Genomic DNA, 1,097,114 nt, shown 5'->3' with positions numbered 1-1,097,114 from the left:
AGCCAAGGTGGAGTTAGATAGACAGACACGTCTCTGAGTTGAGCAGGATCTGTATCTTGATCACTCTCAGGTGAGTACACTTAAATTGAGAGCTGACAGAGAGGGGTATTTGGACAAGTGAACACTGGGCTGGTGGTAGGAGTTACAGAATCAAGGCCTCCTGGGAGATTCTGTCATATCACTCTGTCTACTACACACACTATACAAATGGTATCCTCCCAGGTGAGTGCACTTCAGTTGAGAGATTACAAAAAGGATATTTTGGTCAAATGAACAATGTGCTGGTGGAAGGAGGTAGAACAACAGGGCCTCCTGGGAGTTGCAGTCCAGACACTCCCTCTACCACACACACCATAAAAATTGTATCCTCCTAGGTGAGTACACTTCAATTGAGAGATTACAAACAGGAGTATTTTGACAAGTGAAAACTGAGCTGGTGTTTGAAGTTACATACACAAGGACCCCTGGAGTTGCTGTCATGCCACTCTCTCTACTATACACACTATATACATGGAATCCTCCCAGGTGAGTACTTTTCAATTGAGAGCTTACACAAAGGGTATTTTGGCAAGTGAACACTGTGCTAGTGGTTGGAGTTAGTAAAACGTGGCCTCCTGGTGGTTGCAGTCTAGTCACTACCTCTTCTACGCACACTATACAAATGGTATCCTCCCAGGTGAGTAAACTTCAATTGAGAGATTACAAAAAGGGTATTTTGGCACGTGAACACTGTGCTGGTGGTTGGTGTTAGAGAAACAGGACCTCCCTGGTCTTGTAGTCAGGTAATTCTCTCCACTACACACACTAAACACGTTTTGGGGATTACATATCTGTATGCAGGCTGTATTTAGGCTTGGGCATACATTTACATGTTGAAACATATCATGAGTCCTGGGATGATTTGTTGATATTGTAAGAATCACAGGCACCATTTGGACGTATGGCATGTGATGGGCCTTAGTAGCTGTGCTGTTGGGTTCAACAACACAGATTGACAGTGTCAAACCTCAAATACTCTGGCCCGTATTTATACTTTTTTTAGCGCCGCATTTGCGCTGCTTTTTGACGCAAAACGGCGCAAACCTACAAAATACAATGGTATTTTGCAAGTTTGCGCCGTTTTTGCGTAAAAAAACGATGCAAATGCAGCTCTAAAAAAGTATAAATACGGGCCTCTGGGTATTAAATGTTGGTGAGGTACAGGAACAAGACAGTGGCAAAAGCTGAGCTGTGAGCATGCAGGACATTGCATTTTTGTCACAGTTTTTGTGTTGTGACTTATCAGACTCCACTCCTCCAGGTATTTCTGTCAAGCCCTCAGGATGCAGGATGGCCAAGACCTTCTCCTCCCAGGAAAAGAGTATTAATGGAGCACTGGGAGGGCCACCGCCAGTCTTCTTGTCCTGCAGCTGGTGTCTGGAGATCAAGGAATGCATTGTGCTCCTCAGTTCGTTCCACTTCTTCCTGATGTCCTCCTTTGTGCGCAGTGTGGTGACTACAGCATTCAGTCTGTCTTATTCTGTCCCACATTTCCCACATTTCCATATTCCTATTGAGAGGAGTGTGCTGGATTTGGGGTCCAAACAATTGTGGCTCTTCTCAAATGATTTCATCCACCATGTCTCTGAACTCATCCTCTGAAAAACTTGGATTTTTGGACCATGATATGACTGGAAACAAAGTGGGTGAGTTACTAAACAAGACAAGTAAATATAGGGAAAAAAATAGACGATGTGTGTGTAGGGTGTAAAATGTGTTGGTGGAAAAAAGTGCTGCCTTATAACAAAAAATGGATGACAAGAGGTGTGGTCTGTCTTGCAGTGGCAATGCAAAGGATTGTGGTCTGTGAAGGGTTGGGTTTTATAGTGTGCTTTACAGGTGTGTCCACTTGGCCAATGTGTGTCAGCTGTGTTGTTTTTCTTTTAATTCATCCAATGTGCACTTGCCTGTTACTTTGGTGGACACAGATCACGGCATCGACTGCCATTGGCTGACCGCCGTGAGGAGACCGCCATGGCGACTGAGTGTTTGTAATAGGCTCGGTGGTTAACCGTCTAGTTACAAGCTGTCGCACCGCTGGCAGTAAGCCTTTTTTGCTTGGCAGATGGCGGTCCTGCCTGTATAACTTGTAAGATTGCAGTCTTGGGACCGCCGGTGTGGCGGTCTTATTAGGACCGCTAACATGGCGGTCTAGTGGTCCGACTGCCAGACGCGTTATCAAGCCCTATGTCTTTCTTGCAAGTTTCTGTAGTGCCAAGAAACTTCTGCTGTAACAGTGCCCTATAACACTTTTTAACATAACATAACCTGAGGAAATTGTTGCATTAATTCCTATTGCTGTTGTTATTCCCCATTCCAGAGGGGAAAGTTGTAATGGTGCAGTAACACCACACCAATAAAATTCTGCCAATCAAAATATTGGAACTATAGTGCAGTTCCCTAAATGAGGACCTATGTGTATAAAGAGTATTTAGCGTTAAAAAAGCAAGCTTAAAGAGAAAAAAACGTACAAAACATAGGCTTTGGGCCAGATGAAAGTAAAAGGCTGGATGTGGTGTGATGCAGTCATAGCATTGTGTGGCTCTGTTTCCAAGTAAGCGCAGGTAATGAAGCACCATTTCATCACTGAACAATGGGGTAATATGTACAGTGATGTGCAGACATCCCACCTCAAGAATTTGTGAGGTTGGAATCCCCTGTATGCGTCGTTGCACACAGCACTACGTTTATTTATATTTAAACATCCATAAATGAAATTTAGCATGCCCTCATGTTTAGGCAGTAGTTAAACAACAGGGGCTGCCCAGCAGATCTAGAACTTGGGGCAATTAAATCTATTATTAAAAACAGTAGTTCCAGGAGAAAAGATTAAGCAAAAGAACCAGAAATTAACAGAAAATAAAGAGTGCCAAAACACAGCATTGTGCAAAACTAAGAATAACCATTCAATAATATCAAATAAACATGTAACAGTGGCTCCACACGTTACACTAATACATATCTACAAAGTATATATAGTGTAAAACAAGAAAACCAAGGCAAAGGATTTAGAATAATTCTTATTTTTGCAAATTTTGGTGTTTTGGCACCGTTTATTTTCTGTTAATTTCTTGGGAAATAGTCTTGTCTCCAACCTCTTGCACAATGCCGTTAGAGGTGCTGCGAATGAAAAGGGAAGAGAGCAAGGGACAGAAATGGCCAATCACTGCATGGCTTCACAAGAAAGCCATGCAGTGATTGGCCATGTTCCAATCACTGTAGCAGAGGCCTAACGGTGTGTCCTGAGCCAATCCAGACACTGCTCCTTTGCTGTTATGTTACAGCTTGAGAGCAGTGTCAGGATTGGCCCGAGAAGGCAAACCTAACAGTCACTAGGAGTTCGGAAGGCTGCAGCTGAAATGCCCCCTCACTAATTGAGCAGATGGGGAGACTCATTTAGTGCCCATGTCGGGCTGGTCGCTAAAAAGTATCTGTCCAACCCGACATGTGCACTTTGAAGTGAGTGTCACGACCTAACTGTGCTGCCCTGATGTGCTGGCACCAATTTTTATGTCCCTCCTGGACGTCCTGCCCTCCTCACTCGTCATCATGCAGGAACCTGGCTATATATGTATATTTATATATAGGTTTAACACGGGGGATCAGGGGCAACATAAATAAGGGGGAAACGCCCTGGCACCCTAATAGAGAGGTTGTCCCTGTCCTCCTCCTCATACCCCTGAACTGCTTTCTGTGCATAACATCTGATGGGCTGAAGGCCTTTCCGCACTTGCCTTCCACCCGGATGCCACCTCCAAAATGTGACTATTGCTTCAAGTTGCTTTTCCCACTGACGTGGTGGTAATCCTGGCACACCTGGTGAACATAGGTACACTGCTGTTCCTCTCAATGATAGAATCCTTACTTTCCTTCTCCTGCATCACCTCCCCAGCAACCGGGCTCCTGGGCAAGGTGTGGAATGGCAACCATTAAAAGGACTCGCTCACAATAACAAAGTCTTTCCCTTGACTGCCCAAGCGAAGAACATGGTGAACTGTCTTGCCAAACAGAAAACAAAGGGGCATATTTACAATCCTCTTTTGCCCCTTATCCCCGCCATAGCATCATTTCTTTTACTCTATGGTGGTGCCAAACAGGCTCTCACCCTGCGCTGTGGTACCATTGCACCACTTTGTAAACCCTAGTGCCACATTATACTTGCACCAGGTATAATGTATGCAATTCTAGCATCATTTTTTAACGCCTGCCAGGGCAAGTGTTAACGTGACGTTCGTGCTATATCCTATGGGCCTCTCTGAGCTTTGCTGGACTAGCGCCACAAAATTTTAGGTGCTAGTCCAGCAAAGCATCATAACTGCGCCAAAAATGTTGGCACAGTTGTGCTAGCGAACACCATGGTGCACTGTATTGTAAATACATCACTACAAAGGTGTCGTTAGGGGGGTGCAGGGCAGTGCAAGTAAACTGGCGCATCAGAGCTGATGCGCCAGTTCCTTGTAAATAAGCCCCTTGGTACGTAAGATGCCCAAAAGATTCCACTGCACTGGTAACAGATTGGATGTACTTTGGAGAAGTTGAGCACCCACTTACACAAGTTGCAATTGTATTTCCTATAGCAGTTTCACATATACTAAACTACTGAACGTGAAAGAATAAAGATCATTTTATTTTAACTAAAGGGATAGAGAGAATTGGGCAAACTAATTTATTGTGTATTGTTTATGTGTTTATTGCATCAACGTTTCCACGCACATATACCCACCTTCAAGAGTGAGCTTTGGCAGTTCAACATCTCTAGCACCAGAAAGTGATACCTAAAATGGACAGCTTTACGACTCAGTGGGCTCACTGCTTAATATGGCTCCTGTTTTTCCACGAACAGCAGGCAATATTTGTCGCAAGGTATGTCCAGTCACCCTTGCCCTGGCCAATTAGCTCTTAGCACCCTACATACTTCGCTAGAGTCTGCTGCCTACGGTTGGAAGGGAATTACACAATTATCTTATCTGTCACTTACAGGCCTATCAGTGCAGGTTCACTATTTGCCACTGGCAAAATTCTTGCTCCTCTTGCTTTGGACTTAACATTGTGTGAAACTGGTTTATCTGTAGTAGCTGCATTCCCGGTGTCTGGTCCTACACGCTTCTTTGTTGAGTTCCAAAAGGAGTGATACACGTGCCAGAAGTTGTGCTCCTCCTAGTATGAACAAATCTTTTTCATGAATGTTTCTCCCTTTGGCAATGTCTGCTTGGTATGGAGAATAAATCAGTAATCCATTTTCAGTGCTTAATTTGTAAGTAAAAACGTGCCGGTGCCCAAAGCCCTTCTCTTAAACATGCGGCTGCTGCAATTAAATGTGCGAGCACGGAATACTGAGGCAGAGTAATCCTGAAGCCATCTCGGGCCTCTTCAATCCATATAGAGCCACTCCATGCCCCTTCAACTCACTCTTGCAGCTTTCTACTTTCTCCCTTTGTGACGCTTTTTCGTTTTTCCCTTCCTCTGTCTTTCTCTTATGTGTCTTTTGCTCGTAGTGAATGCTTGAGACAGAAGAATAAGCACCGGCCCTCAAAAATAAGTGCCGGTGCTTAGCACCGGAAACAACAAGCACAAATTAAGCACCGTCCATTCTCCAAAAACTCAGCCGGAAAACATATCTTTGAGCAGAAGTAGGCAGTTTGGAGTGTCACTGTGACTTTTGATGTATTTTATTTGAAATGTTCTCAACCTCATTTGGAGCATCCCAGATTTCCTGACATTGCTTTTCTGGCTTTGGGTATGCTGTGCACATATAACCACAGCACATACGGACCTAGTCACTCGCATCCCTTTACATAAAGTAATACAGGTAATGGGGCATACGACAAGGGAAAACATACTAAAATGTTCAGGTAATTAGTAGATTCCTTACAATAACTCTTATCTTACAGTCTCCATCTTTCGCCATCCTACGCCAGCTGCCTGCAACTTGGGTCCACTACTGATAGTGAAGTAAAAAAACGGTGCTACTGCACCTCAGACCGTACTCTGGATCTCAATCAATAAATAGCACACCTCTGTGTGAAAGTTTGTAAAATAATACAGGTATTTGATTTGCTGCAGAAAAGGTTTTTATATATTCAGCAGTCAAAAGCTTTAGAAATCTGGAAGGAAATGGGGATTATGATGTGAAAGGAAAAGGCAACAAAAACGGATATTTCTATAGACCATTGAAAATGCACCAAAAGGTTTGTGGACAAAGAAAAATAGTCCTTTAAATCAAAATAATGGTAGAAAACAAGAGAAACTGTGGGCCAGGGCTTGGATGAAGGCACTTGGGTCTGTTAAGCAGGCCTTTGGGAAGATCTTGAGTGTCTTTCTTACTAAAAGCACAGGCACATCCAAGAGGTTACAGAGTCAGCAGCAAGTGATCGAGAGATCATTTTATCAGACAACCTTGGGTAAGAAACACATGAAAACTCCACATTTCTGTACTACAATTCTGTGGCTAAGTATACTATGCAAACATAACACAAGCCTGAAATGTAATTTTTCTGTTGCCATGTTTTGGGCAGAGTATTTTCCTTCTCCACAACGTCTATTTCATGGAACTTACATTTATTACTTTTTAGTTTTTTAAGTTAGAAATTGAACCATATACCTCCATTTCCAAAAATGTTTTGCGAACTCTCTGAACCTGTGATATAATCCTGTTTTGTGCCCTAACTACAACTGAGGTACCAGATCAACCTTGAGTGTCTATTTCCCAACAGTACACCAGCCAGAAGGACATTCACCTCCAGGCTATTGCTGACGACCCACAAACCACAGGGATTGTCAAACAATTCTCTTACTCGGTGCTCATTTGTGCTAATCTCGATTGAGGCTCTAACAAGTACCAGCGCTGGTATCAAGTTCCACATAGACCTAGAGGTTTTTGCAAGGTTTGTCCTAAATTTAGATAACTTGGTTTTGTGTAACTATACAAAAATTGGGAAAAACTATGTGCAAATACCCAAAATGCAGAACTGACACTAAGGGGCTTATTTGCATCCCCTTGCTCCGCCATAGCGTCACTTTTTTGACGTTGCAGCAGTGCAAGCTATCCCTCAAACTGCACCACATCTGCAAACTGGCATAATGGGACCATTGCACCAGTTTGTAAAGCACTGTGCCACATCATACCTGTGCCAGGTATAATGTATGCAAGTTAGATGTTCTCCCGTTAGAAGCCATACAGAACTGACACAGTGACATTTTGGTTTTGGTCATTTTTGTTGTTCCAACACTCTTGTGGTAAACATTTGCAGCAAACGCAACATGATTAACCCTTTCGCTGCCAGGCCTTTTCCCCCTCAGGTGCCAGGCCTTTTTTTGGCTATTTGGAGCAATTTGCGCTTAGGCCGTCTTAACTTTCTGTCCACATAAGCTACCCATGCCAAATTTGTGTCAGTTTTCCCAACATCCTAGGGATTCTAGAGGTATCCAGAGTTTGTGGGTTCCCCTGGAGGTGACCAAGAAATTAGCCAAAATACAGGAAAATGTCGTTGTTTTAAAAAGAAAAAAGGGAAAAGGGGCTGCAGAAGAAGGCTTTTGTTTTTTTTCCATGAAAATGGCATGAACAAAGGGTTTGCTAGCTAAAATCACCATCTTCCCAGCTTTCAGGAACAGGTGGACTTGAATCAGAAAAACACATTTTTCAACACAATTTTGGCATTTTACTGGAACATACCCCATTTTTACTATTGTTTGTGCTTTTAGCCTCCTTCCAGTTAGTGACAGAAATGGGTGTGAAACAAATGCTGGATCCAAGAAAGCTAACCATTTCTGAAAAGTAAATAACATTCTAAATTCAGCAAGGGGTCAATTGTGTAGACCATACAAGGTTTTTTTACAGAAAATGAGAGCTAAAATAAAAAAAAAATTGAAATTGAGGTAAAAAAAACCCAGCCATTTCTCTCCACGTTATACTCTGTAACTTTTTCCTGCCATGTCAGATGTCCAAAAGCAATATACCGTTACGTCTCTTGGACTCTTCTGGTTGCAGGCATATGTAGGGCTTCCAGGTTCATCAAGACCCCAAGGTACCCAAAGCCAATAAAGGAGCTGCACTTTGCAATGGGTTTCGTTGTATACCGGGTATACAGCAATTCATTTGGCAAAATATAAAAAGTGAAAAATAGGTATCAAGGAAACCTTAATATTTCCAAAATGAGCACAAGATAAGGTGTTTAGAAGCAGTGGTTATTCGCACATCTCTGAATTCCGGAGTCCCCATGCTAGCATGTGAATTACAGGGCATTTCTCAAATTGACATCTTTTTTACACACTGTCTTACATTTGAAAGGCAAAAATGTAGAGAAAGGCAAGGGACAGTAACACTTATTCTTCTATTCTGCATTCCCCCGAGTCTCCCAATATAAATGGTACCTCACTTGCGTGGGTAGGCCTAATGCCCGCGACAGAAAACACAAAATGGACCATAATATTTTCCCAAGAAAACTGACCTGTTTTTTACAAAGTGCCTAGCTGTAGATTTTGGTTTCTAGCTCAGCCGGCACACTAGTGTAAGTTAGCAAACCTATACATTATTGAAAACTAGACACCTGGGGGAATTCAGAATGGAGTGACTTGTAGGGCTCTCGCCAGGTTCTGTTACCCATAATTCTTTGCAAACCTCAAAATTTGTCAAAACCTTTTCCTCACATTTCGGTGATAGAAAGTTCTGTAATCTAAGAGGAGCCACACATTTCCTTCCACCCAGCACCCCCGAAGTCTCTTGATAAAAATGGTACCTCACTTGTGTGGGTAGGCCTAGTGCCGACGACAGGGAATGACCCAAAACACAACGTGGACACATCACTTTTCCTAAAGAAAACTGACCTGTTTTTTGCAAAGTGCCTAGCTGTGGATTTTGGCCTCTAGCTCATCTGGCACATAGGTAAACCTAGCAAACCTATACATTTATGAACACTAGACACCTAGGGAAACCCAGGATGGGGTGACTTGTGGTGCTCTCGCCAGGTTCTGTTACTCAGAATCCTTTGCAAACCTCAAAATTTGGCAAAAAAACCACTTTTTCCTCACATTTCGGTGCTGCAAAGTTCTGGAATCTGAGGGATGCCACAAACGTCTTTCTACCCAGCATTTCCCCAGGTCTCCTGATAGAAATGGTACCTCACTTGTGTGGGTAGGCCTAGCGCCCGCAACAGAAAATGCCCCAAAACGCAACGTGGATACATCACATTTTCCTAAAGAAAACTGACCTGTTTTTTGCAAAGTGCCTAGCTGAGGATTTTGGCCTCTAGCCCATCCGGCACCTAGGAAAACCTAGGAAACCTATACATTTTTTAAAACTATACACCTAAGGGAACCTAGGATGGTGTAACTAGTGGCGCTTTCACCATGTTCTGTTTACCCAGAATCCTTTGCAAACCTCAAAATTTGGCCAAAAAAAACCCACTTTTTCTTCGCATTTCGGTGCTGCAAAAGTTCTGGAATCTGAGGGGAGCCCCAAACTTCATTCTCCCCAGCATTCCCCCAGGTCTCCCAGTAAAAATGGGACCTCACTTGTGTGGGTAGGCCTAGTGCTCGCAACAGGAAATGCCCCAAAAGACTATGTGGACACACCAAAATTATCAAATACAAAACTACCTGCTTTTGCGGGGGGCAACTGCGCTTTTGGTCCTGGGCTCAGCAGCCATTTGAGGAAACCTACCAAACCCAAACATTTCAGAAAACTACACCCGAGGGCGTCCAGGGAGGTGCGACTTGCGTGGATCCCCCAGTGTTTTCTTACCTAGAATCATTAACCAAACATCATATCTAGCTAAAGAAAATCACATTTTTCCCACCTTTCTGTGTGGGATCACTTCATTGGCACACATTTTCTACCACCTAACGTTCCCCTCAGTCTCCTAGTAAAAATGATACCTCACTTGTGTAGGCAGGCCAAGTGCCTGTGACAAGGAAGAGCCAAAAACATGTAAAACATTAGGGGGAACCAAAGCGGGTCCAAATGGGCAGTTTGAAAAAAAACATTTTTAGGCTGACAAGGGGGGCAAAAACAATTTCTTTATAGATGCTACAATGCTGGGTGGTAGGAGGTTTGTGGATTCCTGCAGATTCCGGAAAGTTCCATCGTAAAAATGTGGGAAAAATGTGTGATTTCCAGCAAAGTTGGAGGTTTGCAGGGCATTGTGGGTAAGAAAATGGTGCGAGGTGCATGTGAAGCACACAACCCTGGACTCACACAGATGTTTAGTTTTCAGATGTGTCTAGGTCTCGTAGATTTTTCTACCTGGCAGCATCCCAAAGTCCAAACAGTGCAGCCCTCACCATTCCAAGTGGGACGATTTTGAGAGTTAGACAAGCTCTTATGGCCCAAATGTAAAACCAAAACCCAAAATATTCAAATGTCCTCTTGCTTGCTATTGGGATAAGATCTTTTAGTGTGCGGGGGAAAGCTGAAAGACGCTTATCCCCTTCAGTTGGGGGATTAACCATGACCATACTGGTTGGTAGCCACCACCCCACTATTTTTTTTTTAATTCCCTGGCATCTAGTAAACGTTTTACCTCCCCCGGGGACTGGATCAGGGGTAATTGCCCCATCTGCTCACCAGTAGGCAGAACAACGTTGTCCCCATTTAATTGGGGGTGGAGGTATGGCCATTTCCCCACCCTCTATTTTTGAGAAAAAAATCTTCCATGGTCTCCTGTAGATTTTCTGCTTCTCTTGGGGCAGATGAGCCTTACAAAAATAGCCCGATCTGCCCCCCAGGGGGGACAGAAATAGCCAGCAGTAATGTGCCCCATGGGGATCGACCCTTGCCCAACCAGCTGCCTGCCAAACAAAACACACACACTCCGATCCCTGGTGCCTAAGTGGTTTCTGCCTCCCAGGGGCAGATGAGCCTAATACAAATAGGCCGATCTGCCCCCAAGGGGGGCTGAAATAGCCTAAAATAAATTTGACCCCCAGGTGAGCGACCCTTGCCTAAGAGGTTACTCCCCATCTGTAAAAATAAAAAAATAAAAAATCCCTGGTGCCTGGTGGTTTCTGCCACCTTGGGGGCAGATGGGCCTAAGAAAAATAGGTCGATCTGCCACCAAGAGGGGCAGAAATGGCTTAAAATAAATTTGCCCTTCAGGGGAGCGAACCTTGCCTAAGGGGTCACTCCCCTAGTGTGAAATTGGCACAAAAACAAAAAATCCTGGTGTTTAGTGGTTTCTGTCCCCCTTGGGGGCAGATTGGCCTAATTAATATAGTCCAATCTGTCCCCAAGGGGGACAAAAGTAGCCTAAAATAAATTTTCCCCCCAGCGAAGCGACCCTTGCCTAATGGGTTGCTCCCCTTTAGTAAAATTGTCATAAAAAGCAAAAATCCTTGGTGTCTAGTGGTTTCTGCCCACCTTCGGGGCAGATTGTCCTAAAACAAATAGGCCGATCTGCCCCCAAGGGGTGCAGAAATGGCCTAAAAAGATTTTGCCCCCCCAGGGGAGCGACCCTTGCCTAAGGGGTTGCTCCCCACATCTAAAAAATAAAAAAATAAAACAATTTAAAAAAATGCCCCCTTCCAAGGGCAGATCGGCCTAATTACAATATGCTGATCTGTCCCCAAGGGGGCAGAAAAGGCCTTACAAAAAATTGCCCCCCTGGGAAACGACACTTGCTCAAGGGGTCGCTCCCCTTATGCATATATATATACAAAAAAAACTCCCTGGTGTCTAGTGGGCATTTCTGCAGCCCAATCGCTTTATGATGGGGCTGCAGAAATGCTTACAGAGACATGAAAGAAAAGACCTTTCCTTTCCTTTCATGCCTCTGCCTGCCTCACCTCCTAGTAGGAAGAGAGCTTCCAGCACGATGGGAGGCGACCTCTAATGAGGTCAGCACGCAATCGCGTCAGAATCATCAGACATTACTGGGTGGGGCATGGAGGGCCAGGGGTGGAAGGAGAAGCGATTCCCCTTCCATCCCTGCCTGAGAGCATGGGGTGAGGTGCATGGGGGAGCGCTTGCGCTCCCCCCAAGAGCCGGTCCAAGGACGTAACGGTTACGACTTTGGCACCTCAGCATCGCTTCCAAGGACATAACAGTTACATCCTTGGCTGCTAAGGGGTTAATTGATGTGACATAATTTTAACAATTTTGCATAACAAGTGTAATGCGAAATTCCTGAAACTTAAACTTCCTGTAACTTAAGTTCTGAGTTTTGCATCTCAGAATCAATGAAATATACAGCATTACCTTCATTCTAGTCTGCAGAACTAGTAATGACACAGTAATACCAAACCTGAAAAACAAGAAAGCCCGTGGTATCAGTAATTCTCCATGTGGTTTTACTGTATTATTTTACCTGAGCACTCAGAATGAGTCCCTGAAAGGGCTGACCTATAGAACATCTACAACACTTGCACCAGTTACCAAAAACGTTACTGCTTTTTCACAGATGGAGACGCTTACACAAGTTGGTCAATGTGTTCTTGCGGCCTTTGTGGAACTGAGGGCCATATTTAGCCTTTGCAGTACTGTTCCTGCTGTCCTGAATAGTTTAGTAAGAGCAAGGTTATTTCAGTGCCTGCATTTAGTTTATGGTCCCTTTTATCACAACTGTGTATGTTTTGCAGATATGGTGCTGTTCTTTCTGTATTTACTTGTGTATGTTTGTGCTTTTCCACTTTTATATATTTTATTTTTTACAAGTTTGTATTTTCAAATTCATCTTAATTCCCACTTGTGAAGGTTAATTGGAAAATACTGTTTTTCTGCATCTTTTCTTGATGCAGGTCTCCCATAACATGCAGTTCTGTGATTTAATTTGGAATATCAGTTTTTTTAAAACAATTATTTATTTGTGTAGTGTCTTGTGTAATTTAGAACAGAATCTTTCTGGCTCCCGTGTCAGAGTGACGTAAACGCTAGAATAGAATGTAATGAAAGCTTGGTTTAGAATGTTGGAGCTCACAGGTACACACAGAGGAATACAGAAGTGTGGTTTACAGCTCTGTGTGTGGCCTAGGTATTAAGCGTGCATCGGGCTGGGAAATACGCTACAACTGGCAATAAGATAGGGGATAAGTAACCCAAAGAAGAGAGTGCTCTCATGGAGAGTTTGCCTTGGTCCAAGTAAACTGCTCTTGCGTTCCACATATGTCTTTGTCAAAGTACCAAGTTGGCGGCTGGCATATGTGGAGTACAGGAGCAACTCCAGCCGGTGTGAAGCTTGGATTACCTGGAGGCTGAAACATCGCCATTCCTCAGTGATGATGCAAATTCCCATGGAAACTCAACAGCATTTGACAGAGCTCTACCCTTGACGTCAGTCTCTCCCCAGAACAGTTACAATGCTGCCACCTTCCTCAAGCTACCACAACCATTTTACACTCCCGAAAAGCTACATTTTGGTGATAAATGGACTGCATGGATACAGACATTTGAAGATTTCATTGATGCACTTGAGCATGATAACAGGAAGATTATCAAATATATTACAAATCTTGCTGCTGATGATGTGAAAGAAGTCATAAAGAAAATGCACGAACTGACAAAGAAGTCAAATACCATCAAATTAAGAATGAGTAGAATCTCATGTTTAATCCAGTACCCAATGTTGACTATGAACAATATGTTTTCAGTCAAGAATGTCAAAGAGCTGGTGAAACAACTGATGAATTGGGGAAAGACTTGACACACTCAACAAGCACTGTAAGTACAATTAATGTAATGATGAAGAAGCCATGCTGCTTAGAGTGATCAAGGGGTGCTTGTCCAATTCATTCAGAAGATGAATGCTGAGAGAAACTCTTATTCTGGAGCGAGTGTTGATGGCAGCTGGAGCTGAACAACATGCTGAGAGACAAGCTGCCGACATGAAGGCAGGAGGTGCCCAGGACGAGTAAGTCATGAGTACAAAAAGTAATTTTTAACAAACGACTGAAGAACGCAATGTCAATGTTTACCCCCAAAAAATGTGCACATGTTGGACTGGCCAGCTGTGAGGAGAAAACTCAATCAAAGAAACTCGAAATGTCAAAGCAACAAAATCATACAAACACTGTCCAAAGATTACATTGAAAATAAATGGATGTTCAATACCTTTCATTATCAACAGTGGTGCCTCGATATAATGCTTGAAGAAAAATACTATAAACAGTCTCCATTACTGCAACTTATGCCGTCAAAGACCTAAGTATACAGTCAGACTGCATCTGCTCTCATGAAGAGTTGAGGTTTGTTTATAGGGACACTGAAATATAAGAAAGCAAAAGTACAAGCACTGATAAATGTGCTTCAAGGTACAGCGGCAAGTGTCTGCTTGCTCAGTTTCAAAATGGCTGCTGACATGGGACTCAATTCAGTGAATTACAACATGAATGCTTCTTACGAAATAGTAAGCCAATTCCCTCCATTGTTTCATGAGGAAAATTAAAGACTATGGGGGTCATTCTGACTTTGGCGGGCGGCGGAGGCCGCCCGCCAAAGTCCCGCCGTCAGAATACCGCTGCGCGGTCAAAAGACCGCCGCGGTAATTCTGAGTTTCCCGCTGGGCTGGCGGGCGACCGCCAGAAGGCCGCCCGCCAGCCCAGCGGGAAACCCCCTTCCATGAGGATGCCGGCTCCGAATGGAGCCGGCGGAGTGGAAGGGGTGCGATGGGTGCAGTTGCACCCGTCGCGATTTTCAGTGTCTGCTTGGCAGACACTGAAAATCTTGGTGGGGCCCTGTTAGGGGGCCCCTGCAGTGCCCATGCCATTGGCATGGGCACTGCAGGGGCCCCCAGGGGCCCCACGACACCCGTTACCACCAGCCAGGTTCTGGCGGTCAAAACCGCCAGAACCAGGCTGGCGGTAAGGGGGTCGGAATCAGGCAGCGCCGCCATTGAGGATTCCCTAGGGCAGCGGGAAACCGGCGGGACACCGCCGGTTTCCCGTTTCTGACCGCGGCTGTACCGCCGCGGTCAGAATGCCCATGGATGCACCGCCAGCCTGTTGGCGGTGCATCCGCGGTCCCCGGCCCTGGCGGTAGTCTACCGCCAGGGTCGGAATGACCCCCTATGAAAGTAAACTGTATATCTATGAGGATATCCATCCTCTTGCTCAGAGACCTAGACAAGTTACATTTAATTTACAAGAAGCTGTTAAAAAAGAACTTGAATCATTACTTAAGCATGACATTATTGGATGTTCCACTGGTCCAACATCATGGGTTTCTCCCATAGTAGCAGTGCCTAAACATGGACCATGAAGGAGCGGTGCACATATGAGTTGTCAAAGGCCAGATGAACAAAGCGATTGAATGAGAACAATATCCAGGGCCGCACATTGCTGACATGATCACGCAATTGAACAGTGCCAAAGTCTTTTCTAAACTTGAATTAAATAGAGGTTATCATCTGATAGAATTTGAAGAAAGCTGCAGAATATTACAAATGTATCTACACATGTTGGGTAGATACAAGAGACTTATTTTTGGTGCGTTCAAGGCTGCAGAACATTTCCAAGGTGTCATACACTGCATCATACAACCTGTTGTGAATGCATTCAATTATAGTAATGACATATTGGAGCTACACAGAGGAGCATGATAAAGCCTTAACACAAGTATGTCAATTAGTCAGTGACAAAGGTTTAACCTTAAATGGAGACAATTGTGAGTTCAATAAGACAAAACTGACATTCTTTGGCCATATCTTTTCTGATGGTGGTATGATGCCTGATCCAGCAAAAGTCCAGGCTTTTTCAAATGCTGAACCCCCTCAAGATGTGGTATGTTCTTTTCCTGGAATGGCCAACTACTGTTCACAATCCATAAAGGACTTTGCCACTGTCAGTGCTCATTTACGACAGTTAACAAAGAAAATGTTTCCTTTTAAATGGTCACAAGAATGTGAAAAGAGTTTCAAGAGTATCAAACACACCATCGAAAGTGATACAGAAATAGCATACTTCAATCCAAAGCTCCATACCCAGATTGTGGGTGACGCTAGCCCCTTTGGGTTAAGCGCTATACAGCAAAGTGGATTCCCAAATGCAAGACAACCTCTTGTGGCCTATGCTAGTAGACATTTGTCTCAAACAGAACGTGCTTACTCACAGCCTAAGAAGGAAAGTTTGGCTGTAGTATGGGCTTGAGAACATTTCCATGAATTCTTGTATGGAAAGTCTTTTACACTGGTGACGGATCATCAAACTTTGCTGACCATCTTCTGCAATCCAAAAGCCAAGATGCCTCTTCGAATTGAACGATGGGGATTACGATTACAAGAGTACGATCATACAATTGTGCATCGACCAGGAAAGGATCAAAATCCTGCTGACTACTTTTCTGGAGGGCCTATTCATGGCCATGTTACTCCATCCAAAACAGCTGAGGCCTACATCAATTTCTTTGTCAAGTACACCAGCTCTTGTATTGTTATCCCAGATTGACACTGCCACGAGTCATGATAGTGGCATGCTGAAGTTAAAATACATAATTGCACATCAGTTCTGCAAAAAGCACATTTGACCCCCACAGTAATAATGGTGAATATAAAAATTGCAATTATGTTAAAGGTGAATTGACCATAACTCAGGATGGAGTTATAATGCAAGGGTCAAGAATCCTTATTCTGGAGAGTCTACGACAAAAGGGGATTGAAGTGGCTCACAAAGGACATTGTGGTATTGTTGCTACAAAATCGCTCTCCGAGATGAAGTTCGGTTTCCATACTTAGATAAAAGAGTTGAAAAGGAACTCAAGGCCTATCACATATGCAATTGCCTGTCAACCAAAGTTACTCAACATACTACGAACATGTCAGAACTCTCTAAACATTCCTGTGTGAGAATAGCCATAGATTTCTTTGGTCCACTTGATAAAGAACATCATTCCATGGTGATTATAGATGAATTTTCACGCTTTCCTTTGGTCAAAGATTTTTCATCTATGGCACATGAGCGAGTAATATGAAAACTTTATGGCATCTTTGCAACATGGGTCATACCAATAATGGTAAAGTCTGACAATGGTCCACCCTTCAACGGCAAGAAATGTAAAGAATTTCTGGAGCATCTGAACATAAAGCATCAAAAGATAACACCCATATGGCCACAGGCCAATGGACTTGAGCGTTTTATGACTACTCTAAAGAAAGCAGTACAGCCGTACAGCATGCAACTCTTGAAAATCTAAGTTTGAAATCAGTATCAAATCCTACTTTACAAGCTTATCGTTTGACACCCCACTTGACCAAATGAGAAAGTCCTGCGACTTTGATGTTCAGGAGAGCAATGGCAACCAAGTTACCCCAATGGACCACAGGAAGAGACAGTAGTGAAAACGTGATTCGTACAAGGGACTTTGCTCAAAAATAGAAAATGAAAGTGTATTCAAACAAGAGGCAACATGCAACAGACCTCTCATTCCGAAAAGGATATTTGGTGATTGTTGATAGTAACGCGAAAGCACAACTGATGCTCCTTGCGATGCTGAACCTTTCCAAATAGTTTCTACTGAAGGACACATGGTGACTGCAGTCACGGCTCGCAGGAAGGAGAAAGGGCGGGGCGGCACGGTGCACGGGGGTCACCACCCAAATTTTGTTTTTTTAAATAAACGTATCTGTTTCGCTGTGCTACTTCTGAACTGCTCCTCATCTGCAGGGACAGGCTCAGGATCCGAGCCTGTCCTGCGTCCAATCCTATCACTGCTTTCATGCTGCCAGAAGCATGAAAGCAGTGGTAGGATTACATAGAGCACTCAGCCAGGGCACTCCGAGGCAGAGTGGGAGCCTCTGCATGCTCTCTCCAATCCGGCACTGTGTTCCCAGGTTGGACAGAGCCTAGTACGCATGTGTGTTTGGCCTGCCGGAGACGGCCAGCCAAACATAGATGCGCACTGAGGGGGAGTGATGTGCACTCTCCCTCTGTACCTGTCACACCCGTGGCCCCGCCCCTTTTGCAGTAAAAACATAATGAATAAAGTTTACTATGTTTTTACTGTAAAAGTTTTGCAGCTGCTGCTGCAGGCGGGGGGCCACGCTGCTCTACCATAGTCGAGGAGCCACCCCTGGGTGACTGCCCAACGCCCTGGGAAGTTTATTTCCATAGACTCTTCTCATTTCAGGTCCATCTTTCATCAGTCTTCAACTCGACATGATGAGAGAGAGACTGATTCTGACAACTCAGTGACTGTTGCTGATTCCTTACTATCTTTAGCAATTTCTGACATTGAAGATGACAGTTTGCAGCTTCTTGTAATCAGATTGAGTCAACTGATCAAAGCGCCAAGAAAATTAAATGAAGAGATATAGTTGAATAATGTTTTTATATATATATATATCTATTGATCACCAATGTCCACTTGTAATTGCCGAACTCTTAACGGGTGCCTCCATTACGTGCTAGTGGCTGCACGTTATCAATTTACAAACAAAAGAAAACATGGGGCACTCACGGGTGCTTTGAATCCAATTTATTGCGCCACAGACGCGTTTCAGCAACACTTGCCTTTCTCAATGTGAATGCGCAAAAAAGAATCAAACAGCTGAGCAGTCTTTAAATAGATCGGTCGATAAACGAGGGATTTTCCATCTTGCTGTATTTAATTTTTTTAAAGTAAAGGAAATTCGAACTAAACTGAGCAAAGTGGAGAGCACTATTTACTGGGCCCTTAAAGAACTTGACAGAAAGTGACAACCCACACTCACTGAAGAAATGACTTCTACTAAAGGAAATTAAAAAACAAGGGTGTCACTGGTTGAATAATATGGAGCCTAAACATAGAATGATGGCGGGACCTGGATGGCAGAGCTAAGGTGAACTGATAGTCCGTCATCTGTCTTTCCATTTGAAATATCGACCGATCTATTTAAAGAATGCTCATATTTTCTTGTGTGTGTGTGTGTATGTCCAATGATTTTCCCCCCAAAAATTGCAATTTTTCATTTAACGGAGGAGGAGCTGTAGCGTCTTGAATGATTTAGAACAGAACCTTTCTGGCTCCCCGAGAACTCCGTATCAGTGAGGCGTAATTGCTAGAATAGAAAATAATGAAATCTTGGTTTTGAATGTTGGAGTTCACAAGTACAAAGCAGAGGAATAAAGAGGTGTCATTGACAGCCCTGTGTGTGGCCTAGTTATTCAGCAGGTACCAGGCTGGGGAAGATGCTACAAAGTGTATTCTACACCTTTTTTCATCCTGATATTAACCATTGGTCCACACAAAGCACCACGTCCCTCTCTAACTATATGTAAAAAGAAGAAAAAAAATAAAGTTGCAAAACATAATGAACAGTTGTGCTCTCAAAAATATATAAGGAAACAAAGCAGATTAGATTTATCTGGTGAACTTGCAGCTTAATGCTCCAGATAAATTCTACATTCAAGAGGTCTGTATTAGCAGTGTGTCTCATGGAGGGTTTAGACTTATATTTTGGACTTGATTGCTAGTATTTTGTTTTCATAAACACCCGCAGAATTCCTGTCATTCGCGTCTTTTGGGAGCTTACCAATTCATTCAGTTAATTAATTAAAATGGTTGTTTTATTGTGGAAGGTGCAAGGCTGTTCACCTTGTTTTGCCAGTGTGACAAGTTCTCTGCCATTCTGAAAATTCAGAAGGTACGTGGCCCAGCTACTGTTTTCCTCGAAACACTCTCGTCCTCTCATTTGTTCTCTTATGATCACAGTTAACTTTATGGAGTTAGCAAAATTATGCCACACTCCCCTCCCTGTCCTGCTGGTCCAACTCTTGCAGGAAACTGAATTCTAGTAAAATCACGATCTTGTTTTCTAAGAAAACCAAACCCTTTAAATGTTCAAATTAAAATGAAAAACAAACATTGCCTGCGGGGGAACTGGAACATCACCATTAAATATAACCGGGCAACACAATTACTCTCTCTTTTAAGGATTTACGAAGTAGAGAAATAATTAATCTTAGCAATTTTTATCTGAATGGTTGTATCCTCCATTTTGAGTAAACTCCAAGGGGCAATGGCAGGCAGATCGTTGAACTAAATAATGAGATCGTTATTGCACACGATCTGTGGGTCAAGGTGATCTCTCAAAAAACAATCCCTCCATTGGATTTTACCTGTTATTGAACAAGCAGTCCCAACACACCCAAGCGGTTATAGGACCCTGTAGGGCGTTTTCATGTTCTTACTACATTTTCCAGTAGTAGGCTTTATGACAAACTACACCGGGAGCAGATCCTTGACCCTGATATTGTCGGGAAGATATGGGAAATATAACTAGCAGTTAATCCAAATCTACATCACAGATTTTTCTACAAATAACTCAGACTTCTCAATTCCGCCTCAGAATTCTTAGTTCCCCACAGATTACACATTTTGCTAATTTTCTGCAGACTTTTGGAAAATGTGCAACTACTGTGAGGTTTTCTATGCACACCTGAATTTAAAGAGAGATAAAGAGTGTGCATAAACACCAACAAGGAAGAAAGAATGACTGGGGCTAAACATACAACACTGCATATTAATAAAAGCGCTGAAGGCTGCTGAGAGATAAATAAGGTACCTGGAGATTTTGATATCAGTATTCATAGTCGAAGTGAAGAGAAAGACGAAGAAGGTCGACAAACACACCACTATATTTCAATTTTCCTGTATTCTAAAACCTCTGAGATGTTGAAAATAAACAGCAATTAAGTGTTATGTACTTTTCTCAATATTCTTTTCACTGTTATGAGAAACATTGATATCATTTCTAACTATCAATTCATAAGTATTTTTCCAGATATTTGGACTGTCTCTAAGTAAGACCGATTGTCATATATGTGGTCTCTGGTACAGGCAGTTTATGCACAAGATGATAATAATGTTACATATAACATGATACATTTAGGGGCATTAAAAAAATTGGTGATAATCTTGCAACAAGTTCCCCAATGGGCAAAAGACCAGATGGCTTGTGTATTTATTGTCTCCTGTATTTACTAAAATACCAAAGAATTGAATTTCATGCTACATCTATTAAAGGATGTGCATTGGATAAAGAAGAAAGAAAATAAATAGAGGAGGTTATATAAACACGTGTTTATTTCTTGGATATTTACAATTAATCTGCCTTGTTAGAGTGACTACAAGAAGCTACTGATTAAACCTTGTAAAAGGCTGAAATATAACGCTTCTGGGTAAATGATTGCACACTAGGAAAAAATAAAGGAGATATGATCCATTGTACACAGCACCTGACACAAGTATATATACAACAAGCACTGGCATAGCGTATGTGTGTAGCCGTGCAGCACATTATTCTGAGTGCTGTGCAGCCAGGGATTGAAGACCTATACGATTTCTACACCCTTTTTTTACAAGCAGAAATGGCCAATACTAATATATAAGGTTTTTTGTGTGCCAATGTCTTATAATACAACTAATTCAAACCCTGCAAACATTACTGTTTGACTGTGAAACACCTGCATTTGCAATGCATGCGCAAGAACGAAAACACTGGAACACAAATACTGATGATCTATTAAGAAGGCTTCCGCGCAAGTAAGGACAACTGTCAACCAAGTCAGAAAATATACTGAAATGATAACTGTTATAATGTGTGACAATGTAAAAAATTATGTTGGGGCAGTAACCTAGGGCCCAAATTTATACTTTTTGGCTCAAAGCTGCGGGAACGCAGTTTTGCACCAAGAAGTATAAGGCCGGCTTGCGTCATTTTACAATCCCAGCCGGGCGCCGTATTAAAAGAATGGCGCAAGCCAGCACTAAAATTGGGCTATCGTCTTAAAAAAAGGCACTAGCCTGGTGGGGGTGGTGATAGGGAAGGAGGGGGTTGTGCGTGAAAAAAAGAGACAAGCTTGGTTACAGGCAAAAAAAAATGCCTCTAACCACACTAGCGCCATTTCCTGGCGCACAACCACCAAAAACATGACTCCTGTCTTAGAAAATGCCCACCACCCCAATGGCCAGCACAGGAGGCAGGTGTCCCCTGGGCATAGCCATTGCGCCCTGTGCCATGCGAGGGCCCCAAGTTAGAGCCCCCGGTGGCAAAAAAAAATATTTAAAAAATCCTTACCTGGACTTACCTGGGATGGGGTCCCCCATCCTCCGGTGTCCCTCTGGTGGTGGTTAGGGTGTTTTGGGGCTTGGGAGGGCACCTGGGGTCCCATTCCATGGTGTTTAACCATGGAAATGGTTTCACAGGTCCCCTAACGCCTGGTCTGACCCAGGTGTTAAATAATGGTGCTAAGTAACCTCGGCACCATTATTTAGCCCCTCCTCCCACCCATGCCTAATGTTAGCACGGAGTATAAATATGGGGCTATGGGGATAGCACCATTTTTTGGATGGGAATTCCTACCTTGCATCTCATTGACATAAGGTAGGTTCAATCATCCAAAAAATGGTGCAAACTCCTATATTTTGACGTTAGACGTGTCTAATTTCAAAATATAAATATGGAGTTAAGTTTGCGCAGAATTTGCATTAAAAAATGTATGCAAATTCGGCACAAAAGAAGTATAAATATGGGCCTAGGTGTTTCAATATACAAAATGGCCTTCAGCGCTGTCGTCCTCCTACGGGAGTCAGGGGTGGAGCTGAGCTTCGGCACAGCGCCTGAAAGTTCCTCCCCATGAGTTCTCCTGGAGCAATAACAACAATTCCTGGGTCTAGAGTCCACGTGTTATCAAACGGAAGTTCCTTTCATTAAAATCTGTTTTTTGCAAAAGAAACGCACACAAAATTCAATTTGTCATCTTTCCACCTTTCCAAGATAGCGTCATGGGTCACACTGACCGTGACCATACGAGATAGATGAGGTTCTGTAGCAAAATGGTCTTGCGCTGCCAGTCTCTTGCAAGGGAAACGGATTTCTTTTTTATGCACTATAATAAATGCACAGTATAACTCAGCAATGCAGAGAATCAGCGGTTACAGTGGCATGTTGCTTTAGAAACTTCACACTTAAATCACATGACTCTTCTTTTACAAGTTAAGTGGTGAGTGTTTCAAATCTTGGTTTATTGATTGCGAAGGGTCATGTTACCAGGGTCATTTCGTTTTAAATTATTCTCTTCTTACCTAGTCCAGCCCTACACCATCTTTACAGATGCCCTCTTTGCTCTTGTGCAGGATTAACGCTGATCTTGGGACATCTGCCAGAAATATTCTTTATTGGCTAGTCTCACTGAAATAATAAAATAAGCGGACAGAAGTAAGTTACTCGACCTTTTGACCTCCTCTGCATTGTGCTCAGAGCCAGGGCTGCACTTACCTAGCACGGGTTAGCGGGCTGGAAAACAGTCTCTCAAAAGCTATGGTCGCGAGAAGGACCAGATGAAATCACTGCATTCCTGAATTTATTACAGTTTGTTGGAGGAGATGGGGAAGCTGTGGGCTTTGGGTCACGGAGGAAGCAGAATAAACAAGAATCACAATGTGGTCACATACAGGGTTGTACAGCACTCAGGCCCATATTTATAATTTTTTAGCCCTGTATTTGTGCCGCTTTTTGACACAAGAGCGGCGCAAACTATGTGACGCAAATTCAGTGCTAAAAAAGTAGAAATATGGGCCTTAGGGCCTAATTTATACTCTGTTTGCACCGAATTAGCGTCATTTTTTTTTTACTCTAATTTGGTGCTAAACTAACTCTATATTTATACTTTGGTGCTAGACCTGTCTAGCGCCAAATTTATGGAGTTAAAGTCATTATTTGGAAGTGGAAACCTACCTTGCCTTAATGAGATGCAAAGTAGGCGTTCCCATGCAAAAAATGACTCTATGGCCTTAACGCATATTAATATTCCCATGCAAAAATGGTGCACAGCAGGAAGGAGGGGTCAAAAAATGGGCAAAGCTTGCTTTGCCCCATTTTTTAATGCCTGGGTCAGGGCAGGCGTTAGGGGACCTGTGGGCCTATTTCCATGGTGGAACGCCATGGAATCAGCCCACAGGTGCCCTCCCCATGCCCCAGGGACACCCCACCCACACCAGAGAGACAGCAGAGGATGGGGGACCCTATCCCAGGTAAGTACAGGTAAGTTTTTTATAATATTTTTTAAACTGCCATTGGGGGCCCTGTATTGGGCCCCCCTACATGGCACTGGGTGCATTGGCCATGCCCAGGGGACCCTGGTCCCCTGTGCTGGCCATTGGGGTGGTGGGCATGACTCCTGTCTTTTCTAAGACAGGATTCATGTGGTATGGAGGGTTTTGCGTCAGAAAATGACTCGAGGCAGGTTTGAGTCATTTTTTTTTACTATAACCTGCCTAACGTCATTTTTTGGTGCAAAAACCCCTTCTTCCAAACTGCCAGCCCAACCCGACTAAAGTCATTTTTTTGCCACTAGACTACCCTTTGCACCAGCTTGCACCATTCCATAAATATGGTGGCCGGCACAGAAATGGTGCAAGCCGGTGCTAAACTTTTTGGTGCAAAACTGAGTTGGTGCAGTTTTGCACCAAAAAGTATAAGTCAGAGCCTTGGTGCCTTACTTATACTCTGTTTGCACCGAATTAGTGTCATTTTTTTACTCTAATTCGGTGCAAAACTAACTTCATATTTATACTTTGGTGTTAGACCCGTCTAGCGTCAAATTTATGGAGTTAAAGTCATTTTTTGGAAGTGGAAACCTACCTTGCCTTAATAAGATGCAAGGTAGGCGTTCCCATGCAAAAAATGACTCTAGGCAGGTTAGAGTCATTTTTTTACTCTAACCTGCCTTCTTCCATACTGCCAGCCCAACCCGACTAAAGTCATGTTTTTTGCCACTAGCCTACCCTTTGCACCAGCTTGCACCATTACATAAAGATGGTGCCCGGCTGGTGCACCGAAATGGTGCAAGCCGGTGCTAAATCTTTTGGGGCAAAACTTAGTTGGTGCAGTTTTGAACCAAAAAGTATAAATCAGGGCCTTAGTTCTGCTGCTCCTGAGGCTGAGCGGCAAAAGAAAACAAGCAATTGCAATGCAACGGGTCTCACATTTCTCTGAGTTAGAGCTATTAGCAGTTGTAAACTCCCAACCAGACTTTTCTTGCCTCATTAAATGGAAAAAAAACTAGCGTGATCACGCTGCTAAAAAATGGAAATGGAAATAGAAACGGTCTCAGGGTCGATGTCATGCAAAGGGCTCGACTTCTGCCAAGCGAGATCGCGCTGCGAAAAAGGATAAAACGTAGTCCACAAACCGGACATAAAACAGCGAGCCTCTGATGTTTTCAGTACATGGTCGCTGCGCTCAATGAGGGCTAACCACCGGAAAAGGCATGACGTATGCATGCCTTCCACTAATGAAAGCAAGCAGATTTTAAAAGGTAAGCACATGAACCAATGAAAGACACTGGCATGACGTGGGCGGGGCTCCGAGCCCTTTTCTAACAACTACAGCATCTCGCATGCGATACGCATGCGCAAGTGCATGCTATCCCAGGCTCAATCCTAAATATGGTGAGCAAACCTAAGACAAACGGCCCAGAAGTGAAAGCCTACAAGTAACAGGGCTGGTCCCATGGGCGTGAGCAGCACACCAAAAGGATGGAAAAATTTAAGCAACTGCCCACGGAAAAGCAAGGATTTTCGAAGGACACCGAAAGGAATGAATTACAAAAGATGGGCAAGTTCTATGCCCACAGATGAGATACACCATGCTTTGTAGAGGGAGCGCATACACTGCCCAGGAAAGGCCTAAAAAGGCTGGAGTACAACCTGCCGTCTCCAGGCTCAAAGTGCCCAAGCGGTGTTGTTTGTTTTTCACCATGCAATGACAAAGCTAATGTCTCCCATTACAGTCACCACTTAGAAAGGCTGGGGAAATTATACAGGACGTAAGAACATCCATTGTATGACATTTCATATCAGTGGTGATTAACCTATATGATTTAATTAAGCACATCTTTAATTCTACATCACCTGTTTCACCCTCATTGATTTTAAACCTATTTAAAATATTAAAATTAGATTTAAGAGGTACGTGCCTCAAAACTCGAAGTCTTCCATGGAACGTTCCTTACATACTATTCAGTCCTGTAAAACCAGGAATGTTTCATTCGGAGCTCCACTATCACATACCCAGTCCTATGCTACTCCTGGTTTTTGCTGTTGAATGTTGTTTTTGGTTGTTGTCCCGGGGGGGGGGGGGGGGATGCCCTATAAATCAGACCTCTGGCCACTGCTACATGTGTCCTTTAGGCTAAGATAGCCTCACCTCGACAGGCTATCTGGCAATGATATATGCAATTCATTGTTTTAGCAGGTGATCGTAGTACCATTAATTGTAGTGTCATGTGAGATTCATAGGATCCATGCAGTACCATATGAGGCATCTATATTCAGTTCCAAGATATTTAAGATATGTTACTGTGGTGTTGATATTTTTAATGTTATACTTCTCTTAGCTGGAATGGGGGATTGTGTTTGCAGTCTTTGGTCATGCTACTTCCAGTTCTGATGACAGGTTATTTGATAGTGCAAGAGGGCATGAAAGCTTGGGGGCTATTCCTAATAGGCACTGTTTTACTGATGTGGGCAACCCTGGTCTCGTATGTGTGTCAAACTAACAATGACCTCTTTCCAAACTTCCTTCACCTTTGGGCAGGTCCATGTCTTGTGTTGAAAGTCTGCCCCCATTTAAGCACATCTCCCCCATACCTATGACGTTTTTGGGTACATTCATGCCAACTGCTTAGGGGTGAAGTACGTCCTGTGTAGGAAATTACATTATATGAACTTGAAGCAGGCGTTAGGATATATGCCCTTTACCTGTTCACAGGCTTTCCTCCAGCACCCGTCCGAAGTGGTACCGGGCCGTCCTCCACCCATTCAGTGTGGGCCCTTTCCGTATTCCACTCTCTGTGTCATAGCAGAGTATAGGTGTTTTATGAGTTTACTACAGTCCTCTAGTCCCAGGAGATGTGGCATATTATTATGCTCTGGTGGAGCTTCTGGGAATCTATTCCAAATGCCTTTTACAGGATACACCATCCCAGGGTATTCCAAAAATTGATCCGCCCACCCCACTATCAGCTCCTGGGACTGTGCGAAGGATCAAAATGCATGTTTTAATCCACTTTCGCATCTACACCTCTCTTCTGCTGTTAGAAATAAGATTAGGGCTGGTGTATATATAAAGTAAAATAACCCTCAGAAAGTTAGATGCTGGTGAAAAAAGGGACCGTGTAATTCTTTTGATAACAAAAAGAGACAGTGATTGTTTCAAGAAAAGTAGAAGCAACGTAACACGTGCCAGAAATATTCCTCAATCCGAACCGACTATAAACATGAAAGTCTGACAAAGCTCAGCAGTAGCAATGGCCACATTAATGCAGTTTCGGAGTTCACAATCTGGCTCCGTATCTGCTGTGTTCATGATGAAAGATAAGAATGTATACAGCGGCCGCAGTCCAAGAAACAGTGGGAACAGTAGCAGCTGCCTCGGGTTCAGATGGACACTGAAGAGAGACTCCGAAGCAGTAATAAACTGGCACACTGGGAGGCTGAGTAGATCCCAGCTCATTACGTAGCAAATCACAGCAAATCAGAGGCAACAGCTTTGATGCTAAACACAGATCCATGGGAGTGAGGTATTTCAAAGCCCATAATAACTTGAGGTGCCGCCCAATATGTGGCTGGACACGTCGCACGCAGGTCGACATAAAGGGGACAGCATCCTAGTATTGCTACCCTACTAGGAGGTAATAAAAGATGAGCTTGTGGAGCCACGGTAGGTGGTGAGGGTGGTCCACTCCTCTTTTATTGCTCAGGGCATCAGGAGGGAAGGAGTAGGCCAGGAGGGATCATAAGGCGCCAGCGCCCAGGGCCGGGCCTCTTTGGCGACCGGCGTTTGATCAGCGGTGGACATCGGTGGGGGTGAGGTGACGGAAGTGCATTGTGCTTGGAGGTGAGACGAGTTGGCCCGGGGGCATCATAGGGGATATCCGTTTCAGCTCCCAGCGGTAGGCACATCGTACCGCCAACAATAAACGCGCTTTAGATTAACAGCGCACAATCCACTCAAGTGCCATGGGTGCGCTTGGCATCCAAAATGCCCCCAAGGCACCCCCGCTCACCGGAGCAACCTCCTAACACACTCCTTGCATTTTTATTTTATTTTATTTAATGCGTTTTTATATAGCGCAGACTTTACCCGAAGGTGTCAGAGCGCTTCACAATAGGCAAAGAAAAGATACAAGAGGAGAAGAATTACAAGTGAGCCTGTTACAAAAGCAAACGTTACATTACATGAGGCAATAGTGATAATTGTGCAAGTATCAAAAAATACACGAGGTAGCAAACGATACGTTACGAAAGGAAAAAGTGACGTGTGCAGGTTACAAGAGCAAATAAAGTACGAGTAGAGGAAAAAAAAAAAAAGTGGTAGACACTCAAAACACTAAAACAATAGTTACGTTACATGCGGCAGTGGTGGCCGTTGTGCATGTATCAAAAGCAAACAAGATATAAGAGGTAGCCGTTGTGCATGTATCAAAAGCAAACAAGATATAAGAGGTAGCAAATGATACGTTGTAAAAGGAAAGGTGCCGTGTGCATGATACAAAAGAGTACAAAATACAGGTAGAGGTATAATACTGCACTAAATGGCAGACACTCAAAACACAAAAACACCCTGGGAAGGCACTTCTTTAGGCATGGAGAACAGAATTTCCTATAATGGAAGGACTTCCTTCAGAAAACAGAGGGCTTGAATTAAATTTGGAAGTGTCTTTGAAGGAGGAGAGCTTTGAGGTCAGTTTTGAAGGCCTGGGAAGAGGTGGTGGTCCGAAGCTGAGGCGGAAGTGAGTTCCAGATTCTCACCGCGTTGCCTGAAAAGGATTGGGCCATCGATCTTTCCTTCTTGAAAATGGGGGGTTCAAGCAATAACTTTTCTGCATTACGTGATGGTCTGGAGCCCCCAGAGAGTTTCAGTTTATCCACCAGGTAGCGAGGGGAGGAGGAGTGCAAGGCTTTGTGGGTGATACAAGCAGTTTTGTAGATAGATCTTGCCTCTATGGGAAGCCAACGGAGGGTGGATAAAATGGGTGTAATGTGGTCGCTTCTTTTGGCCCTATATATCAAACGAGCTGCTGAATGGAGAATAGACTTCAGGGGGGAAAGGTGGGATTTGGGAAGGCCAGTAAGAAGAGAGTTGCAGTAGTCCAATCTGGAGAGAACCAGCGATTGGACCAGGGTTTTAAGGTCGTGCTCCGGGAAGAAGCGACGAATCCCCCAAAGAAGGCGCAGTTGGTGTCGAGCAGACTTTGCAATGGAGTCGATGTGGGAGAGTAGATTGAGTTTTTTGTCGAGTATGACACCAAGGGATTTTGCGCTCTCGACAATGATGGGCTTATTGTTCATTAGATTGATCTGATCCATCCATGATTGCACTGGGGGATGAGAAAGTGAGGAGGAGAGGAGGAGGAATTCTGTTTTGGAGGGATTCAGGATCAGTTGATGAGTTAACATCCAGTTTTGAATGGAGTCGAGAGTAGAGCTAAGGAATGAGAGATCGTGATTGGAGGCCACCTTAAGGTAAATCTGAGTGTCATCCGCATATAGATGATAGTGGATCCCGGATTTACTCAGGAGATTTCTCAACGGTTCTAAATAGAGATTGAACAGTGTGGGTGCAAGTATGGATCCTTGAGGAACACCTCTACTGACCGCTAAAGGAGCTGAAAGACTGTTCGCTATTTTGATCATTTGGGATCTATCAGAGAGGAAGGAGGCAAACCATTTGAGCACAGTGCCCTCCATGCCCATTCTCTGTTGAAGAGTGTTATGGAGAGTGTTGTGATTGACAGTGTCAAAGGCTGCAGAAAGGTCAAGAAGAATTAGAAGACAAGACTCCCCTGAATCGAGTATCCGCAGCGCGTCATCAATCACTAGCAGCAGGGCTGTTTCAGTGCTGCAGTTTTGAATGAAGCCGGACTGGAAATTGTCAAGAAGATCATTTTCCTTGATATGGCGAGAGAGTTGTTTCGCTACACATTTTTCTGTGATTTTCGCAAGAAAGGGTAGATTAGTGATGCCCATACAGGCTTGCTGCGGGTTGTGTGCTGCGAGCCTTGAGCGGCATTTGTTGGGAGTGTGAGGGCTGTTTAGGACTGACACAGTGGGTGCGTGCTGCTCTGGTGTTGTACACTTAAGTGCCTCGAGGTTTTCTCAGGGACGACGGGTCATGAATTGACAGGGCTCGACGTTGGGTGCACGCTGCTCCCAGGAGCACATTGGGGGGTTGCTTGTCCACGGCATCGGGTCCCGCACATGCTGCGCTGATTTAAGCAAAGAATAAGCCTGATGCGCCGCTACGAGTAATCAGCAAAGAAGACACTGCCCACGCATGTTTAATTTTGGGATGGGCTCGCGGCGGAGCCGGATCCTGGCTGCTGGTCAGTCGCAGTGGTCAGCGAGAGATGGTGTGTGCGGGTCGGGGAAGAGGGAGAGGGAACGGAGAACAGGCTCCCCCCTTCCAATCGGCTGGAAGTCTGTCAGCCCAAGTTATTTCAGCTCCCCATCCCCCCTCTGCTTACTGGCAAAGATGAACAGCGCTGCGCACAGAGATATGCAGCTGCACAGTGGGATTTTATGGAGGTATGTAAGCCCGCGCAGTGACTGTCCTGAAAAAATAAATGGAACGTCAGGGTCTGGACCGTGATTGTGCGCACATGGGGAACACATTGTTGGACACCCCCACCACCCCTGCTCCCCCCAACTCAAACAGAGTGACTCGGGGCTTAAGGAGAGGACGCGAAAAGCCGCCTCTCTCCACGGACGGGAGTACAAGCTCCATGCTGGGTTGACACGGTCTTTCAGCTTTCCGGGGGTGATAAGGGAGCGCTTAAAGGCCAAAGGCTGGCTGTGTGACAAATGTCAGGCCTCGAAGATCTCGTGGCAGGGGGGCAAGGATCGCGCACGGCAGGGATAGAAGTGGCACCGGGTTGATACATGGGAAGATACCATGTATTGAAGGCGGTTAGTAAGCACAAAAGCCGGTACGCGTCGAGGGGTATATATATATATATATATAATATATGTATTCAGAAAAACTGGTGCAGTGTAATCGCACACCAAGGGCTGCACAACATCCAAAATAAGCTCGTAAAAAATGTAGAGTCAGAAACCACTTGTGATTGATTTCATCGGCTGTTATTTATTGAAAAAAGTTTAAATGCAGGCTAAATTTAAACTGCATAAAAAGGTAAAAGAAGCAGAAAAAGAGTCAATAATGTGCCCACCAAGAACAAACACACGCTGTCCCAACCAGATGTCAACGCGTTTCGGCAAAAGCCTTCAACAGGACATATATATATAAAAAATAATATTAAATAAATAAATAAATACAAAGTAAATAAAAAGCCACCGGGTGTTAAATGGGACACGATGTGATTGCATCCGGGGGGCGTGCTATGCAGGGATATTAAAGAAATGCACGCAATGTTGAAGAAATAACGAATAAAGTGTGAAAATAAATTAAGTAACACTAGAATAGTGTCCCAAGTACAAACACAATGGATATTATAATGGGAACAACAACAGCGCAGTGTCGGTTGTGTAAAGGGCATGCTGACCGTTAGTCTGTGGGGGAAGAAGCTCAATTGCCATGTTAAATATAGCTGAGATCCGGCGCTTGCCACACAGACAGGTTGGTCTCTGTTGGTGAAAGTGGAATGCTGGGCGTATGTGGCGAGCTGGGATTGCCTTGTGAGGGAGTCACATTGGACGGCACAGTTAGCAGGGCAGTCCAGGGGATTTGCCCGGCCACCTCAACGACAGCGATTAAAACTTCTCTCAATTACGGGAAGGCATTGCGCGAACATTCTATAGGGGGGACAGGTACATTCGAAAGTGGGATTTCACAAGTTGGTGAACGGGATTGGTACTGAGTGTGAAGATCAAAACTCGGTAACTGATATTTGCAATTTCTCCTCTGTTAAGAAGCCTGTAGAAGCAAAGGCAAGCAAGCAAGGGTGCTAGTCACACCCAGCCAGCGACTCATTTACGTCACCTGTCAGCCAGGGGATCGAGAGTGGCTCTACACAGCTGGAGGTAAGGATCAGCCGGTGTAGGGACCAAGTCAGACAGCGGCAGAAGAGTGGGGGCCGAGGGTAACACAGGTATCAGGGTCAGAGAGGGGAGATATTGACAGCAGTCGCACGGAGGCAGTTCTAGCAACAAGCAGAAGAGCCCATTATGAGGGTGGAGTTGCGATGTCCCAGCTGGGCCATGGCTTTGAGGTAGTAACCCCAAAACACCGAGAAAGAGGGAGTGACCCCTAAAAAAAAATGCAGGATGACAATGCTGGCTAGCAGATTTCATGTCCGGATGGTTTACGAGGGGCAGGCCAGTAGTGGACGATATTTTCAGCAGCATGCCTTTCAGAAGGGGCTGCCCCCTCTAAAACGCAGTGGGGCCATGTCTTCTATCTTGTTAAGGACAGTCAGAGTGAGCTTCAGAAGGGCACAAGCCCACTATGGACTCAATATGGCAGGATGCAAATGGCGAACAATTCAGTAATTCAGGTGACACAGTGTATGGCACAGAATGGTAAAGTTGTTTTCTCTCAATTGCAGAGTCAATTCACTCACTCCCACTCACATTGGTAAGATGGAAGACCAGGGTTTCCCGTCTTTGTTTTCACCTGAGGTCAACTAGGAGGAAACTGAAGTCTGAGCAAAGTTCATGGCCATGGGGCAAGCAAAAGGCCTGGAGTGGGCAAGGAAGATGTTGACAATGCAGGGAGAGCAGCAACAGGCAGAAACACCCGCCAGAACTTACTCTGACGTGTTGCAGCCATCGGATTCTGTCCTGGGGTCCCAAAGACAAGAAAGTAGCAGGCTGCCGGCAAAAAAAGAAGAGATCAGCAAGGGCAACCACAGCCGGGAAAGCAAAGAGAAACAAGGAAGACAGGGTTGACCACGACCTAGCAGAACCCCCATCAACCTCCCAAAAAGAGAGCAAAACAAAAGAGGGGCTTAAAGGACAGTGAGGAGCATGATGCGGTCACGGAGAACAGTGTCCCCGTCGCAGGAGGAAGTCTTGAACTAATGAGCACCACACTGATTGCCAGGGATTGGCCACTCAACCCACACAGAAAGAGGCCGCCAACCGAACCCCAGGAGCACTGGGTCAGGATCTGCAGGACGTACTGGGTAAGATGATGGAAGCGATGCACAGCTTTATGGCCTCAGCAAGGGCGTTAGTAGGCTTGGGCATGGAAGGACAGGCTGCTAGCAGCAAGAAAGCAGGCGCAAGTCAGGTGTGAGGGCCAGGAAGTAGCCAGCCCCCAGAAGGGCAGAGGGAGGCTTCCTCTTTGGGAACAGAGCGGTCAGATAGGAGTGCTGCGGACATGGTCACAGGGGGAGGTGGCATGGTTGCTTTAGTGAGGCCGAACCCCCACTTGCTGTCGATGAGGTCATCTCTGGCTTGGAGAGTTCCCCTAAAAGCCAGGCAGAGAATTTGGAACAGAGAATGTATTGACATTTTCTCATTGCTTACATTCACTAAAGAGGGCGCAGACATAACAGTGTCCACGAAAGATGGGGATAAAAATAAGTGGAAGCAGAGAATTAGTCCAGAAGAAACAAGACAACTGGTTAGAGGTGTTTGCAGTGCTGTCCACGTTAATCATGGAGAACTTCCCTGAACAGGGACCGGCCTTCTGCAAATATAACCGAGTAATTTATGAGGAATATAAGTGTAATGGGGCCACAGGTTGGCTGAGCTATGATAGAGAGTTTAGACAGAAGATGGAGCAGGCACCTGAGATGTCATGGGACTGTCACGAAATTGAGCTTTGGGTGAAGTACATGGGGAACGGCAACAGCCAAGCAAGCAGGGACCACCCTTTCACTAAGCACAGACATACAAAGCCATACTATTTTAAACAACAGTTCCGGCATTCCTTTCGTGGCAGGGGCACACAGAGGGGAAGGGCTGGCTACCAGCAGTGGACCAACAACTCATGCAGACTATACAACACCGGGGCATGCTACTGGGGCACCACGTGCAAATTCACTCACAACTGCTCCAAGTGTACTGGATGGCACCCAGCAACCAACTGCGGCAGGGGAAGTAAGACTGAGAAACCAAGAGGGGCTAGCATCAGTGCAAAGCAGCCCTAACTGCCCTGAGTCACAACATTCTTCGATAGCGCCATCTCCCATAGCCTTTATCACCTTAGCCAATATACTTAAGGACTACCCCAGACAGGCAGAGCGTGAATTGTTGTTCAAAGGTTTCAGTGAAGGCTTTAGGATCCCTTATGCAGGACCCACGGTGACTAGAAGGGCAAACAACTTACGGTCAGCCAGGGAAGCACCGGTGGTGGTCCGGGATAAGTTGCAGAGGCCCAGCCACCCCTTCCACATTTCATTGTGTCTCCCCTGGGGATTGTACCAAAGAAAGAGCAAGACAAGTACAGAATGATTCACCATCTCTCCTACCCCAAGGGCCAGTCAGTAAATGATCACCTGGAGGTGGGGACATGCTCAGTTTCCTATGCGTCTTTCGACAAGGCAGTCGACCTGGTATGAGCAGCAGGCAAGGGTACACTAATGGCAAAGACTGACATTGAGTCCACTTTCCGCCTTGTCCCTGTCCATTCGGATAGCTTTCACCTCCTAGGGATGCAGTGAGAGGACCAGTACTTCTACGATAAATGCATGCCCATGGGCTGTGCGGTGTCATGGTCCTTGTTCAAAACATTTGCATGTTTCTTGGAGTGGGCTTTGAGACAGAGGAACACCCCGGGGAGCTCATTGCACTACCTAGATGACTTCCTCTTAATCGGTAGATTAAGATTTCAGTGAGTGCAACCCTCCAGGCATTTCAGTACATAAGTCAGGCATTAGGGGTGCCATTGGCGCCTGAGAAGACACAGGGTCCAACGGTGTGTTTGACATTCTTGGGCATCGAAATCGACGCCTCAGAAGGGATGTGCAAACTGCCAAAAGAAAAGGTTGATGCCCTTTAGTCCGACATTCTGCGGGTTCTGGGAAAAGCAAGGTGATGCTGGCCACAATTCAGAGCTTGCTGGGACAGCTGAACTTTGCAGCCCGAATTATACCAGCTGATAGGATATTCCCCTGGGAGCAGGGGAGGACCGCCCCCTTGACGGAAAAGCTCTGGGCAAAAGACAGTGGAAAATCGCAGGCATGGGTCTCAAGACATCTGGCAGTGACAGCCCACTTTACTAAGCAAAGGGAGAAAAGGATCCAACGTCAGGCTTCACTGAAGGGCTGGGCTAGGCAAGAGGTGAAGACACCAGACCAAAGGGCATCCATTGATTTGAACATGGTAAAGGGCTTGATAGGGACTCTCATAAACATCTGTAGCTCGCACTAGGAGGAGCTACTATTCTCCACCACGTTTTCCCTAGCTTTTTTCTGAGCCTTCAGGACTTCTGAGCTAGTGGCAAAAGCAAGGAATGACACAGCATATAGGGCACTAAGGTTGGAGGACGTCAAAATGGGGCAGAATTTGGGTGAACTGACAGTGAGGCATTCAAAAACAGACCAGAGAGGGAAAGGTGCGGTAGTCAGTTAAACCAGATTGGGGCACCCAAGGTACTGCCCAATAGAGCTGCTTGGGATGTATATGGCTTACCGTCCCACACTACCAGGATACTTACTACTTCACCAGGATGGACAACCTCTCACCCAATTTCAATACCAAAGTGTCCTGAAGTAGGCACTTTCGGAGGCAGGATACAAGGGACAGAAATGGTCAACCCATTCTTTTAGAATTTGGGCTTCCACGACTGCTTTTAAGGAAGGTTTGCCACCAAGGACAATTAAGCCGATTAGAAGGTGGCAGTCAAACAGATACAAACTGTATGTTTGGACCGAGGTGAGGATGGGGAGTCAGGGCAGCCCCCTCACCCCCTTTGTAAAGGAGATACCGTGACTTGTGGGGTATGAAAGTCTTCCCGCCTCAACAATGGGGTGAAAGGGTAATATCAACAAAGGCTATGTCAGAAAGTAGGTAACGTGAAACCAGATAATCGCTTATGCCATGTTAATTGTAATTGAAACTGACTAATTGTGTGTGAACACGGATGCTAATAAAGTGTGGGCTAATGATTGAATTCTTATTTTATTTAGGAATTAAAACAGTGTTGGTGATAAGCCACTCCTTCGTGGCCAGAGCAGAACAGCGGGCCAGACAATGGAGTTGGAAACACAGTTTCAGTAACATTGAATTGTCCTAGATGGGAAGCCCAGGAATGAGATGGGCTGCGCTGGTACCCAAGTTTCGCCAGCTTTTGGGGGAGAGAGAGAGATTAGGCCAGATGTTCTGATAATCCATCTGGGGGGTAATGATCTGACATGCAGTGGGAGGGGCCCCCTTTTGCAGGCCATATGAGAGGGTCTGACCAGGCTCACTACTTTAATGGGAGGCGGCGAGGTAGTATGGTCAGAAATCATCCCACGTAGGGTGTGGCAGGGATCTAGATCACAGGTGGCCATTGAAATGTCCAGGTGTCAAATTAATTTGTCCCTGCAGAAATTCACAAAGCAGAATGGATTGAGTTTCATCAGGCATAGCATACTTAGTAGGCATCTGAGCGGTAATTTCACTCCTGATGGGGGTACACTTGTCTGAAGTGGGTACAGATATTTTCCTATTGAACATTAGGGATGCGCTGGAGGGTGCGGGGTATACTTAAGAGGTATGTGGGGGGGCACAGGTGGTGGGCCCCAGTTATCGTGAGGTGCCACCCCGAGACTTGGTGGAGTTACAGGGTGATCATTAAGCTGTAAAACAACTAAAAGGCCTCCAGATAGTGGATCTTGGAGCCAAAAACAATCCCTCAGGTCACTGGGAGTCTTTACAGCGGGGCCTCGGATGACGCAACAGTGCTCCGTAATCCCTCAAGGGACAGTTGAATCCTGAGCAACTGTAGAGACTGGCTGGGATCTCGCTCTGACTCGTCAGAAGCATGACACAAAAGTAAGAAGTGGGTGGGGCACCCACTGTAAATGAACGAGCTGTAAAGATTCTGTGTGTAGGTGCTGGAACACCAACAAGACAGCTCTAGCTTTCTCAGGTGGGGTGTCATCAGTTCAAGGAACTCACCTTCGTCACCTGGATCGCCCGTAGGCGAACCCAACTTGTGAAATTCAATAAACTTGCGGCATATTTTATCCACAGATAGTGTCACTGTCATTTATTATGTTGCATGCATTGGGCGGTTGTAATTTAAAGGTCCTCGCATCCCCAAAGAGCTAGGGGTAACAATGCTATGCTCCTATACACTCAGAATAATGTTGGGAAAGACCCACAAGACAGAAACCCATCATTATAACAGTGGCCATAGCCCCCACCAGTACAGCAGCCACGAGGAAGGTCTGGCATGATTTATGCCCAAGGAATGTCAATCTCTGTGGCTTACAGCAGTGGTGTGGAACTCAGCAAAGACCCGCCAGCCACTCTCAGCCTTAAGAGCCATATTGAACAGTTGTTGCAGGCCCAGAGACCGCACTCCTTCACATGAGATTGTCCCACAGAAGACAAATCCCAGTAAGGAGTTCCAGCGCTCTTCACTTCCAGCAACGCTTGGAACCACAGAGAGCAGGCCAACCATCCTGAACAATTACTGTGTGCCAAGGTGCAGCACAGCACAGGAAGCAGAGATGGGGAGACTGACAAACAAGCCACCAAAAGTCAAAACAATTGTGCAGCCCCCCACATCAGAGAAAGCATTTAGCGAAAAGTGACCACATCTGTTATCAGAATGAGTATTTTTCAATAGTCGATGTGGAACCGTGGGAAATAATAGCTACATACAGAGCAGCGAGGTAGTTCCTAACACATAAGCCTTCTTTGTTAGACACCCGTCATTTCACCTGCCTCATTTTTTCAAGACTTGATATGGATCAATTTAATGTGACGAGATAACATTGAAATACATATAATTAGCACCTTTGCTTCTTTTCATCATTCTAAATGACCTGTTGCCGTACTCAACATTGCACTTAAAAAATCACTTTAAAAATAGTAAGAGTGCCCTTACATTTTAATTGTCAGAACAATTGGAGCACTTTGCATGACTACCAGTTACTTCTTATTGTTTGCTTTGTTTTTCCTTTGTGCTTATGGTGGGCATGGTGCTTTCAAGTTTTACACAGCGCAATGGGTAGTATTGGAGCGATTTGCATAGCTACCAGTTGTTTGTCATTGTTTGTTTTGTTTTTCCTTTGCGCTCATGGCGCTTTCACACCTTAGACAGGGCAATGGGCAATATCGGTGCATTCTGCATCACTACAAGTTTCTTCACATTGTTTCTTAGTTACCCCACGTCACAGTTACGGAAAGGACAGTGCATCCCATTGGTGCACAGCTTACAAAATGTCAGCGCAAAGCTTCTTTAACTATTGATAAGCACTTACATTTTGTTCATCATTGTATAGAGCTGTGATTCCCTATCCTTCACAATTCTTGTGTCACTGTTTCTCATTAAATGTTCCCTTTTGTCACACATGATCTTGTAGAGCTGCTTACTCAGTGGCATTATGTGGCAGGAAAGGAAGAAAATATGAGGCAGGGTTGACCAAGTTATGTGGCAAAATAGACTACTTATCCATTTACAATTTCAATAGCTCTAACTCTCGCAAATGTGAGACCTATTGCAGTGCAAATGCTTTTTTTCTTTGAGCTTAGAGGTATGGCAGACATGCCCTTGAATTATTCCCGTTCGACCCTCTCCCATTGCAATTTTTCACTTTCTCTCCTCTGATTGGACCCTCATAATTCTTGTTTTAAATAATTATATTTCTTGAGTGGCTTTCCATGTAGTTCAGCATCAACATCTATTTATTCGTAATAGTAAATGGTAAAGATCATCATGTGACAAAATGCATCAATAACTTTACGATCAAATATGCACCATACCACCTAATAAAATACAATTGTCAGTAATGAGAAGGTCAATTTTCAATTCAATAACAAGCACAACTTCTTGACTGAATTAACATTTTTTACACCTGTCAGGAATACACAAAGAGGTTTCTGGTGGGCTCAAGTCCATTTTACTATTGCAGATTTCTCAGACACAAGTTCAGGCAACTCTTCACAAAAGCTATTTTGGAGAACGTAAACTACTTTACATACTCTAAAATGCAATTCACAAACCTCCAGCTGGAAACCTCAGCTTCTGCCATCTTTTCTATAAGGATATCTCCACTCAGGTGGAAGAGATCATCGCATACATCAGAATAGGATTTAGTAGCAAATGTGGAGGGGAAAAAAGAGAGTGGTGGGAAAATGAGGAATTATTGGTACAAAATGGGTGTGTTTGAAGGAAACTGAAGGAGAGCTTTAAGGGGGACTTGCAACATAAAACATATACTCACATAAAAGTAAGACAAATAAATGACCTAAATAATGTTTTAAATTAAAGTTTTATTTAAAATCATTGTATTCTTAGAATATTTTTTAATTAACATTTTCTAAATGGTTTTGAATTCGTATTATTATAACATTGTATTACAATATATAGTATATGACGATGTTTTAAAATACATCACAAATAAAATAATGAATAACTTGCATCCAAAATTGTAACACATTAAAAGCAAATGACTCTTTAAGAGGTATGGAAGGGAAAATTAACATTTAATTAATTTTGTTTAATTTGAAATATATTTAAATAAAAATTAAACAATTAATTTAAATGTATTAACATGAAGTTTTATTGTTGGTCTTTTGTGCCTTGCCTCTGTGTTTGGCCTAAGTGAATAGGAGTTATGGATATGTGTTTTCATTATTTTTAAACAAAATATTTGTTTTAATTCTTTTTAAATTAATTTTATTAAACTTCTTACAATTTCCTAATGCTTTCTACACAGAGGTGCATGCTTCACTGGCACAGAACTTCACAAAAAAGACAGAAAGTTACTAGTAGTAATTTTCCAATCATACAGAGTCATAGGTGTGTCCACCCCAACATAGAGAGGTTGAAACTCATAAGTCCACATCTAGATATAAATCAACACATGAAAATGGTGAATTCCACCCATGAGAACACTTATACCCAGGTGTAGGTGTAGATCAACACATGATAAGATCAGCACATGTAAACTTACCTTTGTGAATGGAGCCTTAAGTATTTTCACTGAAAGACAAATGATGCAAATACATGATTTTATAAAGAATAGAAAACACAGAGCCAGTTTGCGAATACACCTAAAGGAACCACAAAAAGAAATAAGAGTGAATGATAATGCATTGTTAAATATCACTATATTAGACTGGATTGTGAATGAAGATGAACGTCAAGTGTTACAAAATGCACCCTTCCGCCAACCCTACTTAGAAACTTAGGGCCTCTTTATGAGTAGAGTTGTCATAAGACTGCCATACTCGCAGTGGCGGTCCTACCACCGCAATCTTGGTGGTCAAACTGCTAGATTACCATCCTGGCAGTCAGACCTCCAGGAGACAGCCGCCACCACCAGGATCATGGATCCAGACGGGTTGGTGGCAGTGTAAGTTGTGGTCAAGCATGGCGGTGCCAATGTTGGCACCGCCGTGCTAATCACAACTTTCCGCTAGCCTTTTTATGGTGGGGTCACTGCCATGAAAAAGTTGGCGTAAAGGTAGGAATGGGGCCACGGGGTCCTCTGCACTGCCCATGACACATTTCAGACGTGCTTCCGGCACCAACAGTGCAGTGGCATTGGCTCTTCCTGAGAGCCAATGCTGCCGCACTGTCAGGGCCTGTCGGCCTGGCTGGGAACTCTTAATACAGTGGTCGAGAGGCCGGCACTTGGAGGTGCCCTCTCCACCGTTGTACTGGAGGTCTGACGGTCAGACCGCCACAGCCATAATAAGGCCCTTAATTTGTGGGAATTTATCATTGATTTACTAAGATTCACAAGAAAACTGAGACTTTCATAATAATTCACAAATAACAAATGCATCCACAGGACATTCCCTAGTAATCTTACCATCAGTGATTGGATCAAGAAGAAGGTAATACACATAGAACAAGAGATTCGGGTATAGATTTTATAGAATGGCACTAGTATTTTATGACGTGAAAGAAGGTATAAAAATAATTTCACCTCTTTTCCTCACATGCATGATTATGGGACAAAGCATTTGAAAAAGCAGTGTGGAATAAATTTGCAGAAACATTCTCTGATAGAAATAATATATATAAATATGACAACACTTCATGTAATCTGTCTCTATGAAAACTAGGAAAAACAACCCTCAACAGAGTTAGGAAACATCATACGTGGAGGGGGTGGGGGATAGGGCAATGAAACTACATTCATGGATGTCTGAGACTTCGTGTACATTCTGCCTCAGTCACTGCAAGGCCGGTAGTTGACTTCTAGGACTGATGAGGCAGAGCACGAAAAGGTCCATCTGATCCACAGACTATTGTCTAACAACATTGGTTGTTTAAACTCATTTGCTTTTCATAGCAGTGAGCACCCGTACTTTAATCCTTCACCTTTGTTGGTTCCCCCTTGTCAGTTCACTCACTCTCCCAGTGTTTCCCTTTCCCAGACTTCATGAACCGTTCTTGTTCAACCACTATGTAGAACTTTTGCTTTGGAGCCCCTTCTTTGCATCTAGCACAACCTGGTTTCCTGGTGCCATACAGCTCTTCCCTACTTCAGTTCTCAGGTAATATTATTGCTTTTCCTGGGGCTAGTTACAGTGTGGCTACTTGCTTCTCCTAGTAATTGTTCACTATATCGGTTGTGCTGGATACCTTGGCCCGTATTTATACTTTTTTTGCGCCGCATTTGTGTCGTTTTTTGGCGCAAAAACGGCGCAAACTTGCAAAATACCATTGTATTTTGTAGGTTTGCACCGTTTTGCGTCAAAAAGCGGCACAAATGCGGCGCTAAAAAAAGTATAAATACGGGCCCTTGTTTTTGTGATGTTGAGTCCAGGCATTCCAATACCCATTCTGATGGTCTCCCCCTCCTTCTCTCTCACTTTCATACTACATTTTCCTTTCCCTACAGATTTTCTCCACTGTCCTGAGTTATACACAGGTAGTGGACTAACCTACATTGGCAGAAGGTATCACTGACCTTGCTATCCAACAACAGGAGATCGTAGGGTCATAAGACAATCTCACTATAAGCCAATTTAAAGCTATTGTTTAGTGACATAATTTTCTGCCGGTCATCATCTAGTTGTCATAAAAAGAAGTAGATACTGTGATATTATCACTAGATAAGTATCTAGCAGAGGCATGTAGGCAACTATATGATGATGATTGTTGTGTGAAATTACATGTAGATTCAACTGTGAATCTATTGAAGGTAATAGGAAAAATGTTACTATAATGGGAGAACTACTAGTGAGCAAAATGGTGTCATACACACACATATCAGTATGTTAATAATTTCCTTTTACTCTACATCAATTCTTTGTTATCAATTCTTCATGAGACCAAAGACATTATTAGCAAATTAGAAGGCATGCCAATGAAAAAGGATTGGTTGCTTGTATGTCTAGATGCCAATACACTATGGCCCAGATTTAAGAGGGCTCTGCCCCATTCTAATGCAACATTAGTGTAATTTTTTATACTAATATGGCGTTAGAAGGCCAAAAAAGCTGCAGAAACCCTTCGCACTACATTATGCCTGTGCCATGTATGCAAATGGGGTGCTCCCCATTAGGGGGAACCAAAAAATGTCGCAAGGAAATCTAACAGATTTCCTTACACCATTTTCTTTGTTACTTTTAATGCCTGCTCAGAGCAGGTGTTAAAAGAAGGCTTCCATTGGTTTTAAGTGGCCTCTGGGTGCTTCGCCGGACTAGTGTACGAAATTATGACCCTATTGCCCCTAACTACCGCCATGGTGTCCCATGTTTTAAATAAGGCACACACATGGTGGCGTTATATGGGCGCTAAGGGGCTCAAGAAATGTGCCACTTTTCATAAATCTGCCCTTACATACCTAAATCAGTAAACAGTATAGTCTAAAGGCATTGCAGTATTTTCCTTCAAATTGGTCTGAATCATTGTTCCCATTGCATGCAAATCTAACAATTATGTACTATGACAAACATCATGCATGGGGCTCAAAGGTAGAAGGATTGATGACACATGCCCAAATGTAGTTGCTTTTCTTTGATGGTGCATTCTTAATTTGAAGTTTAACTGAATCACAGCTGCTAGAATACCTCACTTGTCTCAATCAGAAATCCATGCAGCTAAGCTTTTCATGAACTTCTAGTGCTTTGGAAGATGAATATTTAGTTCTAAAATTCTCAATAGAGAAAGGGAAAATTCCACTTCCTTTTTCGTAAGCCACAAGTTTGAATTCAAGTGTATTTGCTCATCTTTGACATACTATGATAAATTGTTGCATATTAGAATATCAACCACAAAAATATCCTGCTACCAATATGAACTTTAAATACATATAATTTAGTGTATGAAAATATCAAAACGTTATTTATAGCTGTAAATATTAGTATTTAAAATCAATTTAAAAGTTAAATTAAGTAAAGTGAATAATTTATTATGTTTGAATAATTACAATCATACATAAAATGGCGTAAACAGTAGTGCCAAAACATAGCATATTAAAAGTGGTTTCAAATAGTCATAATAAAATAAAACAATCACCAAATTCATATAAACACCCTATTTACTGTGGCAACTGAAGATTAAAATTGCAAGTAGCCAGTGTCCACAACTGATGTTATTGTGAGGATGAAGTGAGCTTCCTGGGGAACTTCCTGAACAATTTGTCCACTCAGCAGAGTTACAAGGTAATCTGTGAGTTGAGATAATATTTTAAGGCTTCCTTGCATTGTCTGATGTTATTTAGCAGGCAAATTTGCTTGAGTTGAGTTTGCTTCTCACTTTTCATTTTGGAACAATACCAAAAGATGTGCAATATACAGTAGATTCCTTCTCATAGTCACATAATCTTCACCTGAAATTTTGGAATTGCTAATTGTTCAGTGACAGCCTCAGTTCTTTTATTGGGGACAACAAGAACTGTATGCGGTTTCCGTATTGTTTCTGTTAGATAGCACTCAGCGGTCATGATTTTGCACACCTCCAAGTTTTAGTGCATGTGCTAACTTTTAGCCAAATCTAGGATATCAGCAGTCCAGACGAGAAGCCTAAGTTGTGATTGCATAGCAGATTCAAATACAGAATATTAGATGTTGCATTCCAGATTGGCTTTGCTTCCAGGTCCCTGATTGAAGTTTGTTAGATATGTGGCCAAAGGGTTCTCAGTGAGACCGTCTGCCACAATTGGGTGAATGCCTTCTTTTAATATTCTCTTCTTGGATTTGTTGACAAGTAAGCAATATACCAAGAAGTTTGCTTTGCATGCAAGATCTTGATGAACAAAGCAATTCTAGTTGTAATTGTGGTCTCAGGGAACTCTGTGGTAAGTGAAAAAGCTTTCAAAATGTGTTGCTTTATATTAGTTCTAATGTCGAACCCTTGGTAGCCATATATTACAGATGGTAAGAGTTGTACTCTTGTTGTCCTCAGTATCACCCTGGCTGATAGCATATAGGGCCAGATGTATGTAACGTTTTGCATGGCGCAAACAGCGAAATTCGCAGTTTGCGCCATGCAAAACACGCATCGCGATGCACATTCCCATTTTGCAAGTCGATAACTTGGAATGCGACTTGCAAATAGGAAGGGGTGTTCCCCTTCCTATTTGCGATTCGCATCGCAATGCAGAATTGCGCAAAGCAATTCGCAGTTGGCACCCATGTGAAGTGGGTGCTAACCCATTCGCGAAAAAGGAAGGCGTCCCCATGGGATCCCTTCCCCTTTGTGAATGGCTCTAAAGACATTTTTTCAGAGCAGGCAGTGGTCCTATGGACCACTGCCTACTCTGAAAAAATGAAACCAAATGGTTTTATTTTCTCGAGTGTATTGCAACTCGTTTTCCTTTAAGGAAAACGGGCTGCAATACAAAAAAAACTGCTTTATTAATAAAGCAGTCACAGACATGGTGGTCTGCTGTCTCCAGCAGGCCACCATCCCTGTGAGTGCAGGGAATCGCAAGGGGGTCGCAAATTGCGACCCACCTCATTAATATTAATGAGGTGGGTCTTTGTGACCCCCTTGCGATTCGCAGATGGTGTCAGGGACACCATTCTGCATATGGGTTTGCGACTCGCAAATTGCAAACCCTTTACTTACTACATCTGTCCCATAGAGCTTTGTGTGGAGTCTTCATAGGCCCTATGACACTGTGGTTCCTTTTTGTTTCATTTTTGATAATTGGTATCTTGGTGTGCTTTTTTCTCTGAACCAGATACCCAAATACTTGTAGGATGCAGGATATCTTAAGGTAAAAGGACCAGAATGCTAATTTTTCTGATTTATTTAGGTGTTTGCCAAAGATCATAACTTTTGATTTTTACTGACTCAATTCTAATATGTTTTCAAGCTTAAAAATATATAATTAATGTAAGGCCCTTTGCAAGCCAATGTATGTGTGATCTAATATAACAATATCGTCATCATAATCATCAATTGTCTTTATTTGCTTTTTTCTATAAAACCATAAAGAAACAAACATGCAATACAGATAAAAACAGCCAATGATAAAAATACAAATAAAAACAATAACAATAACTGGCCATGAGAATACTGACATCACATTATGTGGTAAATAAAACCTTTCTCCAAACAGACAGTGCCAGATAAAAAATGAGCTAGATTAGAACAAGTAAACACAGCCGGGAATTACATTAAATAGATCAATGCAGGACAGACTTGTGCAAATTGCTTATAAGTGAACAGTGGAACAATAAAAAACGCTTTATTAATCTTTTGTAAAAAAAAGTGCAAAACATAATAAAGTGCAATGTGTCCTTGGTTGAAACATTGTTACTACATGGAATAAAGGTGGTACCAAATTAACTTCCTAGTGAAACTGTTGGCCAGTTAAGTATTAGGTTTCATCTCAAATGTATCAAAAGAAATCAATGGTAATCAGACATATTAAAAGTATGTTATGGTTCGATTGAAAGAGTGATCTGGAGTGATAAATAAGCTTTTTGGTTGATTTATCCTTGACCAACAATGCCCTCTCATTTGCCCACCAAGTCTCAAAAGCTTTCTTAGTCCAAGAGTACTCCTCCATAACTAAAGACTCTGGGTAATAACAACATTCTGGTGGGCCCAACTTAGTAAAACAAACCTTAATATTTCTAATCCAAGGGATACTGGTAGCTTGATTAAGGGCCAAACAGCCTTTAAGTATTAAGCAATTAAAATGCTTAGTGGGGCATACCCACACTGAAATCCAGAAGAGTAAGGGCTGTAACATCAATATATGCTATAGGTAATCAATTGCAAATTTTTTTGTGAATAATTATGATGGGTATACTTTGGGGGAGTGAAAGAAGTTTTCTGAAAAACTTGTTTTCATGGACTTGTGATGAAGACGCGTTGGCGTACCCCAAATGTCACTGCCATAAGCAGCTACAGAGATACATTTTGCTCTATAAATATCAATCATGGCTTTAATAGGCTTATGACCCAGCCTGGAAGCAAAATCAAACACAGAGACAATGCTCTTGGAGAACATATGTCCTCTGGCCGTTATCAAGGGAGACCAAGATTAGAGGAATCAAACAAATCTCCCAAGTACGGGAACACAGGGACACAGTAAAATCTAATCTTAGTTGACCATCGACCAATCACCATAATGTGGGACTTGGTAAAATTTGTGCTTAAGTCAAGACTGTCCATAAATTCCACAAATTAGTTAAGCAAAACGTCAAGACCCATTGTGATTTGTGAATTAAGAACAGCATGGTCTGCGTAAAGCATTACAGGAGGTGGTCACAAGTCGATTTTTAACAAATACCTACCAGGAGCGGCTCCTCCGCTAAGGCGGAGGAGCGGCACCCACTGCTGAAGAAAAATGAAATGATAATAACAGCTCATTATTATTTTATTTTTAAGTAAGGTAGCAGGATAGGGTGGGGTGGGGCTGAAGGAGACTAGGGGGAGGAGTGGTTTGTGCACCTTAAGTTTGCATGTCTGTTTGGCTGGCCGTGTTGGGCAAGCCAAACAGACATGCGCAATTTGCATTTGTCCTCTCTCTGTGAGCATGAAAACAGGGCATTCACACAATTCACGGAGCTGATGTCATGCTAGTGGCAGCAGCTGCGTGATTGGCTGAGGGGAGTCTAGGAGCCTGTCTGGTCCCGGACAGTGAGGACAAGGAGATGGAGGAGATGGACCCAGTGGACAAGGTGTTTTTTTGTTTGTTTAGGCTGTTTGTATATAATGTAAACAAAAACAGGGCCAAGATACACCCTTGAGGAACCCCTGGTAACCTTAAAGTGCTCGGTGCACTCACCCCACCACTAAATCTCACTGAAACTGACAAATTAAAGTGAAGCTCACACAAAAAGAGAACTGACTAGGGATCATTTCCTAAATAATGGCCTCAGTACGAGCTTGGCGTCCCAAAGTGGGACTGCCAAACTCACAGGGAGGATGCCACCGCCATGGCGGTGGTGTCCACTGCCCTATTACAAGGCTTCTGCCAGTCCGATCAACAGAAACATTGAAATAGAGAGTTCCTGCTGGTCTGACCGACAGGAACCACTGTTCTAAGAGATAGCACTTGGCTCGCTTAAAGGAGTAGAGTGCTATCTCGTAGCACAGAGGAGGCTGGCCAGCACCCTTGGAATGCACACCCCAAAGGTGCGCATTCCAAGGGTGCTGGGCAGGGGGGTGGCCCTACACTGCCCATGCCATGGGTATGGGCAGTGCAGGGGTCCCCTTGTAGCCCCCCGGCACTTGTTCTCCGCCAGCCTGGCGGAGAACAAGGCTGTAATCAGCCAGGTTGCACTGACATCAGTGCTGCCCTGGCTGACTACAACCAAGACTGCCATCACCCCGTTGGGATCTTTGATCCTGGTGGGGATGGCGGTCTTTGGGTGGGTCCACCTGCCAAACTTGTAATGTGGCGGTCAGACCACCACATTGGTCTTACCGCCTTCGCAAGACTGGCAGTCCTAGAACCACCAGCCTTGTAATGAGACCCTACATCTCTAGGAAAGACATCAGGAATCACAGTGCTCCATTTTAGGTGTAGACCTTGGGATGAAAGACTCCCATTGAACACAGCCAAATGTACCAGGCACCTCTGACTAGAATCCAAATTAAAAATTACTGATAGGGTGTTATGATCACTCAATACTCTCCTGGTGACCTCAGATTTCACTATAGGTTTTGTCTAGAGAGGGGAAATTAAAAAGAATCAATGGCATTGTTAGCACCTCTACCAATGAAAGTGGGGATATATACCCCTTCAGGAGGTATCATAATAAGAGGCCAAAGTTGAAACCAGATTGTACTCAGGAAGGAATGAATTCATATAGTCTCCCTCAGTGTGCAAAAATTCCAAGGAATTTATAAAAGCGCTAGCCGTTTAAGCTAGGGGATTAAAACACCTGGTTTGACCAAAGATACAAATTACATTCTTCACCAAGAATGACATAGCTTTTCTCCAGACAAACTATTGGCAAGTAATTAAAGAAACCTGCAAGGGATGCTACACAGCAAGTAGTTCCTGGCAAAGGAAAAGCATTGTAAAAATTAACTACAAGCACTCTGGGAGAATTAGCAAATTTCTGCAAAACTGCAGCCAAGTTAGAAAACCCAGTGTGAATGGTGGACACTACACTCAAGAGTTAAAGAAAGGAGAATAAAAAGACCACCCTTAGCCCTCCCATGATTGGACGGAACAGCTGGAACTATAAAAAAAAGAAAAACTTTCTGAAAAAACTCAGAAGCTGGATCCCATGTCTCTTTAAGAAAAGCAACATTAAAATTTGCTACGCAATGAAAAAAATCCATATTGCCCTTCTTGCTGGCGAGCCCAGCAATTTTCCAGGTAAGGAAAGAAACAGTACCTAAATATACATATAACAATATCATCTGAGTACTGTAATATTTGTGATAGAAGATTGTTTATCTTTTGAGGAAATGATTTGGCTTTTTCTAATGAAGCACTGATGTCTGCTGTGTAAAGAAGGCAGGCAAGTGTGCAACCTTACTTTAAATCCCTGACAATGTGAATTTCTGTTGAAACTGTGAGTCCATTCCCAACTTTAGCTTGCACCCTAGTATATGAGTATAGTGAGATAATTGTTTGAAGTAAACAGGATTGGATGCCCCAGACCGCCATTTTATTTCCATAGAATTTGACAATCAATCTTGTCAAAAGCTGCTGTATAATCAATCAAGCATGCAAACAGTGGGGCCCTTTTCAGATCGATGGCACAGTGGGCCGAAAATTATAATGTCACTATGGCCCTCATTACAACCCTGGCAGTTAGTGTTAAAGTGGCGGTAATACCGCCAACAGGCCGGCGGTAATTACAGGTAAATTATGAACATGGCGGAAAGATCTCCGATAGACAGACAATGTACCACACCTACCGCCAAGGCGGAAACAACAGCCACCACGGCGGTAGCCGCCTACAGCCAGGTGGAAGTCAATGTTCCGCCCACCATACTAAAACACCGGAAACCGGCACCCTTTCCGGGGGCGGTACCAACGACATAAAAAACCTGGCGGAAACTGAGCTCCAAAGGGAAAGGACTCCCCATTGGAGTTACAGAGAACAACCATGTCGCCATGGAGGCCGAGCTGCATGTCTTCCCCATGATCTTCTACGTGCTGCTCCACCACGAAAATCAACACCGGCAAAGACGACGACAGTGAGTACAGACGCCTAGCACACAAGGGAGGGAGGGAGGAAAACGACATTGACACACACGCGCACCCCAACCAACACCATACACACAATCGGCTGCATCACAAAAACATATTTACCCCGTAACTCAGATGAATAATGCAAGGACAAAACGATTTTGAAAAAGTGAATGTAATGAGAGCAACACATCTTGATAAATAACTTAAGCAAGATAATAGATACATACATATGTACAGAAAAAGGGACACAGCCCAGTCCACAATGTTCGTAGGCCAAGTGGCCACAGGCCAAAGTCCAGGGCCACAAATGTCGCCTGCATCAACATGGAGAGAACACCACAGGGGCATCAGTTGGTAAATAGGCAGGCACCTCAGGGAGACGGGGCCAGGGGGCACCTCAGCCGGGAGATGGAACAACACCACTGGTTCTGGAAAGGGCTCCATGCCCTGTGCCTGGTCCTGGGGAGTGCAAGACCACAGGCTCTTGAGTGGGTGACTTGCTCTGGAGGGGGCAACATGCCCTGTGCCTGGTCCTGGGGAGTGCAAGACCACAGTCTCTTGAGTGGGTGACCTGCCCACTTGATCTGGAGGGGGCAACATGCCCTGTGCCTGGACCTGGGGAGTGCAAGGTCACAGTCTCTCAGGTGGGTGACTTTCCCACTTGCTCTGGGGTGGCAACATGCACTGTGTCTGGTCCTGGGGAGTGCAAGGCCACCGTCTCATGAGTAGGTGACTTTCCCACTTGCTCTGGAGGGGGCAACATGCCCTGTGCCTGGTCCTGGGGAGTGCAAGGCCACAGTCTCTCAGGTGGGTGACTTGCCCACTTGCTTTGGAAGGGGCAACATGCCCTGTGCGTGATCCTGGGGGGTGCAAGGCCACAGTCTCTTGAGTGGGTGACTTGCCCACTGGTTCTGGAGGGGGCATTGTGCCCTGTTCTCTTGATCCTGGGGAGTCTTGGCCATGTGGGTGTCTTAACCACTGGTTCCGGAGGGGGCATCGTGCCCTGTGCTCTTGGTCCTGGGGAGTCTTGGCCATGTGGGTGTCTTACCTACTGATTCCGGAGGGGGCATTGTGTCCTTTGCTCTTGATCCTGTGGAGTCTTGGCCATGTGGGTGTCTTACCCACTGGTTCCGGAGGGGGCATCGTGCCCTGTGCTCTTGATCCTGGGGAGTGCAAGGTCACAGTCTCTCAGGTGGGTGTAATACCCACTGGATTTGCAGGGGGCAGGCCACACAGCTGCCCATGGAGGCAGGATTACATACTGTGACTGCTGCTCAGTGGTGGTGCTAGTGGTGTGGGTTGCTCCACTGTTCCTGCCCCAGGCCCCTTGCTCTTCCTGCCTGCTGATCCATGCTCCTTGCTCTTCCTGGCAGCTGGTGCTGGCTCCTTTACCTTCTTAGCAGCTGCTGGGGCAGGCTCCTTCCTCTTTTGGCAGCTGGGGATGGCTCCTTTACCTTCTTAACAGCTGCTGGGGTAGGCTCCTTGCTCTTTCTGGAGCTGGGGCAGGCTCCTTTGTCTTGAGGCTGCCTGGTGCAGGCTCCTTCACCTTCAGGGCATGTGGCCTGGATCCTTTTCCATCACGAGTGGGTGTGGTGACGACTGGGCCCGTGGACTGGGTGGCTGAGGTGCTTGGCTGGGTTCTCCCTACCCTGGCGTTACGTGCAGGACAAGGGAGGAGTAGGGGAGAGGTCAATGGTGGATAGGAACAGTTTTTTATGTACATCGGGGCGGGAAGAGGGAGAAGGAATGGGAGTGGAGGAAGAGGGAGTGGTTGTTGGGGGTGTCTGTCTGCTGATTTTGGGTGTAGGTGCATGGGCTAGATGCTGTTGTGAGGTGGATGGCTGTTGGGTGTCTGAGTGCTTGTGGTTGTATACCTTCGGAGGGGGGACAGACATGGTGGGAGAGGGCACAGGGGACGTTTGCATGGCTGTTGTGGAGGTGTCTGCCAGTGAGGTGTGTGTTCTGCTTGGTGTGGTGTTGATGCTGGTAGTGGATGATGATGCAGTGCATGCAGATGTGAGTGTAGATGGAACTGGGAAGGAGGTGGAGGAGGAGGAGGAGGGGAGACAGTGGAAATAGTGGATGTTGGTGTGTCTGCATCTGGATGGTGTTTATGTGAGTGCCTGTGTGATGAAGTGTGGCGCTTGTGTTTGCCTGTGACACTCTTGTGTGTTGTCTTGTGTGCATGCTCCTCGCCTGCCTGTGTGCTTGGGATGGGTTGTGTTGAGGAGAATGTGACTGGGAAGAGGAAGTTGGAGGGGGGAGGGTAGAAAGAGGGACAATGGCTGCCATCAGAGCCTTGATCGATCTCTGTTGGGCCGCCAACCCAGTGTGAATGCCCTCCATGAATGCATTAGTCTGTTGCATCTGAGCTGCCAGCCCCTGGATGGCATTCACAATGGTTGACTGCCCTACATAGATGGATCTCAGGAAGTCAATAGCCTCCTCAATCAGGGCATCAGGGCTAACTAGGGCAGGTCCTGAAATGACTGGGGTGAAAGAGATGCCCACCTTCGTGGGTGAGCGGGCACAGGCAACGCGATGAGGGGCTGCTGGGAGGGCAGTGCTGGTACGGGCGTGGCAGCTGTACCTGTAGCTGGGGTGGTCACAGAGGTGTCCGCCACCACCAGGTTGCTTCCATCGGAGGAGGTATCTGTGTCAGAACTGTCCCCTCCTGTCTCCGCCATGGTGCTCCCCTCGCCCTCCATCCCGTCGCCCTGCCCTCAGCGTCGGTGGACTCTGCCTCCTGGGTCCTGTGGGATGCAGCCCCCTCTGTTGCTGGTGCCTCTACTCCTCCACCAGATGATGCTAATGCACATAAGGACACGATGACAAAACAAAAAGGGGGGGAAGAGACAAAGGATACACTTGGTCAATGGCTGCACCAACACCACCGTTGGCGTACACAGCACCCTCACACACAGGGAACAGCCCCACGCAATATGCCAAAGCACTACTGAGAAATAATTATCAGCCAAGCCATGGGGAGGGGCACACACTGCCACACGCAGCACACCTGGAACCTACCCAGCCCTGACCAGCTGTGGATGCCTACAAGCTAGGTACCTAGATTATCCCTTCTGAACCTTAGCCACCAGGGGACCTATGCTGCAATGTCAGGACTGGCCTAGGGGCACCCACTGAACCACATCCACCACCCGGATACCACCCCACCATGCATAATTTGTAATGATGGGCACTGTACTCACCCCCTTGTGGCTACTGTGGTGCCCTCAAGCGCCCACCCAGCTCTGGATAGGCCACCGCCAGTATGCGAGCCATCAGGGGGGTCAGGGTTCGACGGGCACCCCTTCCACGTTGGGAGGCCATCCCCAGCTGGGCCTGTGCTGTCTTCTGTGCCAGGCGTCTCAGGTTCTCTCACCGTTTCCGACAGTGGGTGCTCTGCCTGCCATAGAACCCCAGGGTCCGCACGTCCTTAGCGATGGCACGCCATATACCCTTCTTTTGATGGGCGCTGACCTGCAGAGGAAATATATAGAGGGAAAGTATTAGTTAGACCGTCCTGGCTGTTACACTCATGGCCCACCATAGCCCACACGAGACCTTCACACACAGCATTTCATGCATTCATCCCCAATGCATCGTGCTCATAGTGTACTCCCTTGTTGGTCTGGAGGTCCATACAGCAGTCCGTACTGGGGTAGGACCCCATACACTAATCTCTCCAACTTCGCCGAGGTGAAGGCAGGGGCCCTTTCCTCAGTCACACAGGCCATGGTAGGTTCCAGACACAGGTCACAGCAGCACATGCAATGTAGGTCCTCTCCTGTTGAGCGTCAGGTAGCAAATGAGTGAACAGATAGAAAATTGCAGTGACGTCCGCAGCAGTACATACCGTCACTGCCGCCGTACATCACCATTGGCCACTGTACCCCATAGGACCCAATATTATCCATTGAGGCATTGCACAGCAGATCCCGACCGCCTCCCGCAGCGGCGCACAACATCAGTGGAATTACCTCACTTCCACCTGTCCCTCGTCAGACAAAATGAACAGGTCTTCAGAAATCGAAAAAGCTTTCACTTGATGAATGTGCAGATGGTGAGTTTGGCAGACCAGTACATCTCCCACGTCAATGCTAAGTATCCTGGGTCAGTGTATGATGCCTTTATCCTGAGGAATAGCAGCATCCCAAATCTGATGGGCCAACTACAGAGCGGTGTGGCTAGTAGGTGAGCCCTGATTCCCACCCAGTGGATGTTGGTGTATGGGTATGGTTTGGGCCATAAGGGATAGTGTGTGGCTAACAGTTGTCCAACTATATTTGCAGGTGACTCAGGTTACCCCAACCTATCATGGCTACTGACCCCTGTGAGGAATCCCAGGACAAGGGGTGAGGAATGTTACAATGAGGCACATGGGCGAACAAAAATGATAATTGAACGTACATTTGGCCTCCTGAATGCCAGGTTTCAGTGCCTCCATCTGACTGGTGGATCCCTGTGCTACTCACCCAAGAAGGTCTGCCAGATAATCGTGGCATGCTGAATGTTGCATATCCTTGCGACGTCATGTGCCTTTTCTGCAGGAGGAGGAGGCTGGAGATGGCTGTGTGGCAGCAGTGGACCCTGTGGACAGTGAATATGAGGACAACAGAACTGCAGTGATTAGACAATACTTCCAATGGCAGACAGTTTTTACTTCACATTTCATTGTCAGTTTTTTGTTTCACATTGTCATTGGCAGGCTGTGATTTCCCACATCTATGGCCACTCACTGTACCCTTTGACAACTCTTTTTGCAGATCTTGGTGCCCCACTATCGCTCCTGGTGTGTTCACTGCAGCCAAGTATAGGTCTTTCCTATGTAAACATTACTGTACAGTTGAATTGCAATGTTTAAACCTTGTTAAACGGATACATACTTCAATCATTTGACATACTCCATACTTGTATTTTTTTAAAGTGTGTTTATTGCAGTGCTATGAAGAAAAGGGAGAAGTGCAATGGGCTGGGGTGATGATGGAGCAAAGTCCAGGGTATAGTTACAGTCTATTTGTAGCACAGGTGCATTGTCCAAGGGGGCATAGGAAGGGGAGCAATGGCAGATCAGGGTGGACAGGGTGACAGAGTGGGAAACAAGGGTGACAACCAGGAGTCTTATTTCCTGGCAGGGATCTTGGCAATTGTCTCTGGCTTCTGCCTGGATCGCAGGGAACGTTTGCAAAGTGGTTCTCCTTCTGCAGGGGGAGGGGTGCTGGTGGCCTGTTAGTCCTGTGGCGGGGCCTCCCATCCTCTAGCGGCAGCGGAGGTGGAGGACTGTTCAGATGTCTGGCTAGTGGCAGAGGCCCGCTGGTGTGACACTGCCTCCCTCATAATGTTGGCCATGTCTGCCAGCACCCCTGCAATGGAGACCAGGGTGGTGGTAATGGCCTTCAAGTCTTCCCTGATCCCCTGTGACTGTCCCTCCTGCAGCTGCCTGTTCTCCTGCACGTTGTCCAGGATCTGGCCCAGCATATCCTGGGAATGTTGGTATGCTCCCAGGATCTCGGTGAGTGCCCTTGGAGAGACGGTTCCCTGGGCCTGTCATCCCCCTGGTGCACAGTAGTCCTCCCAGTTTCCCTGTTGGCCTGTGCCTCTGTCCCGTGACCGGTGTGCCCACTGCTACTGACCCCAGGTCTCTGATTTTCTTGGGTATTTGGTGTGGCCTGGGGTCCCTGTAGAGGTGGACACTCTGCTGATTGATGTGTCCTGGGGACAGAGGTATGAGTACGCTGGGTGGGTGCTGTGGTGGTGTTTCCTGATGGGGGGCGGCTTTGTGGTGGTGTGTGACTGGGCCTGGTTAACCAGCTGACCAGAGGTCCCTGATGGGCCAGATTGGTCATCCAGATCCTGAAGACCAGAGTTGCTGTCATCACTGTGGGCCTCTTCTGTTGTGGGACTGGATATTGCTGGCAACTCCTCTCTGCTGACATTGGCTTGGGTACCTGTGGGAATGTAAATGATGTGTTATTGTTTGTGTTTCTGACATATTGTGCATCCGTGGCTTGCCTGGAGCCCCCATTTGATCTTGTTTTGTTTACAACTAGAATGATCCTGCTTGGGTTGACTATATGATTACAAAGGTCACTAGGTTTTCCGGGTGGGGGTGTTTTCATCGCAGTAAAGTTGCAGGATGAATTTCTTCCCCAGGACGTACTCTGTTTTCTTTCGCTGGGTGCTTATTCCCCTGGGGCCTCGGAGGCCTATCATTATGCCACTCTTAGATATCCCTTAGTAATAAGTGTTGTAGAGATGAGATAGTTTTTAACCATAGTGCTAACGTGCTCTCTGGTGCCGTCATCCCCAAGAGTTTTGACCTGATGGTGGCGGTCGAACCACCCCACTCCAGGCGATCCAACCGCCAAATTACGAGCCTGGAAGGCGGACCCGCCTGAAGACTGCTGTCCCTGCCAGGAACATGGTTCCCGACGTGGTGATGGCAGTCGGGTTGTAACCAGACAACACGGCGCTGAACTCAGTTCTGCCTGGCTGATTACAACCCCACTTTCTGTCAGCCTTTTCATGAAAAGGTTGGCGGAAAGACAGTGCCGAGGGTCGCAGAGGCCCCCCGCCCAGCATCATCAGCACTGTCTTTGCGGACAGTGCGTATTCCAGGGGTGCTGGAGTGATAGGATATTGGCCTCGGCTCCCTTAAAGTAGCTGAGGCCAATATCCTAGCACTGTTCTTGCCTGTTAGCCTGGCTGGAATGCACATTGCAATGTTCCCACCAGTCAGCCTGGCTGGAACATTGAAATACACTCGGGGGACGTCACCACCATGGTGGTGGCGTCTTCCCAGCGGCTTTGGCAGTCCCATGGTGGGACCGTCAACGTCATAATGAGGGTGTTTGTCTTTGAGAGAGTTAATGTTATCCAATGTTTTCCATAGTGTTATTTCCTCTGCGTTTCTTATATTCCATTTTATTCTCCTCAATTAGTTGTCAACTGAGCCATGTCCAAGATGAACTAGGTGATCCTATCGGGACAAATCCTAGTCCGGAGTTGTTATTGTTGGAAAATGATAACTTGCAGATCGCAACAGAACAGAGAAATTATGGCACTGACTTAAAAGTAAGGGAGAGACATAGGTGTAATCTAGCATTGAGCATCTGAGCACTGTGTGATGTTACTGGGCAAAGCAAATGTATTGCATAATTTCAGCAGGACTAGTAACAGACTAATAAAACATTCAATGATTAATTTTCTTAGTGGGTCTTGTTTCAAGGAGTGTCTTTCTGAGAGTCCAGTGGCGCTTATGCATGTTAAACTTGCGGGTGGATTTATCTTTTTATAGTGAATTATTAAGTTGAAGTCCCCAGTTATGATTACCTCTAGTTTGCAAAATTGTAAACAAGCATCTGAAGCTCGTCTTCTAAGAAGTGCATGACTACAGTCTTTTGGTCAGTATCGTGTACATTTAGGTAAACATTGATCAGTATAATATTGTGCGGTGTTGTATTCAATTTTTAATTATAACATTCTGAAAGAATGGTTAGTTCACCTTCAGGGGTTTTACAATAACTTCTCTAGCTGTGGAAATATATATTACCATGCCTCCTGATTGCCTACTATACTTGCTACATGGAACAGATGGAATCTCAGAAACATGGTAGAATTCAATGAGAACTGGAGCTTCACACCATGTTTCCTGGAGGCAGATTATGTTATAAGAACACAATTGTGTCTTGAATTTGTAGCTTTTTTAAACTCCGCTGTATTCTATGATAGGATTGTAAGATAATTTGAGCCAACCTAATCTTTTCACTTGTCACAGCAGGCAAGCTAGGACTCATGATTTGGGGTGCTCCCCAATATAGTCTTCTTCACTATTTTTTGCCGGGGTGCTGGTTGGATAGCAGTGACTTTGATTGTCCTCCTTTACTGTGATGTGGACTGCCTCAAGTCCAATTAGTGAAGAATCATTAATTTCTAATATTCCTTTTAGGACACTACAAATGGCTTTTTATTTAAGCCTTTTTGGGTCAAAGAACTAGAACACCTGGATTATTTTCAATCCCCTCCTTGAGTAATTTTATTCCCTAGTTGGCAGACACTTCCTTGTGATTGTAAACTACAAACTTAAAAATAATTGGACTCAGACCATCAAAACCCCTCATTCCTCCACCATCCTCAATATTTATTCACATATTCATCACATTACCATTTTAGAGGTATCATACAATACTTGTATTCCTTGTACAGATTATATTTTAACATGAACAAAAATAGCATGACAGATCCCACATTCATCAGAAAAGAAAATGGGTCCAAAAAGTACTCAGAAACCCAATTTCCAAAGTCACTGTGATTGTACACCTGTTCCACTACTTTTGAGGTTTCCCAGGTTAATAGTGTTGCCTCCCTTTGTGTGGTAGACAAATGTTGTTATATAACGGACACCTAGCATGCCCTTTGATGCCTTGAAGACCATCCATGGGCCACAGTTTTCTTGGACATCACCACTGCTAAGTGCCGACGGGTGCACCCTGCTGACTAACAAGAATGCCATCCTGAAAAGATGGGCTGGGTGCTTCAACAATGTCCTGAACAGGCCTTTCTCTATCAATGCTGAAGCCATTGACCGCATGCCGCAAGTCACCATCAACACCTCCCTGGCAGAACCTCCAAAGGAATCAGAGGTTAAGGAAGCAATTAAGCTTCTCTCCAATGGTAAAGCACCGGGCTTTGGCTCCACCCCAGCCGAAATTTACAAGGCAGGGGGCCAGTCTTGTTACAGAAGCTCACTGAGCTCTTTCAGACCATGTGGCAACAGGAAGTTATCCCTCAGGAGCTCAAGGATGCCTCCACCCTCCATCTCTACAAGAGAAAGGGAAGCAGGCAGTGTTGTGACATCCATAGAGGAATCTCTCTCCTGGTCATCGCCGGCAAAATTCTTGCCAGAGTCCTCCTCAACCGCCTCACTCAACACATGGAAGATGGACACCTGCCAGAGAGTCAGTGCGGCTTCACATAGGGCCGAGGGACAATGGGCATGATATTTGCAAGCGTCAACTACAGGGGAAGTGCCAGGAACAAAACTTGGACCTTTATACAACATTCGTGGACTGACCAAAGTCTTTGACGCCGTCAGTCGTGAGGTGCTAGTGCGGATCATGAAGAAGTTTGGCTACCGAGGCAAATTCATCAGTATGGTGTGTCAGTTCTTCAACGGCATGCTTGCTCAAGTACTGGATGATGGAGACTCCTCAGATGCTTTCCCAGTAACCAATGGAGTCAAGCAAGGCTGTGTAGTGCACCCACTCTGTTCAGCATGATGTTTTCGCTATGCTGTCAGATGCATTCTGCGATGACGAAGAAACCAGCATCAAGATCAGATGTAGAACTGATGGCAGGCTCTTCAACCTGCGGAGACTGCAGGCCAAGACCAAGGCTGAGGAGGACTCTGTGCACAATTTCCTGTTTGCAGATGACTGCCCAGTCAACACTGCAACAAAGGCCCATATGCAGCAGAGCATGAACCGTTTTTCCACTGCCTACAGAAATTTTGGCCTCACAATCAGTACCAAGAAGACTGAGGTCTTGAATCAGCCCGCACCACAGAAGACGTATACAGAACCAACTATTACCACTGAAGGAGAAATCCTGAAGGCTGTTGACAGGTTTACATACCTCAGCAGCACGCTCTCCAGATCTGTGAGCATTGACGATGCGGTAGAAACACGTATCACCAAGGCAAGCTCTGCATTTGGATGATTGAGGTAGATAGTGTGGGAGAGGAGAGGTGTCAAAATGTCCACAAAGCTGGAGACGCATAATGCAGTGATACTGCCCACACCACTGTATGCCTGTGAGACATGGACTGTGTACAAGCGCCATGCTAAAAAGCTGAATCGTTCCAAATAAACCGCTTAAGAAGGCAGCTGAAAATTACCTGGCAGTACCAAGTTCCAGACACAGATGTCCTCTCTCAAGCTGGTCTGCCAAGTATCTATACCCTGCTGAGGAGAGCCCAAGTCAGGTGGGCAGACCACCTTTTATGTATGCCAGACATACGCCTCCCCAAGAGACTGTTCAATGGTGAACTGGTGGAAGGCAAGCACACACAAGGGTGGGCAGAAAAAGCGCTCCAAGGACACACTGAAAGTCTTTCTGAAGGGCTTTGGCAGTGACCCAGACTCCTGGGAAATCCTAGTGCAAGGCCGCCCGCCTGGTTAGGCTGTATCAGCCAAGGTCCTACCTCCTGCGAGCAGAGCAGGATTGCAGAGGGTAAGAAGAAGCGTGAGCTGCGCAAATTCAACTCTTTGCCAACCAACCCAGCAGACCACTTGTGCCCGACATGCAGCAGACCTTTCCGAGCCCACATCGAACTGATCAGCCACAGCCGGACACACCGTACCCAGTCAACCACCTCAATGTGACGTCCTTGGTCATCATCGACAACGATGGACGAACATCACTTAGAATGCCCTAGGAGATGGCAGATCTGGCATGTGATGCAAAATATTAAGTATATTACCTTCATTCAGGACTTCCTCTTGTCCTCTGGATATATATCCTGGTGAACAAATTAATATACTATTGATAGGTTCTCTTTCAGAAGTATAACTAGTTGTTTATCTTTTGGTTGAGACCGGTTCCTGGTTATGCAATATGGCAAGAGCCTGGTTGCATTGAGTAACTGAGAAATAAGTTACTCTTTTGGTTGGATGCTGCCTATCTATGGCTGTAGACAGAGCCAGACCAATATCAGGTTTGTCAGCCTCCTTCAGAGTATTAGATGTTGTTAATAATTGTCTCCCTGATTGGTTTCTAGTGAGAGCTTGTAAATGGGGACGTATTGATACACTTTGCTTGCTTTGACCAGTCAGCTGAAGCGATTTATAAGTTATATATATACATATATATAAATACTTCAGCTAAAGAGCCATAAAACTACTACATACAGTAAGTTAAAACACATTAAGATAGTTAAAATATATAGGGGGTCATTACAACATTGGCAGTAAAAGCTGCTTACCGCCGTGCAGAAGACTGCCAACACACCGCCGTGGCCGCGGAATTCCGCCACGGTCATTATGACCCACAGCTCGGAATCTGCCAAAATCCAGACACCAACACAAGTCCGCCACACCAAAGGTCAGTGATAAACTGGCGATAACAAAACCTCCACCATCACGCCAACAGGAATACGCCCACACTATCACGACCCACGAATCCACGCGGCAGTTTTTCAAACGCGGTGTTCCATTGGCGGTACACACTGCTGCGCTCAAAATACACACACACTTACAAAACACTACCACATTGGACAATTCCAAAAACACACACCTGATACACATACACACACCACTCCCACACCCAATACAATATAAAACACACACCCACATCACCCACAAACCCTTACGTCAACAATTGCGACTGAAGGCCAGAGAGAGACACCACCATCTACAAACTAGTATCCACAGCACTCAACACCATCACTCCCACAACATCCAAGCACCTCACACAACACACCTCTAAATATCACCCCACACATCACAACACACACCACCCCACACATCACCCACACCACCCCATGGCCCCGCAAAGACAACCCCAAGTTCTCTGAGGAGGAGCTCAGGGTCATGGTGAGGAAATCATCCGGGTAGAGCCACAGCTATTCGGATCACAGGTGCAGCACACCACCCACCATAGCTAGGAAGATGGAGCTATGGCGAAGAATCGTGGACAGGGTCAACGCAGTGGGACAGCACCCAAGAACTAGGGATGACATCAGGAAGAGGTGGAACGACCTACGGGGGAAGGTGCGTTCCGTGGTCTCAAGACACTACCTTGCCGTTCAGAGGACTGGCCGCGGACCCCCACCTCCTCCCCTAGAACTCACTACATGGGAGGAGCATGTCTTGGCTATACTGCATCCTGAGGGCCTCGCAGGAGTAGCTGGAGGAATGGACTCTGGTAAGTCAAATCTTTAACTACTTCATCCCCCACCCTACCTGCATGCTATCACATACCCCCACCCTCGCCCTCACCCCCATCACTCCAACTCCTCACGTATGTCCCAATATCACAAACCACATGTCCCAAACCCAAGCCCTGCATGTAACACCAAAGCATGGACACCCATCACCAAAGCATGGCCACTGCACATACCCATACACCCCCCTAAACCATTATCACACAAGGTCCCACACAGGAATGCAAGCACAGGGGTACACGGTCACCCACCCATTGCCCACCATGGCACACACAGATGCAATAATGATGCCTTTACACCCCTGCAGGACCCCTACCCAACGTCACCGGACAGGAGGGTCCAGATATGTCCACTCCACCCACTGAAGAGGCCCACAGTGATGACAGCACCTCTGTCCAACTGGATCAAGATGACCAGCCCGGCCCATCTGGGGCCTTGGGACAGTTGGTTCCCCTCACACTGGCACAGGCCACTACAGAGCTTCCCCCCTCTGGAAACACCAGCACAGCACCCACCCAGCGGGCACATACCTCTGTCCCCAGGACACGTCAATCAGCAGTGTGTCCACCACTACAGGGAACCCAGGCTAACCCACCACCCCAACAACACCAGGGACCTGGGGGCAGTGGTAGTGGGCACACGGTTCAGGGGACAGAGGCCCAGGAACACAGGGGAACTGAGAGGGCTGCTGTGCGACAGGGGGAGGACAGGCCCAGGGAACCCACTCTCCACAAGGCCCTCTCCAACATCATGGGAGCCTACCACCATTCCCAGGAGACGATGGCAACGGTACTGGCCAAGTTTCAGGAGACCCAGCGGCTGCAGGAGGAACAGTATTTGGGCTTCAGGGAACTCAAATCCATCAATTCCACCCTGGGCACCATTGTAGGGGTGCTGAAGGAACTCGTGAACACCAGGAGGGACACTGTGGCACAACAAGGGGCCCTGACACTAGACAGGACGATGAACTGCCCACCACCTCCGCCGGTGCTAGTGGACAGGAGGCACCGCCACAGGACCACCACACCAGCACCCCACCCCTGCAGATGGAGAACCACCCCGCAAGCGGTCCCTGAGATCCAGGACAAAGACAGAGAAAAATGCCAAGACCCTGCCAAGATATGAGACCACCCTGATTGTCATCCTTCTGTCCCACTTTGTGACCCTGTCCATACTTAAACTGCCCTAGCTCCACTTCCTATGCCCCTTTTGACAATGCACCTGTGAGACTAATAGACTGGACTCTGCCATGGACATTCCTCCACCATCACCCCTGACCATTTTACAACCCCCTCCACTATTGAGCACTTAAATAAACACCCTTAAATCACAAAACAATCTGGAGTCTGTCTGTGCTTTCGAAAAAGTGTATTAGCAATAACAGTGGCAAAAAGCTATATCAAATGTAATGTCAACATACCTATGTCACACAGCTCTAGTCCATGCGGAAACAAAGCAGATGTCACACAGTGGGACCCACATCTATGAAATCGTAAGGGAAAGAGACAACTCAGTGACCATACACTGGGTGAAAATGACAGACAGATGAGAGGTAGTAGAATTAAATCAGATGTAGCAGGCAGTGTTGTCTTCTTACCTGTGTCTCACTGGAAGTATTGCAGGGTCACCGTGTTCCTGTTGTCTATGTCCTCTTCTTCTGCTTCCTCGTCTTCACTGTCCACAGGCTCCACAGCTGCCACAACACCTCCATCTGGACCATCCTCCTGCAAAAAAGGCACCTGTCGTCGCAAAGCCAAGTTGTGAAGCATACGGCAGGCCACGATGATCTGGCACACCTTCTTTGGTGAGTAGAATAGGGAACCATCTTCATATAGAGGCACCGGAACCTGACCTTCAGGAGGCCAAAGGTCCGCTCTATAACCCTCCTAGTTCGCCCATGGGCCTCATTGTAGCGTTCCTCTGCCTTTGTCCTGGGATTCCTCACTGGGGTAAGTAGCCATGACAGGTTGGGGTAACCAGAGTCACCTGCAAATGTCGAGGGACAACTGTTAGACACACACTAACTCATAGGGACATCCCCAGACCCAGACACCTAGTCACACTGTATTGGGTCCATGTCCTCACCTAATAGCCACACACTTTGCCACTGGAGTTGCCCCAACACATAAGGGATGCTGCTATTCCATAGAATATAAGCGTCATGCACTGAGCCAGGAAATTTGGCATTCACATGGGAGATGTACTGGTCTGCCAAACACACCATCTGCACATTCATCGAATGGTAACTCTTCCGGTTTCTGTACTCCTATTCACTCCTGCGTGGGGGGACCAAGGCCACATGTGTCCCATCAATGGCACCTATGATGTTGGGGATAAGTCCCAAGGCATAGAAATCACCTTTCACTGTAGGCAAATCCTCCACCTGAGGGAAAACGATGTAGCTCCGCATGTGTTTCAGGAGGGCAGACAACACTCTGGACAACATGTTGTAAAACATAGGATGGGACATCCCTGATGCAATGGCCACTGTACTTTGAAAAGACCCACTTGCTAGGAAATGGAGTACTGACAGCACCTTCACTTGAGGGGGGATTCCCTTGAGGGCGGATAGTCGACATCAGGTCTGGCTCCAACTGGGCACACAGTTCCAGGATTGTGGTACGATCAAGTCTGTAGGTGATGATCACATGACGCTCCTCTATTGTCAACAGGTCCACCAGTGGTCTGTACACCGGAGGATGCCGCCATCTCCTCACATGCCCCAGTGGACGGTGCCTATGGAGGAGAACAGCGAGCAGAGAGTCAACCAACTCTGAGGTACGTAAACACAGCTTAATCGGAAAATATTAGCAAATCGACATATGCCTGTATTAGTGTTTAAGCAAGGCCTAGATATATGTGACGCAGTCCAAAATAATGCCATGTGGGCCCATGAAATGGCAGCTGCCTGACCTGTAAAGTGGGACAAGGGGATATGAGGTAACTGCGCTGGCGTTGTACACCGTCGTGGTAGGCGGTCGAAGACCGCAGCGCTATCCTGCATTGGTTAACATTGGACCCTATGAGTCCGAGGAGCCAATGACGATGTACGCCGGCAGTGACAGTACGCACTGCCGCGGACGTGACCGCCATTTTCTCTCTGTTCAATCACTTGATACCTGATCTTCGACAGGAGAGGACCTACAATGCAAGTGCTGCTGTGACCTCAGTCTGGAAGAGACAATGGCTCGTGTGTCTGGGGAAAGGGCCCCTGCCTTCAGCACAGAGGAGTTGGAGAAACTAGTGGATGGGGTCCTCCCCCAGTACACGCTACTCTACGGTCCTCCAGACAAACAGGTAAGTACAATGTGAGCTTGCTGTATGGGCAATGCCTGTGTGGAGTGGTGTGGATGAAAGATAGAGGGGGTGAGAATGAGGCGTGCATGAAACGATGGTGAGTGCATGTGCAACATGGCAAGGGTAGGGATGCGGGCCAATGACTGTGACGGTGCGGACGGTAATATCTTCTCCTTTTCCCCTGTACTATTCCTGTAGGTCAGCGCCCACCAGAAGAAGGACATTTGGCGTGCCATCGCAAAGGAAGTCCGGACCCTGGGGGTCTAGCACAGACGGAGCACCCACTGCCGGAAAAGATGGGAGGACATTCGCCACTGGAGCAAGAAGACGACGGAGGCTCAGATGGGGATGGCCTCCCAACGTGGGAGGGGTGCCCGTCGCACCATGACCCCCCTGATGTTCAGGATCCTGGCGGTGGGGTACCCGGAGTTGGATGGGCGCTTGAGGGCATCACAGCAGCCACAAGGGGGTGAGTGCACTCTCCTTCTGCTGATTCAGCACGCATTGTAGGTGTCTGGGTGGGGGAGGTGGGCTGTGGGTTCCCCTAGGCCAGGGCGAGTTTAGTAGGAAAGACCCTACTTAAGGCAGGCCCTGTGGCACCCCACCCCACCTGTGTACAGTGCCAACTACACCTAGTCAGGCTCCTGTGACATCCATGTGTGCAGCAATCAGGCATAGCCTTGTAACCCATGTCCTTGGGATTGATTAGGGAACTCAAAGTGCACGGCGTAGTGCAGGGGGCTTCTGTGTCTGTAGTGTCCGCCAACGGTAGCAGTATTGCATGCACTCAACATGTCTTTCTTCTGTCTCCCCCCCCCTTTTTGTGGTCTCCCTGTTCTTGTGTGCATTAGCATCATCAGGCGGAGGAGCAGTGGCACCGGAGCAGGAGGGAGCTACATCCCACATGGCCTGGTGGGCGACACAACGGAGTCTGAATTCACCTGTGGGACGGAGGGCGAGGGGAGCTCCACGGCGGGGACAGGAGCTGAGACCAGCGATACGGACTCCTCCTCTGATGGGAGCTCCCTTGCGGTGGCGGGCCTATCTGTGCCCCCGCATCTACAGGTACAGCTGTCACCCCCCCTACCAGCACCGCCCTCCCAGCAGCCCCTCAGCGTGTGTCCCGTGCCCGCTCACCCAGGAGGGTGGGCAGCTCCTTCGCCCCAGGCACCTCAGCCCCTGCCCCTGTCACCTCTGCTGCCCTCAGTAAGGAGGCCATTGACCTCCTCAGGTCCCACACTGTTGGGCAGTCTACCATTTTGAATGCCATCCAGGGTGTAGAGAGGCAGTTGCAACAAACCAATGCATACCTGGAGAGCATTCATTCTGGTCAGGCAGCCCATCAGCGAGCTTTTCACACTCTGGCCTCAGCACTGATGGCAGCCATTGTCCCTGTCTCTAGCCTCCCCCCTCCAACTTCCTCCACCCAGACCCAAACCCCTGTACCTCAGCCTATCCCAAGCACACCATCAGACCAGCATGCACACACCTCAACACACAAGGGAAGCTCTGGCAAACATAAGCACCACCCATCCCACAGGCACTCACGCAAGCACCATACACATGCAGACACACCAACATCCACGGCCTCCACTGTGGCCCCCTCCTCCTCGTCTCCCTCCTCCCTCCCTGTCTCGTCTCCACTCACACCTGCATGCACTACATCCTCAGCCACTACATCCATCACCACCACACCCCGCTCACGTGCAGTCACCACCCCCACTAACATTCACACATCCCCTGTGTCCTCTACCAGTGTGTCTGTGAGCCCACGTCCCAAAGTACACAAACGCAGCCACACACCCACCCAACAGCCATCCACCTCACGACAGCCTCCAGCCCATGCACCTGCACCCAAAGTCACCAAACATACACCTCCTACAACCACTACCTCTTCCTCCACTCCCAAACCCCCTCCATCTACCCGTCCCAGTGTTCCCAAAAATCTTTTCCTGTCGAACCTTGACCTCTTCCCCTCACCTCCCCCACCCCTTCAGTCTCCTGGGGCCCACCTCTCCAGGTCCCAACCCAGCACCCCAGCCACAACATCTGCGGGACCAGTGGTGCCAGTAGTAACCGGCTTCTGGAGTGTGCAAGGCAGCAGGGCAGCCAGTGTGGCAAGGAGCCAGAGCACGGACAGTCCCCCTACCTTCTTAACAGCTGCTGGGGTAGGCTCCTTGCTCTTTCTGGCAGCTGGGGCAGGCTCTTTTGTCTTGAGGCTGCCTGGTGCAGGCTCCTTCACCTTCAGGGCATGTGGCCTGGATCCTTTTCCATCACGAGTGGGTGTGGTGACGACTGGGCCCGTGGACTGGGTGGCTGAGGTGCTTGGCTGGGTTCTCCCTACCCTGGCGTTACGTGCAGGACAAGGGAGGAGTAGGGGAGAGGTCAATGGTGGATAGGAACAGTTTTTTATGTACATCGGGGCGGGAAGAGGGAGAAGGAATGGGAGTGGAGGAAGAGGGAGTGGTTGTTGGGGGTGTCTGTCTGCTGATTTTGGGTGTAGGTGCATGGGCTAGATGCTGTTGTGAGGTGGATGGCTGTTGGGTGTCTGAGTGCTTGTGGTTGTATACCTTCGGAGGGGGGACAGACATGGTGGGAGAGGGCACAGGGGACGTTTGCATGGCTGTTGTGGAGGTGTCTGCCAGTGAGGTGTGTGTTCTGCTTGGTGTGGTGTTGATGCTGGTAGTGGATGATGATGCAGTGCATGCAGATGTGAGTGTAGATGGAACTGGGAAGGAGGTGGAGGAGGAGGAGGAGGGGAGACAGTGGAAATAGTGGATGTTGGTGTGTCTGCATCTGGATGGTGTTTATGTGAGTGCCTGTGTGATGAAGTGTGGCGCTTGTGTTTGCCTGTGACACTCTTGTGTGTTGTCTTGTGTGCATGCTCCTCGTCTGCCTGTGTGCTTGGGATGGGTTGTGTTGAGGAGAATGTGACTGGGAAGAGGAAGTTGCAGGGGGGAGGGTAGAAAGAGGGACAATGGCTGCCATCAGAGCCTTGATCGATCTCTGTTGGGCCGCCAACCCAGTGTGAATGCCCTCCATGAATGCATTAGTCTGTTGCATCTGAGCTGCCAGCCCCTGGATGGCATTCACAATGGTTGACTGCCCTACATAGATGGATCTCAGGAAGTCAATAGCCTCCTCAATCAGGGCATCAGGGCTAACTAGGGCAGGTCCTGAAATGACTGGGGTGAAAGAGATGCCCACCTTCGTGGGTGAGCGGGCACAGGCAACGCGATGAGGGGCTGCTGGGAGGGCAGTGCTGGTACGGGCGTGGCAGCTGTACCTGTAGCTGGGGTGGTCACAGAGGTGTCCGCCACCACCAGGGTGCTTCCATCGGAGGAGGTATCTGTGTCAGAACTGTCCCCTCCTGTCTCCGCCATGGTGCTCCCCTCGCCCTCCATCCCGTCGCCCTGCCCTCAGCGTCGGTGGACTCTGCCTCCTGGGTCCTGTGGGATGCAGCCCCCTCTGTTGCTGGTGCCTCTACTCCTCCACCAGATGATGCTAATGCACATAAGGACACGATGACAAAACAAAAAGGGGGGGAAGAGACAAAGGATACACTTGGTCAATGGCTGCACCAACACCACCGTTGTCGTACACAGCACCCTCACACACAGGGAACAGCCCCACGCAATATGCCAAAGCACTACTGAGAAATAATTATCAGCCAAGCCATGGGGAGGGGCACACACTGCCACACGCAGCACACCTGGAACCTACCCAGCCCTGACCAGCTGTGGATGCCTACAAGCTAGGTACCTAGATTATCCCTTCTGAACCTTAGCCACCAGGGGACCTATGCTGCAATGTCAGGACTGGCCTAGGGGCACCCACTGAACCACATCCACCACCTGGATACCACCCCACCATGCATAATTTGTAATGATGGGCACTGTACTCACCCCCTTGTGGCTACTGTGGTGCCCTCAAGCGCCCACCCAGCTCTGGATAGGCCACCGCCAGTATGCAAGCCATCAGGGAGGTCAGGGTTCGACGGGCACCCCTTCCACGTTGGGAGGCCATCCCCAGCTGGGCCTGTGCTGTCTTCTGTGCCAGGCGTCTCAGGTTCTCTCACCGTTTCCGACAGTGGGTGCTCTGCCTGCCATAGAACCCCAGGGTCCGCACGTCCTTAGCGATGGCACGCCATATACCCTTCTTTTGATGGGCGCTGACCTGCAGAGGAAATATACAGAGGGAAAGTATTAGTTAGACTGTCCTGGCTGTTACACTCATGGCCCACCATAGCCCACACGAGACCTTCACACACAGCATTTCATGCATTCATCCCCAATGCATCGTGCTCATAGTGTACTCCCTTGTTGGTCTGGAGGTCCATACAGCAGTCCGTACTGGGTAGGACCCCATACACTAATCTCTCCAACTTCGCCGAGGTGAAGGCAGGGGCCCTTTCCTCAGTCACACGGGCCATGGTAGGTTCCAGACACAGTTCACAGCAGCACATGCAATGTAGGTCCTCTCCTGTTGAGCGTCAGGTAGCAAATGAGTGAACAGATAGAAAATTGCAGTGACGTCCGCAGCAGTACATACCGTCACTGCCGCCGTACATCACCATTGGCCACTGTACCCCATAGGACCCAATATTATCCATTGAGGCATTGCACAGCAGATCCCGACCGCCTCCCGCAGCGGCGCACAACATCAGTGGAAATACCTCACTTCCACCTGTCCCTCGTCAGACAAAATGAACAGGTCTTCAGAAATCGAAAAAGCTTTCACTTGATGAATGTGCAGATGGTGAGTTTGGCAGACCAGTACATCTCCCACGTCAATGCTAAGTATCCTGGGTCAGTGTATGATGCCTTTATCCTGAGGAATAGCAGCATCCCAAATGTGATGGGCCAACTACAGAGCGGTGTGGCTAGTAGGTGAGCCCTGGTTCCCACCCAGTGGATGTTGGTGTATGGGTATGGTATGTGCCATAAGGGATAGTGTGTGGCTAACAGTTGTCCAACTATATTTGCAGGTGACTCAGGTTACCCCAACCTATCATGGCTACTGACCCCTGTGAGAAATCCCAGGACAAGGGGTGAGGAATGTTACAATGAGGCACATGGGCGAACAAAAATGATAATTGAACGTACATTTGGCCTCCTGAATGCCAGGTTTCAGTGCCTCCATCTGACTGGTGGATCCCTGTGCTACTCACCCAAGAAGGTCTGCCAGATAATCGTGGCATGCTGAATGTTGCATAGCCTTGCGACGTCATGTGCCTTTTCTGCAGGAGGAGGAGGCTGGAGATGGCTGTGTGGCAGCAGTGGACCCTGTGGACAGTGAATATGAGGACAACAGAACTGCAGTGATTAGACAATACTTCCAATGGCAGACAGTTTTTACTTCACATTTCATTGTCAGTTTTTTGTTTCACATTGTCACTGGCAGGCTGTGATTTCCCACATCTATGGCCACTCACTGTACCCTTTGACAACTCTTTTTGCAGATCTTGGTGCCCCACTATCGCTCCTGGTGTGTTCACTGCAGCCAAGTATAGGTCTTTCCTATGTAAACATTACTGTACAGTTGAATTGCAATGTTTAAACCTTGTTAAACGGATACATACTTCAATCATTTGACATACTCCATACTTGTATTTTTTTAAAGTGTGTTTATTGCAGTGCTATGAAGAAAAGGGAGAAGTGCAATGGGCTGGGGTGATGATGGAGCAAAGTCCAGGGTATAGTTACAGTCTATTTGTAGCACAGGTGCATTGTCCAAGGGGGCATAGGAAGGGGAGCAATGGCAGATCAGGGTGGACAGGGTGACAGAGTGGGAAACAAGGGTGACAACCAGGAGAGTCTTATTTCCTGGCAGGGATCTTGGCAATTGTCTCTGGCTTCTGCCTGGATCGCAGGGAACGTTTGCAAAGTGGTTCTCCTTCTGCAGGGGGAGGGGTGCTGGTGGCCTGTTAGTCCTGTGGCGGGGCCTCCCATCCTCTAGCGGCAGCTGAGGTGGAGGACTGTTCAGATGTCTGGCTAGTGGCAGAGGCCCGCTGGTGTGACACTGCCTCCCTCATAATGTTGGCCATGTCTGCCAGCACCCCTGCAATGGAGACCAGGGTGGTGGTAATGGCCTTCAAGTCTTCCCTGATCCCCTGTGACTGTCCCTCCTGCAGCTGCCTGTTCTCCTGCACGTTGTCCAGGATCTGGCCCAGCATATCCTGGGAATGTTGGTATGCTCCCAGGATCTCGGTGAGTGCCCTTGGAGAGACGGTTCCCTGGGCCTGTCATCCCCCTGGTGCACAGTAGTCCTCCCAGTTTCCCTGTTGGCCTGTGCCTCTGTCCCGTGACCGGTGTGCCCACTGCTACTGACCCCAGGTCTCTGATTTTCTTGGGTATTTGGTGTGGCCTGGGGTCCCTGTAGAGGTGGACACACTTCTGATTGATGTGTCCTGGGGACAGAGGTATGAGTACGCTGGGTGGGTGCTGTGGTGGTGTTTCCTGATGGGGGGGCGGCTTTGTGGTGGTGTGTGACTGGGCCTGGTTAACCAGCTGACCAGAGGTCCCTGATGGGCCAGATTGGTCATCCAGATCCTGAAGACCAGAGTTGCTGTCATCACTGTGGGCCTCTTCTGTTGTGGGACTGGATATTGCTGGCAACTCCTCTCTGCTGACATTGGCTTGGGTACCTGTGGGAATGTAAATGATGTGTTATTGTTTCTGTTTCTGACATATTGTGCATCCGTGGCTTGCCTGGAGCCCCCATTTGATCTTGTTTTGTTTACAACTAGAATGATCCTGCTTGGGTTGACTATATGATTACAAAGGTCACTAGGTTTTCCGGGTGGGGGTGTTTTCATCGCAGTAAAGTTGCAGGATGAATTTCTTCCCCAGGACGTACTCTGTTTTCTTTCGCTGGGTGCTTATTCCCCTGGGGCCTCGGAGGCCTATCATTATGCCACTCTTAGATATCCCTTAGTAATAAGTGTTGTAGAGATGAGATAGTTTTTAACCATAGTGCTAACGTGCTCTCTGGTGCCGTCATCCCCAAGAGTTTTGGCCTGATGGTGGCGGTCGAACCACCCCACTCCAGGCGATCCAACCGCCAAATTACGAGCCTGGAAGGCGGACCCGCCTGAAGACTGCTGTCCCTGCCAGGAACATGGTTCCCGACGTGGTGATGGCAGTCGGGTTGTAACCATACAACACGGCGCTGAACTCAGTTCTGCCTGGCTGATTACAACCCCACTTTCTGTCAGCCTTTTCATGAAAAGGTTGGCGGAAAGACAGTGCCGAGGGTCGCAGAGGCCCCCCGCCCAGCATCATCAGCACTGTCTTTGCGGACAGTGCGTATTCCAGGGGTGCTGGAGTGATAGGATATTGGCCTCAGGTCCCTTAAAGTAGCTGAGGCCAATATCCTAGCACTGTTCTTGCCTGTTAGCCTGGCTGGAATGCACATTGCAATGTTCCCACCAATCAGCCTGGCTGGAACATTGAAATACACTCGGGGGACGTCACCACCATGGTGGTGGCGTCTTCCCAGCGGCTTTGGCAGTCCCATGGTGGGACCGTCAACGTCATAATGAGGGTGTTTGTCTTTGAGAGAGTTAATGTTATCCAATGTTTTCCATAGTGTTATTTCCTCTGCGTTTCTTATATTCCATTTTATTCTCCTCAATTAGTTGTCAACTGAGCCATGTCCAAGATGAACTAGGTGATCCTATCGGGACAAATCCTGGTCCGGAGTTGTTAGTGTTGGAAAATGATAACTTGCAGATCGCAACAGAACAGAGAAATTATGGCACTGACTTAAAAGTAAGGGAGAGACATAGGTGTAATCTAGCATTGAGCATCTGAGCACTGTGTGATGTTACTGGGCAAAGCAAATGTATTGCATAATTTCAGCAGGACTAGTAACAGGCTAATAAAACATTCAATGATTAATTTTCCTAGTGGGTCTTGTTTCAAGGAGTGTCTTTCTGAGAGTCCAGTGGCGCTTATGCATGTTAAACTTGCGGGTGGATTTATCTTTTTATAGTGAATTATTAAGTTGAAGTCCCCAGTTATGATTACCTCTAGTTTGCAAAATTGTAAACAAGCATCTGAAGCTCGTCTTCTAAGAAGTGCATGACTACAGTCTTTTGGTCAGTATCGTGTACATTTAGGTAAACATTGATCAGTATAATATTGTGCGGTGTTGTATTCAATTTTTAATTATAACATTCTGAAAGTATGGTTAGTTCACCTTCAGGGGTTTTACAATAACTTCTCTAGCTGTGGAAATATATATTACCATGCCTCCTGATTGCCTACCATACTTGCTACATGGAACAGATGGAATCTCAGAAACATGGTAGAATTCAATGAGAACTGGAGCTTCACACCATGTTTCCTGGAGGCAGATTATGTTATAAGAACACAATTGTGTCTTGAATTTGTAGCTTTTTTAAACTCCGCTGTATTCTATGATAGGATTGTAAGATAATTTGAGCCAACCTAATCTTTTCACTTGTCACAGCAGGCAAGCTAGGACTCATGATTTGGGGTGCTCCCCAATATAGTCTTCTTCACTATTTTTTGCCGGGGTGCTGGTTGGACAGCAGTGACTTTGATTGTCCTCCTTTACTGTGATGTGGACTGCCTCAAGTCCAATTAGTGAAGAATCATTAATTTCTAATATTCCTTTTAGGACACTACAAATGGCTTTTTATTTAAGCCTTTTTGGGTCAAAGAACTAGAACACCTGGATTATTTTCAATCCCCTCCTTGAGTAATTTTATTCCCTAGTTGGCAGACACTTCCTTGTGATTGTAAACTACAAACTTAAAAATAATTGGACTCAGACCATCAAAACCCCTCATTCCTCCACCATCCTCAATATTTATTCACATATTCATCACATTACCATTTTAGAGGTATCATACAATACTTGTATTCCTTGTACAGATTATATTTTAACATGAACAAAAATAGCATGACAGATCCCACATTCATCAGAAAAGAAAATGGGTCCAAAAAGTACTCAGAAACCCAATTTCCAAAGTCACTGTGATTGTACACCTGTTCCACTACTTTTGAGGTTTCCCAGGTTAATAGTGTTGCCTCCCTTTGTGTGGTAGACAAATGTTGTTATATAACGGATACCTAGCATGCCCTTTGATGCCTTGAAGACCATCCATGGGCCACAGTTTTCTGGGACATCACCACTGCTAAGTGCCGACGGGTGCACCCTGCTGACTAACAAGAATGCCATCCTGAAAAAATGGGCTGGGTGCTTCAACAATGTCCTGAACAGGCCTTTCTCTATCAATGCTGAAGCCATTGACCGCATGCCGCAAGTCACCATCAACACCTCCCTGGCAGAACCTCCAAAGGAATCAGAGGTTAAGGAAGCAATTAAGCTTCTCTCCAATGGTAAAGCACCGGGCTTTGGCTCCACCCCAGCCGAAATTTACAAGGCAGGGGGCCAGTCTTGTTACAGAAGCTCACCGAGCTCTTTCAGACCATGTGGCAACAGGAAGTTATCCCCCAGGAGCTCAAGGATGCCTCCACCCTCCATCTCTACAAGAGAAAGGGAAGCAGGCAGTGTTGTGACATCCATAGAGGAATCTCTCTCGTGGTCATCGCCGGCAAAATTCTTGCCAGAGTCCTCCTCAACCGCCTCACTCAACACATGGAAGATGGACACCTGCCAGAGAGTCAGTGCGGCTTCACATAGGGCCGAGGGACAATGGGCATGATATTTGCAAGCGTCAACTACAGGGGAAGTGCCAGGAACAAAACTTGGACCTTTATACAACATTCGTGGACTGACCAAAGTCTTTGACACCGTCAGTCGTGAGGTGCTAGTGCGGATCATGAAGAAGTTTGGCTACCGAGGCAAATTCATCAGTATGGTGTGTCAGTTCCTCAACGGCATGCTTGCTCAAGTACTGGATGATGGAGACTCCTCAGATGCTTTCCCAGTAACCAATGGAGTCAAGCAAGGCTGTGTAGTGCACCCACTCTGTTCAGCATGATGTTTTCGCTATGCTGTCAGATGCATTCTGCGATGACGAAGAAACCAGCATCAAGATCAGATGTAGAACTGATGGCAGGCTCTTCAACCTGCGGAGACTGCAGGCCAAGACCAAGGCTGAGGAGGACTGTGCACAATTTCCTGTTTGCAGATGACTGCCCAGTCAACACTGCAACAAAGGCCCATATGCAGCAGAGCATGAACCGTTTTTCCACTGCCTACAGAAATTTTGGCCTCACAATCAGTACCAAGAAGACTGAGGTCTTGAATCAGCCCGCACCACAGAAGACGTATACAGAACCAACTATTACCACTGAAGGAGAAATCCTGAAGGCTGTTGACAGGTTTACATACCTCAGCAGCACACTCTCCAGATCTGTGAGCATTGACGATGCGGTAGAAACACGTATCACCAAGGCAAGCTCTGCATTTGGATGATTGAGGTAGATAGTGTGGGAGAGGAGAGGTGTCAAAATGTCCACAAAGCTGGAGACGCATAATGCAGTGATACTGCCCACACCACTGTATGCCTGTGAGACATGGACTGTGTACAAGCGCCATGCTAAAAAGCTGAATCGTTCCAAATAAACCACTTAAGAAGGCAACTGAAAATTACCTGGCAGTACCAAGTTCCAGACACAGATGTCCTCTCTCAAGCTGGTCTGCCAAGTATCTATACCCTGCTGAGGAGAGCCCAAGTCAGGTGGGCAGACCACCTTGTATGTATGCCAGACATACGCCTCCCCAAGAGACTGTTCAATGGTGAACTGGTGCAAGGTAAGCAAACACAAGGGTGGGCAGAAAAAGCGCTCCAAGGACACACTGAAAGTCTTTCTGAAGGGCTTTGGCAGTGACCCAGACTCCTGGGAAATCCTAGTGCAAGGCCGCCCGCCTGGTTAGGCTGTATCAGCCAAGGTCCTACCTCCTGCGAGCAGAGCAGGATTGCAGAGGGTAAGAAGAAGCGTGAGCTGCGCAAATTCAACTCTTTGCCAACCAACCCAGCAGACCACTTGTGCCCGACATGCAGCAGACCTTTCCGAGCCCACATCGAACTGATCAGCCACAGCCGGACACACCGTACCCAGTCAACCTCCTCAATGTGACGTCCTTGGTCATCATCGACAACGATGGACGAACATCACTTAGAATGCCCTAGGAGATGGCAGATCTGGCATGTGATGCAAAATATTAAGTATATTACCTTCATTCAGGACTTCCTCTTGTCCTCTGGATATATATCCTGGTGAACAAATTAATATACTATTGATAGGTTCTCTTTCAGAAGTATAACTAGTTGTTTATCTTTTGGTTGAGACCGGTTCCTGGTTATGCAATATGGCAAGAGCCTGGTTGCATTGAGTAACTGAGAAATAAGTTACTCTTTTGGTTGGATGCTACCTATCTATGGCTGTAGACAGAGCCAGACCAATATCAGGTTTGTCAGCCTCCTTCAGAGTATTAGATGTTGTTAATAATTGTCTCCCTGATTGGTTTCTAGTGAGAGCTTGTAAATGGGGACGTATTGATACACTTTGCTTGCTTTGACCAGTCAGCTGAAGCGATTTAGAAGTTATATATATACATATATATAAATACTTCAGCTAAAGAGCCATAAAACTACTACATACAGTAAGTTAAAACACATTAAGATAGTTAAAATATATAGGGGGTCATTACAACATTGGCAGTAAAAGCTGCTTACCGCCGTGCAGAAGACTGCCAACACACCGCCGTGGCCGCGGAATTCCGCCACGGTCATTATGACCCACAGCTCGGAATCTGCCAAAATCCAGACACCAACACAAGTCCGCCACACCAAAGGTCAGTGATAAACTGGCGATAACAAAACCTCCACCATCACGCCAACAGGAATACGCCCACACTATCACGACCCACGAATCCACGCGGCAGTCTTTCAAACGCGGTATTCCATTGGCGGTACACACTGCTGCGCTCAAAATACACACACACTTACAAAACACTACCACATTGGACAATTCCAAATACACACACCTGATACACATACACACACCACTCCCACACACCCAATACAATATAAAACACACACCCACATCACCCACAAACCCTTACGTCAACAATTGCGACTGAAGGCCAGAGAGAGACACCACCATCTACAAACTAGTATCCACAGCACTCAACACCATCACTCCCACAACATCCAAGCACCTCACACAACACACCTCTAAATATCACCCCACACATCACAACACACACCACCCCACACATCACCCACACCACCCCATGGCCCCGCAAAGACAACCCCAAGTTCTCTGAGGAGGAGCTCAGGGTCATGGTGGAGGAAATCATCCGGGTAGAGCCACAGCTATTCGGATCACAGGTGCAGCACACCACCCACCATAGCTAGGAAGATGGAGCTATGGCGAAGAATCGTGGACAGGGTCAACGCAGTGGGACAGCACCCAAGAACTAGGGATGACATCAGGAAGAGGTGGAACGACCTACGGGGGAAGGTGCGTTCCGTGGTCTCAAGACACTACCTTGCCGTTCAGAGGACTGGCCGCGGACCCCCACCTCCTCCCCTAGAACTCACTACATGGGAGGAGCATGTCTTGGCTATACTGCATCCTGAGGGCCTCGCAGGAGTAGCTGGAGGAATGGACTCTGGTAAGTCAAATCTTTAACTACTTCATCCCCCACCCTACCTGCATGCTATCACATACCCCCACCCTCGCCCTCACCCCCATCACTCCAACTCCTCACGTATGTCCCAATATCACAAACCACACGTCCCAAACCCAAGCCCTGCATGTAACACCAAAGCATGGACACCCATCACCAAAGCATGGCCACTGCACATACCCATACACCCCCCTAAACCATTATCACACAAGGTCCCACACAGGAATGCAAGCACAGGGGTACACGGTCACCCACCCATTGCCCACCATGGCACACACAGATGCAATAATGATGCCTTTACACCCCTGCAGGACCCCTACCCGTCACCGGACAGGAGGGTCCAGATATGTCCACTCCACCCACTGAAGAGGCCCACAGTGATGACAGCACCTCTGTCCAACTGGATCAAGATGACCAGCCCGGCCCATCTGGGGCCTTGGGACAGTTGGTTCCCCTCACACTGGCACAGGCCACTACAGAGCTTCCCCCCTCTGGAAACACCAGCACAGCACCCACCCAGCGGGCACATACCTCTGTCCCCAGGACACGTCAATCAGCAGTGTGTCCACCACTACAGGGAACCCAGGCTAACCCACCACCCCAACAACACCAGGGACCTGGGGGCAGTGGTAGTGGGCACACGGTTCAGGGGACAGAGGCCCAGGAACACAGGGGAACTGAGAGGGCTGCTGTACGACAGGGGGAGGACAGGCCCAGGGAACCCACTCTCCACAAGGCCCTCTCCAACATCATGGGAGCCTACCACCATTCCCAGGAGACGATGGCAACGGTACTGGCCAAGTTTCAGGAGACCCAGCGGCTGCAGGAGGAACAGTATTTGGGCTTCAGGGAACTCAAATACATCAATTCCACCCTGGGCACCATTGTAGGGGTGCTGAAGGAACTCGTGAACACCAGGAGGGACACTGTGGCACAACAAGGGGCCCTGACACTAGACAGGACGATGAACTGCCCACCACCTCCGCCGGCGCTAGTGGACAGGAGGCACCGCCACAGGACCACCACACCAGCACCCCACCCCTGCAGATGGAGAACCACCCCGCAAGCGGTCCCTGAGATCCAGGACAAAGACAGAGAACAATGCCAAGACCCTGCCAAGAAATGAGACCACCCTGATTGTCATCCTTCTGTCCCACTTTGTGACCCTGTCCATACTTAAACTGCCCTAGCTCCACTTCCTATGCCCCTTTTGACAATGCACCTGTGAGACTAATAGACTAGACTCTGCCATGGACATTCCTCCACCATCACCCCTGACCATTTTACAACCCCCTCCACTATTGAGCACTTAAATAAACACCCTTAAATCACAAAATAATCTGGAGTATGTCTGTGCTTTCGAAAAAGTGTATTAGCAATAACAGTGGCAAAAAGCTATATCAAATGTAATGTCAACATACCTATGTCACACAGCTCTAGTCCATGCGGAAACAAAGCAGATGTCACACAGTGGGACCCACATCTATGAAATCGTAAGGGAAAGAGACAACTCAGTGACCATACACTGGGTGAAAATGACAGACAGATGAGAGGTAGTAGAATTAAATCAGATGTAGCAGGCAGTGTTGTCTTCTTACCTGTGTCTCACTGGAAGTATTGCAGGGTCACCGTGTTCCTGTTGTCTATGTCCTCTTCTTCTGCTTCCTCGTCTTCACTGTCCACAGGCTCCACAGCTGCCACAACACCTCCATCTGGACCATCCTCCTGCAAAAAAGGCACCTGTCGTCGCAAAGCCAAGTTGTGAAGCATACGGCAGGCCACGATGATCTGGCACACCTTCTTTGGTGAGTAGAATAGGGAACCATCTTCATATAGAGGCACCGGAACCTGACTTTCAGGAGGCCAAAGGTCCGCTCTATAACCCTCCTAGTTCGCCCATGGGCCTCATTGTAGCGTTCCTCTGCCTTTGTCCTGGGATTCCTCACTGGGGTAAGTAGCCATGACAGGTTGGGGTAACCAGAGTCACCTGCAAATGTCGAGGGACAACTGTTAGACACACACTAACTCATAGGGACATCCCCAGACCCAGACACCTAGTCACACTGTATTGGGTCCATGTCCTCACCTAATAGCCACACACTTTGCCTCTGGAGTTGCCCCAACACATAAGGGATGCTGCTATTCCATAGAATATAAGCGTCATGCACTGAGCCAGGAAATTTGGCATTCACATGGGAGATGTACTGGTCTGCCAAACACACCATCTGCACATTCATCGAATGGTAACTCTTCCGGTTTCTGTACTCCTATTCACTCCTGCGTGGGGGGACCAAGGCCACATGTGTCCCATCAATGGCACCTATGATGTTGGGGATAAGTCCCAAGGCATAGAAATCACCTTTCACTGTAGGCAAATCCTCCACCTGAGGGAAAACGATGTAGCTCCGCATGTGTTTCAGGAGGGCAGACAACACTCTGGACAACATGTTGTAAAACATAGGGTGGGACATCCCTGATGCAATGGCCACTGTACTTTGAAAAGACCCACTTGCTAGGAAATGGAGTACTGACAGCACCTTCACTTGAGGGGGGATTCCCTTGAGGGCGGATAGTCGACATCAGGTCCGGCTCCAACTGGGCACACAGTTCCAGGATTGTGGTACGATCAAGTCTGTAGGTGATGATCACATGTCGCTCCTCTATTGTCAACAGGTCCACCAGTGGTCTGTACACCGGAGGATGCCGCCATCTCCTCACATGCCCCAGTGGACGGTGCCTATGGAGGAGAACAGCGAGCAGAGAGTCAACCAACTCTGAGGTACGTAAACACAGCTTAATCGGAAAATATTAGCAAATCGACATATGCCTGTATTAGTGTTTAAGCAAGGCCTAGATATATGTGACGCAGTCCAAAATAATGCCATGTGGGCCCATGAAATGGCGGCTGCCTGACCTGTAAAGTGGGACAAGGGGATATGAGGTAACTGCGCTGGCGTTGTACACCGTTGTGGTAGGCGGTCGAAGACCGCAGCGCTATCCTGCATTGGTTAACATTGGACCCTATGAGTCCGAGGAGCCAATGACGATGTACGCCGGCAGTGACAGTACGCACTGCCGCGGACGTGACCGCCATTTTCTCTCTGTTCAATCACTTGATACCTGATCTTCGACAGGAGAGGACCTACACTGCAAGTGCTGCTGTGACCTCAGTCTGGAAGAGACAATGGCTCGTGTGTCTGGGGAAAGGGCCCCTGCCTTCAGCACAGAGGAGTTGGAGAAACTAGTGGATGGGGTCCTCCCCCAGTACACGCTACTCTACGGTCCTCCAGACAAACAGGTAAGTACAATGTGAGCTTGCTGTATGGGCAATGCCTGTGTGGAGTGGTGTGGATGAAAGATAGAGGGGGTGAGAATGAGGCGTGCATGAAACGACGGTGAGTGCATGTGCATCATGGCAAGGGTAGGGATGCGGGCCAATGACTGTGACGGTGCGGACGGTAATATCTTCTCCTTTTCCCCTGTACTATTCCTGTAGGTCAGCGCCCACCAGAAGAAGGACATTTGGCGTGCCATCGCAAAGGAAGTCCGGACCCTGGGGGTCTAGCACAGATGGAGCACCCACTGCCGGAAAAGATGGGAGGACATTCGCCACTGGAGCAAGAAGACGACGGAGGCTCAGATGGGGATGGCCTCCCAACGTGGGAGGGGTGCCCGTCGCACCATGACCCCCCTGATGTTCAGGATCCTGGCGGTGGGGTACCCGGAGTTGGATGGGCGCTTGAGGGCATCACAGCAGCCACAAGGGGGTGAGTGCACTCTCCTTCTGCTGATTCAGCACGCATTGTAGGTGTCTGGGTGGGGGAGGTGGGCTGTGGGTTCCCCTAGGCCAGGGCGAGTTTAGTAGGAAAGGTCCCTACTTAAGGCAGGCCCTGTGGCACCCCACCCCACCTGTGTACAGTGCCAACTACACCTAGTCAGGCTCCTGTGACATCCATGTGTGCAGCAATCAGGCATAGCCTTGTAACCCATGTCCTTGGGATTGATTAGGGAACTCAAAGTGCACGGCGTAGTGCAGGAGGCTTCTGTGTCTGTAGTGTCCGCCAACGGTAGCAGTATTGCATGCACTCAACATGTCTTTCTTCTGTCTCCCCCCCCCTTTTTGTGGTCTCCCTGTTCTTGTGTGCATTAGCATCATCAGGCGGAGGAGCAGTGGCACCGGAGCAGGAGGGAGCTACATCCCACATGGCCCTGGTGGGCGACACAACGGAGTCTGAATTCACCTGTGGGACGGAGGGCGAGGGGAGCTCCACAGCGGGGACAGGAGCTGAGACCAGCGATACGGACTCCTCCTCTGATGGGAGCTCCCTTGCGGTGGCGGGCCTATCTGTGCCCCCGCATCTACAGGTACAGCTGTCACCCCCCCTACCAGCACCGCCCTCCCAGCAGCCCCTCAGCGTGTGTCCCGTGCCCGCTCACCCAGGAGGGTGGGCAGCTCCTTCGCCCCAGGCACCTCAGCCCCTGTCACCTCTGCTGCCCTCAGTAAGGAGGCCATTGACCTCCTCAGGTCCCACACTGTTGGGCAGTCTACCATTTTGAATGCCATCCAGGGTGTAGAGAGGCAGTTGCAACAAACCAATGCATACCTGGAGAGCATTCATTCTGGTCAGGCAGCCCATCAGCGAGCTTTTCACACTCTGGCCTCAGCACTGATGGCAGCCATTGTCCCTGTCTCTAGCCTCCCCCCTCCAACTTCCTCCACCCAGACCCAAACCCCTGTACCTCAGCCTATCCCAAGCACACCATCAGACCAGCATGCACACACCTCAACACACAAGGGAAGCTCTGGCAAACATAAGCACCACCCATCCCACAGGCACTCACGCAAGCACCATACACATGCAGACACACCAACATCCACGGCCTCCACTGTGGCCCCCTCCTCCTCATCTCCCTCCTCCCTCCCTGTCTCGTCTCCACTCACACCTGCATGCACTACATCCTCAGCCACTACATCCATCACCACCACACCCCGCTCACGTGCAGTCACCACCCCCACTAACATTCACACATCCCCTGTGTCCTCTACCAGTGTGTCTGTGAGCCCACGTCCCAAAGTACACAAACGCAGCCACACACCCACCCAACAGCCATCCACCTCACGACAGCCTCCAGCCCATGCACCTGCACCCAAAGTCACCAAACATACACCTCCTACAACCACTACCTCTTCCTCCACTCCCAAACCCCCTCCATCTACCCGTCCCAGTGTTCCCAAAAATCTTTTCCTGTCGAACCTTGACCTCTTCCCCTCACCTCCCGCACCCCTTCAGTCTCCTGGGGCCCACCTCTCCAGGTCCCAACCCAGCACCCCAGCCACAACATCTGCGGGACCAGTGGTGCCAGTAGTAACCGGCTTCTGGAGTGTGCAAGGCAGCAGGGCAGCCAGTGTGGCAAGGAGCCAGAGCACGGACAGTCCCCCACCTGTAAAGCACAAAAAGTTGCCCAGTGCCCGGCGGGAGAGAGGAAAGAAATCAACCACCAAAGCCGCTCCCAGGACTACAGTTGGGAGTGTGGAGACAGCTGCGCCACCATCCAAGGTGGGGAAGGGGCACAGTAAAACCGGAAAATCTGGGAAAATCTGCACAGTGGACAAGACAGCCACCAGCCCCGCTGCCCAGGACACCGCCGCCACCAGCCCCGCTGCCCAGGACACCACCGCCACCAGCACCGCTGCCCAGGACACCGCCGCCACCAGCACCACTGCCCAGGACACCGCCCCCACCAGCACCGCTGCCTAGGACACAACCGCAACAAGCACCGCTGCCCAGGACACCGCCGCAACAAGCACCGCAGGCCAGTGAGCGCCAAAGATTCCGGCGCTACTGAGGCCACCAAGAGCAGGATGAAGCACTCTGGGCACAAAGCCCCCTCCAGAACCAGTGTAGAAAGGCATCCACTGCCTCTGTCCTTGGCAGGATGAAGCACTCTGGGCACAAAGCCCCCTCCACAACCAGTGGAGAAAGGCATCCACTACCTCAGTCCTTGGCAGGATGAAGCGCTCTGGGCACAAAGCCCCCTCCAGAACCAGTGGAGAAAGGCATCCACTAACTCAGTCCTTGGCAGGATGAAGCACTCTGGGCACAAAGCCCCCTCCAGAACCAGTGGAGAAAGGCATCCACTACCTCTGTCCTTGGCAGGATGAAGCACTCTGGGCACAAAGCCCCCTCCAGAACCATTGGAGAATGTTATCCACTACCTCTGTCCTTGGCAGGATGAAGCACTCTGGGCACAAAGCCCCCTCCAGAACCAGTGGAGTATCCCATCCACTACCTCCTTCCTTGGCAGGATGAAGCATTCTGGGCACAAAGCCCCCTCCAGAACCAGTGGAGTATACCATCCACTACCTCTGTCCTTGGCAGGATGAAGCACTCTGGGCACAAAGCCCCCTCCAGAACCAGTGGAGAATGTTATCCACTTGAGAGACTGTGGCTGTGCACTCCCCAGGATTAAGCAGTGGGCAAACCACCCACTGTAGAGACTTGAGAGACTGTGGCTTTGCACTCCCCAGGATTGAACAGTGGGCAAACCACCCACTGTAGAGACTTGAGAGAATATGGCTTTGCAATCCCCAGGATTGGACAGTGGGCAAACCACCCACTGTAGAGACTTGAGAGACTGTGGCTTTGCACTCCCCAGGATTGAACAGTGGGCAAACCACCCACTGTAGAGACTTGAGAGACTGTGGCTTGACTGTAGAGACTTGAGAGACTGTGGCTTTGCACTCCCCAGGATTGAACAGTGGGCATGGAGCCCCCTCGTGGATCTGGCATTGTGCACTCATCCGGCTGAGGTGCCCCCCCTTCCCTTCCTCCTGAGGTGCCTGTTTTTTTTCTATCTGTAGCCCCAGCAGTGTTCTCTCCGTCTTGTTCGGGTATCTTGTGTGGGCCTCGCCCATGCCTTTTGGGCCCAGTGGTCCACGGACTATGATAGTGGAATACCTTGGACTTGTATTCTTGGTGTATATATTTGTTTATAGTGTACATATCTTTATATATGTATATATTTTTTATTAGTGTATTTGAATATATTACAATAATTTGACTCATTTCCTCTTGTCCTTGCATTCTTCCAGGGGGGAATGGGGGGTGTAACTGTAATGTATCATGATGTATTAGTGTGTGTGTTGTCGTGGGTGAGGGTGGGGGTGGGAGTTTTTTGTGTGTGTGTCACTGTTTTTTCCCTCCCCCCTCCCCCCTCCCCTGTGTCGTAGGTGCAGTACTCACCGTGGTCTTCGCCGCCGGGGTTCGTGCTCCTGGTAGAGGAGCAGGAAGATAAAGCCTGGAAAAATCTGGAGCTCGGGTTCCATGGTGTCCGGGTTCCTCGTGGGGTGTGTAGAGGTGAGCGTTTTCCCTTCCAAGTCCTGTTTCCGCCGTGTTTTTGTTCGCGGTGAATCCACCCCCGAAAAGGTGGTGGATTGGACTGTTGTAATTCTGTGGGCGGTACATTGTCCTCCGCCTGTCTGTTGGCGGTTACCGCCGCGCTGTTTGTTTGTACCACCTTGGCGGTCGGAGTGTTAAAGTGGTTGTCTATGTTGGCGGTTTCCGCCACGGTCGTAATTCCATTTTTTTTCGCCGGTCTGTTGGCGGTTTTACCGCCGCTTTAACACCGACCGCCAGGGTTGTAATGACCACCATAGTCATAAAAGCAAATCATGAATGAACGATAAGCATGCAAATAAAATCAAATGTATACAGTGCAAAATTAACGGATCTCTCAGATGCCTCCTAAAAATACAATTAGCCAAAATGCAAACATAACGATGCAATTAACAGACTAAGGGGGTCATTACAACATTGGTGTAACCGCTGTGCGGCCGCCAATGCGGCCGCACTCCTGCGGTGCCCATGGTGACATCCCTGCTGGGCCGGCGGGCGGAAACAGTGTTCCCGCCCGCCGGCCCAGAGGGGATGTGGGCCGCAACATGGGAGCCGGCTCCAAATGGAGCTGGCGGTGTTGCGGCCGTGTGACGGGTGCAGTTGCAGGGAGACACTCACATGCAGGCAGTCACACAGTCCTTCCACTGTTGCTGATCATCAATGGAGCACAAAATCCACGCCACCTGGGCCAACTGACTGTAAGTACTCACACCTACCTGTGTCATTACGTTCAACAACAGATCGTTGCGCCGTCGTCCACATGATATGGGGGCAATGCTACAGGCACCAAGTACACGTCTCATTGTGTACACAGTTGGAATCATACATAAAGATGGACACATTCACAGTCACAATATGCCCCCTTTGGACAGGTCACTCACACTGCACTGCAACACTACACAAAACACACATCCACTCCTCTCAGGCACAGGGATAGTGAAGGCTACGCAACATTGTCTCACACAACACCACCAACACACCATCACATATACAAATACAGCTAACACACTCACATTTCTCACAGGCAATGGACTGGCATTACGTACAACAAATATATGTATAGATGTTGCATAGAGCACAAACACCACTACCATGAAACAGCCCTTCAATGGGCACACACATTACCCACATCACAGCACAATGGACGGACAATGGAATGCACAATAGACAGAGAGACAAATATACAAAGATCACTATGCTAACAATACCTGCACAATAGGAATGCGGTCATCAGGAGCACTCAGGGAAGGAGGCTACACTGGGATACATATCACTTTGCTTAGGCCCTTCAAACAACATTTGCACATGAAATGGCCCTACATGTGTCTCAGGGACAAACAATACTAGATCCAAATGACATGCCTATCTGCACAATGAGAAGTGCAAGTCAACAAAGCAAATACAACTCCATCTGCATGAGACATACCTCTACAGGAACTGGCTGCAAGGTACACACAGCTAAATGCATAGTCAGTTGCAGACAGAAGTAGCACAACTGAACACACTCCATGTCTGCCCAAACAAAACTCAAGCTGACACACATGAGGTGAATACATAATCCATATCAGGGGGACAAGTCTAACGTCATACATGCTCACATTGGCAACATAAGATGAAATACTTACCATAACAAAGAGTACACAATGCCATACACCACCATTGCATTTACATCCACATAGGCATACACTCAACATATACCCTTGTCTTGGGGGACACCGGCACTGCCCACAAAGTCAGATACTGCAAACAACAGCAAATGGATCAGCAATCAGACTGAAACACACACAACTGTAGGCACACAAAACAAGTCACTCAGAAACAACATTTATGGAAGTAAAGGAATTACAGGACAAATGTGTACCAAAAAAACAAATGTTTGGGTTTATTATAGGTAACTTTTCAAAGTCCAAGGCCATTGGCCAGCCCATAGTTTTATGCACAGGCACCTCATGTCGCCCTCACATGACTCCTAAATGGCATCGAACTACCACAGGAAGGGGCATCAAGGGGACAGGCAGGCACCTTAGGGATCATCCTAGGTGGGGGAGGGTTCAGGGGGTCAGATTTGTGAAGAAGGTTAGTGTAGGTTCATGCCTCTGAATGTTGGAATGTTGTGTGAGAGGAATCCTGGGGTGCTGGGATTCTGGAGTGTGGGAAAAGGAGAGAGGAACTGTAAGAAGGAGGAGGAGGAGGCTTGATTTGCTGCTGGGGGTTATATAGTTTGCTGTACTGTTTAATCCTGGAATAAAATATGAAGAAACTGAACTGGACCTCCGGGTGATTGCTACATAAACTGGCGACGAGTGTTAATCTGCGCAGGGGGCAGAAATGACTCTTAACCCCCAACCCCTGGATATAACAGAATACTTCAAATACTTGAAGAAAGGAGAAAAGGAGATACATGGACTTAAGCAATAAATGAAGTCAGCAAGCCATCCTCCAAGTAAGTTTTATTTTTAGCACTTGGGTATAGAAATTTGGAATTATTCAAAGATATTCGTTGACAAGGACTTCCTTAATAGAATTTATACACTCGGATTGCGGTGTGTGTTAGGAGAATTTTTAACCTAAATCTGAAAAGAGCGGCTTTTTGTAATTGTTCAATTGTTATGGTGCGGAGACTTGAAAATAATCAACGGACCCGAACGAACGACACGCCTCGAGCTGTTCTCTCGAGCGAAGCGTTCGACGTGAACGAACAACACGTCTCGAGCTGCTTCTCTCAAGCGAGATGCAGCAGCTTGATGCGCGTGTACTCTACACGCGCAACTAACAGCGCGCATTGAGCAGCTGGGTGTGTGTACACACCAAGCGCATGAACAACGCGTCTACTTACCGAAGAAATGAACGGTGCCACACTTCTTCCGCTCCTGGGAATTGATTTTTTCCCTTCATATGACTTCGTTGTAGAGTACAGGAGTTATAGTGGAAACTAAAGAAGGACTACAACACAGAAAAAAAAAGGAAAAGGAAAGGAGAAGAAAGACTATTGCTTTCATACAAACACAGAAGGGAAATCTACACCAAGCATATATTGAATTGTTATTTTAGATTGTTATTTTGGATTGTTACTTTAATTTATTACTTTAATTTTTTATTTTAATATATTATTGTAGTTTGTTATTTTCTCTTTCTTACAGTATGGCTGAACAAAATATGGCTTCACCACCATGTTTCCTACCAATACCTGGTGAACCGACTGTATCATGGAAACGATGGAGGAATATGTTTTCCACATACTTATTGGCAATTGCTGGAGATAGGTATACCCCTTTGAGGAAACAGGCGATATTACTTCATCATCTTGGTGCAGAAGGGAGAAGAATTTATGATGACCTTCCTGAAATACCAGTGGGTACGGGAGATGGTCATCCTATTAATGTATATGAAATGTCGTTATTAATGTCAGAGAAACATTTTACTCCAAAATTAAACATTGTATTTGAGCGTCATAAATTCTTCTCCCGTGTTCAAGGCCAGGATGAAGATATTATGTCATTTGTTGCAACCTTAAGAGGATTAGCTGTTACATGTGATTTTCATGACTTATCTGATTCCTTGATTCGTGACAAGATTGTACGTTGCACAAATAACAAGAAAGTGAAAGAGAAACTATTATCAATGGATCCTACATTGGAGGAAAGCATACAAGTAGCAAGAAGTATGGAACATACAGCTACCTGGATGAAAGAAATAGAGAAGTCAAGTGGACAAATAAGAGATATTGATGAGAAATCTACAATAGAAGTGAAAGAAGTAAAAATGAAAAAATAAGAATGGACTGTTGAAAATGCGGAAAGGAAAATGAGTGAGAAAAAGAATTTTAATGTTATATGTTTTAGATGTGGATGTTTAGGTCACATTGCATCTAATCCTAAGTGTACTGCACGGAATTTGGTATGTAGATCCTGTGGAAGGAAGGGACATCTAGCTAAGGTTTGGATTACGACCAGGAAGAGATTGTATTACCTATCCATGAAAGTGTTGAAATCAACCAATTGGGGGTAAGACCTAAATGTATGGGAAAATGGAAGAATGAAAGCTCTTATAAATTAGAGAAACCACATTGTCATGTACTCATGGATTCGATAGTAGTGAAAGTATTGGTAGATTCAGGTAGTTTACTTACATTGATCTCAAGGAAAACTTTCGAGGTTACTCTAAAAGGAAAAATTGCTAATTTATTGAATACTGATGGAAAAGCAGTCGGTTATGGAGGAAGGAGGATAGAAATTATAGGTATGGTATGGATAGATATCGTGTTTGAAGGTAATGGAGTTCATGGTAAAGTTTATATTACAAATGAAGGGTCAGATCTTCTAGGGTGGAGACACCAGAAAGATTTGAATATTGTGCTCGATCCAAACGCTGCGACTCCGGTCATGGTTATGGATCAAGCAGCTGCTATAGATGAAGTGGTTCCTAGTGAACAGTGGACTGAAAATCTCATGTCTAGGTTTTCGGAAGTTTTTACTGATAGACTTGGAAAGCTGAAGGGATTCACACATCGCATTGTCTTAAAAGGCAATGCGATTCCGATAGTACACAAGGTGAGACCAGTTCCATTTTTAATGCGAGAACCATTACGACATGAATTAGATAAGCTTCTTCAGCTGAAAATTATAGAGCCTATCGAAGCTTCCGAATGGTTGGCACCAATAGTTCTTGCACCTAAGGATGGTAATAAGGTTAGATTATGTATTGATCTAAGAGATCTTAATAAGAACATTTGGGTAGATAGACAACCTCTACCGAATATTAACGAAATGTTGAGTGTGATGAGTGGGAAAGTATTCAGTGTACTAGACATGTCTGCTGCATATCACCAAGTCAATTTACATCCTGAATCTAGACCACTCACTTCCTTTGTGACACCTCTTGGAGCATATAGATATTGCAGGATGCCTTTCGGTTTGGCGTCAGCTTCTGCTGTTTTCCAGCGAATAATGCAAAACATTTTCAGGAATTTAGAGAATGTCCTATGCTTCCAAGATGACATAATTGTGATAGGGAATTCGTATGAACATCATGATGAATTACTAGTAACAGTATTGAAAAGGATAGAAGATCACGGCTTGACGGTTAAGAAAGAGAAGTGCCAATTAAGAAAGAAGTCTGTGACTTATTTAGGACATGAGGTTTCAAGTGAAGGTATTAGACCAAAGAAGAGTATAGTGGAAGCAATTAGTGATGCCCCGTGTCCTACCAATAAGGATCAGTTAAAGTCATTCTTAGGGTTAGCAGAGTATTGCTCGAAATTTGTATGCAATTTTGCAGAACTTGTAGAACCCATGAGGATTTTACTGAAAAAAGGAGTAATGTTTGAATGGAACGAGAATTGTATGAGGGCGTTTGAACAGATTAAGGTATCCATTGCGGAGGCTCCAACTCTAGGTCACTTTGAGATTACGAAGAAAACAATCCTTCTTACTGATGCCAGTAGTGTGGGATTAGGGGCAGTACTTATTCAAAGGGGGAACGGTGATGAAAGAATTGTTGGCTTTGCCTCACGCAGATTACAAGGGGCAGAACGTACTTATTCTGCCATAGAGAAAGAGGCATTGGCTTGCTGTTGGGGTATAAACCATTTCAGGTACTATTTGTGGGGGCTACCCTTCACACTGAAAACAGACCACAAACCCTTGTTGCTGATTTTTAAATGTGGTCGAGGGTTGGAAGGTGGCTTAACCCCTCGAATCTCCAGGTGGTTATTATCTGTTATTGAATTTAATTTCACAGTGGAATATGTGAAGGGTGAAAAAAATATTATTGCGGATTGCCTGTCACGATTGCCTATAGAGAGTAGTGGGAATGGGAATGATGAGATGTGTGACGTGCAGTTAGAGGCATCTTTGGTTGATGGAGAACTTGCGATAAGTGAGGAAGAATGGAACGAAGCTGTAAAAGATGACTTGGAATACAGTAAATTGAGGAATCTCGTGCTTGATCATAATTTTGTCGAGATGGAGGATGATCTGAGAAAATTTCTGGTGGTGAAGGATGAGCTGAGTATTCTGGGAGAAAAAATTTGGAGAAGGAACAGAGTAATTCCACCATTGAGATTGAGGAGAAGATTGGTAGCTATTGTCCACGAAGGACATTTGGGTAAAAGTGCAACTAAAAGGAGGTTACGGCAATGCTACTGGTGGCCTGGGATGGACAGTGATGTGGAAAGGGTGGTGGAAAAGTGTCAGGCTTGTAGGAACAGCGACAAGTCAAAAGCGGTGAGGGAACCTCCTTTAGGTCAAGTGCAATTTCCGAAGGCACCGTGGGAGAAGCTTGCTTTTGATCTTGTAGGGCCAATAGAGAGGCTAGGAAAAGGTAGTCGCTTTGTAATGGTATTAGAGGATTATTATAGTAAATGGTTCCGCATCAGATGCACTGAACAAATTACAACGGATAAAGTAATTGAATTCCTTAGGGAGTTGTTTCTGGAAGAAGGGGTTTCGAAGGTTTTGGTCACGGACAATGGTGTGCAATTAGTTTCAGCTGCCATGACCAAGTTTTTAAATGAATTGAGGATAAAACATGAAAGAGTTGCATTATTCCGGCCTCAGGCTAATGGCCTGGTAGAAAGGGTGAACAGAATCATTATGGAAAATATTCAATTGTTCTTGGCAAATGGATTGAATTGGCGACATGAGTTGTTCAAAATGTTGTGGGCGCATAGAATAACAACACATTCTGTGACGGGTGTGTCACCCTTTGTTGCCCTTCGAGGGAGAGAACCAGGTACTAAGGAATTTCCTTGGTGGATTAGTGAGAAAAAACTGGTAAGTGTTGACCAGGAGAAGTTGCAGGCGAGGGTCATGCATTTCCAAAACAAGAACAAGGTGGATTATGATAAAAGGAAAAGTGTTAGGTTTACTGAAGTGAAACGTGGGGATCTTGTGGCGGTCAAGAAGGTGGGAATTGTAAGAAAAGGTGACAGCAAATTTTTTGCTCCTCAAAAAGTAATTTCTGTAAAGAATTCAGTAGTGAAATTGGAAGATGGGAGAGAGTGGAGTACAGGTAACTCGTGCATAATTAAAAGAAGGCAGTAACTAAGATTACCAAGGAAACATATGGTTGTCCAAATGGATAAGGAAAAAAAAAAAAGGGGAGAAAATTTCACGTGTTGTCGTTGATTAGGAATGTATTATATGCTAACTTATTTTATCTTCTCAATCAATTTCAATTATTTGTTTATTTACTTTTGTTTTAGTTATGTATTGTAATTATAATTAAATTGTAACCAATGTGGTTCATAAGGGGGAAGATGTGTAGGATCATGCCTCTGAATGTTGGAATGTTGTGTGAGAGGAATCCTGGGGTGCTGGGATTCTGGAGTGTGGGAAAAGGAGAGAGGAACTGTAAGAAGGAGGAGGAGGAGGCTTGATTTGCTGCTGGGGGTTATATAGTTTGCTGTACTGTTTAATCCTGGAATAAAATATGAAGAAACTGAACTGGACCTCCGGGTGATTGCTACAGTTAGGTCTTGGGAGAGGTGGTCTGCTTTTTGGGAGGGGTAGGCTGCTTCTTGGGGGAAGGTATGGGTGGACAGGAGAGGCCTTGGAGGTGGAAGGGAGGGGCTGGGTGGCGGCCTCTTGGGTTTGGGACAGGCGTGGAGGGAAAAGTGGAACTGTTAAGGTCCAACAAAAAAAGTTTCTTAGGGACATGGGGATGGCTAGCAGAAGGGGGTCGGATTTGGAGGGCAAGGAAGTAGTTGTCTGCTGTGTTGGTGTGGATGTTGTGGATGTGTGCTTCTGGGAGGTATACTTGTGTTTGTGTGGTGTCTGTTGGGTGGTTGAGTGAGTGCGTTTGTTTGGCTTGGGGGCTGGAAGGTGGAGGTACTGGGGGATGGAGTGGTGAGTGTGTGTCTGTTGGGATGGTAACTGTGGGTAAGCTGGATGTGGTGGATGTCTGTGTGTCTATAGTTGTGCTGTCTGCGGGTATGGTGATTGTGTTAGATGTCTCCAGGTCTGCTGGGCTGGTGCCTGTGGATATGATGAGTCTGGTGGCTGTGTCACTGACTGTTGGTGTGGTACCTGTGGGTATGCTGGATGCTGTGTGTGTAATGCTGGTGGTGTCTAGAGAAGTGGTGACTGTTTTTGTGTCTGTTGTTTGCTTGTATGCTGATGTGTTTTGTGGTGCTTGTGTTTGTGTATGTTGCTCTTGTGTGTTGATGTGGATGCGTGCAGATCTGTCTGTGTGCTTTGGGTAGGTAGGTAGGGGAAAGGTAGATGTGGATAGGGAAGAGGGAGGTGGAGTGGGTACAGAAGATGGGGGGGGCACTGGCTGTTGTCAGTTAGTGGGCCAGAGCCTGAAACGATTTCTGTAGGCCAGCCATTGCACCACAAATGCCTTCCAAGAATGCGCTGGTCTGCTGTGGCTGAGTTGCCAATCCCTGGATGGCTTTAACAACGGCTAGATGATCCACAGAGATACTTCTCAGGAGGTCAATAGCCTCCTCACTGAGGGCATCAGGAGTTAACAGGGGCTGGGGCAGAGGTGCCTGCAGCAAAGAAGATGCCCAGCCTCTTGGGTGAGTGGGAATGGCCAAATGGGTGCGGAGCAATTGGGAGGGCAGCGATAGAACAGGGGGGTGGTGGACAAGGATGGTAAAGGGGAGAGCCCCCATGGGTCCGCTACCACTAGGGAGTGCCCACTGGAGGAAGAATCTGATGATGATGATGATTTCCTGGTCTCCCTGTGTCACTCCCCTCACCCTCCAGGCCACTGGGTCCCTCTGTGTTGGTGGTGTCTTTGCCCAAGATCTCATGACCAGATGCTTTCCCACTCACCTGTGCCCCATCTGCTTCACCTGCCTGTGCAGATACTGCAAATACCAATAGAAATAGGGCCATCACATGTCCATAACAACAGCTCTGATTAGCACACATTACCATAATGTCAAGTAGGTCCCAGCAAAAAACTCCTCTTATGTGGCCTATACATGTGCCATACCATATGAATGCATGCATGCCATTGAACTATCTCCAGTTGCCCACGTGAAAATCAGGATCTCGGACAACTACAATTGCATGGCTGAAGTTGTTCAATCACAATATCCATTCAGAAAGTAGGAGACACCATAACTTTCAAACCTTAGCCCTATGGAGCAGACCTCAGTCACCTGTTGGCATACAATAGTAGGCCAATGCCAAATTCTTTTGCACAGATCCCACACAAGGTCATGTACACATCTATTTGCCACATACATGATGACCCAAAAATAAGAAATGATGCTGCAAAATCATGCTGTGTTGGTGACAAAAGTACTATATCCTACAAAAAGTGACATGGAAATACCCATGTCACAATGGAAACAAATTAACAATGTACACTTCACCTAGTGATATTTGTCCCAGTAGAGTCATGGAGGTAGTATTAATGTTGCTCAACTAGGCCACACATGTGGAATAGAAATGGACACCGTAGACATCGTGTCTAATATGTCAGGGAGAGATGTCCCCAAAATACACAACACAATGAATCAGCAAGCTCCAGGGTAATCACCACTAATGTCCGGCACCCCTTACAGTGACATACTCTAAAGCCCAGATTTAAGAGGGCATAGCGCCATTCCAACACCACATTAGCGCAATTTTTTTATGCTAATGTGGCGTTGGAAGGCCAAAAATGCAGTGCCATATTTACAGTGGCGCAATGCTTGCATTGTGCCACTTTGTAACCCCTTGCGCCACATTATGCCTGCACCAGGCATAGTGTATGCAAGGGGGACGTTCCGCCACTAGGGGGGCTGAAAAAATGGCGCAAAGAAATCTAAGAGATTTCCTTGCATCATTTTTGTCTGCATTTGTTACGCCTGTTAAGAGCATGCGTTAAAGGGAGGCTTCGGTTGGTTTCAATGGGCCTCTGGGTGCTTTGCAGGATAAGCATCAACATTTTTTATGCTAATCCTGTAAAGAGCCGGACTAGCTAAAATAATTATGATGCTAGTACCCCTAACTACCACCATGGTGTGCAGTATTTTAAATAAACTGCACATATGGTGGCTTTAGGGGGGCGTTAAGGAGCGCAAGAAAAGTGGCGGTGCACTAGGTGCAGCGCCAATTTTCATAAATCTGCCCTTAATTGTATTAGTAGAAGCCTTTAGTCCTTTGTATGTTGGAGAGGTTCTGTGATTTGCAAGTATTTGTAGAAGACCCTCAGCATGTTGCCCAATGGAAAGCTACATCACTGTCTCCATTTTGGTCCTTCAAACCCAGATGTCTGTGGATAAATGGATGCACCCAAACATGTTATTTCAACAAAACCGCATGTCACTTCATGATGCTGGCCAACAGTCAGGGCACAAACCTTACCCCTTACGCATGTGTAGTGCAGTTTTCCATGATGCCATATCAAGGGCATAGATATTCACATTGTGGCTCTAAACTCCAGGCCTACCTGTCATGTCCCTCATTGCTACTACAGTTGTACACACCAAATAGCATGCTATAATGGGTGAGGCTATGTATGAACCAATAAACAATGGTTACGCACTCCTGTCTGTGGTACAACATGAAATGTGTCCCCATTGTAAATGTACTATTCCAAAAACAGTTTGCCATGCACATATAGGTGAAACTGTAGCTTACAAATGTTTGGCAAAGGAGAAAGAGACACACGTTGACATATAGGCACAAGGAATGTTGGCAACAGGGATGGCACATAAATCATGTCAATGGACCTTCCCCACTTACCAAGGGAAAGCAGTGACCTATAGCTGCATCCAAAGAACAATACAACCCTTGTCACTTCTATGTTGGACAGCTTCACATTATAGACTGCAATGAGGCACCAGCACTTATTATATGCTGAACACAACTAGCTTCTGGGTGGCAGATGACAGTGGACAGTGATCCATCACCTACTTACCTTTGGCCTGGAACATTTACGAGTAGTGGTCTGTTGCATAGAAATTACCCACACAACAACAACAAACATTACTTGATTGATTCATGTACCCTGCCATATGTCATCCATGCAGAGCAAGTGGTTTGTGGATTCCACCTAGTTCTGTCCTAGGTCCCTGGTCCAATATGCAAGGTACATCAGTATGCACCACATTACATGTCTACACAAACACTCATCTACTATGTGACACATGGCTCATCCCTAATTGTCATGGGGAGCTGTAAGAACCTAACCCATTCACTTGGCAATTGGACAGGCAGGAAAATGCCCTGTACTTACTCCTTTGTGGCTGCTGTGCCGTCCTCAAATGCCCATCAGGCTCCAGATAGGCCACTTCCAGAATGCAGGCCATTAGGGGGGTCATGGGCACCCCCCTTACATTGGGAGAACATCCCCAACTGGACCTCTGAAACCTTCTGGGTCCAACATATCAGGTCCTCCCACATTTTTCTGCAGTGGGCGCTCTACCGGCTGTGAACTTCAAAGGCCTGTACCTTCTTGGCGATGGCTCTCCACAATCCCTTCTTTTGATGTGCATTTCCATGCATGGATGCAAAAGACAAATCAAGAGATCAGGATCACAAGTCTCATCACAAATGGTAGAGTGACATACATGTCAGGAACATCAAGCTTGAACATTTCTATCTGTCAATACTCCTCAAGTGTGACACATACAAGCCAATAATTACAGGGACATGACTACAGACCTAATATCTCTATCTTCAGACTAACCCACTACCCTGCTCAGGCCCTACAATGACTAAGCAAACTTATTGACATCATGTAGGCCATGCTTTAGCAATCTGACTGAGATGTGAACCACTCTGAGACACATCACATCTCTGTGGCTTCTGAAGAGTAAACTCTATAGGCATGAAGGGACCAACACATTCATACTCTGTGAGAATGACTCTGTGCATACAGTCCCTACAGGCCACTGCCAGAGTACAAACTCCAACTTTACACATAGGTATTAATGAAGAGACTGGCATGGTGGGAACAGAAAGTGTCTTTCCTGTCCATGTGTGGCCATGTGGACTAACGCATGCAGACTCATGCCACTTCAGGGGGTGGGGATCTGTGGTAAGTACCTGTACCAAGGAATACTCCTTAGGACATGTGTGTCCATCCTACAGAGATGGCATCCAACAAACACAGACATGAGTTGCACAGTTTCTGCTATGTGACCAAACTACTAAGTCACATATCATGACCTCCCAGGAATCAACACAATGGCCCTCATTATGAACACGGCGGCGGTCAAACCACAGGAATGCCTGGCCGGGACATTGACCATGTGGACCCGCCGCCAATGCCACTGTGTGGCAGGTGCAGCTGCACTGGTCACGCAGATCAATACCCTAAAATTGGGCAGTGACCTGCGCGATGGGGCACTGCACAGGGGCCCCTGCACTGCCCATGCCAAGTGCAGGGGCCCCCAGGGGTGCCCCAGTGCACCCTTTCCACCAGCCTTTCCCTGGTGGGGAAACCCGCCGGGGAAAGGCTGGAGGCTGAGGAATCATTATCCGAGGGGCAGCACCGCTGCCCTGTCGGATAATGATTCCGACCGCCGCCAGGCTTCCTTATGGAGGCAGCGTGGCGGTGAGTCAGCCCTCATGGTGTTCATTATGTGGTGGCCCACCATGCCGGCTGGTGGGTTTTCCCACCACCGCTGGCATGGCAGACCACACCGCCATGTTCGTAATGACCGCCAATGTCTGCACTGTGGAACTGCCATTTATGCAATAAGCCAGTACAGGATAAATATGACCTGTGGGAAGGTGACAACAGGGCTGTGGGAGTAAGGGACCTGTCATGAGTAAAAGACATACATTGACAATGATGATTAGTGCACATATAGACTTGCTTAATGACTTACATCTTTACCCATTCCTAATCTAGTCAAAGGAATGAGGCATTCTGGGCAGGATTTTACACCTGAACCTCATATTGACCACATGACAGGATCTGCTAGGGTACTGGGGGTGGGCACAGTGCCACAGTTGCATAGCGGTAGAGACTCCACCCCGGCCTAGACTAGGACCCATACTGGAGATACATTTTGCAGGCCATGGTCTCTGCAGGCTGAGTAGACTGAACCTACATGACACTCCATTTCCATCACTTCCATGCATGATAGTACACCATGTAGCCAACAGCAATTTGGCATGTGGTGTATGTGGCAATCTGAAGGGCAGAGTGAGACATGATATGTGTTCCAAAGATTATCAAGGACAGATGTGTTTTAGAAATCTCTGTGGCACCATGCACATTGCTCACATTACTCTCAACTGATTAATACAACATGCATACTCAGCTCATGTTGTATTGCACATGCGTGTTGTCTGACATTTACAACAATCATGAAGAAGGAAATGTAACTGGACGGCAGTAATATCTCCTCACCTACGTATGTGCACCCAATACAAGGAGGATCTAGGAACCCAAAAACCTCACACAACTCAATGTGACTAAACTTTACATTGGCACTGGCCACTAATACCAGCACATTGTATATCCCATGTATGCCACACAGACAGCAACAACAGGCACATGAGTAGTCAACCTGGCAGGCAAGGCCACATTTTAGCCTTTGAGGAGGGAAAGGATGGTGACGTATAGAGAAAGCTGTGCACATGACATACTTACCTGCTCCTCTGGTACACCATAGAGCTGTTCATAAAGGGGTAGGACCTCATCTACTAGACTCTCCAGCTAGCCTGGAGAGAAGGCAGCGGCACAAATGCTTGCTGGAAGTGGAATGAGGTGGTACACAGGTCATGGAGGTCTTGCTGGCAGCAGTGTCAGGAGTCAAGTGAGTGAATTGGCAGAACTTGGCGGTCACATCCACCACATACGTGATTGTCATCACCCGTGGACACAGCTATTGGCCCGAGACCGACACTGGCAACAATGTCAGCCTATGGCTGTGTCTGCTGTGCTTGCAACCACCGTGATGAATTCCCCCTGCCGGAGGCTCCTAGGCCCTCATTATGACAATGGCGGTAAAGGTCTTTTGGAGGCCGTCGCCTTGGCTACCTACCGTCTGCCATATTAGGACCGTAGCCAGAATTCTGCTAGAAGACTGGCGGAATTCCGGTTACGGTCATGGCGGCGGATGGAGGTAAGGTGGCGCTGCTGCCAGCAGCAGCGCCACGCCAGTAGAACGCCGCCGACCATATCATGACACATGATACGGCCTGGCGGTGTTCCGCTGGTGGACGCTGCCGCAGCAGCAGCGCTGCGCCCCGTCTCCTGCTGGAGGACCCCCTGCAAGCAGGTAAGTTGGGTGCTCAGACAGGGGAGGGGGGTGAGTGGTGCTGTGTGTGTGTGGGGGGGGGTGTGACTGTTTTTGTATGCGTGCATGCGGGTGAGAGGCATGTGGAATGCGTGTGTGCATTAATGGGTGTGAGTGTGCATGTATGTTGTGTTGTGTGAATGCGTGCGTGCTAGGATGTATGTCAGTGTGTGTTGATGTGTTTTTATGAATGCATGCGTGAGTGAATGTGTGTATGCGTGTGTATGTCTGTGCGTGTAGGTGTGTGTATGTTTGGTGGAGGGTGGGGGAGAACTCTGGGAAGGGGGGGGGCGGAGACCCCTATCAGTGTCAGGGAAGGAATTCCATGGCACTGATAGTGCCTACCGCCATTGGTTTTGTGGTGGTAAGATTACCACGAAAACCATGGCGGTAGGCAGGGTCATAATCCCGAGGGTGGGTCTGTTATGGCCGGCTGGCTGGAGACTGAAGTCTCCAGCCCAGCGGCTGTTACCACCCTGGCAGACTGAGTGGTACATTGGCGGTTTGGCTTTAGCCAAACCGCCAATGTCAGCCAAACCGCCAATGTCATATTTTGGGGAAAGGTACCGCCAGCCTGTTGGCAGTACCTTTCTCCAAAATAACGCCGTCCGCCAGGGTCATAATGAGGGCCCTAATGTCCACTACAGTAGGTCAGGCAGCCGCCATCTTAGAGGCCTGAAATGCGGCATTGGGCTTCACAAACTGCATCATACCTCCGCAAATGTTGTTTTGAGCTCACAAACATGCTTATCCTGTCTAGTCATGTAGGTCCTACTATTCAAACACCATTGTAGTATGTTGCAGGGCACCGATGGTATTAAACAGTGGGGCACAGTCCACCCCCGCCAAAGGTCATTTTCACGGTCAGGATATCCAGTCACATTTCGAGGGGCAATTGTGGTGCACATTTTTTTGTTTGGTCCAGATACATGTTGTGGACACATATGTGGAAAACTATGGGGGTCATGTGTGACCCTTGTGTTCTTTGCAGCTGTGATATGACCTGATTGCTATGTCTATCCCTTCTGAAATACCTTGTCACATGATATCATTGAGCACATCATGTATGTTGCTGTGGATACAATGATTAATGTTGGAACTCATTTCTTGGCATACATAGGTACCCAGGGAGAGAGAGGATGTGACAACCACCTGTCTGCCGTCCACTGCCAGACCTCCAGACTATGGAAGAATGCCACATGATCCTCCTGTAGCATCTGAATCAGCAAACAAAAGTGGGCTTCTGTTGTGAGTTGGAGCCAGATCTGATGCCAGATGTTAGTTATTCAACCAGCATACCACCCATTGTACAAGTCATGTCAGTATTGTACTTCCTAGCTACAGGGTACTTCCAACATACAGTGATCCTGTCAGCTGGCAAGTCCTAACCTATGTTCAGTCTGGTGTTGAAGGATGTCCTCTCAGCAATGTTGAAACACCTGGACAGCTACATCCAGTTTCTCCGTCATCGTGCTTTAGCCCATGTGAAGGCAGACTTTTATGGTTTTGCATGTATAACACATGTGGTTGAGGCCACAGATGGCACACATGTTGGCTTGGTCCCACCGCATGCCAATGAACAAGTATATCGCAACAGAAAGAACTTCCATTCAATCAATGTACAAGTTGTCTGCTTGGTGGAACTCTACATTTCACAAGTCTGTGCCCGTTATCCAGGTTCAGCCCATGATTCCTTCAAAATGCAGAACAGAACTATACCCCAGCTGATGTCACAACTGTACCCAGAGAGTACTTGGCTGCTTGGTAAGTCACATGTGACCTGTTTGTGTGTGTGCAATGTCTGGTGTTACAATCCTGAAAAGACGGACTTGTTGCAAATATGTCCCGATCCTTGACAAGAGAATCTGCATATCCAAACCATCCTTGGTTTTTGACGCCAATAAGGAATCCAACTATGCCACGGGAAGTCCACTTCAATGAGGCCCATGGAAGAACATGGAGGGTAGTGGAGCAGGCTTTTGGGCTCCTAAAGGTCAGGTTTAGGTGTCTACCCTGGACAGGTGGAGCCCTCCTCTACTAATCCAAAAGCGTGTGCCAGATCACTGTGGCATGCTGCATGCTCCACAACAGTGCCATGGGGAGGAATAACCCAGACATCCCAGAGGAGGGGGAGTTTGCAGTGCTACCGGATGAGACTCATGAAATGCCAAGTGAGGATGGCAGTGGTAAAGAGGAAGGAACTGACTTGCGGGAAGATCACATCAATAGGTTTTTCATGAGTGTAAGTATATCATGTGATGTAATGACTGTAACTATACAAAGAACTGTAGTAGTTAGAATGTGTGGAATAAAGGCCCATATTTATACTTTTTTAGTGCCGCATTTGCATCATTTTTTTACACAAAAGCGGCGCAAACTTTCAAAATACAATTGAATATTGTAAGTTTGCGCCGTTTTTGCGTCAAACAGTGGCGCAAATGCTGCGCTAAAAAAGTATAAATATGGTTAAAAGTGTTTTGGCAATAACTGGGGAGCTAATATTCAGACAAAGGGTGCTTGAAGGGTTAGCCATTGACAGATCCTAACCTTGATGTAGCTACTTTGTTTGTGTCAGTCTCATTGCAGTGTAATTTCCTTTCCAAATGCTTGCCATATGATTTATGTATTAGGGGGCATATTTATACTCTGTTTGCGCCGGGATTCCGTCGTTTTTTTTGACGCAATCCCGACGCAAAACTAACTCCATATTTATACTTTGGCGTTAGACCCGTCTAGCGCCAAAGATCTTGGAGTTTGCGTCATTTTGTAGCGTGGACACCTACCTTGCGTTAATGATATGCAAGGTAGGCTTTCCTGTCTAAAAAATGACTCCGAGGCATGTGCGCCGTATTTACACTCCCGGGCAAAAATGACGCCCGGGAGTGGGCGGGTCAAAAAAAATTACGTCCAGCCATTTTAGCGTCATTTTTTAACGCCTGGTCAGGGCAGGCGTTAAGGGACCTGTGGGCTCGGAAGGAGCCCAGAGGTGCCCTCCCATGCCCCCAGGGACACCCCCTGCCACCCTTGCCCACCCCAGGAGGACACCCAAGGATGGAGGGACCCATCCCAGGGAACTTAAGGTAAGTTCAGGTAAGTATTTCTTTATTTTTTTTTTGTGGCATAGGGGGGCCTGATTTGTGGCCCCCTACATGCCACTATGCCCAATGACCATGCCCAGGGGACAGAAGTCCCCTGGGCATGGCCATTGGGCAAGGGGGCATGACTCCTGTCTTTGCTAAGACAGGAGTCATTTCAATGGGGGTTGGGAGTAAAAAAAAATGGCGCTATTCGGGTTGAGGCGAAAATTTTGCCTCAGCCTGACTTGCCCCATTTTTTGGCACCCAAGCTCCATTTTCCCCTACGCCGGCACTGCCTGGTGTAAGTCATTTTTTTTTACACACACCAGGCAGCTCCGCCGGCTAACGTCATTCCATAAATACGGCGCCCGCATGGCGCTTTGGAATGGCGTTAGCCGGCGTTAAATATTTTGACGCACAACTGCGTTGGCGCAGTTGTGCGCCAAAAAGTATAAATACGGCCCTAGGTATTTTTCAAGCCTATACTCCTTGTTTTGTCTTTGTACAGGTACCTTCATCATGACATCCTCATATGGGCATTTCAGAGTAGTGACCTTGACTATCTGATGCAGCTCCGACATACGAAGTGGACATGGATTGTTCCAGGTAATGTAGGTCACAGCTTTGGGGTGTGTGGACCTGTGCAAAGGCAGCTTGGACAGTGTTTGGGTGAAAGGTCAAAAGTGCACATTGGACTTGTTTAGAGTGCTATGTTGGGTTGATTGGATCATATGTGTGATCATGTGAGCAAGAAATATGTTTTCATCAAGTCCAAGCAAGACATTCACCCTTCACATAGACTAAACACTCTTCTTGGGTGACCTTTACGTAGCTGTAGATGTGTTTCATCATTGCAGGTCACAGTGACTGTGCCACAACACTGAAATATGTTTGTGTCATACCATCAGATGCATCCTCATTAGTTTATGTTGGACCTGTAATCAGGGATTGTTGGACTGGCCTCTCTCTGTACTTTGGTTTATGTCATGGCTACCCGCAAACATTTCTCCGGGGACCACAAAATACTGTCTTTGGCATGCCCTGATGCCAGCAGGGCGAGAGTCGAGGTGATGAAAACTGGCCATAGGAAGCGGGTGGGGGGGGGCGAAGCAGATACATGGTGTGAATAACCAACTGTGAGAGAAAAAGAGACACTCATCTGGTGGCTGAATTGCAAAATGTGATACCAGAAAACTAGGCATCAGTCCCAGCTTCCTCATTTGACCAAACTGTGTGATCCTAGGCAATTGGTTGATTTTATTTGCCTCCTTTTACTCCAATACCACAAGACCCCCTTGAAATACACAGGTTTAGGATGTGTGTCATACAAAACATTATCTTGTGTTTTATTTGATAAACTATGATGTTGGGCAGCCTGGATGTTTCCAAGATCATGTTTGAAAGTATTACTCATAATAAATGCCTCTCAATGCAGTGATATAATCTGATTCTAGTAAGGTAAAACGCTCATGTATTTTAATAAAATGCACTTTTTTGAAGTTTGCAGACAGTTTATCACATCTTTACTTTTTAGTGCAAGATATTTTTAAAACTAAGGCCCATATTTATCCTTTTTTAGCGTCGCATTTCTGCCGCTTTTTGACACAAAAACAGCACTAACTTACAAAATACAATTGTATTTTGTAAGTTTGCGTCACTTTTGCGTCAAAAAATGACGTAAATGCGGCGCTAAAAAAGTATAAATATGGGCCCAAATGTGTTCCTACAAATAAGTTGTCTAGGCCACTTAATGTGTAAATAAAGTATGCCCGTTTCTGAATTTTTCTGCTTTGTCAAGGGAACAGCAGCCAAGTGCTGCTGTTCACCAGGGGGCCACAATTAGAGGCCAGGGGGGGGCTGCATGCGGCCCCCGGGTCGTACTTTGAATATCCATGGTTATGTCATGTTGGATTTCTTTGGTTTGGTATGTGATAAGGCTCAAGCTGGTGACACCACTCACTTTCCTATTTGCCTATTCTATTGGACAATGTCTGACAAGGCCATTCCTTTCGTGGTCTGGGGGGCTGTACCTTGGTAGGTGTACCTTGACACAATATGAGTCAGCCATTCTTGGCTATGACAGTCCAGACATATGGACAGCCTATGTGCTGTGCACTGGAATAACATTTTTGGTGTGACCAGACACTTATAGCAATGTGTTTGTGTGTGTTGGTAGTAATGATGAGCATTTGCTTCACATAGTCTTACATCTCTACATAGCAAAATGTAGAACAGAAGCAAGCAGGCACTGACATTGTGTTAGGTGGATGTATTGAAAATTTGTGCCTAAAATAATATTGGGGCATGGTTGAAAAGAATAGTGAAGCATTCAGTCATGGTGGATGGAATCATTTGAGTAGATGCCACACTATTGAAAGTCCAAAGTCCAGGGTACTTCTCCCATTGGTTGGAAATGGAAGGTGGTTGAAGAACAGTCACCAGAGTGAATATGTGGCACACAAAGGAGGTCCTTTAGGAAGACGTCACTTGTTGGCAGTTTTGGGTGTCTTGCCATCCACACCTCCTTGAGTCTATGCTGGACGTCACCGCTTGTGTGTGGGGAGGGAGATCTGCTGCTGCAGGGGTGTCTGGGGTGGGTTCTTCCCCTGACAGGGCCTTCATTCCAGTGGATGGCACCGATGAAGGACCTGGTGTAGATGCGCCAAAGGAAGGGGTAGAATGTTGTTGACGATCCCTGATCAGAGTAGTGTTAATGTCCCTCAACATCCCTGTTAGGGAGGCCATGTTGGTATTGTGGGGCTCCCACTGTTCACACATGTCCCTATGGGTGTCCCTCTGCAACTGCTTGATCTACCCGTGTTCTGCAAGTACCTGTCCTATCACACCTTGTGACTCCTGATAGACCCCCAAGACGTGGCGGATGGTGTCCTGGCCAGGAGCATCCCCAGTAGCCTCACCCTGCTGGCCCACAGCGTTCCTCCCATGCACCCTACCCCCACAGGCCTATGCCCTTGCCACAGGGTGCCCACTCCCACTGGTTCCAGGACCATCAGTGTCCGAAGTGTTGTGCTGCGACTCAGGATCCTGGACTTGGGTGCACAAGACGGTAGACACTGTCCTAGGGACACAGGTTGGGGGGCCGAATGGCTGCCTGTGATATCGAGGCAACCGGGGGGAGGTGTTGATGTGGCCGCAGTGAGACTTACTGTTGGGGTCTGACCAGGTTGCCCAAATAGGCCAGTATCGTCCTCCACATCCAGAAGTCCAAGAGTGTCTTCTTCACTGAGGGCTTCATCCAGGGGGTAGTGGCAGTCTCTTCTGTGGCAGTTCGACTTGTTAATTAGAAACATACAATGTTACAGGTTGTATTGTGACATCTACATCCAAAAGTTTACAGTGACATTTTGAAAAGACCTTGTACATTGTTGATTTGCAGGTTATCCTATCTTGACAGGCACCCATGCTATTGCTTGTATTGACCTGACATTTGTGAAGCATGACAATTCTATTTGAGTCAAGCAGCTGCTGAAATGTGCAGGTCATTGGCACTTGGGAGGATGGGGTAAGAATTACATCTTGACACCAGTGTAGGCAAAACAGTGGCTAGGCAAGTTATGGCTTTGACCATGGGGAGGCCTAGTTGATTGTTATGCAGACAGACCCAGGAGTTTGTTGTATATGTGATTGGAGTCATCATGTGGTCAGTGCTTTGTGAATGTGTTTGCTGCCAGTACCATTCTGGTTATGCATCTTGAGGCCTTTGGGATCCTTGTTTTGCACACTGGGTCAGGTGGCCTTCCTGTCCTCAATAGTTTCATCTTGGGTCAGCATGTCAAGATGGAGCTGGGTAGCAAGACACATCTCTGAGTTGAGTATGATCTCTATCTTGGTCACTGCCAGGTGAGGAAACCTCAATTAATAGTAGGCAGACAAGGATTTCTGGACAAGTGACCACTGTTCTGGTGTTTGGAGTCACCTAAACAGTGGCCACTGGGAGTTGCAGTCAGGTCACTCTTACTACTCCCCAATACTTGGCAAATGTTATCCTCCCAGTTAAATAAACGTCATTTGAGAGTTCACTAACAGATGCACTGTGGCAAGCAAACACTGGACTGGTGATTGGAATTAGAGAAACATGGCCTAGTGGGTGTTGCAGTGAGGTTACACCCTCTACTTCCCATCACTTGAAGATATGAATCCTCCCAGGTGAGTAAACTTCAATTGAGAGTTCATTAACAAATGCATTGGGACAAGTGCACACTGGGCTGGTGGTTGGAGTTACAGAAACAGGCCATCCTGGGAGTTGCAGTCAGGTCACTGTTTCTACTGCACACACTATACAAATATTATCCTCCCAGGTGTGTACACTTCAACTGAGAGTTAACAAACAAGGGCATTTGGACAAGTGAACACTAGGCTTGTGTTTGGAGTTGGAGAGACAGAGCCTCCTGGCCTTGGCAGTCATGTCACTCCCTCTACTTCGTACAGTTGAGATAGGGCATCCTCCCTGGTGAATACACTACATGTGTGAGTTCCCAAACATGAGTCTTTGGAGAAGCGGGCACTAGACTGATGGTTGGAGTGACTGCAAGAGAGCCCCCTGTGAGTTGTAGTCATGTAACTCCATGTGCTACACCCACTATACAAATGTTTTTTTCCAGGTGAGTACACTTCAATTGAGAGTTAAGACTAGGGGTGGACGGGAAGGCCCGCTCTGCTGGCAAAGCTAACAGAGTTTTTGGAACTCTGCTCTCCACTTGGAGGGCAGAGTTCGTCCAAAAAGTCTGCTAGCCCCGCCAGCAGAGCAAAGCTCACCTTGTGCCCACTGCAGCCCAGTTATGGGCTACACAGCGCAGACAGTCGGCGCTTGTGCTGTGTAGCCCATGACTGGGCTGCAGTGCACACCGGCAATGGATCCAGGGCCAGGTTTCCCTCTGCCAGCAGCCCAGGAGCAGGGGGTGGCAGAGAGCCAGACCGCTGCGGTCAGAGGATGACGAGGAGAGAGGACCCCCAGAGGACCCAGGTAAGTCCTCATCTCTTTGTTTTCCTTGGCCAGGGCCGTGGGCAGCGAAAGTTGCCATTTCAGGCCTCTTGTGCACCAGTCTCTCTTGTGTGCAGTGCACAAGGGGCAGGCCTGTGCACAAAAGGCCTGGCAGCTTTTGCTGCCTATGGCCCTGGCCTGAATTCAGGCCAGGGCCATAGGCAGCTAAAGCAAGCTGCCGTTTCAGGCCTCTTGTGCACCGGCCTGCCCTACGGCATGATTAAGGATCATTAGGGGGGCAGCACTTTCAATCTAATTTACCATGCCCACTGTAAAATGTTGGAGACAGCAAACACAATCTCGTCCTTTGTTTCACTTTTCTAATTTCTTAATGCCTCCTAGTAATGCCTCATGCCCTTCAGCCTACACACTGCAATGATCTACTTGTTACAGGGCTGTGAAAAGCTGGAGCAGAAAAAGCACAAAGGCCCTCATTATGACATTGGGGGTAAATCCCACTTACCGGCATGCTGACTGCTGCCAACATACCGCTGCTGCGGTGGATATCGGTTCACCATATTATGACACACACACACACCAATCCGACAGAATACAGCCACATACACAAGTCCGCCACACCAAAGGTCAGTGATAAACTGGTGGTATCAAAACCCACACCATTACGCCAACAGAACTACGCCCATAACATTATGACCCACGAATCACCACGGCGGACATTCATTGGCGGTAAACCATTGGCGGTACATACCGGCATGCTCAAAATAAACATACAAATACAAAACACCACCACATTGGTCAATTCAAACTACACACACCTGACCCCCGTACACACACCACACCCACACCACTATAAAACATACACCCACATTACCCACAACCCTTTACGAATACAATTGGCACGAGACAGACACCACGACCACAGACAAGACCAGAGACACACACCAACATCACTTACACCACTATTGCACCTCACAACACACACCCCAACACATCACCCTACACACCCTCACCCACAATACTCACACAACATCCATGGCACCACGACACCCCAGATTCTCTGAGGAGGAGCTAAGGGTCCTGGTGGAGGAAATCATCCAGGTAGAGCCACAGCTATTTGGAGCACAGGTGCAGCAGATATCCATTGCTAGGAAGATGGAGCTATAGCAGAGAATCGTGTACAGGGTCAACGCTGTGGGACAGCACTCAAGAACAAGGGATGACATCAGGAAGAGGTGGAACGACCTACGGGGGAAGGTACGTTCCATTGCAGCAAGACACCATCTCGCAGTATAGAGGACTGACGGTGGACCCCCGCCTCCTGCCCCACAACTAACATGGGAGGAGCAAGTCTTGGCAATCATGCATCCCGAGGGCCTGGCAGGAGCAGGAGGAGGACTGGACTCTGGTAAGTCAACTCTACTACTTTCACCCCCTACCTGCATGCCATCACATACCCCTACCCTTGCTCTCACTTCCATCACTCCACCACCTCCCACACACCCCACCATCACAACACACTCATCCCAATGCCAAGCCCTGCATGCCAAACCAATGCCTGGACACCACTCACAGACCTGCATGGACACCTATCTCTAAAGCATGCAAACTAGAGAGAATCAGCTAGCCCACCACATAACTCACACAAGGTAAAGCTGCCAGGGCAATAACAACCATAGAGGGCAACCCACCCATGCACAATATGTCACACACAGAAACAATAACACTGCATTTACATCCCCACAGGTATCCCAGCCAATGTCACCGGAGAAGAGGTGCCAGCAACATCCAGTCCCTCCACAGAAGAGGCCCACAGTGATGACAGCGACTCTCCTCGTCTGGATCTGGATGTCCAACCTGGCAAACAGGGACCTCCAGACAGTTGGTTACCTAGCCACAGTCACACACCACCATAGAGCCTCCCCCCACAGGAAACACCACCACAGCACCCACCCAGCGTGCCATTAACACCACCCTGGTCTCCATTGCAGGGGGCCTGGCAGACATGGCCAACATTATGAGGGAGGCAGTGTCACACCAGCGGGCCTCTGCCACTAGCCGGACATCTGAACAGTCCTCTACCTCCACTGCCGCTAGTGGATGGGAGGCCCCGCCAAAGGACAAACACGCCACCAGCACCCCTCCCCCTGCCAAAGGAGAACCACCCCGCAGACATTCCCTGCAATCCAGGCAGAAGCCAGAGACAATTGCCGAGACCCCTGCCAGGAAATGAGACTCTCCTTATTGTCACCCTTGTGTCCCACTCTGTCACCCTGTCCACCTTGAACTGCCATTGCTCCCCTTCCTATGCCCCCTTGGACAATACACCTGTGCTACAAATAGACTGGAAATATACCCTGGACATTACTCCATCATCACCCCAGCCCATTGCACTTGTCCCTTTTCTTCATAGCACTGCAATAAACACACTTTAAAAAAAATACAAGTATGGAGTATGTCAAATGATTGAAGTATGTATTTGTTTAACAAGGTTTAAACATTGCAATTCAACTGTACAGTAATGTTTACATAGGAAAGACCTGCAGTTGGCTGCAGTGAACACACCAGGAGCAATAGTGGGGCACCAAGATCTGCAAAAAGAGTTGCCAAAGGGTGCAGTGAGTGGCCATATAAGTGGGAAATTCCAGCCTGCCAGTGACAATGTGAAAAAAAAAGCTGACAATGAAATGTGAAGTAAAACTGTCTTAGTAGTGTGTCATTGGAAGTATTGTCAAATCACTGTAGTTCTGTTGTCCTCATATTCACTGTCCACAGGGTCCATGGCTGCCACACGGCCATCTCCAGCCTCCTCCTGCAGAAAAGGCACATGGCGTCTCAAGGCAAGGTTATGCAACATGCAGCATGCCACGATTATCTGGGAGACCTTCTTGGGTGAGTAGCACAGGGATCCACCAGTCAGATGGAGGCACCGAAACCTGGCCTTCAGGAGGCCAAATGTATGTTCAATGATCCTTCTTGTTCGCCCATGTGCCTCATTGTAACGTTCCTCAGCCCTTGTCCTGGGATTCCTCATAGGGGTCAGTAGCCATGATAGGTTGGGGTAACCTGAGTCACCTGCAAATATAGTTGGACAACTGTTAGCCACACACTATCCCTTATGGCCCTCACCATACCCATACACCAAAATCCACTGGGTGGGAACCAGGGCTCACCTATTAGCCACATCCTGTGGCTCTGTAGTTTGCCCATCACATTTGGGATGCTGCTATTCCTCAGGATAAAGGCTTCATGCACCGACCCAGGATACTTAGCATTGACATGGGAGATGTACTGGTCTGACAAACTCACCATCTGCACTTTCATTGAGTGAAAGCTTTTTCGATTTCTGAAGACCTGTTCATTTTGTCTGACAAGGGACAGGTGGAAGTGAAGTAATTCCGCTGACGCTCAGTGCCGTTGTGGGAGGCGGTGGGGATCTGCTTTGCAACGCCTCATTGGATAATATAGGGCCCTATGGGGTACAGTGGCCAATGGTGATGTACGGCGGCAGTGACGGTATGTACCGCCGTGGACGTCACCGCAATTGTCTATCTGTTCACTCACTTTCTACCTGACCCTCAACAGGAGAGGACCTACATTGCATATACTGCTGTGACCTGTGTCTGGAACCTACCATGGCCTGTGTGACTGGGGAAAGGGCCCCTGCCTTCAATTTGGTGGAGTTGGAGAGACTAGTGGATGGGGTCCTACCCCAGTACGGACTGCTGTATGGACCTCCAGACCAACACTATGAGCACGATGCATGGGGCATGAATGCACGAAATGCTGTGTGTTAAGGCCTTGTGTGGGGGGGTTGGTGGATGGGCCCTGGGCAGAGTGCAGCATGTATGTTGGGCCATGTCTGTGCGAAAGGGGATGGGAAGGGCTATGGTGGGCCATGAGTGTAACAGCCAGGACGGTCTAACTAATACTTTCCCTCTGTATATTTCCTCTGCAGGTCAGCGCCCATCAAAAGAAGGGTATATGGCGTGCCATCGCCAAGGATATGCGGACCATGGGGTTCTACAGCAGGCGGAGCACCCACTGTCGGAAACGGTGAGAACACTTGAGACGCTGGGCACGGAAGACAGCAGAGGCCCAGCTGGGGATGGCCTCCCAACGAGAAAGGGGTACCCGTCGAACCCTGACCCCTTTGATGGGCCGCATGCTGGCAGTGGCCTATCCAGAGCTGGATGGGCGCTTGAGGGCATCACAGCAGCCACAAGGCGGTGAGTACAGTGCCCATCATTAAAACTTATGCATGGTGGGGTGGTATCCGGGTGGGGGATGTGTGTCTGAGGGTGCCCCTAGGCCAGGCCTGACATTGCAGAGCAGGTCCCATGTTGGGCAGGGATCTGATGTGAAATTCCTCCAACCTAGCTAGTAGGCATCCACTACTGGTCAGGGCTGTGTGGGTCATAGGTATGCTGCAGTTGGCGGTATGTGTCCCTCTCCATGCCCTGGTGACAAGCATTGTTACTGGTAGTGCATTGCATAGTGCGTAGGGCTGTTCCCTGTGTGTGAGGGTGATATGTACGCCAACAGTGGTGTTGGTGCAGCCATTGACCCAGTGTATCCTTTGTGTCTTCCCCCCCTTTTTGTTTTGTCACTCTGTCCTTATGTGCATTAGCATCATCTGGTGGAGGCGCAGAGGCACCGGCGACGGAGGGAGCTGCATCCCACAGGACCCAGGAGGAGGAGTCCACCGACAGTGAGGGCACCAGTGGGACGGAGAGCGAGGGGAGCACCACGGCGGTGACTGGAGGGGATAGTTCTGACACAGACACCTCCTTCGATGGAAGCTCCCTGGTGGTGTCGGACATCTCGGTGCCCACCCCAGCTACAGGTACAGCTACAGGTACAGCCGCCACCCCCGTACCAGCACCGCCATCCCAGCAGCCCCTCAGCAAGTTGCCTGTGCCTGCTCACCCAGGAGGGTGGGCATCTCCTTTGCCCCAGGCACCTGAGGCCCAGCCGCAGTTAACCCTGCTGCCCTGAGTGAGAAGGCTATTGACCTCCTGCGATCCATCTCTGTTGGGCAGTCAGCCATTGTGAATGCCATCCAGGGGCTGGCAGCCCAAATGCAACAGACTAATGCATTTCTGGAGGGCATTCACACTGGCTTGGCGGCCCAACAGATATCAATCCAGGCTCTGGCCTCTTCTCTGATGGCAGCCATTGCCCCTTTTTCCTCCCTCCTCCCTCCACCTTTCTCTTCCCAATCCCATTCCCCTTAACACCAACCTATCCCAAGCACACAGGCAGACGAGCATGCACACAGGACAATACACAAGAGTGGCACAGGCAAACACAGGCACCACACTTCATCCCACAGGCACTCACACAAACACCATCCAGATGTAGACGTACCAACATCCACTGCCTTCCATTGTGGCCCCCTCCTCCTCGTCCTTCACCTCCCGCCCAGTTGCATTTACACTCATAACTGCATGCACTATATCCTCATCCACTACCTCCACCACCAGCACACCTAAAAAAACACACACCTTACTGGCAGTCACCACCCCAACATCCATGCACACGTCCCCTGTGTCCTCTCACACTGTGTCTATGCCCCCTCCTCCCAAAGTACACAAACGCAAGCACTCAGACACCCAACAGCCATCCACCTCACAACAGCATCCAGTCCAGGCACCTGCATCCAAACACAGCAGACACCTCCAACAACCACTCCCTCTTCCTCCACTCCTAGACCTTCTCCCTCTTCCCGCCCCAATGTCCCTAAGAAGCTTTTCCTCTTCACTATTGACCTCTTCCCTCCCCCTCCCCGCGTCCTTCACATCTGGCCAGGGTGGCAAAAACCCAGGCAAGCACCTCAGCCACACAGTCACAGGCCCAGTAGTGTCCACAGCAACTCGTGGTGGGAAAGGATCCCTGGCACTAGGCAGCCACACAGAAAGGGTGCCACCCCCAAGTGCTGCCAGGAAGGGCAAGGAGCCCTCCCCAGCTGCTGCCATGAAGGTCAAGGTGCCACCCCCAGCTGCTGCCAGGAAGGTCAAGGTGCCACCCCTAGCTGCTGCCAGGAAGGGCAAGGAGCAATCCCCAGCTGCTGCCAGGAAGGCAAGGAGCAATCCCCAGCTGCTGCCAAGAAGTACAAGGAGCAATCCCCAGCTGCTGCCAGGGAGGGCAAGGGGCCTGCACCAGGAGGCAGAAAGAAGAAGGGGCTTAGTGCTGGGACTCAGTCAGAGCCCCCACCACCAACCATGGTGGGGCAGCCGTCGGACGCTGCAGGGGATGGGCAGGTGCCTCCCCCCACCACCAGCAGCAGCACCACCACCAGCAGTGGACAGCCGTCCGAGGTTGCAGAGGATGGGCAGGAGCCTCCCCCCATCACCATCAGCAGCAGCAGCACCACCACCAGCAGTGGGGAGCCGTCCGGGACTGCAGGGGATGGGATGGAGCCTCCCCCCACCACCAGCCGCAGCATCAGCAGCACCACCACTGAGCAAATCGTCACTGCCGGCGGACAGTCTGTAGTCCTGCGTCCATGGGCTGTTGTGCGGCCTGCCCCCTGCAAATCCTGTGGTTATGACACCCACCTGAGAGACTGTGACCTTGCACTCCCCAAGATCTGCATCATGGGGCTTGATGCCCCCTCCAGAATCAGTGGGTATGGCACCCACTCACCCCGTCCTCTCCAGGATGAAGATCACAGGGCATGATGCCCCCTCCAGAACCAGAGGGTATGGCACCCACTCACCCCATCCTCTCCAGGATGAAGATCACAGGGCACAATGCCCCCTCCAGAACCAGAGGTAAAGATACCCACTTGAGAGACTGTGGCCTTGCACTACCCAGGACCAAGCACAGGGCATGTTGCCCCCTCCAGAGCATGTGAGCAAGTTACCCACTTGAGAGTCTGTGGCCTTTCACTCCCCAGGACAAAGCAATGGGCAAATCACCCACTTGAGAGACTGTGGCCTTGCACTCCCCAGGACAAAGCAGTGGGCAAGTCACCCACTTGAGAGACTGTGGCCTTGCACTCCCCAAGAAAAAGCAGTGGGCAAATCACCCACTTGAGAGACTGTGGCTTTGCACTCCCCAGGACAATGCAATGGGCAAATCACCAACTTGAGAGACTGTGGCCTTACACTCCCCAGGACAGCGCACAGGGCATGTTGCCCCCTCCAGGACCAGTGGTGTTGTTCCATCTGCCAGCTGAGGTGCCCCCTGTTTCCCGTCCCCCTGAGGTGCCTGCCTATTTTCAAACTGATGCCTCTGCAGTGTTCTCTCCGTGTTGTTGCAGGAGTCAAGTGGGGCCTTGGACTTTGTAATGTGGCCCTGTGGCCCACACAGATTGAGGACTGGGCAGTGTCCCTTGATTTGTACATATGTATATACCTTTCCATTGGATGTACATATATCTACTTTATTTATATGATTACACTCACTTTCATCTATTCCTGTGGTCCTTGCATTACTCCTGAGGAGTATGGGGTAAATATGTTATGTTACTGCATCTGGTTGTGTGTATGGTGTTGGGGTGGCGGGATGTTGTGAGTGTGTGTGTTTCACTCTCTTTTTCCTCCCCCCTCCCCTGTGTGCTAGGCGGCCTTACTCACCGTGGTCGTCTTTGCTGTTGTTGGTGTTTGTGGTGGAGCAGGACGTAGAAAATCATGGGGAAGATCTGCAGTTCAGGCTCCATGGCGGCGAGGTTTTCCCTGAGTCTCCAATGGTGAGTCGTTTCCCTTCTGTGCAGTGTTTCCGCCAACCTTTTGATGTCATTGGTACCGCCTCGGAAAAGGTGGCGGATTGGCCTGTCATAATACAGCGGGTGGAACATTGGCTTCCGCCTGGCTGTTGGCGGCTTCTGCCATGGTGCCTGTTGATTCCACCCTGGCGGTCGGTGTGGTAAAGTGGCTGTCTGTCTGAGCTCCTTCCGCCATGGTCATAATTTGGAGGTATTTATCACCAGCCTGTTGGTGGTATTACCGCCGCTTTATTACCGCCCGCCAAGGTTGTAATGAGGGCCAAAGTGTTCTTCCATTTCTTTAAACTGTAAACAGTGAGAGCAATGGCTAGAGGAACAGCCTATTTTGTGCTACTTAAAGTAATACACTGCATCTAAATTGTACATATAAACGTTTAGCTTGAAGAGGAAGAATTCTATCCATGCATGGTTCAAACCTCAGAAGGCATTTGTGGCTCATGAACTGCTCAGTTAGAGTCCCAGCTGTCTGGTCATTCCAGATCCACACCATAATACATTTCCAGTATAATCGTTGCAGCATCAGAATGTCAGCTTTAACTATTTCTGCTGGAGAGTACCTCAAATCACCCATTTTAACTATTTCACACAGGTCCTTGACCTGTTTTAGCCAAGGGGGTACGTACTTATCTGTCACAAGCAATACGTTCTATTAAAGATTTCCTATAAGTGGCCAGCACCAAGGCTGACCAAGTCGGCACCGAATATAACAGTGGTTTTAGGGAGATCACCAGATAGATGCTATTTAAAGTTAGATCGAGTCACAGAGAGTAAATTGAAAAGGTCCTGATTAAGTTGTTTTGCGTCTGAGTAAGGACAAATGCATGATAGTGGCCCCAGATCTCCCCTCAATAGATGCGTGCTGTCACTGGTGTGACTCTATTTACCTCAAGGGCAGGACTTGGAGGCCCCTGAGGTGGCCGAAAATCTCTGATGCATAATATTTCTACTCTTCCCCATTTGCGGCCCGTGACAAATTATCTGCCAGTCTTACACCTGAAATGTCAAAGCTTTTGACCAGTTCTAACAGGGCACCCACAATGGATATCCTGCCCCAAAGGAATGGTGAGGGTTTATTGCCATGAACTTAGATTTTGATGGATTACATTGAAGGCCCCCAGATGTGCAAAAGGCTGCAAATGCATCAAGTTCTGACTGTAAGCCAGTGCGGGTCTGGAGATGAGTAGAGTATCGTCTGCAAACATAAGGATTGGTACAGGGACACCTGCAGACCTAGGGGCATCATGCTTACACTGTGTTAACCATTTTACTGCTCCATTGATATAAAAGCTAAAGAGTGTAGGTGCAAGCATGCATCCCTGACTGACTCCTCTTTTTTTGGGAACCCTAACCATTATGTCCCCTCCCAAATTCCACCTCACCTTGGCATAGGTTTCAGTATGTAGAACTCTCAGTATCCAAAGGTCACTCTGGAGTCCATGGGCTTCTAGAACCCTCCATAAATTGTTCCTTGGGACTAGGTCAAATGCCACCCTCAGGTCTACAAAAGCAACATAAAGATGGTCCTGCTTCAGGGTGACATACTTCCAGCATAGAGCCCTAAATGTGAACACCTGGTTGATGGTACTGACCTTATCTCTAAAACCTTCCTGAGTATTTTCAAGTATATGGTTATCAGATATCCAGGTTTGGAGCCTCATCAGGACCAGTCTGCAAACATTTTTTGACTGTTATCTAGTAAGCTTATTGGTCTGTAATTACCAGGCTCGTCAAGGTTACCCTTTTTGTAAATCAAAATAGTGGCAGCTCCACACCAGGAAAGCGGAATGGCCTAACCCCTCAGGATAGTATTACTCAAAGCTTTAAGGTATGGGACTCATACTTCAGGCTGTGATAGGTACAGGTCCCCGGGGATGCCATCCAGCCTAGGAGCCTTTTCTTTCTTCATCTGCCTAAGAGCTTGGGCTGTTTTGGCTAAGGTGAAGCTTGTAACCGCCCTTCATACGTTGGTTTCCATTGCTTCAGTTGTGCACTAGTACAACATGCCCCATCACTGTCCCCTTCTCCTGGGATTTAGCCAGAGCCGTGTCCTTGTTCTACTCACAATAAAAGCCCATAAAGTGGGCTACCCACTTGTTTGGCTGGACCACGGCTTCAAGATTGTTATCAATCATGTAGGAGCAAACCAAAACTATCTTCCATAAAGCCTTTCTTTCCCTATTCTGAAGGACGCCTGTCACATCAGACCACTGGTCAAATTCCCAGCTCCTTTTGGCATTTACCAGGCAGGTTTTATATCTCCTCCTAGCTATGCCAATTTCAATATGGTTTCCCTTCCTTGGGGCTGCCAATACATTTTTTTTCAGAGCACCACTCTTTAGAGTACCAGGTAGGTAGGGTCTTTTGGTGGCAACCCCTTTTCCTAACTTTCACCAAAAGGTTCCTTGTTTGGTCCATCAACTGGCAGTGCAGAGTAACAAAACTGATCCTGTATCACGTCACTTGATAGTAACATGGACAGTTTATCAACTATAAGATTGTATGTTGAAGTCTGTACCAGAGTGTGCATCGCTACTAGTGACCATTTGATATTTCTCCTGTTATATTTTTTTTCAATCAGAGTATTTATTATAAAATGTGCCAAGTTTGAACTCAAAATTGGACTAACTTGAAGTTTGGCACTTAGACCTTGGTGATCACTATCAGCTCAAGGGATTATTTCCATATTATTTAAAAAGGTCCATAATACATGATCCAGGAAAATGTAATCTATATTACTGAAAGTTATCCCTTTTTTAGAAGTTGTATGAATAGGGCAGTCTGACCTTGTACCTCTATTAACAATTTTTAGACCATATTTTATGGACAACTTCTCTAGTTGTAATAGACAGAATAACTTTCTAACATCATCCTGGATGGTCCTTGATAATGGTTCACAAAATTGTGACACCAAGCCTGAGTTGGTTTGGTCAAAGGTTAGTTACGTATTACAATCACCAGCTATAATATTGTGGGTGCTCCCGCTAAGGTGGCCCAACATGTCCAATAGATGGTCAACAATGGGAGACTGATTGGTTGGGGGGACATATCTAATATACACATTTACAATGGTGATAAGTCTATTCCCTAGAGGGGTAATTATTTTAATTTCAATCTCCAGCCGGTCCCTACTATTTGAGGGGATCACCCTGATTATAGTAGATAGGCCCATTCTAAACCAGATTAGTAACTTACCTGAGGCTGTTCCCACTGAAGATGGAACAGCATTGACGCTAAAAGCAACAAAACCTGATCTAAACACCGAATTAGTGGCCCATGTCTCTTGCAGTAAAATGATATGGTGCTGGTCTATGGAGTCCCTCCACTCTAGGTCTGCTAATTTAGCTCTTATTCCAGCTACGTTCCATGTAGAACCTTGACAAAATCATTCCGTGTCACCTCCCTCCCCACTTTGAGTGCTGTCATACTGTGGTTCTGCCCTGCACGGTCTGATGAGTGTTTTTCAGTACTCGAGGAACTACAGAGGGTTTTCTTGCTTCTTTCAGTGGCATCTATTATTTCATGAGTGTCTGGGCCAAGCAAGTTAATTAGATCTTTCCCAGTCAGTGTTGTGGAGGTCATAGTACCATAATATATAGTCTAAAAATTGTTAATGGAGGTACAAGGTCAGACTGCCCTATTCATACAACTTCTAAAAAAGGGATAACTTTTTGTGGAGGTCACAGTACTGCTCAATTCCCCCTGTAGTCAGTCATTGTCTCATAGAACTGAATGTTTGATTAGATTAGAAGTAGATTGGTGAGGGGATGGAACTGTGTGGACCTGAAGTCCTGTCTGTTCTATTAGGGGGGGCGGACCATTTAATTTGAGTTTGATCAGTGACCTACTAGTAGGCCTAAACCTTAGTTTCAGTGAAATTACCCTGTTGGACATTTCATGATTTTTTAATCAGTCCTATGCAATCATGGCGTAAGTCAGTGTTGCTAAAGCGTGCAGCATACAGAGGGCCAGATTTACAAGAAAGTGGTGCATCGGTCTCGATACGCCACTTTTCTTGTGTCATCCCTCCCCACTTAACTACACCATGGCTGCACCGTATTTAGAATACAGCGCACCATGGCGGTTGTTTCCACAACAGCGTCATAATTCATGATGCCAATATGGTGCTTTGCTGGATTAGTGCCATAAGTTATGGCGCCAGTGCAGCAAAGCACTAGTGAGGCGTTGAAAATTAGCAGGCATTAAAATTGACTGAAAAAATGTCACAGTGAAATCTTGTAGATTTTACTGCATCATTTTTTGAGGCCTCGCTGTGTGGGAATGCCCCCCTTGCAAACATTATGCCTGGCAAGCATTGCGCTACTTTGTAAATATTGTGTGGAGAAATGGCCTCCTTCGCGACACATTAGCATAAAAAAATAACACTAGTGTGGTGCAAGGAGGCTCAAGGCCTTGTAAATCTGGCCCAGAATGTCTTCCCTTATAATAGATCTACAGCCTCTAGTATGTCTCAGCCAAAGTATGGATTTATTTACAAGTGAATCATGTGATTCCCTGGCCCATTGCAGCAATTTGGGGACATTAATCATAAAGATGTCAAGGGGTTTGTTCAGAGGCTCAAAGTGGACAGTGCTATTGAACTCCGGTAATTACTAGGTGAGGGTAACTCTCTTTGCCTAGATGGAATACCTGTGTGTGTTTGGGGCTCCTAAGAAATTGGAGACATACCTCACTCCTCACACATTACTCCTCTATCGCACGTGTTAAGGGGCATCAGGTCTGGCACCAACAGTGGTAAAGGGCCTGCTTTGGTCTCGTGTGGGTCTAGGACTTGAGAAAGGGGTTGTTTGGTGCATAATGTAGGTGGTTTTGTGTTGTTATCCATTAGTTGCCATGAATGTTTATTGCCAAGGTCGAGAGTCTATCCAATTTCTCATTTAATGCTTTAGAAAGTCTACCCATACAGTCACACAGGCTTTCTATCTCACCCCTTAAGGAATTTAACTGGGCGGAGGTGTCATCTTTTTCCTCACTTGTGAGGCCTTAGGTTGTTTAATTCTTATGATTTCAGTTTGTTGTATATTTTCTGATGTCCCCAACAATTTGAACCGATTCAATAGTAGCTAAACAGGGGTAAATGTTACTGCTTGCTCAACCATGGTATCCCTCAGAGGATCTTCTGAAGCACTCAGTGGGGGAAGGGTGTTACTAGTGTGTTTATCCTTACATTTATCTGCCAGGGCACACCCTTCCTCCCCCTTAGTAAACAAGCATTTGCAAATCAATGGGTCTCACATTTGCTTGAGTTAGAGCTATTGGCTTTGTAAATTCATAACTGGCTAAGTTATGAGCAAAAATGTTTTGTAAGAGAATGCCCTGCAAAGGATTATGGGACAAGCAAGTCCAGAACATACTGTAGTATAATGACTGTAATGCTCAGAAGCCCCTCGAGGACACCACAAAAAATATATAATTTATAAGAAACATGTCATGTAACCATATAATTAGCCCCTAGAGGACATAACTACATGAAAATAGAATGGCACAAAGTAATGTAGTGCAACCATATATTTAGCCCTTAGACAGTATAGTGTCTTACACATTTCCAGGCCTAACAAGCCTACTGCAATACTAAGGTCCCTGTAACACAAACTACTCCAAACTGTAAAACAAAAGTTCCAGCCATACGAGAGCTTCAAAAGGGACTGAATGGTGGGAGGGGTTATTATTTTGGGGTTCCCACTAACCTAGTGTGTGTACCCAGAGATGACCTAAACATAAAGACTGTGTCATGCTGACCATTTTGGTGGTGGCCTCATAATCCTAAAGCCACCACAGGCTGAGTTAAGGGCAAAAATGTTTTGAAAAAGAATGCTTAAAAAGCAGAAAGGGGTGACTTTTCCTGAGTGCAGTGAATATTGTAGTATCTGCTCTCCCATTGTGCCGGGACAGCTGCATTGTGGATTTCTGTGTTTTTTAGTACAGCATTTTTCAATTATAGGTGTTTTTGGGAAAGCTATGAAGCGTGAAGGGGAGAGCCAAAATAAATTACTCTGATTAGTTAACAGTGTGACAATGTGACCAGCGCTCCAATACCGCCGATGGAGTTTGCTCTGTTGGTGCTGTGAGGGCCATGGCTGCAAGGAGCACGAAGGGAAGAGACAAAAGAAAAAAATTGTTCACCCACGCTGAAGTATATCGGCAATCGTGCAATTAGCCATGTAACAGGTTAAGTCTGCAAGGCGGTAACAAAACTGCTCCCAGGGGGGACAAACGTAAAGTAATTACCAATGACATCAAGGGATTTTTGAAAGGCAAGCTCACGAATGAGTGAAAGTGATGGGCATGAGGTGAGAGTAGTTGAAAGCCCACAATAATTACAACAGGTCGACCTAAAATTACCTCATGCCGTTCTGTGTGTTCCCCTTCCCTCACATCCCTAATTGGACCCTTTTTCATTTGGAGCAAGTAAACCCTTCATTTCTTCTATCAGTTTGTCGATTTCATCTAAGGTGCAGTTCTCTGCTGAGTGCCTGGGATGTTTACTGGCTTCCCCAGCTTTGTGAATTTCATCCGTAGCCTTCCTGTCCACCATTGTTTTAACGCTAGCTCGGATAAAGCATAATTAAAAAAAATATACATTCGGGGTCAGTGAAACTATTATGATGCAATTCCTACTTGAGATTTTCAAAGGCCAGCAATTTAAGCAATTAGAAAATGTATTCAATACACAATGACCTGCTCATATAGCAATTTGCCTGTAATTTTTTCGATTTGCACGGCAAGAAAATATTCACAGTTCTTTTATGAATAATTTTACAATATATGTTACAGTGATATTATCAATGATGTTATAAAAGATGTCATGAGCTCTGTAATATCGGGGTAATTAGCAGTGCATGGCGATGGCGCGAGTTATAGTTATCTTAGGGCACAGGTTATAGTTACTTGAAATAACTATAACAGAACTGGTGAATTTCTAAGGTTTTATACAAGTAACTTCAGAACCTAACTATAACGTCCCTGTAACCTTTGTTTTTTTAAGTGAATTTCTATGTTTTTTTTAAATTCTATTTCCTAACTATAATTTCCCTCTAACCTTTGATTTTTTTCTTTGCATTTCTATGTTTTTTTAATGTAAAGCAAATTTCATTACTATACGTTAATCAAACAACTGCCACGCATAGCCTTTGGCCGTGCACAGCGGCAGTTGACCGCAGGGCCTGTGGCCAAACCCCTCTAACCACCTATCCTTGGACCGCGCATGGCCTCAGGCCAACCCCCCTAACTACCCAACCCTGAGGGGGAAAGAGAAAGTGAGAGATTGAGAGAGAGTGATTTAGACTTTGATGAATTATATACTTGGAATGAGATATTTCCAGACAAATTTAAAAGAAAAAAAAAATTATCAATTAAAAAGAGTGAGATCACCTTTAAGTAAGTAACTTGCATTTTTATAGCTGAAAAGAAACTAAAGCAGGAAATGACCCCAGACTCACCTAAACTAGAACCTTTAACCTTTAGTATGCATGTCGGAGACCTTGAGTTCTGGGCCAGAGGTGACCCCTTACTGTTGTGCAGTGTCCAGACTTAGCTATGACCAGAGCCACTGGAATTATGCAGCAGGCGGGCGCCAAATTATGCTGCAGTGTTGAGTAAATGATGCAGCAAGAAGACAAATTATGCGGCATAATGTAGCACAATTTGTATTGATATAACTTCATTATATCATCATTTTTAAACTTGGTAGTACTCTCTGGGCCTTTGTTGTGCCTCATTAGTACCAGTTTAACATCAGAATATAGCAATAAGCAACAAAAAGGAGGCCAGTCCAGCTTTGCAAAGTGCCTTCCAATGCACAGCATTAGAAGTAATTGTATGGCGAGTCAATTGCAGTGACAATCTCTCTCTCTCCCATAGTGGGATGGAAGAGAGAGAGAAAGAGAATGACAGGACCACGGGGGAGTCTCAAGGCTTCCACAGTCCTAGCTTGCTCCCCACACCCTGCGGAAGCCCGCATTGCTCCCACAAGCAGAGAGCTGCTTTAAATAGCGTTAAAGTTGAAGTGTTGGCAACCAGAGCTCTGCCCTTCCCTGCACAAGCCTCTAGATATCTATATTTAGTTTTATTTTAATATTTCAAAAAGTACTGAATGGATTTACACCAAATAACAAAAAACACTCTTTCTGGGCCAAGAGCTACCTGTCGGCCAAATTTGGTGTAATTCCAGTTCAGGCTGTAGTCGTGTCTGTGCTCTGGTTGTTAGGACTTTTTGGTCCTTTTTGCCTTTTGGCTCTTTGGTGTCATTTGCCTATTGCCTTTCAGGGTTTCTTCGTTTTGCCCTTTTCTTGGCTCATGTACTCTCTAAAAGCTCCTTTGGGGATACCTTGCCATATCACTGTCAGTGCTCATAAGGAATTTCGATTTCTTTTATTTAAAATATCGCTAGCTGAGTTTATGATACTGCATTACTCTGTTCTAATTAATTTAAGATGATTTTAATCTATACTTCTATGTACCACTTTTTATCTTTTCTGTAATAAAAATCCTTTAACCTATTTTTGATCTAAAACTCGGTCTACACTATATTTTATAGTGTTCAACTCTGTCAAATGTTGTTTCGCTAACAAGGAGTGTAGTCTCTAGCCACTAGATCAAACAAGAATTCTGAAGCCGAAAATCTATTGGTAATTTTTGGGGTGATCAATTATTGGGGTTCACATGAATACTGGGGCTTGACTCCAACAGACGATTAGGTCACCCATATTTTCAACTTGCCTCCTCTTTTGAACACATCCAAAAAACTATTCATGACTGGGTATCCTGCACTGTGAAATAAAGGTATATCCCCTTCCAGTGCTGCATCTGAGACACTAGACATACTCGAGCAATTCAAGGTTCTGCTATAACACTCTTGCATCTTTTTCATTCTATTGGGTCCCTGTTTAGGTCTAGATCTATCACTAAATTAAAGTTCCATTTCCACAGTATCATCTCTGGCCCTGCTACCTACCAATGGAGAGCATTTGATCATAGAACTCTTTGGTCAACATTAGGGCTGCATGTGCTAATGAGAGTGACCAGAATACCAAGGATAGTTCCAGTAATTAGTACGTTTCTTCCTTCAGGGTCATCAATAGTCGCCTGATGCTTATAATTAAGTGCTTTACGAATTTGTATGCAAACTCTCCTGGACTATAAACTATATGAGGTAACAATTCCATATGTTCATCATTTTGTAGCACTATCTAGATACCCTGTCAGCCTCCACATAACACACTTCTGAACTTCTCTAAAGCATCCTTGAGTTCAGAGGTTGCGGATCTCGGGTTACACTACATCAATTCACTTCTTAGGGCCAGACATGTTCATGACATTTTTTTCATCTGTACATGTCTTAATGGAGTATTTTTTATTGTGAGATGGTGTTGGACGGAGCTAAAATTCTTGGAGGATAACCCTCTAAACTATAACATTGATACTCCTTGATGTGAGAGAAACTGATCCTGCCTGTCAGAGTGAGCTTTCAAGTTTCAATTCAGTTTCCTAAAATGAACTCACGATCCATGAAGAATCAATCTGAAAACAAACACATAGGGCAAGATTTAACGGAAAATGATGGTGTCATTTTCAAAACGCAGGGTTGGCCTTATTTACTAGAATATGGCACATCCCTGTGTTTCCCCCCTGCGCCGGTGCTAAATTTTCTGCTATGCGCCAAAGCAGCAACCCTTGCAACATAATGCACAGATGGCTCAGTTGAGAGCGAGATTGTTTTTGTGCAGCAAGGCACACCTTCCTGCTCAAAAACAATCTTAAATGGCAATTTGCTCTGTCTTTGTATGCTGAAAAATGGGGGGGCATTAGATTTTGGCGCTGTCTCCGGTTTACGAAAACTTGTAAATCCGAGGTAGCGTCAAAATGCAATGGGTGTTGTTGTGGCACCCACTGCAACACCAATGGCATGCCCCTTCCGCGCAAAGTGCTGTGTGTGAAGGTTCCATATTACAAGGTGGCGTTAAGCCACAAAAAGGGCATTGCGCCACCGGAGCGTCATGAAAAGTGACTCTCCGGTGGCGCTAGGGGCTCTTAAAAAAGCCCCATAGATTGTAAAAGAAGAGAATCACTGCTAAATGCCATGAAAGTGTTTCCTGTTTCAAGATGGCTACCACTTTTTATTTATCTGCAGAGATGAGATTAACTCAATAAGAGTATCCATTACCAAGATGACATCTTTCTTCTCCCCAGGGTGGTCTGGCATCAGAACCTAAGAATAGCTTGCGCTGAGGCAGGAGCAGTGGTTTGTGGTCAGACTGTCACCATTTACCCAGCATTACCTGGACAGCCACATTAAGATCACACAGTCTCCATCAACACAGTGACTGCAACCATGAAAAATGGGTCTCGTGATGTGCTACCTGGAGATTTATCCATGCATCTATAAGGTACGTTTTTTTTTCCTTTTCCCCTTCCCAGAAAGGTTGCAGAAGTGGTTTACTGACCAGGCTCAATATGGGAATCCAATTTATACAGGGGGCCCCAAGATAGTCACTACAAAGCTACCGAAAATCATTGAGGATGCCCCTAAGTAAACTGACCAGTGCTCATTGCAACAGGGACCAGATGTGAAAAAGGGAGGCACAAGAGGATCCAAATCATCTTCCATTTGGTAGAGAGGGCACTGCAACCTAGGCTAAAGATACACAAATCATAAAGTCAGGTCTCCAAAGCTAGGAGTATATTTCCTACTAGAAACTATCCCTGCCAGCACCCCCTGCACCCTATATCCACCTTGCAACCAAGCCCCACCCACTCCTTCCTACTGAAACAGCTTTTTCCAAATATGGTAGCATATTCTGACAGGAAGTGAGGCAAACTTGTTTTGGTCTGCCTCGCTATTTGTTATTTCTATAAAATGTACAACTGTACTAAGTTTAGACTTCCTTTATTAAAACTAATTCAATAGTACAATGACACAGCCATGCGCCATTATTAAAACATTTTCAGTTCCGTTCACTTTTTCATGCTCCCGTATTGTTTGCTTGAAACTCCGTGTTCCTGTGTCAACAGCTATAACAAGTCATAAATTACAACGTGTTCCTCGGAAATGTTCATATGTAAGGAAGGTGTGCCCTCACGAGATTCCTTTTCAGGTCTATAGTTTCCAATATTGCACTTTCAGTGTTTGTAATAAATTATTAAAATATAAAAAGTATCTCACATATATTTTCATGCTTTTATGGAAACAGAAAATTGTACAGTAAACCGCTCACCGCACGTATTACTCTTTTGCGCGGCATTGTGCACTGTAGCAAGACACAATTTGTCATATCGCTTCAAGGCATAAGATTGCCACAAGCATAAGCCTGGTGGTACACGTGTGGCAATGAACAATTGGTTACATTGTTCGCAAAACTTAATTTGCTTTTTGTTACACTAGAAACTTGTATTTCAGCTCCTCCTCAGAGGTAGCAAACGGTATATAAATGCGATTCAAATAATACTATGTTAAAGTGTCAGAACATATCAGGCAATTATTATCACATGTTCCACTCCAATTTAACCCCTTCACTGCCAGGCCTTTTCCTACTCCTATGCAAAGCATTTTTTTGGCTATTTGGGGTAGTTGGCGTTAAGGCCCTCATAACTTATTGTCCACATAAGCTATCCATGCCAAAAGTGCGTCCTATTTTCCCAACATTCTGGGGATTCTACAGGTACCCAGAATGTGTGGGTTCCCCTGAAAGACAGCAAAAAATTTGGCAAAATACTTTTTCGTAAAAATGGAAAAAGTGCTGCAGAAGAAAGCGTCTGTTTTTTTCCTGCAAATGGCATCAACAAAGGGTTTGTGGGCTAAAATCCCCATCTTCCCAGCTTTCAGGAACAGGCAGACTTGAATAAGAAAACCACATTTCTTCAACACAGTTTTGGAATTTTATTGGGACGTACCTCATTTTAATTATATTTTGTGCTTTCAGTCTCCTTCCAGTTAGTGACAAAATGGGTAAGAAACCAATGGTGGATCCCAGACAGCTAAACATTTCTGAAAAGTACACAAAAATCTGAATTCAGCAACATTTGTGTAGATCCTTCAAGGTTTTCCTAAAGAAAGAAACAGTTTAAATAAAAAATATTGAAATTGAGTTGAAAATAACAGCCATTTCTGTCTATGTTTTCTTCTGTAATTTGTTTCCATCTATGACAGATGTTTTAAAGCAATATACTGTTACGTCTGCTGGACTCTTCTGGTTGCTGGGATATATAGGGCTTCTAGGTTCATCAAGAACCCAAGGTACCCAGAACCAATAAATGAGCCGCACCTTGCAATGGGTTTTCATTGTATGCCGGGTATACAGCAATTCCTTTGGTAAAATATAAAGAGTGAAAAATAGGTACCAAGAAGACCTATGTATGGGCACAAGATAATGAGTTTAGAAGCAGTGGTTATTTGCATATCTCTGAATTCAAGGGCCCCCATAGTAGAATGGAAATTACAGGACATTTCTCAAAATGACTCATCTCTTACACATTGTCTTACATTTGGACGGCAAACATTTAGAGAAAAACAATTGACAATAACATTTGTTCTTCTATTATGTGTTCCGCAAAATCTCCTGATAAAAATGGTACCTCACTTGAGTGGTAGGCCCAGTGTCTGCAACAGGAAACGCCCCAAAACACAACATGGACACATATTATTCCATTGAAAACTGATGTGTTTTTGTATAGTGCCTAGCTGTGGATTTTGGGCTGTAGCTCAGCCGGCACCTAGGGAAACCTATCAAACCTGTAAATTTTTGGAAAGTAGACACCTAGGGTAATCCAGGATGGTATATTTGGTGAGTCTCTCACTGGGGTCTGTCACCTAGAATCCTTTGCAAACCGCAATATTTGGCTAAAAAACACCTTTTCCTCACATTTTGGTGCTGCAAGGTTCTGAAACCTGAGGGGAGCCACAAACGTCCTTCCACCCAGCTATCCCCAAAATCTCCCAATAAAAATGGTACCTCACTTGTGTGGGTAGGCCCAGTGCCCATGACAGGAAATGCTCCAAATCACAGCGTATACATATCACATTTTTGTAATGACAACAGATGTGTTTTTTCCAAGTGCCTAGCTGTGGATTTCGGCCTCTAGCTCAGCCTGCACCTAGGGAAACCTATCAAACCTGTACATTAGTGAAAAGTAGACATCTAGGGGAATCCAGGATGGTGTGACTTGTCGTGCTCTCACTGGGTTCTGTCACCCAGAATCCTTTGCAAACCTCAAAAGTTGGTGTCCAGAACACTTTTTCATTAAATTTCAGTGCTCCAAAGTCCTGGAATCTGAGGAGAAATACAAACTTCCTTCCACCCAGCATTCCCTCAAGACTCACAATAAAAATGCTACATCTGTTGTAGTCCTAGTCCCCGTGACAGGAAATGCCCTACAACGCAACGTGGACACATCAAAATGATCTATTACAAATCTAGCTGTTTTTGCAAGGGGGGCCCCTGTGGATTTTTGTGCAGGGGAATGCTGGGTGGTAGGAAATTTCTGCAGTGCTGTGATCCTACACAGGAAAGTGAGGAAAATGTGCTTTTGTTAGCTAAATTTGAGGTTTGCAGGGGAGTCTGGGTAAGAAAATGTTGGGGGATCCACGCAAGCCACACCTCCCTGGACTCCGGGGGATCCATGCAAGCCACACCTCCCTAGACTCCCCCAGGGGTCTAGTTTTCAGAAATGTCTGGGTTTGGTAGATATCACTAGATGACCACCGCACCCGGGACCAAAAATGCAGGTGCCACGTCTTGCAAAAACAGGTAGGTTTGTAATAGATGATTTTGATGTGTCCATGTTGTGTTTTGGAGCTCGTCCACAGCTATTTCTTTCCCTGGAACGTAGATCTCTGAAAATGGATCCTCAAATTGATCAAGGACAGGCCTCTTGGAAAACAGTAACAATCATGGTTATCTTGTGACAACGCTAAAGCATTGTCAACAAAATGCAGCATCCAAAGAAGAAGAAGCAAATACCAATTATGACTCATGTATACAGGAAATATAGCCATTACCATCAAGGGACTACTAGACCAGTATGAAGACAGTGACAGCTTCCTTATGAGCCCTATCAAAAAAGTTAAACCCAAGAACTTCTTCAACTCTTCCTGATTTGTGGGAATCCACCAGGTAGCTCTAGAGTGTGGCCTAAGTCGGGCACTGTTGTCCCTCAAATACTGTTCAGCATACAAATTAGTCTGCTCAACAATCTCATCCAAAATACATCATCTATAAACAACTGAAAGAAATTTATAGGCAAAAAGTTTTCTGTACTCACTCTACACCCTGCAACACCACTAAAGGCAGGCATCACCAGCTGCAACAGGTTTGGGGCAACCCAGAGTCCAGCACTTCCAGTGGAAAGCCTTTCAGCCACAGGCTGCAATCCAGATACCTCTTGCTGCACTATTGGCTCATCAGTGTCATCCTCTAAAAGCGGCACTTCTTCCGCACTGAGAGTGGCTTTATCATCAGATGACTCCTCACAGACAGGAAATTCACTGCCAGAACCCTGGCCTTCCTTTTCTGTCTCAGATGCAGAGCCAGTCTCATAATCATGGTCAGATGAAGGTTCAAAAGTCATAACAACAATCTGCTGAGCAGTCATCCTGTGGCTAACCATAATCCTTACTAGAACAAGTAACTTCACGAACATGTCAACAATACCCAACGCTGTGCAAAATAAGTAATCAACAAAGTGTGGCTTGATCAAACTAAAAGTAGAACTGCTAGCATATAGCAATTGCAAGATAAAGTCAACCAAACCAAAGCACCCAAAGAAGTATACACTGTAAATACCACTCACTTGCCTGATACAGCTAGACTCACCAGCACCTACTCTGCACAGACACAGAAAGCACCAACAATATCCCACTGGAAAGGAAAAACAAAACAAAATTACAAACAAGAAACACAATACATGTTGTGCAAAAATACAAGGAAAATGTCACACACATTCAAACAGAGGCTAAATATGCTGAAATTATTACATTTCCAAAAAACACATTCATGCAGGTAATTGATACACATTTGGATTAATCAATAAAAAAGAAAGTTTTCTTACCAAACACTTGCAATTACACAAACTGCAGATCTTCCAGTGCTGAAACTGCAAGCATGAGTCACACCAAAGGAAAACAAAAGCTTTGCACTAGAATAAAAAAGAGAAATAAAGCATTACGATCACAAATGATGTCAAAAAATAAAACAGTTAACATTATAAAACGCTATGAAGTCTGCCAATCACCATTCAAATACCAGCCACACACATAGTCAGCCAAAGGCCAGTCCATGCACACTACCCAGCAAGCGCCACTTCATGCACACCCCCAGTCAAGGGTCAGTCCGCACACACCTCCAGCCAATTGCAAGCCCATACACACCAAGTACAAACATATTGTCAGCTGAACTCCAGCACACACACACAGAAACTTTCCCTGGAGTCTTGTGGTTGTATTGCCCCCTTGGGGCAGACAAACCAAAAAACATATCAGGTCTGCCACCAAGGGGGGCAGAAATGGCCAAAATATATAGCCCCTCGAGGGGAACAACCCTGGGGCAACCGGGCCGCTCCCCAAAACATTATGGCCCTCATTACAACCCTGGCGGTAAATCCCGCTTGCTGCGTGCAGAAGACCGCCAACATACCGCTGAGGCCGCGGATTTCCGCTACATCTATTACGACCCACAGCTCGTAATCCGCCATAATACAGAAACCCACACAAGTCCGCCACACCAAAGGTCAGTGATAAACTGGCGATAACAAAACCAACACCGTCACGCCAACAGGAATACGCCCACACTATCACGACCCACGTATCAATGCGGCCGTCTTTCAACCACGGTATTCCATTGGCGGTACACACCGCCGCACTCAAAATACACACACATTTACAAAACACAACCACATTGGACAAATCGAAATAAACATACCTGATATACATGCACACACCACACCCACACACCCAATCCAATATAAAACACCCACCCACATCACCCACAAACCCTTACTACCAAAATTCTGAAACCACACCAGAGAGAGACACCACCATAAACAACACCAGCATCCACAGACACACAACACCATCACATACACAACATACACGCACCTCAAACAACACACACCAATACATCCCCTCACACATCACAACACACACCACCTTACACATCACCCACACCACTTCATGGCACCTCAACTACACCCCAGGTTCTCTGAGGAGGAGCTCAGGGTCATGGTGGAGGAAATCGTCTGGGTAGAGCCACAGCTATTCGGATCACAGGTGCAGCACACCTCCATTGCAAGGAAGATGGAGCTATGGCGAAGAATTGTCGACAGGGTCAACGCAGTGGGACAGCATCCAAGAACTAGGGATGACATCACGAAGAGGTGGAACAACCTATGGGGGATGGGGCGTTCCGTGGTCTCCAGACACCAGATTGCTGTAGAGAGGACTGGCGGTGGACCCCCACATCCTCCCCCACAACTAACAACATGGGAGGAGCAGGTCTTGGCAATACTGCATCCTGAGGGCCTCGCAGGAGTAGTGGGAGGGCTGGACTCTGGTAAGTCAACTCTTTACTACCTTATCCTCCCACCCTACCTGCATGCCATCACATACTCCCACCCTCACCCTCACCCCATCACTCCAACACCTCACATATGCCCCACTATCACAAACCACCAATCCTAATACCAAGCCCTGCATGCAACACCAAAGAATGGACACCCATCACCAAAGCATGTCCACTACAGATACCCTCACAGACCCCAAACCAAATATCACACAAGGACCAAGCCAAGAATGCAATCACTGGAGTACAGGGTCACTCACCCATCGAACACGAGGGCACACACAGATGCAATAATCATGCCTTTACACCCCTCCAGGACCCCTGCCCAACGTCGCTGGATAGGAGGTTCCAGACATGTCCACTCCACCCACAGAAGAGGCCCACAGTGATGACAGCAGCTCTGTCCAACTGGATCTAGATGACCAGCCCGGCCCATCTGGGACCTCGGGACAGTCGGTTCCCCTGACACAGTCACAGGCCACCACAGAGCCTCCCCCCCAGGAAACACCAGCACAGCACCTAACCAGCGGGCCCATCCATCTGTCCCCAGGACACGTCAAGCAGCAGTGTGTCCACCACTACAGGGAACCCAGGCTAACCCACCACCCCATCAACACCAGGGACCTGGGGGCAGTGGTAGTGGGCACACGGATCAGGGGGCAGAGGCCCAGGAAAACCAGGGAACTGGGAGGGCTGCTGTGCGACAGGGGGAGGACAGGCCCAGGGAACCCACTCTCCACGAGGCCCTCTCCAACATCATGGGAGCCTACCATCATTCCCAGGAGACGATGGCAACGGTACTGGCCAGGTTTCAGGAGACCCAGCGGCTGCAGGAGGAACAGTATTTGGGGTTCAGGGAGGAACTCAAATCCATCAATTCCACCCTGGGCACCATTGTAGGGGTGCTGAAGGACCTTGTGAACACCAGGAGGGTCAATGTGGCACAACAAGGGGCCCCTGACACTAGCCTGGACGATGAACTGCCCACCACCTCTGCCGGCGCTAGTGGACAGGGGGCACCACCACAGGACCAGGACATCAGCACCCCACCCCCTGCAGATGAAGAACCACTCCGCAAGCGGTCCCTAAGATCCAGGACAAAGACAGGGAACAATGCCAAGACCCCGCCAAGAAATTAGACCACCCTGATTGTCATTCTTCTGTCCCACTTTGTCACCTTGTCCATCCTTAAACTGCCCTAGCTCCACTTCCTATGCCCCTTTGGACAAGCACCTGTGAGACAAATAGACTGGACTCTGCCATGGACATTCCTCCACCATCATCCCTGACTATTTTACAACCCCCTCCACTAATTTGCACTGAACTAAACACCCTTGAATCACAAAACAATCTGGAGTCAGTCTGTGCTTTCACAAATGTGTATTTGCTATCACTAAGGAAAATACCAATGTCCATTGTATTGTCAACATACCTATGTCACACAGCTCTAGTCCATGAGGTACCATAGCAGAGGTCACACAGTGGGACCCACATCTGTGAAATCGAAAGGGAAAGTGACAAATCAGGGTCCATACACTGGGTGAAAGTGACAGACAGATGAGAGGTCGAACAATTTTATCAGATGTAGGAGGCAGTGAGGTCCTCTTACCTGTGTCTCACTGGAAGCATTGATGGATCACAGTGTTTCTGTTGTCTATGTCCTCTTCTTCTGCCTCCTCTTCTTCACTGTCCACAGGCTCCACAGCTGCCACAACACCTCCTTCAGGACCATCCTCCTGCAGAAAAGGCACCTGTCGTCGCAAAGCCAAGCTATGCAGCATACAGCAGGCCACGATGATCTGGCACACCTTCTTTGGTGAGTAGTATAGGGAACCATCTGTCATATGGAGGCACCTGAACCTGGCCTTCAGGAGGCCGAAGGTCCTCTCTATAACCCTCCTAGTTCGCCCATGTGCCTCATTGTAGCGTTCCTCTGCCCTTGTCCTGGGATTCCTCACTGGGGTCAGTAGCCATGACAGGTTGGGGTAGCCAGAGTCACCTGCAAATGTCGAGGGACAACTGTTAGACACACACTAACCCTTAGGGACAACCCCAGACCCAGACAACTATTCACACTGTATAGGGTCCATGTCCTCACCTAATAGCCACACACTGTGCCTCTGGAGTTGCCCCGTCACATAAGGGATGCTGCTATTCCTTAGAATGTAAGCGTCATGCACTGAGCCAGGAAACTTGGCGTTCACATGGGAGATGTACTGGTCGGCCAAACACACCATCTGCACATTCATTGAATGGTAACTCTTCCGGTTTCTGTGCACCTGTTCTCTCCTGCGGGGGGTACCAAGGCCACATGTGTCCCATCAATGGCACCTATGATGTTGGGGATATGTCCCAGGGCATAGAAGTCACCTTTCACTATAGGCAAATCCTCCACCTGAGGGAACACAATGTAGCTGTGCATGTGTTTCAGCAGGGCAGACAACACTCTGGACAACACGTTAGAGAACATTGCCTGGGACATGCCTGATGCAATGGCCACTGTTGTTTGAAAGGACCCATTTGCCAGGAAATGGAGTACTGACAGGACCTGCACTAGAGGGGGTATCCCTGTGGGATGGCGGATAGCTGACAGCAGGTCTGGCTCCAACTGGGCACACAGTTCCTGGACTGTGGCATGATCAAGTCTGTAGGTGACTATTACATGTCGCTCTTCCATTGTAGACAGGTCCACCAGCGGTCTGTACACCGGAGGATGCCGCCATCTCCTCACCTGCCCCAGCGGACATGCTCTATGGATGAGAACAGCGATCAGAGGGTCAGCCAACACTGAGGTACGAAATATACAACTTTGTTGCACTCATTTGTCAATCCGCTATGTGCCTGTCTTAGTGTGTATGCAAGGCCTAGATATTTGTGACGCATTTAAAATTCATGCCATGTGGCCCCCTGAAATGGCGGCTGCCTGACCTGTAATGTGGGACAAAGGGATATGAGGTAACTGCGCTGGCGTTGTACACCGTCGCGGTAGGCGGTCGAAGACCGTGGCGCAATCCTGCACTGGTCAACATTGGACCCTATGGGTCCCAGGAGCCAATGACAATGTACGCCGGCGGTGACGGTACGCACCGCCGCGGACGTGACCGCCATTTTCTCTCTGTTCACTCACTTGATACCTGATCTTCGACAGGAGAGGACCTACACTGCAAGTGCTGCTGTGACCTCAGTCTGGAAGCGACAATGGCTCAAGTGTCTGGGGAAAGGGGCCCTGCCTTCACATCGGAGGAGTTGGACAAACTAGTGGAGGTGGTCCTCCCCCAGTACACGCTACTCTACGGTCCTCCAGACAAACAGGTGAATACACTGTGAGCATGCTGTATGGGCAGTGCCTTTTTGGAGTGGTGTGGATGGGAGATGGGGGGGGGATGAGGCGTGCATGAAATGACGGTGAGTGGATGTGCATCAGGGCAGGGGTGTGAACGTGGGCCAATGACTGTGACGGTCTCGACAGGTATAGTTTTTCCTTTTCCCCTGTACTATTCTTGTAGGTCAGCGCCCACCAGAAGAAGGATATTTGGCGTGCCATAGCCAAGGACATCTGGGCCCTGGGGGTCCAACACAGACAGAGCACCCACTGCCGTAAAAGATGGGAGGACATTCGCCGCTGGAGCAAGAAGACGGCGGAGGCCCAGCTGGGGATGGCCTCCCTACGTGGGAGGGGTGCCCGTCGCACCATGACCCCCCTGATGTTCCGGATCCTGGCGGTGGCATATCCGGAGTTGGATGGGCACTTGAGGGCATCACAGCAGCCACAAGGGGATGAGTACTGTCACATCCATCTGATTCAGCGTGCATTGGAGGTGTCTGGGTGGGGGAGGTGGGCTGTGGGTTCCCCTAGGCCAGGGCGAGTTTTGTAGGCAAGGTCCCTTTGTGAGGCAGGCTATGTGGCACCCCACCCCACCAGTGTTAAGAGCCATCTACCCCTAGTCAGGCTCCTGTGACTTCCATGTGTGGACCAATCGGGCATAGGCCTTGTACCCAATGTCCCTGTGATTAATTAGGGAACTCTAAGTGCATGGCTTAGTGCAGAGGGCTGCTGTGTCTGTAGTGTCCGCCAACGGTAGCGGTATTGCATGCACTGAACATGTCTTTCTACTTTCTTTCCCCCCCTTTTTGTGGTCTCCCTGTTCTTGTGTGTATTAGCATCATCAGGCGGAGGAGCTGTGCCACCGGAGCAGGAGGGACCTGCATCCCACATGGCCCTGGAGAGCGAGACTACGGACTCTGAATTCACCAGTGGGACGAAGGACGAGAGGAGCTCCACGGCGGGGACAGGAGCTGAGACCAGCGACATCGACTCCTCCTCTGATGGGAGGTCCCTTGCGGTGGTGGGCCCCTCTGTGCCCACCGCATCTACAGGTACAGCCGCCACCCCTCCAACCAGCACCGCCCTCCCAGCAGCCTCTCAGCGTGTGCCCCGTGGCCGCTCACCCAGGAGGGTGGTCAACTCCTTTGTCTCAGGCACCTTAGCCCCTGCCCCAGTCAGCCCTGCTGCCCTCAGTGAGGAGGCCATTTACCTCCTCAGATCCCTCACTGTTGGGCAGTCTACCATTCTGAATGCCATCCAGGGTGTAGAGAGGTAGTTGCAACAGACAAATGCATGCCTGGAGGGCATTCATTCTGGTTAGGCAGCCCAACAGCTAGCTTTTCAGACTCTGGCCTCAGCACTGATGGCAGCCATTGTCCCTGTGTCCAGCCTCCCCCCTCCAACTTCCTTCACCCAGACCCAAACCCCAGTACCTCAGCCTACCCCAAGCACACCATCAGACCAGCATGCACACACCTCAACACACGAGGATAGCTCTAGCAAACATAAGCACCACACATCCCACAGGCACTCACACAAGCATCATACCCATGCAGACATACCAACAGCCACTGCCTCCACTGTGTCCCCCTCCTCGTCTCCCTCCTCCCTCCCTGTCACGTCTCCACTCACACCTGCATGCACTACATCTTCAGCCACTACATCCATCACCAGCACGCCCATCACCACACACCGCTGACATGCACTCACCACCCCCACTACCATTCACACATCCCCTGTGTCTTCTACCAGTGTGTCTGTGAGCCCTCCTCCCAAGCTACACAAACGCAGTCACACACCCACCCAACAGCCATCCACCTCACGACAGCCTCCAGCCCATGCACCTTCACCCAAAGTCAGCAAACGAACACCTCCTACAACCACTACCTCTTCCTCCACTCCCAAACCCCCTCCATCTACCCGTCCCAGTGTGTCTAAAAAACTTTTCCTGTCAAACCTTGACCTCTTCCCTTCACCTCCCCCACCCTTTCCGTCCCCTACGGCCCGCCTTTCCGGGTCCCAACCCAGCACCTCAGCCACCACATCACCGGGAACAGTGGTGCTAGCAGTAACCGACTTCTGGAGTGTGCCAAGCAGCAGAGCAGGCAGTGTCCCAAGGAGCCAGGCCAAGGACATTCCACCACCTCCAAAACAAAAGAAGTTGCCACAGCCCGGAGGGAAAAGGCCAAAACACCTGCCACCAAGGGCTCAGCCAGGACAACAGTTGGGAGTGGCAAGACAGCAGCGCCACCATCCAAGGTGGGGAAGGACCAGAGAAAGAAAGGGAAGTCGCCGCCAATCTGCACGGCGGACAAGACCGGCACGCCACATGCAACGCCGCCATGGGTCCCGCCGCTCAGGACACCGACGCCAGCAGCACGCTCAGTGAGCTCCCCACCAGCACCGCGGCCCAATGAGCGCCGCAAGCACCGCTGCTAATGAGGCCGCCGCCAGCACCTCCAGCGGCCACGCCACATCCTGTGCCAGTGGCACCACCGCAGACATGGCTGCTATCTCCAGTGGTCAGTCGTACGAGGCTGGTGGTCAGTTCCAGGGTTCTAGACAGAACCAGTAGAGAATGACATCCAGTACCTCTGTCCTTGGCAGGATGAAGCACTCTGGGCACAAAGCCCCCTCCAGAACCAGTCGAGAATGACATCCACTGCCTCAGTCCTTGGCAGGATGAAGCAATCTGGGCACAAAGCTCCCTCCAGAACCAGTGGAGACTGTTATCCACTTGAGAGACTGTGGCTTTGCACTCCCCAGGATAAATCAGTGGGCAAACCACCCACTTGAGAGACTTGAGAGAGTGTGGCTTTGCACTCCCCAGGATAAAGCAGTGGGCAACCCACCCACTGGAGAGACTTGAGAGACTGTGGCTTTGCACTCCCCAGGATAAAGCAGTGGGCAAACCACCCAGTGGAGAGACTTGAGAGACTGTGGCTTTGCACTCCCCAGGATAAAGCAGTGGGCAAACCACCCACTGGAGAGACTTGAGAGACTGTGGCTTTGCACTCCCCAGGCTAAAGCAGTGGGCAACCCACCCACTGGAGAGACTTGAGAGACTGTGACTTTGCACACCCCAGGATAAAGCAGTCGGCAACCCACCCACTGGAGAGACTTGAGAGACTGTGGCTTTGCACTCCACAGGATAAAGCAGTGGGCATGGAGACCCCTCGTGGAGCTGGCGTCGTGCACTCATCCGGCTGAGGTGCCCCCCCTTCCCTTCTCCCTGAGGAGCCTGTTTTATTTCGATCTGATGCCCCTGCAGTGTTCTCTCCATTTGGATCGCCTATTGAGTGTGGACATCGCCCATGTATTTTGGGCCCAGTGGTCCACGGACTATGTAGGTGCAGTACATGGACTTGAATTCTTGGTGTACATATTTGTTAATAGTGTATATATATTTTTGACTAATGGATTTTTCCTGATTACAATTGTTCACCTCATTTCCTTTTGTCATTGCGTTCTTCCTGGGGGGGCTGGGGGTGTAAATGTAATGTTTCAGCATGTATTTGTGTGTGTGTTGTTGTGTGTGAGGGTGGGGGTGTTGTGTGTTGCGTGTGTGCGTCACTCTATTTTCCCTCCCCCCTCCCCTGTGTTGTAGGTGCAGTACTCACCGTGGTCGTCGCCGCCGTCAGTCGTGCTCCTGGTAGTGGACAATCGCAGGTAGAATTTGGAGTTCCGGCTCCATGGCGTCCTGGTTCCTCGTGGGGTGTGTTGAGGTGAGAGTTTTCCCTTCCAAGTCCAGTTTCCGCCGTGTTTTTGTTCTCGTTGAATCCTTCCTGGAAAAGGTGGCGGATTGGCCTCTCATAATGGTGTGGGCGGTACATTGTCTTCCGCCTGTCTGTTGGCGGTGACTGCCATGCTGTTTGTTTGTACCGCCATGGCGGTCGGAGTGTTAAAGTAGCTGTCTATGTTGGCGGTTTCCGCCGCGGTCATAATTCAATTTTTTTACCGCCAGCCTGTTGGCGGTCTTACCGCCACTTTAACACCGACCGCCAGGGTTGTAATGAGGGCCTATATATAGAATTCCTGGCTTCTAGTGGGTTTCAACCCCCCCCCCGGGCTAAATCAGCCTGAAAAATGGGTGATCCAGCCTTAGGGGGGCAGAAAAAACAAAAAAAACATTTTGCCCCCGGGGCCTAGTGCACGACTATGCCCTATGCCCATTATGGGAGCTGGACAGCACCTGCATGGAGGACAATCCATAAAAAGAGGTGCACACTCAAATCATACCAGGCTGACAGTCTGCCACCCTCAGAGGCCACATCCCTCACTGGCCCAACATGCTGCTTGATGAGATTCTAATGCTCGCACTCTCTCACAAACTGTCTAATGACTGAGTGGACTAGATCAAAATGGCATTTCAAAAGCTCTCCGTCACACTCAAGCTTATTTTATGATCAGGCAAAACAGAAACAGCTGCTACAATTTCAAAAGGGCCCTCACACAGAAACACTTACAGATCCACACCAACAAGGCACCATACAAAAGACTTATGTGGCTACTGTGGTTCTCAATGCACCCTCTTCCCGAGTGGCCTGTCAGGGGCAGTACCTGTTCCCCATGCCATCGCCCCAACCACTTTGCAAAAGTCTGCCATGGCGGGCACTGACTGCCCGCATCCAGAGGCTGTGCTGCACCCAGACACCACGGAGTGAGAGATATCATACAAGATCAGTCACCACACCCAAAGGACGTAAGAGCCACCACCAGCCCCAAGTATGCAGCTACAGAAGAAGAAGATGATGAGATTTTAGAGATCTCATGCACCCTCGAACCGGGGCAGACCTCACAATGGATCTGTCCTACCTGCCAAGTCAATATTGATCGCACGTAAGTCACATATCTTGTAGACACAGGAGCATCAATCAATGTCACCAGCCTGATGCAGTTTAACACCATGGACCTGTGACATATGCTGCTTCCCAAAGCAGCCCGCATATTGGTCTATAGGAGTTCAACACCCATCACACAGGCAGGAGCATTCACCTGTTCCATGTCCCTCACTCCTGCCCAACAAAATTCTTTGTCATCTCATCGGACTCTGAGACACTCCTCAACTGTGACTCCGCAGAGCGCTTGCAGCTCATTCACTTTGCCGCAGCCATTGGCGACCTCTCTGGTGACATTGACAGCTACTCTTTAGTTTCTCATGCCTTTTCACCAGCCTCAGCCCCCTGAAGGGACCCCCAGTCTCTCTCCACATTGACCTCATGGTCTGCCCATTACACTCAGACACCTCAGGATTCCATTTTACCTGTGTTAGTGGTAGAGGAAGAGCTACAGAAACTTGAAGACCCCAGGGTCATCAAGAAAGTATCCAGGTCCTACATCGTGGGTATCTCCTGTGGTAGTAGCAAACAAACCCAAACGGTCAGGGTGCATCCAAGTCTGCATACATATGTGCCTTCCCAATAAGGCCATAAAAAAGGGAGCGTCACATCTCCCCACAACTGATTAACTGACTGCCAACATTAATGGCTCTATATGGTTCTCAAAGCTCACCCTGAGCTTACGCTACCATCAACTCAAACTCCACGAAAAGAGCAGGTACATCACAATGTTCTGCACTCATGTCAGGCTTCGTCGCAACCGGAGGCTCAATTTCAAAATATAATCTGCAGAGGAAATATTTCAGAACACAATTGGAGAATTGCTTGTAGGGCGCAAGGGGGTCATCATTGTCAGTGCACCCATCCTTGACAGCCATTGTCACTGCTTACATGCCACTCTCATCAGGATTGACACAGCTGGCCATACCCTTAATCGGTTCTTCCACAAGGAAATTGAGTTTTTAGGGTACATCTTCTCCAATAAAGGATTCAAAGTCGATCCAGCCAAGTACATTGAAATTAAGGAAGCAACCACATCCTTTTTGTGGTCGAAGTTATGCTATGTTGATTTGTATAGTGCACTAATCACCCAAGAAAGTATCCAAGCGCTTGGACAGTTGTTCTGGTGTGTGGTCCCCAAGAGGCTTATACAAAGAGCCAGGTCTTCAGCTTCTTACGGAACTCAAGAAGTGAGGAGGAGGCTCTGATGTGTTGTAGCAGGACATTCCATGTCTTGGGAGTGATGCAGGAGAATTAGCATAATGATTAGGTCGCCATCTCAGATTCCAGGTAGGGTTGGGCTTGTGATTCAGGCTAAAGGCAGACCTCTCGCAGCCTAGTAGACCCATTGCCAGTCAACACCCCTGTCATGGCCTGCTGTCACCTTCTCCCCACTTGCTGCTCCTCACCTTGTCACCAAACGTACTACCTGTGACAGGAAAGACCTTTAGCGGTTTTCAGAGGACTGGGGACAGATCAAGTTCAAGAGACTCCAAGTCCCAGGAAGCAACCTTGGGCTACATTACAGTGGATTCTGCCTTCCATGGGTAGTTAGGGGAAGGGCATAGCATTTAAATTGAAGTCAGGGTCACACAGCATCAGTGCTCCACTGGCTCAGCCCAGGCAATGCATGACCAAGGACTGGTTGATTCAAACCCCATGAAAAATAGGAGGTAGAAGGGCAACTGTGAGGTATTTAATTTCTAATATGGAACTCTCTCACCTTGTTCTACAAGACAGAGAATGTTTAGATTTAAATCAGACTGGCAGTTACGTGGAGAAAGCAATGGTGGATGAAGTGGAATAAAGAGCACTTACCTTTAAAGAGCTACCTGTTGTCCTTTCAAGATCCTCTTTTCACAACTTAACTTTTGGTAACAAGCACGGGATCTGTGACATTTGAGTTCCACCTCAACAGCAACGCGCAGATGATCCTTGCACTGATTGCTGTGACTGCAGTGAAATTCATCCATTTGTCACTCAGGCAAACAAGAAGTGAGTGAATTGCAACACAGGTCGATGTCAGGAGTGCCATTTGAAACGTGATAGGAAGTGAAATGCACCCTGTGTTTCACTGATGTCAGAGACAAACATAGGGAAGCAAGGTTCCTAACTTCCCATGAAAAGACGTTCAGTGTGTTGCAGAACAAGCCCAACTTGTCTTAGAAATAAGGCTAAATATGTTACGCGGTCATGCCAAGCGCTCATTTTGGGAAACTGGGATGGCCACAGAAGATTTTTTAAAAACAAGTACAATTTCCATGAGAAATAGGTCACAGTGCACTACGTGGTCACGTTTGTGGCAGCCATTTTGAGAGGTTGGGTTTGTAAGAATTAGAGAAACATGGCAATTCAGGCATTGCTTACACATAAGTCTCGTAAATAATTAGACCTCGAGGCCAGGTGCTTGAAAATTTAACCAAAGTGTAAGGTGCTTTCCTGGTACGACGGTGATAGGCACACCATAGTTTTAGCCTTAGTGAAGTGCTTGTGTGTTAATACGGTGACAGGCACAACATTGATGCTCTATTATGGTGACATACATATCATTAAAATACTGGCACACCATTGTTTAGGTCTACGTCAAGTGCTTGCTTGTTCATATGGCGACAGGCACATCATTCAACTATACAGTGCTGTTATGTGAAACGGTGACAAGCATACCATTTTATGTTGTTCAACCACCCAATGCTTGCACAAGGCAACCAGTGACAAGCACACCATTAGCTTTTTTCAACTGCAGAGTATTTATCTTTTTTGCAACATCGATAAGGACACCTACATCTATATTAAGTAGACATATCTGGAGTGGAATTTGAGGTGACAATGCAGAAGGTCACGCGACCACTGTTTTTTCTGTCCAGTCCTAGAGAACCACCAGTTAAGTGGCAAAAGTGGAAAAAGATATCTGTTAACTATGCCTGAGAATTTGACAAAACCTAAGTATGGAATGGAAATAGTCACTTCTTTTGCATTGTTTAGGTGTGAAGGACAAGAAGTACTAGAAAATCTACCAGAATTGAGTACGGTTGACCAGAGATCTTTAAATGAATATGAAATTTGCATCCTTAAACCTGATTGCCATTACGTACCTAGATCCAGCACAATAATGGGAAAGTACTACTTTGGAATGAGAGAACAAGGAAAGATGTATTGGTGGGGGATTTTGTTAGTAGTCTCAGGAAACTAACGTCATGTTGCAAATTTAGTGCTCAGACAGAAAAGAGAAAGGAAATGTCTGGGGGCAAAAATTAATATGAGGTAAGATCTGCAAAATTATTTTGTGATGAACTGGGTTGTCTGTTAAACTACAAACATCATTTTAGGCTAACATTGGGTACAAAACCTGTGGTAGCCAAAGTGCAGAAAATACCATTTAGCATACAAGAAGGACTACAGAAAGAAATTACTTGTTTTGGTTGATATGGAGGTGACTAAACCAGTGAAAGCCACCAAGTGGTTGGCCCCCATAGTAGTGGCAAAAAGTCTAACAATGAGATACGATTGTGTGTTGACCTCAGAGCACTAAATAGGATAATTGTGGATGTGTTCCCTCTTCTGAACATTGATGAAATAGCAGCAACCTTGGCTGGTGCTAATTATTTTACAACATTTGACTTAACATCAGCCTACCACTTGGTCACATTAGATAAATTATCACAAGAGTTGACGGCAGTCATTAATCCCATGGGAGCTCACAAATTTCTTAAGATGTTGTTTGGCCTAATATCGGCAGCTTCAGTTTTCCAAAGAGTTATGCCTACAGTACCGAAAGGAATATGAAGGGTACATTTTTATCAAGAGGGTATTTTGATGTTTGGACAAACAAAAGGGGAACATCACAGGAATGTTGGTAAAGTGCTTTAGTACTTTGACTCTGTACAATGATATATGTTTTGACATGAGCAACAGTACTGTAAAATTGTGACTTTAACTGTGCTTTCTGTCCCATGGGGTATGCCTAAGCAATTATGATTTATGGTTTCTAAGAAGTTTTTGTTTTTCCACTACACGGTTTTCTTACTTTCGTTTGGAATAAATATGCTGATTTATTTCATGTTTTCCATAGACTTCATTGTGATTCTGTTTGGTGTTTAAATCAATAGTCCTTTTATTTAAGGGACCCTTGTTCCTTTATAAAAATAAAAAAGAGAGATCACTAAAGGGAGGTCTCACATTGAGAAAAGACAAGTGCATGTTTTGTGTAAGTGAACTTAAGTATTTGGGATATCATATCTGTGGGAAAAGGATAAGACCAAAGAAAGAACAGGTTGAGGCGATTGTGGGCACGAAAAACCCCTGTTCCAAGGAGGAACTGACATCTTTCCTTGGAATGACAGAGTAGTAAATTCCTAAAAGGATCTGCAGATAAAACAGTTCATCTATGTGATTTAATAGGGATGAATGTAGAATTCAGTTGGGATGGTGAGTGTACATAAGAGTTTGTTCAGCTGAAAGAAGATCTAACCAGTGCACCCAATGTGCAGCCATTTGTACCAGGTGAAGAAACCTGTATCATTACAGACACTAAGACTAAAGGAATAGGTGTAGTAATTGTTCAGAGGAGAGAAGATAGAGAGGAACGTATTACATGTGCATCAAGATGTTTGAAAGGTGCAGAGTTAAACTACTTGGTAGGGAACCTTTGTAAGGGAAGATCAGACCACAAACTGTTAAAAAAACAAGTTCAAAAGAAAAGTCTGGATTCAATCTTGTCCATAATAAGAAGGTGGGTTATTGCTTTTCATGAGTATGATTTCACAGTTGAATATGTCGCAGGTGCACAAAATGTCACACCTGATTACCTATCACAGTTGGTGGACACAGTAAATTTACAGGATTCACAAGATAGCACAAATTATGTTTTCGAGCAAGAAGTAAATGTATTTGAAGTTAATCTAGGGGCATTAGAAGAGGATGAGTTGAAAGCTGAACATGTTGAGGATTCTGCTCTTGTGAATGCGGGGTCTCTGTTAAAAAAAGAATTGACAGTAATATATTGCATTTTATAAAAGAGGCACTAGGTTGGTTTTGACTACAGGGATTGAGGGGTAAATTGATTTCATTAGCACATGAAAATCATATGGTCATTGCCAAAACAAAAGAACATTTAGGTCAATATTTCTGGTGGCCTGGAATAGATTTAAAGGCAGAACACATAGCGAGGGATTGGAAGTAGTGCAATATTAGTGATAAGGTGCTGAAAATGAAAAATATATACATGGCTTGTAGAGACTTACATTATATCCGTAGGAAGAGGTAGCAATAGATATAGTAGGTCCGCTTTATGGTGAGCATCATACACCTATTTGGTAGTAGTGCTTGAATTATTCTCACATTGGATTGAAGTGAGTTGTGTGCTTGATATGTCTTCATTTAATGTGATCAAATTCTTGTAGGAGGTATTTAAGAGGGAAAGATGTCCTCGTTTTGGGGTGGGTACACTTTAGCACCTTGCTTGAGCATACATAGCTTAACTTAGCATAGACCCAGATACATGTTCTGTTTCCATTTATTAATTAAAGCTCAGCCTGCTTATCAGTTGGATGTTTAATTTTTTTAATCAGCTGTAATGCTGCGAAAGTGTTATTATTTTCTGTGCGCAACATTTTACCATGTACTTCTGCCAAGGCTGACAAGAACAGTACATAATAATTTATCTACTATTGCCACCACAAGAATTTGCAGACAACCCAACACTTGGGCACATGATCACATCAGGCCTGTCACACAGAACGCAAACACATTTTATTATAAAAACATCATACATGCAGGAGAAGCTTAGAGAGGTCATTTCAGCCACATACCAATTCACGCTATAGCTATATGCTACTTCATTGCTGACCTGAGCTTTGTCTCTACAACCAGCCAAGGAGACCGCAGGCAGACCCCTGTTCTCAGGTAATGGGGTGGGTGCCCCTGTCATGGACTAAGTACAGGCAAATTAGCCTATCACCGCTGTGCCCTCGCTAGAAGCTAGGTGTTAGGTAGGACTCCTATGCACAAGTTTATTCCAATATGCTTGGGTTGTTTATTTTCTTTTCACTGATCGTAACAACCCTTAATGTGCTATGTCTTATCTTCCTAATAATTGCAGCTCATATTATTTATCATAAATTTCAGCCTTTTCAATAAATACAATCAAAACCATCCGGCATATCTTCCTTTTGCCTACATGTGTTTATGAGGCGTTTACTAACAAGAGAAAGGGATGAGATTTGTCAACCATGACTTACCGGAGAGGTCTCCAAGTGTCATGTGCCAGGCTGCAGCAAATCACCATTACTTTCTAGGTTTGGGTGAGGTGCTGCTAGCTAGCCGGAAGGGTTGGGTGGACAGTTGCCAATGGTGTGGGGTTGACTCAGTTACCCACAAGCGGTGGTGTTGCCATGCTAATCTAGCAGTCTCCTTCCAATAGCGAGAGTCCTACGACATGGCACCACCAACGTTGCTAAGGAATTAATTATACAGGTCTCCTGAGTATCTCTGAATCACACACACTAAAGGTACCCTAAGTACCATAATACGGAGTTGTCCGTAGTCTTAGGGAAAATCCTCAGCTGAATAGGGAGCACCTATCTAGGAAGTAGGTTGTTCAAGCTTGAACCTTAAAAGGATTCCCCCGTTGATGTTCCCAATTCTGAACCCCATCTGTTGTAATGGCACAAGCAGTAAATATTCCGGAAAACTGAAGACAACCTGTCACACGGTTTCTTTTAGCTAATGAACTAACAAATGAGGGTGGGGAGGTTACGTTCGTCATGGAAGCTCTTGATGCGTACAGAACAGAAATATTTTACTCATGGGTCACCTTTCCAGCAGTCAAAAGAGAGTCAAGTACATTTCACACATACAGAATAGCTAATGTACTACAACACTACAGAGCATAACAATATTTAGAAATACCTTTAAATTATCAAGAACACTAAGATTGGTTCAATGGCATTCTTCCACATGTAACACAACCTATTAGATTAGGTCCTTTAAGTAATGACGGACCGACTTGGCCAACATTGGCCACATATACACCACATCCCAATATGCAAACAATGCAAGTAGCTGAGGTACGCACATTATACAATGATCTAGTAGCCATATATAGACATTTAATACCGTTTTTGATGAGGACCTTAAATACCGCCCCAGCGATGACTGCTCCAGCTATAAATCAGTTGGGCTTTGAAGGGATAAATCCACAAACTGTCCATTCAATAATGGGAAAAGTGTCCACTGAGCGGGAGAAGAGTCTGTTCTGGGTTGTGCAAAAAACAAATCAGCTGGAAGCAGTGGTTCTCCATACGGAACCCCAAGATAAACATAGAATTCTCACAATGTGCTTGCCGTTTGGAATGGTTCAGTCAATAGAGGACTGTGCCATTTAGGGCGCAGTCATTGCCGCAATATATACCACTACGCATGGTACTCCGACCCTTGAGAATTTGCCAGAAGTGTTAACACAAATTCAAAATGAACATGGGGCGGCCCCAGTCCTGGATTTTAAAACGAATGCACAATATTGACACAGTGTCCCCAATTATTTTAAGTACTATTAAAGGGGAAGCAGGAGCACTTGCGATTCACCAGCGGCTGTGTGAGGTTCCTGAATGGGATCAGGAGCGCGAGCTGCCAAAGATTATTTAGCAAACTTATACTAGTATAGGTTGGGATAGCCTGGGGGCCAGATGAACTAAACCTCAATTACAGAGTACTTCCGGCAAGGAAAGTTCTACACAAGCACAAGAGAGCTCCAAAAGACACTAGGTTAAACAAAAACAAAATAAATATAGAAAACGCCAACAAGGAGAATCTCAGCAACCGGAGACCTCAGAGAAAAAAGATGCAATCTTAGAAATAGGAAAACCTTTAAAACACTCAATAGATACCAATATACTGACAATCACCCATCTCTTTCTTTCCAGGACACATCAGATAAACAGAGTGACAGAGGAGTGGGGTCAGAATACCGAAGTGACTATGTGAAGCCAAAAAAGGACTTAGAACATTCTTCAGAAACTAAAAAAAAAAAAAAAGGAGAGAAAACTCTGCAGCAAAAGTCCCAATTTAAAAAAAAAAAGATTGCAGCAATTTTGGTCAAAGATGCCACTGATATTGAGAACGTTGCTGAAGAACAGGACGTGGGCAGTGATTCTGCTCATCAGCACTGCAGAGGTCACAATATGGCGCCAGAGTCTTACAGATCTTCTGGATGTGACACCGAATAAAGACTTCCTTGAAGTCCAAACAGCGGACAGGTGCATTTCCCCACACAACAGTCTTTACAAATTAAAATTTAGATTGAGGGAGACATAGAGCGCACTATTAAAGCTAACTTCTGGAAAAAATTAACACTAAATTATGACATTTTATTGACAAAAAAAGATTGGCCCTCTGAATTTGTCTATGTGCTCCCACAAGAGGACAGTGCCATTTTGCCTTCTTCCTCAGTCCTAGTTCCAGATATGGTAAAGGAAACCTACGCTGCTCACTGGGCTTTGGCACAGACTCCTGTTCTGTATCGTAACCACATATTGTAGGATAAAGATTCCTCCTACCATGTAATACCAATCAGATCAACTCCACAGATACAGCCTCAATAGTCAATTAAACATGAAACTAAAATATCTGTGAGAGAAATTCTCACACAACTTGAGCACCAGGCTGTAGTAGAACCCTGCGTTTCTGCAATGAATAACCCATTATTCCCCTAGCAAAAACCTGCCATTCATATAGGACAGTCTTAGATTACAGGCACTTAAATCGTCATACATGCACACTTGCCATATAAAATGCATACAGCACAACACTCATAAACAACATAGGGGCAGATTTATAAAATGTGGCGCTGCACATAGTGCAGTGCCACTTTTCTTGCACCCCTTAGCACCCCCCTAATACTACCATGTGTGCGCTGTGTTTAATATACGGCGCACCATGGTTGTTATTAGGGAACTAGCATCAGAATTTTTTATGCTAGTTCGGCGCTTTGCAGGATTAGTGTCAAAAATGTTGACGCTAATCCTGCAAAGCACTCTGAGCAGGCTTTCAAAATGTTGGAAAAAATGATGCAAAGAAATCTCTTACATTTCTTTGTGCCATTTTTTCAGCCCCCCCTAACACCGAATGCCCCCCTTGCATACATTATGCCTGGTGAAGGCATAATGTGACACAAGAGGTTACCAAGTGCCGCAATGCAAGGATTGCACCACTTTGTAAATCTGGTGCAGTGTTTTTGGCCAACCAACGCCACTTTGTCACATAAAAAATATGCTAATGTGTCGTTAGACGGCGCTAGACCCTCTTAAATCTGGGCATTAGTGTATAAAAAATACAAAGCAATCTTAGATGTTTCCAATTGTTTCTTCAGTCAGAATCTAGCACATGAAAGTCAGGAATTAAACACTTTCAGCACTTTTAGCTCTCAAAAAAGATTTTTCCTTTTGCCCCAAGGGTATAAGAACAGCCCTGGGTTGTTCTCTGTCCGTATAATATCAATATTACATTATATTGATCCTGAGGTGTTGTCCTATGTGTATGATATCTATCTCACAGATGGCAACCTCAATGCACATTTGGCCAGGGTGGATTAAATTGTTTAGGATTCGCTGCCCAAGGCTATAAATTCAATTTTAAGAAAATCAAAATTGCTTTTCTTAGTGTCCTATTCCCAGGATACAAATTATCTGGTGAGGGTAAGAGCCTAGCCCCACTCTTTCTAGAAAAATGTACTCAATTACAATCTCCAAACACCATTAAGAAACTACAGTCCTGTCAGGGTTTCTTCACTGATGGCAGAACATACATTCCTGAATATGCCCAACACTTAAAGGCTCTTTATGATTTAATTTGTCCAGATTTTTCAAGTAAACATTAGTCACCTGAACACACATGCATCCTCAGAGGATTACAACTAGACATGCTTGAAGAAGAACACATAAATACATGTGACAACAAAACAAACTTGGTCATCAGGATAATTCTTGGTGCCATCGGGTTCACCTATATCAAATTCAACGATGGTGACACAATGCCCATAGCATACAAACCACATTTGCACTCTAAGGCAGAACAACATTTTGCTACAACACAAAAAATACTGACTGCTCTGCAGATGGATGCCATTTATGGGAAGCCACTTTCCCAAGGAAAACGCCTCATTGTCTTTACCCCGGTACCAGTCCTTGAGGCTGTCACCAAATGCAAAAGCATTATTACATCTGTGTTGGATTCAATGAGCAACCTCCCTGACTGCTACTGATGTTGAGTATGTTTTCGATCCCAAACTGCATACCCAAGAATTTGTTCAATATGGAATTTGAGTACTCCATCTCCACTAACATGTTACCAGTTGACCAATACAGAATCATCATTTACGCTAGTGGTTCAGCACAACTATCTGTAGGTACTAAATACTGCAGCTGTTAGTGGGGTAATAAGGGATGGTTCATTCCACCTTCAACATACCTACACGCAGATCCTAGGGGACTGCACAGCACAACTTGCAGAGCTTATGGCTCGAATCTTGACACTGGAACATACAGATCCTGAACAGTCTACCTTGATTGTGTGTGATTCGTATTACTTTGTCCAGTTTTACTATGATTACTTACATCATTAGGGCCTAAACGGGGTGCAGAGACTCCAATGTGAACACCATCAATATAAAAAAACTCTTGGGGGAGGGTAGCAGATCTTAAGGACAAGGCTACTAAAAGCTCATGTTGTTCATACATAGGGCCATCAGTGTGTAGGAGTACGTGTCGTAGGGAATAGTTTAGCTGACAAAGCTGCCAAATCTGCAGTAGCTACAGCTTCTGTTGTTGCAATTACTCTTTCTCATACAAGACTAGATGATGAGACATGGGTTGTTGTGAAAGCCTCACCTGATGGCAAGCCCTTACCAAAAGCATATCCTGCAAAATATTTCTACCACCTCAGTGCCCAAAATATAGCTTTTGCAACTATCCCAAGGGTGGGTGATCGTGTGATCCCCTACCAAGATCAGAGTAGATCTCATTATAGCAGCGCAAGAGGGTGTTGCTTATGCCCATACTGGTGTGGCGGTCGTAGCTGGTTTCATCACCTACATGGGGTCCAGAGAGTACAAAATAATCTACCCAGAAGGTTCTTGGGAAGCTGTACCGCTTATGAGGTCTTATTTGGAATACCGATGTATGTCCCAGATGTTGATGGCCTTGACATAAATGAACGTGTCGCTGTTTTACAGGAAATACAACAATTCTGTGATGAAAATTCCTCTGCCTATGCCACCACCATGGGAATGAGAGATTTGCCAACAACATCTAATGGCTGGATTCTAAAGTTACTTATCTTCGGTAACGATTTATCAGGTAGAGATATATTCCAGTTGCAGATTCCTTACCTAAGAATTTCCCCCAGGTGTCAGATTGGATCCGGAGATTTTTCTTCCAGCAGTAGCCTTGCGCACTGTCATGTAGCATCAGATGACTCCAAGTGAGTCATTGGCTTTGTGTTTGCCGTGGTGACATAACAGTCATTTATAGGTGCCAACCCAGTGCGCTGACGTCAGATTCTTTTCATGACTTTCCACCACAGTATTGCGGAGCCATGAAAAACACTGAGAATGATGTGCTAGAACTAGGCCCTGGAAATCAGTTCGCATTGAGGGGAGGATGGGTGGGTCGGTAATTAATCTGCAACTAGAATATGTCTCTACCAGATAAATCGTTACCAAAGGTAAATAACTTGTTAATCTGATAGAGACTTCTAATTGCAGATTCCTTACCTTAGAATAGATACCCAACCAATACCATCCTCGTCAGTAGGCTACAAACCATGATCATTCTCAAAAGTCCTGTAGGACCGAACGGCCAAAGTAGCTGTCTCTGAAGACCTGCCTGCCCGGCGGTAATGTTTAGTGAACGTGTGCAGGGATGCCCAAGTTGCTGCCTGACAGATATCCAGGACAGGAACTCTGCGTGGTAACACTGTTGTGGCAGCAGTTGCTCTGGTGGTGTGAGCACTCTAGCCCTCAGTGGGTTGCCTTTTGTGCAAAAGCATAGCACATTTTGATGCAGAGCAGTTCCCATCATTAGATGGTATGCTTCTGCACCGCCTTCCCTTTCTTCGCACCCACATATCCTACAAAGATTTGATTGTCCACCTGGAAATCTTTAGTACTGTTGAGGTAGAACGGCAATGCTCTTTTTGGATCCAGATGGTGGAGTCTCTCTTCTTCATGAGAGGGATGTGGGGGGTGCATACAAAGTAGGCAAAGTGATGGATTGGCCTACTTGAAAAGGCGTAGCAACCTTGGGAAGGAAGGAGGCCCTTGTACGGAGCACTACTTTGTCAGGGTGGACGGACAAAAATGGTGGCTTGGAAGAAAGAGCTTGAAGCTCACTTACTCTGCGAGCAGAGGTGATGGCAATAAGAAAATTAGTCTTGATTGTTAGGAGCCACAGGGGACAATTGTGCAGCAGCTCAAAAGGGGCACACATAAGGTAATTTAGGACCAGATTCAACCCCCACTGGGGCATAATGAACGGGGTTTGAGGAAATAAATAGATGAGTCCCTTAAGGAACCTTCCAACACTAGGAAACTTGAATAAGGATGGGTGGTCTGGCAATCTAAGAAAGGCTAAAATGGCCGATAAGTAACCTTTAAGGGTACCCAAAGCAGAGCCCTGCTGGGCCAAAGAAAGAATGAACAAGAGAACGTCAGAGGGAGGTGCAGAAAGCGTATCAACCTACTTGTTGGTACACCATGCCACAAATTTATGCCAATATTAGGCGTATACCGTTTTGGTGTAGGGACTCTTGACTGCTAGAATAACATCACAGACCTCGGGCGAAAGGTCGAAAGCTGTCAACTGCCAGTGCTCAATCTCCACGCAAGAAGGCGAAGACTGGACAGATTCGGGTGGAGAACCGTCCCCTGCTGCTGCGACAGAAGATCCTCCCAAAGGGGCAGTCTGATAGAAGGATCCGTAGCCATACTCAGAAGCTCTGGTTACCATATGCTTCATGTCCAGTCCAGAGCCACAAGGATTATTAGGCCCAGTCACTCTTGATCTTCTTCAGAACTCCGGACAGAAGTGGTATAAGTGGAAAGGCATAAAGGAGGCCTGAGTTCCACTTGAGACGAAAAGTGTTGCCCATCGAGTGTGGCCTTGAAAACTCCAATGCGCAAAACAGTTGACACTGGGTGTTCTCTGCTGAGGTGAACAGATCTAACCATGGCTCCCCACCGCTGAAAGAGTCCTTCCACCACCTTTGGATGGAGACACCATTTGTGATCATCTATGCATCGATGGTTGAGTTCATCTGCTTTGGTGTTCAAAGTGCCCACCCGATGGTGAACCACCAGGATTATGTCCTGTGCCATGTCCAGAGACACAGAGCCTCTTGACAAAGAGTCCACGACCCCACTACACCCTACTTGTTGCAGTACCACATGACGGTAGTGTTGTCTGTGAACACTTGCACCACTTTCCCTTTTAGAGAGGGAAGGAATGCTTTCAATGCTAGTCTGATCGCTCGGAGCTCCAAAAGATTGATGTGGAGTCCAGACTCCGCCAGAAACCAGAGAGCTCTGATCTCCACCTCTCCCATCTGGCAGCCCCATTCCAAGAGTGAAGCATCTTCACTACTATAAGATCTGGTTGGGGAAGGGAGAGGGATCTGCTGTTGACCCAATCGCAATTCGAAAGCCACCACTACAGGTCTTTTGCAGTTCTCTCTGAGACACGGACCATATTTGAGAGATTCCCTAGATGCCACGCCCAATGGAACTTGAGGTCCCACTGCAGAGCATGTATATGCCATCTGGCATGTGTCACCAGCAGGATGCAGGAGGCCATGAGGCCATGAGGGCCATTAGCCTCAGAGTAATTCTCATCAAAATCCAGGGTATAGGCTGAAACATCGGAATTATAGCCTGAATATCCTGGACTCACTTTTCGGGAAGATTGGGCAGAAACTGCACTGTGTCCAGAAATCCAGGATAAAGGCTGAAACATCGGAATCATAGCCTGATTATCCTAGACTCACTTTTCTGGAGGATAGGCTAGAAACTGCACTGTGTTCAGAACAGCTCCAATAAAAGGGAGCGACTCAAAAGGAGTGAGGTGTGACTTTGGCATGTTTATAGTGAACTCCTAGCGAGTGGAGAAGGTTCACCATAGTCTAAAAGTGGGAGACGACTTTCTGGGACATGTTCGCTTTCAACAGCCAGTCAGCAAGGTAGGGGAAGACTAAAACTCCTAACCTGTGCATATGAGCTGCAACCCCCGCCATCACTTTCATGAACACCCAAAGGGAGCTTATAAGGCCGACAGTGAGTACAGTAAACTGAAAGTGCTTGTGACCTACCACAAATCGCAAGTAGCGCCTGTAGGTAGGCAAGACAGGTATATGAAAGTAAGCGTCCTCCAAGTCCATCCATTCTCCTGGGTCCAAGGCAGAGAGGACCTGAGCCAGAGTGAGCATTTTGAACTTCTCCCTCTTGAGGAAGAGATTGAGGGCCCAAAGGTCTAGGATGGGACGTAGGCCCTTGTCCTTTTTGGGCACCAGAATGTAGCAGGAATAATAACCACAACCTAATTCTGGCACATGGACCCTCTCTATGTTTCCTTTGGCCAAGAGAGAAGTGCCAGATGATCCTTCAGTAAGCAGCTGTAAGATGGAGGCATTGTCGGAGGGGCAGTCTAGAAGGGGAGGGAGTACCCACTTCAGACTATTTGCAAAACCCATCTGTCTGTTGTGATGGATTCCCAGTGGGGCAGGTGATGGCAGATCCTGCCGCCAACTGGTCCGAGATGATGGAACAGAGTATGAGGGTTTGGAGGCTGCAACAGGGACGGAGGTGAACAGGGCAGACCTCTGGTTCCCTGCCCCACGTGCCTGTGGTATTCTGCGTCCCCAACCGCGCAGTGGCTGAGTAGCATGTGCGCCTCAGTGGGTGACAGAGAAAGGATGCAACAGGGAGCCCCTTCCATGACCACGAAAGGGGCAACAAGCAGACTGTGTTGGGCGAGGGGCAGCAACGAGGCCAAGGGACCGAGCCGTAGCCCGGGACTCCTTGAACTTCTTGAGCACCAAGTCTGCTTTGTCTCCGAAGAGACGGGTGCCATTGAAGGGCATGTCCATGAGAGACTTTTGGGCATCCCCCGAAAAACCAGACTTCCTCAACCAGGCATGGCGCCTCAAGGCCATCATCAACGCAAACGATCTGCCCAGTGAGTTGGTTGTGTCCAGTCCACAATGAATCATGAACTTAGCCACATCCCTCCCATTAGCAACGACTTGGGAGAGGATGGCCCGGGCTTACTCCAGGACCTGCGGCAATACCTGCATAACTTACAGTGAATGGGTGTGGCGTACCAAAAGGCATGCAGTGTTCACTGACCACAATGCCAGAGTGGAGGAAGAAAACATTTTCTTCCCAAGTTGATCCAGTCTTTTTGATTCCCGATCCGGGAGAGCGAAGGGTAATGGCCAGAGGAAGAAGAAGCCTGGATGACAAGACTCTCAGACGTGGGGTGTCAGGACAGGAATTTAGAGTCATTCGGGGCAGGGCGATGGCGGCGGGCTATTGTCCTATGCACAGGAGCCCCTGTGCTGGGTCTGGACCAAGTACCCAGAAGGACATCGGTGAAGGCTTCATTAAAAGGAAGGAGAGGTTCCGAAACGGAAGACCTCTGTCAGGAGGTTAGTCCTGACTGCAACTGAAAGAAGCTCAAGGCCAAGGACCTCAGTCACCCTACTGACCACCATGGAGTAAGACGCTCCCTCCGCCGTAGCCATGGTAGGAGGAGGAAGCATGCTAGCATCTGAAGAGGTATCCAGACCACTAGCCTCGCCCAATTCCTGTGCCCAGTCCAAGTCAGGGCTGTCTTGCTGATATTCCAAAGGGTCCAGCGTCCCCTCCAATCCTTTCTCATATTCGTACTCATAATAAAAAGGGTCAGAATCCAACCTGGGGTGAGAAGACCGCATTGAAGTCAGATCCGGTGTCGAGGAACAGCGTTCCGGTTAAGGGGCATTAGGATGAGGATTTGGTCAACATAAATTGTAGGCCCAACTGGCATCGGGAGCATCTACGTCTTTGCGGCACATCCAACAATGAACCCGGAGAGACCCTCAGTGGCCGGAGATGAAGCTGCTGGAACAGAATCTGAGGGGCCCCTACCCGATCCCCTGGGCCCTTAAGGCACCACAGGGGGGTCAGTCTGCCCAAAAATGAGGTGCATGGGCTTGAAAAACTCTTTCAGCTCAGCAGGGGTGGCTCCGTCTCCCTGGAAGTGGGGGAAGCACAAAGTAGACCCAGAAGTAGGCTCTTCGGACGGAAGCCTAGAGCATCAACTGTCTTTCAGTGTCACAGCGGTTGAGCAACGGGGCGAAGTTGAAGAACGTTTGGCCTTCTTCGACTTCTTCTCCTTATGATGCAAGTGTGGCGAAGATTTAGAATGGGACGACGAAGAGTGTTGATGACTCTGCGACTTCTACATCTGGCACTGTGAGGAAGGTAGCACCCTGAGACGGTCCCATGGCTGAGACATCTGCAGACTTATGCTCTGTGGATCCTTGAGCCAATGCGCTCATCAGCTTATGGCCTGCTAAAATGGAGTCCTTCCTGGTTTCCATCTCCATTGATGACATCAGAGATTTTCTGCAGGATCATAATTTCTAATGAAATTTGATCATTGTCATCATGTTTCAAATACTAAATTGTCCTTTAATTTGATCTGTCTGTTGGCCTGCCTTGCTTGTCAACTTCGACATTTTATCTCTTTTATTTATATATTAACATCCTTTTAGTGTTTTAGTCTTAGAGCATTGTTGTTTTGGGTTTTGAACTTGCACTTTTGTCCCGACAATGGGGAGGGTGTTGTGGATTCATTTTAGAACCTTGCTTGGGTACACATAGATTAGCTTGGGCCTGCAGTCTGTTCCCTTTCACCCAGATACATTCTCTTTTTCCATTTATTCATTTTAGCTCAGCATGCTTTTCACCGGGGATGTTTTATTTTGCTAATCAGCTGTAATTCTGCAAAAGTGTTGTTATTATTTTCTGTGCACAACGTTTCACTGTACACTTCTGCTGAAGGCAAACAAGAATAGTACATGATAATTTATCTAGTATTGTCCCCACAGGAATACGCAGACAGCCCGACACTTAGGTACATGATCACATCAGGCCTTTTACATGGAACGCAAACATGTTTCATTAAAAAAACATCATGCAGGCCGGTGAAGGTTAGAGTGTCATTCTGGCCAGGATATCCATTCACACTGAATGCCATTTCATTGCTGACCTCAGCCTTGTCTCTACAACCAGCCAAGGAGACAGTGGTCAGACTCCTGTTCTCAGGTAGGTGGGTGCTCCTCTCATTGGCTAAGTTCGGGCAGATTGGGCTATCACCGCTATGCTTTCGTTAGAAGCTAGGTGTAGGTAGGATTCTTATGCACATGTTTATTCCAATATGCTTGGGTTGTTTATTTGCTTTTCACTAATCGTAACAATCCTAATTGTGCTATGTCTTATCTTCCTAACAATTGTAGCTCATTTATTTTATCGTAGATTGCAGCCGTTTCAATAAATACATTGAAAACCATCCTGCATTTCTTCCTTTTGACTACATGTGTGTATGAGACTTTTGCTAACGAGAGAAAGGGGTGAGACTTGTCAACCACGACTTCCCTGAGTGGTCACAGAGTGTCATTCATCAGGCTGCCACAAATCACCTTTACTTTCTAGGTTTGGGTGATGTGCTGCTTGCTAACAGAAAGGGTTGGGCCGGCAGCTGCCAAACAGTGTGGAATTGACTTAGTTACCCACAAGCGATGGTGTTGCCACCCCTATTCCTGCTGTCTCATTCCTATAGCGAGAGTCCTAGGCAGTTTTCTTTTGTCTAACAATGTTCCAAAATTTTGCTCTCAAGAAAAGGAAAACTACTTAAAGGATTGTAGCATATGTCATAAAAAAATATCTGTACTACCCCAAAACAAATGGAGCAATTGAGAGGTTAACAAAGCTTTGTAAGGAATTATACAATTGGCAAGAGTAAACTGTCTTGATTTAGAAAAGGAGTTACAAAAAAGAATAACAGCTTGCAGACTGTCACCACATACCACTACTGGGAAAACGCCATTTGAGCTATTTAAAGGGAAGAGTGCTAATACAAGAATGTGTCCAGGTTGGATGTCACTAGGCAATGGTGTAAGGTGTAATGGAATTGATGAATGGATAGAGAGAGAATTGCACTGGCAATGTAACAGAAACATTATTTTGTATGTGTTAAAAGTGTTATATTTCTGGTTGGTTATTAAAATTAAGGGCCGAATTTGGACTTTGGCAGTCCAACCGCCAGACTGTTAATACAGTGGTGGGGAGGATGTTGCCAAGCCGGCGGCCTCCTCACCACCATCTTAAGAAGTTCCCACCGAGGGAGCCAAAGCCAATGGCACATCACTGTCGGTGACACCAGCACACTCAGAATGCACACTGTTGCCACTGCAGACAGTGCATATTTTGACTGTGCTGACATGGGGGGCTCTGCACTGCCCATGACATGAGCATGGGCAGTGCAGGGGCCGCTCTGTGGCCCCGTCTCTGCATTTCCGCCAGCCTTTTCATGGCGGGGTTGTGATCAGCACGGCGGTGCCGACATTAGCACTGCCGCTGTTGGCCACAGCTTTCTGTAGTACCGCAACAGTGGGATCTCTGATCCTGGCGGTTGTGGTGGTATTGTGGTGGTCCAACTGCCAGCATCCAAATCTGGTCGGACCACCAAGGATGCGGCGGTTGGACCACCACTGAGGGTACTGCGGTCCTGTGGACTGCTGTACTTGTAATCAGGCCCTAATGCACCAGTTCCATGTCAAAAGTGGTTCAAATCTACTGAGGAAAAATAGGTTATCAAATTATTTGAAAGTGCCATTAAGACCAGTGATGGGAGAATTTGGAACTTAAATTGAATAGTGGGAGTCAGTCATACACCAAAAGGTGATAAAACACGAAATATTCAGCCTGCTGACAAGCAGGGATGTTCTGGACAAGTAGGAGACATTAGGAAAAGTGAGAGGATACCTAGACCGCCTCAGTATTTATAGTTCGTATAAGAAATTGAATATGGTTTCAAAGAACTGTTGTGGAGATACACACTTTATACATTTTTTGTGAGATATATAGTACTTGAAAATTCATAATGTATATTTAGAGGGATCTGTGTAAAGTAAAATAAGCATAGTGTTATTATCATGAAGTTATTTAATGTTGATAAGGAAGGAAAAGTGTGAGGTAGATAAGTTCTAATATAGAATTATCTCATCTTGTTCTAGTACAGAGAGAATGTTTAGGTTTAAATGAGACTAGCAGTTACGTGGAGACAGCAACTGGTGGATGAGATGGAATAAAGAGCACTTACCTGAAAAAGCTGTCTGTCAACCTTTCAAGATCCTCCTTTCACAACTTTACATCTATCATCAGCCACTTAACAATTTGCAGGCTAAGTTAATGGTATGTATTCACTTTTTTGACATTTTCACTGCTGTCACAATTTTTGAAGAGCATCTTAATTAATGTTTATCTGAAAAATTAAGAATCTAGGGAGAAAAAAAGCTAGTCATTGTCACAGATATGGAGAATACCCCAAAAAGGGAATCTGGAGCTGAATATGCCTCATGAGAAAGATTGAAGAAATTTGATATTTTAATTGGAGAAATGTAGGAGGTGCGTGACAGCAAACAGAGCCCATGGCAGAGTGGGAGTGAAAATGGCACCACTGGCTTTAAAATCAATGTAAAGTTTAAGCTATCTAAAATTACACTTAGGATGACTGGTATGGAAGAGGCTAACAGGCACTATCCAAGCTCAACCTCCAGTGATTAAAGCCACCATAAGCAGTAAATATCAGAGAATTAATTAAACAGGAGCGATAAATTCATGATTCTGTGTCATAACCCAGTTGTAATCCCCCCCCCCTTCAGCTTCTGATAAAATAGTTCAGGCAAAAAAGAGAGCCAACAAGAGTGGCAAAAATGGGGATAGAGGGCAAAGTTCTCCTACTTCAGGAGATGTTAAACTGCAAGAGTTTTGTAGGCCTGTTGTAGAACATGGTGCCCTGATAACAGAAATCCCAGCATAAAAAAGCAAAGGTACAGGAGTTGTTTTCTACTAAGTATGTACAAACTGTACTTGTTTGGGGGTGATACTCAGAGGTATCTGAGAGGAAAGACCCCGGGAAATCAGATCTGGATACTGGGTTAATAAATACAGTGTTTGGTTGCATTAAAGCCAATTATTTCAGAGAAAACTGCAAAAAATGATGGAAGGGAAGAACAGGAAAAACCTAGGCTAGGTGGAGTATTAGTACAAAGTGTTTGTGGTAACTTTGATTAATGAGATCCCCTTTCACAACAGATATGTCCTCATAGAATTTAAAGCCCCCTGGATCATGGTCCAGATTTCATGACTGAATTATCAGAAGTACAAAAGTTAAAAAACAATGGGGAAAATAGAACCTGCAACAGTACGTCTGGAGGTTGCACCCCATGAAAGAAAGGCAATGTTAGCTAGAAGGTCCATTATACCAAAGTGCCTGCTTTAGAGTTTGGGGGGTGTATTACTCCGTTACACACATGACGGATATCTCATCTGCCGTATTACGATTTTCATATGAAATAATGGAATCGTAATAAGGCGGTCGGCATATCTGTCACGTCTGTGATGGAGTTAACCCATTCCCCAAACTCTAAATCAGGCCCAAGGTGATGCATTGGACATTGGAACACAGAAGATGCTACACAATGATTAGGGAAGACATCTTCACTGCAGAGAGGATCAACAGCGGTGCTGGGTTTCTCACACTTTGGGTGATGGATGTAATTAGGTTAATGATAGTGAGCAAAGGAACTGTTCAAAGTCTATTAAATATGGACTTAGGGATGCAACTGTGATTGGCTCCAAAAAAGATTGCTCAGTTCACTTGTGACAGTGACGTCTGATTCACCCCAGCTAAAAAGTCAGCAGCAACAACAATTGCCCTCTCTTACAGAAGAGGACAGATAATGTCCCCCAACTACAGCAACAGAAAATAATACAGATAATCTAGGTCAACTAGCTCCATGTCAAACACCTAAGAAGCCAATCAACATTGTACGTATGAGAAGAGCAAAGTGGCTACTTAAAGAAATACTTAAATGTGAATCTGATATTCTGAATGGTGTGAATTGATTATTACAGAGGAAAGAAACACAGTCTGAGCCCAGCTAATGAGCACCATAGAGAAAAAGTAACTAATAAGTAAAGGTTCCATTAAAGTTCTGTTCTGGAACCTTGATTGGGAGTAGTGTATTTGAATGTATGATCAAATCCATTTTCAGGAAACGAGTCTTCAGTGCCTGCAACTAACTTGCTTGATGGATCACCCCAAAACTTTCCATGCACAAACTAGACAAAAAAGCACTTTTAAAAAAAAAGGTTTGTGGAGATTCATCATACAATGCCAAACTTATTAGCAATACAAAAAATACATTTACTATGGAAACGCCGAGCTAACTATAAATACCAAGTGGCGGCCACTACTGGGATATATATATATATATATATATATATATATATATATATATATATATATATATATATATATATATATATATATATATATATATATATAAGAAAACAAACTGGTCCTGCTTCTGGCGCGCTCTTTCATGTTGGTGCAGGTGTGAGGAATGGACCATTTCCTCTCATAAATCCAAAAACAAACAGTTGCAAGCAACTTCACCACCGCACTCCAGGAGGAAGTTATTTCTTTTTATTGCAGTCAAGATTAAATCACCATCCTTCACCACCGACGCGTTTCGACCTACTGGTCTTGATCACAGTAAATTAGTCCTATCTCCATGTCCCCTATTTATAGTGTCTCTCCTATGACCCCTATTAGTGCATTGTGGGACATGTAGTCTATTAAAAATAAATTAAATCTTGTGCATTAAAAACCAAGCTCCCCACCACCACAGAACGTGCCCCACGCTACACAAATTGTCTAAATTAATATGTGCAAAGAATATCACAATTCACAACAATAATTATGTCCATTTCTATTCTGTTGGAACTATTAACCTTACTTAATGCAATTACCTCTGTGATTGCTATATATACCTGATAATAGATTGGTGCACTTATCTATTATTGTTTTCATACTTTCTCATATACATCCTAAATTTACCTCATTTTCTCCTTGATATTTATCTATAAATGTCCTCTATCCACACATCCACAGGTAATCTTATCTAATAACCGTTAGAAAGGACCGTGACTCCAAACGTCTCAGTTGTAACTCTCTATCTCCTCCCCTTTCATTGCTATCTACACTCGCAATACCAAAAAATCTCATGTCTGTCCTTTTAGCTCCATCATGAGTCATAAGGTGTTTTGCAATAGCATAGGTTGTATCCTTATTTTGCACGGCTCTAATGTGTTCCAAAATGCTTTTTTTTAAAGGACAAATTGTACTGCCCACATAACGCAGACCATATGTGCATTGAATCACATATACCACATAATTGGAATTACATGTGATCTTTTTGTTGATAGTCATCTTGTTACCACCAGAGTCCTCAAATTCCTTCACGTTCATCCCAATGTGGCATGCTTTGCACTTCTTACAGCAAACAAAACCATTTGTTTGGCTCGAGAGCCAGTTTGACTGTTCTTTGATCTGAAAGTGACTATTAACCAAAAGGTCCTGTAGAGATGGTACTTTTTATAGGTAACCATAGGTTTTTCCCCAACCAACTTTCCCACCTCTGGGTCCTTCCTTATAATGTACCAATATTTCCTCTGAATTTTCGCTCTCCCAGCTCTCCTTGGTGTATGTCATTACAAATCTGATAGTTGTATCTTCCTAAGGTTTTTTCATCATTGTTTTGTTCAATATATTATCTCTGGTTCAAGCTCTTGCTTTTAGTTCCCCAGCTCTAATATCTTTGTATTTGTATTTTCTTTGAAGAAATCTCTGTCTTGTTTCAGTGAATTTTTGTTCCATTTCACTTTCCGTGGAACAGTTACGTTTTATTCTGACAAATTCTCCATAAGGTATACTCTTTTTCAATTACATTGGATGGAAACTCTCTTCATGCAAGATGCTGTTAGTCGACGTTTCCTTCCGAAATAGAGTTGTCTGAATCCGATTGTTCTCTACAGATACCATCACATCCAAAAACTGGACCCGTTCTTTACTTATATTATATGTGAATTGGAGGCCCATATCATTTTGATTTAGTTTTACAAAGTATTGCAGGAATTCATTTTCTGTCCCATTCCAAATGATGAAAAGATCATCTATAAATCCTAACCAGATCACAGCTTTCTCCGCTAGTTTCTCATTCTCACCTCCCCAGGCTATCTGTTTCTCCCACCAGCCCATGGTCAAGTTGGCGTAACTCGGTGAGAAGGAAACACCCATTGCTGTCAGGTGGATTTGGGCAAAGATTTGATGATTGAATAGGAATATATTATTGTTCAGACACAATTCTATCATCTTCAACAGCATTTGAGAGTGTTTTAACAGACTGATGTCACGTTGTTGTAAAAAGTATTGCACTGCTTTTAATCCAATCTCGTGGTCAATAGATGTATAGAAATGGACATAATGATTGTTGTGGTGAAGGATGGTGATTTAATCTTGACTGCAATAAAAAGAAATAACTTCCACCTGGAGTGCGGTGGTGAAGTTGCTTGCAACTATTTGTTTTTGGATATATATATATATATATGTATGACACACACACATATATATATACATAAAAACAAACGTTACAGGGAGGTAATAGTTAGAATCACAAGCACAAGTTATAGTTATTTGTGATATCTCTAACTATGACAGGTGAATTTCTATGGCTTTGTTTGTTTAAAAGTGATCCTAACTATAACGTGCTGTAACCTTTGCTGTTTAAAGTGTCCCTGTAACCTTTGGGTTGTTTTCAGTGAATTTCTATGGTTTATTTACTGTAAAGCAGTAATTTTAATTACTATACATTAACTCAACCACTGCCGCGCATGGCCTTTGGTCATGCAGGCAGGGGTTGGCTGCAGGGCCTGCCTGTGAACATGACCTGCGGCAAACACCCTATAATCACCAAACCCCACGTGGCCAACAGCCGAAGGGTTGGCCGTAGAGCCTGCCCTGCAGCAAGGCCTTTTGGCCAACCCCCTCTAATCACCCAACCCCAAATTGCACACAGTTGGCAGGATTGGGTCTCAGCAACAATTGGCAAGAAAGAAACCACTTGTCACAGTCACTACTTGAGATATTCTGCTTCATAAAGGCAAGGATGCAAACACCTCCATCAAGGATTCCAGATAACGTTTCAAGGTGGAAATGCAGAGAAATCACACTTGCTTTGCCTTGGCCATGTGCATGAAGTTAGGCTGAGTAGTACTTTACAGAAGTGGGGCTTCAACATGGGCATCTGCTTTGTTTATATTTGTAAGTGATTGCCGCTGAGATTCAATTTCTGTAAAATGAGCATTGTACCAGAATGAATCTTGCCATGCGTATTTATTGAAGAAGAGGTCAGCATTATGTGCAAAATGTCTACCCAACTCGAATAATTTCGACTGGCTATTTAGTGAGTGCTACCTCCCTGGGTAAAGAGCCGGAGGCAGCGCATGTTTTTTTTAAAAATAAATCATGGTGAAATTTGTGCATCCGCTGCAATTTTTACAGCGATTTAAAAAATATATACTTTGAAGTCTTTGGGGGGGGGCTACCTGGGGTACCTCTGCACCAAGGCTAGGGGTAGCGTAAGAGTACCCTGCCCCCTATCCTTTTTTAACTTTTTTTTGAGACACGGCTGAAGCACAGTCTCAAAATAGCTGCCAACAGTTCCTGGTTGAAGTGTTGGCAGCCATAAGAACTCCGCACGAGATCAGGAGTATTCATGAAGCCTTTGCACCCCCAGATATATAAATTTGGTTTTCTTTTACTATCTCGAAAATTAGTGAAAGGCTTTGCAACAAATAACAGAAAAAAGCTCTTTCTGGACCAAGAGCTACCTTTCTGCCAAATTTGGTGTAATTTCGTCCAGCAGTTCAGGCTGTAATCGTGTCTAAAATCCCTATGGGACTTCAAATGGGAAATGCACTTTTTTTACCCTCCCAAGGTTTACGGCCTCCGCTTCATGATGAAACTTCAGATGCACAACAAGATTCTCAGGCACATTTTTACTGGAACATTTCCTTGAAGATTCATCAAAAAGTGCCAAAGGTAAAGGCAAATAAAAAAACACTTTTTCATTGGAAACTAGGTCCTAAATATACCTACTGGCGACCACCAATAGGTAATATATATACCTCCTAGTGCTTCAAGACCACAGAGACTGCCACCTCCCGGGTCTAAATGTAAAAAATATGTGGGGTGCAGGGCTTACTATTATATATATATCTATATATATATATCAACAACATTCATGAAATACTTCACGAACGACCGCACTCCGGGATCTCTTATTTCACAAAATTCATTTATTCAGGCTCCGTTAACTTCGTTTACAGCTCAACAATCACCTGCCCTACGCGTTTTGGTCTGAGAGACCTTGATCACGGGCACTTCCGGTAGGGGGTTTCTGTTTCCACATTTGTATCTACAGATAACAATTCATTAAGACTCAACATATTTCTAAATGCACTTAGAAACTACTTCTCTCTGCTTGTTAAGTTTAATAACTGCGGTCTACACAACTAAAACTCACCCATAATTTCCAAATAAATTCAATTATTAACTAGTGCACAATAAACTTATAATGCTGCATTCTGGGAGTTGTAGTTACCGCAAAACAAAACCAATTTAACCAATCTGTTGATACACCTCATAAATGTGCGTGTGTGACATGCTGTCCGTGTCTCCCCCCATAATAAAAAAACTAAAATATTAACCAAACTGAATATTAGCTGCAAGTGCTACAGAATAGAAAATAGACAATAGAAAAAACTGTGTTTTATGATTATTTGCAATGGCTGCCATGTAAAATTACAAATGTACAAATAACTCCTCATCCTGATTCATCCCCAGAGGGATCAAGGTTCGAATCTCCAAGATGTGTTGAGACTCCAATTGTCGTAGTCTCTTTTCTCTGTCCCCTCCTCGTTCACTTAAAGGGACATGGTCAATCGCATAAAAAGTCATTGTTTCCCATTGGCTATCATGTGCCAACTCCATATGCTTAGCTGTGGCATAACTTCTGTCTGTGTTGACGATGGCACGAATATGTTCAAGGATCCTTTTCTTTGTTTCACATATGGTGCTCCCAACATACTTTAAACCGCAGGGGCATTCAATAACATATACTGTGAACCGGCTCTTACAAGTGATATGTTGTTTAATGCTTTTTGTGACACCATTACCAATGGTGTATTCCTTAGTGTTTTTTGCAATTTTGCAAGCCTTGCAATTGCCACATTTCCAAAAACCTGGTTTTTTGAGCCAGTTGCCCCTTTTCTGAGAGCTAAAGTGACTTTTCGTGATTCTGTCCCGCAAATTTGGTGCTCTTCTAAAATATATATATATATAAAATAATGGGGGGGTCCTGAGGATTCCTCCCATGCACCAGGGACCACCACCTCCACAGGGCAACATATAAAGTTAACAAGGTGCGGGGTACTGAGGACCCCCTCTGACCCCAGGGACTGCCACCTCCCAAGGTCTATAATTTTAAAATATATGTAGGGGGCCATGTGCTCCCCTTGCGCCCCAGGGACCACCACCTCTCTGTGGCAACATAACAGAATAAATATTATGTGAGTCCTACTGACCCTCCCAGAGACTGCCACCTTCCCAGTACTATGAAAAGTTATAATTGGGGGTAAGTTGCAGACCCCTGGCCCTGGGGACCTCCTCCTCCCTGGGGCAAAATTTAAAACAATTAGGAGGGCCATGTGGCCCCTCTCGTGGAGCCATATGTGGCTCTGGGGACTGCCATCCCCCAGGGGTGGCTCCTGCTACCTCCTGGGGTGCATACTATGGAGAGGTAGCTGTTTGCTTTTGCTTGGCAGGAGCCGACAGCTCCCACGAAGCAAAAACAAACATAACTCTGCTTTCAGTAAGGGGGAGCTGTTTGATGGCTCCCGCGTGTTGAAAGCAGAGTTTTCATCTCTTTCCCTGCAGAAAACATTCTCCCGGTAAGCAGGGAGCTGCTATTTAAAGCGGGTAGCTGGCTAGGACCGCAGGAGCCTCTATGCTCCCCCCGGGGTCCTATCACTCTCTCTGTCCTGGGGCAGACCCCCGCTGTGCGTTTCCAAAGGCCATGAGTTGTGTGGGGTTTGGCAATTATAGGGGAGTTGGCTGCAAGGCCTGGCACAGAAGTAGTTGGCTTAACATATAAAATTACATTAAATTTAAAAAAACGAACAGAAATTCAATGAAAAATACAAAGATTACGCAGATGTTATGGTTAGGAAATAGAATGTAAACAAAACAGAAATGTACATAAAGAAACAAAGGTTACAGGGATGTTATAGTTAGGCTCACATTTCAAATGTACAGAACCACAGAAATTCAGCAGTCATAGTTAGAGTTACTTCAAATGACTATAACTCGTGCCCTAAGGTAACTATAACTCGCGCCCTCGCCATGCACAGCTAATTGCCCCACATATTGCAACACTTATGACATCTTTGATAACATCATTGATAATATCAATGTAACATTTGCAGCAAAATTATTGAGGCGAAAACTGTGCATGGAGCGGGCGTGAGTTTGACAGGTCTTACTTGCTGTAAGCAGAGTGTTTGCTGTGACTTGGTGGGAACTGTCAAGTCCCCAGGGAAATGGCAATCCACAGGTCTGTTGTGGGGCTGCGTGGCCCCTCTGCATAATTCTATGTTAGCCCTGGGACGGTGGTGGTAACCATGTCCAGAGGAACCCTTCCCAGGGAGATGCTGCAGGGGGGCTGCGCGGCAGTTCCGTATTATTTTATGTTAGCCACATGGAGGTGGTGGTCCCCAGGGCTCGGGGGTCACAGTACAATAATTACATTTTGCCATGGGGAGGTGGTGGTCCCAAGGACATGGGGGGGGCATATTATGAAAAATAAAGCCCTGGGAAGGTTGCAGTCCCCAGGGCAGGAATAATCTAGGAGGGTGGCCCCGTGTGCCCCCTCCTAATTTTAAACATGCGACCGGGACCTGGCCCAACCGGGGGACTTAATCTAAGAAGCACAGGAGACTGAGCTTTTTTTTTATTACATTTTTACTGTGATTTTGCTGCATCACTGCAAATTCACAGTAAAAGTTTTTTTTAAAGTGTTTTTATGCTCTGGCAGGGTTCCTCTGGGACCCCAGAACTATCCTGGCCCTTTTTCCTTTTATTTCACTTTTGTTTCTGGGACTCGGCTGAAGCTGAGTCCCAAGCTGGCTGCCAACACTTCCTGGATGAAGTGTTGGCAGCCAGTCAAAGCTCTCCATTTCCCTGCACAAGCTCATTATTATTCGCAAAGTCATATGTACATACATTACCTAGTGGCGGTTGCCACAAGGTAGTTAGAATTAGGACCATGTTTCCATAGAAAAAGTATCTTTTGACTTGCTTATATCTTTGGCACCATTTGACAAATCTTCACGAAATGTTTCGCAAAAAGTGCCCCGGTCATTCTTGTTGCATACTGCAAGTTTCGGGGTGATCCAACAAGCGAGGTCAGAGAAAAACGAGAGATCAAAAAAGTTGTATTTCCACAGAACCTTTGAACACGACTACAGCCCGAACTAATTGACTGAATTACACCAAATTTGGTAGAAAGCTAGCTAGCTTTCGGTACGCAGATTGTGCTTTTGCTTGTTTGGTGTAAATCCTTACAGTAGTTTTTGAGATATTAAAGGGAAAATAAATTTATATATCTAGGGATGCAGAGCCTCCCCTATGAATTTGCAAATAATGACGAGCTTGAGCAGGCAAATGCACAGCTCTGACTGGCTGTTAACACTTCAACCAAGAAGTGTTGTCAGCCATCTTGGGACATGGCTTCAGCTGACAGCTCCCACCAAGCAAAAGCAAACAAAGTCTGCTTTCTGCAAGTGAGAGCTGCCAAACAGCTTTCACTTGCAGAAAGCCGAGTTTTCATCTGTCTGCCCTGCACGCAAATATTCGTTTAAAAAAAGCACCCTGCTTAGGGGAGCAATGCCAGCTCCCACAGGAAGTGGCGAGCTGGCAAGGACCACAGGGGCCTTAAGTCTACATCTGCGGTCCTGTCACCCTCTCTCTCTTCCATCCTATAATAGAGTCAAACTAGCAAAATGTATGGTATGTGAGTTCTGCTCTGCATCCAAATGTAACTACAAGTTATAGTTATGTTTGGATGCATAACAGAATGTAGTCACTTCTGGCCTAATGGTCAAGGTCTTGTGCTGTCATCGAGTAGGTCGAAGGTTCAAATCCTAGTATCACTTGGCAGTGTGTTTGTTTATTTACTGGTGTTTTGACTGTTAAAAAGTCGTAGTGATGGAACATTTATGTTTCTTTTAAATGACATGAGTAGATTGACAGTCATAGTTTTGCCTGAAAGCATCACAGTAAGGAGTCACCTATGATCTAAAGGAGTCACCTATGATCACAGACCCTCACACTCAAAGTTGAGGGCTCTACTTCAGGTGTGCCCCTGGTCATTTTCCTTCTTGAATTTCTTGTAAACTTCAAAGGTTTAAGGTTTATAATGAAAGGTGATCTCACTCTTTTTAATTGACAAATACATTATTCTTTTCAGTTTGTCCAGAAATATCTCACTCTAACTATATCAATCATCAAAGCCTAAAAAACTCTATATCTCTCTTCTTTCTCTTTCTCTTCCAATCTCTTTCTCCCACTCATACACCCACTCAGACCCTCTACGCACCCACTCAGACACTCACACAACCACTCACAGATCCCCTCAGACACTCACGCACCCACTCACAGACCCACTCAGACCATCATGCACTCCCTCAGATCCCTAGTCAGATAGTCACGCACCCACTCAGATAGTTACACACCCACTCACACACCCACTCAGACCGTCACACATCCACTCACAGACCTGCTGACACCCTGATGCACCCATTCACAGACTCACGCACATACTGACACCCCCACTAAAACACTGATGGATGCAGTCTCACACCCACATTATGGTTAGGTTCTGAATTTACCCATACAAAACAAAAGAAATTCAACAGCTATAGTTAGAGTTCTTTCAAATGACTAAAACTCGCGCCCTAAAGCAACGATAACTAGCGCCTTTGCCATGCACAACTAATTACTCCATATGTTATATCATTGAAGACCTACTCTATGCCATCTTTCATATTCTCATTGTAAAATTTGCAATACAATTATTGTTGGGACAACTGTGCATGGCGAAGGTGCTCGTTATGTTTACCTTAGGGCGCGAGTTACCTTAGGGAGGCATGTCAAAAACTGCTTTTCCCATGGAAACATGGTCCTAACTATAACTACCATATATATATATATATATATATATATATATATATATATATATATATATATATATATGCACATGCATAGAGGGGCTTTAGATCAGCTCACTTCACCCATCACATTTTGCTTCCATCCACCACATCAAACATTATGATGCTGGGCTTTCTTGTACTCTGATCAGGAGCATTTAACTTGATCACAAGTGTTCATCCGCCTACAAAGAAGTGCAGTTTCAATACAAGGGCTGGCAAGCCAATACTTTGCTTTGATAATGGATTTTTCTTTCCATCGTTTATTCTTTTACAGTTCTGGTATTCGTCGACACTTTCAGATTGTAGGAAAAATATACAAATGGTATACTTACATGTAGAGATTTTCACTCGGTCCACTTCATCCGTTGGTCTACTTCAGTGTCATCCATATTTCGCTTAAAAAGGCTAGCGCACACAGTATAGGGCGATGGAGTAGCCGATTTCATCCATTGGTTCATTTCTCTGTGTATGACAGCATTCTGCCTAAGTTCAATGTTGCCACCCACAGAAAAAGTACTCCTCTTGAGTGCCAGCAGCTTTTTGCCTACTGCGTGTGTTTTTCATGATGTTATTTTATTTTATGTTTTTTGTAACTTTTCTACACTTCGTAAGTGCCTGGCTGCTCTCCAGACACTGCTATTGGGCTCTCACCACCACTTGCAGTGTGCCGCAACACACGTACACTGCTTGCACCAGATTTCTTTGTGAATGTGTTTTAAACTCATTCGAAGGTAGTCACGCATGAGCTCCCAAGAGCAGCTGGTCATTTTTCTGAATAGGCTTCTATCACATTCAGAGGTTGTGGTTCTTATATGTGTATGCGCCCACACTGATGGCCATCTTTGTTAATGTGCTTTCATCCCTTTAAAGGATGGCTGCCCATGCCCATCACACGCACTGGCGACCATCTTTCAGTGTTTTTATAAAGCTTTATTAGAGAAACATGCAAAGACTCCTTCGTTTGTGTGTGCATCTGTGTGTGAACACAAAGGCAGCCAGTTTTTTTTAATATAACATTTACAAAAACATTTTAAAAAGCTTTGCGATGCCTGTCCTATGGACTTTACCAAGGCTTGTAAAAAATATTGAGAAACCTCTAATGAATATTAAAGAAGATTGGGGGACGTAATGGGGGCCCTGCACCTTGCCTACAAATAAGGATAACCTTACTCTTAAGGCAAAACTTAAAATACGTTTTACTCGATGCAACTGAAAGCCAGAGCACAATAGTGATTAATTGCCACCCGATGTTAGACAGAAGAGTTTCAGTCTGAATAAGATGAAATTAAAAGTAGTGAACGAGTTGGACTAGTTGGGCATACTTGTAAGAGCCACAGGCGGCTGTTCAACCCAGGTGACCAAAAGTGGAGATTTATGGTAGATAAGCGAGAAGAACATTCTGGTGGGATTGCACGGTATGAATTTGTATCAAAACACTAGGGTTTCCCAGGCCTGTCTTTATTAAGACCATTGTAAGTTGCCAAAAGCAATTGAGACTTTTCTATTTTCCAGTCAAATCTGGTTTAGTGGTCCAGTGGTTCTTTCTGGTGAGTAGAAAATATGCAATGAGAATTTTCACTTCTATTAACCCCTTCACTGCCAGGGCTTTCCACCCATCGGGTGCCAAGCCTTTTTTTGGCCATTTGGGGCAGTTCACGCTTAGGCCCTCATAAAGTTTTGTCCACACAAGCTACCCACGCCATATTTGTGTACTTTTTTCCCAACATCCTAGGGATTCCAGAGGTACCCAGAGTTTGTGCATTCTCCTGGAGGAGACCAAGAAATTAGCCAAAATACAGCAAAACGTTCATTTAAAAAAAAAAAAAAAATGGGAAACAAGTGCTGCAGAAGAAAGTTTGTGTTTTTTCCTCTGAAAATAGCATCAACAAAGAGTTTGCAGTGCTAAAATCACCGTCTTCCCAGCAGTCAGGAACAGGCAGACTTGAACAGAAAAACACATTTTTCAACACAATTTAGGCATTTTACTGGGACATACCCCATTTTTACTATTTTCTGTGCTTTCAACTTCCATCCAGTTAGTGACAGAAATAGGCATGAAAGCAATGCTAGATCCCGGACCGCTAAACATTTCTGAAGAGTAGACAAAATTCCGAATTCAGCAAGGGATCATTTGTGTAGATCCTACTAGGTTTTCCTACAGAAAATAACAGCTGAAATAAAAAAATATTGAAATTGAGGTGAACAAAACAGCCATTTCTTTCCACGTTTTACTTTGTAACTTTTTCCTGCGAAGTCAGATTTTCAAAAGCAATATACTGTTAAGTTTGCTGGACACTTCTGGTTGCAAGGCTATATAGGGCTTGTTGGTTCATCAAGAATCCTAGGTACCCAAAGCCAATAAATGAGCTGCACTTTGCAATGGGTTTTCATTGTATACTGGGTATACAGCAATTTATTTGGTAAAATATAAAGAGTCAAAAATAGGTATCAAGGAAACCTTTGTATTTCCAGATAAGGTATTGAGAAGCAGTGGTTATCTGCACATCTTTGAATTCTGGGGTCCCCATACTAGAATGTGAATTACAGGGCATTTCTCAAATAGTCGTCTTTTTTACACACTGTCTTACATTTGGAAGGAAAAAATGTAGAGAAAAACAAGGGGCAATAACCCTTGTTCTTCTATTCTGTGTTTCCCCCAAAACTCCCAATGAAAATGGTACCTCACTTGTGTGGGTAGGCCTAATGCCCATGGCAGGAAATGCAACATGGACACATACATATTTTTAAATGAAATCTGACGTGTTTTTTGGAAACTGCCTAGCTGACTGTCCTCCAGCTCAGCTAGCACCTACAGAAACCTACCAAACCTGTGCATTTTTGAAAACTAGACACCTAAAGAAACCCAGGGTGGGGTGACCTGTGGGGCTCTCACAAGGTTCTATTACCCACAACCCTTTGCAAACCTCAAAATATGGCAAAAAAACACTTGTTCCTCACATTTCAGTGATAGAAAGTTCAGGAATCTGAGAAGAGCCACAAATTTCCTTCCACCAAGCGTTCCCCCAAGTCTCCCGATAAAAATGGTACCTCACTTGTGTGGGTAGGCCTAGTGCTCCATGACAGGAAATGCCCCAAAACACAACGTGGACACAGCACATTTTCCCCCAAAAAACTGACCTGTTTTATGCAAATTACCTAGCTGTGGATTTTGGCCTCTAGCTCAGCCAGCACCTAGGAAAACCTAGCAAACGTAGACATTTCTGAAAACTAGACTCCTAGGGAAATACAGAATGCGGTGACTTGAGGGGTTCCCACCATGTTCTGTTACCCAGAATCCTTTGCAAACCTCAAATTTGGCAAAAAAACACTTTTTCTGCACATTTCCGTGATGGAAAGTTCTGGAATCTGAGGGGAACCACAAACTTCCTTCTAACCACCATTCCCCTAAGTCTCCCAACAAAAATGGTACCTCACTTGTGTGGGTAGGCCTAGTGCCCGTGACAGGAAATGCCCCAAAACACAACGTGAGCACATCACATTTTCCCCAAGGAAAACTGATGTGTTTTTTGCAAAGTGTCTAGCTGTGGATTTTGGCCTCTAGCTGTGGATTTTGGCCTCTAGCACAGTTATCAGCAGACCGAGGGGAACATTGGGTGGTAGGAAATTTGTGCCGGCACGGTGATCCTACAAAGAAATGAAAGGAAAATATGCTTTTTTTAAGCAAATTTTGAGCTTTGCAGGGAGTATGGGTAAGAAAACGTGGGGGATCCACGCAAGCTACAGCTTCCTGGACTCCTCCTGGTGTCTAGTTTTCCAAAATGTCTGGGTTTGGTAGGTTTCCCTAGATAACAGGTGCACCCAGGACCAAAAACGCAGGTGCCCTCCCTCCTGGAAAAACAGGTTGTTTTGTAAGAGATCATTTTGATGTGTTCATGTCCTTCTGTGATGTTCCAAACACTAAAATTGTGAAAAGAAATGCACTTAGGTCATGTTAAAAAGACTCCTCACCCACCAACCAAGTTGGTGGCATGCTTCATAATGGGGGTCCCACCAGAGACACCTAGCATGTCACGGGTGTGCTTCGATGCCTGATTATAGCGGAACAGGTTTTTTCATTTTTACCACATATACTGGTGGATTTGGCATGAGGGTGAGTGATGGCTCAGTAGATGAAATTTTATTAACGAGAGATTTCACAAAAATGAAATGCACTGTTAATAACTGAAAGGCCCAAAAACTGAACCAATGGCTCATAGCTCGTGAGCTGTAAAGCCGTGACAAGGCGCCAACTGGTTCAGAGTCCATTCACACACCTTTCATGCGTAACATGCACAAGACCATTCACGCCACCAGCCGAGCACATTAAAACACTCGCATCACCAGACAATGTCATTCAAGGGACCATCACCTTCATACGCCCACATGCCTGACACAGCAGTCACACCAGCTGATGGGAGTGTGTGGATTGGTGTTTGGCTATCAGTGTGTTGCAGTGTCCAACAGCAAGTCACTATATAAACTGCCAGCCAAGCTCCACTCCACGCACACCACCAGGCAAGCGCCACTCCATGCACACCACCAGCCAAACGCCACTCCACGCACACCGCCAGCCAAGCACCACTCCAAGCACACCACCAGATAAGCACCACTCCATGCACACTGCCAGCTAAGAGCCACTCCTCGCATCCCGCCAGCAAAGCGCCACTCCATGCACACCGCCATCACTTTTTTTAAACAACAAAGAAACCACTAACTAATTAGAAATAAGTACAAAATTCCAAACACAAAAGCTATAACTAAATACATGACAGTAAAGCTAACCGTAAAACTGAACATATGAAAATATAAACAGGCAGTTTACGCTCACAGTAGCTCCCAATAATTTTTTGGGAGTGTGGTAGTTCCTGAAACAGCCACCCACACACAGCCCAGGCTTTGTAGGACAATCTGGGCAGTACATACGAGTCTCCTTCTGAATACTTCTTAGAGCACAGACTCTACATTTCTGAGCAGGAAAATATTTTTTGGCCATGGGAGGAATGTGTTCAGCAAAGTGGCGATCTTTCAATCTACCCACATCCTCCACCACTGCTTCTCCTGGAACTCTTGCCTGTTCCAGCACAACAAGGCTTGCTATGACAGACTCCTGAAATTTCACAAATGTCATCCTTGACTCTGGAGAATTATTCTTGAACACAACAAAAGCATTAAAAGATGCCAAGTGGAACAGGTGAACCGCTAATTTCGTATACCCAACATAAGCGTTCCGAGCAGCAGTGAAAGGTTCCAACCTCTGATCTACTCTATCAACACCACCCATGTGCTTATTGTAGTCCAAAATGCACACAGGCTTGTGCACTTCGGCAGCCTGACCCCAAACAGTCACGGGGTAAGTACTATCATCATGGATGGTAGTTAGCATGTAGACATCCCTCCTATCTGCAAATTTCAGAGCTAGCCGCTCATCATTCTGCACAGCACTGCACTGGCCCCTCTCAGGTTTTTTACAGACAAGCTCCCTTGGATAGCCTTTCGGGTTAGAACGGATTGTGACAAAAGCAACAGTGTCCACTCTGAACAATTCCTTCAACAACTGTACTCCAGTGTAGAGGTTATCTACATACAAATGGTGACCTTTGTTAAACAGTCGTCTACCAAGTTCCCACACAATGTTCTCGCTAACTCCAGTAAGTGGGTCAATACTGGAATCCCTACCAATGTAGACCCAGAAATTATAAACATATCCTGTACTACTTTCGGACAGCATACACAATTTAATTCCATACCGTGCCCTCTTGCTAGGAATTTACTGCCTAAAAAACAAACAACATTTTGAACAGGACCAAAGATTCGTCTACAGTTATTTCTTTGCCAGGAACATAGACCTTTGAAAACCGATCTACAAAATAATCAAGGATAGGTCTAATCTTAAAAAGACAGTCAGAATTAGGGTGATCTTGTGGCAAGGCTAAAGCATTATCAACAAAGTGCAGCATCCGAAGAAGAAGCTCATACCGGTTACGACTCATGGTTGCAGGAAATATAGCAGTTGCCATCAAGGGACTAGTAGATCAATATGAAGACAGGCATGGTTTCCTTATCAGCTTCATCAAAAAAGTTAAACACATGAACTTTTTCAACTCTCTCTGATTTGTGGGAATCCACCAGCTAGCTCTAAAGTGTGGCCTGAGTCTGGCAGCGTTCTCCCTCAAATACTGCTCCGCATACAAATTAGTCTGCTGAACAATTTCTTCCAAAAATATATCGTCCATAAACAACTGAAAGAAAATGACAGGCAAAAGGTTTTCTGTATTCACTCTACGCCCGGGGACACCAGTAAAGGCAGGCAACTCCGGCTACTCCATGTTTGGGGCAACCCAGAGGTCTTTTGTTTCAATGGGAAGCCTTTCAGCCGCTGGCTGCTGCACTATTGGCACTTCAGTGTTCTCCTCTAAAACAAGCACTTCATCAGCACTGAGAGCGGCTTCATCATCAGATTCCTTTCTGACAGAAAATTCACTTCCGGAATCTTGCATTTCCTCCTCTGCCTCAGGTGCAGAGTCAGTCTCATAATCATTGTCAGAAGACGACTCAAAAGGCACACCAACAACCTGCTGAGCGGTAATCCTACGGCTAGCCATAATCCTTCCAACAAAAAGTAACTGGACAAATGCACCACCAACAACCAGCACTGTGTAAGATAAGTAATAAACAAAGTGTGTCTTTATCACTAAGAATTATAAACTCAAAAACTATACCACTCACTTGCCTGAAAAAGCTAGATTCGCCAGCAACTACTCCCCAATGAAATGATATCCTACTAAAAAGAAAAAAGAAAAGAAAATTACACATGACAACACAAATATCATCGTGAACTGATCTAAGTACAGTTTCACACAAAATCCTGCATTTAGTACACCACTTACAAAATGTCATTCATGCATGGCAACAATAGTTATTTGGAGTAAATTGTTTTTTCTTACCTAAAACATGCTATTAGGCAAACTGCAGGTCAACCACTGCCAAACCGCAAGGAGTCACAGCAAACGAAGCTTTGAACTAGAAGAAAAAGGAGAAATAAAACATTATAATCACAAATGCAAATACATTGCTAGTTGACAAACACCCGACACCAAACATATAGAAATTTATCTTGGTGCGTTAGTGGCTTCTGCCCCCCTAGGGGGCAGATGGGCCTAAAAACAATAGCCTGATCTGCACCCAGAGGGTGCAGAAATGGCCAACAGTTGTGTGCCTCCTTTGGGGAGATGACCCTTGCCCAAGGTGGCCACCCCCAAACACAAGAAAAAAAAAAGATTCCCTTGTGTCTATGAGGCCGATCGGCCCGGGTGGAGCGGAAACAGCAACAGATATATTTGCCCCCAAAGGGCTGCGACCTTTGCCAAAGCGGCCGCCACCCCCCCATAAAAAAAAAAAAATGAAACAAACAAAAACAATCCCTGGTGCCTTAGTGGCTTCTGGGGGCAGATGGGCCTAAAAAAAAAATAGGCCAATCTGCTCTCAAGGGCGGCAGAAATGGCCTACAGTGCTGTGCTCCCTTTGGGGCCCGACCCTAACCCAAGGGGCCGCCCCCACACAAAAAGTACAAAGGTAAACAATCCCTGACAATCATGTGGTTTCAAAAATAACAAGCCGATCTTCCGAAAAGGCGATAAATAATGTGCCTCCCTATGGGGAGTGACCCCTTAATGAAATATACAAAAACAATAAATCCCTGGTGTCTAGTGGGCATTCCTGCTGCCCGATCGCAGTGCGATCGGGCAGCACCTCCCATGAGCCAGTTCAATGACGTAACTGTTACGTCCTTGGCGGTTTAGGGGTTAAGGACATGAAGGTGAGATTTATGCTCCTCTATCTTCACTGCAATTTTTGACAGCAGCCAATTACAATCAAGAAACATCAAAAAACAGGTTTCCCCAGGAACACCATATTATATCAACAGTCACATGCAACAATCACCATGAAACCAACCTTATAATAGCTGTAACCACCATATTATGTTCTCTTTCTTTGCCAATGTAGCTAAAAACAATATTGGGATCTCAGGAATCATCCACTTTTAAACTGTTCCAACTAAACAGTCTGAGCAAAACGGTCCAACAAGCATCCTGCTCGAAAACTTTACTGTATGTGGGCGCTGTAGAACATCTCTTCGTGAAGAGTGAACAGTCAGCCGAAAGGAAAGGATGGACGTCCAACCTCGAAAAACTACGTCAACCAGCAAACACTTGAAATCAGCCTGGTTCAAGAGGGCTTCTGATAATTTCCTACAAAAAAGAACATCAAGCAGTAAATACAGTCCTTTCAGGATCAATACCCCATTCTCCTTTAACAGGAAAGGTTCACATAACAAAGTAAGCATACCTGTAAGCATACATGACATAAATCGATAGTCATGAAACATGAAAATGTAACAACAAGCCAGAGTGGGATAATGCTTGCCTCCATGTCCTTAACGGAATTTGAAATTTCTTATTGCGTAAGCTAGAATTATTTTCATTCTGTCAGGACCGGAATCTCTGATATTGCTCGTTTAAATCTGTGCCACCACCAAGTGATGCAACATCAACAATAGGCTTTAGTAAGAGGTCTTAAAAGTTGATTCTGGAGCCCAATTAGCTGCTTTAAGAATGCCATTCAAATGGGAACCAAAAGCAAAGGACTTGGGAGCCATAGCTCCCCTCGCTGAATGAGCACCAAAAGTCGAAGTATCAACACCTACCTCTGACGAAAGCCAACGATTCAATCTGGCTAATGTGGCCACCACCACAGATTTGTAGGGTTTTTGTAAGACAATTAGAAGTTGACACTTAGGGTCTAATCAACATTCTCTAATACTTACCTCGTACTCTTTCAAGCATTGGACTACACATAGTTTTGCATTATCCAGAAAAGCTGGATCAAAAATCAGTCTGGAATTTAATTTTGTTCATCTGATAATGAAAAACAGACACCCTTTGGGGAGAAGGCCCTACCAGAGAGGTCAAGGGCTCACACCACTGAAACCCTCTTACAAGAAATCATGCAGAGCAGCATTGTAAGTTTAGAAGACAACTGCTTGTGGGAGAGATATCTATTGTCAGGCCGACAATCAAGGAAATTGAGAACAATAGTCACATCTCATAACACCGAATACCTAGGTTGAGATATATTGGACATCCTGATACTTGGCATGAGTTTGCAAACTACTTGGTGTTCACCGACCCGCTTACTGTCAACAGGGAGATGTCCTGCTGAGATGTCCGATCTAAGTTTGTTAACTGATCTGTAGGACAAACTAGACGATGACATGGAAGACAAGACACTGATCACTAAGGGGGTCATTCCAACTTCGGTGGGCGGCGGAGGCCGCCCGCCAAAGTTCCCCCGCCAGAAGACCGTACTGCGGTCAAATGACCGCGGCGGTCATTCTGACTTTCCCGCTGGGCGGGCGGGCGACCGCCAAAAGGCCACCCGCCCGCCCAGCGGGAAAGCCCCAGCAACGATGAAGCCGGCTCCGAATGGAGCCGGCGGAGTTGCTGGTGTGCGACGGGTGCAGTGGCACCCGTCGCGATTTTCAGTGTCTGCTTTGCAGACACTGAAAATCTTAATGGGGCCCTGTTAGGGGGCCCCTGCAGTGCCCATGCCAGTGGCACGGGCACTGCAGGGGCCCCCAGGGGCCCCACGACACCCATTCCCGCCAGCCTCTTCCTGGCGGTGTAAACCACCAGGAACAGGCTGGCGGGAAGGGGGTCGGAATCCCCATGGCGGCGCTGCTTGCAGCGCCGCCGTGGAGGATTCCCTGGGGCAGGGGAAAACCGGCAGGAAAATGCTGGTTTCCCTTTTCTGACCGCAGCTTTACCGCCGCGGTCAGAATTGCCCCTGAAGCACCGCCAGCCTGTTGGCGGTGCTTCCTCCGTCCCCGGCCCTGGCGGTCCATGACCGCCAGGGTCGGAATGACCCCCTAAACAACTAGCTGCTCCACCAGGATCAGCACCCAGTTCACTGCACCAACGTCACCATGCTAAGGCATGCTCAGGCATAGCGTTTATGAGTCCTAGCAAACCAGGCCATCTGATGTAGGCTGCAGTGGTCTGAGAAATGCCTGGCAAACTCCATCTCTTGGGGTGGAAATACCTGACAAGGGGTGTCGTAGAACTCTAGCTTGTACCCCTGAACTGACTTGAGAACCCATCCATACTGAGATAAAGTTTGACAATTGTTCAAGAAAAGATGGGTCCCACCCCCCGAAATCACCTCTGAAAGTGGAATAATTCTCACCTATATGTCCAGAATCCTGTGCGGATCACTGTGCCCCTCAGTATTATTCTCTGCCGAAGAGGTTCCTACCAGCACAGGCGCATGAGGGATAGGATGGTGTGCCTGAGGAGGAGTCCTGCCACCCTCCAGACCATCTTGTGAGTATTCACTTTGGAAGCCTTTGTAGAATCCATAGCCTGATAAGCGCCTCCTGAATCATCCGGCCCTGCCAATAAGTGTTTGCATAAAGACTTTTTTAAGTGACAGTTAGGCTTTATTAAGTGTACTAAATGTTAAAATGAATTTAGCCAGATCCTTTACAAAAGGACCACCAAAGAGGAGACTTTAGGCCACAGGACCAGCTTTATATGCTGCCAATTCATTCAATTTAGGGTCAATCCGCATCAAAAACAGAATTTCTGCATTCTGTTGAAATTGCACAGTTTGTATTCCCCAAATGGCAGATGGTACGCTGGACCCTGCTTACAAGAACATCTGGATCTATACAGGTTGACGATTCCTTCATCTGAAATGCAAGCTTTAGAATTTTTATAAGTGGACCAAAAATATTGAGAAATGTATGATGGCACTTGCACCAAGCCCTTTCTTTGAATCTTTACAGTATTTTTTCATAAAAGTGATCATCGTAGGGTCCACTTGCAGGGTCTTGGTAGCCCTGCCAGTAAGATCACGTCTGGGACATTCAGAATGGAAGCGGGCCCCCACTTCTTTCTCAAAGCTCTGCCTGATGTGGGGTGGAACAGTCTGCTACCTCCTGGGGTGGAACTCTGTTTGATGATCGGGGTGGACAATGTTACTGGGCTTGAAGTCCAATACCTTTAAAGACTTAGGCCCTCATTACAACATTGGTAGTATTGACTGCCTACCGCCACTGCGACTGCAGCCAACATACCGTCGCTGTGGCTACCAGCCGCCGACCTGCATTATGACTGTAGACGGAATTCCGCCAGAAGGCTGTCAGAATACTGTCAACGGTTATGGCGGCAGACGGCGGTAAGGTGGAGATTCTGTCAGCAGCAGCGCCACGCCACCCAAACTATGCCAACCGTATCATGAGCAATGAGGCAGCCTGGCAGTGTTTTGCTGGTGGGTGCTGCTGCTGACAGCAGTGCTGCGTCCCGTCTCCTGCCAAAGGATCCCCGGCAAGCAGGTAAGTCGGGTTCTCTGACATGAGAGGGTGGGTGGAGGGTGGTGTGTGCGTGTGGGAGTGTTGTGTGAGGGGTGTCTGTTTTTGTATGTGTGCATGCGGGTGTGAGTCGCAGTGAATGACTGAATGTGAGTGTACGTATATGTTGTGTGTTGTGAATGCGTGTGTGCGACAATGTATGTTGGTGTGTGTTGTGTTGTTGCGGTGTATGTGTATGTATGTGTGCATGCGTGGGTGTATGTGGATATGCACGTGTGTATGAGTGAGTATGTGTGTGCGTGTGGGAATGTAAATGTGCAGGGGGCAGGAGAGGGAGGGGAGGGTGTGGGAGACCCCTATTAGTGCCACAGAAGGAATTCCCTGGCACTGATAGTGCCTACCGCCATGGTTTTCGTGGCGGTACGCTTGCCACGAAAACCATGGCGGTAGGCGGGGGTCATAATCCTAGGGTGGAATTGTGACAGCCGACTGCCTGGACACCGAAGTCTCCAGCCCATCGGCCATTACCAACCTGGCAGAGGGAGTGGTACAGTGGCGGTTTCAGTAATCACTGCATTGCTTTTTATAATATGCATCAACAATAACTTGGAGCAACAAAGAAAGAGGACCTAAAATGGTGGTAACAGCAATAATAGGGCTGCCTTCATAGTGACTGGAGCATGTGACTGTTGATATACTATGGTGTTCATGGGAAATTTAGTTTTTGATGTTTCTTGATTGTAACTGGTGCTGTAAAAAATTGCAGTAAAGATAGAGAAGTACAATCGAGCCTCCGTTTCTGACATAGAACTAGTAGCACACACATGCCATTTCCACGGAGAATGGGCTTTCTGTAATCTGTAATACCCTACCACACCGAATTTAGCCATCTATGTGGGAAAATGCATCTGTGGATCCCATTGACTACTCCTCACCACTCTTCTCTTCAATGGTTTTAGTTCATTTAATTACTCGTTCTTTGAATGACAGTTGGATAGTTCACTTTCCCTGTGATTTTGGTGAGGTAAAACTGATGACCACCGTCACTACTCTGATAACTTTTCCAGAAGCACTGCACCTACAATTACATTACAAATAAAACTAGGTGCAGATAAGGCCAGTACTTCAAGCAAACTTACAGTTAATTAAATGAAACAGGGAGATTCCCACAATTAATACTTAAATACAAAATGGGCCTGAGTCTGGGGTTAGGACACTATTGTAATTCCTGCCCAAATTTGTGGATGCATTGCTCAGGGGTCTGGATTCTGTCCACGGTGGAGTTTGTTTTCTCCCTGATGTATTTACCAGGAGCAACGAACATCACACCCCCACAACTATCCCGGGTCAATATGTTAGCTTAGGACACAGACACAACAGATCTTTGGGCATTTCGGTGCTCTTGATTACTTCAGGGATAAAAAGTTTCACTTTGTTAAGGAAATAACTTTGTATCCTCTGTTCTTCTACTTCAACGGTAAGAGGAGACATGAGATTTCTGAACAAATACGAGCACCATTAAACTCTACCCAGGGCACCATCACTCACATCCAAATAGACTTAAGTAAGCAAAAGGTCAATGTAAATGTAACTTGCTATATGGTGGGTACAGTGACTATCTCACCCCAGGCTATTATGTATACTGTCCCCAGTCCTGAATTCTTCACGTAAAAATCATTGTTTTCAGTTGAGTCAGTCTAATTATGTCAATGGAAACAAAACAATACTACAACACGCATGAACCATTAGGCTATCACACAAAACTTCCAAGGCTGGAAACAGTGTTCTTAATGACCTGGAGACAGTTGGTTACAGTAAAGGTGAGGAATCTGAAGGAAGTATTAGGCCACTCCAGGTTTGCCAAAATACAGCAGCCACGGAGTTACTCCTCGGACATCACATCTTACCGGTTTTGGAAGACTTGCACTGTTTGCCCATAAAAGGTAGGATTCAATTTAAATCTCTCACCCTGTGTCATAAAGCAGTTTATGATAGAACACTGGAATAGCTCAAAGATAGGCTGCAAGTATATCAGCAAGAAAGGACGCTAAGGTCACAGGGTAAGTGACAGCAATAAAGGTGGAGGAGGACAACATTGTAGCTGATGTAGGAGGACAACGATGTAGACTGGGAAAAAGTCCTAAGCATAAAAATGATAGGACCCCCTGTGGAATATGGTGAGGGCCCCTGACACTCCTGGATCTCACAGATATTCATAGGTTTTCTTCATCGGAATGGAGACCCCTGGAAGGAGGGGTCCTCCTGCACCCCTTGAGCTGTAGGGACCTATTTCATGCCCCAGTCTCCCTGCCAGACTCCTTTTTGTAGTTATGATCCACTGTTTTTTTTCTCCTTATTTGGTACCCAATTGATCATTTCCTTACTCCCAATGTCTCAGAGCTATTCTGGGCTAAAACAGCACACACAAAATTCTTAATAGAGTAAGCTAGACAGAACATGACACACACAACCAACACAGAACATATATGCCATATTGTTGAATGTCACTGCCCTCACTATCCACCATAACCAGTGCTAAACCTCTAAAGGCAAAAGTGCCAGTTCCCAAAGCTTTGCTCCGAGGCCTGTAGCAGGTGCTATTGAATGTCGGGAATGCATATTTCCAATGCTACATAGTTTTGATTCTACCTCATGCTTCTTTCATCCACCACCATATCCACCACCACACACTCTGTGCCCTTTTATCTTACTCTTGAAGCTTCTTTTTAAACCGTGCTTTCTTTCTTTGTTGCTGTTTTCTGTCTCTCTCTTCCACCTTCATTTGCCCTTTTGTATTTTTCTCTCTTTTGCTCTGGGTCAAAGATTTAGGAGGAAGTAGTACCAGTTCCCAAATATGAGTGCTGGTGAGACCCACCTACAATCACTAGATCAAATTAAGCACACTCATACAACATGAGACAGCAGGACATAACTCCTACCTTACATCCAGCACAGCCATATTCTGCATTTAGTTGGCTATTATTACAACAAACAGCACTTTCTTCCATCAGTGAACATACACATACTTCTGCCAGGCAGTGTGCATAACCATTCAAACTACTTATTGCACATCTTGGAAAGTCCAACCAGATTCAGGTCTGCAATGAAAGCTTCAGAACTATGTAGGCAAGTCTACTGAAGACTACTGAAAGTTCTGTGGTCCAATAGGAATGGCAGACTGTGGGCCACACTAATGTCAATAACATACCTATCTACTACAAATGTCTAAAAGAGGCATGCTAGACGCTAAACTGAATCACTGAAACAAATATAGGTTTGGCTTGTGCCGCCTTCTGAAACATTCTCTCCCCTTGTGGTATATGTTTCCCTGGAAAAAGCAGATGGAAATAATATATAATATTATGGCAATCAAAAGATAAAATATGAATAAGTGTTCCCATTAAAGGTAGACGGTGTTGTTGAATACATTGTAGGTTGAGTATCGGCAAGTCTCTTGAGAAAGAGTAATCTGGAAGAATGGCTCCTATATAGAGGAAGAGCGCAAGCTGAGACAGTCCTAGGCTTGGTTTGAGCTGAATATCTTATTGGAGCTCAGCTTTTGTCCCATAGGGACTGGCAAGACAAAATATAGCCAAGCATCCCAGACGCTGCCCTTTCCTCTCCCTACTGATGTCATTTGAAATGTCGTGAGTGATGTCATCAATGATGTCATTTAACATGTCATAAGTGATGACATTGGTGAGGTCATATACAGTGAATGGCAGAGTACATAGTTAGCTCAGTAAACTGTAACTGATGAAATTCAGTGTTTTTTCATGTTTTAAACATTTTGAGTTGTATTTCAACAACTATAATGCCACTTTAACGTTTAGTTAAGAGTTGTATTTTTCAAATATTTTTAGTAGATCACCTTAATTCAGATTACAGAATACAATCTTATGTTTCAATTCATTAGAGTTTAGTTCAATATCAAATAATCAATTACCAATCAATAAAGCATGATAAATGCAATCAGTGTTTTCCATAAAGGAACAAATCCTTTTTCTAGGTCTGGGAATTAAAAGGTGTTAGTTCAGAAACCCATAAAGACTTCTGATTAGACAGAGAGACTACAAGCATAAAGTGTCAGCATCAAAGTCAGCTCATTAGTTCAAAATGAATCAAAGCACAGCTTCTCATGAAGAGAGGTTTGTGAAAACTCAGTAGGGTCTCCAGCATAAGCAGCAAACATCAAAGGAGAGTGCTCTGTGAATTAGCGAGGGCTGGAAGTGGAAAGAAGTATCAACTATTACATACAATACTCTTTTCTTTAAAATTCTCATAATTCAATGTCTTTAGAAATACTGAATCTTCATGTGTGAGCTTCTTCTTTACCTCAGTAAATAAAATAGCTGTTCATTAGTTAACAGTGATCTTTATGTAAGTAGAAACATTTGCATAATCAAATAAAAAAAATTATGCAATTATTATTCATTATGAAAAACATTTCCATGGAAAGGTCAGGAAATAAACATTTGTGCTAGGTTAGCATTCTTTATTCATGTCAGCTTGTCAAATATTGTTGCTTTAAATATTCAGGCCTAGTGTGAGTATAAATGGTTGCCTACAACAATTTTTGCAATAAAGCCTACTCGTTAAATTTACAAATTATTGCATTATTTCTGGTGATATTTTACAACACTGTAGCACTTCCCCCCTGTGATGGTTATCAAACTGTCACAATTTCTTCACAAATGAATCTTTAAAGTTCACTCTCATTCTCAGTTGAGTTTTTTCTATTTCTCTTCAAGCCCTCAGATACCTTTGACCTCTTATGTTCTCAATTGATGAGATCATCTCATTCTAATTGTTTCTTTATCAGTTTTATTCTTTCTCTCTGCTCTTCCTCTTTTCAAGAGAACATACAATACCCTTGTAAAACCCTAATAGGATTAGAAAACAAACACCAAAAATTAATAAAGGTACCAGTACTGCTTTAAACATCCCTCCTACTGCTGTTGTAAAGCAATTGCCTATAAAAGAACCTTCCTTACCTAAACTCCCTGAAACACTAGGGGTCTATAATGATTCTAATTCAGGTTTCAGTTCATAAATCCTCTTTGTAAATTCTAAACTTTTCTTACTTAATTAAAAATAAGCTTACTGTCTGCAAACAAAATAAACTCCTGGAATGATTATTCTTTCTCCCTGTAAAATTTGCCATGAACCTTCCATAAATATGAACTTGTGTTCACAAATGCTAGTTCCGGGGGGTCTTTCTAAATTGATTTGTTCTTCTGTAAACACATATTTTTCCGTTTTGTCTTCTGTCTAATTGTAATTCAGGATAGATTGTTTTCTTTCTGTAATGATCTTCTTCCTTCTTCCAAACATTTTTCAAAATGTCTTTGTCGCCTTTTTTGCTATGGGAAATGTGAGCCCTTCTTTCCGCTAACATCATGATAAATGTCTTCTCTAATGGTCTCATTAAACAGGTCACATTAATTTAATTTGCTTAAACAGTGTCTATAGGTATGGATGGTCTAAAAGAATGCCAAGCTGTGTCCATTTCTTTTGCATGTGGATGAGGGTGCATACTTTTCTATAAAGTAACATTTGAAAGCATCATGTTGAAATTAGAATAAGGATCTTACACATATACTAGGCTAAGCATAATACTACAGGTAATTGCATATGACAGGGGTATGTGGTGGTATGTCACCTCCTCTGCAGGGTCATGTTTTTTACACTAATGTGACAATAGTGTGGCAAAAACGCTGTGACATATTTACAAAGTGGTGTAATGCTTGCCTTGAACCACATGGTAAACCCTTGAGCCACATTATGCCTGCACCAGGCATAATGTATGCAAGGGGAGCATTCCCCCATTGGGGGGGCCGCAAAAAGGGCACAGTGGAATCTATGAGCTTCTACTGTGCCATTTTTAGCTGCATTTTTAATGCCTGCACAAAGCAGGCATTAAAAGGAGGCACATCAATATTTTTAATGAGCATCTATGTACTTTGCAAGATTAGCACTAACATTTTTGGCGCTAATCCTGCAAAGTATAACAATAGCGTAAAAAATTATGATGCTATTGTCCCTAACTTGTGCCATGATGCGCTGTATATCAAATACCGCGCACAGATGGTGGCTTTAGGGGGAGCAATGGGCCACAAGTAAAGCGGCGCTTCATGACATGAAGCGCCACTTTTTTTAAATCTGAGTTCTTATGTTCATTTTCAATTAGGTGATTTAAGAATGCAATGTTATCTTGTCTGCAAGCTTCTCGGGTGCTTGATGCCACAAATAGGCCATTGATATATTGCACAAGAACTGAATCACAAGGCATCTGCAGAGAGTCAAGATTTTTCTTCAGGATCTGATTGAAAATGGATGGGCTCTCTTTATACCCTTGTGGATCCCAACACCATACAAAAAACGATCCCTCTCCGAACACAAAAGAGAACAGGTACTGACTGTCCTCATGCAATGGAATAGAGAAAAAGGCCTGGCAGAGGGCCACAACGGTAAATCATTCTGCAGTACATGGAATTTGGAAAAGGATGGTGGCTGAATTTTGTACCATGGGACAACATAGAACAAAAATATTGTAAATTTTTTGGAGGTCTTGAACAAGCTGATATTTACCATTAAGCTTCTGCAAGTCCATGATCAGAGAGGTGCAAGGGCTCCCAAAAAGTTATCTTACAATGTGTTTCCTCAACATGTCTTTGACTATTGGTGTTATTCCTGCCACTGTCTCCGGGGTCAAATTGCATGGTGGCCGTTAGAAATTGGGTCTCTAGCTGGCAGAGGTATGCACCTTTGTCCAAGTAAGGACCACAATCCTAGTCAGGGTAAGTCACAACAAAATCCAAGTTATCCTGTGCTCACCATCTGGTAGCTCTGGTAGCTTGGCACAGAGCAGGCAGACAGGCTTATCTTGGAAGGCAATGTGTAAAGTATTTGTGCAATAACTCATACAGTAACACAGTGAAAACACCACAAAAAGTACTCAACGCCAGTTTAGGAAAATAGATAATATTTATTGGAATAAAATAAGACCAGAATGACAAAATGACAAAAATCCAATATGCGCAAGACAAGATATCAGTTTTTAAAAGTTTAAATGAGCCTCAGTCCTTAAGAATCAATGGTTGTATCCTTGTAACACACAGTACCTGGGATGCAAAAATAACAATGCACGGGGTTGCAGAGCAAGAGATGTGTCAAAAAATAAGGTGCTGTGTTGGATCTGCTGATGCAGCACAGACGCATCGCTTCTTTCCATGCTACAAGGTGATGCGTTGAGTCACAGAAGCGCAGTTTGGTTCACAGTAGATATGCTGAAAAATAAGGTGCTGCATCAGATTTTCAGGAGGGTAGCCTTGGTTCCTTACCTCGATAAGGGGATATTTCGACATTCAGGGATGATGCTTTGAAAATCCTTGATGTGCTGGTGAGAAGGGGCAGGCCCTGCGTCAACCCGGTAAGCAATGCAACAATTTTACAGCCGAGAGGCAAGTGCTGTGTCGATTTCTGCAGGTGTTGCATAGATTTTCTGACGCACAGGGATTTTCTTCTCTTGGGTGAGGTCTTTGTGGCCCTGAGACTTCAGAACAGGAGGCAAGCTCAACTCAAGTTCTTGGAAAGCACTTGTGGGGAAGGTAGAGTCCTTCCAGAAGAGTCAAGGGCCAGCAGGCAGAAGGGCAACAAGCAGGACAGCAGTACTTTTCACCAAAGCAGTCCAGATGAGTAATTTGGGCAGCCAGCCAGTCCCTTTGACAGAGTCCAGGTGTAGATCTAGAAGTGTCTGATTCGGTTGGGTGAGAGACCCAGTATATATAACCAAAAGTGCCTTTGAAGTGGTTTTGAAGTGCACGGGTTCCCCTTTCAGCCCAGTTATGTCTGCTAGTACCCCTGTGAGGTGTTATTAGTCCACTGAGTGAGGGCGGGCCACTGGCCTTTGAAGTGTAAGTGAGAGCCCCCTCTATCCTTCCTGCACAGGGAGACCCATTCAGTATGTAGATGAATGCAGATGTGACTCAGTGTCCTGTATTGGCTGTCTGGGTGGAATGCACAAGAAGAGCTGTCAACCAGCACAGCCCAGATGTGGATTGGAGACAGGTGGTAAGGCAAAGTTGGCAGTAACTGCAGAGAAATGCCCACTTTCGAAAAGTGGCATTTCTAAAATAGTAATATTAAATCCAACTTCACCAGTAAGCAGGATTTTCTATTAACAATCTGGCCATACTAAACATGACAGGGCAACTCCTTTCAGATCAGAATCTACCACTTCAAAGGATATAAGGACAGTTCTAATGCTGGGTTATGAGAGGAGCAGGGCTCACAGCAGTGGACAAGGAATTTGTGAGTGTTCCACTACCAGGACATGTAAAACACATAAGTACATATCCTGCCTTTAACTTACACAGCACTCTGCCCTATGGGTTACCTAGCCTACCTTAGGGGTGACTTAAAAGTAGTAAAAGGGGAGTTTAAGGTTTGACAATTAGTTTTTGAATGCCAAGTCAAAGTGACTGTGCAACTGCACACACAGGCCTTGCAATGGCAGGCCTGAGATATGGTTAAGGGGTTACTTATGTGGGTGGCACAATCGGTGCTGCAGGCCCACTAGTAGCATTGAAATTACAAGCCCTGGGAACCTTTGGTGCACTCTACTAGGGACTTACAGGTAAATTAAATATGCCAGCTGGATAGGAGCCAATGTTGCCATATTTAGGGCTGAGAGTACATGCACTTTAGCACTGGTCAGCAGTGGAAAAGTGGACTCTAGGTTGAAAACCAACACCCTGCGTTCCATTTAGATTACTGCAAATGACTGAATCTGAAATGCTTTCTGAGCCAACTGAGTCTGCACAAGCATAAACTTCTCCTTAAGTTTTTTCTGCATAATTTCTTGTTCATCACAACAGTATTTTGCATATCTCAAGATTTCATCTAGCATTTTTGTCTGCCAGCAATTCACACTGAGTTGTATGTGCATACTGATCTCTGGTCTTAACACAAGAACAAACAGCAACACAAAGAACCCCATATCACTCCTATCTTGATGTTCGTTTTCACTGTGTTGTCTAAACCCCCACAGCTATCGCTCATAATAGTCATGTACCGATTCTTTTGCCTGCTGGTATTTGTTTTATTTTCACCCAATCAATATCCTTTGCTAGAAGCTTGCCTTTTAGAAAAGTAATCACCTCATTGTATTTATTTATTACTACTGGAGATGGTGCATTAGTACATGCATCTCTTGGTGGCTCTATTTGCGGCCATTGTACAAATCATGTGGCACTACAATATCAAAGAACGTGTTGAAATGAGTCTACAGCACCTTTGAATTTTTTTCAAATCTGTCAATTTGTGTATACCATTGTACAGGATTCTCTCTCAGTTTGGGGAAATTATTTGTAAATGCTGCAAGAACACCTCTACTCCAAGGTACATGAACATAACATCCACCTTGTATTTCTCTCAAACAAAAAGCTGAGGCTCCTCCTTCATCTTGAGGGGCCTGGTGGTGGCTTACTATTTGTTTGAGCTGCCTCTAATTGTTTCTTTTTCTTTTCCTATCTCTTTGTCCATTTGCTCTCTAATTTCTCAAAAATCACTCCATTTACGAATACATTTTACTAATTCAGTAATGTGCAATTGCATTCCTGAAGAATGCATTGTCTCAATAGCTTTATCACCCAATTGTATCTTGAGACTTTTCTGTAACAGGGCACTGTTTGAAAGATCCACTTCATATTTTCGGCCCAATTCAGTTAATTTATCATGTGTAACAGGTTCACGTCTAGTACTCTTTATGCTCAAATAAATCAGCTCTTTTCCTGAGTATTAATTCATATATTCAAGATCTAAATATCCTCTTATTATTTTTTCTAACTCTACTTTTAATCTTTGGACAGTTAATATTATTTCTCTGTCTCTTGTGCAACAACAACCAGATAGTCAGCATTTCCTGTCTTTTTATTCTCTGTGGCTTCTTCAAACCATGGTGAAAAATCCCATCTTCAACTAAATTAGTCTTGCCTTGTGCTACTGGTGTCATAAAAACAATCATTATCCTTTCTCTGCATGACAGAACAGTTTGTTGTGGTGTCCAAGCAACAATTTGTGAATTCTGCGATGTCAGGATGAACCCTATCACAGGTGCTCCTCCAACAGATTCTTGAACTACAGCATTTGTGACAATATAAATTGGATCAGTTGCTGTGTGAATCTTTAATGGCTATGATGATATAACTCTAGCAAGCAGGTGCTGGTACAGTCACAATGGAAGCAGTAACATCTGGAGGTATTACTGCAGAACAGTCTCAACTTGGGCAAGCTCAACATTAGATATAACAGGATATACAGCAGGCTGTATCATCTGTAATGGTCTTTCAATTTGAATTGCATTTAGATTAACAGTGACTGTAGCCACTGTCACATTAGAAATTGAAGCATTCTTAATATTTGTTACAGGGGCCACATAAGGTGGTGGATGCGTGGCTAACAATGCATCCAAAATCTCACCCCCTGAATCACTATCAGTGTCAGATTTCTTTGCAGCTACCTCATCATCATTTCCATGTGTCTCATACTTTTTAGTCGTCTCTGTAGTTATAGGTGGGTACAGTATAGCTTCCTCAACTATACCTTTCTCTACCTTTGCTGTTCCTTATCCCATCTAGCATCTGTACAATTACGGCCTGCGCTCTTGCCCTGTTCTGACATTTCTCCTTTTCTCTAGTATGAGCCATCTTCTTTTTAAAAAGGTGATGCTTCATGTTCTGTGGGTCTAGGAGGTTGTTACATTTTATATAGCTTTTCTCTCCATCTTTCAATGATTCCTGATTGAAATGTACCATATCTTGGAAAAAATCAAAGGGCCCTTATTTCCTGTGATCTTGCACCACTGACGAAGCCACAAACATGGATGCAACTCCATGCTTGTTGCCATACAAAGTGGCGGTATAGCCTCTGGAGGATCTTCTTAGTCAGGGGTCTAGTAGGGTGATCGGTCAGAGAACTAGCTGGGTGAGACTAGAAAAAGAGTGGATACTAGGTTTGTGTGTGGTCTCTGAAGGGAATACAACAAGAGTGTATCAGAGGACTGGAAGGGAAGCAGGACAGACACAGAGGACTGAGGAAGGTTAGAACAGGCTGTAAATTGGGCACTGGAAGTCTGCAGGGAAAACACAAGTACACAACACATGAATATAAAGCAGGGAAACAATAGACAAACTATCATAAAAGATAGTTTGTCTGCTCCTCAAAATGTTCTCATTGTCAGGCAAAAATATCTATACCAAAGCAAGGAGAAGATTCATCTCACAGAGTTCGAAGAGACACCCATCAGCTCCTATGGTGAAGGTACTGGGTGGTTCTCTGTGCCAAAGGCACAAGCCTTAGAATCCACTGGCACCAATGGAAGCAATGAAAGTCTAGTTAACAAAACAAGGCGTAACAACCTGGAACAGAATAAGGAAAACCAAAACAGAACTGAGCTCAGGCAAAGCAGGACTGGAACCAGAGTCAGGAACAGGACGGAACTGCTGAGGACAAAGCTTGGAAAGCTCTGCACTCAAACAAGGCAAGATGGATATACGCAGACAAACAGGAACACAGAATTCAAGACAGGTCGTCTACATATAACAGGGCAGTTCAAGAAAAGTGCAGACAGGAAACTGTGAACTATGGCTATCACTGGAACAGAGATGCAGGTAAACAAGGAACAGACACACAAGACTTAGAAGTCTTGCCAGCACAGGAACAGAGAAGCAGGAAAACTAAGTACAGAAACAACTACAAATAGCCAAAAAAAGGACAATGGTCTAGAGAAAAAGGGAAACAGAATCAAAGGACAAGCCTGTAGTAACAGCAGCATGAACACAGAGCACAAGGAGACGCAACAGGAGACAGTTGCAAGAGACCATACTCTGTGCTTACAGGGATTAAATAGCTGGAGGCTCAGGGGAGGAGCACAGGGAGCAAGCTAGGTGAAAAGAATTACTCAGGTGCAGGGAGTCAGGGAACCACCAATGAAGGAAAGGATCTACCGAGGCTTGTAGGAAGGAAGACCAAAGAAACCAGGAGACACAACAGGAACTAGGAAAACCTGGAATGGTGTGTGGATCAAAGCAGACATAGAGACGGGTCCAGAACACAGACATAATGGGTTCAAAATAACTGTAGGATCCAGGAACAAATCTAGCAAACAAGAAGTCACCACCAGGATGTGATGTGATCTAGGAAGGGTCTAAAGACAAGGGGGCCTACAAGGACCATTATCCATCAGGACAATAGAGTGGAAGCTGGTAATGGAATACAAAGTGTATTTGGCTAGGCAAGGTGTACAAGTGTGTAACATCATATTTAGTGATAAAGGCAGGAGTCTGCAGTACTCTCTGAGTGCCAACAAGTGGCACGTTAGCAGAAGCTGGACATCTTCACCTTCCTGTACTGGATTGTCACATCACCTCTCACAAAATTTTTAAGAGATTTCAAATATTTCCTGTTTTCAAATTATTCAACAAATAGTAAACAATGCAATTCAAATTGCCAATGTTTGGATTCTATTCCATAGATGTCAGTTTCTTAATAAGCTTCTTTTCCAATTCCAGAGCGGCTCTGGACACAGACCATCCAATCACTGTGCGGTGTTTCACATCAACCGACCAATCCCAGCATGGCACAAAATAACGCAATGCAGCAGTTCATTTGCCTTTACAGTTTCTCTTTTACACACAATTCTACAACTCTAAGTGAACACACAAAAAAATCTTTGTCTGCTTCTCTAAAGAAGAACAAAGGCAATTTAACAAATGGAATATTTAAGTTTTTACACCCTCCAACTTCTCTCAATCAAAACATTTTCACAAACACGAATGAAATCTCGACCAGCGGGAAAACACCTTAATCAAATCAGCTTCATGATAGGTCCCTCTAGCATCAATCAGTCAGTCAGCCAAAGATCTTTATTCAGCTAATCTCAAGCCATAAAAGCACAGAATAAAACAGTACATCATAAAACGACATAAAACGAGGAATAAAAACATGATTTAAAAAAACATGATTGATTTAAATTCACAGGGTCACAAAAGTTCATATAACACAAATACTCATATAGATTTCTAATCCTAATAGCACAACAAATACAATTTAGCACTGCCACACAGATATCTAAATCACACCGTTTTTGCAAATAAAGCAACGCTTCTCTATGAGATCTCATCTTGGATGAACAAAGAATTGGTCTCATGAAGAGCTTCCTGGGTTGAGAATATAATTGTCAAAGTGAAGTAAAGTAGATGTTGCTTTGCTTTGACCAATCATCACAGGGGCAGTTTGGCAAGGTTGTTCACCAACATCCTTGAGAAAGGCCACTAATAAATTAGGAAGATTAAAACAATACCTGGTTAGCAAAAACCTGCTTTTTGCATCAAAGATTGACATCAAATAAAATTCACAACGCACCAATGTTTTAATAGAATTATATTTGGTACTACTACTTAGTCTGTCAAAGTTTGCCTGGTGGTACACTGCCCTTCCCTGCATGCATCTTTCACCAATACGCTGCATGCCCCTTTCACCAATACACTGGTTTTGTTTCTCTTGGGTTGGAATAAAGGTCTGCAAAACACAGGTCTATAAGCCTCCCTTTAACATAATTGATCCAGGGGATTTCCAACGCATGCTCCAGGGAGAGACAATCTTCCAGAACATCTTTTGACAGTGAAGCCTCCTTTTTGCTCCAAATTTTGACCTCTGAGCAACAGAGGGGCTGACTTAATCCTGTCCTCCAGGGGGTACAAACCCACCTCAGAGTGGCACATAAAAGAGGGAGTGGCTTGTGGAACAGCAAGAAATCTTTTTAAGAACTTGTTCTCAACCTTCTCAAGAGGGCCAGCACATTTGTACCCCCACTCCCCAGCTCCAAACAAAGCTACAGAAGTGCACTTACTTTTAGTAAATGCTAATTATCTTGCATACCGGTTTTTGCCCTAGCTGGCGTGCAAAGGTGAACATCGCCTCCTTGGTTCTTTGGGACTGACTGAACCTATTGGAAAGTGGACAGAGGCAAGTTAAATGTTGGTCGATTGGGATGCCTCTATAATTAAAAGTCTTGACCTCCTGAATTTCTGTGATACCCAGAAGGAGCGTTTAAGTTGTAAAAAAATTTGGACCAATACTCATAGCGAAGGACTTATGAGATTAATTTGTAAATCAAGCCCCTCCCCCCATAAAACAATTAAAGAAGTCTAAAAGACATTGTAAACTGTTTGTGTTTTTTTAAATAAGGAGCACGTCATCGGTGTACAAGAAAATGGGCAGGACTCTTGATTTCATTTTGGGGAGCTTTTTCCCTGGTTTGCACAGGCTTGGTTCAAGGTCATTGATGTAAATGAGGAACAATAAGGGGGCCATCACTACCTTTGTCTCATTCCCATAGAGAATTTAATTTCAAGGGAGAGTTTACCGTCCGTAACAAACCTGACCCTAATAAAGCAATACCAGTGCATCCTTTGCAACAAGACAATTATGGCTAGGTCATTTCCCATCCTTGCCATTATCCCCCATAGCTTAGGTCTTTCAACTGTATCATAGGCTGAGAAAAGGTTCTCCCCCAGAGCTTAGATCTTTCAACTGTATCATAGGCTGAGGAAAGGTTCATAAACGCTAGGTGAATGAAACCTCTCCTAGCCTCAACGTACTTGCCAATGATAGCTGGAGATTCAAGCCTTGCTCGATTGTCCCTAGTCTGGGCTGAAACCTGTACTGAATGCTAAAATTATGCCAAGGTTCTTAAGGGACCTATCTAAGAGGGGAAATTGGTTGGTAGCAGTAGGGGTCATGGTGGTCCCCTTTCTTAAAGATGGGGACCACTACTGTTTTCTTCCATGTCTGTATAAGATCCCACTAATGGAAGCTCTAAAAACATATGTCAGAATCAGGGCCCACAGTGCAATGTCATCTTTAAAGAGATCTACAGGGACACTTTCAGGGCCTGGTAGCTTTTCCCCGCCAAGCTCTGCCGAAGGAGGATGATCACGTCCTTGACTTCAATAGTCGGCAAGGTTGTAATACAGTCCCATAAACCATTTCTTCACCCTCATGAGTAGGGGCTGTATTATCAGAATTAAATATAGCATTGCAGTGGGCAATCCATGCTTCCACTGGAATAACAGTGTCTATGGAGGGTTTCTCATACTGAAGTTTACCCAGAAAGGTGTCCCTATCCACCCACTCCCATTTTCTCCAGACACTCCTGGTTTGTGAGTAAGACGGGACCAGGTTCTCCTGCTTTCCCTTTGCCCCATCAATGTGAGGTCCAACGCTAAAGTAAGTGAGTTGTTGTCTCTAACACAAGAAAGCAAGACGTAGGCCCTCATTACAACCCTGGCGGTCGGTGATAAAGTGGCAGTAATACCGCCAACAAGCCAGTGGTAATAAATAAGAAATGATGACCGTGGCGGAAACTGCTCAGACAGACTCCCACTTTAACACACCGACCGACAGGGCGAAACCAACAGGCACCACAGCCATAACCGCCAACAGCCAGGCGGAAGACAACGTACTGCCCACAGTAATATGACACACCTATCGGGCACCTTTTCCGGGGCGGTACCAACGATATCAAAAGCCTGGCAGAAACACTGCACAGAAGGGAAACGGCTCACCTCTGGAGACTCAGGGAAGAACCACGCCACCATGGAGCCCGAGCTGCATGTCTTCCCCATGCTCTTCTACTTTCTGATTCATTACGAACACCAATGCAGGCGAAGACGACCATGGTGAGTACTGCCACCTAGCACACAGGGTAGGGGAGGAGGAAGAAGAGAGTGACACACACACACAACACCCCCACCCCCAACACCATACACACAACCAGATGCAGTAATATAACATATACACCCCGTACACCTCAGGAATAATGCAAGGAAAACTACTATAGTGTAAAAAGGCTGTAATAAGATAAATATAGGTGAAATACATGCATTCAATTAAAAAAGTATATACCTATTTACAATGCAAGGGGCACTGCCCAGTCCTCAATGTCCGTGGGCCACAGGGCCACACCCCAAAGTTCAAGGCCCAACCTCACTCCTGCACCAACACGGAGAGGACACTGCAGGGGCATCAGGTTGAAATTAGACAGGCACCTCAGGGGGACCATGAATGGAGGTGCACCTCAGCCAGAAGATGGTACAATGCCACTGGTCTTGGAGGGGCCAACATGCCCTGTGCTTGGTCCTGGGGAGTACAAGGCCACAGTCTCTCAAGTGGGTGATTTGCCCACTGCTTGGTCCTGGGGAGTGCAAAGCCACAGTCTCTCAAGTGGGTTATTTGCCCACTGCTTGGTCCTGGGGAGTGCAAGGCCACAGTCTCCCAAGTAGGTGACTTGCCCACTGGCTCTGGAGGGGGCAACATGTCCTGTGCTTGGTCCTGGGAGTGCAAGGCCACAGTCTTTCAAGTGGGTGATTTGCCCACTGCTTGGTCCTGGAGAGTGCAAGGCCACAGTCTCTTAAGTGGGTGACTTGCCCACTGGCTCTGGAGGGGGCAACATGCCCTGTGCTTGGTCCTGGGGAGTGCAAGGCCACAGTCTCTCAAGTGAGTGACTTGTCCACTGGCTCTGGAAGGGTCGGCATGCCCTATGCTTGGTCCTGGTAAGTACAAGGCCACTGTCTCTCAAGTGGGTGATTTGCCCACTGCTTGGTCTTGGGGAGTGCAAGGCCACAGCCTCTCAAGTGGGTTATTTGCCCACTGGCTCTGGAGGGGGCATAGTGCCCGGTGAGCTTCATCTTGGGAAGGATGGGGTGAGCGGATGGCTTCTTCCACTGGTTCTGGAGGGGGCATTGTGCCCAGTGAGCTTCATCCTGGGAAGGATGGGGTGAGCATATGGCTTCTCCACTGGTTCTGGTGGGGGCATTGTGCCCAGTGAGCTTCATCCTGGGAAGGATGGGGTGAGCGGATGGCTTCTCCACCGGTTCTGGAGGGGCATTGTGCTCAGTGAGCTTCATCCTGGGAAGGATGGGGTGAGCGGATGGCTTCTCCCACTGGTTCTGGAGTGGGCATTGTGCCCAGTGAGCTTCATCCTGGGAAGGATGGGGTGAGTGGATGGCTTCTTCAATGATTCCAGAGGGGGCATTGTGCCCAGTGATCTTCATCCTGGGAAGGAGGGGGTGACTGGATGGCTTCAGTGAGCTTCATCCTGGGAAGGATGGGGTGAGTGGATGGCATCTCCACTGGTTCTGGAGGGGGCAACATCCCTTGTGATGCAGATCTTGGGGAGTGCACACAGTCTCTCACCTGGGTGTCGGACCCACAGGATTTGCTGGGGCCAGGCCACACTACAGCCCATGGATGCAGGACTACACACTGTCCGCCGGCGGTGACAGCTGCTCAGTGGTGGCAGTGGTGGCGCTGCTGGCGGTGCTGGCAGTGGTGGGGGGAGGCTCCAGCCGTTCCCCTGCAGCCTCGGACAGCTGGCCACTGGGGCTGCTGCTGCTGGCAGTGGTGCTGGTGGCGGTCCTGGCAGTGGTGGGGGGGAGGCTCCAGCACTTCCCCTGTAGCCTCTGACGGCTGCCCACTGGGGCTGCTGCTGGCAGTGGTGCTGGTGGCGGTGCTATAGGCAGTGCTGGTGGCAGTGCTGGCAGTGGTAGGGGGAGGCTCCAGTCCTTCCCCTGCAGCCTCGGACGGCTGAACCACCATGGTTGGTGGTGGGAGCTCTGACTGAGTCCCAGCACCAGGCCTCTTTTCCTTTTTGCCTGCTGGTGCAGGCCCCTTGCCCTTCCTGCCAGCAGCTGGGGTGGCTCCTTGCTCCTTTTAGCAGCAGCTGGAGCTGCTCCTTGCCCTTCCCCTCAGCAGCCGGGGATTGCTACCTGCCCTTCCTTTTAACAGCTGTGGGTGCCTCCTTGCCCTTCCTTTTTGCAGCTGGGGTGCCTCCTTGCCCTTCCCTGCAGCAGCTGAGGGTGCCTCCTTGCCCTTCCTTGCAACACTTGGTGCAGGCACCCTATTAGTGTGGCTGCCTGGTGCCCAGGATCCTCTCCTACCTGGTGTAGCTGTGGACACTACTGTGCCCCTGGACTGGGTGGCTGAGGTGCTTGCCTGGGTTTTGACCACCCTGGCCTGACGTGAGGTATGGGGGGGGCTAGGGAAGAGGTCAATATTGGCAAGAAAAAGCTTCTTAGGGACATTGGGGCGGGAAGAGGGAGATATTTTGGGAGTGGAGGAAGAGGGAGTGGTTGTAGGAGGTGTCAGTCTGCTGTGTTTGGGTGCAGGTGCATGGGCTGGATGCTGTTGTGAGGTGGATGGCTTTTGGGTATCTGAGTGCTTGCGTTTGTGTACTTTGGGAGGAGGGGGCACAGACACAGTGGGAAAGGACACAGGGGACATGTGCATAGAAGTGGGGGTGGTAACTGCCAGTGATTGGTATGTGCTGTTAGGTGTGCTGGTGATGGGGGTAGTGGATGAGGATGTAGTAGGAGGGGGCCACAGTGGAGGCAGTGGATGTTGGAATGTCTGCATCTTGATGGTGTTTCTGTGAGTGCCTGTGTGATGAAGTGTGGTGCTTGTGTTTGCCATGTCCGCTCTTGTGTGTTGTCCTGGGTGCATACTCGTCTGACTGTGTGCTTGGGATAGGTTGGGGTTGAGAGGAATGTGAATGGGTAGAGGAAGTTAGAGGAGGGAGGCTAGAAATAGGGACAATGGCTACCATCAGAGAGGAGGCCAGAGCCTGGATTGATCTATGTTGGGCCGCCATGCCAGTGTAAATGCCCTCCAGGAATGCATTTGTCTGTTGCATTTGGGCGGCCAGCCCCTGGATGGCATTCACAATGATTGACTGTACAACAGAGGTGGATCTCAGGAGGTCAATAGCCTCCTCACTCAGGGCAGCAGGGCTCACTGGGGCAGGGCCTGGGGTGCCTGGGGCGAAGGAGATGCCCACCCTCCTGGGTGAGCGGGCAGGAGAAACTCGCTGAGGGGCTGCTGGGAGGGCGGTGCCAATACGGTTGTGACAGCTGTACCTGTAGATGGGGTGGGCATAGAGGTGTCCGCCACCACCAGGGAGCTTCCATCTGAGGAGGATTCCGTGACCAAACTGTCCCCTCTTGTCTCCGCCGTGGTGCTGCCCTCACCCTCCGTCCCACTGGTACCCTCACTGTCGTGGATTCGGCCTCCTGGGTCCGGTGGGATGCAGCTCCCTCCGTCGCCGGTGCCTCTGCTCCTCCGCCAGATGATGCTAATGCACATAAGGACAGGGTGACAAAACAAAAAGGGGGGGAGACAAAGGATACACTTGGTCAATGGCGGCAACATCACCACTGTTGGCGTAAACCACACACACACACACACACACACACACAGGGAACAGCCCTACACACTAGGCAATGCAGTACCAGTCACAATGCTAGTCACCAGGCCATGGATAGGGACACCTAACGCCAATTGCAGCATACCTGAGACCCACAGACCCCTACCCAGTAGTGGATGCCTAGTAGCTTGGTTGTAGGTATTTTACATCAGAACCCTGCCCAACAAGGGACCTACTCTGCAATGTCAGGCCTGGCCTAGGGGCACCCACAGGCCCACATCCCCCACCCGGATACCACCCCACCAGGCGCAAGTTGTATATTTGGGCACTGTACTCAGCCCCCTGTGGCTGCTGTGATGCCCCCAAGCGCCCATCCAGCTCCGGATAGGCCACTGCCAGTATGCGGGCCATCAGGGGTTCAGGGTTCGACGGGCACCCCTTCCTCGTTGGGAGGCCATCCCCAGCTGGGCCTCCACCATCTTCCATGCCCAGCGTCTCAGGTTCCCCCACCATTTCCGACAGTGGGTCATTAACCAATGAGGAGTTGCATAGCGAATTTCAACCGCCTCCCGCAATGGCGCACAACGTCAGCGGAATTACATCATTTCCACCTGTCCCACTAAACAGGACAGGCGGACGCCATTTCAGGGGGGGTGCAGGCCATGACTCCTAACTGCGTCACAGTACACATATGCACCATTTGGACATCTCTAAAAAAAATACTGTTATAATCACAACATGCAGTGAAGTGCAGTGGTTGGAAGTAAGAGATACTGACCAGCTGCTCACCATTTTGCCCCATAGATTGCTACCGCTGCGGATGAATAGGAGATGGAGACATACCCCCGTGTACAGACCCCTGATGGACTTGGCAACAATGGAGGACAGGCACATTATTCTCACCTATAGACTGGACAGGGCCACAATCACAGAGCTGTGTGCCCATTGGAGCCTGACCTAATCTCTGCTATCCGTTTCCCTACCGGGATCCCCCCTCTTGTGCAAGTGCTATCAGTGCTCCATTACCTGGCAACTGGCTCCTTTCAAGTGACAGTGGGTTTGGCAGCTGGAATGTCTCAGCCAATGTTCTCAATAGTGCTGATCAGAGTCCTGATTAAACACATGTGCAGCTACATCGTTTTGCCCCAGGTGGAGGATTTGGCCACAGTGAAAGCTCATTTCTATGCAATGGGACATATCCCCAACATTATTGGGGCAAATGATGGTACACATATTACTTTTGTCACCCCCACCCCGGCGGAATGAACAGGTGTTCAGAAATTGAAAGAGCTTTCACTCCATGAATGTGCAGATGGTATGCCTGGCGGACCAGTACATCTCCCACGTCAATGCAAAATATCCTGGGTCTGTGCATGATGCCTTCATCCTGAGGAATAGCAGCATCCCATACGTGATGGCTCAACTCTAGAGGCAGAGGGAGTGGCTAATAGGTGAGCCCTGATTCCCACCCAGTATACGTTGGTGTATGGGTATGCTGTGGGCCCTAAGGGGTTGGTGTGTGGCTAACAGTTGTCTCTCGATATTTGCAGGTGACTCTGGTTACCTGAACCTCTCATGGCCACTGACCCCTGTGAGGAATCCCAGGACAAGGGCAGAGGAATGTTACAATGAGGCACATGGGCAAACAAGAAGAATTATAGAGAGGACCGTTGGCCTCCTGAAGGCCAGGTTTTGTTGCCTCCATCTAAGGGGTGGATCCCAGTACTACTCACCCAAGAAGGCCTGCCAGATCTTTGTGGCATGCTGTATGTTGCACAACCTTGCCTTACGTCGCCAGGTACCTTTTCTGCAGTGCAGGAGGATGAGGCTGGCGATGGCCGTGTGGCAGCAGTGGACCCTGTGGACAGTGAAGATGAGGAGGCAGAGGATGAGGACAACAGAAGTACAATAATTCGACATTACTTCCAATGACACACAGGTAAGACAGTGTACCTTCACATGTAAATGACTGTTTTGTGTTTGACATTTCCCACTTCTACAGACACTCACTATACCCTTTGGCATCTCTATTTGCAGATATTTGTGCCCCACTATCGCTTCTGGTGTGTTGACTGCAGCCAACTACAGGTCATTCCTATGTATACATTACTGTGCAATTGATTTTCAATGTTTGAACCTTGTTAAACGAATACATACTTAAATCATTTGATACACTCCATGCTTGTATTTTTGGGACTGGTCCCATGGTACTAAAAGGGCCGATAGGTGACAAAGCTCCTTTTGCTAATTAAAGGGCCATACTTTTTAATTCAATCTAACACTAAATTCCTGTGAAAGTCTCACAGGAAAAAACATCCAGATATACCTATCATTTTAACTTTTTCAAGCCCAAACCGAACACCTCTAAAACCCTTTGACTGTTAGGCTTTTTCCCACAAGTGCTAAGTCTTTTTTGGTTATTTGAGGACGTTCCATAATTTTTTTGCCCACATAAGCTATTCACGCCAAACTTGTGTCCTTTCTTTCTAACATCCTGGGGATTCTAAAGGTACCCAGTGTTAGCAGATTCTCCTGGAAGGGGCTGAGAAAATTGCCAAAACATAGCTAGAATCTGAGTTTTTTGTGGAAAATTAGGAAAACGAGTGCTCTGGATAAAAGTGTCTGTTTTTTTCTCATAAACATGGCATCAACAAACGGTTTCATGTGATAAAGTCCCCATCTTCCCAGCTTTCGGGAACATGCAGAGCTGTATCAAAAAGCCTAATTTTTTACAACAGTTTTGGCATTTTCCAAAGTGATAGCCCATGTTCACTCTTTTTGTGCTTTCAACCTACTTCCAGCAGTGGCGGCCAGCAGCTTTAGGAGGGAGGGGGGCGGGCGCAAGCACACACACACACACACAGACACACACACTCATTCTTTCACACACAGACACGCACGCATGCATGCACATCCATTAACAACACTCATACCATTCAAACATGCATGCATGCACCAAACATTTATTTTAAAACATCACACACTCATTCTTTCACACACGCACGCACATCCGTTAACACTCATAACATTCAAACATGCACTCATGCACCAAACATTCATTTTAAAAGATCACACACACTCATTCTTTCACACACACACGCACGCACATCCATTATCAACACTCATAACACTCAATCATGCACGCGCGCACCAAACACTCAATTTAAAACATCACACACATACACACACACACACTTACCTTCAGCCTCCAGGTCCCAGGAGGGTTGGGACTGCTGCCTCCCCTCATTGGCTGACCTTAAGTCAGCCAATGAGGGAAGGCAGCAGTCCCAGCCTCGTCACAGAGTGGGATGGGGTCAGTGAGACTGCTGACTCCACCCCACTCTGTGACGAAGTGTCACTGATTGACACTCGCCCTGGGCGCGTCAGGGCTTAAACCTGAAGCGCCCAGGCCGAGTGTCAGTGGGTGACGCTTTCCGCGTCACCCAGGGGAGGGCCTCGAGGCACCTTTGCTGAGCCGAGGAGGTCACGCCCATAGGAGCTGTGACCTCCTCAGCCCAGAAAAGTTCAGCTCAGGCAGCCAGGAGTCTGCGCAAATTGGGCATGGCTCACTCCTGGCTGTCTGAGCTGAAAATGAAGAGTGTCTGTCAGGCTGGCCTTTGTTCAGCCTGACAGACACTCTTCCTGAGGGGCAAAAGGTGGGAGGGGCGTGGCCCCATCACCCTAAAGGACAGGCCGCCACTGACTTCCAGTTAGTGATGCATCCTAACTGGATGACTGAGTGGGTGATCATGGAAAGTAAACACAATTCAGAATTCATCAAGGGGTAATTTGTGTAGATCCCTCAAGGTCTGCCAAAATAAACTAATTGTTGAAATAAATATTGAAAATGAGTGGAAAAAAACAGCCATTTGTGACAATGTTTTCATCTGTAACTTTTCGTCACAATGGCTAATTTACAAAAACAATGTATATTATGTTTGCTTAACCCTTTTGGTTGCAGGGATATTTATAGTTTGTAGGTTCTCCAAGAACCTGAGGTACCCAGAACCAACAACTGAGCTGCACAGTACAATTTTTTTCATTGTGTACTGAGTATAGACCAATTCATATGGTGAATGTCAGGATTTGGGTGTACTATATGGTATGGCGGGGACGCCCTCCCATGCAGTACACTTGCAAATACCATCTTGAGTCCAGTCAGGTACATTTACTTAACCACAAGCACAACCCTGGATAGCTGTGGCGGTGAGCAGTAAGGCTTAGCAAAGGAACAATGTATAAAGCATTTAACACCACCAGACATCAGAAAAAGAAAGTCACACGAAACAAAGAAAAGAAGACACAATTTTAAAAAAATAGATTAGATTTTTGTAAATTAAGCATCAAACTCTACCAGAGGGTTCCGGAGGTACAGATTTTAGAAGCAATAAATTGATTTTATATCAACCACAAGCAAGCATTGGCCAACAACAAGTTTGGAAATCTTTAAAAAGTTTGTAAAAATAGTCTAACAACTCCGGCCCGAGTTAGGTGACCAGGCCCAGCAGGGCAGAGGTCTAGGGTGGCAGAAAGGATACTTTAGACAGTTACCTGGCCACCAGGGCATGTTTAAAGCAAGATCCAAACTTTACAGGACGACCGTCATAAATGACAATGGAGTGGTCCTGATGCTGAGGGATGCAGGCTGAAGATGCTCAAGGATAATCCTGAAGCTGTGCGGTCACTGGGAGTTAAGTCTGGTTGAGTCCTCGGGCCACAGGTGAATGGAGGTGACTCTGTCCATGGATCTCAGGATCCCATGAAGTCCTCTATGCAGGGGTCCAAGGGCTGCTGATGCAGACCTTTCATTCTTGCAACACAGTGGCCATGGTGCAAACCTTTAGTGGGGCTTGTTTCCCTCTTGGTCGACAAATCCAATCACAACCACCACCCATTGGTCAAGCAGACACAAGTGCTTCTAAATTGTCCTTTAGGATGCCCGGTAGCCAGAAGCTGCAAACCTTCTGCAGTGGCTACTAAAGATGGGATTTGGACTCTTTCAGCTTTAATGTCTCCAGTGGCATTCTGGGAGGTCAGTCAACTGACCCTTGGAGTCACTGCTGTAGACTAGGGCCAGGAATCAACTTTTCCCTGAGTCCAGGCAGGCAGAACAGGGTCTAACCTCCACTACACCAAAGTTCAGCAAGTGCAGTTGCTCCAACGTAGCAGCCTCTCTTTGTGTGCTTTCAAATGATGCAAAGTGGTCTTCTTCCTTTTCATGGATGCTTTTTCATGGATGCCATATTTATCCCAGGAAAGTGTCCTGAGGAAACACGCAGTCATTAACCAATGGGCTACTGGGTCCCCTCCTACCTAGTGATGATGTTCCTATGATGTGTATCCCACAATGCCACATTCTTGCCCCCTTCAAGATGGCATCACCTTTCCTCGATCGTCAGGTGCAACGTAGCCCACTCTAGAGGTGAGGCTACCAGAGGGCAACACGCCTAAGGTAAAACCAGTTTTGGGTGAGTTTCCCCTCTCTGAGCCTGTTCAAAGGAACAAAAGGAATCCTGCTCAGGGGTGTTGGGCCATGTGGCCCATCAAAGATAGATTTCCCTTTAAAGCACCCCTTTGGTTTAACCACAGGAGCGGCGATACGGGGCAGAAGAGGTGACACCTCGCTGCTGCAGCACTGTCTTAGTTCCTGAGCCTGGGAGCTGTTCACACGTCTTCCCAGGCAGTCATTAAGCTGTCTGTGTGTGTGTGTGTCCCTTTGTGAGACAATAAGACGAGCAAAGCACAGAGTAGCAACTTTCTAAAAGTTGCATACCTTTAATAGTGACATTAATTTTGATCTGGCCATCAGGTTGCATTTAATACCACAATTAATTTAATACATTGCATGGCCTAGTTTGGTAGTCCTAGTCAAAGGTTAGCAGGTTGAGATGCTACCTGGTAAACCTGTGTTAGCCAATGGGGCACAGCAAAATGACAATTTGGAAGTGTTGCTGCTAAGACATATCGGGAAATATATATCTTAATAAAATACAGCTCTCTGCCCCTGGACTCCATAGGCCTTCCTTAAGGGAGACTTAAACATAACATTAAAGGATAAGGTGGCTATGCCATTGGTTTGAATGGCAAAGTCGAACTGGCAGTGAAAATACTGTCTTTCAAGTCTGTAGTGGCAGGCTAGGAACCATTTTGTACCTTGTCATATAAAGTGTGGCACAAACAGTGCTGCCGTCCTAAGTGAACACTCTGTGTTACAGGCCCGGGGTACCACATAGTAGGGACTTATAAGTAAGTCAGGAGTTGCCAATTGGGTGCAACCAATTCGACATGTACTTTGTATGTGGTTAAAACACTGGCACTGAGGTCTAGTTAGCAAGCTTCAGTGCACTCCCAGAGATGAAAAACTAGTAGCATTAGTCTAAAAATGTGGGGGTGAACATGCAAAAAAAGGCATTTACTTACAGTGAAATATGTAGATTGAAAAATAGGTACCAAGGTAACATGTTTATTTGGGCATATGATGTGGAGTTTGGGAGCAGAGGTTATTTGTACATCCCTGAATTTGTGGGTACTCCTATGAGAATATGATTAAGAGGGTATTTTTCAAAATGTCTTCAAAGTGGCTTACCTTTAGAAGGCACAAATGCAGTGTAGTCCAATTGGTAATAATACATATCCTACTATTCTATGCTCTCACATATTCTGATAAAAATGGTACTTCACTTGTGCAGGTAGGCCTAGTGTCTGTGACAGGAAATGACCCTAAATGCAACATGGATACATCATATGCTTTCACTCAAAACTGACCCATTTTTTATAAAGTGGATAGCTGTGGAATTTAGGCCCTAGGTCAGCCGGCACCTACAGAAACCTAGCAAACCTGTAAAATGTTGAAACCTACACACTTAGGGAATCCAGAATGGGGTGCTTTGCAATGCTTACACCAGGCTGTTTTACCCAGAATGACTTGCAAACTTGAAACGTCTATCAAAAAAACACATCTTCCTCACATTTCTATTATGAAATGTTCTAGAATCTGCCAGTTGACACAAACCTCCTTCCAACCAGCATTCCACTAAGTCTTCTGATAAAAACTGCACCTCACTTGTGAGGGTAGGCTTGGTGTCAAAAACAGGAAATGGCTCAAAGTTGGTAGCTGTGGACTTTAGGCCCTAGCTGAGCCAGCATCTAGGGAAAACTAGCAAACCTGTACATTTTAAAAACTAGACATCTAGGGGAACCCAGGATGGGGTGCCTTGGGAGGCTCTTGCCAGGCTGTTCTACCCAGAATCCCTAGCAAACTTCAAACTTTGACTAAAAAAGTCATTTTCCTTACATCTCTGTGATGGAAAGCTCTGAAATCTGCAGGGAGCCACAAACTTCCTTCCATCCAGCATTCCCCTAAGTCTTCCGATAAACATTGTAACTCACTTGTGTGGGAAGGCTTAGTGCCCGCGACATGAAACGGCCTAAAATGCAACATGGATACATCACAATTTTCCACTGAAAACTGACCTGTTTTTTGCAAAGTGGGTAGTTGTGGATTTTGAGCCATAGCTCAGCCGGCACCTAGAAAAACCCAGCAAAACAGTATATTCTTGAAAGCTAGACACCTAGGGAAATCCAGGAAGGGGTGACTTGCATGGCTCTCACCAGATTGTTTTACACAGAATCTCTTGCAAAGCTCAAACTTTGATTTAAAAAAAACATATTCCCTCACATTTCAGCAGTCACAAACTTACTGTCACCCAGCATTTCCCTAAGTCTCCTGATAAAAATACTACCTCACTTGTGTGGCTGGGCCTAGTAAATGCAACTAGCAAGCATCAAATCAAGGCCAATGGGAGTCTTGTTGAGTGACATTCATTAACCCTGGTTTGATTTGTGCCTTTCAAGGGCACTAGGCCAAGTCACACAAGTGGGGTAGCATTTTTCTCCGGCAAGAGAGGGAACGCTGGGTGGTATTGATTTTGTGGATTGCTGCTGATTCTGGATGCTTACGTCACAGAAATGCAAAAAAAATGTGCAATTTTAGGCAAAGTTAGTTATTTGCAGGGCATTGTGGGTAAGATACTTTTGTGGGATCAGTATGGGGGAACACCGCCCTGGACTCACAGGATGCCTAGTTTTCATAATTCTCTATGTTTGGTAGGGTCTCCCAGGAGGCAGTTGACTTAAGCCTGAAAAGTTCAGCAATTCAGCAAGCAGTAGGATGATACTGGGACTTAGCCTAGTTCTGCTACCAATATGGATTTAAAAAAATCCAAAATCGAAATTCCCTTCTTGCCAAAAAGATAGGGATGCTTTAGTTCCCAGGGGGGCAGAAAGACTGTTGGGATCATGTAGGAGGTGGAGGCTAGGCTTGATGTGTGGTGGTGGGCAGGCCACCCCTACACCCTGTAGCAATAACAAAAACTCCCTGGTGTCTAGTGGGCTATCTGTCCCTCTCACCGGGGCAGATTGGAGATAAAGAACTCGCATCTGTCCCCTTGGGAGGGGCATAAAGACTGTTTCAGGTCATTTGAGGGGTGGGTTACCGCTAATGCCTAGGTGGGCCCCCGTCTCATTTGTCCACAAACAAATCCATGGTTTCCAGTGGGCTTTCTGGGTGGGTGAGGGCTAGGCCCTATGCCTGGGAGTGCCACCCCCAACCATTTTGCATTAAAAAAATCCCTTGTGTCTAGACCTGTTTTTGGTCTGGAGCTCGCCCCCCACGTCCGCAGCACCACCCTGCTGTCTCCGTGTCCCTGACCCCCGCCCACGCAGCTGCTAGCGTGTTCGAGGCCCTACTCCACCCGGAGGCCTCCTCCTGCGCCTCATCCCTGGTGTCTAGTGGCCTTCTGGTAAGCGTCGCTAGACTTGTGTGCATTGTGCTGTTTTCGCTGTATCTTTTAACTGTATCTTTTAACTGTATTCTGTATTCTGATTTCTGTGCCTTGCTCCCAGCGCTTCTGCCCCATTTGTGCCATTTTTCATTGCTGTATTCCGCTTGTATTGTGCCGTTTAGCGTATTTGTGACTGTACTGTGTATCTTGTGATTGCCTTGTGCCTTTTTTCACTTTTGATGCTTTCTCCGCTTGTTTTCGCCCCTTGGGCGCTCCCCCTTGCCACTTTCCCCTGCCGCTGCCTCCCTGCGGCCCGCCCCCCTCGCGCCCCCATTCGCAGCTCCCTCCCGCCTCCCAGCTGCTCCTCCCTCCCCCCTCCCTTCTTAATGGCTGGCGCTGCGCGTCGAGGGTGAGCGACCTCTGACCTGTTTTTGGTCTGGAGCTTGCCCCCCACGTCCGCAGCACCACCCTGCTGTCTCCGTGTCCCTGACCCCCGCCCACGCTGCTGCTAGCGTGTTCGAGGCCCTCCTCCACCCGCAGGCCTCCTCCTGCGCCTCATCCCTGGTGTCTAGTGGGCTTCTGGTAAGCGTCGCTAGACTTGTGTGCATTGTGCCGTTTTCGCCGTATCTTTTAACTGTATCTTTTAACTGTATTCTGTATTCTGATTTCTGCGCCTTGCTCCCAGCGCTTCTGCCCCATTTGTGCCATTTTTAACTGCTGTATTCCGCTTGTATTGTGCCGTTTAGCGTATTTGTGACTGTACTGTGTATCTTGTGATTGCCTTGTGCCTTTTTTCACTTTTGGTGCTTTCTCCGCTTGTTTTCCCTTGCCACTTTCCCCTGCCGCTGCCTCCCTACGGCCCCACCCCCCTTGCGCCCCCATTCGCCGCTCCCTCCCGCCTCCCAGCTGCTCTTCCCTCCCCCCCTCCCTTCTTAATGGCTGGTGCTGCGCGTCCACGCCTGGACCGCGCCCAGCGCCACCCCCCCCTGGTCCGCGCGCCCCCCGCACTGCCAGACTTCAATACTCGGCCAGCGAACTCACCGCCCTCAACCCCGGCTCTTCCACAGCCTGCTTCCAGGCCACACCGAAGCACACCAAAGGACAATTCTCCTGCTGCGCCTGCAACTTCACCTGCAACAGAACAAGGAAACCTGCAACAACCAACACCAACCACCTCCACTGCATTCTCCTCAACACACGCTCCGCACGAAAGCACGCCATCGAGCTCTGGGACCTGCTCGACACCTCCGCCCCAGACGTAGCCTTCCTGACTGAAACCTGGTGGAACGACTCCTCGGCCCCAGACATCGCCATCGCCATCCCTGACGGCTACAAGATCACCAGAAGAAATCGCACCAATGGAATCGGAGGAGGAATAGCCATCGTCCACAAATCCACCCTCAAGATCCACACCCATACGGACGACACCCTCAAGACAGCTGAACACCTTCATTTCCAGATCCACACGGACCCCAACACAACCCTCAGAGGAACACTCATCTACCCACCTCCAGGACCAAGAGCCCCCTTCAGTGACACCATCGCCGACCTCGCAAGCACTCACGCCCTCGCCTCTACGGACTACATCCTCCTTGGAGACCTCAACTTCCACCTGGAGAACAACAACGATGCCAACACCACATCACTGACCACCAACCTCTCCAACCTCGGACTCAGACAACTGGTCAACACACCCACCCACATCGCCGGCCACACGCTCGACCCAGTCTTCACCGCAAGCAACCACATCTCCTTCAGCCACACCACCGAACTCCACTGGACTGACCACCACTGCGTCCACTTCACATTCAAGAAACACACCGAGCACCACCGCACCCCACTACCTCCCCACCGCCGCTGGAGCAAAGTCACCGAAGACCATCTAACCAGCACCCTCGCCCAGAACCCGCCTACCGACCCTACCGACCCGGACACCGCCGCCATTAACCTCCATCAGTGGATCCTCAACTGCGCCAACACCCTCCCACCACTCAAGAGGCCCACCGTCAACCAAGAAAAGAAAAAAGCAGCCTGGTTCACCGACGAACTCATCACCTCCAAACGCACCTGCCAGAAACTTAAGAAGAAATGGCTTCTCGAACGCACACCCGACAACCTGTCAAACCACAAGGAAGCCACCCGCAAGCACCACCAACTAATCCGACTCGCCAAACGCTCCCACTTCACAGAACGCCTAAACAACAACGCACACGACAGCAAGGAGCTCTTCTGCATCGTGAAGGAGCTCTCCAGCGCCAACGTCAACGACGTCCCACCATCCCAGAAACTCTGCGACGCACTCTCCACCTTCTTCTACCAGAAGATCGCCGCCATCCACGACAGCCTTAACACCACACCTCCACCAGACCCCACCCCCGACAACTCCTCCCACGCCGACCACCTTACCACCTGGACCCACGTAGATGACACCGAAACCTGAAAGATCATGAACTCCATCCACTCAGGATCCCCCTCAGACCACTGCCCACACCACGTCTACAACAAAGCCGACTCCACCATCACCCCCCAACTTCGAAAGATCATCAACCTATCCTTCGATACCACGACTTTCCCGGACAGCTGGAAGCACGCCGATATCCAAGCCCTCCTCAAGAAACCCAAGGCTGACCTCAACGACCTCAAAAACTTCTGCCCAATCTCCCTCCTCCCCTTCCCAGCGAAGGTCATCGAGAAGATCGTCAACGCCCAGCTCACCCACTACCTCGAAGAGAACTCCATCCTGGACTCCTCCCAATCCGGCTTCAGGCGCAATCACAGCACCGAGACTGCGCTCCTCGCTGCCACAAATGACATCAGACAGCAAATGGACAATGGCGAAACCTCAGCCCTCATCCTCCTGGACCTCTCCGCTGCCTTCGACACGGTCTGCCACCGCACCCTACTAACACGCCTCCACGAAGCCGGAACACAAGACAAAGCCCTCAACTGGATCTCCTCATTCCTCTCCGGCAGAACCCAGAGAGTCTGACTCTCACCCTTCCGCTCCGAAGCCACTAACCTCATCTGCGGCGTCCCCCAAGGCTCCTCGCTCAGCCCGACGCTGTTCAATATCTACATGGCACCCCTTGCACGACTGGCCCGTCAGCACAACCTCAGCATCCTCTCCTACGCCGACGACACCCAGCTCATCCTCTCCCTCACCAACGACCCACACACCGCCAAAGCCAACCTCCATGAGGGATTGAAATCCATCGCTGAGTGGATGAGAAACAGACGCCTGAAAGTAAACTCCGAAAAGACGGAGGTCGTCATCCTCGGACACACCCCCTTGGCCTGGGACGACTCCTGGTGGCCCACCACGCTGGGACCCCCCCTACACCAGCCAACCACGCACGTAACCTCGGCTTCATCCTCGACTCCGCTCTCACCATGTCCAAACAGGTTAACGCAGTCTCCTCCTCCTGCTTTAACACCCTCCGCATGCTCCGCAGAATCTACAAGTGGATCCCGACGGAAACCAGAAAAACGGTGACCCAGGCCCTCGTCAGTAGCAGACTTGACTACGGCAACGCACTCTACACAGGCATCCCAGCAAAAGACATCCAACGACTCCAACGCATCCAGAACGCCTCCGCCCGCTTGATCCTCGACGTACCCCGCCGATGCCACATCTCCCACCACCTGAAGGACCTCCACTGGCTCCCCGTAGACAAAAGGATCACCTTTAAACTCCTCACCCACGTGCACAAAGCATTCCACAACGCCGGACCCGCCTACCTGAACCACAGACTCAACTTCTACGTCCCCTCCCGCCAACTCCGATCTGCCAACCTCTCCCTCGCCATCGTTCCCCGATTCCAACGCAAGACCTCCGGCAGCAGATCCTTCTCCTACCTCGCCGCCAAGACCTGGAACTCCCTCCCTACCCCCCTGCGCCAGACCCAGGACCTCCTCACCTTCAGGAGACTTCTCAAGACCTGGCTCTTCGACCAATAGCAGCCACCCCCCCCCTCCCTCCCCTCAGCACCTTGAAACCCTAACAGGTACGTAGCGCGCTTTATAAATTTTACTGATTGATTGATTGATTGATAGACTTTTAGCCTGAGGGGAAGGGGGAGCACTAGCCCAATGGCAGGGGGGCTCTCTCCCTCTGCAAATATAATCCATGGGGGTTCCGTGGGCTTTCTGACCCCCTCCCCCTGCCGGGGGCAGATTGAAGGAAAACACCTCCTATCTGCCCCCAATTGGGGGCAGAAAGACTGCTGGAGGTCATTTGGATGTGGGCTAGGACTAATGCCTGGGAGGACTGCGCATACCCATTCTGTTACAAAAAACAATCCCTGGTGACTTGTGGGCTTTCTGCTCCCCAGGGGCAGACTGGAGATAGCAACCTCCAATCTGTACTTGGGAAAGGGGGCAGAAAGCTTTGGGCCTGGTGGGTGGGAGGGAGCATTGGTCCATTATAAGGGGGCGCTCCCGTCAAAAACTAGTCCCTGGGGGCTAGTGGATGATCACTGCTTGGGGATCCCCCTCCTGCGGCGTTTGTCAGTCAGGGATCTACTGGTGAATGGTGCCATTGGAAAGGGGAGATTCTCCCCTTTCCAATGGCACCTTCCCTGTCCAAATTGATGCTTTGGGGCTAAGATATGCCCCCGAACACAGCTGTAAGTAAAAGTAAATGAGTCAATTGGCTCATTTTACTTTCATTTTCTGTTGAATGACATTGGTGCATCATGCATGACGAACATCACTACACAGAAAAACAAACTGCCTCAGGTTGTGAGCTCTTCCTCAGCTCCTGTGCCATACAATAATAAAAGGAAGTCCCTCTGGTGATTACAGGAGATGGATTTACTGCCTCGTGTGCAAGGACGACCCGGAGCCATTCTCAGCACACGAGGACTGGTGCAGAGAACAGCATGGAGCCGTCCTCCACACTGAAGGAGTTAAACACAAATTTCTTGAAAACGGCTAAGTGGATTTATACCAAATCTAGACCAAATTACAAAAAACACGCTTTTATTACAGTTCAAAAGTTTTGCCAAAAACTGATGAATTCATTCAGATGATTTTCTACATTGAAAAGCAAAATTTCCAATGGGAATTTACATGGGAACTTAGTGCTGAGGGAACCCTTTTTAGGTCGAGCCTACAACAGTACATGAGCTCCCACTTGTGAGACACTATGGTTTACAGTAAATGGCTTGGAGCCCGCCCATTGCTTCCCATTTGTTGGCTTTAGTGTCACTCTTCATTGCAGTCTTTTAATGGGCCAGTGCAGGCTAAGTGTCACTTCCATTCCTTTCTGGGGAACATAGACCAAGTAGAGATTGATTTAACTTAATTAGTGCCCATCTGCTGCTCTCACTATGATTGAGGTACTATTTCTTCTTTTTCCCTCACATTCTCCCTCTCATTCTCTCATCTCCTGCACCTCCCTTGTTTCATTTTCACTCTACCCCTCCTTCCTCCCTCTGTTATTGCTGCTCTCTTACCCTCCTCTCTCCTGTTGCTGCCCCCTCCTGCTTTATTTTAAGACTGGCTGGGTCACTGCATTTTTCATCTTGACTTTAAGCTATGTTGCACAGCAGCTTGCTTGTGCAACATGTCTTAAAAAATATTGGCAAAGCCAATAAATCTCAAATAGGCGAGACCTATTGGCTTTGCCAATTCCTGTTTTCTAGGCTGTGCCTACCGGATCGCATGAAACTTTCCTTGAAAGAGCTGCATAGATTAACTTTTTTAGGGGATAGTTTTGTGCAAATTCATCTAATGGTGCCAATGTTATCAGCAAAACAAAAATCACTCCTCCTAACTTTATCTACACAGTGGTGACCTCTCCACTGTGTAATGTATTTCATTACCTAGGATTAAATCGACAATAATGTTGTTAACATAGATACTAGCCAGATTAACAGTGTACATGACAAACTACAAACTGACATCTTTTGCTTCTCTTATGGAAATGTCCTCAAGGAATTGGGCTAAGTTTATGCTTAAAAACTATTTTCAGAGCAGCCGTGTAATATAATGTGCTAAAATGAAACTCAAGTGGTCAAGAAGAAACCTATTTTTCAATCCGTAAGAGGCTTTATCATATTTTCCATGACGTTTGCTACATCATTCACATGCGAAATCTTTTGAGGGCTTGTCTTATTCGCAGGCTCTCATGGCCCAGTCGGGCTGGTGGGTCAGTTCTGGCTCGACTCCATACCAATTTTGCTGTGCCCGGATAGGTGAGGGTGACTGGGCCAGGTGTGATTTGCTGCCGGGGGCAAGACGTTAGGGCTGCAGACAGCCCACCCTCTGCTGAGCTGGGAGCTCTCCCGCCCGGTCAGGGTGTGTAGCTGCTGAGCAGGGCAGTGCCATGAAGGGTTTGTTTGTTGGCTTGCTGCGCCTCTACAGTACGTGTTCAGCGGTTGGAGCAGGGAGGGGACAGGCGGTGAAGGAGGAGGAGGGCGGGAGGAAGGATAAAACCGACCTGTTGCACCCAGCCAGGCAGCCATATTGCAGCCAGAGTGGAGGAGAGCCCGCAGCGCGCACACGAGCAGCAGGAGGGGTCCTGCAAAGGGACCAGCGGGCGGCAGACAGCGGGTGAGCAGCCTCGCCGGGGTTTCGCCTCGCCTCAGGACCACCGGGGAGGGGAGGGTACCGCAGGAAGGAGAAGCCGGGATGCGATTGCAACAAATAGGAAGTTGCTTTTCCCTCCGTTCTCTCTGCACTTGTTCCTCCAGACAACAGGTGTTCTGCGGATTACCAGCCCGTGGGATGGATCCTGCCTGGGAGAAGAAGAACGGGGGCGGAGGGATTTGCCCGGACAGGAGCTGCTGCGGGGCACTTGTACCTGGTTTCCCCGGGACCCGTGTGCTCCCGGCTGGTTGCCGCCCCTCCCTGGGATGGGCCGGGGAGCGAGGTCTGGCTGAGATTTGTTGGAACTGCTTGCTTTCATGAAAATATTTTTTTAAATGTTTTTAGTTTCCAGATTATATGCGTGTAGATTGGGGTTCACAGGTGTACTTGGGTGTGGTGACAGGTGTTTACGGCAGTCTGGGAGTGGTGCCCCGTGGCCTGCCGTGTGTGTCACCGCGCCGGCTCCAGAGCACGACACGTAAACTCCCCCCGCTCGCAGGGTCATCGCCTCACTCTCGGGCCTCGGACCGCAGACATTGACCGCCTGGGGGTCATTGCCGTACTCCGGGATGGCATAAGAGGGGAAACGGGCACAAAGTTCAAACAGAGAGTTTTGTGAAAGGTCACACTGAATTTATCGAGCAGACACAGAAAGACTCTTAAAAAATGATGCGTGGGTTTACAGAGAAACTGAAAAACCTGTCCCACGCCACATGATATTTCTATTTGAGGTGCAGTGCCGGCACATATTTTCTTTTGTATTTTACTTGTAATGTCTTTACAAGTGTTGTTTTTTCCCCTTAAAGTAGTGAAATGACACATGTGCAGGGCCACTGGAATTATGCGTCAGTCAGAGGAGGACCAATTTATGAGGAGGGCTGACTAAATTATGCTGCAAACGTAGGCAAAGTATGCAGAGTAATGCACAATATTTTGAGATAGTATTATTTCATTATTTTGTAATTTGTACACTTCTTAACCTTGTCTGGTCATTTTAACACCTTGATATACCAATAAGCAACATCAAGGTGACCCGTCAACCTTTGCTAAGGGTCTTTCCCTCCGCAGCGTTTTTTTGTAACTTTTGACTCGTTTGCGATTATGTAGCAGATGATGGACAGTGTGCCAAATGCATAAATCGATAATTATAAGGAAAACACTGCAGACACAAATTTCTGCACATTTGTGTAAGGAAAGCTCATGCCATTAAAGGTCGACTTCCCAGTGGCATCTGTTAACCCCAAATGTGAGTAGCTGTAAGAAGTTGAGGAATTTTCTTTCCATCCTATTTTTTAGTCCCCCAGTTGTAATGGTAAACAGAAAATTGCTAGTACCAGAATGTAACAGGAGAAAACGGGACTGCCTGAACTACTCAACCTTGACATTACTTACATACAATCTTTTTCTGTGAGTACACGGGCACATTTGCTTTCTGCTTATATGTTTGGCCTGATTAGTGGGATCGAGCCAGTGTGCCCTTAGAGGTACCCCGAGTCAAGGTGGGGCCCAAATCTGCTTTGTGTCGCTCTTCCCTCACCACCTCCCACTCACCACTGGGTCTCTGCCAGTAGATACTTGCTCAGCAGCAGGACAGGGCCTTGCTTTTCTTAAGTTGATGCTACACCCAGCTTCCCCACTCTTTCACACTTTAACTCTTCACTGGTAGATAGGTGACAGCAAAACAACACATATTCGTTTTGCTTGAGATTAGGCATTATTTAGGATTTAGGTCCATATGTACAAACACTTTTTTCCATAGACACAGAATGGGCAAAACCTTTGCTACATCTGTCCCTTAGTGTTTTAATTCAAGTAACTTGGATCTTTTTAGTGAATGGGCGATTCATGCATTTGTCTTTTTGTCTGTTTTTAAAGAAATAGGGTTTTTCTGGGACACTTTGCCATATTTTTGAACAAGTAGATTTCATTTTGCAGTATTGCATGTGTTTTTGGTATTTCTTCTATGTTGTATGATCTTTCTGATTGATTTGTTATTGGTGTCTGGATGGATGTGGTTTTTGGTTAGTAGCTCAGCACTACATATTGTGAGTTTTCAACATGGATTTCTGTTGCACCCATATGGTGCATCTGTGTGTCTTGAGCACTTAATAATTAACCAGTTCTGAAAACATACTGGAATTGAGCATTCATTCTCATTATGTAAGGGCTTGGTATGTAAGCACTTACGGACATTGGCGCTCAACGAGCCTCCGCCCCTGCCACCTCACCTTCAGATATACCCAAAGGCCATTTCTTTGATGTAATCAGTGAAATCTGGTCCCGGTGAGGCATCCATGGTGGAGATGGAGGCTGGGGGGGTGCTGAGAGTACTGTTTGCACTCGAAATACAGGTCCTAGGATCACTTGAGGGGTATATCTGGTGCAAGTAATTTACATCGATCATACTGTGCCGAATGATGTCCTCCCACCACAGTATAATCTCTGGCCACTGTCCTGACCCTCTCCTCCCGCTCCTTAATCTCAGGAAGAGTCAAACGCAGTGGGCAGGGTGTGTGGCCTCATAGGTACATTGCTGACTTTGGAACTAGGAGCCTGAGTTACAGCCTTGGCTTCCTTACCCGACCAAATTTTGATTCTTTTTAAATCACCCACCTCCTCTTCAGTGTTACTTCATCATGCCCTGGGTCCCCATATCTGCTGAAACTGGGAAACAGACAGGAGCATTTTTAATATTAAGTTAAGTGCTGTTTTAAAAAATGTGACAGTTGGGTTTTGTGATTGTTGGCATCATCTTGGAGGCAGTTAATCTTTTGTAGGTGACTTGTCTCCACTTGTTGATGCAGCTCCCCCGGCAGCCCTAACTTTCATGGCTCCCTGTCAGTAGATACTGTGGCAGTGGCAAGGCCTGTGCTAGAAGCTGGCCCGCCTCCCTGCTCCTTCCCTCGCCCAGAATCCCTGCACTGTCTGGGAAAGGTAGCACCCGAGTGTGCTCGGTTTTATGGGTGTGGTCGCTAAAATGGCCTTTATTTTTCCTATTTGGAGCTGGGCTCCATGCCACTGGGTGAGGCAGCTCCTTCGAAACTAGGAATGTCTTGCTCATACCTGCTGTGTGATTCAGTTCTCTCTGGAGTACAGTTTCCTAAGCCCTGGCAGTTCCCTTGTACTAAGTTACAATCACTCTCCCTGGTTTTCTGAATTTTACATTATTGGATTTTCGTTTCATAGTGTCCTTCACGCTCCTCCTTGTTTATTAAGTTTATCAGATTCATGCCAATATGAATGAATGAACCTCCCTGACTTCAAACACACACAGTCCAATTCACTAAGCTGTTGGCAAAAGTAATACTTTCTAAGTTGCAGTTTTGCTTGTGAGTGAATTGCTACGTTTTTCTACTTCACATTTTCACTAGCACCTGGTCTTTTAAACGTAGTTCACAGTTTGTATTGATGCCTACTGGTATTTTTGGGATTGATTGACTTCAACTCACTTTTCACCCACTTAATTCCAGATCCATCCTGGTGAAGATGGCTTAGTAAGTTCACAAGCACATTTCTGAATGTTTGTGAACACCTCCAAAATCTACTACATTGTGGGCGTTCACAAAAGTTGAGTTCACTTTGAATGAAGCACTAGAATGTAAAAATTAGAAAATTACACCACTTGTATCTATTTCTTGATTTCAGTTTATTTAAGGTGACCGCATCAAATGCGAAAACGGAGCGGCATTCTGAGAACAGCACATGCGCCGGCCCCACTGTCACACTTTCCCTCAGTTTTGTTCACAAAAGTTGAATAGTAATGTCTATGATCAACTCCTCTGTTTCATGTTTGCAACCCCTGCCGTTCCTCTTCCCCCTTTACATTTAGTTGCATCCTAGTCATGTGTAAGCCTATGTAGGTTTTAAGTAATTTGTGAAGATCTGCATGGACAACTTAGACTTTTCAGACTCAGTTAATCGCTGAAAGTTGTGCAGAAATAAATCAGAATACCTGGGTGTTTGCAGGTTTGGAGTGCACTTTGGTGTGATTTGCAGTGTTGACCCCACTGAGCCCAGTGCTGTGTCTGAAACGAAGCCACAAATTCAATTTCTGCTTCCCCTTATCATATTAGCAAGTGTGTCCTACCAGAGAGTAGGCTGAGTTAACTGCAAGAAAGGCCGCGCCAACCTCCGGTGTTGTTCAGGTCATTGACAACGGTTGGCAGGTGTGCAACTCCAGGAGAGGCACTCCCCACACTGGGAAAGAGACTGCAGTGTATTTACACAACCTGACTCAACGCCAATATTGTATCTGGATTTCTCGCTCACTGCAAATCTTTCTTTTAGATGGAGTCTTCAGTAAAAGGTGCACATGTACTGTAAATCAGGGCTAGATCTTTTTTTCTACTTCTCTACTGTTGGTCATGATCCTTTTTAGTAGGGCTGGTTTTGATAAGATTTCACAACAACTTCTTTGTCGTGGTGGCAGTCCATGCATGGCCCTTTTGCATAAGTGGGTAGTACCCCAACTGAGCTCCATTTTGATATTGTTAAAAAAAGTATCTTTAACCAGCATACTTACTAAGATCATCAGAGTACAAATATAAGGTGTTGCATGGTGAAAAAAATAGTGCACCACAATATTTAGAAAGTGTTACGCTCTTAGGATTTCTTTGGTTATGCCAATAGTGTGGTTCTTGTGTACTGCTGAGCTTGATTGTGTAACTTGCATACTTCAAGGATTCCTGAGAGAAGGGATTGTCACTCATACAATCACCCTTGGTTTACTGACATAATATGTGTAACTTTTGCATAAGGTACATATATTAAAATTGTTGCGCTGTTACCTACCCTGACTCATGCCAAATTGTTGCTCCAGTTTTCATTTAACATTAGATTTTGTGATGCACTAGGTCTAGTTAATTTGTACGCCATTAGTATTTATGGGTTACCATAAAGTGCCACTGGTGATTTCAATGTGCACTCTCCATGATACCTATATTGCACATATTATTGTGGTTTTGTGAAACAATGCTGGGTGGTGCTGCGTAGTTGGCTACTTTTTACATAAAAATACTGATGTGTGCAAAGGTTGATCAACACTAGAATTTGAGCTGTTTTGCCTCGCATGAGCACTCATTCTAAACTTTAGTACATCTAGCTGAAAATACTCAGTGGTGGCCATTTTTCAACCACCTCAAAGTTTTGTGCTTTAAAGGCAGAAATGGTGAATATTTTCTGTTTCTTTGGTGTACATTTTCTTTCCTTTTTCTAAAACCTTTGCGAAAAAACACAACCCGTTGAACACAACTTAAGTTTGAGGACTATTGTTCAGGGCTTATATTGCGTGAAATGAAAAGAGGCTGGCAATGCCAAGAGGGTTTGTTTCCCTGTGTTGGCCTCTAGTCTGAAACAACGACGTTACTGGCAACAGAGACAGCTCTTGGAAATGGTGAGGTTTATTTTTAGTGTGGAATGGGAGTTATGAATTAGAGCAGTTTAATTTTTTATACTTTTATCAAATTTATTATCTAAAATAGCAACATGTTCAAGCTGCTCAACGTTTATCTGAATGTCTTTCCAATGCCCATAATGCTTAGATTGGTGCCTTATTTTAATTTTCCTGCTTCTCTTTCAAGGTGTTCATCAACCAAGGTCTGCACCTTTACCAACCATCCACGGAGAAAGAGATTTTTCATAAGGCAGAGAACAGAAGCAAGAAAACGCAAAAATGCCGAAACCGGTAAGACACGCAGTTCAATCTTTGGCATGTTGGGGGTGCTTCAGTGTGACAGACACAAGTGCATTGGAAGAAGTTTATTCCACAAAACAAAGGATGCTTTTTTCTGCTGTGAAATCATTGGGGACGCTACATCTGGAGTATCTTGTATATTGTGGAGGCCGCATCTGCCTCGGGATAGGTGATGTCTCTAAACAGACCAGAGCAGCACTAGCGTGATGGTGTAAGGGCTGTGCCAGAAATATGAGGAAGAGCTACAAGGCCTGCCATCTGTTCTCCTGGATAGCAGATATGATGTGAGCATTCATAGACCTCAGATAATACATACAATGGAGTATATAATAATTTGTTTATAGTGAGGTTTTAGTTAACGAAGTGGTCACAAAGGAAAGTTTGTCACGAGAGCAGGCATAAAATAGTTCTTCATTAAAGAAGGGCTGGCCAGTGCATAGCAGTGCATTGTGGCTAGAATTGTGCATACCTAATCAGTTAAAGAATTTGCAATGGCTTCTAAAAGATACTGGTAGGAAGCTGGATAAGTCACTGGGAGAAGGACAAAGGTTAATGGCTAACTGATGTCTATAGTACTAAAGCAGGTATTCAAATGACCAGCCTCGATTGAACTTTTTTTCCTTCTCTGCCACCGGCATTTGTACATTGCTGTGCTCTATATAACTAAAATGTCTGCTGTACATTCTCTTAGATGGTGACTGGCTTGGCATACAAAATTTCTCTAGTTACCTCTTCCTTCACACATTTCTTTCTCCATTTACTTCTTAAATGTGTTCCTGGACGTTTTGCCACAAGTGAAATGCCTGTCACAAAGACGGCAGACCCGGTTACTGGCCCAATCTGGAATTAGGAGCCACTTGTGAAGGAAAACTAAGCCCCCAATTAGGACCCATGAGTCTGTTGTTATGTAGTCTTCTCTTTATCCACCCGTGTTGGAATGCATTTCTTTTAAGCTAACCATACTGCACCTAATAAACATAATGCCTGGGCACACTGGTCTGCTGTGGTGAAGGCAATTTGTGTGGCTGGGCCATGAGAGCATTAGATCTGAAGCCCATCCTCAGGCATTTTACATGCACGGCTGGAAATAGTAGATCTATGGCTCTGTCCCAGAATTTCTGTGCTGTGTGAATGGCCATTCTTATACCAAGCTGTAACACAAGAATCTACATAAGAAAGACAAAATTGTGCTGAGCGCATTACTTGAATTGCTCTCAACTACTGGTAATGTCTCTGGGCTACATGGACTACATTCCAATACATTCATTTATTTTCCGTACCCCTACAGATAGGGACCAACCACATGCAAATCAACCGTGGTCCTGCTTCAGTGGGAACAGTCCACTGCCCCCAGTGAACCTCAGACTAGTTTCAGTGCTGTTGGGCCTCATCACTGAGTAGGAGCTTGAGCTCTATGTGACAGAAGCTGAGGTTAAATACAAATTCCACTCCATCACTTTATTGGTTTTATCAGAGTTACTCTTTAGGGGAGATGGTAATTCCCAAATGTAGAAAATGGAGCTCACTGTGCCATGGGATTAATACTGCACTTCACTGATGATGACCAACAAAGTTGAAACCTTACTTGCGGCATTATCACTTTATGTGAAGACTAATGACTACTGGTGTCCATTTGGTGCATCTGTTAGTGGACATCGCTGAGTCTATACTGCCATACTTTTAGTGTTAATAGGAAGTTTCACAATGGCAGTGGAGTACAATAGCCTGTCAAAGAAGTCTACTGAATACTCGAGTTAGACTTCTACATTTAATGCTTTATTCTGTTGACTTTATTTTACTGTTCCAAAACGACGGATTCTCCTGAGGCTGAAGGGCAACTTAGAGTATGTGTTTTCCTATCAATGTTTAATTTCATGAGAAAGACGCCCAGTAGGCAACGTAGTTTGACATTGGGATAATAGTTGCCAGAGAGAAGATAACCTTGAAAGCCTGCGATAAAACCTTAAAGTGAGAGTTCACTCAAACCAACGTGAAGTTCTCCGTTTAGAAGGTTAAGGTAAATGCATGTGTGTAGTCGTTATGTAAAGGGCGTGTATGTTTTTCCAATATGGTTTTTTCTGCAAGAAACAATTCATTTTTCACAGTCATTGCTTGTTCATGTTCATGTTGATTTAACTTAGACTTTGCCCTTTATGGTATTCTTTGTACATCTTAACTCAAACATGCAAGTTTAGACATAGAGCCTCCCGCTCTGAATTCTTTTAAAGATTAATCTTGAGCAAAGCTTTGTAGTCTCCAGGTGGCTTAAGACGTGGTCAGAATTTTGCATGTGTTATAGTGTTCATACTCTTTTGTCCTCAATCCACATTTGCCACAGTACCTTCAGATGTGTGGTGTGGGCAGGTTTGCTACTGGTTATCACCTGTTGTGAGATACCATGTTCGTATTTCTAACTAAGGGGTGACAGAAACCATGAGACGAACACAAATCTAATAGATTCCACAGGAAAGTCTTGTTATTCAATTTCTTATGTAGACATCTCTGATGATATTTACAGTTACTGGGCTTCTTTCTAAAGGACATGAGCTGACAACTTTCTACATAAAGACAAATAAAGCTTCTCATAAGGACCAAGTCATAAGCTTTTCCATGCCACAACAGCAGAAGCATTTTTTAAAGGGCCACCTTCTGTAAGAACAAAATGATAGCAGCCAACCTCAACCGGGCCGCTCACATTTATGGTGTCTCCTGTAGGGTTTGTCCTCTAAACTCTAAACAGCAGCATGACAGGGTCCTCAGAAGAAAGTCTGCTGTGGGCAGGGCCAGACTGGGGAAGCAAAAGTAGCCTTGGCAAAAATACTGAAGCTAGCCCGCTCCTTCAGTCTCCTTGCACAAACTCTATTTTTCCATCAAACCTTTCAATCCCTCCTTCTCTCTTTCCTCTTTCTCTCTCTCTCTTCCCCTTTCTGATCGCTTCCTGCTAACCTTTCCCCACACTCTCTCTATTTTTCTTTCTCTTGTAGTCTCCCCTGTGCTGCTGTAATTACCCTAGGACAGGCTTCTGTAAAGTCGGTCCTGGAGAGCCCGGTCCATGCAAGATTTTTAGCATATCCACATTTAGAAAAATGTAGATTTCTGAAACATCTTGTTTCTAAATGTGGATATGCTCAAAATCTAGCATGGACCCGGCTCTCCGGGACCGACTTTGCAGAACCCTGCCCTAGGGGAGCCGGCAAGTACCAGGAGCAGTCGCAGGCGTTCAAAACTAGCCTCCAAGCGTTCTAGCCCACTGAGGAAATGCCCAGTGGAATAAAAGGCTTATCCATCCCTGCCTGTGGGTGAGGCAGCTGGGCGGTGTTACCTGCAAGCAATTGTAACTTACTAGCCTTTGTAGTTGTTAGCTAAATTCTTTGTAAATTTCTCCTAATATCTAATGATGTGACCCTCCACCATGTTTAAAAAAATCTAAATCTAGGGGATCATTTGGAGGACGCCAGACACTGTGGCCCATATTTATACTTTTTTGAGCGCCGCATTTGCGTCATTTTTTGACGCAAAAGCGGCGCAAACTTCCAAAATACCACTGTATTTACTAAGATTGCGCCGACTTTGTGTAAAAAAACGACGCAAACACGGCGCTAAAAAAGTATAAATATGGGCCTGTGTGTGTGATTTGTTTCATAGATCTTTTATTCTTTTAAATTTTGCTTGACCCTGAATAATTATGTGGGTGGCTAATAGCAAGAACTTTCTGCTTGCTCATACTGTCATTTCCAGTTATTCAAGGATCATGAATACTTTCTCATGCAGAATGATGAATCGTTGAAAAGATTTGTGATTTATGGCCATCTTAAATGATGTGTGTCATGTTACAAATGTAGATGAGATGATTCCAGCCATAGGTCCGGACCAACAGAGCAGTTTCATTAACATGCATGCTATTTTGTAATGCAGAGCTTTATCCATCAGTGATAGGAGAAGAAACCAATTCTGTCCTGTAATTTCGATCCATGGAAAACTCATTTTTTCTTTAGGTTGTGACTGGGGTGGGAAAAAATGTGTATTGCTGGGAAAAGTTACTGTTGAGTGAGAGCAGACACACAATGAATTGGGTTATTTAGTTTTCTTCTAGTACACTGTGCTGGAGTATGATGCAGTTCTGGCATCCCAGACTCAGATACCAATTTATCAGTCGGTCAACGTTCATTGTCTTTTCCCAGCTTTAAGATTCAAGCACCAGGCAAGACAGAACACATGCTTCAAATCGTACAACCATCAAATGCGGGCGCCTGAATCATCTAGCCTTCCCACTTCTGCATTTTCAGTCCGGCTCTCTTCCTTACGTCCCACCACTAGGCTGCATCGCAAAGACTTTGCCCAGGGTTAAGAGTGCCTGAGACATATTTCAATTAGTGTGTTTTAAAGGTGATCCTGCCTTTGTGTTCTCTTTTTCTCAGTGGCCTCCAATTTTTGTCTGATTTCCTCCTTCGGCTGGGAAAGTGACAGGATCAGAGCTTCTATAGGGGGGTGATTAGATGGCTCCTAATCAGCCACCTAGTGGTGTCACCAAGTTATTGAACAAAGGTTCAAAAATCCTGTTTTGCTACAGTGCCAAAACGTTTGCCACTGTTACTGGTCAATGAGCCACAGATTTTTCAATATTGGCTCGAAAGAGAGTCAACGTTTTATGAGCAACTTTGGGGAGTTATCAAATAGGAGCAAAATATGTACAACGGTTTTGTGTTTAAAAATGTTACTGGCCTTATATGAACGTTTGAAAATAAAACTATAGATATCTGTGCATTGTTTTATTTTTATTTGAGAAAGTAGTGAGATCAGCCAATATTTTTCACCTCCATATGATAATTGTGTTCTGATCAATAGAAGCATGGTCTGGCTATTGGTGGTTTGTTTCAGTTGGAACTGTATTGATCCTTAATTATGATACTGGTAATCCTACTTCAAGTGAAAAGGACCTCAGAGGAGAGCTCATAGAAGAGCAGTTTCTCTAATTTCTAAGTGTGTCTTAACTTTCCTAATTATGCTTCAAACCATCTCACGAAAAGTTCCACAACTGACTAGTTTCGCTCTGGCCTTTGGGCTCCTGAGCTGTGTCAAGGCGAGCAGTAGAACATGAAAGGCAGCCACTTTTGATCTATATTGTCAAAGGTGTCTAGTCTCTTTTCAGCACTTCAGTGCAACGTTTACTCCACTTCAGAGAGATTCATAATATTAACATATTGAAACCTCAACACATATCATAATTAAAACTATGTGTGTGTCTACCACCAAACATGTCAAACCTGACTCCAAATATTCATTAGAGTGGCCCACTGCTGGCTCCCTTGCTTCATGAGAGGGCCTATAGGGAGTCAGCACCTAAACAAGCCTCATCAGTGTGTGCTGCTGTGATCACCAATCACAACGAAAGGGCGGTGCCAGAAAGGGGTTACACTGGGAAAATAAAACAACGAAGCGATTATCTACACCATTTTATTGGAGTAATAACTGGTTGCTTGCATTTTTTAAAACAAAGTAAAGCAGTGGCATCTTGCCTGAGGGAAACACACGAGGAAATGCAGAACTGCCTCTGCCTTGGAAAGTGTACAGGCACGAGAGCTCTGGCTCTGCGGCACCACCAGGTAAAAGGACGCTAACTTTCCTAAACACCCCCCATAGTTGCGGGTTGGTTCAATGGAAGTTCTGGATCTATTGGATTTTAAGAGTACATCAAACACCCATTGTAGATGTGATGTACATTGTTCCCTTTTAGAAACCTAACCACAATTGGTTTCATTTACAAAAACATATTTCATTGTAAAAGACATGACAATTTTCAAATTTAAATATAAAATGGGGCACGACAGAGGACCATTTGTTCATAGTTGTAACACTGGTTTGCAATTAAAACACCAGAGTGTCTACCAAATGCAACAACGAGTGAAGAGAAGAGAGATTTCCTCTTTCAAAAAATAAAGATGAAAGGAAACAAAACAGGAAAACTGGTGAAAAACGTTGCGGGTGGGTGAGAGTCTACAGAGACAATCGTATCTACAGGGACACTTGTATTATCTGCCCTAGCAAATGAACAACTAGAATCCAAATTTGTTTGCAGTCGTCAACATCCATTTACTTTTATTGGTTTGTTGGTCTGTCACTTTTTTTATTGCTGACGTAAATTGAAACTTTAGGAATAAATGCTTGCAGGGAGTGATAGTTTATCTTCTGCTTATTTAGACATGCTACTTACAGATACGTAAAACTGCAGCCTTAGTAAACGCATCCAATTCATCGTCATCATGTTGCATTTTGACCATGTATGGGTAAATCATAAAAAAATATATGTTGATGACAAGACTGCCATATATTCCCTACATGCCACCCATAGTACAGTTATTGGGTGTTCACCGGGGAATGCTGAGTAGGTTATAAGACTCAAGAACATCAAGAGCACCTTAACTTGATGATCAATATCCCAGGTTTCTTAAATGATCCATGTATGGGGGCAGCATATGTTTCACTGGCATCCTCTTGTTCACAATAGGCCATAGTCCCCCCGTCCTGGAGTAGCTACATCCTTCACCAATTAAAAAATGTAACCATGCCCACCATAACATCAGTTGCTGTGTTACATTATGGAAATTTTGGCAAAACATTTGCCAGAGCATCATTGTCTGATCTGGAGGATTGAATGGTTGGAAAAGATCTTTCGCCATATGTTAAAACTGATTTCCATTCCAATAGTGGCACCACGGAAAATATTTTAGCCCAAATGTCCACTGCTTTGTTCTGACCTGCTTCATAGTTAACAAGACAGCTTTGAATGGAGAGGTCAGGGCTTTCATCTGTTAGAAGATATCTGATTGTCCCATTTCAACTGTTTTGTGCAATTCAAAGCTCTTTTAGTAATTCAAATGTCTGGGTTAAGCTGGCTTGTAACCATACCGTTTCAGATGATACTCTTACCAAAGGGGGGTTAAAGAAAAGATGAGTGTAAGCAGCACTTATTTTTCTCTTGTTTGCCGTAGATTTAAGTGGTGGATTATAGAATGCTGGATCTTTTCCTCCAACCTCACATCAAAATGCCTTCCAGTACTTCAATACGTCGGTGCCACTGTCATCTTTGATTTTATGGCACTGGCGCTACACAGATCATTGTAGGCTTTGGATTCATACAATCCAGTCAATAAGATAGTGGTGAATGCATCAGAGATGAAGATTTTGGCCTTCAGATTTAAACCCTGTCAATGCGGGGAGATGACTGCTAGACAACATGCAAATTAAGCATTCATCCACTTACTATCATATCACCTTTTGGCTCAAGAGTAGGTGAACCGTAAATACAAACTTTCATGCTTAGTAAAACCTCCATTGATTTTTGGCGAGAAGAGATTAAATGTAAAATTACGAAGCTGTGCTGCTGTCCCAGTATTGTCAGTGCTTTGGCCCGAATGAATGTTAGCTCTTGTGAATGTAATTGAGGCCTACCATAAGAGATAATTGACAGAATTCCAATGTACAGCTCCTAGGTCATTATATGAACCTCCATCTACATCCATGCAAGCTCAGGCTTGACTTAAATTTTTTCCTGTTGAGATAGTCTTTAGCATCGGAAACCCAAATCCTAAAGATACAGTACTGGCTCCACATGGCAACTGCAATTCTATTTAAGCATATGTTTGGCTGGAAATTATGGCAGAGTCTGGTAAATGTTTCATCCTTGACTGTCCTATCTGATGGCCACACTGAGTGGTCTCAGTGTTGGTGTGGATAGTAATAGTGATATCTTACACACACAGTCTGAGGAAGCAACAAAACATAATTTCATTTTAAAATTATATGAGAATGACTTTTTAGTGTACAACTTGAACTCATTTTGAGTATATCTCACTCTCCTGCATTCGAATTTGCCTTTATAAAGTAATATTGACATTAGATTGAAACGTTTATTTCACTTTTTTTTATATTCCTTTTACTGTAAGCAATATAAAATGTTGATTGTCTGGCTACAAAATGAAATACTCTGCATATTGCACGTTCCTGTTCAGTTGTGAATAAAGACTGGAGGTGTTGCCTGAAACCTATTTTTTATTTTTTGACCTCTAAACCTGGAAAGACACAAACATTTTTTTTTTCTTAAGCGGAAAGAACCCCCAACTGGGAGATGTGGCCTTATGGACAGTATTGTCAACTTTGAGGCGCCAAATTTGGCTCAACAGCCACTCAAGCACCTAATCTCCCTGAGTCTAAAAAAAGAAAAAATATATATCTAACCTTGTGTAATGTAAACTGGCGCTCATGTAAAGCACTCTAATGCCCTTGGACCAAGTTTGCATTATATGAAACTGCAAAAAGAATATTGTTGGAAAGTCTGGTAAAAAGTATGCATGTTGGTATTCAGCGACTGGAATGTATTCCATTAAAATTTTTGTGATATATTGTTATACTGTACTTCAGTTACAGGTTTCTTAGTCGGCTAATCGATTTCACTACATTTTTTAGAGAATGTTTTTAAGGTGTCATTAGGCTCTACACATTTGATTCACATGTTATGGGTCTCATTCATTACCGCCAGTATTCTAAATGAAATGTTCGAAATAAGTTGGTGTCTGTCCAGGATTAATACAGCATACCTTTTATCATATTCGATCAGTTAAATGTTCCTGCTATTATTGTTTAAGGCTTCGTTAGTGAGATTGTTTATTTAGAAGTAGCTTGCAACGATGTATCCTTTATCTAAACGTTGTAAATACAGTGTCTGACTTTGTAATTTAAATATATATGATCTCAGCACAACGTGGTATCCAGTTGCAACCCTTATTCATGCTCTCTATTGCAAATGTACTTTCCAAACATTTGAAGGCGTTTTTACTGGGTATGGAACCAGAACATCATAATTAAATATCGTCTGGCAGACATTTTTGACCTACATATTTTAAAAAGTATCACCACTTTGGAACTAATAATACAAAATCTACAGCCATTGGAGCAGCATCTTTGTAAGCAATACTTACAACTCAATATTTCTGTCAGACGTTCGTACAGAGAAATGTGACCCATATTGACTCTTCCTCGAGAGACACGAGCAGTACAATCTCTATTGCCTTGTTGAATTTGTTTATGCTGGCATGCAAGCCTAAGCTTTCCAGCAGTCCATGAATGATGGCGACCTCCAGGATTCCTCTACATCCTTCCGTTAGGCTTCATCAACCTATCATCAGTGTAGACCGTAACCTGCGCAGGCCAATAACTAGGCCACCCAAACGTGTGGCTCAATATTCTAGTGACTCGTCCATGGTCTGACCAGAGACCATTAAGTAGCCACTTAGGTTCTATCAGAACTGATGCTGTAGGAATCATGGCTATTTGTTGTCGACAAACTTAGCTTGAAAGAGACAGCAAGGCACTATTTATTTCCTTCATTTGTGGTGTGAGATTGTGGAAATTTCCCCTTGAACACCGACCTCCAAGTTCATTATTTGCCAAAATACTTGTTTTTCTCAAACCAGGGTAGAGGATATTGTTTAGCACCAAAATCACTAGATGGGAGCTGACACCTTCATTTTAATGAAACGGTGTGATTGATGTCTGATTATGCAACAAGCACACTTACATATAATCTTAGAATTGTGTCCTGCTTAACCATATTGTTTTCTTACATCCAATACATATACTAAACAATGTTTACAAGAAGCAAAACAGAATGGGCTCCTACAGCCCATGAGTCCCCTAGATCACGGGATTTGAACGAGTAGTAGCCTATGTTTGAAAGGACGTACACATTGATTCACATCCAAGTGGCAGCACACTTCAATAATGCTTCATATATATTTTATCTTGATAATGACATTTCATTTTTTAAACTTTATTTATTTGAATAAATCAACAAACAACAAAATTAATGTCAGACCATAGGTAAATAAAACAATATTTTCAAGATTTATTATCCGGGATTGTAGTGAAGAATATTAAATCTCAAATATAGATGTGGCAGAATTTTGTTACCATAATATTGAGGAACAAAATATTGTAAGGCAAGTGCACAGAGGGATTTGGGGATCTACTGTTCTTGGATTTAGGTATAGGAAATGTATAGAAACTTACCGTTTGATATTTTGTCACTCAATATTGTGATAATGATATTTTGTACTGTCAATGTTTGGGATTCCATATTCCCAGTCAACACCATTACCTGATGTAGGAGAACCAGTATTTAATACATCCACATAAATTCCTCCTCTGTTTTTTCAAAATAATTAGAAGCATAATACCCTCCCCTATTTTTATGTATCACACACTACTTTTAGTTTGCCTTGCAACTCCCACAAAGCCCTAAAAGTCTTCAACCACTTTTTATCCCTTCACGCTCTAACTGTACAGAGCTCCTTCATCAACAGTCGCTCACTTAAGTCACCCAACCACCCCTCAAAAGATGAACGTTCACTCTGCAGCCATAGAATAAATATATATCTCTTTGCAAGAAGCGGAGATGGTGTCACTGCTTTTTTACTCATCATTCTCTTCTTGGGTCTACGATACAAGCATTTTGTTTACTTTTATAATGATCAAACAGAGAAAATGGAGAAACATCCACCAAGATGTGATTGGTTTCCTGACGCAACCTTTAAGGAACAAGCAAGACTTCGACTGTTGAGCTCTTACAGAAGGAAGGCTTATTCTCACCTACCACATCAGGGTTAGAAGTTTCCACTAAGCATTGTCCCGAACCTCAGCCCAAAATACATCATCTTCACATCTTCAGAGATTAAATGGAAAATGTGCTGCCAGTTGTTCACCTAGATTGCACTTGATGTAGATACTTGTGCATCTCACGTGGTCAGTAAATGCTGGTTCTGGTCCAACCCACCACGAGCGAGTGCTGGAACAAGACACATCTTTTGTGTTGTAGGCTTTTCATTCTGGTACATGCTGTTAATAATTGGCTCCCCTTTGTTCTACAATACAATGACTCAATTCAACCGTACATTATTCTGGTCCACACTCAAGTCAACCCACGAGTGATGAGCTACAACAAAGGAAGCCTGCATCTGATTTGAACTTTATGGAAGGGATTCTAGGAAGCCAAAAGAAAATTACCAATCCCAGGGGCTATTTGTTATAAGCAGGGCCACTGGAATTATGCAACAGGGAGAGCCACATTATGCAGAAGGGCTGACATTAATTATATGGCAAGAAAAGCCAAATTATGCAGCATAATGCAGAACATTTTGTGGCAGCATTAATTCATTATTTTTACATTTTTACTCAGCTTAACACTGTCAGGGCAAAGGTTAATACCCATTAGTACCCATTTAATGCAAAAATACACCAATAAGCTACAGAACGGTGACCAGTCAACCCTTGTAAAGGGGCTTCGACTGTGTGGCAGCTTCCATTGCTGAATTTTTATTAACCTTTGATCTGTTTGTGCTAGAAACTACTTTTTGTTAAAATCTGAAGATTATGCAGCAGATGGTGTAGTATGTGGCAAAAGCAGCAAATCCACAACTATGCAGAAAATTGTGCAGCTGTAAAATCACGTGATTTCATTGGCCCTGGTTATAAGCACACACTGACAAAGAATGAAAGTGCTGCCTCCATGGATTTTGAAAGTGGTGACTCTTGGTCATGTGACATATGATGATCTTGGAATGCTTATTTTTAGCCTGCGAAGGTGTGATCTTTGGCACATACTTCGGTTTCCCAAGTTTCTGCTGTATTTGGAAAGAAATGATAGGGTTTATTGGTCAGATTTAATTGTGACAGGAAGGCTACATTTGAACTCCACCTTCTACAGAGAATCACCATTGTATCATCCTGGGTCAGACACTTATTCAACCAGCGTTATATTTCACACCACGTTAAAGTATTGGATGTGACAATGCCGGTGACCTATCAAAGGCCCAGCTGTGCGGGGATGAGGGGATGAGCTCCAGGGCCCCCCTCGGAACAGTACGTGGCCTGGCAGCTCCGGAGTGCGTCCGGAGGGAGCCCCTCCACTACTGCGCAGGGGGGTCCCCTCAAGTTTCGTTACGCCACTGTGCAATGCTCACAAATGTGAGTAGTGTAATAGCTTGGTTTTAAAATGTCTGCACTATAATTTTTCCTGCCGACGTTTCCGAGTCACAGTGTCAAAAAATGTAGCTCTAACTTGAAGACAAATCTGCGTAAATGAATTGACTTTATGCACTGCAGGCGGATACTCACAGGCGCTCAGCTCCTCGCTGCGGCGGTGGGGCCCCCCACGAACGGCCTTAGGACCCCACCTTCACTGTGTGAAGTATTCCTCTACAGCTGATCCTCCACGGCTGCTAATCACCTGTGCATTGTGGTGAGCCCTGATCGGATAAATAACCTTTTGAGGCAGCTAAGTATGCATGATATTTTTTTTTACCTCTTCAGCCCTGTGGTCTGAAACTCCCCTGAGGTCACCCGCCTGTGGTTTATCTCCAAGAAATACAGTGTTTGACTATTTGTTCCTTTATTGGAATAAATATTTTTGGCCTATAAAATTCCTGCATTGGCCTTCGCCCCCTTTATGTAAATACTTTAGCTTGAGATCAGCTCTGTGATCAGCTGATGCTTGTGTTTCAGGAAAGGGACAAAGGTTTCATCTAACCGGGAAATGGAAAATCCAGCGTCATGGGAAGGTGCTTCTCTCTCTAGTGTGTTATAGAAGGCATAGTAAAGCGTTTAACGATGCCATTACAACGCAGTGCAGTTACCACACTGTCTTTACCATAAGTATACCTTTATCATGCATGCCTTTACAACGAATTTCGTTGTAAAGGCATGCATGGTAAAGGTGTATGCGTGGTAACTAGCTAACTATAACTGGCACTCCTGGAATGCATGTGTGAGTGAGTGGGCGTCAGAGTGGTTGTCTATGTAAGAGAATGGGTGTCACTGTATTGGTGAGTGACTTGGTGAGTCAGTTACCGTATGGCTGTACATATAACTGAGTGACTGTATGCAAGAGTCAGTGGGTGTATGAGTAGCTGTATCGTAAACTGAGTGGGTGAGTCGGTTTTATATAGGATAGTGAGTGGATGTGTAAGAACTTGTGTTAGTCAGTGAGTGGCTGTATGGGTGACTGAGTGTGTATGTAAGTGCCTGTTCACATGAGTGATTTGGTGTATGAATAGTTGTATATTTGAGAGATTGCATGTGTAAGTGACTGTAATAATGAGTCAGAGACTGTGTCAGTGACTGTATGGGTGATTATGTTGGTGTGTCAGTGTTTGTACAGCTGATTAACTGTATGTGTCACTAGAATAGTGATCTATTAATGGGCTGCATGAGTATGAGTGGGTGTATCAGTGGGTATATGAGGGGGTGTGTAAGTAACTGTATGAGTATGTGAATACCTCAGTTAGTAGTGTAGTGAGTGAGTGGTTGTGTTAGTGGCTGTTTGACTGAATGAATATCTGTACATCACTACTCTTATGCACCCCAGAATAAGTATGTGAGTAGATGTGTCTGTGTTGATGTACAAGAGTTTGTATCACCAAATGAGTGGGTGTATGACTGTGGGGATGATGTCATCAGTGATGTCATATTAGATGTCATCAGTGATGTCACTGACCATGTCATGAGTAATGTAATATGTGAGGTCATAACCAGTGCATTACGGAAGCACCAGTTATAATCGGCTGAGGTACCTATAATTGCTGAATTTCTACGGTTTTGTACGAGTAAATTCAGAACCTAACTATAATGTCCATGTAACCTTTGTTTTTTTCAGTGAATTTCCAAGGTTTTTAAAATTCTAATTCCTAACTATAATGTCCCTGTAACTGCTGTTTTTTTCTGTGAATTTCTATGTTTTTTTTAAACCAATAGTCATTTTAATCGCTATATGTTAATTCAACCATCGCAGCACACAGCCTTTGGCTGTGCGTGGCGGCGGTTGGCCACAGGGAAGCCAACCCCCTATAAGCACCCAACCGTGATGTCCTTCACTCATCTGCAGCCAGACCCTGCGGCCAACACTCCCCAACCACCCAAACCCATACTGTGCACAGCCCTTTCCACTTGCGCAGCAAGAGTTAGCCGCAGCTTCTCTGGGTGTGAAATTGATGTGAGAGGGTGTATCGGGGGGTGAGAGTTGCTGTCAGATTGTCTGTCTGGGTGTGAGAGTGCTTACATCAGTGTTTTAGTGAGTGTGTCTGTTCGCGGGTCTCTGAAAGGCTGCATGAGGGTGTCAGTTGGTCTGTGAGTGGGTGCGTGAGTGTCTGAGTGGGCCTGTGAGTGGGTGTGTAAGTGTCTGAGTGGGTTGTGAAAAATAGATTGAAAGAGACAGAAAGAGAAAAAGAAAGTGAGGGACTTTTTTTTAGGATTTAATATCTTATACACTTAGAATGAGATATTTTTGTTAGATTTAGCAAAAGAAATGTATTTAATATATTTTAAAAAGTACGTTTTTTTAATAAAAAAAAAAAAAGGTAAATGAGTCTAGCTGGATTCTAACCACGAGAGCTCAGTGTGAAGATCTCCGATCTACACTCTGAGGTATGAGTTTTTATGTTTTTTTTAGCCCTTTATGGGCTTGGTAGTGAAAAAAAATATATAAAAAAAGTAGTGACCTCGGGTGGAGCCCTTAAGGGCTCTCCCGCGGACCCTACTTTTTAAAAATATGTTTTTAAAAATGTATTTAATTCTTATTATAAGGCCCTTTACGGGATATGTGGGACTGCGAGGGAGCCCTCAAGGGCATGCAGGGGACAGAGATGAATGCTTTGGATTTTGACAGTGGGACCTGCTTTAAAGGTCCCGCTGTCAAAACCCGAAGTGTTTGCTGTGGCTGGCTTGGCTGCAGCACTGCAGCCAAGCCACAGCAAACAGCTATGTCCCTGGGGTGGGCACCCTGGGACATAGAAGGAGCTGGTCTTGGGGAGTGGCGGTCCTGAGGCCATCAGTGGCTCAAAGAGGGGGGCTGCGCGGGCCCCCTCCGCTAGATATTAGCCGCGGAGTGATGGTCCTCGGGCGTGTGCATCCCATAGGGAACCCCTTTATTTTTTAAAACATTTGCCCCGGAGGGTGGTGGTCCCTGGGTTGTGGAAGGGCTGCAGGGCCCCCAGCTTTAATTACAAGATTGCCCTGGGGAGGTGGTGGTCCCCAGGGCAGTGGGAGGGCCACACACCCCCACATTAAAAAAACTGAGCCCTGGGGAGGTGGTGGCTCCCTCATACATCCAGGGCACTGTATTGTTAACAACAAATAACAAGCATTTGCAATGCAATAGGTCTTGCATTTGCTTGAGTTAGAGCTATTGGCGTTGTAATGCATAACTGGACTTTTCTTGCCTCATAACTAGGTCAACCCTGCCGCATAATTTTGTCCTCTCTTCCACATAATTCGAGTGGCCCTGCATATAACTAAAGCAATTTCATTTACCTACTTCCATGCTATTGAATGAAAATAAGGTAAAGTCTCTTCAAATTTTAAAAAAAGTTTATTTTTTTAACGAAGAAGCTTTGCCTCTAATAGGTACAATATATCACTGCAGTGAGAAAAACCTATTCAAAGTGTTATTTTTTTATAACTGGTATTCTGTATCGGCGAATCTGCCAATCTGTTCTCTTTAGTGCTTCTTCATAATGTCTAAGTGCTCGACGTTAATAAATATTATTTTATTCAGACTCCCCGAGCAAAGTGTGATATTGGAATCTGAACTGGACTGAATTGTACCTGCTGCTAAGGAAACATGTTACTGGCACTGGGTATACTGTTCCTTCTATATGGGTTTAAAATGTTATTTTTGAAAATACAATAAATTGAAATTAAGCAATCAACATCTCTGGAGAGGTGATTCAAGACACACGATGATGCATCTAATTAAAATAAAACCACTTCCTTAGAAGCTCTGGGATGAAATACTCATCTGCCAATTAAATAGAATTTCCTAATTATCAGGAAAACCATTTTTATTTTGTACTGAAGAGACTTAGGTCTCCTTCCGTTTTCATCAAAGGCCCCTGTAAAGTTGCGGAGTGTCTGTATAGCTCTATGACACATGTGGTGTCTGTGAGAGTGCGGAAAATTCCGCATTTTGCTGGCAGCCTTTTTCAGACCAAAAGAAATAAACTAATGACTTCATTCAACTTGACAAGTATCTGGGAGCACCCTCTTAATTATCGATTTCTGTTAGCCTTCACAAGCCAGTAGAGGTTGACAAGAGCATACCTGTGAGGAGCGCTGGAGTGCCCTAATAAAAATATTACAGTCCTACGGTAAGGTTCAAGGATTAAATATTAACATACTGCATCTCTGCTAGGAAGTACAGAGGTGGTACTGTGTAAGTAAAGGTGTTTTAGTATTTTCTTAATTACATGACGATGTATTGCAAGTACATTTACCTGCGGTGGCTACTTCTCCATTACATACAAAAATCATGGATCAATTCAGCCTGTCTGTTTTCCGTTGTTGTTCTTTCAGTGGATTATGTTTTTCTGTAATTTCAGAACTTCCGGTGCGCACAGCAGCCAATCCACTGGTTGAGCATATTTTGAATGTCGGCAGGGAGTGGGAAGGACTCAGTGTATAAACTGAACTAGGATTGGCATGTTGGAGGCTCCTTGGGCGATCCTAGAGCGCTGCACCAAAATCGACGTGCTCATTAGCTACTGAGTCTGCATGTGTCGCTGTTGTATATAAACACTTTTTCGCACAGTTTAACAGGTGCCGTGCAGTGTGGAGAAAGTAGTGCTTTGCTTGGTGGGTGGTTCAGTTAGTCAGTCATTTTTGGACCGGAAGTTAAGTGAACCCAAACGATAACTGCTCACCTCGAGCTAGGCAGGTGCAGCTTCTTCCTCCCACAATTAGAAGTACAGGGAGAACATTTTAGAACAGGGCAAATCCCAGGCAGTGAGAGCTAGTGAGGATCAGACCCCAGTTACGCAGGCCCCTCTGTAAGGGCAATCATCCACACCACAATACCACTTGTAGAAGTTACCGTCTGCTGAGGCCAGTGACGCGCCCGGACATGAGGCAGCATACAGACACCTACAGGATTCCACAGGATAAAAGTGGGAATACTGATAGACCACGTCCACCCCGACTTGTGTCCTGAGGGTGACGCAACAGAGTGACAAAAGAGCTGCATTAATTTACTTATTTTACACCCTTGATGAGCCACTGTGATTTTTAAAAATGCCATATTTTAGCCGTGCTGCTGCATAACGAAGTACATTTTCCACTAATAAATGAATCTTCAACCGGCAGACGTGGCGGCCAAAGTATACCACATCAGAGGTATCTGGGAAATAATGAAAGGGAGCAGGAAGCGGCCATCACGATGCACTGACAGCTGCAGTGATTGGAGCAGAGGTTTGGTGGGGTGGGTACAATGGCAGAGGGGATGGCATGCCGAAAATAGCATCAGCTTAAGCGTGGTTGTTTCACCACCCGTAAAAACAATCCAAAATCCTGAGGCACGGCAAAATAAGGAAATAGTCCAACGACAGTAACCTAAATGCCCAGTGGAGAGATAAGACATGTGACAGGGCCAGTCGCCATAGGCGTGAACCAAACCATAAAAGGAGGGACAAATTTGATTGTCTCACCACACAAGAGCAGCAGGTTTAGAAAGGCACAGAAAGGAACCAATGACAGGCAAGAGCGTGCCCAAAGCCAATACAGTAGAAACATCATGTGTTGAAGTGACAGTGCATGCACTGCCTAGGCGATACCTAAAAATGAATGTTGCAGAAATAAACCTATACAGTGTTTTTGAATGACCACTTTAAAAGAAAATCAAGCCTTGGTCATAAGAATGGGAAGTGCAGTAAAAGTGAAGAACATATTCACAAGATAGCAGAGGGAGGTAAAGATTGTGTCCTCTTTTTATCTCATGGTATTTACCAAGTCGTTGGATGCATTTTTCAACTGCTGCTACACTTCGGGATCGTGGTAGCCATTTTGAAGCAGGATTTTGGATTTCCCAAATTGGATGAGAAAGGCTGGGAGTTCTCTTGGAAGCAGACTGGTGGGACTAAACATGGAGGGTGGCGAGAGACGGGGAACTTGGTGCTTGTGTTTATGAAGTTATTTGAGCTGATTCTCTACATGTGGAAAAAGTTTACATCAGCACATAAATTCCAGATTCTAATTCAGCAACTCGTGATCTGGGATCTTATATGGGCAGATTTTTCACATAGGGCTACCAAATTCACCCAATTGCAGATTTCTCTGCGGTCGTAAATAGCACTTAACTGTGGGGACATTGGTGTTCCCCCGAGGCGGTGTCAGGGGATGGGCATGGCGGTCTAGAGACGTATAAAGTTGTAACTTAGTAGGAATTCGCAAATAATTGCAGTGCCTTTCCCACACTTGCTTGCACTGCCATACTCGCTCTTCAGTGGACTGGGGTTAAGTGGTGCAGAAGGGGTGGGAAAGCAGATGCAACACTCCAGTTTTTGCATGAGGTGCAGAGAAAGGGGAGACTTGACATGGAAAATAGTTTTGCATGTGAGAAATAATAACAAGAACGCTAAGTCTCTGCTTAGTCCATGGAGTGGGCAGGTCGAATACACAGTTATGGCAAATGTAAATACAGGAAAGAATACTACGAAAATGTTACTTTGGGGTTTTGTAAATAGGATCTTTCCTTGTATCAGGCTTAAGCTTTGGGGACGACTACCTCTTTAGGAATTGGCATCATAATTACAAGTATAAAAGGTGCAAATAGTAGAATGCACTCAGAAAAGCTAGGCTGGTTTATTTAGTAATAATTACTACAAAGAGATGTGAGTTCTCCGGGGCCTTGACATTTCCTTTCTGCAGCGTGCTGTGCCACGCGCAGCAATTCCCAATAGCGCAGCGTTGCAAGGAACCCTGTAATGTTTCTGCTTAACTTCAAAGGTGTGCCTTTGTGTACCCTGACCACGGTTTAAAAAGGCCTTCCCTCGTTGTGGTTATCAGCAGCCTTGCATCTGCTCTGCGTGCAGGCCATAAACTGTATAGATGTCATAAATTCCAGCTTGAAAATGTCCTCTCAGCTCCCCTCCCCACAACATTGAGAAGCCGAAATAGCCTTCTTGCTTTTACTGCCCATAACCTCCAGCAAAAGCAGTGAAGATGGCCATGTCTGGGTCTGGCTGGACAGCGTAGCTGTCTGCAGACGTATTATATTAGGTCTGGCTTGATATTGTGCTTGATGTATTGTTACGAAGCCTTTAAAATATGGCTAGAGTGGGCTTTGGCTCCACCCAGAGGAGTATCAGTCTCTCCCACGCTACTGGCTATTTGGTGTGTCATTCCACCTTCCATGAAGTGCTTGAATTGAATTGGTTGACTGACTATTTTGCATCTGAAAAGAATACTCGATCATCATGCTATCTGTCACATTTAATTCTTTATAGGCCTTATGCACCCTACAGAGAAAGGAATCATTTTCTGCTACTTTTTTCCCTGCTTTGGCAAAATGAGTAGGGAGAAATTTAATATGATAAGCAGCACTTGTGTGTGCAGTATATGTAAACAGCATTTGTGAATGTCTGTACTCACGTGCCTTGGCACATGAACGTCTGACCTCTATCTGTGCGTGTTTCTTTATTCCACCATGTTTGTGTTAATTACAGTTGCAGATGTATCCTATTTTTCTTGTGTCATGAAGTTTGAGAGATTGCAACTCTAACTTGCCAAAAATGCTCCTAGCCTTGTAAACTGCTATATGATGCATAAATGGATCTCAAGTCAATGATGACTGTCACCCTTTGCGCTCTCACATATGAATAATGTAAATATACAAAATGGATAACCAAGAATTATGTTTATATAATACGTCAAGATAGACGTGACAGTGCTGAGTGTTTTGAAAATGCGTAACGAGTTCTGAGATTGTGTCTAGGAATGAATTCTATGCAAATGGGTATTTTTTTAATTGTGAATGAAGAGAGTTTTCCACGTCTCAATTAGGAATTCCATGATTCCTGGTGATGTCAGAGCTGTAGAATAAGGGATTTCAAACCAGAGGCAACTGTGAAATATAATGCCCACTTCCTACAGTGCATAGAGGTCCATTACCTAACTCAGCTACAGGTTCAAACCTCCATTTATGGCATTATGCCTGCATAAAGGCAGAAAAGCAGAACCGTATCATCCCGAGTCTGTTGGGGAAATAGTGTCTTGCACAAAATATTCTGACGTAAGTGTGGTACCTAGTGAACAACACAAAATCATCCCTATTGCACAAAGGCGCTATGCAAAGCTCATAACATAATATACATAATACAAAATGAAATATATTTCCTAAACATAGATTGACTCGCCCTGTTTACATTTCGTTTCTGCTTGTAAAATGGTCTTTCACCCTGTGTCGTTTTTCAGTTCGCACATTCCTTTGTTTCTTTCTCAAATCGTTTAATCTTTCCACTTAGTGTAGAGCTGCACCTGTGCCTGGCTGGGGGTGAGTAATGCTGATGACTATGGGTGATTGGTCATTTCCTTGCAGAATGAGGTAATGGCTTCTTTCTGTCTCCAGCATCAGTGCTTTTGTCTGACCTGTTCTTTCAGATGTCACCAAACCTTTTAGAACGTTCCGCCCTTCAATGTCTCACTTTTTTCAGCTGATCCTGAAAACAGATATTTGTACGTTCGGTGTGAATAGCACACATTCAAATGCTGTAACCGATTTCCGTCGCTTTCATCTAAATATTGTGAAGCAATATTCCAGCTATTCCCAATACTCTTTAATTGTGTTAGTACAGAACTAGTAAATTCTGTAGTAACTAAATCATTTTATAAATGGAGGAAAGTCTGTAGCAATGTCCCATCGATGATCTAAACACACTGCTGCCAGGTGGCTCGTGGCTATCTGATTTAGATTCCACTTTTACAATCCAGGAAGTTGATATATATGCTTCGCAGTGTCGCTGATGTTACAACTAATGGTGCTTTAAAACAGAACTGAACAGCCCTGCCTCTCAATTTTACACGAAAATGACATATTTTTAGTGCACATGCATCGCCTTCCCCCATATTAAGTTGCCCACCATTAGTTGAAACACCCCTCATTAGACTGCCATTACCTTGTATTTGGCGTTTGTACCTTAATTGGTCAGGACCATCCCAGAAGGTGTCTGTCCATATTGGTTAACTAAGTGGTCATTAAGGGTGCCAAGTAATGCGGGGCACAAATTCTAGGAAAAATTCCAATTAAAAAAGGGATTTGTGATCGAGCACTGATTACATGGTTTGCCTATGGTGCACCTTTCTACTAAATACTGTTTTGCTTCCTCTGATGCAAAATTAGAATAGTAAATTAGTACGGTAGCAGTAAATGTTAGACGTGTAAAATAACAGTTTGATGTAATGGTAGTCAAATTAAAGGTGCTCTACGTTAAGGTGGGCGATGGAATGACAGGCACCCCTTCTGTTCTGCTTGTCCTTAGAACTCTGACACAAGAACTAGACCTCTGACAATCATATCTATTCAGAAATCTCTTGAGAACATGGAGAACACCTTGTTGGGAACAACAGGAGTTGGATGCAAGTGAATGACCTGTCTAGTGTTGAATAAGGGTCGGTGGAGCATGGAGGCTAGATTTTTTTTATTACTTGAAAGCCAAACTACATGAAGGTATACCACCAGATGGCAGTAATAATATCAACAGTATCATGGCATACGTTTCTTTCAGGTAACATATGTTGGGCACAAGGCAAGTTAAGTACTTCAAGCATATGTAACTCTGAATTTTTGTTTTTATTATACTAGGCATACATTTCTGAAACTAGGCTTGGGAGGTTTGACTCTTTTCAAGTAATTAGTTGGTTGGATCAGAAAGGTGTAGGAGGAAACTGCCAAGCCTTCTTTACTAGAATCCAGCAAAGAAGGTACAAAAGCATGTTTTGCTTGTTGAATGGTGGGGAATTAGATTACATTTATGGGAGTTCTGGGTGTGTTCTATGAATGACTGTGGTAGCAGTAAACAGTGGACTAAATAAAATCTGACAAAAATATTGTGTCCTGAAAAGTAGCTCGCCTTTGGAGTTATTGTCACATTACGATTCATAGGATAACTATTTTGTCAACAATTTTTAGGCACAATATTTATGTCAGAAGATAATTTTGACTGTCAGTGATATTCTGACATGCAACTGTGGGGTGATGGGGGAGGTGCCTAACTTTATTTAAAACATGCTAAGGATTTCTTTCTCATTACCTCTCTGATCTGACTGCTGCTCCTTTAATGCCTGCAATATTGGCACAGCCATCTCAAAATGCTCCAAGGCCAAATTGGAACTAATACGTTTTAGAACTGAACATCTGAAGAGGACAGAGTACAATTAAACCGTTGAATAACTAACTGACTTAGGAGTGCTGATTCTTTTGTTTAAGTACGAAAACGGTTATTGTTGTTTTTTAATTCGGTTTGTTTCGATGATATCCCTGAATCAGGTAATTGTGGACAGGAACAGATTAATCGGGCATGGTACCGCCATAGTTCTATTCATGTTAAACAAATGCTTCCCTCTTGTTGGGATAAGGCTTCCAGGTAAACTACGTTAAAACATCAGTATATTCATGATCTAGTCAGTTGTGATAATATTTAAGGTAACAAAATTGACTATTGTTAAATTGTAACTTAATAAAGAGCTGTCTTCCTGCCTTTTGAGGGCTCTATTGTAATATGGTCTTCAGCATCTCTGTTGGGGCTTCCAGGATGTTTTCTCAACCACTCTGTTGTCACAAACTTCTTTAAGTGTGCTCTGTGTCCATGATTGGGTATCCAGTAAGAATGACTGTCTTCATTTTTGCTGTTATGAATCCATCTGGATATTTGTGTATATTCTCTGTTGTTTGGTTGAAGTAAGTGGAAGTTTTTCTCCATGTTGATTCGGAAAAGCCTGTTAGTGTATTATCTCTATATTTTTTTTGTAAGGTCTGAATGTGTGAAAAGTCTACTTAGTTATAGGAAGAATGTGTGTTTGATGTCTTGAGACTTTATATTGTGTTAAATAATTGAAAGACAATATTGCAGTATATTTTCCCATTGCACAAAATACCCATTTGCAAGGGTTTGTTGCAATTTATCATGGCTAATTCCACCCTTACATTTATTTTACATTGTGTTGTAGTTGGTGTGAATCGAAACTGGGCAGGACGTAGCTAGCATCTGTCTTTATGTTTACGATCACTGACACCTAAAACCATAGTGAATGCTTTCTGTGTGTTTAACTGTTTTCAGCTGGTACATTTATCTTCAGTAGCCAATACTGTAAGCTAAATATATTTTATCCAAATTTGTGCAACAAAGAAGTAATTACTGTGCTCTAAATCTCATCCTTTCCCAAAAGTTGGGCTATTGCATTGTCTCCTTTTTACAATTTCATCTGTTGTTTATCTTTCAGTAGCAGGTTTCTTTTAAAATTAGATTCTTGTTTTTTCTTATTTTTTAATGACATTATATACATTAAAAGGAGCATTATGATGTGAGGGAACACCCTAAATGTTACAGGCTTATGAATCATGGATTACATATTATCATTACCACTGGTTTAATCTCTGTAACCACAAAACAGAACACGTTTTCCCACATCAGGAAATTTGTTCAATTAATCTTTCAACATCAAATGTCAAGGTGAAGGTTTCTAAAAGTCTTGCATCTCTTCACAATGCTCGAAAGGCCTCAACATCCAAAGGTTGTTGTGGAGCTCGAGTCTGATTAGAGTTCTTAATTTATACTGCTTTGTTAGTACATGTATGATGCTAACCGACCATTCGAGTTATGTTATACGAACGTATAGAGCGCATGGCTACCCAAAGGCCTCCCAGCGCTATACACAGACCTTCAAGACACAAACTGAGGAAGAGTGTTAAAACAACCAAGTTTTGAGTAAGCAACAAAAGGAGAGCTTGTGGCTGGTCTGTCGAAGACCAAGAGGCAGAGAATTCCACAGCTTGGCACCGAGATGAGCCATAGAGCTTCCTCCCCATTTGGATTTTTTTTCTTATGGGGGTTGAGGCTAAGGCGGCTGATGAGGACCTGAGATGTCTGGTGAGCTTATGGAAAGAAGCAAGGGCCCTTAGAGAAGGGGGCCCTTTGTTGTGTAATGCCCTGTAGATACAACACAAGGTTTTAAACTTTATTCGTTGTTCCACTGGGAGCCAGTGCAGAGAGGAGGTGGCAGATTTTGCAGATTCATGCCCAGGTATGTCAAAGAGGAGGCGGGCAGCGGTGTTCTGCACCACCTGTAGCTTCTTTTTCACATATTTCAGGGCACCAAGATACAAGGCATTACAGTAATCTAAACGGGAAATAATGAGTGCCTGGATGATAAACCTCTTTGCAGTGGGTGGAAGTTTTTTAAACACCTTCCTTAGGAGTCTAAATGTACCAAAGCAAGTGGAAGAGATTTTCTAAACCTGATGATCCATGTAAGCCATGAATCAAGCCAAACACCTGGGCTCTTGATATGTACCTTGGGAGGGGGCCGATCCCCCAGCGACTGAAGCAAAGGGGAATTAACACCTGGCCGAGAGCAATGACCTAAGATCATTACTTCGGTCTTGTCTCCATTTAGCTTAAGTTTACATTCGGACATCCATTCTGACACTGCCCATAGGCAGGGGTAGAGTAACGACTAATGAGAGCTGTGCTTCTTAGAGAATGAGACCACCAGCTGGGTGTTGCCTGCATATGACACTAGTGAAAGGCCATATGGTTCCACTATCTTTGCTAGTGAAGACATATGGATGTTAAATAACGTGGGGCTGAGAGACGAGCCCTGTGGCACTCCACAGCTGCTCTTAAAGCAGCTGCAGAAAAATGACCGATCTAGCACCTGAAATGATCTCTCCTCTAAAAAGGAGGAGAACCAGCTCAGTTCTCTGCCTGTAACTCCAATCTCCCTCATTCTTAAAAGTAGAATGTTTTGATCAACAGTGTCAAATACAGCACTAAGATCAAGAAGGATAATCTTTGACACAAGTCCCTGATCAAGATGCTTCCTGACCTCAGTAACTCCAATCACAGCTGATGTTATACTGTGTAGAGGTCTAAACCCCAGCTGAGAAGAATGAAGAATATGGTTGCCTTCAAGAAAATTTGAGAGTTGAACATTAACATGTTTTAGAGAGGGCTGGCAACAAAGAGATGGGCCTGTAGTTACTAAGCACGGTTGCATCTAGGTTAGGTGTTTTCAGCAGGGGTTTAACTATAGCATGTTTCCACTGGTGTGGGATGGTGCTGTTAGACAGCGACAGGTTCAACATGTCAGTCAACACTGGAACTATGACAGAGGACCCTAGTGCTAAGATTGCGGGGGGCAGGGTCGAGAGGGGGGGACCAGATTTGAGGGTAGAAAGTAATTTAAAGACCAGTTCCAAAGAGAGAGCCGAGAACTGTGAGATCACCGCTGAGCTGTTGAAAAGACATTCCTCTCCAAGAGCTTGAGAACAGAGGGTGCCCGTCAGGAAGGTGGAATAAATGCCTAAGATTTTTCGCTGAAAAAATTATGCCAGATTGTTGCTGTGTTCTTGGGAAGTTTCAACAAGTTCACTGTGAGAGTGAGAATGAGCAATTTCTCTGAGTAGATGAAAAATCTCTTTAGGAGATCTGCAACTCTGTTCTATTTTGGTAGCATAGTAGGTGTTTTGAGCTAATTTAATTTCAGTATGAAACAATCTAATAGCTTTCCTATAGTCTTCTTTCAGGGAGGGATCATAGGATTTTTCCATCTTCTTTCCAGGCACCTGCCATCCCACTTAAGTTGAAGTAGGCCCCCTGACTTAGTTGCATAGGGAAGGAGAATGTCTAGGCTTTGGATGATCCAGTCGTTAAATAAATCTAAGGGACAGGCCTTATTCTCCAACAAAGAGGGATCCAGACTCTCCAAGGTGCTGATCCAATCCCTGGCTTTACGCGTACGCCAGCGCCTATAGGGTTGGGGTATAATTTGGGAGGATCTACCTGTGACAGAGGTGGCCAAATTAAGGGAGATTAAGAAGTGATCTGACCAGGCCAGAGGAGTAGGGGGCAAGGAAGTTAGGCCAACTACATTACTGAAAACTAGATCAATGGTGTGTCCTTTATTATGTGTAGGGCCTCTGACCAATTGCGTTAGGTCCAAAGTGGCCATGTCAGTAAAAAGACTTTTAGCAGCTAAGTTATCTTGATTTTCTGCATGAATATTGAGTTATTTAAAAATAAAATGAGCAACTCCTGCAAGAAATGTAAGTTGGACATGAGAATTGCAGCCTTTGTCTTTTTTTATCCTTCCTTTCAATCCTACTTATTTCTGCATTCTGTTGTTTCTAATTTACTATTTGCTAAGCTAATTGCTCACTTTTCTAAAATGACACCACTGCTTTGAGAGTGATACATAAGCTTGCAGAGTCTGATAAATTGTTTGTGACCTTTTGATGCTAAAGACCAGTTTTTAGGTTGAGCGTGCACATGCTTTGACCTGTGGTAATCTATCTGTGTGCTTTTACCCACGCCCATCACTGTCACTCGTTCATGGGCTTGCCTTTCAAAAACCCTTTGTTATCATTGGTAAATGCTTCACATTTGTCCTTCCTTGGGCAGTTTTGTTACCGCCTTGGCCATTGACCCTGTTAAATGGATAATTGCACAAATGCCGATAGGTTTGACTGCGAGCAAACTTCTTTTTCCTTTTGTGTCTCTCCTTCGTGCTCATGCTCATGGCGGCCATGTCGCTATGAATCGGCTTGATTATGTCAATTGTTTTACTTTTCATTTTCAATTTATGTGGCAAGAAAAGTCCAGTTAGGAATTTACAACACTAATAGCTCTAACTCAAGCAAACGCGAGACCCATTGCATTGCAAATGCTTGTTTGTATTTGTGAGAGTGGCTGCTGTCAAGCCACATTGAGAGGTTACACCTAGCCTTAGAACCTATTTTTTTATATTTATTATGTTTTTTTTTTAATTACCAATAATTTGTAATGTCTTTTAAGGAAATGGCGATGTCATAAATTCACTTTAAAAATATTTAGGACAATTGTGGATCAAACAGTATTCAAGTGTGGTGTTTTTGCATATTGCAGGAATAGGAAGTAAAACCTCATGGGTATGAAGAATATTAAACCTAGAAGAGAATTTAGTCCGATTATCATAGTCGAGCACTAAGGTCAGATGTGGCTTGGTCGGTGCTTGGCTATAGAAAGCTCCTTTAAGGTATCCAACACGGTTTGTCATTTGTGGACAGCATATTATGGCAGTCCCTAGAAGAAGATCAGTACCTAGAATGTGTATCCTTTAATAAAGGTAGGGTATATATTGTGAAAAACAGTGCATTTTATTTAAAAATTCTTTTTTGGAGTAAACAGAGAGCACGGAAAAGGAAGCAGAGGAAATATTAACCTGATAAATGAAACATTTTAACAGTTTCAAAACTGATTCACCAAACCAGAGTGTTAGCGACTGTTCATGAGCATTTTTATTGTAATACATTTAACGATTTAGAAAAGTGTTTCTGAATCTGTAAATGGGTTTAGAAATTGATTACGAGCACTCTTTGGAAGGCGCCCCTTTCAAATTGTTAATCAAACTCAGGTGTATCAATGGTTTGCAGCTGTAATTCCATTCACAGACCTTTGATGAGCTCCAAACCTGTCGTAGTAACTGACATGCAGAGGGATATGGAATGGGTTTGGAACCCGTACCCTTTGTGAATGTTGAAAAAGGTTTCAGGGAGAGTATGCAGTGGTGCACTGGACTACTGCCCACTCTTAGTGTGCCATAAAGGAGATTTTTTTTTTTAAAGAATCCTGTTTCCTCTGTGGAAAAGTTAAAAAAGGCTCCCTTTATTAAAGCACAGCCGCAAACAGGATGGCCTGCTGACCATTACAGGCCACCATCCCTGTGATAGCGACATGTCACAGGTGGTTGTAAATTGCAACCTACCTAATTAATATTAAGTACAAAGGTCATTCTTTGCCCCCTTGCTATTCAGTATTTTGGCAACCAACCTATTTGTATATAGGTCGGTTCTCAAAATACGAGTGCATTCGCAAAAAGTTATTGTGCAATTTGGAACCACTTTTTGAAAATAAATTCAATCTTTGTACAGTAGGCCCCTAATGTTCGCTATAGTGCCACTGTTTGGCTTTTCAATGGGAACTCTCACTCTAGGTACACAATTCTTTTTTAAAATTGTTTGTAAATTACTGATCTTTATAAATAAAGTGCATATGTGTGAATATACTTAAAGTGCATATGTTTCAGAGCACTTTGGTGCTATGTTAAGTGAACTTGCATATTCATTTTATTTACTTGTTTAATGTTTATTTCGTTTTACCGGAGTATGGCGCTGCGTAGTCAGCTGCATCAATATGATTGATCAAGGCTGAAACCACCATCGCTAAAAAGCTGCCTCTTAGTTTGGAGGGGTGACCAAAATGAAACAGAGTTGCTGCACAGCTGTCATGGTGAAATGTGGATTACCTGTGTATGGAGTGTGCTCTCGGATAGCCGCTGGGCTCCATTTGTCCCTGAACAAAGAACCTTTTTGTCCTTGATGCATTATATATGTACAGATCTTAAGCCACACAGCTCTTATCCATTGTATACCATGCTGTCATCAAGAAGTTATCACTGTGCCAGGGCGCTGATGAAATGTTTGTATCCATGGCAAGCACAAGCAGTAATTTTGTTGTCACGGATATGGCCGATTAGTCATGATGTAAATATGGAACTGGACAACTTTGTATAGCAAGTGTTGCCAAAGCCAGCATGTTTTGGGATCTGTAGAGTGCGTGCACAATGAAACTCGCATTATATGGTTCACAGGTAAATATGCACCCAGACCATCACACCTCAGAGTCCAACAAACTTCAAGGCACCATATTCCACAGACCCACAGTGATACATCTGAGTGCGCTGCAAGGGGAACAGGGTGATGTGCTGCAGCCAAGTACAAGCTGAACAAGTGAGGCACCTTATGGGAGTGTTCATTGCAGTGTCTCTTGGGAGGGCTGGTAATGTGGCAGTGGGGGGGAGCATAGGTGCTTTGCTTTAGAGCGAGAAGTATCTGTTGTCCATTAAATTACCCTTCTAAGTTGTGCATCAGCAGAGCACTTGGGCATGTAAAGTTCAGAGTCACGGAGTTGACTATGTTATGCAATTGGACTTCGCTCTGCCCCCCAGATGGGCGAACTTTCCGAGAACCACAACTGCATAGGACATGCTAGCACAAAACTGCTTCTGTATCCAGTGTTGGACCCCTGCTCTTTCTGTGTTTACTTGGTGTGTCTTAGTGGATGTATTGTTTACCTAGGTATCCAACATCTGGGATATCATCTTCTGCTGGAAATATTTCACATTAAGAACTTTTTATTGCATCCTTCCCTCATCCGCTGTTCTCAGATGCACATTGATTATGCCTCTGTCCTGTTTATTACCCATGGATTCACATGCCTGGATCGAAAAATATACTTTAGGCTAGTAGCTTAATAAGAACTCTTCAGAATCCTATCTTCTATATACCAAAAACATGTATTATTTGGATTATTCCCTCCACTCCAAGACTGTCTTTGCCACGTGTTCTGACTATTTAGCTTACTTTGCCCTTGTTCAACTGATATTACCACTATTTTTGTATGCACATCTCTGCATTATGTACTGCATTGCTCATGGGACACTAGCACTGCATGCCAATTTAGAGACCTTCTGATGGATTGACAACAAAATCAAATGTATATATAAATCCTGAGGCCAGTTTGCAAAAGCATTTATGATCTTGGACAGTTGCACTACAGGAGTTCTCTTGCATCCATTTGTGAATATGCCCTGGAATGTCCATCTCCTTATTAGTACACGAATTTGCAATGCAGTGAGTCTTGTGTTTGTTCAAGTTAAAGCTATTAGTGTTGTAAATTCCTCACTGAACTTTTCTTGCCACATAAATTGAAAATGAAAGGTAAAACAGTTGCACGACGATTTAAAGTGCCACAGCCGCCATGAAGGAGTGCGAAGGAGCGACACAAAAGCAAAAAAAAGTTCGCTCGCAGCCAAACGTATCAGCAAAAGTGCAATAATTCATGTAACAAGGTTGATGGCCAAGGCAGTAACAAAACTGCCCCAAGGAGGGACAAACGTAAAGCATTTACCAATGATAACAAAGGCTTTTTTAGAGGCAAGACCATGAATGCGAGAGAGTGATGGCCGTGAAGTGGGTGTGGTTAAAAGCCCACAGATAGATTACAACACGTCAGAGTGCTTGCGCGCTCGGCCTAAAAAGGGCAAAACGGTCACAGTCCTTTCTGTTTGTATTAGTTTATGTGTGTAGTCCATGAACATTCACGCTATTCCTGTTCTAGTTTTTTGGGCCAATTCACAAGGTCATGTAAGAATATATAGAAGAGTACTAAAGGAATATTACCTTACGTACTCCAATATGCATTTATGAATGGGCCAGTCTATGTTTCCTAAATGTAATATTTATCTGCTGTGCAAGTTTATACTCAGTTTAACATCTTGGTTTCAGAATAACCCCATGATTAGGAAGAGGAACCATTGTTCTTTGTAACCAAATGCAGCAGAGTGCACATGGTGATGCTGCAGAGTTGGAGGAACATGATGATGTGGCCAATGTTTTGTGTAACACTTTCAAGCCTCTCCAGCTTTTTATATATAGGAGAATTTTCTATACTTGGTTTTTAATCTTTTGTTTAGGAGGATAAAAGCAAAACTACAAGTCCAATAATGTAAACATTATTTAGCTAAAAAACATAAATGTCTGAAAGCATCACACATAACATGGGCCAGTTAGAAGCTGTGCACATAGATGGATTCGAGGAAAAGAAAAAAACATGAGTTTCCTCTTTATGACAATTTCATCTATTACTGCTTTTTACCTTTCTATTCTTTTTTTAATGCACCATATTTTTAGGAATTTTCTAATTTGGCATTTTCAGGTATTTTCATTTACTATGCTTAAGATAAAAGTGATCTCAAGCAATTAGTCTTCATCTTTGTAGTGGGACACGTGAAAGATAAACTTTGATGACTGGACCATGATGCTTCAAGCAGCGTCTTTCCAGGCTCAAAAGACTCACGTGAACACTGAATTTCCTTTATGCTAGAGCCAAACCCGTGAAAACAGCAAATACTGCTAAAGCAACACAATTAGAAATCTGAACATCCGAAGCCTAATCCTAGCAGCTGAAGCTGGTTCAAAGTCAGAAATTTCCCTTCTCTCACCTGGCCACTTTGTTTGTTTTTTTGTTCTGAATAGGCCTACAATATCTATGGATACATTGACATAGACGAATCATTCTTGCACCTATGCAAACCAAAGCAGTGCACCAACAGATATTCAAGGACTCTCTGCCCAAATCCCCAACACAGAGGCCAGCAGGTCACACAGACAGAGGCGCACCCAAACACACAGACCATGGATTAACAAATCACACTTCCACTAGCACTATGGAACCTCAGAAGCCACAGGGCAGTTTTGAACATCAAAGGCCCCTGGCAGTATTGAACCAAAAGGCTCAGGAAGTATGAACCCCAAAAGCACCAGAAATCATGAATATTGCAATCCGCCAAAAGCAAGTCAAATATAAAAACAATAATCCCTGAACTCTTACATAAGCAAACATTTCCTACCATTTAGAATTAAAAAACTATTCACAATTTAAAAGTGCTACAATATCAGTAAGAAACTAAAATGATCATTATAAACCACTACATAGCACAGTTATATACATTCTTTAAAAATGTGAACATTCCCGCCTCACTAACATTCCTTATCGATACTACCCCTAAAGATGTCTATTAAATTACTCATATAATTCAAAACTGTGGTGATCTTTGAACAAAGTTCAATATTTGCATCCTTAAAGTAGGCCTTTACTGCCTCGCTGAATGCACAACTGCCCACTGATCTAAGCAAAGGCCAGACTCATCTTTGTGGCTCACCCAGCAGACTCTTATGGGTGCAAAGTACAAGGGAAAGGCTTCTGCTTTAATACCACAGTCTAAAATAATTAGACTTGGTGACATTCGTTTTTAAAGATACTTTAACTTCAGAATTTGAAAGTAAAACAAAATTAAAGTTTTTGTCTTAACTGCAAAGCCATTGGGTGAGTCAAATAAAAGTGTGGCCTACTGCAGTCAGATAAATTTGGAAATGTTACGTTTCTGATATTGAAGTTTATATAACAAATAAAATAATAAAGCTTGTATAAGAAACTGAATCATTTTTTGCCCGTACTCTTCCCTGGCTTTTACATTTTCAGTATCTCATGTCACAGTTCAACCGGTCCTGAGCATTATCAGGTGTCACTTTCAAGGGTTATCACACCCTTCATTCAGATTCAGGCAACTTAAGTTTTAAAGTGAGCCCCCTGCATAGTTCACAGCTTAAGCATGAACATTAAATCCAGTGCCTGCACCGCTGAAGACTAATCGTCAACCCAAACTCCAGGTGTTAGTGAGATTGAGACTAGGAGTTTGAATATTTAAAGTTTGTCCTGATACAGAAGCGTAACATTTATTTGTTTTTCCACAAAACACAGTCACTCTATACAGTAGAGATGGGGTATTAAAAGAGTTAATATCCATCCGCACTGGGATCAGGGTTATGCTACATAAATCTATATGCAGTCCTTTATTGCTCTGTATATGCAGCTTTAGGATATGGTCAACAGTTTATTTAGGTACTTTTAATGGCCTCAGGTACTACACACAGCAGTTGCCATGATTGGTAACAAGCATCAAACTGAGTAACCAGAAGAAGTGAGCATCCACAGCCATAAGCAGTAACAAGCCTTAATTAACCAAGCAGTAAAGAGCCAGTTTGGCCTGAGGCAGTAGGAGCCGCTAGGGTCGCAGGCAGTAATGAACATCAGTGGCCTGATGCAGTAATGAACATGAGTGGCCTGATGCAGTAATGAACATCAGTGGCCTGATGCAGTAATAAACATCAGTGGCCTGATGCAGTAATAAACATCAGTGGCCTGATGCAGTAATGAACATCAGTGGCCTGAGGCAGTAATGCTGTATTACTTACCAGTAATCTTCATTACTCCTGGTCCTGTTGCCCGCGTCCCATTCCTCACACCACTTTGTGAGGAATGGGCCAAGGATTAGAGGGACCTGGGGGTAATGAACATCCGTGGCCACAAGAAGAAACGAAAGTCGGTGGTTGCAGGCAGCAGTAAACAACAGAGAAGCAATAGGAGCATGCCTTTACTAGCTATCCAGCTATTTGGCCAGTCATTCAGAGTCTCTGCATGAAGAGGGCTCTGTAGTTTTGAGCTCCTCTGCAGTAACGGTGCACTGCTGCACTGGAGAGACCTGTTTCTTGGTTGTCTCAGGGGTACATCAGGTGCTGTCTGACTGTAAGCACAACAGGAGAGAGGCAACATCCCTTGCTGGGTTGTTCATTCTGGTATACGGGGTATCATGCATGCTCAGATGCTGATAAACAAATCCAGACCCCAAAACTGTCATAAATAACTCATGCAAGGCACAAAAGGAAATATAGTATTCGGACTCATAAGGCTGCTCTTCTAGTGAAATGCTAGTGAAGAGGAAGGAACACTCCATATGTCGCACCTAACCCTTACATCAAGCACTGCCTGATGGAAGGTTGGCTGATCAATGTCTCAAAGGGACTGATCCCTTTCCCCTCTCCTTGTATAGCACAATAATGTGACCCATTGGTGAATGTGCTATTGCACCAATACTATAGACAAGCATTGACAGAGCAAATCGTTTTGGCCTTTGGTTAGTGAAAAGTGCAAGTATCTCTGAAACAGCCAGAGTAAATCGGATTGTTCGATCTAGTCCATGCTGCATGGATCAAGCCACCCAACTTTCACCATGGATGTAGCATTGATAAATGGAGCATACAGTGTAGAAGGGCAGGAGCTTTAGACTGCAGTGATGAGATGGCCCATGGGGTAAGGGGAAAAAGGTTCAAATTGGTGATGAAAAGGGCACGGGAAGATGGCTTTAAGCAAGCCAATGGAAGGAGGGTGCATTGTTGCCTGAGAAAAGAAGCGGGGGAGTGTACTGGGGGTGAGTTGAGCACTGCTCTGGATGCTCTGAAGCCCTTGGTGATCCCATGTTTTTCTTACCAACACCATGTTTGATCATTAGCAGGTCACTGTATTACCTGATATAATGGTCCCTCTTTGGTTGTTAATAGGGCTTTGTATTCTTAGACACGATGTGTGATCCTCGGCAGGACTCTGTGCCCTCTAGCACCAAGTAGGATCCTTGGCTATGCCAATTTACAGTGATATTATAGTGACTTTAAAGAAGCATAGCACACTTGGGTTAGAAAAAGCAGTGACTTTATGGAAAGTGTATAGCATACCGCTCCCCAGTACACTTGTAAACATAGGTTAAACTGGACATAAATGCCCAGAGTGCACTAGTGAAAGTAATTTGAAGTAATTCCCTCAAAAATCATATGTATGAGGCAAGTGACTTCCAACAAATCAATTACCACAATAGAAATGCTGCCTGAATTTCAGTTCAGGGCTTCCATTTTACATCAGATGGATTTGTCTTGGCTTTTCTAGCATTTCATTTAATCCTGCAATAAAGCTAAGTGCCTCCTTCCAATGTTTGTTTCACTAGGCTGATAGGTGAGGTCTAGTGGGTAAACTGCCAATGGTGGGAATAGGTGAACCCAACTTACCGCCCTGAGGTACTCATTCAATCCAAATTTATGGTGAATTTGTGTGTTGGAATCCAGGCACTTCTAAACTTCTACTAATATCTTTGCTTTCTAAGGACAAAACTCTAGATAGAACGCCCAAAACCGAATTGGCGGTGAGGTCCCACTAAAAGTCACCAAGGATAAATTGCAGGGAGATGTAAATCACAGGAGAAGCATGCATTGATCAAACACTAGATTTCCATTATACAAACTTCCCCAGTGGCACAGTGGGCATGTGTGCCTGCTTTTGTGCATTCCAGGGTACTTTGATGTGAAACGAGGGGCTGCAGCTGTTTAATTGTGTGTCCATTTATGTAATTTCGATCACAGTGGTGTGTTCCTTTGCAAATGAAAAAATAATTTGCTTTTGCGCCTGCGCCATATTATAGATGCAGGCGAAGAGATAGAGGGGCCATGATAAGGAGCAAAGACTGGGTGCCACAATTAGATGGTGGGCCTCATAAAGGTGCTCATTGGAAAGAGAGCATTTGGGTCCCAGGGACCCCCGGAGGTATTTCCCTGCATGTGGGTGCAGTCACTCACTGTGTCCAACTCCAGAGGGTTCCCTTCCTCCCTTTTTGCATGTCAGTCGCCTCAGTGAAAAGTAGACTGGGAGCTTCAAATAGCCGGCAGACCTTTAACTCCTGCTCTATTCCCCGTGCAGGTGCAAGTCTATGCCTACATTGGGAACAGCGCATCAACTGTAATATGGCACACTGTCCTGGCCTTCACCTACTGCACCTTTTTGAAGGTGCGCTGCTAACATAGATTGGGACAATGTATTAAAATACAGCCTCAAAAGCAAATAAAACAGAAAGTTTCAAAACATATTTTAAAGGACAGGGGGTGCAAAAAAGCTGAGAGCTGGGCCAATGCTGGATGCGTACAGCACTGTAGGGAGTCTGATAACGCAGGCTATGTGCTGTGCACTCATCCCTGATGAGAGGTGGGCTGGATTTCTATAGGGTTTGAAAACTGCCATTAGTTGAAACCAGCAGTTTCTAGGGCATTTTTCAGGTGCAGAGATAATCTTAGTCCCTAGCTGCTGCTATAAATGCTTAGCGGATCATTTCCCAGTTCTGCGGTGCAGTGAAATACTGGGTTTACTGCTGTTTAGGTTGAGTGCGCAAGTGCAAGTGTAATCTATCTGTGGGCTTTTAACCACGCCCACCGCGTGCCCATCACTATCACTCGTTCATGAGCTTACCTTCCAAAAATCCTCTGTTATCATTGGTAAATGCTTTACGTTTGTCCCTCCTTGGGGCAGTTTTGTTACCGCCTTGGCCATCGACCCTGGTACATGGATAATTGCACGTTTGCCGATACGTTTGACTGCGAGTGAACTTCTTTTTCCTTTTGTGTATCTCCTTCGTGCTCATGGCTACTGTGCCGCTTTGAATCGGCTTGCTTAAGTCAACTGTTTTACTTTTCATTTTCAATGTATATGGCAAAAAAAGTCCAGTTAGGAATTTACAACGCTACTAAGCTCTAAATCGAGCAAACGCGAGGCACATTGCATTGCAAATGCTGGTTTGATTTGGGGCCATATTGTGCCCAGTGCCACAGGGATGCGCCGGGCATTTGCATCTACAGGTCACTATGACATTACAGAAGGGGCCACAGAGACTTCCTCTGCCACTTCTGTAATATGGATCCTGCGGGCACTAGAAGTGCCCAAGCGAGATCCAGAGGTAGCATGCCCATATCTGTATGGTGCATAGCACCCATGCAAATGAGGCAATCCTTTTCATTTAAACCTGCAGCGTATTACAGATGAGGACAAAAAGGGTATGAGCAGGCACACTGACTGTGCTAGAAGGAGTGAGGGGGCACATCGGTCCTAACAACCCCCAGGTATCCCGTTGGTGGCAGGTGCAGTCACTCACTGAAGCCTCGTTTACAGGTTTCCTTGCCCCCATACAAACGTGAGGCCGAGTCACCCTTTTCAGTAAAAGTTAGTCCGGCAGCTTCAAAGAACTGGTCCCCCTTCCACTGGCCTACCAAGCATGCAAAGCAATGGAAAGCAATCTTTTGTCAAGGGTCGAATATATACGAGCTTTCTGCACCGATAACAGAATAGTTCCCCCAACAGTAAACCTGACAAGCCGAAAAGTAACTCGTTGGACCCGATGCTACAAAGAAACCTATTGATTCTCAAACATCGGAGAAATGTACAGGCAATGGGCAAAGGCCATATCTGGTATTTTTTATCATAAGGCAACCATTTGTTACATTTCATGGGAACAGGTTAGGCTGACACCGCCTAATTACTGTTCTCGACACCAAGAGTGATTTCTCAATTGATGACGGTCCTGAAGCGTTCACTTGCTTGCAGTTTCTGTCTTCGTGAATGCTCGCTGCCTTGTCTTTTGCTTGCGAACTCTAAAAAATGCCACAAATAAGTAACTTGAACTGTGTGTTGGGAAGTCAGCGTTGGCGCGCTGCGGCGTGGCATTAAGGTGCGGCCTAGGAGAGGCCTGGGACGGGGCGTCCTGTGTCACGAGGCCTTTTGGGGTCATGGAATGCAGGTGGAAGAGATAAGGAGGGCCCGGAACTCGTTTCCCAAGGAGCGGCTTCTACACCAAAGACCAACCCTGCGGCAGGCCCTCTGCTCTATCAGAGCCCCAGTATTTTCATAGCCGACTTTCAATTGTCCAAATTGAAAACTGGTTTATTGGGATTGCTTAAATTATGTATCTGGATACGTGTGTATCTCGCTGCAGGGCAGGGACTAGAGGGGTGGAAACTGAACATTGCACGTGGGTTCTAGGGTAGAGTGTGGGCGATGCAGAAGGCAGACTGCCAGCGAGCTGTCTGTCAGTGTCATCGTTTAATCACTAAATGGCACTGTTGTGTGAAAAGCTCGGGATTTTTGTTAAACTCCTTACTGTAGGAAACCATGCCTGCACTTGGTAAAGTAGATGCTGAAACGACATGGCTCCAATAAATTGTTGATCCACGTGTCTAGTTGCTAATCTTGCCTCATACTCTGTCATGGGTCTGATAGGACCTAAGGGCCATGTGTACAAAAGCATTCTTGTGGTCGGAAGCGGCCCGATTAGCAGAATTGGGGCGTTCCAACCGCAAAAAATGCTTTTACATATCTACAGAGACCAAATTGTGATTTGTTAACATGTTACCGAATCGCAGTTTGCGTTTAGCGATTCGGTATTTGAAAGGGGCATGTTAGGGCATACCTTTCACATACCGAATTGTAGTGCAATGTATGTATGTAGTGCAACAAAATTACAGATGCATCACAATTATTTTTTTACAGATACCTCAAGGATGGTGGTAACCAATTCTAAATGGAAAGGGGAGACCTCTTCCCCGTTTTGAATGTTGAATCCATTTTTAAAAGCAGGCAGTGGTCCGAGGCATCACTGCCTATTGTTAAAAAATAAAACTTAAACATTTGACTTACTTTAAGGAAAACGGTCTGCATTTAAATAAAAAAAAGTTTGCTATGCATGAGGCCACACCATCCCTGTGATGGGTGCATTTTCTATTGGGCCACAAATTGCGACCTACCTCATTAAAATTCACGAGGTCGGTTTATTGTAACCCATTAGAAATCGCTATTACTAACTTGTAATTTTTTTGTACATTATGAATTGGGATTTCCTAATTGTGATTCACAAAGAATTGCAATTATGAACTCGCTATCCCTAAATTCTGTACATATGGCCCTAAATCGGACGCTCTCTACTTGCTGAGCCAGAGGTTATTAGACAACTGCACGCCAATAGGGACGCCATATTCCAGTTCAGCTTTTCATAGTAGAAGCAGTGCATGTAATATGTACCATGGGGACTAATGCAAGAAAGGACAATGGGTCCTCTGATCCCTGACTCAGTATTAAGTTTCAGTGGCATAATTGGGATGTAGTGGGACCCTCACTCCCCTGGATCCCATTGGCCCTGCACCTGCTGCACTAATTATCACTAAATCCCTGCTTACTACTCTCCAAATTCCTCATTCTACCTGCCTGTTATTCTCCCTATCACCAACTCTCTTGCCTTCCATCTCCTGCCTAATCTCTTCGCCTGTCATTCTACTTCTGTCTCCCACGCGTCCTAATCTCATTCTTCGCTGTTCTCCCAGAAATCCTTTTTCTGGTTGCCTTTGTTTCCTCTTCCATTACCCGTTTTGCTCATCCTTATTTCCTTTCTGTTCCTCTCTCATTGTTTGCCCCTTCCCTCAATGTCATTTTTTTACCTTTTCTTTTCTCCTTTCTGTCACCTTCTTTTTTTCCTCCATCCCTTTGCACTCTTATCTCCATTTCTCCTTTTATCAGTCATTCCCTGGCCACACCTTTCACAGAGCATAAACAAAGCCAACTGCAGTATGTTTAAAACAATTATGAAAAGGCAACTACTACTGCCTTTGCAGTGCACACTATGCCTCGTCTGACCATTGGGCCACTACACTGGCCGCAGTACTGTGAGGAATTGGTTCAGTCGAGGTTATACATGACTCCAACTCCCAGAATGCATTGTGTTATTAATTGAATGCTCAGGGCTTGAACATTGTGTTCCAAGTGACTTGGAGTCATCTGGTAACCTTACTCAACTCCAACCTAGACCCAGTTGGTGTGGTGGAAGCTTTCAGCAGACAGAAAACTCTGGCCAAATCGGATTAATTTAGAGCAAGTGTCTCATAAGGTCACCACTGTTCATGCACCACACATCGTACCATGGTTGTCCAAAGTCAGCTGGCTGTGGATTGAGCATGTGTGCCTGCGGTTGGGTGTTGCGTACAGAGCGTTGTTTTGCACACACGTGCTATGGATGCTGCATTCTAATGCATCATTTTGAGTAATGGGTGCATTGCAAGGCTAGTATAGTGCTGCCTTGCTGCTTCATTCTGCTTGCTGAGCGACTTCCAGAGAACAAATACTGGTTTATATTACAGAAAGGTAAAAGGTAGTGATCTTATTTTGATTTGCACTACACACAATTGTACAAAAATGAACAGCAAGACTGACCAAATATAACACAAATGCCTTTATCGATTTTTTTATTTTGTTTAAATCTTTTGATTGCCCTAAATAAAATGGAAATAATTTTAAGTCCTACCCCATATACATTCTGTGGCATAGCCGTGCCTCATGTCCTTAACGGGGAGAGAAGTGAGTGTGTGTACAGGGGATGGAAACGGGGCAGAGAAATTTTAGCTAGCTCAACCATCAACAAAACTCAAATAGGACCTTCTGAGCACCCCTCCCTAACAGCTGAAGAAATCTTTCAACATCTGGCATCACTGCACTGCAGCTCATACAGTCTCTAATTATCCATATGGTACCACTCTGCTAGTTCACTTTTTCAAGTTGTCCCAAGTTGCCTGAATATGTCCAACCACAGAATTCTATGCCCTTGCTGGGAGGGGTTCTTTGCGAAGTTTCCTAGAATAGGTCTGGGACAATTAGTATTTTTTTCCCGCCAAACCAGATAAATTGCTGAATCAGTAGAGCAGTGAATTTAGAGTATTTACTCTGCAAGTTGGAACTTCATCTCCACATGTGTGCAGCAGAACGTATACTAAGCAACCAATATATAGATGTGTACCTTGGAAAGTGTTTGCATCTCTTTTTCAGGATCAGACCAAGATGTTCATTTCTGTGTTAAAAGGGATGGGTTTATTTGAAAGAAACATAAGTGATAATAAAAATGAATCTATGGCTTTTGACAGGGCTGGTATAATGAAATGCAAAATGTATGCACCACGGGCACTCCCTGAGCACTTAGTACCTGTGTTATTTGGATATGGCTGATGCTGCCTTGCTCACACTTTTGAGGAAAAAAATAGATGTCTGGTTAATTAAAATGACAGATTTCTCTCTTTTGTTCTGAAAATTCTTTGGTGGCGGGATTCATCCTATTGCCAATCGTTTTTGGGAAGATTACTTCTCAAGATCTTTAAAGTTGCACCGTCCGAGTTTTACTTTAAGAATTTTTTTTTAGGTCAGCCTCCAGCCTCTTGGATAGGACCTATAGAGAAGTCCGGCATCTCACTGAGGGGGAGTAAAGTGCCGTTATGCCTGCACAAGACAAACATAGTTGTCCCAGTTCTGCCTCCGTTCAAAGAAGATAAGGTGTATTTAAAAGTTGAGTAAAATAAAGAACCATTTGGTAGTGCACTGCAGCTCCAATGAGGAAGTATGGGCGGCATTTTGTGTGGAGAGAGTAGTCTGTTGTTTATACTTATTACCACTGCAACCTAGTACCCTTGTGGCTTCCAATTTAAAGCAGGAAAAATGAACAAGAATAGAAGATCCAAAATACATAAAAAAATTTGACCTGTCTTTTATTTTACTTTAGTAAAAATATTGTTGATCTGCTGGTATATTTTTGCCTTTTGTATTCTTTGGGTAGTTTGATTGATTTGTGTGCAGTTGACCACCCCATATTGCTGGTTTCAATCAAATCTCCAAATCTACTGACAAAAATCTGCTATTTGTGTCATGTATGCTTTTTAGGTGTGGAATTTGACAGCATAGGTATAAAACAGACATATGTTTTACAAAATACAGAAGGTGAGCTTTGGGTCCACCCCTTTCAACAATTGGCTTTCTTCTACCAGCCTCTTTCAGTGATTAGATCGAGACTTTGTCAGCTACGTATTGGTTCAGTTCAGTGGAGCATTCAGCTCTCTCTTATGCTATTGGCTGTTCAGGTGGACTGAATGAGGGACTACTTTACAACTATAACTCTCTTTCCACCTCTCTCCCACTGCTGGATCGCCTCTGTGTCTTGCCGTAAAGTACTGACATTAATTGCAGTAGCACGTTAAACCTAGACCTGTTGGCTTTGCCAGTGCTTGTTTTTTCTTCTTCAATTTTTCTGTGCTTTACCTAAGTCCTGGTTGGCTTGAGGTTCAGAAACAGTATTGTCATCGCTTACAGTGCTCAAAATACATCAGCAGATTCCACTGGACTGGAGGCAAATTCCTAAAGTTTCTCAGTTTACCAGAAGGTAATTCGATTCCATAAGAGTGCTTGATCATCCGTAAGGTGCAGTTACTTGGTTAGTGGATTGTATGACTTTTTTGTCATTAGTAAATCTTCTAGTCCTGTGTCTTAATTTTGGATGCTGCTGAGGTAAAAGCAAAATAGAAGTAACCTGCAGGTAATATAATCTTTCCGCTATAGAGAAGGAAGTTAAGAAATGCAAATGTGTTGTTAAGAAATTAATGTATAACAGCGTCTGCGGTTTGAAGGAATATTTCACAGGCATACAGTGCATTATGTAAATATTGACGACCATACCATTGCGAAGGTTTGTGTACATAGGTAAGAATAGATTTACTCTTCTTTTCCACACCCATGAGCTTTGAAGATATGAATATAGTCTAAGTACTTAGAGTGTGGAGTTAAATGAACCTATATCTACCAATAGATGGTTATCTTCACAATATTTTGGTAGTTGATATGTTGACTACAATATTTTGGTAAGATAATATTTCATACACGATAATGCGGTAGTAAACAATGCTACAAACCAACTGTTTGGCTTCCCAGAAGGATAACTGTTAATCTTCAGCACTGGCCACCAGTCTGGTTCTATGTGGAATCTTGCTGTTCCTGATAAAATATGGTATTTTCCCACATGGCATGGTCGTGTCCTTGCTGGAGTAATTGTAAATCACTGTAAACTATATTCATGCTGTTAGCAATAAATCTTCTAAGTATTCAGTGGTGCTTCATCAAGGGTTTTTCTCCTGACATTGCATGTGTAGTTAAAAACTTTCACACAAGGCATAAATAAGTTTATTCAGTACATTTCTGGCTTTGTGTGCGGAAGGTGTCTGGATATTTCACTGAATATAGAGTTTATGGAGGCTCTTTTGCACTGGGCAGTCGCCAAATTTCATAACCTGATGTGAGGGTTTTGTTTTAATTTGAGTGAACTGTGTGGAATGATATGGGTATTTATGTAGCCCTAAATGACGAGGCATCAAGACAGTATGTGAATGGGTGGCATGGTATATCGTAGTATCCCAGGACTCGAGATTTCCTTGTCCATTTAGGCTACAATTTGTCATTCGGTTTTGATGTAGTTTCATGCAATTTGCAAAATGTGTCACATGCAAGGTTATTTGACAGTCCTCACATACAGAGGTGAAATTGTGTATGTGTTTACTTACACGACATGCTTCACACCATCAGGGACTTTAACATGTATGTTAAGGTTGGAATTGTCATGCTTGTTGTCCTCTATTTGTCATCCCACGAACAATGTGTCATGTCATTAATCATAAGAGTTGATTGACTACTTAAGAATATCATAACATTGCTGATCAGTTTGGTACATGGGCCTGCTTTGTGAGGAGGTAGAAAGACCCAAAATACGCCCGTAATGCTTTTATAGTTACCACAAACAGAGTTTTTACGTCCTTGAAAATGGGTATTGTTACTGAGAATCATATGTTCATTCGTATTATGGACCTTAGATAGATGAAATGTTAACGTGGCCCTGCTGAGATTTAGACCTAAAGATCACCAAGGGCTTTTTCAGAGGAGTTATTTTACTTCAGCCTGGATTTGCCAAACATGTGGACTGTACCCGAGTGAGTTCTGTGGTAGGTTGTGATCGGCTTACCTGGTTGGGCCAGATCAAATTATTTTGTACGTTGTGGCAAACATAATAATGTTGAATTTGAACTGGTAGGCCACTAAAGAAAAATGGGGTTAAGTTAATGAAAAACTGGTGAAAGATTTCCCTGGCTTGAAAGCCCATTGGCATTTATACTCCCTCATGCTTCCTTTTGCCCCAGGAAATCTGAATTGAAATGGCACCAATTAAACTTTGTGACCTTTAGGCACGCTAAAGTGTTTTACTAATTAAATGCACTTCAGACACTTCGGTACTAGAATACTACTGCCAGCATATCCTCTGGTAAAATACTGTCTCTTAAATATGGTCAACATAAATATTGCGCACTGGTTGTTAATTATAGAAACTCTACATTCAGTGGGACAGCACTTTTGTAAACTGTTCTTAGGACCCAATATTTATGTTGATATTTCTGCATACAACCTTCTGTCAGACATTGAGCCCTTCAATTGTTACTTTTAGATGGCAATGAATCCCTTCTAACCAATTTACTTTATTTCCCAGAATTGTGCTTACCATAAGCGAGCAATGTTCTATTGTCCTGTCATTCAAATGTAGTTTTTTGTTTCAGTGTTGGACCCACAGATTTGTGTCGAGTGGATATGTGAGCCACCAGAGAATGCGAACTTTGCAAATTCGAAAATTGAAACGGATGTGCATGTATATTGGATGCAAACTCTGTCTGACTTAGTGACTATTTTCAGTAGGAGCACGTCAAGGATGAGCATAAAACCTGATCAAATCAAGTGCATTAGTAAAACTGGCATAAGCCAACATGAGTTGGATTAATTTGATGTATATCTCATTTCGAAATGGTCTTCTATAATGATTTACTATTAATATGTAATTGATTTGTGCTGGTGGGCGGTATTTATATCCAACTGCACTCTCTTTAGGACAGAGTACTTCTGTCCCACTAATTATTTTCAGTCCGTGTGGCTTAGGTTAGCTGAAGTGTCACCCGGTATATGAGCATAGTAGTCCTGCCTAAATGGCATGCAACATGAGGCCAGTAGAACACATCTGAGCCAACTTGCCACTAATCAGAAACACCGTTGCTGAGGGGGGCGGTGGTTAGGCCTCCACCAGTGAGCCTCCCTGCACAGACCACACCCTCCCTTACTTCAGTAAGAAGACAATGAGGGGGGTGGAGTGATATTTCACTTCTCTAAAAGTGTTGTTGCTTAAAAAAGATAGCACTTCACTGGACAGTACCATATTTTGATTTGTACAGTGAGTAGTATGGCCTATGGACTGTGCCAGAAAAGACAGAAATTGAGTAGATATAAAAATACCTCTAAGGAAAAGCTTCACTTCTCCTTTTCGTGTATTTATGAGCAAATAAGATGCCCCTTAACAGTTTTTTTGCATCAGATAATCCCAACCTAACTGTGAGGGCTCCAGAGAGCTTCTTTGGTGACAGGAGTCTTGAAGTATTCAGGTATCAGACTTTCAACAAAACAATTTCTTACTTTCAAAGTTCTCACTCGGTTAAAGCAGATGACAATTTAGTCAGGATTATGGTGTTTCAACCATATATTCTTTGTAATGGACATTACTCCAGACATTGTATTATTCTTAGATCAGGTTAGTTAGTGTGCAGTTTTCCCTTGATGATAGTCTCTATTATCCATCTCATGTTTACTTCCAACAAATATTTATGTTTTGTGCAAGGGAGGTGGGTTAATCTTTTAAATATACTAGCAGTGATTATTACTATTAGCACATATTGCATGTTTTCCTAGAAAGAAATCATCTCTTCCCAAGCGATTGGCTTGATGTTTTTGGTGCTGAATGACCCAGCTCTGTGTGTCAAATATGGCACTGAGGATCAGGCATGGAGTAGGCGACCACTTGCTTACTCTCACAAAGATGGCCTCAGTGCAGGCTGGGCTTATAGCACTGGTAGAGAGAGCTGCAGTATTCATATTAGAAGGAAGTATACAAACACAAGTGTGATGTAGTACAACATATTGTTTATTAACTGGTGAATAGGCTTCGAACAGGGACACTTCAACTGACCTGTTTTAGGTCCTCAAAACTACTTTAGAAGGGTCTTGGAGTGACTAAAGGTTTATGTATTTAGAAATCAAAAACAATGCAACAGACCATAAATATTCAATACATGTTATCAATGATTGGCTAAAGATACAGAATGGAAATAGAGACAATAGTCATGGTGTAATTTTGACCTAAATCTAGCCCTAACATCAGTAATAGAAAACAAATTTGCAAGTATGTGACGGACAGGTTGTTCATATAGTCATATATTGCTACTAATCTGGACATACTGCTGCGCTGATCTGCTCTGGAGAGAATCAAGTGAGAAAAGAATCAGTTGCCGGCATGGGTATTTGAAAGCGTTTCCCGTTAGTAAGATTAGCAAAGGGGGCGTGGGCTGAGATTACTAATGAGGATAACAACTATTTAGGATCCATTCTGTTGGCGAGAGTGAAGCATTTGTGCTCCTCTCATAGGACCTTGACATAGCAATACATTTTGTGCATGCTCCAAATGTAGTCATAGATCAGTGTTAGAACTTGTTATTCTCTTCCAGATTTACGATATATCGATGTATGCACAGTTAATAATGTTGCTAAATAGGTAAACCTTCACCATCTGGTAAATTTGTGAGAGTCTTTTTTTCTCCCCTTGAGGTGAAAGAAGTTATGTTATAGCCATAACTCCCATTGGGGTGATATAAGTTATGTTATAGCCATAGCCTACTTGTAAACATCTGCTTCTTAGGGCCTGGTAGTGGAAGCAAATATTCCTAAAATGCAAAAAATGAGAGGTAACGGTTAACTGACAGTTTGAGATGGCACATTTGAGGAAGAAAATAATGTTACTCTTCAGGGAGGTTATTTTTAAGAAATTATGTATGGAGATTAGATTGTCCTTCGATCACGGTGCTGGATCTCAGTCTGCATGTGGAGCAGATCTTTCATGGTCATTGTTTGTAACTGATTTTATTGAATCCACGGATATTCAACTGATCCTTCTCCCAGAAGTACCTTACATAGGGTCAATGTGATGCATAAGCCGTGTGGCACAGCTCGGATGGATAGGAGGGAGTTGGCTGAGGTGGAATATTAATATTAACATAAAGACATAACCTTCATAAGTTGTCACTTGATGCAAAGGACCCTTTTCCAGCACTCCTGATGTTGGAAAACGGCCCTCTCGGAAGGGTCACCTCAAACTTTTTGCCTTCCTCCTCCTCTTTTTCTGACTTCATTATTGTTGGCTTTAGGACTATGGACACTTTACCACTGCTAACCAGTGCTAAAGTCCATGTGCTCTCTCCCCTAAACATGGTGACATTGGGTTCTACCCAATTGGCATGTTTAATTTACCTGTAAGTCTCTAGTATAATGCACTACAAGTGCCCAGGGCCTGTAAATTAAATGCTTCTAGTGGACCTGCAGCACCAATTGTGCCACCCACGTAAGTAGCCCCTTAACCATGTCTCAGGACTGCCATTGCAAGGCCTGTGTGTGCAGTTTCACTGCCACTTCGACTTGGCACTTATAACTACTTGCCAACTGTAAACACCCCTTTTTCTACATATAAGACATCCCTAAGGTAGGCCCTAGGTAACCCACATGGCAGTGTGCTATGTAAGTAAAAGGCAGGACATGTACATAAGTGTTTTACATGTCCTGGTAGTGACAAACTGACAAATTAGTTTTCCACTACTGTGAGGCCTGCTGCTCTGTAGACTAGCATTATATCTGCCCTCATATACATTAAAGTGGAAGATTCTGATCTGGAAGGAGTAGCCCTCTAATGTTTAGAATGGCCAGAATGGTAGTAGAAAATTCTGCTTACTGGTGAAGTTGTATTTAATATTACTATTTTAGAAATGCCGCTTTTAGTAAGTGGGCATTTCTCTGCACATACTGCCATCTGTTCCTTACAGCCTGCCCCCAATTCACGTCTGGTCTGTGCAGGTTTACCAGCTCCCCCGTGCGTTCCACACAGACAGCCATAAACACAGAACACTCAGTCACATCTGCATTCATCTGCATACTGAATGGGTCTCCCTGGGTAGGAATGGTGGAGAGGCTCTCTCTTACACTTCAAAGGCCAGCGGGCTGCCCTCACACAAAGAACCGATGACCCCCCACAGAGATCCTGGCAGACAGGACTGGCCTGAAAGGGAACCTTATGCATTTCAAAACCACCCTTTGAAGTTTCACCCACTTCAAACCCCCTTTTGGATATATATACTGCGTCTCTGACCCACCAAATCAGACACTTCTGGATCTACACCTGGATTCTGTCAGAGGGTCTGCCTGCTTGCCCAAAGGACTCTTGGACTGCTGCCCTGCTGTCTGCCGGCCTCTGACTCTTCTGGAAGGACTCTGCCTTCCCCACCAGTGCTCTCCAAAGGCTTGGATTGAGCATACCACCTGTTCTGAACTCTCAGGGCCACAAAGTCTTCACCCCAGATAAGAAAATCCCTATACATCGGAAAATCAACCCAGTGCCTGCAGAAATTGACATAGTGCCTGCCTTGTGGCTGAAAATTCACCACATCGCCTACCGGATCGACGCAGCACTTGCTCCTTCTTACCAGCACGTCAAGGATTTTCAACACATCATCCCTGGGTGTCAAAATATCCCTGCATCGCAGTGAGGTTCCAAGGCTGTGCCCCGTGGAATTCGATGCATCAACTTGCAGTGTGGAAAGAAACAAGGCATCGTCTGTGCCACGCCAAAAATCCAACACAGTGCCTTATTTTTCAACGCATCTCTTCCTCTGGGGCCCCCATGCATCGTTATGTTTGATGCAACCCAGGTACTATGTGTTACAAGGATATAACCACCCATTCTTAAGGATTGAGACTCTTTTAAAGTTTTAAAAAGTGATATCTCGACTTGTGCATATTGGATATTTGCCATTTTTATCTTATTTTATTCAGATAAATATTATCTATTTTTCTCAACTGGTGTGGAATACTTTCTGTGGTGTTTTCCCTGTGTTACTGTATGAGTTAATGCACAAATACTTTACACATTGCCTTCTATGTTAAAACTTGCCTTTTCTGGGCCAAGCTACCAGAGGGTGAGCACAGGATAATTTGGATTGTGTTGTGACTTACCCTGACTAGGAATGTGATCCCTACTTGGACAAGGTGCATACCTTTGCCATCTAGAGACCCAGTTTCTAACATCTGGCGAATGACTCTGGATATGTCTAGTCATTGCGTTTGGTTTTAGAGCATTTTTGGAAATGTAAATGAGGTTAACTCAGAACCAGTGCACTTGGTATCCTGTAAATTGTTTCTGAAGCACTAACTGTGGCCCAGATTTATGAAGGGCCTAGCACCAACAATGGCCACATTAGCGTCATTTTGTTTATGCTAAAGTGGCAATATTGTGGCAAAAACGCTGTGCCGTATTTACAAAGTGGTGAAATGCACGCATTGTGCCACTTTGTAAACCCTTGCGCCACATTATGCCTGCGCCAGGCATAATGTATGCAAGGGGGGCATTCCCCCATAGGAGGCCCGCAAAAATGGTGCAGCGGAATCTGTGAGATTCCACTGCATCATTTTAGCTGCATTTTTAACGCCTGCACAGAGCAGGTGTTAAAAGGAGGCACACCATTATTTATAATGGGCCTCTATGTACTTTGCAGGATTAGCACCTACATTGTTGCCGCTAACCCTGCAAAGTATAACAGTAGTATTAAAAATTATGACGCTATTGTCCCTAACCTGTGCCATGGTGCGCCGTATGTTAAACAAGGCACACACATGGTGGCGTTAGGGGAGTGCAATGGGCAGCAAGAAAAGTGGTGCTGCATGACATGAAGCGCCACTTTTCTTAAATCTGGGCCTGTGTTTTTTCAAGGACAGCATATTTGTGTTGGATTTTTCTCTATTCTGAGGTAAATGTATGTGTAGGTGATGCCTGGAACCCTCCTTTAAAGAAAGCCAGCCGCCAAACTTTGTGCTACCTGTAATAACAAAATATGCAAATACAGCGGTGAAAGAATAGGCTTCTGACGCTGCAGGTTCATACTTATGGCAAAATTATGTGGAGTTGCTGTCTGCAATAGGATTTCCTCCCAGGTGCCATCTTGGTTTAGGATGAGTGTTGCTTACAGTCCGCAGATAACTGTGAAATGCACTGTGATGCTGACACCTTAGAATGATTGTCCCCTCTTATGTTCCATTTCTAGGTGCGTAATTGTGCATATTTCCAAGTACTGCACATTAGTAATTTCAATGATTTGATCTTTTGATGGATTTTAGTAGCTAAGTCTGCCAATAAATTAATTGAAACTGCCAACATGATGTATTTCATATGGTCTTAACTTTATTGGTCACGTGCATAGTGATGTTTAAAGCTCTGTATTTCCTAGAATAGACCCTTGTATATCGGTGCAAAGAATTTCCAGCCACTATTATTTTCCACTTGGACAACCGAGTATATTTATTATAGGCATTGCAGCAAGCCTTTAAAGCATCTGATTCTAAAGACCTAGGGCCTCTGCCCCTTGAGCAAGGTAGCACAATGGCTCAGCGAGTTAATGTTCACTGGTGATGAGTATGGTGATCTGGAGGTCATGTGCTACGTTCCTCCCAAAGCTGACTCGGCCATTCTAAGCCAGTAAATATGTCACCATTAAACGGTAATAATAGCTAACCCTTGTTATTATTGATATCAGGAACGCATTTACTATCTGCGCTTGACAGGGGCATGCAGGTGTTGGCCCTGCCTCTGGAGTTGCCTGTCACGTGTCGCTAAGCACTCCCTGCTCTTGCGGCCCATCCAATTCACCCCTGGGTCCTAATCTCATTCTGCACTTCCCTTGATTTACTACTTGTGAAACTGATGCAAGGGCTTTCCTAGCAGGTTCTATAGGCGAGACCAGGTTTATGGCCTGTGAACATTCAAGGAACAACAATTACTGAGTAGCTCTGCTAACAGAGGTCACGGGGAGAGGTTATTCGCTTAAACAGATGCCAACGCTGTGCACACAGCCCCAGCAATGATGCCCTCAGCATTCATGGAGGTTTTCCCGCATGGATCAATATTTTACAGTGTTTTCATACCTGTTGGGGCAAAATACTGTTCCCAGGCAGTGGAAGAGAAACATGTTAAATTGTAAACGTGACATTTTAGTTTAACTGTGGAAACAAAATCAATTCCTGACAACCGCTGAAAAGCAGATTAGGGTAATGAGTTATAGGCACTGTAATACTGTTGTCACGTACGCTCCTGTGCTGAACTAGCTGGATCTGTGAGTATTTTGTGCTGCAGCAGGAGGGGATTAAATAGCGCGTTTACACTGATGTACAAAGTGAGGAAACTAAACCAGAGCCTTCAAGACTTTTTGCCACGGTTAGTGCTTTTATTACTGCAAAGGGGCCTATCTGGCACTCTTTGCTTGTGGCACCATGAGCAAAATCTGCTTAATACTAAAACTAGCTTGCTTTTTGTATGTGTAGTCGCTACATTCAGGTGTAGGAGAGTACTCAAGAGGGGGAATGGGGCTATCTTGAAATCTAGGGCCTGGTGTGCAAAACCTTTTTGTGCTTGTCACCCCAGTAATTCTCAAAATTGCAGGGTTTGAGACTACAAAATATCATATTGCAGTGTGCTAAATAAACTCCTTTTGTTATTCCAAAAGTCTTTCCGAATTGCAAAAGGGTGCAAAATTCTAAATGGCAATTACAAAGGGGCATAAAAGGACATCCACTCCTATGTACGATTTGAAGTGGAATGTATCAATGGTTTGTGTCTGCAATTGTGGTCACAAACAATTGAAACTTACCAACTCCTCACAGGAGGTGGTAACTCATTTGCAAAGAAGAAGCTGTCTTCACCCTATGTATTCACAAAGAGGAAATAATTTTAGTTTAAAAAGCGGCACCTTATCCTTTAAGAAACAGTGGCTACTTTAAAAAACACTTTGCGCCAGATTAAAGAAAAGTGGTGCAGCGCGGTGCTGTGCCAAAATTGGCAGCGCCGCGCTGCGTCACTTTAGAAACGCAGGGATGGCCATATTTAAGGGAATACGCACCCCTGCGTTTCCCCCTGCGCTGGCGCTAAATTTAGCTGCCAGCCCCAACGCAGGCATCCTTGCTCCATCGTGCAAGGATGTCTGTGTTGAGGGGTGTGATTGTTTATGTGCGGGAAGGTGTCCCTTCCTGCACATAACCAATCACTAATGGCACTTTGGCACGTCTGTGTGTGCTGCACAATGCAGCACACACAGAAGTGCCAAAGCATCATTTTCAAATGATTGTTTATGTGCAGGAAGGGACACCTAAATACTCATTTCTGGCATTTTGCTTTTTCCATGCGTGCAGCAGAATGCCCCTGGGGGTGGCATTAGATTTTGGCGCTGCCTAAGGTTTACGAAATTTCATAAATCTGAGGCAGCATCAAAATGCAATGGGTGTTGCTGTGGCACACCCACAGCAACACCCATTGTATGCCCTTCCACGCACAGTGCTGTGTGGGAAGGGGCCGTATTTACAAGGTGCGTTAAGCCACAAAAAGTGGCTTAACGCCACCTTCTAAATACAGCGCTTTGCTTAGCGCCACAGGAGTGTCGCCCTTGTTCCTTTAAGAGACACAGGCTGGTTTAAAAACAAGTTTCTTGTTTGGGAATGTAAATAGAGAGACAGTGGTCAGGTGTTCCTTCAAGGCCACCGTACCTGTGTTTGTAGCAATCTTGAGGTCACAAACAGCGATCTGACTTATTAATGTCCATCACCCTATTAATAACCATTAGTACACAGGGCACACTGTAAAATTACAGACAAGCCACAAAAAGCCAGTGTGCAATTTTCACCCACTATTTGCGACCTGCCTTTTAGTACATCCGGCCTCTAGTCTCTAATAACATAGAAACTAATTACTCGCTGTTCTACCTTTACTTGACCCATCCTGCTGCTGTAAGACACCCAGCCCACGGTGTGGTCGGTAAGCTGCTTAGCTCGGCGAAAACTCCTTAAGACGCCTGAACAGCAGTGCATTTTCTTTTTGGCAATGGAAGGGATAAGTCTGCCTAGATAGATAGTAGGCAGCATACATAAGGTAGCTAAGCTTTACACTTCTCTTATATCATTTCTGATTCCTGCGGAGTGCAAGGCCTGTGCATGATTTCCGGGGACCACCAGCATTTTCCTAGTTAGACCTTTTTGTACTATGGGCATAGTCCATGCTTCTGCAAAATCGGGCAAACTTCAGCAGCGTTCTCCAACCTGTGGTGAAGCTGGTACATGTAAGAGGCAAAAGAATATGTAGCTTGTTTAAGCGGAAATAATTCAGAAAACGAAGATATTTATATATATTTTTTTATTTCACTGCATGCTGTCAATGACAAAGGGTGGTAGCTATTTTAAATTGTTTCCGATGGAAATTATTTTCCGCAAAAGGAAGGAAAACTGCATTCTTCATTATAAAAAACTCATAGGTGACTACATGAAGGCAGCGCTCACATTGTTTGTGAATTGCACCTTTGCAACTTTTTGGGTGGAAAATTGTCCATGTATACACTTTCAGCTGTACCAAATTAGACTTTGCAAAGTGAAAGTTACCTTTAGGGGTAACTTCGTGGCTTGCAACTTTGTTTCCGACTCTGTGTTTTTTTTCTCTCTTTCTGAGGAATATAAGTGAATACTAAACCTTCAAGCACTTTTTTTGGGATGGGCCTAGTAGAGCTAGGTGTTTCTTGCTCCACTCCCTAGGCCGTCACAAGTTCTCCTGCCCACCTCTAGAGGAAGCAGAGAAGCCAATGAGTTGCAGGACTGAAGGTGTTACCGATCCCTTCACGATCAGTTGGTGGGTGTGAAGTGTACATAGTGTTGAACTTCAGACAGCCGTCAGCACAATTTGCAAGTCCAGTATGATAATTTGTGGCATGTACACTCAGATTCACTTCAGTTGCACTGTATTTGGTGCTGCACAGATCTACACATAGCTTTAAATACATTTCTCTCCTCATTGAGTTTGGGGTTGATGCAGACAGTCATGGTATTCTCGTCATATACTATGTACAATGCCCTTATGATTGGATGAGAGAGACATTTACTCCCATGAAAAGCAAGTTTAAGATAGTGTGCTGAACTTTCATAAAGGGATTCATATGACAGGCACAGACATGCAAACTTTGTGTGATTGGCCTCCTTGAGCCAGTCTAGGTTTCTTCGCTGGTTCTAAAGGGCCAATCATCAGACAGTCTGCTAGCTTAGGGGCTTCCTCACCTGTCAGAAAAAATGAGGGTCTGTCACACATACAAAGCAGCCACCACACATACAAAGCAGCCACCACACATACAAAGCAGCCACCACGATCCTCCCACTTTGTTGCAAGGTCTCAGTATTTGCTTCTTCATGTCAGTGGCCCTGTTAACCTTAAAGAGTCTCTTGCTTGCAAACTAGCAATTTTTTGTTAAAATATTAACGTATTAACGCTGAGGTCTAACTGGCCCATTCTCACTTGCGCTGACTTTTGGACTTTGATTCCGCTCTGAACATTTTGTAGCTAAGCACGGGATCCACAGCTGCTACAGAGTGCATACGCTTTGGCTGTATGCCCAAACGGGGGGAGAGGGTCAAATATGACTGTGTAAGGGGTCTGAAAATGTGTTGTTCATATGGATTAAAGATCCCTGCTATGTCAGGCGAAAAGATGTGATCTAGGGCTTGAGTTGCTGATCCTATACTCTAGAGTCATGGCTCCTTATAAATTCTTTGGCTGTCAGCGAGAGTAAGCGTGTGCTTATGTGCAAACCACTGAACACCTCTCCATCAAAAGGTAAAGATGTGGAAGATGAAAAAAACAAATACCATGTATACATCTATGGTATTATTTATCTGTAACCTCTTCACACATTAGTTCTTTAAAGTTAGTCTCAATTTGACGCCTGTCCCTCACACAGATACACATACACTCTTCTCAAACATGACCGCACACCATCAAGCATGCATGCACGCGCAAGCGCGTGCACACACACACACGCTCTCTCGCTCTCTCTCTCTCTCTGTCTCTCTCTCTCTCTCTCTTCAGTGTACAGTACCTCCTGATACTCATCCAACCGAAAAGTTGGTCTCTTGGCATCTCTCTATTGCCCCTTGGAACTAGATGCAGTCTGTGCAACGGACTCACACAAATTCAGGCAGTCAAAAGTCAAAATGGCTTGGTATCTTCTTTGTTCCCTTTACAGGGGGAAAACGTTGTTAGGTGTGTATCAAGAGGCTTTTAATGTATTATCACTTTAGGATTCACCTACCACAGTCTGCTCTATGACAGCTCCCAAGATGGTGCACAGACTGAATCAGGAATCTTGTCCAGCAACCTGCCAGGAGCTATGATAGCATTTCAATATTTCAGTGCTTTATATACATACGAGAAAGTATGTCAATTCTAGTGTGGCCGATGGGGATACGCAAGTTATGGCAAACAAATTATATAAAAAGAGAATGATTTGCATGCAACTGTATGGCATCTTGAGCAACTGAAAAAATAGCACCAGTGATCAGTAGGACCTAGGAAAGAGTCAAGTGTGAACCATAATGAAAGAGCAAAGATAGAGAGAATATCAACAGTTGTGCATCGGGCAAGTAAGTTGAGGTCTGGGCAGACAAGAAGACACATGAAAACTCAAATCAGCACTTTTGAGGAAGCTGTACAATAGTAGGGTTACCATCTGAATTTATCTCATCACCAGACTGAACATTTATTGCACTAATTTCCATAGCTGTTAAATTCCGTATTTGGGTATGGGGCCCCCAGGGGATTGACGTGATTAATACCCTTTTAAGGAAAAGTGACTCTCTCATCTAAACGTGCATCGAAGGGAACACTGTGTCACTTGGCAAAATGTAATCAGCTGCCCTTCCACACGACATTTGCCACCCCCTCTTATGCTCCTCAGTCAGGCTTAGAAGACATAGGGGGTTATTCTAACTTTGGAGGAGTGTTAATCCGTCCCAAAAGTGACGGTAAAGTGACGGATATACCACCAGCCGTATTACGAGTTCCATAGGATATAATGGACTCGTAATATGGCTGGTGGTAAATCCGTCACTTTTCCGTCACTTTTGGGACGGATTAACACCTCCTCCAAAGTTAGAATAACCCCCATAGTATCCTAATGTTATCTGTTAAGGGGCAGAAAAGTTTCAGGAGACTGTCTTGCATGGGTAAGCACTGTATTGTATGGTTATTATCTTCTGGGCTGTATTTTGGCAGCCCTGCTTGTTTTCTCATGCCCGCGTGAGGTCCCAGACCTATGTTGTTGGTTTATAATTTGTTTACAAAATGAAACCATCAATTTGTTGCCATTAACCTTTGTGTTAATATTTAGACAGCTACGGCTTTACTTAAATAGGACCTACTTACTTGGAAATGTCCAGGTTTTGAGATGTACCAGTCACAGTTATAGTGACAGAGAGGTAGTACTTGCGAGAGTTTTAGTTTTGGGAAAGACTGCTGCTGTTTCTCCGATCCGTGTGAGGAGGAGTTAGAGGACATCCTAGTCGTACAATATGTTTTATTTGGTTGTGAGAAGAATCAGTAAATGATGGTTCTGGATTAGGAAGCAGTGTAAATGAAGGTAAGGGTGGATGTTGCTTAGCCAGCACCGGCACCATACAAGGTATGCAACTGCAGATTAGAATGGTGAAAAATGACGCTTGGGGCTTCCAGGTACCAAAGATTTGGGTAACCATCTGAGACACTTACTTAGAGATCAACTGTTTACCATTTGTCTCCAGGTTTGATTGTGGCACAGGGAAGGCAAGAGTTTTCAAGTGGGCTTCGACCATGTGGTCTGGATTTGCTGCTGCAGAGGAATAATGTGAATAGCTATTTGTAAAAAGGCATATTTCTCCCCTTTTTGTCCCCTTTTTCAGAATTTGGTTCTTAAAGCAACCTACTTCAAATCTCACCAGTTTCCCTGAATAAGGGTCAGCCTTCTATTTGTTTGCTTGCTTGCTTGGTGCAATATAGGGCTGGTATTACACATTGCTACTTCTTGTTCTTAGTCCAGCCATATCTCCTTCTCCAAATGTTCACACTTCGCATATACAGTGGGGTCTGAAGAGGGTGATCGCTTTCACTTCATTTTTTCTGCACCTGTGTAGTGTGGAACAAAAGGTAAAAGCATTTGATGATCTCTGTTGACTTTCCGGAGTTTCTACTTGATAACTTTTCCTTGGTTCTTCAGCACCAAAAGAGGAGGCAGCCGTGTGACTAATGGTACAATATCATTGGGAGACAAGGGGTGTGTGATGTTACTTTCACTCTCTGGCCTTTTGATGAATCTTCGTCCATGTTTGTGCTTTGACTAATTAGATCTTTCAAGTTGGACTTTCGCTGACGAGGGCATACACACCATTGCTTTCGGTGTCTCTGTATTTGAGACACTATTGATAATGGCTTTCCGTGCGTGGCTTCTAGTGATCATGAGGATGGTTTGTTATTTTCTGTGCCCTGCTCTACTGTTGAGGTACGTTACCACTACATTGATATTGTTTTGGTAGGACACACAGTTATTACATAAATGTCCTAGCCCTGGGTTTTTCGACGCTTTACTTTGCACCCTTTGCACCCTTTGAACATTTTTTATTTTTTTATTCTGCTCATTTGAAATCAGCAACTACAGGCATTTAGTAAAGCACTTCAATTAGTTCAGTGATACTCACGGTTGCCTGTTTTCGTAAACCACATGGGTATGGTTCAGGTTTCCATATTTCGTCAAAGAAACATCTCTGGTTATTTCTTCATGCTTGGAGTACCTTGAAAGGCCTGGTGCTAGAACCCGAATAAGGATTTGTGGAACGTCTCTGCTTCCTTTATTAACATTGTAAATCGGACCCTGTTTCCCTTAACAATAGTTTAGGAATAGTATAGACAGCTGTAAATCTAATCTAAAATGATTCCTTTTTGTACTTGCCATTTTAAATTTATAAAGGGAAAAGATATATGGTTTGGCTGATTCCTTTTTTTTCGTTTTCTTTGACAAACCTTGACATTGGCATAAAAATTCCAAGTATGTTGTTACAACGTTTGTCAGTGGTCGACCATACTAAGTTGACATTTTTGCATGAATTTGGAAAACTTCACATCACATGGAGGTGCCTTTCTGTATGTGAAAGAGCATATTGAGTGTGATGCAGAAAGACCTTTGCTGGCTGGTTCATCGCACATGCGCACAGTAATCCTGTCACAAAACACCTGTGCTATTATTCTGTTTCTGTAGTTTGTCATGAGTCCTTGGGCTTCTTAAAAGTGGAACCGGTTTTACTGCACCTCTCCTCAGATTACGCATAGCTGTGCTGATGTTTTAGTTGCCAAATGTCCACAGATACTAAGGGAATGTTTCTTTGCTTTTAACTTTAGTGAGCAATGGTCCCTGAATAAAATAAGATGAGCTTAATAATCCTAGAGTCTCTATGAAATCTATGAAAACAGGTGCATAAATTGTTTCCAAATGGTAGTTGCACTTCTTTCATGTCACCATGAACTTGTCTGAGGATGGTTGCTTTTAATTCTTTTGGTTTTGGAAGTACTCATCATGGGCCCTCAACCCAAGGCGTGGAACGATTACTGGTGGCCAGCCATTCTCGGAAACCCACCCACCCCCACCAGCCAAGCCATCAACCTTGGAATCATCCTGGACTCCAACCTCAGCATGAACCATCAAATCAGCTCTGTCACCTCCACCTGGTTCCGCACCCTCCGCCTCCTATGCAAGTCCTTCAAGTGGATCTCCCCTGAACTTAGAAAGATCGTCACACACACCCTCATCACCAGCAGACTGGACTATGGCAACACCCTCTACACTGAAACCAACAAGAAACTCACCCGCAAACTACAAAACATCCAGACTGGTCCTTGACCTACCTCGACACTCCCACATCTCGCAACACCTGCGTACACTCCACTGGCTTCCCATAGAGAAAAGAATTACCTTCAAGATCCTCACCCACCATACACAGCCCTCCACAACACCAAACCAAGCCTACCCGGCTTAGCGACTCAACTTCCACGTACCCCACAAGACCCTACGCTCAGCCCAGCTCTCTCTCGCAGAAGTACCCCGCACCAGGAAAACCAGAACAGGAGGACGCTCCTTTTCCTACCTCGCAGCCACCGTATGGCACTCCCTCCGCTCCACATCAGACAAACCACCTCCCTCCTCAGCTTCACGAAGGAACAGAAGACATGGCTTTTTTAAGAACCACCTCACCTGTAAATGCTACACTCCCCCCCCCCCATCAGCGTCTTGAGACCCTAATGGGTGTGTAGTTGCACTATACAAGCAACACAAAAGGATGATGGATGGAGTGCTGAACAATGCAAACACTCACCCCCAGTCACAGATCTGGGCTTAATCCATCATTCTTTTGCTCATCACGCCACCGCAGTTTGGACCCAGCCATATCCAAATCAGTCTTGACCCTGTTCCTCATGGGAACAGTCCAGCCTAAACTGTCAAGCCAGGTCCTCTGTGGACCGAAAACAAGCATCCTGGGACCGGTTTCAGGGTTTCACCCTTCATCAGCCAGGCTAGCTTGAATCCAGTGGCACAGTGAGCAAGGGACAACGTCTGGGCATACCCTCCCACAGTGAGCAAGGGACAACGTCTGGGCATACCCTCCCACTTGGGGCAACTTTAGCAGCACAAAAGGATGATGGACGGAGTGCTGAACAATGCAAACACTCACCCCCAGTCACAGATCTAGGTTTAATCCATCGTTCTTTTGTTCACCACGCCACCCCAGTTTGGACCTAGCCATATGCAATTCAGTCCTGACCCTGTTCCTCATGGGAACAGTCCAGCCCACACTGCCAAGCCAGGTCCTCAGTGGACCAGAAACAAGCATCCTGGGACCGGTTTCAGGGTTTCACCCTTCATCAACCAGGCTAGCTTGAATCCAGTGGCACAGAGAGCAAGGGACCCACTTCTGGGCATACCCTTCCCACTTGGGGCAACTTTAGCAACACAAAAGGATGATGGACGGAGTGCTGAACAATGCAAACACTCACCCCCAGTCACAGATCTGGGTTTAATCCATTGTTCTTTTGCTCACCACGCCACCTCAGTTTGGATCCAGCCACATGCAAATCAGTCTTGACCCTGTTCCTCATGGGAACAGTCCAGCCTGAACTGCCAAGCCAGGTCCTCACTGGACCGGAAACAAGCATCCTGGGACCAGTTTCAGGGTTTCACCCTTCAAGACTGATTTGCATATGGCATTCGGTGATTGCAATCTTTTTTTTATAAGTAAAGTGCCAGGTCAGAACTGTAAAATACGTCATGAGATGGCCAATTGGTTAGTTGGGAAAATACCAAGACCTTCATATCTGTGAACATTGTTAAGGTGCTGGAGTTGAAAGTGTTAACATATATGTCAGCGCATTTTTTTTCTCTAAACAGTACGTAGGTGTGGCATTTTTTCATTCTTGGTATTCAACTTGAATTCTGAGCCCACAGGTCTAAAGATAAGATAAGGTACACGGCTGTTTGCGTGCTTTTCACACCCGATTTGCACATGTACTCTTGCCTTTTGTGCACTGAAGAAGAGAAAACCATTGGGAAAGTTTGTGAATATAGAACTCTCAATTGATCCGTGCCCATGCCTGAGAAGCCTATCCAGTCTAAGATTTTTAAAGTGTATTTTGGGACTTGTATTGTTTTTGGGACTTATAGTCCTACTTCTAAGACCAAATGAGAAACCTTAAGTCTCAGAATGCAAAGAAAATACTTGGATAAGCTACTGACGCCTAGACCTGGGAAATGTGAGTATTCTGTGAATGCCCATAAAGTTATGACTTTTCAGAGGGACCACGTCCCTCCAGGCCTTTATACACACTGGTTACAGTCCTGGAGTTTTGAAAATGCATTCTGGGTGTTGTAGTCTCGCGTCGCTTCAATGGAACTAATCAGACTAACACACGTGAAATCAGTGATTTGCAGGTGAATTGTTCACGACTGAATATATTGTCTGTAAATACGTGAAGTCCCCTATGTATTTGTTGGTATTCCCCTCCTTTCCAGTGCCATCCAATCCGTCTGTCTGCCATGCAGCCATGTTCCCACCCTAATCCTTAGAAGAGAAGAAAATCTATCGTAGCTGCAGACTTTCCCTGCTAGTAAATTCCACCCAAAGGGGTAACCGTCCAAAGGCCCTTATTTTGCCTCAGTATCTGTCATGTGAGTCTGCAGGTGGGATTATTGCACAGAATGAGAACAGAAACATTGCGAATTAGATTTTGTGGAGCGTTTACATTTCCCCGGTCCATTTGTGACTAGCTCATTCAGTCAATGCTTCTTTGCATCCCGGGACTTTCAGTTTGGATTTAATACTAGACGGCACTAAACAAAACTGCAGTTTCTACACTGCACAGAAAATATATCTGAATTGGATGTGTACCTTATGTGTGTACGTGTTGCATAAGACAGTCTTTGCCACCGACGGGAAATATTCCAAAGCCTTATTATATTTTTTGAGCCCATTAAAGGTTTAGTTGTGCGGAGCGACTTCTGCTTTGTTGACGTTAAAAGACAAACAACTTGAGTGTTAAATATGCAAAGCGCGCATTGCCGCGTGGGAAGGACAAGGGAAGCGGCCGCGTAGCTTCTGAGGAGGCCGGCGGCGAAGCACACCCATTGCCGGCTGTTTGCAAAAGAACCACGTCTCGGGAATTTACTGGTATTGCACTAAGCGTAGATTGCTTTGGCCGTGCCCGAGCGTCACGGAGAAAGCTTTAATATATTTCCTGCTATTACACAAACGCTCGACAACAATTTCACAAATTATAGTCACTTTTTTTTTATTTGCCATATTTCAATTGCTGCCTTGAGGCAAGTTCGAACATGGGCAAATTATGACCAGGATAACTATTTAAATATGTTTCGTGCATGTAGATAATTTGTCACCTTTAAATGGTTCCTTTGTACGAATGACTACATTTGTATTGCACGTTGGCCACTTAGTAAACACTAGTTTCATTTGACTATGTGCACGTTATAAACATACAGCGTGAAATGGCGTAGAAAGCAAGTCGTTAAGACACAGTACTCTCCTATGTTTAGGTGTGGTTTTTAAGTGCATCACTTTTTTAGCCTGGTACTGTTTTTCACAGATAGTCATCCGGAGAGAGCAGACTTGCTGAGGTCTCAAAATTATCCACTGCATGAGAAGGGGTGAGGCTTTGGAGTGGCCGGGGCTTTGGACAAGCACTTCCTAAAATGAAGCATTTGCAATGTAATAGGCCTTGCATTTGCTTGAGTTAGAGCTATTGGCACTGTAAATTCATAAATGGACTTTGTTTGCCACATAAATTGGTCAACTCTGCCTCATAATTTCGTCTTTTCCTGCCATAGAATTCCAGTGGCCTTGCATATAACTAAAGTTATGCAGAATAACCATATACTTAGCCCCTAAAGAGCGGCTTTCGGGCCAGCAGGCCTACTGCAATAATATTACAAACAAAGGGACACATTTAAGAGATCCTAGCGCCACCTTCGTGCCGCCATAGCGTAATTTTTTTACGCTAATGGGGCTTTAAAGTGGCATTTTCCATGTGCCATATTTACAGAGTGGCGCAATGCACACATTATGCCACTTTGTAAACCCTTGCACCACATTATCCCTGTGCAAGGGTTCAAACAGTCATAATGTAATAAGGATACTAAGTTGATCTGATTTATGGTCATAATTGTAATAAGGAGAGATTATTAAAACATAAACAATTATATAAACCTTTATGAGACATAAACTTTTGACATTAAACTGTAATGCTCAAAACAGCATCTGGAGGGCACCATGGCAAAAATATAATTTGTAAGAAACATGGTCATATAAACATATTGTTAGCCCATAGAGGGGATAACCCCCTGAAGAAAACAGAAGAAAGTAATGCAGTGTAACCATAGCCCCTAGAGGACATTTTTAGAGCTAACAGGCCGACTGCAATGATATTACAAACCAGGCCTTTAAAACAAAACTTCTCCCAGGTGTAAAACAAAGGTTGTAGCCATGAAAAAGTTTAAAACACACTGAATGGTGGGAGAAGTTATTATTTTGGGGTCCTCACTAACCTAGTGAGGGGACCCAGAGATGATGTAAACAGAGCGTTTTGAAGGAGGTCCCATTGTCCTAGGTCTACCACAGGCTGCGTTATAAGCAAAAATGTTTTGCTAAAGTAATGCCCTGCAAAGCATTATGGGGCAGGTTTTGTGCAATGGATATTATAGTATGTTGACTTCAATTCTCAGAACAGACTTTAGAGGACAACAAAATGAAAAAAGCATTTGAAAGAAACAAGGTCATACAACCATACGGTCAGCCCTTAGAGAGCATAACCACATGAAAAAAGAATGGGAAAAAGTAACGCAGTATATCTATATGTTTAGCCCCTAGAGGGCATAGTGCATTACACATTTGTAAGACTAACAGGACTGTTTCAATTATGTTACAAACAAGACCCTTAAAACATAACTTCTCTTAGCTGTAAAGCAGAAGTCCCAACCATGAGAAGGCTTAAAAAGATAAGGAATGGTGATAAGAGGTATTATTTTGGAGTCCCCACTGACATTGTGTAGGAACTCCGAGATGATATAGACAGAAAGAACACATTGTGGTCAATGTTTTGAAGGTGGTGCCATTGTCCTAGGACCACCACAGGCTGAGTTATGAGCAAAATTGTTTTGTAAAAGTAATGCCCTGCAGAGCATTATGGATTGCGTTTTCCCAAGTGTAGTGAATATTGTAGTAGCGGCTCTCTTGGCACAGGGGCTTTCACTTTGAGGATTTCTGTTTTACGTAAAGCATTCACCAATTTCAAGTGTTTAAAGGGGAGAGCCACAAGAAATGACTCTGATTAGGTAATTGTGAACAGTGAATTACAGGCTGTTGTGCCTGTTTGCACTGTGAGTGCCATGGGCACCATGCAGCACGAAGGGGAGAGACAAAAGAAATAGTTTGCCCACACTGAAATATAACAGCAATCGTGCAATAATTCATGTAACAGGGGCAGTTTGCAAGGTGTGACAAAAACAGCCTCAAGGTGGGACAAACATAAAGCGTTTACCAATGACATCAAGGGATTTTTAAAAGGCAAGCCCATGAGCGAGTGAAAGTGATGGACGTGAGATGGACTTGGTTAAAAGCCCACAATACTTAAAACAGGTCAAAGCGCTTGCGTGCTTGACCTAAAAACAGACAAATTGCCAAGTAAATTATGCTTTCGCAATGCTGGCCACACCTTTTGAATACAAGGCAGTAATAATTGCTTGTAGTACTGCCTTTGCGTCACACAAACATCAGATCATTGTAAAAACATTCCCTTATTTCCATTGCATGTGGAGCAATGTGTATTGTAATTATGTTGTGTAATTCTGTAGTATTGGCATTTGTTCATGGGAGCGGTGGGCCTGGCCTTCCACAAATGGTGAATGGTGGTGGGGTTCGGGGATGGTGCAGAGCAGTGGGACAATGGAAAATTCTGCTGTTTATCATTGGCTGGTGGCCCCATGCAGGTTCTAAGACAGTGTCCGTAGTGATGCACAAAAAAACGACATTAATCTGAGCCTATACAATTTTAAAAGAGTGATTTCAGCGAATTAATTGATTGACAATTCCTTGTTTCAAACAATACATCCGTACTTAAGTGAGACCCATGTAGCTGTTGGTATTTGGTAGGATGTGCTTTTAATTACCTGAGTAGTGCATGTGGCGCTACCTTAAACATTTACTTTATTTTCAGTCCTATGTAGAGTCGGTGGGTGGCTTTTGTGCTTGAGCTACTCTTCCCTGTTTTCAAGGGCCGTCTATGTTATGGATATGTGTAGGGTATTAGGCTTCCTCACAGTCCCTTGATTTTCAGGTGAAGCTCAGTTTCAAGAAAGGTGCAAGGTTAGACCCGCACACAAAAGTACACTTTGATTTTTCGTGACCACAAATGTGTTTAAAAAAGAAAAAGCCTCAGCCAGTTAAAGAGACAGCTGGACCACACTTTGTTGAAAGTTGGTTAGAGCAAGTTCTCAGTAGTGTTATAATCAGGGCTCTAGCTGCCAAGAGTGCTACAGGTGCAGCGGCACCAGGAGTCCACAGCACCACTGCACCCAAATTGTAGCTAGTTTTTTTCCTACCAAACCAAGGGGTGGAGTGCTATTATCCGCGCTTGCAATAGGCGCCATAACTGCAACAACTGCATGATGGATAGAATACTTGAATTATTCTCATCCACTGGCAGTCGCTCAGGCAGCACCCCAATACATTGTTTTTCGCCCACCATGCCACCTCGTTTTGGACCCAGCCATAAGCAAATTAGTCTTGAACCTGCTTCTCATGGGAACAGTCCAGCCCGAATTGCCAAGCCAGATCCTCCTTGAAATGGAACACAGGAAACCTAGAACCTGTTTCACCCTGATAAGGACTCATCATCATCCATGTATAGCTTGACTCCAGTGACACATTGAGCATGGGACCCACATCTGGGCATACGCATCGCACTTAGGAAGTCTACTGCTACAGCAACAACAAGGTGATGAATGGAATGCATGAATTAATCTTAGCCACTGTTAATTAGTCGACCACATTCCAATTCATCATTATTCACCATCATGCCCCTTCAGTTTGGATCGAACCATACCAAATCAGTCTTAACCTTGCTCCTCATATGAACAGCCCAGCCTAATCTAGGACTGATTTGGCCATGTTAAGGGCTCATCAGCCAAGTATAGCTTGATTCTAGTGGCTCAGTGAGCATGGGACCCACATCTCGGCATACCGGTACAACTTAGACCGTCACTTCAGCAACAAGGTGATGGATGAAGTGCCTGAATTGATCTCGACCACGGCAAGCGCTCAGGCTGCCTCCCAATTCATTGTTTTGCGCCCACCATGCCTCCTCAGTTTGGACCAAGCCATTTTCAAATCAATTTTGACCCTGCTCCTCATTGGAAGAGCCCAGCCCGAACTGCCAGACCTCGTCCTCCATGAAGCAGAATTCAAGCAACCTTGGAAAGGCTTCATACCGATAAGGGCTCATCCACCAGGTGTAGCTTGATTCCAGTGCCACAGTGAGCACGAGACCCATGTCTGGGCATTCTAGTCACACCTAAGGCATTAACGGCCACAACAACAAGTTGATGGATGGAATGCTTGAATAATTCTCAGCCACTGGCAATCAGTCGGACCACATCCCAATCCATCGTTGTTCACCCACCAAGCCCCCTCAGTTTCACCCCAGCCATATCCAAAACAGTCTTGGCCCTACTTCTCATGGGAACAGTCCAGCCCAAACTGTCAAGCCCAGTCCTCGAACCAGAATACAAGCAACCTAGGACTGTTTTCACCCTGTTAATGGCTCATCAGCTAGGTATAGCTTGATTCCAGCCAGCTTATGAGCCCATAACAAGTGTGAAACTGGTCCTGGGTTGCTAGTGTTCTGGTTGACTGAATCTCGGAGCCTCCTCGCCACTTTCTACACATCGGCCACATACTTTTGTTTTTTTTTGCCACTGGCTCTAGTAAGTATCTGGCAGTCTAAATTATGTTATTTTGAGTAATGTGGTCTCTCCAAGTTCACTGTGGATGGATTTTGGTATGGCCAACTCAAGCGGTAAACAGAAGTGTAGTGATGCAAAAACATTTGCCTCACCTTTTCAATTATTCATTCCAAAATTGTATTTGAATGATCTGTGTGTATGGAGTTGTCTGGCCTTATGAGATACTATGAGTAACTTTTTTTTTAATGTAGGTTAACATATGTGAAGTAACGCATCCAAGGGCTGTTATAACGTAAACAAGAGACAAGTAGATTTCCTAAAGTGATAGTTTCCCTTGCGTAAGAAACTGCAAGCATGTTACATTTGAAATTGATCAAAAATCTATGCAGGATGAAATGCTTTACTTGGCCAAGTCTACTCTTGCCCTTGCCTGCAACACCTGAGCAGACATATTGTGGGCATCTTCTTGGTCCAGGTGGAGTGTAGAGGCATAGGCCAACAACGGTCTTGGGTTGCTTGTGTTTTTGGCTTGTCAGATTAGGCTGGACTATTCTTTTTGGATCATGACTATGACTGATTTACAGATGGCTTGGTCTAATCTGCGGTGGCAAGCTGAGTAAAGGACTGATAGGTTGGATGCTACCCTGCGCGATTGCCAGTGGTTAGACTTACTGCAAACATTCCACCCCATCATCTGTTGTGTGTTTACATCGGCAGATAAGACATTGATTCTTTGCACTCCTTCCAAAGGTCTGTTGCTGCCAATTTAAATAAAAGGTATTTTTATGCTGCAGCTCCCAGAGCATAGTGAGTAATTTGTAGATAAACTATAAATGAACATATTTTGAAATCCCCAGGCAGTGTGCTAAACAAATGTTAAGTTGTAATGTTTTTTCCTGGGTTTAGGTCTCTCAGAGGTTACTAAATGTAAATATAATCGCATACTCTTTCTGAAATTTGGATGTTATCATTTTGCAGTTCGTCCCTACTTTCTCCGTTCTCGTAGACATTTTTGTATCTCAGAACCTATGTGAGATACCTTGTGTTTGATTTATGTTTTCAGTCAAGTATGTATCCCACTTTCTGTCAAATTAGGAATGATGATTGGGAGGTGAAGTTGTATTACTGTCAAGAGAGAATAACCCTGATAGGTTCTGTTCACCAACATACATTATGGGGTATTGTTGCTTATGCAAACATTTTTTTTCTTCTGTTTTTTTTTTTTTTATCGTGATTTTTGTACATCCTCAAATTTAAATTGATTATTTCTGAAATAACTTATGAAGAAATAGACCAATGGGCACTTGCTGAAGTACAATAGTCTCTGTTTTCACACGTGCAGCTTTCTAAGCCTTCCTTGTGAAAATATATTTCAACTCTTATTCTCCCACCAAAAAACAGTATTTAAGATTATTATACAAAAACAACAAACGTTTGCCGTATTTTTTGCATGTGAATGAAACAGACAGCATACCAAATTTTAGGTTCCATTATGATCACAACTTTTTGCAAACGGAGTTTGAATGTCCACATGCGAAAACAATTCGGAAGTGTTAAGTATTTGGTGGAAAGATCTAGCCCTTAGGGGGTTAAATCTAGTTTTGTGCCATTTAACCAGTTTAATGTAAATCACATTCATATTTATGAATAGTCGCAGATGCTTTTAATTGTGAAAAGGCCACATATAATGACATTCAATAGGAATAAAGCAACATATGAGCATTTTTGGCAGCAGAACAAATCTTGTTTTAGAGTTCACACTTTTTGTCAGTCCCCTGAGACTTAAGAGTGTTTATAATTCAATTTCTTAACAAGATGAATCATTTTGATTTTATTTACTTATGTGGTGTTCTCTTTTTTTATTTTCTCAGACCAATGTACGTGTCATCACAATGGACGCGGAGCTGGAGTTTGCTATCCAGCCCAACACCACAGGCAAACAACTGTTTGACCAGGTCAGTTCTTCTGAATCTTTGAATGTTAAATGTCAGTTTGTTTGCACTGCAGAGCAAGATGGCGAAGGCAAGCGGCAGATCAAAGTGCCTCGGCACATTAGTAACGTTGCCTCATAGTTGGATGAACCTTTGCCTCTAAAGCAGCAGAGAAGACTTGGGAAAAAATGCCTTGCCACGTAAAATATTTCATGTTAACAGTTTTGTATTAAAAGCTAATGATTGGGCCAGGTTACGTTTTGCGACAAATGCAACTATAAAGAAAGAGAGCTGGAAAGCTTTTGAGTATTAACATTCTAATCTTCTTGTGAATTTAATTTTTTTCCAAGCATATGCTCTGAATATCTCAACCTCTCGCGGTTTTTGCTTTGAAATGTTAACTCGGCACCAGGTCGATTTTCTGCCATGAGAAACTTAGTTATTTAGAATAGGCGAAATAAGGGCAGTTATTCTTCCTTTTTGTTGCCCACAAGGAAGGGATTATGCCTCAGGAGAAATATATGCTCCGGTGCCCAGATAACATATGTGGATAACCTTGTTTTTTTCCTCCACGATTAGCAGTTTTGGTTATTAATGAGTTTTCATAGTGGGGATCTAAGTACAAAACGGTTATGAATCCCACAAAATTCTGACCTTCTGACAGCTCTAAAATAATTTGCATGGCCACCCACTTCCCCTTCCCCTTACCCTTAGGAGTATGAACATTTTCTCACCTTTGTCAATTGCACACGACTTTAAATGGCTGCCCTCTAGTAAACCTCGGAAAGTAATTTGTGCCTTTTCGGTCACCAGGATCTGTTCACACTCAGGGCTAATCATTATGGACTACCTTTTACTCCATTTTGGCTTGAGAATTGCTTCCTCCTATGTAGGTAAAGCTTGTAAAAGTATCTACTTATCCAGGCTTCCAGGGAAGTTCTTGCCTACACTTGAATCCATCAGCCAGCCAGTTCCTCTGTGACTGATGGGGCTTTCAGCAGTAAGGTTTTCACATCAATCATCTGTTCACGAGGAGGCGGGCTCCTGCCCTCTGACTCTAGTTTTTTTAACTGAATCATTGATTCCAATCGTCCGCCAGGCATTTTTCTTTTAATTTTCAACTTCCCATATGCACCTGTCTTCCAAAGCGCACTGAGACTGCCATTGGTAATATTCAGTGTTTTACCAAAACACAAATGAAGTAGTGAAATTATAAATGAACATTGATTTGCATTCTATGCTGTGTTTCATGCCCGCACCTCTGCACTTTGTTGTATCCTTATGCAGTCCAACAGAAGCTAAACTGGCGATGTGGCTAGATGCACATTTTCAGCAGAAATGATTCACTTTTGAGTCAAGGTAATCGCTGTTAAGAATCCCAGGAGAGATGGACAGGACATAGTAGGCAGAATCATAGTCTCAGTCTCCAGTCCTACTAACCTTTTGCCCACTGTTGGAGATAAAATATGCTTTGCTCCAACACTCAGACACACAGCAAGCCAGGAAAATGAAATTCGTAATCTGCATTTACTGGGATTTTTGTACCAACAAGCACTTTGGTTGAGCGAGTTAAACACATTTTATAAAAAATACGACTCAATAGTCAACTCAAGTCAGGCATGTGTGACAGCTGAGCACCCCTCAAAAAGATTACTGTCTTTCCCAAGACGATTGTTTAGGTTCTTAGATACTTCTCTCCTCATTACCCACAATTCTCAGAGAGCTTTCAATGATGGATCATCTGCCCCACAGCTTCCATATCCTTGCAGATCATGTTCAGTTCAGGAAGTAAGTTAAATATCAAATATCTACGTGAACCGTAACCACGACTCCTTACTTATGAGTGCTGTCATTTCGCCATCAGTATGGCAGGGCTTCAGGGATTTTCAATCATTTTACAAGCCACATTTACCATAATATTGCTATAATAGCACAGTATTGTTTCTGGATCACCAGTCTATACTTTTTCATTCCTTTTATCTTGCTAATTTCCTAGTTCCTCAAGCACTCCCCTGTTATGTACTGTTTACACGATTATTTTCCTACTCCAATCTTGAGTTCAAATCAGTGATATTTATCCAAATATATGTCATCTACAAAAACTCCTCACATGCCCCTAGGCAAATAGCCAATGGCATCTTCATGCTATTTGGTGCCGGGGTCCTAGTGGGGGGAAATGGTAGGCTTGGCGAGGTGCTGCCACATGATGTACTGGAAGTTGCATGTTTTTGAGTCACGTTGAGCTGGGAAGATTCTGTCTACTTCCTTTTCCTTTATCCTTTACTACAGAGGTCGGTGGGAGCGCCTACACCTCAGAGGCTGGCAGCCACAAGGAGGAAGCTTGAGAGCTTCAGCCGCGCACCCTCTCTGTCAACTTAGCCTCTTGCAAAGCACAAGTTTGAGGGGGGTTATTGCTTTACAGTGATTCTCTTTTTATGAGTTTGAATAGTGTGGTATGGGGCAGCAAACACTGACTCCCAACTAGTATTTGTATTTATATTTGGGTTTATAAAGTGCGTTCTGGCCATAGCATCGAAGCACCAAGCAGCAACCAGAGAAGAGGGACAGAGAACTCGAAAAGAGGGGACGGAAAGCAGCTAGAGAAAAAGCAAAACTTACTGTGGAAAGAGCCAAGTTTTCAGCTGCCTCCCAAAAAACATAAAATGGTGTTCCTTTCTAAAAAAGGAAGAGTGTTCTAGCATTTGGCTGCTGCCACTGGGAAAGCTTTGTCACTCCATCTAGCCGAACGTCTGCAAGGGACAGAAATAAAATGGAGTCCTGCTTACCTAAGTGGCCACCCATGTACATACCACAGTAAGGAGGAACAGAGATATTTAGACCCTATGGAGTGGAGAGCCTTATGCGCTAAACAAAGAGTTTTAAAGGTAAAGCGCTTCCTGACAGATAACCAATGTAGTTACTTCAAACTGTCGCTAGCCGAGGCTGAGCGAGGAAGATCTAGTATCAAACGGGTGGCAGAATTCTGAATCAGCTGCAATTTGTCTATTGAGTCTTTGTCGATGTTTAACTTCAGGGCATTACAGTAATCTAATTTGGAGATCACCAAGGCAAGGGTCTCTGTGATTCTAAGCTCCTTCTGAAGATAAGGGAAAATATTCTTCAGAGTTTTAAGAATCCAAAAGCATGCCTTGGTGGTAGAATTTACTTGTGGCTTAAAGGACAAACATAATCCCTAGGTTTCTGGTGGAGGTGATGGGGACAGGGAGGTCGTCTCAAGATGGCGCCCACCAACGTGAACTCCACAGATCCCTACAAGCACCAAAGAGAAGGATCTCCGTTTTTTTGCCATTCATTTTGAGCCAGTTGAAGCCCATCCAATTATTAATCTCACTCATACAGCAATAGAATCTGCCTGCTGCTTCCTCCCAGTCCTTATAGACGGGAATAATCAACTGAGTGTCATCCACATAGGAGGTGGCTGAAAAGCCAAATTACCTCATAAGTCTGGCTAACGGGGCACCATAAAGATTAAACAAAGTAGGACTAAGGGATGAGCCCTGAGGGACTCCACATAGTAATTGGTATGGTGGTGCTCTGAAGTCACCGCAGCTTACTATAGTAGATCTGTCACTAATGAAGGATTTAAAAATACTCAAAGCTTTTCCACTGACACCTGCTTGGTGGAGGCGCTGTGCCATTAAATTTGGCGAGATGCTATCAAAAGCGGCTGATAGATCCAGAAGCACTAGAATAGCTCCATCTCCGTTATCAAACAGTCTACGAATAGTATCAGATGTGATGATGAGGGCAGATTCAGTGTTATGGTCTTTCCTAAAACCGTGCTGGGAGGGATCCAGGCAGCTGGAGGCTTGTAGAAATTGGGCTTATTCAGTGTTAAGGTGTTTTAAAAAAAAAAATGTTTGGAGAGGTAGCAGGGCAATGGGCCAAAGATTTTTAGATAATTCGCCTCTCTGCCAGGTTTCTTCTTCAAAAGAACAACAATCGCTTCCTTCCAAGAAGGGGGAAATTCCCCTAAATTCAGGGTCTCCTGAGACACCGGCACAATGGCCAATGACACCACCTCCGGAGCAAGCTGCAACACATGATAAGGGCAGGAGTCAATGGGAGAGCCTGACTTAATGCTCATCAAAAGTTCTTTTATCCTCTCCATCCGAAGAGGCTGAAAATCGGTAAGAATAGAAGAGCCGCTGCAAACTGCACTATTTAAGTGCTCATAAAGGTTGGGTGCCCCAAAAAATTGAGCAAAGGTGGCTTGAATTTGAGTAACTTTATTTTTTTTATAAAAAGGCGACCTTATTACAAAAGCCTTAGGAGTTTTCTAGCTCTGGGGGGGAAGCTGGAACCGTAAGAGAGCGTACCACTCTAAATAATTCTATAGGAACGTTATTAGCTTCCTTAATTTTACGTGAGTAGAACTCGGATTTAGCTTTATTTATCGTTTCTTTATAGATCCTAAGAGCCGCTCTAAGCTTCTCTTTGTCCTTCGGATCAGGATCTAATTTCCACCTATGTTCCTGTTGACGGTATATTCTTTGTAGGCTCTTAAGGTCTTTGGTGTACCAGGTAAAACTGTCTTCTTTCTCGACCGGGAGGCGGGGTGTCCTTAGAGGGGCCAGATGGTCAACAGCCATTTTTAGCTCAAAGTTAAATATATCGACAGCTGACAGTGGAAGTTCCTTAGCTGTTTCCCAACCTTGGCTCAGTGTCAGCCTAAGGTTCTGTTCCTTTATACTATTTCATTGTCTGATGGGCATTAGAGGAGTGGAAGGGTCGGGTGAGGGCAAAGACTTTGTCAGCCTAAAGGTATGAAGATGATGGTCTGTCCATTCAAAGGGCCTGTTTTCCAAAAGAGCACAATCATCATATTGTGCAAATATCCCATCCAATAGATGGCCAGCCTGGTGCGTGGAAGATGAAACCTTGAGTACCCAATCAAGATTCGTCATGAGATTCAGAAACTCACCAGTATGGGGGTTCTGAATATCCTCAAGGTGAATATTGAAATCTCCCAGGACAATACATTTGGAGGCCATTGTAATGGGCTCAATGACAGCAGGCCAGTCCTGAAAGAAAATAGATTTTGGTCCCGGAGGCCGATAAATCAGCAGGCCCTCATAGAGCACAATATTTTTCAGGTGAAACTTAAAGTATACGGCCTCACAGATTTCTAGTGTAACACTTATAGCTTCCCCATGACAACAATATATTGACTTAAAAATGATAGCGAGACCCCCATCTCCTACCAGTGGTTTATCAAATCTGAGGAACGTGCAACCAGGAGGGAAAGCCGCTATAAAATTGGGGCCTGAATCTTCTTTGGCCCATGTCTCAATGATGAATAAACAATCTAAGTTTAAGTAGACAATCAAGTCTTCTATTTCGGTCTTGTATTTGACCAGGGAGTGAGCATTAATTAGGGCGCAAGTCATGAATTTGGTGCTGGCATCTTCTCTTATATCTTAGCTCCTTAATTCATAATGTTGAGGAGTATAAATGTGATCAGAGAGGGGCATTAAACCAGGTGCCCAGTTACAATTACTTCAACTCCATCCGTCTAGTTTATCAGGGGCAGCCTGATCATGTCCCTTACACTTCTGCCTTTCAGCTAAGATATAAAGCGCTTGAGGAGAATAACTTAAACAGTTAGAATTTTACTTGAGATAGGTTGAGTTTCCTGCCCGTCGGGTGCTGACGGGCTTGCCTTAGGCACGCCCGTTGCGGCCGCGTCGCCCTCGGTATAAATACCGAGTGCCCACCAATCATCCTGTAAACACCGGTCAGCAGCTAGCCTGCTGACCGGAATAACCCCCAAGATGGCCACCGCTAAAGAACAAGAGGGGAGGGCTCTAACAGGCCCAATCCCCTTTAAAAAAAGGCCTCAGCATCAGAAAAAGCCCACGCTGAGAGCCTGAGGAAAGTAACTCAATCATCCCCAAAGTACAACAGGCTGAAATAAAAAATAGTGACAGGCAAGAGGGAGGAGCCCTGTCCCACAGAACGGATGTCAGCACAATAAAAGAATGGCAGTAAAAAAGTATGGCAATGAAAGGCCAGTAAAATTAGTAAAAAACGCACTGTTAAACAAGAGGTAAAAGACGAGCTCACTCACCCACAAGTAGTTGCCGCTCTAATTGTCTGTGTCTGGACAGGGTGGCTTTGCGACACTGCCAAAGTGGAGGGGGGAGTTGTAGGAATGTTTTAAATCTCACTTTGGGATACAGTTGGGGACGTTAGTTCTGCTCTTGAGTGATTGCTGTGGGTGCACCCGTGGATATATATGAGTGATAGAGTAATGTGTGAATGTAGCTTGTGATGTATGGATACCTCCTTGACGAAATTGATTACCTAGAACGTTAGGGGGATAGCCCACTTTGACAAACACAAATGAGTATTCCCTTATTTAATGCACTATTGAGTGGCTATAGCAATCCTGCAGGAAACGTGAGGGGGGATTTTAGTCTTGCTTGCATAAGAGCTGGAGGGAGCACATATATGCCACTTCATACTGCAGCTATGCACCAGGGGTGCTCATTTGGGGGGCCTGAGAGTCTCATTTAGTCACAAGAACCATGTGGTAGATGCAGAGGGACATTTTGTCATTCAGCATGGGACCCTGGATGGTTGGGAGATTTGACTTATTAATGCAAATGCCCCCAATGCTGACTGCCCAGAATTTTTCCCCAGTATAGTGGTGGCGTCGTCCCCATGCTTAGATGAGGCCAAAGTGCTCTCCAGATATTGTAATTGTGTTTTAAGTGGGACATTGGATCAGGAGCCTCCCAGGGCCCGAACCGAACCGAACCGCGCCTTGCTGCAGCGCTCCAAGATGTAATGACCATCTCGCACTTGTGCAATATCTGGTGTGAAAGATATCCCACGCAAAAAATGTTTTTCTATCATACCCCAGTGCGAGATCCTGAGTGCAATCAGACACCTTAAAGCCTCAAAGACCCCGGGTAGTGACGGTTTACCTGTGGTGCTTTATCACAAATATGCAGATGTTTTGGTGGACAGGCTGTTAGAGATGTATAATGAGTCCTTGGGTGCCAGTGTTTTGCCTAGCCACTATGGGGGGAGTACTAGTTATCATGATATTAAAACAAGACAGGGGATCCAGCGGCTGCCTTGGCGTATCGACCAATATTGCTTCTAAATATAGATATGAAAATCCTTAGTAGTGTACTGGCGGCATGTCTGCTTCCCCAGTTGACCAAATTGATACACCCAAATCAATCTGGCTTCAGATATGTTGAGGTCGTGTTAGCCAGTGGACCTCGAGATAGTGGACATCCGTCGTCACCCAGGGGACTCTCACCCCAGATAGGTCATCAGCCAGAATCCCCACCAGTCTCCCTATTGGAAAGAGTTTGGATTTGTCCGGGTTAACACACAGACCTGAGAGCTCACCAAAGGCCTTGATGACACTGAGCAGGATACATGCTGAATGGTCGGTTGCTTAAGGTATACCAGGGCATCATCAGCTTAGAGGGAGACCACATGTTTGGTCTCTCCCAATAATATACCCCATGGGCCCATTGCCCGACGCAAGGTCTCCGTCAGGGACTCCATGGCAATGGCAAACAGGAGCAGTGAGAGAGGGCATCCTTGTCTAGCACCTTGATGCAGCTGGAAGAGCTCAGAAATCACTTCACCTGAGCGCCCTCTAGCATATGGGTCAGAGTAGAGGAGGTGCACCTAACAGAAAAACCCAGAGCCCAGGCCCATCCCCCTGGAGCACCTGCCATAAATATATCCAATTTAGGGAAACAAATGCCTGCTCTATGTCGAGGAGCGCCAAGGCATACTTGTCAGTCAAGAACCGCAGGCATGACAAACAAGGGCCAGTTGTCGCAGATTGTGGAGGGTGCTTTGTTTCGTGATGGGTGGGATGATCAAGGCAACATCAGGTTTGGTTTGCTTGTTTTCCAGTTCAGATAAGACCTGGCTTGGCAGTTCGGGCTGGACTGTTCCAATTGGAGCAGGATCAAGGCTGATTTGCATGTGGCTAGGTCTAAATGTGTGCAAGAAAATGACGGATTGGTATGTGGACCAGTGTAATTACCAGTGGCTAAGATTATTTCAGTGATCCCACCCATCACTTTTTGGTGCACTTGAATATGTGGGTAGCAGCTGGTGGGCTTAACCGCCATATTGATTTGTGACTGGCAAAAGTGGGCTTTTAATTTGAAGCCAATAAATTTAACTGCATTGGAGAACAAGGTGCACAGAATTAAACCAAATCTAAAAGAATTTCAATCACATACCTTTTTAGTTGCAGACAAAATACATTCCTTGGAGCAGTCAAAGCTTAAGAGTTAGAATGATGAGGCCAATGTGTGGATCATCATAGGTGAAATAAACATATAAATTCAAAATTCACTTGTTATTTTATACTTGGCTACAGACTACACCATTGCTTTGTAAATGTTCCTAAACCTGGCCCATTTACTGTAAGGATCTCATATCTTCAGTTAGAGTGTGTTACATGCCTCAGGAATTTGCCTGTCTTTGAAATGTGTAACAGACTGTGCTTTGTATTCAGGTGGTGAAGACGGTGGGTCTGCGTGAAGTTTGGTACTTTGGACTTCAGTATGTCGATAACAAAGGATTCCCGACATGGCTGAAACTTGAGAAAAAGGTGAGTGGGAGGGGCATCAGGTTTCACTGTGTGGTCACTATTCATTTCTAATCCAGTCACTGACTCCGCCTCTGGGGTGTACTGCTGGAACAGAAACTGAACGGTGGTGGGGTTGGATGGCTGAGCGGGAATACACTGGCACAGAAGTTACTTATTGTTTTGTCAGAATTACCTTCAGCTGCATTCTGCACAGCAGCTTGTTGATTTAAACTTGGCTGTCTGCATGGAACAGTTAGTGTACTGTTGCTTGGCAGGCTGTAATCCGGTTTTGATATGCAAGTAAGTAGCCGGGGATGGACTTGCCCAATGGAGCAAAGAAAAGTCCCAACAACCTGAAGGAGGAGATCTGCTTGTAGGACTACATGATCTGAGAAATCCCAAGCCCCTTCACTTATTCAGTGACAAAGGAGTGGTGTTCAGTTTTCTTCTAGGCAGATGTGTGAAATGTGTCTGCTGAAAAGGATGCCCTCCTGTTCTGTGCTGGACACTAGAGCTTTGCCTGCCATCTACTTTCCCTAATATTGTTTGTCAGACACTGTCATGCAGCATTTCTGTCATTCCACTTACGATCAGTCATGAAAGCGAGTATCAGGGTTTAAACACTGCTTTAAAACCTGATCCGATTCAAGAAGGTCTGGATTGGCGTTGTGAAGGTTCTAGATTTCCTTCACAGATTTTTGCATCTTAAATTTTAGCAACGTTTGCAAAGTCATTTGTGGCTGGTATGTCTCTGCCTCTCCTTATAGTTAGTATTTTTCATATTGTTCCTTGTTCCCTCTCATGCCACACTTAGGGCCGGAATTAAAGTCCTGCAGGTTGGATACGGCATCACAAATGTGATTGATAGTCTGTCCACTGTATTGCAAGTGCCATAGGATATAATGCACTTGTAAGATATCGATCAAAGGTCCCCTGATAAATGATTAAGGGGAGTGGGAAAGGGGAACACAATGAGCATTGAGAGAAAATCTGCCTTTCCTAAAAATAATCAACGTTAGCTTACCAATTGTTTATACATCTGTCTTCCTTCACCACACCCACATGTTTTGTTGTATAATGCACTTGTGTTACAGTGGACGGGATATCAGTCACATACGTGATGGAGTATCCCATCCGCTGAACTCTAAATCAGGCCCTTAATCCTAAACGAGTGTTTCCCACTGTAGTATTTGCCAACTGGAGTGTAGTATTTGGTGCTCAAAGGCAGGATAAATTCTCATTGTAGAAGTGCATTTTAGAGGAAGAGGATCTAGCTTGTCAGAAATTAATGTGGTCAAGTGACTCCTATTCACACTCCCTCTCATTTTCCCACCCACCAGGCATGAGAACACCTATTGGTTTGAATGTAAAAGTCATTTGTTCTAGACCCAAAGTAACCTCACATGTTCCCACACGGTGAAGGTAATTTCCATAGACTAGGTTCTGTTCTGTGCATCCTTTCAGTATGAATTAAGCTTGTGGGCATGAGGTCTTTACATCTCATGTAACATTCATCGCTACACTCTTCATGGTATCCCTGGAGCTATTCCTAAACTAACACTGTAGTGTTGCATCTTGTCCACCCTGGTCTGTGGTACATGGCCTTTATTCTCTTTGAATCTATGCCCAGTTTGATTGCCGTTTAACATTCTTTGCATTACCATTTTCTGTGCCTAACAAAGATCCTTAGCTTATTTACAATCGCGGCAAATGTGTCTTAATGTTGATTGCAGTATTACTATTTAACATCAGAACTGTAGCACCTCATCAAAATAAGAAATGGAGACACCACACAAAGACTACCATGTTTACATAACACATGGTACCCACTGGCTATGCTAACCGCTTTAAAACCTAGGATGGGCGAAGCCTCAAACTGTGTGGAAACTTCACCTATTTCTAAGTCACACCCGCGAACCCGACTACTCGCCCAGGGTCGGCCTTCTCTCCACTGACTCGTTACCTCCTCAGGATCCTTACAACCACAGGGTACAAGCAGAGTAGCAGAATGCTAACTTTTGCAATGGATTATTGTAAGAACTGAAGTCACCCCTTGGGCACATGCACTGCTCCCAACACGCTTCTTTCTTTATCCTATCCAGATCCCTGGATACATGTTGCAGCACTAGTGTATTTGGAAATTGCCTTGTGTTCTCAATTATTACTTTACATGCTTTAAAGTAGCAAACATGAAGTCATGAAATATGCCATGTAATATGTTTAGTTGATACTGAAAGCTGTTGTCACAGTCCCTGGCATATACAATTAACACAGACAGTGAACAGTTCACAGGTGTTACCCTAACTTTGGAAACCAGAAAAGAGAGTTACAGAATAATCAACTGTATAACTCTTAAAAAGTTAACTTCTTACTCAAAGTAACCAATATATTGTATTATTCCATTCATTAACTAAACGACCTGTTAAGTCACCATTAATACATCTCTTATTACTGTTATTACGCAAGCAGTCTATTTGTTCCACATTATTTATTATTATTGTAAGGAAAACCTCATCCTTCAAATACAATAATCTGTTTAGTGTAATCAAAACCTACCATTTTTTTTTAGAAATTGCTGTTACTGTTTAGACCTAAAGAAATACCACCTAAAAGTTGCATCTCTTTATATTATCTCAGGCATTGCATTTCATGCAAAACAATGTTAAATGCATCAACCTAAATACCCAGGATCTACAGCACGATCCAATTTACATCTTATCACTACTTGGAGAGAAAAGTGTCAAACATCCTGACAATCGATACAGTGTTGCGTGGTGTTATGTCCAGGGTTGGATAAAACAACTGTAAACATCCATTTTATAAGTTTAGTGTCGGCTGTCATCTTTTTGTTTTCCTCAGTTTTGTGCCCAAAGTGCGAAATACATGCCCAGGGGATGGTCCCATGCTCGCTATGCCATATGAATGAGTCTATACTCGCTAATAAGGCCTAAATAGGCTATATTTACTCTTGGGTTCCTTGTGTTCTCAATGGAATGGGCCTGGGTAAGCGGTTTGGGCTGGACTGTTCCCATTGAAGCACGACCATAGCTGATTTGCATATGGTTGTATGTGCCGTCTTGTCTAAAATGGCAAAATGGGTAAAAATGATAGACTAGAACGATGCCAGAATTATTGCCAGTGACTGAGAATAATTCAAGAATTACATCCATCACCTTTTTGTTTCCCTCATGTTCATATAGTCATTAATCAAGTATCTGTGACTGTTACACCAGGCCAGTTGCACACCACCCCATATCCATTTATTGATTTCTGATGGGAATGTGAACATTAAGAAAGAAATTAGCTTTTAAGCATGGGCGGGTGATTATGCCTTGCCATGAATATGTCCACAAATGGCCTGGGTCTATCCAGTACTTTCAGCGCACTACAACCTCCAAATAAAGTAAATACGTTGTTTTAATTATATGAGAATTTTTTGTGTATTTTAAAGAATTGTGCTTGCAGCTACCGAAATTTCTGCAATTTGAGAAGACTGAGAATGATATGAAATGTTTACATCAGTTATTTAATTTCTCAGATTCACTGAAATTATTTGATTCTACGGCCGCTGCATTTTCCGCATAATTATGGAATTGCTAAATCTTCTACAAAATTCATAATCTTCTGTAAAATTTGCAGATTTGAGCAGACTTTAACAAAAAGTATCTATCTTTAATGGATCAAAAATGACTAAAATACTCATTTGTTTCACATTATTTGACACAGTTTTCTCCTAACATATCACCTTCTTGAATCCTCTTGAGTTGGCCTCCATCTTGATTTTTCCTTTCTTCTTCCCGTCTTTCACAGGTGTCTGCTCAGGAGGTCAGGAAAGAGAACCCACTCCAGTTCAAGTTTCGCGCCAAATTCTTTCCTGAAGATGTCTCTGAGGAACTGATCCAGGACATCACTCAAAAGCTGTTCTTCCTGCAAGTGAAGGACAGTATTCTCAGCGATGAGATCTACTGCCCTCCAGAGACTGCTGTGCTGCTCGGTTCCTACGCAGTGCAGGCCAAGTTTGGGGACTATTCCAAAGAAGTGCACAAATCTGGATATCTCAATTCTGAGCGTCTTCTGCCACAGCGGTAAGTGTTTGCCACAACGACCACTCCAATGCTTTCAAGGTGCAACACTTTGCAAGAAGAAGCAAAAAGTGTCCTTTGACTTTACTCAGTGTGCACATTTTCATTAATAGACAAATATTTTTTACATTGTGCGAGAGTGGTGTCTGATGAGGAAGTAAAAGATGAAGAATTATAACAGTTTCCTGCACATTTTGCCTTAAAGCGCTATGTTTCACTTAAGCAACATAATTCTTTTCATCCTGCCAAGTCTACAATTCCAAAACACTGAATGTTTTAACCACAAATGCTGGATGCTTTTTCCAAATTTGTATCTATTTGTTTTAAAGCTCCTGTGCTATAGCGTATGCACAGCCCCAAACATGATGTACATTTATTCGCAGTATGCATTTAAATGAGCATTTCTGTATCTTCACTCATAATACAGTGTTTATTTGACCCCAAAATAGTTTATGATTAACCTACATTATTCTTCCTTTGACCTAAAAGATGCTAAAAGTTTAGCTTCGTAGACATTGTACATGTGGTCATAAAAACACTAAGCACAATTCTCCATTTACCACCAAAAAGCCACAATTTTGACCTCCAAGGAGACATCATCATACCTAAAATTGTCATGCATTTAGCCCCAGAAATGGACAGGACTTTTACTCGTGATATATTTTGTAATCTGGACCACAAGATGTTAAATATATGTCCCTAAAATTCTGTAAATTGTTCACCAAAAAGCTGCTAACCAGCCCCCAAACAAAACAAAATACTTAGAACCTGATTTAGAGTTTGGCATATGCCTTCCTCTCCCCCCGTGGCTGCCAGCATGATTCCCAAAATTAAATTGGTTCCACTTGAACCCCATTTCCTTTGTGAATCAGTTGATACCTCCATTGAGGTGTTGGTAATTGTTCAGTGGTTTGTGATCTAATTTTTGCTAGAAAACTATTGATACATTGCATACCAAGTTGCACTTTGGAAGGAATGCTCCTTTCATGTCCCTTTCAACTGCAACCCAATTTTACAGAAAACCTTCTGACTCGTAAAATGGATTTTGTACAAACAGGCATTTTGCAGGATGTACACAAGATACTTAAGTAAATCTGTCCCACGGTCCTTCCTACATTTACTCGTTCCCTAACAAAACCTCTTGATCATTAAAACCTATTGGTCGTGCCCCAAGCCCTAAAATATGCTTTTGTCTCTTTTAACCCCTCCTTTTGTCTTGAAAATTGACAGTTTTCTCTAGCTTTCTTTGTAATAAATGTGGTCGGTGAGCACCCTTCTAGGACACCCATAGGCGCTGGAAGTAGGGCCGTGGGGGGAGCTCCAGCTCCCCAAAATAACATTCCTGCATTCCAGAGGTGAATGAGCAATAAAGATGCCTTTGAAGTGTATTTTTATCTTATCACATTTGCTGTGCTTTGAAAGACAGAGGTCAAATGTCCAAATATGTCTTCTGACTAATTGCTGCGCATTCTTTTAACATGGAAACTGATGTTCACGTTTATTTCTCTGATGCGAGAGGATTTTGTCAAATGAATGCAACAATCTTGCTGGTGTGAAGGGAAAGTTTGCAAGATGCCATTTAATTCTAAAACATAACAAAATTTAAATTGAAATGCCTACAACTGACCTGTACAAATACTTCAAAATATATCAGCAGTCTGTAAAGCACAAATAAAGCTATTTTTCTGTAATTCTAAAGTGTGATGGAAACAAAGATTTGAATAGGATTAAAACATATTAGGACACTTCATTTGGTGATGCTCAATTGGCAAATATTTCCTGAAATCCGATGGCCACACATTATCGTTTGTGCTTTATATTGTTTTATCAGCAAAAGTGCAGGTGTTTGCAAATGTAGTGGTCGTTTCGACGGTGTCTGTCATATGGTGTCTGTAGATGATAGTGTGCTACCAGACCATGTTTGAGTAATATATTTGCAGTGATGTGCGCCAAAACGCACCACCAGCTGCATACCAAACCCTTACGATGAATGGCTGTTCCTCATTTGCTACACTTGTTCTTTGTGGGATGCACTGATTTGTAACAGTCCCTATGTGATCAGGGATGTAACATTGATGGCAGCACCCCCACTCTGAAAATTGTTCCAGTACCACTGAGGACACCTGGCTTAAATACAGCTGCACTCCTGACCTCGAAAATATTTCCCATTTGGCTTCAGAATCTGCATTTGCTCCCACAACTGCTGCACATTTGGATTTAAGATGTGTAAGTTTAGTTTAAAACAACTTGTGGTTAGCCAGGAAAATGATGTGCATTTGAGAATGCGGAAAATGTAACTAAAAAGCCACACATTTGCCTCAAAATACTGAACGATTCACTTAATAAAGCCTTTACACCTCCATGTAGAAAATGTAGACTAAAGTGCTGAAATCAGATATGCAGTTAAACTTTTATCTCTTGTCAGTAGTATCTATTTGATATTTATGTAGGTGGCAGGCAATCTTAGACTTCTGGTCCAGCACTTGTCTCCACTGTATTACCTACAACCTATTGGAGAGATCCATTGCTATTATGCAGTGTTTTCAAAGCTTTACAAAGGTTTCATTTCCCTAGGTCTAAGTATATTTGGAAATCCCCAGTGTAAAATGTAACCGTGCTACGAGGAATTGCTGAATGGAGACATGTTAATTTACTGGTGCAAAAAGGTACACATTGATTGGGAAACTGTAAACGTCTTAAGTTGTGGGAGAAGAGTAGTAACCTATGCCAAATGTCTCTTGGGAAACTCTGGGTTTGTTCGACCCATCTCACCGTTCATACATGCACGTGGAAGAAATGGAGAGTGTGGTTTCTTCCAATGCCCATAAGGCGTATTTTTGGTTTTCTCAGCAGTCATATGATGTGGGCCCTTATTTGGTGGTTGTTAAGTGTTTTATGGAATAGAAAATTTCAGATAAAAAGTAATCTATGGAACCGGACAGACTGATCCCATTCTAGGCACTTGCCAGGCCCTTTGGCTTACGTGAATGGAAGGTGGCTGACCCTAGGGTAGCGAGAGTAACGGGTTCTGGCAGGGCAGGCTTTAGGGTGGTGTGATTGTGCAGCTGCACTGGGCGCTAACCTGGAGTGGGTGCACTGTGCTTAGAGGGGGCGCTTTGTTTAGCAATAACTTACAATTTTAAATCACGCCAAGCTTTCATGCAGCAATATAAATGTCACACTAACGCTTGTGAATAGTGTTGCTGGTAGAGAGATCAGAGTTTTGTCTAGTTGCAGTTTTGACTCACCATAAAGTAGTGGAGAGGGTTAATATACCCGCTGCAAAGAACAGATCTGTATTTTATGTGGAAAACTGTGTGGATTAGTAAAGCCAGACATTACCAATGCTTTAAAACAAATGAAATGTATGTGAGAGAGGGACTGTGGAGAGATGAGGGGCCCTTTTGCCAGATGGTAGTGAGGGAATCTGAGGAGGGGTTAATGGGGGGCACCAAAAACTATTGTCACACCCGGAGCCGTACAACACATATGGCGCATTTTTCTTGTTTGCACCAGGCACACCTTTTAAAAGGTGCAACCGGCACTAACAAGGAAAATGCATCGTATTAGCATGAATGCATTGCCCCCAGGGCAGCGGCGAAACCTGCGATGCACTGGGGGCAGCGCATTCGTTTGAAAAATAGAGCAGCTGCTTTAAAGCTGCTCCATGTTTCACTGTGTAGGCGGCAACCCCCCTGCACTTTTAAGGGATATTAGATATCCCCTTACAGGCAAGTGCAGTGAGTGACTGCACCCGCCTACTAGGGGATGTCTGGGGGAGGGGTCCATGGGAGCCTCTTCCCCCATCCATAGGGCTGCCATCACCTTTTGTGTGGTGCACTGTCAGTGCGCCTCCTGCCAGCTTCTTTGCCTCTGCCCCGCATCTATAATACGGCGTGTGCACAGAGGCAAAGGGATATGCTCATTTGCATGTGGCCACACCCCTTGCAAATGAGGGAACTCCCTCTGGTGATTACGCTGGCACTATGTCTCAAGGACTCTCTCTCTAGCATCCATCACGCACACCACCATAGAAGGAAGACAGCGTCATTTATATGGGTTACTTCCTTAAGAAATGAGGCGCACTCAGAGGTGTCACAAATATAATGGACACTGTTCACCCTGGCTTGAGGAGCCTGCCCATCAGTGCTGAGCTTTCGTATTTGCTAGACAGCACTGCCTAGGAGTCTACTCACCTGCTGCCACTTGCACTGGCCACAGTGAGGACTAGTGTGACTCCAAAGGAGGTGGCTGCAGTGTTCCATTAGTGGTGCCAGGACCTTCACAAGGGAGGACACCCCAGTCTGCTTGCCCCACGCCTCACTCAATTTGAAGCCCCACTATCCCGCTGCAACATATTTTTAAATATTAAAATAGAAGGCCTGATCTGTTCCTACTTAATGCTGCTAGAGCACTGATTTGTGGCATCAAATACTGTGTTTTCTGTTTCCTCAGAGAACATCTTCTTAATTCCAAGCTGCTCCTTCCATCGCATACAAAAGAGAGGAGCCACAAAAATGTTGCACCCCTCCAGTCCCACACAAGCTTCTGACATGCTTGAGTGGCTTCTACTGCTACATTAGGACGTGGTGTCTGAGCACTCTTTCAAAAGGTGGATTAGAGGGATGCAGCGGGGAAATATTATATAAAATTGGAAATTATGTTCAGCATGGTTTGAAGCAGAAAAATCACAATGTTCTTTTCTTTCTGCACATTCTATTTCAGGGTTTTGGACCAGCACAAACTTTCCAGAGAGCAGTGGGAAGAAAGGATTGAGGTCTGGCACACCGAACACCGTGGAATGCTGAAGTAAGTGCCGCTGGTCTTTGCAACATGACACACATCAAACAATGATTATAATTTGCTTTACTTATCTCTTAAAACCTCCATTTACTAAGCTCTGTAAATACCAGCTATTACTGTCAGAAAATGAATTTACTCTATCTGTTCACATTGGAATGATAGAAGGCTGAGTTGGCCTTGATAGGATTGATTGGATGGCGACCTTAAGATTACACTGGCTGGATGTTGGTAGTGAAGGTTGACTCTCCAAGCCAATGAATTAAGTAAATCAAAAACTGCATTTCACAAAATGGCTTGTTCACTAAAATGATGGATCAAAATGTCTTTTTAATTGTATATTTTTGCACCAGCACTGCCTTTGCTGGTCTCACCCCCAGTGTCTTTGGCTTTTCATGTATTACTGCCCTCCTCCTAAACATGCAGACCTCTCTCCATTAGTACCAGAGTACTCCATTGGTGTGCATGAAGCTGTTATGAATGTGTCATATTCCTACAGCAACTTAAACCATTTGACACTTGTTTTTTAGCATGAACTCACAGATTCGGTTCAACTTTGCATCTTCAAACATTCGAAACACTCACCACTGTCGATACCCGAGGTCATTCCAGTAGCTGATGACACATAAATGTTCATAAAATTCTACCTGTGACCAAATTGAAGTCCCTCCCGGATTAAATATCCCAAACTCCAAATAGTGCCCTATTTTGTATTGAAAGGTTGGCTAAGTAAATCCCCTAAACAGTTGGTGGGATCTAGAAAATGTCATATTGTTTGTAGATGGTGTAGCATAAAGTTTATATTACCTTGGTGCTATGCATCTACATACCAAGGATATCTTGTAGAAACCTAAGGCAAACTCTTTTAAACAACATACTTAAGCCTGAAAAGTTGTATAGATAATGTTTCCATAATAGGGTTTCAAAAATATAGATTAGGAAAGGAAAGTTCTTAGAATGCCATCATCAGTCAGACTTTCGTGCGCATCCAGTTTGTGATATGTCTGGTTGGGGCATGACATGGGAGGTACAGGGCTCAAAATTTGTAACAAACTATGGGGGTTATTCTAACTTTGGAGGAGGTGTTAATCCGTCCCAAAAGTGACGGAAAAGTGACGGATTTACCACCAGCCGTATTACGAGTCCATTATATCCTATGGAACTCGTAATACGGCTGGTGGTATATCCGTCACTTTACCGTCACTTTTGGGACGGATTAACACTCCTCCAAAGTTAGAATAACCCCCTATGTCTTGCAGTTTGACCTTTTAAATTCTGACTTTCACATGAGCCCAAACTAAGCATCTTTATTATAGATGATTGAGAGGTTTCTGTTCAAGGACCCTGGACAACATGTTCACAACACATTGTTGCTCTTCCATGTAAACCTAGTATTCTAATGATGTACCCCTAAATATACTGTAAGAGAAGCTTGTAATGGCTTTTATTATGTGATTATATATGTGAACAGGTACATTATAACATGTGGCTTACCTGCCGCGTGAGTAGGCAAAGAGATAGGTGCTGGTGACAGCCAGTGGGTGGGAGATTGGAAGTGGGAGGAGGGAAACAGGAGTTGGGCAGAAAACAAAAAGAATGCATGGACAAAAGTGAGACTACACAAATGGGATGAGTGGAAGTTCAGGAAATGGGGTAAAGTATAGTCAGATGGAGGGAGGGCGGAAGGAGGATTTTCTAAGAAGGGGAGCAGGGAATTAATTTGGATAGCAGAGTGGGAGAAGGAAAGTGATTTTGCAAGACCACCAGTGGTTTGGAACTTAGATATTGGAGTGGCAGCAGATTTGACAAGAGAGAAGAAAAGGGATGGGAAATCTTTTGGGGGTTTGCATGGTGTGTACGATGAAGTTCTCATCCCAATATTTGGAAGTACAGGGGTTTCCCCCTTGCAAATAAGACAACAAAAAGCAGGGATATCCCTGAGACATTGATTTTTTTTTTCTGCTTTTGTAAAGTAAAATGACATTGGCCTAATTAGACATGCCTGAATAAAAATGCACATGAATTTAGGGATCTCGAAACACAAGTACATAAGAAACTTTCAATGGCCTTTATTCGTTACAATTAGAGGTATACAAATTCCAAAACTCTTTTGAATAATCCACTCCAATTTTCTCGAGTGCTGGTTTTACCTCTATCTGTCTCAACCTCCCTTCCTTTTGGCTTACTGTCTCTTTTTGTCTTGTTTTAGTTCAACATTGTATGCCCTTGGAAACATTGAAACTAAAGATCCTTGTTAAATTTTGCTTGAAATGTTTCATCTGTAATATACATTCTTTCCTGGAAACTATAGCCTTGTCCAGCTCATTGCTATATCATAATGCCAAAAAACTGCTAGATTGTAGCAACACAATGCATTATGGGGTCAGACCTCTGCCTCTGCAGGATGTCCTGTAGGCGTAGATGTATGGCTTAAGCAGTCCTTGTATTAAGGTCACGCTTAAATCCAGATAATGGTCATATCATTCTAACTTCTAAAAATGAATTAAATTACCCAATCTAGAAAAGTACCAATTAAAACTGTCCAGTCAGTTCATGCCTGTCTATGTAGTCAGGATCAGTGCAGGCTCGCTCCTGGTAGAATGTAAACACAGGTATAACTTTGGAAAGATAATAGGTATCAAATATATACGTTTTGGGCTGCTGTGCAGAGCAGGGTACCACAACCAAGCTAAGTCTAATGGGAGTAGTGACTTCTCAGAATATGCACACTCATACACATCATTGTAAAGTATCTGACAAATGAAGGAACTCCCAAAGCTCGACTTTTTCAGGGTACAGTAGGTGTTGAAGAATTTCTGCGCACACACCAATTGAATTCTGAGAAAGCTTAGCAAGTTATTTAAATTTCCTCATTTTGAGAGCCAATATGTGAAAGAGGTGCCCTAAATTGTCATAGAGATGACTACATCCATTTGCACACAATAAGCGTGATAAAAAAACATGAAAACATTAATGCAGATTACACTAATAGACAATTTCTATTTGTATATGGTTGTTTCTGACTCCGTTAATACAACAATCACTCTGTGGTTTAACTCGTATGCTGTAGAGCTCTATGCACAAGGTTACAAGTTAAAATACTGTAAGGAATCACACAACCTTTTATCAATTGGAAGGCAACTGCATTTGAGTGAGTTGGTTAAAGCTCAATAGTTGGATACTGTTAGAAATGGGGTCTCTAGCTGGCAGTCAGTTTGCACCCTCTCCAAGTAGGAACCCTCACTCTACTCAGGATAAGGGAGTTACCTAGCTCAGATAACCCCTGCTCACCCCCTTGGTAGCTTGGCATGAGCAGTCAGGCTTATCCCAAAGGCAATGTGTAAAGCATTTGCACATAACACACAGCAATACAATGAAAACACTACAAAAGAATACCACACCAGTTTTATAATAATAGCCAATATTTATCTGTGTAAAACAAGACCAAAATGGGAGAAATCCAACATACAATAATAAACATATGAATTTGGTAAGAATTACTTACAAATACAGTTCCTTAAAGTCAGTAGCTCCATCTGGGGCCATCACGGCATCGTGAACAACAAATCCAACAGTTTAGGCTACCGCTGTGTTGCGGGCAGCTACGGTGTCGGGAAGACGCACAAACAGTACATTGGAAATGCAGGGCGTTGTGATCCTCGTGATGAGATTTGGAGTGCGTTGTCGCTGGTGTCACAGGCATTTGTTCCAGAAGTCGGTGTGGGGGTCATCGGGCCCTTGAAGTCACACGCATTGCAGATCAGACTCCGGGCTAATGACGAAGTCAGGAGCGCTGGCGTGGATGGTGACGGGTTGTGGTGTGAAGCAGGACTATGTGATGAGCAGTCCCCACTGGTCACGGTGCAGGCAGCGGCTTTGTGACGGTTTCCTGCAGCATCGGTGAGACCACGGCTGCAGTGTGAAGGTGGGCGATGTGACGTGCGGTGTCTCTAGGTCACTGTGCAGGCAGTGGCATTGTCGTTGCTGAAGCACTGTCGTTGCTGAAGCACTGTCGTCATTAGGCCCAAGACGGCGGCATGGGGTGTCTTCCTGCTGGTTATTCCTGGGACTTTTTCTTCCATCTTCTGGAGTTCCTGTGCTTCAAGAGGTTTTTCCCCTTGGGGATTTTCCTCTGCGGGACTCCTTCTGGAAGGCACAGTCTGCCTCGACGTTCTCATTATTGGCGGCAATGTGGCTACTGGATAGGGTTGCCCTTGCCTTTAGTCATACCAGGGCTTGCAAGAATCGAAGTAGGACTCCTGCTTAGTTCAACAGGAACGGTGAGAGGGGTTCAGAACGTGACAATAATGAGTTTAATGCTTAGTGAGTGTTATGCAGAAAAAATAAAATATAGCACATACGTTTTGAGTTTCCTAGGATTTATGTTTTAAAAATCGAAATGCACTCAAATCACATGTTAGAATGCAATTTATCTACATTGAATGAAACCTGACAAGTTGACACTAGAAGTGTATCCTGTAGTTTTAAGTTATTGTGCCAATTTACTATGTCTTTTTTGTTAATGTGAAATTTCTACATGCATAGTCAGCTACCTACGATCTTCTCCATGTGACTTGTGCCCTTGTCACCTATGATTTGATACCAAAATATGCATACTATCTGCTGAAGATGTGGGTCTTTTTCAGTAATGCTGCAAAATGTACATATATATTGATTATTTGTTGTTTTAACTGAAATATTTTCCACACTGTAAATTATGATCTGATGTTTGCACTCTAAAAATACTAAATAAATGATTTGTCCTTCCTTCTGCTTGTCTTCATATCCCACCCAGTTTAGGTTAACTGCCTACCACTGTCACCATTCCTGTGGCAGATGTGTGGTCTCTACCAAAAAGGTGTTAACCGTACAATATTTTGTCATGGGATGAACTTCTGTGGATACTTGTCAGTGAAACCTGTCCACACCAACACAGGGGCCTCATTTCCCCATACGGAGGGTAGCAGTAATATCCTTTGCACCCCATCTCCCCATGAAGTGATAGGATATCATCTTTGGCCACAAAAATGGGTTTATTGTGCTTATTTGTTTTACATGTTTGTGGTTGTAAAATTCTGTAGCAGCCACCAATAACTAGCTACTAAAACTAGCTCAAGCTAAAGGTAAATTTACTATAAGCCCAGTTTCCCAGTAGCTTAATCGGGAGAGTAGTCACGAGGACCTGAAAATAACAACTAGAGATAATCATTTCTACCCGTGAGTACCACCACATAGTGTCTTGACACTAAGGCCCGTATTTATACTTTTTTTAGCGCCGCATTTGCGCCGCTTTTTTACGCAAAACGGCGCAAACTTACAAAATACAATGGCATTTTGAAAGTTTGCGCTGTTTTTGCGTCAAAAAACGACGCAAATGCGGCGCAAAAAAAATATAAATACGGGCCTAATTCTTTTCTGCTTTCTGTGCTTCAGCCACAGTGCTTAGTTTTTCTGGTGGTTGTAAATGGCCACCAGCACACATTTGTGGGGCTCAGGACTTATAGTTCATCAGTTTGATCCACAGTAAGTGAGAAAAAAGGCAGAAGGAAGAAAGAATGAAGAAGAGAAAGACAGCAAACTGTGACAAAGGGAGAAACCAGGGATGAAAAGGAAACTTCAAGAGTGAGATAAGAGACGGGGAGTGTAGCTTGGTGGAAGAAAGGCATGAGGTAGTATCAAGACCAGGCCACCTCCATATGGGGCAACCCCAGAATTCAGCTGTGAATCACAGTGGGCACCTTAGAAAACCTTTGATCCCCTCACCTATTTATTTATTTTGCCAAAATAAAATGGTCCAAATTCTCATGTGCCAGAATAGCCATCAATAATATTTAAACAGCCATTTTGACAAAATAGACATCAGGGATGTGTTGACGTTTGACTGCTTCCCATATACATTATAGGCCTGTAGAATCTTTCTAATCAAGCCTTTTACTGAACTTCACTCATACCGATGCCGATGAAGGTCTTCAGTATTTTACACCATACAAGGGAAGTGCCAGACCTAACCTGATTTGATCTCTTCCCCCTTTCCCCATGCAGAGAGGATGCCATGCTTGAATACCTAAAGATCGCCCAGGACCTGGAAATGTATGGAATCAACTACTTTGAAATCAAAAATAAGAAAGGTTCCGATCTCTGGCTAGGAGTGGACTCCTTGGGACTGAATATTTATGAACACAATGACAAGTAGGTTGCACTTTCATGTTTGTAGTCACTGTTGCAAAACATCTTTGTTTATGCTGCACAATAAAGTCAGATCTGTCTTGATCACAGATTTTAAGGTCTAGCTTCAGGATTAATCGCTGTTTGTGCATCATTGTTGTTTGCAGTGTGATATCTTTATGTTTTTTCTGATTAGCAAGGGCATTCGTACGCTGCTTTACTGTGACTGAGCCCTAATGCACCTTGAGGGATAGAGAAATTTTACTGATACATTTTCAGCGGAACATTGTTAAGTTACTGAATTATGAAGTCACTCACGTCAGAAGAATATTTAAACAAATGCTCACGACACTCAGTACTGGATAAACTGAGGTGATGTGCTCTCTCAATCATTATTTGTACAATTTTCCTTCTCTTTGAACTGTTTTGATGGTTGTAAATAGTAAAGAACTTTATCTGTGGATACAGAACTCCAAAAAGTTGTTCTTCCATTTTAATTTGTTCTCTTTACATTCATAGTCATCAACAGTACGGCAAAGAAGCAGAGAGAGAGACTTGTGCTGAATGCATTCCTTTGGGTGGCTGTACAGTGTAGTTTTATCTTAAACAACACTTTTATTAAGTTAGAAGGCCAAATAATATTCTTATGAGCATAGCTGTATTCTGCTGCATTGAATGGATATTGATCAAGCTGTTTCGGTTTTGACACTCGTAGAACTGAAATTTGAATTCTAGGCCACCTTTAAAGTGTAATTTCACAAGGAACGGTCAGCAAACTAAATTAAATTACATTTAAGACAAAAGAGGGAAAATAAAAAAGGGGGAGAGAGGATTAAAAGGAGAGGGTACTAGAAGTTTTTGAGATCTGTGTCCAAATATGTTTTCAAACAGTAAACCCAATTTTAATAATTTTTCCTCAGAATTTACACGGAAGTGTAGTACATCCATAAGGGCACCACTTTGTGCAAGTACATTGATCCAAGGATCAACATTGCGACTGTTGGTAATTTAAAGTTCGATGGCATCTGTCGCTGTAGATACGCATGTTTTGCATAGCTCGCCATCTGGTGTTGGGTCGGAGTGTTACAAGTTGTTTTTCTTCGAAGAAGTCTTTCGAGTCACGGGACCGAGTGACTCCTCCTTTTGTCTCCATTGCGCATGGGCGTCGACTCCATCTTCGATTGTTTTTTTTCCGCCATCGGGTTCGGACGTGTTCCTGTCGCTCCGAGTTTCGGAACGGAAAAACAGCTAAATTTCGGAAGATTTTCATCGGTATTGTTGCGTTCGGGATCGGCGTAGTTAGAATCAACACCGCATCGAAGATCGAAGAGCTCCGGAGCCCTTCGGGGTAGTTTTCGATCCCCCGTCGGGGCCTGCTCGGCCCGACCGCGTGTAGAAGAACGCCGATGGAACGGACCCCGTTCCGTTTCTGTCCCAAATGCCACAACAAATACCCCTATACAGACCAACACTTGGTCTGTAACCTGTGCCTGTCACCTGAGCACAGTGAAGACACTTGCGAGGCCTGTCGTGCGTTCCGGTCCCGAAAAACACTCCGAGACCGTCGAGCCAGAAGACTTCAAATGGCGTCCACGCCGACAGCCCACCGAGAGTTCGAGATACAAGAAGAGGAAGAAACCTTTTCGATACACAAATCGGACTCCGAGGAATTCGACGATCCACGAACCGTGAGGAAGACGTCGAAAACCACTCATAAGAAGATTGTCAAGGCCCAGGGGACGCCACTGCCACCAGGCCATGGCTCCACCCATAAATTCGGTGACCGACCGTCGGCACCGAAAAAGGCCCAAACAGTGCCGAGACCGTCCGACTCCGGTCGAGACACCGGCACGCAGCCTTCTCGGGACCGAGAAAGTGCTGGAGACATACATCGACACTGAGATAGCGGTGTAGACACGGCTCGACGCCGAGACAGCGGCACCGACGAAGATCGACGCCGAGATGTTTCGATTCCGAAAAAGAAAAAAGTCACCTCAGAGCCGAAAAAAGATGCAGACAGGGTTTCGGTGCCAAAACAACCTGCAACCGACCCAGTTTCAGGCTCTTATACAGAAGAGCAATCTATGACCTCCCAAATGCGAAAGCATAGGTTTGAGGAAGACCTGCAATCCACCGATGTAGACCATACGCAGAAACGTATTTTTATACAGCAGGGGACAGGAAAGATAAGCACCCTTCCCCCTATTAGGAGAAAGAGAAGACTGGAATTTCAAACTGACCAAACACCACAAACAAAAATGGTGAAAAAGGTTACTCCGCCACCCTCTCCTCCACCTATAATTCACGTCTCACCAGCACAAACTCCATCACATTCCCCGGCTCACACCACCATGAGCCAAGGTGACCAGGATCAGGACGCATGGGACTTATACGATGCCCCTGTGTCAGATAACAGTCCTGAGGCATACCCTACAAAGCCATCACCACCAGAAGACAGTACTGCATATTCTCAGGTGGTGGCTAGAGCAGCACAATTCCACAATGTAAGCCTCCACTCAGAACAAGTCGAGGATGACTTTCTATTCAACACCCTCTCCGCCACCCACAGCTCCTACCAAAGCCTGCCTATGCTCCCTGGTATGCTTCGGCACGCAAAAGACATCTTTAAGGAGCCGGTCAAAAGTAGGGCAATCACACCAAGGGTGGAAAAAAAGTATAAAGCGCCTCCTACAGACCCTATTTTCATCACTACACAGCTGCCACCAGATTCTGTCGTTGTAGGAGCAGCTAGGAAAAGGGCCAACTCCCACACATCTGGGGATGCACCACCCCCAGATAAGGAAAGCCGCAAGTTCGATGCAGCTGGAAAGAGAGTCGCAGCACAAGCTGCAAACCAGTGGCGCATCGCTAACTCTCAGGCACTACTTGCGCGCTATGACAGAGCCCATTGGGATGAGATGCAACAGCTCATTTAACATCTACCCAAAGACCTACAAAAGAGGGCAAAGCAAGTGGTTGATGAAGGACAGAACATTTCAAACAACCAGATACGCTCCTCCATGGATGCAGCAGACACAGCTGCAAGAACAATAAATACATCTGTGACCATCAGAAGGCATGCATGGCTACGAACGTCTGGGTTTAAACCAGAGATTCAGCAGGCAGTGCTCAATATGCCATTCAACGAAAAAGAACTGTTCGGTCCAGAAGTGGACACCGCGATTGAGAAACTTAAAAAAGACACGGACACTGCTAAAGCCATGGGCGCACTCTACTCCCCGCAGAGCAGAGGAAATTACAGCACCTTCCGCAAAACACCCTTTAGAGGGGGGTTCCGGGGTCAAGCCACACAAGCCAGTACCTCACAGGCAACAACATCCAGTTACCAGGGACAGTACAGGGGAGGCTTTCGGGGCCAATATAGAGGAGGGCAATTCCCTAGGAATAGGGGAAAATTTCAAAGCCCCAAAACCCCTACAACTAAGCAGTGACTCACATGTCACTCACCCCCTCCACACAACACCAGTGGGGGGAAGAATAGGTCATTATTACAAAGCATGGGAGGAGATCACTACAGACACTTGGGTTCTAGCAATTATCCAAAATGGTTATTGCATAGAATTTCTACAATTCCCTCCAAGCATACCACCGAGAGCACAAAATTTATCAAAACATCATTCCGAGCTCCTGGAGATAGAAGTTCAAGCACTATTGCAAAAGAATGCAATCGAGTTAGTACCAAACACACAAATAAACACAGGAGTTTATTCACTGTACTTCTTAATACCAAAGAAGGACAAAACGCTAAGACCAATCCTAGACCTAAGAATACTAAACACATACATCAAATCAGACCACTTTCACATGGTCACACTACAAGAAGTGTTACCATTGCTGAAACTACACGACTACATGACAACATTAGACCTCAAAGACGCGTATTTCCATATACCAATACATCCATCGCACAGGAAATACCTAAGGTTTGTATTCAAAGGAATACACTACCAATTCAAGGTACTGCCTTTCGGTTTAACAACCGCACCAAGAGTCTTTACCAAATGTCTAGCAGTAGTCGCTGCACACATCAGAAGGCAGCAAATACATGTATTCCCGTATCTAGACGACTGGCTAATCAAGACCCATTCGTTAATAACGTGCTCACACCACACAAATCAAATCATACAAACCCTCTACAAACTAGGGTTCACAGTCAACTTCACAAAATCCAACATTCTGCCATGCAAGGTACAACAATACCTAGGAGCCATAATAAACACAACAATAGGAGTGGCCACTCGAAGTCCACAAAGAATTCAAAATTTCAACAACATCATACAACGCATGTATCCAACACAAAGAATACAAGCAAAGATGATATTACAACTCCTAGGCATGATGTCTTCATGCATAGCCATTGTCCCAAACGCAAGACTGCACATGAGGCCCTTACAACAGTGCCTAGCATCACAGTGGTCACAAGCACAGGGTCACCTTTTAGATCTGGTGTTAATAGACCGCCAAACTTACCTCTCGCTTCTATGGTGGAACAATATAAATTTAAACAAAGGGCGGCCTTTCCAAGACCCAGTGCCACAATACGTAATAACAACAGATGCTTCCATGACAGGGTGGGGAGCACACCTCGATCAACACAGCATACAAGGACAATGGAACGTACATCAAACAAAACTGCATATAAATCACCTAGAACTGCTAGCAGTTTTTCAAGCACTAAAGGCTTTTCAACCAATAATAGTTCACAAATACATTCTCGTCAAAACAGACAACATGACAACAATGTATTATCTAAACAAACAAGGGGGAACGCACTCAACGCAATTGAGCCTGCTGGCACAAAAGATATGGCGTTGGGCAATTCACAACAAAATTTGCCTAATAGCACAATTTATCCCAGGGATTCAGAATCAACTCGCAGACAATCTCTCTCGAGATCACCAACAGGTCCACGAATGGGAAATTCACCCCCAAATTCTGAACACTTACTTCACGCTCTGGGGAACACCTCAAATAGACTTGTTTGCGACAAAAGAGAAGGCAAAATGCCAAAACTTCGCATCCAGATACCCACACAGGCAGTCCCACGGCAATGCCCTATGGATGAACTGGTCAGGGATATTTGCCTACGCTTTTCCTCCTCTCCCTCTCATTCCTTATCTGGTAAACAAACTCAGTCAAAACAAACTCAAACTCATATTAATAGCACCAACTTGGGCAAGGCAACCCTGGTACACAACGCTGCTAGACCTATCAGTAGTACCCCACATCAAACTGCCCAACAGGCCGGATCTGTTAACTCAACACAACCAAAAGATCAGACACCCAGATCCAGCATCGCTGAATCTAGCAATCTGGCTCCTGAAATCCTAGAATTCGGACACTTACAACTTACCCAAGAATGTATGGAAGTCATAAAGCAAGCCAGAAGGCCATCCACCAGGCACTGCTATGCCAGTAAATGGAAGAGGTTTGTTTGCTACTGCCATATTAATCAAATCCAACCATTACACGCAACCCCAAAACATGTAGTGGGTTACTTGCTTCACTTACAAAAATCTAACCTAGCTTTCTCTTCCATTAAAATACACCTTGCAGCAATATCTGCATACCTGCAGCCTACCTATTCAACTTCCCTATATAGGATACCAGTCATTAAAGCATTCATGGAGGGCCTTAAAAGAATGATTCCACCAAGAACACCACCTGTTCCTTCATGGAACCTCAATGTTGTCTTAACTAGACTTATGGGTCCACCTTTTGAACCCATGCACTCCTGCGAAATACAGTTCCTAACATGGAAGGTTGCATTTCTCATCGCCATTACCTCTCTAAGAAGAGTAAGCGAGATTCAGGCGTTTACCATACAAGAACCTTTTATACAACTACACAAAAATAAGGTCGTCCTAAGGACTAATCCTAAATTTCTACCAAAAGTTATTTCACCGTTCCATCTAAATCAAACAGTGGAACTTCCAGTGTTCTTCCCACAGCCAGATTCCGTAGCTGAGAGGGCACTACATACTTTAGATGTCAAAAGAGCATTAATGTATTACATTGACAGAACAAAGAGCATCAGGAAAACTAAACAGCTATTAATTGCATTCCAAAAACCTCATGCAGGAAACCCAATATCAAAACAAGGTATAGCCAGATGGATAGTTAAATGCATCCAAATCTGCTACCTTAAAGCTAAACGACAACTGCCCATTACACCAAGGGCACACTCAACCAGAAAGAAAGGTGCTACCATGGCCTTTCTAGGAAACATCCCAATGCAAGAAATATGTAAGGCAGCCACATGGTCTACGCCTCACACATTCACCAAGCACTACTGTGTAGACGTGTTATAAGCACAACAAGCCACAGTAGGTCAAGCCGTATTAAGAACATTGTTTCAGACTACTCCCACTCCTACAGGCTGAGCCACCGCTTTGGGGAGATAACTGCTTACTAGTCTATGCAAAACATGCGTATCTACAGCGACAGATGCCATCGAACTGAAAATGTCACTTACCCAGTGTACATCTGTTCGTGTCATCAGTCGCTGTAGATTCGCATGTGCCCACCCGCCTCCCCGGGAGCCTGTAGCAGTTCGGAAGGTACCTTCAACTATTTGTATATATATTATTTTAACCTTAAATAGGTACATACTTAGTCACTCCATTGCATGGCCACTATTACTACAATACAAATCTTACCTCACCCTCTGCGGGGAAAAACAATCGAAGATGGAGTCGACGCCCATGCGCAATGGAGACAAAAGGAGGAGTCACTCGGTCCCGTGACTCGAAAGACTTCTTCGAAGAAAAGCAACTTGTAACACTCCGACCCAACACCAGATGTCGAGCTATGCAAAACATGCGAATCTACAGTGACTGATGCCACGAACAGATGTACACTGGGTAAGTGACATTTTCAATATCAACATATTCATCCTAATCAACCTAATTTGGGCATCTCTAATCTTGTTGGCTAAGAGGTTACATCCATTATGCTCTATTTGTAAGTATTCACTGTAATTTAGACCACGGCTAGAATCAATTTAAAACAATATTTATAAAATGCCACATAGCCAAAGCTAAAAAGGTATGAAAATACAAAGTCCAAACTTGTTCTTTTTGGCGAGGACCAATGTAGGTACTACAGAGACCCAATATCATATGTTGAGTTTAATTAAATTGAGTATTGATAGAGAGTTGGTCTACCAGTTGAGGTCCCTTCTGTTAGTAATACTGGATATTAGATGGCAAGACAAATTTACAAAATCTAAGTAACAAGATCCTTCATTCTTTATGGAACGACTAATAGCTAGCCAAACATTTCACAGACAGAGCCTAAACAATGCATATGCCTTGAAGGGTCTTAATGGACATAAAGACAGTTTGTTAGTTTATACTGAGACCCAGATTTACAAGATTTTCTTGCACCCCCACACTACACCCCCTAACTACACCATGGGTTCACCAAATGTACTTTAAGCCAATAGTGTCAACATTTTTTATACTATTGTGGTGCTTTGCTCCACTAATGTCAAAAATGTTGACCCTAGTGGCGCAAAGTGCATGGAGACCCATTGATTTCAATGGGTGCGTCCTTTTACCACCTGCTTTAAGCAGGCGTTAATAATGATGCCAAAAATGGTCCAATGAAACCTTGAGGATTTCATTCCGCCATTTTTGTGGGCCTCCTAATGGGCCTCCTAATGCCGGAATGCCCCCCTTGCATACATTATGCCTGGTGCAGGCATAATGTGGTGCAAGGGGTTGCAAAGTAACGCAATGCACGCATTGCGCCACTTTGTAAATATGGTGTGGCAATTTTTGCTTCGTTGAGCCACAGTAGCGTAAACCAAATGACACTAATGTGGCCAAGGAGCGTTAGGGCCTTGTTAATCCGAGTCTTCTGGAGTGTTTTATACTCCAACAAAGGGTGCTGTAACATATAGTTCACCATCGTGGAGCATAACTCTCTTTATTCTATGTGATCAACAATTTCTTAAGTTTCAAATATTAGGAAACTTTCATGTACAGATTTTAGCTGAATGCTAATGTATACTACAATGTCATATCGTTTAAGTGATGTGTTCCTTAGATGTGTTCCTTAGACAGAACAAGTCTGTTTGTAGTATTGTTTTATTCAATTGTTGTTGAATTTTAGAAGTATAACAGAAAACTAAAATCAAATGTACAATAAGGCAAAAGAAGTGGAGACATGCCCAGGAGAAAATAATAAATGTCCAGAGCATACATCACCTAACATATGGTGGCACTGAAGTCAAATAGGAATTGGCATGTCAAGAATACCTATTGTCAAGCTTGCAAGATGGGAAATGATGGCATGTTAACTTTCTGAGCATTATGTGATTGATCAGTAACTGCACAGAGACAGCTGAACTTGAAAAAGAATGAATTGTAATGTTGAGCTGTCCAGATACTCTGTGTAAATTATGCTCGAATAATATTTCTAAGGAACAAGTATGGTATTTTGTTGAACAGTATCAACAACAAATTAAAAATAAATTTACAATAATACCTACTGTGAGTAAATGTAAAAATTGCAACTAATGGATGAAATGCAAAAACAACTGTTAATTTTTAATCATAGTGAAGTTTAACAATTGAAGAATTGCAGACACTGTTCATATTGCTGTAAAATGGAGAAGGAAGAAAAGGAACAGTAAATGGGAATCTAAAAGCAAGCTGCTAGAGAATCTGTAAGCACTATACCCGCGGGATGTTCTGATCTGGAACTTCACTTAGATGGTGCTCATTAGGGCTGGACTTGTTGAAAGTAATTATCAAATGTGTCCTATAAAAGCCTGCTTGTTAATAGGAGACCTCTGTTACCTCGAACCTTACCCGCAACCAGCATGTGCTTAGATTTCCAGCAAGTTATCTAAGAATTGTTTATACATTTACATTCATCAGTCATTTGCATGTAGTGGCCATCTTGTCATTGTCAGTACCAGCAGGATGAAGTTAGGGGGCACCCAATTTGTGGATTTTTGAAGGGTCTAAAATGAGATGTGAATGACCATAAATTGTGACTGGGAAAGGGATAATGCTATATTTGCTTTATATGTGTTTACCCCTATGTGCACGCATATTGTTCCTCTTTCAAGAGAAAGATTAGGAAATTCTTACAGTCGTTATTACAGTTAGCAACTTTCATCTATTAATGGCGGTTGTTTCTTCACAAGTATTTACATCGGGAGTCTATATATATATAAAATTCTAATTTAATATAGGATTAAATGCTAAACTGAATTTTAATTTACCCTAGGTAATTGTAATTATTTTAAATGACGGTAGTAATTGTATTTAATCTAATTTGTTTAATTATATGTATTTGACTGATTAGAAATTCGTTTTATATTACTCATCGCTGCACACTCAGATTCTCTTACAACACCCTATACACTATCCATCTCTGAACCCTAAATACTCTTTACTATCCCTATATACTACCCACTCCTGAGACCTGAAAATTGCTTACTTCTTCTACATGCAACCGACGCTGAACCCGAAAATCTCCCTATAACCCATTTATCCTACCCATCTGTGAGCCCTAAAAACTCTTTACAACCCGTATACCATTAATGTTATTTAGAGGTCGCAGCTTCCGACCCCTAATAGGATGCCTGCGACCCCTGGTGAGAGAGTGACCTTGTATGCGTGTCTCTGTGGTATAGTTGTTTAACTGTGAGCATGTTAATGAGTCTTTTTTATGGTGTGTTTTGCTGCATGTTTGAGGAATATGTGTCGGTTGTACCTATTTTAAATAGTGTTTTGTGTGTGTGTGTCAATGTTATACTCTCATATCTTAGATGGTCACAGTCATACACATTTTCTTGACACTCAAAGCCTGCTACGCATTCCTAGCACACAAATACATTCTAACATAGGTACAACTAACACACATTCCTCAAACACGCAGCAAAACAGACATGACAAAAAACAGTTACACGCTAACAAATGTTCTGAGGTGCACACAGGTGAGCTGTTCCTGTGCTCACACCCAGAAGAAATGTAGCCCAGAACATGTGGAATTTGACTTAATGAAGATTGGTTCTATAGCACTAGTTTCACTGCAGCAAGTCATGTCTACATCCACACATGGCGGTGTCATGGGTTTAACCTTTAAAAAAATGTGTTTTGTGGAGTACCAGCTATTAATAAAGTTCCAAGAGACAATTCCGTTTGAGACATGAAGTTTAAATAAGGATAACATAATGAATGTATGTAAAGGGTGTCCAAAGCAGGTCCACGAAGGCCCGATTCATGCTGAATTTCTAATATCCACATAAAGATAAAGTGACTACCCTGAAAATATCAACATTTAAAAAAAAAATACATTTTTAGGAATCAGAGGTAGGTATATGCTACAAAACTGAGTGACTGAGGTAAAACTCAAATCCCAGAATAGGGACACAGATTTGATTGTAAAAAAAACAAAGGATAGGAAAATGGGTGTGAGCAAATTGACTAAAAGTTTTGAAGAATGTATTTGCTCCTAGGAATCAGTAGATGCATTCTGTGTGCATATTGACTCTATAACAAGAGCTTACACACATGTACCAACCAGGGGTAGCCTTTAATTAGAGACTATGGCCCTCATTTCAACCCTGGTGGTCGGTGACCGCCAGGGGAAATGTAATGGTAGTACTGCCAACAGACTGGTAGTACTACACAGCATATTTTGACCGTGGCGAAAGCGCCATGGTCATACCACCGGGACCGGCAGAATACCGCCATGTTGGTCCCGGCGGGCGTAATCCGCCAGGACAGCGCTGCCCTGGGGATTTTGACTCCCCTTACTGCCAGTCTCACCGCCATGGAAAGGCTGGCGGTAAGGGGACTTGGGGTCCCCAGACACAGCCCCATCATCGAATTCCGGGCAGTGGATTGCGCGACGGGTGCTGCTGCACATGCTGCACGGCCACATTGCTGCCGGCTGCAATGTTACGGCCCAGCTGGGATGACCAAATGCGGCTGGCGGGTTACGGGCCGCATAGGCGGCCGACTCGCAGTTCAATATTGTCCTCCGCCGACCCCCAATGTTGAAATGAGGGCCTATGTTATTATGAGTCAGCACAGGCATATTGGGTTTTGCCTGGCATCTACTAGTTTTGCCATGACAATGGCGATTCCGCCAGGGCTTTTGAGGTTGTATTTAGGTTTTTGAGACTATGTCTAAACTTGTTATGGTTCTGCACAGGCAAATTATGGTTGTGCTATGATGGCTGAGCCGAGGGTATGAGCATGTGTCTTAAGCGTTTGAAGCTATGTTTAAGAAAATAATGACTGTAGCTGGTCTATGATGTCTGTTCTCTTGGTCTGTGATGGTGTTTTTCCTGGCCTATCATAGCTGTTATCCTAGTATGTGATGCCGATGCTGGCTTTTTGTATTCGAGCCCCTGGAACATCATCACAACAGCCTAGTGTAGGTTGCTGATAACTAAAGCACAATTTTACCAACTTTAAATTACTTTTGTTTTTTTTTTCAATATCACATATTGTAGGTTTTATTTTGATAAATTTCTGTGATGTCACTTTTGTTAATGACACCAGGCTCAATGATTGTGTGATGTCACTTTCTGTGAAATTATCCGCGTTAAAGGTCAAATAATGTCACTTCCTACGAAGACACTAGGGTCAAAGAGCATGTGATGTCACTTCTGCTACAGGTGGCGTTTCAGTGAATCAACATCCATGCCATATATACCATCCATCAAGGAGCCCTAAAAGTCCTTACTTGCCCCTGTACCCTACCCACACCCAAGTCCCAAACCACTTTACTACCTCATATACAACCCACCCCTGCATCCAAAAAACTCTGTACTATGCATGTACACTGCCTATCTGTGCGCCCTGAACTCCTTACTGTGCTAAACACTACCAGTCCCAGAGTCCTAAAAACTCCTTTGTACCCCTCGATACTATACACCGTCGAGCTACAAAAACATCTTGCTACCCCTAAATGCCACGTATCCCTAAGCTAAAAAAAATCCTCACTACTGCTAAAAATAAAAAATACCCATGCAATCCTTAAAACACAGACCTTAAGTTAAAATATAGATTTTTGAAAACCATATATCTATATATTAAAATAAATATTCTAAAAATAGGAATAATTCTTCCTTTATGTTGTTCAATATTCCCTCATTTTTGCCTTGTAAATTATGTAATAAATAAAGTAAATTAATTATAATTAATGCAGTTATATATTATAAATTGATTTTCTTAAATGTATTTGTAAGTACATTATTAAACTTAGAACTTTTAAATTAGGCATTATTGTTTAAAATAAGCATAAGGGCTATAACTTATGCCGCTTCATGCACTGATTATGGCCTCCATATTACCTTGAGGACCGTGGTACTCATTGGACAACATTGTCCTCTAAAGTTAGCGAGTGATGTCATCAAGAATGCTGTATAAGTTCTTGCATAAAACATGAAAAGCGAGTACTGGGAGTGTTGCTATCCCACACCACCTCCCAAGAGAAATCTATATAACCACTAAGGGTGTGGGGTAGTAGGGTTTGAGGGTGGAACTGAGTCAGTGTTCCCTCAATAGGCGGTATCACTTGGGTCACCTTGAGATACGGAATAAAGAAAGTGTGGGTGGAGAGTGTCCCAGGGATGGAAGGCTGTGTTGTTCTACGGGGGGAGGGGGGGAGTTCCCTTACGGACTAGGTGGTCTCACACACATAATAGTGTCTTGCTTCATCATTTGACCACCTAGCCCCACCCAAGTAAGATGGTACTACTTGGGCGGACTCAACCTCTTGGTTAAAAGAACCAGAGGGAGTGCTGAAATTAAACTGACTTGATAGATTAAAGGGATCCAGATGAGGTGGAGATAAAATTACCATACATGTCACCAGTTGCTACTAGTTAAATTTCAATGGGGGTGCATGTTGGTAAGGTTAAAAACAGGGGAGGAGGTTCATTAGAGAATAATGTCTCTTAGAGTCTAAAAAGGAATACGTATGACCAACATGTTTCTGCCCTCTCAAAGTGCTGGTGGGTCAGGGGCATTCGTCAGGGTGTAGGATCCCTGAGCACTAACAATAAGTGAAGTGTTCAAAGTGAATATTAAAGGGCCTACCTGAACAGGTGACCTACCACACCATGAACCACTAGTTCAACTGGTGACATGTATGGTAATTTTATCTCCAACTCATCTGGATCCCTGTAATCTATCCCCCCCGTAGAACAACACAGCCTTCCATCCCTGGGACACTCTCCACCCATACTTTCTTTATTCCGTATCTCAAGGCGACCCAAGTGATACCGCCTATTGAGGGAACACTGACTCAGTTCCACCATCAACCCCTACTGACCCACACCCTTAGTGGTTATATGTATAAGTTCTTGCGTCATTTCAACACCTAACTATAACATGACTTAAACCTTGTTTTTTTTATTAATATCTTGATTTAATTTTGATTATGTGGCAAATTGGCCTACTGCCCAATCCCCCTGCCATTGCTCAATCCAAGCTGTGTTATGTTTTAAGCCTTCCTCAATGGGAGGTTGGCCACAGAGCCTAGCCTCACAGTCAGGCCCTGTGTCCAACTCTCTGCTTACAGCCAGCCCGAACTGTGAGCTGGGTTGCTCGTATCTGGGGTTGGCCGCAGGCACAGCACCCAACCCTTAGCAGGAGGCCAAACCCAGCTGTGTACAGCATTTGGGCATGCGCAGCAGTCATGGCCAGTGGGCTGGCACCTAGTCCGCCACAGTTGTACTCTGCAGGCACCCAATCACCACTGCGTACAAAGTTTGTATATTAAAACCTTTACTATTTAATAAATAACTAGTTGTTGAGCAACTGAGAAGTTGAGTCGGGTGAGTAAACAGGGGTACTGTACATCTTTAACTATTTTTGGCACCTTTAAAAAATAAATTCTGCCTCAAATTGTTAAAAGCCCATACCGCCCCTCACTTTTTTAACCCTCTTGTTTCATACCTGCATTAACATCTAAATGCTTATTACCTTCACCCTGCTCCTCAGGAAAGGCCTTAAATTCAACTCCTCTTATTCCAACAAAATAGCGTTCAGGAATGTCTCACTTTTGCTTTGAATACAAAATGTAGGCTTTCCAATTGTTTCTTAGAACTGTGTAGTACAGCTGCAGTTGATCACCAGGGAGTTAACAGGATGTTGCTGCTGGAGATGGAAATGCATCATTCAGTCTGCATCTCAAGTTTTTTTGGGAAGGCGTGAGGAAGATATTTGAGAACTCATAGAAAATGTGTCCTGATTTAATTTTTCTAGACTACTAACCATAATTGCTATGACAAAAAAAAAACTTTTCTGCATTTGCTGCTTTATCTTCTTTAGGAAATGCTTTCAATTTTACATCTTTGATCCCATTACGATGACATTCAGGCATGCCACATTTTGTCAGAAATACAGTATATTAGCACTGTATTCGAGTTGTTCATTGGGGCAATGTGGTGAAGCTGCACTAAAACACTGGGGAATCAACAGGCTACAGGAGGTACATGTTTCACTCAGTATACCAAACAATTTTTCTGACATAGATGAAGAAGTTATTCAAGAATGTATAGAAAATGTGCACTCGTTTTTATCTTTCTAGCCCGCTAACCATACTTTCTGTGGCAAAAAGACAACCTACTTGTGTTATTTTACTGCAGTATCCTCTGTAGGAAATGCTTTCAGTTTTAGAGCTTTGGTTCCATCAAGATGACATTCAGGTGTGCAATACTTTTGTCATAAATACAGAATATTAGCGCTCTAGTTGTTCATAGGGGCCTGTGGTGAAGCTGCTTTAGAATGTTGCTGCTTTTGGAAGTTCAGCAGAGTATCAGACTTTGTTCTCGCATGATTAAGGAAGATAGTATGAACCTATAGAAAATGTTAGCTTCTGGAGTACTTTCTATACCCTCTCTGAGAAACTCATGAGAGAAAATTGCTTTCTCTCAAACATGGTTCATCAAATCCCTGAAGATAATTGGCAGGGTAAAATCACCTTTTAACAGTCATTAATTCCTAAAATTAGAATGGTGCCATCAATAAGTGGTTGACATTGTCACTAAAATCAGTTTTCATTGTTCGTAAGTGTTCCTTTTTTTAAACCTCGAAAACAGGGTTTTTGCTACAATGCATTCAAATGGGAGCCATCTCCCCAAGTCGTGTAATGGCTGCCACAAAATACCAATACAAAAAAAACAAAAGTCTAACTTTACAACGAGTAAAGTTACACGTTAGGTCTAAACTTACACTTTTGGTCTAAACTCGCACTTTTCGTCTAAGTTTACCTTTGTGAATCAGTCTCATAGTGTTCATGTTGTAGTCAGCCTTTCAGGATTGGCCAATCTCCCTTAGACTGACAATTCCGAGCATGTCTCAGGGATGTGGAATTTATTAAAATATCTACTTGTCCAGGGGACAGGTTGCTTCTCAAATCTATTTGTCCTGTAAAAAGATCTACTTGTCCCTTTGGTGCCATGTAGTGTGGCGACAAATTATGGCAGCAATCTCGTTATGTAAGAGCTCTGATAATAGCCTCTCTGATTATGCCAGGGCTACTACCATAGTAGTGCTTGAATACTTGCAGTTTCAATCCCTACTGTAGCAATTTCCTTATTTTGTCACCTTTCTGCAGATCTGCATACTGGGGCTGGAGGAAGCAGTAAGCAATAGTTCCAGGGCTGGAATGCCTTTGAGTCTGCAAACCTACTAACCTGCATGTTTTAAAGATTTTCACCAACTTCTCTCTAATATTTTCCCATAATAAGAAAGGTTGGACATTTACTCCTGACAATGGCAGAATTAGAGCTTCTTCCAGGGTTGGGAAGAAAGTGGCCGGAGGGAAAATGAACTTGCAAATGCTCAATAGATTTTCACATGAGCAAATCTACACATGCATATTTACCCATGCTAAAATACAGTTCACAAATATGTTATAGGGGTACGACATATACCATGGGTGCACTTTTGTGACTTTAAGAATTTGGGGCCACATGTAGGTAGGTTCAGATTTGCGAGTCGCAAATCTGAATGTAGGATGTTGTCCCTGACACCATCTGTGATTCGCAAGGGCTTCGCAAATGCCCACCTAGTGAATATTCATGAGGTGGGTCGCAATTTGCAACCCCCTTGCGAATAGCGGCCCTCACAGGGATGGTGGCCTGCTGGAGACAGCAGACCACCATGTCTGTGACTGCTTCCTTAAAGGAAAACGAGATGCATTACAAAAACTAAAAATGAAACGTTTTCGTTTCATATTTTCAGAGCAGGCAGTGTTCCACAGGACCACTGCCTGCTCTGAAAAAATGTTTACAGTGACATTCACAATGGGGAAGGGGTCCCATGGGGACCCCTTCCCTTTTGCGAAAGTGTTAGCACCCATTTGAAATTGGTGCAAACTGCGATTGGTTTGCGCTCGCGTTCGCGGTCACAAAACAATCCTACATTGTACTGCGAGTCGCAATTAAGAAGGGAACACCCCTTCCTAATTGCGAGTCGCAAACCCATTTTGCGATTCTGTAACCAGGTTACTGAATCGCAAAACTGGGTTTGTGCATCGCAATGTGCTTTTTGCACGTCGCAAACAGCGAAAGTCGCTGTTTGCGGCATGCAAAAAGCTACCTACATGTGGGTCTTGGTCCCTAATTAGGTCTGGTGTTAACAAAGACATTTTGTTTTTATTAAACTTCTATTTCTCTCTCTTTCGGCTGGCTTTACTGTGAGTGATCGCATTGTGCTCTTCCACAAGGAGCATATTGGCACACAAAGTAGTTTTGTTCAGGGTCAGGAACTACAGTGGCAATCAGTGACGTAACGAAACTGGAGGGTGCCCCTTTGCAAAAAACATGGAGGCGCCCCCTCTCCAGACTCACTCAGGGCAGGTTCTGTGCTGAAGGGGCCCCCTGGAGGGCAGCTGCGGGGCCTTTGTTATGCCACTGGTGGCAACGTGTGCTTTTAGAGTTCAAAAACATTTTGGGGGGGGTTTTGCCAGTGTTTGTTACAATGTTGAGGGCCTGGTAGCTCCCACAACAATAAAGTGTTACAAAAGCCATGTCAAAACAAGACACGCATTGATGAAACTAAAAGACTTATAAAAATATGTCAGACCAGTTGGCTTTGTCAGTGTTTGTTTATTTTCATGCTTCCCATATTCGTGTTGAAAATGGTTCCACTGATTTTCCATTAGAAATATTTTTGGGAAATACTAGCATGCATCAACACATTTTACTAAATGACACTTCATTTGCATCTAATCAGAGAGCATTCTAGGAGCAATATACTTAGCCTCATAGCCTAAATTTTTCAAACATGTGTATACACTTTTTTATTTTTGTACTGGAACCAACGTCAGTAGTGAAGTGTGACCTTAAAACATTTATTTACAGCACTCACCCTAATAATGAAGGCTTTCAAATAATGAACCATAAATACAAGTTCGAACAGCATTATCTTTTGGAAACACATTATCTCAACTGCAGAGAGTTCCACTCTCTGTAAACAGGCAGCCAAAGGGTTTGTGCTGCAGAGGGCTGGGCCTACTTGTCCCAAGGACAAAGTAAACATAAAAACTTGTTGCCCTTGACCCCAAACAAGATGTCCCGGGCGTCGGGCTATAGGAATTCCACATCCCTGATGTCTGGACATAAGTGGTGCAGATATCACAATTTGTTTCAGGTAGTTCACCGGTCGGTGCCCACTCAAGCACCTTTTAAATGCTAATTTTTCAGAAATTACTGAACAGATTTACACAAAATAATCATAAGCACGCTTTCTGAGTAAAGTTCTAAATTTCTAGACTGTCTTTTTGTAGTTTCTTGAAAATCCGTTCAGCAGTGTTTGCCAAAAACCTGATAAAAACTATGGGTCATATAAGGTTCTGACATTCACGTTCCATATTTTGAAAAATTGGATTGGCTGGTTAAAGGCTTCAATTTGTTTTATTTCCACTACCTTGAAATTGCAATATTTTTCTGGTGGAAATCAAATCTCTAACTGAGGAGGGCAGCATATAGGGTGTTATTTATTTAAGGTTAGGGATGGCCAAACAAACCCCAAATTTCTGGAAAAAGTGCAAAAAGTAATTTTTAAAATGACACTTTTAAATTATAACAACTCAGATATACAACTGTTATGGTTAATTTTCAGTTTCCGTTAAAAATGTATTTTTGAGTTGCTTATAACGTAGGTATATGACAACTGCCCACAAAATTACACTTAGAGCTTATAGCTTACTCATGTATCACATTTCATGTCGATCTGTTAAGGGCAGGGCAAAGTTCTTCGGCTTGCTAACAACATTTAAACTGTTTTCCTGATCTGCATGAAATCTGGCAGACTAATGGTCAAATCAGCACAGCTTTGTAATGTCAAGTTCTGTTGATGTATATTCAAGTTTAAGATTAATGAGGACTCAAAAGTAGGGTTTTAAATTTTAAGTTCCACTGCACTTTTGGGTGCAAGCCAAAGGGTCGCTGTATTGACAGAACCAACTGTGCAGCAGATCCTGTAGGAGGTGTAGCTGGAAGCAACATTGTGGTTGCACACCCCACTGCAAATGGCCCAAGTTTGTGCACAGATAGGGGCAGATTTATGAAAAGTGGTGCTGCACTTAGTGCAGCGCCACTTTTCTTGCACCTCCCTAACACCACCATGTGTGCGCCGTGTTTAAAATAAAGCACACCATGCCGGTAGTCAGGGGCATTAGCGTCATAATTTTTTACTCTAGTCTGGCGCTTTGCAGGATCAGTGTAAAAAATGTACGCTAATTCTGCAAAGCACCCAGAGGCCCATTGCAAACAATGGGATCCTCCCTTTAACGCCTGTTCTTAGCAAGTATTAAAAATACCAATAAAAATGACGCAACAAAATCTCAAGATTTCTTTATGCCATTTTGTAGACCCCCCCCAATAGTGCCGGAACGCCCCCTTTGCATACATTATGCCTGGATTAGCACCAAAAATGTTGGTGCTAATTGTGCAAAGTACATAGAGGCCCACTATAAATAACGGTGTGCCTCCTTTTAACGCTTGCTCTGTGCAGGCATTAAAAATGCTGCAAAAAAGATGCAGTGGAATCTCACAGATTCCACTTCGCCATTTTTGCGGGCCCCCTGTAGGGGGAATGCCCCCTTGCATACATTATGTCTGGCGCAGGCATAACGTGGCGCTAGGGGTTGCAAAGTGGTGCAATGCATGCATTGCGCCACTTTTTAAATATGGCAGTGAGTATTTGGCCTTCCAAGGCCACGTTAGCGTAAAAACTAATTATGCTAATGTGACTTTGGAATGGTGCCAAGGCCCTCTTAAATCTGGGCCTTAGTTTTGTGGTCATTAGATCTTTGCACCCAAATGATGCAATGCATGATCTAAGGATGTGCACAATGCACAGCTGGTTCAATAGCTACAGGAGTTAGGCACAGAGTATGGCCAACAGCTACACCTGTGCCCAGCCCTTGCTGCACACACGCTCTGTGGACTCGTGATGGTGGGCATTAGAGAAAACAAAATCAGTGGCAGCCATGCACAGCTGCCTTAAAAATTGTACCTTCCAAACCAGCTGGTGTGTGGAGCAGGGGACTGGTCGGAGTGCAGTCAGATGCCTCCCCCTCCTAGTACACAGTGGCACAGTCTTAGCCTCCTATACAGACTCTGTTGGGGCCAACGTACAAATTGTAGATGTTCTATAAGGTAGTCTGCCACAATGGACACTTCCCTGGGCCAGGTCCTCTGGCGCATATGCCAGTTACACAGGGGGGCTCCGCTCATTTGCTTGAGACAAAGCATATTTATTACTTCTACCTGTGGCCAGAATGTGCTGGTGCGTTTTATGTGCACCCATTTGTAATACGGCAAGGTTGCTTTGCCCTTTTCTGTAAACCAGAGTGTACCTCCTGCAGTAAAATGGTGCTAAAAACTAGGGTCGTTTTTGACTTACTCCAATTTACTCACCAGGAGTCAGCCAACAAAAACACACACATATAACACGCACACTCTTCCCCCCACCCCAATATACACACACCTCTTATGAAATATTTTGTCTGGATTTTGGTTTTTATGAAGCTGATAACTTCAGGCACTCATTCTATGTAGTACAGTAGAAGGAAAATTAGTTAACTTCACCATTGGCATTGCATTGGTAAATGTGCAAGAAACTATATAAGTGCCATAAAATTAGTTAAGCTTCATGGCCTTTTATTCCAGTGATTATTTTACCGTCTTTGTTTTAGCAACCTAACAGTGTTCGGTGTTTTCTTACCTTCTATAGAGCCCTTTCCTTTGCCATTTAGAGATAAAAAACAATGATTTCGATCTACATAGCACAATATTTTATCTGTTTATGAAAGTAGGGCTCAACCAAGAATTTTCCAGGTGAGTATGGAGTTGTCCCATAAAGGTGATAGGCTGGGCTGGGCAAAACAGCACCCCAAACATAAAGTGAAAGTGACTGAGGGCATGGCGAGTCGTCTGCGGACGAGCGACTGAATGTGAAGCAATCTGGGTGGGAATGTGTTATTGAATACAGGAAAGAGCTACAAGGGCAGCTAGTGCCGCTGGCAACTTAGCACTTGACTGCGTGCCGTCACAGGAAGCTGTAGGTGTGCCAGGCACAAGGTTACCTGATGCAAGCTACAGTTCTTGATTGTCTGGATCCAGTTGGTGTCCCCATGGTAACCCAAACTGGTTTCTCAAGCTTTGCAGGCAATGGCTTCAAGACCGAACTGAGAACTGCTTTCGAATGCCAGCAGCCAGGGCCCTTGCAGCAATATTACCACATGCCTGCACTGGTGTTTGCACTCCCACAGTGTGCATTGTACAGTGTGAAAGCTAAATAAATCAGAGCTGAGTGCGCTTGTACAGGGTGCACAGCATCGTGTTTGTTCACAACTTTGATACTGGCTCATGCAAACATTGTTCCAACGGTGATATTTAGCGGTGATGTTTTGTTGCCATTTTTATCAAAATGTAGAATTCAGGTTGTCAACGGATTTTCATAAGGCAGTGCTAAGGATTTAGGCACATATTTTAAAAAAAATGACAGAGCGCGACGCTGTGCCAAAATTGGCAGCGCCTCACACCGTCATTTTCACAATGCAGGGATGCGCCATATTTAAGTGAATACGGCACACCCCTGTGTTGTCCCCTGCGCTGGTGCTAAATTAAGCTGCCTGCGCCAACTTTGGCATCCTTGCACCATTGTTCAAGGATGTCTGCGTTGAAGGGTTTGATTGTTTATGTGTGGGAAGGTGTCCCTTCCTGCACATAAACAATCACTAATGTCGCTTTGGCCCTTCTGTGTGCGCTGCAGAATGCAGCACACACAGAAGTGCCAAAGCGTAATTTTGAAATTATTGTTTATGTGCAGGAAAGGACACCTTCCAGCACATAAACAATCATGTCTGGCGTTTTGCTCTTTCTATGCGTGCTGCAGAAAGCAGCCCGCATAGAAGCAAAAAACGAGGAGGAATAAAAATGTTCCTCCTCGTTGCACTTTTCTAACGCCACCCCTGGGGTGACGTTAGTTTTTGGAGCTGCCTCAGGTTTATGAAATCTCGTAAATCTGAGGCAGCGTCAAAATGCAATGGCTGTTGCTGTGGCACGCCCACAGCAACACCCATTGCACACCCCTTTCATGCAAAGGGCAGCGTGTAAAGGGGCTTAATGCCACCTTCTAAATACGACGCAGGGCATAGCGCCACTGGAGCATCACTAAAACTGGCGCTCTGATGACATTAGGGGCTCTTAAATATGCCTGTTAATTTATGTTGAGATCATTAGCTCAGATTTGGTTTTGCATTCAGAGAACATATAGAAATCCATGCTTAATAATACTAAAATTAATTGGCTCCTATGACTAACTCCACTGTTACATGATTAATTAATGGAATTTCCTTGGTAGATTCGCAAATCTACAGTTTCAATTTGGTAAAAAACCAGCTTGGTGTAATAGGGTTTTAAGGTTTTATGCGTCAATCAGACAGATTTTATTCGAAAGAAGCAGTTGCAGTAGTCATTCTTTGATCATCTTCTTGAATGTTGAGACTCAATGGAAAGAAAAGCCACCTATTTGAATTGTTAGCAGGTGTATTGTAGACATTTGCTTAAGTTATATGTACAGTGCCTTACACAATGTACCAACTATATAATCCTCAAATTTTTATGGAACATTTGTACAGTGTACAGGATATGAATCATCATAAATCATTTGTTTCTTGCCAAGACCTGTCATCAACTTGTGGTACAATTTGCTGACACTCAGATGGTAAAGACTGTTGTAATGCAGGCGATGTCCCATTCACATTATATACACTGTCACCACTTTTAGAACAAGGACATAAACAATTTTTGCATTCCCTGTTGCAGGCATACTCATTGCTAATACATTTTTCTTCCCCCTTATTCTCCAAATTCTCTTTGTTTCCATAGTACTTGGAATGCTTATATTACTCTACCAATTCCATTATTCATTTGTACAAAGTTTTTACTAACAATTACAATTCTGTGAACATTTGAAAATTTAGGCCCATATTTATACTTTTTGACGCAAAACTGCGCAAATGCATTTTCGTGCCAAAAAGTATAGCGCCGGCTTGCATCATTCCAGAGCGCCAACCGGGTGCCAAATTTATGGAATGCTGCAAGCCGGCGCAAAGGGTGAGCTAGCGTAAAAAAAAAAATGATGTTAGCCGGGTGGGGTGGCGCTTTGGGAGAAGAGGGTTTTGCACCACAAAAAGGATGTTAGGCTGGTTAGAGGCAAAATAAATGCCTCTAACCAGCCTAACGTCATTTTCTGACGCAAAACCATCCATACCACGACTCCTGTCTTAGAAAATACAGGAATCTTGCCCACCACCCAAGTGGCCAGCACAGGTGACCAGTGTCCCCTGGGCATGGCCATTGCACCCTGTGCCATGCAGGGGGCCCCAGGTTGGGCCCCCAATGGAACTTTAATTAAAAAAATAAAATACTTACTTATACTTACCCTACTTACCTGGGATGGGGTCCTCCATCCTCCGGGGTCCCTCTGGTGTGCGTGGGGATGTTCCTGGGGCTTGAGGAGGACACCTGTGGACCCATTCCATGGTGTTCAACCATGGAAATGGGTCCACAGATCCCCTAATGTCTGGTCTGAACCAGGTGTTAAATAATGGTGCAAAGAAAGCTTTGCACCATTATTTAACCCCTCCTCCCACCCATGCATCATTTTAGCACGGGGGATAAATATGGGGCTATGGGGTTAGCAGCATTTTTTAGATGGGAACACCTACCTTGCATCTCATTGACGCAAGGTAGATACATGCATCTAAAAAATGGTGCAAACTCCAGTATTTCGATGTTAGATGTGTCTAGAGTGAAAATATAAATATGGAGTAAGTTTTGTGCTGAATTTGCGTAACAAAATGATGCAAATTCTGCGCAAATGGTGTATAAATATGCCCCTAAGTCTCACCTTTCTTGGGGTCAGCAATCGTGACCAAATCACCAGCTTCTAAGTAACCATATGTTCGATGGCATGTGTAGCTGCAGATACACATGCTTTTCTTCAGCATATTCACTTTTTCTTTGTGCTGTTTCAAACGTACATTTTCTGTAGCACACTTTTATATTTTTTCCACATTAAGAGGTTTCAAATTCCTAATAAGCCATACAGGTCCGAGCACAGTTCAGGATTTCCTCCCTTTTAAAAAATGTAAATGGAGTAAATCTAATGGTATTGTGTGGGATACATAGATAAGCCCATATTAAATTATCCACATGTTTTTTCCTCATTGACTCCCACTTTAAGAGTAAACTGAACCGAGTAGAGAGTGTATTAATTATACACAATACCAACTGTTTTAGAAAACACATTGTTTGTGTGACGTTAGGATTACAAATCCACTTCAAATCAGCCCTCTTCGGGAAATGGTCAATGATAATGAGAGCATAGGTTTCTCCCCCCCCCCCCCCAAAAAAAAAACGCCCCCCCTCATAAGGCCCCAACATATATATGACAGGTTCTTTCCAAAGTATCAATGGAAAATCATTTAACTTAATTTCTGAATTGGTCTTTTACTGTACTTTATCAGAATTAGCAGATTGCTCACAACTTTTAACAACATTTGAAATCTGATCAGCCCTCAACGGCCTCCAATAAAGTTTTCTTCCTTTTCTTTTACTACTTGATTAATCAATTTGTCCAACATGTGCTTAAGATAAGTAGCATGCAAGCTGCTTTCGGTGGGACAATACAAGACTCTTTCAAAATGAGGTTCCCTTCTGAAAACAATCCCCCTTTGATTTTCCCGAAAATTCTGAGAGAGTTTTCATTTGACCTAATCCTTACCAGATTAGAGTTTTTTCTTCAAAGCTATGCTGTGTGTGAAAGTTTTAACTTTTCCTTGTTCCTTTCCGAAGTAAGCATTCAAAGTTGTAACCAATATTGTAGTAATTTCCTAAAACATATGCATCCTTAACAAACCTTTAACTTTTCCCAGTTCGTTTTGGGAGTAAGCATTTAATATCATAGTCAACATCGTAGTAATTTCCTAAAACTCACACATCTTTATCCATTTTATACGAATAACTGGATTTTTAGCATTAGGATTAAGAGAAATGCCCATTCTACTTTGATATGTCTGTCCTCACACATGTTGAAAATCAGTTCCTATGTACACCTTGTCCACTATTTGCCTGTATTGGAATTCAATAGTAGCTATAACATATTCCAAAACATCAGTTTTACTTCTACTAAATATATGTAAGCCTATATCATTTGTTTCCAACTCAGTACTGGGAAGATGTTCTAGAACAGTGGTTCTTAACCTGTGGTCGAGGGACTTTTGGGGGTCTGTGGCACATGCTAAGGGGTTCCAAAAAAGCCTGAGAAATAAAAAAGTATAATATTAGCAGAATAATAAAGTGCATGCACATAAGGAAGCAAAATGTATATTTGTTTGATTTCCCCAGCTTCCAATTTGGGGTCCCTGTGTTCCAATAGTGACTCAGTGAGGGTCTCCGAATTCCAGTAATGATTAAAGGGGGTCCACCGAATCAAAAGGTTACAACCGCTGTTCTAGAAATTGTGTACCAAAGACTATGGTAAAAGATAATCCGGAATAAGTAGGTGGTTTAAAATATTCCTCACCCACACCACAAATAAAAACCTCCTTCAAATTGCAATAATAACCATAACTCTTCTTTATGTCTAGTAATGTGTTTACTTCATCATTGCAGGTTGACTCCAAAGATTGGTTTCCCATGGAGTGAAATCCGAAATATTTCTTTCAACGACAAAAAGTTTATTATCAAACCCATCGACAAGAAATCACCTGTAAGTAGACTTTTCTATTGCACATTGTCAGTTGGGTATTTAATTTGTCCTCGAAATGCATTTGAGCTCTGAAGCAGTTTGACTCTCAAGATGGATCATGATGGAGGGGTGAAGCATGCAGTATGTGATTAAGTCCATGTTTGGTGGGACTCTTTTTAAGTTTGATGTTGGCACTGCAAGCTTATCCATGCGTGCTTCTGCGATAACAGACCCGTCTCTTTTAAGAACAGACAGCTCATGCATTTTGGAAGTCAGCATTCTTTTAGTCTGTTGGGCTCAGTGATCTGTTTTTTTTTTGGGGGGGAGGGGTGAATAAGTTCTTTAGTAAGACATTGTGCTCATGCACATTGACTCCGCATTCACTCCACATCCCATAGCTTGGTAACCTCACCATTGAAGCCACCGTTTGTAACCTTGAAATATCAGAGCAATGCCTTGTCTGTCTATTTCTTTAAACAATTGAAAGGTTTACAGAATAAAATAAAAGTAAATATGCTGATTCACAGACTTAGTATGGAAGCGCACAATATAGGTCGGGGTCCTTTCTTGTTATAAAAAGGTTTTCAGAGAGCATAAGACAATGGGAAGCCAGGTCATATTGATGAGTAATTGCATGTGGTTGTGCTACCAGGCTTAAACATCAATTTCTTTAAGAAGACCTCTTCTCGAGTTGCTTATTTGAAAGATATGGGAAATGTTAAAGTTTGATAGATGCAGATTATTGACAGATTTCTAGCCAAATGTAATTGTTTTCCAATAAAACTTTCAAGTCAGTTGGAGAACTGATTAATTTTGCAACTCGTGTTAAATCATTGCATTTGGATTGTGATGACAATCAAAGTCATATTCCACGACTCATGTTCATGAGACTTTTTAATAGGACTGTCAATAGTACTGGCAAATGACCCAAGTAAATAGGGTGACAAAAATGGAAAAACTAGCAGATAGTATCAAACATTTGTGGTATCAGAAGGAATCTTTTTTTAATGGACAGATTTGAACACAATTAACCTGATATGACATCTTTGAGTCGTATCAGTTACAGTTTTGGTGCAGCATTTTCAATATGTTTCAAAATATTTTTCACTGCGACTGATGTACTAGTGAATCTCTGTGAAAACATGAAATTGGATAGGAATCGCTGATCTCTCCGCCATTGCTATTGATGTGACAGAATTCCATTTGGCAATCCAAGCTGCCTTGCTGGACTGCTATTCGTGAATGGTTAGTAAATATGGCCCACAGTTTGCAATGATAGCCCAGAGATAAAGTTCAGGGCCCAGATTTACAAAGCCTTTGCCTTGCCATTCCGTCACGCAAGGAGGTGCAAGGCAATGCAAGGGCTTCGGCGAGATTTACAAAGCCACACAAAGTCACTTTGTGAGCCCCTGTGTGGTTTAGTAAATCTAGAGTAAATCAAGGCATCGCAAGTTGCTGCCTTGCATTAATATACGTTGGGAAGGCATTCCATAGGTGGAATGTGGGTGTTCTCAATATTAATAATAAACCCCATACTAGTAAACCTGGAAATGTGTTAAAATGCTATGCCTCCCCAACAGAGGTGTAACAAAGATAAATATTTTCCTCTTTCCGTGTATGCTACTTTCTGCAGCACAAATCGAAAGAGGAAATAGCCTTGCAGGATTATTTGTGTGCAGAAAGCACAAAAACAATCCTGCCTGTAATGCATGCACTTTTGCACCATGTCGCAAGGGTGCCTGGATTGGCGCTAGGCTACACTTTGTGCCCAGCGCAGAGAGAAAGCAGGAATGCGCCATATATTAGTAAATGTGGCGCATTCCTGCTCTCTCCGTTTAACGCAGCACAGCAAGTTGTCTTGCTGTATTGCATAGCGCCACATGTTGGTAAATCATATGCCCCACAGCATCTACCTTAATATTCACTGCGTCTGAGGTTCAGTGTTCTCAGATATGATTGTTGAAAAGCTCTGTTATCAGTAGTTTCCAGAAATGTAGGTTTTTTGACTCTACTTTGATTTCCATGAGAAAAGCGAACATGGAAAAGATAATGGCCAGTGCCCCAGCGATCTAGTCCCTGTTTGTTTTTTGCACATTATGTTTTATATAATCTCCCTCTTGTGTATATGAGTTTACAGTTATTTTCTGTTAGAATCTACAGTGTTGGCAGTTTTTTGCAAGTATACTGGATCCTCACCTCTTAATGATTTATGCACAGTGAATAGGACTTTCAAATTGACCTTGACTGCGAACAGTTGCTGAAAGAGAGTCCTAAAAAGTGACTTGAAGGAATCCTATGTTTTCAAGGTGTGTCTCAATCTTCTTTATTTGTGCACTCTCACAATAAGTTATAGAAATCCTTTCCCTAATCCATTCAAGGTTTGGGAGACTTATTCTGCAAAGACAGAGTAGATTCTAAACTAGGTTTCAGGGTCGTTAGATACGTACCTCTGAGGGTCCAATTCCATATCAATGCTATGAAGCATATCATGGGTACTTGTGCTATAAATGTTGATTAACATAGTAGTAACCCCTGTAAATGAATCTCTTGACTGTGTGGTTGATTCTGTCCTTGTGTACTTGCATTCTTTCCAGGACTTTGTATTTTATGCACCACGGCTAAGAATTAACAAGCGTATCCTCCAGCTATGCATGGGAAACCACGAGCTGTACATGCGACGAAGAAAGCCTGACACAATTGAAGTGCAACAAATGAAAGCACAGGCCCGTGAAGAGAAACTCCAGAAAGTGATGGAAAGGTGAACTGAATTTCATGTGTGTGAGACATAGCTACTCCAAGAGTTTAAGGAGCTGCTTTAGCATTTGGTAGTCAGATCTTCGAGCTTGCCAGCGTTGCAAAAGATTTACCTCCTCCTCACCAGCCAACATAGGCAAAAACCCATGTAAACAATGCCACAATTGCAATGTCTGTGCCCCTCCGACTGTTTCTATTGTCCTAGTAGGAGTAGTTACAGGGAAACACCTCTGTGGGACAAGGGACACTTTTGATGTCCACCTAATGGATCTCCTGCTTGTAAAGGACACTGGCCCCCAGTGACATGCAAAGCTATTATGGTTCACTTAGTGGTTTTGCAAGGAGGAGGCATCATTGAAAATGTTTGCTGACCTAAACTGGATGGCCGGTCCATTATCATTTTCAACACCGTCTGCACTAGTAGACATGGTGTTCCTAACGGCATAGCAAGCAGTAGTCCTCTGATCTGCCTTCCCCGACCTCCATAGGATCGGGGAATGCACAGGAGTGAAGGACTTCTGCTATTTTTAGAAGAATTCCTATTCCCTCATCCTCTAGATTGGACTACAGCATTCAAGAAACAATTTACATTGAGAGACCAAGTGGCAATTCTGACCCTCAATTACACATAGTCTTAGTTGTTTTTAAGTAAATGGTAGACATCCATGGTTGAATGGTGTTCGTCATGACCTGAACTTGGAGATATCACTACCCATCGAAACTGTTGGCTACATAGCTGCCCCAGAGGCTCCATATGCAGATTAAATAGCATTGGAGTGAGTGCAGATGCCTGCTACACCACATGTGACGGAGAGTAGTGGGGGCTGGGATGAATCATTTAAGAAATTGCTTTATGTCACTGAGATATATTGTCAACCATTTCAAAATAGTATGCAGTGCCTGCATGTGGGGAACGGTCCATAGGAGCTTCAGATTTAAAGGTGGGAAGCAGGGGCTGGACAATATCACTAAATCCCCTGATTGTAATTTTCCATTTAGAGAACTTTGCTTATGTTGAGATAGTTGTTAGAATGGAGCAGATTCCCATTGAATTTTTTTTTTGCTGATTAGATAACAAAATTAATGTTTTCCTGAAGCCAGGCTTTGTGGTGCATTTTGTGGTTTTTATGACGAAGAAGCATTTTTTGTTTGTGTAGCAATTACACACAAGCAAAAGAAAAACAGAAAAGCTTTTTCAAAATGTCTTTGAGCTTATTTTCACTACCATAAGTGGCACAAAAGAAAGAAGACAGATTCTGCCATTCTTGGTTGCGTAGTAAATGGTTACGGTCAATGCTGCTTAATTTGTAACATAAATATATAATAACTGCAGGGGCCCAAAGGGTTTCTCAGAAGACCACCGGTCAGTGTTTCTGATTTCCAAAGCTTTTTTCTCTTGATCCCACACCCTGCCTCTTTCATCCACCACCATATACTTCCTGTCACATTATCTCAATCAATCCTGCAGGTTCTTTTCATTCCTGCGCTCTCTTGTTGACACTGTTTTCCCTCTTTCTCTTCTTCATCCTTCCTCCCTTTGCTGCTTTTCCCTCTTTTGTTAAAAGTCTGATGATGAAAAATAGGTCCAGGTGCCCCAAAATTAGTGACTGTGGGCCCCAACTTCAACCATCAGCTGAAGTTGATTTCTTAAAGCTTACCTCTTACTTGACCTGTGTGTTTTTGGTTGTGTCTCATGCAGGCAACAGTTGGAGGGCGAAAAGAAGAAAAGAGAAGCCATTGAAAAGGAGAAGGAGCAGATGCTGAGAGAGAAAGAGGATTTAATGCTGAGGTTAAAGGAGTATGAAGAGCAGACCAAAAGGGCAGAAAGAGGTAAGCTGTGACAGTGAGGTGGAGGAATAGGTCACATAATCGCCTTGTCAAGCATGAGCACATACCACCACTATTTGTACCACTTGTTTTTCTACATCATTTGCTGCTTTCTAACTTTTAGTTAGTTATAGAATTAAGGGGACCTTGCGTAAGCATTTCAAAATGCAAATTGTTGATATAACTTGGGATGCAGATTTCCATTTCATATGTTTTCCTTTGGAGCTTTTTTTTCCCTAGCAAGTATATGTGGAAATAGCACACTTTAGAAACCCTTGATGCCAATATTCTCGATAGAGATCATTCTCGATTGGTCTTGGCACATGACGTGTTTAGGACTTTGGTTTGCTTACCTGTATCTAACAAAGGCTTCTGCGTTCACAGAGCTCTCTGAACAGATTCAGAAAGCAATTCAACTGGAAGAGGAGCGCAAAAGAGCCCAGCGAGAGGCCGAACGCTTGGAGGCTGATCGCCTGGCTGCTATCAGAGCCAAGGAGGAACTGGAGAGACAAGCTGCTGACCAGATGAAGAGCCAGGAGCAGCTGGTAAATGCAACCTTTGGTTCTTCATACCATCATTTATACTCTGATTTTGGTCACCTATTTTGATAACTGCCAACCAACATTCTTCACTTACTTTTCTTCACTTGTGGCCTTCCATGAGAAAAGAAAGATTGGGTACAAATGGAACCAAGTTTGTATTGTTAGATTCTTCTGCTGGTGGTTGTACTGCAGTGGAATGGATTTTTTATTTTATTAAAACAGAACATTTTTGTCGCTTACTAAGGAGATTGACCCTCCCTGATACTCCATGCCACTGCGTTTACTGCCAATGTATGTGACCAATGTATGTGACCTAAGAAGGTAATTTGGAAGCAAGGTACATCCTGTGTTGACTTCTATTTCAACAGGCATCTGAGCTTGCAGAATTTACAGCCCGGATTTCACTGCTTGAAGAGGCGAAGAAACGTAAAGAAGATGAGGTTGGCGAATGGCAGCACAGGGTAAGAATGCCTGCATAATATTCTCAGTGCACACTTTGGATACCAATGTGAACCAGCAGCTATAATTCTTTGCAGTTTTTTTCACTCTGACCATATTTCAACTCTTTGTCCTCTTTGCTTTTTCACTGAAACGTGTTTTGCTAACAATTTTCAAGTCACGCTAAGACCTTAAAAAAGTACTTTAGGTTATTCAGATTCGTACAAAATCTGCTTTGCAGCACTGTTCACATACATATAGCACTAAGGAGCAGATTTATGAAAAGTGGTGTTGCACCCAGTGCAGCACCACTTTTCTCGCATCCATTAGCACCCCGTCCCTCAAAGCCACCATGTGTGCGCCGTATTTAAGATACGGTGCACCATAGCGGTCAGAGGGACTAGCGTCACCATTTTCTATGCGAGTCCGGTGCTTTGCAGGATTAGCGTAAACAATTATGATGCTTATCCTGCAAAGCACCCAGACGCCCATTGAACACAATGGGAACCTCTTTTTAAAAATGCTGATGAAAATGATGCAAAGAAATCTCAGAGATTTATTTGCGTCATCTCTTCGGCCCCCAAGCATCGGAACACCCCCCTTGCACACATTATGCCTGGCACAGGAATAATGTGGCGCAAGGGGTTACAAAGTGGTGCAGTGCAAGCATTGGTCCACTTTGTAAATATGGTGCAGCGTTTTTGGCCTTCTAACGACACATTACCACAGACAAATTACACTGATGTGGCGTTAGAATGGAGCTAGGCCCACATACGTCTTGGCCAGAATCCATAATAGTGGCCATAGCGAGCCAGCCAAAACGTCATGGGTTTTCAACAACAGTATGACCAGCAGCTCAAGATACTGCTCTTCTGTATAGCACTCCTATTTACCATTAGTAAAGACCATTAAGAGTGTCATAATACTGGTAGGCTTGGTGGTCCTGACGCTGAGCAGACTAGATTCCTTTTTGATAAATACGTGTGAACCAGTGATCAATAAATGTGATTCGAGTTGACCTCTTTTTACTAGGTTATCCCAACCATCCATTCTGTTCCCCAGTATTTATTCTTGTGACTGTGTAATGAATTTCGGCACTCCCTTCTTGTTTCGTATCATGCATATCTTTAATTATCTGATGACACAGCTCTTTTTGCAGCAACCTGCAATTGGGGAAATTTTGTGACTGTTGAGCCTCCGGTGAATATTTGAAACATGCCCAATATTGGAAACTTTTCACTGGTTCCCTTGTTATTGCCATGCAAATGCTCCCTCTTGAGGACCTTCCAGATCAATACAAGAGTGCATTTTCTGATCTGGTAAATATATGGCTGCTGCTTGTGAATCCAAACCTAGATTGTAACTCCAAGATGAAATAGCAATGCGATTGCCTTGACCAGACCCTATCATGAAAATGTCGACAACAGTGACTTTGTAGATGTGGTTCATTTGAAACTTCCATAGGCCTTGGATTTTATGATTTACTAATACCTTTCACGATGTTTGCTGAAACTGCATCTAGGCACATGGTTAATGTGTTGTGTTTAGTTTCTTGTTTGCAGATTTCAAGGTCAATAGGGGACAAAGTTGTTGGGTTTATTGTGTGCTCTTTTCCATTGCTGCACTGTGGCAGGAATTTCACAAATGGATTCTATGGCAAGTGCAATATAAGCCTGGCACTCTTCTAGGTGCACTCCTGTGAGCATTCCCGTGTATCATCTCACCACTTATCTTTGTCCCTCTCCAACATACCAGTGAATGTGTCGTATCTTACTGTGATCACACAAACGTCAAGTGTCATGAGGTCTGACACTCTAACCTGGTGCATCCACCCTTCTGCCTAGAGCAAAAAAATCCTTTCATCCAATAAAACCATCTTATCCCAGCCTAATTGCTTTGTTGTCAAGTTACCTGCTGGTCAAAGAACATGTAAAAGTGATCACCACACCAGTCACATAGTAATACACTTATATGACTCTGAACAGCAGTTTTCTGCCTGTTATAGCTCAGTAAATAAAATGTACTGCATGATTTTTGTAGGAAAAAATAATAGCTTTTGTGCCATCCCTCACTTTTCACATGTAACTAATTACTTTCAAAGAAATGTAAGCAGCACATTTTATTTACTCAGTGACACAAAGGGCCTGATTTGTGCTTTTTTAGCACTGCATTTGTGTCATTTTTTGATGCAAAAGTGGCGCAAACTTACCAAATTCAATTATATTTTGTACATTTGCTCCGCTTTTGCGTCAAAGAATGAGGCAAATGCAGCGCAAAAAAAGTATAAATCTGGCCCTAAAACTGTGCTAACTAGGGTAACTTGTTTTTTAATGTTTTCACTTGATTGAGTTGCAAGCTCATTTCAAACAATGAATTCCTTATTCAGTAAAGACACCATAAAAGACAGTACAACATTAAAATATATAATAAAAACGAAAAATATAAAAAAACAATTATAAAACTCCCTCAATGCTTTTCATATACAGTCATACAGCAGTCACCTCCCCACCAAGCCTCTAAGGCCCATATTTATACTTTTTTTGCGTCACATTTGCTTCATTGTTTGACGCAAAAGCGGCGCAGACTTACAAAATATAATTGTTTTTTGTAAGTTCACGCCGCTTTTGCGTCAAAATGTGAAGCAAATGCGGAGCAAAAAGTATAAATATGTGCCTAAGTTTCACAGCAGCAAAAATAAACTTAGAAATGCTCAAACATATGTTTTTAGACTGTAAAAGCTGAAGATATAATAAGGCAGGCCTGCACCTCCTAATATTCAGATTTTTAGCAGCGGTATCAAATTATTTTTCCTGGGGACAGAATATAAGGTGCAAAAGAAGATAAATTGCAGCATGGACTCAAAAAAGTTGGAGTCACAGGGACAAGGATCAAGGATGGACTCAGAATACACATTGCTCAGGCAAGTTAGTAAAAAATGAGCAGTACCAAACCTGAATCTAATGAGATAGAACCTTTGCTAAAGTTCCAATGGATATAACAGGTAAGGCTCAATAGCCTCTATGGTGACCAATGGAGAATACTCCTCCACCCTTCATTTGCCCCTCATGTTGGACACTGTGTAGCAAACAAACTCAGAAGATCTTGCTTCAGCTGGCGTCTAGGAACTAGTGCCAAATTTGATGGTAAGACAAAACAATCAGCTCTGCCCAGGGTTGCCAAGAGTTCCTTCATGTATCTAATGCATGAAATCCTTAGGGCTTGCTCTAAAGGTAAACAATCTTTAATTATCTCCTGGTTCAGAGAAGTCTCACCTTTAGTCCATACTGAATGCCACAGCATTACTGGGGCCAGCCCAATACTATCTTTCAAAGGGCAGATGCCTAGCTCCGTCTGACACAAGCGGCCTGGCAAGCTGTTGGGAACAGGACAGGAGCCTCATCAAAAAACATTCTCTTTCACTTTTAACTTTGAGGCATCCCTAGAGTCCCACACCTCAGCCCCACAGATGACTGTTGAGCGTCACTGTGCCTCGTAAATCGCCAGCAGAGTCTCCAAGGTCCTAGAACCCAGCCTTTTAGAAAACTTAAAAAGAGCCTCCATAGTCTGTGCAAATCGAAGGCACCTAGTGTCAATGAGGTGAGACCAGCTGCTTTTACTATCAAAAGGTAGGCCTAAATACATAAATGTTCCTACCTCTGTTAACCTTTCACTCTGAACATGGTATGATTTCAAGCCCATGTGAGAATCACCTGTAACCATCACTTGGAATTTGGCCGAGTTCGTCTTTAAACCAAGATCACCCATAAAAGAGACAAATTAGTTTAAAAGCTTTTGAAGACGAACCCCTGACCCAGACATGAATACACAGTCATCGGTGTAAAAAAGAGCTGGGAATTTCTTAGCGCCCACCCTTGGAGAATCTGTTTTTGCCTCTTTCAAACATTTTTCTGTGTCATTTGTGTAGATGCAGAAGAAAAACAGAGCAAGCAAACACCCTTGCCTCACACCACGTGACATCTTAATAGGGTCTGTACATTTTCCTTCTGCACCATATCTGATGCGACCCGTGACATCCTTGTGTAGCTTTGCAAGGTATAAGACCAATGGTTAATCAATGTCCATAGCTAGTGTCTTGTTCCAGCGCTTGCCCCTGTTTACCCAATCAAATGCAGAGGTCAAGTCCATAAAATAAAGATGTAATCGACCTTCCTCAACCAAAGTATATTTGCTGATGATTAGGTGAAGATTGAGATACTGCTGCACTGTGTCCAGGCATTTCCTAAAGCCATACTGAACTTCAGAGAAGCAGCTCTGGTCCATCACCCAAGATTCAAGCCAGCTCAACAAAACTCCACCCAGAATTTTGCTTGTAGAATCACTGAGTGGATTAGGGAGGTAACAACACAGATCTGCCCTATCGCCTTTTTTTGTGTATAGGCACCATTATCACACTGGACCAGGACTTAAGGAGGGGGTGTTCGCAACCGCAAAGCCTAATACGTTAGTCAGTGTTGTCGCCCAAAGATCAGATTATCAAGGAAAATATCAACAGGCACCCCATCAGGTCAAGGGGCCTTGTTACTTGTACACTGCTCCAGGGCGGAAAGTACCTCTTCTAGCGAGGGACTTACCAGATTGGCTGTAGATGATGCTGGTCAAAAGGGCCTAAAAAACTGAGCTCACCCAGATTACTTTCATAAAGCTTCGAAAAATGTTCTACCCAAGTTCTCGGGGGAATGATCACATCAATGGAAGTGTTATTTAGTATCAGTAAAATAAGGAGCATTCACCATTTCCCCAAAAAGCCAGGTTTCATTTATTTTTGTTACAACGTGCAACTTTTGCAAGGCTTCTCTCCTGATTGCATTCTTTCTCTCAGTAATTACTAATTTGTACTTTGCCCTGCAAGCTTACAGTCTCCTTATCTCTGTGGACCTTCTTCACGGCAAAGATAAGCTCCCTATGGGCTTTTGAACACCTTGAGGCAAACCACCCCACCATTGGGGCTTTGGTGCTCTTGGCAGTCCCTCACTAGTTAAATGGGCTGAGACACTATGGCAGATTCCTTCATAGGCCTGCAAAACACAATTAGGATTAGCCTAAAAATCCAGGCATATAGTAAACTCCCTGTTCCGCTGTAAAAGATCTCTCAGGACTACCTGAGGATCCAGCAAGGCCCATTTGCGAAGAATTCCCTTATTACGATGGAAGAGGAGTGGAGGAACACTAATAGCTGCTTGATGAATCACTCCTCATATAGCAAGGGGCACTGACAACGAATAATGATCACTTAAACAATTAGATAAAATAACAAAATCTTAAGCCCTAAATCTGCAGGCTTATGGCAAAGCAGTAATATCAATTAAACTATCCTTTCCCCAGCCAAAATAAGTAACATCCCCTGAGAATCTTAGGCCTACTAGATCAATTGTAGTCAACATTGACCACTCATTCAAAATGGCATTAAGATGGTCTCCACAAGGTGTATGTTCAAATTGTGCGAAGTCCTCCAAATCACCACAGATCTGGCCGCCTATGACATTCTTGGCAATTGGACATAATAAGTGTAAAAATCCCTACCCCAAATTATGACATAATCCATCTTGAGATCACGCAGAATTTCATCCAATGCATGATCAAGGGAGACAACTATATTGATCATTGTAATCACAAAATTCAGATGATAACAATGTATCACAACAAAGGTCTCCCCCAGGTTAACTCTAAGTATCACAATCTGAAAATAAGAGGAATCAAGATACTTTTTAGTAACCGTCCAGTCAGTGGTGACCGGGATCAAGGGCGAAAACACCCTTTATGAAGGCCCCCAATGGAAGGTAAAGCCAGATTATGGATAAAAAGAAACCCATCAATGGATACTGTGTCACAAGAACAGGTCTCCTGTAAACAAACAGTGCTATAATTCTGAAAGAGTTCATGCCACTCAGCATTATTCAGTTTACTAGAGAGGCCATCAACATTCCAAAACAGACACTTACAGCCAGCCTTTGAGCCAATAGGGGTGCAAGCAAAGGCTGGTCGTGACACCACAAGGGTGTCCACAACAGTGTCCGCATGTGGAGGGTCACAACCAGGAGGGCCAACCATTTGCAAAAAAATATTGTGAACGTTATTGATCTGAAGATGCTCAGCAATCACATCCTCCACATTTGGGATAACCTGATGGCAAAAATTAAAGGCAAAACCAGCTTGCTGCTCATAGACTAAGAGGATTCAAAGACTGTATGAGGTTACCTTCAAAGAGTCCTCGATACTGCATAGCAGCTTTAATCTATTACTGAGGGATAAGGGAGGATTCATGCAATGGGCAGTTTAAAAATTATTGGGGGCCCTACACCAATTATTTCTTGGGGGGCACCTGATGCAAGTGCCTATAAAAGTATCCTAACAGAAAAAAAGTTGGGGCTAGATTTCACTATACCATTACTCACTTGTGCCAATTATCGCCTGCCACAGCTGGGTTGTGAACATTCACAACAATTGTGTCGCCTGCATAAATTTTCCTCAGCGACCCAATACTATCCATCCTCCGGACAAACACAATTTCTGTATCCAGCTGTTCGCCCAAAACATCACCTTATTCATGAGTGATCTTTGGGATTCAAATAGGCCTGGCGGCAGCATTAAATCAGATTAAGACATAGGGGCATGAAGGTGGAGGAAGGTTTATAACGGGTAAACACGCCTGACTCTGAGGGCTGTTCGCACCATGACAGGAGGGTGCAAAAAAATTAGAAGCCTTACATCCTGAGGGGTGCCAGCTATGCTTGTGTCCCTTCTAAAATGATCTGCCCTGTCTGGAATGGTAGACTCCCCCCCCCCCACTTGTGGCTCCTTCTGCAAGCCACAGGACTGAGCAGGGCCTTCAGGTAATTACACTGCTAGAGCTACAAAAGCTGCTGTGGCCGTTGTAAAGGGAGATCGGTGGTCTGACCAATAGCATTTTTAGATACACACCCTTCAACATAATTGATCATTTGAGACAGGCATGAAAAGCTTATCGCCAAGGGAGTGGGCCCTGCCTGTCCTTTAACGGGCTATGACAGGCTAAGACGGGCCTGGCTTGGCACGGGCACGTTGTGCACAGCGGAGCAACCAACTTCCCTTTATGCGCCTCCGGGTGCAGGTGAAAACAGAAGCAGCGTTATTCTGGGATGTGAAGTCCTGGCCCCCCGGCCTCACTCACAGCATCACGCGCAGCAGGGCAACCAACTTCCCTTTCAGCGCCTCCGGGTGCAGGTGATAACAGAATGCAACTACGTTATTCTGGGAAGTTAAGTCCTGGGCCATCCCGGTCTCACGCACAGCAGAGCAACCAGCTTCCCTTAATGCGCCTGCGGGTGTGGTGATGAGAGAAGGCAGCCGCGTTATTCTGAGAAGTGAAGTCCTGGGCCCATCTGCCTCACTTGCAGCATCCCATAAGCTAATTTATTCCTCAAAGTGTGTATAGAGACATATGTGATCTACAATAGTCGAAAATTGATTTTTTCAGAAATGGGACAAGGTGTAGTTGGGCTTTTTCACATTGGACAATAAAAGCTCTTGGCTGGTCCTGTGTGTGATTAATGGCCGTCAATTCACAAAAATGTCAGGGGTAGCAGAAGTGACATCACATGCCCTTTGACCTACACTTTCACTCACACAGACATACTTACACATGCACACAAAATCACACTTGCACACACTCTCTCACATAAACACATCCTCACCCTCAATCACACCCAACATACACTTACAAGAATTTTTAACTTACCTTTACCTCAACTGCCAATAAAGGGCATATTCCAGCTAATTGTACTTCATTTTCGATTACACTAATAGTGGATATTATGTTACTATTCACTATTAGTGCAATATAAATTGACAGACAGCAAAGAGCGTGGAGTTCTAACTGAAGTGACGAACTGTTGTATTCCTGGCACTGAATGTGCCACCTCTGAGGCCAGGTTCGCAAAAGCAGTGCCAGGGGTCGCAGCTGCGACCCATGGCGACCCCTAAATGTCGTCAGAAAAGACACTTTAATTCTGCTTTTCTAATTCACTAGTGCTTGTGTATATGGGAAATAATGTCGGTATTTTTCATATTTAATGTTCTTAAACAAGACCAATGTGTCCTATCTATTGAATTTATTAGGCGTTAATGCCCTTTTTATAGACACATAGTACACTGTGACAGATTTATTCAGCACCGAGTATGCAAGAACTGTGTGAGTTCAATATATACATTTGCTTCCATTTAAAGGCTAGAGAAGCCCAAGATGATCTGGTCAAAACTAGGGAGGAGCTACATATGGTGATGACTGCACCGCCCCCGCCCCCACCACCACCACCACCACCACCAGCGTATGAGCCTGTGAAGGATAACTTCCATGCCAACTTGTATGAGGATGACACAGAGTTCAACAACACCTACAGCGCAGAACTCACAAATGAAGGCATCTCAGACGACCGCAATGAGGAGGAGCGCATCACCGAGGCAGAGAAGAATGAACGCGTGCAGAGGCAGCTGATGGTAAGAATTATACATATATTTTATAGTGGTTATATGGAATTCTGTATTATATAGAAAATGCTAATATTTTATTCTCACGTGTGCAATGAGAGTTTATGAAAAGGTGCATCAGTGTACATCAAATGAGGAAAGCGGTTCGTGAAATCTTAGGGGATTTTCAATTAAAACAAGCTAACTGTGTGTTAAAAGAATACAAACCAAGGTATTATAGATGAGGACCTCACTGTGGTAGTTCTGCGGACACCACCACTGTTAGTTAACCAAAAAAACAAGCGAATTATACAGAAATACACAGAAATGTGCAGTCTAGACTAAATTTGTAAGTTGGAAGCCAAGGCTGCATTATTAACAAAGTAACTTGTAAGACAGTTTTAGAGCCAAAAAGTATGTGAAAAAGGATAAACTCCAAGGACAATGAAAAAAAAATCAATGTAAAACTACAGGTACTCAAAATGTCAAACTATAATTACAGAAATCTGATAGAACAATACGATGGGCAAAACCTAGATAGCCCGGTTCCTTGCATGCTGCAAACTAGCTCCATCAACTTTATTAAGCAAAAGGCTACCCAAGCAGTTGGCTGGTGTCACCAGGGAAAGAACAGCAGTTAGTTCGTAGCATCAGTTAAACCCATTACAGTAATATTGGTTCAGTAACACCCTTACAGATATTTCACTAATAACACACCTAGGGAAACATCAGCCAACTTTTCCTTGGAGGCCTGGGTGCAGGCTCTTCACTGTTGCAGACCGTCACAAACATCTTGGTGTTCCCTTTATGAAATATGTTATTCGCAACGCCCACAGGGGATGAGTCTTGTGAAATGCCTGGGTGGTGATGAAGGATCTAATTAGACAAAGTACTTTTTGGTGGATTCTCTTCAGGCTACAATGCCAAGTTACATGGGAGAGTAATGGGTGTTTGCTTCTGCGTGTTGTGCCCCCAGGAAAACTCCCCTATTACAGACTGGCTCATAAGCAGTTTTTTAGGGCTGATCATCTGGGTGTGTATTTTGCTTCTGCATGGTCTCAAAGGATGAGCCCTCAATAGGAAGTCGTCTTTTACCACACTGTCTTTCCCATGCATGCCCTAAATATTTCTAAAAATAAACTGAAAATGGTGCCATTGTGGAAAACAGTCCGAATGGAGTGGTGAAAGACCGATTTGCAAAGCACATTCTATCAACCTCTACCTTACATTTGTAAAACCATTCCAATTTAGAACATTGCTTCTAATTGTGAAATGCATGTAGAAGTAAATAAAGCATTGCTTAACATTACATCAAGCATCACCATTCACCATGGAATGGTCCATTCCTCCGCTAAACATTAGCAGTTTGGGAATGAGTCCTACAGCTTATCTTGGCTGCTTTGGTGGCCTAAGAGGGTTTACAGAACTGACACAAGTTTTTATTTTTCTCATGGAGATCCACCCGTTAGTAATATATTCTTGCATTCTAATAAGAGCTGTACTATGCACCTATCATTGTGTTCGATCTTTATAAGCCACTTTCCTGGTGTTAGGATCAGCATCCCTGACTGATGCGCATATATTTCCTGTGACAGCTCAGTTTATAAGTCATGACCTGACAATGTTTTGTAACTTCCTGGATTGTCAGGAGCATTGTGATAAGACAGATACTGAGCTACTGAAGTGATCTACCTTACTTTTTTCTCCCTTTGCTTCCATGGTTCAAGAGCGAGGCCCCATATTTATGGGCTTTGTGGCACAGAGCAGCGCAGCAAGTCGCCTTACTGCTGTGCCCTGCGTCACAGTTAAAGGGCAGGAATGTGCTGTGTTTATCCAATAGGGTGCATTCCTGCCCTTTCCCCCTGTGCTTGCACCCTTTTGGAAGCCTAGTGCCAACTCAGGCACCCTTGCACCAAGGGCACCAGGTGCAAGGGTGCCTGCATAGCATGCATGATTGTTTTTGTGCAGGAAGGGACACCTTCCTGTACAAACAATATCTTGAGAGGCTTTTTCCTCTTTCTATATGTGCTGCACAGTACAGCACATATAGAAGAGGAAACAACAAGGAGAAATAAACATAATAATGAAAATGTCACTTACCCAGTGTACATCTGTTCGTGGCATTGGTCGCTGCAGATTCACATGTTGTGCACAGTCCGCCATCTGGTGTTGGGTAGGAGTGTTACAACTTGTTTTTCTTCGAAGAAGTCTTTCGAGTCACGAGACCGAGGGACTCCTCCTCTTTGCTTCCATTGCGCATGGGCGTCGGCTCCATCTTAGATTGTTTTCCCCGCAGAGGGTGAGGTAGGAGTTGTGTGTGTTAGTAATAGTGCCCATGCAATGGAATGAATAAGTATGTACAAATTAAGGTTAAATAATATATATATACAAATGTACAAATGTTGAAGATAACTTCCAACGGCTACAGGCTCCTGGGGAGGCAGGTGGGCACATGTGAATCTGCAGCGACCAATGCCACGAACAGATGTACACTGGGTAAGTGACATTTACAGTTCGATGGCATCTGTTGCTGCAGATACACATGTTGTGCATAGACTAGTAAGCAGTTATCTCCCCAAAAGCGGTGGCTCAGCCTGTAGGAGTGGAAGTAGTCTGAAACAAAGTTCTCAGTACGGCTTGACCTACTGTGGCTTGTTGGGCGGATAGCACGTCTACACAGTAGTGTTTAGTAAATGTGTGAGGCGTGGACCATGTGGCTGCCTTACATATTTCGTGCATTGGAATATTTCCTAGGAATGCCATGGTAGCGCCTTTTTTTCTGGTTGAGTGTGCCCTTGGTGTAATGGGCAGTTGTCTCTTTGCTTTAAGATAGCAGGTTTGGATGCACTTAACTATCCATCTGGCTATACCTTGTTTTGATATTGGGTTTCCTGTATGAGGTTTTTGAAATGCAATAAACAGTTGTTTTGTTTTCCTAACCTCCTTTGTTCTGTCGATGTAGTACATTAGTGCTCTTTTGACATCTAATGTATGTAGTGCCCTTTCAGCTACTGAGTCTGGCTGTGGGAAGAACACTGGTAACTCTACCGTTTGATTTAAGTGGAACAGTGAAATAACCTTTGGTAGGAATTTAGGATTGGTTCTTAGTACAACCTTATTTTTGTGTATTTGGATAAAAGGTTCTTGTATTGTAAACGCCTGAATTTCACTTACTCTTCTTAGAGATGTGATGGCAATGAGAAATGCAACTTTCCAGGTTAAGAATTGTATTTCGCAAGAATGCATGGGTTCAAAAGGTGGTCCCATGAGTCTTGTCAAGACGATGTTAAGGTTCCATGAAGGAACAGGTGGTGTTCTTGGTGGTATTATTCTTCTTAGGCCCTCCATAAATGCTTTAATGACGGGTATCCTAAACAGTGAAGTTGAATGGGTAATCTGCAGGTATGCAGATATTGCTGCAAGGTGTATTTTAATGGAAGAGAAGGCTAGATTTGACTTTTGTAAGTGTAGTAAGTATCCCACTACATCTTTTGGGGATGCGTGTAATGGATGAACTTGATTATTATGGCAGTAGCAAACAAACCTTTTCCATTTGCTTGCATAGCAGTGTATAGTGGATGGTCTTCTAGCTTGTTTTATGACTTTCATACATTCTTGAGTGAGGTTTAAATGTCCGAATTCTAGGATTTCAGGAGCCAGATTGCTAGATTGAGCGATGCTGGGTTTGGATGCCTGATCTGCTGTTTGTGTTGTGTTAACAGATCTGGCCTGTTGGGTAACTTGACGTGTGGTACTACTGACAGGTCTAGTAGTGTTGTGTACCAAGGTTGTCTTGCCCATGTTGGTGCTATCAATATGAGCTTGAGTTTGTTTTGACTCAATTTGTTTACCAGATATGGAAGGAGAGGGAGAGGGGGGAAAAGCGTATGCAAATTTCCCTGACCAGTTCATCCATAGGGCATTGCCTTGAAACTGTCTGTGTGGGTACCTGGATGCGAAGTTTTGGCATTTTGCGTTCTCTTTTGTTGCAAAAAGGTCTATTTGCGGTGTACCCCAAAGTTTGAAGTAAGTGTTTAGGATTTGGGGGTGAATCTCCCATTCGTGGACCTGTTGGTGATCTCGAGAGAGATTGTCTGCTAGTTGATTTTGGATCCCTGGAATAAACTGTGCTATTAGGCGAATGTGGTTGTGAATTGCCCATTGCCATATCTTTTGTGCTAGGAGACATAGCTGTGTCGAGTGTGTTCCCCCTTGCTTGTTTAGGTAATACATTGTTGTCATGTTGTCTGTTTTGACAAGAACGTATTTGTGGGTTATGATGGGTTGAAATGCTTTTAGCGCCAGGAATACTGCTAGTAATTCGAGGTGATTTATATGCAGTTTTGTTTGATGTACGTCCCATTGTCCTTGGATGCTGTGGTGATCGAGGTGTGCTCCCCACCCTGTCATGGAAGCATCTGTTGTTATTACGTATTGTGGCACTGGGTCTTGGAACGGCCGCCCTTTGTTTAAATTTGTACTGTTCCACCATAGAAGCGAGATGTATGTTTGGCGGTCTATCAACAACAGATCTAGAAGGTGACCCTGTGCATGTGACCATTGTGATGCTAGGCACTGTTGTAAGGGCCTCATGTGCAGTCTTGCGTTTGGGACAATGGCTATGCATGAGGACATCATGCCTAGGAGTTTTAAAACCACTTTTGCCTGTATTTTTAGTGTTGGATACATGGCCTGTATGACCTTGTGAAAATTTTGAACCCTTTGTGGACTCGGAGTGGCTAATCCTTTTGTTGTGTTGATTACCGCTCCTAAGTAGTGCTGTATTTTGCACGGCACAATGTGTGATTTTTTGTAGTTGAGGGAGAACCCGAGTTTGTAGAGGGTTTGTATGACATACTCTGTGTGTTGTGAACACTTTGTTAGCGAGTTGGTCTTGATTAGCCAATCGTCTAGATACGTGTATTTGCTGCCTTCTGATGTGTGCGGCTACTAGGCATTTGGTAAATACTCTTGGTGCGGTCGTTATACCGAACGGTAAGACTTTGAATTGATAGTGTATTCCCTTGAATACAAACCTTACGTATTTCCTGTGCGAAGGGTGTATCGGTATGTGGAAATACGCGTCTTTGAGATCTAAGGTTGTCATGTAATCTTGTTGCTTTAGCAGTGGTAACACCTCCTGTAGCGTGACCATGTGAAAGTGGTCTGATTTGATGTAGGTGTTTAGTATTCTGAGATCTAAGATTGGCCTCAGTGTTTTGTCCTTTTTGGGTATTAGAAAGTACAGTGAATAGACTCCTGTGTTTATTTCTGTACATGGTACCAGTTCTATTGCTTCTTTTTGCAGTAGTGCTTGAACTTCTATTTCTAGGAGGTCTAAATGCTGTTTTGACATTTTTTGTGTTTTTGGTGGGATATTTGGAGGGATCTGTAGAAATTCTATGCAATAACCATGTTGGATAATTGCTAAGACCCAAGTGTCTGTTGTTATATCCACCCACGATTGATAAAACTGACTTAGTCTTCCCCCCACTGGTGTTATGTGGAGGGGTTGAGTGACTTGTAAGTCACTGTTTGGTTGTTGGGGTTTTGGGGCTTTGAAATGTTCCCCGGTTTCTCGGGAATTGTCCCCCTCTGTACTGGCCCCGAAAACCTCCCCTTTGGTACTGTCCCTGGTAGGTAGACGGTGTTGATTGTGCGGTGCTGGCTTGTGTGGCCTGACCCCGAAACCCCCCTCTGAAGGTTGTTTTATGGAAGGTGCCGAAAGTGCCTCTGCTTTGCGGGGAGTAGAGCGCGCCCATGGCCTTGGCTGTGTCAGTGTCCTTTTTCAGCTTCTCAATCGCCGTGTCAACCTCTGGTCCGAACAATTGTTGTTCGTTGAACGGCATATTGAGGACTGCTTGCTGTATTTCTGGTTTAAAGCCAGACGTGCGTAACCATGCGTGCCTTCTGATGGTTACTGCAGTGTTTATTGTCCTTGCAGCTGTGTCCGCTGCATCCATAGAGGAGCGTATTTGGTTATTGGAGATGTTTTGTCCCTCCTCAACCACCTGTTTTGCCTGCTTTTGAAATTCTTTGGGTAGATGCTCGATGAGATGCTGCATCTCGTCCCAATGGGTTCTGTCATAACGCGCTAGGAGCGCCTGAGAGTTTGCGATGCGCCACTGGCTTGCAGCTTGTACAGCGACTCTTTTCCCAGCTGCGTCGAATTTTCGGCTTTCCTTATCCGGGGGTGGTGCATCGCCCGATGTGTGTGAATTGGCTCTTTTGCGAGCTGCTCCTACCACGACTGAGTCTGGTGGCAGTTGAGAGGTGATAAAAGCAGGGTCTGTGGGAGGTGCTTTATATTTTTTCTCTACCCTCGGAGTGATCGCTCTACTCTTGACAATGTCTTTGAAGATTTGCTTCGCGTGCCTTAGCATTCCTGGAAGCATAGGCAGGCTTTGGTAGTTGCTATGGGTGGAGGAGAGGGTGTTAAAAAGGAAGTCATCCTCGACAGGTTCTGTGTGTAACGACACGTTGTGGAAATCTGCTGCCCTAGCTACCACCTGCGCATACGCTGTGCTGTCCTCAGGTGGTGAGGGCTTGGTAGGGTATGACTCTGGACTATTGTCTGACACTGGGGCGTCGTATAGGTCCCAAGCATCTTGGTCATCTTGGCTCATGGTGGTGTGAGCCGGTGAATGTGACGGAGTTTGTGTCGGTGATATCTGAGTTACAGGTGGAGGAGAGGGTGACGGAGTTGCTTTCTTTGCCACCTTTGCTTGTGGTGATAGTTGTTCAGTTTGGAACTCTAGTCTCCTTTTTCTCCTGATTGGTGGAAGAGTGCTAATCTTCCCTGTTCCACTCTGGATGAAGATCCTCTTTTGTGTATGGTCTACATCAGCAGTCTGTAACTCCTCTTCAAACCTGTGTTTACGCATTTGAGAGGACAATGATTGTTCCTCTGAATATGAGCCGGTAGTGGGTTCGGTTGCTGGTTGTTTTGGCACCGAAACTGTGTCTTTTTTTGTTTTCGGCTCCGAGGCGAATCTCTTCTTTTTCGGAGTCAAGCCTTCTCGGCGTCGATCATCCTCGGTGCCGCTGTCTCTGCGTCGAGCAGCGTCGGCTCCGCTTTCTCGGCGTTGATCTTTTTCGGCAACACTTTCTCGGTCCCGAGAATGTTGCGTGCCTGTGTCTCGACCCGAGTCGGACGTTCTGGGCACCAGTTCGGCCTTTTTCGGTGCCGATGGACGGTCACCTTTATGGGTTGAGCCATGGCCAGTTGGCAGTGGCGTCCCCTGGGCCTTGTCTGTTTTCTTGTGCTGTGTGCTTTTCGACGTCTTACTCACAGTTTCATCGACGTCGAATTCATCCGAGTCCGATTCATGGATGGAGAAGGCTTCCTCCTCTTCTCCTTGTTCCTCGAACTCTCGGTGTTCTGTCGGCGTGGACGCCATCTGTAATCTTCTGGCTCGACGGTCACGGAGCGTTTTTCGGGACCGGAACGCACGACAGGCCTCACAAGTTTCTTCTTTGTGCTCGGGTGACAGGCACAAGTTACAGACCAAATGTTGGTCCGTATATGGATATTTATTGTGGCATTTAGGACAGAATCGGAACGGGGTCCGTTCCATCGGTGTCTATGTTACACGCGGTCGGGCCGACCAGGCCCCGACGGGGGATCGAAATTACCCCGAAGGGCTACCGGAGCTCTTCACGATTCGGTGTCGATTCTAACTATCCCGATCCCGAGCGAAACAATACCGACGTAGTTTTTCGAAGTTTTGACTATCTTTCCGTCCCGAAACCTGGAGCGAAAAGGAACATGTCCGAACCCGAGGGCGGAAAAAAAACAATCTAAGATGGAGCCGACGCCCATGCGCAATGGAAGCAAAGAGGAGGAGTCCCTCGGTCTCGTGACTCGAAAGACTTCTTCGAAGAAAAACAACTTGTAACACTCCGACCCAACACCAGATGGCGGACTGTGCACAACATGTGTATCTGCAGCAACAGATGCCATCGAACACATATTTCTCCTTGTTATGGCTCTACTTGGGTGGCATGCCTTTTTGGCACATTCCCAGGTTCACCAGTTCTTGTAAATCTTGAAGTGTGTCAAAATCCATGGATGTTGCGTGGGAATACCCATGCAACACTCATGGAAACGCCTCTCTGGCGTGGAGTAATGTAACACAGCGATTTGCATTATGATACATTATTTGAGATTTATGAAGCCACTCAGGGCCATGCAAGGTGGCCTTGCCTGGCTTCACAAATCTCACTTGAGGTTATAGTTGCTCTTGCACCAATTTACATGGTGTGAGAGCAATGCAAACCAGGCCATAAATATGTCCCTGAGTATCAGGAGTATCTATTTTACCAGATTTGGAGCATACAGGTGCAGTGATGCGCTCATTTAGCAAGCAGGTAAACAGTATGATTGAGGCGATCAGCTGTTCTTGCTGAAGTGGTGGTTTTGCCATAGCCTTTCAGGGGATACAATGTTTTCATGATTCTAGTGCCAATATAGCACTGTCTCACATGCAAATATTATTTCTTTCAACAGTTTTGAAGCCTCAGATTGCGGGGCATTTAAAAAAAAGGATCATTTATATATTCCTATGAAAAATGACCTTGACTTGAAACTTCCAATTATTGCATCAGCTTTACTTCCAAATTACTCACTTTCCATCCTGTATGTGCCTTCTCTTTTTTACCACAGACTACTCTAAATCACATGTATGTTCGCCTTAATCTCTATGATTGTATTTCTGCAAATTGCCTGAACGTAGTTTCAAAGATCACATCTATCCTTCAAAAGTCATATCCCTGCAATTTAACAAAACTAGTTTCAAATTAATACCACCAGCCATTTGCATAAATTCTTATACCCACTCTCCCCATAAATATCACACCTATCTCTGACTATCCTAATGTGCCACATTGAAACTAGAGTAAATGTATGGAAAGGCTTCCGTAGGAGAACAAGACTAGTCCCAATAGCCACTGAACAATTCACAAACCTCGAGTTTTGGAGTAGTGAACTGCCCAGCCTAAAGCATTTGAATTATTTGCAAAGGGTAGTAAGTGCAATATAAATGCAATTACAATACCTTACAATATAAAACTGATCTGGCTGAATCTAAATTCTGATAGAGACTTCTAGTTGCAGATTCCTTACCTTAGAATTTTCCCCCAGGAGTCAGACTGGATCCAGAGATTTTTCTTCGAGCAATACCCTTGCACATCGTTAGGTGTCGTCGGTCGACTACACAGACATCGTTGGCATTGTAGTCGCCGTGATGATGTCGGGAGTAGTACATAGACACCGCCTCAGCACAATGACGTCAGTTCTTTTCTTTCAGCGCCACACGCTGATCCGGAGAGAGCTAACCTAGGCCATTTTTTGACTGACTTTGACTCGTTTGTCAAGTTTTTTGTGAAGTTTTTGGTGCGTCGAGGGATGTCCTCGAAGACCGGCTTCAAACCTTGTAAAGACTGTCACCGTATGATGTCGGTGACAGATCTGCATCGGGTCTGTTTGTGGTGCCTGCAGCGTGACCACGACCCGAAGTCATGCTCCGAGTGCCGGGCCATGCACCGAAGGCCTTGAAGGAGCGTTCCCTCAAGCTTATGGCGGCCTGGCACTTGACTCTGCATCAGTCTCGGTCTCGCTCAAGAGGAGGGTCTTGAGATCGTTCGTGGAGCCACCACCACTCGTCCTCCTCGAAGTCGTCGGGTCAAGCTAAGAAGAAGAAGAACCCGAAGAAATCTTGTCATCCTTCGACTTCACCCCATCGCTCGGCTAATGCGACGCGGGAGGAGCACCGACAGTCTAGGCCTCTGTCCTCTGTCCTCGGAGCCTGCTTTTGGGTCCGCTCCGCGCCTCCGCGTGTTTCCACGAGCCAAGGCGACCCCTCCCCAATTACAGTCATTTTATGAGCCCATGCGCCTCATTTTTGGGCAGATCGACCCCGCTACGGTGCCTTTGGGCTCAGGGGGTTCGGTTGGAGAGCCTTTGGGTTCCGCACTGACAGCTTCGCCCACCGAAATCCCCTCCGGATCTGCTGTCTGACCCATACCGACACCAGTAGTACCATCAAGATCTTCCCCAGCGCCGGTTTGAATGTCGACGCTCCCGACATCCATGGTGCCTACTATTGATGTCGACCCGATCCCCTACGACTTGGAACGCATCGACCCACGCCACCTCTTTCTGCGATGGGTCCTGTTCACCCCACATTGGATTCTGATCCTTGTTCTTATGGGTTTGAATTCGGGGAAGGATTTGATGGGTCCCTGGACCCTTATGAATACCAGGATGATCCTAACATTGACTGGGCACAGGAATTGGGAGAGGCCAGTTGTCTGGATACCTCCAGACTCTGGCATGCTGTCTCCTCCTACCGTGGCTAGGACGGAGGGAACTACTTATTCTATGGTAGTCAGTAGGGCGACTGAGGTCCTCGGCCTTGAGCTGCCTACTGTCCAGGTGAGGTCTAATCTCCTGATGGAGGTGCTTCAATCAGGGGCTTCCACCTCTGAGCCTCTTCTTCCATTCAATAAAGCCCTCACCGATGTCCTTTTGGGTGCTTGGTCCAGACCCAACACTGGGGCTCCTGTGAACAGGACAATGACACGCTGCCATTGACCCACCCCGAATGACCCTAAATTCCTGTCCCAGCACCCCACACCTGAGAGCCTTGTTATCCAGGCATCCTCATCCTCTGGTGCATTCCCTTCCGCACCTCAGGATAGGGAATCAAAAATTCTGGAACAAATTGGGAAGAAGATATTTTTTTCTCAGTCTAGCACTGCGGTCAGTGAACACTGCATGCCTTTAGGGCCGTTATACTCACTCTCTATGGGATACGGTCATGCAAGTTTTGCCGCAGATACCAGAGGAGGCCCGTGCTATAGTCTCCCAAGCTGTTACCAATGGGAGAGATGCGGCAAAGGTCACTATCCGATGTGGGCTGGACACAACCGACTCTCTGGGTAGATCGGTTGCCACAACAATAGCCTTGAGGCACCACGCCTGGTTACGAACATCTGGTTTCTCAGTGGATGTCCAACAGATCCTTATGGACATGCCCTTTGATGGGTCTTTTTTTTTTGGGAGACAAGGTGAACTCGGCGCTCGAGAGCCTCAAGGACTCCCGGGCTATGGCTCGGTCCCTCGTCTTTTCCACTGCCCCTGTTCCCCAACAGTCAGCCTTTCCCTCCTTTCGTAGCCATGGAAGGGGCTCCCTGTCACATCCCTTTCCCAGCCACCGTGCCTCCCATGGTTTTCAGCCGCTGCGTGGCCAGGGACACAGAATCCCACGTGGTCATGGGACAGGGAACTAGAGGTCTGCCCAGTCCACCCCTGCCCCTGTTGCAGCCTCCAAACCCTACCTAGTCCGTTCCCCCCACTCAAGACCAGTTGGCGGCAGGATTCGCCATCACCTGCCCCACTGGAAATCCATCACTACAGACTGGTGGGTTTGCGATGGTTCAGAGGGGCTACCCCCTCCCCTTCAAATCTGCCCCACCAGCCATGCCTCCATCATTCAGCCATATACTGGAGGATCATTTGGCACTTCTACGCCAGGAAGTCACTGCTCTCTTGGTCAAGGGATCAATGGAGAGGGTCCCTGCACCATAAGTAGGTTGTGGTTGTTATTCCCGCTACTTTCTGGTGCCCAAAAAAGACAAGGGCTTATGTCCTTTCCTAGAACTTTCTGGCTCTCAATCTCTTCCTCAAGAAGGAGAAATTCAAAATGCTCACCCTGGCTCAGGTCCTGTCTGCCTTGGTCCGCAGAGACTGGATGGTAGCGTTGGACGCCTATTTCCATATTCCCAACCTGCCTGCCTAAAGACTTTACCTATGATTCCTGGTAGGTCATGAGCACTTTCAATTTACCATGCCCCCCTTCGGCATTGCCAGCAGTCCCTCGGGTGTTCACAAAAGTGATGGCGGTGGTTGCAGCTCGTCTGCGCAGATTGGTGGTTTCAGCCTTCCCCTACCTCGACGACTGGCTGTTGAAGGCGGCCTCCCCCCAAAAATTCATCTCCCACCTTCATACTATGGCGAACCTCCTGCACATGTTGGAGTTCACAATAAACGTGCCAAAGTCACACCTGACTCCCTCTCAGATGCTCCCTTTCATTGGAGCTGTTCTGGACACAGTGCAGTTTTGGGCCTATCCTCCCGAAAAGCGAGTCCAGGATATTCAGGTTATGATTCCAATCTGTCAGCCTCTATCTTGGGTTTCGGTGAGACTGACTCTGAGGCTGCTGGGCCTCAGAGCCTCCTGCATCCTGCTAGTGACACATGCCAGATGGCATATGCGAGCTCTGTCTGCAGTGGGACTGGAAGTTCCAGTGGGCGCAGTATCAGGAGAATCTCTCCGACATGGTCCAGATCTCAGAGGGGACTGCGAAAGACCTGCATTGGTGGCTTTCGAATCAGCATTGGGTCAACAGCCGATCCCTCTCCCTTCCCCAACCAGATCTATCCATAGTGACAGACATGTAACTTCTGGGATGGGGCGGCCACATGTAAGAGGTGAAGATCAGAGGCCTCTGATCTCCGGCGGAGTCTGGACTCCATATCATTCTTCTGGAGATCCGGGTGATCAGACTTGCGTTGAAAGCATTTCTTTCCTCTCTCAAAGGGAAAATGGTGCAAGTGTTCACAGACAACACTACCGCCATGTGGTACTGCAACAAACGGGACGGAGTAAGGACCTAGACAAGAGCTGCTGCGCCTCTGGACATGCCTGGTACATCAGGACATCACCCTGGTGCTTCAACATCTGGCAGGCTCTCTGAACGCCAGAGCAGATTAACTCAGCCGTCGATGCATAGCTGACCATGAATGGCATCTCCATCCGGAGGTGGCGCAAGGACTCTTTCAGCCGTGGGGAGAGCCTTGGTTAGATCTGTTCACCTCTGCAGAGAATGTCAGCTGTTTTGCGTGTTGGAGTTTCCGAGGTGGCACTCGCTCAGGACGCTTTTAGCCTCGAGTGGACCTCTGGCCTCCTTTCCGCCTATACCCCTTCTGTCTAGAGTTCTCAAGAAGATCAGAACGACCAGGACCAAGTAATCTTGGTGGCTCCGGACTGGGCACGGAGAGTATGGAATCCAGAGCTACTGAGCATGGCCACCGATCCTCTACTCAGACTGCCCCTTCGGGAGGATCTTCTGTTGCAGCAACAGGGGATGGTTCTCCACCCGAACCTGTCCAATCTCCACCTTCATGCATGAAGATTGTGCGGTGGCAGTTGACAGCTTTTGACCTTCCACCCGAAGTCTGTGATGTATTCTTGGCAGCCATGCGTCCCTCCACCAAAACGGTATATGCCTGTCGTAAATTTGTGGCATGATGTACCAACAAATCTGTTGATCTCCTATCTGCTTTTCTTTATGAGGTTCTTTTGTACATTCTTTCTTTGGCCCAGCAGGGCTCTGCTTTGGGCACCCTTAAAGGCTATTTATTGGCTATCTCAGCCTTTCTTAGGTTACCTGATCATCGATCACTCTTTAAGTCTCCTATTGTTAGTAGATTCCTTAAGGGCCTCACCCATTTGTTTCCTCCCACGCCGTTTACCATGCCTCAGTGGGACTTAATCTTGTCCTTACTTACTTATTGTGTTCCCCCTTTGAGCCAATGCACAATTGTCCTTTGTGACTCCTTACATTCAAAACTGTTTTTCTTGTTGCCATCACTTCTTCTCACAGGGAGAGTGAGCTTCACGCTCTATCGTCTAAGCCCCCATTTTTGTCTGTGCAACCTGACAAAGTGGTGTTATGCACTAAGGCTTCATTCCTTCCCAAAGTCGTTACACATTTTCATGTAGGCCAATCCATCACTTTGCCTACTTTTTACGCACCAGCACATCCTTCTCATGAGGAGACTGCACCGCCGGGATCCAAAAAGGGCGTTGGCATTCTGTCTCAATCGTACTAAAGATTTCCAGGTTGACAATCAACCTTTTGTTAAATATGTGGGTGCGAAGAAAAAGAAGGCAGAGCAAAAACGTTTCATCTCTCGATGGGTCCTTCTCTGCATCAAGATGTGCAGTGCTTTGGCAAAGAAGCAACCCCCGAGGGCTTGCGTGCTCGTTCCACCAGATCAACTGCTGCTTTCACACCGTTAGCACGTAGAGTTCGGGTCCTGGATATCTGCCAGGCAGCTACGTAGGCAACCCTGCACACTTTTAATAAACATTACTGTCTGGACAGTCAGGTCCGTAGGTATGGCTACTTTGGTTGTTCTGTCCTGCAGGACTTTCTAGTAAAATCTTGGTTCGCAGTCCACCACCGAGAAGGGCATTGCTTGGGTATCTATTCTAAGGTAAAAAATCTGCAACTACAAGTCTCTATCAGATGTACAAGTTGCTTACCTTCAGCAACAATATATCTGGTAGAGACATATTCTAGTTGCAGATTCCTTACCGACCCATCCATCCTCCACGCTTGCGAACTGATTTCTAGGGACAGGACTTCCTCATTCAGGGCCTTAGCTCTGGTGCACCAATTTCAGTGTTCTTTGCGGCTCTACACTTTGGTGTGGAACATCGTGAAAAGAAACTGACATCACTGCGCTGAGGCAGCGTCTATGTACTACTCCTGACATCATCACGGCGACTACGAGGCCAACAACACCGGCGGAGTCGACCTACGCCACCTAACGACGCTCAAGGGTATTGCTCGAAGAAATATCTCCGGATCCAGTCTGACGCCTGTGGGAAAATTCTAAGGTAAGGAATCTGCAACTAGAATTTGTCTCTACCAGATATATTGTTACCAAAGGTGAGTAACTTGTACATTAATACCATAACACTTAGTGGTCATGTAGTAGACTAGATAATACTGGCTGATTAATAGTTCCCTTATACTGCTTGACCCTTTTACACTCACAAATGAGAATACTGAGATGACCATGTCTATCGCCCAGTAGAGCATCACTCTGCAACAAGAAACAACCCATAACTAACTGAACCGGCACGGTATACTAAAAAAAACAGTCCACCACTGCTGGTCCGACAAGCTACAAGGTTTGGCCCCTTTCTTGACATCTCACAATGACCATCAAATATGGGATGTTGTCAACCAAGTCTATTCCAACAGGTCTCTCCACTATTTTTTACTCCAAGCGCTATACCTGCTCAGGACTTTAACAAAATATAAAAAAATGGAGAACTCAGTAAAGTAACAAATAAACTGAACTATGATCATAAAAAATACCATGAAGGGAAGTGCAGAGCTGCTAAAGGCTGCCAGCTTACTGACCCCTATAAACAAAACACCTGTCTCTCACACTTCTTCATTTGTCACACTGCTAAGAGCTGCATCCCAAGATAACCGCACCTTGGTGGTCATCACATACAACATGGAAACACTTCCCAAATAGATCAAAACAAAAACAACACACTCTCACCGCACACCCCACATGATGTAGTATGCTACTCATGTAGGCAAGTGCTTCAGTACCCCACATAGTGGTAGTAAGTGGTACATAAATGTTGCAGGCAAATAAATGTGGAATGTGGATTGCAAAATGCTGATGACCTTATTGCCTTTTAACTACTGACATGAATGTCCTGACCATCTTTCACACTTTGCTTTGCAGGCTTTGACTTCTGAGCTGTCACAGGCCAGAGATGAGACCAAGAAGACTCACAACGACATCCTCCACACTCAAAACATGCAAGCGGGACGTGACAAATACAAGACACTGAGGCAGATCAGACAGGGAAATACTAAGCAAAGAATCGATGAGTTTGAAGCCATGTAAATTTGCCATGAAAGCAAGAGTCATGTGGAAGGTGGAACTTAACATGTGGACTTTGAGCGGTCATTGAATGAGTCTTTTTCTTGCCCAGCCTTCACTGTTCCCCAAACCTTACTTCTGCTCCTCTCCGGTCCCACCTTTCTTTACCCTGTTCCGGTTTTGTGATAACGCCACATTCTCTGTTAAGTTTGCCCTTTCGAAACGGTGTATATTCATTTGACTCTTCCGTTCATGTCTTAGTGCCAAAAGGCCTTATTTTATTCAAAGAGTAAAAGGAATTTATACTATCTATATTTGCAAGCACGATTTGTAAGTGTGTTCAAACTTTAGTTGCAAAGTCGTCGCGCAGGCGAATATGCCGGTGAATGATTTAAATAATACCGTTCACAGTGATAAAGTTAAATAAAGTACTTCCGGGCCACATATTGTGCCATACCTAGAGGTAAACCTTCATGACAGTGTACATCCAGCAGACTAATCAGATCTGTCAGAGCATTGATTTCCGGTGCACAAGATGAGCATGCTTGGGGGCGTGCTGGGTTCTTAAGAAAAACACCGGAAGTGCTTAAAGGGAGCTTGTTGGTCAATGCATTAAAACCGGGCCTGGATTTTGTTGCTACTCTCCATGATAGTGAACTTCCTGCGGTGATCACTCAGAACTTACCTGAGTTTCTTTGTCACACCTTATTTGCAGTACTAAGCTAGGTGTATATTCTGTCAGCCTCCCAGACACGTTATGTGTAATATATGCCAGTATAATCACTGATCAGGTAGACAATGTAGTATTTATGTATAAATATGAGTGATATAAATGGGTTATTACACTAGAAAAAGGGAACTGCTGTTTGCTTTGTATATTTTGACATATTTACAGATTAATATTAAATAAATTTACCGCTGTAAAAATTTATTGCGTAATACATTAGTATGGTGTACTGCAGAAGCAGTATTTGGCAAAGATTACTTCTATAAAAATGAAAACTTGTAAAGATGATCTGTTTTTTTACAATACTTTTAAAGGAAATGTAATACTTGCGTGGAGTTCTATACTCGCATCAGCTGATTTTTTTCTAGCAATTTTTTAAGCAATGTTTATTAACATTTCAGACTCAAAGCATGAAGGGACTGTTTAACCCTGTGTGTATAGCTTTTTCTGCTTTCTGTTCTAGGAAACAAGTTTCTTTGGATTAATTTCAATTTTTCTAAACCTTTTTAAATCACTTTAGCAGAGTCTGATGGTGTCAGCTCCATCCTGAACAACTTCTATGCTACTTTATGAAAAAACACCCTTCATGTTGAGCAATCCTTTGCAAAACCTTACATAAATAAAACTGTTGTAAGGAAACCATTCTGCATCTGAAGTGTAATTTCGAGCTGTTATTTCATGTAGTTTTTGCAAAGTTTCAGGAACATACTTTTCCTCGTGCTTCTGAAATCTAGGGCAGTCCTGGATCCCTGCCTCCATCCAGCCTTTGGCAATACAATTACCTTTCCTTTACAGGATTACAGTTCATTTTGGTTTATTAGACCATATCTTTGTATATTCAGCGACCTTTATAAGTGTTTTAACAGTGTGTGCTTGTTGACATTCGCTGTAGAGTTACCAATATGGTCTAGCTTTGCAGCCATAGGAGTGTGGTGTATCCATGGAAAAGAAACACATCAGGAGACCTTATTTTCTTAATATGTGTATTATGACAATATAAACAACGTTATATCATTAATATAGTGCTTTCTATAAGAGACTTGCATCTTGAAGACGCTGTAAATGTACTAGATCACCTTGTTGTTTCCAGTTCAGTGCGACTGTTGTTGGACCACTTAAGGCTGAACAGCAATAGATTACATTACTAAAAGTCAGATACATTCCTTTACATAAGCACGGGGTGATTACATGATTTATGCAAAATTGCAGGATATTGAGCCGACGAGGGGATTGAACCTGGTTCCTCAGTTCCAAACAAGGCAACTAAGGCTGTTAGGCCACATTTCCTCCTCAAGCCTTCTGGACTATTGCAACCACTCTTGACATTGAGATATTGTTCTAAGTTGGATGCTCTTTGGTATAACAGTGTGAAAGCTCCAGCCTCTGCTTGTGCCTTGATTCGTTGGGTGCGAAATGTGTTGAGGAAATAGTTCCAGGGGCTATAAGTTGCCTTAACTATAGTAAATGTTTCATATATGCCCCATATTACAGGTCATATTTTTTCACATTTACTCGCAATCTCATTAACAACATTAATAGTCTGCTCATTTGAGAGTTCTGAAGAATTAAAGTTTAATCTTGACCCCCTGTAATGAGGAAAAGAATCCCTGGCAAACTTCCTTTAGCACCCTCTTGTACATTATCAGATGTGGACTTGTAAATAACAGCAACCCTTTCATTAGAAAGATTACAGACTTTAGCTAATCCTTACAGCCATGGGACAGAATCAATTTTTACTTATTAGAAGCTTGAACGGAGAAGGGTGCCGAGCAGGTCATGCTGGACGTGCAAGGAGAAATAATTTCAATTATAATATTGGGATTCTTTTGTTTTTGATAAATGTAATCAGTGTAAAAGCTTTCTTAATGCTATACCATTTCACGATGCTTACGTTTTGAAGATCTTTACAGTGCGAAGGCACACTTAACATAAGTAAAGTATAATCGACATAATACTGTTGCAAAGTACACCTGTTCTCAAAGTTACATTTTCAAGAGAAAAGCAACACAAATGATTATATTTGTAGGTCGTACTGCTAGTGCACTCACTTTTTAATTAAGCGGTGGTAACAGTTTCTTTCACGGTGAAGTACATTTGCAAATAAACATTAGATCCATCCCTTCGTCGGTGTGTTTACTTGGGAATGGAGCCCATCTGGAGTTTTCCACTGCTGTGATCATTCACCGGTGTGTTTGCTCTGTTCATACCGTGTCACAGAAGCAAAAACTTGATTTCCATTGTTGGCTTCAGAGCTTAGAGGCTCTAACATTGGAAGTTAGTGTGAGGGTGTCTTCGATCCATTGGTTTGGCCTTCTCAGTATCCTCTGCCAGAACATGTTTGTTTGGGAGCAGGAGTCGGGCATGCTGGATGGATCACCTGAAAAGGTGCAGAGAGAAGCAGGAGCTGAGTGAATGTTCAAAAAGACAAACTGATCATTACAAGAAATAAATGTGAATTCAGAGACAATTGTTGTTTCATGTTACTATTAGGCAGAGTCAATTATTTTATTCCAAGACAAAGAATATGTGTTTCAAGAATGCTTAACTGTGGTCTTTAGAAGATAGCACAAAAATACATTTTGATTGCACATTCATCTCTTTTTTAATCCGATCTGTTAAAATGAGCCTTTTTTTTGGCTATTTTTTTTTAATTATTTTTTGCTCCGAGTTACAGCAGGGGATTTGCTTACTTAGCACCTAATACAAAATACGTACGTCTCACCCCCCACCCCCAGTATGTCATTCCTATCTAAATACTCCGCACTGGCACACTCCATGCCCTGACTGCATCTATCCTACGCATGCCTCTACCACCTTTCTAATGCTGTAAGATTGACTAACTCTTGGGCTGAATACTGTCTTCCACTCAGCCCGTGCCATTATGATCACCCTTGTGTTTCACTGTGATGCCCCTTCTCACACTGTGATTCAAAATAGAGAGACATACCACCAGGAATGTTTAAGGCTCCTATCAGACACCCGTAACTACAAAGTTCTAACAGCAGATCCCACCAGGGAAATCATCATTCTGGTGGAGGAGGCAGTTGCTCATGGGTGGATTACGGAAAAAGAAGGGTCATACTTAGGTAATAACAAACCATTGGCCCCCTATTTTTACACTCTTCCCAATGTGCACAAACCCACTAGACCTCCTCCAGGTCACCGAATTGTTTCAGGGATTGGATCCCTGCTAGAACCTTTATCACAATTTTGTGATTTTTTCTTGAAGCCATTGGTTCAGAAGAGTGAGTCCTATATCAAGGATACAAGAGAATTGCTGAACCTCGTTAATGAGATCGACTTTGACTCAGAAAGAGACTTCCTGGTGGGACTTGATATTGAGTCTCTTTACACTAACATCCCCTAGGAAGAGACTTTAAGGGTAATAGAGAATATTTTATACCAACAGGATTAGCATTTTAATACACCAAGACCCTTTATCCTTGATTTGGGACATTTGACCCTGCTGAAAATTGTCTTTGAATATGATGGAACAGTCTATCTCCAAATCCACGGTACATTGATGGGCAGTAGCTTTGCTTCTAGCTTAGCCTGTCTATATGTGGTTGAATTTGAATGTAGAGTTATCTTCAATCAGAGACTATTCTGGCAGAACTCAGTAAGACTATGGCGTTGGTTCATAGATGATGTCCTCCTAATTTGGAGAGGGGACCGACATGCTCTAAATCAGTTCATAAAGTGGCTAAATGGACAGAATCCACTCCTATTGTTTACAGCCACAATTACAAGGGAATCATTACCTTTCCTAGATCTAGAAATTAGACTGCAAAGGGGGAGGGTGATCACCAAGGTTTATCACAAACCAACAGATAGAAATAGACTTTTGTCTTTTAAAAGCTTTCACCCGAAATCCCTGAGGGAGACCTTTCCTTATGGACAGTTCCTCTGAATTCGAAGGAACTGTTCTGAACTGAGGGACTTCAAAGAGGAATCTTTGGCCTTTGAGCAGAGATTATCTGATCAAGACTATCCATCAAAAATTATTCGGAGGGCTCAAAAAGAGCAAGATACTGTGACAGGGAGATATTATTGGAAGAGAGGGCTAACCACAACTGAATCGACCAATTTGTGTCACAACCTTTAGTACTGCCTCCAATCAAATAAAACAAATCATCAATAAGAATTGGAGAATTCTGAACTGTAGTGGGCTTGATGTGGACAAACTAATGTTTTCCTTTCGGAAAAGTGCAAACCTACAGAATTTGCTAGTCCATACCAGACCCCGGTATCCAGCATCTACTAAAGAATCAATGATGTGGGATTTACCACCAGTAAGGGGTCATACCATGTGTGGCTCATGTAGTGTTTGTCATTTAACAAAGAATACTAAGATGGTAAAAGTGGGTTTGGCATCACCATGGATACAGATGAAACACACTAACTGTAATTCTGAAAATGCCATTTACCTGGTCCGGTGCCCGTGTAACCTTTGCTACATAGGGATGACAACTCAGAAAGTGAAAGTCCGAATCATGGAACATAGGAGTAATATTAAATGTAAAGGAACGACAAGAATGACAACACATTTTGTTGAAATAGGCCATCAAGCAGTAATTTGACCTGGACAGTGTTGGACAAACCCACTCGCCCGGTACATATTACAGACATAAAATAATTTCTATTTAGATGTGAACAATGGTGGATTTATCGGATTTGTACTCATATACAGGGTCCAAATGAGGATATACCTTGGCATCAATTGAATTGTCAGTAACAGCCTAGATCAGTAGGAAAATGGAGAAGCTGTGCAGATAATATACATATGTTTTACCACATGGGTATTTTAGTATGTAATTGAATTGAGAGTTCTGTATGAATTGTATTAGATTACTTATCCCTTTTCCATCCTGTGATCCCACTCTGCCCACTAGTGTCTCCATCCCCTCGTCCGAGCGTCCTCCAGGCTAGGAATACACTAATTATTGATTGAAGTGGAGGCGACTTATGTATGCAGACAGGAAAGCATAATTAGCATATAAAAAAAAAGTTCTGAACTTTAAAAGGTTTTATTTAGATAGATGGTTTATTTATCGAGAAGGGTGCTGATTCTTGCCCACCTTTTGTTAGAAGTTTGGAATATGTTAGATTTCATACACAAGATGGCCGCCCGAAGTGGACGGATACCTTTCCAGAGTAAGGGTTGAAATCATACACCGAAGATGAGCACCGAATTGGCATATTGTCCGCTGAAATGAGCGAGTTGAGTTTTTTTTAGGACGCAGGACATCATTACGTGATCCTAAATAGGGAGGATATCAGATGGAGTTTGGGTACGGCTCAATGTTCTTCATATAGCCGTAGGTGGTCTGACACAAGGCACTGGTCCCTTGATGAGGTGAGAAGCATTTAAGAGGAGTGATAGAACGGGGACAGGGGGGTGTTTAAGAGCAGCGCCGAACCTAACCAGGCACACATATCTAAGCTTACGATGATCACGGACCCCCGACAGGAGGGGAGAGGAGATGAGAACAGATTCTCGATATCGTAAGGAGCTTGATCTGACACTACTTTAATATACTTTGTTGTATGTAGAGCGCAGTAGTTGAATACATTTTTTGTCTTGCTCAGTGTTTGACTCAGGGAGGTGTTCCCACTGGGATCCAGTTCAAAAGCGATTTAATGAAAACTCGGTAAGTGCGAGATGAGATTAAATATGAAGATAAGAATTCACTGCTTGGGGGTAACCATTTTGGGTGTTGGGATGAATCACGATTAAGTTTTTAACGTGTGAAGGAGATAACAGAGAACCATGGGGGAGCCAATGTAGGCATTTGTCTGTGTATATGTTTGACTGACGGTATAGGGAGGCAATGGAGTTGAAGATTTTCCATCCAGAAAAAATGATTCTGTGTTTGTTATGTTTGTTTCTCTACCCTTTTTGTTACAGATAAACCAGAGTGTGTATACAAACAAGGGACAAGTGTGCCTGGATACTCATTGATAGAAGTCCTGACTTATGACAGGTAGGGGACAAAAGGAACGGGGGTTCAAAAGGGCTTGATGAAGGCCGACTGACCCTTATGGGCAATGGAAACGGCCAAAACATGTTGACTGGAGAACAGAGACTTGGGTGAACGGGTAATGGTTCCCTGAATATCACCACCAGGAATCTTTTTTTAACCCTGTCCAGGGGGTCCTTTAATAAAAATGAGGAGTGAACACCCATGAGATAGTTTTAATGTATATCCGTATGTTCGGATCCCGTATTGTTTTTTGGTTTGTCGTGTATTGTTTTGTGTTCCCGGCCCCTACTGCTCCATTCCGACGCGGGTATACGTAGGAATGTGTTAGCAGAAGCCCAATGATGAAGCAAGCCACAATAAGTGGGAGAGGGCAGTTTTCAAACAGTTGTTCTGTGTCTACATTTTGGTAGTAGATCATTCATTAAAAGTTGGGTTTATCTACTGTCATTTCTTGTCCCCTTTTGTGAAAGTGGTTAATATTTTGGGAGGTAGGACAAGGAAATTTTTCCTCTCACCTGTTTGCAGGTGGGTTGATATTAGACAGACTGAACCAGACAGTATTACGAAACTTTATAACTCTTTCTGTTCAGGATCGCCTCTTGATTCTTTACCTCCTCGGATCAGGCAACAAATTGCAACGTTGGAAACTTTTATCTGTACCCTCTCACTTTCATCTGATACAGTTCCATCTGAGTGGAAAAATGCAATCGTAGATCCCTACTAAACAAATCTACTGTTGACCCTTCTAATCCGAGCAATTTCCATCTAATATCACTTTTAATTTTCCCTGAAAAAATCCTGGACAAATGTGTAAATAGGATTTTATCAGATCATGTGTAGCATAGCCATCTGCTTGACGCAGTCCAGCCTAATTTCTGCACCTCACATGGTACTGAATTGGCCCTTATCTTGGTTCTGGATGACCTTCGAATGTGTTCGACAAGGGCAACTTTGTGCACCTGGTATTATTAGAACTGTCGGCCGCCTTCAACATGGCCACTCATAAAATCTTGATCTTCACGTTGGCAGAAATCAGAGGCTCTGCATTGAGCTGCCAAAGCTTCTGAATATTGCATCTGAAAATAGTTGGCAAGCCTGCACCTTCCCCCATTTCACTCTAATTTTAGAACCACTAGTCAAGGGGTACTGCACGGCTCATCACTGAGCCCTACCTAATTTATTATTTACCTTAGATCGGTTGCTCAGTGAATCCACAATTATGGAGTCATCACCTTCATGAATTATGTGTATGATACTCAGCTAATAATATCCATAGGTCAAGACTCTATTTTCTTTTGAGATTTTCCACACCTGCATTCAGAAGATTATAGCTTGGCTCACCTTCTCACCTTGAATGCTCTCTTCCTTTAGACCTCTGACATTGGCCTGGAGCTTCTCCCTCAGATTTGTCAGCAGTGAGAAACCTTGGATTTAGTTTTGATGAGTATCTGTGTCGGATAAGTCAGGTCAACAAAGCTTCCTTCTTCTTGTTTAGGAATACTGAAGATCTTATGGAAAATTAGTTAATTCCTTCCTACTCATATGCACTGACTGGTGCTGTAAGCAACACATTTAAGCAGGTTGAACTACAGGATCTCTCTGTATTTGGGATCACCTGACTAGCTGCCTAAACATGTGTATGGGATCCAAAGTGCTGCAGCAAGACTGGCACTGACTCCTCACCAGTATTCATCTCATTCTGAAGCCTTGGACAAAATGAACTAGCTTCCTGTGCCTAAAGGGAACATTTTTTAATCCCTCTGTATGGTGCATTAGGCAGTTCATCAGATGAGGCCTCTTGTCTGCAAAATAGATTTTTTTAGGTATCACTCAAAATGATTGTTGTGCTCCTTTTATGCCAGTGTGCTCACCCTTCCTCAGTTTAAATGCACTTGCTTCAGTAGAAGATCCTTTTCTTTTGGAGCATGTCACCCCTGGAACAAAATTCTCCACTCCGCCCACTACATCAAGGAAATTTTGCCATTCAGGAAATCCTAGAAAACTTTGCTCTAGTCTCTCTAACTCGCCTGCTACTGAGTTTATGTTTACTTTAAGCTGTCTTTTGACCAGGACACTTTCCTAGGTATCAAGTGTGCTTTATAAATTTGAACAATATAAATGGAAACATAAATCTTATGTTGCTGTGCCTTTGCTGTCTTACATAAAGCGCTTCTTAGACTTTTAGGTGTTGTGTTTTAAAGCACCCAGTGGTGAACGTCTTAAAGCTCTTGTAGAGATCATCCATCATAAGGTCAAGGGGCTTTGTATATGCTGACCAGGATCTGGAGGTCATTGCACAAGAGTCAAAGATAAGGCTCAAAGAATGGATCCAGGGAACAAATGCATGTTGAGGACTGTAAAGAAATGTGGAAAAGTGAAAGCCCTCTACAGCAGTGCAAGTTGCATTTTGGAGTTTTAACTGGAAGAGGAACAATAACCTGGCATTCATCAGATAGAAATAAAGGAAGTGTATGATGTCTACAGTTCCTACAAAAAATCTAGATAGTAAGATTACTGCACAGCAGACATTTAGGGATTTGGCCACTGTGTGAAATTGTGTTTCTGGTTAAGGGGGTAAAACCCTACTCAGGCAGCAACTACAATCCTTGTCAAGGTAACGTCAAAAGCAAATCTCAAATTAATGTGTGCTCAACCCTCTGGTAGCTTGGCAAAGAGCAGTCAGGCTTAACTTTGAATCAATGTATAAAGTAGTTACACATTACTTCAAACAGTAATTAACTTAAAAAGCACTAAAAGAAAAACCCCACACCAATCTGAAAAAACAGAAAATAATTTAATGAATAAATCAAGACTAAAGTGACAAAAACCCAACGTGTAGAAACGGAGATATGCAATTTTAAAGATTTAAGTAAAAATAGTGCCAAAAGAACACAAAGAGGCACTTGCGGCTACCTGGTTGTGCGAGTCTGGGAAAAAGTCACAAATTCAGGCTGACCTCAATGGAGCACAAGTTGTATACAGGGACCAGGTTAGTCCTGCTGAACAGTAGCCTTTTCAATCCAGCACAAAGGGTCGCATTCGCAGTGGAAGGGGCCTCAAGGAGCAAAGAAGCGTTGCAGACAGTCATCCTTGTAGCACAAAGAGCATGGCTGGTGTCACAGATGGTCATCGCTGTAGTGCGAAGATCCTGTTGTCACCACGAGCCGGCAGGCTGGAGATTCGCGCTGGCACTCCCCATGAGCAGTCGATTCTGTAGTGTGAAAAGTTGGGTTGAAAGAACTTCACATTTGCAGACTGTGCGATTAATGAGTTTTTAGCATCAATAGGCCCATTTGCGGTTGTGAAGATTCCAAAAACTTCAATTCAGCCTCTCTGAAGCCACACCAAGGGCCACGACCTGAAGGGCACCACTTGGGGGTCAGGGGCTTTTGCCAGCTGGATCTGAGTGCACATGCATGTGGTTGGGAGACTGTTATGTCACTTGCCTCTGAACAGGAGGCCAGCAGACTAGCTCCTGGAGTCACTCTGGTCGTCCTGGGTTCAGGTGCAGGCCCAAATTCCTGTAACTCAGACAGGAGGGCAGCAGGGCAGCAGTCAAGCAGAGAGGAAGACCTTTCAGGAACACAGCAGTCCTTCATCCTGGCAGTCTCCACAGGTCCAGAAGTGTACTGAAGAGTTGGTGTCCGAAGTCCACTATTTATACCAGGTGCCTCCTTTGAAGTGGGAGTAGTTTCTAGAGGTTTCCCTTTGAAGTGCCTCCTCTGCCCTACCACTAGGCTAACTATAGGGGGAATGCAGCCCTTTGTGCTTTGTGTGGAGGCACGACTCAGCCTAGTCAGTGTGAGTAGGACTGTGCCCAGCTCTGCTCTTCGATCCTGCTAGAGATGGTCCATCCAAGCACACCTAAGCTCTCTATTGTGTGTGGCTGTCTAGGAGGACTACACAAAGCCCAACTGCTAGCTACACCCAGTCATGTGACCGAGTTACAGGCAACAGTCACTAAATGGCTAAGTCAGGAAAATATCAACTTTCTAAAAGTATCATTTTCAAAATTGTAATTTAAAATCCAACATCACCATTAAAGGATTTTTCATTACAGTTCCAAAGACCCCAAACATGTACTTGTTACCTGCTCCCATTTTGAAATTATCACTTATTAATTATAATAAGGTAAGTCCAATATTATACTATGAGAGAGACAAGCCTTGCAGTATTGAAAAACAAATTTAAAACTTAAACGTATACGTCCAATTTTTCAATTGTGCTGCGCCCTGCCCTCTGAGCAGACCAGGGCCTACTCTAGGAGTGACATTTATATTGAAAAGGAAAGTTTGGGCCTGATGAAAGGTTTATTTTGCCAGGTTGAAATGGCACTTTAAACTGCACACACAGGCTGCAATGGCATGGCAGGCCTGAGACATGGTTAAGGGCTACTTTTTGTGGGTGGCACAATCAGTGTTGCAGGCGCACTAGACCCACTAGTAGCATGTAATTTACAGGCCCTGGGGTCACATAGTTCCACTTTACTAGGGAATTACAAGTATATTATTAATGCTAATTGGGTATAAGCCAATTATGCCATGAGCGCCAAGCACTTTAGGACTGGTTGGTGTGTAACATGGTAAAGTGTGCAGTGTCATAAAGCCAGAACAAACTAAGCCAGCCAAACAAGAGGGTTGGAGGCAAACGTTTTAGGGGAAAACCACAACAAGGATGCCAGGTCTAACAGCATCAACACATATTCAGCACCACAGAAGTATACAATTATGACCACCCTCATAGGAAATAAAGTAGTGTTTTTGGAAAACAAAAATGTTGAGACACCAGTCCCCAAATTAATGTCCAAATGTTTTCAAGTTTATATTCCAATATTACATTTGTTAAACAGAAAGTTCCAATAGTTCCACTTAATTTTGGATTAATTCAAACAATTTAGCCACCAGTTGAGCCAACACGTTTTGTGCTCTCTAATCTTTTTGTGAAGGCTGAAAAAAATGAAAACAAATTAATATGTTGTATCCATAACAAATGCAGTGGACATCAATGTTTCAACAACATCTAATCCAAAGCTGTGTAAGGTATGACGATTCAAAAAAGGAGTACATACATCCTCATCCAATTAATGAAAAGAAAACCATCATCCTCTGAATTACATTTCACTTTAGAAGGTGAAACAAATGTCAAAATCACAATTCATAGACCCAATAAGAATACACCAATAATGTATTAATGTGCTACAATTAGGGGCACATTTCTCCTCAAAATCTGATATAAGAACAGTGTCTGCTAAGCTCCAACAAGCATCTTGTGCGCCACCATCACATCTGGGACTGTAATCATATTTGAGAAACAGCTAGGAGAAGAATACGCTAAATAGGCTCCTGTTACATTAGGATGGGCTACAATATCAGTCAGCATCAATTATAAATGAACACATGATACTTTCACATACACCAAGTTATTAGGAAAAAGCCATTGGAAATCTGGGTGATATATAATAATATAAATGGTCCATGATATGGTGAAAAGATCTGCAACAAAAGAGAAGGTGTCCTATTAAACTAATGCTGATTTTGCCCATGTTTATTAAATTCTTAGATGTATAGCAGTGGTCTAGAACCACATCATAAGGCAGGGGAGACTCCACGTTCCATGTTTACTGTATGCTGACGATGTGACAATTTTGGATTCGAGGCAAGTTGGAGTCCAAGGGCAATTAAAAGCATTTAGTAAATATTTTGCGAATAAATATTTAGTGATTAGTATAGAAAAGATTAAAATATTAGCATTAGGGGATAAAAGTAAACCTTTCACATAGTAAATTGGGCAGCAAGTGGTTGAGGAAATCCTCTTGTATAAATATTTATGAATGACCTAAAACAAATAAGGGAAATGCATTTGGGTACTTTAAGAATCTGAGCCCCATCTACAATAGGAGGGCTAAAGAAAAGTAAGAAGGGCATCGGAGACAATCATTACAGCCTGTGTTAACTGCAAATAATGCAATGATTTCCCCCACAAATATAAAACGGGACAGAGGGTCTGTTTTTAGGGACGTTTAGAGGTGTAAATTGATTGGGATAAGACTATGGATGTTTTCTAAAACAAAGCTACTACGGTTGCTTAAATATGCCATGCTCCAAGCAATAAGATTAGAAGTAATTTTTAAAGCCTAAAACTTTATAGCAATGCATTCATGCTTGCGTTCCTGGACTAACCAATTAAGGGTACAATCTCTAAAAATCTCTGGGTACTGCATAAAAGAACTAGAATGGGCCAGACAAGTAAGGAGGCACCTAGATATATTGGCAAGTAGTCTTAACTTAGAAAAGGTTAATACTGAGGCACATAGCCTGCCTCCCAGAAAGGAACTAAACATGAGAGTGTTAGAAGGATGAAGGTTAAAGAATTTTGGATATGTACCAGCAAGGAAATACACAATGCATCTGAGAGTATCTTGGCAACAATCTACGGCTTCCCTTATCTGGCAAGGCTATCTAGCTATACAGTATGAAACAAAATAATTAACATTCAGGATAGCATTATGGGGCACTTTTCATGACGCTCCGGTGGCGCTATGCCCTGCGCCGTATTTACATGGTGGCGTTAAGCGACTTTTTGTGGCTTAACGCCACCTTGTAAATATGGCCCCTTCACACGCAGCACCTTGCTGGAAGGGGCATGTAATGGGTCTTGCTGTGGGGGTGCCACAGCAACACCCATTGCATTTTGACGCTGCCCCAGATTTACGAGTTTTCTTAAATCTGAGGTAGCGCCAAACTCTAGCACCACCCCAGAGGTGGCGTTAGAGTGGCACAACGAAGAGAAATGCAGTAATTTCTCCTCGTTTTTTGCTCTTCCTATGTGTACTACATTTTGCAGCACACATAGAAAAAGCAAATCGCCATTTAAGATTGTTTTTGTCAGGGAAGATGTTCCTTCCTGCACAAAAACAATCTCCCCCTCCACACAGCCATCCTTGCACTATGGTTTTAGTTTGGAGGTGTGGCATTTTAAACCCTGTTTTTACTAAGTATGGAATTGAGTCTCAATGTGAGGCAATAAGGTTTTTATATGATATGAAATTTTTAGCTGTGACTTGTGCTGTTAGCAGACTTTTTATGGTTTACCTGCAGGGGGAAACATTTTATGAATTTTGGACAAATGTGTTTTCAAGCACCATGTAGTGTATATAAGAACAAAGTTTGATATGAGTAAAATGTTTTAAAAACAAAGTGCCAGATGAACGAGTTACTTACCTTCGGTAACGACTTTTCTGGTGGATACATTAGCTACCTGTGGATTCCTCACCTCATGATTCCTCACCTCATGAATACTCCCATGGCGCCAGCATTCGACGGAAATCTTCTTACTAGTCTCTGCACGTCGACGAGGACGTCACTGTCTCGCACGCGACGCCGTCTGACGTCATACAGGCAATAAGAGGTCCTCGACGACGTGCGGACGTCAGTACCAATCATTTTTTACGTGCATGAGAACAACCAGGCAATGCAATGAAAGAACAAAGCAACATCCATTATATTGTAAAAATACACCACATTGTATGAATAACTGTAAATCTTTTTATGTACATATATATATATATATATATATATAAAACTCTCTCTTTTAAAATATATACACACACCAAGTATATACATAAAGATATATACACATATACCTATATATATATAAATATATTATATATATACATCTATTGCACCCTCAAAGACCAAGAGGAGCGCACTCAAGGATTACTTGGCAAGACCATAAAGGCAACGGGGAGGCGGGTGGGACCGTGAGGAATCCACAGGTAGCTAATGTATCCACCAGAAAAGTCGTTACCGAAGGTAAGTAACTCGTTCTTCTGATGGATACAACTACCTGTGGATTCCTCACCTCATGAATAGAGTCCCAAAGCAGTACCACGCCCGGCGGTGGGTGCCTAAATGGTCAAACCAAGAAATCCTGCAGCACTGACCGTGCAAAATGGCCGTCCCTTCTAACCTCAGAATCTAAACAGTAATGTTTTGCAAAAGTGTGAAGGGACGACCAAGTTGCGGCCTTGCAGATGTCGACCACAGGAACACCTCTGGCTAAGGCCGAAGTGGCCGACTTAGCTCTGGTGGAATGAGCTCTAATGCCCTCAGGAGGATCCTTCTTTGCCAAAGAGTAACATATTTTAATGCAAAGAACAACCCACCTGGATAGTGTTCTCTTGTGGACTGCCTTTCCTCTCCTCTTGCCCACGTATCCAATAAACAGCTGATCCTCCAGCCTGAAATCCTTTGTTCTATCGATAAAGAAGCTCAACGCTCTCTTTGGGTCCAGACGGTGCAGTCTTTCTTCCTCTTTGGAAGGATGAGGCGGAGGATAGAACGTGGACAAAGTAATTGCCTGAGCCAAATGGAAGGGTGAAACAACCTTCGGGAGGAAAGCAGCCTTGGTCCTCAACACCACCTTATCCCCATAAAAAGTTGTATAAGGGGGTTTTACTGATAAGGCCTGCAACTCACTCACTCTCCTTGCTGATGTTATAGCTATCAGGAAGACTGTTTTTAAAACCAAATACCTCAAGGGGCAAGAATGCATAGGTTCAAAAGGGGACCCCATAAGGAAAGTCAGGACTAAGGACAAATCCCATTGCGGCATAACGAATGGCTTTGGAGGATATTGATTTAGAAGACCTTTCAAGAATCTGATAACAATAGGGGATTTAAATAAAGATGGTTGGTCTGGAAGACATATGAAGGCTGACAAGGCCGATAAATAACCTTTAATGGTAGCCACTGCACAACCTTTCTGCGCCAGAGATAGAGCAAAAGACAAAACGTCCGATAGATGAGCATGTAAAGGATCAATCTGCCTCTCTCCACACCACGCAACAAATTTAGACCACCTATTAGCGTAGATAGATTTAGTGGAGTGTCGCCTGGCCGCTAATATAACATCCACTACCTCAGGCGGGAGAGAGAAGGAACTCAGGTTGCCCCGTTCAATCTCCAGGCATGTAGGTGCAGACTCTGGAGGTTGGGGTGTAGAACCTGCCCCTGCGACTGTGAGAGGAGGTCTGCCCTGAAAGGGAGACGGAGCGGCGGGCACGTTGAGAGTTGGAGAAGGTCGGAGTACCACACCCTCCTTGGCCAATCCGGAGCTATTAAGATTACTAGAGCCCGGTCTTGGCGAATCTTCCTCAATACTCGAGGAATCAAGGGTATGGGAGGAAACGCGTAAAGCAACTGGCCGCACCAGGTCATTTGAAACGCGTCCCCCAACGCTTCCTGCATCGGATACTGAAGGCTGCAGAACAACGGACAATGCGCGTTCTCTCGAGTGGCGAACAGATCTACCCGAGGAAACCCCCACTTCTGGAAGATTAAACGGACTTGATCTGGATGGAGACGCCACTCGTGGTCTGCCGAGAAGTGGCGACTGAGACTGTCCGCACGCACGTTCAAGACTCCGGCCAGATGGTTTGCTATGAAGCAAATCCGATGGTCCTTTGCCCAGGACCATAGTCGAAGAGCTTCTCTGCAGAGAAGGTACGACCCCACTCCTCCCTGCTTGTTTATGTACCACATCGTGGTAGTATTGTCCGTTAGGACCTGTACCGACTGACCACGAAGGGAAGGGAGGAAGGCCTTGAGAGCCAGACGTACAGCCCGTAACTCTAACAGATTGATGTGAAAAATCTGTTCCTCTGGAGACCAAAGACCTTTGATCTCCAGATCCCCCAGATGAGCTCCCCACCCTAGAGTGGAAGCATCCGTTATGACTGTGGCCACTGGTGGCGACTGCTGGAACGGCTTTCCTTGTGAAAGATTGTTGCTTGCAATCCACCACTTCAAATCCACAGCAGCATCTCTGGAGATCTTGACAGTACCCTCTAGATCCCCTCTGTGTTGAGACCACTGCCTTCGGAGGCACCACTGAAGAGCCCTCATGTGCCAGCGAGCATGCGTGACCAACAGAATGCAGGAGGCAAAAAGACCGAGCAGACGAAGGACCTTGAGGACTGGAACTACCGCTCCATTTCGAAACATTGGAACCAAATCCTGAATATCTTGAATCCGCTGAGGCGGAGGAAAGGCCCGACCCAATGTTGTATCCAGTACTGCCCCTATGAACAGGAGGCGCTGAGAGGGCTCTAGGTGAGATTTGGGCTCGTTCACCGAAAAGCCCAGGTCGAACAACAACTGGGTTGTTGACTGCAGATGACGCAACACAAGCTCCGGGGACTTGGCTTTGATCAACCAATCGTCCAAGTAAGGGAATACTGCTATCCCCTTCCTTCTGAGCTCTGCCGCAACCACCGACATCACCTTCGTGAAGACTCGAGGTGCTGAAGTAAGACCAAACGGAAGGACCGCAAACTGGTAGTGTTGCGAACCCACCACAAACCGGAGATACTTCCTGTGTGACTTGAGTATCGGGATATGAAAGTAAGCATCCTGCAAGTCGACAGACACCATCCAGTCTTCCATGTTCAACGCCAAAAGCACCTGTGCTAGGGTCAGCATCTTGAACTTTTCCTGCTTGAGGAACCAATTCAAGATCCTCAGGTCCAGAATTGGTCTCAAACGACCATCCTTCTTGGGAATCAGGAAATACCTTGAGTAAACTCCTTGACCCCTTTCCTGCTCCGGGACCAACTCCACCGCGCCCTTTAAAAGGAGGACTTCTACCTCCTGTTCTAGCAACAGGAGGTGTTCTTGTGAACAATACGAAGGGCGGGGCGGGATGAGGGGCGGAAACTCCCGAAAGGGAAGGGTGTAGCCTTTTCCCACAACACTGAGAACCCAAGTGTCCGACGTAACAGTCTCCCATTTGGTGAGAAAATGCTGTAATCTTCCCCCTACAGGAGAGGAGTGAGTGGGAAATGGTGGAAGCCTAAGGCTGCTTCCCCTGCTGCACCCCGCCAGAGGATGAGGAAGAGGCAGAGTGCTGCTGAGAGGCTCCCCTGGTGCGGACCCTACCCCTCCCCCTAAAAGATCTATAGGGATGGGAAGAGGCAGGTTGCTGATATCTTCCCCGAAAGGAAGAGGAGGAAGAGCCACGCCCAAATCCACGAAACCTCCTGAAGAATCTGGAAGAGGCCGTGGAAGAAGGAGCTTGGAGTCCCAACGACTTAGCCGTGGCCCTGCTCTCCTTAAAACGTTCCAAGGCCGAATCAGCCTTAGCCCCAAACAGTTTGTCCCCATCAAACGGGAGATCCAACAATGTGGACTGTACATCTGCCGAAAAGCCCGAGTTACGGAGCCAGGCCTGTCTCCTTTCCACCACAGTTGTGCCCATTGCTCTGGCTACCGAGTCGGTGGTATCCAGTCCCGTCTGGATAATTTGGGTCGCAGCAGCCTGGGCATCAGAGACAAGATCCAAAAGACCCTGGGGAAGCTCTGTAAATGAAGAGGAGATGTCATCCATCAGAGCATGAATATACCTCCCCAGGATAGAGGTCGCATTAGTGGCTTTTAACGCCAGACTGCAGGACGAAAAAATCTTCTTCGACTGCGCCTCTAGCTTTTTTGAGTCTCTGTCCCCAGGCACCGTCGGGAAAGAACCAGGCGCTGACTTGGACGAACAGGAGGCCTGCACTACCAAGCTCTCCAGCGTAGGGTGTCTAGATAGGAAACCAGGATCAGTTGGAGCCGTCCGATACCTCCTGGCCACGGCTCTGTGAACTGCTGGGGAAGATGCCGGCCTCTTCCACACCTCTAAAACCGGATCCAGCAGAGCGTCATTAAAAGGTAACAGAGGCTCCGCCGCGGCTGAGGCCGGATGCAACACCTCCGTCAAAAGGTTTTGTTTCGCCTCCACCACCGGCAAAGGCAGGTCCAAAAAACTAGCTGCCTTCCGTACCACTGTATGAAAGGAAGCAGCTTCCTCAGTATATTCCCCCGGGGACGAAAGGTCCCACTCAGGGGAAGTGTCCAGCCCACTGGCCGACTCCAGTCCACGCAGCCCATCACCCGAGTCCTCTAGCTCTCCTTCCTCTAGGGCTCGTTGGTACTCCTGCTCTTCTAGTACCCGGAGAGCACGCCTCCTTGAATGCAGTCGTTGCTCAATCCGCGGAGTCGACAATGCCTCCGCCGAAGTCGGAGATCGGCGCCGATCTTCCGAAGCCACCGACGCCGCATCCGGCGCCACGGGTAACTTCGGCGCCGACTGAAGAGCAGCTGAAACAGATGGACCCACCGGAGTCACAGGCCGAAATCTCGACGTCGACGGGATGGAAATCCCTGGGGCCAATCCCTCCGAAGCCACCGGAGCGGCCACCGGCGCCGACACTGGCGCCGAGCCCACGTTCCCAAACGGGAGAAAGGGCATAAAGGGTGCCGGCCGAAGAGGCGCAGGATCACCCAAAGAAAAGGCCAAAGGCCCAGCCGGAGCACCCCCTGGAGCCATCTGTTGGAAGATGGCATACATCGCATTCAAGAATGCGGAACTATCGGCTCCAGGGGTGGGAAAAGCCGGATACTGGGGTGCCTGTCTCGGAGGCGACCCCGACGTCGGCCTCGGCGTCTGCGCCGGAGAAAACACTTGAGGCTCCAATACCTCAATCACCGACGCCTGTCCAGGCGAAGTTGGTGACGCCGGAGAGGGCAACGGCGTCGAAGGATGCGGCGTCACCGTGGGGCTGACCTCCCATGTCTTTCGGCGCCGATCCGGAGACCTGGAACGAGCCTCCCTTGAATGACGCCGAGATTCTCTACGGCGCCGGGAGTCTCGATGACGCCGATGTCTTGGAGAAGACTTCTTGTGATGCTTCTCCTTTGACTTGGCCATAAACAGCTTCGCCTCACGTTCTTTAAGGGCCTTTGGATTCATGTGCTGACATGAATCACAAGTCGAGACGTCGTGGTCGGAGCTCAAACACCAAAGGCAATCGGAATGAGGATCCGTCACCGACATCTTGCCTCCACACTCACGACAAGGCTTAAATCCAGACTTTCTCTGCGACATTATTTCCACAGAGAAAGAGTACGCAGCAAGATATACACTGTAACCGCAAGAGTAACAGTTGCTCCCTCGAAGATAACCGTTTCGAATGCACGGAAAAAAGGGAACTGACGTCCGCACGTCGTCGAGGACCTCTTATTGCCTGTATGACGTCAGACGGCGTCGCGTGCGAGACAGTGACGTCCTCGTCGACGTGCAGAGACTAGTAAGAAGATTTCCGTTGAATGCTGGCGCCATGGGAGTATTCATGAGGTGAGGAATCATGAGGTGAGGAATCCACAGGTAGTTGTATCCATCAGAAATATGTACCATTTTTCTTGTCGCAAATGGCCAGACTCGCAGAATCCAAGCATTTGCGACAGAAAAAAAACATTTGGGTATGTACAGACAGTATTTTGCGATTCTGTAATCTTTTTAGCGAATCACAAAATAGGTGTGCGAGTCGCAATTAGGAAGGGGCGTTCCCTTCCTAATTACAAGTCGCAGTGCGATGTATGATTGTTTTGTGACCGTCACCATTTGTCACAAAACAATTGCAGTTAGCACCAGTTTCAAACTGGTGCTAACCCATTCGCAAACGGGAAGGTGTTCCCATGGGACCCCTTCCCCTTTGTGAATGTTAGCGAAAATATTTTTTCAGAGAAGGCAGTGGTCTCATAGACCATTGCCTGCTCTCAAAAAAATGAAAAGGAGACTTTTCATTTTTGTTTTTTAAATGCATCCCGTTTTCTTTAAGGAAAACAGGCTGCATTTCTAAAAAAAAAAAAAGCAAAAAAAACTGTGTTATTTAAAAGCAGTCACAGACATGGTGGTCTGCAGTCCCCAACAGGCCACCATCACTGTGAGGGCGGCCGTTCCCAATGGGGTCCCAAATTGCAACCTACCTCATGAATATTTTTGAGGTAGGCTATTTGCGACCCCATTGGGAATCGCATTGACACTATTGTACATCAGGTTTTGCAACTCGCAAATTGCGAGTCGCTATGACTCGCAATTTACGAGTCCCAAAACCTAATATTCATACATGTGGCCCTAAGCAACATATTTATGAGAGGATTATGCCATGCTTGCACCACGCAACATGGAACAAGCGTGGCACAAACCTCTAAGTTATATTTTTTAATCCATGCAAAGCCACTTTTTGTGACTTTGAATGGCTCCAAAAATACGGAGTGATGCAAGGCAGCACAAAACTCTGCGTTGCATTACTCTGCGCAAAGGGAGGTGTTGCTTGGGTGTTCCCATGCAACTCTCATGGTTTCAATGCATTTCCAGATTTACCAAACTTTTAAGCCTAGGGATGCGCCAAAAAAATACAACTCCCCAGGAGAGGCATAATGAGGAGAAATATCTTTATTTCTCCTCGTTTTTCCTCATTCTATTCTATGTGTGCTCTATTCTTGAGCACACTTAAAAAGAGAAAGATGCCTCTAAGGGTTGTTTTTCTAAGGTGCCCCTTTCTGCACAAAAGCAGTCCTGCATGGAACACGGGCACCCTTGCAGCGTGGTGCAAGGGTGCCTGCGTTGGCCCTAGGGTGCCAGCGCAGGGGAAAGGAGAAGAATGCACCATACTGGATAAATATGGCACATTCTTGCCCTTTCCCTGTGATACAGGACAGTGCAGCAAGATAAACTGCTGCACTGCCTTGCACTACAAAACTCATAAATATGTCCCCAAGGGTCTAAGGGCCAGATGTAGGAAGGCATTAGCGCCTCACAAACAGCGAAAAACACAGTTTGTGAGGCGCTAATGCCCTCACGCGATGCAGAAACCCATATTGTGAGTCGGTACCGACTCGCCCAGGACATCTTGTTTGGGGTCAAGGGTTTCTATGTTTACTTTGTCCTTGGGACAAGTGGGCCCAACCCCCTGCAGCACAAACCCTTTTGGCTGCCTGTTTACAGAGAGTGGAATTCTCTGCAGTTGAGGTAATGTGCTTCCAAAAGATAATGCTGTTCGAACTTGTATTTATGGTTCATTATTTGAAAGCCTTCATTATTAGGGTGAGTGCTGTAAATAAATGTTTTAAGGTCACACTTCACTACTGACGTTGGTTCCAGTACAAAAAAAAAAAAAAACGTTTAGGCTAAGAGGCTAAGTATAATGCTCCCAGAATGCTCTCTCTTATTAAAATATCTACTTGTCCAGGGGACAGGTTGCTTCTCAAATCTACTTGTCCTGTAAAAAGATCTACTTGTCCCTTTGCTGCCATGTAGTGTGGCGACAAATTATGGCAGCAATTACTAGCCTCTCTGATTATGCCAGGGCTACTACCATAGTAGGGCTTGAATACTTGGAGTTTCAATCCCTACTGGAGCAATTTCCTTATTTTGCCACCTTTCTGCAGATCTGCATACTGGGGCTGGAGGAAGCAGTAAGCAATATTTCCAGGGCTGGAATGCCTTTGAGTCTGCAAACCTACTAACCTGCATGTTTTAAAGATTTTTACCAGCTTCTCTCTAATATTTTCCCATAATAAGAAAGGTTGGACATTTACTCCTGACAATGGCAGAATTATAACTTCTTCCAGGGTTGGGAAGAAAGTGGCTGGAGGGAAAATGAACTTGCAAATGCTCAATAGATTTTCACATGAGCAAATCTACACATCGTATTTACCCATGATAAAATACAGTTCACAAATATTTTATAGGGGTACGACATATACCATGGGTGCACTTTTGTGACTTTCTTTAAGAATTTGGGGCCACATCTAGGTAGGTTCAGATTTGTGACCTGCAAATTGCGAGTCGCAAATCCGAATGTAGGATGGTGTCCTTGACACCATCTGTGATTCGCAAGGGCTTCGCAAATGCCCACCTCATGAATAATCATGAGGTGGGTCGCAATTTGCGACCCCCTCGTGAATGGTGGCCTGCTGGAGACAGCAGACCACCATGTCTGTGACTGCTTTTCAATAAAGCAGTTTTTTGGGTTTTTTTTTTGTAATGCAGCCCGTTTTCCTTGAAGGAAAACGAGATGCATAACAAAAACGAAAAATGAAACGTTTTCGTTTCATTTTTTCAGAGTAGGCAGTGGTCCACAGGACCACTGCCTGCTCTGAAAAAATGTTTACAGTGACATTCACAATGGGGAAGGGGTCCCATGGGGATCCCTTCCCTTTTGCGAAAGTGTTAGCACCCATTTGAAATGGGTGCAAACTGCGATTGGTTTGCGCCCGCGTTTGCGGTCACAAAACAATCCTACATTGCACTGCGAGTTGCAATTAGGAAGGGAACACCCCTTACTAATTGCGAGTCGCAAACCCGTTTAGTGATTCGGTAACTAGGTTACTGAATCGCAAAACTGGGTTTGTGCATCGCAATGTGCTTTTTGCACGTCGCAAACAGCGAAAGTCGCTGTTTGCGACATGCAAAAAGCTACCTACATGTGGGTCTTGGTCCCTAATTAGGTCTGGTGTTAACAAAGACATTTTGTTTTTATTAAACTTCTATTTCTCTCTCTTTCGGCTGGCTTTACTGTGAGTGATCGCATTCTGCTCTTCCACAAGGAGCATATTGCCACACAAAGTAGTTTTGTTCAGTGTCAGGAACTACAGTGGCAATCAGTGATGTAACGAAACTGGAGGGTGCCCCTTTGCAAAGAACATGGAGGAGCCCCCTCTCCAGACTCACTCAGGGCAGGTGCTGTGCTGATGGGGCCCTCTGGAGGGCGGCTGCGGGGCCTTTGTTATGCCGGTGGTGGCAACGTGTGCTTTAAGAGTTCCAAAACTTTTTTGGGGGGTTTTGCCAATGTTTGTTACAATGTTGAGGGCCTGGTAGCTCCCACAACAATAAAGTGTTACAAAAGCCATGTCAAAACAAGACACGCATTGATGAAACTAAAAGACTTACAAAAATATGTCAGATCAGTTGGCTTTGTCAGTGTTTGTTTATTTTCATGCTTCCCATAATCGTGTTGAAAATGGTTACACTGATTTTCCATTAGAAATATTTTTGGGAAATACTAGCATGCATCAACACATTTTACTAAATGACACTTCATTTGCATATAATCAGAGAGCATTCTGGGAGCATTATACTTAGCCTCTTAGCCTAAACTTTTCAAACATGTGTGTACACGTTTTTTTTTTTTTTGTACTGGAACCAACGTCAGTAGTGAAGTGTGACCTTAAAACATTTATTTACAGCACTCACCCTAATAATGAAGGCTTTCAAATAATGAACCATAAATACAAGTTCGAACAGCATTATCTTTTGGAAGCACATTACCTCAACTGCAGAGAATTCCACTCTCTGTAAACAGGCAGCCAAAGGGTTTGTGCTGCAGGGGGTTGGGCCCACTTGTCCCAAGGACAAAGTAAACATAGAAACTTGTTGCCCTTGACCCCAAACAAGATGTCCTGGGTGTCGTGCGATAGCTCAGTCACGGACATGGTGGTCTCCAGCAGGCCACCATCCCCGTGAGTGCCTAGACTCGCTATGGGGTCGCAAACTGCAACCCACCTCATAAATATTTATGAGGTGGGTCTTTGCGACCCCATAGCGAGTCGCAGAAGGTGTCTGAGACACCTTTCTGCATTTCCTTTTGCGAGGTGCAAATTGCGAGTCGCTGGGACTCGCAATTTGCACCTCGCAAAAGGAAACCTACCTACATCTGGCCCTAAATCTATATAATGTCTCCATATCATAAGGCGTGGATCACCACCATCATCTTAATGGTGCAATTTGTACTGACATCACCGGCGACCATGTAGATCAACGCAAAGGTAACTGGCTTAGAAGCCCATCCATATGCAGCATAACCTTAAACAAACCGAACACAGGGTCTAGAATTCTACATTTGACAACAATCCGCGTTGGGTTTTTGGGTACAGAGGTGGGTTTAAAAATGTGTGCTAGAAAAATATTGTGGGAGAAGACAGAACTAATGTCTGGCTGAGTATTACCGGCTAAAAGTCAGGGAAGTGGGCAGAGTAGCTCGAGTTGTCTTTTTTGTGTCACTTTCTATGAAACCATATTAATTGGAAGTGCATCTAAGTACTGTGAGGCAGCCACCTAGCTTCCTATCCTGGCACACCAGTTTGCTACTTTCTGTGGTTTCTTGCATTTTAATTGTATTTTTATTTGTGCAACTGCTATTTCGCAGACCTAGCCAAAGTTCCTTCAGAGCACTTTAGAATAATTAGGATAAAAGTAGTTTCAATTAACAACAGGTTTCGGCTTAGGAATAAAAACCATAAACAAAATAAGGGAATTCACTGAAGCAGCAGTAGGTATTTAGTCAGGGAGGTGGAGTCTGAAAAAGTGGGTTTTATTTCCGCTAAAGAATATCCAGAGGTTCGGGTTCAACCCAATATGGTCCAGTATCACGTTCTACTATCTTGTTGCCAAGCAGGAGAAAACCAGAGTCATGGTTTAAGTTTTCGTGGTTGGTGCTATCTCCAGCTTAAGCAGGGTTTCCCCCTCTTGCCCTTTAGCCTACTTTCGTATCCAATAGATAACTTTTCAGAAAATTACATTTATTGAATTTGCCGAAATTCACCGATGGCTGGGTAGACATACGGAAATACTTACTTGTGCAGAGCCTGACTCCACCCAGGAAGCGGTCATTGATCCCAAAGGAGGCCTGGTCCCAGACAGTAAGAACCAAACTCGACTGTTCTAGATCCGCGATGCTCACATCGTTAAAAACGAATGTATGTCTCCACTGAGGACAGGCCTGTTTCTTTATAACGGGGCATCTCACTTGTAGTTCTTGCTTGTTCGGCAGCATCAGGCAGCTGAAAACAGAGATGTCATTGAACCTGATTACTTACAGACATATATATTACCTACAATCATCAACACTTTTAAATGTTCCTTACCCCTGAAACTTTACTGTCTGCATATATTCAATGTCCATTTTCCCCACTTTAATATTTATGCCAGCCTGTTGTGATTAATCTCTTGTTCGTTTCCTTACAGAAAGGAACAACTCCTAAGAGCCGGGAGGTAGCAGCAACAGCTCAGAGCCTTCAATCCAGCCAGGTGGGATGTAGAAACCATTTCAGAAAGGTCCACAGCGAAATGCGGTACTCCTGCTGGCGAGGATCACCAGTCAGTTGGGGTCTGGGTGGGCGGTGTCTAATCTGCATGGCAGCATCCCAAATGATACTCATTTTGGCCAAAATTACTGCCCAAAGTATATTTCTAGTAGTCATTATGACCTGGCCGTGATAGGGCATATACCACCCAACATAAGTTCAACCCTTTTGCATCTTGGGTGGTGCCTGCGTAGAACATCCACCTGTCTCCATGAGACCTACGGGCCTGCCAGGGGCTCCCAGGGGTCCCAATCACGTCCCAACCACACCCCACACCGAACCAGAAGACATTTCCGATGATTCCCTCCATGAAGCTCCAAGCAGAAACAATAATTCTTCATTTTAAATTATATACTCTGCCATTTTAACCACCTGCGCACGTGGAAAGGGTTTTTTCTATGTGTGATGCATGTGGACATTACATACCAGTCCTCTGGAGTGGGTGGTAAGCATACGATTCCCTTCTTCAGCACCCAGCTACGGGAATGGAGTCCTCAACGTTTTCAGACAAGGGTTTTTTTCGTGCTGGGAGAAGTTCAGAGACAAATTTCTGAACACCGACAAACTCTCAAGTATATGGGCGTTCACAAACACTCAAGGCAAAATACGCCTTGATCTGTCCGGTCCCCACCCTGTCTGAGTCACCTATGTCTCCTTAGCTATATGGATTTGTGGTGTATAATTAGAAAGTAGAAAAGGCAATTATAATACAAGGCTGACAGCTAACTCTGTATAGCGGCCTGTATCCCTAATTTCCTTATTACAGGTCATGTGTGACGTCTCTGGTCGCCTGCCATAAAGCAATGGCATAATTGGTCAACTGTTATAAGTTATTACGGTTTATTTTGACGTTACAACGCCTGCTGCCAGAGTCCATCCAACAGACAGGGTGCAAAGCAGGTAACTATAATTGCAACTGCAGATTAAACAAAGTAAACAGGAACGGGCTTTTCCTTCATCTGATATATTTTTCTAAAAAAGGAAACATGATCAGTAGAAAGGCAATATTTTTTGCAACATGTTTAGTTTTGACACGCTATAGGAAAGATAGAATCTCTGCAAGTTTCCATGCATTTTGAGGTACAGCATTTTTTAATCTGACGTACCTTTTGCAAAAATGTTTACAAAAATTTCTAACAGCTTTATGGAGTGTTTCGTTTCACACTAGAAAGTCTACATTATGAAAGAGTAAGACACCAGGGGCCAGATTTAAGTAAAGTGGCGCTCCACCCAGTTCAGCACCACTTTTCTTGCGTTCCTTAGCGCCCCCCTAATGCCACCATCTGTGCACCGTATCTAAGATATGGCACACCATGGCAGTAGCTAGGGAACTAGCGTCAATATTTTTTAAGCTTGTTTGGAGCTTTGCAGGATTAGTGTAAAAAATCATGGGCTAATCCTACAAAGCCCTTTGGGGCCCTTTGTAAACAATCGTGTGCCTCCTTTTAACGCCTACTCTGAGCAGGCGTTAAAAGTGTAAAAAAAAAGTGAATCAAGAAATCTTTCAGATTTCTCTGTGCTGTTTTTTGCTCCCCCTACAGGGGAACATCCCCTTTGCATACATTATGCCTGGCACAGGCATAATGGAGAGCAAAGGGTTATAAAGTGTCACAATACATGCACTGCGTCACTTTGTAAATTTTGCACAGCGTTTTCGGACTCGTTGGGCCACATTAGTGTAACAAAATGACGCTAATGGGGCGCTAGGGGCTCTTAAATCTGCCTCCAAGGATTTAAGTGGTTTGAATGAAGGGTGATGGTTTGTCCATTTATTACTAAGGAATAAAATACTCTCTGTCGCACATTAAAAGGATACTTCAAGAAACCTTTGTTTTCCATGACCTTATAAAGGAGCTGAACCTTCAGCCTTATTCTTCCATATGGGCATGGAACAGCTCGGTGATTTGGAATACCCTTATAATGTACAGCAAGGGGTACTTTATCCTATATTTAATGCTAGACGTAATGTAGCTATGTCTATACTGCCTGTATGATGCACGTTATAGTCTTGTGGGGCATTATTTGAGACAGCTTTAGCATGCAGCCACTAATCATTAGTGATTTCGATACTCCAGGGTGTCTCCCAATTTTAGCCTAAATATGTCACCCACTCAGCACCTCTTGTAGCCACAAATGCACACCAGTAATTAGTTTACAGCATCCATTCAGCAAATAGTTTAATACTCGAATTTCTTTCTGACCTAGTGTGCAAAACCCACGTCATCTGTACTACAACTCAGCATATCCGAGCGGTACTCTTATGTACTCTTATAGATCTACATGTAGCAACTCTGTTTGTGTCAGTACTTGTCATCTGTCTTTAAAAACACACAATGAACTTTATTGAATTTCCACAAGATGAACAGTACAATTATAATGTGTGGAAATTATATTCAGGCAGCTTTCTTCAGATAGTGCAGACATTGGTTCTACAGGGGAGCAAAATGTGCAGTTTCCCCCTCTTTCAAATCAGCTCTCTGAGGCTTAACCGCTGCCTACAGCTCTATTTCTGGGTCTTGCCTCTATTTTGCCATTCTGGACCATCTGATATGCAGAGTTCCCCCTGATCCTCCCGGCCCAAAATGCATGTACTAATGGGGGGTGGGGACAAGTGAGGGTAGAGGAGGGATCCCAATTGCCCTTCAAAGGCAGAATGCATCAGACTATGGATGTAGGGGCATATTAGGTGCATATTTAAGAAGGATGGTGCCGTGTAGGACCACCTTTCTTGGCCCCTTAGCGCCCCCCTAACGTCACCATGTGTGCGCTGTATTTAAAATACAGCACATCATGGCGGTAGTTGGGGGACTAGGGTCTGAATTTTTTACGCTAGCCTGGCACTTTGCAGGATTGGAGTCACAAGTTTGTAAACAATGGAAGCCTCCTTTTAATGCATATTCTTAGCAGGTGTTAAAAGTAACGAGCAAAATGGCGAAAGGAAATCTCTTAGATTTCCTTGTGCCAATTTTCAGCCCCCCCAACGGGTGACCGCCCCTTTGTATATATTATGCCTGGCGCAGGCATAATGTAGCGCAAAAGGTTACAAAGTGGTGCAATGCATGCATTGCTCTACTCTGTAAATATTGGGGCAGCGTTTTTGGCTTTCAAACCCATATTAGCGTCACAAATTGATGCTAATGTGGCTTTGCAATGGAGCTAGGGGCTCTTAAATATGCCCCTTAGACGGTAGAGAGTCGCGAGTAGAAGCTCTGTGCTGCCTCCAGTGTACATGCTAAATTACAAAGCTAGCATTAGCACTACAGAGAAGACATTATTAATATGTAGTTAGGTGCACAGGCCTATTCTGCGGTGGGTGCTCCTAATGAAGGTACACCTGCGCACCAATCAGAAAGGTGCACCCAGGTTTGTAATATGGCAGCAAGTGTTTCTAGTTGCTTTTAATCATACCGCCTGCTGGGAAAATGTGTTCTAACCATTGAAAACTTTTTTTCTTTCTGACCTCTGCTATCTTGGATCTGTGTGTGAATGGTCCAGTGGAGAAAGGAAAACGTCTGCTACACAGTTATGTAGATTATAGAACTATTTATGAGGTCCTCTGAAGTAAATCACACTACTGTGCAAGAAAGAAGGCAACAGGAGCCCCTTTGAAATACAGGGACAGTCCATGTCTCCGTCCTGCCTCGTTCTTTCCCAGCAGTGTTACTGCAGGCAGGTTTATGTAGCAGTTAAGATGGAAGGCCTCTCTCTCTTTTGTGTCTTTGTCTCAGACGCCACCGTAAGAAAACATCCCGCTTCGCCACTTTTGTCTGCTAAGCTTTTGAAGCATCTGCTCAGGTCAGTACTTACCATTTTCTTGCTGTAACCCAAGTGGCTGAAGTAGCCACAACAACCACCTACGGTGATAATGTTAGGGACGAAGCCTGTAGGTTTGTGCTAACTGATTGAAATATTCTTGTTAAAAGCAGTAATAAGCCTTACAAGCCCACAGTACTCACCATGTCCACTGAGGAAATACCTATAGTTGTTGCTATTAACCTGCATGGGGGTATAACTAGATTTATATGTTAGGGTCTTTAAGTATGCAAATAAAGTACCTGGTGGATAATGTCATAACATAAGATTGATGGGGTTAGTTGCTCTAATTATAAATCTTCAGGTTAAGTGATTGTCACCCTGGTTGATCTGCATGGCACCCCATTTATGAGGGGGCTAGGAACTGGAATTCCTACTAGGAGCTTGTGAACTATTTGGTTAACTGTTTTCCCCATTGTATATTTTATACTTATTTGTAATTTTACACATAGTATTTAGCAGTGCATTATTTTAGGTCATTTTTCCTTTTTAAAAAGTAAAGGCACTGATGGATGATGCTTTTTTGAGAATTATTATGAACAGCAGGGTTTGACTTTTCAGGACCCCCCAATGTCGATTACATGCTTTCAAAAGATCTAAGTAAGGCCCTTGGGGCCTGATTTATACTTTTTCATTGCCACATTTGCGTCATTTTTTAACGCAAAAGCGGCGCAAACGTGCCAAATCTAATTGATTTTTGTAAGTTTGTGCCGCTTTGGCGTCAAAAAATGACGCAAATGCGGTGCTAAAAAGTATAAATATGGGCCCTAGTTTGGGAATGATGTGCCATTTTTATCAATAGATATTTTAGGGGTGGCTATGGCTACTTACATCTGCGACCATTCCAGTCGAGTCTAGGCAAGTTTTTATCCAACCCCTTAATGAAGGGTATATTTTGGAAGAAACAAACAAATCAGAGAAGAACAATTATTTGACCTACTATACAGTAATCACTGTTGCCTCACCCTGAACTCCATGAACCATTTAAGAGCATGCAGTGCCCTCAATGTATTACGTTCAAGGATTTCTGCAAACTGAAATGTGTATTTGAAACCCAAGTACTTATATTTAAAGGTGAAGTAAAACCAGTGCAAATGGAAGGATGGCGTTGTCATTTCCGATGCAGTTAATTGACAAATAGGTGATTAGCCAGGAGTTCTAACTGATTTTACAATCTCCAGCATTGTTGGCGTTCAAACGTTGCTGTCATGCAATTTTTATACCTCTATTTTACATAGTTTATATTGTCGGATATGAAAAATGCCCTATAGCTAGCACAAAAATATTCACAATAACGGGTAGCCCTGGCATATGCCTTTTTAACATTCCACAAACCAAACAGTCCTTTTTCTCATCGAAGTGGTAGGAGTCATGTACAGCAACATTATCCAAATCAGTTTAGTAAATTGTCACTTCATTTTATCCTGTAAAGGGAAATGAAGAACTCCCATTACAAATATTTGAACGGAAATCACCTCAGCTGGCCTTTGCAACCAACAAACGCCCTACTAATGCTGATTGGCGCTAGTTAAAGACTATCAAACCACTGAATGAAAACCCTACTAAGCAGATACTGAATTATGTGGCATTATGTGGCATCTATAACTGAGTACGTTAGGGGTATGGAATTTTATGAAATATCTATGACCCTGATTCACAAAGGTAAACTTACACTTTGTGTAAGTTTAAGGTTGTTTGTTATAGACAAAAATATTTTACCAGTAATATCTTTACAACCGTGGATTATTCACACACATAAAGATAGGACAGTCTTATATTTTCATGTGTGGAGGCTCTGCAGTCGTGAAGACACTACTAGTGAAATACCTCTGTGAACGGCAAACAATCGAAAACTTACACGTTTGTGAATCAGGCCCTTTATGTCTTAGAAATGCACTAGCTGTGTACAAAGGTTCACGCATGCCTTTTTATGTCATGCAGTACGGCGAACAATTATTTCAGGGCTCAAATTATATCTGGTTTTAAATTCTTGCAAGACCCTGATTTTGCCACCTTTCCACAATTCTAAAGACAGGGATTGGAAGTAACTGGAAAGCTGTAGGTCCAGGGCAGAAATGCTCTGTGAGATTGTTCACACCTACAGACGTCCCCTTTCAAAGAGTTTCAACAACTCCTGCCCACTCCTACACAAGAAAAGGTCAGAATGTGCTTCTGACAAGGGCAGGAGGAAAAATATTACAGGGAGGGGAAAAAGATGGCGGTGTAGAGAAAAACATTTCCATGGGTGAAAAGTTTTCCTAGGGGAAAAAAATGAACAAAAATTTGAATAAGTGAATTTACAATTGTTCAGCATATATTCATCTGAGAAAATATTCATGTGTGTATCTGCTCATGTGAAAATAGAATTCATAAAAGCTTGAAAAGAGTTAGGTTTCCAGGCCTATTTCTATAAACGTTTGCGAATTCCTGATAGTCACGAATATGTACAAATGAAGGTCATAGAATATGGGTAAACTTTTTGTTCTTTAACACTGGGAAACTTATTTATTTTCATTTTGCCTGTGATAGTTTTACACTGCTTTTATTATTATAATGTTTTCAATATTTGTATTTATCAAAAACACTTTATTAAATGTAATGAAATGTTGCCTCATTTAGGGGTATTTAAAGTTTTACACTCATTTAGCAAATCGTTATTTTTCTCCAAATTTAATATTCTTTCCGTACATTTTATTCTAAAAGGAAATAATCACCATTTTTAGGTCTAGCACATAAGTGCTTTTCGACCTGTTGTAAGTATTCTGTGGGCTTTTACCCACGCCATGCCCATCATTTTCACGCATTCGTGGGCTTGCCTTTCAAAAATCTATTGATGTCATTGGTAAATGCTTTGCGTTTGTCCCGCCTTGGGGCAGGTTTGTAACCGCCTTGCAGACTGAACCTGTTACGTGGATTATTGCACAATTGCCAATATACTTCTGTTATATAATATACTAACTATTTGTTTTCTTTTCTCTCCCCTTTGTGCTCCATGGTGGCCATGGCGCTCACAGCGTGAACATCAGCGCAAACTCCATTGACGGTATTAAAGCACTGGTCACATTGCTTACACTGTTACTTAATCAGAGTAATTCCTTTTGGCCCTCTCCTTCACTCTCCTTAGCTTTCACAAAAACACTTGTAATTGATAAATGCTTTAAGTTAAAAAAAAACAGAAACCCTCCAAGGGAATCTCCTGACACAGTGGGAGAGCTGATACTATAATATTCACTCCACTCAAGAAACTCATCCCATAATGCTTTGCAAGCATTCTTTTATAAAACATTTTAGCCCATAACCCAGCCTGTGGCGGTCCTAGCATAGTGGGCCCACCACTAAAACGTTCACAACAATGTGCTGTTTCTGTCTTTAGGTCCCCACACTACGTTAGCTGGGACCCCAAAATAATAATCCTCCCACCATTAAATGTCTATTTAAGCTTTCTCATGCCTGAATCTTTTTTTTCTCCAGGTTAAGAGTAGTTTGTGTTTTAAGGTTTTTGTTTGTCGTATTGTTGCTGTAGTTCTGCTAGTCTTGAAAATGTGCAATAAACTATGCCCTTTAGGGGCTAAATATACCTGTGCACTGCATTATTCTGTGAAATTATGTTTTTAAATGGATATGCTCTCTTGGGGAAAACTATATGGTTACAATCATGTTTCTTATAAATAATATATTTCTTCTGAGCATTTTAATCAACTTATTACAATATTTGCAGTACTTTGAAACTCACCCCATAATGCTTTGCAAGCATTCTTTTTAGACAACATTCTTGCCCATAATTCAGCCTGTGGTGGACCTAGGACAATGGGGCCACCACAAAAAGGTTCAGTACAACGCGGTCTTTATGTCTACTTCTGGGTCTCCATATAATGGGGACCGCCAAATTATAACCCCTCCGCTATTGGGTCTGGGAGATTATTGGGAAAATCCCCATAAATTAGAGAGACGGCATAAAAACGTTTTAAAGTTAACCTATTGGTCTTATGTTAAGGATAACTACATAACCCACAAATCCCATGGTCGCTTAACTAATTCCTTCATTGATATTAAATGGTCCCCAAAGTTTGAATCCTATTTGGATGTTATACCGGATTTGCAGGGCAAGAGCTTATATGCAAGGTTTCGTTTTGTCTCTCTGCCCCTGATGTCATTGATTCATAGGTGGGGGTCGATTAATCTTCCCGATATATGCCCTGCCTGTGGCAGTACTTTCGAAACCATTGAGCATTTCATGTTCTTCTGCCCAGCCTATGCGATTCAGCGATTAAAATGGATCCGCAATATTTGCAGGGACATGGGATTCAAGAACTGCTCTTTGGCTCTACGGATTCTAAAAAGCCATAATTCAGCCGACGTAATTCTTTCAGTAAGCAAGTATTTAGCAACAGCTTGGCGCATACGATGCCATCTCCAAAAAGTAATTTAAGGTCTCATCTCTTTTATAGATAAGTTTTAGAGTCATATGTGCAATTCAAGTTATTGTTTTAATGTTTTTACACCAATTTATAGATGTGTATTTATTTATTTACTTAAGAATTATTTATTATCTTGTTTTATGTGCTTTTATGGTCATTGATCGAACAAAGTTGATGATGATGAATTATTGACCATGTGGTTTGGACAGGGCTTTGGAATAGATTTTTCTCAGACAATATGTGGGTAATCATCCTGTGTTTCTGCTATTTTATCACTAGTGTTAGCTGCAAAGAGTTATTTTTATGCACCTGTCTGGTATTCGTGCCATTTTAACATGAATCCGATATCCGTTTTAAGTTATTATATAAGCTTTTTATCACACTGTGCTTGTGTCTTTAATGACTTGACAGTGCCTAAATTTGCCTATATGATTGTGCCGGTAGTAGGCTCTCTTTGTCAAAGTATGTTATCTAAATTATCAAGAAACTGTATCACTATGTAACATCAACTTAGCACTTTAAATCTTTAAATCTTGGGTCGGATAGTTTGCATTTATCTTGATGATGGTATTACCTGGGAAATTTGAATCTGAAACCACCTCATATTGTTTTAAGAGCTTTTAAATATTTGTATTATTCTAACATTATGAAGCAGACGTTTTAGAAACCTTGGTATCTAAATGTTAAGTTATGTACCGGGAATAATGGTGGACTATAGTAGGCCATGGCCTATGACTGTTTTTTTTTTGTTTTTTTTTAATTGTTAGAATTTGAAGGTTTTAGAGAAGTTATTTGTATTCTAAACTTTATTTTAAGCCAGTGTGAAAGCATAATGAAACAAACGCACCTTCTTTGTACAATTTAATGTGTAACTTTTATGACCTATGGTCGAATAAAGTATATATGATGATGATGATAACCCCTCCGTACATTCAGTGGTTGGTTACGTTCTCTCGTGGCTAGAACTTTTGTATTACAGCTGAGAGTAACTTGTGTTTTAAGGGCTTTGTTTGTAATACTCTTTCAGTAGGTCTCCCATCCTTGAAAATGTGTAATGCACTACACCCTCTAGGGGCCGAATATATGCTTGCACTGCATTATTTTGTGGTATTCTATTTTCATGTGGTTATGCCCATTTGGGGCTAACTATATGGTTACATGACCATGGGGCAGATTTAGGAAAAGTGGCGGCCTTAGCGCCTCCATAACACCAGCATGTGTGCTCTGTATTTAAAATACAGTGCACCATGGCAGTAGTCAGGGGTACTAGCATCATCATTTTTTAAGGCTAACTTTGACGCTAATCCTGCAAAGCACCCAGAGGTGCACTGAAAACAATGGGAGCCTCTCTCCTCTTAGCAGGTGTTAACAATAATGATAAAAATAATGCAAAGAAATGTCTTTAATTTCTTTGAGCCATTTTTTTGCCCCCACCCACCCCCCAGCGCCGGAACGCCCCCTTGCATGCATTGCACCACTTTTTAAATATGGCCCGGCATTTTTGGCCTTCCAATGCCACATTAGTGTAAAAAAAATTACACTAACGTGGTGCTGGAATGGAGCTAGGCCCTCTTAAATTTGGGCCATCTTTCTTAGAAATGCTATTTTTATTGTGGTGTCCACAAAGGGCTGTTCTGAACATTACAGTCAACATACTACAATATTCGTGGCACTCGGAAACTCACCCCATAATGGTTTGCAGAGCATTCCTTTTACAAAACATTTTTGCTAATAACTCAGCCTATGGTGGTCCTAGGACAATGGGACCAGCTTCAAAACATGTTCACCACAACATGCTTGTTTTGTCTAGTTCATCTTTGGGTCCCCACTCTCGGTTAGTTGGGACCCCAAAATAACAACCCATCCCACCATGCTGTATATTTGAAAGCTCTCTTATGGCTGGAACTTTTGTTTTGTACCTGAGAGTAGTATGAGTTTTAAGGACTTTGTTTGACAAAGTATTCCATTAGGTCTACTAGTTGTTTAGTTATATGCAAAATAATTGGAATTATGTGACTGAATAAAACAAAATATATGGCAGGGTTGATCAATTAATTTGGCAAAAGAGGTCCAGTTATAAACTTGCAATGTCAATAGATCCAACTCAATTAAATGTGAGACCTACTGTATTGCAAATGCTTGTCGCTCTTATGCATTAATCAGAGCACATTCAGGAAGCATTACTAACAGACTCAAATCATTACAATTTGAAAACATTTTTACACTGAAATCCCCGTCAGTAATACAAGGTGAGTTTATAGCTCGATACATTTTCTTAGAGAACTCACCCTAATAGCAAAGTATTTGTTTTAATTTAGCGGTATACAATTTGGGGCAATACATACATCGGGTTACAAACCTTGCATTAGTGGCAGACAATCCTCTTTTACACAACTGTACTGTGGTACTCTAAACAGACATCTTAACAGGGTCTGTGCTGCAGAGGGCTCGGCCTACTAATCCATTGGACACAATAAATATTAAAAGGTGTCATTTACACCTAAAAATATGACCTGGGAGTCGAGCAACAGGAATTTCACACCCAATCCTAAGCACAGCATCAATCCACACTTCTCCAAGCATTCACTGGAGCTTCACCCACAATATTAAACTCTTCCCATCTTGGCTGCTTTTCAACTACACACTCTCAGATAAACACCTATTCAGACAAGGCAGGCAGGAAAGGACACTACCAGTCGTTACTAGTGGGTAAAGCATGCTGTACAAATGATAAATACCAATAAATCATGCTAGTGTTATACACTAGGATGAACTCGACTTGATCATGGTGTACGAGTTCCATCACCACACCCTACATTCTTGTTGGCAGGTATTTGCTAAGAATGTTAAGATTTGGATTGCACATGAAAGGGATTTTTAGAAAGGCCACTGAGAAAATGTGCTTTTGTTGCTGCTGCGTTTTTACCTAAACGTTACTTTTCTGTGCTTACTTTATAATTCACCATCTGCTGCACAGTTCGCAGATTTAAAAAAAAAATGATTGTATCTCAAATGGCTCAATAGTTATCAAAACTGCGCTGAAAGTCTGTGAGCTATTTGAAGATATTAAGGGGTATATTTATACTTTTTGGTGAACCAAAAAAGTTTAGCACTGGCTTGCGCCATTCCTGAGCACCAACCAGACGACATATTCATGGAATTGCGCAAGCCGATGCAAAGGGTGGGTTTGCATAAAAAAAAATGTTAGCCGGGTGGAGCTGGAGGTATGGGAGAAGTGGGTTTTGCACCAAAAAATGACGTTAGGCTGGTTAGAGTAAAAAAAGAGGACTCTAACCAGCCTAGTTTCATTTTCTGATGCAAAACCATCCATACCACATGACTCCTGTCTTAGAAAAAACAGGAGTCATGCCCACCACCACAATGGCCAGCACAGGGGACCAGTGTCCCCTGGGCATGGCCACTGCACCCTGTGCCATGCAGGGGGCCTCAAGTTGGGCCCCCGATGGCACTTTAATTACAAGAAAATAATTACTTACCTGGGATGTGGTTCCCCATCCTCGGGTGTACCTCTGGGGTGGGTGGGGGTGTTCCTGGGGCTTGAGGAGGGCACCTGTTGGACCCATTCATGGCGTTTAACTATGGAATTGGGCCCACGGGTCCCTTAACCCAGGCATTAAATAATGGTGCAAAGCAAGCTTTGCAACATTATTTACCCCTCCCCCCACCCGTGCATCATTTTAGCACAGGGGAATAAATATGGGGCTATGGGGTTAGCACCAATTTTTAGACGGGAACGCCTACCTTGCATCTCCTTGATACAAGGTAGGTTCAAACATCTAAAAAATGGTGCAAACTCCAATATTTTGACATTAGACGGGTCTATTGTCAAAAAATAAATATGTTATAGTTTTGCGCTCAATGCATGCATTGCTCTATTTTATAACCCTTTTCCCTACATTATGTTTGCACCAGGCATAATGTATGCAAAGGGGGCATTACCTCGTTGTGGGGGGGGGGGGCGAAAAAATGGCACAAAGAAATCAAAGAGATGTATTTCCGCCATTTTTTTCAGCACTTTTAACGCCTGCTCAGAGCAAGCATTAAAAGGAGGCACACCATTGTTTACAATGGGCCGCAGTAGACTTTGCTTTTCATTTTCTGACGCTGGTCCTGCAAAGCTCCAAACTGGCGTCAAAAATTCTGACACTAGTTCCCTAACTACCGCCATGTGCACCATATCTTAGATACAGCGCACACATGGTGGTGTTGGGGGGCACAAGAAAAGTGCCACTGCACTGAGTGCAGTGCCACTCTTCTTAAATCTGGCCCATACATCTTTATGAATTTGGACGTACTGAATAAACTTGCAATAGTTATATGCTACACGCTTTGCAGACCCATATAAGGATGGAGAAAACTTTCAATGAAAGAAGGAACAGGCATACCAATATTAATATTACAAAAAACGGCCCATATTTATGGATGGTTAACGTTGCTTTAGCGCCATTTATTTTGGCGCTAAAACGGTATTAACCTAACTCTATAATGATATTTTGATGTTAGACCCATCTAGTGTCAAAATATTGGGGTTAGTGCCACATGGGATACGCGAAATCACCTTGCATCAATGAGATGCAAGGTAGGCGTTCCTGTCCTAAACACAACGCTAACCCCCTAGCACCATATTTATCTCCAGGCGCAGAAACGACGCACAAGGAGGAGGCGGACCTAAATAATGGTGCTAAGCCTGCTTAGCGTCATTATTTAACGCCTGGGTCAGACCAGGCGTTAAGGTGCAGGTAGGCCCATTTACATGAAGAAGCACCATGGAATGGGGGCAAAGATGCACATCCCAAGCCCCAGGAGCACCACCACCCACACCACAGGGACACTACAGGAGGAGGATCCCATCCCAGGTAAGTTTAAGTGAGTATAATATTTTTTATTTTTTATTGCCATTGGGGGTCCCTTACATGGGGGCCCCCTGCCTGGCACTGGATATGTGGTGCTTGCCCAGGGGACACTAGTCCCCTGCTGTGGGCATTGGGGTGGTGGTATTGACTCCTGTCTACACTTAGACAGGAGTCATTTTTTGGCTGCTTGGGTGTAAAAAAATGATGCTAGGCTGGTTGGCGGTATATTTTTGCTGCTAACTAGCCAACCGTTTTTTCAGACCCACTAGCGCCATTTTCCCTAACGACATCCTTGACCGGCTAGCATCTTTTCTTTAGACTCTAGCCATTCCTTAGTGCTCATCTTGCATCATTTCCTAAATATGCGGCTAAGATGGCTCTAGGGAATGGCATTAGCCGGCGTTATGAAAAATGCACAAAACTGCATTAGCGCATTTTTGCGTCATTTTTCATAAATAGGGGCCAATGTGTCTGTATTGAAAACATAATATACACAATACATAAGTACAGTGCTTAATCTGTAAATAAAAACGTGCAGGTGCCCAAAGCTCTCCTCTGAAACAAGCAGCTGCTGTAATTAAATGTGCGAGCACGGAATACTGAGGCAGCGTAATCCTGAAGCCATCTCGGGCCTCTTTAATCCATTTACTCCCGGCCCCTTCAGCTCACTCTTGCAGCTTTCTCCCTTTGTGACACTTTTTCGTTTTTGTTTTCCTCCGTCTTTCCCATATGTGTCTTCTGCTTGCAGTAAATGCTTGAGGCAGGAAAATAAGTCCCGGCCCTCAAAAATAAGTGCTGGTGCCCTGAACGGGAATCCACCAGCTCAGATTAAGCACTACATAAGTATGTTCCAAGGGGTTCTTAAAATAGCACAAAAACACAAATCTTTCCCATATCTTGGTTACATACAAATCAATGTGTCAATGATCTGAGATAGATATGTTAGCTCCACTTTCCAAACATGGAAAAGTCTTATAGAGGGAGTCCTTGTAGTGTAAACCATGTTCCACTGATGGCTACAAAAAAAGTGTCAAGCTAACTGATGATTAATGTATCTGCTAGGGCTCCCAACAAGGCCCCTCCTCTGGACTCAGGCAGGAGCTCTCAGGCCAGGAGCTCTGGTCCCCATTCAAATCAATGTGTCAATTATCTGAGATAGATATGTTAGCTCCACTTTCCAAACATGGAAAATTCTTATAGAGGGAGTTCTTGTAGTGTAAACTATGTTCCACTGATGGCTACAAAAAAAGTGTCAAGATAATTGATGATTCATGTATCTGCTGGGGCTCCCAACAAGGCCCCTCCTCCAGACTCAGGCAGGAGCTATTAGGCCAGGAGCTCGGGCCCCCCTGCACCGCAGAGGCTGTGGGGGTCTATGTTACACCACTGGTGCTTACATCTCTCTCCTCTCTTATTGCTTCTCACTGATCTCTTAGCTTCATCGTCTTCTCTCTTCTTTCCTCAACTTATGCCTCCTCAAGTTTTTTGCCTAGATCATTTTCCTCCCAATTTTTCTTACCTTCTCTTGGTAACGTCACTTCTCTGCCTTGCTTGCATTTACTCTCTGCTTCGTCTGCCTCCCCTTATCTCTCTTTTCTGTCACTTCATTGTTCCTACCCCTTGTTTTCTTCTCTCGACTCTCTTATCTTACTTTGCACCTCTTTTCCTTTTCTTCTATTGTTGCCCCTCATCTCCTGTGTCGTTTCCCCTTTCTTGCACCCACCCTGCATGACCTACTCTGAGTCTAATGTATGTAACAGAACCTTGCTACTCACAAATCGTGCATATTTTTACGCTTACAGAAGTGGAAAGTAAATAATTTTTAAATTTCCCTCTCAGTTAAGTTGTCTTTCATCCTCCGCTTGTAATCATCTCTTGTTTTCAGGAACTTTAATCTATTCTTTCTACAGCCTTTCAGCAGATCGTCTTTCAATGCTGATCTGGGACACGTGGCACAGATCCTTACACCTCCAGGCTACTTACTCTCTGAGTCATTTGAGCCTATAACTCTCAAATTGGGGGGTTGCTGAAAAGAGCTGAAGACAAGGCTCCTGATTCCTTTATAACGGTCATTGTATTTTCAGTCAATGTGCAATACATCATTTATGGATGTTGTTGTGTAGCTTAATACCACCTGAAACCTAAACTTTCCCTTTTTTTAAACAATTGGCAATACTGAGCTGGCTCCTGTCTCAAAGCTGCCATTCTAGTTGGCCAGGAACATAAGGCCCTCTTTGTGCATGTCCTTCTTTAGTTTCCATTGGACTCTCCCCTACTAGAGTTTCCAAACTATTTGTGGCAATTCAAACAGTTCCATTGCCTCAGGGCTTGATGCATTACAAAAACAAGAGCATGTGCTAAAAGTGTTTATCGGGAGTCCGCCACCGGGACTGCAGAATGCCAGGGTTGCTGAAAATCAGCAAGGACCAGAAAATCAGCAAAGAGCTCACCACCATCCTCAATGCATCCATCACCTCGGCCGCCTCCCGAAGACCAGAAACACGTTGAAATCAAACTTCTTCTCAAGAAACCCTCCACCGACCCTAGCGAACACAAGAACTGCCATTGCATCTCTCTACTCCCTTTCACAACCAAAGTCATTGAGAAAGCCATCAACTATCAACTCACAGTGCACCTGGAACACAACAACCTTCTTGACTCCTCCCAATCCGGATTCCATTCCAACAACAGTACCAAAACTGCCCTTCTTGATGCCACTGAAAACATCAGAACCCTCCTTGACCAGGGAGAAACAGCAGCCATGATCCTCCTTGACCCTTCAGCAGCGTTCGACACCCTATTTCATCACACCCTCATCAAGACGCTTCATCCTCAAAGGGATCGCCTTCTTCCTCAAAGGAAGAACACAGAGCATTCACTTACCTCAATTCACCTCAGAACCTAAGAACATCATTTGCAGCATTCCTCAAGGCTTGTTCCCTCAGCCTCACACTGTTCAACCACTACATGACCCCCCTTGCCAATATCATCAGAACCCACGGACAAAACATCATATCCTATGTGGACAACACCCAGCTCATCCTCTCGTTGTCAGAAGACCCCTCCACCTCAAGGGCCAACTTCCACAGATGCATGATCAGCGTCACCAAATGGATGAAGTACAACTGCCTCAAATTCAACACTGACAAATTGGAATTACTGATCTTCTGGAACAATACCTTCCCCAGGAAAACTCCTAGTGGCCCCCCAAAAAGGGACCCTCTCCAACACCTACCAACCACACCTGCAACCTCGGCATCATCCTTGACAACAATTCCACCAGAAAGTACCAGATCAATGCAGTCTTCTCTGCCTGCTTTCTCACTCTTTGCATGCTCCGCAAGATCTTCAGATGGATCCCCGTCAACACCAAACGCAAGGTCACTCAAGCTCTTATCACCAGCTGGCTGGAACCCACTTTACATAGGGATCTCCACTCACCTGCTGAATAGATTACAGACCATACAGAATGTAGCCGCCAGACTCATCCTCAACCTCCCCAGACAGACCCACATCACCCCCACCTCAAGAAGCTCCACTGGCTTCCCATTCAGAAGAGATGTCAATTCAATATGTTGACTCACACCTACAAAGTCCTCCACAATCAAGTACCAGCTTATATCAACCACTGCCTGAATGTCCACCAGACTCCAGTGCTCGGCTTCCCTCGCACACACACCCCACATCCTCTGAAGCAACAGCGGAGGACGCTCCTTCTCCCACCTCGTGCAAAGTCCTGGAACATCCTGCCCACCAATCACAGGGATCAACTGATCCCCCAGAAGCAGCATAGCTTGCAGTGCCTGGATGCTCTCACAGGTGACAAGCCATGCTTTACAATCCAAATTGAATTGAATTGAACTGAATAACAAGGTTGCCTAGTCCTAAATGTACTTCATACCTCTTGCTTCCACCACCTCGCACTTCCTGCTTTTTTAATCTCATTCTTGCAGGTTCTTTTTATCCTTGCTTGCTACCTTTGCAACTGTTTCCCCTCTTTTCCTTTCCCCTGCTTTTTTTCTTTGCTTCTCTTTCTCTCTCTCTTGCTCTACGTTGGATGGTGAAAAATAACCCTTTATCTTCAACAATGAGTGTTGATGCTCACCTTCTACAACTGCTGGCACAAAATAGGCATTTGAACCAAGGCTTGCAGTCTCTTCACGGAGTTGAGGGCATCCAGATATTTGTCTCATTGGCCACTCTGACAGCCACATGACTTTATTAGCACTGCCTGAGTGACAGGCTTAAGTCACTATTGTGATGTAGCAGGAGGGACTGAAGCTTTACCTCGAAAAGAAGGAGATGATTGCGGCATGCAAATCACAATGGAAAAAGGGTCAACTGACCCTACACTCATTAATGGGGTTCCTGTTGAACCATTATCGTTGCTCCAGCCTGCTACACAGACCTGCTGTTAGTTGGTAGCTCATGTAGACCTGTTCAGATGTACATTATTATTATTATGTGTCTATATTTATAACAATATAACGTAACTAATGAATGTCCTCCTGTGTTAAGCTGTGACTAGTGATGAAACAATACTTTGTGCATTCCATGGTTTCTGAATTATTTGAAGTGGGCATGTAACACCTACGCTGTGCCACCCAAACTCACTCCCTATAAGGTCGATAGGGTCACCATACTGTGACCTTGACATGTTGCTACATGGCCTGGGGGCTGCTACTTGCTGAATTGGGGATTGGGTTTTGCTGCATTTCCCAGGCCACGGAAACTGCTTCCCCATATTCTCAGGGCCAGCTCCTAGTATTAGGAGCATCCTTTACCCGAAACGCCCAACTGCTCAGTGGCCCAGAATTACTACATCCTAGTGGGGCTCACATGATGCAAGGCAGTGCTTTCTGTAGCACAGCAGCACAAATGACAACAATCAACTTTTACACTCCAAAAACTATTTTGGATTACAAGTTGATGGGGATATAGAAATTACTTTGAGTTGCTGAGTGCAAACCAGTCATTACATGTCAAAGGTTGGCATATAGGGGCGCTCTAACTAGGGATGCTGCAGGTGCTGCAGAAGCCCCAGACCTAGAGCCAGTTCAGAAATGTGAAAACAATGAGGCCTGTCAATCACTTATTTTTATGTTTGTTCAAGTTCAGTTCAAAGTCAAAGCTAATTATTGGGAGCCCAGGGAAGCCCTTGTGAAAAACCACTGCACATTCCCTTGTCGGGTGTATCTAAGTTTACATTTTGTGACTTATAAATAAATAGCATTAGCTAACAAACATTTGTCACTCTTGTGATGGTGTGCTATGGGACACAGAATATGAGGAAGGTGGAAGGCACCAATACAAAAATATCCAAGTTTTAAAATGTAGACTTGTTGGGTCCTTTTAATTGTGAAAACAACCCAATAAACATTTATTTTACCCTTAGCTAAAACCACTCTGACTTATTCATTGTCTCTTCTAAGCAACTCTTTTTAGAATAAAATTGACACACTGCATCCATATATTTAAGATAATTGCATCATAATGTACAATTTAATCTTATTTTCCTAAAAAAATGTCTTGGACTACCTATTCATCCACTTCCTTCCTTCTCACAAACACACGTTCCCCACCTAAACATTTAGCTTGTTTGTTGCACTCACTCGTTCATTATCACCAGAATTGTCTAACACATAAAATATTAGTGAGCTGATGCCCCTGGCCAGCAATCTCAGTCAGAAAATTGTTCCAGCACCACTAGTGGCATAACGGAAGCCCAAAGGAAGCCCGAATATTGCATGATATTCCTACGAGTGACCTGTAATTTATACAAAATGAACACCTTTTACATGTCTTACCTTGTGACTGTTGATCTTGAGTTGAAATATATACTGGAATGTGCACTAAATGTAAAAAAAAAAACTTTTGCAGAGCAGCACTGGTTTTCTTTTGTGTAGTGGCACAATGCTAAGTGTGAAGCTAAAACACCTTTTTTTGGCAAAAGCGTAGCCAATGCCATCGGCTGTAACTTTGACAAAAGATGGTGCTCTTCAGTTTTTAACCCTATGCACTATGTAGCGCTGTTGATTTTTAGAAAGTGCTCTGATCAGTGACTTTTAGTAAACCTGATCCTATGTGTTTTTCGCTACCTTCATTTTTCCTACGAGTTGTGGTATTTAAGATTATCTTCATTGCTTTCTAGGTTGGTTTTATTGCTATGCGGAACATGCGCCAGAGTCCGTGAAACTGACGCTGCAATGAGGATAAATCAAAACGCTTTCTCTTTGACTTGACATGCAATTACAAAACCCATCATTAAACTACGCAAAACACTTATGGACCAGATCACAAAGGTCTGAGAAAAATGAATATCATGCGATGCGTCAACTACGTTGACACGTGTAAGTTATGTCTACTTGGTATATATGCATTCCACGGTGACCAATGCATAACCTATGCACATTGCAAATTGAATGCGCAGTGGCGAATTACGCAAATTGCTCTTACGCCTGTGATTGCTTAAAGTGATCCTAACATATCTCTCACTTGTGCAGTTAGTAAAATTCTCTATTTGATTTTCACAGTTATTTTCACTTTACATTTCGTTTTTAACTGTGTAGTAATCATCTCTTACTTGTCTGTCTCCCCATGCTACACCCAACATGTACCTGGACTAGCTCAGTGCACTTTTTGCTTTATGACCATTTGGGTGTGCTTGTGGAGCAAGTGTACCCAAGTTTATGTCTTAAACTTTCAATTGCATGCCTTTGGCATCTTCTCAGACAGCCCCATTGGTGGACTCAATTTTTTATGTCCTTTTATCAATGATGCCTACGGACCATACTTGTGAAGCACATGCGCGGCGAAACATCAGCACTGAGGGGCATATTTATACTCTGTTTGTGCCGAAATAGCAATTCGGCGCAAACCTTACACCATATTTATAGTTTGACGCCCGACCCCGCGAATGTCAAAATTCTTCCGTGTGCGTCATTTTCTGGATGCGGGAAACCGCCTTGCGTTAATGACATGCAAGGTAGGCGTTCCCGTCCAAAAACTGGCTTTAAGGCCTGTGCGCCTTATTTATACTCTGTGTCATTTTGACGCACAGGAGGGGGCAGGCCTTAAAAAACGGCACCCAGCCTCATGCGCTCTGTTTTTTAACGCCTGGGTGAGGGCAGGTGTTAAGGGACCTGTGGGCTCATTTCCATGGTCTCTGACCATGGGAGCAGTCCACATGTGCCCTTCCCTGCCCCCAGGGACACCCCCTGCCCCCCACCCACCCCTGGAGGACACCCAGGGATGGAGGGACCCATCCCATGTAAGTACAGGTAAGTTGAGGTAAGAATTTCTTTTTTGTGGCATAGGGGGGCCTAATTCGGGCCCCCCTTCATGCCACTGTGCCCAATGGCCATACCCAGGGCACAGAAGTCCCCTGGGCATGGCCACTGGGCAGGGGGCCATTTCAATGGGGGTTGTGCTTCAAAAAATGGCGCAAGTCCGGTTAGAGCCATGATTTTTTACTCTAACCTGACTTGCACCATTTTTTTACGAACGACCCCCATTTTTCCCTACGCCGGCGCTGTCTGGTTAGAGTCATTATTTTTTATTCTGACCAGCCCGCAGTGCTGGCTAACGTCAATCCATAAATAAGGCGTCCACCTGGCGTGTTGGAATGGCGTTAGCCGGCGGTAAATATTTTGCCTCAAAAAGTATAAATATGGGCCTGAGTACCACTAGAACTGATTACTGGGTCATGCCGAGATCTAGGGCTTAGAATATTTGTGTTTTTAAAACTTTACTAAATTTTAATAAATTTACTTCAAAACGGAGTCAATTGCATGCCATGTTGATGCCACTGGAAAGGCCCTATTCTAGTATCTGCAGGTTCTGCGGGTTCAGAGAATCGGAGGATGTACGTGTAATATACTCATATTTAACTGCATTATGTACAGGTTCCACAAAGATGTATTTCTAATTTCTTATTTTTTGTACATTTCCTTTACGAATAATGCATATTTCATGCACATATTTTTGGTATATGTCTGCCTCATACCTGAAAATAATTTGCAAATTTGTTTCTTAGTCTCAATGGAAAAATAGGTTTATACTGAAAAGCTCGATGTGCTGAAAGTTCGAATCCTGGCAAGAATGATTCTGCCTTTCATCCTTATGAGACTGCTCAATTGAGCACGTGGAAGCACTCATTTTATCGACTTTGGCAGGATGACAATCCAAGTGGGCATTCCCATTGTTCTTCTGCAAACATGTTCTATGCAGCACATATCTGCAGCGTGAAACCCATTGTGTTGTCTAGAGGGTACTTCCATTGTGTGGGTTTGGAGCACTGTTATGAACTATAAGTATGATACAGTGTCGGCAAATTATTGAGTGAAAGCCACAAATGGGATGAAAGTGAAGTAGGACTTTTACTATCCCAAGCTGCAAAGCTCAAAGAAGGACACTGTGTTAGGGAAAAGCATGCCTTAGGTATTTTTAGGTCTGGCTTACAGCGCAACTGGCTCCTCTTCCCTCGTGTGATCAACAAAAAATGGTCTTTGAGTACTACTGAGAGAGGGGCTTAGGCTCCACCCACATGTTGGTTTCGCAGAGTACAGGATTTGAATGGGTTGTGTTCTTCCAATGAAAACAGTACTTGTACTGCACTTTTTAGCTTGTGGGAAAACCTATAATCAGTACAAAAGGAATGTGCTGGTTATGGCGACAAGCCAATTATCAAGACTATAGACCTGATCTTTTTATTATGAAATGTTATGATGAAGGTAGTAGATCTGACATACTTCCTCTGAAAAGCATATGTTTGCATCAATCCATTTAAGGGTAAATTGTTATTACTCTCTATGAAAGCCTGGAGAGAAGGATTTTGTTACATGGATTTTCATAGACTACTGTAGGTGGCAAGGGTTTTGGTGTTGGCCAGACACTATGACAAACTATTGGGGTTTTCATTTGTTAGGCCCCTTTGAGACGGGCTGTATATTGTTTTGCAGACTGTATTGTTATTATTCTCTGCTAAAGCCTGCAGGCAGGTATTTTGTTACATAAAATCTCACATCGGCAAGCAAGGGTTAAGATATTGGTGACCAATCCAAATAAACTGCAGAGACCAAAGAATTGTACTATGAAAATCCTTATTGGGCTCTTTTAGGAGGAATTTCCTATTGTTTTGGCATATGTAATTTTGTATGTATTTGTAATTTTACAATGGTGTACATGGTAAATCTGATGGCTGCAGCAGGTCTGAGATGTTATGGTGGCAAGCTATTGATAAAGGTCATATAGTTTGTTTGTTATGAAAAGTTACGATAAAAGCAGTAGGCATGACCTATTTGTTGTGAAGAGCTCATATTAAACACACATTTGACCTTCTAAACTTCTGTTTTTGCTGACTTTGCTTATGCTGGCTTTGAAACTATGCTCACTTTATCACTGCTCACCAGTGATAAAGCGCTTGTGCTCTCTTCTTTAAACATGGTAAAATTGGCTTACATCCCATTGCCATTTTTCATTTACTCGTAAGCCCCTAGTAAAGTGGTACTACATGTACAGAATGCTTGTAAATTAAATGCTGCTGGTGGGCCTGCAGCACTGATTGTACTACCCACTTAAGTAGCCTTTTAAACATTTCTCAGACCTGTGTTCGGCAGAGTGCAGATTGAGGGCCCTACTCTGGAATGGTTACGGCGGCAGGCCGAGGCCCAGGCAGCTGGTGACACCTCTGCTCACCAAGTGTTGATTTACTGGGACAATGGTCTCCTTTACAGTGAGGTAAAGGTTCCTGAGTCTGGTGCAACGCATGTGTTAGTGACCCCCAGTGCTACATGGCCTTCCTACTGGAGCTAGATCATGATGTCCTCCTGGCGGGTTATCTAGGGGAGGGAAAGACCTTTGTCATCCACTTTTTTTGGCCTCAGATGGACTCTGCAGGTCATGTCCCACTTGCCAGGCTAGTGGGAAATCGGAGTGTAAGGCTTCCCTGGTACCTATTCCATTTGTCTGCATCCCCTTTGAAAGGGTGGGCATCAACAATGTTGGGCCTCTGCACCTCACGGCAGCCCTGGGCAAAAGGTTCACTCTGGTCTTGGTGGAGCATGGCACCCAGTACCCAGTCTTACCTCTGAGGACAGTGACTGAGCCCAGGGCACTGATGGGGGTATTTACCCATGTGGGGTTCCTCAAGGAGGTAGTATCTGACCATGGCACCAGCATAATGTCAGCATACATGAAGCTCATGTGAAACAAGTTTGGGGTAACATACAAGGTCTCCACACCCTATGGTCCCAAAACCAATAGGCTTGTTGAAAGATTCAACGAGACCCATAAAGGCATGACCATAGGCCTGTCAGACCCCTTGATGTAGAAGTGAGACATCCACTTGCCATAGCTGTTGTTTGAGTACATGGAGGTACCACAGAAGAAGGTTGGATTCAGCCCCTTGAACTTCTGTATAAGCACCCTGTCAAGGGGCCCATCAGCCTGGTGAATGAGGGATGGGAGCAAGCTCCCAAGAAAATTTCTCAGGATGTGGTGAGCTACATGCTAGCCCTATGCACCCAGATGAAACAGTTCTAGAAGAAGGCGAAAGGGAATCTGGAAGCCAGCTTGGAGCTTATGAAACAATAGTATGACCAGAAGGCCACTCTGGGTGAGTTTTAGCCTGGGCAAAAAGTACAGATAATGGAGTCTGTAGTGAGGACAGTACAAGACTGATTATCTGGGCCCTATTAGGTGAAATAGCTCGAGGGGAAGGTCACATTCCTGGTAAATCTCAAGACCCCCAGGAACCTCTAACAGGTTCTGCATGTCAATCCGACAAATCCAAATTTGAGAGGTTCAAGGTTACCATGTGCCTGGCACAGGGATGATGGAGTGGAGGAAGAGAGTGAAGCTCTACCTGACATCATTTCTTCCATGGAGCAGGCTGGGTCAGTGGAGGATGTCAATCTCTCCCCTATTCTTGCCCTAGAGCAACAGAGAGACTGTTGGCAAGTGTTTGAGCAGTTTGCCTTTTTATTCTTCTTTACTCCAGGGCTCACTACATGGTGTACTTATGATATTTACACTGGGGACATTATGCCTGTGAAGACATATAGGCTATCTGGCAAAGTGAGAGCGAGCATAAAAGAAGTTTCCAAAATGCTGGAGGTAGGGGTAATTGAGCCCTCAACCATCTCTTGGTCCAGCCCAGTGACACTGGTCCCCAAGGCGTTCCCTCCAGGTACCACCCCGAACTCTGGTTCTGTGTGAGTTATCAGGGGCTCAATGCAGTCACTAAGACTGATGCTCACCATTTCTCATGGAATTATGAGCTTATTGATCAAACAGGGGTTGCTAAGTTCCTCCGCACTTTTGATCTGATGACTGATTACTGGCAGATCGCATTAACTGAGAGGGCCAAAAAGAGGTCTGCATTTTGCACCCCAAAAGGCCACTTCCAGTTTTGGGTGATTCCCTTCAGGTTGAAGCAGCCCCTGCCACTTTCCTGAGGTTAGTCAACCGGGTCCTTGCTGGGTTGAAGAACTTAAGTGCCAAAAACCTAGACAACATTGTGGTCTTCAGTTCCAGCTGGAAGAACCACCTGTGCCACCTCAGAGAAGTTTGTCAGGCTCTGCAGACTATCAAGGTTAGTAAGTCCCAAACAGGGCAAGGTTAAGTGATCTACTTGGGGCGCCAAGTTGGAGAGGGCAAGTTGCAGACCCTCTAGACCAAAATTCAAACCATTCTGGATTAAGAAGCCCCCAAAACCGAGATATAGGTGAGGGCCTTCGTGGGCCTCACTGGGTACTACAGGAGGTTTGTCAAGGGGTATGGCACCCTCGTTGCTTCCTTGAGAGAGCTGACTTTGAAGAAGCAGCCTAGACAGGTCATATGGACAGAGGCGTGCCACACTGCTTTTGACACACTGAAGAAGGCTATGTGCATGGAACGCGTACAAAGACCCTGGTTTTTCCCAGAAGTTCATTGTGTAGACAGATGACTCACTGCATGGCACAGGGACCATGATCTCATAGCTATATAAAGAGGGCCTATATCAACTAGTAGCCTTCATTGATAGGAGATTATTTTCTAGGGAACAGAAGGGGATTGTAATAGAAAGCGACGCATTTGCAGTGGTCTGGGCACTGAAGAAGTTAAGACAATACCTGTTTGGGGCTCAATTCTGGGTTCAGACAAATCACAGACCCCTTAGATGGCTAAAGCAGATGAGCAGTGAGAATTTCAAACTATTGAGGTCGTCCATCTCGCTACAGGGGAATGCCCTCTACGATGTAGCATCGCTCTGGAACTAACCATGCCAAAGCTGATGGTCTCTCAATGTCCTTCCACCTTAGCGATGAGAAATCCCATGAGGGTGGGTAGTTCTCCCTGGTTTCATGTGGAGGGCAGATGTTGGACCTGGCATCCTTGGGGTGCTTTCCCCCAAGTTTTTGCCTTCCATCTTCCTGTTTTTGCTGACTTCGGTTTTGCTGGCTTTAGTACTCACCAGTGCTAAAGTGCATGTGCTCTGACCTTTAAACATGGTAACAATGGATTTCACCCTATTGGCACATTAAGGGGCATATTTATACTCTGTTTGCGCTGAATGTGCCTCAAAACATTTGACTCACATTCGGCGCAAACCTTGCCCCATATTTATACTATGACGCCCGACCCCGCGGACATCAAAAAACCTCAGTGTGCGTAATTTTTTGGATGCAGGAAACCACCTTACGTTAATGACATGCAAGGTAGGCGTTCCTGTCCAAAAAATGACTTTAAGGCCCGTGCGCCTTATTTATACTCCTGCATCATATACCCTATTAATGGTGCACATGAAAAGGCTTTTTTCATGTCCGTCACTGCCTGGAATAGAACTGGGACAGGAAAAAAGTAATGACCCCCTCCACACCCTGGGAGGCAACTGCCAGGGTGTGGGGACCATTAGTTGTTTTGTTTTTCTAAAAGAAACACTGTTCCTCATATCTGATGGTACCATCTTTGAAACCTTTCTTATATTGACAGGAACCTCTGTGGCAGTGGTACCTGCCAATGTAAAGAGTTGTACACAGGGCTGGCAGACAACTCTAAAAATGGCAGGTAGAGTTCCCGCAGGATGGTGAAGGGAATGTCCTCTGCCATCCCAACAGAGGACTGTTAATCTGCCAAACTAAATCAGGTCCAATGTTACAGGCTGTATACAGGTATTTTGTTGCATGTAATCTCATAGATTACCATGGCAGACAAGGGTTTATTGTTGGTCACCCGTCTCTGACAAAACCTGGGAGTAGAAGATACTTGCTGCTATAATTCTTGTGGCCTTGCATGGCTTGGTATATCTTATCTAGGTTTTGCACCTCCCTTGCATTATTGTGCATGGCACAAGGGTGATGCAAAAACGTTGATAAATATAATTTAGAAATCTGGTTTTCTCCATAATCGATTTACTGTTGCTATATTTATCATCTTTTCCCTGTATTCATAATGCAAAAAAATTGTAGATTCAGCAACTTCTAATCGGTTGTTTTTCTTTGATATCTTCCAAGAGAAAGTTGTAGCTGTATACTCATGAGGAATCCTGCCTAACTCAGATGGTGTGAACTTGTTCTGAAAACTGTATTAAGTAAGCAAGAGGAGTGACTGCTTCTTGTCACAATTATTATGTAGTGTTTTCTGCCTTGACTGGGTTTCTACATTACACATTTAGAAAATTAGTATATTTTAATAAAAAATAAATAAATACAAAGCAAAAGGAATTCTGGGGATTCTAGACTGTCATACTTACCCTTTTACAAATGAACTTAATGTCCCATCAGACCTTAGTGGTAAGTTCTTGGCGCTGTGTACTACGATATGAAGTTCTCCAATAGCAGTTGACTTTCTTTCTGTCCCTAGAAATTTAAATAATATATAGAGAGTTTGTTAAACATTTTAGAAAAAGTCAGGCCAAACCTAAAATAAAAGCTGTTTGTTAAAGTTGAGTATTTCAGGGGAAAAGTAAATGTGGTGGGCATGACCAATGTCATAATTTTCTGGATATTAACAAACATTCTCAGTGGTTTTGCACGCTCTGACTTAATGCGATTAAACTTCAGAGAAATTAAAAGAGCAAAATAAATAAATTAAAAACGCCTCTTTCTAAAGGTGGCATGTATATGTTTGCAAAAAATGAGTCAAAAACGCCTTACTACAAAATAGAACAATAAAGAAACATTGAATGGAACCAGAAACTGGCCTGTCACCCCTGGCACAGAAGACTGTTCACATGTGCACAGGCAAATTGCCATCACTCACAGTCAAGAAAATCAGCGACTGAAGCAGGCTAACCCATTGATCTGTCCTCAATGCTGAGGTGGGGGAAGCAAAATGTGAACAACACTTGAATAGACCAATGGATGAAGAGAGCTGAATGGAAGCCCCATTATATATCGCTGATATTTAAAAAACTGACTATGTTTCTATCTCAGCATTCTCTGAGTAGAGTGACGATGAATGGAAAAGGGAGAGTCTAGCCCTTGAACAAACTCAGGGGCATATTTATACTCTGTTTGTGCTGAATTTCCGTCATTTTTTTATGTAAATTCGGGGCAAACCTAACTCCATATTTATATTTTGACATTAGATGCATCTTACATCAAAATATAGGAGTTTGCACCATTTTTGGGATGCGTGCACTTTCCTTGCGTTAATGAGAAGCAAGGTAGACATTCCCATCTAAGAATTGTGCTATCCCCATAGCTCTATATTTATCCCCTGTACTAAAATAACGCACAGGTGGGAGGAGGGGGCCAAATAATCTTGCAAAGCTTGCTTTGTACCATTATTTAATGCCTGGTTCAGACCAGGCATTAAGGGACCTAAGAGCCCATTTCCATGGTTACACACCATGGAATGGGTCCACAGGTGCCCTCCCCAAGCCCCAGGAACACCCTGACCCCACCAGAGCAACACCAGGGAATGGGGGACCCCATCCCAGGTAAGTCTGGATAAGTATTTTTATTTTATTTTTGCCATTAGGGGCCCTAACTCGGGCCCCCCTGCATGGCACAGGGTGGAATGGCCATGCCTAGGGGACACTTGTCCCGTGTGCTGGTCACTGGGGTGGTGGGCATGACTCCTGTCTTTCCTAAGACAGGAGTCATGTTTTTGGTGGTTGTGTACCAGGTAATGGCGCTAGTCTGGATAGAGGCATTTTTTTTGCCTCTAACCAGGATAGCGTCATTTTCTGACGCACAACCCGGTCCTTCCCTACTGCCACCCCCACCCCACTAGCGTCTTTTTAAGCTGCCCTGGGGATTACGACTTTGTTCTCCACGAGCGATTTCATGGTGGTAGAACCACCATGGAAAGGGTGGTGAAGAACAGGTGCTGGTGCACTCCGCGCACAACAGCGTTGCCGCCAGCTTTTTATGAGCCGGAGACAATGCTGTAGGCCGTTTCCCGCTAACCTCAGTTTCCGCCCGCTGACCCAGTGGCAAACTTGTAATGGGCCCGGTGGGGAGGCAGCCACAGTGGCGGCAACCTCCCTGTCGGGATTTCGGCGGACGGGCTTTTCCGTCCGCTGAAATCGCAATAAGGCCCCTAGTGTCCACAAAGAGTCAGCTGCATTCTTTAGGACCTAATTAGGAGCCCAAATTCAAAAGTCTATCCCCCATCCATTCACTATAACTAGTACTGTAAATAAAGGTGGTTCTGCATGCAGAACAAACATTAAAAAATAAAAATAACAAATTGTTATACTATCCCATCCTTTTAATATTCTTTGAACCAAAAAAAAATATAGCATATGTTAGTCATATACCTCTCCTAAAAAAGAAATACTTTTAGACATAGCTTTTTAAAACAGGGCCTTCTATGAAAGAATAACAGTGTAAACGTTCATTTCATACCATGCAATTTCACTGCATACGAAAAATAAGTTGAACACATACATTAAGATGATGACAGTGTGTGTGTGAATAAGTCTTGTCCTACATACTCTCTGATAAGAGCTCCTAAAAGGGAGCCATGGTAACTCTCATTGTGAAGCCCTGCTCAGGGCAAACAATTTGAGGTTGGTTATCAGTCTGGTATCTCAATGAGTGATGAACAGTGAAAAAAAAAAACACATGATGACCCCATAGAAGAGTCTTTTTTATAGAGGTGAATGGTCTTCTCAAAATACAAATTGTAGTTCCTCCTCCTCTTACACGGTCGCGGCAAAAATATTTAGACTCTGCTCTGATAGAGGACAGTGTCACAAATAGGTAAAGATCCTTCTCTTAATTATCGCCAGAAAAAAACACAGTAATCCAACCAAATGCCCAAGTTTAATGACTAAGCTGGAAATGAAAGTGATTGCATGGTAGCATATAGGTGTATAGCTAACTGTTATATAGTATTTATATAAACATTATTTTTGCCTGGCCAAAAAGTAATTACAATGTGAAACCTGGAAAAAAAAAACATCCATCTAACTTCTCATTTAATCATTACATAACAGTTTACTGCTGTTAATATCTGATTTTGCATTAGTGTAATGACTCACCTGCCCTCACTATGGCCTTGTGCCGCCTTAAGGAAAAATACGCTCAGACATGACAACTGGTGCTGTCAATTTAACCCATGGAAGTAAACACTTCATAAGGTGCACACTGTCTCTGATTCTGTAGTGACGGCAGGCACCCCATAATACTACCAAAGAACATGTATTTCTTACAGGCAGGCCTTCAGCCACTATGGTTTTGTTGCTAGGCTTCAAAATTCCTGCCAGAGCTGACCACAAGATTTGGGGATAGGCAGACAGCACGTCAATTTTCTTTAGCACTTCCCACTATCTTGACGAGAACATCTGTTAAAATGTGGGCGCATTTTATGGATGCTTGGCGTCGCTTTAGCACCATTTATTTTGGAGCTAAAACGGCACTAACCTAACTCCATATTTATACTTTGACGCTAGACCCGTCTAGTGTCAAAATATAGGAGTTAGTGCCATGTTTAGGATGCGCGAAACCACCCTACGTCAATGAGATGCAAGGTAGGCATTCCCGTCCTAAACATGACGCAAACTTCCTAGCACCATATTAATCTCCAGGCACAAAAACGACATGCAAGGAGGAAGCGGACCTAAATAATGGCACTAAGCCTGCTTAGTGCCATTATTTAACGCCTGGGTCAGACCAGGCGTTAGGGTGCAGGTAGGCCCATTTCTATGGTGGAACACCATGGAATAGGCACAATGATGCTCACACCAAGCCCCAGGAACACCACCACCCACACCACAGGAACACTACAGGAAAGGGACCCCTTCCCAGGTAAGTTCAGGTAAGTATAATTTTATTTTTTTGTAAGTGCCATTGGGGGTCCCTTACATGGGGCCCTCTGCCTGGCATTGGGTATGTCAGGCTTGCCCAGGGGACACTAATCCCCTGTGGTGGGAATTTTGGTGGTTGTGATGACTCTTGTCTACACTTAGAGAGGAGTCATTTTTTGGCTGCTTGGGTGTCATAAAATGACGCTAGACTGGATAACGGCACATTTTTTTACGCTGATCAGCCTAACGTCATTTCAGACCCACTAGCGCCATTTTCCCTAACACCATCCCTGACCGGTTAGCATCTTTTTTTAGATGCTAGCCATTCCTTTGCGTCATCTTGCACTATTTATTAAATATGGCTCTAAGGAATGGCACTAGCCGGTGTTAAGACAAATTACGCAAAACTGCATTAGCGCAGTTTTGCCACATTTTTCATAAATATGGGTCTTGGTTTTTTGAAGGCCTCAGAATGGTGACCTGTCCGAAATTAGCTGACCTGGGGAGGGGACCACAAAGAATATAAGTCTTTTTCAGTACCGCTTCCAGTAAGTGGCTAATAGGATATAGAAGATTCTCAAACATTTCAACACGGCATGGAGATGTAGGAAAACTTTTTCTACACCATGAAATTATTTTTTCCTGGTAGAGAACAAGAAAAATTCCACACTTCCACCACTGTGATTCACAAAGACTGCTGCTGAGAGGGAATTTAGCAAGGATAAGCGTTAGGAAGCTTAAGTATGTGTGGAAATCTGTAGCTAACATAAATTTCCACAAACCTAAAGATTTCTGTGAGATCTCTGAATGACGGAAATCTTCTGAAATCATAGATACAAGCCTATCAGCATCATTCTGAGTGATGCAGTGTTTTGCGTATTTTTTAAAATGCAAATTCAGCACAAACCTAACTCCATATTTATATTTTGACGTTAGACACGTCTAACGTCAAAATATAGGAGTTTGCACCATTTTTGGTCAGTGAGATGCAAGGTAGTCATTCCCGTCTAAAAAACTGTGCTATCTCCATTGTCCCATACTTATCCCCCGTTCTAAAATGATGCACGGGTGGGAGGAGAGGTTAAATAATGGTGCAAAGCTTGCTTTGCACCATTATTAAATGCCTGGGTTAGACCAGACATTAGTGGACCCTTGGACCCATTTCCGTGGCTAAACACCATCGAATGGGTCCACAGGTGCCCTCCCCAAGCCCCAGGAACACCCCCACCACCACCACCAGAGGGACACTGGAGGATGGTGGACCCCATCCCAGGTAAGTTTGGGTAAGTATTTTTTACGTTTTTTTATTATTTTTTTACCACCGAGGGCCCTATCTTGGGGTCCCCTGCATGGCACAGGGTGCAATAGCCATACCCAGGGGACACTTGTCCCCTGTGCTAGCCACTGGGGCAGTAGGCATGATTCCTGTCTTTTTTAAGACAGGAGTCATGTTTTTGGTGATTGTGCGCCAGGAAATGGCGCTAGTCTGGTTAGAGGCATTTTTTTTGCCTCTATCCAGGCTAGCAAAATTTTTTGACGCACAACCCCTTCCTTCTCTACCACCACCCTCACCCGGCTAGCGCCTTTCTGAAGACGCTAGCCCAAGTTTAGCACCGGCTTGCACCATTCCTTTAAGGTGGCGCCTGGCTGGAGCTCAGGAATGGTGCAAGCCGGCGCTATATTTTTTGGTGCAAAACTGCATTCCCGCAGTTTCGCACCAAAAAGTATAAATGCGGGACTGAGTCTGTGAATGATTTCACATCTAGAGTTCTTTGCAAATTACGAATCCTGGCTTTCTTCCTATGAAAGATCCTCGAGTTATCACTTGGAAGAATTTTCTGGCAAAAGTGAGCTAAATGGAATAACATGCAATAATACAATTCTTAAAGCCCGTTACTGTGGGTTATCATCCAATGTCTAAGGGAAATTCTGGAAATGGAAAAGCCTACCCTGACCCTGAAATAGCAGTGTTTCACCTGAATGGATCTTCCACCCAATTTTTCTGATTAACTCGGTCTGAGGAGTTAAAATGTGAACTTTTCCCACTGAAAAATGGCCCCTGAGAAATGTATCCCTGATGAATATTCAACAATCCTTCTGGGTTGACAAGGCTATTCTGTTTCATCGTCTTGCACTAGACACAAACTCCTACAATCACTGGTTGCTTCTGAATAAGCGGAAACTAAGCACACATGGACGTTTGAAAGACGCATCTATGTGTAAGAGGGCGGTGTACATTACCTTCTGATGTCTCATCCACATACTGAATCTTTCCACCCTGGGAGGGTGTCAGCAGCTTTGCTTGAATCTCCAGCTCCCCGTTGTACTGCTCGATCACCTCTTCACACGTGTTGCGCTAAAGAAAGAAGCAAATACCATGTTTACCAAAGGCAGTGCCCTTCCCTCTGCTTTGCCACCCTTCAAATAACATATGCACGATGGAGTGGCTAAAGTGCACGAGAAGAATTTAACAAGAAAACATTTTTAGAGCATATTGCAAAAATATGCCTACAGCTCTAGGAAGACATGGAAATAAGTGGCAAACAAATGTTGATAAAATCAATGGGTTTGTATTTTTATAATAGACGCAGAGGAACAGATACACATCGCTGGCGTAACGAAACTTGAGGGGGGACCCCTGCAAAGCACCTGGAGGGGGGCCTTTCCAGACTCATTCAGGAGCGTTCAGTCCAGGGTACGCAGCTGAGGGGGGGGTACTCACCGGGGGCATTTGATATGCCACTGATATACATCAATACACCTATAAGGCAGTAAAACAGAGGCTTCGAAGCACATCCAGACTAGCATTCACACTGGAGCCTCAGTACAAGGGCAATACAAAGGCGGAAGCCCTTGTACACCGAGAAGACACATGCAGGCCCCTATTTGCATAAGTAACACACACAACGACACCCATACACAGAGACGTCACATGTACAGGCTCTAAATCAAACAGGTTGCACATGTGCATAAAACATATATACATACAGGGATGCATATACATCCACAGAAAACTCTCGTATAGGTCAGGGAGACATTTCAATTACACCACAATAATGTCACACTATTTCACTGTTTTTGGGTTACACTTGTCACACAAAATTCACAAAATGATGATATTAAGCCACGGCGCATAATTATGCGTAATTAAACGCCATTTCTACTAAAAATGTACCATGTGCACATAAAAGGGAACGGCCAGAACATGAGCAGCTGCTGTTTGAGACTGTTGTGTTTTTTTGTGCTAATGTTTCAGAGCAAAATGTGTCCTCGCATTCAAAGTGAGTGCAAGTGTATATGGCTACCAATCACTGTATACTGAATGACTAGTTTTTAAGACAAAACACATTTGATTCACTGTGAAAAAAAATAATAATACACGCACACTCCTATGAGTCAGGTGCTCTGCGCAGCAGATTACACCAGTGACCGACGGAGACACGACACTGAAGACAACAATTCAAACAGTATCAATGAGCGACAGCTACACTCCATTCCTGAATCCTGAAGCTTGCTTCCAAAGCTCTTTTCCATGGCCAAGTACAAAGCTGGGAGTACTACAAATCGGTCACTGTTTTGCATACTTTAAATATCTGACATGAACGAATGTTGCAAAACAGGAGCATTCATCAAGCCAAATCTAAAAATAGCTAATTTTGCTCACGGACAAGATTCTGATTGAAAATTATTTCTAGAGAATGTCAAGACATTTTTTGTACATATGCATCGGCTCTATTCCCTCTCTCAAAGCTCTATGTTGCATGCAGAAAATAATGAGGTGCCAGAAAGAAGTGCTATCTCACTTCTAACTGTAGTTTACTGGTACTTTAAACTTGCTGTCAGTTTATGACACAAAGGCCCATATTTAACAGAAAATGATGGAGCACGACTATGCGAAAAAAAATTGGCAGCACCGCGCTCCATCATTTTCCCAATGCAGGGATGCACTGTATTTAATTGAATATGGCGCACCACTGTGTTGTCCCCTGTGCCGGCGCTAAATTTGCACCATTGTGCAAGGATGGCTGTGTTAAGGGGAAGATTGTCTTTGTGCAGGAAGGGACATCTTCCTACACAAAAACAATATTAAATGCCAATTTGCTCTTTCTATATGTGCTGTAGAATGCAGCACACATAGAAAGAGGAAAAACTAGGAGAAATTAAAGCATTTCTCCTTGTTGCGCCCTGCTAATGCCATCCCAGGGGTGGTGTTAGATTTTGGCACTACCTCAGGTTTACGAAAACTCATAAATCTGGGGCAGCATCAAAATGCAATGGGTGTTGCTGTGGCATGCGCACAGCAACACCCATTGCATGCCCCTTCCACGCAAACTGCTGTGTCTGAAGGGGCCATTTTTACAAGGAGGCGTTAAGCCTCAAAAAGTGGCTTAACGTCACCTTGTAAATACGGTGCAAGGCATAGCGCCGCTGGAGAGTGACGAAAAGTGACGCTCCAGTGGCGCAAGATTCCTTCCCATTTTACTTCTTGGCGCTATATGGTAAGAACTGGAGATGTGGTTTCACTCTGAATCAGTCTGAGGCTAAGTTGACCAGACCCCAATAACGCTATAACTTGTGGCCTAACGTTACTTTCCATCATGAGTTACAGTTTCTTCAGATAAGTATAACTGTAAGTATAACTGTTAAATTTCCATGGTCTTGTATGGGTAAAACGACAACCTAACTACACCGTCCCTGTAACCTTTGTTTTTTTCAGTGAATTTCTATGGGTTTTTAACGCACATGTTAATATTTGTGTCTGGTTGCAGCAAGCCAACCAGAGCCTTGCTTTTCCCCAGGGTCCCAGGAGGATCCAAGGAGGATCTGAGGAGGATCCTCAAATCCGCGGATTGGCCATAAGGGACCCCTCCAAGTGTCCTATTGGGTCAGGATACCTGTGTCCTCACCCCTTATATGTTTTTACACTGTTTTTTTTCCCACCCACCAGACAGTGCAAGAAAAAAAATGGCAGCCACAACCTTTCTGTCAGATTGCGGCCAGCCATTCACGGCCTTGCTTGTCCTCCAAATCCATGGAGGATCCAATGAGAATGTGTGTCCCTATATATACAAATTTGGTTTTCATTTAATAACTAGAAAACTACTGAACAGATTTACACCAAATAACAAAAATGCCTCTTTCTAGACCAAGATATATATATATATATATATATATATATATATATATATATATATATATATGTACATATACATATATATATATATATATATATATATATATATATATATATATATATATATATATATATATATATATATATATAAAACCTAGTGGTGGTCACCAGTAGGTAGTTATAGTTCCCATAGAAAAAGCATTTTTTGACTTGCCTATATCTTTGGCACTGTTTGACGAATCTTCCCGAAAAGAAAAAAAAGTGTTGCAGTGATTCGCATTGCGCATGGAAAGTTTCAGGGTGATCCGTTAAGCAGAGGCCAAGAAAAAGAGGGGGTCATTCTCAAAGGACCTCTAGACATGTCTACAGCCTGAACAACCGGACAGAATTACACCCTTTTTGGCATGTGCAGGTGGTACATAGGCAAGCTAAGCCTGTGCAGTGCAGTGCTCAACCACCTTTTTTACCGGGGTGAGCCAGAAGCTTCTTGCACATGCACAAAATGCATTTGTTTTCTAGATCCAAGACCATCCAGCACATTACCCTTTTGGGAACCACAAATTATGCGTTTACACTTTTTCTTTACCAGAGGTGCCTGTCTGCAAGGTTTCCTGATCATACTTGCAATATGCCTTGGTTTCTCTGTCAGGAATTGAGCTCAACTTAATCGGCCACATTTCCAAAACAGCCAGTTAGCAGTTTCTTTTATGTATGTTAGGATCCCATTTCATGCTGCTTGACAAGCAAGAATTCTACAATATGGGTACTCAATACAGATTCACACTTTTTGTTAGTAACCTCAAAATGAGCACTTTCTAAGAGAAACTATAAAAGCAGTTGAAAAGGACAAATGAACAGATATTTCAGGGACACGAGATATAATAATGTGCTCTCTGTGGCTAGATGGTTAGTATTTTTTAATTTAGTGTAAAACCCTCAATTTTTGCCATACCCCGGCAGGCATCCAGCATCAAGGCAATTCCAGCTACCACAGCACTGTTGTTGACCTTATTCTGGACAAAACATCTGCATCTGCTTGTGTGTGTTTAATGCTTTCATCAGCCATGTCACAACACCCAATGTTGGCATATTATTTGCTGTTGCCTTCTTCACAAACAATTGATGGTGATTAGCTAGCCTAGTAACCAAAAGATACGACGACTCCAAGTATACAGGCATCTTTCATGGAACATTGTCTGCAGCCAAAGTCCGTGACCCATATTTACCAGCTGTGAGGAACATGGACTGTAGTGAACAAGGGTTCTTCACACAGTGCAACACCGCAAGTCATGCTCCATGGACACAGTGACAGTGAAGGTAAGATCTGGATTAAGTAGACAAGTCTACTGGATCCATCATTGTACTCAGCCCCATCAACGCATGGTCACAGACTATACCCTTTGATTGCTGTCGACAGTGACACTCCACATATGTTATGGCAAAAGGCTATGGCTTGTATGCAATACTCAAAAGGCACAAAAGGCATGACAATGCTTTGTAGCTACAGGGGACACGTGTACTAAGCCCCTCCTAATACACAGTACCAGTGGGTGAGGGTGCGAGCCATGCCCTTTGTGCCAGCAACAACAAGCGGGGCTTGCGACCTTGCCTTACTTCAGAGATGCGGCAAGCTGAATTGTGAAGCGTATTCCTGGAACATTATGGAGGATGGACTTATGGCAGCTCCTGCGTTGAAACAGGTAGGCAGAATTAAAGTCTGTAGTTGGGACTTCTGCGGCACTGTAGGCATCAGTGCAACTTGGGTCACAAGCTTTCATTTGGAAGGTGTTAACGCCTGCCAGTCTAGTTCGTTCACTGATTCTTCATCTATCACCTTTCTGTTTCTTTCTCCCTTATCAGTACCCTTAGTTTCCTAACTACATTGCATGTACTTTTGACCACAATGCCGGACATTTTTGTATTTGTCCTTGTGATTGTCCCTTTAACACCTTTCATCTAGAGTTGTTACCTACTGGGTCATGTATCATTCTCTACAGTAGCCAAAGAGTATGGCCACAAATCTTCACCTACATGAGCAATGTCACTTTTAGGTCATAACTGTAGGTCTGGAGAATCAAACCATCTATTAAAATATTTTGCCAACGTGACATGAAAATATAGCATATAAACAGACTACACCCAGGTACTCCCAGACTACCTCTCCGAGGACCTGGCACTGACTGCGGTCTAATGCTGTGAGTTGCATGCAAAAAATGCAACATCACACTACAAATGTAATGTGATGTTCTCTGTACCGCAGTGGGGTTCATGAATGTATATAAGCAGCACGTTTTAGGTCTGGGTTTTGGTAACAAAGCTGTGAAACAGTTACATTACTAACAATATACATGGCGTGGGCTTTGGGTGTTCTCTTTCACCAGTTATCTCTTTTCCAACAGTCTCTTTCAGCCATTGACTTGAGAAGTTGTCACACACATAATGGGTTGGCCCAGTAGAGTTCTCATCTATCCCTAACTTCTAATGACTCCCTGGCTGTGTCCTTCTGCCTCCACTCGCGTGTATGCGTTGCACTATGAGAGGGACTACTTTACAAGTATAGACCTCTCTGTTCACTCTTCCTGGCTGCCTACCCTGTGTCTCCCTTAAATGTACCATCACTGCATACAATTGCAGATTAATCCCAGAGCCACTGACTTTAACAATTCAATTCTTGTTATAAATAAGTGAATCATTTCAAAATTCAAAAAAAGAATTGGAAATCCTTTGTTAAATTGAAGTTGAGAGCAGGTGGTTTTGAACCTTTCTGAGGAAAAATCCCTTGAAACTCACTGCAAACTCTTAGTTGACAAAGAGTTACATTTGTGTTGGAAGTAGTTGGGATCAAACATTAAAATATAAAACCTTTGAAAATGAATGCAAAAACGCAATTTCAAGTGTTATAATATTTTAAAAATGAATAGGCGCTAGACATAGGGGTGCGTGGGTGCTGCAGCACTCCCAAAATAACCATGCTAGAGTGCAGAATGAGACATAAAGAAACCTTTACGTTTCGTTTTTATCTTGTTATCTTTGTTGTGCATTCAAATGCAGCTTTTTTTTCTTTGAATCATTATTTTTAAGTTTAGATAAACACTGACTCAGCAGTAAAAGAGCAATGAAATCAACCGCACAATGAACAGTGACAGGTCATCTGGTTTTTCTTTTAATATAAAGATTCATTCTCCTTTTCAATCTCTGACTGCAAAGTTAGAGGATTATGTTAAGTGAACTACCTGACAATCTTGAATGGGGTACAGAGAGTGTGAAAAGAAAGGCTGTAAGATGTCAGTTGTATTCTAACACACAGTATTGAAATACCTCTAAATGAACTGTACAAATATTTAAAAAAATGTCAGCATTCAGGAAACCACAAATTAAGCATATTTTTGTTATTCTAAAGTGTGATGGAAACAAAGGCCCAAATTTATACTTTATTTGCGCCACATTTGTGTCATTTTTTGACACAAAAGCAGCACACACGTACAAAATATAATTGTATTTTATACGTTTGCGCCACTTTTGCGTCAGAAAATGACGCAAATGCAGTGGAAAAAAGTATAAATATGAGCCAAAGATTGTAATAGGGACAAAACAAATCAAGACACTTTACTTGTTGATGTGCAAATAATAAATATTTCCTGTAATACTGCATATCAGTTGTAATGTGGTGGCCATTTCAATGGAACATTTGGGCCCTGATTTCTACTTTTTGACGCAAACCTGCGTTAGCGCAGGTTTATGTAAAAAAGTTTATCGCCGGCTAGTGCCATTCCTGAATGCCAGCCAGGCGTCATATTTAAGGAATGACGCCAGCTGGCGGTAAGGCCTGATTAGCGTCAAGATAAATTATGCTAACGGGGTGGGGGAGGCATAGGGGAAACACGAGGTTGTGCGTCAAAGAATGGTGCTAGTCAGGTTAAAGTCAGAAAAATGACGCCAACCTGACCAGCGTCATTTTTTGACGCACAACCCCGTGGACATGACTCCTGTCTTAGTAAAGAAAAAGGGCCGATTCATGAAAAGTGGCTTTGCACATGCACCCCTTAATGCCCCACTAATGCCACCATGTGTGCGCTGTATTTCAAATATGGAGCACCATGGCAGTAGTATAATATATATATATATATATATATATATATATATATATATATATATATATATATATATATGCGATGAGATCATCCAGCATAGAAAGCAACTCCCTTGGGCTTGAAAATTAAGAACATTTCTATTTATTCACCTTCACCTTGACCTCAGTATACCTATACCTTGCGGTCAGCTGAAACATCCTGTTTGTTGGTCCTCCTGAGGGTAGGTACCTCACTGAAGGAGGATCTACCTGTTGCTGGCGAGGAAAAGCTAAGTTATTCTTCTATTGTAGGTCTGGATTGACACCACACCTGTCTGTAAGATCTATTACTCATAGTGTATATAAAGTGGGCTCTGGGGCAGCCCTTGCAATCATTAGGCGGATCAGCCTCTTGTAAACATTGGCTTGAGACATTGAGAACAGCCCAGAGAAGCTATTCTCTCTTATCATCCTGCTGTTGGATATTTGGTGTATCAATCCACCTCCCATGGAGTCCTTGAAAATAAATGAATGCGGGCCTGCGGCAGCCATTTAAAAAAAAATATGTCTGCCATGATTCATATGCAAGCATGACCACATTGCTTTTTGTTTAGCACACTGGACTGCCATCTTTTCATTAGGCCATCTTGATTTACAACTAGGAGGTGTAACAATGCCTCCACCACCACAATGTCACCACCACCTATAATGCCACCATTATTACTACCACCAATATCATAACCACCTATACCTCATTACCACCTCTAGCTATCCCACTAATATTACTACCACAATGCCAATATTGAATACCACCACCAATACCACCACACCTTTACAACTACTATTCGTAATAATATGACCAACACCATCAGCACCATAGCTGTTATACCACTAAGAATACCTCAAATACAGCTTCTACCAATACAACCAGTACCACCACCAGTACCACCACCAGTACCACCATCAATATGATCAACACAATCAATACCAAACCAGTATTGTCACTACCAATATCACCAACACTACCACAATACCAAAGCCACCCCAATATCACACCAACATAACCACCAAAACACCACCACTAATACTACCACCATCAACAATACCAAAACCACAAATGCCACCACTAATACTACCACCAGAACTACTAATAGCATAGCCACCAATGTCATTGCCACTATCTATATCATCAATTCGACCAATGGGGTACCACCAGTACGATATCATCAATATCACCACTAACATCATCACCCATACCAGCACCAGGACCATCAATACTATCACTGAGACAACCAATGTTGCCTCTAAGACCACCACCAATTTCATACCACTATTAATAACACCAACACAACATTGCCAATATCACATAAATACCACCAACGCACGTGTAATCACCACTAGCACAATTGTCACTAATCCAGTTAGCACCACCATTACCAGGACCAGCACCACAGATACACCACTAATACCATCACCATTTCTAGTTCCACCAATACAACAACCAAAATACCACACCAAATAGAATACAGTACTATGCCACCACCAATAATGCCACTAGTACCATCGCCGCCAGCATCGCACCCAATAAATACCAACGCCACTACCACTACAACTATTACCAATCAAAGGCAAAAGCCAATAGGTCAGAATTTATTATGCTATGTTATGGAAACATAATCTTTATATACACTGGTTTGCGTGTGTTGACACATAAACTCAGATCTGTTTGCTTTGCCAATGCTTTGTTGTTTTGAAATTTTTGCTTTTTTCGGTTCTTTTGGAGAGATTTGGCTGTAGCTGGCTATGCTTTTTTGTCACAGCCTAAGACTCCGGTAGTATTTTCGTAGCAATCAAAATATGCAGTGCTAGGCGAAGAAAGTTTCTCTCTTCGCACCCTATTTTTGTGCATGAAGGGTTCGACCGAGGCATATACATTTTAGCATAAAATGATGCCTAGCTGAGATATGCATTTTATTGCTGTTTAGCTCCCTTTCGCTTTGGTATTTCTGCGTCGGAGTCTGGTTCTTTCTTTTGGATTTAAGAACTCCTTTAGGGACAGGAGGAAAGGTATGAGGTTCCCTTCAGCATATGGGTAACTCAGCTGTGGCTTTCAGTTTTTATTTGCTGCCTGACAGAATTGGAGGGTGTGGTAGGCCAGTGCTTAATTTGTAAATAAAAACGTACTGGTGCTCAAAGCCCTCCTCTTAAACATGCGACTTCTGCAATTAAATGTAGGAACACGGAATACTGAGGCGGCGTAATCCTGAAGCCTTCTCGGGCCTCTTAAATCCATTTAAAGTCACTCTCTGCCCCTTCAGCTCACTCTGCAGCTTTCTCCCATTGCGACGCTCTTTTGTTTTTCCCTTCCACTGTCTTTCCCATGTGTTTCTTTTGCTTGCAGTAAATGTTTGAGGCAGAAAAATAAGCGCCGGCCCTCAGAAGTAAGTTCCGGGGCTTCGCATTGGAAACAACAAGCACAAATGAAGCACTCGTTCTAACATAGGACCGAATGCCTATGGAAACACACCATGATGTTTCCTTCTCGATATCCAGGGTGCACTGAACTCCTCAATGGCTTGCAATACCCTTATACATGGGAGAAGGTCCTTAATCAAATATATCTGTACATGAGGCGCTATACTCCAAACCTTCAATGTGACATTGAGAGCACAACTATTTGGTGTGTACAAAGGTCACCAGTATTGAAAGGCCTTCACGTTCATCCTGTCCATAGCTGCAGAGTCCTGGGCAATAGCTATCAATGGTGCATAATCATAATCACGGCGCTGATATCCTTATAGTGGGCACCAGTTCAGAATTAATTATACAAAAACTGTTCTGGGCCCTGCAAGATCCACAGTCCACTTGACATCAATCTTTATTGGGTTATCCAGCCCAAAATGGTTAGGAAAGGGATCTGCAGTCCAAAGCAAGAGGCAAAGTCCTTGAAAGACGTTCAGTACATGATACACAAGATGTAGCTGTACCACAGCAGTCAGATAACAGAGATCCTGCTGACACTAGATGTGAAATCATCAATTGTCCCATTTTTTAGGGGGTTCCCAAACTTGCTGAGAATCCTCCAACGGCTAGGTCAGAAGAAAGTAACTTGGGTCTGCTCTTCAAGAGTTGCTTTTCCTCAACACTTCATGTAAGTCAAGAGTATATTTCGCTATTTATGACAACTTGGAAGAGTCCTTCTTCTCTTGCAACTACCCCACAAAATCACCTTTGTAGCTGTAGTCACGTCTACAATAGCCAATAAAAAGGGCATCCCCTCAATAAGCCAAGGCAACCGAGCTGTTTAGAAACCAAAGCAAAAAGTTCCCCTTCACTTACCCCAGTTCTACTGCTATAACTGAAGCAAAATGAGTGCCCTTAATTGTATGCGCTATGTGTCTTGTGAATGTACAAACATGTTTTTTCATAATGTACAAATACTTATTCTATTAAATGATCAAAGTTTAAGAACATTAAAAACTTTATATAAGATTTGTCTTGTCTGTCTGCAGTGTCATTAAATTTGTGTCTGTACGAATAAAGTTTTCCTCAAAACTACTGTTCATAAATGCAATCATAAATTGAAGACATTTTAATACGAACTGAATCTGAACTCTCTCGCACAATATCCATGCATACATAGTGATCTCCTCATCATCAGTTTCATAGGCATAGTATGAACAGTAGTTGTTCTTCTAAACGTTGACAATGCATTTCACTGGCTACAAATGGTACCTCTACCGTCTTCAGGCCTTATCAATCATGCACGCTACTTCATAGATACAATATTGTTAAAACTTCCAAGATCTCTACATAATATTTTACCTGCCAAGAGACCCTTTCCCTTTTTGGTCAGACCTGCCCTGTAATGGACCTCCTTATTACTTTTTCGTTTAGAACAATAATGCAATTTTCAGACACATTGATTCTTTGGAAAGCAAAACTAGTCCTACCTGGCTTGAGAACTCAGATGTTCCCAAACTGTTAAGTGTAAAATTTCGCACATTTACATTGGCACTCTCATCGAATTACGATGTTTATGATGTTTCCTCACATTTCTCTCTACAAATTATTTGACAGTGGTCCATTACTCTTCAGGTGATCTGTAAAATGACCTGTGTGTTCTTCTAGTTACTTTCAAATGTTCTGTTATCTACAAGCGTCTAAGCTGGGTGCAGTAAATTTGAGATTTTAGCTAATATACAAAGCCTGTCAAACACAAGTAAAAATCATGGTAAGTAAGAAAATAACATCCAGAATTTTTTTAACTAATGATGTTGAGATAAAAAAAACACGAAGAATTAATATGTAGAGAGAAGTGTGGGGAGATTTATAAATAGATGCAAGCATAAGTACAAATTGTAATGACATAAGGAAGAATTCCATCTCTAGAGGGTTTTCTTTGGGTGATTTGTGGACATCGAGAATTGGATGTTTTAAGAAACTGGATTATTATTTGTGGAGGTGTGCCTACCTACAACAAGAAATAATCACAACTCTTGTCAGGTGAAACCTCAAAGCCACTAAATTAATCTGAGCTCAAGCCCCTTGTAGCTATGACACAGAGCAGTCAGAATTAACTCCTCAGGGAAATGTGTAAAGTAGTTATGTAGTATCAAAACAGTAATAAAGTCAAAATGTAAAACAATAACAATCACAAAAAGAATCAGAAAAAAGAGTTAACAAGGATAGCAACACCAAAATAACACAAAATAAATAAGAGTAACCATGGATATGATTTTTTAAAGTTTCAAGTACCAATAGCTCCCAGAAGCATAAAGTGGCAATGATAGTCAATGGTCCAGTAGACCCGAACTGAGGCACAATTCGACACTGACTTAGATGGAAGGCGAGATGGATGCTTTGGGGCATATTTACAAGAAAGTGGTGCATCATAGATGATGCGCTACTTTACTTCCGCCCCGCTAACAGCACCTAACAACACCATGGTTGTGCAGTATTTACAATACTGTGCACCATGGCAGACATTAGCACAATAGCATCAAAAGTTTTTACGCTATTCTGGAGCTTTGCTACGCTAACGTGAAAACTTTTGACACTGGTGAAGCAAAGCAAAGTGAGGCCTATTGAATATACTGGGTGCGTCATTTTAATGCCTGCTCTGAGCAGGCGTTAAAAATGACGAGCCTCCCTGTGCCGGAACACCCCCTTTCACACATTCGGCCTGATGCAGGCATAATGTGTCACAAGGGGTTGCAAAGTGGAGCAATGCAAGAATTGCCACACTTTGTAAATGTGGCACAGCAGAAAAGTCACCTTAGCGTCCAAAAATGACACTATGGCAGCACTAAGGTGACTCAATGTGCTTGTAAATATGTCCCTTAGATGTTTAACCCCTTCGCTACCAGGCCTTTTCCCCCTCAGGTGCCCGGCCATTTTTTGGCTATTTGGGGCAGTTTGCTCTTAGTCCCTCAAAACGTTTTGTCCACATAAGCTACCAATGCCAAATTTGCATCCTTTTTTTCCAGCATCCTAGGGATTCTAGAGGTACCCAGAGTTTGTGGGTTCCCCTGGAGGAGACCAAGAAATTAACCAAAATACAGCAAAAATTACGTTTTTTCAAAGAAATGGGAAAAAGGGCCGCAGAAGAAAGCTTGAGGTTTTTTCCCCTGAAAATGGCATCAACAAAAGGGTTGTGGTGCTAAAATCACCATCTTCCTAGCGTTCAGGAACAGGCAGACTTGAATCAGAAAACCACATTTTTCAACTCAACTTTGGAATTTTACTGGGACATACCCATTTTTTTTATTTTTTGTGCTTTCAGACTCCTTCCAGTTAGAGACAAAAATGGGCATCAAGCCAATGCTGGATCCCGGGCAGCTATACATTTCTGAAAAGTAGACAAAATTCAGAATTCAGCAAGGGGTTATTTGTGTAGATCCATCAGTGTTTTCCTACAAAAAGTAGCAGCAAAACTAAAAAATATTGAAATTGAGGTACAAAAAGAGCTATTTCTGTCCACGTTTTCTTCTATAACTTTTTTCAGCTATGGCAGATTTTTGAAAGCAATATACAATTACGTCTGCTGGACTCTTCTGGTTGCAGTGATATATAGGGCTTGTAGGTTCATCAAGAACCCTAGGTATCCAGAGCCAATAAAGGAGCTGCACCTTGCAATAGGTTTTCATTCTATACCGGGTATACAGCAATTCATTTGGAGAAATATAAAGAGTGAAAAATAGGTATCAAGGAAACCTTTGTATTTCCAAAATGGGCACAAGGTAAGGTGTCGAGAAGCAGTGGTTATTTGCACATCTATGAATTCGGGGGTCCCCATACTAGCATGTGAATTACAGGGCTTTTCTCAAATAGTTGTCTTTTTTTACACACTGTCTTACATTTGGAAGGAGAAAATGTAGAGAAAGACAAGGGGCAATAATACTTGTTCTTCTATTGTGTGTTCCCCCAAGTCTCCCAACAAAAAAGGTGCCTCACTTGTGTGGGTAGGCCTAATACCCACGACAGGAAACGCAACATGGACACATCACATTTTTACATTGAAATCTGATGTGTTTTTTGGAAAGTGTGGCGCTGTGGATTTTGGCCTCTAGCTCAGCCGGATCCTAGGGAAACCTACCAAACCTGTACATTTTTCAAAACTATACACCTAGGGGAATCCAGGGTGGGGAGACTTGAGGGGCTTTCACCAGGTTCTGTTACCCAGAATCCTTTGCAAAGCTCACAATTTGGCAAAACAAACACCTTTTCCTCATATTTTGGTGACAGAAAGTTCTGGAATCTGATAGAAGCCACAAAGTTCCTTCCATCCAGCATTCCTCCAAGTCTCCTAATACAAATGGTACCTCACTTGTGTGGGTAGGCCTAGTGCCGGCGACAGGAAATGCCCCAAAACACATCGTGGACACATCACATTTTCCCAAAGAAAACTGACCTGTTTTTTTGCAAAGTGCCAAGCTGTGGATTTTGGCCTCTAGCTCAGCCAGCACCTAGGGAAACCTACCAAACCTGTGCATTTTTAAAACTAGACACCTAGTGGAATCCAGGATGGGTCTCTCACCTGGGTCTGTTATCCAGAATCCTCTACAAACCTCAACGTTTGACAAAAAAATACTTTTTCCTCACATTTCGGTGCTGCAAAGTTCTGGAATCTGAGGGGAGTCACACATTTCCTTCCACCCAGTGTTCCCCCAGGTCTCCCAATAAAAATGGTACCTCACTTGTGTGGGTAGGCCTAGTGCTCGCGACAGGAAATGCCCCAAAACACTACGTGGACACATCAAAATTATCAAATACAAAACGATCTGTTTTTGAGAGAGTAGGGCACCTGCATTTTTGGTCCTGGGCTCAGCAGTCATCTAGGGAAACCTACAAAACCCAGACATTTCTGAAAACTAGACAACTGAGGGAGTCCAGGGAGATGTGACTTCTGTGGACCCCCCAGTGTTTTCTTACCAAGAATCATCAGTTAACCTCAAATTTTGTTAAACAATCAAATTTTTCCCACATTTCTGTGTGGGATCACCGCACCGGCACAAATGTCCTACCACCCAACATTCTCCTCAGTCTCCTGATAAAAATGATACCTCACTTGTGTAGGTGGACCAAGTGCCTGTGACAAGGAAGAGACAAAAACATGTCAAAATTAAGGGGGAACCAAAGCGGATCCAAAAGGGCAGTTTGGAAAAAAATGTTTTTAGGCTGACAAGTGGGGCAGAATTTTTATCGGCATAGATGCAACAATGCTGGGTGGTAGGAATTTTGTGGATTCCTGCAGATTCCGGAAGGTTCCATCACAAAAATGTGGGAAAAATGTGTGATTTCAAGCAAAGTTGCAGGTTTGCAGGGCTTTAGGGTAAGAAAATGGTTCGGGGTGCATGTGAAGACCATCACCCTGGACTCACCCAGATGTTTAGTTTTCAGATATGTCTAGGTCTCATAGATTTTTCTACATGGCAGCGTCCCAAAGCACAAAAAGTGCAGCCCTCACCATTCCAAGTGAGATGATTTTGAGAATTAGACAAGCTCTCATGGCACAAATGTAAAATCAAAACCCAAAATAATCGAATGTCCTCTTGTTTGCAGTTGGGATAAGATTTCTTAGTGTGCGGGGGGAGCTGAAACACTATTACCCCTTCAGTTCTGGCAGGGGCAGAACCATGCCCATACTGGTTGGTAGCCACCACCCCACTATTTTTTTTAATGCCTTGGCATCTAGTAGGCTTTCTGCCCCCGTGGGGGTGTGGATCGGGGGTAATTGCCCCATCTGCCCACTGGTGGGCATAACTGCTTTGTCCCCATTTATTTGGGGTGGGGTATGGCCATACCCCCACCCTCTTTTTTTGAAAATAAATGTCCTTGGACACTGGTGGGCTTTCTACCCCCCTTGGGGGTAGATGGGCATTACAAAAATAGGCCGATCTGCCAAGAGGGACAGAAATAGCCAACAGTAATATGCCTCCCGTGGGGAGCGACCCTTGCCCAAGAGGCCGCTCCCCCAAACAAAACACACATACACACACCAATCCCTGGTTCCTAAGTGGTTTCTGCCCCCCTGGGGGCAGATCAGCCTAATACAAATAGGCCGATCTGCCTCAAGGGGGCAGAAATGGCCTAAAATAAATTTGTACCACAGGGGAGCGACCCTTGCCTAAGGGTTTGCTCATTTTTAGTGAAATTGTCGCAAAAGAAAAATCCCTGGGGTCTAGTGATTTCTGTTCCCATTGGGAGCAGATTGGCCTAATAAAAATAGGCCGATCTGCCCCCAAGAAAAGGGGGCAGAAATGGTCTATATAAAATCCCCCCCCCCCCCCCCAGAGCGACCCTTGCCTAAGGGGTCGCTCCTTTCCTGTAAAGAAAAATAATTATATATATTTCTGGTGCCTAGTGGCTTCTGCCCCCAAAAAGGCCTAATTAAAAATTGTCGCCAAGGGGAGTGACCCTTGTCAAAGTCTTTTGCCATTTGTACTCATTCCAGGTTGGCTTGGATGGTATTTTACCAGTCCAAAGCTGTAATACTGTGCCTGGAGTGGTAAATGGCTTTTGTTATTTTACAGCTCGGCAAGGTTGACACTGTGTCAAACCTATGCTTAAAGACTTTGCTGTACAAATGGCAAAAGACTTTGTCACTATCTAGCTCGGCGTGGATAGCACTGTGCTGATCCAATGCTTAAAAACTTTGCTAGATAAACAGACATTTGAGGTGAGAAAATCTAGAGTGTCGCTGGTGTTGCAGGGTGCTCCCTACTAGAGCTGCTCTCCACCTAAACTTGGGAACTACCCAGAGTTCTCTATTCTTTTTTGCATATATATATATATATATATATATATATATATATATATATATATATATATATATATATATATATATACTTACCAGGACTTACCTGGGATGGACCCCCCATCCTGTGGTGTACCTCTGGTGTGGGTGGGGGTGTCCCTGGGGCCAGGGAAGGGCACCTGTGGGCTCTTTCCATGGTCTCTGACCATGGAAAAAGGTTCAAAGGTCCTCTAACAACTGTGTTAAATAATGGCTTTAAAGGCGTTAAATAATAGTGCTAAGCAAGCTTAGCACCATTATTTAAGGCCCCATGCCCGTGCTAGATTTTAGCACAGGAATAAATATGGCACTAAGGCCATATCATCGTTTTCTGCACGGGAGTGCCTACCTTGCATCTCATTGACGCAAGGTAGGTTTCCATGTCCAAAAAATGATGTAAACTCCATAACTTTGGCGCTAGATGTGTCTAGTGCCAAAGTATAAATATGGAGTTAGGTTTGCACTGAATTAGCGTAAAAAAAAAAACAATGACGATAACTCAGCACAAACCAAGTATAAGTATGGGCCATAGTCTCCTCCGTTGAGGAGCTGTAAAATATCTTGCTCTGTGACCATTCGGAAAAATTGCTTTTTGAGGAATTTGTTGAGGTTTCCTAATTCCAAGATTGGTCTCCACTGCTTTGACTTCTTGCAAATTAAGAAGAAAGAGGAGTAGAAACCTTACCCTCTCTGTGAAAGGGGAACTCTTTCTAGAGCTCCTTTCTTGATCATGCTCTTGACTTCCCATTTGAGAAGACCCAGATCAATTTTGTACAGAAGTCTGAGGCGGATTTGAAGGTGGTGTCTTTATGAATTCCAGCACTGCCCGAACCAGACTAGACCCAGAACACATTGGTCTGTTGTTATCTGCCTCCAGAGGTATAGATGGTGGGTTATTCTCCCTGCTAGCTTGGCTGCCGATGCCTGGAATAGGTCATTGTCAACAGCTGGTGTCCTTGGCAGTCGTCCAGATTTTCCTCTGGGAGGTAGTCTGACGTATGCCGCCGATGGTGGTTGCCTTTGCTGGTACTGGGTCCGAAATTGTTGGTTAGAAGAGAAATATGTTGTATAATGGTATTGCTTGTATCCCCCTCTAAGATGGCTGTCCTCTTCCTTGGACTCCACGAAAGGGCAACTTTCTGTATTGCAACGTCCCTAACGACTTGGCCGTATCTGTTTCTATTGTTTGGAGGGCATCGTCGACGTGCTTTCCAAACAAAGCCTGTCTGTCATTGGGTAGATCCAATATTTTAGTCTGAGCCTGAGGCCTGAACAAGGTAGCTCCAAGCCAGCCTTGATGGAATAAAAACGCTGCTCCAGCTAGCTGCCTGAATCAAGTAGTAGCAAAATCTATTCTATCGCACAATCGATCACCTCTGAAGATGTGTATTCTCCATCCAATAAGATTTTCTTAGTTTCTCCTTTAAAGTCATCTGGAAGTTTGTCTAGATATGGAGCAATATTGCACCATAGTTGCCGACCATATCTACCAATGAGAGCCAGTGTATTTGCTGTTCTGACAGTGAGCACTGAAACAGGCGAAAAACACTTCTCTATGTTGTCGAGGCATCTACACTACTTGTCCGGGTGTGATGACAGTGGTGTAGAAGAATTCCTGGATCTTCTTTACTCTGCCTGAGAGATGACGGAATCTGGTTTGGGATGAGCTGTCAAGAGGCTGGTGCTTATTCCCTGGCTTTATATTTTTAATCGATCCACGGCAACACTGCTCCAACTGAGGCTGGATTGAGCGTCACCTTTAGGCCCTCTTCCCAAATACAATGAGTAATGGTCATAGCCCTGACAATTTTTCTGAAAGGTTCCTTGAAATTGTAAAGGAAACAGTAATTTTGTTGTGTGAGGATAGGAAGATTGAATCGAAGGGCTGCTCTTTCCAATCTGTTGTGGAAACTTCCTATATCCTCCATAGGAGAGTCAAATGGTGCTGGTGATACGTAATCATCTCATTCATCATGGTAGTGCTGGAGCTCACCTTCTTCTCTCTTCTCAGATGATGTGGGTATACCAAATTGCATCACCTGCAGAGAATCTGGCAACTTGGGGGAGGAAGCAAGTGTGCCAGGAGTGGAAGGTTGAAGCCATACTGAAACTGTTGGAGTGGGGCAGTCTTGATCAGGACTTGAGGGTGGATGGAATACTTTTCTGTAGTCTGACAGCATTACTTGTAGGTCTGCAACAAATGTTGATGGAATGCATACCATATCTTCATTGTACTGCTGGGCTTGTTGAAAGTGTTTTTGCGGTGAAAGGAAAATCTTGATTGCAGCCTTCCCTGTCATAAGAATATTCCTGACATTTAATATTAAGTTCTGAAGGGCTACATGCAGCACCAAAAAGACTATCCTCTTTGGAGTCTTCATTCAGGAGGTTGGAGGGCAGTAGGGAAGGCTAATACATCAGTGATGTATTTGCTGGTGTGTTTAATTTTTGACTTTTGTGTTTTACCATAGGTTTGACCATTGTCATGGTTGTTGACAAAGTCGTCGACGATGTAAAGTTAAGAAAAGAAAGTTTTCGTTTCTTTGTCGACGATGGTGTCATCCTCGTTGGCGTAAGTACCGTCGATGGGCCGCTCACTGTCGATGGAGATCCCATCCTTGAAGTTGGTGGTATCGTCGACAACAGAGTCAGCATCGACAGCTGTTATCGTCAACAGGTGTCTTCATCGGCGGGAGCATTGCAGTCGACGGGAGCTCAGTGGAGACTCCTAGCACGACGTGCGGCAGAAAATCTGAGGGACTGGAGCTCTCTCAGGAAGGTTTTACAGGGTGGTGGCTCTTGATTGGTTGACTATTAAGTTTAGTCCCTTTTAAATAATGGCTATGATATGATACTGAATTACAAGGCCTAAGGCCTCTATGGGTGTGTCAACACTACATTTTTTAGTGTACCAGTGACTCCTATCACGATGACAGGGAATGATTCAAGCATACGAATCTATGAAAGTTCCAATTCTGGAGTAATGTCATCACTGGTTAGCTGGAGTAAAGTGCACAGAGTTCTTCAGGCAGTAAAAATATATGGGGTCCAGCATACGGTGAAACATCCTAGGTGACCTAAATTTCCTACAGGTGTCATTACAATTTGGTTTAGAAAAAAGAATGGCTTCTTGAGATAGCACACTTAGGGAGAGTTGAGCCTCATCAGCATACATATGTTATGAAAGGCTCCAGTGTATTAGTAGTGTTGTCAGGGGATACTAGCAGAGGTTCAAGTTAGAAGGAAAATTAATTGAGTCTTGTGGACCTCCTAGTGTTGCAGGGGCTGGATTCAAAGGAGAAGTGTTAAATTGTATTTGTTTAGAACAATTTTTAGATTTTGGGAGAACCAGCTCAGAACTGTTTGCTTTATCATCATAATTTTCTTGATGGTGTTGAGTAAGAAAGAGTTACTCACCACGTCGAATGCAACAGTAAGGTCAAGAAACATAAGTGGACAGAATTTTCCCTTCTCCACAAGACACAGGGTGAACCCTTCTCAAATTCCATAAAGGGATGAAAATACAACTCTTGCACAACACAGATAATTACAACAATCGCCCTCATCATATCAGCATACAAAGTTAGTTATGTTGGGAAATGGCTGGGTCACAACAATTCAATACTAACTATCTTTTCCCTTATGACTTTATATAACTTGCCCACCTCCACCTCCATTTCGCTGTGATGCTGGTTCCCACTTTCGTGCAGTGCTTTATTAAAAAGGAATATCTGTGCTAGCAAGCCAACATATTGGGGTACATTTATACTCTGTTTGCACCGAATTAGCATCATTTGTTTTTACTCTAATTCGGTGCAAAACGAACTCCACATTTATACTTTGGCGCTAGACCTGTCTAGCGCAAAAATGTATGGAGTTAAAGTCATTTTTGTGACGTGAAAACCTGCTGTGTCTTAATGAGATGCAAGGTAGGCGTTCCAATGCAAAAAATGACTCTATGGCCTTAACACCATATGTATACTCCTGTGCAAAAATGGTGCACGGGAGGGAGGAGGGGTCACAAAATGGTGCAAAGCTTGCTTTGCTCCATTTTTTAATGCCTGGGTCAGGACAGGAGTTAGGGGACCTGTGGGTGGTGGAACACCATGGAATAAGCCCACAGGTGACCTCCCCAGGCCCCAGGGACACCCCCACACACACTCGAGGGACTTCGGAGGATGGGGGAACACCATCCCAGGTAACTACAAGTAATTACAGGTAGGTAATTTTGTTAAGTGCAGATCCCCATATATAGCACAGGGTGCAATAGCCATGCACAGGGGACCCTTGTCCCCTGTGCTGGCCATTGGCGTGGTGGGCATGACTCCTGCTTTTTCTGAGGCAGGAGTCATGTGGCATGGTAGGTTTTGCGCCATAAAATGACGCTAATCTGGTTAAAGTATTTTTTTTTTATTCTAACCTACCTACTGTCATTTTTTGGTGCAAAATCCCCTTCTTCCATACCCCCATCTCCACCTGACTAACGTCATTTGTATTGACGCTAACCTATCCTTTGCACCGGCTTGCATCATTCCATAAATATGGTGCCCAGCTGGAGCACAGCAATGGTGCAAGTTGGTGCTAAACTTTTTGGTGCAAAACTGCATTAGTGCAGTTTTGTACCAAAAAGTATAAATCAGGGCCATTGTGTCAAAAATAAGAGCCATGAAATAGGGCCAAGGAGAAGGGGGAAACTAACTGTGTCGCTGGTGATTTTAGGAGGGAGGGGTCAGACAGGACACTCATGCACATATAGACACTCACACTCAGTCATTTACACACGTGCAGACACACACACATCCATTCACAACACTCATTACCACATATTCAAACATAAACGCACGCCCCGAACATTTGTTAAAGGACAAACACACACACCTGCAGCTCAGCCTCTGAGGTCCCAGGAGGGTTGGGACTGCTGCCTTCCCTCATTGGTTGACGTAAGATCAACCAATGAGGGAAGGCAGAACTGCTGCCTTTCCTCACTGGCTGGCCTTGGCCCAGCCATTGAGGGAAGGTAGCAGTCCTAACCTCGGCACAGAGTGGGATCGGGTTAGTGAGACTGCTGATGCCATCCCACACTGTGACAAGGTGTCACTGAATGACACTCTGCCCTGGGCGCTTCAGGGCTTAAAACTGAAGAGTCCAGGTTCGAGGCAATGAGTGACGTTACTCCTTGTCACAGAGGAGAAGGGCCTCAAGGACCTTTGCTGAGCTGAGGAGGTCACACCCACAGGAGTTGTGACCTCCTAAGCCCAGCAAAGTTCAGCTCAAGCTGCCAGGAGCCTGCGCAAATAGTGCTTTTCTATCTCCTGGCTACCTGACCTGACAATGAGGAGTATCTGTCAGGCTGACCTTTGATTAGCCTGACAGACACTCTTCTTGATGGGTAAAAGGCGAGGGGGCGTGGACCCTTAGCCCAAAGGACGGGCCACGGCTGGAAACAAAAAGATAACTATTGGGCTTCAGAGTGGAGATGAAAATTTGGAAAAACAAATTACGACGAGCTTGAAGTTTATGCTAAAAAATGAATACACCACGGCCCATATTTATACTTTTTTAGCGCCACATTTGCGCCGTTTTTTTACGCAAAAGCGTAGCAAACTTACAAAATAGAGTTGTATTTTCTACGTTTGCTCCACTTTTGCATTAAAAAGCGGCGCATATTGCAGCGCTAAAAAAGTATAAATATAGGCCCATGTTCTTCTTTGTATAAACAATTTTATGATGAATAGTTTTTGAACATCAGTTATAAAGAGAGGCTTGTTAACAGCACTTGTACCAAAGTGAATGGGTTATTGCCGCTTAGAGTGGTATCAATGGTAAGGACCTGATTTATGAAAAGTTAGCGCCGCCTTAACGTCATTTGATGCATAAGCGGCGCAAACTTACAAAATATAATTATGTTGCTTACGAGCCCATATCCACTTGCTCAAGGTAGAGACATCTTACTGATTTTACTGAGCGGTAGTTTTGATCAGACATGCACACTGCGACAGCTGGTCACAGGACATCAGATTAATGTAAGTCACTGAAAATGTTAAAGACATGACAGGCCCCGCTATTTAGGTACAATCAGATCTACTAGAATTATATGGCGATGGAGGAAAAATGTGTGCTTTAGCGTTTACTAAATTATGCGGCAAGAAAAAGGCAAATTTTGCAGGAAGACAGCATTAGTTAGCTATTTTTTTAACTGCAACATATACATCAATACTATAGTGCCTACAGTATCACCTCACCAGCACAAGTTTATCACCTGAATACAACATTCAGAAACTGAAAGTGATCATTCAACTTTTGCAAAAAGGTCTGTTACTTAATCTCACCACTTGCGGCACTTTTTCTGGTAACGTTTGAACCTCTTAAGAAGGAAGCAGTAAATTGAAATTTACAAATTCTGCAGCAGGTGATTATGTAGGAAGTGCAATAAATCCATAATCATGTGGACAATGCTGTGGTAACACGATTTCTTAATTAAAGAGCAGCTGAGTTTATTCTAATGCTCTGAAAAGGAGAAGAACATCAGCTAAGGAAGGCTCATCAATCAAAACATCATGATAATTCGAGTGGATGCTTTGTTTCATATCTTAAATTACCTGATTAATTAATTTATCACTCTGGGTGTTAGGTCCAACCAGTGATTAATTTGTGTGGGTGTTTGTCAGTGGTCAGCGCTGGCCCTTTTTTGTAAACACAGGCACGATTTTATGAGAATCCACCACATGGTCGTGCTATGTGTATTTGTAAGCAAAGCTCATTAGAAGAGCATTTGATTTTTTAATGTAGCTTAAAAAATGCTAAAATTAGGGTATAACCCCTCAGTTTAAGGGACACATGGGTTGTGCCAACTGTAGTGGACCAATGTGAAATATATTGGGCCCTGGTACTCAATTTGTTACAAATTAAGCACTGGACGTGAGATGCATTGTCAGGCCGCTACAATGGTAAGGCATACAGTCAACCATGAGCAATACCTGCCTCCGAAAAGTGAAAACAAGTGAATAGGACTTGAGGCAGGTGCATTTTTTTACAAATATGAAGGCAAACAGTTGGCAAAGACCACTTTCCTCGTTCAGTACATTTTGTAATTGCACTGAGCACAGTTAACAATATATTTCATTAGATGTCTGAATCTTGGCAAATTTATAGCATGGCAACGGAAGTTGAAAGGAAACAACAGTAAATAATTCCAAGGAGAAAGAAAATCAACCAAGGAAGTTAAAATAAATATGACTCACAAGTTCCCTTGAGGCATGCTGCACTAATTTATCTGCGTGAGTTTGAGAGGGTTTCCTGTAGCGTTTAATACAGCAAACATAGACTCCGTTTCCATCCAGACCAGCAACAGACTGTCCCCAGCATTTGGTCTTTTGAGATTGGCTCTGCTTGCTACTTTTCTCATAGGCACTGAGATCATTGCTATGTGGTCAGTTCTCTGGCGCAGCTATGAAACCCCAGTGACAAGTATTACCTGCTGTTCTTTGGGCCACAGAAAACAGCTGGGAACAGGCTGCATTTAGGCCTTGACTTAGGAGGGCAGCGAGGATGACCAGAATGGAAATTCGTGTAAATTGCTTTCGGATAATCATGTGAAAAATTGGGAAAATTACACAAGATGCAAATCTTTCATTTTGTACTATGATTTAATGCAAAAGGCGTTCTTGTGTCCATTTTGGACACAAAGCAGAATTTTGCATTAAACAAAAGCAAGGAAAACAGAAGTGCTGTAAACGTTTGTGTTTTACCGGTGCTCCCATGCTATAATTTTGCCACAAGGATGGCGTAATTCGTTGACGAGGCATCACAGCGTAATTCTGGGAATTTCGAGTATCAATGGAAATCCAAAATTCCTGAAATTATGTAAATCAGGCCGTCAGAAATGAAATTTTGCCCTGTCCCATCAAACAGTCAAAGATTACTCTTGGAAGGCGGGCTTTGGTAAAACATTAATTTTAATTTGAATGGAGACAGCATGCAATAAATGTGTTGTCGAAGGGGGAGTTATATCTGAGAAATAAGGTAAAACTTGAATTCATGTTTAATCTTTATCATAGTGATATTATACTGCTCTTTAAGCTTACAGTGGTAATTTTAGTTTCAAAGTAAAGATGGAAGGATCACTGTGGTTTCCCTTCACACATTTATCAGGGCAGCAGGTAGCTCTATTTGTGCGATGCTCCCTAAGTGCAGCATCTGGTCTTTGCCAGCACAACAGAGCATCGTGATCAGTGTACAGTGAAGTCCTACTGGGTACTAGAGAACACTCCAGTACGACAATGTCTTAACCCTCATTCATGGTTGGCCACCAGGGTGATGTTTACGGTAGCAGAGCGTAGGAGAAGTGGGTGCTGCAAATAAGAAGGCATGTCACTGGGTGAACACCTCAAATCGGCACAAGGTTCCTGGCTTCCCAATGCTTCGAACAAAGAAGCTGTTCAGGCACAAATGCGATGCAGTCTCAGCAGGCAGTACAGAGCGCCAGGCACTGCAAGGGAGAGTGAAACGCTGGAAACTCTGTGATAAATGAGCATACACCGATCCTGGGGTCACCAGGTGTGTCAAAAGCCTCCTCACCCTCTTTGAGTCCCGAACACCTTTGATCACATACTCAGGATGCCCATTCACCACCGACAGCAGTGGGGGTGCAGGAAGCGTATGCTATTGTAAACTGGATTGAACAATGACACGTAAAACCACACGGAATAACAGACGGGCAGGGTCAGTTTGGTTAGGACTGGAGTGATGACTTCACAGAAACTGTATGGTTCAACGAAGAGAGGTCGGTACATTGTTTTTCCGTTCACATGGATGAACCTTGAGGAAAGCCATACCTTGTCTAAGGACTGAGGACTAGATGTATCAATATTAGGAATAGTAATAACCTAATTGCGTTTTTCTTTGAATCACAATTTGGGAATTGCTATTCTCAATGTATAAAAATCACTGAGTGTCTTTTAACAATTCCTAGAGGGTCGCGAATATGAATATTAATGAGGTAGGTCGCAATTGCAACACATTAGGAATCACAGTCATCGTAGGGACGTTGGCCTGCTAGGGTCAGCAGGCCACCATGTTTGTAATTACTTTTTATTAAAGCTTTTTTTTAAAAGCCACAATTTTCCTTACAGGAAAACAGGATGTGCTTAAAAAATGTAAATATTTTATGGTTCAAAATCATTTTAAAGAGGAGGCAGTATCTGTGGGATCACTGCCTGCTCTTCGTTTTTTCACACATTCTTAAACGGGAATGGGTGCTTTGTAGAACAGCTTTGAATTTATGATTCCGTTTCAGCTCCTTCGTGCCCTCTTTGGCCAGGTCACTGACAGTTCACAGACACACTGGTGCAAATTCTAAATGTCTTTATATCTAATAATCAGAGATAGTGAGGTGTGTTTTCAATATTGTAACACAGCAGCAGCTCAGTAATATTACTGCAAATAATCTCTGTGACACATCTCATTTCTCATATGTGAGGTCCTGTTTTGATCTAAAAGAAACTTTTTTATGGATGTTGCATGAAACATAAACACAACATTTCTCTGAAAAATGTCTGTAATGGACTATCACACATCACCCACATTAAAAATAAAAAGAGGTATTGAAAACAATCCGTTTAAGAATTATTCAAGGTCATTAGGGCAAGACTTTCTGCAGAACAGAACTGGCTCTGTCAGAGGGCCCCTGAAAGGATGGGGTTCTGGTTCAAAGCTCACTTTGTTCATGCCAAATATCAGTGTAAGACATCGTGTTTTCTTGGGCTTGGCGTTCGTGATGTTCCTGCACAGAAAGGTCTATTTGAGAATGGTTTACTTCGTAACGACCCATCCAATGACGGCAACCAAGAGAACAATAAAAAGGAGAAGAAACAGATAATGAGAGTGGAGCATTCTAGTAGATGAATTCTGCCAACCAAAATAACAACATCCAACTCTCTGAATCGTGCAGTAACTAATAACAAATACATTATTCACAAATTTAATTCATTTTTTTGACTTACTGGGGTGATGAAAAGAGGAAAGGTTTTCATTGAGGCCTAACAGGTTCCAAAATGCATGCAAGAAAAAAGAAATAAACTGGGACCCTTTATCGGTGATAAACTTTATTGTTACCCCATTGAAATATACTACCACCAGCAGAAACACTGTATTCAATTTAGAAGTGTTATTGAGTCTCTGATGAAATAAAGTGGGACATTTTCATAAAGTGTATTATCACCATTAGCAGGAGATTGAACCCAATTGTGAAGGTTGCATTTTCACTAAAAAAGCTATTGATATTGTGTCCTAAGGGCTGATTGGCATAGGTAGGAGCTGTAGTACTATCCTAGAACCTAAGGTAGGTTTTGTCTTGCCTTGAGCACAAATTACAAAGATGTATGCTAGAAATTGAGTTTTTAGTTGGCAAATGTATGTACCATGTCCAAACAGGAACCACAATCTTACTGAGGGTAAGGCAAAAACACACCCCAAATTAGCCTTTGCTCACCCCCCCACCCCCCTCGGTGGCTTGGCACAGAGTAGTCAGGTTTTAACTTAAGAGGCAATATGTAAAGTATACGTCCAACACTGCAAACAGTACAACAGTGAAAATACCATACAAAAAGGTACCACACCAGGTTAGAAAAATAGATCTTAATTTAGTGAACAAAACAAGACCAAAGTGGCAAAAGTTCAATCAGTAGAAGTCTAGATATGATTTTTTAAATATTAAAATGCAATATAGTGCTTATGAGCATAAAGCACAACCGAAAGTATCTAGTCGCGCTAGACTGGGTTAAATCTAAAAGTTTAGGACGACCATGATGGAGCACGAGCTGGACACAGTCCGAGGTAAGTCCAGCTGAAGTTTTACTGTATCAAAAATTGAGCCAAGAGACCTGTTCGCAGGAAAGAAGTTTTCTGGGTGCAAGAAGAGAGACACTGGTGGTGGTCCGTGGGCGTGAAGAGTCGGCCAGGACAGGTGGGCTGGAGCCTTGCAGCCGTGAGCGGAGATACTTGCTCGGCGAAGAGACGAAGTTGAGGTGACACATGCTGATTCTTAGGGCGAGCAAAGCGTTCTGGTGCAAGTGGACCCATTTGCGGTTAAGAGCAGTCCCAAAGCTTGGTTTCAGGAGTCAGAAACAACATCTGAGGGCCCAGGACTGTAGAGGTGCTTCCTGGGGGTCAGGAGCTGGTTGAAGACAGGTTCAGAAGCTGTAGCAGGTGAGTTGGAAGTCTTTTCTGTACCTGAGTCAGCAAGCTCTAGAAGTCACTCTGGTTCTGAGTTCTAGTTCTCATACCCAGTTGTGCATTTGAAGTGGGGGAAACTTCAAAGAGAGGCCTTTGAAGTGCATAGAGCCCCTCCCCTTTCTGCCCTGGCTCCTGACTCACTACAGAGAGCAATGCAGCCCTTTGTGTGGAGTCAGGACACAGCCCCAAAAGATGTGTCAGCTCCTCCTTCACATTCTGTACAGAATGGCCCATCAGGCTGTAGATGGCCCATCAGTCACACCTAAGCTCCCTTTGTGTGTGGCTATCTGGAGAGAATGCACAAGATCCCAGCTGTCAGAGTAAGAAAATGCCAACATTTCAGAACCACAATTTAAAATCTGACTTCACCATAAGTCGTGATTCTAAATTGTAATTCCAGAGACACCAAACGTAGGGGTTCTATCTCTTCCCAATTGGAAGCCCACTTATAAATATAATAAGCCAATCCCAATGCTATCCTATGGGAGGGATAGGCCTTGCAGTAGTGAAAAAGAATAAGAGTTTTTCACTACTAGGACATGTAAAACATAGAAGTACATGTCCTACTTTTTTAATACACTCCACCCAGCCCTTGGGCTCTCTACGGCCTACCACAAGGGTGACCTATATGTATTAAAAGGAAGGTTTGGGCCTGCAAGAGGGTTAACGTGCCAGATCGACATGGCAGTTTAAACTGCACACACAGGCTTTACAATGGTAGGCCTTGGACATGTCTAAAGTGCTACTTAAGTGAGTGACACAAACAGTGCTACAGGCGCACTGGTAGCATTTAATTTACAGGGCCTGGGCACATGTAGAGCACTTCACAAGGGACTTATAAGTAAATTAAATATGCCAGTTTTGGATAAGCCAATGTTACTATGTTTTCGGGAAAGAGCACAATCACTTAAGCAATGTGGCATTTAAGGAACAAGAGAATAAGTTCTCGAAGTTGCATTTTCATAAAAACCAGCAACAGAGTTCATTCAGTTCTCAAAGTCACCCTCTTCCTTGCTTCTTTTCTTTGTATTAAAAGGGGGGGGCACAATCAGAGCATGCATTGATGTGGCGCAGTCAGCAAAAGTTCGGTTGCTGCACGTGCGCCTCTGTCAGACAGATTCGTTTACGACACATCTATACCCAGTTGCACTCATATTACAAAAAAACTCACTCTATGCCTTAGCTGACCAAAAATTGCCAGTTATCAAGGTTAGGTTTAAGTAGCATCTTTACTATATTATCACCAGTAGTATGGCTCAGTGAGCTGAACACTCGTAGCTGAAACCTGCTTTGATATGCAAGTCACAGGTTGACATTTCTACGAGGCCAAATCAGAAGTCTTTCCAAGGTCAGTAAATTGAGCACTGTGAAAGACAATTAATGTATTCATGCCTACCGGAAGTCTAAAACATGTTTATGAAACTAAAAATAACCATTCAATGAGACAGTGCTTGCACCTCCTGAGACAAAGAACAATGCAATGTTAACCTAATTGATAGTGGGAATCTCGCCAGGTGTTGGGCTTCCTCAAGAAGCGAGATGACCTTGATAAGATACAGATAATGCACATTTATCCGACACCAGGTTATTCATTTGTGAATCCTCGTTCAAAAGTGCCACTATAAGAAAGAGTCTGAACACCTTAGAAGCACAAGCACAGTGTAGGCCTAAGCGTAGCATGGGTATACACAATAGCTGCGATAGAACAACACGGCATTCTTGTTAAATGCAATATAAAAAAATAATTAAATGTTGAAACAAATTCACAATACCATTAACTTGGGTGACAATAATACCTCCTCTGTACAGTGAAGACAAACAGAAAAAGTGCATTATGAAGCACTATCTAAGAAGAAAGCTCAAGTTATTTCCTATTGGGGCACGGCATGTAGTGACTTTAACCTCACAAATCACAATACATTTTTGTTATTGTGTTCCATACCAGCAAAAATAATGTAAAGCTGAGGTTTATCCTGCTGTGAGCACTTGAACCCAATGACAGAGCCTCACCCCAGAACACCACAAGTCATCAATGGAAATTAAATCATAAGTGCTATAAGCCCAGAAATACAAGGGAGAGGAACCCAGGACCCCACTGACATCCAGCAGTGAACACAGGATGGGTTGACCTAAAAGAAGGCTGTGCAACATGGCTGACACCTCAAATCTTCCATCTATTTTTTGCAAGTGCAAACAATTTAATTGTGTCATCCTTTACAGGGTATCCTGGGAGATAAATACTATATAAATGACACAGGGCTAATTCTATTCTGTTGCTCACTGATGTAACAAATACAGCATTGTACATGTACATTGTTGGTTCTGGCCCTTTCTGCAGGGTCAATCCCCAAACTTTTTGCCTTCCCCATTCCCTTTTTTTTTGCTGACTTTATTTTTGATGGCTTTAGGACTTGAGAAGCTTTACCCCTGCATTGGGGTAGTCGACTGAAGCTTTTTTAAATGACAGTCCATGTAAGACTGTAGGGTACTTGCAACACTCTGTACTTCACTTGTAGAAGATATCTCTGTAGTAATGGAGTAGTTCTGAGCTGTCTGCACTTGTGGTGATTAACTGCCTGATTTAGAGTACAGCGGAGGGATTACTCAGTCACAACAGTGGCAAATGTCCCATCTGCTGAAATATAAATTCCATAGGATATAATGGGATTTATATTTCCGCGGACGGGATATCCGTCACCATTGTGAGGGTAACCCTTCTGCCAAACTCTAAATCAGGCCCTAGGTTCTGGATTACTCAGTGCACTCATGGGGGGTTGTTCCACACAGCTAAAAGTGTCAACAGTAACTGCTCTTTGTGGTCATTCAATTCTAAGGATGAGTTGCTTTAAGCATTCCATCCATGGGATCACTCAGAATTGCTGGTCGCCGATGAGATAAAAAAATGACTACTGGGAATGTCGGCAAACTATGGTCACTTGTAAAGGAAGTTTTAAAATACTTCTAGAGTGGAGACAAAAAACAGCAGCACTGATGAACTGTATTGCCAATGGCACAATGGTTGGGGGTACAGGCTATGCTGTCCTCCGTAGCATGTTAGGCGGGTGATCCTTGATGGCCTTCTGTAGTGGTCTTCGAGGAAGACTTAAAAGATGCTAAGTGAAGCAGAAGTCTGCATAAAACTACTGAAACTCACCCCTTATAGTTATGAACGCACATAACACTCACAAACATTAAGGGCATCTGCTATGAAGTGCCTGTGTGCCAATGGCACAGACACACAAAAACAGTTAACAGGAGAGCAACATGGTGGACACATTAAGCTTTGGCATGTGGTGTGTGCGTTTATTAAGATCTTCAAGGAGCAGCATTTACCGAAGTCCAACCAGGGAAAAAAGCAAGCAATTTCCAGAAAAACCCCCACATAAAACGAAAGAAGAATCTCTTTAGAAATAAGTGAAAAGAAACTGCGCAGGAGGCAATCTTCCTCCACGGTCAGCACAGATTATATGACTGAGCGTCAGGAACACCGCTGACCTCTGAACGAGAAAGAAACGACACTGTCTAATCTAATGATATGCACAAATAAGCTTCTGGGTTATTAACTTGTAGAAAAGTTCAGTAAGAATGACAAGCATGTAATGTTCATTGCCAAGCTACACATAGTTTTAATTTATAAATATGCACGTGGCTGTGTGAATGTCAAATCATTGGACAAAAAAAAGAACCTGTGCTTTGCACTTGCCTTTGCTTTCAGCTGGTACCAGCTGAAAGACTGCGTAGAATTGTCTTCAAAGTTCCAAGCCTCGAGCGGGATCAACACTTCTCCGAGGAAAACATTGCGCCTCAGCGTCCCCGCGTGCCACACAGAGATCTGCAGCATTCGAGTCTCCAGCAAGCAATAATCGATATTGTACTGTAAGATCATAGAAAGTTGGATAACACCGATAATACACACAGGGCATTTCTCAGTGGACTATCTTTTTCCATTCACTGGAAATTGAACTAGGATAGCTCATATCAACTTCAAACAGACAGGCAGAATCACAGAGAGAGAGTGTGAAGAACAGCAAGAGAATGTGTTTAATTCTCTACTGTGGTCACCACACTCGAGGAAAGGCATCCTTGTTGCAGTTACATCCTGAATTAGCATTTTAGGGATAGGCATGTATTCCGTATCTCATGGTGATATTATGCGTTGTGAATATTGTGCATGGACAATGACAATTTAGAGGTTTGAGATCTCTCAGACTTCATGTTGTCCCTCAATGTTGCAAATGTAGAGGTATGTGTGCGGCCTCTCACTTGGCTGTGTTTTGAAAGAAAACACCACGTGACTACTGGTCAGAATCAAGTGTTTGGTGTGGGAAAAAAGTTTTCTCTCAAACAAATAGGATAAAAAGTAAATCAAGACCGCTCAGTCTCTGAGGGAGGCTACTACTGGAAGTCCGTTAAGAGGCAGCTTGTAGCCATGTGCTGTTGCATGATTTGTGATGCAAGAGTGGTGTCCTCCATCAATGATCTTTGAACTGGGGAGGCTGGATTACTGGTAGACTGAAATCCATTGGATGAGGTTTGTGTACAATATGAGTGATACACCCTAATAGGTTGAAGTGAGAAAATTGAGAAATCTAAAGAATGAACATTGTCTTTACTTACAATTGTAAACCGATTTTTCCTTTGTACAAACGTACCAATCACAAAATTTGCATACATAAAGTTAAAACATATCCACTTTCATGCATCTACCCATTACTATACTTCCTATAAGACATTACACAAGAACGCAATGAGAAAAGTTTTGATGAGAGGACAGGGGGATAACAAAGACCACTGAAGTGCTGTGGTGCGGGGGTGACCAATCTCCAGGGCCACCCCAGGCGCTAAACCTACCATGCCACATGACTCCTGCCTTAGAAAAGGCAGGAGTCATGCCCGCCACCCCATTGGCCAGCACAGGGGACAAGGTTCCGTGGGCATGGCCATTGCACCCTGTGCCATGTATGGGGGCCCATTTCAGGGCCCCCTATGGCACTTAAAAAAATAAAATAAAATACTTACCTGTACTTACCTGGGATGGGGTCCCCCATCCCCCGCTGTCCCTCTGGTGTGGGTGGGGGTGTCCCTGGGGCCTGTGGAGGGCACCTGTGGGCTTATCCCATGGTGTTCCACCATGGAAATAGGCCCACAGGTCCCCTAAAGCCTGCCCTGACCCAGAAGTTAAAAAATGGGGCAAAGCAAGCTTTGCACCATTTTTGGACCCCTCCTCCCTGCCGTTCTTAAGTAAAAGCTCTTCCTCTCTCAGAAATTGGACGGAGTGCCCCCAGAATGGATCATCTGTTCCCCCCTTTGAGAGGAAAAACAATTTTCCTATGAGATCTCACCCACTTAGATGGGGAAAATGGACATTCGCACTGGCATTTTTTTGCAGAAGAACTGAATTAGCAGGAGATACAAGGAAGCAGGCCGGATTGGGAGTGAAGAAATCTGGTCATCTACCTGCAATTTGAAGAGCAGAGATGTGTTTCCGCCAGGCTTTCGGTGGCGGTGATCCTGCCCCACAAATCCTGGCAGTCTGCTATGCCATAATATAGTGGACAAGTCACTGTCTTCCGTCTGCCTGAAGATGGCTACCACCATGGTCAGTGGGGGTTCAGGTGGTACATTGGCTGTCTATGGGAGGGATCACCTCCATGGTCATAATTTGGTGGTCTTCACCACTGGCCTTGCGACGGTACTATGGCCATCGCCGGCGTGGCGGTCAGCTGACCACTGATGTCATAATGAGGGCCTTAGTCACTAGTACCCACATAAATACATTGTGGTCAAGAGGTTTCATTACCAAGTACCAATTTGACGCCTGAATAAAGCAATCACCGACTGAAAGGTGCCCAGTTAATCTCTGCAAATTATGTGGCATATGGTAGATTATGTGTCCAGGGTGGTAAAACCTGAATAATGGGGAAACGATGTGCCAACTGAATCACTTTTCCAGTGTCCTTCCCTTATACACTGATGTGACAGAAAGTGACCAGACTGACAAGCCAAAGAACAAATGTGTTTTGACCTTGGACAAATTGGTAGTTTCATAAGAAATATATCGGCAATATTGATCGAGGTTCAAGTCTTTACTTTGCAATAGGAATTTGTCATTCAAGCGTTCCATCCAAGAAACCTATTCACAGAATCTAACTTCGGATGTGTACCTTTAAGATTTCATAGAAGGATGGGTCCACTGTGTTCTTTTTGAGATTCGTCTTCTGTTTACTCTGGGGGGATTTGTCAGGAAGCAAGTATATCTTTACATACCTAGAAAGGTGAGCATGAAAGAGACAGAAAGAGACCGAAAATGAGAAAGAGAGTGTGAAACAGAAAGAGGGAGAAAGAGAACAAGAAGACATGAGAAAGTGAGAGCCAGCAAAAAAGACAGCATGAGGGAGGAAAAGGGGGAGACAGTTATTAGATGTTGGGATTAAAACAATGCATTTGATAACAAAATGTATTGCTTCATGACCTACATCACACCACAACATGGTTGACTATATGTACCTTTCATATAGTCTAGGGTTCCACTGATCTAACACAGATACTTTGCTAGGAAGCAGTACGATCTACACACATACACAGTAAACGTAAGAGGAAGATGTCATTTGTTGTGTTTTTTCCCAGAAACTGTACAACATCTCATCAGCCACAGATGGTGTGTGGTGTTGGGATGGGCAAGGCCCCACCATGCAGGAGATGCAAGAAGGAAGGTGGAAGCACGTGAGCAGCTCAGCTAGATGATGGTTTTTTCTGCTCCATATTAAAAGATACTCAAGATTTTCTGTTTCCCGGGGTGTATCTGTGCATGCACAGGCAAGTTTTCCCTCACCCTTCATAGATAAACCAGGGCAATTACGCTGGGTTCAGGGTGTGGCCTATTTTTAAGTTCATTTGATCTTGGCTGTCACTGGGCACTGGCACTGTGGTCCACAGGGTGTAGTGACATTCTCACAAAACTCATGAGTGATCATAGAAAGCACAGGGCTAACAAATTCAAGGTGGGAAGGGTTACACTAGGGTGTATTTGGGTGTTGCCACCTCCCTTCTTTCTATATTTCTCACTGATTGTATTTGCAAGAGCCTCAGGAGGATTCACTGCCGCTCTCGACTCTCACAATATCTGAGATATACGTGTGGATCACTCGCCTGGCTCATGCGTGGCTAGTGAGTGGTTTCTATTTTGCGTATGTTCCTACTCTTTCTTTTAAAACTTTGGCATAGAGATCACAAGGAGCATTAACACTTGCAGCAAGTTGTCTGCATCAAACACTACCATCTTCCAAGAGCACAGGTTTACTTACTTTCTCTGACTTCAAAGAGAGGATTTATTTGACAATCTTGCTGGATACTGGGGGTAGGAAAGACATTTTTTCTAGCACACAACATTTAAATGAACTGTGTAAGTATTTCAGAACATATCAGAATTGTAAACACAAATGAAGAACATTTGTTGTTATTTCTGAAGTGTGTTGGAAACAAATACTTTAATATGATCAAAACAAATCATTACACTAGGTGATGCAATTTCCACACATTTTCATTTGTGCACTGTATAGGTTTATTAGTACAGCTGTATGTCTGTGCAAATGTAATGGTCATTTCAATTGAAAATGAGTTATCCGTAATGGCAGTGCACTACCATACCATGCATACTGCACTCTACGCTACCCCACTCTACTCTGCACCACTCCACACCACTGGACTCTACACCGCACCACTCCACACCACTGCACTCTACTTTACACCACTCTACACCACTTCACTCTTTGCCCATTCACTCTATGCCACTTCATGCTACGCTTCTCTACTCTACTCTACCCTAAACCACTCTACTCTATGCCAACCCACTCTTCGCCACTCTACTCTACACCACTGCACTCTTGGCCACTGAACTCTAACTATGCCTAGGATGATAAAGTTTATTCAAGCAGAGAAGCTGGGATTTGTCTCAGGATTTATGCTTTCACATTGCGCATAGTACAAATCTTGGGACCATACGTCTGTCTGTCTCATGTTGTGAAAGTTTGAAAGAACTTTTATGCCCCATCACTTTAAAAAAATCACCAGCCAAAACTGCATCTCACATCAATCTGAATAGTCAGTTGCTCCAAACTAGGGCTCACAACAGTGACCACCAGCCAATCCACACATTTGAAGATTTATAATATGACAGGAGGACCAGGAAAAGAGTAGTAAACTTATTAAAAGTACACAAGCAATAGGAAAAAGCAACCAAAGTGGAGATCCTCATCAACATCAACCAGATATCAGAATGGGTCCTCTCTGTGGATTCCAACCACCAAGCCAGTTCCAAGTTGAAAATCATAGAGAGGAAACCACACATTTTGCATGGATAGCCATCATCTTCCCTTCTAGATTTTGAGAACCCAAGTCACAAAAAAGTTGAACTTTTGCACATGAAGGTGTACTCCTATACACTACATCTTTTGGAAATTTACAAACATTCCCCAAGACCCCCACAAAATGTGGGTGTGGTTTATTCTCATTCTCACCTGAAAGTAACTATAACTTGCCCTTGACATGCACAGTTTTCTTATCAATAATTTTATTACAAATGTTGCAGTGATAATATCAAAAATGCCATACAAGATCTCATCAATGAAGTAATATGTGGAATATTTAGCTGTGCATGGCGAAGGTGCAAGTTATAGTTACTTTAGGGTGTAAGTTATAGTTACTTGAAAGAACTCTAACTATAATTGCTGAATTTCTGTGGTTTTGTATGAGTAAATTCAGAACCTAACTATAACGTCCCTGTAACCTTTGTTTTGTTCAGTGAATTTCTATGGTTTTTTAACGTGAAGTAATTTTAGCTACTATACGTTATTCCAATTGCCGCTGTGCAATGCGAAACAGGGATTGATCACAAGGCCAGGCCTTGCAGCCAGGCCTTGCAGCCAAGACCTTATAACCACCCAAACCTGTGCCACGCACGGCCTTTGTCCGTGCGCATGCAGGTTGGCCACAGGGCCTCTCTCTCAGTGGATCTGTGAGTGGGTGCATGAGTGTCTGAGTGGGTCTGAAAGTGCGTGTGGAAGTCTATGAGCAGGTCTGAGTGGATGCATGAGTAAGTGGGTGTGTGAGTGGAGCATGAGTCTCTGAGTGTGTCTATGAGTGAATAAATTAGTGTATGAATGAGTGTAGTTTTTCTTTCAAAATTGTTCATATTTGCAAATACTTTGTGCAAAACGTCCTGCTTTGTGACACAAAATTATTTAAACCCCAGAATTTGCCCCTCAGACACACCTATATCACATCCCGGCGGTCAGGGTACCTTCACCGTGACCCCTTATGCCACTTTCAATTAGGATTTTTACCCCAGGGGACCGTGTCCTATGAAATAAAATGGTGGGCGCAACTTTCTTGTCAGGTTGCGGTCAGCCAATTGCAGCGCTTCTGTTCGCACGTGTATTCACGGAAATGCACACATTTTCACGCTTTATTCGCAAAGGATCTGCGTCCATAGATATACAAATTGTTTTTCCCTTTAATTTCTCAATAACTACTGAACAGATTTACACCATATAAACAAAAGCGATATCTGTGTACCAAAAGCTAGCTTTCTGCCAAATTTGGTGTACTTCCGTCCAGCGGTTCAGGTTGTAGTCGTGTCTAAACGTCCTATAGGAATTAACATGGGAAATGCAATGTTTTTTAAACTCTTTTTTTCTTGGCTCCCGCTTGACGGATCATCCCAAAAGATTCCATGCACAACAAGAATCAACAGGCCAGTATTTTTTGGAAATAATTGTGACGATTCGTTAAAGAGTGCCAAAGATATAGGCAAGTTAAAAACGCTTTTTCTATGGAAATATCATCCTAACTATAAAGACATACTGGCAACCGCCGGTATATGTTCTTAGAAAAAACAAAGTGAACATCATAGTAAACAGACCTAAATATAACTTGCGTCCTCCCCTTGCACTGTTTATGACCTCGAATATTACATCATGTTAAATTACATTTTTTAGACTTGGTATCCTTGATGTAGTCTCTCCTAACCTTTTGCCTCTGCTTCCCAGGTTGTTGATGTGTGCTTGACTCTGTTTTTGCTGTTTTTGATACTTTGGGCACTTTACCACTGCTGACCAGTGCTAAAGTGCAAGTGCTCCTATGTAAATTGTATGTGTAAATGGCTTATCCATGATTAGCATATTTTAATTTACCATTAAGTCCCTAGTAAAGTGCACTAGAGGTGCCCAGGGCCTGTAAACCAACTACTAGTGGGCCTGCAGCACTGGTTGTGGCACCCACATGAGTAGCCATGTAAACATGGTTCAGACCTGACACTGCAGTGTCTGTGTGTGCAGTTTCATCCTGCCAATTCGACTTGGCAAGTGTACCCTCTTGCCAGGCCCAAACCTTCACTTTTTGTACATGTAAGGCCCTAGGTAGCCCCATGGGCAGGGTGCAGTGCACGTCAAAGGTGGGACATATGATGTGTGTTACATGTCCTAACAGTGAAATGCTGCTAAATTCAGTCTTCGCTGTTGCAGGGCGTAGCCCTCTCATAGGTTAACATGGGGGCTGCCTTTAAATAACTTTAAAGTGTAGATTCCCTTTGAGAGTAGTTGGAAATATAGAGTTTGGGGTCTCTGAACTCACAATTTAAAAATACATCTTTTAGTGAAGTTGGTTTTTAGATTGTTAGTTTGAAAATGCCACTTTTAGAAGGTAGGCATTTTCCTGCTTAAACCATTCTGTGACTCAGCCTTTTTGTGGATTGCCTGTCTGGGTCAGTTTGACAGTTGGGCTGTTTGTGAATCCCCTCTAGACAGTGAGTCAAAGGGAGCTGGGGTGTAGCCTGCATATCCTGATGAGCAATTTGTGCTAGAGTCGAGGGAGGAGTGGTCACTTACACCTGAATGGGCTGTGCCTGCCCTCTCACAATGCAGTCTCCAGCCCCCTGGTGTGTGTCTGGGGCCTGGCCTGGGAAAGGCAGGATCTTGTGAACAACAGAGACTTTCCTTTGAAGTGTACCTACTTCAAAGGCAGAAAGGGGTATAAGTATTGGACTGAAAACCCCTGAAAATTAGATCACTTCTGGATTTAAGAGGAACCTCTGCCAAGTAGAAGAGCTGAAGAGTTGAGGAGAAGTGCTACCCCGCCTGTGACTGTGCTTTGTTGGGCTATTCTGCAGTTGCTGCTTCTGCTTGTGAAAGGGGACAAAGACTGGACTTTGTGGTATATTCCTACTTGTGAAGAATCTTTAAGGGCTTGAAATGAGCTTGCCCCCTGTTTTGAAGACTCAGGGCCATCGAAGACTTCCTCTGCCAGCCCCTGGACTCTCTGCTGAGACTCCTGCCCTGGCAAGTGGTGCCCTACCCAGTGCCTAGTCCGTTGAAAGGTGAAGTTGGCAGAACAAGAGCCAAAAATCAACGCACAGAACAGCATGCGGGGAAATTTTCGAGGCACCACCTGCAACGCGACCGATAAATGATGTGCCACCGGCTTCACGGCTGAAATCAACACTCCACCTGCATTGCCGCTGGGAGATCGATGCATCGCAGCTGGAGAACCGACGCGCAGCACCCGCTTGCGGCTGCTGATAATGACGCAAACCCCATGCAGCGTGGTTTTCAAACACTGTGTAACCTCGAATATTACATCTTGTAAAAATCCCTGATGATATCGCGGATGACATCAATAATGACATCATACAGTCACTGCAGCACCATGCTATAACGGTTGTGGATTTGAAGCAATTCAACATGCTACACTTGTGGACAAACCTCTATTCACTTTCATGGGAGTACCCTCTAAAAGACTTCACATGACCTTCAAGTTTATGTCAAGAGTGTATAGGTATACATTTGGTATACATCTGCTCCTTTAAAGACACCCTCTGTCGGGCCTTTTAGCCACCGGTCTGTAGTTTAGTAAAATACACTACACACATTCCTGAGACAGACACAATGCACCACCATAGACTTCACATCATCAGTAATGTAATATGTAAGGTCATGCGCAGATCATCACAGAGGTGCCAGTTACATTTAGGTCAGTTGAGTAAAACTGGTAACTTTCAGTTTGTTTGGTTTTTGAAACAGTAGTGTTTATTGTTAGAACACCTCACCTCTGTATAATTCCACTTTACCTTTTTTTGTGATTTTCTAAGGTTTTTCAAGGTAAGTTTTACTACCTTACTTATATATAACACTAGTTCAACTTTTTCAGTGAATTTCAATTTGTTTCTTTAAAGTAAGGTAAGGTAAGATCTTATAATCTTACATCTGCAGCCAACCCCCTCAATGTGGAGTTGACTGCAGGGCCCAACCTCCACGGATGCAAACCCTGCTGCACATGGCCTTTGGCCATGCATGTCATGGGGTTGGCCACTGGACCTGCACCCTTCCCCAGCCCATATTTAAAAAAAATTTGGTACTGCAGAACTCCCTCTGGAGCACATGAGTCTGTGCTGACTTCTCGCTGGACTACATGGGGTCCTGCACTAGCACCAATGGGACCACGACACACCCAAAAAATGTATTTTTGTTTTTGGTCCGGGGGATAGAGGACAAGGTATCCCTATTCTGCCCCTTCCAAGGTTTTGTACATTAGTTTTCAGAACCCAGGAACTGAGTCATTAAGGGCCATATTTATACTCCGTTTGCGCCGAAATTGCGTCGTTTTTTTTGACGCAATTTCGACGCAAAACTAACGCCAACTAACGCCATATTTATACTATGGCGTTAGAGGCGAATAGCGCCAAAGTTCCCGGAATGTGCGTCATTTTTTAGCGTGAACCCCTTCCTTGCGTTAATGATATGCAAGGGAGGCGTTCCCGTCTAAAAAATGACTCCCAGGCCTTTACGTGGTATTTATACTCCCGGGCAAAAGAGACGCCCGGGAGTTGGCGTGGCTAAAAACGGCGCATTTGCGCCACTTTTTAACGCCTGCTCAGGGCAGGCGTTAAGGGGCCTGTGGGCTCAAAATGAGCCCACAGGTGCCCTCCCATGCCCCCAGGGACCCCCCCTGCCACCCTTGCCCACCCCAGGAGGACCCCCAAGGATGGAGGGACCCACCCCAGGGACATTCAGGTAAGTTCAGGTAAGTATAATTTTTTATTTTTTATATTTTTTTTTGGTGGCATAGGGGGGCCTTATTTGTGCCCCCCTACATGCCACTATGCCCAATGACCATGCCCAGGGGACAGAAGTCCCCTGGGCATGGCCATTGGGCAAGGGGGCATGACTCCTATCTTTACAATGATAGGAGTCATGTTGATGGGGGATGGGCGTCGTTAAAAAATGGCGCAAGTCGGGTTAAGACGATTTTTTCGACGTAACCTGACTTGCCCCATTTTAAGACGCCCATGCGCCATTTTCCCCCTACGCCGGCGCTGTCTGGTCTACGTGGTTTTTTCCCACGCAAACCAGGCAGCGCCGGTCTGATTGCGCCGTCTAACGCCATTCCATAAATACGGCGCCCGCTTGGCGCTTCAGAATGGCGTTAGACGGCGCAAAACTTTTTGACGCTAAACTGCGTTAGCGCAGTTTAGCGTCAAAAAGTATAAATATGGGCCTAAATCCTGTAATGGCCTCCACAATTTTTTGCTTCATGTTGTGGCTAGCCAATCACAGCCCTCTGTCCCTTGGGTCCAGTCTTGGTTCTGCAGATCCAGCCAATCAGATAGCTTTATCTGATTGTTTTGAATCTGTGGCCCTGTATGTCGTTACTTTTTAGCTTTAATTTCTCTGAGACGGCTGAACAGATTTACGCAAAATAACATAAATCATGATTTCTGCATAAAGATATAGCTTTTGCCAATATTTGGTGTAATTCCGAACTGCCATTTTTTCCTGTATCATTGTCTAATTTTCCCTTTGGCTATTACATGGGGGGGAAAAGTGTTTTGGGAAGCCTCCTTTATATATATATATATATATATATATATATATATATATATATATATATATACATATATATATATATATATATATATATACACACACATACATACATACATAGGATACCGATAGGAAGCTGTTTTGCAGTGCAGAATAAGGACTTAGGAGTCCTTAGAAGAGAAGGAATTACGTCGGACAGAGGAATGTGGAGGGCTCAGAGAGCCAGTGAGCTACTAAGTGATACAAAGCACAAGCAACAAACTTGGCACGCGTGTGATTGGAGGAAAAGAGAAGAACACCAAATGTAATCATTAAAGAATCGGAACATGCCCACACAACGGAGGTGAACAACTGGTGGGAAATGACCAAACTCCAGAAATATACTGAATACAAGACAGTGCAGAGAGGGCTGAGGATTTTGGTTATGCCCACTTTAAGTGACCTAGATGAGGGCTTAGTTAGGAGTTGGCAAAATGGCACTAATGAATTATCATTCAAACTTATGCGTACCCTCATCATACTTGCAGAAAAGAAATTAGAGAAATTAACTTCATTAAGTTAAGGAACTAGAACAGAAACTAGGGAAACAAACCATGAATGAAGAGATCAAAGCAGCCCTGGAGCAAATGGCAAAGAAAATCTCCAAACATGAATCAGAAGTTGAGCAAAGAAAAGCAAGAAAATTCAACAGAGCCAGTGGGCATATCTGAGACAGAGATGCAATGGATATAATCACAGAGTTCAAGGTGATTTCCTGCTTCTTGGTTCCTTCAGAGCAACGCTCAACATATTTAGGTGCAGATTTAAGAGCCCCTAGTGCCCCCTTGCGCCACATTAGCATCATGTTCTTTACACTAATGTAGCTCAACGAGGCAAAAATGCTGCGCCCAATTTACAAAGTGGCGCAATTCATGCATCATGCCACTTTATAACCCTTTGTGCTACATTATGCCTGCGCCAGACATAATGTATGCAAAGGGGGCATTCCCTGTTAGGGAGGGGAGCCGAAAAATGGTGTAAAGAAATCTAAGAGATTCCTATGCATTATTTTTTGGGCAATTTTAACACTTGCGCAGAACAGGCGCTAAAAGGAGGCACACCGTTGTTTAGAATGGGCCTCAATGGGCTTTGCAGGATTAATGTCAAAGTTTTTTACGCTAATACTGAAAAATCTCCGAACTACATGAAAAAATGTTGTCCGTACTTCCCCTAACTACCACCATGGTGCGCCGTGTCTTAGATAACCGCATACATGGTGGTGTTGGGGGCATGCTAAGGGGCGTAAGAAAATTGGGACTGCACCGGGTGCAGCGCCACTTTTCTTAAATCAGGCCCTTCGCAACCTAGATTGTGAGCAGATTCGGGACAGTCAAAAAGAGGTGATCTAACTGGTGGAAGGCCCCAACTATAAGTGAGCAGGGGAATGGAAAAGGCTGCTTGCATCTCTGAAGAATTCAGACCTTTGTTTGAAATCTATTAAAAAATATTTGATGGGATTCTTGGAGGCTAAAACAATCAGGATAGAGGAAAATCATAACATATTGAAACACATCATATGACCTCTTCCTAATATGGGAAGGTGACATCAAGAGTTTGGAACAGTTCATCTTATCCTAAAATGAAAATGCCCACAATCTAAGTTTCACTCATACCATTAGTCCGTAGCGAATAACTTTCCTAGACAAGATGTGAAGTTCTGTACAAAGATGCACCAGAAAGCCACATCATGTAATAGCATTCTTCATGCTAATAATGGCCATCCTAAGAACCTCAAGTCACGTGTTCATTTCGAAGAAATGTTAGGAGTCAAGCGGAACTGCTCTGAACCCAAGGGTATGGAAAAACAGTTACAAGAAATGTGAACTAGGTTCCTATCCAGAGGATACCCTGCGGAAGTTATCCATTGTGCGATGAAAGAGTCAGGATTTGGTCTAGGGATCAGCTATTTGTATCCTGCAGAAAAACATTATAAAAGGAAGACAAAATCCGTATGCTTCTGGATTTCAATTGCAGGCACAAGGAACTTAAAGAGATCTTTCTGAAGAACTGGAAGATACTAAAATTTGATAAAACCTTTAAAAAAGTACTTACAGATAATCCCAGTGAAACTTACAGAAAAGTTACATCAATCAAGGACTTCCTCACACAGAGTCATCTTCCTATGGAGAAACCTACAAGTACAAGCTTTTCTAGCTCAACCGGGCTTTTGGAGATGAGCCAAATGTAGGGCATGCTTGCACCACCTACCAGCTCCATAATGGTAAACAGGAAAAAATCAAGGCGCACATTACATGTGAGATTAAATTTGTGGTTTATGTGTTGGAATGCTCCTGTGATAAACAATATGTGGGAAGCACCATTAACAAACTGCAATTGAGAATCCTACAACATCTACGAGCAATGAAAATTCTAATTTCTCCTACCATATAGCCAAGCACGTCTGGAACAAGCATGAGGTAAATAGCTAAGAGCTCAGATACTTTGGGGTTAAACACATCACAGTTGGAGAAAGGTGTGGTGACAGAGAGCTAACATTGAGAAAAATTGAATCTTAGTTTATCATACTAATGGGAATGAAAGCCCCACGGCACAATTTAGATGCTGAGTTGTATATACATTTATGATGTGTTCAGATGCAAGTTCCATATACATTTATATGTTGATGTCTCACTGTTAGATGGCTTTGAATCTATTTGGTGAACCTCTCTGTAGGACAAAGAATGATCCTAGTATTAGGAGTCTGCACATGCTTTATGGAAACACACCCTTTCAATTGTCATTTTTAACAGCTGATATGCATTCCACTCACACAAATATGAGTGATGAGTACTACATAGTCCAGGCTCTGTCTTTTGACCCTCAGCACATTACTCTTACTTGCCTCAGAATGGGATTACTGTTTCTACATTTATCACACTCGAAGTTGAGTCCACTTATTGACTAATAATTCATTATAGATTCTCTTGGATTGGGGTATAACACTCATTGGGAACTATTAAGGCTGGGACATCTTACAAGAAACCTATAGGAAACTTATGATTAAAAAGATAAGTCAGCTAGTTTATGTTTTATTATTAAACTATATTGGAATTAGGCTGGGGATAATTTAAACCCCTAGCACGTAGAAAATGTTTACACGCAAGCAAACCATCCTAATGTTTTATACTGGTGCAAAGGTTTTCCACATCCAAACACACCATTATGTAACACTTTTACCAGCGCAAATTATGAATTTTGGTAATGAAATCTTTATGTCTTTTACAAAAGAAGGCAAGGTTTGTACCAAAGGAAACAAAAAATGATCCACATATCTCTAAGTATTTTCAAAAAGGTTATTCTTAGATGACAGTAGGGGTAAGCAACCCATTCTAATGGATCATTGGTAGTAGGTACAGGGTTGGAATACAAGCAAAATCATTCTTCTGAAACAGCATCTTATTCCAATTTAACAGTTGGTTATTATACCAGTCTTTAAAACAATCATAATATTGTGCATGCAATTCCACGAGATTTGTTCTTTCTATGACATGATAACATGTCCTATCATTGAGCTGTCCATATGCTTAAGCCACAAAATCCATACATTTTCATGTTTATCTTCATGTTTGAAAACAAATTGTTCAAGACAGGTTACGGCAATGGGCACCTCCTCCTCCCACCAGCCAATGTGTTATGGCTACGCTACATCAATGATGTTTTTTGTAAATTGAATGGTTCGGAACAGCAATTGGTTGATTTTGTGAGACTACTGAATGGCAATAGCTTGAACTTGAAATTCACCCTGAATTATAGTAAGGATTCCATAGAATAATTAGATGCGAAACTTTCAGTATGGGAGGTAGTCCTGGCCACTGACTTGTTTAGGAAGAAAACGTCTTGAAATTCCATTTTGCATGCTTCTTGTAATCATCTGCCGAATTTCAGGTGGAAATTCTCCGCACTAAGCGAAATTGTAGTATGGAGACTGGTTACATGGATGTGAAGGAACAGATGACATACAGGTTTAAGGCCAGTGGGTACTCTAATAAAGCACTGCAGATTGCTAGCTCCAAAGCTGATAAGGAGGACAGAGAGAAGGACCTATTTAGAACCACACCCAAATGGACATCTAAGAAGGGTGAGTCGATCAGGTTTATAACAAAATACACAAAGCAAGCACAGGACTCATGGACTTACGTTCTATACTCAGGGAGAGGTAGGATATTTTATCACAGGATCCGATTCTGAGTGAGAAAATTGGTTCATACCCTCTAATTACTTATCAGAGGAATGTGTCTTTGAAAGCTCTGTCTTTGAAAGCTCTGTAGGTGCACAGTTTCCTATCCCTCTTAAAATATATGTGGTTGAGGCCGGGGTAAGGTTTTGTAAACCTTGCAGATATAGTGCAGATGTACAAGAGGGTACCCTGAAGTACACAGAAAATCTGGAGGATACTTAAGTTTATCACATGAAAAACAGATTTTGTGGTATATGCCATTGTATGTCCATGTAACACGTGGTACATTGGGTCTACAATCTTTCCAGTACAAAACACGTATTTTGGAGCATTGGCGGGTGATTACAACTAGGGAGCTGAGCTATGGTACACCTAAACATTTTGTAGATCACCACCAAGGAGATTCGACCAAAGCATGTTATTTCAGCCTAGATAAGGTGCCTAAACATGCAAGGGGGGTAAATACTGTGGCCTCACTTAGAAGGCTGGAAACCAGGTTGATCCTATGGAGTGGTTGTATAATTCCTGCCGGGATGAAGTCTGACGAGGAATTACATTCCCATTTGTAGGCCGTCCTTTGTCGTTATTTAGTAAATATGTTGTATTTTAAACATATGACTTGTTCTTCATAATTTGTTTGAAGTTTTTTCTTTAGTTTGATTTTTCTTTGCAATGTATTCAATTTCTTTTCAGAATTCATTTGACATTGAGTACGAAATGAAAGGACAATTTTTTTTTTTTTTAATATTTTTTTAATTTGCTTTTAAACCCGGACACGAGTCCGGCAAAATAATATAGCTCAGGCAGTTATTAGCAATCAGATACATGATTAACATTTTTGTTAGAAACACAGAACGAGGCTTCCCTAATTCCCACCTCCTCTCAACATTCTCAAAACACAATCCTACCAAAAGTGTACCTTCTTGTAGTGTCTTCCCAAGTCTCCCTATTCTATTTTGGTGTGGGTGTGCATGGAGTGTCTCTGACCACCCACCCTGACCCCTGTACTCTGGACGTTTCTGGCTATACTTCCATAGAGTAGTATGTTATCCAGTCTCCCCATATCTTTTGAAATTTCTGCGGGCATCCCCTGTTTATGAATGTCATTTTTTCCCCCATCATAAATCCATCCATCCCTCTTCTCCAGGTATTCAGGTTTGGCCGGGCCTGGGATCCCCACTGTCTGGCTATGTCTCTTTTCGCGACCATCAGTCCGAGTCCGCATAGCATAAGTTTCCTTCTGGGTAAATCTATGTCGTTGGGGATGCCCAAGAGTATGTATTTGGGATCTGGGGGGATCGTCTCGCTCAACACCCCCGAGAGCTCTCCCAATACGCCTTCCCAGAACTCTCTTATCACCGGACATTCCCATATTACGTGTATGAAGGTACCAGTTTCACCTTGGCATCTAACACTTTGTGGGTGTCTGATCTTTCCCATTTTGTGTAGTCTCTTTGGGTCATAATACACTCTGTGCAGAATTTTGAATTGGATCAAGCGAAGTCTTGCTCTTATTGCCACCTCTCTCGGAAACATCAATGCAGCCTCCCAATCTATTTCTTCCAATTGCCCTACATCTTCCTCCCATTTGCTACGAAGGTTTATTAGTGTATTTGGCATGTTGTTGTTAATGGTTTTATATATCAGTAATACTGATTTCTCCATTATTTCATTTATTAACAGGCGGCTCTCTAGGTGGGAGTATTCCACGATTTCTTGTCCTGTTAGCCCCTACTTCCCCCACGCATGTTTGAGCCTTATGTATTGGAAATATTGTGTCTCGTTCAGTGCATATTCTTGTTGTAGTGACTCAAAGGGCTTGAGTCCACCGTTTAACATCAGGTCTCCTATCTTGGAGATCCCAATCATGTCCCAGCCCCTGAAGCCCCTAAGCTTCTTGATTTCCTGTAGCCAGTTTCCTTCCCATAACGGGGTCTCCATGGTAGGGCGTATGTACCATCCTAACTTTTTATTAGCCTTTTTCCATGCCTGCAGGGTCACCTCCGTGGCAGGAGCTAGGTGACTGGTTCCCTTTCCTTCATATAAGAATTGTTTACAGGACCTCCCTTCCCATTGCAGCCTCTCCAATCGAAAGGTGGGATGTTCATATACAGCGAAAATCCAATCATTGACATTGGCTAGGTGATTCGCCCAGTAGTAAGCCTCAATGTCCGGCAGTGACAAACCACCCACGTATTGGTTACGCTGTAGTGTGTTTAAGGCAACTCTCGGGTGTTTCCCCTCCCATAAGAAGAATCTGATATCCCTGTCTATGTTTTTGAATTGGCAGTTGGGGATTTGGTAGTATGTGTTTTGCAGCATGTACAGTAACTTTGGTAGCGCAATCATTTTTATCATTGCCACTCGGCCCATTAGCGTCAGGGGAAGCGTTTTCCATCTATTAAAATCATTACTACATTCTCTCGCTACCCTCCCTATGTTACGTTTGAGGCCTCTATTATCTTCATGGGTTACATATATCCCTAGATATTTAAATCCTTCTTTTGTTTTTTGTAGTTGCATCGGTAGAGGTGGGAGGGATGTCTCCTGCCGTGGTATATATAGTACCGATTTGTGCCAATTGATTCAATAACCTGAGTGCCTGCCATATTCCTCTATCAGGAGGAACAACCTCGGGATTGTTACCTCTGGGCGCGTGATATATAGGAGAACATCATCCGCATATAGCGAGATGCGTTCCTCTTCTTCCATTTCTGGTCTCAGTCTAAAACCAGTTATGCCGCTGGAGAGTCTAATCTTGCAAGCTAGGGATTCCAGTGTGAGGGCGAATAGCAGGGGGGAGAGGGGACATCCCTGTCTCGTACCTCTCTCAATGGGGAATTGCGAGGAGATAACTCCATTTACCCTAACCACCGCCACCGGTCCTGTGTATAGCAACTTTACCCATTGAATATATTTAGGGCCGAAGCCGAATCTTCTCAGGGTCTCCACCAGAAATGGCCAGTGTACTGCATCGAAAGCCTTTTCCGCATCTAATGCCAGGAACAGGTGGGGCTCTGAGCGGTTCAACACCGTGGCGAGCCACATGTGTACCCTTCTTAAATTATGTCTTGTGGATCGTCCCGGTATAAAACCGGTCTGGTCCATGTGTATTAGTGAGGGGATGTTTTTGATGATCCTGGTTGCCAGCACACTCGTTAGGGCCTTTACTTCCACATTTAGCAGGGATATCGGCCTATAAGAGGAACATTTATCTTTAGGTCTACCTTCTTTATGGCTTACTGCTATTTCAGCCCTTCGTAGGTCTGGGGGGAGCACCCCTTGTTCTCGGGCCTCTAGGTACATATTTAATAAGTGTGGGGCCAGTATTTCCCTAAAACTTTTAAAGATTTCGGCAAGGAATCCATTCGGTCCCGGCACCTTACCCGGCCTCATTTTCGCTAGTGCGGCAGAAATCTCCTCTACTGTGATATCTTCCTCTAGCTCCTCTCAGTCTGCCACTTCTAGTCTCGGCAGGGTTATCTCATTTAAGTATTTAGCAATGGAGTCCATTTCTGCCAATGGTCTAGCTTTATAAAATTCTTTATAATAGCCTGCAAATGTTTCGGCTATGTCGCTATCTTCAGTAGCCCTGGTTCCATTTTGTGTCTCTATTTCTTGGACCCATTGCGCTTCCCTTTCCTTTTTCCTCAGCAATGCCAGTAGCTTCCCTGCTTTGTCTCCTGTTTCATACAGTCTGCACTGCGTTGCTCTCAGACGGGCCTTTGCCTCTTTTTCTGCTAGTTCCCTGTATTTAAGTTTTGCTAGTTCTAGTTGTCTCAGCAATGAGCCTGAGGGCATATGCGTCGCCTTTTTTTCAATCTCTAGAAGTTTGGCCTCTATTTCGCCTATTTGTTTATCTCTCCATTTCTTTTGGGCAACCAGGTTTTGCGCACTATCTCTGAGCACAGTCTTATATGCCTCCAATAAAATCACTGCTGATTCAACCGACCCTTCATTTTCTTTAAAGTAGAGGTCAGTGTCCAGTCTTAAACCTCTCGCCACTTCCCCGTCCCGCATGTCCCATGGATTCAATCTCCAGCTCCTTCCTTTCTCCGATTTCCCTCCTACAGTGACCATCAGGGGAGAATGATCTGACAAGCCTCTAGCGAGGTATTCCGCTCCTTGTATCTTGCCTATTTTCCCTGCTGGTGCGAAGATATAGTCCAGGCGAGAGAATACCCCATGGGCTCCTGAGAAATACAAGTATTTCCTCTCCCTCGGGTGTCTCCATCTCCATATATCTGTCAGTCCCAGGGCGACTGTAAAATCATGCAATGGGGTGCCCCGACCTGCTGTCTGTTTTCCCCCTGTTCTGTCTAGTGTGAGGTCCATTACATCATTAAAATCTCCTCCCAAGACATGCAGGGAGGCTGAAGACTGCAGTAATATCTTTGCAATCTTTTCCAGGAGAGGGGCTTGCAGTCTCAGAGGAGCATTTGTGCTCATGAGCATGACTTCACGCCGTCCCCACACCCCCTCCACTCCTACAAAGCGCCCATCTGTATCCTCCCATTTACGAGTGATCCTGAAAGGAGGGGTCCTACGGATCAGTATTGCAACCCCCCTAGAGCCGGATGTGTAGCCGGCATGCGCTAGTACCTCATAGGGGCCCCTTGCCAGAAAACCACATTTTGTACCTTTTAGGTGAGTTTCTTGTAGGAGTACTATATCTGGCTTTTGTCGCTTGATGTATTGGGAGACCAAACCTCTTTTAACTTTATCCCCTAGTCCATTAACGTTCCATGTGAGGACGGAGAATCCTCTTTCACTCTCTGGGAGCGACACTCTATTTCTATGTCTTGGGGTCATCTTGCTTTATGAATTTCCCCATTTGGGGTGTATAACCCAGTATGGTCTCCGGTGTCCCCCTTCCGTGTTCTATAGGGAATCCCTCTTTTGTTTTGAAATGGTGCTATCACTGCCTGCATGTTTGAGCTAATTACGAAACTTAACCTAATCAGTATATTAAACAACCGTAGAAAACTAGATACCCCTCCCTCCCCCCACCCTACCTCCCGTAGGTCCCTGTGAGCTTGTTTTCCCATGTCCCAATCCCACTCGAGTCCGGAGGTCTGTGGCCCTCCCTTTCACCCCTTGTTATCCCTTACTATGTATGACTAAGAAAATTGTTCGAACCGCCCCTATTTATAGGGTTGTGTTTTAGTGGATTCGGAGGAGGGCAGAGACGGCTGCTCCTTTCCTTAACTTCTTGGATCTTGCAGTTGTCCCTCCGGGACTCCGATTGTCTGTGGGTCTTTTTCAACTTCCATCCTATCTATGGCCTCCATTAGCGGGTGCAGGGAACTCTCTCTCAGTCCAGATCTTTTGTTTGGGGTTTGCTGATCTTCGTCATGCTGTTTGTTTTGTGACCAGTTCCTCTTTCCATAATTTCCCTCTAAGTCAGTAGTGTCTGCTCTTCCCTCAGCTCTCCTTGGATTTCTCCAGGGCGTGTTTCTACTTGTCTTCTGTCTTCTTCTGCCTTTGCGCACCAGGAGGGACCAATCCTTTGGTCTCGCTCCCTCAGTTCCTTTAGGTGTCCTGTTAGATTCAGCAGTTTCTTCTTTCCTTAGCCTGGGTCGTTCCTCAATCTAGTCCCAGGCTTCTTCTGGGGACTGAAAAAATAAGGTTTTCCGTTGGAACATGACCTTTAGTTTTGCCGGGAAGAGGAGCATATATCTAAGCTGGAGGTCAAGTGGAGAAGTGTGGCACAATGGTTAGAGCGGCAGACCCTGAAGCAGAGATCTGGCTCAAGACCAGGGTTCAAGTCCCTCTTTGGCAGGTCTTGGGCTCAATTCCCTTGGACCAGATAATTCTTGCCTCGGTGCCTAATCTAATTAATGGGTGAAACTCTGGGCAATAGCTTGCTTAATCTCCACAACGGCCCCAACAGCGCTTGGATGCCTGGCTTCACCCTGGGGGTGCCCAGGAGTGGGCACCTCACAGGGAAAAGCCAGGAGGGGTTCCATAGTGGTATGAGTACAGCGCCTTGAGACCCTAACGGGTGAGTAGTGCGCTATACAAGTGGAAAAATTTACAATTCACGTAGCCTGGCTTTGACCGCGTCAAAGGCACGTCTTTGTACTTCTCTAGTATAGTCCGGGAAAACTAGTATCTTCGAGTTTTCGTGTCTTACTTCTCCCAGCTTTCTGGCCTCCGTTAAAATTGTATCTCTGTCTTGGTAATTGAGAAAACGGGCTATCACTGGTCTGGGGGGGGCTTCCAGGGGGGGAGGGCCACCCAATGCTCTGTGGGCTCTTTCTATTATGAAACATGTCGACAACTTATCTGGTGGCAGTATTTTCTTCAGCCATTTCACAAGGAAACCATTCATGTCCCTTCCTTCTATTCCTTCAGCAAAACCCACAAAACGGAGGTTGTTATGGCATGCTCTGTTTTCCGAGTCTTCAAGGCGCCACACTACATCCTTCTTAATTACCTTGAGCTCCGATACATCCTTTCTTAGACTCCTTATAGTATCTTCTATTTCTGATATGCGCGCCTCCGCTGTTGTGACCCTCTCGGCTATTTTCCGCAAGTCCTGTCTTAGCAGTGTTACCTCTGAGTGCACCTCACCCATTCGTTCCTCCAGGGCACCCCTGGAGCCCGGTATTGCCACCAAAAGCACATTGTTGTCCGGAGCAGGAGGTGCATCGGCAATCGGGACTGGCGGGGTTACCACTTTTGTGTATCTGTCCATTTTGCCCTGGCGGGGGTTTTTGGGGTTTTTGTCTCTTGCCATCCAGTTTCCGCCTCCGCCTTGGCCAAGAAGTTTCGGGCCACAGGCCCTGAGTCCTATACTATCTCTTACCCAAGGCACTGTCTATCTGAAGCCGTAGTAGGTCCGTTCCATCTGAGGATACCAGGCCTCTAGAACTTTGGCCGAACCCGGTTCTCGTTCCTCCCTTTTATTCTTGTGGGTTTATTTGCTCAGATCTTATTTCGTCATAAAATTAGTATCTCTCCCGATGCCGCGTCTCTCTTTCTCTCTCTATTCCGTTATATTCAGATCTTTTGGTCACTTCGGCCCGAATCAGAGGGGGAGGAAGTCCGCCATCGATCCCACTTCAGTCAGTCGTATACTCCCCTGGGGGCCTTTTACATTCATCCCCATAACTGCCAATTCCCAGCTCCGATCGTCGCTTCTTACTCCTTTTCTGGGGCGCTTCAGCTCATATCAAATATTTTCCGGCCTTTCCCCCCTCCAAGGTCTCCTGTCTAGATTTTTCACCTGCGCTCCGGGTGTTGTAGGATCCGGTCTGCTGTTTAAGGGGTCTGCAACCGCGGTCAATCGCCGGGGCCCCGTCCCGGTGCCAGCCAGTCTTCTATCTATGCAGTGGAGGGGGGGTGGGGGAGGTGGAGGGGGGGGGCCTTCACCGCCCGGGGGCTTCTCGCTTATTCCACCTTCCCGGGTTCCTCTTCGATTCTAGGGCTCCTCCCTATTACCGATGCCGATATCTGCATCTTGCCCGGGTCTGCCTTGGTGGACTCACCTTCAGGCCGTTTGTGAGGCACTCAGGGCCTTAGTGCCACTTGTCAGACCCTTTCCCATTTTGAGGCATCTCAGGGGGCTTGGATCTCCCGTCAGTTTTGCTTCTGCTGCCCCCCGACGTCCGTGCCGGTGTTCGCTCCCCGCGTAGCGCTGCTTTCGGATCTCACCTTTAGGCCGCCTCCGATCATTCAGCGGTCTTCGTGCCGTTTTCCAATCTCTTTCTGGGTGGTGGCGTCTCCAAGGGGGAACCTCAGGATCTTATCACCCCTTCTCACTGCTTTCTTCGCTCCGCTATTGCTTCTCTCTACGTACCGCTTTTATTCAGGCCCTGTCCGGCCTAGTCCGCATTTCCTTCGATTCTTTTCGAGGGCCGTTTTCCGTTTCGTGGCTGTTCTCTCAGGATCTGTGGTGACTGGGGAGTATAGGGATTTTTCTTTTCTCAGTTGGCGGTCTCCGGAGGGCGATTACTGCATGTAGGATCTCTTTTTCTGGAGGCCGTCCCGGAGCTCCGCAATACGCGTCCGACTACGGCGCCTTCTTGGCTCCTCCCTCTAAAGGACTAATTTTGATGCAACTCAGAAGTTATAGTGGTAACGATTAACCACTTGACACTAATTGATTAATAATGTATTTATGAGCAGGGTTATATATTGGATTGGGATATGCTGGCATGAATTTGATATTATAGCTTAATTTTGTTTTACTGTGTCCATCCGCTACCATAGCCTGTATTCTTTAAATTGACTGAAAATCATGAAAATGATGCTGACGATACTGTTTTAAACCCGTATTTTTTCTGCCACCGGCAAAATTTAACCCAATTTGTTACTGAAAACATTGCCCTGATATGTTGCAGTTTTTTTAAAATTCTGTAATGTTTCATTATGTTTAAAATTGTTTTTTGCACTGTGTGAACTCCATGAATCAGGCACGATAATTTTGATTAAAAAAATAATATATATATATATATATATATATATATATATATATATATATATATATATATATATATATATGTGTGTGTGTATATATATATATATATATATGTGTATATATATATATATATATATATATATATATATATATGACCACGCTCCTGTGATCAGGGCTGCGTGAAGGCCAAAACACGTCTGGTTTCTGAGTAAACACAGCAGTCCGAGTGAATTTGTACGCTTCACTTCCCATGGGTATCGGACCCCTTCTTTGGAGCTTAGGGAAATATATATATATATATTTACATATATAAATATATATATATATAAAAACATATATATAAAACAGTGTGGAACTGAAACGGACTGTCGATGCATATATATATATGAAAATAGATACAAGGATTTCCTTCCAGTCCATAATCATGAAAGAGAACGCCAGCACTCTGTACTGCTGCACAATGATTAATTTATTTTATACCGAAAATATGAAACTGAAACAAACCCAAATGTTATTAGGGTGTAGAAAATCAGGATATGAATTTAGTATTAGAGATATTAGCAGGATGGTACGAAGAATGATATTTGTGTTTTTTATTTAGCAAAAATGATGGAAAAGAGAAATTAATTATGGTTATAAAATTGAGAGAATGAATTAACAATGGAGGAAATACTTTAACAATTATAGTTGGTTATTTTTGATTTTTGATGTTTAGGATTGTTAAATTGTAGGATTTTTTCTATGTCTAATGGGAAACAGAATATAAAATAGGGGGGGAGGGGCGGTGCGGCTTACATATTTGTTAATTTGGAATAAGGTGAGCTTTGAAGAAGACCGTACTGGTTGAAACGCGATGCCCAGAGCTTTTGGGTTTGTTTCAGTTTCGTATTTTCGGTATAAAATAAATTAATCATTGTGCAGCAGTACAGAGTGCCGGCGTTCTCTTTCATGATTATGGACTGGAAGGAAATGCTTGTATAATTACGGAGCCTGCATCTGGAGCCGTGCACCGGCCCCTTCGGTGGTTGAAGTCAGCTGTTGCAGGACATTATTTCATTATTTTGTTTGGCTGACTCCCGCCGCTCCCGGATTGAAACGCGAGGTGAGAACAGCTGTGTGATTTTGGATCAACCCCGGGAGGTTGAGCGTTATGTGGAACCGGGAGCAGGGGCTTCGCTCCCTTTAAGGTGAGCGGTGGATATTTGTTTGCACGAAGGAAGGTCAACGAACCGGCAATACGAGCTGTGGGATTTAACAGGCGCCTATGTCAAACGCTGTGGTCTTTGACAGCGAGTAACTTTGTTGCGAGGTGCGGCTGGGAAAAGAAGCGATTTGTTTCTCTGTGAAAGGGTGGTGCCGGGTACAAGTCGGAAATTATTCAAAGTTTTCTACGGAGCTACGAGAGGAGCGAGGGGTGTCTCCTTGCAAGTGAGGCACCTGACATTCCTCGTTAAATACGATCGCAGAAACGGGGGTTTGTCGTTTTTGAGTGTAACAAACTTTTCCTTGAAGCCGCAAAGGACCGTTGATTAGTATAGAATTATTGGAGAAGGCAATCCACGTTACATACGGGGGATAGGGCGAACTAATGAGTAGGAGAAATAACGGAATGGAGATGGAAGAAGCCGTAAAAATAAGATTGGAGTCGGCACGTAATCTGTTTGATGAAAGTGAGTCAGTCTCACCATTTGATGATCGGAAAAGGAATGCTGGTATGAATGGCAGGATGAATACTAAGCAGCAATTATGGCAACTGGAGCGTCTTTGTAAAAAAGAGATAAATAGGAGTTGGGAGGTCATTTCTTTGAATAATTACATTGAGGTGGGCAGGATCTCTCGTGGCCTACGTATCCTAATAACTCCGACATATGCAAACCCTCATCCAAAACTTTAAGAAGAATGTTCGTTGCTAATGGCATGAACTGGTAAGGGCATGTTGGAGTTGTTGTCCAAGTATGCACCAATGGAATTGAAGGAAACAAGTGAGGAAATTATGAAATTGAGAGTGAGTCTGGAAAATAGTCCAGAGAAGGAGGAAGTGAATGGTTTTACGAAAGAAATGGAAGTAAGACTGACCAAATATGAGGATGAAATCAAATTAAGGAAAAAGCGAAAAATTTTGAGGGACAAGATGGATTATGCTATGGGAAGGGTTCTTACTTTTGGAAGAAGATTTGATTTGGCAAGACAGGAATTTCGACGCACTGAGTCGTTACAACAACATGAGCTGGTCTCGGGGGGGATCTAGCTCGGATAATATCTCAGATGTGGATGAGCAGTTAGGTTCAGGTGGAAACTTAGGTGCACCATTAACAACAGCGGAGGAATATCGTTTTTTACAACTGAACCAATGACCCAGGAGAAAGCCTCCAGGAGGAAGAGGAAACAGCAACGGAAAAGGAGGAGGAGAGGGAGGTCGTCTGGAAGGAGATTTTGGACAACAGGGGAGATTTCTGCGACAGACTCGAAAGAAGAAGTAGTAAGTGTGAACAAGCTTACAGTGGTGAACATTTCTTCCCATGTTTTAACTCAGGATGATCGTTCTGTATTGGAATTTTGTCCTATGGGGGAATTTGACTATGTGAAAGCACGAGTAGATATTTTTCAGTTTGTAAGGAAGCTGAAATTGTTAAAGATATTCACGCAACAAAAAGAGAAGGTGAGAGGGCAGGTGTTACAGAAAGATGATGGGGGGGAGGTTATGACATCAGAGGAACTATGTATAGGAGACCTTGAGGGTTTAGCTGCCTTGAGGGAATTGGAAGTAGGAGAAAGAATGTGGGAGACTGAGAAAGATCTGTTAAATGAATTAGGATTGGATTGTGACAGTTCAAGTGGGAGTGGCTTTAAACCCAAGTCAAAATGTAATCCGATTACTCTGCATGATAATATTGATGCCTTTCATGAGGCAGTAGGATTTGATCTATTACAACTATGGAAGAACAGTGTGAAATGTTGGGCGAATAATTTGACAATGGGGCAAAAACGAGCGCTTGAGACTTTGAGAAAGGCAACATCTTTTGTCGTCAAGCCCGCTGATAAAGGGGGAAATGTGGTATTGTGGGATGTGAGTAAATATAAGCAGGAGGCAAGGAAGCAGCTGGAATTTTCCAGATGTTATGAGGCATCAACAGAAATGGCATACAAGGCCTCTATTAAGACCTATTATTCTATGCTTTTGGATTGGTATGATCGAGGCTTATTGAGTAGAGATGAGTTTGAATTTTTGATGGTGAAAAAACCAACAGCACTGTGTTTTTATATGCTGCCCAAGTTCCATAAAGATAAAGATAATCCGCCAGGAAGACCAATAGTGTCAGTGAGAGGCAGTCTTTTAGAAAACACATCTATTTACCTGGATCATTTCTTATGTCCATATGTTTTCAGTTTGACCTCGTATTGTAGGGATAGCATGGATTTTATTACTAAAATACAGGACATCCCTTGGAAGCAGAGCTACATCATGGCAACCATAGATGTGGTATCCCTTTATACCAGTATCAATCATGATTTAGGGATTAAGGCATGTAAATACTTCTTTAGAGATTAGCCATTGAAGATGTGCGAACATACAAAAATTTTATCAGAAATGTTGAAATTCTGTTTGGAAAATAACTTTTTTTTGTACAATGATAATTGGTTCAGGCAGATTACAGGGACTGCGATGGGGAGCTGTTTCGCTCCGAGTTTTGCATGCCTTTTTATGGGCTGGTGGGAAACCCAATATGTGATGACAGAAGAGAATGATAGGTGGATGAAGCATTAGATTTTTTGGACAAGATTTATTGATGACATTTTTATAATATGGGATGGACCAGAGGAGGTCCTACTGGAATTTGTGGAGGGGTTACAGAGGAATGATTTTAATCTGAAATTTACGTACAAGATGGATAGACAAATGATGGAGTTTTTGGATGTTCTACTTGAAATAGAGGGGGATAAGGTACAGACAAGTTTATATAGAAAGAGCACAGCAGGCAATAGTATTTTGCATGCTAGGAGTGCCCATCCCCCTAAACTTAAATGGAGTATACCCTATGGGGAACTGTTAAGAGCAAGAAGAAATTGCAGCACGAAGTTGGGATTTGAGAAAGAACAAAGTGATATGATTGCCAGGTTTAGAGCCAGAGACTATCCTGGCAGCGTTATTAGGGATGCTTGTAGGAAGGTAGCAAACATTAATCGGGAGAGCATCCTATTTCCAAAAAAACGAGACAGTGCTGAGAAGGTGATAAGATGTATTACTACCTATTAAGCCGGCTCCAACGCAATGGCGAATATTTTAAAACAATTTTGGCATTTGATCAGAACGGACAGGGTGATAGGTTCATTAGTGGGTCCCTATCCGAGGATAACGTACAGGAAGAATAGATCACTGCGGGACATTTTAGTACACAGTTATGTAAATAAAAGTAAGAGTGAAAGTGTGGGATTTATGACACAGACAGGTTTTTATAAATGCATGAGATGTAAGGCATGCAAGTTTAGTAAAAATTGTAAAACATATATGCTGCCCACAGGGGAGGAGAAGAAGATTAACAGGTTCATAAATTGTAATTCGGATTATACTGTATATATCATTAAATGTCCGTGTAACCTTTGTTATGTGGGCAGCACAATTTTTCCTGTCAAAAAACGGATATTGGAACATTGGCGGACGATTAAGAACAATGATGCCAATTATCCCATAGCTCGACACTGCAGACAATTCCATGAGGGGAAAGTTGATGATATGTTATTTTTTGGAATTGACAGGGCCCTGCTATCCCCGCGAGGAGGAGATAGGGGTCGGGCTTTGAGGAAAATGGAGTTGGAACATATTATCAGACTTAATAGCAGGAAATCCTTGTATAATTACGGAGCCTGCATCCGGAGCTGTTCACCGGCCCCTTCGGTGGTTGAAGTCATCTGTTGCAGGACATTATTTCAATATGAATATAGATATATATATATGTGTGTATCAAAGAGTGCATTACGTGTGATACTCGTGGCTGCCAGAAAAGATATGTAGGTAGCACCATTCATAAACTCAAAATAAGATCTTTACAACATCTCAGAGCCATCACGAAGCCGGATAGAACTTATCCTTTGGCCAAACACTTCTGGGAGGTACATGGAGGTGAATGTAGTATGTTATGTTTCTATGGAATTAAATTTATAAAACTGGGCCAGAGAGCAGGCAATAGATTATCTGAATTAAGACAAATGGAATCTAAGATTATTCTATTTTTGGGCTATTTTTGGGCTCAGAAGATCCGTGGGGACACAATCTTGATGCAGAACTCTATGTCCATTTGTGATATGTCACAGCAACACTTCTTATGATATGCCTATGATGTTCATTATTGAAATCCATGGTTAATATATAACTATTAGGTGCTTCTGCCATGAACATATTGGTGCTATTATACAATTATTGGATTTTTAATTAAGGTTGTTTATGTCTTTGTTTTTTATACACACTTTATTTACAACTGTTTTTATTATTTATTTAGTAGATATAAGCACTTTTTTGCACAAGAAACTTTAGGGATAGGCCCGTGAGCTCTTTTAGAAATTAGTTGTGATCTTCCTCTATTACTATAGATAAGAGATGATGTATCTTGTGTATTCAAGTTATGATATTCAGGGGAATAATGCTGCATATTCATGTTTAGGTGAATTTATTTAGATATTTTCCTAAATAATTTACCAATTAGGTACCCATGACGAATATTGATGGATATACTTTTTAGATCTAACAGGAGAACTTCTTGTTTTGATTCAATTATGCGAATTAACTGTTGAAGTTTTATGCTGATAATCATGTTTTAAGAAATATGTACAGCATTGCTATTCATGGGTCAAAAAGTGAGAATACAGTTGGACTGACATGAACAATTGCACAAATATCGCACTTTATATCATAGAACAGAATATCTTGATTATATGTTAGGGTTGAAGATCGAACAACATGCCTATTTAAAGATGGCCACGTCTTTACGAACATCAGTTGACAATGGATGAGGGCCCACGGGCGGTATATTTATAATGTGGACTTTGAGGGGCAAACATGTCCGATTGAAGGCGTTTGCCGAAAGGCGTTGACATTTTTGTTGGGTGACACCGTTTTCCCTTTATAACGCATTTACAATAAAGCAGATTAACTTTATGGGAGGATTCTTCTTTCTTTACTCTGTCGGTTGATGGTACACTGGGATACGGTGCAGCTGTTTTGGTGAGCGGACGTCACCATTTTGAAGCACATATATATATATATACACACACATATATATATATATATGTATATGTTTTGGGGAGAACCGTCAAATGAGGGCTGAGAAATAAAGGGGGTCCCAAAACATAAAATCCCCATGCGTTTTCTATAGGATTATTTTAGGTACGGCTACAGCAAAAACTGCTGGACGGAATGACACCAAATTCAGTTTGAAGCTAGATCTTGGTCTGCAGATTATCCTTTTTGGGATTTGGTGTAAATCTGTTCAATAGTTTTGTGAAATTAAGGGTAAAAAATAATTCAATATTTTGGCAGTTGGGCTCGCAAGAATCTCCGAGACTCTCGTGGGATTGTGGATTTAAAAATAAAACATTCTATTTGGCCCAGGGAGCTTTATTTCCCCTGGGCCATGTCACTCCAGCGGGAGAAAGAATCCGGCGAGAGGGAACATGAGAAAAATTTTGCCGGCAGTCATTATAGGACTCCGGGACTGAGTCCCTCGTCTTGAAGTTCTGTAAAAAATATATATATATGTGGGAAGGGTAGGGATAGTCTGACCCACTAGATGCCAAAGGGGGGAGGGACCCAGAATAGAAAAAATGGCAAGAATTGCTGCAATCCTGCAAGACTCTTGTGGAATTGAAAAATAAATGACAGCTGGGCCACATTTTTTTCATATAAGCCACAGGGAGCCTACCCTCATGGCCAAAACAATTTTTATAGGGCTGGGGAAGGGGTGGCTTTCCTCCCCGAGCCATCCGAGGCCCTGTGGAGCCCACCCCCAGGGTCGAGCTTATTATTTATAGGGAGGGAGGCTGCATGGCCCACTCTTCGTGCTTCAAGGAGCCTGGGGACCTCAGAGACGACATTTAATTTCATGGGGAGGGGGTTGCAGGGGTCCCCCTCCTCAAGCTTGAAAAGGCCCCAGGGAGCCCACCCCAGGGGGCCAACAATACATAAAACTTGGGGAGGGGCCACGTGGCCCCCTCCCTGAGCCTGAAAAGGCCCCAGAAGCCCAGCCCCTGGGTTCGGGGAGGGGATGTGTGGCCAAAATTGGTCCAGGGAGGAGGACCATGTGACTGCCTCCCCCTTTACTATACAGGCGGGCCCTGGGGGAATGGGGTCCCGGGAGCAAAGAGTGGGCCATGGGGAGGGGGCCGTGAGCCCCAAGCTACCTTTAAAATGCAACAAGGCCCTGTGGGATGGGGTCCCTGGGACCGGAATTGGCCTGGGGAGGGAGGCCGCATGCCCCCCACCCTATTGAGTATAGTACCAGGTCCCAGGGGATGAGGTCCCCTGGGCCAAAATTGGCTCCAGGAGGGGGGGTGGCGAGCCCTCCTCCCATTCAAAATGCAGCAATGCCCTTGGGGATAAGGACCCCCAGAGCCAAAATCAGCCAGATAAGACGGCTTCATGCCCCCAGCCTCTTTCAAAATGGATCTGAGCCCCAGGGGATGAGGTCCATGGGTCGAAACCAGCCAAGGGGGGGGAGGGTCCATGTGACCCTCCCCAAAATATAGTGCACCAGGCCCCAAGGGATAGGGTCCCCAGGGCCAAAATCAGCCCATGGAGAGGGAAGCGCTCTGAACATTGTGGTTCCCAGGGGCAGTTTCTAACGCCAACCCCCTCCCCCCTGCGCTCAACCGAAGGTCATGCGTAGTGTGAAGGTGGCTGTATGGGGGTGGTGTTAATTGCAAATGTCAACATTAACGTCTTGGACTGAAAAAAAACACAGAAATTCAGTAGCTATCTTAAGCAGTGCATGGCGGGGTGCAAGTTATAGTAAGCACTGCTAAATATAACTGATGAATTTCTGTGGGGGGTTTTCGGTTCAAAACTTTAATGTTGACATTGACAAATTCACCTAACCATAACGTTATATTAACCTTGGGGGTTTTTCTCAGTGAAAAAAAGTGAGAGATAGATAGATAGATAGATAGATAGATAGATAGATAGATAGATAGATAGATAGATAGATAGATAGAGAGATAGATAGAGAGATAGATAGAGAGATAGAGAGATAGATAGTAAAATGCATCCACCTTGGCTCTTTCCCAGAATGTTTCAAGGTTATCTTTCAAGCTGGGGCAAAGAAAAAAGGCAGTCCCAAAATGCAATTCTCCCAGCCAATTTCCATCGCGAGTTTTGAACAGTGCTATAGCCCAAGTGCTTGAACTTGATTATACCAAATTTTGCAGAAAGCCAAATGTTGCTCCAGAAAGCATGCTTTTTGTGATTTGGTGTAAATCTGTTCTGTAGATTTTGAGAAATGGAGGTTCAAAATATTTGGATACCTGGATAGTTAGGTTTGTGTGATCATCATGAGAGTCCTGTAATCATGCAACTTCAAGTAATAGAGGCGATCTGATTTGTCTCCATGTCCTGGAAGTTGAAAAAAGGTATGAGGGGGCAGTATAGAGGTAACCTGACCTCCTGTACTTCGTAGGGGGCCACAGAAGGACCCTTCCAGGGAGAAATTAAAAAGAAATTGGGGGCAGTGGGGCTTCTCTGCTCTTGCTAGAGTCCCTCACGTGAGTGTCTGTAGTGGATGGCCATGTATGGGCCGTTGGCCATGTTGCTAACTGACCAATTGCCACAGGTCAGGCCCTTTGGCCAAACCCAATCTGCGCACACTCAAAGGCCTTGCACAGCGGAGAGCTGGCCATTAGCAGGGAAATGGGTGCAGGGACTGGCTGCAGGCCTCTCCTCACATTTTTAAATCTCCTGTTTTATACCTGCATTAACCTCTTAATGCTTATTTACTTCAACAAGCTTTTCAGGAAAGGGATTCATTTTAATTGCTCCTATTCCAACAAAAATAGTATTTGGGAGTGCCTCACGTTTGTCTTGAATATAAAATATTAGTGCTATAGTTATTTATTAGAACACTGTGGTGAAGCTGCAAGTGGTTACTAGGGAGTTAACTAACAAACTGCTGGAAGTTCATGTTTGACTCTACATGTGTGGTGTTTTACTGAACCAGATGAAGAAGACATTTGATGACTCATTGAAAATAGGACCTCATTTTAGACTTTTAGAGCAAACGTCATATATTCTATGACATAAAGAAACCCCTCATATCTTCATTTACTGCAGTATCCTCTGTAAGAAATATTTTCAGTTTTATAGCTTTGATTCCAATAAGATGCTGTTCAGCTGTGCCACAGGACTGTCATAAATTCAGAATGCTAGCCCTCTAGTTTGTCATTAGACCTTTGTAGTAAAGTGCAGTTACTCACTGGGGAGTTAATTGGCAGGCTGCTCCTGGTGCTGAAAGGACAAGTTTCAGTCTTCATGTCAAAAGGCTTTACTGAAAGAACTAAGAGAAAAGGTGTCCTCATTTTAGCTATCTAGAGCCACTAACCATAATTTAGTTAGCTGACAGACTGCTACTAGTGTTGAAAGTACTTGTTTAACTATACATGTGTGTGGATGTTTTACTGAGGAAGATATCTGATATCTCAGACTGGTTAGGTGGCCCAGCTGTGCGGTGAGGTGCGCTGTCCTTGGTTGAAACAAGAAACAAAGGGGGGTACATTGCAGCACCTGGCCACAGAAGGATTTGATCTCCTGCACCTCCTGGACCCATTTTGGGATTGCTTACCGGGACTCTGTCTGGTGTGGACAGCATACCAGTGGTCAATGACTGTGGCCTAAGTCATGTCCGGCCATCTTGGTTGAGGATCCGCTGACCCCCATCGTTGTGCATGGTTAAGGCACTCAGTGGGCCACTCCCTGGATCATGAGATTGCAGTGACTGACCTTGCTCCACAGGGTCTTGACAAGGGGTGGTTCCTGCCCTAGGGTGTGCATATTTTGACAACTCCCCCCCCCGGCCCTCACTATAATATGTGAATAGTATCCATAAATAAACTTAAAAATAGACTCCCAAGGTTGCCCAAGCGCGGTTTCTATTCATCGGCGTTCTGAAGGGGGTGGGGCTTGAAATTTAATGGACACAAGTGCATCCCACCTAGGCTAGACCCACAAACTGCAAATGTCAGTTTGGAAGGCTGCCTTTCTCTGGCCAACCGCACTTCACACTAAGGCCTCTCTCCACTTGCTTTAGTGAGCACCAGGGGTTGATGAAAGCTGCAACTGAGCGGTGAGTTGGCCTGCTCAAGCCAATCCTGGCGCCGCGCTGATGCTGTGAAACAGCAAGGGAGCAGCATCTGGTTTGGCTGACACAGGGGTTGCAAGCCTCTGGTGAGGCACCAGGGCAGAGGGAGGCTCTGACCAAGCATTACCAATCACTGTACTGGCTTTCTGAGAAGCCACACCGTGACTTTGCATCATTTTATTGACGCAAAAGCAACGCAAACTTGCAAAATACAATTGTATTTTGTAAGTTTGCGTCGCTTTCGCGCCAAAAAGCGACGCAAATGCGGCGCTAAAAAATTATAAATATGGGCCTTCGAATGTAGATTTATCTAAACATAATGAGACACAGGTCAAAAGTCAATCATGAGAATTCTGTGTCCCAACAAAGAGACAAGCTTGCTTGGAAGCCTTAAGCAAGTTATAACCTGTTGATACTAGGCGGGTGCATTCTGGACGGTTGGCAAGGTGGCAGCAACAACATACCCCTCGGTGTCATTCGTTGATTTCTGCCATTGTTCACATCCATGAACCAATCAAAACTCACCAGGCCAAGCGCCTAACCTTTGTACATCAATTAGTATATGAATCGGTGTGTGCACAATAACATGCTTTCTGTGTGGCACTTATATAAAACATTTAAACACTGGTTTGACTAATTTAAATGAATAATTTATTGAATGTTCCTCTACGCGTAGGATGCAGACTGGGAAGAGACAGCATGCCCACCACTGGATAGCAGTTGACATCGGAGACATTCCTCATCCACTTGGTGGGCCCCTGGAAGAACCAAGTGAAGGGGCTCCAACACTCCTGTATCTCGCGGTTATTCATAGAGTGTAAGCTGAATGCTCCTCCTCCCCTCCCCCCCCCTCTCTCCCCACTGTGGTTGCTTCAGGGCCTGATTGTATTCCTAAACTGCTAATAGTCCGTCAGCGATTTCTCAGGGTATACAGATGCTGTTAAACAACACACAGGGCCTGATCACAAAGCGGTTGAAGTTTGCCTGGGCAGACTGTGCACTATCACTATATAATTTGCAATTGTGTGTATGGGGTTCACAAATTAGTGCGTGCACATATGGAGTCAGTTTACGCGTGAATGGGAGGGACAGGCAAAGAACACGTTTTTCCCAATTCGTGCATTTCCTGAATTTGCAAACAGTGCATTTGTGCAATTTGCATGCACTCATTCTTTTCTGCCGAAAATACCAGCTAAAAACACTCGCAAACTGAGAGCAGACGATAATCTCACTATGGATACAAACAGCAGTTTGCACCGACATTAGAATTTGCAGCCCCATCGGATTAGGGACTTGGAGTTCATAGGCCTTATTAAAGACGTACATAAGTAACAAACATACTAACACAACCGCCACTAAAACATAAAGGTAATCGTTTTCTAACATACACACAAAGAGAAGTACTCGCACCAAAACACCCAACCACTTGTACACAACTACTCAATCACACGACCACTATATAAAACTACACCAATTTACTTCAGACAAATTGTTGCACGTATTCATCCGATACATATGTAGCAAAGCGCTCTGAGCATGAAAATAAACATAATTTAAAAACATGTTTGAAACCTGGTAAACTTTCGGCTCCTGTATGAAGATATACACATATGATTTTTTTAAAGAATAGCCATTGGCCAGGGTTCTAGCTTAGTACATAGTTTGTTTTACTCCATTTGTTGTGTCAGCCCCAAAACCGGTCCCTATACAATTACAGAGTCACGAGACATAACAATACAACATAAGTCAAGTACAACAAGAAGGAAAAAATAGGCTAAAATATAAAATTAAACCTTTAATTAACATTTTTGATTGAATGGGTGAATAAGTAGGTGAATGAGAGATGAGTCAACAGAAGAGGTGTGAAGGTGATTGAATGAAATGGTGACTGAGTGAGTTGGGCGTTGAGTCAATGGATTTGAAACAAGCATTTGCAATGCAATGGGTCTCGCGTTTGCTCGAGTTAGAGCTATTAGCATTGTAAACTCCTAATCGGACTTTTCTTGCCACATAAATTGAACATGTAAAGTAAAACAGTTTCACATAACTAACCAGACTTTTCTTGCCATATAAACTGAACAATAAACGTTTCACATAAGCGAGCCGACGGCATCCATCAGCACAAAGCAGACACACAAAGGGAAATAAAAGTTTGCTTACAGCGAAACCTATCGGCTAAAGTGCAATTATCCATGTAACCGGCAAAAGTGCAATTATCTATGTAACCGTAAAAAGTGCAATTACCTATGTAACAGGATCGATGTCATGCAAAGCGCTCGACTACTGCCCAGCGGGTTTGCGCTGCGAAATAAACAGAAAAAGTAGTCCAGAAACCAGATGGAAAACATCAAGCCTCGTATGTTTTCAATAGTTGGTTGGTGTGCTCAAGGAGGGCTAAACATCAGAAAAGGCATGATGTATGCAAGCCTTTCACTAATGAAAGCAAGCGGATTTTAAAAGGCAAGCCCACGAACCAATGAAAGTGACTGATGTGACATGGGCTTGGAGAAGTCCAAAGAGAGATTACAACTGGGGATGGGGCGCTTTGCGCTCGCCCCTAAAAAACAGCAAGTCCGTATAGGAGCACATTTGAACTATTGGGGAAACTGGCATACCAGCATTTGCACAGGGGTGTAGCCTACATGTTCGTGGATGCACCATTGCCTCTAGCCACCATTTCAAAGATAGAAAGTGTCTTTAGTCATGTTTCATGTTGGAGCACACTGATGCCATCCAACATGTTTTCTTTGTAGTTGGTGAACTCTTTTAAGCCAGTTTTTGCTCTGCATGCTTCATGTAGAGGGGCTCCGGTGGCCTATAGGCACAGTTCACCCCTTCAAACTCCTTAACTCTTGCAGTGTTCGCATGACAGATGCTGCAACATGGGATTTCCAATTGTCCTGTGGATACTTTATCCTTATGTGTGGTGCCACAACACTGCTCACTAGATTATTCTTGAAATACACAGTGCCTATGCTTTGAGATTCCTGGCCGCATGTGCACTTTCCCCAGGTGCATTACTCATAAATGTTTGGAATGCGTCCTTTTTTCTGTAAGGACGATAGAGTAAAGGGATGTCTCACCCACAAAGAAAATATTTCCCACACATAAAAATACACGTAAACGACCACACAAACACTTGTAGACAACCTTACAACGAACACATGCAACCACACCCAAGCAAACATACGTATACTAGTTATTGATAATGTTCACCGCACAGTCTTGCAGAACACACACTACCCAATGAGAGGTTTATTTGCTGAGCTGGAAGTAAATTTATATAATGGCAGGGTTAGGAACATTGCTTATTAATCCCCTACAGGTTATCTTCTGCGTCGTAACTACACTTTCACAATGGCTTTATAAACCTTCTTGCTTTTTCAGATTTGCTTGAAAATGTACTATTTGTCCACTCTTTTTTCAAAATGTTTGAGGGGGGAGACCTACCCCGAACCCTCCTTATGCCGGCCGTGCTCGCTCGCTCACCACAGGTCACTTATCCAGAACTTTTACATCCCACCACTTTCAAATGCCAGCAGTCACCACTGGTCTTGAATGTGCTGCCACGTATTGACCCCAGCAGGAAACATGGGGGTCCTGAATTAGCACCCAGGCACAAAGGGCATTGGGGGTCATTCCGACTCCCGCCGGCGGAGGTAACCGCACGCCTGGCGGGAGCCGCCGAATGACCGCACCGCGGTCAAATGACCGCGGCGGTCATTCTGAGTTTCCCGCTGGGCTGGCGGGCGACCGCCAGAAGGCCGCCCGCCCGCCCAGCGGGAAACCCCCTTCCACGAGGATGCCGGCTCCGAATGGACCCGGCGGAGTGGAAGGGGTGTGACGGGTGCAGTTGCACCCTTCGCGATTTTCAGTGTCTTGCACGCAGACACTGAAAATCTATGTGGGGCCCTGTTAGGGGGCCCCATGACACCCGTTCCCGCCAGAACCAGGCTGGCGGGAAGGGGGTCGGAATCCCCATGGCGGCGCTGCTTGCAGCGCGGCTGTGGAGGATTCCCTGGGGCAGCGGGAAACCGGCGGGACACCGCCGGTTTCCCGTTTCTGACCGCGGCTGTACCGCCGCGGTCAGAATGCCCATGGAAGCACCGCCAGCCTGTTGGCGGTGCTTCCGCGGTCGTTGGCCCTGGCGGTCCATGACCGCCAGGGTCAGAATGACCCCCCTTGTGTGGGAGAATGTGGCAGCCCAAGGGAATCACGACTGTTTGGAACTCCCCACACAATAATTGGTTTCTTGGTGCAGCTGGGAACATTGATCACCATTGCTATGTCCTGTGACCCAGCAGCCTTTTTTTGTCTGATACTTGGGCATCCCCCAGGGGGAATGTCCGCTATCTCTTACTAAGTGGCAGGGACTTACTGCTGTGGCACCTGCTACCACTTGGGGGTTGCTCTCGTTATATCTTGTGTGCAACCTTCTGGTGACATTCTGAACGATAGACTCTGTTTTCCGTCCCCTTCAGCAACTGATCACTTGGGTCGGCGTGGCCGCCTCTGAAATGGCCTCCCCACCAACTGGATCCATTTGGAGGACCATGCGATGGCGTTGGATTCCCTGGCACTTCACCACTCGGTCTTTTGGATTCCTGGCACCTGCACATATCCAAGTCAAAATCAAAACTGACACATCAACTTCTCCTTTTGGAGGCTGTCTTCAGTGCAAGGGCTGCTACGGTAATCCCTGTGGAAAGAATGGTGCAGGACCTGTCACCCATAACACCCTCCATTATGGACACCTTACTGCAGGAACTTTCAAAGATCAAGACTTCGTGGGCTCAAGCAATGAGGCAGTCTCTTCATTCTGACATCCCTTCTTTCCATCAATGACTGGAGGACATGCGGCTGACATGCCGGACTGATCTCCAAAGATCTGGGCGTTGAAGTGGAAGGTGACTGATCAGGAAACAGTCAGGACAATATTTGAATCACCAATGTGCCAGAGAAAATGAAAGGGGCAAAAATGTTGACGTTTCTCTGTACCTTCTTATTGAATCTCCTCGACCTCACCTTCACACCGCATTTGGAGATACAAAAGGCGCACTGGGTCCGATCCTGTACCTCCTCCCGCTCACAAATGCCCAGCCAGGCTCATTCTGGCTTGCCTCTTGTGGCACCAACAGGTGCAGCAGATCCTCTCCACAGCACAGAAACATAGCCCCTCCCTCTTGGACAACTACATGATCTTCATTTCGGTTAACTTCTCTGTTAGACCTGACAGCCTAAGGGTGGTCACCCCTAACTTTTTGCCTGCCTCCCTCCACTTTTTGGACCTGTTTTTGCTGGCTTTTAGACTCTGCGCACTTTACCACTGCTAACCAGTGCTAAAGTGCATATGCTCTCTCCCTTTAAACATGGTAATCTTGGATCATACCTGATTGGACTATTTAATTTACTTATAAGTCCCTAGTAATGTGCACTATATGTGCCTAGGGCCGGTGGATTAAATGCTACTAGTGGGCCTGCAGCACTGGTTGTGCCACCCACTTAAGTAGCCCCTTTTCCTTGTCTCAGGCCTGCCATTGCATGGCCTGTGTGTGCAGTTTCACTGACACATCGACTTGGCATTTAAAAGTACTTGCCAAGCCTAAACCTCCCCTTTCTTCACATATAAGTCACCTCTAATGTGTGCCCTAGGTAACCCCTAGAGCAGGGTGCTGTGTGGGGGAAAGGCAGGACATGAACCTGTGTAGTTTACATGTCCTGGTAGTGTAAAACTCCTAAATTCGTTTTGCACTACTGTGAGGCCTGCTCCCTTCATAGGCTAACATTTGGGCTGCCCTCATACAGTATTGAAGTGGTAGCTGCTGATCTGAAAGGAGTAGGAAGGTCGTGTTTAGTATGGCCAGAATGGTAATACCAAACCCTGCTGACTGGTGAAGTTGGATTTAATATTACTATTCTAGAAATGCCACTTTTAGAAAGTGAGCATTTCTTTGCACTTAAATCTTTATGTGCCTTACAATCCACGTCTGGCTGGGCGTGGTTGACAGCTCCTTGTGCATTCACTCAGACACACCCCAAACACAGGGTACTCAGCCTCACTTGCATACATCTGCATTTTGAATGGGTCTTCCTGGGCTGGGAGGGTGGAGGGCCTGCTCTCCCACAAAGGACTGACACACCCCCTACTGGGACCCTGGCAGACAGGAATGAACTGAAAGGGGACCTGGTGCACTTCTTAGCCACTCTTTGAAGTCTCCCCCACTTCAAAGGCACATTTGGGTATAAAACAGGGCCTTTGCCCTACCTCATCAGACACTTGCTGGAGAAGAAATCTGAGACAGAAACTACATCCTGCCAAAAAGAACTGCCTGGCTGCTCTAAGGACTCACCTGTCTGCTTTTCTACAAAGGACTGCTGCCTTGCTGATGGCCTGCTGCCTTGCTGAACTCTTGTCTGGCTGTATAAGTGCTCTCCAAGGGCTTGGATAGAGCTTGCCTCCTGTTCCCTGAAGTCTCAGGACCAAAAAGACTTCTCTTTTTCACTTGGACGCTTTGTGCGCCGAAATGTTCGACGCACAGCTTGTTCCGCGGCGAGAAAAACGCTGCACACACCGACGCTGATCGACGCGACGCCTTCGGGACGACCGAAACTTCGACGCACAGCCTCGCAAGGACAACGCCGCCCAACTTCCAGAGGAGAAATCGACGCGACGCCTGCCGTGAGAGCGAAACTTCGACGCACAGTCCCGCGGAACGACGCGCAGCCGGAAAACAAGCAGGAGAATCCACGCACAGACCCAGGACATCTGGTAATCTCTGCGACCCATAGAAAGAGACTGTCCGCGTGCCGGAAAACGATGCACGACTTCCCCGCCTGAAAAATAACGATGCAAATCCGTGTGTGCTGGGGAGAAATCGATGCACACACCATTTTTCCACGTATCTCTTCTTCTGCGGCCCCTTTGCGGACATTTTCCACTCCAAACCAGGTACTTTGTGCTTGAAAGAGACTTTGTTTGCTTTTTAAAGACTTAAGACACTTTGCATCACTTTCCAGTGATATTTCTACAATTTCACCTTGCATCTTTATTCGTTTTTGACCTACAATTATCCTGATAAATATTATATATTTTTCTAAACACTGTGTGGTGTATTTTTGTGGTGCTATATGGTGTTATTGTATGATTTATTGCACAAATACTTTACACATTGCCTTCTAAGTTAAGCCTGACTGCTCGTGCTAAGCTACCAGAGGGTGGGCACAGGATAATCTTGGGTTGTGTGTGACTTACCCTGACTAGAGTGAGGGTTCTTGCTTGGACAGAGGGTAACCTGACTGCCAACCAAAAACCCCATTTCTAACATTGGTGATTAGCGGTGAGGATAGGACTTGTATTTCTGCAGTGACATACAGTAGCTAAGTATTTCACTACCTACCCACAGTTGAAGGTCAACTTGATTTTTATCTCTTTTTTGCAAATTCGTTTTTCCTGACAATTTTCAAAAACGAAATCCTCACTCAACATGTCTCTGACTGGGTCTCAAATAGGAGACTTTGACCTAGTCCTGTTCGATACATATACGCTCAAACAGCTAAGAGGGTTCTGCAGGGCAATGAGGGTACCCACCCAAGGGGCCTCCAAAGAGGAGGACAATTTGAAGTGGCGCTGAGGGCCTGGGCAGAAGCCCATTTAGAAGAGGATGATGAGGAAGAGGAGCCAGAAAATGACCCCTCAAAGGATTTGTTGCTATCTGTGGGTATGGTTACCACTGCAATTGTGCCCCCTTCCAGACCAGGGAGCAGTGTCTCTGTGCAAAGCCTGACCGCAGAGGAAAGGAGAGAGGAAAGGGAGTTCCAATTGCAAATGGCAAAACTGAAAATTGAGGCTCAACAGGAGGAAAGAAGGGCAGAGAGAGAAGCCAAGCAAGCTGAGGTTGAAAGAGCAGCCAAACAGATTGAAGCTGAAAGAGCTGAAGCTGCAGCTGAGAGAGCCTTGGCTGAAAATAAACTGTTATTGGCTCATGAACTGAGTCTCAAGGAGCTGGATCTCAAGGCAAAGCAGTCTGAATCCAGCAATAATGGTGGCAGCATACTGACAGGACCTGCTGGAGAAAAAAAGGTTTGTATACCCAAAAATGTGGTGCCCAGTTTTGTGGTGGGAGATGACATAGATAAATGGTTAGCTGCTTACGAAGTTGCACTAAGGGCTCATGAGGTTCCTGAAGGGCAATGGGGGGTAGCTATGTGGGGTTATGTGCCGCCACTGGGGAGGGACACACTTCTCACATTGGATCAACCTGATCAAAACACATACCCACTTCAGAAAGCCACTTTACTTGCCAAGTTTGGGCTGACCCCTGAGGGATACCGTCAGAGGTTCAGGGACAGCACCAAACAAACCACACAAACATGGGTAGATTTCTTTGACTTTTCCAGTAAGGCACTGAATGGATGGGTGCGGGGCAACAAAGTAGATAATTACAAAGGGTTATATGACTTGATTCTGAGAGAGCATATGCTCAATAGTACTTATACAGAGTTGCGCCAGCACTTAGTGGATAGTAAGCTGACTGATCCCAGGAAGCTTGCTGAGGAGGCGGACCTCTGGGTTAGCACCAGAGTGTCCAAGAAGGTACCTGGGGGGGACACCCACAAAGGTGGTCAGGGTTCCCAACAGAAGAAAGAGGGAGGAGATAAACTTACAGATAAGGAACTCTCCAAAGGCCCCCAAAAGAATTCCCAGGGAGGGGGTGGCAACCATTCCTTTTCCAGATTTGGGAAAAAGCCAGGGACTTATGACAAATCAGGGAGATCCAAACCCAAATGTTTAGAGTGCTACCAATATGGTCACTATAAAGGCGACCCCCAGTGCTCCAAGAGGGCACCGTCCACTACTGGACAGACACCTGGGTTGACTAGTGTAGCGCTCGGGGGGAAGATGGACCCAGATAGCTTTGGGGAACAGGTAGAAATTTCCTAGTGTCCCTGGGAGAAGGAGAAATGGTGCCCAAAGCCCACATGCCCCAAAATACTTCCAAGTACAGGCAGTGGGTCACCATTGATGGGCAAAAGGTCGAGGCTCTGCGTGACACAGGAGCCAGTATGACTACTATCAAGAGTCAGCTGGTGTCAACAGAGCAGATAGTCCCTAATACATTCCACCAGGTCATAGTCGCTGACAATCGTGAGAGTCACCTATCGGTGGCTCTGGTTCCCTTTGAATGGGGGGGGGTCTCTGGTTCTCTGAAAGTAGCTGTGAGTCCTTCCATGCCTGTATATTGTCTGTTAGGCAATGATCTTGAGAATACTGCTTGGAAAGAAGTAGAGCTCAGATCTTACCTGGAGATGTTAGGGTTACCTGAGTGGGTCTGCATGACCACATGGTCCATGGCTGACCGAGAGGGAAGTCAAGGGCGTCTGGAGCCTGGAACAATGGCCCAGAGAACTGCCAAGAGGAGGGACAAGGGGCGCGGGAAACCAGCCCCAGAAGTTCCCGCAGTGGTTGACGGGGCTCCTGAGGAGGAGGCTCCCGAGCCAACTGGGGAAGACATTGCCACCCTAGGAGACCTACCTGAGCTTGCTGGCTAGCAAGTTGAGGGTGGACCCACCAGGGAGGAATTCTGCAAGGCGCAGAAAGAATGTCCCACTCTAGTGGGTCTGAGGAAGCAAGCCTCAGACCAGGCGGCAGGTGAAGCCTCTGGCAATCACCACATATATTGGGAGAATGATCTCCTCTACAGTGAGCCTACGGTTCCGGCCATTGGGGCAGTGCGTGCGCTGGTGGTCCCCCAGTGTTACCGAACCTTCCTACTGGGTCTGGCTCACGACATTCCCCTGGCAGGACATTTGGGGCAAGGCAAGACCTTTAACAGGCTTGTCACCCACTTTTATTGGCCCAGAATGAGGACAAACTCAGATAAGTTCGGTAGATCTTGTCCTACCTGCCAGGCCAGTGGTAAAGCAGGAAAAAGGGTTAAAACCCCCCTGATTCCACTTCCTGTCGTTGGCACCCCTTTTGAAAGGGTGGGCATCGACATTGTTGGTCCATTGGACCCCAAAACTGCCCTAGGCAACAGGTTCATCCTGGTTTTGATGGACCATGCCACCCGTTACCCAGAGGCAATCCCTCTGAGGACCGTAACTGCACCGGTGGTGACCAGAACTCTGATGGGGATATTTACCCATGTGGGATTCCCAAAGGAGATAGTGTCTGACAGAGGCACTAACTTCAAGTCTGCATACATGAAGTCTCTGTGGGATGCGTGAGGTGTAACCTACAAGTTCACCACACCCTATCACCCCCAATCTAATGGTCTTGTGGAGAGATTCAACAAGACCTTGAAAGGCATGATTGGTGGCCTCCCTAAGGCCATGAGGCGTAAGTGGGACGTCCTCTTACCATGCCTTCTCTTTGCTTACAGAGAGGTCCCCCAGAGGGGGGTGGGGTTCAGTCCCTTGGAGCTTCTCTATGGGTGCCCTGTCAGGGGACTCTTAAGCATTGTCGAGGAGGGGTTGGAGAAAGCTCCAAAGGCACCCCCTCAGGATGTGGTCAGCTACATTTTGGCCCTCCGCAACCAGATGAACCGCTTCTGGAAAGAGGACCAAAGTAACCTTGAGGCCAGTCAAGAGGTAATGAAACACTGGTATGACCAGAAGGCCACCCTGGTGGAGTTTCAACCTGGAGACAAAGTGTGGGTAATGGAGCCAGCAGAGCCTAGAGCTCTCCAGGACCGCTGGTCTGGCCCATTTGAAGTAAAGGAGCAGAAAGGGGAGGCCACTTACCTAGTGGACCTCCAAACCCCTAGGAACCCCCTAAGGGTGCTGCATGTCAACCGACTAAAGGCTCATTTTGAGAGGTCGGAGGTCAACATGCTTCTGGTCACAGATGAAGGAATGGAAGAGGAGAGTGAACCTCTACCCGACCTCCTATCTGCCCAAGAAGGTGATGGGTCAGTGAAAGGGGTCATTCTCTCTGACTTCCTGACTCTAAACCAGAAAGGAGACTGCTATGAGCTGTTGGAGCAGTTCTCCCCCCTGTTCTCCCTTACTCCTGGACTGACCCACCTCTGTGTTCATGACATTGACACAGGTGACAGTCTCCCTGTGAAGAACAAAATTTACAGGTTATCTGATAAGGTGAAGGCCAGCATCAAGGAGGAGGTCTCCAAGATGTTAGCTTTAGGGGTTATCGAGAAATCCAGTAGTCCCTGGGCCAGCCCGGTGGTGTTGGTCCCTAAGGCTACTGCCCCAGGTGCTAAGCCAGAACTCCGGTTCTGTGTGGACTACCGGGGTCTCAACTCAGTCACACAGACTGATGAGCTCGTTGACAGACTGGGCGCTGCCAAGTTCCTGAGTACGTTTGATCTTACTTCAGGGTACTGACAGATCGCCCTGACTGAGGGGGCTAAAGAGAGATCTGCATTTTCAACCCCTGATGGCCATTACCAGTTCCGGGTGATGCCATTTGGGTTGAAAAATGCCCCTGCTACCTTCCAACGGTTGGTTAACGGGGTCCTAGCTGGCAAGGATGCCTTCTGTGCAGCCTACCTGGATGACATAGCTGACTACAGTTCCAGCTGGGAGGAACACCTGCTCCACCTCAAGGAGGTGCTTCAGGCCCTGCAACAGGCAGGCCTGACCATCAAGGCTAGTAAGTGCCAGATTGGGCAGGGTTCTGTGGTGTACTTGGGACACCTAGTGGGTGGTGGCAAGGTGCAGCCACTCCAGGCCAAGATTGAAACTATCAAGGCCTGGCAACCACCTAGAACACAGACTGAGGTGAGAGCCTTTTTAGGCCTCACAGGATACTACCGCACATTTGTCAAGGGCTATGGTACCATTGTGTCACCCTTGACAGAACCCACTTCCAAGAAACAACCTAGGTTGGTGAATTGGACAGAGGCTTGTCAGAAAGCCTTTGACTCTCTGAAGGAAGCCATGTGCACGGCCCCCGTGCTCAAGGCCCCTGACTACTCCCAGGAATTTATTGTGCAGGCAGACGCTTCAGAGCATGGCATAGGGGCGGTCCTAGCACAGCTAAATGAGGAGGGCCTAGACCAACCAGTAGTCTTTATTAGCAGAAGGCTATTACCACAGGAACAGAGGTGGAGTGCTATTGAGAGAGAAGCTTTTGCTGTGGTCTGGGCACTGAAGAAGCTAAGACCCTACCTGTTTGGGACTCACTTCCGGGTTCAGACAGACCACAGGCCCCTCAGATGGCTCATGCAGATGAGGGGTGAGAATCCAAAACTCTTGAGGTGGCCCATCACCCTACAGGGGATGGACTTTACGGTGGAGCATCGCCCAGGGGTTGACCACGCCAATGCTGATGGTCTCTCCAGATACTTCCGCCTTAGCGATGAGAGCTCCCAGGAGGTCGGGTAGCTCTCCCCACTTTCAGCTGGGGGGGACACATGTTAGACCTGACAGCATTAGGGTGGTCACCCCTAACTTTTTGCCTGCCTCCCTCCACTTTTTGGACCTGTTTTTGCTGGCTTTTAGACTCTGCGCACTTTACCACTGCTAACAAGTGATAAAGTGCATATGTTCTCTCCCTTTAAACATGGTAATCTTGGATCATACCTGATTGGACTATTTAATTTACTTATAAGTCCCTAGTAATGTGCACTATTTGTGCCTAGGGCCGGTGGATTAAATGCTACTAGTGGGCCTGCAGCACTGGTTGTGCCACCCACTTAAGTAGCCCCTTTTCCTTGTCTCAGGCCTGCCATTGCATGGCCTGTGTGTGCAGTTTCACTGACACCTTGACTTGGCATTTAAAAGTACTTGCCAAGCCTAAACCTCCCCTTTCTCCACATATAAGTCACCTCTAATGTGTGCCCTAGGTAACCCCTAGAGCAGGGTGCTGTGTGGGGGAAAGGCAGGACATGTACCTGTGTAGTTTACATATCCTGGTAGTGTAAAACTCCTAAATTCGTTTTGCACTACTGTGAGGCCTGCTCCCTTCATAGGCTAACATTGGGGCTGCCCTCATACAGTATTGAAGTGGTAGCTGCTGATCTGAACGGAGTAGGAAGGTCATATTTAGTATGGCCAGAATGGTAATACCAAATCCTGCTGACTGGTGAAGTTGGATTTAATATTACTATTCTAGAAATACCACTTTTAGAAAGTGAGCATTTCTTTGCACTTAAATCTTTATGTGCCTTACAATCCACGTCTGGCTGGGCTTGGTTGACAGCTCCTTGTGCATTCACTCAGACACACCCCAAACACAGGGTACTCAGCCTAACTTTCATACATCTGCATTTTGAATGGGTCTTCTTGGGCTGGGAGGGTGGAGGGCCTGCTCTCACACAAAGGACTGCCACACCCCCTACTGGGACCCTGGAAGACAGGATTGAACTGAAAGGGGACCTGGTGCACTTCTTAGCCACTCTTTGAAGTCTCCCCCAATTCAAAGGCACATTTGGGTATAAAACAGGGCCTTTGCCCTACCTCATCAGACACTTGCTGGAGAAGAAACCTGAACCAGAAACTACATCCTGCGAAGAAGAACTGCCTGGCTGCTCAAAGGACTCGCCTGTCTGCTTTTCTACAAAGGACTGCTGCCTTGCTGTTGGCCTGCTGCCTTGCTAAACTCTTGTCTGGCTGTAAAAGTGCTTTCCAAGGGCTTGGATAGAGCTTGCCTCCTGTTCCCTGAAGTGTCAGGACCAAAAAGACTTCTCTTTTTCACTTGGAGGCTTTGTGCGCGAAATTTTCGACGCACAGCTTGTTCCGCGGTGAGAAAAACGCTGCACACCGACGCTGATCGACGCAACGCCTTCGGGACGACCAGAACTTCGACGCACGGCCTCGCAAGGACAATGCCGCCCGACTTCCAGAGGAGAAATCGGCGCGACGTCTGCCGTGAGAGCGAAACTTCGACGCACAGTCCCGCGGAACGACACGCAGCCGGAAAACAAGCAGGAGAATCCACGCACAGACCCGGGACATCTGGTAATCCCCGCGACCCATAGAAAGAGACTGTCCGCGCGCCGGAAAACGACGCACGACTTCCCCGCGTGAAAAATAACGGCGCAAGTCCGTGTGTGCTGGGGAGAAATCGACGCACACACCATTTTCCCATGTATCTCTTCTTCTGCGGCCCCTTTGCGGAGATTTTCCACTCCAAACCAGGTACTTTGTGTTTGAAAGAGACTTTGTTTGCTTTTTAAAGACTTAAGACATTTTATATCACTTTCCAGTGATATCTCTACAATTTCACCTTGCATCTTTATTCGTTTTTGACCTACAATTATCCTGATAAATATTATATATTTTTCTAAACACTGTGTGGTGTATTTTTGTGGTGCTATATGGTATTATTGTATGATTTATTGCACAAATACTTTACACATTGCCTTCTAAGTTAAGCCTGACTGCTTGTGCCAAGCTACCAGAGGGTGGGCACAGGATAATCTTGGATTGTGTGTGACTTATCCTGACTAGAGTGAGGGTTCTTGCTTGGACAGAGGGTAACCTGACTGCCAACCAAAAACCCCGTTTCTAAAATTCTCCCACACAACCAGCCATAAACAGAGGACGTTTCAGCCTTGAGACTCCATCTCCAGAAACTCTACTTACGTTGTGGTCCCCTGGAATCAGCAGTGATGTTGATCACATGGGATAATAGAACCCGGGATAATAGAACCAAGGAATATGATGATCCGGAAGAATTGGATTCTTGGATGAACTGAATGTGAGTGGTATGGATACCTCGGAGGCCCCAAAGAAGTCAGCACCGTCAGCCACCACAATAGGAGGGGATCATCCCTCTGAACATCAGAGACTGGAGAGGATCACACAAGGCTGGTCATCAGAAAGGGGGAAGCAGGTGCCCAAGGGCCTCAGGTGCACAGAGACAAATCACACTCACCGCTTAAGGCCTAGAATGGGCTGCAGCAGTTTAGACAGGGAGACACTGCATTTCCTTGATGGGCACTGTTGTCATTTGGTTTCACTCCTTTGACTGTCTGGTGCTGCCAAAGTGATGGAGGAGCAGTTCCTACCGCATTGCACTTCGACGGAGGTGTCCAACTTTCTGACTGGTGGACTGATTACAAGACTCCTGCCTTCTTCGCTCGGATTCACTTATGTAATGTATTGTATTTCCTTTCTTTTTTTCTTCTTTTTCTGCTTTACAATTATACATATGTTGGGTCTCTCACCATCTTCTGTACATTGGCTGTTTGTAACAGATAATTTCTGTATTGCCACTGCCCTCCATCCTCCATGAATGGTGTTCCACGCATGACACAAGGTTTGGCCCACCAGATACTTAGTTTTCTGCTTTAGTTGCAAGCTCAGATGCGTTGGGAGCCAGGTCCCACAGATGCTGGCGGACGCCCTTGCCACGCCCTAGAACTACAGAACGTCCTGCACCTGTTCTCTGGACATGGGAGTAGGTTTGAAGGTCTCTTCCATTAGGCTCTGAGCTGCAATACTGTTACCCGTACAGTACCCTCTTTCATTTGAGATAGTTCGGAGACAGCCTCCCCTTTACATTTTTCCTCTGCCCTACATCAACCTTCCTTCCCTCCCCTCATATCTATCTATTTTGTTTTGTTCCTATGGTCTTTTTGCGATCTCGACCAGCCACCTCAAAGATGTCCACTGCTCCCACTGATTCCCCCAAGTCCCTGCGGATACGTTCGCCTAATGTCAACGAGCGGATACACTTCATTAAGAGAAAGAAAGTGCTGTCTTACCTGAAGATTCTTCACCCTGATGTGGCACTGTTTCAGGCAACACACTTGTCAGACACTGAACATGATAAGATAAAGCTGGGCTGGGTGGGTAGGGTGATATCTGAAAGTAAATCTAGTAGTGCCCATACATCACAAACCACACCACTAGACCACAGGAAAAATGATACATTTGATCAAATGTCATCTGCGACCACACACTAGTAGTGCCCTGAGGCACGCCTCACCAGAGGGATAGGGAGTCTACATTCACTTCCTGTGGCCATGGCACATGCTCATGAATTGATTTCTTCCTGCTAACTGTGGCGCTAACCTCGAATCTGGTGGCAGCCTTCATTGATCCCAGTGGCACATCAGATCATGATCTCATCTTGCTTGTTTTAGATTTCTGTCTACTGGGACCCCCGCCAGACCCTTGGCACATGAATGTGTCGCATTACAAGGCCTCTGATGATTAGTGCAGGAACTGTGAGTATTTGCATCAATATCTGGAGGATAATGCTAACTCGGTCTCCTCCAACCAAATTTTGTGGGCAGCTGGTATGGCCTGCACCAGGGGAAATCTGATGAGGGACTCAGCAATTTTTAAGAGACATTGCGAATCAGAAACACGCCGGTTGCCCACGGAGTATAACCTGGTCCCATCTCTAGTCCTCCTTAAGGAGCTGATTCAAGGCAAATTTGACGTGAACTCCCATTATACGACGCAGGCGGAGTCTGCCCTCTTTCACCAAAAGCAACAGCACTATGAAAGGGTGGAAAAGGCGGGTAGATTGCTGGCAGCCCAACAGAAACACGCACAATCTTATACCACCAGGCCGGCTATCACAGATGGCTGTAACACTTTACTCACTGATCCGCATGACATCCTCAGGGAATTCACCAGTTTTTATAAATAGTTATACTCCCCGACTGCACTTGTCACTTTGCACAAAGAGAGTGCATTCATGGACGAAGTCCCTTTGCTGTCCCTCACACAAGACCAAGCAGCGGTATTGGGGGGGAATATCACTGATTCCAACGTAGCTCAGGCAATTGACAATACAGTGACTCTGAAGGCTCAGAGGGACAATGGTCTCCTCAATGATTTTTAGAAAATTACTAAACACCAGTCGGTGCCCTTGCTGGGCAACCTCTTCAGGGAAATCTTGAACACCACCACGCCTCTGCCAGAATTCAGTCGAGCGAGGATTTTGTTGATACCCAAACCTGGCTGGGTCCCGCATTATCACCCAGTCTCACTTATAAATCTGACATGAAGATTCTCATGACGATCCTGACCAAGACTATAACCCTCTAATCATACATCCTACTCAGGTGGGTTTGTGCCAGGTCGCTCCTCTGTGAATCATTTGCAGACACTCTTACACCTCCTCTAGCAAGCTTGGCAGGATGAGGACGAGAGGGTCCTCATCTCCCTTGATATGGAAAAGGCGTTCAACCAAGTGGAATGGCCTTACCTGTTCAGGATTTTTCTCTGCCTTTTTTTAATTAGACTTGGGATGCAAGAGCATAGTGCACTCTCCTCATTACTGTTCCTGATGGCCCTGGAACCCCTGGTGGCTACTATCTGTACAATGCCGGTTATCAGAGGGATCCCTGCGATGGCTGTAGAATGGAAGACATTTTATTATGCAGATTATATTTTGGTGGCCTTTTCCCATCCTGGAGAGTCGGTTCTGGCCTCGATGCAGGTGACTGAGAGGTTTTCTGTTTTCTCAGGGACAGAGTTAACTGGACCAATTTCGAGGCTTTGCCGATGACACAGTCAACCGCAGATGAGTTCCTGGGGACTGCCCTGTTTACCTGGACACCCGCCCACCTTACGCACCATGGGGTGTATCTAAGCTGATACCTGAGTACGGTGGTCCGTAACAAAGTGGTTCCCGTCTAAGACAAGGTGCAGGCTGAATTCCCACCTAGTCCAAACTTGTTGTCTTGCTGGGGAAAGGTGAGGGCGATTAAAATGAATGTGATGCTGAGGTTCAATTATATGTTTGAAATGCTTCCCTTGAAAATCCCACAGGCCTTGCTGCAAGAGACTGTCCGGCTTATATGAGAGTTTGTATGGGAAAACTGAAGACCTGTTCTTAAGGCCTCTGAATTGCAGGCAAAACTACAATGGGGGTCTTCCCCCTTCCTCATGCAGAGTCTTATTGGTTGGCCTCACAGCTGGTGTGTTTTTTGGCACAGATGGTGAAATCTGTGACTGAAACACCCCTGTGTTTACAAGCAAAGGGACCATTTTCATCTCTCTACTCAGGTTGTGCACAAGTTGGGCTGCGAGGCAACCTAATTATGCATGCCACACACCATGCATGGCTGTAGGTGCACAAGCTGCTCCTCACTTCAGATTCTGTACACTCTTGGGTGCCGGTGTGGTGTAACAAGTGTATTGTGATAGGGGGGGAGGAAGCTGATTGTCTGTCTGGAGGAACAGGTGAATACAACACGTAGATGACTTACTCTGAGATGGGGACTTGAAATCTTTCAATCTAATTAGACACGGCTTCACCCTGCCGACCTCGCAATGCTAGAGGTATCGTCAACTCACTCATAGCCTAAGGGCAACGCTGGGCATGCCACCTTACATGCTTGAACATAACCCCTCCAGCTCCACTACATCTTCACTTACGAGGGATGTAAGGGGAGCTAGGCATGGCTTCCCAGCTGACAAGCCATCTGGCTTTGCTGCATGACTTGTCGGTTCTCTTGGGTTTGTCTCACCTGGAGAAACAGTGGTTGTCCACCACCCTGGCAGTGGCAAAAGTAGAGATCCTATGTCATTAGAAGACCACCATGCCGCTGTCTTTTAATATGTGGTTGTCCAATATGCATAACATGGGCTTTTATGAAAAGATTATATACTAATTGAATGACCAACTGCATAAATTCAAAGAGGTTTGGATTTATTTTCTAATGTGGTGATTAGGTCTGGGCAATGAGATAACAGGATCCGCAGGCTGATCCCTCAGCTACTGCCGGCTGGCACCTGTACAACGTAGGCTTGGTTTGTTAGAATACAGGCATGCTTCAGGCCCTCAGAAAGCAATCGGGCAATGCCCCATTCCCTCTGGGCCACACCTCCGTGGGGGGTACTCTGACTCCCTTTCTTTCTCTTTCTATTGCCATCCTCCGCACATGGATTAGGCACTGGATATCAGGTCTTTTGAGGTGGTGTGGCTGATAGATGGTTTTCAATGGAATAAGGAGGAGGAGCCCTACCTCTGCATCTCCCCACCCCTCCCCTTAACATCTGTTTTATTTTCACTCAACTGTTGTGCTTGCCGTGCGTTACTTATACGCGGAGATTTCTGCCTCATATCACCAGTTGTATGTTTCTTTACTGAGCAATACTGTTCCTATTGTTGTTCATGTATACCTTTCTCTATATGGTATATTTGGATTCTTCCCCTACCTTTAAAATTCAATACAGAATTGCAGTTAAAAGAAAAGCAAACGGGACCTCATTTTATCTTTCGAGTCCACTAACTATTATTTCTATGGCAAAGCAAACCCCTCATTTTATTGACTTCAAAAGGAAGGGGGCTTCGATATGACTTCAGGTGAGCCACAGTTGTGTTATAAGTATGGAACATTAGCCCACTAGTTGTTCATTAGAACTCAGCTTGAGGCTGCAGTAGAACCACAGAGAGTCAACTGACAGGCTTCTTCTGTTGGAAGTGCATGCTTTACTCAAAATATCAGAATTTATTGTCACATGGCTGCGGAAGACAGTGTTAATTTACAGGAAATACGGTCTCATGTTACCTTCTGGCAAACCATCCTTGACCTCTATGAGATAATCATGAGAGAAAACAGTTTCTCTCAAACATGATACCTCACATTCCAAAATGGAAAAGCACATTCCACATGTTAAAATCTGTAATCTTCCTTATATGTGCTTCTTTTTGGGACCCTCAAAAACAGGTTTTCTCTATAATGCATTTCAATGTGGGCAATTCCCTGAGCCCTAAAATGGCTGCCACAACTTATTGTTCAGATTGTTGCTTGCCAATCAAGATTGAATAGAATAGTCCCCTTTAAAGTGGCCAATCAGAGCATATCTGGACACTAACAGTCCAGATACACCTTTTCATAACCCCTTCATGACCACCCTGAGCACCTCTTTAAATACAAATTCCTCAAAAACATCTAACAGGATTTACACCAAATCACAAAAAGCATGCACGCTTTCTGAATAACTTTCTATTTTTTTGCAAAATTTTGTGCTACTCCGTTCAGCCATTTTTTCTGTATCACTTCCCAACATGTCCTATAGGAATTAGTAACATGGGAAATCAATGTTTAGGAAACACCACTTTTTCCTGGTCACTGCTTGATGGATTGGCACACAACTTTCCAGGGTGGAGCTGAGGTGGATGATATTTTTTTAAGTTTCATAAAGATTTGTCAAACGTTATTGGTAACACAAGAAACACTCTTCCTATGGAAACTCTGACCTAACCATAACACACTTAGACAATCTTGCTTCAATTAACTGTGTGCCAAGATGCTGCAATGTAATAGAAGTCTTCCTGTAAGGAACATGAACTATACTGTGCATTAAAAGCAACACTATATAATCTTGCTGCGATCAACATTTTAACATTTCCAGATCACAAGCACAGACAGTTACACATGTGTAATTCTACATGATGTATAATTAGACAGTTTTCTAAAAATGTCAGTTGTCCCCTTTTTTCTCCGCAGGGAAACTATTTTTTCATCTGGAGAAGCTCATTCCTCTACTCATACACTCATTTTGATTCAGTTTTCTATGCAGCCCCACCACTGAAACATACTTTTTCCCAATGCTGAACAGACAATATAATTGTGCACATCGGTGTATCCAGCACACCATTGTGCCAGTGCTAAACAAAACATACTATATGGTGACATACAATATAGGTTTTTAAAGAGAAAGTGCCACTCAAAATATGTTTTGAGCATTCAATGAGCCATAATACAAATCCGTAAGTTATTTTAATTCGTTAAATTTTTCAAACGTAATTTGGGTCCTTTTTTCCAAAATGTTATAGCAGAAAATTAGCACCTGGCACTCACCGACTTTCTCCCTCTTTGATTTTCTCTTTCATATTTCAAGTGGAAAAGGCATGTGTTACATTGTTACCTTATGTGGAGCACCCATGTCGGTGGATTCACATAAAGTTACAAAGTACCACATGCCTCCTTTGCTCTCGAAATGTTTCGCATCAGTGTAGAGAGGGAGAAAGATGGAAGGAGCCACGCGTTAGCTTCTTGTTGAACAAGTAACAGAAATAACGTTGGAAACAATACAGTGACTGGGTACTTCTGTGATATTTTATTGTTGAGCATCAATACCAAAGCGTGATGAGTGACATTTCCCTTTTAAAATTCTCTGACTGGCTATGTATACACATTAGATAAGAGCAGAGACATGGCCCACATCTGGAGAATTTCACAATCAATGTTTTCTTCATTACCTGCTCCTTACTCACGACAAAAGTTAGTTTCATGTTTTCAACACATGTGGATAAGGGATAACGCGTTAAAAATATGCACGTAATACTGCAAAAATCAATTTAGATCTTTATGCCTAACTTATCTCAATTCAACGAATCCGGATATAAAGTGCAAAATGTGGAAATGTAAATATTTATGATTTAGCTCTTGTTTTTACCATACTTACGGGTTACATCTTTTCTTTTTCTCGTCACCATAGGCTAGATTCTTGCATGCCTTGACGCAGATTTCTAAATTACTGGTTTTGAAGTTGAATTTGATAGACAGCTCTATTTCTCCAGTGGCGATGGCATTGTCAAAGTTTCCTCCGTCGCTACACGAGCTCGAGATACTGCATACACTGCCCTGAACATGGAGGTAAGCGATACAGAATCCAAACTTCGTAAAATAAGACTGGAAAATCAGAATACTAGAATGTTTAAAGAGCATTCAGGGAAACTTTCTACTCTTCATTAAGATGCTAACTATATGTTATAAGTAGTCACAACCAACCCATTCTCTGCTGCCTCCAACTTTCAGTTCTTCTTCATTCTAGGTCTTCTCGATTGGAATTCCCAACTGCCAGGATTTGAAAACTGAACTACAAGGTCATCTATTGCACCTGGGAAGATGCGCATGAGTACTCCCCACTCATCACATTAATGAAATATGTATAGTCACACATGAATGGTTAAATATATATAAAAGCGTCATTATTTCAGATGTGTCTGTATTGCGCAGTGATATCTACAACACCAGCAATGTTTTTCCATACCATAAATGCGCTTTCATTTCTCTGTTAACCACCTCACCCTCATTGAACTCTGTACGGTAATATTTATAATTGAACAGCTTGTGCTGCTTAAATAAAGAAGGAAAAAAGAAAGAAAGAAATTGTGTCATTGATGCTGTAGTCTTTTAATTTCAGACGGTGAAACCTCCAGCGTAAAAACATGAAAATGTACTTATTGCTACTTTTCAGCAGTCAAAGACATCACAGTCAGAACCATCATATTGAAGTTCTTCATATTTGCCGACACAGTTCCTTTGCTGCTATGAGATCCAGTGCTTAGATTCAAACAATTCTAAGAAATTCATGATGTTACCTGAGCTTCTGCTCAGTAACTCAGACATACCAGAAATTATGCAACTTGCCAAATATTGTTCAAAAGATGGCCAAACCATTTAGGCTTAGTCTGTGACCTCAGATTTCTAAAATACCTAGGATTCCATTACTCACGACTATAGGCGGTTTTCTCATTACAGCAGTTATTTAAAAGGGTTTTGTTACATTAGTTTTTTTAAAATACTTTGTGATGTAAGTATTGTTATCCTTCTGTTGAATTTGTTGTGCTGCTCGGTGGGGGGGGGGCGGAGGGCAGGGTTTGTCAGTCTTGTTTTGAACGGGTGTGGTGGTGCTTGCTCCTCCCTGTTTGTTTTGCAAGAGAGTACGCTTCCGAATGGCCATTTTTGTTAGGCCTGGAAGTCGAAACTCTAGTATGCTGGCACATGCTACTACCTAAGTACCTAACGACCTATGAAAAGTGGGCTGTTGCGCAGAAGCGCAGAGGATGTGTGCAGCGGGGACGCCACTGGTGCACTAAAATCAAGCCCAACTGTGCCCGTGCATGCCGGCTGGGGCCAGGGATTCTGGCATTTTTAATAGACAGACAATTCATGTTCTGCCACCAAGCTGCTCAACTTTCGTCCCATGCTGCTTAGTGAGTGCACTTCTCTCTTGGAAGTGGTGGTGGTAGTGGGGATGGTTCTACTTTTAAGCATTGTGGTCTTAAGATATTTTATTCTGATAGGGACAGGCCTGCGCTGCGAGCAAACAGGCCAATGAGTTATTGCATGTATGACATTAACTGCTGCTCCCTGGTCCAACATAATGTGGAAATTTCAGGCTTTATCTCTGAGTACTCTTCTGATGTCACGTTCCTCATGGAAACACGGCTAACTAAGTTCATTCATGAAGAGGCGGCACATGCTCTTCTGATGGGGTACTATATTGAAAGGTGTGATAGAAAATTAGGGAGTGGGTGTGGCATAGCGATTATCTACAAAGATCATTTTCCCTGCCAACTAGATGTATGTGATGCTCAAGAATGTGAAAATGCACTCTTACAAATTCAATTGAGCAAGAACTTATTTTCTCTGGCCTACTGGTTTACAGACCTCCTGGGCCAGTGAAATGAGTCAGGGAAACTCTGGTGGACTACAAGTCCCATGTAGCACTGAAATTTGCCAATTTCAATATTATTGATGACCTTAACTTGCATTTTGAGCAGAACTACACCAGCCAGATGGTTAACTTAGACAGTGATCTGGAAGCTATTCAACTGACACAGTCAGTGACAGGTCCCATGCATGTGAGAGGGCATCTGCTGGACCATAACTCTCCCTACCCTTCAGGTGGTCACCTATTTCCCTGTGGTGTGGTCTGACAACTTTATAGTCCCCATTAAAGTGGAAGTTCAAATAACTATGGACCAGGCTAAGTTCACATTTGTCATGGCGAGGCAATGGCATAAATTAGATATTAATAAGTTCTGTAATTGTATCAAGGATAACATCCCAGAGCTTGATGACAGTATTGAGTCAACTGTTCAATAATCAAACTCCTGGCTAGTTGCTGCCTTGGATGATCTTATCCCTGTGTGTTTGGGTAAGCCGGGATAGAGGCCTTCTCCCCCCTGGGTCCATGCAACATTGATCAAGGAGAAAAACACACTGCAAGGTGCTTGACCGCAAACAGAGTAAATTGTGCGATAATTCGTCCAAACTAGGGGTGGGTTGATTTTTATGCTGAAAAAATTGAGAAGAGCAGCAATCCATCAAAAGAAATGTATGCCACAGTTCAAAGTTTACTTAGGCATGAAGCTAAAATGCAGCATGTGCTAACATTTGGATGAGAACTGTGACAGACTAGCGGATCACTTCATTAAGATAGTCAAGGATATCTATGCACACTTCTCTGCTGAGAACCTTAGATTTGATGTGGTATGCCTCTCTTTTGGAAATGGGAGGGCATTGCAGAGGGACAGGTTTGAGGAGATCAAACAGCCAGGTAACATCGCTTTTAATTCCTTGATGGGAAAAGTAACCCGACGACCCCCTTAAACCAGCTCTAGTGCATGAAGCGCAGGAGGTTCTCACACTGACTTCTGTGAGCTGAGACAATCTCCCCTGGTCCTTGGCGGCGGTGCTCCACTTCATGGAAACACATGAAAGCCATTCCTCTCCTAAAAAAAATCCATGTTTGTCCCGCCCTTGCCAGAAAATTATCAACCTATTTCCCTCCTTGCTCTACTGGCCAAAGTGGTGGAGAAACTTGAACAATCTTCTGCTGGACTTCTTAGAGATGAATCAGTTGCTAGACCCTTCTCAAAGTGGGTTTAGACCTCCTTTCACTGATGAATCTGCTCTTCCTCGAGTTACGGAGGCTCTGAGACAAACCATTGTTGAGGGAAGTTCTGCAGTGCATATTATATAAAATGTAAGCACTGCCTTTGATACAATGTCCTAGAAGGTGCTTCTACAGTAGTTGCAGGAGATTGGGGTACTCAGCAAGGCATGGGCCTGGTTCACTTCTTTCTTAAGTAAGCAAACCGTCCAGTTATATTGCCCACTTTTCATCTGCTAGGATATCATTGGAGCATGGCGTCCCTCAGTTTTCTGCCTTGGTCCCACACTGTTTCACATATATGTAAAACCTCTGGCTGATGTGGTGAAATCCTTCGAGTATCATATGCAGGTGACACCCAACTGATTGCATTGGTGTCAGCAGGGTCTGTCAATGGCACCACCAATTACAGAACTGTATGATTGCTGTCGCCAATTGGAGGCATGCTTACTGTTTCATGTTGAATGATGCTGAATGCCAGATAAAATAGTAATTGCTATGCTTAGTAAATCTTCTCGTGAATGGGAAGATCACTGGTGGCCTAATGTGTTAAGGTCCACCCCTACCATAAATCTGCTGTAAAAAAAATCTGGGGGATTAGTTGATGAACCACCATCTTTTACATCTCCTGTCAATGCCTTGTCTGCAGTTTGCGTTGGTACCCTTAGAAGGCTCAAAACTATATTAGGCTTCTTTCACCCCCTACCTTCGGAGGTTAGTCATCGAGTCTTTAATCTCTCACCTGAATTACTGTAACATTCTCTATCTGGGCCCCCTTAGGCATGTGAAAAGCAGGCTGCAAATTGTTCAGAATGCAGTGGCAAGACTACTTTTCCAGCTGCCAAAATGTTGTTCTCTTTCTAAGCTACTCAATCAATTGCACTGGCTCTGGTTCGAGAAACGCATTCTGTTTAAAGCCCTGTGCATCACTCACCTCATTATAAGCAAGCAGGGTACTTTCAGTCTGTTTGTCTTGCTCCAATCTTACCACTCCACTAACTCTCTTTTTTCGGTTGATGCAAATTTGGCCCTGGTCCCTCACATTAAGCTGGCTAGGGTCGGATAATGCTCCTTTTGAGTGATATCTTGTGTACTTTGGAAGAGCTTGGCTACCCTTCTGCGCAGAATTAGTAATCATCTCTGTTTTAGAAACCAGCTGAAGGCTTGGCAGTTTGCAGCATAGGTCTTTCTTATGTTGTCGGATTTTCTGATAGTAGCAGAGTAGCGTTTAGAAGCACCTTTTGGGCAGCCATGCACTTTACACATTACCATAAGATAGTATTGTTCCTACCACTTTAATAAAACACGTTAAAATAACCTAAATGTGATAAAACATAACACTGCGGTCTGGAAAAGATTCTGGCGATGAGGACTCATTTTACAAGTAACTTGGGGAGGGGGCAACATTTGAGTGTCTAAGTGTGAAGCTCAGAACTTCTGCCAGTACCCCTTGGGTTATGGATAGAGATGCTGAGGTAACTCTGGGGATGGGAATTGCCTAGTATTGTGAGGTGAAGTATCTCAGAAAGGATGAATGATCCGGGGGAATCAGTAAATCTGCTCCCAATTCCCTTTATCTTGTGATTCTATGCGTTTGCACTTGATCCTGAAATTGTATTAACTAATTCTCAGTCATACCAGTGGTGATGCTGATGTTGGAGCGTGGGGTTATCCTTCCTTATTCTACAAGAATCTGTGTACACAGGTCAATAGATCTTTGATGCCAACTGAGAAGTAAGGAGTCGTATTAAACACAAAGCATTTTTAATTATCAATTCTTTGTTCAGTCAATTTAGAGACTTTAGAGTAAGCTAAATGGTCTTATTTTCAATCTTTTAATTATTTACTTTAAAAAAAAATATTAATCTCAAACTCTCATCTTTAAGAGTTAGTATAATCAATCAGTCGAGTAAGTCAATATTATTGTCAATGCAATCAGTACAAAAATAATGCAAAAAGCGTGTTCCATAAAGAAACTCTTAATTTAACCAAAATTGAGCTTGGGAAAGCAAAGATGTCAGTTAAGATACCCTTGAAGACTTCTGAGGAGAGAAATCAAAAGCATTAGCATGACGCTTTAGCAAAATAGCTTTAAGGTATTTTCAGCTAAAATAAGAGCAGACCAAGAAATAAGTAAAGACTTCTCGTAAGAGATGCCTGATAAACTCAATGAAGAGTCTCCTCTCAGAGAGTCAGGAAAGAAATTGGGGGCATATTTACACCCTGCTTGCGCTGAATTAGCATAATTTTTTTACGCTAATTCATCGCAAACTTAACTTCATATTTATATTTTGGCACTAGACATGTCTTGCAGTAAAATATTGGAGTTAAACAATTTTTTTGCCTGCGGAAAACTACCTTGCGTCAATGAGATACAAGGTAGGCGTTCCCAGACTAAAAATGACTCAAAGACCCTAGCGCCTCATTTATTCTCCCGTGCAAAAATGGTGCAACGGAGGGAGACGGGCCTAAATAATGGCGCTAAGCTTGCTTAGCGCCATTATTTAACACCTGGGTCAGGACAGGCCTTAGGGGACCTGTGGGCCCATTTCCATAGTGGAACACTATGGAATAAGGCCACAGGTGCCCTCCCCAGGCCCCAGGGACACCCCCACCCACACCAAAGGGACAGTGGAGGATGGGGACCCCATCCCAGGTAATACAGGTAAGTAGAGGTAAGTATTTACCTTTTTTAAAAAAAAGCATTATGGGGGACCTAAACTGGGCCCCCCTACATGGCACTATGCCCAACTGCCATGTCCAGGGGACATAAGTCCCCTGGGTATGGCCATTGAACTGGGGGGCATGACTCCTGTCTTCACTCAGACAGGAGTCATGTCCATGGAGGATGTGCATCTAACAATGGCGTTAGTCAGGTTAGAGTCATTATTTTAACTCTAACCTGACTAGCTCCATTCTTTCATGCACAACCTCCAGGTATCCCTATGCCTTCCCCACCTGGTTAGTGTCATGTATTTTGACACTAACCGGGCCTTAGCGCCAGCTTGCACCATTCCTTAAATATGGCACCCCGCTGGCACTCTGGAATGGCACTAATGCAGGTTTGCATCAAAAAGTATAAATCAGGGCCTTGGTGTCTACAGGGAGTGCAGAATTATTAGGGAAGTTGTATTTTTGAGGATTAATTTTATTATTGAACAACAACCATGTTCTCAATGAACCCAAAAAACTCATTAATATCAAAGCTGAATATTTTTGGAAGTAGTTTTTAGTTTGTTTTTAGTTTTAGCTATGTTAGGGGGATATCTGTGTGTGCAGGTGACTATTACTGTGCATAATTATTAGGCAACTTAACAAAAAAAAATATATACCCATTTCAATTATTTATTATTACCAGTGAAACCAATATAACATCTCAACATTCACAAATATACATTTCTGACATTCAAAAACAAAACAAAAACAAATCAGTGACCAATATAGCCACCTTTCTTTGCAAGGACACTCAAAAGCCTGCCATCCATGGATTCTGTCAGTGTTTTGATCTGTTCACCATCAACATTGCGTGCAGCAGCAACCACAGCCTCCCAGACACTGTTCAGAGAGGTGTACTGTTTTCCCTCCTTGTAAATCTCACATTTGATGATGGACCACAGGTTCTCAATGGGGTTCAGATCAGGTGAACAAGGAGGCCATGTCATTAGATTTCCTTCTTTTATACCCTTTCTTGCCAGCCACGCTGTGGAGTACTTGGACGCGTGTGATGGAGCATTGTCCTGCATGAAAATCATGTTTTTCTTGAAGGATGCAGACTTCTTCCTGTACCACTGCTTGAAGAAGGTGTCTTCCAGGAACTGGCAGTAGGACTGGGAGTTGAGCTTGACTCCATCCTCAACCCGAAAAGGCCCCACAAGCTCATCTTTGATGATACCAGCCCAAACCAGTACTCCACCTCCACCTTGCTGGCGTCTGAGTCGGACTGGAGCTCTCTGCCCTTTACCAATCCAGCCACGGGCCCATCCATCTGGCCCATCAAGACTCACTCTCATTTCATCAGTCCATAAAACCTTAGAAAAATCAGTCTTGAGATATTTCTTGGCCCAGTCTTGACGTTTCAGCTTGTGTGTCTTGTTCAGTGGTGGTCGTCTTTCAGCCTTTCTTACCTTGGCCATGTCTCTGAGTATTGCACACCTTGTGCTTTTGGGCACTCCAGTGATGTTGCAGCTCTGAAATATGGCCAAACTGGTGGCAAGTGGCATCGTGGCAGCTGCACGCTTGACTTTTCTCAGTTCATGGGCAGTTATTTTGCGCCTTGGTTTTTCCACACGCTTCTTGCGACCCTGTTGACTATTTTGAATGAAACGCTTGATTGTTCGATGATCACGCTTCAGAAGCTTTGCAATTTTAAGAGTGCTGCATCCCTCTGCAAGATATCTCACTATTTTTTACTTTTCTGAGCCTGTCAAGTCCTTCTTTTGACCCATTTTGCCAAAGGAAAGGAAGTTGCCTAATAATTATGCACACCTGATATAGGGTGTTGATGTCATTAGACCACACCCCTTCTCATTACAGAGATGCACATCACCTAATATGCTTAATTGGTAGTAGGCTTTCGAGCCTATACAGCTTGGAGTAAGACAACATGCATAAAGAGGATGATGTGGTCAAAATACTAATTTGCCTAATAATTCTGCACTCCCTGTAAGAAAAGGAATGTCTGAGTGGGCTCTTATAAGGACTGGGCTTGGGTGTCTGTGAAAACTAGTATAATTACACAAATTCTAACCTGAGAGAGTTCTGCTCTTTCTTCTTGATGTGGACCTATAAGATTTCAGCACACTCAAAGGAACAGGTCTACTCCCATCTTCTCACCAGAATACAATCGTATTTCAGACATTAGTCCTTGAATGTTGCGGTGCATCATTCTGGTTTTTCACCACCTTCTTCCTATGAATCATCCTTGCTGTTGTGTCTTTTGTGGTGAGATCCTCACTATCAGTTGCCTAATACAAAATAAGTGTCTATTCACTAACTAATGAACAGTATTCTTCAAAACAGCAACAACTGCAGTAAAGAGAAGAAAAACGTCTTGCACAGCAACTATTCAATGTGAAAAGATCCTGTGATTATTTAATGTTTTTTCTATTCACTATGGTACAGTCAGTTACATAAAATTAAGAGATTATTTAATTTCTATGTTACAGTCCTATAATGTTTAAATATATCTGCCTATTACAAACCCTGCGTTTAACATTTTTTCATTTTTATAAGCATATGATTTGCACAACATTTTAATCAAAGCATTTTGTTTGAAATTAAGGTCACTTTTGCACTGACATGTGATAGACCCATTTTCAAGCCTGGAAGTCAGAGATGGTCTTTGCTATTAGTAGCAATGTGACAAGTCACTGTATATCACATTTGACATGTGTCCATGAGATTTCATGCAAACAACCCATCTGCTTTCAGCACTTTAAATGTCATTATGAAATGCAGGGAATTGGCAGAGTTACCACAGATTTGGTAATTTTGATTGAGCATGTAATTCCTGTTACCGAGCCTAACAGAATTACAGGATAACTCTGAAAGAGGACCTTTGTTGTGGAGGCTCAACATGACTAAAAAGATAATTAGCAAAAAAATCATATGTCTACTCTTGTTTCTTCATCTGCACGCATCGAAATTCTTCAGTCATTAACAGCCAGTCCTGGATTTTCTTGGATGAACTTGAAAGGTACTTCAGCCCTTATTTATACTTTTTGGTGCAAAACTGCACTAACGCAGTTTTGTACCAAAACGTTTAGCATCGGCTGTGCACAAGGAATGGTGCAAGTCGGTGCAAAGGGTAGGCTAGATTTTTTTTAAATGACTTTAGTCGGGTGGGGCTGGCGGTATAAAAGAAGGGGGTTTAGCACCAAAAAATGAGTTTAGGCAGGTTGAGTAAAAAAAAAAAATGACTCTAACCAGATTAGCGTCATTGTATGGTGCCAAACCTACCATGCCACATGACTCCTGCCTTAGAAAAGGCAGGAGTCATGCCCACAACCCCAATGGTCAGCACAGGGGGTCCCCTGGGCATGGCGATTGCACCCTGTGCCATGTATGGGGGCCCATTTCAGGGCCTCCTATGGCACTTTAAAAATAAATAAAATGCAATACTTACCTGTACTTACCTGGGATAGGGTCCCCCATCCTCCGCAGTTCCTCTGGTGTTGGGGGGGGGTGTCCCTGGGGCCTGGGGAGGGCACCTGTGGGCTTATTCCATGGTGTTCTGCCATGGAAATAGGCCCACAGGTCCCCTAACGCCTGCCCTGACCTAGGAATTATAAAACGGGGCAAAGCAAGCTTTGCACCATTTTTTGACCCCTGCTCTGTCCCGTGCACCATTTTTCCACAGGAGTATAAATATGGCGTTAAGGCCATAGAGTCATTTGTTTCACGGGAACACCCACCTTGCATCTCATTAAGGCATGGTAGGTTTCCACTTACAAAAAATGACTTTAACTCCATAATATTGGCGCTAAACAGGTCTATGAAAGATGGTAATAGTTTGAGTACGCATCCAAAATTGAAAAGTATACAAAAGTTTTCTGAATGTGGGCAGGTCGACCTGACCATGGCCTCTGAACAACTGTTTTGGCATCTTAGGATATAAACACATTCTGTAAGTGGAATGGAACTAATGGGTGCCTAGTCCTCAAATGAAAGTCACAAAGACTTCTGTAAGCAAGTGTAAGGGATGGAAGATTCAGAGAGTAAAGAATTTTGTATGCAGAGTCAGACCTGTAGAACGTGTGTACCTCACATGGAGAAAGCACAATTTGTTTAGAGAGAAGGGCACAGGCACCTGGTCACTCATCAGTGAGAAAAGTCTCTTCATTGACCTTGTGAATGGCATGAAAAGATTTATGAACTAGGGAGAGATTTTTGAAGTTTGATCATTTCTGAATCAGCATGAAATGATCATGGCAGCCTTAAATAAATATCTTACATGGTTCTGTTTCTGGGCTAGTTATTCTGATTCAAGTGCAATCATGACACTTAGGACCTGATTACGAGTTAGGTGGTCAGATGAGTCGACTGCCAAACTCGGGGGGAGGATGTCACCGTCATACCAGTGGCGTCCCCCAAGCTTATTACAGTGTTCCCGCCAGGCTTAATGGCTGGAACATTGTAGTATGCGTTCCCGCCGGGCTGACCGGTGTGAAAAGTGCTACAATATTGGCTCCAGCTCCTTTAAGAGTGCATGTGCCCCCCTGTGACCCCAAGCAGAGTCCCTGCCATGGAAAGACTGCCGAAAAGCTGAGTTGTAATCAGCCAGGAGGCGCTGACTTCAGCGCACCCTGGCTGAGTACAACTCTAACCGCCGTCACCCCGTCAAGAACCATGTTTCTGATAAGGACGGCGGTCCCCTGGCAGCTCCACCCACCAGGGATGTAATGTGGCGGTCGGACCGCGAGGCTGGCACACCTTGGACCGCCAGCCGAAAAATGAGGTCCTAAGTGTTAATTTCAACCTAAAACACCCAAATGTCTTTCTAAATTGCCCTAATAGTATCATTGTAACCTTACATCCACCTGGTTTACCACATATTTTTTATTTAGAAACCAACATCTGGCCCTTATTTACAGCCTCTAAAATATCATAAATCGGTTTTCCACAGCTTACATGTGGTGACAGGGATAGATGGTGCTGTGATCTATGCTGTGTGGACCCCCCACCATTGCTCTTCAGTCCATTGTGCCCTAATGGTACTTTCTGCTTAAGGACTATGACCCTGATTCAATGCTCTGGTAAGAAGCAAGAGATCTCTTCTCTCAGGTCAATTCTTAACCATATTCATGAGTACCAGAAGTACTACTTGATCAATATACGTTTATACTTTTAAATGCCTTAGTGAAGCATTTCCTAAACTGTGGGTATTAGCCCATTGGTGGTCGCAAGCCTATTTTTAGTGTGTTGCAAAAGTCAAAGCAATGAATGAAGATGAATTTAAATTCTGTATTTATTTTGTCACATTTGAAGCACTTCAAAGACACCAGTCAAATGTCAGGCTATGTCTTCTCACAAGTTGTTGCTACTTTTGTTTAACATGGGGATTGTTTTTTCACAAACTCCTATCATTTTGCAGGGAGAGAAAGAAAAGTAAAGTAAATTATGTGACAATCTAGTTGGGCACAGGGAGTGTGAAAGGGAAGGCAGTAGAATGTCAGTTTCTTGTAACACACAATGTTGGACTTTTTTGCTTATGCAGGGTCATCCCCAATCTTTTTGCCTCCTGCCTCCTATTTTTTTTTTACCTGTTGCTGTTGGCTTTTGAACTCGGAGCACTTTACCACTGCTAATCAGTGCTAAAGTGCATATGCTCTCTGTGTAAAATTGTATGTAATTCGTTTATTCATGATTGGCATATTTGATTTACTAGTAAGTCCCTAGTAAAGTGCACTAGAGGTGCAAGGGCCTGTAAATCAAATGCTACTAGTGGGCCTGCAGCACTAGTTGTGCCACCCACATAAGTAGCTCTGTAATCATGTCTCAGATCTGCCATTGCAGTGTCTGTGTGTGCTGTTTTAACTGTAAATTCGACTTGGCAAGTGTACCCACTTGCCAGGTCTAAACCTTCCATTTTCTTACATGTAAGGCACCCCTAAGGTAGGCCCTAGGTAGCCCCAAGGGCAGGGTGCAGTGTATGGTTAAGGTAGGACATATAGTAATGTGTTTTATATGTCCTGACAGTGAAATATTGCTAAATTCGTTTTTCACTGTTGCAAGACCTGTCCCTCTCATAGGTTAACATGGGGGCTACCTTTAAATCTGATTAAAGTGTAGATTCCCTTTGGGAGTGGATGGACATGTGGAGTTTGGGTCTCTGAGCTCACAATGAAAAAATACATCTTTTAATAAAGTTGATTTTAGGATTGTGTGTTTGAAAATGCCACTTTTAGAAAGTGGGCATTTTCTTGCTTATACCATTTCTGTGACTGCCTGTTTGTGGATTCCCTGTCTTGGTCAGTTTGACAGTTGGGCTGGTTGCACCTCACACTAGACAGTGACACAAAGAGAGCTGTGGTGTAGCCTGCATATCCTGATGAGCCATCTGTGCTAGGAGGGAGGGCATGGAGTGGTCATTCACACCTGAAAGGGCTGTGCCTGCACTCACACAATGCAGTCTCCAACCCCTGGTGAGTGCCTGGGGCCTGGCCCAGGCAAGGCAGGATTTCACATTCAAAAGAGACTTTACTTTGAAGTAGGCCTACTTCAAAGGAGAAATTGGGTATAAGAAGGGCACCCAAAACCACAGACTTTAGAAACACTTCTGGAACCAAGAGGAACCTCTGCCTGGAGAAGAGCTGAATAGCTGAGGAAGAAAAGCTGCCCTGCCTGTGACTGTGCTTTGTGGAGCTATACTGCAGTTGCTGCTTCTGCCAGAGTAAGAGGGCAAAGACTGGACTTTGTGTGCCTTCCATCTTGAGAAGAAATCTCCAAGGGCTTGATCTAGAGCTTGCCTCCTCTTGTTTGAAGTCTCAGTGACAGCAAATACTTCTCTATGCCAGCACCTGGAGTCTCTGGAGAGACTCCTACTCTGCCCTGTGGTGCCCATCCACTTCCTGGGACCCTTAAAGGAGAAGCTGGCAGCTTAAAGACAAGAAAATCCACGCACAGAGCGCTGTGTGGGGAAAAGATTGACGCGACTCCGATCTGCGGCTGAAAAAACGACGTGCCGCCGGCTCCGCAGCTGAGAAAACGACGCTCACAGGAAACGCGACTGAAAAATCAACACACGGAGCAGGAGAAATGACGCGCAGCTTCGCTGATGGAGACTGGGAGATCACAACCTGCGCTGCATGGATTTCGGATCATCGCGCGGCTGGATTTCCGACTCACGTACCGCCGTGCGGGGTTATTTTTGACACACACCAGGTACAATTTCATGCTAGCAGCGCTAGGGTGTGTTTATAACTAAAGACTCTTTTTGCATTTTTATTGACTTGTGGATTTTTGTCATTTTGGTCTTGTTTTGTTTAGATAAATATTTCCTATTTTTCTAAACCGGTGTTGTGTCATTTTGTAGTGTTTTCATTGAGTTACTGTGGGTGTTGGTACAAATACTTTACACCTAGCACTCTGAAGTTAAGCCTACTGCTCTGCAAAACTGCCAAGGGAGTAAGCAGGGGTTAGCTGAGGGTGATTCTCTTTTACCCTGACTAGAGTGAGGGTCCTTGCTTGAACAGGGGGTAACCTGACTGTCAACCAAAGACCCCATTTCTAACAGTGGTGATCAGCGGTTGGGATTTGTACTTGTATTTGTACTTGGCATACAGTGATTAAGTGTACACTACTATTTTGAGTGCAGACCACTACGTGACCACATACTACTTGTTTGGTGATCTTTTGCTTTTTCTCTTAAGGACTCCTTTTTTTTTCTACTTCCTTGATTTTGCTGATCCCTTGACTGATTCTTTTTACTTCATTGGGAACTTATTTTCTGCCTTTGGAACTTTGCACTTGTGACCATCATGTCTCAATCTGGAGATGCAACAGATGGAGCTGTGTTTGAAATCGAGAAACTGAAGGAGTACTCAGATGCTCAATTGAAACAGTTCCATAAAGATCTTGACTGTCTCACTGAGAGCTCCACCAGAGAGGGGGAGCTGCAAAAGGCACAGAGGGCCTGGGTGACAGTCAAGAAGGTTGGAGTGCACACAGAGGAGGAGAATGTGGGTGGGGAAGTGCAGAGGATACACAGTGGTGTAGTGGAGGTACCTGTTACGCCTGGAGGAGGGTCCCGAGGAGGGGTAGCAGGGTGTCATCCAAGGGTCTTACTCCTGAAGAGTTACAGGACAGACAGGCAGAAAGGGCTCGCCGGTTGAAGTTCAAGGCGTTGAGGATGCAAAGGGAGAAGGAGTTGAAAGAAAGGAGGAGGCACTTAGAGATCAAAAAAAGGATTTGGGCTTATGAGCTTAAATTGAAAGAGCTGGAAGTCATGAGGGCTGAGTCCAGCTGGAATGGTGGCAGAAACAATTCTATATCTAGTGTTGCTGAAGAAGTGCACATGCCCAGAGATGTGATGCCCTACTTGAAGGAGGGAGTTAACACACTCCAGGAGGTTCAGGGGTATGAGGTAGCTCCAGTGATGCACAGGGTCCCTGAGGTGGATTGGGGAACTGGCATGGGGAGTCATATTCCTACTGGTGGGAGGGATACTCTACTGACTCTAGGTGAGAGTGACAGGGAGAGGGGTTCCCCCCAGGTAGATGTCCTGGTTATGGAGTGTGAAGACATCCAGAAGAGTGTGGGTTGAGTGTCAGGGACAGTCAGGTACTGTCTCACCAGTCTCAGGCGGGTGATGTGGGGTGCTTTTTCCAAGCAGAGTCACTGGATGATTGGGTGAAGGGTACTTTGGTTAATTCATGTAAGGGGCTGAGTGATGTAATTGCTGGAGAGCATATGTCTAGTCTTTATTTTCCAGAGCTACGCCAACACCAGGTGGAGTGTGAGTTCTCTGACCCCACGGAGCTTACAATGGAGGCAGACCTCTGGGTACCAGAGAGTCTGAAGAGGCATTTGGGGGGGGCTCCTGAGAGGAGTGATCTAGGTATTTCCCAACCAGGTGAGGTAGGGAAGGATTGTAGTGTCCCAGGTAGGTCCCAGTGTAGTGGGATGGGTGAGGGACCCCATGTCCAGTCTCAGAGGAGAGGGAATGGGGATGGGCTGAGGTCCAAGGTGCCCGAGATCCAGTCCCAGGTCCTGGAGGGTTCCATGAGGGAACACCATGAGGGGAGCCTAGCCTGTACCAAAGGGCCATCTGTTGAGGGAGATCCCACAGTGTCAGGAGAACTTGGGGGGCGGCTGTAGCCAGCGTCGCACCCGTTCTGGTGTCTGGCAGGACCACTCCTAGTGAGGGGGGGCAGAAGTCCAGACAGAGGGTTGAGAGGGGGTTGCGGACCCCAGTGGAGAACCTGCAGGGTCAGGGGTCAGCTCTGAGAGCAGAGCCCCCCAGGAATTTCCTTGGTGAGACCATTTCTGGGTTGGGGGGAATCCAGACTCTGTCAGATGGGCAGAGGTCAGGAGACCTGCACCAGCCAGACTCTTGTGTGGCCCTTGGGGATGGTGTGTCCCTTGAGGGGGGTAAGTGTGCCCCCCTGGAAGTCCTGGTGAGCCAGGCAGTGGTTCAACCGCAGGGTGGTGACTCTGGCTTGGATGACCAGGTTTAGAGGGTAAACTCTGACCTGGTGGGGGATAGGTATGCCCCCCAGGAAGTCCTGGGTTGCCAGGCAGTGGTCCAGTCTGTGGGTACAGACCCTGGACTGGAGGGTCAGGTGCAGGGGTAAACCCTGACCTGAAGGGGTGGGCGGTTTGCCCAATCACCCCCCCCCTGCTGTGATTTCAAGGGGTACTCTCCCTGGTGTGATTTCAAGGGGTACTCTCCCTGAGGGGGGGGGTGCAGAACCCTGAGAGTAGGGGCAGGGGAGAGAGAGACTCACCCCTGACCCCAGTGCAATCTAAGGGTACAGACCCTGGATTGGAAGGCTAGGTTCAGGTTGTCCCCCTTGACCTGGAGGAAGGGGCTACTGCTAACAGTGCCCCTACCATGTTGTCTTCTGGGGGGCACCCCTTGCTGGGGGGTGCAGGACCCCAGAAGGGAGGGCAGGGAGAGGGAAGCCTAACCCCTGGCCCTGGTCCAACCAGAAGGTACAGACCCCAGGTTGGAGGGCCAGTTGCAGGTTTACATCCCTGTACTGGTGGAAGAACTGTGCAGGACTGCTTATACAAGCACCCTGACAATTTTGGACTCTGGGGGTGCCGCTCCTGCAGGGAGGGTACAGAGCCCCAGAGGGGAGGACCTGGGTCAGGTTGTCATCCCTGACCTGGTGGAAGAGAGAGTGGTCAAAGGGTGCCAGGCACATGGGGCTACCGCCCCCCACTCTCCACAGTCACACTGGTTGGAGAGGCCTGAGGTCGGGCTCTCATCCCTGACAGTTGTCATGGGTCCCTGTGGCTTGCTGTCCTGGTGGACAGAGTTGCCCCTGGGGGATGGGGGGACGAGAGTCACACCACTGTGTTGGCCCTGGTGGTACTATCTGCCCATTGCAATACATGTGTGAGCAAAGTAAAGTCAGGCACTGCACAGATGGTGTCTGCAGATGTGGAGAAGGGTTCCCCATGGGTTAGCTTAGTGGGCCCTGAGAGAATGGACAGAGGGATCCAACTGGAGTCAGGAAGGCATAGAACTGGAACATGCCCCTGCTGTTGTGGGCCTGGGTCCTTGTTCTATCGCCCCAATCAGGGAAGTACATCATGGAATTGATTGTTCTCCCCTGGCTTTAGGCTGGTAGGGGGTCGTGTTGGACTTTTTTGCTTATGCAGGGTCATCCCCTTTTTGCCTCCTGCCTCCTATTTTTTCTTACCTGTTGCTGTTGGCTTTTGAACTCTGAGCACTTTACCACTGCTAACCAGTGCTAAAGTGCATATGCTCTCTGTGTAAAATTGTATGTAATTTGTTTATTCATGATTGGCATATTTGATTTACTAGTAAGTCCCTAGTAAAGTGCACTAGAGGTGCCAGGGCCTGTAAATCAAATGCTACTAGTGGGCCTGCAGGACTGGTTGTGCCACCCACATAAGTAGCTCTGTAATCATGTCTCAGACCTGCCACTGCAGTGTCTGTGTGTGCAGTTTTAACTGTAAATTCGACTTGGCAAGTGTACCCACTTGCCAGGACTAAACCTTCCCACGTCTGGCTGCTGCATTCAAGAGACAATCGGCGTGGCATAGCAATCTGGTGCCGGCCACAGTAAAGGACAGTGGGAGAAATATGTAATAAAGAAAAAAAAAAGAAAACAAACAAGAAAAAGAATGGAACAATAAATACCCCAATAAACTACCTTAAAGTGAAACAACTGCCTCTGGGGTGGGGCTGGCGACGACATCAGTAGTTAAACAGGTGGAGGTGAAAAGTACTGGTTGAAACGAAAATAAAGACACAAAGCATCAGGGAGTGATGAAAGTGGACAACAGGAAATAAGGTGAGCTGGGAGAGGAGAGCGGTAACGCATAAGACATGGCACAAGCAACAAGTTTTGAGCACAGGATGAACTTATTGTAAAGTTAGCATTTTGTACAAACTGCCACGCTCTCAAATCAACCCCTTTGGGATACTACACCCGGCCTACAAAAGCGCTACACCACCAAATCAGTGATCTCCAGTTTCTTTCACCGGGCACTCCCCTATCTTCGGCACACTGTAGGAGATATGCCAGACCTAGGCACCAGCAGCGGCGACTAGCTGCCGAGGAAATCTGAAGACAGTCATACGATGCATAAGAGGCTCAATCGGCCTCCATCAGACCCTTACACGATTCCATTTGGATAAACCATTATTTCAACAGCTGTGGACGCCCAGTCAGTGTGCCTCATAGTAACAACCCCCTGAGCGCTAGGGGTAATTGCTCGAAGGATATCTCATCCCTCCACCGCCAAACCTGCTGCACACCAAAACCCGCCAGCGGTACTAGTCTCTCACCGGAACACTCAACATGTAGGAAGCCTGTACCCTCAACAGATATGACCCGGACTGCCCCTAAGAGGGTTCAATCACCGTAGCACCCACCGGCCCCCCCTGACAACTCAGAATCGCCCGCCTCTCCCACGCGGGCCTTCTCAACTGATCTGCCTGTGCCCCCCGGTGACCCCACCCAATCCGGTCTCACCCAGCAGCCCGGGAGGGGCAGCCACCCGGAGACGCTATGGTTAAACCGAAACACCCCAAACCGGGGACCCCCACGGATGGGGATCCCCCCCCTCCTGCAGGTCACTCTGACACGCAATCCGCAACACTTCTCCAACTGAGCGAAATACTGCGTATACACTCTCTACAGTTCGACAAAATCATGCAAGCAATAATGGACACCAAATCCTCATCGGAGGGGAAAATTGACGCTGCGGCCCTGGAAGTTTCACTGCTCTGTGCTGACCACCGCAAACTAACAGACAGGGTGCACAACACAGAATCGGCGCTAAAAACTGTCCAACCAGAGGTGGCAGACATGAGAACCAAAATCCAACAAATGGAAACGGAACTGGCGCAATTGCAACGTAGGGCCGAGGATGCGGAGGGTCGCTCAAGACGCAACAACATCAGATTTCTCGGCGTTCCTGAACGCATAGAGTTACCTAAAGCAGAGGACTTCATAGAGAACTGGCTGAAAGACTTAATGAAAATACAGGACGCTACCAAAGCTCCAGTGATAGAGAGAGCCCATAGAATTCCGGGCAGACCCCCACGGCCCGGAGCGCCACCTCGTCCTCTGATAGCCCAGTTCCTAAACTATAGAGAAAGAGACTCAGTCCTCCAACACTTCAGAACCTCAAACCCAATCAGCTTGGAAAACAGCAATGTAACGGCTTACCCAGACTACACGATGGAAGTGCAGCGTAAAAGAGCATCATATGTTAAGATCAAACAACTACTGCGTGAACATAGTATCACCTACTCACTTATGTTCCCAGCCCGCCTGCGTATAATCATCGATGAAAAAACGCTCATGTTCCCCACACCTGAGGACGCATGGACATGGATTCATGCCAAGGGCTTGGTCAACGTGTCCAAGGAAAATGCAGCGAACGAAGAATGGATCACCCCCAGCTCCAGAAGGAAGAAAAAGTCAAAAGCAACGATGCGACCAACAAAGTCACAGATCGTAGTGGACCAAGCACAAATCCTAAAGGAAACCAGCACATTCACCCGATCACTAACTGACACCAGGAGTGAAGCAGACATTACCAACAGCGGCTCACCTGGAGGGGATTCCAGCCCATCCCTCTCCCCCCTACTGGTCGGCCTGACCTCACTCCGCGCTCGGTAGATGGAGCGTGCGCGTCGCGGGCTGGCGGCGTTAAGCAGACGAGACTGGGGCTGGGATCTTGGGATCAAATTACATGGCTCTTCATAACACCATTCAATACAATGAGTAAGGAACCAATATACAATATAATAACCTGGAACGTGAAGGGAATGGCGGGAATAAATAAACGCAACAGGATACATGCACATCTGAAACAACACCACATCCACATAGCCATTCTTCAGGAAACGAATATTACACCAGAAGATATTACACGGCTAGAAAGGAGATCGGCGGGACAGGTCTATGGCTCTGGAAATTCGTCTTTCGCCAGAGGTACTGATCTGGATAGCTCCGGGGGTCCCCTACACGGTACAACGCAGCATAACTGATAAAGAGGGCAGGTACATACAACTAGTGGGCCTGCTGGATGGGGAGATGTTAGTAATTAACGGGCTATATGTCCCGAATGTTGGACAGGGCGAATTCCTACAAAAAACGATCTCTCACTTATCAAACAACTTAACTTCATCCTGCATCTGGGGCAGGGACATGAACTGCGTCCCGCAAATAGATATGGACAGATCACACCCACCCATGGTGGCCGCCCCAATAACAAAAAACTCACAGATGCTACAATCATGGATGACAGACCGCCGCCTGATAGATTCATGGAGACATCTACACCCTCAGGACAGGGAATACTCCTATTATTCCCCGGTGCATCTCCTCCACACCCGTATAGACCTTATTCTCACTTCACAGGATTTAACGCATAAAATAACAGGCGCGGACTACACTGCTAGGGTAATCTCGGATCACTGTCCACTTATTGTCCACATCAGATGGGGCAGACCACGTGCTTGTATCCCAACCTGGTGCCTTCAAACCCAGCTATTACATGACCCTCCGTTTAAAAAAGAGATAGCCACACACATTTCTTCTTACTTCACCCAAAATTATGGGACAACAAGCTCCAGAGCTAACGAGTGGGATGCACACAAGCTAGTCATAAGGGGGGCATGCATATCAATGACAGTAGGAGTACGTCAAACACTGACACGAGAGCTCCGCAAACTAGAACAAGAGGTTCACTCCTCTGAGTGTAACTTTGCAAAGGGCACAATCACACAGGCGGAGCTCACTAGCATACGTACTCAATGGAACTAGGTAGATAGTCGGCTCAGGCACTTAGATTATCGTCATTGCTTGGCCCGTATACATGCAGAAGGGGATAGATCAGGCAAACTCCTATCATGGCTTACAAGTAACGAACGCCGGAATTTCCCCATAGGAGCCATCTGCCTTGACACAGGATTAATAGTAAATACCCAAGCAGATATTAACAGTGCATTCAGAGAGTATTATAGCTCACTCTACAAAGCTCCGCCCCCACCCTCGGCAGCACTATTAAGCAAGTTCTTTAACGGTATTAGCTTAAATTGCCTAACTGCCACTCAGGTGGCGGACCTAGATAGACCGATAGATCTCACAGAAATACAACGGGCTCTACAACAACTATCACATGGCAAAGCACCCGGTAGCGACGGCATACCCATTAAATATTACAGCACATTCCCGGCTCAAATATTAACCCCATATCTAGCAATGCTAATAGAGGCCCTAAAACGTGGCCAGCTACCGGACACTTGCCACGAGGCGCTGATAGTGGTACTGCCTAAAACTGGTCACGGCCCACTAGATGTACGCTCATACAGGCCACTATCGTTGCTGAATACAGACTGCAAATTACTCGGTAAAATCTTAGCCAACCACTTACTGTCATGGATACCGGATCTGGTTCACCAAGACCAGTCCGGCTTCATACCTGGCTGCAATACTTTCAGCAACATTCGGAATTTATTACGCCTAATGGCAAACTCCCCAGAGGGCGACCATCATCAGGTAGCAGTGTCACTAGACATAGAAAAAGCTTTTGACACCCAAGGGTGGCCATTTCTGATTGAAACTCTCAGTCACATGGGCTTCGGATGGACTTACATTGACTGGGTAAAGGTGCTTTATGCTAGCCCATCGGCGAGGGTCAAGACAGGCGACACAATATCTCAATCGTTCAATATAGAAAGAGGAACCAGGCAGGGATGCCCATTATCCCCACTCCTATTTGCTCTAGCCATTGAGCCATTGGCTGCTCGTCTCCATGAAGTGGCCCTGTCGTGGGGCATCCGTGACGGTCACGCACACCGGATAGTGTCATTGTACGCAGACGATGCACTAATTTTCCTCCGAGATCACACGGAGTCCCTGCCCGACGTACTGAAGCTGCTGCATCAATTTGGTTTGGTGACCGGGCTGAAGGTGAACTGGTCAAAATCATTCATATTTCCTATGCGCCCGGTTCCTGAAGCATACAGGATGCCCTCTAACCCGGGCGACTTGAAGTGGTGGTACACCACTTTTAAATACCTGGTAATAAATATATACCACGATGCCCAGGACCTCAGGGACGGCAACCTCGATCAAGCGATCAGATCCATTAGGGGCTCCTTGCCCTTCTGGTGCTCGCTCCCACTCTCGCCTATGGGTAGAGTCGTCATAGCAAAGATGATAATATTACCACGCCTGTTGTACTCGTTCATGGCCCTTCCATTGGCACTACCCGCCTCCTTCTTCAAACCCTTGAATAGCTTATTAACAGCCCTGGTATGGGGCAGTGGCCGTCGGCGCGTGGCGTTATCTAAAATATACCAACCACTTATAATGGGCGGATTAGGGGCTCCCAGATTCGAACTATATTACGCAGCCGCTCAATTGCAATGGATATCTATTTGGCTCGGAAATCCCGTTAGTGCAGAAACACAGTCGATTCTTTCGGATCTTGGCAATATGGAGGTATTGCACTACCTCATGAACCGCGAGTGCCCTAAACACTCACAAAACATTTTATTGAACACAGCGTACTGGGTATGGGGTGGATATGCTCTACTTGGCGATAAAAACCCACAGTACTCCCCCAGGATCCCACTATTGGCTCACCCGAAACTTGATAAAATAGCAACCAAGGTAGGCTTGGGCGTATGGTACGACAAGGGCATACGTACAGTCGGCGACATATACAATGAAGGACAGCTCCTAACTTATGAGGCACTGGCCGACAAATACAATCTGGGTCAAGGTAGTTTTATAGCTTTTGGAGCAGTACGACAAGTAATACGTTCTTGTTGGAAATGTGGAAACTCTGAACCAAATGTTTCCTCTACACTCCATGAATTGCTAGAAAACATAGCCGCTCCAATAAATGTATTGAGAACTTATAAAATCCTAACCACTCACATTGAACATAGACAGGAACAAGCAAAAAAATAGATGGGACTGCGTGCTATCAGAACCCCTCTCACAACCCGCATGGAATCAAGCTATGAAAATGATATATGAAGTATTACGCAACCCTCGTTTCCGCTACACCCAGTTCAATTACGTGCACCAAACATACCTATCACCCCACCGCATAACGCGTATGTTCCCTCAATCACCGCAGACGTGCCCTAGATGTGGAACATCCGAGGCCACCTTCTTCCACATGACATGGGACTGCACCCCAATCCGAAAAGTATGGAACCACATAATAACCTTGCTAGCCGAGTGGACAGACATTACACTGTCTCCCACACCCGAACTATGCTTACTGGGAATAGGTCTGAGTCCCAAAAACAGAAACAAACACTCAGATGTATAGCCCTAGCGCTGGTGATGTATAGACGCCTCATAGCTATGCATTGGAAAGCACCGGGCGCTCCGGGCATTGATCAATGGCGTGTTGAACTGTTGCGATGGGCCAAGGCTGAGGTGCAAATGCTGCAGCTCCCCTTGGAAAAAGGGATCTTGGTCAAGGGCCTAGACACTTGGAATTCCTTCGTGATAGCTATAGAAAGCAAAGATGACAAACGACCTCCCTGAATATTTACTCACCAGGCAACGCCCGGCACTTAAATAGATGCATCTAGTACACTAACACAATCAGATATCTCCACAAATACCATAAAGTCGTAATCCAGCACACACAAATACGACAAGGGCACGTGGGGGTGCCCAGCCATATCGCTAATAAATAAAAAAAATAAAAAAAACACGGTGGTTGCACTAGGGCTGAGCTAACTGAAAGAGAGTGAGCCCATGGTTGCATCGTCCGCCCTGCATAGACCCACAGCCGTGGCCGCTCCCTCTTCCCAGGGGATGCCCCCCCATCCACCCCTATTCGCCCAGAGACCTGGTCCCCAGGTTTGCCTTCACTCACCTCCGGGCGGCGTACATGGCTGCACAGCTTAGACTCAGAGATGGGCTCGCTAGACTATGGGTGGGGGGCTGTGTCCTTTCGCCCCTCTGTTTCCTCCCCTGCCCTCTCCCCTCCCCCCGCTCGTGCTCGTCCAGTCCCTGATCTTTTCATTGTGTTCCTCCTCTGCACCCTCTAACTGTTGATTATTATTTTGCATGGTAGGCTAGTATTGCGCTCTAATTGAACACTACCTCCCTCGGTGTATGCTTGGGTGGGGAGGCCCCGGTCCAGGAATAGTAAATGTGGCTATCAAAGGAAAACTGTATTATACTACACCCTGTACCGCATTGTAACTACCTGTACCTTTCTTTTGTGTTACTTGTTGCTTGATATAACAATAAAAACATATTTAAAAAAAACAAAAAAACTTGGGGGCTAACTTTAAATCTGATTAAAGTGTAGATTCCCTTTGGGAGCGGATGGACATGTGGAGTTTGGGGTCTCTGAGCTCACAATTAAAAAAACATCTTTTAGTAAAGTTGATTTTAAGATTGTGTGTTTGAAAATGACACTTTTAGAAAGTGGGCATTTTCTTGCATATACCATTTCTGTGACTCTGCCTGTTTGTGGATTCCCTGTCTGGGTCAGTTTGACAGTTGGGCTGGTTGCACCTCACACTAGACAGTGACACAAAGGGAGCTGGGGTGTAGCCTGCATATCCTGATGAGCCATCTGTGCTAGGAGAGAGGGAGTGGTCACTCACACCTGAAAGGGCTGTGCCTGCACTCACACAATGCAGTCTCCAACCCCCTGGTGAGTGTCTGGGGCCTGGCCTGGGCAAGGCAGGATTTCACATTCAAAAGAAACTTTACTTTGAAGTAGGCCTACTTCAAAGAAGAAATTGGGTATAAAAAGGGCACCCAAAACCACAGACTTTAGAAACACTTCTGGAACCAAGAGGAACCTCTACCTGGAGAAGAGCTGTATAGCTGAGGAAGAAGAGCTGCCCTGCCTGTGTCTGTGCTTTGTGGAGCTATCCTGCAGTTGCTGCTTCTGCCAGAGTAAGAGGGCAAAGACTGGACTTTGTGTGCCTTCCATCTTGAGAAGAAATCTCCAAGGGTTTGATCTAGAGCTTGCCTCCTGTTGTTTGAAGTCTCAGGGACAGCAAAGACTTCTCTCTGCCAGCACCTGGAGTCTCTGGAGAGACTCCTACTCTGCCCTGTGGTGCCCATCCAGTTCCAGGGACCCTGAAAGGAGAAGCTGGCAGCCTAAAGACAAGAAAATCCACGCACAGAGCGCCGTGCGGGAAAAAGATTGACGCAACTCCGATCTGCAGCTGAAAAAACGACACGCCGCCAGCTCCGCAGCTGAGAAAACGACACTCGCAGGAAATGTGACTGAAAAATCGACGCACAGAGAAGGAGAAACGACGCGCTGCTTCGCATGGCTGGATTTCCGACTCACATACCGCCGTGCGGAGTTATTTTTGACGCACCCCCGCCCGTGCAGGGTTATTTTTGACACACACCAGGTACAATTTCATGCTAGCAGCGCTAGGGTGTGTTTAAAACTACTTAAAGACTCTTTTTGCATTTTTATTGATAACTTGACTTGTGTATGGTGGATTTTTGTCATTTTGGTCTTGTTTTATTTAGATAAATATTTCCTATTTTTCTAAACCTGTGGTGTGTCATTTTGTAGTGTTTTCATTAAGTTACTGTGTGTGTTGGTACAAATACTTTACACCTAGCACTCTGAAGTTAAGCCTACTGCTCTGCTAAGCTACCAAGGGGGTAAGCAGGGGTTAGCTGAGGGTGATTCTCTTTTACCCTGACTACAGTGAGGATCCTTGCTTGAACAGGGGGTGACCTGACTGTCAACCAAAGTCCCCATTTCTAACACACAACAAAATGTAAATTCATGTAAACTTTCAGCTGTTAGGAACGCAAAAATGAAGCACATTTTTTGTAAGTCTGAAGTGTGATGGAAACAAAGATTTTAATATGATTATAACAAACACCGATTTCCATACTTTTGTGTGCAATATAGATTTATCCAGTTCTTAATTTGTAAATAAAAAGGTGCCGGTGCTCAAAGCCCTCCTCAAACACGGGGCTGCAGCAATTAAATGTGCGAGCACGGAATACTGAGGCAGTGTAATCCTGAAGCCATCTTGGGCCTCTCCAGTCCATTTAAAGCCGCTCCCTGCCCTTTCAGCTCACTCTCGCAGCGTTCTACTTTCTCTCTTTGTGACGCTTTTTCGTTTTTCCCTTCCTCCGGCTTTCCCATATGTGTCTTTTGCTCGCAGCAAATGCTTGAGACAGAAGAATAAGCGCTGGCCCTCAAAAATAAGTGCTGGTGCTCAGCACCGGAAACAACAAGCACAAATTAAGCACTGGTTTTATAAGTATAACTGTACGTCTGTGCAAATTCAGTACCCATTTCAATGAAACATTTGGGGACATATTTATCAAAGAGTCACTCAGCGCAGCAAGTCACTTTGCTGTGCTGCATGACAGTGAAAGGGAACGATTTGTGCAGCATTACAGTACTGGATTTAACAAGCCAATCAAGGACACGGAAGGTGGCCATGTGTAGTTTTATTAACTGTACTTTAAGGGTTGCATCACTTTTGCACTCCACTGTGCACTGCAACAGTAACGCAACCCTTTAATAAATCTCCCCCGTGGTGTCTGTAAATTACAGTGTGCTTTTCCACAATTCTTCAGTTACACAAGAAATCCCCAGCCTCATGCCCTTTAAAGCTAAGTGGGTCACGGAGGTTTGTTGTTCTAAAAATTGGGTCATGATTCTAAACCGTTTGGGAAGCACTGCCTTAGTGAATTAGCCCTAGAAGTTTTAAAATTAGAACATTCATGGAAATACAAACAGAAAGGACTGTACCCTCTTTGCATTTTTACTAAGAATGAATTGGGCAGTTTGGGGGTGATTCAAATATGTTACTACAGGAATACTGTTCCACGCACTCATAAATTCATTTTCCAATCAGCCCCCTAGTATATTGAAGCCCCATAATAAAAAAAGGGGAAGGGGCAAATGCACCAAATCTCCATACTCAGTGTGTTTTCATAGTCAAGGGGACCTTATGAAGGCAGAGATCACAGCACATCACTGGAGGAGTCATCTTTCCAACATGCCACCTGGTCTGAGTTCAAAAGCAATTGTGCATTTGGCCTGGATTTTACATCAAGGTATCCATAATCATGCAATTACCATAATAATCTATGAGGAGCAAGTCCTGTCAAAATACGACCACCCACTGACCATAAATAGATAAACTTGTCCGAGATAGAAATTACAAAGCCAGATGTTTTATGATGAATCGGGGAAACTTTGCCAACTTTTGTGTAGGGGCTAGTTACATATAGCAGGAGTCTGCTGGTGGTAGGGGTGCCACTGACAGTACACAGAACACAGTCCCACAGGAACTCCTGGTTCGCTCTAAAGACCAGAAATACCCCTAATGGTTTGTGCGAAGGTGCAATGCCCTGTTCTGACACCTAAGCAACAGGTCATAAATCAGTGATCACTAACAAACCCCTGATATGGAGTGGTAACTGATTCACTGTAGAACTGCTTCCTCTTTGAGAACTGTATTGGGCAAGTTTAGTGAGAGGCGGGGGAGTTCTGTGAATGTGAACGCAATGAAGTTCTGCTGTTCACTGCAAGCCTGTACCCCTGTGTTGGCAACCACTCATAGATTGCTGCCCACTGGCTCATTAATATTTAGGGGGAAGGAGATTTTGTGAGCTTCTATCAATATACATTTTCGATGCAAGAGATTACTGCACTGCATCACAAAATGCTGTGCAGGTCACAAAAAGTCAGTATGCAATTTCCACCCAATGATAAATCACGATGAGAAATGGAAGAAAATATCCCCAAATGTCTTCAATATTTAAAGGAATGGATGTTGCCACAGGTAAATTGCCTGTGGAAGAAAAAAAGGAAAAGCTTTCTGTGCAAAAGAACAAATCTACAAGTACTGAGCATAATCCTCAATGAGTAAATGTAAAGTATGCAAAGAAATCGAAGACCTGTGTAGATGTTCATGCACACTCCTGTGAATTTCGTTGAGACCCCAAAAAGTTGTATTTCCAAATATTATTCCTATGTCTACTTGTTGTAGACTTTAGACTACATTTTAAAATTCTTATGAACCGACAAGATTGAGAAGAACACTAGACAAATTAAATCACAATTTCATGATCCCTTGACAAGGAGATAATGCTGGGTCATACACTCTGGCATAAACTGCACTTACAGAGCAAAATGATCAACTCCTGCCTGACCTTTAGGAGGATCTGAAGACGTCTTCATGTTGTTACAGCAACTTGCTGTTGGCACTTGTCTTTTGATTTTATTTCTTCAGTGACAAGAAGCCTTTCGGTACTGGTAGCTCTTTATAACAAATTAGATAAAGAAAGACAGCTTTCTTGTGATTAAGGAGTTGCACTCGGAATTCATATGGAGGACAGAGGAATCCATGGGTCTTTGAATTGCAAGGGGGTTCAACCTTTTGAGCTACAGGGTGTTTTGTGTTGGCAGGGTGTGTTGTCAGTGCTATGTTGTACTGCCTCCTGAAGTATTAGCGCAGTCACGAAAAATAGCTTTATTATTGCAGAGACTAAAAAGAATGACTTATTTTGAGGTGGCTGTTTTGTGTGGCAGATGTGAGAGGTTTACTTCAGTCACTTCAGCCTGGCTTAAAGCTGGGAACACAGACGTACAAAAGATGACAGACCTGCCAACTAAAACAAAATGTTCACACTGTGAGGAAAGGGCAGGACTTTGGAGGGTGTGGGGCATCATGCCGAGAAGTACCTAAGAGGCACTTCTGCGCCTCCCTAAAAAAAATTAAAAAACTAAAAAGCTTGCTGAGGCTAATATTCTGGCATGTTTTCACATCCCTTAATCGATGTCAGTAGTTCAAAGCCTCTAAAAGTGAGCCAGAAATCCACTGTTTGCAGTGGTTTCCAGCATTTTCCCCTACCACCATGTGATATCGGATCCTCCCCAGGTGACTGTGTGAAGGGAGCTGATATTATGTGTCACATATTAGCACTGTATGAGTTGGGGAGGAATTTTAATAAACTTTTTAAAAAAAAGGTTTTTACTTACCTCAGCTCGGCTTCTCACGGCGCCGCCGCTTCTCTGTCTTGCAGTGCAGGCACAGGCTCCCAGCCTGCCCTGCGGCCAATCCTGACGCTGCTCAGAGCAGCGTCAGGATTGGCTAGGAGCGCCCAGCCAGGGCACTCCCAGGCAGACTTGGGAGCCTGTTCGTGCACTCTCTGAGACGGCCAGTCAAACACACATGCGTACTGAGGGGAGTGCTCTGTGCACTCCCTTGCATGGCTGCCATCCCCAATGCCCCACCCCTTTTACTACAAAACAATAATAAACATAGTTTATTATCGTTTTGTAGTAAAAGGTTTGCAGCTGCTGGTGGGGGATGACGCTCCTCTGCCATATTGGAGAAGCCACCACTGATAAATTGTAATCCTGTTTCTGATGGGCACTCCCAATATCACCATTTAAGAGATTCTCATAATGGAGGTTCATAGGGACTCTTGGCATTATCTTTCAAGGGATATTTGCTGAAAGTGATGAGTGTGCACTGACTGTGCTGTCATTATCAGACTCTCTGATGAAAGAGGTTGAGCATCTCTTGATGAATGAGTTGCAGGTGACCAATTGATTTCCCAGCGCATCATTGATCATGGCCACCCTTTAGTCAATCACATCTAGTGAGTCAGTGTCTGAGTTCAAGCTGAGTTTCCCTTTGAAAGACCTGTTTCTAATTAGCACTGTCTCCAGTGTTTCCTTTATTTTTTATAGAAGTGCTTGTTGCTTGGCACTCAATTTTTTGTGTTCATGTAACACAATGGAAGATGTGGCAGTAAGCCAGGGTACAGCCTACATAGTTACAAATCAGATATCACAACAAGGTGCAACGTCTAATGGTACAGAACCAATTAGGTTTATTTCAAAGGTATTCCGAGTCGAGTACCAAAGAATTTCCTAACGAGATGCCAATTATATTGAAAGAGGTGGCCTCACCCACTCACTGTTGCATGCTTCATTATTGGCGGCGTCATCCCACCCTGGTGAGATAATACCACTAGGGCAGACTCAACCTTAAATATGAGGAAGTTCTTAGATAAAACTAACTGGACAGGAGTACCTGAAAGTAAATCCAGGGTGAGACCTTTACTCACAGGCACCTCCGGTATATCTAAAAACAATATCAGGATGACATGCAGATATAATGGCCCCACCATCCATGATAAGCCAACATGTTTCTGCCCTACTGCCAATAATGGCCAAGGGCATTCTTCAAGTCCAGTGGGGACCCCTACCGCTGCACTTCATGCTAAGTCAGGGAGTGTAAAGAAGAAAGAAATCAAAGTGTGACCTACCTTGACATCCTAGGATATGCTTCCCAGCAGATTCACAAACAAACAAAAGTTAAACATTGTAGCAAAACAATTATTTGTTGAGAAATTAAGGATTACATTTTGTAAATATCTGTCATACTACAACAGGTCAAATGATATGATCTGACTGGCTTATGCCAACACCACCAATAAGTTACTCAGCCATTTTAGGACTCAAGGCCTCAGTCCCCATGTTCAGTTAAAGAAAAATTAATTACAGGAGGCATGATATGAATATTGTGCCTTCTTAAGCATGGTCCCAGAGGGGCCAAAATATAAAACAATGTTTTTAAAAAAGAACAGGATGCCCTTTTTCAATTAAAAAAAGGCCTGGGGATTAGTGCATTTTATATATTACAAGATTGGGAGAGGTCGTGGGTGGAACCGATAGGGGAGGGAATCACGCAGGAGCCATTGTGGGGCCCATTGCTTCTGCAGAGCTCCAGAAGGATCAGGAAACCAATTAAAAACAACCCTTTGCAATGCAATGGGTCTTGTGTTTGCTCAAGTTAGAGCTATTAGTGTTGTAAACTCCAAACTGGACTTTTCTTGCACATAAATTGAAAATTAAAAGTAAAACCGTTTACATAACCAAGCTGATTCAAAGCGCCACAGCCGCCATGAGCAGGAGCACGAAGGAGAGATACAAAAGGAAAAAGAAATTAGCTTGCAGTCAAACGTATCAGCAAACATGCAATTATTCAAGTAACAGGGTCGATGCCCAAGGCTTTAACAAAACTGCCCCAAGGAGGGACAAACGTAAAGCATTTACCAAAAATAACAAAGGATTATTGAAAGGAAAGCCCATGAACGAGTGATAGTGAGGGGCGTGCGGTGGGCGTGGTTAAAAGCCCACAGACAGAACAACAGGCCAGAGCACGAATGTGGCGTGGGGGTCTGTGGGTGGTTACCCACTAAAGGGGGCTTGACCGCCTGCATTGTCTTCAGCCATTTACTACAAGGTGTGAGTCACCAGTCGGGGATGGACGCAGACAGAATTTAGAGCTGCCAACTCCCAACGGGCAAATGGTTGCAAACGCATCATGATAAGATAATAATTTAAGTTAAAAGAAACATAGACATTCACTGAAAAACAAAATGGCTAAAGTGGAGTTATACATGAGGACGATAGTAAGATTTCAATTTGCATTAAAACATTTTTAGAAATTCACTGCATTAAAAGATTAAAAAACAAAAACACTGAATCTCACCAGTTATACATAAATGACATAAGTATAACTTGCACTGCTGTGATGCACTACTTATCACTCTTATGACCTCACATATTACATTGCTGATGACATCTGAAAGCTTCAGTGAAAATCGTACTTGTTTCTTCATGTATACCTTCACTTTAACTTTTTTCTCTAAACATATATATATGTGTTTGTGTGTATATATATATATACATATATATATATATACACACACACACATGTGTGTGCGTGTGTATGGGGGAATATATGTGCACGTGTACTATGTAACTTTTTTACAAAAATACTAAGGGGCATATTTAAGTAAAGTAGCACTGCACCTAGTGCAGCGCCACTTTCCTAGCGCCCCTTAGCTCCCCCCTACTGCCACCATGTGAGCGCCGTTTCTAAGATACAGCGCACCGTGGCGCAGGGTAGGGGGCAATAGCGTCACTTTTATTGACGCTATCGATGTACTCTGCAGGAGTAGCGCCAAAATATTGACGCTACCCCTGCAGAGTACATCGGGCCCATTTTAAATAATGGAAGCCCCCATTTAACAGTTGCTCTGAGCAGGCGTTAAAAGTGCCGTAAACAATGATGCAAGGAAATCTGTTGAACTTCCTTGCGCCAAATTTTGCCCCCCTAATGGGGGAATGCCCCCCTTTGCATACATCATGCCTGGCGCAGGCATAATGTAGCGCAAAGGGGTACAAAGTGGTGCAATGCATGCACTGCGCCACTTTGAGAATATGGCGCAAGGATTTTTGCCTTGTTGGGCCACATTAGCGTAAAAAGGAAGACGCTTATGTAGCGCTAGGTGGTACTAGGTGGTACTAGAGGCACTAGAGTGGTACTAGAGGCTTATAAATATGCCCCTAAGTTACCTGTGTGGTAAAGTACCAATTTGAAAAGCTGCCTTAAAAATAGGTGGCGTAGTACTTAACTGCATTGTAAAGTCAGCGTTGAAGAAGTGGTGTTTGGTAAGAGTTACACTGTAAAGGGGACATACTAAAGGATATTGGAAAAAAATCTGCCGGCAGCTCTTCTGGATCCTCTAGTTCATCCACAACTCTGAGCATTTCACATGGTCAAACATTGTTAAAAGTGATTATCAGGCGGAATGGCGTAGAGCCCAATTTTCAGACTCTTGTTATTGTCTTTCAAGCGTAACAGTCCTGTCAAAGAAATCTTAAAGAGATTTACTGCACAACCAAAAAAGGCGATTAACACATCTGCCCCATCAAATTCAAAACATAAATAAAGTGTGATTCACACAGCCACAATCAGAAATATGGAAGCTAAAGAGGAGCAGGTTGAAACCATACTGCAGCCAAGCGCTGGCAAAACCAATAGGTCTGCCATTGGCTGCTAGCCTCTGGGCTTTGACAATGCCCGTTGTGTTATGGTTTTTGTAAAACGATATCGTAGAACGAGCTTCCAAGCCCACCCCAATGTAAAAAACAAACATTGGCTCAAAGTCAAAATATTTTTTGTCTCAAAAATCACAAATTACCATAGTAGTCTTTGGCGCTGAAAACATCTAGTTTGCGTGTTCAATGCGCTCCTATGAATGAGCAAAAAGATGTCACTCACAGTGAAATGAGGCAATAGCTGGAGAGCGCTGCCCATTACCCTCATCCTGAATGCTGTAGTGGACAGAACAAAAATGTGAATGTCACCAAGCAGACCACTGGGTAAAGATGGCTGGCTGAAAGTGCCTACGAGAAAATATATTAAATATACATACAATTTTCATAAAATCAAAACGTCTTGGCTAAAGTAATGGCTAAAAATCCTGTCTAAAGCCAACAGAGTCAGCTATAAACGTACTGTTGTGCTTTCCCCTCTACCAAGGCAATAACATAGAGACTACATAAACCCAAGCCACGCCCTTCCTAATAAGAGCGAACATCCTTATTCTTATCATCATAATCGGTACTATGAAAGCCTCCACTCAGGCAATGCTCACCTTAAATGCACCATGAAAGTCCCTCCCTTTTACAATTCTATGTCACTTTCCACAGCGTTTTGAATTCCATTTAACCACGAGATAGGATTTACGGTCAATAGCGATAAAATGTAGGTTTGTAAACTTCAGAGCCATGGCGATCGAATCCTTCCATCTTTTGCTACTTTTATAAATGTATTTTCTAGCAAATCGCTGGAATATCTGCTCCCCTCCATACAAGACTGTTCCTCGCCTTTAATCGAGCTGTTATTAAACGTATGCAAAATAAATCACTTTAACAGCCTAGAGCATAAGGGAAATTCTACCCCATCAGCTTTGTGGGGAATGGGACTCTGAACCAAACATCTTAACCCCTTCGCTGCCAGGACCTTTTCCCCCTCCTGTGCCAGGCATTTTTTTGGCTATTTGGGGCATTTTGCGCTTAGGTCCTCATAACTTTTTGTCCACATAAGCTAGCCAAGCCAAATTTGCGTCCTGTTTTTTCCAACATCCTAGGGATTCTAGAGGTACCCAGACTTTGTGGGTTTGCCTGAAGGAGGCCAAGAAATTAGCCAAAATACAGTGAAAATTTCGTTTTTTTCAAATAAATGGGAAAAAGTGGCTGCAGAAGAAGGCTTGTGGTTTTTCCCCTGAAAATGGCATCAACAAAGGGTTTGCAGTGCTAAAATTACCAGCTTCACAGCTTTCAGGAACAGGCAGACCTGAATCAGATAATCCAATTTTTCAACACAAATTTGGCATTTTACTGGGACATACCCCATTTTTGCGTTTTTTTGTGCTTTCCGCCTCCTTCCAGTCACTGACAGAAATGGGCGTGAAACCAATGCTGGATCCCAGAAACCTAAACATTTCTGAAAAGTAGACAACATTCTGAATTCAGTAAGGGGTAATTTGTGTAGATCCTACAAGGGTTTTCTACAGAAAATAACAACTGAAAAAGAAAAATATTGAAATTGAGGTGAAAAAAACAGCAATTTTTCTCTACGTTTTACTCTGTAACTTTTTCCTGCAATGTCAGATTTTTGAAAGCAATATACCGTTACGTCTGCTGGACTCTTCTGGTTGCAGGGACATATAGGGCTTGTAGGTTCATCAAGAACCCTAGGTACCCAGAGCCAATAAATGAGCTGCACCCTGCAGTGCGTTTTCTTTCTATACCGGGTATACAGCAATTCATTTGCTGAAATATAGAGTGAAAAATAGCTATCAAGAAAACCTTTGTGTTTCCAAAATGGGCACAAGATAAGTTGTTGAGGAGCAGTGGATATTTGCACATCTCTGAATTCCAGGGTGACCATACTAGCATGTGAATTACAGGGCATTTCTCAAATAGACTTCTTTTTTACACACTCTCTTATATTTGGAAGGAAAAAATGTAGAGAAAGACAAGGGTCAATAACACTTGTTTTGCTATTCTATGTTCCCCCAAGTCTCCCGATAAAAATGATACCTCACTTGTGTGGGTAGGCCTAGCACCCGCGACTGGAAATGCCCCAAAACACAACGTGGACAAATCTAATTTTTTGACAGAAACAGGTGTTTTTTGCAAAGTGCCTACCTGTAGATTTTGGCCTCTAGCTCAGCCGGCACCTAGGGAAACCTACCAAACCTGTGCATTTGTGAAAACTAGAGACCTAGGGGAATCCAAAATGGGGTGACTTGTGGGTCTCTGACCAGGTTCTGTTACCCAGAATCCTTTGCAAACCTCAAAATTTGGCTAAAAAAAACACATTTTCCTCACATTTCGGTGACAGAAAGTTCTGGAATCTGAGAGGAGCCACAAATTTCCTTCCACCCAGCGTTCCTCCAGGTCTCCCGATAAAAATGATACCTCACTTGTGTGGGTAGGCCTAGCGCCCATGACAGGAAATGTCCCAAAACACAACGTGGACACATCACATTTTTTTAAAGAAAACAGAGGTGTTTTTTGCAAAGTGCCTACCTGTAGATTTTGGCCTCTAGCTCAGCCGGCACCTAGGGAAACCTACCAAACCTGTGCATTTGTGAAAACTAGAGACCTAGGGGAATCCAAGATGGGGTGACTTGTGGGGCTCTGACCAGATTCTGTTACCCAGAATCCTTTGCAAACCTCAAAATTTGGCTAAAAAAACACGTTTTCCTCACATTTCGGTGACAGAAAGTTCTGGAATCGGAGAGGAGCCACAAATTTCCTTCCACCCCGCGTTCCCCCATGTCTCCCAATAAAAATGATACCTCACTTGTGTGGGTAGGCCTAGCGCCCGTGACAGGAAATGCCCCAAAACACAACGTGGACACGTCACATTTTTTGACCGAAAACAGAGGTGTTTTTTGCAAAGTGCCTACCTGTAGATTTTGGCCTCTAACTCAGCCGGCACCTAGGGAAACCTACCAAACCTGTGCATTTTTTAAAACTAGAGACCTAGGGGAATCCACGATGGGGTGACTTGTGGGGCTCTGACCAGGTTCTGTTACCCAGAATCCTTTGCAAACCTCAAAATTTGGCTAAAAAACACATTTTCCTCACATTTCGGTGACAGAAAGTTCTGGAATCTGAGAAGAGCCACAAATTTCCTTCCACCCAGCGTTCCCCCAAGTCTCCCGATAAAAATGATGCCTCACTTGTGTGGGTAGGCCTAGCGCCCGTGACAGGAAATGCCCCAAAACACAACGTGGACACGTCACAATTTTTGACAGAAAACAGAGGTGTTTTTTGCAAAGTGCCTACCTGTAGATTTTGGCCTCTAGCTCAGCCGGCACATAGGGAAACCTACCAAACCTGTGCATGTGTGAAAACTAGAAACCTAGGGGAATCCAAGATGGGGTGACTTGTGGGGCTCTGACCAGGTTCTGTTACCCAGAATCTTTTGCAAACCTCAAAATTTGGCTAAAAAAAAACGTTTTCCACTCATTTCGGTGACAGAAAGCTCTGGAATCTGAGAGAAGCCACAACTTTCCTTCCACCCAGCGTTCCCCCAAGTCTCCCGATAAAAATGGTACCTCACTTGTGTGGGTAGGCCTAGCGCCCACGAAAGAAAATGGCACAAAACACAACGTGGACACATCACATTTATTCACAGAAAACAGAGGTGTTTTTTGCAAAGTGCCTACCTGTGGATTTATGCCTCTAGCTCAGCCGGCACATGGGGAAACCTAGCAAACCAGCGCATTTTTGAAAACTAGAAACCTAGGGGAATCCAAGATGGGGTGACTTGTGGGGCTCTGACCAGGTTCTGTTACCCAGAATCCTTTGCAAACCTCAAAATTTGGCCCAAAAAAACACTTTTTCCTCTTATTTCGGTGACAAAAAGTTCTGGAATCTGAGAGGAGCAACAAATTTCCTTCCACCCAGCGTTCCCCCAAGTCTCCCGATAAAAATGGTACCTCACTTGTGTGGGTAGGCCTAGCGCCCTCGAAAGGAAATGGCCCAAAACACAACGTGGACACATCACATTTTTTCACAGAAAACAGAGGTGTATTTTACAAAGTGCCTACCTGTGGATTTTGGCCTCTAGCTCAGCCGGCCCCAGGGGGGGCAGGAATGGCCTAAAATAACTTTGCCACCCCAACCCCTCCCTGGGAGCGACCCTTGCCTACGGGGTCGCTCCCCTTGCGTGACATTGGCGCAAAAAAAAAATCCCAGGTGCCTAGTGGTTTCTGCCCCCATGGGGGCAGATTGACCTAAAATCGGCCGATCTGGCCCCAAGAGGGGCAGAAATGGTCTAAATACAATTTGTTCCCCAGGGGAGCGACCCTTGCCTAATGGGTCGCTCCCCATCTCTAAAAAAACAAACAAACAAAACAAAAACACAAAAATAAAATTTGCCCTGGCGCCTAGAGGTTTCTGCCCGGGGCAGAAATGGCCTAAAATAAATTTGCCCCCAACCCCTCCCCCCCCGGGAGCGACCCTTGCCTACGGGGTCGCTCCCCTTGCGTGACATTGGCGCAAAAAAAAAATCCCCGGTGCCTAGTGGTTTCTGCCCCCTTGGGGGCAGATTGACCTAAATTCGGCCAATCTGCCCCCAAGGGAGGCAGAAACGGTCTAAATACAATTTGCCCCCCAGGGGAGCGACCCTTGCCTAATGGGTCGCTCCCCATCTCACAAAAATAAAATTTGCCCTGGCGCCTAGAGGTTTCTGCCACACCTGGGGGCAGTTCGGCCTAATACTAGGCCGATCTGCCCCCGGGGGGGCAGAAATGGCCTAAAATAAATTTACCCCGCCCGGGAGCGATCCTTGCCTACGGGGTCGCTCCCCTTGCGTGACATTGGCTCAAAAAAAAAATCCCCTGTGCCTAGTGGTTTCTGCCCCCTTGGGGCAGATTGACCTAAAATCAGCCAATCTGCCCCCAAGAGGGGCAGAAATTGTCTAAACACAATTTGCCCCTCAGGGGAGCGACCCTTGCCTAATGAGTCGCTCCCCATCTCTAAAAAAACAAACAAAGAAAAACAAAAAAAATGCCCTGGCACCTAGAGGTTTCTGCTTAACCCCCGGGGGCAGATCGGCCTAATAATAGGCCGATCTGCCCCCAGGAGGAGCAGAAATGGCCTAAAATAAATTTGGTGGGTGGTGAGCACATGGGGGGAGCGCTAGCGCTCCCCCCAGTTCCCGGGTGCAGGACGAGGTGATCTCATCCAAGGCACCCAGGAACCGGTGCCCTGGACGAGATCTCCTCGTCCAGGGCACAGTAGGGGTTAATTTATTTACATTCACATCAGCTCATTGATATTGCTAGTGCAGGGTTTCTAGTAAAAAATATTAATGAGTATCCATGTATTTTGAGTAATGCATTTGTGTAGAAAACACAATAACAGAAAAAATTATGCACACATTTGAAAATTTGATTACAATAAGTGGTAGCCAATGTTCATGAAGTATACTTTATTAATATGAAATGTTGAGTATATGATTAACTAGTGTAGTAATATGTCATATTAAGAGTTATGCATTATGTATTAGCTTTATTAACTGTAGGCCTAACTTAGCGGAGGGTCCTGGCCTAGTTGCACAGCCTCATGTCAAGCTGTATTTCTTAACTTTTAATAAAATGGCTGTTTTAGAGAATTAAATTGTGATTTTCCATACTACTGTTTAAGTGTGCTCATAGCTAAAAGTCTTTCTCATGAGAATCGCTTGCAAGAAGATGCTGTTCTTGCTAAAATGTAACATTATGAGTGTAATGTGTGTAAGACTGACTTTCTCAGGAGGAGAACAATAGAGACACTGACTGGAGTATTAGCTGCAACAATATTGTTACTTGACAAGCCGGATGCTGAGGACCGTACAGGAGAAGCCAATCAGCGACAAGTGAACGGCGTAGTGGTACAATTCATAGATTTTAAGTTTTAGTTTTATTGGACAAGGTGTGAACATGCGATCCTTTGACCAATAGAGACTTGGGAAATAGTTTTAGGGAATTTATCTTAACTGGACTGCACCGAGAAGAAACAGCCATTTTGCCACTGCCTATTTTCTTGCTGGCCAAAAGGTCAATAATTTCTTGTGCGTCTTGATGTGAGACTTGCTTAACTTTATTGCTTAAAGACTTTGCGTTTTCTGAACTTTGATGCTGAATCAAGATGCCTTGCTGACTGAACTGATGTCCTGATGACAAAGACTATTTTAGCTTGCTGATACAATTGAGGAGAGGTATTTTTGTACCCATGTGTTTGTTATGCCTATTTGCTTTTTCTTTCTAGGTACCAACCACACTGCTTGATAGAGCCATAGCTAGATGTTTTCCAAATTTGTGTTTGCTAAATTGTTTTGCATGAAGCCCAACATGCTGATGCTAATCTGGTGTTAGTTTATGATTCTCACTAATGAAAGTCTGCTACAGGGAATAATGTTTGATGTATTTCTTTGCTGAATCTAAATGTATGTGATATTGTTTGCACAACCTTTCTTATTATTAATTTGCATTGTCACCTTAGACTGTGTAGTAGTTCAAGCTTTGATTAGATTGTGTTTGTTTCGCAGGTTTGGACAGCTAGTGTTGTTTCTGTATGTGTATCATTTGATTTTGAGATTATTTTACGTGACATTAGCATTATTAATAAAGGGAAATAAACACTCTAACTTTTACTAAAGGTGTGGTTATTCATGACTGAGAGGTCATGGTGTGTGACAATTACTGACTCCACTGATTATTAATGTCATTGATTTTCATTGATTATTGATGTTAGTGATTGGGTATTGATTATTGATCTGCCGGTACTGGATCTAGGGTGGGAACATCTTAATTGCGAGTCAAAAGGTTCATCGACCTATTTGTGTCCCCTTGTACATTACTTATTAAGGTCTGACGCGCTAACAATATCCATATATTGGTTTATAGCCATGGCCAAGAGATTGGGTCAGTGGAACTATCAGTTTTTGAACAATACCATGTCAGTGCTTTATCGCCTAATCACCATCTTCATTGCATTCCTTACTCAAAGAAGGCCCCAGATTGGCACTGCCTATCGAAGGCGCTACAAATGTTGTCCCTTTCTGGTTATCATAGCCCTTTACTTGCTCCACCCACCCAACATAAAGGTCGTCTACACCCACAAGACTCTTGGATCAAACCAAGCCAATGACCCAGGATTGCAGACAAAGTGCTCGCAGGCAGGACTGCGCTTACATAAGTACTGTGAAAAGAAAGGAGAAATCAATGTTATGGAAATTTCCAATAAATAATCCAGCCAATATGCTCAGTGGGGTCTTTGGTCCAAGATGTTTGCATAATTACAACTATACAAAGAGCATCATGTGGAGCACACAAACATACAAGTAACTGACTATCTGATATATTGGATTAAAAAAATCTATAATCAATACCAAATTTAGCAAACAGATCATCAATTGTAAATGTAAACACAAAAGATAAATAGATCATGCAGCTAGTATGTGGCAAGTAAACGTAAAAAATCATTTATTTAACATATATATTTACATTGCAAAATACATCCCATGTTGACCAATATTTCAACAACGTTGAGATCTGTTGTATAAAATCCAACCTATTTGAACAAATTACTCAACAGTTGGGCCATGGACCAAATGTTACACATATGTACACAAAACGTAAAGCAAAAACAAACAATTAGGTCAGAGGTGAGTCCATCCAAGAACAATCCTACTTGTAATTGTGGAATTCAGCCACATGTCTGTATAATCATAATGCGGCCAGTTTCAGCTATATTTTAGAGCACCCCCGTGAGATTTGGATTTGGAGGGGGCACATTAGTGCTTAATTTGAGCCGGTGGTTGTTGGTGGGGGGGCACCAGCAATAATTTTTGGGGGCAGGCACTTATTTTGACACATCAGATAATGATTGATAACAAGAGGGGGAAAAACAGGAAGAGAAAGACTGAAAAACCATCACAAAGGAAGAAAGCAGGAATCTGCAAGAGTGGGATAAAGGAGTAGGGATTGTCTTTTAGTAGATTAAAGAGGCATGAGATGGAGTTAAAACTGTGCAGCATTGGTTTTCAACAAGCTGACGTCTGATTGCACTGGCCATGAGCTTCTGAGCACAGCTTTGGGCACAGTCACTCATTCTTTTACAAGTTAAGCACGGGGCGCTTTTTTTAGCCTTGCGCCCTGTGGCAATAACATTCTATCTTATACATTCAACAAGGATCCACACTTCTGGTTTAGCCTGTGGGTCACATAGTCACAGGAAAACAACCTTTCCGTGTGAATAAATCAACGTCAGCAGTTCAGCACATTGCCTGCAGCAGTGTTTGTAGTACCCCCTGTTGAAGTAACAGCAGAAAGCACTTTTAACAGTAAAGGAGCAAAATACGTCACCGCTCCCCCAAGCATCCCTTGTCTGATTTAACAACAAAAGACGCCGCCTAGTGTGTGCTGTAAATTGTGTTTACTGTGGCTCAATCTGCTTGCTCACTGAGTGTGTTCATTTTATCTTTTGTGTTTTTTCAGATAATGTTTTCAGAACTCATGACTTGTTCTCCCTTGTGAGAAACTTGCTATCAAACAAGTCACGCCCAGTACCTTTCAGTGCAAAGCAGCAGACCTTGCTTTCAGTACGCTAGGGCGATGAGTGACGTGCAGAGGGATGTTCTGCCACAATATGGAGTTTTAAATATCGTCCTGCCAAAATATTAACTTTACAATATCGACTGCCACAATATCAAAAAGGTACATATATGTAAGTATTGTTGGGACGGAAATGTCCTTTGCAAGATGTACAATCCTGTCCCCTGTCCTGCACACCCTACTGTTATTATATGGTACCCCGCGGTCTAAATTTTTGGTCCCATCCTCATGCTAAACTAACATGTGCACGAGGGGCTAGGCTTGCCCTGGATTTGCAACTAGTTCTGGACCTGTCCTGGACCTAAAGGGGTGAAAAAACGAGCCTTCATTAGGCAGAAGGACTTCTATCTCTGTTACAGGGTCACATATGTCATGTGATGGTAGTGATGTTAGTGTGACCAGGCTTTTTAACCTGTGTTATGTGAATGGGAACATCCTGGCTCATTTACACATAGTTCCACCGCTAACAATGAACCAGGAATCCATGGATGTGTGCACGCATGCTACTAAGGTGAGGGATGCACTGCATGGATACCTGATTGAACAAGAGTGACACAGGTCTGTGGGTTCCATTTTGGAAACTTCTGGCCTGTTTATGTGCACAAGATGAAAGTGAGGTTACTTTCCCAGACAGTAGAAGTGTATTGCTGACATTCCTGAGACTGCAGAGATGAAACAGGAAAGAGGAAGTAGGCTTCTCCTTAGAAATTAAGTAAGAGCCTCCCTGATACGTAGGGCTACTGATCAGTCTTCCTGAGACTGTCATTTGGTAGATGGCAGTAGAGAAGGATGGCCCTGACAGCTCTGTTGTCAGGGTGTGACGTCCTTTCGAAGTGGAGCAGCTCTTTCTCAAGCTTCCGAATCACTTTCAGATGTGGATGGTAATAAGTACAGACTACTCACACCTCTTAGTGTCTCTTTTGTGGATGTTCCAGCCTAGAGATGGCCCTGCTGCGAGGAGAACCATTGAAGACAAAGGCAGAGGCTGGAAGAAAACTCGAGAAGGGCACATAAAAGGAGAACCAACCCAATTAAGTTTCAAAAGGCAGTCATATAATCCACAATCTCTGTCTGCCACTCCGTGAGGCCTTTGTTTTCCTAGTTAGAAAATTCTGCCCTCTAGGGGAGCAATGTTCTAATAGCTTTATAGCTTGCTGTAGCTGTGCTATACGGGCCATTAAAGGCCTGCTCTCTTGTTAAAGGCCCTTGCCGTCGGCTCAGGCCTTTAACTTTGGAGTGTGCCTTTAATGACAGGTATAGCCCACTACGGTAGGTTATAAGGCTATATTAGAAGGAGCTGCTGACTCACATGTTGTTCCAGTTCTAAGATCTCTTTGATCAAGGAGGAAGTGATCCAGTAAGTACCAAGAGGACTACTGCGCAACAAGGACTGGTGTCTGCTAGACAGCCAGCTTCCCAGAGGTGAGGGGACATCACCTGGATTCCGATCTGGAAGAGTCCTGCCTGACTTGTCCTGAGAATCCAAAGAATCCCACCCGAGCGAAAGGGAAAGAGTGATCCATCTCTGAGGGAGCAGGAGGCTAGTGGTGTGGGCAAGACGATGTTGACCTTCCTTCTGTATTCCATCTAAAAGATACTCAAAACCTGTGTGACTGGTGTGCTCGAGATATGAAGCCAGTCCCTGAATTACTTGGAGGAACCACAGGAATCTGGAAGGATGCCTGAGCGGTCTCCACTGTCGCCTCTGTCCTGAAGCCGTGGCACTTGGCAAAGTGTGCCTGAACAGCTTGCCTAAATGAAGCCAAGATAGACATTGCACCATAGCACCTGCTGAATGCCCTTGGTCAAGGTCAGTGCAACAGCAGCACTTCTTAGCCTGAGACCATGCAATCCCTGCCGTCCCAAAGAAGAATCCTGCAAGGCTGTGGTATCCAATCCAACATTGGATTCCCCACCATCCTGCCTGAGTGGCCAGCACTGCTCCCCAAGTTGCCAAATGGACTACACTGTTTGAGAGCACATGGCTGCTGCCTTCAGGCACTTCATGACAAAGTATTGCCTGACAACTTTGCTAAACTGGAGGAATTGGGTCCACTGAGACTGCAAGGCCCTTCTGTTGCCAAGAACCACCACAGCCTAGAAAAGGACCACCACCAAAAGCCAGCCACTCCTGTGACAGCCCCCAAGGATTCAACCAGTGGCCCGCTCCTTCACAAACAGAGAAGTCTTCTGCATGCAGACCACTGTCCAGCACAACTCCGGTGAACCACCTACAAGAGAACGCCCTCCTGTGTAATCCACCACTGAAAGAGAAGGGTGAGAGACGATCTGGACAACCCATCTGGGAAAGACTGTATGCTAAGGGGAGAGATAGCACCAAACTTGTCCTAGAGATTATGCCACTGGGACCTAGACTATTAGAGTAGAGGTAGAGGGTGTATTTCCTAGGAGAAGCCCCATCTTGAAGCACATTGAACCAACATCTTTTGACTCTCTGCTTGTGGGTGTGCCGCGGGTGGGGTGGGACTACATCCCCCAGCATTCCTGAGAGGGGCTAACTTCAACTGGCTACATCTGCTCTTCATCCACTTTAAGCACTTAAAAGCGCTAGTAGTATCCCACAGAGCAAGACCAAGCCTGTCATAGCCCAGAATAGCCCCCCTTGGCTCCAAAGAAAAAGGTTTAAGGTACTGTGGACATTTATTTTATATTTATTTTTATTACTGGGGGTCATGCTAAAACATTTGCCTCTTGCACTGAGGATAGAAGGGCCAAACTGAGATATACCTTAAAGTATTAACAACCCCCTGCACCCCTCCGATATCACTGCCCCCTGCAATGTGGAAACACAGGACTGCTTCCCCGAAGCCCACATCTGGTAACACCATAGACTATTTACAGCAGGTTGTAGGAGCAATAAATAAAGAAATTGAAACTGTGGAACAAAGTTTATCCTAGTCATCTTCCCCCTCCCCAGGATCGGAGCCAATACATGCTTATTCTGCACCAGTTACAGCTAACACAGACTCTTATTCGCTTCTGCAAGCTTTGTAAAAATATACAATATATTATTCATAAACTATAAAGCAAAACTACATAAAAAAGGTAGTACAACTAGGCAATTGTCAAACATCATGATGAGTGCAAATAAAATAAATAATCCCACATTCCACAGGTCATCAAAACACCATCACTGAGCAGGTTATACCATCACACTATATATTATATGTTTATCCTGACAGGCAAAGCATAACTCAATATATTACAGTGAACACAGATTACATAAAATGCAGTGGCTGGATGCTAAACTTAAATGAGTCCAAAACATCACCATATCCACCTTCGTACTGACACGCCCCTATCAAACTATGGGTCACATATTAGGCACTATACAGTAGCCTCGGCTCATAGTAGGCCTCACCTCATAGTAGGCACTATACGGTAGCCTCAGTCATCCAACCTAGAATGCAAGACCACCTGCACTCCTATCACCTAATATACGATAATGTTAGGACCTCTGCTTGTACTGCAGTCCGGCATCGATCAGGGGTCCTCGCCAGAGAATTCACCATCAAGAATGCAGGACAAATTCCCAAGGTAGTCACATACACAGGGGGTTAATTCCCACAAAGGGCTTCACAGGGATACCTCACACGGTCCTCCGTACCAACCAGTGTAAGGCAGCTACTAATGCTGCTGGCTCCCCTACCAGGGGAGTTACAATAATTGTAATAAGCCCTCTGGCTCAGGTGCTTCATACGGGGCAATGTTCAGTTTGGCGGACTCCCGTGGGGAGACCTCTTTCGGTCCTCCCCACCATCAGGTGTTCCAACTCAGGTAGCTGCTCTGAGCCACGGGCCGTCCCTTGCTTACTGTGCCACTGAATTCAAGCTAGCCTGGCTGATGGAGGGTGATACCCTGAAACTGGTCCCAGGATGCTTGTTTCCGGGCCAGGTAGGACCTGGCCTGGCAGTTGGGGCTGGACTGTTCCCATGAGGAACAGGGTCAAGACTGATTTGCATATGGCTGGGTCCAAACTAGGGTGGCATTGTGAGCAAAAGAACAATGGATTAAACCCAGATCTGTGACTAGGGGTGATTGATTCCATTGTTCAGCACTCCGTCCATCATCCTTTTGTGTTGCTAAAGTTGCCCTAAGTGGGAAGGGTATGCCCAGACGTGGGTCCCTTGCTCACTGTGCCACTGGATTCAAGCTAATCTGGCTGCTAAAGGGTGATACTCTGAAACTGGTGCCCAGATACTTGTTCCCGTCCAGGGAGAATTGGCCTGGCAGTGCGGGCTGGACTGTTCCCATGAGGAACAGGGTCAAGACTTATTGGCACATGGCTGGTTCCAAACTGGGGTGGCATGGTGAGCAAGAGAATGATGGATTAAACCCAGATCTGTGACTGGGGGTAAGTGTTTGCATTGTTGAGCACTCCGTCCATCATCCTTTTGTTTTGCTAAAGTTGCCCTAAGTGGGAAGGGTATGCCCAGACGTGGGTCCCTTGCTCACTGTGCCACTGTATTCAAGCTAGCCTGGCTGATGAAGGGTAAAACCCTGAAACCGGTCCCAGGATGCTGGTTTCCAGTCCAGGGAGGACCTGGCCTGGCAGTTTGGGCTGGACTGTTCCCACGAGGAATAGGGTCAAGAATGATTTGCATATGGCTGGGTCCAAACTGGGGTGATATGGTGAGAAAAAGAACAATGGATTAATCCCAGATCTGTGAGTGTTTGCATTGTTCAGCACTCCATCCATCATCCTTTTTTGTTTGTGAGCCACGGGCAGGCTGCTCACCCAGGAACCATGGTGCATCTGCCATGGCAGCTCTTTCCATTTCCCCTTCCTCTGCAGAGTCAGCCATAGCACAGAGCAACGTCTCCATCACAAGTGACTCCTGCAGCTGGGAGAAGGTCGAGGCATTCCCTGGGGAATCGCCCCATGTGCTGGCTGAAGTCAGGACAGGAGATAGAGCAATCAGTGCTCCCCCACCCATTTCCAATAAAGCAACCCCAGTGCTCACCATGTACCGGCAGGTCGGATACAGCGCGTCACCAGATGCACAGCTGGAAACTGGGAGACGGTCCTCCCGAACACTTCTCACAAGAGCAGGGGGAAGGAAGGCAAGCCCATGAGCCACTGGAGAACACTAGGGGCACAAAAAACAGGGTGCAGGCAGGCCAGCACAAAGGTCCTTGTAGCAAGGTGGCAGTACTTCTCTCAGCCTAGCAGGCAGCAGGACAGCACTTCAAAGCAGCTAAGTCCAGTGGCGGTTTCTCCTTCAAATCTTCTGGTAAGGTGCAGTCTGTAGAGCCAGCAGCGTCTGGTTACAAGTACAACCAGTGTCTAGAAACATGGGGTACAACCCCTGTACTTATACTCAAAATGTTTTTGATCCTAGGGGGCACATCAAAAGAACTTTAGAAGTCCACAACACCCCGTTTCAACCCTAGCACTGGCTCCATACATCAGAAGGGGACAAACAAGCCATTTGTGTGAGGGCAGGACACAGTCTTACAAATGTAAGTGCACCCCGCCTTCCTCTCCCAAATCCCAGGAAGACCATTAAGTATGCATATGTAATCCTTTTACACCTCCACCCTTCCTCTGTGACGGCTGTTTGGAAAGTATGCACAAAGCCCAGTTGTCACTATACCCTAGACATGGATTGGAGACAGGCGGCAAAGCACAATAGTCATAAGCACAGTGAAATACCCACTTTCTAAAAGTGGCATTTCTACAATGATAATAAAAAATCCACCTACACAAATTATCTGGATTTCTCACTACCATTCCAAACATACCAAACATGCCCACGCTACTTCTCACAGACCAGAAACTACCACTTAAGCACCGTTTAAGGGAATTCCCAAAGCTAGCCTATGAACGAAGCAACACTCACAGTAGTGAAAAACAAAACAGATTATTTGTCACTACTAGAACACGTACCACATAAGAATATATGTCCTACCTTTTAAACACACAGTACCCTGCTCATACGGCTATCCACGGCCTACGTTAGCTGTGACTTAGGTGTAGGAAAGAAGACATTTAGGCCTTGCCGTGAAGTTGGACTTGCCAAGTCAATGGGGTAGTAAACTGCGCATGGAGGGACTGCAGTGGCAGGCCTGAGACAAGTTTGAAAGGCTACTTCTGTAGGCGCAATACTCGCTGCAGGCCCACTAGTAGCATTTAATTTACAGGCCCTGGGTATATGGTATACCACTTTACAAGGGTCTTACAGGTAAATCAAATAAGCCAAAAAGGTGTAAGCCAATAATACCAAGTTTCAGGGGAGAGAGCACATGCACTTTAGCACTGATTAGCAGTGGTAAAGTGCCCTGAGTCCTAAGGCCAACACAAAGGGTGTCAGAAAAATAGGAGGAGAACCAAAAGTTTGGAGATAATCCTGCAGAAAGGGCCATTCCCAACAATAGTGTATCAAAACTCTCTATACTGTGCTCCACCAGCAACCTGGTATTCAAATAAATAATATTCAATACATTGAGATTCTTATTTACGAGGGCAGTCTGTAATAATACTAGCATCCACAGAACACAAGTTGGGCATAGCATTATTAACTAAATTACTCTCTTTTTTTAATGATAGCTTGCTCTGTATTTCATATTGGACTGCAATTAGTGGAAAGAACACATTGATTCATTAACAGATATTTTATTGATGTGGGGTTTGTTGAGGCTTCTCTGGGAAGGGTCCATTTCGGGTTGTGGGGCCTTTCAGACACGCTGTAAGCCCAACTTTCAGGTTCAAATTGATCTCTTGTAAACAATAACTTCTCAAAGTCACAACCTGGTCACTTTTAGCCCACGCTAAATCACAAACACAAATCATCGCTCCTGAAAAGTGTGGCAATCTAAAAATATTATATTTCAGTATAGTTAAAAATAGTACGATGAAAACACTTAAGGCCTGATTTAAGAAAAGTGGCGCTGCACCAGCTGCAACGCCACTTTTCTTTCGCCCTCTTAGTGCCCACCCTGTGTGCACCGTATAAAGGCTCTGAGCAGGCATTAAAAGTGCTGAAAAAAAAAGGCACAAAGAAATCTCTGAGATTGCTTTGCACCATTTTTTCAGCCCCCCTAACGGGAGAACGCCCTCTTTGCATACATTATGCCTCGCGTAGGCATAATGTGTCGCAAAGGGTTACAAAGTGCATTGCGCCACTTTGTAAATTTGCTGCGGGGATTTTGGCCTTGTTGGGTCACATTTGTGTAAAAGAAATTACGCTAATGTGGTGCAGGGAGGCAGTAGGGGCTCTTATATCTGCCCCTAAATTTAAAAATGTAAATAGGGGGGGTGCAGTCAGTAGGGCAGCCTGGCAAATATATCTGGAAAGGTCCATCTAAGCGGTCTGGTCCAGCAGCAAATAATACCTTTTTCGTCACTCGAGGGCCATATTAAAGAAGCCCAGGATGCCACAAGAAGAACATTATAGCTTTATGTACACAGGGTATGTAAAAGAAAAACCCTTATACAGACACTGCTTCTTGTGGAGCCAATAATTATTATTTAAATACCAAAGCTGCAGAAGTCTGAATGTGGGCTAAGCCCTCTAAAAAACGAGGCAGAGACACCATATCCTACTAGGAACCCAACCCATGGCAGGGCGCAAGCACAACCATGATGCCCCTTCACACGAGCACAAAGACAGCGTCCAGGAAAGAAGATTCAGAATTAGCAAAACAGGATTTAAAGGCTTTTTTCCAAGACCTCCGCAATAAATGGAAGAATTGCTTAAAACAGGAATTAAGAGCAGTGAAAAGAAACACCCATAAAGCCTTTACAACACTTCTGCAACTTGTGAACTATTTAGCCACCCATTTAGGAGAAGCAGGGGACTCTCTTCAGGTGATTGAGAAAGGTATTCAAGTCGAACAAAAAGTGATAATCCTGGAAATTCAAGGGGGCATGCTGTAAATGAAACGCAAATGTTTAGAGAACAGAGAAAGAAGAGATAATATCAGAATGTGGGTGAAGTCGAAGGATCCAATATTTGTGCTTAAGTAAATCTGTGTCTGGGCACGTCTTGAGACTGGAATAAGGGGCAATCTTTGGGGGGGAAGAGAACACACAGAATGGGACCTAGAAAAAGGGAGGGGTGTGGCGAGACCCAGAGATGGTGTGGTAAAACTGCCATCCAACCCACAAAGAGAGTATTGAGAGAGGCAAGACTATCCCTGGTGATTCTTGGAAGAGGGATCTGTTTCTGCTGCAGGGCCTAACCCAGTCAACTAAGGAGAAAACTGAACGACTTAAGCCATGGATGGTCATTCTCCTTTGGAATCATTTTCCAACAAGCAACAGAATACACCATGCTCACACCGCTGAAGAAACCTAAAGATACTGAGCAGATTACTGAAGGCATCCAAAGCAAAGACAGCAAGCAGATCCAGGTCCGGAGACAAAGTAATCAGCGAAAGAACAAAGACAGAGACATTACCGAGCAGGCAGAGGAAGGTCATGAGAACAAGATGGCAAGCGACAAGAGGACTGACCTTGATATAGGTGACAGTGAGACATTTTATGAGATCACTTAGTCATGCAGCCAAAATAGGTCTGCATAATATGTGCCAGAACCTGGCTACATCACGAATCAGCAGCACGGGCCAGGTCAGAGATGGGAGACCAGATTATTCCTCACCAACATTATTGGTTCTGGGTTTTAGCTGGGGAGGAGGAGATGGATATGAGAAAAGGAACATTAACAGCAGATTTTTCAATGGATCACATCTGCCAGAAGAAAAATGTTGCCCCACAAACTACCGACTGCTACATTCTGCATAATGTAAAGGGGATTAGTTTGCTTTCCAAAACAATAAAAATTCAAAATTATTTGGCATCTCAAAAACCCAGAAATTGTAGCACTGTAGGAACGCTACTTGCAAAGGGGCAAATCGGGCATATTTCAGTCAAAGTTCTAAAAAACTCAGATATAACCATCAGCTGCCTCTAAGACTTGCGCGATGTAAGTTCTAATGTCTACATTTGTCAATTTAATCATGCTGTAAACGCTAATGGATAAAGAAGGGAGGTACATTATGGTGTAAGACAGGGGGAAGGGGAGTTACTAATATTTGTTGTTTTGCACACTCCCGAGCAAGGTCAAGACCAATTTCTTGAAAAGGTACTGCGACAAGTGGCAGATTACCCTTGGTGACTTTAACACAGTCGATAAGATATTGTGGAAAAGTAGCTACCACACAGAGAACGGCACATAACACATGCTCTTGAATGAATATTATATAACTCCCTTGCTTGTGGCAGGGAAAGTAAGAGGGGCAAAGATAGGAACCATGTCTGTATCTGATCCTGCACGCGTAGGGATTGAACTTAACACCTTCATGAGTCTGGAATGGAAGACGCTGCAAATCAGCTGCAGGTGCAGCTAACAGGGTGGGTTCCCTAGAGCCATAGACGAGTACATGACAAATAATATTAGGGAAACTATGGCCCTCATTCTGACCTTGGCGGGCGGCGGAGGCCGCCCGCCAAAGTCCCGCCGTCAGGTTACCGTTCCGCGGTCGAAAGACCGCGGCGGTAATTCTGACTTTCCCGCTGGGCTGGCGGGCGGTCGCCTTCAGGCCGCCCGCCAGCCCAGCGGGAAAGAGGCTTCCACGATGAAGCCGGCTCGGAATCGAGCCGGCGGAGTGGAAGCTGTGCGACGGGTGCAGTTGCACCCGTCGCGTATTTCACTGTCTGCGCAGCAGACAGTGAAATACATTTAGGGGCCCTCTTACGGGGGCCCCTGCAATGCCCATGCCAGTGGCATGGGCACTGCAGGGGCCCCCAGGGGCCCCGCGACCCCCCCTACCGCCATCCGGTTCCCGGCGGTCGGACCGCCGGGATCTGGATGGCGGTAGGGGGGGTCGGAATCCCCTCGGCGGCGCAGCAAGCTGCGCCGCCTTGGAGGATTCAATGGGGCGGCGGTACACTGGCGGGAGACCGCCAGTGGTGCCGGTCCGACCGCGGCTTTACCGCCGCGGTCGGAATCCCCATTGGAGCACCGCCGGCCTGTCGGCGGTGCTCCCGCGGTCCTCCGCCCTGGCGGTCTTTGACCGCCAGGGTCAGAATGACCGCCTATATCTCCTGGAGCGTTTTGGGACAACTTTAAGTCATCACGGCTGACTGAGATGAATTGTAGCAGTGGGCAACAAGGGAGAGTGCTCTGGTGCAATTGTCACTTGAGGTAGATGGGAAGCACAAACAATGAGGTTTCAATGCTGATTAAGAAGCAGTTACCACAGAGATATATATGGCCTGTATGGCCTGGTCTAAAGGATACTAAAGGTAACTTGACATATGATAATAGGGTAAAAGCTGCAATGGTTAGCTCTGTCTATGCTGGTCTCTAGTCCAAAGAGCACAATGTAAAGGGATCTACAGAGGTGTTTTTTCTAGAGGTTTTGTTGTCCCCCTCAAACTCTGGGGCCCAGGGCAAAGAGTTGGGGACCCATTAGAGCATGATATAAGAAATACCGTCAGAACCTCAAACCTACACAAGACAAGCTTCAACTGAACAGCAATTACCAATTAACACATCATGCCATGAATCGGCCCCCTACTTCTCAAGGCTCCCTAGAAATATATTAGAACAACCAGAGGCAAAATGTATTAAACAGGTGCCTCTGCTCTCTCCAATGGTCTGAGTACCACATCAATAAGGTATAGCAGGTCGAAATGGCACAGTTGGGGTTGTCTAATGATGGCATTCTTTATTCTTGGCTATATTTCCCTACATATATGTAATTGCCAAAATATATATTTTACGCAGAATTAATATCATTGGAATATGGGGCATTGTTATGAAAATACAAAAATAGATGCAAAACTGAAGGGATTACAAGGAAATATAGCTTTTCTTATAATACTTTGTTCACACAAGTCCTGATTAGAAGTTGAGAAGAACACTTTGAGCTACTTACAACACCTGGTAAATATTCACCAGGTGAGGTAACTGCCCACTAGCCGGTGTTTTCAGTTTGAAAATGAGGCAAACCATGTAGAATTGTTTTACCACGGTGAATTCTGCATTGCCTTTTACCGGGACCTCTTACCTCATCCTTAATGCCCCCAAACCCTCACCACTTTATAGGTTTCTACCAATATGACCTGTTTGAATCTCTCAGGGGAACATTGGAGTTATTCCTTTTTAACTCTAAAGTGTACAGAGATAGGAAATTAGCTCTGAACATACAATGAGGGCCATGGAGTCTACAGATGAATTTGAGCAGCAGTGTAAGTAAGTAATGGTGTTTAACCTCTGTTGTCTCTCAATAGTTACACTAAGTATTGCCAAAGACTGTAGGTCTTGCCTTTGGGGCTAATTGGTTTTGCCAATTCCATTTTATGTTGTACAGCACTGCCAAAAATTAATTCTTGCTGATGCTATAGAGCAGGTGTCTCCAATCAGTCTAAGTACAGGGTCACATTTTTCCTTTTAAAGTTAAGGGATGGCTGTGTTTATTTTACATTATTATCACCAGGCTGCAGATAGCAGGGACTGATAAGGAGCAGTGCTGGTGTCAGATTTATGACCCAGGGTACAGAGGTGAAGAATTGAAGCATTAAGGTATTTAACTCCTAAATTAAAGTCCTTGCCAACTTAGTATTGGAAGTAGGAACAAATCAGGGAAAATTAAAATGAAGATCACCTTATAACTAAGTTAACTTTTCATTTTAATTTTCTCAGATTATTTTTCAAAGTGTTGCATTTACAAACAGCAGGCTTCTTGCTCCCAGTGGACAGTCAAACACTGTACAATATTAATAACTGAAAAATACAATAATTGTTTTAAATGGAGGACATTTAAAGTGCAGAAAAATGTTCCACATTATGAGCATTTTTGCACTTAAAATGTTTCCCAATTAAAAACTTGACTGTATATTTGTGCTATACGTGTAATGGTGCCATGTATGGCAAAAGGTATGCCCTGTGCCACAAGTACATATGACATCGGCTCTCAGTTACCCATACACATATATCACATTCATACGCACACATGTTCATACATCTCCAAATACCACACTCTCACTGACACACATGGCAGCCCTTTCATAGTGCCCCTAGTTCAAGTATTTTGTTCGAACCATATTACCTGGCTCTATGAACAATCGGCTTAAAGTCAAGGAAGTTTGGCGTGGGGGTGTTTGGTAATAATGCATGAGTTGTTTAGCCTTCAGTAGCTCATGATGATTTTCACTAATCAGAAGTAGCTCTCACTACAGAAAAGTTTACAGACCCCTGCCACAGAGTATGACCAAAATGGAAAAAAGGTGCAATGATGCGGCAGCCAGTGGCTGCGGTCATTCTGTATGTAAGCAAATGTGTGATGTATGAGCGAAAAGATGTGGGTGAGAGTTTGTTTATAAACTGATCTGCAATGGATCAGTAAATAACATTTTTTTTTTTTAAAAGAAGTAGAGTGAAATTACTTTTTAAAAAATGGTTGGGGCAGCAACAATTTGCTGCTTTGACCGCCCAGAAAAATTTCCAAGAAAAAAATAAAAGCATGATGAGTGGAAGAAGTTAAAAGCAGCACATGTGGGAGTGAGTAACACTGAGGGCAGGTGGTGAAGCGTATGAGGGAGAGAAAAAGAAAAACACAGAGGGGAGGAGAACGGTGCACAAGAAACACACACTCAACACAGAGCGCACATAGGGGGAGGAAGAAGCACGCAGATGAGAGAGAGCAATACGAAGCGCAGAAAGAGACAAGGGAGGCACACGAGGGAAACAGCTGGTAAACCTGCACTATCATGAATTGTTTAAACAAAAAGAAAATAGCAGTTTCCTAATAGGTGTGCTGCAGAAGCAAAGAAACCAGACAGTCAGAGAGATGGTAAAATAGCTATGCTCCACGAGAGGGACCCACATGAGATTGAAAAGCTGGGACATAAAAAGCAATTAATTAAGAAGCAGGCAACTGTGAGTGACAGTAAACCCAACCAATTGTAAGCAATGGCCGGGCTGCAAGCTACTGTATGCTCTTGGTAAACCTACATTTCTGGTAAGACTCAACCTAAAAAATAAGGCGGCTGGAGACACACTTCCTATGAAGGGCATAGATCTCAAAGTAGAAACAAGAAAACTGTTGTATCTTAATATCTGTGATCAAGATTAGTTTTGACCTATCAAACACTATAGTAATCTAAATCAGTTCTACCGCTTGTCGACAATGAATTTCAAAATGTTGTTGGAAGAGGAGTTGAGATAAGAACTAGTTTCTTTCTACCTAGGCTTTAAATACCAAACAAGCAAGCGCCTCCATTGTTTGTTTTCCAATTCATTTTGCAAATTGTTGCAAGCCAGTAGTAAATATAGTCACCAAGTTCTCTTATCAATGTACTGCTTCCTTAACTGAATATCATTGGGCATCAAGGTTTTGCTTATTTGTTATTTCATGTTTTTTAATTAAATGATACGAACCAACTTACATGTTTGACGCCTCCAGAAAATATGTTGTTGATGAGGGGTGTGGATTCTCCACCTTGAATGGTATGTCGCCTTGCATATGCCTCCTCTTCTTTAGCTTTGTTGACCAGGTGAAGAAGATGTGGCGAACTCTCTATCTGCAATGGATATGTTATTAGCCATGAGGCACACACTAATTGGTAATGTATAGTGGACCCTTTTTCCAGGTATTAGACATTTCCATTCTGATGTATTTGCATTTGGGATGTAGGAGGAAGCATTAGTACAGGTTTCTAATAGACAACACATTATCTGAGTAGGATGATGTTTAGAAAGAACACTAAGGCCCCCATAAGGAGTGGGCAGGATAGAGGTGAGATATTCACCATACCTGGTAATAACTAACACCTTAAAATGAAATATTAATCAGGTGCAGACTATACTCCATTCCCAATACGATGTAACATGCAGAATTCAGCACCGATATCCGCACATACCATTAATAGCAGCACTTTCACAGGATATTTTTGACCCCTCCCGCCTGCCGAAACTTAGCAGGGAAAATATCGGGAGGAATGCAATGTACTATGATATTCAAATATGATATTCAAAATTCTGATTTGTGTGATAACAGGACTTCCCCCACATATCGGAATGTTCCACTCCACTTGTAATCAGAGATTTAGGATGCCCCGCAGGGGAGGTGCTATCTAGCTCACTAAATACATTTTGACTCTCCAGATTTTGCAATTAATCTAGTGTTTTCAGAAACAAAATGTCGATTTTGGAACTTATCGCACCAAAATCTGCATGTTATCGTAAATACCATACTCTTTTTTCCCTTTTTTTAATTCTGGCTAGTTTGACCTGTCGAAATTTAACAAAGAGTCACGCTTTATCATCTCTGGTAATTACTGAATGTGGGAAAGTCAGCACAACTTGGAATTCTAATTCTTGCGCAAACCAGAAATGGTGCTGTGGACGGAAAACTCCAGCTCAGTCATAGTCAGGACACAAGTTTATTACTTTACTCCACCATGAGAAGTCTTTCATGCAGTTATGCAGCCTCCCACGCCTACAAAAAATTGCTCCATAAATAAACCAAATACATAATATAAGGCAAACAGATCTTCTGTTGCCAATTTTTACAACACGGATTTCACCCTGTACATATACCACAACCATCCACATAGTAGGATCTAGCACAAAGCACATGTCTCAGTCATTCATGAAAATATATCAGGTCTCAGGCACTCAGCCCCTCGTGGCCACTCCTCTCCATTCTGGGTACACATCACTTCTAATGTTGTCCCTCCTCTTTCAGGGTCTAGGGTGGCTCTACATTCTAAGCCGCCTTGCAGCAAATCAGGGTTTTTTCCACTTTCCCTGTTATTAGCGAATAATAAGTGAGGTGGCAACAGGGACACGTGAACTGGTATGAGGGTCTGACACTACAGTATTCCACATAGGACCACTAAAATCAGGCGGTTAATAATAAACGTGGATGTGAAAAGCCCTCTAAGTGCTTTGTTATGAGAGCCCTGCTAATTTTGATGGGGCTGATAACTACTACCAGTAGTTAGCAGCCCCCGCTGGGCTTATAAGTCATCCTGGAACATAATGGGTACAGGGTTTTCACCCAGACTCAAGGAGAAATGGGGAATATCTTCAGGAATATTGTGCAATATTGTTAATTCCCCATTTCTCAGGGGACCCCGAATTAACACGTGATTCCATACCAACCGCCCCATCCAGGGTGCCACTGATGCCCCCAGAATCCGTAATTCCAGGGGAGGGGTAAATAGTGGGCCTATCACCTAGCAGTAGATCCCAGTAAACAAGTGGATTTTGTCATAAGTGGAGCACAAGATCAATTTCTCCTCCAGTGAATTAATATCCAGTTATCTCTAAATCTAATATAAGATGAGAGTTGGAGGGGATCGAGCCAATTAGCTAGCAGTGTGACATTATATCGTAAGAGGCTAGGTGGATGCATTCCAGAAAAAAATGCCTCATCAATGCAAAGGACTTAGTTAATAAAGATCAGTATTCAATTGATGGAACAGGATTTGGCTTTAATATGCTAACCACTTCACTCCATGTCACTTAGGACTGTCTACAGCCCTTAGCAAATCATTGATTACAGGTGCGCTAGTCTCATTACTTACATGGCCGCAAAGCAAGACTACAACACCAGAATGCATCAGGTTAGCATACAGAAGTCCCGGACTGACAACAGTGGCCATAAGTAGCTTGAATGTGGTAGTCACCCTAGGGTATAAACCAACACATCAGGTAACAGGGGACCAATGACCATCATAGATTCAACAGTGTAAACATTGAACCTTGACCACCAGTGCCACGAGGTAGACATCATGAAATACATGGTAAAGTGAAAACATACCCTGCTTGAAATGCTGATTGCGGTGTCTGACTGACTCCGCCTCTCCCTCCGCCGCTCTGCACTCTGGCCATATTCTGCAGTGAGATGAAACCTGTCCGTCATGTCATTATGGGACGTAGATTTCTCTGCAAGAGACATTCATCGGCGTTAAATAGAGTTATACTGTATTAGATGTTCTGAGGAAAAGCACAGTCAAGTCTACAGTTTGACACAATAAAAATGGTCTAAAATAAATCCAGCAGTCCAGGGTATCATAGTGAAACAACAATGCTTTCAGGCTCTATTTTCTTGCCGCCGATATAGAGAGGGCGGGTCTATGTTTTGAGGTAGCCTTCTAGGAAACCCGTGGCCTGTGCGAAATTTTCATTTTTGCGCAGTTAAGAGACTTTACAGTTGAAAAAGTATGTAAATTTTGCAAAACTTACCCTGCGGGAAAACAACTCCATGAAAATGTATTGTGAAACAATTTGCCCTTCACAACTTGTTTGCAAGATAATTGTCTTGCTTTGGGTTGGGGGCCTTGTTTCCCATAAAACCTAATTTTGCAATATTTTTGTCAAAGTAATTCTGATCCAGGCACTACCTGTGCTCGAATGAGAATAAGTGTGGGTCTAGAGGGTGAGGTCCCTAGATTTAATGGCCAATCTGTTTGTTCACTTTTCGAAGCAAGCTCTTTTGTGTTTATTTGTTTTTACAGATTTCTGTAGTGATCACGCACCATGAGGTGTAGGGACACTTTAAAATGCTCCAAGAGCAGTGATGCTAAGGTTTTGCATCAAATAATCAACAATAAGAGCGATGGAAAACACAGCACAGAACTTGAGGTAATGAAAGGGAAGGGACCAATAAGACTTTAGGGAAATGAAGGAGGGCAGAAATAAACTAACAGGTAGAAGTGCAGGTAGCGAAAGAGATTAAGGCCCTCATTACAACCCTGGCGGTCAAAGACCGCCAGGGCTGTTTCGATGGAAACACCGCCAACAGGCTGGCGGTGCTTCCCATGGGATTACGACTGCAGAAGAAGCGCTGCGGTCGCACAGCCGGGACCGGCCGTTTCCCGCCACATTGGTCCCGGCGGTTTCCCGCCACATTGGTCCCAGCGGTTTCCCGCCACATTGGTCCCGGCGGTTTCCCGCCACATTGGTCCCGGCGATTGTAATCCCCCAGGGGATTACGAGTCCCCCTTCCGTCAGCCTTTTCATGGCGGTTGGCGGAAAGGGAAGTTGCGGGCCCCCTGCCACGGCCCCATGGAGCTTTTCACTGTCTGCATAGCAGAAGGTGAAAAGCGCGAAGGGTGCAACTGCACCCGTCGCACCGCCGCAACACCGCCGGCTCCATTTGGAGCAGGCTCCTTTGTTGCGGCCGAGATGCCCGCCGGCCCAGCGGGGATCTCCAAATAGACACTGCGGGAGTGCGGCCGCATTGGCGGCCGCGCAGCGGTTTTAACTTTGCGGCCCGCCAAAGTTGAACTGAGGGCCTAAGTTTATTTCTGACAGACTATTTCCCAGTATAAGCGATTTTTAAAAATATGCTTGTTTAGCCTTTGGTTACACTCCGCCATTATTATTATACTGGCAATTTAAATGATCAGTTTAACAAAGATTAAAATGGTTTGTAAAGACTAGGACATTCTTAAAAGTATCTTCTGAGCATCATTTATTCCCCTTTGCGCTTTGATACTTTTTCATAGAGATTTCACTCAAATACTGAATCTGTAGGCCCACATGTAATATAAAATTAGCATTTAATAAAAATAATGGTATCCTGATACAACTCCAAGTTTGTATATTAAAAAAGAATGTACTGAAGTTTAAAGTACTTGTAGATCACAGCCCTCATTACGAGTGGCCCGTTTAATTCCAGAATATGTGGTAGTTGTTGTTACTACAGTTACTGGAATTTTGAGTTGTGCAAATCTTATCGCAGCCAAAATCCGAATCACCAATATTTAAAGGCAAAAATGCTTGGGCATGCAAATTTAGGTTTGGTAAGCACTCAAATCGACTGTACATCCCATTCTATAGGCAAGACTATTATTAGGGAATAATTATCACATGCGATAAGTTTCAAACACCCTAGTGTCAAGTTTTATTATGTGCAATGATTTTTGCACGGAAACTGGGTTACTCTTATTAAGAGCCATACCTATACTTCTTGGGCACATTCATAAACAACATTTTGCCCTGGCAGATCAGCCAATAGCCTTTTTCAAGACAGCCATAGAATTTTGTCATGGTCAAAACTGGAATAAATGGTTCAGATAATTCGTTATTGTCACTTTGGGCACCTGGCAACCAGGGGAGACTGGTGCTGATGGGCAAAGGGGGGCATTGCCCTACCACCCTGGAGGCAAGAACAGGGAAAATAAAAACAGAGCAGCTGAAAACAAATTACTACTATGAGACAGTGTGCTGTATGTCCTGGGTGATCTCTAGTGAACAGATGTCTTACTGTGCAAGTGCTCCAGCAGGACCAGGTTTTCTTCGACCTGCAGGCACAAGCTACAGCAGTGACATCACAGGAGAGAAAGTGCTGAATTAGAAAGCCATGGATCCGGTTGCTTTTGGGGTCCAGAAACAGTGGTCCTGGGAGGAGTTACAAAGCTCCATTCACTTCAATGCCTGGGGGTGGGGCAGGCCATGAGACAAGGAGGGAGTGGGTGGAAACAATTTGTTGATCATCACAGAGGGGCAGGATGTAGTAGAGGTACAAGGGGCTGCTCTCCTGGCAGTAACACCTGTTAAGTACTGCATTTGCTTTCACTCTGGAAAATAATATTACGGAGCTGTGGCCACAGAGTGCTCCTTATCTCAAGAGGCCCAAGAGGAGGAAGGAACCAGCTGTGGGCAACACTTACACCAGTGGACTAAGAGGTAATTGTGCAGTTAAGCTCTGCTTAAGGGGCATCGTCAACTCCCCACCCCTGCAGCAGCTACAGTGAGATGGGGTTCGTGATGGGCCTCTTGTGTCTACAGCTCAGCTGACAAAGGTTCATAAAGAACGTGGGAAGGCCAGTGAGTGAAAGGAATGCTGGGTGGATGGATGCCTGTAATGATGGATGGGTAGATGCTTGGATGAATGAGTGAAAGGATGAATGGAAGAATGGAAGAGTGAAATGGAGAGAGGGTGTATGAGCGAAAGGGAGGATAGATAGATGGATGGATGGAGGAGTAACAGGATGGATCGATGGAAGATGAGAGAGGATGGATGGATGAAAAAATGAGTGAAAAGATGGATAGATGAGTGCAAGTGCAAAAGGATAAATGAGTGAATGAATGAATGGAGTGAAAATATGGATGGACGAGCGAAAGGATGGACGAGTGAAAGGATTATGTAGAGATGGATGAGTAAAACAATGGATGTATGAATAAAAGGCAGGGTAGATGGATGTCTGGATGAAAGGAGGGATGGGTGAGTGAAACAGTAATGATGAATGGATGAATAGATGGATAGATGGAGGAGTGAGTAAAAGGATGAATGGCTGAGTAAAAGAGTAAATAGAGGGATGTATGAGTGGATGGATGGATGCATGGGATGAAGGGTGGATGGATGGGTGTAAGGATGGATGGGTGGATTGATGGATGAGCCAAAGGCAGGATGAAAGATGGACATAGTGAAAGGATGGATAGATGGAGCGAAAGGGTGGATAGATGAGTGAAAGGATGGATGACTGAAAGGATGGATGAATGGATGGGTGAAAGGGGTGGATAAATGAGTGGATGGGTTGGTTTAATGGATGGGTGTGCCTGGACAAGTGGCCGCTCTCCTTTATGAGCTCCACAGCTACACTACACCCTTGTTGTTTTGTGGTCCATTATTTTGTGTCAAGAGTGAATAGTGACTCACACTTGGTATAATAAAAATAAAATGCAGACCCACTTGCTTCGCTTCGGGTGCAGCAACAAGCTGAGGCAGCTAGTGACATTGTTTGATTGCTGACACGGGTGTATGAAGGTGCCTGAACCAGCCTTCGTAGATACTGTTCAGAGCTGGTAAAATTACAGCTCTGTGAGCATGTCTCTGTGACTTTGTGTGTGAGTTAAAGTGAGACAGAATCAGTGAATGGGTGAGTCTGAGTGAGTGGGAATGTGATGATAAGGACGAGTATATGTGAGAATGAATGTGAGTGAGGGAGAATGTCATGTTAGTGTAACTGAGTGTTACTGTGTGCGAGACACAGTAAGACTGAGTAACTCACAATGAGTGAAGATGAGTGGGGCTGCATGAGACAGAGTGGATTGCAGTAGAATGATTGAAACTGTGTGAATTAGTGAGACTGATTGAGTCAGAATGAGACACTAAACTTAGGGGGTGATTTACAAGAGGCCTGCACCGCCGAAGTGTCAATTTTTAGACACTCCGGTGGCCCAGGCCTCTCAATCATATCTATGAGGCGACGTAAAGCCACCATGCATGGCTTTGCATGGCCTCATAGATATGGAGTAAGGCAAGGCAACGCAAAGATCTGTGTTGCCCTACTGAGTGTCAAATAGGTGTTCCATAGGAGTTTCAGTGGGTGTTCCCACACAACATGCCTGGATTTTGACGCTGCCCCAAATTTACAAAGTCCAGTCCAGTCAAAGTGTTTACTCTTTCCATGTGTGCTGCATTCTGGATTTTTTGTGCAGAAGGTGGCCCTTCCTGACAAAACAATCCTGTCAACAACACAGACACCCTTGCACCATGGTGAAAGGTGCCTGCCTTGGCGCGAGGAACCAAATTGTGTACTGGCACTGGCTGAAAGGACAGGCATGCACAGTATATCGTGGATAGGGTGCCTTCCTGTCCTTTCCATTTGGCATAAGCCAGCACAGCAAAAAGTCTTGTGGCGCTGCCCTATGCCAAATCTTTGTAAATGAGGCCCTTAGTGAAAGAAAGTGTGAGAGAATCCTTCTGGAAGAAGCTCATTGGAATTCGAGCCAAAGGATACGCCTCACTACTTTTAAAGGTCACCAGCCCCTACTTCTAGCAACATTTTCAGATCCAACAGTGTGAGGCAGAAAAAGGCGGAGTTCAGTCAAGTTACCCTTGATCACAATAAAGTGACAACAGGGCACAAGAATCTCTCTCAGTGGGAATCCTTATTACACGCACTTCCAATATAGTCAATGCAGTAGTGCCAGCCATAATACCCGGTTTGGACCCTTGAAAGTATCGGCTATTTAATAATAGCATGCACTTATGCTTGCATGTTTTAGAGGCAGGGACTGATACTAAGAGATTGTCCACCTCTGATAATAGAAGTCATCCACTGAGGCTTAATTTGTTGGCATTAAGGCTAAGTGGAAAACATCATAACACAATGGGCCTTATTCATAATGGTAAACTTACACTTTGGTGTAAGTTTACTATGTTTTTGTTATGCACAAACTAACATTGTAGTTTTACACATAGTACCTTTAGGACTGAAGAGACAGTCCTACCTTTTTATGTGTGGAGTTCTCCACAAAGACACTACATGTGTATGTAAAACTACACTTGTAGTTTGTGAATATCAAAATATCAAAACATTATTAAACTTACACCAAAAGTGTAAGTTTAACTTTGTGAATAAGACCCATTGTGATAACTAGTGCTACGCTTGTTGATGGACTAAATACTACAAGCCAGATCAGATTTTTGGATACTCAAACTGAATATGTATGATGCATATTTACATCATTATTTCAATGAGAATACACGCTTTTTCTTTTGTTTCCATTTGCGGTATCTACTGCTGTAAGCAAATAATGCCAAGCCATATAACACGCAGGAAATTCAACCTAAGTCTGCAATTCAGGATAAGGAATATAGTATAACTGATGCAGCTGCAGGGACAGGTATATGACACACAGAGTGTGTCCACCTGGATTGTATGGCCTAGGATCCTTTTCTCCTTCCATCTTCAATACAGAAAAGACTCACGCCTGAATGTTTGTATGCCATGTTGGGAGGCATTACACAAAAATGTTTCCTCGATAAAGAGGAGGCCTTCTTGTTGGCAATAAGTGGAAAGCTAGCAAATCCCCTGCTAGAGGACTTCTGTCAGAATATTGGTCTTTACCTCCAAGGTGGGGAGCTGGAGGTCAAGGACGTCTGCCACCCTACGCATCACCTTGGCATAAGAAGGGCTCTCCTCAGTGGTAGGATCAGCGGTTGAGGATAGCTCTGACTCAAGAGAGGCATCAAGGCCACTAGCTTCCTGTAGGTCATCATCCCAATTCTCTTCATGATGTGGCTGGCCAATTTCATCACCTGCATAGTAGTCATTGTCTGAACCATAGATGAACAGGGAATGCAAGGTATGTGTTCTTCCTTGTAGAGGCAACAGAGCGAATGGAGGAAGTGGTGCATCTATAGAGGTCAATTGCAGCCTTGTTCTTGGTTGAACCGGTGCAGACTCAGTCATGGAGGACAATAGTTACCATGTCTTCCAGCGTCAATGGAGTCAGCATGGCTTTGATGTGCTGGAATCCAGCTTGGATCGCAGCACTGGAGGTGAAGTCAAAAATGGAGCCGGAGGCTGCGCCAGGATAGTTCCTGAGAGTCCAACTGGTACTGAGGGTGTAGCCATTGGTGGTATTCCAGATTGGGAGCCTCTTAGCTCAGTTGAGCCTGAAAGCGCACCCGAGGTAGCAGCAGGAATCCAAAGAGTTAAGAGCCTGGCCCCGTGGAACTCCTCGATCTATTTCAGAGTGCAAAGTGAGTAGTGCTGGGACATCTGTAAGATAGGCTTCCAGGTTGAGTGACATGGGGAACGAGATCAAGACTTATGGTGCCTCCCGTGCCTTTTCAGGAGAGTGTGAGTGCAGGGCAGGGGCTGAGTACTGCTTAGATTTCTTGTGTTTTTTCTTAGACTTACCCAACAACTATGATTGAGAAGAAGATAGACCACTGGAATGACTCCTGCTACTTCAGGATCTGGAACAGGACCGGGACTGAACTTTTCGATGAGGACCGGTCTTGATGCTGAATTTTCTGGTGCTTGGCAATGTAAAATTTCACCTTGCGGTTTCAAATTGCCTTTGGGTACATTGTCTTGCAATCACTTCAGGCCTTAGGGTCATGACTCGACCCCAGGCACCACAGGCAAATCTGATGAAGATCTGTGACAGACATTTGTTTGTGACAGTTCTTCCAGGGCTTAAAACATGTTGTTCTGGGAGGTGACATTTCCTTGCACATTGAATTTAGAAATATTTTGAAGAGGGAAGGGTCTCAAAGAGACAGGAGGTAGCTCCGGGTCCGGTCATGGAGGTGCAGAAAAAGGGAACTGATGTCAGTGCTCAGGAGTAGTTCCTATGTAAGCTCCGCACATCATTTCTGAAGCAGAATGGCATCAGTACAGAATCTCGTGGTGCCTCCTACTGGCGTGCACAGGTACTGCCAAAAAGTTTCCAAATCCAGTCTGACGCTTTGAGAATATTCAAAAGGTGAAGATTTTGTGGCTAGAAATCTCTATCATAAAATAGAAAACCTACACCCAATTGAGAAATATTTTTGTAAATGAAATTTAGTCCATAATATTTATGTCATACCATATTTATGGTAACAATATTCTTTTCTATATAGTTTAACCATCTACCAGAGGCTAAGGACTAGCCTAATTCCAGGTAGTCCAGCTTATGTGTCCTAGAGTTCCTGTACAGTTTCTTGAATATTCATACCTGAGAAACACACCGTCAAACTGAAGAAGGGATGAGCTAAACACATGCCCAAGCACAGTGTCACTCACCAGACTAATTGGCATATTTATACTTATTTTGCACCGAATTTGCGTCATTTTTTTACGCAAATTTGGTGCAAAACTAACTCCATATTTATACTTTGGCGCTAGACCCATTTAGTGCCAAATTTATGGAGTTAAAGTCATTTTTTGGATGTGGAAACCTACTTTGCGTCAATGAGATGCAAAGTAGGCGTTCCCGTGCAAAAAAATGACTCTGTGGCCATAGCTCCATATTTATCCCCCGTGCTAAAATCACGCACGGGAAGGAGGAGGGGTCAAAAAATGGTGCAAAGCTTGCTTTGCTCCATTTTTTAATACCTGGGTCAGGCGTTTGGTGACCTGTGGGGTGACCCCATCCCAGGTAAGTATCGGTGAGTACAGGTAAGTATTTTTTTTTAAGTACCATTGGGGGCCCTGAAATGGACCCTCCTAAATGGCACTGGTTGCAATGGCCATGCTTTGCGCTACTTTGTAAATATAGCGCAGCGTTTTTGGCCTTCTAACGCCACATTAGCTTAAAAAAAATCCACTAATGTGGCGTTAGAATGGGACTAGGGGCTCTTAAATATGCCCCTATGGGGCATATTTTTTAAAAGTGGCGCTCCACACAGTGCTGCACCACTTTTCTTACGCCCCTTAGCGCCACTCTAATGCCACCATGTGTGCACTGTATTTAAAATACGGCGCAACATAGCAGTAGTTAGGGGAATAGTGTCAGAATTTTTTACGCTACTCCGGCGCTTTGCAGGATTAGCATAAAATGTTTTGATGCTAATCCTGCAAAGCACCCAGAGGCCCATTGTAACCAACAGAAGTCTTCTTTTAATGCCTGCTATGAGCAGGCGGTAAAAGTGCAGGAAAAAAATGACGCAAAGAAATCTGTCCGATTTCTTTGCACCATTTTTTTTGCCTCTCCCCCCCCAAAATGGGGGAATGCCAACATTGCATACATTATGCCTGGCGCAGGCATAATGTAGCGCAAAGGGATACAAAGTGGAGCAATGCATGCATTGCGCCACATTGTAAATATGGCATGGCATTTTTGGCCTTCTAACGCCACATTAGAGTAAAAGAATTACGCTGATGTGGCGTTAGAATGGCCCTAGGGGCTCTTAAATATGCCCCTATATTTTAAGTGGCTAGCTGAGTGGATTAGTGAAGCCAGCCTTCACAAATGCTTTAAAACACATGAATGTATGTGAAAGGGGAGCGATGGGGAGATGAGAGGCACATTTGCCGGGTGGCAGTGAGTGAAACCGAGGAGGAGGTCATGGGGTTGGGGGGGGCGCCACAGTAAACCTTTGCACAGGGCGTCACCAGTCCTAAAGTCAGCCCTGAGTGGAGGATCATGCCTGTGGCCCTCGGCAGAATGGCAGCCCAGAGAAGAGTACACCCCAGGGCTGTGGTGCCATGGTGCACTGCAGAGATGAGGAAGCAAGGCACCCTGAACCCCTTTTTGGGGCTCGAAGTTCCAGGGGTGACCCTAACAGAACATTGGACGTGTCCTCTTGTGACCGCCTGTAAGACGTGCCCAGGACAACGGAAGGACCATATCACAGGCAAACAGAGCATCGAGCCCCCGAGTCGCAGGAGGGGGCACTGGTGTCTGGGAACAAGGGAGGCTCTTACTGAGGTGCAATTAAAACACTGCAAGGGGGAATCTTGACACACACCAGCTGCACCTTAAGACTGAGGCCCGATCAATGCTGGTACCACTAATTGTCAAGGGACACCAGCCATTTGGAGGCAATCTGGAGCCTTCCTGCCCAATTCGCCACCACCGACTCTGCAGCAACTGGTACTCCGATGCTCTTAGACCATGACATATTGGAAGAGGCCTACCACATATAGACCACCCCTTCTATTAAAGAACCTGAGGCGACATTTGCATACGCTAAAGACCCTCAGTGGTGCTGCAACGGGACCACAATTCTCAACTGTCCCTCAACTGCAGTTATGGCTTCCCACCACAATAAAAAAGACACTACCCTCAAAGAAATGCTGAGTAAGCCCCTCGCAAAGAAGCATAAACGATCTTGAGAGGGCTCGCTTGTGGCAAGTGCTCATCCCACTGCAAACACTGAGGACCCAGTGGGTGAAGGGGCACAGTTTACCTCTGCCTTCCTGGAGACACTATTTGGTGGCTTGAGGGATGATATCATGGCCCTTATACAAGACATGATGGCTGACATCAAAGACGTTAAGAGAGAGCTGGGAGATCTAGGCCAAACAATAGTTACTCTGGATCAATCCAATGACTCCCGTGAGGAGGAACTCGACGAACATCGATGGGAGCTGCTGGAACTGTGAAATGACAATGAGGAGTTGTGGTATCGGCTAGAGGACCTCGAAAATCAACTGCACCAAGCCAACATCCACATTAAGGGAATTCCACTACAACCAAACGTTGGGAAGTTAGAGGAATATGTTCTTCATTTGTTCAAACAGGTGGCGCCGGATTTGGCAGATAAAGACATTGTGCTAGATCACATTGATAGAGCGGGTAGACCTGCTAAGTCACCAGGCTTGCCACAGAAAATTCTGACTTGTCTACACTCCTACAGACAGAAAGACCTCATCATGGCAACTGTACGAGACCAAAATGCCATCATCCTTGAGCATTCAAAAGTGGGCTGTTCCATTATCTCTCCCCGTGATACTACAATGCTGGAGGTCACTTCACCCTGCTACAACATTTCTGAGAGAGAAAGGGGTGAGCGACAAGTGGAGGCATCCCTTCAGACTAATTTTTGTGTGCAACAAAGAAACCCATGCTGTTCGTACCTTGGCGGAGGCACACTCCATTTTGGGGTTTGAGATGGCTTACAGCAAAAAAAGAAAAAAAAAGCTTACACTGTGCACCCCAACACATGCATCCACTAAATCGCAAAAACCATTGAGAAACTGGGAGGGGTGCAACGCTGGACCCACTAGCCTGGAAAGTTGTGCAGAAAGAACAGCCCTGCTGCTCCACCTACAGCGCTGAAGCAGTATTTCAGACTCTGACAACAGACAGTAATGAGTGCAGTGACTGCATAGCACCTAATGGTCCATCAAGCTAATATCTACTCCCCCGATCCTTTTGCTGCACTCTGGTTGCAATGTTGCATCCTAGATAGAGTATCCAGTCATGGTGGCGGAGTCTCGCGCTCTTGACAAAGAAAAGATCCATCTCCTGAGCTGAGACATGCACCCCATTAACTTTGTGTTAGCAAGGGAAGGAACATCCCAGTTGAGCTCTTTTGTATTCTCTTTTCCCTTTCCATGCTAGACTTCTTGCTAACAGTTACAGGCAAAGCGGATGCTATAATACACACAGCAACACCACAAAATGAAATTGTGGACAGAGCGCTGAAACTTTTCAAACACACACCCACAATCATAGATCTGGCTTTAATCCATTGTTATTTTGCCCAGTTTGGACCCAGTCATATGCAAATCAGTCTTGGCCCTGCTCCCCATGGGAGCAGTCCAGTCCGAGGCCAGGTCCTCCCTGGACCGAAACAAGCATCCTGGGACCGGTTTCAGGGTATCATCCCTCATCAGCCAGGCTAGGTTGAATCCAGTGGCACAGCAAGCAAGGGTCCCAAGCCACTAGAGAGTACATGATGATACCACAAAACAAAATGATGGACAGAGCATAGAAACTTTTCAAACATTCACCCCCAGTCACAGATCTATGTTTAATCCATCGTTATTTTGCTTGCCATGTCACCCCAGTTTGGACCCAGTCATATGCAAATCAGTCTTGACCCTGACCCCATGGGAACAGTCCAGCCCCAACTGCCAGGCCAAGTTCTCTGTGGGACAGAAACAAGCAACCTGGGACCGGTTTTGGGGTATCACCCCTCATCAGCCAGGTTTGCTTGAATCCAGTGGCACAGCAAGCACCGAGCTGGACGTTGTTTTAATCCAACCCAGAAGTTGTGGTTCAACTGAGTCGTTATTCCATAAACCTTGACCTGGGAAGGGGAGTTGGACATTACACAGTTGATAACACAATTGCAGAACTTTTAGTGTTTAATGTGTTCCCAAGGGAGGGAACATTCCCAGTTGAGCTCTCTTATATTCTCTTTCCCCTTTCCATGCTAGGCTTCTTGCTAACAGTTACATGCAATGCGTGTGCTATAATACACACAGCAACAAAATAAATTGAAATGATGGACGGAGCACTGAAACTTTTCAAACACACACCCACAATCATAGATCTGGCTTTAATCCATTGTTATTCTGCTTGCCATGTCACACCAGTTTGGACCCAGTCATATGCAAATTAGTCTTGACCCTGATCCCAATGGGAACAGTCCAGCCCCAACTGCAGGCCAGGTTCTCAGTGGGTCAGAAACAAGCAACCTGGGACCAATTTTGGGGTATCACCGCTCATCATCCAGGTTTGCGTGAATCCAGCGGCACAGCGAGCACCAAGCTGGACGTTGCTTTTTATCCAATCCAGAAGTGGTGGTTCAGTAGAGAGGTAGTTCCATAAACCTTGATGTGGGAAGGGGAGTTGAACATTACACAGTTGATAACTTAATTGCTTAACTTTTAATGTTACAACATGGGAACTGTTAATGTACAGCATATGTACAACATATATTGAGGCCTATGACAAACCCAACATCAGTCAATCCACAGACCATACTATATGGCTATACAAACTTGACCCACGACCCAAGAGTTTAATGTCCTGACATGGACTGTCATGGGAATGGCCATTACCGTGAAACACTATGGCATACATGCATACCTTAAACAAAGGAACATTCACTTTGCAAGTTTACAGGGAACACCTATTACGGCCTCGTTACTTACCAAGTTACGTAAGAAGTGGAGGGGTATAATAGTAGGGACTGAGTACTCTATGCTTGGAGTGTAATCATATGGGTCCCCTAATGGGTTCCTTTTGTGACCACAGGAAAAAAAGTTGACCCCAACCACAGGCATGCGGTGCTGGAGGGCAGGTAGGATGGGGAGGCCCTATCCTGGCACTGCTCACCAGGTCCTTGCTATTCACTGTTGACAGCTCATATATTTGGGGAAGCAAGCTCAACAGGGTCCCCAATGAGGATTTGGACAAATCGACCCCATCACTACAAGGCGCCCAATCTGTGACTTCCTCCCGCCATTTAGCACAATTGGCAAGTGCCTTCCTACTGAGGGATGTGTTGCGAGACTTACATTGATTCATTTGTGAATACTCATTCTATTCAGGGGTTCACCATCTCCACATTTAAATAGATTAATTTTATTGTAAAGCAGATGCTTCCATGAGGTTGGGTAATGCTGAGTATCTGGGACGCACATTATTGGATCATAATCCCCTGAGACTAATGCTACTGTGAGGCTGAAAAACTCCATGTATACCCACAAGGTGCCTTTCTCTGACAAAACTGCATGACCCTCTGATCAAAGAGGAGATGGTGGGCCATATTAATCATTAGTTCTTTGAAAGTTACAGAACAGCAACAACAGGGTTACTGGAATGGGATGCATTTAAAGTGGTGATGCAAGGTCATTTCCTACAAACCATAAACAGACTATGTTCTGGGAACTAGAAATGATAGAAGGACAAATCCCCACACACTGGAGATTAACTCTGTCACACAGAAACACCCTAGACATGAACTGGCACGTGTCACAACAGAATACATGACACTTCTGGAATGCCTGGGCAACCGAAACTCTAAGGTGCTCACCACAGGCAGCATGCTGAGAGGGACAAGGCAGGACAGATATTAGCGTGGCTCTTTGCTAGACCTGTCAGCTCTTGACATGGTTTCCCCTGTCTTTTTGACCACTGGCCTCCTGTTTTTGATTCTGTACGGAGTTTAGTTTTTGCTGGCCTTAGGACTCTGGGCACATTACCACTGTTGCCCAGTGCTAAGGTGCCAGTGCTCTGTATCTAAATTGTATGGGTGATAGGTTTATCCATGATTGGCATATTTTGATTTACTAGAAAGTCCCTAGTATAGTGCACCATGTGTGCCCAGGGCCTGTAAATCAAATGCTACTAGAGAGCCTGAAGCACTGATTGTGCCACCCACATGAGTAGCCTGGTAAACATGTCAAAGGTCTGCCATTGCAGTGCCTGTATGCAGTTTTAAACTGTCATTTCGACCTGGCAAGTGCACTCTCTTTCCAGGCCCAAACCTTCCCTTTTACTACATGTAAGTCACCCCTAAGATAGGCCCAAGGCAGTCCCAAGAGCAGGGTACAGTGTATTTAAGAGGCAGGACATGTACTGGTGTGTTTTACATGTCTTGATAGTGAAATACTGCTAAATTTGTTTTTCACTATTGCAAGGCCTATCTCTCTGACAGAGTAACATGGGGATTGCCTTGATATATCGTTTAAGTGTAATTTCACTTTGGGAGCAGATAGAGATGTGGAGTTTAGGGTCTCTGAACTCACAAGTTAAAAATACATCTTTAAGTGAAGTTGGTTTTTAAATTGTAAGTTTGAAAACACCACCTTTAGAAAGTGGGCATTTTCTTGCTTAACCATTCTGGGTCTTTGCCTGGCTGTGGAGTACACGTTTGGGTCAGGATGATAATTGGGCTGTTTGTGTATTCTCTCTAGACAGTCACACAAAGGGAGCTGAGGTATGCTCTGCATTTCCTGGGTTAGAGTGGTGGGAGGATCTGGCACTTGCACCCTCTATAGGGCTGTGCTTGTCCTTACACAGATCAGTCTCTAATCCCCTGGAGTGTGTCTGGGGCCAGTGCAAGAAAGGCAGGGTCTTGTGTAATACAAAGACTTTCCTTTGAGGGTTGCCTACTTCAAAGGCAGAAATGAGTAGAAGTATTGGACCTCTGAGACCACAACTTTAGAATCCTTCTGGACTAAAGACAATCCACCAGGAAGACGATCTGGATGCTGTAGGATGGACTGCCACCCCGCCTGTTGCTTTGCCGTGCTGACCTGCTGCTTCTGTCCTGGGAGTAAAAGGACCAGACTTTGCTTTCTGCATCCTGCTTCCAAAGGTTCTCCAAGGGCTTGGACTGAGCTTGCCTCCTGCTCGAAACTAAGGGACATCAAAGACTTCATCTGCCAGCACCTGGGCTCTCTTCCTGAGCGTCCTAACTCGCTAAGTGGTGCCGAATCCCATTCCTGGACCCTTGGGAGTGAGTTCTGGTGTTACCAAGAAGAAACCAGGTACATCGACTCCAGAGTGACTTCGGAACCGGTGCCGCTGTCCGACTGCGTGCTTCTGCCTGCAATAGAGACATGGTCCCTGCTGAGTGCAATGACTGTGACCAACACCACAGGCCCAACGCCACTGCAGCACCTCCGAAGTCCTACCGCAGTGTGAGTCCTGAGTGCCCTGTCTCTGACATTGGGAACACCCGACTCCAACTCTACCGCAGCATCTGAGGCCCCGTGGTGTGATCGCGACACCGCAAAGTTGACGCCTTGCGTTTGACCTGCTAGATCATTGACCCCAACAGATCGTAAAGAACCGCTGCCGACGCCGCATCACCTCCACTGTAACTGTAAGGATCCAATGCATCACCTCCCCTCCCTCAACGCTTCACCTTCCTGGTAGCAGTAAGGAACCAACAACACCCTGGCTCCAGCAAAGCCTCACCTCCCCAACTCCGTGCAATGGCTTTGCTTCCTCATTGTGCTTGGGGTCCGCACGACTCAATGACCGGCCCGCACTCCCTTACGAGTGGCATCGGACAGTGGGTAACGACTCCGTCAATGAGGCTGTGATAGCCCTAGTTGGAACTATTGTTTTTCTAAGTGCTTTACTGAGATTTAATCTTTAAATTGTGTATCTTTGCTTGTGTATGTTGGATTTTTTTGTCATTTTGGTCTTGCTTTACTCAGATAAATGTTGGCTATTTTTCTAAACTGGTGTGGAGTACTTTTCTGGTGTTTCCACTGTGTTACTGTGTGTGTGTGTGTGTACAAATACTTTACACATTGCCTCTGAGGTAAGCTTGACTGCTCGTGCCGAGCAATCAAGGCAGTGTGCAGGGGGTTATCTTAGCTGTTTGGCTCCCTTACCATGACTAGAGTAAGGGTCCCTACCTGAACAGGGTGCAAACCACCTCAATTAGAGACCCCATTTCTAACATTGGTGATCAGCGGTGAGGATAGAACTTGTATTTGTACTTGACATACAGTGATTGGTGTATACTTCTTCCATATCACAGACCCTTACTCAACCACATACCGTTTTTTCTTTTTTTTCAGCCTTCTCTTCTTTTTGCCTTCTTTAAACTTTTCAACTTTTGGATCATCCATAATCATGTCTCAGTCTAGGGAGCCGTCAGCAGATGCTGCAGATTTAGGGCCTGATTCTAACTTTGGAGGACGGTGTTAAACCGTCCCAAAAGTGGCGGATATACCACCTACCGTATTACGAGTTCCATAGGATATAATGGACTCGTAATACGGTAGGTGGTATATCCGCCACTTTTGGGACGGTTTAACACCGTCTTCCAAAGTTAGAATTAGGCCCTTAGTGTTTGAGCAGGAGAGGTTGGAAATCTATTTGGCACCTCAGCTCAGAAAGTTCTGTAAGGAGCTCAAGTGCCCTATTAAAGGTCTTATTAGAAAGGAGTAGCAGCAAAACGAGCTGAGTGCCAGGTTGGCAGCAAAGGAGGCTGATGAGCACATAGAGGAGGAGAATGCTGTTGTTGAGGGAGAGGAGCATAAGGATTTGGCAGATAACCAGGATCTGCCTGGAAGAAAGGCATCTTCCAGGGCAAGCAGCAGTGTTTCCTCAAGAGGTCTGACCCCAGAGGAGCTGGAGAACAGGCAGGAGGCCAGGAGGCTTTGGATGGCGCTAGAGAACCTCAAGCTGAAGCATGAGATGGAGCTTCAGTTAGAACTAGCTAGGTTCAAAAGAGAGACAAAGAGAGAGAAAATTGGCAAGGGAAAAGAGAAAATGCTTTTAGCTGAAGAGCTGAGCTTAAAGGAGCTGGACGTGGGAGGCAAGGGCAGCACAGATGGTAGCAGAATTTCATCAATGCAGTCTGAGAGAAAGGTGCACCTTCCCAAGAGTCTGGGGAAAGAATACACTAAGGAGGTGGTTTCAGGGCTATGAGGCAGCGCTCCACCTGCACAGGATCCCTGAGAAAGATTGGGGGCAGGCCTGAGGAACTACTTCACAGTGGAAGGGACGCGCCCCTTGTTGGCACTAGGGGCAGCGCGCGAGCTCGCCTACATTACCATGAAGGGTGCCCTTTTCACTAGGTATGTCCTGACACCAGAGATGTACAGGAGGAAGTTCAGGGAGAGTATGGAACTTGATTCCCAGACATGACTTGAGCGTGTGGACTCCTTCTGCAGAGCACTGGATAGTTGGATAAAGGGCAGTGAGGTAACAGATTATCAGGGGCTGTACAATTTGTTTGTATGGGAGTACTTGTCTAGTCTGTGTTCTCCAGAGCTGCACCAGCACTTGATTGACAGCAGGCTTACTGACCCCAGGAACCTTGCTCAGGAGGCGGACTGTTAGGTGAGTACCAGGGTCCACAAGAAGTTGTATTTGGGAGACTCAGCCAAGGGTGGGCAGGGTCCCCAACAGAAGAAGGCGGGGGGACAAGGATAAAAGTAAGGTGTTCTCAAAAGAGCCCCATACCAGCCCCCAGGGTAAAGATTCCCAACACCCTTTTGATAAGGAAAGTTGGTTCCCTTCAAGAAAGTCTAGAGGGAAGGGACCTCTGAAATGGCCAGGAAGGGCATTTCAGGAGGAGTCCCAAGTGTCCCAGGCTGACACAGCCACCCATCGGTGGGCAGTCACACAGGGTGGCCAATGTAGCGCTTGGGAGGAGTTGGCTCCAGTTAGTGGTGGGGAGCCAGCTGAGTTAACCCTAGTCTCCCTGGGTGAGGGTGAGGTGGTCCAGAGAATCCTCGTGCCTGAAAATACTAAGAAGTACAGGTACTGTGTGACCATCAATGGGAGGTGGGTGAAGGCTCTGAGAGATAGAGGAGCCAGTATCTCATAGTATGTCATACTGGCAACAGGCCACTGTCATCTGGTGTCTGAGAAGAAGGTAGTCCCTAATGTGGTCCACCAGATTGTAGCAGTAGACAACAGTGAGCACCAATGTTTAGTAGCTCGAGTTCCCTTTGAATGTGGGGGGTGTAAGGTTCCTTGAGGGTACCTGTGAGTTCATCTATGCTTGTTGAGTGTTGTTACCTGGAACATACCACCTGGAAGAAGGTGGAGCTCACGTCGCACTTGGAAATGTTGGGATTGCCAGAGTGGGCATGCATGACCACATAGTCCATGACCGCTAGAGAGGGTGATCAGAAGGAAATGGAGCCTGAAACAGTTGCCCAGGTGCCTGTCAGGAGGAGAAGGGACAAGGGGCACAGGAAACCTGCTCCTGAGATTCCCACAGTCAAGGAGGAGGCTGAACCTGAGGGGGACGCCTCGGAATCTACAGGAGAAGAAGTGGCCTAACTGGGGGACCTAAGTGAGCTGACCCATTGACAGTGGGAAGGAGGCCCCACCAGGGAGGAGTTCTGTGCAGCACAGAAAGTGGGCCCCACTCTTGAGAGTCTTCCGAAATAGGTAGAGGCCCAGGCAGCTGGTGACACTACTGGATCTCACCTGATTTACTGGGAAAATGATCTTCTGTATAATGAGTCTAAGGTTGCTGAGCCTAAGGCAACTCATGTACTGTGGTACCCCAGTGTTTAAGAGCCTTCCTACTGGGTCTGACTCTTAATGTGCTACTGGAAGATTATTTGGGGCAGGACAAGACCTTTGATAATACCGGAGAGATAGTTAACACCCAAACAAAGATCACCCCAGTGTTTAGACGATTCTACAAAGCTTATACGAATCACTGCAGGACACACAAGAGACTGAGACAACTGGGAACCTTGAAAATCTACTGCCCCCAACAGTGAATAATATAAAATGACTAGAATTAAGTGAAACCTTGCAACTGCATAAAATCCGATTGACCATTAAACAAATACCTAGAGCCAGGGCACCGGGACATGGCTATCTCCCAGTATAATTATATGCTGCATACAGTTCTATAGTAGCCCCAAGTTTGTTGAGGGTATACAAGTAATCTAACCCCAACAGCTGTGTTCCCACCGGACAGGAGATATCAGAACCAATCACTATCAGCAGAGGCACCAGACAGGGTTGCCCATTCCTCCCAGTCCTTTTCGCTCTAGCAATTGAACTGCTCACTTTTGCACTTCGTCACTGGAGCCCGGGAGGTATCGACTTCGATGATGCCCACCACGTCATTTCATTGTACGCAGATCATGTACTGATATATCTGGGAGATGTTTGGCAGGTGCTTCCCTCTATGATGATGCTGCTGGACGATTATGCAGCCATAACAGGACTGAGAGTCAATTTGGACAGGTCTTGTCCAGTGACTAAACATGCGGCGAAGCAGCGCTCGAACATTACATGTACGAATCTACGTCTCACAGTTGACAAAATGAAATGCCTAAATGTTCAGAAATACCATGAGGAACACGGCCTGGTCGATGGTAACTTTGGAAAGGCAATCATCTCCATTAAGATCTCGATTCCATTGTGGAATGCACTCACACTGTCCACAATCTATCTGCAGGATAGCTATTTATAAGATATTGATCCTACCTAGATTATTATATTTTTTTCTCAATGTTACCTGTTACACTGAAGACACAATTCTCTGGAGAATTCTTGAAGCCCCTGCAGGTGACATTGACAGAAGGTACTTGCAGGAAAGGTGTCACGTTCCTTTACTATGCGCTGCTGCAGGCGTTGAGCCAAAATCGGGTGCAACTAAGAGCTGGGTGGGAGCTGTGGCTAGAGGAAGAGCTTAGCTACGCTATGTGGCTGCGTTTGCCTCGGATCAGTACGTTTATATCCAGAAATACCAGGTTTCACTACACACAATTCAATTACATGCACCATGCTTGTCTGACCCCCCAAAGCGAATAGGTTAAATGTACCCTGAGACCGCTATGACCGGTCCCAGATGTACCGAGACTGAGTTAGAGCTTCTCCACATTATATAGCACTGTCTGGTAATATCACCCTTCTGGGAAGCTGTGACACAGCATGTGACAGAGGTGACAGGATGGATGACGCCAAATTATTCCATCATATGCCTTCTCAGTGTGGTTACCTGAACAAGAAACACAAAGCAAGTGTGCCCCTTCATAAATGTAACTCATATTCTCACAAAGAGATGCATCGCCATGCGTGAGAAAGCAGCAGTGATGCCCTCGGTCCGGGACTGGTGGTGAGACATCTTGAAATGGGCATGTGCAAAGGTGAGAGTGCTCTCGGGCCCTACCAATGGAGGCAAAAGTGGGGAGCGGTTCATATTGTGGGACAGCTATTTTGCATAAATAGAGGTGAAATCTGATATATGGCTGCCCTGAGACAGAGATAGATCAACCCTTATGGTTTTTTAGCAGAGGTTCAAAGGATAAGACAAGGACAATGGGAAACAAATCGACGCAAGGTAGACCCAGGAAAACAAGGCGGGGTAGGAGAGGAGGAACACACAGAGGCAAGAAAGGGAATGAAGGCCAGATCATGGAACAAGGAGAAATAGGTAATTCGAGTGATGGTTCTATTAGTATTATTAACCTTTCTAATATGGAACTCACAACTCATGATTTTACATTGCTAAGCAGAGGCCTTGGATTTTGTCCAGGGGATTTTGGAGATTTTCAGAAGACAAAGATTGATTTTTTCAAATTTATCAGACGCTTAAAATTGAGAAAACATTTTGCTCATCACATTGACAACAGGGATATTAGTATCCTCTCTGAGATTTCTACAAGAATGCTTAGACCACTCACTTTTAAGAGAGGATGGATACATGTATCTTCGTGTCCTTTGACCTAGGAACCCTTGTATTTATACATTACCAAAAGTACACAAAAATCCTATTTCTCCACCAGGTAGGCCTATTGTTTCAGGTATGGGTGGCCCTACAGAGAGACTTTCGGAATATGTAGACATCTTTTTGCAGTCATTTGCGGTGAATTTACCTTCCTACATAAAAGACACCAAGCACATTTTAAGCATATTGGCAGACATCACTTGGGAATCAGGGATGACCTTAGTAACATTAGATGTTACTTCCCTGTATACGAGCATTAACCATGAGCTAGGAATGATTGCCTTGCGTCATTTCCTTCACAGGAGACCAGCGAGTCTTTATGGTCATACTGATATGTTATTGAATATGGTGGAGTTAATTTTGAATAACAATGTCTTTCTATTCAAAAATGATTGGTACCGCCAGAAGCAGGGCGTGGCAATGGGATCCAGATTCTCACCAGCCTATGCTAACCTCTTTATGGGATTTTTCGAACAAAATGTGATTTGGAGTAAGGAGGGTAGTGATTAGAATTCGGATATACTTTTTTGGGGCCGATACATAGATGATTGTCTGATGATCTGGACGGGTGATTTACAAAAACGTAATGATTTCATAACTTATTTGTACACCAATGATTTCAATATTCAATTCACCTCGGAACATAGTGTGACCAATATTGCCTTCTTAGATGTGGAACTTTTTATTCATGACAAGAAAGTAGAGAGCCGTTTGTATAGAAAAAGTACGTCATGCAACTCTGTTCTACATGCACAGAGTGCACATCCAATACATCAAATCAATTCGATACCATATGGCGAAATGGTACGGGCAAGGAGGAATTGTAGCCTAGAGAAGGATTTTGTACAATGCATTGAGAATATGAGTAATAGATTTAAATCACAGGGTTATCTTTCTCAAGTGATTGACAGAGCTCGCAACAGGGCAATGCGCCTGAAAAGGTCTGACACACTGAATCAGAAATCTAGACCTAGGGACAATAATATCCGTTGCATAGTTAATTACACTGAAACAGCTACTCTACTGTGGAAATACATGAATAGACATTGGCATGTACTAACAGCAGACCCTATTCCTAAGAAGGTGATCCCTGATACCCCGGTTTTTACGTTTAGAAAAGGTAAAACTCTCAAGAACATTTATGCCCCAGCTATCGCATTAAACATCATCATGAGAATTGGCTTACGAGTCGCAATAAAGGTTTTTACAAATGTGGACATTGCGGCATGTGCAGATGGGCTAAATCAGGTATCTCTATGTTTATGAGCTCTACCGGAGTACAATTTGATATCAGTCATAACATCACATGTGACAGTAATTTTGTCATTTATATGATTACTTGTAAATGTGGCCTTTACTATGTAGGCAGTACCATTAGGTCACTTAGGGTAAGGGCAAGTGAACACTTCAGGGCCCTAAGACAGGATGATGAACGATACCCTATAGTGAGTCACATGAGACAGTGCCCAAAACAGGGTCACATACGTGGTTTTGAATTCTTCGGATTTAATCACATTGTTAAGGATCCCAGAGGGGGCAATAGAGAGTTTGCCCTCAGGAAAAAGGAATGCTACTGGATCTTAAAACCTTAGAGCAGTGGAGGAGGGTCTCAATACTAATTTTGAAATGGAGTATTATTTAGGGGACTAATGTGACATTTGTATTACTAAAATTTTCAAAACAATTTCTTAACATGAGACGTTATAGATTTATGGAGTTATTTAATTTGTGTTCTATAGGGTACATATTTAAGTATCTGTTTCAATATAAGAAGATATGTTACATTACCATTATGGTTTTACTTATATTGACGTATGGATTTTGCCTACAGAATTTGATTTTAGATATATGAACCATCTATGCCTTGATGTCCCACATTTATATAATTCAACTTTCTTTATTGTATGTGAACTTTTGCCTTTGTACATTACAATGTTTCTGAGATTTACGTTTATGGAGGTTAAGGGTTGTGCATGGCATAAATGCAGCATGTCCTCTTTTAATTATATTTTAATGTGGAATTCGGTTTGATTTTGTTTCTATACTTACATTTCGGTTCATTTTCTTTTTTGCTATTCTTAGCTGTGTTTAAATTTGACAAGTACAGGATTTGTATGTATGGTTTTTTGTCAGCCCGTGATTGGTCATAGTTTATATTTGATCCATTTTAAGTTGTGGATTACAATTTAAAGATGGCGCCTGCACCGGTGTTTAAGTCCGTTTTCACTTTCATCTGAGGAGCGTCCGAGTGGACGCTATGAGTAGAGTTCCCCCCTGGTTGCCGGTTTCGACTTGACTAACTGGTTACAGAAGCACAGGATTTGTTATGTATGATTTTTTGTCAGCCCGTGAATGGGCATAGTTTATATTTAATCCATATATAGCTGTGGATTACTATTTAAAGATGTCACCCGCGCTGATGTTTAAGTCCGTTTTCACTTTCATTTGAGGAGCGTCCGAGTGGACGCTATAAGTGGAGTTCCCCCCGGGTTGCCGGTTTCGATTTGACTTACTGGACAGAAACGCCACGTGATGATTTGAATGCAGCCCTCTGTTAATGTGATTTCCTGATTGATAGGTGAGTGTTTGCTTTTTGTATACTGGCTATTGGTATTAGCCTTTAACACAGCGAGAAGCCTTGTAATATGGAGCTGAGCATGTAGCTTGCAGCTTAAAACTTTATTAACATCACTTTGTTTACCTTTTTTTAGTTGCTCTACACGCTACGGTGTCTGAGTATTCAGCAAACATTTGTTATGGCAAAATAAGGGTATGTTGGGCCTTATGGCTTTACAATTTTCCAAAGCTTAGCCATTACTTATTGACTTTCATATTCGGTTGTGCTAATTGATTAGGTTTTATAGTGGGTCATTATTATTATTTTCTACATACCCAGAGTAAGTCTGATGAGTTGGATCTACTAGCTTTTTGAAATTTTGTGAAAGGTATGTAATGTTGTTACTTCAGGTCATTTTATAAGGCAATATGGTTTTTATTGGCACTCGGGGTGTATTTGGCATTACTTGGCGTGCTTTTCACTTTTTCAGTTTCGATCACTTGGGACGGTTTTAGCATATTCAAATTTTGAGGAAATGCGCATTTAAGTCATGACAATCGTTTGATCACGTGTCACCCCTTTTTGTGAATCTGATTTACATGATATCTTGGAGACATGTTGTTTCATATTATAGATTATAAGCTTTGTAATGGTGGCCTTCTGTCTTTTTCTATGAGTTATTTTCTTGTCACATAAAGTTACGAATTGCAATTGCTTTGTTTTCACAAATATCACGGTGACAAGGGTTGAATCTTACAATGGGATGAGTGCATATTATAATTGTAGTCATTGTTTACATTTCTTACAGCCCTGATGAAGTCTTTGAGAGTATTTATCTCATAGGACGAAACACGTGTTGGCTGTTGTTGCAATATGGATATTGGTTCCAAGGACGGCTATTATTGCTCTGTTGGACTTCCTATCTCAAGATTAAATTGAGTTATTTTTTCTCACGAATCCCGGTCCGACTGATAATTTGATGCTATTTGCACTAAACAATAAGTTTGGACTAAAAACATGATGAAGTATTGAGCTTCGATTCATGAGTGCCCTTACATCTGTTTATCACTTCTATGGGAGGGGGTCCCTCCTTTAACACAACTGCAAAGGACATACATCCCAGAGCACAGCCCCAGGACCACCACTTCATGCACCTGAACGATGGATTTTGAGGGACGAACTTAGTGGCACTGACAGCTTACATCTCCCTCCGGCAGGGAAGCGGAACACAATATTACACAATGGGTTATTGCATTCGGGTAGTTCTAGCTTATTCTAGTTTATTTGATGTTCTTGTTCTAATATGGTTCTTCTTTTGAGGCATAAAATGCGGACAATACTAAGCACCTACCTATGTAATAGACTTAATTCATACACCCAAAGGCCACACTGCGATGAGGCTAATGAGACTAAGCCTACCATTTGAGTTGCTACACATCCTGCATGTCAGACCATAAATGAAAATTATACCAGCTGACTCATTGTTATGTGATCGTTGTATTGTACTTTGGGTGACCAAAATATGAAATACTAATAAAAACACCTGAAAAAACAGTAAGACAGTGCTTGTTTCAAAACCTTTCGCCGCCATTTTATTAAGGCAGCTGTATGCAGGTGATAATATTTGTGCATAGATAAGTAGACCAATTGCATATTAGGAACACCACACCATTTGCAATGATATGAAACGATAACACCAATACAGTACAATAACAAAACACAACAATGAAACTTTTGCCTGTTATACAACAAAAGAAAATGGAAACAAAACAACATAATGATGATGTAGTGACACACCAATACCACGCAGAATAGCAACAGAGCACACCAATACAACACAATATAACATCAGCAGAAAACAACTCAACAGCAAACAATTGCAAATGTGTTGTAACAGGTTGTGTTTTTGTGTTCTGTTGCTGCGGCATTATTATGATGTGGTGGGGTTCTGCCTTTGTGCTCTTTTGGTGTGTCTTGTTTCTTTGTGACACATTGTTATTCTGCTGTAAAAGTGTGCTAAAGTGTTACTGTGGTGTTTTGCTTTGATATATTTGTTGAATCACTGTGTTCTGCTTTGTTATTTTGTTGTTTAAGTGTAATAACGATTTGGTGTTCTGCTGCTGTGTTGTTTTTGTACTGCATTATTGTGTTTTGTCATTTCCAGTGCAAAGCAGCTCACAACTTCAAGGTTCTAGTGCAAAACAACCATTTACCACCATGTGTGGTGGAAATAGACCTCTGCTCCAGCTTTTCAACTATTTAAGACACCAGTCAGTCAAACACTGTGCCAGATATCATGCCATAAATTGGTACTTACAGTGCTCACTTTATATGATGCCGTCCAAGAATTTTTCATTGGAGTACAGATGAGCGTCAACAGCTAGAATTAGGCTCACTGGGGAGCAGGTAAGCCATTGCTCTATGGGGAACTCAATACTTTCATCTCGTGTTCACCTTCACATGTAGGTTGCTGTTAGTGGAACGTGGATTATGACTATTTGTTTTAATAAATAAAGATTTTGATAGGACATGTGGAATATGACTTATTTAAAAAAATCTAACGTGGTTAGTAGACTCTGCACTCTGGGGCTCAGGTTGGTGAGTAAGATTGGGGGTGTGTGAGGTTCAGATTTTCTCTCCAATTAGTTTGGCATATAAAATAAAAATACACTCTACAGGGGCAGGATGCATGAGGGGGTTACGGGGCAGTGGAAAGGGCAAAAAATGCAGAAAGGTAGGGGTACTAAGTGAGTGGAAACACAGTGGCCCTCATTCTGACCCTGGCGGTCGGTGATAAAGCGGCGGCCAAGCCGCCAACAGGCCGGCGGTCTAAAATATGCAATTCTGACCCTGGCGGGAACCGCCAACACAGCCCGCCAACTTAACACTCCGCCCGCCACGGCGGTACAAACAAACAGCGCGGCGGTTCCCGCCAACAGCCAGGCGGCAGACAATGTACCGCCCACCCTATTACGACCCACCAATCCGCCACCTTTTCCGGGGCGGGAGCACCGCCGATAAGAACACGGCGGAAACAGACTACGAACGGGAAAACGCTCACCTCTACGCACTCCACGCGAGATTCCGGCAGTATGGAACCAGAGTTGCAGGTCATCCCCGCACTCCTATACCTGCTCATATACCAGGAGCACGCCCGGCGGCGCGGAAGACATCGGTGAGTACTGCACCTACGACACAGGGGAGGGAAAAGATTACCGGCACACACCCACCCACCCACACCCACTACAACACACACATCAATGCATTCCCACAGATCACTGTCACAACCCACAAACCACCCCCCTCCGAAAAAATGCAAAGACCAAAAGAAGAGATCATAAACGGGCAGATATATTGAAATATGGACACCAGTAATCCCAATAAATAAATAAACTATGTACAAAATATATACAGCTACTAAATGTAGTCCAACCACTGTCCGTGGATCACAGGGGTCCTGTGCAAAGGGGCAAGGCCCAGTCCCACGACAAGAACTCCACGGAGAGAACACTGCAGGGGCATCAGAAAGAAAATAGGACAGGCACCTCAGGGGGAAGGGAAGGGGGGGCACCTCAGCCACTTGAGTACACGACGCCAGATCCACGAGGGGACTCCATGACCACTGGGCCATCCTGGGGAGTGCTAAGCCACAGTCCATACAGTCCATACAGTGGGTGGCCTGCCCACTGGGCCATCCTGGGGAGAGCAAAGCCACAGTCCATACAGTCCATACAGTGGGTGGCCTGCCCACTGGGCCATCCTGGGGAGAGCAAAGCCACAGTCCATACAGTCCATACAGTGGGTGGCCTGCCCACTGGGCCATCCTGGGGAGAGCAAAGCCACAGTCCAAACAGTGGGTGGCCTGCCCACTGGGCCATCCTGGGGAGAGCAAAGCCACAGTCCATACAGTCCATACAGTGGGTGGCCTGCCCACTGGGCCATCCTGGGGAGAGCAAAGCCACAGTCCAAACAGTCCATACAGTGGGAGGCCTGCCCACTGGGCCATCCTGGGGAGAGCAAAGCCACAGTCCAAACAGTCCATACAGTGGGTGGCCTGCCCACTGGGCCATCCTGGGGAGAGCAAAGCCACAGTCCAAACAGTCCATACAGTGGGTGGCCTGCCCACTGGGCCATCCTGGGGAGAGCAAAGCCACAGTCCAAACAGTCCATACAGTGGGTGGCCTGCCCACTGGTCCATCCAGGGGAGAGCAAAGCCACAGTCCAAACAGTCCATACAGTGGGTGGCCTGCCCACTGGGCCATCCTGGGGAGAGCAAAGCCACAGTCCAAACAGTCCATACAGTGGGTGGCCTGCCCACTGGGCCATCCTGGGGAGAGCAAAGCCACAGTCCAAACAGTCCATACAGTGGGTGGCCTGCCCACTGGGCCATCCTGGGGAGAGCAAAGCCACAGTCCAAACAGTCCATACAGTGGGTGGCCTGCCCACTGGGCCATCCTGGGGAGAGCAAAGCCACAGTCCATACAGTCCATAACAGACCCCACTGCCACTGGAGGAGGCAAGTTGGCCAGAGGACATCCTGCAGCCCTGCCCGAGATAGATCCTGCCCTGCCACGTCTGCCAAAGGGCCAGCGGTTCTTGCCTTGAAGGGCCCAGTTCAGCGCTCCTTGCCTTGAAGGGCCCAGTTCAGCGCTCCTTGCCTTGAAGGGCCCAGTTCAGCGGTTCTTGAGACGGCGGGGCCCAGCGGAGCGGTTCTTGAGACGGCGGGGCCCAGTTCAGCGGTTCTTGAGACGGCGGGGCCCAGCGGAGCGGTTCTTGAGACGGCAGGGCCCAGTTCAGCGGTTCTGGAGACGGCGGGGCCCAGTTCAGCGCTCCTTGCCTTGAAGGGCCCAGTTCAGCGGTTCTTGAGACGGCGGGGCCCAGCGGAGCGGTTCTTGAGACGGCGGGGCCCAGTTCAGCGGTTCTGGAGACGGCGGGGCCCAGTTCAGCGCTCCTTGCCTTGAAGGGCCCAGTTCAGCGGTTCTTGAGACGGCGGGGCCCAGCGGAGCGGTTCTTGAGACGGCGGGCCCAGTTCAGCGGTTCTGGAGACGGCGGCCGGTCTATGGCCAACTGCTCATTGCCTGGTGGTGCCCTCCTGGGCAGCGGGGATGGTGCTCCTTCAATGCCCACCTGGGCTGTGGGTGGTGGGGCCCTCCTGGCCAGCTGGGCTGGGTCCTCCCTGGGCAGCGGCTATGGGGGTGGTGGGCTCTCCCGGGGCAGCTGTGCCGGTTCCACCCGGGGCAGCGGCTATGGGGGTTGTGGGCTCCTCCTGGGCAGCAGGCCTGCTGCCTGACCTCTCCGACTTGCTGCCCTTGCCCTCCTTAGTCGTGGGCCTGTGGCCCTTTCCTCCCTTTGGAGCTGTGGCTGGTGACTGTCTCTGGGTGGTGTCCGGGGGGGATGTAGAAGGCGGGCTCCTGCGGCGCCCCTTCCGCCTTCTGCTCCTCTTCCCAGGGGGTGGGCTGGCTGTCCCCTTGCTGCTGGGCGAAGATCCAGACATGCGGGCTGGCGGGCTCCAATACCCCTGCACCCTTGTCAAGGGGGCTGCAGGGCTGGTGGTGGCTGAGGTGCTCTTCTTACCCCGACGAGAAGGAGGGGGGGGCTCAGGGTCAGGAAAGTTAGTAGTGGCGAGGAAGAGCTTCTTGGGACAATGGAGAGTGGTAGGTACAGTGGGAATGGGAGTGGAGGGAGAGGATGTGGTTGTAGGTGAGTCACGTTTGCTGTCTTTGGGTGCAGGTGCAGGAGGGATAGGCTGTCGTGAGGTGGATGGCTGTTGGGTGGGTGGGTGGCTGCGTTTGTGTGGTGTGGAAGAGGGGGTGACAGACACAGTGGGAGAGGACACAGGGGACGTGTAAATGGCAGTGGGGGTGGTGACTGCACGTGTGCGGACTGGAGTGGAGGGTGTGCTAGTGATGGAAACACTGGCTGATGGTGAGGTGAATGGAGGTGTGAGTGTAGACGTCACAGGGAGGGAGGAGGGAGACGAGGAGGTGGGGGTCACAGAGGTGGTAGTGACTGTTGGCATGTCTGCATCGGAATGTTGCGTGTGTGAATGTCTGCGTGATCTGTGGTGCTTATGTTTGGATGAGCTTCTCTTGGGTGTTGAGGTGTGTGCAGGCTGGTCTGATGGTGTGGGTGGGACAGGCAGAGGAACAGGAGACTGGGAGGAGGGAGTTAGTAGAGGCAGGCAGGAGACAGGGACAATGGCTGCCGTCAGTGCTGAGGCCAGAGCCTGGAACGATCGCTGATGGGCAGCCTGACCCGAATGAATGCCCTCCAGGTACGCATTGCTGCGATGAACCTCCCCTCCACCCCCTGGATGGCATTCAAAAGGGTAGTCTGCCCAACAATGAGCGTTCGGAGGAGGTCAATGACCTCCTCACTGAGGGCAGCGGGGGTAACAGGGGCAGGGCCTGAGGTGCCTGGGGCGAAGGAGATGCCCGGCTTCCTGGCAGAGCGGGCACGGGGCGAACGCTGAGGGGCTGCTGGGAGGGAGGAGATGGTGCGCTGGGTGGCGGCTGTACCTGTAATGGCGGGGGGCACGGATGGTGCCACCCCCGCAAGGGAGCCCCCTTCCGAGGACGTGTCCGTGTCGCTGCAGGGTGGAGCTCCCCTCGCCCTCCGTCTCACTGGTCCAGTCTGACTCTGTGGCATGGCCCTCCTGGGCCATGTGAGATGCAGCTCCCTCCTGCCCCGATGCCACTTCTCCTCCGCCTGATGATGCTGATGCACACAAGCACAGAAAGACAAACAAAAAGGGGGTGGGAGAGAGAAATAAAGGGATATTGATTACATGGATCTCCGGTACAGTTAGCGGACATGACAGACACAGATGCCCCCTGCACTAAGTTGCGCACTTGGGGTCCGCTACGCATTCCGTGGAACATGCCCTACACGCCTAGAGTTGACAACTGCACCCATGGATGACACGGCCCAGGGATGGCTGTACTGACAAACTACTGAGGGTGGTGGCTGGGGACACAGGGGCTTACGGGGGTGCCCAGCCTACAGATATCGCCCTGGCCTAGGGGGACCCACAGCCCTCCTCCCCCACCCAGACACCTCCACTGCGCGACAACAGAGTAGATAATGCTTGGACTCACCCCCTTGTGTCTGCTGTGCTGCCCTCACGCGCCCATCCAAATCAGGGTAGGCCACCGCCAGGATCCGGAACATCAGGGGGCTCAGTTGACGGCAGGCACCCCGCCTACGTTGGGAGGCCATCCCCAGCAGAGACTCGGCGGTCTTCTTGGTCCCGCGGCGGATGTCCTCCCACCTCTTGCGGCAGTGGGTGCCCCGTCGATGGTGGACCCCCAGGGTCCGGACTTCCTTGGCGATGGCACGCAAAATCCCGATCTTCTCATGGGCGCGGACCTATGTGACACGTACAGGGAGGGAGAAATACCACGTTCAAGTTTGTCAGCATTTTCCTTGCCAGTAGCCCAACGCCCCCCATCCCCGCCAGACCCCCGCCATGCCCCCGCCATGCCCAACATGCCCCCCATCCCCGCCAGGCCCCCCGCCATGCCCCCCGCCAGGCCCAACATGCCCCCCATCCCCGCCAGGCCCCCCGCCATGCCCCCCGCCAGGCCCAACATGCCCCCCATCCCCGCCAGGCCCCCCGCCATGCCCCCCGCCATGCCCAACATGCCCCCCATCCCCGCCAGGCCCCCCGCCATGCCCAACATGCCCCCCATCCCCGCCATGCCCCCCGCCAGGCCCAACATGCCCCCCATCCCCGCCATGCCCCCCGCCAGGCCCAACATGCCCCCCATCCCCGCCAGGCCCCCCGCCATGCCCAACATGCCCCCCATCCCCGCCAGGCCCCCCGCCATGCCCCCGCCAGACCCAACATGCCCCCCATCCCCGCCAGGCCCCCCGCCATGCCCAACATGCCCCCCATCCCCACCAGGCCCCCCGCCATGCCCCCCGCCAGACCCAACATGCCCCCCATCCCCGCCAGGCCCCCCGCCATGCCCCCAAGCCAGGCCCAACATGCCCCCCATCCCCGCCAGGCCCCCGCCATGCCCAACATGCCCCCCATCCCCGCCAGGCCCCCCGCCATGCCCAACATGCCCCCCATCCCCGCCAGGCCCCCCGCCATGCCCCCCGCCAGGCCCAACATGCCCCCCATCCCCGCCAGGCCCCCCGCCATGCCCAACATGCCCCCCATCCCCACCAGGCCCCCCGCCATGCCCCCCGCCAGGCCCAACATGCCCCCCATCCCCGCCAGGCCCCCCGCCATGCCCAACATGCCCCCCATCCCCGCCAGGCCCCCCGCCATGCCCCCCGCCAGACCCAACATGCCCCCCATCCCCGCCAGGCCCCCCGCCATGCCCCCCGCCAGGCCCAACATGCCCCCCATCCCCGCCAGGCCCCCCGCCATGCCCCCCGCCAGGCCCAACATGCCCCCCATCCCCGCCAGGCCCCCCGCCATGCCCAACATGCCCCCCATCCCCGCCAGGCCCCCCGCCATGCCCCCCGCCAGGCCCAACATGCCCCCCATCCCCGCCAGGCCCCCCGCCAGGCCCCCAAGCCAGCCAGTGGCCCCAAATCCAGATTGAATTAAACTCACTTGTTGGTCTGGAGGACCGTAGAGTAGCGCATACTGGGGGAGGACCCCATCCACAAGTTTCTCCAACTCCTCTCCAGTGAAGGCAGGGGCCCTTTCCCCAGGCGTAGCAGCCATTGTCCCTTCCAGACCGAGGTCACAGCAACACTTGCAGTATAGGTCCTCTCCTGTGAAAGTTCAAGTCGCAAGTGGATAAGTAGATAGAAAATGGCGGTCACGTTCGCGGCGGTGCGTACCGCGGCGGTGCGTCCCGCCACCGCCGGCGCCCTTCGCCATTGGCTCCTGAAACCCATAGGCTTCAATGTTAACCAATGCGGCTTCGCGCCGCGGTCTTCGCCCGCCGCCCGCCGCGGTGTGCCACGCCAGCGCATTGACCTCACATCCCATTGTCACACTTCACAGGTCAGGCAGCCGCCATTTCCAGGGCCCACATGGCTCAATTTCAACTGCGTCACACAGGCCTAGGCCTTGCATAGCCACTCAGACACGCCATTCACTGCATAGAGAATCGTTTACTGTGCTAGCTGTGAGTACGTACCTGTGGGTTGCTTGACTGTGTGCTCCATGTTGTCCTTCCTAGGCACCGTCCGCTGGGTTGGGCGAGGAGACGGATGAATCCTCCCGTGTACCGACCGCTGGTGGACCTGTCGACAATGGAAGAACGCCACATTATCCTGACCTACCGTCTTAACCGTGCCACTATCCATGAACTGTGTGCCCAGCTGGAGCCCGACCTGATGTCCCCCATCCGCCAACCCACAGGGATTCCCCCTCTGGTGCAGGTCATGTCAATACTCCATTTCTTGGCAAGTGGGTCATTTCAGACAACAGTGGGAATTGCTTCTGGGATGTCTCAGCCCATGTTTTCGAAGGTGTTATCCAGAGTGTTGTCTGCCCTGATGAAATCCGTGAGGAGCTACATCATTTTCCCTGAGGTGGGCGAATTGGCTACAGTGAAGGGTGATTTCTACGCCCTTGGACATATTCCCAACGTAATTGGTGCCATTGATGGGACCCATGTGGCTTTGGTTCCCCCAAGAGACAGGGAGCAGGTGTACAGGAACAGAAAAAATTACCATTCAATGAACATCCAGGTGGTGTGTTTGGCTGACCAGTACATCTCGCATGTAAATGCCAAATTCCCAGGGTCAGTGCATGACGCCTACATCCTCAGGAATAGCAGCATCCCTTACGTGATGGAACAGCTACAGAGACACCGTGTATGGCTAGTGGGGGACTCTGGGTACCCCAACCTGTCGTGGCTACTGACCCCAGTAAGGAATCCCCGGACCAGGGCAGAGGAACGGTACAATGAGGCCCATGGGCGTACTAGGAGGGTGATCGAACGCACCTTTGGCCTCCTAAAGGCCAGGTTTAGGTGCCTGCATATGACAGGTGGATCCCTAATGTACTCACCTAAGAAGGTGTGTCACATCATCGTGGCCTGCTGCATGCTTCACAACCTGGCTTTGCGCCGCCAGGTGCCTTTCCTGCAGGAGGATGGTCGAGACGGTGGTGATGTGGCAGCGGTGGAACCTGAGGAGAGTGACGAGGAGGAAGACGACGGGGCTGAAACAGACAACAGGGACAGAATCATTGAACAGTACTTCCAATAGGACACAGGTAACATTTCAAAGATAATTTAGTAAATGTTAACTACTCTCCTGCATCTCTGCTGCCTGTCTATTTGCCCCAGTGTATGATGACTGAGTTTTGGCTTTTCCCTCCCTATTTCAGATCTGGGGTCCCCACTACGAGTCCTGTGCTTCGTTTCCCCATGGACTACAGCTTTGTGGCAGCTGTTTGTTGACTTCACCATGTACAAGGACATATTTGCACTGTCATGTCAATTACAATATATTGAAATCACAGCCAGACTCCAGATATTTGGGTGCAAAATAGGTGTTTATTTAAGTGCTCAAAATGGGATGGGTGGTTTCAAGTGGGTGGGGGCTATGGTGAAGGAATGTCCATGGCAGAGTCCAGAGTAACAGTCACACAGGTGCATTGTCCAGAGGCCTGTGGAGAGATGGAGCATGGGCAGTTCAAGGATGGACAGGGTGACAATGTGGGACAGTGGGATGACATCAGGTGGTATCCATTGCTGGCGGGGGTCTTGACATCCTACTCTGTCTTCTTGCGAGATCTCAGGGCCCTCTTGCGGGGTGGTTCTTCTCCTGCAGGAGGTGGGGGTCTGGTGGGCTGCTGCTGTGCGGGGGCCTCCTGTCCACTAGCGCCGGCGGAGGTGGTTGGCTGTTCTTGGTCCAGGCTAGTGGCAGGGGCCCTTGGGTGTTGTTGAGTGTCCGCCCTGGTGTTGACGAGGTCCTGCAGCAGCCCTACCATGGTAACCAGGGTGGTGTTGATGGCTCTGATGTCCTCCCTGTACCCCCGATAGTGTTCCTCCTGCAGTACCTGGATCTCCTGGAACCGGGCCAGTACTGTCGCCATCGTCTCCTGGGAGCGGTTGTATGCTCCCATGATAGTGGTGAGGACCTCGTGGAGAGTGGGTTCCCTGGGCCTCTCCTCCCCCCCCCTGTCGCAAAGCTGCCCTCCGAGTTGCCCTGTTTCCCTGGGCCTCTGCCCCCTGGCCGGTGTGCCCACTACCACTGCCCCCAGGTCCCTGTTGTTGTTGGGGTGGTGGGTTATCCTGGGTGCCCTGTAGTGGTAGACACACCGCAGATTGACGCGCCCTGGAGACAGAGGCATGGGCCCGCTGGGTGGGAGCTGTGCTGGTGTTCCCAGAGGGGTTTGGGTCTGTAGTGGCCTGGGCCTGTGTGAGGGGAACCGACTGTCCAGAGGTCCCCGATGGTCCGGGCTGGTCATCGGTGTCCAGGTCGACAGAGCTGCTGTCATCGCTGACGGCCTCTTGGGTGGGGGGTGTGGAGAATTCTGGCCCCTCCGCCGCGGTGTGTTGACGGTCGGGTCCTGCAGGGGTATAGAGGTATGGTTATAGTTTCAATGTGTGGCATATGGGTGTATCTATGGGTTCTCGTGTCCCCAAGTGCTGGCATTCGTGTGTGGGGGCTTTGGTGAGGGTGGCTTGTGGGGGGGATGTGTATATGCATTGGGCATGCTTTGGTGATGGGTGTCCATGCTTAGTGGACGCATGCAGGCCTAGGTTTTGGGATGTGTGGGTTGTGATGGTGAGACATTGGCGGGGAATAGGTGTGCTGGGGGTGGGGGTGAGGATGGTGGTGGGGGTGAGGATGGTGGTGGGGGTGAGGGTGGGGGTGAGGATGGGGGTGGGGGTGAGGGTGGGGTTCGAGGATGGGGGTGAGGGTTGGGGTATGATTTGGCATGCAGGTGGGGGGGAAGCAGTATTGAAGCTTCAACTTACCAGTATCCATTCCTCCGCCGACTCCTGCGAGGCCGTCAGGATGCAGGATGTTCAAGACTTCCTCCTCCCATGATGTGAATTGTGGGGGTTGAGGTGGGGGTCCTCCGCCAGTCTTCTGCACGGCGATGTTGTGCCTGGATACCATGGAACGCACCTTCCCCCGTAGGTCGTTCCATCGCTTCCTGATGTCTTCCCGATTTCTGGGGTGCTGTCCCACTGCGTTGACCCTGTCGACAATCCTCTGCCATAGCTCCGTCCTCCGGGCAATGCTGGTGTATTGTATCTGTGTGCCGAACAGCTGGGGCTCTACCCGAACGATTTCCTCCACCATGACCCTGAGTTCTTCGTCTGTGAAGCGGGGTTGTCTTTGGGGTGCCATGGGGTGGTGTGTATGATGTGTGGGGTGGAGTACGTGTATTTAAGTGAGTTGAGTGTGGTGGTGTGTGTTGTTTTGTGTGTGGATAGTGTGTGGGTGATGGTGTTGAGTGGCTGTGGCTGTTAGTTTGTGGATGCTGGTGTCTCGCTCTGGCCTTCTTTCGGAATTTTTTTGCGTAGGGGTTTGTGGGTGATGTGGGTGTGTGTTTTATATTGTATTGTGTGTGTGGGAGTGGTGTGTGTATGTGTATCAGGTGTGTGGGATTCAAATCGTCCAATGTGGCTGAGTTTTGTTAGTTTGTGTGTATTCTGACCGCGGCGGTGTGTCCCGCCAATGGAATACCGCGTTTGAATGACCGCCGCGTGGATTCGTGGGTCGTAATGGCATGGGCGTATTTCTGTTGGCGTGGCGGTGGAGGTTTGGTCACCTCCACCTTTCCGCCGACCGCTGGTCTGGCGGTCGGTTGTGGCTGTCGGATTTTCGGAGGTTTGCCTTCTGCGGGTCAGAATGACCGTGGCGGGTTGCTGCGGCGGTGTTATGGCGGTCTTCTGACCGGCGGTAAGTGCATTTTACCGCCGGGGTCAGAATGACCACCAGTATTTTGTAAACCTACCAACAATTGGCTTCCACTCACATTTGAGGCGCTAGTTAAGCGTACTCTAATAGCTTTGTCATTGCATACCATGGAGGATCTGTTCCCGCACAGGCACATCTTTTCTAGAACAGAAGATGTGCGATTTGAGGCAGTATCCCATACGGATCACTTTGGCCTCACTAGGCTGCACAGCACCCTGCACGCCTTGCTTTCCACATATCTGCTTGGGATGACTTCCTCCAACCTTACGCTGCTTACTGCTAACCCAGACAGCAGCAGATTGATCTCTAGGTTATACACCGCATGCTTAGACCTTCTGCTGACATGATATTAAACTCCGCAGTCATTGGGGGGCTGACCTAGGATGACCCCTCTCTTACAAAATGTGGAGGGCTTGCCGCACACAAACACACCGCTTATCACGGAACCTCTGCCATCGACTACTCCATTATAACTTTCTCCGACGAGTGTATGTCACCCCTGTGGCGCTTTCTACAATGGACAGCACATGCTTGCACATATGACATGGACTTGCCCCACCATCACACATTACTGGAGGGAGGTGTTTTGCAGTCTCTCCCTCATGGTGGGGGGCCAGTGGAACCTAACTCCCTTCCTGCCCTATTGGGATAAATGGCAGATACCCCAAAATCGATCAGATGGTTCACTGCTCTGGCAATACTCCTTGCTACACTAATGATAGCTATACATTGGGGGACCAAAGCCTCACCCACAGTAGCGGTTTTGGATCTGGAGTGTCATATATTGTGACACAGAAAGTGAACTATACGCCTCCCTCCAACCCCCTATTTCCTGTCCCAAAAACATCTGCCAACCCTTGCGAGACTACCTGGTGGGGCACCCTGGGCACTAGGGGAGGGAGGGCGATGGGGAGCAAGTGGAACTGGGTCACGTTGTAGCCCAGACCGATGTCTGCCTGATATTAGGATACATTTTTGTGTGATCTTTGTTTAGGGAAACTGTAGCAAGATGAATAGCCCCTCCACCCCCAGCTGAGTCGCTGTACGTACCTGTGTTGCACCTGTGTTGCCTACTGATTTCATTTGTTCCCCTTACTTGCAAGCCTGATACTTCATCATGCAACAAGAGCCTTGTCTGTCTAATATGTCATTTTCTTACTGTTTATAAACCTTAAAGTTTTTTTAAAAAACTTACCAACAATTTTGAAGACTATCGAAACAGAGAAAGGGAGAGAGTGTGTTTGTATCTCTGTCTGTGTGTATGTAAAATGTTTGTGGTGAAATCCAACAGACACCTCCCCATACCCGACTGAAAGCACCTATTTCCAACTATTTACCAGAAAATAGATGTACTGGGGGTGTAGCACCCCAACCCCACCCCCCAAACCGTCCGGCACTACGCAACTGTGTGCACTTGTTGGTAAAAATAATTTCTTTTTAATATATGTTTATGTTTGTTTTGGTTGAGTGCCAACAATGCATGTCTAGTTGACGAAGGAATGTACAGCATTATTTCTTCACCACAATAGTTACTAAACCTAACTTTATGAATGCATTTTGTAAGTTAAGAACATTTCATTGGCAAAGCTCACACACTTGTACATTTGCATAAGTAAGGGGATCATACAGAGCATACAGCGGACCTAACATATGTGTTCAAAGGCAGTGGTTGACAAAATAATACTTTATATAGAGCACAAATCATGCAATGCAGTGCCTGGCCAACACATAACTGAAATGTTTTTCAATTTTTTCCTAAAAGAGAATATATGATTTGCATTATTTGATTTTGCTTACCAAACCAGTGGCCAGCTTTACAAACACTTTGCATCATGGTTGTACCACTTTTGTGGCAGAGCCAGGGCACGAAATGCTAGTAGATATTTACAAAGTCATGCAAGGGTCTGGCCCTGGTATTTTATTTTGCTTGACATACCGGGGACCAGATTTACTAACATTAAGCATCGTAGTTGTACCACTTTTGTGGCGTAGCAAGGGCACAAAATGATAGTACATATTTCTTTTCAAAGCCATGTAAGGGTCTGACTCTGGTATATTAGAAAACATCTCTATGAAAATCTGCCCTCATGACAACAGATCTACGTCTGTCAAAGTTCTAGGTAAGAAAGATATACATAACCTATGCCTAGTTCCGTATTCTAGACGATAGTTCATTAGATGCTGATGTGTGTACTTTGATTAAGCCATATTTTGTGAATTGTCGTGAACCTCTGCACATATTCTGCATTTCCATTTGTAATTCCTCAAACAGCCATAGGAACACAAGCATTGATATCCATTGTAGAGGAAAACAGATGTAAGCTATCTCCAATCAGAGATTGCATGAGATGTCTAATTAGCATTATGAAAACGCTGATGGGGGGACAAATATCAATCGTGTTGTTGTCTTGATAAATGTTGTCGCACGTTACTATCAGTTTTCTGCAACACCATCTGAAATATAGCAGTTTTCATTCTGATCAACAGAGTATTGAGACTGAAATGCTAAGCATTATACTTAGGTTGAGTCGTGTATTAATATGCTGCTCTGTTTATTTTAGTTGTATATTCCAATAAGAAGGGTTTTGTGTTTTTCATGTGCTCAGCTCTCATCCAGTTGTGTCCCTGTCAACTACCATTGTCAATGTCTTTCTCATCTACTTGCCTATTTTTATTGAAATAGTGCTCTTTACCAAGTTCGAGCCATCCAGTGTAATCTGAATACTGAATTACTGTAAAAGGCTCAGAGCCACTCATGCCCCATCATCTCTGCCTAAATACTACTTCAAAATGAACCGCTTCACCACATGCTTCAGCATGCATGTCACCGTTTCACTACTCATTAGATTTGGCTTGACGGCTTTAGCTGTGTGCTAGACCCTTTGTAAACGGTATACAGCGACAGCGAGCTCTAAAGTATTTGTCTCTTACCATCATGGTAATTGTTGTTTTGTGTATCATTCCACCTCCTAGGGAGTATTTACATTGCAATGCATGAGATACTCAAATATCTGTTAGATCTCAAAAGAACAAGGAGTTATCACACTTTTTGCTACACTTTAACCGTTATCTAACTCATGATTTATAAAAAACAAAGCAATCTTTTTTTACTGCAGTACCTGAATTGTCTGATCTCAAGAGAGAGCCTAAACCTAAAATGGCTGCCTTATTGTTGGATTTTATTTTTTACAGACTGGAAATACTCAGCCTCAAGGTAACAGTGAAATTACGGCAGTGAGGTCATACAGAGCGCACCTAAGGAAACTGACTAGGAGGTAAGTAGGTAAGAGACAAGACAGAGAGCTCAAAGTCTCACAAGATCATCAACCAAAACTTGATAGAGATGGCCATCTTGGGGTCAGGCCATAAACAATCAATAGACAATTCAGTCAAAATGCAATTATTAGCTTCTGACGAACAAGCTTATCATGATGATGTTCAACAACTGTGGTTCAGCAGGGAACATTAAGTACAGCATTAAATGTACCACAGTTAAAGTCTGCCACATTTACCTCAGCCTTCCAAATTTGGAATGTTCCATTTCCAAATAATGTTGCCGTACAAAAAAGTGAAATCAACTTTGCACTCTTTTCCTTTTAACCCTGACACATCTGCCACAGATAGAGGGAACTCTCAATTCACCTTAGGGCCGAAACCCTGTTGAATAGCCTTCAGGAGCTAGTACTGTAACCCGACTTTGAAAAATGTTCTTAAGTTTAGATTGCACGCAGTTACACCAAATGCTTTCAATCTAATTACCTACACTCTGAATGCAAGCTGAAGTAATTGAAGGCTTTGTTCTATATGGTGTTAAATTAAATAACAATGGGCTGAAATCTAACAGGAAAAATAGGCAAAACAACCTCCTGAGCAAAATGGAAAGAGGAGGAAACCTTAGGGACAAACTTAGGGTCCAAACTAAGAACCACTCAATCCGGGAAAAACTTAAAATAGGGAAAAACAGCAAGCACAACCCCCAACTCCCCCAAACACCTGGCTGAGGTTATAACCACCAGGAAAACCACCTTGGTTGACAACCAGACCAACTCCACCTCCTCCAAAGGTTCAAATGGGGCCATCTGCAATCCCCGCAAGACAATGGATAAGTCCCAAGAACGTATCATCTGGCGGACAATGGGATGCTGCAACCTGAAGCTCCTAAGTAACCTCAAAACCAGAGGAGCTGCCCATTGTGCTGAATGAGTGCTACGAGTCAATCCCTCAAAAAATCAGGGATGTTAAAAGGATCAATATGAGCAGGATCCTCAAACCTGGCCTTCCACCAAGCTGAGAAAGACCCCTAATGCTCCTTATAAGATTTCAGAGTAGACTGCTTCCTAGAAGACAGCATTTCCAAAGCAACTTGGAATGAACAACCCAGCTGAACCAAGCCTACCCGTTCAAAAACAAAGATGTCAGACATAACCAAGGTGTCATCTGGCGAGGCAGCAGAGAAAACTGGAGGGGAGAGGTTCTGTAATGAAGAACAAAAGTTCAGCCTTTGACCAGAGACAGGGGGGAGAGGAATCCAGTGATGGTGGGATCAGTAAGGGGCAATGAGGAGCCACTGAACCTGTTCCATCCTAACCTTCTGCAGCTCTTTGGGCAGGATAGGAATTGGAGGAAATCATACAGCAACCCCAAAAATGAATTTCCCCCAGATGTGCACTGCCTTCAGATCCAGAACGTTCACCTCTACCCATGCACAGATCTGAGAGGCAACCTGATTCGGAGACCTGCTATGAGTGGCCCCTGCCTGTTCAGGTAAGCTCGGGCAACCTGGTTGTCTTTCCAGACCACCATATTCAGACCCAGCAGATGCTCCTGAAAAACAAACAAGGTCCCCAACACTGCCATGAGTTTCCTCCAATTCAATGACTGCTGAATCTCCCAAGGAGACCAAGGAGACTCCCTCACCAGGTGACCCAACACAGTCCTCCAACCCTGCTCTCTGGCATCCATCATTAAAAGACCTGGGGGAGGGAGCTGAAACGGAATCCCTTTCAACAGATTTTCCCTGTTCAACCACCAGGACAGATCTTGATAAACCTTGTCTGAGAGAGGAATCATGATCTCATAATCCTTAAAGCTGGGATCCCAGTGCCTGTGAATGTGATTCACAATCAGCTTTAAATGAAATCTCACCCAAGGGACCAATGCAATGGAAGCAGCCAATAGATCTTGCACCCTCAACCAAGATCTTGCAGAACTGTGCGAGTAAGATACTAATTCTGTCAATGGAGAGACAGATGAGTATTCAGATGGGCGCTTATAAATTTCTTCATCTGGGAAGGAGTAAGGTGAGACTTTGGAAGATTCACCAGCAGTCCAAAGTCGCTCAAAGCCCGAAGCACCAACTCCACAACTTGTTGAGCCTTTAAAATACATAGAGCAATCAGGAACTTATCATCCAAATACGGATACAGTACAACACCTTTCAAATGCAAAAAAGCAACAAAAGGGGCCAGTACCTTCGGGAATACTCTGGGAGAGGTGCCCAGGCCAAAAGGAAGGATTTGAAACTGAAAATGCTGGCCGATGACTATGAACCTCAGAAAGGACTGTATCTCCAAATGGACCAAGCACATTAAAGTAGGCATCCTGGAGATCCAGTGTGGCCAGATAATCCTCCTTCATGAGGAGATGAATGATTGACGGCAGAGACACCATCCAAAAGTGTTCCACCAGAAGAAATGAGTCCAGGGACTGGAAAATGAGGATGAGTTGAAAGGAGCCATTTGACTTTAGAACTAAAAACAGGGTTGAGTAGAACTCCAAACCCTGCTGATCCGCCAGCACCAGGATAGTTGAGAGTTTTTCCAAGAGCTCTATTCTCACCATGAGACTCAGTAAATGCCCTGGATCCTTTGAAGGAGGTGTAGCCATGAATCATGGAAGTGGAGTGTGATCTTTAAATTAAATTTGAGAACCATGTTCCACTACTGAAAGACGCAGGCATCATCACTGCTCGGTTCCACTGTGGAAGAAAGTCTCTGAGGCAACCTCCCACTGCCATAAGGTCATTTTGGGTCAGGATTTATTGTAGGAGGCGGCCCCCTGACCAGGGGCCCTACCTCAAAAGGGCCGGCGCTCCTGGGCCTGAAAACCCTTTCCTTAAATCCAATTGTTTCTTATCTGCCACCTCCTTAAAAGGCCGCAGAATTTTCTTCTCCTCTTCCACCTTCTCAACCATGTCATTAAGCTCCAGACCAAACAATTCTGGGCCCAGAAATTGCAATTTACAAATCAAAGAGCATTGGCTAGCCTCCAATTTCCAAGATTTCAACCATAAGGACCACCATATCCAAAATGGAAGCAACAGAAAAGGGGGCCTAAAGACTGTCAAAAACAGCATCTGACAAGTTGCCACAAGAGTTCCATATGAGGCAACAAGTCGGAAGGATCCTCCTCAGCTTGAAGGCAATCAAAAAAGAATGAAAATCCTTCAACAATGCCTGCATGGCATATGCCGCATAGGTGTTTGTGCATATCCTATTGTTAGAAGCTGCATATGCTTTTTTCAAAGCAGACTCCACTCCACTGGTTCTGACAGGACTGCATCCTCTAAAGCCAAAGAAGAAGAGGAGGACATGGGCATAGTATTACATTTAGGGGTCTGAGGGAACTGGTCCTCAAAACCCTTCAACAAATATCTCTTGTGAAGAAAACGAGGATGGGCGGATTTGTCAACATCCTTCCATTCTTTATGAAGCAGAGTCGGAATCACTTCATGTAAGGGCAAACAGTGTAGATGTGACGCATTTTATTGCACCAAAAATTAATACTCATCAAAACTCGGGGTGTCAAACCCCATTTTGTCCCCTGTATGAGCCACGACCCATTTCAGCTGTTCAGAGTGAATGTAGCTGCCCTTACATTCCTCGGGCTCCTCTGCATCTTCGTCTAACCTCCAATGCTTTGCAGGGAATTTCTCCTCCTTAATAGCAGAGTCCACAGCCTCTTTAATCAAGATTTACAATCCCCACATGAAATATACAAGTCCTTGGACTCCTGTGGCTCAATAAGCTGAGATTGCTTCCTCTTTTCTATCCATTTTGCCATGGCACCAAACACCGGCAAAGAAGTACAGCAAGGCGCAATGGCAGCATCTGTGCTTCCTGTTTATGTACCTAGCACTAGGCAACCGGTTCTCATTTCGCAAGAATCCGGTTCCCTAAGAGGCAGTGTGCACACCATTGCCACACATGTTTAACCCGACACGGGCAAGGATCAAGAAGCCATGAAACCAGACCCCATGCCACCCACACCCCAAGCATGTTCCTCAGCTCCATGCCCAAGCTCAGCACATGAGCAGGGAGCACACCCGAGGCAGGCCTAAACAACCCAGCTGCATGCTTATCTCAAAAAGGAGTAAAAATAGATAAAGGACTTCGGTGCTAGGCCTGTCTGTGAGGATTCAAACCTCGTTGGCAAGGGCTGGATCGAGGAGGACCCTGTGAGGTAGCAGTACACACAGAGTACGAGCGATAAGCAAACAGGTCAAACTGACGCCCTTTTGATACTTTGCCTTGGATGTGTGTTATATGCTGTCTAAATTGGAGTGGGATAGGACAGATTACTGTGATTAGTGTAGATTAGTGTAGAACAAAAATCAGGAATATAAAACAAAGTTTGCAAAGCCAATAGGTCTGGCTTTAAGCTGTCAAACAATCAAAACACAGGTATGCAAACACTAGCAGGAAGAATACTGTTAGCATGCATTAGTGCTTTATATCCAGGCTAAAGGCTTTGCCAATGATTGCTCTTTCTTTTTACCTCGCCATGACTCTCGTCTTAAATCCCGTCAGTCTTTCTGCAGACCTCCCTGTTGCCGAACTGTCACCTACAGTGCTTTGTGATTCCCCTCATCACTGCCTTTGCCCAGCCTTCGAAACCCCAGACTTTATTTCAACGCATCCGTGCATTTCCTGGTTTGTGGGTTCCATCACCTCACCACATTTTTCCCCTTTTACAGACCAAAATAGTCCAATACATTTTTATTTCTCTTTTTTTGTCATGAGTAATCTGTTGTGCTCAAGTTTCACTCCAATAGTTTATACTCGGTGTGTATAGAATTTGCATTGTTGTAGCTGGTGCAGGTCATATAACTTCAAATCATGGCACAAAACGTTTTATACTGCAGAATTCCAGATTTTTCCTTACTACTATGAGGCTGGCTTTATGTTTTTTTAGTATACCATTCTCAAACACATTCAAGGTTGGAAAATGCTTCTCAAGGAAATTGTGCAACAAGAAACAAACTAGGGGGTCAAATTTAAAGCGGTAGGAAATGTGATTGCAGGTGGATTGGTATTTCTGGCACATATTCAGCTGCTAAAAACAGGTAGAAACACGGCCAGAAAATGGGTGGACATTTTGGAAACATGGAGCATTTGATGTAGCAATAACAATTTCGGTATTTTATACATCATTCGAGATTTAACGACGGGTAAAGGCTCTATAAAGGCACGGTTATACCACTCATTGTCAATAATATTGTGTGTGGTTTTATTGTGCTGTATCACCCGATCACTTGTAATGGGCATTTTGTCATTTCCTAATGACAAATAGACGGATTTCTCTGACTGTCAACACTTCTATCAGTTTTATAAACGTGTAAGAGAATTGTCTCAATTTAAAATATGATCAATATAATTTGGCCAAACTAATTCAGTCTTTTCGCATTTAGGAACTTTCATACGCAGATGACACACAGATAATTAATTGCGTCTTTCACAGATGACAGACATTTGATATTTCTGTCAACTTTAACAAATGCATGAAGGCGGATGCCAATTGGAGGAGGGCACATTGCCTGAAATTGTCTGAAATTAAATGCACACGAAATGGAAGTCATTATTTTTGGAGGTCAGCCATCTATTTGGAATAATAATAACTGGTGGACAGGTATGCTGGGAACCCTGCTTTTACTCACCAATTCTGCAAAAAATGTAAGTGTTCTTGGGGATCAACATCTTGTGTTTGATTCACATGTTAACCGAACCGAATCTACATGCTTTAATATCATCAGTACTCTCTGTAAAGTCTTCCTTTACATCCCAGTGCCAGTGTGTATATCAGATGTTTTGGTCCTGATTTCCACATTACTTCATTTGTGTAATGCATTTTACTTAAACATCAATACGTCATCTCTGAACAAGCTTTAAACTGTTCAGAATGCAGCAGCGAGACTGATAGTGGGTATCCCCACGGAACAGAGAAAGCTTCATTGTATCCAAGTAAGGAACACATCATGCTAAGATATAGAATACCCTCCCTCATCACGTATGAGCCTGGAAAGTCACGTGGCCTTTAGGAAAGCCTGTAAAACTTGGCTCTTCACTCTACAAGCTTCATGGCTGCACCGATGGCCTCTAGGGTGATAGGCTGCGCCTTTGAGTAATCATGCGCTTTTATAAATGTACTTCATTTCATTTCATTTGTACAACTAGAGAGGTTATTAGAAAATCAAGCCGCTTTCTTTGACTGCAGGTAGATAAACGTCACAAGCACATCTCTGGGTTGCTATCTAGGAGAAGAATCCATGCAGAACACTTACTCTTCATATGCGTGGAAAGAGAAAGAAACATATTCTCCATGGACTTATTAAATCCTTTTGTCTGAAAGAGATTCTGAAAAACACATAAAAGAACAGATATTTTTTTACAATGGAAATATAATTTTCTCACCCTATAGACATGCACAGTGTTACATATAAACAACCAGTCAGTAAAATCTTCGGAGACTGGGGAAAGGCAAGTGGATCTCACAGTTGTTTCCTTTACTATAGAGATAGGCATTTGATACCACGCTATGCAACACTGCACTGCCCTGTTAGAATATGTAATTGTATTTATTTCAAGCCTACACAGTGCTATATTCCTTAATGCGCCATCATGTTATGCTAGGTGATTTTATGCTGTTATGCTACTCTTTTTTACATAGCAATAACAGATGTTATTTATTTACATTGCTGAGTGTGGAGTCATGATTCATCAGAAGCAAACTATGAGTGGGTCGTTATGTCCTTCCCCACTCCACAACAATGGTATGAAATACAATACCCATCTCCACTGATATGCATATATGGTTTAAGCCATGATATTTTTCATACGTAGACGGAATAAACAAAGGTAACTGACTGAAGCCGGGGCCTCTTCTCAATAAACAGACCTTCTGGGAATGGTCCAGTTCTTTTCCTTGTAAAGTGATTGTAGCATGGAAAAAAGATTTGGCAAAGGAAATAGGGTAACTTATGCAATAGCTATTGGCATTGCCAATGTTTTTCAGCCATGTTGTGGAGTAGCACAGCTGGTGTGCAGCATTTATAAAAGTGCAAAAAGCACTAAGCCGTGGCCAGCACTTTTTTTTCTTATGGCGGGTCGGGGTAACGGGTGAGGGTGAGCGACAGGGACAACGGAGGGAGGAAGGATGTAGGAAACAGGCAACACGAACAACATAAGCAAGGAATGGGACAGTTAAAAAAAGTATTACGGGCGCCGCGCTGGCTACACCATAGGGCTTTTTTTCTTATGATGGGTGAGGGGGGGAACAACCCAGAAGACATGAAGATGAGTTTGGGAGGGAGGAAGCAACACAGACAAACTGGGGGTGGGAGGCAAAGAAGCAATACTCACTATTAGAAAAAAGGCGACATGAGGTTGCCAACGTTGGCTGTATTATAGCACTCTTTTCAATGTATAGCCACGCTGTTCTACAACATGGCTAAAAAACAATGTCAACGGTAATGGCTCTCGCAAAGGGGAGACCTATTTGCTTTGCCAATGCTTGTTGATTTACCGTGTTGTGAGGCAAAAGTGAAGTTTGAACGGCTGCAGTGTTGTTTTACTCTTAGATATGTTACAACCTACAAAACAATGTTTAGTCCCATTTACCGCTGCACTAAATAAGTGGGTGAGGTTTCCTAGGATACACAATGTTATGGTATCCATTTGTACCTAGATCTGAGTAGGTGGTTTCTGTGTTGTAGTTGAGTTGTATGATTGCAATGGACTGCAATGGTGCGTTAGCATTTTCTATGTCAGTGGAAAATAAGAAATGTGCTGACACATTTGCTTTGCTTTTGTCAAATATTTGTTGCCACTTTCCCAGATGAGTACAGTCACGCAATATATTTTGTGATAGCGATATATGTGTGTTCTGCATGACTCGGAGGCGAGTGGCCTTCTGCCTTTTAAGTGATCTTGCGAGTCTTGCTGACCCTTGAGTGAAGGTGCTTAGGCTGTGCACCGGGATTTGCGTCATCTCGCTATGTAAATACACTTTGGGACGCAGCCTGGGGCTAGCAGATTGTGCAGTTTATTTTTGGCCAGTGTGTTTTTTAAAGAAGGGCAAAGGAATGACCACTGACATGGCAATTTTACCGGTTTGCCTTATGAACGCCATTGCCTACCTTACTTTATCGACACTGACCAGGTGACAACGCGTCTAGAGTGAAAGGTAAAACTCAATTCGAGAGGGCCTGTTCATTCACTAAGCTTAGAAGAGCCACTGAAAGCTAGAGCCTGATGCCTCTGGCTCAGCTCGAGGTCCTGTTGGAACCCCAAGATGATAACGAGCTGAGCTTTCAAATAGTTTCTCCCGGCCCACTCCCTCTGCTCAGGATGTGGCACTGTGGCCATAGCTGGAGAACCTGGAACTGAGGAACTAGGTGCGAGTCTTGATGTCGGCTGAATAACTTGCGATTCTGGGCGAATCAATTCAACTCCCACTGCCTAAAAAATGAATGTGACCTTGTGTAACATAACTGGTGCTGGCAGCAAGTGCTCCAATAGCTTCTGGTCGAGTTTACCCCATACAAAAAGTGCAGAAAAATAAATGCACAAAGAGGTAAAAAGAAAGCATTAACATAAAAAGGAAAAATACTTAGATACCAATTTAGTGGCTGCTTTGTGCAACGTGAAACCAAAAAAAGTAGTAAATCACAGCTTTCCTGCTTAAATTGTGCTATCATTATGTAATTTGGTTTTATTTCAACAAAACTAATTTTTCTTCATTATTGCATGATAAAGCACTTTCAAAAACCAATTATGTTTGATTTAACAGACTATTTTGTTGCGCTATAGTAATCTGGCACAAGAAAAGGGTTTATTTGACAACTGCCTTGCCTCTTGGTTCACTAATGGTTAATGTTTAAAAACTATTACTTTATTATGTACTTCTCAGTGCAGTGCTACAATGTTGTGTATTAAAGTCAAAGCTTCTACATGTTAAAGAAATACACTTTTTTGAATTTTGAAGAGACCTTATTATATTTTACGAGGCTTGTTGTATGATTTACATAGCAAACATTTTCAGGGCTCGCCTCGTGCATGGGCTTTAAGAGCCAAGCCAGACCCTTGGTTCAGCTCTGGCTCAGCTCTCCTTCTTAATTTGGTGGCTCACCTACCTTTAAGTTACAGCAGCATGCACAGTCCACTGAGGGGCAGCACATCATTTAAAATGTAACAAGGTGTGTTCATCAAACATACAACTGGGTTGCACTACACTGTGCAGAGTGTAACATAATCTAAGAATCGCAGCACTTTGTGCTCAGCCCCTGCAGCATCACCTTCTTCTTACTGCAAGTGGGCAACAAGGAAAATAAGAGGAAGGGTGGGAGGAACCGGGCAATGTGAACAAAAGGATAGAGGGTTGGTGTAAACAGGCAATGGGATAGTAAAAGAACATCCCTATGACATGGCTAGCGCTGGCTGCATCTTATGGTACCAGGGTAGGGGGGGGCACATAAAATGGGGGTTGGAGAAAGAAGGACAAAGCAACACAGACAATGGGAGGGTGGAACTCAGAGTGGAAGAAGCAACAAGGACAAGGGTGCGTGAGAGGGAAAGAAGCAACATGGACAAGGGGGCTGGGAAGCAGAAGAAGTAACACGCACAACAGAGGATGGGAAGGGTAAGATCAAATAATAAAAACAGTGCCTGAATTACAGCGCAAGCAGTGCAAAAGGACCCTAAACCAACATAAAGCGATCGGTATTGGGTCCATGCTCCACACACAAGGAGGGGAAGTGACGCCAGCATGTACTGACCAATTAAGAGTAAGCAAATAACAGTGACAATGAAGTCTATGAATGGTAAGCAAGGGGTGGGCTCCAAGCCCCTTGTTTTATACAGTATCACTCTCAAGTGAGAGCGAATGTGCTAGTTAATGCGCTGTCTCAGGCAAGACCTAAAAAGTAGCATTAAGGAGGGAGTTCTCAAATTAGTGTGGTTTCCCTATGATAATAACACTAAATTTAATTTTTGCACTGTAATAAGAAATTCAATAATCTGTATCAATGAAGATACATCATTTATTTGGCCACATTCATTTTCACTAACAAATTATAATTTGCTACATTATTCTACATTGTGTTGTTATATAATATATTGGTATGGTAAAGTATATTCTGAATGCCATTTCATGTAATATTCTGCTGTGCTGGTCTACGCTATGTTATGTCATGTCATGTTTCATAATACAGCAGTGAGACACTGAGTTGATTGCCTTCCATAGCATGGAGTGGGGGAGCAAGGGGCTACATCTAAATCAATTGTATAAATGGATCTTCTAGTTGAAATTCAATTATTGACATATGAGTCTTTAAGACAAAAATGAAGAGGGGAATGTGAGACCCAAGACTTTAATAAAACAGAGAGCTGAGTGTCAAGCTGGTTGTCTGGGCGTGTGTGACTTAAAGGCAACTAAGCAAACCTTGTGAAAAGCAACATTGTCTATGGAACCATAGGAGACAGGTAGTGTGAACTTACTGAATTACAAAGCACCTCCTCCTTGGGCTTTGTCCTTCAGGGTTAGCAAGGCTTAACATTCAAGGCTTACTCTGGACTGTGGTGTAGGGTAGAACATCTTGATTAGTTATCACATGTATCATTAACTATAAATGTAATACTTGTTATATATACCATATGGGAAATAGATATGGGAAATTAGTACTTAAAGTTCAGAAGATGGAAGATCTGAAATTGTTAGAGGAAGTGATTGAGACATATGGGGATTCATGTTGAGTTGGTGTTGTTAAGGAGGATGGAAAAATGCCATGCTGTGCCAGCAGGAATAGGCTCATAGGACCACATGCTAGGGGTCAGTGCCACTCACGGACTGGGAGACGGTACTATGTCAGAGACACATGGACCCTCACACGCTCTGGGGTCTGTTTTAGAAGCTCTCTGGCATCAATGAATACAGAGGACCCATTATGAGGTTGTGGTCGCTCACAGCTGTAAGAGGCAGTGACAATGTTGTTCATAGGGAGTGCAGGTGGGCAGACAGTGGTTGCATGCGTCCAGTCTCATAGGCTCCTATCCTGTCAAAATCCTCACAATGGTGCGCTGGAGGCTGAACTCGGACTCTTGATACAAGGGAAGGCAGATCTTCTCCACACCAGTCTGTCTACCATCTTTGCTTCCTGGGGTTGCTTATGTATAAGCTTCTCAGCCAAACAGTATTTTTTAACTAACCTTGTAGGGGAGACCCCGAAGTGTCTGCCTCTGGTTCCAGCTTTCTTCCACAGACGTGAGTACTGCTTTTCCAACGTTTGAAGTAAAAGGTGAGCACTGAATAAGGCACAGCGGCCGGAATACATACTGCACTGTGGCAGTTGGACTCCTTTCCAGTGAACTTTGAAATCACCACCAAACCTCGGGAGGGAGCCAAGCAGGTCAAAGTGCATTTCAAAGTGCAGCTTCAGATCAACTAGCCAGCAGGCGAACTATGAATATCAGGTTGTGGAATGGGACAAGACAACTTCTATCCAATGTGGTGCCACCGGGTTGTGGCTTCTTCTGTAGGACAGAGCACATGGTGCCAATGATGAGCACACTGGCAGTCTCTTTGTCCAAGGTGTACAATATTGCCCACACCCTCAGCTACAGTCTGTGTTCTGATTTCGCTTCTCTCAGGCCTCAGCAGGACCTGCTGGAATCAGGTTGGTTCAGAGAAAGTGAAAGCAAAGGAATTACTGCTCCATTCAAGCAGGCAGATGCAATTTCCTCCCAGGCACATGCATTTGGTTTTACAGTGGTTTCTGCAGGCAGGGTGAAACGAACGGAGGAGTGCAGGGAGACAAGCAGGGCAAAGGGGAAACAGCAGCTTTCGCAAACTAAGTTTAACCCGCAGGGTTACCCATTACGAAACAACATAAATTTCAACCAGGAGAGCCGTTAGGCAGGTACTCTACGGGTAGGTGGGTTTGTTGGGGTGGGAGGTAAAAAGTCAAATACCGCACAACTATTAATCAGCAGTCACCAAAAATGTATCGCATCATGGCTTCCTCACAGAGACAGTCGTCACCCATGTTGATAGGATTTACATATTTGGATGTAGACTTAATTGTCTAACAGATTCTAGCACTAATACTCTTTTGGTGAGGAACAGACACACAATGTAAAGCACTAGCAAATCTCCTGCACTGGAAGCCATGCCGGCTTGGTCAGAATGAGACACCGAGGACCCGCATGTTACATGGACACTGTACCAGAGGCTTTCACTGAGAGCTCATTTGTCGGGAAGGCAGGCCCACCTTCGAGAGTAATGGAATACTACATGTTTATACCAACAGTGACCAAACAAAAGGGTGCAAATCCGCCAAAGAAACTCGAAACAATAACACAATACACAACCTTCGGAAGCAAGCAGTAGCCGAGAACAGTAAAGTGCTATTAAATATCTTACAACAAGAGAGCCTACAGAAAACAATCCTCAGATGTTCAAGTGTAACAAAGCCAAATAACGACGGCGTTCCAAAGTGCACAGTCAGTTAGTCTTCTCTGGAGGAGAGAGTCATGTGTTCCCAACACTGCTCACAGGCAGAGTGAGGGAGTATTCCGAGCAAGCGAGTCCTAACAAGGTGGCTACAAACTAGGGGGTCTCTCTCATGCAGAAACAATGAAATTGTGCTGCCCACCACTTAAAAGCTATGGGTTCCCTGGACATTTCTGCAGATGAACTCGTTAAATAATCCAGCATTTTAAAACTGGTCACCCACACCGAGTATTACTAAACTAGAGCATAAAACATATTTGTCTGCCTGTCGAGAGAACAATCCATCCCAAATACCACTGGATACATAGTAGAAAATATTCCCACCAAAGCAAACAAGCATTGACAAAACCATAGGTCTTCAGTTTGCTGCCAGCCTTTTCACTTTGCCAACTCTTGTTTTCGCATGTTTTTTTATAAATTGTGAGGGGAGCTGCTGGGCCCATGGTACTATGAAAAAAAATGACTAAAACTTAAAATATTTCTTCTTTCAAAAAGTACAGTTTGCCATTGTGGTCACTAGCAATGAAGAGAACTACTTTTGTGTGGATGCGTTCCTTGTGAAAGACCAGAATGTTGTCACACACAGTTAATTTAGCCCATGACTAAAATGGGCTGACCAACTGAAACATACTGAATGCTGTAATGGGTGGAAGGAAAATATGAATGACACAACAGACGAATTTAAGTAGAGAGCTGACTGAAAGTCCCCAGTATGCACGTATATTATATAAAGAACTATAAAATCAAAAGAACTTTGCTAACTCTAGACAAAATGGGCCTCTCTGACACAGTGCGTACTGGTTTCCATAGGACAGGTGTGCATGCTGCATTTCCACTCCTACTGGAACTAGATATTCGAGAGATGGCTCGATCCAGAGCTGAGTGGGGTTAATCGAGAAAACACATACACCATAGGTGTGCACAAAGTGTAGCTTCTAGTTCTCTGAATCAGGATTTTCAGGATGACAATAGTGGGAAATATGCCTGACAAGTGGATTTTCTGAGGTGCTAGCTGCAAACTAGAGGCAGAATATTTGGTGCTCCCAGAAGACAGTCATGAGTGTTTGGATTTTATTTATTTATGTATGGATGTATTTATTATTATCTTTTAAAAATATATTTATTATCATTTTTATATAGCAGAGACAAAATCCAATAGATGACACTGAGATGTATATAAGAAAAGTTATATACAAGAGAACAGTTGTATTTCACTTACATTGCCAAAGAGCTTAAACTTATTATCGTGTTATAGCACGTTGCGAGATACATAAAAGCAGTCTTGTTTGTTTTTGCTCAAGTAATCAATATTATAATAATTTACTACACCCCTTAAATCTACACCAAGTAACCCGCGTAGGAGAGGAAATCTAGACACATAGGACCTCATTATGAGTTTTGCAGCCCTAAGACCGCCAAACTTGCAGTGGCGGTCTGACTGCCGCAATCCTGGTGTCCCCCCTGTCAACATCCTCGGAATGCACACTGTCTAGTATGGCAGACAGTGTGCATTCCGAGGGTGCTGTGTGCGATGGAACTGGCCTCAGCTCCCTAAAGGAGCTGAGGCCAATGCCACCACACTGTTTCCACAGGTCAGCCGGGCGGAAACATCGTAATACGACGTTTTCGCTGGTCAGCCCAGCAGAAACATTGTAATATGATGATGGTGAGGCCGCCGGCTTGATGACCGTCTCCCCACCGCCATATTTGAGTTAGGCAGGACCACGTCTCAGACCACAGCTGGGATGCAGGGTCCAAAGGCCGGGCTATGGTGATGCGCAGGTTGAGGGCCACCACTCTTGGTTCACTATTCCCACTGATCTACTGAAGGGTTCTATGTTTCAGTATACTCATTTGCAAGCTATTTCCTCTCACCAGAGGCCAGCCACCATGACTTAGCACATTCACATTAAGTTAAAAACATTTTTGAATATAAACAAGAGAAAACATAACACTCATGCCATGAGGCTATGCTATTAAGCACAAAGGGAACCCTACTTAAATACCATAAAATAAATAACTAAGTTATCGTCCTGCTACTATTGTATCTTTCACAAGTTGGCTTCTCTATCTATCGGTGTGCACACCTAATGAGGTTTATTAGCAGATCATCAATTAGCACTTCAAAACTGATTGAGACTCAAATGAGACACAAATAAGTTAATACAGAAGTACTGCCCACAGAATCAGGGGCAAGCATCTCAAAATGGATTTTGGCCTACTTGCTTCTGTCACTGCGGTCCAAATTTGCTAAGGCTTTGTGCCGAAAAAAGCAAAGTGATGCACATTGATGGTAATTGGCACGTGGTATTTAGTATCTCACACAAAAAGATGTTTTGGTCTGAAATGGTGCAACCTTTTAATCACAAAAACTGTTTTGTGCTGCATAGCTTTACATCTCTTTCCATCAAAGGGGAGTTACTGAAGCAGATCAGTGCAAACAGACATTGGCCCTCATTCTGACCTTGGCGGGCGGCGGAGGCCGCCCGCCAAAGTCCCGCCGTCAGGTTACCGTTCCGCGGTCGAAAGACCGCGGCGGTAATTCTGACTTTCCCGCTGGGCTGGCGGGCGGTCGCCTTCAGACCGCCCGCCAGCCCAGCGGGAAAGAGGCTTCCACGATGAAGCCGGCTCGGAATCGAGCCGGCGGAGTGGAAGCTGTGCAGTTGCACCCGTCGCGTATTTCACTGTCTGCGCAGCAGACAGTGAAATACATGTAGGGGCCCTCTTACGGGGGCCCCTGCAATGCCCATGCCAGTGGCATGGGCACTGCAGGGGCCCCCAGGGGCCCCGCGACCCCCCCTACCGCCATCCGGATCCCGGCGGTCTGAATTTTGGATCTGGATGGCGGTAGGGGGGGTCGGAATCCCCGCGGCGGTGCAGCAAGCTGCGCCGCCGTGGAGGATTCAATGGGGCGGCGGTACACTGGCGGGGGCCCGCCAGTGGTGCCGGTCCGACCGCGGCTTTACCGCCGCGGTCGGAATCCCCATTGGAGCACCGCCGGCCTGTCGGCGGTGCTCCCGCGGTCCTCCGCCCTGGCGGTCTTTGACCGCCAGGGTCAGAATGACCCCCATTGTTTTTTATGCAAAACTCGACCTACTAAGATAATAAGACCAAATTTTGCATCAAAAACGAATAACTGCAAAATGTACAAAGATGCATTGCACGCGTCCTGCAGGGGACAGCTCACGTGTAATAAGGCAGGAACTTTCTAAGTTTGTGTGCTTCCATTATAAATTCTATGCTATGCAGTGCACATTCATTTCTGCACCATAGTTTGAGGTTGTGCATCGTTTAAGGCATCTATGTAGGTTGGCATCGTAGGGGTTGACAGCAGACGTAGGCCAATGTCAGGAGATATGGCTTTGCGCTGTGTTTTCTCCCTTGTGCAGTGTGGCACATCACATTTGTTTGTTGTTCTGCGCTTTGCTGTGCGAAAAATTAGTAAATCTGGGTCAAAATGAGACTCTCTTTGGACCCAAATGAAAGTCAGTTACCTAGGAGTACAATTCCAGGGTGCGAGCGTTCAAATATGCACGTATCTTAAAGCGACTACGAGTATGTGAAATCCTCAAAAAATGCAGCGCTTCCCAAATGGGAAAAATACAGCAAGGCCAATCAAGGATGCAAATTCCAGAGTGCAATAACCTGTCCCTCAATGTTACCAAAAATTGAACATAAAAGTAACTAAACGAGAGCCATAACGAAAATTGGCAGTCCAAGCTCTTTCATTAAGAAACGATATTGTTTGAAAACTAATACTGAAATCTAGGTTACTTTAATGATCACAATATATAAAACCACCCATAGAAAATCTAAAAATACCTGTAAAGATCACACGCTGCATCCACTGCACCTTATATCCACTTCCACTGCAGAGTGGAATCATCATCACACAAGGAGGAAACAATCAGTGACTGGAAGTTTAAAAAGCTCTCTTTATTTTGTCATAACATCATTGTGTACAAGATTGAAACTGCATCTTGTGAAGGGAAACAAGGGTCAATTTCCAGTGCCCATATTTTGCTGGGCATTGGCAGATTTTCAGCAGAAAATGTTCCCCAAGAGTGGCTCCTCCAAGGGCAATATCAGTTGATTTGGCAGAAAATCCTCAGTTGCCAAGCCCAATAACTGTAAATGTGGAATTACTTTGCCCCCCTCCACCCCTAACACCACCACTATTGCAGTACAGAGAGCATGCCACAGTGCTGAACTGATTTTTCCATCACCAAATCTCTAAATCGAGCCGAAAAATTGAACATTATTTGCCATGACATCTTTGTCCATTTTTAGATCTAGCATTAAGCAAGACCTTTTATTTTTACCAAATTATATCGATAATAATATACTTACAGGTGCTTTCCAGCACTCTTAATGTACTGGTCAATTTTTGTGTCATTCACATTTTTCCTTCACCCTATAACTGCATGGAGCAATGATGGGTCAGTCCACTTCAGCCATTGTCGCACTTCACAGTGAGTGACTGCATCCACTTTTTACAAAAGACACCTCTGCACACAAAGACGTGCCCTTCAAATCCAAGGACCTCTACGGCAATGTGTATTTTTTTTAGAGGGAAAAAAAATATTTTAGATCATGTGTTTACATATGGTCGAAGACCCAGTTGTTCCCCCAGCATTAAATGTGTACAACAACTATGACCAAAAATAACAAGAATTGACAACTTCAAAAGGCTGGCAGCAGACGCCAGATCTATTGGCTTTATCAATGCTCTCTAGATTTGGCTCAATGAATGCCAGCACAAGACTCAGGGTGAGCGGAATAGAAATGCAGGGTTTTAATTGGCTGGGCGAGGGAGGTAGTCAAGGGTCAAGCTTAAGTAAGAGAGCTTGTGTGTTTTCATTAATCGCGACTTCAAGTATTTTCACTGGTGGTTTGCTCACGGACATTATCTAGGGTGATCTTTGCTGAAACAGCCTATGGCACTATTGAATCACTGCACTCCTCGCCTAAAACAGGTTTCTATTTTGCCCCTTTGGAAACATTTCACGAGACGCACAAACACATAACGAAAGAATTCGAAATGCTCAACATAATTAACAAAAAAAGTTTTGTAAAAAATGAAACCTGGTAGTTCCCTTTTGGAAAAAAAATCCATCCACCCAATGCGTGCATTTGAGCATGGTCATTACTACCGGGGGGCTGTTGTCATGCCTGGCACCTTTAACAAGTTCCGTCTTTTTAGCCTGCAGTTACTGCATTCTGGGACATATAGATTTGCTTTTACCATTAAAGGTACGGACTAAAAACATGCAAGCATGCAAAATGCATTTAGGTAACAACGCCTGACATAGTGAAGGTGCCACACATGACGTGAAATCATTTTTCTACTAAGCAGCTGACTGTGTGTGCCAGTATGGCACCTGTACGTGCTTGAACGCATGCCAGAAGCAACCTGACTCCCAACACCAGACAATGTACTTCACCAAATGAAGGAGCCAGTGCAGGTGTGCCAGGCACCACAGGCTACCCAGTCGCCATTTTAGTTGGTTTGCGCTTAGCTAGCTTTCCACTGCCGCCAATGCACCACATTATGGTTACTGGAGAGTGATTTGTTTGCATGATCAATAGTTACTAGCAAAATAACTAAATAAAATGAATAATAGTTATCTTACCATTGGGTTACTCTCGCGCCTGGTTTCAGAAAAAGGCGGTGGAGTCGGAGGCACAACGGAAATCATACTAGAGTGTGGAGAAAGGGTAAACACAAAGAACACTGAGTGAACACGACATTGTTTCAGTAATAAATACATAAATATATCGGTGGTTGGGAGTTTTTCCATATTTTTTATTGTGTTTTAGAAATATCGACCTCTTTAAAACACATACGCCTTCAGTACCCTCTGAACCCCAGTAATAGTGCACTGGCAGAGATAATAATGTAATTTTTTTATAGTTTATTATTGGTTAAATGCAACCCATTTAAATGTCAATTACTTTAGCAAAACAAAGATAATCGACAATACAAGTATACATCAATCATAAAGTCCCTTCACAATTAATACAAAAATCTAAACAGTTTATTGTGCTTCTAAAATATTCAATATTAACATGGTTATAATAGACAAAGAATAAAAGTAGATAAATAAACATTAAAGTAAATTAATCAACGGATATTGACAAAGTAACCAAAATGACATTAAAACCTAGGTTCTTCATGTGTCTTGCATTTACATTTCGAGCTGTAGTACCTTGCTCTCTATTACATTTTTTCCCCTTTTATCTTTTTTGTACTGCAAAAGCTAAATGGTCTTTGAGTTCCCCGATGCAGCAGTTGCTTTGTAATGATCCTTCACGATCTCTCTCCCACTTTAAACACGCTCACCCATTACAGACGAATAATGATGCTATCTTCTCGGTCGTAGACAGCACAGCACCTGAGTGGTTCGCCACATAGGGCCAGATGTAGCAAGCGTTTTGCATGGTGCAAACAGCGAATTTCGCTGTTTGCACCATACAAAACGCACATCGCGATGCTCATTCCCATTTTGCGAGTCGGTAACCTGGTTACTGACTTGCAAAATGGGAATGCGACTCGCATATAGGAAGGGGTGTTCCCCTTCCTATTTTCAATTTGCATTGCGATGTAGAATTGCGAACGCGGTCACAAAGCAATTCGCAGTTAGCACCCATTTCAAATGGGTGCTAACCCATTCGCAAAAGGGAAGGGGTCCCCATGGGACCACTTCCCCTTTGTGAATGGCTCTGAAAAAATGAAACAAAAACGTTTAATTTTTTCGTGTGTATTGCAACTCGTTTTCCTTTAAGGAAAACGGGCTGCAATTAAAAAAAAAACTGCTTTATTAAAAAGCAGTCACAGACATGGTGGTCTGCTGTCTCCAGCAGGCCACCATCCCTGTGAGTGCTGCAAATTGCAAGGGGGTCGCAAAATGCAACCCACCTTATTAATATTAATGAGGTGGGTCTTTGCGACCCCCTTGTGATTCGCAGATGGTGTCAGGGCACCATCCTGCATCTGGGTTTGCAAATTGCAAGTCGCTCAGATTCGCAATTTGCAAGTCGCAAACTCGGACTTACCTACATCTGGCCCTTACATCGAGCACCAAACATGCTTCTTCATCTGGGGCCAGATGTATCATTTTATCCAATAGCGCTTACCTAATTGCGTTTTTTTGCGACTCGCAATTAAGTAATCGCTATTGGAATGTATGAAACTCAAGGAGTTTCATACTGCCATTTGCAAGGGCTCACAAATGGGTCTACCTCATTAATATTCATGAAGTAGGTTGCAATTTGCGAGCCATTGCGAATGGCTACAATCACAGGGATGGTGGCCTGCTGGGCTCAGTAGACCACCATGTCTGTGATTGCTTTTCAATAAAGCAATCGTTTTTTTTTTTTTAAATGCAGCCCGTTTTCCTTAAAGGATAATGGATTGCGTTTAAAAATGAAAAGTTTTCTTTTCATTTTTTAAAAGTAGGCAGTGGTCCGTGGGACCACTGCCTGCTCTTAAAAAATGCTTTCGCATGCATTCACAAAGGGGAAGGGGTCCCTTTGGGACCCCTTCCCCTTTTCGAATGGGTTACCACCAATTTGAAATTGGTGGTAACTGCGATTGTTTTGCGACCACATTCACGGTCAAAAAACAATCATACATACCTCTGCGATTCGGTATTAGGAAGGGATGCCCATGACACACCCCTTCCTAATACCAAATCAATATGTAGTCGCAATTCCAATGTGCGATTTGGTAACAGGTTACCGAATCGCAAATTGGATTTGTTACAAACCAAAATGCAGTTTTTGCGCGATCGCAAAACACTTTGATTAATCTGGCCACTGGTGCTCTATTAATTCTTCTTTCACTTCTAAGACAGCTGGTCTGATCTCCTTCTTTTAACCATACCCTATCCCAGTATCATGATATCTTTTGGCTTCTCATATCATTTATACGCAGATCCTTTTCTTCTTCCACACACTCAGCGTTCTTTGTGAGCAAGCCACTCACTGACATCCAACACCTTCCTAATATGTAGAACTTGACGCTTAAGTCAACATAGACCAAAATCATTTTATTCCTCCCTTTCACAGTTCCCTACTCCTTTCATCTGATTATATAATCATCTCTGCAAGAAGCATTGGACTTCACGGTGACAGCCACGTGAAACTATCCACCTTTGTTACCACCATGGCCCTCACTGCTGCTGCTCGCATGTTGTTAGGATCTGCAGGATCAACCAAAACCTGACAATTAGCTCCTCAGATAACCTGCTCAATACCCTGGTCCTTCAGCTAACTTCACTACTGCAACAGTACCATACCCAGTCTTCCAAGCTGCTGATTTCTTCCCTGGGTGAACCACTTATCTTTGACCCCAGGATAGTGGTTATTCATCCCATTCCTCTCCTACTGCAGTGTTTAGACACAGGGCCACTTGCTGGCTCTCCATTGCAGCTCCAACCTAGGAAAGTTCCCCAGCCTGTTCTCCAACTGGGACAATTAAACAGCTACCAATAGCCATCTTCAACTGTACTGAAGTCTCCACCAAAAAATCATCAACTGATAGGTACACCCTCGAGGCACCTCACAGCACACAACCAATAAGACGGCATCCATTCTAACTGGTTTATGAATAGCATTCATGTGGCATTTGTATTCTGAAAGCCCTGTGCAGGATAACAATCAACACCATTTCACTCTTTCTTTTACCACCGTTTGTGCTCCAGTGAGCTGTATCAGTTGAAGAACCACTCAAAACAACCAATGCTTTTATATTTTAGATGCTTGCCTGTTCAAAATTCATAAGCTATGCAAAAATATAAATAAATATATACGCTGTGGGTTCATAAGTTCATCATGGTGTAATTTTGCTCAATCCTAGGCATAAATGAGGTAAAATCTCACACCCTTTTACCCCAAAACACAGAAGTAGCATCACTGGAGGCTGGAGCATGTTAATACACCTTGCTTGTACACATGCAGAAACAATCTTCTGTTAAATGTAGCAAAGGCCATTTTAATGTGGGAACAATCCTGCAAATTAGGTACTGGATAACCCAAAAACAAATTAGCAGAAAACGATGGAGAACAATTTTTGATCTATTGATAGGGTTGGGGGATTGGGGCCGCTTCCACACTGCACAAAGCATTAGCTCCAAGATCACCTCCTCCCTCTCATGATAACATGGGAACATGAGCAAAGGATTTGAAGAGCCAGCTCTCCATGCTTTCCTCATTTGCATTTCAGCTTGGGTGCAAAAATCCATCTGTCAACAAAGCAAAGAACATGCTTTAAACTCTACCTTTTAGTGGCACATGCTAGGTGGTGAGGTTGTCTCCAACTAATCAATTAATCAATCAATCAATTAATCAATCAATCTTATTGCATTCAGTCAATGACCCTTGTGTATAAGTGTTGACAACTGTAACAAAGGAGTGTTGGTAAATAGGGGTAGTGTGAAAAGTGAGAACGTTATGCAGAAAAGTCCTAGGGTGCAATTGGGCATTGCCCTCAATCTAGGTCGGCTGACACATATTTGGTGGACCTGCAGGCCATGCCAAAAGTTCTGGATATAGTTAAAGGAAACCTTATCCCGGACAAAAGAGATAGCTGGAATGCAGCTACGGAAGACCCCACTGTAATGTTACAGGGGCACACAGATACACACCTGCTACTGTGTGTATCACATGAAAATGGCTCCTTTTACACTGTCACCCAGTGAGGAGCCGATATCAAGCAATTGAATACAAGGTGAGAGGAGGGCAGTAGAAGTGACTCTCAAGCCCGGCAAAGCACAAAGATCCGCCCTTTCTGAGGCCCCATCTGCTACTCACATGGTGAAAAAATGTAGAAGTTGGTACAGATAAAAATGAGCTACATACATAAGGTTTTTTCTATGATATGTTTCTGGAAAGCTTACATCAAGTTTTTTATTGTTTGACCCTGTATCAGGGTTAGAAGCTGGTATCAGATACAAGAGATAGCCCCCCTCAATAATTGGTGGGTTAAAGTTGGGTATGTGAATGTAAAGTAAATAATGTCAGACATAATAATGAATAATATTGAAAAGTTTTACGGTGTTAGGGCCCCACGCAGGAGAGCAGGTAACAACTGAAATCAAAACCTTGTGATCTGTGATTCCATAATAACACTCAGTGGCTGGAGGGTTAATGAACAACTTTACGAGACAAATGTCTATATACCTATGCATCCAGTTGTGATTAGTGTTGCTTTCTTTGTGCACTGAAAGCTATTGAGCTTTATGGCTCTTTGCGAACACCTGTTTTCAGTTGAGGGCATGTCCAAAGTGTATGAAGGAAAGAGTCCCACTTGGCCACATTTCACAAAACATCTATCAGACCTAGCACATCAAGCTAAGTGTCCCTAATACAGTAGGCTCTGTGCAGATATTTTAATTTTACAAGTCTAGATCCTGTCTTGCTTGCTACTTCTCTTGTGGTTTGACAAGCTATCATCCCTAAAGTTTTGTTGATGTGACGTACATGCCAAGAAAGCATTTCACAATGCTATTCTATTAATAGCTGGTGGCAGGAATAACAGAATTTGAATTTATTTTGTAGGACTTCATATTAAGACTGTTCTTGGCATTTCAGCTCTTGTTCAAGGTGACTACCTCCCTTCCGGTCATCATGGACACTTTCCAGTGACACTGTTTCCAGTTAATCAACTGATACTGACACAGTAATCAGGATGACAATGCATATTAGGTTTTGCATTTGTGTCTTACAGTTACATTGTACACTTTAGTGTCTTGCTGTTGAAAATGGCCCTTTCTACAGGGTCATCCCCAGACTTTTTGCCTTCCTCCTCTTCTTTTTCTGACCTTGTTTTTGCTGGCTTTAGGACTCTGTGCACCTTTTCACTGCTGACCAGTGCTAAAGTGCAGGTGCTCTGTGTCAAAAACAAGATCATATTGGCTTCTCCATGATTGGCATATTTGATTTACTATTAATTCCCTAGTAAAGTGCACTATCTGTGCCCACGGCCTGTAAGTCAAATGCTACGTTTGGGCCTGCAGCACTGGCTGTGCCACCCACATGTTTGAAAGGCTACCATAGTGGGTGGCACAACGGTAGCCTTTCAAACATGCCTCAGGCCTGCCATGCAGAGCCTGTGTGTGCAGTTTAAACTGCCATTTCAACCTAGCAACCGGAACCTTCTTTTTTATTACATGTAAAACACCCCTAAGGTAAGCCTTGGTTAGCCCCAAGGGCATGGTGCAGTGTATTTAAAAAGTTGGACAGGTATGTTTAAATTAGCATGCCTAGGTAGTGAAAAAGTCTTAAATTCGTTTTTCAGTATTGCAAGGACTATCTCTCCCATAGCCTAGTATGGAGATTGCCTTCACACATTTTTAAGTGTAATTTTCAATGGGGTAAAGATAGAAGAATGGAGTGCGGAGTCTCCGGACTCACAATTTAAAAATACATCTTTTGGTAAAAGTGGTTTTTAAATTGCAGCTATGAAAATGCCACTTTTCTTACTTTACCCATCCTGTGCCTTAGCCTGCCTCCAATCCACGTTTGGTCTGTGTCGGCTTAGGTGACAGCTACCTTTGTGCATTCCATCCAGACAGCCATAAACAAAGGGCACTCAACTGCCCCTGCATTCCATCTGCATAATGATGGGTCTTCCTGGACAGGAAGGATGGAGGGGCTCTCACTCAGACTTCAAAAGGTAGTTGCATAATCCCACACAAGAGACTGATGACCCCTACAGACCACCTGGCTGTCAGGACTGGGTTGAAAGGGAACTGGGGCACTTCTAACCCACTCTTTGAAGTCTTCCCCACTTCAAAGGCACGTTTGGTTATAAGTACTGGTTCTCTGACATCATATACTTGGAACACTTCTGGACTGAGGACATGCTACCAGGAAGAAGGATTGCTGGGTTGTCAGGAGGGACTACCACTTTGCTGTTTGCTCTGCTGTGCTGCCTGCTACCTGGGAGTGAGAGGATGTGATCTAACTCTCTACATCCTGCAATCTAAGGCCCTTACTGAGCTTGTCTTCTGTTTCTGAAGCCTCAGGGATATCAAAGACTTTACCTGCATCTTGCTACCAGCACTTGGGCTTCTCTGCTGTGAGTCCTGCTCTGCCAGTTGGGGCCAAATACAGTCTTGGACCTTGGTGCTGCAACACAAGAACTGACGCAACAACATCGGTGCGCCAATTGAAACAGATGCATCTGGCTGCAGAAATGCCGCTTTGCTGCTGCTTGCACCAAAGCTGCGGACACCACTTGCCGACTCCGCAACACAACAATCCCGACTTACAATATAGCCCCAGCTTGGCTGCCGCAGCACTGGTGCATCAGAACCAGTACTCATCACTTCTGGGCGTCAACGCATCAATGACATTGCCCTATCAGGAAACAACGCATCGCCTGCAAGTATGACCCATCCTCTCCTCTAGATCAACGCATCGTCACTGAGCATTGACGCAACAAAGGTCTGTCAGCAGGTCTGCATGACTCATGTACCCTGCCCGCGCTCCATTGCAGTTGGACCACACGTATAAATTTGCAAAGGTCCAGCGCGACTAGATAGTTCCGATTGAACCTATTGTCTTCTAAGCACTGCATTTTTGATCTAACATTTAAAAATTCAAAACTTGTCTGGTGTATGTTGGAATTTTGTTGTTTTGGCCTGTTTAAATATTGACTATTTTTCTAAACTGGTGTGGAGTCCTTTTAGGGTGTTTTTACTTTGTTACTATATGTGTGCACAAATAGCTTACACATTGGAGGAGAAGTGTGGCACAATGGTTAGCGCGGCAGACCCTGAAGCAGAGATCTGGCTCAAGACCAGGGTTCAAGTCCCGCTTCAGCAGGTCTTGGGCTCAATTTCCCTTGGACCAGATAATTCTCGCCTCAGTGCCTAATCTAATTAATGGGTCCAACTCTGGGCAATAGCTTGCTTAATCTCCACAATGGCCCCACCAGCGCTTGGATGCCTGGGGATGCCCAGGAGTGGGCACCTCACAGGGAAAAGCCAGGAGGGGTTTCATAGCGGTATGAGTACAGCGCCTTGAGACCCTAACGGGTGAGTAGTGTGCTATACAAGTGCAAAGTTTACAGTTTATTGCCTCCTTAGTTTAGCCTGACTGCTCTGTGCCAAGCTACCAGAGAGTGAGCACAAGTAAACTTTTAATGTGTATTTTACTTGCACTGACTAGGATTATGGTCCCTACTTGGACAGAGTGCAAACCTCTGCCAACCAAATACCCAATTTCTAACGCTTGGCATCTATTACATGTGCAACACCCTAAAGCATTCTGGAAGATGTAGTCTTTTGATCTTGTTACAGTTACAGGTGTGAAATCAACAACTTGTACATGAAATGTGCAGAACTGGATACATTGTCCATAATGACCTGGAGTGAGGTGGTGACCCTATTGAAGTTCGCCACTTCAAACACCTACATATGCAGAGACCAATGACTTTTCGTGATTTAAACATGCAAGAAGTCTGAACTACCCTGAGTAAAGATGTGGAATTACTAAGGATTAGACCAATGATTCATAACTCTATGCTTGATATTGTTCCCCGTGGAATTGGTTTCTGCCTGTAAGTGAAGATCCAAAGCAACACAGGCTCTATTAAGCAAGAGTTATAGGCAGCTAATGACTGCAAAAGAGAGTGAAAAGTGCAAGTCACCTGAGTAAAAGGCAGATAAAATAAGGGGACAATCCACATTAAAAAAGGTGAGGAGCTATGCAGAAGAATCCATAAGGTGGTGAAGAGGTACCTTTAGACAAAAAACAGAATAGGTGACTACAGCATACATTTCCACCAACAAGCTTATTAGCAGCATTTCTATAGTGTGGACCTAGCTACAAGGGCAGCAAATAGATTTACATACAACTAAGAGAGGACACATTCCGCTTACATAAATATTTTATGGTTAATAACCAAAATAAACAAAATTGATTGATTGGGGTTTCATTAGCATCACAGGGGCGTTTATCATTAGGCCCTCTCAGAAAAGTGTATTTAGCTAAACCTGCTCCACTTTTAATTTTGCCCATCTGGGTTCCTGCGCTAACTTTCTAATTGATTTTTCTTTGAGTCAGATCTGGAGCAAATTCCTATATATCGATCTCAGGAAATCAACAGCCCTGCAAGTAATCTGCTTGGAAATCCGCCTGACGTCTTGTAGAGCTATTGCCAAAAGTGCACCTTAAATTGGCAAAATTAAATTGTTCACACAGTATGTGGCACTTTTATACCTTGGCTTTGTTGTGAGTTGACTAAGTCCATTAAACAATGAATGAACAAGTTACTTACCTTCGGTAAAGTTCTTTCTCGTGGATACTCCATTTAACTGAAGACTTGTCATCTTTAGAATATCCCCAGGCCCCAGGCTAGATCCATCATAATCCAAGCGCATTACTCCTACATGCCGGTACGTGGCACATCATGGCTCCACTTTGGCTTTGTTCTGCTCTGGAAGTAAGGCTGAAGCCACATATAATCTGCACCCATGCACGCTGACATCAGTTTCTTTGTTCACTCTGTCCACGCCCTCGGTTGCAAAGCCCAACAAGAATCAGAAGTACCAGTTTGCATACCTTTAACTTGGGACCTCTTCAGTTAAAAAGAGACCCTTCCACAGAATGGAGAGGAACAAGGGGGGTGACAAATCTGAGGTTAGATAGGGAATTCACCAGGAAGAACATTATCGAATAGGCACAGTAGGATTGTAATCTGAGAACAAGCCTTATCCTGGCTTAAATCTTATACTAAAGTCATGACTCAGGCACGTTTTTTCTACACTTTCACCTCTGCCACCAAATCTTTAGAGTGTGGTGTGCCGCAGTGCTCAGGGCTGAGTTCCATCCTTTTTAATATGTATCTGGAGCTGTTAGAGAGGATTGTGGAATCATGGGATGTACGTGTGGTCTCATGCTAACAACGTGCAGCTCCTACTGTCCTCTGAGGAGAACAAGCTTTTTCTTCCTTCTAACATTGTCTTAAGTCAGTTGTAGAATGGATGAGTGACAACTGTCTTCAGCTTAATTCTGAAAAACTGAGATCCTTTTCTTCAGCACTAAGATCACTCCTGAGCCCCGGAAGTGGTGACCAGCTCCAATTGTATGAAATTTGGTTGTTAAATTTGATTCCAACTTTTCTTTTGAACTACAAAATAAGTCTATGGGCCTGATTCTAACTTTGGAGGACGGTGTTAAACCGTCCCAAAAGTGGCGGATATACCACCTACCGTATTACGAGTTCCATAGGATATAATGGACTCGTAATACGGTAGGTGGTATATCCGCCACTTTTGGGACGGTTTAACACCGTCCTCCAAAGTTAGAATCAGGCCCTATGTCTGCCAAATGTTTTGCTATGCTGAGGTCTTTGAAAAGGATGCTACATTTAGGCCCATATTTATACTTTTTTAGCGCCGCATTTGCGTCATTTTTTGACGCAAAAGCAGCGCAAACTTGCAAAATACAATTGTATTTTGTAAGTTTGCGGCATTTTTGCGTCAAAAAGCGGCGCAAATGCGGCGCTAAAAAAGTATAAATGTGGGCCTTAGTGCCTGAAGACACATGTAAGATGATTGTTAATGCTGTGGTGACTTCTAAATTGGATTATGCTAATAGTCTATATTTGTGTCTTCCGGCATATCTGATTCAACTACTCAGATGATTCACAATTCTGTGTCTCATCTGATCCTAAAGATCCTGTTACAGGTCTCAGTTAATCCTTATATATGACAAATGTACTGGCTACTTGTTACCAAGCAGATCCAATTTAAGGCATTACCTTTTGCCTTCACAGCATTTGAGCAAAAAAACTTTGCTTTTTAGTTCTCGTTTGGCTGGCACCTGAGTCGGGTTGTGCTGTCTGTTGCATGGCTATTCATACCTTTGCCGTTAGTGCCAGGATGCCTCTGTGAAAGCAGATGTGCACTTAATAAATGGGATTGGATTACATTGTAAGTAACTTGCTTATCTGATGGATACTTCTAACTGAAGAGTCCTCACCTTTAGAATAGATACTAAAGCAGTACCTCCGAAGGTGGTGAGTTCGTGAAAATGACACATACAAAAAGTCCTGCAGGACAGAACCAGTGAAATGCCCTTACCATCGGACCCAGTTGTCATGGTAATAGTGTTTCATGAACATATGGACTGATACCTACGTCACAGTCAACAGGTGTCAAGAACAGGCACTCCACATGCCAGTTCTGCAGTAGCAGCCTTTGCCTCCGTTGAATGGGCCTTCTACCTCTCCAAAGGCTGCCTACTGGCCAGAGCATAACAGATCATAATGCAAAGAACTGTCCATCTTGACAATATCCTTTTCTGCACTGCCTTGCTTTTCAGTGCCCCAGCGAACCCGATAAAGAACTAGTTGTCCATCCTATGGGCTTTGGTGGTTTGGATGTAAAAGCTTAAATCTCATTTGAGGTCCAGTCAATAAGATCTCCCCCTCCTCTTTCAAGGAGTGAGGTGGAGCAAGAATGTTGGTAGAGTGATGGACTGCTCAATGTGAAAAGTAGTCATGACTTCTGGCAAAAAGGTCACAGTGGTCTTCAGCACTACCTTGCTGGGAAAAAGGTGGTGTAATGTGGCTGCGCTGAGAGAGCTTTGAGCTTACTCACTCAATGAGCAGAAGTCACCGCAACCAGAAACAGAAGTCAGGAGATGGAATGGACAACTGTACATAGATTCGAATGGCGTCCACATAAGGAAAGTGAAGACCAAATTAATCTCACTCTGACATCACAAAGGGCTTTAGAGGAAACAAACAAATCAAGCATTTTTAGAAATCTCTTCACAACAGGTGATGTGAACGGGCGGCTGGTCTAGTAAATGCAAAAAGAACAGGCAAATAACCTTGCCCGCTGCAAGATAAAACAAGTACTGAGACATCTGACAGTTTAGCATGTAGAAGGTCAATACTGGGGATTGCACACCAGGCAACAAACTTGTCCCAGCACCGGCTGTACACCAATTTTGTAGAATAGTGCCTGGCAGCCAGGATGACATCCACAACTTCAGAAGAAAGATCAAATGCAGTTAACTGCTGCCACTCAGTTTCCACACATGGAGGTAAAGATTGCTAAGGTTTGAGTGCTGGACCCTGCCCTGCTGCTGAACCAGGAGATCTTCCCATAAAGGAATACCAACTGGAGAACTGGTGCTCATGCCCAGAAGTTCCATTTACGATACTCTTTTTGCCCAGCCTGGAGTCACTAGGATGATTTGGGTGCAGTTTTTCCTGACCTACTGCAGAACTTACTGCAGGGGAGGCAGTGGAGGAAAATGCTCCACTCCAACTGGAATTCGTCTCCAAGGGAGAGCCTTCTTGAAAACTCCAGCAATCTTCAGCAGTGGAAAAAAATATATACTCAGGGTTCTCACCATTGTTGGACGATGCCTTGTGCTGCCATTTTTGTAAAACCATTTTTGATCTGTCAGGCGCCTCTGGCTGAGATTGTCCACCCTGACCTTCAAAGATCCCACCAGGTGGTTTACGACCACAGAAATGCCTAGCACTCCAGTCACGTCCAGCGACAAAGTGCCTCCTGGCACAGGACCCCGAGCACACCTGTTTTTGGTAGTACCTCATGGTGGTGGTGCAGTTTGTCTCTGATGGACAGTGGAAAGGCTTTCTACAGCAGGCCAATGGCTCGCAACTCCAACAGGTAGATTTGGAGACATGAATGCTAGAGTTCTCTAATCTCCACCTCTCCAACACCTCCGCTTCCCAGCAGTGGGACATCCATAACCATCATCAGCTCTGGATGGGCCAGGGAGAAGGGTTGGCCACCAGTCTAAATGCAGTTGTTTGAACCACAACTATTGGTCCTTTGCAGTCTTTTTCCGAAACCTGAATGGAATCCGACAAGTTCCCTGGTAGTGGGCCCATGAGACTTACAGGTTCCTCACAGGGCACTCATTTGCCACCTGACATGGTCGACAAGCAGAATGCAGGACACCAAGATCCTATTTCAACCACCCTTCTTGACAGTCTCAGAAAGATGGGACTAACCCAACATGTTATGTAGTCCACCCATGCAGCTAAACACATCCTATATCCTGTCTCCACATCCTTCAATGACATCACAATCAACACACCCAGACTCATCACATGGACCTACAATACCATAGTCAGTTTCACAATCAACATCTTTCAGCGCCGAAAAAACTCCCACTGGAACTGGAACAACCTAACAGAAGTGGATTGGACATTGACTCTTCACAAGAACAAACTAGAACTCAGGGGGCTTCTAAAACATGACATCAAAAACTTCACCACAATGTGGCCCAAGTATCAAGGGATCTGTCTGAAGCTAGCCACTGGAGTAGCTAAATGGAACAGAGCAAGGGCATGGGGCAAAACGATATCTCCGGGAATTGCAGACTGGGAGCCACATTTAGATTGGTGTCAGAGGGTGGAGCAGGAAGTTTACAAAGATAAAAGCTGCCTCAAGGTGTGGGAAAAAGTGTGGGGAGCCTGGCGGGAGTATAGGGGCTACTGATTAGAGATGCTCCTATATAATGGATGATGACGATTGAATTTAATGTTAAGATGAGCTGTAAAAGCAATGAAGGAGATACCAGGCACTTAGCAGTGCTCCGGATGTCCTCCCGCTGGAGCCATTCTTCCCCCTGCTTTGATGGGAGGAAGTCATGGATTTGCAACACATGTAATACCACTCTACCGCATTTGTTTTGCTTTCCAAGTTATTCCCTTTGATTCTCTTCAATTTCTCCCACAGTGTGTGACTATGAGGGGCACCATCCACTCCCCCAGACCAGGGGTCAGCTGCCCTTTATGTTTTGCAGTGGATATAAAAAATTTATGTCTCTAGGCACTGCGTTCACAAAAATGAGTAATCAATTGCATGGTTGTGATACCACATTTGGCATGCGTTTTGACACTTCATGTGCAGTGATTTGCTGTGGTTATGTTGACATATATATAGCCTTTTGTCCATGCCGTGTTTTAATCTTCCTTCCTCCTTTTCTTCTCATAGGCCTCCCAGTTTTTAGTAAATACTCAGGTAGGTCCTGAGAGTGTTCGATATGAGCCTTTCGCTGTTAATTTGAGAGAGGCATCCTTTTCACACTATGCTTAGGAGGGATCCCAGGCCCTGAAGAATGCCCCTGACCAGTAAAGGCTAGAAGTGTGGGCAGAAACATGTTGGCCATTAGGATTAGAGCGGCATTATGAGTCATTATACTCAATAGCGTCCCGACTTTGTTTTTATTTTACCAACAGACACCATTATTAAAAGGTGTGATCCACACTGGTGATCTGCTAAGTAATTTCATTCATATAACTGGATCCCTGTACTATCCAGAAAAACAATATTTCAGCACTACCTCAGGGTTCATTTAACCACGAGGTTGAGTCCACCCACGTGGTATTATCCTACCTGGGTGGGGATAGGTGGCCAAATGATGAAGCATGACACCATAATGTGTGTGAGACCACCTATCCGTAAGGAGGAACCCCTGAGATAGGTCTCCAATACACGGTTATCGCAATCATGTTTTATTTTGACTGGATCACAGGAAAGAGTGATCCTATCACAGCTTCACCTGGTCCTGCAGGTCTGTTTTCTAGATCTCCCCCCATACCATTTGTGTATAGGGCTGTAAAAGCACCATTCTCAACTTGCCAGTTGACACTTCCTCTGTAATCTTAATACGTCATTGCTTTGTTTGCATACTATGATTGTGTAATGTTTTCTGTATATGTGTATGATGAGCACACTTTCAATCAAAGGAGTCCAAAAAATCCAGAAACAAAGACTTCAAAACATACTTGGACCCCAGGAATTGAAGCCACACCTCGAAAACTATAACACAATCCAGCTGCTACATGGAAGACCACAGAATGACCGAGAGGCACTGAAAATAGCCCAAACTGAACATTGTAATCCAGCCAGGGGTAAGTGGAAAAAGACACTTTCAAAGCCACTCAGAGAATTTATCATCAACTAGTCTGAGAAACTAAGAGGTAGACTCTAATGATCTTTCAAATGTATTTGGCAGCAGGATCACAAACATATACAGTAACTTTGCCCCACAACAGGAACCTCTGATTCTCACCAGATGTGTCTCAATGACGAGCGAAGACAACTCAATCACCACATAGGACACCATCAGCACCTATGACACCACTGCAGTTATGAAGGCCATACACTCCGGGGCCCTCCTGGATCCCTGCCTCCATCATACCTTCGACAAAAGAGTGATCTTTATCAGCAAGGCACTAACCAGCTCATCAACCCCTCCATCAGTACAGCCATCTTCCTGCAACCATGGAAACCTGCAGCCATCAACGCCCTCCTAAAAAAAACCTCACCTGACATGACCAAACTCGCCAACTACCGACCAATATCCTTCCTCCCTTATATTGCAAAGATCTTGGAAAAACCCACTAAAAAGCACCTAATAAATACAGGCACTCATCTGTGAAATCCCACGGGGCTTCTCACACAACCTGACACCTTTCAATATCTACATTAGTCCACTGAATTATGTCATACAGACTCACAACATAAACATCCTCACATATGCAGAAAACACACAATGATATTGCTTGCTTGGACAAAACACCCAACACTAGGAACACATTTACCACATGCTTTCCTGAAGTGGCCACATGGATGAAATCCTACTGCCTCAAATTCAGCTCAGACAAGACTGAAGTGGCGGTCTTCGAGAAAGGCGCCTCAGCATAGAACTCCACCTGGTCGGTCAAAGACCTCCGACCCACCACCATACCTAGCTCACAAGCAAAAAACATCCGCATCATCATAAAAACAAATTAAACATGACTGCCGAAGTCAATGCAGTAGCTCATTTTGCTTCAACACCCTAAAGTGGTTACCAGACAACACCAGAAAAACGATCACCCAAACACTCATCACCAACAGACTACACTATAGGAACACCGTGTATGGAGGGATAACCAACCAGTTTACAAGAAGACTGCAGCCCGTCCAAAATGCAGCAGCCAAACCAGTTCTCAACCTTCCACGCTGAGCCCACATCCCATGGCACCTTAGGGAACTCCACTGGCTCCAGATAGACAAGCACACATATTTAAAACTCAACATCCACACCGATAAAGCACTCATTAACACAGGTCATATCTACCTGAATAGCCACAATAATGTCCACCAATCTTCTAGACACCTCTGCTCTCCTGAACTCTGACTAGCAAACTCACTACACATCCACAAAAGCAGAGCAGGGGGTCAAACCTTCTCATACATGGCTCCTACAGCCTGGAAAAACCTCCCACAATGCATCCTAGCCTCCTCCTTCTGCTAGAAGCTGAAGGCTTGGCTCTTCGAGTAAGCCCTCCAGGGCTGGCCTAACACACCAGTACAAAGCGCCTGGATACCCTCATGGGTAATTAGCACATTATAAAAACACTGATAACATAACACAACAACGGGCCCCTGAACCTCCATGCTACTCTTATTGAGATTCATGACGGAAGCTGAAACATCAGGCTCATAACTCCAATGTCCTGGACTTGAGGTGAAGAAAAGGCCCAAAACTTCACCAGATCCAGGATGTGAAGGAGTCATGTGTGACTTCTGCACGTAATGAACCCAATGTCAGGAGGTTCACAATAATCTGGATGTGGTCTACAACTGACTGTGGAGAGTCCACGTTCAGCAACCAGTCATCAATGTGGGGGAAACGGGAATAGCCAACCTCAGAAGGTGGGCTAAGACGACCAGCATCACCTTTGTCAATACTGAAGTGGCACTGATGAAGCAGAAGAGGAGCACAGCATATTGGAAAATGCTTCTTTGTTAGGTTGAACCACAAACTGTGTCTGTGATACTGCAGGATGGGTACATGAAAGTATGCGTCCTGCAAGTTCAAAGAAAACATCTACTCACGTGGATCCAGAGCAGACAGAAACTGGGATAATGCGGGCATCCCCAAGAGGGCATTCAGAAAATAGAGATCTAAAATGGGACAAAACACTCTTTCTGTTTGGCACAAGAAAACAGCAGAAGTAACAGCCAGCCTTATTTCTGGGTCCAGAATCCTCTCTACAGCTCCTTGGCCAAAAAAACTCTGGCATCTCTCAAACCAAAATGGACTGATGCTCCTCTGAAAAACACTCTGATGTGGGCAAAAGATGCAGCAGGTCGAAAAAGAATGGCAGGACAAGGTAAAATCCCTGCTTAATGAGCTAAAGGATCCACCTGATGACTGCTATTTATTGCCATGCATGTAGGAAATGTCTGATCCTGCCACCCATAGTGTGGTTGTCTGCCTCTCAGACTAAAGCAGCTTAATGCCTGAGATCGTAGGGGCAGGGGGCTGGGGAGATTGCTGCCCTGGTGGCCTCGCATCCTCTGCTGGAACGTTGCCCTCCCTTCCCAAAGGGCTGGAGTGCCTGCTGCTTGGGGGGGGGGGGGGGGGTGGACTTGCCATTGCTGCTACCTTCACCCTCTGGTGTAGCCACAAATGGAATGTAACTGTTGAGGGCACTGTCTTGCCACAGTGGACAGGCCAAAGGAACACACCATGGCCAAGCTTTCTATGAACTACTCAAGAGCAGAATCTGCCTTCTTGCCAAACATGCAGGTCTAGTCGATTGGTATATCCATCAGTGAGGTCTGCACTTCACCAAAGAAGGCGGTGGATCTCATCTTAGAGAGCAGCCAGAGTACCAGTCTATTGCCAACTGCTCTGCCCAAGACGTCAGTGGTGTCCAGCCCAAAAGATGATAAATAGTTTGCTGCGTCCTGACTACCCTGGATGGTTTGAGCAAGATTGGCCTGAAATTCTTCAGGGGCCGTGGGCAAGATCTCGTCAACCATGTCATATAAGGCATGGGAATCTCTCTCCCAGTAAAGAACTAGCATTGACTGACCTAAAGCCAAGATTGGCTAAGGAACATTTCTGCTTTCTAATGCCTTGATTCATTTCAGCTCTGCCTCGTGCAGTTAGGGAGAATGAATTGGAGTTCATTCTACTGCTAGAACCCTGAACCACCAAACCTACTGGCACAGGGTGATGTTTCAAGATGTCAGGAATGGTTGGCACTGACCTATGGTATTTGGCAACCTGCTAATTTACTGCTGGAAAGGAACAAGCCTTATACCAAGTGTCCATTAGGATGTTGGGGTGGGCTTCATTAAATGGAAATAATGGCTTAGTGGACTTTTGTCCAGGTTGTAATCCTTCTGTTAACATATTAGTTTTGACTTCCATAGTTGCAGCTGTAGACTTAAGATCTCCACAGCCAGTCTTATAACCACAGAAAAGGAGGTACTCTCTTCTTTTGAAGGTCCAGTGTCCGGGAACGTGTCTAACCCACTGGCCTTTTGCAAGTCCATAAATAAATATTGTCATCATCGTAGTGTTGAGGAACACAGTCTCCTTCATGTCCATTGTCATTTCCAAGAGCTTGTTGGCTCTCATCAGTATCCAAGGCAAAAAGTTGGTGGAGCACTTGGGGTGTGGCTCTCAAGAACAAAGGAATGGTTTTGTCTGAGTTGGATTGAAATGGGGCCGGGTGCATTGGAATGGCTGCAGGACTAGACCTCGTTGGGAACAAAGGTAATTTCAGCTCCAAGTTGGATAGGACTATAGGAATGGGGATTCTTTTGGTGGTAGCGGCATCAGGGACAGTATCAATGCCACTGGGTCTAGTGTGGATTTTGGTGTGAATTGGTACCCAAGATGGGTCCAGGAGGTGTAGATGACACCGTGAGCAGACCACCAGTGGTAATCTGCCAGGAGGCCGACACAGATCAATGGAGTGGAAGGCTGCAAGAGGGAGCCGTAAGGGTGCCAAAGATTTGCAACATGGCATCTCTAAAAACTTCAATCTGTTACAAAATCGCCGACTGCCCCACAAATTAGGGGTGCATCAGGATCAGCTGCGCAGTCAGCTCCTTGGATGAGGTACCAGGAGCGAGACCTGGAGGCACCTGGATATCAAGAACAAGTCCAACTTGGCCTTCTTCTGCTTCCTCCTCGAATTCAACTTGCCTAAAGACATGGACTGCAACCATGAACTATTGAGGAAATGGCCCTAAGAATTGGAACAATTACTGGCTATCGACTTCAAGAAGAAGCAGGACTTTCAAGACTTCTTTTGGTGTTTAGCCATGTACAGTTCGACTTAGCATTCCAGAATCCCTTAGGATTCATGTCTAAGAATACCAGGGCACACCGAAAGTAGTCCGAGAATCAGGTCAACGGTGCAACAAGAAGTTAAAGTCCAAACACAGTGTGGAAGTTGAAGAAATGTTCATCGCAAGGACTTTTTCAAGGCAAATTTGTAGATATTTCTGTTTTGAAGAAACAAATAGTAGTCACGAGTCCAGCAAAACTGTGACTGCAACAGATCTGGTAAAAACTTTTTACCATGTGCCAACAAAGTGGTGTTATTTGTATTCCGAGTAAACAGTCTCTATAGAAATTCGTATGGGTTCAAATGTTGAGATAAGCCAAAGGAATGTGATAAAAACCTTTCAGTCGGATTGCGAACGGCAGTGAAATCCCTTAGGATTCATAATGGCACACTGCTCACATGACTGGAAGTCATGGCTCAAAACCAAACATAAGCGTCAAACCCAAACACCAGATTTAAACCTCATGGGAATCTATTACTGATATCGGATCTATCACTGATATCTGTATGCAACAGTTCCTACACGGTTTACACCCTATATTTTTAGGATCAGACATGTTCCCTTGCACATTGAAAAACAGGACTTTTGAGGAACTGACATGAAATAATGTGTGAGGTAGCTCTGGCTCTGCGTGAAGGAATGGAAAGAAGGAAACTGATGTCAACGCACGGGGGTGCCTATATGCAGCTCCATCGTCACTTCTGTAGTGGAACAAAGTCAACAGACAGCCATCTGGGGCCATCTTTATCAGCACTGGAGCAGTGCTATTGAAATCTTCTGCATCTAGCCTGGGGATATTCTTAAAGCGAGGAATCTACAAGTATCCATCAGAAATTCTGATTATTCTTCATTTTGTTTAGCTTGAATTCATAATTTAGATTTGTCTGATGACTTTGGAGCTTCTGTGATAGCTATTCAATGGTTTCGAAGAAAGGTGAGATTAACTATCAAGCAATCTTTCATTCTCGTGGTCCAATCCAATCTATATACCAACCACAGCAAATCAACCTGTTTGATGTATGTACAGATGTTCTCCTTCCATCGATCTTCATCTTACGAACCATCAAAAATGATGTCCATAACACAAATTTGATTTGGTCAAAAACTGACTAATTTTCTTCAAGAACATCCAATGTTGTTGTTGTCAGTCATGCAAGCATGACAACCAGGCACTGTCCGACGTGCTCTTTAAAACTCTGCTGAGAAATGAGTTTTCTTTTTTCCAATAGGTAGAAAAATGTTTGCTTCAGTATTATTTTAATGGTACTATTTGTTGTTTATTTTAAATGTATTTTTTTATTTTTTTACCAAAGCATTTTACATACATGCAATACATTTTAGAGATAGCATTTCAAGACAACAATATAATCGCTAAATATTATGTATGAGATTTCACAGTAGAATCATTAAAGCTGTCTGATAAGGAATGCGATATAGAGTGTGCTGCTTAATCATAGTGAAATATGATATCATTAGTCATTAAACTAAGAACAAAACTAAGTTAAAGTGAGGACAGGACTGGTGGTGAAATAAAAAAGTATAGGTACTTGTGAGAGGGAAGGGATTGATGTGCAATGGTAGAGAAACAGCAGCAAGCTAAAGAGCAACTGTGCATGTGTGAAGGTCGAGTGAGTTGCAATAGTTATTAGTGCTTTAGTTGTTTGAAGTGAAAGAACAATGTGTGTACTCATGGGGGTCTGTTATCGTCTTTAACTTCTTTAGGGCTAAGGATGAGTTTGAAACTGGCTGCGCTGAGAAGACCATCTTGTCCATAGCACTTAACTGGCTATGCCTTTTTTTAAAGGAAGACCGTAGATTATTCCATAAAATGGCAATAGGGTGCTTCCATAAGCTTCCAGCATCTTCTAGCCTCAGAGAAGTGAATGCTGCTTCAGTCCAGAATAAAACAGTAGCAAGCCATTAGGACACCACTGGTAGCAGTCATGGTAATCGAGCCCCCAAGTAGTAGGAAGACCAGCTCAAGAAATTTGCTTGCAACTTTAGTAGACTTGGGGTGCTTTAAAGTCCCTGTATACAGTTTTCTAGGTCAGCGGTTCCCAACCTTTTGACTTCTGTGGACCCCCACTTTATCATCACTGGAACCCGGGTACCCCCAGTGAATCATTATTGAAAGTGGGGGACCCCCCCACTGAGCCATTACTGAAAGCTGGGGACCTAGGCCCATATTTATACTTTTTGACGCAAAACTGCGTTTGTGCAGTTTTGTGTCAAAAAGTATAGCACCGGCTTGCCCCATTCCAGGACACCAGCCGGGTGACAAATTTATGGAATGGTGCAATTTAACGCAAAGGGTGGGCTAAAACGTCCTGGAAAATTACATTAGGCGGGTGGGGTGGCGTTATGGGAGAAGAGGATTTTGCACCACAAAAATGAGGTTAGGCTGGTTAGAGATTTAAAAAAATTACTCTAACCAGCCTAGCGTAATTTCTTGACGCAAAACCATCCATACCACATGACTCCTGTCTTACAAAAGACAGGAGTCATGCCCACCACCCCAACGGCCAGCACAGGGGACAAGGGTCCCCTGGGCATGGCCATTGCACCAGGTGCCATGTAGGGGGCCCCATTCCATGGCCCCAATGGCACTTAAAAGAAAAATTAAAATACTTACCTATACTTACCTGGGATGGGTTCGTCCATCCTCTGGTGTCTCCCTGGTGTGGGTGGGGGTGTTCCTGGGGCTTAGGGGGGGCACCTGTGGGCTCTTTCCATGGTGTTTGACCATGGAAATGGGTCGCCAGGTCCTCTAACGGCTGCCCTGACCCCGGCGTTAAATATTGGAGCTAAGCAGATTTAGCGCCATTACTTAGGCCCGCCTCCCTCCTGTGCACCATTTTTGCACAAGAGGATACATAAGGCGCTAGGGCCTTTGAGTCATTTTTTGGATGAGAACGCCCACCCTGCATCTCACTGACGCAAGGTGGGTTCACGCATCCAAAAATGATTTTAACTCCAATATTTTTAAGTTAAACTAGTCTAGCGTCAAAATATAATTATGGAGTTAAGTTTGCGCTGAATTAGCGTAAAAAGAAATGGCACTAATTCAGCGCAAACAGAGTATAAATCTGGGTTCTAATCTGTTAATATTAGTTATTTTCTTAAGCAGTCGCGGACCCCCTGGGAGGCTTCGTGGACCCCCAGGGGTCCTGGGACCATAGGCTGAAAACCACTGTTCTAGTTTATAGAGGTCTTGTTGGCCAGTAATGACTAATACATAGTACAAATGTCTTCCCAGCATGTAGGAACCAGCGAACATTCCCAGAACATATGCTTTAGACCTGCTCCACAGGAAAAATAGAGGGGGCAGTTAGAACTAGAAGCCACATATATTTTACTTAGCCTGTTAGGCATAAAGTAGGCACAATGGCAGAATACTGTGTTGTATGTATGTACTGGAAATTGGCCTTTCTTGTAATTTTGTGTGGGTGAACAAGCAGTTTCTCCCATTCCTCCTGAGTAAATGTGTGGCCTCTATCAGTTTCCAATTTAAATTGCAATGATATCAATGGCTCCCCAGTCTGAACTGGGATAGATTTGACTAACCAAGATTTTAGCTTACGTTCTCTTCCTACTGTAAATAATGTATGTACTAGTGGGTGAGTAGGAGGTTTGTATCTATTATGACCCAAGTGGAGGTGAGTGTTAGAGTGAGATGCTTATGAAGAAGAAATTGTCCTGGAGGCAAGCTGTTCGATAAGGTTTCAGACAGAATAAGAACCCTGCCTTGGAAGAGGTTTCCCACAGAGATAACCCCTGAGTTTTTCAAGCTTTGGCTGTACGAACAGACATTTTTCGTCTAAAATAATGGACACCTGCCAGTGGTATTTCAAGGACATATGGGATAGTCTGTGGGGTGAAGTTCAACCCTCGCAGTAGCTAGCATGAGATATGCATACTACTCTGTTGAATGGCTTGATTAAGATGGAGTGCACAATAATTAGTTTGTGTATTTTGGGCCCGATTTTGATTTCAGCATACGGGTTACTCTGTCACAACGGTGATGGATAGCCCGTCTGCCGAAATCTAAATCCCATAGGATTTAATGGGGTTTAGATTTTGGGAGACGGGCTACCCATCACAGTTGTAACGGAGTAACCCATCCACCGAAATCTAAATCAGGCCCTTTGCCTTTAAAAGCAAGTCTACCTGCACTAGTCACTCAGATGAATGCAGGCCAGCCAGCGAATGGGCTCGCTATTGGAGGAGTTGTACTACTAAGTTTTAGTGTTCGAAATGTAGGGCTCCCAGGCCTCCGTGATCCGTGGGGAGCTTCCATTTCACAAAGACAACCTGTGCCTGCTATTGGTCCATATCAAATCACACATCATGATACCTAGAGTAAGAGACAGCTCCATGGGAGACAGACAGGCAAATTAGAGAAATAATAAAGCATTATCATTTTTGTAAGGGCTACTCTGCCTGGTACTGACAGGACAGAATTGCTCCAGAACGAAATCTGGGATCTGAGTGATAACACTGCTCTCATCATGTTGCCATCAATCAAGTCTTTGGTAAAGTGGTATGTATTAACACCTAAATATCGGAAAGTGGTAGGTTTGATATGGTGACCCTCTATGATAGCATCATGCACGTTGCATTCTGGAGTTAAGGGAAAGAGACAGGACTTACTCAAGTTCACTTTGAGCCCAGAGATCATTTCAAAGGAGCTCAGCAGCTGTGTTACTGTCAACATGTCGCGGATATCTGTGATGTAGATCACGGCATCTTCGGCATAAAGAGACACTATAAGTGCCTCTTCATCATGCACAAAACCCCAGTCATCTATCAGCTGGCGAAGTCATATTGCTAATGGCTCCATAGGAGAGGGAAAATAGGCAAACATGACGCGTGCCTCTCCTAAAGTAGAAAGGTTCAGAATTGAGTTGACCAATCTTGACTCTGACTCATGGGTTAATGTATAGTAGAGTGATCATTTTGGTAATTCTTTACAACCTAGGCCAATTTTGTGGAACACAGTAAAATGCATTCCCAATTTAACATGGGAAAATACTTTTTCCAAATTATGGCTAAGCAGGCGGTGTATTCCCAGTGCAATGGAGTAAGTGCCATAAGTGAAGATAATCGACTTATGTTAAAAGATGTAGAACGTCCTAGAATTAAGCCAGCCTGACTGGACTAGGATAGTAAGAAGAGCTAATAAGCACTATGCTATGTCTTTGCAGAATATTTTGTAATCATTGTTCAAAATAGCCAGAGGTCTATATGAGGTGCCTTCAAGGAGGTCACGACCTGGTTTTGGGATGGAGACCATAAGGGCCTCACGCATAGTAAGCATAAGGGTTCCATTTTCAATTGCTTCATCATATAACACATAACGCAACAACCAAAAGGTCAGGATAGGTTCCGTAAAGCTCAGTCGGTGGCCCATCAAGCCTAGGTGTTTTATGTATTGTAGAATCTCATATCGCGCAGCAGACCTCCTGCTCAGTCATTAAGCACTCTAACAGCTTGAGCTGGTCAGCTGATATCTGTCATAAAGCCAGCTCCTTCAGGAAATCTGTAATGTGAGTCTAGTTAGGGCCAGTCATAGAGTTGTATAGTGCTTTGCTTGATTAGAAAAACCAAAATGGATAGCCTCCAGGGAGTACACTAATTTATCTGGTAGGAGTCTACTATCAGCAACTGGGGAAGTGGCTTTACCTCGTTTAACTAGCTATGGTAATTCTCTGCCGAATTGATCTGCTTCTGCGTGGGATTTCCCCATTTGTTGTCTATAGTCTATGCTACATAGTGACTCCATGAGTTACATGTGTCGGTCGGTATCAAAGCAAAGTGCAGGTTTAGTGGCAGCAATGGTTTGGGTTCCCCACTATGAGCTTTTCAGTGAATTTTCAATGTTTTCCAATTCCCTTTCAAGTGTCTGATGTGCTCCAATGAGTGACTCTATGCACTGCCCTCTCAATATCACCACAAGGGTGTCACACTTGGTGTGCTGCATGCATTGTGGTAGTGTCTCATCAAAATAATGTGTAATGGTTTTTCTGATCTGTCCCTGAAAAGCAGTGCATGCCACAAGTGAAGGTTAGAGTTTCCAAATTGGGTCTGGTGGTCTGTATCTACCCCAGTGTATTTGCAATAATAAAGGGTTGTGGTCTGAAATGAAGCTGCCAATGTATTCAGTTTCAATGTCAGGAGATGTATGGACATTGGGCAAAAGAAGTGGTCAAGAGACACAATGAGGTCATGGGAGACAGAGAGTAAAAGGAATATTCCTGTGCAGTATGGTGTAAAGCCCTCCAGACAGCCAGCAACCTCCAGCATGCAACTCATTGTGCCAATTGCTCAGTGTTACTTCGGGTAAGCGTGCAAGGCAATGGAGGATGAGAGCTGCCAAAATTGAGGTCTAAACCACTATTAATACCACCTCTGATAATGTATTGGAGGTGAGGCCATCGCAGAAGAAGGCATGAAAGACACACTAATAATTCAGGTTGACCCACATTCTGGAAGTAGACACTACCCAAAAGTATGGGCACAGCGTCTGAGAGCCTCTTGACAAAGACTTATCTCCCTTCACTATCAATGACCGTTTCAGTTGATTTTGAGGAAACCAAAGGCTTTACCCTTATCAATGTGCATCAGGTGAAGTGAGAAAAATCTGTGAAATAGCATTGTCTCTCCAGCTTTTCTGCAGTATAGTCTCTTCCCTTTGTGACAAATGTGTTTCTTATAGTACGACAATATGAGTACATCTATATTTAAGGAAGGAGGGAAAAATATAATGTTTCTTGGGAGAGCTCATACACTGGACATACCATATCAGAAATGTTTGCTTTGCCATTCTCTAACGGAGGGAAAAGGGAAGGAGTAGATAACGTTAAAGCAACGCTCCAAGGGCAGTAGTTTGGACGAACCCATTGCCCGATTAGTGTCTCTCCAGTGCAGTTCCTCACGATGAAGAACAGCCAGCCCTTATTGTGAACATTTTCCAACTCCCCTCCCTAGGGGAGCAAAGTAACATCTAACCACCCAGAAAAAGTAACGAAATTGTCCACTGCATTCAACGGTTAACCCTATCGAGTCAATTAGTCCTGGTAGAGGAAAACAGTAATGAGGTATCTAGGCATACCACATTATCACTTGCCCTACCTCCTCCATGTATTTTTATTTTTTGGGTGGTTTTGTTTTTACTAATTTTGAACTCAAAAATCTTGGCAGTCTATGTTCGAAACCACATGAAGACAGCTTGAAAAACACATCCAGAGACCTGGTATACCTCGAGTATATAGAATGGCATGAACTGTTAAGGATGAAGTTAACTAATACAGTGAACATCCCAGGGGAAGTCAAGGCTCATCTATTAATCCGCATGGTCTAAAGAAGTATACTTCATGAACCACAGCTACAAGTATCATCCGAAAGAGCAACTAATAGCATAAGAATTCAAAGAAAGTTTTTCGACCTTAATGAATATTGTAAAGGACTTCAAAAACACTATTTTCTGAAACAGAAGGTAGTACAGATAATGATTGGTAACTGTGCGCCATAAGCATAAGCATGCCAGAAATATTTGATTACGAAGACTCAGAGAAGCATACTGGAGCTGTAACAGCAAAATGTGTAGGCATAATTATACAATATCATCTGTTGTTTGTGGCGTGACAACTGGTAAGGTGGCAGCTGTTAAACTCTTCAAGGAGTTGAATTCAATAGTGAGTCACTGCCAAATGAAGCTGAGTCAAAGTCCCCAGAGGCTGTTGGGAAGCCATAGAGGGGGCCGAAATTCTCTCCATTTGTGCATGGATCAGCATAAGCGCATTGGAAGTACCGCATTGTGAGGGTGTCTGTGCCTACTATGGTGCACCATTCTTCAGAGCTGTGGTGGAGGACCACTCAAGAGCCGTGGCTCCAAGCCCTGATGTTCCGCCCTGCCAGGCCTCCGCCAGAGTATTTAATGCTCATGTAATTAACCTCCATGAATAAACTGCAGCAGCACTGCATTGCAAGTGTGTAGTATGGGACGAAGAGGCTATGGGCCCCATCACTGGCAAGCTGGTCTTATTATTGTGCCATTCTCAGACGCAGATCTTTGTCACAGACATTTAGGATTTTGGCAACCATTGGCCTAGGAGGATCTCCCAGTGGAGGCCTGCAGACAGGGACTCTATGGGCTTGTTCCACTAAATAATATCAGAAAGATCCTCAGGTACCGCACAGCTCGACAGCCTGTCCTGGATAAAGGAAGTGGGAGCAGGGCCCTCAGGCCCTTCTTGGAGGCCAAATTGAGTATTGCTGTGGCGGGAGCTATCCCACATATCCTCCCCCCTTCCCTCTAGGAACCAGATTCTATCTAAAAGGTCTGCCATTTGCTGTTGGATATCTACTAATTTGGGCCACAGTTCTTGTAATCAGGATTCAGTTTTCTTGACCCATTCTGGTAATTTGTATTAGTTGTTGCATAGAAGGCCAGGTTCTGCTCCCCCTGTGTCATGTTTCTTGTCTATCACAATTCTGGTTTCCATAATAGCCTGTAGAATTCAATCCACTTTTTCGGCTGAAGAAGTGATACCGCTTGAAACCTCCATGGTCAGCTACGCTGTGGTACACCATGCATTTTTCCCTTCTAACGTGTCATGGTAGAAGTTGTGGAAGAGTGAAGGGCTTACCTATCCAAAGTTTCCCTATCTAGGGGGAAAGGTAGAAATCGTAGTATCAAGCGCTATTCCTGGTTGCACCACGAACAACCCGATGAAGATAACAGACAGAAGTTAGATGAGGCAAGAAAGGGGACACAGCCACTGCAATCGAGTTAGTTCCCAGAATGTGCTAACCTTCGTTCAGCAGGTATCCTGAAGAATTCTGGGGAAGTATGAGCAACATCAGATCCGAGCATGTCAATTTAGGGAAAAGTGTGGGAAATCCGCTACTCCCAGGTGTTTGGAAAGTGTAGGCATCGAAGGATGTTAACAGATCCCTCTAAAGGCATGTGTGACAGAGACAGGAGTGTAATATTGTCGCTACCACAGCAGAGTAAATGCAAGTCCTTAGTTACGGATCAACAAGCTGACGAACAAGTTACTTACCTTCGGTAACGCCTTTTCTGGTGGATACACTAGCTACCTGTGGATTCCTCACTCATTGAATTTTCCCTATGCGCCAGCATCCTATGGAAATTTTCTCCTAGCTTCAGCACGTCGACGAGGACGTCACAATTGCCCGACTCCCACGCGATGCCGTCTGACGTCATACAGGCAATAAGAGGTCCTCGCCGGAGTGCTGACGTCAGTTATCAACATTTTTTACGTGCCTTTGAGGTGAACAGGTAAATATCAACAAAACATATTTGATACGAACACATCAAATAAAATCTTATACCATAATATTTAATTAAATCGAATTGAAAAACATTCATATAAATATGTATATACATAAATATATTCATATAAAACAATATACAAAAATCCAATAATAAATATATACACATATATAGATATATACATATATATATAAACACATGCATGTATAACCTCTGCATCAGTATAAACATATCAACCATATACAGGTGCTCACCCAAGGAAATCTTGGAAAGACCAGACAGGCAACGGGGAGGCGGGTGGGCCCGTGAGGAATCCACAGGTAGCTAGTGTATCCACCAGAAAAGGCATTACCGAAGGTAAGTAACTTGTTCTTCTGATGGATACAACTACCTGTGGATTCCTCACTCATTGAATAGAGTCCCAAAGCAGTACCGCACTCCCTAGAGGGTGCCTGAATGGTCAGACCAAGAAATCCTGCAGCACCGACTGTGCAAAATGGCCTTCCCTCCTCACCTCCGAATCCAAGCAATAATGCTTCGCAAAAGTGTGGGGGGATGCCCAAGTTGCGGCCTTGCAGATGTCAACCACAGGAACACCTCTAGCCAGGGCCGAAGAGGCCCACTTAGCTCTGGTGGAATGAGCTCTTATTCCAACAGGGGGTTCCTTCTTTGCCAGAGAATAACACAGCTTAATGCAAAGAATGACCCACCTGGAGAGTGTTCTCTTGTGGACTGCCTTTCCTTTCCTCTTTCCCACGTACCCGATGAAAAGCTGATCTTCCAATCTGAACTCCCTCGTCCTGTCGACGAAGAAGCTCAGTGCTCTTCTCGGGTCCAGATGATGCAGTCTTTCTTCCTCTTTCGAAGGATGAGGTGGAGGATAAAAAGAGGAGAGTGTAATAGACTGACCCATATGGAAGGGTGAAACAACCTTCGGCAAAAAAGCAGCCTTGGTCCTCAACACCACCTTGTCCCCATAAAAGGATGTGTACGGGGGCTTAACAGAAAGAGCCTGTAGCTCACTCACCCTTCTAGCCGAAGTAATGGCAACAAGGAAAACAGTTTTTAGAACCAACAGCCTTAAGGGGCAAGAATGCATCAGCTCAAACGGTGATCCCATAAGAAATGTTAAAACTAGGTTCAAATCCCACTGAAGCATAATGAAAGGAGTGGGAGGATATCTATTAGTCAGGCCCTTTATAAACCTCAAAACTATTGGGGATTTAAATAAAGAGGGTTGGTTGGGGAGACACAGAAAGGCTGACAGAGCAGACAAGTAGCCCTTAACTGTCGAAACTGCACAACCCCACTGCGCCAAGGATAACGCAGAAGAAAAAATGTCCGATAAGTGGGCACGCAAAGGATCAATTTGCTTCTCTCCACACCAATTCACAAATTTAGCCCACCTGCTAGCGTAGATAGATTTGGTGGAGTGTCGCCTGGCCGATAAAATAACATCCACCACCTCGGGTGGGAGAGAAAAGGAATTCAAGTTGCCCCGTTCAATCTCCAGGCATGAAGGTGCAGGCTCTGGAGGTGGGGGTGTAAAACCTTCCCCTGCGATTGTGAGAGGAGGTCTGCCCTGTGAGGGAGATGGAGCGGGGGGCACAGTGAGAGTTGGAGAAGATCTGAATACCACACCCTTCTTGGCCAATCCGGAGCTATTAAGATGACTTGGGCCCTGTCTTGGCGAATCTTCCTCAGAACCCGAGGAATCAAGGGTATGGGGGGAAACGCGTAAAGCAACTGGCCGTACCAGGACATCTGAAACGCGTCCCCCAAAGTTCCTTGGACCGGATACTGGAGGCTGCAGAACAACGGACAGTGCGCATTCTCCCGAGTGGCAAACAGATCTACCCGAGGGAATCCCCACATCTGGAAGATGTACAGGGTTAGATCTGGATGAAGCCGCCACTCGTGATCGGTCGAGATGTGCTGACTGAGACGGTCTGCACGCACGTTCAAGGCTCCGGCCAGATGGTTTGCTACCAAGCAAATCCGATGGTCCCTTGCCCAGGACCACAGCCGAAGAGCTTCTCTGCAGATAAGATACGACCCTACTCCTCCCTGCTTGTTGATGTACATCGCGGTAGTGTTGTCCGTTAGGACTTGGAAAGACTGACCGCGAAGGGATGGGAGGAAGGCCTTGAGAGGCAGACGTATCGCCCGCAATTCCAACAGATTTATATGAAACATCTGTTCCACTGGAGACCAATGATTTTGACCTCCAGGTCCCCCAGATGAGCTACCCACCCTAGAGTGGAAGCATCCGTTATCACAGTGGCCAATGGAGGAGGCAGCGAGAATGGCCTTCCTTGGGAAAGGTTGCCGTCCGCAGCCCACCATCAAAGATCCGCTGCAGCGTCTCTAGAAATCTGTACCGATTCCTCGAGATCCCCTTTGTGTTGAGACCACTGCCTTCGGAGGCACCACTGAAGAGCCCTCATGTGCCAGCGTGCATGAGTGACCAACAGAATGCAAGAAGCGAACAGACCGAGCAGACGAAGGACCTTGAGGACTGGAATGACCGCTCCACTTTGAAACACTGGATCCAACGCCTGAATGTCCTGAATCCGCTGGGGCGGAGGAAAGGCACGATTCAATGTTGTGTCCAGTACCGCCCCTATGAACAGGAGACGTTAAGAGGGTTCCAGGTGAGATTTGGGCACGTTCACCGAAAAGCCCAGGTCGAACAACAACTGGGTTGTTGACTGCAGGTGACGCAGCACGAGTTCCGGCCTTGATCAACCAATCATCTAGGTAAGGGAATACCGCTATCCCCTTCCTCTTGAGCTCTGCCGCAACCACCGCCATCACCTTCGTGAAGACTCGTGGTGCTGAAGTAAGACCAAACGGAAGGACCGCAAACTGATAGTGCTGCGATCCCACCACAACCGGAGATACTTCCTGTGCGACTTGAGTATTGGGATATGAAAGTCGACAGACACCATCCAATCTCCTTCGTTCAACGCCAAAAACACCTGTGCTAGGGTCAGCACCTTGAACTTTTCCTGTTTGAGGAACCAATTCAAAATCCTCAGGTCCAGGATTGGTCTCAACCGACCATCCTTCTTGGGGATCAGGAAATATCTTGAATAACAACCCTGACCACTCACCTGCTCTGGAACCAACTCCACTGCACCCTTTGAAAGGAGGACTAGAACCTCCTGTTCTAACAACAGGAGATGTTCTTCCGAGCAGAAGGATGGACGGGGCGGGATGGGGGGTGGAAACTCCCGAAAGGGAAGGGCATAGCCTTTCCCCACAATACTGGTGACCCAGGAGTCCGATGTTATTGCCTCCCACATGTGGAGAAAGTACATTAACCTTTCCCCTACAGGAGTAGTATGCAAGGGAATTGGTGGATGACTAAGGCTGCTTTCCGTGCTGCACCCCTCCAGAGGAAGAGGAAGAGGCAGAGTGCTGCTGGGTGGCCCCTCTGGTTTGAACCCTACCCCTCCCCTATAAGATCTGTAGGGGAGGGCAGTGACGGCTTGCTGTTGAAACCTGCCCCGAAAGGAGGAGCCACGACCAAACCCCCTAAACCTTCTGAAAGATCGTGAAGAAACAGAAGAGTAGGCCTGCAAGCCCAAAGATTTTGCTGTGGCGCTACTTTCTTTAAACCTTTCAAGGGCAGAGTCCGCCTTTGACTCAAAAAGTTTATCCCCATCAAAGGGTAGATCAAGCAGGGCCGACTGAACATCTGGTGAGAAGCCTGACGAACGAAGCCAGGCCTGTCTTCTCGTAGCAACAGTGGTTCCCATAGCCCTGGCCACAGAATCAGTTGTGTCCAGCCCTGCCTGGAGTACTTGGGTCGCCGCAGCCTGAGCATCCGACAAAAGGCCCAACACCTCCTGAGGTAATCCAGAATGAGATGTCTTGACCTCCTCCATAAGGGCGTAGATGTATCTGCCCAAGATACATGTGGCATTCATGGACTTAAGGGCCATACTACAAGAAGAGAAAGTCTTTTTTGAAGACTGGTCCATCTTTTTAGAATCTCTGTCCGAAGGAACACCCGGAAAGGAACCTGGAGCAGCACATGAGGAACATGAAGCTTGCACAACCAAGCTTTCTGGAGTCGGGTGCTTCGACAAAAAGCCTGGATCCGCAGGAGCCACACAATATCTACGTGCTACTGTCCTGTTAACAACCATAGATGTGACTGGCTTTTTCCAAATCTCCATAATTGGATCAAGGAGAGCCTCATTAAAAGGCAAAAGAGTTTCGGCAATAGCCGAGGCCGGATGTAGCACTTCCGTCAAAATGTTGGGTTTCGCCTCAGCCACAGGGAGGGGAAGGCCTAAAAAGTCAGCTGCTTTTCTTAAAACAGAGTGGAAAGATGCAGCCTCCTCTGTATATTCCCCAGGAGATGTCAAGTCCCACTCCGGGGAAGTGTCCAAGCCACTAGCAGTGTCCAAACCATGAAGATCTGTCAGAGGCTCATCAATCTCACCCTCCTCCAAGGCCTGCCTGTTATACTCCTGTTCTTCAAGGAGGCGAAGAGCTAGCCTGGCCTCGATCCTTGGCGTTGACAAGGCGTCTGCCGACGTCGATGACCTCGCCTGACGCCGATCCTCTGATCCATCCTACGCCGGATCCATCGGCGCCGTGGGCTTCTTCGGCGCCGACTGCAGAGGACAAGACGGTGAAGAACCCTCCGGCACCGGAACAGCAGTTCTCATCGGAGTCGCAGGCCTTGTAGGTGACGTCAAAGGAACCGGCGCCGAGCCAGCACTTCCCACTGGAAGGAAGGGCATGAATGGTGCCGGTCGTAAAGGAGCCAGAGCACCCATATTAAAGCCAATGGCCCCGAAGGACCATCTGGACCACCACCCGGAGCCATCTGTTGGAATATGGCAAACATCGCATTAAGAAATGCGGAACTATCAGCACCTGGCGCCGGGAACGATGGATATTGCGGAGTCTGTGTCCGAGGTGATAACGGCGCCGGCCCAGGCATCTCAGATTGCGCAGGTGAAAACTCAGGATCCTGTTGAGGTACGACCTCGAAGACAGGCGGCGGAGACGGCGGAGAAGTCGGAGAAGCGGGAGGCGTCTGCGGCTGAGGAGTGATGGTGGGACTAACCTCCCATGTCTTACGGCGCCGAACCGAAGGCGACCACAAGCGTGAACGCTCTCTACTCGAACTGCGTCGAGAATCACGAGGGCGCCGGGAGTCACAGTGACTTCAATGAAATTTTGGTGATGTAGATCTGCGCCGGTGCCGCTTTTCCTTCTTTTTGGACTTCGCCAAAAACAGCTTAGCCTCTCGCTCCTTCAACGCTTTAGGATTCATGCGTTGACAGGATTCACATTTATCCACTTCATGGTCGGAGCTCAGACACCACAAGCAATCCACATGTGGGTCTGTCACCGACATCTTGCCTCCGCACTCTCTACAAGGCTTAAAGTCCGACTTTCGCTGTGATATTTCGATAGAAACAGTAACTGTAACTACGCAGCAGAAACAGTTGCTCCCTCGAAGAATAACCGTCGCTCGAAGGCACGGAAAAAAGGGAACTGACGTCAGCACGCCGGCGAGGACCTCTTGTTGCCTGTATGATGTCAGACGGGGTTGCGTGGGAGTCGGGCAATTGTGACGTCCTCGTCGACGTGCTGAAGCTAGGAGAAAGGTTCCGTCGGATGCTGGCGCATGGGGAAAATTCAATGAGAGAGGAATCCACAGGTAGTTGTATCCATCAGAAAAGGTATTTTACTTCCAGAGCTCTGACAAAACCCAACAGTGGGAAGAGGACCCTGCCTCACTCCACAGTACCAGAAAGGAGGAAATGGGGGACATGGAGGACACAAGCAGTCCTCAGGCTCAGGGTGTGTTTTTTCCCAGAGATATCCTAAAATGAGGTAGAAAATGCCAGAGATCAAATCTCAATCCTCTAGGTGGGCAGAGTGTCAAAGATCAAACAGGTGCATGCCCTTCAAATACTGTGCAGACCCCAAGAGCGTGTCAAAAAATCTGAATGTCCGCACATGGGGGGCAATTCAAATAGCAAGCTTGCAAGGGCGAGAGGTGAGTTAGCAGCAGGATGTGATAAAGCACTGTCTTTTTTCTGCATGGAAAGGGACAGGCTGCCAGCTAGTTAGTCCTAGATCGCAGGATATGCACCACTCACTGTTGTGGGACAATGTTCAATAACCACCCTCTCCAGTGTCGAGCCCCAACCGGCCGTCTCATGCACTCACATGTCTACGATTCCACCCAAGTGGTCAGGCCTTGAGTGGGATGCAGGGTGACCGGCAAGCAGCAGCAGGGTGACGGAAATTAACTGAGCGGGCAACTCCCCTTGCCCAGGGGATCAATCGGCATACATTCGAGCAGCAGGATTAATGCTAGATAGTGTCTGCATCCTAAGCCGAAGGAAGAACGCCCAGAAGACGGATAAACTGCAGACCAAAAGGATTGTGCCGTTTAGGAAGTGATCAGGGGAACATCAATATGGACGAGGTACCAAATCCAGCATCCCAGTTACTGGATCGACAAGGGTGATACAGGCTCAGACGGGAGTTCTTTTAAAAAGCAGATGTCATCTTGCAGCGCCAAGCCATGCCCCCAATGGTCTTATTTGTTTATTGCTGACTTGCACTACAATTTTACTAATTTTGTGCAAATAAACTGCCATTGGCTGTTCGATGTTTTTTTATTGTAAGTTTTTTTTTATAAACCAAAAAACGAAATAAAGAAATCAATGCACTCACTTTAAAATGCATCACTGCAACATATGATCAAAGTTGATGACGAACGAGGAGAGAAACAACTACTATTCGTCAGACAGATGGTTTTGCAGGCAACCAGTGCCTAAATCATGATTAATAAGCGGCATGATTAGCCTTAAATTGCCCACTGAGATGGAAAACACAACTGAGCTAATGAGGAAGTCAACAGTGGTCAGAACATCCAACTCACAATTTTTGATGCAATAAAATTCTCTTTAATTTAAGAAGGGCATCTGTGTTCCTTATATGCTATTGTTGCTAGATTTGGTATGTACTTGTTCAGTGAAAGAGGACAGATGGTAAGTAAACTCCACTAGTTTTAGAATCAGTGATTCTGAACCTACAAAGGTCATCCAGCCAGTGTGTGAATTAGATAGTCATCGAAGGCCTGTAACTCTTTGCTGCACTGAATAGGAGCCATATTAAGTGCCTCTATCCCATCAAACAGCTGGTTGCGTCATGCCTTTCAGTATGCCTGCTTCTGTCATGCGCTGGGTACACGAATGCATTGCATGCTCCTCCTTTCTTAACACTGGCTCAGACTTTCAGTGTGATGCTTCAAGGTTAAGGTGTGGCAGAGATAAGGACGTGGGCTGGATAATCACAGGGAAGTAACTGTTTGTGGTCCTTCAATTCCAGTGCAGGAGAATTCCTAAGCAGGACTGCAAGGAGAACAAAACACCTACATCTTAAGGCTACATAAGGTGGGTTGGTCTGGCCCAGTGGTGGAGAAACTGAGATTAGATGCCACATTTGGGTTGAACGCAGGGATGCCCTGACTGAGACAGAGGATGCTCTACTGCTGAAATGCTCGAGTTCACTTTGGACTAAGAAGGAGGTCAGTGTATTTGTCTGACAAGTTTGCGAGGGCCTGTGGAGCTCAGGGGCAACTGGGCAATAATCCCTGTGACAAGCATTGCTTAATTTCAACAAAATAAATAAATGAACACCAGAGCCCACCATTTTTCTTAGATTTCTACCATGGCTGCATGTGGGCCCACTGGCCACCTGTGCATCAGTGGCAGGGAAGAAGCAGTCAAGTTAGGCTTGGGGTTGTGCTGTTTTTTGTGGCTTCTCCAAAACATATAAACCCTTACTATGCATCAAAGTGCCACAATTTAGACAAAATTGTACCATTATAAACATCTTTTGGAACACAAAATTGAACTAGCACTACTACATCTAAATGCTATACACCCCGAAAGGTGAGAAGAATACAAATGAGGGAGAACCAACTTTGCTTCCATAAAACAGGTCACGTTTGCATGCAGTCTGTATATATTGCATGTAAAATTTGAGTGATCAGGTGAGTTAGTAAACAAGTTTACAGAGCCAGATACTACAATTAGTTTAATAAATTGAGCCTAATGGGATGTGTTCCATCTATATTGGTTTGAGATTAATTCACATAAGCTCACGCCTGCATATAAACTGCATTTGTAAACAATTCCAGTTCTAATGTGAAGCTGTAACTGATGCAGCATTTCAGGGTATTTCCATGTTATTTTTTTATACATACATAAATTTGACAGGTGTACATTTACAAACAGGAAAACTGAATGCCCAAGTGCAGTTGCACTCCAGAACTTTTGTTTTATTTCTTGATAGGGACAATTTCTACTTATCGACAAATAACGTCCACCAACACCCCAACAATTGTAAGTGTGTTTTATTTGCATCTCCATCAATATAGGGACCTTTGCTTGAGCATCCTTCACTTAAAAGAGAAATTATTTCAACGTATCTATGTTGAGACTGTAGCTGAAAAATGTTTGTGAATATCCATTAACCCACCCACCAAGGTTTGGGGTGTTCACCTATTTAGACAGGGATCCCCATTCTGGACCATCCCCGATCCACCATTGTGAGAAGATCTGCATAACTTAAACTACAGTATATAGGTGTAATACTACATGTGACTAAATTTATTTATGAGCATAAATTCATGTTTTGTGAGTAGGATACAGCGTATGCTTGTAAATGAAGCTTAACTTAGGGGCAAAAATACCTCTGTGAATCAGGCACTAAAAGACTATTGGTTTTAGAGATGGTTCTGATGAGAAGTTCATGTAAAAACGTAATACTTTAACGCATGCCACACAATTCAGACATTACCCAGTAGCAGTCAACAATGTGGAGTTATAGTTAGGTCTGCGTTTCAATAGGAGAAGCATTGTCTGTTTTCCTAATAACTTTGGCACAGTTTGACTGAGGGTGCATGTTACACGTTACCTTTGAGCACGTGTTATAGTTAGTTAGGATAACTGTAACAGGAGAATTTCATTGGTTTTATAGATTTAAAACGTTACGTTGTCACTGAAATTTTCACCTAGCTTTAATGTTACTTTAACCTTTGTTTGTTTCAGTGAATAAATGTATTTATGTCCCACCCTCTCAATGACCCCAAAGCTGTGACCTGAGCATGATCAGATATACACAGCTCCCTCTGTGCATAAAAAATATTCTGTCTATGAGTATAGTGCTATACATAGTCCTCTGAAATAGGGCAGTGTACATCGTGTGCCCAGACTCATGGCAGTGAACCTTAAACCTCACATGGATTTGACGAAAGAAGATCTAGGCTTGCATTATATTACTATTAGCATCAACAGTGCTCAATGGTCATTGCCCTCGTCAGCCATTTCAAGACTTGCTTATTTTGACAGAGGATAAAAGAAGGTGACATTCGCCTTTTGACATCATGGGTTTTCTTATTGTGTGAACATAAAAGCAGGACTGTCTAGGTATAGGACAGATCTAGGACAAGATTAATTCACAAAAAAACTACATTTTCACATGTTAATAGACCTAAAATATATCTGCAAATCTCCATAAAGAAAGTGGACTTCTTAATAAAGAGAAAAGCACAGAAAACGTACTATGCTGCTCGTGTAAAAAGTAAGCCCATTTGGTATCTTTTGACCCACCAAGGTGTAGGTAAAAAGTTTTATAATCATTACTATCGATCTGCTGCCACGTGTTCTTAAAATAGACATATTAGAAGCACATCATACTACATTATCACTTGCCCTGCTTCCTCTATGTGTTTTTTTTTTTGTTTTTACTTATTTTGATCTAAAAAATCTTGGCATTATATGTTCGAAACTACAAGAAGACAGCTTGAACAATATATCCACCCCAGGCATTTGTGCGTAAAGGATGGTGTGTTTTTTTTAATTTAAAAAAGTACTGTAAAGATGCCAAGGAGCTAACTATTGATCATTGTCGCGTAGATTCGTGAGTTTCGGCAAACCAGGGCACCTTGCCCTTTCACGAGTCTCACCTCAGTTTTTGATAAGACTTCAGGAGCGTTGCACCAGCAGTTTCTTGTTTACCTGTGCAGTGAGAGAGAACACAGAGGTCATGGGGACACGCATTCCAACTGCCACGCGCTGACTAATAACACAGAATATTAGCAACAGTGAATGCTAGTTATGTGAGTGAAGTCAGCTGTCCAAACTAGAGCACAGGCTTCAGAACAGATTGCCTCTTTATCTTAAATTAAGAGAGACGTTTCGAGAAGATATACGATTTTTTTTAATAATGGAACCTTGGGTACACACAGTCTGTGATCCTAGAACGAGTATTCCTTCTTTTTGTTGGGAGCACATATAAGATACAACGATGGAATTTTACATTTCCTTTCTGCGCCACGCACATTTGATCCCTAAAGTACAATCACTTCTTTGTACTTTGCATGTCGGTCCAATTAAAGTTCAAACAACCTGTAAACAAGATTCTCCAAGGACACAGACGAAATGTTTCCCAAGTGCGCCCCCTAGTGTTACTTATTTTCATCTATTCACTACAAAAAGATGTTCACGTTAAAACAACGGGCTGGGAAGGTGGTTTTGGCTGTACTGATCAGAGTTTAAAAAAACAAGCACTTAAAACCAATAGGTATCGTCTTCGGGACCTACAGCAGGTACCGTTAGCACATACCCATGAGAAGAACTGTGGGTGCATTTTAAAGCTTTTGGGATAACGTGTTTTAATCTTGTTTTCTGCAAAGTTACAGGTACAACCAACTGGAATTTAGCGCCTAGCACAGCAAATTAAATTAGGTGGAAAACAGCGCAGATGTTCTTTAGTATGGATGTGCACTGTGCAATATGATTGATAGATGAGTGGGGCATTCGAGCTGTTGCAGAAACCAGAATGCAGCTTGAAAATATTCTGTTTGACTATAATTTTTAGCAAACACTGGCCCCTTCTCTAACCTCACCTTCTGATCCCTCCAAATTCCTATGTTCCTGTGTTGCTGAGGGACTCCCTCCTGTATCTCACTGATCTATAACTGAGCACAACAGTGTGCTCGCCAGAGATGAGAAAAAGGGGCACTACTACAAGGGAAGCAGGGCAGGCGGAAGTGAGGGTATGAAACATGTCACCATGTAGGGAAGAGGAACCCCAGAGTGTTGTTCTAGTAGAAAAACGGGACAACTATAGGAAACCAATAGGTATGCACTTGTCCATGCATCAGGTTTACGACTTAGTGCATTCTGGTACACAGCAATTGATTCCAGGCCCATGCACCAAGGTGTATTTAAAGTATTTTGAGAGGACGATAAGGGGCGTGGCTTCGTTGGTACTTGGGGTGTTACACCCCCCTAATACATCTAGTTTCTGCCAGTTGTCGGGTACAGCTGCTCTCAGTCGGGTCTGGTGAGATGACTGTCGGATTTCATAAGGCATTTTCCACACAGACATAAACACATGCACACTCACTCCCTCTCTCTGTTATAAAAGTCTTAAAAAATGTTGGTTATTTACCAAATATTGTTTTTCTTTCACTTTGGGGCATATTTATAGGCCTCCTTGTGCCACATTAACGTCATTTATTTTGATGTTTATGTGGCCCAACGAGGCCAGAAGCCCCGCGCCCTATTTACAGAGTGGCACAATGCATGCATTGCGCCACTCTGTAACCCTTTGCGCTACATTATGCCTGCACCAGGCATAATGTATGTAGAGGGGCCGTTCCCCGGTTAGGGGAGCCAGTAAAATGGTGCATGGAAATCAATGAGATTTCCTTGCGCCATTTATTACGGCACTTTTAACATCTGCTCAAGATCAGGCATTAAAAGGGGGCTTCCATTCTTTATTCCAATATTTTGGTGCTACTCCTGCAGAGTATATTAATAGCGTCATAAAAAATGACACTATTGCCCCTACCCGCGCACACATGGTGGTGGTAGGGGGGTGCTAAGGGGCGCAGGGAAAGTGGCGCTGTACTCAGTGCAGCACCACTTTCCATTAATCTGCCCCTTAGTACCCCCACCTATATGTATTCTTCTCCCTTATCACTGCCCCAAAGGTTCTCACATATACCCTGCCTGTCTATATTGTATGTTAACAAAATATTCCAAAGTGATTGTTCGAATATCTAAAACTCCCCCCCAAATCCGACCCTGAGAAGGATGGGTGATTTGAAGGAAGGATGCATACATCCAGGTGTGTATGGACGTTCAGCCATCAAAGTGCTGTGATATGTATCAGGAAAGATCATCCTTGAAGAAAACCTTTACAGTCTTGGTAGAAAGGCGGCGCAAAAACCTGTGAAGCCCAGGGAATGCCTGGACACACACATGACCTGATTTATGAAAAGTTAGCACCTTCTTTACGCCACTTTTGCATAAAAAAATGACGAAAAGGTGGCGCTAACCTTTCATAAATCAAGCCCCCAGTGTTTAAAATGAGTTTGTGTAAAACTTTGCAATAGACCTTTGAGGGTCCACTTCCTTGGATAACATTGGTATTTGTTGCATTAATTAGTTGCGGCTTCTTGACTTCCCCACACATATCTGAAAACGTGTTTCTTTGGAAACTTGGAAGGGCAGAGTTCTGCGCTGTAAACGTTTGCCTTAACTTGACAGCTGTGACGTCAGGCTTTTAAAAATGCAAGGCACATTTTTGGTCACGTGACCAAGGCTCTTGGTGGAGCAGCATGAGCAATGGCCTAGCCCCATGACTGCACCAGCTGATGTGCTGTGCACTATGGCAGCGCTGCTCTGTGTCTGATCCAAAGTAAGATTTACTGCTGGATAACATCATTACCTCCCGTCCCTCCCTCGCCTTCATTTCAACCAATGAGTCTTCCTGCCTCCCCCTAGACCCTCCCTTCCCCTTTTAAACCCCCCCCCCCCCCATCCCCACCACCTCCTGTTTTTTCTGTCTAGCCCACGCTAGACTTACCTTTCACTTTTTCCTCCACGGCGGGGCCTGGGGGTCGTCTTTCCTGCACTCCTCGAGGCGCGGGGCTCCTCGAGGTGTGCTCTGGCCGGTCGCGTCTCTGCGAGCAGGCGGGGCTGCTTGACAGACGCGTCCTGAGAGTCTGCTGACGCGGTCAGTCAGCTCTTTGTGGCTGGGGCGTCCATTTCCGGTTCCTCGGCCCGCGGAGGTGCCAGTGTGCATTTTGGGCATCAGGACTGGTAGGACGGGCGTTCTGCCCGCATTTTTAAGTAAAATCATTGATTATTGGTATTTTTTGATTTGTTGAATGATTTTTTGTGGGAGGTCCTGTACCCAGTATATTTAGAGGTTGGGTTCAGTGAGGTGGTAGTACTATTTGAGACTGACATGCCGAAGGTTCCTTCAAAACGACGCAGGATTATTTCTTCCTCCTCCTCAGGGGAGGAGGGTACTGCTGCCATGTCTACACCTTGGGGTCACCAGGTTCCGGGTGGTGGTTCTGCGCCACTCATGTCCAGGGAGGAGGTGCAGGACATGATAGAGGTGGCTGTTTCTAGGGCTCTCCAGGCAGGGATGGCCAGGCCTAGTCGGTCTAAAGTAACACATCCGCCTGCTACTGCGGAGAGGTCCTCTTCCGATGATGAGGAGGGGGATGCTCCATCTACTTCCTCTGGGGGGAAATATGTCTCCAGGGAAGAGATGTGGGAGGTGATGTCACATGTACGGGACAATTTAGGTTTTCCAGTGTTTCAGACTACGGGATCTGACTCCCACTTGTTCCCTCAGTATCAGACGCCTTCTAAGTTTGCCATGCCTTTTCAGGGACCTGTGAAGGATATGGTGTTTCGGGAATGGAAGGATGTGGATAAAGCTCAAGTTCCACGATTCCTTCATAAACTTTATTTACTAGAAGGGGAGGATGCGCTACCTCCCTCTGTTCGTCTGGATTCAATTTTGGCTACCCTGATTGGCAAGACGGCAGTCAATCCGGAGGATTGTGTGCCTACTGATACCACGGACCGTAAGGTGGATTCTGGTCTCAAGAGGGCTTTTGCGGCAGAGAATCTGGCCCTGAGAGCAGGTATATATTCTGCTTATGCGGCCCAGTCGTTGGTACAGGACTTTGATAAACTGGCGGTTGCTGTTCAGGAAGGTGCGGAGTGCTCCGAACTTCTGGCTGGTATGGAGCAGCAGGCCAGGTTGCTGGCGGACGTATCGTCGGATGTGGTCCGTACTTCGGCTCTGGCATCTGGGGCTTTGATTGGGGCCCGTAGGTCCCTCTGGTTACGGTCATGGAAGGCGGATCCTGGGGAGAAGTCTGCTCTTCTAAGACTGCCTTTTGAAGGTCGTAGCTTGTTTGGTGATCAGTTGCCTTCCATGCTTTCCAAGGCGTTTAAGGAAAGGAAGCATGCCTTGCCTTATAAAGGGGGCTCTGCTTCTGGCAAAGGGTGGAAGAACCATTCCCGTTCTTCTCCCAAGATGGATGCAAAATCTTTTTCTTTCAGGAAACGTCGTTTTCAGCCCCGTTTTTCCCCTAAGAAAGCTGCTCCTTCGAATCGGGGTGGGTTCAAGAAGGGGTCCTGACAATCAATGTGGGCCTGGCATAGGGCAGGTTGGGGGAAGGCTGAGGCACTTTCTTTCTGCTTGGCAGGAGAGTGTCAGCGATCATTGGGTGCTGGACATTGTGGCCAATGGTTACGTCATAGATTTCGATGTGGTGCCTCCAGATTCAGGGGTGCGTCCCACTCCTCTGCCTGCGGTCCGGGCACGGAGAGAGGCGTTTTTGGACGGAGTCCAAGACTTACTTCTCAAAGGGGCCATTTCCCGTGTTCCTCTAGAAGAAAGGGGTCGGGCACTTATTCTGTCTTGTTTCTAGTTCAGAAGGTGTCAGGGGGTTTTCGGCCTGTTCTCATTCTGAAAGGTTTGAATGCTTGGATCAAGACGGTGCATTTCCGCATGCTGTCAATTCAGACTATTTTTCCGCCTTTCGGCCTCAAGTCTTCTCCCCAGATTTTCACAAAGGTGCTGGCCCCTCTGGTGGCTCTGCTACATTCAGAAGGGGTGTTTATTCATCCTTATCTAGACGATATCCTAATACATGCACCCTCACAGGTCCTGTTGCGGAGGCATGTGGCCCGGGTATTGGTGGTCCTGCAAAACCACGGGTTTTTGATCAACTGGGGGAAGTCAGATTTGGTCCCTTCCCACGATCTGTTTTTTCTAGGGGCTCAGTTTCGGACTCTTCTAGGTTTGGTGACGGTGTCAGAAAAGAGGTTAGGTGTACTCCAGTCCCTGGTGAGGGAGGTTGTGTCACAGTCTGTCCCCCGTGCGCTTCTATGGTTACGTCTGCAGGGTCATTTGGCGTCCGTAATATTTCTGGTTCCTTGGGCGCGATTCCATCTTCTTTGCTTGATGAACTGGTTCCTGAGAAGGTGGGCGCCAGGGTCTGGTTCTCTGCTGACTCGGATTCCGGGGTCAGGGTTGATTCGCAGGGAGTTGAGATGGTGGTTGGGGTCCAATCATCTTCGGGTAGGGGTGTCTTTGTCCCCTCTGAGCCCAGTTGTGATAACGACAGATGCCAGCCTCTCAGGTTGGGGTGCTTGGATGGGGTCGGCACAGATTCTGGGATTTTGGTCCCCGCTGGAGGCCAATCGGTCGTCGAATTGGCGAGAGTTGAAGGCAGTGTTGTTGGCTCTGATTCATTTCCAGGTGTCGCTGAAAGGAGTTGCGGTTCTTATTCGGACAGACAACTTAGTAGCCAAGGCTTATGTAAACCGACAGGGGGGGACCAGGTCGAGGGCTTTGTTCAGTCTGGCAAGGAAGATTTTTGTGTGGGCTCAGGAATGGGTTCCTTCTCTCCGGGCTACCGACATTCAGGGGTGGTCAATGTTCGGGCGGATCTGCTAAGCAGGGTGATTCCTTCCTCGCAACTTTTCTCCCTCCGGAGGTCGTTGTTTCTTCATCTTGTTCGTCTCTGGGGTCTTCCGGTGTTGGATGTGTTTGCGTCCCCGGAGAATGCGAAACTCAGTCGCTTCTGCTCCAGGTTTCGTTGTCCTCAGGCTTGGGAGGTGGACGGGATGTCGTGTCCTTGGCCTCGGGGCCTTTTGTACGCTTTCCCGCCATTTCAGCTGATCCGGTCCTTTCTGTTGAGAGTACGGCATCTGGGAGCCAGGGTTATCTTGATTGCGCCCCATTGGCGAATTGTTTTCCATTGCTGCAGTTGATGGCATCCGGTCGGATGTGGCCTCTTCCTCTTTGTCCGTCTCCCCTGGAGTTTCCTTGCCTCTCGAAGGGGTCGTTGAGGAGGTAACACTTGACGGCCTGGAAGTTGAACGCTGGGGTTTGACGGGTTTTGGGGGTACCAGTTGCTTTGAGTTCTACTTTACTGGCTTCAAGGCGGCGTTCCACTTTGATTTCGTATGGTAGACAGTGGAAAGTTTTTTCTTCTTGGTGCTTCCGGCATAAATTGGATCCTATATTCACTTCTATTTTTGATGTGATGCAATTTTTACAGGATGGTGCACAATTGGGGTTGTCGGTGGCTTCTCTGCGGGTGCAGTGGGCGGCTATTCAGGCATTTAGGGGTCCTTGGCGTAATCTGTCGGATGAGGGTCATTTGATGCCTAGATTTTTTCAGGGGCTTCTTAATTTGTTTCCTTGCCCTGTACGTTCTTTTCCTTCCTGGGATCTTTCATTAGTTTTGGATGCATTGACTGCTGCCCCTTTTGAACCTCTGGGGGACTGTGACTTGCGCCATCTTTCTTTGAAGGGGAATTGGGGCCCTTGGCCTGTTCTTTTCCTTTTTGTAAAGTTTTTCCATATCGTGTGGTGCTTGTTCCGGTTCATTCTTTTATTCCAAAAGTTAATTCTTCTTTTCATGTTCGCCAGGAGGTCATCCTTCCTTCATTTTGTCAGAATCCTTGCTCAGATGAGGAGGTTCGGTTACATTCTTTGGATGTGCGCAGGGCATTGTTGGAGTATCTGCGTGTGGTGGCTCCTTTCCGTAAAGGTGATTAGCTTTTTGTGAATTTCGGTCCGGCCCGGAAGGGTGAGAAGCCTTCCACGGCTTCATTAAGTCGGTGGGTGAAATCCTTGATTCTGTTGGCGTATTCGTTGAAAGAGGTGGTTCCTCCCCAGGGGATTCAGGGCCGTTCTACCAGGGGTACGGCGGCTACGGTGGCTGAGCTTCAGGGGGCTTCAGTGGTGGAAATTTGCAGGGCCGCCACTTGAGCCTCTCCTTCAACATTTGTTCGGCATTATAGTCCTACTCCCTCGGCTTCCTTTCCGTTCCCTCCCGCCCCCCCGGTACGGACCGCCTAAGTTGCTGCTTGGGCTTGTTTTTGTACAGGAGGTGGTGGGGTTGGGAGGGGGGTTTAAAAGGGGAAGGGAGGAAGCTTCATTGGTTGAAAGGAAGGCGAGGGAGTAGGACTAGGAGTAATGCCATCATCGTAAGAAATGGACGCATTAAAATTGGACCAAGTCTGATGTTCAGACTTGGGCTGTTTCTTCTGCACATTACTGCTGTGGGTCAGTGTGCAATGCACAGCGTCCTCTACAAGAGCCATCTGTGAAGATCATTTTGCTGCACTTTTCACATTTTTCCAGCAAACTGTACAATGCACACGAGAAAGCAGCAAAAACGGAGAAGAAAGAGGAAACAAAATTAAAAATATGGTCAAGCAAAAGGCAAAGGAATAAATGAGAAAAGTGAATGAAAAAGCAGTGGAAAATAATAAGAAAGAGAAGGAAAAGAAATTGAAATAAACTGCAGGAAAAGCACTAACGATCAAAGGGGGAAGAAGCATGAAGAAATGGTAAAACATATATAAAGGTCTAAAAGTGAAACAGGCACAAAGCAGGACAAGTTGAACAGAAAACGAAAAAGAAAATGTAAAAAATAAAAAAATAAAACTGAAAAAGGAACCAGAACTTGAAAAGAGCGGAGTACAGTCACAGACAGGGGCATTGCTTAGCCAATACGATTTGGAGCGTGTAAATCCCAAATTTCTCATCTAAAAAAGTAGTGGTCCACAGGGTGGATGGGTGAGATGACCAAGGTTGTGAATGGACTGTTTCCATGTGGAACAGGGTAGGTACTTGTTTCCACTAGGTGGGCCTCTGCGTAGAATAGTGGAGTGGGTGAAAAACAATGGTTAGAATTAGGCTGGAGTGAAATTTAAATTACGCTGGAGTAATGTGTGTAATTCCAGGGATCTGGGTTATGTGAAATTTCCAAAATGGCACAATTAAACCACTTTGCATAATCATGAGCCATTCACTGTAGAAAGATACCATGTAGTATGGCATTTGCAGTAATACTTTACGACAGTGCAAATTTACCATAAATAACAGAATGGGAGCAGGAGCTTTTTGGGTAGAGCATAGCAGCCCACAAGTGCTGCTTTTCGACCTGTTGTAATCCATTCTGTAGGCTTTAGCGACGCCCATCACATTCATTCGTTCCTGGGCCTGGCTTTCAAAAATACCTTGATGTCATTGGTAAATGTTTTATATTTGTCCCACCTTGAGGCTGTTTTGTTACCGTCTTGGAGACTGATCCTTTTACATGGATTAATGCACGATCGGCTAGATAGATTAGTTTTGGAGTACTATTTTTTCTTTTGCCACGCCGCTTTGCTCTTGGAAGTATGTTGTTCCTTCGTCTTCCTTGGTTTCTGGAATCTTGCTGTTTCTTTGCAATGTCTGCGGGCTCTTTTTTATTTATTTATTTATGTGCAGTTTTCTGTAGCGCAAACTCAATGAGAAGGTATTGGAGTGCTTTTTTTTTTTTTTTTACAGTTTTAAGTAGTGTGAACTTGACGCAAAGGCATTACAGCACTTTACATGAGCACCGGTTACGTTACACAAGAACACATCCATTTTTGGTAGCAAGGGGGATTAAGATATGTGCCCAGAGTCACAGGATGTTTAGCCAGTGTCGAGACTCGAACCATGTTCCCCAGCTCCAAAGTCAACAGCTCTGGCCCTTACGTCACATCCTCTCACCTAGGGTTTTTTGTATGGTGTGTGTTGGGGCACTCTCAGAATAACTCATTTTTTAATATAAAGCTTGGTAATACAGATTCTGCCATTTCATAGCACTTCAAAGCAGATGCCATTCTTAACAAAATCACTATAATTAATTTGCATCGACCTTGCAAAGATGAAGAGGTGAAAAAACGATGTCAGAATTTTTTTCCCCTAGTTTTATGTAACTCAAACTCGACATAAATGTATTGGAGTACTTTAATTTGTTTGCAGTTTTATGTAGCACAAACTTGATACAAAGGTAGTATAGTGCTTTACATGAGCACCGGTTACATTACAGAAGAACACAATAATTTTTGGTAGCAAAGGGAGATTAAGCGATTTGCTGAGAATCACAGGATGGTGAACCGGCACAGTGACTTGAATTGTGTTCCTCAGCTCCAAAGTCAGCAGCTCTGACCCTTACACCACATCCTCTCCCCTAGGGTTCTTTTTCTGGTGCGTCTTGGGGCAGTTTGGGAATAACTAATTTTTTTAATATAGTGCTTGGTAATACAGGTTCTGCCATTTCATTGCGCTGCAAACTAGGTGCTATTCTTAAAAAATTGCCATAATTTGTTTGTATCAACCTGGCAGATATGAAGAGATGAAGTGGTAAAAAAGCTATGTGCCATGCGCTTTACAAATGATCTAATCTAATCTATGTCAGGATTGTAATCTGTGACATTCTCGTTCAGTCAGGACCTCTGCAGTGGGTGCATTAACCAAATGACTTGAGTAGAGCTTAACATTAAGTGATAGCACATACTCTTGATAACTTCTGGAAGGTCACCAACCAAGCTAACATAAGTTAGTTCTAGGCAAGAAGATGGCAAAAGTTGTTCGCTCCAAAATGGTGGAAAAGGAGTCATGACTCCAGACCCAAGCACTTCAAGGCCTCAAGCTTGATAGCAAAAAAATCTAGCCTTTGGATGTAAATTGGGACTCTTCAAAGGGAGTTCAGTTAGCATGAACTCAATGCAAAGGTATTACAGTGCTTTACATGAGCACCAGTTACACAAGAACACATTCAGTTTTGTTAGCAAGGGGAGATTAATTGATTTGCCCAGAATCACAGGATGGTGAGCCTGGCGACAAGACTCAACTGTGTTCCCCAGCTCCAAAGTCGGTAACTCTAGCCCATATGCCACATTCTCTTCCCTAGGCTTCTTTGTCTGGTGCGTGTTTGGGCAGTCTGGGAATAACTCGTTTTTTTTTATATAGCACTTGGTAATACAGGTTCTGCCATTTCATAGCGCTGCAAAGTAGATGCCATTCTTAACAAAAATTGCTACAATTAATTTGCAGTTAAGCTGCCTCTTGTGTTATTCTCTTTGTATACAGTCAATGTTTTTAAAAGTTAGACTGGTATTGCCAATGTAGAGGAATAATTCCTTTAAAAGTTTAACGCACAGAAACATATGGCTGCCCCCTTTTCTTTGCTCCTAACTCTTTTGATCCCCTCATTCGCCAGGTTAAATGCCACGAAGGTGCCTCTTTGTGGCTTGTTTGGTGCTATAAACGTTTAGGCAAACACACCAGAAAAGGTTGCATCTCTAGGGTATCACAGCCAGACTGTAAGAATGAGGCAAAAACACTCCCAAGATGGCGGCCTTGGTGTGTCCTCTGTCCTGCAGTGGCAGACCTGGGAGGGTTGCTATGGTACCTTGCATACATCCAGTACACTCAAAACAAAACACTTAGGTAAAAGACATTGGGCCAGATGTAGGAAGCATTTTGCACATAGGAAACAGCGATTTTCGCTGTTTGCGAGGTGCACAATGCACTCTGCAATGCACAAAACCTGTTTTGTGATTCAGTAACATGGTTACCGAATCGCAAAACAGGTTTGCGAGTCGCATTTAGGAAGGGGTGTCCTCTTCCTAATTGCGAGTCGCAGTGCAATGCAAGATTGATTTGTGACTGCGAACGCGGTCGCAAAGCAATCGCAGTTTGCACCCACTTGAAATAGGTGCTAGCCATTCGTAAAAGGGAAGGGGTCCCCATGGGACCCCTTCACTGTTGTGAATGGAACTGCAAACATGTTTTCAGAGCAGGCAGTGGTCCTATGGACCACTGCCTGCTCTGAAAAAATGAACCAAAAACGTTTCATTTTTCGTTTTTGTAATGCAGCCCGTTTTCCTTTAAGGAAAACGGGCTGCATTACAAAAAAAAAACTGCTTTATTAAAAAACAGTCACAGACATTGTGGTCTGCTATCCGCAGCAGGCCACCACCCCTGTGAATGCCGCCACTCGCAAGGGGGTCGTAAATTGCGACCCACCTCATGAATATTAATGAGGTGGGCCTTTGTGACCCCCTTGTGAGTCGCAGATCGTGTCAGTGACACCATCCTACATTCCGATTTGCGACTTGCAAATTGCGAGTCGCTCTGACTAACAATTTGCAAGTCGCAATTTGGAAACTACCTACATGTGGCCCATTGTCATTTACATCACCAACAGCTCTAAGTCTCACAAATGTGAGACATATTGCCTTGCAAAAGCTTGTCTTTAAATGTGTCTTCGCACTAAAAATGTACGTGAGGACACATCTCACACCAAAATATAGAACAAAATGACCAATTTGTGTTTTGCATACTTGCAGAAATTGTCAGTTATTACATGAAAGCAAATAATGCCCATTTCGCAAAGCCTTGGTTAGAATGAAAACCCTGCGCAATTGCCACTGGTTAAACTATTTGCAAGCATTTACCCCCATCACCTTTTGGGTGTTCGATTGCCAGTGGTTTGCCTGGAAACCTGATACTGCCGCAACTTTCCAAGTCTACTGCTACCAATGTTTGGGAAATTCAACAAGCAGCAAATTTGCATCCATTCCAGGCCTACTTCTTTGGGTGCAGATGTTTCTTGTAAACTGGGTACTATTTATATTTATGTTCATGATCCAGAAAAATAACAAGTTAAAACCTCTTAGTGACATGAGAAAGATGAGAAAAACCAACACATTCCTAGCAGACCCAACTCAGGTCCTCCAGGCCAAATTGCTAAGCCAAGAATGCATTTAATTGAGGGTGTTGTCGCATCTCAAACTCCCTATTTAAGCTATGCCCCTAGTCACAGATCGACAGAATAATGACAGTAGAAATAAAGTGGTGAAAACATACACAGACTCTAAGTATACATTCTAATGTAGTTGAGCTGCCATATTGGAATACTGCACTTACTGCAGAGCTCTAAGTGGAGCCTGCAGGCCACTATTTTTAATCCTTAAAATAGATAACCGGGTTAATATTTTGCCTGGGGAGATCAATGTGTAGCCTGTAAGTCACAGGCTTTAATTTTATATCAAAACCACAGAGGGTTCGTGCACCTAGTGCAGACATTTGTACTTGGCAAACTGGTTACAAGTTCCAGTCATATGGAGATAGATCAGTGTGTTGATGCACCTATTTCAGTGAGGTGTGTAACCTATGTGTCGTAGGTTCCAGTCCTCGTGAGATAGCTTCTTCATAGCCCTTTAAGTATAGTCCTATAGGTAAGATAAAAGTTAGTACGAATTATGAAAGGAAAAAAAATCTGAGTCCTCTATTTTTAATATATGGATTATTTAGTCAGTCAGATGCACCAGCCACTTTATCCGCTCTGAAATCATTAGATATTGGAGCCGCCCTTGTTAACTATATATATATATATATATCAGGCCAACTCAAAAAATAACATTTCTGATTGATGTATTCTAATTATTTTTTTAACTGTGCCCTTTATTAATTTAGGAGTCGATGATAAAATATTCCGTCTTTTAAGCTGGTGACGAAAGGATTGATTATGCTTGTTATACTACTATAGTACTGCTGCTTATGGGATTTGATACAATTATTTTATCTTTCACTGTTTCTGTGAGACTTTGCCTTGGAAACATTTGATGATGATAATAATAATAATATTGATGATGATGATAATAATAATAAGTAGAAGAAGAAGTAAAATAAGAGAACAACAACATCAAAACAACAATGTTGTCATTATGTGAATTAGGGGGGACCTATGTGTATCACTGTGCATTGTAGGGGTGTTGAACAAATGTGAGCACTGACGCATCATTTTAGAGACTTATAAATGTTCATCACTGCAGCATTGTTGACAGTAAGTGGGCTGCACTGCAGAACTGAGACAAATATGTCTGTTACCACCAGTGATGGGGCCTGGTAAAGATTACTCCATCCACTTACACTAGCATGAATTACGGGACCTTCTCTGGGGAGGTAGCTTTGAATCTTATTAACAAAAGGTCTTATTTGTCAAAAAGCCCTATTAGTCAAAAAGTCTTATTTGATTATCAGGGCCCTGCCTCAAAAAATTATTTTTAAAGGCACTAGATGATGCCATATTGATGTGCTTCTAAAGTCCACGGAGTAATTTGGAGGGGGTGTCTCGTCCTATCCTTTCTGTTGTTTCAGTTTGTCAAGCGGCGCACCGCAGAGGTAACAATCGGAAACCTGAACTGCAGTCAGTCTTAGATGTGCAATGGGCATCCACAGGGAGCCAGAGTAACAAGATTAGGACTGGCGGGATGTGGTCAAAGCGGGGGTGCCCGGGGTTAGATGGGCAGTACTGTGTGCGGCCCCACTTTCAGCATAGTGACTTATTTATGGGAGTTCAGTTAGGTGGACATTGCCATTCATCGCCAGTGTAATAATAACACAAAAGGTGTAATTGATGTGAAGTTATAATTGATATAAGTTTTGCACATTAAATCATTTGGTCTAATATTTTACGTTTGCTTGTTCGTTGACATTTCCACCGTTGTATCTGTTCTACTAAATTATGAAATATAAAAACGGATTTCTCATCAATTTGCCCATCTGTGCACAACATGGTTTCCCCCATAATCTCTGCTATAATCTCTGTACAACGAATTTCTAGATAACGTGTCTTTCCCTTTAAAATCACGTGATGGCACTGCTGTTTCAACAATTGCCTGACAGACCCCAGTAGCTTACAGTGAAAAAACAGGAAAAGATATCACGTGTTCCCGTTGGTGCCCTTGAAGATAAAGCCTCTGGATTTGCAGACATCAAATTGCAGCCAAAGGAGCAAGTGTCTCATTTTGATTAAAAGAGAAGTGCAGGAGCAGTGCTTAATTTGTAAATCAAAAGGAGCTGGTGCCCAAAACCCTCCTCTTAAACACGCGGCTGCTGCATTTAAATGTGCGAACACAGAATACTGAGGCGGCGTAAACCGGAAGCCATCTCGGGCCTCTTCAATCCATTCCCTGTCCCTTCAGCTCACTCTTGCAGCTTCCTGCTTTCTCCCTTTGTGACGCGTCTTCGTTTTTCTCTTCCTCCGTCTTTCCCCATATGTGTCTTTTGCTCGCAGCAAATGCTTGAGGCAGAAGAATAAGCCCCGGCCCTCAAAAACTAACAAGCACAAATTAAACACTGTGCAGGAGCGATCCCAGCAAATAAATGCATGCGGGTGAGACGCAGTGCCATGTAATGACAGTTTTTTTTTAAGTTTAAGACTCCTGGTAAGACTCAGATGGAGAAAATGAATTCTATGACAGTAGAAAGAAAACAGTCGAATGTTGGCAAACCTCTAAGCGTGATAACGGCTATTAGGTGGATTCTGTGATACGTGGTGGGGTGGTGCTAGCCTGTAGAAGTAGCCTGAATGGTTTTGAATCCCACTGAGAAGGTGCAAGATGTATTTGTAAAAGCTTTCAGCAACATTTTCAGTGTGTGAAGAATATTAATTGGTAGATTCATTTGGTCTTCTCTACCGTCTTGCTGGTCATTTTGTATTTTTATCTGTTTGAGAAAAGGAGATATTTTATGGTCTAGTGGTGTCCGGGCTGTCGCATACTTCTCATAACACTCCTGCCTCATGCAGGGCCACATGTACGAAGCATTTTGCACGTAGCAAACAGCGAATCGGGCGGTTTGCGACGTGCAAAATGCAATTTGGGATGTACAGACCCATTTTTGCGATTCGTTAATCTATTTACCGAATCGCAAAAAGGGTTTGCGAGTCGCAGTTAGGAAGGGGTGTTCCTTTCCTAATTGCGAGTCGCAGTCCCATGTATGATTGTTTTGTGACTGCAAATGCGTTCGCAAAACAATCGCAGTTATCACCAGTTTCAAACTGGTGCTAACCCATTCGCAAACGGGAAGGGGTCCCCATGGGACCCCTTCTCCTTTGTGAATGGCAGCGAAAAACTTTTAATTTTTTGTTTTTTTAAATGCATCTCGTTTTCCTTTAAGGAAAATGGGCTGCTTAAAAAAAAATGCTTTATTTAAAAGCAGTCACAGACATGGTGGTCTGCTGTCTCCAGCAGGCCACCTTCCCTGTGAGGGTGGCCATTACCAATGGGGTCGCAAATTGCAACCTACCTCATGAATATTCATGAGGTAGATCATTTGTGATCCACTTTGCGAGTTGAAAAACCTGTATTTCGTACATGTGGCCCGCAGGTTTGTTGGGATCAAATCCTCAGCACAACTTTGTCAAGTTTGCCAACCTGCCCTTGAATGCTCCTCTGAATAGCCATTGGTATTTTCTTCTAGTGGACTCGGCAATCATTCAATCTCACTGGAAGGTACTCCCGTTTTACAGTTGTAAAACACCAGGGCTTGGCCTACTATATGGGAACGCAAAGTGTACCCCTCTAAATGACGATGACTATTGTCCGCTCAGTCTATTCTGTGTGCTGGCAGAAAGTGGTGGCAGCATAATCTACAGTCAGGGGACACCACTATCCCTATAGAGACGATTGCCGACCGGTTTTCCTCGTGTAAAGTAAGTTTGTGTATGCAGTTCCATGTAAGTGGGATTCTTTTCCTTCATGATGTCAGGGGCATGCATGCAGTGTCAAGAATGTGTTTCACTGTGCAAAGATGGAGTGGTGGGGCTGGAATCCATAGGACTTCTGTGAAGCCAGGCCTTGTGGGCCCCTGAGTTGTGAGGAAGTGGGATGGAGGGTTGTCACACGAGTTCCACTGAACAGCAGACCCTTCCAACTAATAGTGTTCCTGGATGTCACCAACTGCTTTGCAGCGGAGACTTTAGATCCAGCGCGATAATGATTGACCAATTCTTTGTGACCCCTGTAAGAATTACTTTAAAGGAGCCACAGGCCTGTCAAGACCTATAACAGGGAAGCCTTTTAGGCACCCGTCAGTAGGGGCGAACTTCAAGGTAAAAACAAGATGGAAAGGTTTTGGTGGGTTCAAGATGATTTTCTGCTGAATGTGTCCTAGGGGTAGTCTGATTGCAGTGCGCTTGGTGGAGGGTGACCTGCCCTGTCTGATTTGATTATCAGGGCCCTGCCTCAAAAAGTGCTTTTTAAAGGCACTAGATTATGCTATATTGATGTGTTCGGCTAGATGTGCTTCTAAAGTCCACGGAGTAATTTGGAGGGGGTGTCTCGTCCTATCCTTTCTGTTGTTTCAGTTTGTCAAGCAGCGCACCGCAGAGGTAACAATCGGAAACCTGAACTGCAGTCAGTCTTAGAGATGCAATGGGCATCCACAGGGAGCCAGAGAAATAAGATTAGGACTGGCGGGATGTGGTCAAAGCGGGGGTGCCCGGGGTTAGATGGGCAGTACTGTGTGCGGCCCCACTTTCAGTAGAGTGACTTATTTATGTGAGTTCAGTTAGGTGGACATTGCCATTCATCGCCAGTGTAATAATAACACAAAAGGTTTAATTGATGTGAAGTTATAATTGATGTAGGTTTTGCATATTAAATCAATTGGTCTAATATTTTACGTTTGCTTGTTCGTTGACATTTCCACCGTTTTATCTGTTATACTAAATTATGAAATATGAAAACTGATTTGTCACCAATTTGCCCATCTGTGCACAACATGGTTTCCCCCATCATCTCTGCTATAATCTCTGTACAACGAATTTCTAGATAACACGTGATCTAAAATCACGTGATGGCACTGCTGTTTCAACAATTGCCTGACAGACCCCAGTAGCTTACCGTGAAAAAACAGGAAAAGATATCACGTGGTCTCGGTGGTGCCCTTGAAGATAAAGCCTCTGGATTTGCAGACATCAAATTGCAGCCAAACGAGCAAGTGTCTCATTTTGATTAAAAGAGAAGTGCAGGAGCAGTGCTTAATTTGTAAATAAAAAGGAGCTGGTGCCCAAAGCCCTCCTCTTAAACACGCGGCTGCTGCATTTAAATGTGCGAACTCAGAATACTGAGGCGGCGTAAACCGGAAGCCATCTCGGGCCTCTTCAATCCATATAAAGCCAGTCCCTGCCCCTTCAGCTCACTCTTGCAGCCCACCAGGAGCAAATCATTGGGGAAATCCTTGAGACTGATGCTGAATAGGCTAGCCTACGCTAAGGCTGGGCCTGTCCTTGAGAATTATAGAAGATCACCTGCCCTGGATAGAGATAAACCTGGGTCTCTACGCCTGTCCTAAGGAGCCAGACAGCTCTACCCGACATCTCAGATGCAGGCGACTCAAAGGAGGAGAAACTCTGTAAGGTTTTGCTTGAGGATGTTGAGGGCTCAGCCTCTTTTACGGTGCCAAAATCCATTGTTCCAGGAGTGGAGGGAATCTTCGCATTAAGGCAGAGGAAGTCTGACCTCCACTGATTGGAAGAAAGAAACAGATCTCCAGATTAATTCCACAGTATAGACTGGGACTTTCAGTCATAACTTGCCACCACTTGAGGATGGGAGGATTTAAAAAAAATGCATTTTGAGCTATTGCACAGTTGATGGTCTGCATGGTATATATTTCATTCCTGTTTATTCACATAAATGCAATCAGCATGTTTCGACTGCTACTCCAGATGCCAAGGCTATGGAACATGGATCCACGTGATATGGACCTGAACGCTGCTTGACTCCCAGTTTCATCTGGCTTCTTTAGTCCATTCAGTTCTTGCAGCTTACAGCGCAATAGCTTTTTATTGTTGTGCTTGTCATTTCTCTTAGTATCTTCTTCACTTGCTGTGTCGTCAGTATAGAAGTTACACTTGTCATGCAATAGCGATTTAAAATGTGTGGGTGAGTATCACTACCCGAAATTCCCCTGAGCGTTTGAATAAAAAGCATTTGAAAAAAACAACCATGTTTGTGTTTTCTAATCTATTCATACCCTATATTTCACTGTGGCATCTAGTGTTTGTTGTAAACCCAGGGTTATTTGAAACAATAACTCCAAGTCACCACATATACATTAAAAGAGGTAATACTACAAAGCTCACGTTTGGAGTGAAAGAATTTGCTCCAGTCAGAGAATTAAAACATTCTGCCAATATATTTTACAAAGCATGAATGTCAAAACTCAGCTGTGCTTTAATCCGTTACTAGTTGCAATTCTACTTGTGCAAGCTTATGTGCACCCATTCTTAACCAAACCCACGTGTGGACATACAATAGATTCATTATAGACCAGGGTTCTCCAACGAGTAGTGTGCGAGCTGCTGGTAGCTATCCAGCTACCAGTAAGTAGCTCTTCTTTCTGCAGCATATCCTACTAAATTAGAAGCTTTTGCTTGGTTGCAATAAATAGGTATAATAACATTGATAGAGTGTTGTTCAGACGAAAATGTGTATATTTTCAGAACTCACAGAATGAGGTTTGAAGAAACATGACTACATTTCCAAAATATATTAAAAGGTGATATTTAAGTGATAAATCATGTGGCATTGTGGAGACCTATACCTAACATTCTTACGTTGCCAGGGGCAACGCAGCTATATGTGTTTTGTATTACCCACGTTGGGGCATTCCAAATATACAAAGCCTTTTTACATTACTCCTAACAACCCTGCTTGGTGCACTTAGGTGATCACTGCTAGCAGGCTTGCATATGTGGGCCACCAGTATAATCTTGTTTGATGTGGCCAGTATTATAACACTAATAATGTTCGTAACTTGGGATGATTTTCATCAAACATAAGTAGCTCTTCTACAAAAAAGGTTAGAGACCCTGTTATAGACAGTACAGCACGTCAATCCCCCATCTGTAGCACGTCTGAAAAAAAGGTCTGTCAGTGCAATCAAACGGTATACGTGAAACCAAGAGCATTGGTGGAAAAAGACCCCGCTAGAAGGAACACCGGAGTGAAAGATGGATATCAATGCCTTCTTCTTAGGTTGGCTTCCAGGTGAAGTAATAACACGTTGGCAAAAGAAACATTGCAAAAACATTTCTCTTCTTTATCATAGGCACAACAAGCATGCCACCATGTGTCACAACACATCGCCCATGCCGAAAAAGAAGGTTGACAGATGCTATTTGAGAGTAACACTAAGTACGCCCATCCTGGCCCAGTGCACATCAGTTTTTACATATTTTTTTTAAAAAAATTATAATATAATGCATTAACTTTCATAAGAGGTAACTGCTGGTAATGGCCTGTGCAAAACAGAACAAAACAGAAACTGAAGCAAATGCCATCAATCGTTATTCCACATTGCTTTTATAATTGTGTGCCTTGCAATGATGTCATTTGCATTGGTACATTGAGATATTGGTATATCGATATATTGTACTCATTATTACCTTATGGGTCTAACTAGCAATGATACTGGCACTGATCTTTACAGAAATATACAACACTATTTTATTCATTTTTCTACTTGTCCAATGGCATTGTCTCAATGTTGAAAGTTGCTACAGAACTTGTTAATTGTTGATTGTTAATATCACAAAGGGATGCTGTGCACTTCAAAGCTAATTGGTTTATTACATTAACTACACGGGGTTGCTACTCTGTAAAGCACTCTTGTCAGCTTTGGGTCATATCCGTGCTTCATAAAACACTAATAACTAACTAAATAAATACATACATACATACATTAACTTTCACATGTGTTATATGTCTATTTCTCCAATTATGGGAACATTATTAGTGTATTGAGGTATCACCCATAGACTTAGCCCAGCACTATTAGTAAGGCTACAATACTACCCAGGGTCGATACTACTAATGTGTCCGTTCTTTACCCTATCATCCACTCTTTCAAGCTTGTTATAAGACACTGGTGATATAGCACATCGCATTATATCTAAATAAATGAACAAATTAAATACCTGCACTTGGAAATTTCTTTGCCCGTTGTTCAAAGAACCAGTCCCCTGTTTTCACTTTCACTTCCCTGGAAAGAAAATAAAAACAATTCACTGTCAGTCAAAGACTTTCGATATTGCTGTAAAGTTTGTTTCTGGAGACATGCAGAGTTTAAGTTTAATTGCGGAAGCCTGAACGTCTGTTAGGGCTCACCAGAGGTATCATTTGCTACACCACTGGCTTGCCCTTTGTTAGCCCTGGCTATGCTCGCCTCAAGAGTCACTAAGGCAGTGACAGAAGCAGAAAGTGCAGAAAGTCACACTTATTTTGTCGTTTCCCCTCCTTGCCCTTCTTGGAACAAATCAACCCCAAATAGGAGGTTATTGAGAGCCATCACAAGGGACAAGAAGTCAACCCAGTTGTTAGAAATGGGGTTTCCGGTTGGCTAGGGTATTCACCTCAGCCAGGTAAGACCTACCACTCTAGTCAGGGTAAGGGAGCAACACACCCAAGTTAACTCCTGCTCACCCCCATAGTAGCTTGGCACGAGCAGTCAGGCTTAACCCAGAGGCAATGTGTAAAGAATTTGCACAACACACAACACATGTGACACAATAAATACACCTCAAAGGAAACGCTACAACAAGTTATATCAAAATATACTGTATTGCATAAAACATCATTAGACTGAACATGCCATGTATCAGTAATGCCCTGCTACACAAGCAGTTGTCTGAACATCACACAGGTTACCAATCTTCTGTGAAAGTAAGCAGTAGTCAGGTACACACATAGGTTACTGGGATTCTGCAACACAAGCAGTAGTCAGGCCATCATTATCACCAGAAATGCACATGGTGTAGTAAACACATTAATCAGAGATGCCCAAATATCTCATCATGAATGCACATAGAATGAAACATTCCCCAAAAGGCAAGTTATCATAATCACCAACATAAATGCACCTAACATGGAAATATTTCCTCAGGGCATATGTCATCCACAAGTGTTACCCACCCTCCCTCTGAATATGTCACGCTGATCCTGTCATCTGTACAACACCCCAAAAGGGTCAAGACAGCACATGACATAATCAGACTGGTGAAGCAAAATGCAGAAACCATGAGGGCAAAAAATAAGGTAGGAAAGTACATCATCTGCCAGGATCCCCAACAGTACTTTATACGCAAAGGTTACAGCGTGTCTGCACTTCATATTAGAGAGGGTACAGTAATTGAGAAGTCACCTCTCAACATTACAGAGCCTCCTATGCCCTGTTTATGATCGGGGTGGTAAACTGAACAAAAGGGGCTTGGCAGGTGCGGGACATCCGTCGAGGATCTTCCATGTCCCACAAGCAAGATTATTAATGCTCTCGAAGGTATGCCTATCATACTGTTCTCACAATGGCGGGACAACCTCACTGGGTCCCCTGCAGATCCCAACCATCGACAACAGCTGCCCACAGCCTCTTGGCCAGGCTATTACTTCAGGGCATGCACAGGAGGGGTATCACAGTACTTGATACGAGAGCCTGCCCTCTACCGGTTACCATCGACTCCTCAAGAAAGCCACTCTCACCCGGAGTTTGCCCCAGTACGGCACAGGCACACCTTGAGGCGCAAAACTGTGGACGGAGACTCGCCAGGGGAACACCCCCACGAGGACAAAGCCGACCGCTCTCCCCCTCTTGTGTCTGTCCCTGGCAGGGGAATTAGCTGCAAGTGGCATGGCCCACACAGTGCGAGGCCTCCCATAAATCTCCGGTGATCCAGGGGCAGGGTGGTGATTGTGGTCAAGAAGAGGAGGGAGACTGTCTTTGCAGCTCTGACTGCAGGGATGCGTGCCCACTTGTGCCCCGGGGACACTAGGGAGTGTGCAATCCTCTGCAATCCGAGAAACACTGCCAGCAGTCATTGCAACTTTCCTCCTTCCTCCCGGCCCTCCTGGGCAGGAGATCTGTGCGACTTACAGTAGCACCAGCCATGGGGTGGGGGGCACACGCAAGGGGTGCTTCCTCACAACTAAGCCGGTAAGAAGTGGAGAAAAAGTGCTCCTCAATTGCTATAAAGAGAATGAAGCGCTCTTCATGAGCTATAAAGAAACATAATGGAGCACTCCTCACGATCCTAGCGCCAACAGAAACAAAGCACTCCAATAAAGATTATAGCACTTCTCCAAGCACTATAACAACAGGGCCAGGGCAGCATTGGTAACAGTGAGAATCACATGCTGCCCCCTGGGAGAACACTGGTAGGACATGCACACAGCAGGCAGCAGTAGGCAAAGAAGTCAGCACCCTAAAGACAGGTCGGGCCGTTCCTCCTGGCAGTCCAGCAGGTCCTGTGGGGGAACCCAAGTCAAGGAGCAGCTGGTAGCAGAGCAACAAGCAGAAAAGCAATCCAGGTGAGTCCTTTGTACCACTCAGCAGACACCAGGCAGCAGGGCAACAACAGGAGAGCAGTCCAGGTGAGTCCTGTGGTGTAGTCCAGCAGTCCTTCTGACAAAGGTTCAGTCCCAGTATCAAAAGTGCTCTAAAAATGTGTACATATACTCATTTTGCATATCTTTCATAAAGGTGGGAAGGGCAGTCCCATCCAGAACTTAACAGTTCCAGGAATGTCCCCTTTCTCCTCCAGCACTGGCTCCAGACATCAGTAAGGGGTAAACAAGTCCTTTGTGTGAGGCAGGACAAAGGGCAAAGAGCCTATACAAATGAAAGTGCGCCCGTCTCTCCCTCTCCCAGCCCAGGAAAACTATTCAGTATGCAGATGCAATCTTGTTACACCTCCACCCTCCCTGTGTACTAGCTGTCTGAGAAGTATGCACAAGGCCCAGTTGTCACTCTACCCCAGGCGCGGGTTGGAGTCAAGCTACATAACCCCAGTCATTAGCACAGAGAAATGATCACTTTCTAAAAGTGGCATTTCTATAATGGTAATAAAAAATCCACCTGCACCAGTAAGCAGCATTTCTCACTACCATTCCAATCATACCAAACATCCCTACACCACCCTCCATAGTTCAAACAATACCACTTAGACATATGTTAGGGCACTTCAAATGCAATCCTATGAGAGGAGCAACGCTCAAAGTAGTGAGAAACTACATGGGCTGTTTGTCACTACTAGGACATGCAGTACATAAAGACATAAGTCCTACCTTTTACGTACACACCATCCTACCCATAGAGCTAGCTAGGGCCTACCTTAGGGGTGACATGTGTAGTAAAAGGGGAGTTCCAGGCCTGGCAAGTAATTTAGATGCTAGGTCCTTGTGGCAGAAAACTGAGCACATAGGCCCTGCGGTGGCAGGCCTGAGAAAGGTTTAAAAGGCTAAAGCTGTGGGTGGCGCAAGCTGTGCTACAGGCCCACTAGTAGCATTTAATTTACAGGCCCTGGGCATAAGGGATACCACTGTACAAGTGACTTATAGCTAGATTAAAAGTGTCAATCAGGTGTAAGCCAATCATACCAAGTTTAGAAGGGAGAGCACACGTACTTTAGCACTGATCAGCAGTGATAAAGTGCTCAGAGTCCTAAAGCAAACAAAAAGAGGTATTTTTCTGTGCAGAGATTTCCACCTCAACTGTTTGTGAATAGAAAAATGCTTTTTAGGATGTACAAACCCCAAATTGCGAATCAGTAACTTCTTACCAAATCACAATTTGGGTTTTGTGATTTGGTATTAGGAAGGGGCGTGTTGAGGGCATCCCTTCCTAATACCAAATCTGAATGGTATGTATGATTGTTTTGTGACTGTGAATGTGGTCGCAAAACAATCACAGTTAACACCAATTTCCAATTGGTGTTAACCCATTCACAAAAGGGAAGGGGTCCCCAAGGGACCCTTTACCCTTTGTGTATGCGTGCAAAAATACTCTGAAAAAATAAAGAGAAAACCTTTCATTTTTGTTTTTAAAATGCAACCCATTTTCCCTTAAGGAAAACGGGCTGTATTTAAAAAAAATGCTGTATTGAACAGCAGTCACACACATGTTGGTCAGCTGAGCCCAGCAGGCCACCATCCTTGTGAGTGCGGCTATTCCCAGTCGGGTCGCAAATTGCGACCTACCTCATGAATAATAATAATGAGGTAGGTAATTTGCTGCCCCACTGGCAATCGCTAAACGTGTCTGAGACACATTTGTACATTTCATTCTGCGAGTCTCTAATGGTGGTTCACAATGAATCACAATTAGAGACTAGTAAAATGAAATGGTCATACTTCTGGCCCATAATCTCCTGAAATAAAACCAGATCACAGTCACTTAGCATCGGCCCTGCACTTGATCAAATCGTGTCTTTCTGACTCTAAGGGCTTCTGCTAAAAATCTAGCTACATGAAAACAAACAATATATCGCTTGTAAACATCTGGATAAATTAAGGCTGGTCTTACTTGCAGAAAGCCATTCCCTTCTAACAAAGGCAATATGTAATGTTGTCTTATTAAACAATAATAATTAAAAAAAAACTCTGAAAATGCATGGTTTCTTGTGGTGAAAAACTGTGACAGGTACAGGGGCCCAAAATGTATACCTTATTCCTCCCCTGAGGTTCCGGAAGCAACCAATGAAGAAGGGTTATCCTAATCCTAATCCTTGTTAAGAGGAAACAACGGTGAGGTATTGTGAACACAACTAAGTATAACTATATTGAAGGGCAAGATTTTGATACTATCTACTGAGGGTTTATAGTGCTCTCTAAATTCTCTCTCAGAATAAGCAACAGAGAGGAAGTGTTTCTTAACCCAGGTCAGATCAATCCTTTCTGGAGACCAATAACTTAGAAGGCCCAGCTTCTCAGATTTAAACTTGATGTAACTAAGCCATGGGTTGCTATTGCCCTTCTCAAGAGACAGACAATCTTTTATAATTGTCTGGTTCAGATCCAGATCAGGGTTAGTCCAAATCCTAATCCACTTTAACAATGTTGAAAGAGACAGCAGGTCTGAGATGTACCCAACATCAGACCCTTTGTGAACTGTAAACCAAGCAGTAGATTGTGGTACTGACGACAGCCTTCTCAATATTTTTATTCAACTATCTATAAATCTGTAGCATCCTTATACCCCCAAATATCACTCCCATAGCTGGCAATATGAATACATTTTGCTTGGTAAGTCCCTAATCTATTTGTAAAATCAAATATCGCTGCTACAGCTCTTGACATTATATTCCATTTAGCCTTCCTTAACAGAGCTCAAGAACCTCTTTTGTCACAAAGGACCCCCAAATAGCAGAAGGTAGGTACCCTGGTAATTTCAATACTTTCACTAAAACATTTCCTCTGGCATTTGTTTTTGAGGCCCATGACCACTGTGTGAGATTTTGTGTAGTTGATAATCAGGTCTAAAGAATTCATAAAACCTAAAAAGGAATTAAGGAAGACTCAATGCTGTTCTTGCTATCAACTTGACATCGTCCTCAGATAGGAGTGAAGGGACTAACTGAGTTTCTACCCAAGGGATAGCTGTACAAGCTGTACGTAAGGTTGGAACCAGATTGTTGATATATTATGCATATAAGAGTGGAGCTCATTTGTAGTCTTGTGTTACTCCCCTGTGTGCTTTTATAAGCGAGGACAAACTCCTGGTCTGATTATACCTCATAACTGCTTAGAGGTCACAGTGATGGTCATGCAGACAGGTAACAGTGTTATGATCCACTCCCATGTTGATAAGCAGAAGCCAGAGTTGGATCTATTAACTCGATCAAAAGCAGATGTTAAGCAAAAAAAGGCAAGGTGTAAAATGTACCCCTTAGCTATTGGGTCTTTCCCAATAATTAAATGTAGGTTGAGGCACTGATCTAGAGTACCTTTCCCTGGCCTAAACCCATATTGTAAGTTGGAAATTACACTATTTTGATCCAGCCAAACAGGTAGTTTGGAACAGATCATTCTCCCTATCACCTTAACTACGAAATCTATGAGAGAGATGGGTCTGTAACATTGTGGGTCAAATCTTGACCCTTTCTCAAAGACCAGGATAATTATAGACCTAGACGAGAAGGATGGTAGACCTATTTCACAAGTTGCGTTTAGTAAATGGGTTACAATTTTAGCCCAAAATTTGGGGTTTGTTTTATATAGGTCAGCTGGGACCCATCAGGGCAAGACACTTTATTCTTTGACATGGTTGACACTGCCTCTGCCACTTCCCCCTTGAATTAATAATAATCCACTGTTGGACTTCCATATATCCCTTGAAAATGCATCACCTATATATCTGGTGTTATGGTAACTCTACAACACTGCTAGCTGCCCTGGTAAAAAACAGTTGATTGACAATTTCTTCAGAAACTGGCACTGTTTTTTTAGAACGTTATCTTGGAGTAGTTGATCCAAAGTTTCCTCTTTGATTTATTGTTTCTGTACTATGAAGGCCTGCTCGTGTTTCTTCCTCCACATAGCTATCTCGCACTTATCCCTGGGAATTATTTTCAAAACTTTTAGTAGATTTTGGTGAGCCTTAGAGCAATTATGATCAAACAACCTCTCTCCCCCTGATATGGCTCTACCCTCTGCTCTCCTGAGATTGTTCACATCCTGCCTGCATATTCTAGTAAAAGCACTCAATTGGAGCTCTTCATTAGTACAGTCATTTAGAAACAAGATAATGTCATACCCACATTGGGTGTGTAGGTTATCAAAAAAATAACTTAACAGGACCTTGCTCCATTTCAGTCTACGGGCTTGGTCCTGAGGTAAAATGTCAGTATTCTGGGGTCCAGCTGTAGGTTCAACTACTTCACCTGTACTCCATTCCAAGGTCAAAAGTAAAGTGTTATGATCGCTAAACTGATTCTGTTTGACCTCAAAATGTCAAATGAACTGTACCAGAAAAACCGACATGAATACACAGTCAATGGTAGAGTTAGAACATCTACCATTTTATGCTGGAATGCCCTCTACCTCTGCATTTTGCCCAAAATGCTGCAAATTAATATCAGCAATGATATCATCAAGCAGGTTCCCTTTGGTAGTATGCTCAAACTGCTCAATATTATGGTCACCTGAGCAAAAATCTTCAAATATACGACACACTGGTTACAATAAATGAATTTTAAAATCTCCCACAATGATAACCAAATAAGGTGAGTGTGAGAAGGTAGCCTCTTTCTAGCCTTGTTACCCCCACTTTTGGCCTGTTTGTGAGTGTATGTCAGGGTGTTTGTCACTGTTTTCACTGTCTCACTGGGATCCTGATAGCCAGGCCTCAGTGCTCATAGTGAAAACACTATGGTTTCAGTATGTTTGTTATGTGTCACTGGGATCCTGCTGGTCAGGACCCCAGTGCTCATAGGTTTGTGGCCTATATGTATGTGTCACTGGGACCCTGTCACACAGGGCCCCAGTGCTCATAGGTGTGCATGTATATGTTCCCTGTGTGGTGCCTAACTGTCTCACTGAGGCTCTGCTAACCAGAACCTCAGTGGTTATGCTCTCTCATTACTTTCAAATTGTCACTAACAGGCTAGTGACCATTTTTACCAATTTACATTGGCTTACTGGAACACCCTTATAATTCCCTAGTATATGGTACTAAGGTACCCAGGGTATTGGGGTTCCAGGAGATCCCTATGGGCTGCAGCATTTCCTTTTGCCACCCATTTGGGAGCTCTGACAATTCTTACACATGCCTGCCACTGCAGCCTGAGTGAAATAACGTCCACGTTATTTCACAGCCATTTTACACTGCACTTAAGTAACTTATAAGTCACCTATATGTCTAACCTTTACCTGGTAAAGGTTAGGTGCAAAGTTACTTAGTGTGAGGGCACCCTGGCACTAGCCAAGGTGCCCCCACATTGTTCAGAGCCAATTCACTGAACTTTGTGAGTGCGGGGACACCATTACACGCGTGTACTACATATAGGTCACTACCTATATGTAGCTTCACCATGGTAACTCCGAATATGGCCATGTAACATGTCTATGATCATGGAATTGCCCCCTCTATGCCATCCTGGCATTGTTGGTACAATTCCATGATCCCAGTGGTCTGTAGCACAGACCCTGGTACTGCCAGACTGCCCTTCCTGGGGTTTCACTGCAGCTGCTGCTGCTGCCAACCCCTCAGACAGGCAGCTGCCCTCCTGGGGTCCAGCCAGGCCTGGCCCAGGATGGCAGAACAAAGAACTTCCTCTGAGAGAGGGTGTGACACCCTCTCCCTTTGGAAAATGGTGTGAAGGCAGGGGAGGAGTAGCCTCCCCCAGCCTCTGGAAATGCTTTGTTGGGCACAGATGTGCCCAATTCTGCATAAGCCAGTCTACACCGGTTCAGGGACCCCTTAGCCCCTGCTCTGGCGCGAAACTGGACAAAGGAAAGGGGAGTGACCACTCCCCTGACCTGCACCTCCCCTGGGAGGTGTCCAGAGCTCCTCCAGTGTGCTCCAGACCTCTGCCATCTTGGAAACGGAGGTGCTGCTGGCACACTGGACTGCTCTGAGTGGCCAGTGCCACCAAGTGACGTCAGAGACTCCTGCTGATAGGCTCCTTCAGGTGTTAGTAGCCTTTCCTCTCTCCTAGGTAGCCAAACCCTCTTTTCTGGCTATTTAGGGTCTCTGTCTCTGGGGAAACTTTAGATAACGAATGCATGAGCTCAGCCGAGTTCCTCTGCATCTCCCTCTTCACCTTCTGATAAGGAATCGACCGCTGACCGCGCTGGAAGCCTGCAAACCTGCAACATAGTAGCAAAGACGACTACTGCAACTCTGTAACGCTGATCCTGCCGCCTTCTCGACTGTTTTCCTGCTTGTGCATGCTGTGGGGGTAGTCTGCCTCCTCTCTGCACCAGAAGCTCCGAAGAAATCTCCCGTGGGTCGACGGAATCTTCCCCCTGCAACCGCAGGCACCAAAAAGCTGCATTACCGGTCCCTTGGGTCTCCTCTCAGCACGACGAGCGAGGTCCCTCGAATCCAGCGACACCGTCCAAGTGACCCCCACAGTCCAGTGACTCTTCAGCCCAAGTTTGGTGGAGGTAAGTCCTTGCCTCACCTCGCTGGGCTGCATTGCTGGGAACCGCGACTTTGCAAGCTACTCCGGCCCCTGTGCACTTCCGGCGGAAATCCTTTGTGCACAGCCAAGCCTGGGTCCACGGCACTCTAACCTGCATTGCACGACTTTCTAAGTTGGTCTCCGGCGACGTGGGACTCCTTTGTGCAACTTCGGCGAGCACCGTTTCACGCATCCTCGTAGTGCCTGTTTCTGGCACTTCTCCGGGTGCTACCTGCTTCAGTGAGGGCTCTTTGTCTTGCTCGACCTCCCCTCTCTCTGCAGGTCCAATTTGCGACCTCCTGGTCCCTCCTGGGCCCCAGCAGCGTCCAAAAACGCCAAACGCACGATTTGCGTGTAGCAAGGCTTGTTGGCGTCCATCCGGCGGGAAAACACTTCTGCACGACTCTCCAAGGCGTGGGGGATCCATCCTCCAAAGGGGAAGTCTCTAGCCCTTGTCGTTCCTGCAGTATTCACAGTTCTTCAGCCTAGTAAGAGCTTCTTTGCACCAACCGCTGGCATTTCTTGGGCATCTGCCCATCTCCGAACTGCTTGTGACTTTTGGACTTGGTCCCCTTGTTCCACAGGTACCCTCAGTCAAGGAATCCATCGTTGTTGCATTGCTGATTTGTGTTTTCCTTGCATTTTCCCTCTAACACAACTATTTTGTCCTTAGGGGAACTTTGGTGCACTTTGCACTCACTTTTCAGGGTCTTGGGGAGGGTTATTTTGCTAACTCTCACTATTTTCTAATAGTCCCAGCGACCCTCTACAAGGTCACATAGGTTTGGGGTCCATTCGTGGTTCGCATTCCCCTTCTGGAGTATATGGTTTGTGTTGCCCCTATCCCTATGTTTCCCCATTGCATCCTATTGTAACTATACATTGTTTGCACTGTTTTCTAAGACTATACTGCATATTTTTGCTATTGTGTATATATATCTTGTGTATATTTCCTATCCTCTCACTGAGGGTACACTCTAAGATACTTTGGCATATTGTCATAAAAATAAAGTACCTTTATTTTTAGTATAACTGTGTATTGTGTTTTCTTATGATATTGTGCATATGACACTAAGTGGTACTGTAGTAGCTTCACACGTCTCCTAGTTCAGCCTAAGCTGCTCTGCTAAGCTACCATTATCTATCAGCCTAAGCTGCTAGACACCCTATACACTAATAAGGGATAACTGGGCCTGGTGCAAGGTGCAAGTACCCCTTGGTACTCACTACAAGCCAGTCCAGCCTCCTACATTGGTTGTGCAGCGGTGGGATAAGTGCTTTGAGACTACTTACCACTCTTGTCATTGTACTTTTCATAAGAGAAAAATATACAAAACAAGGTCAGTGTATATACACATAGCCAAAAAGTTTTGCATTTCCTCTTTTCACTCTTTTCTAAGTGCTGAAAAGTACTTCTAAACTTTCAAAAAGTTCTTAAAAGTTTAAAAAGTTTTTTTCTGTCTTTCCAAAAAAGTTCTGAAAACTTTTTTCTCTTTGTCTATCACTTTAACTCTCTCTAAAAATGTCTGGCACAGGCCAAAAAGTTGAACTGTCCAAACTTGCATATGATCACCTTAGCTGGAAAGGAGCAAGGAGTCTCTGCATAGAGAGAGGTTTGAGTGTAGGGAAGAATCCTTCCTTAGAACTGTTAATTAATATGCTTAGAGTACAGGATAAGGCCATAAGTGCCCAATCTGTAGAAAAAGTAGCTAATGGTTCTCAATCTGATCCAGGGACTCCCCCAGGAAAAGGTTCAGGAAAGAAACTTCTCAGCCTGCCCATTACTAGACAGTCTAGCATAGTTGGTACAGAGGTTGAATCACATCATACTGATGATGTGCTCTCACATTATGCTGGTAGCCAAGCTGTTAGGGTGCCCTCTGGAAGGGACAGGTCTCCTTCTGTTCATTCCCATCATACCTCTGTATCTAGAAATGTCCCTCCCACCCACCCTGATGACAGATTGTTAGAAAGGGAGCTCAATAGATTGAGAGTGGAGCAAACCAGACTGAAGCTCAAGAAGCAACAGCTGGATTTGGATAGACAGTCTTTAGAAATAGAGAGGGAAAGACAGAAGATGGGTTTAGATACCCATGGTGGCAGCAGCAGTATTCCCCATAGTCATCCTGCAAAAGAGCATGATTCCAGGAATCTGCACAAGATAGTTCCCCCTTATAAGGAGGGGGATGACATTAACAAGTGGTTTGCTGCACTTGAGAGGGCCTGTGCTGTACAGGATGTCCCTCAAAGGCAGTGGGCTGCTATCCTATGGCTATCATTTAGTGGAAAGGGTAGGGATAGACTCCTTACTGTGAAAGAAAATGATGCCAATAATTTTACAGTTCTTAAGAATGCACTCCTGGATGGTTATGGCTTAACCACTGAACAATACAGGATAAAGTTCAGAGAGACCAAAAAGGAGTCTTCACAAGACTGGGTTGATTTCATTGACCATTCAGTGAAGGCCTTGGAGGGGTGGTTACATGGCAGTAAAGTTACTGATTATGAAAGCCTGTATAACACAATCCTGAGAGAGCATATACTTAATAATTGTGTGTCTGATTTGTTGCACCAGTACCTGGTAGACTCTGATCTGACCTCTCCCCAAGAATTGGGAAAGAAGGCAGACAAATGGGTCAGAACAAGGGTGAACAGAAAAGTTCATACAGGGGGTGACAAAGATGGCAATAAGAAGAAAGATGGTGAAAAATCTCAAGATAAGCATGGGGATAAGGGTAAAACCAAAGATCCCACTTCAAATCTTAAACACTCTTCAGAGGGTGGGGATAAAACAAATTCTTCCTCTTCTTCCCAACCTGCACACATTAAAAAGCCTTGGTGCTTTGTGTGTAAAAACAGAGGCCATAGGCCAGGGGATAAGTCCTGTCCAGGTAAACCCCCTGAGCCTACCACCACTAATACATCAAGCTCTAGTGCCCCTAGCAGTAGTGGTACTAGTGGTGGGACTGCTGGCAACAGTCAAGCAAAGGGTGTAGTTGGGTTCACTTATGGGTCCATAGTGGAAACTGATGTAATCAGTCCCAAGACAGTTTCTGTCACACCTAGTGGCATTGGCCTTGCCACACTGGCTGCTTGTCCCCTTACAATGGATAAGTACAGGCAGACAGTTTCAATAAATGGTGTTGAGGCCTTGGCCTACAGGGACACAGGTGCCAGTTTCACTTTGGTGACTGAAAACCTAGTGCCCCCTGAACAACACATCATTGGACAACAGTATAAGATTATTGATGTTCATAACTCCACTAAATTTCTTCCCTTAGCTATAATTCAGTTTAGTTGGGGTGGAGTTACTGGCCCTAAGCAGGTGGTGGTATTACCTAGCTTACCTGTAGACTGTCTCTTAGGTAATGACCTAGAGGCCTCAGGTTGGGCTGATGTAGAGTTTTATGCCCATGCAGCCATGCTGGGCATCCCTGAGGAATTGTTCCCTCTCATTTCTACTGAAATGAAAAAGCAAAGGAGAGAAGGCCTGAAAACTCAGGATCCCTCTCCATCAACAGGTAAAAAGGGTATCACAGTATCCCCTAACCACCCTACCATTCAGGATACCATTCCTGTGGTGGGAGAAACCTCTCCTGGGGTGGCACCTGTTCCAAGGGAATCATCAGCTGGAAAAGCTGGACTCCCTGAGGTGGAAGTACCTCTCTGTGGGATAACTAACATTGGTGAGAAAAACAGCACCATTTTAGTTAACATGGAGCATCCCTCCAACCCTCCCAGAGAAACTTTAGTGCAGAAACCCTGCACTACCTCACAACACTTAGGACAGCATCCCTGCCCTAGTGTGGAGCTCATAGGACAGCATCCCTGCCCTGCTCCAACCCAAGAGAAACAGCATCCCTGTTCTCTCTTCCAGCCATATGGACAAAGTTTTTGCCCAGCTATGGCTTTTCTGAGACAGCATCCCTGTCTGGCATTTCCATCACTACAAATAGGTTCAGTGGACAATTCCCACTGCTCTAAACTAAAACTTACTGATAGAAACTCTGAAAATACATCTTCACATTGTTGCTTAGCTAAAAAACTTCAAACAGGGTGGTTTACATCCCCACAGGGAAGTAACCATATAGTGGATGATAAAGGGAGTAACCAGTCTATTGCAGAGCTACTCTCTACTTATCACCACTTAGACAATAAAGTCTCAACTGGCCAAGGTTAGCCTTATTGTCCTTCGTTTGGGGGGGGGGTTGTGTGAGAAGGTAGCCTCTTTCTAGCCTTGTTACCCCCACTTTTGGCCTGTTTGTGAGTGTATGTCAGGGTGTTTGTCACTGTTTTCACTGTCTCACTGGGATCCTGATAGCCAGGCCTCAGTGCTCATAGTGAAAACACTATGGTTTCAGTATGTTTGTTATGTGTCACTGGGATCCTGCTGGTCAGGACCCCAGTGCTCATAGGTTTGTGGCCTATATGTATGTGTCACTGGGACCCTGTCACACAGGGCCCCAGTGCTCATAGGTGTGCATGTATATGTTCCCTGTGTGGTGCCTAACTGTCTCACTGAGGCTCTGCTAACCAGAACCTCAGTGGTTATGCTCTCTCATTACTTTCAAATTGTCACTAACAGGCTAGTGACCATTTTTACCAATTTACATTGGCTTACTGGAACACCCTTATAATTCCCTAGTATATGGTACTAAGGTACCCAGGGTATTGGGGTTCCAGGAGATCCCTATGGGCTGCAGCATTTCTTTTGCCACCCATAGGGAGCTCTGACAATTCTTACACAGGCCTGCCACTGCAGCCTGAGTGAAATAACGTCCACGTTATTTCACAGCCATTTTACACTGCACTTAAGTAACTTATAAGTCACCTATATGTCTAACCTTTACCTGGTAAAGGTTAGGTGCAAAGTTACTTAGTGTGAGGGCACCCTGGCACTAGCCAAGGTGCCCCCACATTGTTCAGAGCCAATTCACTGAACTTTGTGAGTGCGGGGACACCATTACACGCGTGTACTACATATAGGTCACTACCTATATGTAGCTTCACCATGGTAACTCCGAATATGGCCATGTAACATGTCTATGATCATGGAATTGCCCCCTCTATGCCATCCTGGCATTGTTGGTACAATTCCATGATCCCAGTGGTCTGTAGCACAGACCCTGGTACTGCCAGACTGCCCTTCCTGAGGTTTCACTGCAGCTGCTGCTGCTGCCAACCCCTCAGACAGGCAGCTGCCCTCCTGGGGTCCAGCCAGGCCTGGCCCAGGATGGCAGAACAAAGAACTTCCTCTGAGAGAGGGTGTGACACCCTCTCCCTTTGGAAAATGGTGTGAAGGCAGGGGAGGAGTAGCCTCCCCCAGCCTCTGGAAATGCTTTGTTGGGCACAGATGTGCCCAATTCTGCATAAGCCAGTCTACACCGGTTCAGGGACCCCTTAGCCCCTGCTCTGGCGCGAAACTGGACAAAGGAAAGGGGAGTGACCACTCCCCTGACCTGCACCTCCCCTGGGAGGTGTCCAGAGCTCCTCCAGTGTGCTCCAGACCTCTGCCATCTTGGAAACGGAGGTGCTGCTGGCACACTGGACTGCTCTGAGTGGCCAGTGCCACCAAGTGACGTCAGAGACTCCTGCTGATAGGCTCCTTCAGGTGTTAGTAGCCTTTCCTCTCTCCTAGGTAGCCAAACCCTCTTTTCTGGCTATTTAGGGTCTCTGTCTCTGGGGAAACTTTAGATAACGAATGCATGAGCTCAGCCGAGTTCCTCTGCATCTCCCTCTTCACCTTCTGATAAGGAATCGACCGCTGACCGCGCTGGAAGCCTGCAAACCTGCAACATAGTAGCAAAGACGACTACTGCAACTCTGTAACGCTGATCCTGCCGCCTTCTCGACTGTTTTCCTGCTTGTGCATGCTGTGGGGGTAGTCTGCCTCCTCTCTGCACCAGAAGCTCCGAAGAAATCTCCCGTGGGTCGACGGAATCTTCCCCCTGCAACCGCAGGCACCAAAAAGCTGCATTACCGGTCCCTTGGGTCTCCTCTCAGCACGACGAGCGAGGTCCCTCGAATCCAGCGACACCGTCCAAGTGACCCCCACAGTCCAGTGACTCTTCAGCCCAAGTTTGGTGGAGGTAAGTCCTTGCCTCACCTCGCTGGGCTGCATTGCTGGGAACCGCGACTTTGCAAGCTACTCCGGCCCCTGTGCACTTCCGGCGGAAATCCTTCGTGCACAGCCAAGCCTGGGTCCACGGCACTCTAACCTGCATTGCACGACTTTCTAAGTTGGTCTCCGGCGACGTGGGACTCCTTTGTGCAACTTCGGCGAGCACCGTTTCACACATCCTCGTAGTGCCTGTTTCTGGCACTTCTCCGGGTGCTACCTGCTTCAGTGAGGGCTCTTTGTCTTGCTCGACGTCCCCTCTCTCTGCAGGTCCAATTTGCGACCTCCTGGTCCCTCCTGGGCCCCAGCAGCGTCCAAAAACGCCAAACGCACGATTTGCGTGTAGCAAGGCTTGTTGGCGTCCATCCGGCGGGAAAACACTTCTGCACGACTCTCCAAGGCGTGGGGGATCCATCCTCCAAAGGGGAAGTCTCTAGCCCTTGTCGTTCCTGCAGTATTCACAGTTCTTCAGCCTAGTAAGAGCTTCTTTGCACCAACCACTGGCATTTCTTGGGCATCTGCCCATCTCCGAGCTGCTTGTGACTTTTGGACTTGGTCCCCTTGTTCCACAGGTACCCTCAGTCAGGAATCCATCGTTGTTGCATTGCTGATTTGTGTTTTCCTTGCATTTTCCCTCTAACACGACTATTTTGTCCTTAGGGGAACTTTGGTGCACTTTGCACTCACTTTTCAGGGTCTTGGGGAGGGTTATTTTGCTAACTCTCACTATTTTCTAATAGTCCCAGCGACCCTCTACAAGGTCACATAGGTTTGGGGTCCATTCGTGGTTCGCATTCCACTTCTGGAGTATATGGTTTGTGTTGCCCCTATCCCTATGTTTCCCCATTGCGTCCTATTGTAACTATACATTGTTTGCACTGTTTTCTAAGACTATACTGCATATTTTTGCTATTGTGTATATATATCTTGTGTATATTTCCTATCCTCTCACTGAGGGTACACTCTAAGATACTTTGGCATATTGTCATAAAAATAAAGTACCTTTATTTTTAGTATAACTGTGTATTGTGTTTTCTTATGATATTGTGCATATGACACTAAGTGGTACTGTAGTAGCTTCACACGTCTCCTAGTTCAGCCTAAGCTGCTCTGCTAAGCTACCATTATCTATCAGCCTAAGCTGCTAGACACCCTATACACTAATAAGGGATAACTGGGCCTGGTGCAAGGTGCAAGTACCCCTTGGTACTCACTACAAGCCAGTCCAGCCTCCTACAGTGAGTTCTGTCTTTCAGAACATGTCTCTAGGAAAGACTTTAAAATTTAACAAATGAACAGTTCAACCCACACAAAAGAGTTATAAACATTTACAATCAACAAACTAGACACTTGCTTAAAATCAAACCCTACCACCACCAAATTGCTAGATCATGTTTCTATCTGCATAGAGTTACATGGGATATTTAGGGAAACGAGGGTGAGTAAACCACCCTTTATGCTACCTAAATGTGATGGTAAGAAAGCCGAAAAATATTAAGCAAATCCATCCATATCAAAAGAATTGTCTCTATCCCATGTTTCATGTAAACCCTTAAAAACCTTTAACTGAGAATCTTGCCTAGATGCTATTTTAACTGGGTGGGAAATCCTTTTGGGTCCCAAAGTTATCCTCCCTGATTGGAACTTGTGGGCACAGGAAACAGTCAGTCATTATCTAGGAGACTACGGGCTGAAATCTATTGGTCAGTTGAATAGAGGCTACTTGTTCCCCTCTAGCCAGTTCTCTATGCCCCCCAGACTGGCTTCTGACCTTGCTACTATGATGTAAGTCCTCAGATGGGTAAAATAGACCCAAAGGTAACACTTTAATACACGGAGGGCGAGTACTAACAAAGGACATCTGCTGTACCAACAGTCCTGCTATGTCCAGTTGATGAAAGTTAATAATGATGCAGTCCTCCTCTTCCATTTTCTTCTTCAGTCCTACCCATCTCACTCTTCCGGTCATGTTGATAGGTGAAGACACGTGTTGATTATCCCGATCAATGGCAGCATGCCTACCAGAATTGCCACCAATGGGATGGATTTGGGAGGGAGCTGCATTCTTACACTATTTGCCAGGATCCCTTTCTGAATGGGTGGATAGTGTTTAAAGGACATCTGAGTACCAATATTGTTATGAGAGGGACCAGCCAAAGGGAGAAGTGATACCTTCCCCCTACCCACCTTGGTTTTCTAATACATCGGTTTTCAGTTGTATTTATTTTCGTCATAGAAACAGACTTATATCCTTGATTTTCTTCAGGAGTCTCATTAGGTTTGGAGCAACATAGCAGGTTATGTGATAAATGCAGTAAAATCCTAGTGCTCACATTATGCCTCTTGGGGGCCATTATACAGTTGACCAGATTGATCAGGAGCCTTTGGTAAGTTCCCTGTTATTACTGGATCTAGGTTAGCAACAGAGGCAACACAGGCTTCTAAACTCCTAGCTTTGCCTGAAACCTCCAGTTGGACCCATTTCCATTTTTTTTAAATAAAAAAAGATATTATACCTTTTTAAAGATATTAAATACATTATTTTGTTAAACCCAGCAAAAATATCTAATTCTAAGTATATGAGATAATAAAGCCTAAAAAAACTCTCTTTCTCTCTCACTTTCTTTCTCTTTTTCTGTCTCACTTCCAGTCAATTTCTACCACTCACACACTGACTTAGACACTTACACACCTACTCACAGACCCACTCAGACACTCACAAACCCTCACAGACCCACTCAGACACTCAGGCACCCACTCACAGACCCACTGACACCCTCATGCACCTTCTCACAGACCCGTGCACACACTGATGCACCCACTAAAACACTGATGTATGCACTTTCACACCAACAGACAATCTAACAGCCACCCTCACCCCCAGATACACTCTCTCACACCTATTCCACACCCAGAGAAGCAGCAGCTAACTCCCTCTGCACACAGCGAAAGGGCTGTGCACAGTGCTGGTTTGGGTGGTTAGGGAGTGTTGGCTGCAGGGTCTGGCTGCAGGCCAGGTCCTGCGGGCAACCTCCCCTGCCCATGGGTGAAGGACGTGCGCAATCGGGTGCTTCTAGGGGGTTCGCCTCAGGGCCTGGCCTTTGGAAAACCACCGCTGCACACGGCCGAAGGCTGTGCGTGGCAGTGGTTGGATTAACGTATAGTAATTAAAATTACTATACGTTAAAAAAACATAGAAAATCACTGAAAAAACAAAAGGTTACAGGGACGTTATAGTTGGAAATAGATTTTTTTTTAAAACACAGAAATTCACTTTAAAAACCAAAGGTTATAGGGACGTTATAGTTAGGCTCACATTTTAAACGTACCAAACCACAGAAATTCACCAGTTATAGGTAAAGTTAGCTCATGTAACTATAACTTGTGCCCTAAGGTAACTATAACCCATGCCCCGCATGCACTGCTAATTACCCCACAAATTACGGCAATCATGCCATCTTTCATAACATAATTGATAATATCAATATAATATTTGCGGTAACATTTTTTAATGAAAAAACTGGATTGCGAGTTTTTTTTTGTTATTTTGTGACTTTTGAGCTTTATCAAGGCTAAAAATGAACATGTATTAACTCATGTATAGCATTAAAGCATTTAGGGGCATATTTATAAGCCCATAGTGCCACCTTGTGCCACATTTGCAGCATTTATTTTGACAAAAATGTGGCTTTAAGGTGGCATTTCCCACATGCCATATTTACAAAGTGGTGCAATGCTTACATTGCGCCACTTTGTACCCCCTTGCACCACATTATGCCAGTGCCAGGCATAATGTATGAAAGGGGAGAGTTCCGGCGAAAGGGAGGCAGAAAAAATGGCACAAAGAAATCGAGGGATATTGGAACGGATTTCAAGAGGCTGGAGAAAGAGGTAGGTCCTAAATTGGCAGATAAATAGATTATTTCTGTTTTGTAATACTTTAGCATATGTCATCTAATAGCCATTCAGTGATGCATGTCTGTTAGACATTTGTGTATGTAGGTGGGAACTGAAGAGGAGAAACAAGAGTGTCATCGGTCAAAACATAAGCCAAAGGAAGTGATGAGTCAGCCAAGGGATGAGTTATAAAGGGAAGAAAGGTGTGAAGGTTCCGGGAGTGATCTGTATTAGGGGTGACAGGGTGGAGAGCAAGTAACACCAAGGCACCGGGAAAGAACAATTAGAGAAACAGTATGCAAACCAACGGAATGTCTAATTCTAAGTTTGGATAGTGCAACAACAGGTAAGGGGTGATCAACAGTGTCAAATATGGCAGAAAGAGGAAGACGTATGAGAATAGAGTAGAGGTGATTGTGGTGGGCACCGGCTGGGAAATTGGACACATTGGGAAAATTATTGTTCCTATGTAGTGTACGACGTTGGATCTACTGTCCAACTCAAGTGATATGCCTGAACTTGAAACAATACTGGATTTAAATTGCCTTAAATTATAACTGAGTCTTCCCTTTTCCCCTACTTGAAGTATCTCCCGAAGTAATTTGTTCCAATAACTCTTTACGGGTCTGCATTTACTACGGCACAGTATATACTGAATGCAACTCCCAAAGGTCTGGTATACTCTATAAAAGCTGTACAAATAAGATAAGCTATACAATAATAAGTGCAAACTGAATTAGAGACTTAGGTGGTAGGACAATTATGAAATATAATTTTTGGTCAATAAATAGTCGTACATTTTGCTTGTTGGATTGATGTACTTTTAATCGCATCCCTAGGGTACAGTGTTAGAATTCTGATGAAACAACAATGTAAGTCTAAACCCGTGTTTCTTACCCCATGGCATGGCAGACAGTGCATTTCCAAATCTGAAGCCCAAAGCAGACACGACAATCGGAGCACACTCGATGGCTGCACCCTTCACACACCGCACCCCGGTTCATCATCCGTCCCAGTGATTTCTGGCACCGAGCACAGGATCTCTCTTTGTATTCCTTCCCTGCATTTTTTGCCCCTTTCCACCGAAGTTGCTGCAGCTGCATTTTCAATGTCCTGCATAAATTGCAAACAAAAGCCATAGTCAATGGAAATTCTATTCCAGGATCTCCGATCATACCCACGCTTACTCTCTGACCATAAGAACTTTAAATGTATGTGCAATACACAAAATAGAATACACTGCATCTGAAATAGTCCTGCTTCTGCCCCAGTCATACTCGATTGCAACAATTTATTGACAGCTCTAGACTGAATTTATTTGAAGTAGATTTACTAGGGAACTCAAGACACGCAAAGGAAAATTGTGCACACTCCAATAAGAAACTTCATATGCGGAAAAACATTTACAAAAAATGGAAGCTGCAATTTTGCAAATTCTGCAAGTTAAGAATTTTCTACAATACTGTGCTAGTTGTGACACAATCAGATATGCAGAGGTATCATACAGTTATTACAAATACCAGTAAACATTCAAATCAATTGAGGTGTTAAACACACCTACAAAAAAGTGACATTATCTGATCACAGTGACATATCCTTTTAGGTCTTCTATTTTTGAAAGAAAAAGGAAAACACATTTTCTGCATCTCCTCTGGCCCCTCAGGCATGGGCAAGGGGCATGCACAGTAGGGCTTGGCTGCCTGCAGGGGGTTGTGTGCAGGGCTCAGCAGTTTGGGTGGGGTGGGTCGCCTGCAGCCACCCGCTTCCACTGGCATGATTAAAAGACATGTGCAGCAGAGGTTCCCGCAGCTGCAGGAGATTCAGCGCAGGGCCTGAGTGAATGCCATGCCCTGAGGCCAACGCATCCGCTGGCTGTGCACAGCCAAAGTGTTAGCTGCAGGCTGCCCAACAGGCAATGGGCGTTAGCCCAAGTATGAACATGATAAAATAAAACTGAATTTCACTGCAAAAACTAAGGATAAAAAGAATGTTATAATTAAGACCCATATTTATACTTTTTTTAGCGCCACATTTGCATCATTTTTGACGCAAAAGTGGCGCAAACTTACAAAATACAATCGTATTTTGTAAGTTTGCGCCACTTTTGCGTCAAAAAGCGGTGCAAATGGGGCACTAAAAAACTATAAATATGGGCCTAATTGTTTAAATGAGTTAAAAACTAATGCTTAAAAAACAAAATACCACTGCTATTCACCAGTTATAGTTCAGTGAGCTAACTATAATTTGTACCCCGCCCTGTAACACTCATGATCTCACTTATTACATCACTCAAACGAGACCACTGGTAACATCTTAAATTATATCATTGATAACCTCATGACATCATGCATTCATAAGGACAGATAGGGTTTGTGATCCTGAGTAATTCAACATGCTACACCTCTTCCTAATTTTCTGTCATCAATCATATAATAATGGATATAACATTTGACCAAATGCTGGACACACACCACATTGGGCAAGTTACCCACTTTTGGTGGCTGTTACCTTCTTTTTACTCATAATCATCCACTTAACAAATAATATTTCTAAATGTCTTTATAGACTTTAATGCGATCAACCTCTTTTCAAACCTTGAACACCTTCATAAAGAGTTTGTACAATATTCACCTAAATACGATAATTCTCGCAAAGACTTTTGCTTGACCCTCAATTTTAAATATATGCATTTATCACTTAAAAGATACTTTCTGCCAGGCCCTATGGGCAACCCTCCATAATTTGCTAAAATAACTTACACACATTCCTAAGATGGGCACAGTGATACACAAACCTAGAGCCATGCTTACTACCCCAGAGTGAGTTAAACCATCCGTAAGTGGCTCACTCCTACCTTCTACAATATTGAGCAATGCCATAAATTTTTTAGCAAAGTTCTGTAAATAAAATTCCACACTATATAAACATCCTTGTAACATACAATTTATCTATAACACTATATTACAACTAGTTAACATAGGCACATACCCAGACATCCATTGGTGAAAATTTATTTTGTCAACAGAAGGTTCAGTTTTTTAACCAATGTTTTGCAACAGCTTTGAGCTTTAAGCCACAATCTACCTAGTTTGAAACATGCTTGTGAAACTCACATCAGGTGCACTCAGCCATGACCTTGTTTGGCAATTCAAACTTCATCGGTTTGTAAATGGTGCACCATAGAACCACACTTGCCCTCAGGGCTTATGTTATTTCTATTATATGCACCTACACACAAGTTATAGTTAGCTCAGTAAAACATTAAACCAGCAAATTTCAGTGGGACTGTGTTTTTATCTCATTTCAAGACTCAACTATGAAGTCACCTTAACCTTTGTTTTTTGAGTCAATACATCTGTGTATTATATATCATAATATGTTTCTCATATTATGATAGTGTCCTTTTCATACAAGTAATGTGTAATAGTGTTTACCTAGGTATAGCATTCTTGTACATATATCTGCGGTGTATAAGGCTGTACAAATTCCAATGATTCTTCTCACTATACATCAGCATCCTAAGGTCCTCAATACCTTGTTTTGTTTCAGGCAGAGAGGGCATTTTTTCGCATCTGGGATGTCATTTCTCCAATGAATGTGGCCAAACACAGCCAGCTGCAGATAATGGTTTGTGCTAGCTGACAGAGGCTTTCCTTGGCTGCAGCTATGCAATAGCTGTATTCCACTTCTCTTAGTGACATATTGTTTCCCTGCTAGCAAATTGCTTTGTAAGAAAGAGAAATAGATTTACTATTATGCTATCTTTTTTTTTATTCCTCGCTAGTTGAATATAAATATAGCAACCATGTTGGAACAGTATCCTACATTCTCTGATGTTTTACCATTCCAAGATTCTACCATGTTTTTAATCAGTCTGTGAGCAGCTTGGCAGCACTCACGAGAAAGCATTAACAAAATAATCTGAAAAATTGATGTTATAGGAGAGACAGCAATCTTATTTTTCTGTAGCATTCATTTTTCAGATGCTTTTATCTGTACTCACTCTACAGTACACAAACACTGGCAAAGCCATTCACACATCATGCAAGTGTCAACTAAAGAGTAAAATAAAAGGCTTGTCTTGAATGAACCCATCTCTTTACCCTAAGCAGTGAGACCGAGACCAGGTCATTGGAATAATCTAGTCTAGAAAAAAGAGAAAATAATGACCAGGGTAAAAGAGAAAAAATACACAAGCCACACTAATAGAGGAAGGGTGTCTCCTTACTTTGTAATAGCATGGCTTTTCCCTCACCTCCCTTTGGATTTTTACAGAGATACCATCTCTTTGCCTCTTCTTTTTCTGGCAGTGTCTTTCTACTGTGACATATATGCTCCTCATATTTTACCAGCCTTCCATGCTTGGAAAATAAGTTAGGTTAATATTAGCCCGTGGGGAAGCCCATGCTGTGGAGCTAAGCCAAACATTGATTACTTTTGGTATTGAGTTTTCTCATCTTTTATTTAATCCTGGTTATAGTCTGGTTTAAGAAAGGACCACCACAAGCTGAAAACTGGTAGATGGATGGTATGCATATTAAATGCCTCATTTACGAAACGGAGAGAGCACTAGAACATGGTTATGGTGTTCTGTCAACCAGAAACAGATGTAAATGGTTCATGTGCAGATAACAGTACACACAATATTTAGATGCAGATCACCTCACTGTGACTTCAACTGTAGGTGGCACGGCCTTTAAACTCCGTTTATCAAATCATTGAATACCAGCATACTTAAAACACCAGGCCATATCACCAATGATCATTCACCATTATCTTGATATGAATTTGAAACGTTTTGGTATCTCTTCAAAGAATGACCACAACAAGCAGGAAGTTTTTCCAGTCAGTGTCTGATGATTCCTTTGTATCCTGGAAACTATTAACTTAGAAGGCATTAGTCTTTAAATGGTTTTTAGTATATAATGAGAACTTGAAAAGAAGTACCCACATTAAAGGTTAATGTAGATTTTCCTAGTTTATGACGGAAAGTCTTAATTTTATTAAAGACACGGAGGCGAGTATTATGCGTTTCTTTTCTTGATTTATTTATACAGCAGCAGTCAAGAAGAACTACAAATCCCATGAGGCTAAGACAGACAGCCAATGGGATTGAAAAAGTAGTATGCTAATATGACAACCAATAGGAACTACCCCATACCATTATGACGTCACTTGACTGCAAGCAGCCCTCTTTTCTTGCGAATAGTCAATCATTGAAAAATAATGGGAATAGAGAACAAAGGATAAACAATGCCATGAGGAAAGCAAAAACGTCAGAACAAAAGTCAAGTATCCTGTAAAGGAAGGGATGTTTCCTTAAATCCGAGGGATACGATTCCAAACTTGAAGTGAGTGGGAGCTCCATGTGATGCCAGGAGGTCCAATTAGGATGCTGGTTGCGTAGTTGGCGCTGGAAAGAAGAGAGGGAGAGAAAACCAAGTTAATCCAGAGGTGGGATAATACTCGCCTCTATGTCTTTAATAAAATTAAGACTTTCCGTCATAAACTAGGAAAATCTACATTTTATGACAAGACCGGAGGCTCCTATTATGCGAGTTTAAAGCATATTAATTACATTTAACGAAACATTATCAACAGGCTTGCAATAAAAAACTCGAAAGGTATTATCACTGGACCAGTCTGCAGACTTGAGAATATCCTCCAAACGAGAACCTGCCCAGAAGGCCTTGGAAGCCATAGCCCCTCTGGCAGAGTGAGCTCCAAATCTGGAAATATCTATGCCCGCTAAAGACATGATCAATCTAACCCAACGCGCTAAAGTGGCTGATGAAACCGGGTTATGAGGTTTCCTGAAAGAAATAAGAAGTTGGGAAGAGGATGTTCTCAACTCTGCAGTTCTTTGTTCATAAACTTTGAGACATTGGCCTACACATAACTTCGGATGTTGAGGGAAATAAGGATAGAAAACGGACGATAAGTTGGTCTTGGTACGTCGAACAACCGAGAACAACACCCCCGAAGGAGTGAATTGGCGGTTGGAGATGTCCAATGCTTTGACATCCGATAGACGTTTAATAGAAATTAAACAGAATAACATTGTAAGTTTGGCAGATAACATTTTTAGTGATAAGATTGAGTTGTCTGGTAAAGAGTTCAAATACTTTAGAACAACATTAACATCCCACAAGTTATTGTACTTCGGTAGAGGAGGTTTGGAAAATGTTACTCCCTTTAGTAATCTGCATACCAGCGGGTGTTCGCCGACCGGTTTCCCATTGACGTGTGTATGGTTAGAGGAAATAGCTGATCTGTAAAGGTTGATAGTATGGAAAGCTTTGCCTTTGCTGGCTTCTGCGGCCAAGAAATTGACTATAAATATTATATCTGTTGAAAAGGGATTAATGTGCCTTCCCAAACACCAGCCGTCCCATAAAGACCAGGCTGCCTTGTATGCTTTCTTGGTGCCAGGGGCCCAGGAATTTGCGATGTATTGAGAAGCTTCTGACGAAATGAAAGGGAAAGGTTGGGAATTCCTGAAATCTTCCAGGCGGATAGAATAAGGAGATTGTCCGAAATGAGGGGGTGAGGACGATGAAGAGGGTCTAGGAGTAAATCTGGGAAGGGCTGGATTAGCAGGGGAAAATCCACTGAAAGTTCCAGTAAAATAGGGTACCATACCTGGGATTGCCAAAACTGAACTATCAGAATAAGAGAGGCCTGTTGACGTCTGGTTTGTGCTAAGACTCTGTTGATCATGATAAAAGGGGGAAAGGCGTAATTGAGCGCATGAGACCAATCTTGCAAGAAAGCATCTGATGCTAAGGCTAATGGATCTGGGCGCCAACTGTAAAATCGAGGAAGCTGTGTGTTGAGACGGGATGCAAAAAGGTCTATGGAGAGCGGACCCTGTGGAAAACTGAAGGATGAAGTTTCCAATCGCTGGAATCTCGAAGATGACGAGAATGCCAGTCTGCCACTGAATTGAGGGCCCCTGGAAGATATTCTGCATGAACCGAAAGATGGTTTGTAAGGCAAAATTCCCAAAAACTCTTGGCCAAATCCGCCAGAGGTTTGGACCTTGTGCCTCCAAGATGATTTATGTACCTGACTGCGGATATATTGTCCATTCTGAGAAGGATTGCACGATGTACCTTGTGTTTTGCCAAGCTTCTGATTGCAAAGGAGCCGGCAAGCATCTCTAAACAATTGATGTGCAATTTGGACTCCTCGATAGACCATGTACCCCCAGTCGAGATGGGACCACACCGGGCCCCCCAGCCTAGAAGGCTTGCATCGGATTCTAACACAAGATCTGGGGCTGACGGAAAAATACTTTTTCCGTTCCAAGCATCTAAATGGTCTATCCACCACTGAAGCTCTGTGCGAGATTCAAGATCTAAGGGCACGAAGTCGGAATAAGACAGCCCTTTCCTTAAGTGCTGGATCTTTAGCCTTTGGAGTGATCGGTAATGGAGGGGACCTGGAAATATCGCTTGGATGGAAGAGGAAAGCAGACCTACTATTCGAGCTAAAGTTCTGAGAGAGATGAGAGAAGTGCGAAGAATCTGAAGAATTTCCGACTTTATGGATTTTATTTTCGTTGTAGGAAGAAGAAGAGTAGCGGAAATGGAATTGATCTGGAAACCCAGGAATTCTAGGACTTGGGAGGGAGTTAGGAGAGATTTTTCTCTGTTTATTATGAAACCGAGGCCCTCTAAGAGAGAACAAGTGATCTGCAAATGGAGTAGCAGAGTTTGGGGAGACTGATTCATGATGAGGATATTGTCTAAGTAGATTAGGAGCCTTATACCCTGAGCACTTAGATGAGCAACTACGGGCTTGAGAAGCTTGGTGAAACACCAAGGGGCAGACGATAGACCGAAGGGTAGAGAGGTAAAGTGATACGTTTGATCTAACCATAGGAACTACAGAAATTGTCTGGAATCTGGATGTACAGGAACCATTAGGTAAGCGTCCTGAAGGTCCAGTCTGACCATCCAATCGTATTGGAGAAGTATATCTCTGAGATGAAGAATTGTCTCCATTTTGAAATGTCGGTATACCACAAACCGATTGAAATGTTTTAAGTTGATGACCGGACGCATCTTTTTGTTTTTGTTTTGAACTAGGAAAATTGGACTGGTAAATCCCAAGGGATGAGGGCGAGTGATTGAAATCGCTTGTTTTTGTAAGAGAGAGCTTACCTCGGCAGATATCAACTCGTTCATTTCTGCAGAGAAATGGGGAAGAGGGGGAAAACATTTTTGCACCGGGGTAGAGTAAAACTCTATGCTGTAACCCTGTACTGTGTTTAGAACCCACACATCTGCTGTAATTGTTAACCAATTTGAGAGAAAATGGAAATACGACCCCCTGTTGGAAGGAGAGCAACTTGAGGGCTTACCTGTAGGGTTGGAGGCTCTAGTATGTCTGAAGGACCTGGCACGATAACCTCTGCCACGTTGGGGGTAGAATTGAGGTCTGAAGTCTTGTTGGTAGGAATTATAGTACGCTCTGGAGCCTTGATTGGAGAAACCACGGCCGGTAAAGCGGCCCCTGCCTCTACCGGCCCTGGCAAAAACCCGTTGGTTAAACATCTTCCTCATGGATTGTTGGGCTTTATCCAGTGAGGTAAAAGTGGCTACATACTTGCCGAGGTCCTTTATGAAGGAATCCCCGAACAGTTGTCCCTCAGTATGGATCTGAGGATGTACAGTCGCCAAATTAATTAATTTAGGGTCCAATTTGATCAGGAGGCCTTTACGTCTCTTGTGAATGAAAGCGGAAATAGCATTCCCTAAAAGGCAAAAACAACGTTGAACCCACAAGGAAAGCTCCTCTGGGTCTAAAAAGGTACCCTCCAGTCTGGCCGCCTCCACCATGTCAAAGATTCTTGTTAATGGGCCAATTACATCGAGGAGTTTGTCCTGGCAGGACGACCACGCTTTGTCTACCCCTTTGCGAGGGTCCTTGCCTTGCTTAGTAAAGAAGGTTAACATCTGCTGGTCAATGGCAGGGGTAGTTGTTGCCTTGTGCGGAAGCACAGGACGTGGACATTCTGATTTCAGTTTGGCTCTAGTTTGTTTATCAAGGGGGGAGAATAACTTTTGAGCCACATAACCACCAACATGTTCAGCTGGAAACCATTCTGTAGAGTTGGGATGTAAAATGTGGGAGGGATCGAACATAGGTAAGCCTTCTGCATCCAAGAGGGGGGGGACCGAGGAAACTTTGGGTTTCTTTGGAGGGGGAGGGTTAAAAGAATCATCATGGTCTTTATCCGAAACGTAGTAGTCTGAATCAGCGTCTGGCATGTCCTCATCAGTATCTGGAGCAGAGGCCGTGGGAATAGAAGGGGGTATATTATGTTGTTTGGATTTTCTTTTTAAAGAGGGTCTGTAAGCCATATTATTATACTCCTTGGCAGGAGCCGTGGGAGGAACCGCGTCCTCTGTCATGTGCGAGTTAAACTCACTCTCCTTTTGAGTCAAACCCGAGGGGTTGACAGGCAGGCGTTGACTGCATTCCCCCGCAGTCTGGGCCGAAGATTTAGACAATAAGTTAGAATAATTTAATTCCAAGTTTTTTTATGGTTTTTGAATGGATGACTCCATTGCCTGCTTAACAGAAGTTTTAATAAAATTACACAGTTCATTCCTTATTTCCTCTACACTGGAAACACTGTGTTCCATTGGTGAGGAATTGGGCTCCATTATAAAGGAAAATATAGTATTTAACTGTTAGGAAAAAAATCTCAATGAAAAAATAGAAAGGAATATGTGTAAATAGTCAAAAGGGTTAAAACCCAGGCAACCGGGGGTTAATGGAAAAATAAACCGACTTGCAGCAGAAAAACTCCTCCTACTCGAGGGCGGGGCCAAGGAACAAGTTGCACGGGGCTGCCAGAAGCTGGGGAATAGCTGAAGGCGTCGGAGACAGCAGTCCAGGTAGGAGCGGCAAGTGAAGGATTATTCCTCGCGTCAGGGAAAAACCCGAGTAACGGTTAATTCCCAGACGCGAGGGAAGCTCATTTAGAATGTCACGCGCGAGGCGCGCAGAGAACGGTTGTGCTTCACGGCCCGGGAGCAACCGACGTTGCACCCGGGAACCGGGAAGGGTACGCGAGCGCAAAGTAACGCGCTGAAATCAATGCGGCAACATGCCGTCAAACAAAATATAATAGCGGAACACAATTGCATCAAGAATTATAGATAAACATGTTAAAATAAAGTAAGGTCATGAGAGAATTTTTTTTTTGGAACTTATCTTGACTGCAGCAGCAAGAAAAGAGGGCTGCTTGCAGTCAAGTGACGTCATAATGGTATGGGGTCGTTCCTATTGGTTGTCATATTAGCATACTACTTTTTCAATCCCATTGGCTGTCTGTCTTAGCCTCATGGGATTTGTAGTTCTTCTTGACTGCTGCTGTATAAATAAAGAAAGAGAAGAAACGCATAATAGGAGCCTCCGGTCTTGTCATAAAATCTCTAACTACTAGCAGTGTTGTACTTCTCAATATTTATTACAAACCAATCTGCTCCATGCTGCTTTTGATTTTTTACCATCCTCCACTGCATGTTTCTAAGTTTGAAGAAAAATGCGCTGGCAGTGTTACTCACATACACAATCAGATTAAATTATCAGTTTATTTGAAAACCCACCTCACCCAGTTTGAAAAGTCTTCTTGAAATACATGAGTGGATTTTACGGTTTCAACAAGTTCATGAGCCACATTCCTTAATTTCCTTTTTTGCATTTTAAGTTTTTCATTTATTTTATTTCACTTATTTTATTTTAGCTTTTTCATCTGTATTTATTTTTTAATTTTAGGTCAAGTCATTAGTAATTCACACACTGAGAACAAAATTGCCATTTCTTGTGAAGGTACACAACAAATATAGGTGAATGGCTGACAGAATAATGAGTCACATAGAGTCCTAATCAGTGGACGGGATGCATGCAGGGCAGGTTCAATGTTAAGTAGAGTGATTCAAGTCTTCTCTGAAGCTGGGAGGGGTGATGTGCTGCATGGGTAGACTGTTTCCCCGTTTCCATTGTTTGAGCCTTGTATTCAAAAGCATCTGTTTCTGTCCTGACTTCATTAAATGTGGGAGTGTGGAGATGGAGAGTAGGTGTAGGTGCAGGTTCAGGAGATTGACATCCACACAGCTAAGTGAGATACAGGATCTTGACCATGACTCTGACTTTACTGCAAGCCATAGTAAATTGGAAGATGCTGACGTAATCTCTTTAGTCCCATGGTTAGCTGAGTGACTGCAGTTTGTATTTCTGGTATACAGTGCATTAGGATGTGCAACTTAATTTTTCTGTCGGCCTCACAACAGCCAATCGGAGTTTACTTACAATGTACATGAGGTTTTCCATGTTGGCAATTGCTTCCTGTGATTATAGTGCTTTCTTGAGAGTTTAGGCTGAGGACAATGCTCGTAGAGAATCACAGGTTTGTTTTATTGGTTAAAATTTGACCAAAGAAAGAGCATGGTCTGGAAAAATACACTGTGTTTTAAGAATGATTCATGACCAAGAGGAAGGGTCTTGTTTTTCAAGTCTGTTCATTTTGAGTTTGTTGCTTCCCAACCATTCTTCAACTATGTTCAGAGCCCTGGTGGCACTTCAGTGTAAGCTAGAACTTGTTATGAGTGGCAAAATAGTGAAATGTCAGGTGCTGTTATCAGAGGGCATGCAAAGAATGACACGTGTAGATTGAACAGTATAAGCAAAAGAGGAGGAACCTTAGGAAATCCACAGCAACTGGAGTTGACAGTGAGGAAGGGACCTAGGGCCATACTTACCAAAAAATACTGGTCACAAGCTGTGACCAATATTTTTGTGATCAGTAAAGAATCTTCAGACCCAACATATGTACTAATAGGTCACTTCTTAAGCTTTCAAATCACAGTGGGTTGCAATTCAACTTACCTCATGAATATTAATGAGGTAAGTTGCATTGCGTATCACTACCACTGGTGGCCATCGCATGGATCATGACCTGCTGGGGCTAGGAGACCACCATGTCTATGATTGCTTTTGAATACAGCAAACATTTTTTTTAAATGCAGCCCATTTTTCTTAAAGGAAACAGGGCTGCATTCAAAATAGGATCATTGTTTTATTGTTTGATAGTTGGGGGTGGTCCTGTAATCTGCTGCCCATTCCCAGGCAACCTCTCTTCTTTAAAATTCACAAATGCAAATGTATTACTACTTCCTTCAAGGTCTCAATAATTTGTTAATGTTTTGCAAGGGGATTTTGATCGCAAAACTGCAGCATAGCATATGGTTTTTGTACTTGGAAGGGACACCTCAGCATGCCCGTTCCAGATACTGGTTCAGTATCTATATGCTTTCCTATTTTAGAAGACAGAAAAACTTTTTAAAAACCTAACAAAGGATTAGTGCACCTTTAAAAGTATTTTACAGTCGCATATGCTGTTAAGTAGTATTTGTCACTGTAGAAATGCTTAGGATATTTGGCTTGTAGGGTGTGATGGATGTTATGTACTGTAGGGTGGATTTGTAGAGTGCTGCTTGGGACCCGTGATGGTATACAGATGCTGAAATGATGGATAAAGTAGGGAACAATCAATTTAAGGGTGGAATGTAATGCTGCACTGACTGGCTTGCTGCTGTTTAACAGGTTGTGGTACAAGCCCATACTGAATGGTACAAGTGAGCCAAGTAATATAAGTATGGTGGCTGAGTTAGTCTGTCTTGCAGTACCATGAATAGGGCTGTTAATGTCACATATTTTGTGACGAAGCTTAACTTAAATTGGTCAAGGATGCATCTGAGTTCTGGGAAGAATCGGAGCTGGGCCATCACATTCTTTTCTAGGAGATGTGATAGCGAAAGGAGCCTGACAATCAAGCAGTAGTCCATAAATATGCTTGAGGGCTGTCTATTTGAAAGTCATGGAGACTCAGCCAGCCATGAGAAAGTGATGTTTGACATGAAGAGTAAAAAGGCAAGTTATCTTGCAAAGGAAGTAGATATTTTTAAGTTTTTAATGCCTCTGTGTCTAGTGGGCAATGTCAATTATGATAATTGGGGACCTGTAACAAAGTAAAACTAAAGGAAATTTTACCACAGTTTAACCTCTCCCTGTGAAATCAATTATTAGCCAAACAATATCTTCCCACATTGGATACAATATAAGTTGGGATGAGAAGCTCTCTCCTTCACAAAGATCCAGTGTTGCTTAGATGAATCCACAAACTATGCATGATAAAGACTTCAAACTTTTTTTGACTTTAAGTATAACCTTGCTAATCAGGTAGAAGTCGTGGCCACAACTAGGAGGGACCTCGAATATCGCTGGCACATTGTTTAGTCTTGGCTAGCTTTGATATCTTAACAACACAAATGATATATGTTCACAAAGACACCGATCATGGAGCAGGAGCCACTTCAGACACAGCATCAGCCCAGGAGGGTCATCTATACCTTTGCCACTATGCAGAGTTGCAGTCACAAATCGAGGCAAATAGGCTTAAGTCTCAGGGTTCTGCATAAGTATTTATTGCATCCTTCCATCCCAGATGTTGAAATACAAAGCAATTGTGAGAAGTCTGAATTCACTCAGTTTAGTTGCTGCATTTCTCCTTGTCCTCTACAATAGGCGAGGCCAGTGCATTAGATCTCAGTAATGGCCATATCCATGATTCTCTTGGATCATTAGAACATTTTTTGTATGTTTGTGAATTTGAACGCTCTTAGACGGAATCTAGCAGGTTCAAAGAACCACCAGTCAAATAATGTGTTTTTGAAGTTGTTACTCTATTGAAAACTATCTTATTCAAAGAATCATTGGGTGTTAGCCTTCTACAATTGATGTTAACCTTCAACAATTGTACACTTTTATTAAAGATGTAAATCAGTCAGAAAGGTTAAGCCATTTGGTGATCCGAGTATTCTAATAAAGAAGACTGAGTCTCTGTCAGTACTTTCTTATTTGAGAAATTAGACTATAGATTTGCTGTCTGATATGCCTACATGAAACCAAAACGCAACATGCCATCTCTCTTGATGGGAAAACTATTTGTGATATGTAAGCAAAAGTATATGACATTATTAATAGTTTTGCTTGTGCCTGTGCTGTTCAACCTTCTACTCCATGACCAGGCCATTCTAGCCTGGTTGTTGTGTCTAAGTCAAACATGCCTTAACTGGTATCTCAGAACTGGTACAGCATGCAACTTGTTTATGTTTGAAGCTTGAAGAAGCGTGTTAGATCTATGTTTCCCCTTGGCGCGGCTAAACCTTTATCCACAAAAAATAGACTCTGAAGACTGACACAAGAAAAAGAAAGGTGTACGTCTCACTGTCATTCCTCTTATTAGAAACATCTTTTAAGAATTAAGCATTGCCTAATAATAAAACTATTAAACTAATGCTGAGTCTGTGTAGATAACCTTAAAATATTGTGAAATGTGTTCATACCCAAACCTTCATGTACATTAGTAATCACCCAATATTGATGGGACTGTAAATGTGATAACTTCATAAGCAGCCATACAAAAATAATACATGAAACATAGTTACTCTTTTCACTCTGGATGCTACTTATAATCCCTTTTTTCAGTGAATGCCCACAATAAAAAAAATATTTACTGAAATAGGTACTCTCAAACACACAAAAACATGTGACAGGATTTCGAATACCAACAAAAAATAACCTTTCAGAAGCTATATAAACAAAGCTGTTCCTGGCAACAGAAAGGAAGCAAGAAACGTACTGCAACCTTTCTGTGTGGTAACTTACTCAAGCAAAGTCTTCTTGCAAAAGAAAAGGACTTACGGGCAGATTTATGAAAAGTGGCGCTGCACCTTTCTAGCGTCCTCTAACGCCACCAGGGTAGCGCCGTATTTAAAATATGGTGCACCGTGGTGGTAGTTAGGGTGACTAGTGTCATCATTTTCTACTCTAGTCCGGCGCTTTGCAGGATTAGCATAAAAAATTAATACGCTAATCCTGCAAAGCACCCAGAGGCCCATTGTAATCAATGGGCCTCTTTTCAACACCTGCACTTAGCAGGCGTTAAAAAATGCCGACAAAAATTGGGCAAAGGAATCTTATAGATTTTTTTGCACCATTTTTATGGCCCTTCTAGTGCCAGAATGCCATCCTTGCATACATTATGCCTGGCTCAGGCATAATGTGGCGCAAGGTGTTACAAAGAGGCGTAATGCAAGCAGTGCACCACTTTGTAAATATGGCACAGCGTTTTTCCCCTTCCTATGCCACATTAGCATAAAAAAATGACTCTAATGTGGTGTTGAAACAGCGCAAGTTTCAGGGAACAAAAAAAAAAAATGAGGACCTTCAAATGCTGAATAGCCCTTCATTAACTATTGTACAGAGCAGTGGTATACATTCCTTTACCTAAATTAAGGTTAAACTTCAGTTTTTCAAACTACCAATCTGCCTAAAATACTCTGTAACTGATCAAAACATGAGCAATGTGTCCAACGCTGCTGAGAAAATACTAGACAAGTGTTTACTTACAAGTGATTGCTACGATAAAGTTGAGATCTTAGAACTCTGCGGTTCACCATGAGGAAGAAACAAGACAAGGTCCAGATGCTGCCAGTAACCAGAGAACCTAGTCAAGGTCAGCTTGAAGGCTCACTAATCTAACAACACCGTGAAATGTGTATATCAATTAATGCAAATAAATGTACGTGTTTTAAAGGTAAGTGTTTGCACTTCTTTCTCTGTGCCTGAAATAGCCTTATAGGAAATGTAACATTTCCCATGCTACGTGAGTATGTCACCAGTTAGCCCAAAAGACTCTTCCCACGAAAGAATAACTAGAACAGGCTTCTGATAACAAAGATTCACCTTCTATGCTTGCCAGGAAATAGAAACATGGTTCACATTTCTCTTACTTCTGCAAGAGTGCTTGACAGTACACCCCTACTCAAGCTCCCTCCAGATACTTTTGGTTTTGTAGGATTCTGTTGCTGCAATAGCTTAATTAGTCTAGGTGCATGTAGATGTTTGGCTGGTTCTCAGGACCTTTCCTCAGGTGGAATGATTAGAAGTATTGTAGGTAAATTCTGTTAACCATATCAAAAACCCCTAACACCTTGCTAAAGCTGAAAACGTAAATATTGTTCAAGTGACTTGCTGACCTGCTTGGTCTGGACATCAGTCTGTGGATGGTTGCTAGGTGACAACTGGGCATCAATACCCATCTGCGCATAGAGTTCTCCAAAAGCACAATAGAAAGTATGTACCTCAATCAGTAATTAAGGACCTGATTATAAGTATGGCTGTCCAAAGAACTGCTGTACAAGCTGTGGTGGCCCGACCGCCGCATCCCTGGTGGTCCAACTGGCAGATTACTATCCTGGCGGTCCGACTGCCAGGATAGTGCAACCACCTCCAGGATCAGAGGTCCTGACAGGTTGGCAGCGGTCAAAGTCGTGGTCAGCCATGGCGCCACTGAGTTCGGCACCACCATGCTGATCACGACCTTCCTTTCCACCAGCCTTTTCATGGTAGATCCCCAGGATGAAAATAAGTGGCGGAAAGGCAGAATCAGGGCCACGGAGGCTTGATGGCCGCCTCCCCACCGCTGTATTGGAGTTTGGGCAGTCAGACAGCCAAACTCATAATCAGGTCCTAAGACTGTTGGAATTCTGTTTAGCTTTACTACATATAGTAAAACACTGGTTGCTAATTTGATTGATGAGGGTATTCCTTTTCATGGCACACATTGAGACATCCTAGTAAAGTGATCTACTACAACTACCACACAAACAGTACACATTTCAACAAGTCTTTTAAAATCTCTATTCATCATGGATCATCAAAAATCGCTGTCTGCTAGTTGCAATGTTTGAATTTCTCCTCTTTGATCTGGCATAGGAAGGTAGAAATGCCTCATAAAAATGTATTGCAATTTTTTTTATGTCAGGAAGATATAACTTTTTGTGCTTATAAAATAACCCATCTGGATTACCTGATCAGATTTTACCCAATCAGCAGCCCTAACCCTTGATGAATTTTCCGAACTTCCTTTAAAAAATCTAATGTCACATATGCAATGATCTTTCCCGGAGGTAATTATGTAAGGAACACAAACATTGTTATTCTCTGTACAAGCTGGGTAACCCAAGCGTGACAATGCATCCACTTTATCCTTCCTATGACCAGGGTGGAATTGGATGACACACTCATAATCATTAAACAATTTGGCCAATCTTAACTGCATAGGTGACGAGGCCATTGCAGACTTAAAAAAACATAAGTTACAGGGATCTCTTAATGCTAAGGCTTACGGTTTGCATCTACTAGATGGTGTCTCCACTCTTGAAAAGCTACCTTAATAATCCACGTCAGCGATAATTTAATTACTTTTGACAGGGGACAACTCATGGGAAAAAGGCTACTGGAGGTTGATTCATGGTCATATTTCTCACAGATAGCACTACTCCAACTGCCACCTGCTAAGCATCTACTTCTAAAATGAAAGGCAAGAAAGTACTATAACATTATAAAATGGGAGCAGAAGTAAACTTCTATTTTAACTCCTGAACAGCTTGTTCAGATTCTGAGTTTCTCTCCAATTTTAACACACTTACATAAAAACTTAGTAATGGGCACTGCTATTTCAGAAAAGTGGTCTATTAAATACTGGTAAAAATGTGTAAAACCTAGAAAACATGGTACCTCTTTCACTGAATTGGGAGACTCCCACATCAAAACTGCTTCCACTTTTTTTGGGGCAATGTGTATTCAAATAGGCATCATTCTTACACTGATTGGAATACACGTGGCCCGGAAGAAAGTGCAAGCAGTTTTGATTCGGGGGTCTCTTAAACATTTGCATATAGGTGATTTTAACTTAATCTCAGTATGATAGAACGAACATGGTGTTCTTGTTCAGACATGGAATATGTTAATATATCATTCAAGTACACCACTGCACAAACGTTAATAAATTAATGGAGAACTGAAATGGTGTCAGCCTGCTGTGAAAACCAATTTACATCACTTGGTATTTAAAAAAAACTAATTTGATGTGTGAAGTGGTCTCTCATTCATCGCCCACTCTTGCCTCAGATTATAGGCCCCTCTCAAGTCCAGTTTGGTATAGATTGCTGCAGTTTTTCACCAAGTCCAACAAAACTGGGATTAACAGCACTTAATATATGCTTTTTTATGTTTACCTTATTTATAAAATTTTAATCAACACAGGCTCTGAGTTCACCATCCTTTTTTTGACACAAAAAATAAAGATGAAACTGACAGCAACTGCCTAATAAAATCACTGGCATTGTTATTTTAACTACTTCTTTTAGTGTTTGGATTCATATTCAGAAAAAGCATAAATTCTTCTACATGGCATTTTGGCACCTGGCTCTACATCTATCTGGCCATTAAAGTTTCGAAGCGGACGTACAGAAATCATAATAGTAGGGAGGTAAAACATTTAACAGCTCACTTCGCTGCTTAAGACCTTTTTCAAAGTTTCTAACAAACTCTCGGTTTTACTGTAAGTTTGACAACTGCCAGTACAAAAAATAGAAACAGAATCTACTACCGTTCCTCCTACAACTCACATTTGGAATGTATATGCTTATATAGCCAAGCAAGCTAACTCTAAAAGAAAGTTATGATTGGGGGTGTGTTAAAAAATAACAAAATATAGTTTCAGAATGTTGATGTGTCATTCTCAAAATCAGCTTTTCTGTTTCCAAAATAACAGGATCTGAAGTCAAATCGCTCAAATCAATGTTCTGAATTTGTTTGGTACCTTTTTCTTCAATATAGCAATTTCTAACTCTTTAATATATTGCCAATCTATAAAACTACCCAAGGCAACAGAGTTTATCATAACGTGTACATTAATTAGGCCGGCAATACAGTATATTTCTGCTGAAAAACATAAATGTTTATGGTCTTTCTTCATCATCTGAGCTAAATGGTGAGAGACCCCAGAAAAAGAATTCACAAGTGGTGTCTCAATCACTTGCAAGTTCCCCCTTTCCCTGACTTACTATTGTCGATGGTCAAGTTTCTTACTCTTAGGAACTGTTCTCTCATGCCAGAATATATAAACAAACACTGAAACTATTGTTTTTTCCTTTGCTCTATATAAGTAGGACCTCTGACACCTCCAATTTGCACTGGCTTAGAACTGTCTACTTCAGAAAGATTTTCTGATTTATTTTCCTGTAAAAAAATAATTTTAGGTTTGGTATGACTTTTTTCTTTTTAAATTCTTGTATTTTATGATACGTCTCCAACAGGTCCATTGTGAACTACCAGTAGCTTGCTGCCTACCTCTCAGTAGCTCGAACATCATTGCCTAATCAGTGTCTGAAAAAATGCAGCTGCCCTTGCAAAGGCAGCACTTTAAAACATTGTGTGCCCTGTTCTGTGAGGCCTGGGAAGCTCACAGAACAAAGTGCCCTCTTCTGAAAATGTTATTTCTTTTCCTTTCTCTTCTTCTTTCTTTTTCTCCTTTCTTTATCTACTCCCTTTTCTTGGATATTTCTCTTTCTTTTCTTTCTAGACTTTTTCCACTTTGATTCACTTTCTCTCCCCTCTTTCTTTTTCCTTCATCCTTTCTTTTCACCTTCTTCCTCTTTCTTCCTATCCTATGCCTTTCTTTCTTTATTTCATTCCTTCCGCCTTGCCTTTCTTTCTCTTTCTCTTTTATGCTATTGTTTTCCTTTCTCTACCTTTTCTCTCTGCTCCTTTCACTCTGTACAGTTCTCATTTATCTTTATTTCTTATTTCAGTTTCTTTCAACTTTCTTTTTTCCTATTCATTCCTTTTCTTTACTTATTTTCCTTTGTTTTCTTTTCTCCTTCCTCACCTTTCATTCACTCCATTTTGCCTTGGTACTTATTTATTTTCCTTCTCCTTTTCTGCTTTCTTTTCTCCTTTGTTCCTTTCATGCTTTTTTCTTTACTTTCTTTAGTTTCCATTTTCTTTCTTTTTGACGTTTATCTTTCTTTATTTCTTCCTTCCCTTTTCTGCTGCTTTCTTTTTCTTCCTATTTTTCCACTTTTTTTCATTTCTCTTTCCACATCCCATTCTACTTCGTGCATGTATCTACTATTTTCTTTTTATTAATGTATTTATTTTTTGCTCTCCTCAAGAACAACTGGGGCTATACGAGTCTTGGTGTTTAGGTTGTGTACCCTTTCAGAATCTTTATGTTGGGAAGAGGTTCAGGAAAGCTCTAAATGATCAAAAATTACTTCTCAATATGGAGAAGGTTGGAGACCCTTGTTCTAAATGCATCACCATATTTATCCACTCAGAACATTCTAGGAAGGAATGACAACCTGAGTTAACAGATCTTTCAGTTCTTCCTTTAAGTCACTATAAAATAAAGAAGCCTTTTTCTCTTTTGGCCAATTTGCTTAAGCACACAGTCTACTAAAGGACATAAAATAAGTTTTAAGCCCTGACTATTCTGTTTCAGGTCCAACAACTCACATCTACTCATCTTACAAAAGAACATTTAGCAAATAATGTATTCATCTCATGGTAAAGGCTTGCAAGTCACAAAGGAGGGGGTCATTTCCCTCTAGTAGGGAAAGTGTCTTTGTAGTCACAATGACTCCAAACTAGGATAGAAAGAATGCCACTTTGCATGGTGCATCTAAGAAAGCTGATGGTCTACATGAAAAATGTATTTGCCACTATTGCTAACGATAGAAAACGTTGTGCAGTTTCCATATAGGAACTGGTGACAGAGAAGTCAATACAGATCTTGATTGGAAGGACAGGTTAGTTGTCAAAGGATCTCTTCCCGTATCCCCAGAAACATGCACCTTGACAATGCAGCTTGACAATGAGTTTTTGGAGGCATATCTACCGGGGAAGGTAAAGTCCACTGAGGAAACTGGGACTGTATCTGATTCAGACATTGTTCCAAAGCATAAATATTATCCTTAGATTGGCTTAATTCTTCTCTTATGTTTCGGTTGGTTTTCTGTAGTGCTTTTAGCATTTTAGCTGTATTAGCTAAAGAAACAGCTTTTGGATTCTTCCCACCTGGGCAAGAAAGAAACTTCTTGGACCTGCTTTATTCTCAAAAGGGTATTAACAAGTAGTTTGGAACTCACACTAATCTGCTACTTACCTGCACGTGAACCCTTAAAAAGCATGCTGGATCCAACTAGCACCCCTTGACATGTCTAAACCTCTGCTCACAAAAAACACACTATGAAGAGACAAAGGGGTATGTCTTGCACCCTGCGCACGGGTGAAGAACGTGGACGGTGCAAGGTTGGGTGCATACAAGGGGGTGGACTCAGGGCCTGGTCATGCGTGGCGGTGGTTGGATAAACGCATAATAATTAAAATTACTATACATTGAAAAGGCATAGAAGTTAATTGAAGAAAACAAGGGTTACAGGGACGTTATAGTTAGGAAATGGAATTTTGAAAAACTATAGAAATTCACTTAAAAAACCAAAGGTTACAGGGACATTATAGTTAGGCTCACATTTTAAATGTATGAAACACAGAAATTCACCATCTATATAGTTAGAGTTACCCCAAGAAAGCATAACTTGTGCCCTAAGTTAACTATAACTTGCACCCTCGTCATGCACTGCTAATGACCCTACAAACTACAGTACTCATGACATCTTTAATAATATCAATGTAAGATTTGCAGTAACATTTTTGACGGAAAAAATGTGCATGGTTGGGGTGCGAGTTATAGTTACCTTAAGGCACACGTTTTAGTTACTTGAGGTAACTCTAACCATAACTGGTGAATTTCTATGGTTTCGTACATTTAAAATGTGTGCTTAACTATAACGTCCCTGTAACCTTTGGTTTCTTAAGTGAATATATATACACTTTTTAAATGTTTTTGGACAATATTATTCTAAAATGATATTTTATTTTTTTGACCTACCATTATAAGTACAGGTACACAATAGTTTGGTAAACTATATTTTTGACACAATATTTGACTCATACGATACTGTTTACCTTGATACTGTGTCAGTGATCGGGGCATTCTTCAGCAGATGATCTTATACCAGAAAAATAAACTTAATTATTTGAACTCTATGAAAAGGTATGAGATCAACTTGATGAATCTGTAACAAGCTGCAGGTCTTTCAAGTAACATGACTCTATCCGAAGTGCTGCACTTGTACTGTCTGATGGCATGCTTACTCTTATGTTATGTAAGTCCGTGGGATTGCTATTTTTTGGCTGCTGCCTGTTATGTGACAAGCAACTGATCCTGGTGAGATAGCTTGAATGGGATGAGTGGCTGACCACCCGATATTCTGCAGCAGTGAGGGTGGGAAAGAATCCTGGGAATATCTGGCCTCTGAATGCTTTCATATGTATGTTATTTGCTGATTTTATTGAAGAAGAATTTCACTAAAACAGATCCCTTACTTAAAGATAGATATCATGGACATATCTTCTTTTTTTAAAAAAATGTTTTTATTGTTTTTCAAGAACAACAAACATAGCCGCAATTGTAATACCCAAAAGAAGAGAATTGTGTCATTTCAATTGCATTACACACAATTAACATGCATACAACTGAGCAGATACGAAACGTTGTATGTTAAGGAGCAAGCATGAGACAAAGTCAGAGACAACATCGGGTAGACGGATTGTGTCATGAGTCAACAGGTATGATAGAAGTGGGGCCTAAATGTCTCTGGTTCGTTATGTAGGAGCCAAAAGTGAGGCATATAATTCACTCATGGTGTTACAGTAAATGGGATCGCGTAGCCAGTCATCAGCATTTAGTCTCCTACTAGCATCTCAAAGCAAGGCTATGCGCTGTTTGGCCATCAGAAGTGCCACAGCCACAAACCTCCTATGTTGTGGAGCAAGGGGTTTAACATAACCCAAGAGTGCCAGGAGAGGGTCATGTTCCACAGGGTGTTCCAGCATGTCAGATAGTCTCAAACAGCAGCGGAGTTCCAAGTACGTTTGGCAAAGTCGGCATAATCAGCTGCACATTTGGGACATTAGTGGGACTGTGTTGGATCAAATCTGCAAGAGCCATTTGTGGGTGGTGTTTGCTCTATGCAAGAACTTATAATGAAGGAGCTTATGTCGGCTATTGATAGAGTCTAGTTTGTCTGTATACAACAAAATTGCCAAAACTTGTCCAGAAGAGGGGAGTTCAGATCTCGCTCCCACACCACTCTCGCAGCTGGTTGACACAGTGCATGCAGGTCCAGGCTGGTATGGTATAGAAGAGAAACAAGTCTAGAGCTTTCAGTGGTCAAAATTACCATAGTGAGAGGGGGAATATCTAGCAGCTCCTCTGGGAAGGTAGGGATCTTCTCCTGAAGAGTGCTATGTAGCCGAAGGCAGTCAAATTGACTCATCGTGGGAGCAACTCCAGCCTTTTCAAAAATAGTATGAAGATCTAATTTACCATTAACAAAGAGATCTCCCATAGACTGGACCTGGTGTAGAGAGTGTACACTGAACCAGCATCTCCTACGTTAGAGGGATCCAGGGGTTATTTCCAAGAGGTAAGTCTGGTGAATAAAGAATGTTAAAGCCCAGGTAGCACTGTAGCTTGCTCCGTGCCCAACACGTGAAAAGGTGTTAATATCTCATGGTTCTCGGGGCAGTACCATAGGGGGTAAAGAGGAAAGAAGCAGAGAATCTACCTGGTGTCCCTTCGGCTACAAATAAGGTAGTTTGGCATCTGGATGATACCAACCAAAGGGGAAATGCCACTGCTCTACCAAATAGTAAAGGTAGAAATCAGGTACTCCAAATCTGCCTTTAGAATAAGGAAGAGAAAGCGTGTCCCCCTTGGTTCTGGGGCAGCGGCCTGCCCATATAAGGCATGTCAGGAGGGAGTGTATAGTAGAGAAAAAGAAGACATTCAGGGAAATTGGAATATTAAGTAGAGATATAGTAATCGTGGAAGCGCCACCATTTTAGTAATTGCAATTCAACCTGCCATGGAGATTGGGAGACGAATCCATCTATCGATTTGCAAGGGGAGATTATCAATGGCGGGCCATAATAACAGCAAGTTACCTCATCTTTCTGGTGATGAAGTAGGATCCCTAGATATTTAGGGAGTCGTCTCACCGCTGTAGGGGGAATCCAAGGGGAGAAGAGACAGTGGCCTCCATAAAATGGAATAATTCTGATTTATGGCAGTTTATCAAAAGACCTGAGAAGGCGCCAAAACAGATAATCTCCTGAATAATGGGGGGAGATGTGTGGTGAGGTCTCTAACAAACAGAAGTATGTCATCAGCGTAGAATGTGGGTAGGATAGGGCCTCCCTGAAAACGTAGACCCCTGTGTAAATGCCACTCTTGAAAATACTGTGTCAGGGGATCCAGCACTGTAATAAAAAGAAGGGGGAAATGGAGCACCCCTTCCGGGTCCCACGGAGTATAGGAAATGTATCAGTAAGGTGCCCATTTACTCTCAATCGGGCTGAAGGGTTCGTTTAGAGAAGAAATATCAGGTCACAAAAACCCCGGTAGATGCTGAGCTTCTCGAGCGAGGCTCACAGGAATGGCCATTTGATAGAGTTGAATGCCTTCCCTACGTCTAATAAAGAGACAGCCGCAGATAGAGTAGGCTTCAGTTGTTTCATTATTGCAAATATGGTACATATGTTTATAGTGGTGGAGCTGTGTGGCACAAATCCCATCTGAGGAAATTATGCTTTTCATCAAGAATGCCAGTCGTGTGGCGATAATCTTTGGCAAGAGCGGGCTATCAGGCGTACGGCTCCAGCGGCCAGGTACAGTGCAAAGGCCGGATCGGCAGTCTCCAGCCCATAACAATGCTGATGGTGACAAGAAAATGTGAAGGAAGCACCAGCTGTAGTCAACAAAGGAGTGATGGTCCCCCACACTGAACCCTCTGTGTACATGTCTGCGACCCGTAGAGGCCCGGCTCAGTGCAAGGACATAGAATGCTGGTAAGGATCAGCACCAGCAGGGCACTGATGTTGACCTCCAATATGCCTAGAGTCAGCAAATTCTGTAATGCGCCAGGTAATCGTCAGTCAGGTTCCCCATAAAGTTACAAGAGAAGAATGTCAGTGAGCTTGGTCGTCGCCATCTGGGGAATGGCAGAAGCGCACCCAGAAGTTCAATAGTCCACAGCATGTAAGATGCAAAGTTTCCGCTGTAATATTGGCCCGGGCTGTATATTTATTATGACACCCGCATCTCTGGGGCTGCAGTCCACAGGGAGCCAGCGCAGCTCAGGGCCGGGGAGCAAGCCGCTGCCACTCACAGCCACCTCCGCTACCCTGCAGCTGTCATTCACCCAGTCGCAGCACCAGCTCCCGTGGACTCCCAGATGACGGCCAGACTGCCACGGCCTCAAGATGGAGACAAGGGCTCTTCAGGATCAATGGCAACCACTCAGGGGATTAAGGATGCGTAGCAGCCAGTCCTCGGCCGATTGATCAGCAGTGGTGCAAGTAAGGCAAGAAAGGTGGGAGAGGGTCTACGGCCACCGTAAGAACCGATGGTCTTAGCCTCAGGCTCACCGGCGGCCCCTGTCGTCGTGGGGCCTCTGCGGCAGGGCCAGGCCACACTGGCCCACTCTTGGCATTGAAGCCAGCTGGCAGAGCAGATGCCTGAAAACCTGTAGTCCATGCTCTTGGGCAATCATCAGCATGCATCCATGGTCAGGGTGGTGTAAGTTGTAATCTTTGTGGTGATTCCAGCGGTTAGAGGGCTCCCGGCGCCAGAGCGTCACAAGCGAGCGGCTATCATGGTTGCTGCAGTGGCCACGCCTATCTTGGACACCTTTGATTTGGTCCTCTTGGGTCACTTTTTATATGTAGTAATTTTTAATTAAATAGCATTCTTGCCAAAACAAGATATCATTAAATGATGTCAGAATAAATATTTTGCACAAACCTAAACTTGTAAATTGCATGATTCGCCCATATTGGCAGAACTTATGAACTTGTAAGGTATATGTAAGAATGTAAAATTCCAGCATTCCTGAATCAGCATTGGAGTCTTATGTTTGTAAAGTCATTTCTGCAAACCTGAGTTTAGCTTAGTTGCACTAATACCGTTGACAATCAATACCTTACACTACAGACAGGTATTCACATAGGGTTTGAAAATATTCACAGGAAGCAATAACTATAACCTTTTTTTCCCTGACAGACCTGGAATAGTGATAGGTTAAATCTCAATATAATATAAGAAAAAAACACACTGATTGTTAAAAAAATTCATAATTTCTAAAAGCAAAGGTGAAATCTCAATATAATGCAAAAAAGCATACTGATTGTTTAAAAAACTCACAATTTTTAAAAGCAGTTGCATGAACCAGGGTCAGTCAACCAGCTCCACACACAGAGACTGGGGAACTGGAAAGGGATCTGTTAGGTAGCCAAAAGTAATCCAGGTTTAATCCCATGTGTAAATGGGTGGTACATTTTTACCACTGAATTCAGGATTCTTGGCCTAAAAATTGGGAATAACTTTTGATCATAATATTACTACAAGTTCTTTCATATTAGTGTGTGTTTGTCTAATTATCACTTTGCTGTGACCTATTAAGATATTTTCAATATTTGATGTGCTTTGGTCACATTTACATAAAGTTGTATTACTAGATTACTCTTTATCTACAGGAATGGCACAGATGGGTGGTAATCAGATTGCAACACTTTTCATCAGTTCAACACCGCTTCAAATGAGTTTAAGAGTGGAAAGGACAGGCAAGAGAGGTGGGAGAAAAAAGGGAAAGCTGAAAAGGCATCAAAAAGAAGTACAGAACATAAACTGTAACGACATCATGCATTGGAAGGGAAGCCGATGTGCACACAGCACATTCCATTTGCCCATCAGTGTCAAATGTTAGAATCAATAATCTACCTTGCCTTCCCATTTTTAGGGTTCGCCTGTGCTGTGCTTGTGAAATCTATTGGTAAAATATATCTTAAAAGGGCTTACATCCTGTCCCCTTGCTTTTCATTGGTTCCTGAGCTTGCCACTTACTTTTCGTCCATTTCTATTGGCTATAGCATGCTATTTCCTGTTCTTCATCATGTGTTTGCTCTTATCAGTGTCTCGAGGCCCAAGTACCGTTTTCACCCGTTTTTGAAGCTGAACCTTTTTGGATGTTTTGCCTGCTCAGCGCTTGCACGCATAGCTAGCAACCTACAACATGGCCCCACTCTCATACGGAACTGCATGTTCCTCGTCGGTTTTTTGCTGGCTCTTCTCATTATTATTATTATTATTATTATCTTCGTCACTCTCACACATGCTGACTTTAATATGGCTGCCTCTCAGGACGCTGCCTTGCATTTCAATGCGTCAGATTCATGCCGGCTCTTCTTTTTGTCATGTCTATGTCTCACGTGGCTCCCGGTAAGGAAACTTTCCAGTTCTCTTGCAAGGGACATATGGGGCACATAACCTTGACAATAATTATATGTTTTCTTCGTCTTGCAGTTTTATGTATTAAAATGACTTGTGTTCTTTAAAAAATGACATATCGTAGGATACCCAACCGTTACAATATTTGACCATTCCAGGCTGACACCGTTGTTTGAGCAGTGTTGCTTTACTACACTTAGCAGTTTCAGTTCTTCTTTTATTGACTGCAGACTCTGCCCATTTTCACAGATTCACTATGTGGGGCTAGGTACGGGCATGTCTGGGCCAGAAGCACTCCTCCTCCATGCATGCACCAGTGCTGTGTGGGCATGTCCGCGCCATGTGCCTGTGCCTTCCACCGCCATGTTTTTTTTGGTTTTGAGTGGAAGGCAATCCCAGAGTCGCAGACAACTAGACTGCTTGAGAGCAGCTGGTAAAAGTATAGGAACAAGTAGACCAGTGTGGCAGGTGCGTTGAAAGCTCTGGGGCTGAGGAAGTAGCCTCAAAGACTTGTCTAAAAACTTTCTCTGTCTCCTGAGGCCTGGTATTGCTTCAGTCATTTGAAAGCAGACCGTTTGTTAACTGCCCTGTCACCTTCTGCCCCACATTCTTCATTATTACTCTAGTCAAGGCTTGTCACATCTTCCCTGCTTGTGTCCTTTCACGCACACACCACCAGCCCAGTAAACCTGCTAGTCCAGAGAATAAGTGGCCTGGCACTAACCGCTTTCCAATCATGGCTTTTCAAGAACTCATGCCACAACCATTTTAAGTCCATTGCCTCAATCCTGTCACTTGATGTGGCATCTCAGGCTGTCAGATCCTTATACTCTATGTCAGTGGGCTGTTGTCACTGTTACCTCACATATGAGCTGTCATCTCTTGAACTGACCGGCTGCCATTCCTGACTTGCCCCATAGTCATTGCTCTGTTTGGTGACGTCTCTGTTCAATAGGCAGTCGCTTTTGTTCATCACTAACCGCACAGTCCATCTCTCCCTTTCCTTGTAGCTCTATGGTCTGCCTTAGCCCTTGACCTCTCTGATCTTCACATGTAACTCCCCTACTGGATCCCCCTCCATCTTTTATAGTCTCTCTTCTATTGCACATGTTGCCTGTGCCTTTGCTCAAGCTATGTCAGACTACTTGAGTTATCTTTGGTACTATGTTACCGGCTCATCTCTTCCCAACAAACTCTACATGTGATGCCCCTGTTTTGGGGCATATGTGGGCTAATTAAATCAGTTTATTCTCACAGTGAGTCGCTGACCCACCATCTGTTAATATTAATGTGCCAATATGGGAGTGAGCATAGTTGTGATCACCTTTGGCATTACGACCTAGGGCCTGACACTGCTAGCAACGCTTGACTTGCCTTGGCCTTTTAACCTGTCAAATGCTTGAACTGCTGAATCTGCCACTGACCCTTCCATGGTCTTTTGTCCCTCAATGCCTCATGCATGACTTTAAATGCCACTGTTTTTAAGGCAGACATTGGTTACCTAGAATGCCCTATGTTAGCCTATCTGTCTGCTTTTAGATGTGCATTGATTACTAAGGATACCTGATTAGCACTGTTCATTGGTTGACTACTAATATTCCTATTTAAGTTAAATATAAATGTACAATTCTGTGATCCACTGAAGGCTGGAAGTAGGAGGAGCTATTAAGTTACTCCCCAGTCAAGGGATTTCTAGATTTTGCTATGGTAATAGCACAGGGGCTATGACATGACATTGAAATCCACGGGGGAGCCCAGAATTTGAAAAATGGAGAAGGGGTGTGTGTGAAAAATAGGTAGGCTCACGTAGAGAGCACTTTTCTACAGTACACATAGAATTTAACATGCATTGGTAAATACATTAGGTTTTGCCTATATGATTAATCATAATTTTCACCCTGCACAGTCACCCACCATTTATTCTGCCCAGTTCCCTGAAATTGTGCAGGCAGTCGGATACTGCGCACCCACCAATCCCACAGTGTGGACTCTGCACTCATACACCATTAACATACCGTTCACCCAGCACTCACATTCATCTCACCATCCACCCACACCTCTCACCCTGAACTCAAAGCGTTCATCCTGCACTTATACTACTGACATATGGCTCACCCTGTACTCGCACACCCCTTAACTTGTCCAGGGTAACATCTCACACCCTTTACAGTCACACTGTTCTCATTCTGCACTGAACACACGTCAATCACCCTGCAGTGAGGCACTTTCACCCTGTACTCAAGCACTTCTCAATCTGCTTTTATGCACTACTCACTCTGCACAGAGAGCACTCACACCATTATACCTGCCTTCATACACTGCTCCCACACCTCTTAACTTATTATTAATCCCATAGGCAAAACCTAATGCATTTACCAATGATTGTTTAGGTTAAAGCCTACCAGACAGCACAGCTGCCAGGTTTGCTAAAAACATCTTAGGGGCATTCAGAAAGTTGACCTACAAAGGCATTCTGCCTGTTGCTTTCCATTGGCTTTGTGGTTTTAGCTCACATTTTCTGGCTTTCCATTCACTGGCTTTATTTGCTTTAGGCTGTCTGAGTTTGTCCTTTCTGTTGACCAAACCTTGTTTGCTGTATTCTTCAACAAACTTGCTTTCTGTAAATAGGCTTTTAAATCTCATTCTTATCTTGTCACATTTGCTGTGCATTCAAAGACAGAGGACAAATTCCAAACTCTCTCTTCCGAGGGAGATTGGTGTTTACTTTTCTTTCTCTGACTTCAAACTGAAAGAATTTATGTGACAATCCTGTTGAGTATCCATCTAAAAGTAAAGTGAGTAGGATTTTTTCCTTAGCACATATCAAAAAAATTAACTGTGCTGATGTTTCAGGATATATCAGAATTATTACAAATAAAACACTTTTATGCTATTCTTAAATGGACACAAGTATTTGATATGATCAAAACACATCAATATGCTTAGTGACGACATTTGCACATATTATCGTTTGTGTGCAGTAAAAGCATATTTTGGTGCAAATGTAGTGGTCATTTCAATTAAAAATGTGTTGTCTGTAATGGCAGTGCCCTACCACACAATGCAAGCTCCACACTACACCACTCCAGTCCACTCTATGCCCCTAAAATCTATGCCACGTCACTCCATTCTACTAAACTCACCCCATTCTACTACATGCCACTCCACTCTAAGACACTTGACATGCCACGCCATTCAAATCTACATCACTTACTCCATGACACAAAATGGCACTCCATGCCACTTACCCTAGTCCACTCTACCCCACTCCAATCTCCCCCACTCCAATGTACCCCAATCTAACCCCACCCCACTACACTTCAATAGAATCTATCCCAATCTACCTCACTCCACTCCACCCAATCTATCCCACTCCAATCTACCCCACCCCAATTTACCCACCCCGCTTCACGTCACCCCAGTATACTCTTTCTCATTCCAGTCTACCTCACTCTAACCCAATCTACCCCAATCCACTCCACTACTATCCAGTTTACCCCACTACACTGCAATCTACACCATTCCAATCCACCCCACTCCACTCTACCCCAATCTATCCCACTCCACTCCACTGTACAACACCCTAATCCAATCTACTCCACTCCAATCCACCCCACTCAACTCAATCCAACCCAATCAACCCCACCCACTCCATTCTACCCCACTACAACCCAACCTACAGCACTCCACTCCAATCTACCCCACTCATCTCCAATCTACAAGAGTCTGCTCCACTCCAATCTATTCCAAGCAACCCCACTCCAAAGTACCCCAATCCAATCAACTCCAATCCAAACTATCCATCTCCACTTCAATCTACACCACTCCACTCTACTACTCTCCAATCTACCTCAGTCCAATTTACCCAACTCTATTCCAATCTACCCTACTTCACTCACGTCTAGCCCACTCTACCTCAATCCACCCCACTCCACCCACTCCAATCTACCCCAATCCACCCTACTCCAATCTACCACTCCCCAATCTGCACCATTCCAATCTACACCTAATTACTCCACTCCAATCTACCCATCTATTCCCCACTCCACCCCACCCAATGCAACCTATCCCACCCTACCCCACTACCCTCTAACCAACTCCACTTCAATCTACACCACTCCACTCCAATCTGGCTTACTCTAATCCAGCCAACCTACCCCACTCCACTATAATCTATCTCACTACAATCTACTCTTCCCCAATCTATCTTACTCCACTCTATTTTTGACTACACTCCAATCTATCCAACCCCACTCCACCCCACTCCAATCTATCCCACTCCACTCTATTCAAATCTAACCCACTCCAATCCATCCAATCTACATCACTCCACTCTGTCCCAATCTACCACACTCCATTCCATACTACCCAATATACCCCACTCCACTTCACTTTAATCTACCACATGGCACACAAATCTAGCCCACTCCTTTCAAATCTAACCCATAACACACCAACCCACCCCACTCCAATCTACAGTGCCCTAACTCCTCCCCAAACTACCATAATCCAATCTGCCCCACTCCAAACTACCCCATTCTACTCCACTCCAATCTACCCCACACTAACCCAATTCACCCCACTCCAATCTACCCTACCCCATCCCAATCTACCCTGTGCCACTGTATCCAACTCCATTCTAAACTACCCCACTCCACTCCAATCTACCCCATTCCACTCCAATCTACTCCTCTCCAAAATATCCTACTCCAATCTACCCCAATCGACTACACCCTACTCTTTCCCAATCAACGCCACTCCACTCCAGTCTACCCTAATATATCCTACTTCACTCTAATCAATGTACCCCACTTCAATCTACTACCATCCACTCAAATCTACTCCACTTCACCTCAATCTATCACAACTCAATCCACCACACTCCAATCTGCCTCACTCCAATCTTCCCCGATTTACTCCACTCCACTCTGACCCAAACTACCCCAGACTACCCCAATTTACCCACTCAAATCTACCCTACCCCATCCCAATCTACCCCATACCACTCCAATATACCCCACTCCCTCAATCTACTCCACTCCATTATACACAATCCATACTACTCCAAACTACCCCAATGTGGCCCAATTGACTTCTAAGTACTATAAATCACCCAATCTACCCCATTCAAATCTACCCCATGCCACTTCAATCTACCCAACCCCACTCCAGTGTACCCCACTCCACTCCAACCTACCCCAATCCCCTACTCCACTTTACCCCAATCTGCCCCAATTTACTCCAATCTACTTCAATATATTCCACTCCACTCTAACCCAATCTATCCTAATCTACCCTACACCTATCTACCCCACTCTAGTCTACCCCAATCTACTAACTCCAATCTACCCCCACTCCACCCAAATCTATCCCACTCCACCCCAACCTAACCCACTACAATCTACCCCACTACAATCTACCCTACTACACCCCAACCCAGCCTACCCCAATCCACCCTACTTCATTCGACCCCACTCAACTCTATGCCAATCTTCCCTGCTCCACTGTACCCCAGTCTATCCCCATTACGCTCTGCCCCGATCTACTCCACTCCAATCTACCCTAACCCACTAAACCCCATGCCACCAACATTTAGCCATGCTGAACAGCAGCCTCAATGGCTAAAACACATTGCCAAAGCCAATAGCTTTCGCACAGTGGAGCCTATTGATTTTGCCAATGCTTGTCTAAGTACATGTTATTCTGCCTTGGTATTTGCTTGTAAAGTCCTCTACTAATGCCTTGAGAGGTGACATATTAGAACCAGTCAGAGACATCTTAGTTAAAAATTCTCTATGGCACACAATAGCCCCTAGATTTTCCATAAATCAGTCTCCAGTCTAGACTAAATGAACATGTCCAATCTGATGTGACTTCCTGTATTAACATGCTTCCTTGAGAGCTGTCATGCGACAAGTCAGACTTTTATTTCATAGGCACCAGGTACTGGTGTAGAGGCCGAAGCAGCAAAATGGCATTGAGCAATTATTTTTTTAGCGGTACCTGGTAAGGATTTGTAATTGCTGTTTCACTTTGAAGGTCTGCATATCAGCTTCTAACAACAGAGGACGGGGACAAATTAAAGCTTCTCAGTCTGTCCTCTCTTGACACGCCCAACTATCTATCCCCTATTAAAAGACAGTGTGGCTGCTGTGGCTACGTTATAAGCACACGTGTTTAAAACATGAGCTTTGTTCCTCTAAGCACAACAGCATTGGCTTCCTGTACAGATCACATATCTTAAGGTTTTAAATGATTATCTACTGAGCCACATCAATTTGTGCTATGTGTGGGTGGATTGCACCTGTCATACAGTTACTTGGTAGAAGCCAAATAAATGAAAGTATCATTTATTTGAAAAAACAATCACCAACTAAAAAAAAACACAATAATCCATTTCCCTGTCATCAGCCCTTTGAAATTCCTAATGACACAAGACGGCTCAGCTCATGTGTGCCACCTCATCTCTTTTCCACGGCCCTTCAGGATCATAGCTCTCTAGACAATCAGCTCTGATCAGGAACTAAAGCTGCACTAGCAACAGTGTCTTGCTAGCTCTACTGCCCTCAAGAGGCAACATGTCAAGCATTGTCCCAAGATGCAGCACAAGCATATCACACTTAAAAGCCGTTTAGCAATTGCCCAGGTCTCAATTAGTCTTCTCAACAGAAACAACCAATCTGCCTCATGCATTTTAAGACAGCAACAGGCTCACCAAAGACTGGAAATACAGTCTCTCTTTTATGTATATTGAATCCCTTCTCTGACAAGGTGTTAGAACTGCCCTGTAGATTTTTTCAGGGTTCCATATGGATTTAACAGAGAATGGATACTTCGAAATGGCAAAGAAAGGGTTCAAAGGATTTCATTACTGTAGGAAGTTGGCTCTGTATATACCATTTCAAAGTAAGAAACAGTGTGCACAGAGTCCAAGGGTTCCCCTTAGAGGTAAGATAGTGGCAAAAGTAGATAATTCTAATGCTCTATTTTGTGGTTGTGTGGTCGAGCAGTAGGCTTATCAGAGGGCGGTGTTAAGCATTTGTTGTACACACACAGGCAATAAATGAGGAACACACACTCAAAGACTTACTCCAGGCCAATAGGTTTTTATATTGAAAAATATATTTTCTTAGTTTAGTTTAAGAACCACAGGGTCAAGATTTACATCAAACACTTTAAATGTAAGGTACTTCACTTAGATACTTTAGGAACTTTGAATGAAAACAATATCATGTACAGTCTTTTCTAAAAATGGCAATAAACTATTTTCAAAGTGGACACTGTGCAAAAATCAACAGTTCCTGGGGGAGGTAAGTAAAGGTTAGATTTAGGAGGTAAGTAAAACACTTACAAGTCTCAGTTCTGGGGCATAGGCAGCCCACCGTTGGGGGTTCAAGGCAACCCCAAAGTTACCACACCAGCAGCTCAGGGCCGGTCAGGTGCAGAGGTCAAAGAGGCGGCCAAAACACATAGGCACCTATGGAGAACAGGGGTGCTCCAGTTCCAGTCTGCCAGCAGGTAAGTACCCGCGTTCTCGGGGGGCAGACCAGGGGGGTTTTGTAGAGCACTGTGGGGGACACAAGTAGGCACACAAAACACACCCTCAGCGGCACAGGGGTGGCACAGGGTGCAGTGTGCAAAGCAGGCATCAGGTTTTGTAAAGGTTTTAATGGAGGGACCCGGGGGTCACTCTAGCGGTGCAGGCAGGTACAGGGGGGCTTCTCAGGACAGCCACCACCTGAGCAAGGCAGAGGGTCGCCTGGGGGTCACTCCTGCGTCGTAGTTCGGTTCCTTCAGGTCCTGGGGGCTGTGGGTGCAGTGTTGGTTCCAGGCATTGGGTCCCTTGTTACAGGCAGTCGTGGTCAGGGGGAGCCTCTGGATTCTCTCTGCAGGCGTCGCTATGGGGGCTCAGGGGGGTCGTCTCTGGTTACTCACGGACTCGCAGTTGCCGGGGAGTCCTCCCTGAGGTGTTGGCTTTCTGCAGGTCGAACCGGGGGGTCGGGTGCAAAGTGTAGAGTCTCACGCTTCCAGCGGGAAACGTGAAGTCTTGGGAAGTTGCTTCTTTGTTGCAAAAAGTAGCTGGTTTTGAACAGGGCCGCTGTTAACTGGAGTTTCTTGGTCCTGTAGTCCAGGGCAGTTCTCTGAGGCTTCAGAGGTTGCTGGTCCCTGTCGGATGCGTCGCTGGAGCAGGTTTTCGAAGTTGGAGACAAGCCGGTAGGGCTGGGGCCAAATCAGTTGTCGTCTTCCTCCTTATCTGCAGTCCTTCTTCTTTCTTCAGGTTGCAGGAATCTGATTACCTGGGATCTGGGGAGCCACTAAATACTGAATTTAGGGGTGTGTTAAGGTCTGGGAGGGCAGTAGCCAATGGCTACTGTCCTTGAGGGTGGCTACACCCTCTTTGTCTCCCCTCCCTGTGGGGAGGGGGGCACATCCCTAATCCTATTGGGGGAATCCTCCAAACTCAAAATGGAGGATTTCTCAAGGCAGGGGTCACCTCAGGTCAGGACACCTTAGGGGCTGTCCTGACTGGTGGGTGACTCCTCCTTGTTTTTCTCATTATCTCCTCCAGCCTTGCCGCCAAAAGTGGGGGTAGTGGCCGGAGGGGCGGGCATCTCCACTAGCTGGGATGCCCTGGGGTGTTGTAACAAAAGGGGTGAGCCTTCGAGGCTCACCGCCAGGTGTTACAGTTCCTGCAGGGGGAGGTAAGAAGCACCTCCACCCAGTACAGGCTTTGTTCCTGGCCACAGAGTGACAAGGCACTCTCCCCATGTGGCCAGCAACGTCTGGTGTGTGGCAGGCTGGCAGGAACTGGTCAGCCTACACTAGAAGTCGGGTAGGTATTCAGGGGGCATCTCTAAGATGCCCTCTGGGTGTATGTTACAATAAATTGCACACTGGCATCAGTGAGCATTTATTGTGCTGAGAAATTTGATACCTAACTTCCCAGTTTTCAGTGTAGCCATTATGGAACTGTGGAGTTTGTGTTTGACAAACTCCCGGACCATATACTCTTATGGCTACCCTGCACTTACAATGTCTAAGGTTTTTCTTAGACACTGTAGGGGCATAGTGCTCATGCACATATGCCCTCACCTGTGGTATAGTGCACCCTTCCTTAGGGCTGTAAGGCCTGCTAGAGGGGTGACTTACCTATGCCACAGGCAATGTGAGGTTGGCATGGCACTCTGAGGGGAGTTCCATGTCGACTTACGTCATTTTCTCCCCACCAGCACACACAAGCTGTGAAGCAGTGTGCATGGTCTGAGGGAGGGGACCCAAGGGTGGCATAAGAAATGCTGCAGCCCTTAGAGACCTTCCCTGGCATCAGGGCTCTTGGTACCAGGGGTACCAGTTACAAGGGACTTTACCTGAGTGCCAGGGTTGTGCCAATTGTGGAGACAAAGGTACAGTTTAGGGAAAGAACACTGGTGCTGGGGCCCGGTTAGCAGGGTCCCAGCACACTTTCAAATCATAACTTAGCATCAGCAAAGGCAAGAGGTTAGGGGGTAACCATGCCAAGGAGGCATTTCCTTACACAACCCCGCCCCCCAAACGAAAGAGGATGAGACTAACCTTTCCCAAGAGTCTTAATTTTCTAAGTCGGAGAACCTGGAAAGGCCATCTACATTGGCATTGGCAGTCCCAGGTCTGTGTTCCACTATAAAGTCCATTCCCTGTAGGGATATGGACCACCTCAACAGTTTAGGGTTTTCTCCTTTCATTTGCATGAGCCATCTGAGAGGTCTGTGGTCAGTTTGAACTATGAAGTGAGTACCAAAAAGGTATGGTCTCAACTTCTTCAGGGACCTGACCACAGCAAAGGCCTCCCTCTCAATGGCACTCCAACGCTGCTCCCTGGGGAGTAACCTCCTGCTAATAAAAGCAACAGGCTGCTCAAGGCCATCATCATTTGTTTGGGACAGGACTGCTCCTATCCCATGTTCAGAGGCATCTGTCTGCACTATGAACTGCTTATAGTAATCTGGAGCTTTCAAAACTGGTGCTGTGCACATTGCTTGCTTCAGGGTGTCAAAGGCCTTTTGACAGTCCAAGGTCCAGTTAACTTTCTTGGGCATTTTCTTGGAGGTAAGTTCTGTGAGAGGGGTCACTATTGATCCATAATCCTTCACAAACCTCCTATAATAACCAGTCAAGCCAAGGAATGCCCTGACTTGAGTCTGGGTTTTTATAGCTACCCAGTTAAGAATAGTCTGGATCTTGGGTTGGAGTGGCTGAACTTGGCCTCCACCTACAAAGTGTCCCAAGTAAATCACAGTACCCTGCCCTATCTGACATTTAGATGCCTTGATAGAGAGGCCTGCTGCTTGCAGGGCCTGCAAAACCTTCTTCAGGTGGACCAGGTTAACCTGCCAGCTGGAGCTAAAGACAGCAATCTCATCAAGATAAGCTGCACTAAAGGATTCCAAGCCAGCGAGGACTTGATTCACTAACCTTTGGAAGGTGGCAGGGGCATTATTTAAGCCAAAGGGCATCACAGTAAACTGGTAGTGCCCATCAGGTGTAGAGAATGCTGTTTTCTCTTTTGCTCCTGGTGCCATTCTTATTTGCCAGTACCCTGCTGTCAAGTCAAAGGTACTCAGGTATTTGGCAGCACCCAATTTATCAATCAGCTCATCTGCCCTTGGGATGGGGTGAGCATCTGTCTTGGTGACAGAATCAAGCCCTCTGTAGTCCACACAGAACCTCATCTCTCTCTTGCCATCTTTTGTGCGAGGTTTGGGGACCAAGACCACTGGGCTAGCCCAGGGACTATCAGAGTGCTCAATCACTCCCAATTCCAGCATCTTGTGGACTTCCACTTTGATGCCTTCCTTACCTTGGTCAGACTGTCTGAATATTTTGTTTATGATAGGCATGCTGTCTCCTGTGTCCACATCATGGGTACACAGGTGTGTCTGACCAGGGGTTAGGGAAAAGAGGTCAGCAACTTGCTGGAGGACTTGCCTGCAGTCAGCTTGCGGTAGGCCAGAGAAGGTGTCTGAGTAGATCACTCCATCTACTGTGCCATCTTTAGGGTCAGTGGAGAACAGATCAGGGAGAGGTTCACTCGCTGCTTCTTGGTCCTCATCTGTAACCATTAACATGTTTACATCTGCCCTGTCATAGAAGAGTTTTAGGCGGTTAACATGGATCACCCTCTTGGCGGTCCTGTTAGTGCCTAGGTCCACCAAGTAGGTGACCTGACTCTTCTTCTCTAGCACTGGGTAAGGGCCACTCCATTTGTCCTGAGGTGCCCTGGGAGCCACAGGCTGCAGAACCCAGACTCCTTTTGAGTTTTTCAGGGAGCCCCATGATCATGCCCTTCAATATCTTGTTAAATCTCTCAACAAGACCATTGGTTTGTGGATGGTATGGTGTGGTGAATTTGTAAGTCACCCCACGCTCATTCCACATGTGTTTCAGGTAAGCTGACATGAAGTTGGTACCTCTGTCAGAAACCACCTCCTTAGGAAATCCCACTCTGTTAAAAATACCAATGAGTGTTTTGGCTACTGCAGGGGCAGTAGTGGACCTAAGGGGAATTGCTTCAGGGTACCTAGTAGCATGATCCACTACTACTAGGATATACTGATTCCCTGATGCTGTGGGAGGTTCAAGTGGACCCACTATATCCACTCCCACTCTTTCAAAGGAGACCCCTACCACTGGAAGTGGAATGAAGAGGGGCCTTTGGGTGGCCACCTGTCTTACCACTGGCTTGACAGGTGGCACAGGAGGCACAAAACTCCTTTACCTTCTGGGACATATTGGGCCAATAGATATGGTTGACTAACCTCTCCCATGTCTTGGTTTGTCCCAAATGCCCAGCAAGGGGAATGTCATGGGCTAAGGTCAGAATGAACTCCCTAAACTCCCGAGGCACTACCACTCTCCTAGTGGCACCAGGTTTGGGATCTCTTGCCTCAGAGTAAAGGAGTCCATCTTCCCAATAGACCCTGTGTTCCACTGACCATTCCTTTTTCTTGTTCAGGAGCTTGCTGCCTTAGGTCTTCAAGAGAGGGACAAGTTTCTTGCCCCTTGCACAGCTGTTCCCTTGAGGGTCCCCCTGGGCCCAAGAGCTCAACCTGGTAAGGTTCTAACTCTATAGGCTCAGTTCCCTCAGGGGATAGAACTTATTCATGAGAAGAGGGGGTTCTGTTTCTTTTTCTGTGCTGAAGCTGGTCCCCCAGTCTTCTTTCCTTTCCTCTTGGAGGGTTGGGCCATTATTCCAGACTCCAACACCTCTGTTTCACCCTGAGCTCTGCACTGTGCCCTAGTCTTGACACACACCAGTTCAGGGGTACCCAGCATGGCTGCATGGGTTTTGAGTTCTACCTCAGCCCATGCTGAGGACTCCAGATCATTTCCAAGCAGACATTCTACTGGCATAGCAGAAGAGACTACCACCTGTTTCAGGCCAGTGACCCTCCCCATTCTAAAGTTACCATAGCCATGGGATGTACTTTAGTCTGATTGTCAGCATTGGTGACTGGATACGTTTGTCCAGTCAGGTATTGTCCTGGGGAAACCAGCTTGTCTGTCACCACAGTGACACTGGCACCTGTATCCCTCAGGGCCTCTACTCTAGTCCCATTAATAAAGAGCAGCAGCCTGTATTTTTGCATGTTAGGCGGCCAGGCAGCTAGTGTGGCTAAGTCCACCCCACCCTCAGAGACTAATGTAGCTTCAGTGTGGACCCTGATTTGCTCTGGGCACACTGTTGATCCCACCTGGAGACTGGCTATTCCAGTGCTAACTGGAGTAGTAGTTGAAGTGGAACCTTTCTTGGGACAGGCCTTGTCTCCAGTTTGGTGTCCATGCTGACTACAGCTGCGACACCAGGCCTTTTTGGGGTCGAAGTTTTTACCCTTGTACCCAAATGAGGATTGTGAAGAGGCTTTGGACCCACCCTCTTGTGCAGGTTTTTGGGGCCCTGTAGAAGACTCTTTACTTTTTCCCTTGGATGTCTCAACACTCTTCCCCTGGAGAGGCTTTGTGACCCCTTTCCTTTGGTCACCCCCTGTGGAAGTCTTGGTCACCCCTGTCTTGACCCAGTAGTCTGCCTTCTTTCCCAATTCTTGGGGAGAAATTGGACCTAGGTCTGCCAGATGCTGATGCAGTTTATGTTTTAAACAAAAAGGTGTTCCTTCATGAACAAACTATACAGCCATTCATAATCATTTACACCACTGAAATTAATCCAACCATCTAGTGTTTTGACTGAGAAGTCAACAAAATCAACCCAGATCTGGCTCAAGGATTTTTGAGCCCCGTGAACCTAATCCTGTACTCCTCAGTTGAGAATCCAAAGCCCTCAATCAGGGTAGCCTTCATGAGGTCATAGGATTCTGCATCTTTTCCAGAGAGTGTGAGGAGTCTATCCCTACCCTTTCCAGTGAACATTTCCCAAAGGTGAGCACCCCAGTGAGATCTGTTTACTTTTCTGGTTGCACAAGCCCTCTCAAAAGCTGTGAACCATTTGGTGATGTCATCCCCATCTTCATATTTTTTTACAATCCCTTTGGGGATTTTTAGCATGTCAGTATTTTCTCTGACCCTATTTAAGTTGCTGCCACCATTGATGGGAGCTAAACCCATCTCTTGTCTTTCCCTCTCTATGTCTAGGAGCTGTCTCTCCAAAGCCAGTCTTTTGGCCATCCTGGCTAACAGGAGGTCATCTTCATTGAGGCTACCCTCAATGCTTCCAGAGTTACTGGACTCCCTTGTGGGAGAACCAGCATCTCTGACTCTCACTTGTGGAGTCAGGGTTTGAGGGACCCTTGCCTCCCTAACTAGGACAGGAGGGAGGGAATTATCCTCCAGGTCACTAGTTTCCCCCTCTGTAAGGTTATCTTCAGAGGGGTAGTCTCTTGCAAACTCTGCCAAAAGCTCCAGGAGCTGTACTTTGGTAGGGTTTGATCCAGTTTTTATATGTTTTATCTTACAGAGAGTCCTTAACTCTGACATCCTTAGATGCAGGTAAGGGGTGAGGTTGAGTTCCACCACCATCTCTTCTGTGCTAGTTATTATGTTCCTAAAGAATAAGTTACTTACCTTCGGTAACGCTTTTTCTGGTGGATACAGTAACTTCCTGTGGATTCCTCACCAAAAGAATTCTCCCCTCGCGCTAGCCCTCGACGGAAATTTCTTCTAGCTCTGCACGTCGACGATGACGTCACAATCGCCCGACTCCACGCGACGCCGTATGACATCATCCAGGCAATAAGAAGCCCTCGCCGACATGCAGACGTCAGTTATCACCATTTTTTTACGTTCCATAGAGGCGAACAGGTTAAACCTAAAGTGTACACATTCATCCAGAATAGGTGAAAACAAAACATTTAATATAAAACTTAATATAAATCACAAATATGAATTTTCAATTTGATACCAAAATAAATAAATATAGATATATATGTGCAATTCCAATTCAAAATATCCTTTTCACTACCTTAATTTGTAAAGGAAAAGGATAAACAATGAACACAACTATATGCATGAAACAGCTACATACATACAGGGAGTGCAGAATTATTAGGCAAATGAGTATTTTGACCACATCATCCTCTTTATGCATGTTGTCTTACTCCAAGCTGTATAGGCTCGAAAGACTACTACCAATTAAGCATATTAGGTGATGTGCATCTCTGTAATGAGAAGGGGTGTGGTCTAATGACATCAACATCCTATATCAGGTGTGCATAATTATTAGGCAACTTCCTTTCCTTTGGCAAAATGGGTCAAAAGAAGGACTTGACAGGCTCAGAAAAGTCAAAAATAGTGAGATATCTTGCAGAGGGATGCAGCACTCTTAAAATTGCAAAGCTTCTGAAGCGTGATCATCGAACAATCAAGCGTTTCATTCAAAATAGTCAACAGGGTCGCAAGAAGCGTGTGGAAAAACCAAGGCGCAAAATAACTGCCCATGAACTGAGAAAAGTCAAGCGTGCAGCTGCCACGATGCCACTTGCCACCAGTTTGGCCATATTTCAGAGCTGCAACATCACTGGAGTGCCCAAAAGCACAAGGTGTGCAATACTCAGAGACATGGCCAAGGTAAGAAAGGCTGAAAGACGACCACCACTGAACAAGACACACAAGCTGAAACGTCAAGACTGGGCCAAGAAATATCTCGAGACTGATTTTTCTAAGGTTTTATGGACTGATGAAATGAGAGTGAGTCTTGATGGGCCAGATGGATGGGCCCGTGGCTGGATTGGTAAAGGGCAGAGAGCTCCAGTCCGACTCAGACGCCAGCAAGGTGGAGGTGGAGTACTGGTTTGGGCTGGTATCATCAAAGATGAGCTTGTGGGGCCTTTTCGGGTTGAGGATGGAGTCAAGCTCAACTCCCAGTCCCACTGCCAGTTCCTGGAAGACACCTTCTTCAAGCAGTGGTACAGGAAGAAGCCTGCATCCTTCAAGAAAAACATGATTTTCATGCAGGACAATGCTCCATCACACGTGTCCAAGTACTCCACAGCGTGGCTGGCAAGAAAGGGTATAAAAGAAGGAAATCTAATGACATGGCCTCCTTGTTCACCTGATCTGAACCCCATTGAGAACCTGTGGTCCATCATCAAATGTGAGATTTACAAGGAGGGAAAACAGTACACCTCTCTGAACAGTGTCTGGGAGGCTGTGGTTGCTGCTGCACGCAATGTTGATGGTGAACAGATCAAAACACTGACAGAATCCATGGATGGCAGGCTTTTGAGTGTCCTTGCAAAGAAAGGTGGCTATATTGGTCACTGATTTGTTTTTGTTTTGTTTTTGAATGTCAGAAATGTATATTTGTGAATGTTGAGATGTTATATTGGTTTCACTGGTAATAATAAATAATTGAAATGGGTATATATTTTTTTTTGTTAAGTTGCCTAATAATTATGCACAGTGATAGTCACCTGCACACACAGATATCCCCCTAACATAGCTAAAACTAAAAACAAACTAAAAACTACTTCCAAAAATATTCAGCTTTGATATTAATGAGTTTTTTGGGTTCATTGAGAACATGGTTGTTGTTCAATAATAAAATTAATCCTCAAAAATACAACTTGCCTAATAATTCTGCACTCCCTGTATATATACAAGTCCAAGGATGCGCACCCAAAGAAATCCTGGTTTGACCAGTCAGGCAACGGGGAGGTGGGTGGGACCGTGAGGAATCCACAGGTAGTTACTGTATCCACCAGAAAAAGCGTTACCGAAGGTAAGTAACTTATTCTTCTGATGGATACACCTACCTGTGGATTCCTCACCAAAAGAATAGAGTCCCCAAGCAGTATAACCTCCGGTGGCGAGTGCCCAAATGGTCAAACCAAGAAATCTTGCAGCACCGAGCGAGCAAAATGGCCATCCCTCCTGACCTAAGAGTCCAAACAGTAATGTTTGGCAAAAGTATGGAGGGACGCCCAGGTCGCTGCCCTGCAGATGTCAGCCACAGGAACACCTCTAGCCAAAGCTGATGAAGCTGCTTTGGCCCTGGTGGAATAGGCACGAAGCCCCACAGGTGGATCTCTCTTCGCCAAAGAATAGCAGATCTTAATACATAGAATGACCCACCTGGATAGCATTCTCTTGTGGACCGCTCTACCTTTCCTCTTCCCCACGTATCCACCGAAGAGCTGTTCATCCTGTCTGAACTCTTTCGTCCTGGCGACATAGAAGCTCAGTGCTCTTCGCGGATCCAGCCGGTGGAACCTCTCTTCCTTCTTGGATGAGTGAGGTGGAGGGTAAAAGGAAGAGAGAGTAATCGACTGCCCCAGGTGAAAGGGTGTAACAACCTTCGGTAGGAAAGCCGCCTTGGTCCTCAACACCACTTTGTCCTTAAAGAAAGAAAGGTATGGGGTTTCCACAGTGAGAGCCTGAAGCTCGCTAACCCTTCTGGCAGATGTTATGGCCACCAGGAAAACAGTTTTAAATACTAGGAACCGTAAAGAACAAGAGTGCATAGGTTCAAACGGGGCCCCCATAAGAAAAGTTAAAACTAAGTTAAGGTCCCACTGAGGCATAACGAATGGTGTGGGCGGATACTTATTAGTGAGTCCTTTTAGAAACTTTAAAACAATTGGTGATTTAAAGAAGGATGGTTGATCAGGAAGGCACAGAAAAGCAGATAGTGCAGACAGATAACCCTTAGCAGTGGCAATTGAAAAACCTTTCTGTGCTAGATAGAGCGCAAATGACAAAATGTCAGATAAACCAGCTTTTAAAGGATCTAAACTATTCTCTCCACACCAGCTTGTAAACTTAGCCCAACGATTTGCATAGATTGACTTGGTGGAGTGTCGCCTGGCCGATAAAATAACTTCCACCACATCTGGATGGAGAGAAAAGGAACTCAGATTGCCCGGTTCAATCTCCAGGCATGAAGATGTAGGCTCTGGAGGTGGGGGTGTAGAATCTGCCCCTGCGACTACGAGAGGAGGTCCACCCTGCAAGGGAGACAGAGCGGAGGGCACTGAGAGAGTTGGAGTAGGTCCGAATACCACACCCTTCTCAGCCTATCCGAAGCTATTAGGATGACTTGGGCTCGGTCTTGGCGGATCTTCCTGAGAACTCGAGGAATCAAGGGGATGGGGGGAAACGCGTAAAGTAACTGACCCTTCCAGGTCATCTGAAACGCATCCCCAGAAGCTCCTTGCACCGGATACTGGAGGCTGCAAAATAGCGGGCACTGCGCATTCTCTTGAGTGGCAAACAGATCTATTTGCGGATATCCCCACATCCTGAAGATACCCAGAACTAGATCTGGATGAAGACGCCACTCGTGATCGACCGAGCTGCGTCGACTGAGAATGTCTGCACGCACATTCAGGACTCCGGCCAAGTGATGTGCAATCAAGCAGATCTTGTGGTCTTGAAGCCAAGACCAGAGACGAAGAGCTTCTCTGCAGAGAAGATACGACCCCACTCCTCCCTGTTTGTTTATATACCACATCGCAGCCGTGTTGTCCGTTAGAACCTGAACCGATTGACCGCGAATGGAAGGGAGGAAGGCCTTGAGTGCCAGACGTACTGCCCGCAACTCTAACAGATTGATATGCAACTTCTGTTCCCCTGGAGACCAAAGGCCTTTGAACTCCAGGTCCCCCAGATGAGCTCCCCACCCTAGAGTGGAGGCATCCGTTACCACCGTGTTCACTGGAGGAGGCAGCGAGAACGGCCTTCCTTGAGACAGGTTGTCGACCGCTGCCCACCATCGAAGACCCTTCGCAGTGTCTCTGGAGATCTTTATTGAATCTTCAAGATCCCCTTTGGGTTGAAACCACTGCCTGCGGACGCACCACTGGAGAGCCCTCATGTGCCAGCGTGCATGAGTGACCAACAGTATGCAAGAAGCAAACAGACTGAGCAGACGAAGGACTTTGAGGATTGGAACTACCGCTCCATTTCGAAACATTGGAATCAAAGCCTGTATGTCCTGAACCCGCTGTGGCGGAGGAAAGGCCCGATTCAATGTCGTGTCCAATACTGCCCCTATGAACAGGAGGCGTTGAGAGGGCTCCAGGTGAGATTTGGGTACATTGACTGAAAAACCCAGGTTGTACAACAATTGAGTCGTCGACTGGAGATGGCACCGCACGAGCTCTGGAGTATTGGCTTTGATCAACCAATCGTCCAGATAGGGAAACACAGCGATCCCCCTCCTTCTGAGCTCTGCTGCTACCACCGCCATCACCTTTGTGAAGACTCGAGGTGCTGAAGTAAGACCAAAAGGAAGGACCGCAAACTGATAATGCTGTGATCCCACTACAAATCGGAGATACTTCCTGTGCGATTTGAGGATCGGAATATGAAAATACGCATCCTGCAAATCGACCGACACCATCCAGTCTCCTTCGTTCAACACCAAAAGAACCTGTGAGAGGGTCAGCTTTTTGAACTTTTCCTGTTTGAGGAACCAATTCAAAATCCTCAAGTCCAAAATCGGTCTCAGTCGACCATCCTTTTTGGGAATCAGAAAGTATCTTGAATAGCACCCCTGACCCCTCTCTTGCTCGGGAACCAACTCTATTGCACCTTTTTGTAATAGGGAAATACCTCCTGCTGTAACAGGAGAAGATGGTCTTCCGAACAGAAGGATGGGCGGGGAGGGAAGGTCGGAGGGAATTCCCGAAAGGGAAGAGCGTACCCCCTCTTCACAATGTTGATGACCCAGGAGTCCGATGTTATGACCTCCCACATTGGAAGAAAAAAGGCAAGTCTCCCCTCTACCGGAGACGAATGGACAGGGAATGGTGGAGGACTACGGCTGCTTTCCTTGCTGCACCCCTCCCGAGGAAGAGGAAGAGGCAGAGTGCTGCAAGGTGGCTCCTCTCGTACAGACTCTGCCCCTGAAGGATCTGTAAGGCAGGGTAGAAGCAGATTGTTGTGGTCCTTGCAATTTTCCTCGAAATGAACCACGTCCAAATCCTTTAAATCTCCGAAAGCCTCAAAAGGTGGATGGGGCCGACGACTGGAGTCCCAAAAACCTAGCTGTCGCTCTGCTCTCTTTAAAACGTTCCAAGGCTGAGTCAGCCTTAGAGCCGAAAAGCTTTTCCCCATCAAACGGAAGATCAAAGAGTGTGGCCTGCACGTCTGTCGAGAAGCCTGATGATCGAAGCCAAGACTGCCTCCTAGAGACTATGGACGTGCCCATAGCCCTAGCCACCGAGTCCGAAGTGTCCAATCCAGACTGGATCACTTGCGTCGCAGCCGCCTGAGCATCCGCTAATAGTTGCAGCATCTCCTGGGACAAATTAGGGTGGCCCTTCACCTCTTCCATAAGGGTATGGATGTAACGCCCCAGTATGCATGTGGCATTGGATGATTTTAGGGCCATACTGCAAGATGAAAATGTCTTTTTAGCAGTATGGTCCATCTTTTTTGACTCTCTGTCCGCAGGGGCCCCAGGAAACGAGCCAGGAGAGGATCTGGAGGAACACGAAGCTTGGACCACTAGGCTCTCCGGAGTTGGTTGCCTGGAAAGAAACACCGGATCCCCAGGCGCCGTCCTGTACCCCCGAGCCACCGCTCTGTTGACCGCAGCGGTGGATACAGGTTTCAGCCAGATATCCTTAATAGGGTCCAGCAGAGCCTCATTGAATGGTAGAAGAGGCTCAGCAGAAGCAGACGTTGGATGGAGGACTTCTGTCAATAAATTTCTCTTGACCTCCGCGGTAGGAAGGGGAATATCCAAAAAGCCTGCAGCCTTACGGATGACTTTATGGAAAGAAGCAGCTTCCTCCGTGACCTCTCCAGGGGAAGCCAGATCCCATTCCGGGGTAGTGTCAAGACCACTAGCTGAGTCCAGTCGCTGGAAGTCACCTGAGGGCTCTACAACTTCTCCTTCCTCCAGGTGTTGCCTCGCATACTCCTCCTCCTCCAAGAGACGAAGTGCCAGACGTCTTGACCTAAGTCTTGACTCCAAGCCTGGAGTCGACAAGGCGTCGGCCGACGCCGAAGATCTTCGTCAGCGCCGAACCTCGGATTCATCCGAAGCTGGAGGCTCCGGCTCCAAAGTGTTCTTGGACGTCGATCAGATCCGAGGTGAATCCGACGGCGCCGTAACAGGTGTAGCCATCCTGAGCGACGTCGTAGGCAATCGGCGCCGCTTCAGATGCAGCAGACAAAAACGGGGTGAACGGCGCCGACCTGTAAGACGCCGGAACACCCAAATCATAGGCCAAAGGGCCAGACGGACCTGCATGACTTCCACCCGGCGTCATGGAAGCAAACATGTTATACATAGCGTTCAAAAACGCTGCAGGATCCGATCCCGGAGTCGGGAAAGCCTGGTACTGTTGCTGCTGCACCGGCGCCGGCAAAGCTGCCGAAGAGGGTCCAGGTAACACCTGGCCAGGAGAACCCTCAGGCCTCTGGGGAGGCTCGACCTCAAAAACCGACCCAGGTGACGTCGGGGTCGCCGGAGGTGCAGGGGTGACGGTTGGGCTTATCTCCCACGTCGGACGACGCCGAGCCGACGGAGAAGCCGATCTAGATCTGGACCGTCCCTTGCTCGATAGGCGCCGAGATCCATGACGGCGCCGAGAGCCACTATGATGATGACGAGACCTCGAAGATCTCGATGAAGACTCCCTCCTATGACGCCTCTCCTTCTTCTTCTTGGACCGGGCCAAGAATAACTTCGCCTCCCTCTCCTTAAGTGCCTTTGGGTTCATGCGTTGGCACGAACCGCATGCCTCGAACTCATGGTCGGAACTAAGGCACCAGAGGCAGTTCTCGTGGGGGTCGGTAACCGACATCCGACCCCCGCACTGGCTACAAGATTTAAAGCCGGATTTTCTAGGCTGCGACATCGTAACCGTCCGTTGGAAACAGTAGCTCCCTGTGAGCCTCGAAGAATTAACCGTTATTCGGGCACGGAAAAAAGGGAACTGACGTCTGCACGTCGGCGACGGCTTCTTATTGCCTGGATGACGTCATACGGTGTCGCGTGGAGTCGGGCGATTGTGACGTCATCGTCGACGTGCAGAGCTAGAAGAAATTTCCGTCAAGGGCTAGCGCAAGGGGAGAATTCTTTTGGTGAGGAATCCAAAGGTAGGTGTATCCATCAGAAAGTTGGGATACTTTTTAAGAATCTAAAACTATTTCTAGAACTTAATCCAAACTTTTACAAAACTTTTAAACTCTAAAAGAAATGCTAACAGCGACTTACACAAGGCCCTAGCAGGACTTTAAAAAATTTAGAAAAATAGCTCAAATTTCAAAAATCAGTTTCTAATGACTATTTTTTGGATTTAGTCGTGTGATCGGGTATTGGCTGAGTAGTCCAGCAAATGCAAAGTCTTAGACCTCACCACTGATCCACCAATGTAGGAAATTGGCTCTGTATATACTATTTCAAAGTAAGAAATAGTGTGCACAGAGTCCAAGGGTTCCCCTTAGAGGTAAGATAGTGGCAAAAGTAGATAATTCTAATGCTCTATTTTGTGGTAGTGCGGTCGAGCAGTAGGCTTATCAGAGGGTAGTGTTAAGCATTTGTTGTACACACACAGGCAATACATGAGGAACACACACTCAAAGACTTACTCCAGGCCAATAGGTTTTTATATTGAAAAATATATTTTCTTAGTTTATTTTAAGGACCACACGTTCAAGATTTACATCAAACACTTTAAATGTAAGGTACTTCACTTAGATACTTTAGGAACTTTGAATGAAAACAATATCATGAACAGTCTTTGTAAAAATGGCAATAAGCTATTTTCAAAGTGGACACTGCAAAAATCAACAGTTCCTGGGGGAGGTAAGTAAAGGTTAGATTTAGGAGGTAAGTAAAACACTTACAAATCTCAGTTTTGGGGCATAGGCAGCCCACTGTTGGGGGTTCAAGGCAGCCCCAAAGTTACCACACCAGCAGCTCAGGGCCGGTCAGGTGCAGAGGTCAAAGAGGTGGCCAAAACACATAGGCGCCTATGGAGAACAGGGGTGCTCCGGTTCCAGTCTGCCAGCAGGTAAGTACCCGCATCCTCGGGGGGCAGACCAGGGGGGTTTTGTAGAGTACTGGGGGGGACACAAGTAGGCACACAAAACACACCCTCAGCGGCACAGGGGCGGCTGGGTGCGGTGTGCAAAGCAGGCGTCGGGTTTTGTATAGGTTTCAATGGAGGGACCCGGGGGTCACTCTAGCGGTGCAGGCAGGCACAGGGGGGGCTTCTCGGGACAGCCACCACCTGGGCAAGGCAGAGGGTCACCTGGGGGTCACTCCTGCGTCAAAGTTAGTTCGGTTCCTTTAGGTCCTGGGGGCTGCGGGTACAGTGTTGGTTCCAGGCGTTGGGTCCCTTGTTACAGGCAGTCGCGGTCAGTGGGCGCCTCTGGATTCTCTCTGCAGGCGTCGCTGTGGGGGCTCAGGGGGGTCGTCTCTGGTTACTCACGGGCTCGCAGTCGCCGGGGAGTCCTCCCTGAAGTGTTGGCTTTCTGCAGGTTGAGCCGGGGGCCTTGGGTGCAGAGTGTAGAGTCTCACGCTTCCGGCGGGAAACGTGAAGTCTTTGGAAGTTGCTTCTTTGTTGCAAAGAAGTAGCTGGTTTTGAACAGGGCCGCTGTTCATTGGAGTTTCTTGGTCCTGTAGTCCAGGGCAGTCCTCTGAGGCTTCAGAGGTCACTGGTCCCTGTCGGATGCTTCCCTGGAGCAGGTTTTCAAAGTTGGAGACAGGCCGGTAGGGCTGGGGCCAAATCAGTTGTCGTCTTCCTCATTCTCTGCAGGCTTGTAGGTCAGCAGTCCTTCTTCTTTCTTCAGGTTGCAGGAATCTGATTTCCTGGGATCTGGGGAGCCCCTAAATACTGAATTTAGGGGGGTGTTTAGGTCTAGGAGGGCAGTAGCCAATGGCTACTGTCCTTGAGGGTGGCTACACCCTCTTTGTGCCTCCTCCCTGTGGGGAAGGGGGCACATTCCTAATCCTATTGGGGGAATCCTTCAAACTCAAGATGGAGGATTTCTCAAGGCAGGGGTCACCTCAGCTCAGGACACCTTAGGGGCTGTCCTGACCGGTGGGTGACTCCTCCTTGTTTTTCTCATTATCTCCTCCAGCCTTGCCACCAAAAGTGGGGGCAGTGGCCGAAGGGGCGGGCATCTCCACTAGCTGGGATGCCCTGGGGTGCTGTAACAAAAGGGGTGAGTCTTTGAGGCTCACCGCAAGTTGTTACAGTTCCTGCAGGGGAAGGTGAGAAGCACCTCCACCCAGTACAGGCTTTGTTCCCGGCCACAGAGTGACAAAGGCACTCTCCCCATGTGGCCAGGGACATGTCTGGTTTGTGGCAGGCTGGCAGGAACTGGTCAGCCTACACTAGAAGTCAGGTAGGTATTCAGGGGGCATTTCTAAGATGCCCTCTGGGTGTATGTTACAATAAATTGCACACTGGCATCAGAGTGCATTTATTGGGCTGAGAGAGTTGATACCAAACTTCCCAGTTTTCAGTATAGCCATTATGGAACTGTGGAGTTTGTGTTTGACAAACTCCCAGACCATATACTCTTATGGCTACCCTGCACTTACAATGTCTAAGGTTTTGCTTAGACACTGTAGGGGTATAGTGCTCATGCACATATGCCCTCACCTGTGGTATAGTGCACCCTGCCTTAGGGCTGTAAGGCCTGCTAGAGGGGTGACTTACCTATGCCACAGGCAGTGTGAGGTTGGCATGGCACTCTGAGGGGAGTGCCATGTCGACTTAGTCATTTTCTCCCCACCAGCACACACAAGCTGTGAAGCAGTGTGCATGTGCTGAGTGAGGGGTCCCTAGGGTGGCATAAGACATGCTGCAGCCCTTAGGGACATTCCCTGGCATCAGGGCCCTTGGTACCAGGGGTACCAGTTATAAGGGACTTACCTGAGTGACAGGGTTGTGCCAATTGTGGAGACAAAGATACACTTTAGGGGAAGAACACTGGTGCTGGGGCCCGGTTAGCAGGGTCCCAGCACACTTTCAACACATAACTTAGCATCAGCAAAGGCAAAAAGGTAGGGGGTAACCATGCCAAGGAGGCATTTCCTTACAATTACTCACTGAAATTAGTTGTAAAATAAGAGTCAACTTTAGTTCAAGACATGAATAGGCATCTGTCTATGGCATCTGTCCTTAACATTTTCACTTCTGTGAACCCCCAATGAACCTCTTTTGGAAGCTGTGAACCCTGGCCTAAGCAATTTCTATGAACTGGCAAAGTTTCAGGAACTAAAAATCCACAAACTATGCTCACACATCCCATCCTACACAATCAAATCCATTTAATGCATAGGGAAGGAGCATAATTTACTACTGTTGTGGTCTTCCAGTTGAGCTTCCTCGATATTCGTTCTGCCTGCTCGTTTAACCTCAGAGATCCTCAGCCTCCACCAGTGCACCTTGAGGTAACCAGGCCTGCTTTGTCTGAAAATATAGCCCAATTTCAGATTCTAGTCCTAGCCTTTAAGCAAGCACATGACACTTCCTGGGGAAGCCTATTCTCTGCGTGTTGAGGCAGTCAGTGGTTACTGGATAAACTCTGTGGTGGGTAGTGCTGTTTACCTCTGGAGTGCCAGAGTGTGCATTAATATTATAAGCAAGTCACTCTTTTCCCTTTTCTACAACTGTCTTTACAATGGTAACTAAACAGAGCTTACACAAGGAGTTGCTACAGATCTTAGAACTCATTTAATGTATGACAGGAGGTATGACACTATATGAAGCTTGATAATGTTGCCATGTAATAACATTGTTCCACTACGTGACTACATGCCCTACCCCTACATCCTCATGTTAAGTATAAATTTGCAATACTTACCTCCACATCTACTTACCTATACCCACTTTGTGATGTAGCGGTAATGCTGATGCAGTGAATGCAACATTTTTAGGTAATGTTATTAATATTTTAGCAACAATAACAAAACAATACAATAATAGGGGCAAATATAACCTCTGGTACAGGATATCACTTACAGTCAGCAAGAACTGGACGTGGCCTTCCAGACAAAGGGCCAGCAAGGATGTTTACACCACCGCAAAAATCTCACATTTTCTGACACAGACACAATTGAATTTCAAGGTTAAACAATTGGCCTGGCTCTGTTCACCTCCTGTGGGCCTTTACAGGACCGTCTTGGCACTTGGAGTCCTTGAAGATGGTTATCAACAAGGTGGTAACAGTGAAGATGTTTTCAGGCAAAACTCCTGGAGGGGGTTGAATGTGTTGCAACTGGCAGAAGAGCTGCAGCATTTAGCGGAAGGCAACACGGAATGCCACATCGGGCAGAGAGGAGCACTACTGGAAGCGTACAGCACACCCTCCCTCCCCTGTGCCACACCAACAAAGGGTGACACTCTGCTCGCTCCCCTGTATCATGGAACGGCCCACCCACTTCGCACGGCTCTGCTGTTGCTTCACTGAAGGCAGCGTGGAAAGACAGACCCACCGGTGGACAATTTTTTCCAAAGGGCTGGAGGAGGATCCAACAGGTAAAGCTGGTGGTAAAGCTGATGGTGGTAGGCAGGGAGCAAGCAACACCAAAGTCTTAGCCCAACCACTTCCGCTCCCCCCCTGCTCAGCCATCTAACCACTGCATTTGTACTGCAGCCCCTCCTCGTCTCGCTACACCTTTGTCCTTGATCCTCTTTACTCCTGCTTCTGCCCCCACAAGTCTTCGCCCCTTACTGTTGAAGGAAGGACAGGGCAAGGTAAGCCCAGTGAGAGGCCGGAGAAGCTGGTGCTGAGGAAGGAGCAGGAACTTGTTGGACTCAAGCATTACCCTGCTCACACAGGTCGAGACGATCTTTCATCCTCCATCATCGATGCTTGATCACTCTCTCCAGTGGCCCGCCTGGAGAATTCAGTATGGCAAGGCTCAGTGCTTGGAAGCAGACAGCTCCGTCAGCTCCGTCAGCTCCACCAGCGATGGCGACCTCCTTCTCCCAATTGCATCTCTAGATCTCTCTACCATTATTAGCGTAATCGTCCCACGACTCCACACTAATTCTGATTCTGACCACAGAAACGAGATACTAACCTTCTTTTGCACTAATGGATATTAGGACACATATTAGCTGAATGCTTACAATAGAACCTTTGCCTTGAAAAGGCCCCAGGCCTGTGCTCCAACCAAGGGCTAAAACGTATGCTGGCTGGTTCACCTATCCTATAGGAGTATCAAAAAAACTTTTCTTGATCAATAAACTCCAGTCCTACCCTAAATCTACCACTGACTGAAGACTTACTATAATAATCTTTAATACTGCCACAACTGTCTGCCTACACACATTATACTAGCTTAATTCCTGTGGCCTGAATGGGTGTTGCCCATCCATAGGTTCAGACAGTTTATAATTTAACTAAACCCATTAAGGGAAGAGTAGCACCAAGTTTTACCTCTTCTTCTTTGAGAATGACTTGTTATTGCACAATTGAACTCAATATACTTGCCATTGTACCCTATGATGTAGTATATCAGTTGGGTTGATCTACCTACCGTTGCCAAATTTCTTACCATTGCTCCTTCTTACGCAACATCTGCTACTTAACTGTCTTCTAGGGTATTAAATGGGTTCAATACATCAACAGAGTCTCCCTAGACAGGGCACTGCTAGCTTAAGGACATTGTATATAAACAACTCAAAATGGCCATTTGCTACACAAAAGGCCATAAAAAAATTGATAAAATATCCTGGGGATCAAAAGATTTGGCAAACACTACTTTGTTACTCCTTGGAATCATGGAGCTATCATTCCCCTTATATTTGTTATGCCCCAGAGGTGATATATTCCCTTGCCCTATGTTTTGCCTTAGGTCCTTTGGATAGATACTTATCATGGTACCTCATGTCCAGCTAGTATGCCTAGGAGCGATGAACTAACAACTACACCATACGTTTAGTGATTACCCTTGAGAGAGATGTACATACTATTGTTCTCGTATTTTATTACTATCCCTGGTGTATGGTGTATTTGTTATGTCTGGTTATAACCTAGGAGTAGCTACCAGTACCTTCTATGTTATTAAAAACAAGAGGGAGCCACACAAGTCTTGTCTAATATTTGTATAGCATTACTTTTGCTCTCAAATCTGCCTTTACTATAAAGAGGGCAGGGGAAAAAGGCTAAAAACAAAAACATCAGAAATAAAAACACAGCATGGCAGGAGGACTGAGTTATTACCAAATTAAAGAACATAAGACATAAGGGACAGAGCAGTAGGTGCAAGCATGTTTAGAAAGTAGATGACAAAATATGCAAAACAGAAGCTCCTCCCATTCATTCCTAAGATTCTCAGAGCCGAGGACCAGGTGAAATTTAGGATAATTGCCCATTATGAGCAGGTGCCACCCACACATCGAGATCCACCCACACTTCGAGACGAGGCACCCTTAGTTGTGCCATAGGCAGGCGCAACGTTGGGTTGTCGTGTTCTGATGTCACCCGAAGGTGCAGTGGAGGCTCGGGGACATTTAAGCCGGCGCACCCCTGCTACAGATCTATTAAGTCCCTCCAGCATGACCAGAGCAGCTCGGACTGGCAATGATTGTCAGCAGATTGTGCAGCATCCTGTGGGTTTGAGGTGGCGGGAAACCCGGAGTTGTGGAGTCAGCAGCTTTTTAGTTTGTGGAATGTGTTTATTTGTTTGACTGCACAGCCTTTTGGATGTAGGTGAGTCCCCCGGCCGGCATGCAGCATTGCTCTGAATTATAAATGTTTTTCTGTCAGCAATGCTATACTGACCACCTCACAGTAGAAATGATTGTCCCTGAATTGCTAGGCCGCAGAAATAAACTGTGGGAGTATTTTAATTGTTACTGATTTAGGTGTGTAAATGGATTCAAGTACGGTTCAACTCTTTGATGCATTATTTTCACCTGCATTCAGTATAGCGCACGGTATGTGTAAAGCAATACTTGCACAATGCCATGAGGGAGGTTATGAGTTTGACCCTCACATGGAGTAGTTGCAGGTTTTTCGTGGATTGGTTTCCTTTGCTGGGGTGGCGCCATAAATGGCTATTGATTGGGGGAAGCATCTAATTTCCTGTTGTAGGAAAGTAGCCTCTTTCTAGCATGGTTACCCCCTTTTTTTGGCCTGTCTGTTAGTGTGTTTTGACTGTGTCACTGGGATCCTGCTAGTCAGGTCCCCAGTGCTTATGGTTTGTGGCCTACTTGTCAGTCTGTTTCACTGTTTTTGTCAGTGTGCTAAACTGTGTCACTGGAGTCCTGATAACCAGAACTCCAGTGCTTATGCTCTCTCTGGTTCCAAATTTGTCCTTACACACTGGTAATCCAGTATTTCACTCCAAATTTGCATACTGGACCGTCCTTATAAGTCCCTAGTAAATGGTACATAGGTACCAAGGCCATTGGGGTCCCAGGGAATCCTTATGGGCTGCAGTATTTCTTTTGCCACCCATATGGAGCCCATACAAAGGCTTCCACAGGACTGCCATTGCAGCCTGTTTGAAATAGTGCATGCACTATTTCACAGCCATTTTCACTGATGTCACTTATAAGTCACCTATATGTCAGGCCTTCAGACATCGAAAGCTGGGTGCAAAATACCTGTGTGAGGGCACCCCTGAACTCGCAGAGGTGCCCCCACGTAGTCCAGGCCCATTTTCCCAGACTTCGCTAGTGCGGGGGTGCCATTTTGAGTGTGCACTGCACATAGGTCAATAACTATGCACAGCTTCACAATGGTAACTCCGAATATGGCCATGTAAGGTGTCTAACAACTGGGAATTGTACCCCAATACTAATTCCAGTATTGGTTTTAAAATTCAAGGCTCCCCAGGGGCTCCACTATGGACCCCAGTACTGCCATACCAGCCTTCTGAGGTTTTCACTGCACCCCCAGCTGCTGCACCTCACAGACAGGCTTCTCCCCAGGAAGGCAGAACAATGCATTTCCTTTAGTGAGAGGAGTGTTACACCCCCTCCCCTTGGAAAGAGGTGTTACAGGTATGGGAGGGGTATCCTCTCAGAGCCTCTGGAAATGCTTTAGGGCACAGATAGTGCCCTCCTTGCATAATCCAGTCTACACCAGTTCAGGGACCCCCGGTCCTTGCTCTGATGTGAAACTGGACAAAGGAAAGGCGAGTGATCACTCCCCTGTCCATCACCACCCCAGGGGTGGTGCTCAGAGCTCCTCCAGAGTGTCCCTGGGTTCTGCCATTTTGTTTTCAGGATGGTCAGGGAACTCTGGGTGCATACGAGTGGCCAGTGCCAGCAGGTGACATCAGAGACCCCTCCTGATAGATGCTTACCTGGTTAGGTGACCAATCCTCCTCTCAGGGCTATTTGGGGTCTCTTCTCTGGATGTTTCTTCAGATTCAGATTGCAAGACTCCAGCAGTAATCCTCTGCATCCTTTACTTCATCTTCTACTGATGGATCAACCGCTGTCTGCTCCAGGAACTCTACAAAACTGCAACAAAGAAGCAAAGATGACTTCTGCAACCTTGTAATTTCAGCTCCTGCCAGCAACTGCAACAGTTTCCAGGTTGTGCAAACTCCGAGGACTGCCTGTCTTCAGCCTGCACCAGAAGAACCGAAGGAATCTCCGGTGGAGTGACGCAGTAACTTCCCTGCATCAGCCGGCACCTCTCTGCAGCGACCACCAGCGGCTTGGGTCACTCTCCCGATGACAGACGTGGATTCAGTGACACGAGTGGTGGACGAAAGTGACTCCAACAGTCCCAATGTCCAGCTGTCCAATTTTGGTGGAGGTAAGAGCTTGCCTCCCCACGCAAGACAGTACCCCCGTGCACCATGTGACTTGCAGCTAACAAGGCTTTTGTGTGACCTTCCGAGAAGTTCTTTGTGCACAGCACTGCTTAGGCCCCTAGCACTTCATGCTGTGATGTGCAGCTTCCTGCGTGGTTCTCTGGCGGCGTGGGAATCCTTTGTGTTGTGCTGCCTGGGCCTCCATTTGCACCTTCGTTTTCCCCGTGCTGTGGGACTCCTGTGTGTGCTGCCTGGTCTTCTAAGGGTTCTCTGAGTTGCTGAGAGCCCCCCTCTGTATCCCCCTCCTGGGTAGTCGGCCTGGTATAAAGTACCTTTATTTTTTGGTAACACTGAGTATTGTCTGTCATATGAGTGAGTATTGTGTGACTACAGTGGTATTGCAAGAGCTCTGCATGTCTCCTAGTTCAGCCTTGGCTGCTATGCCAAAAGCTACCTCTAGGCAGCCTGGCTTCTAGATACTGAGTACATTTCACTAATAAGGGATAACTGGACCTGGTATAAGGTGTAAGTACCTATGGTACCCACTACAAACCAGGCCAGCCTCCTACACCTGTGCCATCAGATAAATGTGTCCTTGTTATTCGTAGCTGGTGCTCATGTAAGGGCTACAATCCCTTTGGGTTGAGATAGAGCTATACTTTAAAGGAGAAATAAAGGGGGGCGTGGCCAACATTAAATTCGAATTAAGATTGAGTTTTTGGTCTCTCCACCGCCCAGGCCCATCAAAGAAACATGTAGCAGCATCTTGTGCCCACAGAGCCTTGGCCCCGCCACCCGTATGCCTACTGACTGCTTCTGTAGCCACGGTTGTGGAGGGCACAGTGGCTTTAAGCACCATCCGCCCACAGTTCCACGCGACGGTGAAGCAGGCCGTCTGTCGTCAAACACGGCAGCCACCCGAGACTGACTATACGCTTACGAGAATCCCTGGACCATCCCCGCTCCCCCAGTCGGAAGCAGAGATCCTTGATAAAACAATCTGCATAGAGGAAGAAGTATCATCTATTGCTCAGCTGAACCCAGGAAATCCCCAGGTCCCGACGGCTTCCCCCCACTCTTCTAGAAAACGTTCTGCTTTGAACTCATCCCACTCCTCACAAGAATGTTTAACTCCTTTGCCAACACTGGCTCCCTCACTGACACCATGTTAGACGCGACCATTACGGTTATCCTGAAACAGGGCAAGGACCCAACAACCTGCGGGTCATATTGACCCATTACTTTATTTAACATACCAAACTACTCACTGGTGTCCTTGCCCATCGCCTCAACCCTTACATGCCTGGCCTGTGGACCCAGACAAGGCAGGCTTTGTCCCCACCAGACAATGCGAAGATATTAAGAAACATCTCCTACATCTAATCAACAAAACACATAGATCCAAACGCGAGCCACATCTGATATCAATCGATGCATTTGACAGGGTCCATTGGCACTACCTATTTGAAACACTATCTCACTTCGGCATCAGTCCTAAGCTGATAAGCTGGATCAAATGCACCTACAGCTCACCTAGGGCATTAGTTCGAGTTAACGGAGTATCCTGCCAAACCTTCCCAATCAGAAGGGGGACGAGGCAGGGTTGCCCCATGTCTCCTCTCCTGTTCGCTCTTTATATGGAGCCCCTGGCCCAGAAATTAGAAGGAGCCCACCATTTTGTGGATCGAATTCAGTGGGAACCACCATCTCATTGGCACGTACACGGACAATGTGATCCTGCCCTTTCTGATCTGCTGGTTTCACAGCCCTTGTCAATGAACTAAACAGCTACCTTGCAAACTGCCCAGATAAATTACACCTCCCTACAAAACTTGTTCTGGCAACCATGGAGATCTGGCGCCTCCACTACCTCTCCTGGCTAGGCTGCATAGCGGCAATCAAAATGACCCCCTATATCCTGTATCTCTTTCAAATGCCCCCCCTCACCCCACCGCGTACCACCTTACATGCTCTTCAAACAGTGATCTTTCCATTTATCTGGAATGGGAAACCCCCATGTTTATCTAGACAGATACCACACCGCCCTAAGCGGGAGGGGATGTAGTTGTCCTGTGCCTTACTAGGTACTTCCAAGCTGCTCAGTTGAGCTTCCTAGTCGAGTGAAGTCATCCCCTCATCGAAAAAAACATTGGTGCTTTATGGACTAAGTGGTGACCGGGACCCACATTTGGAAGGAATCTTGGCTCCCTCGCAAGTATAGAGAGGCAGGCCTGTACTCCGCTCCCGTTACTGGCTCAGTCTTTCGGGTGTGGGACGCAGTTGCACTTAAGGTGGGACTCACTTCCTTTCCGTCACCAACTACACCCATATGCATACGCACCAACCCTGATTTTGCCCCAGGCATGAGCCTGGATAGCTTTTGCTGGCTGCAAGAGAGTGGGGAGCTTGTTCTACCTACTCGTTTCATACCATTCGACCGCCTCAAGGAAGACTATGATCTAACTGAGGCTGATAGATTACAATACTGACAGATCTGCCACTGGGTACTACAACCCGCCATTCAACCCCTTGCCCAGAGGCCTCTTACTCCACTTGAGAAATGGGTGCTCCTCAAACACGACAAACATTTGATCTCTGAGATCTACACACTTCTAAGCACCCATTCCCATCTACCTAGAACACTCAGCCAGCGCAGATGGGAAACTGAACTGGGGAGAGAACTTACAGACACAGAGTGGGGAGATATATTTTTTAGGGTCAATCACTGAGCCCACAGTTAAGCAGGCACAGAAACTTCCTACAAACTCATCACCTATTTGTACCTCACCCCAGCCCGAATCCATTCCTGGTACCCAGCTAAGGCTGCTGATTTCTGGAGGGGGCTGCGGTAACACAGGCACACATCTTTATGTGACACTGCCCCAAAACTGAAACGTTTCTGAGACCATATCTTTAACAATATTGACCTTGCCTTCAACATGGCAATATCCTGATTCCCAACACACACTATCTTAGGCCTATCTAATGCACTAACGTTCCTGTTACGCTCCATGACACGGAGACAGATGACTCTGGCTCTTGGAGAAGCCCACCAGGTGATACTGTCTCTCTGAGGCACAGAGAAGGTACCAGAGTACACGGCACAGCTCCACAAACTCTAGTTCGTGCTGAGAATGGAGAAACTTTCCTGGGCAGTGGAGCATCACCATACTGACGTCGCCACTACATGGACGCCTTTAATCCAAATTCTCTCCTCTGAATTCAACAAACTTACCGGCCCTACTTACCTAAATGTCCTACATCTCCAGCTCCAGCCAACGGCACAACCGGCCATGTGGAAAGGTTGCTTGTTTCAGTAAACCAAGGGTTGTGAATTCGCAACCATGTGGAGTTACACCTCTCATCTCAATTTGCGGCATACCATTATGGGTCGGAAAGTATGAGATTTCTGGGGAAGCATCTAATGCTTTTTGTACTTCTTGCATCCAGTATGGCCCCAAAGCGCGTGCACTCTTTCTCGGATGCCCCCACCACCCATGCGGAATTTCACTCCCTCAGTGAGCTTTGGTAAAATGCTAAGACCAACGGCATTGAATGTTACCCTCAAAAAGCTGTCAGAAGGGCCAGAGAGGGAACAACAACCGCCTGTCCCCCTACTGAAGTGGCAGAAAAAGGTTCCTGCGCTACAGAGATGCCCTTTCGGAATCCTGGAGTAGTCAGACCAGCTTGCAACCACAGTCCACCACCTTTGGCCAGGGTGAGTCAGTAGGATAAAAGCCAGGCCCCTATTGGTCCCGGCTTCAGCACATGCGTGGGGGCAGTGGATTTTGCCCATGGCACAAGGTGATGGTTCACCTCAGGCAGGTTCGATGTCTGCTTCAGCACAATCATTTGGGGAAGGGGGGGTGGCGACCCTGAAAATCTCACCTCCAGCCCTAAGCACAGCTGTGCATTCCTCTGTGGTCTCTACAGTTCAGGTTGGGGGGGCAGTGATGGTGAAGTCTCCTAAGCAGGCAAATACTGTGTGAGAGAAAGGTGGTGTTGCAGCGTAGGTCTGGGCTCAACCGGCAGCATCACCCCCCCCACCCGCTCGACAACTATCACATCGCAGTCCCGAATTTCGGTCAGTCCAGTGCTTTTTAGTTTTACATCCCCTATATTGGCCCGGCCCTTGGCAATTGCTTTGCAGGTGCCTGCAAATGCAAAATGAAAAGATGTATTTGGGAGAATATGTTGATGTCTTTAACTTAATTAATGCAGGTGTGGTCCCAGGAAAGACCAGGACAGGGAAAGAGGGTGAGCACAAGCCAAAGAAGGTCTGGGTGGAGTGGTCACTTAAGAATTAGGTGACTGGGTTTTCTATTTGCTCTGAGATCTTGTCTGAGAAGTAGCTGACTGTGGCTCCCCAATTGTTTGCATACATGCCGCTAATTCATAGTGCTGCTTCTGAATTTCAAGGTTCCACATGGCTCCAGTATAATATTAAAGTCAGATGAAAAGGGTCAGGCCGTAAAGGCAAAAGCTCCAGGATTGGAGAGGGTCCAAAATACTATTCTCCTGTGTAAATGCCTAAATCCGAGTCGGCGTCTTGACAGTGAGCGACAGCTGTTTTAGGAACCTTGCTGAGGATCGCAGTGGCATCAATCTCAAGGACCTAGTTCAAGATCCGTCTTTCCTTGAGAAAGCCCCGGCTTACAATGCCAGAGAGGGTGAAACACGTGTTGGCTGTTTTTTTCTTCTTTCCTCTTGTGCCATTATTTTGGATGTTGCTTTCGCTAAAGGATATAAAGTGACTCTCTTTGAACGTTTGGAAGCAAAATGATTGAACAAGCAATGTAATAAACCTTGAATTGATAACCTCAAGAATTTTGAGTGGGACTTTACCTCTTTTCAGGCCGTAAAGGGCATGGGACCACCTGGAGATCAGCATATGGCATTCAGAGTTCAGCATGACCCATTCATTAGCAAAACCCGCACTGTCATTTCAGTTGGATAAGAGACCTGGGGACAAAAAACTTGTGTGCTGGCAATATAAAAAAAAGAATGCAATAAGGGGGCACATGCAGATTTAAACACCTCTGCCCCTTTGGCGCGACCCAAGGACCTTTAAGAAGTACAGAAAACCAAAAGACAAACATCCTCGCAAAAGTCGGTAATTCTAACAAGTCCTCACTCACCTCCTCAGAAAGTATAAAATCAGTCAGGACGCTCAGCAGTTGTACTGTGGTTTCAAAGATGGGTTACGCTTCCCTTCATGTGCTCCCTCTCCTCGGTCTCCCTCAAGAATCAGTTATCTGTACTGCGACAACCTGACATTGCTAGAGAAAAGATCATGAAGGAGGTGCGGGGGAGGGTCACCAGCCCCTTTCAGTCTCCCACATCCAGGGCCTTGATCTGCTCCCCACTCGGTCTGGTTCCAAAGAAAGAGCCAGGCAAATTCTGCCTGATTCACAATCTGTCCTTTCTACCGGGGTCTTTGGTTAATGATGGTCTGGCCCAAGATCTATGCACTGTGCTGTACACCACATTCAATGAAGCACTCCTCAAACTGCAGAAGTTGGGGAAGGGGGCTTTGATGGTGAAGTCTGACATTGAGTCTGCCTTCCGCCTCCTGCCAGTGCACATGGAGAACACCCACTTGCTTGGTTTTTACGTTTGAGGGGCAATTCTTTGTCAATCTCTGCATTCTCATGGGTCGCTCCATTGCTTGCTCCTTGTTTGAGACCTTCAGTAGGTTCTTAGAATGGGTAGTGAAGGATATGGTGGCTGCGGACAGAGTTGCACATTATTTAGATAACTTCTTGTTATGGAGTGTGAGAAGGATCTGCTGGGATTCCAACAGTTGGTGCGGGCCTTGGGCGTACCATTAGCAGAAGATAAGACAGAGGGGCCCACAACTCCCTTTGGATAAGGTGTCTGCTTTCAAGGCGTCCATTGAAGACTGCCTATCAGTCAGGAAGGTCTTGTTGCATCAGTTGCAGGTGCTAATGGGGCATCTGAATTTCGCCCTGATTGTAATACCCATGGGGAGGGTCTTTTCCAAAAACATCGCCAGGGCTATGGTGATTCTCCAGGTCAAACAACCCCCCACACCAAGCTGGCTTCTGAGGGCAGTTAGGATCTGCTCATTTGGAAAGGGTTTCTGGACAATTTCAATGGTACCCTCTTGTGGCAACAGCCAGCGCAATCCATCGCATAGTTAGCCATGCACACACAGACGCAGCGGGCAGCGTGGGGGTTTGTGGTGATTTTTGGCTTGAAGTGGTGCATGCAGCATTGGCCAAAGGAATGGGTATCCTCTGGGCTGACTCGCAATGTTACCTTCTTGGAGCTTCTTCCCTTCATAGTGGCCTTGTGGGTATGGGGGGGGGTCGCCTTAGCCAACAGCAGAATTGTGTTTTGGTCTGACAGCATGTTCCGGCAGTTGCGGCAATAAACAACTAGAGCGCTAAATGCCCTTTTGTTTTACACTCACTTAAGGCCCTCATTCGCAGCTGCCTCGAACATAATGTTTGTTTTTCCGCAAAGCATATCCCGGGGCTAGATAATGCAGTGGCTGTGGCATCACTTCTTCATAAGTTGGCACAGTTCAGAGCACTGTGACCCCACTCGGACGAGGTGATGTCGGACTTCCCCAAGGAACTGTGGAAGCTTGGTACCCCGTTGCCCCTCACAACTGCTGCATCCCTGGCCCCCAAGACCAAACGTATGTACAAGTCTTCCTTTCGGGTATACGATTCATCCTTCAGTCACCCGATGAGGCAGAAGAATTTACCCCAAAGGGTGAACTGCATTTCCTGGTTAGGCAAAGGAATGGTGGTTTGTCAATGCCCTTACTTCAGAGACAGTTCTCAGCGATCGCCTCCTTTGCTGGGTTATAGGGAACTATGGTCCCAACCACAGATTCCCGGGTACAGGGGCTATGAAGGGATGGGAGTGCTTGACCCCTACTGTGGAGGATAATAGTAGACCCACTGATATAGCTAGATTGTCGCGCATTGTAAGGGTGTTGCATCAGGTCTGCCTTTCACCTATAAGGTTAGGTTATACAGTCTTGCCTACTTGGTTGCCTTTTTCAGGCGTGTAGGATTTTCCAGTTTGTAACCTCTTCTAAGTCAGGTCAGGGCACTGGGATAGACCTGTCTGATGTTCTCCTGTCTAGAGGCTTTCTTCACGCAAAGGTCAGGAAATCAAAGGCAGACCCTGGATGGAAAGGGACACAGGAGCCCTGCCACGGGGGCCCTTACTGCCCCGTGAACCTGGCCCAGGAGTTCCTGTGGGTGCACTCTGTTGTGGGATGTTCCAAACTACTTGTACACATGGAAAGTTCCCCATTAACCCATTTTCAGTTTACAGGTATATGCAAGAGGTTCAGTTCCCACTTTTTCCACATTGGTGCAGCCACCACCATGGCCATGCTAGGCTTATCAGAGGACATCCTCAAAAGGGTAAGCAGATGCAGGCTGGCTTGGTTTGAGCACTACTTGCACCTCACCTTGCTTAAGTGGGGTTGCGGATGCTTTCTAGTCCTTGGTAACCTCTTTTCTTTCTCTTTCTACAGCCCACGGGTGTGGGACGTTGCATGTGTGCTGATGTTGACATTCCTTTATTCGCAGAGTGGCTCAACTTTTCTGTGGCTGCAGACTTGAGAGGGCTCAAATGGAGGCAGGCTTCAAGCATCACTAGGTGGGTATTGGGAGGCTTACTTTGAAGGACCTATTTGATCACTTTTCGCGGGCCCTCAAGAAAGGCGAGGTGCCCACCACGTATATTATGATCATCCATGCGGGGTAATGACCTGGTCCCGCAGGGTAGGCGTGAGTAAGGGAGGCTTTATTCTCTACCCTTTCAAGGGTTAGGAATCATTTACCATCAGTGGCCATCTTGTGGTCCGAAATGATTCCGTAGTCAGTGTGCCCTGCGGAGCACCCGTCCAGGCTATGAACGATTCTGTGAAAAAACATAATCATTCTGTTCAGAAGATTTTGGTGGGCTCCTCATTAGACATGGTGTGGCATAATTTACTCTAGTCAGCCAGAGCAGAGTTGTTCCACAAAGATGAGGTTCACTTGTCCCCCAGGTGTCAGGAGCTGTTTATCCAAACCATTTTAGGGCCCAATGCCGATCTCTCTCAGCTCAGTTGGTGGAGGGGAGGCGAGTTCACCAGGAAGTTCCTCGCCCTGTGGAGGGGCTCACAGCAGCAAAATAGCGGTGAATACCAAGAATTTAGGCTCTTTGACAGGACTGACACCTGTGTGGGGTGTTATTTCTGTGGGCACCACCACACCAGGCGGGCTTCTGAGGTCAGGGAGGATCTCCTCATATGGAAAGGGATACTAGACCATTTCAATGGTAGGCTCTTGTGGCAACAGCCAGCGCAATCCAACGCAGACTTAGCCCTGCAGACAGATGCAGTGGGCAGTGTGGGGGTTCGGGCGATTTTTGGCTCGAAGTGATACATGCAGCGTTGGCCAGAGAAATCGGCATCCTCTGGGCTCACTCGCAATCTTACATTCTTGAAGCTAGTTCCCATTATAGTGGCTTTGTGGGTATGGTGGTCTGCATTAGCTAACAGCAGGATTGTGTTTTGGTCTGACAGCAGGTCGGCAGTCATGGCAACAAACAACCAGAGCGCTAAATGCCCTTCTGTGTTACGCTTGCTTAAGGCCCTCATTCACAGCTGCCTCAAGCATAATGTCTGTTTTTCCACAAAGCATTTCCCAGGGGGTAGATAATGCAGTGGCTGGTGAGTTGTTGCGTTCTAAGTTTGCAGAGTTCAGAGTACTATGGCCGCAAGTGGACAAGGTGATGTCCGACTTCACCAAAGAACTGTGGAAGCTTGGTGCCCCATTGCCCCAGACTTAATTGCTGCATCCCTGGCCCTCAAGACCAAACGTATGTATAAGTCTGCCTGTCGGGTATATGATTCATCTTTCAGCTCACCCAATGGGGCCGACTGATTTACCCCAGAGGGTGTACTGCATTTCCTGGTTAGGCAAAGGGATGGTGGTAAGTCAATGCCCTTAGTTCAGAGACAGTTGTCAGCAATGGCCTTCTTTGCTGGGTTAAGGGGAACTATGGACCCAATCAAGGATCCCAGGGTACGGAGTGCTATAAAGGGATGGGAGCGCTTGGCCCCTACTGTGGAGGACGAAAGGAGACCCATCCATGTAGCTAGACTATCATGCATTGTGGGGTTGATGCATCAGGTCTGCATATCCCCCTATAAGATTAGGTTGTTCAGTCTTGCCGACTCGCTTGCCTTTTTCAGGGAGTATAGGATTTCTGAGCTAGTAGCCTCTTCTAAGTCAGGTCAGGGCAATGGGGTCGACATGTCTGATGTTCTCGTGTCTAGAGGCTTTTTTCGCGTAAAGGCCAGGAGATCAAAGACGGACCCTCGAGGGAAAGGGACGTGGGAGCCCTGGGGGGCCCCTACTGCCTGGTGCCCCTGCCTAGGAATTCCTGCGGGTGTGCCCCATTGTGGGATGTTCCAAGCTACTTCAAGACACGGACTAAGCCCCATTTACCCAATTTCAGTTTACACGTATAAGATTTTCAGTTCCCACTTTTTCCACATTGGTGCAGCCACCACCATGGCCAAGCTGGACTTATCAGAGGGCGTCATCAAAAGGGTAGACAGATGGAGGTTGGCTTGTTTTGATCGCTACATGCGGCCTCACCTGGCTTAGGCGGGGTTGTGGGTGCTTTCTATTCTTGGGTAACCTCTTGTCTTTCTCTCTCTACAGCCAAGGGCCGTGGGATGTTGCATGTCTGATGGTGTGGACATTCCTTAATTCACAGAGCGGCTCAACATTTCTGTGGCTCCAGACTCAAAAGGGCTCAAATGGAGGCAGGCTTCAAGCATCACTGGGTGGTTATTGGGAAGCTTAGGTTGGAGAACCTATTTGATCACTTTTCGAGGGACCCTCAAGAAAGGAGAGGTGCCCACCCTGCGAAAGAGGTGCTTAAAAATGTCTGCAGGAACTGCGAAACTGATTTGTACCAAGATCGAAAGACATTTTCTGCCCTAACCAGTCTCCCGCTAGCATATCACGTGAGTTTTATATACAAGGAATGCGCTGTTTCCACTCGCGATACGAGCCACGAGCATTTCACGCATTATATGTAATGCCGCGTACTTTTTTAATAAAAAGTATATGGAATGAGGGTAACATTTCACAATTTCACACCCATATCTACGGTCCAAATATATACATGAAACATCTTTACACGCACATGACGATACGGTATCCTGGATACCTGATTATTCGTGAACTCTCCACTAAACGGCCTAGCAGTTTCCGTGAGGAGCCCATCAGCGTATCTCCTCCATTTCCACAGGAAGCAAACTATTCAGTGCCTGTGAGTTTTTACTGTAGTGGAGGCTTTCAGTTTCCTTCACAGCTTAATTATACAAACATGCACCTACTGAGGAAAAGCTTGTGAGAGCAAAGTAAGGGTCTGATTCGCACATCTTTTTCCACCATTAAGAATGCCTAACTATGGGAATTCATGAGTGAGCACACGGGGGCAGCAGTAAGATTTAACTCCTCACACAGAAGCTTTGGCAACCTCAGCCCATGAAACCACGGAGAGCGTTCCTAGTCTTTCCTGCGACAAATTAGCGCGTTCTGGGTATTGCAGCACTGGTGTACTTCCCTTGACCTAATTACACTAACAAGCCCAATAGCTGTTATTTGTAGGTGACAAGCCAGAGGCAGGAAACAATGCTTGTGATAATATTGAATGAACTGGTCACACAGACCTCATCCGGATCTTCACTAGGCCTCACTATGCCACTCTTGCGGGTTCTTTTTTAATCCACGTTTCTCCCTTTGTCACTGTTTTCCTAGTTGTCTCTTCCTACATCATTCTCATTTTTCTGAGTTTCTCCTTCTTTTAGGTTAATGTCTCATGATGAAAAAAAAAGGCCTGGTTCCCAAAAATGAGCACTGATGATCACTACCTGCAACAACTGCCACAAATTAAGCCCTGTATCTGAGTTGCAATTAGACTTGTTGAATGTAAATAAGAATTCTTTATCGTGTTGATCAGGTTTTCTAACTATTTACATCCCTGCTGTGCAGCAAGGAGCCTGTGTTTTAGAGCATTGGCTATCTTGGGATATAGTTACAACATAAAAAAAGAAGAAAAAAACACCAAAAAGGCAGAAAGCTGAAAAATTCAATGCTGATTTTACAAACAAAAAATGCAGAGTGGTAGGAAAAACCACAAACACCTAAAATACTGTTTCTTCGATTGTACAAAACTAGACGTGGCAAAAAACGGATAAAGTTAAGGAAATCTGACACTGAAGCAAGCTCAAAGAAGTAGCAAAGAAAAAGAAGGAATAAAGAAGGAGGAATGAAAAATACATTACAAGCTATTCTTTCTTTACTTCATAAAGACATTTCTTTTTGTTATTTGGAGAGTTTAAGCGTGTAAGGAACGCTGATATCCTGCGTATTACATCACCATGAATAAACATGACATAGCAAACCATGCACAAACATAACAGCCCTAAGTGTTGCCTGCACAGATTATTCTCAGCAGTTAACAGCATAAAAATGTAGAACTATCCGACTGTGGCATTCCCTATTTAGCAATATTAAAAAGCAATGCAAAAATGTGGATCCATAACATGATGATTAAACTACAACATCCTCCTACATGGATCCATCTTGTTTCTCTTCATCACCAAACAGTTCTATGCTTAGGACCTGGCTTCATGATAGTGAGGATGACATATTTTACTTAAACCCTCTCACTCCTGCTCTAAAACCATCTCGCCACCTCCAGCCTATGCCACAGTTTCTAAGTCCCTCTCTCAAAACCCGATTGCCAGTGGAAGAAACATTATTATAGGGCGAGTGAGTTTGTGTGGAATCTAATGAAAGAGCAACCTGAACTGCGTCTGTGGCACGCAGGAGCATGTGGGCTAGCATATGAGCAGCAGCATGTATGTGGCTGAATTTATGTGGCGGTGTATGATATGTGGCTGCATTTATGTGGTGGTGTATGAGAAGCAGCCAATGCACGATAGGTTCTGAGCAAAGAGGCAGCAAGTAAGGAATAGAAAATGAGCATTAGTTATGAAAGCTGAGCGGTGAGTGGTAGGTTAGACAAAGGTTATGTCATGTTCTGCTTCTATTGCGCTTTATGCTTAAATATAGACTTAACAAATTCACCACATAATCTATCAGATGCTGCACAATGTGCAGATTTCAACATAAGAAAATTTAGTTTCTAGGTCCAACTGATCAAAAGTTACTTAAAAGTGCCACGAGTGCATGGTGGCATGCAAGAGCAGGCCCACTGCGAAGTTTAATTTGTCATATTTTAACTGCTAATTACTGTAGCCAAGAGTTAAACTGGTTAATCTGGTACAAATAAACCCTAACTTTTCCCTAGACATAGTCAGTGTGTGTTAAAATGACAAAAAAAAGAAAACATACTGCCAGAGTATATGCCGAATTATGCTGCATAATTGCAGTTAGCTGGCATAAAACTGGTAGCATATGACTTGCTGCTTATGTGCAGCAGGGCATATAGCACATTAATTTTAAAGTATGAGGGGTAGTAATGAAATGGGTTCCATATTATAAGTAATACCCCAGGAACGGTAGCCAATAGTGGTAGAATGAGAATGGTGGCCTAGGAGTGGTAGAACATGAGTGGCAGTACAGCTGATAGCGTTAAGTGTAACCAGATAAAAAGACAAACTGTACCTTATCCTTTCCTCCTCTACTCTTCGCACCAGTTGATCACGGTATAAAACATCTAAAACCTTCTCCCGCTCTGTTTCCTTAAGGAAGTTGAGACTGCACTCCTGCGCCATGTCTTGTTTCTTCCTCTTATTTCCGAAGGGCCAATCCGCGCTCTCCTCCGTGCTCCCGCCAACCAATGATTCTGTTGACTTAAGATCCAGCACAACCCTAGGAAAGCTACTAGGCCGCACTGGAATACTAACGGTAAATCGTCACTCAGCTTTGGTCCGGGTTACCAGTAAAACAGATTTCCATCTCCTCACAGGTCCTGGAGGCCAGCAGTGTAAACTCATCACTCCCAGCACGTGACGCGGACTCCCAAGCACCAGCCAGTCAGACTCTATGGCTGCAAAGATGACTAAAGACCAGTGTGGTCCCAGGTGTCTTATCTAGTATAATCATCAAACTACAGCTTCCGGAAGGGATTGAAGATTGAAAAAAAAGAAATTCATGTTGGTCTCTTCAAGAATTTCACGACACTAACGTCATTTTAGGTCTTCGGGCCCTGCATGCGAGAGATAAAAAAAAAACAGAAAGAAATAAAGCTACCTGCACAGGTGCAGCGTGTTTCTCAGCACATCTGAATCATGCACAGGAATGCCCAGCGCGAGGCACATCAGCCGTTCACGTGACAACGCAGGCTTTTTATGAAAATTCAATACACCACTCAGCCTCGTTAACGCGCACTTTAATTCGCAAATTCAGAGAATGCTTTCCCAGTGCGTATAATGACTAGACAGCCAAAGTGCTTTTCTGTTTTAACAGGATGGTAGAAAAGCACACGAGCCTTTCAAATATATACAGTCATATTCTAACAGAAATGAACGGAGTCGGACAGACTGGCAGACGGAGCTGGCCTTGGCTCAGAGCGCACAGGCGGAAACAAAGTTTCGTGCTCCCCACCCACTCGTTGTCTTTAATGGTGTATGTATTGAAAAATTGTGGGGAGTAGAAGGAACATGAGGGAGGCAAGACTAATGAGTGTCATGAAAAGAAAAACAGGCAAAAGAAGACAACGGAGCCAGTAGACCTCAGAAAAAGTATTTAAACGCACGTCCTTTAGACATAAACTGTAGAGACACTGTTGCAGGAACCACCTGCAGCCCTCTGGAGGTTGGCGCTATGGGCGTGGGACCAGCTCGCACATGCTAAAGGTGGGCCCTAGGCAGAGGGATTAAAAAATATCAATGAGTGGATGGGAGTGGGGTGTTTGCATGGGGTGGATGGATTGATAGACTGAAGGATGATGATGGAAGTATGAATAGATAGATAGATAGATAGATAGATAAGATAGATAGATAGATAGATAGATAGATAGATAGATAGATAGATAGATAGATAGATAGATATGCAATCTTACACTGATAAAACAAACTGAAAGAGAATGGGATAAGAGAAAGAAAAAGACAGAAATAAAGAGTGAGCCAGAAAAAAGAGGAAGCATGCGGCTTCTACTTTTGTATGAATTATGCAGGAGATATGACGGCTAATGGTGCCGTCATATAAATCAGGTCTGTATGCTTTCAGTTCAGACTTGGCAAGAAGTACAAGGAAACAACATGCAGCTGATCCCCAGGAGACGTTTTCAAACGCCGCTACACAGTAGTTACATACTGGATATACACAACCGTGGGCGGAACTTTGCAGGACGCTAGCTCAGTGTGACCTGCGGGCGGCTTTTGTGTGCCTTCTGCCCTGTGACCTTTTCCGGTCAAAAGGCACGCCTGTAACAAGCGTCTCCTCAGACCTCTGTGTGAGGGGCAATTCAATAAATGTCAATTCTTGTAGCATACCGAAAGCTCAGATTAATTAAAAGGTGCCTGACCTTTGCAGAAAGGATGTGTGAGCACTGACAAATATTAATGAGGTCGGCCCCTCCCCAGTGGCGTAACGAAACTGGAACCCCACCCCCCTGTAAAGAACAGCACGGAGCCCCCCACCCGGACTCACTCAGGCCAGGTGTTGTGGTTAGGGGTCCCCTGGAGATCTCCGCGCACCACGGGGCATGCGGTAGCCTTTGTTACGCTATTACGCATTGCCCCTCCCGGGGTATCAGGGACACGCGTCGCATAAGGAGTGAAATACAGACTGGAGGTCCATTGATACGTCATGCATGCTACGCATGCTTACGACGGGTTGATAGTGTGTATGCTCCACCTAAAGCAGGTATAAACCTGGGGCTTTTGCACATCTCCATTCAATTTGATATAGATTTAATAATACAAAAGTCACTGTGATGACAATTACTGCAGACTGGGACAGCAGACGTTCTTCACATCTGGAGGAACTGGAAACTCTTGTCAAACTAAGCATTGGTAAAGCTATAAGCTCTAGACTTGGCAAGCGTGCAGTTTTTTTTCTTCCAAGCATGTGTAATAGAAATAAAAATAATGAAGGTTCAAAAAAGTAACAGTACTATGTCTAAAGGCGGAAGGCACATGTTTTCAAAGACAAAAGCTTAAAACAACAACAAACACAGAGCTTAGCCCACCAGGCACTAAAGCACACTGCTTTTTAGAGGGATGGCCACGAGTGACCACACAAAATACTGCCACTCAGAGTGGAAAGCTGCCAATGGCTGAAGTGGGTCGACTCTTCGGCCCATGTTGTATGCTGAGGGATGAAGCAAGATGTGAATGTCACTTAAACAAAGCAATGAGCAAAGAGGAACGTCTCAAACCCCCTCTACGTTTTTAAATATAGGTTTTTATTGGCCTTTGTACAATGTCCAGATGCAATAATGACATATCACCCAGTGCTTAATTTGTAAATAAAAACGTGCCGGTGCCCAAAGCTCTCCTGTGAAACACACGGCTGCTGCAATTAAATATGCACACACAGAACATCAAGGCAGCGGAATCATAAAGCCTTCTCAGACCTCTTTAATCCATTCACAGCCACTCGCTGCCTCTTCAGCTCACTCTTGCAGCCTTCTGCTTTCTCCCTTTTGAAAACTTTTTCGAATTTTCTCTTCCCCCGCCTTTCCCATATGTGTCTTTTGCTCTCAGTAAATGCCTGATGCCAGAAAACTAAGCTCCGGCCCTCAAAAATAAGTACCGGTGCTCCGCACCTGAAACAACAAGCACAAATTAAACACTGATATCACCTTGTCATTGTTAGGACGTTATACAGGATTACAATGACAGTCAAAAGTCTCCCTTCCTCCCTCAGTAGTCCCCCTCCGTGTCCTCCGCCCGCCCCAAACAGTATTGAGAACACATACGTAGCATGTTCGTAGGTCAAGTTACAGGTGCCACATCCTGCCCTGCTTCTAGGTGCCTCCCCCTCCGTCCCACAGAAGTCTCCTATCCCCTGCATGTCACGGTTCAGGGAGGACGGGCGTCTAGCCCCTCTAGCTATGTGTAAGTATTTTTTTTTTCGTTGTTACATGAGGTTGGCAAAGCAGCTAACACTGTCTCTAAACCTGCGACCTTCTCAAAACTGAACTTGTTATCCCACAGCACACTTGTAGTCCACCCAGGGGTGACTCCTCCGCTATGTCAAAGGAGCATTGCCTACCTGGCTACGAGCCAGCAGCTATCGCAGGGCTGGGCCACAGGAGGGGGAGTGAAGTATGTGCACTAAGTGCGCATGTGTGTTTGGCTGGCCATCTCAGGCCAGCCAAACATACATGCATACTTAGGGTTTCTCCAACCGGCTGTGTTACACAGCTGGGTTGGAGAAACTGCACAGGCTCAAGTGCGCTGTCTGAGCAGCAGACCAAGCAGCTCAGATCAATCCTGGCGCTGCTCTCATGCTAGGCTTAGCATGAAGGCAGCACCAGGATTGCTGGGGAGCCTGTGCTGGTCTCCCAGGAAATGCTGGGACACCAGAAGAGAAGGGAAGAGGAGTGAGGCGGCAGCGGCAGAAATGGGTACATTTTTTAAAATTATTTCCTCTGTCCTTGTCATCCCCACCTCCACCTGAGATTCTGGGGCAGATGCCGCTGGGTCCACCTCCTCTAAGAAAGTGATTTCTCCTCCACCACGCTGTCCTAGCCATTCCCCAGACACAAGCTGGTGGAGCTGTTGTTTCTCAATTGTAAGTCCCATAACAGAAGGAGTGGTCATCCAAGGATCAGTGGGTCAGCCCACCCACAGGTGGCATGAGCCTTGGGACAGATGTTATTTAGAAATTCAATAGGAACAGTTGTGGTAAAAGTTAATGCACTCAATCAAGGTTGTTTCTGAGCATCCTTGTTACGCTCTGTGAGTTGACCATTCTGAAAACACCCAAATTACAAGTAAACAAGACACAATGGGAGAAGCACTCGAAAAATTTAATTACAACATTTACAAGTCTTTCAAAAAAAATGCAGCGACATTTGTCAATCAATTAAGTCTTCAAAATAGACAACTCCTCTTGTCTGATAAAATTTGTATTCTTTATTTCCGTCTTGACAAGCTCGAATAAAACATGTCCACATACGTGGGACAAACGTGCTGCTACTACGGTCCATTGTTAACAAAAAAAAAAAACTAAAGCTTCCATCCCTGTCATCACAGCTAACCCATCTCATGTTCAAAATGTTTCATTCACACAGAAACCCGCTGCATGCTTTTGGCTTCTCAGCTAAGTCCGTGAGGCTCCTCCGCAATGGCGGGAGCAGCGTCGCCCCACTGGCTCAGCCAGCAGCTGAAAAATAAAAAAGTATTTTACTATAATTTTATTTTTCAGCTGCTGGCTGAAAGAGCGTGAACAGGGAGGGACGATCTGGGCCACAGGAAGGAGGAGGAGGAGTGGAGTGCTAGGTATAGCATGAGAGCAGCACCAGCATTGTTGCGGGGAGCCTGTGCTGGTGTCCCAGGGGCTGCTGGGACACCATCAGGAACGAAGGAGCGAGGCAGCCGGCGGGAGGAAAGGTACGTTTTCTTTTTCAATATTATATCTCTAATCCCCCGTCCGCACCCTCCAGCTCTCCTCTGTCCCCCCAATTCAGATTTGCAGCTGCTGTCACGTCCAGGCACTCCTTTAGTGCCCCCATTGATTGGAGGAGCTAGGTTGACCAGATGCTACAGATATTCACACCAGCCATCCCACTTCTAAAGAACAAGAACTCTGTTTCTTTATTGAATTAGCAACGAAGGAGGTAGAGATAAATACAAAGAGACTAACTGTGTGGGGAAAATATCTACCCTGAACAACATATTTTTCCCTCCAGTAGTTATAAATAGGGATACTTGATATTAAGTTCCATTGTGTCCTGTTCTAACACAAATCTATGCATGTTCACCTAGTCAAAGAGAGGAGCCATTTTGGAATGGGATCTGTTATAGAATGAGAACAAATGCAATGCCACACACACTAGTCATGTTTTAAGCATGCTCCTTCGATATGGAGTGCACTCAGTGCAATATTTCAGGTGATCCACTAGCTCTAAACATCTCTGGTTCCATGAACTGTAATATTACCAGAACAGTCAACCTAGGCAGATTATATTATTTCTTGAGAACCCCTATTGCTTCAATAAGTGCGATTCTGGGACTGGTTATGCACAAGTGTGCACTACTGCTTTCCAGTGTTGGTGCTAGCATTTGGAAAAGAGTCACCCGTCCTTCAATTGCCACCTCAAATCCTTACAATAATAACTCGAGACGCCTTATTTTTAAAGCAAGCACTTCACAGATTTTAACATCACATAATGAGAAATGCTCATTATATCTGCATTGGAAGGATGAAAGTCTGGGGCACCATTTCTGCGCTTGATCCTACTGGCATAAGTGTTTATAAAAGTGAAAGATGTCCTCCTAGACTGATTATAAATAATGTTGTTATAATTTGCGTGCCTGTTTTTCCTGATACCAAGTCTACCCTAATCAGAAATGATGCATAAACAAAACAGCTCACTGTTGCTTTGCATGTCCAAGTTATTTTTAATCTGTGGCTGGATCAAAATGATATGCTTTCGAACCCAGCAGCACTATTGTACTCGGATGTCAGAAACCGCTGGCAAGACAGGGGCATATGATATGTAACGTTTTCAGATATAAGCCTGTGTCCAATCTCCATGTACAGCAACAATCATTTGCAATGTAATGGGTCTCACATCTGCTCGAGTTAGAGCTATTAACGTTATAAACTCCTAACCCGACTTTTCTTGCCACATAAATTGAAAATTGAAGGTTAAACACTTTCACATAAGGGAGCTGATTCACAGCGCCAAGGCCGCCATGAGCATCAGCGTGAAGAGATACACAAAAGGAAAAAAGTTCTCTCGCAGTTAAACGTATCGGCAAAAGTGCAATTAGCCCTGTAACAGGGGGATGGCCAAGGCCTTAACAAAACCTCCCCAATGAGGGTCAAAGGTAAACCATTTACCAATATAATCAAAGGATTATTGAAGGGCAAGCCCACGAACGAGTGGTAGGCGTTGTTAAAAGCCCAGATACACACCAACACGTCTGAAAAGCTACTGCATACAAATCTGCAGCACTGGCAGAAAAGTGCTGAATTCACAGGCTCCCCGCAGAAATGGGAGAAAATATGGAGCACCCGACGTACCTTTCGGGTCTGTTGAGATTGCAGGGGTGGTTGCCGGAGGGGGCGAGGGGCCCATGCACTGTTGTTTTTCCACGCACTGGGGACAATACCTCTCCCTTGCACGATGTCTCCACGCAGCAAGATCGACACTCTGGAGATCATACTGTTAAACACCCTGCCTAAAGTGTAAACTACACGAATAACTCGACTACCGCATTTGTTCAATGATGAGAATTTTTTTTTAAATTGTAATTCTGGCAGCAGTGCACTAAGTGAGCAAAAAAGTGCAGCATTATAATTAGTAAGTAGTGCACCGATGATGTCTTCAGCTGCGCTCATGATTAAAAAAAAAAAAAAACATATTTTAGCGCAATATTACATATTGTACTACGGAGCAAAAATGAGAGAGCTATACATGAGATTCATTGTGATTGGTTTCATTTGGCACTAGGATTTCATCCAAAGTTAGGTCATGCTACTTTAGGAGATATGACTTTGCATGAAAACATTTGGATGTGGTTGCATTTCAAAATATCATGTGCAAATCAATATTGCGAAGTCGATATTTTTTACAGGTCATATTTAAAGGTAGATATTATGGTACAACTGTCATGGTCTTCACACATTCTAATCCTCTTTACATAAGTAATGGAGTGGTTGGTGGTTCAAGACACAAGTCCATTACATTATTGCACTCAAGTCGACCTTTCAGTGGAAAATATATATTGCGCCTAAAATTGGATTGTGCTGTCATTTGTGTTGTTTGTGTCACTTCAGTGGCCAATCGAGATAATAGTAAATCTGGGCCTTTTAGTGTACTTTTTAAGTAGGAGCATGTGATAGCATGCGCTAGTGCAGGCGTCTCGCTTGCAAGACACTATTGCTATGAAAAATGGTATACAGCCCGTCTGTTGCCTACTTTATGTTGGCTTGCGTGGCACTCTTCTTTACAGCCTCTTAATTGGTCACTGCAAGCCAAGCATAATTTCTCTTCTTTTCTGTGGAGCAGGGACCAAGCATTGAACGATTCAACTTAATCAGTGCCCATCCGCTGCTCCCAACGTGCATGAGGCACTATTATGTTCTTTTTAAATTCTACTGCCATTCAAACAGAAGGGGTGTGACTGACAAAAATGTGCCCAGCAGGACAAACAAAATTGCAAAGTTTTATTTTCTCTAGTTAACTTTCTTTGATTTTGCCATGTCTTCTTTCTCACTTTGTACTTGTATTTTGTTTTGTTTTTGCTTGTGGGCTCTGTTCTCAAGGTATGACGATTACCTTGTCGTAATATTACAAGGTAAAATTGTTTGTAATTTGTAATTTCTGAAAAAATTTATGATGTAACATATAATCATGCAGTACACCCAAATCCACCCCAATCCAATCTGCCCCATTCCTATCCAATCTGTCCCACTCTAGTCCACCCACCTCACTGCATAACAAAACAATCCAATCAATCCACCCGACTCCAATAAAACCACCCCACTCAATCCAATCCACTCCAGACCAACCTAACCAACCATACTCCACACCACAGTCTACCCCATTCCATTCTATTTCAATCCAATCCACCCTACCTCAATTTGCCCCACCTCACCGCACACCAATCCACCCAATCCAATCCACCTCACTCCAATCCACCCTACTCCAATTCAATTTACCCTACTCCAATCCACCCTACTTAAATCCAATCCAATCCACTCCACCCTCCCCACACCATTCCAATCCACCCCACACCAATCCAGTCTACCCCATACCAATCCAATTCATCCCACTCTAATCCAGCCCAATCCAATTTACCCAACTCCAATCTGATCCACCATACATCAGTCCAATACACCCACTCCAGTCCAATCCACCATATTCCAACTCAACCCATTAAAATCCAACAAACTCCAATCCACCACACTCCAATCCAATCCACCCTTTCCAATTGATTACACTCCATTACAATCAATTCCACCCTATTCAAATCCAATCCAGCCCACTACAATCCAACCCACCCTACTCCAACCCAATCCACCCCACCTCACTCTGAACCACCCATCCCATCCCACTCCAATCAACATCAATCCAATCCACACCAATCTACCCCACTCCATTCCACCCCAATCCAACCACCCCCACTGCCATACGGCCTACCCCAATCCATTCCAAGCCAACACGCCCACCCCAATCCACACCACTTCAATCCAGTCCACCCCTCTCCAATCCAATGAAACTCCCTCCACTCCACCCCACTCCACACACCTCCACCCAATCCATTCCATATTACTCCAGTCCAATCCACCCCACTCTAGTCCAATCCAAACCACCACAATCCACCGACTCAAATCCAATCTATCCCAATCCACCCACCCTAGTTCATTTCACCTCAGTCCTTCCAATCTGACCCACCCAAATCCACCCCACTCCAATCCACCTCACTCCAATCCAATCCACCCCAATCCACCAGATCCACACTACCCCACTCCCATCCAGTCCACCCCGCTTCAATCCAATCCACCCGACTCAGGGCTAATCCAGTCCAACACCATCCACCCCACTCCAATCCAGTCTAAACCACTCCAACCATTTCACCCCACTCCATCCACTTCAATTCGCTCCACTCCAAGCCACTCAACTTCAATCCACCCCACCGAGTCCACCCACTCCCATCCATTCCACCCTACTCCAACCCGCACTACTCCAATCTACCCTACTCCAATCCAATCCGCCCAACTCAATCCAATCCACCCCATTCCAATCCACCACACACAATCCAATCTACCCCACGCAAATCCATCCTGCACTAATCCAGCCCAATCCAATCTACCCACCTCCAATCCAATCCACCTCACCCTAATTCAATCCACCATACTCCAGTCAAATCCACCCCACTCCAGTCCAATCCAACATGCAGCAACCCAACCCATTCCAATCAACCCACACCACTCCAATCCACCACACTCCATTCCAATGCAATCCATCCCTCTCCAATCCACGTTGTTCAATCCATTCCACCACATTCCAATCCAATCCGCCCCTCTCTAACTAAATCTACCCCACTCCACTCCAAACCACTCATCCCACCCATCAAATCCACAGGATTCACCCACTCCAAGCCACCCCACACAATCCAATCCACCCTTTTTAGGTCACCTTAATCCACCCCACACCAATCCAGCCCTCCACTCTCCAGTCTAATCCACCACTTTCCAATCCACCACAATCCACCCTACTTCAATCTAATCCACCCCATCCAATCTAATGCACTCCAATCAAATCCATCTCACACAAGTCTAATCCACCCCACCCCAATCCACCCCGCTCTACTGTATTCCAGTTCACTGCATGGCACTCCAGTCCACCCCAATCCAATCCACCCCACCCTAGTTAAATCCACCTAAATCCATCCAATCCACCCCATTTCAATCAATCCACTCCACCAATTCAGTCCCCTCCAATCCAATCCACCTCACTCCCATCCAAGTCACCCTACCCCAATCCAATCCACCCCAAGTCAATCATTCCAATTCATCCCACTCCACCACTATCCACCCCACTCCAATCCAGTCCACAGCACTCCAGCCTAATCCATCCCACTCCAATCAAACCCATCCACTAAAACCCACCCAGTCCAATCCACCTCCACCTTACTCCAATTCAACCCACTCCACTCCAACCCACTCCACCCCAATCTACCCCATTCAAATACAGTACAATCCATCACACTCCACCCAATCCACACCACTCCAATCCAATTCACCCCACTCCAGTCCAATCCACCCCATTCCAGTCCACTCCAATCTACCACAATCCACCCCACTCCAATACAAACCACCCATCTCATCCAACCTACTCTAATCTGATCCATCCTACTCCCATTCATCTCACTCCAATCTACCCAACCTCAGTTCATCTCACCCCAATCCATCCAATCCACCCCACTCCAAATCCAGTTAACTCCACCCAATACACCCCATTCCAGTCTAATCCAGTCCACTCCTGTCCAATCCAGTTCAACACAATCAACCCAACTCCACTCCAGTCCGCCCACTCCAACCACTTCAAATCACCCCACTCCAAACCACTCTACTTAAATCTCTCCCACCACAGTTCATCCACCCCAATCCTATCCACCCACTCCAATCCACCCACTTCATTCCAATCCACCCACTCCAATCCATTGCACCCCAGTTCTATCCACCTCAGCCCAATTCAATCTACCCCACCACAATCTACTCCACCTCAATTATATCCACCCCAGTCTCTTTCTATCCATCACAGTCCTATCCACCCCACCCCAAACCACTCCAGTCCATCCCACTCCATCCAGTCCACTCTATTCAACTCCACTCCAGTGCACCCCACCCAGCTCCACGCCAATCCATCCCACTCTACACCAATTCACACTTCAATCCACTCCACTTTACTCCAATCCACCCCACTCTACACCAATCCATACCACTCTACTGTAATCCACCCCACTCTACCCCAATCCAATCCTCCCTATTCTACTCCAATCTAATCCATCCTAGTACCTTAATCTTCTCCAACCCACTCAACCGTATTCCACCCCACGCCACAACACTGTACTCTATGACTCTCTGTCATTGAACAACGGAACTCGACTCCCCTCTACTCCACTCAATGACCCAATATCCCCCCTACTCCACTCAACAAACCTCTACTCCAAGAAATCCACACTACGACATTCTACTCCCCTTTACTCCAGTCTACAACACTAACATTTAGCCATGCTGAACAGCAGCCAGTTCACTGACATATTATCTAAACCAAAAATATTGTGTCAAAAATATCGATCACAAAAATATTGTTAGCCTATAGATATAATGGTAAGTACAAAAATATTGAAAAATTAATCGTTTTACACTACTATAAAAAAATATACACAAAATATTGGTTTTAATGTATATAGGTAAAACAGTAAATCTGAAATATTTTAGCATATAACACTAATATAAAATAAATTAAATATGTATAAATACTATTTACAAATATAAATGATTATATACATATTTAAACAAGCACACACACACATGTATTTATGTGTGTATGGTTATAATCATATATATAATACTAATGTAAAACTATTATAAAACATAATAATTTTAATTTATATTATAATTTTCTACTTTTTAAACATACTATTATGACAAGTACATATATGTATTATATGTATATATATATATATATATATATAAATATGTATATATTTACATACACATACAAAATATAACAAATAAATTGCACGTTTTTTTAAATATGTCCAATTTAATTATACATTAACAGATAAAAATAGGTTTTATTAAAAATATTCAAAATTACATACATTTATATACATTGAAAATATCACATTAAATACATAAACACATGAAAATAAACATTAAAAAAAACTAACACAACTATTAAACTGTAGAAATAATAAATATACTATTCTCACTCCAGTTTCCGCAAAAGTAGGGAAAGCTTTGAACTCAGCAGGGGTAAAATTAAGTATTCCCGCCCCACTCTGTGCAACAGTAGGGAAAGTGTTAGACACCGGAGGGGTAAAATATTTCTATTCCCACTCCAGAGTATGCAACAGTAGGGAAAGGGTTGGCTGCAGAAGGGGTAAAATGTACTATTCCCACTCCAGTGTGTGCAACAGTAGGGAAAGCTTTTGACGCCAGAGGGGTGAAATTTGCTATTCCTACTCCAGTCTGTGCATCAGTAGGGAAAGCGTTTTAACAATGAAGGGCTCAAATTGACTATTTCCACTCCAGTGTATGCAACAGTAGGAAAAGGGTTGGACTCAGGAGGGGTAAAATTTACTATTACCACTCCAGTCGGTGCAACAGTAGGGAAAGCATTTGATACTGGAGGGGTGAAATTTTCTCTTCCAACTCCAGTCTGTGCTACAGTAGGGAAAGCTTTGGACTCAGAAGGGGTGACATTTACTATTCTCACTCCACTCTGTGCAACAGTAGAGAAAGTGTTGGACTCATGAGGGGTAAAAGTTACTATTCCCACTCCAGTCTGTGTAACTGTAGGGAAAGTGTTGGACTCAGAAGGGGTGAAATTTACTATTCCCACTCCAGTCGGTGCAAAAGCAGGGAAAGAGTTGGACTCAGGAGGGGTAAAATTTACTATTACCACTGCAATGTGTGTAATAGTAGGGAAAGTGTTGGACTCAGGATGGGTAAAAGTTACTATTCCCACTCCAGTGTGTGAAACAGTACAGAAAGCATTGGACTCAGGAGGGGTAAAAGTTACTATTCCCACTCCATTCAATGACACAGTAGAGAGAGAGTAATTGACTCCAAACAAATAACATATTTTAACTACTCTCTTAAATACCCAATGTTAGACTTTTTCATCCTTGGCGTGGTCTCCCTTAACTTTTTGCCTCTGTTCCCCAGGTTGGTGATGTGTGCTGGACTCTGATTTTACAGTTTTTGTTACTCTGGGCACTTTACCACTGCTAACCAGTGCTAAAGTGCAAGTGCTCCTTTACAAAATGTGTATGTAATTGGCTGATCCATGATTGGCATATTTGATTTACTAGTAAGTCCCTTGTAAAGTTCATTGGAGGTGCCAGGGCCTGTAAATCAAATGCTACTAGTGGGCCTGCAGCACTGGTTGTGCCACCCACATAAGTAGTTCTGTAATCATGTCTCAGACCTGCCACTGCAGTGTCTGTGTGTGCAGTTTTAACTGTAAATTTGACTTGGCAAGTGTACCCACTTGCCAGGCCTAAACCTTCCCCTTTCTTACATGTCAGACACCGCTAAGGTAGGCCCTGGGTCGCCCCAAGGGCAGGGTGCAGTGTATGGTTAAGGTAGGACATATAGTAATGTGTTTTATATGTCCTGACAGTGAAATATTGCTAAATTTGTGTTTCACTGTTGCAAGGCCTGTCCCTCTCACAGGTTAACATGGGGGCTCCCTTTAAATCTGATTAAAGTGTAGATTCCCTTTGGGAGCAGATGGACATCTGGAGTTTGGGGTCTCTGAACTCACAATTTAAAAATACATCTTTAAGTAAAGTTGATTTTAAGATTGTATGTTTGAAAATGCCACTTTTAGAAAGTGAGCATGTTCTTGCTTATACCATTCCTGTGACTCTGCCTGTTTGTGGACTCCCTGTCTGGGTCAGTTTGGCAGCTGGGCTGGTTGCACCTCACATTAGACAGTGACACAAAAGGAGGGTGGGGTGTAGTCTGCATTTCCTGATGGGCCATCTGTGCTAGGAGGGAGGGTAGGAGTGGTCACTCACACCTGAAAGGGCTGTGCCTGCCCTCACACAATGCAGTCTCCAACCCCCTGGTGAGTGTCTTGGCCTGGCCTGGGCAAGGCAGGATTTCACATTCAAAAGAGACTTTACTTTGAAGTAGGCCTACTTCAAAGAGGATATTGGGTATAAGAAGGGCACCCAAAACACAGACTTTAGAAACACTTCTGGAAACAAGAGGAACCTCTGCCTGGAGAAGAGCTGAAGAAGAAGTGCTGCCCAGCCTGTGACTGTGCTTTGTGGAGCTATCCTGCAGTTGCTGCTTCTGCCAGAGTAAGAGGGCAAAGACCGAACTTTGTGTGCCTTCCATCTTGAGAAGAACTCTCCAAGGGCTTGATTTAGAGCTTGCCTCCTGTTGTTTGAAGTCTCAGGGACAGCAAAGACTTCTCTCTGCCAGCACCTGGAGTTTCTGGAGAGACTCTAAATTTGCCCATGGTGCCCATTCAGTTCCTGGGACCCTGAAAGGAGAAGCTGGCAGCCTAAAGAAAAGGAAATCCACGCACAGAGCACCATGCGGGGAAAAGATTGCTGCAACTCCGATCTGCGTCTGAAGAAACAACGCTCTGCCCGCTCTGCGACTGAAAATCGGCGCTCGCCGGAAACGCGACCGAAGAATCGAAGCACAGAGCAGGAGAAACGGCACGCAGCATCGCTGATGGAGGCTGCGAGATCGCAAACCACACTGCGTGGTTTTCGGATCGTTGTGCAGCTGGATTTCCGATGCAAGTACCACTGGGCGTGTAAAAATAACGCAAGGCCTGCCCAGACCCGAGAGTGCTGACCGGATCGATGCATCACTCTCCTGCGGAGAGAAGAAATGACGGTATATTGTGGATTTTTGTCATTTTGGTCTTGTTTTGTTTAGATAAATATTTCCTATTTTTTTAAACTTGTGTTGTGTCATTTTGTAGTGTTTTCATTAAGTTACTGTGTGTGTTGGTACAAATACTTTACACCTAGCACTCTGAAGTTAAGCCTACTGCTCTGCCAAGCTACCAAGAGGGTAGGCAGGGGTTAGATGAGGGTGATTCTCTTTTACCCTGACTAGAGTGAGCGTATTTGCTTGAACAGGGGGTAACCTGACTGTCAACCAAAGACCCCATTTCTAACATTGGTGATCAGCGGTTGGAATTTGTATCTGTATTTGTACCTGGCATACAGTGATTAAGTGTACACTACTATTTTGAGCGCAGACCACTACGTGACCACATACTACTTGTTTGGTGATCTTTGATTTTTCTCTTTTTGCTTCGATTTTTCCCTACATACATTTTTGTGGTAATCTTTGATTGACTTCTGAACTTCATTTAGGAACTTTTCTGCTTTTTGGAACTTTGCACTTTTGTTGACTTTTCATCATGTCACAATCTGGAGATGCATCAGTTAGAGCTACTTTTGACCTGGAGAAATTGAATAGCTATACCCAGGCTCAGTTAAAAGAGCTCTCCAAAAGCTTTGACTGTCCCATTAAGAGCTCAGCCAAGAAAGAGGAGCTGCAAAAGGTGCTGAGGGCCTGGGTGACAGCCAAGAGCACTGAAGGGCACACAGAGGGTGAGGAAGATGAGGAGGAGGAAGTACATTCCATACACAATGGGATTGTGGGTGGGCCTGTTATGTCCAGGGAGAGGGTCTCCAGGGCAGGTTGAAGTGTCTCATCAAAGGGTTCTACCCCTGAGGAATTGCAGGATAGACAGGCAGAGAGGGAGCACCAGAGGGAGTTGGAGAAAATGAAAATGGCCATTGAAGAGAAACAGTTGCTGTTGGCTCATGACCTCAGCTTGAGGGAGCTGGATCAGAGGAGCCAGTCTAGTGGGGATGGTGGCAGTCACATCACAGTGCAGCCTGAAAGGAGGGTGCACATTCCTAAAGATCTTGTGAAGGATTATAAAAGGGAGGATGACATATACTTGTGGTTTAAGGGGTATGAGTCTGTTCTCCATGTGAATCTGGTCCCTGAAGCTCATTGGGGGACGGGTCTGTAGAAGCACTTTGAGGTAGAGGGGAGGGATACACTGACAGCCTTAGGGGATGCTCAGAATCTCACCTACTCTAGCATGGAGGATGCCTTGCTTTCAAGGTATGGTCTTAACCCTGAGCAGTACAAGGATAAGTTTAGATCCTACAAGAAGAAGGAATCCCAAACATGGTTGAAATGTGTTGATTCTTATTGCAGGTCACTGGATGGTTGGGTGAAGGGCAGTAAAGTAACTACGTATGAGAGGCTTTACAATCTGATTCCTTGGAAGCACTTGTACAGTTTGTGTTTTCCAGAGCTGCGCCAGCACCTGACTGACAGCAAGCTGACTGACCCCAGGTAGCTTGCGCAGGAAGCAGACTGCTGGGAGAGCACCAGGGTCCAAAAGAGGTATGGGGGAGACCACGCCAAGGGTGGGCAGGGTCCCTCTCAGAAGAAAGGGGGGAGGGTAAGGGTGAACAGGGGGCGTTCTCTAAAGGACCCCAAACTGATTTCCAGGGTAAGGATTCCCAACCCCACAGTGAAAAGAAGCCATGGTTCTCCAAAGGGAAGCCAGTGGCAGGTGGTCCCCCACGTAAGTGCTATGCATGTGACCAGGTGGGTCATGTGAAGGGGGACCCCAAATGCCCCAAAAGTACACCGGCACCCACTGGTATGCTGTCCCAGGGTTTGGCCAGTGTAGCGCTTCGGGAGGAGTTGGTTACAGGTGGGTGGGAACCAGCTGAGATGACCCTTGTCTCACTAGGGGACAGTGAGATGGTCCAGAGAACCCTTCTGTCTGAGAACACTAAGAAGTACAGGCAGTGGGTGACCATTACTAGACAGAGGGTGGAGGCTCTGAGAGACACAGGAGCCAGCGTGACTACAGTGAGGAGTCAGCTGGTGTCTGAAGAGCAGATAGATCCCCGGGTACTTCACCAAGTAGTTGCAGTGGACAGCTCAGAGCGCCTGTGCAGAGTGGCACAGGTTCCTTTTGAATGGGGGGGGGGTCTCAGGTTCCTTGAAGGTACCTGTGAGTCCAACTATGCCTGTTGATTGTTTGCTAGGCAATGACCTGAAGGATTCCCCTTGGAAGGAGGTGGAACACAGGTCTCACTTGGAGATGTTGGGTCTGCAAGGGTTGGTATGCGTATCCACCCGGTCAATGGCAGCCCGTCAGGGTAATCAAGAGCCCCTGAAGCCTGAAACAGTGGCCCAGGGGACCGCCAAGAAGAGGAAGGGCAGAGGGCACGAGAAACCGGCCTCAGAAGTTCCCACAGGTCCGGGAGGAGGCGGAACCCGAGGGTGATGCTCCGGATCATACAGGGGAACAGGTGGCTGAACTAGGGGGGCTCCCTGAGCTGTCGCAGTGACAGCAGGAAGGCGGGCCCACCAGGGAAGCATTCTGTGCAGCACAGAAGACATGCCCTACTTTGGAGGGTTTGCGGCAGCAGGCTGCAGACCAGGCGGCTGGCAAGAAGCCAGGATCACACCTGATCTATTGGGAGGATGACCTCCTGTATAGCGAGCCTAAAGTTCCTGAGCCTGGGTCAGCCCGTGTGCTGGTGGTACCCCAGCGCTTCAAGGCCTTCCTACAGGGGTTGGCTCATGATGTGCCTTTAGCTGGACATTTGGGGCAGGACAAGACCTTTGAGAGGCTTGTCACCCACTTTTATTGGCCCCTAATGTGCAGGCACTCAGATGCACATTGCAGGTCTTGTCAGACTTGCCAGGCAAGTGGCAAGAGTGGGAGGAAATGTAGGGCTCCCCTCCAGCCTTTGCCTATTGTCAGTACTCCCTTTGAGAGCGTAGGCACTGACATTGTGGGGCCTCTGGATCCCAAGACAACCATGGGCAACAGGTTTATCCTAGTGTTGGTGGACCATGCTACACAGTACCCAGAAGCCATTCCTTTGAGATCAATCACTTCTCCTGTGGTGGGTCGGGCTTTGATGGGGGTTTTTACCCGCATGGGGTTCCCCAAGAAAGTGGTATCTGATAGGGGTACCAACTTCATATCCACGTATATGAAGTCTCTGTGGAAGGAGTGTGGGGTAACCTACAAGTTCACCACCCGTTACCACCCCCAAAGTAATGGTCTGGTTGAGAGATTCAACCGCACCTTAAAAGGCATGATCATGGGCCTGTCAGAGCCCTTGAGGCAGAATTGGGACGTCCTCTTGCCATGCCTTCTGTTCGCCTACAGGGAAGTGCCTCAAACGGGACTTGGGTTTAGTCCCTTTGAGCTGATTTGGGCCACCATGTGAGGGGACCTTTGAGTCTGGTTAAGGAAGCTTTGGAGAACGCTCCTAGTAAACCCCCCCAGGATGTATTCAGTTACATGCTGGCTTTGAGAAACCAGACTGCCCGCTTCAGGAGTCTCGCTCAGGAGCACCTGGAAGCAAGCCAGGAGGACATGAAACTCTGGTATGACCAGAATGCCACTCTGGTCGAGTTTCAACCTGGACAAAAAGTATGGGTGTTGCCACCAGTGGAGCCTAGGGTGCTCCAGGATAAGTGGACTGGGCCATTGGAGGTGGTGGAGTGCAAAAGTGAAGTCACCTATCTGGTGGACTTGCGGTCTCCAAGGAACCCTTTAAGGGTCCTGCATGTCAACCGCCTCAAGCCACACTTTGAGCAGATAATGCTCCTTGCAACAGATGATGGAGTAAAGGAGGAGAGCGAGACTCTTCCTGACCACCTGTCTGCAGGAGAAAAAGATGGGTCAGTAGAGGGAGTGATCCTCTCCCCCTCCCTGACTGAGGAGCAGCAAGGTGACTATCACCACGTGTTGGGACAGTTTTACTCACTGTTTTCCCTGATCCCAGGAGTCACACACTTGTGGGACAGTACACCTATTAAACAGAAGGTTTACAGGGCGACTGACCGGGGCAGGTCATGCATTAAGGATGAGGTATCCAAAATGCTTTCCCTAGGGGTTATTGAGCACTCCAGCAGTCCTTGGGCTAGCCCAGTGGTATGGATCCCAAAGGCTGCTGCACCTGGTGCCACTCCAGAACTCAGGTTCTGTGTGGACTACCGGGGACTCAATGCGGTCAGCAGGACGGACGCACACCCCATCCCCCGAGCTGATGAGCTCACTGACCGGTTGGGAGCTGCGAAGTACCTCAGTACGTTTGATTTAACATCCGGGTACTGGCAGATGGCCTTAACCTAGGGGGCCAAGGAGATGTCATAATTCTCTACCCCAGATGGACACTTTCAGTTTAAAGTGATGCCATTTGGGATGAAGAATGCCCCTGCCACCTTTCAGAGGTTGGTCAACCAGGTGTTGGCTGGGCTGGATGAGTTCAGTGCCACCTACCTGGATTACATTGCTGTATTTAGTTCCACATGGGAGGAACACCTGCAACACCTCTGGAGAGTGTTAGAGGCCCTGCAGAAGGCAGATCTCACTATTAAGGCAAGCAAGTGCCAAATACGGCAGGGTTCTGTGGTGTACTTGGGACACCAGGTGGGGAGTGGCCAGGTGGCACCCCTAAAGGGTAAGATTGACACAATTTTGGCTTGGGAGCCTCCCAAGACCCAGACTGAGGTGAGAGGCTTTTTAGGTCTCACATAATACTACAGGAGGTTTGTTAAGGGATATGGTACCATTGTTACCCCTTTAACTGAGTTGACTTCAAAGAAGCAACCCAGGAAAGTGATCTGGAAAGAGGCTTACCAGAACGCTTTTGTTGCCTTGAAGGCTGCCATGTGCACAGCACCTGTTCTGAAGGCACCTGACTACTCCAAGGTGTTTTTTGTGCAAACAGAAGCCTCAGAGCATGGTATTGGAGCAGTACTCTCACAGCATAATGACGAGGGCCTAGATCAACCCGTAGCCTTCATTAGCAGGAGGTTACTACCCAGGAAATGTAGGTGGAGTGCCATAAAACATGAAGGGTTTGCTGTGGTCTGGGCACTGAAGAAGCTAAGACCCTACTTGTTTGGAACTCACTTCCGAGTTCAGACCGACCACAGGGCCCTCAGATGGTTAATGCAGATGAGGGGTGAGAATCCAAAACTGTTGAGGTGGTCCATTTCCCTACAGGGGAAGGACCTTACGGTGGAACACCGTCCCGGTACAGGGCACACCAATGCTGATGGTCTGTCCAGGTTCTTCCGCCTTAGTGATGAGAACTCCCATGAGGTTGGGTAGTTGATCCCCATTTTCAGCTGGGGGGACACGTGTTAGACTTTTTCATCCTTGGCGTGGTTTCCTTTTTTGCCTCTGTTCCCCAGGTTGTTGATGTGTGCTGGACTCAGATTTCACTGTTTTTGTTACTCTGGGCACTTTACCACTGCTAACCAGTGCTAAAGTGCACGTGCTCCTTTAAAAAATGTGTATGTAATTGGCTTATCCATGACTGGCATATTTGATTTACTAGTAAGTCCCTAGTAAAGTGCACTGGAGGAGCCAGGGCCTGTAAATCAAATGCTACTAGTGGGCCTGCAGCACTGGTTGTGCCACCCACATAAGTAGCTCTGTAATCATGTCTCAGACCTGCCACTGCATTGTCTGTGTGTGCAGTTTTAACTGTAAATTCGACTTGGCACGTGTACCTACTTGCCAGGCCTAAACCTTCCCTTTTCTTACATGTCAGACAACCCTAAGGTAGGCCCTAGGTAGCCCCAAGGGCAGGGTGCAGTGTATGGTTAAGGTAGAACATATATTAATGTGTTTTATATGTCCTGACAGTGAAATATTGCTAAATCCGTGTTTCACTGTTACAAGGCTTGTCCCTGTCATAGGTTAACATGGGGGCTACCTTTAAATCTGATTAAAGTGTAGATTCCCTTTGTGAGCGGATGGACATGTGGAGTTTGGGGTCTCTGAGCTCACGATTTAAAAATACATCTTTTAGTAAAGTTGATTTTAAGATTGTGGGGCATATTTATACTCTGTCTGCACCGAATTAGGGTCATTTCTTTTTACTCTAATTCGGTGCAAAACTAACTCCATATTTATACTTTGGTGCTAGACCCGTCTAGCGCCAAATTTATGGATTTAAAGTAATTTTTTGGAACTGCAGACCTACCTTGCCTTAATGAGATGCAAGGTAGGTGTTCCAGTGCAAAAAATGACTCTATGGCCTTAACACCATATTTAGGGGCATATTTATACTCTGTTTGCACCAAATTAGCATCATTTTTTTAATTCTAATTTGGTGCAAAACTAACTCCATATTTATACTTTGGTGCTAGACCCGCCTAGCACCAAGTCCCTGATTTATACATTTTTTGCTCCGCATTAACATCTTTTTTTGACGCAAAAGTGGCCCAAACTTACAAAATATTGGCCCCTATTTATACTTTTTGGTGCAAAACTGCACTAACTGAGTTTTGCACCAAAAAGTTTAGCACCAGCTTGTACCATTTCTGTGCACCAGCCAGGCACCATATTTATGGAATGGTGCAAGACGGTGCAAAGGGTAGGCTAGAGTAAAAAAAAAATGACTTTAGTCGGGTGGGGCTGGCGGTACAGAAGAAGAGGGTTTAGCACCAAAAAAGGACTTTAGGCAGGATAGAGTAAAACAAAATTACTCTAACTAGATTAGCGTCATTTTATTGTGCTAAACCTACCATGCCACATGACTCCTGCCTTAGAAAAGGCAGGAGTCATGCTCACCACCCCAATAGCCAGCACAGAGGACAAGGGTCCCCTGGGCATGGCCATTGCACCCTGTGCCATGTCTGGGGGCCCATTTCAGGGCCCCCTATGGCACTTTCAAAAATAAAATGCAATCTTACCTGTACTTACCTGGGATGGGGTCCCCCATCCTCCGCTGTCCCTCTGGTGTGGGTGGGGGTGTCCCTGGGGCGGGCACCTGTGGGCTTATTCCATGGTGTTCCACCATGAAAATAGGCCCACAGGTCCCCTAACGCCTGCCTTGACCCAGGCTTTAAAAATGGGGCAAAGCAAGCTTTGCACCATTTTATTACTCCTCCTCCCTCTCTTGCACCATTTTTGCATGGGCGTATAAATATGTTGTTAAAACCATAGAGTTATTTTTTGCATGGGAACGCCTACCTTGCATCTCATTAAGGCAAGGTAAGTTTCCACTTCCAAAAAATGACTTTAACTCCATAAATTTGTGACTAGATGGGTCTAGCACCAAAGTATAAATATGGAGTTAGTTTTGCACCGAATTAGAGCAAAACAAAATGATGCTAATTCAGTGCAAACAGAGTACAAATATGCCCCTTAGCGTCAAAAAATGACGCTAATGTGGTTAGAGTCATTTATTTTTACTATAACCTGCCTAACGTCATTGTTTTTACGCTAGCCTACCCTTTGAACCGGCTTCCACCATTCCATAAATATGGTGCCCAGCTGGTGCTAAAAAATGGTGCAAGCCGGTGCAAAACTTTTTTGCGCAAAACTGCGTTAGTGCAGTTTTGCACCAAAAAGTATAAATAAGGCCCTGTGTGTTTGAAAATGCCACTTTTAGAAAGTGAGCATTTTCTTGCTTATACCATTTCTGTGACTCTGACTGTTTGTGGATTCCCTGTCTGGGTCAGTTTGACAGTTGGGCTGGTTGCACCTCACACTAGACAGTGACACAAAGGGAGCTGGGGTGTAGTTTGCATTTCCTGATGGGCCATCTGTGCTAGGAGGGAGGGAAGGAGTGGTCACTCACACCTGAAAGGGCTGTGCCTTTCCTCACACAATGCAGTCTCCAACCCCCTGGTGAGTGTCTGGGGCCTGGCCAGGGCAAGGCAGGATTTCACATTCAAGAGAGACTTTACTTTGAAGTAGGTCTACTTCAAAGGAGAAATTGGGTATAAGAAGGGCACCCAAAACCACATACTTTAGAAACACTTCTGGAAACAAGAGGAGCCTCTGCCTGGAGAAGAGCTGAAGAGCTGAGTAAGAAGAGCTGCCCTGCCTGTGACTGTGCTTTGTGGAGCTATCCTGCAGTTGCTGCTTCTGCCATAGTAAGAGGGCAATGACTGGACTTTGAGTGCCTTCCATCTTGAGAAGAACTCTCCAAGGGCTTGATTAAGAGCTTGCCTCCTGTTGTTTGAATTCTCAGGGGCAGCAAAGACTTCTCTCTGCCAGCACCTGGAGTCTCTGGAGAGACTCCTACTGTGCCCTGTGGTGCCCAACCAGTTCCTGGGTCCCTGAAAGGAGAAGCTGGCAGCCTAAAGAAATGGAAATCCACGCACAGAGCACCGTGCGGGGAAAAGATCGATGCGACTCTGATCTGCAACTGAAAAAACGACGCGCTGCCTGCTCCGCGACCGAAAATAGGCGCTCGTCGGAAACGCGACCGAAGAATCGACGCATGGAGCACAAGAAACGACGCGCAGCATCGCTGACGGCGGCTGGGAGATGGCAACCCACGCTGCGTGGTTTTGGATTATCGTGCGGCTGGATTTCTGACGCAAGTACCGCTGGGCGTGTAAAAAATGCAAGGCCTGCCCAGACCCGAGAGTGCTGACCGGATCGATGCATGGTTCTCCTATGGAGAGAAGAAACAACGCGCCCCAAACCGACGAAAGGAGAAACGACGCAAGGTCTCGCTCGTGAGGGAAATCGTTGCATCGCAAGCCCTTTTTGACACACACTCGCCCGTGCGGGGTTATTTTTGACACACCCAAGGTACATTTTCACTCTAACAGTGTTAGTGCGTGTTTAAAACTACTTAAAGACTCTTTTTACATTTTTATTGATAACCTGACTTGTATATTGTGGATATTTGTCATTTTGGTCTTGTTTTGTTTAGATAAATATTTCCTATTTTTTTAAACCTGTGTTGTGTCATTTTGTAGTGTTTTCATTAAGTTACTGTGTGTGTTGGTACAAATACTTTACACCTAGCACTCTGAGGTTAAGCCTACTGCTCTGCCAAGCTACCAAGAGTGTAAGCAGGGATTAGCTGAGGGTGATTCTCTTTTACCCTGACTAGAGTGAGGGTCTTTGGTTGAACAGGGGGCAACCTGACTGTCAACCAAAGACCCCATTTCTAACACCCAAAATATAAGATTCTAAATATAAAAATTATACGTCTAAAATTTTACAAAAATAATACAAATTTTATAACTATTACACAGTTTATTAATTATTATCAATGGAAACAAATAATATTAATACAATGTTATGGAAATAAAAAAGTGTAACAAAACTAAAATATTAAGTAATAAAAAAACAATTTTTAATACATGAATACATATCTTTTAATTTATGATTAATTAAATAGCTTTCCACCCTATTCTGCAAACTCAACACACACACCTGAAATGTAACTTAATGAATATGATAATTTCTCCATTCACATAATTATAAATTGAATAATGTATAATGAATTATTAATTAATTATCAATACATTATTTCTTATTTAACTTCCCACCTTTTACCCCTACAAACCGAACAACCCACACCTGAAATATAACTTTAAAAATATTGTAAGTGCACACTTTACATAATTATCGATGAAATAATTAATATAATTAAAAAGTAATTAATTATAGTTAATTAACTTTCCAGCCCTTACCCCTACACACCCCACAACCCGCACCAAAAATATAATTTGAAAAATAAATTAGTTACACAATGTACATAAATAATTATCAAATAAATATTTAATAATAATACAAAAATATTTTCAAATAATTATAGTTTATTTACTACTCAATGTACTCCTACAAACCCCGCAATCAGCTACAACACTAAAAACTACAATTAATAATGAAATGAAATTCAAAAACAACTAAAAATTTACAGCTGAATAACAAAACATTAATGATAATTATACAATTTATAACAATGGCATTTAAAACATATACTAAAATGCATAAAGATAATTAAAAAAACAATATTCTTCACAATAATATTTTTGTAAACGATATGAACAACATAGATATTTTTTACATTATAACTTACCTTAGAAAATCAATATTTTTGTCAATGATTTTCCTGCACCATGATATTTAGTATCACAATATTAAAAACTCGATTTTTGTGTGCCTCCAAATTTTTAACTCAATATTTTGTCCGAATACCCAGCAGTTATAAGGGTGTACAACATGGCTACACCACATTGCCAAAACCCAAACTCTTGGGTAGGTCAGACCTATTGGCTTCGCCAACGCTTGTTGCTTTTGCTAATCATTTAATAGCAAATCTATTTAAAACTGATACCAATACCACATTTCCATATAAATGTAAAATTGTGTATTGCAAATGCATTGTCACACTAGGTTTGCTCCATCATTTTTGAAGTATTCAAACTTCAACAAAATAAGGACTGTTTTCTGAACAACAGTGTATCATTAATCAGTAGCGGCTCATGGGCTGCGGAAGGGGCTGGGCGGCGCTGGAGTGAGGGGGGAGGCGGGAGGGAATAAGCATTGAATTTAAATTAAAAAAAGAAAAACACTTACCTCCTTACCGCTCCTCTGTCGCACGATGCTCCTCTGCCTCTGCAGGCACAGGCTCCCAGCCTGCCCTGTGCCAATCCTGACGCTGCTCAGCATCAGAATTGGCTGGGAGCGCCCAGCCAATGTGCTCCCAGGCAGACTGGGAGCCTGTGTAGGCTCTCTCCAGCCCAGCATCTGTGTTGCTGGGCTGGAGAGAGCCTACAGCGCATATGTGTTTGACCGGCCCGAGATTTCGGGCCAAACACACATGCGCTGTGAAAGGGGAGAGCTGTCTTATCAATGGCTACATAAACTAAGGGAAGGAGATATGCTCTAGACTTGAGCTTCCGACCTTGAAACCTGGAAACTAGGGGGTTAGAAAATATCGAAGTTTGCTGAATGGACGAGGAAGAATGCCCACCAATAACCCAACAATGGCTGCTCTAATGATGATGCAGGAGTACAATGGCTGAGATGGCAAAGCTAGCGCTGGCTGGCCCATGGCGTAGCATCAAAAGACTGTATTGTCGAAATAACCTGAGAGAGAAGCGAGCGACGTCGAGTGGCATAGACAGGAAGGCTGAGGGAACTGACAATAATAACTATTAGAGTGCTTAGTCCCTTATCAACGTTTCCTAGCAACAAAAATGTACAGTTCATCGATGTAGTGAGGAAATGGCATCAGTGATGTGAAGATATCTAAGAGGGAGGGAAACGAGGAAGATTAAATCTAGAAACTTTTAATATAGGTGTTTTTTTAAGTGACAATATGTTTTATCGCTTCTGGTTATTTACAGTCCTACATAGGCATATGCTAAATACCCATACTGTATTGTATACAGATGAAAAATCATAGTTGTGCAACATAGAGGATAACAAAGGGATCATGAAAATAATTTCATATTACAGCTTAATCTGTTGAATTTCCTGTGCAGAGACCCAGTGCCAATTTTCACATTTATCTGACACCTAAGAGCAGAAATCCATTACGAGCGCAAATTCAACTTTGTTATTCACAAAGGGCCAGATTTACAAGAAAATGAGCAGTGTGCACTGGGCCAGTTTTGAAACGCAGGGAGGTGCCATATTTACAAGAATACGGTGCACCCCTGCTGGCACTAAATTAAGCAGGCATCCTTGCACCATAGTGCAAGGGTGTCTGCGTTGAGGGGTGTGATTGTTTATGTGCAGGAAGGCGTCCCTTCCTGCACATAAACAATCAGTCATGGCATATTGCTTCTTCTATGTGACCTGCACATAAACAATCAGTCATGGCATATTGCTTCTTCTATGTGTGCTGCAGAATGCAGCACACAAAGAAAAAGCAAAAAAGGAGGAGGAATAAAAATATTCCTCCTCGTTGTGCCATACTAACTCCAACCCTGGGCTGGTGTTAGATTTTGGCACTGCATCAGATTTACGAATTCTTGTAAATCTGGGGCAGCATCAAAAGCAATGGGTGTTGCGGTGGAACGCTCACTGCAACACCCATTGTACGCCCCTCTGACCCAGAAATCTGCATCAGAGGGACTCATATTTACAAGGAGGCGTAAAGCCACAAAAAGTGGTGTTACACCTCCTTGTAAATATGGAGAAGTGGTTAGCGCCATCGGAGCGTCGCAAAAATTGACTCTCCAGTGGTGCAAGAGCCCTGTAAATCTGGCCCAAAATGACCGCTTGAACCAGGGCGATTTGTGGGTGAAGTGGAGTGGAGTGAAGTGGAGAAGTGTGGCACAATGGTTAGAGCGGCAGACCCTGAATCAGAGATCTGGCTCAAGACCAGGGTTCAAGTCCCGCTTCGGCAGGTCTTGGGCTCAATTCCCTTGGACCAGATAATTCTCGCCTCGGTGCCTAATCTAATTAATGGGTCCCACTCTGCAACTCTGGGCAATAGCTTGCTTAATCTCCACAACGGCCCCAACAGTGCTTGGATGCCTGGCTTCACCCTGGGGGTGCCTAGGAGTGGGTGCCTCACAGGGAAAAACCAGGAGGTGTTCCATAGTGGTATGAGTACAGCGCCTTGTGACCCTAACAGGTGAGTAGTGCGCTATACAAGTGCAAAGTTTATGTTTACGTGGGTGGTGTAGAGTGCTTACATCTGTTGATTTTGGTGAAGCGCACAAACTCACAGGTTTGTGCACATATACAAAACTTTTACAGGTAGTTTCACCACATGGGAAAATGATTGCAAAAGCACTTATGCAGTACATTTCCCTAGTGGGAAAAGTACACGTTTTACATTGCAGAATGTGTTAATATTTGCGCACAGAGGGCCAGATGTAAATGAAACTGGCCCAGCACGGTGCAGCGCCAAGATCAGCAGCGCTGCACCAATTTTGAAATGCAGGGATGTGCCATATTTCTAAGAATACTGTGCAACCCCTGCGTTTCCTCTAATGCTAAATTAAGCAGCCTGTCAGCTTTGAGGGGTGCGATTATTTATGTGCAGGAAGGTGCCCCTTCCTGCACATAAACAATCTTCAATGGCATTTTGTTTCTTCTATGTGTGTTGTACAATGCAGCACACATTGAAAAAGCAAAAAAACGTGGAGAAATAAAAGTATTCCTCCTCGTTGTGCCATGTTAACGCACCCCAGGGTGGAGTTAGGTTTTGGCGCTGCCACAAATTTACAATTTCTTGTAAATCCTGGGTAGCGTCAGAAGCAATGGGTGCTGCAGTGGAATGCCCACTGCAACATCCATTGAATGCCCCTCTGATGCAGAAAACTGCATCAGAGGGGACCATTTTTACAAGGAGGTGTAAAGCCATAAAAAGTGCTGTTACACCTCCTTGTCAATATGGAGAAGTGGTTAGCGCCACCGGAGCATTGCAAAAAGTGACACTACTGTGGCGCTAGGGCCTTGTAAATCTGGCCCAGAGTAATTGTGCAGAGGTGTAACAGTCACAGCTTCCCAGTTCTATTCATGGAATTGTTTGTGAATTCCAAGACATTCAGAAATTTTCCTTACACAAAGGAGTGGCCCCTAGAGGAGCACAATGTTTACTTTTTTATGATCCAGGCCCAATATTATCAGCTAGAAATCATGTATGATGTGTTTTACTGAAGTTGGCCTATTACCAAAAATATTTAAAAGTATTCTATGTAGGTTCACTATTGTTGTGGAAACTTCTTGACAAAGTAATTACTGACCACCTTGTTGTGATTGTCATTGCCAAAGGCAGCTTAAAGTCCGTAGCAACAGTCAGAATTTGATCAGGGGCTTTACAGACACCCCCACAGTCCAGCAGTACAAAAATCCCAGATTTCAGTGCATGAAGGGTGCCTTCTCGGCTTGTCTGTGCTGTGAACGTGTGGGTCTCTTTAAAACAGATGAGTATCATGCTGAGCCCACACCTGCAGACCCAGGATTGAAGAGAAACAAAATGAAAATTTGTTTCTCTTTAAGGCAGAGTCTGCAAGACCCATGTTGATGGTGGACAGTGGCCTCTTAGAGCACTGCTCATATGAGAGGGAAAGAGGAAGCACTGTAATGACCAGGCTGTAAGGTAGGCCCTCCAGCACCTACGGAGCAGTGGGGTTCAATCACTTCAAAGGGGCCAATCCTGCAGTAGGGTGACCACCCATTCGTAATTTTCACGGACTACCCCTAATTTCGCCCTGCTGTCCGTTGTCCCTGATGAAAGGCTTAACGGACAGCTTTTGGTCGTAAGTTTAGCTTTTCACCTAAAGGACAAAATGTAATTAGGACAGATCAGTTTTCCCAGCTGGATTGAAGGGCAGGGAGTCTCATGTGCTCTGAGGGAGGGAGGGGCAGACAGATAAGAAAAGGTCTTCTTGCCAGGTTGTCTCCTTCCCTAAAGAAATGCAAATGTGTCCAATTGGTAAATCTACAAATGCAAAGGGGCTTGACATGCATTGACTTTAATCAAAGGAGTCACTTGAAACTTTCTGATGACAAAGACATTTCCTTTTGGATAAGTACTGTAAAGGTGTTCCAAGGTGAGCTGTGGAGTGTGTGGTTTTAATGGACTATTATTAAAAAAAATTGTACTAGGTATAAACTGTATATTATTCAAATCTGTATTTTAGAAGGACTTTTTTTATATAACTGAAATGTATTTGCACATTTTGTAGCATTCTATATTTTGATGTGTGTAATGCATGTTTAAAATAAGGACTTACACATTCACGGTTCTTTCAGGGACCTCGGAACCTCACAGTACTAACAAACATTGGCAAAGCCAATAGGTCTCATCTACGAAAGAGTTATTGACTAATGTGTTTTAGCCATGTTCATCATGACTAACAGTTAGTGGCATAGTGAAGTAGGGTGGCATAGGAGCACAGTGGTGCAGAGTAGAGTGCAGTGGGGTACAGTGTAGTTCTTTAGAGTGCATTGGCGTAGAGTGCAGTGGCATGGAGTGGCATGGGGCAGAGTAGAGAGGCAGTGGAGTAGGGTGGCATACAATGGAGTGGCAGAGAGTGCAGTAGTGTAGAGTGGTGCAGTGGTATTGAGTGGAGAGTAGGCTTGCATGGCATAGAGTGCAGTGGCGTAGCGTGGTGCAGAGCAGAGTAGTATAGAGTGGTGCAGTGCAGTACAGAGCAGACTATACTGCTGTACAGTGCAGTGGTGCAGAGTGGAGTGATGCAGAGTAGAGTGGCATAGAGTGCAGTTGAATAGAGTGTATTGGTGCAGAATGAGATAGTACAGAGTAGAGTGGTGTAGACTATAGTGGCAGCCAGTACAGTGTTGCAGAGTAGAGTGTCAGAGTGCAGTGGCGTATAGTGCCCCATCTCATGCAGGGGGGGGGCGAGCAGAAAGCCAGCTGAATAATAGCGTTCTAAGTCCAAAAGGCCTAATCCAACCCAAGTCACTGGTAGCTTTAGAGTGGAAAGAGCTACCCGACGGTGCCCCAGCGACCATATCAGATGTGTGGCATGTCTGAAGAAGGTTTGCAAAATAATATTATCATCGGGGTAGCACACCATCTTCACTAGTGCCATGTGGCCCACTACAGAAAGCAGAAGAGAAGACCAAAAAGCAAACTGAGCTTGGAGGGACCGTGATGCTCTGCCGAGATTTGCATTCTGCAAATCAGTGGGAGAATGGTAGATATTTATCACTAGGTATCGAAAGGTAACTGGTTCCAAGTTCAATCTATGGTCTAATTGTATATAAAGGGGAAACAGTGCCATATGTTAAAGAAATCCTAATTACATTTTTTTTTAAATACATTTTGTTTGGGCAATTTATATCCCAAATATTTTGAAGATTCTATGTGTACTTGACACTTAGGGATGCCCCAGATCACTAGTTTGGCTTTTGCTCAATTTCAAAACCATTTTAAGACATGGACATAGTGGGCAATTGCCTTGCACAACCTTGCAAGAGGTCTGACCTCTGCCCACCCTTCACAAGCACAAACAGCGGACCAATGCACCAGAAGAGTGTGCCAAGGTGGGTGGGTGCTGCTTATTCAACCACTTGACAGTGCCTCTTCTGTTTCTCTCCTGTCTGCAGAGACAACTCCCCAGGTCCCCAATACCTTCTGATAGTTGTGGTGGACCCATTTTGTCTGATTTCAGGAACTTTCCCACCTTGTACTTCTCTTCCTTATTTAACCGGTTCTTAGCAACAACCTCCCATTTGATCTAGATTTCATTCTCCTCTTTTATTATCCTTGATTGGTAGCCCGGGCTTCCAGTTCTGAGATAAATGTAGAGTCCCAGACATACACACTCTAGTGCTGTGAGACTACAGACAAGTTGTGGGTACCTCACATCTTGACATTAGGTGTGAGACTGTCACCCACACCATCTGCCGTGCCTCATTAATTTTGTTTTAATTTGTTTAAACCAGCATAATGTTAATTACCTTAATGTTTCCCAAACTGTTTTCCAGGGGTTTTAAAATGTTCAGAAACATAATCAAAATGTTGTTATTACATTATATTTAAAAAAGATTGGGTAGATTTAGGAAGGGGTGATGGCCTTGACACAGTGCTGAAGGGCATTAATTCATCACTGAACAAGGACATAATGTGACACCTGAATGTAGCATACCAGGAAGCAATCACAAAAAGACCACAGTGAATAAATAGTGCTATGTTAAAAGAGTAAACAAATGCACTGATAACATAGTGAGGCATGGCCTCTCTTGGGTGTGTCTGTAAAACTGACGTTTGTTCTTGAATTTTTGTCCTGAATTTTGACCATTTGTCCTGAATTAAAAGGCTCCCTTGAGCCAGTGAGTTGACGAGCTTTGGAAATGCACCTGTGTGCCTGTGAGTAGTACTTCACCAGAAAGTATTTTGGCAGCATTTCCAACAACCCTGGATGAATTTTCTTTGTTCTCTACTCTCTACTGATGAAGGACTAAACCCAGAAACACATGTCTAGAGATATACAGCAATGGCTGCACCAACTTTGGTGAAAAACTATAGATAATTTTCAAGTAAGCCCTAAGTGTGAACTGCATTTACCAGGATGCAAAGGGGCAAACTGTGCTGGGATGTGAGGCAGTGTGCTCCCAACCCCACTTCCTGTCCTGAATTTTTGTCCTGAATTTTGACCCTTAGTCCTGAATTTTTTATAGTCCTGTCCAGAATTTGCCTCAAAGCCAGGTGGTACCCTATCCTGCAAGGGGGGGGGGGGGGCATTCCACACCATGTCCAGTGAATAAGTGTGATGTATGGAGATTCAGGGGCCAGTCTTCACATTCTGCATGGAGGCCATCATTTTAGATTACGCCACTGTATTTCTTACAGGAGGAGCTGGAGTAATAAGTATCAAAACTTCGTTTGTTATGTATGGCTCTCTTAGAGTGCCTCTGTCATTTACACCAGCTCCTCTATCATTTAAAACTCACTGCTATCACAGCTGCAGGAGGGAGAAGTAGGGAAGGCGGTGGGTGCTAGTAAGGATGGCAGAAAGGAATACCACATTAAACGGGAATGGGCCTTACTATGTACATGTGTAATGTGCTGCTCCCTCATCTGTGCACATAAATTTCAGATCCCAATTCGATGAATAAAGTAATTTTGAATTAATCCCACATATGGTATAAAAAATATCTGTAAATCGGTCAGCTCTATCACTGGTGCAATTTACAGGAGTGACAAGGGGCCTGATGTGCAAATGTGCAATACATGTCAGTTATATATGAATTTCAGCTACAAGACAGGATAAGGCTCAGAACTGCCTACCTCAAAGCGTAGCTGTCATTTGTGCAGTGCATCTGGGGCTCAAGGGTAGAGGGTACCTCAATATGGCTTATCTTTTGATTTTTTTACAACACAGCAAGGTGCTACGGGTTTTTCCTTGACTAGGCAGACTGGAAGAAAAGTTGGGCGAGTGTTTCTGTGAATGATGACTGGAGGTTAAAGGAGTTAAAAAACATTGACACATAGAGATCACATTTTACTATGAAAAAGAGCGCAAGAAGGAGCGGAGTGCAAGTGGGTGGCCTGGTGAGAGCGCATAGCCCAGTGGATACCAAGAAACAGTCAAAATCAACACAATCTAAAGTCATCATTAAACGTTTTAACCATGCTGATAAAACTGATGATGGGCACAACTAGGCGTCTCCTTATGTCAAGGATACACTGTGGAAGGATGTGGTCTGTTGGATTCTTCACTTGTTTCTCAGAATCACATTTTACCCGAACAAAGCTGCCAAGATTTCAGATTGCTTATGTGTAACATTTCCATGGTTTCAGTCTGCCAATGAATGATTGTCTATTTTTAGATGACTCAAGTGACACTTTCTCACAAGTAAACCAACGACTAGTATTTGAGTGCCTATCTGTGAGTTTTCAGTTACTGGATCCAGACACATCACAAACAAATGAATGTATCTCTAAAGCAAGCCAGTCCTATTCATGTTGCCAATGCTTATTAGAAGATCAATGAGTAATGACAATGATTTTGTTGGGAATAAATTGAATTGAAAATGTTTCAATTTTGAAAATATTAGACTGTAAATAGAACAATTCTGGGTCTGTGGCAGGGGCAGCGATCTTCAGAGTGTCTCAGTCACTCCTCTTACATTCCCACTATTTTCTTCTGTAGTTTCTCACTTTATTAGCAACTTACACCATTTTCTCCTTACATTTTTTCTGAAATCCTCCTTCTGCAAATTTTCATCACCTCTCTTATCATTGCCTTTCCACCTATACTCCCGTGTTGTACCCTCGCCATACTCTCTGCACTCTCCCTATCAAATATACATTCACCCACACTATCCATACCTATAATACAGCATGTTCTTTCATTAGTTTGGTGATGTTAGTATTTTCACAATTGAGTGCCTCTGTCACAGTCCCTCAGATGAAAAGGTAATTACAACTGTCACATCTGTGACGGTTGGCCTGGGCACTCTACAGAGGTTTGAATGAGCATATAGTCAAAATCTTTCACCCACGGCACCAGAGCTCTTAATTGTGTTTCAGCATAAAAACCCAGCTGCAACCTGAACTCAGCCAGACGCCTCTAGGCGACTCAGGAAACAGGATGCACTATACAAGAGTTACATATTGTGATGAATGACTGAGTCACATATTGCATAAAAATAAACTCACAGAAATACAACATCTGAGAAAAGGATATGCTCTTAGTTAATATGCAGTGGCGGCCGCCGCATAACGCAAGGGGAGGGGCGGAGGGGGGGCAGAGACAAAGTAAAAAGAAAATAAAAAATAAAAGAACTTAGCTTGCCTCCGTTCCTGCCGCCTCCTGCCGCCTCGCACTCCTCTTCGTCTGGTATCCCAGCATTCACTGCTGGGACACCAGCTTAGGCTCCCCAGCAATCCTGGTGCTGCTTTCATGCAAAACCTTGCATGAAAGCAGCACCAGGACTGGCCTGAGTGGCAGTGACTGTAGCTCAGACACAACCCTGGGGTCTATGCAGTTTCTCCAGGTCAGCTGTGTATTTAGCTGGGCTGGAGAAACCTAAGTGTGCATGTGTGTATGGCCGGCCACACACCATGCGCACTTAGGTGCACTCTCCCCTCCTGCCCCCCACCTCTGTGGTCCAGCATCGCTAATCCCTGCTCTGCTGGTTGTGCCAGAAGCAGACAAATAAAAGTTCTATCGTTTTATTTGTCTGCTTCTGGCACAGCCAGTGGGGCGATGTTCCTTCGCCATAGTGAAGGAGCCACCCATTGTAATATGAGGTAAAACGCGGAATGTAAACAGGCACTGCATCACTGATAAGAATTACCTTTAGGGAAGGAGATGAGGGCCCAATATATTCCCCTCCATTACTTTCTTACAAAGAGCGCAGCAGAATTCCCAGACATTGTAAATAAGCAGCCCAAACTCAAACTAAGGATCAAATTTAGAGTTTGACGTATGGGATACACCGCCACAGACATGACGGATATCCTGTGCAGCATATTACAAATGCATTATATCCTATGGCACTTGCAGCATGGCTCACATATTCTCCGTCATGTTTGTGATGGAGTATCCCTGCTGCCAAACTCTAGATCAGGCCCTAAGTCTGAGAGCTGTAGCCATAGCAACTGCCTCTCTATGACCTGGCCCCAGCAGCGCACTCTTGACTTACTGCTTTTAGCAAAGCAATATGCTGTAACAGCATAGATCTGATACAGTACCTCTTGGTGGAGTGCTTCACTCGACGTGCAATATAGTATTTTAGTGCAGTGATGCAGGCAACACTAAAATATGTTAGACTAACCCCTGAAGTGTGACACTTAGCAGAGCTGCCTGCATGAGAAGACAAGAGTTAACACAACTGCTGTTGTGTAGAAAAACAATTTCACAGAATATTTGCTTACAAGAAAGACTATGCAGTTTAACTGTTGTAGTTTTTAGGAAGTGGTTTCTTCTCTATTTTCCTCCATTTCTGTTTTTAGTAATTGTAAATGTGTGTGCTTTGTTGCAAGAGAAGATGTGTGGTTTTGTTCTTGCTGCCTCTCTTTCATGGCTGATGTCTTATAGTATACTAGGACATCAACTGTATGGAAGATTCCAAGAGTTGCACTAGTATCTTTAGATGTAGTAAAGGAGGACCAGGAAATGGTCTCACCTACCCTGCCTCTTGTGTGGATCATCTTTTCTCTAACAATATCATTTCAATTCTGCTATTATTTTGGTTGTTTTAATTGAATTGTTATTTAACTATATAGAACATTTGCCTAGGAGTTTACTGGCAAGGGTTTTAAAGAAATACACATTTGATAGGGTGTAAAACAACTATTCCACTTTCTCTGTAAAACGTTTTCAATATGGAGCAACAATTTCACTCTACAATTATTTTACTATTATTCTTCGAGGTTCGAGGTTCCCTTTTAGGTCATTCATGTACTTATTTGACTGTTCATCATGGCATTTTGGAGGCCTCTTTTACATACTCTGACACATCTTTAGAAATTGGCCCCAAACCATCTAAAATGAGAATAGAACTGGACTTTTTTCAGGGAATATTTATGTACAGTTAGCCGATATTGAAAGGGTTGTGCCCTTCTTTGACGTTTTGCTAATCGAAAATTGGACACTTTAAGACCAGATCACAAAGGCATGTAAGAGTACATAAAAGAGTACTTCTCTAGTACTACCTCCAATACACAAAAGGGGTTTTGTTAATCAGCCCCATAGTCTTTTTGTCTCCACCACCCCTACACTCGGAGACCGCCCTCTTTCAGGTAGGTTTTCTGTAAGGCAACATTCTGCCTTACTCAAATCAAGAGGAGGCCCTTCTCAGAGCCACACTAAATTACCAATTTTTGTTTTTCAGATCATATCTAGTTGGTGTGTCAATGCATTTCTGTTTAGTGGATAGGGCCCTCTGTCCCACAATTAAGTAAATATGTAAGATTCATTTCACACATATGGTACATTCAGTTTTTATTATTTTCGTAATTATTTTGTCTTCACTGATCAATAACTGGCAAATTTTAGTGGTTGTTTGATTTTTAAATGCATAACGTTACTTAAACTTCTTTATTTTTTTATTTTTGGATGGCTATTTTTTAATGTATGTTAATATCTTATTACCATACCTAACCAATAATTTCACTTTAACTTGTGGATTTTTTGTGAATTTCTTGTTTTTTTAATCATATTCTAAATGTAGTATGAGTAACACCTTGTTCAGGGTGGGCTTGATTAGTACTTGGACGGGAGATCGCTAGAGAGTACCAGGTTCTGTAGACGTTTTGTTGCTTGCCACAGACTTATCATCCTCCCTCCCTAATTCAAATGTTTCTTTATTGTTGTTATTATCATCATCATCATCATCATCAGTATTCATAATATATTTTTTGATGGTCAAACGTTGCATAATAGACCTGGGTTTGTAACTCTCTAACAGACTCTTTGTTTCAAACACAAAGCAGCAGGGGTGGCAGGCAGTTCTTGTTGTGGTGCATTGCTGATCTGTTAATTTTGGTGCCTAAAAGAGTGCTGGCTGAGCCTCTGTGGATGCGCAAATGAAACAAGGGTTTAAATAGGGTTCAAGGAAAGGGCTGTCCCTGGCTTTGACTGTCCATAACAAGTGTGTGAGAGATGTGTGTGAGACGGTAGGAATTAGGGCATTTGGTAAAGGGTCATGACAAGAGTTGGTGGATGGAGCAGGCTGTGAGTCGGTACATATGTCAGCATAAGAGGACAGAAATGGCAGTCTTTCATGACTGTGGCCATACTACAACCATCAATTCAGCCAATCTCATTCGATCTCCAAAGCTAAGCAGGGTATTCCTAATTAGTACCTGGATGGAAAGGTGCCTCGGAATCTATAATTTATGTTTTTTATTTTCATTATTATTATTATTATTATTACACTTACGGTCAAACATTTAAGAACAGACCTATAATTTTCAGCCTTGCGATATCAGGTTTGGTACCGTGGGATGGGTTGATCACTCAATACCGTGTAACCCCTAATAAATAAATACATATATATACATACACAGATATGTATATGCATTTGTCGCCCTAAGTGGGAAGGGTATGCCCAGACGTGGGTCCCGTGCTTCCCATGCCACTGGATTCAAGCTAGCCTGGCTGATGAGGGGTGAAACCCCGAAACTGGTCCCAGGATGCTTGTTTCCAGTCCAGGGAAGACCTGGCTTGGCAGTTCGGGCTGGACTGTTCCCATGGGGAACAGGGTCAAGACTGGTTTGCATATGGCTGGGTCCAAACTGGAATGGCATGGGCAGCAAAAAAACGATGGATTTAGGCCCAGATCTCTGTACTGGGAGTGAATGTTTGGCATTGTTCAGCATTCCGTCAATCACTTGTTGTTTTTGCATTTGTCGCCCTAAGTGGGAAGGGTATGCCCAGACGTGGGTCCCGTGCTTCCCATGCCACTGGATTCAAGCTAGCGTGGCTGATGAGGGGTGAAACCCTGAAACCGGTCCCAGGATGCTTGTTTCCAGTCCAGGGAAGACCTGGCCTGGCAGTTCGGGCTGGACTGTTCCCATGGGGAAGAGAGTCAAGACTGATTTGCATATGGCTGGGTCCAAACTGGAATGGCATGGGCAGCAAAAAAACGATGGATTTAGGCCCAGATCTCTGTACTGGGGGTGAATGTTTGACATTGTTCAGCATTCCGTCCATCACTTGTTGTTTTTGCATTTGTCACCCTAAGTGGGAAGGGTATGCCCAGACGTGGGTCCCGTGCTTCCCATGCCACTGGATTCAAGCTAGCTTGGCTGATGAGGGGTGAAACTCCGAAACCGCTCCCAGGATGCTTGTTTCCAGTCCAGGGAAGACCTGGCCTGGCAGTTCGGGCTGGACTGTTCCCATGGGGAACAGGGTCAAGACTGATTTGCATATGGCTGGGTCCAAACTGGAATGGCATGGGCAGCAAAAAAACGATGGATTTAGGCCCAGATCTCTGTACTGGGGGTGAATGTTTGACATTGTTCAGCATTCCGTCCATCACTTGTTGTTTTTGCATATGTACTGTATATATATATATATATATATATATATATATATATATTACCTAGTGGCAGGCGCCACTACGTAGTTATAGTTAGGACCATGTTTCCATAGAAAACGTTTTAACTTTGGCATCGTTCGACGAATCTTCACAAAGTTTTCCCAAAAAAAGTGACCCGGTGATTTAGTGATTCTTGTTTTCTTGTTCTCCATTGAAAGCTTTGAGGTGATCTGTCAAGCGGGGGCTGAGTAAAAAGAGGGGTGGGGGTCAAAAAGGTTGTGTTTTCCATGTTAATTCCCATAGGACCTTTAGACACAACTACAGCCCGAACCTCTGGATGGAATTACACCAAATTTGGCAGAAAGCTAGGTTGCAGTACGCATATTGTTCATTTGCTTGTGTGGTGCAAATCCATTCAGTAGTTTTTGAGAAATTAAAGGGAAAATAATTTTAGATATCTCTTGCTGAGGCACCTTTGTGATTATTTAGCAAATATTTAGTGAAATATTTGCAAATTTTTGTGAATGTGCATGCAAAAAGAAACACTGTAGTTGGCTGATCTGAGCCTAACTAGAAAGTTGCAGACACCTTTTTTTTCACTGTACACGGTCCCAAGGGGTGACAATTCTAATTGAAAGAGGCATAAGGGGTCACGGTTAAGGTACGCTGACCCCTGGGGTGTGATAAAGGTGTTTTTCAGGGACAAATTATGGGTTTAAAATAATTTTGCGTCATCATGCACGATATTTGGGAAAATTCAGGAATTTTTGCAAATCATTCACAAAATATTCGCAAATATGAAAAAATTTGAAAGAAAAACCACAGACTCATTCATACATTAATTAATTCACTCATACATGCACTCAGAGACTTGTGCGCCCACTCACACACCCACACAGACACTCATCCACCCACTCAGACCCACTCATACACTCACACACCCACTTTCAGACCCACTCAGACACTCATGCACCCACTCACTGACAGAGAAAGGCCCTGTGGCCAACTTTCACAGCACACAGCCAAAGACCGTGAAGGGCGCGGCACTGGGTGGTTATAAAGGCTTGGCTGCACGGCCTGGCTACAGGCCGGACCTTGCAATCAACCCCCACCATGCACGGCCATCGGTCACACACTAAGGTAACTATAACTTGCGCCCTTGCCATGCACAGTTTTCTTATGAATAATTTTATTGCAAATGTTGCAGTGATAATATAAAAGATGCCATACAAGATCTCATCAATGATATAATATGTGAGGTAATTAGCTGTGCTTGGTGAAGGCACAAGTTATAGTTACCTTAGGGTGTGAGTTATAGTTTCTTGAAAGAACTCTAATTATAACTGCTGAATTCAGAAACTAACTGTAACGCCCCTCCCTGTAACCTTTGGTTTATTCAGTGTATATATATATATATATGAATTTTACTTTGACATAAAGGAGGGGCCCCCTACTGCCCTGATGGTCAATGGTCAGAGTGTTCCTTCCATGTCCACTTATGAAGCTTTTGATTTTCTTTCAGTATTCATGGACCAGGTTCCCGAGTTGTGTAATGACTACCACAACATATTATCCATGTTGTGTCCAGCCAATCAAAACCTGCCAATCCACTTTGAATAGGCCAGTAAGAGAATATCTGGGCACCAACAATCCAGGGAATCTCTTAAGTCTCTCCTGACTTCATGCCCACCTTTTTAAACCCTTTAAAAAAATGAATGGATTTACACCAAATCTCAACAGATATACTTTTGGAGTGAAGTTCTAACTTTTCAACAGATTTGGTGTAACTCCGTTCAGCTGTTCATTTTTTCTCTATGGGAAATTAAAATTGGAAACTGCAATTTTGGGACCCACCTCCTTTTCCTTGGCTACTACTTGAAAGAGCCAAAGTGGATTAATTTATTTTGAAAAGTTTTATGTGGATTTGTCAATCGGTGGCAAAGTTACTAAAGAAACAATGTATGCCTCCTTTCCTATGAGGAGTCTGACCTAACTATAACTAGCACAGAGAGAGAGAGAGAAAGACAAAGAGAGAGAGAGAGAGAGAGAGTGTGTGTGTGTGTGTGTTTGTGTGTTTGTATGTGTGTGTGTCGCTGTCAAGGGAGTTGAGGGAATCATACATACACAGAAGCTTCCTTCATTTGGGAGTTGCATGAGGGTGTGTATCATCTCTGTTTGGTTACTTAGTACGCAATGAGGGCTGTAGTGATGAAATTGTGCATGTGTCCGGGTGATATAACTATGTAGCTTGGACAATGCACATGCGTGGATCTTCAGTTGCTGGAAGTGTGGGGTGAATGGTTCACATGATTAGTTGGGCTTTCCATTCAGGTATGTGTGCATGTGTTTTGCTGGACCGTGATAGCTGTACTCCTAGGCAAACATTCCACAATACAGAGATCCTTGGAGCCTTCTTCAGCTTCCTCTCATTCTCCTCTTTACCCATCATCATCGCCATAAGAAAGAGGACAAAAATGAATCACCTTCTGAAGCCAATATTTAAAGAATTAGGAAAGACAGCTTGGACGCCCTTTCTTGCTATAAAGGAACTAAGGATCCTTCAGAACCTTGAAGTCCCAAAGGTACTGATTCTGCTGACGACTAGAGTGATGCTAATAAAGACGCAGAGGCTTTAGATAAACTAGGCAAATATAGTGGGAAGGAAGATCTTAGTGCTATTCTCTTGAAAAACCCATGCAACACGAGATTGCTTGGGATTAACCCAGAATGTACACAGTGTGCCCTCCTTATTCGTCATCTCATTAAGAATGGGATGATAACCTGACTGCTATAGCAGGAAAGCTGGCGAGATTTAAATATCTCCAGTTGAGCTCAAGGTGGGTGACTCAAGGATGAAAGGACAACGATAGTGAAGAGTACCATGATATATTAATGAAAAAAGTTAGATTGCATGAAGAGGTTGTTTACTGGTATAGGGAGTTCATCAAGGTGGAGGAGAAATATCTGGCTAATCCACACCAAGTTTGGAAGATTGACTTGCCAGAACTGGTAAATGAAGAAATATGGCAAGTATCTTTGAATCTACTTTATGTAACAGTTATAGCCGTCCCCTGAAAAAGATTAAACTCTTCATTATCCTTAATATATACTGGAGACCCAAGAGACTGGCAAAGTTCACACCGAATCATCCAAGATGTAAGAAATGCAATCAGCTAAGGCGAATGACCGGCACATGTTTTTGGAATGTCTAAGCCTATAGACATACTGGGCAGTTGTAGTAGGACATTATGTGGGGTTTTAAAACAAGAGATCAAGGTAAGCCATGTATTAATGTCTATGGGAGTGGCTCAATCAGTACTGGTACATCTGACGTAGCCCTGCTAACCAGACATGAGATATGTAAAAAATAGGCCACTATAGTTCCGCCGCTAGCCACAGATTGGATCAAAACTGCTACCTATGCATGGCAGCTCAACATAGCATGTGACCCCAGAATATTTTCTAAGATTTGGAAAGACTTTGTAGACTGGCAATACGTCCATTGATTACACCTGAATGAGGTACTGCAGAACAGCACATTTGAGGCTGTTTCTGTGCATAACAATGGGAAGCTACCCTTCCTAGGTTTGGCTGGTGTATTTATTCAAAAATCCAAAGTTCTAGTTCTACGGATGGTGACATGGGGACAAAAAATTATCTAATTAAGATGGGGCTGCTAAGAAAATGGCAAGATCTGGAGAGGATCAATATTCGACCCTTTATGGCACATTGGTATCCCGTGTTGGACCCTTTCTTTCCTGATTCATTGCCAGTGATTATGTATTTAATTATTTGCTCAGCAGATCTTTGGTGGCAGTCAATGCAGTACTTAAGGACCCAAAGGACAGAAAAGTAGATTGAGCCCTGCGCAGAGTGTATTCAGGTGCTTCCCTGACCTTGACAAAAGTGATAGATATGGCTTATACTGCCTACTACTTGCTAAAGGGTTTTAGGGAATTGTTCATAGGGTGGACGAAGGCATGTAATGCTCTGCTCTACTAGAGGGCAAGGAGAGACAAGTGGAGCTCCTATCACATGTAACCTTCGATCTAGCAGCTGCCCTAATGGGGGTTCATTAATTGAGACTCATGGGAATCTATTGCTTAGAGACTGGCATACAGCTGCATCTCAAAAAGCTACTTCTCATTGCATGAGTTGTGTAGGTAATCACCATTTTGTAACTGACTTAGAGGGCTGAACCATCCATGAAACAGCAGCCTTTCCGAAGAATCCATGGGTCATGGCAGAGGAAGGGGAATTTAAGATTTAAAACAACAGCAGCTTGAATCAGTACTAGTGACAATGGCAAGCATGGACACCAGGGCCAGTTAGCGGAAGGATCGTATGGTTTTTGCCAATATGGAAAGCATTTATTTCAGACTGGTAAGAATGTATGACGGAAGAAGGCATTATGAAGAGAGCACATGCAGAGACACCAGACAGATGGTCTCAGCGCTGCAAGGGAGGAAGTAGATGGTGGCAAAAAAGAGTGTGTAATTGGGCTCAGTTATAGGTAGCAATAGCACAGGATCACCTCGACACGATATGCTTATGTGTGGTTCAGAAACAGGGGTTCCTCAGTCTGTTATCAAACAAGGGCGACTAATGGGCCAATCAAATCTCTTTTAGGATAGTGTTCCATATTCCGGGTGCAAATCCTGAGAATAACTAGCTAGGGTAGCTATTTTACCACAACTGGCTGGACAAAGCAGAGTGACTTGAAACAGCAAAGCTTTCTGCAGTTGCCTGGAGATTGAAGGCTCTTACACTAGGACAAATGTTGACTTACTCTGGAGAACTCCTTCCAGAATTGTTAAACATGAATGTCATCATGACAGCCCTTTGGCATCACAGCGGCCAAGCAGTGTATTCAATCATCTTTCCAGTCCCCAAGGCCTCAGGAAGTGGGTTGGATTTTGCTTAGAAATAGACCTCAGGAATATGGAAAAGAGAGTTGCTCACCAACCATCCTATATCGAAAATCGACATTGGGTTGTTATCTTTGGTGGACTTTATGATAATCCTGAAGCTCGTGATGCCTATCTGTACATTCAAATAACTCTGAGATCCATATTGCACCTCTGATTGCTGCTCAAGATCTGCATTTTCAGTTCAAAGTACTACCCTTCTGTCTCAGTTCAGCTCAAGCCTTCATGAAAGTGTAGTCTACAACTGCAGCCTCACTAAATCCTCAGGGATTAACAAACATTCTCGTGGACAACTGGATAACCCTGGGCTCGTCAATGGAAGAAGCAGATCAAGTCCAACAACAGCTAACAATAAGCTCCTCCATCTAGAGAAATCAAACCTTGTGTCAACCTGGGACACAACTTTCACTGGAGCCTATCCAGGACGGACCTGGATTTGGTCTGTCTTCCTTTGGATAAAGCACAGAAACTTCTATCTCTTCTGTAAGACTTCTAATCCAGCATCTTGGTCTCAGTAAGGGCTTGGTTAATAATAAAAGGCCCTATGTGGCATGAGCTTTCACTGTGGCCTGGGCACATCTTCACATACATCCACTCCTGACAAACAGTTTAACCCTGTAGAATCCTGTTTCTCAACATTCAATATTCCTCTCTCTGTAATGTCAACTCTTCGTTCGCATTTGGCAGGGTGGCTACATCTTCTAAACAAGTTGAAGAGAGTTTTACTTCAACCCCTACTTCCGGTAGTTGTAATAATGGATGCCAGTGCCCTGGGAGGGAGAGACACATTGGAATCTAATGTTTTTCAAGAGTGTTTGTCCCTTCTAGAGAGCTAAAGATCATTTAACTGGAAGGACCAGTCAGAAATCTTCAGTGCTCCCAAGATGTTTGTGGGTTTTATCAAAAGGAGGTCAGTGTTAGTACACTTTGACAACATAGTGTCAGCAATGCCTATTAATCACCAAGGAGTGAGATCTCCATCTCAAGGTCTCCTGAGGTTCCAATTGGCCTGTTGGGTTGAGCAGCATCTATGATCTCTAAAGGCTGTTCACATGTAGGGGGTCGAACAATGTATGAGCAGCTGAGCTTGGCAGAGTTATTCCATTGTCTCAAAAACTGCCCATTTGCCCAAGAATTCAAGCTGATCTCCAAGATGTTTTGGACTCCAAACTTGAACTTGTTTGTTTCCAAGAAGAATGCTGTAAATTGTGAAAATGTTTGGTAACCAAGGTGTTGTCTCCTGGGTGACAAGACAAACCAGTGACAGGACCTCTGTCGCTATAAGCTCAGAGTGTGATGATGAGTAGACAGCTGCATTTAATTAAATTAAGTGCCCTCAGATTTGGTGGCCTTTTAAAAACCTTGTTGGGGGTCTGGGTTTAGAACCCGTCTTGGAGTTTATGGAAGCTCAAACTCCATGAATAACAAAACTGATCAAAAGTTCCGTTTACTCAATGCCCATCATCTGCACGATCATCAAACTGTAACCGTAGCTGCACTCTTTTTTGAGGCTATGGACTTATTTTTCTTCATCAGACTTTGGGAGAAAGAACGAGGACGTGAAAGAGAGGAAAACTCTGACACGTGGAGAAAGCAAAGATGAAAAAAGAACCAGCTAGAATTGACTGCATTCTCTTGGCAATGATGCAAAATACCTTCAGGCCCTAATAAAATGCCTGGTAAGGTACTGTGGCAAACACTATCTCAATATCAACCTTGTAAAGTCTAAGGTAATGATTTGGGTTATACGAGCTGAAACTGCAATACCTAAACTAACAATAATGGGAAAACAGTCACTTGACACATTAATAACGTTCCAATACCTGGCTGTGTCCAACTCACTAATGTTGAAGAACCATCTTGATGAAACAAAGGCCAGGCCCGGAGTGCCGGAAAGGCCATCTCACAATTTGCCAAACAAGTGCACCTACCAACCCTTGAAACTCTAAGACAAGCTAGGGTAGGAGGAGTGATACACGACTGAGCTGAAATACGAGTTACAGACATAGACATTTTTCAATGTACTAAGCCCATCCTGAAAGTTTTAGAATTGTTAAATGGGTTTAATATTTTGGCATTAATGCCTTTATTTTCAAGAAAAGATCTTATAGAAATGTAGAGTACTAGACAGCTTCTAATTAAAAAGTAAAATGTTCATAAATAAAATCCATTTACAAACGACTGAGATAAATTACAATTTCATAATAGTTAGAAGCAATTCAGCCTGGCCACTGCCAGAAAAAGAAAAGTGCACTGTGTTCCCCTACTGTGAAAACGTTCATCCTAATAAAATACGTAATCTCATTTAAAGCTAACAAACCCGTCTCATGCAAAAGACAGTTTTAAATAGACAGAAAGTTAATGTAGTCTTGCTTTTGGTTAAAACCGGACGTTAAGCCATAGACTGTAACATCAAGTCGACATTAAACATTGAAGACAAAGAAAACTCCACATAGGCTGCTTTTACAAAAGTAACTTTTTCTGTACCACTTTATTCAATTTTGCTTGAGCTAACGCAATATAAAAACTTTTCAGCAGAAGTAAAATGCGTTGTGCCTCTATTTTTGATAAAACTCTATAACTTTTAAAATGTTGGGCGAAGAACTCTTTAAAATACAAACAATCAAGTAGTACACGATGTACATTATATTGCACTCCCAGCTCGCATGATAGAAACCTTGTTGTGACAAACTCTATTTAAAAGAGTTGGGGGTATTCTCCAGATGGGGCCTATGCCTATGCGAATCTGCAAAATGTGGTTTCTCGTTCTCGTATTTGGAAGTTTAATAAGGAAATAAATGTTCCTTCATCTTCCAAATTTTCATTCAAATGGTTAGCAGATTTTTTAGTCAGCAGATAACCCTGATGAAACGATAAGCTGAGCAGTCTTGCTGATTGGCTAAGCATGGCGTTTGCCTCCCCCATCTTCATTTGCTTGTCAAGATTAAAAGCATGTCAACGTTAAATGCATGAGCTGGCAATTAGGAGCAAACTTAACACTTTGGCAAATGTGGTCTGAATAGAACTGAGAGTCCCTTGCAATTAAAACAGAAAATGTATAATTACCCCCATATTTTATTTTACCAAGGAATGTAAAATTTTCAGGACACGGGTTTTAGCTAGTAAGTCTTACGAGATCAAGTGTAGTTCGAGGCGTAAAAAGTGTATCCTTGCATTCTGAGGAAAAACAAAAAGGCTTATTTTGCTACATGCCGACAGGGGTGTAATTCATGGGGACAAGATCGTCAGCATTCATGAGACATCAAGGGGCAGATTTAAGAGCCCCTAGTGCCTCCTTGCGCCACATTAGTGTCATTTGTTTTTAAGCTAATGTGGCCGAACGCGGCCATAATCGCCACGCCAAATGTACAAAGTACCACAATGCATGCAGGGGGCAAGAAATGGCGCAAAGCAATCTAAGAGATTTCTTTACGTCATTTTATTCAACATTTTTAACGCCTGTCAGAGCACGTGTTAAAAGTGTGAAAAGAAGGCGCAGTATTGTTTTCAATGAGCCTCAATGGGCTTTGCAGGATTAGCGTCACTTTTTTTTACGCTAATCCTGCAAAGTTCAGACCTAGCATCAACAATTTTGATGCTAGTTCTCCTAACTACCACTATAACGAATGCATGGTGGCATAAGGGGGCGCTAACAGGCGTAAGAAACGTGGCGCTGCACTGAGTGCCACACAACTTTTCTTAAATCAGGCCAGAAGTATTATAGCTTACAGTTTTAGGGGAGAATGGCATAGTACAAGGTTGGCAGGCAGATCAGAAGTAAACAAACTAAAAAGTAGAGGGCTGGAACACATCCCTGTTGAAGCCCATTTTTGATGGGGATTTTGGCAAGCAGGATTCCATTTCCATTTAGGTGCACTTGCATCCAATTTTGCAAATAGAGCTTTTGGATCATATGCAGAAATTCAAAAAAGACTTAAAAATCCTGTAATTTGTTTCATAGTTTTGCATGGTCGACAAGATCGAATGTGGCTCAAAAGTCGACAAAGCAACAGCAAAATTTGCCAGCTGTTCTTAAAGACTGACTCGCCGTTGTCCAAAGGGCCAGACTGTGGTCGGCTGTGGAATAGTTTTCCCTAAAGCCTCCCTGATCTCTCAGAATAATACCTTCTCCAATAGCCAATTTTCACAATGTAATAAGAGGGTTATACCATAGATCTTTGCAGTCATGTTTAACAAAGAAATAGGATGATAGTTGGAGGGTTCAGAACTGTTGCATTTCACGTGAACTCTTTTTGGATTAGTCCATCGCCACAAGTCAGGCATGAGAGAAGTTCTTGTTATCCATTTAATCTTGTCACTCATTTATGGGTTTAGGAAACCATAAGGAATTGTGTTAGGAGCGTCCCTTCCAAATATCAAATCCTTATTGTACGTATTATTGTTTTGCACCCAAAATCTAGTTGCAAAACATATTTTACCACCACTTCAAAGAAGGTGGTAGCCCATTCGTAAACAAGGAGGGGTCCGTAATGGATCCCTTCCCCTTTGAGAATGTGGACAAAAACATTTTTAAGAGCATGCAGCTCCATGGGAAACCTCTTGAACATAGGAAATGTTTGTAAAAGTTTTAATTGTGTTTTTAAAGCATTTTAAAAAAAGGTTGCTTAATTTAAAAGCAATCTCAGACATGGTGGTCCGCTGACCCCAGCAGGCCACCATAACTGGGCTGGCAGCTCATTATGGTAGATCTCACTCTGCAGTCCAAATCATTCATTTTTATGAGGTAGGTCGAATTGTGACGCACTACATTTCAGTATTTTGTGGACTGACCTATTAGTTCATAGGCCAGTTCACAAAAAGCAAATGCATTTGGTAAAAATTGGTGTACAAATTGCGACCAATTTGACTAAATTCAGTTTTAGTACATGAGGAACTGCTGTGTACAATGTTTTAATTTTCCTTTATGAAATACCTAAGGACTGAAATGTAAAAAAAAACACTGGAACCTTCCAGAGTAATATAATGAGAACGGAAGTTTAACGTGTCAGAAGAAAGAGGCATGTAGTGGAATTAAAATGTAAGCAGCTTTAGTTATTCATCAACCATGGTATTCAGCAGTGCTAGCAGTGGTGTTGTACTCCTGCAATGATGTATTTATTTTGTTTTACATATTAAGCACTGAGTCTGCACCTGTAGAGGTCATGCTGACCCCGCCTTTGAAGAAGCTACCTTTGGAGCCCAGTATTTTAGTTGAACACTGTCTAACCAGCACACAATTCCTTCCTCTACCTCCCATAACACTAAATCTGCAATTGGCCTACCCAACAGGCTATTGGAAAGCCTCCCTATGAAAAATCTTCATCACTGTTTCAGCTCATAACTCTCTCTTCAAAATGCATCAAAACAAGTGTTTACACCTTAAACACAGCCCTACGTCATGTTTCCAATCAAGCCATAACCCATCCATCAAAAACATCAACCCAAAACTCTCTGAGCTTTAGCACACACAAGATATGAATTCTAACAAGAAGGAACTACACAAACTGACTATAATATCCATACCACAAATCCCATGTCCCGAAAGACTTGCAGTATAAATCCACAAACAATTCATCACTAAAGGAAAATCTCGCTTTTATTTGTAAACAATTTTGCACGTTACCAAACAAGATCATTTTTTATAAATCTCTAAAGCAGAGCATCATTCTTCACTTCCAACATTTATTATTTATTGCTCAGTCCACAAATCCACAAATTCTCGAAAATCAACTTACACTTTATTGATATAATCATAACGCTGAGGTAGGATTTTGAGTTGATGAACAACCGTTCCAAAAATGCTGCTGCAACTCCACCAACACTCCTTCTAGCACATTATCACCCCACTCACCATAGGAGTGGGGTGAATTCTCCAGGGTCCACCAAAACATCTATGTCACCATCTATAAAGAAAATATATTGCAATCCTCAACTTTGATTTAAATCCCCAAGAAGTATTTTGCCATCAACCACTAATCATTAATTCCTTCTTCTCAGTCGGAGCATCACTTGCCTCACTAAAACCAGTTAAATGAACTCCTCCGCCAATCTCATATTGAGCAAATACATTTCCTATGCCTCTGTTTGGAAGATGATATTCTAAATGTCACCTGCAAAGGGAACTTCTGCTTATTTGCACTGCTAGACCTGCAAGGAGCATTTTATACTGTAGCACACTTGGCTCTCCTAGGGACCCTGTCTACACACTAAACCTCAGGATGGTACTTCCAGGACTTACTTGATTCGACTCATTATTACAAATGGAGACCACACGTTTTCTCCCAGTAACATGCAGGACTTTATAGTGTCCCATCTCTGCACTACACTTACTTCATCTCTACCCCCTAATATGGCCAAATAAGAGATCATGATCCACCAATGCACCACAACACAAGGCTTTCCTTTAAAGTCTTTAAATGGCGTCCATTATCTTACGTCCTGCTTCAAACTCATCAAATCATGTATGTCAGACTTTCTGAAATCACATCCAAGGCAGGCAGCATTTGTTTTTCTTGATGGCAAACGTCACTGAAATAAATGACAATCATGGCTCTCTGGGATTACCCTTCTGGAATTAATTGCCTCTCTCAAGCAGTGTGCAGAGTCCATTGGCTTTTAGGATGACTGAACTTTCCCTTATAGACTAATTAGCTTACAAAGCAAAACAGACAGTTCCTGGATGAACATTCTCTAAAACTGCATTCCCCCAAAAACTTTAGCTCAACTCTACAAGCCATTATGCTCTTCTTCATTGACAGCAGGAATACCCTAATTAACCAAATTCCACCTCTCAATGGAGTCTTCTATGACACTGTCTGCCCTAGCTCTGGCCTTGGGAAATCTTATCATGTCACCCTGATCACAAGAGAGCTCCACTGGCTTCCCATCACGTCTTGCATTAAGTGAAAGGCTTGGTCTACCTCACTAAGAAGCTTGTGGTCTCAGGGGCCAAAGAGCAACCCATGGCTAATCAACCTCCCCCAGCATCTGAGTATGTCCCCCTCCATCCTACAATTTAGGGAAAAGACCATTTTCCTCCAATACCTGCTCACAGATCGACCATTTGTGCTTCTTGGAGGTACAATTCAGTAGGCTCGTTCTTAAATATTGATGAATTATCAATACAATATAATTTCTCTTTCCCATATCAACAACATTGAACAAGCAATATTCTCATTCTCATGTAAATCAATCAAATGTATCCATATAATGTATCAAATTTATATATTTCCATTTCCCTGTATCCTTCAGATCCTATGTTTAGTTTTGCACTATGTAAGTACCGTATATACAATAAACATAAGAGAAGAGCAATGAAGTAGCTGTGGTGAAACGGCTGGTACAACATTTATTTCTCCTCACTTTACTTTTTGGAGCTGGTCATCTGTGATCCACCTGCCACAAGCAGGTAAGTTCCTAAACTCAGGCACAACACATTAACTTTCATCTAATGCATCAAAACAATGATATGAAACCTACTTTAAAAAAAATGCAAGATTTTCAAATTTGGATAGGTTCCTCTCACCTTTACTATGTCAGAAAAAATGTTGATAATTGCATATCTTGCAAACTACAAAATAACTAAGTTTTAGGAAACCAACCCAGGATTCGCCTGACCTGGAGTAAATCCAGGCTATACCCTAGGGGTTGGGGACATATCAGCTGCTCTAAGGGACAGATGCCTATTCAGCCATGGTACCCATTCCACCCGCTGATTGCTGTCCACCACATCAGTGGCCTACTCACACTCTCTCCTCTGACACATCCTAGTTCGAACCCATGTAAAGAAGCACCATTTTATAAATATCAGACTACTCTGGAATGACACAGCAAGCACTGCTAATAATACAAATGTTCCTTTCTCCCTACACCATGTACTGATCAATGGTCAAATGTGATAAAATCCAGATAGGCTTTATTATCACTCTTACTTCTTTGGTTCTGATTTGTTAAGATATGTGATTCTTCACTTTCTTTTCTTCGGTTTGTCCCTCCCCTTGAGCATGGACCCATGACTTGTCCTTTCACCGTTCTGTTTTCAGGCACTACGTTTTCCTTTTTGCTTAAGCCCTTTATGAGAGTATATGTGTTTTCCTGCTGTCTCCCTCATGTAGGTATCCCTCTCTGAGTGAGCACTTATGTTGTGCTTTTGCTGCTTGTGTGCTTCCTCTGCCCTCCTCCTCGATGCCCTCATGAGCTAATCCCACACCACATGTTGCAGTATCACCTCTGTGCTTCTCTCCTCACAGTGATGTTCCACTCTGTCCCATCCTTTAGCTCCCCACATGGGTCATCTTTCTCTCTCTCTCTCTCTGGTTCCTCCTGCCCTCCATCTCCCTTACCACTGCCCTTCATGTTGCTTCTCCCCACCAGTGCCCCTGTCTTGCTTCGCATACCGTGTGCATGTTGCTTTCTATTTTGCTCGACGCCCCCTTGGTGTTGCAGCTCCCATTGTTGCTTCTCTCTCCCCTGTGTTCCTTCTACCCACCCACATTACTGTTTTTCTTTTTTGTTTACAGATCCAACTCGGATCAACAACAAAATTTTAAAAAAAAATGCTCATGTCATTTTGTAGGCTTAGGTCGCGTGCCTTTCCATTTTTTTAATCCAGGCTGCACAACAGTGGGGATGCTGAGGACCATGGCTATAACCACTGGCAAAGCAAATAGGTCCTAAAGGCGAGACCTATTGGCTTCGCCAAGGCTTGTCTTTTATTACATACCCTGCCCCCTAACACTTTACAACTCCCCATATCTCAGCACTGGCAAAAGAATTAATTAATAACACTAATGGTGTATAGTGGTATCTCAGTCAATGTGATAATCTTTTCATTCTTTTGTATTTTGTATTTTGTGCGGTGGACAATAGGCTGTTTACGATTAGGCATTTATGACACTATTTATCATTGGATGTGATTCTTTAAAGCAGCTCATGTACCACTGTTTGTGAAACTTTATTAAGATTTTTTAATTTAAAACATAATGCAGACCTGCCAACCTGTAATACGATTTTGTCGAGTGAGGAGGGGGTGGGGCCTTTAAGGGGAGGAGGCCTTGTACCAAAGAGCTACCTAAGAGACACTCTGCCCTCCATCAAGCTCACCACCCACTCCCCAACCCCCAAAAAAGAACTGGTTGCTGAAGCTGTCGTCAATGTCCTGGGATTTTTTCACATCCCTTAATGGACATCAGCTGCTTACAGCTGCAAAAGGCGAGCTTGAAATCCACTATATGCAGAGGTTTCCAGCTTGCCTTGCCCGCCACTGTGTGATTTCGTCTCCTCGCTGGGTGACCAAGTGAAGGGAGCCGAAATCACGCGACACGTTGGTTCCATGTGAGTTGGTAGGTCTGAATAATGCACATGAGCACACCTGGTTACGTAAGAATAATTCTGAATGTGGCCTATTGTGAGCAGGTAGGCATGGGAGCAGGTAAGCACTGGAGGGCTCTCGATGCAGCACTGTCTGAACACAGCATGATGCATAAACTAAGGGTAAGAGGATCGCCTTAAACTGGAGGTCCCTATTTATTGCCTCTGCTACCAGTCCATGTTGAGCATGGGACAGGGCAGGACTGAGTTTAAAAAGAGGAAATTGGTGAGACATAGGAAAAATTTTTTTTTACCTATTGTTGGCTATGTGCAATAAGTATGCCTACCAATGCTAGTTACTTTACTTACTAAGTGGAAAAGTGAAAACTGGCATGGCAATGGTGCTTTATATTCTAAACATAAATGTGCCACACTCACAGTGATACTTTTTTACATGTGTCAGTGAGACTGAAAGCAACAAAGTGGTAACTTTTCCACTCTGTGACTTGTTACATTAATTTTGACTTAAGAACCAGGTCAGGCTTAATTAAATGAGTTGTTCGATATCTTGACTTGGTAGTGGGTCCTTTACCAGTCACGGTTCATGGTGCTCACTGGGGGTGGGGTGGGTGCGGGGGGGGGGTAAATTTAGTTAAAACATTTAAAAAAATTAAAAAAAATCTTACCTGATCCTCTGCCGCTCCTCTTTCTCCCATCACTGCAGGCACAGACTCCCAGCCTGCTCTGCGGCCAATCCTGACGCTTCTCAGAGCAGCATCAAGATTGGCTGGGAGGGCCCAGCCAGGGCGCTCCCAGGCTGACTGGGAGCCTGCGCCTGCTCTCTCCAGCCCGGCAACGTAGTGTTGGGCTGGAGAGAGCCTACTGCACATGTGTTCTTTGGCCGGCCCAAGATGGTCGGCCAAACATACATGCGCACCAAGGGGAGTACATAGTTTATTATCATTTTGTTTGTTAAAGTATTTGCAGCGGCTTCTGCTGGAGGGAGGGGTTTAGGGGGGCCAATGCTCCTCCACCCAAACGGAGGAGCCGCCACTGTCCTTTACTCTGTGGATTGCTGGGTGGTATGTAGTCTCGCTCCTTTGTTTCCACTTTGCAATTTTAATAGCCATATGCAAACAAATCATTCTCGCTGGATGGCAGCTCATGGTTCCTAGGTTATAAATGTGGCTGCTTCTAGGGTGCATGTGCCCAGAGCAGTGTGAAAAAGGAAGTTTAAGGGTGGGGGTATTAATTAGGTTTTTATATTAGCGAGGGGCCAGTTTTTGGCCTTCAAAGCTGTGTCCTGGGTGATGTTTCTGTGAGGATATTTTCTCATTAAAGCAGCTTTTCACGAGTGTCTGCAGTATTTGTGCAATGTCTCTCATTAATTTGTAACACAAAAGCCTAGGGTCTGCATCATATATAGGGGCCACGGTTTCCAATGGCGTATTGTAAAATGATGGGGAGCCCCCTGCAGAATATGATGAGGGGCCCTAAGCCTCCTATACCTCACAGATATTCATTAACCTTGGACTGAATTGGGACCCTTTGAAGGGTTGGGGGCTTCCTGGAGGGTCAGAATCCATTATGGTGCACTGTTAGTATTTGCACCATGATGTGTCCTTAAATGGGTCACATTGGAACAGACTGCCCTATTGCAGTTAATGTTATGAACTTGCGGCTGCCCTCAGGGTAACACATCAATGAAAGGTAGAAACCCAGCCTGCTGCAAGCAGCCAGTCCCCCTTTCACTGTGCAGGCAGAAACCGGGCCTGCTTTTGAAAGGGCGGTGTTGCGATTCCATGGGACTCTCTTCCCTCCTTTCAAAGATAGTTCTGATGCAGGCACTGACTAAACACCACATCTCTGTGGTGCACAGTCAGTGAGCCATTCTACTGCTCCCGGGGCTTTTGCCTTGGCGCACTCCTCTTTAACATGGTGCAGACCTAGAGGCAAAGGGTGCCCTCATTGTTTGGGGCAAAGTTCTTAATCAATTGAGGGAACCTCCCTTGAGGTTGCACCCTTGCAAGTGTAGCACTGGTGCGATCTGTATTACAGAAGGAGCACACTAGCATTTGGGCCCCTTCTGTAATATCAAAGAGCTCCACAGTGGAGAAAACGGTCATACATGGCCCATTGCGCCCCCAGGGCACTCAGGCCAAGGCTAGGTACGGGCAGTGTGGGCAGCTGCCCAGGGCCCCGCACCCACCCCATCAATATGGGGCCTCATGTCAGCGCCTTACAATCAGGTTTGTCTCTTTGCTGGGAAAGGGGAGGGGGCGCTATAGTGTAGTGCTGTGAGGCCCATGCAGAGGGCTCCATCCCCTGGCCCAGGTAGGGGAGATACACTGTGAAGTTACATGAAGCAATCTTGTCCTCTGAAAAGCAGTGTGGGAAGTACACTGCCACTCCTTTAACACTTTCAAAGGCTATGCAACTCATTTAGCACTCTAAGGGCTATGAAAGAGGTGCAGGGCCGGACTGGCAGTAGGGGGCATCCGTTTCCCAAGGAGGCTGGAAGGATGGGGCCCGCTTTGTCACTGGCGGAGGGGGAAGGGTGCGTATAACTTCCTAGGTAGTCACATATGGTATGCAAATGAGAAGGGGCCTTGCATGTTTCCTTTCTGCCCAGGGCCCCAGAAATCCTAGAACCGGCCCTCGGGGCACTTTGTGTAATATGGCTCCAGCTCTGGAAACATTGCATCCTGCTAGCATAGAGCGAGATGGCGGACCTGAGGGCAGTTACAACACGGGAGAAGGCAGTTAAAAAAACGGGTAGGCACTTAACAGTATTTCACAAATTTAGTTATTTTGCAATATAGCATTGGTAGGATCTCCCCGCACTTCGCAGCACTACACACGGTAAAGACTTCCTCAACAGATGCGCTTCGTTGATCCGAGGCTTGGTTAGTCACATAAACGGCGTAGCGTAAAAAAACAAGACTTTAGCCGGAAAATATAAAACTAATATCGGGAAATGCCTGAGGCAAACACGCATAAGTTGTATTGACGCAGAATTCCAACATCAGTAGAAATGTAGAACTGCACGAGCCAGGATTAATCAAACATTTTCAGAGTTTAACTTTTCTTAATGAATTTTATTAATTTGTATAGCCCAACATTCTCCCCAGTTTCCGCCACAGGAAGCAGACACGTGTACTATTCTGTCAGCCGACCACAGGCCATACACAGAAATCATAAATTTCGCCTTTTAAAGGCATGCTGCGTCAGAGTCCTATTAGAGGTTTCAAATGAATGTCCTTCCAGCACACTTTTTAACATGTGTCCTAAAGTGTGGCAGCCCTGTGAACAGCAGCGGGGCACAGCTCCGTTGATATCAACTTATGTGGTATGCGCATGTGTGACGTCCCCTAGTGCTTAATGTCAGGCAGCTAAATACAAACTCAGCCTAGTCTTGATTACATCTTCTTCCATAATCCTAACCTTCCTGCCTCTTTATCTCGCTCTTGCGTTTTCTTGTTCGTACATGCTTTCTCCCTATCAGTGCTTTCCTGTCTTTCTGTTCCCCCCTTACCCCTCAATTTGCAGTCGTTCTCTCTCTTGCTCTGGGTCACAGTCAGATGATGAAAAGTACGTCCTGGTCCCCAAAATTCTGCGCCGACGGCACCACCTGCAACTTGTGGCGCGATTTAAGGACCGCCCCAGTGCTTATGTGCCCTCCCTATGCGGGGCCAGCCTGGTGGCAGTTAGGCACCATCGCTATATTACGCAGAGTGGTGGGAGAGGAGGCATCATTTTGCCTCACCCCACCGACTGAAACTAATTTTAGAGGGAAATAATCGAGCCGTACCTCTTTGGTGTTCATGGGGCCGGAGGAGTTCAGGCCTGAGCAGAACGGCGTGCAGGTTAGAGTCAAGCAAGCAGCTTGCGTTTGGTGTTTTTTTGAACTGTGGAAATTCATACGTCAGCTCCTTTCCTTCCTGCATCCTCGCTGCGACCCCAAAGGATCTCGTAGTTGGGCGTTTAAAAGCCACAGCTTGTTCTGAGCGACCGCAGTCACACAGATGCACACGTGCAAAAACACGAGACGGCGAAGGGTCTCTCTCCGCGTACTTGTACACGTACTTGGGATTTAAAGGAGACAGTTGGAGGGATTAAGCCAATTGAATTTACAGGGAAGGCCCAAGGTTATCTGCAGAACGTGTGTGATACCTCTTTAGAATAGAGGCAAAATACATCGAGCTAAGTATTCTTCACTCAGCCCGGATAGAAGGAAACCACATACGACTTAGTAATGCTGGCCCGAGGATGAGGTGGCAGACCAACATCCAAACGACGATGAAATGACATTAATGTTTAAACATACACACATACACCTTTGTGTGTCTTTGTGTACATATTTATATAGATGGATGAGAAATGAATCTCCATAAAGAACAGCACATTGAGTGTTTTACAAGTGTAATTAATTCAATCTTTCACCATTAGCCAATTCAACATGCTTTGGCTTGTCCAAGCCTAGATTTATGTGAATTAAGTGGAATAAGCGGAAAAGCCGAAACACTTGGATTTGGCTCGGTTTGTGGGATTCCCAGAGGTACCACATTCACCAAAGACAACCCAGTGGTGGGGGAGTGGAAGTGAACCTGAGAGTGGGAGGAAGAAGAGTGGAGCTCAATCCAGAGGGGATTATTGGCAAGTGCTAACCCTTTGCTTTGCTTTAATTCCTCATTACATTCCTAGTAATATGGGTACACACAAGGCAGTATCAAAGTGGCAGCAGACACTTAAGCAGTTGCCCACTAGAATTATGGCCCACCTGGGTACCCTGATTCAGATAATTGCCCAAATATGCAGACAGCTGATTGAACAACCACTAACCCAACTGCCACAGAAGTGATATTTCCACTCTATGCTCATTTTGTGGTAGTATGGCACTGTCCTCCTGGGGTGCGGTGGGGTTTGGCACAAACAGCTGACAGAAAATGAGGGACAGTAACAGATTAATCCCAGGTAAAAGCAGGGATACAGAGTGCACCAGTAGATGGATAGACAACCCACTGTGAGATTTTATTGAGAAATTAAGAAAACAAGCATGAATGTTGAAAGAAGCTTTGTGGTACTTGGGGAAAAAAGAAAGAAGTATGGAATAGCAGTCTCAAGTGTGACTGATGACAGAGATATGATCTCAAAAAGTCTACAATGTGAGAAACAGCTAAAATATCTTTGGAAAGTATTACCACAGTATATTATTGCAAACCTAGTTCAGAACAGCTGTGCACCATGAATACCAGAAGCTTGACTAACAACTCAACTTTGTAATACAATTATGGATTTTAGCTATTCAGACAGAAGTACGTTTCGATGCATATCTTAGGAGTTCCCTGGCTTTTCTAATCTTAGGGAGAAATCAGCTGCCCTTGAGAACACTTGTATGGTAAAAATATAGTTTGTGTTTCCAAATAGAACTGTTTAGTAGAGGATCTGAGAGGTAAACAATTATGTCAGTGGAATTATTTTTGTCGACATTTTTTACAGATTCTACCCCCTCCAGCTTTTTTCTAACTTATACCCACTAGGTCTTGATAGTGAGGACCATTTATAAACAGATGTCTGTCAGGTTGGTAAAGACCAATTGGTTCAGTTTCTTCCATTGGCAATCTCAGCCCACATGGACCCATATATTTGCTACGTAGAAACTACCCAACTTAGATATTCACTGACACACTTTAGGTGAGACACTGTTAAGTTTATGGTGAGATTTCCAAAGGCAATACAATGGTAGATAATACCCCATGTTGCCCCTGTGACCATATCTCAGCTCAACCCATCATGCCCTTAATACTCTTTTGTAAGCTCATTGTATCCAGCTCCTGAAGTACATCTTCCCTTAGATGGCGAGCAGGATACCCAGGGGCCGGACCAGGATGCTCCCTGGGAAACATGTACTGGATGATTAACACGCTGCCCAGGCTTCCCCTTGGGACTCTGAGCTGCTGAAGCCCCAGGGAGCAGACGGGAAGTCCTCATGAGGGCGGTACAATCTCAGGATGCCTGCCCCCGCTCTACTGCTGGCCCTCCCTCCACTTCCCTGTAATAAACAACCAGACCTAGTGAATGGATATCAGTGCCTACCATCCACAGCCATACCTTGATATCCTCGATACACACATGCCGCAACTCTGAGACACCAAGCGCCTAACTCACTTTGGCAACCTCATGAAGATCGTGGCATTCAGATCTTTGGCAGTCTCCACTGTTCATGTTGTTATCCCTTTGTCTTTTCTGCGAAATTACACTGTACGCGATGCAGAGATTTTCTGATGCCTCATATCTACCACTGCTAATTTGACTATCACTCAACAATGTCATGCCTTATGTAAAAATCAATAAAACACAAATAAAAAAATAAATACTCTTTTCTAAGCTGTACAGAGTCTCAAACCTAACTTAACCCCCCGCTCAGACGCTTGAACATCACGCAATGCAGACCTGCCTTTTGATAGCTCCAGATGCTATCACCACAGCATGCCCGTACGTGCGTGACAAGTTATCTTCAAAGTGCGCGCCATGTTACAAAAACTTTGTTATGCTAGAAGCGTACTGCGGCGTAGATCTCTTCTGCCTTCTATTGGAACAATGAGATGGATATCCTTGCTGGGACATGAGAAAAGGTGCAAGTTGTAGGAACAAAGTTTTAAACTGATGTTTGATTTGCCATGAATGTGAATAATTAACTGTATGATTGTGTCTTAATGTTATTACGATGTATTAATGTATCTTATATAATTGGTTTGCTAACTGTATAAAGATTAGTTGAAATGAATTGAGTTGCTTACATTGTGTTTGGTGCTATGTGGAATTGAAGACAACGTGCAACCTGAATTGCATAATTCCCCAAAGTGTAACGTGTGGGTGAAGTTATAGGAACAAGATAGCCTTCCAAAAAAAGCCAGGACCCTTGAATGGAACCTTAATCTAAAGGGGCATTATTTCCATTCAACATTTGAAAAAAATCCATTGTGAAAAAAGAGATTGATAAAGCAGGTAAACTTAAAACTCTACACATGAAGCAAGGGAATTATTGTAGACAGGAACTACCAAACTCAGCTAAGTATCCTAGGGCCAGATGTAGCAAGCAGTTTTGCCCATTCTGTGACTATGGGAAAATGTGTTCGTACATATGGCCCCTAGTGCCTGCATGTGAATGCCTTGCCAACTCCTGAGTCGTGCCCCTCAACATAACATAAACCACACACCACAGTAATATGTCATCAACATGAAAATAAAAGAAAGTGACCTTCAAAATCAAGATGGTTTACTTACCATATAACGTCCAAGGCAAAGTAACACCTTTGCAAATGTGAGAAGAGCTGCTACTTGCCACACTGTAATGTGAGGAAGCTTTATGTGCAATAACATCCTGTAATGGGACGACCTAAACAAAGGGCAGAAAAAAATCTTCTTTAACATGCATGATAAGCTCCTCAATAGCAAACTTCCTAGGACTCCAACACTTAGCCATATTGCATGGGTCCAGACTCCAAAGAACAACATATGCGGGGAGCACTTGAAGTGGACCTAATCTGACCCCCATTTCCCAGCACCCTCTAGGGATCCTCTTGAACCCTCCCAGCCTCTGCTCAGGTTCTGCATTCAGGCTATTACACCTCTCAATGTGTCACAATCTGCAACTAGAGCCACACTGTTCACTACTGTCACAGACCAGACAGACTTATGCTAGGCCCAAGCATTGGTACAACTCCAACAGTAGCTGCTTGGGGAATTATATATTTTGATGTTGATCCAAGGTTGCAAGGTGTTGCCCTGCTGTGCAAAATAAATCAAAAGGCTGAGCACCATTCACCACTTCCTGACCCCCATCCCTTTATTCACTGCGGCCCACACCCTTTAGCCAGGTCAGTCTGCATTGTTGCTCTGTTATTGCTTCGCTCTCAGCAGTCAGCATCCCCAGTGCTGATGCGGACAGAGCTCCGCCCCTCTTCTTTTCCCTGGCCCATGTTATTTGATAAAGGAGACCCCATGGGTTATCTGATAATCAGGAGTGTTGTATCCAATTTGGAATTATTGCGCCCAGTTTTGGGGGCTCGTGTGGAGTGTTGTGTCCTATTGTGGAGGGCTGATATGAAATACTGAATCCAGTTCTGTACACTTCAGCTGGATTATTTGTCCTCTTTTGAAGAACACATTTGATGTATTTGCTATAATTCCAAAGACCTAATTTAAGACATGGGTGGTCATTACAACCCTGGTGGACGGTGTTAAAGCGGCGGTAAGACCGCCAACAGGCCGGCGGTCAAAAATTTGGAATTATGACCGTGGCGGAAACCGCCAACAAAGACAATCACTTTAACACTCCGACCGCCACGGCGGTACAAACAAACAGCGCGGAGGTCACCGCCAACAGACAGGCGGAGGACAATGTACTGCCCACACTATTATGACAGGCCAGTCCGACACCTTTTCCGGGGAGGATACACAGCGGATATAAACACGGCAGAAACAGGAATTTCAAAGGGAAAACGCTCACCTGTGCACACTCCACGAGGAAGGAGGACACCATGGACCCGGAACTCCAAATCCTACCAGCGATAGTCTTCCTTTTTCTGTACCAGGAGCACCAACGCCGGCGGCAAAGACCACGGTGAGTACTGCACCTACAACACAGGGGAGGCAAAAAACAGGGACACACACACGTAACACCCCCACCCTCACCCACTACAACACACACACTAATACATATCTATACATTATAGTTACACCCCCAACCCCTCCAGAAGAATGCAAAGACAAAAGGAAATGAGTGTAACCATTGTAATATATCAAAATGCAGTATGCAAAAATATACATATATACACTATCAACAAAATATACACCAAGAATAGTAGTCCAGGTATTGCACCACTCATAGTCCGTGGACCACTGGGCCCAAAATGCATGGGCGAGGCCCACACACGATACCAGATCAAAACAGAGAGACCACTGTAGGGGCATCAGATAGAAATACAACAGGCACCTCAGGGGGGAGGTAAAGGGGGGCACCTCAGCAGGATGAGTGCACGACGGCAGATCAACGATGGGGCTCCATGCCCATTGATGAATCCTGGGGAGTGCAAAGCCACAGTCTCTCAAGTCTCTCCAGTGGGTGGTGTGCCCACTGCTGCATCCTGGGGAGTGCAAAGCCACAGTCTTGCAAGTCTCTCCAGTGGGTGGTTTGCTCACTGCATTATCCTGCGGAGTGCAAAGCCACAGTCTCTCAAGTCTCTCCAGTGGGTGGTTTGCCCACTGCATTATCCTGGGGAGTGCAAAGCCACAGTCTCTCAAGTCTCTACAGTGGGTGGTTTGCCCACTGCATTATCCTGGAGAGTGCAAAGCCACAGTCTCTCAAGTCTCTCCAGTGGGTGGGTTTCCCACTGTTCAATCCTGGGGAGTGCAAAGCCACAGTCTCACAAGTGGATGACAGTCTCCACTGGTTCTGGAGGGGGCCTTGTGCCCAGAGTGCTTCATCCTGTTGAGGACAGAGGTAGTGGATGCATGTCTCCACTGGTTCTGGAGGGGGACTGGTGCCCAGAGTGCTTCATCCTGTTGAGGACAGAGGTAGTGGGTGCATGTCTCCACTGGTTCTGGAGGGGGACTGGTGCCCAGAGTGCTTCATCCTGTTGAGGACAGAGGTAGTGGATGCATGTCTCTACTGGTTCTGGAGGGGGGCTGGTGCCCAGAGTGCTTCGAGGGGACTGGTGCCTAGAGTGCATCACTCACCCTGTGACGGTCCCAGTTGCGTCAGTGCCTCAGCCGCTTATGGGCTAGCGGTGCTTGAGTTGGCGGTTCCTTGTTCAGCGGTGCTGTAGTTGGCAGTGCCTTGTTCAGCAGTGCTTGAGTTGGCGGTGCCCTGTTCAGCGGTGCTTGAGTTGGCGGTGCCCTGTTCAGCGGTGCTTGAGTTGGCGGTGCCTTGTTCAGTGGTGCTTGCCCTGTTCAGCGGTGCTTGAGTTGGCGGTGCCCTGTTCAGCAGTGCTTGAGTTGGCGGTGCCCTGTTCAGCGGTGCTTGCCCTGTTCAGCGGTGCTTGAGTTGGCGGTGCCCTGTTCAGCGGTGCATGAGTTGGCGGTGCCCTGTGCAGCGGTGCTTGAGTTGGCGGTGCCTTGTTCAGCGGTGCTTGCCCTGTTCAGCGGTGCTTGAGTTGGCAGTGCCCTGTTCAGCGGTGCTTGAGTAGGCGGTGCCTTGTTCAGCGGTGCTTGCCCTGTTCAGTGGTGCTTGGGATGGCGGTGCCCTGTTCAGCGGTGCTTGAGTTGGCGGTGCCCTGTTCAGCGGTGCTTGAGTTGGCAGTGCCTTGTTCAGCGGTGCTTGCCCTGTTCAGCGGTGCTTGAGTTGGCAGTCCTTCATTGCCCAGCTGGGTTGGGGCTGGCGGTCCTTCATTGGGCAGCTGGGCTGTGGCTGGCGGGGCCCTCCTGGGCGGCTGGGCTGTGGCTGGCGGGGCCCTTCTGGGCAGCTGGGCTGTGGCTGGCGGGCCCCCCTGGGCAGCGATGATGGGGCTGGCGGTGGCCTCCTGTGCAGCGAGGATGGGGCTGGCGGTGGCCTCCTGAGCAGCTGGACTGTGGCTGGCGGGGCCCTCCTGGGCAGCAAGGACGGGGCTGGCGGTGGCCTCCTGGGCAGCTGGGCTGTGGCTGGCGGGGCCCTCCTGGGCAGCGAGAACGGGGCTGGTGGTGGCCTCCTGTGCAGCGAGGATGGGGCTGGCGGTGGTTTTCTCCGCCGTGCTGCTCCTCCCAGACTTGCCGGGTTTATTGTGCCCCTTCCCTACCTTGGGAGGAGTCACAGCTGAGTCCACAGCTCCCACCGGGACCCCTGGGAGCGGCTTGGGTGGCTGGAGTCTTCCCCCTCTCCCGCCGGGCACTGGCCAACTTCTGGTGCTTCACAGGGGGGGGACTGGCTGTGCTGTGGCTCCGTGCCACACTGGCTGTCCTGGTGGCCGACGCACTCCACATACCTGTGACAATAGGCACCACTGGTCCCGGAGATGTTGTGGCTGAGGTGCTACTTCGGGACCTATGAGTTGGACGAGGGGGGGGGAAATAGGTCAAGGCTGGCCTGGAAAAGTTTTGTGGACACACTGGGACGGGTAGCTGGAGGGCGTTCGGGAGTGGAGGAAGAGGTGGTGGGTGTAGGAGGTGTACGTTTAGTGGCTTTGGGTGCAGGTGCATGCGCAGGAGGCTGTCGTGAGGTGGATGGCTGTTGGGTGGGTGTGTGCCTGCGTTTGTGTATCTTGGGAGGGGGCGTCACAGACACACTGGGAGAGGACACAGGGGACGTGTGTATGTAAGTGGGGGTGGTGACTGCACGTGAGCGGGGTGTGGTGGTGGGTGTGCTGGTGAGGGACCTAGTGGCTGTAGAGGTAGTGCATGCAGGTGTGAGTGTAGACGAGACTGGGAGGGAGGAGGGAGACGACGAGGAGGGGGACACAGTGGAGGCAGTGGATGTTGGTGTGTCTGTATGTGTGTGATGCTTGCGTGACTGCCTGTGGGATGTGTGGTGCTTATGTTTGCCTCAGCTTCCCTTGTGTGGTGAGGTGTGTGCAGGCTGGTCTGATGGTGTGCTTGGGATAGGCAGAGGTACAGGGGATTGGGTCTGGGTGGAGGAAGTTGGAGGGGGGAGGCTAGACACAGGGACAATGGCTGCCATCAGTGCTTAGGCCAGAGTTTGAAAGGATCGGTGAAGGGCCGCCTGACCAGAATGAATGCCCTCCAGAAATGCTTTAGTTTGTTGCAACTGCCTTTCTACACCCTGGATGGCATTCAATATGGTAGACTGCCCAACAGTGAGTGACCTGAGGAGGTCAATGGCCTCCTCACTGAGGGCAGCAGGGGTGACTGGGGTAGGGCCTGAGGTGCCTGGGGTGAAGGTGATGACCACCCTCCAGGGTGAGCGGGCACAGGGCGAAGGCTGAGGGGCTGCTGGGAGGGCGGTGCTGGTTGGGGGGGTGGCGGCTGTACCTGTAGATACGGGGGGGCACAGATGTTGCCGCCACCAAAAGGGAGCTCCCATCAGAGGACGAGTCCGTGTCGCTGGTTTCAGCTCCTGTCCCCGCCGTGGTGCTCCCCTCGCCCATTCTGCGTCCATAGTGTGACCCTCCATGGCCATGTGGGATGCAGCTCCCTCGTGCTCCGGTGCCACTGCTCCTCCGCCTGATGCTAATGCACACAAGAACATGGAGACCACAAAAAAGTTGGGGGGGGAACAGAAGAAAGACATGTTGAGTGCATGGATTACCGCTACCGTTGGCAGACATGACAGACACAGAAGCCCCCTGCACTACGTGGCGCTCTTGGGCTCTACAGTGCAATTCCTGGGAAATGACCTACAAGGCTATGGACGACATCTGCACACATAGATGACACAGGTGCATGAATAGCTGTGCTTGGCACTCTACAGAGGTGGGGTGGGGGGCCACAGGGCCATGCCTTACGGAGGGGCCTAGCCTACGGAACTCGCCCTGGCCTAGGGAAACCCACAGCCCTCCTCCCCCACCCAGACACCTCCACTGCGCGCAAAGTCAGGTGAATGAGAGTGTACTCACCCCCTTGTGTCTGCTGTGATGCCCTCAAGCGCCCATCCAACTCTGGGTAGGCCACCACCAGGATCCTGAACATCAGGGGGGTCATGGTTCGACGGGCACCCCTCCCACGTTGGGAGGCCATCCCCAGCTGAGCCTCCGCCATCTTCTTGCTCCAGCGGCGAATGTCCTCCCATCTTTTATGGCAGTGGGTGCTCCGTCTGTGGTGGACCCCCAGGGTCCGGACGTCCTTGGCGATGGCACACCAAATATCCTTCTTCTGGTGGGCGCTGACCTACATGAAATGTCCAGGGGAAGAAGAGAAGTCATTACCAACTGCGCTGTCAATGTGAGTGGCCCCCATCCCTACCCTTGCCATGTGGCACATGCACCCACCGTCTTTCATGCACGCAGAACTCTGCCCCCTTCCTTCTTCCAACCAGCCCTCTCCACACAGACATAGCCCATACAACATGCTCCCTTTGTACTTACCTGTTGGTCTGGAGGACCGTAGAGTAGCGTGTACTGGGGGAGGACCCCATCGACGAGCTTCTCCAACTCCTCCGATGTGAAGGCAGGGGCCCTTTCCCCAGACGCACGAGCCATTGTCTCTTCCAGACCGAGGTCACAGCAGCACTTGCAGTGTAGGTCCTCTCCTGTCGAAGATCAGGTATCGAGTGATTATACAGATAGAAAATGGCAGTCACGTCCGCGGCGGTGCGTACCATCACCGCCAGCGTACATCGTCATTGGCTCCTGGGACCCATAGGGTCCAATGTAAACCAATGCAGCATTTCGCCGCAGTCTTCGCCTGCCTACCGCGACGGTGTACAACGCCAGCGCAGTTACCTCACATCCCATTGTCCCACTTTAGAGGTCAGGCAGCCGCCATTTCAGGGGCCCACATGGCCTAATTTCCAAATGCGTCACACATACCTAGGCCTAGTCTCACCACACATACAGGCCACAATTTGTGTATGATTGGTGTTCTGTGTAGACTGTGGGTACATACCTCTGAGTTGTTTGATTCTGTGGTCGCTGTTGTCCTTCATGGGCACCGTTTGCTGGGACATGTGAGGAGATGGCGGAATCCTCCGGTGTACCGACCGCTGGTGGACCTGTCGACAATGGAGGAAAGAAATTTGATTATCACCTACAGGTTTGACCGTGCCACAATCCAGGAACTGTGTACCCAGTTGGAGCCTGACCTGATGTCAGCAATCCGCCATCCCACAGGAATATCCCCTCAAGTGCAGGTGCTATCAGTGCTCCATTTCCTTGCAAGTGGGTCTTTTCAAACAACAGTGGCCATGGCATCAGGGATGTCCCAGCCTATGTTTTCCAACGTGTTGTCCAGAGTGTTGTCTGCCCTGCTGAAACACATGCGGAGCTACATTGTTGTCCCTCAGGTGGAGGATTTGCCTACAGTGAAAGGTGACGTCTATGCCCTTGGACATATCCCCAACATCATAGGTGCCATTGATGGGGCCCATGTGGCTTTGGTCCCCCCCCACAGGAGTGAACAAGTGTACAGAAACCGGAAGAGTTATCATTCCATGAATGTACAGATGGTATGTTTGGCAGACCAGTACATCTCCCATGTGAATGCCATGTTCCCTGGCTCAGTGCATGATGCCTACATCCTGCGGAATAGCAGCATCCCTTATGTGACGGGTCAACTCCAGAGGCACCGTGTGTGGCTATTAGGTGACTCTGGTTACCCCAACCTGTCATGGCTACTGACCCCAGTGAGGAATCCCAGGACAAGGGCAGAAGAAAGCTACAATGAGGCACATGGGCGAACTAGGAGGGTGATTGAGCGGACCTTCGGCCTCCTGAAGGCCAGGTTCAGGTGTCTGCATGTGACAGGTGGATCCCTATTCTACTCACCATAGAAGGTGTGCCAGATCATCGTGGCCTGCTGTATGCTTCACAACTTGGCTTTGCGACGACAGGTGCCTTTTCTGCAGGAGGATGGTCCAGATGGCGGTGTTGTTGCAGCTGTGGAGCCTGTGGACAGTGATGAGGAGGAAGCAGAGGAAGAAGACATGCAGAACAGGGACTCAGTGATCCAGCAATATTTCCAGTGAAACACAGGTGAGAATACATTCCTGCCTACTACATGTACTTTTACACTTCTACCTCTATCCTGTATGTCGTTTTCACCCAGTGTATGATCACTGAGTTGTCACTTTCCTTTACGGTTTCACAGGTGTGGGTCCCAACGTGTATCATCTACTTAGATTCCTCATGGACTAGAGCTGTGTGACACAGGTATGTTGACATTACTATTCCAAGATCATTTTGTCACTGTAATTGCAAATACACTATTTCGAAATCACAGACAGACTCCAGATCTTTTGGTGCTTTAGGTGTGTTTATTTCAATACAAAATATTGGAGGGGTAAGTTAAATGGTGAGGGGTGATGGCGGAGGAGTGTCCATGGCAGAGTCCAGTCTATTAGTCTCACAGGTGCATTGCCCGTATGGGCATAGGAAGTGGAGCTGGGGCAGTTTCAATAAGGACAGGGTGTAGGAAAGTACCATCTTGCCTGGCATGTTACCCCCATTTTTCACTGTATATATGTTGTTTTAGTTGTATGTGTCACTGGGACCCTGCCAGCCAGGGCCCCAGTGCTCATAAGTGTGCCTGAATGTGTTACCTGTGTTATGACTAACTGTCTCACTGAGGCTCTGCTAATCAGAACCTCAGTGGTTATGCTCTCTCATTTCTTTCAAATTGTCACTAACAGGCTAGTGACCAATTTTACCAATTTACATTGGCTTACTGGAACACCCTTATAATTCCCTAGTATATGGTACTGAGGTACCCAGGGTATTGGGGTTCCAGAAGATCCCTATGGGCTGCAGCATTTCTTTTGCCACCCATAGGGAACTCTGACAATTCTTACACAGGCCTGCCACTGCAGCCTGAGTGAAATAATGTCCACGTTATTTCACAGCCATTTTACACTGCACTTAAGTAACTTATAAGTCACCTATATGTCTAACCTTTACCTGGTAAAGGTTAGGTGCAAAGTTACTTAGTGTGAGGGCACCCTGGCACTAGCCAAGGTGCCCCCACATGGTTCAGGGCCAATTCCCCGGACTTTGTGAGTGCGGGGACACCATTACACGCGGGCACTACATATAGGTCACTACCTATATGTAGCTTCACAATGGTAACTCCGAATATGGCCATGTAACATGTCTATGATCATGGAATTGCCCCCTCTATGCCATCCTGGCATAGTTGGCACAATCCCATGATCCCAGTGGTCTGTAGCACAGACCCTGGTACTGCCAAACTGCCCTTCCTGGGGTTTCACTGCAGCTGCTGCCAACCCCTCAGACAGGTTTCTGCCCTCCTGGGGTCCAGCCAGGCCTGGCCCAGGATGGCAGAACAAAGAACTTCCTCTGAGAGAGGGTGTGACACCCTCTCCCTTTGGAAAATGGTGTGAAGGCAGGGGAGGAGTAGCCTCCCCCAGCCTCTGGAAATGCTTTGTTGGGCACAGAGGTGCCCAATTCTGCATAAGCCAGTCTACACCGGTTCAGGGGACCCCTTAGCCCTGCTCTGGCGCGAAACTGGACAAAGGAAAGGGGAGTGACCACTCCCCTGACCTGCACCTCCCCTGGGAGGTGTCCAGAGCTCCTCCAGTGTGCTCCAGACCTCTGCCATCTTGGAAACAGAGGTGCTGCTGGCACACTGGACTGCTCTGAGTGGCCAGTGCCACCAGGTGACGTCAGAGACTCCTTGTGATAGGCTCCTTCAGGTGTTGCTAGCCTATCCTCTCTCCTAAGTAGCCAAACCCTCTTTTCTAGCTATTTAGGGTCTCTGTCTCTGGGGAAACTTTAGATAACGAATGCAAGAGCTCATCCGAGTTCCTCTGCATCTCTCTCTTCACCTTCTGCCAAGGAATCGACTGCTGACCGCGCTGGAAGCCTGCAAACCTGCAACATAGTAGCAAAGACGACTACTGCAACTCTGTAACGCTGATCCTGCCGCCTTCTCGACTGTTTTCCTGCTTGTGCATGCTGTGGGGGTAGTCTGCCTCCTCTCTGCACCAGAAGCTCCGAAGAAATCTCCCGTGGGTCGACGGAATCTTCCCCCTGCAACCGCAGGCACCAAAAAGCTGCATTACCGGTCCCTTGGGTCTCCTCTCAGCACGACGAGCGAGGTCCCTCGAATCCAGCGACTCTGTCCAAGTGACCCCCACAGTCCAGTGACTCTTCAGTCCAAGTTTGGTGGAGGTAAGTCCTTGCCTCACCTCGCTGGGCTGCATTGCTGGGAACCGCAAATTTTGCAGCTACTCCGGCCCCTGTGCACTTCCGGCGGAAATCCTTTGTGCACAGCCAAGCCTGGGTCAACGGCACTCTAACCTGCATTGCACGACTTTCTAAGTTGGTCTCCGGCGACGTGGGACTCCTTTGTGCGACTTCGGGTGAGCACCATTTCACGCATCCTCGTAGTGCCTATTTCTGGCACTTCTCCGGGTGCTACCTGCTGCTGAGAGGGCTCCTTGTCTTGCTCGATGTCCCCTCTCTCTCCTGGTCCAATGTGCGACCTCCTGGTCCCTCCAGGGCCACAGCAGCGTCCAAAAACGCTAACCGCACGATTTGCAGCTAGCAAGGCTTGTTGGCGTTCTTTCGGCGGGAAAACACTTCTGCACGACTCTCCACGGCGAGAGGGATCCGTCCACCAAAGGGGAAGTCTCTAGCCCTTTTCGTTCCTGCAGAAACCTCAGCTTCTTCTGTCCAGTAGAAGCTTCTTTGCACCCACAGCTGGCATTTCCTGGGCATTTGCCCATCTCCGACTTGCTTGTGACTTTTGGACTTGGTCCCCTTGTTCCACAGGTACCCTAGATTGGAAATCCACAGTTGTTGCATTGTTGGTTTGTGTCTTTCCTGCATTATTCCTCTAACACGACTTCTTTGTCCTTAGGGGAACTTTAGTGCACTTTGCACTCACTTTTCAGGGTCTTGGGGAGGGTTATTTTTCTAACTCTCACTATTTTCTAATAGTCCCAGCGACCCTCTACAAGGTCACATAGGTTTGGGGTCCATTCGTGGTTCGCATTCCACTTTTGGAGTATATGGTTTGTGTTGCCCCTATCCTTATGTGTCCCCATTGCATCCTATTGTAACTATACATTGTTTGCACTGTTTTCTAAGACTATATTGCATATTTTTGCTATTGTGTATATATATCTTGTGTATATTTCCTATCCTCTCACTGAGGGTACACTCTAAGATACTTTGGCATATTGTCATAAAAATAAAGTACCTTTATTTTTAGTATAACTGTGTATTGTGTTTTCTTATGATATTGTGCATATGACACTAAGTGGTACTGTAGTAGCTTCACACGTCTCCTAGTTCAGCCTAAGCTGCTCTGCTAAGCTACCATTATCTATCAGCCTAAGCTGCTAGACACCCTATACACTATTAAGGGATAACTGGGCCTGGTGCAAGGTGCAAGTACCCCTAGGTACTCACTACAAGCCAGTCCAGCCTCCTACACAGCCTGAGTGAAATAACGTCCACGTTATTTCACAGCCATTTTACACTGCACTTAAGTAACTTATAAGTCACCTATATGTCTAACCTTTACCTGGTAAAGGTTAGGTGCAAAGTTACTTAGTGTGAGGGCACCCTGGCACTAGCCAAGGTGCCCCCACATGGTTCAGGGCCAATTCCCCGGACTTTGTGAGTGCGGGGACACCATTACACGCGTGCACTACATATAGGTCACTACCTATATGTAGCTTCACAATGGTAACTCCGAATATGGCCATGTAACATGTCTATGATCATGGAATTGCCCCCTCTATGCCATCCTGGCATAGTTGGCACAATCCCATGATCCCAGTGGTCTGTAGCACAGACCCTGGTACTGCCAAACTGCCTTTCCCGGGGTTTCACTGCAGCTGCTGCTGCTGCCAACCCCTCAGACAGGTTTCTGCCCTCCTGGGGTCCAGCCAGGCTTGGCCCAGGATGGCAGAACAAAGGACTTCCTCTGAGAGAGGGTGTTACACCCTCTCCCTTTGGAAAATGGTGTGAAGGCAGGGGAGGAGTAGCCTCCCCCAGCCTCTGGAAATGCTTTCATGGGCACACATGGTGCCCATTTCTGCATAAGCCAGTCTACACCGGTTCAGGGACCCCTTAGCCCTGCTCTGGCGCGAAACTGGACAAAGGAAAGGGGAGTGACCACTCCCCTGACCTGCACTTCCCCTGGGAGGTGTCCAGAGCTCCTCCAGTGTGCTCCAGACCTCTGCCATCTTGGAAACAGAGGTGCTGCTGGCACACTGGACTGCTCTGAGTGGCCAGTGCCACCAGGTGACGTCAGAGACTCCTTCTGATAGGCTCCTTCAGGTGTTGCTAGCCTATCCTCTCTCCTAGGTAGCCAAACCCTCTTTTCTGGCTATTTAGGGTCTTTGTCTCTGGGGATTCCTTAGATAACGAATGCAAGGGCTCATCCGAGTTCCTCTGCATCTCTCTCTTCACCTTCTGCCAAGGAATCGACTGCTGACCGCGCTGGAAGCCTGCAAAACTGCAACAAAGTAGCAAAGACAACTACTGCAGCTCTGTAACGCTGATCCTGCCGCCTTCTCGACTGTTTTCCTGGTGGTGCATGCTGTGGGGGTAGTCTGCCTCCTCTCTGCACTAGAAGCTCCGAAGAAATCTCCTGTGGGTCGACGGAATCGTCCCACTGCAACCGCAGGCACCAAAGAACTGCATCACCGGTACCCTGGGTCTCCTCTCAGCACGACGAGCGAGGTCCTTTGAATCCAGCAACTCTGTCCAAGTGACTCCCACAGTCCAGTGACTCTTCAGTCCAAGTTTGGTGGAGGTAAGTCCTTGCCTTCCCACACCAGACTGCATTTTTCTGTCTTTCTAAAAAGTTCTGAAAACTTTTTTCTCTTTTTCTATCACTTTAACTCTCTCTAAAAATGTCTGGCACAGGCCAAAATGTTGATCTGTCCAAACTTGCATATGATCACCTTAGCTGGAAAGGAGCAAGGAGTCTCTGTGTAGAGAGAGGTTTGAGTGTAGGGAAGAATCCTTCTTTGGAATTATTGCTTAACATGCTTAGAGAACAAGATAAGGCCATAGGGGCCACATCTGTTGAAAAAGTAGCAAATGGTTCCCAATCTGATCCAGGGACTCCCCCAGGAAAAGATTCAGAAAAGAAACTTCCTAGCCTGCCCATTACTAGACAGTCTAGCATAGCTGGTAATGATGGAGAGCCTCACCATAGAAATAGTGTTGTCTCACATCATAGCAAAAGCATTTATTCTCACCATACTGGTAGTGATGTTTCTGTTAGCCAAGCTGTTAGGGTGGCTTCTGTGAGGGACAGGTCTCCTTCTGTTCATTCTTCTGTGTCTAAGAATGTCCCTCCCACCAACCCTGATGACAGAATGTTAGAGAGGGAACTCAATAAGTTGAGAGTGGAACAAACCAGACTGAAGCTTAAAAAGCAACAGCTGGATTTGGATAGACAGTCTTTTGAACTAGAGAAAGAAAGACAGAAGTTGGGTTTAGATACCCATGGTGGCCGCAGCAGTATTCCCCATAGTCATCCTGCAAAAGAGCATGATTCCAGGAATCTGCATAAGATAGTTCCCCCTTATAAGGAGGGGGATGACATTAACAAGTGGGTTGCTGCACTTGAGAGGGCCTGTGTTGTACAGGATGTCCCTCAAAGGCTGTGGGCTGCTATCCTATTGCTATCATTTAGTGGAAAAGGTAGGGATAGGCTCCTTACTGTGAAAGAAAATGATGCTAATAATTTCCAAGTTCTTAAGAATGCACTCCTGGATGGTTATGGCTTAACCACTGAACAGTACAGGATAAAGTTCAGAGAGACAAAAAAGGAGTCTTCACAAGACTGGGTTGATTTCATTGACCATTCAGTGAAGGCCTTGGAGGGGTGGTTACATGGCAGTAAAGTTACTGATTATGACAGCCTGTATAACTTGATCCTGAGAGAGCATATTCTTAATAATTGTGTGTCTGATTTGTTGCACCAGTACTTGGTGGACTCTGATCTGACCTCTCCCCAAGAATTGGGAAAGAAGGCAGACAAATGGGTCAGAACAAGGGTGAACAGAAAAGTTCATACAGGGGGTGGCAAAGATGGCAACAAAAAGAAGGATGGTAAGTCTTCTGACAAGGGTGGGGACAAATCTAAAAATGAGTCTTCATCAGGCCCACAAAAACACTCTGGTGGGGGTGGTGGGCCCAAATCCTCTTTTAATCAGAACAAGGAAAAGAAACCATGGTGCTATTTATGTAAAATAAAAGGCCATTGGACAACAGATCCCAGTTGTCCAAAGAAAGGCACCAATGCTCCTACCACTACAACCCCTACTGCTACCCCTAGTGTCCCTACTAATAGCAGTGGTGGTGGGAGCAAACCTACTAATAGCCAATCCAAGGGAGTAGCTGGGCTCACTATTGGTAACTTAGTTGGGGTTGGCCTTGTTAGGGAGGCCACAGAGGCTGTGTTAGTCTCTGAGGGGGCTATTGATTTAGCCACCTTAGTTGCTTGTCCCCTTAATATGGATAAGTACAAGCAGCTACCCCTAATAAATGGTGTTGAGGTTCAGGCCTACAGGGACACTGGAGCCAGTGTGACCATGGTCATAGAGAAACTGGTCCACCCTGAACAACACCTACTTGGTCACCAGTACCAAGTAACCGATGCTCACAACAACACACTTAGCCACCCCATGGCTGTTGTTAATCTCAACTGGGGGGGGGGGGTTACTGGTCCAAAGAAAGTTGTGGTAGCCACAGATTTACCTGTAGACTGTCTACTAGGAAATGATTTGGAGACATCAGCTTGGTCAGATGTGGAGTTGGAGGCCCATGCAGCAATGCTGGGCATCCCAGGGCATATTTTTGCTTTGACAAGGGCTCAGGCCAAAAAGCAAAAAGGACAGGGAAGCTTGGATCCTGGAACAATGGACCAAGTGCTCCCTAAAGCTAGGGCTAGTAGAAGCAAACCACTTACTACTATCCTCCCTCTACAGTGGATTCAACTTCTGAGGAAGAAGAATTCCCTCCCTGTGCAGAACCTACACCAGAGGAGCTGGAAGCATACACTGCTGAGCTTTTGGGTGAAGAGGGGGCCTGCCAGGGAGGAGCTGAGTGTGGCACAGCAAACCTGTCCCACATTAGAGGGTCTCAGACAGCAAGCTGTCAAACAGGCTAATGGGGATGTCAGTGACTCTCACAGAGTTTACTGGGAGGACAACCTCTTGTACACTGAGCATAGGGATCCTAAACCTGGAGCTGCCAGGAGATTAGTGATTCCTCAGGAGTACAGAAAGTTCCTCCTAACCCTGGCACATGACATTCCCCTAGCTGGGCATCTAGGACAAATGAAAACTTGGGACAGGCTTGTTCCCCTGTTTCATTGGCCTAGAATATCTGAGGACACAAAGGAATTTTGTAAGTCCTGTGAAACCTGTCAAGCCAGTGGCAAGACAGGTGGCACCCCAAAGGCACCCCTTATTCCACTGCCTGTGGTTGGGGTTCCCTTTGAAAGGGTAGGGGTTGACATAGTTGGCCCCCTTGACCCTCCTACTGCTTCAGGCAATAGGTTTATCTTGGTGGTAGTGGACCATGCCATAAGATATCCTGAAGCTATTCCTTTAAGGACCACTAGAGCACCTGCAGTGGCAAAGGCCCTCCTGGGAATATTTTCCAGGGTGGGCTTCCCAAAGGAAGTAGTATCAGACAGAGGAAGCAATTTCATGCCTGCATACTTAAAGGCCATGTGGAAGGAGTGTGGTGTAACTTACAAGTTCACTACACCCTATCATCCACAAACAAATGGACTGGTGGAGAGATTTAATAAAACTCTCAAAGGCATGATTATGGGTCTTCCTGAAAAACTCCGCAGGAGATGGGATATCCTTCTACCATGCCTCCTTTTTGCCTACAGGGAGGTACCCCAGAAAGGAGTGGGCTTCAGCCCCTTGGAACTTCTTTTTGGACACCCTGTTAGGGGTCCACTCACACTTGTCAAGGAGGGTTGGGAACAACCTTTAAAAACTCCTAAGCAGGATATTGTGGATTATGTACTTGGCCTCAGATCAAGGATGGCTGAGTACATGAAAAAGGCCAGTAAAAACCTTCAGGCCAGCCAAGAGCTACAGAAGCAATGGCATGATCAGAAGGCTGTTTTGGTTCAGTACCAACCAGGGCAGAAAGTGTGGGTCTTGGAGCCTGTGGCCCCAAGAGCACTCCAAGATAAATGGAGTGGACCCCACACAATTGTTGAAAAGAAGGGAGAAGTCACCTATTTAGTTGACTTAGGCACTGCCAGGAGTCCCCTTAGGGTGCTCCATGTCAACCGCCTGAAACCCTACTATGACAGGGCTGATCTCACCCTGCTCATGGCAACAGATGAGGGACAGGAAGAAGACAGTGATCCTCTACCTGATCTCTTCTCTTCCACAGAACAAGATGCTCTTGTGGAAGGTGTAGTTTTGGCTTATTGTCTTACTGCTGAGCAGAAAGACAATTGCATAAACCTCCTAGATCAATTCTCTGAACTCTTCTCTACTGTGCCAGGTACCACTTCTTGGTGTGAGCACACTATAGATACTGGAGACAGTTTACCTGTCAAAAGTAAAATCTATAGGCAGCCTGACCATGTCAGGGACTGCATAAAGCAAGAGGTCCAGAAAATGTTAGAACTAGGAGTGGTTGAGCACTCTGACAGTCCATGGGCTTCTCCTGTGGTACTGGTACCAAAACCCCATTCCAAAGATGGAAAGAAGGAAATGCGGTTTTGTGTAGACTATAGAGGTCTCAACTTGGTAACCAAAACTGATGCTCACCCTCTACCCAGGGCAGATGAGCTCATAGATACACTGGCATCTGCCAAGTATCTAAGCACTTTTGATTTGACTGCAGGGTATTGGCAGATCAAATTGTCAGAAGATGCTAAACCTAAGACTGCATTTTCAACCATTGGAGGACATTACCAGTTTACTGTAATGCCTTTTGGTTTGAAAAATGCACCTGCCACTTTTCAGAGGTTGGTGAACACAGTCCTGCAAGGGCTGGAAGCTTTCAGTGCAGCATATTTGGACGATATAGCTGTCTTTAGCTCCAGCTGGGATGATCACCTGGTCCACCTATGGAAAGTTTTGGAGGCCCTGCAAAAGGCAGGCCTCACTATCAAGGCTTCAAAGTGCCAGATAGGGCAGGGTAAGGTGGTTTATCTGGGACACCTTGTTGGTGGGGAACAGATTGCACCACTACAGGGGAAAATCCAAACAATTATTGATTGGGTTCCCCCTACTACACAGACTCAGGTGAGAGCCTTCCTAGGCCTCACTGGGTATTACAGGAGGTTCATTAAGAACTATGGCTCCATTGCAGCCCCTCTTAATGACCTCACATCCAAGAAAATGCCTAAAAAGGTATTATGGACAGCAAACTGTCAGAAAGCTTTTGAGGAGCTGAAGCAGGCCATGTGCTCTGCACCTGTCCTGAAAAGCCCTTGTTGCTCAAAAAAATTCTATGTCCAAACTGATGCATCTGAATTAGGAGTAGGGGCAGTCCTATCACAACTTAATTCTGAGGGCCAGGATCAACCTGTTGCTTTTATTAGTAGGAGGTTGACCCCTAGAGAAAAGCGTTGGTCTGCCATAGAGAGGGAGGCCTTTGCTGTGGTCTGGGCTCTGAAGAAGTTGAGGCCATACCTGTTTGGCACTCACTTCATTGTTCAGACAGACCACAAACCTCTACTTTGGCTAAAACAAATGAAAGGTGAAAATCCTAAATTGTTGAGGTGGTCCATATCCCTACAGGGAATGGACTATACAGTGGAACATAGACCTGGGAGTAGCCACTCCAATGCAGATGGACTCTCCAGATATTTCCACTTAGACAATGAAGACTCATCAGGTCATGGCTAGTCTTATTGTCCTTCGTTTGGGGGGGGGTTGTGTAGGAAAGTACCAACTTGCCTGGCATGTTACCCGCATTTTTCACTGTATATATGTTGTTTTAGTTGTATGTGTCACTGGGACCCTGGTAACCCAGGGCCCCAGTGCTCATAAGTGTGCCTGAATGTGTTACCTGTGTAGTGACTAACTGTCTCACTGAGGCTCTGCTAATCAGAACCTCAGTGGTTATGCTCTCTCATTTCTTTCCAAATTGTCACTAACAGGCTAGTGACCATTTTTACCAATTTACATTGGCTTATTGGAACACCCTTATAATTCCCTAGTATATGGTACTGAGGTACCCAGGGTATTGGGGTTCCAGGAGATCCCTATGGGCTGCAGCATTTCTTTTGCCACCAATAGGGAGCTCTGACAATTCTTACACAGGCCTGCCACTGCAGCCTGAGTGAAATAATGTCCACGTTATTTCACAGCCATTTTACACTGCACTTAAGTAACTTATAAGTCACCTATATGTCTAACCTTTACCTGGTAAAGGTTAGGTGCAAAGTTACTTAGTGTGAGGGCACCCTGGCACTAGCCAAGGTGCCCCCACATTGTTCAGAGCCAATTCCCTGAACTTTGTGAGTGCGGGGACACCATTACACGCGTGCACTACATATAGGTCACTACCTATATGTAGCTTCACAATGGTAAATCCGAATATGGCCATGTAACATGTCTATGATCATGGAATTGCCCCCTCTATGCAATCCTGGCATAGTTGGCACAATCCCATGATCCCAGTGGTCTGTAGCACAGACCCTGGTACTGCCAAACTGCCCTTCCTGGGGTTTCACTGCAGCTGCTGCTGCTGCCAACCCCTCAGACAGGCATCTGCCCTCCTGGGGTCCAGCCAGGCCTGGCCCAGGATGGCAGAACAAAGAACTTCCTCTGAGAGAGGGTGTGACACCCTCTCCCTTTGGAAAATGGTGTGAAGGCAGGGGAGGAGTAGCCTCCCCCAGCCTCTGGAAATGCTTTGTTGGGCACAGAGGTGCCCAATTCTGCATAAGCCAGTCTACACCGGTTCAGGGGACCCCTTAGCCCTGCTCTGGCGCGAAACTGGACAAAGGAAAGGGGAGTGACCACTCCCCTGACCTGCACCTCCCCTGGGAGGTGTCCAGAGTTCCTCCAGTGTGCTCCAGACCTCTGCCATCTTGGAAACAGAGGTGCTGCTGGCACACTGGACTGCTCTGAGTGGCCAGTGCCACCAGGTGACGTCAGAGACTCCTTGTGATAGGCTCCTTCAGGTGTTGCTAGCCTATCCTCTCTCCTAAGTAGCCAAACCCTCTTTTCTGGCTATTTAGGGTCTCTGTCTCTGGGGAAACTTTAGATAACGAATGCAAGAGCTCATCCGAGTTCCTCTGCATCTCTCTCTTCACCTTCTGCCAAGGAATCGACTGCTGACCGCGCTGGAAGCCTGCAAACCTGCAACATAGTAGCAAAGACGACTACTGCAACTCTGTAACGCTGATCCTGCTGCCTTCTCGACTGTTTTCCTGCTTGTGCATGCTGTGGGGGTAGTCTGCCTCCTCTCTGCACCAGAAGCTCCGAAGAAATCTCCCGTAGGTCGACGGAATCTTCCCCCTGCAACCGCAGGCACCAAAAAGCTGCATTACCGGTCCCTTGGGTCTCCTCTCAGCACGACGAGCGAGGTCCCTCGAATCCAGCGACTCTGTCCAAGTGACCCCCACAGTCCAGTGACTCTTCAGTCCAAGTTTGGTGGAGGTAAGTCCTTGCCTCACCTCGCTGGGCTGCATTGCTGGGAACCGCAAATTTTGCAGCTACTCCGGCCCCTGTGCACTTCCGGCGGAAATCCTTTGTGCACAGCCAAGCCTGGGTCCACGGCACTCTAACCTGCATTGCACGACTTTCTAAGTTGGTCTCCGGCGACGTGGGACTCCTTTGTGCGACTTCGGGTGAGCACCGTTTCACGCATCCTCGTAGTGCCTATTTCTGGCACTTCTCCGGGTGCTACCTGCTGCTGAGAGGGCTCCTTGTCTTGCTCGATGTCCCCTCTCTCTCCTGGTCCAATGTGCGACCTCCTGGTCCCTCCAGGGCCACAGCAGCGTCCAAAATCGCTAACCGCACGATTTGCAGCTAGCAAGGCTTGTTGGCGTTCTTTCGGCGGGAAAACACTTCTGCACGACTCTCCACGGCGAGAGGGATCCGTCCACCAAAGGGGAAGTCTCTAGCCCTTTTCGTTCCTGCAGAAACCTCAGCTTCTTCTGTCCAGTAGAAGCTTCTTTGCACCCACAGCTGGCATTTCCTGGGCATTTGCCCATCTCCGACTTGCTTGTGACTTTTGGACTTGGTCCCCTTGTTCCACAGGTACCCTAGATTGGAAATCCACAGTTGTTGCATTGTTGGTTTGTGTCTTTCCTGCATTATTCCTCTAACACAACTTCTTTGTCCTTAGGGGAACTTTAGTGCACTTTGCACTCACTTTTCAGGGTCTTGGGGAGGGTTATTTTTCTAACTCTCACTATTTTCTAATAGTCCCAGCGACCCTCTACAAGGTCACATAGGTTTGGGGTCCATTCGTGGTTCGCATTCCACTTTTGGAGTATATGGTTTGTGTTGCCCCTATCCTTATGTTTCCCCATTGCATCCTATTGTAACTATACATTGTTTGCACTGTTTTCTAAGACTATACTGCATATTTTTGCTATTGTGTATATATATCTTGTGTATATTTCCTATCCTCTCACTGAGGGTACACTCTAAGATACTTTGGCATATTGTCATAAAAATAAAGTACCTTTATTTTTAGTATAACTGTGTATTGTGTTTTCTTATGATATTGTGCATATGACACTAAGTGGTACTGTAGTAGCTTCACACGTCTCCTAGTTCAGCCTAAGCTGCTCTGCTAAGCTACCATTATCTATCAGCCTAAGCTGCTAGACACCCTATACACTAATAAGGGATAACTGGGCCTGGTGCAAGGTGCAAGTACCCCTAGGTACTCACTACAAGCCAGTCCAGCCTCCTACACAGCCTGAGTGAAATAACGTCCACGTTATTTCACAGCCATTTTACACTGCACTTAAGTAACTTATAAGTCACCTATATGTCTAACCTTTACCTGGTAAAGGTTAGGTGCAAAGTTACTTAGTGTGAGGGCACCCTGGCACTAGCCAAGGTGCCCCAACATGGTTCAGGGCCAATTCCCCGGACTTTGTGAGTGCGGGGACACCATTACACGCGTGCACTACATATAGGTCATTACCTATATGTAGCTTCACAATGGTAACTCCGAATATGGCCATGTAACATGTCTATGATCATGGAATTGCCCCCTCTATGCCATCCTGGCATAGTTGGCACAATCCCATGATCCCAGTGGTCTGTAGCACAGACCCTGGTACTGCCAAACTGCCTTTCCCGGGGTTTCACTGCAGCTGCTGCTGCTGCCAACCCCTCAGACAGGTTTCTGCCCTCCTGGGGTCCAGCCAGGCTTGGCCCAGGATGGCAGAATAAAGGACTTCCTCTGAGAGAGGGTGTTACACCCTCTCCCTTTGGAAAATGGTGTGAAGGCAGGGGAGGAGTAGCCTCCCCCAGCCTCTGGAAATGCTTTCATGGGCACACATGGTGCCCATTTCTGCATAAGCCAGTCTACACCGGTTCAGGGACCCCTTAGCCCTGCTCTGGCGCGAAACTGGACAAAGGAAAGGGGAGTGACCACTCCCCTGACCTGCACTTCCCCTGGGAGGTGTCCAGAGCTCCTCCAGTGTGCTCCAGACCTCTGCCATCTTGGAAACAGAGGTGCTGCTGGCACACTGGACTGCTCTGAGTGGCCAGTGCCACCAGGTGACGTCAGAGACTCCTTCTGATAGGCTCCTTCAGGTGTTGCTAGCCTATCCTTTCTCCTAGGTAGCCAAACCCTCTTTTCTGGCTATTTAGGGTCTTTGTCTCTGGGGATTCCTTAGATAATGAATGCAAGGGCTCATCCGAGTTCCTCTGCATCTCTCTCTTCACCTTCTGCCAAGGAATCGACTGCTGACCGCGCTGGAAGCCTGCAAAACTGCAACAAAGTAGCAAAGACGACTACTGCAGCTCTGTAACGCTGATCCTGCCGCCTTCTCGACTGTTTTCCTGGTGGTGCATGCTGTGGGGGTAGTCTGCCTCCTCTCTGCACTAGAAGCTCCGAAGAAATCTCCTGTGGGTTGACGGAATCGTCCCCCTGCAACCGCAGGCACCAAAGAACTGCATCACCGGTACCCTGGGTCTCCTCTCAGCACGACGAGCGAGGTCCTTTGAATCCAGCAACTCTGTCCAAGTGACTCCCACAGTCCAGTGACTCTTCAGTCCAAGTTTGGTGGAGGTAAGTCCTTGCCTCCCCACACCAGACTGCATTGCTGGGAACCGCGACTTTTGCAGCTACTCCGGCCTCCGTGCACTTCCGGCGGAAATCCTTTGTGCACAGTCCAGCCTGGGTCCACGGCACTCTAACCTGCATTGCACGACTTCCTAAGTTGTCCTCCGGCGACGTGGGACTCCTTTGTGCGACTACGGGTGAGCACCGTTTCACGCATCTTCGTAGTGCCTGTTCCGGCACTTCTGCGGGTGCTGCCTGCTTCTGAGAGGGCTCCTTGTCTTGCTCGACGCCCCCTCTGTCCCCAGACACAATTGGCGACATCCTGGTCCCTCCTGGGCCACAGCAGCATCCAAAAACCCTAACCACACGATTTGCAGCTAGCAAGGCTTGTTGGCGGTCTTTCTTCAGGAAAACACTTCTGCACGACTCTCCACGGCGTGGGGGATCCATCCTCCAAAGGGGAAGTCTCTAGCCCTTGTCGTTCCTGCAGAACCTTCAGCTTCTACTGTCCAGTAGTAGCTTCTTTGCATCCACAGCTGGCATTTCCTGGGCATCTGCCCATCTCCGACTTGCTTGTGACTTTTGGACTTGGTCCCCTTGTTCCACAGGTACCCTCGACTGGAAATCCATTGTTGTTGCATTGCTGGTTTGTGTCTTTCCTGCAGAATTCCCCTATCACAACTTGTATGTCCTTTGGGGAACTTTAGTGCACTTTGCACTCACTTTTCAGGGTCTTGGGGTGGGCTATTTTTCTAACCCTTACTATTTTCTAATAGTCCCAGCGACCCTCTACAAGGTCACATAGGTTTGGGGTCCATTCGTGGTTCGCATTCCACTTTTGGAGTATATGGTTTGTGTTGCCCCTATCCCTATGTGTCCCCATTGCATCCTATTGTAACTATACATTGTTTGCACTGTTTTCTAATACTATTACTGCATATTTTGGTATTGTGTACATATATCTTGTGTATATTTGCTATCCTCATACTGAGGGTACACTCTGAGATACTTTGGCATATTGTCATAAAAATAAAGTACCTTTATTTTTAGTATATCTGTGTATTGTGTTTTCTTATGATATTGTGCATATGACACTTGTGGTACTGTAGGAGCTTCACTCGTCTCCTAGTTCAGCCTAAGCTGCTCTGCTAAGCTACCATTATCTATCAGCCTATGCTGCTAGACACCCTATACACTAATAAGGGATAACTGGGCCTGGTGCAAGGTGTAAGTACCCCTTGGTACTCACTACAATCCAGTCCAGCCTCCTACACAGGGTGACAAAGTGGGACAGTGGGATGACAATCAGGGTGGTCTCATTTCTTGGCGGGGTCTTGGCATCGTGCTCTGTCTTGTTCCTGGATCTCAGGGACCGTTTGCGGGGTGGTTCTCCATCTGCAGGTGGTGGGGTGCTGGTGTGGTGGTCCTGTGGTGGTGCCTCCTGTCCACTAGCGCCGGCGGAGGTGGTGGGCAGTTCATTGTCCATGTTAGTGTCAGGTGCCCCTTTTTGTGCCACAGTGTCCCTCCTGGTGTTGGTTTCTTCCTTCAGCACCCCTACGATGTTGCCCAGGGTGGAGCTGATGGTTCGGAGTTCCTCCCTGAACCCCAAATACTGTTCCTCCTGCATGCGCTGGGTCTCCTGAAACTTGGCCAGTACCGTTGCCATCGTCTCCTGGGAGTGGTGGTAGGCTCCCATGATGGAGGAGAGGGCATCGTGGAGAGTGGGTTCCCTTGGCCTGTCCGCCCCCTGTTGCACAGCAGCACTCCCAGTTCCCCTGTGTTCCTGGGCCTCCTTCCCCTGGACCGTGTGCCCACTGCCAATGCCCCAGGTCCCTGTTGTTGTTGGGGTGGTGGGTTATCCTGGGTTCCCTGGAGTGGTGGACACGCAACTGATTGACGTGTCCTGGGGATGGAGGTATGGGCCCGCTGGGTGGGTGCTGTGGGGGGAAGGTCTGTGGTGGCCTGTGCCTGTGTGAGGGGAACCGACTGTCCAGAGGCCCCCGCTGGTCCGGGCTGGTCATCTATATCCAGGTGGACAGAGGTGCTGTCATCACTGTGGGCCTCTTCTGTGGGTGGAGTGGACATATCTGGACCCTCCTGTCTGTTGACGTTGGGTAGTGGTCCTGCAGGGGTGGAAAGGCATGATTATTGCATCTGTGTGTGTCATGGTGTGCAATGGGTGGGTGACCGTGTACCCCAGTGCTGGCATTCCTGTGTGTGAGCTTGTGTGATGATGGTTTAGGGGGGTGTATGGGTATGTGCAGTGGGCATGCTTTAGTGATGGGTGTCCATGCGTTGTTGTTGCATGCAGGGCTTGGTGGTGGGATGTGTGGTTTATGATTTTGGTACATTTGTGAGGAGTTGGAGTGATAGGGGTGAGGGCGAGGGTATGTGATGGCATGCAGATAGGGTGGGGGTTGTAATAGTTAAGATGTGACTTACCAGATTCCAGGAGAAGGTAGGGGTCCGCCGCCAGTCCACTGAACCGCCTGGTGGTGTCTTGAGACCACGGAACGCACTTTCACCTGTAGGTCGTTCCACCTTTTCCTCATATCCTCCCGATTTCTTGGGTGTTGTCCCACTGCGTTGACCCTGTCGACTATTCTTCGCCATAGCTCCATCTTCCTTGCAATTGAGGTGTGCTGCACCTGTGCTCCAAATAGCTCTGGCTCTACCCGGAGGATTTCCTTCACCATGACCCTGAGCTCCTCCTCCGAGAACCTGGGGTGTCTTTGCCGTGCCAATGGGTGGTGTAGGTGATGTGTGGGGTGGAGTGTGTGGTGATAAGTGAGGTGATGTGTTGTGTGAGGTGCGTGGAAGTTGTGTGGGTGATCGTGTTGTGTGCCTGTGGATGCTAGTTTGTTGATGGTGGTGTCTCTCTCTGGCCTTCGGTCGTGAATTTTGGTCATAGGGGTTTGTGGGTGATGAGGGTGTGTGTTTTATATTGTATTGGGTGTGTGGGAGTGGTGTGTGTATGTGTATCAGGTGTGTGTATTTTGAATTGTCCAATGTGGCTGTGTTTTGTATATGCATGTGTATTATGAGCGCGGCGGTGTGTACCACCAATGGCATACCGCGGTTGAAAGACCGCCACGTGGATTCGTGTGTTGTGATAGTGTGGGCGTATTTTTGTTGGCGTGACGGTGTCGGTTTTGTTTTCGCCAGTTTATCACTGACCTTTGGTGTGGCGGACTTGTGTGGGTGTCTGAATTTTGGCGGATTCCGAGATGTGGGTCATAATAGCTGTGGTGGAATTCCGCGGCGGTGTGTTGGCGGTCTTCTGCACGGCGTTAAGTGGCTTTTACCGGCAATGTTGTAATGACCCCTATCGTGTGTTGTTCTAAGGCTGTATTGGGAACATCGGGTCCTAAATTGTCCTGTCATCTAGACCCCATCTAAAGTATCTTTCATAGTTCTGGAAGCCACTTTAGCACATTGTGTCCATTTCTGGATGTAATGTTCAACAAACTATGGCCATGTGCTTAGGCCACCTATGGTGTATTACATGAAGTATAAGTAGACCACCTTAGGTCTAATGTATCAAGATCCAAGGCACTGGTGTATTGTGTCACATCGGGTATACCTTGAGAACTCCTAAGGCTTTATTGTGTTAAGTTGTAGGGGTGACTCCTGGAGTACTAAGCTCAGTTCTCAAGGATCTGCCATATCACACAATTACTACAAATCTCAGCACCCAGGCCTACGTTCTCCACTACACCACATCACTTCTTCCTTTCAAATACACTTGAATCAGTACCTTGTTTTGTTCTTAAACACAGGCTGTAGCACCCTGATCATAACTCATTTGCCTCAGTAGCCCAAGGCCCGTCTCTTCTCACTTTCTCATTTAAAAATAACCAATAATATTAACAATAATACTAACACTATCACTAACAATAACAACAATAACAATATAACCACTAATAATAATGGTCATAATCACAATAATAATTCCTAAATAAGACTATATCAATCAATCAATCAATCAAAGTATTTATAAAGCGCTCTACATACCTGTGAGGGTTTCAAGGCGCTGGGTGGGGGAGTTTGCTACTGATCGAAGAGCCAGGTCTTGAGGACTCTTCTGAAGGTGAGTAGGTCTTGGGTCTGCCGTAGGTTGGTAGTTAGCGTGTTCCAGGTCTTGGCGGCGAGGTAGGAGAAAGATCTGCCGCCGGAGGTCTTTCGTTGGATGCGGGGAACGCCGGCGAGGGCGAGGTTTGCAGAGCGGAGCTGACGGGTGGGGGTGTATAAGCTGAGTCTGTTGTTCAGGTAGGCTGGTCTGGTGTTGTGGAGTGCCTTGTGTGCATGGGTGAGGAGCTTGAATGTAATCCTCTTGTCTACAGGGAGCCAGTGAAGGTCTCTCAGGTGGTGGGAGATGTGGCTGCGGCGGGGTACGTTGAGGATCAGCCGGGCGGAGGCATTCTGGATGCATTGGAGGCGTTGCAGGTTTTGCCTGGGATACCTGTGTAGAGTGCGTTGCCGTAGTCTAGCCTACTGCTGACGAGAGCCTGAGTCACCGTTCTTTTTGTTTCTTCACTTGTAGATCCTTCGGAGCATGTGGAGGGTGTTGTAGCAGGAGGAGGAGACTGCGTTGACCTGTTTAGACATGGAGAGGACGAAGCCCAGGTTGCGTGCGTGGTCGGTCGGTGTCGATGGGGTTCCCAGTGAGGTTGGCCACTACGAGTCGTTCCAGGCGGAGGCTGTGGGTCCGAGAATGAGGACCTGCGTCTTATCCGAGTTCAGTTTTAGACGACTGCTTCTCATTCATTCGGCGATGGCCTTCATTCCCTTGTGAAGGTTGGTTTTGGCGGTGAGCGGGTCCTTGGTGAGGGAGAGGATGAGCTGGGTGTTGTCGGCGTAGGAGATGATGTTGAGGTCGTGTTGGTGGGCCACTTGTGCGAGGGGGGCCATGTAGATATTGAACAGCGTCGGGCTGAGCCCTGGGGTACGCCGCAGATGATGTTGGTGGCTTCAGAATGGAAGGGAGGGAGGCAGACTCTGGGTTCTGCTGGAGAGGAAGGAGATGATCCAGTCGATGGCTTTTTCTTGTATTCCAGTTTCATGGAGGCGTGTTTTTAGAGTGCAGTGGCAGACCGTGTCGAAGGCGGCTGACAGGTCCAGGAGGATGAGGGCTGATATTTCGCCATTGTCCATTTGGCATCTGATGTCGTTTGTGGCGGCGAGAAGGGTGGTCTCGGTGCTGTGGTTTCATCTGAAACCAGACTGGGAGGGGTCCAGGGTGTAGTTGTCTTCGAGGTAGCTGGTCAGCTGTGTGTTGACGATTTTCTCGATGACCTTCACCGGGAACGGGAGAAGGGAGATGGGTCGGAAGTTCCTGAGGTCCTTAGGGTACGCCTTTGGCTTCTTAAGGAGAGCGTTGATTTCGGCGTGTTTCCAGCTTTCCGGGAATGTCGCTGTCTTGAAGGAGATGTTCATGACCTTCCGTAGTTGGGGTGCGATGACTGCGTCGGCTTTGACGTATACGTGGTGCGGGCATGGGTCTGACGGTGATCCTGAGTGGATGGAATTCATGGTCGTGCGTGTCTCGTCATCGTTGACGTTGGTCCAGGAGGTCAGGCGGTTTGTGCGGGTGGTGTTAGCGGGTGTGGGGTCTGGCATGGTCGGGGTGATCGAGTTGTTGAAGCTGTTGTGTATTTCAGTGATCTTCTGGTGGAAGAAGGTGGCCAGTGAGTTGCAGAGTTCTTGCGATGGCAGTGTCTGGGTCGGTGGGTTCGGATGGTGGGTTCTGGGCGAGAGTGCTGGTCAGCTGATCTTCAGAGACTTTGCTCCAGCAGTGGCGGGGTGGTTGTTGGGCGCGGTGGTGCTTGGTTGGTTTCTTAAAGGTGAAGTGAATGCAGTGGTGGTCGGTCCTGTAGAGTTCAGTGGTGTGGTTGAAGGCGACGTGGGCGCTTGTGGAGAATATGGGGTCAAGCGTGTGTCTGGCGATGTGGGTGGGTGCGGTGACAAGTTGTCTGAGGCCGAGGTTGGCGATCAGGGTGGTGGAGTTGACGTCGTTGTTGTTCTCGAGGTGGAAGTTTAGGTCCCCGGGGAGGATGTAGTCCGTGGAGGCGAGTGTGTGGGTGCTTGCGAGGTCAGTGATGGAGTCGCTGAAGGGTGCCCGTGGTCTGGGGGGTCTGTAAACGAGCGTCCCTCTGATGGTGGTGTTGGGGTCGGTGTGGATTCGGAAATGTGCAGGTGTTCGGCGGTCTTGAGGGTGTTGTCCGTGTGGGTGTAGACTTTGAGGGTGGATTTGTGGGCGATGGCTATGCCTCCTCCGATTCCGTTGGCGCGGTCCCTGAGGGTGATTTTGTAGCCGTCCGGTATGGCAATGGCGATGTTGGGCGCTGAGGAGTCGTTCCACCAGGTCTCGGTCAGGAAGGCTACGTCCGGGGTGGCGGTGTTGAGCAAGTCCCATAGCTCGATGGCGTGCTTGCGTGCGGAGCGGGTGTTGAGGAGTATGCAGTGGAGGAGGTTGGTTCTGGTCTTTGGCAGTTTGGTGGTTCTGTAACAGGTGAATCTGCAGGTGTGGCAGGAGAAGGGTCCGTGGGTGCTCCCTGGAGAAGACTGGAAGCAAGTTGCGGTGCGGCCAGGGTTGAGGGCGTTGAGGTCGCTGGTAGTGTAGCGGCATCTGGGGGTGTGGAGGGCCCGCGGACCAGGGGGGTGGCGCTGGGCGAGGTCCAGGCGCGGACGGGCGCAGACGGGCTTGCCTCTGGCGCCCCAGCGGCGCGCCCGCCATTAAGAAGGGGAGGTGGGAGGGAGGAGCAGCTGGGAGGCAGGAACGAATGGGGGTTTGAGGGGGCGGGGCTGCAGGTACGCAGTGGCGGGAAGGGAGACGGCTCGGAGGAGCGGAGGCGTTGGGGGTCAGAGGGGCACATAAGGCGTCACAAAACGGGCAAGAAGCTAGGCGCAGAAAGGAAAGCAAAAATAAATACAAAACAGAAAATACAGAATACGGTCACAGATCTAAGGCTTACCCCTAGACACCAGGGATAGCCTCGAGCAGTTGGGAAGCAGCGAGGGTGGGGAGGGGAGACACAGGACAGCTGAGGGACGCTGTGCACGTGGGGAGTGTACCAGTGGCCACAAGGTGTATATGTGACACAGACTCTGCCTTGCCCGACATCTCAAGATCCAACTGTTCGTTCTCAACCCTTTGTCCATGCAAGCACAACTCAGCACATTGTTGGGCACCTGAACCAAAAGGAACCCTAGACCAAACCTCGGGCCTGCAGCACATTGTACTCAAACACTCCAGAAACGCTCTCTGACATGATCACATCCCCTTTCCTGGATATCTATCACCACCTTTACTGTACATGCTAGTCTCGCTGCCACTGATCTAGCTCTAGGTGGTAGCTGGTGGGAAAGGCGAAGTGAGGACTCTGGATGAGTGTTGGAGATAGCATCATGACAAAGGCAAGGTGGTGCTTGGGCTAACTAGTAACAACCTGGGGGGAAGTGAGATGTTTCCTTCATGGCACACACAGTAGTACTCCATACTGCAAGAAATACCACTTTGGGAGGACACAACTCCATCGGCTGGTGAGTAACCCACAAAAATTCATGTAAGGCACAGGGCAGCTCCTCCATTAGAGTGGATGAGCGAACATCCCCTGCCCCCGCCACCAGCTTCAAACCCTTTCAAGAAAACGATAATAAACAGTGTTTATTATCGTTTTCATGAAAAGGGGCGGGCCACAGGCTGTGACGAGCACTTGAGGGGAGTGCAGAGAGCACTCCCCTCAGAGCACCTGTCTGTGTGATCGGGCAGTTTGGGCTGGCCAAACACCCATGCAAAGTAGGCGCTCTCCAGCCCAGCAACACAGTGGATAGAGCCTGCACAGGCTCCCAGTCTGCCTGAAAGCTTTGAGCAGCGTCAGGATTGGCGCAGGGCAGGATGGGAGCCTGTGCCTGCAGAGAAGCAAATGGAGCGGCAGTAAGTGTTTTTTTATTATTATTTCTTTATTTAATTATTTAATTTTTATTCCTGATCCCCCCCACAACTGGTAAGGCACCTTCAAGGGTACACAGGCTCCGAGCATCCCATGCAGGAAAATACCTAGGCCCATATTTATACTTTTGTTGTGCCGCATTTGCATAATTTTTTTACGTAAAAGCAGCGCAAACGTACAAAATATAATTGTATTTTGTAAGTTTGCGCCGCTTTTGAGTAAAAAACTGACGCAAATGCGGTGCAAAAAAAGTATAAATATGGGCCCTAGTCTGCTGCTCATTAAAACAAGGATCTGACACTGTTGTTGGGCATCACTTGTCACTTGGCAACAGGTTTGTGGCATTTCTACGTGAAAGCTGCATCAGTTCAAGTTTTATCTCTTCCCAAGTTTAGAGGTGTTTCTCGTCATTTCTGCTTCTTTTGGACTTTTCAAATATTGTCTGCCCAGAATGTACTTAATTTTCGCTCGGTAGGTCCCAAATGGCAAAGAGTAAAAGGACTGAAATGCAATTAAAAGAGAACCACCTTCATTAGACTACCTTTACATTTATATTTAAAAAGGCAACTCTTAAAATGCTTGTATGTAGTGGAAAAGACCAATCCTGCACCTTCTTCCAAGAGGTAAAGTCAAACGAATATTCATGAACTTCTTTAAAGGCTTTACTCTTTACCCATCACATCAATTAAGTTATGCTCCTATATTTAATATTGCTTTACAACGGTGCTTTGTTTTTAACTTATACCTGACAGAGGGACTCATTTCAAGCTTAGGGCAGAAAGCTACTCTGTCACAACAGCTACAGAGTATCCTCTTCGCCAAACTGAAAGTCCGTCGGTCTGTTTTACAGTCGGGCAAACCTTAAGTATGACAGCGAGGGACACTACTCTATCTCCGTTGCTGACATACTCCTTCGACGGCCTAACAGAATAAGGGCTGTCAGAGGTTGGGCCGTTCTACTGACTGCTCAATTTAGAGTTGGCAATGCAATGGCCAGTTTTTAATCTCCCTTACCGCCAGGAAAAAGAAGTGGTAACAGACAGTAAAAACATTTAAATGACCCCGCCCCCACTGCAATGTGGGGGTCTTTAGTTTTTTGTTTATTCAAAAACAAAATCCAGCTTAGAGATATTTTTTATTTTTTTAAATATACAAGTTACAATTTTGATGGCCAGCACTGCCCACCAAACTTCTAACTCATTGACAGGAACTGCCATGGGTGGTTCCTTTCAGAGACTACAGATATTGGCTGGGCCCGTGGATATCTCTAAATTTGGAGTACAGTGTCTCCATCATAACAACAAAGTATTTTACTCTGTCACCATTCGCCAATGTTTAAATCAGACACATGAGTTCTAACTCAATTTGCTAATGGGAAAAATAGACTAGAAGTTCATTCCAGAACCCCAAAGAGACACTTTTACATTGAAACTCCTAATCCGTTTGAAAGCAGATAAATTAAAACACAACTATTGGACTCACTGACAGACAGCCATTACAATAATTTATGATTGTAATGCAATTGTGTGTATATTTACAAAATCATGCAACACAGGCCTCATTACAACTTTGGTGGTCTTTTCAGAAGACCGCCTGGGTGGCGGCTTCCATTTTGGCAGTAATACGACTGCTGTATTACGACTCACACCGTGAAGACCGCCAAAATTCCACGCACCAGATAACGAGCCACAAATTACCACAGTGGTTCTTTCACAGCAGAATACCAATGGTGGTACGGACCGCTGTACTCAGAACCCACTACTGTCAGAACACAGCACCACATTGGACACTGTGAATATCCCACACCTGACACACATACGCACACCAGACCCACCTACTAACTGCACTATACAACACCCCCCCACACAACCCACAATCCTTTGTAACAAAATTGATTTTCACATACACAGAGAGCAGATTAATACACTCATATAGCACCATTACACCATAGCCACAGATACACATCTCACCCAGTACACACAACACAACTGGACTACCAACACAAAACACACATAACGAGCACACACACACCACAACCATCCATCATCAACTATGCACCAACCACACCCCATCAATTACCCTACACTGCACCCTTATAACACAACACCTCCCCACCCTCAACACAACTACTACCATGTCCCCACAAAAGCACCCACGGTTCACAGATGAGGAGTTGAGGGTCATGGTGGATGAAACTGTCATGGTAGAGCCACAACTGTTTAGATCACAGGTCCAGCAGACTTCGACAGCCAGGAAAATGGAGTTGTGGAAGAGAATAGTCAACAGGGTCAACACTGTCCACGCACAAGGGAGGAGGTGGAACGACCTTAGGGGAAGGTGCATTCCACGGCATCACAACACCAGATGGCGGTCGGCCCCAACCTTCCCCCCTACAGTTCACATCTTGGGAGGAGAAGGCCTTGGACATTCTGCATCCCAAGGGCCTGACTGTAATACCTGGCGGACTGGACTCTGGTAAGTACCCACAAATTCCATGTCACACAATTGTCATGTCCTCCATGCTCCCTCACCACCCAAATGCTACCCAATGTACTGAATGTCTCACTACACATCCCACCTGTCCACCGTATGCCCCTCTCCTGCATGTCATCCCTCCTCCCAGCCCAACTTCCCACAATGCCCTTGGCAAAGGCACGGATAGCATTGGCTAATACTATCACTATGACTCCCACAGTGCAACTAGCCAATCTGCTTCAACACCTGAAATGTGCACATCACATCCTTTGCATGTATGACTGTTGGACTAGCTATGCCAACTAGATGGTACAACTGCGGACCATTACATGGCGATGACAGCAATGCAATGGCACAACACAATGGCAAACAAGGCTAAACACAGCTAAGACACTGTGATTAATCCAATTGGCCACTAAACAGGATCCACAACCCAGAAAGCGACCCACCATGGTATGGAATGTAAGATGGCAGACTCCATGCACATGCACAACACGCATAGAAAGGACCATAAGCCTTGCATACTCACATACCCTCCTCCCACTGGGACACCATCCTGCAATGTCCAGCCATTTCCTCTCACAACTAGCAAGCCTCAATAGTCACTAGCTAACAGTGCTAAACAGTCATGTGAACTATCAGGAATAAATGGAATATGGTACACATGTCACAGACCACTATCTACCACCAGTGGTATGCTATGCAGCATCTGTCATTATCATTGCTGGGAATCATGTCAAGCCACTATATGCATATGATAAAGAGATAACCAAATACACGTTCAATATTTAACACCCTCTCTCACTTCATCCATAGGTACCCGCTGCCAGTGCCACCATGCAGAGGATATCAGAGACTGCCAGCCCACCTGAGGATGAAGGCCCCAGTGGGGACAACACGCCTGGATGTCTGGACACTGATGACCTACCTGGCCCATCTGGGACACCTGGTCAGTCTACGACTCCCTGCCTGACCTTACCCATATAATCCCCCTAACCCTGGGACTTCTACATCACAGCCAATAGTTTGTCTCCAAACCTGTGTCCCAAGGACTGATCAAACTGTTGTGTGTCACACAGTACAGGGATCTGAGTCGGCCCCTCACACCCCAGACAATGAAGGTCTTACAAACACTGGGAGTGGGCACACCCTGCCAGGGCACAGGCACATGGGGGCAGGGGGCATGAGAGGGAAGATATGGGCCATTGGATGGGGCCCCCAAGGGACTCTACTGACCTGGGAACCATCCCCCAAATCCTGGGAGCATACCAACAATCCAAGACAGGATGGGCCATATCATCACCATGTTGGGGGGGAAACCAAAGGCTGTAGAGGGAATACCACCAGGAGCTCATGCAGCAGTGGGAGGCCCACAATGCAACCATGGCCACCATTTTAGGGGTGCTGAGGGATATCAACACCACCCTGCGTGCTTCCTCCACCCACCAGCAGGCCTCTTCGGCTAGCAACCTAACATATGAGCCATCCACATCAGCCGCAGCTAGTGCAATGGAGGCCCTGCCTGGGGAACCACAGCCCTCAGAGACCCCTCCCTCTGTAGCTGAAGAACCCCCCGCAAATGTGGACATCCATCCAGACATCTGGCTGGAGCAGATGCCAGGACCCAACCTGGCAGTGGCCAGGAAGTGACCCTCACCTGATTTGTCTCCCTTGTGTGCCACTGAGACACCCTGTTACTGTCCAGTGACATAACTTCATCTTCCCATTGGCACATGGACACTGGACATGTGCAACTAACAGCTGTACCAACTACTCTAATGATTCTATCTACCATGACCTCACTCATCACCTCTTGGACAATGTATGCACCATATTTGTTTTGTCACAAAATCATTATATGCACAATAAACACCAATGGAACACAGCTACTGTATATGTGCCTTCATTACAACATCAACAAATGTTATAATTGCTAATATGTGATATGGTTATGTACCCCTACATTCAACAGGCAGTGTAATGGACAGCAGATGGAGGCATCCTCAGCAGGAGACACAGTACAACAGATATATCCCAGGACATAAGTCAGACAGTCCAAAATCCAGGGCCACACAAGAGTATAGTCAGTATTCCAACCTGCAAAAATACAATGGCAAAGAGTACCATCAGGATGGAAGGCATGGAGCCACACAAAGCACATATGCAGCACATAGATGTTGTGCCCAGTGTAAAATACCGCCTAAGGAGGGGCCCCAGAGATTACCTAAACATTACCAGTCACAGATTATGTAGCTGCCACCTGTCATGTACAACCCTCAATTCTCAAATCATTCAGCAATGGCTAGTGACTATGAATGCCTCAAGCCGTAGGTAGCAGAGGCACATATTTCATTACCACAGTTAGTGGGTGGAATGACATGAGAACAGGAGAATGCAAAAAACATAGCTTAATACTGGTCTGTATATTGGAGTTTGAACCTGGGAAACATCAGTAAGTACACTTGTTAGAATTGAGACACTTTTACTGTGCACCTTACATTCAATCAGGTCTCCCAACACACACACAAGGATAAGACCACATTACACATCCACTGATGAGTCAACTCAAGAGGACTATTGTCAGCAAATCATGTGGATATACAACACTTGCTAACCCACACTCACTATACCTGTGCGTCACTGGAAGTACTGATTGATGAGCTCAGTCCTAGAGTCAGCTTTATCTTCGTCATCACTTGCCATGTCAGCATTACCAGCCACTGGTCCAGCTGCCTCACTCTCATCAGCTAGCAATGTTATCTGATGTCTCAGGGCTAGATGGTGGATCATGCAGCAGGCTATTATTATCTGGCATACCTTTTGGGGTGAGTATAGGAGGGCACCTCCAGATAGGTCTAGGCACCAGAATCTGGCCTCCAGAAAGCCAAATGATCGTTTGATTACACGCCTCATCCTCCCAAGGGCCTCATGGAAACAGACTTTCCCATTTGTCCAGATAGGTCCATGCACCAGAATATGGCCTTCAGGAGGCCAAATGTTCATTTAATTGCACGCCTCGTCCTCCCCTGGGCCTCATTTAAACAGACTTTCCCATCCGTGGCAGGGTACCTCACTGGTGCCAACAGCCAGGGAAGTTTAGGATATCCAGAGTCATCTGTGTGAAAAAATGCAGGACCAGTGAAATAATAGGTACAGCGACAGGGAAGAATGTGATGAGAGGGGCCATAGCAGCGAAACACCTTCAAATGCATACATACCAAGGAGCCGGGTCCTCCCTGTGTGTAATCATGCCATCATGTATGGGATATTGCTGTTCCACAAAATGAAGGAGTAATGTATAAATCCAGGAAACTTGGCTGTGACCTGTGAGATGTATTGGCCTGCCAGACTCACCACCTGAACATTTAAGGAGTGGTAGTTCTTCCTGTTCCTATACACCCGTTCATTGGCACTGGGAGGGACCAGGGCTATATGGGTGCCATCAATGCCCCCTATCACATGAGGGATGTGTCCCATATCATAAAAGTCTGCCTTCTCATAGGCCAAATCCGCACTTTGGGGGAACCTGATAAAGCTGTCCAGGTGTTTCAACAGTGCACACAGTACATCCTTCAACACAAGACTGACCATGGGCTGAGACATCCCTGCTGTCAAGCCCATTGTATTCTGAAAGAAGCCTGTGGCTAGAATGTGTAGCACCGACAGAACTTGCACTGTGGGAGGGATGCAGTAGGGTTTGCGTTTGGCTGGTAAGAAATCAGGCTCCAACTGTATACATAGATACATGTTCGTCTGACGATTCAGATGATAGGTCTGGATGATATGCCTGTCCTCCATGGTTGCAAGGTCAACTAGTGGACGGTACACTAGTGCTTGTCTCATTCTCCTCATGGCAGGATATCTAGGTAGAGAGGAGAAAATGTACATTGAGAAATGCACTTGACACTTGTAAGCAGAACATGTCAAAATAGCACACACCTAGTACTGTTGGACATGCGTAGCACTTCTGACATATACTATAATGGGCATGCTGAAGCCCTTGGGACACCATCTTTACAGCCCAATGCTGAACCTGTAAGTCATATAGGACACATATCACATGTGTAATGTACCATATGTGGCAGACTGAGCTGTCTTGCACTGATCATTACAGTAGTAATAGGATATACCAATATTGTGCCATTGCCTATGTGCCTCTGAGTATCTAAGCATGCCCATCAACAGATATACTGCCACATCACTTCACTGTGTCATGCATGTCACATGTCTTTGCACTACCATGATGGCACAACATAGGCTTATTCCGCCATTTGGCCGAATATGTGTAAGGCATATTTATATTGGCACATCGGTGCATAATATGAGCACAAAATGACAGCTCCCTGTCCTGCTGCACTGGACAGATGGAAGTGACCTATGTCCGCTGGCATATGTTGTCTTGGCGGTAGGCAGTCGCAACGGCCTTGCAACTTGTCATTGGTTAACATTGCTGCCTATGGACGACTGGGGCCAATGGCGAGGACCGTAGACGGTGACGGTCCTGTACATGGTCGCCGTGACCACCATTTTCTGCAGCCTTGCTCACTTGACTCCTAATACTGTTGCTAGCAAGACCTCCATGACCTGAGCTGCTATGTACTGTCTCTGGGAGCCATCATGTCACATCCTGCAGGTGATAGGACCCAAACCGTCACTCCAGAAGAGGTGGAAAAGCTTCTGGAAGGGGTCCTACCCCTATATGGACAGATATAGGGCACCAGAGGAGCAGGTGAGCCCAATATCATTGTCATGTTTGATAGTGGTGCATGTGACAGTGAATAGGGTAAGTGGACCGGTAAGGGAGTATATGCATGCAGAGGGCATAAAGTGAAGTTATGTGGTCTGAGCGGATGAGTATGTGTGGGCACTTTGTGAGTCAGATGTGTATAGGCCATTCCTGTTGGTATGGTGCCAGTGTGCATGCCTTTCTCCTTTTATCTGTGTCATCCATGCAGGTGAATGCCCATCAGAAGAAAGGGATCTGACGTGCTATCGCCAAGCAAGTGCGGACCCTGGGGGTCCACAGCCGGCAGAGCACCCATTGTGGCAAGTGGTGGGAGAACCTGAGATGCTGGACCCGGAAGACTGCAAAGCCCCAGCAGGGGATGTCCTCCCAAAGAGGGAGGGGTGCCAATCGGAGCCTGACCCCCCCTAATGGCCTGCATTTTGGGGGGGGGCAACCATGAGGTAGATGGGCGGTTGAGGGCAACACAGCAGACACAAGGGGGTGAATACTGGCGGTATCCTGGGGCTCGGGTTGTATGGGATTAGCTGCCTCACTGTAGCTTATGTGACAATGTAGTCAATGCTACATGTATGTAGACTTTTGGGAATAGGTAGTAATCACCTGGCCTGAGTATAAGTTGTAGATGTGTTTGCTGTCAGTGGATGTACATCTCCCATATCAAGACATCTCCATGTATACATTGTGGAGATGGATTAATCTCACATGTGTGACTCAATCCTGCCATTACTATGGATGTGAGTTTGTGTATCACCCTACCCATGGAGCATGACTTGCTCCATCCATCTGCATTTGGCAATTGTGGCTCTAAGGTGTCAGTCTACTCCCATCTGTATAGCACAACTGTATAAGCAACTGTGTGACTCACGTTTTATCACAGGGACTATATAAATCAAGTACTGATAATGGTATTGACTCCATGTGAGGCAGCCATTACATTTCCACCACAGATGTGGCCTTTATAGGACTGGACTCACAGCTTGTTAGTTGTATCCCCATATATTGGCATGCTATCTATTGGGTTTGTGAAGGTTGCTAAAGTAAGATAATTTGAAATGTACCTTTGATTTGCCTGATTGGAATCATCATGCATTTCTAAGTGCTAGACTTGTGGGTATGAAACCTTGAACCCAATGGGATAGTACTAGAGGTGGTACATAGACAGCCTTCATCATTGTCAGTATGTAATGTAAATGCCATGTATGCCAATGCCCTAGCAATTACATTGCAACATAACTTATTTGCTGGCTACATCATGTCTCAATGGTTATTTAGGGGCGCATCTGATGGAGTGGGACAATGTCTGCTACCCTCGGCCAAGCTGTAGCGGGTGAATAGGACATGATTGGCTATTGTGTGACTTATGAGATGTTGATGTGAAATGAATGTTGTATTTTCTCTCCTGAGGCTGCCCTATGTAGTAGTGGGATGTGTTATCAGTGCAAAGGCAGTGGTGTTGGTCCATGTGTGCATAGTGCTTACATGTATTTACCATCTGAAGTGTGTGTTGTCTGGACTTAGGTACAGGTATTCACAATTATGGAATGGTGTGAGTAAGGGTGGTGTTATCATGTTGTGAAGTCCAATTAGTGAAACCGCATGTGTGTTGGTATTATATGTGGACCATGATGTCATATGTGTGTCCCTGGGGTTCAATAGTTGTGACACTGCACTCAGTGAGTATGGATGTGTAGTATGTGCAATATGGGCCAATGTAGATGCACTTAAATGTATGATTAGTTGTGATATATGTGTTTGGTGTCTGCAGATCTTCCTCTGTGATTGGGTCAGACTAATCACATGCCTGTACCCCAATCTTTTATTGTACACATCAGATGTCATCTGTATAGGTATCTAACTTGTAGTGGCTTAATCAGTTATTAGATCCATATTGACATTACTACACAGAGTGTTAGGTCACCCATGTAATGTGACAGGCACATGCCGTATGGTGTGTGATTGGAGTAGTCTTCACTGTCATTGATATTTAACAAAGGACATGGACTGATCAGCTGTTGCAACTGTACATACCTGATGTGTTTGGTTCAGTCAGCTGTGCTTCCTATGGATGTTAGGAGTATGGAGAGGTATGCTGTGAAACTGGGAGACATTTGTACTTCATCCAGGGCATGATGTCCATGTAGACATGGCCATGGTGGTGATCATGTTGATGACTTCAGTCGTACTGACTTACTTGGATGTAGATGTAGGTGTGAGGGTTGGTATACAGGGGTGGGTAGTGGTGACATGTTGTGTCATGTTGTAGGAAATGTGTATTGTCACAGATGTGCATGTTTACATGTGTGTATGTGAGGTAGATGTTAAACCTCTCTCTCCCTCCATCTCCCTCTATTTATGTACATCAGCATTGCAGGCAAAGGAGAAAGGGCACAGGTGAGTGGGGTTGCTATAGGCCAGGGGACCCGGAGTGCTGCTACCAGCGACAGTGAGGGACCCAGTGGCACGGAGAGTGAGGGGAGTGCTACATGGGAGATAGGCTCTTCCATGTCATCTTCAGAATCCTCCTCCGGTGGACACTCCGTCATGGTGGTGGACACTTCTGGGACCAACCCAGCACCATCAATGTCTGCCATTTCCCTTTCTACCACCACCCTCTCTGTGGCTTCCCATCCAGTTGCCTGTGCCCACTTACCCAAGAGGGTGGGTGCCTCCTTTGCCGCAGGCAACTCTGTCCCTGCCAGCCCTGATGCCCTCAGTGAGGAGGCTACTGACCGCCTGAGGTCGATTTCTGTGGGTCAATCTACCATTGTGAATGCCCTCCAGGGACTGGCAGCTCAAGTCCAGCAGAGCAGTGCGTTCCTTGAGGGCATTCATGGTGACCTGGCTGGCCTTCAGAGATCCTTTCAGGCTCTGGCCTCCATAATGATGGCAGCCAGTCACATTTTGTCTACCGTCCCCCCTCCACCTACCTCTTCCCAATCCCAAACCCTCTTCCCAAACCCAGCCAAAGCACACAGACATACAGGCACGCATCCACCTCAACAGCCAAGGGTACCACTGACAAACACAAGAACCACAAGACCCACCACAGGTATGCACACAAACAACACCCACCTGCAGACACACCAACGTCCAATACCTGAACCACCCACTCCCCCACCAGCCCCTCCTTCACAGAAACACCTGCAGCCACCACACCAACATTCACTGATCCAGCCACAGCTCCTATCTTACCCACAGTCACCACAATATCAGACCTGCAGACATCCACCCCAGTCACCACATCTGCAGCCACCACAACCAAAGACACATCCACATGCAGCACATCTCCCATACCTGCAGACAACACCCCAACAGTCACCCATCCAGCATGGCATCTCCCAGAACACCTCTCCTCCAAAACACACAAACGCCCACACTTACCCACCTAACAGACACCCAGCACCCACAAGCATTCCTCACAAGCACTTGCACCCAAGCCATCCACCCAACACCTCCTACAACCACTCCCTCTACCTCCACTTCCAAACCTTCTTGCCATGACCGCCCCATTGTGTCTAAGAAGCATTTCCTCTCTGAGTTTTCCCTGTTTCCTTCTCCTCTTCCAACCCATGATACCCCCAAATGGTCTGTGTCCCTCCACAAGTCCAGCCCTTTCACCTCCAAGTCCTCCCTGCCCTCTGCTAGTACCCATTCCTCTCCCCCTGCCAAGAAGTCGACCCCACCCAAGTGTTCCCAGCCCTCCCCTGAGGCTCACCCTAAGCCCCCCACCCAAGCCCAAAGATCCCCCTCCCAAACCCAAGCCCAACCCCCCCAATCCCTGAGGGGCCTGCCTGCCCCTACCCTGTGGAGGTCATATAGCAGTCAGGAGTCATGTAGGGGCACAAAGAGGTGCCATTTGTGCCTTTGGCACTTTGGACTGGCCAATGGGCTTCTCTTTGTAAATAGTAAAACATTTTATTCCCATATTTATATTTTAATATATCTGGGCCCACCAGTTGTTGAATTCGATGGTAACATGCTTTTCCTGACTTTCTTTCTACGTGGCTGTTTTGTATTTGGCAGCTTTGGTTTTTATGTGTGTGACATGTGTATGCGTGCGTTGGTTGTGCCAGCTGTTGTCTCTGGGCAGCATGTGTGGGTGTGGCCCTGCCATTTGTCCCGATGTGATGGCTGTGTATTGTGTGTAGGAAATGTATGTGTTTGGTACATGCATGTATGTTGATAAAATGTGTATTGTTTGTGTTGACATGTGTAATGGTGGTGTGTGCCCTTGTGTGGTTGTTGTGTGTGCATCCATGTGTGTTTGGTGATGGATATGTCAGATGCGTTGTGTGTTTTGTTGGCGTGGTATGACAAATGCTTTGTTGCATGGCTGTGTGATTGTGTATATTGGTTGTCAGGTGTTGTATGTATGTAGTGTCATGTGGAGGTGTGTAATGAATTAGCTTGCCGAAGCGTTTGTGTAGTTGCAGTTGTGGTGTTGTTGTGTGAATCAGTGCTGTTGTGTATTGTTGTGTTAGACTGGGCCGGTGCTGTATGTCTGTGGGTTGGTGTGTGTATAGTGTGTGTGTGTTGGCCGGGGTGTGTGTAGTGTGGGTGAGCGTGTGTGTAGTATGGGTGTGCGTGTGTGTATCTGGGTGTGTGTGTGCATATGGGTGTGTGGTTACGTGTGTGTGTTGCGATCCCTAGCCATCCCAGATGTATGCATGTGTACTTTGGGTTTCCCTACAGTGTGAGGTGGGTGTGTGTACTCACGGTTGTTGTCTTTGTCGCCATCACTAGTTCCAGAGTCGTTGTGCGGACAGGAGCAGTGGGAGGACGTCCAGTTCAGGTTCCATGGCGGTTCCGGACAGGTGTGTGTTCCAGAAGGTGAGTGTCTCCATTTATAGAGTTGGTTTCCACCAGGGTTTACCTGGAGGTGCGACCGCGGTGGAAACCATTGCAGTGTGCAGCCTCGTAAAATGTCCAGCGGGGTCATGGTGTCCGTCAGCCTGAAGGTGGCTACCGTCGTCCATGGCAGCATGACTGCACTGGTGGTACTGGCAGTAGTTTGGCTGTCTTGTGGTGGGAAGACCGCCATTGTCATAATTTGGTGGTCTTCTCCACCGGCAAACATGGCAGTCCTGGTACAGCCAAACTCCTAATGACCCCTTATATGTGAACAGATATGAAATCATCAGGTGGTGTGTCAGTGCACAATACTGTGATGCAATTAAGTACAGAGTGTGTGAAAGCAAATAAAAATCTGTTATTCCTGGAAAATCTGTCAGGCCAAAACAGTTTTGGATAAATAATGCATAACGCAACCCCTACTATTGGGCAAGTGAGCACTAGATAATGTTTTAATTAATCAAAGACTTCCAGGTACACATGAAGTAGGCAAGGATAAGAAATTGTGAAAACCTATGGTAAAAAGGGCACTGCAAAGCTGGATGAACACAAATATTTTTATAAATTAGTATTAATTGGTTTCTATTTATTCAGTGGAATGCTGGTGCTAGGTTCTTGTGTGGAGACCTTAAGAGAACAGAAGATGGAAAAGTTACTAAACAATAAAGGATTTCAAAGATCTATGGAAATGTAGTTGATCTTCACAGCACCTAATTGGAGAATTCCATATTTTAGGGCCCCAAAACCCAGAATGCTTTAAATCTGAAGTACGAACAGTGTACTTATAGTAGACATAGGCCCATATTTAAACTTTTTTAGCGCCGCAGTTGCGTCATTTTTTGCATGTTTGCGCCGTTTTTGTGTCAAAAAGTGGCGCAAATGCGGCACTAAAAAAGTATAAATATGGGCCATAGTATGTTATTCTAAGAGTCCCCACTTGGGTGTGTGGGACAACCAATTTGGACAAAAAAGACTGGTTTGATCTTGTCCATGGCCTTTGGGAGAGTGCATAAAAACCTGAATTTAACCCCTTACTTCAAGGGAAGTCAGTAAATTATGTTACACAACCTATGGTCCGGGGACCCCTGGAGGTCCACAAAGCCTACTCAGGGGGGTCTGCGGCTCCTTAGAAAATTAAATAATATTAACAGATTAATAAAGGGTATATATTTTATTTTTTTCAAGAAAAAATGTAAATCTGAGTACTTTAAAATGTTCTATAAATGTGAAAGAATTTGAAATTGAAGGCTAAAAATTAAATGCCTGATTTAGTATTTGGAAGACTAGTTCATCCATCACAGGATATCCCATCCACCATATTACGATTCCCATGGGCTGTATTGAGATCAAAATACGGTGGACAGTATATCCATTTCATTTGTGATAGAGTAACCCCTCCACCAAACTCTAAATCAGGCTGCTTAGTAAGTGTTCTAATTTTGATTAGTGGAAGCAGTGTAAATACATCAAACAGAATGTAGTATGGAAAACCTGTGGCACCAATTACATTTAGAAAAGGCCCAACCTTCCCATTTCAGTTTGATTTTTTTTTATATTTGTTTGTGAATTAAATAAATTATTAAATATTTTGTATACTTGTTTGATAAATGCTTGTTTCTGTATTTTTTGGGTGCTGTTTTGTAGTTCAAATAATCGAAAACGCTTAGGTTGAGGTGTCCTGCTTCAAGTAATGACTCAATGAGGGGTCCCAGGATTCGAATAGTGATTCAGTGGAGGTCCCTGGGTTCCAGTAATGATTAAGTGGGGGTCCTCAGGAATCAAAAGGTAAAGAACCACTGCAGTGAATCGATCACTGAGCTGCTGAAATTAGTTGAAATCTTGCAGCTTACAAACTAATCTGGTGGTTACATTCTGGATCCTTTGCAGCTCGGAAATCAAGGAGGTCTAGATACAGAACACTTCTGTAGTCATGGTGCAAGTGATCATAGGGATCGGTGACCACAGCCTAAGTTTATGTAGGAATGAAAGGCAAGATTTTCTTTAAAAGATACATCTGCAGAAGGCAGGAGTATCACACAATTTGGTACTAGGCTTTGGGCAAGAGGTTTTCATCTAAGGTGATGCCCAGCTTTTTAAGCTAGGAACAATAACAGGAGATGAACTCAGCCATTCAGACTATATCTCATTGGACCAGCAACAGTAATCTCCTTTCCAGATTACAACCTGAGTTTTCTTATTATTCATTTTAAACATTTTGTTAATGGCTGCTAGGCAGACCCATGTATGGCCAATAAAGTTGATCGACAAATGACACCATAAGCTCTGTTGTCAGCATAAAAGAGTACCTTATAGCAAAAATAATAAACCTACCTCTCAAGAGGCTGCACATACAGATTGAATAGAACATAACAAAGAACACACCCCAAGGAAACACAGAGGTGACGAAGTTCTCTGATGAGCAGAGGAGGCAAAGATACCACCTGGGTTTGGTGGGTGGAGAAAAAGGTAAACCACGTAGGGCAATACAGAGGGGCATATCTTAGCCAGTGAGATTCTGGAGGTTTTAGTCTGAGGTTTCCTGGCCAGCACTGAGGTGTACCGAAATAATAGGCTATGTTTATTGGTTGAGTAGGGCGAGGGTATCATGAGGCTAGAGTGTTGCATGAGTTGCCACCAGGCCAATATCTTACAGAAATGTCCAGACAAATTGCGAATTAAGATATTTGCTTGTCAACAAAAACTATTTTTATCTAATCTTAATCTTCTCTCATTTAAAAAAAATGTTTCAAACAATTTGGTGCAACTTCAAAAAAAGATTACCCTTTCACCAAAAATTGAAAATCATTATATAAGACCAGTCCTTGAAGCAGTTGCATGGCCATGGAAAGTGCAAGGGTTAAACACTTAATCTTCAGGCTTTGAATTAGATTTCAAACTTAAAGCTCAGTCATTAGGCCATATTTGACATCTGAAACAAAAAGACAAGTCAATAAGTTTGCATAGGTGACTCTACATGGACAACTAAATCATTTAGACAATAGGAGGCAGAGATAAAGATTGGGTGATTGGGATCGAGAAGGAGAGAGAGTGGGAAGTTATTTTGTCCTTTGGGACCTGGTATAGTTCGACAGAAAGTTTCTGAAAGAATGCCTAAACTTATATAAGCTTACCATTAAAAATACAATTGTATCTAGTATTAATTTTCCCCAGTGAACACACAAAACATTTGGATATGTTGTCATATATGAAAATTTGTGATTTCCTGTTTATTTAAGAAATCATTGAAACATCTAAATAAGGATTAAAACATCAAACACCCACTTAACTACGGTGGTAGCAGGATTTCAACATTAAACTTCAGGCGGAAAGTATAGGGCCTTAACTTCAAGGTGACAAGTGACTCTCTATTGATTTGGACAACCTCATAAGTTGACATTTGATGCAAAACTACAAGTCAGTGAGGTTTCACAGTTGACTGACTTACTGAATAGGGAGTGAAAGAGAGAGAAAGGGAAATATAAGTATTTGCTTATCAATCAAACTATTCTCCCATTAACAAATACAATTTTAGACACATTGGTGAAAAAGGATCAACTTTTAATTGAACCTTCAAACTCTTGATTTTGGAACAGGTCATTAACCTAAACACACTACTAGGGCAAAAGCAGGACTCAAGCCCTTAAACTTAAGATTGAGAGTTTCTAGAGCTTAACCATTAGGATAACAAGTGAAACTCATACCTATATGATTAATAATTTAGACAATTTGAAGAAGAGAGAACAAGAGAATGGCCAAGATAGAGAAGTAGAGAGAGGGCAAAGTTATTTTGCTCTTATTTAACATTGTATAGTTCGACAAAATATCCTCTGAGGAGAATGCCTACTCATTAAAGTGCTATTTTACTTAATTCTAATCACTAGACATATTGGTGTAATGTGATATTTACCAACCTATTATTGAACCTGATAATTTTTTTAAATTAAACAAATCTTTGAACCACGGATAAAACAGATCTCAAAACTTTAACATTCAGACTAAGAGCCTTAAACTGTGGTTCCCAACCTGTGGTCCAGGTCCCCTGGGGGTCTGCGAAGCTTCCGCAGGGGGTCCGCAACACTGAGAAAACTAAATAATATTAATAGAGTAGGTCCCCAGCATTCAGTAATGACTCAGTGTGGGGTCCCCGAATTTGAATTATGATTCAGTGGGGGTCCCCGGGTTCCAGTAATGATAAAGTAGGGGTCCACAGAAGTCAAAAGGTTGGGAACCACTTAGACCTTAACCATTAGGCTAGAAATTATGCTGCATAAATGTAGAAAGAAACAGAACATTCAATCCAAAAAGACAAGTCAAGGAAGTTCTACAGTGACTGTAAAATAATTTGCAGAATAGGGCAGAAACAGGGAGGGCTTGAGTGAGAGAAAGAAAGAGAGAGAGCATAAGTGTCAGATAGAGAGTGAGAATGTCCCCACAAAGCTATTTACACATTGTTGATATCAATTGGATGTAGCAGGAATCCGACTCCAAGGAGCAGCATGGTACTTTACAGAGAACATTTTTACTTCAGCAAGCACATCTTAAACTTGAGGTTCTCCACTTTGGGTCTGGTTAAATCACATCACAAAAACCCAAATATGAGGATAAACTCAGGGTTACAGCATACTGTTATGAAATCCAAGGCTCAGAATGTCGCTTCTCTCCATTAACTTACCTTAAGAACGTAACTTGTGGGTACATTTTTTCTTTAAGAGCCCTTTCCCTCGTTTATGGTCTCCCATTACATTGTCAACTTTATTTATATTTTGAAGTTAATCTGGTACTTCACTATTGCATTCGGTCCTTGTCTTATAATTTGATATACTCAAGTCCAAATGCATTATGAGCCTTCTAGTTGTTCACATTTCCTCACACTTTCCTTCACTGTTAGAACTCTTTATTAAATATTCGTTCAATGAAACCTCTGACTTTTATTTAGCTCCTTTTGGGACTCTTCAGAAAATGTTACTAATACCAATTTGAAGAGAGTTAATGTTTACAACATAATGCCTCACTACCTATTGAGTAACATCCTTTTCTGCCAGAGTCCTCAGTTCCCTCAATTAAAACAACCTTAATAGGGTGAAATCCATATGAGAAATTGCGGTTAATAAAATGTGAGGAAATGCATTGTCACAAGAACAACCACAAATACTATACTGTGTTGAGACCTGCATGTATGGGGGATGCAGTCTTTCCCATCACCATTTTCTGCTCCATGATATTTCACCCAGGAACATTCTGGAGAATAATTTGTTATAGGAGACAGGGTTAGTGGAGCCAAAGAAATCGTAAAACTCCAGCTATCATATGTAGGCCTGAAGTTTCCCATTCTTTTAAATGTGCACGCACACATGTTATTATGCACATTTCTAATTAAAATGCTACTTTGCTTTACTTCTCTCCACTACCCAACAATACACAAAGGCATCTTTCAACATTTGGCAGAACACAGGTTCACAAAGACCAAATAAGTGACACACAGACACAGTTACCAAATCCGAGCAGGAAGACATCTGGGATGAATGATCAGATATGCAGGATAAGGATTACCAGATCACTCTTTGCCATCAGGAAACCAATGCTTCAGTCCTTGGTTTTTCTTTTACAAATCATTGCTTTCAGTTATGGTAATTTAACCAAAGTGAACCAGGAATACAGTTCCCAGAATGCATTTGATAATAAATGAAACCCCAGATAAGGAGCAATGCGTCATCTGGTAACCCGACTGACAAGTCCCAATCACGGAGGACCTGTTCTGGTAGTTCGGTCTGCGCCGTTTCTATTGGAGTAGGGTCGAGACTGATTTGCATATGGCTGGTTCAAACTAAGATGACGATGGGCAAAATAAGGATGGGGTGGGATGCTAGTTCAAGAGATTCACGGGGGTAGACTTATTGCAGGCATTTCCCCCGTCACTTTTTGTTTGTCATGTGATAACGCTAATGTATAGCGTTCTGAGCACATTACCTACTTCACACTATTAAAATATTCGCACACAAGAAGGCGATCTGGGTACCCTTGGCCTGCTCTCAGACTCCACCTCCCTTAACGCTCTCGAAAAAACAGAAGAGCTGCGGACTTCGTCTCACCATTCGCATTACAGAAACATTATTTTAACACTGTGCCTCCCTACAAGCTTCAAGTAGCGGATCAAAAACTGAACACATTAAATGAGTACCCTCCCGACAAAAAGAGTGAGTATACGTTTAAAGTATGAAAGGTTTATAGGCAGCAGATGGTTACAGCACCGGGACATTACAATGCAATTAAATTAACCCCTTTGTTTCCCCGCCAGGAATATGTGTGTGTGGGATTGTTAAACACTCGCACTGAAAAAAGTTCAGGGGAACATACTTTTATGCTGTGCTGCTGATTGCGCTGACACCAGACACAGACACTGCGGCCCATATTTATACTTTTTGACGCTAAACTGCGCTAACGCAGTTTAGCGTCAAAAAGTTTTGCGCCGGCTAACGCCATTCTGAAGCGCCATGCGGGCGCCGTATTTATTGAATGGCGTTAGCCGGCGCAAGCAGACCGGCGCTGCCTGGTGTGCGCGAGAAAAACCACGTACACCAGGCAGCGCCGGCGTAGGGGGAAAATGGCGCATGGGCGTCTTAAAATGGGGCAAGTCAGGTTACGTCGAAAAAATCGTCGTAACCCGACTTGCGCCATTATTTTTCGACGCCCATCCCCCATCAACATGACTCCTATCATTGTAAAGATAGGAGTCATGCCCCCTTGCCCAATGGCCATGCCCATGGGACTTCTGTCCCCTGGGCATGGTCATTGGGCATAGTGGCATGTAGGGGGGCACAAATCAGGCCCCCCTATGCCAAAAAAAAATATTAAAAAAAAATAAAAAAATACTTACCTGAACTTACCTGAATGTCCCTGGGGTGGGTCCCTCCGTCCTTGGGTGTCCTCCTGGGGTGGGCAAGGGTGGCAGGGGGGGTCCCTGGGGGCAGGGGAGGGCACTCTGGGCTCATTTTGAGCCCACTTGTCCCTTAACGCCATGCCTGACCCAGGCGTTAAAAAGCGGCGCAAATGCGCCGTTTTTAGCCACGCCCACTCCCGGGCATCTCTTTTGCCCGGGAGTATAAATACCACGTAAAGGCCTGGGAGTCATTTTTTAGACGGGAACGCCTCCCTTGCATATCATTAACGCAAGGAAGGGGTTCACGCTAAAAAATGACGCACATTCCGGGAACTTTGGCGCTATTCGCCTCTAACGCCATAGTATAAATATGGCGTTAGTTGGCGTTAGTTTAGCGTCGAATTTGCGTCGAAAAAAACGACGCAAATTCGGCGCAAACGGAGTATAAATACGGCCCTGCATACCTAAGTGGGAGGAATCAGACACAACTAGTTACCCAAGATAGCACTTACTAGAGGTACGCCCCTCAAAATCTTCCCAGAGCCACATCTCTGCTCGGACCTGCTATCCTTGCTTTGGCGAGATGTAGAGCAGTAGTTCTGAACCAGAGTCTGTGCACACCTGGAGTCCATAATGCCTACTCAGACAGGTCCGTGACTGTTTAGAAAATTAAATGATATTAGCAGAGATTAATAAAATAAATATACATTAAAAAACGAAATTGAAAATTTTGAATAGGTCTGTAAATGTGGAGGCCAAAAATTAGGTTGGTATTCTTATCTTGATTCGTGGGAGCAGTGCACGTACCGCAAACAGAATGTCGTATGGACAACTAGTGGCCTCCTTTGAAGCACTATAATGCGCTGACAATAAGGCGTATGTATTCGGATCAAAAACAGACCAAGTCAGCTGCTGGAGTCTAGCATATTGCTGTGTCCTTTAGAAATAATACTACATTTTGAAAAGCACCAAACTTCCCTTTAAAATTACATTTTGATTTGTGCATCTTTTTCCTTGTAAATGAAAATATTTCATGATTTGTGTATTTGTTTGATGTGTACTTGTTTCTCTTTGTGTATTTTTTGCTTAAGCTGATGTAATTGACTTCCAGCAGTGATTCAGAGGGGGTCTGCAGAAGCCAAAAGGTTGTGCGACAGCAGTGCTGATGACACTTTTTCTTGCAGTCCCAAGCAGTCAGAGATTACTGGGCCTCAACTCTAACATTCCCGTGGGGGCACCTTCCCGTTTGCGAATGGGTTAACACCAATTTGAAATTGCTGTTAACTGTGATTGTTTTGCGACCGCATTCGCTGTCATAAAACAATCATACATGGGCCTGCGAGTGGCAATTAGGAAGGGACTCCATTGGAAAGCCCTTTTCAAATTGTGAGGCACAATCCCCATTTTGCGAGTTGGTAACAAGATACCGACTCACAAAATAGGAATGGTGCATTGTACAATGCGATTTTGCAGTCGCAAATGGTGAAATTCGCATTTTGCAACCGCAAAATTGCTTTGTACATTGGGCCCGTAGTGAACCAACTTAATTATTTCATCCATGATGAAAGAAGGTCCTGATTCATAGTACGTTCTATGAGTGATTCCGTTTTTTTCATTCTTTATTTGGGTCAAGCGTGAAACAGGTAAAACATTTATAAATACAATATAAACCATAACTTAAATAAATAAAAAAAAAATCTCCTTTCACATTTTAACCAAAAACCCATTAACTCATCCTCTCAATAAAAACTACCCATCAATATTGAACATCGCATCTAAATATTATCACTCTATTACTATTACACTTTTGGAAAGTGTATAATTGGATGCAAAAGTACTTCAGCAATTGTTCGTATTCTAAGGAGCTCTGTCGTAATCATGGTACCCTTCTGACAGAAAATCAAATTCGAGAGACGAGCTATCTTCTACAACCGGAGGTTCGACTTTGATAGCCCCCAAAGGAATTCTTTTTTCATTGAAATATCTGCTCATATACAATAAATTCATTCCCACTTCACAAGTTCGTTCATTTCATATTTCCATTCCACTTGCTTCCAGAGTATACTATCTTTCCATTTCTTGGCCATACGTTTCTAGCCACTATGGCCTATAAATACAACATTTTATCTACAGGGGAACAGCTAGTTATATAATAAGAAGGAAGTCCAGTTATAGCATTTTTTCGCTTATCACCGTGTGTTCTTTGGCAAAACATTCAGTAAACATATGTTCCAATGTTCTAGTTCAGGTTTTACAGCAGGGCCATTTAGAGTCAACACTGAGCAAGCATGACTGAATATATTTTGGTTGGTGTGCAATATAATTAATACAGTATAATAAGTAATATGCATGACTTGTTAGACTCCCGAATTAAGCTACGACATTTCTCACAACTTTGACTTAACTTAACCTCTGTATGTCTGTAAGTTCCTCTCCTCCTGGCAGTCACCTTATCTTGATTTCCATAAATGAATTTTCTTCGATAATCAGAATTTTGTATACTGAGGTTTTTATTCCTTTTTGCACAGAACAACCAGGCTCCCTGAACTCCTTCCATATCTATACTTATGCTACTAGCGAATATATCCAATCTGACAGTGGTAAATACTTGAATAACATACCTTTCATTGGCCGATCCTGTATTTGGAGTGCAGCGCCACTTTTTTTGAGCCCCTTAGCTTCCCCTTATGCAACCATGTGTGCACCGTATATAAGATACGGTACACCATGGCGGTTGTAAGGGAACTAAATTCAACATCTTTGACGCTAGTTCAGAGCTTTGCAGGATTAGCATAAAAAATGTTGACGCTAATTCTGCAAAGCCCATTGAGGCTCATTGTAAACAATGGTGTGCCTCCTTTTAACGCCTGCTCTGAGCAGGCATTAAAAGTGCTGGAAAAAAATGGTGCAAAGAAATCTCTTTTTTGTGCCGTTTGTTCGACCCCCTGTGATGCTATTAATTGTGTTTGACCAATGACTTTGTGTTTCACCATTGCGCATATTAGTTGCTCAGTGTTCACCAGTAGCACATTATGGCGGTCATTCTGACCCTGGCGGTCATGGACCGCCAGGGCCGGGGACCGCGGGAGCACCGCCAACAGGCTGGCGGTGCTCCCAAGGGCATTCTGACCGCGGCGGTATGGCCGCGGTCAGAGACGGAAAACCGGCGGTCTCCCGCCGGTTTTCCGCTGCCCTGTGGAATCCTCCATGGCGGCGCAGCTTGCTGCGCCGCCATGGGGATTCCGACCCCCTCACCGCCATCCTGTTCCTGGTGGTTTTGACCGCCAGGAACAGGATGGCGGTGAGGGGTGTCGTGGGGCCCCTGGGGGCCCCTAAAAGATTTTCAGTGTCTGCCATGCAGACACTGAAAATCGCGACGGGTGCTACTGCACCCGTCGCACCCTTCCCACTCCGCCGGCTCCATTCGGAGCCGGCTTCCTCGTGGGAAGGGGTTTCCCGCTGGGCTGGCGGGCGGCCTTCTGGCGGTCGCCTGCCAGCCCAGCGGGAACACAGAATAACCGCGGCGGTCTTCTGACCACGCAGCGGTAATCTGGCGGCTCCCGCCGGCACCGCGGTTACCGCGGCCGGCGGGAGTCAGAATGACCCCCTATATGTTTTGTTCAGTTTAGCTGCCTATTGCCTTTGACATGGCATTAGCCATTACATTCTGTATTGAGTTTAGCTACCTATTGGCTTTGACATGGCATTAGACATTACATTTGATATTTAGGTTAGCTGCCTATTGGCTTTGACATGACATTAGCCATTACATTCTGTATTCAGTTTAGCTGCCTATTGGCTTTGACATGGCATTAGACGTTACATTTGGCATTTAGGTTAGCTGCCTATTGGTTTTAATGTGGAGTTAGACATTGCAGTTGAGACATTGCAGATGAGCTGTGTTTTTCCAAGCTGTGTTTTTCCACATGATAGACCAAGCTGTGTTTTTCACACCAGACCCTAGCTGATAAGAGCACGTAGATTTTGTGTTTACCTCTCAATCCAGTCTGAGAACGAGTGAGGCTCGGAGAATTGGCCACTCTCCAAGTTTCTTTGGTTCTCACACTAAGTTTGCCTTTAAGGATGGCTCTGGACTACAGCAGAGTTAGATTTAATCTATCTTGAGTTCAGACAGGAACTAGACGCCAGTTGCCTGTCTCCTGTTTGGGTAAAAAATCTCTTTCTCGCAGTTGAACAGAGTCATCAACTTGAAGCCCAAGAAAGGTGAAGCAGTAATAGGCCCTACGGTGATGCAATTTTGACTTTTATGCTTTGCTTTGAAGTTATGCTATAATATAATCACATTTATTTGCTGTGTACATTGCAACTGAGAAGTACTTTGATATATTTTGCTTTCATTGCTGCGACTACTTTTGAACGTGTGCTGCCAATCTACTAATTTCGTCTCTCAGGAACCTCGTGGTGAAGTAATAATAACAATAAATGTCTTCTTTAAACTCAGAAGTGCATTCCAGAGAGGTTCTGTAAGCTCGGTCATGAGATAAGAGCAGGAAAGCAGAACGCCCCCCTAATAGGGGAACGCCCCCTTTGCATACATTATGCCTGGCGCAGGCATAATGTAGTGCAAAGGGTTACAAAGTGGCACAATGTATGCATTGTGCCACTTTGTAAATTTGGCGCAGCGATTTTGCAATTATCTTGTACACTCAAATGTAGCACTGCAAAAGTCTATATTGTATTTTCTTAAAGTATTTTGGGTGTCTGAATTTGTATAGGTAACCTTTCACACTATATTATCTATTCATAGCTTCTAAAAGGCTTTTATCTATGTCGCTAATCTAGTACTGATCTTTGAGTCTCTTTACAAAACTTATTAAGGCAGCTTCATAATATTTTACATCGTCAGCTGGTGACTACCCACCACAAACTATAACAAAGAATACACCTACCATTTTTTACCAGCACATATAAACCAGACGAATAACCCATTTAGTTTGGAAATAAATCTTAGTTAAACTACAGGGGATTGCTTTGAATAAAAATACGCATTGAGGTATGGTAGGTATCTTAATTAAATTAATATGGCCAATAAGCAAAAACATTTTTGATGTCAAATTTGCAATTGAGATTGCATTTCTTTAATTAAAATGACATAGCTAATTAATAGATTTTCCCAATACAATTAGACGTATCAATTCCAGTGCCTCATTTGAACCAGATTTTGCTTTTGTTTGGAGACAAGCAGTTATCCTTCCTCAATAGACAGATCCAGGGAAAGAGAGAGAGAAAAACAGAAAAGGGGGGAAAAGGCAGAATCTGCAAGAGTGAGATAAAGAGGCAGGGCGTGTCTGGTGGTGGAATAAAGAGGCATAACGTACAACTAAGACTAGGTAGCCTTGATATTTGCCACCCTGACCATAGTGCCAGCCGCCGGCCTTTGAGCAAAAGTTTGGGCCCTGACACTAATGCTTTCACAAATTAAGCACTGATGATTTCCAGGACATCTTAATGCCTTTTTCAGCAGAATCTTACAGTGCATGTGGGCAATGTTACAGTTTTTATACCAGAAGATAATATCTTGGTTATGGGGTAGTGGTTACTTTGTAACTGGACACCAGCAAGAACTCTTAGATGACATTAAGAATATGTTAAATATTATTCTACGCTGGCTCCAGTTACAAAGCTACATGCTCTGCATAGTGCTTCTCCTTGCTTGCCTCTGGTAGTCAGCTCTTCAATGCCTTATCTGTACGGATCTTAATAACAACACAGGTGATAGTGGGCACCTCTGTCTTGTTCTACAACTGACAACTATTGGCTCTCCTGTCACCCAGTTATCCTAAGGCATATCTGAATGTCTGTATACTTTTGAAACATCGACCTGATGAACTAAGGATGTTACATTCCCCTCAGCACTGCACACAAGAATTCCCCGTTCACCAGGTCGCCAAGATCTATTTTCAGCTAATTAATAGCCAGCGGCGGCTTCTCTGCTATGACAGAGGAGCATCGCCACCCTGCCAGCAGCCGCTGCAAACCTTTAACAACGAAATGATAAAAAATCATGTTTATTAACATTTCATTGTTAAAGAGGCAGGGCATTTGGGATGACAAGGGGGAGTTCACTGTGCACTCCCCTCAGTGAGCATATATGTTTGGCTGGCAGTCAGTCTGGAAGCGCCCAGGCTGGGCCCTCCAGCCAATCCTAATGCTGCTTCGAGCAGCGTCAGGATTGGCCACAGGGCAGGCTGGGAGCCTGTGCCTCCTATCAGGAAGAAGGAGCGGCGCGGCGAGGAAGCGAGGAAGGTACGTTTTTATTTTTTCTGTTATTTAATCTTTATTCCCGCCACCCCTTCACCGCGCAGCGAGCCGCGACTGGAAATATCTTTCATCACAATATTGGTCTGAAGTGCCAAATTGCATCTACGTTTGAATCTCATCTGATATGAACCACCCCACTCTCAACAACCGGGGCTAACCAATTTACTAAGATTTTCCAGAAAATGTCAAGGTCCCTATTTAGGAGCCTGATAGGTTGGTATGTGTTGGATTGTTCCGGGTTTTTGCTGAACTTCGGAAAGGAGCACAGGTCCTCTCTAAAGGAGTAAGGCAGGCTCCCATTTTGTAAATGTAATTCTAAACCTCAAATAGCGGTGACATTAATAAATTCAGGAATTTTTTGATATGAATCGCATTCCACTTCATTTGGTTTGAAGGCCATTTCGGTAGGTAGATCTTTGATAGCCTCCTGTATCGGTTTCGGGCTGATTGGGGATTCCAAACTAGCTTCCTAATCTATTCGAGGGATTGGCTATTCCTGAAAAAAATGCAAGAATATTTTTTCTGCTTGATTTCATTTTTTTAAGGGTTCATTACGAAAAAAATGAAAAACTGCAGCAATTTCCTTTATCTCATGGACTGATTTTTAGCTTCAAGCACCTTTAATGCTTCGGATTTCATTTAATTTCGATTTACAGCATTTTGATTGCTATGCTAGCATTTTGAATTCTTTATTCTCTTTGTTATATACGCATTACCAATAATTATTTGTGTTGAGCAGCTGCTGCTTTAATCGAATGCTTCAATTTATTTTCTCACTTTTGTTTATTGATCAGGAGAATTACTGCCTGCTAACTAATCAGACTCATTATTAAAAAATGGTGATGCAGGGATTTCACTCTCTCTTCAAGCTAAATGGTAGTCCCCAAAGAACTGCTTTTTTAAACAGTCCCAAATCTCTGGTACCAATGTGCCCTTAGAATTTATTTTGAAATATATTTTTTTATTCTAAAACCTATGTGGGTTTTATAGTCAATTTGTTCTGCCTAGGTGTGTTCCTTTAAACTGACCGTAGTGTCAGTCTTCCTTTAATGTTGCTATTTCAGCTACCATCACAACATTGCAGTAATCCAAAAATCTAGCAGATTTAATATCTGTGGATTGTACTTTGATACTTGTGGTAGTATATGTATATATATGTGTGTGTGTGTGTGTATATATATATATATATACATATATATATATATATATAACCTAGTGGTGGTCGGCACTTGGTAGTTATAGTGAAGACCTAGTTTCTATAGAAAAAGCATTTTTTTTAATTGCCTATATCTTTGGCACTGGTTGACGAATCTTCATGAAAGATTCCCCAAACAAAAATTTGCCACTCATGTAGGCTGCTATCTGGAAAGTTTTGGGGTGATCCGTGAAGCGGGGGCTGAGAAAAAGGGGGGTTGGAAAACGTATTTTCTCAATGCAGTTTCCCAAAGGATTTTTAGACAGTACTACAGCCCGAACCGCTGGACAGAATTACACCAAATTTGGCAGAAAGTTAGCTGTTGGTCTAGAGAGAGCCCTTTTTGTAATTTTTTTAAATTCCATTCACTAATTTAGGGGTTAGCAAAACAAAAATAAATCTGTTTATCTAGGGGTGAGGATCCGCCGTGGATCCTCCGCAGCTATGAGGGGATTTGCGGGTCCACGTGCCAAAAGCAATGCCGTGATTAGCGTGCTACAACCTAAGAGGAAAGTTGCGGCTGCCATTTTGTTCATTGGGACTCAGTTCCCAGCAGGGAAAATAAAATAAAAAGTCAGGGTAGAGGTACCTGACCTCATAGGACTAATGGAGGGGTCTGTGAGGGGTCTTTCATAGGCAAGAAATTGGCCTTTTTATTTTTTTTAGTATGGTAGGATCCACGGATCCTCATGGATTCGGGTGGATCCATGGATCCAGAACCCAATTTAAAAAACACATACATTAACTGACAGACCCACACACCTACTCACACACCCACTTACAGACCCACACAACCACTTACACAGCCATACATCCACTCACACCCTCACTCACAGACCCACACAGCACTCACATACACACTTACACACCCACACCACCACCTGCACACCCACACACCTACTCACAGACCCACACAGCCACTCACACTCACTCACAGATTTGCTTACAGACCCACTCAACCACTCACACAGCTATTCAAACACCCATACAGCCACTCCACACCCACTCACAGACCCACAAAACCACTCACACCCCGACTCAGCCACTCTCACACCTATTCACACACCTGTACAGCCACTCCCACACCCATTCACACACCCACTCAGCCACTCACAGACACACTCACACACTCACTACACACTCACACATCCACTTACATACTCACACAACCACTCACACACACACTCAAAGACACCCTCACACACTTAGGTTACAGGAATGTTATAGTTAGGAAATACCATTAAATACCATAGAAATACACTGAAAAAAACAGAAGTTACAGGGATGTTACAGTTAGGAATTAGAATTTAAAAAAACCTTACGAATTCACTACAAAAACCAAATGTTACAGGGCCGTTGTTAGGTTCAGAATTTACACACACACAACCATAGGAATTTAGTAGTTATAGTTAGAAATAATTCAAGTAACTATAACTTGTACCCTAAGGTAACTATAACTCACACCCCAGCCATGTACTGCTGCTTACAACACATATTACATCACTCATGATATCTTCTATGACATCATTGGTAATATCACTGTAACATTTCCATTTACATTATTGATTAGAAAACTGTGCATGGCAAGAGTGCGAGTTATAGTTACCTTACGGCAGGTGTTATAGTTACTTGAATTAACTCTAGCAGTGTGTAAATTATGAACCTAACTGTAACGGCCCTGTGACCTTTGTTTTTTTAGTGAATATACATATATATAGTCACTGAAAAAAACAAAGGTTACAGGGACGTTATAGATAGGAAATAGAATTTTTAAAAACGTAGACATTTACTGAAAAAAACAAAGGTTACAGGGACGCTATAGTTAGGATCACATTTCACTCATGCAAAACCAAAGAAATTCAGCAGTTATAGCTACCTAAGTTAACTATAATTTACGCGCCACAAAGCACTGAGTATGATCTCACATATTACATCCAGGGGTGGCTCCTCCATGAGGGCGAAGGAGCGTTGCCTCCCCTGCCAGCAGTAGCAGCTGCAAAACCTTTACAAGAAATCGCAATAAACAGTGTTTATTATTGTTTCCTTGCAAAGGGGCAGGGCCACAGGGTCTCGGGCCGGCCAAACACACATGCCCAGTGTGCTTTCTGTGCACTGTGTTGACAGGTTGGAGAGAGCAGGCACAGGCTACCAGTCTGCCTGGGAGCGCCTTAGCTGGGTGCTCCCAGCCAATCCTGAAGCTGCTCTTAGCAGTGTCAGGATTGGGCGCAGGGCAGACTGGGTAAGTTCTTTTTTTTTTAAAGAATATTTCCCCCCGCCACTTCCTCTCCGCGTGCGCCGCCGTGCCCCCTTTAACAACCGCGAGCCACGACTGATTACATCACTCATGACATGGTCAGTGACATCACTGATGACATCACAAGTCACATCACTGATGTCATCTCTCATGACATCATCCAGTGAGTGTGAGTGATTTCTAAAAGTTTATGACTGTTAGGCATATATACCAAGGTACTACAAGGGTAAAAATAGTATACTTTCTATGCTACCACCAAGCAATACTATTTCTAATATATATTATGTGAGTGGCTGATTGACTGTGTGTATATGTGTGTGAGTGGGTGTCTGAGGGCGTGTATGGGTGTGTGAGTGGGTGTGTGAGTGCCTGTATGGGTGTATAAGTAGCTATGTGAGTAGCTGTGTGGGTTAGAGAGTGGCTGTGTGAGTGACTATATTGGTGAGTGAGTGGGTGTGTCTGTGGCTGCATGGGAGAATGAGTGGCTGTATGGGTGGGTGAGTGGGTCTGTAAGTGACTATGGATCAGTGAGTGGGTGCCTGAGTGGTTTTGTAAGTGAATGGCTGGCTGTGTAAGTTGCTGTATGGGTGAGTGAGTGGCTGTTTGGTTAAGTGAGTTGCTGTGTGAGTTATTGCATTGTAGAGTACATGTCTATGTCAATGGATGTATGGGTGAGTGAGCGGATGTGTGAGTGCTTGTATAGATGTGTGAATGGGTATGTAAGTGGTTGTGTGTTTGAGTGAACTTGTATGGGTTAGAGAATGGCTGTGTTGAGAAACTGTAAGGGCAAGTGAATGTGTGTTTGAGTGGCTGTATAGGTAAAAGAGGGTGTAAGTAGCTATATGGGTGAGTGTGTGGCTCTTTGAGTGGCAGTATGGGTAAGTGACTGGTTGTATGGGTAGTTGTATGGGTGAGTGAGTGGTTGTGTGAGTGCCTGTATGAGTGAGTAAGTGGGTGTGTGAGTGGCTCTATGGATGAATGAGTGGTTCTGCAAGTAGTTGTATGGGTCTGTAAATGGGTATGTGAGTGGTTGTGTGGGTGTATGAGATTACATAGGGCTGTGAAAGGGTGCGTGAGTGCTTCTGTGGATGATGTCATCCGTGATGTCATTGGCCATGTCAGGAGTAATGTAATATGTGAGGTCATAAGCAGTGCATTGCGGACGTGTAAGTTATAGGTAGCTCAGGTAACTATAACTGATGACATCTTTGGTTTTGTACGAGTGAAATGTGAGCCTAACTGTAATGTCCCTGTAAACTTTGGGTTTTTTCATTGGATTTCTAAGGTTTTTTAAAATTCTATTTCCTAACTATAACATCCTTGTAACCTTTGTTTTTTCAGTGAATTTCTATGTTTTTTACAATGAAATTTCCTAACTATAATGTCCCTGTAACCTATGTTTTTTGTGTGAATTTCTAAGGTTGTTATTAAAAAAAAATTATAACAGTAACTTGTAACGTTTCACAGTAGATATGTGAGCATCTGTGTGTGTCTGTTAGTGGGTGTATGAATGTGCATGTGTGGGTTTGTAAGTGGCAATGTGAGTGTCTCAGTGGCTGTGTGAAGTGTTGTGAGTGGATCTAGCATTGGCCGTATCAGTGCCTGTGTGGGTCTGTGACTAGTTCTGTCAGAGGCTGTGTGTGTTTGTGAGTCCCACTATGAAGGCTGCTATGGGTCGGTGGGTGGCTGTGTTAGTGGGTCTAGGGGTCTGTGATTGGGTGTGTGAGTGGTGGTATGGTTTTTGGCAAATTGCATACGTAATATGTTTAAAAGAAAGAGCCATGCACTCTGGTCTTACAACAATATACCATTACCAAAATGGTTTGTCAAACTCATCAAAGTTGAGAATGAATACCAATACGTTATGATGCATTCACTTCTACTAAGGATTGTAGAATGTTTTTCATATGTAACATTAGAGGAAATATTTCTACCTTTATTTATATTTATCGAGCCGAATAAGTTAGGATCCGTTCCACTTTACGAAAGGAGAGCTTTGCCTGGGGCACTTGCATTTTCTATAGTTGTAAGAGCTTGTCATTGAGCTTTAATTGATCAGAAATTAGTATCAGGGCCATAATAATGCCATTATTGCTCTTGTAAATGTTTCTGACTTGCATTTAAAACAGATGTTCTGAAAAGCAACTGTGGCAAAAATGTCCACAGTTGAGAATAGATTCAGTACGAGTATTTTTTTTCTAAATGTTTTTATAATCGGCAATTTTTCGCAAGTTTCTTGTGAAATATTGCAGAACGTATGCTCCGGTTTTGCCGAAGAGTCTTGAAGACAGCATGTTTTTGAAAAAGTGTAGAACATACATATATATATATATATATACATATATATATATATATATTATTTCTTCAACAGATGGACTGATAGCCATCTAACGGCTGCACCGATCCCATCACGTATCTCCCAAATCTCGAAATCAATTAATTCCAGAGCGCTCGTATTTAGTTCATGAGTTTATTTTCTTATACAGGTAATCCAGAGTCCCGAGTAAGATGTCTGTCAACGCGTTTCGGCAAAACGCCTTCTACTGGACAGTTTGGCTACTCAACCGACATCAATTTCATACAACTTTTAAGTCCTTCATTTGTTTCCATAACACTATAGTGTACTAAAAAAGCGGCGGCCATTTTGAAGTATGTAATAATGATTACTTAAATACAACACTTAATAAAAGGATAAACCTACATGAATGCCAATATTCACAGATAAGATCAGTATTAAGATTAGAAAGTCCTAAGTAATAAATATTAAATAATGAATATAATAGGCAAAAAGACAATAGCGTCCAATGATTCATAATGTTTGATCATATAAAAACAATACTTAAATAACAGGAAAAATGACAGTATAAATATAAACGAAGGAACTATAATATCATATTTTTAAATTTTTAAATATTTAAATTATCATTCGTTATATGTACATATAGTTATTAATAACTAATTAATATCCTGTATTAAAATTATGTTTGACTATGACAATGATTGTATTGTAGTGCTATAGTATATATCTAATGCCTATGTAATCAAATCTGATTCCTCACTATCCTTATCTGTATAATAGGTGATTCCATAGACACTCATGTAGATAGGTTGTATTCAAATAAGGCCTTAGCAAAAAGTGCAAAGTGCTGAAAATCTAAACTAATGATAAGTGCAAAAGAGCATATAAAGTGCATTAAAGTGTTACAAAAACTCCAATTAAAGCAACCAGTTCTATTAATCTCTTGGTCCATATTATAATCTATACATATTTATATACCTCTATGTATGATATTTAGTATTCTACATTCGCCAAGTTACAGGGAAATAAAATCAAACAACCATCATCAATAGCACAGTGCAGATCCGTATACGAACTTATTCCATCTAAATTTCATCAGACTGTAGTATGAACTCAAAATAAGGAAAGTTATTCAGTCATATCCACTTTACAAATTCCATCTTGGCATGTTCATCTAAGTTAATTATGATCTTCTCTCACATCTTCCCAAAGAGGGAATGTAAGTAATGTACTGCTAAATTAGCACTACTGTTTTTAAAGTTAGAAAGCATAGGGAGTCTCTTTCTAAGGTATAACTAAAAGCAATAAACGATGTATTCTCATCTAAGATGAACATGGAGCTCAGCATCAAGATTGTGCCCCAATGGGGACTCAGAGCCCAATAGTAAAATCATCTTGGATTCCAATTGTCTGAGCTCAAGCGTTCTATTGCCACCTCTGGGATTGTTTTTAATATGTTTGATACCATAAAAAGATAGAGTACCACATTCTCCTTTGTGTGCTTCCCAAAAATGTTTGGCCAGAGGATAGGTTTTATCTTGATTTTTTATGGCTCTAAAGTGTTGTAAGAACCTAACTTTTAACTTGTGAATGGTGCTTCCAATATATTTTTTTTGACATCCACATTCGATGACATAAATCACAAATTCAGTGTCACATGTGATCCGGTCTTTGATCTCGCACTGACGGGCATCAAAAGTTTGGTATTTATGTGTATTTCGAGCATACTTACAGGCCTTGCAATGGCCACATTTCCAAAATCCCAAACTTTTTTGGCTCAACCAAGATGTATTAGTTTTTACTGAAAAATACCTTTATTTATATTTATCGAGCCGAATAAGTTAGGATCCGTTCCACTTTACGAAAGGAGAGCTTTGCCTGGGGCACTTGCATTTTCTATAGTTGTAAGAGCTTGTCATTGAGCTTTAATTGATCAGAAATTAGTATCAGGGCCATAATAATTCCATTATTGCTCTTGTAAATGTTTCTGACTTGCATTTAAAACAGATGTTCTGAAAAGCAACTGTGGCAAAAATGTCCACAGTTGAGAATAGATTCAGTACGAGTATTTTTTTTCTAAATGTTTTTATAATCCGCAATTTTTCGCAAGTTTCTTGTGAAATATTGCAAAACGTATGCTCCGGTTTTGCCGAAGAGTCTTGAAGACAGCATGTTTTTGAAAAAGTGTAGAACATACAAATATATATATATACACACATACATACACATGTTGATAATGTTTGACAATGGCTGTTTACTAATATAGTGTTAAAACGTATATATTTTTGCAATAATTTTTAATGTAAGGCACTTTTAAATTGTATTTCTCATCTTCTCGATGATGGCTATAGTCGCGATGATGCTGGTAGTCGTGAATTTCATGTGACCTGAAAACAAAGAGATGCAATTGGAGGAGACAGTTTTCATTAATCTTCAATGAAAGTTCCCACCGATTTCTCTCTTCTTGAATCTTCTATATCTAGATCATTCTTTGGAGCTATCCTGTGCTACTAATGCAGAACTTTGTTTAGGGTTTTTTGACATTTTTTAATATAAGTGTGGAGGAAGTGTGTTAGTGGCTTAATGAGTGACTGATTGGATGTGTAAGTGTCGAAATAGGTGAGTGACTATGAGTGAGAGACTGGATGGATGAGTGCATGTATTAGTGTCTGAGTAAGTGTATGAGCGAGTGAGTGAGAGGGTCATGCGTGGCTGTATGGGTGAGTTATTGCCTGTGTGAGTGGCTGTTTCGTTGAGTGAGCGGTGTGTGAATGGATGCATGGGTAGCTGAGTGACTGTGTGAGTATTTGAATGGATGAGCAAGAGGATGCATAAGTGGCTGTATAGGTGAGTTAGTGCACATGTGAGTGTCAGTTTCATTGAGTGAGTGTCTGTGTGACTGGCTCTATGGGTGAGTGAGTGCTAGTGTGAGTGGTTATATGGGTGAGTAAGTGCTAGTGTGAGTTGCTGTATGGGTGAGTGAGTGAATGTGTAAGGGGTTGTATTGGTTAGTGAGTGTGTGTGAATGGCTATATGAGTGATTGAGTGACTGTGTGAGTGTTTGTGTGATTGTGAGGGTGCATAAGTAGTTGCTTGGTTGAGTGAGGGCCAGTGTAAGTGGCTGTGCAAGTGGCAGTGTGGGTGAGTGGTTGTGAGAGTGGCTGTATGGGTGGGTGAATGCCTGTAAGAGAGAGTGAGTGCTTGTGTGACTGGCTCTATCGGTGAGTGAGTGCTAGTGTGAGTGGCTGAATGGGTTACCTAGTGGCTATGTGAGTGGCTGTTTGGTTGAGTGAGTGTTTGCATAGGTTAGTGAATGGTTGTGTGAGTGCCTGTATGGGAGAGTGAGTACCTATGTGACTGGCTCTATGGGTGAGTGAGTGCGAGTGGCTGTATTGGTGAGTGAGTGATGGTGTGAGGGGCTGTATGAGTGAGTAAGTGACTGCATTAGGGCTTGTATAGGTGAGTTAGTGGCTGTGTGAGTAGCTGTTTTGTTGAGTGAGTGGCTGTGTGAGTGGCTGTATGGGAGAGTGAGGGCTAGTGTGAGTGGTTATATGGGTGAGTGAGTGCTAGTGTGAGTGGCTGTATGGCTGACTTAGTGGCTGTGTAAGAAGCTGTATGGATGAGTAAGAGTGCATGTGTAACTCTAAAGGTGAGTGAGTGGGTGCATGAATGGTTGTATGGCTGAGTGAGTGACTATGTGCTTGTTTGTATGAGTGAATGAGAGTATGCATGAGTGGCTGTATGGCTGAGTGACTGGTCGTATGAGTAGCTGTATGAGTGAGTGAGTGGGTGTGTGAACTGCTGTATGAGTGAGTGAGTGTATGTGTGAGTGTATGAGTGAGCAGGAGGCTGCAGGCTGAGTTAATCCCTGTGCGTGAGATTGTTTGTTTGCGTGAGTGTTTGCATAAACAAGTGCTTGAATGATTCCGTAAGTTGTTATGTGACTACCTGAAAATTTGTAGTATTAGACTGAAAGTTTAAGGAGGAAACAGGCAGGTATGGAAAGGTATGGCAAGAACAGTTTATGTTTAAAAACACTCTCTGTGGATATCTCTAAGCAATATGTCTATGGTTCAAGAAGTATTTTGAGACATTTAACAAGATTGAACTGCAGCCACTATTAAAAAAGAAGGTAAAGATATGTTAGTATTTAATCTTCAAAGTTACTCAAACATAAGAATAGTCATTGCTTATACTATAAGACTGTATTACAATGTAGTAAAAATATATTTTTCACATATTTACTGTTCTCAGTTTTTATACTTCTCCACGTTAACAATGGTTTGTATAAAGCATCATCTTCAAACAGTGGGGAAAAAACAATCAATGGATTGTAAAACAAAAAAGCAATCCTGCACAGTAGATTACTACAAATAAGTGATACTATGCATTGCACTCACTACTAGAATTTATAATTAGTGGCTTTTTCTAGAGTTACAATAGTAATCTAAACAAGCATATTAAAAAAAAACTCTTATATGATTATATCTGGTACAATACCAGAAATAAATTTAAAGTACTCTTGAATTTTAGAGATCCTTTTGAAAATAGCATCTCTAGTAGGCCAAATGATATCTAAACTGCTGATGATCCATGTACACAAAATCCCACACAGTAGTTTGTTTCCTCAATTAAGATGTAGAAGTTTGGTTGGAGAAACAAAAGGGGATACTTTTTTAGTTCCGAAGGCATGTTTGTTTTTAAATTAAGGTTGATTTAATTGGAGTATGTCTATCTAGGATTAGACATTAATTAGAGAGTGTGGTATTGAATAGTTATATTAACTCCTTTCTCGAACATTAAAAGGTCTCTTGATTTTTGAAGATCTTCTTTAAAAGCATTACCCTTAATAGACCAAATAATGTGCAAAAAAGAGATGAACTACATAGAGAAAACATAGTACGCCACGTCTTTAACCAGAATTCAACTTTGGTTGAAGAAAGAAAAGATATAAGTTCGGTAGTTTGAATGGAAGTTTTAGTTTGTATTTTTAGGTTGATGTCATTGCATTCTGTCCATCCAGTTTCACTCCTTAAATAGACTGTGTAGTCTCCAGCAGTTGTATTACCTCCAATGGTGGTTGGGAGCAAATTAAGGTGAAAGGGCCCAAGACACACAAAAAAACTATACAAATGACATACACACATAACATACACACCAATATAAATATAAAAAAAACACTTACCTTACTCAGTCTTCTCCAGCACGTCCTTGTTCTTCTGCACACACGTCCTCCGAGCACAAAGCCCACAGCCAACTCCCTCATCAATCAAGGTGCTGTTTTCATGCTGTATGCCTGTGCCTGCTCTCCAACCCAGCTGTTCAAGACAGCCGGATTGGAGAGGTTTGGATTGCACATGTCGGTTTGGCCGTAGTAGGGTAGCCGGTCAAATCTACATGCGGTCATCCTTCAAACTGAAGTGGCCACTCCTCACTGCTACCAGTCATTGGCAGCAGTGGCACACTGGCCCCGCCCACGCACTCTGTTTGCTGGCAGAAAGTGTCAAAAAATAAAATGGTAACAAAGTCATTTTATTACCATTTTATGCACAGTAGTGCGGGGACTCCCACAGAGGAACCGCCACTGATTATCTCCTTAGTGAAAGATGATAGCCAAAGTAGTAAAAGTAGTAAAATTTCTTCTCAAAAGTGATATTTGTCCTGCTTTGGAGTTTGTAATTTGAGTTTCCAATATGCATCACTGTAGCATTACTAGAGGGTATTTTCCATTTCTTTTTAGAAACAATGTAGACATAACATCTGACCTGCAGGTTGGGCCTGTCATATTTTAGTTAGCATTTCTCTACAACTTCTCAAAAGGTACATTTTTAGAATCCAGTAATATTAAGTAGAGAAATTGTTCAGAATTGATAACAGTGCTAGATGTGAAGGGCAATCTTTGCAGTCATGGTTCCATTTGTAACCGTTTTTTAATTTTCCGCTTCAGACAGGTTATCTGTTTCTCATAAACAGGGTACTGGCCTCAAGGAGGGGGATATAGACTTCTTAACCAATTTTACTCTATTACACAGCTTATATAAGCACTTACTTTCTTATTATCAAAGTCAATCAAAAACAAACCAGACAATGTTCTAATTCACAACAATGCTACATATGACATTCCTTCTTTGAATATAGAACTTCCAACATTACCAAAAGCAGTATCCACACTTAAATCTTGGGATTTATGGATAGTTACAGCGTGTGGCTGAAATAGTGGAAACTGTTGCCACTGGATTTATGTCTTTTACAAGCAAAAAAACGTACCATACATAGGCCAATTTTCTTCACATCATAAATCTGATCAAATTGTATATCCAAATATTTTACCTCATCTCTATTTGAAAAATGTATTAAATCAATAACTTTACCCATTGCAACATGTACTAACCGTTCCTGAACATTTAAATTACGTTGCAAAATAACTCAACAATTTTTGCAGACACGTAAACGCTTTTCTGATAATCGTGCCTTAGGTACAGATCTCTAAAAAAAAATCTATTTTTGCCTGCAGCTTATTTGTCAGTAGTATTGTGACTTCCTGATGTTCCATTTTATCAACAGTTGTAATTTCCAAAATATATTCTTTCTCCAGTTGTAGTAATTTTTAAGGTTGAAGGACTCTCAAAGTGTTGGCATTAAACAAACTATAGATTTCCCTTCTTTAATTAAATTGAACATTATTTCTGCTGCTGTAATATTAGATTGGAATAGACTCTTGATAAAGCTGCTTTCCAAAGCATGTTTCCCCTCTGTTGCTAGCACTCCCACTCTAAAGTCCTTCCGTAAATCACCATATTCCACTCCAGATGCTTGGTGCATATTTTTCACTATTTCTTTGTGTTCAAAGTTTAGGCAAATTGCCACATTGAAAATACTTCCCAGGGAAATTTCCTGTTTCATTATGTAAAAGTACAGGTTGTACTTTTACAGGGGTAAGGTGGAGTATGTCCTCAAACACAATTAAATGCCTTCCACCAAAGAGTACATCATAGTTTGTTCTTAAAATCTGCTATATTCTTAAGTGCATGAAGGAAAGCATTATGTTGGATACCATGCTGACGTCATCAATGCCTAGAAGCTTAAATTTTTTCAATACTCATGATACCTCATGGCAAGCATCACCAAATAATATCTGATATTCCAACTTATTGTCATATTCAACAGGTAGCATTAGTAGTCGATGTAGAATAGCTCCTTTAATGCTATGTGCAGCTAATCCTGTTGGTGCTGTTACTAAACCTGACAAATGTGAACGTGTAGCCTTCTGGTTTAATTAGAAAGCTTTATCCCAATGCCAGTGATTTATAACAATATTGGTTTATATGAAGAACATTCTCACTGTTTCTTCTCGTGGAGAAATCCATGCTCTATTTTATCTTTAACTTTGTTGTAAATTTCTCTCTGTTCATTGTTCAGTTGTCCCACTAACTGTTTGAAATTCACAGTTCCACTCTTACCTGCTGCATTGCAATCTCCACCTCATTCTAGCTATAGCTGCTTCATTTTCAATTACTGGTTCTCCAAGAGGATCTTGACTTGCTGGTGCACAACTTTGGCTGCTTTCATATCTGTCTTCTCTGACTTTGTTACATAAGAACTCACATAGCGAGTAACCGCAATGGAGTTATCTGCAACAAATTGTACATCCATATTTGCTTCCACATCTTCAGAATTACACACTTGTAGACATTTATATATTTCAAAGCTTCTGTTCTTCTGAAGTTGTATGCATTTTTTGGTGATTTCCATGTTAGGGTGTGTCTGACTGCAGACAAAAAACTGTTCACTCTTTCTTCTGAGGTTACAGGTTGTGGGAATACAAAACAACATCTTGTGTAAGATTTTGCTTTTGATCTGTATTTTCAACAACATTATTTACCACACCTATGATTTTTAAATCATAGAACTTGCTAACTCAATCCCTTGGCAGTAGTTTCTTTTGGTATGGCTCATGTCACATACTGTTCTATAAAAGACAACACAGACTGATCAGTGTCTGTTCCAAACTTCGAGGCATCGTTTACCCATAGCAGCATGTGAATATGTGGAGCACCTCTCGCTTGGTACTCTTTGCGCCAAAAGAAATCAGTCACTTCACCAAGAGGAGGATTAGATTTGTTACAGATGAAAGCCATCACTGCTTGAAACCTGAGGTTACAATATCTGCAAAGGTTTACAGGGTCCAATGAGCAGAGTTCTACTGGTGTTTTCAGATTGATGTCTTTTATGTTTGAGTTTGATTCTCGTAAAAAATCAAGCAGGTCATCCCAAGCAGACTCAGCACAGCTGAATGTCAGAAACCAAGTAGGTTCTCTTAGGTTTCATAACATCCATTTCAGCTCACCATGACGACGATATCAATATTAGTTGGTGCCACATTGACACACCATAAAATTAATCAAGTTGTATTCCAGATTTTATGTCAAGAACGGAGGCTCCTATTATGCTTCTCTAACTTGTTTTATTTTAATAGCAGCAGTCAAGAAACTACAACTCCCATGGGGCTTAAAAAACAGAAAAGCCAATGGGAGAACAACAAAAGTAACTGATGCACCAATCACAATACACAGGCATACGTGACCACTAAGCTTGACTGCGACCAGCCCTCTTTCTTGCTGCTCGCAGTCAAGATAAGTGGTGTTTTTATACTTCTCTCGTATTATTCCAATGTTTATATAGGGACGCGTTTAATTATTTTCATTACAGGATATCGCTTGCTCGATATTGGTTTAAGCGCATTGTTGAATTGCTTTCCTTCCGTTTAGGCATGTTGCAGCGTTGCTTCCAGCCCTTGGGCTTCAGAAGCTTCGCTCGCTCGCGTTCTCCCTGAGGCATTTCTCTGCCTCCTTTCGAACGTTCTAAATGAACGCTCCTTACCGTTTCTCGTTGTTCTCCTCAACTCGAACGTCTTGCAGCCTTGTGGAGCCCCGACTGCTCCTTTCAAACGGTGTCAATCCTTTTCCTCGCAAGTATTTCCTCAGGCAATCTTTTTTTTTTTTTTTTCCTCGGTCAGACACGCCTTAGGAGCGTGTACTTATTTTTAACTCAGTATTTCCTGGTTTGGCTTAACCCTTTCAGTAGGGGCCTTTTTCCCTGTCACAATAATATCTGTTTTTCTTCCCCTTTAACCATACCTTAACCATACTTTACAGTATTATGGATCCTCAGGATTCTTCCTTATCTAATACAAATGATTTTGGAACCCTCATTAATGAGGCTATGGCTAAAGCTGTTTCAGCTTCTATGTTAAAAATGTCTAAGAATTTTGAGACCACTGTTCAAAACATGGTCCACAAATCCTTCCTGGCCCATTCTGCGGGGGATAGCAGAAAAATAAAATTAAAGGATTTGTACATACAAAAACCATCCGATGGCGCTTTTTTGGCTGGTGAAGTTTCTTCACCCAGGGATGAGGACGAGTTTCCTCCCAGGCCTCCTTCTCAGGAGGGGAATAGTAATGTTTTTAGTAAATGTAAATCTAAGACATAGCATTCTGTTATAGTGCCAAAACAAATTGTGATTTCCCACATTTCAGATACCGATGATGATATCGGTGATGCGGATGAGGCGGATGACGCCTCAGATATATGGGGTTCACAATCTCGGGGTTCCCCTGCTAAAAAGCCTAAACTAAATGTTTCGGACCCGTTCTTTGCCAAAACTGTTCTAGATGCGGATGGTAACCCCATGTTCGATCCCTCACTCCTTCACCACCCTAACTCCACAGAGTGGTCCCCGTCATCCCACGTGGGCAAATACATTGCTTCCAGATTAAGAGTTCCTCTTGATAAGCAGACAAGGTCCAAATTGAGATCTGAGTGCCCCAGACCATCCCTTTTTTCTCATATTACAGCGACTCCTTCTATTGACGAATCACTCCTGACCTTTTTCTCCAAATTCGTAAAGGACCCCCTTTAGGGGGTAGACAAGGCCTGGTCAAACTGCCAGGACAAGCTTCTGGATGTAGTGGGACCCCTGGCTCGTATATTAGACCTGGCAGAATCTGCAAAAATGGACAAAGCAGACATTGATCCTGCTGAGCTATCTTTATGGACTCAGAGAACCTTTTGTCTTCTTAGCAACTCTAATGCCTCCATGATTCACGAAAGAAGGAAAGGATTACTCCTAAAGTTGGACCCCAAATTGTCAAATCTGGCTAACATGGATCCCGGTATTAAGGCCGATGGTCGTCTTTTTGGCGATACTTTCATTAAAGACTTGGGAAAATTCATTTCCACTTTTTCCTCTATCGACAAGGCTCAACAAAACATCAAAAAGGTTTTCAATCAACGTGTTTTTGCCAGGGCCGGTACAGGCAGGAGCCGCTCTACCGGCCGGTCCTTCCAGGGAAACAGAGGCTCCTCTTACTCCTCTCATTCCGCCTACGCATCTCAAGCCTTCAAGCCCCAATTCTACCCACAACGTGGCAGAGGCTACAGGGGTCGTGGTCAACATGGATTCCGATCCAACAATAACCAAGGTAAGCCCTGTTTCTGGCCTTCCTCCAATCGTGGGCCGACATCATTATTTCACCCAAAAATGGCACACACTGACTTCAGACCCTTGGGTTCTCAATACAATTCTAGGTTATCAAATAGAGTTCTATGCCACTCCCTACCAAAGTTACCTTCCCCCACCCCCTCGTTTCTCCACAGAGATGTCCACCCTAATTTCAGAAGAAATAGCATCTCTTCTGGCAAAGCGAGCCATCCAAAAAGCTCCCTTAGATCCCTCGGGTTTCATCAGTTCTCTCTTTTTGGTGCAAAAGAAGAACAAGAAGTTCAGACCCGTGATAAATCTCAGAGATTTCAACCAGTTTGTCATTTATCAACATTTCAAAATGGAGACCATTATACATCTCAGGGACATTCTCCTTCCCTTCCGTCTGGACCTTCAGGATGCTTAACTTTCAGTCCCCATTCATCCGAGTCACAGAAAATATCTTCAATTCCAATGGCTAGGTCAGTCGTATCAGTTTTCCTCCCTTCCATTCGGCCTATCTGGCGCACTTTGGTGCTTCACCAAGTTAATGAAGCCGGTCACGGCTCATCTCAGGTCTTTAGGCATCAGACTCCTAATTTATCTCGACGACATTCTCTTATTACATCAAGATCGTTCCACTCTCTTATCTCAGTTGCAAATAACTTGCTCCCTTCTGCCCCAACTCGGTTTTCTTCTCAATGAAGCAAAGTCAAATACTCTCCCATCTCAAAGGATAGACTTCTTAGGGTTCGAGATAGACTCCTCTTCCTCTACTCTCCATCTCCCGTCACAAAAAGTACATACCATAAAGACAGAAATTCAAAAACCACTCAGCAGATCTCAGATTTCTCTCAGAGCTCTGGCCAGGATTGTGGGTCTTCTGTCTGCTTCAATTCAGGCCATTTTTCCTGGCCCTCTACATTACCGGGCTCTTCAGAGGCTCAAAATCTGCCATCTCAGAAGAGGTCTTGCCTATTCAGAGATGGTAGCTCTTGATCACGAGTTTCGTTTAGAACTCCAATGGTGGATAGACCATTTAGACGCCTGGAATGGCAGGGCTATTTTTCTATCAGCCCCCGATCTTGTGTTAGAGTCCGATGCAAGCCTGACGGGTTGGGGCGCCCGCTGTGGCTCAATCTCGACTGGGGGTACATGGTCACTCGAGGAGTCCAAATTGCACATCAATTATTTAGAGATGCTTGTGGGGTCCTTTGCAATCAAAAGTCTAGCAAAGGACAGAGTACAGTGTACCATCCTCCTCCGCATGGACAATGTTTCGACTGTCCGTTACATAAACCATCTCGGAGGAACCAGATCGAAGCCTCTAGCAGACCTGGCAAAAAGTCTTTGGGACGAAATATCCCTCTCAGCAGAATATCTCCCAGGCTCCCTCAACCAAACGGCGGACTGGCACTTGCGCTTCCTCAAAGACTACAGCAATTGGAAGCTTCATCCCTCAGTTTTCCGTTCTATACTTCACAAATGGGGTCCTTTTGCCATAGACCTTTTCGCTTCCCGTCTCAACTCTCAGTTGCCCCTCTTTTTCAGTTGGCGTCCAGACCCTTCCGCTTTGGCCTCGAACGCTTTTCTGCAAGACTGGTCCCAAACGACCAATTATGCATTTCCTTCTTTCTTAATGATCACCAGGGTATTGGCCCAGATCAGGCGCCAGAAGGCCACATAAGTGCTGGTGGTCCCTTTCTGGCAGTCGCAAATTTGGTTTCCCCCTCTCTTGGAATTGGCAATCGACTCCCCCCTCCTTCTCCCTTCGTTCCCTTCTCTTCTTCTGGACCCGCTCGGGAATCCTCATCCCCTTGTCATCAACAACACTCTTCAGCTTTCGGCATGGAAGGTGTCGGGACTTCCCGACCTCCCATCCCAATTTCGGATGAAGCTGTGGACCTCATCAGTAAGGCCTGGGCCCCAGGTACCAGAAAGGCATATAGTTCCGCCTGGTCGCTTTGGTCTAGCTGGTGTGTGGGAAGGGACCTCGATCCAGTTTCAGCAGATGTAAATTATGTAATACATTTTTTGGCTGCACAGGCTGGCTTAGGTAAATCATACAGGACGATCAATCTATATCGATCTGCGATTTTCATGCACCATGATCACATCAATGGGAAACCTGTGGGGGAACACCCCCTTCTTTGCCGCTTGTTAAAGGGAGTACAATTTTCTTGTCCTCCTTTACCTAAATACTCAAAGTTGCGGGATGTGAATGTAGTACTGAATTTGTTTTTATCCTGGCAAGATAATTATGAGTTGTCTTTAAAAATGCTTTCTGCCAAACTCACTATGTTACTCTGTTTAGTTTCTTTTTGCAAACCCACAAGCCTGTTTCCTCAGCAACTCTTGCCAGATGGGTTCGCTGGGTAATGTCTCTGGCGGGTATAGATACCTCTGTTTTTGGGGCTCATTCCACTAGAGGTGCTATGGCCTCTAAGGCCTTTTGGGTTGGTTCTAGTTTGGAAGACATTCTGAGATCAGCCGATTGGTCTAATGATAATGTTTTCAGAACATTCTATTGTAAACCTGTACATACTGCAACTTCTGTAGTGATTAATATGCTTTAAAAAAGCATAATAGGAGCCTCCGTTCTTGACATAAAATGTAGATTTTCCTAGTAAATTATGACGTAAAGTCTTAATTTTATTAAAGACACGGAGGCGAGTATTATCCCGCCTCAAGTAGGACAATTTCCTGATTTTGTCTTCTTTTCCCTCCCTCACAGCAACATCCTTGACATCTCAACCAGCTACCTGATCGGACCCTGGTTCTACCGAGCTCGTACGCTCCCTCTGAAGCCCCGACTTCGTTCCAGTGGAGTCTCCCGAACATTTCCTGACTTTCTCCTCGTCTCTTCTTTTGCTTGAACTTTGTTCAGGAACTTTGTTCTTTGATCTTGGCAGTTGCAATTATTTTCACTATTTTTCCGTTGTTTTCACACATGGACTAACCTCTCGCATCAAGAAAGAGGGCTGGTCACAGTCAAGCTTAGTGGTCACGTATGCCCGTGTATTGTGATTGGTGCATCAGTTACTTTTGTTGTTCTCCCATTGGCTTTTCTGTTTTTTAAGCCCCATGGGAGTTGTAGTTCCTTGACTGCTGCTATTAAAATAAAGCAAGTTAGAGAAGCATAATACTCGCCTCCGTGTCTTTAATAAAATTAAGACTTTCCATCATAATTTACTAGGAAAATCTACATTTTTGACTTTTCCATGAACTTTGTCCACAAATTCCCATGCTGACAGATTCTGTATATTCACTCCTGTTTTGAGAATGTGATTTACTGCATAAAATAAGCCAGACAAGTTGCTCTAAAATAGGAGATGAAATATATAGGGAATACACTTACGAAATCTAGGATCCACTGAGAAAAGTCTAGTTGATCTGTACTCAGCTGCTGGTATACCACCTACTCCAGTAGGAAACAGATGTAGAAAACAGCGAGCTTCTAAGCTTTTCTCACACACACTTAACAGAGCTGCTTTCACTTCTTTCATTTGAAAGAAATTAATTACATCTCCAATAATCTCTTTAAAATGCCGAGGATGACTATTGTAGTGCTCGTACATTTCTTCTGATCTGGATCGATCTGTCTTTTCAATTTGACCTTTTGATGGCAATGTGTCAACCTCCATATGTGTAATACCTTGAAGAATATCTGAATTTTTATAGTAATTGGTTTTTTGTATCAAATATAATGTTGCTTTTTTTACATTATTAACATCTACTAACCTTTGCCATTTCTTTTTGCTCTTGGTAGGGGCACCATTTACTAGAATTACAAGTCCTTCTTCCAAATATCTGTGCACCCCTACAGTTTCAATATTCTGCTTGAAATCCATTGGCAAGTACACAGTCCTACCTTTATGACCTTTCTGGAGGTCAGTTGGAGGTAACATTCCTATCTTTGGCTCCATACTGACTAATGCCCAGATTTAAGAGGGCCTAGCGCCTCCTTGCAAAACATTAGTGTAATTTTTTTTTACGCGAATGTGGTCCAACTAGAACAAATCTGCCGCGCCATATTTGCAAAGTGCCGCAATTCACTTCTCTTCGGGTTCAAAAAACTGAACTGCATATCTTCACAAACCTTTTCTACCTCTGCCAAAAGAGTTCTACTCATTTCTTCTAAAAATAGTGAAGGGGTCTTCACATGGTAAAGCCTCATAACTAAAGTTTGCATTTGTGAGTGGTGTGCTGCTAACATTCTAAAATGATGAAAGGCACTTTGGCACACTTTCTGTGATAAACATCCTAGTGAATGTCCCTGCAGGTTTGTATATTTCCGCACTTTGCATGGATCTAACCCTTGCAAAATTTACATTTTCTGTTTAGGACTTTTGCATGGAAAGATACCTAGGAAATTTCTCAATATATCAATTGATTGCGACCAAACACTACAAATACTGCTATAGTTCCACTCTTACTCAGGAGCCTGTCTATGCCTTCCCTGTACCTCTTCAGCTGTGACTGCCTCTACATTTCTAGGTACCATTATGTCTTTTGCAATAGGGGAACCATCTTTCATCTCATAACATCGTCCAGATTCATCAACTGCATGCACTAATGTGTTCTCTTGCAAGTAGCTTTCTACATTAAAGAAAGGCTCAGTACTACAAGTATGTCTCCATTCACCACTGAAAACTTTGCAAAAGTTGCTTCAATTGACAAGTTTTTCCTTTTGGCTTTTTCTCATCATACTCAACAGTATTTTTTCTAGTGTTTCATTCTATTTAGAATCAAAATAAAGCTTCCTTTTGAGAGCAAAGGTCTTATCGACTACACTCTCAACATGTTCCTTTTGTGTGACAGTTTCTCTCCTTCTTTTATACTTTTTCATAGTTCTCATTATATTTTGAATTACTCTGATTTCCTTAAACTGCTGCTGCCTTCTCGTTAAACTCTGTGCTTCATTTTTGGATTTTTTTACTTGTCATATCACATACGTTTTCTCCTTCCTTAGTTTTTTGTTTTTTTTTATATTTATTTATAGATTTATATAAACAACATATAACAAGAATATAAAGTTCCCTCTTCTGCCCTTACAGTTGTAACTCAGAACAGTTAAGTAATAGTGGATCCTCGGCACTCCGAGTATTCTCCATATCGTGAGTCTCAAGAGTTCTTAACGTTCAAGCTGAGTGAGCCCGAAAGGAGGTGTCCAATGTTTGTATGCCAGCAGTCCCCTGCCAAGTGAACTCAGCAGGCCGTCAAGCCCAAGGGCCGGTCTCTAAACATATAAGGCAGAGAGGGAGAAACAAAAATCCCAAAAGAGTAGAAGGGAAGAAAGGAAGAAAGAGCCGGGAGGAGCGAGCAATTCTCTCAACAGCCGTTCCACATGACTGCAACCTATAGAAGCGGGAACAGCACTCAATACATCAAGATACCCATCCGTAACAGATTCTTCAGACAGACACAGATTCAAGGTATGATCGCAGAGGCGCCCAGATATCCCGTGGCCTAGAGCCAACCGGCATCAGCTCCCAGTAATTCGTTAATTGCTCCTGGCAGAACGCAGCATCTCGCAGCCAAGCCGAGACCTGAGGAGACCGAGCCCGGCCCCAGCAAATTGCCACGCTGCGCTTAGCCAGCAGCAACATCATGCCAACCAGGCGTCCCATCGCAGTCTGCACTCCACTCATCTCACCCAACAGCGCCATCAAGGGAGACAGAGGAATCTCCCATCCAATCATCTCAGAAAGTGCACAAAAAAACGTCCTCCAGTAGGCATACACTTCTGGACAGGCCCACGCCAAGTGCAGAAAATCAGCAGCAGGGGCCCGGCATCTCGCACAGGTGTCATCCGCACGCAGCCCCATAGCACACAGACTTCGAGGGGTGTAATACAGACGGTGTAAAAACTTAAAGTGTATAAGGCGTAGCCTGTAATTGGGTGACAGCTCCTTCATATGCGCACAACACACCCTCCAGGGATCCTCTGCAATGTTCTCCCCCACATCCTCCGCCCACTTCACCCTTACTGACAGCCCCGTCTCCTCCCCCTGCTCCTGTACACAACCATACAGCTTTGTGATAAGCCTCTGAGGTGACCGCACACTCCACAGCACTTCCAGCGTGTGGGAGGACGCCGGGGCCGCAGGCGAGCCAGAGAAGCGAGCGCGCAGCATGGCGCATATCCGCAATACGTAGAAGCGGTGGAGCGCAGTGGCAGGTCTATCGCCCAGGACCTCCTCGGGGGACATCAGTCTGCCATCAACAAACCAATCATCCAGGGTTGTCAAATCAAAGGCCTGAAGGAAACTCCGGAGCTGCGAGTCCAGAAACATCACCTCATCCCCCGCAGCCGCCACATATATAGACGGCGCAAATGGCACATTCGTTCCAGAAAGCTTCAGTAGGTTCGACCAGGCCCGGACTGTGGAAGCCACTGTATCTATGCCTCGAGGCCGAGCCCTGTCCAGGCTGCCCAACACTCGTTCAAGTCCGTCAGGCCACACTGCGTCGCTTTCAGGAGCCAGGTGCGGCAAATAACGGATCGTCCTGATCCAATAATATGTAAACAGGGCCTGCGCACAGTAATAATATAGTTCCAAATCAGGGGCCGCGAGTCCTCCCATCTCGAATGGCAGCACTAGTGTTTTCCAGGCTATGCGAGGTTGACCCACCACCCATACCAGTCGGATCAGCCCGGAACATAGGCGCTGCAAAAAACTGACCGTAAGCACCAGCGGAAGGTTGATGAACAAATACAAACATTTTGGCAGTACAATCATCTTAGCCACCACAATCCGCCCAGTCAGGGACAATGGTAATGAACGCCATACTGTAATTCTGTCTTCTAGCCAAGCCATGGCTTTACCATAATTGGCCAGCCAGAGCGTCTCAACATCACAGCTCAGCCAAAGGCCTAAATATTTTACAGGCCCATCCGCCCACACAATAGGGTAATGGGACCGGCATTCTGCCGTTCCAGACGACAGAGGTAACACAACCGACTTAGCCCAATTTATCGCCACTCCAGAGATACCTCCAAACCTGACAATCTCATCCAACAACACGTCTAAGTTGCGTGCAGGGTCGCGCACATACAGTGCCACGTCGTCGGCATACATGGAGATCAGAATCACTCTCTGATGGAACGGCAGCCCCCGCACACTGTGGTTCTGTCTCAAAAAGGCCGCCAGAGGCTCCATTGCGATCGCAAAAAGCAATGGCGACAGGGGGCATCCCTGCCTAGTTCCACGCGCCACCGCAAAAGGCTCCGACACACATCCGTTCACCCGTATGCGGGCCACTGGCTGCGAATATAACAAACGTATCCAGTTCACAAAACGCCTGCTCATTCCCACCCTTTCAAGAAGCGCAAACAGATATTGCCACAGCAATGAGTCGAACGCCTTAGTAGCATCTAGGAACACCGCCACAGCCACATCATCGACGTAAATTGAACCAGCAACGGCAAAAAACCTATGCAGGTTATGTGCAGTGGACCACCCTGGGATAAACCCTGACTGATCTGGCAGCACCAGTCTCGTCATAAAAGGCTGCAGCCAAGCCGCTATCATTTTAGCCAATATCTTGTTGTCAATGTTAATCATCGATAGAGGTCGATACGAATCACAGCTAGCTGTAGCCTTACCAGGCTTGAGAATCGTAACAATAAGCGCCTCACGCAGAGAGGCCGGGAGGACTCCCCTCCGCAGGGCCTCATAATACATCTCTAATAGATAGGGCGCCAAGATGTCAGCATATTCTTTGTAAAACGCCGGAGTCAACCCATCCAACCCCTCCAACCCAGGGGCCTTGTCTCCCGGAAGGCTCCGAATTGCAGCCTTTACCTCTTCTGTAGTGAAGGGAACATCCAAATATTCCCTATGCGCCCTGTCAAGCCAGAGGAGACTAATGTCTGAGAAATATCTCTGAATCACCTCCTCAGGAATCGCAGAGGGGGCAGAATAAAGATCCTGAAAAAATGCAGTGAAGACCTTCAAAACCTCAGACTTACCCATCACTCGCTCCCCACTCGGATCATCCATCTCGGTCACGTAACTGCTAGCCCATGGCCTGCGGAGTAAACTCGCCAAGGTGCGCCCAGCTCTGTCACCCTCTCCATAGCGCCTGACCCGTGAAAATTTCCCTAAGAAATGTAATTCTCTCAGAGACGCCTCTTCATACGCGGAGACCGCAGTCCGCAAGGCCGCCAATGTATCTCCCGACCAGTCTGACACCAGCCGGGTCTCCAGATCCACAATCTGGCCCTCCAAGTCAGCCAGCTCGCGACGCAGCACGCGTAATACACCGTGTTGCTTTGAAATGCATATCCTGCGTACAACCACCTTAAAGGCTTCCCACAGCGTGCCAGCAGACTCCACCGAGCCCGCATTCTGTCTTAAAGGTTGATGTCACGGCGCAGCTCCTCACGGAACACCTCATCTCTAAGTGCCCCGAGCAGCAGCCTCCAAACATAGGTCTGAGCAGGCCCACCAGGTATCTCCAGCTCCACCCGCACCGGGGAGTGGTCATACAGCGTACGCGCCAAATGGTCAACTGAGCGGGTCCATAAAGCCACATCACGCCAGCCTATCCAGCGATCAAGGCGCGACCAACTATTATGCACATAATTGACACAAGTGCCCTCCCGGACCGCAGGATGTCTCATCCGCCACAGGCCCACCAACGACGCATCCTCCATAACTGCAGACAGGACGCGAGCAGCAGCAGTGCGCTGCACCCGAGCTGCACTTTCTCTATCAAGAATAGGATCAAGGGTCACATTGAAGTCTCCTCCCCATATCACAGCTCCTCCCCCCAGAGACTCAATCAATCGCCAGACCTCACTAAAGAACTCAGGGTCATCCGAATTAGGTCCATACACCGACGCGAGGCGGCACGGCTTATCCATCAACACCCCACTAAGTAGAACATATCGCCCCAGTGGGTCAACAATCACCTTACGAGTACGCCACTGTAATCCTTTTCGTATCAAGATCGCTACGCCTCTAGCATAGCGCGAGTACACAGAGCTGTGGCATTCCCCTATCCATCCCGCCTTTAAGTAATGCAAAGTATTCTCCACTAGGTGCGTCTCCTGTACCATGCATATATCTATATTCTACCTCTTAACATAGGCCGACATAAGGCGCACCTTCCGTCTGTCATTCAAGCCGCGCACGTTCCATGTTAAACAACGAATCAAAGACGCTCTCATCTGTGTCATCCCTGCTCCCCAGCAGACATACAGCAGAATTCTATCACTCCTCTATCCCGGCCAGACTCCCCCATCCACAGAACACAGAAAGAAAAACAGAAAACCACGTATTGCAACAATCCCAAGATCCCCACCACCCCCCACCCACACAGACCCCCCAAACGGGTCGAATGCTTAGCCCTCCCCCCAAAAACCACAGTTACCCAAGTATGTAAATAGTGGGGACTCATCCAGAGGGCGGAAGCTAACCGCCCAACCCGCCTAATAACGGCAGGGAGGGGAGGCAGGGGGCCCAACGCAAAAGGAGTGTCTTCAGGACGAGCGGCACAAAATTATCTCACAGCCAAATGCAGCGGCACATTCTCTGCTAGAAGGCGTCTGTGTCGATCAGTCGTTGTCACTCAGCGACTCCCGCTCAGCAGCACAATCTTCCGCAGGCGCCGCCTCAGACCTCCGAGGGAGAGACTTAGCAAATCTCGCCGCCAGGTTCGGATCCGTAAAGAATTGAAGAGGCCCGCCATGTTGCACCTTTAGCTACGCCGGGTACATGAGCGAAAACCTAGCAGCCGTTTGGGCCAGAGAGCGCTTTACCGGCAAAAACGCCCTGCGTGCCGCCTGCACGCCAGGGGTGTAGTCCGGAAAGAAGTTCAGTTCAGTGTTTTTATAGACCACCGGGCAGCGCTCCCTGGCCAGTTGCAGAATCGTGTCTCGATCCCGATAATTTAGGAGTCGGATGATAATAGGGTGCGGGGGAGTCCCAGCGATCTGTGGGCTCTCTCCACTACCAGCAAGCAGGACAGCTGACCGGGGAAAAGATCGGACAGCATTCCCTCAACAAAATCCTCCATTCTGCACATGTCTGTGGATTCGGGAAGTCCTATCAGCCTGAGGTTATTCCGGCGCGATCGGGCTTCCAAATCTTCATTTTTAGCCCGGATGACCTCCAGCACCCTTTCCATGCGCAGCAACTGCTCACTCTCACCTCACTGCGTGTCCTCCAGCCCGGAAGTACGTGCCTCCAACTGGTCAAGGCAGGAGTCATGCTCGTCCACCCGAGTCTTAATGGGATCAAGTTGCTCTGTCACGTGGTCTAGCTTCCCATCTATGCCAGCCAGGCTGGTTTTTAAGTTCAGAAACATAGCCTTGACCGATCGATCTGATGGCTCCCCATCCGTCGCAGACTCCTCCGACTGAGCAGCAGGTGCACCCCCCTCTGTCGGGCCCCCTCAAATGAGAGCTTAGCTTGCCTCTGCTCCGCCTTCCCCATCACTCAATCAGTAGGTCGTTGCCAAATATATATCGCCAACCTCCATGTAAGTTCAAGAAAGGGAGCCAGGTATACAGTTCACTCACACAAATTCCACCAGGCTTCTGCCAGCCAACTCCGTCCGGCTCCGGTCCTCCAGGTCGAACACCCAGCTCCGCCACACCAGCAGTTCGCACAATGTTTGCACCAAAGGGGCACCGCAGCCCCACTGACCTCTAGGAAACGGGCCCAAGGCACAAGGGCCAGATCACGCCGAACTGCCACTACACGTTGCTTTCCACGCCAATCTCGTCAACTTCAGGCCAGCCATCAGCAGCCGGTCGCGAGGCCATCCAACTCCAGCCAGGGGGAGGCCGCGGTCCGACCCGACTGCCGAGCGGCCCCCCAAAACCCTCAGGTACCAATGTGTGGCCTCAACGGAGGCGCCTCTAACGCTCCAAGCCGTCTCCCAGCAATAGGCGGCTCCCCGGTCGCCCAGCGCACGGAGCCGTCCGCGCGGCCGTCCGTCCTCCAGGCCGCGCGGCAACCAGCTCCGCTGCCCAGCCGCGATCCCGACCGCGGCCGAAAAAGGACCTCCAAGAGCAAAGGGGGGGGCCGCAGCACGACACCACCACCGATCAGGCCCCCAGCGCGCCTCAATGAGCGCAGCCCCAGGAGCCCTCCAGGTCTCCCCCGGGACAGCGCGAAGCGGCCCTGCGTCCGGCGCGGCGGCCAAGACCACGCCGCGCCACGCCACGGGGGCCAATTTTTCCTCCTGCGCCGCCGATCTGCCGCCACTTACTACAGCGAGGGGGCAACGCCGATCTCAGGCGCCCCCCCCGCCGTCTCACTGCTCGGCCAGCTCCGTCCTGGCCGGGTAAATAAGTAAATTGGGCCCCCACCGGAGCAGACCCTCACGGAGTGCTGACCATCTTGCTGGCTGGTTTGCTCCGCCCCCCTTCTCCTTTCTTAGTTGATCTCAAACTTTGTCTTTTATGTACTTCATGATGATGTCTTTCAGGTTGACCATATACTAGTTTAAGAAATGTCTTTGTTCTTTTACCAGCAGCTCTCTCCTCTTTCACTACTTTTTCAGCATTTTGGTCTGTTTCTTTCTCAGTTGTGAGGAGATATTATTGTTGGTTCTTTCTTTTTTCTCGGACTTTTTGACTGCATTGTGTGTGTAGTTAAGTAGAAATTGATATCTGAAAAAAAACAAAAAAGTAGATGTATGTTTTAATTATGTACTTTCACATTAAATATTTTAATTAGTTAATTAGCAATGTAAACAGTTGTCTTCTTATAATATAGGTAACATTAGTCTATAAATCTTTAAGTTTATATTTCTCTGCCTTTCTCTGTGTCACTGTATGCACTACTCTATCACTGGTGTACTACCATATTTATCACTGTGTTCCTATGTATCGACTCATGTTCAAAGGACTACTAGTCTACATGGGTGAATAGGGTGTGTCAGAACTTGTCTACATATCTGAATGAGTCTAGGGCCCTCATTATGACCCTGGCGGTCTTCTGACCGACAGGGCCATGGTGGCAGTTTCACCGCCGAAGGGCTGGCGGTAAAGACCGCCACATTATGAGTCTGGCGGGTTGGCCACTGCCAACCCACCACATCCCAGCCTGTACCGCCAGGGTGGTAGGACCCGCTGGAGTGAATATCAGCATCTCCAATTCGGTGGTCCAATGAAGACCGCCGGTGGTATTAGGAGCCGGCTTCACAACAGGGTTTCTGCGGCTGTAACACCGCCACGAAAACCCTGGAGGAAAGGCTACTGGTAACTGGAAATTTATTTCCTGTCACTGGCAGATGACTGCCCCACCCCCCGCAAGCCTAATACCCTCCTGCCCTTCACACCCGCCCTCTACCCTCCTTCTAGTGCAGCACCCCCACCCCAGGATGTATGCACACAGACACCCACACGCACCCCGCATACACTCATTCACACACCAACACTACATACACGCATTCACTCACAAGCATCCATACACGCACACTCAAAAGCATCCATACAAACATACACTCACAAGCATCCATACACGCATACACTCACAAGTATCCATACACGTATTCACCTCAACATTAATACACGCACTCACCTCAGCATTCATGCACGCACTCACCTCAAAATTCATACATGCACTCACCTCAATATTCAGACATGCACTCACTTCAACATCCATACACGCATTCAACCATGCATACACACATATCTTCACACACCCATACACTTACACATACAGACATACATGCACACAGACAGCACCAACTCACAACGCAACACCTACCACCCTCCCACCACCTCCCCTGTTGGACGATTGACTTACCTTGTCCGGTGAGGAGGTCATCCAGCAGAGAACGTCCACCGCCGACAGCTCCCTGCCATCAGGACACCGCCAGGTCGTATTACTGCTCGTAATACGGCTGGTGGAGTCTTTTTGGCAGGGCGGGCCTGTGGTGGAACCACCCTGCACCTCTGACCATCAGCACGACTACTGGAGGATTTCCACCCAAAATGTGGCAGAAATCCTTCAGTATTTGTGATATGGTGGGCAGAAGACCGCCAGCACTGGCCGTCTTTTGATGCCCGCGGCTTTGGCGGTCTTTACAAAAGACCGCCAAAGTCAAAATGAGGGCCTATGTGTCCAGCTGTTTAAATAAGTCTAGTAGTATATGACTGTCTGTTGTACTAACTGTATGACTCTGAGGGCCTCATTACGAGTTTGGCGGTTGGACCGCCAGACCACCACGTTGGTGGTCCCCAAAAGACCGCCACTTTGGTGGTTTTTCAGACTGCCCTATTACGAGTTATACAAGCAGGACCGCCGACTGACATGCAGAAATGACAGACCGCCAGCGGCGCTGTGGCCTAGATATAGACGGTCGGACCTCCAGTGCCTAAAGCACCGCCACCAACCACAGAGCATATTATAAGCACACAATCACTGTGGTGTTCCCCATTGTGATCAGCCAATGGTGGCTCTTTGTCAGCAAAGCAATAGACACTGCAAATTGGATGAATTTGAAAACAACACAGCTGACACACATTGCCACAAAGGACACACCTGCAAAAGACACTACAAAACACACCCCTTCACAGAATGCAAAACTTAGAAGCTAGAGCAACTTTTTTCACAAACACCCCATAGATTAGGCACACTTTTTTCACTATCCCATAGAACACCCTGCACACGCTTTTGTTCATTCACGCTCATTTACACTTCCGCTGAGTCACTATCACCCATAGTTTTTTTCCACCATCTCATGTTTAAAAAATCCCCATTTTTCAGGAGATGAGTTAAGAGTCATGGTGGATGAAATCATAAGAGTAGAGCCACAACTGTTTGGTGCACAAGTCCAGCATACTCCTCTCAGTAGGAAAATTGCAATGTGGGACAGGAATCGTTGACAGAGTGAATGCTGTAGGCATGACCCTGCGCACAAAGGACAACATCAGGGAGAGGTGGAAGGACCACAGGGGCAAGGGCCGTTCCCTGGTCTCCAGGCACCAGCTGCAGGCCAAGAAGACTGGTGATGACCCTGCCATGCCCCATCACCTCTCTTTCCCTGGGAGGAGAATGGCTTAGCCAATCTGCATCCTGAGGGCTTGACAGGAATACCTGGGGGAGTGGAGTCTGGTAAGTCACAACACAAAACTATGTCACAAAAATGCTATGCCATGCATGCTCATAGCTCACCTTTTGCCGCTTTTACTGTTACTCCGCTCACCAGCCAGGGTGTTCACTTGTCCAAATCCCCCTATTTGGCAACTCCCAATTGAAGTGTTATCACCTGAGGAGATTTGTATAGTGTGTGTAATATAGGACTGACATGACTGCAACTCCGAGGAGGCGCAGTTTCTATAACTCGAAACACCAGACCAGTGTTCTCGTCTCCATATACTCCTGTTTTTTATCTCTCAATTGAAGTGTACTCACCTAGGAGGATACCATGTGTATAGTGTGTGTAGTACAGGGACTGACCTGACAACAACTCTCAGGAGGCACTGTTCCTATAACTCCAAACAGCAGCACAGTGGTCACTTGCCCAAATGAACGAGTTACTTACCTTCGGTAACGACTTTTCTGGTGGATACATTAGCTACCTGTGGATTCCTCACCTCATGAATACTCCCATGGCGCCAGCATTTGACGGAAATCTTCTTACTAGTCTCTGCACGTCGACGAGGATGTCACTCTAGCCCACGCGACGCCGTCTGACGTCCTACAGGCAATAAGAAGTCCTCGCCGACGTGCCGATGACAGTACCAACATTTTTTACGTGCATGAGAATAATAATAACCCAATGCAATGAAAGAGCAAAGCAACATCTCTTAATATTGTAAATCACACAACATTGCAATAAAATAGCTGTAGATTTAATATAACCTTTTTTTTTTTTTTTTTTTTTTTTTAAACAAATAAATATATTTATACATACGAATCATGTATATACCCAATATATATATAGATTTATATATAAATATACACATATATACAAATATCAAACATGCAAAATGTATTGCAACTTTGAAGACCAAAAGGAGCACACTCAAGGATTGCTTGGAGAGACCAAAAAGGCAACGGGGAGGCGGGTGGGACCGTGAGGAATCCACAGGTAGCTAATGTATCCACCAGAAAAGTCGTTACCGAAGGTAAGTAACTCGTTCTTCTGATGGATACAACTACCTGTGGATTCCTCACCTCATGAATAGAGTCCCAAAGCAGTACCACGCCCGGCGGTGGGTGCCTAAATGGTCAAACCAAGAAATCCTGCAGCACTGACCGTGCAAAATGACCGTCCCTTCTGACCTCAGAGTCCAAACAGTAATGTTTCACAAAAGTGTGAAGGGACGACCAAGTTGCGGCCTTGCAGATGTCGACCACAGGAACACCCCTGGCCAAGGCCGAAGAGGCCGACTTAGCTCTGGTGGAGTGAGCTCTAATGCCCTCAGGCGGATCCTTCTTTGCCAAAGAGTAACAGATTTTAATGCAAAGAACAACCCACCTGGAGAGTGTTCTCTTGTGGACTGCCTTTCCTCTCCTCTTGCCCACGTATCCGACAAACAGCTGATCCTCCAGCCTGATATCCTTCATTCTGTCGATATAGAAGCTCAACGCCCTTTTTGGGTCCAGGCGATGTAGTCTTTCTTCCTCCTTTGAAGGATGAGGCGGAGGATAAAACGTGGACAAAGTGATTGTCTGAGCCAAATGGAAGGGTGAAACAACCTTCGGAAGGAAAGCAGCCTTGGTCCTCAACACCACCTTATCCCCATAAAACGTTATATAAGGGGGTTTAACCGATAAGGCCTGCAACTCACTCACTCTCCTTGCAGATGTTATAGCTACCAGGAATACTGTTTTAATAACCAAATACCTTAAGGGGCAAGAATGCATAGGCTCAAAAGGGGACCCCATAAGGAAAGTCAGGACCAAGGACAAATCCTATTGAGGCATAACGAATGGTTTTGGAGGATATTGATTCAGAAGACCTTTCAAGAATCTGAGAACAATAGGGGATTTAAATAACGATGGTTGGTCTGGAAGACAAATGAAGGCTGACAAGGCCGACAAATAACCCTTAATGGTAGCTACTGCACAACCTTTCTGCGCTAGAGACAGTGCAAAAGACAAAACATGTGACAGATGAGCATGTAAGGGATCAATCTGTCTCTCTCCACACCACATAACAAATTTAGACCACCTATTAGCGTAGATAGATTTAGTGGAGTGTCGCCTGGCCGCTAAGATAACATCCACTACATCAGGCGGGAGAGAGAAGGAACTCAGGTTGCCCCGTTCAATCTCCAAGCATGTAGGTGCAGACTCTGGAGGTTGGGGTGTAAAACCTGCCCCTGCGACTGCGAGAGGAGGTCTGCCCTGAGAGGGAGACGGAGCGGAGGGCACAGTGAGAGTTGGAGAAGGTCGGAGTACCATACCCTCCTTGGCCAATCCGGAGCTATTAAGATGACTTGGGCCCGGTCTTGGCGAATTTTCCTCAACACTCGAGGAATCAAGGGTATGGGGGGAAACGCGTAAAGCAACTGGTCGCACCAGGTTATCTGAAACGCGTCCCCCAACGCTCCCTGCATCGGATACTGGAGGCTGCAGAATAACGGGCAATGCGCGTTCTCCCGAGTGGCAAACAGATCTATCCGAGGAAACCCCCACATCTGGAAGATTAAACAGACTTGATCTGGATGGAGACGCCACTCGTGGTCTGCCGAGAATTGGCGACTGAGACTGTCCGCACGTACATTCAAGACCCCGGCCAGATGATTTGCCACCAAGCAAATCTGATGGTCCTTTGCCCAGGACCATAGCCGAAGAGCTTCTCTGCAGAGAAGGTACGACCCTACTCCTCCCTGTTTGTTTATGTACCACATCGTGGTAGTATTGTCCGTCAGGACCTGTACCGACTGACCACGAAGGGATGGGAGGAAGGCCTTGAGAGCCAAACGTACAGCCCGTAACTCCAACAGATTGATATGAAACACCTGTTCCTCTGGAGACCAAAGCCCTTTGATCTCCAGATCCCCCAGATGAGCTCCCCATCCTAGGGTGGAGGCATCCGTTATTACCGTGGCCACTGGTGGCGACTGCGCGAACGGCTTCCCCTGTGAAAGATTGTTGCCCGCAATCCACCACTTCAATTCCACAGCAGCATCTCTGGAGATCTTGACAGTACCTTCTAAATCTCCCTTGTGTTGAGACCACTGCCTTCGGAGGCACCACTGAAGAGCCCTCATGTGCCAGCGAGCATGCGTGACCAACAGAATGCAGGAGGCGAACAGACCGAGCAGACGAAGGACCTTGAGGACTGGAACTACCGCTCCATTTCGAAACATTGGAACCAATTCCTGAATATCTTGAATCCGCTGAGGCGGAGGAAAGGCTCGACTCAATGTTGTATCCAGTACTGCCCCTATGAACAGGAGGCGCTGAGAGGGCTCCAGGTGAGATTTGGGCACGTTCACCGAAAAGCCCAGGTCGAACAACAACTGGGTTGTTGACTGCAGATGATGCGACACAAGCTCCGGGGACTTGGCTTTGATCAACCAGTCGTCCAAGTAAGGGAATACTGCTATCCCCTTCCTTCTGAGCTCCGCCGCAACCACTGACATCACCTTTGTGAAGACTCGAGGTGCTGAAGTAAGACCAAACGGGAGGACCGCAAACTGATAGTGCTGCGACCCTACCACAAACCGGAGATACTTCCTGTGCGACTTGAGTATCGGGATATGAAAGTAAGCATCCTGCAAGTCGACAGACACCATCCAATCTTCCTTGTTCAACGCCAAAAGCACCTGTGCTAGGGTCAGCATCTTGAACTTTTCCTGTTTGAGGAACCAATTCAAGATCCTCAGATCCAGGATTGGTCTCAACTGACCATCCTTTTTGGGAATCAGGAAGTATCTTGAGTAACAACCTCGACCCTTTTCCTGCTCTGGGACCAACTCTACCGCGCCCTTTGAAAGGAGGACTTGAACCTCCTGTTCTAGCAACAGGAGGTGTTCTTCTGAACAATAAGATGGGCGGGGCGGGATGAGGGGCGGGAACTCCCGAAAGGGAAGGGCGTAGCCTTTTCCCACAATGCCGAGAACCCAAGTGTCCGTTGTGATAGACTTCCACTTGTGGAGAAAACGCTGTAATCTTCCCCCTACAGGAGAGGAGTGAGTGGGAAACGGTGGAAGCCTAAGGCTGCTTCCCCTGCTGCACCCCTCCAGAGGACGAGGAAGAGGCAGAGTGCTGTTGAGAGGCTCCTCTGGTACGGACCCCACCCCTCCCCCTCCCTCTAAATGACCTATAGGGGAGGGAAGAGGCGGGTTGCTGGAACCTCCCCCGAAAGGAAGAGGAATAAGAGCCACGCCCAAATCCCCGAAACCTCCTGAAAATTCTAGAAGAGGCAGAGGAAGAAGGAGCTTGCAGTCCTAACGATTTGGCTGTGGCTCTGCTCTCCTTAAATCGTTCCAAGGCTGAATCTGCCTTGGCTCCAAACAGTCTGTCCCCATCAAACGGGAGGTCCAGCAGGGTCGACTGCACATCCGCAGAGAACCCTGAGTTTCGGAGCCAGGCCTGTCTTCTTGCCACCACAGCCGTGCCCATCGCCCTGGCCACCGAGTCGGTCGTGTCCAGCCCAGACTGGATAATCTGGGTCGCGGCAGCCTGGGCGTCCGAGACCACATCCAAAAGACCCTGGGGAAGCTCCGTGAATGAAGACGAAATATCATCCATCAGCGCATGGATGTACCTCCCCAGAATGCACGTGGCGTTGGTGGCCTTCAACGCCAAACTGCATGACGAAAATATTTTCTTGGACTGCGCATCCAGTTTCTTGGAGTCTCTGTCTCCAGGCACCGTCGGGAAGGAACCAGGCGCTGACTTTGAGGAACAGGAGGCTTGCACCACCAAGCTCTCCGGCGTAGGGTGTCTAGAGAGAAAGCCAGGGTCAGATGGTGCAGCTCGATACCTCCTGGCCACAGCCCTATGAACGGCCGAGGAAGACACCGGCTTCTTCCACACCTCCAACACCGGATCCAGCAAAGCCTCATTAAATGGCAAGAGAGGCTCAGCTGCAGCAGAGGCCGGATGCAATACCTCTGTCAGCAAATTCTGCTTTGCCTCTGCCACCGGCAAAGGCAGGTCCAAAAAGCTCGCTGCCTTCCTCACCACAGCATGAAAGGAAGCAGCCTCCTCCGTATATTCCCCTGGAGATGAAAGGTCCCACTCAGGGGAAGTGTCCAGCCCACTGGCTGTATCCAGACCATGCAGTCCGTCTCCAGAGTCCTCAATCTCTCCCTCCTCTAGGACTCGCTGGTACTCTTGCTCTTCTAAAAGACGGAGAGCACGCCTCCTCGAATGAAGTCTCTCCTCGATACGCGGAGTCGACATGGCCTCCGCCGACGTCGAAGAACGGCGCCGATCTCCAGAAGCATCTGACGCCGCGTCCGGCGCCATAGGCAGCTTCGGCGCCGAGGCAGGAGCCGGAGGACGAGGTCTTGGAGCCGATGGACCAACCGGAGTCACAGGGCAAAATCCTGACTTCGACGGAGGGGCAACCTCCGGGGCCGAAACATCCGAAGCCACCGGAGCGGCCACCGACGCCGGCACCGGCGCCGAGCCCACATTCCCAAAAGGGAGAAAGGGCATAAAGGGTGCCGGCCGAAGAGGCGCAGGATCACCCAACGAAAAGGCCAAGGGCCCCGAAGGACCAGCCGGAGCAGCTCCTGGAGCCATCTGCTGAAAGATGGTATACATCGCATTAAGAAACGCGGTACTATCGGCTCCAGGAGTGGGAAAAGCCGGATACTGGGGTGCCTGGATCGAGGGCGACCCCGACGCCGGCCTCGACGTCTGCGACGCCGGAGAAAACACAAGAGGCTGCACCACCTCAATCACTGACGCCTGACCAGGTGAAGTCGGTGACGCCGGAGAGGGCAACGGCGTCGATGGATGCGGCGTGACCGTGGGGCTGACCTCCCAAGTCCTCCGACGCCGAGCCGAAGGTGACCTCGAACGAGACTCCTTGCTGGAGTGACGTCGTGAGTCTCTACGGCGCCGGGAGTCTCGATGACGCCGGTGAGACCTTGGCGAAGAAGACTTCTTATGATGTTTCTCCTTCTTTTTTGACTTTGCCATGAATAACTTGGCCTCGCGCTCTTTGAGGGCCTTCGGATTCATGTGTTGACATGAATCGCAAGTCGAGACGTCGTGGTCGGAGCTCAAACACCATAGACAGTCGGAGTGAGGATCTGTAACTGACATCTTGCCCCCACACTCTCGACAGGGCTTGAAACCCGACTTCCTCTGAGACATTGTTACCGCAGAGAAGACTACGCAGCAGACAATACACTGTAACCACGAAGGTAACAGTAACTCCCTCGAAGATAACCGTTTCGAATGCACGGAAAAAAGGGAACTGTCATCGGCACGTCGGCGAGGACTTCTTATTGCCTGTATGACGTCAGACGGCGTCGCGTGGGCTAGAGTGACGTCCTCGTCGACGTGCAGAGACTAGTAAGAAGATTTCCGTCAAATGCTGGCGCCATGGGAGTATTCATGAGGTGAGGAATCCACAGGTAGTTGTATCCATCAGAAACACCTGTTTGGTAACTCTCAAATGAAGTGGATTTACCTGGGGAGTTAACATTTGAATAGTGTGTGTAGTACAGGAAGTGACATGACTGCTAAGGCCTAGTGGCTCTGTTACTTTTACTTACTCCCACCACCAGCCCTGTGTTCTCTTCTCCAAATATCATTTTTTTAAAATTTTGGAAACCCATAAATGAAGTTTATTCATCTGGGGGGATAACATTTGTATAGTCTGTAGTACATGGACTGGCATGACTGCTGAGGCCAGGAGCCTTGTGTCTGTAACTTCAAACACCAGATCAAGGTTCATTTGTCCAAATCTATTTGTCAGTGAATTCTCAAATGAAGTTTACTCACCTGGGAGGATACCATTTGTATAGTGGTGGGAAGTAGAGGGAGTGACCAGATTGCAAAGCCCAATTGGCCCTGTTTCTCTAACTCCAATTACCAGCACAGTGTTCACTTACCCAAATCCATCTGTCAGTGAACTTTCAGATAAAGTTTACGTACCTGGGAGGAAACCATTTGTCAACTGGTGGGAAGTAGGGGAGTAACCTGACTGCAACTCCCAGCATGCCCTGTTTCTGTTTCTCCAACTTCCAGCCCAGTATTCAGTTGCCTAAATACACCTGTTTGCCAACTTTCAAATGAAGTTTACTCACCTGGGAGGATAACATTTGTCAAGTGTGTGTAGTATAGAGAGTGACATGACTGACACTCCCAGGAGGCACTGTTTCTCCAACTCCGAATACCAGCACTTTGGTCACATGCTATGATACATCTATTTGTCAACTCTCAAATGAAGTATACTCACCTGGGAGTGATCAAGCACAGATTATGCCCAAATCGCAGATGTTACTATCATCATAGATCCATCTTCACTTGGTAACTGAAGATGAAAGAAATGACACCTTACCCAGTGTGCAGAACAATGATCCCTCAGACCTCAAGATGCATAACCAGAATGGTATTGGCAGCATACAAGTTCACACTGCAGTGACCACATGATGACTCCAGTCACATATACAACAAACTCTTGGGTCTGCCTGCATATCAAAATGGCCAAAGCTATATCTTGCCTAGCTACTGTTTTGCCCGCACTGGTGGCAAGATTGCATTCTCAGGCCATCCTCAAAAGTGCTAATGATATGCACATTTCAGCAGCTGCTTGAATTAAATGGAATTGGCATGCTTGTGGAATGGTCATGTTAATACAACCTATACCATGGGTACTTGCCAAAGGATTAACTGCAACTTAACTTTGTACAAGGTCTCTACTTACTGTAACACTAAACTGTTGGAGTTAGATGTCACAATGCAACCAGTAACACATGATTTACATCAACAGGTCGAGCTGCCACTGGGCACATAGAGGCCACAGAAGAAACTGCTGCTAACCCCCCCCAGGATGAAGCCCTCAGTGAATAAGACACTCCTGAACGTCTGTACGTGGAGGACAGTTCTGGCCCATTTGGGCAATCGAGTCAGACACTAACAGTGAGTCTCACTGTGGCCACATCAACACCTTCCAGCCCAGCTGCCTCAACCTCACAGGCAACCATTCGACCCTCCCCCCCAACCTGTGTTCCTAACACAGTGTCTACCATCTCCTGCCCCCCCAGTCCTGGATCCTGAGTTGCAGCGCAACACTTCCGACAAAGAGGTTCCAGGACCCGGTTGGAGAGGGCACCCCTGTGGCAATGTCACAGGCCTGTGGGAGTAGGGTGCGTGGGAGGGATGCTGTGGGTCAGTGGAGTGAGGCCACTGGGGATACTCCTAGCAAGGACACCTCCAGCCATGTCTTGGGGGTCTATCAGGAGTCCCAAGGCGTGATGGGCCAGGTCTTGACCATATTCCAGGAAATCAAGCAGCTACAGAGGGACGTGCACAGAGACATGCAAGAAGAGATGGAGGCCCACAATACCAACATGGCCTCCCTAACAGGGGTGCTGAGGGACATTCACACCACCCTGAGCAGAGCATTTCAACATCAGTCTACCCCTTCCTTTGGCTCATCAACTCCAGGCACAGCTACATCAGTGCCAGCCACTGGAAGGGAGGTCTTGCCAGAGTAAGAACCAGCCCCAGACACCCTTGCCTCTGTAGTAGCAGATCTCCCCCACCATGCAAGCGGGGACGTCCAGTAGGAATCCAGGAGGTGCGGATGGCAAGACACCCACCACTGCCAGAAAGTGACCTTTCCCTAAAGGACCTCCTTTGTGTGCCACACATTCACTCTGTTGACTGATCCTGAATCACCTACCAGTTCCAATGGGAAGAGTACTCTGGACTTTGGACTTACAATAGTGTGGCATATATTCAACTGATTTCATTCACAATGACTGACCCCTTCACTTTACTTTTTTGTTTCTTCATGACCCAAATGAATTTTCTGCATTAGCATTGTAATAAATTCACTCATCACAAACTCATTGTCTGCTTGCTTAATTTTCAACTTTTGCTATGTTGAGATGTGAGACCATGTGAACCATATGATGAAGACACAAGCTACTTGTGCAAGTAGGGATATGTTACAGGCACACAGTGTCCAGCTCAGGATTACAACCATTACATACCAACACATGAGGACAAGTGTCTGGTCAAACCAAAAATGTAATTCCAGTGTTCAGTACATAAGTTGTCAAAATGTCAATACTTTTAGAAACAAAAATGTGTGACTCATACTGAGTCAAAGTACATATTTCAAGGTGCAGACCCCCAGACCACAAAAGGAAGGGATTTGTCAGACACTGTCCGGCAGACTAGGCAAACATTAAAGTGGTTGGAATCACCAGCATGAGCCTTATCACATACCACACCAAAGTAATCCAACATCACATTATCCAAGATATAGACAGATGGCAGTACAGCAGTCACTGATCACAGGTCCATCATAATCCAATGCTCATGCATTTGGGGGTATGACAAAAACATATGTCAGTGTTGTGGCACAGGCATTGCGGCCTGCAATGATGACACACATCTACAGCTATATACAGGTCAGAGAACAAAAGAGTGTTTAGCCAATGTGAAGGTAAAATGACTTGGTCAAAATCTAGGACTACATATCTTATGACCACATGATGACACAAATGACGCATCAGGCCCACCACAAGACACAAAACAAGTCCAATATGCACTTCTGTACCTCCACCCACTGTGCAAACTCTCTTGGTACAGGTCTCATACATCCAAACCTGAGGGGGGCCTCAGTGCAGAAGATGGCAGACTCATAATCACAGCACTCCACTCTGGCCTAGTAAGAATCCTGTTAAAAACCTGCCCCTGGGTGCCGAACGGCATCCCTCCCAGCCAGATAACACACCTCTGTGTCTGAGCAGTTGAATGGCCGAGATTCATGGGGGGATCCCGAGGGAGCGATCGTGGAGGGAGGATCGAGATAGTGAAGCGGCCTGGATGGCGGTTCCCCGAGCGACATCTTTGGAGAAAAAAGAAGGAAGGCAGCAGGGTGTGCAACACAAGAGGTGTGGCGAAACAGTCTGCAGCTGTGCCCTGGAGAGATGTGAGGTGATTCAGGAGGGCCCGCGAAGAATATTGGAGGTGTAGGCAACACGTGGGCCCCTACTGGGAGGACAGAAGAGAGGAGACCAGCAACTAGAAGGAAGGGCAGCGAGGTGGAGCAGCGGCACCAGCATGGACTAGGGCCACACAGGATTGAGATCCAGGAGTGGCCTGGACGGCAGAGCCCCAAGTGAAGATGCCAGAGTAAATGAAAGGACGGCTGTGAGACAATCTGGGTGAGTGGCACGGGGGTGTGGCAGAATCGTACTGCAGCGGTGCCCCGAAGAGATGTGGGATGACCCGGGAAGGACTGCGAGGGGTACCAGAGGTGCGGGCAAAACACCAGCTCCTACCAGGAGGGTAAAATAAGTAGCCCAGCAACTTGAAGGTGAGGACAGCGCAGCAGAACCGATGCAGGCTGTGCAGGTGCCCCGAGTCACTGCCCGGATGGTGGGTGGCCCCGGGCCCAGTGGTAGCAAGAGGTCAGTGGAAGGGGGCGGACTGGAGAAGAAAGTCGAGAGACCCTGAAGGCCAGGTGGGGTGCTGGGAGGGTTGTAGTGACAAAGTGTGCCACCAAGAACAGGGAAGGAGATAAGGAAGGCGGACTCCGGTCCCTGTTCACCAGCGCAGTTGTTGTGGGCCCATGCGCCACCAGGCAATAGCCAGCAGGAATAGAGGCCCCCTGGGTGATCAGGGTTTGAACATCAGAAGGCTCAGATGCAACCATAAGAACAGAGTTTAATGGAATGTCCCTCCCCCCCGAAAAACATGCGCTCCTGGCTGCGGCAATAGAGGCCCGACAGTAGTGAAGCAGGGGGCCGGGCGCCTGAGCCGAGCCCACCCAACAGTGTGATCTAAGATCCGCGGACACAAGCAGGCTTAGAGTCTACCGGACTGGTCATGGGGAAGCACACAGGCAAACAAGGAGATCCTCAAATGGAGACTCCAGGCAAGACCCACTCTATGTGGGCTATAGATGGGGTGAAGGAATCGATGGCCCCCATGATACAAGCACAATTTAACCAAATCCTGGCAGCAATAGCAGACACTAAAACAGCATTGCAGCAAGACATTGGAGTGGTGTCTGCAGGCCTGGGGCTGCTGCAGGCTGAACATAGGAAATTAGCGGAAAGGATGACGGAAGTGGAGAAAGGGGTCGAGGGCATGCAACCAACCCAGTGAGTGCTCAAGAAACGAATGGGAGAACTAGACAAAAGAGTACAGAGAATGGAACGGAGTGCCGAAGACGCCAAAGGGCGTAACCGGAGAAACAATGTAAGAGTGGTGGGCCTGCCAGAGGGCACAGAGCAAAATGACATGATAACATACCTGGAGAACTGGTTTACTTCAGAAGTAGCACTGGGCCGACTGAAATCCTTTTTCACTATTGAGCGAGCACACAGGGTCCCCGGCAGGCCCCCACAACCAGGCAGGCCCCACATCCAATTGTTGCGAGACTTTTACATTTTAAAGACTGGGACACTCGTTTGCAGAGTGCAAGGGAAAACAGCCCCTACACGATCAACAATGGGAGAGTAACACTATTCTCAGATTACACGTTGGTAGTTCAATCTAAACAGGCATCCTTCATGTCTATTAAGAAAGCACTAAGGGAGGAAGGGATCCAATACTCACTGATGTTCCCTGCTATTAGACTTGGCATCCTTGGCATGGTCTCCCCTACGTTTTTGCCTCTGTTTCCCAGGTTGTTGATGTGTGCGGGACTCTGTTTTTACTGTTTTTGTTACTCTGGGCACTTTACCACTGCTATCCAGTGCTAAAGTGCAAGTGCTCCTATGTAAGATGTATGTATAATTGGATTTGCATGATTGGCATATTTGATTTACTGGTAAGTCCCTAGTACAGTGCACTAGAGGTGCTCAAGACCTGTAAATCAAATGCTACTAGTGGGCCTGCAGCACTGGTTGTGGCACCCACATTAGTAGCCTTGTAAACATGTCTCAGACCTGCCACTGCAGTGTCTGTGTGTGCAGTTTTAAACTGCCAATTCAACATGGCAAGTGTACACACTTGCCAGGCCTAAACCTTCCCTTTTCTTACATGTAAGATACCCACCCCTAAGGTAGGCGGCCCTCTGTAGCCCCATGGGCAGGGTGCAGTGCATGTTTAAGGTGGGACATATACTAATGTGTTTTATATGTCCTGAAAGTGAAATACTGCCAAATTCGGTTTTCACTGTTGCAAGGCCTATCTCTCTCATAGGTTAACATGGGGGCTGCCGTTAAATATTATTAAAGTGCAGATTCCCTTTGGGAGTAGATGGACATGTGGAGTTTGGGGTCTCTGAACTCACAATTTAAATATACATCTTTTAGTGAAGTTGGTTTTGAGATTGTGTGTTTGAAAATGCCACTTTTAGAAAGTAGGCATTTTCTTGCTTAAACCATCTGTGTCTATGCCTGGTTGTGGATTCCCTGTCTGGGTTAGTATGACAGTTGGGCTGTTTGCACCTCTCTCTAGACAGTGACACAAATGGAGCTGGGGTGTGGCAGCATATCCTGATGAGCCATCTGTGCTAAGAGGGAGGAGAGGAGTGGTCACTCACACTTGATAGGGCTGTGCCTGCCCTCACACAATGCAGTCTCCAACCCCCTGGTATGTGTCTGGGGCCTGGCCTACTTCAAAGGCAGAAAGAGGTATAAAAAGAGCACCCAAACCCCTGAAAATTAGATCACTTCTGGAAACAAGAGGAACCTCTGCCAAGGAGAAGAGCTCAAGAGCTGAGGAGAAGTGCTGCCCTGCCTGTGACTGTGCTTTGTGGAGCTATCCTGCAGTTGCTGCTTCTGCCTGTGAAATAGGACAAAGACTGGACTTTGTTGTGCATTCCTGCTTGTGAAGAATCTCCAAAGGCTTCATCTGAGCTTGCGTCCTGTTGTTGAAGTCTCAGGGCCATCAAAGACTTCCCCTGCCACCACCTTGACTCTCTGCTGAGACTTCTGCCCTGCCAAGTGGTGCCCTATCCAGTTTCTGGGCCCTTGAAAGGTGAAGCTGGCAGACCAAGACTGAAAATCCACGCACAGACCGCCATGCAGAGAAATTTTCGATGCACAGTGCGTGATGCGGCTGATAAACGACGCGCTGCTGGCTTCGCGGCTGAAATCAACGCTCCACCTGTATCACGGCTGGAAGATCGACGCAACGCGACTGGAGAAACAACGCGCAACACCCACTAACAGAGGCTGATAAGGATGCAAACCCACGCAGCGCGGTTTTGTGATACCGTGCGACCGGATTTTCAACACAACATCGCTGGGCGTGGAAAAACAACGCAAAGCCTGCCTGGACCTGAGGTACCGGTCCGGCTTGATCCATTGCTCTCATGCGGGAGCGGAGGAACGACGCACGCTGACCCGTCTGGAGGAGGAATGGCGCACGGTCTTGCTTGCAAGTGGGAAATCTGGCGAGCAGCACTTTGTTGTTGGGGGGGACTACAACTGCGTGACAGATGTCCTGCTAGACCGCTCCACCCCTCCCTTAACAGGTGCTCCCACACATAAAGTAGCCGCCGACTTTGTAGAATGGCAACGTAGCTGGGGCTTAGTTGACATCCGGAGGGTCCAACATGGAATATTGGGACTATTCCTTTTATCCATCCCTACATTCACTACATACAAGACTAGATGCCTTTCACTGCTCAGGTCAACTGAGCGGAAGCTTATCCTGTACGGAATACCTCAGGCGCACGTTTTCTGATCACAGCCCCATACTAGAGAGGCTACGTGTATCTGACGACAGGCCAGTGATCCCCACATGGCGAGTGCAGCCGGAAGCACTACGTGACCCAGATTATAAGGAGGTGATATGTGCGACGATAGATGACTATTTCACCACTAATCAGGGCACACCTACATCTCCCTTAGTGGAGTGGGATGCGTTCAAGGTGGTGATACGGGGCCACTGTGTGGGACAATCGGTGGGCAGCACTAAGGAGCTCACTGCAGAACTCCACACGTTGGAAACAACGATACACACATTGGAAACCTCCACGACCACAAACCCTACAACTTGTCAACAGTTATTAGATACTAGGAAACAACATGGGGAGGTAATGGAAAAACTGAGATGCCATGATTATAAAACCTACATGAGCAGAATACATGCAAAGGAGGGTAAATCGGGCAGATTGCTGGCATGGCTGATCAGGCTTGAATCCAGGGGCTCCCCAATTACACAACTAAAGATGGCGACAGGAACACAGGTCTACCTACCACTGGAATTCAATAGGGAATTCAGACAATATTATGAGAAGTTGTGTAGGGCGCCCGAGCCCTTGTGGGCCCTGAAATGCAGAGCTTTTTGAGTGGGCTCCCTTTCGATGCAAAGGATGAAATAGGGGGATTGATTATATTGCATGGGATTAAACAGGCAATAAAAGACATGGCAAAAGGTAAGACACCGGAGAGTGACGGACTCCCAGCAGAGTTTTACGCCACTTACGCCACTCTGCTGGCACCGAAGCTGGAAGTCATATACGTGGAGTCTCTACAGCTTGGGTCTCTGCCTACCTCGAATCGTAGAGCTACAGTGGTACCTCTGCCCAAGACATCAACAGTTGGGGCACCAGTTACAGCATTCCATTCCTTATCCCTTATCATATGGACTTTAAAATCTTAAGTAAGATCCTGGCAACCAGGCTGCTTCCACACATGCAAGCACTCACACACGAAGATCAAAATGGTTTCATCCCTCAGCAGGGCACATCAGTCAGTCTCAGGAGACTTTATCATATACTTTATCACCGGGAGGTCATGTCCCAACCAGCTGCATATCTTTTGTTCATAGACTTAGAGAAGGCTTTCTACTCCGTATGGTTGGACTACTTGATGAAGGTGATACGTAAGATTGGAATGGGGAGGACTGGATAAGGTGGGCTGCCCTACTGTAAGAAAAAACCGACGGAGAGGGTTAAGATGGGCACTACCATCTCAGAAGAGTATAAGATCTACAGAGGCATCAGATAGGGTTGCCCGTTATCACCACTTCTATTTGCCCTAGCAATAGAACCACTGGTAGAACATTTTCATAAGCACGGGATTAGAGAGGGCATTCAAATAGAGTGGCATAGAACACATCATATCCTGTATATGCAGATTATATTTTTCTGTATTTATCCAGTGGTGGGGCAGGGGTGTAGCGAGCAATGCAACGCCTAGAAGATTTCAGCGTAATATCAGGCCTTAAGGTTAACAAAACCAAGACCTATTTCTTTCCGTGTCAGCTGGACTTGCCTGCCCCATGTGACAAACTGGCAGAACGACAATCGGTGCTAGCAACTTCAAGTTTTTAGGTATTCACATATACCTTCAAATGAAAGAAGGTAACCTAGACAGGGCGCTACGTGTGAGCACGACATTCTGAAGAAGCTTGACCTTGCCACTGATGGCTAAGGTGGCCCTCTCCAAGATGGTGATGCTGCCCCGACTACTATACTATTTCGCCAATACCTCGGTGAAGCTACCTGGAGCATGGTTTAAACAGCTAAATAGCCTGCTCAGAGATCTGATCTGGAATGGGGATATGCACAGAGTCTCACTACTTAGCTTACAAAGACCAGCAAAATTGGGGGGACTGGGACTACTGGACTTCGAGTCATACTACCAGACGACTCAACTACAATGGGTGACTAGATGGATAGCTGAGACTGAGGAACGGAGCCCGAATTGGTTGGGGCTAGCACCCAGCCAGAACAAACTAATTGCTAAATTACTACAACATGAGACCCAGCTGCAGCGGCCAGGAGTGTTGATGCAAGCGGCCATACATGGATGGCGTGCGGGTATGAGATGAACAAGGGGAGCCCCGAGGTATACTCGAGCATTGCCACTGGTGTGACTATCCCATGGGAAACCAGTGTGTTACTTTCCTGAAAACCAACCAAAGGTGTGGACAGAAGCAGGGGTGACAACAACAGGAGACTGCTTTGAAATTGGGATGCTGATACCCTGGCCCAACTTGACTGATGAATTCCAACTCCCACCTGGCCATTTTCTGCTCTATGAGGCAATAGTGAATGCTTTCCGAGACCAATGGGGAACAGGGCGAGAGGAACCCCCACAACACCAGGATCTGCACACACTGATAACCCTAGGCACTTCCACAAGACAAGTGACGTGGATATGTAAGGCACTAACTGAGATGAAACAATTGGCTATGTTGCAATGCTGAAGAAATGATATTAAGAATGATGTAAGAAATGCTGGGACATGATATTCCAAACCGAGCTGGGACAAAATCCTTGCATACCCCGGACATATATCGTGCAACACTAGATTAAGATACATACAGTTTAACTATCTCCACATGACATATCTCACCCCACATAGACTCCAGGTGATTTACGGAGGGGATACTAGAAACTGCCCAAAATGTCACACACCAGATGCTGATTTCAAACACATGGTGTGGGAGTGCCCACTTGTCCAAGAGTTCTGGATGGCAGCTCTACAACACCTGGGGATCGGATTGGGCGGACACCCTCGCGGACCATGGTAGCATGCTTGTTGGGAGACTTCCCTAGACCTGGCAAGAGCAAAGTGGGTACAAGGTTCCTGGACTTGACTCTGGCCCTGGTTAAGCGTAAAATTGCGATTACATGGAAATCTAGCGCTGGGATCAAGGTAGAAACATGGGCAAAGGAGGTCACTAACTGGGCCGGAGTGGAGGGTCGGATCCTGCACCGAGAAGATGCGCAGGGAACCAGACGCCGACCTATGGCCAAGCTATGACAGGAGGTGTTGAATGGATGGGGAATACCATCAACAACGGGACCGAGAGGGGAACGGGATAATACAAGTGTAGAAAGTGCAGCGGACGAGTCAGACATAGATGGGTTAATTGCGGACCAAGAAACACAAAGGAAGCAATAGGTCAAGCCACCACTGGAGAGAGCAGACATTACACTCCCACACACAGTAGATAAATAAATAATATATTAAACAGGGATGTAGTGGGTTCCCTTTTTACCATAAGGATGGATGACACTTTAAACAGAAAATGAGTTAGTTTGACTTCTTTATTCACGTATGTCCTCTTATTTTCTGTGGTTACTTTCTCTATGTTTTTAGTCTCTGCTCTTCTTGAGTCCTTCTTTTCTTTTTCAGAGTTTTCTTCCTTACTTCTTTTTCTTTTCTTATTTTCAGGTATGGTTTCGGTTTCCCCTGGCTATGTGGCATTGACAGTGAATTCCCCAGAGAGAAGAGAAGGAGAAGAAAATAAAGGTAAGGGTCGTATCAGTCAGACCTTCTTATTTTTGGGACAGGGGTGGGGAGCGTTTTTACCACCGGAAAACCCAACAGGTCTCTATAGATAGGTTCCTAGCACTTATTTTATTTAGGAAAGAAAAAAAATTGAGCCTTTTTTAATATTTCTAGCAAGAGTTAATAGGTTCGCCTTGACCTGTTAAACCCCTGCTAGGGCTAGAGATTCCTCTCGAAGCAACAGTGGTGAGGGAGGAAAATTAAAGATACTATAGCTAGATACCCAGTGGTAATGATAGGGAAAATGAATAAATAAATAAAAAATAAGAGTGGGAGAAAGAAATATTAAGGATAGAGCATTGTGAGCGTTAAGGAGCTGAAAAGCCCCTTAACAATAATAACCCGAAGGGTTGAGCATGCAGGCACGTACCTGCGAAAGCAACATCCCTCCAGGGACGTGTCTGGCACTGTGATTTGTAAATTGCTCCGGTGCCGGTTCGTCTCTGGATGTTGTAGCGGCTGTTGGTGTTTCACTCTCCTGCTTCTCCGCTTGCCGTTCCGTCTCCTACCTCGGCGTCCTTCTTGGTCCCTGGCTCTCTGGTGTGTCGGTTTCCTTCTCCTCTTGTCAGAGTTCAGCACTCCTCTCCGATGTTCGACGCACCGTTTTGGAATCCGGCGCGTTTATTCTGACATCCGGGTTGGAGTCAGATGAAGCGTCTTCCGGCCACGCAAATGTGCCCCCGGGGGACTGTTTCCTATGTCCCGGGGGCTCTGGTTGTAACGGAGCGGCTTTGGTCCCGTTACACATCCCTCCCCTCGGGAAAGGCTGATCGAGACTTTGGCCAATGGGATGACGGGAAAGGTAGTCCGCTGTAACTGATTGATGTCCGAGAAGATGTTGAACCTGAAAAACAAAGGGTTGTAACTCCATAAACCACCGTAGAATTCTGGAGTTAGTGTCCTTGTGTCGCGACAACCATGTAAGGGGTGCATGATCGGTCTTTAAGATGAAGGGACGACCCAGAAGGTAATATTGAAGAGTTTCAATTGCCCACTTGATGGCCCGGCATTCCCTCTCTATAATGGGATAATATCGCTCGCGGGGAAGTAACTTCCTACTGATAAAGACAATAGGATGATTATTGTCTCGGTCATCTTTTTGATACAGGACTGCTCCTAATCCTTCGTCAGAGGCATTGGTTTGTAACAGGAATGGTTTCGCGAAATTAGAACAATGTAATACCAGCTCATGAGTCAGACATCTTTTGAGAATTTCATAACTCTGACTTAAGTGGGTACGTTTTGTTATTTTGGACGGATTCCCCTTTTTAAGGAGGTCAGTTAATGGGGCAGCTAATGAGGAATAATGTGGGATAAAACGTCTACAATATCCAACAAGTCCCAAGAAAGACCGTATTTCCCTTTTTGAACTCGGGGTGGTTATTCCTAAAATAGCATCTACCTTGCTCATTTGAGGTTTAATCTGCCCATTTCCTATATATTAGCCGAGGTATGCAATTTTATCATTTGCCATAGTGCATTTCTACGGATTCACTGTGAGCCCGGCATCTTTTAGTGTTTGAAATACTTCATCTAGGTGTTGGAGGTGATCTGCCCAGGACTCGCTAAAGATTACGATATCATCAAGATAGGCAGCTGCGTATAGAGTATGTTTATGAAGCAGTCTGTCCATTAGTCTCTGGAATGTTGCAGGTGCTCCATCTAATCCAAAAGGGAGGAAAGTAAAATGATATAAGCCTGAGGGTGTGGAGGATGCTGTTTTTTCTTTATCGGGGGGAAATAAAGGGATCTGCCAATATCCCTTGGTGGGATCTAGCATCGCCATGTATTTCGCTTTGCCCAACCTCTCTAGTAGTTCATCCACTCTAGGAATGGGATACGTATCAAAGTGGGATATTTTGTTGACTTGACGAAAATCTATGCAAAACGGATGGACCCATTGGCTTTGGGAACTAACACAACTGGGAAGCACCAGGGACTGGAGGAGGGTTCTATAATCCCCATCTGTAACATTTCTTGGACTTCTTGTTCTACCAGGGCTCTTGGGGCTTCTGGAATGCGATAGGGATGGAGACGAATGACCTTATCCCCTGGAGTTCTGATGTGGTATTGGATCAATGAGGTCTTCCCTGGTGTGGTCGAAAAAAGGGTTTTATGCTTCTGTAACATTTCTGATAATTGTTCTTGTTGTATAGAAAGTAATTTGGGATTCAAGGGAGGAAGGGTTATTGGAGAGTCACCTTGTTGTGGGTACAAATTGATATCTAATCTTTTATCCTTATTAACAAGGAACCCTGCCCGTGGTGGATGCAGGACTTCGTCACTTTCTTCCCATTTCTTTAAAAGGTTGATATGATAGATTTTGGTTTTAGTCGGGTTTTCGGATAATAACAATTTATATGTGACCAGACTTACAGCTTCAAGTACCTTAAAGGGACCTTGCCATTTAGCTAACAACTTGTTCTCTGAACTTTGTAACAAGATTAGGGCTTTATCACCTGGTTGTAACTGTCTAAGTGTGGTGTTCTTATCATAATATTGTTTCTGTTTATTTTGAGCTTTCTATAAATGAATTCTCACATCCTCCCAGACAGTATGTAACTGATCTTTTAGCTGTTGACTATACTCCATCAGATCTTTGTCCTCACTCTCCTCCTCTTCCCACTTCTCTGCTGCCATATCAAGCAGGGACCTTGGTTGGCAACCGAACACTAGTTCGAAGGGGCTATGACCTGTAGACTGTTCGTGAGTTCTGATTGCATAGAGGACTAGGGGTAGCTTTTTATCCCAATCTTTTTCTGAGTCGTTGATAATCTTTCTCAATAGGGTTTTAAGCGTGCGGTTGTACTGCTCTACGAGACCATCCGTTTGTGGATGATAGACAGAGGTCCTTATCTGGGTAACACCTAGTATTTGACAGAATTGGGACATTAGATGGGACATGAAGGGCGTACGTTGGTCAGTGAGTAACTCCGTGGGGAAGCCTACCCTGGAAAAGAAGCCAATCATAGCATGTGCTATGTTTTTGGCAGTCATACTTGTGAGTGGTATTGCCTCAGGATATCGGGTTGTGTAATCTTCTAGTACAAGGATGTATGTATAGCCTCATGAAGAGGGGATAAGGGGTCCTACCAGATCCATTCCAACTCTAGAGAATGGAATATCATTAATTGGTAGAGGGAAGAGGGGTGCTTTCTTTGGTGGTCCAGGATTTACAAGTTGTCAGTGAGGGCATTGTTGGCAGAAGCGACGTATGTCCGAAAAGACCCCTGGACAGTTAAATCGGCGCAAAATGTACGCTTCTGTTTTTTCTCTCCTGAAATGGCCACCCCCATTAGGCTATGGGCCATGTGCAATGCTTGTACTCGGAAAGGTTAGGGAATGATTAATTGCATTCGGTCTTGGTTATTGCGCTTAGTTATGCGGTATAATAGGCCTTTTTGTACTAGAAAGTAAGGGCCCACCTGTTCGTTTTTTTCAGTTAAGGCCGTTTCCCAGGCGTGCGCTAATGTTGGATCCTCTTGTTGGCTTATCCGGAAGGAGGGGGTGGTAGCTAATACAATTTTTTCCCCATAATTGGTTGGATGGGATGGTTCTTGGTTATGGTATTGTTTTCGTCCTTCTCTTTTTTCCCTTCTCCTCATTTTATTTTTGTTTTTTCCCAGAAAAATGTCTGTCTGGGAAAAAGGAGCCTCTTCCCGCCATGTTCTCTCTTCTTTTTCCTCTGGAAAACTATCCAGTAATTCCGTAAACAGATAAAAATCGGTTCCAATGATGACCTCTATACTAGATAGGGAATGACTCCCATTAGTATAGTTTCTGTCTGTCCATTCCAGACAATTGGTATCGGGACTAATGGGTATAGTTTTTGGTCTCCGTGGATGCAGCAGCTAGACACATGATTCTTTAATTATTTCTTCTCTATCGGACTGTTGGGTGTTAACCATTTTAGACTGAGATCTTGGATCCGGAAATAGAGGATTCGGGGGTTCTCCGTCGGGATCCACCTGGTTTTACGGAATCTAATCCGATAGTACTCTGTATCATGTCCAAGTCTTTCCAGGATTCCCTTTTTTATGTTGGGATACAGAGTGGTACAACCAGGATTTATGGCTTGGTAAGCTGCCTGCAAGGTACCACCGCCACCTTCACGACTGCGCTCCTCCTCTCCTCTCCTTTTCTGAGAGCCTGCAGGCACAGGCTCCCAGCCTTCCCTGCGCCAATTCTGACGCTGCTCAGAGCAGCATCAGGTTTGGCTGGGAGCATCCATCCAGGGTGTTCCCAGACAGACTGGGAGCCAGTGCAGGCTTTCTCCAACCCGACAACAGAGACCCTACTGCGTATGTGTGTTTGGCCTGCCCAAGATGGCCGGCCGAACATACATGCACAGTGCTGTGCACTCCCCCTCAGTGCACGTCACACCCTGTGGCTCCTCCACTTTTACCCAAAAACAATAATTAAACGAGCGGCATATTCATACTTGCTTTGTGCCAAATTTTGGTCATTTTTGTGATGCAAATTTGGTGCAAAACTAACTCCATATTTATACTTTGGTGCTAGACCCGTCTAGCACTACATTTTTAGAGTTAAAGTAATTGTTTGGACGTGGAAACCTACTTTGCGTCAATGAGATGCAAAGTAGGCGTTCCAGTGCAAAAAATGACACTATGGCCTTAGCACCATATTTATCCCCCCATGCTAAAATGATGCACGGGAGGGAGGAGGGGCCACAAAATGGTGCAAAGCTTGCTTTGCACCATTTTTTAATGCCTGGGTCAGGGAAGGCGTTAGGGGACTTGTGGCCCTATTTCCATGGTGGGACACCATGGAATAAGCCCACAGGTGCCCTCCCCAGGCCCCAGGGACACCCCCACCCACACCAGCGGGACAGCAGAGGATGGGGGACCCTATTCCAGGTAAGAATAGGTAAGTACAGGTAGGTATTTTATTTTATTTTTTAAAGTGTCATTGGGGGCCCTGAAATGGGCCCCCCTATATGGCACTGGGTGCAGTAGCCATGCCCAGGGGACCGTGGGCCCCTGTGCTGGCCGTTGGGGTGGTGAGCATGACTCCTGTCTTTTCTAAGACAGGAGTCATGTGGTATGGATGGTTTTGCATCAGAAAATGACTCTAGGCAGGTTAGACTCATTATTTTTTTTACTCTAACCTGCCTAACGTCATTTTTTGGTGCAAAACCCCCTTCTTCCATACCGCCAGCCCCACCCGACTAACTTCATTTTTTTTACACTAGCCTACCCTTTGCACCGGCTTGCACCATTCCATAAATATGGTGCCCGGCTGATGCACAGAAATGGTGCAAGCTGGTGCTAAACTTTTTGGTGCAAAACTGTGTTAGTGCAGTTTTGCACCAAAAAGTATAAATCAGGGCCATAGTTTATTATCGTTTTTTTGGTAAAAGGTTTGCAGCTGCTGGCAGGAGGGGGGTGACGCTCCTCCGCCCTAATGGAGGAGCCGCCCCTGATCACATGACATACTTACACTCATGAAAAGTAGCTGTTGATTAGATCTTCTCGCAAGTCAGCTCCTTCCTGTTCCCAACTGTCATCCTCACTTGGTATTTCAGAAGTGTCACCTGGTGGCACTGCAGGCTCCTCCTCCTTTGAGATGTGTGGGATATCCCTCCACAAGGCGATGCTGTGGAGCTTGCAGCATGCCACAGTGATCTGACACACTTTCCCGGGTGAATAGAGGAGGGCTCCACCATTCTGGTCAAGACAGCAAAATCTGGCCTTCAGGAGCCCAAAAGCCTGCTGTACTGCCTCCGTGTTCTTCCATGGGCCTTACTGAAGTGGAATTCCCCTGGCGTAGTTGGATTCCTCAGTGGCGTCAATAACCAAGGACAGGTTGGATGTGCTGAGTCTCCTTTCAAGGAATGGGACAGAAGTGCAACAATGAGTCACTCACTTCATGGTTGAAGCACCTGACATTGCTCACACACAATCAGGACATATGTGACTTACCAACTAGCAGTTGTGACATCAGCTGGGGTATGGTGCTGTTCCGCATAGTGAAGGAATCATGGGCTACACCCGGATAATGGGCACAGACATGTGAGATGTAGAGATTTGCCAAACAGACAACTTGCATCTTGATGGAATGGAAGTTCTTTCTGTTGCGATAGACTTGTTTAGTGACCTTCAGTGGCACCAATCCAACATGTGTGCAATCAATGGCCGCCATCTCATGTGGGAGGCAGCCAAAATCGTAGAAGTCAGCCTTCACATTGGCCAAATTCTCATGTCAGGAGAACCTGATATAGCTGTCAATGTGTTTCAACATTTCTGAGAGGAAATCCTTCAACACCACACTGAACATAGGTTGAGATATACCAGCAGATAGCACCACTGTATGTTGGAAGGACCCTGTGGCTAGGAAGAGCAATACTGACATGACTCGTACAATCGGTGGTATGCAGGGTGGATAACTAATAGATGCCATCAGATCTGGTTCCAACCAACGGCATAAGTCCACTAATGTTTACCTATCCAGGTGGTAGTACATGATGAAATGGCGTTCTTCCATGGTCTGAAGGTCTGGCAGTGGATGGTAGACAGGGGGTTGTCACATCCTCCCTCTCCCAGGGTACCTATGTGTGACAAGACATGAGTTGTGACATTAGTCAGTGTGTCCATAGCAACATACATGATACATACCAATGATATCATGTGACAAAGCATTTCTGGCTGGATAGAAATGATACACAGTGCTCATCACTGCTGCAAACTACACAAGGGTCACATGTGACCCCCGATGGTTGTGAACACGTGTCCAAAATATGGATTTGAACAAAACTCATATATGTGCAACATAACTGTCTCTCGAAATGTGACCGTATATTCCGACTGCCAAAATGACCTTCGTCAGTGGTGGACCGTGCACCGCTGTAAAATGCCATCTGTGCCCTGCAACATACCACATGAGTCTGCATTTGTTAGGCCACATGTCCAAACATGGACAGGAAGACATGTTCTGTACCCACCATGCCAGCCCCTTGATTGTCACTCAAGTTTGATGGTGAAGTCTGTACGGTTGTAGTTGCCTGTGGTACTGTTCCATGAGTCAGTCTCACAGAGTGTAAATGTGTTGGTCCATTCAGCCCTAAGGAGTTTACCCGTCAGGGGCCACATAGGCGAGTGGTGTTTCATTGCGGCTCACATCACAATACATGTTGCTAGAGCATGGGCTACCTGTGCCAATAAGCTTGATTAGTTATTGTAGGCCCTGAGCAGGGTAGTGGGTTCATCGGCAGGTGGAAATATATATGTCTGTATTCATGTCCCTGTACTTAATGGTGTGTGTGCTCCACACTTTGGAGTGTTAACAAAGTGAAAAGTTCTAGCTGGGTGTTTCTGACGTGTGTGACGCAACCATTTGGGTAAAAACTTGTGATTGTAATCTTTTGATTTATCTTTTCCATACATGCAGGGTAAAGCCCATCAGAAGATGGAGCTATGGATCATCGCTCGGAATGTGCGGACTCTAGGAGTCCACAACCAGCAGAGTGCCCGCTGTCAGAAGAGGTGGGAGGACCAGAGACTCTGGGCCCCGAAGATCACAAAGGTCCAGCTGGGGCTGTCCTCCCAACGTGGATGGGGTGCACGTCGGACCATGACCCCGCTAATGGTCCACATTCTGAGGATGGCCTACCCAGACCTTGATGGGCTTTTGAGGACAGCACAGCACCCAGAAGGGGGTGAGTATAGGGTATATTCCTGCCTGTCACATTGCCAAGTGAATATGTTAGGTTCTGACAGCACCCCCTGACGATTAGGTATGAGCCTTGTGTAACATAGTAGATGAGTCATTGTTTGTGTAGACATGTCATGTGGTACATACTGATGTGCCTTTCCTATTGGCCCAGGGACCTAGGACACAACTGTGTACAATCCACAAACATTTTGCTCTCCAGGGACAACATATGGCTGTGTACATTGATCAATCAAGTACTGTTTGTTGTTGTAGTGGGTGAAAATTCTATGCAACAGACCACTACTCCACAGTGTTACAGGCCAAAAGAAAGAAAGTGTTGAATCACTGTCCTCAGCCATGTGTCTGGTAAAATTAGTATATTGGCATCTGCCACCCAGAGGCTAATTGTCTTCAGCGTTTGATGGGTGCTGGTGCCTTGTATAGTCTTTAATGTGAAGATAGCCATCAAACATGTGACAGAGCATACATTTTTCGGGGTGCAGCTACAGATCAATATTTTCTCTTGGTAAGTGGGGAATGTCCATTGACATGATATATGTGCCATCACTGTTACCAGTATTCCTTGTGCCTACATGTTAGCATGTGTCCCTTTCTCTTTTGAAAACCTTTTCTAAGCTGCTGTTTCATGCATGGTCTACATGTGTTAATGGGATACCTTTTTTATTCCCTCACATATATGTGTATGCCAACCTGTGTGTGAAGTAGGACATTTACAATGGGCCTAAATTTCATGTGGTGCCACATACAGGAGTGTGTCACCATTGCTTTTTGGCTGACACATACCCTCACCCGTCATAGCTTGTCATTTGACATGTACAACTGCAGTAGCAATGACAGACAAGATGTGTATGACCAGATATTGTAGCCACAATGTGCATTTCTGTGCCAATGATGTGGCATAATGTAGCAAAGTGCACTGCACATATGTAATGAGGAAGGTTTGTAGCCTGACTGTTAGCATGCATCATGGAGTGACGTGCAGTTAGGTTGAAATCACATGCGGTTGGGTACAACCATTCATCCACAGACATCTGGCGGACAGTGATGTAGTATCCCATTGTGCAACATGTTGAGGGCCTTCTACAAGTACTTGCATATCTCTGGGTCTCTCCAACATCCAAAGGACTAATGGCATCTACTGGTGCAATCACGGTATGTCATTGTAAGGGGTGCCAGACATTACTGGCGATTTCCCTGGGACTTGCTGATTCATCGTGTTTTAGCTTTTAGGGACATATCGCCCTGACATTTTGCACATGATATCTACAGTGTACATTTCCATGCCAAATGTGTGGCATATCTGAGCAAACTTTTTACTACCTCCATAACTCTATTGGGACAAATTTTAATTGGTGAAGTGTCCATTATTGATATGTGTCCAATGCAACATGAGTATTTCCAGGTCACCTTCTCCAGGCTATTGTACTGTTGTCAGCAACACGGCATGTTCTGGGAGCATCATTTCTTATTGTTGGGTTATTGTGTATGTGACAAATGCATGCCTGCATGACCTTGTGTGGGATGTGTGAGAATGCAGTTGGCATTGGCCTACTATTGTATGACAACAGATAAGTGATGTATGCTCCATGAGGCAAGGCATTGAAGGTGATGTGGTCTCCTACTTGTTCAATGTTTACTGTGATTACACAACTTCAGACAAGCAATTGGAGTTGTCTGAGATCCTGATTTTCCTGTGTGCAACTGTTGCCAGCTCAAATAGTATGCATGCCTATTATATGGTAAATGGATGTGCCCCTTTGGTGGATTTTGTTGCTGGGGCCTGTTTGACATCATGGTAATGTTTGCTTATCACAGCTGTTGTTCAATTGTTTGCATTTGCTGCATCAGATCAGGGACGCGAAGAAGACAGGGCACAGCAGAGTAGAGAAGCATCTGGCCATGGGACCTGGGGTTAAGACACCACCGACACAGAGGGAGTTAGTGGCCTGGAGGGTGCGGGGAGTGCCACAGAATAGACAGGATCTACATCCTCATCATTGGATTCTTCCTCCAGAGGAGTGTCCCTAGTGGTGGCGGACCCATCGGGACATACTCCAGAACCATCCTAGCCCACCATCCCCAGTTCTATCGCCATCCTTCCGGTTGCTCTCCACCCAGTTGGGCGTGCGTGCTAACCCAAGAGGGTGGGCATCTCCTGTGCCACAGACACCTCAGCCCCAGCCCCTGTTTCCCCTGCTTCCCTGATTGAGGAGTGCGGCAGGCTGCTATTGTGAATGCCATCCAGGGATTGGCCTGCCAACCTCAGCAGACAAATGCATTCCTGGAAGGCATTCATAGTGCCATGTCTGACCTACAGAGATCTTTTCAGGCTCTGGCCTCTTCACTGACAGCAGCCAGTTATCCCCCAACTTCCGTTCCTCCCCCACCTCCCTCTTCCCAATCTAAATCTCCCATTCCCCTACCTATCCCAAGGACACAGACAGATCTGCACGCACTTACTTCAACACACAAAAGCAGCACACATAAACACAAACACCAAAAAACACACTGACACACAAGTACTCAACAGACACTCACACACAAATCAAATCACACCAAAAAAAACACTGGCACACAAGTACTCAACAGACACTCACACACAAATCAGCCACCACTTCCCCAGACACCCACACCCCCCCCACTGGCCCACATAACACACCCACCATACCCACAGACACCACCTCAACAGACACACATATCCACCACTACAAGTATACCCACAGACACCACCCCAACAGACACATAACCATCCACCACTCTCACATCACTCAACACATCCACCTCCCAGCCCCCCAAGACACGCAAACGCCCACACTCACAGATGCAACAGATACCACCCAAACACAAGGATACCTCGCACATGCACACACCCAAGACATCCAACTCCCTCAACCTCCAAATCCCCACCGGCTTCTGATGACCGTCCCTGTGTTCCTAAGGAAAGTTTTTTTAGCTTACCACTTCCCCTGTTTCCTCCACCCCCCATCCCAATCCGAAGAGGCCCTAACCCGCATCCCAACCCATCCCTTCCACCTCCAAGTCCTTCTCTGCCACACCTGGCCTCACAAGCACCCATACCTCTCCCCAAGAAGAAGCCCACCCTCCTAAGAAAGATTTCACTCTTCCCAAAGTCAAACCCATCCATCCCAAATCTGACCTTCCTCCCAAGGATGATTCCTGAGGTGCCTGCCTGTCCACTTGATGCCTCTTCCTGGGGTAGTTCCCTGGTAGTAAAAGGAGTCAAGTGTTGGTACAGTACTGTGCAATTGAAGACTAATGGACTGACCAGTGACCTTTGACATTTTGCAGTTACTTGTTAATGAACCCAAATAGTTATTTTGTTGGGTACACATTTGTCCTGCAATTCCTTTTCCACATTTATGTTGTTCCTGAGTAATGTTTGTTGACTGCCTACAGTTGTGTATGTTTCACCCTGCTTTCTTATCCACATGCTGTTCTTTGCAATATCTGACTTTGTGGACAGAGCTGGTGTCACCCAAGACAAAGGTAGATGTTGACGGTATGGATATGTTGGTGTAAATGCAAGTGTGGTGTCATTGCATTGTGTTCTGTGTGCTATGGTAAGTATTTCATCTTGTGTAGTCCAATGTGAGAGCAAATATGGTGTTAGACTTGTCCTCCTGATATGGAGTGTACATTCGTCTCGTGTGTAGGAGGTTTTGTGTGTACAGACATGGAGGGTGTTCAGTTGTGCTAGCCTCCTTAACATTTGACTGTGCAAGTGTCCATTTTGCTGTGTGTACCTTGCAGCTACTTCATCTAGATGTCTGACCCATGAAGTTGCAGTTGAATGTGTTTTCTTGACTTGCACTTCCACATTGTGCAGACAGGCATGTCACTTGGCTCTAGTATTGTTTGTCCCAGAGATAACTGAAGGGCCAGTTCCAGTGCAAATGTTGTTTTAGGGGCATGTGCAAATTGAAATGTGTCCCAGTGCAGCATCCTTCCCTGAGTGCTCCTGGTGCCCCCAACCCTACTGTACAGGTATTGTTTGCATAGTGAACTTTGTATATTTGTCTCTCTGTGTACTGTGCAACCCATTGTGTTGCAGTGTGGGTGATGTGTGTGTCCATTGCAGGGCTGTTTCATGGGAGTGGTGTTTGTGTTCCATGACACATCCATACATTTGTGTTTTTAATGTGGCGCAGTTCATGGCATGTGTGCAATTTAGGGTGTCAGTTGTATTGGTAGATGTAATGTTGCTGTTTTGTTGTTATTGTGTGACACAATGTTGGATATACTTCGCTGTCCTTGTGCCTAGGAAGGGCAGATGTGTGTTTTTGTGTAGTGTTGTGGTGCAGTGTGAGTGACCTGCCCAAAAGGGATGTTTTGTGGCTATGAATGTCCTTCTTTGTGAACGACTCAGGCTGTGTACACAATGACATGTGTACTTGCTGCCTGTAGCACAAACCACCTTGCCTTATGGCATACATATTCCTTATCTCAGACGTGACTTATGTGGGTTTAAGACTTGACAAACAGCTTTTATATGCCAAGTGAATCTGCAAGTGAGACTGCACAGACAGGCTTTCCACTGCTAGGCCTGAGCCATGTTTAAAGGACTATGGGGCTGATTTATACTTTTTGGCGCAAACCTGTGTTAGCGCAGGTTTGCGTCAAAAAGTATAGCGCCGGCTAGCACCATTCCTAGACGCTGGCCAGGCACGATATCTATGGAATGGCGCTAGCTGGCGCTTAGGCCCTGTTAGTGTCCTTGGAAAGGACGCTAAAAGGGCCGGGGAGGCATAGGGGGAACCGGGGCTGGTGCTCCAAATTATGGCGCTACACTGTTTAGAGGCCAAAAAAATCCCTCTAAGCAGTGTAGCACCATTTTCTGGCACACAACCCCCATGGACATGGCTCCTGTCTTTGTAAAGACAGGAGCCATGCCCACCACCCCAGTGGCCAAGCTCAGGGAACAAATGTCCCCTGGGCATGGCCACTGGGGCCAGCGCCGTGCAGGCGGCCCCAAGTCAGGGCCCCCGATCGGTGTTGGGGTGAAAAAGAAAACAATGCTTACCCAGACTTACCTGGGATAGGTCCTCCATTCTTAGGTGTCTTCCTGGTGTGGGTGGGGGTGGGTGGGGTCATCCCTGGGGCCAGGGAAGGGCACCTGTGGGCAATTTCCATGGTCTCTGACTATGGAAATCTGCCTACAGGTCCCCTTATGACTGCCCAGACCCAGGCGTTAAATATTGGCGCTTAGCAAGCTTAGCGCCATTATTTAAGGACCCCAACCCCGTGCTGGATTTTAGCATGGGGGGATAAATATGGTGCAAAGGCCATAGCTCCCTTTTCTGGACGGGAACGCCTACCTTGCATCTCATTGACGCAAGGTAGGTATTCCCCTCCAGAAAATGACGTAAACTGCATAACTTTGGCGCTAGACGTGTCTGTGCGAGAAAGAGGATCTGTGCTTTGGAAACGTATGTCAGTTCCTTTATGAGTGGTATACTATGTGGTTTGCTTGGCGTAGGGGTCTGCAAGTGCATGAGTAAGTTTCTAAAACTGAGGGCTTTTAGAGACCCACTTAAGTGAGCAGTAACAGTGCACACAAAGGCTTTGCACTAGTAGGTCTCACCCATGATTAAAGCAGTATTTGTCTGGATACAAAACAAGATCATGTCACTACTTTCCTACATATCATCATCATCAAATACTTTATTCGGTTCATATAAAACCATAAAAGACATCAGATATATAAATATATACAAATTTCTCTCATATATAATAAATAGCAATATTAATAAAAAATTCGGATACCAAAAGCAGCATATATATCATTTACCACAGCCTGTATTGTCTCTTCATCTCCCAGATTATATAGATGAGAGAAAGCAAGATGGCTAGACCTAATGCCCTTGGCCAAAAAAATAGGGCGTAAAAACCTTTTTCTTGGAGCAGCATACAAAGTGCAAAAGAGAACAAAGTGCAACGTGCTTTGAGATGTTTTTCCATCACAACCCCATGGCGGGAGTTCCTTAAACCAGGTACCACGAGTAGGGAATGTAACTAAATTATGTAATATGTTCAAACGTAATCTGGTAAGTAAAAACCTGTGCCGCTCAGAACTAATAGTAGTCAAATATAGCATAGGGTGTGGTTTCTGTAGCAGCGTCCTCTCCTGATTTCCAACTGTAGCTATATTTGAATTTGAAATGTGTATTGAATGCCAGTATATCTCCTTGATCCTTTTGATGTCCCGTCTCACCAGAAGATCCGGGGTGAGGAAAAACTTCCCAACCCTGAGACGGAGAAAAATAGAATTAACATATCTGAGGCAGGGTATGTCCATCGATTGTGATAGTGAAAGACAGTCCTGGATTACCATTCTACACAAGTGGGCTTCTGGATTTAACCAAATTTTTAGCCATAACAATACGGGCTGAAGCTTTATGTAATCAGATATGTCCCTCAGACCCACTTCTTCATGACAAAACTTCACTGAGGTTGATTCTGGGACTGCTAATAGCCTCCTTAAAAACTTGTTTTCAACTACCTGGAGACTTGAACAGTCAGCATGGCCCCAAACTCCTGCTCCAAATGTCAGAATAGAAAGGCATTTACTTATAAAAACAGTCGGCATCTCTTTAACCGGTCCTATATATCTGAGTGACTGCAGGAGTCCGCTTATAGCAGTGCCATTAGATGTTTAAGTAAATGTCCCAATATGTAACTCTTGGTTTTAGTACCTCTGTGGCTCTCTAAATGTGAATGGAAGTGGTTGAACGAATACCTCAGCGCCTATGTTAGGGAATAGAAAGATATGTGGGTGTGTCTTGAACTACCTTTGACACTGCTGCATAAAGGGTAGTTTCTGAGTATGTGCCTGAATGTATAAATCCTTCTGTAGCTGTCTCACTGGGAGTGATAGAGGCTCTATGCTTTTGTGAACATGTATGTCACAAGCTTTATCAGTGGTATACTCTATGTAGTACTTGGTATAGGGGCCTGGAAGTGCATGAGTAACAAATTCATTTATGGGTGGTATACTCTATGTAGTACTTGGCATAGGAGTGTGCAAGTGCATGAGTAACTTATTCATATCAAAAAGAGATCTCTCTTGTTTTAAGCTCAAGCCATCCAAGTTTATGACGAACCTACAGCGTATTTCAGAAATTAGTAATGTAGCGGCAGCCGCCACAAATCTGAAGGGGAGGGACGGGGGAAGTAAAAAAAAATAAAACGTACCTTTTGCCTTCGCTGTCCCTCCTGCCGCGTTGCTAATCTTCATTCCCTCGATGTGGTGTCCTAGCATTCACTAGGACACCAGCACAGGCTCCCCAGCAATCCCGGTGCTGCTTTCATGCCAAACCTAGCATGAAAGTAGCGTCAGGATCGGTCTCAGCGGCTTGGACTGCCGCTCAGACACAACCCTGGGTCTGTACTGTTTCTCCAGCCTGGCTGGCTGTTAAACACAGCCGGGCTGGAGAAACCTAGGTGCGCATGTGGGTTAGGCTGGCGTGAGACAGCCGGCCAAATACACATGCACACTTAGGTGCACTCATGCCTCCTCCTCCCTCCCACCTCCCATGACCCGGCCCCACCCCTCCCTGCACTGCTGTCTCAGTCAGCAGCTGAAAGATAAAACAATAATTAAATATAATTTTATCTTGCAGCTCCTGGCTTAGCCAGGGGGGTGACACTCCTTCACCATTGCGAAGGAGCTGCCCCTGAAGTAATGTCTATTAAAACATGGGTTTGGCAGTTGATAAACAGTTTGTACATGCCATGAGAAGCTGCCAGTGTGAGACCATAGACAGAGTCTGCACTAGTGTGGCTAACCCATAATTAACCACTGCATGTTTAACTATGCCTAGCAGTCTTATTCTACTCATCTGACTCAGTATTAGTTTAAACAACATATCTTACAAACTAAGCACATACAGACATTCCCTATAATTTACCAACACCTACCCTAAATGGTATCTAATACATAGCTGTCAACCTTCACAGGTTCATGCTTCTTATACACCTACAGTGCATGTTCTTCCCTTCCAATTCTGAGTCTTGTACTACTCTTTGACAATGGAATAAATAGGACTACAAGTACCAGAATTCAAAGAAAAACTTTCTTTGTAACAAATCATGTATAGACATGTAAAACTTTCACATCTTCTAATACATTGTGAAGTATAAGTTTAACCCCTAGTGTGCATTTTTTAGCAATTAGACTATGCAGTAAAGCAGCACATGTAGAATATGCAGTTCCATGGCAACAGTTAGTTAACCAACTTCTACACACTCAGGGGCATATTTATGCACCGAATTAGTATCATTTCTGTTACTCTAATTCGGTGCAAAACTAACTCCATATTTACACTTTGGTGCTAGACCTGTCTAGCGCCAAATTTATGGAGTGAAAGTCATTTTTTGGACGTGAAAACCTACCTTGCCTTAATGAGAGGCAAGGTAGGCATTCCTGTGCAAAAATGACTCTATGGCCTTAACGCCATACTTATACTCCTAAACAAAAATGGTGCACTGGAGGGAGGAGGGGTAAAAAAATGGTGCAAAGCTTGCTTTGCCCCATTTTTTAATGCCTGGGTCAGGGCAGGTGTTAGGGGACCTGTGGTACTATTTCCATGGTAGAACACCATGGAATAAGCCCACAGGTGCCCTCCCCAGGCCCCAGGGACACCCCCATCCACACCAGAGGAACAGCGGTGGATGGGGGACCCCATCCCAGGTAAGTACAGGTAAGTATTTTATTTTATTTTATTTTTTAAAGTGCCATAGGGGCCCTGAAATGGGCCCCATACATGGCACAGGGTGCAATGGCCAAGCCCAGGGGAGCCTTGTCCCCTGTGCTGGCCATTGGGGTGGTGGGCATGACTCCTATCTTTTCTAAGACAGGAGTCATGTGGTATGAATGGTTTGGAGTCAGAAAATGACTCCAGGCAGGTTAGTCATTTATTTTTACTCTAACCTGCCTACCGTCATTTTTTGGTGCAAAACCCCTTCTTCCATACCGCCAGCCCCACCCGACTAACGTCATTTTTTTACACTAGCCTATCCTTTGCACTGGCTTGCACCATTCCATAAATATGGTGCATGGCTGGTGCACAGAAATGATGCAAGTCGGTGCTAAACGTTTTGGTGTAAAACTGCATTCGTGCAGTTTTGCCCCAAAAAGTATAAATCAGGGTCTTAGTCTACACCTCAGAGAAATTGCACATTAGTCACCTATTCATAGATATATAAAAGAACTCACATTTCCACTCATATCATCTCAGGTACTTTCAATAATTTTCTATATATTTCATACTCTCTTTTAACAATCTCACATAGACATTTGCATTTTTAATCAATTTGTTATTCTCAGAATTAAATGTAATTGACATACCTGAAGATCGAGTAAGTTGGTGACATAGTTTTTTTTGCTCTTATTAGATAGATTCAGTAGTCTCAGAAATTGTGAAAACTAAGCATAAGAATGATACACCACTTTCATGCAAAGCAACCATATATAGCACATTTTTCAGCTTTGCACTGTCTTACGCTGTGGAAGGCAGCAAATAAAAACATACCTTTCATATTTTAGTTTTGTAACTTCATTTCTGAATGGTTAGTATGTGTTAACCCTTTCATGCATGTTTATAAAGAAGCCCATATTTGATTGTCAATCACAATCGGCACAATAAATTTGCGGAAAGTAATGGGTGTCCAAAAACATAGGACCACTGCCTGCTCTGAACAAACCTTTATGCCCACATTCACAAAGGGGAAGGGGTCCCATGGGGACCCCTTCCCTTTTGCGAAGAGTTACCACCAGTGTGACACTGGTGGTAACTGCGAGTTGCTTTGCGACCGCATTCGCGGTCACAAAGCAATTCTGAATTGCGATGCGAGTCGCAAATAGGAAGGGAACACCCCTTCCTATTTGCGAGTCGCATTCACAAATTGCGAGTCGGTACTGACTCGCAATTTGTGAATGAGCATTGCGTGAGGCCGTTTGCATGGCCCAAACTGCACCATGCAAACGGCTACCTACATCTGGCCCTGAATCCTTAATAAACAACAATGAGTCGCAACACCTTTAGTCCCAAATTTAAGAAAAGTGGCATCGCATTATAAGCAGCACCACATTTCTTGCACTCATCAGCACCCCCCTAACGCCACCATGTGTGTGCCGTATTAAACATTCGGCCCACCATGGCGCAGGTTAGGAACAATAGTACATGGCAGGATTGGCGTAAAATAAATTTGCGCTAATCCTGCAAGGTACATAGGGGCCCATTATAAATAATGGTGTCCCCTTTTTAATGCCTGCTCTGTGCATGTACGTGTTTCATAGATTCCACTGCACAAATATTTCAGTTCCCCTAACGAGGGAAAGCTGCCCTTACATAGATTATGCCTGGCGCAGGCATAATGTGGCGCAAGGGGTTACAAAGTGGCACAATGGATGCATTGCACCACTTTGTACATCTGGTACAGCGAATTTGGCCTTGCTAAGCCACATTAGTGTCTTAAAAAATGACCCTAATTGGCGCAAGGAGGCGCTAGGCTCTCTTAAAGTTGGGCCTTAATTTTTAAAAGGAGAGAACTCCTTCTTTAACAACCTTCCCCCAATACATTCTTAGCACAGTCTCCATAATAACCCACCACGGCCAGTAGGTCACACATTTGCAGCACATTCTAGAAGAGCATAGTAGTAACAAAATGAGCTGCAGCAGGTGTGGTTTACTGCATAGATTGAAAAGCATATCCAAGTCTATATTACAATATTTTATTTTTACCAGAGTTAGTCATAGATCAATTTACTAATCCTTTCAAGACATTACCTAATTTTATTCATCAGCACATTCACAGCATCAAATCAAATATATTTTATAAACCAGGAGCACACTTCCATTTTAACTGCCTTCCATTTTCAAAACTGCCTCATTCAGCTCCACCCTTCCCCAGACTTCTACTGCTGCTTTACTTCAAAATGGTTAGAGAGTGAATTGTGCCAAGTCTTTGGGCTAGAGAGGCTGCTAGAAAGAGTAGTATTGACAGAGACTTGGGTTTGCTAATGTAGACATTAATCAGATTGGCCAGAGAGGGTTAAATTAATATCAATTGCTCCCTTTGGTTGAAAGCATTGTGGATTACCAACTCTCTAACCTCAAGATTGTGCACTGTGGTGGGTCTGTGAGTGGGTGTGGGTGAGTGTCCGTGAGGATCTGTGAGTGGGTGCGTGAGGGTCTGAGTGGGTCTGTGAGTGGGTGTCTCAGTGTCTGAGTGAGTCTGTGAGTGGGTGCATGAGTGTCAGTGTGTCTGTGATTGGGTGCATGAGTGTCTGAGTGAGTCTGTGAGTGGGTGCGTAAGTGTCTGAGTGGGTCTATGACTGGGTGCATGAGTGTTTGAGTGGGTCTGTGACTGGGTGCGTCAGTATCTGAGTGGGTCTTTGAGAGAGTGTGTCAGTATCTCAGTGGGTCTGTGAGTGTTTGTCTGTGTGGGTTGGTTAGTGGGTACATGAGAGTCTAAGTGGGTCTGTGAGTGGGTGTGTCAGTGTCTGAGCGGGTTTGTCAATGGGTCCTTGAGTTTCTGAGTAGGTCTGTGAGTGGGTGGGTGAGTGTCTGTGTGGGTCTATGAGTGAGTGCATGAGGGTCTGAGTGGGTCTCTGAGTGGGTGCATGAGCGTCTGAGTGGGTCTGTGAGTGGTTGCAGCAGTGTCTGAGTGGCTCTGTGAGTGGAAATTTCAGTGACTGAGTGGCTCTGTAAGTGGGAGCGTGTGAGTCTGACTGGGTCTGTGAGTGGGTGCGTCAGTGTCTGAGTGGGTCTGTGAGTGGGTGTGTCAGTGTCTGTGAGAGAATGCGTTAGTCTCTGGGTCTGTGAGTGTGTTTCTGAGTGTCTGAGTGGGTCTGTGAGTGGGTGTGTGAGTGTCTGAGTGGGTGCATAAGTGTCTGAGTGTGTCTGTGAATGTTTATTTATTTATTTTTTAACATTATTTGGGAATTTGTCTTGACATTACATGGCGGGCTGTGCTGAGCACTGTGATCTATTTGCGAATATCACGTTTGGTACAGAAAAAACATTTTCGACTTTTCATCCTCAAACACCCCTATATCATACACCTGGGGTCAGGGTACCTCCACCCTGACCACATATACCACTTTTTATTTTATTTTTTAGCCCAGGGGACTGTGTTCCATAACCTAAAATGGCAGCCGCAACTTTCTGGTCAGGTTGCAGTCAGCCAATCACACTATTCCTGTTGGCGGGTGCATTCACAAATACGCTGTGATCGCAGCTCTAGGTATACAAATGTATTTTCCCTTTAGTATCTCAAAAACTATTGAACTGATTTACACCAAATAACAAAAAGTGCAATCTGCAGAACAAAATCTAGCTTTCCGCACAGTTTAGCATAATTATGTCCAGCGGTTCGGGCTGTAATCATGTTCAAAACTTCTATGGGAATTAATGAGGGACACTCACTTTTTTTAGCCCCCCTTTTTCTCAGCCCCTACTTGATGGATCACCCCAAAACATTCCATGTGCAACAAGAATCATCAGCACGCTTTTTTAGAAAATTTTGTGAAGATTCGTCAAACAGCGCCAAAGTTATAGGCAAGTCAAAAATACTTTTCCTATGGAAACATGGTCTTAATTTTAACTACCTATTGGATCGCTGGCAGTACAAAAAGCAGACATAAGTTACAAATGACACAAGCATTTGCAATGCAATAGGTCTCAAATTTGATTGCGATAGAGCATTTGGCATTGTAAATTCATAACAGGACGTTTCTTGACATATCAATTGGTCAATTCTGCCTTATAATTTGTCTTTTTTGCCATATAATTCAAGTGGTCCTGCATATAACCAAAGCACTTCCATTTTCCTTCTTCCTCTATCTGCAGCAAAAAATTAAAATATTGCCATTTAGCACCCTAATTTAAATCTGCTATGATAATTCCAATAGAATACCACTTTCACCACCCCACGATCAGAGTTGCTGGCTGGCTAACGCAATCCCCCCCCAAAAAAAACACAAGACCACCATGGAGGAGTAACAAGAGAAATAAACTAGAAGTGTCACCCAAGCATTATCAAGAGTGTTCAAACAGTCATACTATAATAAAGATGTTAAATTGGCCTGCATTATGGTCATAAGTGTAATAAAGATAGATTATTAAAACATATAGAATTATCATATAAACCTTTATCAGAAAAAAACTTTTGTCATCAGACCCTAATGCCCAAAACAGCCCGTAGAGGGCACCATGACAAGAAATTCATTTGTAAGAAACTTGGGGCCAGATTTACAAGGCCATAGTACCTCCTTGCGCCACAGTAGCATTATTTTTTAAGCTATTGTGGCTCAACGAGGCAAAAATCACCGCACCATATTTACAAAGTGTCGCAATGCATGCCTTGTGCCGCTTTGCAACCCCTTGCGCCACATTATGCCTGCACCAGGCATAATGTATGCAAGGGGGGTGTTCCGGCCTTAGGAGGCCCGCAAAAATGGTGCAATGAAATCTACAAGATTAAAATCTAAATTTTTGGCTTTAAAAAGACGCACCCATTGAAACCAATGGGCCTCCTGGCAGTTTGCTGCACTAGCATCAACATTTTTATAGCGTACTATAATACGGTGCACCCATGGTGTCATGGTGGCGGCGAGAGGGGGGCGCAAGAAATCTGGCGTATCAGTACTGATGCACCAGATTCTTGTAAATCTGGCCCATGGTTATATAACCACATTTTTAGCCCCAAGGTGGGATAATCCCAAGACAAAATACAGGAGAAAGTGATGCAGTATAACCATATACTTAGGCCCACATTTTTACTTGGTTTGCTCTGAATTAGTGTCATTTTTTTACGCTAATTCAGCGCAAACCTAACTTGATATTTATACTTTGGCGCTAGACACGTCTAGTGCCAAAGTTATGGAGTTAACGTTGTTTTCTGGACGTGAAAACCTACCTTGCATCAATGAGATGCAAGGTAGGCGTTCCTGGCCAGAAAAGGACGATATGGCCTTTGCGCCATATTTATCCCCCTGTGCTAAAATTAAGCACGGGCGATGGGGGCCTTAAATAATGGTGCTAAGCTTGCTTATCCCCATTATTTAACGCCTGGGTATGGGCAGGCGTTAAGGGACCTGTAGGCATATTTCCATGGTCAGAGACCATGGAAAATGCCCACAGGTGCCCTTCCCTGGCCCCAGGGACACCCCCACCCACACCAGAGGGACACCACATGATGGGGAACCCATCCCAGGTAAATCCAGGTAAGTATTTATTTTTTTTATATTACCCCCCCCCCCCATGGGGGTTGTGTGCCAGAAAATGGTGCTACACTGCTTAGAGGCAATTTTTCTGCCTCTAAACAGTGTAGCACCATAATTCGGTGCACAAGCCCCGGGTTCCCCTACGCCTCCCCACCGTGTTAGCGTCCTGCTAACACGGCATTTGCACCGACTAGCGCCATTCCATAAATATGGCGCCCGGCTGACATCTTGGAATGTCTTGAAAAAAAGAATGAGAGAAAATAATGCAGTATAACTGTATATTTAGGGGCATATTTATACCTGTTTTGCGCTGAATTTGCGTCATTTCTTTACGCAAATTCATGCAAAAGTAATTCCATATTTATACTTTAGCCCTAGACCCGTCAAGCACCAAATTTATGGAGTTAAAGTCATTTTTTGGACGTGGAAACCTAGGCCCTGATTTATACTTTTTGGGGCAAAACTGCACTAACGCAGTTTTGCACCAAAACGTTTAGCACCGGCTTGCATCATTTCTATGCACCAGCCGGGCACCATATTTATGGAATGGTGCAAGCCAGTGCAAAGGGTAGGCTAGTGTAAAAATAAATTACGTTAGTCGCGTGGGACTGGCGGTATGGAAGAAGGGGGGTTTGCACCAAAAAATGACGTTAAGCAGGTTAGAGTAAAAGAAAATGACTCTAACCTGCCTCCGCTGGCCTCGCACTTGCTGCCGTCCCTCGCACCCGCCGCTCCACGGCGGGTGGGAGATCTTTCTCCTTCCTGGCAGCCAAGACCTGGAACTCCCTCCCCACCAGCCTCAGGACCACCCAGGACCACTCCGCTTTCCGGAGACTCCTAAAGACTTGGCTGTTCGAGCAGCGATAACCCCCCCTTTCCCCCCTAGCGCCTTGAGACCCGCACGGGTGAGTAGCGCGCTTTATAAATGTTAATGATTTGATATGATTTGATTTGATGCAAAACCATCCATACCACATGACTCCTGTCTTAGGAAAGACAGGAGTCATACCCACCACCCCAATGGTCAGCACAGGGGTCCAGGGTCCCCTGGGCATGGCCACTGCACCCTGTGCCATGTATGGGGGTCCATTTCTGGGCCCCCTATGGCACTTTAAAAATAAAATAAAATACTTACCTGTACTCACCTGGGATCGGGTCCCCCATCCTCCGCTGTCCCTCAGGCGTGGGTGGGGGTGTCCCTGGGGCCTGGGGAGGGCACCTGTGGGCTTATTCCATGGTGTTCAACCATGGAAGTAGGCCCACAGGTCCCCCATAATGCCTGCTCTGACCCAGCTTTAAAAAATGGGGCAAAGCAAGCTTTGCACCATTTTCTGACCCCTCCTACATCCCGTGCACCATTTGTGCACGGGATTATAAATATGGCGTTAAGGCCATAGAGTCATTTTTTGCACGGGAATGCCTACCTTGCATCTCATTAAGGCAAGGTAGGTTTCCACATCCAAAAAATTACTTGAACTCCATAAATTTGGCGCTAGACGTGTCTAGGGAAAAAGTATAAATATGGAGTTAGTTTTGCACCGAATTAGAGGGGAAAAAATGACGCTAATTCTGTGCAAACAGTATAAATATGCCCCCTACTTTGCGTCAATGAGATGCAAAGTAGGCGTTCCCGTGCAAAAAATTACTCTATGGCCCTAGCACCATATTTATCCCCATGTGCTAAAATCATGCACAGGAGGGAGGAGGGGTCAAAAAATGGTACAAAGCTTGCTTTGCACCATTTTTTAATGTCTGGGTCAGGGCAGGCGTTAGAGAACCTGTGGGGCTATTTCCATGGTAGAACACCATGGAATAAGCCCACGGGTGTCCTCCCCAGACCCAGTAGTGAAAAACCAATTTAAGAGTTTCTCTTTACCAGGACATGTCAAACTTAAAAGTACAAGTCCAACTTTTCAAATACATTGCACCCTGCCCTCTGTGGTGTCCAGAGCTTGCCCTAGGGGTGACACATATATTAAAAATGAAGGGTTGGGCCTGTCAAAAAGTTTTTTTTGCCATCTCGACTAGGCAGTTTGAAACTGCTCACACAGGCTCTGCAATGGCAGGCCTGAGAAATGTTTAAACTGGCTACTTAAGTGGCTGGTACAATAAATGCTGAAGGCCCACCAGTAGCATTTAATTTACAGGCCCTGTACCACATGTACTGTCACTTCACTAGAGAAGTTAGACGTAAATTAAATATGCCAGTTGGGTATAAGCCAATGTTACATGCTTAAGGAGAGAGCACAAGGACTTTAGCAATGGTTAGCAGTAGTAAAGTGTGCAGAGTCCTATGGTCGACAAAAATGAAGTGAGAAAATGTGGAGGGCAAAGGCAACAAGTTTGGAGATGACTTTGCAGAAATGGCTAGGTCTAACAATTGTGAACCTTTCATCCTCTCCGCACAAGGTTCCATTTTGGTCCCCACACACTTCAATTTATGTGTGGAACATCTGAATGAACTAAGACACACCAGTCTGAATATCTATCACTAAGCCAAATGACACTCACTCATATCTTAAAATTAGTTCCAGATAAGAGATCAAAACACAGAAAATTGCTCTCACAAGGACTCTATCTTTGCTTTCCAAAACTTTTTAAAACTAAATTTGGCTAAAAACAATGTTTAGGCACTTAACTCCTAATATCAACTGCACCCAGGCTCTTTGGCGGTCATTAGGAACATGGCGGGAAAGACCGCCGACTGCCGTGTCGGCGGTGAACAGAATCCCACCGGCGGCGGCGAATGGAAACCCGCCATATAATGATAGAAAAACCCAACCCCACCAAAAATTCCCAGACCACCACTCCCCGCAACGACCCTGTCGGCGGGAATCCCGGCCCACCCCACCCCGCCACTGCCAAGCACACCCACATTTCGCCCTCCAAATAATGATGCACAAATCATCTCTGCGGACAGTGGAGGCCGGACGAATATTGGCGGCTGCGACCGCCACGGGCGGCAAGTGGGCCCAACAGCAACAAGTGCACACATTGGCTAGGCCTATCACCCACACACCTGACACACATCCAGAACACCATAAAACACCCCCAGACACACCCCACAATCCCTTGCAACGAAACCAGGACCAGAAGACGAAGAGCATCAGAGCCAGACAGAGGACGCCAGCAGACAGGACACGCATATCGACCCACACAGGAGAACCCATAGCCCGTCCCCAGTCCCGACGCCATCCACCACCCTCCCCATCCCCCCCAAAAAAATCCTCGCTTCACCGAAAGGGAGCTAAGGACCATGGTGGAAGAGATCCTGAAGGTGGAGCCACAAATATTCAACTCCGAGGTGCAGCACACACCCATTGCGCAGAAATTGGAGCTTTGGCAGACCATTGTCAATAGGGTGAATGCAGTGGGACACCATCCACGCACCAGGGACGACATCCGCAAGAGATGGAACGACCTGCGTGGAAAGGTCAGGGCCATGGCATCCAGGCACCACATCGCAGTGCAGAAGACTGGGGGAGGACCTCCACCAACACCACCCGACTACACCGACTGGGAGGAGAAGGTACTTGCCATCCTGCACCCAGAGGGACTCACTGGAGGAATGAACTCAGGTAAGTCATCTACAATTACCCCATATACAACACATCTGCAATGCATGCACCACCCCACCCCACCCACACCCACCTAGACCCACACCCCACCCAGCCATTACCCACCACATACACCACCCTGCATTACCCACAACTCACTACCAGGCCTACATCACTCCCGCTGTGCACAGCCACCCACCCCTGCACGTACCCACAATGGGATAATAACCCCCACCACAATGTAACCCCACCACTGCCACTAAATTCAATGTGCACCTCACAAAGGCACCCTGGAAGGCCACTGAAAGTCACACCAGCACAAAATTGCACAGTTCTGTACACCTCAAACCCTCATGCAAGTGGCACGTCAAGACCTGCGAAGGGGACACAGGCACAGGGGGCCAGGGCAAGGTCAAGTGCCCCAGTGGGTCAGGGGGTAGGGCACCGGATGGATGCAGCAGCCCAGGACATCATTGCAGAGGTATTGGGGGCCTACCATCATACCCAAGACAGGTTGGCACAGATTGTGTCCACCCTGGAGCAAAGTCAGAGGATGCAGCTGGAACAACACCAACAGGCCATGGAGCAGTGGAAAGAACACAATGCCACAATGGCCACCATTGCTGGAGCACTGCTGCAGTTGGTCAACAAACAGTCAGACACCCACACCGGACAAGAGGCCCCCACAACAGCCCTGGACAACCAGCAACAGATGACCCAAGCAGCAGAAACAGCACAGGAAATACCCTCCCAGGAATCACAAGGGCCAACCATGCCACCCCAAGAAGCTCCACAGCCGGCGCCCAAACGTATTCTCATGCCAAGATATGGCACTGGAAACCCAGCTAAGAACAAGCCCCACTCCAACAATTGACACTGCTACTACTGCAGGGCAACCATCCCACTCATTCACCAACTACACTTATCTGAGGGCTAAATAAAGTACTATACTACAAATAGGACACACCTATGACATCCAACAGGGCTGCCAACAAGTCAGTTTTGAGGACACCCAACCCTTACGACTTCCATCACTGTACATAGCACATTTCACTGTATTCTGCCAATAAACAACATTTCTCACCTGTAACACTGTCCCCTGTCTTCGATGTTGAACAAAGTGGAGTATGGATGCAAATGACAGGGAACAACTTTATTGTCAATTTCTGCTTGGTGGTGGTAATGTCTGTTTCAAAATATGCAAGGATGGAATTCATATATTGTCTGTCAGTAACATGCTGAAGAGGTCCATTTCTCGCCTATCGTGACCAATCCCCCCTATATCACATGGCACACTTACAGTATCAGTCACTAACCACAATTACAGGCTTAAGTCCCACACAGTTATTGGAAGTAGAGTTGTATCAGTTGGTTCCTGGAATTGACATCTTCCCCTTCCTCATCCTCACCATCACTCTCCTCACCTCTCTGAGGTAACTGGTCAGGACCTATAGCACCCTCCACCTCCAAAAGGGGGATAGAATGTCTCACAGCCACGTTGTGCAGCATGCAGCAGGCCACCACTATTCTACACACCTTATCAGGCCCATAGGCCATGGAACCCCCAGAGATATGTAGACACCGGAATCTAGCCTTCAGGAGACCTATAGTACGCTCTATCACCCTCCTAGTATGTCCATGGGCCTCATTGTATTTCCTCTCTGCATCCGTCCTGGGATTCCTCACTGATGTCAGGAGCCAACGCAAGTTAGGATAGCCAGAATCACCTAGAAAAAGGTTCAATACAGAGTCGTCATTGTAATGTCCCTTAGTCAGACAGGCTGGTTTTCTGCAATGTGTCAGTTAGTGACAGGCATACTTACCTATGATCCACCCTCTGTCCTCTTGTAGTTGTTCCATCTTCTGTGGCACACTACTGTTCCTCAAAACAAATGAATCATGGACTGAACCCGGAAACATGACATTCATATGGGAAATGTACTGGTCTGCAGTACATACCAATTGTATGTTCATGGAGTGAAAGTTCTTCCTGTTTCTGTACACCTGTTCACTCACTCTTGGGGGGATGATAGCTATGTGGGTGCCATCGATGGCACCTATGACATGGGGAATGTTTGCAAAGTCAGACTTGATGGCAGGGAGGTCAGCACTTTGGGGGAATCGCACATATGACTGCAGATGTTGTACAAATTCATTCAGAAACCTTGTCAGTACCTGGCTGAACATTGGGTGTGAGAAACCAGCACCCATGTCCACAGTCACTTGAAAAGAGCCTGTGGCCAGGAAATGGAGTGCGGAGAGCACCTGCACCTCAGTTGGAATGGCATGCTGATTACGATTTCCGGGAGTCAGTGCAGGATCCAGTAATGCACATAGGTCCTGAATAGTTGCACATGTGAGTCTGTAAGAGATAATGATCTGATGCTCCACCATGGTCCCCATATCCACAAGTGGTCTGTACACCAATGGTGCCCTTCCTCGCCACAAGGGTCGGTACCTATGAGGGGTAAGAAAAAGGATTGATGTGCACACATACATTGGCATATTTGCTAAATACATGCAATGCATTGTTCATAGTAGTGTCTGTACAAAAGTGCAACCTGACAGATGTACATGTACATCACTAGGAGGGAACAGAGTAAATCATGTGTGATTATATACTCAACGTATAGAGGCCTAGGTGTCACATATGGCTAGTAGGCCCAGCATTGTGAGTATTATGAATTTCAAAATGCGTAGGTGATGACAAAATGTCTGCCCACTGTAGTTCTGCCCCTTCGTTGTGGAAGTGACCTAATACCGCTAGCGGTTGACGTCACAGCGTACGGCGTGTTGACCGCTGGTCGCACCCTCATTGGAGGGGCGTTGCAGAGTGGGTGGAGTGGGTGGGTATGTAGCTTTGCCCTTTCCTCCCTTGTATAGTAGGTTGCGGTACTTACCTTCGTCGTCTTCGTCGGCGGTCTCAGTCGTGTAGATATATGGCAAGGAGCAAGGCTGGCATGATCAGCAGCTCGCTGTCCATGGCTGCCGCAGCACGTTTTGTGTAACTCCGATGAGTCTTTCCTTCTATTTGTTTCTTTTCCGCCTGGCTTTGTGTGGCTGTGGTTCCCACCCCGGAACTGGTGGCGGAATTTTGGTTCATAATTTGATGGGTGGGTTGGGCCTTTCCGACAGCCTGTTGGTGGACTCGGCCATCATCAGCGGGACTCCTTTCCTGGCGGTGGGTGGTGCGCGGGATGCGTGTGTTTCGTTTGGTTCATTACTTAGCGGTCCGGCCCGCTCCTCTGTTGGCGGTTTCTACGTTATTCTAAATTATTGGTATTCAAATGTCATTTTTCTCATTAGTATGTATACGCAAATCATTAGAATATTCTCATATTAGCATATCTGCTGCCCCTCCTCTGATGACTAAATATGTCATCACACCTTTCTTCGGTCAATCAATATAAATTACTTTCAGTTACATTTTGATCTCTTCTGTTTCTATTTTCCCTATAGATTCTTCTTCTGGGTGGTTCTTCCCTCCATTGAGTATTTTTAGCTCTTTTCAATTGAATGCTGTGCCATAATTTACATACCCCCATAATCCTTATATAACAATGATCACAATTAATATTCCTTGAACAATTTTCCACAATATCCCACCCCAAATTTGACTAAACCAATTGCCTAGTGAGACAAATCCATTTCCTAATTTTTCCCAAACTCCTGGTTCTTTCAACTCCTTTAAATCCTCACTTGCATTAGTGAAATTAGTAAGTAATTCTTCTACTTCCTTCTCATTTGCAGGTATGTATGAACAACAGTGCCTTTGATTAATCATTTTGCATACTCCTCCGTCTTTTGCCAATATTATGTCTAAAGCAAGCCTGTTTTGAAGTGTCATAGCTCTATCCGCAGCTAACTCAGTGTTTAGTAATAATATAGCTCCTGTAAAATTAGTTAACATATTATCTACTATAGTTGACAACTTTCGAATCTTGTTTGCGTTTAATATAACTCCTACTGAAGGAATTACTGCTCCAAAAATAACCCCTACTATTGCAGAGGCTGTTTCTCTTTTTTGTCTCACTCGGTGTAACTCAGTCATTTTCTGTATTTTCTGTAAATCATCTATTTGATCAATCTTAGGGAACACTATTTCCAAGTAACATGTCCCATACCATCTCTTAGGGAGACGGTAATAAGCATTAAGTCCACAAATATAATAGATCCCAGGAATCACACGGTAGGCACCATTCAACATGAACGTTCACTTACTCTGAAACAAAAACACATGCCTACATTCACTCGTTCCCACAAATAAAGTGTCAGGGCGTGACTTTGGCCTATATATACAAAGCTTCCCTAATGTATCTAAAGCTAAATTTCCGTGTGTTTTAGTAGCAGTGTAAGCATAATTATTCTTGTAAGTTCTTTTCTCTAACCCTTTTTCTAATTTTTCCTTTAGTGCTTTTCTTCTGTCATCAGTATGCCCAATAAAGCTCTTTTCCATAGGTGTTAATAAGCAAGTTAAATTGTTACGATGCGCATAAGCTGTACCAAAGGTTAGCGTAGGCTCAAAGAATCCTCTAATTAATACTATATTATGATCATTAGCTATCTTAATAAAGTATATAATTATAGGGATAAAGGAAAACACTAGGTCATAATTAGAATAAAAATACTGAATATACTCCTGGTTATAGAAGCACGTTAGTAGCAAACTACAAGTTATACCCTAAGTCAGAGGTAGACTATGATAAGTGACCCCTTCTTCCACAGAGGAAGGTATTTGCGTACACACAAGACAATCCTTAGCATCCATCGTTTCCACATACTCACTCATTAGACGATAAAAGACGTTAGAAGACAGCTCTCACTTTGCGTTAGTATAATCATGCAAATATTGCTCATCTAGCTTAAACTTCTCTATAGCTGTTAGTGTAGTATTTTCATGAACAGATGTAGCCTTTGCTTCCCTCGCCTCATGAATTGACATTGCCACAATCATTATTATAAACAATATTCCACACACAGTCGCCATTCCTACACTCAAATATCTACAATACCTAATGTTCCTAACGTTATTATCTAAACTAGCCATGATCTGTAAAGAATCAGAAAGCAGAATTATAACTCTTAGTTAATATGCAACATAAAAAAATCAACAACAAAAATAAATACACTTCTTCTCTTCATGTTTCAACTTCACACAACAGGACCCCTTTACTTCCTTAGTCAAAATGGGTTAGCAGCTGGTCATCTCCAGGTTTCTAAGTGTCATATCAGGCTTTCAATGTCTTTTCCAGTAGAATCAGTAATCTCAATCTCTTTTCTTTTTGTACGACAACACAATCTAGTGTTTCTCTCCTTCAAGTTGCATCAAAATACTGGTTTGGAACTTCTCTATCAAAACAAAAGGACATAAACCCGTTCTGCCAATCACTTGTGGCGTATGCCCACTCTGGTCCTGCGTATTTTCGACTTGCCACTCTCTTTCTTTTCAACCTCCTTTCCCCTGTTAGTTCTCTATCGCTCAATTAATCTTTCTTTGTATTGTCTTGTTCTTCTTCTATTGTTTCATTTATTACCAATTCCTTTTTCTTGCCTATTTGAGTCTCAGGCCTAAGATCTCCTTTTCTTACTCCTTCTGTCAACAATCTCTTCAAAATCGGACTTTTCTCTTTCACCTTGTCTGATGTGCCCTCTCTTGATGGCCCTGCAACGGGTTCAGGAGGAGTCAGATCACTTTTGCTTTGACCTGCCTCGACTCTTTTCCCCTCAGGCTCTGGCACTGGATCTTCTTGTGTCTCAGTCCCTTTTGTTTGCGCTAGCGCCTCTCCTGTACACGGATCTCTTGTCACCTCAGCTGTGTTGCTTTTTTGTTCTGCCTCTTGATTTTCCACACCCTCGTCTCTCACTGGGGTGATTGATCCTTCTTCTGCCAGCTCTGGATCTACTTCCGGCTCAACCTGTTCTGGATCTGGTTCAGGTAGAATTATTTGTTTTGCTGCTGCTGGCATCCTCAGCCACACCTCTTCATGATCCTGAGGACTCACCACCTTTTTTGTATGGCTTGCATGTATCCAATTAGGCAATCCTGCACACTTCACAGCTGTGGTAGTCGTCAAAACCACTTGGTATCGGCCTCACCAACGTGGCTCTAGGCAAGTTTTTCGCACATGCTTTTTGATCACGACCCAGTCTCCGGCTCTCAGGTTGTGACCTGGGTCATGGATAGGTGCTAGGGTAACGGCTTGTACCATCCTGAGAAAAAGATCGAACCACATCAGCTAGACCTTTGCAGTGGTCCAACACCATATCATCTGTAATATTGACAAGAGCATTGGCTGGTATTGCTGGTAATCTCATTGCTCTCCCCACAAGAATCTTGTGTGGGGACAATCCTGTCTTCCTGTCAGGTACATTTCTCATTTGCATCAACACTAAAGGCAATGCATCTGGCCGTTTCAGATTTGTGTCAGCTCACATTTAGGCAATTCTTGATTTCAGGGTACCATTCAATGGTTCTACCAATCCTGATGCATCTGGACAATAGCTGCAGTGGAACTTCTGTTCAGTGTTCAGTGCTGCACATAAGAGTTTAATCACTTTGTTGTTGAAGTGCGTTCCCCTATCTGATTCTAAAGAGATCGGGAATCCGAACCTTGGTATCAGTTCTCTGAGGAGTAGTTTTGCAACTGTGAGACTATCATTTCTACATGTGGGGTATGCTTCAATCCAATGACTAAACACACACACAATCACCAACACGTACTTCAGTCCACCGCATGCAGGCATCTCAATGAAATCCAATTGCATTCTGCTGAATGGTCCTCCTGCTCTTCCAATGTGGCTCAAATTTACCACTGTCCCTTTTCCCACATTTAGTTGCTAACAGATTACACACCTGTGACATACTGCCTCAGCTGCTTGCCTAAATTTTGGATTGAACCAATCAACTTTGAACAATTTAATCATGGCATCCCTTCCAATGTGTGCCTGACCATGGTAATACCGAGCCATCTGAGACAACAGACAATTCGGCAATACCATCTGGCCCTCCTCAGATACCCAGATCTCATCTGGTCTCTGTACACATTTCAGCTTGATCCACAATTTCTTCTCTTCCTTGTCTGTATTTTCTTGCAATGTTTTTAATTCCTCTAGGGTGTCAATTACTTTTAAAGCGACATTTGCACAACTGTTTTCTTCATCTTGCATTTGTTCCCACTTATCCTTGAATGACATACAGTTCAGGGCGCAAAACCTTGCTACCTGATCCGCATAACCATTTCCCAAGGAAATGTAGTCTGGTGTTTTCTGGTGTGCACTGCATTTTACTACAGCAATCTCTTCGGGTAACTGTACTGCATACAATAAATCTTTTATTCTGTCACCATTTCGTACTGGGGTTCCACTGGAAGTCATGAACCCTCTTTGTGACCACAATTGACCAAAATCATGAACAATTCCAAATCCATATTGACTATCTGTGAATATTGTCACTCGCAGCCTGGTAGAGACATAACATGCTCTAGTAAGAGCTACCAATTCTGCCACTTGTGCTAAATATCCACCAGGAAGCCAAGAAGCTTCTAGGGTTCCTGTCATAGTACATACAGCATATCCTGCTCTCAATGTGCCTGTTCCATCTCTGAGGCATGAACCATCAACAAAAAGAATTTGATCATTTTCTTCTAGTCGGGTGTCTCTGATATCAGGTCTAGGCTTTGTGCAAAGGTCTGTCACTTCAAGACAATCATGCTCTATATCTTCCTCTTTTTCAACTTCAACAGTATCACTCGGTAATAACGTTGCTGGATTCAACACTGTACTTCTTTTCAAAGTAACATTTGGAGCTCCCAATACGCTCGCCTCATACCTTGTCAGTCGGGCCCCCTGTCAAATGTTGTGTTTTTGTTCTTGTCAGTAAAATTGCAACAGAATGTGGCACCATTACCGTCACTGGGTATCCCATGACCACCCCTTCACATTGGGAAAAACTTTGACCAACTGCGGCTACTGCTCGCAAACAACCTGGTAAAGCTGCTGCAACCGGGTCCATGGTAGCTGAAAAATAGGCTACTGGGCGATAAGCACCTCAAAGGACCTGTGTCAAAACAGACATAGAACAAGCATCACGTTCATGACAAAACAATGTGAAAGGCTTTGTGTAGTCAGGCATTGCCAATGATGGAGCTCTGCACAAGCTCTCTCTCAGTTTAGTGAAAGCCCTCATCTGATCTTCATCTAGGGAAATGGGGTCTGCAACTCCCTTATGTGTCAATTGTTGTAGAGGCTTGGCAATCTCAGCAAAATTCGGAATCCATTGTCTACAGTATCCTACCATTCCCAGGAACATGCACACATCCTTCTGGGAAGTCGGTGGATTTCTCTGCAAAATCATTGTAATCCTTTCTCGGGAAATTCTCCTCAGCCCTTTCTCAATTTGATGACCCAAATATTTGACAGACTTCTGACAGTATTCCAACTTTGCAGGTGAGACCTTGTGACCAAAGTCTCCCAAATGATTCAACAGGGCAATCGAATCGTGTTTACACTCGTCCCTTGTTCTGGATGCAGTCAATAAGTCATCAGTGTACTGCACAAGAGTCAATTGGCAAGGTAATTCTAATGACTCCAGGTTATTTTTCAGAATCTGATTAAACAAGGATGGTGACTCTGTATACCCTTGTAGAAGCCTGCACCAGACTTTATCTAGGAATTTGAAACTGAAAAGAAACTGACTATCCTCATGAAGTGGCACTGAAAAGAAAGCTTGTGACAGATCGACTACTGTGAACCACTCTGCCTCGCATGGAATCTGAAACAGTATCACTGCTGGATTGGACACAATCGGACAACACTTAACTACCATGTCAGTCACTCTATGCAAATCCTGCACAACTCGCACTTTCCCACAAGGCTTTTTCAATCCCATTATCGGTGAGTTACATGGACTGCTCAACACCTCTTTTAGAACACCCTGTTTCAGGAAATCCCCAATTATTTGTGCCACCTTCATCATCACATCCTGTGGCATATTATATTGTGGAAGTTTCGGAAACTCAGCTATTGGCTTCAATGCGATTTTAATTGGTTCCACTCCTTTGATCAACCCCACTTCTTTCCCTGTCAAATCCCAGACTCTCTCCTTCACTGTTCCCTGCAAATCTGTGTTCAACTCCTTCATTGGGAAAATTGGAAAAATCTCAATCAAAGGGTACTCTTCAAACGTGTCATTAAGAACCACGGCTGACACCTGCTCTTCCTCATCATCACTGTTTGTCTGGACTTCTATCCCTGCATCTGTAAAATGTATGGAACATTTAGTTTTGCACAATAAGTCTCTGCCTAACAAGGATATGGGACTTGAGTCGCATACCACAAATCTATGCAATCCCATATAATTTCCAATTTCGATCTGCACTGTTTCTGTGATAGGGTTCATTAACTGCCTATTCTCCACTCCCACAACCTGCACTGTTCTTGCGGAAAGGGGTAAATCTGGTACTTCCACACTCCTTACTGTGGAGCGCGTAGGTCCAGTATCAACCAGGAACGAAACCTTATGTCCCATTACCTTTTCTTTTACAAAAGTCCCTCTCTGATCTACCTCTAGGGACGCGTAAAGAATGCAAGCTCCTTCATCCGAACTGTCACTCATCCATTCATCGTTTATTTCATCCTCACTGTGAAATGGGAATTGGTGTACTGTATTACTACTGTTATCTAGTCTCTGACCATTAACCTGTTAAGTAAGCATAACTTGTTGCTGCTCCATCGGGGGTTAGGGTATGTGCATTTGCTGTCTAGGCACCATAGGAATCTGCTGCTGTACTGGTGATAAGGAAGTAAATTGTGCTCGAGTCACCTGCATCTGTTGTACTGGCAAAAAATTCTGACCTCGGTTTGGAACATTCGGAATTTGGCCCCTCATTCTTGGGACTCTCACAGTCTGAACTGTACTGACATCGCCTTGCTGAACCATTCCTTCCTGCACCGTCAACGGGCACCCCGCTTCCAGTGTCCCACGTTTCCACACAGGTGACATGGCAACATCTTTTTCATGCCCTGCATGTAATTTTGAACAACCACAGTACTCAGATCTGGACCACGCATCACATCCATACCACGTCCTCTACCCCTCACTTGAGGCTGAAACGCGATAGCTCTCTGTTGCAGCGGCATCAGTGGCACTAAAGCTTCTTGCACTCCTGATTATGCTGCCTTAATCTGCATCACCATTGCCTTTTCCTTCAACTTCTTTTGTTTTAATTCAATCTCATCGCTACAATATTTAGCATATTGCAACACCTCATCAACTGGCTTTGCCTGCCAACAAATCAAATGATTCTTGATCATCTGCCCTACTTCAGGTCTCAGTCCCTCAACAAATCTGAACACAAAATGCAGCATGTCTTTAGGCTCAACTGCTTCCTTGCCACTGTACTCCCTGAAAGCCTTCAAAAATCTCTCATAATAAGTATGTATTGACTCCTTAGTTTCTTGGACTGTCCTGTCAATTCTCTGCCAATCAATGTTTTTTGGAGAAATTCTAGTTTTCAGAAACTCAATCACCTTATAATAATTTTTCATTACCTCGGGTGACGGTGCGCCTGTAATCTTATTCCTCTCAGGTTCACTTGTTGGCCAATCCACTGCCCTTTTGCATTCGACCCATAAATCAGATGGCACAACTATCTCAAACAAAGTGTTCAAATCTTCCCACAAACACTTGGAAAGTTTCACAAACCTCTCAGTTTGTTGATGCCATTCAACTGGCTTCTCTCTCAATTTGAGATAATCATTTGTAAAAGACAATATATCGCTTCGATGCCATGGGACATGAACAAACTGCTCTCCTGGAATTTCTCTCATCTGTAGCATTTTAACTGCTTCTCCTTTCTCAGCTCCCTCTGTTTCTCCTTCTGAATCTCGTTTTCGTTTCTCTTTTGTTTCTGGCCCATCTGCCTTCCCACTTTTCTAGTGCTCCCCAAATCTGCGCACTCTGCAGCAAGTCCCTCAAATGTGCTTTCATTCCTGCTGATCTCATGTGTTCAAAATCTTTTGCCTCAAAATCTAATCTGTAACTTTGTCTTAAATGTTTCGTTGTCTTAAGATCAATGTCATGCTTCTCTGCTACTTCCGCTAATTTCTGATGTATTTTCCCTACTTCTTTTGTAATCCTCTGACACAAATACCTCGGCTCTTCTACAGTATAGGATTCCAACCTGTTCAGTCCCATTGTTCCCTCAACTAATTCATTTGCCTCGATATTTACTACATTAAAACCTGGCTATTCTAAATTCTTCTAAGTTCCCCCTCTCCAGGGAAGTTTGAGATTCCTCCAGTATGTTCTAAACTTTTCAAACTGATCAGCGCTACGAGGCCTCCGGGTAGCTGGCGCTATATAAGTCTCAATAACATAACATAACATAACATTTAATCCTACTCAAATCAGTTGCTCTTCCCCTTTTGAGGCTCCTTGTGAAGAATTTAAACTATCCAGCCAACTAGTTAACTGCTGTGCTGTTAACTCTTGTAATGAGGTGTTTCTGGCATTAGTCGCTGGCAGCTTTGTTGTACCCCTGTTCCCAAAGCTTGTAGTGTCAAAAGTCTCAGACTCTGATTTGCATCTGGTAATGCTACAAGAGGACTAAATCCCACAGGAGATTTAAGCTCGCCCGGGCAAGTACTTGAGGATGATGTCGACTGTACTGAAGCTCCTACTCCCCTTCTTACCAAATTCTGTGATGTCTCAATCTATCCCCCGGCCTCTGTCTTCTACTGGGCATATAAGGGTACCGCCGGACCAACAGTGATCGGTAGTGATATTGCATCTGGGGCTGCTCTGGAACCTGTACTTTGTGTAAGTGGTACTCCCATCGGCTGATTCATAACTGGTGTGAGATCCACTGATGTCCCTGTTAATTGGTTAAACCCCGACATACTCTGCATCTGTGCTGGTGGCAGTAACATTGGAGTCGGGTCAGTCTGAACTAGCATTGGCTGCGGATGCACCTGCACCCTCGGCACCACAATATTTGAAACAGTCTCAAGAGTTGGTACGTCTGGGTAAATTCTCAGTGCTGAAGGTGTAGGTACCTGCACTTGAGCTTCCGCTCTCGTTCCTGCAACTGGTGTACTCTGCACTGCCCCTGGTATCTGTCCTCCTTTTGCCTGTACAGCGCCCGCGGCTCCCTGGGATGTCCCAGGAGCAGCAGGAGGGGCTGTAGCACTAGTCCCTGGACCCCCTGCATAAGTCGTCATAGGTGGAGGTCTATCTCTCAGTAACTGCGTAATATAATCCTCAACATCAGAATCGTCATCATCCACATAGGACTTTTTCCTTTTCTTATTTTCCTCGCTCTCCCCTTCCTTGCTATCATCCCCCTTATCTGAATCATCACCTTCTGTGATTGCAGGGAACATCTTAATCTCTTTCATGGTTGCCATTCTCCATCTCTTTTGTTCCCAATCCCACCTAGCCTCAGCCAGTGACTTTTCTATCTTCTTTATCCTTCTGTTGGTTTTTAGCTCATGCTGCTGTCTGGCCACTAGCTCCCAAACTGCTAAAGCCTCAAACTGTGCTGGTCTCGGTAGCGGTTTCATGTCATACAATGATAATCGCAACTGATCCAAAACCCTCAAATTGAACGTTCCATGCTCTGGAAAAGCTAGTGTCCCTTGATTCTTAGTCAATGCACTCCATTGCTTTAACCAAAGACACAAAGCTATGCCCTTCTCTGTCATTACGAGATGTACTGGACTGCCCTCCGGTGGGGTTGGTTCCCCCACTGAAGCTTTAATGTAAGATTCACCCTTCTTTGCACTCCTTAATGCCTTGAAAAACTTAATTTTTGCCTGTTTTTGTGAACTATAAATTCGATAAATTAAATTACTTTTACTCCCAAGATTCCCTTCCCCCATTTACACATCCAATTGCCTCTCGCGGATGGCTGCCAATCCGGTCGCGGCTCTTCTCAGTAACTGACCTATCCCAGCGCAGCACATACTGACGTCACACTGACACACAGCGGCTGACAAAGTTTTGCGGCTTGGCCTCCTCAATTCAATGCCATTCAACGAATGCAATTATATTGCGAGCGTCTTCACCAGATAATAATCTGGTCTGGGACCTTAGCTACTCCTTTTTCTCAGTCCCTCACGTTCGCAAGTAAAATTTGACCCGTAAACTTTACTCTTAACTGGTCTTTGGGTCTGTCCTGGTGCACATAGGGCTCGCCAAATCTCAGTCGAAGCTTCTTTTATACATTTAACATTCTCTCTGACTTGTTGACCACACCTGATCAACCTACTAAACCAGACAGATTATTACATATACCCAAGTGTCTCCTACACTTGTCAATATACTCCGGAGTCTTAGACCACGCAGGGTCTGTACATCACCAACAACCACGTGGACAATTCTCGAGCACAAAGCGCCATACATATATGAAGTTCGACGACTTCCCTGCTCTCGCACTTTGGAGTACGCATGTGCGAGCACAATCTACTACTCTCATACTATCTCAAAACACACTGGGAACATACTCAATTTTACCAACGGGATTCAGGATCTGGGAAAGTCATTTCTGGGTTTAAGGGGACATCATCTTTGCTACCATTGCCATTTTAGAAAAACAAAATTCAAACCTCAGAAAAATCGAACAACTGTACTGAACTTTAAACAACTACCATAACCACTACTCACCACTTAACTAGTTCCCTAAGGAATCTAACCATCAAGCTGCTACCAAAAACTGCTAGCGTGGCTTCTCCCTAGTAAGTAAACTTACAAGGGGACACGTATAGGTCGATGAATCTTTTGGATCGCATGGAATATCCTAGCCAAGTGGTGACCAGTGGGAAACATCAACAAACAATTCCAACCAATAATACAATACCAAAAATTAGACTAATAAGAAAATACCATCACTCATAAAAAGTTAGTTCGTTTTATTCCCTATTAATTACAAATTTAATCAAAACCTTTATTCAATGAATCCATGATTAATCAAACTTTATTAGCATCATGAGCAATAATTCATCAAGATTTTATTAATAAGCAAATCAACATTAACCTAGGCGTGGCAAATTCATGAACATTGAATAATTCAGCAATGCGAGCCAGTCAGTCTCATGTCAAAGTCACCCTATAGTCACCCTTGTCAGCCTACTCTGTCTCAGATTAGCATCAGCATGTGGGTCTTCATGCGAAAACAATTTAGTTAAAAAAAACAATAATTTGGAAAAATCTAACTAAAAGAGAAAAACATTTCTAAGCAGCACGGTTGGTACCTAGAAGGAAAAAGGCACACATCAGCCAGTCAAGTTATAGCTACCTATCCAAGATAGATCAGCAACAAGTCAGTCTTCGTCTCCAGGTCCTCAGTCATCAGCTAGGCTCCGGCTCACAAGGAGCAAACCCAAATTTCAGCACTTCAGACAGCGTCTCCTGACCTCATCAATTTTCGCCTCTCCGTTCTGATTTTTCCTCTTGTGTCATGACTTTTTATAAGGGTCTCTCAGTCCATCCCACAAATTGCTAAATGGTCAACCTTATCACTGGTTATGACTCCAACCTATAGTTTTTGTTTACCACTTGTCCACGTTATTTTGAGAGTCAAGTTCCATTAACATGATTGGTCCTACTGTCGATGAGAACATCATTTAGGTAACAAAATTGTTGCCCCCAGCTCTTAGTCAGTAGCTCCATTGTTCAAGTCCTGGGACTGATCGTCTTCTGTCGGCTGGTGAGTTTGCAGATTTCTCTAGCAGAACTCTTCACTGAACTCTGTACAGTTCAAGGTCCTTTTCTCCAGTTCCCGTCCTCAGCAGCTCATCGCATCTCCACGCTCAAGCAAGCAAGGTCCAGCGCTGACCAGGCCTCTAGTTCGGCTAAGTTAAGAATGCAAAGCATCACAAAACATAGGTTTATAACATTAATTATGAAATATTAATACATAATATTAAAACTTTCACATTATTTAGTACTTTTAACACAAATGGTGATCACTCCCCGTGGGTACATTTTGCACATGAAGGCCCTCATTACAACCCTGGCGGTCGGTGTTAAAGCGGCGTTAATACCACAAACAGGCCGGCGGAAAAAAAATGGGATTACGACCGTGGCGGAAACTGCCAACATAGACACCCACTTTAACACTAGACTGCCACGGTGGTACAAACAAACAGCGCAGCGGTCACCGCCAACAGACAGGCGGAAGACAATGTACTGCCCATCCTATCACAACACGGCTATCCGCCACCTTTTCCGGGGCGGAACCAACGCGAATAAAAACACGGCGGAAACAGTACACAGAAGGGAAAACGCTCACCTCTCCACACCTCATGAGGAACTAGGACACCATGGAGCCCGAACTGCAGATCCTGCAGGCGATGGTCTTCCTGCTCCTCTATCAGGAGCTTCAACGACGGCGGCGACGACCACGGTGAGTACTGCACCTACAACACAGGGGAGGGGGAGGGAAAAGAGAGTGACACACACACGCAACACCCCCACCCTCACCCACAACACCATACACACGAACACATGCTGCAACATTACACATACAGAATCCCCACCCCCCCTTGAATAACGCAAGGACAAAAGGAAATTATTTGAACGATTGTAATTAAAAAAAATCCATCAGTCAAAACTCAAAATCCAGTATATACAATTATGTCCACCAACTAAACAAGTCTGGATAGAGCACCAATCATTGTCCGTGGACCACTGGGTCCAAAATGCATGGGCGAGGCCCACACTACATACCTGACTCCAAACGGAGAGAACACTGGAGGGGCATCACATAGAAAATATACAGGCACTTCAGGGGGAGGGGGGCACCTCAGCCTGATGAACGCACAACGCCACTGCTCCACCAGGGGGCTCCATGCCCATTGATGTATCCTGGGGAGTGCAAAGCCACAGTTCTCTCAATTCCTTTCAGTGGGTGGTTTGCCCACTGCTTCATCCTGGGGAGTGCAAAGCCACAGTCTCTCAAGTCTCTCCAGTGGGTGGTTTGCCCACTGCTTTATCCTGGGGAGTGCAAAGCCAAAGTCTTTCAAGTCTCTCCAGTGGGTGGGTTGCCCACTGCTTTATCCTGGGGAGTGCAAAGCCACAGTCTCTCAAGTCTCTCCAGTGGGTGGTTTGCCCACTGCTTTATCCTGGGGAGTGCAAAGCCACAGTCTCTCAAGTCTCTGCAGTGGGTGGTTTGCCCACTGCTTGGTCCAGGGGAGTGCAAAGCCACAGTCTCTCAAGTGGATAACAGTCTCCACTGGTTCTGGATGGGGCTTTGTGCTCAGAGTGCTTCATCCTGCCAAGGACTGAGGTAGTGGATGTCAATCTCCACTGGTTCTGGAGGGGGCTTTGTGCCCAGAGTGCTTCATCCTGCCAAGGACTGAGGTAGTGGATGTATCTCTCCACTGGTTCTGAAGGGGGCTTGTGCCCTGAGTGCTTCATCCTGCCAAGGACTGAGGTAGTGGATGCCTTTCTCCACTGACAGTGATGCTTTATGGAAGCTGCCCAGGCTCCTGGAACTCACCACCAGCCTCGGACTACTGACCAATGGGGATGGCAGCCATGTCTGCGGTGGTGCCACTGGCTCAGGATGTCACGGGGCCGCTGGCGGTGCTTGCGGCGGTGTCAGTCGCGGCGGTGCTGGTTGCGGGCTCTGTGGAGGCGGTGCTGGTTGCGGGCTCTGTGGTGGCGGTGCTGGTTGCGGGCTCTGTGGCAGTGGTGCTTTCGGCAGGCTCTGTCTTCTCCGCCGTACAGGTTGCTGTTGACGTGGACAGAAGGTGTGACACTGGTCCCTCAGTCGGTGCCACCATGCCCTCTCCTTACCTGCCCTTCAGTTTCTGGCCCTTCCCCACCTTTGATGGTGGCGCAGTTGTCTTGCCACTATCTCCTTTCGTTTTCCCTGACCCCTTGGTGGCAGGTGTCTTCTGCTTCTCCCTCCGGGATGTGGGCAACTTTTTTAACTTGGCAGGTGGCGGAATGTCCTTGCCCTCGCTCCGTGGCACATTGGCAGCCCTGATGGTTGGTGCACTCCAATAGACCGCAGTTGCTGGCACCACTGTGGCTGGGGATGTGGTGGTTGAGGTGCTGGGTTGGGACCTGGAAAGCCTGGCCCTAGGGGAAGGACGGGGGGTAGGTTTAGGGAAGAGGTCAATATTAGCCAGGAAAAGTTTTTTAGACACACTGGGACGGGTAGATGGAGGGGGTTTGGGAATGGAGGTAGAGGAAATGGTTGTAGGAGGTGTATGTCTGCTGAATTTGGGTGAAGGTGCATGGGCTGGAGGCTGTTGTGAGGTGGATGGCTGTTGGGTGGGTGTGTGCCTGCGTTTGTGTATTTTTGGAGGAGGGCTCACTGACACACTGGGAGAGGACACAGGGGATGTGTGAATGGTAGTGGGGGTGGTGAGTGCACGTGAGCGGTGTGTGGTGATGGGCGTGCTGGTGATGGAGGTAGTGGCTGAAGATGTAGTGCATGCAGGGGTGAGTGGAGACGAGACTGGGAGGGAGGAGGGAGACGTGGAGGAGGGGGACACAGTGGAGGCAGTGGATGTTGGTATCTCTGCATGGGTATGATGCTTGTGTGAGTGCCTGTGGGATGTGTGGTGCTTATGTTTGCCTGAGCCACCCTTGTGTGTTAAAATGTGTGCATGCTAGTCTGATGGTGGGCTTGGGATAGGCTGAGGTAGAGGGGATTGGGTCTGGGTGGAGGAAGTTGGAGGGGGGAGGCTGGACACAGGGACAATGGCTGCCACCAGTGCTGAGGCCAGAACCTCAAATGCTTTCTGTTGGGCTGCCTGCCCAGAATGAATGCCCTCCAGGTATGCATTTGTTTGTTGCAAAGGCCTCTCAACACCCTGGATGGCATTCACAATGGTAGACTGCCCAACAGTGAGGGATCTCAGGAGGTCAATAGCCTCCTCACTGAGGGCAGCAGGGCTGACTGGGGCAGGGCCTGAGGTGCCTGGGGCGAAGGAGATGCCCACCCTCCTGGGTGAGCAGGCACGGGACACACGCTGAGGGGCTGCTGGGAGGGCGGTGCTGGCAGGGGGGTGGCGGCTGTACCTGTTGATGCAGGGGGCACAGAGGGGCCTGCCACCGCAAGGGAGCTCCCATCAGAGGAGGAGTCGCTGTCACTGCTGTCACCTCCTGTCCCTGCCGTGGAGCTCCCCTTGCCCTCCGTCCCACTGGTGGCTTCAGACTCCGTTGTTTCACCCTCCAGGGCCAAGTGGGATGCAGCTCCCTCCTGCTCTAGTGCCACTGCTCCTCAGCCTGATGATGCTATTGCACACAAGAACAGGGAGACCACAAAAAGGTGGGGGGGAAGACAGAAGAAAGACATGTGCATGCAACACCACTACCGATGGCGGACACTACAGACACAGTAGCCCTCTGCACTACGCCATGCACTTATAGTTCCTAGATTATTCACATGCCCATTGGGTACAAAGCCTAAGCCCGATTGCTGCACACATGGAAGTCAAAGGAACCTGACTAGTTGTAGATGGCACTAACCACTAGTGGGGTTGGGGTTCCACTGAACCTGCCTCACAAGGGACCTTGCCTACCAAGCTCGCCCTGGCCTACGGCAACCCATTGCCTACCTCCCCCCACGGCAGAGACACCTCGTAATGGGCGCAGAGTCAGCTGAATGTGACTGTACTCACCCCCTTGTGGCTGCTGTGATGCCCTCAAGCGCCCATCCAACTCCAGATACGCCACCGCCAGGATCCGGAACATCAGGGGGGTCATGGTGCGACGGGCAGCCCTCCCACGTTGGGAGGCCATCCCCAGCTGGGCCTCCACCATCTTCTTGCTCCAGCGGCGAAGGTCCTTCCATCTTTTCCGGCAGTGGGTGCTCCGTCTGTGGTGGACCCTCAGGGTCCGGACGTCCTTGGTGATGGCACGCCAAATATCATTCTTCTGGTGGGCGCTGACCTAGAGGAATAGTACAGGGGAAAAGGAAAATCTTTACCCTGTCCGGACCGTCATACTCATTGGCCCACGTTCCCACCCTTGCCCTGACTCATATACACTCACCGTCTGCTCATGCAGGCCTCAGTCCCCCCCCCCATGGATCTTCCATCCACACCTCTCCAAACAGGCATTGCCCATGCAGCATGCTCACAGTGTACTCACCTGTTTGTCTGGAGGACCGTACAGTTGTGTGTACTGGGGGAGGACCCCATCCACTAGTTTCGCCAACTCCTCCGAAGTGAAGGCAGGGGCCCTTTCCCCATACACATGAGCCATTGTCGCTTCCAGACTGAGGTCACAGCAGCACTTGCAGTGTAGGTCATCTCCTGTTGAAGGTCAGGTATCAAGTGAGTGAACAGACAGAAAATCGCAGTCACGTCCGCGGCGGTGCGTACCATCACCGCCGGCGTACATCATCATTGGCTCCTCAGACCCATAGGGCCCAATGTTAACCAATGCAGGATTGCTCTGCGGTCTTCGACCACCTACCGCGACGGTGTACAACGCCAGCGCAGTTACCTCATATCCCTTTGTCCCACCTTACAGGTCAGGCAGCCGCCATTTCAGGGGGCCACATGGCATTAATATTAACTGTGTCACACCAATGTAGGCCTTGTATACACACAATAACAGGCACATTGCGGATTAATAAATGTGTGCAAATTACATTTTGTGATACCTCAGTGTTGGCTGACTCTCTGCTCGCTGTTCTCGTCCATAGGGCACGCCCGCTGGGGCGGGTAATGAGATGGCGGCATCCTCCGGTGTACAGACCACTGATGGACCTGTCGACAATGGAAGAGAGACACGTAATAGTCACCTACAGACTTGATCGTGCAACAATCCATGAACTGTGTGCCCAGTTGGAGCCAGACCTGATGTCAGCTATCCGCCATCCCACAGGGATCCCCCCTCTTGTGCAGGTCCTGTCAGTACTCCATTTCCTGGCAAGTGGTTCCTTTCAAACAACAGTGGCCATTGCATCAGGGATGTCCCAGCCAATGTTCTCTAACGTGTTGTCTGCCCTGCTGAAACACATGCGCAGCTACATCGTGTTCCCTCAGGTGGAAGATTTGCCCACAGTGAAAGGTGACTTCTATGCCCTGGGCCATATCCCCAACATCATTGGTGCCATTGATGAGACACATGTGGCATTGGTACCCACCCCGCAGGAGTGAACAGGTGTACAGAAACCGGAAGAGCTACCATTCGATGAATGTGCAGATGGTGTGTTTGGCCGAACAGTACATCTCCCATGTCAATGCCAAATTCCCTGGCTCAGTGCATGACGCTTACATTCTGAGGAATTGCAGCATCCCTTATGTGATGGGGCAACTCCAGAGGCACTGTGTGTTTGTAATAGGTAAGGACAAGGACCCTATACAGTGTGAATAGTTGTCTGGGTATGGGGTTGTACCTACAGGTTAGTGTGTGTTTAACAGTTGTCCCTCGACATTTGCAGGTGACTCTGGGTACCCCAACCTGTCATGGCTACTGACCCCAGTGAGAAATCCCAGGACAAGGGCAGAGGAACGCTAAAATGAGGCACATGGGCGAACTAGGAGGGTGATTGAACGGACCTTCGGCCTCCTGAAGGCCAGGTTCCGGTGCCTCCATATGACAGGTGGTTCTCTCTACTACTCACCAAAGAAGGTGTGCCAGATCATCGCGGCCTGCTGTATGCTGCACAACCTGGCTTTGCGATGACAGGTGCCTTTTCTGCAGGAGGATGGTCCAGCTGGAGGTCTTGTGGCAGCTGTGGCGCCTGTGGACAGTGAAGAAGAGGAGGCAGAAGAAGAGGATATCGACAACAGAAAAAACGTTATCCAGCAATACTTCCAGTGAGATACAGGTAAGAAGATGTCACTGCCTCACACATCTCATACTATTGTTTGAGCTATCATAAGTCTGTCATTTTCACTCAGTGTATAGACCCTGACTTGTCATGTTGCCTTTCCATTTAACAGATGTGGGTCCAACTTTGTGATCTCTGCTATATTTCCTCCAGCCCTGCAGCTGTGTTTCATCGGTATGTCAACAATTAAATTGACATTGCTATATTCCATAGTTATTGCAATTACACATTTGTGAAAGCACAGACTGACTCCAGATTGTTTTGTGATTGAAGTGTGTTTATTTCTGTGCAAATAAGTGGAGGGGGTTATAAAATGGGCAGAGGTGATGGTGGAGGAATGTCCATGGCAGAGTCCAGTCTATTTGTTTCACAGGTGCATTGTCCAAAGGGGCATAGGAAGTGGAGCTAGGGCAGTTGAAGGATGAACAGGGTGACAAAGTGGGACAGAAAGGTGACATTCAGGGGGGTCTCATTTCCTGGCGGGGGTCTTGGCAATGTTCTCTGTCTTGTTCCTGGATCTCTGGGACCATTTGCGGGGTGGCTCTCCATCTGCAGGGGGTGGGGTGCTGGTGTCGTGTTCCTGTGGCGGTGCCTCCTGTCCACTAGTGCCGGCGGAGGTGGAGGGCTGTTCATCATCCAGGCTAGTGTCAGGGGCCCCTTGTTGTGCCACAGTGTCCCTCCTGGTGTTGACAAGGTCCTGCAGCACCCCTGCAATGGTGGTGTTAATGGGCTTGAGTTCCTCCCTGATCCCCAGATAGTGTTCCTCCTGCAGCCGCTGCGTCTCCTGAAACTTGGCCAGTACTGTTGCCATTGTCTCCTGGGAATGATGGTACGCTCCCATGATGTTGGAGAGGGCCTCATGGAGAGTGGGTTCCCTGGGCCTGTCCTCCCCCTGTCGCACAGCAGTCCTCCCAGTTCCCCTGTTTTCCTGTTCCTCTGTCCCCTGAACCGTGTGCCCACTGCCACTGCCCCCAGGTCCCTGATTTTCTTGGGGTGGTGGGTTTGCCTGGGTTCCCTGTAGTGGTGGACACACTGCTGTTTGACGTGTCCTGGGGACAGAGGGATGGGCCCGCTGGGTGGGTGCTGTGCTGGTTTCCTGAGGGGGAGGCTCTGTGGTGGCTTGTGACAGTGTCAGGAGAACCAACTGTCCCGAGGTCCCAGATGGGCTGGGTTGGTCATCTTGATCCAGTTGTGCACAGCTGCTGTCATCACTGTGGGCCTCTTCGGTGGGGGGACTGGATATGTCTGGTACCTCCTGTCCGGTGACGTTGGGTAGGGGTCCTGCAGGGGTGTAAAGGCATGATTATTGAATCTGTGTGTGCCATTGTGTGCAATGGGTGAGTGACCCTGTACTCCAGTGCTTGCATCCCTGTCTAGGTCCTTGTGTGATATTTGGTTTGGGATCTGTGTGAGTATCTGTAGTGGACATGCTTTGGTGATGGGTGTCGATGCTTTGGTGTTGCATGCAGGGCTTGGTGTTGGGATGGGTGGGTTGTGATAGTGGGACATATGTGAGGTGTTGGAGTGATGGGGGTGAGGGTGAGGGTGGGAGTATGTGATGGCATGCAGGTGGGGTGGGGGATATAATAGTTAAGAGTTGACTTACCAGAGTCCATTCCTTCTGCTACTCCCGCGAGGCCCTCAGGATGCAGTATTGCCAAGACTTGCTCCTCCCATGTTTTTAGTTGTGGGGGAGGAGGTGGGGGTCCACCGCCAGTCCTCTGTACTGCAATCTGGTGTCTGGAGACCATGGAATGCACCTTCCCCCTTAGGGCATTCCACCTCTTCCGGATGTCATCCCTAATTTTTGGATGCTGTCCCACTGCGTTGACCCTGTCGACGATTCTGCGCCATAGCTCCATCTTCATAGCAATGGAGGTGTGCTGCACCTGTGATCTGAATAGCTGTGGCTCTACCCAGACGATTTCCTCCACCATGACCCTGAGCTCCTCCTCAGAGAACCTGGGGTGTCGTTGAGGTGCCATGATGTGGTGTGGGTGATGTGTGAGGTGGTGTGTGTTGTGATGTGTGAGGGGATGTGTTGTGTGTTGTTTGAGGTGCGTGGATGTTGTGTGAGTGATGATGTTGTGTGTCTGTGGATGCTATTGTTGTTTCTGGTGGTGTCTCTCTCTGGCCTTCTTTCGAAATTCTGGTAATAAGGGTTTGTGGGTGATGTGGGTGTGTGCTTTATATTGGATTGGGTGTGTGGGTGTGGTGTGTATATGTGTATCAGGTATGTGTATTTCGAATTGTCCAATGTGGTTGTGTTTTGTAAATGTGTGAGTATTTTGAGCGCAGCGGTGCATACCGCCAATGGAATACCGCGGTTAAAAGACCGCTGTGTGGATTCGTGGGTCGTGATAGTGTGGGCGTTTTCCTGTTGGCGTGACGGTGTTGGTTTTGTTCTCGCCAGTTTATCACTGACCTTTTGTGTGGCGGACTTGTGTGGGTGTCTGTATTATGGCGGATTCCGAGCTGTGGGGCGTAATAGCTGTAGCGGAATTCTCCCGCCGCAGCGGTGTGTTGGCGATCTTCTGCACGGCGGTAAGCGGGATTTACCGCCAGGGTTGTAATGAGGGCCTAAATGTTATTCTAAATTATTGGTATTCAAATGTCATTTTTCTCATTAGTATGTATACGCCAAATCATTAGAATATTCTCATATTAGCATATCTGCTGCAACGAGGCCCTTTCAATGGGCTGCCACAGGACCGGCGTGGACAGTGCTGGCCTGCGTGTGGGCCATCTGCGGGCTCTCCGACAGGAGCCACGGCCAAATCATTCATGCAACTGTAAGGGTGGATGACACGTAGTCAGTGAGCTTGTCAACAAGTTGCAGGTGGGCTCTCACTCTCTAAGCAACTGGTCTCACACGTTGCCAGGAGGGTGTCTTGTTGGTGTCTTGGTGTATCTTGGTGTTTAACTACTGCTTTGTTGGATAAGTTGATGCACATGGTAAAGATGGTGTTTACCGGTAGGTAAACTGACGACAGGTGTTAATGTTGCTGGAGTGTAGGGTAACTGGAGGGTACTTCGGCATAGCTGGTGCTGTCTTCCTTTTCCTCATGTGCAGATGCTAGCAGTGAAGCCACCTGCCTCAAGCAGCCGGTGACAGGTGGCTGGATGGTCGCACTGTGAAGCGTGGGGCCAGTACACGGTTCACGATCAGTACTCCTGTTGAACTGTCTCCAATTACGTCACCCCCGTGGCTAGCTTGCCTGTAGGTGCACTCTCCAGTGTTGGCACTAGTCCCTCATCTCTCCACTCTGGGATCTTTTTAGTCCTGTGCACCCGTGATCGCCAGGTCTTCCAGAGTGACAGGCGTTGTCACATGATCTTCTATCTTCTCCGTTTACTTCTTTTTTCAAGGCGTGGCGTTGTGCCACTCTCCTTCCATTTGCCATGATGTGGCGCTAGCCACGTCTTCCTTTTGAGCAGGACTCGCGTAGGTCCGGTTTGTCCAAGGACTAGACATCTTCTCCATGTTGCGGTGGTGGCAGCTTGCCACTCTGGGTGTGCAACTCTCCTCTTGCCTGTTGGGAGTCGCTGCCGACTCCGTCTTGAGGCAGTGTAGGGGGAAGACACTCCTTGGTCAGCCTCTGGCCCACTGCAGGGCAGTGATGCCGGATCACTTCCTTTCTGCCTCCTCTTGATTTCCTTTCTCGATGTGGCATTGAGCCACGGGTCGCATGTTGCATCACATGGACTTCTTGCCGGTTGTGAGGTGCCCCTCGGGCGGTGCCTCGTTTTCCTACGCAGCCACTCCCAGGCCTAGTCCTGTCAATTAGGACTTGATTCCTTCTTCTCGCTGACCTCTTGTAAGTGTGGTGTCTTCTGGGATCTTCTTGGTGGACCGCTCCCTGACTGGAAGGTCACTGTTCCCTTCTTCCTGTCTTCACTCGAGGGTGCAGCGTTTGCGCCTTCAGGCTGCACAGTTGGCATGGTCGGTCACTCCTCGTGACCTACTCAACAATGTACCACAGGTTGCCATCTGGTGCTGAGGTGTGGCTGGATAGCTCAGTCTCTCCCCATTGGCATTGTGTCTCACTCTCAGAGGGCTCTGTCTTTGTCTCAGGCTCCTGTCCATGCTGTCAGATTCGCTGGTGCGGCCCTTTGCGCACCTCTGACATTGTGTCTCTGTGCTGTTTCAAAGGCGTCCTTTGTCGGTTACTTACGTGCTTGCTGTTCCTTCTGCTGGTGGCAGCCGTTCACCACTGGGGCTTGCAGTGCCATTTTCTCAACTGCGGTTGCAGCGGGCTACCACTCGGGGTGTGCGCTGGTCACCATGCTGTTCCTTACTTGCTTGTGCTGTCCTTGGCCTCAGGGTGTAGGCTTTCGCTGGATGCTTGGCAGCTTTGTTGGGGCACCTTTGTACTTCTTGCAGTATTCCTTGTGCAGGTACCAGTCTCTCTGTGTGTCAGGCAATGTCCGTGAGTGCTAATGACATTTCTACTATGGGCATGGCAGCCTTCTTAGCACTGTAGGCTGTTTGTTTTGGGTCTTGCTCAGTTTACAGCTGAAATGGGTGCAGTCACCTCCAGTGGCCACTAGATGGTGCTGCAGCACTGTTTTTCACACACACCACAACAGTCTTTCCTCTGACTGCAGTCATCAGCCTTTGTTGAGGATGCCAGTTCTAGGCTTCCTCTTTCCCCTAATGCAGCTGAAGCAGAACGGCCAATAGGAGGTGCTGCAAACACTATCCTCACTCTGCTGGCAGGCCATGGCTCTCGACCAGCCAGGCTGTTGTGGGGTTTCTCTCTCATCTCTGCAATATCGAGCCGCATGGAGCTGAAGCTGCAGACAGTGGGGGAAGGCTTGTACTGCAGGTGTGGCAGAGGCTCACTTCCTGCAAGCTCCTAAGGTATGCTGCATGCTCCTCTTCTCTTGCGTACTCCGCGCTGATGGGGTCTGTACACCGCCGGAGCGACCTCACCCACTCCACCAGGCGGATTCCAGCCCTCAATCAGTCGAGCTGCTTGGGGCAATTCTCTTCCCTCAGAAGCAGTATCCACGCTACCAACGGGTGTGTGTGCACTTTGGCTGTGGACGGGGCCTGAGACTCGTGTGGCAGGCTAACTCTTCTCCATACGATACCCTTTATGAAGGTAGTTGTGGCCCGATCTTTAGCACTCTTGCTTGTGGTGGGCTGGGGGAGTCTGGTATTCAGCACACATGTCGGCGCTGGTTTCTTCGGGGGCAGTGCTGGTGCCATGGGGCTGGCACATGAGGCAGACTGCTCCCCTTGCACTTCCACGGTGTCAGCAGGGGTATTAGGGGTGGTGCATTTGCTTTCTGTAGTAGCTTCCCCTCCTCTGCACCGATGGCTGCTTTAACAAGGTAGACTCTTCACGGCAGCACTTCTCCCACCTTTTAACGCCGGGACCAGATGCAGCATGCGGTACAGAAGACGGGCTTCTTCGCTTCTGAGGGGGTGGGCAGCACTGGTAGGTAAGCTGTCTTGCCACTGGCGAGCAGCAGCAGGGGCATCACTGGGGACACCGGTGTCCATGCAGGGTGGCTGTCTTGTTGCCCTGCACCAGTGGCTTTCGCACTGGCCGTGAGTGTGGGGGTGCCTTTAAGCACAAGCATCATTTCCCCCCAACGGATAATGGTAGAACTGCTGTTAGCACGCACGTGGGATCAGACCCACTCGTCACCATTGTTATGCCGTGGGCACTAGGCCCACATGCTGTACCGAAGGACGACAGACACCACTTTGTATGTTAGTCAGTTGGCCCAGGGCATGTGCGCCCAGCCCATTTTATTAGTAGGGTCACCTAACTGGTGACACCTATGATGGATGGGTGTGGGGTGAATGCGGAAGCCAGCCCTCAGCAGAGTGGCTGATGGAAAAACTAGATTGTATCCAGTAGCACACTACAGTCATCTTCCCTAGCTCGCCAAGATTAACTGCAGCAGACAAGGGAGAGCGGGAGGGAGGGAGTGTAGTACCGGCTCACAGGAAAAGAGTCTGTCCTCCAGACAACTGTTAAATGTTGAGAAGTTTATTCTTCTTTGACGCCAAAAGCACCTGAGCTAGGGTCAGCATCTTGAACTTTTCCTGTTTGAGGAACCAATTCAAAATCCTCAGGTCCAGGATTGGTCTCAACCGACCATCCTTTTTGGGAATCAGGAAGTACCTGGAATAACAACCTTGACCCTTTTCCTGCTCTGGAACCAACTCCACCGCGCCCTTTAAAAGGAGGACTTGAACCTCCTACTCTAACAACTGGAGGTGATCTGCTGAACAATAAGATAGGCGGGGCGGGAACTCCCAAAAGGGAAGGGTGTAGCCTTTTCCCACAATGCTAGTAACCCAGGCGTCCGATGTGATGACCTCCCACTTGTGAAGAAAATATAGTAACCTTCCCCCTACAGGAGAGGAGTGAGTGGGAATTGGTGGAAGCCTAAGGCTGCTTCCCCTGCAGCACCCCTCCAGAGGACGAGGAAGAGGCAGAATGCTGCTGAGAGGCTCCCCTGGTACGGACCCTACCCCTCCCTCTAAATGAACTATAGGTGAGAGAGGAGGTAGGCTGTTGGAATCTCCCCCGAAAGGAAGAGGAGGATGAGCCACAACCAAATCCGTGAAACCTCCTAAAAAATCTGGAGGAGGCAGAAGAAGTGGCTTGCAGTCCTAACGACTTGGCCGTGGCCCTGCTCTCCTTAAACCTCTCCAAAGCCGAATCCGCCTTGGCACCAAAGAGCTTGTCCCCATCAAAAGGGAGGTCCAACAGGGTCGACTGCACATCCGAAGAGAACCCTGAGTTGCGAAGCCAAGTCTGTCTTCTCGCAACCACAGCCGTGCCCATCGCTCTGGCCACCGAGTCAGTTGTATCAAACCCAGATTGGATAACCTGGGTTGCAGCAGCTTGAGCTTCTGACACGAGATTCAAAAGTCCTTGAGGAACCTCTGTATGCGAAGATGTTATCTCGTCCATCAGAGCATAAATGTACCTCCCCAAAATACACGTAGCGTTGGTGGACTTTAACGCCATGCTACATGACGAGAACACTTTCTTTGACCGCATATCCATCTTTTTGGAGTCCCTGTCTGCCGGCACTGATGGAAAAGATCCAGGCGCAGATCTTGTAGAACAGGAAGCCTGAACCACCAAGCTTTCAGGCGTAGGGTGTCTGGAAAGAAAGCCAAGGTCAGTTGGTGCAGCCCGATACCTCCTGGCCACAGATCTATTGACAGCCGAGGAAGATACCGCCTTCTTCCAGAACTCCAATACAGGTTCTAGCAGCGCCTCGTTAAATGGCAAAAGAGGTTCTGCTGATGTAGAGGCCGGATGTAAAACCTCCGTCAACAGATTTTGTTTCGCCTCAGCTACCGGCAAAGGCAGTTCGAGGAAGTTAGCTGCCTTCCTTATCACAGCATGAAAAGTGGCCGCCTCCTCAGTATACTCCCCTGGAGATGACAAGTCCCACTCAGGGGAAGTATCAAGGCCACTAGCTGTGTCCAGTCCATGTAGACCCTCGCCAGAGTCCTCAATGTCTCCTTCCTCCAGGACCCTCTGATACTCTTGTTCCTCCAAGAGACGGAGAGCACGTCTCCTCGAATGTAGCCTTTCCTCAATTCTCGGCGTCGACATGGCGTCTGCAGATGTCGAGGAACGACGCCGATCACCGGATCCGTCCGACGCCGGGTCAGGCGCCACAGGTAGCTTCAACGCCGAGCCAGGAGTCGGATGAAGAGAAGCCTGCCTCGGAGTTGCAGAAGGCCCTGTCGGTGTCACTGGCCGAAACACCGAAGCCGATGAAGCTGAAACCTCCGGAACCGAAACCTCTGGAGCCACCGGAGCCGACACTGGCACCGAGCCCACGTTCCCCAAGGGGAGAAAGGGCATGAAGGGTGCTGGTCGCAGCGGCGCCGGAGCACCCAAACTGAAAGCCAACGGACCCGAAGGCCCAGTCGGAGCACCACCTGGAGCCATCTGCTGGAAGATGGAAAACATTGCATTTAAAAATGCAGTATTATCGGCTCCAGGGGCCGGGAAAGCCGGATACTGGGGTGCCTGGATTGAAGGCGACTCCGACGCCGGCCTCGACGTCCGCGACGTCGGTGAGAACACTTGAGGCTGTGGCACCTCAAATACTGAAGGCGGCTGCCCAGGCAAAGACGGCGAAGCTGGAGAAGGCAACGGCGTCGAAGGATGAGGAGTGACTGTGGGACTGACCTCCCAAGTCTTGTGACGTCGAGTCGACCTCTCCTTACTCGACCGGCACCGTGATTCCCGACGGCGCCGGGAGTCTCGATGACGTCGATGAGACTTCGGCGAGGAGGATTTTCTATGGTGCCTCTTCTCCTTTCTCTTCGACTTCGCCATAAAAAGTTTGGCCTCTCGCTCCTTCAGGGCTTTCGGATTCATGTGTTGACATGAATCACACCTGGCCACATCATGGTCGGAACTTAAACACCACAAACAGTCCGAATGTGGGTCAGTAACCGACATTTTGCCCCCACATTCTCGACAGGGCTTAAAACCAGACTTCCTCTGAGACATAGTAACCCCAGAGAAAAACACTCAACAAAAAAAAAAAACACACTGTAACCGTCGAATGGCAACAGTAGCTCCCTCGAAGATAACCGTTTCGAATGGCACGGAAAAAAGGGAACTGACGTCGGCACGTCGGCGAGGACTCTTATTGCCTGTATGACGTCAGGCGGCGTCGCGTGGGCGAATGTGACGTCCTCGGCGACGTGCAGAAGCTAGGAAGAAGATTTCCGTTGAATGCTGGCGCAAAGGGGGTATTCATTAGGTGAGGAATCCACAGGTAGTTGTATCCATCAGAACAAAAGGACTCAGAGCGGGAGCCTTGAGCACCAGATTCTTGGCTGAAGAGAAAGCCTTATCAACATCAGTGGACCATGTAAACTTGCACCCTTTTAAAGTAAATTTCTCATGGGTTGTACGATGGAAGCATAGTTGGGAACAAATCGTGCATAGTACTCACATAAACCCAAAAATGATTTTAGAGAATCTTTGTCAGTGGGTGCAGGAGCTTTGAGTATGGCTTCAACATTGCAAATTTTGGTTTGATACCCTCTGGGGATATGGAATGGCCAAGATAATCAATTTGTTGTGCCAAAAATTTGCATTTCTCTGGCCTGACTGTGATTCCCCTATCATTGAGTGTACTACTAAGCACCTTCTCAAAAACAACAAGATGTTCATCCCTATTCTTTGTGAATACCAGGATGTCCTCCTGGAACGCTTGTACATTTTTTAGATCTTTAAATAGGAAATCCATAAGTCTCTGAAAGACACTGGCTGCTGATGCCACATCAAAAGGCAATCTCAGATACTTGTATGCCCCAAAAGGTGTGACGAAGGTAGTGAGGTCCTGCGACTCAACATCCAAAGTAATCTGATGGTATGCGGCATGTAAATCAATAACAGAAAAATATTTTGACTCGCCTATATTGGCTAGCATATCATGTATACGGGGCAAAGGGTGACAATCTACAAGAATGTTATTGTTGAGAGGCCTGAGATCTACAGACAAACGAAGCTCTCCTGATTTTTTCCTAGCTAGAACAATGGGAGAAACCCATTCCGATGACTCAGTTGGAGTTATAATACCTTCTCTCTCCAAACTTCCAAGCAATGCTTTCAAATCTTCCCTAACACTGATGGGTACTGGCCTGACCTTGTGCGAAATAGGATTGGCATTGGTTTTCAATTTGATTTTATGCTGGAAACCCAAAACAGAACCTATCTCAGACCTGAAAACTTTTGGAAATTTGGAAAATATAGCAGGCAAAACATCAGAATGCGTTTTCACAGATAACACTGGTAGTTCACCCAACACAATCGGATCAACTTGCCCAGGTCTGAGATGAATACCTAACCTGGCCAAGTCCATCCAACCAACAATGTTTCTCCCATTAACAGCTACATAGATTTTGGTCCAAGTGCTCCTGCCAAGAATTTGTAAACAAGCATAAAAAAAACAAGCAATTCAATCTCTTTGTCGCCAAATGCCTTGGGGTTGATATCAGGACTTTCCAGTGTAAAAGTAGTTGGCCAAAGAGAGTGAAAGTGCTGTCAGCTAAAATTGTGATGGGAGCACCTGAATCAGCCATGATTGAGAGTGACCTACCATCAATCAAAGCTAGACACACAGGTCCCTTAATGTTAATATGAGACTGATCACTATCAATGGTATGAATCACATTAGTAAATCTGTCCGAACAGTTTTGAACTTGTGAATTGTAGACATCTGTAGGGTTTTGAGAGGACCCAAACTCAATATTGTGTATTCTAACATTCGCGTTTGAAGGTAGGGATTTGCACACAGCTTGAAAATGTCCCATTTTTTGCACTTCATAAATTTTTTGACTATCGCTGGAAATGAAAAATGGTTACCAAGGTGGTTGTGTGAGCCACATCTGCAACGAATAGTTTTTCTCTTTTCTTTCACATTCCTTACAGTTGCAATAGTATAGTCACCATCTGTAATGCAAAAAACAGGTGAGAGACCCTCCTGGGTATTAAGAGCTTGCGTGGAAACAATGGATCCCTCAATACTTTTGGCAATGTCCATGACTTCAGAAAGAGTACGATTCCTGCAGGTAAAAAACCTTTCTTGCATTTTTTTAGAAAAGTAGTTGAAGACCAACTGGTCTCTAATATATGTGTCAACGGAATTCTCAAACTCGCAAGATGCTGCTAAAATGCGCAAAGCTGCAACATATTCCTCAACAGACTCATTGCTAGATTGTTTGCGTTTGAAAAAACTGTGTCTCTCCAACAGCACACTAGACTCTTCAGCAAATTCTTTCTTTAACCTCTCAATGGCCTCAGTGTAAACATTCCAGCACAGTCCCTGCTAGGAGAAGGTACTTGGGGAAGGTTGTCAAAAACATTTTGACATACTACTCCTAAATGATTAAATAGTAATGCAAACTTCCTGGGTGGATCATATGAAAGCCCATCTATGGCTGCCAAATAGTTTTCAAATATACGCATCCAACGTTTCCATTGTAACTCAGGTTTCCCTGGTCTTGACAAAAAAGGAGAAGGATTGATAGCATTTTGTGATGTTGCCATGAGGATGACTTCAATAGTAGACAATAGTAACAAGTTGTAAAACAAAAGATGAAAGAAATTAAAATGCAGGCTTCAAAAGTATATATATATATTTTTTTATATAAAAAAAATATTAATAGTGCAAATGTGAACCAACGAGAGGCTTGGAAGGAAATCCCAAAAAACAAGAGAGCAATGTTGATCAGGAACACTTTTAAATGTGAAGATAAATGAAAGCGAAAAACTTTACAGTCTATTGGGATTCGTGAAAATATCCCAACCTTCCAAGATAGCGATAGGACGGCAAACAACGTGAGTACGCTAGTTTCTGAAGTAGGTAGGGCTTCCTGAACAAACTGGAGAGAGAGAGTTGAGCACGAGGGCCGAGCGCGCGAGCAAATGTCGGCACGAGCAGGAAGGTTAAGAACAACAGTGAGGGCGTGCTGAGCGCATGAGGCCAAGCTCGCAAGTAAATGTCGGCACAAGCAGGAACGTAACGGTGAGTGCGAACAGCCGAAAAGGCAGTCAGAAAAAATAAAACACGCACCTGGGTAATGAGCCGGAAAAGAGAAAAGTCTGATGCGGCAATCAAAGCCTGTGGCTCCTTTTTTCTCTCGAAAACGTAACGCTAAGGTCCAAGCTATCACAGTAGTGCCCCACTCCTGGTACCAAAATGTAGTACCAGCTCACAGGAAAAGAGTCTGTCCTCCAGACAACGGTTAAATGTTGAGGAGTTTATTCTTCTTTGAAAAGATAGATGAAACGGTAAGAGCCACGGCTACAGCAGCCACCTGATGAGAGGTTCAGAATAACTGCCTCCCACCAGGAAAACAAAAGCAAACATTCCAACAGTAATGGAACGCCACTGCATCAGGAAGAAATAATCCTCCTGATGCAATTGCATTCCATAATGCATTAAAGACATACACTACAGGGAGGCGGAAGTTAGAGGAAAAGCAATCAGAGAGGGAAATGGAAAAGAAAGAATGGGTGGATGGAGAGAGATTGGGCACGGACAGTAGAAGGGAGGGAGCTGGTTTGAGCATGTTTGCCTGGGCTGCTTTGGTTTCCAGACCTGCACCCACATCTCAAACTCCGGCTGACAACATCAAACAAAGCAACAATCTAGTGAGCCTATTGTTGGCGACTGTTTGAGATACAGGACTGGAGGCAGATAATTGTGTTTTTACCCCTCTACAGCTGAACACTCCCGTAACCCGCCGTGTAGAGTGTTCTGCTATCGATAACCACGCGATCCGCATTATATAAAACCTGAACAAAAAAAAAAAAATACATTGGGGTCTTATGAGGCGGCCGCGTACCCCCACATTTCAGTTTTTGTTGTCAAAGTAAATACTTGAAACGCGCCTGGTGCAGCTCCGCCTGTGGTTTGTGTGGGTAATCGACGCTCAGCCGTTGCCTGGGACCACGTTACTATAGAAACTGTAAACTAATAGCCGCCTAGCGAGCACCTTGGAAACGTGGGGCGTGTATCACTGCATTCTAAAGGCTACGTCACAAGCCCAGGCGCGAGCTCTCTGAATGGCCTAGAAATAACAAAAGCAATTTCATAATCCAAACGGGCGGTCTGCACGCGCCCCTAGGTGGCACTCTTGTACAATTGTAATGAGCTCTATGAACCTCCGGAAATAGAATAGAAAAGTTAAAATGCAAGTTGTCGTAACGGAGCACCTCCTTGAAAGGTGAAGCTAATTAATGTATGTGTAAGCCTTCCGAGTGCTATCAAATCGAAATCCTTGGTTTCGATTTATTCCTAACATATATTTTGATCGGTATCCCTACTTGATTTAAAACACTTTTTAGGACAGTCCTTGTTGCATCGCGCTGAGGTCGCTCGAGACATTCCGATAATTCCACGTCTGAGTGCCCTGCATTGGAAGCAGGCTAGCGAGTTTAAGGCGGGTTTACACAAAAGACAGAATGGGAGTTGACAGCGCCCTGCAAAACAGTAGGGAAGAAAGGGAACGCGCCGACTATGTTAAAATTAATGGATTGCGAAGCTTTATTGAAATAAAAGCATGCCGGGGTAAGAGATGTGGCCTAACGGACAGAACTAACGACTTTGAAAAAGGGGGTACGGGTTCGCACTCCGGCGTCTATACCCCTTCCGGTAATGCTGGATCGAACACTTTTAGGGCCATATGTACGAGCACAATTTCCTATATGGGTAAAACTTTTCATACATACGGCCCTTACTCTCTCCGTGCCTATAAGTATTAGGATCTGAAATGTAACGTAATCTGTAGCTCATCTGTAGCGCTTCAATGCATTCACGGTATATAAAACCGCAAAAAATGATGCTTTCGAGCATAGTTTGTGATTTTGCCTTTCGAGGATGGTTCCACTTCCTAAAACATCAGTCAGCAGCTAATAGAACCACTTCGTCCACGACACTCTGGCTAAATGAACTACACTTTCCCTTTCCAATGTAGTCCTTTCTTTGTTTCAATGGACAAGGTACTCGGTGAGTCCTTTCTTAGTTTCACAGCTGCGCCTGCCGCGGGGGCGGTGCCTAGCGTGGCGATGTGTGTATCCGTTACCAGGGGCGGTGCGCGTGCGCAGTTTGTTGGTAAGGGGTCTGCCTAGGGCTGAAGATGGACGAGTTTCAGACGGCGGAAGAGGTACAGCATTTATGAAAGGATTGAGGGTTTGTTTGAGGGGCTGGAGAGTGGAAGTGGCGGCCTGCGGTTTTGCGGCCCTTTAGATGGCAGAGATTTTTCCTCTTTGTGTCAGAGAACGAGCAGCGCGAACTAAGACCTTGTAAGCCAGCCCTCCTCCCGCAGCCAAGAGACGCGTCGCGCCCCTATCCTCGAAAAATGCCTTTGGTTGTTCTGGGCATTGGGTGTTGGAGCGCTGCGACCGGTAAAGACGCACGCAGTGTCCTTGGACAGAATTCTAGGCGGTTCTCCCGTTAACGGTTTTCAGCTGGATGTGCCACGCTCTGCTGTAGAATTCCCTATCAACCCCAGATACCACCACCACCACCAGTGTAAAGCGTGTACACCCGACCGGTATTTAGTTTATCTGCGTGAGACAAAGAGCTGGGCTGTCAAAAGCGTGGAGTGCTCATGATACCCCCTCCCACTTTTCAGGGGCGGCCACTAAAGCGCAATGCGGTTTTGGGGTGAAAAAGGCTGCAGATCTACTAAAGAACTTATATTTTTTCGCTTAAGCTGGAGTCGTCGCCATGTCCCGTACAAGACGTAAAACGCAAACCATGCACTCCCTAATTCCCAGCGACTAGAAATAAATAATAGGTTACTACAAGCGTTGCTTCACCCTCCGACACTCTGTCTTTTGATGAATTATCATAAGTGCCAGTGAGGATAAATACCCGTCGAATAGCGTCGTGCTATGGGGACGTCTACTTTAAACCAATCCCTTGTGTATTTTCAGCTCCATCAGTAAGCGTGCGGGGGTTTATAATTTCAGTTTCCCCATCATGCCTACGGTCCTAAAAGTTCCAGACAGTTTAATGCTATTGGTATAAAACCAGACTGGCCGAGCGTCGCTTTCAAAATATAAACCCACGGGAAATATATTTAAAAAAAATAACCGTTATCAGATTTAATTTGACTCAAATGGTGTTTTGGTTTGGTTCTGTCATTACACAAGATGAAGGAATTATTGGAATAAGTCTAGCCACTGGCAATCAGCCTGGAAGCGTTCATACCCGTCATTCTTTTGCCTACCATGCCACCGCAATTTGGATCAGCCATATGCCAATCTAACTTGAACCCTGCTTCGATAGGAACAGTCTAGCCTGAACTGCCATGGTAACTCCTTCCTGAATCTGACAAGCGACTTAGGCAGTGGTTTAAATGGAAACATAGAAGTATAGGGTGCACACTCTTTATAGTTCCTGTTTGCTCCCAAGAAGTGCTGGTACACTCCTATTAAATGTATTACAGTAGTGCTGAGAAGTGCAGGTACTCACCCTTTCAAATTAAATGAATTCAGGTATTCAGTACCAGCGAGTACCTACCTATTTAAAGCACTGGACCTAGGACAGGTTTCACCCTTATTGGGAATCGTCAGTTGGGTGTAGCTTGGATCCAGTGGCATAATGAGCACAGCACCCACGTCTAGGCATACCCTAGCCACTTAAGGCAGTTTGTAGTAACTAAGCCACACACACACACGGAGTCCTTGTAGTGAAAGATACAGAGGTTTTATTGGTGAACGAGCAACATGACTTCCTCCCAAGCCAGCCAACACTAACTGACTTGTTCGGAATTTGCCCCTCAACATTCTCATTCTCTGCGTTCCTTAACTACGGAGTTGTTAAAGAAACACCGAGAATATTACACATCCTTCTCCTTTCACATTTTCTCTAATAAAAACTTAGTTACGCATGAAGACGATACACAGGGATCAGAACACAAATGTAACTGAAATGTACTAACGGGGAAGGGATACAATTTTCATAAAGATGCATAAAGGCGATATACAGGGAACTAAACAAACATGTAACTAAATGTACCAATGCAGGAAGGGATACAGTTTTCCTTGGTGAAACACAACCCAACAGGATTAAAAACCCACTTATGTAAACTGTACATAGTCTTGTAGATAACCTGGTGGTCTGCGTGTCCTCTGCCTGCGACCACTATTTGAAGTGTTATCATGAGAAACAGACTCAGGACTCCCATTCTCAAGTTCCGAACATCTGACTCCTGGAACAAGCAACTGATGCTCTGCTCTCCCCTTCCCATCTGACTTGATAACTAAATCATCATCACTCATCATCATAAAACTGTTGTACCTCTCTGAATTAGTGTCAACCATGACACTCCCCCCTTTCCTCCTTCCTTTGGTAGAGTGCCACTTTCCTCTTATTCCACTTATCACCGTTCTCCAACTCCACATGACTTACACCTACCTTCTTGACTCTGAAAGGACCCCAAAATTTAGAAAGGCCATGGACAACTCTACCATGCCTGATCTTAACCCAATCACCCTCAGTTATGCCTTTCTCCCTCACAGGTTTGCTCACTCCATCCGAATCACACACAGCACTACTAGTCAACCATGCTGGTACGAGTTTAGAACGTGGCTTCCTGCGCCTCATCCTCTCAAACTGAGAAGACCCCGTGGCTTTATTCACAGTAGTGCAATGAGCCCAAACAATCTCTTCCGCCATTCCTTTGACATCTTTTCCACTCTGAATACCCATTAACATGGTGCCCTTCACTAATCGATTCATTCTCTCGACCATTCCATTGGCTTGTGGATTGTAAAGGGCTGTGCGCCTGTGAATAATCCCACAGCTCTCCAAGAATTTCCTGATCTCACGTGAGGTAAGCTGGGTACCATTATCAGTTATTAGAACTCTAGGAAAACCTTCTTCCATGAATAATTTCTTCAACACTCCTATGGTACTCTTAGTACTAATTTCCTGCATAAACGTTACCACTACCCATCTTGAGTTTACATCCACCATGATGGCAGTATTTCTGTACAAATTCTTCACACCTTGCATAGGACCTATAAAATCCAAACACACTGTACTCCAGGGTAAACCAGGATCTTCAATATGCCCCTGAACTCCTTGTACACCAACTTTCAACCTTTTTTCACTCTCTTTACAAGTTGTGCTATCTACGACCCACTTAGAAATCATGTCGTCCATACCTGGCCACCAAAAATACTCTCTAACTCTCTTCTTGGTCAAGGTTTGGCCAAGGTGGCCTTCATGTGCCAATACAATTTTTTTTTCCCCGTAAGCCCTCTGGTGGAATAAATTTGTCATTCCTCATAGTTAGGTTCCGGTCTACCACGTACAACTCATCCAACAATTTTAAATAAGTTCTCAATGACGGGCCAACGGTACTGTCCCTCCTTTTTCCCTCTACAATCATTCGCACAACTCCTTTGAGAACCCAATCCTTCTCCATAGACGTTGTCCATTCATCCACCTAAAATGTACCTTCGCCCCAGCCCTCAATGTCATCCAACCATGCTACGGCACCTTCCTGTTCTTTCAGTGAATCTTCTGTCTTATTTTCCTACTCGGAGTCTAAGGGTAGCCTAGATTGACAGTCTGCTCAAGCATTCTCCCAACCTGGAATGTAACTCATGGTAAATCGATACTCTTGTTGCCTGGCTGCTAACCTAGCTAGTCTAGAAGAACCTTTACCTGCCCCATTGGGACTCAAGACTTTAAGTAACGGTTTGTGATCAGAGCGCAACGTAAAATCGATACCCCAAAGAAACGTTCTGAAATGCTCCACAGACCATACAGCGGCCAAAGCCTCACGTTCCATCACTGAATAGTTCTGTTCACAAGCTGTCAGAGAGCGGGAAGCAAACGCTACAGTCATCTCTTTTCCTTTACATACTTGGGCAAGCACTGCTCCTAGGCCACAGGCACTGGCATCCAAGGTCAACACTGTCTTCAAACGAGTGTCAAAAGGAGACAAAATACCCGACTCACAAATGTCTCTCTTGACTGCTTTGAAGGCAAGTTGTTGTTCTCTTCCCCACTTTAAATTTGACCCTTTCTTCAGTATTAACCTTAAACTTTCAGTTTTGTGTGCAAATTTTTCGACAAACTTGTTATAATACTCTATCAACCCCATAAAATAACGTAATTGGTCTTTGTTACATGGAATGGGTGTGGAGCGAATGGTGTAGAACAAATCTTCTTTTGGTCTGAAACCTTCTCCCGAAACAGTATGTCCTAGGTAATCAATTTCTTCCAACATAAATTTACACTTGTCTCTCCTCAAGGTCAGACTAGCCTCCCCCAAATTGTTCAAAACTGACTTCAGAAAAGTGTTATGTTCACTTACTGTCTGACCAAAAATCAATATGTCATCCTGAAAGTAAGTTACATTCTGCATTCCAGAAAACAAATTCGACATAATTCTTTGAAACACACTTGCTGCCGAGGACAACCCAAAGGGCATCCTAGTGAACTGAAATGTACCCTCCATTGTAATAAAGGCAGTGAGTGCCCTAGACTCATCGTGTAACTTTATTTGGTGGTATGCACTCCTCATATCCAGCTTTGAAAAGTACTTCCCACCCTTGAGTAGAGACAAGAGTTCATTAATGTTAGGAAGAGGAAATGAGTCTGTGACGACAAATTGATTTAGGCTACGTAAATCCACACAAAAATAGAGCTTGCCATCACTTTTTTTTTTTTGTGATAACGACTGGTGACACCCATGGAGAGGCCTCCACCGGTTCAATAATACCTTGGTCCATCATATCCTGCAACTTTTTTTTTTTTACCTCATCCCTATCTACCAGAGGCACCCTCCTCACTTTGTGTTTCATAGGGACTGCATCTTTTTTGATTACAATTTTATGAACATAGTTTTTCAGTTCTCCCAGCTTCTCATCAAAAAACAGCATTAGTGTCTTCAAGAATTTTCTCCAGATCCTCATCCTCAACCATTAAGATCTTGCTGTCAGAATGAGGATCGATGATAATATGCAAGTCAAATTGATGCTCCCACCCTAAAATTGGTGGTCCAGACTCAGCCACGTAGATTTTCCCTTCAAAGCAATGATTTCCAAACTCTATATGAGAAATAAAATAACCTAACACATCAATCTCTACCACTTGATATCCTCTGGGATTTATGTCTTTGGGTAGCAAAGGAACTTTATGCCATAACTCGATCCACAATGCCTTTGGTACGATGGTATATAGTGATCCCGAATCCACCGTTAGTTTCACTTTCTTATCAGCTATGGTAAACATTCCTTTGGGTCTGTTCTCCCTTCCTCTTTCTGATCCAGGAGCCTGAACAACTAAGATGCGATCACTAACACCGTTCTCTTCTGCCAAATCCACCACCGCAACTCTTGAATTGAAGTCATCCTTGCACATACGAGCAAACTGACCCTTACGACCACATTTCCTGCACTCTTTATTCACAGCGAAGCACCATTTAGCATCACTAGTATGAGCTGAACTCCCGCATCTTGCACATAATTTCGATTTAGACAAGGGTGGACTCCTGATCCCTTGTTTACTTGTTGTAGAACCACAGTGCTTAGAAGAGTTTGATTTCCTCATGACTACTGCAACCTCTTCTTCATTTCCAGGGCTACCACCCCCTTCCTTGTTAATTTCTCGCATGCACATTTCTGATTCTTCCACTATTTTTGCAATAGTAATGGCATCCTTAAGAGAGGGATTCTTAGCTACCCACAGGCGTTCCTGGGTTTTCTTACCCCCTGCACTGCACAATGAGTTGATCACGAATTAACTCATCAGTCATTGGACCGAATTTGCACTTAATAGATAATTCATGTAGACTAGAAATAAAGTCTTCTAACGACTCACCGTCTTTTTGTGGTTTAGTGTAACATTTATATCGTGACATTACTATATTTTCTTCTTTAGCAAACCTCTTCTCCAACCGTAGCTTTGCTTCTTCATAAACATCTCCTAGCAGTTGACCATCATCATTGCAGATCTCCGGCAAGTATTTGGATATGTGATGAGCTTCCTTCCCAATAGTATCTAACAATAACGCCTTTTTCCTATGCGCAGAGAAGTTTTGTCCATCTCATGCTACCACATAGTTCTCAAAAATATATATCCGTTCCTCCAATTGGACAGATGATTGATTTTTTTGGTCCAAAAATGGAGCTGGAATGTTGATGGCAGAAGACATCTCCAATTTCTAAAAGATAACACTCCAAAAGCCTTTGTGATGCTGTCTCTCAAGTGGTTGCTAAGTCCTTTCCTCTATTTCAGCAACATCGAGGATAGAAAAACAAAAGACGTGCTTCCCAGGGTGGTTGCCAAGGTTCTTTCCTCCACCACCACACCAACTATCTCCAATCACCGTGGAGCTGGGTTCTTTGCTTCCTCCTTCCTCTGGTAGAGTGCCAGCTCCCCGGTGTGAGTCTCACGCGACAAGGGAGAGAGATCCCACCGTCGTGCTCCTGCGCGTGGGGGCCGCAAGAAACCCAACCAGTCTCATTAAGCTATGGAGACTCCACGGTAAGTGACACCGTCTAGGAGTACCATAAAGAAAATTAAACAGTGCAGGGCTTCAGCGCACCGGGGACAAATGTGCTCAGGGACCAAACGCGCAGCACGCGCCGACCACATTGTACAGGTCTGCTTCCGATCGCGTCGTCGCTCACCTCGCAACGAGGCCACACACACAGAGTCCTTATAGTGAAAGATACAGAGGTTTTATTGGTGAACGAGCAACGCAACTTCTTCCCAAGCCAGTCAACACTAACTGACTCGCTCGGAACTCGCCCCTCAACATTCTCATTCTCTGCGTTCCTTAACTATGGGCTTGTTAAAGGAACACAGGGAATATTACACAGTACATCAGACACACAAAATGTGATGGGAGGAATGCTTGCAATCAGCCTAACCAGTGACAATTGCTCAGGGTAGGATTCCAACCCATCGTTCTTTTGCCAACCATGTCACCAGCCAAATTCAAATCAGTCTTGACCAACCCTTCTTTTATTGGTCGGACAGGGCAAACCCTTTGCATTCTTTGTGACAATACTCTTATTTTTGCCATACCCACCATAAAATGCCTTCATGTTAATCGTCACTGAGTGTTAAGTGCTCAGTAACACATGTCCAAGGACCCTTAAATCTTAAAGTGCACAAAATGTCTGAAAGAATTGATAATTCCTAAATAAAACACTGGATTTTCCTACCACAAATAATATGCAGAATTGTCAGTCTTATTAAGCATTTTCAGAAGAGCTTGCCATATTATGGACAGGTGTGGTGGTTCTGAATTAAATCAACATCTGAGTAAGATAAACGTGAATGTTTTAACTTATCTTTAACCGTTCCTTTCCCACTCTTGTGGTATACACAGTTGGAACATCCCACTGGAGTCTGCTTAGATTGTTCGTGAGTCTGTCAGCAAGCCCTGTTACCCTGTGGTGAAACTGGAGACCCTTCTATGTTTTACTTAGACAACTGTATTTACTAATAAAGTATTTACCTCTTTAAAGGACGTCTTTACTTAAGTGAAATTGGGAAATGCAAAAGCAGAGGAAAAATGAGAGCATAGTTGGCAATTCTCTCACAATTGTACTCTTAGTCCCCAGACACTTTCTTTTCATAATCTAGGTTACAGTTATTGTTTCCATATTAGATTCTCAATCTACAAAGCATACTTATCATTTAAGAAAAATGTACCTGTCCAAAATGATGGCTTCTCGTTTGCTTTTACCAACTGTTAGCCAACTATAAAAAGCATTCTAAACATCTTTCAGCCTTATTTCCTCCATTTCCATATTCAACCAGTCTTAATAGGATAGCTTATGAAGGTCAGAGTGCTCAGTTTGTTAATCTGCTCCTACGCTGTTATGGAATAAGAAACGATTGGCATCAATTATCTGGTTGACTTGAGGATTGTTATGTAACCCTTCAGGATCTTTCACATAATCGGTATGCCATATGGTGTTGCAGACATGTTGTTGCACACAGTGGCTTCCAAAAAGGAAGGTGAGCCTATCCAAGACCAGTACCGCTTAACATAACTTTGTTTCAGTGGAGGAAGTAAGACTCTGCCACACTGGCATTTATCAACATGGAAGACTTCTAGCAGTTAGTTAATTAGAAGTCCAGACCAGTGTACGTGACACCGGGGTTTATTGTGCACCACATTGACACTGATGATCATATACATGTCAGAAACATATGCTACTAGATGCCAGTCAATGACAACATAAAATGCAGGGAAACCAAGATGTTTCACTTCGGAGTGATGCACCAATCTGAAAGTTGCAGAAGCACATGGAATCCTTGTCTTCCAAGGTAGCACCTTGCGTTGGGTGGAGGTCTGAGATTTCCGACCCATTCCAAGAGCTGATGTTTTGATACCCAAAATAGATATTGATTCCCGAGCATGCGTAGTCTTACCCTTACTACTTGAGATTTCCTTTATAGATGATTTCAAGTGCAACACGCAGTCTTCAGTGTTGCTTAGTAGACCTCAAGGAGATGCTGCAAACTCTTCAGACAATTAAAGCAAGTAAGTGGGGCAGAACTGTCTTGTTTTCTGTGGTTAGGCATCAAAAGGTTGGGGTGAGAATGCATCTGTGGACAAGCCTGAAGTACTTTTGGGGACTGACACTGACTGTATAATCTGTGCAATGTAAGGCACTTGGAATCTCTAGTATTACATCACAACTTTGAGAGCAACATTAAAATAAAAAATAAAACATTTCTCAAAGATTAGTGTTAAACATATATATTGAAAAAGTTACACTACCCATAGCATTTGTTTTGAAAATATTTTGAGTGTAGGAAAGTGTAGAAGGGGGATGAGCATGTTCAAATATTTGAGCTCAGCATGTCTGCTGTACAAAAAACTAATTTGTTTAAATTTAAAAGGCTACTGGTGATGTGCTTGTTGATCGCATTCGTCATGTTAACCTTGAAGTCACTCAAGATGTATGTTAAGTCACCAATAAGCTATTTACTGATTATGTAATATTTTTAAGGGGCATTCCCCTCACTTCAACTTCCCCATAAGTGCCCTTTGTTGTGTGGCTGGAAATACGAGGCAAGTCGTTGTTTCTGTAACAGTGGTGTTTTCTTTTTTGGTAGTACTTTCTAAAGTGAGATAATTAACAATAAAGGTTTTCTTCTGGAATTTGCCACATTGACATTCACTGACCTTTTCGTAGTCACAATGCGGTCACAACTCAACACCCATCTCATTGTCTTGTCTATTCCGCACAGTTTAATAACACAGTCTGGAAAAAAATTCCCTCTGAAATTTGAGTTTTGTGCAGTGGGGACCATTTGAGTTCTATTAGTGTTGGTAGAAAGATCTAAAGACAAAATGTTATTCATGTATGGTAAAAACCGCTAGGTTTGAGTCAATTCTATCTTCTTTGTAAGTACTGGGTCCTATGATGATATTTTAATGTTCAGTAATTTTTTGTTTTGACAGACCTCCTTTGTGGTCGAAGAAGTGAGCAATATTATTAAAGAGGTAAGATGCCCGCCAACGCGTGTGCACTTTTCTGTTATTCTTGCAAAATTTGTTTGGTCTCGTAATATATTTAATGTTTTTAATGTGAAGTTTTCTCTATGACCTATTGCCATGTACATAGTGCTGTGAAGTTTTAGTTTGACTATAAAACCCAAGCAAAACAGCTCAAATTCTTCTGTAGGTCGAAGGTTGCAAGATATATTAGGGACATGCCGAAAGCTGACCTAGGAATGTATTTCGCCTGTTGCTTAACTTTGTCTGTCTGTTTTGTTCCTCACAGTTGCTTTCTTTCTATTCACTAGCTGTATTTGTTTTAGCTCATCCAGCATGACTTTGTCATTTCTGTGGAGCATAGCCTTTTTACCATCTGTGATCAGCTTCTTTTTGCCACAAGTGCTTGCTTTTCATGAATTCTTTACATTTTCCTGAAGCACTCCACTAGAATGCATGTGTTTTTCCGAGTTGTGTCCCTTGTGTGCTTCCCTCCCCCCCACCCCCCTTTTCCTCTGTCTTGGCCGAGAAGCTTTATCCTTTCCATCCCCACCCGCTCCTCCTTATGCACCTCTCACCCCACACCACACTGCTGTCCTTCTTAATTAAATTTTTAATAAATTATCATTCTGTAGTGTCCTTTGTGCACAGAGACTCTTGGAACCTCCGCCTAGTCCATACCTCAATGCTAGTACCTCATATGAAACTAGTTACCTGTGAATTAGTTATACTTCTAAAGCTATCCATGCCATACAACTATATTGCTTTGCTTCTCTTGATATCTGTATCCTTAATCCCATGGGGGCACCTTACGAACTGAATGATAAGAAAGCATGTCTCCGTCACGATTCTCAAAGTGGGCAAAATGGCTGTGAATATTGAATGTCTTCGAGAGGTATTCAGCACATCTGTTTGACAGTGAACCCCACAGTTAAGGTCACACCTTTTGACATTCTGAGGCTGTCATTGGCATAATTGGGGCTGAAAATTAGTGTTCGCCACTAAAAATTGTATGGTCACACCTTTTGATTATTAAGTAAAATGCTTTAGTAAGCAGGGTGTGATGAATATTGCAAGAAACACTTGATGTCTAATGGGTGAAAAATTAGGAGAATGTATAGTTTTGGGAGTTCCTTTGTGGGAATGTGCCTAGAATATCCTAATCAAGAAGGTTTTCAGCCTATCGTTGAGACTACATGATGTTCATAGAGACTTTGATTTCCCAAAGTTGTAAGCAGTGGACCTGTTCGCAGTGGTGGAGAACTGTGGTTAGAGCTCCTGTGAACTCAGCAGTGTTTACGTATCTTGTTTTATGCACCTCCGATTATTGACTCCAATCCCTTAAAAAAATGGCCTCCTCCCACTCGCTCAGTATCACTGACAATGCTGGGGCTCTATGCTCTACATTAGGTCCTGAAAGAGCTCCTGTGCCCCGCTCCAACTTCATTTAATCATTTAGGAACATTCAAGGTCCGAATGGCCAGAAACTTGTCTTAGTGGGGTGTAGGGTGTGTGATTTTAGAATACTTTAGCGTAGCGATATCCAATAAAAAAAATGATGTAACTAGTAGGGGTGAGGGGCAGGTGAATTTGGAGGGTAGAGAGGTTTGGAGTGCCAAAAGGAGTAAAGACGTTGTTCTGAAAAACAAACATTGATATTATTTGTGTATCAACCCCTACACTACCATGTAAGTAGTTACAGGAGACGGACTTCAACATTGTTGGCACCACCAGTCGGATCCCACTTTCACCCACCACATGGATCAAAACCTAATTAAGTGTGCTTATGGAGAGTAATGCACAATACCCAATGTTATTAACAAATTCTCTACATCAAGACCGAAGAGTCTTGTCCCCAAGAAAAGGTCCAGACATTTGGCGGGTTAACACAGATATCCTGTGCTATTATACATTGCACGGGAGAGCCATGTGGTATTACTTGTATTGATGACATAATCCTGCATCCTGGAATCTATAATTTCCGAGTGTGAAATTACTGCATCACTATTACTAATGCTGCTGTATTGTGGGTTTGAAAATGATTCATTATTAAAGAAGAGAAAAATGGTTGTGAATGTTTTAATAGCTCCCTTGTCCTTCTTGCTGAATAGTAGGGCCTCCCTGTTGTGAATGTAAAGAAGCGGCTTCCTGGAGTGAAATATAGGATAAATTGCACAGGAGTATTTCACACATTTATCATGCAGCTTTAGAAAGGAGGAGGCAGGATCTATTGGCTTTGTCAATTTTTTTTGTTTTGTTTAGCCAGCTATGATGAGGTTACTAGCCATGCCATAGCCCTTTTTAATGTGTGTATATATGTATGTGTGTGTGTGTGTGTGTGTGTGTGTGTGTGTGTATATATATATATATATATATACACACACCCGTGCTGTGCAACCACACAGCTGTGCATCATGGCTAAAAAGACATTGACACCCCCCCAGCCAAATAGCTCTTGCATGCAGACTCAAGTACTGTTTGGCTTTTTCCTATTTAAAAAAAAAATAAAATTAAGCCCTGCTTTACAGGAGTATGGCTGAAAGTAAAAAAGAAAAAATATGCAAAGCCTAATGGCTTTGCCAATGCTTGTTTCATAGAATAACGTAATTAGAGGTGGACATTTCAAAGTCAGTTACTTATATGTGCTTTTCTCATGGCTACATTATAGCACGTAGATGAAAAATTATAGCGTCCCCTGTTAGAAACATGTAACCGTGAGGGTTCGTTGAGAAAAAAAGAAGAAACATAATGCCTGCTAAGCTAAAGTGAACTGAACTAAAGGAAAAAGAGAACACTGTTCTTGTAAGAGCTCAGCAGTTGTCCCTCTCCCAGCATGCACCGTATTGGCAGCTTGCCTCAGAGCCCCAGTTTTTTTTCTTCTTCTTCATGGTGACTGAACTCTTGAACGGTTCAGAGTGAATCACATTCCTCTTACCCCTTCCCCCTCCCCCCCCCCCCCCAAAAAAAAATACTGATTTATCCTTTAAGCCCCATCAGCTGTCACAGCTGTTTTGTCAGGTGGTAAACTGATTTTCTGCCACAATGCCATCACTTTTTGTTTGAAGTGCTTCATGTGGGAGGAAGAAAGCTGCCACAGATCCAGGGTCTCTCTGTCGTATACGTCTGTCCTGTGTATTTGGTCGATTCTTGTTTGTTATGCAGGAAGATGGAAAAAAGAACACTAAAAGACAGGGCAGCAGTTTGCATGTGAGTGCTGTTGGGAAACCTGAATGCCGAGTAAGAAAAGAGAAGTCAGAGGCAATTCCGAGAGGGCGAAAACCTGTGAATATACCGAAAGCTAAAATTCTGTTTAAAGCCTTTGTCACCTCAAGGGTTAGCATCCAAGCCATGAATGATGCAGACGAGTACTTCAGTATCACCATTTGGGAAGATGCATGTGCCTACCTCACTGAGTTTTTATTTAAAAAAAAAAATCATTTTTATTGATTTTTGATACATATAGGAAAACAAAAAATACAGCATATCAAACATTCCCCTCTAGTATAGTAGGCAAGTCGAATATTGGCCAATTATAGCGTTTCTTGTAGTTATTTTACCCTTTGGTTGCGATTTCTCCAGCATCAAGCTTATGATTTGCCGTTTTCGTGCATATCCTCTTTTATGGCTATCATTACAGTGAAGGATGGGCAATTTCCGCAAGGTGTTGCAGTGGCCCTCTAGTCGCTGTTGATTAATATATCGCCTCTTGAGGGGAGCAAACCTCCCTGCTCCCCTCCAACCTCCCCAACTGGTGTTCGAGTGTCTGGTAAGTGCAGTGTGGTAGCTATTATCTGTAAAAGTTTGGTCTCATTTAAGGTAGTCAGGGTTGTTTCGCTCGTGGGTGTGATTGATGTATTACTGTATGGGTGCGTCATGAACGTACTTGTGTTGTGGGAAGCTTCGGGGGTCTATGTCATTCTACCAGTGTTTCCTTTCAGGTATCAGGGTTCCTGTGCCTTCTTACCTCGCTGTTCCCATTAATTTACCATTGTGCTCCAAGCTCTAGCTCTGTCTGTAGGGCCCTGGCCTCTTCGCGCCTCATTTTGTCTAATCATCTCTTCTGCTTCAGACCATCTGAGGACTTCCCTCATCCATGCTTGTACCCTCGGTCCTGTCGCCGCTTTCCATGTCATTGCGATCTCTCTTTTGGCCAAGACAAGGGCTAAATCCTGAAATTGATTAATGTATTTGTGTTTGGGTTGATGCCGATAGTCTTCTTGGTGTCAGTGTCTGGGGTCCTCTGGTATCGTGCTCCCAGTAATGTCAGAAAGAAGTTGTGTTATGTCATGCCAATATTCTTGTATTGCTGGGCATCTCCAAAACATGAGTATAAATTCAGCTCCTTCCTCCCGACACCTAGGGCAGCTAGGCCCCCGTGACCCCAAAGTGCCTTTTGGTTCTGCCCGGTGTTAGATATGCTCGATGTAGAACGTAGACGCTGATTAATTTAAAACGGGCGTCTCTAGATGCGCTTGTGGTTCTGGACAGAATTTCCTCCCAATGCTTATCCTCTTTTGCTTCCCCCGGGTCCGTTTCCCATTTTAGTTTAAGATCCGATAGAGGGCGGGACGTGGTAGATCGGATTTTTCTATAGAGGGTGGTGACTGCTCTATGTGTACCTGTTGTGCTCACGAGGTATTGTGCAACCTCCGAGGTGGGGGGGCTCGGCTCTTCCCATGCTCCAATGTCTACCCATCATGTTTGTAATTGCTCTATATAGCAGGAAACTCCCCGCTGGAATCTGGTATCAACCACAAATGTCTTCGAAGGGTAGCAAAGAGTCTGCTTCGTATAATGTGCCCAGGGTTGTGGCTCCTGCTCTTTCCTAGCCCCTAATCGTGCCCCAGTTCCCTTTGTGTGGAAGCGTTAATAAGCATCTCAGTGGAATTTCAGGAGCATAGGGTATGGAGCATTGTACCTTGCGTAAGTATCTCCTCCAGCATCTGTGGGTGACTTCTAAAGCCTGCAGACTGCTGGACTTTGGGCTGACGGGGTCCAGAATAACTCCAGTCAATGAGTGTAATTCGGGAGTGAAAGGCAAGACTTCACTTCCAGGTGTTGTGTGGACTGCCATCTAGCTGGTCAACCACTGAAGTTGTCCAGCCAGGTAGTAAGCTTCGAAGTCTGGGACAGCAAGCCCACCCTCCTCAGTCACCCTACGCATCACTGCAAGTGACAGTCTCCGCCTGCCTGTGCCCCATATGAATCCCGTGATCATAGAGTTCAGGTTAGTAAAAAAGGCACTCGGTAACCACACTGGAAGGGTCGTAAAAAAATATAGCAGCCTAGGGAGGGCTATCATCTTTAAAAGTGCTATTCTGCCTGCTACTGAAATGGGTAGTGTAGCCCAGAACCCTTATTGAGCCTCTAATACCTCTCAGCGCTCGCACTATGTTGCCTTCATAGAGGTTCTGGGAGTCATGGTAAATATGGACCCCTAAGTGTTTTAGGCACCTAGGTTCCCATTGTAGTTCTCCTATATCTATTTCCCTCCGCAAATGGGAAGAGGCTGGATTGCTTCCAGTTCACTCTCAAGCCCGATAGGTCTCCGAATGTTTTAAGTAATGTCTGAGCCCCTTACAGATCTCCCTCCACGTTCCTAAGGAAAAGTAGAAGGTCGTCTGCATATAGTGCGATGTGGTGGGTCTGGCCCGCTAGAGTGATGCCTCTATAAGCTCTGTCCTCCCTGGCCATGCAGGCTAGTGGTTCTATTGCGAGCACGAATAGCACGGGGGAAAGAGGGCAGCCCTGCCTAGTTCCCCTTGCTACTTCATAACTATCAGAAATAATAGTGTCTGTGCGGACTCTGGCCTAGGTTAGAAATATAGTAATTTCGTCCAGGCAGTAAACTGTGTTCCCAGTCTGAGCCTGTGAAGAACCTCCTATAGATACCGCCATTCCAGACTGTCGAAAGCTTTTTCGAAGTCAATGGCAAAAACTGCTGCTGATTTTTTTTTTTTTTTTTTTAATCAAACCTATTGCCGTTCATCAATGCTAAAAGGCGGCATATATTTTGCGCTGTTTGGTGCCCTGGTATGAAGCTGGCTTGGTCTGAGTGTACTATTTGGGGCATATGATGTATGAGTCGAGTCGCTAATATTTTACTTAGTATTTTATAGTCTGTTGTTGGCATTGATAGGGGTCGGTAGGAAGTCACATCTGTCGGGTCCTTCCCCGGCTTCAATAGTGGTATGATCATTGCCTCTCGTGCAGATGAGGGGAAAGTCTGGGTTTCAGCTGCTGTGTTATATACCGCTACTAGTTTGGGCCCTAGTTTAGCGAGATAAGATAGATAGTATTCTATTGGTAACCCATCTGGGCCTGGTGTTTTATTACGTGCCATAGAGGTTACTGCTTCTTTCACTTCAGCTAGCGTAATTGGTGCCCCTAGGTTATTCACGTCTAGTACTGATAACTTGGGGAGTGGCAGGTGGCGTAGAAAATTCAGAACTTCCTCTAGCGGGGGTGTACTTTGCTAGTGTATGTCTGCATAGAATTTTTTTAATTCTTCGTTAATGGCCAGTTGGGAGTTCACCTGGGAACCTCTAGGCAGATCAAGTTCGACTATCACCAAGCTTCTCTTTGCAGGGTTTGCCAGCCATGCTAAATAATGTGCTCGCCCGGTCCCCCTCGTGCTAAGTAAGCACTGTAGTTGTAGCAGCGCAACCGGTCAATTTCTGCCATAGCTTTTCCCCGCGCAGTAGTCAGCGACTCTTTTGTGTTTGGGGTTGTGGGGCATTGTCGTTCTATCTCCCTCTGGCTGTGTTCAGCTTCTTCTATATCACGCAGTAGCGCCCGTCTTTCTCCGGATGCCACCGAGAGGCACTTCTCTCTGACTGCTTTGAACGCATCCCATTGTACTAGTTTGGCTGATGACGCTCCCTCATTAGCATAGAAGTATATGTATATTTCTTCGCCAATCGCGTGCTTAAATGCCTCGTCTTCTAACAAGGCAGGCTGGAGTCGCCAAGAGGGTATGGGCGCTTTTGGCCGGGACCAATTCAAGCTGACAATAAGTGGATTGTGGTCTGAGATTGTACGAGCAAGGTATTCGCTCGTTTGAACTGTCCTGTGTGTTTCTGGTGATGCGAGAAAGATGTCTAGTCTGACAAGTAGGTCATGCATGTGCGAGTAGAATGAGTATTCTCGGTCTTGAGTATGTTGGGCGCGTCATGTCTACTAGCCCCCAGTTGTTTTGCCATGCACGGTATGTGTGCGCCGTTCGCACTATTGGGGAAGTGGGTATGGGGGCTGAGACCTATCCAATGCTATGTCTGCTATGCAATTGAAGTCCCCTCCCAGAATGATCGTCTCAGATAAGTGACCTGCCAACTTTGACGATAAAGTTGCCAGGTACTCTCCTTGATTTAAGTTGAGCCCATATATACTGCCTAGTGTTACCTCTTTGCCCTCTAGTTTTCCTGTAATTACGGTGTAGCGACCTAGTGGGTCATTGATGGTTGTCATGTGTTGATATGGAACTCCTGCCCTTATCCATATTAGGGTCCCCCTTGCGAAGGCTGAGTAGGTTGTGCAAAAAACCCTCCCCCTCCATCGCTTCTGGAGAGCTTGGCCCTCGGCCATATCTAGGTGTGTCTCTTGGAGCATTGCTACATGGATTCCCCTTCTGTTGAGGTAGGCAAAAACTTTGTGGTGTTTGGCCATATATCTTATCCCCCTAACATTCCATGTTAGACATTTCAGGTCTCTTGCATCACCCATCAGCTTTGTAGTAGACTCTATTTAACCCGTAATTTTGCATCTTACTCAGGACACTCAACGTAAACTGTAATATATCTGAAAAACAAAGATTCCAACTCCCCATCCCCAGGCCCAAGGTAGTAACGACTTCGCTCAAACATTGATGTGAAACAAGGTTCTAGTTTGGCTGTGTTATACACAGCTGTTGCAGGGGTGGTGTGTTTGTTGTCTGGAAATCGGGACCTCCAGGAATCCCCAGACCGATCCCGTGGCACCGACTATCAATGCCGTGGGAAATGTGCACGAATGTTACCTCGGGTGGGATGTTGATCTCATTGCAGTAGGTGAAGTTCTCCGTCCTCGTCTGGTTCTCTTGTCGTGAATCATACCTTTTTGGCTCGGGCTTTTCGGGCTGGTGTATACTGCTTAGGTTATTTTGTCAGCTGTGCCTGGCGTGACCATGGGCAGCAATACGCTTGATTGCATCAAGGTCTCCGTTTCACTGTCTGAGTCCGAGTGTTCATCCTCTCTCTGCATGCTCTGAGGCGAGGATGCTTCTGACCTCCCGGGTCCTCCGCTGATCATTGCTGCTGCTTCCTTCGCTTGCCGCCTCTCTCTCTGAGCCTCTTCTGCGGTTGGGGGGGATCACTTCTGTAACCTGTTCGTCGCTTATTCAGTCTGGAGTGTCTTCGCTTCATTCCATGTTGTGGGACAACGTTTAGGGCTGGTGATGGTCTGGACTCCAACCATGTCCAAGTTTCCTCGGATGTTGAGAAGAATTCTGTGCCCATCGGGACGACCACTCTGAGTCTGGTAGGGAATCTCAAGTTCGTGAAGTTTGCGTTTTACTGCATTGTAGTTTGCTCTGCGTCGTTGTACTTCACTTGTAAAGTCTGGGAAGATGGAGACCTTGCTATTCGCTATTGTTAATTTGCCTCGAAGTCGTGCTTGCCTCAAAATGTGGTCTCTGTCCCTGAAGTGGAGTAATTTTGCTCTTTTCTGGGAGACCTATGATTCTAATGTTGCTTCATCTCGCCCTGTTTTCAGAATCTTCCGCTCTATCTTCCAGTGTTTTAAGGCGATTGTCTATATTACTCAGTTTATTGCTTGTTAGCTTCAGCGTTGGAATTGCTTCCGCTAGGTCTCTTTTGGTGGTTGATACTGTTTCTGGCAATCTTTTGTGATCGTCTCTTAAGAGCCCCAAATCTATGCTGAGCGTGTCTATTTTGACTTCCAGTGCTGTTCGGATGTTGCTGTGCTTGTAGTACATCCTGGAGAGTCGGTTCATGAGGTTATGAGGTTCCATGGTTGGTGTGCAGTGCGTTGCGGGGTCCGTCCCTTCTGTGTGTGTTCTAGAATGTGGAGGGCCTCCCATGTCGCAGTTTTTTTTTGTTTTTGTTTTTGGGCGGTCTTCCCTCATCTTTGCACAACTTCTGTCTGACTGAGTGGTCCTTTTACCCCTCTGCGCAGTTCTGGGCACAGCGTTGGTGTGACACTGCTGTCACAGTGACCAACAATACAGAGTTGATTTCAACTAGAAAATCGTGAGTCTACATGTTGGGCAAGTTGAGATGAGTTTCTTATGTAACCTTTGGATCCCTGAATGTTGGGCTTGCTGAGTCTCAGTATTGCTTCATGCGCTGTATTGTGCAGCGCTGCTGCTGTGCTGGGCTTGCTGAGTCTCAGTATTGCTTCATGCGCTGTATTTTGCAGCGCTGCCGCTGTGCTGCAAGAAGAGATTCTAGCAGCTTGTTCTGGGCTCGTATAGCCTATGTTTATGCCCGCAGTGTTCAGTGACTTGCCCTTCAGGCACCAGACATATTGTATCGCTGGTCCCCTCCTAATTGTCGTTCTCTGATCAGTTTGCATGGCTGCCGACCTCACTCTGCTCTGCCTCTGGAGACTTCCTTTACTTTTTTGGGATCCCCGCGTTGGGCTAGAGGGGCAGTCTGTCCAGGCATTTCTGACATGCGTACCCTGGCTCCCTGAGCTTTGTCACCTACCTATGGGTGCTCACTCAGACGGGGCCTCCTTCATACGCACGCAGTCCTCCGTCGTACCTGATTCACATTCTAAGTCTCGAAGCCTGCCCTCGGAGTTTCCCTCGTTACCATTGTTGTGCCGATTTCTCAGTCAGCGGGCCTCGATGTTCGTCGAGTGCGCTGCTTTATATTTGCTCTGTCGGGCTCAGTCGCCCAATAGCAGCCGCCATTTTGAGTGTGTTCCGAGTTATATCAAAAAGAGACTGTTTATCAGTACGACTCCACTTCCGCGTCAAACAGTAGCATGGGATTAATTTTAGTTGGTTGTTCGCTAGCCTTCGTCTTGAACGAGTTGAGGGGAGCTTCCAATGTAAGCGATTGTGTCATGTTCATTGTAAGTTTGTTGTCCCACAATAGTGCCTCTAGTGCTGTTTTGCGGCGCGGTTACAGAGTTGATTGTAGTGACTCCAGTTGACTATGCTGGGCTCATGTAGTCAATGTTTTAAGTCTTCTCAGCTGTTAGGGGCTTACCTGTGAAAAATCAGTTGCAGCGGGTCTCAAATCCTCTCCGATGTATCCTTCTCCTGTCGATAATTGCGACTGCAATTCCCTCTCTTCTTTGCAATCGGAGCCTCTATTTAGCTTCATGGGATCGCCGTGCGCTGGGCAGGGAAGTGCTCTGCTCGGACCACATCAGCATCCTCAAACCTGCTGGTTATGCTCTCCAAGCCGTGTAGCTGTATGTTCCAGCTCTTTTCCTGTTCCACTTGCCAATCTGTGTTCACACAATCGGAGCTGTCTGCTCGCGCGTGGGACCCATCGCAGTGCTTGGCTCACTCTCCGGGTCACGGAGCCTGCCCTCAGGATTTTCCTCAGTTCCGCTGTTGATCTGCTTTCACTACTGTTGTTCCCCGGTGTTCTCTGCGTGGGCCATTGTGTATTTGCGCCTCCTTACTCTGCCGCCCGATGACTGCCGCCATTTTGTGTGCACCTCTAATCGCAATAAAAGATTACTTTCCTGGTCTCTTTCGCCTTCTTTAAAGCTGCTGTTGCTAGTTCCCAGGTCTTGGGAAAATCAGTGATCTGTTTCTCGCTTGAGATCTTTTCAGGATGGGCTACGGCAGTGCGGGTGCAGTCGCGGGTCCCGGAGCTCTCGTACTCTGCTGCCTATGCCATGCTGGTCTTGGCCACGCCCTGTGCCACCCTCACTGATTATGCCAATTCCTTCAACAATGCCTCCTTCCCATGTATAGGTGTAAACATTGAAGATCTGCTACTCACTATCTCCTTCAGTTTGTTTTATGTCAGATTCATTGTCTAGATATATCTTAACTTCCCCTCCTATACATCCTCTGTGCACATCTCCGGTAGATGACTTCACAACTTTTCAAGATGTGCTCATAAAAAGTGCAGATAAACTTAACAGTCAATTGGAGTTCCTCAGACATCTTTCTCTGTGACCATGCAGACTGTTCAAACCACAACAGCTCCCAGACTAAATCTTACCGCTGGTTCCAGGATTGGCTGAGTTAGAGAAAGTTTCTTTCTCTTGCAACCATTATGAAGGTTACACCTAGGCTACTAAAGAAATATTAGGCACCCGAGCAAGATAATGCTCGTCTTTGTTAAGAAAAAAAAAACCTGACTCAGTAATTATGTCAGTAGTAAGCAAGAAGCACCAACTGGCACCTGAAACATGAGGATTGCAAGCACAAAAGAATCAATGCCACAAGACGTAAATTTGTGGTACTTCAGCATTAGCTCTCGAAGCTGCCTGGGATACTGCCTTATTGGGTAGATACAATCGATCTTGTGGGAATATTTCACTTTTAATGAAAATCTTCCTAGAGAACACAGACCGGTCCTCGTGGGGGTTCTTTAAGAAGGGCAATTAATAAGTAATCAAGTAATTAGTGCTTATGTGGACTCATTCTTGCGATTTGTCAGCTCAGAATTATGCCTTTTAGATTTCACTAAGAACGGTGTCCCTGCTAATTTTGATAACTCTGTAGCCAGACCCATAGCTTGAGATAATGCACCTTCCATTCTTAGGTTCTATATCATTTGACAGTCATACAGACATCGTGACTACTGCTACTAGGATGAGCTGATGGTTCCGCCCCCTCCTTGGGCCTATTGGCAACACAGGCCACCAAATCAACATCAGGGCCCAGACAATCGTTAGAGTAAGAGGTTGGCGATCTTATTAAAGAATATCCTGAAATCAGTTAATAAATTCAGAGACCCATTTCCTCTCTTCTGTTTGTCACTCTGATGTGAGGGAGTGTATTAAAACACCAGGAGAGTGGAGAATAATTTCTTCAGATAAGTGAGGCTTATAAATAATCGAAAGAGAATACATAATCTAATTCAATTGCCTGCCTCCAGTAGTCCCCCAAAACACCAGTTACGGCATTTAAGAAAGACTGTATCATCTCTCCTACAAAAACCTGAAATAGGACCATGTCCTCTAATGCATTGAGGAAAAGGTATTCATTCAAGGTAATCTTTTGTATCCAAAAGATGTCCCTAGAAAAATGTTGGCCCATCTTTAATGTGAGACTATTCAACAAATACATCAAAGTTCCGGATGTTGGCCTTACAGCAAATGTATTCACAACACTTGAAATGAGATTGGATATGTTGCTTGGATTTGCAGGACCTCTACTTTCATATCACCAAAATACCAAAACATCATAAATTCTGAGGTGTACACTTGGGAAAGACAGTTCTCTATTCAAACTGCTCCTGTTAGGACTAACATCTCTACCCCACAGGCATTTTCAAAATGCATAGCAGTCGTAGCCGCTTATCTGTGAAAACAAACGTTTTTCATATAACCATACCTGAACGACTGCTAAAAAGGCCCGGTTGCCAGAACAAGCACACAAGTATTTCAACACCACTATACTTCTCCAGCAACCAGTTCTTTGAGTCAACTATGGGAAATTAATTAATGTCTAAATTCTAGACTATTTATGTGCTACTGTAGACACACAAATAACGGATGTGTATCCTATGGGAGACAGTGTACCAATTTGCAGAAAGGTCAACAACTCCTTCGGATTGCATCTTCTACAACACACCAGGTATCCTCCATATTGGGGTCCGTGGCTTTGTGTATTTATTTAGTACCCAATGGACAGCTCTTAATGAGACCGCTAAAACAACACATGGAGGGCCATTCAGGACAGTTAGGACAAAAGATTGCAATTGACCCCCTCGTGCCATGCAATTGATCAGATGGTGATGTGAAGCAAGGACACTTTAGAAACTGTTTCCTTTTCACCAGTGCCTACCTTCTCAGATCCTGGGTGTCTGATGTGTCGCCTACAGGCTGGGAAGCTTGCTTCCAATAGTTCAGGGACTGTGGCTGATGAAGAAACAGTTTATCATATAAATGTACTGGTACCGTAAGTAGCGCACCTTATTTTAAAGAGTTTCCATCCATCATTTTCATCGGGCAAGTTAATTGTTCAGACTGACACACAACCACAATGCGTTACCTGAACAAACATGGTGGCACCAGGTTGAGGAGTTCAGTCCTGGCCTGACTGTTCTCATGGGGAGCAGGGTCAAGACTAATTTGCATATGGCTGGTCCAAACTGGAATGGCATGGTGCGCAAAAAAAACTGATTGCTTACACCCAGATCTGTGACTGGGGGTGAATGTTTGATTTGTTCCGCATTCTGTCCATCATTTGTTTTCTTTGCATAGCTTGGTCCGGGAGCAAAGAAATATACAGGAATGTCATTCCATTTTCCAAGTTTCAAATGTGAAACTAAACTCTTAAGTCGTAAATTCTGCAAATCATTATTCTGTGACAGGAATTCAATTTTCAGGTTTAAATCGGTTAGTGAAATATTTACTGGAACATCCAGAGTAGGAGACTCCAAGAGAAGCAGATCCATTATCCTTTTTATCTGCTCCCTTAGTCTTTCATCCCACCTCCGTTCACAAATCAATAATTAATTTTTAAGGTAAAAGGCAGATTTATCCTTATCAGCTAACAATAGGTGATTCTAGAATTTCAAAATCAGTTTCATTGATGTACATAGTACACTGTCAGCCACAAGGAAATAAGCTTTTAATTGTAGACCGAAGATACATTTTACAAAAGGAAAAGCTGCTACTGCAGATTGCCTTCAAAATCTTCATCTTTCTGAAATTTGTAAGGCTACTTTGTTTGGATGAGAACACACAAATGATTCAATAGGTTTTCATGCAACTTTGAAGAATCGTTTTGGTTAATATTTCAAATAGTTCAGCCTGTGTTTTATATTGGAGATTTATGAGAGACCACTGCTTTCGCTATGAATCGCATGCTTGCCACTGTATTCTACTTTTATGACTCGGTGAGGATGCAACGATGCAGAAGGAAATGTTAGTTGTAATTCCAGTTGCGCATCATAGGAATCCTTACTGATGTCCTAAATGACCCACCCTCTCCCCAAGTACCAGTATTTTCCTTTAATAACTGATCGTACTCAACCATCCAAAGAGGACTGGGTCTTTGAGGTAAACTGCCAGCACGCTGGGAGAGGAGAGAGAGAGCAGCTGAGCTCTTAAAGGATGAGGTCCCTCTTTCTCCTCTAGTTCACTTTAGCTATGCAGACATTTTGTTCTTCTTTTTTTTTCTACTGAAATTTAGGATTACATATGCTTCTCACAAGGGACTCTGTAGTTTCTCAGCAAGATTCTGCAAGGTTGCCTTACCTTAATTGGTCATTTCAGTGAGAAAAACTCAGCAAAAATTGCACTGCTTATCTATAAGGAGGTTACATATAAATGATGTACTTTCAAATGTATGCTTCCAGTAAAGTTTTTTTTTTTCTACTTTACAATGAAAAAAGGAAGTGTTGCACGATCCCTGTGTGTCAGCGGGAATATCATGCTTATGACTTCAGTGAGGATTCCTAGGACGTAGAACTGAAATTGCAAGCAAGGATCATTTGCTTCCTCAGTAAGAAACCTACACAGGATGAAGCACATCTGCCTACAATAGCCTCTCCAAGCGCCAAGATACCAGCTACTTTGTGAACACTGCTCAACACAAGTACCCATTGACAAAACATTCCTATTGTACCTATATTGAAATTGGCATTTGGAACTCTTTGTTGCTGTTGATCTATATTTATTGGGCAGTTTATGTAGCATTTGATTCTTCAGAGCACATTACAGTTCAAATTAAAAGTCCGGTATTGTAGACTAGCAGGAATCCATTGTCTGCAGCACACAAGTCCTCGCCGATATTCCTCACTACCTTTCATCAGTTCTGAGGTGTAGTCTGAATAGCTCAGTTTGTGAGTTTCCTGAAGTCTAGAAAATCTGGTTCTGCTCTCTGTGTTTCAGAACATGCCGTAGCTTTCTTGGTGCTTGAATTCTTAATCTTCTTCTTTCAAATGTCTGTCCCTAAAAAGTGTACATGAATCATTTTAGCTGACCAGTGATTCCTGGTTGCGATATAGTATGGGACAAAATTGTGCATGTGTTTTGAACTTCTATTCTAGTATGCGTTCTATACCTTACAGATAACCTTTAACATTGGTTCTCTCTTTGGCCAGCAGCCACTGAAGTTTCTATGACGTGGACTTTACACGGTCATGTTTTTTTTTTAAATTTTTTTAAGAAGTTCAGTGTGTACCACATTTAGTCGTGTAACCTTGCTATTTCCTAGGATCTTTTCAGTTCCACATCATGGATGCCATTGAGTAATAGATAAAGGGTATGCAGTTCCCAACAAGAACATGGTAAAGACATAATCTGTCACCCCTGGTGTAAGACAGGTAAGATAGAAAATCAATACATTTAGGAGCTAGAGGCCTCACCCGCCCAGTTGGGTGGCATGCTTCATCTTTGGGGACCTCCTTGTTAGGCCAGCACTGCAGTGCCTAATGGGCTCCCACTGGGGCCCTTTGCCAGAGATCTTTTATGAAAAAGTGCAGTATAAGTGAAATTTTAGCAGTGTAGTTTGGAATTAATAAAATGTTTAAAAATGGCTAAGGGACACATAAACTATGTTTTTCCTCAAGGTGGACCTTGTCATGATTAAAAGCAATGGTAAACAGAGACGGGAAATAATGTTCCTTTGTGTTTTGAGGGGATAAAAGGTTGACATGTTTATTGCCTAAATGTTGCATAGATCAGTGGCAATTCATCAGGACCAAACTAAAAATCCTAATCTACCAAGGTGAAGGGCCCATCATAAATGTGAGGAGTAGTAACCGAACCAAAAATCCACCCAATAGGTGCATATAAAAATACCCAAGATAAGACCGGGAATCTCACACCTTAATATTACAGATGTCTCTTCAAAGTATGTGGTTACTGCAGAGTCACACCAGTTACCTACCCCTTTGTAATCCTTGAGTAATGGCATGATTTTTTGGGACAGGAACATCTGTAAATCTTTGTCTTTGACTTCATGTTGCTTTAGTTTGAAAAAGACCTGTTGTTATAGAGTAGAACTCACACAGTTTTCCCTTTGCGGACATGGGTCCGGTTCTATGCCATCATATTGGGATGAATTTCTGGTCTCATTAGCCAAGCACAAGAACATCAGAGCTTTACGTAGTTTGGCAGAGGGTTATTCTGTGACAAATGTGACAGCTATCACCTCTGGCTTACTACAAGAGGTTTAATGTTCTTTGGTATTTGTAATGAAGTGGATGGAATGTCAATTACTTTTGTGATAGAGTAACCCTTTACCAAAATCCAATTCAGGCCCCAGTCTTCGATAACTCCAAGCAAGATAAATACTCTTGCATCCACATGGCTAAGGCAGCCTGTGTATTAATTCCTGCCTTTCCGGGCCTTAACCATCCAAAAGTATCTGTCATAGGCATGCATTTGAAAGTGTAATTTATAGGAAACTCTCAGAACAGACTATGTTGTGTATACCCAGTTTATCATACATCTGTACTCCTTTCCCATATGATTATCTAACACTCGTAGGTTGTGTACACTCTATTAATAAAAAAAACCAAAAAAAAACAACCGAATAAAAAATACAGTGTTCCCCTAGTCTTTGGTTTTGGCCTTGATGCCACTAGTCAAGCCCACCGTTTAGAGTACAGATAGTTCTGTTGCTGTTGAGGTCCTCCATTATGGGCCTTTGCCCTATTAAATAAGTCACCTCACCTGGACTGAAGTGTTAAAAGACTTTAGGCTAATGAGGGGCAGAAAATGTTCAGAAGTGAGTTTCTCAGACTACAAAATGGCTATGTGATCAATTCTCATAGTAGCTCTGCACATGGCCAGACAATCCCTGTTTTCTCCTATGTACTGTTGTTTGTAACATACATGGTGAGATTACCGAACAGCTGAAACGGAGATTAGCTTGTGCTTTTTCATTGGATACTCGCTGGTTCACTCTTGTGCATATTGTAAAACTAGTTATTTTTCCAGTACCGAAACCTGGACCAGCATATGTGATTACTTCTCAGCCTATAGAGAAACTTTTATTCTACTCTCCCCTGACAGCTGTCTGTCATTGAGTAGTTCACAGTTATCTGCTTTTTGTGGATGTCATGGACTTTATTTGACCATCTGCAGAGATCAAGATTACCATTTTTGCTGATTTATCATAGAAGAGATGAGTTACACCAGGATTTTCTGGTGGCTGAGGCACACTGTGCATCATCTTAGCATACTTACTATACAGAATACCATCACATAGCCTTTAAGCGCAAGTTGATTAGCCCTTGCATTCTAAAAACATTTTTTTACCCTGATGGATCTCTACAGAGGAATGTAACATATTGTGTGTATTGTCAAATAATTACACATGAAATGGATTGCTCAGTTCCTTAGGCCCTCACGATTTTTCTTTAGCATGCCCATAGACTTAATTAAGAGCTTTGGGGAAGCTGATGACTTTGCAACACCTCTTTGTGACTAACATGTTCATATCTCTATGCAATGTTATTTGAGATTGGGAGTAGCAATACAGGAGACATTTGTCTTATTCGTAGAGGTGCTGCCCTTATCCAGTATTATACAGTAGACCTAGAAGATAGAGTTGTCTGGGCTGTACTAGGTAGCCACTCACCAAATAACCCCTTAATTGACACACCAGAGAAAATTGTGAAGCTGATTTTGCAGAATTAATAACAGCTAGACAGCAAACTCAAACACGCTTTCAGGTGCCAGAAAATATGGGAGAAAACCTCTAGGGGAAAATAGAGTGAAAGTGACAATAACTACATCATTTGTCCGAGGAGTTAGACTGCCAATGTATCTAAATGTTTAGTAGGTCTCGCTTTTCATCTAGACAAAGAGGGCAGCTGAGGTGGCCAGTACATAGGATTATAGGCCTATATCCTGAAGTTAATTCATGCTCTAGAGTGTAATGACCTTAAAGACCCATATGTTAGTCTTTTCCCAATTGAATCAAGGTTGAAGGGCATTTGTACTGTATAACTATTTATATGCTTATAAGCATAACTAATGAGAATTAACCAACTGCACAGCAACTTTTTGAATTGGTCACACACTACTTGAATGTTTTTAAAGTTTTATCTACTGTGTGGTGTGCTTACTAAAAATGTTGTTTCAAACTTTTATGATTGTGCCATCCATTGCAACAAGAGCTGTGCTTTAAAAATGTAAGTAAAGTAAACCAAAGTACAGTTGCAAAATAATTGGCACGGTCCAATATTCTTAACCATAAGTCCTTAATGACTAACCTGAAACTAGGCCGATAAAATTCAGGTGCTGAATTGAAAACGTTTTTATAACCATTTCCACAGGACTGGGCCTCCGAATGAACACTAGTCTGTATCCTCCCACTTATATCTGTTATGTTCTGGACATACTGTCACTTTAAATTTTCTATGAATTTCTTCAGTATTCGATCCTGATGTTTACTCTTTTGTGTAACAGCCTACTGTAATACATCAATAAACCAGTCGCTCAGAGTTTAAAGGGTCATTTCACCTTGGAAAAGTAGCAGCCCCATCTGTTTAAAGCTTTGTTCTCCTTGTTAATTTGAAACCGAGTTCTGTAATTTGATTGCTCAATGATTCTGCCAGGCTCCTTTCTAAATTGTTTTTAGCATATTGTGATATGATCACCAAAGAGGATAAAACGGATGGACTAATCTTTGAATGACAGTGTTAATGTTGAAAACGGCTGGTTAATCATTCTCCCAAAACGACACAAATGTAATCATATCACTAGATGCATATTTCCAATAAGTACTGTTTGTTTCTTTTTTGTTTTAGTCCATAGAAAGTGCCATTGGCGGCAATGCCTACCAACATAACAAAGTTAACCAGTGGACTACAAATGTAGTTGAACAAACTCTGAGTCAACTTACAAAGCTGGGAAAACCTTTCAAGTATATTGGTAAGCTTTACTAGTTATATGCTCTTGTTTTGAGTCCAGCATAATGGGAGTTGATTACATTACTTTATTTTGACACTTGTTACCTAGTAAGTTGTGGGCCTCAATCAAAGGTGCAGCTGATTCTGAAGTTGCATAGGGAGAAAGCATTTTGCCCATGGGTAATTTAGTATCCTAAATTCTATAGAGCATGTTTTGCCCAAATCTATTTCAAATGTAGTTCACACCCTCTTTGTGTGGTATCTTTGCCATCTGTATTCCAAGTAGCACGGGGTATATCTGATAGAGACTTCTAGATTCCTTACCTTAGAATTCCCAGGCATCAGCTCCGCATCCAGAATTGTTTTGCTGAGCAGTACCTTGCGTGCGCCTTCGGGTGGCATTGTTCGGATCTGCGTGCGTCGTAAATTTCTCCTGGACACTAACCGGCCTAGAGCCTAACATATATACTCACAGTATACAGTTTAACCAGAGGATCAACAAAATTCAAAGTTTCCTGAAGGACAAGGGAAGGATACCTCTGAACATCCTAAGAAAGTTTGTTCCTGAACAGGGATATATATACATCGTCTTTAATTCAGACGTTGCATACAGTGAGGTGGGAGGAAGAGAGCAATATTTTTTTTTCGGGGTCCTAGCACATCAGAAACACTGGATTTAGCAGGTTCCATGAAAAGAATTAGGAGCCACTGAAGAAAGCCTGATAGCATCAATACTGGAATATGGTTTCATAGACCAAAAGTGAGGCATATTGAGAAGTTCTGAACTACAAGCAAGCTTGGCTGGTAACATGATTATCACAAGATTTAGGATTTACCAGTTTGGTAAATTGAATTTTTTTTAAGTTGGGCCAGTGCGTTTTAAGGGATACCTACTCACGAAATTGCCGCCAGTGTCAACAGTTTGCCACAGTCCAATCCTATGAACTCCTTCTTTAGTAATTTTCACTCTAGTTTCACTCTGGTTCATCTGATTTGCTTACCGATTTACATAATGTGAAACTGAGTCGCAAGTAAGGTGGTCTAATAGGTGTAAGTAGATATGCAATGTAGAAAATTGTTAAATAACTGCTAGAGAAGAATTGTCGTTGAGGCACAGGCTCCAGGAGGTGATATTCCACCTCATTAGCCTTATGTGATGCGGTCTCCTGCAACCTCCCACATCTGCTCAGTAAGGAGATGAACCTCTCAGTTGTGTCTCAGACAGCTACTCTCATTAGTGTCTTCTGCAGTTTGTTCACAATACTACACTGTGACTTTTCCTGAAAATGTAGGTTTCAACTTGCCCCTTTTAACAATGCAGCTTTTTAGAGAGGCTTTTATTCTCATTCCATCTTATTGTCATTACTGTACAATTCCTACAGTGCCTCTTGACTAATTCCAGTGGATTCCCTGAACTGCCATTTCTAATATATACTTTTTCTCAGTTTTTGTTTTTTAAACAAGGGGGACAGAAAATACACAGGAAACGAGATTCAGCAAATGTTACTATCTTTTACTATCCCATCCCTCCAAAGCCCACAACTTCTTTTCTCCAGTCCCAATCCTAATTTCCGGTTCTCTTTTTCTGATCGGCCTGCAAAAAGCAAAGTTTCCATAACTTGGACACATTTTTTAAAACAAATATTTATGGTGCTGATGCTATCCAATATTTATTGTGCTGGTGCTATCTAAGAAGTGACTCAAACCGATCGACTCACAAAAGAACAAAAATGTAGATTTTCCTAGTATATTATGACGGAAAGTCTTAATTTTATTAAAGACACTGAGGCGAGTATTATGCTTCTCTAACTTGCTTTAATTCAAACAGCAGCAGTCAAGAAACTACAACTCCCATAAGGCTTGAAACACAGAAAGCCAATGGATAACAAAAACGTAACCATTGAAGCTCCAATCAAAATGATAGGAGGTATGTAATCACTAAGTTTGACTGCGACCAGCCCTCTTTCTTGATGCGAGAAGGCTATTGAGTATGAGAAAATAAAGGAAAAAAAGCTAGAACTATTGCAACTGCTAAAGTTAATGAACAGGTATCTTGAATTAAGTCCAGCCAAAAACAGAGTGAAGAAGACATTCAGCAGTAGAGAGACTCCGCTGGTAAGGAGCTGAATGTCCTGAAGACACGCCTGGGGCCGACAGAACCATCCTCCGATCAGGTAGAAGATTGAGATGGAGTGGAAGTTGCTGTGAGGGAGGGAAAGAACAAGACAAAATCAGAAAAGTCTCCTTGTTGAGGTGGGATAATACTCGCCTCCGTGTCTTTAATAAAATTAAAACTTTCCGTCATAATATACTAGGAAAATCTACATTTTATGTCAAGAACGGAGGCTCATATTATGTTGTTTTAAAGCATATTAATCACTACTGAAGTTGCAGTATGAACTGGCTTACAATAACATGTCCTGAAAACATTATCATTGGACCAGTAGGCCGATCTCAGAATGTCCTCTAACCTAGAACCAACCCAGAATGCTTTGCAAGCCATAGCCCCCCTAGCGGAATGAGGCACAAAAATGGAGGTATCTATACCCGCAAAGGACATTACCCAACTAACCCATCTGGTGAGAGTCGCCGATGACACAGGATTATGGGGTTTCCGGAAAGAAATAAGTAGCAGGGGGGGAGAGAGGACGTTCTGAGATTGGCTGTGCAGGCTTCATAACATTTGAGACATTGTCCCACACACAATTTAGGTTGATTGGGAAAATACGGATAAAAAACTGTACGTAAATTAGTCTTGGTACGTTTGTTAATGAAGAACAACATCCCCGTAGGGGCAAACTGTTGAGAAGTAACATCTAACGCTCTAACGTCCGATAAACGTTTAATGGAGACTAGGCAAAGTAACCTGGTTACTAGTTTTGCTGAAAGCATTTTTAAAGACATTTCAGAATTATCTTGGCAAGACAAGAACAAATTCAATACCACATTGACATGCCATAACTTTGAGTACTTAGGTAACGGAGGAATCGAAAATGTTACTCCCTTTAATAGACAACATAGTAATGGGTGTTCACCCACTGGTTTTCCGTTGATATAGGCGTGATGAATAGAAATAGCTGATCGATACAAATTGATCGTCCTGTATGACTTACCTGCACTAGTTTGTGCGGCCAGAAAGTTAATTACATAATTTATATCTGCTGAAATTGGATCGAGGTCCCTTCCCATACACTAGCTTGACCAAAGAGACCAAGCGGAAGTATACGCTTTCCTGGTGCTGGGAGCCCAGGCTTTATTGATGAAGTCAGTAGCCTCTTCTGAAATTGGGATGGAAGATGGGGAAGACCTGACACCTTTCAGCCTGAAAGGATGAGTGTTTTGTTGAGTACAAGGGGGTGAGGGTTCCCTAGGGAATCCAGCAGAAGGGAAGGGAAAAGAGGAAGAAGAATGGGAAAGTCGATTGTCAATTCTAAGAGAGGGGGGAAACCAGATTTGTGACTGGTTCTAGTGGTACCCTTATGGGATGCTTGTTTCCGGTCCAGTGAGGACCTGGCTTGGCAGTTCGGTCTGGACTGTTCCCATGAACAGGGTCAAGACTGATTTGCATATGGCTGGGTCCAAACTGGGGTGGCATGGTGAGCAAAAGAACGATGGATTAAACCCAGATCTATGACTGGGGGTGAGTGTTTGACAATGTTCAGCATTCCGTCCATCACTTGTTGTTTTTGCTTTGTCGCCCTAAGTGGGAAGGGTATGCCCAGACGTGGGTCCCGTGCTTCCCATGCCACTGGATTCAAGCTAGCCTGGCTGATGAGGGGTGAAACCCCGAAACCGGTCCCAGGATGCTTGTTTCCGGTCCAGTGAGGACCTGGCTTGGCAGTTCGGTCTGGACTGTTCCCATGAACAGGGTCAAGACTGATTTGCATATGGCTGGGTCCAAACTGGGGTGGCATGGTGAGCAAAAGAACGATGGATTAAACCCAGATCTATGACTGGGGGTGAGTGTTTGACAATGTTCAGCATTCCGTCCATCACTTGTTGTTTTTGCTTTGTCGCCCTAAGTGGGAAGGGTATGCCCAGACGTGGGTCCCGTGCTTCCCATGCCACTGGATTCAAGCTAGCCTGGCTGATGAGGGGTGAAACCCCGAAACCGGTCCCAGGATGCTTGTTTCCGGTCCAGTGAGGACCTGGCTTGGCAGTTCGGTCTGGACTGTTCCCATGAACAGGGTCAAGACTGATTTGCATATGGCTGGGTCCAAACTGGGGTGGCATGGTGAGCAAAAGAACGATGGATTAAACCCAGATCTATGACTGGGGGTGAGTGTTTGACAATGTTCAGCATTCCGTCCATCACTTGTTGTTTTTGCTTATGGCAGTCACCTTCTGCCGCCTGACTTGGGCCAGAACTCTGGTGATCATTATAAATGGAGGAAAGGCATAGTTGACCGTCTGTGACCAGTCCTGAAGAAAAGCATCGGAGGCTAATGCCGAAGGAACCGGACGACAAATGAAAAAGAGAGGTAGTTGGGCATTGAGGCGGGAGGCGAAGAGATCTATGCTGAAGGGGCCCCATTTGTGGAGGATAGACTGGAAAACTGAGGGATGAAGTTTCCAATCGCTGTAATCCCTGAGGAAGCGGGAATGCCAATCTGCCGTTTGATTGAGAGATCCCAGGAGATATTCTGCAGCGAGAGATATCTCGTTGTGAAGACAAAATTCCCATAGGCTTTTTGCCAGGTTTGCTAACAGCTTTGATCTGGTTCCTCCTAGATGGTTTATGTAACGGACAGCCGAAACTTTGTCCATCCGGAGGAGGATGGTACACTGCACCCTGTCTTTTGCCAGGCTCTTGATTGCAAAGGAGCCCGCAAGCATCTCTAAATAATTGATGTGCAATCTGGACTCCTAACGACCATGTACCTCCAGTCGAGATTCGACCACAACGGGCGCCCCAACCCGTCAGGCTTGCATCGGCTGATGGAAAGATAGCTCTGCCGCTCCAAGCATCTAAATGGTCTATCCACCATTGGAGTTCTAGGCGGGATTCTTGATCGAGAATGATCATTTCCAAATAGGAAAGACCTTTCTGAGATGACAAATTTTTAGCCTTTGGAGTGCTCGGTAATGCAATGGGCCGGGAAATATGGCTTGAATTGAAGAGGACAAGAGGCCCACAATCCTGGACAGAGTCCTTAGAAAAATCTGAGACTTGCGGAGTGTTCTTAGAATCTCCGATTTGATGGAATGCACTTTTTGTTGAGGAAGATGGAGGGTGGAAGAGGAGGAATCTATTTCGAACCCCAGGAATTCTATCCTTTGAGAGGGAATAGTGCTTGACTTTTCTTCGTTGATTAGAAAACGTAACTGGGAAAGAAGGGAACAAGTTATCTGGAAATGGGATTGAAGAATGCAGCGGTTCTGATGTAAGACAAGGATATCATCCAGATAAATTAAAAGCCTGATGCCCAAAGACCGGAGATGCGCCATTATCAGTTTCATCAGCTTTGTAAAGTACCAGGGTGCTGACGACAGGCCGAATGGAAGGGAGGAAACTGGTAAGTTTGACCAAGCCATTGAAACTGAAGATATTTTCGGTGACTTGTATGAATTGGGACGGAAAGGTACGCATCCTGAAGATCTAAACGAACCATAAAATCTAAGGGGAGGAGAATATCCCTCAAATGTAGAATTGTTTCCATTTTGAAATGTCGATACACAACAAACTGATTGAAATTTTTTAGATTTATGACTGGTCTGAACTTTTGTTTTTCTTTTGAACCAAAAGAGCGAGCTGAGAAACCCGGAGGGGTCTGGTGATGAAATTTGAATGGCCTGTTTTGAAAGGAGGGAACGCACTTCTTCTGAAATGAGAATAGGCATTTCCGTTGAAAAACATAGATGGGGAGGAAGACAAACTTGGTAAGGTTTTGAATAAAATTCTATGTGATAACCTTGAACAGTGCTTAGAACAGATGGATCTGTGGATAAAGTGCGCCATTTTTGAATGAAACAACGGAGCCGACCACCTATTGGAGGAAGCCCAGAAGTAGGGCATACCTTGTGAGTTGCTGGATCTGAAGCCGCGTTGTCCACGACCCCTGTAACCCCTGCCTCTTTGGGGATAAAACTGGGGTTTTTAAGACTGAGATCCGTAGGTGGAGTATGAGGAGCCTCTGTATCCCTGAGGATGAACGGAACGGCCGGTAGAGCAGCTCCTGCCTGTACCGGCCCTGGCAAAAACCTGCTGGTTGAACACCTTTTTGATGTTCTGTTGCGCCTTATCGATGGAGGCAAATGTAGGGACAAACTTTCCCAAATCCTTAATAAAGGAATCCCCGAAGAGACGTCCTTCAACTTTTATTCCAGGATCCATGGTGGCCAGATTGGATAATTTAGGATCTAATTTGAGTAGTAATCCTTTTTTTCTCTCGTGGGTAATGGCAGCGTTTGCATTACCCAAGAGGCAAAATGCCCTTTGAGTCCATAAAGAAAGCTCGGTAGGATCAATATTAGCATTGTCCATTTTTGCTGATTCTGCCAAATCAAGAATACGGGCCAAAGGCCATACCAGATCAAGGAGTTTATCCTGGCAATTCGACCAGGCCTTGTCCACCCCTTTATGGGGATCCTTGCCAAATTTTGAGAAAAAGGTAAGAAGTGGTTGATCAATAATTGGAGTTGTAGTGATACTGGAAAAGAGAGGAGGTCTGGGACACTCAGATTGTAGTTTGGCTCCCGTCTGCTTGCCATGGGGAAGCCTTAACCTGAAAGCAATATACTGCCCCACATGGGATGCAGGGGTCCATTCAGTGGAATTAGGATGATATGGGGGGGGGGGAGGGAAGGATCAAACATGGGGTTACCATCCGAATCAAAAACTGTTTTGGCCGAAAAGGGGTCAGAAACATCCAATTTAGGCTTTTTTGAGGGGGAAGCTTGTGACAGCGAACCCCAGAAATCTGAATCATCATTATCCAGATCATCAACATCACCGACATCATCATCATCATCATCGGTATCCGAAATGTGAGAAATCACAATCTGTTTTGGCGCTGAAACAACATTCTTTGTTTTGGATTTACATTTCCCATAAGTGTTTTTAGAATTCCCCTCCTGGGAAGGAGGCCTGGGAGGAGGTTCATCCTCAGTCATGGGTGAAGAAACTTCACCAGTCAGTGAAGCGCCATTGGATGCTTTTTGCATCGACAAATCCTTGTATTTTCTTTTTCTGCTATCCCCCGCAGAATGGGCCAGAAAGGATTTGTAAACCATATTATGAACAGTATTTTCAATGTTCTTGGACATTTTGTTCATAGTGGCTGAAACAGCCTTCGCAACAGCCTCATTAATAAAGGCTCCAATTTCATTAGTGTCCGATAAATTACTGAGAGAATCTTGCATTTCCATTATGCCAAAGCTCAATAAACAACCAGGAAAAAACTGAGAAGGACAAAAAAAAAAAAAAAAGGAGCTGAAAGAGTTAATTTGGAGCGAAGGGACTGCAAGGCTTAATACACGCCCCGAGAGGCGTGGTCGAGCGTCAAAGCTCTGGGAAACGGAGGTTGAAACAGAAGCCGTCTGAAGGGTATTAAAGACGGAGCACCGAGCAGCAATGAAAAACTGAAACGAACGCGGCTCGTACGGTAAGGAGCGCAACCGTTTCCAAGTAAAGCGGCAGTTGAACTGCCTCAGAACGTGCGTGAGCGCGGAACACTGACGGGCGATAAAGAGCCCTAAAATTAGACGTGCGTAAGCACTGACTAGGATAAAACAAACACAGAAAATAACATATGTAGATAAAGCGAGCGCCGCAACAATGAATGGAAAAACAATTAAGCACAGCGATAAATAGATCAAGGAAAACATTGAGGAAATAAGTCGTCATTTATCTTGACTGCGAGCAGCAAGAAAGAGGGCTGGTCGCAGTCAAGCTTAGTGATTACATACCTCCTATCGTTTTGATTGGTGCTTCAATGGTTACGTTTTTGTCTCCCATTGGCTTTCTGTGTTTCAAGCCATATGGGAGTTGTAGTTTCTTGACTGCTGCTGTTTGAAATAAAGCAAGTTAGAGAAGTATAATATGAGCCTCCGTTCTTGACATAAAATATAGTTCCACTGCAACATTTCATCTGTGGCTCCACAGGTGACACTGCTCGATTTTCAAAAAGCACCATGGGTGAAGATTCCATTTGGAAAGTGGAATCAGTGCACTCCTGAGATCTCTTAAGATACACAGCAATCAGGTAGTATTGTCAGTGATGTGTTGTATGTTGCCGAAGACCTATTGTGTCTAGTTCTTGAAATGGACTTTGCGTCAACCTACTGGTTTTCTTGTCAATCCTATTTGCTTCTGATTTGATGGCTTTCCATCCTCTTCTTGTGTCTTCTGTTCCATGGAAGAGTGTTTGAGATGTGATTGTTTTTTAAGTATTTTAAATTAGTTTTTTTTTTTTCTGTGTGTTTTTTTTAATAGCAATGATAGCATTGACTTACAAACAAGCATTGGCAAAGTCAGTAGCTTAGCACACTCCTTATACAGGCCAAACATTTTTAGTTTACCATTGCTTATTTTTCTTGGTATTAGGGAAGAGTATGAGTTTCATTATTGTTTGAAAATTGCTACAAGTGTGGGTGGTACATTCTGACAGAAACAAGATTATTTGATGCTGACAGTTCCACTTCCAGTTATGGCCTTCACCATTGCCCACTGTTTTAGCAGTACTTCATTAAAGAAAGGTAAACAAAACATAAACATTCTAATTCCATTCAGTGCCCATTGTTAGCTGTACTTTGAAAAACGTGGCTTTTCAAACTAACTACCACAAATTAAATATGTAATCTAAAAAATGCACCATGGGTAATGTGTAATACGACCCAATATTTCCTTTGGCCTTACGGCTTATTATGTCACCATAACTTCCTGATAGCAATATTGGACCATATTAGACAGGTAATCACTGAAATTCATTAATAATAGTTTACTGAACTAACTATTGTCAGGAGCACAGGAATTATTATTATTATGAGGCAGAGGATGACCAAATTATATGACAGGATCATCACAATTATGCAGCACAAAAGGGAAATTATGCCGCACAATGTGGCAGATTTTTTTAAATAGTAGTTCCTCCTTTTTTTGGGGGGAGGGGGTCATTTTTACACGTTCACACTATCAAGACAAAGGTTTATGAGCTGTTTGACAGCCAAATACATCAGTATTTAACAAAAAGGTAATCCATTAACTTTTGTGAAAGGCTTTCCATTGCACCTCAACACGTGTTACTGCATTTAGCCTGCCACCAGGCCCATCACCCAAATCCCCTGTGTCCAGTCAGCATTGCTTAGGCCCCCAGTCAGCCCTTCCCTTTGGACAGACCATCCATATTTGTTTTTTCTTTTTTTTCTTCCTTCCATGACTACCACTGTACTTCTGCTGTATTGACAAGCAAGATTTCACACTTCCAGTACAGTGCAGGCACCACCGGATAAAGCTTGCGTGGTCTCACGTTGCGATAGGCGTTCGCTCGTGCAGCAGCTCTTACGGCAGGAGTAACTTAGTACCTCACAGGATGACCATGCAGGGTCCCACAGCAGTGCCATGGGACCAGCAGTCTGAACTTTCTTTTCTTTTTTTTCTTTTTTTTGCCCCTAGGTACGGTGGGGGTATTTCAATGGGTGCCCATGCAAGTGCCTGGCGGTCGGGATATCTCTTCCCTGCCCGGTTCTACTATTTAAAATATATATAATTTTTTTTTTTTTTTTTTTAACCTGTGGACTCTGTCGTGTAATGGCAACATTTTCTTAGAAATTGCAGTATGTCAATCAAATCACCTTGGTTCAGTACCACGGTACCAAACTAGCCAATGGGGGAAAAGACTCGCTTGGCCATCCAGAGAGCGCTATTTTTTCAAAATTACTGTCCTTAATCCCACTTTAAGCACTAATTTCTCAAATGTTTGAGTGAATTTACCCAAATAACGAAAAGCCTACTTTCTGAGTAAAGCTCTAATGTTCTGCCAAATATAGTGTAGTTCTGTTCAGAGTTTGTTTTCTGAATCCGCTACAGAAGTTACCTATATGAATTAACATGGGGAAATTAATGTTTTGGGATACCAGTTGGTGATTAGATTAAACTTTGAACAGTTTTGTAACTCTGTCCAGTTTGGGATTTGTGAATAATTTGCATGTTTGGTAATTTAATTTTTTTTTATCTCAAGGCAGCCATTACAAGATATTCAGCACAGTCCCCATGTCTTGCACGGTTAAAAAGGTCACATAAGGGGGCTTCATAAGCACACCCAGACTCCAAGTCAACAGTTTTGGGAACGAGCGGGCAAAGACATCCTCCTCTCCCTCCCTGTAAAATTTTAAAAAGGAAAATTTAAAAAAAGCACAATATTCTTAATTCCCATTAATTTGTAAATCTTCTGTTCTAAAATGGCGGCCAGGGCCTGTGAATGTGACTTAATTTGCCTTTTTTTGCTAAATCATTTAAATACACTTTCTGCCTAATGCTTGTGGTATTGACAATTGTACTGCTTTGCAGAATGGTTAGGGGGGGGGTCTGTCTTGATGATGACTATTTAACCTCTATTCACAGGGCACCATGAAATATTTCCCAAACGTGAAATATTCATACATATCTTCACCTTCTAATTTTTTTTTTAAACCCCAGCTCTCCTTTTCAACAAGGTTGTTGCAGTTTATTTTATCTCATAGAGATTTCTATCTGCAGGTTCCTTACCTTTGAATTTCTGAAGGCGTCTGACTGAATCTGTACATTTTTGATTGAGCAGTACCCTTGCACGTGCTTTCGGGTAGCCTTGTTCGATTCCGCGGTGTATCGTCAGCGTCACTGGCGCCTGATGTGACACCGCAGTCACCTTTAGAGGCGCCACCCAGGTGCACGGACGCTGGTTCTTTTATTTCTGCGCCAAGTAGGGCAGATCTGTAGAGAGCTACACCGCTGTCAATTTTTGGCAGGCTTTTTTCAACATTTTGTCGAGTAGTTTTGAAAGTGTGTCAAGGATGTCAATCAGGAAGGTAGGATTCAAACCATGTGGTGCCTGTCACCGCGCCGTGTCTGTTACGGACCCTCACCTTGTCAGCCTATGGTGTTTCGAGCGCGACTGCCGGGCTATGGCACCGAAGGCTTTGAGGGAGTGGTCCCTAAAGTTGCTTGCTATACGGCAGTCGACACTCGCAAGCGTGACTCCTTTGAGGTCACGGTCCCGGTCCCGGTTGAGGAGAAGGTCGCGAGACCGCTCCAGGAGCCACAAGTCCTCTTCCTCCCATTTGAGGTTCTCAGGACACTCTGGGAAGAGGCACAAAAAGAATTAGTCTATGCAGAATTCCACCACAACTTGTCCATCAGCTGACGTGACGAGTTTGGAACATTGGCGTTCCAGGCACGGTTCTGGGGAGTCAATGCCACGTCTGACTCCACACCTCCCTCCATTTCCGGGACCTGGAGTGGACCCCTGATCAGATAAAAGATTTCCATAAAGCCATGGTCCATATATTCAAGCAGGCTGACCCCTCTGAAGCGCATTCTGGTCACACAGGGTTGGAAGAGGTTCCATCAAGTTCAGGGGCTTCGGCATTAGCTTTGGAGGGGTCTTACACCACCAAATCCAGATCGGTGCCGGTCGTACCCATGCAGCCATCTCCAGTTCCAGACCCATTTTAATTTCCTACGATCAAGAGCCAGAACGGCATCGGACAATGCAGATTCCAGCCCCCATGGGTTGCAAGATCTTTGCCCGATCATTGTTTGAAACCGCCAGGCATTGGAGAAGAAATGGAGGGGTCACTGGACCCCTTAGAGCCCCAGTAAGAGCAGTCATTAGACTGGTGTGGGGAACTAGGAAGGGTGGGAGGACTGGACACTTCTCCAGATTCTGGCTTGCTCTCTTCCCCCCAATGTGGCTACAGAGGAGGCAGCTTCCTATGCAACAATGGTGCGCAGGACACCAGTGGTCCTTTACCTCAAACTGCCCTCAGTGGCTGTCAAGACTAAGGTTTTGACAGAAGTGCTTCAGCCTGAGGCTTCCACTTCTGAATCCCTTTTGCTCTTTAATGAGGCACTTACTGATGTCCTCCTGGGTACCTGGTCAAAGCCCAGCACAGATACTCCTGTTATCAGGACAATTGTCTGCCACCATCGCCCTTCACTGAGCGTTGTTTCCTCAGCCAACACCCCAACCCTGAGAGCTTGGTAGTTCTAAGATTTAACTTCCCATGCCGTGTTCCCTTTCTGCTTCCCCAGACAGGGAATCGAAGAGGCTGGACTAACTTGGAAGAAGATGTTTTCTTCCACCAGCCTGTGATTTGAGATCGGTGAACACTTCATGTTTATTGGGCCATTTCTCACACACCTTTATGGAATATGGTTGTGCAAGTGCAGCCACAGGTCCCAGAGGAGGCCAGGGCCATCCTCTCCCAAGCAGTGAAAGACGGGAGAAATGCAGCGAAGTTCACCATTAGGTGTGGCCTTGATACAGCTGACTCGCTGGTCTGAGCAGTTTCGTCGACTGTGAGCTTACGTTGCCACACCTGGCTGAGAACATCTGGCTTTTCAGGGGTTGTCAAGGCAAATCTTATGAACATACCTTCTGACAGAACTCACTTATTTGGTGAGAAGGCAGAACCAGCGCTGGAGCGCCTTAAGGACTCTTAGGCTACGGCCAATTCCTTGGGCCTCTTGGCAACCTCTTGTCTACCTTTCATCCCTTTCGTGGCCACATAAAGAGCGTACCACAGTGTCAGCCCTTTGCCAGCCCCCATCCAGCGCAAGCTCCCAAAGCTATGTGAGGACGTGGGTGCAGTGCCTTCATACCTAGAGGGCCCAGAAGCCAGAAATCGTCCGCCACCCAATCCCCCGGCTTCTGCAACCTCCAAGCCCTGCTAGTTTGATTCTCCAGGACCATGTTTGTCCAGTTGGAGGGAGAATTCCACATCATCTCCTCCACTGGCAGTCCATAACATAGGACGCATGAGTTCTGCAGTTCATTTGGAAGGTCTACGCCCTACCTTTTCAATCCTTTCCTCCCCAGTACGGCCTACACACGAATGGCTTGCGGAGGATCACATGATTTTGCTCAGAGAGGAAGTTACAGCTCTCTTAGCCAAGGAAGCCATAGAAAGTGTTCTGTTGTCAGAAGTAGGCATTGGTTCTTATTTCTGCTACTTTCTGCAACAAGCAGGGCGGGGTGGGGTTGTGTACCATTTGTCAAGAGGCTCTGCGTCTCTGGACATGTCTGAAAAAGCAGGGCATAACCCTGGTGGTCCAGCACCTGGCAGGTTCTCTGAATGCCAGGGCTGACAAACTCAGCCATCAATGCCTACTAGATCATGAGTGGCGTCTCCATTTGGCAGTGGCGCAAGGACTTTCAGCAGTTAGGCGAGCCTTGTTTATATCCATTCGCCTCTTAAGAGAATGTGCAGTGTCAACAGTAATGCACGTTGTTCTTTCTATGGCGGCTCTCGCTCAGTGACGCTTTTTGCTGTGATAAGAGTTCAGGCCTCCTTTGCGCCCATACCAATTTTGCCTAGAGTTCTCAAGAAGATCAAGAATGACTAGGCCTAAGTAATCCTTTTGGCTCCGGACTGGACAAGGAGAGTCTGGTATCCTGAGCTCCTGAAAATGAGCATCAATCCTCGGATTAGTCTGCCCCTTTGGGAGGACCTTCTGTTGCAGCAGCAAGGGAGGCTTCTCCACCCAAACGTGTCAACTCTACGCCTTCATGCGTAGGGATTTAGCGGCGACAGTTGACAGCCTTTGACCTTCCTCCAGAAGTCTCTAAAGTTATTCTGGGAGCCAGACATTCACCACCAAAACAGTATACTCCTGCTGTTGGAAACAATTTGTAAAATATTGTACAGAGTATTCTATAGGTGGTCTTTTTGCTTCTCTATCTGATGGTCTTCATTTCATTCTGTACCTTTCCCAGCAGGGCTCTGTTCTGGGCACAATTAAGGGCTATCTCTCTGCTCTATTTGTAGCTGCCTGACCAACCCCACTTTATATAATCCCCTCAATTGTAAATAGGTTTTTTAAATAGCTTGTACACATGTTTCCACCTTCACCATTCATTATGCCTCAGTGGGACTTGAACCTGGTTCTTATATTTCTGATGTGTGCCTTTGATCCATTTCATAATCGTCCCCTCAGGCTGCTCACCACCAAAACAGCCTTTTTTGCGGCTATAACATCTTCCCAAAGGGTGAATGTGCTGCAGGCTTTGTCTTCAAGCCTCCATATCTCAGTGTTTCCTGATAAAATGGTTATTCGCACCCATGTCTCTTTCCTCCTAAAGGTGGTGACCCCATTTCATTTGGGACAGACTGTCACCCTGCTCACCTTCTTTGCTTCCCGCATCCCTCTAAGGAACAGACACAAAACCTTTCATGCTGGGTCGTTCTCTTTATAAAAATCTGCTACGCACTAGCCAAAAAGCAGCCGTTTGAGGGCCCATTCCCCCAGCAGAAAAGCTGCGACACGTCATTGGTATGCAGTGTTCCAGTCCTGAACACTTGTCAGGCAGCAACCTCGGCCACACTGCACACGATTGCAAAACATTACTGCCTAGACATTTTGTCTGTTTGGTCCTGCAGCACTTCCTAGTGTAGGAAAATATGCATGCAGCCTACGTCAGGATGGTATGGGTTGCGCATCTATTCGGAGGTAAAGAATCTGCAGCTATGATCAAGTTACTTACCTTCGGTAATTCATTATACCGGTCTAGCTTCAGATTCCTTACACCCACACAGGCCTCCCTTCTCTGCAGACTCATTTGCTAGGGATAGGGTGATCCCGTTTAGGGCCATAGTTTGGATGCACCATCGTTAGTATATTTCATGTTTCTGCTCTCCTGATGTGGTAAGTCGTGAAAAAGTAGAGGATATCTGTGTGCCTGGGGGGTGCCAATATATGTGACTGCGACATCACATCCAACACAACACGGAACCGAACGAAGCAACCCGACGGGGCATGTAGGGGTTCTGCTCAAGCGAAAATTTCCAAATCCAGTCTGACGCTTGGGGAAATTCAAAGGTAAGGAATCTGCAGCTAAATATAGCTTCTACCAGGTAATGGGTTACAGAAAGTAACTTGTTCATCACAAGGTTCTTAGGAAAAGAGGGCTGGACTGGGAACTCAAATCAACCCTGGCAAATTTTGCTAAACCAGCCACCATAGGGTGCCTCGCCAGCGAGCCTGACCACTCTCTCATGTATTTCATTTATTTTATAGTGCCTCTCTTACCTGGGTAAGGTGTTGGAGCACTTTACATCACACAAATCGCATTACATTGGAAAGACAACGAATCATGTGTGTGTAAATCAGTAAATAGAAAATGTTACATAAGACAAAGGGGTCTACAAGATGAACGATTCACATGCCATCAATACTGGTAGGCATTATGAGTGCTAGCCTGGGGAAGCCTAAACTTAAGATTCAGAATATAACACAGTGGTTTGACTTTACTAATAATTTATCTCTAACCAAACAAACCCTTTTTTAGATTTTTTTTTTTTTTTTTTTTTATAGCAAAATTAGCATTATCAAAGACTGAAAAAAACATAACTTCATAATCTTTACTATGTAGTTTGCATGCCGCTCTTTGGCATTTTGTAGCTCGCTCTGCTAGATTATTATGGTAATTTATTAACTGCACAGTAACTAAAGGAGATCTGTGACAAAAGCAGTACCCCACGTAGCTATGTACATAAAATACTGTTACACAACCTGCATAGTACACGTTCTTTGCAGAAGGCATATTAAGGAGATCTGTGACAAAAGCAGTACCCCACGGAACTATGTACATAAAATACTGTTCAGCAACCTGCATAGTACACGTTCTTTGCAGAAGGCATATTTACCCTCTGCGCTACCTTAGATGTCTCAAAACTGCCACTAGACAAGACCCTGATCTCCTTCCATAAGTTACATTAATCACCAGAGTTATCTTAGCACTTTTATTGTTGCCTGAAAACTGTTAGATATACAAGGAACCCTGAAGTGCTTTTAAAACGACTGAACTGCCAGCCTCCCTCGGGAAACGCCTAATGCCCAGTCCGACCTTGTGGGAAATTATTGAATAATCTTCTCTCTGATTATCATATATACCTTATTATCTATTACATTGATGTCAGTTGGTTCAGAATTTTGCAGTCTTATTGCTCCTTATTAGGATTCCCCACTATTGGCTCATTTCAAATGGCTTACACCAGCTTTAGTGGCTCACCACTGAAAAGCGTTGCCTGTGTTAGATTCTCTGTTTCTGTCATAGGACTATTTACAAGTAGGGTCCTGCTTTTTTGCAGCCCGTAGTGTTTCCCTACAAATCTCCCTGTCCCCTTTGTCCTTCAGTGTTGTCTTCAATTCCCTAAATGCAGAAGAATAGTGCAGGTGGTTACTCTTCTGGAATTAAATTGCACTGTCCATCTGTCTTAAATCTTTCCTAAGCAACTCAAAATGTTAATTTTCTCTTATGGTTTGGTTCTGTGAGTAATCTTTAGTCTCTTTACTCCTAATGCCAGAACACCTTTTGGGTTAAGCTTACAATTTATAAGACCTTGTTCTCCAGCATTGTATCTTTCATATGTTCACTTGCTTTAAGTCATTCCCAGACGTCAGGCTGTGAATCCCAGGTAATCTTAAATATCAGTAATCTGTTAAAATGGCCATAGGCCTCACAACAGTGTTTGTTTAGTAGCACATTCACCTCATTTGAAGGAACATGAACTTCATTTTTCTTCAGCTAATTGGAAGTTAATCGGAAGGTCTAGAAAACTTCATTTTCACTTAATCTTTTGCTTATGCTTGGTTCTTCATGTTTGGAATGCACTCTTAGGAAACTCCATTATTTCTTTGATGAAATGGCCCTTTAGGTTGTATGTCTATTGAAGGAAAGTCCACATGCTTCTTTTTTTGCACTGCCTTCTTTGAAGTACTTTAAGGAGAACTTCTCACAGAATCTGAGGCATCTCCTTGACAGGAAGGTGTTTTTCTTCTCTGGCACAGTGCTGTTCACTTTTATATCTTTTGGTATCTTTGATCGAAAGGTTCCATAAATGTCAGCGCAACAGCTTTTTGCATAGTGTGAACAAAAAAAAATCCCTTACTTATATAGGACATCAGTATAGACTTTCTCCTGACCACAAGTAATGCAGATATTGAAAGTAGATTTCTTCTGTCAGCCATGGTGATAGCTGAAAAAGGCCTCCATGGCCCATTTCAAATAGAGAATTTCCCTAAAAGTTGCTTGCAAAAGTCTGAAACTTGAAGGTAGGGCTGTTTCAGTCCTAAGGTAGACCAGGTAAGGTAACAGGGTGAGGGCACTGAAAGGTTAAAGCAGAGCTGTGCTTAGGACCGCCTCAATAACATGTGGTACAATTCAGAGCTTAGTGGCCTCTGGGAAGAGTAGGAGAGCTGGCAGTCCCATCTTATTGGCTGAAGTGCATGTTGCTTCAGTTGAGATGGATGTGCTACTTAACAAACTACTCCTATTTTAAGATTACTGTGGATTCCCAAACTGAGAATGTGGAATGATTCAGACATGTGAATGTATGAAAGATACCAAAGCTGGAGAGGTGGATTTACAGTTAAATAACGAATTCCTTCATCATCATCATCATTCCCCAGTTATAGAATGCAAAGCATACATCACTTGCCATAATTAATGTACCTCGCAATCCCGAAAACCCCCACGAACCCCCCCCCCCCATTTTAAAATGGCTAAGAAAAAAGACTACACAAAACAGGAGTTGCATGAGTTATGCCATACGTTTTGTGCATTGCAATTTTAAATGCACAATACCATAGAAATTCAACACAAATCTTAGGTAACTGTAATTATAATCACTAACTGTAACAGTTTTATCACTAATGTTATTGGAACTGTTGCAGTTATATTATGAACAATGTCATACAAGATGTTATTAACGTAGTAATATGTGGGCTCACTAGCAGTGTATGGGGAGGGCGAAAATTAAAGTTTCATGCCATAGGTACGTTGCCCCACTCCAACCCATCCCCTTGGGCCTGGCCAATAATATAATAGGAGGTTGGGGCCCAAGGGTCCTCATCACCCTTGGCTTGGCCAATTAATATAAGAGGAGGGCCACCCCACTCCCCTCTTCCTGGGCCAGTTTTGTACCTGGGACCCCATCCCCCAGGGCCCACCAATTATTGGATGCTGGCAACATGGTCCCCTTCCCTGGGCTGTATTTGGTCCAGGATCTCATCTCCCAGAGCCAGGCCAATTTATTTTAAGGGGGGGGTGTACAGCACCTCGGACATAGGAAGGTGGCTAGGGGTGTGGGGGGTTGTCTGTGTAGGGCCAGACCTGTGGAGGTGGTGGTCTCCAGGGCCTAAAAGGGCCTGGGACCACATCAACCCCTCCCCTTTACAAACCTAGCCAAGTTCTGGGGAGGTGGTGGTCTCCCGGGGCTTGGCCTTGGAGCTCTGGAGAGGGGGTGTCCACGCGGGCCTACTTGTGTGCAATTATAGTTGACCTGGCCCTGTGGAGGTGGTGGTCCCGAGGGCCCATATCAGCCTCGGGGTTGTTTGCACCTTACCCTTCCCTCTCCTTACATTATTACTTATATGCTCCCGAGACCTGGCACACTGTAAGCGGGAGACCATGTTTCTTTTTTTTTTTTTTAACATTTTCACCAGGATTCGCGGATCGGCCACGAATTTTTACTGTAAATTGTATTTATTTTAATTCTTTTTGGCCCTGGCTGGGTCCCTGGGGACTCCACCGTCAGGCCTTCTAGGTCAGGGTATTACTACCCTGCTCCCTTCTTTACTCTTCTTTTAATTCCTTTTATACTTTTGTTTTGGGACTCGGGAGTCAGAGTCCCAAACTGGCTGGCAACACTTCCTAGCTGAAGTATTGGCAGCCAATCAGATCTCAGCATGATCCGCATATCTAGATATCTATATATATGTACTTTAAATATATCTCAAACTACTGAACGGATTTACCCCAAATAACAAAAGGAGATCTTTCTGGACCAAGATCTACCTTTCTTCCAAATTTGGTGTAATTCTTTTCAACAGTTCGGAATGTAGTCGTGTTTGAAATCCATATGGGAAATTGCATGGGGAGAATTTGATTTATAACCTTTCCCTTTGTTTTGTTTTTTCAGTGAAAGTGTGTGTTTGTGTGTGCTTTTTAAAAAATTCTTCATATATCCAACACAGTGGCAGTCCCCTCTCTGTAGTTATGTTTATTTAAAATCATGATTATTAACCTCTTAGTTTATGAGGCTTTCTTTTCGCCCACCAATGTTGATCCCTTTCTTGATGTTTGGTCCGCTGCATACCGCACTTATGCCTTCAGAACCCTTTTTTTTTTTTGGATAAAACATATCCAAGTCAGTTGTGCACGTTTTTCATGAAATCCTGGAGATTACGGGTTACTGTGAAAGGAACTGAGAAAATGGCCAAAATATAGATATAGATAGATGTAGATAGATGTAGATAGATGTAGATAGATGTAGATAGATGTAGATAGATGTAATATAATAATAATAATATATATATTTTTTTTAAATGGGGGAAGTACTGGGCAAGAGATCTCCCCCACCCCCTTAAAATAGCATTAACAAAAGGGTTACTTTGCTAAGATTACCATCTTCCTAGATTTCAGTAACCATAATTGTGTATTAAAAAAAAGGCTGCTCCCTCACCCCTGTCATTTTTTTTTTTTTTGCATTTCTCTAAGTGGTAGTAGATGTTTTAGTTCCTATTTTCAGTGGCTTATGCCCACTTACAGTTTGTGGTGGAAAGAAGTTTGAAACCCATTGGTGAATCTGGAAAGCTACATCTTTCAGAAAAAAAATGAATTTATCAAGGGGTCATTTTTGTAGCTTGCCTATGGTTTTCCCTAAGAAACTAATAGTTTAAATAAAAATTATGAAAATAATCCTGGAAAAAAAGAAACTGGTGACATTTTCATCTGTAACTTTTTGTTGATGACTGTTATGTCCACCAGACCCTTCTCATTGGAGGGATAAATATTGTTTGTTGGTTGTTCAAAACCTATGATACCCAGAGCCAACAAGTGAGCTGCAGCTTATACTGATATTTTATTATATACTGACCATGCACCAGTTCATGTGACAGTCTAATGAAGGCAGGGCAGGGCAGGTCTGGCGAGAAACCAAACTGCGGCTTGGTTTTTTACAGCAGGTTATGCATATAGTCAAGGCCTGTGACTAATACCCATTGAGTATAGCCAGGAGGTTGGGGGAGGGGGGAGTAAGTGTGTTGTAATAAAAAATAAAAAAACCCTAGCAATTCCCTGAAAAAAGTGAGTTTCTGTTCCTGTTAGCAGGCAAAACCACTGACATTCGCTAGTTATGCTATGCAGCCCTCATATCTCGTGTCGCTCGGCATGTGGAAACCACAAGTGCGTCTTGTTTATGGCCCCTGGAGTCGGATGTCTGAAGTGGAATCCTTTCAGACACTGAATTTGTGCATTAATCTGACCATAGATTCCTCTCAGTCCAGTTTGAGTCTCACTGTAAGGATCATCGGTCACTGGGTTTACCAGGACATACACTTGCCATCTGTCACACAAAGGGTTATTTTGCTTCCATGACTAAAGTGTGTTTCCTTTGCTTCTGTGGGTAATGCTGTGCAAGTCCTAACCAACAACACCACTACCATGTTTTGCCTGAAAACTGAAGGTGAAGGGAAGTTTGTGTCTCTTTGTAACTTAATTGTTAACGTTGAGAGTGGTCCCGCAGAGACCATCATTTTCTCACATAGATTTTGTCATTGGGCCCTAGAAATTTAAAGGCCTTTTCAAATGGTATTCTGACTTCCTTTTCCTAATTTGATTGATACAGTGATCTTGTCCGATTGGTGTAAGCATTATTATTTGGCTGTTGCAGCATATTTCTGTGCAGTGTGCATCTTTGTCCTCCTGTTAGGTAGAGTATTTTTCAGAGGGATTTGAATTTAGTTTTGGCCTCGCTCATGCACAAACCTTTTGACTGTATGGCCTCCTTTCTCTTGGCACTTTTTTATTCTGAAGCTATCTACTATTTTTATTTTTGTTTGGTTGTGTTTTAAGGTTTTTTTTTTTTTTTGTTGTTGTTTTAAATTGAGAAATTGTCTTCCATCTCCCTTAGCCTAAACCCAAAGCTGCTGTTACTGAATAAGCCATGCACAACCCAGATATCTCTAGCGGTCTAACATTTACCTGCTAATGGCAAAATCCTTGGCATGTCAGAGGAACTGATTGGGACAGGTTGGTGGTTGTCTTACTCTCATGCAACAAAGTGGTAAAAGTCACTATAAGGAGAGCATTTGTTTCATTTCCGTATTAGGAGCTCTTAGAAGACTTGATGCTCATTCCAACAGAGCAAACGTTCAACATTTGACCTTAAAGAACACATTCCCATTGATACATTTGAATGCCAGCGACCTGCATTATCCAAACATTATTCAGTATATGTATCTTTCTGTCAAAAGATGACTTTCTGCCATGAAGTGCTGAATAACCATTTTGTTCCATATTGGGCTTATATTCTACTTTTCCCTGCTCCCAATGTTGAGAGCTGTGAAAAGGATTACCAACTAGTTGTGAACGAGGACAGGAGTAAAGTGCTGTAAGGCTAACCTGCCCTTCATGGTGATTCCAGAATTGTTAGACCTTGGCCTCTGTCCTTCACAATATCTACACAGCCATCTTCACATTTGGTATGTGTCTCTACAGCCCCCATGTCAGAAACATGTTAGAAAGGCTGATGACTGTTGGTGATGCACATGTAAAAGATGGTGGTCAATCATGTGAATGGAAACTTGCGCATGGAGGGTATTGGATTAAAGTGATGACATTCTTATGAGATGGTTTCCCAGTCTTGTCTGTCAGTGCATGTTTTTCCCAAACTCTTTTGAAGGTGGGGGAATAAGAACTAACTTTTCAAGGCACTGTATTGGTTTCAATTTACATTTTGAAACACAGTAGGTACACTTAGTAATTTACTCCAGAGGTATATTGTCAATGCCTGTTACCACTATACACTACCATCCCTCCTTACTCTTGCTTCTGATCTGTGGTTAGATGCTTTTTGTTAGTAGAATTGATCTGCATCTTAGGTTCTCCAGTATTAGATCTTTCATAGATTCATAGATTCACATGCCCATCTTCGCAGTGGGAGTCCCATGTTATCTGTAATAAAGCAATAGGTGAACTACCATAAGCCATGATGGCGATGGACAGTCTCTGCCATAGCCTACATATGTCTTTACAAAAATAAAATAAGCAAACTTAAGCTATAAGCAACCCGGCGACAACACCCCCTAAAATACTCCCAGCAGAGACTGGATTCCTCAGATATTCTACTGCATGTCGTGTGAAGGGAGTCTCCATTGAGCTCTGCTCAAAACTCTACTTTCTCTTAGCAATTTCTCATCAGATTTGTTCTCAGACTCGAATACCTGCAGTTTTTGACTGAAAAATGTGTTGCAACTGATCAAAAAAATACTTTTTCAGAGCCTGTGACACCTGTGGGAAAAAAAGGCTTAATTCCGACGACCCACATATACTGCCGCCATCCAGAGCACAAGGTGCAAGACTGTAAGATCTGTCACACCTTTTCTCACAAGACTTTGAAAGACAGGGAAGGCAGACTTTCACTACGGCTACAGAAAAAGAGTGCCCCCTATCTGAGGATAGTGATGACTCTCTACAGGCTTCACATTCCCTTAAAATGTCTAAGTCTAAGGACAAGATCTCCTCAGAACCACCTGCAAAGGTTATTAAATATCAAAACCTCTGCTGGGCACAAAAAAGAGGCACGAGGACCTTTGTTCATCTTCCAAAAACATAAAATTGCCTCTGAAAAGGTTTATTCTTAACCTTCAACACCTTTCCTGAAAGAAGCACTTCCAAAAAGTACTAACAAAGGTAAACAAAAGGCATCTTCAATGACCGCATCCACAGTGATGACGGCCAGGTCGACCTTTACCACAGAGGTATCTCCCATGAAAATTTCTTCATCAACGCTATCATCACTACAAGGATCTTACAAGGATCTTGCAATGCCAGTCAGCAAAGACACCATCGACGGCCATCTTCCTAGACTTCCCATCAACGACAAATTCCAACACTGATGCAACACTTGTTGGCGCGCTCACAAATATCGACGACGACAATGTTGATGATGGACTTGTTGACGATGGTTCCATCGACAAGAACAATCTCTTCTTTGACCTCGCTGACGATGATACTGTTATCACTCCCGTCAGCTACAACACAATTGATAATATTGTCAACGATGCCTTTACAGTCGAGGAAGATAACATCTACAATTGAACATTTAAAATCGGGAGAAAAACCATCAGCAAACATAATGTTTCCTCTATTGTCTTTGATCCCTCTAAGGGAAAAAGCATCTACATCAAAAAGTTTACCAATACATACCTCTTCAAGTAAGGTATTACCCTACCCACCTACACACCTTGGACAAAGATTATGACTGAGGACGGTGGTCCTTTTGGAGTAGCTAGTAGTTCATCCCAGCTACAAGTAAAATGCCAGGATTTTGGGGTTTGATGACAATCCGTATCAGGACAAATACTACTCATCGAGGAAGCATGTGGAGCCTTACCATCACCAATGTTTTGGACAAGACCAACAAGAACTGTCTAGTTCAATGCCATGTCACTAGTAATAAACTTGAAAACTATGCTCCAGGACTATTATCGCAGGTTTCCACCGCCAACTCCTGCAACACCTATCACACAAGCGTTTAGACAGGTGCAATTGATGGAAACCCCTATGCATGTGTCATCAAGAGTTATTGACAGACCTGCCGCCCCTATATCTGAAGTAACAGCCACCTTAGCCCAGCCCCCAGATGAAGATCCTTCGTCTACAGACAAAGACAAAGAGGAGGGAGAAATATGTGACACTACCTCAGAACCATACGAGTGGGAAAATTACCTTTTTCCCACTCCACCTCCTATAGCGACAGTAGATTCTCCACCAGAAGACATAGGCAGATTCCACAATTTAATGGAGAGAGCAGCCAAGACTTTCGAGATCCTACTATTCACTAAGGAAACAGACTGTTTTTCTTTATGATTTTAAAGAACCAGCTAAGAAATCAGTGAAGCTATACTGATTTCATATGGCAAGAAGGGCTAAGAGCCTTTAAAACCCTGGCTACGGTGTCCACATAAATCCCACGATTGGATTAAAAAATGTAAAGCGCCTGCAGATTCTCAAACTTGTCTGATCGGTCAACCTAAACCAGATTTCTGTAGTGTCACAAACCGCGCAATGTCGCAAAAAAAAAAAAAAAAAAACCTCCACACGAATTTCCTTTCCTCCCGTCAGGGATGGGCATCGGTTTCGACAATATCGGGAAAAGAGTTTCCACTGTGGCAGCCACAACAGTAAGGGCAGCAAATTCTCTGACCATATTGTGCTGTTAGAACTGCCAAATGTGGTCCAATATGTCCATATATATATAGACTTGCTCCCAGAAGATGCCAAACTGGAAGCTTGAAAAATTCTCCAGGAGGGGGAATGGATATCTGAAGAAATTATTGATTGTGCCATTGATGTATCAACAACTAGATGCAAGACTGCTTGCTGGTGTGACAGTTCTCTGCAGACAAGGATGGTTGAAATCCACTTCCTTCCGGCTAGAGATACACAGTAAAATACTGGCCATGCCATCTGACGGTGAGTCAGTTTTTGGAAAACACGTGGATGAGGCCTTACAGTCCATCAAGGCTGGCACGGGGTACAGCAAAATCTCTTGAAACATTGCAATACAGGAAGCATCCCTATCAAAGAGCTAGAAGAATAGGAGCTTATACCTTTAGAGGCAGCTATCAACCCTACAGGCAACAATTTTAATCAGCCCAGACATTTTACCACCCCCAATACGTACAACTGCAACAGTATAGACTACCACCAGTGGCGGCATATAAGCACTCTACAAAATAAAAACTGTCTGCCCACGGCAGAGATACAAGTAGAAAGCAACGACTAAACAATGGTACTGACTACCCTCTCCTCTCTAACAAAGGGGCAATAGAAGTCGTTCCACCACTTCACAAAAGACGGGGATTCTACTCCTGTTTCTTTCTGGTAAAGAAACCCTCTGGACATTGGCGTCCCATTCTAGACCCTGCAAAGATTGAACAAGTTTCTAAAGAAACAATCATTCCGAATGGTAACACTTCTGGATATATTACACCTCTAAACAGTGGAGATCATATGATGTCACTGGTTCTCAAAGACGCATATTTCCATATCCGGATACATCCAAAGCATTACAAATTTCTCCACTTTCAGGTAGCCAGCACCTATCTACTACAATTCAAGGTCTTGCGATTTGGGTTAAAGTCATCCCCCAGAATATTTACGAAGATGTTGGCCCCAGTGTCACCTCACCTCAGACAACATGGAATCCATGTCTTTCCATACCTGGACAACTGGCTCGTAAAAGCTAAAGCTGCATCATCAAGCAGCCACAGACGTGCCCATCTGCCTCTCGCTATTCAAAAAGCATTTCCCACCCAAGACAGACAGCAGAATATTCGTCAATTATCTCACAAGCTCTCTACAAAAAAAAGGAAATTTGAGTATGGATCTACAAGTCATTCATGGGAATGATTTCTTCTGCATTCCTCTTGTCCAAAATTCCCATCTACGGATGCCTCTACTTCACGAAAAACTGGGCAAACAGTGGTTCCAGGCGCACGCTTCCTTCGAGGACCGCATTCTGATTACATCAATAATGAAAACCGCCACGTCTTGGTAGACACATCAATCAAATCTGTCCAAGGGGCTCTCACATCTGCAACAAATTCCCACCTTTATCATAACAGACGCTTCCCTAGACGGTTGGGGTGCCCACCTCCAAGATTTGCAAATCAGCAACAAGTGGAGTCCAACAGAAATAACATTTCACATCAGTCAACTGGAGTTAAATGCTATTGGATTGGCGCTCAAAGCTTTTCTACCCAGATAGAACAATCAGCAGTTCTCATACACACAGACAATAACCAGTATGTTTTATCTCAACAAACCAGGATAATCACTAGCACTATCTCATCAAGCACAGCACATTTAGAATTGGACTCTACAACATAAAATCTCTCTCCAAGCAGAACATGTTCTGGGTTTGTCCATCCTCCTGGCAGACTTGCTAAGCCATATCACGAGTGGGAGACAGACCAACAAGTTCTCGACAGACTCGTCCACAGATGGGGAAGGCCGAACGTAGATCTATTTGCCACGAGGAAGAACAAAAGCCTATTCAATGCAAGCTGGCATCCCCAAAAAGGATTGGGGGGGGGGGGATGCGTTTTCGATGCTTATACTTTTCCTGCAATCCCATTGATCTCAGAGGTGCTCAAAAAATTGAAAAGCGAATGATGCCGGCTCTTCCTCATAGCCCACAGGTGGCCCAGAAAATTCCTTCTCCTGTTATAACAACCATATGTCCAGCTCATCCAGACACCAGAACTGCTGACCATGAACCAGGGCAAGGTCAGGCATCTGGACCCGACATCACTACACTTATCGGCCTGTCTCCTGAATTCAGTGAGTTCTCTACATTAGACATTGTCAGAATGCCGAGAAATACTTGCAAGAGCGTGTACAACCAACAATGTATACATTTTTCTGCCTCTGGTGTATACATTTTAGCATCCACCCTCTCACATCACCGCCGGCGCAAATACACCCATATCTGCTCCACCTGTCAAATTCTGGATTCTCATTCATCTAGGAGAGTGCACCTGGCAGCAATTTTCAGCTTCAGATGGATGCACCTTCTTTGTGGTCTAGTCGGTCAGTTTAGAGTTTCCCCTCCTGTACGAAAGTCACCACCACTCTGATAACTCAGTGTTGTATTGGGGCAGCTCATGAAACCACCTTTTGAGCCCATTCACTAAGTAGAATGAAAGTTCCTTACTCTTAGTGGCTCACATCTGCCAAAAGAGTAAGTGACATTCATGCCTTTACCATCTTCAATTCACACCAAACAGCATTATACTTTGAACGAATCCTAAGTTTATCCCGAAGGTTCCATCAGACGTTCAACTGAACTAACTGGTGGTCCTGCAAACATTTTTTCCAAATCCGCAAACAGTTGGTGAAAAATCACTACATTCTTTAGATAACAAGAAATGCCTGAAATTTTACTTACACAGGACCCTTCAGATCTGAAAAGCAGACCAACTTATCATAGCATATGGTGGTGTCAGGAAAGGTTTTCTAGTATCCAAACCGTCCCCAGATGGATTAGACTAACTACACAATTTTGCCACCCACAATCTAGGAAGCCTTTACAGGCGGAGGTTAAAGCCCATTCCACCACTGCTGTTTCCACTCCTACAGCTCTTTTTGCTGGGGTACCTATCCAGCATATCTGCTGTGCAGCAATGTGGTGCAATAGACCCACATTTACGGAGCACTGTTGTCTGGATGAGACGCATAACACTGGTACAGCAGTTGAACAGGCAGTGCTAAGACATCTGTTTCATTAAGGCGAGCCGCTTTAATTTTTTCCCACCCAACCTCTAAATGTAGGCTACAATGACGTTGTTTTGGCTATTGCTTGTTATTCAGATTCAAGCATGTGGATTTATGAACAATCAATACTGGAGAAGAAAATTGGTTACTTACCTATAACTGTGGTTCTCCAGCATTGGTATCTTTCATAGATTCACATGTGACCCACCTTCCTCCCCTTAGAGGCTTCCCTCAGACATACAAATAATTTCTTCACACTTGTATTAGAACATCTGAGGGATTCAGCCTCTGCTGGGAGTATTCTAGAGGGTGCTGTCACCTGATTGGTTATAGTTCAAGTTTGGTTCCTTTTTTTTATTTTTGGAACATACATAGACTATGGCAGTGACTGTCCATTGCCCTTGTGGCCGATGGTAGTTCACCTACTGTTTATTAAAGATACCGTGGGGCTCCCACTACAAAGACTGGGATGATTCAAGCATATGAAAGATAACAATGCCGGAGAAAACACAGTTACAGGTAAGTAACTCATTTTCATCTTCACTAATAGTCATAAACGTAGAATATTCCGGCTGTGTGATGGTTTTTAGAACAGAAAATCCATCATCTATGGCTTAGATTTGAAGTAATATAGATTTTTTTTTTCTGGTTGAAGGGGAAAAAATCACATATAGACAATACAAAAGGCAAGATTGAAGCATCTAGCACAAGCCTTGATGAAGCTATTATATTTCATATTGAATACTTGTATATGATTTAACGTAAAGGAAAATGGGCCTGTTAAGTGAGAAGTGCACAACCTTGAAAAGCATGCACTACTTCTCTAAGGCTTCTTTCTCCCGGCATGCAACATACTGAAAGTTTGCCTCAAAGCCTCATTTATTTTATTTTTTCCACACCTGCTGAGTAGATCTTAACATTTCTGATTTATCTCCCCTTTTATTTTTTTTAATTTTATTTTTTTGAGGTGTTGTCCTCGGTGTTGTGTTCAAGCATGTTTGCAGTATTTACCATCCCTTTTTATCATCTTTGAAGGAATTTTCTTCACAGATCCTGTCAATTTTTTGTGAAATGTCCGCTGCAGAAGGTAGGCTATCTGTGACCCACATTGTGTGTATGCGGACACCTTACCCTCTTCGCATTTAGTCAATGCATGTGAATTTTGTCATAAAATTACAGCATTAAAGAACCTAGGTTTCACCAGAGAGGGAAACTAGAAGATTTGAGGGCAGACGAAGAGAGAAACGCACACTGCAGGCTTGCCAAAAAAGATGCATCTTCTATTGTGTTTATGCTGTTTCCAGAAAAGGACTCCCTTCTCTGGAAGAGTAGCAGCATCACTATCACTGGACAATCTCCACAGTTCAAACCAACCAACATCAGAACGTTTGCTGCCTGCCCACCCAATGTCGGGGCTCACAACATTGTCACTCCTCAGAACCAAGAAGAGGGTCAATGATGAGGCACTGAGGTCCTCTTTTGTTTTTTTTTGTCTTGAAGTCTGTGTAGACATATTTTCTCTCTGCCTTTTAAAGTTCTTTTAGAGAGGTTATTCTGCCCAAGTGTTTGTATCTCTTTATTAATCTGCCTCTTGTCCTTACTGCGAGTTTTCTGAAGTGAATTAGATCTGCTCTTGTGACTCTGGCTTGAGCTGGTCAGCGGCCCAGAATATCCTGGGAACAGTTGACACTTCCGTTTGAACGTGGTGGGCTGGCTGCCCCGGGTCTGGCATTATACTATCATTGTGCACAGGCACATCTTGCGCATATTTGGCTTCACCCTATCCAATACTTACCTCACTTAGCACCTAAAAGCGAAGCTGTGTGGCCTGATAGACTATCGCAAGTGCTGGTTGGCCTGTCTAAGCCCAGACCGGGAGGAATTGAAACTGGCATGTACGGCAAGAGCCTGGACCGCGATGTTGCGCATAGTTGACGTGAGGGTGTCTTTTGCCCCCTTGATTCCAGTCCTGGATGCCCGGGTATGTGAGTTTCTATGCGAGTCCAGATTGATTACCTTGGGGTCTTAGTTTCCTGATGGGAGGTTCATTTCCTCGGAGGCTGCGCTGGGTGATGTACATGACACTGCACTGCACAGACTATTCTTTCTTCGAATCAGAGCTATGCTCGTTACCTCTGCTTCCCCGCAATACCCACAGCCTGTGGAGCGCTAGAGCTTTTGTATCAAATGGAATCCCCGCGCAGGCTTATTACAAGGTTATGTTTGCATGCAGAGCAATATGGCTGGGACGGAGGTTAATGCCAAGGCCCCCTGGGAGGAGGACTTGGGGGAAGTCATTCCTGATGAAGAGTGGCGACGATGCTGCGCGCATATCTGAGAGCTGTCCCCCAATTACAGATTGCGACTCATTCATTTCAATTTTCTACATCGTTTATACATGCTCAGCAGGTTGAAGGATGTGGGTCTCCGTGCCGAGGCACATTGCGAGAGATGTATGGCCCCTGGCGTAGACTTTCTGCACCTGGCTTGGAGCTGCTCGGCGCTGCGTATTTATTGGATGGAGGTTTTGCGGGTGATTGAGGAGATGACTGGGATCCAGCTGCTGTGTACCCCTAAGCTTGCCCTTCTGGGATATGTTGAGGAGATACCTGTTGCCCGCAGGAGATTGTTGTTGTTGTTGGTGGCGGCGGCGGCTAAGCGCAGGGTTGCGATGTTCTGGGGGAGGCGTCGAGTCCCCCGCTGCTCTGAATGGTTGCATGATGCTTCGTATTGTCAGGCACAGCTAATGGTATACTGTGACCTTATGCCGGAGGGCTCCAGTCCGAGAGAGATATGGGCTTCCCTGCGCTCCTTTTTGGAGACCTGTTCACTGAACAACATACAGTAGGCTAGCGCTCCCCATTGACTACACAAGTCATGCTTCCCCATCAGGTTATCGTATTTCTCCTTACATTTGTATTGTTGATCTGACGGCTGCAATGTTTTTATTCCCCCCTCTGTCTTCTGTTACACATTTCTACCTTCTTCCTTCTTTGGTCTTCCCCCTGTTACAGCATCTTCCTTTTTCTAGTATGCTTTTCTTTCCCCCTCTTTGGGTTGCACATCTTGAGGTCTTACTGACGTGGTTTGGATAGCACTGTGGTTAGTGGCGATGTCCGCCTTCTTATTGAGTTCCACATCAGATGCATAAAAGACTCTGATGCTCCTTATTTTATATGATGACCGTAATGTATATTAAATTACCTTACTGCTGTATATGTTTGGTGTTGATATCAATAAATGCAAAAATAAAAAATACAATTTCTTTTAGAGAGTTTTTGGCAAAGGTGGCAGGACTTAGGCAGATGAGTATCAGGTAGATATATAATGCAGACTTAGTGGGAATCAGTCCGTGCTTTATTTTTGCCACAGGCAGGGCACTTGACAAAAAGAGAGGGCATTTTTGACTGGGAAAAAAAGAAAATTCCTGTCAGAAAATGATTATTGTCCACTCTAGATGGAAAAAGATGTCGAGTGAAGCAGATAAAAATTATTTTTGTAAGTAATTTTTGACGGAAAGTAAAAAACTGAGAGACCTCAGTGCTCCAGGATCCTCACTGAAGGAGCCAGAAAAAGAAAACTGACCTGTCCTCTAATTATAACGTCTGGGTAATGATGGGATATAGGAGGTCTTAAACACATGGTGCCAATATTCTCTTGTTATGCTTTTAATGCAGCCTACTGGCTAACAACGCCCTTGTATTCCTTTGCAGTTCTCTCTTCAATAAAGACTGTTTTGCAATGTATGCTTTCTTTTTACGATTTACAGAAATACTTGAGTTTGGTAAGAAGTTTATCAAAGGAAAACTCAATGTATATTGGGCATTTTTTGCCTTAATATAGGCTGCACATATATATATATATCAAAGTACTGCGTCCTTTTAAAAAAAAAAAAATGTTTTTATACTATACATATACATTAAATATATGCTCCGAGGTCCCCGCACATGGGCGGGAATATTCAGTGCTTATGACTTTAATGAGATTCCCCTGGAGGAGAACTAGTATTACAGATAAGTAACTTATCCCTGTGAACCTAAAGAGCAAACAAATGTGCCATGAGGCAGAAATTTAAAATGTTGGAACTTTACCAGATACATCCTCAACTCATGAACGTAGACTGCACGTGCAAAGGAGCACACAAAAGCACCTGAGGTTTACAGTAGAAAATTCCTATTAGCAGTCTAAGCCCTTTGTTTGATCTGAAATGACTGCCACACACCTTTTCAAAATGAATGGTAGTGGTAAGCTGTAGCTGTAGACAAAATCTATTTCTGATGTATACCTTACCTTTTGAATAGTCCAATGCACCAGCTTTCCACTAAAGGTTTTCTTCATCACTCTCCACGTAGAGGAGGACGTTGTCATACCACGGCTTTGCAAGCAACTCCACGTGACTTGATCGGAGCCATAAGAAGCCCTCGTCGGCATGTTGACATCAGTTCCCTTTTTTTCTTGCTTTCGACGCGTAACAGTTTTCTTATCTCTGCTTTAAGTTTGCTGTTGACAACACTGTTTCAGGTTAGAAAACAGTAGAAGCTGTTTTTCTACAACAATGTCTATGCCCAGAAAGTCCGGATTCAAGCCCTGCCAGGAGTGTGCAGGTCAGATGCCAATCACTGACCCTCATGACTATTGTTTCTGGTGTCTCAGCTTGGACCATGGCATCGACTCCTGTTCTTTGTGACAGAAGATGAACCCGAAGGCCTTGAAAGAAAGAGAGGCACAGCTCTTCATAGCCAGGTCGAAGAAAGAGAAAAGAAGTAGTCGGAAGTCTCGACCTCTCCTCACTCCTCAGTCATCTAAGTGGAAGCACAAAACGAAGTACCATCACAGTTCCCGATGTTGATTTTTTTAGATGTTTCTCAGACATCGGTGTCTCCGCATCAGAGATCAACTGAAGGCTCTGAGACTCGATCTCCAGCGTCACCTTCAAATCCTGTGAGACCTCCGATGTCACATGTGCGTCCTAATCCAGAGTCAGAGGTGGTTCCTCTGCCTCCAGTCCTTCCACCACCACCTCAACAGGAGCAAGAGTATCCAGCTTTCCCTTCTCCTGGAACAGATCTTTCCAGTTACCTAAATGCAATGTACATCATTTTAGCAGGGCTGTGACTCCATCTACCCCGCCTGCAGGCCCCATGGGTCCGATGTATTCATTGGGAGGCTTCCCAGCACAATATCAGGAAGTGCTGTTCCTACCATTCATGCCAGTGGCCCAGGTACCCTGGCCTTCTCTGGCGTGGAAGAAAGTAACAGCTTTGCCAGTAGACACTCTGCAGGAGTCAACGTGCCAATTGCACCCTCACTAACGTAAGAGGGCTCCATGCCGTTGTCGCATTATTTGACTCCAATTCCTGTTGGTTTGACAGCTCGGGTGTATAAGTCTCCGGCGCTACTATTGACGTCACCTGCACCGATTCAGTCTTCGCCTGCGCTGCTGCTGGAGTCGAGGCATAGCTCCCGTAGGGAAGCTCAGCACCTTATGGAAGAGGAACAATATTTGATCTTTCAGAGTGGAACAGTGGTTTCAGTCCTGAAGATTTTGCATCTGCTCATTCTAGGTGTATTCTATTGGTCACGCTGGCAAGTTAGTGATGCCTCAGCAGGCCGTGGTTTCAACACATCGGAGATCTCTGAGTCGGTCAAGATCTCAAGAGACACAGCAGTGGATCTTCGATTGTGGGGTGTGGACTGCAATCTGTCTCAAGTGAAGCCGTTTAGTCCTCCAGTAGCCACAGTGATCACAAATACCCCACTGTAGGTTGGGGAGCACATTTGTGGGATCTGGAGTAAAAATGACTTTGGTCTCTGGAAGAGAGATTGTTTCATATCAATCTGTTGGAATTGTGGGCCTTCCTCCATTCTATTTGTCTGCCATGATCTACACTGACCACAATGTTACCACAATACGGTATGTCAGCAAACGGGGAGGTATAGGGTTGTATCTTCTCTGCAGAGAAGCTCTACAACTCTGGTCGTGGGCTCAGGACCATGGGATAAACTTCATGGCAAATCATTTGGCCAGAATTCTGAATATATGTGTGGACAGTCTCTGGTCAGCATTTTTCATCTAATTACACCCCCACTTCCAGAGCCTGCACGTACGTGCCTGGAGACTGAAAGGAGCAGCCAGAGATCTTTTTCCTCTTCCCCTTGATATGGTGAATGTAATTTTGTCGGCCAAGCGACACTCTCCCCACGACAGTCTGTGCTGGCAGATGGGCTAGATTTGTAAAGGGGTGTGAAGAAAATTCCCATTTAACAGCCCATTTGTCTGATGTTTTACGCTTTGCAATTTCCCCGGCACAACACGGTTGTGCAGTTGCCACAGTTAAGGGATATTTATCTGCTCTTTTGGCATTCCTTTGTTTAACCGATAAAACTTCCCTGTTTTAGACCCCTATAGTGCTAAGATAGAAGGGACTTACTAGTAGGGATCCTTCCACTGCGGTAATCATGCCTCAGTGGGATCTTAATTTGGTACTAACTTACCTTATGGGTACCCCGTTTGAACCCTTACATAGTTGTCCTATGAGAATACTTACTTTCATATATATATACATATGTACAGAAATGTGTATATGTGGATGGTGGCATGACGTTGCATTTGTGATGTTGGTTTCATCCCTTCGCCTCGAAGGCATGTAAAAAGTGGGTGGAAACTGATGTCAGCACACCGAGGGCTTCTTATGGCTCTGATGACGTAATGCGGAGTCCAGCATGGAGCCCTGGTATTACAACGAACTCGTTGACGTGGAGAGATATGAAGAAAAGTTTCTGTGGAATGCTGGCACGTTGGGATATTTAGAAGGTGAGGAATCCAAAGGAAAATACTGTATCTACCAGAAAAAGCGTTACTGAAGGTAAGTAACTTAATCATCTTATCTTTACTTCAACGTTTATTTGATAAAGTTATGCACTGCAGAGAAGATACGTCAGGACTTCCACTCCAGCGCTGAATTGTTGCATTTCCTGACCCTCAGCATCAAGCCCTGTATAAATACTTGATTAGATGCAGTGTTAAAGAGAACACACAGGTGTACTCATGGAGGTGAGTCTCAGCATTTTTAACAAAACACCGTCCGTGATAAGAGAGAAATAATTTTCCTGTGGTTATCAGATTTCATCCATGCATCTTCGTTGTTCCCAGTGCAAGACTTCACATGTCAAACCTGCAACATTGTTTAGACTTCAATGGTCTCTGTAGGAGGACATTCAAGAGGGGAACATGGGAGATTATTTCCATTGGAAAACAATCTCTCTGATAAAAGGTGAGCCATCTAAAATGCATTCCTTTTCATCAAGCCCTTCCATCTATGTCCAGATATGTCTTTGATAGTCTGGGGAGCCCATCTTCGGAAAGTTTACCGTGTGGGGATTATGATCAGAGAAACAACTTTATCACACTTGTGTTTGGAAATTAAAAGTAGTCCATCGTGCAGTGGACAGAGAATTCATAACACCAAATGGAATTCTAATCCATGTTCTGGAATTAAAATTAGTCCATCGTGCTGTGGCCAGGGAATTCATAACACTAAATGGAATTATAATCCGAACAGACAACATTACCACCAATGTCATTTCCTGATTTCGATCACTAGGATCCCATGCAATTTGAAAGTGGCTCCTGGCAAGTATATTGTCCACTCAGGCTGTGTATCTCCCACGCCTTCAAAACTGTTCAGTAAATCTACTGAGCAGATAGTGGGGTTTTTGACACTATCTTACAGGACTGGGGGATCCCTTTGTTCTGTATGCCACTGACCAAAACGCGAAAAGCCCCAACTTCAGCTCCAGAATTTGGGAACCAGATTCAGTGGGTAATGCCCTTTTGATGAACTGATCCAAAATATTTCTTTACATGTTTCCAGTGATCTTACTGCTTCCATAAGTCAATGGAAATGAATCATTTCAACTCAACAATGATGTTCTTTGCCTCAGATTGGCTGATACATTGGTGTTTTCCAGAGCTGCTTCACTTGTGCATAAGATCTCAGAAGAAACTATGTTGCAAAGCAAATTTGTTTGTGAAGATGCAAGAGATATTATATCACCTGAGGGAGACATTGAATTTAGCAATATGGCTTTTGTGACTGCACAATACAGCAACCTGGATCTACCCCCTACGAAACTATAAACATTCTCAAGGAAGCAAAAATACATACTCCTTGAAAAAACATGTTTCAAACAGAATTGAGTTGGAATGTGGTCCCTTCAAAATAAGTATTACTCAATATCCTGTCGAGAGGATGTAATCATTCCTTACTTTTTTTCACTTGACAAAGTCAAACACTCAATTTACATCTATGAAAGTCCACTTAGCTGCCACCGTGACATATAGATAAGGACCTGCACAACGATCTTTCTTCACATTTCCTGTGATGAGACTTTCTGGAGGGTCCTAAAAAGGCATTTGCTCTTGGGTGTTTGTCTTCTGCCCCATGGAACTTAACTTGGTCCCTTCTGAATTGATGGCTCTCCTATTTGAGCCATGCAAAAACCCTACTTGGACATTACCTTTCTTTCTGGCTAATCCATCTGCCCATGGGGTAAGTGAGCTTTGAGCTATTTCAGCGATAGAACCTTCTGCAATCATTCTTTAAAGCGATAGAACCTTCTGCAACCATTCTTTAAAGCAGTGTTTTTTTTTTGTTGTTTTTTTAAAAAAAACCTTCGTTTCTGCCAAAAGTTGCATCTGACTTACACATTAAGCAGACAATCTATTGGTTTTCTTTAGTAATGCTTTTTTTCTGGTTAGAGAAGTCCCACTATTTATTATATATTAGTCTACATACCTCTTCTGTCCCACCTGGAGCTTATTCAACATAAAGAAAGGCAACATGGCTTGTTAAGGAATGGAGGTACACAAGGCAGCCACCTGAAAGTCTGTCCACTCCATCCCAAGGTATTACTGTTTTAGATGAGGATTCAAGAGCCTAACACTTCAGTTGACCAAGTTGCTCTGAAAAATCCATTCAGATGAGATCCTGCTGGCTGGTCTTCCTTACTGAGTTGTTTCTTTTTCAACATAGAGAGAAAAACTGGAAAAGTCTGACCCAATAAATCGCCGGAGGTTGGGTCTGCACTTTAAGAAATTACTGCTTTTACCTCTTATTCAAGACATGGGTGATGGGTTTTATGTTACAGAAGGAGGAAAGAGCACACTGCCTGGCATACCAGCACCCAGTTATCTCAGATGCATTGTGGTATATGCAGTGCATGATAACAGTTACTTTGTTGAAAGTCTTTAGTATTCACCATTGTTAGTGCAGCTAGTGCTGTGTATCTCTAGACGTGTGTTTCCAGATTGTTTTCCTTCTTCAGAAGAGAGCAACAAGGGAAATTTGATGGTGCCGGAAATGCTGCTCAGTCTTTTCAGGTTTCTGAACCACTCCAGAGTGCAGGTGTATCCTGAGATAGTGGGCCCAAAAATGTGTCAATCTCCAAAAGGAGAAGGGTGCATACTGCTTGCCATACCAGCGCACAGTCAGTCAGTAAAGTGTTTGGGTATCCGCCATATAGGTGTAAAGACTCTGTTTGGATTCTTTGAAAATACCTGTGACTGACAACTAGGATTCTAGGTGAAATTTATTTTTTACTGTTTGTTTTGTGATACAGGTGCTTGATGGAACCACAAATGGTGGAGCAACAGGAGTCCACTATATTTAGTTTAATTTTGTAAGCGTTATTGCCACATTCTTTGTTGCTGGCAAATGTTGAAGATATTACCATCCATGATTTAGTAAAGAAATCTCAAGATTCAACACAAATTTTGTTTTTGTTTTTTTATATCAGACATTTTTACCAATGTGAAAAATATTTCTTTATAGTACCGTTTTAACTGATATTATGGGTTTGGGTGATCAGTATACTGCATAGAAAGATCTGGAAGGTTTATGCTGCGTGTGTGTGTTTTTAATTATTTTTTTTTCTAAATCCAAACCAGCTCAAGATTTAATGTATACCAAATTATAATTTGATTTGTTTTCCAGTGACCTGCGTAATTATGCAAAAGAATGGCGCAGGACTGCATACTGCAAGCTCGTGCTTTTGGGACAATGCCACTGATGGTAAATCATTTGTCCAACTTCACAATTTTGCAATAGTACTAATATTGTACATGATGAGCATAACCATTGATTTATTTGCAAATGTTCTTAATCTGAATATTTCGTAAATGGCAAATTCTTGAGAAGATTTGCCTCATTTGTGAAATAAATTGTCTTCTTTTCTATCTGCAGGAAGTTGCACTGTGAGATGGGAGAATAAGACTATGTACTGCATAGTCAGTGCCTTTGGACTTGGAATCTAACAACTATGAATTCACTGATTAACCGTGTTCTCAACTTCAAAATCTAATTGCATATCCTGCACATAAACCTCAACAAGAGTTTTAACTACTGCGAAAAGTATTATGTTTCTATTATGTCAGCATCCACAAATATAGAAATGTGATTTTTTAGGTCACTTGACCTTTACATTTTACCTTATTTTGCATCACAGCTTTCCAAATACCATTGTTGCCATGATACTGTGTCTTAAAACCTTTACAGCCTGACTCATTCTAAGGTGCTAAAAAAAAAAACTCGGATTTACTGCAATGTGTGCGCTCTGTTTTAAGCTTTAATCTCTGGAATGGGAAACTGCACTCAAACTAATTTCCTCACTTTTTACTTTTGTTAGGGGTATAATAAATTATTGTAGGCAGTGCGCTGAGTGGCATTTTCATTTTCCTCCCTCAGTTATGAGAAGTTTTGTAATTACCAGACTGTTGATCATACTTTGAACAGGGTTGATGCATTTTTGCCATTTCTAATTTATAACCAGAACAGGGGGAGATTTTGCAATCATCATTTTCTTTTTTTAATTTTTTCAGTTAAAACATTGGAAGCTATTCTGTTCTTACATCAGCCAATTCCCATTTTCAATTTTGGCCTCATTGTCTGGTTAATCTTTGGCTATTAGCCCTGGGTTTTTTTTTGTTGAGAATTTTTGAGCACGTATGACTGCTTTTTATACCCGAGTTATTTCTTGCCATTTTTATTTTATTTTTTTATCATGCTTAACTGCGTTTTTCTGCTCAAATGAGAATAGTTGACTTTATCAGTTAGGTTCAGGTACTCGCTCAATTATCTAGTGGTTCTTTGGAAGCTTTTTCCCCAAAGAGCATGCACTTGTGTCAAGTTGTGACTAAATCAGTTTATTTTTATTTCTGTGTATGGATGTTGCTGTTGCATTATCCAGCACAAGTGCAGACGTCTGGTAAATATTTCCCTATATTATAAACATTACGGATCATATGAATGAATTGCTTTGTCAGTGTTCTAGCACTCTTGGCTTAAAAAGCTCACACAGGAGTACCACAAAAGTGTTGGGTTGCACACCGATGGAACAAAAGGAACTGTTTTCTCAACATACTAAACCAATTGAAGAAGATGCTAAAGTAACCCTTTCCCTCTTAAGCACCTCCAGGTGATAGTGACAGCTCATCAAGTACTACATGAAATTAGCATCAGGGAGCCCCTCAACAGGTGTGCCTCTCTATATCTAGGCACCACTAATGTCCTCATTATTTATATCCGTTACTAAGACGCTGCTTTAGGAAACCTTTTAGAAAAAAAATTAACATTGATGTTATGTAGTCTGTGGGAGTCAGATCATTAACAAATAATATGAAGGGTGGCAATATGTTTAGATAAATAGCACATTCTAATGGATACATCTGCCTGCAGATACCTCACCTTTTGAATATCTATGTGCCTTTTTGGAAACGTTTTGATAGCTCTCCCAAATCAACAGGGGGTGTCAGTATATACATGGTTTCGCACGTGGCACACTTGACGTCACTGGATGCATAAGAGGCCCCAGTCGACGTGCTGACATCAGTTCCCTTTTCCTCACTTACGACGCATAACAATTTTCGTGACCTCTTCAATCAATCAATCAATCAATCAATCATATAAAGCGCGCTACGTACCCGTTAGGGTTTCAAGGCGCTGGGGGGGGGGGGGGGGAGCTGCTATTGGTCGAAGAGCCAGGTCTTGAGGAGTCTCCTGAAGGAGAGAAGGTCTTGGGTCTGCCGCAGGGGGGTGGGGAGGGTGTTCCAGGTCTTGGCAGCGAGGTAGGAGAAGGATCTGCCGCCGGAGGTCTTGCGTTGAAAGCGGGGAACGATGGCGAGGGAGAGGTTGGCAGAGCGGAGTTGGCGGGAGGGGACTTAGAAGTTGATTCTGTTGTTCAGGTAGGCGGGTCCGGCGTTGTAGAGTGCCTTGTGAGCGTGAGTGAGGAGCTTGAAGGTGATCCTCTTGTCCACGGGGAGCCAGTGGAGGTCTTTCCGGTGGTGGGAGATGTGGCATCGGCGGGGTACTTCGAGGACCAGTCGGGGGGAGGCGTTTTGGATGCGCTGAAGTCGTCGGATGTCCTTTGCTGGGATGCCTGTCTAGAGTGCGTTGCCGTAGTCTAGTTTACTGCTGACGAGGGCCTGGGTCACAGTTTTTCTGGTTTCCGTCGGGATCCATTTGTAGACTCTACGGAGCATGCAGAGGGTATTGTAGCAGGAGGAGGAAACTGCATTGACCTGCTTGGACATGGTGAGGGCGGAGTCGAGGATGAAGCCAAGGTTGCGTGCGTAGTTGGCTGGCTTAGTAGTGGGTCCCAGTGCGGTGGGCCACCAGGAGTCGTCCCAGGCCGATGGGGTGCGTCCGAGGATGAGGACTTCCGTCTTGTCGGAGTTCAACTTCAGGCGGTTGTTTCTCATCCTTTTGGCAATGGAATTCAGTCCTTCGTGGAGGTTGGCTTTGGTGGTGGGTGGGTCTTTAGTGAGGGAGAGGATGAGCTGGGTGTCGTCGGCGTAAGAGAGAATGTTGAGGTTGTGCTGACGGGCCAGTTGTGCGAGGGGGGCCATGTAAACGTTGAACACCTTCGGGCTTAGAGAGGAGCCTTGGGGTACGCTGCAGATGATGTTGGTGGCTTCGGAGCGGAAGGGTGAGAGTCGGACTCTCTGGGTTCTGCCGGAGAGAAAAGAGGAGATCCAGTTGAGGGTTTTGTCTTGTATTCCGGCTTTGTGGAGGTGTGTAAGTAGGGTGCGGTGGCAAACTGTGTCGAAGGCTGCGGAAAGGTCCAGGAGGATGAGGGCAGATGTTTCGCCGTTGTCTGATATCATCTGTGGCGGCGAGGAGAGCAGTCTCGGTGCTGTGGTTGCGTCTGAAGCCGGACTGGGAGGGGTCCAGGATGGAGTTGTCCTCGAGGTGGTGGGTGAGCTGTGCGTTGACCATCTTCTCGATGACCTTTGCCGGGAAGGGGAGGAGGGGGATCGGGCGGAAGTTTTTGAGGTCGTTGGGGTCTGCCTTGGGTTTCTTGAGGAGGGCGTGGATTTCGGCGTGCTTCCAGCTGTCCGGGAAGGTCGCGGTATCGAAGTATAAGTTGATGACCTTTCGAAGTTGGGGTGCGATGGTAGAGTCGGCTTTGTTGTATACGTGGTATGGGCATGGGTCTAAAGGGGATCCTGAGTGGATGGAGTTCATGATCTTGTAAGTTTCGGTGTCGTCTACGTGGGTCCAGGCGGTAAGGCGATTGGCGCAGGAGGAGTTGTCGGGGGTGGGGTCTGGCAGAGGCGTGGTGTTGAGGCTGTTGTGGATGTCGGCGATCTTCTGATGGAAGAAGGTGGACAGTGTTTATCCTGCATGCTGAGCAGCATCTCGCCGCTACAGTTATTTCTTGTTGCTTCCTGACTGTGGCCTCGTGGTCTGGGTGACAGTTGCCAGACGAGGTAATTCATTGGGAATAGTTGAGGTTTTTTTCCTTACATTTTTTCCTGTAAACATTTTTTTTTCCAGCTTATGTCACCACTCTGAAAATTTAAGCCCTGCAAGGAATGTGAGGTCAGATGTCTATTGCTGATCCTAATGACATTTGCCTAGGGATAGATCATGTCGATGCTTGTTTCAGTTGTCAATGGATGAATCCAAGGGCTCTGAAGGAATGAAAAGCAAAGCTGTTAATGGCCAGAGAAAAGGGGTTGTTGCAAATCTTGTTCAAGGTCGAAGCCTCCAGGTTCACATTCATCGAATCTGGCGAGGAAGAAATATAAGAAGCTATGCCATGATTTTCAACATTGCTCTTCGAAGGATAAGTCGCTGAAGTTTGTGTCTCCACATCCGACTTTGGAGGAGGTTCGTCAGAACTCGTCAGGTGCAGGTGTACCTGGTCTTCCCAGCTTCAGATGTGGATCTTAGTCATCTTTTGAATGCCATGTTCAGCATCTTTAATAGAGCCATGGCTCCATCCGGTATGCCCGCGGACCCATGGTTTCTCTGGCTTTTTCTGTGCAAGGCTTTCTTGACACCTTACCAGCAGGCGCCTTTTATGCTCTTCATGCCATTGGTGTCGGACGTTCCTAAAAAAAGGACTTCATCTCCTTTGATCCTTCCACCGGTAGAGGTGTTGCAGGCACCGCAAGTGACTCCTCCAACACCGGCTATCTCTGTGCTGACGTCGCAAGCTTCGACGCTGGTACTTCTTATTGCATCTCCGATGCTGTTGCTGACATCGCCAGTGCAATGCTGACGCTGCAACATAGGTAGAGAAGAGGGAGAGGTTTCCTTAGAGAGAAAAATCCCCCAAGAAGAGGAAGATGGTAAAATAGTGGAGCTGCCATTTCTGATGGATACAACTATCTGCGGATTACTCACCTTATGAGTTCTCCCAGTGCGCCAGCATTCGACAGAAACTTTCTTCCCAGCTCTTCACGTCAATGAGAACGTCACAATTTCCCAGCTCCCCACGTGACTCCATCTGACGTCATTGTGGCAATATAAAGTCCTCGCTGGCGTGCTGACATCAGTTCCCCTTTTTTCCACGCCTTTTGAAGCTAATGGTTTTTCCTGGCTCTCGAACAGCTACTGTTTTGAAGGTTTCTTGTTTTACTCGTTACAATGTCTCCACCAAATAAATCCGGTTTTAAGCCTTGTCGTGAGTGCGGGGGTCGAATGTCAGTCACAGATCTTCATGAAGACTGCTTGTGGTGCCTAAGTTCGTACCACGATGTGGAGGGGTGCGTGTCCTGCCAGTGGATGAACCCGAAGGCCTTAAAAGAAAGAGAGGCTAAGCTCTTCTTAGCAAAAGCTAAAAGTGGACACAAGGGTCATCGAAGATCTGAGGCGAGGGACTCTTCTTCTCACAAGTCCTTGAGATATCATAAGAAGCAGTGCTGGCACGATTCTTGAGGCCGTTCTTCCAGAGATCGGTCTCGGTCCCCTCCGAGACCATGCCTTACGGTGTGGGAGGTGAGTCCAATGATCACTCCCCAGCCTCAGAGTCCACAGGCTTCTCCGGCGCCATCACTGATTGAGGTCGTCGAGTCCTCCGACTCACTTTTTCACCCATGTTGGCTCGGGAGCCAGTGGCGCAAGTTTCGGATCTGACCCAAGCGCGTCAAGATGAGCAGAGGTTTCCTGCCTTCCCGACTCCAGAAGCTGATCCAGCGGCTTTCCTTAATGCTATGTTTAGCATTTTCAACAAGGCTATGGCCCCTTCTGGTGCACAGGCTGGTCCCACGGGTCCATTAGCATTCTCTGTGGGTTTCCCGGCGCCATACAAACGGGCTCCGTTTGTACCCTTCTTTCTGATGGATACAACTACCTGTGGATTCCTCACCTCATGAATACTCCCATGGCGCCAGCATTCTACGGAAATCTTCTTACTAGTCTCTGCACGTCGACGAGGACGTCACTGTCTCGCACGCGACGCCGTCTGACGTCATACAGGCAATAAGAGGTCCTCGACGACGTGCGGACGTCAGTTCCCTTTTTTCCGTGCATTCGAAACGGTTATCTTCGAGGGAGCAACTGTTACTCTTGCGGTTACAGTGTATATCTTGCTGCGTACTCTTTCTCTGTGGAAATAATGTCGCAGAGAAAGTCTGGATTTAAGCCTTGTCGTGAGTGTGGAGGCAAGATGTCGGTGACGGATCCTCATTCCGATTGCCTTTGGTGTTTGAGCTCCGACCACGACGTCTCGACTTGTGATTCGTGTCAGCACATGAATCCGAAGGCCATTAAAGAACGCGAGGCGAAGCTGTTTATGGCCAAGTCAAAGGAGAAGCATCACAAGAAAAAGTCTTCTCCAAGACATCGGCGTCATCGAGACTCCCGGCGCCGTAGAGAATCTCGGCGTCATTCAAGGGAGGCTCGTTCCAGGTCTCCGGATCGGCGCCGGAGGACATGGGAGGTCAGCCCCACGGTGACGCCGCATCCTTCGACGCCGTTGCTCTCTCCGACGTCTCCAACTTCGCCTGGACAGGCGTCGGTGATTGAGGTATTGGAGCCTCAGGTGTTTTCTCCGGCGCAGACGCCGAGGTCGGGGTCGCCTCCGAGTCAGGCACCCCAGTATCCGGCTTTTCCCACCCCTGGAGCCGATAGTTCCGCATTCTTGAATGCGATGTATGCCATCTTCCAACAGATGGCTCCAGGGGGTGCTCCGGCTGGGCCTTTGGCCTTTTCTTTGGGTGATCCTGCGCCTCTTCGGCCGGCACCCTTTATGCCCTTTCTCCCGTTTGGGAACGTGGGCTCGGCGCCAGTGTCGGCGCCGGTGGCCGCTCCGATGGCTTCGGAGGGATTGGCCCCAGGGATTTCCATCCCGTCGACGTCGAGATTTCGGCCTGTGACTCCGGTGGGTCCATCCGTTTCATCTGCTCTTCAGTCGGCGCCGAAGTTACCTGTGGCGCCGGATGCGGCGTCGGTGGCTTCGGAAGATCGGCGCCGATCTCCGACTTCGGCGGAGGTGTTGTCGACTCCGCGGATTGAGCAACGACTGCATTCAAGGAGGCGTGCTCTCCGGGTACTAGAGGAGCAGGAGTACCAACGAGCCCTAGAGGAAGGAGAGCTAGAGGACTCGGGTGATGGGCTGCGTGGACTGGAGTCGGCCAGTGGGCTGGACACTTCCCCTGAGTGGGACCTTTCGTCCCCGGGGGAATATACCGAGGAAGCTGCTTCCTTTCATACAGTGGTACGGAAGGCAGCTAGTTTTTTGGACCTGCCTTTGCCGGTGGTGGAGGCGAAACAAAACCTTTTGACAGAGGTGTTGCATCCGGCCTCAGCCGCGGCGGAGCCTCTATGACCTTTTAATGACGCTCTGCTGGATCCGGTTTTAGAGGTGTGGAAGAAGCCGGCATCTTCCCCAGCAGTTCACAGAGCCGTGGCCAGGAGGTATCGGGCGGCTCCAACTGATCCTGGTTTCCTATCTAGGCACCCTACGCCGGAGAGCTTGGTTGTGCAGGCCTCCTGTTCGTCCAAATCAGCGCCTGGTTCTTTCCCGACGGTGCCTGAAGAACAGAGACTCAAAAAAGCTAGAGGCGCAGTCGAAGAAGATTTTTTCGTCCTGCAGTCTGGCGTTAAAAGCCACTAATGCGACCTGTATCCTGGGGAGGTATATTCATGCTCTGATGGATGACATCTCCTCTTCGTTTACAGAGCTTCCCCAGGGTCTTTTGGATCTTGTCTCTGATGCCCAGGCTGCTGCGACCCAAATTATCCAGACGGGACTGGATACCACCGACTCGGTAGCCAGAGCAATGGGCACAACTGTGGTGGAAAGGAGACAGGCCTGGCTACGTAACTCGGGCTTTTCGGCAGATGTACAGTCCACATTGTTGGATCTCCCGTTTGATGGGGACAAACTGTTTGGGGCTAAGGCTGATTCGGCCTTGGAACGTTTTAAGGAGAGCAGGGCCACGGCTAAGTCGTTGGGACTCCAAGCTCCTTCTTCCACGGCCTCTTCCAGATTCTTCAGGAGGTTTCGTGGATTTGGGCGTGGCTCTTCCTCCTCTTCCTTTCGGGGAAGATATCAGCAACCTGCCTCTTCCCATCCCTATAGATCTTTTAGGGGGAGGGGTAGGGTCCGCACCAGGGGAGCCTCTCAGCAGCACTCTGCCTCTTCCTCATCCTCTGGCGGGGTGCAGCAGGGGAAGCAGCCTTAGGCTTCCACCATTTCCCACTCACTCCTCTCCTGTAGGGGGAAGATTACAGCATTTTCTCACCAAATGGAAGACTGTTACAACGGACACTTGGGTTCTCAGTATTGTGGGAAAAGGCTACACCCTTCCCTTTCGGGAGTTTCCGCCCCTCATCCCGCCCCGCCCTTCGTATTGTTCACAAGAACACCTCCTGTTGCTAGAACAGGAGGTAGAAGTCCTCCTTTTAAAGGGCGCGGTGGAGTTGGTCCCGGAGCAGGAAAGGGGTCAAGGAGTTTACTCAAGGTATTTCCTGATTCCCAAGAAGGATGGTCGTTTGAGACCAATTCTGGACCTGAGGATCTTGAATTGGTTCCTCAAGCAGGAAAAGTTCAAGATGCTGACCCTAGCACAGGTGCTTTTGGCGTTGAACATGGAAGACTGGATGGTGTCTGTCGACTTGCAGGATGCTTACTTTCATATCCCGATACTCAAGTCACACAGGAAGTATCTCCGGTTTGTGGTGGGATCGCAACACTACCAGTTTGCGGTCCTTCTGTTTGGTCTTACTTCAGCACCTCGAGTCTTCACGAAGGTGATGTCGGTGGTTGCGGCAGAGCTCAGAAGGAAGGGGATAGCAGTATTCCCTTACTTGGACGATTGGTTGATCAAAGCCAAGTCCCCGGAGCTTGTGTTGCGTCATCTGCAGTCAACAACCCAGTTGTTGTTCGACCTGGGCTTTTCGGTGAACGAGCCCAAATCTCACCTGGAGCCCTCTCAGCGCCTCCTGTTCATAGGGGCAGTACTGGATACGACATTGGGTCGGGCCTTTCCTCCGCCTCAGCGGATTCAAGATATTCAGGATTTGGTTCCAATGTTTCGAAATGGAGCGGTAGTTCCAGTCCTCAAGGTCCTTCGTCTGCTCGGTCTTTTTGCCTCCTGCATTCTGTTGGTCACGCATGCTCGCTGGCACATGAGGGCTCTTCAGTGGTGCCTCCGAAGGCAGTGGTCTCAACACAGAGGGGATCTAGAGGGTACTGTCAAGATCTCCAGAGATGCTGCTGTGGATTTGAAGTGGTGGATTGCAAGCAACAATCTTTCACAAGGAAAGCCGTTCCAGCAGTCGCCACCAGTGGCCACAGTCATAACGGATGCTTCCACTCTAGGGTGGGGAGCTCATCTGGGGGATCTGGAGATCAAAGGTCTTTGGTCTCCAGAGGAACAGATTTTTCACATCAATCTGTTAGAGTTACGGGCTGTACGTCTGGCTCTCAAGGCCTTCCTCCCTTCCCTTCGTGGTCAGTCGGTACAGGTCCTAACGGACAATACTACCACGATGTGGTACATATAAAGCAGGGAGGAGTGGGGTCGTACCTTCTCTGCAGAGAAGCTCTTCGACTATGGTCCTGGGCAAAGGACCATCGGATTTGCTTGATAGCAAACCATCTGGCCGGAGTCTTGAACGTGCGTGCGGTCTCAGTCGCCACTTCTCGGCAGACCACGAGTGACGTCTCCATCCAGATCAAGTCCGTTTAATCTTCCAGAAGTGGGGGTTTCCTCGGGTAGATCTGTTCGCCACTCGAGAGAACGCGCATTGTCCGTTGTTCTGCAGCCTTCAGTATCCGATGCAGGAAGCATTGGGGGACGCGTTTCAAATGACCTGGTGCGGCCAGTTGCTTTACGCGTTTCCTCCCATACCCTTGATTCCTCGAGTATTGAGGAAGATTCGCCAAGACCGGGCTCTAGTAATCGTAATAGCTCCGGATTGGCCAAGGAGGGTGTGGTACTCCGACCTTCTCCAACTCTCAACGTGCCCGCCGCTCCGTCTCCCTTTCAGGGCAGACCTCCTCTCGCAGTCGCAGGGGCAGGTTCTACACCCCAACCTCCAGAGTCTGCACCTACATGCCTGGAGATTGAACGGGGCAACCTGAGTTCCTTCTCTCTCCCGCCTGAGGTAGTGGATGTTATATTAGCGGCCAGGCGACACTCCACTAAATCTATCTACGCTAATAGGTGGTCTAAATTTGTTGCGTGGTGTGGAGAGAGGCAGATTGATCCTTTACAAGCTCATCTATCGGACGTTTTGTCTTTTGCTCTATCTCTGGCGCAGAAAGGTTGTGCAGTGGCTACCATTAAAGGTTATTTATCGGCCTTGTCAGCCTTCATATGTCTTCCAGACCAACCATCTTTATTTAAATCCCCTATTGTTATCAGATTCTTGAAAGGTCTTCTAAATCAATATCCTCCAAAGCCATTCGTTATGCCGCAATGGGATTTGTCCTTAGTCCTGACTTTCCTTATGGGGTCCCCTTTTGAACCTATGCATTCTTGCCCCTTAAGGTATTTGTTTTTAAAAACAGTCTTCCTGATAGCTATAACATCAGCAAGGAGAGTGAGTGAGTTGCAGGCCTTATCAGTAAAACCCCCTTATACAACTTTTTATGGGGATAAGGTGGTGTTGAGGACCAAGGCTGCTTTCCTTCCGAAGGTTGTTTCACCCTTCCATTTGGCTCAGGCAATTACTTTGTCCACGTTCTATCCTCCGCCTCATCCTTCCAAAGAGGAAGAAAGACTGCACCGTCTGGATCCAAAGAGAGCGTTGAGCTTCTTTATCGATAGAACAAAGGATTTCAGGCTGGAGGATCAGCTGTTTATTGGATACGTGGGCAAGAGGAGAGGAAAGGCAGTCCACAAGAGAACACTATCCAGGTGGGTTGTTCTTTGCATTAAAATATGTTACTCTTTGGCAAAGAAGGATCCTCCTGAGGGCATTAGAGCTCATTCCACCAGAGCTAAGTCGGCCACTTCGGCCTTAGCCAGAGGTGTTCCTGTGGTCGACATCTGCAAGGCCGCAACTTGGTCGTCCCTTCACACTTTTGCAAAACATTACTGTTTAGATTCTGAGGTTAGAAGGGACGGCCATTTTGCACGGTCAGTGCTGCAGGATTTCTTGGTTTGACCATTTAGGCACCCACCGCCGGGCGTGGTACTGCTTTGGGACTCTATTCATGAGGTGAGGAATCCACAGGTAGTTGTATCCATCAGAAGAACGAGTTACTTACCTTCGGTAACGACTTTTCTGGTGGATACATTAGCTACCTGTGGATTCCTCACGGTCCCACCCGCCTCCCCGTTGCCTTTATGGTCTTGCCAAGTAATCCTTGAGTGCGCTCCTCTTGATCTTTGAGGGTGCAATAGATGTATATATATAATATATTTATATATATATATATATATATATATAGGTATATGTGTATATATCTTATGTATATACTTGGTGTGTGTATATATTTTTAAAAGAAAGAGTTTTATATATATATATATATATATATATATATGTACATAAAAAAGATTTACAGTTATTCATACAATGTGGTGTATTTTTACAATATAATGGATGTTGCTTTGTTCTTTCATTGCATTGCCTGGTTGTTCTCATGCACGTAAAAAATGATTGGTACTGACGTCCGCACGTCGTCGAGGACCTCTTATTGCCTGTATGACGTCAGACGGCGTCGCGTGCGAGACAGTGACGTCCTCGTCGACGTGCAGAGACTAGTAAGAAGATTTCCGTAGAATGCTGGCGCCATGGGAGTATTCATGAGGTGAGGAATCCACAGGTAGCTAATGTATCCACCAGAAAAGTCGTTACCGAAGGTAAGTAACTCGTTCATCTGGCTGAGAGTGCTGGTTCGGCACCGATGACGTTGTCTCAGATGTTACCAACGCGCCGATGGAGTTGATGCCGGCGCCGGTTGGATCCCGGTCTGGATGCAATATATCGCCACCATCTCCTCCACGTCATCTGCCATGAAGCCGGTGTCGTCGATGTCGGCTAACTCTGTCAACGCCGAAATTTGAGGCCAGATTGAGATCAAAGAGAGCCTTGAGGCTCTTGGAGAAGCAGGAGTATCAGCAACAACGGTTGGAGGAAGGAGAGATTCCTGAGCTTATGTGGGGAGTTTCAGGGTCTGGACTCTGCAAGTGGACTGGATACCTCCCCTGAGTGGGATCTTTCATCCCCGGGTGAATTTACAGAGGAGGCTGTATCCTATCACTATTATAAGGAAGGCTGCTGTATTTTTGGAACTTCCGTTGCCAGCATCGGAAGTGAAGACAAACATCTTGACGGAGGTGTTGCATCCTTCCTCTACTTCTGCGGAGCACCTACCCCCTTTTAATGATGCCCTTACTGAGTACATTTTAGACATTTGGAGAAAACCTGTCACGACTCCAGCAGTTTCCAGGACTGTGGCTAGGAGGTATAGGGTTGCTCCTGGGGATCCTCAATTTTTATCTCAACATCTGACTCCTGAGAGCTTGGTGGTTCAAGCTTCTTGTCCTGCCCGATCTGCACCTGGCACGTTTGCTGCTACTCCATGGGACAGGGAGTCTAAGAGAATGGAGCAAGCACCCAAGAAAGGTTTCTCCTCATGTAGTATGGCCCTGAAATCGGTCAATGCTACCTGTCTACTGGGGAGGTATGTTAATTTCCTGATAGACACGGCAAGAGCTGTGGTGCCGAGCTTGCCTCAGGATGTGCAGAGGCAGTTTGATGAGCTCCTTTTGGAGACTCAAGCGGTGGCCAAACAGATTATACAGTCAGGTCAGGATACAACGGATTCAGTGGCCAGGGCAATGAGCACTTTGGTGGCAACCAGGAGGCATTTGTGGCTTAGGTCTTCGGGCTTTTCCACGGACGTTCAAGCAACTTTGTTGGATCTTCCTTTTGATGGCGAAAAGTTGTTTGGGTCCAAGGCCGATTCTGCTTTGGAACATTTTATAGACAGCAGGGCTACTGCAAGATCCTAGGGGCTATAGGCTTCAGCATCCACACCCTTTAGATCCTTTTGGAGGTTTAGGTGATTTGGATGTTGATCCTTTTTTTGTGGAAGGCCACAGTCCAATACTCCACAGCCTGCCAACCCTCTACAGGTCTTTTAGAGGGCGGGGCGGGTTAGAACACAAGGAGCCACCCAGCAACATCCTCATCCTCATCCTCATCCTCTGGGGGAACCAAACAGGGAAAGCAGCCCTAGTTTTCTAACCATCTTGGATCATGCTTCTCCTGTAGGGAGCAGGATATTTCATTTTCTCCACTAGTGGGAGCTAGTCACATCAGACTCTTGGGCACTAAATATTGTGGAGAAAGGTTATGCTCTTCCTTTTTGGGAATTTCCCCCTCCATCCCTCCCTGTCATTCCTTTGGAAGATTATCTCCTGTTGCTTCAGCAGGAGGTGCAAGTCCTTTTGTTAAAGGGTGCAGTGGAGTTGGTTCCAGAGCAGGAAATGGTTTAGGGGTGCTATTGGAGATATTTCCTGATTCCCAAGAAGGATAGTCAATTGAGGCCTATCCTGGACCTGAGGATTTTGAATGGGTTCCTCAAACAGGAGAAATTCAAGATGCTGACTCTAGCACAGGTACTTCTGGTGTTGAACAAGGAAGACTGGATGGTGTCTGTCGACTTGCAGGATGCGTATTTTCATATCCTCTGTCACAGTGTCCTTTCCTCGGGATCTGCACGCCGCCGAACAGGCCTACCTTCCGGCGTCAACAACTCAGAAAGCTATTATAGCACAGAGTTATGGTGAAGCCAGTCTGGGGGGGGGGGGAGGGAATTAGGGTAGGGAACAGCAGGGAGAGAGATCTGAAAAGGAAAAATGGTTAAGCATGTATGTATGTATGTATGTATATACTTGTTCATAACTGCATTAACATTCAATTATACATTTAGACAAAGGCGTCTCAGTGAATGCAAGTGTTGAGACCCTTATGGAATAAACAAAGGTGTCTTAGTGGATGCTGGAGTTGAGACCCTTATGGAATAAACAAAGGCATCTCTGTGGGTGCAAGAGTTGGTAGAATCATGATACTTCAGGATGTCATGAGCATTAGACAAAACTGGGTGTGGCCCTTCTCTGAATCATGGAACAAGAACAATTAGTAAAATCATGATACTTCAGGATGTTGTGAGCATTAAACAAAACTGGGCGTGGTCCTTCTCTGAATCATGGAACAAGAACAATTAGTAAAATCATGATACTTCAGGATGTTGTGAGCATTAAACAAAACTGGGCGTGGCCCTTCTCTGAATCATGGAACAAGAACGAACAGACCTCTGAACCTTGAGAAGGCAAGAGCTTGGACCATGGACATACTCTTAACATCAATCATGCAACTACTATGCATTCATAAACATAAAACGTTTGGTCTCAGTCTAGAAATTCGCAAAGACTTAAATATGTATCTCACATATCATCAAAGACTTAAATATGTGTCTCACATATTATGCTTCCAAAAACAATGAAACTATGATTTGCTTATCTTTGAGATGTTTTCACATTTGCCACCTAGGCCTGAAAGTTTTACTCATGTAAAGTGAAGCGCCTTGATTATTAGACCAAGGGCGCTTTACTCATATGAACTGAAGTGCTTTGATTGCTGCGCGAAGGGCGCTTTACTTCCAATGAACTGAAGCGCTTTGAATGTAGTGCCAAGTGCGCTTTACTCCTGTGAACTGAAGTGCTTTGAATACCATGCCAAGTGTGCTTTATTCCTGTGAACTGAAGCGCTTTGAATGGTGTGCCAAGGGCACTTTACTCCTGTGAACTGAAGCATTTTGAATGTCGTGCCAAGTGCGCTTTACTCCTGTGAACTGAAGCGCTTTGAATACCATGCCAAGTGCGCTTTACTCCTGTGAACTGAAGCGCTTTAAATGTCGTGCCCGGGGCGCTTTACCAGTGTGGCCTGAAACGCTTTGCTCGTTATGCTAAGGGGTGCTTTTCCTTTTGGAATTAACGACTTCCTTCAAACTTGGATTCAGCAAGGCCTTACCGCTACGAGTACGACCTACTCGTTTTTGAATGCACCATGGAAACAAGGATACTTCGGTTAGATGACACTCTGCCATTCAGGAACTCTGCTCTTCTCCAGAGAAATCCCCACGAGGTCTGGCTGCATCGAAGTCTTCAAAATAGTGAGCAACGTACTTGGGTGTGGCTGGGCTTTATAGGCCTGCCACACCCCAAGATGCCTGCTGCCTCTAAAAACATGGGAATTGTAGTCCCTTCATGGAATAGCACTGATAAGTGCATCTTGTCCACCAATGACCTGAACTTGCAGCTCTATGAGCTTTGCCACAGGGCAGACGATGTTGATGGCCACCTTTGGAGCAAGAGGGGATGACAAGTGGTGCGCAGAAAGCGCCACAGAGGCTCGCAGCGAAGTTTCGGGCAGGACCTGGACCGCACATGGTTCTATTCCAGACATCCTCATTCTGAAGTCGCACAGGAAGTATCTCTGGTTCGTGGTAGGGTCACAACACTACCAGTTTGCGGTCCTTCCTTTTGGTCTTACTTCCGCACCTCGGGTCTTCACAAAGGTGATGGTGGTAGTTGCAGTGGACCTCAGAAGGAAGGGAATATCTGTATTCCCTTATCTGGACGATTGGCTAATAAAAGCCAAGTCCCCAGAGCTTGTGCAGCTTCACTTGCAAATGACAACACAGTTGTTGTTCAACCTGGGCTTTACTGTAAATGTGCCCAAGCCTCACCTGGAGCCCTCTCAGCGCCTTCTGTTCCGAGGGGCAGTACTGGATACCGCATTGAATCTGACCTATCCTCCGCCTCAGCAGATTCAGGCGTTGATTCCAATGTTTCAAAATGGAGCGGTTGTTCCGGTCCTCAAGGTCCTACGTGTGCTCGGTCTGTTTGCTTCTTGCATTCTGTTGGTCACTCATGCACGTTGGCACATGAGTGCTCTCCAATGGTGCCTCTGCAAGCAGTGGTTTCAACTCAAAGGAGACCTCGAAGAGTCCATAACAATCTCCAGAAACGCTGCAACGGATCTACGATGGTGGGCTGTGGACGGCAACCTTTCCCTTGGAAGGCCGTTTTGTGTACCCCCTCCGGTGACCACGTTCATAACGGATGCTTCCACTGTGGGTTGGGGAGCTCATCTGGGGGACCTGGAGATCATTGGTCATTAGTCTCTAGTAGATCAGATGTTTCACATCAATCTGTTAGAATTACGGGCAATACGTCTGGCTCTCAAGGCCTTCCTCTCGTCCCTTTGCAGTCAGTCCAAGTCTTGAAGGACAACACTTCTGCAATGTGGTATATCAACAAGCAGGGAGGAGTGGGGTTGTGCCTTCTCTGCAGAGAGGCTCTGTGCTCTGGTCCAGGGCACAGAACCATCGGATTTGCATAGTAGCAAACCATCTGCCCAGGGTTCTCAATGTACGTGCAGACAGTCTCTGTCGGCATTTCTCGATCGATCACGAGTGGCGTCTCCGTCCAGACATGGTTCTTCACATCTTCCGGATGTGGGGTTTTCCACAGATAGACCTGTTTGCCACTCTGGAGAACGCGCACTGACCATCGTTCTGCAGCCTTCAGTATTAGGTTTAAGAAGCATTGGGGGACGCGTTTCAGATGTCTTGGTGTGACCAGTTACTTTACGAGTTTACCCCATACCCTTGATTCCTCTGGTTCTGAAGAAGATTCGTCAAGATTGGGCCCAAGTCATTTTAATAGCTCCGGATTGGCCAAGAAGGGTGTGGGACGCCGACCTTCTCCAACTCTCGCTGTGCCCTCCGCTCCATCTCTCTCACAGGGCAGACCTCCTCTTGAAGTCGCAGGGGCAGGTTTTACACCCCCACCTCCAGAGCCTGCACCTACATGCCTGGAGATTGAACAGGGTAATCTGAGTTCTTATTCGCTCCCTCCAGAAGTGGTGGATGTTATGTTATCTTATCAGCCAGGTGACACTCCACCAAAACTGTCTATGCCAGCAGATGGGCAAAATTTGTTACTTGGTGTGGAGAGAGGCAAATGAATCCCTTAAAGGCCCATTTGTCTGATGTTGTGCTTTTTCCCCTTTCCTGGGTACCTAAGGGTTGTGCAGTTGCGACTGTGAAGGATTATTTATCAGCGCTGTCAGCCTTTGTGTCTTCCTGATCAGCCTTCCTTATTTAAGTCTCCTATAGTTGTTTTGAGAGGCCTTACTGACGAGTTTCCTCCCACTCCATTTCTTATGCCTCAGTGGGATTTGAATTTGGTTCTTACTTTATTAATGGGTTCACCATTTGAGCCTCTGTATTCTTGCTCGTTGAGATTTTTAGTTTTGAAAATGTTTTTTCTCACAGCCATCACGTCTGCTAAGCGTGTGAGTGAGCTCCAGGCTCTTAGTGTGAAACCTCCTTTTACCTCCTTTCATGCTGACAAGGTGGTGCTGAGAACCAGGACAGCTTTCCTTCCCAGGTTTGTTAATTCCTTTCATATGGGGCAATCTATAACTCTGCCTTCCTTTTACCCTCCTCCCCATCCTTCGAAGGAGGAGGAAAGATTTAATCGCCTAGATCCAAGAAGGGCTTTGAGTTTTTACATTGAAAGGACAAAAGACTTTCGTATTGATGATCAACTCTTTGTTGGATATGTGGGCAAGATGAAGGCCCAAGCAGTCCACATGAGCGCCCTTTCCAGGTGGGTTATTCTTTGCATAAAAATGTGTTATTCACTGGCAAAGAAGGTTCCTCCTGAGGGTATTAAGGCCCATTCTCCAGGGCTAAGTCTGCCACTTCGGCCTTGGCTAGAGGTGTGCCAGTTGTGGATATTTGTAAGGCAGCAACTTGCGCTTCCCTCCACACTTTCGCGAAGCATTATTGCCTGGATTCGGAAGTTAAGAGGGATGGCCATTTTGAACGTTCTGTGTTGAAGGATTTCTTGGTGTGACTGGTCAGGCACCCACCTCCGAGTGCGGTACTGCTTTGGGCGTCTATTCATAAGGTGAGGAATCTACAGGTAGTTGTATCCATCACAAGAACAAGTTACTTAACTTTGGTAACGCTTTTTCTAGTGGATACAGTAGCTACCTGTGGATTCCTCACAGTCCCACCCGCCTCCCTGTTGTCTGTCTAGTCATACCAAGACTTCTTTTATTATATATGTATATAGGTTTTTGGTGTTTTTATATAAACAAATATTGTGGTTTATATTTGGATTGGTGTGTGTAGGTATGTATGTATATATATATATGTATATATATATTTCTCGTGAAGTCGGTTTTCACCTGGCAAGTAAAAAATTGTGAAACTAACGTCAGCACACCGGCGAGGACTTCTTATTGCCACAATGACGTCAGACGGAGTCCCGCGCGGAGCCGTGCAATTGTGATGTCCTCGATGACGTGAAGAGCTGGGAAGAAGGTTTCCGTTGAATGCTGGTGCATTGGGAGAATTCATAAGGTGAGGAATCCACAGGTAGCTACTGTATCCACCAGAAAAATTGTTACAGAAGGTTAGTAACTTGTTCATTGGACCCAGACTTTGAAAGGGCTGGGGAAAGCAAATGGTTTGGATACATGCCCAGAATGGAAACTCTGGTCTCCAAAGGGCATTCCTCCGCCAGAAGTTACTTCATACTATTCAGTTATAAGGAAAGCAGTGCAAATGTTGGTTTTTGCCTCTTCCCACTACAGAGCTCGAATCAAACACACTGACTGAGGTACTCTATTCTTCATTATCCTCTTAGCCTTTGATGCCCTTCAGTGGGGGCCTTAACACAGCCAAAATTAGAAAATTATGCAGTAGCCAATGACTGCCTCAGCTGTCTCAAAACCAATAGCTAGAAGGTATAAACTAGCTCCAAGAGATCCTCTCATCCTTCACCTGAGAGTTTTGTTTTTCAGGCCTCATGTTCATCAAAGTTGACCCCAAGATGTTTTCCTTTTTCACCTGCTGATGGAGAATCCAAGAAGAGGGAGCAGTCGCAAAAAAGTTTTCTCATTGAGCAGCATGGTATTAAAATAAAATGCAATCTGCCTGCTGGGTTGCCACATTAATGCACTTTTGGATTCTGCCAAGTCTGTTTGTTCTGAAGTTGCCTGATGATGATTAGGGATATTTTTCCTGACTTTTTGAATGATGGCTGACCTGCAGTCCTCCTGGTTATACTGTTGAGTTGGATGCAGCCAATGGGTATTTCAGCTTCTACCAGAAAGCGTGCATGGTTGAAACATTCTGGATTTTCTCAAGATGTGCAGAACACGCTGAGGGGTTTGCCCTTTAGTGGCCCTGTTTTGTTTGGTGCTAAAGCAGATTCTGCCCTAGAATGTTTTAAAGCGAGCACAGCAGCAGCTTGTTCTTTGAGTATTAAATCTCAGTGCAAAGACCATAGGTTATTTAGGAGATTCTGTTTTTTTTTCTTCAGAAAAACAGCAACAACAGTAGTCATCCAAACCCTCTACAGAATGTTACAGTATCAATGAGCAGTTCTTCCTCTTCCACTTGTGCCAGCATCGCAGTAAAACAGCCCTAGTTTTCCCTTCTTAGTGCATGCTTTAGTGGTGGGAGGGCAGGTGTCACAGTTTCTACATTAGTGGACATCCATAACTTCGGACCTTTGGGTGTTTATATATTGTGGAAAAGGGGTATGCCTTACCATTCCAGGAATTTCTCCAGCCGTTTCCAACCTGTTTGAATTTGCTTTCCACAGACCATAGGCTCTGCCAACAGGAGGTCCAATCCTTACCTCAAAACGGTGCAGTGAAGTGGTTCCGGAGCAGGAACGAGGTCAGGGATGCTACTTATGTTATTTCTTGATTCCCAAGAAGGACAGTAGCTTGTGTCCGATCCTAGGATTCTTAACTAGCTTCCTAAGCAAGAAAAGTTCAAGATGCTGACCCTAGCTCACATGCTTCTTGCATTCGAGAAAGAAGACTGGAATTATTTAAATCATTTTGCAGGATGTTTACTTTCACATCCCTATTCTGCAATTGCACATGAAGTACCTCCACCTTATGGTGGAGTCTCAACATTATAAGTTTGTGGTCCTCCCGTTCGGTCTTACAACTGCCCCTTGAGTCTTCACAAAGGTGATGGCAGTGGCTGTAGCTCATCTTAGAAGTTTGGGAAGACGAGTATACCCTTACCTTGAAGATTGGCTTATCAGGGCCACCTGTCCGTAGTTGGTGTTGAGTCACTTGCAGGTGATGACTCAGTTGTTGTTCAGCCTGGGCTTTTCCATCAACAAGCCCAGGTCTCACCTGAAGCCCTTGCAGCGCACTCAGTTTAGAGAGACAGTGCTGGACATGAATGTAAGTCGAGCCTTCCCTCCTCAGAGGATTCTGGACATTCAGGTTATGATTCCAATGTTTCATAATAAAGCAATAGTGCCAGTCCTGAAGGTCTTGCACCCGTGCAGTCTGCTATCCTGTATTCTGTTGGTCACCCATGCATACTGGCACATGAGGGTCCTCCAGTGGTGCCTCCCCAGGCAGTGGTTTCAGCACAATGGTGATCTCCAGTGTACCGTCAACATCTCCAGAGACACTGCAGTGGATCTTCAATAGTAGAGTGTGTCCATCAAGCTATCTCAGGAGAAGCAGTTTCATCCTATTCTTCCAGCAGCCACAATCATAACGGATGCCTTCACCCTGGTGTGGGAGCTCATCTGGAGATCAGAGGACCTTGGTCTCCAGCAGACCATTTGTTTCATATCCATCTGATAGAATTGTGGGTGATACATCTGTCTTTCAACGCTTTTTGTTTTGCCTTCCATCTCAGTCAGTCCAAGTCTTGACCGACAACATTACCTCAACATCGTAAATCAAGAAGCAAGGGGGGAGTAGGTTTGTTTCTTCTTTGCATACAAGCTCTACAGCTATGGTCCTGGGCTCAGGATTATTAGATTTGTGTAATAGCAAATTATCTGGCCAGAGTTCTCATTAAGTGTGTGGACAGTATCAGCTGGCAATTTTCAGCTGACTAAGAGCTGGTTCTCCATTCATAAGTGGATCTACACATTTTTCAGTTATTAGCGGATCCTCCGATAGACCGCTTTGCCACTTGAGAGAATGGACACTCTTGTTCTGCAGTGAACATTGGGGAATGAATTTCAATTGAGCTAGAGCTCTTAGCTGCTTTACGCATTCCCTCCCATCCCCTTGATTCCTCAGGTGCTGAGGCAGATGTGCCTTGGCTGGGCCCAAGTAATCTTAATAGCCCCAGACCGGCCACAAAGGTTTTAGTATGCAAAATTCACCTCTTCCTATGCTTTCCACTCCATCTGTCTCTCAGAGCAGACCTTATTTTGCAGTTGCAGGGGCAGGTTTTACACCCCCCTCCTCCGGAGCCTGCACCTACATTCCTGGATATCCAACAGGGCAACCTGAGTTCCTTTTCACTCCCTCCCCCCCCCTGATGTGCTAGATGTTATTTTATTGTTCAGAAGACATTCCATCAAATCAGTTATGCTGACAGATAGGCTAGATTTATTAGGCGGTGTTAAAATAATTCATTAGATCCTTTAAAGAACAATTTGTTTGATATTTTCAGTTTTGTTGGATCAGCAAAGCTGTGCTGTTGCCATGGTTGAGGGTTATTTGTCTGCCTTTTCAGCATATCTCTTTTTACCAGACCAACCTCCTCTGTTTGTCTCCTATAGTTTTATGGTTCATTAAGGGACTTACAAATATATACCCTCACACTCTTCATTATGCTTCAATGAGATCCTAATTTAGTTCTTGCATATGACGTATTCTCCTTTTGAACCTATTCATAGTTGTCCCTCAAGACTTTAAGGTGATTTTTTTTCTCATTGCCATAACATCTGCAAGGTGAGTTAGTGAGCTACTTGCCTTAGGTGTTAAACCTCTTATTGGATAGAGACTTTTGGCCACAGATTCCTTACCTTAGAATTATCCGCAGGCGACAAACTGGATCTGGAAATCTTTTCATGAGCAGTATCCCAATAGGTGGCATCGTCTGTGTGCCAATAGGTGGCATCATTTGTGCCAGAAGTGATGTCAGGTGCCTATGTAGGCCCCACTGCAGCACTCTGATGTCATTTCTTTTCACCCCCCATTAGCGCAGATCCAGAGAGAGCTACCCCAAGTCATTTTTTGACTGACTCTTTTTCGACTTCTGTCTGTCTTTTCCTGCTTCAGGCCTGCGGCACCACTCACCAACAGCTGTCAGTGACTAACCTGCATCTCGTTTGCCTCTGGTGCCCGGAGTGCGACCACAACACAAAGACCTGTGTCTACTGCCACTCCATGTACTCCAAGGCCCTAAGGGAGCTGGCCATGCATTCCAAGGCCTTGAGGAAGTTATCCCTCCAAGTTCCTTGCCACCTAATAAGTGACATCGCAACGGTCTCAACCCCGGTCCAGAGGAGTATCCCCAGATCGGTTGCAGAGCCCTAGATCCTCATTGCACTCAAAGTTGTCTTTCGGTAAATCCCACAAAAAAAGAACAACAAGAGGAATTCAAAGAGGTCTTCGACTTTGCTGTGTCTGTTAAAGTCATGTGACGAGACAAGGGAGCATTGTCATTCAAGGTCTGGCTCTCCGCAGTAGAGCCTGTGCCTGAGGTGGCTCCACAGCTCCCAGAGTTTCCAGGAGCCGGAGCAACCTCCCACTTTGCGAATTCCATGACACCATGCACCTCATTTGGGTGGCCCATTCTGGGTGCGCACCTTCAAGTCGTCCTGTGGGCTCGTGATGGTCCTCTACTGGTACCTCACTGGTGGTTCCATTCCCTGCGCTAGTCGGGCCCTTTGGATTCACAGATGTATCCCTACCTGTGCTGTGTTGCACCACCTCGACCTTCCCTGGTCTTGATCTCAGCGTGCCATCCCAATTCTCATCCCTGACTCCAAAATGTAGTTGGAGAGGTGTCATTAGATGCCAACTCTGACGCTGACTGGAGCCATGCTAGAGCCTGAGCCCTAGTCCTATTGACTAGGACTTGGGGAAGGTTGAGAGGGGCCATAGGACCCTGAAGAATACCAGCCTCTAGACCCTAAAATGGACATCTCCCCAGATACAGGCATGGTCTCTTCTCGTACCCTACAGAGAGGTAGCGTCTTTTGCTATGGTGGTGAGAAGGGGAGTCTTGAACTTAAGCCTGCTCTCAATGGGAGTCAAGACTAATGTCTGGACATAGGTGCTTCTGCCAGGAGTGTCCCTCTCCGAACTGCTTCTCACATTTAATGAAGCCCTTATGGACTTCCTGCTTTGGAATTGGTCCAAACCCTGCACAGGGGGGTCCAGTGAACAGGACAATTGCCTGCTGCCATCGCCCCGCCCAAGTGTACCTCGGTTTCCTCAAACAAAAAAACTACCCCAGAGTGCTTGGTTGTCCAAGCCTTCATTTCCGGTGCAAATCCTGGCTCATTCCCTACCACCCCACTGGATATAAAACCCTAGAGGCTGGACACCTTAAGCAAAAAAAGTATTTTCTTCCATCAGCCTGGCACTGTGGTCCATGAACTCTGGGGGGCATATTTATACTTTTTGGTGCAAAACTGCACTAACGCAGTTTTGCATCGTCTTGCACCATTCTTGAACGCCAGCCGGGCACCATAATTGTGGAATGGAGCAAGCCAGTGCAGAGGGTAGGCTAGCATTAAAAAAAAATATATGTTAGCCGGGTGGGGATGGTGGTATGGGAGAAGGGGGTTTTGCACCAATAAATGATTTCTGATGGATACAACTACCTGTGGATTCCTCACCTAATGAATACTCCCATGGCGCCAGCATTCGAGGGAAATCTTCTTCCCAGCTTCTGCACGTTGACGAGGGCGTCACATTTGCCCACGCGACGCCGTCTGACGTCATGCTGGCAATAAGAGGTCCTCGCCGACGTCAGTTCCCTTTTTTCTGTGCGTTCGAAACGGTTATCTTCGAGGGAGCTACTGTTGCTTTCGAAGTTAGTGTGTTTTTACGCTGCGTGATTTTTATCTGAGAGTTACTATGTCTCAGAGGAAGTCTGGTTTCAAGCCCTGTCGGGAGTGTGGGGGCAAGATGTCCGTTACAGACCCACACTCGGACTGTTTATGGTGCTTAAGCTCCGACCACGACGTCGCAACATGTGATTCATGCCAACACATGAATCCCAAGGCCCTAAAAGAGCGAGAGGCTAAACTCTTCATGGCGAAGTCGAAGAGGAAGGAGAAGAAGCATCATAGGAAGTCCTCCTCGCCGAAGACTCATCGGCGTCATCGAGACTCCCGGCACCGTAGGGATTCACGGCGCCATTCCAGCCAGAGGTCTCGATCGAGGTCGCCTTCGGCTCGGCGCCGTAAGACTTGGGAGGTCAGTCCCACAGTCACTCCACATCCATCGACGCCGTTGCCTTCTCCGGCTTCGCCGACTTCGCCTGGGCAGACATCTTCAGTGATTGAAGTGACACAGCCTCAGGTGTTCTCTCCGGCGTCGAGGCTGGCGTCGGGGTCGCCTTCGATCCAGGCACCCCAGTATCCGGCTTTTCCTGCCCCTGGAGCTGATAATACCGCATTTTTTAATGCGATGTATACCATCTTTCAGCAGATGGCTCCAGGAGGTGCTCCAACTGGTCCTTCGGGGCCGTTGGCTTTCACCTTGGGTGCTCAGGCGCCGCTACGGCCAGCACCCTTCATGCCCTTTCTCCCCTTAGGGAATGTGGGCTCGGTGCCGGTGTCGACTCCGGTGGCCCCAGAGGTTTCGGCCCTGGAGGTTTCCACCCCGTCGACTTCGGGGTTTCGACCAGTGACTCCGACAGGACCATAGGAGGCTCCGAGACGCGCCTCTCTACATCCGGCTCCTACCTCGGCGTTGAAGCTGCCTGTGGCGCCGGACATGGCGTCGGATGGATCCGGCGTTCGGCGTCGTTCCTCGAATTCGGCAGATGCCATGTCGACGCCGCGTATTGGAGAGGCTACATTCTAGGAGGTGTGCTCTCCGTCTCTTAGAGGAACAGGAATACCAACGGGTCTTGGAGGAAGGAGAGATAGAGGATTCTGGCGAGGGTCTTCATGGACTGGATACAGCTAGTGGGCTGGATACTTCCCCTCAGTGGGACTTGTCATCTCCAGGGGAGTATACTGAGGAGGCAGCCACTTTTCACGCTGTGGTAAGAAAGGCAGCTAACTTTCTTGAATTGCCTTTGCCGGTAGCGGAGGCGAAGCAGAATTTGTTGACTGAGATCCTGCATCCGGCCTCTACTGCAGCGGAGCCTCTTTTACCATTCAATGAGGCTTTGCTTGATCCGGTGTTGGAGGTGTGGAAGAAGCCGGTATCTTCCTCTGCTGTTCATAGGGCTGTGGCCAGGAGGTATCGGGCTGCACCATCTGACCCTGGATTTCTGTCCAGACACCCTACGCCGGAGAGCTTGGTGGTCCAGGCCTCCTGTTCTTCTAGATCTGCGCCTGGATCTTTTCCGACGGTGCCAGGGGATAGAGACTCCAAGAATTTGGACTCCCAGTCCAAGAAAATATTCTCGTCCTGCAGCATGGCGTTGAAGTCCACCAACGCGTCATGTATCTTGGGGAGGTACAGCTATGCTCTTATGGACGAAATAACATCTTCACATACGTAGCTTCCCCAAGGACTTGTGAATATCGTCTCGGATGCCCAGGCAGCTGCAACCCAGGTTATCCAATCTGGGTTGGATACGACTGACTCAGTGGCTAGGGCGATGGGCACGGCTGTGGTTGCGAGGAGACAGGCTTGGCTTCGCAACTCAGGGTTCTCTGCGGACGTGCAGTCGACCCTGTTGGACCTCCCGTTGGATGGGGATAAACTTTTTGGAGCCAAAGCAGATTCGGCCTTGGAAAGGTTTAAAGAAAGCAGGGCCACAGCCAAGTCATTAGGGCTGCAAGCCGCTTCTTCTGCCTCCTCCAGGTTTTTTAGGAGGTTTCGTGGATTTGGACGTGGCTCTTCCTCCTCTTCCTTTCGGGGGAGATTCCAGCAACCTGCCTCTTCTCTCACCTTTAGATCATTTAGAGGGAGGGGTAGGGCCCGCACCAGGGGAGCCTCTCAGCAGCACTCTGCCTCTTCCTCGTCCTCTGGAGGGGTGCAGCAGGGGAAGCAGCCTTAGGCTTCCACCAATTCCCACTCACTCCTCTCCTGTAGGGGGAAGGTTACTGCATTTTCTTCACAAGTGGGAGGCTATTACATCAGACACTTGGGTTATCAGCATTGTGGGAAAAGGCTACACCCTTCCCTTTCGGGAGTTTCCACCACCCATCCCGCCCCGCCCATCTTATTGTTCAAAAGAACACCTCCTGTTGTTAGAACAGGAGGTTCAAGACCTCCTTTTAAAGGGCGCGGTGGAGTTGGTTCCAGAGCAGGAAAGGGGTCGAGGCTGTTACTCAAGGTACTTCCTGATTCCCAAGAAGGATGGTCGGTTGAGACCAATCCTGGACTTGAGGATCTTGAATTGGTTCCTCAAGCAGGAAAAGTTCAAGATGCTGACCCTAGCTCAGGTGCTTTTAGCATTGAACAATGGAGATTGGATGGTGTCTGTTGACTTGCAGGATGCTTATTTTCATATCCCGATACTCAAGTCGCACAGGAAGTATCTCCGGTTTGTGGTGGGGTCGCAGCACTATCAGTTTGCGGTCCTCCCGTTCGGTCTTACTTCAGCACCCCGAGTCTTCACGAAGGTGATGTCGGTGGTTGCGGCAGAGCTCAGAAGGAAGGGGATAGCAGTATTTCCTTACCTAGACGACTGGTTGATCAAAGCCAAGTGTCCGGAGCTTGTGTTGCATCATCTGCAGTCAACAACCCAGTTGTTGTTCGACCTGGGCTTTTCGGTGAACATGCCCAAATCTCACCTAGAGCCCTCTCAACGCCTCCTGTTCATAGGGGCAGTACTGGATACAACATTGGATCGAGCCTTTCCTCCGCCTCAGCGGATTCAAGATATTCAGGAGTTGGTTCCAATGTTTCAAAATGGAGCGGTCGTTCCAGTCCTCGAGGTCCTTCATCTGCTCGGTTTGTTTGCCTCCTGCATACTGTTGGTCACGCATGCTTGCTGGCACATGAGGGCTCTTCAGTGGTGCCTCCGAAGGCAGTGGTCTCAACACAGAGGAGATCTCTAGGGTTCTGTCAAGATCTCCAGAGATGCTGCTGCGGACTTGAAGTGGTGGATTGCGGGCGACAATCTTTCCCAAGGAAGGCCGTTCACGCAGTCACCACCAGTGACCACGGTCATAACGGATGCTTCCACTCTAGGGTGGGGAGCTCATCTGGGGGATCTGGAGATCAAAGGGCTTTGGTCTCCAGAGGAACAGATTTTTCATATCAATCTGTTGGAGTTGCGGGCTGTACGTCTGGCTCTCAAGGCTTTCCTCCCTTCCCTTCGCCGTCGGTCAGTTCAGGTCCTGACGGACAATACTACCGCGATGTGGTATATAAACAAACAGGGAGGAGTGGGGTCGTACCTTCTCTGCAGAGAAGCTCTTCAACTATGGTCCTGGGCAAAGGGCCATCAGATTTGCTTGGTAGCAAATCATCTGGCCGGAGTCTTGAATGTACGTGCAGACAATCTCAGTCGGCATTTCTCGGTTGACCACGAGTGGCGTCTCCATCCAGATCAAGTCTGTCTAATCTTCCAGATGTGGGGGGTTCCTCGGATAGATCTGTTTGCCACCTGAGAGAACACGCACTGTCCGTTATACTGCAGTATCCGGTGCAGGGGGCTTTGGGGGACGCGTTTCAGAGAACCTGGCGCGACCAGTTGCTTTACGCGTTTCCTCCCATACCCTTGATTCCTCGAGTATTGAGGAAAATTCGCCAAGACCGGGCCCAAGTAATCTTAATAGCTCCGGATTGACCAAGGAGGGTGTGGTATTCCGACCTTCTCCAACTCTCACTGTGCCCTCCGCTCCGTCTCCCTCTCAGGGCAGACCTCTTCTCGCAGTCGCAGGGGCAGGTTTTACACCCCAACCTCCAGAGCCTGCACCTTCATGCCTGGAGATTGAACGGGGCAACCTGAGTTCCTTTTCTCCCCCACCTGATGTAGTGGAAGTTATCTTAGCGGCCAGGCAACACACCACTAAAACTATCTACGCTAATAGGTGGTCCAAATTTGTCGTATGGTGTGGAGAGAGGCAGATTGATCCCTTACGTGCTCATTTGTCAGACGTTTTATCTTTTGCTTTGTCTCTAGCGCAGAAAGGTTGTGCAGTGGCTACGATTAAGGGTTACTTGTCTGCCTTGTCAGCCTTCATTTGTCTTCCAGACCAACCATCGTTATTTAAATCCCCTATAGTTCTTAGATTCTTGAAGGGCCTTATGAATAAATACCCTCCAAAACCTTTCGTTATGCCTCAATGGGATTTGTCCTTGGTCCTGACTTTCCTCATGGGGTCCCCTTTTGAGCCTATGCATTCTTGCCCCTTAAGATTCTTAGTTATTAAAACAGTTTTCCTGGTGGCCATAACATCTGCAAGGAGAGAGAGTGAGTTGCAGGCTTTATCGGTAAAACCCCCTTATACAACTTTTTATGGGGATAAGGTGGTGTTGAGGACCAAGGCTGCTTTCCTTCCGAAGGTTGTTTCACCCTTCCATTTGGCCCAGACAATTACTCTGTCCACGTTCTATCCTCCGCCTCGTCCTTCAAAAGAAGAGGAGAGACTTCATCGCTTGGACCCAAAGAGGGCGTTAAGCTTCTTCATTGACAGAACAAAGGATTTCAGGCTGGATGATCAGCTTTTCATCGGATACGTGGGCAAGAGGAGAGGAAAGGCAGTCCACAAGAGAACACTCTCCAGGTGGGTTGTTCTTTGCATTAAAATTTGTTACTCTTTAGCAAAGAAGGATCCTCCTGATGGTATTAGAGCTCATTCCACCAGGGCTAAGTCGGCTACTTCGGCCTTGGCTAGGGGTGTTCCTGTGGTCGACATCTGCAAGGCCGCAACTTGGTCGTCCCTTCACACTTTTGCGAAGCATTACTTTCTTGGACTCTGAGGTCAGAAGGGACGGCCATTTTGCACGGTCAGTGCTGCAGGATTTCTTGGTTTGACCATACAGGCACCCACCACCGGGCGTGGTACTGCTTTGGGACTCTATTCATTAGGTGAGGAATCCACAGGTAGTTGTATCCATCAGAAGAACGAGTTACTTACCTTCGGTAACGACTTTTCTGGTGGATACATTAGCTACCTGTGGATTCCTCACGGTCCCACCCGCCTCCCCGTTGCCTTTCTGGTCTCACCAAGTAATCCTTGAGTGTGCTCCTCTTGGTCTTGAGGACTGCAAAAGATTATGTATATATGGATATTTGTATATATATATATATATATATTTATTTGTGTATATACTTGTTTAGTGTATATATGTATTGGTTTTAAAAAAATAAATAAATAAAAAGTTTTATTAAATCTATAGCCATTTTTTTGCAATGATGTGCAGTTTACAATGTTATGAGATGTTGTCTTTATCTTTCATTGCATTGGATTATTGTTCTCAGGCACGTAAAAAAGTGTTGGTACTGACGTTGGCACGTCGGTGAGGACCTCTTATTGCCAGCATGACGTCAGACGGCGTTGCGTGGGCAAATGTGACGTCCTCGTCGACGTGCAGAAGCTGGGAAGAAGATTTCCATCGAATGCTGGCGCCATGGGAGTATTCATTAGGTGAGGAATCCACAGGTAGCTAATGTATCCACCAGAAAAGTCGTTACCGAAGGTAAGTAACTCGTTCGTTAGGCCAATTGGAGTAAAAATAAAATGACTCTAACCAGCCTAGTGTCATTTTATGACACAAAACCATCCATTCCACTTGACTCCTGTCTTAAAAAAAGCAAGAGTCATGCCCACCACCCCAAAGACCAGCACAGGGAACCAGGGTCCCCTGGGCATGGCCATTGCACCCAGTGCCATGTAGGGGAACCCATTTCAGGGCCCCCAATGGCACTTAAAAAACAAATACTTACCTATACTTACCGGGGATTGGGTCCCCCATCGTCCGCTCTCCCTCTGATGTGGGTGTTTGTGTCCCTGGGGCCTGGGGAGGGCACCTGTGGGCTTATTCCATGATGTGCCACCATGGAAATAGGCCCACAGGTCCCCTAACAGCTTCCCTGGCCCAGGCGTTAATTAATGGTGTAAAGCAAGCTTTGCACCATTATTTGACCCGTCCTCCCCCGGTGTGTGATTTTAGCACAGGGGATAAATATCGAGCTAAGGCCATAGTAATTTTTTGCACGGGCACACCTACTTTGCATCTTATTGACGCAAGGTAGGTTTCCATGTCCAAAAAATGACTAACTCCAAAACTATGGTGCGAGACGGGTCTAGTGCCAAAGTATAAATGTTGAGTTAGTTTTGCACTGAAATTGCGTTAAAAAAAAATGACACAAATTTGCTGAAAACAAGTATAAATATGCCCCGTGTGCCTTTTGAGCCGTTACTCCAAAGCACTTGGTTTCAGTTACGTAGATGCTACCCCTTGTCTCAGTGAAGGCACTGCCATACTCTCCAAAGCTATGGCGGACAGGAGAGATGCAGCCGAGTTCACAATCCCATGTGGGCTGGACACAACCGACTTGCTAGGTACAGTGGTTTCTTCGTCAGTGGCCTTACGGCGCTATGCCTGAGGACATCTGGCTTTTCAGGGGATTTCCAAATTTCACCTTTGATGGCTCTTTGGAGACAAGGCAGACTCGGCGCTGGAGTGCTTCCGGACAGCAGGGCTACGGCCAGCTCCTTCGCCCTTTCCATGGCTCCAAACCAAACCCTGCCCACCTTTTGCTCCTTTCATCACCAGTGAAGAGGTTTCAAGCCGTGTTCTTAAACCTTGGTGTGCAAGCTTCCCTGCCTCTGCATGGCTGAGGATACTGTACCCACAGAACCCATGGTTGGGCATCCAAAGGGTGGGCCAGTCCACTATCCCCTCTGTAGCCACATCCTCTGAACCTCTTTAGTTCGCCCTCCAACTATCATGGGCAACCAGTGGGTGGCAGGATAGGCCATCACTGGAGATCAGTAACATCAGACCATTGGGTTCTCCAGATTGTCTGAAGGGGCTACTTCCTCTTCTTCGTAACTACCTTTCTGCCCATGCCACCCACCCACTTGCGACAGGTTGACTGAGGACCATCTCACCTTACTCTGCCATAGAGAGAGTGCCTAAGCCAGAAGTAGATTGTGGTTGTTATTACTGCTACTTTCTGGTGCCCAAAAAGGACTGAGGCCTTTGTCATATCCTAGATGCGCAGATTTCTTTCTCAAGAAGGAGAATTCATATTGCTCACTCCCTCAATTCCTGTCTGCCCTGGACTCTGTAGACTGGATGGTAGCATTGGACACATACTTTCACATCCTCGTCTTGCCTGCCTACAGATGTTACCTGCTTAAGTCACACCGGAATCCCTCTCAGATGCTCTTTAATCAGGGCTGTTCTGATGGATACAACTACCTGTGGATTCCTCACCTAATGAATACTCCCATGGCGCCAGCATTCGACGGAAATCTTCTTACTAGTCTCTGCACGTCGACGAGGACGTCACTCTAGCCCACGCGACGCCGTCTGACGTCATACAGGCAATAAGAGGTCCTCGATGACGTGCGGACGTCAGTTCCCTTTTTTCCGTGCATTCGAAACGGTTATCTTCGAGGGAGCAACTGTTACTTTTTTGGTTACAGTGTATTTTTGCTGCGTAGTCTTTCGCTGTGGTAATAATGTCGCAGAGAAAGTCTGGATTTAAGCCTTGTCGTGAGTGTGGAGGCAAGATGTCGGTGACGGATCCTCATTCCGATTGCCTTTGGTGTTTGAGCTCCGACCACGACGTCTCGACTTGTGATTCATGCCAGCACATGAATCCAAAGGCCCTCAAGGAACGTGAGGCGAAGCTGTTTATGGCTAAATCGAAGGAGAAGCATCACAAGAAGTCTTCTTCTCCAAGACATCGGCGTCATCGAGACTCCCGGCGCCGTAGAGAATCTCGGCGTCATTCGAAGGAGACTCGTTCCAGGTCTTCGGATCGGCGCCGAAGGACATGGGAGATCAGTCCCACGGTTACGCCGCATCCTTCGACGCCGTTGCCCTCTCCGGCGTCTCCAACTTCACCTGGACAGGCGTCGGTGATTGAGGTATTGGAGCCTCAGGTGTTTTCTCCGGCGCAGACGTCGAGGCCGGCGTCGGGGTCGCCTCCGAGACAGGCACCTCAGTATCCGGCATTTCCCACCCCTGAAGCCGATAGTTCCGCATTCTTGAATGCGATGTATGCCATCTTCCAACAGATGGCTCCAGGGGGTGCTCCGGCTGGGCCTTTGGCCTTTTCTTTGGGTGATCCTGCGCCTCTTCGGCCGGCACCCTTTATGCCCTTTCTCCCTTTTGAGAACATGGGCTCGGCGCCAGTGTCGGCGCCGGTGGCCGCTCCGGTGGCTTCAGAAGGATTGGCCCCGGGGATTTCCATCCCGTCGACGTCGGGATTTCGGCCTGTGACTCCGGTGGGTCCATCTGCTTCAGCTGCTCTTTTGTCGGCGCCGAAGTTACCTGTGGCGCCGGACGCGGCGTCGGTGGCTTCTGAAGATCGGCGCCGATCTTCGACTTCGGCGGAGGCATTGTCGACTCCGCGTATTGAACAACGACTTCATTCCAGGAGATGTGCTCTCCGTGTATTAGAAGAGCAGGAGTACCAACGAGCCCTGGAGGAAGGAGAGCTAGAGGACTCGGGTGATGGGCTGCGTGGACTGGAGTCGGCCAGTGGGCTGGACACTTCCCCTGAGTGGGATCTTTCGTCCCCGGGGGAATATACTGAGGAGGCTGCTTCCTTTCATGCAGTGGTACGGAAGGCAGCTAGTTTTTTGGACCTGCCTTTGCCGGTGGTGGAGGCTAAACAAAACCTTTTAACAGAGGTGCTACATCCAGCCTCAGCTGCGGCGGAGCCTCTGTTGCCATTTAATGACGCTCTGCTGGATCCGGTGTTAGAGGTGTGGAAGAGGCCGGTATCTTCCCCAGCAGTTCACAGAGCCGTGGCCAGGAGGTATCGGGCGGCTCCGACTGACCCTGGGTTTCTATCTAGGCACCCTACGCCGGAGAGCTTGGTGGTGCAGGCCTCCTGTTCATCCAAGTCAGCGCCTGGTTCTTTCCCGACGGTGCCTGGGGACAGAGATTCAAAGAAGCTAGAGGCGCAGTCGAAGAAGATTTTTTCGTCCTGCAGTCTGGCGTTAAAAGCCACCAATGCAACCTGTATCCTGGGGAGGTATATTCATGCTCTGAGGGATGACATTTCCTCATCGTTTACAGAGCTTCCCCAGGGTCTTTTGGATCTTGTCTCAAATGCCCAGGCTGCTGCGACCCAGATTATCCAGACGGGACTGGATACCACCGACTCGGTAGCCAGAGCAATGGGCACAACTGTGGTGGCAAGGAGACAGGCCTGGCTCCGTAACTCGGGCTTTTCTGCAGATGTACAGTCCACATTGTTGGATCTCCCGTTTGATGGGGACAAACTGTTTGGAGCCAAGGCTGATTCGGCTTTGGAACGTTTTAAGGAAAGCAGGGCCACGGCTAAGTCGTTAGGGCTCCAAGCTCCTTCTTCCACGGCCTCTTCCAGATTTTTCAGGAGGTTTCGTGGATTTGGGCGTGGCTCTTCCTCCTCTTCCTTTCGGGGAAGATATCAGCAACCTGCCTCTTCCCATCCCTATAGATCTTTCAGGGGGAGAGGTAGGGTCCGCACCAGAGGAGCCTCTCAGCAGCACTCTGCCTCTTCCTCATCCTCTGGCGGGGTGCAGCAGGGGAAGAAGCCTTCGGCTTCCACCATTTCCCACTCACTCCTCTCCTGTAGGGGGAAGATTACAGCATTTTCTCACCAAATGGAAGACTGTTACAACGGACACTTGGGTTCTCAGTATTGTGGGAAAAGGCTACACCCTTCCCTTTCGGGAGTTCCCGCCCCTCATCCCGCCCCGCCCTTCTTATTGTTCAGAAGAACACCTCCTGTTGCTAGAACAGGAGGTACAAGCCCTCCTTTCCAAGGGCGCGGTGGAGTTGGTCCCAGAGCAGGAAAGGGGTCGAGGATGTTACTCAAGGTATTTCCTGATTCCCAAGAAGGATGGTCGTTTGAGACCAATTCTGGACCCGAGGATCTTGAATTGGTTCCTCAAGCAGGAAAAATTCAAGATGCTGAACCTAGCACAGGTGCTTTTGGCATTGAACAAGGAAGACTGGATGGTGTCTGTCGACTTGCAGGATGCTTACTTTCATATCCCGATACTCAAGTCACACAGGAAGTATCTCCGGTTTGTGGTGGGATCGCAACACTATCAGTTTGCGGTCCTTCCGTTTGGTCTTACTTCAGCACCTCGAGTCTTCACGAAGTTGATGTCGGTGGTTGCGGCAGAACTCAGAAGGAAGGGGATAGCAGTATTCCATTACTTGTACGACTGGTTGATCAAAGCCAAGTCCCCGGAGCTTGTGTCGCATCATCTGCAGTCAACAACCCAGTTGTTGTTCGACCTGGGTTTTTCGGTGAACGAGCCCAAATCTCACCTAGAGCCCTCTCAGCGCCTCCTGTTCATAGGGGCAGTACTGGATACAACATTGGGTCGGGCCTTTCCTCCGCCTCAGCGGATTCAAGATATTCAGGATTTGGTTCCAATGTTTCGAAATGGAGCGGTAGTTCCAGTCCTCAAGGTCCTTCGTCTGCTCGGTCTGTTTGCCTCCTGCATTCTGTTGGTCACGCATGCTCGCTGGCACATGAGGGCTCTTCAGTGGTGCCTCCGAAGGCAGTGGTCTCAACACAAAGGGGATCTAGAGAGTACTGTCAAGATCTCCAGAGATGCTGCTGTGGATTTGAAGTGGTGGATTGCAAGCAACAATCTTTCACAAGGAAAGCCGTTCCAGCAGTCGCCACCAGTGGCCACAGTCATAACGGATGCTTCCACTCTAGGGTGGGGAGCTCATCTGGGGGATCTGGAGATCAAAGGTCTTTGGTCTCCAGAGGAACAGATGTTTCACATCAATCTGTTAGAGTTACGGGCTGTACGTCTGGCTCTCAAGGCCTTCCTCCCTTCCCTTCGTGGTCAGTCGGTACAGGTCCTAACGGACAATACTACCACGATGTGGTACATGAACAAGCAGGGAGGAGTGGGGTCGTACCTTCTCTGCAGAGAAGCTCTTCGACTATGGTCCTGGGCAAAGGACCATCAGATTTGCTTGATAGCAAACCATCTGGCCGGAGTCTTGAACGTGCGTGCGGACAGTCTCAGTCGCCAATTCTCGGCAGACCACGAGTGGCGTCTCCATCCAGATCAAGTCCGTTTAATCTTCCAGAGGTGGGGGTTTCCTCGGGTAGATCTGTTTGCCACTCGAGAGAACGCGCATTGTCCGTTATTCTGCAGCCTCCAGTATCCGATGCAGGGAGCGTTGGGGGACGCGTTTCAAATAACCTGGTGCGGCCAGTTGCTTTACGCGTTTCCTCCCATACCCTTGATTCCTCGAGTATTGAGGAAGATTCGCCAGGACCGGGCTCTAGTCATCCTAATAGCTCCGGATTGGCCGAGGAGGGTATGGTACTCCGACCTTCTCCAACTCTCAATGTGCCCTCCGCTCCGTCTCCCTTTCAGGGCAGACCTCCTCTCGCAGTCGCAGGGGCAGGTTCTACACCCCAACCTCCAGAGTCTGCACCTACATGCCTGGAGATTGAACGGGGCAACCTGAGTTCCTTCTCTCTCCCGCCTGAGGTAGTGGATGTTATATTAGCGGCCAGGCGACACTCCACTAAATCTATCTACGCTAATAGATGGTCTAAATTTGTTGCGTGGTGTGGAGAGAGGCAGATTGATCCTTTGCATTCTCATCTATCGGACGTTTTGTCTTTTGCTCTGTCTCTAGCGCAGAAAGGTTGTGCAGTGGCTACCATTAAGGGTTATTTATCGGCCTTGTCAGCCTTCATATGTCTTCCAGACCAACCATCTTTATTTAAATCCCCTATTGTTATCAGATTCCTGAAAGGTCTTCTAAATAAATATCCTCCAAAGCCATTCGTTATGCCGCAATGGGATTTGTCCTTGGTCCTGACTTTCCTTATGGGGTCCCCTTTTGAACCTATGCATTCTTGCCCCTTAAGGTATTTGGTTTTAAAAACAGTCTTCCTGATAGCTATAACATCAGCAAGGAGAGTGAGTGAGTTGCAGGCCTTATCAGTAAAGCCCCCTTATACAACTTTTTATGGGGATAAGGTGGTGTTGAGGACCAAGGCTGCTTTCCTCCCGAAGGTTGTTTCACCCTTCCATTTGGCTCAGGCAATTACTTTGTCCACGTTCTATCCTCCGCCTCATCCTTCCAAAGAGGAAGAAAGACTGCACCGTCTGGACCCAAAGAGAGCGTTGAGCTTCTTTATTGATAGAACAAAGGATTTCAGGCTGGAGGATCAGCTGTTTATTGGATACGTGGGCAAGAGGAGAGGAAAGGCAGTCCACAAGAGAACACTATCCAGGTGGGTTGTTCTTTGCATTAAAATCTGTTACTCTTTGGCAAAGAAGGATCCTCCTGAGGGCATTAGAGCTCATTCCACCAGAGCTAAGTCGGCCACTTCGGCCTTGGCCAGAGGTGTTCCTGTGGTCGACATCTGCAAGGCCGCAACTTGGTCGTCCCTTCACACTTTTGCAAAACATTACTGTTTGGATTCTGAGGTTAGAAGGGACGGCCATTTTGCACGGTCAGTGCTGCAGGATTTCTTGGTTTGACCATTTA

At 45.1% G+C, this 1,097,114-nt stretch overlaps 3 protein-coding genes across 5 annotated transcripts; 2 read left to right on the top strand and 1 right to left on the bottom strand.

Annotated features, from left to right (window-relative positions):
* The first annotated feature begins 215,941 nt into the window (after window positions 1–215,941).
* Window positions 215,942–369,460, top strand: EZR (ezrin). Its single transcript, XM_069234591.1, has 14 exons — window positions 215,942–216,072; window positions 221,688–221,791; window positions 289,388–289,471; window positions 297,972–298,067; window positions 301,857–302,131; window positions 306,854–306,937; window positions 312,971–313,117; window positions 338,289–338,385; window positions 340,959–341,122; window positions 342,818–342,948; window positions 343,330–343,490; window positions 343,856–343,948; window positions 352,149–352,418; window positions 367,951–369,460. Exons 2-14 carry the CDS (start codon window positions 221,780–221,782, stop codon window positions 368,113–368,115), a joined length of 1,779 nt encoding a protein of 592 aa, XP_069090692.1. The 5' UTR covers window positions 215,942–216,072; window positions 221,688–221,779; the 3' UTR covers window positions 368,116–369,460.
* Window positions 369,461–369,794: 334 nt separating this feature from the next.
* SYTL3 (synaptotagmin like 3) lies at window positions 369,795–829,244 on the bottom strand. Of its 2 annotated transcripts, none has more exons than XM_069234590.1 (16): window positions 829,152–829,244; window positions 773,114–773,657; window positions 703,798–704,013; window positions 683,910–683,974; window positions 663,945–663,996; window positions 626,116–626,182; window positions 614,259–614,331; window positions 568,744–568,868; window positions 566,363–566,497; window positions 512,039–512,217; window positions 460,009–460,111; window positions 457,548–457,718; window positions 426,353–426,467; window positions 420,605–420,710; window positions 393,259–393,464; window positions 369,795–371,195 (listed from the first exon to the last, which is right to left on the bottom strand). In XM_069234590.1, exons 2-16 carry the CDS (start codon window positions 773,221–773,223, stop codon window positions 371,065–371,067), a joined length of 1,854 nt encoding a protein of 617 aa, XP_069090691.1. In that variant the 5' UTR covers window positions 773,224–773,657; window positions 829,152–829,244; the 3' UTR covers window positions 369,795–371,064. The 2 variants fall into 2 exon arrangements, with proteins under 2 accessions (XP_069090691.1, XP_069090690.1); XM_069234589.1 differs by having other exon boundaries at window positions 369,796–371,222.
* Window positions 829,245–992,655: 163,411 nt separating this feature from the next.
* DYNLT1 (dynein light chain Tctex-type 1) lies at window positions 992,656–1,061,412 on the top strand. 2 transcript variants are annotated; one of them, XM_069234587.1, is made up of 5 exons: window positions 992,656–992,740; window positions 1,004,175–1,004,216; window positions 1,023,116–1,023,239; window positions 1,060,695–1,060,772; window positions 1,060,944–1,061,412. In XM_069234587.1, exons 1-5 carry the CDS (start codon window positions 992,693–992,695, stop codon window positions 1,061,012–1,061,014), a joined length of 363 nt encoding a protein of 120 aa, XP_069090688.1. In that variant the 5' UTR covers window positions 992,656–992,692; the 3' UTR covers window positions 1,061,015–1,061,412. The 2 variants fall into 2 exon arrangements, with proteins under 2 accessions (XP_069090688.1, XP_069090689.1); XM_069234588.1 differs by lacking the exon at window positions 992,656–992,740 and adding an exon at window positions 994,756–994,883.
* The last annotated feature ends 35,702 nt before the right edge of the window (window positions 1,061,413–1,097,114 follow it).

The sequence above is a fragment of the Pleurodeles waltl genome, chromosome 5, assembly GCF_031143425.1.
Source record: "Pleurodeles waltl isolate 20211129_DDA chromosome 5, aPleWal1.hap1.20221129, whole genome shotgun sequence".
Lineage (NCBI taxonomy): Eukaryota > Metazoa > Chordata > Amphibia > Caudata > Salamandridae > Pleurodeles > Pleurodeles waltl.
Note: the sequence above shows the minus strand (reverse complement) of the source record. Positions and strands in the feature narration are given on the sequence as shown.

Coding starts and splice junctions, on each gene's coding strand:
- SYTL3 (XM_069234589.1), bottom strand. CDS start 773,223: ATGGCGCAGGAGTGCAGTCTCAACTTCCTTAAGGAAACAGAGCGGGAG. Junction 568,869..614,258: donor TCTTTCCACGCATATGAAGA/GTAAGTGTTCTG, acceptor TGTCTCTTGCAG/AGAAATCTACGTCCCATAAT. Junction 426,468..457,547: donor GGTACCAGCTGAAAGCAAAG/GCAAGTGCAAAG, acceptor TTCTTTCTTTAG/CGCAACACGTGTGAAGAGGT.
- EZR (XM_069234591.1), top strand. Junction 298,068..301,856: donor GGCTGAAACTTGAGAAAAAG/GTGAGTGGGAGG, acceptor CGTCTTTCACAG/GTGTCTGCTCAGGAGGTCAG. Junction 302,132..306,853: donor GAGCGTCTTCTGCCACAGCG/GTAAGTGTTTGC, acceptor ATTCTATTTCAG/GGTTTTGGACCAGCACAAAC.
- DYNLT1 (XM_069234587.1), top strand. CDS start 992,693: ATGAGGCCAAGCTCGCAAGTAAATGTCGGCACAAGCAGGAACGTAACG. Junction 992,741..1,004,174: donor GCACAAGCAGGAACGTAACG/GTGAGTGCGAAC, acceptor TTGTTTTGACAG/ACCTCCTTTGTGGTCGAAGA. Junction 1,060,773..1,060,943: donor TTGGGACAATGCCACTGATG/GTAAATCATTTG, acceptor TTCTATCTGCAG/GAAGTTGCACTGTGAGATGG.